Here is a 1,023,141-nt window from a genome sequence, read left to right as displayed (position 1 = left end):
TACCACCCATATACGGAGACTGGAAGCCTATATGTGGTGTCTCCTCCTGTCTCGCATACGCTTTTCTTCCTACACAGATGGACCACCTGCATCAGTGTGTTCCTGCTTGTTGGGGGTGCTACGTGGGTCGACCCCATCAACCACTCTAGTATTGGCCTTATTGAAGGAGCTGGGAACCAGTATCTGAATTCCGGAGGGCATTTGGTAGTTCTGAGCCAGTGGGGCGTACAGTTTGGAGATAGCAACCCTACTCCTGTTTATGGTCCATATCAGGTTGATCGGTTGAGATTCCAGTTCCTTAAACAAGCACCTACCAAGTGGTGCACTGATCACAGCCAAGAAGGATAATAGGCAGGTGAATACTGACATCTTAGAAACTGAAATGTGTTCCATGGGGGACAGAGGTAGCCCAGACCAGAAGAGGGTCAAAGTCCTCATGTCAGTCAGCACCCATCCCAAATTACCAGCTATTAAATCACTCCGACTGGTAAGTGGATGCGCCCAAGTATTTAATGGTTTCAAATTGCCAGGGGAGGGGAGTATTCAGGAGTGCTATGTGTTGGGCATTGGTTAATGGAACTAAGGGGAAAAGTCATGACTTGTTCAAGTTGATCTTGAGGCCCAAAATTCTGCCAAGATTCTCTATAGGGGTGATCATGTGCGTCTCTGTTCTTTGGGAGGTAAATCACTGCATCGTCTGCGTAAAGGTATACTATTTCCCATGTCCCATTTATCTGTATTTCCTCAGTCGGGCTCTTTAGCTCGCCACACACACGCTCCATAGTGGGTGTGAATATGAATGGAGAGCGGGAGCCTTGGCTGGTGCTCTTTCTTATTAGGAAGGGGTCCAAGACTGTTCTCCCTGTTTTCATTCTGGCAGTTGGTTCAGAGTACAGTAGCCTAACCCAGGAGAGGAACCAATTGCCCATTTGGAACTTGCAAAGCACCGCTATAAGATATGGCCACCACAAGGTATTGAACGCTTTCTCAGTATTAAGAAATGCTGCACCTGAGGAGGTCTTAGAGGAGCACACCTAGTTCATAGTCCTGAATTAGCGACGAAGGTTTAGAAAAGTGATTATACCGGGGATGAAGCTGTTCTGGATTGAGTCCACCAATGTCTAAGCTACTCTAACCAGCCAGTTCGAAAGGATCTTGCTCAATAGCTGGTAGTCTAAATTTAGGAGGGATAACGGACGGTAAGATCCTAACATCAGCGGTTTCTGTCAGGTTTTGGAAGAAACTTGAGTATCATCTTCCATATAAAGTCTGGGAGCTGCTCCTTCTCTCATGCTGTCTCAAATACCTGTAGTAATTTAGGGGCAGTTGTGCATATGTTGCATAGAACTCCATGGGAAACTCACCCGTGCTCAAGGTCTTGCCTCTTGCCATTTGTTTAATGGTTAAGTGTATCCTCCACTGCTAGCAACACATCTAATTCTGCTCACTGCAGGGGGTTGGGGGCACTGCCTGCAGGTGTAGGGCGTGTAAGTATCTCTCATTGGAATGGCTTTCCACCTCTGTCGGGTGAAATATTTCCCAGTGTACTAGGAAGCAAATGCCTTATTAATCTCCACCTGAGTAGTCACTATATCCCCCTACTGGGTCCTTATTGCTGCTATTGGGGTGCTGGGGGTCTTAGACTTAAGCCACGTGAGTAGCCATCCCGATTTGTCACTCTCTGAACCTGGATGGGCTAAGTAGTCCTAGTAGTCGAGTTTGCATAGTTGTACAGGGCAGCATTATAGTCCTACCTCGCTTGCGCCAATTATGACAGGGCATTGGGGCCACACCCAGCGTTAATTTCAGAGGTGTTTATCTCCGCTTCTAGCGCTGCTAAATCCAGGTGGATTACCAGTCTATTACCATAACTTGATCTAATAGCCTCCTCAGAGCATCTTTGGAAACCTTCCATTCCATAAGGGCATCCAAGGCAGTGCTGGCGTTATCATGGAAATATTTGTCCACTGCCTCAGCTATGAAGGCTCGGCATGGCATGAGGTCTAAGTGGAGAGTTGCCACATTCAAAGTGCTGGTCGGGTGCTTCCCCCATGCTCCCCCACAGATCAAGGCGCAATTTGAAAGGTTTGTGATCAGATAGTGTATGTGGCAGATATTCTGCGGTCCCCACCCTGTTGGCCACTGTTAGTCCTGGCATCCTTAGGGTGGTCTTAACCAAGACTTTTTGCCTTTTACCTCCTGTTTTGTTGTATGTTTTGGTTGTCCTTAGTACTCTGAGCACTATACCACTGCTAACCAGTGCTAAAGTGCGTGTGCTTCTCCCATAAAAATGGTAACATTGGTATATCCACGGTTGGCCTATTTAATTTACCTGTAAGTCCCTTGTAAAATTGTATACCATATACCCAGGGCATGTAAATTGAATGATACTAGTGGGCCTGCAGCACTGGTTGTGCACCCACTTAAGTAGCCCTGGAAACAGGACTGCCACTGCAGAGCTTGCATGTGCAGTTTCACTGCCACCTTGACTTGGCATTTAAAACCTTTTGCCAAGCCTTAAACTCCCCTTTTCCTAGATATGTCACCCCTAAGTTAGATCCTAGGTAGCCCATAGGGCAGGGTGCCATGTAAGTAAAAGGCAGGACATGTACTTTTACATTTTCATGTCCTTGTAATTAAATTTCATTACTGTGAGGCCTGCCCCCCTCAAAGGCTAGCATTGCGAATTCCATAAAATACTTTTAAGCGGTACTTCCTGATCAGAGAGGAGTAGCTGCATCATGTTTAGATTCATTGGAATGGTAATGATAAATCTTCTTTACTGGTAAAGGTGGATTTATTATTACTATTCTAGAAATGCCACTTTTAAAAAGTGGGCATTTCTCTGCCTCATTGCCTTGTGTGCCTACAGCCTGTCTTAACACATGCCTGGCCTGGTCTAGGCAACAGCTGCACTTGTGCATTCCCTTCAGACATCCACAACACATGATACTCACCTGCATCTGCATTCATCTGCATACTGATGGGCCTTCCTGGGGAGGAGGTTGGAAGGGGCTCACACACTTCAAACAGTAGTCCCCTAAGCCCACACAAAGGGACTGATTACCCCCAACTGATAGTTTGGAGCCAGGGCTGGGCTGAAAGAAGGACCTGTGCTCTTCAGAGAAACCTTTAAAAGTCCCCCCCCCCCCCCATATCAACAGCACTTTTTGGTATAAGTACTAGGTCTCTGAACCCCTAAAAATAGTGCATTTCTGGAGTCAAAAAAAGACTGCTAGAGTAAAGTCTACGGTGTGCAAGGATCACCACTCTGCCAGGATTGACTGGTCCCAGGAACTGCTGCTTTGTGTTGGTGTGCTGTCCTGTTGCCTGCTGATCTCTGCCCTGCAAATCAAGAACCAACAACCACCCCCAGAGTGACTCCAGGGCATGCTGACTTGACTCAGATTCTAGTAGGTGTCTCTAGGATATCAAAGACCTCGGAGCTGTTTCCCTGCAGCCTGCTTCTGCTTTTGCTGAGGTAGCAATCAGGGTGTCAATCGGTAAGAAGCACCCTAATTGCGGTCACCAGCATCAGTTCTGGCCCTCCTTAGAGGTCTATCATCCAAGGCCAGATCCGCGTCCTTATAGTCCGCGTAGTGTGCCTGTGAGGTCTCTGAGCTCCCTGGACCCAGGGATCCCGGAGTCGAGCCAGTTTGCTGCTCCATCTCGTCTTCTGCCAGTGCACTTTCAGTTACATCTTATTTCCTGGGTGGGCCATTCTGAGGCCTTCTCCAATGCTTCTCCAAACTCGTGCCCTGATCCGTCCTGTGGTATCTCCCCCTGTCGTTCAGCATGTACTTCCCCCTGCTCTCTAGCCAGTCCCACGGTTCATCTGGGAAGGTGCAGAATATGATGATGTTCTGATATATAATTTTAAGCTTGGCTGGCAACAGCAGGGCATAGAGAATGTTCAGCATCTTGAGGGGTTGCATCACCTTGTGAAGGATACCATCTTTCATTGACTTCAGAGGTATAGTCCAGAAAGATAGTGACCTTTCTGTTTTCTGTTGCACAGGTCACTTGTAGGATGGGATCGTGATCCTGGTAGTTGAACAAGCGTGTCATAACTGATCTTGGAGGACTCCAGACAGGCCTGGCAGGGGCCCAATGTGCCCACTGGACAGCCAAGAATGTAGACTGTTTGCCTCCCAGCACAGTTTGGATAGGTCAGTCTTTCAGGAAGAGTTCCATGCTGGGTCCTTCTGTGCTTTCAGATAGTCCAAGGATTCAAATGTTGTTCCGGCTCGAGCGGCCTTCAACATCGTCGACTCTCATTTTCAGGTGGTGAGCCTCCTTCAGGAGGACCGTAATATATGTCTGCATCTGTCACAGAGGGGCGGAGAGCAGCCATGGTGGATCATCCACCCTTTCATTCAAATTGTGATTGGTGCTCACAGACCCATGTCAATTGTGAGGGCATCCAGCTTGGGCTCAAGCAAGGATTTAAAGTCTAGTATGGCTGCTAGGATTTCAGAGAATTACCCTGTTTGCTCTTTAAATGTTTGCTCCACCGCCGTGCTATGGTGGGATCCTGGGGCCATCTGTACTTGTGGTTGCATAGTTCACCGCTTCTTGGGGGAGGGCATCCTGCCACTTTTAGCCTTCACCTTTGTGGCCCATATTGCTGTTGTCATGTCCAGTCCTCCCGCTTGTGGGTGCAAGTGACAGGTGCCGCTTGCTGTTCTCACTTGCCAAATGCTCCTCGTCCAGGTGATCACCCTCACAGTATGTCCTTGATTCTTGAGGACACTAGGTCACCAGCTTTCACTCTGTTCGTTGTGAGGGAGGCGGTGGTATCCAGGAGGGCAGCCTGTTACTGTGCTGGTTAGTTCAGGCTCGGGCCCTGGAGAAGAGTTATGTAGTGGTTGTGGGTATCATCCAATCCCACCTCCATGTCAACTTGTTTAGGGGTAGACACTTCAGATGAAGGGAGTGCTTGATCATCTGCACAGCGCAAATTCAGCAGGCCACTCTACATATGAGTGTTGTGGGCGATAAGTCCTTCCTGTGGAGGCCCAGGGCGAGGAGAGCTGCAGGCCCTCTTTGGGAATCCCGAGTCCAATCCCCGGCGGGAGCAGGGGCTGGCACCAATCATACGGCCCCTGCCCTAGAGCTAGATGGTGCTTCCAGGTAAGCTGTGCTTGTTCTTCCATGCTGCTGGAGAATGAAATGCAGAGCCAGCGTAGAGGATTGGGGCCCACCTGTCAAGCTAAGGCCGCAGTTCTGTCCGCAAAGAAGATTAAGGTCCCATCGGGTTTCTGTTGATCTCAGATAGCCTGTGGGGTGGCCAGGGAGTATCTTGTCACTGCCCAGGGTATGGTGGAGGTGCAGGATACACAGCAGGATGATAATTCCAGGGTGGTGTCCTTAACATGCACCATTTTCTTACCCACAATGCCCTGCAAACCTCCAACTTTGCTGGAAATCATATATTTTTCCCACATTTTTGTGATGGAACCTTCCGGAATATGCAGGAATCCACAAAATTCCTACTACCCAGCATTGTCTCATCTATACCGATAATAAAAATTCTACTGCACTTGTCAGCCTAAAAATGTTATTTTTTTTTCAAACTGCCCTTTTGGACCCGCTTTGGTTCCCCCTCAATTTCGACATGTTTTGGGCTCTTCCCTGTCACAGGCACTTTGCCCACCTGCACAAGTGAGGTACCATTTTTACCGGGAGACTGAAGGGAATGCTGGGTTGTAAGAAATTTGTCCCAGTGCGGTGATCCCACACAGAAATGTGGGAAAGATGTGATTTTTTAGCTAAATTTGAGGTTTGCTGAGGATTTTGGGTAAGAAAACATTGGGGGATTCACGCAAGTAACACCTCCCTGGACTCCCTCGGGTGTCTAGTTTTGAGAAATGTCTGGGTTTGGTAGGTTTCCCTAGATGGCTGCTGAGCACCGGACCAAAAACGCAGGTGGCCTCCGCAAAAACAGGTCGTTTTCTATTTGATAATTTTGATGTGTCCAGATAGTGTTTTGGGGCATTTCCTTTCGTGGGCATTAGGCCTACCCACAGAAGTGAGTTACCATTTTTATTGGGAGACTTTGGGGAACGCTGGGTTGAAGGAAATTTGTGACTTCTCTCAGATTCCACAACTTTCTGTAACCGAACTGTGAGGAAAAAGTGTTTTTTTGGCCAAATTTTGAGGTGTGCAAAGGATTCTGGGTTACAGAACCTGGTGGAAGCCCACAAGTCACCCCATTTTGGATTCCACTAGGTGTCTAGTTTTCAAAAATGTGCAGGTTTGGTAGGTTTCCTTAGGTGCCGGCTGAGCTAGAGGCCAAAATCCACAGCTTGGCACTTTACAAAGAACAGCTCTGTTTTCTTTGGGAAAATGTGATGTGTCCATGTTGTTTTTTGGGGCATTTCCTGTCGCGGGCGCTAGGCCTACCCACACAAGTGAGGTACCATTTTATCGAGAGACTTGGGGGAACCCGGGGTGGAAGGAAATTTGTGGCTCCTCTCAGATTCCAGAACTTTCTGTCACCAAAATGTGAGGAAAAAGTATTTTTGGGGTCAAATTTTGAGGTTTGCAAAGGATTCTGGGTAACTGAACCTGGTGAGAGCCCCACAAGTCACCCCATCTTGGATTCCCCTAGGTGTCCAGTTTTAAAAAATGCACAGGTTTGGCAGGTTTTCCAACAGGCCGGCTGAGCTAGAGGCCAAAATCTACAGCTAGGCACTTTGCAAAAAACACGTCAGATTTCAATGTAAAAATGTGATGTGTCCATGTTGTGTTTCCTGTCGCGGGCATTCGGCCTACCCACTCAAGTGATGTACCATTTTTATCGGGACACTTAAGGGAACACAGAATAGCAAAACAAGTGTTATTGCCCCTTGTCTTTCTCTAATGTTTTTCCTTCCAAATGTAAGACAGTGTGTAAAAAGGACGTCTATTTGAGAAATGCCCTGTAATTCACTGTATGGGCACCCCAGAATTCAGAGATGTGCAAATAACCACTGCTTCTCAACACCTTATCTTGTGCCTATTTTGGAAATACAAAGGTTTTCTTGATACCTATTTTTCACTCTTTATATTTCAGCAATTGAATTGCTATATACCCGGTATAGAATGAAAACCCATTGCAAGGTGCAGCTCATTTATTGGCTCTGGGTACGTAGGGTTCCTGATAAATCTACAAGCCCTATATATCCCTGCAACCAGAAGAGTCCAGCAGACGTAACAGTATATTGCTTTCAAAAATCTGACTTTGCAGGAAAAAGTTACAGAGTAAAACGTTGAGAAAATGTCTGTTTTTTTCACCTCAATTTCAATATTTTTTTATTTCAGCTGTTACTTTCTGTAGGAAAGGCTTGTAGGATCTGCACAAATTACTCCTTGCTGAATTCAGAATTTTGTCTACTTTTCAGTAATGTTTAGCTCCCCGGGTTCCAGCATTGGTTTCACACCCATTTCTGTCACTAACTGGAATGAGGCTGAAAGCACAAAAATTAGTAAAAATGGGGTATGTCCCAATAAAATGCCAAAATTGTGTTGAAAAATTGGGTTTTCTGATTCAAGTCTGCCTGTTGCTGGGAAGCTGGTGATTGTAGCACCCAAACCCTTTGTTGATGCCATTTTCAGGGAAAAACCAGAAGCCTGCTTCTGCAGCCCTTTTTCCCCATTTGTTTGAGAAAAAAACAAAATGTTCACTGTATTTTGGCTAATTCATTTGGCATGGTTAGCTTATGTGGACAAAAAGTTATGAGGGCCTAAGCGCGAACTGCCCCAAATAGCCAAAAAAAGGCCTGGCACCTGAGGGGAAAAGGCCTGGCGGTGAAGGGGTTAAAACACTGCTTAGACACCTTAAACCCCTAAATTAGGACAAGTCACGTTAAATGCAGGTAGTATCGTCTGTGACATCACCTCACAAAGAGATTTCTTTCACCCAATATAGGCCCTCATTATGACATTGGCGGTAAGTCCCGCTTACTGCCATGGGGACTACCTCCAACATACCGCGACAGCGGCGGTATTCCGCCGCCCATATAATGACACACACATAGAAATCCGTCACTATACAGACACACACACAAGTCCGCCAGCCCAAAGGTCAGTGATAAATTGGCAGTACCAAAACCCACACCTTTAGGCCAACAGAACTACGCCCACAGCATTATGACCCACGTATCACTGCGGCGGACATTCAACTGCGGTAAATCATTGGCGGTACGTTCCGCCTCGCTCAAAATACACACACACATACAAAACAACACCACATTGGAAAATTCAAACTACACACACCTGACACACATACACCACACCCACACCACTATAAAACACCCACACACAATACCCACAACCCTTTACGACTAACAAAAATTTACAACTGAGAGAGAGACACACCAAGAGCACCCACACAACCAGAGCCACAGAACACCATCACCCATACACCATCCACGCACCTCACAGCACACACCCCAACACATCACCCCATACACCCTAACACACACCACTCACACTACACCCATGGCACCACAAAGACATCCCAGGTTTTCAGAGGAGGAGCTAAGGGTCATGGTGGAGGATCACAGGTGCAGCAGACATCCATTGCAAGGAAGATGGAGCTATGGCGGAGGATCGTGGACAGGGTCAACGCCATGGGACAGCTCCCAAGAACAAGGGATGACATCAGGAAGAGGTGGAACGACCTATGGGGGAAGGTGCGATCCATGGTTGCAAGACACCAGATAGCTATACAGAGGACTGGCGTTGGACCCACACCTCCTCCCCCACAACTAACAACATGGGAGGAGCAAGTCTTGGCAGTACTGGGAACCGATTCTCCAAGGAGCACTCACCAACATCCTGGGAGCATACCACCATTCCCAGGAGACGATTTGCCAGATACTGGCCAAGTTGCAGGTGACCCAGCGGCTGCAGGAGGGACACTACCTGGGGATCAGGGAGGACCTGAGGGACATCCACACCTCCCTGGTCACCATTGCAGGGGTGCTGGCAGACATAGCCAATAGCATGAGGGAGGCAGTGGCACACCAACGGGCCCCTGACACTAGCCACACCGATGAACAGCCCTCCACCTCTGCTGCCGCTAGTGGACAGGAGGCCCCAGCCACCAGCACCCCACCCCTTGCAGAAGTAGAACCACCCCACAGACGGTCCCTGCGATCCAGGCACAAGCCAGAGAACATTGCCAAGACACCCGCCAGGAAATAAGACTCTCCTGATTGTCACCCTTGTGTCCCACTCTGTCACCCCGTCCATCTTGAACTGCCATTGCTCCACTTCCTTTGTCCCATTGGACAATGCACCTATGATACCAATAGACTGGACTCTATCCTGGACTTTCCTCCACCATCACCTAATTACTTCTCAGCACTGAAATAAACACCCTTGGAAACATACAGGTATGGAGTATGTCAAATGATTTAAGTATGTAGTTGTTTAACAATCTGTAGACATTGCAAATAGACTGTACAGTTATGTAAATATAGGTATGACCTGTAATGTGCTGCAGTCAATACCAGGATCCACAGTAGGGCACACATATCTGCAAATAGACATGTTCAAGGGGACAATAAGTGGCCATAGTAGTGGGAACAGCAGCCAGCCAGAAAAAAATCAGTACACAAAACAGCAATGGAAGGTGAGGTTACAGTGTCTTACCTGTGTGTCACTGGAAGTACTGTCGAATGATAGATGTTCTGTTGTGTACATCCTCTGCCTCCTCTTCGTCACTGTCCATAGGCTCCACCACACGCCTATCTCCAGCCTCATCCTGCTGCAGAAATGGCACCTGGCGTCTTAAGGCTAGGTTGTGCAACATGCAACGATGAGCTGGCACACCTTCGTGGGTGAGTAGCACAGGGATCCACCTGTCCGATGGAGGCACCTTAACCTGGCCTTCAGGAGGCCAATGGTGCGCTCAGTAATCCTCCTTGTTCGCCCATGTGCCTCATTATAACGTTCCTCTGCCCTTGTCCTGGCATTCCTCACTGGGGTCAGTAGCCATGAGAGGTTGGGGTAACCAGAGTCACCTGCAAATATCGAGGGATACCTGTTAACCCCACACCCATAAACCTATATCAACTGGGTGGGGACCAGGGCTCACCTATTAGCCACACCCTGTGCCTCTGGAGTTGAGCCATCACATATGGGATGTTGCTATTCCTCAGGATAAAGGCATCATGCACAGACCCAGGATACTTTGCATTCACATGGGAGATGTACTGGTCCGCCAGGCACACTACCTGCACATTCATAGAATGAAAGCTATTTTGATTTCTGAACACCTGTTCATTTCTCCGGGGGGGGGGGGGGACAAAGGCAATATGTGTACAAACGATTGCTCCAATGACGTTGGGAATATGTCCCATTGCATAGAAGTCAGCCTTCACTGTGGCCAAATCCTCCACCTGGGGGAAAACGATGTAGCTGCGCAAGTGTTTCATCAGGGCAGACAACACTCTGGTCAGCACTATTGAGAACATTGGCTTTGACGTTCCTGCTGCAATGGCCACTGTCGCTTGGAAGGAGCCACTTGCCAAGAAATGTAGTACTGATAGGACTTGCACAAGAGTGGGGATCCCAGTGGGGTGACGGATAGCTGAGATCAGGTCTGGCTCCAATTGGGCACACAGCTCTTGGATTGTGGCCCTATCAAGTCTTTAGGTGAGGATAATGTGCCTGTCTTCCATTGTTGCCAGGTCCACCAGGGGTCTGTACATGGGGGTATGTCTCCATCTCCTATTCATCCTCATCGGTTGTACTCTAGTGGGAAAAACAATGAGCATCTGGTCAGTTTTCAACATTACGTCATTGTACAATGCATTGCGCAATTTGTGTAAGAAACAGTAGGTTTATGTTGAGTCCAGAAATGTGGCAGAGTTAGGTACCATGTCCTGCTCCCCCCTGAAATGGAGGCCGCCTGACCTGTGTGGAGGGACAAGTGGATATGAGGTAATTCCGCTGACATTGTGCGCCATTGCGAGAGGCGGTCGAGGCCCGTCGTGCAACTCCTCATTGGTTACAATTGGGCCCTATGGGTTCCATGAGCCAATGGTGATGTACGCCGGCGGTGACTGTATGCACCGCCGCTGACGTGACTGCCATTTTCTATCTGTTCCCTCACTTGCTACCTGACCTTCAACAGGAGAGGACCTACCCTGCAAGTGCTGCTGTGACCTGTGTCTGGAAGCGACCATGGCTCGAGTCTCTGGGGAAAGGGCCCCAGCCTTCACTTCGGAAGAGTTGGAGAGACTAGTGGATGGGGTCCTAACCCAGTACCGTTTACTTTATGGTCCTCCAGACCAACAGGTAAGTACACTTTGAGCACGATGCGTGGGGCATGAATGCATGGAGTGCTGTGTTTGTAGGCCTCATGTGAGGGGGGGTGGTTGAGGGGTCCTTGGCAGAGTGCTGCATGTATGGTGGTCAATGTATGTGCGTAAGGGGATGGGAGGGATTTGGTGGGCCATGAGTGTAACAGGCCAAACGGTATGGCTGATACCTTGTTCTATGTATCTTTCTCTGCAGGTCAGCACCCATCAGAAAAAGGGTATTTGGCGTGCCATCGCCGAGGACTTGCAGACCCCAGGGTATACGGCAAGCGGACCACCCACTGTCTCAAACGGTGGGAGGACCTGAGACGCTGGGCATGGAAGATGGCAGAGGCCCAGCTGCGGATGGCCTCCCAACGAGGAAGGGGTGCCCGTCGAACACTGACCCCCCTGATAGCCCGCATACTGGCGGTGGCCTATCTGGAATTGGATGGGCGCGTGAAGGCATCACAGCAGCCACAAGGGGGTAGTACAGTTTCAAATTCAGCAAATTGCGCGTGGTGGGGTGTTATCTGGGTGGGGGATGTGGACCTGTGGGTGCCCCTAGGCCAGGACGAATATTGCAGGGTAGGTCCCATGTTGGGCAGGGGCTGATTAACCCCACCTCCTACAAAGCTAGTAGGCATCCACTACTGGGCTGGGGTCTTTGGGTGTGAGGTATGCTGCCATTGGAGTTAGGTATTCCTGTCCTTAGGCTGGAGACTAGCATTGTGACTGGTGGTGCATTGCATGGTACGTAGGCCTGTTCCCTGTGTGAGGATGCTGTGTACGCCAACTGTGGTGTTGGTGTGGAATCACATTTCTCCTTGGTGCCAACTTGGGCCTAGTGGGCCCTGTGATACAAAATGACAATTGGGCCTGCTTCTGTTGAACACAGTATAAGGCTAGATTAGCTAGGCCCTTGAAATGTGCCTTTGAGAAGGAAGCACCCGGAGGAACACGCAGAAGAAGGGCACCCTCTTGGATAGATAGAGCAATAGCAGTGGAAGGAGTATTGGTGCCGCCATTCGGGATCATACATTCGGAATATCAAATACACAGATTAGCAGACTTAGTGGAAAGATTGGCAAGTTCTACAGCATCAGTCCTGGGGAATATCACTGAGGAACTTACATACCTAAGAGCTGTTGTGATACAAAATAGACTTGCGTTAGACATAATTTTGGCAAAGGACGGTGGTGTATGTCACGTGATCCACCAAGAATGCTCTATATACATACCGGATAACAGTGGAAATGTAAGGAAGGCAATAGGGGAAATGGAGAAAATAGAAAAGGGAGCAAAGGAAGTGTCGAACTTGACAGGCGTGGGGGGAATACTGAGTGACATTGCTGCATGGTTCTGTGGTTGGGGATCATGGCTAATAGAAGCATTGGTGGGGGGAATAGTGGCATTAATAACATTGTGTGTGCTGATAAGGGTTTGTCCTTCCTGCCTATGTTGATGAAGAATATCTGTCACAGGGATACTACGCATACCTGCAAAGGACGGTATGAGGATGATGCCAGGGAGGGTACCTCTGTTGAAATGACACCCATCCATCATGATACTTAGGTTGTCATTGAGTATCAGAGGGCGGAATGTGGAATCACATTTCTCCTTGGTGCCAACTTGGGCCTAGTGGGCCCTGTGATACACAATGACAATTGGGCCTGCTTCTGTTGAACACCATATAATGCTAGATTAGCTAGGCCTTTGAGATGTGTTTATCTCTCTTGGAATGCATTATACTGCAAGGCTTGCTAACGTTACAGCCATCACGAGGCATCACTGCATGCTAGCTTGAGCAATCCTCACTTTCCAAAGTACTAACGTATGCACTTATTGTTCCTATTTCTCTTAATATAGATGTATCACGCGCTATTAGATTCATAGGACATATTGTGCAAGTTCCTTGTCTATGATCTTAACCCTTATATGGAGCGTTATGAAGAATAAATGATAAATCACATGTGCTCTATTGCAAATTTGATCATGTGTCGGTATCAAGAACCAATAAAATATATTAATGTGCTTGTGGTTTAATTGTATTAAAGATCATGTATTACTTCCTCTTTTAGACTGTTCGAGCTGGACTTAGGCTGCTCAGTCTCTGTGTACACGTATTTCTTGTATTTCTTATTAAACTTTATCTAAGGAAGAGCGGGCTGGTCTTTGGTTTGTATCCTGAAATGTCTAGATCTTATTTACATCTGAGTTGGCTTCGACATTGGTGCAGCCATTGAACAAGTGTATCCTTTGTCTCCCCCTCCCATTTTTGTTTTGTCACCCTGTGCTTCTGTGCATTAGCATCATCTGGCAGGGGAGCTGAGGCACCGGCGACGGAGGGAGCTGCATCCCACATGGCCTAGGAGGCCGAATCCACCGACGGGGAGGGCACCAGTGGGACGGAGGGCGAGGGGAGCACCACAGCGGGGACAGGAGGGAACAGTTCGGACAGCGATACCTCCTCCGATGGAAGCTCCCTGGTTGTGGCGGACATCTCTGTAGCCACCCCAACTACAGGTACAGCCGCCACCCCGTACTAGCACCGCCCTCCCAGCCACCCCTCAGCAAGGTTCCCATGCCCGCTCACCCAAGAGGGTGAGCATCTCCTTTGCCCCAGGCACCTCAGGCCCTGCCTCAGTGAGCCCTGATGCCCTGAGTGAGGAGGCTATTAACCTCCTGCGATCCATCTCTGTAGGGCAGTCAACCATTGTGAATGCCATCCAGGGGCTGGCAGCCCAGATGCAACAGACTAATGCATTCCTGGAGGGCATTCACACTGGCATGGCAGCCCAACAGAGATCAATCCAGGCTCTGACCTCCTCTCTGATGTCAGCCATTGTTCCTGTCTCTAGCCTCCCCCCTCCAACTTCCTCTACCCAGTCCCATTCCCCTCAACCCCAGCCTATCCCAAGCACACCATTAGACCAGCATGCACCCAAAACAACACACAGAAGTGGCTCAGGCAAACACAAGCACCACACTTCTTCCCACAGGCACTCACACAAGCACTATCGAGATGCAGACACACCAACATCCACTGCCTCCACTGTGTCCCCCTCCTCTCTCCCAGTAGCGTCACCTGCATGCACTACATCCTCATCCACTACCCCCATCACCATCACACCTATCACTACACGGCCCTCACTGGCAGTCACCACCCCCACATACATGCACACGTTTCCTGTGTGGCCCCTCCTCCCAAAGTACAGAAACGCAAGCACTCAGACACCCAACAGCCATCCACCTCACAACAGCATCCAGCCCAGGCACCTGTACCCAAACACAGCAGACAGACACCTCCTACCACCACTCCCTCTTCCTCCACTCCCAGATCTTCACCCTCTTCCAGCACCAGTGTCCCTAAAAAGCTTTTCCTCTCCACCCTTGACCTATTCCCTTCCCCTCCCCCTCCCCATCCTTCACGTCGGGCCAGGGTGGTCAGGACCCAGGCTAGTACCTCAGCCACCCAGTCCACGGCCACTGTAGTTCCTGCAGCTACTGCAGTTGTTAGAGGCTCCAAGGAGACACCCGTCAGCACGGCCATTGTGCCTGCACCAGCTGCCAAGGCCAAAAAGGGACTACCTGCTTGCAAAGCCAAAAAGGGAGCACCAGCTGCCAAAGGCAAGGAGTTACTAACAGCTGGCAAAGACAAGGAGGCGCCACCAGCTGGCAAAGGCAAGGAGGCACCACCAACTGCCAAAGGCAATAATGGGCCAGCAACTGCCAAAGGCAAGAAGGGGCCAGCAGCTGCCAAAGGCAAGAAGGGGCCAGCAGCTGCCAAGGGCAAGAAGGGACCACCAGCTGCCAAGGGCAATCACAAAGGCACAGATGCTGCAGGCAGAATGGATATTGAGCCTGGTGCTGGAGCGGCATCTGAGCAAACAACACCAGCAATGGCACTTCAGCCATCCGAGGCTGCAAGGGACGGGCTGGAGCATCCCCCCACCACTGCCAGCACCGCCACCAGTACCACCACCAGCAGCAGCAGCCCCAGTGGGCAGCCGTCCGAGGCTGCAAGGGGATGGGCTGAAGCCTCCCCCACCACCGGCAGCACCACCACCAGCAGCAGCAGCAGCCCTAGTGGGCAGTCGTCCGAGGCTGCAGGGGATGGGCTGGAGCCTCCCCCCACCACTGGCAGCACCGCCACGAGCAGCAGCAGCCCCAGTGGGCAGCTGTCCAAGGCTGCAGGGGATGGGCTGGAGCCTCCCCCCACCGCCATGTTGGCAAATTCAGTCAATTATGACAAAATGAAACGTTTGAGCAGCCATATAGATAGTAAAGCAGATTCTCCACCTCATATCACTAAAAGATGCATTTTAGTTACCCTCTGGTAGTTATAATCATTAGAAGATTTACGAGTTTAATAGTGTTAAGATGGCCGCCGGGATTTAGTTGTTTGTTAAGAAGGGTTAGAGTTCCCACAATTCTATGGGGTCGCCAAGGCAACCAGACAGCAAACGGAAAGACGCCAGTTAAGGACACGAGCAGCCTGCCGCCGAGTAGCGAGTGCTGCACGGAACACGGCTCCAAAATTGCACGTGTTCCTAAATGCGAGCGTTCCCAATTTAGACGCCGGTCACGGTAAGCCGAAAGTCTTACAAATGAAGTGGCTCTGATTTCGGTGACAGGTTTGAGATACAGCCATAGAAAATATATACTGACGAGACCACTCGTTTTTTCGCTAGAGAAAGGCGACTAGAAGCATCTTCAGTCGGCTCTGAACAGGAATTGATTTTAAACAAGTTCGGTTCCCCAGATGTGGGCTACAAGAACTAAGGTAAATATGTGTTATATTTCATTGTGCAAACTAAGTAGAGATATATTTGAAATATAGAAATTATCCAGCAGAGATAATGTTAATAATTAGGGCTCTAGAATGTTTTTCAAAAAAAAAATTTCTGCAGTTAAGCCATTTAATTGACTCTCTGGGTGTAGTAGGACACACAACAAATACCTGGGCACTATCGATTTTAGATAGATCTTAAATAAGTTTTTAACACAAAATAAAAACATTTTGTAGATGTGATGTATATATGTATGATACACTTTTGGTGATTGGGTTATAAATGACATGTGGTAGGCACATTTGTAAGAATTCTTTTTGGTTTTCTTTTTTTAGAATTCTTTCTGCCCTTTTCCAGTCCTGATGAGGCCTTAAATTGAAAGGCCGAAACGCGTTGACTTTATAGAGTGCAAGAGCACTGGGTTCATTAAATAATTGATGAGAATATAAAGAGTGTAGGTACACTAGAATACACTAGTGTGAAAGCAATATTTAACACTAGATTAGTAAGTGTACGCAGAAGCCCAGTACCTTAGCATGCAGAAGTGGATTACATGTGAAATGTTAACGGTGACCACTATTTAAATGTATAGGGCTTATGTTTGTGTTTCTGTCCTCCTGTAATACCATTAATTGTGATTGTATAAGTCCTGTGTTTGTGTAGGCCGATTGTTATACCTAGTAAAGTACAATTTGTTATGTGTTTTCAGTCACTGTATTGTATACAAGCCTTTTCATTTTTCTAATTTCCCTATCGTTTTTTGACTATTATAATTGGTTTTGAAATAATTCTGAGTAAGAAATAAACTCAATAGTAACAGAATTCAAGACTGTGCTTATAACTTAGGTTAAATCTGTCTCTACCCGCCAATGCTTGTTTTGTTGATGTTTACCGCCCCCAGCACCACTGCCAGCAGCAGCAGCCCCAGTGGGCAGCCATCTGAGGTTGCAGGGGATGGGCTGGAGCCTCCCCACACCGCCACCTGCACCGCCACCAGAACCACTGCCAGCAGCAGCAGCCCCAGTGGGCAGCCACCCGAGGCTGCAGGGGAAGGGCTGGAGCCTCCCCCCATCACCGTAGTCATGCCTCCATGGGCTGTAGTGCGCCCTGGCCCCTACAAATCCTGTAGGTGTGTCACCCAGGTGAAAGACTGTGACCTTGCACTACCCAAGTTCTGCATCACAGGGCACAATGCCCCCTCCAGAACCAGTGGAAGCAGGCATCAACTCACCCCCTCTTTGCCAGGATGAAGCAGACTGGGCACAAGGCCCCCTCCAGAACCAGTGGAAGAAGGCATCCACTCACCCCCTCCTTGCCAGAATGAAGCACACTAGGCACAAGGCCCCCTCCAGAACCTGTTGAGATGCCATCCACTTGAGAGACTGTGGCTTTGCACTCCCCAGGACCAAGCAGTGGGCAAACCACCCACTTGAGAGACTGTGGCTTTGCACTCCCCAGGACTAAGCAGTGGTCAAACCACCCACTAGAGAGACTGGCTTTGCACTCCCCAGGACCAAGCAGTGGGCAAACCACCCACTTGAGAGACTGAGGCTTTGCACTCCTCAGGACCAAGCGGTGGGCAAACCACCCACTTGAGAGACTGTGGCTTTGCACTCCCCAGGCCAAGCAGTGAGCAAACCACCCTATAGAGAGACTGTGGCATTGCACTCCCCAGGACAGAGTGGGGGCATGTGGGCCCCATCCAGGAGCAGTGGCGTTGTACCATCTTCCGGCTGAGGTGCCCCCCATTCCCCTTCCCCATGAGGTGCCTGTGTTATTTCAACGTGATGCCCCAGCAGTGTTCTCTCCGTATTGAGGCAGGAGTCAAGTGGGGCCTATGTGATATTGCCCTGTGGCCCATGGACATTATGGACTGAGCTGTGTAGGAGGCTGGCCTGGCTTATAGTGGGTACCTTGTAGTACTTACACCTTGTACCAGGTCCAGTTATCCCTTATTAGTAGAATAGAGGTGTTCTAGCAGCTTAGTCTGATAGAGGTAGCTATAGCAGAGCAGCTTAGGCTGAACTAGGAGACATGCAAAGCTCCTACTATACCACTTATATAGCACTATATCATAAGAAAACACAATACTCAGAGTTACTAAAAACAAAGGTACTTTATTTTAGTGACAATATGCCAAAAGTATCTCGGAGGATATACTCTCTTAGGAGGTAAGTAATATACACAAATGATATGCACACAAACCAAAATCAGGTAAGTAATAGTTCGAAAAGTAGTGCAAACAATGTAGAACACAATAGAATGCAATAGGGAGAAATAGGCCTAGGGGCAACACAAACCATATACTCGAAAAGTGGAATGCGAGCCACGAATGGACCCCAGGCCTAGTGCAGTGTGTAGAGGGTCGCTGGGGGTGTAAGAAAACACTAAGGGTGTCCAAGATACCCCACCCCAAGACCCTGAAAAGTAGGAGTAAAGTTACCCTACTACCCCAGAAAGACAGTAAAGTCGAGATAGGGGATTCTGCAAGGACAACAACTGACTACAAAACAATGAAGACGGATTCCTGGACCTGAGGACCTGTAAAGGAAAGGGACCAAGTCCAAGAGTCACGCAAGTGTCCAAGGGGTGCAGGAGCCCACTAAACCCCGGATGAAGGTGCAAAAGGGCTGCCTCCGGGTGGAAGAAGCTGGAGATTCTGCAACAACGGAAGGTGCCAGGAACTTCTTCTTTGGTCAGAAGATGTCCCACGGCGTGCTGGAGGATGCAGAGTTTCCACGCAGAAAGACCGCAAACAAGCCTTGCTAGCTGCAAGAGTCGCGGTTGAGGATTTTGGGTGCTGCTAGGGCCCAGGAAGGACCAGGAGGTCACCCCTTGGAGGAGGAGACAGAGGGGGCGCTCAGTAACACAGACAGCCCACGCAGAAGCAGGCAGCACCCGCAGAAGCACCTGAACAGGCACTTAGAAGATCTGAGGACAACGGTCGACTCAGAGTCACAAAGGAGGGTCCCACGACGTCGGAGTCCAACTCAGCGAGTTGGGCAATGCAGGACGGAGTGCTGAGGACCAGGGCTAGGCTGTGCACGAAGGAAGTCTTGCAAAAGTGCACAGAAGCCCGAGCAGCTGCAGTTCACGCAGTACACAGGATTACTGTCTGGCGTGTGGAAGCAAGGACTTACCTCCACCAAATTTGGACAGAAGGGCCACTGGACTGTCGATGACACTTGGACCCAGCTCCTGTGTTCCAGGGACCACCCTTGTCAGGATGAGAGGGGACCCAGAGGACCGGTGATGCAGAAGTTTTGTGCCTGCGTTAGCAGGGGGACGATTCCGTTGACCCACGGGAGAGTTCTTCTTGGCTTCCAGTGCAGGGTTAAGGCAGACAGCCCTCAAAGCATGCACCACCAGGAAACAATTGTGAAAGCCGGCAGGATGAGGCGCTACAATGTTGCTGGTAGCCTTATTGCTACTTAGTTGCGGTTATGCAGGCGTCCTGGAGCAGTCAGCGGTCGATCCTTGGCAGAATTCGAAGAGGGAAGTGCAGAGGAACTCTGGTGAGCTCTTGCATTCGTTATCTGGTGAGATACCCACAGGAGAGACCCTAAATAGCCCACAGAGGAGGATTGGCTACAGAGAAAGGTAAGCACCTATCAGGAGGGGTCTCTGACGTCGCCTGCTGGCCCTGGCCACTCAGAGCTGTCCATTGTGCCCTCACACCTCTTTATCCAACATGGCAGAGGTCTGGGACACGCTGGAGGAGCTCTGGGCACCTCCCCTGGGAGGTGCTGGCAGGGGAGTGGTCACTCCCCTTTCCTTTGTCCAGTTTCGCGCCAGAGCAGGCCTGGGGGATCCCTGAACCGGTGTAGACTGGCTTATGCAGAGAGGGCACCATCTGTGCCCTTCAAAGCATTTCCAGAGGCCAGGAGAGGCTACTCCTCCCAGGCCCTTCACACCTATTTCCAAGGGGAGAGGCTGTAACACCCTCCCTCAGAGGAAATCCTTTGTTCTGCCTTCCTGGGACCAGGCTACCCAGGCCCCAGGGGGGCAGAAACCTCTCTGAGGGGTTGACAGCAGCGGTAGCAGCAGAGGAGACCCCGGAAAGTTAGTTTGGCAGTACCCGGGCTCCTTGCTGGAGACCCGGGGATGCATGGAATTGTCACCCCAATACCAGAATGGTATTGGGGTGACAATTCCATGATCCTAGACATGTTACATGGCCATGTTCGGAGTTACCATTGTGATGCTACATATAGGTAGTGACCTATATGTAGTGCACGCGTGTAATGGTGTCCCCGCACTCACAAAGTCCGGGGAATTTGCCCTGAACAATGTGGGGGCACCTTGGCTAGTGCCAGGGTGCCCACACACTAAGTAACTTTGCACCTAACCTTCACCAACTGAGAGTTAGACATATAGGTGACTTATAAGTTACTTAAGTGCAGTGTAAAATGGCTGTGAAATAACGTGGACGTTATTTCACTCAGGCTGCAGCGGCAGTCCTGTGTAAGAATTGTCTGAGCTCCCTATGGGTGGCAAAAGAAATGCTGCAGCCCATAGGGATCTCCTGGAACCTCAATACCCTGGGTACCATATACTAGGGAATTATAAGGGTGTTCCAGTGTGCCAATCAGAATTGGTAAAATTAGTGACAATTTTAAAAGCAGAGAGAGCATAAACACAGGTTCTGGTTAGCAGAGCCCCAGTGATACTGTTAGGCACCACACAGGGAACACATATAGACCACAAACTTATGAGCACTGGGGTCCTGGCTAACAGGATCCCAGTGACACATATCAAACACACTGACAACATAGGGTTTTCACTATGAGCATTGGGCCCTGGCTAGCAGGATCCCAGTGAGACAGTAAAAACACCCTGACATATACTCACAAACAAGCCAAAAGTGGGGGTAACAAGGCTAGAAAGAGGCTACCTTCCTACAGGCAGTGTCCCTCCATTTGTGTATATATATGTAGATACTGTTTTGTACTTTGAGGACGTATTTCTAGTACTTTATATTATTACACTCACTTTGATCACTTCCTTTTGTCCTTGCATTATTCCTGAGGAGTTCGGGGTGGATATGTAATGTTGTTGCATCTGTTTGTGTGTATGTTGTTGGGGGTGAGGGTGTTGCGTGTGTGTGTCACTCTCTTTTTCCTCCCCCCTCCCTTGTGTGCTAGGTGCGGTACTCACCGTGGTCATCTTCGCCACCGTTGGTATTCCTGGTATAGGAGGAGGTAAACCAGCAGGGGTAACACCTGTAGTTCGGGCTCCATGGCGTCATGGTTCTTCCTTAAGTGTCCAGAGGTGAGTCGTTTCCCTTCTATGTACTATTTCCGCCGTGCTTTTGATGGCGTTGGTACCGCCCCAAAAAGCTGATGGATTGGTGTCTCGTAATAGGGTGGGCAGAACCTTGTCTTCTGCCTGGCTGTTGGCGGTTATCACTGTGGTGCTTGTTGCTACCGCCGTGGCGGTCGGTGTGTTAAAGTGGCTGTCTGTGTTGGCGGTTTCCGCCATGGTCATAATTCCATTTTTTGTTCCACCAGCCTCTTGGCGGTATTACCGCCGCTTTATCACTGACCACCAGGGTTGTAATGAGGGCCGTAGTCTTCGTCCTAAGAAAGTCGAGTTTAAATTTGAAGGTGTACTGTAGGTTTCAAAATGCCTACTGTATTCACAACCAGTGTTCTGCTAGTATCAACATAAACAGAGTTGGTTGCGTCCATAATGTGGGTTAGTGATCCCTTCACACTAGAAACGAAACTACTTGTTGGATGAAGTGCCTTTTGTAGGCATTGGAAATATACCACATAACAAGCCATATTAGAATAGTGAAGGGTCCAATTATTCAGAATTCATCATTGCCATGTCTTTGAGGAAAAAGTCCCATCCGTTGATAAAAGCATGCAGTGTACTAGTCCATTCTGTGCTGGGCCACAGTGGTGCCTGCAAAATGCAGAGGCACATTCGAATTTACTTTAGTGTGGGGATGGGGTTGTAAATTAGTTGGTGCGTAACATTCTGATTATGGTTTACTTATTAAAAATATGGAGTCAAGTGCAGATTACTCATGAGCCCTCCATTATTACCAGGTATGCAAACTGACATTTTGCGCAATGGCGACTTGCAGCAGTTTTTACTGCTGCCAGTTTCGGAACAAATTCCTGGATTGAGTGCAAATTGCACCCGGCTTGGAATCCAGTTTTGAGTGCAATCAGTAGTTTGTATTCAAAATGGGATTTGCTTCCTTTTTACAATTAACACTCAAGTTTGATGAGCTATGAGTTTTATGGTAAATCCAGTTAAACTAAAAATGGAGCCCTCAACAAAAGCACTTCCAAAGGGGGTAATCAGTTCAAAGGCATATTCTCAACCCTGAGCATAACAGAGTATGCTTTTCCATGAAACTGTTTTCATTTTAGTACTTTTAACCTATGTAGCCCCATATAGGTCCTCATTTATAGTTAAGCGGAGCGAAATTAACACTTTTAAGTGCGTAATATAGTTTCACTCGATTATGACTTCCATATGGTGTTTCCATACCGGTTTTACCGCGTGTGCGAGAACATGACATGATTTTTCCAGCCAGTAATTCCAGTCCGAAAAATCGCACGAGGCTTTGACTGCAGGAGCAGCTCATCCTCATTCTGCATTCTACTTGTACTTACATGATACTAGGGCTGTTTTACCAGGCGATAATGGTAAATGTGCATTCACAGTACAATGCAATTTATAATCATAGCAATTCAAAAACGGTTCTGTTTCCATGCAACATCTGATTCACTTTCACAGGCAAAACTGATGTTTTCTTCACTTTAAACTCCAAACTAACTTATAGAAATTAAACGTATTTATATCTGCAGCAAGGTCACAAGTTGAATATGTCATTTGCAATGAACACCATTGAAAGGTACTCTTCATTCTAAGTATGCATATACTGCTTTCACAAGGGTGTAGGTCAGAAAGCTATGATGTGCCCTGCTAGTACGACTGTGTTGCTTATTTCATCTATAAATGGCACGCCGTGGCCGAGGCCCACTTTTAAACAAGGCACTGATTGTTCTACTGTGACCAGAATTCCTGGAATACAAGCCTTACTCCGGGGCACATGCTAAAAATAAAACTTTTTATAATTGAAACTGCACAGAAGTACTTTTGCCCCAGACGGTTCTTGTCAGCACTTTTTAAGGGAAAGCAGCATGTACTGATTTACAAACTTGAGGTATGAATTAATGACATTAAAAATGTAAATTAGTGGAATCAAATGATATGAGCAAACATGCTAAGCCTACATACTTAGTACCATGTACGTTGGGAGCAGGTTCATGTTTAACGAATGGACCTGAGGGTCATATCTTCAAAACAGTTCTCCTAGTCCAACCTGTAGCTTTATATTTTTTTAATTATTAGTTTTTGTTGAAGTAACAAAACATGGAAGGGCCTCTATTTAAGTAAAAGCAGCGCCTGTCTAGGTTATAACAGAGTAAACACATTCCAAATGTACGGTTATTAAACATTTGCGTGCTTTATTTTCTAAATTTTTGGCACAGGGCAGCGCCGCAAGCCTTTTTGCTGCGCTGCCCTGCATCAAAACAAAACAGGCAGGAATGCGTTGTATCTATAAAATACGGTGTATTCCTGTCCTTGTCCATTTGTGCTGGCACACAAATTGCTGCCTAGTGCCAATGCAGACACCCTTGTGCCATAGTTGCAGAGATGGTTATGTACAGGAAGGGACAGTGTGTGCCATGTCGTGCTTTCACTCGGTTTACACGTAATCTGTGATGTCAGGCTGTGTGCAATTTGTGTATGGCTCCCTTAGGGCAGCATAAGTTATGCTGCAGCCTAGGGACCCTCTTTAGAATCCATTCTATAGCTACCAGGTAGTACCCTTTACTAGGGAATTACAGGGGTGCTAAAGCAGGGCTTACAAGGTGTTTCTAGGCAGACACTGGTGGAAATGGTATTGAAGGGGCTGTCTTAAGCTTGGGGTTCTCAACACAATTGTTACCAAGTGAGGGACTGCTGGAAGGGGGTTCTGATGGTTGAGCATGTAGCATCTCCGCCTTCAGGAACGAGGATGGCAGACACGACATCTGCACTTTTTTGCTTGCAGGTGGCCCATTACTGCTGTTCTTAGAATGAATCCCAAAGTCTACTTCTGCAGTCACCACACCTCAAACAGGAGTGGCAGTGTTATTCATCGTGAACTACTGTGTTCATGTGTGATCTACTCTACGTAAATATTTTAGATGAATCAATCGTGTGCACATTCTTATTTGTAATATGTCGGACCTTCGTGGCCTCTTATCTATGGCCTGTGTCCCCTGATTTCTGATATATAACCTCTCCGTAAAGCAATATATGCTATTCTGATATTAGTAGCGTTTGTGATAATTCACTTATTATTTATCTCTCTACCACACACAGACAAACTTTGTCATTCTTAGTCATTCTTGTTTTCTTACAGGTTTTCTCATGCGACCATTCACACCACACATCATGACGTTGAGACCATCCATCCCAATATCAGCATAGCCGAGAGGACTGTTCCGTGCATGGGGAAGCGTCCCCAAGGATGTTTAACGTTCATTGAGGTCATAGCCTGGTATGAACCATGGGGCTGGGTCTGCTTCGGCTGCACTCAACCTATGCCTCAAGCTTGTGAATTCCGTTGCCTGCCTTTCATGTCAGATTCTTTATCTCTTTCTAATTAGGGTTAGGCCGTGTCAGAAAAATATGTGGAATATTTAATGCTGATTTTCGTCTTTTTGTCCACGTTGTCATGTTTGCGATTGGCGATATGTTTGTGATTTTTATCGCTGAGACAAATGTTTTGTAACAGGTTCGCATATAATAAAAGCCTTTAATATACAAACACACGTTTCCTTGTGTGCGCTAATCTGGAAGTAGTCACCAATGAACCCGTCAGGTCTCCGGCAGAACATACTGTATATCCCAACATGGACCTGTCTTCAGATCTTATATGAGGGGGAATTGCTGGATGTTGTCTGTTTTCGGTCCTTCACTGGGCAGATAGATATAACTTCACTGCCGATGGGCCAAGATAAATCTACCGGGTGTAACAGTAATTCTCAAGATGTATCAATAGTCCTGTCTTGAGTGCAATTTCTCTGGTGCCCTCATAATTATACGTCATCAAGGATGCCTGACTCTTTTTCCCTTCATTCTTTTAGCTTAACCAAGTTATCTGGGGCGCAGAAAACGGGTGTGCTATACATTCTACATACTAGAGTTTTCCATGCACAGCATGATCGCTTGCACCTCTAGTAGGGGATATATGCGAAGTTCATCAGAATCCTAATTCAGTGGTTCTAAGTTGCAAGTAGTGGGGCAATTCCCCACTGCGTAGCCCATATTTACTACAGAAGGTCTGATATGATTTCAGTGCTCTCTTCAATTAGATACCCTAGGTTGGGGATCCTGATTGCAATTCTCTCGAGTCATACCTTTCCACAACAGTTCACAAATTTCTCTCTTTCCTTCTTGTATCAACAAAAATGACTTATTTTGCAATAAATATAGGGATTTTGGGGGCAAGGCAGGGCAGCTCTGCAAGTAGGCACAGCAAGGATCCTCTCTAGTTTGCCATGATTACCACAAACTTGAGTAGCCATCCTTTTAAATACACTAATTTTTTTAACATCTGTAAAAAAGTAGCTAAACCAGCCTTTCACACTGCCAGACACACCTGTGGCATTGATTTAACCTCATTTAAATCTTTTATGGTATCAGTTTGGTCAACTTAGTTTTGAGCCCCCATATTCCAAATTTGCTCATCATGCCTAGTACCTTGCCATTGATAGTATAGATTCTGTTTACAAATTAGTATGTCATCTGTACATAGGAACACTCAGGCTTTTCATATGTGGCCAACAGAATCTCTTTAAGAATGTTTCTGTCCTAATCTACTGTACTGCTTGCTTCATGTCTGTCACAAAGGGAAAGACAGAGGTGCCGCTCTTCTGCATCCTCTCTGGCGGGAATTCTCTGTAGACGTGCAATAGAGGTGCAGCTCTGAAAATAAAAAGCACGTAAAAAAGCGGAAGGTCTTATATGATAGAGACTTTAGGCTGCAGATTCCTTTCCTTAGAACATTCCCTAGGTGTCAGACTGCATCCGAAAACATTTGGTGTGCAGTACTTCTCCTACCTGTAGGTGGCGTAGTTTGGCTCCGCGAGGCATAGTCCGCTCGTGAAGTGATATGCACAGTGCCTATATAGGTTTTGGAGAGACCTATCCCCAGTCAGTTTTTGACTGATCTTTTTTCTACCTTTTGTTGAAGATTTTTTCAAGACTTTGGGGGTCATTCCAACCCTGGCGGTCGGTGTTAAAGTGGCGGCCAACCCACCAACAGGCTGGCGGTAAAAAAAAATGGAATTCCGACCCTGGCGGAAACCGCCAACAGAGACCACCACTTCAACACTCCGACCGCCACGGCGGGACAAACAAACAGCGCAGCGGTCACCGGCAACAGACAGGCGGGAGACAAAGTACCGCCCACCCTATCACAACCCACCAATCCGCCACCTTTTCCGATAAAAACACGGCGGAAACAGCCATTTCGAACGGAAAACGCTCACCTCCATACACCCCACGAGGAATCTGGACAGCATGGAACCCGAACTCAACATACTCCCAGCTATTGTCTTCCTGCTCCTCTACCAGGAGCACGAACGCCGGCGCAGAAGACAACGGTGAGTACTGCACCTACGACACAGGGGGGAGGGAAAAAATTACGGGGGCACACATAGGCGACACACCCACCCCCACCCTCACCCACTACAACACACACATCAATGCATAGCAATACATCACAGTTACACCCCCAAACCCCCCGGAAGAATGCAAAGACAAAAGGAAATGATCATCAACTGTCGAATATATTGTATCACTGGCTTATAAATATATCACACATCTAAAACTATTATATACATAAATATTAAAAGTCCGATAATTATTGCAGGCATTGTCCGTGGACCACTGGGCCCAAATCACATGGGCAAAGCCCACACAGGATACCTGACACCAACGGAGAGAACACTGCAGGGGCATCAGATAGCAAAACTACAGGCACCTCAGGGGGAAGGGAAGGGGGGGCACCTCAACCAGATGAGTCCACGACGCCAGATCCACGAGGGGCCTCCATGGCCACTGTTCCATCCTGGGGAGTGCAAAGCCACAGTCTTTCAAGTCTCTGCAGTGGGTGGGTTGCCCACTGTGCCATCCTGGGGAGTGCAAAGCCACAGTCTCACAAGTGGATGACAGTCTCCACTGGTTCTGGAGGGGGACTGGTGCCCAGAGTGCTTCGTGCAGCCCTGCCCGACACAGATGAGGGCCTGCCCCTTCTGCCAATGGGCCAGCGGTGCTTGAGATGGCGGTGCCCAGTTCAGCGGTGCTTGAGACGGCGGTGCCCAGTTCAGCGGTGCTTGAGACGGCAGTGCCCTGTTCAGCGGTGCTTGAGATGAGTGTCCAGGTCAGCGGATCCAGCCATGGCATGGATGTCACTCGCCACCTGACATGTGGCTGACGGGGCCTTCCTGCCCATCTGTCTGTTGGCTTGCGGGGCCCTCCTGGGCTGCAGTACCGGGCCTGTGGGTGTCCTCCTGCACACCTGGGACGTGGCTTGCGGGGCCCTCCTGGGCTGCAGTACCGGGCCTGTGGGTGTCCTCCTGCACACCTGGGATGGGGCTGGTGGGGCCCTCCTGGGCAGCTGGCCTGCTGCCGCACTTGTCGGGCGTGCTGCCCTTCCCACCCTTCCCTGTTTGCCTGTGGCCCTTTCCCACCTTTGGCGGTGTGCCAGGTGGCACCCCACTTCCTGCCGGAGCCATGGTAGGGATTTTGGTCCCTGGTGTCTTTGGCCTCTCGCCCCGGGCACTGGCAATCTTCAGATGCTTTTCCGGGGGTGGGCTGGCCGTGCTCCTAGCTGAACTGCCTGCCCTTGAGGGTGGGGGACTCCACAGTCCATGGCAAACAGTCTTTATAGGTCCCGGTTTTGTGGTGGCTGAGGTGCTGATTGGAGTCTTATGAGATGGACGGGGTGGGGGAGTTGTTGGAAAGAGGTTAAGGTTGGCAAGGAAAAGCTATTTCGAAAGAGAGGGACGGGTAGGTGTAGTGGGTATGGGAGTGGAGGAAGAGGATGTGGTTGTGGGAAGTGTGAAGTCTGGTGTCTTTGGGTGCAGGTGCTTGGGCTGGAGGCTGTCGTGAGGTGGATGGCTGTTGGGTGGGTGGCTGCCTGCGTTTGTGTAGTTTGGAAGAGGGGGTGACAGACACACTGGGAGAGGACACAGGGGACGTGTAAATGGTAGTGGGGGTGGTGACTGCACGTGTGCGGAGTGTTCTGGTGGGTGTGCTGGTGATGGACGTAGTGGCTGAAGATGTTGTGCATGCAAGTGTGAGTGGAGACGTGACAGGGAGGGAGGAGGGAGACGAGGAGGAGGGGGACACAGTGGAGGCAGTGGGTGTTGTTATGTCTGCATGTGGATGTTGCTTGTGTGAATGCTTGTGTGATGTGTGGTGCTTATGTTTGGCTGAGCTCCCCTTGGGTGTTGAGGTGTGTGCAGGCTGGTCTAGTGGTGTGTCTGGGATAGGCAGAGGTACAGGGGATTGGGTCTGGGTGGAGGAAGTTGGAGGGGGGAGGCTAGAGACAGGGACAATGGCTGCCGTCAGTGCTGAGGCCAGAGTGTTGAACGATCGCTGATGGGCAGCCTGAGCAGAATGAATGCCCTCCAGGTATGCATTACTCTGGTGCACCTCCCTTTCTACACCCTGGATGGCATTCAAAAGGGTAGACTGCCCAACAATGATGGTCCTCAGGAGGTCAATGACCTCCTCACTGAGGGCAGCAGGGGTGACAGGGGCAGGACTTGAGGTGCCTGGGGCGAAGGAGATGCCCACCTTCCTGGGTGAGCTGGCACGGGGCAAACGCTGAGGGGCTGGTGGGAGGGCGGTGCTGGTGCGCTGGGTGGCAGCTGTACCTGTTGTTCCGGGGGGCATGGATGTTGCCACCACCACAAGGGAGCTCCCTTCAGAGGACCTGTCACTGACATCAGCACGAGTCCCCGCTGTGGAGCTCCCCTCGCCCTCCGTACCACTGGTGTATTCGGACTCCGTTGCATGGCCCTCCAGGGCCATGTGGGATGCAGCTCCCTCGTGCTCCGATGCCACTTCTCCTCCGCCTAATGATGCTAATGCACACATGAACAGGAAGACCACAAAGAAGGGGGGGGAGAAATAAAGACATGTTGAGTGCATGCATTGGCGACACCGTTGGCGGAGAGGACAGACACAGAAGCCCCCTGCACTATGCCGCACACTTGGGGTCCACTACGCAATCCGTTTGACATGGCCTACAAGCCTATGGACGACAACTGCACACATAGATGACACAGGGCCATGGATACCTGTACTTGGCACCCTACAGAGGTGGGGGGCGGGGGCACAGGGCCATGCCTTACAGAGGGGCCTAGCCTACAGAAATCGCCCTGGCCTAGGGATACCCACAGTCCTCCTCCCCCACCCAGACACCTCCACTGCGTGCAAAGTCACCAGAGTGAGAGTGTACTCACCCCCTTGTGTCTGCTGTGATGTCCTCACGCGCCCATCCAAATCGGGGTAGGCCACCGCCAGGATCCGGGACATCAGGGGGGTCAAAGTCCGACTGGCACCCCTCCAATGTTGGGAGGCCATCCCCAGCTGAGTCTCCGCCGTCTTCCTGCTCCAGTGGCGGATGTCCTCCCATCTCTTCCGGCAGTGGGTGCCTCGTCTGTTATGGACCCCCAGGGTCCGGACGTCCTTGGCGATGGCACGCCAAATGTCTATTTTCTGGTGGGCGCTGACCTATGTGACATGTACAGGGAGAGAAGTATAATCATCACCTTCTGCATGCTCCATGTGAGTGGCCCCCCATCCCCACCCTTACCATGTGGCACATGCTCCCATCTGTCGTTTGATGCATGCCTCTATCGCTCCCCTCACCACCATCTTTCATCTACCCCACTCAACACAGGCATAGCCCACAAAGCATGGTCCCAGTGTACTTACCTGTTGGTCTGGAGGACCGTAGAGTAGCGCATACTGGGGGAGGACCCCATCCACAAGTTTCTCCAACTCCTCCGCAGTGAAGGCAGGGGCCCTTTCCCCAGTCGCATGAGCCATTGTCTCTTCCAGACCGAGGTCACAGCAGCACTTGCAGTGTAGGTCCTCTCCTGTGGAAGATCAGGTATCGAGTGATTAAGCTGATAGAAAATGGCGGTTACGCCTGCGGCGGTGTCTACCGCGGCGGTGCGTACCGCGACCGCCGGCGCACATCGTCATTGGCTCCTGAAACCCATAGGGTTCAATGTTAACCAATGCTGCTTTGCGCCGCGGTCTTCGACCGCCTACCACCACGGTGTCCCACGCCAGCGCATTGACCTCACATCCCATTGTCGCACTTCACAGGTCAGGCAGCCGCCATTTCAAGGGCCCACATGGCTGAATTTGTACTGCGACACACATACCTAGGCCTTGCATCGACACTCATACAAGCCATACAATGCATAGGGATTCGTGTTATGTGCAAGCTGTGGGAACGTACCTGTGGTTTGATTGACTCTGTGCTCGCTGTTGTCCTTCATAGGCACCGTCCACTGGGACATGCAAGGAGATGGAGGAATCTTCCCGTGTACAGACCGCTGGTGGACCTGTCGACAATGGAGGAAAGACATGTCATACTGACATACAGGCTTGACCGAGCCACTATATAGGAACTGTGTGCCCAGCTGGAGGCAGACCTGATGTCACCTATTCGCCAACCCACAGGGATCCCCCCTCTAGTGCAGGTTCTGTCAGTACTTCATTTCTTAGCAAGTGGGTCATTTCAAACAACTGTGGCCATTGCATCAGGGATGTCCCAGCCCATTTTTTGCAAGGTGTTGTCCAGAGTGTTGTCTGCCCTGCTCAAACACATGCGGAGATACATCGTCTTCCCTGAGGTGGGGGATTTGGCTACAGTGAAAGGTGATTTCTATGCCCTTGGACATATTCCCAACATCATTGGTGCCATTGATGGGACCCATGTTGCTTTGGTCCCCCCCAGCAGGAGTGAACAGGTGTACAGGAACCGGAAGAGTTATCATTCCATGAATGTCCAGATGGTCTGTTTGGCTGACCAGTACATCTCCCATGTTAATGCCAAGTTCGCTGGCTCAGTGCATGATGGGTACATCATGCGGAATAGCAGCATCCCTTACGTGATGGATCAACTCCAGAGGCACCGTGTGTGGCTAATTGGTGACTCTGGTTACCCCAACCTGTCATGGCTACTGACTCCAGTGAGGAATCCCCGGACAAGGGTAGAGGAACGGTACAATGAGGCCCATGGACGTACTAGGAGGGTGATAGAGCGGACCTTCGGCCTCCTAAAGGCCAGGTTTAGGTGCCTCCATATGACAGGTGGATCCCTAATGTACTCACCAAAGAAGGTGTGCCAGATCATCGTGGCCTGCTGTATGCTTCACAACCTGGCTTTGCGACGCCAGGTGCCTTTTCTGCAGGAGGATGGTCCAGATGGTGGTGTTGTAGCAGCTGTGGAGCCTGTGGAGAGTGAAGAGGAGGAAGGCGAAGAGGACGACATAGACAACAGGAACACAGTAATACTGCAGTATTTCCAATGAAACACAGGTAAGAATCCCCCCCGGCATATAACATTTACTTAACCCCTACTACCTCTCTACTGTCTGTCCTTTCCCCCCAGTGTATGGTAACTGAGTTGTGACTTTCCCTTCAGATTTCAGAGCTGTGGGCCCCACTGCGTGACATCTGCTTTGTTTCCCCATGGACTACAGCTGTGTGACATTGGTATGTTGGCATCACAATGAAAATAAGCATTTTGGCACGGTCATATCTAATACATTTGTTCCAAATAACAGCCAGACTCCTGATTGTTTTGTGCAATAAGTGTGTTTATTACAGTGCTCTAAATTGGTGGGTGGTTGCAAATCGGTGAGTGTTGATGGTGGAGGATTGTCCATGGCAGAGTCCAGACTATCAGTATCACAGGTGCAATGTCCAAATGCCTGTGGAAAGTGGAGCAGGGGCAGTTTAAGGTTGGACAGGGTGTCAATGTGGGACAGTGGGATGACAATCGGGGAGGTATCCTTTCGTGGTGGGGGTCTTGGCATCTTACTCTGTCTTCTTCCTGGATCTCAGGGCCCGCTTGCGGCGTGGTTCTCCTTCTGCAGGAGGTGGGGTTCTGGTGGCCTGTTGGTCTTGTGTCGGGTCCTCCTGTCCACTAGCACCGGCGGAGGTGGTAGGCAGTTCTTTGTCCATGCTAGTGACAGGGGCCCTTTGTGGTGCCAGAGTGTCCCGCAATGTGGTGACTACCTGATTCAGTGCCACTACGATGGTGCCCATGGCGGAACAGATGTTTCTTAGTTCCTCCCTGAACCCCATATACTGTTGCTCCTGCAGAAGCTGGATCTCCTGAAACCTGGCCAGGACCGTGGACATCGTCTCCTGGGAGTGGTGGTATGCTCCCATGATGGAGGAGAGGGCCTCGTGGAGAGTGGGTTCCCTGGGCCTGTCCCCCCCCTGTCGCACAGCAGCCCTCCCAGTTCCCCTGTTTCCCTGGGCCTCTGTCCCCTGGACCGTGTGCCCACTACCACTGCCCCCAGGTCCCTGTTGTTGTTGGGGTGGTCGGTTAACCTGGGTTCCCTGTAGTGGTGGACACACCGCTGATTGATGTGTCCTGGGGACAGAGGTATGGGCCCGCTGGGTGGGTGCTGTGCTGGTGTTCCCAGTGGGGGGAAGGTCTGCTGTGGGCTGTGGCTGTCTGAGGGGAACCGACTGTCCAGAGGTCCCCGATGGGCCGGGCTGGTCATCTAGATCCAGGGAGACAGAGCTGCTGTCATCACTGTGGGCCTCTTCTGGGGGTGGAGTGGACATTTGTGGACCCTCCTGCGCGGTGACGTGGCATTCAGGTCCTGCAGGGGTATAAAGGTATGGTTATTGCTTCTGTGTGTGCCATATCGTGCAATGGGTGGGTGCCAGTGTACCCCAGTGCTGCCATTCCCTTGTGGGGGCTTTTGTGACGGTGGTTTGGGGGGGGGGGGTGTGCAGTGGGCATGCTTAGGTGATGGGTGTCCCTGCTTTGTGGTCGCATGCAGGGCTTGGTGTTGGGATGGGTGGGTTGTGATGGTGAGACATTTGCAAGGAGTAGGTGTGGTGGGGGTGAGGGTGAGGGTGGGGGTATGAGTTGGCATGCTGGTGGGGTGGGTGGATGAAGTAGTTAAGATTAGACTTACTAGAGTCCATTCCTCCGCCTACTCCTGCGAGGCCGTCAGGATGCAGGATCGCCAAGACCTGCTCCTCCCATGTTGTAAATTCTGGGGGAGGAGGTGGGGGTCCGCCGCCAGTCTTCTGCACCGCGATATTGTGCCTGGATACCATGGAACGCACCTTCCCCCGTAGGTCGTTCCACCGCTTCCTGATGTCGTCCCTATTTCTTGGGTGCTGTCCCACAGCGTTGACCCTGTCGACTATTCTGCTCCATAGCTCCATCTTCCTGGCAATGGTGGTGTGCTGCACCTGTGTCCAGAGGAGCTGTGGCTCTACCCGTACAATTTCCTCCACCATGACCCTGAGTTCATCGTCAGTAAACCTGGGGTGTCTTTGCGGTGCCATGGGGTGGTGTGGGTGATGTGTGGGGTGGATTGTGTGGTGCTAAGTGTGGTGCTGTGTATTGGTGTGTTGTTTGAAGTGCGTGGTAATATTGCAGGGTGACAGTGAATTGCGCGTCTGGGTGCTCGGTTCTCTTTTCTCAGTGCGTGTTCACGAATCTCGAGGAGTGGGGGTTTGTGGGTGATGTGGGTGTGTTTTATGTTGTATTGGGTGTGTGGGAGTGGTGTGTGTATGTGGATCAGGTGTGTGTATTTCGATTTGTCCAATGTGGCTGTGTTTTGTAAGTGTGTGTGTATTTTGAGCGCAGCGGTGTGTACCGCCAATGGAATACCGCGGTTGAAAGACCGCCGCGTGGATTCGTGGGTCGTAATGGCATGGGCGTTTTTCTATTGGCGTGACGGTGGAGGTTTGGTCATCGCCAGTTTCTCGCTGGCCTTTGGTGTGGCGGACTTTTGTGGATGTCTGTATTTTGGCGGTTTGCCTGTTGTGGGTCAGAATGACTGTGGCGGTATACCGCGACCGCGGCGGTGTTATGGCGGTCTTCTGAACGGCGGTAAGCGCCTTTTACCTCTGAGGTTGTAATGACCACCTTTGTCTCCTGGTTTGAAGATGTCCACCAGAAAGGCAGGTTTTAAACCATGTGGCACTTGTCATCATAAGATGTCAATGACAGACCCATACTTGGTTTGCCTTTTGTTTCTGGATCATGATCACGACAACAAGATGTGCAAGGTTTCTGGCGCAGAACATCCAAAGGCGCAAAGGGAGCAGTCTCTCAAGCTCCTGGCTGCCCTAAGCTGACGGACCCCGCGTTATACAAGGTTTTAGTCACAAGGTAGGTCCCAAGATTATTTGCAGAGTCGTACCTGGCTGTTGTCATCCCAGTCCAAGTCATTACGGAAGTTGGGGAAGTCCCACCAAAAGAAAAAGAAATCAAAGATGTCTTTGACTTTGCTGCACAACTCTTAGGATGAGTCGCAGGGCCATTGTTACTCAAGACCCAGTTCTGTGGTGGAGCCTGCACCTGGGCATTCTCTGTGCCTCCCTGAGGGTCACTCTGGCTCCTGCCAAATGAAAGAATCTTATGAGGCCATGCACCTCATCTTTGGGTGACCCCACCTCTCTGGAGCGCCCTCGGGTCTCATGGGGCCCCTACTGTTTTTTCTTCAGCAGGTTCGTCCTCAACGCCAGTTGGGCCCCAAAAATCCAGAGTCAGATTTGGAGAGGCTCTGGTCGAGCAACCTCAACCTTTCCTGGTGCCTGCTCCAGTGCTTATGCCCCCGGTGCCACCAATGCCCAGCCGTGGCACCACCCCTATCATCATTCTTGTCTCCAGTACGGAGCCGATGGGCATATCAGTGCCAGTGCCTTATTCTTTTGACAGTCTTGGATTGGGTGATGATTGGGAGGATTCCAGCCATTAGCAGTTCCAGAGGGCAACTGGTGTGAGGATCTGATGGATGCAAATGGACTGTTCACCTCTCCTGACACTGGTCTGGGGTCTCCCCCTGCCATGGCTCAGGAGGAGCAATGGTGGTGGGGAGGGTGGTGGAGGTCCTGGACATTACACTGCCCTCAATGGCAATCAAGACAAACGTCTTGACAGAGGTGCTTCAGCCGAGGGTTGTCCCCACAGATCCATTACTCCTAGTCAGGGTCTGGTCCAAACCCTGCACAGGGGGACCTGTGTATATGTGTGTGAGAGATGGTGGTTGTCTTATGCTAAATATTGTACATATCCAGTATATCCATATTTCCACAAGTAGATCCTTGTGTCGTTGTCAAGTTCATGTTGAATTACATGCATACATTGTTAGATGAGAGATGTACAACAGCAGGCAGCGAGTTCAATACTGGTGGATTTATTTGAGTGAACAGGGATAAAAGAAACATTGGGTAATATAAACATGAAAAAAATTGAAAGGTAAGAAGTCAATCATGGTGAATGAAACCATAGTTGGAGTTGCTACATATTTGGAGCTGCCAAAACACTGCTGCTGACAGAAAGGTAGATATGTCGGGAAATAGTCCACAGGATGAATGTGTAACACACACTGGAGGAAATTAGGTTTGAGGTTTCTTGGGGGTGGAGGTCTTGCCATCCTCACCTCCTGGTAATTTGCATGCACATCCCCGTTTGGCAGTGTGGGGGATCCACATTTGGAGGGACAGAGGTGTCCAAAAGTATGTGTTTTCCCCTGGCAGTTCCTCCCTTCCTCTGGCTGTAGCAGATGTTGATGTTCGAGATATAGCTGGACCACAGGAAGAGGCAGATGATGCTGCGAAAGCCCTGCACAGGTGGGTATGGATGTCCATCAGCACCTTTATTTGTGAGTCCATGCTGGAATTACAGGCCTCCATCTGATTGTGTATGTCCGTATGCAGCTGCTTGAACTCCCCGAGGTGGGTGAGTATCTGGCCCATCATGCCTTGGGACTCCTGGTAGGATCTCAAAACTTGGGCGATGGTGTCCTGGTTGTGAGTGGCCCCAGTGGCCTCACTCTGCTTGCCCACAGTTACCCTCCCACGAGTTCTCCAACCACAAGCCTGTGCCCTTGACCCAAGGTGACCACTCCTACTGGTTCCTGGCTCCTATGTGACTGGGATGGTGATTGTCACATCAGGATCCAGGACTGGGGGTGCTTACAATCGTGGTTACTGTGCTAGGTACACAGGCTATGGTGGATAATGTTTGCTGATGTGTTGTAGCTGGAGTGATAGGTGTTGTTATGGGCCCAGTGACACTCACAGTTGATGTCTGCCCAGGCTGACCAGAAGGATCAGCAACGTCCTCCTTATCCAGATCACCAGGAATGTTGTCATCCCTGAAGGCTTGGTCCTGGGGTGGTTTGGGTGTCTCCAAGCTCTGGCCAGGCATCCTGCCAGATAGAACTGTTGTGAAACAGAGAACAATGTTGTTAGAAATGGGGTCTCTAATTGGCAGAGGTATACACCTTTGTCCAAGTTGGGACCACAGTCCCAGTCACGGTAAGTCACACACAATGCAAATTATCCTGTGCCCACCCTCTGGTAGCTTGGCACTGAGCAGTCAGGCTTAACTTAGAAGGCAATGTGTAAAGTATTGGTGCAATAAATCATACAGTGACACAGTGAAAACACCACAAAAATACACCACACAGGATTACAAAAATAGATGATATTTATCTGAATAAAATAAGATAAAAACAATAAAGATTCAGTAAGCACAAGTTGAAATATCACTTTTGCACGATTAAAAAGAGTCTTAAATCTTAGAAATGAACAATTGTCTCTTGAGTACACAAAGTACTTGGTTTGTGTCAAAAATAACACGCAAGGAGACCCCAGTGGAGGAGATGCGTGGAAAAAATAGGGTGTGCTTCGGATTTTCTGAAACGGCACAGATGATGCGTTGTTTCTTTCCATGCTACAAGGGGCTTGCATCTTGCATCTTTTTTGGAGCACAGTCTTGGTTCCTCATTGTGATGCGGCGATCTTTTTGACACTCAGGGACAATGCAGGGAAATCCTGGGCCTGCTGGAAGAAGTCACAGGTGTTGCGTCAATCCAGTAGCGTGATGCATAAAATTTTCTCTCGCACGGCAGACGCTGCATTGATTTTCCACTCGGGGAATCAGCTGCGTCGTTCCAGTTCAGCTGTGCATCGATCCAGTAGGGCGTTGTGTCGGATTTTCAGTTGCATCGCAGGCACTGCGTCGAATTTCCACTCTGGAAGGGGGGCTGTGTCGTTCCGGTTCAGCAGTGCAGCGATTTCTGTCGTAAGGCAAGCTGTGTGTCGTTTCCGGCAGGCTGTGCATTGATTTTCAGCACACAAGGAGTTTCCTGAAGATATGAAGTCTTTTTGGCCCTGAGACTTCAGAAAACAGGAGGCAGACTCAATTAAACCTTTGCAGAGTACTTGTCAGCACAGTCAGAGGCCAGCAGAGCAGCAGGACAACAACAGGGCAGCAGCCTTCCTCACCAAAGCAGTCCAGATGAATCCTTTGGGCAGCCAGGCAGTTCCTCTTGATAGGTTGCAGGTTCAGGTCCAGAAATATCTGAGTTGGTGGGGTCAGAGACCCAGTTTATATATACCCTAAAATGCCTTTGAAATGGGGGAGACTTCAAAGAGTGGTTTTGAAGTGCATAAGTTTCCCTTTCAGTACAGGCCTGTCTGCCTGGGTCCCAGTAGGGGGTTTGGCAGTCCATTGTGTGAGGGCAGGCCCCTAGCCTTTAAAATGTAAGTGTCAGGCCCTCCGCCCTTCCAGCCCAGGAAGACCCATTCAGTATGCAGATGAGTGCAGGTGTGACTGAGCGTCCTGTGTTTGTGGCTGTCTGGATGAAATGCACAAGGAAGATGTCAACCAGCCCACCCCAGACTTTGACTGGAGATAGGCTGTAAGGCACAGATGATTTTTAAGTGTAGAGAAATGCTCACTTTCTAATAGAAGCATTTCTAAAATAGTAATATAAAATCCAACCTCACCAATAAGTAGGATTTTCTATTACCATTCTGGCCATACTGAATATGACCTAGTTACCCCTTTCAGAATCTACCACTCAAAAAGTGTGTGAGAGCAGTCCTAATTCTAGCCTATTAAAGGAGCAGGCCTCACAGTAGTGGAAAATGAATTTAGGAGATTTTCACTACCAGAATATATAAAACACATATGTACATGTCTTGCCTTTTACCTACATTGCACCCTGGACTATGGGTTACCTAGGGCCTACCTTAGGGGTGTTTTATATGTAGAAAAAGGGGAGTTGTAAGGCTTGGCAAGTACTTTTAAATGCCAAGTCGAAGTGGCAGTGAAGCTGCACACACGGGCCTTGCAATGGCAGACCTGAGACATGGTTAAGGGGCTACTTATGTGGGTGGTACAATCAGTGCTGCAGGCCCAGTACTAGCATTTAATTTACAGGCCCTGGGCACATATATTGCACTCTACTAGGGACTTATAAGTCAATTAAATAGTCCAATTGGGTATGATCCAATGTTACCATGTTTAAAGGGAGAGAGCATATGCACTTTAGCACTGGTTAGTCTTAAAACCAGTTAAAAACAGTATCTAAAAAGTGGAGGGAGGCAGGCAGAAAGTTAGGGGCAACCACCCTAGGGCTATCAGGTCTAACATGTGTCCCCCCAGCTGAAAGTGGGCAGAGCTACCCAACCTCCTGGGAGCTCTCAATGCTAAGGGACCATCAGCGTTGGCGTGGTCAATCCCCGGGTGATGCTCAACTGTAAAGTCCATCCCCTGTAGGGAAATGGACCACCTCAAGAGTTTAGGATTCTCACCACTCATCTGCATGAGCTATCTGAGGGGCCTGTGGTCTATCTGAACCCGGAAGTGAGTCCCAAACAAGTATGGTCTCAGCTTCTTCAGTGCCCAGACCACAGCAAATGCTTCTCTTTCAATAGCACTTCACCTCTGTTCCCGTGGTAATAGTCTTCTGCTAACAAAGACTACCGGTTGGCCTGAGCCCTCCTCATTTAGCTGAGCTAGAACAGCCTCTATGCCATGTTCTCAAGCGTTTGTCTGCACAATAAATTCCTGGGAGTAGTCAGGGGCCTTGAGCATGGGGGCTGTGCACATGGCTTTCTTCAGGGAGTCAAAGGCTTTCTGGCAAGCCTCTGTCCAATTCACCAACCTTGGTTGCTTTTTGGAAGTAAGTTCTGTCAAGGGTGACACAATGGTACCATAGCCCTTGACAAACCTATGGTAGTATCCAGTGAGGCCTAGGAAGGCTCTCACTTCGGTCTGTGTTCTAGGTGGTTGGTTGCCAGGCCTTGATAGTTTCAATCTTGGCCTGGAGTGGCTGCACCTTGCCACCACCTACTAGGTGTCCCAAGTACACCACGGAACCCTGCCCAATCTGGCACTTACTAGCCTTGATGGTCAGGCCTGTCTGTTGCAGAGCCTGAAGCACCTCCTTGAGGTGGAACAGGTGTTTCTCCCAGCTGGAACTATAGACAGCTATGTCATCTAGGTAGGCTGCGCAGAAGGCATCCTTGCCAGCTAGGGCCCTGTTAACCAACCGTTGGAAGGTAGCGGGGGAATTTTTTAACCCAAGGGGCATCACCCGGAACTGGTAATGGCCATCAGGTGTGTAAAACGCAGATCTCTCTTTAGCCCCCCTCAGTCAGGGTGATCTGCCAGTACCCTGATGTGAGATCAAAAGTACTCAGGAGGTTGGCAGCACCTAGCCTGTCAACGAGCTCATCAGCTCGGGGGATGAGGTGAAGGTCAGTCCGGGTGACAGAGTTGAGACCCCGGTAGTCCACACAGAACCGGAGTTCTGGCTCGGAACCGGGGGCAGCAGCCTTAGGTACCAGCACCACAGGGCTGGCCCAGGAACTGCTGGACTTCTCAATAACCCTTAGGGCCATCATCTTGGAGACCTCCTCCTTGATGCTGGCCTTCACCTTATCTGACAACCTGTAAATGGTGTTCTTTACAGGGGACTGTCTCCCATATCAATGTCATGGACACACAGATGGGTGACTCCAGGAGTAAGAGAAAACAGGGAAGAGAACTGCTCCAATAACTCATAGCAGTCTCCTCTCTGATCTAGAGTCAGGGAGTCAGAGAGATTGACACCCTCTACTAACCCATCACTTTCTTTGGCAGAGAGTAGGTCGGGGGGAGGTTCACTCTCCGCTCTCTTCCATGCCCTCATCTGTCACAAGGAGCATACTGACCTCAGACCTCTCAAAATGAGGTTTGAGTCTGTTATGATGGAGAACCTTTAGGGGGTGCCTAGAGGTCTTGAGGTCCACTAGGTAAGTGGCCTCCCCTTCCGCTCCTTGATCTCAAATGGGCCAGACCAGCAGTCCTGGAGAGCCATAGGCTCTACTGGCTCCATTACCCAAACCTTGTCTCCAGGTGAGAACTCAACCAGAGTGGCCTTCCAGCCATACCACTACTTCATCACCTCTTGAATGGCCTCAGGGTTACTCTTGGCCTGCTTCCAAAAGCTTTGGGTTTGGTTGCGGAGGGCCAGCATGTAGCTAACTACATCCTGGGGAGGTGTCTTGGGAGCTTTCTCCCAGCCCTCCTTGACTATGCTTAGCGGTCCCCTGAGAGGGTGACCATAGAGAAGCTCAAAGGGGCTGAACACGACCCCTTTCTGGGGCACCTCTCTATAAGCAAACAGCAGGCATGGCAAGAGGACGTCCCACTTACGCCTCATGGCCTCAGGTAGGCCAATAATCATGCCCTTAAGGGTCTTATTGAATCTCTCAACAAGCCCATTGGATTGAGGATGATAAGGGGTGGTAAACGGGTAGGTCACCCCACACTCATCCCACATGGACTTCATGTGTGCAGACTTGACGTTTGTGCCTCTGTCAGACACAACTTCCTCAGGGAATCCCACACGGGTAAATATTGCCATCAGGGCTCTGGTCACCACGGGTGCAGTCACTGTTCTCAGAGGGATTGCCTCTGGATAGAGGGTGGCATGGTCTACTAAAACCAGGATAAATCTGTTGCCCAAGGCAGTTTTGGGGTCCAAGGGACCATTGACGTTGATGCCCACCATTTCAAAGGGGTTGCCAACGACGGGGAGTGGGATCAGGGGGGCTTTAAGGCTTTTCCCTGTCTTCCCACTAGCCTGGTAGGTGGGGCAGGCCCTGCAGAAACTATCTGAGGCTACCTGCATTCTAGGCCAATGGAAGTGGGTGACAAGCCTGACAAAGGTCTTGTCTTGGCCCAAATGCCTGCCAGGGGGATGTCATGAGCCAGACCCAGTAGGAAGGCCCGGTAACACTGGTGGACCACCAGCACACTTGCTGCCCTAATGGCCGGAACCTTAGGCTCACTGTAAAGGAGATCCTTCTCCCAGTAGATATGGTGATCGCCAGAGGCTTCACCAGCTGCTTGGGCTGTGGCCTGTCACCTCAGACCCTTAAGGGTGGGGCATTCCTTCTGTGCCTTGCAGAATTCTGCCCTGGTTGGCCCACCCTCTACTTGCCAGCCAGCAAGTTCAGGCAGGTTGCCCAGGTCAGCTATGTTCTTTCCAGTTGGCTCAGGGGCCTCCTCCTCCTCAGGGGCCCCGTCCACCACTGTGGGAACATCTGAGGTGGGTTTCCCACGCCTCTTGCCCTTCCTCTTTGCAGCTGTCTGGGCCATTGTTCCAGGCTCCAGACGCCCTTGACTCCCTTCCTGGACAGCCATTGACCTTGTGGTCATACAGACCCACTCAGGCAAACCTAACATCTCCAGGTGGGATCTGAGCTCTACCTCCTTCCAGGAAGTATGCTCAAGATCATTGCCTAACAGACAATCTACATGCATGGCAGGACTCACAGCTACCTTCAGAGTACCAGAGACCCCCCCCCCACTCAAAGGGAACTAGAGCCACCGGTAGGTGACTCTCACGATTGTCAGTGACTATGACCTGGTGAAATGTATTAGGGACTATCTGTTCTGCTGACACCAGCTGACTCTTGACAGTAGTCATACTGGCTTCTGTGTCACGCAGAGCCTCCACCCTTTGCCCATCAATGGTGACCCACTGCCTATACTTGGAAGTATTGGCAGGCATGTGGGGTTTGGGCACCATCTCCTTATTTACCAGGGATACTAGGGAGACCTCTGTCTGCCCCCCAAAGCTAACTGGGACTGTCCAGTGGTGGACTGTGCTCTCTTGGAACACTGGGAGTCGCCCTTAGAGTGTCCATGCTAGTTGCACTCTAAGCATTTGAGAATTAATTTCCCTAACTTCTTGTCAAAGAACCCTGGTTTCTTCCCAAACATAGAAGAGGAATGGTTACCACCCCCCTCCCTCCCCCCTTGGGAATTGTTTTGAGGGCCTTTTGAGAGTTCCTTATGTTTAAGTGTTTCTGCCCCCTCTTTCTTCGGTTGGAAACTCTGACCACCTTTGTGGGTGTCCCCCCCCAGATGCCTTTTTGGACACTCTGGTGCTAAACCAGAGGTATGCCTCCTCAGCAAGCTTCCTGGGATCAGTCAGCTTACTATTTACCAAGTGCTGGTGCAACTCTGTAAAAGAAATAATGAGCATATGCTCTCTCAGAATCAAATCATATAACCCTTGGTAATCATTTACTTTGCTGCCCGCACCCATCCATTCAGGTGCCTTATTGGAGAAATCAAAACAATCTACCCAAGTTCATGTGGAAAGTTTGGTGCTGTCCCTAAACCTCTGACGGTATTTCTCAGGGGTCAGCCCAAACTTGGCCAGTAAAGCGGCTTTCATGGGTGCATAGACATTGTGATCATGTTGAGCTAGTGTAAGAAGTGTGTCCCTCCCCACTGCTGGTACATAAAACCACAAGGCCTCCCCCCATTGCTCCTCAGTGGTCCCATGGGCCCTTAGTGCAACTTCATAGGCAGCCAACCACTTGTCAATGTCATCTCCTACCACAAAACTTGGCACCACATTCTTGGATATACGAACTCTTTTCTCCCCAACAGGTCCTGCATCTATGCTGCCATCATCACTGCTGGACTCAGACTGTCTCACCTTGATCTCCAGCTCCTTGAGACTCAGTTCATGAGCCAACAAAAGTTTCTTCTCAGCTAAGGCTCTCAGCTGCAGCTTCAGCTCGCTCAGCTTCAATCTGCTTGGCTGCTCTCTCAGCTTCAGCCTGTTTGGCTTCTCTCTCTGCCCTCCTTTCCTCCTGTTGAGCTTCAATTTTCAACCTTGCCATTTGCAATTGAAATTCCATTTCCTCTCTCCTTTCCTATGCGGTCAGGCCCTGATCAGAGACACTGGTCCCTGGTTTGGCAGGGGGCACAATTGCAGTGGTATCTTCATCCACTGATGGAAAAAAATCCTCTGAGGGGCCATTCTCTGGACCCTCCTCTTCAACATTCTCATCAGAATGGGCTTCTGCCCAGGCCCTCCGCGCCATTTGGAATTTCTCCATTCTGGAGGCTTTCTGGGTAGGTACACCCATATCCCTGTAGAACACCCTCAGCTGTTTAACAGTATAGGTCTCCAGCATGGCCAGATCAAAATCTTCATCTCCTGCTTGAGACCCAGCCAGAAACATGTTGATTGAGGATTTTAGTCAAAAATTGTCAGGAAAAACGAAATTGCAGAAAAAGATAAAAATCAAGTTGACTTTAACTGTGGGTAGGTAGTGAAATACTTAGCTACTGTATGTCACTGCACAAATACAAGTCCTATCCCCCTCACTGATCACCAATGTTAGAAATGGGGTCTTTGGTTGGCAGTCAGGTTACCCCCTGTCCAAGCAAGGACCCTCACTCTAGTCAGGGAAAGTCACACACAATCCAAATTATCCTGTGCCCACCCTCTGGTAGCTTGGCACTGAGCAGTCAGGCTTAACTTAGAAGGCTATGTGTAAAGTATTTGTGCAATAAATCATACACTAACACCATATAGCACCACAAAAATACACCACACAGTGTTTAGAAAAATATATAATGTTTATCTAGATGAATGCAGGTCAAAACGATTAAAATGCAATAAGTATATTTTGAGATATAACTGAAAAATGATATAAAGGGGGTCATTACAACATTGGCGGTAAAAGCCGCTTACTGCCGTGCAGAAGACCGCCAGCACACCGCGGCGGCCGCGGAATTCCGCCACGGTCATTATGACCCACAGCTCGGAATCCGCCAAAATCCATACACCCATACAAGTCCTCCACATCAAAGGTCAGTGATAAACCGGCGATAACAAAACCTCCACTGTCACGCCAGCAGGAATACGTCTACACTATCACGACCCACGAACCCACGCGGCGGTCTTTCATCCGCGGTATTCCATTGGCGGTACACACCGCCGCACTCAAAATACACACACATTTACAAAACACATCCACATTGGACAATTCGAAATGCACACACCTGATACACATACACACACCACTCCCACACCACTCCCACACATCCAATACAATATAACACACACACCCACCCACATCACCCACAAACCCTTACATCAACAATTGCAACAGAAGGCCAGAGAGAGACACCACCAGAAAGAACAATAGCATCCACAGGCACCCTACACCATCACTCACACAACATCCAAGCACCTCACACAACACACCTCTAAATATCACCCCACACATCACAACACACACCACCCCACACATCACCCACACCACCCCATGGCCCCGCAAAGACACCCCAGGTTCTCTGAGGAGGAGCTCAGGGTCATGGTGTAGGAAATCATCCGGGTAGAGCCACAGCTATTCGGATCACAGGTGCAGCACACCACCATAGCTAGGAAGATGGAGCTATGGCGAAGAATCGTGGACAGGGTCAGCGCAGTGGGACAGCACCCAAGAACACGGGATGACATCAGGAAGAGGTGGAACGACCTACGGGGGAAGGTGCGTTCCGTGGTCTCAAGACACCACCTTGTGGTTCAGAGGACTGGTGGCGGACCCCCACCTCCTCCCCTAGAACTAACAACATGGGAGGAGCAGGTCTTGGCTATACTGCATCCTGAGGGCCTTGCAGGAGTAGCTGGAGGAATGGACTCTGGTAAGGCAAATCTTTCACTACTTTATCCCCACCCACCTGCATGCTATCACATACCCCACCCTCGCCCTCACCCCATCACTCCAACTCCTCACGTATGTCCCAATATCACAAACCACACATCCCAAACCGAAGCACTGCATGTAACACCAAAGCATGGACACCCATCACCAAAGCATGTCCACTGCACATACCCATACACCCCCCCTAAACCATTATCACACAAGGTCCTACACAGGAATGCAAGCACTGGGGTACAGGGTCACCCACCCATTGCACACCATGGCACACACAGATGCAATAATCATGCCTTTACACCCCTGCAGGACCCCTACCCAACGTCACCGGACAGGAGGGTCCAGACATGTCCACTCCACCCACAGAAGAGGCCCACAGTGATGACAGCAGCTCTGTTCAACTGGATCAAGATGACCAGCCCGGCCCATCTGGGACCTCGGGACAGTTGGTTCCCCTCACACTGGCACAGGCCACTACAGAGCTACCCCCCTCTGGAAACACCAGCACAGCACCCACCCAGCGGGCCCATCCCTCTGTCCCCAGGACACGTCAATCAGCAGTGTGTCCACCACTACAGGGAACCCAGGCTAACCCACCACCCCAACAACACCAGGGACCTGGGGGCAGTGGCAGTGGGCACACGGTTCAGGGGACAGAGGCCCAGGAACACAGGGGAACTGGGAGGGCTACTGTGCGACAGGGGGAGGACAGGCCCAGGGAACCCACTCTGAACGAGGCCCTCTCCAACATCATGGGAGCCTACCACCATTCCCAGGAGACGATGGCAACGGTACTGGACAAGTTTCAGGAGACCCAGCGGCTGCAGGAGGAACAGTATCTGGGCTTCAGGGAGGAACTAAAATCCATCAATTCCACCCTGGGCACCATTGTAGGGGTGCTGAAGGAACTCGTCAACACCAGGAGGGACACTGTGGCACAACAATGGGCCCCTGACACTAGCCTGGACGATGAACTGCCCACCACCTCCGCCCACGCTAGTGGACAGGAGGCACCGCCACACGACCACGACACCAGCACCCCACCCCCTGCAGATGGAGAACCACCCCGCAAGCGGTCCCTGAGATCCAGGACAAAGACAGAGAACAATGCCAAGACCCCCGCCAAGAAATGAGACCACCCTGAATGTCATCCTTCTGTCCCACTTTGTCACCCTGTCCATCCATCAACTTCCCCAGCTCCACTTCCTATGCCCCTTTGGACAATGCACCTGTGAGACTAATAGACTGGACTCTGCCAGGGACATTCCTCCACCATCACCCCTGACAATTTTACAACCCCCTCCACTATTTAGCACTTAAATAAACACCCTTAAATCAAAAAACAATCTGGAGTCAGTCTGTGCTTTCACAATTGTGTATTTGCAATAACTGAGGGAAATAGCAATGTCCATTGTATTGTCAACATACCTATGTCACACAGCTCTAGTCCATGCGGAAACAGAGCAGATGTCACACAGTGGGACCCACATCTATGAAATCGTAAGGGAAAGTGACAACTCAGTGACCATACACTGGGTGAAAATGACAGACAGATGAGAGGTAGTAGAATTAAATCAGATGTAGCAGGCAGTGTTGTCTTCTTACCTGTGTCTCACTGGAAGTATTGGTGGATCACCGTGATCCTGTTGTCTATGTCCTATTCTTCTGCTTCCTCATCTTCACTGTCCACAGGCTCCACAGCTGCCACAACACCTCCATGTGGACCATCCTCCTGCAGAAAATGCACCTGTCATTGCAAAGCCAAGTTGTGAAGCATACAGCAGGCCACGATGATCTGGCATACCTTCTTTGGTGAGTAGAATAGGGAACCACCTGTCATATGGAGGCACCGGAACCTGGCCTTCAGGAGGCCGAAGGCCCTCTCTATAATCCTCCTAGTTCACCCATGGGCCTCATTGTAGCGCTCCTCTGCCCTTGTCCTGGGATTCCTCACAGGGGTCAGTAGCCATGACAGGTTGGGGTAACCAGAGTCACCTGCAAATGTCGAGGGACAACTGTTAGACACACACTTACTCATAGGGACATCCCCAGACACCTATTCACACTGTATAGGGTCCATGTCCTCACCTTATAGCAACACATGGTGCCTCTGGAGTTGCCCCATCACATAAGGGATGCTGCTATTCCTCAGAATGTAAGCGTCATGCACTGAGCCAGGAAATTTGGCATTCACATGGGAGATGTACTGGTCGGCCAAACACACCATCTGCACAGTCATAGAATGGTAACTCTTCCAGTTTCTGTATACCTGTTCACTCCTGCGTGGGGGGACCAAGGCCACATGTGTCCCATCAATGGCACCTATGATGTTGGGGATATGTCCCAGGGCATAGAAGTCACCTTTCACTGTAGGCAAATCCTCCATCTGAGGGAAAACGATGTAGCTCCGCATGTGTTTCAGCAGGACAGACAACACTCTGGACAACACTTTGGAAAACATAGGATGGGACATCCCTGATGCTATGGCCACTGTTGTTTGAAAAGACCCACTTGCTAGGAAATGGAGTACTGACAGCACCTGCACTAGAGGGGGGATTCCTGTGGGATGGTGGATAGCTGACATCAGGTCTGGCTCCAACTGGGCACACAGTTCCAGGATTGTGGTACGATCAAGTCTGTAGGTGATGACACATGTAGCTCCTCCATTGTCGACAGGTCCACCAGCATTCTGTACACCGGAGGATGCCGCTATCTCCTCACCTGCGCCAGCGGACGTTGCCTATGGAGGAGAACAGCGAGCAGAGAGTCAACCAACTTTGAGGTACGTAAACACAACTTAATTGGAAAATTTTGCAAATCGACATATGGCTGTATTAGTGTTTAAGCAAGGCCTAGATATGTGTGACGCAGTCCAAAATAATGCCATGTGGGCCCCTGAAATGGCGGCTGCCTGATCTGTAAAGTGGGACAAGGGGATATGAGGTAGCTGCGCTGGCGTTGTACACCGTCGCGGTAGGCGGTCAAAGACCGCGGTGCAATCCTGCATTGGTTAACATTGGACCCTATGGGTCCCAGGAGCCAATGACGAATTACGCCGGCGGTGAAGGTACGCCCCACCGTGGACGTGACCGCCATTTTCTCTCTGTTCATTCACTTGATACCTGATCTTCGACAGGAGAGGACCTACACTGCAAGTGCTGCCGTGACCTCAGTCTGGAAAAGACAATGGCTCGTGTGTCTGGGGAAAGGGCCCCTGCCTTCAGCACGGTGGAGTTGGAGAAACTAGTGGATGGGGTCCTCCCCCAGTACACGGTACTCTACGGTCCTCCAGACAAACAGGTGAGTACACTGTGAGCATGCTGTATGGGCAATGGCTGTTTGGAGTGGTGTGGATGAAAGTTAGGGGGTGAGAATGAGGCTTGCATGAAACGACGATGAGTGCATGTGTGTCATGGCAAGGGTAGGGATGCGGGCCAATGACTGTGACGGTGCGGATGGTTATATCTTCTCCTTTTCCCCTGTACTATTCCTGTAGGTTAGCGCCCACCAGAAGAAGGATATTTGGCGTGCCATCGCCAAGGAAGTCCGGACCCTGGGGGTCTACCACAGACGGAGCACCCACTGCTGGAAAAGATGGGAGGACATTCGCCGCTGGAGCAAGAAGACGGTGGAGGCCCAGCTGGGGATGGCCTCCCAACGTGGGAGGGGTGCCCGTCGCACCTTGACCCCCCTGATGTTCCGGATCCTGGCGGTGGCGTACCCTGAGTTGGATGGGCGCTTGAGGGCATCACAGCAGCCACAAGGGGGTGAGTACACTCTCATTCAGCTGATTCAGCGCGCATTGTAGGTGTCTGGGTGGGGGAGGTGGGCTGTGGGTTCCCCTAGGCCAGGGCGAGTTTAGTAGGCAAGGTCCCTTCTGAAGGCAGGCCCTGTGGCACCCCACCCCATCTGTATACAGAGCCAACTACACCTAGTCAGGCTCTTGTGACATCCATGTGTGCAGCAATCGGGCATAGCCTTGTAACCCATGTCCCTGTGATTGATTAGGGAACTCCAAGTGCACAGCATAGTGCAGGGGGCTTCTGTGTCTGTAGTGTCCTCCAACGGTAGCGGTATTGCGTGCACTCAACATGTCTTTCTTCTTTCTCCCCCCCCTCTTTTGGGGTCTCCCTGTTCTTGTGTGCATTAGCATCATCAGGCGGAGGAGCAGTGGCACTTGAGCAGGAGGGAGCTGCATCCCACATGGCCCTGGAGGGTGACACAACGGATTCTGAATTCACCAGTGGGACGGAGGGCGAGGGGAGCTCCACAGCGGGGACAGGAGCTGAGACCAGCGATACGGACTCCTCCTCTGATGGGAGCTCCCTTGCGGTGGCGGGCCCATCTGTGCCCCCCGCATCTACAGGTACAGCTGCCACCGCCCCTACAAGCACCACCCTCCCAGCAGCCCCTCAGCGTTTGCCCCGTGGCCGCTCACCCAGGAGGGTGGACATCTCCTTCGCCCCAGGCACCTCAGCCCCTGCCACTGTCACCCCTGCTGCCCTCAGTGAGGAGGCCATTGACCTCCTCAGGTCCCTCACTGTTGGGCAGTCTACCATTTTGAATGCCATCCAAGGTGTATAGAGGCAGTTGCAACAAACCAATGCATACCTGGAGGGCATTCATTCTGGCCAGACAGCCCAACAGCGAGCTTTTCAGACTCTGGCCTCAGCACTGATTGCAACCATTGTCCCTGTCTCTAGCCTCCCCCCTCCAACTTCCTCCACCCAGACCCAAACCTCTGTACCTCAGTGTAGGAAGTTGGCTCTGTATGCACCATTTCAAAGTAAGGAATAGTATGCACAGAGTCCAAGGGTTCCCCTTAGAGGTAAGATAGTGGCAAAAAGAGATAATACTAATGCTCTATTTTGTGGTAGTGTGGTCGAGCAGTAGGCTTATCAAAGCAGTAGTGTTAATCATTTGTTGTACACACACAGGCAATAAATGAGGAACACACACTCAGAGACAATTCCAGGCCAATAGGTTTTTGTATAGAAAAATATATTTTCTTAGTTTATTTTAAGAACCACAGGTTCAAATTTTACATGTAATACTTTGAAAGAAAGGTATTGCAGGTAGGTACCTTAGGAACTTTGAATAATCACAATAGCATTTATACTTTTCAAATAAATCACATATAGCTATTTTAAAACTAGACAGTGCAATTTTCACAGTTCCTAGGGGGAGTAAGAGTTTGTTAGTTCTTGCAGGTAAGTAAACCACCTACGGGGTTCAAGTTTGGGTCCAAGGAAGCCCACCGTTGGGGGTTCAGAGCAACCCCAAAGTTACCACACCAGCAGCTCAGGGCCGGTCAGGTGCAGAGTTCAAAGTGGTGCCCAAAACGCATAGGCTTCAATGGAGAAGGGGGTGCCCCGGTTCCAGTCTGCCAGCAGGTAAGTACCCGCCTCTTCGGAGGGCAGACCAGGGGGGTTTTGTAGGGCACCGGGGGGGACACAAGTTAGCACAGAAACTACACCCTCAGCAGCACGGGGGCGGCCGGGTGCAGTGTGCAAACACACGTCAGGTTTGTCGTTGAAATCAATGGGAGACCAAGGGGTCCCTTCAGCGATGCAGGCAGGCAAGGGGGGGCTCCTCGGGGTAGCCACCACCTGGGCAAGGGAGAGGGCCTCCTGGGGGTCACTCCTGCACTGGAGTTCTGATCTTTCAGGTCCTGGGGGCTGCAGGTGCAGAGTCTTTTCCAGGTGTCGGGATCTGGGAGTCAGGCAGTCACGGTCAGGGGGAGCCTCGGGATTCCCTCTGCAGGCGTCGCTGTGGGGGCTCGGGGGGGCAACTCAGGCTACTCACAGTCTCATAGTCGCTAGGGAGTCCTCCCTGAAGTGTTGTTTCTCCACAAGTCGAGCCGGGGGCGTCGGGTGCAGAGTTGCAAGTCTCACGCTTCTGACGGGAAACGCAGTCGTTTTAAAGTTGCTCCTTTGGAAACAAAGTTGCAGTCTTGGGTGAACAGGGCCGCTGTTCTCGGGAGTTTCTTGGTCCTTCTAGAGCAGGGCAGTCCTCTGAGGATTCAGAGGTCGCTGGTCCTGGGGAAAGCGTCGCTGGAGCAGTGTCTTTTCGAAGTGGGGAGACAGGCCGGTAGAGCTGGGGCCAAAGCAGTTGGTGTCTCCGTCTTCTCTGCAGGGTTTTTCAGCTCAGCAGTCCTCTTCTTCTTAGGTTGCAGGAATCTAGTTTCCTAGGTTCTGGGGAGCCCCTAAATACTGAATTTAGGGGGGTGTTTAGGTCTGGGAGGGCAGTAGCCAATGCCTACTGTACTTGAGGGGGGGGTACACCCTCTTTGTGCCTCCTCCCTGAGGGGAGGGGGGCACATCCCTATTCCTATTGGGGGAATCCTCCTTCTACAAGATGGAGGATTTCTAAAAGTCAGAGTCACCTCAGCTCAGGACACCTTTGGGGCTGTCCTGACTGGCCAGTGACTCCTCCTTGTTTTTCTCATTATCTCTCCTGGACTTGCCACCAAAAGTGGGGGCTGTGTCCAGGGGCGGGCATCTCCACTAGCTGGAGTGCCCTGGGGCATTGTAACACAAAGCTTGAGCCTTTGAAGCTCACTGCTAGGTGTTGCAGTTCCTGCAGGGGGGGGAGGTGTGAAGCACCTCCACCCAGAGCAGGCTTTGTTTCTGTCCTTAGAGAGCACAAAGGCTCTCACCGCATGGGGTCAGAAACTCGTCTCTCAGCAGCAGGCTGGCACAGACCAGTCAGTCCTGCACTGAACAATTAGGTAAAATACAGGGGGCATCTCTATGATGCCCTCTGTGTGCATTTTTTAATAAATCCAACACTGGCATCAGTGTGGGTTTATTATTCTGAGAAGTTTGGTACCAAACTTCCCAGTATTCAGTGTAGCCATTATGGAGCTGTGGAGTTCGTTTTTGACAGACTCCCAGACCATATACTCTTATGGCTACCCTGCACTTACAATGTCTAAGGTTTTGCTTAGACACTGTAGGGGCATAGTGCTCATGCACATATGCCCTCACCTGCGGTATAGTGCACCCTGCCTTAGGGCTGTAAGGCCTGCTAGAGGGGTGACTTACCTATGCCACAAGCAGTGTGAGGTTGGCATGGCACCCTGAGGTGAGTGCCATGTCGACTTAGTCATTTTCTCCCCACCAGCACACACAAGCTGGCAAGCAGTGTGTCTGTGCTGAGTGAGGGGATAAGACATGCTGCAGCCCTTAGAGACCTTCCCTGGCATCAGGACCCTTGGTACCAGGGGTACCAGTTACAAGGGACTTACCTAGGTGCCAGGGTTGTGCCAATTGTTGAAACAATGGTTCATTTTAGGTGAAAGAACACTGGTGCTGGGGCCTGGTTAGCAGGGTCCCAGCACACTTCTCAGTCGAGTCAGCATCAGTATCAGGCAAAAAGTGGGGGGTAACTGCAACAGGGAGCCATTTCTTTACACTCAGCCTTTCCCAAGCACACCATCAGACCAGCATGCACACACGTCAACACACAAGGGAAGCTCAGGCAAACATAAACACCACACATCCCACAGGCACTCACGCAAGCATAATACACATGCAGACATACCAACATCCACTGCCTCCACTGTGTCCCCCTCCTCCTCGTCTCCCTCCTCCTTCCCTGTCTCGTTTCCACTCACACCTGCATGCACTACATCGTCAGCCACTACCATCACCAGCACGCCCACCACCACACCCCGCTCACGTGCAGTCACCACCCCCACTACCATTCACACATCCCCTGTGTCCTCTCCCAGTGTGTCTGTGAGCCCACCTCCCAAGGTACACAAACGCAGCCACACACCCACCCAACAGCCATCCACCTCACGACAGCCTCCAGCCCATGCACCTTCACCCAAAGTCACCAAACATACACCTCCTACAACCACTACCTCTTCCTCCACTCCCAAACCCCCTCCATCTACCCCTCCCAGTGTGCCCAAAAAACGTTTCCTGTCCAACCTTGACCTCTTTCCCTCACCTCCCCAACCCCTTCAGTCTCCTAGGGCCTGCCTCTCCAGGTCCCAACCCAGCGCCTCAGACACAACATCTGCGGGAACAGTGGTGCCAGTAGTAACTGGAGTGCGCCAGGCAGCAGGCCAGCCAGTGTAGCAAGGAGCCAGAGCACGGACAGTCCCCCACCTCAAAAGCATAAAAAGTTGTCCAGTGCCCAGCGGGAGAGAGGAAAAAAATCTTCCACCAAAGCCGCTCCCAGGGGTACAGTTGGGAGTGTGGAGACAGCTGCACCACCATCCAAGGTGGGGAAGGTGCACAGCAAAACCGGCAAGTCTGGGAAAACCTGCATGGCGGACAAGACCGCAACAAGCACCACTGGCAAGGACACCGCCACCACCAGCACCGCTGCCAAGGACACCGCCGCCAACAGCACCGCTGAACAGGACACCGCCGCCACTAGCACCGCTGCCAAGGACACTGCCGCCACCAGCACCGCTGAACAGGACACCGCCGCCACCAGCACCGCTGAACAGGACACCGCCGCCACCAGCACCGCTGCCAAGGACACCGCCGCCACCAGCACCCCTGCCAAGGACACCGCCGCCACCAGTACCGCTGAACAGGACACCGCCGTCTCCAGCACCGCTGAACAGGACACCGCCACCACCAGCACCGCTGAACAGGACACCGCCGCAACAAGCACCGCAGGCCAGTGAGCACCAAAGATTCCGACGCTACTGAGGCCGCCATGAGCAGGATGAAGCACTCTGGGCACAAAGCCCCCTCCAGAACCAGTGGAGAGATCCATCCACTACCTAAGTCCTTGGCAGGATGAAGCACTCTGGGCACAAAGCCCCCTCCAGAACCAGTTGAGAGATACATCCACTACCTCTGTCCTTGGCAGGATGAAGCACTCTGGGCACCAAGCCCCCTCCAGAACCAGTGGAGTATCACATCCACTACCTCCGTCCTTGGCAGGATGAAGCACTCTGGGCACAAAGCCCCCTCCAGAACCAGTGGAGAGATACATCCACTACCTCTGTCCTTGGCAGGATGAAGCACTCTGGGCATCAAGCCCCCTCCAGAACCAGTGGAGTATCACATCCACTACGTCAGTCCTTGGCAGGATGAAGCACTCTGGGCACAAAGCCCCCTCCAGAACCAGTGGAGAAAGGCATCCACTACCTCAGTCCTTGGCAGGATGAAGCACTCTGGGCACAAAGCCCCCTCCAGAACCAGTGGAAAGATCCATCCACTACCTCAGTCCTTGGCAGGATGAAACACTCTGGCCACAAAGCCCCCTCCAGAACTAGTGGAGAGATCCATCCACTACCTCAGTCCTTGGCAAGATGAAGCACTCTGGGCACAAAGCCCCCTCCAGAACCAGTGGAGACTGTTATCCACTTGAGAGACTGTGGCTTTGCACTCCCCAGGATGCAGCAGTGGGCAACCCAACCACTGTAGAGACTTGAGAGACTGTGGCTTTGCACTCCCCAGGATAAAGCAGTGGGCAACCCACCCACTGTAGATACTTGAGAGACTGTGGCTTTGCACTCCCCAGGATGCAGCAGTGGGCAACCCACCCACTGTAGAGACTTGACAGACTGTGGCTTTGTACTCCCCAGGATAAAGCAGTGGGCAACCCACCCACTGTAGAGACTTGGGAGACTGTGGCTTTGCACTCCCCAGGTTGCAGCAGTGGGCAACCCACCCACTGTAGAGACTTGAGAGACTGTGGCTTTGCACTCCCCAGGATAAAGCAGTGGGCAAACCACCCACTGGAGAGACTTGAGAGACTGTGGCTTTGCACTCCCCAGAATAAAGCAGTGGGCAAACCACCCACTGGAGAGACTTGAGAGACTGTGGCTTTGCACTCCCCAGGATGCATCAATGGGCATGGAGCCCCCTCGTGGATCTGGCGTCGTGCACTCATCCGGCTGAGGTGCCCCCCCTTCCCTTCCCCCTGAGGTGCCTGTTTTATTTCTATCTGATGCCCCAGCAGTGTTCTCTCCGTCTTGTTCAGGTATTGAGTGTGGGCCTCGCACATGCATTTTGGGCCCAGTGGTCCACGGACTATGATGGTGGAATCCCTTGGACTTGTATTCTTGGTGTATATATTTGTTTATAGTGTGAATATCTTTATATATGTATATATTTTTGATTCATGTATTTGAATATATTACAATCATTCGACTCATTTCCTTTTGTCCTTGCATTCTTCCAGGGGGGGATTGGGGGTGTAACTGTAATGTATCATGATGTATTAGTGTGTGTGTTGTCGTGGGTGAGGGTTGGTGTGTGTCACTCTCTTTTCCCTCCCCCCTCCCCTGTGTCGTAGGTGCAGTACTCACCGTGGTCTTCGCCACCGTCTTTGTTGTTCCTGGTAGAGAAGCAGGAAGATAAAGGCTGGCAGTATCTGGAGCTCGGGTTCCATGGCGTCCTGATTCCTCGGGTGTGTAGAGGTGAGCGTTTTCCCTTCCAAGTCCTGTTTCCGCCGTGTTTTTGTTCGCGGTGAATCCGCCCCGGAAAAGGTGGCGGATTGGACTGTTGTAATTCTGTGGGCTGTACATTGTCCTCCGCCTGTCTATTGGCGGTTACCGCCGCGGTGTTTGTTTGTACCGCCTTGGCCGTCGGAGTGTTAAAGTGGCTGTCTCTGTTGGCGGTTTCCGCCATGGTCGTGAGTCCAATTTTTTTTCCGCCGGCCTGTTGGTGGTTTTACCGCCGCTTTAACACCGACCGCCAGGGTTGTAATGACAACCAAAGTGTCTTAAGTCTTTTAAAAGCAATTAAAGTCTCTTTCAAGCACAAAGTACCTGGTTGGCGGGCAAAATCTCCACCAAGAACCGCAGAGGAGGAGATGCGTGGAAACAAATGGGTGTGCGTTGATTTCTTAGGCCGCACACGGCAATGGGTTGTTTAGTTTTTACACAGGGATGGCTGTGCGTCGATATCCGCGCTCGGTCATGGATCCTCTTCGGGTTGCGGGGTTTTCGGACGCCCGGGGATGATGCGTGGATTTCCTGCGCTGGCAGGACAAAGTCACAAGAGCTGGGTCGATTTGGTGGGCGTTGTGTCAAATTTTCTACCACACGGCAGACGCTGTGTCGATTCCTTTCTGGAAATCGGGCTGCGTTGTTCCGACTCTGCAGTGCGTTGATCCGGTGGGCAGTGTGTCGAATTTCCAGTCGCTACACTGGCGCTGCGTCGATCTTCTCAATGCGAAGTCGGGCTGCGTTGTTCCAGTTCGGCATGTGAATGTTTCACTGCAGTGCAGGCTGTGCGTCGTTTCTGCCAGGCTGTGCGTCGAATTTCGCTGCACAAGGTGTCCTTCTTGTAGAGATGAAGTCTTTTTGGTCCTTAGACTTCAGGGAACAGGAGACAAGCTATATCCAAGCCCTCGGAGAACACTTCTTCATCACAGTCAGTGAGCAGAAAGGTAGCATGGCAACAGCAAGGCAGCAGTCCTTCACAGAAAGCAGGCAGGTGAGTCCTTTGGGCAGCCAGGCAGTTCTTCTTGGCAGGATGCAGGTTCTGGTTTAAGATTCTTCTCCAGGAAGTGTGTGAGTTGGTAGGGGCAGAGGCCCTGTTTAAATACCCAAATGTGCCTTTGAAGTGGGGGAGACTTCAAGTAGTGGCTTAGAAGTGCACAGGGTCCCCTTTCAGTTCAATCGTGTCTGCCAGGATCCCAGTAGGGGGTGTGGCAGTCCTTTGTGTGAAGGTAGGCTACTGTCCTTTGACATGTAAGTGTCAGGCCCTCCACTCTCCCAGCCCAGGAAGACCCATTCAAAATGCAGATGTATGCAAGTGAGGCTGAGTATCCTGTGTTTGGGGTGTGTCTGAGTGAATGCACAAGGGAGCTGTCAAGTAAACCCAGCCAGACGTGGATTGTAAGGCACAGAAGGATTTAAATTCAGAGAAATGCTCACTTTCTAAAGGTGCATTTCTAAAATAGTAATATTAAATCCAACTTCACCAGTCAGCAGGATTTTGTATCACAATTCTGGCCATACTAAATATGACCTTCCTACTCCTTTCAGATCAGCAGCTACCACTCAAACAGTGTATGAGGGCAGCCCCAATGTTAGCCTATGAAGGGAGCAGGCCTCACAGCAGTATAAAAACGAATTCAGGAGTTTTACACTACCAGGACATGTAAACTACATAGGTACATGATGTCCTGCCTTTTGCCTACACAGCATCCTGCCCTATGGGTTACCTAGGGCATACCTTAGGGGTGTCTTATATGTAGAAAAAGGGGAGTTTTAGGCTTGGCAGGTACTTTTAAATGCCAAGTCGAATTGGCAGTGACACTGCACACACAGGCCTTGCAATGGCAGGCCTGATACAAGGTTAAGGGGCTACTTAAGTGGGTGGCACAATCAGTGCTGCAGGCCCACTAGTAGCATTTAATCTACAGACCCCAGGCACATATAGTGCACTCTACTAGGGAGTTATAAGTAAATTAAATAGTCCATTTGGGTATGATCCAATGTTACCATGTTTAAAGGGAGAGAGCAAATGCACTTTAGCACTGGTTGGCAGTGGTAAAGTACGCAGAGTCTTAAAACCAGCACAAACAGTATCTAAATAGTGGAGGGATGCAGGCAAAAGGTTAGGGGTGACCACCCTAAGGCTGTTAAGACTAACAATGGGCATCTGGGGACTAACTATGACCCTTCTCTGGGTCACCTTCCCACGCCACTCCTGGGAAACCAGGGCCATAGGGCAGAAAAAATCCTCCCCATGGGCTGGAGTCACCCTACTCACCTGGCCAGTGTACCTCTCTGTCGAAACTATTCTCTCCACCATCATGGTATGATTATCCCCAGTGTCCCTCAAAGCAGTGACTGGGACCCCATTCACTCCCACCTGTTGGAAGGGACGACTCAGGGATCACCAGCTCACCCTCTAAGTCTATCTCCCAAATGAGGGAGATTAGGGCATGGTCAGTGACCTGCCCCTGGGGAATACTTTCCCCTAAGGCCACATTGGCCACCCCTGTAGAGGTCCCTCCATTGGGTGTTTTCTTTGGACAGACAGAGTCCCCCTGCTTGTGTCATAGCTGGGAGCACTCAAAGCAGCGGGATTGGAAATGGGGTGCCCTGGGCCACCACCACCCCATTTCTCCGAAGGGGCACGGGAATCCTTTCCTCCCCCCATACTCTGGGACTTGTCTGGGTCATCTCTAACCTCTCCCTAACTCTGCTGGGGGGAACCAGAACCACCCTTCTTGGGGTCACTCCTAGGTACCTTCTTGGACATTCTAGTGCTAGCCCAGAGGTCCACCTCCTCAGCAAGCTTCCTGGGATCAGTCAGCTTACTGTAAACTGACGCAACTCGGTAAAGCAAATACTGATTATATGCTCTCTCAGGATCAAATTGTACAAACCAATGTAATCATTTACTTTACTGCCCCACATCCAACCATTTGTTTGCTTACGAGAAAAGTAAAATAAAATCTACCCAGGTTTGGTTGGGGCACTTGGAACTGTCCCTGAATCTTTGGCAATACTTTTCAGGGGTCAGTCCAAATTTGGCAGTCAAAGTGGCTTTCATAGGGGCATACCTGTTCAGATCCCCAACCTCTAATGTAAGAAGTGTGTCCCTCCCAAGTATTGGCACATGTTTCCACAAGCCAGCCCCCATTGCTCTTCAGGAACCCCATGAGCCCTTAGTGCAACTTCATACGCAGTAAGCCACTTATCAATGTCAAATCCCACCACATAACTTGGCACCACATCCTTGGGGATATGAACCTTTTTGTCTTCAGCAGGTCCTGTATGTATGCTGCCACCTTCACTGCTGGACTCAGACTGTCTAGACTTGAGGTCCAGCTCCTTTAGACTCAGTTCATGACCCAGAGGTAGTTTCTTTTCAGCCAAGGCCCTCTCAGCTGCAGCCTCAGCTTGTGTGGCTTCTCCTCTCCTCTGCCTCCATGTTTAATCCTGCCAACTACAGCCTGAATTCTCTCTCCTCCCTCCTTTCCTCTGCGGTCAGGCTGTGACTTGAGACACTGCTCCCTGCTTTCTCAGGGGGCACAAATCCAGGGGTATCGTCCCCCACTGCTGTTGGCAATCCTCTGGAGAGCCATCCACTTGGTGTCCCAACTCAACATGCTCTTGTGAACGGGCTTATGCCCAGGCCCTCAGGCCTTTTGGTACTCATCCTTCTTGGAGGCTCCTGGGAAGCACGGAACTCCCATCCCCTTGCAGAACCCTTTCAGTTGGCTGACAGTGCATGCCTCCAGCTTGGCTAGGTCAAAATCTCCAGCTCATGTTGTATAGGATACTGATTAAAGAATGTCAACCAAGGAAATTGCAGCAAAAACAGAGAGCAAATCAAATAGACCTTCACTGTTTGTAGGTAATGTACACTTAGCTATTGTATGTCACTGCACAAACACAAGTCCTATCCTCATTGCTGATCACCAATGTTAGAAATGGAGTCTCTAGTTGGCAGAGGTATACACCTTTGTCCAAGTAGGGACCACAATCCCAATCAGGGTAAATCACACACAATCCAAATTATCCTGTGCCCACCCTCTGGTAGATTAGCACTGAGCAGTCAGGCTTAACTTAAGCTTAATTTAGAAGGCAATGTGTAAAGTAGTTGTGCAATAAATCATAAAGTAACACAGTGAAAACACCACAAAAATGCACCACACAGGATTAGAAAAATAGATTATATTTTTCTGATTAAAACAAGATCAAAACGCTAAAGATTCAGTAAGCACACTCCCGCGGACCCCATTACAACATCCCCGCTGGGCCGGCGGGCGCAAACCTAGTTTATGCCCGCCGGCCCAGCGGGGATGCGGCCGCAACATAGGAGCCGGCGGTATTGCGGCCGTGCGACGGGTGCAGTAGCACCCGTCGCGCTTTTTACTGTCTGCTGTGCAGACAGTGAAAAGCTGCACGGGGCCCTATTAGGGGACCCCTGCACTGCCCATGCCAGTGGCATGGGCAGTGCAGGGGCCCCCAGGGGCCCCAGGACTCCCCTTACCGCCAGCCTCTTCCTGGCGGTGCAAACTGCCATAAACAGGCTGGCGGTAGGGGAGTCATAATCCCCAGGGCAGCGCTGCTTGCAGCGCTGCCCTGGTGGATTATCACCGCCGGGGCTAAAACGGCGGGAAACCGCCGGCCCCGGTGGTGCGACCGCGGCGCTACCGCTGCGGTCGTAATACGGGTCTCCGTACTGCCAGCCTGTTGGCGGTACGGACGCCACATTACCCCTGGCGGTCTCCGACCGCCAGGGTCGTAATGACCCCCAAAGTCTTTTTGGCCCTGAGACTTCAGAAAACAGGAGACAAGCTCAATCCAAGCCCCTGGAGAGCACTTCTCAGCAAAGTCAGAGGCCAGCAGGGCAACAGGACAACAGCAGGGTAGCAGTCCTTCTCAGCAAAGCAGTCCAGATGAGTCATTTGGGCAGCCAGGCAGGTACTTTTGATAGATTGCAGGTTCAGGTCCAGAAGCGTCTGAGTTGTTGGGGTCAGAGACCTAGTTTATATACCCAAAAATGCCTTTGAAGAGGGGGAGACTTCAAAGAGTGGTTTTGAAGTGCACAAGTTCCCCTTTCAGTACAGTCCTGTTTGCCAGTATCCTAGTAAGGGGTTTGACAGTCCATTGTGTGAGGGCAGGCCACTAGCCTTTGAAGTGTAAGTGTCAGGCCCTCCACCCTTCCAGCCTAGGAAGACCCATTCAGTATGTAGATGAGTGCAGCTGTGACTCAGTGTCCTGTGTTTGTGGTTGTCTGGGTGAAACTTACAAGGAAGCTGTCAACCAGCCCATCCCAGATGTTTTTTGGAGCTAGGCTGTAAGGCATAGATGGTTTTTAAGTGGAGAGAAATGCTCACTTTCTAAAGGTGGCATTTCTAAAATAGTAATATAAAATCCAACCTCACCAATAAGCAGGATTTTCTATTACCATTCAGGCCATACTAAATATGACCTGGTTACCCCTTTCAGATCAGAATCTACCACTTAAAAAGTATATGAGGGTAGTCCTAATGCTATCCTATGAAAGGAGCAGGACTCACAGTAGTTGTTGGAAAATGGGTTATTGGTAGGGCAGGTAGGTACCTACACCTAGCAACAAGCCACAAACCTCCACATAAGTACAGTTAGGTCTCAGTAAATTAATCCCAGCTCTACCCTTGGTAGCTTGGCATCGAGCGTCAAGGCTTAACTTAGGAGACAAAGTGTAAAGCATTCAAATATCACAAAACAGTAATTAAATAAAACACAGGAAACAGTTTAAAAATCCAAAACCAATTTATAAAAATAGTTTATATTTTTATCTTTAAAATGACACAAAAACGATTAAAATCGGTTCAGGGGAACCGGAGATATGAATTTATAAAGTATTATTATTTTCTAGCGCTTAGAAACAAAAAGCGCCAATCGGGTCATCTGGTTGCACCAGGACCGGGGCAAAGTCAAACTTTCAGACCGACCGCGATGGAGCCCTGCTCGGCTACAAGTCGCGGGAGGCCTCGGTTAAAAAGTTACCTTCTGACTTAGTCTCTTTTTTGATGTTTTTCTTCCCCGGGACGAACCTGCCAGTTGGATCCGACCTCCTGGAGCCCTTGTCCGGATACGCGAAGTCGGTTTCCTCGGTGGTGATTTTTACCTTCGGACTTAGTCGTTTTTTCGAGATGAAAATCCTTCGACCGGGGTAAACCTGGATCTTGATCCGACGTCCGTGGAGCCCTTCTCGGATACGATGGCTGGAAGGTCCCGGTCAACTTTTTACGTTCGGACTTAGTCTCTTTTTTGGATGTTTTTCTTTACCGGGACGAACCACGAAGTCAGGCCGGGTCGCGGTTGAGGCAAGCCGGCTAGAATTTCCGCGTCGGGTCGGTCACTTTATGGAGCTTTTTTTCAAAAATTCTCCAATCTTTTCCAAACTTCTGGGGCTTCACCCAGATGTTCTTTTAAGGTTCTTTTGGGGTCCACAGCTCACCCCAAGGGTCCAGAAGTTCTGTGATGGTCCTTGGGAAGTGCGGACTTCAACTCCCAGAATGCACCTGGCGCAAACTCCTTTTTGGCCACTGGACAGTGGTCAGCTGGTCACTTTTTCAGGAGTTGGTGCAGGGGACTCTGGATAGCAATTTTTCACCTGTAGCAAACAGGGAGTCCCTCCTTGAACCAGTGGAAGCCAGGCAAAGTCCTTCTTGTGGTGAAGCCCAAGTGTGCAGCTGGTGCAGTCTTTCTGAGTGCAGGGTCCAGGTGCAGGCCAGGGGTCCAGCAGGGCAGTCCTTCTTCTTCTTTAGTTCCTTTCTTGTTGAATTCTGGAGGGGATCTGAGGCGTGGGTGCAGGTCTGCCAGTTTTATCCTTGCTCCTGGGTGAAAAGCAGGGGGGCCCTGGTTCTCCAATCAGGGACAGGGTCGTCCCCCTGTGATGACCACTTCCTGGGAAGTGTGGCAAAAATCCATCCCAGAAGGCAACAGTCTCTAAAAATCCAAAATGGATGAATCTGATTTTTGGAGGAGAGATCTGGCTGAGCCCACCCACTGGTGTGGCTAAAAATCATAAACACACCCCTCTCCTGCCCTCTCCTAATCTAATCAAGGGGGCACCTAGCTGTCTGGGGTTGCAGGATGTGGGGGTGTTGTTGGGTGCTCCAGATGTCCTTCTCTGCCTTTGAAGACCAGTTTGGCAGCCCTCCCCCTTCCTGCCTCACCATCTGCTGAGGGGAGATTCTCTCCCCCAAGCACATTCCTTAGTGTGAAGCCAGGCCACTTCACACCTCATTAAAGTAGCCTGGCAGAAGCTGCTGCAGGCTGGCCAATCAGAGCACAGCAGCAAAAACAATGCAGAGCTGAAATTGGCAACTTTTTAGGTAAAGTCTAAACTTTTTACCTGAACTAGTTATATTAAATCCAACAACTGGAAGTTGTGGGATTTATTATAACAATCAATTTGATACCAAATTCTTGGTATGTAACATTTAAGGAGACTTTAAAATTTAAAATAAAGTCTGCCCATTCTAGCCTATGAAGGCCATTTACTTCAATGAGGGAAAAACTAATTTGGCTGTTTTTACCTCACCAGGGCTTATAAATCTATTTTTATAAAGTCCCTGCTTATAGTTACATGGCACCCAGCCCTAGGGGCACATAGGGCACACCTTAGGGGTGACTTATATGTAAAAATAAGGTAGTTTAAGACTTTGGAAGTACCTTTAATTGCAAAGTCGAATTTGCATATAACTTTAATTTAAAAGCAGCCAGCAAGGCAGGCTTGCTTTTAAAATGACACTGGGCACCTCAGCAATGCACCTAGGTGTGCACCACCTATGCTGTGGTCCCTAAACCTACATGCCCTACCATATACTAGGGACTTATAGGTAGGTTAACTTAGCCAATTATAATTAGCCTAATTTGCATATCCATTTTACACAGAGCACTGGCCCTGGGACTGGTAAGCAGTACCCAGGGCACAGCCAAGAGTCAGTAACCACCAGTACCTATCCAGAAAGAGTGGGGGTGATCAGGCAAAAAAAAAGGACTTTCCTACACTGCCCCCACCCAGATGAAAGGTGATGGGTACTAACCTACACCCTGGTAGTCCTCATCAGCTAAGTGGAAAAACCTGGAAAGGCCATCTGCATTGGCATGGGCAGTCCCAGGTCTGTGCTCCACTGTGAAGTCCATCCCCTGTAGGGAAATGGACCACCTTAACAGTTTTGGGTTCTCCCCCCTCATCTGCATCAACCATCTGAGAGGTCTGTGGTCAGTTTGTACACGGAAGTGAGTGCCAAACAAGTAAGGCCTCAACTTCTTCAGGGACCAAACCACAGCAAAGGCCTCCCTCTCAATGGCACTCCATTTTTTCTCTCTGGGGAGTAGTCGCCTGCTGATGAAGGCAACTGGGTGATTATGGCCCTCTTCATTAACTTGTGCTAACACTGCCCCAATCCCTTCCTCTGAAGCATCTGTTTGCACTACAAATTCCTTGCTATAGTCAGGGGCCAGTAACACTGGTGCTGAACACATAGCCTGTTTTAGGGTGTCAAAAGCTTTTTGACACTCTGGGGTCCAAATGACCTTCTTGGGTTGTTTCTTGGAGGTAAGCTCAGTCAGAGGGGCCACTATGGTCCCAAAATTCTGAACAAACCTCCTGTAATACCCAGTCAGGCCAAGAAAGGCCCTGACCTGAGTCTGGGTTTTTGGAGCCTCCCAATCCAGGATAGTCTGGATCTTGGGCTGGAGAGGTTGTACATGGCCTCCACCAACAAGGTGGCCCAGGTACACAACAGAACTTTGCCCTATCTGGCACTTGCTTGCCTTGATAGTCAGGCCTGCTTGAAGCAGGGCCTGAAGCACTTCCTTCAGGTGGACCAGGTGGTCCCTCCAGGTGGAACTAAATACAGCTATATCATCCAGATAAGCTGCACTAAAAGATTCCAACCCAGATAGGACTCTATTCACCAACCGTTGGAAGGTGGCAGGAGCATTTTTCATCCCGAAGGGCATCACCTTGAACTGAAAGTGGCCCTCTGGTGTGGAAAATGCTGACCTCTCCTTAGCTCTTGGACTTAAGGCAATCTGCCAATATCCTGAGGTCAGATCAAATGTGCTCAGGAATTTGGCAGCCCCCAACCTGTCAATGAGCTCATCAGCTCTAGGTATGGGGTGAGCATCAGTCCTAGTGACTGCATTTAGACCTCTGTAGTCCACACAGAATCTTAATTCTTTCTTCCCACCTTGGGGATTAGCTTTGGGCACCAGTACCACTGGACTGGACCAAGGACTATCAGAGGGCTCAATTACCTTCAGGTCCAACATCTTAGCCACTTCAGCTTTGATGTTGGCCTTGACCTGGTCAGACAGCCTGTACAGCTTGTTCTTGACAGGCAAGCTGTCACCAGTGTCGACATCATGGACACACCAATTGGTGAGTCCAGGGGTCAGGGAGAACAGACTAGCAAACTGTCCCAAGACTTGCTTACAGTCTTGTTGTTGCTGATCTGTCAATTTGGGAGAGAGTACCACTCCCTCCACTGACCCATCTTTTGCCTTTGAGGACAGGAGGTCTGGCAGAGGTTCACCCTCCTCCTCCTTCCCTTCATCAGTGACCATCAGCATGGTCATGTCTGCCCTGTCCTGGTGGGGTTTCATCCTGTTTACATGTAGAATCCTGTGAGGATTCCTGGGGGTGCCAAGGTCCACCAAGTAGGTGACCTCACCTTTTTTCTCTAGGATTGGATAGGGCCCAGTCCATTTGGCCTGTAGTGCCCTAGGAGCCATGGGCTCCAAAACCCACACCAGCTGTCCTGGGTGATACTCAGGCATGGTAGCCTTTTGATCATGCCAGAGCTTCATGAGCTCCTGACTGGCCTCCAGGTTTCTGCTTGCCTTCTTCATATACTCAGCCATGCGAGACCGCAGGCCTAGTACATAATCCAGCACATTCTCCTTGGATTCCTTGAGAGGCTTTTCCCAAGACTCTCTCACCAAGCACAATGGGCCTCTTACAGGGTGCCCAAACAGTAACTCAAAGGGGCTGAATCCAACCCCCTTCTGTGGCACCTCCCTGTAGGCAAACAGCAGGCATGGGAGGAGGACATCCCATCTCCTCCTGAGTTTGTTAGACAAACCCATGATCATGCCCTTCAGGGTCTTATTGAATCTTTCCACCAGACCATTGGTCTGTGGATGGTAGGGTGTGCTGAACTTATAAGTAACACCACACTCCTCCCACATGGCTTTCAGATAGGCTGACATAAAGTTTGTGCCCCTATCTGAGACCACCTCCTTTGGGAATCCCACTCTGGTGAACACACCAAGTAGGGCCCTAGCCACTGTGGGAGCAGTGACTGTCCGGAGGGGTATTGCCTCAGGGGACCTGGTGGCATGGTCCACTACCACCACAATGTACCTGTTACCTGAAGCAGTTGGTGGGTCTAGGGGACCAACAATGTCAATCCCCACCCTCTCAAAGGGAGTCCCAACCACTGGCAGTGGAATCAAGGGAGCCTTTGGCTTGCCCCCTGTCTTGCCACTGGCTTGACAGGTGACACAGGAGCTGCAAAACTCCCTGACTTTTTCTGACATTTCGGGCCAATAAAAATGGTTGACCAGCCTGCTCCAGGTCTTGGTCTGTCCCAAATGACCAGCTAAGGGGATATCATGGCTTAAGGTAAGGAGGAATTCTCTATACTTTTGGGGGACCACTACTCTCCTAGTAGCCCCTTCTTTAAGGGCCCTTGCCTCAGTGTAGAGAACTCCATCCTCCCAGTAAACCTTGTGGGTACCACTGGTATCCCCTTGTTCTTGCCTGGCAGCAGTCTGCCTCAGGCCCTCAAGAGTGGGACACTCTCTTTGTCCCTGGCACAAATCTTCTCTGGTGGGCCCACCTGCCCCTTGCAGTTCTGCCAAGTCAGGCAGAGTTTGCAGGGAAGGTGTCCCTCCCTCAGAGTTCAGATCCTCCCCCTCAGGGTTGGATTCTTCCTGACCCTCTGTACTTGTTGGGGCTGGCAAGCCAGACCCAGTGCCTTTTCTCTTTCTCTTGGAGGCTTGGCCCATTGTTCCAGGGTCCAAGTGTCCAGCATTCCCCTGTTGTGCTGCCTGTGACCTGGTCACAGCACACACCCATTCAGGGAGGTCCAGCATCTGTGCATGGACCCTTCTTTCCACTTCTGACCACTCAGATGCTTCAAGATCATTCCCCAGTAGACACTCTACTGGGAGGGCAGGAGCTACAGCTACTTTTTTAGGGCCAGTCACACCTCCCCATTCCAGACTCACCATAGCCATGGGATGGAGTTTGGTTCTGGTATCTGCATAAGTCACCTGGTGGAAGACACCAGGTAAGACCTGCTCTGGAGAAACCAGCTTTTCTGCAACCATTGTCACACTGGCTCCTGTATCTCTCAGAGCTTCCACTTCAGTCCCATTGACTTTAGGCCTCTGCCTATACCTCTCCATGATGGGAGGTAAGGTGGCCATAGTTGCAATGTCCACCCCACCCACGGATACTAAGGTGACCTCAGTGTACCCTGATTCCACCCCTGGGCCAACTTCCACCCCCAACCCTACACTAGCAATCCCCTGGGATTGCCCACCAGTGGGGGGCTTCTTGGTGCAGATAGCATCTCCTCTTTTATGTCCTGGCTGATGACAGTCAAAACACTTGCCGGCCTTAGCAAGCTCCTGAAACTTTCCTGCTTTAGCAGGATCATAATTCTTTCCCTGATACCCTTTCCCTTTAAAAGTGAATTGGCTCGGGGCTCCCCCTCCCTGAGAAGTTTTTGGGGACTCTTGTGAGGACTCTTTGGGTTTTTTGTCATCTTTCCCCTGGTTCTTCCCCTGAGAAGAACCATGTCCTCCCTTTTTCTGATCACCCCCTGGGGGTTTCTGGTTAACCCTAGTTCTTAACCAGTCATCTGCTGCCTCCCCCAGCTCTCTGGGGTTGGTCAACCTAGAGTCTACTAGATACTGGCGGAGCCTCTCTTGGACACAATTAGTTAGAAGGTGCTCCCTCATAATCAAATTGTACAGCCCCTCAAAGGTACTTACCCTGTTGCCCTGTATCCAGCCCTCCAGTGCTTTTACTGAAATGTCCACAAAGTCCACCCAGGACTGGGTGCTTGTCTTTTGGGTGTCCCTAAACTTAAGCCTATACTGCTCTGGGGTTAGACCAAACTTTTTAGTCAAGCAACTCTTCATACTGGGGTATGAGTCTGCATCCTCCCCACTCATGGTTAGGAGCCTATCCCTCCCAGAGTTGGGAACTAACTCCCAAAGGAGTGAACCCCAGTACTGAGGCTTGACTTTCCTCATCTGGAGGGCCCTCTCAAAGGCCCCCAGCCACTTATCTATGTCATCCCCCTCTACATAGGCAGGAACCACCCCTTTGGGTAATCTGGGGGCAAAACCCCCACCCAGGGACACCTCAGTTTCTTTCTCGCTGCCTCCATCTTTTTTTTCTTTGCTTGCCCACTTTTTCTTTTCTAGGGCAAGCTTATCTGCTTCCAAAGCTATGTAGGCTAGCTGGGCTTCCAGCTCTCTTTCTCTGATGGATGGGTTCTCTCCTCCTGAAAGGACCCCCTTCCTACCACTAGCTTTGGGTCTGCCCCTAGTGACTGTATCCACTGAGGACCGTTCCTCCTCTTCCTCACTTAGGCTCGGACGCCTTCCCTCCCCTGAGTGGTTAGAGTTAGCATCTTCCCCTTTTTCTTCCTCCTCTGGAGCTTCCTCTGTCTCTACCTCTTGGGCCTCAGCCCATGCTGTCAGGGATTTAATCAGGATTTGCTTCCTGAGATCAGGGGTTGCAGGCAACCCTCTCTCAATACACAACCCCCTAAGCTGGACTACTGTCAGTGTGGGTAGGCTAGCCAGATCAAGCTCCATGGTTCCCTAGTTTTGTGTCAACAAAAACTTTTTGCAAAAATTGGAAACAAGAATTTAGAAAAATTACAAAAATTCAATAATTGAAATTAATCCAAATTAATAAAAAAAAAAAAAAAAAAAAAATTAAAAAAAAATTTTGCACTAGGACAATTTAAAGGATTTTTAATTTGTTTTATCTAAAACTGTAACGTGATATTGAACACAAGGACAGGATCCCGTCGCTGCTTCCAATTATGTTGGAAAATGGGTTATTGGTAGGGCAGGTAGGTACCTACACCTAGCAACAAGCCACAAACCTCCACATAAGTACAGTTAGGTCTCAGTAAATTAATCCCAGCTCTACCCTTGGTAGCTTGGCATCGAGCGTCAAGGCTTAACTTAGGAGACAAAGTGTAAAGCATTCAAATATCACAAAACAGTAATTAAATAAAACACAGGAAACAGTTTAAAAATCCAAAACCAATTTATAAAAATAGTTTATATTTTTATCTTTAAAATGACACAAAAACGATTAAAATCGGTTCAGGGGAACCGGAGATATGAATTTTTAAAGTATTATTATTTTCTAGCGCTTAGAAACAAAAAGCGCCAATCGGGTCATCTGGTTGCACCAGTACCGGGGCAAAGTCAAACTTTCAGGCCGACCGCGATGGAGCCCTGCTCGGCTACAAGTCGCGGGAGGCCTCGGTTAAAAAGTTACCTTCTGACTTAGTCTCTTTTTTGATGTTTTTCTTCCCCGGGACGAACCTGCCAGTTGGATCCGACCTCCTGGAGCCCTTGTCCGGATACGCGAAGTCGGTTTCCTCGGTGGTGATTTTTACCTTCGGACTTAGTCGTTTTTTCGAGATGAAAATCCTTCGACCGGGGTAAACCTCTGGATCTTGATCCGACGTCCGTGGAGCCCTTCTCGGATACGATGGCTGGAAGGTCCCGGTCAACTTTTTACGTTCGGACTTAGTCTCTTTTTTGGATGTTTTTCTTTACCGGGACGAACCACGAAGTCAGGCAAGCCGGCTAGAATTTCCGCGTCGGGTCGGTCACTTTATGGAGCTTTTTTTCAAAAATTCTCCAATCTTTTCCAAACTTCTGGGGCTTCACCCAGATGTTCTTTTAAGGTTCTTTTGGGGTCCACAGCTCACCCCAAGGGTCCAGAAGTTCTGTGATGGTCCTTGGGAAGTGCGGACTTCAACTCCCAGAATGCACCTGGCGCAAACTTTTTTTTGGCCACTGGACAGTGGTCAGCTGGTCACTTTTTCAGGAGTTGGTGCAGGGGACTCTGGATAGCAATTTTTCACCTGTAGCAAACAGGGAGTCCCTCCTTGAACCAGTGGAAGCCAGGCAAAGTCCTTCTTGTGGTGAAGCCCAAGTGTGCAGCTGGTGCAGTCTTTCTGAGTGCAGGGTCCAGGTGCAGGCCAGGGGTCCAGCAGGGCAGTCCTTCTTCTTTAGTTCCTTTCTTGTTGAATTCTGGAGGGGATCTGAGGCGTGGGTGCAGGTCTGCCAGTTTTATCCTTGCTCCTGGGTGAAATGCAGGGGGGCCCTGGTTCTCCAATCAGGGACAGGGTCGTCCCCCTGTGATGACCACTTCCTGGGAAGTGTTGCAAAAATCCATCCCAGAAGGCAACAGTCTCTAAAAATCCAAAATGGATGAATCTGATTTTTGGAGGAGAGATCTAGCTGAGCCCACCCACTGGTGTGGCTAAAAATCATAAACACACCCCTCTCCTGCCCTCTCCTAATCTAATCAAGGGGGCACCTAGCTGTCTGGGGTTGCAGGATGTGGGGGTGTTGTTGGGTGCTCCAGATGTCCTTCTCTGCCTTTGAAGACCAGTTTGGCAGCCCTCCCCCTTCCTGCCTCACCATCTGCTGAGGGGAGATTCTCTCCCCCAAGCACATTCCTTTGTGTGAAGCCAGGCCACTTCACACCTCATTAAAGTAGCCTGGCAGAAGCTGCTGCAGGCTGGCCAATCAGAGCACAGCAGCAAAAACAATGCAGAGCTGAAATTGGCAACTTTTTAGGTAAAGTCTAAACTTTTTACCTGAACTAGTTATATTAAATCCAACAACTGGAAGTTGTGGGATTTATTATAACAATCAATTTGATACCAAATTCTTGGTATGTAACATTAAAGGAGACTTTAAAATTTAAAATAAAGTCTGCCCATTCTAGCCTATGAAGGCCATTTACTTCAATGAGGGAAAAACGAATTTGGCTGTTTTTACCTCACCAGGGCTTATAAATCTATTTTTATAAAGTCCCTGCTTATAGTTACATGGCACCCAGCCCTAGGGGCACATAGGGCACACCTTAGGGGTGACTTATATGTAAAAATAAGGTAGTTTAAGACTTTGGAAGTACCTTTAATTGCAAAGTCGAATTTGCATATAACTTTAATTTAAAAGCAGCCAGCAAGGCAGGCTTGCTTTTAAAATGACACTGGGCACCTCAGCAATGCACCTAGGTGTGCACCACCTATGCTGTGGTCCCTAAACCTACATGCCCTACCATATACTAGGGACTTATAGGTAGGTTAACTTAGCCAATTATAATTAGCCTAATTTGCATATCCATTTTACACAGAGCACTGGCCCTGGGACTGGTAAGCAGTACCCAGGGCACAGCCAAGAGTCAGTAACCACCAGTACCTATCCAGAAAGAGTGGGGGTGATCAGGCAAAAAAAAAAGGACTTTCCTACAGTAGTGGAAAACTAATTTAGGAGATTTTCACTACCAGGACATATATTAAACACATATGTGCATGTCCTGCCTTTTACCTACATTGCAGCCTGCCCTATGGCTTACCTAGGGCCTACCTGAGGGGTGGCTTATATGTAGAAAAGGGGGAGGTTTAAACTTGGCAAGTACTTTTAAATGCAAAGTCAAAGTGGGAATGAAACCGCTTGCAATGGCAGTCCTGTGGCATGGTTAAGGGGATACTTATGTGGGTGGCACAATAGGTGCTGCAGGCCCACTACTAACATTTAATTTACAGGTCCTAGGCACATGTGGTGTACTTTACTAGGGAAGTTAAAGTAAATTATATATGCCAATTGGGTATGAGCCAATGTTACCATGTTTTTAGGGAGAGATCACATGCACTTTAGCACTGGTTAGCAGTGGTAAAGTGTCCAGAGTCCTAAAGCTAGCAAAAATGAGGTCAGAAAAAGAAGAGGAGGAACCCAAAATGTTTTGGGGGACACTTCAGAGAGGCCATATCCAACAAATGTTAATGGTGGAAGTATGCTATCTAAACATTTCTAAACATATCTATCCTAAACATTTGTGACACAGTAAGTAGACACGTAGGAGAAGAAAAAATAGTTACTATGGTGATATATTTCAATAGTCATAAAGTTGTCAACAAGAAATTTGATGGACATAAAACACATAGGCCCTCATTACAACCTCGGCGGTCTTTCAAAAGGACTGCTGAGGCTGCGGGAGACAGAATACCGCCTGTGCCGGCGGTATTTCTGGCTCCCTATTGTGACTTTTCCGCTGGGCCAGCGGTGGGTAACAGTGTTACTGTCAGCTGGCCTAGCGCAAAAGTCACATCAACATTGCTGCCGGCTCGTAATAGAGCCGGCGGCAATGCTGATATGCAGCGGGTGCAGTAGCACCCGTCGCACATTTCACTGCCCAAAATTCGGGCAGTGAAATACGCGACGGGGCTATGCCAAGTGCATGGGCAGTGCAGGGCCCCCCAGGGGCACCCCAAGTCCCCCTTACCGCCAGCCTTTCCATGGCGATGTTTACCGCCGTGGCCAGGCTGGCGGTTGGGGACCCATAATTCCCAGGGCAGCGGTGCACGTACTGCTGCCCTGGGGATTATAGTGGAGGGCCCGGCTGAATGGCTGTGGCTATTGCGCCTCGGTCATAATAGCTGGAGTAACACCGCCAACCTGTTGGCGGTGTTACCGCTAGCTTACCACCGGCCGCCAGCATCATAATGAGGCCCATATTCTTAAATTATACAGCTCATTAGATGTCCTGAGGTGTTTACCTTTTGGATTGAGGGATGAACATGGCATCTCCCCAACATTCTATCCAACACAGTGATAGTTAACAAGTATATATGACCATTCTAAAGGCCTAGCCATGTACAATACAGGCAATAACACAACTTAGTTGAATATTTCACCTTAGTCATCATGTGACCGGTGCAAAGACAATGGTTCACCTGCAATTTCTAGACTGCTGAATTGACTTCATGCCTTGTAAAACTTTGACATACATACTTGGTATGAGGTCACTCATTCCATCAATTCTTTCAGTTGGGGATGCCAGGTCATCATAAAGCAAAATATGCAGAAATAGCTCTGAGTAGAGCATTATATCTTGATCGCTCACTCCATGTGAAAAGGACATCAGTTGTGATATGTCAGACAAGTGCACAATACCAAATTTTTGTTATGTTTTGGTTTGCTAAAAAAAAGGCCTCATAGTAGTTGTAGCCATTTCAGTATCTGCGTGCCAACACTTACAAAATGGTTTGTGTAACATACCTGTTCACAAACTGGATTTGAGATGGACCAACTAGTTACTAATTGACACAAGTATTAGGTCCTGAAATGACTGTTGGTGGGACTAGACTTACAGACTCCATTTCAACAAGTGACATGTGATGGTAATTGGTATATTTGATCTTATCTGCAGCAACACACACTGACAATGATAAGACAATCCCTCTGCTACTTTGGGGATTTCCTGTTAGTTACCTAGGCAGTCAACACAATGGCAAAAGCTGGATTGGTGCATACAGGACATTGAGCTTTGGTAACAGTTAGTGAGATGTAACTTACCAGAGTCTACTCCCCCAGGTATTCCTGCCAAGTGTTCAGGATGCAGGATGGCCAAGGCCTTCTCACAGGAAACATCAAAATTGAGTTGCTGGGAGGACCACCACCAGGCCTATTGGACTTTGTGTTTCTTTGAGGCCAGGAAATGCACCTTCCCCCTCAAGCTATTCTATCTCTTCCTAATTTCGTCCTTTGTTCACAAGTTGGTGCCTGATACATTCACTCTGTCTACTACTCTGGTCCTCATTTCACTTTTCTGACTAAAAGTGGTATTTTGGACTTGGGCTCCAAACAAATGTGGCTCTAATCTTATGATTTCATCCATCATGACTGTCAACTCTGACTCTGAAAAGTGTGGGTTTTTGGGCCAGGACATATCCCGAAATTAAAGACAGTGACAGTGCAACAAAAAAACGACACAAAGGGATTGGAAAAAAGAGTGCTGGCAAGGTGTGTGGGGAGTAGTAATAGGGATGGGTAATAAGAATAGGCCTGCCTTCTCTCACCAAAATGCTGTGTCCAAATGGCTTTCTGCAGTTGGGTGGCAAAGGATAATGGTCTGGAATGGGGTGTGTTTTGCAGTGTGATTTGCAGTTGTATCTACTTTGCAGATGTACATCAAGTGTGCTGTGTTTGTCTCCATTCAATGGCCACTGTTATGGTGCTATGCTACGCATGTGCCACGGCGGTCGACCGCCGTCAGCGACAGCGGCCAGAGGACCGTCAGTGCCACTGTGTTTTCATAATTGGCGGGAACACACTGGCCTGACAGCGATGGATCACAAATTGCCAACATTGCAGGTCACCGCTTTGCTGGTGGCACCGACTCCATCCTCACGAGCGGCAGTTCAGGCTGCATGCATCATAATAGGGAGTGCAAAAGACCACCAACTCGATGGTTGACTTGGGACCACTGCCGCAGTAGACTGGCAATCTGACCCCCAAACTTGTAATCGGGCCCTAAGTGTAGAATATTCCACTAACAGCCAATTCGCCTTAAAAAAAAAGATGATAGCACTAGCCTACGTCCCTGTCACAGGAGTAGCTAACCACTATAACCTACTAATATAAAGCCCTATCTACCAACAAAAAGAAGACAAACTTAGTTTGCTAGTGTACTATTACACTTAGGTTGGCAGACTGCATCAGTCAGGACACAGACGCCAAGCCAAATTCCATATACCATGGTGGAATGTCTATGACAGCACCCTAGCGCAGGAAGCCAAAACAAAAAACGCAGTGGAAGGATGGTACAATGCCTTCCAGTCCTCAATAGGCAGAACACAACCTACATTTTGCAAATTTATTGAAGCATTACAAAAAGAGCAAAGCTACCAAGAACTAAGAATAGAACAACCTGTTACCCAAATTGGCCCTAAATGTATCAAACAAGAGAAAAGAATGTACAGGATACTACAATTTAAATTCAAACTCTTCATAAATACCCAAGGAGTACACTACTTAGAAATGATAGCCAAATCCATCCTCTAAAATACATATCGACTTACCAAAAACCTCAAAAACTACAAAATTCTCCAAACCAACAAACCAAACCTTTCATTTAAAAAAATAAATAATATGAATATGTTATTACATCAGTGAAACAGTTATATAAAATCAGAAAGTTGATAGACACTGATATAATAAAAAATATACATATTAAGGGCCTGATTACGAGTTTGGCGGTCCGACCGCCATCGACTTGGTGGTCAGACCACCGTATTAAGATGCATGCTTATCCACCATCACGGTGGTGAGACAGGCCAATGAGGCCACCAGAGCCAGTGTTTCTGCCACACACATTATGATGTTGCCTTCCTCCAACATGACCGGCAGTCCAACCACCACATTCCATCAGGCAGAATTGGAGAGTATAAAGAAAGGAATTCACCTGCAAGCAGCATCACATGTCCTGTGCAGCCATGGAGCTGATCACACATCCTCCTGCTGCTCATGGATGGAGCTCAAAATCCACGCCACCATGGGAGCAACTGACGGTAAGAACACACACCTAGCTCAACAACAGATCATCATGCCGTATTCCACATAATATGGGGGTCACTCTATGTGGACCAAGTACACCTGTCATTGTGTTCACAAAGAATGACATTCACTGCCATATAATGCCCCCTTTGCGCAGGTCATGGACACTACACTGCCACACTCCACAAAAACATAAGTCTGCTCATCTAAGTCACAGGAACAGTGAAGTGTACAGAACATTGTGCACACAACAACAACACCACATCAACATCATACACAAATCAACTGACACCCTCACATTGCTCCCATGCCATGGACTGTCGTCAGATTGAAAACACAAATACCCCTCCCATGAAACATCACTGTAATGGACCCACACATATGACCCACATTGCAAAACAATAAAAGGTCAGTGGGATGCACAATATTTTGTGAGAAAAATATCCAAAGCTCACAATGCAAACAATACCTGCACAATAGGGATGGGGGCATCAGGAGCATTCATGAAAGGAGGATGCCATGGGACACATTTCACTCTGCACATGCCCCAAAACACCATTTACACAGGAACTGGCCATTCATGTATCTCAGGGACAAAAGTAGTAGTCTCAAGTGACATGCCTATCTGCCAAATGTGCAATTGCAAGTCAAGGAAGGAAATACAGCAGCAACAGCATGGACCATACATGTAGATGAAGTAGCTGGAAGGTACACACATCAAAATGGACACATGGTCAGTCAAATGAAAAGGAAGGTAGCACAACTGAACACCCTCCATGTGCGGACAAACAAAACTCTACCTTCCACACATGACACGAATGTCCAATCCATATCAGGGGGACACTTCCAACACTATACATGCTGACAATGGCCAACCCAAGATAAAATGCCATATCAAACATAACACAACACAATGACACGCCAATTGGATTAACAAACACATATCCATACTTTTAGAAATGGGGTTTCTAGTTGGCAGTCAGATTACACCCTGTCAAAGTACAGACCCTCACTCTAGTCAGGGTAAAGAAGTCACACACCTAAGATAACTCCTGCTCAGCCCATTGGTAGCTTGGCATAAGCAGTCAGGCTTATTTCAGAGGTAATGTGTAAACTATTTGTACAAACACACACAGTAACACAGTGAAAACACCACAAAAGAACTCCACACCAGTTTAGAAAAATAGTCAATATTTACCTAAATCAAACAAGACCAAAACAACAAAAATCCAACATACAGAAAAAGAGATATCAATTTTTAAATTAAAAAGAGTCTTAATCCATAGAAATCAATGAATGCTTTGTTTTAGCACAAACTCCCTGATATACATTAAAAAATTACAGCCACAGGGGCGAGCGTGTGTCAGAAAAGCAAGTGGTGTGTTGATTCCTTACTCCCAAATAAAGCTGTGTGTCGATTCTTTTTCCACTGGGTAAGCGATACGTCGATTTTTTTCCTCGCAGGGAAAGGATGCATATATTTCCGGACAACCAGCCTCAGGTCCGTGTGGTGATTTTGACCCCCAGGGATGATGCATGGAAAATCCGGACACATGGCAGTGATAAGTCCGCAACTAAGCTGGCGATGCGTTGATTTCAGTGGCGCTTCGTCAATTTTTCAGCCATGGTGCAGGCGCTGAATTGATTCTTTTGCCGCTCGGCTCCATGGCGTGTATTTTCACCTTGGATCCACCAGCTTCTCCTTTCATGGGCCCAGGGACTGGATGTGGCACCACTTGGCACAGTAGGGTCCTCAGCAAGAGAGCCCAGGTGCTGGCAGATGAAGTCTTTGATGACCCTGAGACTTCAGAACAGAGGGCAAGCTCAGTCCATGCCCTTGGAGAAACTTCACAAGCAGGATTCCAGAAAGCAAAGTCCAGTCCTTTCACTCCCCAGGCAGAAGCAGCAGCAGACCAGCACAAAGCAACAAAGCAACAGGCAGAGTGGCAGGTCCTCCTCAAGCATCAAGCTCTTCTCTTTGGCAGAGGTTCCTTTTGATCTAGAAGTAATCTAAAAGTCTGTGGTTTTGGATCCAATAATTATACCCCTGTCTGCCATTGAAGTAGGCAAACTTCAAAGGAATGTCACACACTAGGGGGGTTGGAGACTGTATTATGAAAGGACAGGCACAGTACTTTCAAATGCAGGTGTCAGCTCCTCCCTCCCACTCTAGCCCAGGAAGACTCATCAGGAAATGTAGGATACACCTCAGCTCCATTTGTGTCACTGTCTAGAGGGAATTCATAAACAGCCCAACTGTCAGTCTGAGCCAGGTGTGTATTCAGCCGCCAGCCATGGGGCTGGCTTGGGCCTACCTTAGGGGTGACTTACATATAGAAAAGAAGGTTTTGGCCTGGCAAGTGGGTACACTTTGCAGGCCGAACTGGCAGTGCAAGACTGCACACACAGGCACTGCAATGTCAGGTCTGAGACGGGTTTACAGGCCTACTCATGTGGGTGGCACAATCAGTGTTGCAGGCCCACAAGTAGCATTTGGTTTACAGGCCCTGTGCACCTCTAGTGCACTTTACTAGGGACTTACTGGTAAATCAAATATGCCAATCATGGATAAACCAATCGCCAATACAATTTATGCAGAGAGAATATGCACTTTAGCACTGGTTAGAAGTGGTAAAGTGCCCAGAGTCCTAACACCAACGAAAACAGGTCGGAAAAAATAGGAGGAAGGAAACAAAGAGTTTGGGGAGGACCCTGCAAAAAGCGCCAGGTCCAACACATACAGTTGTCCTGGCACTGCCCATAAAGTAAAATTTTGCCAACAACAGAAAAAGGATCAACAATCAGGGTGAAACACAACTGTAAACATACAAAACAAATTACTCAGGAACAACAAAAAGGTAGAAAAGTAATAGCAGGACAAATGTGTACCCAACAAAACAACATCTTGGGTATATTAACAGCAACTGGTGAAGAGCAAAGGCCATTATCCAGTCCAAATACAAGTCCGTGCACATGATTGTGCCCAAGCTTGACTCCAATCGCTGCCAGGGAACCTACACAGGAAGGGTCATCAAGTGGGCATGCAGGGCACCTCAGGGATCATGTTTGGGTAGGGTGGGGTCAGATTTGGGATTGGTGGGTTTGGATTTGGGAGGGGTGGACTGTTTCTTTGGAGGGGTGGGCTTCTTCTTTGGGGGAAGGGGTATGGGTGGTTAGGGGGCAGGTATGACAGGGGATGACTTTGATGTGGAAGGAATGTGTTGATACTTTGGGTGTGTGCATCAATGAGGTATGCTTAGGTTTTGGTGATGTCTGTTGCATGTGTGAGTGTGGGCATTTGTGTGTCTTGGGGATTGTGAGGTGGAGGTGCTGGGTGATGTGGGAGCAGTAGATGTGTGTGGCAGTTGGGGTGGTGTCTATGGGTATGGTGGATGTGTGTATGTGTTGGGGTGCTGTCTGTCTGTATGGTGGATGTGTCTGTTGGGGTGGTGTCTGGGAGTATGGTGGATGTGGTGGATATGTCACTGGCTGTTGTGATGGTGTCTGTAGTTATGATGATTGTGGTGTGTGGGTCGGTGGGGGTGTCTTTGGGAATAGTGGCTGTTGTCGTGTCTGTGGGTGACTGGAGTGCTTGTGTGCAGGTGTGTCTTGTGGTTCTTGTGTCTATGTGTGCTGTTTGTTTGTGTTGAGGTGGTTGTGTGCGGATGTGTCTTTGTGTTTGGGACAGGTAGGGAAATAGGGAATTTGGATTGGGAAGAGGGAGGTGGTAGGGGGAGGATTGTGGGGGATGGATGGCTGCCATCAATGAGGAGGCCAAAAGTCTGAAAAGATCTGTGTAGGCCAGACTTGTCACTATCAATGCCTTCCAGGTACCCATTTGTTTGCTGATGTCGGTTGGCCAAACCCTGGATGGTATTCACAATGGCAGTCTGCCCCACAGACATACTCTTCAGGAGGTCAATAGCCTCCTAACTCAGGGCAGCAGGAGTAACAGGGGTTGGGGGTGAGGTGCCTGGGGCAAAGGATACGCCCACCATCTTGGGCGAGCGGGCATGGCCAACTGGATGGGGTGCCACAGGGAGGTTGGCAGTAGAGCTAGGGGTTGCGGACAAGGATGGTACAGGAGCAGGTCCTGATGGGTCCACCACTACAGAATCAGATGATGATGAGGTTGATCCTGTGCCCTCCGAGGCACTTACCATCTGGGCCACTGGGTCCCTCCGTGTTGGTGGTGTCACGACAGGAGGTGCCATGGCCAGATGCTTCCCCACTTGATTCTTCCCTGTCTCCTTCACCTGCCTGGGATGATGTTGCAAATACAAAGAGAAATAGGGTCACTGCATGTTCCTAATCATACTTGAACAACATCTGTGATTAGAAACCATTACCATGATGTAAAGTAGGCCCCAGCAACAAACTCCATCAAAGTTGATCCTACATTTGCCACAACATATGCATGGTTGCCACATGAACTGTCATCAGTTGCCTACAGGAAAATCCAATTCACAGACAACTCCAACTGCATGGGTGAAGCTGTGCAACACAGAAACCATTAAAGTAGGAGACCTCATCACCTTCAATGGTTTACCTAATGCAGCATACTTCAGTTACCAGTTGTCATATAATAGTAGGGCAAAGCCAAGTTCATTCCCACAGATCCCAAACAATGTCATGCATACAACTATTTGTCACATACACAATCCTACAGTATTAAGAATTGATGGTTTAAAACCCTGGCATGTTTCTGACAGAAGTACAGTAGCCTGAAGAGGGTGACATGGAAATACCCATGTCACACTGGAAATAAATCATCAATACCTGCTTCACTCTCTGTATATTGTCCTAATGGAATCATGGAGGTTGTACTAAAGTTGCTCAGATATACTACACATCTCGCATGGAAATGTACACTGTAGACAAATTGTGGAAAAAATGTCAGGGAGGTATGTCTCCAACATCCACAACACAATGAATCAGCTAGCCCCACAGAAATCACCTCTCTTGAATGGCACTCCTGACAATGACATACTCTGATTTCATCAGTAGAAGCCAATAGTCTTTTGAATGTTGGAGAGGCCCAGGGATTAGCACGTACTTGTAGAAGGCCCTTGACATGTTGCCCTATGGCAGGGGTCTTCAAACTGGGCGGTGAGCCCCCACAGGGGGACCTCAAGTGATCCCAGGAAGGGCGCCAGGCTCTGGCCAAAAGAGGCATTATGCAGATAACACTGCTTGTTTAAGCAGAAATACATTTATTGCATTTTTAAAAAGGTAAAGGAACTTAACTTCAATGTTTAGATAAGTTTAGAAATATTTATACATTGCCAACTTAATAGAATAATTGTGGGTCCAATGATTTAATTTTCTCCACTGGGGGGCCGTGGCATTAAAAAGTTTGAGAACCACTGCCCTCTGGGAAGCTACATCACTGTCTCCATTTTGGTCCTGAAAACCCAGATATATGTGGATGAATGGTTGTACACAATCAAATATGATTCCCAACTAACTGCAAGTCACTCCATTATGCATGGCAACAGTCAGGTAATGAACCTTCCCCATTTCACATGTGTAGAGCACTTTGCTACATGATGCCACACCAATGGCATGGAAATTCACATTGTGGCTAAAAACTGTAGCCCTGCCTGTCATATCCTCCATTGCTACTGAGGTTGTACATGCTAAATGACATGCAATGACAGGTAAAGGTATGTGTGAGCCAACAACCAATGGCAACACACTCTTGCCTGTGCACCATATTAAATGTAGCCCCATGACATATGTACAATTCCAAACACATTTTGGCATGCACACATACATGAGGGACTACAGAAATCATCCCATGAAGACATGTAGATCATGCATGAAACGCAGTGACAATAATTTGTCAAGAGTGAAAGGAACACGTGCTCACAAGTAGGGATAAGGAATGTTGGCAACAGTCATGTTACACAAAACATGTTAATGATCATTTCCCACTTACAAAGGGAAAGTATTGATCTATTGCTGCATCCAACGAACAATGTATGCTCTGCCACATGTATGATGACCACCTTCACGTAACAAGCAGTAGTGAGGTACCAGCACTCATGACACACTGAAGACAAGCAGCCTCTTGGGGGGCAGATGCCAATTTACTCACTTGAGCAGACAAATGGCTGAGGACAGTGATCCATCACTTCATTTTGTTTTGGCTGTCACACTGAAATGTAGTGGACTGTTGTGTACAAGTTACACCCACAACAACCAACACTACTTGACTGATCACTGTACACAGCCATGTGTTGGCCTTGGATAGCAAATTGTTTGTAGACTGATGCCTGGTCTGATAGGCAAGGCACATCAGCATGCACCAACTTCCATACCTACACAAACAGTCACTCTTTTTGTGTTTCACACATAGATCATCCCCAATCTACATGGGGAGATGGCCGAACCTAACATATCAACTTGGTAATGTGACAGACAGGATAATGCCCTGGGCTCACCCCCTTGTGGCTGCTGTGCTCCCCTCAAACGCCCACCAAGCTCCGGGTAGGCCACCACCAGAATGCAGGCCATTAGGGGGGTCAGGCTCCGACGTGCTCCCTATCCACCTTAGGAGGACAGCCCAGCTGAACATCAGCGATTTTTCAGGCCCATCGACTCCGGTCCTCCCACCTCTTTCGACAGTGGGTGCTCCGCCAGCTATGGACCCCCAGGGTCTGCACCTTCTCAGTGATGACTCTCCAAATCCCATTCTTCTGATGGGCGTTAACCTGTATGGATGCAAGAGAGAAATTAAAGGTTGCAAACACAAGTTTTTGCATAATGGTTGAGCCACACACATGTCAGAAACACCAAGCACAAAATGTTCAACTTGTCAACACACCACAATTGTAAAGCACACATGCTGGTAAGTACAGGGACATGAGTACTGTCAAGGTACCTTGGTTCAATTCCCTCAGGAGCAGAAGATAAATCCTCAGTCCCAACCCAGACTACTCACAACGAATGGAGTTCTCCGTTTTGAGCACCCTGGAGGGGGAAAGGGGAATGGAATAAGAGAGACTGCCTCAGAGGTCTGCTTCTTTAGTAACTCTGTCTGTCATACTCTTCTCTTTTTATCTTGGAAGTGGCACCTGAAAGATTATAATTACAATTACTAGAGGCACACAGGGGCATATTTATACTCCGTTTGCGCCAAATTTGCGTTTTTTTCGACGCAAATTCAGCGCAAAACTAACGCCATATTTATACTTTGGCGTTAGACGCGTCTAGCGCCAAAGTATGAGGAATGAGCGTCATTTTTTTGCGTGAACGCCTTCCTTGCGTTAATGAGATGCAAGGTAGGCGTTCCCGTCTAAAAAAATGACTGTGACGCAAATGCGTCGTATTTATACTCCCGGGCAAAAATCACGCCCGGGAGTGGGCGGGGCAAAAAACCCCGCATTTGCGCCTCTTTTTAACGCCTGGGTCAGGGCAGGCGTTAAGGGTCCTGTGGGCTCAAAATGAGCCCACAGCTGCCCTTCCATGCCCCCAGGGACCCCCCATGCCACCCTTACCCACCCCAGGAGGACACCCAAGGATGGAGGGACCCATCCCAGGGACATTCAGGTAAGTTCAGGTAAGTATAATTATTATTTTTTTTTCTATTTTTTTTTTTGCATAGGGGGGCCTGATTTGTGCCCCCCTACATGCCACAATGCCCAATGACCATGCCCAGGGGACATAAGTCCCCTGGGCATGGCCATTGGGCAAGGGGGCATGACTCCTGTCTTTACTAAGACAGGAGTCATGTAAATGGCGTCTGGGCGTCGTTAAAAATGGCGCAAATCGGGTGGAGGCGATTTATTTGCCTCAACCTGACTTGCCCCATTTTAAGACGCCCTAACGCCATTTTTCCCTACGCCGGCGCTGCCTGGTGTACGTGGTTTTTTTCCACGCACACCAGGCAGCGCCGGTCTGCTAGCGCCGGCTAACGCCATTCAATAAATACGGCGCCCGCATGGCGCTTCAGAATGGCGTTAGCCGGCGCTAATCTTTTTGGCGCAAAACTGCGATAGCGCAGTTTTGCGTCAAAAAGTATAAATATGGCCCACAGTTTTTTCATACAATCTTTCAACATTCACTAATAGTCAAATAACTCTACTTGTGCTCATTTCACAACTCTCTTAACCTGAGTTTCCAGAGGAATTTGCCTCTCTCTTCCTCTCAATGATATATATTGAAATTATAGTAAACAAGTTACATTGAGGCTGATCTCTTTGTTTGAAGTAATGGTCTAAATGAATTGCGGTTTCTTTGCAGGCATATATTATGAGTTCAATTTGTCTACACTTCCTCTAAATTTAATTGTTGATTTATATATATATATATATATATATATATATATATCTATCTTCACACCAGTTTGACAATTAAGTCAAAAATGCGGCACTCACAGGATTACAGCAGATTGCTTTTATTACATAACATGACCCCAAACAAACTAACACCAACGCGTTTCGACCTTCCCGGTCTTGGTCACGGTTATTACCCAATCCATTACAAGCACTATTTATACTAATCCTCTAAGCCATGCCCTTAAGTGGCCTTCTGGGATATGTAGTCAAAACAATATGTACTATTCCTAAAGCCAAACACAAAGCCTTTTACACCCTAATGTGTGTTCCACATACAGATAAAACTAAAAAATAAATGAAATAACCAACTTAGTGCATATATACAATATTGTTAAACCAATGTACAGCGACCATAACAACAGCTACTTTCTCCATCATTTCAATTGTTAATGTGTGCCATTTTTCTCTTTGCTTGCATTCCCACGTCAACAATGTCCAATAGTTATTGACAGTTTTCTCATTCCAAACAATTTTTTTTCCTTCCCCATTACTGTATGGGGATCCAATTCCCAATTACCTTTTCACTTATTTCAATTGATGTACTCCATTACATTTTTTACATTGACAGTGGGAATTAATCCATATTATACAATCAAGCTTATAGATGACAATACAGTTCCTCATCGTAGTTAATCCCAAATGGCATCTTAGTCTTTAACCTAATAATGTATCTGGATTCCAACCGTCTTAATCTTTGAACCCTATCACCACCCCGTTCATGCTTTTGTATTGTTGCAACACCATAGTACTTCATGGACAGCCAATCGAGTTCCAAGTGAGTTTTTAAATGTTTAGTCATTGCATACGTAGTATCCTTATTACGCACCGCCCTTATATGTTCTAAAATATGCTTTTTTAAAGGGCATACAGTGCTCCCTACATACCTCAGACCACATCGACATTCCAACACATATACCACAAAAGATGTTTCACATGTAATTCTTTCTCTAATTTCAATTTCTCTGCCTCTATAATCTAGTACAGCTTTTTTATTACATCCAATTCTACATGCTTTACATTTTCTGCAGCAAAAGAAACCCTTACTGCCCTCTGATAGCCAGTTGGGAGATTTTGGTATCTCTAGATGACTTCTAACTAACATATCTTTCAAAGATGGCGCTTTCCGATATGTAATTGAGGGGCAAATGCCCACTCTTTGTCCAATGTCACTGTCTTTTTGAATCAAATGCCAGTATTTCTTCAATATTTTCACAATTTGTGGGTTTTCTTTACTATAATCAAGAATTAATCTAATCTCATTATTTTCCAACCTAGACTCATCTGATGCATTTCTATTCTTCATCAATACCTGTTCTCGGGTCTTATTTCTTGCCTTTATCTCTCCCTGTTTAATCCATTTCAATATGTATCCCCTATCCAGGAATCTTTGTCTGATCTCATCAAATTTCTCATTCATATCTTGTTCATTTGAACAATTTCTTTTAATACGAATAAACTCCCCATAAGGAATACTTTTGATCAGTGAACTGGGGTGAAAACTCGTTCCATGCAAGATACTGTTGGTTGCTGTGGATTTCCTATGTAATGTGGTCTGTAATTCTCCATCTACAATATGCACTAATACATCTAGGAATTCAATTGAGCTTTCACTTATCTTATATGTAAATTGTAATCCAACATCATTTTTACTCAAAATATCAAAGAATTCCTCAAATTCTTCCACAGTTCCCTGCCAAATCAGGAATAAGTCATCTATATATCATAACCACATGACCACTCTATCCATATATTTATCATTCTCCTGACTACAAGCTATGCATTTCTCCCACCACCCCATCGTGAGATTAGCATAGCTAGGAGAAATGGACACTCCCATCGCTGTCCCACAGACTTGTTTATAGATCTGATGGTTAAACAAAAAACTATTGTTATTGAGGCATAATTCTATCATTTCTAATAGCATCTCAGAGTGTTTTAGGAAATGAATACTTTTTTGCCACAGAAAAAATTTCACTGCATTAATCCCCACTTCATGTGAGATTGAAGTATATAATGAAACCACATCTATCGTTACTAGTAGATAGTCGGACTGCCATACTATACCATTCAATGATCTTAGAAAATCTCCTGCATCTTGTACATATGAGTTCAAATCTCTTACCATTGGGGCCAGATAATAATCTACATAATTTGAAACGCCTTCATATAGTGAGCCACAGCTTGATATTATCGGCCTGCCTGGGGGTTTATCAAGAGTTTTATGAATTTTGGGCAGAAAGTATATCGTTGGCATAATTGGATTGTCATTCATCATAAATAATTTCTCATCACAACTGATCAAACCTTCTAGGTACCACTTCTCTAATCTTTCATTCAGGTCCCAAATCAAATCATTAACAGGATTCTCCGTCAATTTGCAGTAATTCACATTCATATTTAATTGTCTGTATGCTTCTTCTAAATAATCATCCTTATTCCAAATTACAATATTCCCTCATTTATCCGCTGGTTTGATCAATATTGATTTATTGTCCATCAGGCCCTTCAATGCTATTTGTTGATCTTTCGTCAAATTCTCTTTATGTTGTTTCCAAGAGGAACCGACATGAGAAGAGCGCGCCTCTTTGGATCTGTTGGAGCTGAGATATATATATACTATGAGTTAAATATAGTTGTGTGACTCATGAAGATGTCTTCTTGACTGTCTTTTATAAACCTTTTACAGGTAACAGTAACCTGGAGGCTCCTTCACGAGTGCAGAATAAAATATTTCTGTATACTTCTGAACTCTTATCGTTTTTTAAACATTTAACAATTTTATCTGAGTCTTATTGAAAATGTTTTAGAAATTTTCTAGTTTGTAGAGCCCAGCCGGAAACTCTCAGAAACACTGCTGAATTTCGTGGCACCTTTTTCGTCTTTGAACATCAAAAGTATAATCTGTGACTTACTTGAATGGTCCTTTGAAATATGTGCATAGCGGTATCCTTGCTGAAAACATTTACCCTACAACAAGTGCTCTCTCAAAATGCCTCTGGATTCCAGTCAGAACACAGTTGAAGTGCACGGTGGCTGAGTGGCCCGCACGTATCACAGTTCTATCTCAAGAGTGCAACACTAGAACTGCAACCTCGTATCTGAACAACCTGATGGCCATCTTGGATTTCCTTCTCTGTTTTTTCCTTGCAACGTTTGCAACACAACTCGACAAACTATCTGCCAATCAGGACATCGCCTTTTCCACTGTGGATACTTCTTGACCTGCTTACATTTTGCTTTTCTTTTACACTTCACAGGAGTCAGAACATTGCAAATCTGAGGGTTCTTGACAGCTTCACACTTTTGGTGTTATCTGCAAACTAACCCACTACCCTACTCATGGCATACAATGATTAAGCAAGCCTACTGACATCAGTTAGCCCAGGCGCAAGCAACATGTATTGTGATGCAAACCACAAAGAAACACTACACACCATTGTGGCTTCTGAAGGGTAAACTCTTTGGGCCTGACTGGACCAACACATTTACAAAACATGCAACATTGACTTAATGCATACAGTCCCTACAGGCAACTACCATAGTACAGCCTTCACCCTAAGACTTGAGTAACAATGAAAGGGCTGGCCTGGTGGGCACAGAAAGTCTCTACCCTGTGCATGTGTGGACATGTGGCCTACCAAATGCCAACTCATGCCACTTCAGGGTTGGTTTCTGTGGTATATACAGGTACCACAGAATACATCTCTGAACATGTGGCAAACCTATAGAGATGGCATACAACGTAATATGTAACCAAGCTACTGAGTCACATGTCATGGCCTCCCTGGAATCTACACACTATCTGCACTGTGGGTTTGTCAATTGTGCAATACGACTGTACTGGGCCAATATGACAAATGTGAAGGTGACAACAGAGCTGTGGGAGTAAGCGACCTGTCATGAGTCAAAGAAACACATTGATAATGATGCAAAAGGCATATGTGGACTGGTTCAGGAATTTACCTCAGTACCCATTCCTTATCTAGTCAATGGACTGAGGCATTCAGGGCAAGTTTTGCCACTAGAGCCTTATATTGGCCACATGACAGGATCTGAGCATACAGAACCTACATGACACTCACATTCCATCACTTCCATGCATGACAGTACATCATGTGGCCATCATCAATGTGGTTTGTGTGGCAACCTGAAGGGCATAGTGAGTCATGATAAGCCTCCTAAACAATAGTTTAGTAAGGCGAGATGTGGGGTGAAAGATCTATGGCACAATACACATTGCTTAAAAGATCCTAAAATGACTCAAACAAGATGCATACACAACTCATGCTTCCATGCACATACGTGTTGTCTGACATTTTCTACCATCATATCAATCAATCAATCAATCAAATAATTTCTTAAGCGCACTACTCACCCGGTAGGGTCACAAGGCGCTGGGGGGGTAAGTTGGGGGGGAAGGGGGGCGGTTACTGCTCAAAAAGCCATGTTTTAAGGTGCTTTCTGAAGGTTAGGAGGTCCTGGGTCTTGTGTAGGTTGGTTGGGAGGGAGTTCCAGGTCTTGGCGGCGAGGTGGGAGAAGGATCTGCCGCCAGAGGTGGTGCATTAGATGTGGGGGACTGTAGCGAGGGCGAGGTCGGTGGAGCGGAGCTGTCAAATTGGTATGTGGAAGTTTACTCGTTCGTTGAGGTAGGCCGGTCCAGTGTCGTGGAGGGCTTTGTGAGTGTGGACGAGGACTTTGAAAATGATCCTTTTGCTGATGGGCAACCAGTGTAGGGATCTGAGGTGGTTGGATATGTGTTTGTGGCGAGGAAGGCTGAGGATGAGACGTGCGGCTTCGTTCTGGATTCGCTGGAGTTTTCTTTGAAGCTTGGCTGTGGTCCCTGCGTAGAGGGCGTTACCGTAGTCCAGTCTGCTGCTAATGAGGGCATGGATGACTCTTCTTCTTGTTTCTAAAGGAATCCATTTGAAAGTCTTGTGTAGCATGCAAAGGGTGTTGAAGCAGAAGGATGATATGGCGTTGATTTGCTGGGTCATGGATAGAGATGAGTCCAGTAAGATGCCAAGGTTGCGTGCGTGGGTGGTGGGTGTTGGGGGTGGTCCGAGGGTGGTGGGCCACCAGGACTAGTTCCATGCTGTCTTGTTGCGGCCGAAGATGATGATCTCTGTTTGTTTGAGTTCAATTTGAGGTGGCTTGCTGTCATCCATTTGGCGATGTCGAGGAGTCCGGCGTGTAGGTTAATCTTGGCAGTGGCTGGGCTCCTGGTGAGGGAGATGATGAGCTGGGTGTCGTTAGTGTATGAAATGATGGTGATGCCATGGGGGCGGAGGATGTTGGTGAGAGGAGCCATGTAGATGTTGAAGAGGGTGGGGCTGAGGGAGGATCCTTGGGGGACCCCACAGATGATCTTGGTGACTGTACATCGGAAAGGAGGGAGGCAAACTCTTTGGGTTCTTTCGGAGAGGAAGGAGGTGAGCCAGTCCAGGGCCTTGTGGTGAATTCCGGCATCGAAAAGGCATGCGCGGAGGGTTTGGTGGCCTACAGTGTCAAAAGCTGCAGAGAGGTCTAGGAGGATGAGGGCGACAGTCTCGCCTTTGTCCACTCTGGTCCTGATGTCGTCTGTTCAGGCGATGAGGGCGTCTCAGTGCTGTGGTTCTTGCGGAATCCAGACTGGGAGGCGTTGAGTATGTTGTTTTCTTCTAGGAAGTGAGACAGTTGTGCGTTTACTATCTTCTCAGTGACCTTTGCGGGGAAGGGGAGAAGAGAAATGGGTCGGTAGTTTAGAGGTCTTCCGGGTCTGCTTTGGGTTTTTTGAGAAGAGCGTTGACTTCAGCGTGCTTCCAAATATCTGGGAAGGTTGCGGTGTCGAAGGAACTGTTGATGACGGCACAGAGCTGGGGAGCGATGATTTGGCTTGCCTTGTTGAAAATGTGGTGGGGCAAGGGTCTGTTGGGGAGCCTGAGTGGATGGAGTTAATGGTTTTGCCAATTTCTTCGTCGTTGGTGGGGGTCCAGGTGTTTAGTCGGTTGGTGCAGCAGGGTGTTGTGGTGTTACTTGTGTCGGTGGTGGTGATGGTGGGTGCTGATGATGTGAAGCTGTCGTGTATGTCTGCGATTTTGTGGTGGAAGTAGTTGGAGAGGGAGTTGCAGAGGTCTTGGGAGTGTGGAGGGTCGATGGTGCTGGATTTGGGTTTGGTGAGTTCTTTGACGATGTCAAAGAGTTCCTTGTTGTTGTGTGTGTTGTTGTCTATGCGTTCTTTGTAGAAGGACCGTTTAGTGGCCCGGATGAGTAGGTGGTCTTTGCACATGGCTGTTTTGAGGGCGGAGAAGTTGCTCATTGAGGGTTCTTGGCGCCAGGCTTTCTCAATGTTTCGGCATTCTTGGCATCCAGAGAAAGTCTTTTATGGCAGTAAAGTCTATTTACCTAGCTATATGCATCCAACACAAGGCAGATCTAGGCCTCAAAAAACATCACACAACACAATGTGTATGTCCAAAACATTCACATCCCATTGATGCCCCTCAAACTGCGACAACAGGCAGACAAGAAGTCTAACTGGCACACAGGGGCATATTGTAGCCTGTGAGGAGGGAAAGGATGGTCTATAACAGAATCAATTGTGCCTACAAGACTCTTACCTGCCCCTCTGGTGAGCCATAGAGCTGACCATACAGGGGAAGGACCTCATCCTCTGGAGAGAAGGCAGGGGCCATTTCTCCTGCTGTCCATGTCATGATTGCTCCCTGCGTGGGCACACCGCATCTGAAGTGTTTGAGGTGTTCCTAGCAGCAGTGTCAGGAGTCAAGTGACTGATTTAGCAAAACGTGGAGTACATGTACGCCACGTACACGGTCAATACTACTGAGGGCCACACCCATTGGCCCTTGACAGCCACAGGCAACAACATTAGCCTATGGCTGTGTCCACCGCGGTTGGTATGCTAACCCCTTTGACAACTTCCACTGTCTGACGCGGGTGGTTCATGATGTCCAGTGGAGTAGGTCAGGCATCCGCCAATTTGTCTTTTGGAAATACAGTATATGGCCCTGTTAAATGCATTACTACAACAATATATGTGTTGGATAATCAGAAATGTCCTAAATCAGTATTGTTGTGTAGGTCCTACTACACAATCACCAGAGTAATGTGTTGCAGGGCACGGATGGAATATGACGGCGGTGCACTGTCCACCACCGCTGACGGTATTTTTGGCAGTCGGAAAAGAGTGTCACAATTTGAGGGGCAATCGAGTAGCAGATAGTTGGTGTCACCTGAATCCATATTATGGACAAGTGTTAACAACCACGCGGTCACATTTGACCCTTGTGTAGTTGACAGCTATGATGTGTACTGGTTGTATTTCCAGTCAGGAATGATTTGTCACTTGATTTTGATTGTATGCATCATGTATATTGATGTGGACACAGTGATTAATGCTCCAACTCATATATTTTCACACATAGGAACCCTGGGAGAGGGAGGATTGAACAGCCTCCTGTTAACCGTCCATTGCCAGACCTCCAAACCATGGAGGAATGCCACATAATTTAGTTCCACCATCTGAATAGGCAAACAATAGTGGATTTATGCCATCAGTGGGAGCCAGATCTGATACCAGCCAACAGTAATCCATACTGCATACCACCCATTGTTCAAGTCATGGCAGTATTGTACTTCCTGGCCACAGGGTCCTTCCGACATACAGTGACCTTATCTGGTGGTATGTCCCAACCAATGTTCAGTCTGGTGTTAAGAGATTTCACTCAGCAATGTTGAAACACATTGACAGCTATCTCAGGTTTCCCTTATGTGAGGATTTAGCCAATGTGAAGGCTGACATCTATGGTTTTGCCCGCCTCCTACATGTGGTGGGGGCCATTGATGGTGCACATGTTGCCCTGGTGCTACTGCAGGCCACTGAACAAGTCTATCAGAACAGAAAAAACTTCCATTTCATCAACGTGCAAGTTGTCTGTGTATCTGATTTCTACATCTCAAACATTTGTGCCCATTTCCCTGGATCAGCCCATGATTCCTTTATAATGTGGAACAGCACCATACCCCAGCTGATGTCACAACTGCAACTAGAGAGGGCCTGGCTGGTTGGTAAGTCATGTCTGTCCCAATTGTGTATGAGCAATGTCAGGTGCTATAATCATGAAGTCAGTGACTCATTGTTGCACTTATGTCCCATTCCTTAACAGGAGACTCAGCATATCCAAACCGTCCTTGGTGATTGACGCCGCTGAGGAATCCTACTATGCCAGGGGAAGTCCGCTTCAATGACGCCCATGGAAGAACATAGCGGGCAGTGGAGTGGGCTTTTGGGCGCCTGAAGGTCAGATTTCACTGTCTAGACAGAACTGGTGGAGTCCTCCTCTACTCTCCAGTGAAAGTGTGTCAGATCACTGTGGCATGCTGCATGCTCCACAGCCTCATCCTGCATTGGAAAATCCCGTACATCCCAGAGAAGGGGGAGCCTGCAGTGCCACCAATCAATCAATCATAATTGTAGAGTGCAGCTACTACTCACCCATAAGGGTCTCAAGGCACTGAGAGGGTCGGTTCTCTGTCCTTCAGTCGAAGAGCCAGGTCTTAAGGTCCTTCCTGAATTGAGGCAACAATGGTGACTGCCTGAGGTGAAGAGGCAAGGTGTTCCAGCTCTTTGCCTTGAGGTAGGCATAGGATCTTCCTCCACCGGGTGAGAATTCTGAAATGTCAAATGAAGATGACAGTGATCCAGAGGAAGGAGCTGACTTGCGACAAGATCTCATTGACAGCTTCTTCTCATTAGTGTAAGTATGTCATGTGATGTCATGACTGTGACTATACAATGTACTCTCGTTGTGAGAACGTGTGGAGCTGTTTTTTAAAAATAGTTAGGGAGCTGTTACTTAGTCAAAATCAGCCAAAGGCTGTTTGGAGAAATAGCTTTTGACACATCCCTACCTTGATAATGTTGCTTTGTATGTGTCAGATGTATTGCAACGTACTTTGTTTTCCAGATGCTTGCAATGTGACTTGAGTCATGTGTATGGTTTCATGCATATACCTGTTGTTCTGTTCTTTGTACAGGTACCTTCACCATGACATCTTCATGTGGGCATTTCAGAATTTTGACATTGGCCGGTATGTGATGCTGTTCTGACACACAAAGTGGACATGGATTGTTCCAGGGAATGTAGGTCACAGAGTTTGGGTATAGGAGACCTGGGCCAAGACAGCTTGGACAGTGTTGGGATGGAAGTTTAGAAGACTCCTTTGGTCTTGTTTCATGTCCTTTGGTGGCCCAGATGCATCATGTGTCATAATGTGGTCTGGAAATATGTAGTCCTAGGCCAAGACCATGTCAGTTACCCTTAACATTGGCAAAACACTCTTTTTGTATGGCCTGTATGTATCTGTTGATGTGTTTCATCATTGTAGGCCACAGTACCTGTGCAAAATCACTGACATATGTTTGTGTCATACCACCAGATGCATGAGCACTGGATCATAATGACCCTGTGATCAGAAATTGCTGTACAGCCATTTGAGTCTTGGAGTATATGATGTTGGATTAGTTTGGTGTGGTAGGTAATATGGCTCCTGCTGATGACATCAACCACTTCAATGTTCACCTATTTTACAAGGCAATGTCTGGCAAATCCCATCCTTCCATGATCTGAAGTTCTGTACCTGTAAATATATTCATTTACGCAGTATGATTCAATCATTTTTGATTGTAGTATTTCAGACATATTGACAGACTATCTACTGAACACTGTAATAAAATGCCTTCTTTGACCAGACACTTGTATGTAAGTGTTTGTGTGGGATGGTTGTAACCCTGAGCTGGACACTGTGTACATGCCCCATCTTGAACAAGTACCTTCTATCATATGGTTCACATGGTCTCACATATCTACATGGGTAAATATGCAATTAAAAACAGCAGACAATGAGTCAGTGACGGGTGATTTTATTGGGAAGCTACACTAACAGAAAATATATGTGACATGACTCAACCAAAAGCAAATGTGAAGGGATCAGTCATGGTGGATAAAATCATTGGAGTAGATGCCACAACATTGGAAGTCCCAAGTCCAGTGTACTCCTATTGGAAATGGAAGGTGGTTCAGGATCGGTCCACAGAGTGAATGTGTGACACACAAAGGAGGACCTTAAGGAAGAGGATTGTTGCTGGCAGTGGAGGGTGTCTTGCCATACATACCTCCTGGATATGTTGCTGGAAATCCCCGCTTGCAGAGGGAGGGATGAACAGCTACAGGGGCAAGGATGTCTCTGGCTGGTTGTTTGACTGGCAGAGCCTCCTTTCCTGTGGCTGCCACCGATGTGGATGGGCCTGCTGTTGATGAGCCAAAGGAAGGGGTAGACTGATTTTGAAAAGCCCTGCTCAGGGTGGTGTGTATATCCCTCAACAACCCTGTTAGGGAGGCCATGTTGGAATTCTGGGCCTCCATCTGTTCACGCATGCTCCTATGGATGTTCCTTTGTAGCTGCTTGATTTCCCAGCGTTCAGTCAACATCTAGCCCATCACACCTTGTGACTCCTGATCGACCCTCAAGACGTGGCTGATGGTGTCCTGGCCAAAAGCAGCCCCAGTGACCTCACCCCACTGTACCACTGCATTCTTTCCACCCACCCTACCCCCACGGGCCTGTGCTGTTGCCACAGGGTGCCCTCTCCAAATCGTTCCTGGGCCCTCATTGTCTGAAGTGTTGTGTCGCAACTCAGGATCCAGGACTGGGGGGCTCAAGATGGTGGACACTGGGCTAGGGACACAGGATGGTGGGCAAATGGTTTCCTGGGATGTTGATGTAACAGGGCTGGGAGGTAACATTGTGGGCACAGTGAGACTCACTGTTGCCATCTGACTAGGTTGCCCAGATGTGCCAGGACCACCCTCCACATCCAGACGTCTAGGAGTGTTGTCTTCACTGTGGGCTTCATGCAGAGGGGTAGTTGTAATCTGTTCTGTGTCCTCCATGTGTCCAGTGGCAGCTCGACCTGCTGATGAAGACCATATATTGTTACTTGTTGAATCTAACTCCAAAAGTTTAGGGTTAGAAGGGACCTTGGACAAAGTTATGTTGTAGGTAATCAAATTGTGCCAAGTAACCATGGTATTGGGTGATTTCACATGACATGTGTGAAGCATGCCAACCCAATTTGACTCAAGCAGCTGATGGGATGTCCAGATCAATTGCACTTTGGAGGATGGCCTCGAGATGACATTTCTGATGGACACATCTACCTGTGGATTCCTTACTTTTTGAATACTCCCAATACTTCAGCATTTAACATAAATCTTTTCTTTCTAGCTCTCCATGTCGACGAGGACGGCTCCTCAAGCGACTTGTCTGACGTCATCGGAGCCATAAGAAGTCCTCGCCGGCATGCTGACGTAAGTTCCCTTTTTTCTGCTCCTCCGACGTTAACGGTTTTTCTACCTCTCCAGGTGTTACACTGTGTCGGGGGAGCTCTTTGTTGATTTTTTTTTGTTCGACAATGCCTCTGCCAAATAAATTGGGCTTTAAGCCTTGTAGGGAGTATGGGGGTCATATATCTGTTACCGACCCTCACGAGAACTCTCTTTGGTGCCGACCAGATGTCGGGGGAAGCTTTTCATGCCAGATTATGGACCTGAAGACACTTAAAGAGAGAGAAGCAAAGCTGTTCCTGGAAAAGGCTAAGGAGGAACAGTGAGGCCGTCAAAGATCCAGACCTCGAGAGGAGTCTTTTCTCTTCTGCCTGAAGTGGTGGATATTATTTTACCAGCCAGGCGACACTCCACCAAAAATGTCTATGCTGGTAGATGGGCTAAGTTTGTTAACTGGTGGGAGGAGAGGCACGTTGATCCTTTAAAGGCTCATTTGTCCAAAGTTTTCACAATTTTCTCTCTCCTTGGCACAACCAGGTTGCACAGTTGTGATAGTGAAGGGCTATCTGTGGGCATTTATTTGTTTACCTGACCAACTCTCTTTATTTAAGCCACCTATACTTCTAAGGTTTCTGAAGGGTTTGACTAATAGGTTTCCTCCCACATGCCTCATTGGGATTTAAATTTGGTTTGAAAGTACCTGATGGGTACACCACTTGAACCATTGCATAGTTGCCTGCTGAGACACTTTACGTCTAAAACTGTTTTTATCATAGCGATCACTTCGGCTAGGTGTGTTAGCAAGCTGCAGGCTCTAAGTGTAAAACCCTTGTTTACCACTTTCCATGCTAGCAAAGTGGTTTTGATAACTAAGGTGGCTTTCCTGCCAAAGGTGGTGACAACTTTTTATTTAGGGCAGTCTATCACCCTTCTGTCCTTTTACCCTCCTCCCCATCCCTCTAAGGAGGAGGAAAGGCTGCACCGTCTGGATCCAAAGAGAGCTCTGAGCTTCTACGTGGACAGGACGAGAGAGTTCAGGATGGATGATCAGCTTTTTGTTGGCTACGTGGGCAAGATGAAGGGCAAAGCCATCCACAAAAGAACGCTATCAAGGTGGGTCATTCTATGCATTAAAATATGTTATTCACTAGCAAAGAAGGATCCTCCTGAGGGTATTAGAGCTCATTCTACCGGAGGTAAGTCGACTACTTCTGCCTTGGCTAGAGGTGTACCTTTTATGGATATTTGCAAAGCAGCAACTTGAGCTTCCCTCCACACTTTCACGAAGCATTACTGCTTGGATTCAGAAGTGAGGAGGGAAGGTAATTTTGCCTCGTCAGTGCTGCAAGACTTCTTGGTATAGCACAGACAGGCACCCACCTCAGAGTGCGGGACTGCTTTGGGATTCTATTCAAAAGGTGAGGAATCCACAGGTAGATGTATCCATAAGAAGAACAAGTTACTTACCTTCGGAAATGCTTTTTCTATTGGATACAGTATCTACCTGTGGATTCCTCACAGTCCCACCCACCTCCTCGTTGCCTGTCTGGTCATGCCAAAAAATATATGATTTGTATATATTGTATATATGTATTTCTAGCAAGTTGCATGTACAGAAAGTGTATTAATATATAGATGTATATATATAAATTCTTGTGTTGAGTTTGCACATGTTGTAGTTGTGATGTTGGTGTTCACCTGTTCGCCTCAAAGGCACAGTAAAAAAAAGTGGAAAAAACTGACGTCAGCATGCCGGCGAGGACTTCTTATGGCTCGGATGATGTCAGGCAGAGTCTCGTGTGGAGCCGTTCCATTATGACATCTTTGTCAACGTGGAGAGCTAGAAGGAAAAGATTTTCATTGAATGCTGGCACATTGGGAGTATTCAGAAGGTGAGGAATCCACAGGTAGATACTGTATCGTCCAGAAAAAGCGTTACCGAAGGTAAGTAACTCGTCTTTACCACCAGTGCAACTAACACTGTGGAGAGGCAAGATATAGCTTTGAGCAATTGGAGGCCAAGTTGAGAGAGATGCAGGCAGATTGTAGACTTTGTTGTATATGTGACTGGAGTCAGCACATACACAGAGCTGTGTCAATGTGTCTGCTGCTGCTACCAATCTAGTGATGCAGCTTGAGGCCTTAGGAATACTTGTTGTACACACTGTGTAAGGTGTCTTTCCTATTCTCAATAATTTCATCTTGACTTAGCAAGTCAAGATGGAGCTAAGTAGACAGACACATCTCTGATTCGAGCATGATTTGTAGCTTGGTCACTCCCAGGTGACTAAACATCACTTGGGAGTTAACAAGCAGGGGTATTTGGACAGTGAGCACAAGGCTGGTGGTTGGAGTAGCTGAAACAGGGCCTTCTGGGAGTTGCAGTAAGGCCACTCTCTCTACTCCCCAACACTTTACAAATGGTATCCCCCCCAGGAGAATACACTTCAATTGGGGGTTCACAAACAGGGTTATTTGGACAAGTGAGCACTGGATTGGAGGTTGGAGTTGCTGGAAAAGGGCCTGCTGGAAGTTGCAGTCAGGTCACTCTCTCCACTTCCCAACACTTTGCAAATGGCATCCCCCCAGGTAAGTAAACTTCATTTGGGAGTTCACATACGGGTATTTTGACAAGGGAGCACTGGGCTGGTGGTTGGAGTGGTGGAAAGAGTGCCTGCTGGAGGTTGCAGTCAGATCACTCTCTCTACTCTCCAACACTTTACAAATGGTATCCTCCCCAGTTGAGTAAACTTAATTTGGGAGTTCACAGATAGGGGTATTTGGACAAGTGAGCCCTGGGCTGGTGGTTAGAGTGGCGGAAACAGGGCCTGCTGGGAGTTGCAGTCAGGTCACTCTCTCTACTCTCCAACACTTTACAAATGGTATCTCCCCAGATGAATACACTTCGTTTGGGGGGGGGGGTCACAAACAGGAGTATTTGGACAAGTGAGCACTGGCATGGTGGTTGGAGGTGTTGAAACAGAGCCTGCTGGGAGTTGCAATGAGGTCACTCTCTACTCCCAAACACTTGACAAATGTTTGGCTTTACATATCTGTAATGTGTTTTTGTTATTGTGAGATTTCCAAGCACCATAGGACATATGACACGTGATGGGCCTTGGCAGCTGTGTTGTTGGATCCAATTATACAGATTGACAAAGTTAAATCTCAGGTACTCTGGGTACTGAATGTTGGTGAGGTACATAAACAAGATAGTGTTCAAAGCTGCACTGTGGGCATGCATGACATTACATTTTTGCAACAGTTTGCTTATTGTATATTACCAGACTGTACTCCCCCAGGTATTCCTGTCAAAGCTTCAGGATGCATGATAGCTAAAACCTTCCCCTCCCAGGGAAAGAGTTGTAACAGGGCACTGGGAGGGTCACCACCAGTCTTCCTGACCTGGAGCTGGTGCCAGGAGACCATGAAAGAGACGTTGCCCTTTGAGGTCATTCCACCTCTTCCTAATGTCCTCCTTTGTGCGCAGTCAGCCATCCTGTCCCACATTTCAATTTTCCCACTGTGCTGGACTTGGGCTCCAAACAACTATGACTCTACTCTAATGATTTCATCCACCATCAACTCATTCTCTGAAAATTGTGGGGTTTTGGCCCATGACATGACTGGAAATTAACGTTGTGACAGTGAGTAACTAAACAAGACAAGTAAATATTGGGTAGAAAAAAAATAGTATGTGTGTGTGAAAGGTTTAAAATGGGATGGGGGAAAAAGGGCTGCCTCCTGTCCAAAAAATGGACAGCAAGGTGTGTGATCTGTCTTGGTGTTCTGCAGTGGAAATTCAAAGGATTATGGTCTGTGAAGGGGTGTGATTTATAGCGTCCTTTGCAGGAGTGTCCACTGGAGCAACTTGTTTTTTTTAACTCATCCAATGTGCAGTTGTCTGTTGCTTTGCTGACTGCGGATCGAGGTGGTTGACCATCATTGGCTAACCACTGCCAGGAGACCCATTAATGGGCTCGGTGGTTGGCTGCGGTGCTGATGGTGCTGGAAGTCAGACTGCCTGCATACTAGCCGGCGCGCCTCTGGCGGTCTGCCTTTTTTGCTTGGTGGGTGGTGGTCCTGCCTGTATGACTCTAGGGACGGTCACCAAAATCATAATCAGGTCCCTACAGTTTTGTAGCTGCAGATCTTTCTCCATCTCCATCTAACAAACAATTGTAGTCCACAAAAAACTGAAGAAAACAATTACAAAAAGCCCCCAAAAAATAAAAAAATATAAACAATCCAACCGGAATCCCTCAAAGCAATCCAAAGTCTGTAGGTTCCATAAAAAAAACCCGAACAAGGCCCTCATTATGTCTTTGGCGGTAAAAAAACGCCTACAGCCGTGGCGACGGCCGCCAAAAGAACAACGTCCCGGCTACCATCCATTCACCAAATTATGGCCACAGCTGGATTACCGCCACAAGACCGGCGGAAATCCGGCTTTGGCCATACTGGCGGACGATGGTAAGATGGCGCTGCAACTACCAGCAGCGCCACAACAGTAGACTGCCACCAGCTGTATTATGAAAAATAATACGGCCTGGCGGTGTTCTGCTGGCGGGCCCTGCTGGTAGCAGCGCCCCATCTCATCCCCTGTACGGATGTGTGCATGAATGAATGGATGCATGCGTGTATGTCTGTGTGAATGAGTGTGTGTGGAGGGGGTGGTAAGGGGCGTCAGGGGAGTTTTGGGGGGAGGGGGCCACCTATCAGTGACAGGGAAGGAATTCCCTGTCACTGAAAGGGCCTACCACCATATTTTTTGTGGTGTTATGACTACCACGAAAACCATGGCAATAGGCAGGGTCATGATGCCGCCGGCGGTAAAATAGCGGCCGCCGGGCTGGAGATTGTTATCTCCAACTGCCATGGCTGTTGGAGTGGTACATTGGTGGGTTGGCTTCAGCCAACCTGCCAATGTCATAATGTGGCGGTAAGTACCGCCAGCCTGTTGGCGGTACTACCATCACATTATCTCCAACCGCCGGGGTCATAATGACCCCCCCAAGTGTTTTAAAAAACACTAGAAAGTACTCTAGAAAAGCCAAAAAAGAAAATTAAGTAATAACAATTAGTTAATAATAAACCAAAACTGATATCCTTTAAAAAATTAATATGTTGTTGCGATGCAGTGTGAGTGACCTGCCCAAAGTGGACTGTGCATTCAGGGGCCTAGCTTTTGGGGGGGGGGGTGCATGGGTCGCTACTCCCCCCCTATTAAGTATATGTTTCTGATGAAGTATTTGGGATACAGGTGCTCTCAGTCGGCTATGTTGAGGTGTCAGATTTCACCATGAATTTTTACATGAACACAGACAAAAATGCGCACACACTCTCTCCCTGTCTGTTTAGGTTGTCTTCAAAAACATAAGTTGTTTTACAAAATGTTGAGTTAGTAATCCTATTATTCTACATTCCTCCCTTTCCACTGCCCCTTAGGTCCCTCTAATGCACCCTGCTTGTCATATGATGTATTTCAACATTACCTGCGAGCCTGATTGTCACTAAATTTATGGGTCTCATCCTCCCATCGCACTGACCAAGCTACCCTCCTGTGAGCACCTGTCCTTCTATGGGTATGATTCAGATGTGGGACACAATGACAAGTGTACTTCGTGCCCATAGCGAGATCCTAGATGATGTGGCTAATGGCACGACGACCTGTCGTTGAGTGGGCTGACACAGGTAGATGTGTGTACTTATGGTTGGTTGCATCCACTGTGGGGTGGATTTTGGTGTCCTTCAACGATCATGAGAAGCAGGCAGCAGGACATCTATGATGGGCTCCATGGCGGCACCAATCTTGTAAGGCTTCCTGCAGGTGAGTGTTTCCTTTTATACTCCCCTTTTCTGCCTGCTGAGGTGTGATGGTTGGACTGCCACGGTCAGATTGCGGTGTGCAACCTTGTAATGTGTCCGACAGGAACACAGGCTTGTGCTGCTTCGCGGCGGCAAGTGCTACCTGGCCGTGCCGGCGGAACTATGGTGCTGTTTGCTCCATAGGCCTTCATGATTTGTAATACAGCGGTCGGACCGCCAAGCCAATGGCGGTCGGACCGCCACCACAGCCATGGCGGTCCATGGACCACCAAACTCGTGATGAGGCCCTTAATCTCCAAATTTTCATAGAAATCTTTTGTAGAGAAAACCCTGAAAAGAAATGTCAAGGACCCACCCACACAATACATTACAGTCCCAAATATACAGATACATAAAATGTAATCATCAAAACATAAGTAACATCACATAATTTAACATAACAGATCCATACAAATAGTGCAAAACACATCTAAATATACCAAAAAACTCTAATACAACATACCCATGTTTTAAACATACATCCTCAATCCCCCCTACTCGCAAAAACCCTTAAAAAAGCCTTTAAAAAGGACTTACCTGTTCCCACGAACAGCACCTAACCGTGACTTGGTTCCTGGAAAATAGAGCCAAAATAACACTAATAAACTACAATAGAATGTAGTGGTAAATAAAAATGGCTGCCAGATGAAGATAAGGGCCTGATGACGAGTCTGGCGGTCTCGGACCACCAGACTCGGGGTGGCGGTTGAACCACTACGGCTGTGGCGGTCCGACAGCCACATTATGACCCTGGCGGTCCAACCACCAGGGGGCCGCCGCCTCCACCAGGATCAAGGATCTCGACAGGATGACGGCGGTTGTGGTTGTAATCAGCCATGGCGGTGGCATTGAAGTCAGCGCCGTCGTGCTGATTACAAGCTTGATCTCCACCAGCCTTTTCATGGTGGTTAACTCGCCATAAAAAGGCTGGCGGAGAACAAGTGCAGGGGGCCTCAGGGGGCCCCTGCACTGCCCATGCCAATGGCTTTGCAGACAGTGTTCATTTGGAGGGTGCTATGCTATTGGCCTTGGCTCCTTAAAGGAGCTGAGACTAATACCATAGCACTGCTCCCGCAGGTCAGCCAGGTGGGAACGCCATAATACTATATTCCTGTCGAAAGGGGGGGCATTGGCGGTCCGTGGCGGGACCACCAATTTCATTACGAGCTCCAGAGTCTTTAAAATTTGTACGGGACTGGGTATAAGGAAACTGTGACATAGCCAGGTTTGGTATGAGTGGAAAGGGGTGGCATATTGGAGATTAAACATCGAGCCAAATAGGTTTTTTCAGCGGATTAGTTTCAAACCACTGAGCCATGGGAGGCCAGGTAGGTCATTTGGAAGGAAATCCAATCAGGGAACCTGCAACTGCCAACTTTTGTGGGCATTCTCATTTAAAAAAAAAACTATTTTAGGTTTTTATTCTCCCAAAGGAAGTGTGAAACAACCTTATCAATTTTGAAGAAATCTAGGAAAAGATGAGTGGGTAACATACTCAATAAGAAGTTAACCAAAGGTGAGACCATCATTTTGATTATTGCAAATCTACCCCACCAAGAGATATGTTTTGATGACCACGCCAGCAGTAGGTCTTTTACTTTGTGAAGGGTTTTATCTTCATTGAGGGAAAAAGGTTCAGTGAGGTCTTTCCAAAACCATATCCATAGGTATTTGGAAGTTGGATGAGCCACCAAATGAGGGATGACAGTCGATATTCAGCAGAAGAATTTCAGTCTTGTCCCTATTTAGGGAATATCCTGAGAATTTGAAAGAACAATCAATGCAGGATAGAATCACAGTACTAGCAAGCTCTGGAGATTCAGTAAATTTCAGGATGTTGTCTGCATACGCAGCCATTTTGCATGGGATGTTATTAAAGGCGATGGCTCGTACAACAAGTGATTAATTTAACATCATTGGCAAGGGATCAATGGCAAGGAAGAACAGTACCCTGTTGGGTACCTTGTTGTAGCATAAAAGGTTGAGAGAGTGTTCCATTGATTCTAATACTTGCTGAGGGGTTGGAGTACAGTGCCATGGTCATCGTAATGAACTCTTTTCCCAGGGTGTGTCTCGAGAGAACAGCCTCAAGGTATGGCCAGGAGACCTTGTTGAAAGTCTTCTCCACATCCAGGGCTCTCTCGATGATATGGAAGAAGAGACAGATGTTGTCACTAGCAAGGTGCCCTTTGACGAAACCCGATTGAGTAGGGTGGACTAGTTTGGGAATCAGGGGAGTGAGACGGTGTGCCGGAATTTTTGCATAGATTTTAGCATCAATGTTGATGAGGGAAATTGGCCTAAAATTTTTGGGGTTGGAGTGGTCCTTGCATTCTTTGGGGATAATCACCATGGTGGATCCTGTTACTGAACCAGAGGTAGTGAAGTAGGAGAGAGTCAATTCTAACTTGGAAATTATTGAATGGGCAAAGGTTTTGGCGTATCAAATCAGGAAAACGTCCGGACCTGGTGCCTTGTCAGATGGAATACTTTTGATCGAGTGAATGATCTCTCTTGTGATTGGGTTGGCAAGGGAGATTTGGTTGGTGCCAGAGATTTGTTTAATTGGGAGAGAGTTCAGGAAGTTTAAACAAGTGTCAAAATGTGTGTTGACTGAGGGGATGTACAGTTTGGTGTAAAAGCTTTGGAAGGTTTTTAAAATCATATCAGTTGAGGTTTGTAGCGTGGTGTGTTAATCTTTGATCGTTTGGCTGAGGGTAGAGTTACGCTTAAACTTCAGGGACTTCCCAGCCTTATTAAGGTAGATCAATTTTTTACAATTTTGGGCGTGGACCCAGAGATGCACCCGTTTACTGACAATGAAATTTAAATCATATTTAAGTTGTTTTAAGAGTACCAGGGTAACTGGGTCATTATTTTGACGGTAGCAGAGTTCTTTAGCTTTAATTTCTGAGGTCAGTTGGTCTAAGGATGACTTAATGAGTTTATCCTTTCATGACATATGATTTATGATATGGCCTCTAAAATAGTATTTCACTGAGTCTCAAAGGGTAACTGGACAGGATACAGAGTTTTGATTTATCTGAGTGAATTGGGATAACTCATCATGGAGGTCTTTGACCACGTTTGGATCCTCCAGGATTTCTAAATTCATGCGCCAAGCTTTTGATTTTAGGGAGGTGGGAAGGAGGTTGAATTGCAACGAGATGGCTGCATGGTCCGAGATAATAATCAGTTTTATAGAGGTAACAGTGGCATGGGAAAGGGGGGTGGAGTAAACCAGGAAGTAGTCACTTCTGGAGGAAGGTAAAGTCACCACCAGTGGGATTGTGAAGCCTCCAGATGTCGGCCAGTTTGTGAGCCGAGCATAAAGCGCTTCATACTTTTTGGGATCTAGGATTCTGTACCTGAATGCAGACTGTCTTTCTAGGAGAGAGCCCACTGGGAGGTTGAAATTGCTGCCAAGTATAATTAATGCATCCGAGAGGAGGAAAGCAAGTTTGGCTGCCAAAGCTTCCCAGAATTTAGGATCATCTATGTTCAGGGTTATGTATTCACTGCATAAATTCAGTAGAGGGGTGTTGCAGTCATGTAATTAGCCATCTACCTTTGTTGTCTGGTCCTGATAAAATGATTGAAAGCCCAGAGTTAGTGGAGATCAATGTAAGGACTGTGTTCTTTTTGGATACAGATGGGGAGCAGGCAATAACAACCTAACCCGTACAGAAAAAAATATCTTGCAAAAAAACCAAATTGCCCTTAAGAGAGTGGCAACAGTCTGAACATTTCTGACGTTTAAGCAGGCGGTTCAGACCCTTGGCATTAAGGGAAATCTCTTTAAGAATGGAGTGATTAGAGTCAGCCATTGATGGTTGGTGGAAGCGTATAAGATCAGGTATTGCAAGTGGCCACAGGTTGTGGTATGGCCATTGAGGGATCATGAGTATCACAGGACTCTGGGTAGGTGGGGAACTGGAAGGGAGAGTGAGTGGTGGGAATAGTGCAAGAGGTCATGGGGAAAGCAGTTGTTCTACTGTTAGGAGAAAAAAGAAGCCTGAGAAGACAAGGTATAGGGTCTGGGGCTGTGGATGTCACCTGCAAATAGAAGCAGTATGCTATAACCAGGAGAAACAAAAAGGAGGGCATGAGCCCGCCACTACAATTGTAAAACAACAAGATATAACAGATATTAACATAGGGCCCTGGTAGGCCATAAATGCGAGTGAGAAATAATGTGAGCATTAAATGCGAGCAAGCAACATACAAATCTTAGAGCAGCTTTTCATAAGTGTGTTTTAAATCGACAGTAAGTGTGGTAATACGTGGCAAGGAAATATGGAGGAGTAGGTGTAGACAGCTTGAGTCATCCGGAGGTGCCAAGGAGCGTTAGATTGTGGGTTGTGTTATAGTAAGCAGGTGCCTTAGAACCTGAGACCCAGTGGCGCGTCATAAAGGAGCATGCTAGCTGTAGTGATGTACTGCATAATCAATGGTGCTTAAGTATGTGAAGCGGCAAGTCTCACTTTATTAACTGGGGATGTTGGGGAAGGTGGGAAGCGAGTTGTGAGGATGGGAGACACGCTGTGGTATAGTGTATCATGTATCATATAGTTACCAGCTATAGTGGGGCACTGTTTAGTTGATGGAACAAAATTAGGTGGAGTGATGTGCTTCACTTATTTTGACTGAGGATGCAGGGAAGTTTTATATGGGGATGTGGGATGTGGGACACGCTATGAGGTGATGGTCATATGTTGATAATAGCAGAACCTGCCACAAGAGGTGATCATTGGAGCATGCGTCAGGTCAAGGCTCTATAACCTGCATAGATAAAGTTTGTGTGGAACTAACTATATCCTTCATGGGTACTTTGTCATGTCAGTGGAGAGTGGTGATCGCTAGAGTGTATGTATTGCATAAAGAGCTATATGAGCATAGTTTCAGGTTGCGGGGTATGCAGTGGTTGTAGTATGTGAGTCGAAATGTGAATTCAGTGTGAGTCACTTGTGAGTTCAATGGGGGGTAAGTGTGAATTATGTGTGGATCCTGCGGATTATGTGGATCATGTGGATTATGTGGATCATGTGGATGTGACCATGTAGATCATGTGGATTATGTGGGAATATGAGGGAAATGTAGAAATGTAGCACCTGAAACGTAAAACAGTCAAAACCTTGTTGGCGATAGAAACTTTTATTATTATAGACACATAGAGCAGTTTCAGGAGACATAGCTTTTCGTGGAGAACTGCCAAGGGTATTATTTGAATGGACTGAGCAGATGTGAGAAACATCAAAACACCTCAACCATGGCCATTCAGAGGGTTTTCTATGTGAGTTTCTACAGTGTTGTCCAGGAACACTCATAGATCGCTTGGTTCAGAAAACACATGGGTCTTGCCTAGATAAACAATCTTGAACTTGGCTGGGCCAATGAAGGAGTGTTGGATCACTCTGTCCAGAAATGGTCGTTTGAGGGCTAGAAACCCCTTACTCGTGACAAGAGTCTCTGGTATAATCCTGGGAAATGCTGATCTTCACACCTTGCCAAACAATTAATTTGGTCTTCTTAATATAGTACAAGATGATTTCTGTAGGCTTATAATGTAAAGGTTGAAAAATCAAAGCTCGTGGGGTGGCCATGTTTTTAGGTTTGTAGGAGGGTACCCTATGGGTTTTTCATTTTCAAAGTCTTTGTTGAAAGTAATACCCAGGGTCGACGGGAGCCATGTTTCGAGAAAGATAATCACTTAGGGGACTTTGTATTCTAATCCTTTCTGGAGACCAAAACTTCTGAGGTTACCCCTCCTGTTGTGATCCTCCAGTTCAGTTAGATTGTGTTTGAGTGCAGAGATGGAATTGTTGTTCTTGAGGAAGTGGTTGGATTGGGCTGTCAGGCAGTGCTTGGCCATGGCCATACGATTCTCAGCGTTTGTTGCTCTCAAGTTAAGGTCCATAAGGTCTCTCCTGATCGCAGCGACATCCATTTGCAACATATCAGTGTTGGTCTTGTGCACTGAGCAACGTTGTGCACTTTGTTCAGTTTCTTGAGTATCATTTCAATGGTGGACTGGTTCTCTTGTTTCTCTTTGACTGGAGAGTCAGGGTTCAGTGCTTCATGTTTTGAGCATTTAAGGCCAGGTTTAGGTTCCTTGTCTCTAAGTGATCTGTAATCCCTCTGGTCCGCCATGTTTACAGAGTGGTCAGCAACTCTTGTTAGAGCAAGTTGAAGTGGTTAAGACTCTTTGGCAGGGGGATTTGTACCGGCTGGCCTATGTGACTGGACGAAAGACGTCAGGATGCAAAGATTCAGTCACAGTTGTGTTTGGGAGCCTCAGACTTACTGTGTCTATCTTTCGCTGTCCCAACGTATGCCTAGTCGTAGACCTCAGTGAAAAAATTCTATGGCATGATATGCCGGGCGTAGATCACTTAGCGTTCGAGGTTGGTCAGTCAACTGGAAGACTCGGACCACAATTATTCGTAAATGAATGTAGGCAACTGTAGGAGGCTGGCCCTCTATGTAGTGTGCACAGCTAAGCACACTGTGCAGAGGATCCAGGCAACCACACATTGGTTTACAGGAGTAAAAACTAGACCACCTAATGCTCTAATTGGTATGGTAGCTTGGTCAAGCAGTTAAGCCAATCTTGGAGAAGGGCAAAGCATTTGTTGTACTCAGTTTCAATCTTGCAACTCACACACTCAAAGGAATGACTCAAGAGCAAATTATAAAAATACTTCCGATTTTTATGAACATTTTTGGACCAAGTTCATCAGAATTGGTTAAGTACTTTTTGAGATATGTATTTTTGAAATTTAATAAAAATAGTCTTTTTGTTCGTAATTACGCACCATAGGAATCAATGGTTGCCCACCTTTAAAAATTCATATAAAATCAGGAAGAGCAGTTACCAAGTTCTCCTTTTGGAGGTTGATCGAGGTCATTGATGGGCACTTAGGATCAGCAGCAGACGTTCAGGTGGCACCTGGTTCCGGCGGCAGCAAGTCTCTAATGCTGGTCTTTGGCTGCTGCAGGGGACCACTTTGAAAAGGTTTGCACAGTAAATTTTAAAGATGGATCCTAGGGGTACCCTTGGAGTGTTGAGGTCACAAGGGGTGGGGGATCCTTAGCACACATCTGGTTCTTTGATGGAAGCCACAGGGTGGCTGGGTGCAGAGAGAGTTGGTGATCCAAGAGCTGTGCATACAAGGACCCTCAGAAGCTGGAGATAGGTCAGTTCAAGGCACTCTGGCAAGAGGCTCAGGCTGTTTCTGAAGCCCCTTGACTGGGTCTTCCTTCTGGTCCTTTTACAGTCCTGGGTGGTCTGTTTTTCTTGATATCTGAAGTAAGATGACCAATACCCAGGGTATTGGTGCAGTTCAGTAGCTGGAGGGTGCAGTGCCACCAAACTTGGCACACTGGCAGAGTTTGTCCTCACGGTCCTTGGTGTGAAGTTTGGTCTGGCTGCATCCAGTTCCGGAGTTATCGTCCAGTCAGCGAAGTGGACCTCACTGGCTTGTTGGTTCCTTGTGGATTTAGAGTGGTTACTCCACTTTGGAGGGAGTTCTCTGGCAATTTGCAAAGCCTGGAGGTCCTCTGGGGTTCTTGAGATTGTTCCAGTTGTCTAGCAGCTCCCCAGCGGCGATTGTCGGATCCTGGGTGCAGCAGGCAAGGCTTGGCGCTTTTTCTTGGTGCAGCAGGACTACAGTTCTCATGCCTTAGATTTTCTTGGTGCTGGTCTTCTTCTGTTCATTGAATCTCAGTTCTTGGTTTAGGGATTCCCACTAAATACTGTATTTAGTGGCCATTCCAGGGGGAACCTGGTAGTCCCAAAGGGGCCATCTACCTTACGGTGGCTACACCCACTAAGTGACCGCTTCCGGTGGGCAGATGTCACTTCCCTACATCTAAGTGGCTATTTTCCCTCCATCCATGATGGAGGAAAATGAAATGGAGAGGTCACCTTGCATTCAACACCTTGGGGGTGGTGCATGCTAGGTGGGGCCACTCCTCCTTTTCTTTGTTTACTTTTCCCACAGTTGCTCCCGCCAAAAGTTGGGGTTTGCAATGGGGGTGGTCATCTGCTGCTAGCAGCATACCTGGAGGTTGAGTTTCAAAGGTGGTAAGCCCTTTGAAGCTCGCCAACAGGGCAGTGCACATCCTCAGGGAGGGGGTGTTAGCACCTCCACCCAGAAAGGGCTTTGTTCTGCATCCCAGAGAAAAGAATCTGTCACTCCAGGGTGCAGATTTGTGTCTGGCAGTGGCAGGCTGGCCAGGACCAGTCATTAACCATGCCAGGGTAGTTAGCTTTTGCAGGGGGCACCTCTAAGGTGGGACCTGGGTACATTTGGTAATACATTCAATACTGGTACCAGTTTGGATTTATCATTCTGAGTTGTTTGATACCAAACAACCCATGGTTCAGAGTGGCCATCATGTAGCTGTGAAACTCTTATTGATCAGTGTCCAGCACATATATTAAAATGGCTGTTGTGTGAACTCACTATGTCCCAGGTTTGGCAAGGACACAGTTGAGGCATATTGCTCATGTAGTTATGCCCTCAGTTACAGTATAGTGTACCCTGCCTTAGGACTGGAAGGCCTGCCAAAAGGGTGTCTTACCGAAAGCGCATGCAGTGCATAGTGGACATGGCACACAGGTAGAGTGCCATGTCAAGTTTGTGTTTTAGGTTTGCACCAGAGAACTCAGTCTACAATAGTAGGACTGGGTGCATCTGGATGAATGGCCCTAGAGGGTGGCACAATCAGTGCTGCTGGCCGCAGGCTCCTTAGTACCCCATGCCCTGGGTATCTAGGTCCCATTTACTAGGGACCTATAGTGGAATCTAAAGGTGTTGCAATTGTGCCAATGCATCACAACAGTTTAGGGAAAGAACTCTGACCCAGGGAACCCAGTTAGCAGGGGCCCTGGGCACTTTAAACTTCTAGGCTACATCACGTACCAGGCAAGAAGTGGGGGCTAACCATGTCAAAAAAAGAGGCCTTTTCTCACACTTTTCTCTCACAAGCCTTGGGAGCCTACCAAAATTACCAAGGCATGATGGGCCAAGTAATCACCATGTTGGGGGAAATCCAAAAGTTGCAGAGACAACCACCAGGAAGTCATGCAGCAGTGGCAGGCACAAAATGCATCCTGGCTTCCATTGCTGGGGTGATGAGGAACATCAACACTACCCTGAGTAGGTCTGCAACGCAACATCAAACCTCTACCACTAGTAATGACTCTTCAGGCCCTTCACATCTGCGGCTGCTAGTGGAATTGAGGCCCTGCCAGGGGAAGGTCATGCCTCAGACACCCCACCCTTTCTAGCTGAAGAACAACCCTGCACCCCCCCAAACGTTGATGTCCACCCAGACATCTAGCAGGAGCAGATGCCAAGACCAAACCCACTGCTAGGAAGTGAGCCTCTCCTGATTGGTTCCTCTTGAGTGCCACAGATACACCCTGTTGACTGTTCTGTAACCAATCTCCATTTTCCCTTTTTTGCAAGGACACTGGACTTGTGTATCCTAATGGTGCAGAAGCTACCCTCATGATTCCAGCCACCATGACTGAACCCTTTACTGTTTATTTTTGTGTGTTTTTAAGTTACTAATCACACATTGTTTTACTCTCCACAATAAATCACACTTAAACACAGGTCCTGTGTATGTGTCATTTATCATCCATGTACAATAGAATGTTTGCAACTGTAGTATGAATATGTCCCTCTGTACTGTACACCCTTTGATATGGACATCACAAGTGGACTCTGTCAGCAGGAGACTCATAACATTAGGACTGCAACATGGACAGATTCCAAAAAAGTTGTAAACTACATCTACACACATTTATTGGTAGATATGCAAACAGCACATGGAGTATGACTGAGAGTAACCTTGGGCTGTTTGCTAAGGTGTCACACAATGCTAAACCAACCACAGGATACAGTAGTTAGGGTCATGTTAGATTTCCTACGAGGTAGGAGGCACCCAGATTGGTCCTTTGAAACAACTGGTAAAGCCTTATCACATACCCATACCATAGCTTCCAAATATCCATATCCCATTGTATAGACAGAGATCAGTATTGATGTCCCCTGTCCAGGGATCTCTCACTTACATTGGTCACATACCTGTTGGCTTGTCACTCGCCTATGTCAGTCCACAGTGACATGCACATTGGCATGCAAAGTAGGAACACACTGACAGCTAGGTTCAAGGAAGAGTACATACAACAGAAACCATTGTGATGGGATAGGCTATTGTCCTACATTTACACATGAGCCAGACACATATGGAGACACAAATGACACCATGTTACCACCTCCTGTACCCTACAGGTGAACTTAACTGGAAAACACATTTCCAAACCAGTGTCCTGACAGTCTAACAATGCTAGTTACACTCCACATACTCGTGACTTAAAGTACCTGATTTCAGCCATGTCCACTTCTCATGTCATGTCCCATCTGCTTCTGACACTGTCTGTCATTTGCCAAGGTTGATGAGCCAAACAGGATCTCAGCAAATCTGTGATTGACAGAGAAAAGGTACGAAGAAAAGGGATAGAACATAGCAGAATACATTCCTCAAGTCATAGAAGTCATGTCTACAAATTTGACTTTGCATCTGCTATAACAAAATATGATACTGTAGACTACTCTGTCCTGTACATAATACAAGCTTTCAGTCTGCATGCACAACTCACTCATAGGCATACCTACAACCCCAAAGATGATTGCAATAAAGGAGGTGGCATGCTACCCATCAACTTCAGGTTACAAAATTAAATCACAACATTAAGTAAACATCACATTCCTTTTAGTCAGTAGAAGTACTGATTGATGAGATCTGCCCTCGAGTCTCCTGCACCATCTTCCTCTGGCTCTTCATCACTTGGCAAATCTTAATTTTCACTCACAGGTTCTGCTGCCTCCCCCCTTATCTGGTATAAATGACGTCTGACGTATCAGGGCAAGATAGTGGAGCATGCAGCAGGCAACTATTATTTGACATACCTTGTTGAGTGAGTAGGGGAGGGCTCCTCCTGAAATGTCCAAGCACCTAAATCTTGCCCTCAGAAGCCCAAACGTCCGCTCCACGACACGCCTCTTCCATTGTAGTGGACTTCTCCTGGTGTAGTTGGGTGCCTCACTGGTGTCAACAACTAAGGATGGTTAGGATAGCCAGAGCCACCTGTGAGCAATTTGGTAGAACAACACAAACATATATGTGGGACGTGCAACATTATGATGGCAGGAAACATACATTGTAAACACACATTTCAAATCTAACTTATCAACCAGCCAGGCCCTCTCTGTGCGGAGTCGTGTCATCAGCAGTGTTGTATATTCATGGTTTCATTAGCAATTGGTTATGTAAGTGTTAGTTCTGTACTAAGGTAATAGGATTCACATGTCTGGACAGTTGTTAGTGATGTAGGTGTTGTCATGTAGAGGTTTTTTAATCAGCTGATATAGTGGAATAATATGAGCCCTTCATGAACATTGTTTGGTGTCCGTTGTATTGGTGGTGTTGGTACGCTCCCTGTGGTTGTCTGTGGTTGTATCCTGTGTGCTAAGCAGGCCCGTAATGCAGGACATAGAATTGTTGTTTATGTGTTAATGAGTTAGATAAGTGGGTCCAGATAATCTTTATGAATCTTTTTATAGTACTTAGATGTTTCAATGACATGCTATGTCATTTTGTGAGGCACACTGTTTGGGTTTCCCATATGTAGTGTCTTCATCTGAGGTGTTTGACATTGTGAAAGATGTGGACAGATTTACAAGTTAGGTATGGGTTTGCAAAACAACTTGTGTTGTATTTGAAGAGAGATTAGTTTACTTTCATGGAATATGACTACTGGTGATGGACTGGGCAGGTGTGGAGTAGGGGGAGGCATGATATTGTGTTGTCAGTAAACTGCATTTCCTAAGAATGATTTGTTGATAGACAGTGATGATCTATGTGTATGGGGGGAGACTTTAGATGTAGCCAATTCATCTTGTGCATGACGTTTTTGAGTTACTGCTGAATTGATGGGATAGTGATGTAGTGGGCAAATGGTTGGCTTATGTTGTGGGTGAGACTGTAGTCTTATGGGAATGTTGGAAGTATGTAGTTGTGACATGATGTAGGCTCTAAATGGTTTCTATCCGGGGTCTTATTTGACATAGAGCTTTTGTTACTGTTGTGTATGGGGTAATGTTTGTGTAAGTTAAGAATGTGATGACTCTCTCTCTTTCTCTCTCTGCTTCTGTGCATCCGTATAGGTAGGCGAAGAATAGGGGGCACAGCTGAGTGGGGAAGCTGCTGACCACGGGACCTGGAGTGCTGATACCACTGACACCGAGGGACCCAGTGGCCCAGAGGGCAAGGGGAGTGCCACAGGGGAGACTGGATCCAGTTAATCATCTGCAGTCGCCTCATCCAGTGGACACTCCCTGGCGGTGGTGGACCCATCTGAGACCACCCCAGCACCATCTCAGTCCACCATCCCCCTTACTACCACTGCCCTCCCTGTAGCTCCCCACCAAGTTGGCCGTGCCTGCTCACTCAAGAGGGTAGGTGTCTCCTTTGCCACAGGCACCTCTGCCCCTGTCAGCCCTGCTGCCCTCAGTAAGGAGGCTATTGACTTCCTGAGATCCATCTCTGTAGGTCAGTCGACCATCGTGAATGCCATCCAGGAACTTGCAACTTAGATCCAACAAAGTGATGAGTTCCTGAAGGGCATTCACAGTGCGTTGGCTGGCCTACAAAGATCCTTTCAGGCTCTGGCCTCCACACTGATGGCAGCCAGTCATCTGTCCTCCCTCCACCTTCTTCTTCCTCTTCCCAAACCCAAACCCCTCTATCCCGACCCAGCAAAAGCACACAGACAAACAAACATGCATCCACCTCAAGATCCTCCACTGGCATGCACAGAAGCAACATACACCTGCACACACATCAACAATCACAACCTTCCCTGACACCCCCACCACGCCCAGCATCACAGGCACAACACCTGACACACCTGCAGACACCACACCAACATTCACAGATCCAGCCACTACACCTGTCTTACCCACAGACAGCACCACAGCAGACCCACAGACATCCACCTCAGTCACCACATCCACAGACACCACAACCACAGACATGTCTACATGCAGCACATTCACCATACCTGCAGTCACCATCCTAACAAACACTCAACCACCCACAACGGCATCTCCCAGCATCTCCAGCCCCCCTCCTCCCAAGACATAAATACTCCCATACTTACCCACCCAACAGACACCCACGACCCACAAGCATACCTCGCACAAACATGCACCCAAGACATCCACACCAACAACTTAAACAACCACTCCCTCTCCCTCCACACCCAAACCCTTTTCCTATGACGGTCCCTGGGTGTGTAAAAAAGCTTTCCTTTCGGAGTTTGCCCTTTTCCCTACTCCTCTCCCCGTGTTACCCCTAAACGTGCTGCGTCCCTCCCCAAGTCCAGCCCTTCCACCTCTAAGACCTCCACTGCTGCCCCTGCAAGTTCCCATGCCCCTCCCCTGCCAAGAAGTCTACCCCTCCACCTAAAAACCAACCCTCCCCTAAATATAAGTTGAAGACCAAACCTTCCCCTCCCAGGTCAGATCCCAGAGGCCCCCCTCCAAAACCCAAACCAAAACCCCCACCCCTCCAGATAATCCCTGAGGTGCCTGCCTGCCCTATAGATGCCCCTACCTGTGAAGGTTACATGGCAGTCAGGAGTTAAGTCCGGGGCACACATATGTGCACTGTGTGCATTAAGACTTTTAATTAAGGACTGGCCTATGGCCTTTGTTTTTCCAATATTTTGTATCTAATTATAATTTAAACCAACCTGTTGTTGGTTTGCTTGTTACATCTTTGTCATGCACTTCTTTCCCTAGTATGTAGTTATTCCTGGCTGACACTACTTGTGTGTCTGAATGTGTGTGTGTGTGTGTATGTGTGTTCTTCTTGGGCTACGTGTGTTGTTTTGGCAGTATGTGAGGTTGTGTCCAGTGATTGTGTCTGAAAGTGGTAGGGTATGTGTTGTGTGATAGACATTTGTGTGTTGAAGGGATTAGTTGTGTTGGTATTGTGTGTTGTTGGTGTTGTGATGTGTGTGCTGGTGTGTGTGTGTGTGGCTTTGTGTGCATTGTGTGAGTGTTCTGTGAATGAAAAGTTGGTCACAGAGTTGTTTATAGGTCAATCGATAAGTAGTATGATTGTGTATTTGTATGTGTGTTTTGCCTGTTGCTGTTAGCTGGTGAAGTCTGTGTGATGTGTCCTTGGGTGGTGTCCCCTGTGTGACCCTTCCAAGTGATTTGAGATGGTGAGGTTGTATTGTTTTTGTGATGTGTTGTGGTGTTGTGTGGTACTGTGTGAGTGTGGGCCTATGCAGTGTTTCTGTGAGTACCTGTGTGTGTGACATTTGTGTGTGTGTGGTGATCGTGGTGTGTTTGTTGTGTATATGCAAGTGTTTGTCTGGCTGTATTAGAGTGTATGTGTGTTAGTGTGCAATTACGTGTATTGCCAACGCACCCTCTTCCCGAATGTATGTTGTGTGTGTGTAAAATTTTTTACAATATAGAACAGTAACAGGTAGTGTGTACTTACGGTTGCTGTCGTCGTCACAGATTCAGAAGTCTTTGTGTGAGCAGGAGCAGCAGGAAGGCATGCAGTTCTGATTCCATGGCTGCTCCGGGCAAGTATGGCTTCCTGAAGGTGGGTGTCTCCTTTCATGCAGTTCTTTTCCGCCTGGATTTCCGTGGTGGTGCGACCGAGGTGGAAACCTTGGTGGTGTGCAACCTCGTAATCTGTCCAGCAGAAACATGGTCTTCGCCAGCCTGCAGGTGGCTACTGTCATCCCTGGCGGCCAGACCGCACTGACGGTGCTGGCGATGGTTTGGCTGTATTCTGTTGGGAATACCACCATGGTCATAATATGGTGGTCTAACCTGCCAGCCTGTTGGCGGTATGACCGCCACCACCAACATGGCGGACCTGACACCGCCAAACTTGTAATGACCTCCAGAGTGCTGAAGAAATGGTCAGATTAGTAGTCAAGGCCTGCATCACAGAAGCAAAGCTGTTTTAGTAAGCTCCATGGGGCATGCATTCCACTGAAGACGTTCACAGCAGAATCAGTAGAATTAGTTGTAACAAGCGATCACGAGGCAGCCTCCCAGGTTTTAAAGATATGATTTGGTGAATGTCCTGGTAAGGTGCAAAGGTGGGTAGCTGCAGGCCAAGCCCTTCAGCCAACTCACACTGCACACTGCACACGGCCAATAAAGATATGCAACGCAGAATGGGTACATGTCTAGTGCATGCAGTAGACCATTAAAACAGATATTCATTGAAAAATGCAGTTTAAGGTTAGTTGTAGTTTGGCAAACACAAACTCGGCATGTATTGAGGTGCGCATTGTTTGTTGCATACCATAACTGACAAATTTCAGCAGTTTTTTGGGTTTGTGTATGCCGAACCTTAGCTAAATTGTAACTATTTATTCAGTGACTCTAGAAATATAGTATGCGAGTTGCTAATGCTAAGGTTGTTTCACTCATACATATTTCTTGCAAGATCAATATCAGAAGGTATTGTATTATTCATCAGATAGGTTTCTTTTCTAGCCCATATAACACTATAGTAGTGTAGAGGCATGGCAGACTGAAAAACTACCACAGTTATTACTACCTACACTTTTGTTTCAGGGTCCAGAGGAGGCACATGATATGGCACTATAGTGTCTAGGTGCCATGTGTGGTCTAGCCTTCTGCCCATTGAAGAGGGTATGGAACAAATATGCAGAAGGGTGGTGCCAGTCTGTTACCACTAAAAAACACTAGGAAGGTGTTAGAAATTGGGTCGCTAGTTGGCAGAGGTATTCACCTTTGTCCAAATAGGGACCACAATCCTAGTCAGGGTAGTCACACACAATCCAATTGATCTTTTACCCACCCTTTGGTAGCTTGGCACTGACCAGTCAGGCTTAACTTAGAAGGCAAAGTGTCACGCATTTGTGCAATAAATCATGCAGTAATACAGTGAAAACACCACAAAAATATACCACACAGTTTTAGGATATTTATCTGGTTAAATTAAGGTCAAAACGATAAAGATTCAATAAGCACAAGCTGAGATTTCACTTTTGCAAGATTAAAAAGAGTCTTAAATCTTAGACATCTACAGTTGTCTCTTGTGTGCGTCAAAATGACCACGCACGGAGACCGCAGACGAGGAGATGTGTGGAAAAATAAGGTGTGCGTCGGATTTTCTGAAGGTGCACAGACAATGCATTGTTTCTTTCCACACTGCAAGGAGCTTTGCTTCGATTTCGGGTGCACAGTTCCTCACTGCGATGCAGGGATCTTTTGACTCCCAGGGATGATGCAGGGAAAATTCTGGGCGTGCAGGAAGAAGTCACAGGCGTTACGTCAATCCGCTAGGCGATGCGTCGAATTTTCTGTTGCACTGCATCGATTCTTCTCTCAGGAAGTCGGGCTGTGTCATTCCGGCTCAGCTGTGCATTGATCTGGTAGGGCTGTGCGTAGATGCTGTGTTGATCTTCTCTCAGGAAGTCAGGCTGCGTCGTTCCGGTTCAGCTGTGCAGTGATTTTCTCGTCACAGGGCAGCCTGTGCATCGTTTCTGGCAGGCTGAGCATCAATTTTCGGTGCACAAGGGGTTTCCTTGAAGAGATGAGATCTTTTTGGCCCTGAGACTTCAGAAAACACAAGGCAAGCTCAATCCAAGCCCTTGGAGAGCACTTCTCAGTAAAGTCAGAGGCCAGCAAGGCAACAGGGCAACAGCAGGGCAGCAGTCCTTCACAACAAATAGGTCCAGATGAGTCATTTGGGCAGCCAGGCAGTTCCTCTTGACAGGTTGCAGGTTCAGGTCCAGAAGTGTCTGAGTTGGTGGGATCAGAGACCCAGATTCATACCCAAAAATTCCTTTAAAGTGTGGGGGGGGGGGGGGAGACGTCAAACAGTGGTTTTGAAGTACACAATTTCCCCTTTAGTACAGATTTGTCTGGCAAGGTCCCAGTAGGGGGTTTGGCAGTCCATTGTGTGAGGGCAGGTCACTATCCTTTTAAATGTGTCAGGCCCTCCAACCTTCCAGCCCAGGAAGACCCATTTAATATGCACATGAGTGCAGGTGTGACTGAGTGTCCTGAGTTTGTGGTTGTCTGGGTGAAATGCACAAGGGAGCTGTCAACCAGGCCAGCCCAGACGTTGATTGGAGACAGGCTGTAAGGCACAGAAGGTTTTGTGTGCAGAGAAATGCTCACTTTCTAATAGTGACATTTCTAAAATAGTAATATAAAATCCAACCTCACTAATAAACAGGATTTTCTATTACCATTCTGGCCATACTAAATATGACCTGGCTACCCCTTTCAGATCAGAATCTACCACTCAAAAAGTATATAAGAGCAGACCTAATGCTAGCCTATGAAAGGAGCAGGCCTCACAGTAGTGGAAAACAAATTTAGGAGTTTTCCACCACCAGGACATATAAAACACGTGTACATGTCCTGCCCTTTACCTACATAGCACCCTGCCCTATGGGTCACCTAGGGCCTACCTTGGGGATGACGTATATGTAGAAAAAGAGGCGTCTAATACTTGGCAAGTATTTTTAAATGCCAAGTCGAAGTGGCAGTGAAACTGCACACACAGGCCTTGCAATGGCAGACCTGAGACATGGTTATGGGGCTGCTTATGTGGGTGGCACAATCAGTGCTGCAGGCTCACTAGTAGCATTAATTTACAGGCCCTGGGAACATGTAGGGACTTACAAGTAAATTAAATATGCCAGTTGGGTATGAGCCAATGTTACCATGTTTTGGGGAGAGAGCACAGGCACTTTAGCACTGGTTAGCAGTGGTAAAGTGACCAGAGTCCTAAAGCCAGCGAAAAATGAGGCGGAAGGCAAAAGGTTTGGGGGGTGACCCTCCAGAGAGGACATTTCCAACAGGTGGGAATTAAAATAAAACCCTTTTGGAAATAATGTTAAACACATTTGTAATTGAATTAAGGTATTATTTACAATAATTAAAATACAAGTAAATATAATGTAATGTTAAAAATATGTAAAATAGTACATATTTATTATTTAATATTAAAATATTTGAACACCTTATGTTGAACTTAAAAATAATGTAACAATAATTATGATAATATATAAATATACCTACATTAAAATAGAACTAAATTAATTTTAATTAATTCTGCACATCACTTTTAATAGTTATTAATGCATGTTTAAAATGTATAATGTTGTCTGGAGATGGGAATTTATTTTTGAATGTACACTTCAGAAAAATAATTTTGATTTACTATATTTCCATTTATTAAAGTTTTAATTAAAAATGTAGGGCCTGATTACGTGTTTTGCGGTGGGGGGACCACAATGGCAGTGGTGTGGGTCCAACCGCTGTATTACAATACACGCAGTTGCATAGATGAAAGACCGCTGTGGTCCCACCCACACCGCCAGCAACACTAGACCACTGTGAAGTAGGCCTATGCACCACATCGGAGCTGGCGGAAACGGAGGGATATATGGCGGAAACTCACCTGCAGGCAGCGTCACACATCCTGTGCCGCCATGGAGCCGAGCCTACAGGCCCTGCTGCTGCTTGTGCTACGCATTGGTGCACAAAATAGACACTGTTGTGGACGCAACCAATGGTAAGCCAAACACGTACCCATTTCCTCCAACTCCATAGCAAATCGACGGTCCGTCATTGACCTTGTATGTTGGCTGTGATCCTTGGCCCAAATATATTCGGACCTTTGGCCAGGACACTGCACCACCACACTCTACAAAACTTGATATGTGTGCACATCCCAGTTTCAGGGATAGTGATGTGTTCATAACATTGTGTAACACAACAGCAAATCTTCATCAATAACATACCTGAACATTGAAGTGACCTTCACATTGTTCACATGCCATGGTCTGTTGTGCCATAACATATACATCTGTATGGGTCTCATTGAATCCAAACAAACCTTCCCTGCAAAATCCTTGTAATGGACTCACACATTTCACCCACATTGCAAGAGAATGTAAGGCAAATGGGATGCAGAATAATTTGTGTGACAAACATCCAAAGCTCACAATGTAAACAATCCCTGAAGAATAGGTATGGCGGCATCAGGGGAACCCCAGGAAGGCTACAGCCCTGAGACACTTTTTACTTTGCACATGCTTCAAAACCACTACGTGCACTAGAACTGTGTCTTGTGAAGATCAGGGGCAACCAACAGTATAACCAAGTTACATGTCTATGTTGCAAATGTGTAAGTGCAAGTCCAGAGAGCAAGTACACCAGTAACAGCATGGGTCACACATTTATATAAAGTAGGTGTATGGTATGCACATTAAAACAGGCACATGTCCATTCAAATGTATAAGAAGGTAGCACAACTGAACACCCTCCATGTGTGGACAAACAAACCTCAAGCTTGCACACATGATACAACTGTCCAATCTATATCAGTGGGAGAAATGTAACCCAATAGATGTTGACATTGGCCAAGCCAAGATGAAATACTTACCATATGAAACACCACCCAATGCAATGAAACCCCAATTGGATTACATCCCACACATCTATCCATTGAACTCTTCCCCTTGTCCTGGGTGACTCCAGCACTGGTTCCAAAGTCAGATCTTACCAGCCACATGAAATGGAACATCAGTCAGGGTGAAACAAACACAACTGTAGTCATACATTACACATTATTCATGAACATCAAAAAGGTAGAAAAGTAATGGCAGGACCAATGTGTAGCAAAACAACCAACTGATGTTTATTTTCATACTCTAAAAATTGAGAAAAGGCCAATGGCCAACACTTGTACCAAATGTGTTGAGCACACTGCTGTGCCCCACAACCTGCCTCACAGATCACTGCCACATGATCCTCCACAGGAAGGGGCATCTAGTGGTACCTTAATGACCACCCACGGATGGGTGGGTTTGGTCTTGGGGGGGGTGGGCTTTACTTTGGGAGGGGTGCGCTTCTTTTTGGATTTGGTTGGAATGTGGCTGGTTTTGGGGGGGCAGGTGCCACAGGGGAGGACTTAGGCATGAAATGGATGGGTTGGGATGTGGGCAGGGTCCTTTTTGATTTGGCAGGGGGGTTTCACAGGGGTTAGGGCAAATGCAATCAATAAACTTTCTTTGGGAAAATGGATAGGTTGTTTTGGAGGGATTAGGGGTTGGGAGGTTGAGGAAGTGCTTGTGTCAGGTGTGGGAGTGACTGTTGATGCTGGTGTGTGTGTCTGAAGTATGTTTGTGTTTTGTTGGCGTCTGTTGTGTGTGTGAGTGTGGGCATTTGCATTTCTTGGTGGATTGTGACGTGGATGTGATGGGTAAGGTTGGAGTGGTAGATGTGTCTGTGTGGGTGGAGTGGTGTCTGGGGGTATGGTATAAGTGGTGGCTGTGGGTGTTGGGGTGGTGTTGGGGGTTTTGGGGTGAGTGGTGGCTGTGTCTGTGGGTGTTGGATTGGTGTATGGTGTGAGTGGTGGCTCTGTCTGTGGGCATTGGGGTGGTTTCTGGGGGTAAGGTGTGAGTGGTGTCTGTGGGCGTTGGGGTGATGTCGGGGGGTATGGAGTGAGTGGTGGCTGTGTCTATGAGTGTTGGGTGGTGTTTGGGGATATGGGTGAGTGGTGGCTGTGTCTGTGGGTGTTGGGGTGATGTCTGGGGATATGGTGTGCCTGGTGTGTGGGTCTGTAGGTATGGTGTCTGGGGGTATGGTGTCTGTGAATGGCATGAGTATCTGTTGAATGCTTGCATGCTTATATGTCTTGTGGTGTTTATGTTTATGTGTGCTGCTTGTGGCTGTTGAGGTGTGTATGTGTGTATGTGTGAGTCTGCTTGAGACAGGTATGGAAATAGGGAAATTGGATGGGGAAGAGGAAGGTGGTGGGGGAAGGATTGTGGGGAGAGGAAGGCTGCTGTGAGGGAGGAAGCCAGAGTCTGAACAGATCTCTGTAGGCCAGACATGGCACTGGGAATGCCTTCCAGGTACGCAACTATCTGTTGAAGCTGGCTGTCCCGCACCTGGATGGCATTCAGAATGGCAGTCTAACCAACAGGGCTGTTCCTCAGGAGGTCAACAGCTTCCACAGGGGTGACAGGGGTAGGGGGTGAGGTGCCTGGTGCAAAAGAGATGGCTAACCACTTGGGGGAGTGAGCCCAGCCAACTTAGTGGGGAGCAACAGGGAGGGTGGAGATGGAACTAGGGATGGCAGACAAGGATGGAACAGGTGTAGGTCCTGAGTGTTCCGCCACCACTAGGGAGTGTCCACTGGGGGTCAACTCAGAAAAAGATGACGTTGAGCCTGTGTCCTCCGTGACACTCCCCTCTCTCTCTAGGCCACTGGGTTCCTCCGTGTCTGATGTTTCGTGACCAGAGGCTTCCCACTGATGTTGGCCCTGTCTCCTCTGCTTGCCTGTGATGACGCTGAAATGACAAATACAAATAGGGTCATTCCATGTGCCTGAACACACTTGAACAACAGCTTTGATTACAAAACATTACCATAATGTACAGTAGCCCCCAGCCACAAAGTCCTCCAAGGTGGCTTCAAAATTTGCAACACCACATGCATGCATGCTACATGAACTGTAAACATTTGCCCACAGACAAATCAGACTCATCGACAACTTTAATTGCATGAGTGAAGTCCAATCACAGTACCAATGGATCAAGTAGGAGACTTTGTCACCTTGAATGGTTTAGCTCTTGTAGCACACCCCAGTAAACTGTTAACATCACATCTTATGGCAATCCCAAGTTCAGTCTTGCGGATTCCACACAAGGTCCTGCTATCAGCAAATGTTAATATACACAATACCACATCATGATGAAATAATGGGCAAATAATCCAGCCATGTTGCAGTAAGAAGTACAGTAGCCGGAAAAAGGTGACATGGAAACACCCATGTCAAACTGTAAAAACTCACCAATGGTAACTTCACCATATGTCCATTGCCTAAATAGTCTCATGGGAAGTTGTACTAATGTTGCTTTGCTAGGTAACTTATCTTGCACATAAAAGTACACTGGAGACAATCTGGTCAAAATGTCTGGGAAATATGTCTACAAATATCCACAGCACAATGAATCAGCTAGGCCTAGGGAAATCACCTGTCTCGATTGGTACTGCTGAGAACGCCCTTCTAACGCTGCATAACTAAAAGGGAGTAATCCATTGAATGTTGTTGTGGCTCAGGGGATCTCCAGTATCTGAAGAGGGCCTTGAACATGTTTCTCAATGGGTAGGTACATCCAGTGCTTAATTTGTAAATAAAAAGGTGCCGGTGCCCAGAGCCCTCCTTTTTAACACACTGCTGCTGCAATTAAATGTGTGAACACGGAATACTGGGGCAGCGTAATCCCGAAGCCATCTCGGACCTCTTCAATCCATTTTAAGACACTCCCTGCCCCTTCAGCTCACACCTGCAGCTTTCTGCTTTCTCTTATTATGACGCTTTTTTGTTTTTCTCTTCCTCTGCCTTTCACAAACGTGTCTTTTGCTCGCAGCAAATGCTTGAGGCAGAAGACTAAGCGCCGGTCCTCATAAAAAAGGTGCTGGTGCTCAGCACCGGAAACAACAAGCACAAATTAAGCACTGGGTACATCACTGTACTTTTTTGTCATGCAAACACAGATTCCATTGGATTACTGAGTGTACACACTTACATATGATTCCAGCATGTCTGCATGACACTCCCTGATGCATGTCAACAGTCAGGAAATGAACCTTCACCAATTAAAATGTGCAAAGCATTTAGCCAAATGATTCAACATCAATAACATGAGAATGCACATTGTGATTAATTACTGTAGGTCTATCTGTCATGTCCTTCATTACTTCTGCAATTGTTCATGATAAATGACATGGAGTAACGGATTAGGGTATGTGTGACCCAACAAACAATGTCGACACACTCCTGTTTGTGGTACCACATGAACTGTATACCCATCATATAAAACTATTTCCAAGAGATTTTGTCATGCACACATATGTGATGGAATCAGACATCATCCCAATGAAGACAGGTAGATCATGTATGAAACAGTAGTGGAAATGATACACCAAAAGTGCAAAGTACACATGCGCAAATACTGATGCCAACAGTGATGTTACAGAAATCATGTAATTGTACATTCCCACTTACCAAGGGAACGTATTGTTCAATGACTGCACACAAAGGACAATGTATGCTATGTTGTATGTATAATGGCCACCATCGCATGAGGGACCGTAGTGACGCACCAGCACTCCTGACACATTGAAGACAAGTGGCCTGTTGGGTACAGATGCCAATATACTCTCTTGAGCAGACACATGGCTGAGTACAGTGATCTATTACCTCATGTTGTTTGACGTTGGGGCTGACACACTGAAGATAAGTGGACTGTTAGGTACAAATGACACCCACAACAAGAAACAACATGAGATGATTGACCACTGTACTCAGCAATGTGTCTGCTCAAGACAGTATATTGGTAGTGGACTGTACTCTGTTGTGTCCCTGGTCACTAGGACAATAGACCAGGTGCATCAGTATGCACCAACTACCATACCCACACAAACAATAACACATCTTGTGTGTCGCACATGGGCCATCTTCAATATTCATGGGGAGATGGCTGCCTGTAATACATCAACCTGGCAATGTAACAAGTAGGAATCTCCCCAGGACTCACCCCCTTGTAGCTACAATGCTTCCCTCAAATGCCCATCAAGCTCAGGATAGGCCACCACCAGTATGCGGGTCATAAGTGGGGATAGGGTCCGGCGTGCGCACCGCCCACATTGGGTGGTCCTCCAACCTTTTGCAATAGTGCACACTCTGCCGGCGATAGACCCGCAGGGTATGCACCTTCCGGGTGATGGCTCTCTAAATCCCTTGTTTCTGAGCGGTGTTGACCTGTATGGATGCAATAGACAAATGAAGAGGTCACAATTGCACCTTTTTATGGTAACTGGTTGTTTAACACACATTCTGGAAACAACCTAGCACAAGCATTTTGTAATTGTCAACACACTACATGTATAAAGCACACATGGTGATAAGTACAGGAACATAAATACACACTTTTGGAGTATCTGCTGATTATCCAAAGCCCTGGTCATGGCCTACACTGACTAAGCAAGCCCACTGAGATCATGTAGCCCAGGGCCAAGCAACATGTACTGTGATGTGAGCTACTATGAAACACAACACAACATTGTGACTTTCTGAATGGTAAAGAGCTGGCATGGGTGCCACTGAAAGCTTCTTCTCTGTGGATGTGTGGACATGTGGTCTACCTAATGGGTTCTCATATCACATCTGAGTGGCTTTATGTGGTATGTATTGGTATCACAAGGAGGCACCTTTTACCATATGTGGCATTCCTACAGAGACAACATTCAACAACCCAAGGTATGTTTGGTCTGATTGGTTGCATGAGGCAAAGTTAGTGAATCACATGTCATGATCTCCTCTGAATTAACCAACTATCTGCACTGTGGGTTTGCACTTGTGCAATAGGCCTGTACTGTACAAACATGACTTATGGAAAGGTGACAACAGCCCTGTGGGAGTAAGGGACCTGTCATAAGTCAATGACACACATTGACAATGGGGGGTCAATGGAAATAAGAACCAAGTCAGGTGGTTATCTCAGTCCCCATTTCTAATGTAGTCAATGTAAAAGCATTCAGGCAAAATTGTGTTTCTGAAGACACATTTGGTCACATCCAAGGATCTGCACTGGACCTGGTACCTCAGTTGCATTGCCACAGTTAGTGTCCACCAGCCTGGGCTATGTCCCATACTGGGAAAAGTCTTTGACAGGCCTTGTTTTCTGCAGGTTGAGCATACAGAACCTACATGAACATCACATTTCCATCACCTCCAAGCTTGACAGTACATCCCGTGGCCATCCTATATATGGGTTCAGGGTTGTGTGGCACTCTGAAGAGCTCAGTGAGTTTTACATTGTTCTCATACCACAGTTTACCAAGGTCTGATCTGGGCTGAGTGTGAATTGACACATTGCTAACAGCATCCTCGGCAGACACAAACACTATACATACACATTTCATGCAGTACTGCAGATACATTTACTGTGACATTTACCATCATCAGATATATCATTGTTTGGCTGTAAGGTTTACTTGCATAGATATATGAATTCAACAGAAGGAGGATCTACGGCTTATCACAAATCACACAACACTGGTTATTTGAAATACAGAGTATAGGGCTCCACATTCGATGACCTGCACATCCTATGAATGGACCACAGATTGTGAAAACAGGTACCCAAATAACTCACTGGGACTCATAGGCACATTGTAGCCTGTGAGGAAAGAAAGGATGGTTTTGAACAGAGTCAAATATGCCAATGGGGTAGTTACCTGTTCTTCTGGTAAGCCATGGAGCTAGTCATACAGGGGAAGGACCTCTTCCATGAACCTCTCCAGATCTTTAGGAGAAAAGGCAGGGACCCTTTCACCTGTTTGCCATGGCATTATTGCTCCCAGAGGTAGCATACAACAGCTGAAGTGGTGGAGGTGTTGATGGCAGCAGTGTCAGGAGGCAAGTGAGTTATTTTCCAAATTGCGGCGTACATGTAACGTGGTCATCATCGTCGACGAGCACAGCCATTGGGCTGCGACTGTCACAGTCAACAACGTTAGCCTATGGCTGTGTCCACTGCAGTAGAAACCACCTACTGACTTCCGCTGGCGGCAGGAGGTTCCTGAAGTCCAATAAATTAGGTCAGACATCTGCCATTTTGGCAGTTCAAACTACAGTTTTGGTGACTGTAAAATGTGTCACAACATCTATAAATGTGTAGTAACATCTCAACATATGTAAAGCTCCCTTGATATGTAGATTCTCCTTCACAATCATCAGTGTAGTGCGTTGCTGGTCACAGATGCCATATGACAGCGATGTACTGTACCCCGCCGGTGATGGTATTTTTGGTGATTGGAACATTCTTTATAATATCAAGGGGCACAGGAGGAGCAAATAGGTGTTTTATGTGTGCATATGTGTCGTATACACATGTCTAGACGGCCATGGGGATCATAGTTGGACCTTGAGTAGTTGGCACTTTTGATGTTTTAATGGTTGTTATATATTTCCAGTCAGTAGTGTTTTGTCATATGACTTTAGTCTCACTCATCAGGTATGTTGGTCTGGACATAGTGACTAGTTTTTCCAACTCATTTGATTCCACAAATAGGTACCCTGGGAGGAGGTGGTAACTTCCAGTCTACTATCCATTTCCAGATCTTTAGACCTAGGATGAACATGATGTAATAAAGCAGTTCCGTCTGAATAGGCAAACAATCCAAGATTGGTGTCATCAGTTGGAGCCGTATACCACCCATTGTGATACTCATGGCAGTATTACACTTCATGGTTATATTGTCCTTTCAATATACAGTGGGTAGTATATCTGGTGGTAAGTCACAACCTATGTTCAGTGGTGTTTTAAAAGACGTGCATAGAGCAATGATGAAACACATTGACAGTTGGAAGAACACGGGCCAGTGGAGAGGGCTTCTGGGCTCCTGAAGGCCAGATTTCACTGTCTGGACAAGACTGGAGGAGCCCCCTCTACTCACCCGGGAAGGTGTGTCAAATCACCGTGGCCTGCTGCATGCTCCATAAACTCACCATGCGAAGGAACATTCCTTACATCTCAGAGCAGGAGGAGCCTGAGATGCCACATAAAGATGATAGTGGTGTAGAGGAAGGATCTGACTTGAGACAAGACCTCATCAACAGCTTCTTCTCATGAGTGTAAGTATGTCATGAGATGCCATGACTTTGACTGTACAATGAACTCTTCTTGTGATGATATGAGAAGTATATTTGTTGGAAATTTTAAGAAGCTGAAGCTCTAGCAAATACTGTCAAAGTGTGTATGATGAGGGAACCTTTTGACACAGTCATATTTTGGAGATGTTGCCTTGTTTGTGTAGGATTTATAACATGGACTGCATTCTCCAGACTTTTGCTATGAGAATTCTGTCATATGTATGGTTCCATAACTATACTCCTTGTTTTTGCGTTTGTTCAGGTACCTTCACCATGACTTCTCCATTGGGACATTTTTTTGAGTTGTGACATTGGCAGGTATATGATGCTGTTGGGACATACTAAGTGGACATTGATTATTCTTGGGAATGTATGTCACAGACTTTGGGTGTACAAGACCTGTGCCAATACAGCTTCCACTTTGATACGATGGAAGTTTAGAAGACCCTATTAAACTTGTCCCTTGTGTGGTGGCCCTGATGCTTCATGTGTGTCATCATGTGGTCAGAAAATATGTAGTTGTAGGCAGAATTCATGTTAGTTTCCCTTCACATTGGCTAAACACTCTTTTTGTATGAACTGTATGTAGCTGTTGATGAGTTGCATCACTGTAGGCTAAAGTGCCTGTGGCACATCACTGACGTTTGTGTCATAACACCAGATGCAGAAGAACTGGATTGTAATGACCCTATGATCAGGAACTGTTGCACTGCCATCTGTCTGGCTCTTACATTATATGATGTGGAATTCCTTCCAAGAAGTAGGTGATATGGCTCCAGCTGATGGCATCAACCATAATCATTTTTGTCTATTCTCCAGGACAATGTCTGATGCGTCCATTCTTTCAATGTTCAGGGGCTCTGTACCTGTAAATTTGATCTCTTACACAGATTATTCAAACATGTATGATTTGCTATGATTCAGACATATTGACAGCCTATGAGCTGAACAATGTAATACAATTTCTTCTTTGACAAGACAATTGCATGTATGTGTTTGTGTGGAATAGTTGTAATCCTGAGCTGGACACTGTGTACATGCAACATCTCCTTGCTTCCACAAGTATCTTTTTTTGTCATTGTATAGTTCACATGTTCCTACATATCTACATTGCCAAATGTGCAATTTAAGACAGCAGACAATGAGTTTGTGACTGGTGAATTTATCACTGTGCAAAGGGTGAAAGAAACTTGTGGCAATAAGTAACATAAATGAAAAGTGAAGGAATCAGTCATGGTGAATGAAATGTAGAATGACCTATTGGTTTGAGTTACAGAAACAGGGCCTCCTGGTAGTTGTAGGCGTATCACTTGATGGCTCCCAACACTACACAAATGCTAAACTCCTAGGCGCATGAACATCAGTTGTCAGATGGCAAACAGGTGTATTTGGGCAAGAGCACATAGGCTCTACTTCCCAACACTTGATAAATGTTTAGTCTTACATATCTGTTGCTACACTGCAGTTAGGTTGGAACATACATTTATATCTTGACAGATACCATGAGTCCTGGGATGATATTTTGATATTGAAATACTTACATACCCCATTCCAAAATATGACATGTAATGGGGATTGATGCCACACCATGGGAATTCCAAAGTCCAGAGTACTCCTCCCATCAGAAATAGAATGGGGTTCAGGATCAGTCCAAAGAGTGAATGTGTGACACACAAAAGAGGACATCAAGGATGAGGTTTCTTGCTGGCAGTGGTGGGTGTGTTGCCATCCACACTTTTTTACATGGACGTCCCCACTTGTAAAGGTGGGGGAGTTCAGCTGCTGCAGAGGCAGGGATGTCTGAGGGTGGTAGGTCCTCTGGCAGGGACTCCCTTCCTGTGGCTGCCACAGATGTACTTGGGCTTGATGTAGTTTGCCCACAGGAAAGGGGTAAATGTTGGGGGAAAAGCCCTGCTCAGGGTTGTAGGGATGCCCTTCAGAACCCCTGTTAGGGTGCCCATGTGACAATTATGGTCCACTATTTGTTGGTTCATGTCCCTCTCCAGCTGCTTGATTTCCTGGAGTTCGGTTAGCACCTGGCCCATCATGCCTTGGGACTCCTGATAGACCCCCCAAGGCTTGGATGATGGTATCCTCGTTGTGAGTGGCCCCAGTGGCCTCACTCTGCTGGCTCATATCATCCCTCCTACGGATCCTACCCCCCACGAGCCTGTGCCCTTGGCACAGGGTGCCCTCTCCAACTGGTTCCTGGATCTTGAGTGTCAGGATTGTTGATTTGCACCTCAGAATCCACGACTGGGGCACAAGATCATAGCAACTGTGCTGTGAACACAGGTTGGGAGGCACGTTGTTGGATGCGATGTAGAAACAACTGGGGTGGGAGGTATTGTTATGGGCACAGTGAGACTCGCTGTTGCTGTCTGACCAGGCTGTCCAGATGTGCCAGGACCGTCATCCACGTCCACATGTCCTAGAGTGTCATCATCACTGAGGGCTTCATCCAGAAGTGGGTTGAGAGTCTGGTCAGTGGACAATGTCTGGCCAGGTGCTGTGCCAGCTCAACTTATTGAGAAATAGAATACATTGCTATTGGTTGAAGTGTGGAATCTACTCCCAAAGATTTTGTGTTACTGTAAGTTGAGACTTTGGACAATCTTTTTTTTTATTTATTTTTTTATTAGCCACAGTGTGGCATGCAATGAGCAATTCGGAGACATATACCATCATCATACAGACGTGTGCATTGAGGCACACAACCCACTGAGGATTAGCACAAAGGGGACAAATCTTTGCAACTTCTCTTTTCAATCAATCTCGTCTAAACTGCCAAACCCAGTCTCGCCACCCTCCTACTAGCACCCTATTAGCCTCCCATTATCCCCCCTCCCATCACATTCCATGGATGGTGTTCCACTCGTCTGGCACCTTCTCCCATTTCTTAGGGCAACGCTGACTTTGATAGGCCACTCTCTTCACCTTTTGGCACCAGTCCATGTGTGAGACCCACTACTCCACTCCCAGGCACTGGGAAGCCCCCAGGCCGTTCACATTCCTCTTGGCCACCCCGGCTGCCAGCAAGAGCCATGTGCGTTGGTATTTTGTCCATAAAGAGTCCCCAAATATTGACAAAAGGAGCCACCTATAGTCCTTTGGGACTAATTCCCCCAGGACCTGAACCATTTCACTCACCACCTCACCCCAGAACAGCTGAAATTGATGGCAGTCCCAAAGAATGTGGTAGAATGTCCCCACTATCCCACCGAAACCCCTCACACATAGAACCGAGATGGAGCATTCCATCCATTGGAGCCATACCCGGGAAAGGTGTGATCTGTGTAGTAGCCTAAGTTGCACAAGATGGAAGCAGGCCTGTATTGCTATCTCCTGGGCATTTTTAAGCACATCCACCCAGTCGTTGACATCCAATGTACCTACATCCTCGTCCCATGCCACTCTCAACCTCCCATTGGGATCAGGTGAGTTATTGATCAGTTTCCTGTAAATTCTTGAGATTGCCCGTTCCAACAGTGGCTCTAAAGGAACCTTATCCTCGAGCAGTGACATCTCTCTTATCTGCTCCCACTCTGGGATGTGCCTCCGGAGCACATGGCCCAACTGCAGGTACCAATAGTGTTCTGTTTTTTGCATGTCATATGCCCTCTGTAAACCCTCAAAGGGTATGAAGGTGTTGTCTCTCCAAATGTGTCCCAGGTGTTCTATGTCTATGAGCATCCACTTGGAGAATCCCTTCAGGCCACTCACTTTCCTCAAGAGGTCACTGCTCCAGAGCAGGGTACATATGGACAGGATCTCTCTCTCACCCAGATGATGATTAGCATCCCTCCAAACCTGCACGATTGTTTGCATGTGTGTTGGTAGGTGTTGGGCACACCGTTGACTGTATAGCACCCAGTTTGGGACCCCTAGTGCCCATAACTGCCCTTTCCACTCACTGGCTCTGTTGGACTCATGAAGCCCTCAGTCATTAACCACCACCAATTATGCTGCCTAGTAGTACAGCTGTACGTCTGGGATTGCCAGCCCCTCTTCATAGATACCCCTTTGGAGCTTACTCAGCGCAATATGCGGGAGTCCTCGTGCCCATAACAGTGATCTGAGGGCCTGGTCGATCTTCTGGAAGACTTCAGCCGGAATTACAACTGGTGTGTTTTGAGAAATGTACAGTAAACAGGGTAGGGTCATCATCTTGTACAAAGCTGCTCTGCCCATGAGTGCAGTTGCCGCCAATGCTCTAAGTCCCTACTAAACCTGTCTAGTTGTGGAGGCAAGTTCCAGTGAAGGAATTCTTGCAGGTTTTGCGTGATGTATATCCTGAGTTACTGAAACCCGGCAATTGCAACCGGAATTGTAGTACGGGGAAGGAGTCTGGGGATCTCCCCCATTAGCAGGTAGAGCAGGGACTTGTCCCAGTTTATGCTATATCCTGAATGATCTCCCAATATGCAGAAAATTTGCAGGAGTCTCTCTGTGGAGAAAGTCAGGTTAGTGAGATAGAGTAGCACGTTGTCAGCATACAAGCTCTTCCCAACCCTCCACTGCCGGAATGCACTGGACTAAGGGGTCTTGGTGAATCCAGGCTGCCAGCGACTCCAGGGCCAGCATGAAAAGCATTGGGGACAGCGGACACCCCTGCTGCGTACCCCTCTGCAGCGTTAAGGTTGAGATACCACACCATTGACTCCCACCCTTGCTAAAGGTTCCTGATATAACAATTTGATCCAGTCCCAGAATCACAGGCCGAATCCCATCCTCTGCAGTGTTGCTAACATATATCCCCACTCTACAATGTCAAATGCCATCCTGGCGTCTAGGGCCAAGAGGACTGCCAGGGCATCTCTAGGGGGTTGTGTCATGTGGAGCACTCCGTATAACCAACGATGTTAGGTCGGGTGCTTCTACGGGGCATGAAGCCCGATTGATCAGGGTGGACTATAGAGGAAAAAACTTTCTGCAATCAGTTTGCCAGTGCCTTGACTAGCACCTTCGCCTCCACATTTAACAAGGAGAATGGTCTGTATGACCTGCACGCCATGGCCGGTTTCCCTGGGTTGTGTATGACTGCAATTGTAGCTATGCGCTGGTCTAGGGGGAGTTGATGGTCTGTCAGTGCCTCCTGAAACATGGCAGTGACTTGTGTGGTCACTTTGTCTGCTATCCCTTTGTATAGCTCCACTGGGACCCCGTTTTGCCCTGCACCTTTGCCAGATTACAAAGCCCCGAGCACCCGCCCTACTTTCTCCGCTGTCAGGTCCTCATCCAGTGCCTCCCTTTTGTTTGTCTGTAAAAGACACAAGGGCAACATCCATCAGGAAGTCTTCACAGTCTCCTTCCATCATAGGAGACTTAGAAACATACAAGCGGCAAAAGCTTCGGCTGTGTCTGCCCTGGTCTGCTTTATCAACCCTGTTTCGTCCACTATCTCCTGTATCCCCCTGTGCTCCTACCTTTCTAACCACGCTAACAACTTGCTTGCTTTATCACCTATAGCGTACAGTCGCCTCTGTGTGGCCAGGGCATACTTACAGGTGCTATCTTCAGCCAGTTCTTCTTGTTTGGCTAGCAACTTTTCACATAGCTCCACTATGTTTTCCCACGGTAAGTAGGCTTTTAGGACCCCCTCATCCCTCTCTAGTGCCTCCGTTTGTAATTTTTTTCCCCTTTTCTTTCCCCCAATCAACGCTTGAGCCTGCCCGCGGAGCACTGTCTTAAAGGCCTCCCATAATACACAGTTAGAGGCAACTGATTCCGTGATCTCCCAGAAGTAAAAGTCTACCCTTCCCCCAGCTTCCTCCCAATATCTGGTGCCTTCAGATACCATGTATCTAGTCTAGGTGGAAGTACCTGGCTTTGCGTCGGTTCCCTCAGAATTACCCTTACTTGCGATTGGTCTGAGATACCCCTTGCCCCGTGGCTCGCCTTGCCGAACTGGCTAGCATGGAAATGGTGCGTGTATATTTGATCAATACGGGAAAAGCTTCCAGGGGGATGGAGTAGTTTGTATTATCCGTTGAATGCGGGTGCCATGTCTGCCATATATCTACCAGCCCCATGGGATCTATAAAGGATCCCAACCGACCCCCCTCCCCTTGGGATGGACGCCCACTCAGTCTGTCTACCTCGGGTCACACACTGCGTTCATGTCACCCCCCACCCCCCATGACCAGGATCCCAGGTGGCAAATCCAGCAAAAGGGCACCAACATCTGGCAGTATCATTTTGTGTAGGGGTATATATAGGGAACATATGTTAAGGTTGAGGCCTTCCTATTGTCCAGTGATTGCTACGTAGCGGCCCAGATTGTCTGCCCTCATGTGGGTGACCATGCATGGCAAGGCTTTTTTTAGAAGGATTTCTGTTCCCCTGTTACACTAGGGTGTACCCGAATCTATCTAGGGCTTTGTAATAATTCCCACAGATGTGGGTTTCCTGCAAGAGGACAACATCCAGGGCCAGCCGGCTGAGGTATTGTGGGACAACTGTCCTTTTAATCTTGCTCCCCAGCTCATTCACATTCCAAGACCTAATGCTCACTGCCTTCTGTGGCCGAGTGTCCATTGTGGGAGCCGGAAGTGGAATGTCTGCCCTACCCCCCTCGGGATCCCAACCCCGACGGGTAGTTTTGCTTTAGACCTTGGACAGTCTTAAGTGGTAGTTTTGGTGACTGTTCTATGTTACCATGGTATTGAAGTTGTTGATATGACTTGTGTGAAGTTTGCAGAAGCTATTAGACTCAAGCAGCTCATTAGATGTGCTGATCAGTTGCACTTTAGATGAAGGAGTGAACATTACATCTTACAAATAGTTAACCCAACACAGTGGAGAGGAAACGTATATTTGACCATTCAAAGGCCTAGTTGTGTGAGATACAGGCGAACACACAATTGTGTTGTATATGTAGCTGTAGCCATCATATGAGCAGTGCTGAGTCAATGTGTTAGCAGCCACTACTAATCTGATGAAGCAGCTTAATGCCTTAGGAATACTTGGGGGCATATTTATACTCCGTTTGCGCCGAATTTGCGTCGTTTTTTTCGACGCAAATTCGGCGCAAAACTAACGCCATATTTATACTTTGGCGTTAGACGCGCCTAGCGCCAAAGTATGAGGAATGAGCGTCATTTTTTTGCGTGAATGCCTTCCTTGCGTTAATGAGATGCAAGGTAGACGTTCCCGTCTAAAAAAATGACTGCGACGCAAATGCGTCGTATTTATACTCCCGGGCAAAAATCACGCCCGGGAGTGGGCGGGGCAAAAAAACCCGCATTTGCGCCTCTTTTTAACGCCTGGGTCAGGGCAGGCGTTAAGGGACCTGTGGGCTCAGAATGAGCCCAGAGGTGCCCTCCCCTGCCCCCAGGGACACCCCTGCCACCCTTGCTCACCCCAGGAGGACACCCAAGGATGGAGGGACCCATCCCAGGGACATTCAGGTAAGTTCAGGTAAGTATAAATTTTTATTTTTTTTATATTTTTTTTTGGCATAGGGGGGCCTGATTTGTGCCCCCCTACATGCCTCAATGCCCAATGGCCATGCCCAGGGGACATTAGTCACCTGGGCATGGCCATTGGGCAAGGGGCCATGACTCCTGTCTTTACTAAGACAGGAGTCATGTAAATGGTGTCTGGGCGTCGTTAAAAATGGCGCAAATCGGGTGGAGGCGATTTTTTTGCGTCAACCTGACTTGCACCATTTTTAAGACGCCCTAACGCCATTTTCCCCAACGCCGGCGCTGCCTGGTGTACGTGCTTTTTTTCCACGCACACCAGGCAGCGCCGGTCTGCTAGCGCCGGCTAACGCCATTCAATAAATACGGCGCCCGCATGGCGCTTCAGAATGGCGTTCGCCAGCGCTAAACTTTTTGACGCTAAACTGCGTTAGCGCAGTTTAGCGTCAAAAAGTATAAATACGGGCATTGATGTGCACACTTGGTAAGGTATTATTCCTGTCTTCAATAATTTAATTTTGGGATACCAGGACAAGGGCAATCTAGGTAGACAGACACGTCTTTGAGTTGAGCCCGATATGTAGATTGCTCACTCCCATATGAGTGAACATCATTTGAGAGATGTAAATTAAAGTGGATGACAAGAACTTACTTATCAAGAAAAGTGATATGAAGGCATAAATGGACAAAAGTGTGTGAAAGGTGTTAAATGGAATGGTGAATGAATTTACACTAAGATTCAACATATTTTTTTAATATTTATTTTCGAATTGAACAAAAATATTTGTGTTTCCCTATACTGAACCATGAGGATATTTTGAGTTCCTAGGTTTTACACCCTCCCTTACTATATGAAAGTTCCACATATAGACTGGCACCCAACAGTGGATAAAATGTACTGAAATCCCAGAGTGAGATTGATGTTTCATGATCCAGGCACTAGTGAATGCTGGCTCACACAAGACATGGATGGTCACATTTTGTTAGCTTGATGGTTCTGAGTAGGACAGGGGCCACTATATATGGGTGAAGCCCTCCATTCTTTAATTCCAGAAGTCTCTGAAGATTCCATCTTCCCGCTCAGGACTGAGTCTTCCGTCCTCAGCTGGGAGACAGTGTTGAGTGATGAGGCAAGAAAAGGGCTATTTAATGACCAATCACATTGAAGACAAGCTGGGAGTTATAGCTATTGCTATTGGGCATTCTGGGAACTGAGTCCTGCACAGGTGTTGCATAGGCACTTCTGAGCACTGCACTAGAGAACAGAACAGTCATGATCCAGTTACACAAGATCCAGGATCCTGGGGATGTTGAAAAAGAAGACGCTTTTTTCATATGATATAACACAACATAGCCAATGACAATCTACCTTTACATACTTCCACCACTTATGACTCCTTGATATATTGGTGCCTTAATCAATTCCTCCACTCCTCTCAGACATTCCCCCAACCGTTGGCCAGCTCTATTGTGGCTAGAAGAAAACACAGATAGATCAACATATTGGCACCTCTAGAGAGGCCCAAAATGCTTAATTGATCCCTGAAGGTTTGCTGTGGATATGAAACAGTGCGTACAAAATCTCCCATCGGCATGTTCATACTGTATGAAATGAGTCCCCCAGGGTAGGAATTTCTTAGGCATTCCAGGAGGCTTCACTATGGCTGCATCACAGACATTCAGGTGCATGACACACTCTATGTAAATTGTCCAACTAGGGGGCTCATTTACAACCCCGTGCGTCACCTTAAGGGTGCAAAACAGTCCCCCACCCCACGCATTATTTACAGACTGGCGTAATGTCACCATTATGCCAGTTTGTAAAGCCTGGTACCACATTATACCTGTGCCAGGTATAATGTATGCAAGGTGGGCGTTCCCTCATTAGAAACCCGACAGAAATGGCGTAGTGAAGTCTAACAGATTTAATTGCGCCATACTGTACCAGCATAGCGTCATATTTTAATGCCTGCTCAGGGCAGGAGTTAGAAGTGAGGCTGTGCTGCTTCCTTTAGGGCTCCTTTAGCATTGCAGGACTAGCATCAACATTTTGATGCTAGTCCATCAATGTTAAGGGTTAGCGCCACAACAGCGTCAGAATTTCTGATGCTGTTGTGGACACTTTTGGGCCATGGAGCACTGTCTTGTAAATAAAGTGCTCCCATGACGTCATTAGAGTGGCTCAAAGCAACACAAGAAAAGTGGCTGATGCACCACTTTCTAGTAAATGAGCCCCTAGATCTTGCTGAGCAGCGAGTTTTGCTGAAATAGCCATTTGTCAAGGTGCAACTTTCGCTTCTGTTCACTCCTCCTCTGTTATGGACCTTGCATCTCGCTTCCATTTTGAGATCGAGAGTAGTTTTTCCGACGTGTTGGTATCTATGTGGACTTTTAACCACGCCCACCTCATGCCCATCACTTTCGTTCGTAGGCTTGCCTTTCAAAAATCCTTTGATGACATTGGTAAATGCTTTACGTTTGTTCCTCCTTTGGGCAGTTTTGTTACAGCCTTGGCCATAGGCCCCGTTACATTGATAATTGCATGTTTGCCGATATGTTTGACTGCAAGCAAAGTCTCTCCTTGGCGCTCATGCTCATAGTGGCCACGGCGCTTTGAATTGACTTGCTTATGTCAACTGTTTACTTTTCATTTTTAATTTATGTAGCATGAAAAGTCCAGTTAGGAATTTACAACGCTGATAGTTCTAACTCGAGCAAACGCAAGACCCATTGCATTGCAAATGCTTGTTCTTTAAGTGGTACTTCGGAGGTCTGGGTATTAATAATGAGCGTTCTGTGTACCTGTGATATTCCCTTTCTTTTAAAGCTATCAATAATCAGTTTTGCTTCAAGTGGAATAACATCCAGTACTTAATATGCGTCTGGGAGGTGTAACCGTAGGGCACGTCAAAGTTATAGAATTGTGACGTGCAGATTGAATTCAGACAAAAGGTTTATAAATGATTTGATGTGACCCCTCGCTCATACATTCCTCAGGCTAGATTTACTGACATGCTCAAACTGGAAGGCTGGATTGTTCCTGTCTCCACAGAGCCACTAGCTCACTATATTCAGATGGGCGGCCCAATAGTATGATCGGATGTCAGCTATTGCCAGCCCCAATCATAAGGGGATTGAAAGCATTTATCTAATGCATTCTTGAGACTTCATACTGCCACAAAAAGGAGTGCACCGTGTCTGGGATCTTCATAAAGAACCTCTCTGAGACTTGTAAAGGGTAGTTCTGCATTACATACAGGATTCAAGCCATGGTAATCATTTACAAAATGGCTACGTGTTCCAGAATCGAGATAGGGCACTTACTCCATATCTTCAAGTATAGTGGGAGACTCTCGATCAACAGATGTGTATTTGAGTCCCAGATCACTACCAGGTTCAGCGTAATTGTGAACCAGACATAAAGTATAGGCCTGCAGCACATGTTGGTCTGCCACTCTGTGCCCATGTGGCCAACTTGCTCTGGAAAAAGGTTGCGTTTATCCCATTTGACTTATAAAGCAGAGATTCTACCAAATGTGTACTTGCATCACTCCTCTACCAGACAGCTGTGGCTGTGGCTACTGCACAAAAAAGGAGGTAATTTGGATATAGGGACACTTTGGGCCAGATTGACCAACACTTTGATCTGTGTTTGGGTCACAAAAGTGATGCAAACCAGTACACTTTTGTTTGTTATTTACTTTCTAGCACAAAACTTGTTTTGCCCTGGAAATTGCTTAAAATTAACGCAAGCTGCACTGTAAAGCACACATACAAAGTAGGAAAAGTTTTGAAAGTTGTCTCAGCGTAGTATTTTGTAATGGAAGGGAAGCACTCCATTACAAATCCTATGCTAGACTGTAACACACCCTTGCACTATAGCCCAAAGATGTGTGCGTCGCATGCGTAAGCAGCAACATTCTGCACCGGCACTAGTGAGATGGGAGGAGAAATCCATATCTCTCTAGATATGGTGCTCTCCTGCTCTCTCCCTGTCACACAACATAGCTTCCTGTCACACAACATAACATAGCATTTCTGGCTGCTGCACTGCACTGGGTGATACACTGATAAATCTGGTCCTATACGGTATTGAAGCCCCTCCCAGCCAAACCCCTAGACCAGAGCATCTTGCTGGAACCACTCTGTCAGACGTCCATTAGTGATTGTAAACAAGATAAATGAGGGAAATCATCCGTAAAATGAGAATGAGAATGAGGCCCTCAGCTCCATGCATAGGGTTTTGACTGCCAAAGGAAATTGGTACCCTTGTTAATTTTGAAGAGGATTAAGTAGAGGTATTTCCAATCTACTGCATCTCAGTCTTTTTCAAAATGGTTTAAAAAGAGAGTACAGAAGACGAACGGTCATCCTGCAAAGGCTAGGGAATTTTGTAGTCTCCTACATTAACGCCTGGTTGCTCTTTTAGTCATAAAGCCATTCGATAGACAAGTGACCTAATGACCCTAACTAATCTATTTGCCATATCCTTCATAAAACCTTTGGTTTAATTATTAATGAGAGAGAAGAGCCTGTGGGAAGCACACCAGTCCAGCGGGCGCCCCAGTTTGGTTATATAAGTGGTTTTTGCGCTACAGACGTCCTTCGGAGAGGCACTGTTTGCCACAGCTTCCTGTTGCATGTTTCAAAGGAGTATGGCAGCTATCATTGCTAGTCAGCGAGGCCGTTTGGGCCTGGGGATGGTCCCCAAGGCCACCACAAGCACTTCTACCGAGAAATCTCTATTGCTTTCTTACCTGAGGTGGTGACCCTGTGCATGGGGAGATCGCATATGAACTCCAGGATGCCCTCTTTTTGCTCTCCATGGGCCGTGATGTGTTGAATTGTACTCTGCAAACGTGTGAGCTGTAACAGGGGCATCTCCGACCAGCACGTCCTGGTCATCTGTAATCCCATCTTGTCCTTCATGGAGAACCAGTATAGCATCTGGTCTGCCTTGTCCAGGAGTTCATAACTTCAGTGATGTGCATGTGATTTCCACCTAACGCAGCACATCTTCCTTACCTGTGCTGCCACCAAATCTGCTGTGGCCTTTTCTGTTTCCACGTGTTAGTGTTTATGGTAGGCCATGGCCCTGCTGCAGAGTATCATTTTGAAGTCTTCCCAAAGGAAGAATGGGATTGAACAGAGCCTTCATTAGTAGGAAGTGTTAGTTAGCTTTCCTTTGGAGGAATATAGTGAATTGTCTGTTTTCAGTCACCATGCATTTCACATCCATGTACCCTTATGCATCCCTGTCAAAAGGCCTATGATGATCTCCACTGGTGTGTAACCTGTTATTCCACACGTCAGATTTCGAGCATCTGACCCACTTTGCATGTCAGATACTGCAACAAAAAAGTAATCAATTCCGGAAAAGGAATGGCAGGCCACTGAGTAGAATGATAATGGCATTTCCCCTGGATACCATTATTGGCAGACATCCTACTCGCACAGCATTTAAGCCCAATCCCTGAGCAAGGGGACTCTGTGTCCCTATGGTCCCTAGTGTTTTTCAATCCATTGCAGGATCCATGATGCAATTAAGATCCTCACCTAGGAATGTAGCACTAGGTTATGTTTGTAAAATCACCTCCAACGTCATCTGTATAGTTGTCTTCACCAGCGGAGTGGAGCACAAGCATTAATATGTGTACATTTCAGACCTTGAATTGACTTCTTTGCTTCTTTCTTGTTGCAAAATTGTTCTGGACTACAAAGGGGGACGATTTGTTTAGGAGAATGGCCAAACCCCTTGAGCCTCTAGTGTAGCCCACATGTTGATCTTCTGTGTGCCCATATCAATCCATGGAGCTACAGTTTTTTTTTCTCCATATTTCTTTATTTTTCTGAATATTAGAAGTCATTTGCAATACCAAAGCTATACAGTATTTGGGTGTGTAAAAAAGCTTTCCTTTCGGAGTTTGCCCTTTTCCCTACTCCTCTCCCCGTGTTACCCCTAAACGTGCTGCGTCCCTCCCCAAGTCCAGCCCTTCCACCTCTAAGACCTCCACTGCTGCCCCTGCAAGTTCCCATGCCCCTCCCCTGCCAAGAAGTCTACCCCTCCACCTAAAAACCAACCCTCTCCTAAATATAAGTTGAAGACCAAACCTTCCCCTCCCAGGTCAGATCCCAGAGGCCCCCTCCAAAACCCAAACCAAAACCCCCACCCCTCCAGATAATCCCTGAGGTGCCTGCCTGCCCTATAGATGCCCCTACCTGTGAAGGTTACATGGCAGTCAGGAGTTAAGTCCGGGGCACACATATGTGCACTGTGTGCATTAAGACTTTTAATTAAGGACTGGCCTATGGCCTTTGTTTTTCCAATATTTTGGATCTAATTATAATTTAAACCAACCTGTTGTTGGTTTCCTTGTTACATCTTTGTCATGCACTTCTTTCCCTAGTATGTAGTTATTCCTGGCTGACACTACTTGTGTGTCTGAATGTGTGTGTGTGTGTGTGTATGTGTGTTCTTCTTGGGCTACGTGTGTTGTTTTGGCAGTATGTGAGGTTGTGTCCAGTGATTGTGTCTGAAAGTGGTAGGGTATGTGTTGTGTGATAGACATTTGTGTGTTGAAGGGATTAGTTGTGTTGGTATTGTGTGTTGTTGGTGTTGTGATGTGTGTGCTGGTGTGTGTGTGTGTGGCTTTGTGTGCATTGTGTGAGTGTTCTGTGAATGAAAAGTTGGTCACAGAGTTGTTTATAGGTCAATCGATAAGTAGTATGATTGTGTATTTGTATGTGTGTTTTGCCTGTTGCTGTTAGCTGGTGAAGTCTGTGTGATGTGTCCTTGGGTGGTGTCCCCTGTGTGACCCTTCCAAGTGATTTGAGATGGTGAGGTTGTATTGTTTTTGTGATGTGTTGTGGTGTTGTGTGGTACTGTGTGAGTGTGGGCCTATGCGGTGTTTCTGTGAGTACCTGTGTGTGTGACATTTGTGTGTGTGTGGTGATCGTGGTGTGTTTGTTGTGTATATGCAAGTGTTTGTCTGGCTGTATTAGAGTGTGTGTGTGTTAGTGTGCAATTACGTGTATTGCCAACGCACCCTCTTCCCGAATGTATGTTGTGTGTGTGTAAAAAAATTGACAATATAGAACAGTAACAGGTAGTGTGTACTTACGGTTGCTGTCGTCGTCACAGATTCAGAAGTCTTTGTGTGAGCAGGAGCAGCAGGAAGGCATGCAGTTCTGATTCCATGGCTGCTCCGGGCAAGTATGGCTTCCTGAAGGTGGATGTCTCCTTTCATGCAGTTCTTTTCCGCCTGGATTTCCGTGGTGGTGCGACCGAGGTGGAAACCTTGGTGGTGTGCAACCTCGTAATCTGTCCAGCAGAAACATGGTCTTTGCCAGCCTGCAGGTGGCTACTGTCATCCCTGGCGGCCAGACCGCACTGACGGTGCTGGCGATGGTTTGGCTGTATTCTGTTGGGAATACCACCATGGTCATAATATGGTGGTCTTCTCTGCCAGCCTGTTGGCGGTATGACCGCCACCACCAACATGGCGGACCTGACACCGCCAAACTTGTAATGACCTCCAGAGTGCTGAAGAAATGGTCAGATTAGTAGTCAAGGCCTGCATCACAGAAGCAAAGCTGTTTTAGTAAGCTCCATGGGGCATGCATTCCACTGAAGACGTTCACAGCAGAATCAGTAGAATTAGTTGTAACAAGCGATCACGAGGCAGCCTCCCAGGTTTTAAAGATATGATTTGGTGAATGTCCTGGTAAGGTGCAAAGGTGGGTAGCTGCAGGCCAAGCCCTTCAGCCAACTCACACTGCACACTGCACACGGCCAATAAAGATATGCAACGCAGAATGGGTACATGTCTAGTGCATGCAGTAGACCATTAAAACAGATATTCATTGAAAAATGCAGTTTAAGGTTAGTTGTAGTTTGGCAAACACAAACTCGGCATGTATTCAGGTGCGCATTGTGTGTTGCATACCATAACTGACAAATTTCAGCAGTTTTTTGGGTTTGTGTATGCCGAACCTTAGCTAAATTGTAACTATTTATTCAGTGACTCTAGAAATATAGTATGCGAGTTGCTAATGCTAAGGTTGTTTCACTCATACATATTTCTTGCAAGATCAATATCAGAAGGTATTGTATTATTCATCAGATAGGTTTCTTTTCTAGCCCATATAACATTATAGTAGTGTAGAGGCATGGCAGACTGAAAAACTACCACAGTTATTACTACCTACACTTTTGTTTCAGGGTCCAGAGGAGGCACATGATATGGCACTTTAGTGTCTAGGTGCCATGTGTGGTCTAGCCTTCTGCCCATTGAAGAGGGTATGGAACAAATATGCAGAAGGGTGGTGCCAGTCTGTTACCACTAAAAAACACTAGGAAGGTGTTAGAAATGGAGTCGCTAGTTGGCAGAGGTATTCACCTTTGTCCAAATAGGGACCACAATCCTAGTCAGGGTAGTCACAGACAATCCAATTGATCTTTTACCCACCCTTTGGTAGCTTGGCACTGACCAGTCAGGCTTAACTTAGAAGGCAAAGTGTCACGCATTTGTGCAATAAATCATGCAGTAATACAGTGAAATCACCACAAAAATATACCACACAGTTTTAGGATATTTATCTGGTTAAATTAAGGTCAAAACAATAAAGATTCAATAAGCACAAGCTGAGATTTCACTTTTGCAAGATTAAAAAGAGTCTTAAATCTTAGACATCTACAGTTGTCTCTTGTGTGCGTCAAAATGACCACGCACGGAGACCGCAGACGAGGAGATGTGTGGAAAAATAAGGTGTGCGTCGGATTTTTTGAAGGTGCACAGACAATGCATTGTTTCTTTCCACACTGCAAGGAGCTTTGCTTCGATTTCGGGTGCACAGTTCCTCACTGTGATGCAGGGATCTTTTGACTCCCAGGGATGATGCAGGGAAAATTCTGGGCGTGCAGGAAGAAGTCACAGGCGTTACGTCAATCCGCTAGGCGATGCGTCGAATTTTCTGTTGCACTGCATCGATTCTTCACTCAGGAAGTCGGGCTGTGTCATTCCGGCTCAGCTGTGCATTGATCTGGTAGGGCTGTGCGTAGATGCTGCGTTGATCTTCGCTCAGGAAGTCAGGCTGCGTCGTTCCGGTTCAGCTGTGCAGTGATTTTCTCGTCACAGGGCAGCCTGTGCATCGTTTCTGGCAGGCTGAGCATCAATTTTCGGTGCACAAGGGGTTTCCTTGAAGAGATGAGATCTTTTTGGCCCTGAGACTTCAGAAAACACAAGGCAAGCTCAATCCAAGCCCTTGGAGAGCACTTCTCAGCAAAGTCAGAGGCCAGCAAGGCAACAGGGCAACAGCAGGGCAGCAGTCCTTCACAACAAATAGGTCCAGATGAGTCATTTGGGCAGCCAGGCAGTTCCTCTTGACAGGTTGCAGGTTCAGGTCCAGAAGTGTCTGAGTTGGTGGGATCAGAGACCCAGATTCATACCCAAAAATTCCTTTAAAGTGTGGGGGGGGGGGGAGACGTCAAACAGTGGTTTTGAAGTACACAATTTCCCCTTTAGTACAGATTTGTCTGGCAAGGTCCCAGTAGGGGGTTTGGCAGTCCATTGTGTGAGGGCAGGTCACTATCCTTTGAAATGTGTCAGGCCCTCCAACCTTCCAGCCCAGGAAGACCCATTTAATATGCACATGAGTGCAGGTGTGACTGAGTGTCCTGAGTTTGTGGTTGTCTGGGTGAAATGCACAAGGGAGCTGTCAACCAGGCCAGCCCAGACGTTGATTGGAGACAGGCTGTAAGGCACAGAAGGTTTTGTGTGCAGAGAAATGCTCACTTTCTAATAGTGACATTTCTAAAATAGTAATATAAAATCCAACCTCACTAATAAACAGGATTTTCTATTACCATTCTGGCCATACTAAATATGACCTGGCTACCCCTTTCAGATCAGAATCTACCACTCAAAAAGTATATGAGAGCAGACCTAATGCTAGCCTATGAAAGGAGCAGGCCTCACAGTAGTGGAAAACAAATTTAGGAGTTTTCCACCACCAGGACATATAAAACATGTGTACATGTCCTGCCCTTTACCTACATAGCACCCTGCCCTATGGGTCACCTAGGGCCTACCTTGGGGATGACGTATATGAAGAAAAAGAGGCATCTAATACTTGGCAAGTATTTTTAAATGCCAAGTCGAAGTGGCAGTGAAACTGCACACACAGGCCTTGCAATGGCAGACCTGAGACATGGTTATGGGGCTGCTTATGTGGGTGGCAAAATCAGTGCTGCAGGCTCACTAGTAGCAGTTAATTTACAGGCCCTGGGAACATGTAGGGACTTACAAGTAAATTAAATATGCCAGTTGGGTATGAGCCAATGTTACCATGTTTTGGGGAGAGAGCACAGGCACTTTAGCACTGGTTAGCAGTGGTAAAGTGACCAGAGTCCTAAAGCCAGCGAAAAATGAGGCGGAAGGCAAAAGGTTTGGGGGGTGACCCTCCAGAGAGGACATTTCCAACAGGTGGGAATTAAAATAAAACCCCTTTGGAAATAATGTTAAACACATTTGTAATTGAATTAAGGTATTATTTACAATAATTAAAATACAAGTAAATATAATGTAATGTTAAAAATATGTAAAATAGTACATATTTATTATTTAATATTAAAATATTTGAACACCTTATGTTGAACTTAAAAATAATGTAACAATAATTATGATAATATATAAATATACCTACATTAAAATAGAACTAAATTAATTTTAATTAATTCTGCACATCACTTTTAATAGTTATTAATGCATGTTTAAAATGTATAATGTTGTCTGGAGATGGGAATTTATTTTTGAATGTACACTTCAGAAAAATAATTTTGATTTACTATATTTCCATTTATTAAAGTTTTAATTAAAAATGTAGGGCCTGATTACGTGTTTTGCGGTGGGGGGACCACAATGGCAGTGGTGTGGGTCCAACCGCTGTATTACAATACACGCAGTTGCATAGATGAAAGACCGCTGTGGTCCCACCCACACCGCCAGCAACACTAGACCACTGTGAAGTAGGCCTATGCACCACATCGGAGCTGGCGGAAACGGAGGGATATATGGCGAAACTCACCTGCAGGCAGCGTCACACATCCTGTGCCGCCATGGAGCCGAGCCTACAGGCCCTGCTGCTGCTTGTGCTACACATTGGTGCACAAAATAGACACTGTTGTGGACGCAACCAATGGTAAGCCAAACACGTACCCATTTCCTCCAACTCCATAGCAAATCGACGGTCCGTCATTGACCTTGTATGTTGGCTGTGATCCTTGGCCCAAATATATTCGGATCTTTGGCCAGGACACTGCACCACCACACTCTACAAAACTTGATATGTGTGCACATCCCAGTTTCAGGGATAGTGATGTGTTCATAACATTGTGTCACACAACAGCAAATCTTCATCAATAACATACCTGAACATTGAAGTGACCTTCACATTGTTCACATGCCATGGTCTGTTGTGCCATAACATATACATCTGTATGGGTCTCATTGAATCCAAACAAACCTTCCCTGCAAAATCCTTGTAATGGACTCACACATTTCACCCATATTGCAAGAGAATGTAAGGCAAATGGGATGCAGAATAATTTGTGTGACAAACATCCAAAGCTCACAATGTAAACAATCCCTGAAGAATAGGTATGGCGGCATCAGGGGAACCCCAGGAAGGCTACAGCCCTGAGACACTTTTTACTTTGCACATGCTTCAAAACCACTACGTGCACTAGAACTGTGTCTTGTGAAGATCAGGGGCAACCAACAGTATAACCAAGTTACATGTCTATGTTGCAAATGTGTAAGTGCAAGTCCAGAGAGCAAGTACACCAGTAACAGCATGGGTCACACATTTATATAAAGTAGGTGTATGGTATGCACATTAAAACAGGCACATGTCCATTCAAATGTATAAGAAGGTAGCACAACTGAACACCCTCCATGTGTGGACAAACAAACCTCAAGCTTGCACACATGATACAACTGTCCAATCTATATCAGTGGGAGAAATGTAACCCAATAGATGTTGACATTGGCCAAGCCAAGATGAAATACTTACCATATGAAACACCAACCAATGCAATGAAACCCCAATTGGATTACATCCCACACATCTATCCATTGAACTCTTCCCCTTGTCCTGGGTGACTCCAGCACTGGTTCCAAAGTCAGATCTTACCAGCCACATGAAATGGATCATCAGTCAGGGTGAAACAAACACAACTGTAGTCATACATTACACATTATTCATGAACATCAAAAAGGTAGAAAAGTAATGGCAGGACCAATGTGTAGCAAAACAACCAACTGATGTTTATTTTCATACTCTAAAAATTGAGAAAAGGCCAATGGCCAACACTTGTACCAAATGTGTTGAGCACACTGCTGTGCCCCACAACCTGCCTCACAGATCACTGCCACATGATCCTCCACAGGAAGGGGCATCTAGTGGTACCTTAATGACCACCCACGGATGGGTGGGTTTGGTCTTGGGAGGGGTGGGCTTTACTTTGGGAGGGGTGCGCTTCTTTTTGGATTTGGTTGGAATGTGGCTGGTTTTGGGGGGGCAGGTGCCACAGGGGAGGACTTAGGCATGAAATGGATGGGTTGGGATGTGGGCAGGGTCTTTTTTGATTTGGCAGGGGGGTTTCACAGGGGTTAGGGCAAATGCAATCAATAAACTTTCTTTGGGAAAATGGATAGGTTGTTTTGGAGGGATTAGGGGTTGGGAGGTTGAGGAAGTGCTTGTGTCAGGTGTGGGAGTGACTGTTGATGCTGGTGTGTGTGTCTGAAGTATGTTTGTGTTTTGTTGGCGTCTGTTGTGTGTGTGAGTGTGGGCATTTGCATTTCTTGGTGGATTGTGACGTGGATGTGATGGGTAAGGTTGGAGTGGTGGATGTGTCTGTGTGGGTGGAGTGGTGTCTGGGGGTATGGTATAAGTGGTGGCTGTAGGTGTTGGGGTGGTGTCGGGGGTTTTGGGGTGAGTGGTGGCTGTGTCTGTGGGTGTTGGATTGGTGTATGGTGTGAGTGGTGGCTCTGTGGGCATTGCGGTGGTTTCTGGGGGTAAGGTGTGAGTGGTGTCTGTGGGCGTTGGGGTGATGTCTGGGGGTATGGAGTGAGTGGTGGCTGTGTCTATGAGTGTTGGGTGGTGTTTGGGGATATGGGTGAGTGGTGGCTGTGTCTGTGGGTGTTGGGGTGATGTCTGGGGATATGGTGTGCCTGGTGTGTGGGTCTGTAGGTATGGTGTCTGGGGGTATGGTGTCTGTGAATGGGATGAGTATCTGTTGAATGCTTGCATGCTTATATGTCTTGTGGTGTTTATGTTTATGTGTGCTGCTTGTGGCTGTTGAGGTGTGTATGTGTGTATGTCTGAGTCTGCTTGAGACAGGTATGGAAATAGGGAAATTGGATGGGGAAGAGGAAGGTGGTGGGGGAAGGATTGTGGGGAGTGGAAGGCTGCTGTGAGGGAGGAGGCCAGAGTCTGAACAGATCTCTGTAGGCCAGACATGGCACTGGGAATGCCTTCCAGGTACGCAACTATCTGTTGAAGCTGGCTGTCCCGCACCTGGATGGCATTCAGAATGGCAGTCTAACCAACAGGGATGTTCCTCAGGAGGTCAACAGCTTCCACAGGGGTGACAGGGGTAGGGGGTGAGGTGCCTGGTGCAAAAGAGATGGCTAACCACTTGGGGGAGTGAGCCCAGCCAACTGAGTGGGGAGCAACAGGGAGGGTAGAGATGGAACTAGGGATGGCAGACAAGGATGGAACAGGTGTAGGTCCTGAGTGTTCCGCCACCACTAGGGAGTGTCCACTGGGGGTCAACTCAGAAAAAGATGACGTTGAGCCTGTGTCCTCCGTGACACTCCCCTCTCTCTCTAGGCCACTGGGTTCCTCCATGTCTGATGTTTCGTGACCAGAGGCTTCCCACTGATGTTGGCCCTGTCTCCTCTGCTTGCCTGTGATGACGCTGAAATGACAAATACAAATAGGGTCATTCCATGTGCCTGAACACACTTGAACAACAGCTTTGATTACAAAACATTACCATAATGTACAGTAGCCCCCAGCCACAAAGTCCTCCAAGGTGGCTTCAAAATTTGCAACACCACATCCATGCATGCTACATGAACTGTAAACATTTGCCCACAGACAAATCAGACTCATCGACAACTTTAATTGCATGAGTGAAGTCCAATCACAGTACCAATGGATCAAGTAGGAGACTTTGTCACCTTGAATGGTTTAGCTCTTGTAGCACACCCCAGTAAACTGTTAACATCACATCTTATGGCAATCCCAAGTTCAGTCTTGCGGATTCCACACAAGGTCCTGCTATCAGCAAATGTTAATATACACAATACCACATCATGATGAAATAATGGGCCAATAATCCAGCCATGTTGCAGTAAGAAGTACAGTAGCCGGAAAAAGGTGACATGGAAACACCCATGTCAAACTGTAAAAACTCACCAATGGTAACTTCACCATATGTCCATTGCCTAAATAGTCTCATGGGAAGTTGTACTAATGTTGCTTTGCTAGGTAACTTATCTTGCACATAAAAGTACACTGGAGACAATCTGGTCAAAATGTCTGGGAAATATGTCTACAAATATCCACAGCACAATGAATCAGCTAGGCCTAGGGAAATCACCTGTCTCGATTGGTACTGCTGAGAACGCCCTTCTAACGCTGCATAACTAAAAGGGAGTAATCCATTGAATGTTGTTGTGGCTCAGGGGATCTCCAGTATCTGAAGAGGGCCTTGAACATGTTTCTCAATGGGAAGGTACATCCAGTGCTTAATTTGTAAATAAAAAGGTGCCGGTGCCCAGAGCCCTCCTTTTTAACACACTGCTGCTGCAATTAAATGTGTGAACACGGAATACTGGGGCAGCGTAATCCCGAAGGCATCTCGGACCTCTTCAATCCATTTTAAGACACTCCCTGCCCCTTCAGCTCACACCTGCAGCTTTCTGCTTTCTCTTATTATGACGCTTTTTTGTTTTTCTCTTCCTCTGCCTTTCACAAACGTGTCTTTTGCTCGCAGCAAATGCTTGAGGCAGAAGACTAAGCGCCGGTCCTCAAAAAAAGGTGCTGGTGCTCAGCACCGGAAACAACAAGCACAAATTAAGCACTGGGTACATCACTGTACTTTTTTGTCATGCAAACACAGATTCCATTGGATTACTGAGTGTACACACTTACATATGATTCCAGCATGTCTGCATGACACTCCCTGATGCATGTCAACAGTCAGGAAATGAACCTTCACCAATTAAAATGTGCAAAGCATTTAGCCAAATGATTCAACATCAATAACATGAGAATGCACATTGTGATTAATTACTGTAGGTCTATCTGTCATGTCCTTCATTACTTCTGCAATTGTTCATGATAAATGACATGGAGTAACGGATTAGGGTATGTGTGACCCAACAAACAATGTCGACACACTCCTGTTTGTGGTACCACATGAACTGTATACCCATCATATAAAACTATTTTCCAAGAGATTTTGTCATGCACACATATGTGATGGAATCAGACATCATCCCAATGAAGACAGGTAGATCATGTATGAAACAGTAGTGGAAATGATACACCAAAAGTGCAAAGTACACATGCTAACACGTGCGCAAATACTGATGCCAACAGTGATGTTACAGAAATCATGTAATTGTACATTCCCACTTACCAAGGGAACGTATTGTTCAATGACTGCACACAAAGGACAATGTATGCTATGTTGTATGTATAATGGCCACCCTCGCATGAGGGACCGTAGTGACGCACCAGCACTCCTGACACATTGAAGACAAGTGGCCTGTTGGGTACAGATGCCAATATACTCTCTTGAGCAGACACATGGCTGAGTACAGTGATCTATTACCTCATGTTGTTTGACGTTGGGGCTGACACACTGAAGATAAGTGGACTGTTAGGTACAAATGACACCCACAACAAGAAACAACATGAGAATATTTGACCACTGTACTCAGCAATGTGTCTGCTCAAGACAGTATATTGGTAGTGGACTGTACTCTGTTGTGTCCCTGGTCACTAGGACAATAGACCAGGTGCATCAGTATGCACCAACTACCATACCTACACAAACAATAACACATCTTGTGTGTCGCACATGGGCCATCTTCAATATTCATGGGGAGATGGCTGCCTGTAATACATCAACCTGGCAATGTAACAAGTAGGAATCTCCCCAGGACTCACCCCCTTGTAGCTACAGTGCTTCCCTCAAATGCCCATCAAGCTCAGGATAGGCCACCACCAGTATGCGGGTCATAAGTGGGGATAGGGTCCGGCGTGCACCCCGCCCACATTGGGAGGGCAGCCCCAGCTGGACCTCTGCGATGTTCTAGGCCCAGCGTCTCAGGTCCTCCAACCTTTTGCAATAGTGCACACTCTGCCGGCGATAGACCCGCAGGGTATGCACCTTCCGGGTGATGGCTCTCTAAATCCCTTGTTTCTGAGCGGTGTTGACCTGTATGGATGCAATAGACAAATGAAGAGGTCACAATTGCACCTTTTTATGGTAACTGGTTGTTTAACACACATTCTGGAAACAACCTAGCACAAGCATTTTGTAATTGTCAACACACTACATGTATAAAGCACACATGGTGATAAGTACAGGAACATAAATACACACTTTTGGAGTATCTGCTGATTATCCACAGCCCTGGTCATGGCCTACACTGACTAAGCAAGCCCACTGACATCATGTAGCCCAGGGCCAAGCAACATGTACTGTGATGTGAGCCACTATGAAACACAACACAACATTGTGACTTTCTGAATGGTAAAGAGCTGGCATGGGTGCCACTGAAAGCTTCTTCTCTGTGGATGTGTGGACATGTGGTCTACCTAATGGGTTCTCATACCACATCTGAGTGGGTTTATGTGGTATGTATTGGTATCACAAGGAGGCACCTTTTACCATATGTGGCATTCCTACAGAGACGACATTCAACAACCCAAGGTATGTTTGGTCTGATTGGTTGCATGAGGCAAAGTTAGTGAATCACATGTCATGATCTCCTCTGAATTAACCAACTATCTGCACTGTGGGTTTGCACTTGTGCAATAGGCCTGTACTGTACAAACATGACTTATGGAAAGGTGACAACAGCCCTGTGGGAGTAAGGGAATAGTCATAAGTCAATGACACACATTGACAATGGGGGGTCAATGGAAATAAGAACCAAGTCAGGTGGTTATCTCAGTCCCCATTTCTAATGTAGTCAATGTAAAAGCATTCAGGCAAAATTGTGTTTCTGAAGACACATTTGGTCACATCCAAGGATCTGCACTGGACCTGGTACCTCAGTTGCATTGCCACAGTTAGTGTCCACCAGCCTGGGCTATGTCCCATACTGGGAAAAGTCTTTGACAGGCCTTGTTTTCTGCAGGTTGAGCATACAGAACCTACATGAACATCACATTTCCATCACCTCCAAGCTTGACAGTACATCCCGTGGCCATCCTATATATGGGTTCAGGGTTGTGTGGCACTCTGAAGAGCTCAGTGAGTTTTACATTGTTCTCATACCACAGTTTACCAAGGTCTGATCTGGGCTGAGTGTGAATTGACACATTGCTAACAGCATCCTCAGCAGACACAAACACTATACATACACATTTCATGCAGTACTGCAGATACATTTACTGTGTCATTTACCATCATCAGATATATCATTGTTTGGCTGTAAGGTTTACTTGCATAGATATATGAATTCAACAGAAGGAGGATCTACGGCTTATCACAAATCACACAACACTGGTTATTTGAAATACAGAGTATAGGGCTCCACATTCGATGACCTGCACATCCTATGAATGGACCACAGATTGTGAAAACAGGCACCCAAATAACTCACTGGGACTCAGAGGCACATTGTAGCCTGTGAGGAAAGAAAGGATGGTTTTGAACAGAGTCAAATGTGCCAATGGGGTAGTTACCGGTTCTTCTGGTGAGCCATGGAGCTAGTCATACAGGGGAAGGACCTCTTCCATGAACCTCTCCAGATCTTTAGGAGAAAAGGCAGGGACCCTTTCACCTGTTTGGCATGGCATTATTGCTCCCAGAGGTAGCATACAACAGCTGAAGTGGTGGAGGTGTTGATGGCAGCAGTGTCAGGAGGCAAGTGAGTTATTTTCAAAATCGCGGCGTACATGTAACGTGGTCATCATCGTCGACGAGCACAGCCATTGGGCTGCGACTGTCACAGTCAACAACGTTAGCCTATGGCTGTGTCCACTGCAGTAGAAACCACCTACTGACTTCCGCTGGAGGCAGGGGGTTCCTGAAGTCCAATAAATTAGGTCAGGCATCTGCCATTTTGGCAGTTCAAACTACAGTTTTGGTGACTGTAAAATGTGTCACAACATCTATAAATGTGTAGTAACATCTCAACATATGTAAAGCTCCCTTGATATGTAGATTCTCCTTCACAATCATCAGTGTAGTGCGTTGCTGGTCACAGATGCCATATGACAGCGATGTACTGTACCCCGCCGGTGATGGTATTTTTGGTGATTGGAACATTCTTTATAATATCAAGGGACACAGGAGGAGCAAATAGGTGTTTTATGTGTGCATATGTGTCGTAGACACATGTCTAGACGGCCATGGGGATCATAGTTGGACCTTGAGTAGTTGGCACTTTTGATGTTTTAATGGTTGTTATATATTTCCAGTCAGTAGTGTTTTGTCATATGACTTTAGTCTCACTCATCAGGTATGTTGGTCTGGACATAGTGACTAGTTTTTCCAACTCATTTGATTCCACAAATAGGTACCCTGGGAGGAGGTGGTAACTTCCAGTCTACTATCCATTTCCAGATCTTTAGACCTAGGATGAACATGATGTAATAAAGCAGTTCCGTCTGAATAGGCAAACAATCCAAGATTGGTGTCATCAGTTGGAGCCGTATACCACCCATTGTGATACTCATGGCAGTATTACACTTCATGGTTATATTGTCCTTTCAATATACAGTGGGTAGTATATCTGGTGGTAAGTCACAACCTATGTTCAGTGGTGTTTTAAAAGACGTGCATAGAGCAATGATGAAACACATTGACAGTTGGAAGAACACGGGCCAGTGGAGAGGGCTTCTGGGCTCCTGAGGCCAGATTTCACTGTCTGGACAAGACTGGAGGAGCCCCCTCTACTCACCCGGGAAGGTGTGTCAAATCACCGTGGCCTGCTGCATGCTCCATAAACTCACCATGCGAAGGAACATTCCTTACATCTCAGAGCAGGAGGAGCCTGAGATGCCACATAAAGATGATAGTGGTGTAGAGGAAGGATCTGACTTGAGACAAGACCTCATCAACAGCTTCTTCTCATGAGTGTAAGTATGTCATGAGATGCCATGACTTTGACTGTACAATGAACTCTTCTTGTGATGATATGAGGAGTATATTTGTTGGAAATGTTAAGAAGCTGAAGCTCTAGCAAATACTGTCAAAGTGTGTATGATGAGGGAACCTTTTGACACAATCATATTTTGGAGATGTTGCCTTGTTTGTGTAGGATTTATAACATGGACTGCATTCTCCAGACTTTTGCTATGAGAATTCTGTCATATGTATGGTTCCATAACTATACTCCTTGTTTTTGCGTTTGTTCAGGTACCTTCACCATGACTTCTCCATTGGGACATTTTTTCGAGTTGTGACATTGGCAGGCATATGATGCTGTTGGGACATACTAAGTGGACATTGATTATTCTTGGGAATGTATGTCACAGACTTTGGGTGTACAAGACCTGTGCCAATACAGCTTCCACTTTGATACGATGGAAGTTTAGAAGACCCTATTAAACTTGTCCCTTGTGTGGTGGCCCTGATGCTTCATGTGTGTCATCATGTGGTCAGAAAATATGTAGTTGTAGGCAGAATTCATGTTAGTTTCCCTTCACATTGGCTAAACACTCTTTTTGTATGAACTGTATGTAGCTGTTGATGAGTTGCATCACTGTAGGCTAAAGTGCCTGTGGCACATCACTGACGTTTGTGTCATAACACCAGATGCAGAAGAACTGGATTGTAATGACCCTATGATCAGGAACTGTTGCACTGCCATCTGTCTGGATCTTGCATTATATGATGTGGAATTCCTTCCGAGAAGTAGGTGATATGGCTCCAGCTGATGGCATCAACCATAATCATTTTTGTCTATTCTCCAGGACAATGTCTGATGCGTCCATTCTTTCAATGTTCAGGGGCTCTGTACCTGTAAATTTGATCTCTTACACAGATTATTCAAACATGTATGATTTGCTATGATTCAGACATATTGACAGCCTATGAGCTGAACAATGTAATACAATTTCTTCTTTGACAAGACAATTGCATGTATGTGTTTGTGTGGAATAGTTGTAATCCTGAGCTGGACACTGTGTACATGCAACATCTCCTTGCTTCCACAAGTATCTTTTTTTGTCATTGTATAGTTCACATGTTCCTACATATCTACATTGCCAAATGTGCAATTTAAGACAGCAGACAATGAGTTTGTGACTGGTGAATTTATCACTGTGCAAAGGGTGAAAGAAACTTGTGGCAATAAGTAACATAAATGAAAAGTGAAGGAATTAGTCATGGTGAATGAAATGTAGAATGACCTATTGGTTTGAGTTACAGAAACAGGGCCTCCTGGTAGTTGTAGGCGTATCACTTGATGGCTCCCAACACTACACAAATGCTAAACTCCTAGGCGCATGAACATCAGTTGTCAGATGGCAAACAGGTGTATTTGGGCAAGAGCACATAGGCTCTACTTCCCAACACTTGATAAATGTTTAGTCTTACATATCTGTTGCTACACTGCAGTTAGGTTGGAACATACATTTATATCTTGACAGATACCATGAGTCCTGGGATGATATTTTGATATTGAAATACTTACATACCCCATTCCAAAATATGACATGTAATGGGGATTGATGCCACACCATGGGAATTCCAAAGTCCAGAGTACTCCTCCCATCAGAAATAGAATGGGGTTCAGGATCAGTCCAAAGAGTGAATGTGTGACACACAAAATAGGACATCAAGGATGAGGTTTCTTGCTGGCAGTGGTGGGTGTGTTGCCATCCACACTTTTTTACATGGACGTCCCCACTTGCAAAGGTGGGGGAGTTCAGCTGCTGCAGAGGCAGGGATGTCTGAGGGTGGTAGGTCCTCTGGCAGGGACTCCCTTCCTGTGGCTGCCACAGATGTACTTGGGCTTGATGTAGTTTGCCCACAGGAAAGGGGTAAATGTTGGGGGAAAAGCCCTGCTCAGGGTTGTAGGGATGCCCTTCAGAACCCCTGTTAGGGTGCCCATGTGACAATTATGGTCCACTATTTGTTGGTTCATGTGCCTCTCCAGCTGCTTGATTTCCTAGAGTTCGGTTAGCACCTGGCCCATCATGCCTTGGGACTCCTGATAGACCCCCCAAGGCTTGGATGATGGTATCCTCGTTGTGAGTGGCCCCAGTGGCCTCACTCTGCTGGCTCATATCATCCCTCCTACGGATCCTACCCCCCACAAGCCTGTGCCCTTGGCACAGGGTGCCCTCTCCAACTGGTTCCTGGATCTTGAGTGTCAGGATTGTTGATTTGCACAAGATCATAGCAACTGTGCTGTGAACACAGGTTGGGGGGCACGTTGTTGGATGCGATGTAGAAACAACTGGGTGGGAGGTATTGTTATGGGCACAGTGAGACTCGCTGTTGCTGTCTGACCAGGCTGTCCAGATGTGCCAGGACCGTCATCCACGTCCACATGTCCTAGAGTGTCATCATCACTGAGGGCTTCATCCAGAAGTGGGTTGAGAGTCTGGTCAGTGGACAATGTCTGGCCAGGTGCTGTGCCAGCTCAACTTAATGAGAAATAGAATACATTGCTATTGGTTGAAGTGTGGAATCTACTCCCAAAGATTTTGTGTTACTGTAAGTTGAGACTTTGGACAATCTTTTTTTTTATTTATTTTTTTATTAGCCACAGTGTGGCATGCAATGAGCAATTCAGAGACATATACCATCATCATACAGACGTGTGCATTGAGGCACACAACCCACTGAGGATTAGCACAAAGGGGACAAATCTTTGCAACTTCTCTTTTCAATCAATCTCGTCTAAACTGCCAAAACCAGTCTCGCCACCCTCCTACTAGCACCCTATTAGCCTCCCATTATCCCCCCTCCCATCACATTCCATGGATGGTGTTCCACTCGTCTGGCACCTTCTACCATTTCTTAGGGCAACGCTGACTTTGATAGGCCACTCTCTTCACCTTTTGGCACCAGTCCATGTGTGAGACCCACTACTCCACTCCCAGGCACTGGGGAGCCCCCAGGCTGTTCACATTCCTCTTGGCCACCCCGGCTGCCAGCAAGAGCCATGTGCGTTGGTATTTTGTCCATAAAGAGTCCCCAAATATTGACAAAAGGAGCCACCTGTGGTCCTTTGGGACTGATTCCCCCAGGACCTGAACCATTTCACTCACCACCTCACCCCAGAACAGCTGAAATTGATGGCAGTCCCAAAGAATGTGGTAGAATGTCCCCACTATCCCACCGAAACCCCTCACACATAGAACCGAGATGGAGCATTCCATCCATTGGAGCCATACCCGGGAAAGGTGTGATCTGTGTAGTAGCCTAAGTTGCACAAGATGGAAGCAGGCCTGTATTGCTATCTCCTGGGCATTTTTAAGCGCATCCACCCAGTCGTTGACATCCAATGTACCTACATCCTCGTCCCATGCCACTCTCAACCTCCCATTGGGATCAGGTGAGTTATTGATCAGTTTCCTGTAAATTCTTGAGATTGCCTGTTCCAACAGTGGCTCTGAAGGAACCTTATCCTCGAGCAGTGACATCTCCCTTATCTGCTCCCACTCTGGGATGTGCCTCCGGAGCACATGGCCCAACTGCAGGTACCAATAGTGTTCTGTTTTTTGCATGGCATATGCCCTCTGTAAACCCTCAAAGGGTATGAAGGTGTTGTCTCTCCAAATGTGTCCCAGGTGTTCTATGCCTATGAGCATCCACTTGGAGAATCCCTTCAGGCCACTCACTTTCCTCAAGAGGTCACTGCTCCAGAGCAGGGTACATATGGACAGGATCTCTCTCTCTCCCAGATGATGATTAGCATCCCTCCAAACCTGCACGATTGTTTGCATGTGTGTTGGTAGGTGTTGGGCACCCCGTTGACTGTATAGCACCCAGTTTGGGACCCCTAGTGCCCATAACTGCCCTTTCCACTCACTGGCTCTGTTGGACTCATGAAGCCCTCAGTCATTAACCACCACCAATTATGCTGCCCAGTAGTACAGCTGTACATCTGGGATTGCCAGCCTCTCTTCATAGATACCCCTTTGGAGCTTACTCAGCGCAATATGCGGGAGTCCTCGTGCCCATAACAGTGATCTGAGGGCCTGGTCGATCTTCTGGAAGACTTCAGCCGGAATTACAACTGGTGTGTTTTGAGAAATGTACAGTAAACAGGGTAGGGTCATCATCTTGTACAAAGCTGCTCTGCCCATGAGTGCAGTTGCCGCCAATGCTCTAAGTCCCTACTAAACCTGTCTAGTTGTGGAGGCAAGTTCCAGTGAAGGAATTCTTGCAGGTTTTGCGTGATGTATATCCCGAGTTACTGAAACCCGGCAATTGCAACCGGAATTGTAGTACGGGGAAGGAGTCTGGGGATCTCCCCCATTAGCAGGTAGAGCAGGGACTTGTCCCAGTTTATGCTATATCCCGAATGATCTCCAAATATGCAGAAAATTTGCAGGAGTCTCTCTATGGAGAAAGTCAGGTTAGTGAGATAGAGTAGCACGTTGTCAGCATACAAGCTCTTCCCAACCCTCCACTGCCGGAATGCACTGGACTAAGGGGTCTTGGTAAATCCAGGCTGCCAGCGACTCCAGGGCCAGCATGAAAAGCATTGGGGACAGCGGACACCCCTGCTGCGTACCCCTCTGCAGCGTGAAGGTTGAGATACCACACCATTGACTCTCACCCTTGCTAAAGGTTCCTGATATAACAATTTGATCCAGTCCCAGAATCACAGGCCGAATCCCATCCTCTGCAGTGTTGCTAACATATATCCCCACTCTACAATGTCAAATGCCATCCTGGCGTCTAGGGCCAAGAGGACTGCCAGGGCATCTCTAGGGGGTTGTGTCATGTGGAGCACTCCGTATAACCAACGATGTTAGGTCGGGTGCTTCTACGGGGCATGAAGCCCGATTGATCAGGGTGGACTATAGAGGAAAAAGCTCTTTCTGCAATCAGTTTGCCAGTGCCTTGACTAGCACCTTCGCCTCCACATTTAACAAGGAGAATGGTCTGTATGACCTGCACGCCATGGCCGGTTTCCCTGGGTTGTGTATGACTGCAATTGTAGCTATGCGCTGGTCTAGGGGGAGTTGGTGGTCTGTCAGTGCCTCCTGAAACATGGCAGTGACTTGTGTGGTCACTTTGTCTGCTATCCCTTTGTATAGCTCCACTGGGACCCCGTTTTGCCCTGCACCTTTGCCAGATTACAAAGCCCCGAGCACCCGCCCTACTTTCTCCGCTGTCAGGTCCTCATCCAGTGCCTCCCTTTTGTTTGTCTGTAAAAGACACAAGGGCAACATCCATCAGGAAGTCTTCACAGTCTCCTTCCATCATAGGAGACTTAGAAACATAAAGGCGGCAAAAGCTTCGGCTGTGTCTGCCCTGGTCTGCTTTATCAACCCTGTTTCGTCCACTATCTCCTGTATCCCCTCTGCTCCTACCTTTCTAACCACGCTAACAACTTGCTTGCTTTATTACCTATAGCGTACAGTCGCCTCTGTGTGGCCAGGGCATACTTACAGGTGCTATCTTCAGCCAGTTCTTCTTGTTTGGCTAGCAACTTTTCACATAGCTCCACTATGTTTTCCCACGGTAAGTAGGCTTTTAGGACCCCCTCATCCCTCTCTAGTGCCTCCGTTTGTAATTTCTTTCCCCTTTTCTTTCCCCCAATCAACGCTTGAGCCTGCCCGCGGAGTACTGTCTTAAAGGCCTCCCATAATACACAGTTAGAGGCAACTGATCCCGTGATCTCCCAGAAGTAAAAGTCTACTCTTCCCCCAGCTTCCTCCCAATATCTGGTGCCTTCAGATACCATGTATCTAGTCTAGGTGGAAGTACTTGGCTTTGCGTCGGTTCCCTCAGAATTACCCTTACTTGCGATTGGTCTGAGATACCCCTTGCCCCGTGGCTCGCCTTGCCGAACTGGCTAGCATGGAAATGGTGCGTGTATATTTGATCAATACGGGAAAAGCTTCCAGGGGGATGGAGTAGTTTGTATTATCCGGAGAATGCGGGTGCCCTGCCTGCCATATATCTACCAGCCCCATGGGATCTATAAAGGATCCCAACCGACCCCCCTCCCCTTGGGATGGACGCCCACTCAGTCTGTCTACCTCGGGTCACACACTGCGTTCATGTCACCCCCCACCCCCCATGACCAGGATCCCATGTGGCAAATCCAGCAAAAGGGCACCAACATCTGGCAGTATCATTTCGTGTATGGGTATATATAGGGAACATATGTTAAGGTTGAGGCCTTCCTATTGTCCGGTGATTGCTACGTAGCGGCCCAGATTGTCTGCCCTCATGTGGGTGACCATGCATGGCAAGGCTTTTTTTAGAAGGATTTCTGTTCCCCTGTTACACTAGGGTGTACCCGAATCTATCTAGGGCTTTGTAATAATTCCCACAGATGTGGGTTTCCTGCAAGAGGACAACATCCAGGGCCAGCCGGCTGAGGTATTGTGGGACAACTGTCCTTTTAATCTTGCTCCCCAGCTCATTCACATTCCAAGACATAATGCTCACTGCCTTCTGTGTCCGAGTCTCCATTGTGGAAGACGGAAGTGGAATGTCTGCCCTACCCCCCTCGGGATCCCAACCCCCACGGGTAGTTTTGCTTTAGACCTTGGACAGTCTTAAGTGGTAGTTTTGGTGACTGTTCTATGTTACCATGGTATTGAAGTTGTTGATATGACATGTGTGAAGTTTGCAGAAACTATTAGACTCAAGCAGCTCATTAGATGTGCTGATCAGTTGCACTTTAGATGAAGGAGTGAACATTACATCTTACAAATAGTTAACCCAACACAGTGGAGAGGAAACGTATATTTGACCATTCAAAGGCCTAGTTGTGTGAGATACAGGCGAACACACAATTGTGTTGTATATGTAGCTGTAGCCATCATATGAGCAGTGCTGAGTCAATGTGTTAGCCGCCACTACTAATCTGATGAAGCAGCTTAATGCCTTAGGAATACTTGATGTGCACACTTGGTAAAGTATTATTCCTGTCTTCAATAATTTAATTTTGGGATACCAGGACAAGGGCAATCTAAGTAGACAGACACGTCTTTGAGTTGAGCCCGATATGTAGATTGCTCACTCCCATATGAGTGAACATCATTTGAGAGATGTAAATTACAGTGGATGACAAGAACTTACTTATCAAGAAAAGTGATATGAAGGCATAAATGGACAAAAGTGTGTGAAAGGTGTTAAATGGAATGGTGAATGAATTTACACTAAGATTCAACATATTTTTTTAATATTTATTTTCGAATTGAACAAAAACATTTGTGTTTCCCTATACTGAACCATGAGGATATTTTGAGTTCCTAGGTTTTACACCCTCCCTTACTATATGAAAGTTCCACATATAGACTGGCACCCAACAGTGGATAAAATGTACTGAAATCCCAGAGTGAGATTGATGTTTCATGATCCAGGCACTAGTGAATGCTGGCTCACACAAGACATGGATGGTCACATTTTGTTAGCTTGATGGTTCTGAGTAGGACAGGGGCCACTATATATGGGTGAATCCCTCCATTCTTTAATTCCAGAAGTCTCTGAAGATTCCATCTTCCCGCTCAGGAGTGAGTCTTCCGTCCTCAGCTGGGAGACAGTGTTGAGTGATGAGGCAAGAAAAGGGCTATTTAATGACCAATCACATTGAAGACAAGCTGGGAGTTATAGCTATTGCTATTGGGCATTCTGGGAACTGAGTCCTGCACAGGTGTTGCATAGGCACTTCTGAGCACTGCACTAGAGAACAGAACAGTCATGATCCAGTTACACAAGATCCAGGATCCTGGGGATGTTGAAAAAGAAGACGCTTTTTTCATATGATATAACACAACATAGCCAATGACAATCTACCTTTACATACTTCCACCACTTATGACTCCTTGATATATTGGTGCCTTAATCAATTCCTCCACTCCTCTCAGACATTCCCCCAACCGGTGGCCAGCTCTATTGTGGCTAGAAGAAAACACAGATAGATCAACATATTGGCACCTCTAGAGAGGCCCAAAATGCTTAATTGATCCCTGAAGGTTTGCTGTGGATATGAAACAGTGCGTACAAAATCTCCCATCGGCATGTTCATACTGTATGAAATGAGTCCCCCAGGGTAGGAATTTCTTAGGCATTCCAGGAGGCTTCACTATGCCTGCATCACAGACATTCAGGTGCATGACACACTCTATGTAAATTGTCCAACTAGGGGGCTCATTTACAACCCCGTGCGTCACCTTAAGGGTGCAAAACAGTCCCCCACCCCACGCATTATTTACAGACTGGCGTAATGTCACCATCATGCCAGTTTGTAAAGCCTGGTGCCACATTATACCTGTGCCAGGTATAATGTATGCAAGGTGGGCGTTCCCCCATTAGAAACCCGACAGAAATGGCGTAGTGAAGTCTAACAGATTTCATTGCGCCATACTGTACCAGCATAGCGTCATATTTTAACGCCTGCTCAGGGCAGGAGTTAGAAGTGAGGCTATGCTGCTTCCTTTAGGGCTCCTTTACCATTGCAGGACTAACATCAACATTTTGATGCTAGTCCATCAATGTTAAGGGTTAGCGCCACAACAGCGTCAGTATTTCTGATGCTGTTGTGGACACTTTTGGGCCATGGAGCACTGTCTTGTAAATAAAGTGCTCCCATGACGTCATTAGAGTGGCTCAAAGCAACACAAGAAAAGTGGCTGATGCACCACTTTCTAGTAAATGAGCCCCAGATCTTGCTGAGCAGCGAGTTTAGCTGAAATAGCCATTTGTCAAGGTGCAACTTTCGCTTCTGTTCACTCCTCCTCTGTTATGGACCTTGCATCTTGCTTCCATTTTGAGATCGAGAGTAGTTTTTCCCACGTGTTGGTATCTATGTGGACTTTTAACCACGCCCACCTCATGCCCATCACTTTCATTCGTTCGTAGGCTTGCCTTTCAAAAATCCTTTGATGACATTGGTAAATGCTTTACGTTTGTTCCTCCTTTGGGCAGTTTTGTTACAGCCTTGGCCATAGGCCCCGTTACATTGATAATTGCATGTTTGCCGATATGTTTGACTGCAAGCAAAGTCTCTCCTTGGCGCTCATGCTCATAGTGGCCACGGCGCTTTGAATTGACTTGCTTATGTCAACTGTTTACTTTTCATTTTTAATTTATGTAGCATGAAAAGTCCAGTTAGGAATTTACAACGCTGATAGTTCTAACTCGAGCAAACGCAAGACCCATTGCATTGCAAATGCTTGTTCTTTAAGTGGTACTTCGGAGGTCTGGGTATTAATAATGAGCGTTCTGTGTACCTGTGATATTCCCTTGCTTTTAAAGCTATCAATAATCAGTTTTGCTTCAAGTGGAATAACATCCAGTACTTAATATGCGTCTGGGAGGTGTAACCGTAGGGCACGTCAAAGTTATAGAATTGTGACGTGCAGATTGAATTCAGACAAAAGGTTTATAAATGATTTGATGTGACCCCTCGCTCATACATTCCTCAGGCTAGATTTACTGACATGCTCAAACTGGAAGGCTGGATTGTTCCTGTCTCCACAGAGCCACTAGCTCACTATATTCAGATGGGTGGCCCAATAGTATGATCGGATGTCAGCTATTGCCAGCCCCAATCATAAGGGGATTGAAAGCATTTATCTAATGCATTCTTGAGACTTCATACTGCCACAAAAAGGAGTGCACCATGTCTGGGATCTTCATAAAGAACCTCTCTGAGACTTGTAAAGGGTAGTTCTGCATTACATACAGGATTCAAGCCATGGTAATCATTTACAAAATGGCTACGTGTTCCAGAATCGAGATAGAGCACTTACTCCATATCTTCAAGTATAGTGGGAGACTCTCGATCAACAGATGTGTATTTGAGTCCCAGATCACTACCAGGTTCAGCGTAATTGTGAACCAGACATAAAGTATAGGCCTGCAGCGCATGTTGGTCTGCCACTCTGTGCCCATGTGGCCAACTTGCTCTGGAAAAAGGTGTCGTTTATCCCATTTGACTTATAAAGCAGAGATTCTACCAAATGTGTACTTGTATCACTCCTCTACCAGACAGCTGTGGCTGTGGCTACTGCACAAAAAAGGAGGTAATTTGGATATAGGGACACTTTGGGCCAGATTGACCAACACTTTGATCTGTGTTTGGGTCACAAAAGTGATGCAAACCAGTACACTTTTGTTTGTTATTTACTTTCTAGCACAAAACTTGTTTTGCCCTGGAAATTGCTTAAAATTAACGCAAGCTGCACTGTAAAGCACACATACAAAGTAGGAAAAGTTTTGAAAGTTGTCTCAGCGTAGTATTTTGTAATGGAAGGGAAGCCCTCCATTACAAATCCTATGCTAGACTCTAACACACCCTTGCACTATAGCCCAAAGATGTGTGCGTTGCATGCGTAAGCAGCAACATTCTGCACCGGCACTAGTGAGATGGGAGGAGAAATCCATATCTCTCTAGATATGGTGCTCTCCTGCTCTCTCCCTGTCACACAACATAGCTTCCTGTCACACAACATAGCATAGCATTTTTGGCTGCTGCACTGCACTGGGTGATACACTGATAAATCTGGTCCTATACGGTATTGAAGCCCCTCCCAGCCAAACCCCTAGACCAGAGCATCTTGCTGGAACCACTCTGTCAGACGTCCATTAGTGATTGTAAACAAGATAAATGAGGGAAATCATCCGTAAAATGAGAATGAGAATGAGGCCCTCAGCTCCATGCATAGGGTTTTGACTGCCAAAGGAAATTGGTACCCTTGTTAATTTTGAAGAGGATTAAGTAGAGGTATTTCCAATCTACTGCATCTCAGTCTTTTTCAAAATGGTTTAAAAAGAGAGTACAGAAGACGAACGGTCATCCTGCAAAGGCTAGGGAATTTTGTAGTCTCCTACATTAACGCCTGGTTGCTCTTTTAGTCATAAAGCCGTTCGATAGACAAGTGACCTAATGACCCTAACTAATCTATTTGCCATATCCTTCATCAAACCTTTGGTTTAATTATTAATGAGAGAGAAGATCCTGTGGGAAGCACACCAGTCCAGCGGGCGCCCCAGTTTGGTTATATAAGTGGTTTTTGCGCTACAGACGTTCTTCGGAGAGGCACTGTTTGCCACAGCTTCCTGTTGCATGTTTCAAAGGAGTATGGCAGCTATCATTGCTAGTCAGCGAGGCCGTTTGGGCCTGGGGATGGTCCCCAAGGCCACCACAAGCACTTCTACCGAGACATCTCTATTGCTTTCTTACCTGAGGTGGTGACCCTGTGCATGGGGAGATCGCATATGAACTCCAGGATGCCCTCTTTTTGCTCTCCAGGGGCCGTGATGTGTTGAATTGTACTCTGCAAACGTGTGAGCTGTAACAGGGGCATCTCCGACCAGCACGTCCTGGTCATCTGTAATCCCAGCTTGTCCTTCATGGAGAACCAGTATAGCATCTGGTCTGCCTTGTCCAGGAGTTCATAACTTCAGTGATGTGCATGTGATTTCCACCTAACGCAGCACATCTTCCTTACCTGTGCTGCCACCAAATCTGCTGTGGCCTTTTCTGTTTCCACGTGTTAGTGTTTATGGTAGGCCATGGCCCTGCTGCAGAGTATCATTTTGAAGTCTTCCCAAAGGAAGAATGGGATTGAACAGAGCCTTCATTAGTAGGAAGTGTTAGTTAGCTTTCCTTTGGAGGAATATAGTGAATTGTCTGTTTTCAGTCACCATGCATTTCACATCCATGTACCCTTATGCATCCCTGTCAAAAGGCCTATGATGATCTCCACTGGTGTGTAACCTGTTATTCCACACGTCAGATTTCGAGCATCTGACCCACTTTGCATGTAAGATACTGCAACAAAAAAGTAATCAATTCCGGAAAAGGAATGGCAGGCCACTGAGTAGAATGATAATGGCATTTCCCTTGGATACCATTATTGGCAGACATCCTACTCGCACAGCATTTCAGCCCAATCCCTGAGCAAGGGGACTCTGTGTCCCTATGGTCCCTAGTGTTTTTCAATCCATTGCAGGATCCATGATGCAATTAAGATCCTCACCTAGGAATGTAGCACTAGGTTATGTTTGTAAAATCACCTCCACCGTCATCTGTATAGTTGTCTTCACCAGCGGAGTGGAGCACAAGCATTAATATGTGTACATTTCAGACCTTGAATGGACTTCTTTGCTTCTTTCTTGTTGCAAAATTGTTCTGGACTACAAAGGGGGACGATTTGTTTAGGAGAATGGCCAAACCCCTTGAGCCTCTAGTGTAGCCCACATGTTGAACTTCTGTGTGCCCATATCAATCCATGGAGCTACAGTTTTTTTTCTCCATATTTCTTTATTTTTCTGAATATTAGAAGTCATTTCCAATACCAAAGCTATACAGTATAACAATTATTTAGCTGCAACAGATCAATGCTTATACATGGATATTGAGACATAATGCGTTACGTATGACAACCATTATAATAAAGCTAGGGATAAGAAATTTACATATGTGTACTAATGAGAGTCGTCCACAGGTTGATAGTTTCAATACCACTGAATGATGTACATATTCCATACTATGTTCAGAAAAAGAAAAAATCCCAAACCATAACAAAACTACAATTAACTAGGTGTGCTGCCAGGTCATGCTAAGGGGCACCTGAGTCAGATTTACATACTACAGTGTTCAATTGGGGCCAGAGCCGGCACCGCGGGCGGGACAACACCAATACCCCAGTACAGACGGGCCGGGGGGTGGCTGGTTGGGGGAATCAAACCCACCCCACACCACAATAACCCGCCCGTTGACTTAGTATGCTCTCGATTCCCACATGAACTGTTGCCCAATCTGGGAGGTCAGAAGGGGGGCCAGCTGGGGCATGTGACTATATTAGTATTTGTTGTTCTGCCAGAAATCCAGCGCGTAGGTCTGCGAGCCATCTCGACACAGGTGGTGTCATGGGGGATTGTCAGCACATTGCTAAACATCTTTTTGCCAGTATGAGCGCTAAAACTAAGATTTTATTTGCCGGTTTATTCTTAGAGGTTCTGCACGTTATGGAGAGCATGTAGTGTGCCATGTCGCAATGCGTGATCCATCCCGTAATTTTATTTAGCGTCACAGTTATAGTTTCCCAATATTCAACCGCATGGGGGCAGGACCATACCATGTGTAGAAAATCAGCATTCTCCCTGTGGCATCTCGGGCACCTATCCTGTGCAGATGGGTAAATCCTCGCCAACCTCGCAGGAGCAAGGTAGGTGTGATGTAGATAATTAAACTGAATGAGTTTGTAGCGGGCATTCATTGAAATAATTTTTGGGACTGCGAGGGCCTGGTCACATTGTGCATCTGTGAGTTGCCTGTGGAGCGCTTCCTCCCAGTATGCCCGGAGCAATGTAAGGGGAGCTTTGTCATCTATGTGTAGCGCATTGTAGATATTTGTGATCGCCTTCTTCGCATTCCCGTGAGTCAGAAGTGTTTGGAGCAGTACCGATGTGTCAGGCTCCCTGGGCATAGTGCCCCAGTAGATTGTCGCACGTAGAGTCAAAGCCGCATAAGTGAGGAAGGTGCCGGGAGGGAGACTGAAATCGCTCACTAAGCTAGTCAACGGGATCATCATATGGTCTTCAAAAAGGTCGCCCCACTCCACTATACCCTCTACCTCCTAGGTAGTTGCCGTTGGTTTGTGCAGAGTAGTAGCCCTGCCCGACAGAGCCCACAGCAGTAGTTGTGGCACATATGGGGCTGCCTTCCCTGACCTATGCGTGTACCTGAGCCAACATTTCTTGGCATTTCTCATTAATAAATTACTGTCTGCAATTGGGGTGACAGGGTTAGGAGTCATCAACCAGCTTAACAATCTATCTGTACCTCCTTGTTTGTATGTGGTGCATAATTCGTGCAAGTTATGCCTTGCTAACCAACACATAGGCCATTGCAGCTGGGCCGCTGAAAAATAATGCTCAAAGTTTGGGGCACCCAGACCTCCCTCAGACATAGGTGCGTAAAGTTTGTTTAATGCCACCCGAGTTCTACCTTTAACCCATATCAATGCTGTAAGAAGGGAGCGCAACTCAGCAAACCATTTATTCGGAAGGGAGATCGGAAGAGCCGAAAAGTGGTATAACAATCTTGGAAGCAGCAACATCTTAGAGATATCAATCAATCAAAAAATGTATAGAGCGCGCTACTCACCCGTAACGGTCTCAAGGCGCTGGGGGAGGGAGAAAATAGGGTGGGGAGTGGGCTCAGGCTGCTGTTTTACTGTTCGAAAAGCCATGTCTTGAGGTGTTTTCTGAATGACAGGAGGTCCTGGGTCTTGCGAAGGTTGGTGGGGAGGGAGTTCCAGGTTTTGGGGGCGAGGTAGGAGAAGGATCTGCGTCCGGAGGTGGTGCTTTGGATGCGGGGGACTGTGGCGAGTGCGAGGTCGGCGGAGCGGAGGTGGCAAGTGGGAAGGTGGAAGTTCACTCTTTCGTTGAGGTAGACTGGTCCAGTGTTGTGGAGGGATTTGTGTGTGTGGATGAGGACTTTGAAGATGACCCTTTTGTTGATTGGAAGCCAGTGAAGGGATCTGAGGTGGGCGGAGATGTGTTCATGGCGTGGGAGGTTCAAGATGAGGTGTGCAGCTGCGCTCTGGATCCTCTGGAGTTTCTGCTGAAGCTTGACTGTGGTGCCAGCGTAGAGGGCGTTTCCGTAGTCTAGCCTGCTGCTGATGAGTGCATGGGTGACTGTCTTTCTGGTTTCTATGGGTATCCATTTGAAGGTTTTTCGCAGCATGCGGAGGGTGTTGAAACAGGAGGAGGTGATAGAGTTGATTTGCTGGGTCATGGAGAGAGAAGAATCTAAGATGACGCCGAGGTTGCATGCGTGGGTGGCGGGTGTTGGGGGTGATCCTAGGGCGGTGGGGCACCAGGAGTCGTCCCATATTGTTTTGTTGGGGCCGAAGATGATGATTTCGGTTTTGTTGGAGTTTAGTTTGAGGTGGCTTGCTGACATCCATTTGGCGGTGTCTAGGAGTCCGGTGTGGAGGTTGGTCTTGGCGGTGGTGGGGTTCCTGGTGAGGGTGACATCTGCGTAGGATATGATGGTGATTCCGTGTGGGCGAAGGATGTTGGCGAGCGGGGCCATGTAAATGTTGAAAAGGGTGGGGCTGAGGGAAGACCCTTGGGGAACTCCGAAGATGATCTTGTTGGCTGGGGTTTGGAAGGGAGGGAGGTGGACTTTCTGGGTCCTTTCGGCGAGGAAGGAGGCGAGCCAGTCCAGGGCCTTGTGTCAGATTCCTGCATCGTAGAGGCGTGTACGGAGTATTTGGTGGCAGACAGTGTCGAAGGCTGCGGAGAGGTCCAGGAGGATGAGTGCGACAGTCTCGCCCTTGTTGACTCTGGTTCTGAGGTCATCAGTACAGGCGATGAGGGCAGTCTCAGTGCTGTGGTTCTTGCGGAATCCAGACTGGGAGGCGTCAAGCGCGTTGTTTTCCTCTAGGAAGAGAGACAGGCGGGCGTTCACTAACTTCTCAGCGATCTTGGCGGGGAAGGGGAGAAGAGAAATTGGGTGGTAGTTCGTGAGATCATCAGGGTCTGCTTTGGGATTTTTCAGGAGTGCGGTTACTTCTGAGTGCTTCCAGGAGTCTGGGAAGGTGGTGTCGTCGAAGGAGCTGTTGATTACGGTGCGAAGCTTGGGAGCAATGGTTGGGCTGGCCTTGTTGAAGACGCAGTGGGGGCAGGGGACCGAGGGGGAGCATGAGTGGATGGAATTCATGTTTTTTCGGTTTCTTTGTCATTGGTAGGGGCCCAGGTGTGTAGCAGGTTGGGGTGGGGTGGGTGTGTTGTTGTTGGTCGTGTCGGTGGTGGAGGTGGTGGGTGCTGGTGGTGTGAAGCTGTTGTGTATGTCTAAAATTTTGAAGTGGAAGTGGTTGGAGAGGGAGTTGCAGAGGTTTTGTGTGTGAGTGGGGTCGCTGTTGCAGGATTTGGGTTTGGTGAGCTCTTTGATGATGGTAAAGAGTTCCTTGCTGTTATGTGAGTTACTGTCTATGCGTTCCTTGTAGTAAGCCCTTTTGGTGGTCCGTATGAGTTGGTGATGTTTGTGTATGGTGGTTTTGAGGGTGGAGAAGTTGGTCATTGAGGGTTCCTGGCGCCAAGCTTTCTCGGTTTTGCGGCATTCACGATTGGAGGCTTGGAGTTCAGTGGTGAACCAGAGGGCGTTCTTGATGTTGCGGATGGTGATGTTTCTTCTAAGAGGGGCGAGTGAGTCAGTGTAAGTTGTAATCCATTGTGTGAGGTTATGGGCAGCAATGTTGGGGTCGTTGGTGTTGGGGGGGGTTATGTGCGAGCTGGGCATTCAGGATTTCTGTGGGGATCTTGTCCCACATGCAGTAGGGTGTGGTGTGTTGTTGGTGAAGTGTGGGGGGTTTCGAGAAGGAGAAGTGGACGCAGTGGTGGTCGGTCCAGTGGAGTTCGGTGGTGTGTGTGAAGGTTATGTGGTTGCTGGAGGTGAAAATCGCATCCTGCATGTGTCCTGCTGAGTGGGTGGGTGAGGTGACTAGTTGTTTCGGTTCGTGAGGTTGTCTAGTAGGGATGTGGAGTTGTGGTCGTGGGGGTTCTCCAGGTGAAAGTTAATGTCACCAAGGAGGATGCAGTCTGTGGAAGTGAGGGTGTGGGGGCTGATGGTGTCAGCAATGGCGTCACAGAGGGGGGAGCGAGGTCTTGGTGGTCTGTAAATGAGGGTTCCTCTGAGGGTGGTGTTGGCGTTTATGTGAATTAGGAAGTGTAGTTGTTCTGCGCTGTCTAGGGTGTCGTGTGTGTTGGTGGTGATCTTTATGGTGTTTTTATGTACAATGGCGATGCCACCTCCTGGTTTGTTTAGACGATCTCTACGATAGATTTTGTAGCCTTCTGGGATGGCTATGGCTGTGTCAGGCTCAGATGAGGGATTCATCCAAGTTTCCGTGAGGAAGGCAATGTCTGGGGAGTGTGACGTGATCAGGTCCCAGAGTTCGATGGCATGCTTGTGTACGGAGCGGGTGTTTAGGAGCATACAGTTAAGGTGGTTGCGGGAACTGTTGTTGTTGTGGTGTGTGATGGTGTTGTTGTGGGGGTTGTTAGTGTTGTTGTGGGGGGTGTTAGTGTTGTTGTAGAGCGTGCTAGCGTAGTTGTGGGGCGTGTTGGTGTTGGAGTAGGGCGTGTTGGGGTTGGCGTGGATCGTGTGGGTGTTTTTGGTGTTGTTGTGGTGCATGGTGGTGTTGTTGTGGGGGGTGTTAGTGTTGTTGTGGGTTGTGTTAGTGTTGTTGTAATACGTGCTAGTGTTGTTATGGGGAATGCTGGGGTTGACGTGGGGCGTGTGGGTGTTTTTGGTGTTTGTAGAGGTGCTGGAGAACCAGCATGCATAGCATGTAAACGGTCCATGTGTGTGCTTGGGGTTGGCTTGGGAGCAGGCGGGGTGCAGACCTGGGTTAAGGGCGTGGAGCGTGGTGGCTGAGTAGTGTTGTCTAGGGGGGTCAGGGTTGAAAAGACCAGGGGGACCAGCACTGGGCGCGGTCCTGGTGTGGACGGGCGCAGACGGGCTTGCCTCTGGCACGCCTCCGGACAGAAACAGGTCAGGGGGTCACACAGGGCTCCACAGCGGCCCCCATTAAGAGGGGGAGGTGGGAGGGAGGAGCAGCTGGGAGGCGGGAGGCGAGGGACCAATGGGTGCCTGAGGGGGGTGGGGCCGCAGGGGACGCAGCGGCAGGGGCTGGGAGACCGGTGAGAGCCGGCTGAGCCGGTCGGGCTCTAAAAACAGGCACAGTAAAACGAAACGGGCAAAAACAAAGGCACAATGGCAATTCCAAACAGTACAGTGAACGAAATAACAGTTCTAAACAACGAAAAAAGCTAAATGCAATGACACAGTAAGCCTACCACTAGGCTCCAGGGATGAGGTGCAGGTGGGTGGCTGCGGGTGGTGGAGGGCCTCAATCTCGATTCCAGGCGCCAGATGGGGATCAGGGGCACGGAGGCGGCTGGTGGAGCCAAGTGGTCTCCTGGCCAGAAACAGATAGCTAGTCTGCCCAATGGGGAGAATGGGAGGGAAGTCCAGTCCAGAATGGTAACGAAGACCTCGCTCCCATCAGAACACTACCTATATTTGCGTCTATTAAATCTTTTTCCTTGTGGTATATCCTGACCTGAGGTATCTGATGTTATTGCATTCCCATGACAGGGAGGTATTAGGTAATTGCTCGTGTTGAGCCATAGACCGCGGTGTTAGAGGGAACAAACAGGACTTCGCCCAACTTTCCTTGAGGCCGGACACCTTGCCAAACTCCTGCAGCAGGTCCAACAGTTGGGGTAAGACTGCCACAGGATCGCAGCGGTATACAAGCGCATCATCCGCATATAGCGAAACAACATGCCATACCCCTCCCATATAAAGTCCTCAATCAGACGCTCTCATTCTCAAGGCTTGCGCCAAGGGCTCCATTGCTAACGCAAAAAGAAGTGGTGACAGGGGGTATCCCTGTCATGTCCCACATCCGATATCGAAGGGTTTGGAGATCATAGCTCCCGTCTTCACCTGAGCTATAGGTGCATGATATAATAGAGTAATCCATTTCAGGAAGTTAGGCCCGAAGCCCATCTTTTGCAGAACCCTCAGTAGATAAGCCCACCCCAGTGTATCAAATGCTTTTTCCATATCCGATGAGGCCACCACAGTTTCTCTTTCCCCTTCTCCCACTCAGTCCATAATAGAAAACAATCGACGGAGGTTGAGGAAGGTACTTCTGCCTGGAATGAACCCGTTCTGGTCAGAATTAATCAAACCGGCGATTATGGGCATAAGTCTGTCTGCTAAAATACGATTTAAGATCTTGTAATTGGAGTTAAGCAACGATAGCAGACGGTATGATCACAACCATATGGGGCTCTGTCTGGTTTAGGGAGGACGACCAATGTCACCTCCCTCAGGGTGGCCGGGAGAATTCCCTTAGCGTACGCTGCATTGTACATTGCCAGCAGTTTAGGAGCTAACATTGCCTGATATGCAGCATAAAATTAAATTGGCTATCCATCCGTGCCAGGTGACTACCCCCATGCCATACTTTTTATACCCCCTCAATTTCTGTGAGCTGTAAAGAAGCCTCCAATGCCTCCCTATCTGCGGGGGACACTCTAGGTAAGTGGAGGGGGCCCAGAAACCTCTCCGCCGCAGCGCGCTCCCCCCCCCCCTGATTCCGAGGCTGCATGTGGAATAATATTAATGGAATGCCATATTAATTTCCTCCTGTGTATTCAGCAGTTGGTCATTCCCACCCCGCAACGCAGTGATTTGTGTTTGGGCGCGCTGTGACCGAAGAACCCAAGCCATCAGTCTGCCTGCCTTGTCCCCCTATCCATGTTTACGGGCTAGGTAGTCACTGTTATGTAGCCGAACCAACTTGTCTAGGGTCTGTTGGTAAGCGATCCGTGTATTCGCCAATGGTGCGGCTGCCCCCACATCTGTTGGTAGAAGTTGCTCATAGTGTTGCAGCTCGGATTCAAGATCCCAGAGCTCCTGACGCAGGAGCAGCGCCGCCCCGTAATTCGTTTTTATTGCGTGACCTCTCAATACCACCTTAAAGTTGTCCCATTCAATCCCCATATCTGATGCCATGCTTGCATTGAGTTCAAAATAAGATTCAATATGCCCTCTCAGGTTCTCTCTATATGCCGCATCATGCAGTGCCATTACAGGCATTCTCCAAGTTGGAATACTTGGAGGAGCGTGGCTCCATCGTATCCCCACCTGTAAAGGTGAATGGTCGGACAATACACGCCCGAGATACTCCGTGCTGGTGACCTTCAGTAATGCTTCGGTGTTACAGTAAACCAGATCAATCCGAGTGTGCAGAACATGCAAACCAGAGTAGTATGAGTACACACGCCCAGTTGGGTGCAGACTACACCACGCATCATGCAATTGGTTATTTGTGGCCCATAGGCGTAACTGGTGTGCAAGCACAATTGACTGGGCTCCCTGCACCGGATGGTGGGATCTATCTAATTCAATGCAAGGAGTGCCATTAAAATCGCATCCCCAGTAGCATGGTGCCTCCGGGTTAATGGAGAAGGGATATGGACAGCGTCTGTAAAAATGCATTCTGATTAGCATTAGGGGCATTTAATGAAATTAGGGAAAGCGGTACTCCGTCTAAGGTCCCTTCCAATATGACGAAGAACCCGTCCGGGTCTATCTTGGTATGTAGTATCGTCAACGGCACCCCAGGGGCCACCCATATCAAGGCTCCTCTGGCATATCTGGAATATGTTGTCCCTATCATGGACCCACGCCAATGCCTGCGCATTTGTCCCAGATCGGGAGCCGTGAGGTGTGTCTCCTGAAGGAAAACCACATGTACCTTGTGGCGACGGAGAAACTGGTAAAATTTGTGTCATTTATTAAAACCTGCTAGTCCCCTAACATTCCATGTTATGAAAGAGTATTGTGCCATGTAACTGAATGTGTATAAAATGAGTCGTGTTTAGGGGGGGATACGCTTGCAGACAGCCTGGAGAGCAAACAGCAACCCCACTGCGCACTGCCCCCACCCCAGCTCCCACCCCCCATCATGCAACCAACCCCGCACACTCCAGCAAACCCACCCATAAACCCTTGAATGAACCTACTAAGAAAACGTAAATATAACAATAAGCAACTCTTCCCAGGCTGAGTCGAGAATTGGTGGTCAGCCAATAGCACTGAAATGCTGATACCCAACGGAAACATTATTGTTCTTGTATGATTACACCAAGGCGTAAGGAGGGGGGGGGAACATATGCAGTACAAGCAAATAAGAGTAACTTGGAGTACTAGAGAAAAGGAGAAAGGCACATTAAACCTGCACAGCCCCTACGAAAGCCAACATTGACAAGCCTGCCATATATGCATTGATATTCCTGGACTGCGAGGACTCCCCCGACTAGGTGTGGCCCTTCCTACAACACGCCCTCTGCGGTCTGCAGTGTCACCGTCGGGCCCCCGCCCAGAATTGCCTGGAACTACTCCACATCCAGTTCCGGGGAGTCCTTATCATGCCGCTCCTCGCTTCTCACTGACGAGGCGGGGGAGTCCACACGTAGTTCCACCTCTGTATGTTCCTGCTCTCTCTCCATGGAAGCTTGTTTAGCGGTAGGGGCTGCACGCGTACGCCGGATCCCACCTGGGGTGCCCCCCCTCGGACCGCGCTTCGCTTAGCTTTAAGGTAATTTCGGTGGCATTGAAGCTATGCCACCAAAGCCTGTAGCCATGCCCAGGCCTCATCCGGTGTGGTACAGAAGATGGTGTTGGTGTCCGTAATAATACGGAGGGTCGCCGGAAACTGGAGAGCGTATCTAACATTGTGTTTCCTCAGCGTGCGCTTCACCATAAGGAAGGAGGTGCGCTTGCGCTGTACCTCTAGCGTGTAATCGGGGTAAATGTGCACATGCGCATTGGCGATTCTCCAGGGTCCGCTAGCGCGAGCCCTCTGAAGGATGTGATCTCTGTCTCTGTAATTAAAGAGACACACCACAACTGGGTGAAGGGGGCCTCCGGTGGAGGGGGCCTTCCAGGGACCGTGAGTGCTCTTTCCACTGAGAAGAAGGACGATTGTTTACCTTGGAGGACCGTTTGGGACAACCATTGCTCCATGTATAGGTCCAAACTGGGGCCTCCCTCCTGCTCCAGCAGACCCACCACCCGGATATTATTGCGACGGGATCTCCCGTCTTGGTCCTCAAGGCATTGATGTAAGCGCAAAACCTCTTTTTGCAACTCCTTGATGTGCTGGGTAGCGTTAGTCGGTGGAGGTCGCAGCCCTGAAACTGCCACCTCAGTGGTTACAACACGGTCCTTCAGTTTCTTATGCTCCTCCCGCAATTGGCCCACATCAATAAACAGGGCATCAATCTTAGGTTCCAGAGTGGATTTAATGCTCTGCACTGCATTAAGAATATTGTCAAACTTCTGTGTGTGGTCTGCTATGATGGCCGACACCGATAAGTCCTGAGGGGCCCCAGACTCATTCTGTGCAGCCGACATGCGCGGTGCCGGGCCCGCCATGCCGTGTTTATCCGGTTTGTTGTGCCCCATCTCGAGGAGCTGCAGAGACATAAACCACCTTCCACTCTGTCCGTGGCGCAAGACTCACTCTCCACAAGCCCCTCAACAAGGTAGGGTTTTGCGAGGGTGTGCGATGCCCGCACGCGGCAGTCCAAGGGATACACCCCCACCGACCACAGGATCGTCCGGTCAGGAGGATCTCTTTCACCCACGCAGGAGGTGGCGCACCAGCACTACTGGCTCCAGTGCCTGGTACAACACAAACGGGGCGAGCCAGGCCACAGCAAAGGCCCCCACCTGGCCCCCGCTGGTACCAGGCCTCTCCACAGCCACAGTCTCCAGTCACGGGTCACCTCCACGGCGCGCATGCACCCCTCCGCTGGTCCTCAGTGCGGCGCGGCCCGCACCCGGGCAGGCCATCACAACTGCCCGGCAGGCCGCGCAACCGTCATCCACACGCCGTCTGCCAAGTCACCGGTCCAGCGAATCACGTGATTGCAGGGACCCCCGCAACCCCGCACACAGTGGTCGGCTCCACCACTCGGGTCCCGCCGCTGTCTGGCACCGGACCCGGCAGCCCGTGATGTCCAGCCTGGCACTGCCACGTGGGCCCCAGGCCAGTCACTGGTCCGGATCCACCCGGCGGCAGCCCCACACCGCAGATGGCGAGGCGCGGCAGTCACAGGCCACGGGAGCCATGCTCCATGCAAAAAATCGATCACGACACGATTATGATCGGGCCTGGCGTAGAGACGGATTTAGACGTCTGCTCTGTCCACCATCATGGCCACGCCCCCCTTCCAGTCCATCCATGGAGCTACAATTAGAGCCCAGTATGTGCGTTTCTTGTGAGAAAGTATAATCTGGAGCCTTTTTAATGTATTCAAACACTTTCTTTTGTTTGCTTTTACCGTTTATATCTCTGATGTCTCACATCAGTCCACAAAATCTATCTAAGTCACCCATGACACCCACGCCAAATGTAGGACATGTTTAATTTTCCATTTTCCAAAGTGATGTGAAGGGAGCATTCCAACTAACATGTGACAACAAACCACCCTCATAACATTCCCTCAAGCCAACTTTCAATATGAAAGCATCTGCTGCCCATGAACACTTGGATACCCACTGTGAGCCAACTCACGATTCCTAACACTAACAACCATAACCGAATAAAAGTACATTGTGGCTTCATGTGCTCAGTCTTATAATGTAACTTCCACAGTCTCAGTCTCAGCCTCAGCCTCAAGACTGACACAATTGACAAGCTGTCAGTTGACTACAATTTTAATCATAACCGATGCACATCGTGAGGGCGTGGCCTGACCCCAATGGAGTAGGCTGAAGAAATTGGCGCTCCTTTGGCCCAGTTCCCATCCAGCAACATCCTGTTCCCCACTGTAGTCCAGGGAGCACCAGGGCATGGATCTTGGTGACACCTTGAGGCGGGTATTCCACAATGCCATAGGGGAGACGGCTGCAGAGCTCTAAAACTTTGTTTGCAAGCAGCGCGGCAGTGCAGAGAATCGGTGGCCCAAAATGGCAGCAGCGAGGATGGGTTGAGCTGAGTCATGGTGCAGCCGTCTCTGGGAAAGCCTGTTGTGGTCTGTAGCAGGGGCGAGTGCATCGCCTGCCAGCAAGAAGAGGAATGATTAAAGAGTAGGGCCTGCAATAAGAGGGAAGGAGGCCGCGGATGAGACCCGAGGCGGTTGGCTTGCAGGCCAGGCGCCATGCATGCTGTCCAGAAAGCAAGTTGGTGGCTTCATGGGGCTGGAGAAGATGGAGAGGATAAACCTGGCTTCATTGAGGCATGATGGCGTAACAACAGCTGGATGAGGCGAGGCCCAGCAGGGAGAAGTGCTTCTGGCCCTGCTGCGGCTGAATATGGAGGAATGGGTCTCAGGACTGGCAACTGGAGCATGCTAGCGGGGGGAAACTCTCTTGCATTAGAAACTGCACTGTGAGTGCTCCCACTGTGTGACTGGGTTGAGGGGGCCAGATTGGTGAGACAAGAGGGAGCTAATTTGGGATCTCTCCCTGCACCTGGGACCTCATGCGGCTCAGTTCTGCAGGGCCTACAGTGACATTGGTCCACACAAGATACTGTTCCCGGGGGATGGCGGAGCAGTCGAAGGGCACCAGCGGCAAGTTTGCCCCTGTACTTTGTGAGACACTTACTGTGGTCCTACCTTGGCGGTTGGAGAGAGCCTGTGGGAAAAGCGGCGACTGAAGTTAGCTCATATCAGACCCAGCATAAGAGATACTGGATGTCTGTTTCAGGTGGGGGACCATACGAGCGAGGTGACATTGGAGGGAGCTCGCTTGATTACCTGTCACCGAGAGGTAAATCCCCCAAAACCCTACTGTGGCGTTGGGCATGTCATCGCAAACCGCCAGGCTATCCTTGCCCCTTGGTGTAATGAAAGGAGGTGGGGTAGGATCGGAACCCTCTTCTTGGGGCCACATCTGGTAGTGGCATTTCCCTCATTTGAGTGCTTGCCCATGGTTAACCCATTGCAAAAGCACCCATTGTGGGAAAAGTGGGGAAGGAATAAGACTAGGAGATGACGGACCTACCAGGAGGAAATTCAGCTGCCGACTTGACAGGTGAGGGAGCTCTGAACCCTAGACCAGGGTCCCCGAGAGGTCCGACACTCCAAGATATAGTGCAAACCATTACTACCTCCTGTGAGGTCCTAGAAATGAAAATAGACACCCTGCAGGCGGATCTGTGCTTACTAAGGGACAACCATCGACGACTCGTGAAGTGGATTACTGTGACAGAATGAGAGCTTGCTGATCTACCCCCAGCAGTGTCTGTGATGAATGAAAGGCTAACTGCGATGGAGACCAAAATCCGTACACTGAAGCTCGGACCAGAAGACGTGTTCAACAGGTCACTCCACAACAACATCCGAGTGGTGGGGTGGCGGGAATGAATTGAAGGGGACACCATGTTAGATTATCTTAAGAAATTGACCTGGGCATAACTGGCACAGGAGAGCCATCCCAGGGGCACCGCCACAGCCTGTTGTGGCAAAACTACTGTTTTACAAGGACCAAGACTACATTCTTGCCCAGGCCCACCATAAGGGAGATAAAATGGTGGGCAACAGCAGAGTGAAGATTTTCCAGGCTTTCTCCTGGGAAGTCAAGAAACGTTGCTACACATTCTTGGAGGCCAAGAGTTGTGGCAACCCCTGATGGTGGCAAATTCTTTCAAATACCTGCAGGAAATATGGGACAGACTGGATCATCACCCGCAGCCGGACCCAAGTGGTGGGCCTCGAGATCGGTGCCCTTGTAGGAACAGGAGGGACCAAAGGGGGGATGACTTCGGCTGTACCAACCGGAGATGTGGTCCCACAGGAGAGAAGATGGGCAATGGAGGTGGTGACCTCACTGAGCGGCTCTGGCACGGGGTCACCAATACAGGCATCTGGCGAGGCAGGGAGGACTCTGAATCCAGCACCTCCAGCATCTCTAGTGGTTCCAGGGTATTCCTGCCACACATCACCCTGGGTACATCAGATATCATATGACATTGTATGACATATTGTTTGGGGCCTCCTGATGGACAGATTGCAATGCCCCAGCCCCCCGGTGGGAGGGGGACAGTGGGCACATTCTTGCCCTCCTGGAACACAGTGCTTCATAAGTGTTGGCGTTGCTGGGAGGGGATCTGGGAGAGGTGGGCTATGGGCTGACCCCCACCTCCTCTACATTACATGCTTTGTGGGTACAACTACAAATACCATTGGTTAAGATGTTTGTTTGGATGGGGGCTATGCTCTGCTTGTCCTGGAGTGCGGAGATTGGTTGGGTTTTTTTTAGTTGATTTGTTGAGGTTGTAAGAGTTGCAGCAGTCTGAGTGTCAATTTGTACAGGCTTCTGGAGAATACAAGTGGATGTTGGGGAGCTGAGTGGGGCCTACACCAATGGCTGACTATACCTAATGGCTGCTCCAACGACTTATAAGTTCCTCACTTGGAATATTAGGGGAATGCATACGATGTCCAAGAGGTACAAAGTACAGCCTTCTTCCTTACCTGCATTCAGTGGCAATCTTACAGGAAACCCATATAACAGCTACCGAGGGGCTGGCACTTCAGCAAAGGTGGAGGGGCCAGGCCTACTATACAACCTATTCAGCTTGTGCTAGGGGTGTCCTAAAATGGATCAGGGCCGGGGTTCCGTTCTAGCTCAGTGGACACCTAATTGACCCAGAGGGATGATATGTGGTGGTGACTGACATACGGGGTCGAAACATTGTATAGGTTAATATCTACTCACCCAACACAGAAAAAGGGCCCTTTTTATCCAGCTTGTTGCCCCCCCAGCACAGTACCTCAGACTCCCAACATTAATTGGGGGGGAAGAGTTCACCTGTATAGCAGATCCGGCCGCTGATAGATCACTCCCACTGCCAGACTCCCAGACGTTTAGAACAGCTCGCACCTTCTTGGAGTGAAAACAGAAATGGGGATTAGTGGACACTTGGAGACTGGCTTACTCACACTCCGGTGATTACTCATTTTTCTGCACAACTTGCATGTACTTCTCAACACATTCCTCTGCCATACACAACTTGGTTTCCAATGTAGAGTACCTGGCTCGAACGATAACTGGCCAGAACCCTGTCCTCCTGCATTTGAGTTGGATGCGTCCTAGAGCTGCATACCCACGTGGCATCTGAAACCTGAAGTGCTAGAAGATCAGCTTTACAGGGATGAAATCAGGTCCAAAGTAATACTGATACTGGGATGGCTTCTACCCCTCACTTAGAGTGGGATGCCTTTAAGGCAGTACTTAGAGGTCAATACATGGCAATGTCAATGGGCATCAGGAGAACCTTGTTGAGGAAGGTGCTGGAGGCGGAAGGTGAGCTCCACCGAAGGGAAATGCAGAGACCGGGCTGCCCAGATCTCCTGCAGACTCTCTTGGACAAAAGGGAAGCTGTGGCAGCCCAAGTTGAGAGGCTCCACTCTGTTGACTACAATGGTAACATGGAGCAAACACACGTGGAATGAGATCATGCTGGCACATTCCTGGCCTGCTAACCCTGCAAAGCCTGGGTCACCTATTTTGGAAATTGAGAAGGACGGGTGAGATCAGGTGTGTAGCCAAGAAGGGATTAATGACTGCTTTCTCCAATACTACTCAAAGCTCTATGAAAGCACTATACAGCATGATGAGGAAGGTACAACAAGAGAAGCACTCCCATTCGAAGACTTCGCACAGAATTTGATCTCCCACAGGGTCATTTCCCACTCCACAGGGCGGTCAACACAACGCTTCGGAACCACAGGCAGAGCAGCACTGCCGAACCTAGTACACATAAGAGCTCTCTCCTCTGGCACTTTTAAGGCTGCTAAATGCCTATACCAGACCATTGGAGAGAACCTACACTGCCCACAAGAGAGACTGAGGGGTGCTTGGGTGGAGGATTCGGGGATCCTGATCTCTAAGGCTGACTATGCCACCATATTAGACAGGGTCCCCAGGGAGTCAAGGAATACTTGCTTCAAATTAATCAATTTTAATGTTTTGCACAAGGCATATCTGACCCTGGGGCGCATACACTGGTATGTTCGGATAATGGATGAGGCCTGCTCAAGATGCACGGAAGTGGGGGCAGATTTGCTCTATATGCATTGGTCTTGTCCCACCCTGCACCCATATTGGGAAGAGATGACAGGGACACTGACAACAGTCCTGGAGAAAGCCCCCTGCACACTGGGCCATTGTCTCTTGAGCTGGTTCCCACACACCTCCAAAACCAAAGCCACTAGCAGATTCCAAGATCTAGCTTTTATCCTGGCTAAGCGGGAGATCATGAGAAACTGGATATCTCCCAGGGAACTGTGGGGTCCTGATATGGCGTAAAGAGCTAGAGAAGTGGGAAGAATATGAAGGAAGAGTGTTGACATGACACACCAGGAGAGTGATTGGTACCATGGGTATGACTCAGGCTTGGGCCTCATTGGAGACGGATCTCTAAGTTCACAATACAGACGAGAGGACAGTGTTGCAAGAGGACCTTCGGAACAGACTGCAGCTAGATCCCTATATCTGACCACACTACCACCTTGTGCCCCCACCTCCCTGACAGCACAGAACTCATAGAGCATTTGAGTTAGCTTGTTTCAGTCCTAGAGGCTCTAGTGAGCACCACATTACCTCAATCTGAGGTTATTATAGTTGCAACTGTTGGTGGGACGGATAGGGGACTGTTCTTGTAACTTCAGCAGTAGGTATTGTTCCCAATATTCTTAAACATCCTGTCTTTCTCTTAGCTTAGATGGCAATGCCTGATAATGCTTATCATTGTTTGCATGCTTGGGAACAACTTGAAAGTACTGTTTGTTTGGAACATGTTTTATGAAACCCAATAAAATATGTTTACAAAAAAACAAAAAAACAATGTACCTAATCGGGTGACAATAGTTACCCTCAAAGTAAGCATGTTGGGTTTTTGACACTGGGTGTTGATGGTCTAATCATAAGACATTGAGGTACGTACTGCTACATCAACAGTAGTGGCTACAAAACTTCTAAGGTTCATTGCTGCCCCCTTTTGCATCTGCCTTAAAGTCACTGCCAATTTCTGGTTTGCAGACTCAGTGTTGTTTCTGACCTCTTCATCCACACCAGTACTTGCTGGGCTCAGCGAGTTTGTTTTGGGGGATAGTCCTGATCTGCCTCTCCCATGTAAATTGTTAGGAGGGACTGCTTCCGAGAGTGGTGCAGCCACCTACCCCTCCTACCTTGATCTGTCGGACAAGTCATCACTGCTCTGGAATATCGACAGGCATCCTATCAAGCACCTGCCCCTGTCCCAAATTATGGTCTCTCCTTCACCCATTCCAACACCTCTTTTTGTGTGTCTCATAGAAAAATGCCTCTGATTGAAGTAGGGTCGTAAGCTTCCATATTGGGAAGGAGGAGTGTAAGGCTTATGTTAATGGCACACAGTTTCTACTTGACCCCTTCAAATGATTTCCATGATTACTGTTCATGGTTTGTATAGTCTGAGAACATCATAATGTGTTTGGAGCCATCAATGGTTCGTTTCTATGCAGTTGTTCAGAATGGTCCCACCAAACATCTTCATAACATTTGATTCCCTTGATGTGTGCAACTGTTGTTGTTTCGTCTGTATCATGAATGGCCCCGCGATATTTGGGTTCCATGTAAATAGGATAATAACCAATTTCTTGCTGGGAATGAGAGTTGAAGAGATATATTTGCTTACAATTTTGGCCTAATAAACCTATTCTGATGGGTAGCTGGAGAACCCTTGAGCCACCATATGTGGAATTCTTCAACCGTATGCAGTATTTCACAAGATATGATTATCAAACACTTTGCACAGAGGCTGCAGCCACTGATGCAGGGGCTTGTACTTTCTTATCAAGCAGGATTCAGCCCCCCACCCCCAAAAGATCAGCAGCATGAAACATGCGCACCATCATGGCAATCTTGCATATAGTAGACCCAAAACTGCCAGTGGAGACAAAAGTGCTCGACTCTGGAGTAAGCATTTGACGCTCTGGAAAGGGAGCACATGTGGGAGGCGTTGCTGAGGCTGGGGATGGGAGCACATTTTCTTAAAATGATAATCTCTTGTACACAGGCCACTCTGTTCGGGTAAGAGTACGTGGTCCCAATCTGATAGCTTCATAATCAGCTGAGGTACAACAGAGTTGACCCCATCACCTTTGATTTTTCTACTACTATTCGAACCACTGGCCCGTTGGTAAGGGAATTCCACTTAAATAGGGCATTTTAGGTCAGTGTTGGGACCATACGGATATCCTTGTATGCGGACAGTGTTGTTCTATTCATTCAAAAAACAGAAGAGAATTATACACCCATAATCTGAGACATAATTAAATTTAGAGGCTATTTAGGAATACAAACATATTGGGAGGAGTCAGAAATATGTCCGTTCTCTGACCGTGTAACCTCATGACCCAGTGAATACCCATTGGTGGAGAGCAGAGGGAGTCAAATATCTGGGTGTACAAGTGTCCAGGAATATGGGAGAGCTCATAAAACCTCAGAGCAACCTTAGAAATCTTCAAAACAGAGTAGACAGATGGCTAAAACTTCGCATATCAATGCTAGGAAGGCTCTTCTTAATCAAAATAGTTATTATCCCGAAGTTCTTATACTAATTTTTCAAAATTCCGGTGTTCTTACTAAAACAGTTCTTTAAGCAACTACAATAGCCCTTAAACAAATTAGTATTGAGTGGGCAGTGACCTCATATAAAATGGGTAGTTCTCATGCAGCCAATTGGAAAGTGTGGGGGAGGGGGTGCTTGCACTACTGGGCCCGCAAAGGTATTATCCCATACCACAGAATCATCACACTAAATATTGTTTCCATGATGTTTAGACATTAACGCTTATCAAGGTTGAAAAAAACAAGACCAGATTCCTTAATGACTGTGGTGCTGAGGGGGGCCTGAGAGGAGGAGAGAGTAGGAAGATGAGATAGAAACCACAAGCGGAGTGTGGTTGGAAGTTATGGTTGTTTGAGCTTGAGCAAAGCCTCCTTCCCCCAGTTGTTGACTTAGAATAATCCTCTTCTCTCTCCGTTTCTTGAGCAAACTACAGTGAAACTGTTGAAGACTTTTGGTATTGATGTGTTGGGCTACTTGTTCTTGGATGGGTCATTTTTGGTCTTCAGATGTTGAAGGATAGAGGGGAAGGTACTGTTCTGGCAATACTATTGTATCACAGATTGAGACATGAAGCCAGATCAGTGTTATTAAATTTCCCTACCCCCACAAAAAGAGATTTTGCCCAAAAAGATTCAAAGAGAGGAAACAGGCAAGATGATCTCATATATTCACAGTGAGATGCTAAATAATGGGAATATGTCGGAATATGCAAAGAAAAGGGAATGGGAGGAGATGTTAAGGAAAGAGCACCTTGATAAATGCTGGAGGTATTGTTGCACACAGGTGAAAGACATGCCCTGTTATTATGGGCACAAGTTATTACACTTTAAGGGACATATTTATACTTTTTGACGCACAACTGCGCCAACGCAGTTGTGCGTCAAAAAAGTTAACGCCGGCTAACGCCATTCCAAAGCGCCATGCGGGCGCCTTATTTATGGAATGACGTTAGCCGGCGTAGCTGACTGGTGTGCGTAAAAAACAATGACCCGCACCAGGCATCGCGGGCGTAGGGGAAAATGGAGCTTGGGCGTCAAAAAATGGGGCAAGTCAGGGCTGAGGCAAAATATTGGCCTCAACCCGATTTGCGCCATTTTTTTTTACTCCCAACCCCCATTGAAATGACTCCTGTCTTAGCACAGACAGGAGTCATGCCCCCTTGGCATGGTCATTGGGCATAGTGGCATGTAGGGGGGCACAAATCAGGCCCCCCTATGCCACTTAAAAAAAAAAAAAAAAAAACTTACCTGAACTTACCTTAAGTTCCCTGGGATGGGTTCCTCCATCCTTGGGCGTCCTCCTGGGGTGGGCAAGGGTGGCAGGGGGTGTCCCTGGGGGCATGGGAGGGCACCTCTGGGCTCCCTCCGAGCCCACAGGTCCCTTAACGCCTGCCCTGACCAGGCGTTAAAAAATTACGCTAAAGCGGCTGGACGTCATTTTTTTTTACCCGCCCACTCCCGTGCTCCATTTTTGCACGGGAGTTTAAATAAGGCGCACATGCCTTGGAGTCATTTTTTAGACGGGAACGCCTACCTTGCATTTCATTAACGCAAGGTAGGTGTTCACGCTAAAAAATTACGCAAACTCCAAGATCTTTGGCGCTAGATGGGTCTAACGCCAAAGTATAAATATGGAGTTAGCTTTGCGTCGGATTTGCGTAAAAAAAAACGACGCAATTCCGGCGCAAACAGAGTATAAATATGCCCCTAAGTTTCTACATTGATTATATTTCACTTCAGATCATATAGCTAAATTTACACCTGGGGATATAAAGAAATGTAAGACCATCAATGCGGCTTTCTTATTGCATGGCTTTACCCTGCAGCGTGTACATACTAGGAGAAAATGCGCAAAGCACACAAAGAGATGGTAGACATGGCTAAAAACCCCATGCCGGAAAGGGCCAGGTTAGGATTTACCAGGTAAGAAGGGAAAATTTTTATCCATGGCTCTTTTACTTGCCAAGACACAAGCAGTGATGTGCTCGGTGAGATCTATTGCACCCTAAAGCACAGCCGGGGGAGTTTTGGGAATTGTATAGGGCCTACACGAGATCGGAAAAAAAGACTCTGTCCAAGTCAAAAAGGAAGATCTTCCTGTAGTAATTTTGAAGTCATCCGATTACTTCAGCTGGGCTATTCCAATAATTACCTGGTGATGTCATCCCAGGCCATCCTGAATTATGTTTATAGGGCGAAATATCCAAATGAGATGACTCTAGAGTCATCAGAAAAACTACTCTAGGATGGTGTTGTGATGACTTCAAGGTGATGATCATTTAGTACTGTAGGATGATCTTCTGATTACTTCAATAAAAACGTGATGATTTTTTACTACTCCAGGGTGATTTCCTGATGACTTTAGGGAATGCTTGTATTACTCCAGACTTTTAACAGATTTTCTAAGGATTACTTCAGGATCGGCTGGTATTACACCAGGATTACTCCCCGATGACTTCAAGATGATATTTTATTACTCCAGGATAAAAACCTGATGATTTCTGGATGAGGCTGTTATTACTTTAGGATAGGGCCACGGTAACTCTGAAGTAGTTGTTTTTCTTCATAATGATCCTATGAGTATCACTGGGTGAACAGTTTTGTGAAAATTTTAAAAACTGTCTTTTTTTGTGTAATGATTAGCCCCACAAGATGTGTTCAGGGACACAGTAGTACTCCAAAGGCTCTTCTGTGAACAAATAACACTCAAAATATCACCAAAAAATTGGACATGTATTTTCAAATGTTTATTTTAACATCCTAACCTAATGTACAAAATATGCATGGTAACCACACAGGATGCACAGTGAGAAATGGGCTGGGCAGCTGGGTCCCGAACAGGGCTCCGGGCAATAGTAGTCCTGCACACACTTTCTAAGGTATCCCAATGGGTCACTCTGTTCAACCTCTAATGTACTGCATAAACCATCATTGTACCAAGGTACCAGGACTGCCCTGGATTATAGTGTGCGTATCCCTTCCCTAATGAATAGTGATGACAATGAGCAGAAAGATCAACGCAGAGACAGAGGGGAAAATAACCAAGGGTGAGGGGGACAACAAAGAGACAGAAGAAGGACCACAGGTGGGATGTGGAATTGATAGAAAGAATGATGAGAAAGGACAAGGACAAGAAAACTGGAAAAATCAGATGGAGTGAAAGTAACAAATGGGGTGGAGAAGGGAAGCTATAAACAGACACGGATTGGGAGGAGGGAAACGGAGAGATGAAAAGGGGGAGTGAGAAAAGTGCACATAGGAGAAACATAGTATAAAAGGAGAGCAAGAGAACAGCAGGGAAGAGTGGATATCTCTACTGTCTAAAGCAAACGCTGATAAACAAGCATTGTCAAAGCCAATAGGTCTTCCCATCTGGACCTCTTTGGATTGGTCAATTACTTTTACCTTTACGATGTACAGCAATCCTGATGCTGTGTAGCATGGCTAAATTTAAAAAAAAATAGCCTATTGTGCCATTTTGTAGGCACACGCACCACACATGTGCACGCCTACGAAATGACATGGCTGCTTTTTTACTTTACTGATCTATCTCAGATCAGCAAATAAAAAGAAACAAGCCAATAGGTCTCGCCTATGAAACAGCTATTGACTTTTCCTATGTGTTTAGCCATATTATATTCCAGCATGGTTAAAAGTAAGTGCAGTGGAGGAGAGTGGTGTGGGGTGTCAGAGTGGAATAGTGAAGGGTAGAGTGGAGTGGCAGTGTCAGGAATCCCCAAGGTGCCTCCTGTGTAATCTCTCAGCATCCCAAGGTATTAGGGTTAAATCATATCTCTATTCTTGGTTAAACCTTCATGTTTCTAAGTAAACATAATGGGGGTCATTCTGACCTCGGCGGTAAAAGGCCCTTACCGCCGGTCAGAAGACCGCCATAACACCGCCGCGGCCGCGGTTAACCGCCACGGTCATTTTGACCCACAACGGCTAAACCTCTAAAATTCCGTCCTCCACTGCAGGCCGCCACATCAGCGGGCAGCGATAAACTGGAGATGACCAAACCTCCACCGTCACGCCAACAGAAATACGCCCATGCCATTACGACCCACGAATCCACGCGGCGGTCATTCAACCGCGGTATTCCATTGGCGGTACACACCGCCGCGGTCAGAATACACACACATCACCAAAACCCAGCCACATTGGACAATTTGAAATACACACACCTGATACACATACACACACCACTCCCACACAATCAACCAACTATAAAACACACACCCACATCACCCACAAACCCCTGCGACCAGAATTACTGAGAGAAGGAGAGAGAGACACAGCAGACAATTCAAAGCAAGACACACTGAGGCACACTACACCATCACACACACCACATAGTAGCACAAAGCACCACTCACCAACATACTTATCATCACATACACCACCCCACACCACACCCACACCACCCCATGGCACCCCAAAGGCACCCACGCTTTTCTGACCAAGAACTCCGGGTCATGGTGGAGGAAATCCTAAGAGTGGAACCCCAGCTCTTCGGCTCGCAGGTGCAGCACACCAGTATAGCTAGGAAGGCGGAGCTATGGCAGCGGATCGTGGACAGGGTCAACGCGGTGGGACAGCATCCCAGGAATAGGGAGGACATACGCAAAAGATGGAACGACCTACGGGGGAAGGTCCGATCGATGGTCTCCCGGCACAACATCGCGGTCCAGAAGACTGGCGGCGGACCCCCACCCACCCCTCCCGAATTCACATCGTGGGAGCAAGACGTCTTGAACATCCTGCATCCTCAGGGCCTCGCAGGAGTAGCCGGAGGAATGGACTCTGGTAAGTCCAATCTCAACTACTATATCCCCCCCCACCCCACCAGCATGCCAACCCACACCCCCACCCTCACCCCCAACCCCCCAGCACACATCCTCCCTGACAATGTCTCACCAGCACAACCCACCCATCCCAACACCAACTCCTGCATGCCAACACAAATCATGGGCACCCATCACCTAAGCATGACCACTGCACTAACCCCCTCCCCCCTAACTACCCTCACAACACCTCCCTCAAGGGAATGCCTGCACTGGGGGACAAGGACACCCATAACATGCACGCTATTGCACACACAGAAACAATAACCAAACTCTCTTACCCCATGCAGGACCCGAACGACAACACACCAGCCAGGAGGGTCCAGAAGTGTCCATCCCACCCCCGGAACAGGCCCACACTGAGGATAGCAGCTCTGTCGACAGTGAACCTGATGACCAGCCCGGACCATCGGGGACCTCTGGGCAGTCGGTTCCCCTCAGGCAGCCACAGGCCACACCAGACCCGACCCCCTCTGCCAACACCAGCACAGCTCCCACCCAGCGGGCCCATGCCTCTGTCTCTAGGACAGCTCAATCAGCGGTGTGTCCGCCACTACAGGGCACCCAGGCTAACCCAACACCCCAACAACAACAGGGACCTGGGGGCAGTGGTAGCGGGCACACCGGCCAGGGGACAGAGGCCGGGGGAAACCGGGCAGCTCGGAGGGCTGCTGTGCGACAGGGGGGGGAGGAGAGGCCCAGGGAACCCACTCTCCAAGAGGCCCTCACCACCATCATGGGGGCATACCACCACTCCCAAGAAACGATGGCGACGGTACTGGCCAGGTTCACTGAGATCCAGGCACAGCAGGAAGAACGCTACATGGGGTTCAGGGAGGAGCTGAGAATCATCGGGACTGCAATGGGGACCATCGTCCTGGCCCTCCACAGGATAGAGGACGCGTTGTGGGACCATGGTGCACCACACAGGGCCCCTGTCACTAGGCCGGACCAGGAACAGCCTACCACCTCCGCCGGCGCTAGTGGACAGGAGGTCCCAACACCTCGACAGCCCCCCAGAACCCCACCTCCTGCTGAAGAACAACCACCCCGTAAGAGGAGCCTGAGACCAAAAAAAAAGACAGAGTAGGATGTCAAGACCCCCGCCAGCAGGACATACCCCCTCAAGTCTTCCCACTGTCCCACATTGCCACCCTGTCCAACCATGAACTGCCTATGCTCCATCCTTCCACAGGCAAAAGAACAATGCACCTGTGAGACTGAGAACTGGACTCTGCCATGGATATTCCTCCACCCCCACCCATCACCCTTAGAATCACATGTACCGATATCTAGCACTGTAAATAAATCACATTTTGCACACAAATCTGTTTTGAGTCATGCTGTATTATTAACAAATGTATTACATATTACTGTTCAATTTCTGTTCTGTCAATTAGTCATGACAACATACCAATGTCAATACGCTGTATTTCATGGGCGAACCAAGCAGAAGTCAGGTACTGAGTCAGACAGCACTGAGAAGGGAAGGGAAAGGCAAAAATTAATGAAAAACATCTGTGGGGAACTACAGAAAGTACAGATGCAGGAGGCTATAAGCAATTGTGAAATGGCGTGGGTGATTCTTACCTGGGTGTTACTGGAAATACTGTTGTATCACTCTGTCCCTATTGTCTGTGTCGTCCTCAGAGTCTTCCTCCTCTTCACTCTCCACAGGCTCCACGGCTTCTACAACACCACCATCTGGACCATCCTCCTGCAGGAAAGGCACCTGGCGTCGCAAAGCCAGGTTGTGGAGCATACAGCACGCCACGATGATATGGCACACCTTCTTTGGTGAGTACATTAGGGATCCACCTGTCATATGCAGGCACCTAAATCTGGCCTTCAGGAGCCCAAAGGTTCGCTCAATCACCCTCCTAGTACGCCCATGGGCCTCATTGTACAGTTCCTCTGCCCTGGTCCTGGGATTCCTCACTGGGGTCAATAGCCACGGCAGGTTGGGGTAACCAGAGTCACCTATTAGCCACACACGCTGTCTCTGTAGCTGTTCCATCACATAGGGAATGCTGCTATTTCGCATCACATACGCGTCATGCACTGACCCAGGGAACTTGGCATTCACATGGGAGATGTACTGGTCAGCCAAACAGACCACCTGGATATTCATTGAATGGTAATTCTTCCTGTTCCTGTACACCTGTTTATCGTCATTTGGGGGGACTAAAGCCACATGGGTTCCATCAATTGCACCAATGATGTTGGGGATGTGTCCAAGGGCATAGAAATCAGCTTTCACTGTAGGCAAATCACCCTCCTCTGGGAAAATGATGTAGCTCCGCATGAGTTTCATCAGGGCAGACAACACTCTGGATAAGATCTTGGAAAACATAGGCTGAGACATCCCAGATGACATGGCCACTGTTGTCTGGAATGAGCCAGTTGCAAAGAAATGGAGGACTGACAGAACCTGCACCAGAGGGGGAATTCCTGTGGGTTGGCGGATGGGGGACATCAGGGCTGGCTCCAGCTGGGCACACAGTTCATGGATGGAGGCACGGTCAAGTCGGTATTGTAGTATTATATGGCGTTCTTCCATTGTCGACAGGTCCACCAGCGGCCGGTACACGCGAGGATTCCTCCTTCTCATCGCTAGTCCCAGCGGACGGTGCCTAGGAAGGAGAATATGGAGTACAGAGTCAATCCACTCACAGGTACGTACAACACAGCTTGCACAGTACAGGTAAATGTATGGTTTGATATGTTTGTATGTGTGCCATTGCAAGGCCTAGGCCTGTGTGACGCATTAGAAATTAAGCCATGTGGGCCCTTGAAATGGCCGATGCCTGACCTGTGAAGTGGGACAATGGGATGTGAGGTCACTGCGCTGGCGGGGCGCACCGTGGCGGTAGGCGGTCGAAGACCGCTGTGCGAAGACGCATTGGTTAACATTGAAGCCTATGGGTTTCAGGAGCCAATGACGATGTGCGCCGGCGTTTGCGGGACGCACCGCCGCGGTACGCACCGCCGCGGTACGCACCGCCGCGGTCGTGACCGCCATTTTCTATCAGCTCAATCATTCGAGACCTGATCATCCACAGGAGAGGACCTATACTGCAAGTGCTGCTGTGAACTCGGTCTGGAAGTGACAATGGCTGCTGCGACTGGGGAAAGGGCCCCCGCCTTCAGTTCAGAAGAGTTGGAGAAGCTCGTGGACGGGGTCCTCCCCCAGTATGCGCAACTGTACGGTCCTCCAGACCAACAGGTGAGTACACTCAGTGCACATTGAATGGGTTATGCCTGTGTGGAGGGGGGGGGATGTAAGATGGTGGGGTGTGGAGGGAATGGGGAGTGCAACGCACGACAGATGAGAGAATGGGAACCATGACAAGGTTGGGGAGGGGGGGCATGTACTCCAAACATGCAGATATGTGACGGTTTCTCTTTCCCACCCTGTACATGTCAAACAGGTGAGCGCCCACCAGAAGATCGATATTTGGCGTGCTATCGCCGAGGAAGTCCGGAACTTGGGGGTCCACAACAGACGGGGCACCCACTGCCGCAAGAGGTGGGAGGACATCCGCCGCGGAACGAGGAAGACCGCAGAAACACTGCTGGGGATGGCCTCCCGACCTAGGAGGGGTGCCAGTCGCACCATGACCCCCCTGATGTCCCGGATCCTGGCGGTGGCCTACCCTAATTTGGATGGGCGCTTGAGGACAGCACAGCAGACACAAGGGGGTGAGTATCCGCACATTCTCCCATCTGTATGCGTATTGGAGGCGTCTGGGGGGGGAGGAGGGCTGTGGGTGACATTAGGCCCGGGCGCTCTCTGTAGTGTAGTCCGCTCCCTTAGGCATGGCCCTGTGCCCCCGCCCCCCACCTCTGTAGGGTGCCAAGTGCAGCTAACCATGCTCCAGCATCACCCATGTGCGCGTGTGTTGTCCCTAGAACTGTTTGCCTAGTCAGAGGTACTGAGTAGTGTACCCCAAGTTCGCGACTTAGTGCACGAGGCACCTGTGTCTGTCCTCTCCGCAAAGGGTATTGCTAAGGCATGCACTCAACTTTGTTTAATTTCTCCCCCCACCCTAAATCTTTGTCTTCTTGTGTTTTAGCATCATCCGGCGGAGGAGATTTGGCGTCGGAGCAGGAGGGAGCTGCAGGTCACCAGGCCCCGGTGGGCACTGACACAGACACCGAGGGCACCAGTGATCCGGAGGGCGAGGGGAGCACCACAACGGGGGCCGGTGGAGACACCAGCGACACAGACATGTCCTCGTTTGGGAGCTCCCTGGCGGGGGCGGCACCATCTGTGCCCCCCGCAACAACAGGTACAGCCGCCACCCAGCGCACCAGCACCGCCCTCCCAGCAGCCCCTCAGTCTTCGCTCCGTGGCCGCTCGGCCAGGAAGGCGCGCGTCTCCTTCGCCCCAGGCACCTCAGCCCCTGCCTCTGTTACCCCTGCTGCCCTCAGTGCGGAGCTCATTGACCTGGTGAGGACGCTCATTGTTGGGCAGACTACCCTTCTGAATGCCATCCAGGGGGTGGAAAGGGAGGTGCATCGGAGCAATGCCTACCTGGAGGGCATTCATTCGGGTCAGGCTGCCCATCAACGAGCGTTCACTGCTCTGGCCTCAGCACTGACGGCAGCCATTGTCCCTGTCTCCAGTCTCCCTCTTCTATCTGCCTCCACCCTTTCTCTGTCTCCTGTACCTCAACCTATCCCATCCACACCATCAGACCAGCCTGCACACACCTCAACACCCAAGGCCAGCTCATCCAAACATAAGCACCACAGAAAACACAAGCATTCACCCAAGCAACACACAGATGCAGACATATCAACAGTCACTACCACCTCTGTGTCCCCGTCCTCCTCGTCTCCCTCCTCCCTCCCTGTGACGTCTACACTCACACCTGCATGCACCCCAACATCAGCCAGTTCTTCCACCACCAGCAAACCCTCCACTACAGTCCGCACACCTGCAGTCACCACCCCCACTGGCATTTACACGTCCCCTGTGTCCTCTCCCACTGTGTCTGTCACCCCCTCTTCCAAGACACATAAACGCAGGCAGACACCCAAACAACAGCCAACCACCTCACCACAGCCTACGTCCCAGTCACCTGCACCCAAGGACAGCACACCTGGCTCTCATACAACCACATCCTCTTCCTCCACTTCTCTCACCACTACTCCTACCCCTTACCTTGGTCCCAAGAAAAATTACCTCTCCAGTTTTGACCTCTTTCCCTCCCCCGACCCACCCCCTCCAACTGGGAAAAGTCCCAAGGGCACCTCAGCCACCACCAGCCCAACTACTACAGTGCAAGTGGTGCATGGCATGTGGAGTCCACCCTTTGGCGGCAGTAACACTTCGGTGAGCAGCAAGGGGACAGCCAGCCCCCCCCCAGGCAAGAGGACCCGGAAATTGAAGGGCCGCCGTGAGCGGACAGAGACGGCTGCCCCCAAGGAGGTGACTCCGGCCACTCCACCGGCCACAGCAGCCAGGGGAGGCAAGGGCCCGAGAGCCCCATCTAAGGAGCGGAAGGACAGCAGGGCGGAGAGGACAACCACCAGGTGCGCGGAGCAGGAGGGCCCCACAAGCCCCATCCCGGCTGCAAGGGACGACACCAAAGGGCCCAGGACTCACTCCCCGAAGGGGCCTGACACAGCACGGTCGGAGGGCGACTGAGCAGGGTGTCCAGGCCAGGTATGACTCCCTTGACATACTGCAAGAGCACCGCTGAAGAGGGCCCCGCCGTGAAGACAGGTACCGCTGAAGAGGGCCCCGCCGTGAAGACAGGTACCGCTGAAGAGGGCCCCGCCGTGAAGACAGTACCGCTGAAGAGGGCCCCGCCGTGAAGACAGGTACCGCTGAAGAGGGCCCCGCCTTGCAGAAGAGCACCGCTGAAGAGGGCCCCGCCGTGCAGAAGAGCACCGCTGAAGAGGGCCCCGCCGTGAAGACAGGTACCGCTGAAGAGGGCCCCGCCGTCTCAAGCACCGCTCCGCTGGGCCCTTCCTGTCAAGCACCGCTCCGCTGGGCCCTTCCTGTCAAGCACCGCTCCGCTGGGCCCTTCCTGTCAAGCACCGCTCCGCTGGGCCCCGCCGTCTCAAGCACCGCTCCGCTGGGCCCTTCCTGTCAAGCACCGCTCCGCTGGGCCCCGCCGTCTCAAGCACCGCTCCGCTGGGCCCTTCCTGTCAAGCACCGCTCCGCTGGGCCCTTCCTGTCAAGCACCGCTCCGCTGGGCCCTTCCTGTCAAGCACCGCTCCGCTGGGCCCCGCCGTCTGAAGCACCGCTTCGCTGGGCCCTTCCTGTCAAGCACCGCTCCGCTGGGCCCCGCCGTCTCAAGTACCGCTCCGCTGGGCCCTTCCTGTCAGGCACCGCTCCGCTGGGCCCCGCCGTCTCAAGCACCGCTCCGCTGGGCCCCGCCGTCTCAAGCACCGCTCCGCTGGGCCCTTCCTGTCAAGCACCGCTCCGCTGGGCCCCGCCGTCTCAAGCACCGCTCCGCTGGGCCCTTCCTGTCAAGCACCGCTCCGCTGGGCCCCGCCGTCTCAAGCACCGCTCCGCTGGGCCCTTCCTGTCAAGCACCGCTCCTCTGGACCCTTCCTGTCAAGCACCGCTCCGCTGGGCGCCGCCGTCTCAAGCACCGCTCCGCTGGGCCCCGCCGTCTCAAGCACCGCTCCGCTGGGCCCTTCCTGTCAAGCACCGCTCCGCTGGGCCCCGCCGTCTCAAGCACCGCTCCGCTGGGCCCCGCCGTCTCAAGCACCGCTCCGCTGGGCCCCGCCGTCTCAAGCACCGCTCCTCTGGGCCCTTCCTGTCAAGCACCGCTCCGCTGGACCCTTCCTGTCAAGCACCGCTCCGCTGGACATCGCCATGTCATGCACCGCTGCGCTGGGTCCCGCCGTCTCAGGCACTGTTTATGGTTCACTGTGCCCACCATGCCTCCTCCTTGACCAGTGGACTCTGTAATCCACCTGAGAGACTGTGGCTTTGCACTCCCCAGGATGGTACAGTGGGCAACCCACCCACTGTAGAGACATTGAGAGACTGTGGCTTTGCACTCCCCAGGATGGTCCAGTGGGCAACCCACCCACTGCAGAGACTTGAGAGACTGTGGCTTTGCACTCCCCAGGATGGTACAGTGGGCAACCCACCCACTGCAGAGACTTGAGAGACTGTGGCTTTGCACTCCCCAGGATGGTACAGTGGGCATGGTGGCTCCTCGTGGATCTGGCGTCGTGGACTCATGTGGCTGTGGTGGCCCCCCCTTCCCTTCCCCCTGAGGTGCCTGTAGTTTTGACATCGGATGCCCCTGCAGTGTTCTCTCCAAAGGACTCAGGTCTCGTGTGTGGGCTTTGCCCTTGTTTCGCAGAACCTTGGCCCACGGACATGTTAGATTCGTAGGATGTGCAGGACTTGTTACTTCAGTGATACACTGATGTGTATATATTTTTGGTTTTTGTAAATATTTTTCACGGTTGCTCAATTATTTCCAGGTGCTTTTTTTTAACATGAAAATTTATTCCAAATTTGGTTGTGTCATTGTATTTTTTAAGGGTGTTTGTGTGGTGTCACTGTGACTTCCTGCTCTGCATTGGTGTGTACATATTGGGGGGGTGGGGGGGTCGCATATGTATATGCCCGTAACCTTTCTTCCTCCCCCCTCCCGTGTGTCGTAGGTGCAGTACTCACCGTTGACGTCTGCGCCGGAGTTCGTACTCGTGGTAGATGAGCAGGTAGATGAGAGCAGGTATGATGTTCAATTCGGGTTCCATGCTGTCCGGATTCCGCGTGGAGTGTCTCGAGGTGAGCGTTTTCCATTGGAAATGTCTGTTTCCGCCGTGTTTTTATCGGCGGTGCTCCCGCCCCGGAAATGGTGGCGGATTGGTGGGTCGTGATAGGGTGGGCGGTACATTGTCTGCCGCCTGGCTGTTGGCGGTGACCGCCGCGCTGTTTGTTTGTTCCGCCGTGGCGGTCGGAGTGTTAATGCGGCGGGCTGTGTTGGCGGTTCCCGCCAGGGTCAGAATTGCCTTTTTTTGACCGCCGGCCTGTTGGCGGGTTGGCCGCCGCTTTATCACCGACCGCCAGGGTTAGAATGACCCCCAATGTGCTGTGTTACATAATTGGTTTTATCAATGCTTGTTTGCTAATGTGAGCAGGTGTAGATATGTGCTTCTAATTGGGTGTGATGTAGACACGTGCTTCTAATTGGGTGTGGTGACTCATCCACATGTGGAAACTCGACTGCTTTCCTGATTGGCTATAAATAGCAGAGTGAAGCATGCCTCCCTGCTTGGCTTTGGCATCTGATTTGGCAGTACAGCCCCTGCTGTCATCCTCGTATTCAAGACTTTTGAGGCAATTCTTTTCTTCGTTCCTGTACCAGCTGACACCAGGCATTCCTCCAGCACTCCGGAAAAGACTGCAGCTAAGTGACTAGTATTCTCCAGGGAGTTTGTTCCTTGAGCGACGCGCTTTCCTAGAACAGATGGTGTATTTCAGACCCCGTATTTTGGCAGAGTGTTTATCTTGAAGAGACAAATGCATTTCTGAACATTCTACATTATTGTTGTAGTTACTTGCCTAGGTGTGCTTAAGGAAATCTGCGTGAGCTCAAGTACTACAAAAAGTGACAGTGCAATTTTAAAAGAGCATTTACGTGACTTTTCTTTCTCTAATAGCATAACTCTTGGATTTAAATTGTGTCATTCATACCTGTGTTTCAGGTTTGAGGAATTTGCTTTTGAAGGGTTTTTCACACACACAGTGAAACCAAACCAAACTGTGCCACCCTAACTGTTTAAACCCAGAGTGGACATTTGTATTTTTTTGATTGTTTTTGTTCCTTTTAGTTTAACCCTATGCATGCAGGAAATTTATAAGTGATGTAATTAATGCCCTTGTTTGTCTTTCTTTTTTTTCTTTTTTTTATTAATTTTTTTATTTGCTTTTAAACCCGGACATAACAAGTCCGGAGAAATAATATAACTCAGGCAGTAACTTTCAATCAGATACATGATTAATATGTATGTTAGAAAAACAGAAATAATCTTCCTCATTTCCCAACACTCCCCAACATTTTTAAGACACATTCCTTCAATAAGTACGCCTTCCTATAATGTCTTCCCACGTCCCTCTGATCAGCTTCTGTACGGGAGCCCCTTAGGTGTGTTGATCTTTCATTGTCTATCCCGTCTGTCCTCTGGTCCATGGATCTTTCTGACTATATCTCCAGTGAGTAGTATGTTATCCAATCCCCCCATATCTTTTGAAATTTCTGCGGGCATCCCCTGTTTATGTATGTAGTTTTTTCCCCCATCATGAATCCGTCCATCCCTTTTCTCCAGGTATTCAGAGTCGGCCGGGTCTGGGATCCCCACTGTCGAGCTATGTCTCGTTTCGTAACCATCAGTCCAAGTCCGCATAGCAGAAGCTTCCTTCTGGGTAAATCTATTTCAATGGGGATGCCCAAGAGTATGTACTTGGGATCTAGGGGGATCCTCTCGTTCAGCACCCCCGAGAGTTCCCCCAATACCCCATCCCAGAACTCCCTTATCACGGGCAGTCCCATATGACGTGTAGAAAGGAACCGGTCTCGCAACAGCATCTAGCACATTTTGGGTGTCTGGTCTTCCCCATTTTGTATAATCTGTATGGGCCATAATATACTCTGTGCAGTATTTTGAATTGGATCAAGCGAAGTCTTGATCTTATTGCCACCTCCCTTGGGAACATCAATCTGGCCTACCAGTCTATTTCTTCCATGTGTCCTATATCTTTCTCCCATTTGCTACGAAGGTTTATTAGTGTATTTGGCATGTTGTCATTGATAGTTTTGTATACCAGCGATGCTGCTCTCTCGGTTATTTCATTTGTTAACAGGCGGTTTTCTAAGGGGGAGTACTCCACAATTTCTTGTCCTGCAAGCCCTTCCTTCCCCCATGCATGTCTCAATCTTATGTATTGTAAGTATTGTGTCTCGTTTAGTGCATATTCTTGTTGTAGAGACTCAAAGGGAATGAGACCGCCGTATAACATCAGGTCTCCAATTTTGGAAATCCCAATCATGTCCCAACTCCTGAAGCCCCTGAGCTTTTTGATTTCCTTTAACCACCTGCAAAAATGTAGTCCAAGCGAGAGAAGACCCTATGGGCTCCCGAGAAGTATGAGTATTTCCTTTCCCCTGGGTGTCTCCTTCTCCATATATCTGTTAGTCCTAGGGAGGCTGCAAAGTCATACAATGGGGTGCCCTGACCTACTGTCCGTTTTCCCCCTGATCTGTCTAGTGTTAAGTCCATTACATCATTAAAATCTCCTCCCAAGATATGTACGGTGGCGGAGGCTAGTAATAGTATCTTTGCAATCTTTTCAAGGAGAGGGGCCTGTAATCTCGGAGGAGCATACGTGCTTATGAGCAGGATTTCTCGTCGTACCCATACCCCTTCTACTCCTACAAAGCGCCCGTCCGTATCCTCCCATCTACGTGTGACCTTAAAGGGGGGAGTCTTGCGAATCAGTATTGCCACCCCCCTAGAACCTGACGTGTACCCTGCATGCGCAAGTACTACATAGGGGCCTCTTGTTAGAAAACCACATTTTGTACCTTTCAGGTGAGATTCTTGTAGGAATACTATGTCTGGATTCTGTTGCTTGATATATTGGGAGACTAGACCTCTTTTTACTTTATCTCCTAATCCATTGGCGTTCCATGTGAGGACGCTAAGGGCCATATTTATACTCTGTTTGCGCCGGATTTGCGTCGTTTTTTTTAACGCAAATTCGACGCAAAACGAACTCCTTATTTATACTTTGGCGTTAGACGCGTCTAGCGCCAAAGTTCATGGAGTTTGCGTCATTTTTTTGCGTGGACACCTACCTTGCGTTAATGATATGCAAGGTAGGCGTTCCCGTCTAAAAAATGACTCCGAGGCATGTGCGCCGTATTTACACTCCCGTGCTTCATTTTTGCACGGGAGTGTAAAAAAAAATGACATCTAGCCGCGTTAGCGTCATTTTTTAACACCTGCTCAGGGCAGGCGTTAAGGGACCTGTGGGCTCGGAAGGAGCCCAGAGGTGCCCTCCCATGCCCCCAGGGACACCCCCTGCCACCCTTGCCCACCCCAGGAGGACGCCCAAGGATGGAGGGACCCACCCCTGGGACATTAAGGTAAGTGCTGGTAAGTATATATATTTTTTTTTGTGGCATAGGGGGGCCTGATTTGTGCCCCCCTACATGCCACTATGCCCAATGACCATGCCCAGGGGACATGTGTCCCCTGGGCATGGCCATTGGGCTAGGGGGCATGACTCCTGTCTTTGCTAAGACAGGAGTCATGTTAATGGCGTCTGGGCGTCAAACAAAAATGGCGCAAATATGGTTGATGCGATAATTTTGCCTCAGCCTGACTTGCCCCATTTTTTGAAGCCCAAGCTCCATTTTCCCCTACGCCGGCGCTGCTTGGTGTGTGTCATTTTTTTTGACGCACACCACTCCGCAGCGCCGGCTAACGTCATTGAATAAATACGGCGCCCGCATGGCGCTTCAGAATGGCGTTAGCCGTCGTTACATTTTTTGACGCACAACTGCGTTGGCGCAGTTGTGTGTCGAAAAGTATAAGTATGGCCCTAAATCCTTCTTCACTCTCCAGGAGTGTCGCCCTATTCCTTTGTCTGGGGGTAATCTCGTATAATGGATTTTTTCATTATGGGTACTCAACCTATTAGGGTCTCCGGTGTCACCACCCTGTGTTCTGTAGGGTTTCTCTCTTTTCCTTTGAGATTGAGCTATAACTGCCTGTGTGTTTGAGCTAGTTAGAAAACTTAACATAAACAATATGTTGAACAACCATTGAAAACTAAATACCCCTCCCTCCCCCCGCCCTACCTCCCCATGGGTCCCTGTGAGCTTGTTCTTCCATGTCCCAACCCCACTAGAGTCCTGAGGTCTGTAGCCCTCCCTTCCGCCCCTTATTGTCCCTTACTATGTATAGCTATGAAAAATGTTCAAACCACCCCTGGTTACGGGGGAGCATTTTTTATAGATTCGGAGGAGGGCAAAGACGGCTCTCCATCCTTTAACTTCGTAGATCCTGCAAGTGCACCTCCGATTCTCTAAGTGTCTGTGAGTCTTTTTCAACTTCCATCCTGTCTATGGCTTTCAGCAATGGGTGAGGGGAACTCTCCCTCTGACCAGGCCCTCCATTTGGGGTCTGTTGATCGGCGTCATGTTGCTCATTTTGTGACCGGTTCCTTTCACCATAGTTTCCCTCCGAGTCTGTAGTGTCTGCTATTCCTTCAGCTCTTCTAGGATTTCTCCAGGGCGTATTTCTTCCCGTTCTCTGTCTTCTTCTGCCTTTACGCACCAGGATGGACCACTCCTTTGGTCTCGCCTCCCCACTTTCTTTAGGTGTCCTGCTGGATTCCGCAGTCTCATCCTTCCTGAGCCTGGGCCGTTCCTCAATCCAGTCCCAGGCATCTTAGGGGGACTGAAAGAAGAAGGTTTTCCCTTGAAACATAACTTTTAGTTTCGCCGGGAAGAGGAGCATATATCTGAGCTGAAGGCCACGGAGCCTGGCCTTGACTGTGTCAAAGGCTCGCCTTTGTCTTTGTACTTCTCTAGGATAGTCCGGGAAAACTAGTATCTTCGAGTTTTCATGCCTAGTTTCTCCCATCTTTCGGACTTCCGTTAGGATTGTGTCTCTATCCTGGTATTTAAGAAAACAGGCTATCACTGGCCTCGGGGGGTTACCTGGGGGGGTGGGGGAACCACCCAGTGCCCTATGGGCTCTCTCTATTATGAAGCATGTCGACAGCTTTTCCAGCGGTAGGATCTTCTTCAGCCATTTCATGAGGAAGCCGTTCATGTCCGTTCCTTCTATCCCCTCAGCAAATCCCACAAAACTGAGGTTATTATGGCGTGCTCTATTTTCTGTGTCCTCGAGGCGCCATATTACATCCTTGTTAATTACTTTGAGCTCCGATACTTCCTTCCTTAGGCTTTTTACAGTGTCTTCTACTTCTGATATGCGCGCCTCAGCTACTTTCCGTAAGTCCTGTCTGAGCAGTGTTACCTCTGAGTGCACCTCACCCATTCGTTCCTCAAGGGCACCCCTAGAGGCCTGTATTGCCAGTAGGAGCGCGTTGTTGTCCGGTGCAGGCGCGGCCTCCGCAACCGAGACTGGCGGGGTTACCACTTTTGTGTATCTGTCCATTTTGCCCTGGCGGGGTGTTTTTGGGTTTTTGTCTTGTGCCATCCAGTGTCCGCTACCGCCTTTGGCGAGGCCGTTCTGGGCCGCAGATTCTAGGTCTTGCGCTATCGCTATCCTCCGACACTGTCTATTCAAGACACCACTAAGTGTGTTGCATCTGAGGCCGCCAGGCCTCTTCAAATTTTGCAGTACATAGTTCGCACCTCTCCCTCCTATTCCTGGGGTCTTTCTCAGGCCTTACTTCTCAGTGAAGAGAGGGTCCCACCCGAAGCTGCATCCTCCAAGTCCACCTTTCTCTGACGTCCTAGTCAAGCATTTATGATCGGCTCTCGTAGTCACTTCATACCGAATCTCATGGTGGGGGGGTCCTCTGCCGATCTCACATCAGTCGATCATACATTTCCCATTGGGAGCATTCTTCTCTCACCCCCTTGAGCGGGCATTTTCAAGTTCTGATCAGGGAGGTGGTACTTCTTCGGTCTTTTCTGGGGCACCTCAGCTAACACCATATACTTTTTTGGCCCTCTCCCCCTCCAGGGCCTCCTAGTTGAATCTCTCTTCTGTGCCCCAGGATGCCGTAGGGTCCGGTCCGCTGTCCATCCGAAGCGTGGCCACCCTATTCGACCACCGGGGCCGCTGCTCTGCGCCAGCCAGTGGTCGACCCAGGTAGGGTAGGGGGCCCTCTCCGTCGCCCCAGGGGCCGTTCGCTTATTCCCCCGTCCCGGGGTCCTCCTCAGTTCCGGGGCCCAGGTCAATTTTGCCTCTCTTACTCCCTGCTGCCGGAGCCGGTATCTGCACCTTGCCCAGCCCGGCTTTTGTGATCTCACCTGCAGGCCGCTGCGAAACACTCAAGGGCCTTCGAGTCTCCCTCCAGTCCCTTTCCCGCTGGGGGCGTCTCGGAGGGTGTCCCAGGCCCCAGGCGTCGGGATCCGCTATCAATTTTGCTTCTCTTCCTCCCCGCTGCCGGAGCCGATATCTGCGCCTAGCCCGGCACTGCTTTTGCGATCTCACCTTCAGGCCGCCACACTCAGGGGCCTTCGAGCCTCCCTCCAGTCCCGTTCCCGGTGTGGGCGTCTCGGCGGGTGTCTCAGGCCCCAGTCGTTGGGATCTCCAACACCCCCACTCTCGGGCTTCTCCACTCCGCTCTCTCCTCCCTCTACGGGCTGCTTTAGACAGGCCCAGTCTGTCTTTTCCCCCGTTCCTTTTCGAGGGGCCATTCTCCGTTTCTTGGCCGACCTCGCAGGATCTAAGGGGATCGGGAGTTATAGGGACCCTTCTCTTCTTCGCAGGCGGTCCCGGAGGGGCAATTACTGCATGCAGGATCTCTTTTTCTGGAGGCCGTCTCGGAGCCCCGCAAGATGCGTCCGACTACGGCGCCATCTTGGCTCCTCCCCAATCTCGTCTTATTTGTCTTTCTTGTGCATGATAAGTGCAACCACAGTTCTAATTGTAGTGTGCAACAGTGAATCTCTGTGAAGCCAGCCCTAGTGTCGCAGTACTTATTGTTATGGTACTCAGTTTTGGTTTTTGGTAATGCAGTGTTAGTAATTGTGCCAACAGTTATTATTATCCGCTCTCGTGCCCATATCAGAAAGAGAGATTCAGTTTCAAGGAAGTTGAGTGCACTAACTCTACTATCACTCTGTCAACAACGACCTGCCCCCCTGAAGATACAGGGTGCCTGGCTGGACTGGCAAGACGTGGCAGTATTTTGTCTCTTTCTCTTTCACTCCCCCTTTCCTTTTGGGACACCTGCTGGGGTTTATGTGTCCACCTGGAAAAGAGAGGTGTTCCAGGAGGTGGGGCATACCATCGCCCCTGCAGACATCCTGCATTTCAGGTGAGTGGCCCCGTCTCGACAGGCAGAGAGTGTTGTGTATATAGAATAGAGTGGACTGGTGCAGAGTACATTGCCGTAGAGTGTTGCAGAGTTTAGTGGCATAGTGTGCAGTGGCACCAAGTGCCATGGCACTGAGCGCAGCGTTATATATTAGAGTGGTGCATAGCAAAACGGAGTGGTGCATAGCAAAGTGGTGTAGAGCAGAGTGGCACAGAGCAGAGTGGCACAGAGTTGCAGAGTGTTGCAGAGGGCAGTAGCACAGAGTAGAGTCCCATAGAGTGCAGTGGCGTATAGTGGTAAAGAGTACAGTATCACAGAGTGGTGCAGAGTAGAGTATAGTGGAATGCAGTGGCATAGAGTGGAGTAGTGTAGAGTGGAGCTGAGCAGAGTACAGTGGTCGAGATTTCAGTGGCCTAAAGTGCAGTGGTGCGGTGTAAAGTTTAGGCAAGAGGAGGAACAAATTTAATCTAGACAGCCGAAGGCAAATAAAGTCAGCAAATGGAAAGCAAGACAACATGAGCTACTAACCACAAAGCTAATTACAAGCAATAGGCAGTGTGTGTTCCTAGGTCAACTTTCTGAAAGTTCCCAAGATGTCTTTAGCAAACGCAGACACTGCACTGTATGGTAGGCTGTGACCTAAAAAAGTGTGAAAGCATTATTGTTTTGGGAAAAGAGGGCAGGGGAGAAGAAACAGGGGGGGGCCTATGTGGGCCAAAGCAACATGGGATGCCGGTGGGGCTGAAGCAATACAGTGGCTGAAAGCAATACAGAGGGCACAGGTGGGGGACATTATAGGGTGCAGGGGGGAGCAAATTAGCAAGAGGGAGAGCAACGGGAGGACAGGGGATATCAGCAAACAGATGAGAGAGAATTTGGAGCTAAGAGGGGACAGAAGTACATTAGCGAGAGAGTAATGAGGTAGAGGGAGAAGTACATGGGTGTGAGAGAGCTTTTCAGAAAATAGCAAGGGAAGAACAATAATTAGAGAGATGAAACAAACATGGGAATCTTGCAGAGTGCCTAAACACAAAAGAAAAAGATAGAGCCTGAAAAGACAAGCACAGTAATGCATCCATGCTTCAAGGTAGGGTCAAACACAACAAGAGGAAAGAAAGCCCGCCCGTGCTAACAAAAGATGCAAGCAAATAAAAATGACAATGAAGCCAACCACTGTGTTGGCTCTAAGCTAGCAATACGTCTCTCATGCACTAACTAGCAGGCAAGACCTAAAATGGGAAGAGGCTGCTTATGCAGTAGACAATATGACAATGAAGATTACCCCAGACCACCGCTTTATAGAGATGTTTGTGCCAAGTCAAGAACAAGGAAAGCAGATTGTAAAAGAACCTAAAGATTGTGTATTGGAAAGTTTCATATGCCAAGAATGTCCCACATCTCGGTGACGTGTGTAGAAAATGCAGCTCACAGTGTTATATTCTTGTAAACATGTTTAGTTGTGATAAGTCTTTGAATAGTTCCTTCCTGGAATCATGCTGTCTCCTAGCAACTGGACGCTGCTGGCAAATGAAGAAAGATTCACGAGCAGCGGCAGTTTTTTGTGGAGAACGGCTGAACCAGGGGTTGTTATCTGTTATCTTGATGTTAATAAAGATCCTTAAAGAACCAAGGCTCTGGATTTTCAACACCGCATTTTTTTAAAAAGAAAATGTTACACCTAAGGTTGGCTCTCAGGAACAGTCTTAAAGAAGAGTTACAGAGGCTGTGTACAGAAGATGTTATTGAACCTAAAGAGGCGTCTAAGTGGTTAAGTCCAATCGTGATTGCAAAGAAACCTGATGGGAAGATTCGGATGTGTATTGATTTAAGAGATCTGAATGACAATATATTAGTGGACCGACATCCTTTACCGCAGATAAATGAGATGCTTGCTAGTGTAAGGGGTGGTACATGTTTCACTACTTTAGACCTATCCAATGCGTATCATTAAATACGTTTGTTAAAAAGTTCTCATAGTTTAACGTCCTTCGTAACAACTGAGGGTGCTTTCCGGTTTAAAATAATGCCGTTTGGGCTGGCTTCAGCGGCTGCTGTATTCCAGAGGGTGATGCAAAGAGTGTTGGGTGATATCTCTAATACGTTAGTATTTCAGGATGATGTATTAATATTGGGAGAAAGCAAACAGATGCATGATGATGTGTTGTGTGAAGTGTTAAAGAGATTGTAAAAAGCAGGACTTACTATTAGTAGAAGAAAGTGTAAGTTTTGTGTGAAGGAAGTGGAGTATTTGGGACATACATTGAACCAGGATGGGATTAAACCGAAGTTTAAACTATTGGATGCAATTGAAAAGGCTCCTTCTCCACAAAATAAGGAGCAACTAAAATCGTTCCTGGGGTTGGCAGAGTATTATACTAAATTCATAGATCATTTAGCAGACAAAGTGCATGTTCTGAGGGAAGTGTTGAAAAAGAGTAGTACATTTGTGTGACAGTTGTCAAGAAGCATTTGATTTGGTTTAACAGGCCATAGTAAAAGCAATAACCCTGAAACCGTACAATCCAGAAGACAAGACCATAATAGTAACAGATGCAAGTGATTATGGACAAGGTGCAGCATTGTTGCAGCAATTGATGGCAAGGAAAGAGTTGTGGCTTTTGCGTCAAGAATATGAAAGGGAGCTGAAAAAACATATTCCATACAGTAGTTGAGAAGGAAGCATTGGCATATTGGTGGGGTGAGCAACATTTTTGCACATATGTTTGGGGGACAGAGTTTGAACTCCACACCGATCACAAACATCTGGTAGATATATTCACTACCAAAGGGGCCAGCAAAGCCACGCCACGTATTGCTAAATGGCTATAGCGACTTCAAGAATACACTTTTAGAATGAGATATGTGCCCGGAGTTAAGAATATAAATGCAGATTGCATGTCAAGGCTTCCGTTAGATGGTGTTGATGAAGATGAATGGATGGTAGCAGAGATATTGGAGTTATGTGAGGCAGTAAGTATAGAGGAATGGAGAGGTGCGGTAAAATCGGATTTAGTTTGGGAAAGTTGATAGTCATTACCGGATGTAAGGAGGTGGACTTCAGATGTTGACTTAGAAGCATTCAAGAATGTGTAGGTAGAGTTTTCAGTCGAAGATGGTATAGTGAGACGGGCTGAAAAATTTGTTGTACTAGAAAGTTTGAGGGAAAGGTTGTTGGGTTTACTTCATGAAGGTCACGGAGGTATGTCTGCTATGAAGAGGAAGACATGTGAAAGTTTTTGGTGGCCTGGGATGGCTAGAGACATAGAAAAATGTGTAGGGGGATGCATTACGTGTACATACAGTGACAAATCGCATATTTCCAGTGAATCACCTATTAAACCAATGATGTTTCCAAAGAAAGCGTGGGAGAGAATTGCCATTGATGTTTGTGGTCCTTTTGATTGTTTGGGTTCAGACAAGTTTGCCATTGTCATGATGGATTACTACTCAAAATGGCCGGAAGTAGCATTTGTGGAGGAGGGGAAAACTGGGAATATGATAACATTCTGTGAGGAAATTTGAAAAAGTTCCTCAAGAAATGGGGAATAGAGCATTGTAGAACACCTGTGTACCATCCAAGGGGTAATGGCATGATTCAATGCTTTAATCGTGTTTTGGGAGATAGCATACAATTAGCATTATTCAACAACTTCTCATGGAGAAATCAAATCAGAGATATGTTGTGGAGTTATAGAACTACTCCGCATAGTGCAACAGGGGAAATACCTTTCTTGCTTTTGAGAGGTAGAGCACCACGACGGTGGCGGTGCCAGCTTGGATGTCCAGTGGGAAAAATCACAATATTAGTGATGAGGAAGTGAGAGAAAGGGTATTAGAGTATCAGGAATGGTATGTATCTAGACAATAGCAAAATCAAAAGAGAACATATGGAATATGAAAAGGGCATGTGGATAAAAATAATTTTGGGAACCAGTGTAAGGAAGAGTGAGTCTAAACTATCAGAACCAAGAATGGTGACAGAGGTGCAGGGCAATAATGTGAAATTATCGGATGGAAATTGGTGGAATGTGAGGAGGGTGACTAAGTGCACTGATGTGGAAATGGAAGAGTTGAAGAAGAGAAGGGAAGAAGGCAGTGGGTTGGTTGATGGGAATAAATTAATAAGTAGGCGTAGAGGTGATGAATCAAGACAAAGACGAAGAGGACCTAGCATGCGTATAAAGGAAAGAACAAGGTCTTTACGAGATTATGTGAGTTATTGATATAACAGTGAAAAAGTATGGGTATAGGAAGTTTCTGTTAAGTAGGTTTGGTATTGCTATATTCTTGTAATTTCATATTGTTCCAATTATATAATGTGTGTTAAGTTTTGCATAGGAAGGGAGATGTGTTATATTCTTGTAAACATGTTTAGTTGTGATAAGTCTTTGAATAGTTCCTTCCTGGAATCATGCTGTCTCCTAGCAACTGGACGCTGCTGGCAGACGGAGAAAGATTCGAGAGCAACGGCAGTTGTTGTGGAAGACGGCTGAACCAGGGATTGTTATCTGTTATCTTGATGTTAATAAAGATCCTTAAAGAACTATGGCTTATCGTAAAACACAGCATTACCTCAATCACGACAATAGTTTCTGCTTGCCACATTGTGTGCCCTATTCTTTTATTCAGATGTTGCATGGTTTGTTATCTCCAAGAAAAAGGTGTATATTTATATAATGTTTACATCGCACACATAATATTTTGAGGCTGCGTTTTCTCTCAGCATCTATTGGGTGTTTAAAGCATATTCAGCTGTTTTCCTTTGTGTTATTGGTCTCCACACACAAGCATTTAATTTTCTTGAAACATACTTTTGTGGTCACTGAGATTTAACTGGTGTCTCTAAGAGGAGGTCTGCAATGAACCCTCTCCAGCATCAATGTTGTTCTGACCGGAGAAATTGTGCTGAGCTCAGGTGTTTAATTCTTCAGGACAATGACAATGCTTCATGGGAGGATTTAGTCCTTAGCTCTTATCTAGCCTCTTGGGGGCCCTCTTGACATGGCAGCCACCAACTTTGTTACTGGTCTAGCAGAAAAGATGGAATTGGGTATATAAACAAAGAGTCTTCACCTCGAACAACCAGGCACACACACACAAATGCATTTCCCACATTCCTACCATTCTCTCCATCCACACACTGGCATTAAACATTGGTATTGATATTCATCCACCTTACTCACTGACTTGCCCGTCCATACCACCCAGACAATCCCACATGTAAATATGCCCATGAATAAACAAGTGCTTTCAATAATACAAAGCCATACCTATTGGCTTTGAGAAGAACTGTTACGTTCTAATTTACTTTAAAGCATTAATTCATACGTGGAGGGTCGCCACCACACAAGTCCAGGGACTTGCATGCGACCTTGTCCATAAGAGCAGGGCCTAAGGAGATATGAACATCCTGTCTTAGTGGTTTCACTCACGAAGGACTGAATCTCTCTACTGGTAAAGTTGTTACACTAGGACACCAGGACTGGGCTTGCACTAACACCAAGCCCCAGTTTGCACCATAACTACGCCCCGTACGTTTTCAACGACAAAATAGGTTTGTCTCCCATGAACCCTCCACTCACATCCTGACAACAACATAACATATGTATTTGTAAAGCACACATAACCTGCAGGTAGCTGAATAACAGATGTTTATTGTTACCCATCCCAATGGTACTCATTTTATTGACCTCAGAATTTTGGATGAAAGGCGGAGTGGATTTGCTGGGATTTGAACCTGTGACCATGAGGTCAAACACGGGTTTCTAAAGTGGATGCCTTAGTCCACTAAGCCACCGGACCCAACCCAATTGAATACTTACCTGCCCCCCAGAGCTTCATGTTGTAAAGCACAAGTGGAGTTTGAAGAATCATATACTTTGGAAGTTGAATGTGTGGAATGTGTGTGCGGGGTAGACAGCTGATTAGCAGGGTGGAGAGAGTGTGTGCAAGTTGACAGTGCATTAGGGCCATGCAACATTTTGCTTACTCCAACTTAATCATGTGTAATTTCAAGCATTTCAAGTAGTTATGCAAAATGCCCAAGATTAAGTCATTGCTCGTCATTCCATAGTTGAGATTTTGTTTGGGTAAAAATCCTATTGTGAGAGCACTGGAACAACACAAACAGAAAGCGAGAGACTGTTGTTCACTTTGAATGCAATGACCCACTCATTTATTAGCACCAAATGTGTCCCCACATCAAACAAGTATTGGCAAAGCCAATAGGTCCTGCCTATGCAAGAGCTATTGGCTCTGCTTATGTGTTGTGTTTTATCCATGTTAAAAAAAGTGGAGGGGCGTGTTGTAGAGAAGAGTGTCGTGGAATGGCGAACAGTGTCGTGGAATGGCATAGGGTGTTGTGAAGTGGCATAGAGGGAGAAGAGCGGAAGGGCGAAGATTGGAGCACTATAGAGTATCATACAGCAGTGTTTCCCAAACTGTGGGTTGCGAGCCGATTTTTGGTGGTTTGCCACAGTCTATGCAATAAAAAGGCTATGTCTTCTGCTGCTTATTTTGTAATACAATGGCTGCTACTTAAAAACTGCTCTCAGAGTCAGAGAAAGAAAAATAAAGTAATTATATGACAATCTTCCTGGGCAGTGGCTTAACGAACTGGAGGGGCCGCCCTTGCAAAGAAAATGAAGGGCCCAGTCAGAGCTCACTCAGGAGCTCTTAGGCCAGGGTGCTGTACTGAGGTGACCCCCTGGAGATCAGGGACAACCCGCCCCACAGGGGCTGGAGGGGCCTTTGTTACACCACTGCTCTTGGGGTACATAAAGTGTGAAAGGGAAGCTGGAGGATGTCCTTTTTACCTAACGCACAACAACAGGTAAATATCTGTCAATGAAATGTACACCTTCACCAATTAGGGAAGCAAACTGTAGCACTTTTTTGGTAATTCTGTAGTGTGATAGAAACAAAGATTTTTAGTTGGATCAGAACAAATGAAGACACTACTTGGTGATGCACAAATAAATAATCCCTGAACTTGATTTCCACACATCATTTGTGTGCAATATAGTGTCATCTGTAAAACTGTATGCTTGTGTACATTTAGTGACCATTTCAACGGAAGATGTGCTGCCTGCAAATAATGTGCTGCCACATGATGCATTAGTTTCATTAATTTAAAAAAAAAAAAAATCGCCCTCCTCATGTTCATTAAAGCTAGGTGGGTCACGGACGTTTGCTGTATTAACAAGCATTTACAATGCAACGGGTCTCGCGTGTGCTCATGTTAGAGCTGATCGCGTTGTAAACTCCTAACCCGACTTTTCACCTATCGGGCAAAAGTGCATTTATGTACATAACCCGAAAAAGTGAAATTAACTATGTAAAGCGCTCGACTTCTGCCAAGCGAGATCGCGCTCGTAAATTAGAGAAAAAGAAGTCCACGAGCCCGATGGAAAACAGCGAGCCTCGCATGTTTTCTGTACTTGGTCGCTGCGCTCGAGGAGGGCTAGCCACCGGAAAAGGCATGACGTATGCATGCCTTCGACTAATGAAAGCAAGCAGATTTTATTAGGCAAGCCCACGAACCAATAAAAAACACTGATGTGAAGTTGACAGGGCTCTGAGCCCTTTTCTAAATACTAAAGCGTCTCGCTGCGATACGCATGCGCGAGCGCATGTAACGCAGGCTCGACCCTAAAAAGTGGGTTGTGGTTCTGAAAAGACTGGGAACAGTGCTGTAGAGTGGTGTGGCATACAGTGGAGTGCCATGGAGTGGCATAGAGGGAGTTGTGTAGAGTGAAGTAGATTGTCAGAGTGGAGTGAGAGTGTCGTAGAGGGGAGTAGAGTGCCGTGGAATGGCATAGCGTGTCTAAGAGTGGAGTGGCTTTGAGGGAGTTGAGTAGAGTGGCATACAGTAGAGTAGATTGTTGTAGAGCGCAGTGGCATAGAGTGGTGTGGCATATAGTGGAGTAGTGTATCAGTAGAGTGGAGTAAAGAGTGGCACAGAGGTAGTTATGTAGTGTCAGAGTGGAGCAGAATGTCGTAGAGTGGAGTGTCGTAGAATAGGGTGGAATGACTGAGTGGAGGGCGTAGTGTATAGTGGAGTGAAGTGTCAGATTGGAGTGTCAGAGTAGAGGGCTGTAGCGAAGTGTAGAGGAGTGAAGATAAGGGGCATGTCATATAGTGTCAGAATGAAGCAGCATAGAGTGGTGTTGTCTTGGAGCAGAAGGGATTGGAGTGGAGTGGCATGTAGTAGAGTGGGGCTTTAGAGTGAAGTGGTGTAGAGTAGAGTATGTATGGTGTGGTGCACTGGGTTTACAGACACCACATTTTGAATTGAAATGACCATTACATTTGCTCTGGCCCACAATTTTAGTGATTAAAAGTATACAGTGCAGAAACAATGTGTGGAAATGTCATCTCCTGGTGTACTGATTTGTTCAGATCATATTAAAATATGTTTCCACCCCAATTCAGAATTACAAAAAATTTGCTTTATTTGTGCTTTCGTAATTCTGATATGTTCTGAAATCTTTGCACAGTTCATTTACAGACAGTAAGGGTATTCCAGGATGTAGTGATATGAAAGAATGTGGTGTGCAGACATAGGATAGAACAAGGAGATGCAAAAAGCAGATTTACATGGTAGAAAGTGAATGTGGGACTTGTAGAGTGGATGCAAAGGGCTTAGAAAAGGTGTGTAAGGTGGAGAACAGATGTAGATTGAGGATACATAGGCTGCTTGGCCTCTCTTTAGTTATTGGAATTCAGCCATATTCAGAGGGCATAGGTACCCTCAAACCCTGGTGCCATTGCACCTGCTGCACTAGTAAAAGTGATGCCCTTTCACAAAGTGCACTAGAAAGGTGTATGAGCACCTGTGTATGGAGTGCTCAGTATGGATCACAAGTGGGAGGTCATTTATTAATGGTGGAAAGGAATGGTGGACTGCTGCAGAAGGTGGAAAAGGTCTGTGGAGGGAAAGATGTGAAGCTCCGGCAATGGACAAATAAGGTTGAAAGAGAAAGAACAAGATAGAGAGCCAAAGTACAGAATGGGGAAATTGACTGATCAGCTCTAGAGAACAGATGTAGACAATGGAGTGCCAAGGTAAAAAGGGAAGGGCAGATGTTGAGTTTACACACATATATGTGAATTGGTTGGGAATGGATGTAGAGTGGGTATGGACCATGGATAGTTGTAGTTTACAGTTCATTCTCAAAGTGGAGAGAGATTGTGACGAGTGGGTCTACTGGGTTAAGAGCCTTTGGAGGGGTGGAAAGCATCTGGGAAGTAAAGCACATCTGGATGGAGTGAACACGTGGAGGATGACAAGCAGATTTAAAGGGTGTAGTTGAGGGTGGAGAGTGGCTACATGCGGTGGATAGCACTTAAGTTATGTGCAATGGGAAGAGAGCAGACGAAGGGCTGAGAAGAAAATAAAGGTTAAAGAGTGGGAGAAGAGGGTGGCAAGGATTTATAGAGGGTGAAGGGCACATGTACAATATAGAGAGGATGCCTGATGTGGAAAGCAATGTACACGGTAGAGATCAGATTTGGAGAGTGGAGGCGGCGGATAAAAGGTTAGAAAGTGGATTTACAAGAAGTACAAGGCACATAATGCAGGTGGTGAGTAGACAAGAGCATGCAGACAGTAGACAGGTGCCCAGAGGATGTTCAGTTTGTGGAGCAGACGCAGGGTCAAACTGGAAAGAAAATAGGCCTCAGCACTAAAATGAAATTGGGCCCGTCAGTGAATCAGCTAGCTAAAAAACGCCAAAAGTTTCAAATCTGGACAGTTCTGAAAGTGTATAAACATTTGTATAGGTGCTTCGCAAAGGTATGGGGCGTGCATATGTTTGTGCTTGCTGCAGGAAATATTTGTGGTACTAGAGGAAAATCAACAGTAAAAAGTGGCCCACGAAAACAACAAACTTTGTCCACAAACAACCAAAAAAACTGCAGCGCATACTGACCTATCAGACCAGCTGTTGTGGAATGCTGAGGCCAGTCCAACCCTGACCAAACTTGAAAGAAGAGAAAGCATGTTAAGGAGGAAGACTAGCTGGAAAATAGAGCAGGGGGATAGGATGAGGAAAGCAAGCTGTACCAGGTCGAGAGTGAATGCTGAAGTGCTGAACTTGAGTGCAAAGGTGTAAAACGATGCATAAAAAGGGTAAAAAGAGTATTTACTGCTGGAGTCTGAGAGCAAAAAGAAAAGAGAATGATTATTTCTCGGACATAATGGAAACACCCAAAAAAGCTCAAGACTGAGAGAGGTATCCTCGCCGTCACCTACTTAAAGTGTGAACCTGATCAATCTCTCACCTTGGGGAGGGGGTGCCGTGCCTCACTTGCCTTTCTTTTTCCTGCAATCTTGACTATCCTCATTCCCTTCCTGCCAGAGAGCTGCACTCATTTTAAAACCATGCACCTTCCTTTGGTTGTATCTACTTTTTTTTTTTTTTTAAGTTTCAAAAACCTTTATTAAGTGCTTTAACTAGGCGATACATAGGTTTTTAAAGGGTGGTGCCTCTTCCCTTAGGAAGGGCAGTCCACTTCAACTTTGTTTCAAATCATACTTTAACAATACATAATAGTCAGTTTACATATGAGAGAAGTGGTAAAGGGGGTTTGGTTTCTTGAGGCAGTGTGGGGAGTTCAGTGGGAAGGAGGGGTTAGGGTTTACAGTTCTTCCTCCTTCTCACACTCCTTGTTGTCTTTGTCTGTGTAATCTCTCAGCAGGTTGTGTACCATTCTGCGGCATGCTTCCCTGCTCACCACCTCCCCGTTGGTCACCAGTCGGGTCCTAGCATACAAGAGGATGTCCTTTACGCAGCAGAGGATTCTCCAGCGTCCTTGGATAGCCTCCACTGAGAGTGTCTTTGGAAAGAGCCCATACAGCACAGAGTGGTGAGTGATGTTTGGATATGGGATGTGGGCTTCCATTTCTTGTTTTAAGGCTCCCCGCAGTCTCTGGGCAAAAGGGCAGGCCCAGAACAGATGGTATGTAGTTTCTTCTGCGGGCATCCCCTTGGGCACTCTCTGTGTGGCACAGGCCCCTGCTGTGCATGAATGACCGGACTGGCAGTCCCCCTTTCACTGCCATCCATGCAATGTCTTTGTGTCTGTTGGTCAGGGATGGGGAGGATACATTTTCCCACACCCTTGTTGCTGTAGCGGGTGGCAGGTCGCTCACTGGTTCTGTGGTGTCCCTGGACCTGATTAGTCTGTGGATTGTCCTTGGTGTGACACAGTTTAGCCCAAATTCCACCACAAACTTCTCAATCTCCTTGTAGTACCAGGGGAGATCCCAGTTGAACATTGTTGCATTCTCCCACTTATCCCATCCCAGTCTTCTCCTTACTGGGAGCAGGAAGAAGCGGAAAACCCTGCAAGCTGAGTGGTCCTTGTTCTCGTTTGTCAGGGTTATTCGGACGCAGCCACACACAAAGAAGGCTCTGAGGATTGTCGGGATGTCAGGTACTGCCTTCCCTCCCTTGCGATGCTCCTTGTGCATGACTGTCCTTTTCACCCTGTCCATCTTTGAGTGCCAAACAAAGTGGAAAACCATGCTGTTCAGAGCCCGTGCTACGTTGGACAGGAGTGGCCAGGCCTGTGTCACATACTGCAGCACGGGCAGTGTGTCGTTCCTGAGCCCCAGAGCCTTTCCTTCAATGCTCAGGTGTCTCAAATTCCAAAATCCCAGTTTCTGCTTGACTTTGGCCAGGCGTTCTTTCCAGCTTTTCGCCGCTGCTCCTGGTCCCCCAAACCAGATACCGAGGATCTTTACCAGTCCTGCCTCAATGGGGAAAGGGAGAGGCTCGTTACATAGGTCCCAGTGGCCGAAGAGCTTTGCCTGTGATTTGTCCACGTTGATCTTTACTCCTGATGCTTTGCCAAAGTCCTTGCATGCCTCCAGCAGGGACTGGACCGATTTACCATCCGTGCAGAAGAGGGTGACGTCGTCCATGTACAGCGTGCACTTGACTTCTTTCTTTGCGTCTCCTGGTGTCAGGATCCCTCTGATGTTCGGGTTCTTCCTGATGTACTCCGCGAGTAGCTCTATAACCAAAACAAACAGAGAGAGCGAGAGCGGGCAGCCTTGTCTTACCCCAGACCTGATAGGAAGAGGGTCTGTTTTCCAACCATTTACTATGACTGAACTGAAGATGTCTGTATACATTATTCTAACATAATTGCAGAACTGCTCCCCCAGCCCAAAGCCCTATAGTACCCTTTGGTTGTATCTACAAGTATTAAATAAGCAGTTTCTTTGACCAAGTGCTGCTCGGAAGAATCGGCATTTCCCTTTGTTTGAGCAACACAAAAAATGCACACGCATAAGCCATGGGCGAAAAACTGGATTGCAGAGCTGGACCCAGCAATCCCCTTGCTGATTGGCCGAAATGGCCTGGAGGCGGGCAAAGGTCAGAAAGGTTTGTTGCAGGAAAGGCCTTTTGAAATTGTCAATAAACTTTATTGAAAACTCAAGACAAGCTAGAAGACAGCACTGTAGTTCTAAACGGAGCAAGAATAATGCACATATTTAAACGAATATTCAATTATACTGTTAAAGTCTGTAAATTAGATATTACCTTAATGACAGAGAAAGGGTTTTTGGTATAATAATTAATGGTTAGAAGAAAGTTATAACAGCAACATTGAGCTGAAAATCTATCATGAACTCTCATTTGCAAGGTCTGTTAATTCACTGCTGTGAGTTAAAGGTTAATTAAAAGGTGACACATTTTGCTTTTCAAAAGCTTTGCGACTTTCGGCGCATTGTTATGTTATCGTATTAGAGGTGCCACAGGTTTGTGAAAATAAATATACATATAGGCAGGACCTCTGGAATTACGAGAGGATGTGGCATAACTCCCTCAGCTGCGGAGCTGGGGAATGAGATTCAAGTCTCATATTGGCTCATCATAATGTGATTCTTAGCAAATCACTTAATCAATTCAATTCAAAGAAGCTTTATTGCGGCTACAAGAGCCAAAAAAGCGCGAGCAGTAATAAATACAAATAAATGCACATGATAAAATAAAATTGCAGGTAAATATGGTGATAAAAGGGAATGAAATATAAATAAAAATTAAAATGGAATAAAAATGAGATAGAATAAAATGGAATGAAATTAAAAAAAATGAAATGAAGTGAAATGCACTCTGCAGGATGTTGGGACAGTCTTATTTAGAGTCTTTGTCCAGGAGAGTTTTCCCTCTAATAAGCCAACTAGCTCCGAGGAATTTGGCGATAGCGATCACTAGCGTTGGTCTGGTGTCTGATCTGAGGATTCGCAGAGCTAGCGCAGAGCAGCGTGCTCCCAGTAGTCTGCATGCCGGGGCCAGCCATTTCCTACGGGGGGCAGTATACGCGGGGCATGCAAAAAGGAGGTGAGGGAGATTCTCCACGGGGGCTTTGCAAGCAGGGCATGCGGTGGATTCGTTGTGTGACCAGCTGCTGGTGAAAAGTCTTAATGGGAGTGTTCCAATGCGGAGCTGGAAGTACAGTTTCCTTTCCCTTGGGGCCGTGATTAGGTCCCAAAAAGTTTCGTACTTGCATGACTCTTTTAGGTTGGCAAAGTCACAAGATAATGTAGTGTGGAGTGCAGCCCGAGTGTCTTCGTTGTTGGCCCTTTGCCAGTAAAGTTTCTTTAGTTCGCTTTTCGAGGGAAAGACTGACGTGGCTGGTGAGTTCCAGAGATCATCGAGCCCGATAGAGTGGAGTAAATCCTTGATGGATCGTAGCCAGGGGATTCTGTGCAGGTGGTCGGCTTTTAGGATGACCTGTAGAGCTTCGGTGAAGATGACAAGTTCCGGAGTGGTCCAGAGACGCCGCCAGTACAGCAGAGGTCGCAGGCGGGCTTTGTGACCAATGCGTTTGATGCCGAGGTCCTTGAAAAGAGGGAACAGTGGGGTGCTTAGCGGAAGGGACACAAGGTTTCTTAAGAAGTTGTTTTCAGCGGTGGTTAGGTCTTGGGTTTTGGTATAACCCCAAAGTTCAGCCCCGTAGAGCGCTGAGGAAACTGCCTGGGCTTCGTATAATTGTAATGCTGGGCGAATTGGTTTTGTGTGTGAGAGGTGGAAGTTTTTTAGTAGAGCCCCAGTTGTTTGTCTTAATTTAAGGGCTTGTTTTCCTATGTGTGGCTTCCAGGACATGTTGTCAGTGAGTGTTATGCCCAGGTAGCTGAAAATGCCCACCTTCTCGAGTGAGGAGCCCTCTAGAGTAAATTTCCCATTGAAAGATCTGTGGGGATTAAGGGTCATTAGTTTGGTTTTCGTTGCGTTGATTTCGAGTCCCTGGGATGAACAGAAATGCTCGAAGCACGCAAGGAGTTTCCTTAGACCACTAGGGGTCTTAGATATCAAGAGAGTGTCATCGGCAAAGAGTAAGACTGGGATTTTTTGTGTGCCAAGTGAAGGTGCGTCAGCCTGCAGTCTGAGGAGGGAGGGGACAATTTCGTTGATGTACAGGGAAAAGAGGGTCGGGGCAAGTACGCAACCTTGCCGCACACCCCTAGAGACGTGGATTCTATCGGTAAGTTGGCCCTTGTTGCCCCACCTGACTTGTGCGTAGTTGTCCTCGTGGAGTCGTATCAAAATGGCAAGGATGTGTTCCGGGATTCCCATCCGAGAGAGAGTGACCCACAGTTTGTTGCGAGGTACTAGGTCAAAAGCAGATTTGAGATCCACGAAAGCTACATAAAGGCTGCCTTTACCGATGAACACTGTTTTCCAATATAATAATAGGAATCTGAGGGCTTGATCAGTGGTGGAAATCTTCTTTCGGAAACCGGCTTGGAGGGGGCTAAGGATATCGTGGTCAATTATCCATTCTTCTATCTTCCCTAGGAGGCAGTGGCAGAAGACTTTTTGGACACAGTCAATTAGACTAATGGGTCTATAGTTACAGGGAAGAGATCTGTCGCCCTTTTTAAAGATTGGAATAACAATGGCCGCTTTCCAAGAGTCGGGAATTGGCGCCCCAGATGCTATTGCGTTAGCTAGAATGGTGAGATATCTTGACCAGGATGCTAGGTCTGTTGAGAATAGGTCTGCTGGGACGCAGTCTGAACCAGGGGCCCTGCCGCGTTTTAGAGTGCTTAGAGAGTAAGTTATATCACTTTGGGAGAACAACAGGGGTCCTGCGGTGGTTGGTGCTAACGAGTGAAATAGGAGGGGGCCCGTACAAACAGAGGTGGGGCTATCATGATCAGGGGAGTACAGACTACTAAAGTGGGCTATCCAGTCTCTTGGGGCAATATTGGTTGTGATGTCCAAACCACTGGTTTCGGGGCCTCGCGCTGCCAGGGACCAGAACAGACTATAATTTCTCTCGCGCACAGCGTCGCTGAGTGATGTCCACCATTTGCTATCTTGATCACGCTTGGCTATGCATATTGCAGATTTATAGGACTTCCTAGCTACGCGGATGGCGATGGGGTCCTTGGATTTAATGGCTTGAACTAGGCGCTTGTTTAGGGACCGGCACGTTTTGTTGAACCAGCGGTGCCTGGCTTTGGGTCGTTTGTCGTCGTGGGCTGGGGGTGCTGAGAAGTGGGTTGCGATATCCCTAAAGCAGGAGGTGTGGATTGAGCTAATTTCCTGGTGGGGTGTTGCAGAACCTGCCTCTAGGTCCCTTAGTGTGGATTTTAGGGTGTTGTTGGCAGCATTGATGAGTGCGGGCCGGGCCACAATATTGACCCATTTTAGGTGTCTTTTGTTGTTGGCCAGGTTAATACCCTCGGGTGCTACTGCTGCGGGGTTAGACGTGGCTGGGAGGTTACCTAGGGCTAATGTGTGGACAGAAAGAGGGTTGTGATCACTTTCGGTCCTTTCGATGATTGTCATATCGATGACTAGAGGCCATAATCTTATATCGAATAGGCAATAATCGATTCTGCTGGTGTGGTTCGTTTTGTTGTATGTGTGACTACCGTTGGTGTCTGAATTAGTTCTGCCATTTAGCGCCCTGAGTCCAAACTCCATGGTCAATGATTTTACCTGAATCGCAACCGACGTCCACCTTTTGATGGGTGCAATGGACAGGGCGGGGATAGACCAGACTTGATCTTCCTCGCGGGTGGACCTGAGATCGTCCCAGTCAAGGGGTTCGAATGTGACGTTGAAGTCCCCAGCCACAATGGTTTTATGATGGCGGGGATAATTTTGTAAGAGGGCTACGAGGGCGCAGAGGGTTTTGGAGACTTGACCCCCCCTGACCCCTCGAGCGTAGATATTAAAGATGTTCACCACAGAGTCAGGCCCAAAGGATAGACGAAGGCCTAACAGGTCGGGAGAGGCGGTAGGTAGCTGTGATATATGGCAGCTAAGTGATGTTTTGATCCAGATGGTCAGACCCCCTGAGGGCCTGCCTCTCGTGCTGGCCACAGCGGGGATGTGGAAATTTGAGTAGCCTGTTCGGAAGAGTGGGTCGAGTGACCATGTTTCCTGTAGGAGACATATGTCATGTTCGTCAATAAATGAGGAGAAGGATGGAAGGGGAAGAATAGGTTTCAGACCTGCCACGTTCCATGAGACAAGTCGTACCCCAGATTGTGACTGAGTTGTCCTACCTAAATGCCCGGGGTTTTTGAGGTTGGCTGTCAGGGGTTGGTTTGGCAGATGTGGCTGGGGGAGCAGGGATGGGTTGATGCCAATGTTTGCCCGTGAGGTTTGTGGTGGTTGGTGATGTTCCTCTGTTGGAACAGGCCTGGTCCTGATCAAGGAGATGCTTGCGGGCCTAGACAGCAGCTCTAGGTTTGGTGGGCAATGTGCCTGCAAGATGGGTGGAGCATCGTTGTCATGATTGCTCGGTGAGCCGGAAATGGTCGCGGTATCATGGGTAGGGGGGTGAATACATGGACAGACAGTGGTGGGGTAAAAGGAGGATCTGGGGGTGATGGATGTTGGAAGGTTGCAAGGTTTGCCTGCATAGATTTTAGGTGGGGCTGTGAGTCAATCATGTTTACCAAGAGGGGATAGGTTTTCTGCCGGGTGGTAACTCGGGCGTTCCTCGTGGAGCGTGGGTGACCTGGGCTGTTTAAACTGGATGCGTGAGTGTGCAGGTGGGCTTGTTCTTGCGTCTAGGGCCACCAGATTGTTCGCCATGGTCCTGTTCTTGAGTGTCAGTTTTAGGATATCAAAGTGAGTTCCCGGATCTGGCCGTCGTACTACGGTAATTAGGTCCTCACGTATTATGGATCGGCAGCCTCTAACATGGCGAATCCAGTGGATTGCCTTGTTTTTGATAGAGTCTACCCCTTCCTTGTGCGCCAATGTGGTTAACTTGGGAACGTTAACCATTAGAACTATATTACTTAAATGGGACTGGTCAGTGGCAGGTTGCGTAGAGTATTTTGAGGCAGTGTTGCTCATGGGTTTGAGGGTATTATGATAGATGTCTAGTGAATTTCCTATGCCTAAATTGTGGAAGAGGGGAGACTGGTGGGAGTTCATGGTCTTTTCTTTGGTAGGGTGAGGGCCAGCGTGGCTAGAAGCAGAGGAGTTGGGCGAGTTTGTTGTGATGCCTGATAGGATTGGATTTTGGGCAAGGTTACTGGTGGTCGTGTTATTTGCGTGGGTTAGCTGTTTTACTATTGCAAGTAATGAGTTAACCATATGCTTGAGTTCTGTGACTTCCTTCCTTAGAGCTTGTATGTATTCGATATGCTGTGGGGTAACATGAGGAGAGTGCGTGTTGGTTGCTGCTGGCCCATCTGCCAGGGTGTCTGGGTTGATGTCGTCGCGTGATTCAGGGAGGTTGGTTAGGGGATTGAAGCGGTTACTGAGCTGGATGGAATCGTTGATGGCAAGTGGTAGGTCTTCTGCTAGGGAGGGGGCCGCATGGGTGATAACGTTCCTACTTTCACCCGCCCCTGTAGTGTCAGTAACTTGTTGCCCACGTTTCATGAAAATCTCAGCGATTTTCATGGAACCTTCCTTCCTGCTAGTTGAAGTGGGCCCCTCCCCAGTTGCAATAGAAATGTTTCCCTGGGGGCTAGTTAGTATTCCGTTGCATTCGCCCAGGAGAGAGTCGATTCTATCCATAACGCAATTGCTAGCAGCATGCTTATGCCTTTTTCGCTTGGCTTTTAGTACTGCCCCGGCCCCTGCCTCTATTGCTTTCCTTTTGCCCATCTGGTGTTAGTGTAGGTGCAGGGTTAAATGATAAGGTGTCAGATTAAATGGAGCAGCTGACTGGGGAGACAGAGTAGGAACTAGCAAAAGGGACTGAGTACAATATGGCCTTCTTGGGAGATAGATGTTAGGGGGGTGGCCCAGCCCAGCCTCTGTCAGCCGCTGACGGGCGCAGGACGGGCCCGCCCTTGGCCCGGGCTTCGCCCGGGCGCCGCCCGCGCGCGTCCCGCGCGGCGGGAGCGCGAACAAGTTTTAAAGGGCTCCTGCCCCGCCTCCAGAGATCACACAGCGCTTCCCGCGACGGCGGGAGCGCGAACAAGTTTTAAAGGGCTCCTGCCCCGCCTCCAGAGATCACACAGCGCTTCCCGCGACGGCGGGAGCGCGAACAAGTTTTAAAGGGCTCCTGCCCCGCCTCCAGAGATCACACAGCGCTTCCCGCGACGGCGGGAGCGCGAACAAGTTTTAAAGGGCTCCTGCCCCGCCTCCAGAGATCACTTAATCTTCCTGTACGTACACAAAAAACGCATGTGTAGTGTAACTGGTGCTCATGTAAAGCACTCCAATACCTTTGAGTCCTGATATGTCAAACTCCCCAAAAAATATGCAATTCTGAAGCTACTGCATTTTTGCGCCTAATTATGGATTTTCCGCATTTGCCAAGTAATCCATCATCTGCTGCATAATCTACAGATTTAAACAAAAAAATGTTGTTTTTAGCTAAAACAGATAAAAAATTAGTTAAAGATGTGGCAACGTGTTTGTGCATTGTGGAAAGCTCTTTGCTAGGGTTAACTGGTCATGTTTGAGGTGCTTAGGTTTGTATTTGGTTTAAATTGGTACTAATGTAGTGAGATATTTGCCCCAACAGTATAGCCTTCTGTACAAATTACATACTAATAAAGTAATACTATACAAAAATGAACCTCATTGAGTTGCATAATTTACCTTTTATTGATGCATAATTTAGTCAACCCCACCAAATGTTTTGGTGCTACCCTGTCACATAATTTCAGTAGCCATGCATATAGGTAGGATAGTCAATTGGGTTAATGTGCCTAATGCAGAAAAATGCATTTAACATGCTGACTGTGGGTTTGAATTCTGGAATAAACTGGCTCTATACTTCATCCTTCTTGGGTCAGTAAATAACATTCTTTGATTTGTGTACTAATCATAACTGTGACTTATAGTGCCATAACATTGTCATACTATGATAAAAGGTACCTCATTATATGCTTATTTGAAATGCACCAAAAGACTTGTGTTTCTACATTGGATAGGAAAAGGAATATGTGGGCTGCAAGATACCAGGTGGTTTCTGCTCCAGACACTCAATCCACATAGGTATTGTAACAGCGTTAGATTGTGCCTATAACATGCAAATATATCTCTGCAGTGACTTTACTGACCCATAGATGGTGATTGGTAACTCACATTTGCAGATAACACATTTCTAAAGGCAACCCTCAAACCATTTATATATCTTGCTTAGGTTGGAAGGCGGCATGTAGGTTAGAACATATATCTACAGCATATGTAATCAACCTTTGTGCAACTGAAGCATGTGAATGCAGGGTATGCACAGATGAATACAGTAGCCACTCAACACACTGAGCTATTTGTTGAGATGAATTTATTCCAATTGTGCTAAATCACATGATCAGAACTTGTAATTGTAAACTGTGAGATCGCATAGATTTCAACAGAACATTTCATTTTGCACAATTTCAAAACAGCTCTGATATTGTGGCATAGCCAGTGTGTCATTGGCTCGGGTGCAAGGATGGAAATGCCTCCAGACCCTGTCTAAACTGCAAAGTACAGCCATAATGAGTGTTCTGTGGGCCCCTCTGGGTTCGGTGCTGCTGCACCCATTGCACCAATGGAAGCTATGCTCCTGCTGCGGTATCAAAATTATCTTATTTGAAAAGTATCTCCAGGCATTTCTAAAATAAGTAAGCAGAACTTTTATTTTTCTAACCAACATAATCAAAACGCAGTATCGATGGGAGTGGAGTTTAACTGTGTAGCCAATCCTGAGACAGGATCGCATCCCCCACTTGGGAGTTCACAGGTCTGTAGAATTGATGATGCGTTTTGAGCATGGCAAGCCGAGTGGGGCTTGGTGGACTTGTGGCGTTGCCTCTACCCACACACCAGAGACTATTCCTTCTTTTCCAACATGCATGACTTCCATATCCGATCAGACACATTTCTCTGTACCCCAGAGACACATGGCCAGGTTCAGGAAGAGGAATACCTATGAAGGATGATATCTGACCACAATCCTGTCCTTCTCCAGCTGACCTGGGTGAGAACCAAGCCACGTATACAGTCTTGGCGGCTCAAGCCAGAATCACTAGAAGACCCAGTCTTCCGGGAACAGATAGGTGTGTCTCATTAGACAATACTTTGCAGAGAATGAGGCCACTGCTTCTTCTCCCCAGATCCCATGGGATGCATTTAAAGTAGTGATACAAGGAAGTTGTATAGCAGAATCGGTAGGGATCCTGAGGACCCTACTAGGGGAACTCATAGCTGCAGAGAGTGAGTTACGAACACTTAAAAAACGGCTGACGGGTCACCCTGAGCTGCAAAGGGAGGTGAGGGGGGCTAGGGAGAGAGTAGCAGAAAACTATATGATAAGAGTGCATGCCGAAGGGGTCAAAACGGGCACACTTCTGGCTTAGCTGGCTAATCCTTTGAAGAGGGGGGGCGCCCATTATGGAAATTAATACCTTAATAGCGCAGAGGGTATTCCGGCAATTTGGCTTGCTATCAGGACTGCTGGTGAATTGGCAAAAATCACAACTATACCCACTGTCAGCAAACCATGACCCACCGGAGGACATAGGACGTTTTCCCTGGGAACCTAGGTGCATGACCTACCTGGGAGTCAAAATCTATCACAACAGGGCTGATCTTCTAGAGGGTAACATAGGCAACGCCACTAGAGCGCTGAAAACTAGTCTGGACTTTTGGAAGACACTTCCTTTGACAGCGGCGGGGAGAATAGAACTCCTCAAGATGGTGGCCCTGCCAAGGCTCCTATACTACTTTGCGATCCTGCCTCTTTGGATATCTACTGCGGTTTCAGGGAGCTAGACTTCCTGATCACTGCGTTCATTTGGGGACGTGGGAGGTGCCAAGTGGCCCTCGCCACCTTGAAAAGTCCAAGGACGGAGGGGGGGACTGGCAGTCCCAGACTATGAGGCGTACTAATGTGCGTCTCAGATACAATGGCTGACCCAATAGATAGCAGGGTGCAGACTGGTGAATAGTAATTTGGCTTCAACGGTCCCACATCTTCATCAATTGGTGGAAACGCTATTAAAGTTCATCGGACCCACCCACATAGACACCCCCCGAGGTCCGAGTCATACACAAATGCTGGAAGAGATGTCTCCAAAAAACTGATACGGGTACACCTTACTCTCCTGACATGCCAATGGCTTGGCTGCTACGGGTGTCCTACCGTTTATATTGGGGGAGGGGGGGGTCACATCCTGGGTAGACGCTGGGGCTACACGGCTGGGGGACTTGTACAGAGATGGGGAGCTTCTCCCCTTTGAGGTGTTCCAGCAGGATTATGACCTCCCACAAGGCCACATCCTGCTACATCATTCTATTACCCTCACCAGCATTGGCACATGGGGCGAATGGAACCGCGGCCTCATAGCATCAGCAACTACATAGTAACGTCAGAAGGTACCTTCAGGGCAGTAACCTGTCTATTCAGGGCTATCCGATTGGGAGCATTGAGCTCCCTGGAGGCTCTGCGAAAAAAGTGGGAGACCGAGTTGGGAATCCTAATACCAGAGAAGTCCTGGGGACAGATATTAGAGAGAGCCAAAGTTATCTAGAAACACCTGATTTAAACAAATACACTTCTACATACTACATAGGGCCTACCTCACCCCTTGGCGGCTCCGTGAACACTTTCAAGTAGTACACGCTAAGTGCCGACCAAGCTTTGGAGCGCTTGGTGGATGACTTGAGGGATAAGGATCGGTTGACTCTAAGTGATCCCACAGGGACCTTGCCAGTTGCTGCCAGGCAGGGGTAGACCCCCCCTGAAGCAAGAAATAAATAGCTTGGTAGAAAAGCTAAATCAGTAAGTCTGCCGACCTAGTACTCACCTAGAACACCTGAAGATAAATACACATACACACTTACTGATCGCACTAGATAAAGATACAGGTCAGATAAGGGGCGGCAGAACAGGGTTGGAGGGGAAGGTGACGGGGATTTTCTACAAGTTGCTTAGAAGCACTCTATATATGTATGTATATTGATATACTGAAAGTACCAATAAAATCTGTTTACAAACAAAAAAGAGGACATGCAAGTGGTAGGCTCTCTAACTGGGGGAAGCTGGCCCAGGAGCTGAGTTCACTAGTGAAGCTCATAATAGAAATCTTTTTTTTTGATCCCTCAAAATGACATTGCAGTTACCAGTTTTAAACTTTAAAACAAGAGCTGACATTGACAGCTAATAGGTGAAGGTTACTACATAGCACAAAACAAAAAGCATTATATGCCTTTTCATACTATATGCCACCTAAATCTAATGACCCTTCATATAATGCTCAATATACATCTGTATTGTTAATACAGCTTGGTAATTTAACACAGGGTACTTACTTTTATCCAGTATAGAATCAATTTAAAAGTAGAAAAGAAGTCAATACAAATGTTAACTTGTGACTGTCCTTTCTTAGGTTCTCCAAGAACATTGTATGCTTATTTTCATGTAAAGGAAAGTTTATGACATTTCTAAATGGTGTTCATTGTTCACTAATCAACAAATAGTTGTGAAATTAAGAGTAAAGCTTAATGCGTCTAACAAATATAAAACCAAAACAGAGAAAGGCCTTTGAAATAATGAGTAAGTACTCCTCAAATCACTAGGGCCAGTTTAATCCTGTTAGTGCCTATGAAGTAATCAGATAGTTATCTTTAAATCATATTCAAATCATCAGAAACAACTCATCTTGAGAAGTAATCAAGTCCTCATCCTCTTATCATCAGGAACAATCACATCTTGTGGAGTCATCAGATATGCATTCTTAAATCATCCTGAAGTCATCAAGCCAAGTTACACCTTGTGAAGTCATCAGATACTAATTTTCAAGTCTCCACAAGTCATCAGGCTCATGTTTTCAAACTCTGCTGATGACTTCAAGAGCTTGATAATGTCTGATGATGTGAAAATGACTTCCACAGTAGTTGGATGATCATCCAATGACTCTGGAATGGCTTCTAAAGTAATCCTGTTTGACCTGGGTGGCCAGTGAAATGACATGAGAGCGTGCAAAGTAAAGTCAGGTCAGCAGTATATCTCTCCACTACTAACCTTACCTTTGAATCTTAAATTGGATGTATACAAGCCCCCTCTCCGCTTCAGTGTTCAGCCTGTTACACCCACCTCTCTTAAATTTGTCGCCTCAGTCACCGGCTGCCGGGATTGGAGAGGCTCCAGCCTCTCAAACAAAACGCAGGTGAGGCGCCCTAGAAATGTGAAGGGGGGAAATCATCTCCCCTCTTCTAAAACAACAACAAAAATTAATACCGACGAGGCCCAACAACGTCTTTCCCCTTACATGCTCCTGCGACAAGAACAAAACAATTAAAAAGCAGCTGGTCCCATTCCATAGCAGCTCTTCTTTCTCGCTCCCCTCGGTCTCGCTACGGCCGGCCCTTTTCCAGTACACGAGGGCAATTTCCGGTTTGTAAAGGCAATATAGAAAAGGGACAAAAACACAAGGTAAGGTAATGTTTAGTTTCAACTTAATCTTACCATGGTAACCTCCAAATTGTGCCAATACCAGCTAAAGGGTTAACTTACCTGTTGAAATGTGCAGTGCCTCCATTGACCTCAGAGGTGTATTTAAAAGCCTAAATTCTATGTCAGGACCAGAGGCGAGAATTATGCAGTCCTTTCTTCACTTTATTAAATACAGCAAGTTCAAAGTTCAAATAATAAAAACGTTATCAAAACTCCAACTCCCATGATGCCCATGATCGTAACCATAACAATCAGTAAACCAATCATGTCTCCATCCAAATATCCATATAAATGTTAGACGGGAGCAGTCCTTCCTCTTTTTTCACTGCTAGCCGTCAGTTAAGTCCTCGCTTCCTTAACGTTTCATTTACGAGGGGTTGTCGGGTATTGCCTTGTGTTTTTTTGTTGCAGTCACATTGTGCTAAAAGCGTTTATCTTGACAGGTGAAGTGTCATTGCCTTGCTTTCCCTGTGTGAGCGATGCACGGTAGACTGCGGCCCGAACATGCAGTGCGGTGACGCAAGGAGCGCACGAGCGCACCGCTTTAGCTTCAGCAAACGTTTGACAGCTCATGCTGCCACTCTTCGTGAGCGAGCTGCCGACGTGTGTGGGGACGGAGCAAACCCTGCCCTTGGGGTTTTGATTGGATTAGTTTCCCCCCAACCCTCTCTGACACCACACTTGTGGTAGGTGCAGGCTAAGCCTGCTGGAAATTACCTTGTGAGGAAACACAATAGCGTAATATACAGCCACCAATCAACTTGTGGAGCACAGCGAGGCGGCTGCCCTTAGTTAATTTAGTACTTGGGCGAAATCTGGTGCTGTCACCCCAAAAATTTACATTCCCTAGGGGAGTACTATGTATATTTCTGTGCCTACGTCCCTGAGACAGATTCTGATGGAGTCCTTTTTAGGAACATTCCTACACATCTTCTTTGATGGCTGAGGAATTATGGCCCCCTCAACGTCAATTATCCGCTGTGGTGGACAAACTCCTTTCACAGGCGGTAGCTAAGGCTTTAGCACTACTGAAGGATAGAGTTGACAAATTAATGGACCAAGTTTCCAATGCCCCAGGCATATTTGGGGACGCAGAGTTGAGGGCCAGTGCCTCTAGTAGCTTCTCCTTCTCTAGGCCAACTAAGCGTGATGCTGGGCATCTGGAAGATTTCGACGAGTTGAGAGAGACCTTCTGTAAGAGGGCGCAAACTCTCCTGCTGGGAGGACGCAACAACCGGAGAGCATGGCGCGCGACTGCCCTAAAGATGGATCCCTTCATGGGATCGCCCAGTTCCGGGGGGGGGGAACCAATGATGAGGGCTCATCGGATGAGGGGTGCGTTTTGGGCAAACCTTGGCGCCCATTAGCAGCCACTTCTAGCCTAGAGGAGGAGGGGCCGGACGGTTTCCGATATGTTTGACCCTGAGGACAGCTGTCATCCAAGGTCCTCAGAATGAGTCCCAGATCCCAAAGTAGCGTTTTATGTGGCCAAGACGATTTGGCACCCCTTAGAGAAGGAGGTTAGAGCCCGCCTACGTGCGGAATGCCCCAGACCTGAGCTGGAGGACAAAGTGGCGGCCACTCCGTCTATCGATCCCAAATTATGAACCTTCTTTTCTAAATACGTGCGCGACCCCAAGAAAGGGATTGATCGTTCCTGGCGGGCTTGCCAGGATAAACTTCTGGACGTCCTGTGCCCATTGACAAAAATAATTGAATTGGCAGTCAGCCAGACAATCAGGATTGCCCATGCAAACCGACATATTCGCGGGATGGGCACAACGGGCAGTCTGCCTGCTCGGGAATGCAAATTGCGCCATCTCTGTGGAGAGATGCCAGTCCCTCCTAATAAAAATTGACCCGAAATTGGGGGAGTTATCTAGCTCTGAGACAGGAACAATTGCACAAGGCAATCTGTTTGGTGACCCCTCTGTAAAAGAGCTGGGGAAGTTTGTGCCGACTTTCTCAGCACTAGACAAAGCGCAATCTTTCATGCGAAAGATTTTTCCGGGGAAGGTTTTCCATGAGGGCTGGAAGAGGCAGGGGTTGCTCCTCCAAGCCCTCCCTTCAACCAAGCCCTTCCATTGCTCAGACCCGTCACAACAATGGCTGGAACGATGGGAGACAAGGTGCCTTCTTCCCAAATTGAGGTTCCAGTAGAAGCAGACCCTCCCGTTTTACCAGAGGAGGCTCCAATGCTCCAGGAGGAGGCAGCGGTAAGCACGCCCCTTTTTCCTCTCCAAATCTTGGAGGGCGAATACGCCTATACTTAGAGAACTGGGAACGGACTACATCCGACCCTTGGGTGCTGGAGACGGTGAAAGGTTTCTACATAGAGTTCTATGGGACCCCAATGCAACACGCGAGGCCTCGCCCCATCTGATTCAATTTGCAGGGATCTCAAATGATAGATGCAAAAATAAAACATATTCTTGGCATTACCCAAACGAGCCTTCACCCGAGGGGTTTCTTGAGCAATATCTTCCTGGTAGAGATGAAGGACAAAGGCTTCCGCCCAGTGATAAGTCTTAAGGGATTCAACGAGTGGGTGTTTTACAGACACTTCAAAATGGAGGGTATTTATCTTCTCAGGGACCTTCTATGCAAAGGAGACTGGCTGGTCCGCGTGGACCTCAAGAATGCTTACCTCACGGTCCTGATCTTCCAGCCTCACCGATGCTTTCTGCATTTTCAGTGGGGGGACCTAGTTTACAAATTCCAGTGTCGACCCTTCGGCCTATCGTCAGCACTGTGGTGCTTCACGAAGTTGCTGAAACTGGTGGTGAAGTACCTGAGGACTTAGGGTGTCAGACGATATACTTCTGATGGGCGAATCACGTACTCAGTTGCTGAACTACGTGAACATGACTAGTGTCTTGCTTCAGGATCTCGGATTCGTTATCAACAGGGAGAAGACTATGCTCCTTCTGTCACAATCCGTGACCATCCTGGGATTTATAGTGGACATGACGTCAGCGACGCTGAAACTTCCAGAGAGCAAGATCTCCAAGATCAAGAAGGAATATCTAAAGTGATCAGGAGGGACAGGCTCTCCCTCTGACAGATAGCCAGGATAGTGGGCCTTCCGTCTTTGTCAATACAGGCTATCTTCCTGGGTCCACTGCATTACAGGGCCCCCAACAATTTAAAGCATCACACCTCAGAAAGGACATACATACTCGGAACTGGTGGAATTGTCACCAGAAGCCAGATCGGAGATGCATTGGTGGCTGGATCACATTGAGGCGTGGAACAGGAGAGCAATCTTTGGGTCCCTTCCCGACTTGGTGATAGAGTCAGATGCCAGCAGACTGGGCTGGGGGGCCAGGTGTGGACAAATATCCATGGGGGGTCTCTGGACTCCGGAGGAGCTGAACCTACACATCAAGTGCCTGGAGTGCCTAGCGGGTTCGTTCACGATCCGATCGCTGACACAAGACAAGGTATCCTGCTGTATCCTTTTGAGACTAGACAATATATCGGTGGTCCAATACATCATCAGGCTAGGGGGTTAGGGGGCACTCGCTAGGCTAGGGGGCACTCGCTCCAGAGCCCTTGCAGATCTGGCAAAGGACTTCTGGCATTATTGCCTTCAGTAACAGATCTCGGTGACGGCAGAGTACATCCCGGGAGCACAGAACAGTGTGGTGGATTGGAACTCCCGATATCTTAAGGACTCCAGCGAGCAACTGGATCCTGCGATTTTTTTATCTCTGATGGATCGATGGGGACCCTGCGGAGTGGATCTGTTTGTCACGACTAAATACTCAGCTCCCCAAGTACTTCAGTTGGAGACTGGACCCCGGAGCAGGGGCTGTGGATGCTTTTCTGCAGGATTGGTCTGGAGTCCAGGAATATGCATTCCCTCCATTCCTGTTGATTCCCAGGGTGGTAGCCCAAGTCAGTTGACAGAGATCATCCTTGATCTTGATCACACCGATTATGAAAGCTCAGGCGTGGTTCCCTACACTTCGTGAGCTTTTTTGAATGGCACCCCTCAAACTTCCAGCTTCCATGGGGATCCTTCGGGACCCATCTGGGCGCCCACACCCGTTGGTGACTCGGGGTCATCTCAACCATGGAGGATTGACTCGGGGTCATCTCAACCATGGAGGATTTCAGGGGATGTTGGCAAGACATCCGATTTTCACAAAACGCTAACGCAATTATCAGACAGTCGTGGGCACCGGGCACGATCAAGCAATACAAATCAGACTGGAAGCGATGGACTCAGTGTGTGGAGAGGAAGGTGGATCCCGTGGGGGCACCCATCACTCTCCTAGTGTCCTCAGTAGAACTGAAACTTTCCTTCATGTTAGTTAGGAAACTTTTCATTTTCCACCACGTGCCCAAGTAGGTGATGTCACAAACACAACATTTTCATTTGCTTTCAGAATTAAACACACACCTTTTTTTTGCTTGTAAACCCTTTTTTAACTCTCAACTAGAATTTTGTTCTCACAAATAAATTCTCTTTTGTATCAGAGCCACTACAATTATGCAGCAAATGCAAATGACAACCTAATTTGTTACAAGATTGAATTCAAGCTACTAGGAAAGGCAAATTATGACATTCTGCGGCACTATTGTATCACTATATTGACATCTGAGTGCCAAATGATAGAGACGGGACCTTAATGGTTTAAAAAATGCAAAGCTTTTTTAATAAAGTAAACCATTTAGCAGATCTAAACAGTGTTATTCACCAATAAATTATGCTTTGCCATAAATAAAAGAACAGGGGCCTAATCTTCTTAAATGTATTTTCGAATTTCCACAGTAAAATTGCTTGTCTAAAACTGACAATATTGCACCCAGCATTAAACACTACTACCTACCTGTACACATCTTGTAATAAAAGGGGTGGCCCTTTTATTCTGTGCATTACAAATAAGTTTTACAAATGGTGTTCCATTTCAGTTTTAATCTGGGACTTTTCAAGTAACTCGTTCCAGTAATAAAACACCCATAGAAGAATCTTATACATTATATATTTATCATGTAAGCACTTCACTAGGGTATTAGATCCAAGGCATCAGGCCTTAAAAATATTTAAAATTTTTCAATGTTATGAGCGCTGTCTTAAAAAAAAAAAACTGCACTCCGAAGGCCCGTGCCTGTGGTCTAATATCAATCTGGACCAATAATGATAAACAACATTTTTGTGACAAAGGTCTCTTTATTTCCATCCTGGCTGATTACTTTAAAATATGAAAACATTTCGTATTACTGCAGACAAAAGTCCTTCCTCATTCTATCAGTTTGGGTCGTTAATGAGAATTAGAAACATTTTCACCTCTTTCTTGCCTATTTAATGTCTGCTTGCAGCAATGAATCACCGAAAGTTCGCTGGCTAGCTTTTGAAGTGTGTTTCTCGTGGTGTTGCATGCAAGAAGTTTGCTTTGTTGTTTTAACCCCTTCGCTGCCAGGCGTTTTCCCCCTCAGATGCCAGGCCTTTTTTTGGCTTTTTAGGGCAGTTTGTGCTTAGGCCCTCATAACTTTTTGTCCACATAAGCTACCTACGCCAAATTTGCGTCCTTTTTTTCCAACATCCTAGGGATTATAGAGATACCCAGACTTTGTGGGTTCCCCTGAAGGAGACTAATAAATTAGCCAAAATACAGAGAAAATTTAGTTTAAAGGGTTTGTGGTGCTAAAATCACCATCTTCCCAGCTTTCAGTAACAGGCAGACTTGAATCAGAAAACCCAATTTTGCAACACAATTTTGGCATTTTACTGGGACATACCCCATTTTTACTATTTTTTGTGCTTTCAGCCTCCTTCCACTTAGTGACAGAAATGGGTGTGAAACCAATGCTGGATCACAGGAAGCTAAACATTTCTGAAAAGTAGACAAAATTCTGAATTTAGCAAGGGGTAATTTGTGTAGATCCTACAAGTGTTTCCTACAGAAAATAACAGCTGAAATAAAAAACAGCCATTTTTCTCCACATTTTACTCTGTAACTTTTTCCTGCGATGTCAGATTTTTGAAAGTAATATACTGTTACGTCTGCTGGACTCGTCTGGTTGCATGGATATATAGGGCTTGTAGGTTCATCAAGATCCCTAGGTACCCAGAGCCAATAAATGAGCTGCACCTTGTAATGGGTTTTCATTCTGTACTGGGTATACAGCAATTAAATTGCTGAAATATAAAAAGTGAAAAATAGGTATAAAGAAAACCTTTGTATTTCCAAAATGGGGACAAGATAAGGTGATGAGAAGCAGTGGTTATTTGCACATCTCTAAATTCCGGGGTGCCCATACTAGCATGTGATTTACAGTGCATTTCTCAAATAGACGTCTTTTTTACACACTGTCTTACATTTGGAGAAAACATTTAGAGAAAGACAAGGGGCAATAACACTTGTTTTGCTATTCTGTGTTCCCCCAAGTCTCCCGATATAAATGGTACCTCACTTGTGTGCATAGGCCTAATGCTTGCAACAGGAAACACAACATGGACACATCACATTTTTACATTGAAATCTGACATGTTTTTTGCACAGTGCCTAGATGTAGATTCTGGCCTCTAGCTCAGCCGGCACCTATGGAAACCTAGCAAACCTGTGCATTTTTGAAAACTAGACACCTAGGGGAATCCAAGATGGGGTGACTTGTGGGGCTCTGACCAGGTTCTGGTACCCAGAATCCTTTGCAAACCTCAAAATTTGGCCAAAAAAACACTTTTTCCTCTCATTTTGGTGACAGAAAGTTCAGGAATCTGAGAGGAGCCACCAATTTCCTTCCACCCAGCGTTCCCCCCAAGTCTCCTGATAGAAATGGTACCTCACTTGTGTGGGTAGACCTAGCGCCTGCGACAGGAATTGCCCCAAAATACAACATGGACACATCACATTTTCCCAAAGAAAACAGAGCTGTTTTTTGCAAAGTGCCTAGCTGTGGATTTTGGCCTCTAGCTCAGACGGCACCTAGGGAAACCTAGCAAACCTGTGCATTTTTGAAAACTAGACCCCTAGGGGAATCGAAGATGCTGTGACTTGTGAGGCTCTGACCAGGTTCTGTTACCCAGAATCCTTTGCAAACCTCCAAATTTGGCCCAAAAAAGACTTTTTACTCTCATTTCGGTGACGGAAAGTTCTGGAATCTGAGAGGAGCCACAAATTTCCTTCCATCCAGCATTCCCCCAAGTCTCCCGATAAAAATGGTACTTCACTTGTGTGGGTAGGCCTAGCGCCCACGACAGGAAATGCCCCAAAACACAACGTGGACACATCACATTTTCCCAAAGAAAACAGGGCTGTTTTTTGCAAAGTGCCTGGCTGTGGATTTTGGCCTCTAGCTCAGCCGGCACCTAGGGAAACCTAGCAAACCTGCGCATTTTTTAAAACTAGACACCTGAGGGAATCCAAGATAGGGTGACTTGTGGGGCTCTGACCAGGTTCTGTTACCCAGAATCAGTTGCAAACCTCACAATTTGGAGAAAAAACACTTTTTCCTCTCATTTCAGTGACAAAAACTTCTGGAATCTGAGAGGAGCCACAAATTTCCTTCCACCCAGTGTGCCCCCAAGTCTCCCGATGAAAAAGGTACCTCACTTGTGTGGTGAGGCCTAGTGCTCGCGAAAGAGCCCCAAAACACTATCTGGACACATCAAAATAATCAATTACAAAACGACCTGTTTTTGGGGGGGGGCACCTGCGTTTTTGGTCCTGGCTCAGCAGCCATCTAGGGAAACCTATCAAATCAAGACATTTCTGAAAACTAGACACCCGAAGGAGTCCAGGGAGGTGTGACTTGTGTGGATCCCCCAATGTTTTCTTACCCAGAATCCTCAGCAAACCACAAATTTTGCTACAAAATCACTTTTTTCCCACATTTCTGTGTGGGATCACTGCACCGGGACAAATTTCCCACTACCCAACGTTCCCCTCAGTCTTCCGGTAAAACTGATACCTCACTTGTGTAGATGGGCCAAGTGCCTGTGACAGGAAAGAGCCAAAAACATGTTGAAATTGAGGGGGGACCAAAGCGTGTCCAAAAGGGCAGTTTGAAATTAAAACATTTTTAGGCTGACAAGTGCATCAGAATTATTATCGGTATAGATGAGACAATGTATGGTGGTAGGAATTTTGTGGATTCCTGCAGATTCCGGAAGGTTCCATCACAAAAATGTGGGAAAAATGTGTGATTTCCAGCAAAGTTGGAGGTTTGCAGGGCATTGTGGGTAAGAAAATGGATGCATGTGAAAAACACCACCCTGGAATCAACCAGATGTTTAGTTTTCAGATGTGTCGGGTCTTGTGGATTTTTCTACATGGCAGCGTCCCAAAGTAAAAAAGTGCACCCCTCACTATTCCAAGTGGGACGATTTTGAGAGTTCCCAAGCTCTCATGGCCCAAATGTAAAACGAAAACCTCAAATTTCCTCTAGCTTGCCATGGGATAAGATGTTTTAGTGTGCGGGGGGAGAGCTGAAAGACTGTTACCCCCTTCAGTTGGGGTGGGGGCATAACCAGGCCCATACTGGTTGGTAGCCACCACCCCACAATTTTTTATTTTATTTTAAATTCCTTGCCATCTAGTCAACTTTCTGCCCCCCCACGGTGTGGATCGAGGGTAATTGCCCCATCTGCCCACTGATGGGCAGAACAACTTTGGCCCCATTTATTTGGGGTGGGGGTATGGCCTTAACCCCACAGTCTTATTTTGAAAAAAAATCTTCCCTGGTCTCTGGTGGGCTTTCTGCCCCATTTGGGGGCAGATGGGCCTTCCAAAAATAGGCCGATCTGCCCCCAGGGGGAGCAGATATGGCCAAAAGGAATGTTCCCCCATGGGGAGCGACCCTTGCTTAAGGGGCAGCCCCCCCAAACAAAACACACACAAACACACACACCAATCCCTGGTGTCTAGTGGTTTCTGCCCCACTTGGGGGCAGATTGGCCTAACAAAAATAGGCTGATCTGCCTCCAAGGGGGGCAGAAATGGCGTCAAAACAATTTGGCTCCCCAGGGAGCGACCCTTGCCTAATTGCCTCATTGGCATCAAGCCCAGGCATTCATGCGAAGGGTGGATGGTTAAGAATATTGTCTCTATATGTTACCTTCTGATAGTGCACCTCAGCCATGGTACGACCTGTAGAGAGCCTAGAGCCAGAAATCGTGACCTTCTCTGTCACTTGTTTCCATAGTGCTTGAAGCCCAGCTGTTGTAGCCTACATATATTTCTGCTCATTCTCTTCCTTCCTCTCCCCTTTCATCTCTGAGTACCTGGACCTTTTCTCTGTCAGGTGAGCAGTATATCTTCTACACTCTAAGCTGTAACAATAGACCATATACTTATTATTGTGGTTTATGTGGTTACCTATGGTTGCTCCTACTGTGCTCCTTGGCAGATCCTATACACCAAATGCAGAGCTGGCTAGGCCTTTCATGGGCCTACTTAATTGTAACTGCCCTATTTCACCTACTAGTAAATAAAGGCCTATTTGGTCTTTTATGCATTACTGCTTGTGAGCCATGTGGCATGACAGTGCCCACAAATAGTATACCATGATCACTGATTACCTCAGCACCGAAACCAAAATGCCTCAAAGAATTCTGTACATGAAGTTTTCACTCAACTGCGACCTAATTCAAGTGGCCTTGCTTATAATGCCAATTTGCATCATTATTAATCTTATGTGGCATAAGTGGCTAACACATGGGGATCGTCTCTGTGAAATTTGTGTGCAAGGCGTACCCTTGTGTACAAAAGTCACATGAGGTAACTTCTCAATGTATTGTCCTTATGGTTTACAAAGACACTAAGGGATCGTAGCTGAACAATGCTTGGGTCGTCGGTACACACAGTTGCCCCAGGACATTTTTTGCTTGAACTAGTCCCCAGCAAGTGAATATTTCTTGAAAAATTAAAATGTCAAGAAATACACTAACCCAAGTAATCACATGTTACTAACTCTTATACTAAGAATATTACCCTGTAAATTACCTTTGACCTTTTGCTTGAACTAGTCACCAAGTGAAAATTTCTTGAACAAATGAAATTTCAAGAAATACACAAACCCCAGTAATCACAAGTTACTAACCTTTATAACTGTTAAATAGGCCAGCACTGCACATTTTATTTATTGCCCTGGCCTACATAAAAGTAATAAAAATACTAAAAATATGATCCTGTACATTACCTTTGACACATGTTTCTGAAACACATTGTTCGCTTATTTTCAAGATACAGGCAACTCAAGTCACTGAATACTTTTTGCCACTCAGTAATCGGGAAATACTTTTGAAATCAGTCAAAAGGCTCAAATTATGCAATTAAAATGAAACTAAAACAGTAAGACTCTTTAAGTAATTAGTTAATAGTCCTCAAATTACCAGCAACAATGTAATCTTGTTAGTGCCTCTGAAGTTATCTATTATTTTTAAATAGTTCTCAAGTAACCAGAAACAACTTCCCTTGAGAAGTAATCAGAAATTAGTTTTCAAATCATCCTCAATCATCAAGAACATTCTTATCTTGTGAAATAATCGGGGAGTCATTTTCAGATCATCCTCCAGTCATCAGGAACAGCCTCATCTTGTGCAGTAATGAACTGGTCCTTTTCAAATCATCCTCAACTCATCAGACCATTTTTTCTAGACTTTGCTGATGGCTTTAAGAGCTTGATGACGTCTGATGATGGGAAAATGACTTCTGAGGTAGTTGGATGATCATCCAATGACTCTGGGATGGCTTCTAAAGTAATCCTGTTTGACCCGGGTGAGCATGAAGACGTTTGGAAATGAAGGTGTGAAGAAAAGGGACAAACAGATAAGTAGCATATTGTTACTCATGAGGATACTGAATGGGGAAATAGTGTTATTGGAATATACCTAAAAAGATATTAAACTGTGAATGAAATGCGTAGTTTAATATGCAGAAAATATCATAGTTGAAGAGTCACTGTACTGTATATTACGCAATCTTTAAATAAATAATACATTTTAAAAAGATATGAGTACAAGACATTCAGGTACCCTTGAGGGACTTTCAAAAAGTTCTACTAGGAGGGGGAGGTGGCTAGCCGAGTCGAGCAGGCGTGCCTGTGTCTACAGTTCTTGACTACAGTGAGGAGGGTATTTTATTCACTTTTGGCTGTACCCGCGTTGTTTTAGGGGCAGCCTATATTTTGAACAAACTTTTTTAGAGTCTTCCTTTTGTTTTGTAGTGAGTGGAGCAGCCATTTTTCCACTCACGATCGACCCATCGGGGTCCGCCATCTTGGGTTGGTGCCGGTCTATTTGACCGCAACCCAGTCGGCTTACATCCGGACCCGGCGTCAGTGCAGCGGGCGCGCTGTCAGCGTGCCAAAGGCAAGCCCGTCTGCACCCGTCCGCGCCTTGACGGGGCTAGGGGCCACCCCCTTTACATCTCAAGGAAAATGGTGAGTTCTTATATCTCATACACCTCAACGGAACTTAGGGACCTTGGGAATAGTCCGGGGGATGGCTGCCGGCTCTGTTCCAATTTAGCAAATAGGGCTTGAGCCTGTCCCTCCTGTAAATGGGTTCTGCAAGAACCAAGATGTTTTGATATATGTCACCCTAGCCATAGCTTAGTCCTTGAATTGATAACCTGCCACTCCCCGCACACAAGTTAGATATAAATCTTCTTTTGAGTGAGCGGTCACCGGCCGTCCTCTTTCTTACGGAGACTTCGCTCCATGAGGGCTCAGGTCTGGAGATAGCCCTCGCTCTACCCAAAGGGTAGGTTATTTCAAGATTAGATAGAGCAAAGGGTAAAGGAAGGGGTATAGCAGTCATTTTTAAACAGGATTTTCTTTTTAGTTGTTCCCCATTGGAACTATCAGAGTATGAAGGTATGAGCTTTTCATTAGCTTTTAATTCGACTTTCACATTTACGGGAGTTCTACTGTATCGGCCACTAGGGCCCTATGAAGAATTCCTTAACACTCTACCTGATCAAATAGCCGAATTAATTTGCATGAAACCTAATTTAACAGTGTTAGGTGATTTTAACATCCAAGTGGACAATTTTGAAAATACTGCATCCAAGCGTCTGCTGAGTGATTTGAGAGCGCTAGGACTACAACAATTAATTTGTGGTCCAACACAGGAGAGAGGACACACAATAGATTTGGTATTCAGCAATCTTCCTTCATTGAGCGCTCTGCCCTCCTCCCCAGTAGCATGGTCTGATAATTTTTTAATTACATTAAAAATCAAGTTGCCCAATGAAACAGGTTTTCAACAGCCCATATGTAGGAAGGCAAGGAAATGGCATAGCCTTAACTTGGAAGAATGGGTTAAACTGTTAATGAAGAGTAAAAAAGATTTTGTGAGGGACAACCAGATGGATATCACCCTCTTTAACGATTGGATTACCAGCTGCCTCGATACGCTGCTTCCCTATAAGGATCTTTCTGGGCAGAGGAGAGGTGACAAATCCCCGTGGTTTTCCCCTCATTTGATAACTCTGAAGAGGAATTGTAGGTGGCTAGAAAGGAAGTGGAGGAAATCCTTAAATCAGGAAGATAGGGAAGAGTATAGACAATCAATTAGGCTTTATCATAGAGAGATAAGGTTAGCTAAAGCAACCCATTATGGGGACAAGATTAAACAGGCTTTGGGATCCCCGAAATAAATCTTTCGGGTATTGAAGGAGTTGCTTTATTCTCCTAGTTGTCCTGAAGCAACGGTAGCATCAGTGGAACACAGTAATAATTTTGCCTCATTCTTCTTACAGAAGATTGCGGAAATCTATAAGAATTTCCCAGAGGAAGAAGTGACAATGGCTGATCAGCCCAGTGAGAGTAAGGAGTGTAACACCAGTTTACAGTGTTTTTCCCCTATTTCGGAAAAAAGTACCTCCCAGATTCTTAGCAAACTGAAATCTGGTTCCCCTTTAGATCCTGCGCCTCTTCATATACTTATGCAGGGAGGGTCTGCCACAATATCTGTTATAACAGGGCTGTTGAATAGCTCTTTACAAAGTGGCAGTGTACCTAAATCATGGAAGTATGCAGTGGTTAAACCCCTGCTAAAGAAACCTAACCTAGATGGAGCCTAATTTAAGAACTATAGGCCGATTTCTCTTCTTCCAACCATGGCAAAATTAATTGACAAATATGTCAATACACAAATGTCCGGCTTTCTGGAAGAATATTAATTTTTGCATCCTACGCAAATGGGCTTTAGACCAGCTCACAACACCGAATCAGCTATGATAGCTGTTACGGAAGAAGCCAGAACACAGATGGATCAGGGTCTGGTGACAGCTGTCATAATGCTGGACTTAAGTGCTGCATTTGATACAGTTAATCATGGACTATTGATCTAAAGAATGGAAAAAGCTGGTATAAAGGCCAGGCTCTCAAATGGATGAGATCTTTTCTCCAAAATAGATCTTTTCAGGTTTTAGATCGTTCTTTTTTTCAGAACAGTTCAGATTTCAATGTGGAGTACCCCAGGGCTCGTCATTGAGTCCAACTCTTTTTAATATTTATATGGCCCCCTTAGCAGACGTAGTGGAACCTTTTGGTTGGTCCCTGATATCTTATGCCGACGACATGCAGTTGGGCGTCTGTTTTTCCTCGGTCAAGGCCGTAGATAATTCAGCGCTACCAGCCTGCTTGCAAGCTGTTTCGAGTTGGATGACTGATAGTAGGCTCCAACTCAATGAAGAAAAGACAGACATAATGTTCCTGGGAAAGCTTTCCAGTCCGGCGAAGAATATTCTGCCGGCAATACAGCTGGAACATTTACCTCCTCCGAAGGATCACATCGAAGCACTAGGAATTTGCTTAGATTCCAAATTAATTTTAGATTATCAGGCTAGGATGCTTTCCGCTACCTGTTTTGGATTAATGAAGTTACTTCGAAAGGTTATTGGTTTGCTTCCTCCCCTGGCCAAAAGACTTACGGTACAGGCCCTTATTCTATCTAGGCTGGACTATGGTAATAGTCTTTTCTTGGGTTCACCAGAGTATGTGATTAAGAAATTACAAACAGTACAAAATGCGGCTGCTCGGTTACTGTATAATATGCCTAAGTTTACATTGGCTAAGCAAGCTCTGACCGCTTTGCACTGGCTTCCAGTGAGGAAGAGAATCAAGTTCAAGTCTTTATGTATTTTTCATAGAGCTTTATATAATAGAGGTCCTCATCAACTGAAAACCTTAGCTTCATATTATGCTCCAATGAGAGCTTTAAGATCTTCTTCCAAAGCATTAGTTGTGCTCCCCAAAGTTAAAAGGGCAAGTTGGGGTGGTAGATCTTCGAAATATCAGGGAGCCAAACTGTGGAATTCACTTCCCCTCAATATTCGTGGGATGAGACAGGAGTTGGAATTTCAGAAGGCCATTAAAACATGGCTATTTCAATTTTAATCAGTATTTATTTTTTGATGTTGTATTATTTATCCAGCTTGTTTTAATGGTAGGTCCTTCTTAGCGCTACAAAGCCTCTGGGCAGTATGGTGCTATACAAAACATTTTAACATAACATAACATGACGATCATGAACTGCGCAATAGTGCTTTTTGTTATGTTTTAATAAGTTTAATACAACCTTGGCATTGCATTTTTATGTTTTTAAGGGAAATAAGAAGTAGGTCACCCAAAGACACCAATGTAAAATTAATCAGTGCATTCTATCAAACTTAGATGAAGGGAAATCAGAGTATTCATTAGGGAATGGGAAGGTATTATCACACCCTGATTTTGGAAATTTTGAATGTTCTTTACATCTGGCTTAGCTACAGCTACTAGTTTAAGTAGATATTGATCTTTATCTGGGGCTCATCTCTTAAAGTATTTGATTTTTCTAAAGAGTGGGAGACAATTTCTATGCACACTGGTCATGTAGTGGTGTAGATTCTACCAAAAAATGCTTTAACAGCCACTGCTTCTTGGGATGCATCCATGCCAAATAGGCACGCCGTTAGTCAGCAGTCCATACTTTTTTCTGGGTAATGGACAAATGTGACCAAGGTGTACTTTTTTTAGAGGATTTTCGTCTCTTTCTATGTGAATCTGTGTATTATATATCAGTTCAGGAGCTTCATAGCACCAGAATATTATGGAAAAAATATTGTTGTACCAAGATATTGTGACCAAAATATAGACTATAAAATGTTGTAACGTGGCACATAGATGTGGAGTTTTATAATAGTAAATCTAGTGGAGTTTTATAATAGTAAATCTATGTTTACCTTATTTAAACTTACCTTCACAATATTTTGGATCACAATATCTGGGCTACACTATGTTTATAGTAGATTTGTGCCTTGATATTCTAACCTAAATATGCAACATCAGGAGCATTTAATTGTCCATCAGGAGCCTGTGCCAACTTGCCTTTTGTCATAAGTCACTGAAGTAAGCCTTTGGTGTTTGGCCTAGAGAGCTGCCTTATGTTGCTTATATTAATTGCTAACACTGTGTCAGAGTTTCTTATTAATATCATACATGATCTACCACAGGAGATGCTCCGCATTCTTTCTGTATTTGCCCGTTGCCATCATCCATCTGCACAGGGCCTGATATTACTGGATTTCCCATCAACTATCTGCACAAGAAGTGACATCACTGGATTTCCCATCATATATCTGCACAGGAATTGACCACTAGATTTCCCGCCATCCATCTGCATAGGAAGTAACATCACCTTTCCCTTCTCCCAGGACCTATTTAAGCAGCAGGCACATTGCTTGCATGCTGAAGGCAAGCCCATCTGTGCCTGTCGGTGCCTGGATGTCAGAAACCCTGGTCCTCCTCCCTACTGCCGCTATCCCGCTGCAATCCCTGTGCACCCCGAACCCGAACCACCACTCTACTCCACATGTTGCTGCCTTGCCAAACCACACAACGCTGAGGGAGCATTCACCTGCACTTCCTGCAACTTTTCATGCACTTACCCACACCCAACACTCATTGCACCCAGTACCAACAGCACCCAACACCCCACTGTCTCACATTCACAGTCCTGCAACTACCCACACTCACATGCATACTCCTTAAAAACCACTCACTCACCAAATACACCACAGATATCTGGGACCTGCTGCATAACAACGCACCAGACCTACTTTTCCCCATGGAATCCCTGAACCCTGCTTTGGGAGAACTATGCCCACTGGCTACAAATTGCCAGGTAAGACAGACTTCACAATCACCAAGGTGGCATTGCATCATCCACAAGAATGCCATCAGCTGCACCACCTTCACGGACATATCATCCTCCAATACGGAGCATCTGTTGATCAAGCTCCACGTCACAGCCAACTTCACCCTAAGCAGCACTCTCACCTACAGATTATAGGGACAGTACACCAGCTTCACTGACACCACTGCAAACTTCTTCGCACCACTCGCCCATCATGCCAGCAATTATATGTTTTGCAGAGACCTGAAATTCCACCTGGACGACCATACTGACCCCAACTTAAAAGCACTTATCAAAGACTTTGGAAGCCTGGGCCTCACCCAACAAGTAAAGTGACTTACCCACGTCGCTGACCCCTCTTGTACCATATTTTCACCAACATTGACAACATCCGAGTCGGCAAGCCCACACCAGTCTCCTAGACAGACCATGCCCTCCATAAGCTCAGGATCCCCGTCCCAGTCCAATTCACATGCACCACCACTAGAGCAGCCTGTCGAAACTGGAACAGCATCACTGACAAGGACTGGAACACCTCTCACAATACACACCAACCCAAACACCGCAACAACCTCCCCAAAGCCATCAAGAATTCAACAACTGGATCACATACAGCATGTACTGACTCCCTGGACCCCTCAACACAGTAATAGAACAAGATCCAGACCTCAGGCAGTCAGTTAATGGAGGAACTCAGACTGATGAAACGTCAAACTGCTGGAGCACAAATGGAGAATAACTAAGGACAATGCAGATAGGAGCATGCTCAAATCCGCCCTAAGATGCCACTAAAATAAACCACACCACTAAGTGCACCCCTCTGGTGGACAGCTTTGATGCCAACCCTAACAGAAGCACAGAAATATTTGCCATTGTGATGGTGTGCCTCTCTGCCAATGAGTGTTTGATCGTGCTTGAAACAAGGCTTTATGTCTTGTCACGTGATGGTGAATAATATATTTACTTTTTTTCGCTAGGTGAATAAGTTGATACAAACCCTTGTATGTTAAACCCATTAGGGCGGGCGTCGGAACACTACCTCCCTGGTGCGGGTCACGACCATTGGCCAACACCAGGGAGGGGGTTAAAAAATCCTCCAGTGCAATGCACCAGAGGATTTTTTTTTTTATTACCCCGGGAGACTGGAAGTTCTTCCACGTCTCCCCCCACCCCGGTGTGATGCCAGCGTGCCACGAGGTGCGTTGACGTGACATTTTTTCCTCACCAGAGCAGCGGAGGAGCAGGTGAGCGTCCTCTCCCCACTCCGGTGGGGGAAAAAAGGCCAAAACTGCCTCCCCAGATGCCAGGGAGGCATCGATGGAAAGGGGAAAGTCCCCCTTTCCATCGATGCCTTCCTGGCACAGTGTCCTGCCCATGGATCGCAGTGCTGCTGTGATCCAGGACCAGGAAACGCTCCTAGACACCACGGATCTTGTTTGAGGGAGTCAGCCCCGTGTAAGTGGCTGCCCCCCATGGGGGCAATAATATTTTATAAAAGTATGTTCGGGTTCTTCTGGGGGGCGATCGTGCCTCCCAGAATATGAAATAAACAATTAAAAAAAAAATGAAAAAAAAGATGGCAGGGTTGAACATTTGTACACGGCCGACCCCAGGGGTTGTGGATGGGGGTGGGGAGGGTAATATGTTAAATTGTTTTCCCTGGGGGGAGCGATTGCGCCCCCCCAGGGAATATAAAAAAAAAAATGTTGGGGTCAGCCCTAGGGCTGACCACCTATGGGGGCATTTTTTTTAATGCATATGTGCATTGCCGTGGGGTCATGATCGGCCCCAGGGAAAGCCCCCATGTATAAAAAAACAGAGAGAAGTTATGCAGAGAGTCAGTCTTTCGCGATCTCTCTCTCTCTCTCTATATATATATATATATATATATATATATATATAGAGAGAGAGAGAGATATATATATATAATTTCTTTTACATGTGTTGATTTCCGGGAGCTATGCTCGGCCCTCAGGGACAGCACACAGCTAAAGGCTGTGATGATGGGTATGTGGTAAGGTGAAATAAAAGTGTGTCTTTTTGTTTTTTTCAGTGTCTTCAGAAAATCTGCTGAATCAGAGAAGAAGCAAAGGTAAGGTGACGACATTTACTACTGGACACATCACACACACCCACAAGCAATTTTGTGACTCTATCTGCCTTCTACGTAGGCTAGTACTTTAGAGGGACAGTTTAGCCAGTAGTAGAGATGTCATCTCGTTGGATGACTGCTGCTCAAGCCCTAACTCAGGTTATAGAGGATAGCTCTGAGGCAGGATCAGAGACTGAGACAGCATCTTAGGGAGAGGACAATGAGGCAGAATCTGGAAGTGATTTTTCAGTCGGCAGAGTCCTATCTGATGACACCGCTTCCAGTGATTCTGAGGGAGACGATGACAACAGTTGTGCTGTCCCTTTGCAAGCACAGACTGTGCAACGGTGCAACAGCGGGTTAGCTGTACCCAGAGAGCAGGAGCATGCGGCTGCGATCACAGAGAGTGCTCTCTTGGCAACCCCCCAATTTAGTTCAGCCCCAAATTCCACCTTTTACTGGTGAAGCTGGATGTAAAGTCGATACGGCCAACTTTTTGCCAGTCGACTACGTCTATCTGTTTTTGGATGTTAACTTCCTTCAGGAAATTGTGCAGCAAACAAATTTGCGTGCAGGCCAATTTCTGAGGGAGCATGGAGGCACTCTAGGGCCCCGTTATACGGCACGCCAGAAGACTCTCTCTTCGCTAGCAAAGATATTTTTGGGCCTTACGCTCAAAATGGGGTTAGTGCAGAAACCCACCTTGCAGTCTTACTGGATGACTCGCACAGTTTGGGTAACCCCCATCTTCGTACCATACATGAGCAGAGATCGGTTTTTGCTACTGCAGCGCATGCTGCATTTCAATGACAATCCTGCTGCATTGCCCTAGGACCATCCAGACAATGACAGGTTGTTCAAAATTCGGCCTGTTGTGGAACATTTGTCTGCCCTGTTTCCAGAGATCTATACTCCTGGAAAGAATATAGTAGTCGATGAGTCCTTGATCCTGTCAAAAGGACGGCTGCCGGTCAGCGATTACATTGCGAGCAAAAGAGCTCGCTATAGCATAAAGCTGTACATGCTATGTGAGAGCTCTTCTGGATATGTGTACAGCTTGAGAGTGTATACAGGGAAGGACTCTACCCTAAACCCTTAGGATGCCCTCCCGCGTTAGGAGTCACAGTTAGGATTGTATGGGAACTTGTCCAGCCACTCCTTCACAAAGGTTATAACCTTTATGTGGACAATTTCTATACAGGAGTAGAGCTGTTCAGTGAGCTTTACAAAGCTGGCACTGTGGGCTGCGGTACAGTTCATTGTAACTGCAAAGGATTCCCGCAGGAGCTTGATTGCAAGAAGCTCCAGAAATTCCAGAGTACTGCGTTGCATTCCAACGAACTGCTCGCAGTCAAGTTCTTGGATAGGCGTGATGTATAAGTGCTCACTGCAATTAATCGTGAGAGCACTTCCCCATCACAGTTTGGGGTCAGATGGCCGAAGTCCACAAGCCCATCTGTATACTTGATTACACAATAAGTACATGGGCGGCGTGGACAAGAACGACCAGGTTCTTCAACCATACAATGCGTGTTGTAAAACTCGCACTTGGTACAAGAAACTGTTTACCCACCTGATCCAGATGGCAACAAACAATGCGTGTGTTGTTTACCGTGAGACAACCACAGGAAGACTCATGACTTTCCTTTACTTTCAGTTGTCTGTAATTGAAAGCGTCACTGCTGTTACAGAAGCAGCAGCAGCCTCCACCTCATATGTTCTGGAGTATGTGGCAAGGCTGCAGGAGTGACACTTTGTTGATCGCATTCCTAAAACACCCAAAATGAATCGCCCATGTCATCGCTGTAAAGTGTGCTCGAAGTATGGAAAGCGGCAGGAGAGTCGGTATTACTGTCCCCAGTGCCCATCTTAACCAGGCCTCTATGTCCCTACTTGCTTTACGTTGTATCCTACTAAAGCAAAGTTCTAGGAAATCGACTGAGGTGGAGCTGCCGTTTGGTAATCCTTTCAGTGTCTGTGCATGGATACCGAACGTCCATGACCCACTGCTTCGTTACGCAAGGAGCCACAGAATTTTACTTCATCTACTTCAGGAAATCAAATCATGGACTTCCTAATGGCCTGCTTGACACCTATATCCACCGTCAGATAAGGTAGTTGTTCTGTTCAATTAAAGTGCATTATAGTCCCCATACTGCACATACTAGTGGACAGAACATATGACACATTGTCATGGAGTACGATGTGTGGCAAAATGTTAAAGGCATGACTGAATTTTGAAGTACTTGTTAGGGAACTTATGTATGCTACACAAGGACCATCAGGATTGCCAACGAGAACCAGAGTAAGTGTAATAAGTCAAACAAATGTCCTGTTGGGCAAATTCACCAACATTTCTACTTGTTTGAAAGTGTGCAAACTCAATTTGTACCTTCACTTTCAAAACAAAAGTAGAAGTGTTGGTGAATGAGTCCCACAGGATATTTGTTTGACTTTTTACTTTAGAGACCTTAGGATTTCTTCACGAGCGTGTCTGCCTTAGTTTCAACAGTAGATATGCTTGCTCAGTTTGAGGCATAGGCCTCCCAAGGCATACTCAACACCCCCAAATTGCATCCACAAACTAGTATAGGTTCACTTGCCAACTATACAGGATTAGTCAGGACTCTGATGAGGACAAACATGAATGGGTAAGGAAAGCTTATGGTAGGTGTGCCTCATCATCTACACCTATGGGTTCAAAACCATTGGTGCCATCCCAGCACTGATAGACAATGACACGTATGAGTCAATGTTTGACCTGCTTTTCATGTTCATCCTCCATCAGAACTTAGTAGATATACATTTGCTGTATGATAAGTGCATTACAGTGACAGCACTGCACATCATGTTGGCTGGGACATATGCTACGTTCTCATGGACTCCCTGTGTGCCAAACACTACCCTTTTTCATAGCCTTTGACCTTCACTTTGGGGAACATCGCGAGATATGCTTGCTGGATATGCTTGCTCAGTTCGAGGAATCGCTTTGCACGGCATACTGGGACACTCCCAACTTGCATCCAAAAACTGGAAGGAGTTGGATTTAGCACAGTGAGTGCACTAAAGGTGCATAAAAAACATGTCTTCCTGGCTGTCATGGGAGTCAATAGTAAGGGTTTATTACGCATGCCTTCGGTAATGTTGAGGAAGAAGGAGACAGTTACTTGACAGGTGGTAAAATGTAGTCAAACGTATTCCGTCCTGTGGCGTATGAATGTGAAGAGCTCTTGTCTGGCAGCAGTAAGTTAATGTGAGTGCAGTGATTGGTTGGATTGGGGCCGTGGCCAGTGGTGTGAAAGGGTTGTTTGTTGTGCGTGAATGGCGTGTGAATGGACCATAAAGAGGTTGGTGCCTGGAAGCGGCTTTATGGCCCACCATCAAAAGGCTTGGTTTCAACATTCAGATACTTTGATAAGTATTCATGCTTTAAAACTATAATTTCTGGAGGTGCTAAAACCAACCAGTGTGAGTGGTGGTTTAACTTTAACATACTATTACCAGGGAAGTCCAAGGGTGCAGGACTTGCGTGGCTCTCACCAGTTTTCCTTCACCCAGAATCACCTTGAAATCACAAACTTTGTGTAAAAAAACACATTTGCCTTCAGTGACTTCAGTGAGGGGAAGTCCTGGAATCTGCAGGCAGCCACAAATTTTCTACCACCCAGCGTTCCACTAAGCCTCCAGAGAAAAACGTTGCCTCACTTGTGTGGGTGGGCAAGTGACCGAGACAGGGAAGAGCCCAAAACGGATTGTGGAGACATCAAAATTACCTGCCACAAAACAGCCTCGTTTTGTAAGACAGTCACCTGAGTATTTGGTCCTGGGCTCGGCGGCCATATCCTGAAACCTACCAAACCCAGACATTTCTGAAAACTAGACATCTGAGGCAGTCCAGGGAAGTGTGGCGTGTTTGGATTTCACAAAGTTTTCTTACCCAAAATACCCTGGAAAAGTGAAACGTTGATTAAAAACACAATTTTTCCTTGCTTTTTCATCACAGAAACTTCAGGAATGTGCAGGTATCCACACACGTCCTACCACCCAGTGTTTCTCCACTTGTCCTGATAAAAACACAACCCTCCCTGTGTGCCTGTGCCTAGTGCCTGTGTCAGGAATGGATCACTCCAGTGTTAACAGTGGCCCTCATGCAAGGACTACCATTGGCCCTTGTGTGATCCATTCCAGTTGCGGGCACTAGCCTACCCACACAAGTGAAGTACCATTTTTATCGGGAGACCTGGGGGAACGCTGAGTAGGAGAACATTTGTGGCTCCCCTCAGATTCCAGAACTTTCCATCACTGAAATATGAGGAAAAAGTGTTTTTTTGCCACATTTTGTGGTTTGCAAAGGATTCTGGGTAACAGAACCTGATGAGAGCTCCACATGTCACCCCATTCTAAATTCCCCTAAGTGTCTAGTTTTACGAAATGTATAGGTTTGCTAGGTTTCCCTAGGTGCCGGCTGAGCTAGAGGCCAAAATCCACAGCTAGGCACTTTGCAAAAAACAGCTCAGTTTTCTTCTGGAAAATGTGATGTGTCCATGTTGTGTTTTGGGGCATTTCCTTTTGCGGGCACTAGGCCTACCCACACAAGTGAGGCACCATGTTGTTTTGGGAAACCTGGGGGAACGTTGGGTAAAAGGAAGTTTGTGGCTCCCCTCAGATTCCAGAACTTTCCATCACCGAAATATGAGGAAAAAGTGTTTTGTTTGCCAAATGTTAAGGTTAGCAAAGGATTCTGGGTAACAGAACCTGGTGAGAGCCCCACAGGTCACCCCATCCTGGATTCCCCTAGGTGTCTAGTTTTAAAAACTGCACAGGTTTGGTAGGTTTCCCTAGGGGCCGGCCAAAATCCACAGCAAGGCACATTCCAAAAAACATGTCAGATTTCAATGTAAACATTTGTATGTGTCCATGTTACGTTTTGGGGCGTTTCCTGTTGCGGGCACTAGGCCTACCCACACAAGTGAGGTACCATTTTTATCGGGAGACATGGGGGAACACAGAATAGAAGAACAGGTGTTAATGCCCATTGTCTTTCTCTACATTTTCTCCTTCCAAATGTAAGACAGTGTGGAATAAAGAAGTGTATTTGAGAAATGCCCTGTAAGTCACATGCTAATATGGGGACCCCCGAATTCAGAGATGTGAAAATAACCACTACTTTTCAACACCTTATCTTGTGCCCATTTTAGAAATTCAAAAGTTTCTTTGATACCTATTTTTCACTCTTTATATTTCACCAAATGAATTGCTGTATACACAGTGTACTATGAAAACCTATTGCAAGGTGCAGCTCATTTTTTGGCTCTGGGTACCTAAGGTTCTTGAACCTAAGAGCCCTATATATATATCCCTGCAACCAGAAGATTCCTGCAGATGTAGCGGGTATTGCTTTTGAAAATCTGACATCTGACATCACAGGAAAAAGTTACAGAGTAAAACGTGGAAGGAAATGGCTGTTTTTTCACCTGAATTTCAATATTTTTTAATTTCAGGTGGTATTTTCTGTAGGAAAACCTTGTAGGATCTTCACAAATGACCCCTTGCTGAATTCAAAATGTTGTCTACTTTTCAGAAATGTTTAGCTGTTCGGGATCCAGCATTGGTTTCAGACCCATTGCTGTCAGTAACTGGAAGGAGGCTAAAACCACAAAAAAATAGTAAAAATGTGGCATGTCCCAGTAAAATGCCAAAATTGTGTTGAAAAAAGTGGTTTTCTGATTCAAGTCTGCCTGTTCCTGAAAGCTGGTAGGTTGGTGATTTTAGCACCGCAAAGCCTTTGTTGATGCAATTTTCAGTGGGAAAAACACATGCTTTCTTCTGCAGCCCTTTTTCCCATGTTTCCGAAAAAAATGAAATTTCAGCTGTATTTTGGCTGTATTTTGGCTAATTTCTTGGTCTCCTCCAGGGGAACCCAGAAACTCTGGGTACCTTTAGAATCCCTAGGATGTTGGAAAAAAGGACGCAAATTTGGCGTGGATAGCTTATGTGGACAAAACGTTATGAAGACCTAACCGCAAACTACCCCAAATATCCAAAAAAGTGCTCATCACAGTGGGGGGGGGGGAGGGGCGGGGAAGGCCTAGCAGCTAAGGGGTTAAGCAGATGTTTGAGAAGACTTAATTAGGCTGAGAAGATGGTGCTCAAGACACGAGACAAAATTTCTGCAGAAATTATTTAAGAATGGATCTTGAAGTTTTGTGCTCTTCTGACAGACTGTAGGAGCTGGCATTTTCCAGTTTGCACAAGTACTGTTTAATGATTGTCAAATGATTTTGAGCTGGGTCACAATACATTCCCTCATCTGGTAGGACCATGCCCCCTTTTGTAATGTGTGATGTGGTGGAGCAGGACAGCAGGTATGCAGGGCAGGATATACCAGAGCATAAATGACCCCGACACCTGGTTCTAGGGTGTGGAAGGTGCCACGAGCAGTCCGACCTCTGTTTATTTATCCCTTTGACTGTGTCCAGCCTCCAGGTACATGTGGCATGGGGACGTCCTGCCTGACATGGTTGGACGACTCACTATCCCTCTTCATTTTGAATTCCACCCTGATACTCTTCCAGGGGGATGTCCTGTTTACAGATCCCCAACCAGTCAGCACTCATAGCTCAGTCTCTGACTCAGGGATAGGGTCTCCAGTTATAGTGCTGACTGGCATGCAAAGTTCTCCTAGACCCCCAGATGGTGTAGCTGTCCCTTTTTGTTGATCTTGGGGTTCTTCTCACACAATAACGTTTGCCTGGGTTGGAGGAGAAACTGGTGGTGCGGGTGAGTTGGGGGTGGACCACTCCCACTCTTCTCCATCCTCCTTCTATTCTCTCTATTGGAGTGGGCTACTAGTTGCCAGATGCTTCAGTGGATTACCTCTTTTTATTGACGATTCTCTTTCTTTATCTCACTGGACTTTCTTGAACAATGAGATATTCCAAGTTAGCATCGATTTGCCCATTGTGACCATGCCCATTGTTCCTTTTACCTCTACAGTAGCCAAGTCCCGCTTTTTGAAAGAGGTGCAAAACCTCCACCCTGATGCCCATCTCTTACGAGTATCCAGTTTTGCTCATGCAGTTTCTGGTGGATGAATCTCTGCCACTTGGAAGTGCAGTTGAACCTGCAGTAATGTCTAGACATGGAAGGTGCCACAGAGCGTGGGGGGCAGATATAATAGTATTTCTGAATGACCTCCTGAATTGAAGGGTGACTGGGACACACTGAGTAACGCAGTAGGGGAATGTTGCAATATGCTGGTAAGAAATTGTGCCCACTGTGGATCTTCCTCTTGCTCAACTCCTATCTGCAGAGACTTATTAAGAGTGCACATTAAACAATCCACATCACTATTGGCTTGTGGCCACCCAAGCACGATCTTAAGGTGGGGAGTCATCAAGTGACTTCGATAGTTATGGAATTTGCTCCCATGAAAGACCTGTGCATTGTCTAATTCCTATCTCGAGTGATAATCCCCAGGGGGCAAAGATTTTCTCTAACTTTCGTTTCACATATTCAAATGTGGTGGTATTAACAAACTTAACTACAGGAAACTTGGGCCCATATTTATACTTTTTGACGCAAATCAGCACTAGCGCAGATTTGCGTCAAAAAGTTTACTGCCGGCTAACGACATTCCAACGCGCCGGGCGCCCTATTTATGGAATGACGTTAGCCGGGTCTGCGGCCTGGTTAGCGTCAAAATAAATTACCGTAACCTGGCAGCGGAGGCGAAGGGAAGACTGGGGGTTGTGCTCCAAAGAATGGTGCAAGTCAGGTTAGAGTAAAAAATATTGGCTCTAACCTGACTAGCGGCATTTTTTGACGCACTACCCCCATGGGAATGACTCCTGTCTTAGCAAAGACAGGAGTCATGCCCTCCTGCCCAATTGCCATGCCCAGGGGACTTCTGTCCCCTGGGCATGGGCACTGGGCACAGTGGCATGTAGAGGGGGGGGCAAGTAAGGCGCCCCTTACCTGCACTTACCTGCACTCACAATGGATGGGTCCCCCCAATCCATGGGTGTCCTCCAGGGGTGGGAAAGGGAGGCAGGGGGTGTCCCTGTGTGCAGGAAAGGGCACCTGTGGACTGCTTCCATGGTCTCCCACCATGGAAATGAGCCCACAGGTCCCTTAACGCCTGCCCTGACCCAGGCGTTAAAAAACGGCGCAAATCCGGCTGGGCGCCATGTTTTAAGCCCCGCCCCCTCCTGTGTGTCATTTTGACGCCGGAGGATAAATAAGGCGCACATGCCTTAGAGTCATTTTTTGCATGGGAACGCCTACCTTGCACGTCATTAGCGCAAGGCAGGTTTTCATGTACAAAAAATGGCGCACACTCCATAACTTTGTTTTTTATAAATATGGAGTTAAGTTTGCGCCGAATTTGCACCAAAATAAATGACGCAAATCCAGCTCAAACAGAGTATAAATATGGGCCTTGGTGTGGTGTCAATGACAACTGTATAGCTTCCATCAGGAAACTTGCAGACGTTTGTGCTGAGATTGGTCCACGGAAATGTGCAAAGGCTTCCTATTACAACAGTAGCTGTTTATTCTGCTTTGCTGTTCAATTGGTAAGTGTGGTAATCACTGACCATTACTTCCACAGCCCTGTCCATCAAAGGAAACCACAATTTGTTCCACAGTCTTGCTTTTTTCTTAGTAACCCACTGAAATCCCCAGTGAGAAAGGGTGACAACAACTACTTACAATGTTTGGGGAATCACAATGCAGTGCCCCCTTAGCTTGAGCCTTTCATGAGGATATACAGTTCTCTGCAGACTTTCTACAACTGCTTGAGTGCATCTTGGGTCATGTACTCGATGATGGGCCAGGAATGTCTTCCATGAGTGCTACTGGACTGTCACCTTCGCCTTCACCTTCTGTAGTCATTCATCTTGTTGGGTTTCTTGGACTCAAGTTCCATGGAATTTGGGAAGACTTCCTCTGTGATTGCTGCTACATACTCGGTGTCTCCTAGGTTTGGGGTACCTTGAGAGGTTGTCAACAGATTGTTAACTCATGGTGGGGAGCTGACAGAGCTAATATACTATTGGACATATACAACCCACTTCTCAATTTTCAATGGGGGATGGTGGGAAGAGCCTTAAAAAAGACTGACCAATGGTTTATAGTCAGTGATAACTTATAAGTTTCTGCCCCGCAAGTAAAAGTGGAAATGGACAAACTGCCACTTAATTGCCAAAATCTTTTCAATTTGAGTATTTTTGGCTTCAACTTCAGTTAATGCCCAGCTCACACACATTATGATGGTCCACGTTTTTCACTTGCTATTGGACAAGGATTGGGTCAACTGCCAGCTCTGTCTATTTTTGAGGGTTGATGTCCTCCATTGTTGGGCTGTAAAGTCCTGCTTCTTTTACTCTTAGGAATGCTTCCTCTTCCTTGTGGGGAGGACCCCACTTCCAGCAGGCCTGAGCTTTTGTGAGGGCTTTAAGTGGTTCTGTTAGGGTCGCCAAGTTTGGGCTGATGTGAATTCACCATCCCTAATATGGTCATGACTTTGGTCATTAGTTCAGGAGCTTTGCGCATGTAATCTGACTTCTTCAGGAAAATCTTGATTCCTTTTTTTAGGGTTGAGTCTGCAAGGGTATGCGCTTGCGCACGGGTCTCATATGCAAGACGCTGTTGTTTTCAGTAAAGGGCTTGGAGCCCCCCTGTTGCTCACCATTTGTTGGGTTGCATCACACTTTTCTTTACAGCCTCGTAATTCATCAAGGCATGTCTGGCATCATTTCCGTTTCTTTGTGTGGAGCAGGGATCAAGCACTAATTGATTTCAACTTAATTAGTGCCCGTCCGCTGCTCTCAACATGATTGAGGTACTATTTTGTTCTAACTTCCAGAGCCCTGTAAACAGAAGGCTTTTGACTGGCAAAAACATGCCCACGAGGACAAACAAAATTGCAAAGTTTTATTTTTAAAGCTAACTTTCTTTTATTTCGTTATTTTGCCTAGTCGTCTACTGTCATTTCCCACTCATGTTTCCTTTTGTTGTTGCTTGTGGGCACTGTTGTCAAAAGATGACAATTAACTTGTTTTTAATGCAACTCTTCGAACTCTGTCTGATACAGCTGGGCTGGGAATATATTGGGTACGATAAATAGCACAGAATTACGATTATTGCAGGCGTTTATGCGGGGTTGCAAAGCTTATTGCACAGCTTGTAATTATGATTTGTGCAGTAACGCCTATGCAGCCTGCGGAGGGGGTTTCGTCAAGCAGCTTTTAGTCAGGCAGTCGAGTTAGTGCCAGCAGAGGCTGCACATGCTCAGAACACGCACACATGTAGGTTGAACAAGGACACATCAGAATTCCTCTGAGCTCTTAGCGGCCCATTGGTATTATGACTAAACAATAGGTACAAACAGTGCTTAATTTGTCAATTAAAACGTGCCGGTGTCCAAAGCCCTCCTCTTAAAGACGCGACTGCTGCAATTAAATGTGCGAGCCCAGAATACTGAGGCAGCATAATCCTGAAGCCATCTCGAGCCTCTTCAATCCATTTACAGCCACTGCTTGCCCCTTCAGCTCACTCTTGCAGCTTTCTGCTTTCTGCTTTCTCCCATTGTGACGCTTTTTTGTTTCTCTCTTCCTCCGTCTTTCACAGATGTGTCTTTTGCTCGCAGTACATGCTTCAGGCAGAAAAATAAGTTCCGTTCCTCAAAAATAAGTGCCGGTGCTTCGCACCGGAAACAACAAACACAAATTAAGCACTGGGTACGAAGCAGCAGCAGCAGTCTCTACTGTGCTCTCATTAAAGCAGTCACTGCTTGGGAAAATAGCCCCGTAAAGAGGCTGTTACAACGTAACTAAAGAAATAACCAGCCGCAGCCCATCCTTTAGGGCGGAGGGGCCACACCCCCCACCACTATCTTTTGCACCTCATGAAGAGTAACTGTCAGGCTGAGCAAAGGTCAGCCTGACAGACACTCTTCATGTTCAGCTCAGGCAGCCAGGAGCGAGACATGCACGATTTGTGAAGATTCCTGGCAGCCTGAGCCGAACTTTGCTGGGCTGAAGAAGTCACAGCTCCTATGGGCATGCCTGCCTCAGCTCAGCAAAGATGCCTCGAGGCTCTTCCCCTCGGTGACGAGGGGAAGCGTCACCCATTGACTCCGACCTGGGCGCTTCAGGTTTCAGCCCCAGGGCGAATGTCAATCAGTGACACCTCGTCACAGAGTGGAGTGGGGTCAGAAGTCTCACTGACCCCATCCCACTCTGTAACGAAGTTGGGACTAAGGTCAGCCAGTGAAGGAAGGCAGCAGTCCTAACCCTCCTGGGACCTCAGATTTTTTTTAATGAATGTTTGGTGCGTGCGTGTATGTTTGAATGTTGATGAGTGTTGTGAATGGATGTGCGTGCGTGTGTGAATGAATGAGCATTAGTGTGCTTCTCGCCCGCCCCCCTCCCTCCTAAAATTACCAGCTGCCACTGGAAATAACTGGTTCATAATAACTGAAACACAGGTGACAGGTACTGGACAGCCCGTGTGCCAACTGGAAATACATTTCTGTAAAACAAACAAACAACTTTGCGAGGGAGTATCTAAAGAGAAACAGGAGTAATTAGTCTGTGAACCTCAAATATTTGAATTTATGTCAAGGGCCAGGCCAAGCATTGTTAGTGTACCTCTGTGCTCTTCACGGACAAAAGTTTTAAGTCCCCAAGGACTCTCAAGCGGTTCAGTACTAACAAAGCTGTAAAAGTTGCCCTACTTCGTGAGGAAGCTTTTTGCTAAGTCAACCTCAACTTCTCCCCGCTGACATCCCAGGTAATCTACAAGCAACAAATTCAAATTCCTGGCAGAGCCAGCGCAGTCATCCATCCTTTCTAGGTTGATAATTTGGTTACCATTACGTTAATTGCCTCAACCGTGATTTTGAGTGTCAGAGTGTGCCTACTTTCTGGAGCAAAGTTTTCACAGCAAGCTTAGGAAGATGAGAGCGATCACTGCTGAAATCGACAGTCAAGCCAAGAAGTGTAGTATCCAACCCATCCCTCTCTGTTTACGTCCAAAACTCCACAGTGACTGCTGAGAGTTAACCAAGATTTTAACTGGATTGTCATGAGATTTGTTGTAGTCTTTTTAGTTTGGGGCAATTTTCAATAAATTAGAGAACAAAATGTGTCATTTTTAGGTCAACCGCACAATTGTTTGACCTTTTGTAAGTCTTGTGGGCCTTTAACCACACCTACCACACGCCCATCACTTTCACTTGTTCGTGGGCTTGCAAAAATCTTTAAGCATCATTGGTAAATACTTTACGTTTGTCCTTCCTTGGGGCGGTTTTGTCACTACCTTGCAGACTGACCCTGTTACATGGATAATTGCACAATTTCCCATATGTTTGAGTGCGAGCAAAATTCTTTTTATTTTTGTGCCTCTCCTTCACGCTCATGCTCATGGTGGCCATGGTGCTTTGAATCAGCTCTCTTATGTCAACCGTTTTCCTTTTCATTTTCAATTTAAGTGGCAAGAAAAGTCTAGTTAGGAATTTACAATGCCAATAGCTCTAAATCGAGGAAACGCGAGTTCCATCACTTTGCAAATTCTTGTTGAGAATATATGGCCAAAGAATTTGATGTGGTCCTCAAAGAATTTGGACTTCTCTTGATGCAATGTAAGGACATGGTTTGAGAGTCCAGTTTTTAGGTGGTGCTGCTGTTGCCAGACCATCTTGGAGTGTATGAGGATATTGCCAGTTATGTTGAGGACACCATCCAGTTCTTTCATCAGCTCCTTTACTACATGTTGGAACACCTGGTGGTGGATGATGTTTTGAAAACTTGGCTTGCTGGATCTAGGAGTAGCTGGTGATAACCAGCATCGCAGTCCACCTTCGAGAACATCTGCCCCCTGTTGAGGTCTCTGATAATTTTATTCATGGTGGGTGTGATGCGGTGCTTGCATCTGATGGCATGTTTTGGGAGCCACATATTGATACAAAGGCACACTGCCCCGGGTTCTTTGGGCTTTGGGGCTAGCATCATCAGGGCACCCATGAGGCTAATAGGCACACGATGATCTATATCCTCATCGCTATTCTGGGGGTGTAGTACAGTGGGTAGGTAGTGTGCGATAGGGGCATAAACGGCCCTGACACCTGGTTATGTTGTGTGGAAGGAGCTACAAATGGTGTCACCTGAGTTTATCTTTTCTGATCTCCAGGCTCCAGGTGCATGCAACGTGGGGACATCCTGCCTGCCATGGCAGGGTGGCGCACCACTAATTCTATTCCGTCTAATTTTATGATTCAGGGGAAAGTACTGCAGATCTTCCATCTTTGCAAACTGAAACAGGGCGTCTGCTGAAATTTAAGCATCAAGCTATGTAAAGGCAGGCTATTAAGACCCTGTCCACAAAATCTGAAGAATGATGTAGAACTCTGCTGTAAGTTGTAATACTGTGAGTTTTTTAAGAAATAAAATATTGATTGTCTGTAGACTATTAATAGAGTGTAATAAAGGCCTCATTTACATGGCCTTTGCGCAACTGTTGCATCATTTTTTTTTTACGTAACGGTGGGCAAACAGTGATTTACTCTGTTCCACGCATGCATCAGTTTAAAAAGCCTTGCATCACATATACCTGTGTCAAGTATAATGGATGCAAGGTAGGCGTTCCCTCAGGAAAGCCACACAGAACTGACACAGTGAAATGTACAATCACTGCATCAGAATTTTAACACCTGCTCAGAGCAGGTGTTAAACTGACGCTAGTCCAGCAGGCGTTAAACTGACACTAGTCCAGCATTGCGTCAGTTTAGCACACAGATGCGTCAGAAATTCTGAGACATCTGTGAAAACATGCGACATGGAGCTCTTTATTCTCGATAAAGTGCATTCATGTCATCGTCAGGAGGACGTAGGGCAGTGCAAGAAATCTGACCATCGGAGCCGATGGATCAGATTCTTGAAAATGAGGACCTAATTGTTTCGTATGATCGTTTAATTCTGTTTTTTTTCCCCTCAGCACAGAACACAAGCGACTTGTTCGACAAAGATAGAACAATGATGCTGTATTCCAGAAGCATTTCATGCGAGAGTTTATAATCAGACCTTCGTTGGTTAAACTTTAAGCTAGACTCCCCCCTACTGGGTAAATTGTGAACTTTTGTAGATTCCTTCCTTTTGTGACAGTTAAGCAAAACATGTCAAACCATTCTCTGTTTCATATTTGCATTAAATACTTAAAATATATAAATCCTTTTTGCTTTTATTTTTATGAATAAGAGTTCTCTAAATGTTGTTTTTTTCCATTAAGATATAAATATTTTTGATGACAAAAAAGTATCTAATTCCTGATAAATCCGAGTTTTAAAGTGAAATTGTCTTTAGAGTATGATGTGAGCGTCAGCAACGAATTAACGAAGAAAATAGTGGGTAGTCTGCATTTAGGTCAAATGTTTATTTGAAAAAATATTCCATAAAACATTCCAATACAAACAATAAAATATTCAGGCAGTTTTACAATTTATTACATCCAGTAACAATATTTTCTTTCGTCTGTACAGATCTCAAAAACAGTTAAAGCAAAAACACACAGAAGGAATCTAGGCTATAAAGTGCCTTAAATTTAAACTCTAGAATTTCATTCAGCCGATTTACTAACCGATATATTATGACTTTCTTACAGGATTGCCATACATTATATCACAATATACAGGGCCGGCTTTAGGGGGATGCGACCGGTGCGGCCGCACTTGGCTCTGACCTGCAATGGGGACTCTGACCTCAAGGGGGCAGCTGTGTTTAGCTGTAACTTACATTTTAAAAGCACCTTATTCAGAGTTCCATGTACTTCTAGCTGTCAGGCAACAATAAAAATGTCAAGATAACTTTCGTGATTAATGTTTCCCATAGAGAGATCGGAGTTTTGCCCAGTGGCAGTTTTGACTCACCATAAAGTAGCACAGAGGGTTAAAGTACCTGCTGCGAAGAACAGATCCGTATTTTATATGGGTAGCTAGGTCGATTAGTAAAGCCAAGCTTTACAAGGCCTTTAAAACGAATTAAATGTGTGTGAAAGAGGGGCTATGGAGAGGTGAGAGGCACTTTTCCCGAGGGGTAGTGCAGGAATCCGAGGATGAGGTCATTAGGGGTGGGGGTACCAGAAAATACTGTCGCAAGGGTGCCACCAGTGCAAAAGCCGGCCCTGACAATATAAAACACGTTTTAAAAGTTTAAACTTAACATTTCTTATAACAAATTTTGTTGGGTTTAAGCACAACTGCATAACCATATAAGCAGAGAAGTATACAGAGGTTGTCAGCTTGTTTACATCCAGAAATGTCAACAACTACACAACTTGCACAGAAAAATAACACCCATCCCACCCATGTACTATAATCTACAGCACACACCCCACCACAAGTATACAGTAGTCATATGTAACAGTTGCTCACTGTTCCATTTCATAGTTTTGTATTTCCGCCTCAAGAAGGGCACCAGGGGAGTCCATCTGTGCCTGATTTTGGGGTGCTTCTAGGAGCAATCCATTGCACGATAAACAGCAATTTCCAGCCCCATACAATTGAACTTAACATTTTAAAATAACACTGAAATTCACCTATTATAATTAACTGAACTAACTATGATTCGTGCCCTCGCCAGGCATAGTGATATAATCAATGATATAATTTCAGATGTCATCAGCGATGTTATCAATGATGTCATAGGATATGTCATGAGTGAAAAAACAACAACCAGGGTCAGGGTACCTCTAGCCTGCCCCCTAATTCCTCATTTGTATTTGCTTTTTACAACCAAGTCCCTGAGATTTAAGCTGGAAGGAACATGAAGAGAAAGTTGCAGCCAGCCAGTCATATCACGTGTTTGAACCTTGCAGTACTGTGGTTGTACTGAAGTAGTACTGCACCAGCCAATCACATTGCATATTTGGAGCTTGCAGTATGGCAGTACTCTGCAGAAGTACCATGAAGGTACTGCGTCATTATGTCTACATACAGCTTAATTTGTCAAAAACTACTGAACAGATTTACACTACATCACACTCTCTGGATCAAGATCTAGCTTTCTGAGAAATTTGGTGTAATTTTGTTCAGCTTTTTTAGCTTTATTGCTGTTTCATTTTTACATGTTAAACTGCTTAAGGAAAATGTGTTTTAGGACTCCTACCCCCTGCTTTTTTTCTCTCAACAAGCTTGACACATCACTCTTAAACTTTCTGGGAATGAGCTAAGGTGGATGAACCTTTTGTTTGGAAAATGTTGTCAAATGGGGCCAAAGTTATTAGGAAACCAACAAAATTAATTTCCTATGGAAACCTGGTCTTCACTATATTTACACAGTGTCAGCAGTGGTGACTTGTACAGATGTCAGGCTTCATAATCCATTGAGAAAACAAACATTAAACAAACAACTAAATTGAACAGACTGTAAAGTACGTACTGCGCTATGCCTTTCCTATCAACTGAAAGTCCAGTGGAACCAAAATAGGTATAATTTTATTTTGAATTTTCAGTACACTACAAATAAACCAGGAGTACCAAATTGAATGGTAGTGATATCTGCATTGTTGATTTCCTGTAGGTTTTTATCCCAAATGTCACAGAAATTTGTTGCTGTCAACGACTTAATTGCATTCAGTAAAAAAGACAACATTTAAGCACATTTGATAGGATTACATGTTGTCCTTTTTGATGCAAAGTTATCTTAACAGTTAACAGTGGCATAATTCCATTTTTTCTCAGTCATCTTCTTATTGTCACCCCTAATGGTGGTTATATTGATTTACGCATTGCTCTAGATAAGGGCGAATAACAATTCCTTTGCCTTTTTGCATTCTGTTTCATACCACCTCCATATTTTGAGCCCTATATGCTTCTTAGTAGGTTCAATAGCCAAAAAAGGCTAGGTAATGAACTCGACTATGCCTAGGTACAGTGTAAATGACCCAGTTATGCCTAGTTGGGGTCCCTGGGTTCTCACTCAACTGAAGGTTGTACTGACAAATGAGGGGGCAAGCTGAGAAGTCTTTTAGCCTCAAGTAATCTCATTTATTTAGTTACCCTCTCTCAGGATGCCTGAGCCTACCTACTTTTAGGGGAGCGGAACGGTCCTCCATCATCGTCTTCGCCCCAAGGTATCTTTTTAAATGGATTTCCAAATGCACTATTTTGTAGACATGGTGGGGGATCATAATCCACTGTGTGTAGAGGGGGTCATTCTGATGGGTAAGGATAAATTGGAGACAGCTAGCATCGAAATTAAACAGCTTTCAAAGGATGGGCTCAGATTTGTATGGTTACTTAAAGACCCTAAGTCCATGCTCAACCTTCTCAGATAACACTTCCCAGTATGCTTGGATTGTCTGACTGAAAACACCAGTGACATGGAGTCTTTCTGCTTTTATGCACATGTATCAAAAATAATTTATTCAAACCCCTCCGTCCAGTTCGAGACCGTCCATGATGGTTTGACATAGCTTGCTCAACAGCCAACCGTCGATTGAGGAAAGCTCTCTCTGAACATCCTAGAGACACAGTGAAGGTGCAGGATGGCAGAAGGGATTACTATCATACTGTCAATGGCAGAAAAAAGTGTTTGATTCATAGAGACTGGGAGCAGCTGGCATTTTCCAACTCACAAAATAACAGCACATTTTTCCGGAAGATTATCAATGGGTTTAGCCAGAGAGATGCCCCGTCAGGCCACCTTTTAGTCTGTAATGTATCTGGTGCCGAGTGGGTTGAGCATTTTTCTTCAATCTATCATTTAGCTGAAGATAAGACCTGCAACAATTTATTGAGGGCTTGTTTAGGGAATTCACCCCCAAATCTGATCTCCCTAGAAGAAGTAGAATCAGCCATCAAGCAGAGTTCATCAGGCAAAGCGCCTGGATACGCTGAGATACCCATGGACCTCATTAAGTGTAATGTTGAAATTTGGGGCCCTTTGCTTGCTAAGCTGTTTAATAACTCTCTCTTAGAAATGGGGTCTTTGGTTGGCAGTCACGGTACCCCCTGCCCAAGCAAGGAACCTCCCTCCAGTCAGGGTACAGGAGAATCACACTCAGTTAACCCCCGCTCGCCCCCTTGGTAATTTGGAACGAGCAGGCAGGCTTAACTTCAGAAGCAATATGTAAGGTATTTGTACCAACACACACAGTAATACAGTGAAAACTCTACCAAAATGGACACCAAAACAGTTTAGAAAAATAGGTAATATTTATCTAAACAAAACAAGACCAAAACAACAAAAATCCAACATACACAAGTCAAGATATGAATTTTCAAAAGAGTACATTTCCTAATCCTTAGAAAACAGTGAGAATACAGTTGTTAAACAAAGTACCTAGTTAGCATAAAAAATAAAGCTGCGTGGGCGAGCATGCATTGGAAAAGTCAGAGATGCGTTGATTCCTTACGCGCAAGTGAGGCCTGCGTCGTTTTCTTCTCCGGTCGGGTTGGCGATGCGTCGTTTTTCTCCCTCGCAAGAGAGCGATGCGTTGTTTTCCGGATGGGGCATCTCGGATTGGTGCAGAGTCGGGTTGACTTTTACGCCCAGGGACGATGCGTGGAAAATCCGGTTGCACGGTATCAGAAAACTGCGGTGTGCGGGGTTTGCGTCATGATAAGCCTCCGTAAGTGGGTGTTGCGCATCGTTACTCCAGCCGCATTGCATCGCTCTACCATCCATGATGCAAGTGTAGTGTACATTTCATCCGCGAGGCCGGCGGCACGTCGTTTATCAGCTGCGTTGTGGAAGGTGCATCGAAAATTTCCCCGCACAGCGGTCTGTGCATGGATTTTCAATTCTTGTCTGCCAACTTCACCTTTCAAGGGCCCAGGGACTGGATAGGGCAGGAGTCTCAGCAGAGAGTCCAGGTGCTGGCAGGGGAAGTCTTTGATGGCCCTGAGACTTAAACAACAGGAGGCAAGCTCAGTTCAAGCCCTTAGAGATTCTTCACTGGCAGGAATATTCCACAAAGTCCAGTCTTTGTCCCCTTTCACAGACAGAAGCAGCAACTGCAGGATAGCCCAACAAAGCACAGTCACAGGCAGAGGCAGCACTTCTCCATGGGAGAGGTTCCTCTTGATTCCAGAAGTGATCTAATCTTCAGGAGTTTTGGGTCCACTACTTATACTCCTTTCTGCCTTTGAAGTAGGCAAACTCTCTCTTGTTTGTAAGATCCTGCCTTGCCCAAGCCAGGCCCCAGACACACACCAGGGGGTTGTAGACTGCATTGTGTGAAGGCAGGCACAGCCCTTTCAGGTGTGAGTGACCACTCCTATCCTCCCTCCCAGGAAAGATAGCTCATCAGGATATGCAGGCTACACCCCAGCTCCCCTTGTGTCACTGTCTAGAGAGAGGTGCAAACAGCCCAACTGTCAAACTGACCAACAAAGGGAATCCACAAACAGGCAGAGTTAAGCAAGAAAATGCCTAATTTCTAAAAGTGGCATTTCCAAACACACAATCTAAAAATCAACTTCACTAAAAGATGTATTTTAAAAATATGAGCTCAGAGACCCTAAACTCCATATTTCTATCTGCTCCCAAAGGGAATCTGCACTTCAATGATATTTAAAGGCAGCCCCCATGTTAACATATGAGACAGACAGGCCTTGCACTGTGAAAACCAAATTTGACAGTATTTCACTGTCCTACCTTAAACATACACTGCACCCTGCCCATGGGGCTACCTAGGGCCTACCTTAGGGGTGCCTTACATGTAAGAAAAGGGAAGGTTTAGGCCTGGCAAGTGGGTACACTGTCGAATTGGCAGTTTAAAACTGCACACACAGACACTGCAGAGGCAGGTCTGAGCCATGTTTACAGGGCTACTCATGTGGGTGGCACAACCAGTGCTGCAGGCCCACTAGCAGCATTTGATTTACAGGTCCTGGGCACCTCTAGTGCACTGTACTGGGGACTTACTAGGAAATCAAAATTTGCCAATCATGGAAAGCCAATTACACATACATTTTACATAGGAGCACTTGCATTTTAGCACTGGATAACAGTGGTAAAGTGCCCAGAGTTTCAAAAACAGTAAAAACAGAATCCAGTACACATGAACAACCTGGGAAACAGAGTCAAAACCTTAGGGGAGACCACACCAAGGATCTAACACTCTCTATGTACCAGTTCACCTAGCTCATGGGTGAACTCAACTATAGTTCTTATTTTAAAAAAAGGAGACCACAGGTCGCTAAAGTGCTACCAGCCTATTTCCCTCATTGACAGCTTGATAAACATTTTTGGGAGGGCAATCTTTAATTGTTGACAGACCTGGATCAGTCTCAATAATATCCTGTCCCCTTGTCAGTACAGTTTCCGTCCAGGGCTCAGTACGATGGATCAGTGTCTGAACCTGCAACTACTCTAGGAAAATATACCATTGCCAGGTGCTGGCCACTGTACCTGGCCTTTATGGACTTATCCACTGCATTCAACAGGGTGAACAGGGCAAAGCTATAGTTGGCCTTACTTACTTGGGAGTTGAGTTTCCCCTGGTGAATTTTTGTACACCCTGCATGAAAGCCTGGGTGTCAGGGTGTGAGTTGGTTGTGCAGGAGAAACTTCTTGGGTTTTCTCTTTATCTAGCAGGGTGCATCAGTGGTGCATTTTAGCTCCATTGCCTTTTATTATCTATATAAATGAGTTAAGCACCCATTTGTCTGCAGCTACTAGAGACGTTCTGTAAATATACAATGCTTCTGTCCCAGTGTTATACGTGGGCAACTCTGATGTAAGGGCATGTACTCCTAGCACCCTGCGGCCTCTGGTTGATTCCTTTGTCAGACACATGGGGAATCTAGCCACGTTGACTATATGTGAGAATTCCCATATAATGGTGTGTGACCCTGGGAAAAGAACTTATGATTCTTTCAGCTTTTAGACCAGTCTTTGAGATCTGTACAACATTTTAAATACCTTGGGGTCACTTTTAATTCATTAGATTCCTGGTAACCCCAGGTAAATGCTTCCCTTGTGAAACCGAGTAGGGCAGGTTCTTTATTAAACCTCATACGTGATGTTGGCCGAGGTCATATCCTCCCCTACATTAAGATTTAGAATCTGCAGTGTGTCCCTACAGCTACATATGGAGCAGGGGTATGGGGGTTTCATCACGCTTCCTCCATCTAGGTGGAGGAAAATCAGATATGCAGGCAGCAGTTGAATGTCTCCCAAAATAGCTCTTATTTTATTCTTCACTCGGAAATTAACCTGCAATATGTTTCAGACTCTGTTAAGCTGGCTCCACTCTTGTTGTGGGTTAACATATGGTCCAGCATAAGTCAAAGTTTCAACAGGGAGGTCATTTTGGACTGCTTCACTCTTGATATAGGACTTTCAAATCCTTGACTGATGTATGTCAAAAAGTCTTTGAGCAATATTGGTCTCCCTGAAATGTTTACTGCACCGGGGAATATAAATAGATCACCCACATAAGTAGCCACTTAACCTTGTCTCAGAACTGCCATTGCAAGGCGTGTGTGTGCAGTTTCACTGCCAATTCGACTTAGCATTTAAAAGTACTTGCCAAGCCCTAAACTCCTCTTTTTCTACACATCAGTCACCCCTAAGGTAGGCCCTAGGTAACCCATAGGGCAGGGTGCTATGTAGTTAAAAGGCAGGACATGTACATGTGTGGTTTATATGTCCTAGTAGTGGAAAACTCTTAAATACATTTTCCACTACTGTGAGGCCTGCACCTTTCATAGGATAACATTAGGGCTACCCTCATATACTGTTTGAGTGGTAGATTCTGATCAAAAAGGGGCAACCAGGTCGTATTTAGTATGGCCAGAATGGTAATACAAAATCCTGCTTATTGGTGAGGTTGGATTTTATATTACTGTTTTGGAAATGCCTCTTTTAAAAAGTGAGCATTTCTCTGCACTTAAACTTCATCTGTGCCTTACAGCCTCTTTCCAATGCAAGTCTGGGCTGGGCTGGTTGACGGCTCCCTTGTGCATTTCACCCAGACAGTCACAAACACAGGATATTCAGTCACACCTGCACTCATCTGCATACTGAATGGGTCTTCCTGGACTGGAAGGGTGGAGGGCCTGACACTTACATTTCAAAGGCTAGTGGCCTGCCCTCGCACAATGGACTGTGTTAGAAATGGGGTCTTTGTTTGACAGTCAGGTTACCCCCTGTTCAAGCAAGGACCCTCACTCTAGTCAGGGTAAAAGAGAATCACCCTCAGCTAACCCCTGCTTTCCCCCTTGGTAGCTTGGCAGAGCAGTAGGCTTAACTTCAGAGTGCTAGGTGTAAAGTATTTGTCCCAACACACACAGTAACTTAATGAAAACACTACAAAATGACATAACACCAGTTTAGAAAAATAGGAAATATTTATCTAAACAAAACAAGACCAAAACGACAAAAATCCACCATACACAAGTCAAGTTATTAATTAAAAATCAAAAAGAGTCTTTAAGTAGTTTTAAAAACACACTAGCGCTGCTAGAGTGAAGATGTACCTGGTGTGCGTTAAAAATAACCCCGCACGGGCGGGTGTGCGTCAAAAATAACTCCGCACAGCAGTACTTGAGTCAAAAATCCAGCCGCACGATGATTTGAAAATCCTGCAGCGCAGGTTGTGATCTCCCAGCCTCCGTCAGCGATGCTGCGCGTCGTTTCTCCTGCTCCGTGCGTCGATTTTTCGGTCGCGTTTCCTGCGAGTGTCGTTTCTCAGCTGCGGAGCCGGCGGTGCGTCGTTTTTTCAGCCGCAGATCGGATTTGCGTCAATCTTTTCCCTGCACGGCGCTCTGTGCGTGGATTTTCTTGTCTTTAGGCTGCCAGCTTCTCCTTTCAGGGTCCCAGGAACTGGATGGGCACCACAGGGAAGAGTAGGAGTCTCTCCAGAGACTCCAGGTGCTGGCAGAGAGAAGTCTTTGCTGTCCGTGAGACTTCAAAAAACAGGAGGCAAGCTCTAGATCAAGCCCTTGGAGATTTCTTCTCAAGATGGAAGGCACACAAAGTCCAGTCTTTGCCCTCTTATTCTGGCAGAAGCAGCAACTGCAGGATAGCTCCACAAAGCACAGTCACAGGCAGGGCAGCTCTTCTTCCTCAGCTATTCAGCTCTTCTCCAGGCAGAGGTTCCTCTTGGTTCCAGAAGTGTTTCTAAAGTCTGTAGATTTGGGTGCCCTTCTTATACCCATTTTAGTCTTTGAAGTCACCTTTCTTCAAAGGGGACTCACACCTACTTGTGAAATCCTGCCTTGCCCAGGCAAGGCCTCAGACACACACCAGGGGGTTGGAGCCGGCATTGTTAGAGGCAGGCACAGTCCTTTCAGATGAGAGTGACCACTCCACCCCTCCCTCCTAGCAGAGATGGCTAATCAGGAAATGCAGGTTACACCCCAGCTCCCTTTGTGTCACTGTCTGGTGTGAGGTGAAAAACAACCAACTGTCAAACTGACCCAGACAGGGAATCCACAAACAAGGCAGAGTCACAGAATGGTTTAAGCAAGAAAATGCTCACTTTCTAAAAGTGGCATTTTCAAACGCACAATCTTAAAATCAACTTTACTAAAAGATGTATTTTTAAATTGTGAGTTCAGGGACCCCAAACTCCACATGTCCATCTACTCTCTAGGGGAATCTACACTTTAATCATATTTAAATGTAGCCCCCATATTATCCTATGAGAGAGACAGGCCTTGCAACAGTGAAAAACGAAGTTGGCAGTATTTCACTGTTAGGACATATAAACCACATTACAATATGTCCTACCTTATCCATACACTGCACCCTGCCCTTGGGGCTATCTAGGGCCTACCTTAGGGGTGCCTTACATGTAAGAAAAGGGAAGGTTTAGGCCTGGCAAGTGGGTACACTTGCCAAGTCGAATTTACAGTGTAAAAATACACCCACAGACACTGCAGTGGCAGGTCTGAGACATGATTACAGGGTTACTTGTGTGGGTGGCACAACCCGTGCTGCAGGCCACCTAGTAACATTTGATTTACAGGCCCTGGGCACCTCTAGTGCACTTTACTAGGGACTTAACAGTAAAACAAATATGCCAGTCATGGAGAACCAATTACGTACACATTTTAAACAGGAGCACTTGCACTTTAGCACTGGTTAGCAGTGGTAAAGTGCCCAGAGTAACAAAAACAGTAAAATCAGAGTCCAGCACACATCAACAACCTGGGGAGAAGAGGCAAAAAGTTAAGGGAGACCACGCCAAGGATGAAAAGTCTAACACGTGTCCCCCCCAGCTAAAAGTGGGGAGCAACTACCCAGCCTCATGGGAGTTCTCATCACTAAGGCGGAAGAACCTGGACAGACCATCAGCATTGGCGTGCTCTGTACCAGGACGATGTTCCACCGTAAAGTCCATCCCCTGTAGGGAAATGGACCACCTCAACAGTTTTGGATTCTCACCCCTCATCTGCATTAACCATCTGAGGGGCCTGTGGTCGGTCTGAACTCGGAAGTGAGCCCCAAACAAGTAGGGTCTTAGCTTCTTCAGTGCCCAGACCACAGCAAACGCTTCGCGTTCTATGGCACTCCACCTACGTTCCCTGGGTAGTAACCTCCTGCTAATGAAGGCTACGGGTTGATCTAGGCCCTCTTCATTAAGCTGTGAGAGTACTGCTCCAATACCATGCTCTGAGGCGTCTGTTTGCACAACAAACTCCTTGGAGTAGTCAGGTGCCTGCAGCACAGGTGCTGTGCACATGGCAGCCTTCAGGGCATCAAAAGCGTTCTGGCAAGCCTCTGTCCAGATCACTTTCTTGGGTTGCTTCTTAGAAGTCAACTCCGTTAAGGGGGTAACAATGGTACCATATCCCTTAACAAACCTCCTGTAATATCCTGTGAGACCTAAAAAGGCTCTCACTTCAGTCTGGGTCTTGGGAGGCTCCCAAGCCAGAATCGTGTCAATCTTAGGCTGTAGGGGTGCCACCTGGCCACTCCCCACCTGGTGTCCTAAGTACACCACAGAACCCTGCCCTATTTGGCACTTGCTCGCCTTAATAGTGAGGCCTGCCTTCTGCAGGGCCTCTAACACTCTCCAGAGGTGTTGCAGGTGTTCCTCCCATGTGGAACTAAACACAGCAATGTCATCCAGGTAGGCGGCACTGAACTCATCCAGTCCTGCCAACACCTGGTTGACCAACCTCTGAAAGGTGGCAGGGGCATTCTTCATCCCAAAGGGCATCACATTGAAGTGGAAGTGCCCATCTGGGGTAGAGAATGCTGACCTCTCCTTTGCCCCCTCAGTTAAGGCAATCTGCCAGTACCCAGATGTTAAATCAAACGTACTGAGGTACTTGGCAGCTCCTAACCGATCAATGAGCTCATCAGCTCGGGGGATGGGGTGTGCGTCAGTCTTGCTGACCGCTTTGAGACCCCGGTAGTCCACACAGAACCTAAGTTCTGGAGTGGCACCAGGAGCAGCAGCCTTTGGGACCAAGACCACTGGGCTGGCCCAAGGACTGCTGGAGTGCTCAATAACCCCTAGGGTTAACATTTTGGAGACTTCCTCCTTAATGCAAGCCCTGACCCTGTCGGTCACCCTGTAAACCTTATGTTTAACAGGTGTACTGTCCCCAGTGTCCACGTCATGTGTGCACAGGTGTGTGACTCCTAGGATCAGGGAAAACAGCGAGGCGAACTGTCCCAGCACGTGGCGACAGTCCCTCTGCTGTTCCTCAGTCAGGGAGGGGGAGAGGATCACTCCCTCCACAGACCCATCTTTCTCTCCTGCAGACAGGAGGTCAGGAAGAGGCTCACTCTCTTCCTCCACCCCGTCATCTGTCGCTAGGAGCATGGATAGCTCAGTTCGCTCAAAGTGTGGTTTGAGGCGGTTGACATGTAGGACCCTCAAAGGGTTTCTGGGGGATTGCAAGTCTACCAGATAGGTGACCTCGCTCTTTCTTTCCACCACCTCAAAAGGCCCAGTCCACTTATCTTGGAGAGCCCTAGGCTCCACTGGTGCCATGACCCACACTTTTTGTCCAGGCTGAAACTCAACCAGAGTGGCATTCTGGTCGTACCACCGTTTCATATCCTCCTGGCTTGCTTCCAGGTTCTCCTGAGCGAGACTCCTGAAGCGGGCAGTCTGGTTTCTTAGGGCCAGCATGTAGCTAAATACATCCTGGGGTGGTTTACTAGGAGCTTTCTCCAAAGCCTCCTTCACCAGACTGAGCGGTCCCCTCACAGGATGGCCATAGATGAGCTCAAAGGGGCTAAAGCCAAGTCCCTTTTGAGGCACCTCCCTGTAAGCGAACAGAAGGCATGGCAAGAGAACGTCCCACTTACGCCTCAAGGGCTCTGACAGGCCCTGAATCATGCCTTTCAAGGTGCGGTTGAATCTCTCAACCAGACCATTACTTTGGGGGGTGGTAAGGGGTGGTGAACTTGTAGGTTACCCCACACACCTTCCACAGAGACTTCATATAAGTGGATATGAAGTTTGTACCTCTATCAGATACCACCTCCTTGGGGAACCCCATGCGGGTAAAAACCCCCATCAAGGCACGTCCCACCATGGGGGCAGTGACCGTCCTTAGAGGAATGGCTTCTGGGTACCGTGTGGCATGGTCCACCAAGACCAGGATGAACCTGTTGCCCATGGCTGTCTTGGGATCCAGAGGCCCCACAATGTCAATTCCTACCCTTTCAAAGGGAGTGCTGACTACAGGTAAAGGTTGGAGGGGAGCTTTGCATTTCCCCCCACTCTTGCCACTTGCCTGACAAGTCTGACAAGACCTACAATAAGCAGCTGACTGCTTGTGCATCAAGGGGCAGTAAAAGTGGGAGACAAGCCTCTTATAGGTCTTGTCCTGCCCTAGATGTCCTGCCAAAGGCACATCATGAGCCAAACCCAGTAGGAAGGCCCTGAAGCACTGGGGTACCACCAGCATACGAGCTGACCCAGGCTCAGGAACCTTAGGCTCACTGTACAGGAGGCCATCCTCCCAATAAATCAGGTGAGTACCTGGTGCCTCGCCAGCCGCCTGGGCTGCAGCCTGCTGCTGCAGCCCCTCAAGAGTAGGGCACTCCTTCTGCGCTGTGCAGAATGCTTCCCTGGTGGGTCCCCCTTCCTGCTGCCACTGCGACAGCTCAGGGATCTCCCCCAGTTCAGCCACCTGTTCCCCTGTAGGCTCCGGGGCATCACCCTCAGGCTCTGCCTCCTCCCGGACCGTGGGAACTTCTGGGGCTGGTTTCCCGTGCCCCCTGCCCTTTCTCTTCTTGGCGGTCCCCTGGGCCACTGTTTCAGGCTTCAGGGGCTCTTGACTACCCTGATTGGCTGCCATAGACCGGGTGGATACGCATACCCACCCAGGCAGACCTAACATCTCCAAATGAGACCTGTGTTCCACCTCCTTCCAAGGGGAATCCTCCAGGTCGTTACCTAGCAAACAATCAACAGGCATGGTTGGACTCACAGCTACTTTCCAGGAACCTGAGACCCCCCCCCCATTCAAAGGGAACCTGCGCCACTCTGCAGAGGCGCTCAGAGTTGTCTACCGCAACTACTTGGTGAAGTACCCGGGGATCAATCTGCTCTTCAGACACCAGGTGACTCCTCACTGTAGTCACACTGGCTCCTGTGTCTCTCAGAGCCTCCACCCTCTGTCCATTGATGGGCACCCATTGCCTGTACTTCTTAGTGTTATCAGGCACTAGGTTTCTCTGGACCATCTCACTGTCCCCTAGTGAGACAAGGGTCATTTCTGCTGGTTGCCACCCACCTGAAACCAACTCCTCCCCAAGCGCTACACTGGCCAAACCCTGGGACGGTGCACCAGTGGGTGCCGGTGTACCTTTGGGGCATTTGGGGTCCCCCCTCACATGACCCACCTGGTCACATGCATAGCACTTACGTGGGGGACCACCTGCCACTGGCTTCCCTTTGGACAACCATGGCTTCTTTTCACTGGGGGGTTGGGAATCCTTACCCTGGGAATCAGTTTGGGGCCCTTTAGAGAACTCCCCCTGTTTGCCCTTACCCCCCCCCCTTTCTTCTGAGAGGGACCCTGCCCACCCTTGGCGTGGTCTCCCCCATACTTCTTTTGGACCCTGGTGCTCTCCCAGTGGTCCGCTTCCTGTGCAAGCTTCCTGGGGTCAGTCAGCTTGCTGTCAATGAGGTGCTGGCGCAGCTCTGGAAAACATAAACTGTACAAGTGCTCCCAAGCAATTAAATTGTAAAGCCCCTCATACGTGTTTACCTTACTTCCCTTCACCCAACCATCCAGTGACCTGCAAAAAGAATCAACACATTCCAACCATGTTTGGGATTCCTTTCTCTTGTAGGATCTAAACTTCTCCTTGTACTGCTCAGGGGTGAGACCATACCTGGTGAGTAAGGCCTCCTTCATGACAGGGTAGGTGAGATCCTGAGCATCCCCTAAGGCTGTCAGTGTGTCCCTCCCCTCTGCCTCAAAATGCTTCCACAGGGCTGCCCCCAATGAGCTTCAGGGACCAGGTTCATGTGGAGAGCTGACTCATAACCCTTGAACCACAAGTAGATATCATCCTCCCTCTTATAATCCCTCACAAGGTCTTTTGGGATGTGTACCCTTCTCTCAGGCTGCACTGTAGGATTGCTGCCACCATCCCTACTGGGCTGACTCCTCTGATCTATCTCTTTTAAACTGAGCTCATGAGCCATTGCTAACTTCCTTTCCTCAATGGCCAGCCTTCTCTGTTCCATCTCTAGACTGAGCTTTTTCAGCTCCAATTGGTACTCCCTCTCTTCCTGTCTGTCCTGTAACTCTCCAGGTGTCAGACCCTTGGAGGATACACTGCTACTTGCCCTAGAGACTCTTTCCCTGGGAATAACAGGTCCCCCCACTATACCATTATGTACTGATTGCTCCCCGTCCTCATCCTCATCCTCCTCCTCATCCTCAGTGTGCCCTCCAGTGCTTCTGGTTGTCACCCAGGCCCTCAGCGCCTTTTTCAGCTCATCCTTCTTAGAAGAGATCTTAATGGGACAACCAAAATTTTTACAAAACTGCTTTAGCTGAGCCTTGTTATAACTATCCAATTGCTTCAGGTCAAAAACAGCTTCAACTGATGCATCTCCAAGTAGAGACATGATAAAAGGTTAAAAGAGTGCAAAGTTCCAAATGCAGAAAAGCAAGTTCTCAAATGAAGTTCCAGAAAAGTCAATCACCGGATCAGTGAAAAAAGAAACTGAATGCAGAGCAAAAACAGTCCAAATAGAAAAAAACAAAAATCACAAGACTAGTAGTATGTGGTCACGTAGTGGTCTGAACTCAAACAGTAGTGTACACTTAATCACTGTATGTCGAGTACAAACACAAGTCCAAATCCCACCGCTGCCACCAATGTTAGAAATGGGGTCTTTGTTTGACAGTCAGGTTACCCCCTGTTCAAGCCAGAACCCTCACTCTAGTCAGGGTAAAAGAGAATCACCCTCAGCTAACCCCTGCTTACCCCCTTGGTAGCTTGGCAGAGCAGTAGGCTTAACTTCAGAGTGCTAGGTGTAAAGTATTTGTACCAACACACACAGTAACTTAATGAAAACACTACAAAATGACACAACACCAGTTTAGAAAAATAGGAAATATTTATCTAAACAAAACAAGACCAAAACGACAAAAATCCACCATACACAAGTCAAGTTATTAATTAAAAATCAAAAAGAGTCTTTAAGTAGTTTTAAAAACACACTAGCGCTGCTAGAGTGAAAATGTACCTGGTGTGCGTCAAAAATAACCCCGCACAGGCGGGTGTGCGTCAAAAATAACTCCGCACGGCGGTACTTGAGTCAAAAATCCAGCCGCACGATGATTTGAAAATCCCGCAGCGCAGGTTGTGATCTCCCAGCCTCCGTCAGCGATGCTGCGCGTTGTTTCTCCTGCTCCGTGCGTCGATTTTTCGGTCGCGTTTCCTGCGAGCGTCGTTTCTCAGCTGCGGAGCCGGCGGCGCGTCGTTTTTTCAGCCGCAGATCGGATTTGCATCAATCTTTTCCCCGCACGGCGCTCTGTGCGTGGATTTTCTTGTCTTTAGGCTGCCAGCTTCTCCTTTCAGGGTCCCAGGAACTGGATGGGCACCACAGGGCAGAGTAGGAGTCTTTCCAGAGACTCCAGGTGCTGGCAGAGAGAAGTCTTTGCTGTCCCTGAGACTTCAAACAACAGGAGGCAAGCTCTAGATCAATCCCTTGGAGATTTCTTCTCAAGATGGAAGGCACACAAAGTCCAGTCTTTGCCCTCTTATTCTGGCAGAAGCAGCAACTGCAGGATAGCTCCACAAAGCACAGTCACAGGCAGGGCAGCTCTTCTTCCTCAGCTATTCAGCTCTTCTCCAGGCAGAGGTTCCTCTTGGTTCCAGAAGTGTTTCTAAAGTCTGTAGATTTGGGTGCCCTTCTTATACCCATTTTAGTCTTTGAAGTCACCTTTCTTCAAAGGGGACTCACACCTACTTGTGAAATCCTGCCTTGCCCAGGCAATGCCTCAGACACACACCAGAGGGTTGGAGCCGGCATTGTTAGAGGCAGGCACAGTCCTTTCAGATGAGAGTGACCACTCCACCCCTCCCTCCTAGCAGAGATTGCTAATCAGGAAATGCAGGTTACACCCCAGCTCCCTTTGTGTCACTGTCTGGTGTGAGGTGAAAAACAACCAACTGTCAAACTGACCAAGACAGGGAATCCACAAACAAGGCAGAGTCACAGTTTAAGCAAGAAAATGCTCACTTTCTAAAAGTGGCATTTTCAAACGCACAATCTTAAAATCAACTTTACTAAAAGATGTATTTTTAAATTGTGAGTTCAGGGACCCCAAACTCCACATGTCCATCTACTCTCTAGGGGAATCTACACTTTAATCATATTTAAATGTAGCCCCCATATTATCCTATGAGAGAGACAGTCCTTGCAACAGTGAAAAACTAAGTTGGCAGTATTTCACTGTTAGGACATATAAACCACATTACTATATGTCCTACCTTATCCATACACTGCACCCTGCCCTTGGGGCTATCTAGGGCCTACCTTAGGGGTGCCTTACATGTAAGAAAAGGGAAGGTTTAGGCCTGGCAAGTGGGTACACTTGCCAAGTCGAATTTACAGTGTAAAAATACACCCACAGACACTGCAGTGGCATGTCTGAGACATGATTACAGGGTTACTTGTGTGGGTGGCACAACCCGTGCTGCAGGCCCACTAGTAACATTTGATTTACAGGCCCTGGGCACCTCTAGTGCACTTTACTAGGGACTTAACAGTAAAACAAATATGCCAGTCATGGAGAACCAATTACGTACACATTTTAAACAGGAGCACTTGCACTTTAGCACTGGTTAGCAGTGGTAAAGTGCCCAGAGTAACAAAAACAGTAAAATCAGAGTCCAGCACACATCAACAAACTGGGGAACAGAGGCAAAAAGTTAAGGGAGACCACGCCAAGGATTAAAAGTCTAACAGACTGCCAAACCCAGCTGAGGCTGCAGCTGAGAGAGCATTGGCTGAAAAGACACTACTTCTGGCTCATGAACTGATTCTAAAGGAGCTGGACCTCACGTCTAGGCAGTATGAGTCCAGCAGTGATGGTGGCAGCATACATACAGGATCTGCTGGAGACAAAAAGGTTTGTATGCCCAAAGATGTGGTGCCAAGTTATGCGGTGGGACATGACATTGACAAATAGTTTGATGCCTATGAAGTTGCAGTAAGTGCCCATGGGGTTTCTGAAGATCAATGGGGGGCAGGTTTGTGGAAACATGTACTAATAATTGGGAGGGACACACTTCTCACATTAGAACCAGAGGACTGTAACACATACCCGCTCATTAAAGCCATTTTAATTGCCAAATTTGGACTGACCCCTGAAAAGTATTGTCAGAAATTCAGGGACTATACCAAACTCTCCAAACAACTTGGGTAGACTTTTTTGACTTTTCTAGTAAGGCACTGAATGGATGGGTGCAGGCAGTAAAGTAAATGATTATGTGGGGTAATTCAATTTGATCTTGAGATGCTCAGTATTTGCTTTACAGGGTTGCACCAGCACCTGATTGACAGTAAGCTGACTCATCCCAGGAAGCTTGCTGAATATGCGGACCACTGGGCTAGCACCAGAGTGACCAAAAAGGTATCTTGGGCGGACACCCACAAAGGCGGTCAGGGTTCCCACCAGAAGAAAGAGGGGGGAGAAAAACTTAAAAATAAAGAGTTCTCAGAAGGCCCCAAAAATAATTCCCAAGGGGATAGTGGTACCCAGTACCAACCTGATTTTGCAAAGAAACCAGGATTATTTGACCGTACAAAAGGGAGGTTTGTAGCCCAATGTATAGAGTGCAGTAGGTATGGTCACTCTAAGGGTGACTGCAAGTGTCCCAAGAGGGCACAGCTCCCCACTCGAGGGCCAACACCTGGGTTGGCTAGCGTAGCGCTCGGGGAGGAGGTAGTCCCAGTTAACTTTGGGGAACAAATAGAGGTGACCCTAGTGTCCCTTGGAGATGAGAAAATGGTGCCATAAGCCCACATGCCTGCTAATACTTCCAAGTATAGACAGTGGGCCACCATTAATGGGCAAAGGGTAGAGGCTCTGCATGACACAGGAGCCAGCATGACTACTGTCAGGGGTCAGCTGGTGTCAGCGGAGCAGGTCATCCCCAATACATTCCACCAGGACCTAGTTGCTGACTATCATTAGAGCCACCTACCGGTAGCTCTGGTTCCCTTTGAGTGGGGGGGGGGTCTCTGGTATTCTGAAAGTAGCTGTGAGTCCTGCCATGCCTGTAGATTGTCTGTTAGGCAACGGCCTTGAGCATACTACCTGGAGGAGGTAGAACTAAGGTCTCACCTGGAGATGTTAGGTTTGCCTGAGTGGATCTGCATGACCACAACGTCTGTGGCTGCCCTGGAAGGGAGTCAAGGGCGTCTGGAGCCTGTAACAATAGCTCAGACAGCTGCCAAGGAGAGGGGCAAGGGGCGCGGGAAACCGGTCCCAGAAGTTCCCACAGTGGTTGACGGGGTCCCTGAGGAGGAAGCCCCCGAGCCATTGCTGCCATGGGTAACCTACCTGAGCTTGCTGGCTGGCAAGTTGAGGGTGGGCCAACCAGGGAGGAATTCTGACAGGCATAGAAGTAATGCCCCACTCTTGAGGGTCTGAGGCAACAGGCCTCAGCCCAAACAGCAGGTGATGCCTCTGGCGATCACCATATATATTGGGAGAAAGATCTCCTCTACAGTGAGCCTAAAGCGCCGGAAGCTGGAGCAGCATGTGTGCTGGTGGTGCCCCGGTGCTACTGGGCCTACTTACTGGGTCTGGCTGACAACATCCCCTGGAGGTACATTTGGGGCAAGACAAGACCTTTGCCAGGCTTGTCACCCACTTTTATTGGCCCTGAATGCGGGTGGCCTCAGATGCATTCTGAAGGTCCTGCCAGCCTGGCAGGCTGGTGGGGAGACAGGGAAAAGCCTCAAAGCCCCCCTGATCCCACTCCCCGTCGTTGGCACCACCTTTGAAAGGGTGGGCATCAACGTCATTGGTCTTTTGGACCCCAAGGCTGCCCTAGGCAACAGGTTTATCCTGGCTTTGGTGGACCATGCCACCCGCTACCCAGAGGCCATCCCTCTGAGGACATTGACTGCACCAGCAGTGACCAGAGCTCTGATGGGGATATTTACCCGTGTGGGATTCCCAAAGGAGATTGTGTCTGACAAAGGCACAAACTTCCTGTCCGCATACATGAAGTCTATGTGGGATGCGTGTGGGGTGACCTACAAGTTCACCATCCCTTACCATCCTCAAACCAATGGTCTTGTGGAGAGATTCAACAAGACCTTGAAAGGCATGATCACAGGCCTCCCTGAGGTCATGAGGCATAAGTGGGACTTCCTCTTGCCACGCCTTCTCTTTGCTTATAGAGAGGTGCCCCAGAAATGGGTGGGGTTCAGCAGCTTTGAACCTCTCTATGGGTACCCTGTTGGGAACCCTAAGCATAGTAAAAGAGGGGTGGGAGAAAGCTCTCAGGAAACCCCCCAGGATGTAGTCAGTTACATGCTGCCCTCCGCAACCAGTTGCAGTGCTTCTGGAAGAAGGCGAAGAGCAACCTCAAGGCCAGTCAAGACGTTATGAAACAATGGTATGGCCAGAAGGCGTTTCAACCTGGCGACAAAGTTTGGGAGATGGAGCGAGTAGAGCCTAGGGCCCTTCAGGACCGCTGGACTGGCCCATTCGAAATCAAGGAGCATTAGAGGGAGGCCATTTACTTTGTGGACCCCAAGTCCCTTAGAAACCCCCTAAGGGTGCTCCATCAGAACTGACTGAAGCCTCATTTTGAGAGGTCTGAGGTCAGCATACTTCTGGTGACAGATGAGGGCATGGAAGAGGAGAGTAAACCTCTCTCCGACCTCCTCTTTGCTAAGGAAGGTGATGGGTCAGTGGAGGGCGTCAATCTCTCTGACTCCCTGTCCCTGGATCAGAGAGGGGACCAGTAACAGTTACTGGAACAGTACTCCTCCCTGTTTTCCCTCACCCCGGACTCACACACTTGTGTGTCCATGGCATTGACATGGGAGACAGCCCCCCTGTAAAAAACAACATTTACAAGTTGTCAGACAGGGTGAAGGCCAGCATCAAGGAGGAAGTTGCCAAGATGCTGGCTCTTGGGGTGATTGAGAAGTCCAGCAGTCCCTGGGCCAGTCCTGTGGTGCTATTTCCCAAGGCTGCTGCTCCCGGTGCCAAGCCAGAACTTAGGTTCTGCGTGGACTATCGGGGTCTCAACTCTGTCATGAAGACATACGCTCACCCCATCCCCTGAGCTGATGAGCTCAAAGACAGGCTAGGCGCTGCCAAATTCCTCAGTACCTTTGATCTCACATCAGGGTACTGGCAGATTGCCTTGACAGGGGGCTAAAGAGAGATCTGCGTTTTCCACCCCGGAGGGACATTACCAGTTCACATTGATGCCCTTTGGGTTGAAGAATGCCCCCGCTACCTTCTGTCAACACCAGGACAGTGCGCGCTCTCCGGGCATCTAGAATGCAAAAACCCAACACTCGCAAGATAAAGTAATTTATGCATTGTGATGATATGTTATTGTTTAACCTTTCGCATTGCAGAATTCCATCCAAAAGATTCATTTTTAAGGTGCTTATAAATACTGTACATTTACAATGTGTTGCTGCAGACATTCAGAGTGTGTTAGTGTGTGGTCCCTTTCCAGGGCCTTCTGGAGACTTTCCCTGCAACATGCCTGGGCGTGGTTCTAGGCTGGGCCAAGACTCTATAAAAGAGTCAGCCCAATTTCCACTGCTCACTATTCAGAGGTCCCGGTGCAGAGCAGCAGCTTCTTCCTGAGCTCCTGTCCCGGCGGCCTATTTGGATTTTCCAGTCTGCTGCACTCATCTCTCATTGGTGATCACTGTTTCCAGGCGGTAAGACGGTGTTTGGAAATTTCCCAACACCGTAATTGAGAATCTTCAGATTACTTGTGCGCTGGCATTTTTTGACATTTGTATGGTGGTTTGCAAATAGGGAGGACACACAATTTATTCCATACAGATTTGACTTCGTTGTTACATTATTGTTCATTGCGCGCTGATATTTCTTGACATTTACTTCTCGTGTGTAATTCATGCTGTTCATTGTGCGCTACCATTTTCTGGCATTTACATGGTGGCATTCGAATCGGCAACATGCGCGATTCTTTCCTTGAGTGTTTTTTCATGTTATTCATTGTGCGCTACCATTTCTTGGCTTTTGTATGGTGGCATTTGAATCGGCAAGACGTGCAATTCTTTCCTCGTGTATAAATAATGTAAATTACTGTGCGCTACCATTCTAAGACATTTTCTTGGTAGCATTTCAAGTTGACACGTCGCGTGATTTATTCCTTGAATCTACGTTGTGTGATTTCATGGTGCACAAACCTTTATGGTGTTTAATACTCATATAAAAATCTGCAGTGTGCGCAATTTACTTCCCAATGTTTTTTCTGAGATGAACACAACACAATACCAGAGTTCTAGATGTAATTCTGTGTGTTCCTGATATGTATTCCTAAAAGGAGATTCATATGGTTGTTTAGAAATTGCTCAGAGTGTTTCCTGATTCTCATGCTAAAGAAAGTACTTGAATCTGAAAGTCCTATTTAACTTTTCCTGTTTCCTCCTCAGGTATTCGGTCATCTAAAGCCTAGTCAGTTTTAGGATTATTCTAGGGTTGTTCATGTTTTTCGGAAAAGACGAAGCTTAGAGTTGTAGCATGGTACTGATTTCATGAGATGTAATTTTGATGTTGTGTTTTAACCTTTTGCTTCCTACAGGTCTCCTTCCCAGCTGTTCCTGTCCTAATCCCCTTTTCCCCACTTGGACTCTCTTAGACTCTGTGATAAATCTAATCAGAGTATTGGAGCTGTCTTGTGGTGGAAGTGTTGGGAACGTGCACAGACCCCGAGGATCTGGTGACTCTGACACCTTCCAACCATTGGTTAAAGGGGTCCTAGCTGGGAAGGATGCGTTCTGCGCAGTCTACCTAGATGACATCGCCATCTACAGTTCCAGCTGGGAGGAAGACCTGCTCCACCTCAAAGAGGTGCTTCAGACCCTGCAACAGGCAGGCCTGACCATCAAGGCCAGTAAGTGCCACATTGGGGGGTTCCATGGTGTACTTGGGACACCTAGTAGGTGGTGGCAAGTTGCAGCCACTCCAGGCCAGCCAAGATTGAAACAATCAGGGCCTGGCAACCACCTGGAACCCAAACGGAGGTGAGGGCCTTCCTGCGTCTCACCGGGTACTACCGCAGATTTGTTAGGGGCTATGGCACCATAGTGGCCCCCTTAACAGAACTCACATCTAAGAAACAACCTAGGTTGGTGAATTGGACAGAGGCTTGTCAGGAAGCCTTTGACTCTCTAAATGAAACCATGTGCACAGCACCCGTGCTCAGGGCCCCTGACTACTCCAAGGAGTTCATCGTGCAGACAGAAGCTTCAGAGCATGGCAGAGGGCCGGTTCTAGCACAGCTGAATGAGGAGGGCCTAGGCCAACCAGTAGTCTTTATTAGCAGAAGACTATTACCACAGGAACAGAGGTGGAGTGCCATAGAAAGAGAAGCATTTGCTGTGGTCTGCGCACTGAAGAAGCTGAGACCCCTACCTGTTTCGGACTCACTTCCGGGTTCAGACAGACCACAGGCCCCTCAGATCGATCATGCAGATGAGAGGTGAAAATCCTAAACTCTTCAGGTGGTCCATTTCCCTACAGGGGATGGGCTTTATGGTGGAGCATCGGCTGGGGACTGACCATGCCAGTGCTGATGGCATCTCCAGATACTTCCGCCTCAGTGATGAGAGCTCCCAAGAGGTTGGGTAGCTCTCTCCACTTTCAGCTGGGGGCACACATGTTAGACCTGACAGCCTTAGAGTGGTCATCCCCCAACTTTTTGCCTGCCTCTTTCACTTTTATGACACTGTTTTTGCTGGTTTTAGGACTCTGCACCCTTTGCCACTGCTAACCAGTGCTAAAGTGCATATGCTCTCCCACTTAAACATGGTGTCATTTGCTCATACCCAATTGGCATATTTGATTTGCTTGTAAGTCCCTAGTAAAGTGCACTACATGTGCCCAGGTCCTGTAAATTGAATGCTACTAGTGGGCCTGCAGCACTGGTTGTGCCACCCACATAAGTAGCCCATTAACCATGTCTCAGGCCTGCCATTGCAAGGCCTCTGTGTGCAGTTTCACTGCCACTTTGGCTTGGCATTTGAAAGTACTTGCCAAGCCCTAAACCCCCCTTTTTCTACCCATAACTCACTTCTAAGGTAGGCCCTAGGTAACCCATAGGGCGGTGCGCTATGTAGTTAAAAAGCAGGACATGTACATGTGTGGTTTATATGTGCTGGTAGTGGAAAACTCCTAAATTGGTTTTCCACTACTGTGGGGCCTGCTTCTTTCATAGGATAACATTAGGGCTACCCTCATATACTGTAAGAGTGGTAGATTCTGATCAGAAAGGGGTAACCAGGTCATATTTAGTATGGCCAGAATGGTAATACAAAACAATTTTTTTTTTTTGATAAAGAGAATTTATTAATTTTCCATAAAACAATTGTGCTTACAGTACAACATGATGCCAACGGGCATCAAACAATAATGGTCAAATCCTCGGTCCCTGCCACATTTTATTACTAAATATTGCTCACCATCAACGCTTAAAGGCCTGCTACGTCCTCCCACTTCCCCCATATCTTCTTGTGTTTGTGTAAACAGCCTCTGGCCTCGTACACTAGTTTCTCTCGCTGCGCACACCAATCCACACCCCGTCTCCACTTAGCCAATGTCGGAGCCACCCTGGCCTTCCAATCTGCCATTATATCCCTTTTGGCCACTAGACATGCCACCCCTAAGAAGGACCGATCTGCTCTTCGTAGCTCTGTATCTCCCATGACCCCCAGAAGGAGGGGCAGTGGTGACCTCTTTACCTCCTCCTGTAGGACCCGGGATGTCTCCTGCACCACCTTTTCCCAATAGGCCGTTATAGTCGGACATGCCCATACCATGTGGTAGAAATCGGCTGTATGATACCTGCAGCGGGGGCATTCCGCTGTGGGGCGGAGGCCTGCTTTATGTAACATGGCGGGTGTGAGGTATGCAGCATGTAGGAAATAGGATTGTATTAACCGGAAGCGTGTAGCCATTGTTAGGGAGCATGGGGCCATTAGTGCTTCTGTCCAGTCCGCTTCCTCCATGGGTCCCACCCAACTCTCCCACCTCTGGCGAAGCTCTCTTAGGGGTCCCCCAGCGGCGGTGATTTAGGTGCGATAAATCTGAGAAACCCCTCCCCTTCCCAGGTCTCCCATCAGTGCCTTGGCTTCCATGGGGCTATGTTCAGGTATGGTGTCTCCTGTCTGTAGGTGAACTAGTAGAGCGTGGCGTAACTGGAGATATCGATGGAATTGTGTCTTGTTTAAGGAATATTGTTTCTGGAGGTCTTGAAAAGATCGTATGTGTGACCCTCTCCAAATATCTCCCAGTGTGGAGATCCCTATGGCCTCCCATTTTTGAAAGCCCTCCAGACCTGCCACATGTATCAGCTGCTTTCCATGCCAAAGCGGGGTTTGTTGGGTTAGACGTCCCCACCACCCCGTCACTTTCTGGGCAGTACGCCATCCCAGAAGTACCACTTTGGTCACATCTGGGGTCCCTCGGGGTATCGGGCTCCCGTAGAGTGTGTCAAGGATCCGTGGGTAGCCCATTGTCTGTAATTCTAGTTGGTATGCGGGGTCTGTCCATCCACCTCCCATCCAGTCATTGATTACAAGTGTGTGCATCGCTAGATAATAGTATTGAATTTTCGACATGCCCAGTCCACCCTCATATACATCCCTCTGACAGGTTCTTAGCGACAATCTTGCACGTGAGCTACTCCATATGAATTGGCGTGCTAAAGAGTCCATCTCCTTGAACCATCTCACGGGGATGGGGAGTGGGAAATTTTGTAGGAGGTATAAGAGCCTGGGGAGGATCATCATCTTGTACAGCGCTATTCTACCAAGTAGATTCAGGGGGAGGGCCTTCCAGCGCAGAAGGTCGGTTTTGATTTTCTTTGTAAGCGGCGTGACATTGAGTTCCCACGCTAGCTCGGGGAGAAGTGAGATGTGTATCCCGAGGTATTTGAAGCTGTTTTTCCGTACAGGGATATTTTGTTGCCAATCTATACAGTCGCGTGCGCGATGAAGGGGAATCAGCAAAGATTTGGCTGGGTTCAGGGTCAGTCCTGAAGCTTCCGCGAAAAGTCTAAGGATCTCTAGAACGCGTGGGCCGCTTTTGGATGGGTTGGAGATGTACAGGAGCACATCGTCCGCGTACAAGGCCACTCTGTCCTCCGAACCAGAGGGCCAGCGCCAGCCCTCGATCAGTGGAAAGCTTCTCAGTAATATCGCCAGTGGCTCTACTACTAGTGCGAAGAGCAGGGGAGATAACGGGCATCCCTGCCGAGTCCCACGGCCAATAGGGATTGGATCGGAGACCACTCCATTCACCCTGATACGGGCAGTCGGGTTAGAGTATAGGAGTTTCACCAATCCCCGGAATTTAGGTCCAAGCCCATTTTTATATAGGACCTGTTCGAGGTAGGACCAATCTACAGTATCAAATGCCTTTTCAAAGTCGAGTAAAAGCAGTGCCAATTGTGTATGCAATAGCGCCTCGCGGTGTGCCAAAGCAAGGTGTAGTCGTCTGATGCAGTGCCTTGTGCTACGAGTGGGCATAAAACCACACTGATCAGGATGCACCAGCGTGGGCATTACCTCCTTCAGTCTGGAAGCAAGGATCGAAGAAAGCACCTTGACTTCCACATTTAGGAGTGAGATAGGCCGGTACGCCGAACAGTGTCGTGATGGGGGTTGGGTTTTGGGGATCACCACAATAGTGGCTTGATCAATCTCTGTTAGGAAGCGGCCTTGATTCTCCGCTTCTTCGTACATGTTGAGCAGGTGGGGGCCCAGAATATCACTACATTTACTGTAAAATTCCGCTGGAAAGCAGTCGGGGCCTGGTGTTTTGCCTGATGCCAGGCCCGATATTGCGCTGCAGATCTCTACAAGACCAATGGCCTCGTCCAGTCTGTCTCTCGCCTCTGGGGATACCCCGGGAAGGGTAATCTCATTTAGTAGGGGGGACTCTCTCTCAACAGCAGGGCGTGGGTGTCCGGCGTATAGACGGGCGTAGTAGGAGGCGAAGCTATGTGCGATTTCCACTGCTGTTTTGACAAGGGTGCCCGAGTCATCTAAGATCTCCGGTATAATTCTGTTAGCCATGGGGCGGGTGGCCAGCCAATGCAGTAGCTTCCCGTTCTTATCCCCCCATCCATAGATTCGGGCTGCTGAGGCTCTCCACATGTGCTTGGCCGATTCTAGCATTATATGTTTGATATCCTCTCTTACCCTGGTCAGTTTCCTCATAGTCGAGGCAGATGCCAAGTTTACATGTTGGCATTCGAGTCTCCGGGCCTTGTTCTCTAGCTCGGTGATCTGTGAGTTTTGATCCCGTTCACGGGACCGAAGAATGCTTCTGGCGTGACCTCTAATAGTGGCCTTGCAGGCAGCCCATAGCATTCCCGGGGACCGAACCGAGCCCTCATTTAATTCGAAATACTGGCCGAGGTGCGACCTGATATCTTGGGTATACTCTTTATCTTGTAAGTGCCACGCATTTAAGCGCCACATAGGCCGTCTGGTAAGGTCTGCTCTGCCCAGTCGGATTCGTATTGGTGCATGGTCGGAGACCCCCCATGGAAGAATCTCTGCCCCTGCGACTTTTAAGAAATCTAGGGCGGGCATGAACACCAGGTCTATTCTGGACTGCGTCTGGTGGACTGCCGGAGTATGTGTGTAGTGGCGTTCTCTGGGATGCCAGGTGCGCCACACTTCACACAGGCCGAGGCTCTCCGCCCAATTACTTAGGGCTGAGGCCCGCTTGGATCTATTTATGGTAGTTTCCCCAGAGATGTCCAGCTTTGGGTCAAGGACCGCGTTGAAGTCGCCGCCCAGTAGGGTGGTTCCTTGGGGTAATCCTGAGGTTACTCGGTGGAGCGAAAGTAGGAAGGAGTCAAGATTTGCCGGGGGTGCATATACGCATACCAAGTTTAGCGGTTGTCCGTGAAGAGTCCCTGTGACTACCATGAATCTACCTTGTGAGTCAGATTGCGTGGAAGTGATCACCATGGGCAGAGATCGATGGAGCAGAATAGCCACTCCTCTAGAGCCTCTGGAAAATCCTGCATGGTATACCCTATCGTATCCTCCCCTCGCAAGCATAGGGCATCTGGACCCAAGAAGATGGGTCTCCTGCAGGAGAACCATTGAGGGGGAATACCTGCGGAGGGTATTAAATACTGCCGATCTTTTGATCTTGTCTAATAGGCCATTTACATTCCAGGAGAGGACCTGGGTTACTGAGGACCAAGCGTGAGGTGTGCCGATGTTGGGCATGTTTGGATGTGTGGGTGCAGGCCCTGGGATGACCATTTCGAACGTGACAGCGAAATTCTAAATTTACAAACCAGGCTAACTAACTTGTCGCCTCTTAAACCTAACTTAAACTTCCCCTCCCCCTGAACTCGCCCCCTCCCCATACTCCCCCCCCCGGAAGCATCTGTCGCCCATGTACCCAACCAAAACCAGACAGCCAGTGGAGCTGTCGTTGGAGTGGAGTGATGGACCCCTCCTTTCCTTCGGATCAATTGCAATTAGCAGTCACAAATCAAGCGTTCAACACCATACTCTAGGAAGTCTTCGGTGCTATCAATGTTAGTCTCGCCAGGGGTCGCCTGAGTGGATCAAACGTAGCCCGAATCCCCCCACGTCTCGCGCAAGGGCCTCACATATCCCGTCAACCGAGTACCGGAGACTGACTCACTCGCCCGTCCTCGGCGGGCTGGGACGGTGTCCGAGGCATCGGAAGAGCCTCAGTGCTAGTCTCGGTATGAGGATTGGGGTCCCGGGCTGTTCCATCCTCTGCCGGAGCGATCGAGTCTTTCTGTCTGCCTCTCCGGGATCTGGTGCGTCGCCGGCTCCTCCGGGGCCCCCCCGATGGCGAGGGCTCGACATGTGGGGTTCTTCCAGTGGTTATGGGGGGACCCTTTCGGGCTCCGATGCCCTCCTCTGTCAGCCAGTCCCAAGCCTCCTCAGGAGATTAAAAAAAATAAGCTTTCCCAGCCATGAGGACTTTGAGGCGTGCGGGGAAAAGGAGCATGTACGAGAGTTGCATTGCCCTAAGTTTTTGCTTAACATGTTCGTACGACCTACGGCGGGTTTGGACTTCTCTGGTGTAGTCCGGGAAAATTAGGATTTTGTGGTTTTCCCACTGCGTACCATCTTGCCGCCTCGCCTCCCTGAGGATATTGTCTCTGTCCTTAAAGTTAAGGAATCGTGCGATCATCGGGCGCTTCGGGCCGCCCGGGGGTGGGCGAGGCGCGAGCGCCCTGTGGGCTCTTTCAATTGCAAACAGGGGCGAGAGGGATTGGTCCGGCATCCAAGATTTAATCCACCTCTCCAGGAATTCGACGGCCTTGTCATCCTCTATGCCCTCCGGGAAACCTATGAAGCGTAGGTTGTTGCGTCTGGCCCGGTTTTCCGCATCTTCTGCGCGGCGGTGAAGCTCGCCTGTTCGGGATTGTAGTTGGGCTACTTTGGTTTTGAGGTCAGACAAATCACTTTCGGTTTGGGAAACTCGGGTTTCCACCTCCGTAATTCGAGTTACTGCATTACTAAGGTCCTGCCTAATGAGGCCCATGTCCACTCGCACCTCTCCAATTTTCGTTTCCACAGCCATCTGCGATGATTGAATAGCTTGGAGAATGGCACTCACCCCGTCTGGGGCCGGGCCCCCACCAGCCACTTCTCCCCCTCCCCGTTGGCCCATCGTAGTCGTGAACTGGTCGATTTTTTGTTGGGAGGGCGGAGGTTGTTTGTTCGTTTTGTCTTTTCCCATCGTGGCACTTGAAGCGGGTGTCAGGTGGGCCACACCTTCTTTAATGCGGTTTCAAGCCTGAGAATTCGGTGTGTTGTCCGGTGCCTTGGACTGTATGGGGGTTCGCAGTGTCCGATCACGCAAGGGCGGCCAGCGTTGGCGCCGTTGGCACCTTCTTTTCAGGTCCCTTTCTCGCTCTCTCCATCGGGGTGGGGGGGACCCGTCCAAGACCCAGACCCAGGCTTCTCCACCTTAAGGCCTCTCTGCCCCCGCCGTAGGCCCCATGCCGTCTCGACCGGGCTCTCAATCTCTCGAGTCGATTCTGACCAGAGTATCCGAATGCCCCAAGGTGTTGTTCTCTACTGCTCAGCCCGCAGTCTAGGTTCTGCCGCAGTCCAGCTCGTGCTCCGTCTGGATCCGGGCCCGAGGGAGGTCGGAACCAGGCCTCCAGGCCCTCAGGCCCTCTCCCGCCGCTGCAGGGATGGGGGGGTGGGGATGTCACTGCTTGTCTTCTCCCCTCCACCCCCTCCTGATCTCCGATTTACGTCTTTGCCCCCCCGGGCACCACCTGGATCTCCGGTCGTGTCCCGATCCCCAGCGCGCCTCCAGCTCCTAATTCCAGCTAGGAGAAGGACCCCGGGGGGAAGGGCCTCTGCCACGGCCTCAGTGCGGTCCCGCAAGCTGCTCAGGCCGCACCCGCGCCTCCGCGCGTCGGCGTGGCGCCGCTCACCCGGCGTCTTCCGCCTCGACGAGAGGCGGGGGGGCTCGTCGGCACTCCAGCGGCCGGGATCCACCGCCGGAGCACACCACAGCCCTCTCCGGGCCTCCTGCCGCTCTCCAACCTGCAGCACTCGTCTCCGGCGGGGCTCTCAAGCCCGTATCAGCTCCACCGGGCGCATCTCGCCGCGGCCGCCATCTTGAACACTTCGTCACGGGATCGGCCGGACCGCTATGTGAAGGCGGGACGCCGGCTTCCCACCAGATCGCCCCAGCAGACCTCTCTACGGGCCCCCGGGACGCCGGGGAGCCATGTATAGCGTTTTTTGCTCCCTTGGACCGCAGTAGTTAAGGGCGGATGACGGAGGGGTCCAGAGCACTCTCAGAGTGCGACCGCCATCTTGACGCCCGAAGCCACCGCCTCAATACAAAACAATTTATATTACTATTTTAGAAATGCCACTTTTAGAAAGTGAGCATTTCTATGCACTTAAAATCCATCTGTGCCTTACAGCCTCTCTCCAATCCACGTCTGGGCTGGGCTGGTTGACAGCTCCCTTGTGCATTTCACCCAGACAACCTCAAACACAGGATACTGCACTCATCTGGTTACTGAATGGGTCTTTCTAGGCTGGGAGGGTGGAGGGCCTAACATTTACATTTCAAAGGCTAGTGGCCTGCCCTCACACAATGGACTGCCAACCCCCCTATTTGGACCCTGGCAGACTGACTTGTACTGAAAGGGGACATTGTGCACTTCAAAACCACTCTTTGAAGTCTTCCCCCACTTCAAAGGCAATTTTGGGTATATAAACCCAAATCAGACACTTCTGCACCTGAACCTGCAACCTGTCAAGCGGAACTGCCTGGCTGTCCAAAGGACTCATATGGACTGCTTTGTTGTGAAGGACTGCTTCCCTGCTGCCCTCCGACTTTGCTGAGAAGTGCTCTCCAAGGACTTGAATTGAGCTTGCCTCCTGTTTTTTGAAGTCTCAGGGCCAAAAAGACTTCGGGCCATATTTATACTTTTTGACGCAAAACTGCGCTAACGCAGTTTTGCGCCCAAAAAATTAGCGCGGCTAACGCCATTCTGAAGCGCCATGCGGGCGCCGTATTTATTCAATGACGTTAGCCGGCGTTAGCCGCCGGCGCTGTCTGGTGTGCGTTGAAAAAAACGACGTACACCAGGCAGCGCCGGCGTAGGGGGAAAATGGCGTATGGGCGTCCACAAATGGTGCAAGTCAGGCTGAGGCAAAAAAATCGCCACAACCCGATTTGCACCATTTTTTTACGACGCCCATCCCCCATTGAAATGACTCCTATCTTAGCAAAGACAGGAGTCATGCCCCCTTGCCCAATGGCCATGCCCAGGGGACTTCTGTCCCCTGGGCATGGTCATTGGGCATAGTGGCATGTAGGGGGGCACAAATCAGGCCCCCCTATGCCACAAAAAAAAATAAAAAAAAATACTTACCTGGACTTACCTTAATGTTCCTGGGGTGGGTCCCTCCATCCTTGGGTGTCCTCCTGGGGTGGGCAAGGGTGGCAGGGGGTGTCCCTGGGGGCAGGGGAGGGCACCTCTGGGCTCATTCTGAGCCCACAGGTCCCTTAACGCCTGCCCTGACCCAGGCGCTAAAATCCGGCGCTAATGCGGGTTTTTTAGACCCGCCCACTCTCGGGCGTCATTTTTGCCCGGGAGCATAAATACGACGCATATGCATCGGAGTCATTTTTTAAGACGGGAACGTCTACCTTGCATATCATTAACGCAAGGAAGGTGTTCACGCAAAAAAATTACGCTAACTCCATGAACTTTGGCGCTAGACGTGTCTAACGCCAAAGTATAAATATGGAGTTAGATTTGCGTCGAAAAAAACGACGCAAATTCGGCGCAAACGGAGTATAAATATGCCCCTTCATCTCTTCAAGGAACTCGTGAGCCAAAAATCGATGCACCGCTTGCCGGAAACGACGCCCAGCCTGTCTTGGGACGAGAAAATCGGTGCACAGCCGAACCAAAATGACGCAGCCCGACTACCAAGTGAAGAATTGACAAAGCGCCTGCCTTGTGGCCGAAAATTCGACACACAGCCCTACTGGATTGGCGCAAAGCCGAACCAGAACGACGCAGGCCGACTTCCCGAATGAAGAATCGATGCAGCGCCTCCTGTGCGGCAGAAAATTCTATGCATCGCCAACCGGATCGCCGCAAAGCCTGTGACTTCGTCCTGCATGCCCAGGATTTCCAAGCATCATCCTGGGGCGTCAAAAAGATCCCCGCATCGCAGTGAGGAACGAAGACTGCGCACCGGAAATTAACAGAAAGCCCCTTGCATTGTGGAAAGAAATGACGCATCGTCTGTATCGCACCGGAAATTCCGACGCACGCCCTATTTTTCCATGCATCTCCTCCTCTGTGGTCTCCGTGCATGTAATTTCTGACGCAAACCAGGTACTTTGTGAAACCAAGAGACAACTGTTGATTTCTAAGATTTAAGACACTTTTTAATCTTGCAAAAGTGATATTTCAACTTGTGCTTATTGAATCTTTATCGTTTGGCCCTAATTTAACCAGATAAATATCTTATATTTTTCTAAATCTATGTGGTGTATTTTTGTGCACAAATACCTTACACCTTGCCTTCTAAGTTAAGCCTGCCTGCTCAGTGCCAAGCTACCAGAGGGTGGGCACAGGATAATTTGGATTGTGTATGACTTACCCTGTCTAGGATTATCGTCCCTATTTAGACAAAGGTGAATACCTCTGCCAACTAGAAACCTCATTTCTAACAATGTTTTTTTGTAAATGTTACAAACCTTTTTAATTTGTTTTAAATACATTCTGAAAGCTCTTGCGTTATTATACTTACAGTTGTTAGGCAGCCCTGTTATAATGTATGCTGATTCCTTAAAATAGCAGTCAGGAATAGGAGATCCATGGATGGTTGTGAAGTGTTTTAATATGTTGCCCAATCTCGATATTTGTTGTACAATACTGGTGTTGTTCTATACATGTGTAATTGCATTTTATTCTAATTTTATACTCTGCACTTTAAGAGGCCAGATTCCCTTGGACTTAATTTGCATCAGTGTTTTTTAATTTATTTCAACTATCAGCTTCAATGGATTCCATTTTTTATGGGAAGCTATTATGTTGTTGTCTTTTATGACGCAACACGATATTTGTTTCTTTTATGATTTTATTTCTAAAATCAAATAAAGATATTTGAACTGAAAGATCTTTGAACTGACTCTGTCATCAATCAATCAATCAATCATTCGGTTCTTGTAAAGTGTGGCTTGTTTGTTCCAGCACTTGGCTGTGAGGAAGGAGCACCCTCTGAGCTGTTCGGCCAGGATGTGGGGGATGTGTGCCTGTGCGAGGGTGGCTGTTCGGAGTTCCCTGGTCGGTCGGTGGAAGGTGAGGCGGTTGTTGAGGTAGACGGGTCTGGTGTTGTGAAGGGCCTTGTAGGCATGAGTGAGGATTTTGAAGAGGCACCTGTGCTGTACAGGGAGCCAGTAGAGAGCCCTGAGCTGGGAAGTGATGCTGGCTCTTCTGGGGAGATTGAGGACGAGTCTTGCAGCAGTGTTTTGGATGGTCTGGAGGTGGTTGGTGAGCTGCTTTGTGGTTCCGGTGTAGAGGGCATTGCCGTAGTTGAGGCGGCTGGAGTTGAGGGCCTCAGTTACTGTTTTCTTGGTGGAGAGGGGTATCCAATTGAAAATCTTGCAGAGTATGCAGAGGGTGTGGAAATAGGCAAAAGAGACAGTGTTGATTTGTTGCTTCATAGGATGTTTTATCATAAGGTTAAAGCTACCCCCTTTTTGTCATCTCCTTGCACTGTCCAATTCTAAATAATATTGATCCGTCTCATTTTGCATGCTAGGTGAGGATTAACAATCATATAAATAAGGGATACTTGTCAAATCACTGTGCAAAAATCTACAATAATCAGCTCATGATCACTTGCGACCCTTGTTATCTGCCTTTTTCCACATTTATCGATGCCTACCACAACATAATCTAAGAGGCTTTCATTTTCCCTCTTTTTAAGGTAAAGATGTGTAGCATATCTGGAAAAAAAACTCATTTTTTTTAGCCCCTACACTATTTCAAAGAATAATATTTAACCTCATGATACAAAGTTTTGTGTTCTCAGTGCTGTTGTCAACAAAGGGTTCTGATCCCCTAATTTCAGGAGGTTGTTGTATAGCATCTTCAAGGGATTAACTAAAGTTACCCACTGCCCATTCTACAGCATCCATACCCACTTTGGACATTGCCACACTTCAAATAATTTCTGGTTAAATTGCCATAGAGTTTCAAACTTCCTTTTTTGAGCAGATTATCTATTATAGATGCTGTATGCTAAATATTTTTGGTCAAGGGTATCCGTAAGAATTATAATATATATCCTTTTTATAACATTTGATTACTTTGATTTTCTTAAAGCTACTCATCTTTATTCCGAACAAAAAGCATCCATCAGAGCTTTTCTATTTAACTCAACTGAAGAGAATACTGTGCTATAGCCTTGATTGTGGAAAGTATCTAGTGCCAATGATCTCTGGAAATAGTTTTCATCATGTCTCCTGGTTTCCGTTGTAGATGTACTTATCACAGCCCATGTCCCGATTCTAGAGTGAAACGTTATTGTAAAGGTCTGCGGGTGGCAGACTGTAGATGGTGGCAAAAGTTATTTCCATTTTGGCAGCTTACGAATTCGTCTGCTGTTGCCATTGTTCTGGGTAGAATTATGTGTAAATCCATCAAACAGATAGGTGGAAACGTTTACATATGTGATGACATCCTTTTCCTTACACTCCTTGCAAAATTTCGGTGCCTGGGGCACCTACAGACAGTAACCCCATATTGTATGCCTTCTTTTTGTAAGTGGAAGCTGAAAGTGTACTTAGGCCCATATTTATACTTTTATAGCGCTGCATTTGCGTCATTTTTTTTACACAAAAGAGGCGCAAACTTGCAAAACACAATTGTATTTTGTAAGTTTGCGCCGTTTTTGCGTCAAAAAGCGGCGCAAATGTGGCGTTAAAAAAGTATAAATATGGGCCTTAGGGCCATATTTATACTTTTTGACGCAAAACTGCACCAGCGCAGTTTTGCGTCAAAAATAATACCGCCAGTTAATGCCATTTTGGTGCGCCGTGCGGGCGTCAAATTTATACTGTGATGCACGGCGGCGCAAACCACAGGTGTGAGTCATTCTTTTTGACGCACACCGCAGCGTCAAGTCGTAAAGCAAAACAACGTTAATGCAGCGGAAATGACTGTGGGTTGATTTACGACCCCGCAAACCGGATATGCAGCGTTTTTTGACGCAATAGCGTCCAAAAAAGCTGCGAACACTGCCATTTCAGCAGAGGAGAACCAAAATGGATCCCAGATGCCTCTACAGACCCCAGGAAGATGACAACAGACCAGGAACCAGCCAGGAGGACCCACACAAGAACCAGGACACTTATAAGAAGAAAAGAAAGTGTTGCTTCAGTGCAGAGGAACAGGAAATTCTGGTTAAAGAGGTGACGGAACACCAGCACCAACTGTTTGTCACCTCAAAATTGCCAATTAGTAGGAGAGAGGCTATATGACAACAAATTGTCGACAAGATCAACAGTGTGGCAGAAGTACGCAGAACAGTCATCAAGTGCAAGAAACGCTGGCATGACTGCAAAAGCAGGACCAAGGAAAAGATGGCCAGGAACAGGAAGGCAGCACTGCAGACTGGAGGTGGGAGTCCAGCACACCAGGAGGCCCTGGACCACATGGAGGAGATGGTCACAGCCGTCATCCCTGAGGAGATCGTCACAGGGATTCAAGGATAGGACAGCACAGACTACCAGGAGACAAGGCACATGCAGGGTAAGTTGCATGGGGAATTAAAATGCACTAATGTCAACTACAACGGGGGGGATACTGACCACAAAATGCATGGAAGTCATCATATACATGGAGTGGCATGGGTAAAGGGGGATGGCATGGGGGCATGGCCTGCACAGACAGAAGGTGGGGCACACCATTACACTACACCAACAACATTCCCATGGGGGCATGCTGCCATGCCAACGATGGAGCAAAGGGAAAGCCACGCCATGAGGGAAGGGCACAACGTCAAACTGACATCCCGGCACACCTCAGCCACCATACCCCCTACATTAACTAGGGCCCTATTAACAACCTCTAGCCATACCGACAACTGGAATGTAACTGCGACAACAGTTGCCACTACCACCTCCGCTCTGTGTGCAGCTCAAGTAGCCAATGGCAGTAACCTCCCCATGGATCATACATACCTAAATTAGAGGGTTGAGGATGACAGCTCCAGTAATCCCCTGAAAAAAGACAAAGGCCCCAGTACTGTCAAATGTCAATGCCCATAGTTGTTGCAAACATCAGCCAATGTCAACAACAATAGGAGCTACACAGCACTAAGGACATACCCATGCTGCATATGTCAGGGTCCATCCTGTGCCTGGATCACAATGAAACATCCCAAATGTCATACTGCTCAGACAACAGCATTGAGGGGGAGGACACATGTAACTGGTCACTGAAATACAACGGACACAGTCAGAGGAGGAAATAGGACACTGATACGACTATCAGGGCAAAGCCAATGTACCACACATTCCCAACATCAGCTGTACACATTACCAATGCCAACATCCATATCGTGCCATAACATTGCTATGCATAGGATATGCTACATGTCAACTACATTTAAGAATGTGAAAGATCAGAGACTGGGGCAGGTCCAGATTGTTAAGTGTGCTGCCAGTGCCATCAGAACACCCACAGCAAGTGAAAGGCCTCACCATGAGAATGGATGTAGACGGAGGGTTGAGTAGGACAAGAAGGTGGCAAATCACTATTTGGCCTAAAACTATACTAGAGGAGATGATGCAGAGAAGTCCAATAACTTAATACTATACATGTGACATGCAGGTGGGCCATAGGCCTGGGAGAATGCCCATCTAAAAGACTGGATCAATGAACACGAAACAAGATCACAATGTGAATTCATCACAAGGCAGGCATGTCACATCACTAATGCCACAACACAGACACACTAATTGTACTCCGTTTCATTGCAGAGGAAGATGGATCTCCTACGGATATGCCTGTCCCAGAATACCCTGATGACATGGATGACGAGCTGACAAACATTCCCCAGGAGACCATCCAAGAGGTCCTTGGAACCCTCCAGACCCCACCTTCAGTCACAAGGAGGAGCACAGAACAAGCAGCCATCACAGAGGACCCACCCACCACCCCAATTGTAAGACCTGCCAGCTCCAATACAACTGAGGACTCAGACGACACAGGCACCAGCTTTGAGCGAACTGTAGTCAGAGTACAGTGGGAGCTGGCCAAGGAGGTGCGGGTAGGGATGCAAACTATGGCAGCCAGCCTTGAGGGGGTGCGCTCACGCATGATGTCATCTGCAGAGCAGGCAGCAACTATGCAAGCGCTAACATCTATCTTGCAGGAACAGCAAAAAAGCCTGAAAGAAATCAGCACAGCTGTAATACAGTTGACCCAACACCTACAACAGCAATCCTGTCAACGCATGCACGAATGCAACATTGAACCCCTCAGGATCGACCTGGCTGACTACCATTGTGATGTGGCTGCTATTCTGAAGAATCAGCAGATCCTCCTTGCAGCAGTACTGCCCTTAAGACCTTCACAGGTAGCAGCGACCGGATTGTCCGACTCCACGTCTTCTAACACTGAGGTGTGTGTTGCCCCTTCAAAACCACCACCAACAAGGACAGAGGAGGCAACACACATATCAGAAGAAGAAGACATGGAACAGATCACATTCACACGGAAAAGTACCCGGAAGCACTAGTCCCTGCCACATGGCCAACTATTACCAAGGTCCTGCGCTTTGTAACATGCCAGTCTTACAACAACTCTACTTAACAACTGTTCTGCTTACCAGTGTGTATCTTGTCAGCCTGCCCAGTGATTGTCTCTCTCTTACTCATTGGCAAATCCTGTCCCTCTGCACTGTATGAAACATCACCCCAGCATGTCAAAAGCATTTCCTTAAGCCCTTGTGTAGGATCACAATGTAAGATGTCACTATAATGGACTCACAATCATGGACAATCTACATATAGCACTACAGCACTTTTCAATAAATAGCACTTACACAACAAATCTGTCTCAGGGTAATGTGACATATCAACTGTGCAGTAGATAACTGAAATGTGCCTACTGTCAAATTACGTAGCTTGTCAATACAACTGTCCTGATATTATGTAGTCAGATAAATCTGCACAGTGGCCATGATTGCATCCTACTCTGCCCTTCCTGAGGGAAATATCTGATGAACTGAGAAACCATACACCATCATGCTGTGTTGGACAGAATAACGCTTCCTCAAGGGATATCTAAGTCATCAAATAGTGGCAGCAAAATGTTGTCACCATGCAATACTGACACATATAACAGTGCACACAAATCTAAGCAAACACTACAAAAACTGCATGAATGAAGCTGAGTTCACATCCAAATAGGTAATCATGCTGAACTGTGTCACAAATGATCAATGTGAATCATGAAGACAAGAATACAAGAGTGCTTACGAGAACTCACCTTATAAGGGTGTCCTTGAACATCACACTGCAGTCAGACCTAAAACTGTTCCCCCAATACCAAGTCTGGAAGCACTGTTTGTGACGTAGAAAACATACTTATTGACAGAAACACGGTGGTATCCATATTAACTGTGATTGGTGGTTGCAACGAATGGTGGAAACTTTGCAAGGTAGCTCTGAGGTAGCTGCCAATCTTACAGCTCAGTTGGGATTTATTTGTAGCATGGGACACAAATGTAATAGAACAACATTCATGTACACTAATTCCAAGGCCATGATCAAGTAGCATTTAACACATACTGTAAAGGGTTAACTATATATTTATTTAATGGTAATCACAGAAGAGGAAACTGAGGGAAAAGTCTTACCTACCCTAATCTACCCTGACTACTCATTACCCACAACTGTCCCTAACTCACCTAAGCTAAACGTACTTATCACATGTAACGAAACGTTCTAAACATCAACCCCCCACCCCCCTTATGAGAAGGGACACATGGAGGACAACACATACTAACCTAAACACATACTCTACTATCCTAAACAAATATATATATTTTTTTTATTTTTTTTATTTATTTTTATTAAACACACAAGAACCCCAACATAGCCCCCCACCCACACACTTAATAAGTAAAAATAGAAAGAATCCGGACCCCCCACCCACTAACACTAACTAAACTAACAGACTATACTAACCTAACAATAAGCCCCCTAAGCCCACTAAGTATGAGAACAAGGAAAGAGGAGGGAGGGAATCATGTCCATTGTCACAACAGTCTAGAGGTTGGCCCTCCGGAGGTTCGTCTTTATGGACTTCACACGCCTGTCAATGTGGCGAACATCCCGGCTCAGATTGCTTATCTTCCGCAAGACACGGTCCATCTTCCGTTCCATTTCGTGGAATGCTGCAGGGTCAACTGATGGAGCTGGGGCAGTCTGGGTACCGGCGGAGGAGGTCTGTGCGCGTGTGGAGCCAAGGCCAGTGGGCTGTCCTGCACCTGTTGTAATGCTGGGGCCTGGAAGTACGGCAGACGTAGGGACAACAGTCCCAGCTGTGGGTGGGGCCTCCTGGGTTGAAGTGGTGGTTGGGCTGGTGGTGGCTGTGGTTGGCAAAGTAGGGCGACCCTGTGGGAAGGCCCTCCATGCCCCGGAGGCCCGTTCATGGCGCTATCGACGGGCCATCCTGCTGATCTCCGACTCTACCAGCAGGATGTGCTGGTATCTCATGGCCCACCGCTGGAACTCACGGACCTGGTCGGGAGTCATGTTTGCAGCTGTGAAGACAAATGCAAATAATTTACATTAGGAACTGCATTGTGTGAAATGGCACAAGAAGTCACTCAGACAATACATCTACTGTACTTGTAACAGCTCATAGTACCATACAGATCATTGAATGTCCCTGAGTAAGTACATGGCAGGCCAGCCTACAAAGGTCACATCACACATAGCACATCCACAACCTACAAGATGGGTAACAACTGGCCTTGACTTGCCATCTGAGTTCTGCCAGTTATCAGCTAACAATCATGCTGCATATCCTCCGCCAATACCTGGGCTACAAATGTCAGTGTACGGAATGCAAAACTAAAGCCACATGGTCTGCAAGTTGTAACAGGACTTGCCAGTATAGTACCCATGTCCCATACCTGAGTGTGTATACTAGGTTCCGACCAAACAGTCACTTATTCACATGTATGTGTAACATACTGGTAGCATCAGTCCTAGGTACCCTATTCACAAACCCATGCCTGTGTTTGAGGGTGGGGGGGTGGAGAAACAACTAACAATTCCAAACAACATGGACACCAAGGAGTGTATAGAAAACTCCACACATGTTTGGCTCTACACACACACCACAGGTAAGGTCTATCAACAATTAGAAGTCTGAAAATCCTTGACCAATCATAGTGCCACACATGTCAGGAAATGCAGAGCTTGGTACACAACATATACTTCCAGTAAGGCATGACTTACACCAGACACAGAGTTGCAAGAACACCCATGATCATGATTAGTATGCACACCTAGGCCATTGCACTGAAGTTCCACATACATGTAGCACAACATGTGGAAGTACATGCTGCTAGGAAGTTCTACCTACAGTTTAATAAGTACCTTGGTAAATAGGGAAGCAGAAGTCTGTTGGAAAGCAATGTTCTGTACCAATCTGGGATAATATGGGTCTGACGGCTGACTAAATCTGAGCTGACTTCCAGTGCGACTCTTGTTGATACAAGTGTCATCCACATGACTCACCACAGTACTCATTGTGGGGCCTACAGTAATGACCTACAATCCCTAGATAATACAATAAGATACGCATTGGCCAACTCAAAACATTTGAGAAACTGAAATCCCACTCATGGAACAAGACAAATGATTGGCCAACGCATCACACCTTGCTATGGTTCAACACACATGAGTCCATCACACATAACCAGCAAACACAACACATAACAGACATATCAACACTTACTGGAGTGGTCGGGGTCCTCAAATGTAGCCACCTCTCCCACAGTGTAGGGTGCTGGTCCACCTGTAAGGTATGGAAGGAAGAAATGTGCTCAAAATCTGTGCACTGACCAACAATTTCAAAGACATATACAATGTGTAGGCTGAATAAGGAAATGACAGCCATTCTGACATGATGATACTGCATCTGATATATCACGGCCAACATGTACATAGCGTGGGTCTCCTGTGACAGTTACACACATATCTGCACACATGCAGTGGCCCTAACTATCATGTGGTGGCAAAAATGGTCCGTCATTAGTGATCAGAAAAAATAATGGAGTGTAATCGTCTCATCATGTGCATCCAAGAGAGACATCCAAAGCCTGATTACTTGAGGACTGCATTACCGGTCAAAAAGCCTATGTGGCCATGACACATTTCATACACATAGGTACAATGTACAGAGGGGCAGGGACTTTTGTAAGCCCTCCTGTTGTTACAGTTTCTTAATTTGATGTGGCCCTGCAATGGTGATTTGCACCAACCATGGAGATGTGAAGCCATGTGCATACCTTTGGACTGCCATCCCTAATTGGAATGTGGCACAACTCTCTCCAAATACCAGTCTAAGATGTTAGCTGAGGGCACCTTACACCTTTTACCGATATTTTCTAATCCAGATCTGACATGTATCCAAAAAGATGAAGGACCACAATAATCCCTAACATTCATAGAACTTTTGTGAACGCTTTCCTTCCACATTCACCAGACTCACATGAGTCATATGTCTGGGCCACTTTGCTATCATCAATTGACGTGAAGCCAGCACTCATTTTCTGCATCATGTAGTGTTTCCAAAGTCAGTCTAGCTATTGCGTCAACAAAGTTAGCCAATATTTTAGTACATCTTTACTTCTCTGGCAAATGTGGACTATATAGACATGAATGGCTCCTATTTTGTTTGGTTGTCTGACACAAAGGCAGCACCAGTTTACTTAACAGAAAAGTATCCTGTAAGTTTGCAGAGCACGTGCTACCTGACAGCTAGCAATTCTGATCCTTCCCATAGTGTATCAAGTACCCTGTATGTTTCCACAGCATTACACACAGTCAGCAAGTTAGCTGGCAGATATTGTACAAATCATCTGATGTCACTACAGAGCATTTAATCGTGCACATTTATATGATTAGTACTCACCAACAGTGCCACCAATCACGATTCCCAGGTGGTCCAAAAGATCCTGCTCCCTGGTGATGAGGTCAGCCCACTGGTGCTTCAGCTGGTGGTCACTCCTCTGGCTGGCATACACACGCTGCAGGTGATGCAGCACCTTTCCCCACCGGATTCTGCGTACCTCAGTGTGATACCCCGTATCACCCTGCCCCCGCCTCGATCATCAGTGGTAAGAAATGGCACACAAGCCATATGAAGCCCCCCAACTCCTCCTCACCCATCCTGCCAAGACGTGGCCTACCAGACATCGTGCAAATGAGAAGGGAAATAGGGGTTAAAGAAATAGAAAGGGGAAAAGGGGGAAAGTAAGGGTACAAAAACAGATGAAAAGTAAACTTAACCACTAAAAGAGCCCAACTATCCCCAAACTAGCACTACCCACAACAGACTCCCACAAACAACAAAAACACTAGTAAACTGGACACATTTTCGCGTTATGCGTCATTTTTTTCACGTATACAGTTTGTGCGTCATATTTTTTCAAAGCACAGGAGTGAAAATTAGCCTGCATCCAAATAATAATAAATAGTCTGTAAAATTATTTGGATGCGGCCTAATTTTCACTCTTGTGCGTCAAAAATTAAGTAAAAACAGTATCTGTGGAAAAAAAATGACACATATCGCTAGCAACGTCAAATTTTCAGTATATGAACTGGTTTGGGGCATTTTTTCTGTTTTTATGTTATGTTACATTTGGGACACATCAGAGATAGGCTGATGGCACCCACTATGGTGTTGATGGTGTATGTTCACATGTGAGACATCATACTGCAGCGGACCATGACCCGCTACTTCCTTAACAGTATTTTGACGGTTGGCTGACGCACTAGATGGCCATATGTGTGGCCTACATATATGTATTGCACAATTTGGGCATGTTTGGCATCAGGAGAGGATAGCAATGTGACACACATATGTACAATACCTCAATACCTATGGCTCAATGTGTGTGGAGTGGCAACTAATGTATTTGTTGACCAAGTGTGAGTGCATCACATGATGCATTATTGGACATATGCCTGTATGAATGGGGTAACAGCTTCCTATGTTGGTGAATCCCACAGTGAGTCAGACACATGCATAGCGGAAGTGGGTACCATGTAGTTGGCCCAGACAGCCAAAGGTGAACCACAAATGTAATATGACGCCACAGTTGAGGTCATATAACTGTGCCACAACTCTCCAGTGGCTGTGGTGGACCAGCAGACGAGGCAGCACTTGTCCACATATTTCCAGTGATCAATTGCACAGAGGTGTCTTGTTCATGTGTGTGGTCCAATGTTGAGCCTGTATATTTTTTGTGGTGTAATTTGTCACAGTTAGGTCCAGGTCTCATCATGAGTCAGTGGCAGCTATTCCAGTATCTACTGGGTATCCTTTGTTGATCAATGTGAGTAAAGTGGATGTGGACATAAGAACCTACATGGGGATGGTCCCACCCTGTCACTGAAGACGTGTAATGAGACAGTCAACATGGCAACCTTGGTGTGCTGAATGAGATAATGTTTCAGGTGTCATGTTCCGGCAGGTGTCATTTCAACATTTGTACACAGGTTAGCCTCTGCAATTCCCACTGCATCTGGGACCATCATAGCCTCTGTGCTGATTATTCTCGCAGCTATTCACCACACACGGCCCATCAAAATGTTGTGAGCAATGTCATTCTGTGTGTGAACTGTCAGGGTCCTGACATGTGTGGATTTTTCATGGACATTATCAGAGGTTGTTGGTTCTGCTGAAGGCCCCATACCCAATCCCTGCATACGGCCCTGGGACACTGTCACACTTTGTCATTCATGCATAAATGAGACCCAGACAAGGGATGGGCCATGAATTTTGGTATTCACAGGGGATTTAACAAATATGGTACAATTAAAAGGCAGATGATGCTATACAATGTATTTGGGTATGCATTGATGAAGCACATGCCCACATACCCTCTGAGGAATGAGAGGTTTGCTAACGCAAGTGTGGTATATATGTAGCCACAGGGAAACTTTAGGGTGACGCACAGACAGATGCCAGTCAGGCTGACAGGATGCAGGGTGAATCAGGATCCAGCAATTAAAAAAATTACATAATCAGTGGTCTGACTAAGACTGTTTGGAGGATGAACTAGACAGTTGACATGTAAAACTGTGTATGTCCTGTGTTTTTGAAGGTGACAAATGAACCCAAGGGCTGTGTTACACGGCTTAATTAGTAGCAATGCTTAACGGTGTATTTGACAAATGGCAACTCCTATGCTGTTCCAGGCATCAGCAGGGCCAGTACTTGTTGAAATGGGTGGTGTGCATGGAGGTTATCACAGGTGTGGGCTGCATCAAATTCTTACAAGTCCTGTAGGTGAGATTTGCATTCTAATGGGCAACAGACATTTTCATACAGGAAGCAATCTACAGGTGCTAACAGGGCTTGAAAACGAGAAGCCAGTGTATTAATTGACCTGACGTCCATGTATACCATAGGAAAGGGTGTAGCACACAGGATTACTATTGTTTGTCTGTGTGTGTAGAGGAGGGAATATCAGGGTACACATCTTACTATTCCAGGGACCTCTTCAGACAAGTGGGTTGTGACCAGGTGCAAGGGTGTGTCAGGAGTTAGGAAATGGGCGGACATGTACATGGAATGTCATGTGCGCAATGCTGCTCATATGTGTGGCACTTGTGCTGTCTATGTTCTGCTTCTAAGGAACTCTGGTCACAGATAGTCCTTGCAAAGATTGGATGCAGTTGGATTTACTGCTGTCAAGGGTCTGGTCATACATTCCTGTTACTGATGCAAAAGCACATCAACTGCCTCATGTATGAGGCTTGTTTTCCCCTTATTGAGTGATGGTGTCTTAGTTGTGAGCCATATGCTGCGATGAACCATGTTTCCAACATGTATGTGTGAAATAGGTGTGGTCCTCTGCTATTGCCTTTCAAAGGTGAAATGTACAGGATATATGTCATTTACTGTGTGTGTGTATGTGACCGTTGTATGGTACACATCAGATTTGCTCTGGGATTATCAGTGTACTATTCGGTATATCAGCAATGCTCCATGAGGCAACACTCTTACTCTGATAGTTAGAGATAAAGGTGTGCAAAAATGAATAGCCAAACAATGATATGGTGATTATTATAGGTGTTTATTTCAATTAGTTAATAAAGTGGTGATTATATTTAAAAGAAATTGTTCACGATATGTTGCCGCCTACGTAAAGCAGCGACCCTGTTTTGTTGTTCCCCCTCATGTTGCAGGCCACCATCATCCTCTTCCTCCTCTTCAGGCATGTGTGGCTCGGGTTCCAGGAGGGGAATGTTCCTTTTTATGCAAATGTTGTGCAGAATAGCACATGTTAGGATGATCTTACAGACCATTTCCGGGGAATATAGGAGGCTACCACCAGTGATGTCGAGGTACCGGAACCTCGACTTGAGGATGCCGAAGGTCCTCTCGACTATGGTGCGTGCCCTCCTATGTGCGTCATTGTAGGCACGCTCTGCTGCAGTACTCTGGTTGCCAATAGGTGTCATTATCCATGGCTGGATGCCATACCCCTGATCAGCTGCAAGAGAAAATGAATGGGATCATGTTGATGTAGCTAGCCCCATTGAAATCACCTTTCATGGCAGTAGTTGTCTTGTGTTGTCTGTGACTCTTTTGTGTTATTATGTCGCATCCTAGGCTAGTAGGATGTACCATCTGCATCGGGTTGTTTCCTTGGCTGAACGAGTGTTTGGCTGTTGACCGGTTGTCAGCAGTATGTTTTGGGATTTGCAGTACAGTGTCCCCTCCCTAGCATTGTGACTTGTGATACTGGTGTCCCTGTGTCTTCACTGGGGGTGAGATGATAGTTCCATACACAGGTTAAAATTGACAGTGGTGGTAATATGTTAGCATCTATGTACCCTGGACATCCCATACCTTTAGACTTATGCAATGGATTAATGTAAACATTATTGAGACGCTTACAATTTGCAAGGTGACATTTAGGCAAACCACTCCAAACGTTGTGATCATTGACGTCTTAACATTAGGCTGTACAGTAATTTCAGATGTGTGACAGGTTCAATGGTGACCTAAGAAACATGGCTAACGGTGTGACAACCTCAGTGTGTTCCTGTCGACATGTTGCTGTTGTGGTGTATGTGTCCTAGAGGGTTGCTGTGCAGTGTGTATATAAGTAGGTTTTTGTACTTACCAACAAGTAGTCCATTGCCATACCGTCCATCCTGGAAGTGTTCATTGATGGTGCAGTGACGAAGATGAATGAGTCATGGACACTCCCAGGATATTTAGCCACGATGTTGGTGAACAATCCTTGGTGATCGACAATGGCCCGCACATTGATGGAATGTGTGTGCTTCCTGTTGCGGTAGAGGTGTTCAGTTGCAGCAGGTGGCACAAGGCGTACATGTGTGCAGTCGATTGCACCAAGGACGTGTGGGAAGCCACTAATGAGGTAGAACCCCTGTTTTGTTTCCTGCTGCTTCTGCAGTGTGTTAGGGAAGCAGATGTGGCGGGGTGTGAGTCCAATGATGGCATCCAGTACTTTGGGCAAAAAGGCAGAGAATGATGGCTGTGATATTCCGGCAACCAGGGCACCAATGGTTTGAAAAGAGCCTCTTGCCAGCATGTGAAGTACGGCAAGCAGCTTGGTTTCTGTTGGGATGGTGCGGGGTGTCAGCAAGGTGGGTGCCAACTGTGGCTCTATGTTTCGCAGCAGCTGCTGAATGGCCTGCCAGTTCAACCTGTACCTCTGGATGATGTCATGTTCCCTGAGGCCATGAAGGGTTGCTCTGGGGCGGAATATCCTCTCCTGCCTTCTGCGCTGCCTTTTGGGTCCCTACTGGTGTTGTGGTAGCTGCTGTTGTTGCTGCTGGTCTCTGCGTCTGCGTGCACGCTGGATAAGAATCACCTCCATGTCTCCCTTTTGCTGCTCTGCTGCTCTGCTGTTGCTTCTGTGTATTCTGATTAAATACAGGTGTGTTTACCCCATTTTAACGCCTGCCCTGACCCAGTTTTTGACGCATGTTCGGCGCAGACGGAGTATAAATATGCTCCTTAAACAAAACACTAGCAACCAGGAAGAGGGGACATAGTACTTGGGCACTCACAGTGAATCCACATAGTAAAAGAAAAACATAGCAGGTAAGGAACGGTGCTCCTGGCAAGAGGATCTTCCCTTGTCCTCTAGAGTTTCCAAGGAAACTGAACATAGATAAGTCGAAAGTCAGGGCACTCATGAGTCAGAAACAATTTTGTTAAAGGTGTTTAGAGTCCATATTGTACTAGTAAAGAATTACGTTGTAAGACCGGGAATCATGAAAACAGGAACCTTCCATTTATTCTTGAAAGATAAGTTACATCACAGTGATAGGAAACAATCCTTAAGGTCAGCACATATGTGACCATAACTGCCGATAGGTGGTCATGTAGCAACAAACGCCAACACGTGTTTCGTCTTATGAGAGATAAGTCTCAAAGACTTCATCAGGGCTGGAATAAACAAAAATAATGTCTAAAATACGTGGTATAGTAACTTCTGATTCATTAGATACAATGAGTGACAACAACAAGTCACTCCCACCGTGATGTTTGTGTCATTGAAAGCCATGCAATAAGTGACATGTGTGATATACGCAAAGAGAAAGAAAAAGAAAAGTTTATTTTGGTACAGGTGTTGTCAAGAGAGAATCATACTACGTGTAAAAGAGAAAGGAAAAAGGAGGTCATATGCTGTATTAGCCTTTGTTTTTATTCTTGATGTTACTAGCAGTGCTCTCGATGTATTGCACTTCCATAAAAAGTGACCTCCTTTTTCCTTTCTCTTTTACACGTAGTATGATTCTCTCTTGACAACACCTGTACCAAAATAAACTTTTCTTTTTCTTTGCGTATATCACACATGTCACTTATTGCATGGCTTTCAATGACACAAACATCACAGTGGGAGTGACTTGTTGTTGTCACTCATTGTATCTAATGAATCAGAAGTTACTATACCACGTATTTTAGACATTATTTTTGTTTATTCCAGCCCTGATGAAGTCTTTGAGACTTATCTCTCATAAGACGAAACACGTGTTGGCGTTTGTTGCTACATGACCACCTATCGGCTGTTATGGTCACATATGTGCTGACCTTAAGGATTGTTTCCTATCACTGTGATGTAACTTATCTTTCAAGAATAAATGGAAGGTTCCTGTTTTCATGATTCCCGGTCTTACAACGTAATTCTTTACTAGTACAATATGGACTCTAAACACCTTTAACAAAATTGTTTCTGACTCATGAGTGCCCTGACTTTCGACTTATCTATAAATATGCCCCTTAGTGTGGTAAAGTTACAGCAAATATTTGTGAATATCAACTTTGTGGTTGTTTACTAGATCTGTATTAGACACTGCCACGGCACTCCCATAAGACCTTCCATTTCCCCAATCCTGCCTATCCTTCTGAATACAAACACATCTTCACCTGTATTGGATTTATGCTGTTGAATTGCGATATCGGCAACGTGTTTTTCTATATGAAGGAGACACTTGAATTGGAACATTTTTGTGAATAAACCCCAGTGTCGTGGGTTCTTTCAATAATATGATAAGAAAAGGAAAACGAGGAAAGCAATCCGACATAATATGCAAATCAAAGGATACATTAGTTGGGATGATTTGTGCAACCCTTTATTTGGGAATTTAACCCTGGAATTATGGCATGAGCAGAAATAACGGTTTTCACTTTTTTCAGCTATACCGTGTGGGATTATTCTGTTCCTCCCAGGGCAATTTCCTGATGTTTGTTCATCACGCTTTTTTTTCAAACTTTTTTTTAATAATGTATTTTCAAGGCAGGAAGCAGGACTTTGCCTTTACTTGCTCCATTTATTTGACCAATTTTCCTTTGTAGATTTTTTTTCTTTGTACGTTTGGGTGCTTTAGCTTAATTGTATTTCATCCTACTCCCTACATATGTGTGTGCTTGGGGGGGTTCTATTTTCTTTACATATTTCTTCTGAAAAACATGTTTCCACTTTCTCTATTTTATTTTTCACTGGTCCTTTCTTGTCTGTTTTATCGCTTCACTTAAAAGATCTTGTAAACTACCTATGTAGATCTAGATATAAACACAGCTGTCACACACTTTTGTTTATTATTATCCCATAAAATCTGTTTTCTTTCTTATCTTCCTTTTCCAAATTCATTCGAAAGGCTTTTTATTACTTATTTGCTGCCGGTCTCAAGGATCATATAGATCCTGGTGATCAAGTTAAAATGGAAGGTGTTGCAATGTCACCTTTTCTGCTTTTTGTTATGGGCGAGCACAAAGTGCTCCGTCCATTCTGTAATCTCTCTTGAGCTTGAAACCACGCCCATGCTACGTCAGTCACTTACATTGGTTCGTGGGCTTGCCTTTTAAAATCCGCTTGCTTTCATTTGTGAAAGGCATGCATACGTCATGCCTTTCCGGTGTTTAGCCCACCTACACAGCACCAGTAAAGTACCAAAAACAAACGAGGCTCGATGTTTTCAGTCTGGAGTCTGGACTACTTTATCTGTTTATTTTCCACGCAGCGCGATCGCGCTGCATTTTACATAGCGCAATCGGGCAGCCTTTTTTTTTTGCTTTACAACGCTAATAGCTTTAACTCGAACAAATGCGAGACCCGTTGCATTGAAAATGCTTGTTAGTATTAGGACCCAATTGGTGTATTTATCTTTCCAGTAAGTCTATTGTGCATTTGTGAAGAAATTAAAGCAGTGGCATAGAAGGTAATTGTTATATGTAGTTGCAGTGCGTATTTTCACCACTCACATATATGTGCTTCCAGGTAGCGAGGCTCCTCTGCTATAGTGGAGGAGCGTTGCACCCCACGCCACCAGCAGCTGCAAAACTTTAAAAATAAAACAATAATAAACAATGAGCCAGATTTACAAAAAAGTTGTGCGTGCATCGCCAAAATTGGCAGCGCTGTGGTGCGTCACTTTAGAAATGCAGGACTCCACCGTATTTATTAGAATGCGGCACAGCCCTGCGTTTTCCCCGGTGCTGGTGCTAAATCTAGCTGCCAGCGCCAACACAGGCATCTTTGCACCATCATGCAAGGAAGTCTGCATTGAGAGGTTTGATTGTTTTGTGCAGGAAACTGTCTCTTCTTGCACATAATCACTAATGGCGATTTGGCACTCCTGTGTGTGCTGCATGATGCAGAACAGACAGGAGTACCAAAGTGTAATTTTGAAAGATTGTTTATGTGCAGGAAGGGACACCTTCACACAAATAAAGTCATTTCTGCAATGTTGCTCTTTCTATGTGTGCTGCAGAATGCAGCACACATACAAAACGCAAAAAACGAGGAGGAATAAAATAATTCCTCCTCGTTGCACCTTGCTAACACCACCAATGGGTGGTGCTGGCTCAGGTTTATGAAAATACGTACATCTGGGGCAGCGTCAAAATGCAATGGGTGTTGCTGTGGCATGCCCACAGCAACACCCATTGCACGCCCCTTCCACGCAAAGTGCTGCGTGTGAAGGCGCCATATTTACAAGGTGGTGTTAAGCCACAAAAAGTGGCTTAACGTCACTTTGTAAATATGGCGCAGGGCAAAGTGCCAGGTCCGGTGGCGCTAAGGGCTCATAAATATGCCCTAATGTTTATTATTGTTTTATTTTTAAAGGGGTGGGCCATGAGAGATGACAGGCACTGGAGGGAGTGGTGTGCACTCCCCTCAGTGCACGTGTGTTTGGCCTGCCATCTCGGAACAGCCGAACACACATGCCCACTGTGCTCTCTCCAACCTGGCATGGTGTTACCAGGTTGGAGGCAGCCGGCCCAGCCTCCCTGTCTGCCTGAGAGCACGCAGCCAGGGCGCTCAGGCCAATCCTAATGCTGCTCTCATGCATGAGATCAGCATTAGGATTGGCCACAGGGCAGTCTGGGAGTCTGTGCCTGGGAGCCTGCAATCCAGTGGAGACCCGAGGAGCGGCGGTGCGGCAGGTTCAAGGTAAGATTGTTTTTTTAAAATGTATTTTATTTTGCTCACTCCCCCCCACCCAACCACTTTGCTCCGCTGCTAGCCGCAACTGCTTCCATGTATCATCATTGTTTCATTTTTTTGTGGCTGGGCTGCATTTTAAAAGCACACCAGTGATGCATGGCTGGGAAAAGTGAATGTACTATGTAAAAAAACATTTTATCTATTAGACCTGTTTGCCGTAAATTGTGCTTTGTAAGCCGACAGGACCATGTGCAAAGTATAAAAAATGTGGTATAGCTAAACACTGGGAACAGTATACCCTTACAGTGAGCAATTGTCCAAAAGCTATTTTTTACTGAGAAGCTTACGCTGCACATAATTTGATGGTGACGTTTTTTTTGTTAACTTCAGTGGGAAAACAACTTTAAGAAACTATGGGGCATATTTAAGAAAAGTGGCGCTGCACACTGTGCAGCGCCACTTTTCTTGCGCCCACTTAGCACCCCCTAATGCCACCATGTCAGTGCCATAATTAAAATATGGCGCACCATAGAGGTAGTAAGGGGACTAGCTTTAGACTTTTTTACGCTAATCCGGAGATTTGCAGAATAAGGGCCAGATGTAGCAAAGGGTTTTTCCCATTCTGTGTTAATGGGAAAATGTGTGCGTACATATGGCCCTTAGTGTCAAAAATGTTGATGCTAATCCTGTATAGCTCATTGAGGCCCATTGTAATCAATGGCGTGCCTCCTTTTAGCGTTAAAAGTGCCAAAAAAAATGACACACAGGAATCTGTTAGATTTCTTTGCACACTTTTTTGGCCCCTCTAACTGGGGAACGCCCCCTTTGCATACATCAAGCCTGTTGCAGGCATAATGTAGCGCAAAGGTTTACAAAGTGGCGCAATGCATGCATTGCGCCACTTTGTAAATATGGCATGAGGATTTTGGCCTCGTTGGGCCACACTAGCGTCATAAAAAATTAAGCTAATGTGGTGCAAAGTTTGCTTCGGGCTTATAAATATGCCCCTAAATGCCTCTACTGGGCTACAGCTCTCACTGTTTCATCCACTAACGTAGTACTACAAAACATGTCTCAGGCCAGTCATTGCAGCCTGTTGAGCAGTTTAAAGCTGCCATTTCAGTATGTCAAAATAAACCTTTTGCCATGCCTAAACCTTATTTTTTAATACTTACGTGTCACCCCTAAGGTAGGCTGTAAATGCCCAAAGGGCGGAGTGCATGGTATTTTAAAAAGTAGGACATGTATACTTAAGTTTTAATAGTCCTGTCAGTGAAAAACCTCCAAAGTTGTTTTTTGCAGTTACAAGGCCAGCTGTCTAATAAAAAAGCACTGGGTTACATTATAACTCTCTATAATGTATACTTTCAGTTTGGAACTAGCTAGAAAATGACTCAAGGATTTATTGTAATAGGAATTAAAAATCTAACCTAATGGTCATGACAGGGCATCACATGCCTCGGAAGCAGTACCAACTCCTCAGTTTTGAGTTTGGGATTTCCAGGGATTCTGAGTGGCTATATGAGGGGAAGGGTTTTAGGGAGGATAGATAATGTGAGGAAGGGAGACCTGGACAGAAAGAATTGAAGCCAGAAGTTCCTTAGGTTTTGTAGATAATTCCAAAAACATAATCACATCTTATATTGAAATAGAATGATAGCTTCTCAAAATCTATATAATGAGTCACTGGTCAGAGAAGCCTTTAGCTAGTAGAGCCATTAATTAGCCTATATCATGAGAAGCACTGTTTGTGTACCCTGGAGCGCAGCTGATTGGGATTCACACTAATGCAGAAAATAAATACATGCACACTGATTTACAAGAATCTGACGCATTGGCCTGATTTCTTGCCCTGCCCTGCGATCCCCTAACAATGCCATGGATGCGCTGTATTTACAATACAGAGCTCCATGGAGTACATTTTCACAGATATGTCAGAAATCCTGATGCACCTGTTGATGCTCAACGCACGCACTGCTGAACTAGCGTAAAAAAAAATGACGCTACTCCGGCAATGCAAGGAGGCCTCCATAAAGAAAAGCCCTGTGTTAATTTTACTCCTTCAACCAATAACCCCATTCTTACATTGGCGTTCAGTGTAGGATTCAGTACTTTATTTGCAGTGCCACTAAGTGATTGTGTAATATCAAAAATCCCTTGTTATAATCTGACATCAAGGTATTTTTTATTCTTAAATTCTCTTCATTATTAATTTGGATTTTTTCAATTTTTCAAATCTATGCTTTGTACCTATGATTTTTTGTAAGGATAAAGTTTAGAGCTGCCATTTTGACCTAACAAAATAAAGCTATCGCCAGGCCTACAGGAGGAAAAGGCAGAAGCTGAGTGGGCGCTGGAGGAAAAGAAAATGTTGCTGCCCCATCAGATGAGCCACAAAGTGAGATCAGTGAAGAGGGTGGCAGAGGCACAGAAGCACCTAGAGGAGGTAAAAGGACCCCCATTGCCAAAGCCTGGTGCATAGCTTTGTGATAGGGGATAACATTGAAAAGTGGTTTGGCCCTGGGAATACATAGAGATCCCGAGAAAGACAGGGGGCAAATCTCTGGAAGCATATGTATAGGACATTGGGTTTTCAAGCAACAACCACAATCCTTGTCAGGGTGAACCCCAAAAGTTACTAAATTAACCTGTGCTTAACCACCTGGTAGCTTGGCACACAAACAGCATGTCGTAACTTAGAGGCAAAGTATAAAGTACTTATTTAGCATACATAAAGTAATAATGTGAAAACACAACAGACATTTTCTCACCAAATTAGAAAAATAGATTATGTTTTAATACATAATTTGAGACCAAAAAAACAAAAATTCAATCAGTAGAACTACCGATATTGAATTTTAAGGCTCATATTTATACTTTTTTTAGTATTGTATTTTGTAAGTTTGCGCCGCTTTAGCGTCAAAAAGTGATGCAAATGCGGCACAAAAAAAGTATAAATATGGGCCTAAATGTTTAGATGAAAGTAGCACCAAGAGGTGCAAAGCTCCAGATGAGGGTATCTGGTCACACTGGACCAGGAGAAAGTCACAAGCTCAGGCCAACCGGGAAGGAGTGCAGGTCGGGCACAGGACCAAGCTTGGCAAGCTTGCAACTAGCAAGGTACTTGGTCTCATCATACGTTGAATGCATGTTTGGTAATGGAGTCACTTGTAATAGACTTTTCATACTTTTGGTTTAATTTCTTATTGCATATTACCATACATAATCATGCATGTTGCACGGGCATGTCTGAGTTAGACTCTGTTGATGTTGGAGGTTCTTTTGATTCAACCAGCACATTATGGCCATACAAACTATTGTTGCCCTTCTAATATACACTAGGTTTTTTAGCACTGTATGCATTTCACCAGATATGTGTTGTAATCCTCTGGTAATTGACAAAGAATACCTTTAGGATGAGGTACTATCATATTATCACTTATGGTTGGATCTTTAATTTTGTTATTTTTGGAAAACCAAAAGGAGCCGTGTCATTCTTGTATCTTTGTCATGTCTGGAATTGCCGCCCTCTTGTTCATGGAATGCTTACTCTCTACAGATTAATGCTTAAGTATTGTTTTAACTATTTACTCTAGCTACCACTGACAAAGGGTGTAAGCACCCGAAATGCATTGGGTCTCAACAACAGAACTACTATGTTAATACTAGTCTCCGTTAAGCTGTATATTAATAGCACATCAAATGTGAAACAACAGTTGCATAATACTTCAATAAAAAACGAATTATGAGAATTTATCATGTCATGAATAAATGATGCATGATAGTATGTGGAATTTTCGTTTAATTTACTGAATCTCTAAATATTGTACATGGTTTTCTAGTTTGACTCAAAAATAAACCTATTGCCAGGCCTAAACCTAACTTTCCAACACTTACAAATCATCTCTGTGGTGGGCACTAAACACCCATTGAGCAGGGTGTATTGAATTATAAACAGTAGGGCATGTATACTTAAGCTTTACATGTCCTGGCAGGGCAAAAACCTCCAATGTCGTTTTTCGCTGCAGCAAGACTGGTTCTCCCGTAGAAAAGCACTGACTTACATCATAACTACTTTTAATGCATGACTTCAGTTTGGGACTAGCTAGAAAAATTAATTCACAAACTCATTGTAATATGCAACCTAATGGCCAACTCGGATTTTAGATCATTATTTTGAATAGGTCACTTTTAGAAAGCTGGCATTTTCCTGCATAAGCCAAATGTACCTTTCTGCCAGTGCCCACGTCCATCTAACTGTTAATGGCTCTTCTCTGGTGTGAAGTGTACTCCTCCAAAACAATGGACAAAGGGCCTTGATGTGGGGATGTGAGAGTCTTTTTGACACAATGACTGAAGAGGAGATGTGCCCCTGCCCTGATTATACTTCAAAGGGGCCAGCCCTGGCCCACACAGAAGAACCAGGCTTGCCTTTACCTTTGTTTCACTGGCCAGATGGGAGCCAAACCCAAAGGAAAGGGAGGAACTGACCACAGCCAGTGCTAGAGTTAAGCAAAGAGGGGTCTACCAATCACAGGCTGGCACTGGACATAAACTGACATCCCCAGCATCTGAAACAAGAACACTCCTGGAACTGTGAAGACTCAGATGGAGGACTTCCCTCCTTCCTGAAGCCTAAAGTAAGACTGGACCTGCTTGCCTTGAACCCAGGACAGCAGAAGTGACTCTGAGGGTCAGTTACCTAAACTCCTGTGTGAACTACAGGGCTACAAGTTCCAGGAGCCTTTCCCGCTTGCCAGCTGGCCAAACCCAACTGGGCTTGACCTGGTACCCTCTGCTAACCTCAGTTGGAGAGAGTCCTGAACCCCAAGTATAGTTCTCAAGTTCCTGGACCCTTGGCTGGAATCAGATTGCACTACTCCCTGCCTAACTGAAGGTTTCATTGGATCTGATGCCAAGCCCCAGAGACCTCCACAGAGCTGTGCAGCCCCTCACCAAAGGTGTCACCGGATTGAATGCCAAGTGGCACGGAGCCCCAAAGAGCTGTGCCATGCAGCTCCTCACTGGAAGCCTAACCCAATTCAACACAGAGTGACACCTGGCCCTGTAGAGCTGTACCCAAAAGCTTCAATGGAACCAGGAGCATGCACCACAGAGCCCCGCAGAGCTGTGCCTGGTCCACTTGATCTGACATGGAGCAACGCAGAGCCTCTCAGCACTGTCCTTGCATCAAAGTCAGTAGGTAACACTTCCAGCAGGGCGTACATGGCCCTGTATCCATAACTTGTGACTTGTTTCAGACTAGTGCAACCAGATATCCCAAGTTGGAGCTTCAAGCCTTTTTGGCACTATTTTGAACATTGTCATTTAGAAAATTCATAACTCCCTTTCTGCTGATTGTACTTTTTTTATCAAGCAAATATAGCTGTGATGGTTAAACAAGAAAAAGCATTGAATATAGATTTTACAGTGTTGGGTAGATGAAACAGACATACAGAAAAAAAAGACAACCGTACAATATTGGAAACCGTTTTCTGATGTATTATCCAGACAGCTTATCTTATTGTGAAGCAGAAAATACCTTAGAGTGTTCATTTTAGCATCCTGTAGCACCATATCCGAATGTTGCACTTCAGGAATCGATACCCATTTACCCTTAAACTTATGAACTGCAGCTCTTCGTTGAGCATATAGTTTTTCCTTAAAGCGTACAGCTTTCATTTTCACCTCCCAAGCCACATATGATAGACGAAAAGGCGATCTCCGGGCTTGTAGGATTTAAGATTTGGCAATCAGCGATGCTATAAATAAGATCTGTTTCGTCCGAATAGTTAGCTCATGGTGACAGGAGGTGCCGAACAGGGCTCCCATAGAGTCAGGGATGAGTACGACCCGCACCTCCGAGCTAATCCACTGGAAAATTCTATCCCAGTACTCTACAAGCTTGGGACAGGTGAAACATAAATGGAGCCAGTCACCTTGAGTATTATTGCATCGGGGACAAAAACTGGAAGTGGCCGGGTATGCTTTTTTGATTTGTGCTGGAGTGAAATATAACATCCATTTTGAAAAAAAGCCACTCTAAAATTTGCCCCCCTTATTGCCTTATAAGATATACTATTAAGGTTCCTCCATGTTTGTGGGCCTATTTTGCACCCGGTGGTGTTTTCGATCTTTGTCAGAAAACGAGAGACTATTCGAGATGCCTCCTGGGAGCTCAGAATCCAGTACCAATTACCTGAGATTAAAGGAGGAGATAGGTCAACAATTGGGAAGCGTGAGAGCAGAAAATGCCAATCTGAAGATGAGGAAATCTAAGAGTATCTGGAATAGGTACTCTGCCATGACATTATGCCCGGGTCTTGATTTGGTTAACTATTATAAAATCAGAGAATCTAGTAAACCCCAGCCTTGCCCATTGATTAACATGAGATGTAATCAACTTTAGCCCCATCATCCCTGAATCAACAAGTAAAACTGCTGGGTGGAAAGTGGGGACTTGATATTTCTCTAGAAATTGTGAGAGCCTAGCACAAATTAAAGTAGGAACTTTGTATCTAGTAAGTTTGGGCTGTCCTGGAAACTTAAGAAATGGTGTAAGCTGAAAACTGTACTCTGCTAGCATAGATTTAAAATAAAAATTAAGGTTTGGAGATAAAGCAGCTCTGGTGCCCCAATCCATAAGAACAGCCTCATAAAACATCCTAAAATGCGGCAGAGATAGCCCTCCATCTTTGACAGAAAGAGATAAAATTTCAAGCTGCGCCTGTGGTTTTCTGTTGGCCCATATAAACTGACGAATCATCATATCAAGATCTTTAAAGAATTTTTTAGGGATTTTCATAATCACACTGGAAAAAAAAGAAAAAAAAGTAAGAATCATCATTTTGACCAATACCACATGTCCAATTGACAGTGAAGAAGCTTGCCAATTTTTCAATAATCCTCGTGCTTTTTTAAAGGATCCGAAAAGTTATGAGATACATATATACCTAAATATCTAATGGGACGAGAGAGATGCATATCAAAAGGAAGAATATTATCGGTGGTATTAATAGCGGAACTACCAATTTAGAGAGATTAATCCTATATCCCCCTAGATCTGGAAAAACCTTCATTATTGCGAAAGCCCTATCGATATTTGCAGGCTCCGCTGAGAGATAAAGAAACATATCGTCAGCAAACAGTTTCAATTTGGGGCCCTGCAGAATGGGAGGGAGAATAGAATTATCTTGGCACAGTGTTGCAGCTAGAGGCTCAATAAACAGTGCGAAGAGCACCGGAGGAAGGGGACATCCCTGACACGTGCCTCGATTAACTTGTAAAGCTCCTGCTATACGCGTATTAACCAAGATTTTAGCATTGGCCTTAGAATACAAAATTCACAGTACCTGGATGAACTGTCTGGGAAAATTCAACTTTGCCAGGATCCTAAAAAGCACCTCCCATTGAACTAAATCAAATGTTTTCTCAGCATCCAGCATTATAATGGCAGCCGGTTTGTTACTGCTGGAATAATAATCAATAGCCTGAATTAGGAAGTTAGAATGGTCGCCAGCAGCCTTCCCGGCAGAAAGCCACACTGATCTTCATGAATTAAGCCTTGTGCTACTAAGGCTGTTCTTTGTGCCATGGTCTTTGCTAAAAGCTTATAATCGAAATTAAGTAAGCTAATCGGACGATAAGAGTCGGGTTTTTGATATGGTCTATCTTTTTTTAGAAAACTATTACGGTGGCCCTTGTAAAAGATGCTGGAATCTCTGCCCCCTGGAGAATATTGTTGAAAAGAGAAACTAAACACCCAGCTAGCTGACCTACAAAAGCTTTGTAGACTTCAGCCGGGTGGCCATCTTCCCCACAAGCCTTCCCTTTCGATGAAGCCGTAATTGCCTCCTTAACTTTAAGAAATGAGATAGGTGATCCGAGTTTTGCCCGAGATGTCTCACCTAGTACTGGTAAGTTCAACGCATCAAGGTATTGATTGATCTGCTAGACACTGGTTGGAAGAGAGGAAGTATAGATTTTTGAGTAATGGGATAAAAAGACCCTTTCAATATCTTCAGGATGATTGACATGTATACTTTGTCCCTCATCAAAAATAGTTTTAAAAACATCTTTGTTAGATTTCATTTTTTTCACAGACCCGGACAAAAATTTACCCACGTTTGCTCTCTTCATAGAATCTCTGAGAGCTTGTATGTTGATTAACTATCTCACAAGATTTAAAGTAGTCCCTTAATTTAGCCTGTGCCTCACTCAATCTTATGGTTGCCTCTGAATCATGAGAAGTCTGGAGGGCTCTTTGTGCTTGATTAAGCGCTTGTTGAAGCTCTTTTACCTTTTCCTTAGCTAGTTTGGCCATATAAGAGTTGAAAGATATTGTTTGCTCTCTTATGTGGGCCTTAAGTGCTCCCAGAATGGAGAATAAGGAAGCAGAGTCTTTGTTGATCTTTAAAAAATCGGTAACCAGAGCTTTAAGAATCTGTATCCATCTTTCATCTGCCAAGAGAGATTTATCGCGCATCTCACCAGGCAAGTTAACAATAGCCTGGGGAGCTGAGTGATCCGAGAAAGGATTGGCAAGAATAGAAGTTCCGCTTCTCACCAAAAAAAAAACTAAATTAGTATAAAATCAATTCTAGAAGCTGTATTATATTTTTTCGAAAAACAGGTGAATTCATAATTCTGAGGGTGGTCGGCCCTCTATGCATCTACTATTGCTAAATCAGAGATGATCTTACCCAGCCACCAGGAGACTCTAGGTTTATTCTGCATTTTGTGGTTCACCCTGACAGAGATTGTGATTATTATTTTGGGTGGTTTCCCAACCCCTTCCACCAGCAATACAGTTTTTTACAGTAAGTCATTCAAAAGTCCCATTATTTATGTTGACCCCTTCCTCTATTATAAGAATTAGTAATTCCCTCCTCTGTTATCAGAATTAGTAATGGGTCCACTGCCAATGTGTCACTTATGGTATGGCAGGGCCAGAATGCTGCCATAAGAGAACCCACAGCCCTAGGTGCCCACCCACATGTGAAGAATTACCTCCAATATTGCAGGGCCAACATGTTGGTATGGGTGTCCCACTTATGCCAAGAACTATGTTAAGGAGGCCAGTGCCACATTTTTGCCATGGATTCACTCCATACACCATGGGTGCCCCGGTGTGTCACAAATTGCCTTGAGTATTCCAGGGCCAGCATTTTGCCATTGGTATCATCCAAAATATATACAAAACTACTGCTAGAATACCATGACCAGCATATCGCAATTGTATAAGCCACATGTGATGGAAAGAATTTGCGTCAATATGGCACCACCAACATTTTGCCATGGGTTCTTCCGTATGGTAAGAATTAACACCAGAATGCCAGGGCCTGCATTTTCCAATGAATACCCCCATACACAATGGCTGTTCTACCTTATGCCAATAATTACATGGGATATAACAGCACCAACATTTTGGCGTGGGTTTCCCAATATACCAACAACTACCTGCAGTACACCACCAGCACCTGCATTTTGCCATGGCTGATCCTCCCAGATGCTGCCCCCTATATGCTACAGATGATCTTCAGTATGCCAGTACACTTGTGAGCATAACACACTCATCACAAGCAGACTCAAACAATCTCACATATTAACTCACACAGAGCACCACTGGAAGCTTTTTTTTTTACTTACCTTGCTTCTTCTGCTGGTGACTACTTCAGAGTAGGGGGGCTCCACTCCTCCATGGTACAAGCAGAGATGGAAACCAATGCTGGAAATAGTAAAAGGCAGGCCAGGATTCCTTTGCTGCAAATGAGGAGTTGAACAGTGCAGCATGGGCAGGATGAAGGCCTGTGTAAAGCCCTTTCCTAGTTTCTGACAGGGATGGGATCTCCACTCTCATCAAAAGCTGGGAAAGGGCTTGGGACTACACCCCTGCTGCAATGTCTGAATGCTGATTAGACAGAGAATCCTATTGATGAGCTCCTTGACAACCTCATTTTAGCAGGTATGCTGTGCTGCCTTAGCATTCTCCTAAAGTCTATGAAAAGTGCTTGTGTGACAGGACTTAGATTAATTATGCCATCAAAAATGTGCGAGCTACACATCCATTTGTGTGGTGTTCTTAAATGACACTCTTGCTTGGGAGATAGATCATGGTTTAACTCGTACACCCTTCCTCCTTCAGTCATAATGAGCTGCATATTGATGAGCTGTGCAATGGCAGTGTTCTTGAGTACACTACAAAACAAGAAGGCATAGCCAAAACACACCATTAGTAAACAAACAGTAGATTGGAAAGATCGATATTAACATAGCATAACATAACAGTCCCAAATAGTTAACATACAACAGTCAATAGGACAATATTGTTTCACATGCTAAGAAATAGTAACAGCACCTTCTTGGGCCAGATGTATCAAACATTTTTGCGATTGCAAACGAATCGCAAAAAAGCACTTTGGTATGTATCAAGTCCAATTTGCGTTTTGGTAACTTGTTACTGAATTGCAATGTGGATTTGCGACTACATACCGATTCGGTATTAGGAAGGGGCATGTCAAGGGCGTCCCTTCCTAATACCGTATCGCAGAGGTATGTATGATAGTTTTGTTACCGTGAATGCGGTCGCAAAAACATTGCAGTTACCATCAATTTCAAAGTGGGGTAACCCATTCGCAAAGGGGAAGGGGTCCAAGGGGAACCCTTCCCCTTTGCGAATGCATGCAAAAACATTTTTAGGCACAGGTAGTGGTCCCACAAACCACTGCCTACTCTTAAAAAAGGAAAAGAAAACTTTTCATTTTTCTTTTTTAAATGCATCTCGTTTTCCTTTAAGGAAAAAGGGCTGAAAAAAAAAAAAAGATTGCTTTATTTAAAAACAATCACAGACCTGGTGGTCTGCTGAGCCCAGCAAGCCACCATCCCTGTGATTGTAGCAATTAGCAATGGGTCGCAAATTGCGACCTACCTCATGAATATTAATGAGGGAGGTCCATTTGTGAGCCCTTGCGAATAGCTATATGAAACTCCTGGAGTTTCATACATTCCAGTAGCGATTACTTAATTGCGATTCGCAAAAAAATCACAATTTTCTAATCGCTATTGGTAATAATTATAGATCTGGCCCCTTATCTCAACACTTTTTTCCTTAATTCCATCACTCAGTTGCGCTAATGCAAACACCCGTAAATGCATGCCCTTAGGCATGCACTGATTCTTTCTATGTCTACCAACCCTGCTTTAAAATAAACACAACGCAAGATTATCTTTGTAAAATATGGCTTTGTTTTATTAAACCAGACTATAAAGAATAAATAGGTATTAATTATAAAGGTAAAAGAGCAGGTTTTTGGAAAGGCTAAGGCGCTATGAATTCATTTACATGCTTGGCTCGGACATCCACCAAAACTGCAGAAAATACCGACTATATAATAAGTGCTACTGCAAAAACATACACATATGTACAGGTCAATGGAGTATACACAAAACACATACACAGATTTATAAACAGTAAGGCCCCGAGTAGAGCTCAGTGGAGAGTTTATTCCATCACAACTTGACAGATATCCCGTCCACCGCATTACAAGTGCCATTAGATATAATGCACTCGTTATAACGCAAAGGTAATATCTGTCTAGATTATGACGGAGTAACCCATCTGCCAAAGTCTAAATCAAGCTCTAAACTTCCCATTATTGTGTTGAGAAGTACTAAGTAAAAAAAGGAAAAAGGCACATCATCTTGGTGCACAGAAAAAACAGCATTGCTGACAACATCGAGAAAATCACAGCTGGCAAAAAAGCAGCAGTTCTATGCATACAAGCAGAAATCTTCAACTTGGAATGTTCTTGTTTGTTGTCAGTAGCCTTACAAAAATACCACTTTGTTAGAAGGCAAAAATAAACACGTCGTATAGACATTGCTCTTTCAAGCACAGAAGGCACGCACTCTTTCTTTTCAGAAAATATAGTTTTTTCTTAATAGCATACATATTTCACAGAAGTATAAATATAACCTAATGCATATGCTTTGTATTTGTTTTTAGAAAATATTTTACAAAGGTTTACAAAACAATTTATTTACATTAACAACCAAAATCTGAAAACAGTTCATGGTAAATACAATACTTATATACAAAAGAGCTGTCGCGACAGGGGCATTTTCTTCTTGTGCTTAAATCAATGTTCAGTTGGTGGAGTGGTTTACTTACTATTTATACTATTCATGGTCTCGTTACGAGTGTCTCATTAATTCTAATGGGATCACTATTGGGAGTTATTAGCCACAACAGGATTAAAAGATCTGTGGGAATACCATGGTGCAAGATTTTTTCACCCAAACTCTTAGTAAGCAAAAACATTTGGAAGAAGCCCCAACCTATGAAAGAAAAAAACAGGAATTTGTGTGGAAACTCAAATCCCTGCATGTTATTCCCCAAAATCTTATAAGCAAACATAATTGGGCCCCCTTTGGAACTACCAATGATCATGGTGTCAATAGTTCTTGTGGCTTAATTCTGAATGTTATGTAAAGGGCTCCCAACACTTTTGCATTCATTTGTCACTGATTACCCTCTACCCACCAACCCTTATACAGTGCTTACATTTGGAAGTTACGAATCCTAGGACTGTATTATATATTTGACAAAGAAAGATAAATCTTTAGTTTCAAACTTTTGGTTACAAAATATAAAAGGAAAGTATTGTTGAGACCACATGCGTATCTGCCACATGCTTCTCTGCCTGCATTATACCATTAATCTTTGGCAGTATTATGGCTGTGTTACTTCGGCTCAACAATAAGGGCTTTCTTACTTGCCAGATTTAAATAGAAGGGAAGTATTATTAGAGCATGTGGAATGTTTGTATGTTGCTACATGTGACCCTTACTTTCAAATTCAGCCTGTGCTGGTGCATATCATTTCACCCTTACATGCTGTGGTGAGGAAAGATAGATTATAAACTTATAATTGATAAAGGGCAAAAAACCCTAACTCTTCCAAAAGAGAGCAGTTGACCCGAACTGCACCCCAACGCATGTTTTAGCCATGGTTGTTTTCATCAAGCGGTGCAGCATATGTTCCTTGAGAGACCCATGTCTGGGCATGCCCGCCCAACTTAGTGAGGCTTATTGAGACAGCCTAAAAGGGATTTGTTGAAATGTTTGACTCTGATTTAACAATTAGGACATTCTTTGGATAACTGGAGAGCATTTTTTTCCATCATGGTCTGGAAGTTTGAGCTGAATTCTCATGTTTGGGTTTAGACCACTATCAATTAGTTTGCTGTCATGTTACCTTGTCTCTAGTGTGCTCCTGATTGTGATGTAACCAGAAACCAATGCTGTCTTGTCAGGCCAATTGCAAACCAAAGGACGCATTTGTGGTCAGTGGGTGCATCAGTGAAAGGTGTCCTATGTGGGAAGAGTTGAGTGTGGGGTATGATGTCCAGTAATGTGCTCTGATTGTATTGCATCATACTTGACACAAAGACTAGACTTTCATGTGCTGCCGAAATGTGTATTAAAATTTGCAGGTAGGACTGCTGTGAATAAAAAATAATTACACTTAAACATTGACTTAATGTTGATGACTATGAGATTCAATTTGAGAGGGTGGACAGTTGTTTGGTCCCTTTCTCGGTGGAGAGGGGCTAAAACTATTGCGTGTAATGCTACCAGGAGAAATCTCACATGTTTATAATCAATTCAAGCATCTAAATCCTTCAGTAATTTACTTGTGTTACCAATCAAAGTTGCATAATGATTAGACATAGCAATGATTCTGTGTTCATTTGATGATGTTGGTGTAAATAAGCCAGAGTGTATTGTACTGATTTAAGGCCACGACTGCAAGAGTGAGGCAGAGAGCCAGGAAGTGTGTGGTGGTGGATGAAAGACGCATCTGATGGAATCGAGACTATGCATCCTTGGTATTCAGCAACCCCTGCATTCTCCAGCACCAGCAGCGAGCCCTCAAAAATGTTGCACTTATTTTGTTTTACAAATAACATATAGAGTAACAGTTGTAGTCATGCAACAGAATGATCAGTCGCCGTGTCCTTGTCTTTTGTTGTACTGCGGATAAAGACCGGGTGTCTTTAGGACCTTTATAAAAAGGGCAAATTATTAAACGAGGATGCAGGAGGATGTACGAAAACATTTCCACCGCACACCCATACAAACAAATAATAGGACATCTAACAAGAAGCAGAATGTGTAAAACAGGTTATACCAGAACACAAAATGGAAAGGCTGGTACAGATTATTAGATTGATACAATTTCAAATGTAAAAACTTATAGCAAAAATAATAGCACAAACAAAAACTGAATAGGTGTTCAGGTTAAGTAATATTGCGTAAGAAGTTGGAAGGACAGTCACAGATTTTGGAGACCAACAGACAGAGCCCATATGGGGAAGAACATTTTGTCCCAGTGTCATATGTTACATTCAGGCGAAGTTCAGTACACTAGATGTTCCATAGTTCTGGATAATAGAACTATATAAACCAATCGCAAATTTCATCCAGTCATTCCAACCATAAGCCCATGCCCTCTCTTAGCTCTGTAGCCCCAACCTGCGCTACAGTTGTATAGGCATGCCACACCTTGGCTGCCAACGAGCTATTCAGCCAGTTAGGCACTTCAAAGTGGATCCATATGATGGCTCAGGGTGATTTGCACCCTTTCTATGAATAGCCATGAGCAATCTAAGTTCTGAGTGTCTTGACCCAGTGACCTACTGCTTTTAGCACAGGATTCTGCTGCATCATAATATCCACTCTGTCGATACGTGGATTAAACCATGGCACAGTCATTTAAGAGCCTGTGTTTTCTTGTTGATCTAAATATGTTTGTTACAACTGTAGCACAATGATTAAGTAATGGATGCACCGTCTGCCATATTACAAGTGCATGATAGACTATAACAATTGTAGTACTGTGGACTGGATAACAGTCTCTTTTGAAGGATACATTTATTTTTATATTTTTTATTGTATTTATTTTATTAGGGATATTTATAAAGCTTTGCTCTAAACCTAAAAGGCAGCAGAGCAATCAACCTTCGTAGCATGAAATGTGTGCCATACATGCGAGGACAGAAGAAGTAACCACAGGGGAACTTTACCTGCAGTTACAGAAGCAAGAAATAAGAAAGATAAAAGTGAAAGGTAGATGTAGTTTCTTCCTTTCACCCAAAGACAAGGTGATGCCATAAGAATGCTGCCATATATTGCGGTATAGAAAGTCATGCCTTATCCCACCACTGATGTATTTACTATATTTAGCAGGAATAGTAGGATTGTACATTGTGCAAATCTATATATCAAGTCCTAAAGTCTCTATTTTGAGATCCTGTTTGCTCTGACTTGCCTCTGTGGAAGCTGGTCGGCAGGCTGAGCATCTCCTCAGTTTGACTTTGGGCTAGTAAGGACACCTGGAGATGGCGATCTGCCTAGCTAATCTGATGTTAAAATGAAGATCAGGACTACTAACATGATTTTGTTTGGAAATGTAACTTCAGCAGCATCTCTTGGAGTTCAGTCAACCTTGGAGGTTTCTTCCTGACTAATTCATCATGAATGCACAGATAGGTGAGGGTGGTGGGAATTCCTTGATTTTTGCGTGCCGAGGGGACTTTGGGGGTTCTGTCACCCCTAATGTGCCAGTGAAGATTGCTCACCTACTGTCGCTTTAAATTTTCCTCAAACTATCTAAAAAATGGCACCAAATACTCATCCATGCATGGTTGGCGAGTTGGAGGTGTAAAACGTACTAACAAGGTGGGCCATGACTCATTCCCACCATGCCTGTCAGTTGGGTTGGTGCCACTGCCATGGTGGGATGAGGCTAGTGTCTCATCCCCCAATGTCTATGTACTACTGGAAAGCTGCCACTGTTGCTGGTTCTCAGCAGCTTCTATGTGAATTCCAAGACATTTGTGAATTTACTAAAAACTTAGATGCAAACCTACATAGGTAAACTTTGCACTGTCCTTTAAAAAAAATTGGGCTGTAAATGAATGGGCCTTTCCCCACCATAAATGCCTAATCTTTGTCATGCTATTTGACTTTGATTGGATACCTTAGTATACCCATCATACTGGCCTGCAACAGTGTTACTGACATGCACTGATTGAAATGCACATCTCTTCTATAATAGTAATTGTTGGTTTCATATGGCCAGAAGTGGCAAGTTACACTTTAGAGGAGATGCTGATGTGCCAAATATAACAACAAAAAAAACTTTTTGCAAGTTGTCCACCCCTACTCTATTTCATAATCATCAGTATTACTCACAGTTCCCATTTTGGCATAACTCTCAAAAACAGATGATAAATACTTGAGGGAGCTTGGCTGATTAATTTTAACTGATGCTTAGCATGTCATTAAAATGGAGCAGCAATGTCCTGCAATACTCAGCATGTGCAATATGATTTTAATTTGACCAAATTCAGCTGTAGCCGAATTGCTGCTTGTGTGATACACTTCATAAGATTATCAAACATACTACATGCCGAGTAGGCACTTGTAACTGCAGTTTGTTTAGGTTTAAAACCCTCTCTCAACCCACCATATACTCCGAGGCCTCTAAGCCTTCTAGTGTTTAACTTCTATAGAACGTGGTACTACATTAATTTTTTAATGCCATAAACAGGCTTGCAAAGTGTTACCATTCCACATTCGTGCATTATCTATTTTTCATAAGGACGAAGTTGTAGCAAGCCGTGCCAAAAGATTTTTTGACATTGTACAGGAGTTTCAATACACTCACTGTCTACAGCATGATATGTTGTATGTGCTTGATTATATAACCACACACCCTCACGGGTCCTCCACCTGCTTACAGCCAGGCCGCACATGCTTTTAAATCGCTAGGTGTTCTATAATATCAGCCTGTGATTAGTGCAGTGTTGTCCTAATTTCAGTCAGGACACAGTCTATATGAATCCTTCAACTAACTACTCCAAGGAAGAAGCTCTCAACTGAATGTCTTGGATGTTCTACATGAATGTACAGACCTTCTTGTCTATCCGCATACAGTGCACTCAAGATGGAAGGCACATATAACAGGTGAGCTCCCTCTTGGTGTACAATGCAGGAAGACTTAATTACATCAGCTGTTAGGAGGGATTTCCCAGGATTTCATCAAGATTGATATCTTTCATCCAGTCATCATTGCCAGGGCCAGTCTTAAGGAGGGAGTCAATGAAGTCAGCGTGATTGTTGAGTGCAGACCCAAGACTGTCATTTTGTTGATTCAGAAAGTCAAACCCCATGTCATTTCCATTATCATTTCCAGAGAAGCCCCTTTGGGTTTGATTGGTGGTTGTTAAACTGCTTGATGGTTCAGTAGAGGGTGTGTTTACCCCAGGTCCTGGTTGATTCATATTAGAAAGGGCGTGTGTTCGTAACTGAGTAGGTCTTAATAGCTCTGCTCTTAAAGACCCCAATGCTTGACCATTTAATGCTGAGCTCATTTGGTTTACAGGTTTCATTTGGACTCCGGGTGCCATTTGGTTGGGAGGTGCCATTTGGTTGGGAGGTGCCATGGCACGCTGAGGAAAATGCTGATTGCCAATCGTAGGCTGAAGAGGCTGGTTAGCGTATGGTGTGCTGGCACAAAATGGAATGCCAGATGCTTTCAATGTATTATGTTTTGCAGCTGCTTCTTGGGAGGCCCAGGTCTGTTGTGTAGCACTTGAATTAATCATAACATTTACACCCCTTTGTCCAGGCATATTGGTTGCTCCATGATCCATGCCTTGTTTCACTTGCTGGGAGACCCCATATCCACTCCCATATGATGGTAGTCCATTCCCTTGACTGAGTGCTGCTTGGCGGGATGTCATGGAGTTTGTTTGACTTGGGCCAATTTGGGTTTGAGTGGTGTGCTGCTGGATTTGGGTAACGCCTGAATTTACTGTATATAAACTTGGCTGGTTACAGGAAATGTTACTGTACACTCCCATATTGCGTGCTCCGGGAAGAGAAGACATTCTCGATGCATGACTAGTTGATAGTAGGTCAGAAGTCTGTGACATCATGTTGGACGATGAAACAGGACTCGATAAAGGTTGACTGGCGTTCTGGTTCAAACTGAATGACCCATCTAAAATCAGAAGTAAATATTTTTAAATGATCCTTAGTAGAAATATTACATTTTATTCTATTTATAAGCACAAAATACACAGACTGCTTTGTCACACTAACGACCTTGCATGAATAACAATGCATACAACTTGAAGTGGATTAGTGTAATTTTATAATATTCATAACGGTTGATGTTTATTCTTATAGTTCACTCATGTAACATTTCTTTTTTAGGACAATTCTAATAATTCATAATTTTCTGGTAGCTGTAGTTTGTAAGTATGCCCCAGAATGTCTGCTTTACTTGCAGGTTTGACATTGAGTCACCCACCCAGATGTCCAGGGAGGGGACACAACGGGTGCTCTCATCTTTTGAAAAGTGGCTACTGTCCAAGGAGAATGAGCGACACATTATTACTGATTTATATGCCCTCTTGCTGCAACCTCACACAGAGAAAAAAACACTGGATCAGAAACAATGGGAGCTTGAGTTGGAGCAGACCATGACACACAAGGAATGGGAGGAAATCCACTTTTGGGCATGTCATACCACAACACCGCAAGTATAGAAACCACCACTAAAATTGCAACTTACTAGTTTCTAATGCCCATTAGACTACATAGGGGAAAACCCAACTGCAGTGCCGACTGCTGAAGGGGCTGTGAAGCTCCAGGGACCTTACTCCACCTTCTTTGGTCCTGTCGAAACTCACACGGTACTGGGATGCAATACTGATGGACACAGACATGTACTTCGACACGCAGCCTACATTATGCTGGGATTCTCCAATCCTTTCCCCTTAAATCTAGAGAGGGACAGCGCATTGGTTTGGCATTGAGAGCAGCGCTTCAAGCTCCTGACACATGCCACTTGGCTCCACAGAATATGGCGCATTCTGTGTATGGAATTTCTGACTCATGTGAGGCTCATAAGCTAGCAGCCTATCAAAAGTGGTGGCAAGCGTAAATAACACTGCTCTCTGCAGAATTTTACGAATTGACACGGCCTAAGTACCTACTCTTGCTGCAACTGATGCTGCCAAGTGTTGAGGGGCGACTGATGCAGGAAGACGATAGGGCAAAGGTCACACAACACTTAAATGCATTATTCCGGAGTGAGTACAGGGGGCAAGGGGTGGAAAAGGAAGGGAGTTAGTTGGGGCAATATTTTGGTTGTTTATGTTTCTCTTAGTCCTGTGCAGCACCCCCTGAGTTGGGGTCTTGTTACGCTGCACATAATGCTAAAGAAAACAATTTGAGTCAAGAATGCAAAACTAAATTTAAAAATTCTAACATAACAGGAAATTTCAAATCTAGAGTGTTCGCCAAATTCCCAGGCCTACCATATCCGAAAATCGAGATTTAGGGTCAGATGTATCAAAAGGTTTTGCCCATTCTGTGTCTAAGGAAAAATGTGTTTGTACATATGGTCCTTAGTTACTCCAACTGGATATTTCTGAGCTGATCCCAACTCCCAGTTTTAAACTTATGTCTCCATGACAAGTTGGGCAGTTGGGGTGGGGGGCGGGGGTAGGGAGGGTTTGATAACTGCAGAGGGAAGAGCGGAATGTTCTAGATTAAGGAATTTTTCAGAATAGCGTGGGAATGGATGTTTCTACGCTGATTCCTGCATGTTTTTTGCCAATGTTTCACCAGTAGATCTTGGCCGTATTCTGCACCCAGAGTCTCTGCGTGAAATACTCTTATTTTGTAATTAGATAAATTACCGAGTCCCCGAGGATTACCAGGCCACTTTCAACGCGGCCCTAAGTATTTTATTTTCTAAACCGTAACCCAAGTTTATCATAGAGCGGTTTCCAAAATATATTTGTACACCTATTCACACGCAGCTGATGAATAATGATCATGGTGTTGCACTTTGGGTGAGACATGCAGCCATCACACGTCTCAAGTAGCAGACGTAATACCTTGTTGTGCAAGCTATACATTAAGTTAAAAGGATTCCCGGTGGAAAACCGCATTTTGATAAGAGCAATCGCGGAACACCAGGTGCCTTCATTCTAGAGGTGGGGCGATGCGGGGGGCTTCCTTTCACTCGGCCTTTCATTTAATACAAGTGTGTATTACTCAGAATCAACAGTTCCATTTGGGCCCCCATCATCATGAACAGACAATCATGGTTTTCTCATGGTTTGTTTCCGGTCATTATTTTTGCAACTTACCATATTGTTGTGGTGCACACTCTACGTATACCAAAAGCAGCCTCTGGCACTCCGAATCTGCGATAGATGTGACCATATTAAAACGTAGATAATGTCTGCATTCGCCTATACTACTCAATTTGCCACAAACTACCTCGTCTAACTCATTTACCTTATGGAGCAAAACGTAATCGCTTTGTTTTAAAGAACCCAAGAGGGGATCTCTGGGAAGTATGCAGATCCAAAACCTCCCCCCCCCCCGGCCCTCATTTTAAAAGAAATGCAGCTGGTGAATTATAGAGATGACAGGTGGCTGAGGTCCCCCGGACCGGGATTCCCCCCCCCCTCCCCCCCCGCTCACTCACCTCCTGGACTGTGGGGCATTCGGGACTCTGTGTTACACCCCAAGCTTAATCCACAATACGTACTGTCAATCCCTGCATTTCCTTCAGCATTGTTCCAAATCGTGAATGCTCATTGTTATTGAAACACACATGCCTTGCAATATTTTGCACTGTATTCTTCAAATTCAAAGAGAAACGTGTTCACCTGTACACCCCCATGTACACTCGTTACCATGCAGCTTTCTTTAAATTCTCTAATCATTATTTTTATGTGCCGCCTGTTTTCACCATTCATATTGGGTAGCCCCGGCTCTTTAACCATTTACACTTTGTTATGCCATGTAACAGCCATTCAGCATTGTGATTTCTTTAGCCTATCTAAAGAACCCCTGAATATCCCTGTGTCTCAGCCAAAGAGCTTCACCCAAATTATTGGATTCATAGCTGTAAGGATGCATCCTCTTCGGGCTGTCCCGAGGTCATCAGTGCTATACCTTATCTAGGAACCATGTGCTCTGCTGCCTACCCAGTGAGCACCATTCACCTTTACCTTTGTCCATGGGCAGGGAATCAGGCGCAGGTGATGCTGTCCCGCTCATCTAGGGTAGCTTGTGGTCCCCAGGCAGTTCAGTTTGGACTATCCCCAAAAGGTGGGGCCAAGGCCATACAGCTGGCACCTCTCTCTGCAAAGTAGACTAGAAGGCAGCCAGTAGTAATTATTATTGGCTGAGATTAAATAAAACATTACACTCATCGTTGTATGTGCTGCCAGCATAACTCCAGCGTTATGTGAAACGTAAGATTCCACCCAATCTGCGTATAGGCACCATCACAAAGGGCATCGAGGTCATACCACACTAAATAAAACCTGCTCCAGACATCTTTCAGGAAGGAAGGACTCAGTACATGGCAGTGTAGCTCAATGAATGGACTGGATTTCTACAAAAAAAAACTGGCCTGAGGACAACTGAATTTGAAAAGACATGCACAAGAAAGAAGATACGGAACTTTTTGACTCAATGTTAGGTGGCCACTGGCATCAACTGGAACATTGAGAACACATCATCTAGAAAGTGTGCATTCTCTGAGGTGAGCTTGGGGTACAATGGTTTGAGCAGAATTTCTACCAGAGGGATTGGCATTGGCAGTCATGTATGGCATGGCAGAGGCCGTATAGCCTTGATTCCAGGACTCAAATGCACGTTGAGTGATCCCTCCAGGGGAAAGACTGTGTTCTTGTTATCCTCCTGTGGCCTATCTATTTCTACCACACACAGGATTCTGAGGAGGGAAACACTCTATTGCAAGTCTTTTCGTGAGGAAGACTACATCTAGCTGCTGCCCCCTGGTTGTTGGCTGCTGTACCTGCTGCCCTCAAAATCTAGTCTGTTTCTCACGGCAAGTAATTCAGAAACTGCAAGACGCTGTTTCTTTCCCTGAAAGGACCTACAGGGTAGCCCCTTTCATCCTTTCCCACAAAAGAAGCCTGTTTTCTCTGTAACCGGGCTTTCATATTAGCACAAACTGGCCCCATACTTCACCTTTTCCGGGAACATATGGTCAGCATTATTACGTCTAATATCTCGACACCTCTTCCATCACCAAAAACACCGAGGACGTTCCTTGGCCGTGTTGGGTCCAGAATGGTGGTTGCTCTGCGCCCGAAATTCAGAGCTAAACCTAATTAACTCAGGCTATGAAAAAGTCTGAAAACGATACTTCCATTCCTGTCATGTGATCCCATCTCACATGACTGGACTTTGAAGGCCTGATTGTTCTCACTACTGAGTTGTATAGTTGTGTTGTTTAGTTATATTTGTTAGGGCAGTCTGAAGCTATGGGAAAATATCAATTAATGCTTTATAAAACATAACAAAATAAATAAATACATTAGCATTTGGCAAAATCGTTCATTTTCTGAGTGCGCAAATGTCTACATCACCTATAAATAAATCCACCTTGATCTACTCCACTAATCAAAGAATAGATTTTTTAACAAAGATGTTAGTTTCTCCCCCTATTTGAACTCCTGTTAATAAAGTCAGAACATTCTCTTATCAGACCACAACAATGTGTAACCTTCTCCCTAAGGAGCCAATACTCTGCTCAAACCTATTAACTGTATGTATGTTTTAGGTTGAAAATAAAACATCCGCCTGACAAAGTGTATGTAACTCTTTCATCTGATAACTATACCTACCAGAATATTGACTTGTTTGCTGAATGGTAGCTATATTTCTTCTTTGGTCCTTGTAATCAGGTGGTGGTCTTGTCAAATGTCTATTTAGCTGATCTTGTGGAGTGATTTTGTCCTAGAAAAATAGAACAGAAACATTTAGTGGGTTAATTTTAGCCAGATGTTGGAAGAGAAAAACAGTCTCAATGCTTTCAGTTCGACGCTTTTGATCATGCAGTTCCACAGAATTTCATAGAAGTGGGGAACTCATAAACCAGCAGGCAGGCTGCCATGAGGCTGCTGGATTCAGGACCCCTGCTACTTCATCCATTTAACAGCTTCTTTGGTAAACTCACAATGACTCTCTTAGTCTTTATTTTTCCAATGGTATCCACATATTTAATTTAATTTTCCTTAAAACACAGTATATTAGAGCACTAGATAACAAATTACAGAGTTAGCAGACCCATTGTTAATTACAAGGTCCGCAGTAAATCTGCGGGCCTCATAAGTTTCACCTGGGGACTCTAGCTGCTAAGAGCAACCAAAATCTTCACTTGAAATTATAGGGAAGATGCAGCGTTATTCCAGGAGCTAATGATTCACCCGATAGCCATTCATTTCTCAGGCAACTCAGTGTACCCTCTCTAATTGCTGTTAACTCCACCCCCTGATTTATCATACCCCAAGTATTAGTAACTCCAGTTGGCTGTCTTGATGGGGCTGCCACTGTGGACCTCATAATGGGGCCCAAGGTGTGTTCAGGCAATTAACTTAACTGATCGTGTCAATGTTAAATGGCATCTGAAGTATTTGATAATTAGTGATACCTGCTGTAGGAAAATGGCCCTTGTTGGAGTTACCCCCCACACGTTTTGCCTGATATTGATGCTGACTTGACTGAGAGTGTGCTGGGACCCTGCTAACCAGGCCCCAGAACAAGTGTTCTTTCACTAAAAATGTCCATTGTTTCCACAATTGGCACACCCCTGGCACACAGATAAGTTATTTGTAAAAGGTACCAGTGGTACCAAGGGCCCTGTAACCAGGGAAGGTCCTTAACCCCTTAGCTGCTGGGCCTTTTCCCCCCCAGTGCTGAGCCCTTTTTTGGCTATTTGGGGTAGTTCGCGCTTAGGGCTTCATAACTTTTTGTCCACATAAGCTAACCACGCCAAATTTGCGTCCTTTTTTTCCAACATCCTAGGGATTCTAATGGTACCCAGAGTTTGTGGTTTCCCCTGGAGGAGACCAAGAAAATAGCCGAAATACAGTGAAAATTTCGTTTTTTCTCCAAAAATGGGGAAAAAGGGCTGCCGAAGAAGGCTTGTGGTTTTTTCCCTGAAAATGCCATCAACAAAGGGTTTCTGGTGCTGAAATCACTATCTTCCCACCTTTCAGGAACGGGCAGACTTGAATCAGAAAACCACATTTCCAACACAAATCCCATTTTTACTATTTTTGGTGCTTTCAACCTCCTTCCAGTTAGTGACAGGAATGGGTGTGAAACCAATGCTGGATCCCGGAAAGCTAAACATTTCTGAAAACTAGACAAAATTCTGAATTCAGCAAGGGGTCATTTGTGTAGTTCCTACAAGGTTTTCCTACAGGAAATTACCGGTGAAATAAAAAAATATTGAAATTGAGCTGAACAAAACAGCCATTTTTCTTTATGTTTTACTCTGTAACTTTTTCCTGCGATGTCAGATTTCTGAAAGCAATATACCGTTTTGTCTGCTGGACTCTTCTGGTTGCGGGGATATAAAGGGCTTGTAGGTTCATCAAGAACCCTAGGTACCCAGAGCCAATAAATGAGCTGCACCCTGCAGTTGTTTTTCATTCTATACTGGGTATACAGCAATTAATTTGCTGAAATATGAAGAGTGAAAAAGAGGTATCAAGAAAACCTTTGCATTTCCAAAATGGGATCAAGATAAGGTTTTGAGAAGCAGTGGTTATTTGCACATCTCTGAATTCCGAGGTGCCCATACTAGCATGTGAATTGCAGGGCCATTCTCAAATAGACGTCTTTTTTACACACTCTCTTATATTTGGAAGGAAAAAATGTAGAGAAAGATAAGGGGCAATAACACTTGTTTTGCTATTCTATGTTCCCCCAAGTCTCCCGATAAAAATGATACCTTACTTGTGTGGGTAGGCCTAGCGCCCGCGACAGGAAATGCCCCAAAACACAACGTGGACACATCCCATTTTTTGACAAAATACAGAGCTGTTTTTTGCAAAGTGCCTACCTGTAGATTTTGGCCTCTAGCTCAGCTGGCACATAGGTAAACCTACCAGACCTGTGCATTTATGAAAACTAGAGACCTAGGGGAATCCAAGAAGGGGTGACTCGTGGGGCTCTGACCAGGTTCTGTTACCCAGAATCCTTTGCAAACCTCAAAAAGTGGCTAAAAAAACAAGTTTTCCTCACATTTCGGTGACAGAAAGTTCTGGAATCTGAGAGGAGCCACAAATTTCCTTCCACCCAGCGTTCCCCCAAGTCTCCCGATAAAAATGATACCTCACTTGGGTGGGTAGGCCTAGCGCCCGCGACAGGAAATGCCCCAAAACACAACGTGGACACATCCCATTTTTTGACAAAATACAGAGCTGTTTTTTGCAAAGTGCCTACCTGTAGATTTTGGCCTCTAGCTCAGCCGGCACATAGGGAAACCTACCAAACCTGTGCATTTTTGAAAACTAGAGACCTAGGGGAATCCAAGATGGGGTGACTCGTGGGGCTCTGACCAGGTTCTGTTACCCAGAATCCTTTGCAAACCTCAAAAAGTGGCAAAAAAATCAAGTTTTCCTCACATTTCGGTGACAGAAAGTTCTGGAATCTGAGAGGAGCCACAAATCTCCTTCCACCCAGCGTTCCCCCAAGTCTCCCGATAAAAATGATACCTCACTTGGGTGGGTAGGCCTAGCGCCCGCGACAGGAAATGCCCCAAAACACAACGTGGACACATCCCATTTTTTGACAAAATACAGAGCTGTTTTTTGCAAAGTGCCTACCTGTAGATTTTGGCCTCTAGCTCAGCCGGCACATAGGGAAACCTACCAAACCTGTGCATTTATGAAAACTAGAGACCTAGGGGAATCCAAGATGGGGTGACTCGTGGGGCTCTGACCAGGTTCTGTTACCCAGAATCCTTTGCAAACCTCAAAAAGTGGCAAAAAAATCAAGTTTTCCTCACATTTCGGTGACAGAAAGTTCTGGAATCTGAGAGGAGCCACAAATTTCCTTCCACCCAGTGTTCCCCCAAGTCTCCCGATAAAAATGATACCTCACTTGGGTGGGTAGGCCTAGCGCCCGCGACAGGAAATGCCCCAAAACACAACGTGGACATATCCCATTTTTTTACAAAATACAGAGCTGTTTTTTGCAAAGTGCCTACCTGTAGATTTTGGACTCTAGCTCAGCCGGCACATAGGGAAACCTACCAAACCTGTGCATTTTTGAAAACTAGAGACCTAGGGGAATCCAAGATGGGGTGACTCGTGGGGCTCTGACCAGGTTCTGTTACCCAGAATCCTTTGCAAACCTCAAAAAGTGGCAAATAAAACAAGTTTTCCTCACATTTCGGTGACAGAAAGTTCTGGAATCTGAGAGGAGCCACAAATTTCCTTCCACCCAGCGTTCCCCCAAATCTCCCGATAAAAATGATACCTCACTTGGGTGGGTAGGCCTAGCGCCCGCGACAGGAAATGCCCCAAAACACAACGTGGACACATCCCATTTTTTGACAAAATACAAAGCTGTTTTATTGCAAAGTGCCTACCTGTAGATTTTGGCCTCTAGCTCAGCTGGCACATAGGGAAACCTACCAAACCTGTGCATTTTTGAAAACTAGAGACCTAGGGGAATCCATGATGGGGTGACTCGTGGGGCTCTGTCCAGGTTCTGTTACCCAGAATCCTTTGCAAACCTCAAAAAGTGGCAAAAAAAACACGTTTTCCTCACATTTCGGTGACAGAAAGTTCTGGAATCTGAGAGGAGCCACAAATTTCCTTCCACCCAGCGTTCCCCCAAGTCTCCCGATAAAAATGATACCTCACTTGGGTGGGTAGGCCTAGTGCCCGCGACAGGAAATGCCCCAAAACACAACGTGGACACATCCCATTTTTTGACAAAATACAGAGCTGTTTTTTGCAAAGTGCCTACCTGTAGATTTTGGCCTCTAGCTCAGCCGGCACATAGGGAAACCTACCAAACCTGTGCATTTATGAAAACTAGAGACCTAGGGGAATCCAAGATGGGGTGACTCGTGGGGCTCTGACCAGGTTCTGTTACCCAGAATCCTTTGCAAACCTCAAAAAGTGGCAAATAAAACAAGTTTTCCTCACATTTCGGTGACAGAAAGTTCTGGAATCTGAGAGGAGCCACAAATTTCCTTCCACCCAGCGTTCCCCCAAATCTCCTGATAAAAATGATACCTCACTTGGGTGGGTAGGCATAGCGCCCGCGACAGGAAATGCCCCAAAACACAACGTGGACACATCCCATTTTTTGACAAAATACAGAGCTGTTTTTTGCAAAGTGCCTACCTGTAGATTTTGGCCTCTAGCTCAGCCGGCACATAGGGAAACCTACCAAACCTGTGCATTTGTTAAAACTAGAGACCTAGGGGAATCCATGATGGGGTGACTCGTGGGGCTCTGACCAGGTTCTGTTACCCAGAATCCTTTGCAAACCTCAAAAAGTGGCAAAAAAAACAAGTTTTCCTCACATTTCGGTGACAGAAAGTTCTGGAATCTGAGAGGAGCCACAAATTTCCTTCCACCCAGCGTTCCCCCAAGTCTCCCGATAAAAATGATACCTCACTTGGGTGGGTAGGCCTAGCGCCCGCGACAGGAAATGCCCCAAAACACAACGTGGACACATCCCATTTTTTGACAAAATACAGAGCTGTTTTTTGCAAAGTGCCTACCTGTAGATTTTGGCCTCTAGCTCAGCCGGCACATAGGGAAACCTACCAAACCTGTGCATTTTTGAAAACTAGAGACCTAGGGGAATCCAAGATGGGGTGACTCGTGGGGCTCTGACCAGGTTCTGTTACCCAGAATCCTTTGCAAACCTCAAAAAGTGGCAAAAAAAACAAGTTTTCCTCACATTTCGGTGACAGAAAGTTCTGGAATCTGAGAGGAGCCACAAATTTCCTTCCACCCAGCGTTCCCCCAAGTCTCCCGATAAAAATGATACCTCACTTGTGTGGGTAGGCCTAGCGCCCGCCACAGGAAATGCCCCAAAACACAACGTGGACACATCCCATTTTTTGACAAAATACAGAGCTGTTTTTTGCAAAGTGCCTACCTGTAGATTTTGGCCTCTAGCTCAGCCGGCACATAGGGAAACCTACCAAACCTGTGCATTTTTGAAAACTAGAGACCTAGGGGAATCCAAGATGGGGGTGACTCGTGGGGCTCTGACCAGGTTCTGTTACCCAGAATCCTTTGCAAACCTCAAAAAGTGGCTAAAAAAACAAGTTTTCCTCACATTTCGGTGACAGAAAGTTCTGGAATCTGAGAGGAGCCACAAATTTCCTTCCACCCAGCGTTCCCCCAAGTCTCCTGATAAAAATGATACCTCACTTGTGTGGTTAGGCCTGGTGCCCGCGACAGGAATAGATCACACAACGGTCAATGTTGGTCCTTACGTGAGGCAGCTGTTGACCCTGGGGTGATCCATTCCTGACACAGGCACTAGGTGTAGGCACTCAAGTGGGGTAGTGTTTTTATCAGGACAGGTGAGGAGTCACTGGGTGGTAGGAATGTTGTGGATCCCAGCATATTCCTGTAGTTTGTGTGACAGAAATGCAAGAAAAATTGAGTTTTTTTTCCAACATTTCAGCTTTGCAGGGTATTCTGGGTAAGAAAACTTTGGGGAATCCACACAAGTCACACCTCTGTGGACTCCCCCGAATGTCTAGTTTCCAGAAATGTTTGGGTTTAGTGTGTTTCTCTATATGGCCGCCGAATCCAGGACCAAAAACACAGGTGCCTGCCTTACAAAACCAGTTTGTTTTGCCATAGATAATTTTGATGTCTCCACAATATGATTTGGGTGGTGGAATTTGGGGCTGAACTAAATTGGGGAGCTCCCAAGAGAGCACTCTCTCTCTCTCTCTCTCTCTGCTTGCCGCCGCATTCACCTTCTCTCTGGGTTGGCGTAACCCACTATTACCCAGTTGCACGAACAGCTTGCGAAGGGACAGCAGGACTGTCCTCATCACCTCCCTCATAATGTACTGGAAGAGGAGTTATCGAATGGGACTCCTCTGACTGAAAAATCACTCCCAGAGTCTGCGCCATTGTCCTATCCCTCAGATGCTGTCTCAGTATCTGATGTCTCAGTCTCTGATCCTATGTCAGAGCGGTCCTCTATAACCCGAGTGCAGGCAGCAGTCATCCATCAAGATGCCATCTCTGCTATTGGCTAAACTGTTGCTCTAAAACACTAGCCTACGTAGACAGTCACAAAATCGATGGTGTGTGTGAGATACGTGCAACAGTAGAGGCCACCTTACCTGCGCTTCTTCCCTCAATCAGCACGTACTTTCAAGACACTCAAAAAACACCTTGTCACATACCATTCGTCACAGTCTTTAGCACCTCCTGCGCCCAGTCCAACAATCATTATTGGTGCTCCCACTCCCTCCTCCTCGGATTCCCTCATTACCACTCAGCAAAAGTGTCCTTCATCTCTCCATAGCCGCCCTACACCCCGCACATACATTTCATTGGTATTATAGCGCAGGTAATGGCTGACTTTACTAATGTACTCAGCTATTTACATAAAATACAGATTTGCTCTTTGCAGTAGGCATATAAACCTTCTGCGCTTCTTTATGGCACTAAAACTGCCACTAGACAAGTCGGACCCTTTTCCCCCCAGGGAAACCACACACATATTGCCAAAAGTGATATATATATGACAGCCAACCACCTGAAACTCAACTCAAGCAAAACCGAAATAATCCTCTTTGGCCCACACAAAAACACCTGGGACCCCTCATGGTGGCCCACCACGCTAGGCCCTGCACCCACCCCCGCCAACCACGCACGCAACCTCAGCATCATCCTAGACTCCTCCCTCTCGATGACCCAACAAATCAACGCTCTCACCTCCTCATGCTTCAACACACTCCGTATACTGAAAAACATTCAAATGGATCCCCACAGAGACCAGAAAAACTGTCACTCACGCACTCATCAGCAGCAGGCTTGATTACGGAAACGGCCTCTACGCCGGCACCACTCTAAAACTCAAGTGCAAACTACGCGCATCCAGAACTCAGCAGCACGACTCATCCTCGACCTCCCCCGACACGAACACATCTCTCCACACCTCAAATCCCTCCACTGGCTCCCCACTGACAAAAGGATCACCTTCAAGATCCTCATCCTCGCACACAAATCACTCCACAACACAGGCCCTGCCTCCTCAACGAGAGTCACCTTCCACACCCCCACACGAAACGTCCGCTCAGCTGACCTCTCTCTCGCCTCTGTCCCCCGCATCAAACACACCACCACCGGGGGCAGATCCTTCTCCTACCTTGCACCCAAAACCTGGAACGCCCTCACAACCCACCTTCACAAGACCCAAAACCTACTTCTTTTCAGGAAGGGCCTCAAAACCTGGCTTTTCGAACAGTGAACCTCCCAGCCCCTTTCCCTCCCCCCGTCCCTTGAGACCCTCACAGGTGAGTAGCGCGCTTTATAAATCTTTGATATATATATAGATCTACCTCTATATATATATATATCTACCTACATAGATATATCTATAGATATATATCAATGTACATAGATATATCTATCTACATAGATATATATATATATAGATCTATATATATATATTTTTTTTTAGTTGGTGTATGGTTTCCTTGGGGGCCAAAAAATATTGCCCCCACAGGGGGTCACCCTGCCCACAGGCGACCCCCTGTCATTTTTTTTTTTTTGGGGGGGGGGGGAAATAAAAAATTCCCAGGGGGCACCTACCTTTTTTTTTTAATAAAAAAATATGCCCGGGGGGGGGGGGGGCGGGGGGGGCCCGTTTTCCGAGGGGGCCGCCCCCCCAAAGTGAAATCCCTGGCGTCTAGTGGTGTTTCCTGGCCCCCGATCGCAGCTGTGCTGCGATCGGGGGCCAGGAAACACTTTCAGAAGGCCTCGTAAGAAAGGGGAGACTCTCCCCTTTCTTACGAGGCCTTCGGAAACTGTTTCCTGGCCCCCGATCGCAGCTGTGCGAAACAGTTTCAGAAGGCCTCGTAAGGGGAGAGTCTCCCCTTTCTTACGAGGCCTTCTGAAAGTGTTTCCTGGCCCCCCGATCGCAGCACAGCTGCGATCGGGGGGCCAGGAAACCTGAAAGTGTTTCCTGGCCCCCGATCGCAGCACAGCTGCGACCGGGGGCCAGGAAACACTTTCAGGAAGGCCTCGTAAGAAAGGGGAGACTTTCCCCTTTCTTACGAGGCCTTCCCGAACGTGGGAAAGGCCGATTTCCCCATCAAAGCAGGAAGCGGCCGCAAGGCTGCTTCCTGCTTTGATGGGGAAAAAACCTTTGAAACGAAAGGGGCAGGTGGGGTGCGGGGGGAGACACGGAAGCTTCCGTGTCTCCCGGGGGAAGGTTTAAAAAAATAAATAAATCCTCGGGTACGACGCACCCGAGGATTTATTAATACCCTTCCTGGTGTCGCCCACTGGTCGTGACCCGCACCAGGGAGGGTGTGCGGGCGTCGGCCAGTGGCCGACGCCCGCATCCAACAGGTTAAGGGCTGCAGCATGTGTTGTGCCACCCTAAGGGACCCCTCACCTAACACATGCACACTGCCATTGCAGATTGTGTGCGTTGGTGGGGAGAAAAAGGCACAGTCAACATGGCATCCCCCTCAGGGTGCCATGCACACAAAACACTGCCTGTGGCATAGGTAAGTCACCCCTCTAGCAGGCCTTAAAGCCCTAAGGCAGGATGCACTATACCACAGGTGAGGGCATAGCTGCATGAGCAATATGCCCCTACAGTCTCTAAGTCCATTCCTAGACATTTTAAGTATATGGTCTGGGAGTTTGTCAAAACGAACTCCACAGTTCCATAATGGCTACACTGAATACTGGGAAGTTTGGTATCAAACTTATCAGAATAATAAACCCACACTGATGCCAGTGTTGGAGTTATTAAAAAATGAACACAGATGGCAACTTAAAGATGCACCCTGTATTCTAGCCAATCCTTCAGTGCAAGACTGACTGGTCTGTGCCAGCTTGCCACTGAGAGACGAGTTTCTGACCCCCTGGGATGAGAGCCTTTGTGCTCTCTGGGGCCAGAAACAAAGCCTGCATTGGGTGGAGGTGCTTCACACCTCCCCTCTGCAGGAACTGTAACACCTAGCGGTGAGCCTCAAAGGCTCAGGCTAAGTGTTACAATGCCCCAGGGCACCCTAGCTAGTGGAGATGCTCATCCCCTGGACAAAGCCCCACTTTTGGTGGCAAATTCAGAGGGATAATTAGGAAAAACAAGGAGGAGTCACCACCTCAGCCAGGATCACCACTAAGGTGTCCAGAGCTGAAGTGACCTCCTCCTTGCAGAATCCTCCATCTTGGTTTGGAGGACAGGGACCAATAGGGATAGGAATGTGCCCCCCTCCCCAAAGGGGAGGGGACACAAGGAGGGTGTAGCCATCCTCAGGGACAGTAGCCATTGGCTACTGCCCTGAGACCCCTAAAAGGCCCCTAAATCTTGTATTTAATGGCTCCCTGAACCAAGCTAGTCAGATTCCTGATGACCTCAAGAAAGAAGAAGGACTGCTGAGCTGAAAACCCCGCAGAGAAGAGAAGGAGACAGCAACTGACTCGGCCCCAGCGTTACCGGCCTGTCTCCTGCTTCGAAAAGCTGCAAGAAAAGAAGCAATGCGTTCTGCAGGACCAGCGACCCCTGAAAAGCCTCCAGGGGACTGTAAACAAACTCCCGTGGACAGCAGACCTGACAAAAAAAAGACCAAGAAACTAACTTTAAAGGGACTCTCACCTCACTCCAGAAGAGTGAGTCCAACTAATCTGCACCCGACACCCCCAGCCCGTGTCCAAAGAAACCAACTATCCAGAGAGGACCCCCAGATGACTCAGACGACGTGTCCACCCTGGACTGACCTCTAGGCACCCCCACGACGACGTCTGCAGAGGGAATCCCGAGGACCCCCCTAACCGCGACTGCCCGGGATGAAGATATCTGTCGCCCGGAGAAGCACTGCACCCACAACCCCCAGGCCCGAGAGAAACCGACCACCGGTGCAGCAACGACCAGCAGGCGGCCTTCACCCTTCCCCAGTTGGTGGCTTGCCCGAGAGGCCCCCCTGTGCCCTGCCTGCAGCTCCTAAATGACCCCTGGGTCCCTCCACAGAGTTCTATTGAGAACCCGATGCCCTGTTTGCACACTGCACCCGGCCGCCCCTGTGTGGTTTTTGTGCCTACTTGGGGCCTCTGCAGTACTCCTCCAAACCCCCCTGGTCTGCCCTCCGACAACACGGGTACTTACCTGCAAGCAGACTGGGACCGGAGTACCCCCTGTCTCAACAGGGGCCCACGTTATTTTGGCTCCTGTTTGACCTGTGCACCTGACTGGCCCTGTGTTGCTGGTGCTGGGTGTTTGGGGTTACCTTGAACCCCCGACGGTGGGCTACCTATGCCCTGGAGACTGAACCCGTAAGTGTTGTACTTACCTCAGAAACTGTACTGAACTTACCTCCCCCAGGAACTGTTGAAAATTGCAGTGTCCACTTTTAAAATCTCTTTTTGCCATTTTAAAGAAAACTGTGTACAATATTGATTCTGTTCAAAGTCCTAAGTATTACTATACAAAGTACATTTCATTTGATGTACCTACCTGCTAAATGAATCTTGTGGTTCTAGAAATAAATTACCAAAACAATATTTTTCTATATAAAACCTATTGGCCTGGAGTTAAGTCATTGAGTGTGTGTTTTCACTTATTGCTTGTGTGTTTACAACAAAAGCTGAACACTACCCTCTGATAAGCCTAACTGCTCGACCACACTACCACAAATAGAGCATTAGTATTATCTATTATTGCCTCTGTCAAGCCTCTTGGGGAGCCCCTGGACTCTGTGCACACTATATCTCATTTTGATATAGTATTTACAGAGCCAGCTTCCTACACCTGCATTATGATGTCTTTTTCTGGATTGAAAGTTGTTAACAAGGCCGTACAGTCGTGATTTCGCTGAATAATAAGTGCTATGTGCAGCTACACTCTGTATTCCTAATTCTGCTTTACATCTCCCACCTGAACCACAACTGCACTGTCTTCTCTGACCTCCAAGGCACAATTACTTAATCTTTCAATTTGGCCCACAAAACTTTGCCATAGGCATAAATCTCTTCCTACCACCACGGTGGAGCTCTGCTTTTCAACCGTGAGATTTATGTTTCTCAGTGTCTCACTTCTTCCCTGAAAAAATCGAATGTTACTTGCTTTTTTAGGGACACTAAATCTCTCTACGTTGACTGTAATTACACTCCTTTACCTTCACCTGTACAGACCTTGTCTTATTCTTCTCTCTTTACTATTACTGAGATAGAATTACTGCTGTTTGTTATTGAATTCGGATCTCTGTTAAATCCTTCTCCACCTACCGTGATTATTGGGGCTGTCTGTGCTATCAGCCCCACATAAACCTATCTTTGTGATCTCTCCATCACAAAAGCCACTGACTCCACCAAAACAGGAAAAAAGCCATGTTCGTGCCTCTGTTAAATAAACTGTCAGGAGATCCATCTATCGTCATTATTATTATTTTGCCATATACATTTCTTGCCCTTCCCTCTAACTTATTAAAAACACATCAACAAACAACTGTCCAACCACGTTAATTCTCAGTCACCTCTTGATCCTTCTCTGTCCGGCTTCCTGTCTCTCCATTGCATGGAGTTTGCTCTAATTGCCATAGTGGATGATCTCAGGATGATGGTGGATCAAGGTGGATGTGCCACCAGGGTCCTTCTTGATCTATCTGCCACGTTATGTTTGATGCAGTGTTTCAAGGGCATGACCATGCTTAGCTATTTTTTTCCTTGCTCAATGCTAACAAGCTATTCATCTTCCCCGTTCTGTCTTGTAGAGTTCCCCCGGGCTCTCCTCCGAGCCCCGGCCTCCTTTGCATATTTTTTCCCTCCTGCCTCAATTTATGTATTCCTGTGACCGTTTGGTGACGTTATATGCGGACTATACTCAGCTATTCCTTCCACGTGATCGAAATACCACCCTGTTTCATTCGAAATAGTGTATTTGACATTCAAATGTAGCTTCCTGGATGGGTAAAATCTGGTCAAAACTCAATTACAAAAATAAAGACAGATTGTGAGCAGCCCTTCATTTATCTTGGCCTCACACTGGCTCCTTGTGAAATGTTGAAAATCAGGGTTTAATCTTTGAATGTGCCTTATTATTCTCTGCCCAGATCCAAAACGTTGCTTCAAACTGCAATTAGTGCATCCATAAAATCTAAAACTTTCCCCCATTTGATTGCCAGAATACCCTGGTTACGGCTTTTATTCTGTTGCGCTTAGATTATGGGAACTTTATCTTGGCTCCCTCTGTTTCTGATTAGACAATCCAGATCGTACAAAATGCAGCAGCCTATTTACTTTTTCAGCTTCATTGATTATCTCCAGTCGTGCATCCCAAAAAGAATATTTGCTTTAGCCATTGGGCATTTCCTGGTACGTGTCCTTCTTATACCCACTAAGCTTAAGATCTACAAATCATCTCAACCCTTTCATACTTCTACTGGAAACATTTTGTGGTACCTAAGACACAGAAGCCCACTGAAGCAGGATCCTCTATCTCCTGTCTGGATTTCCAATATTCTAAGTCTAATATTAAAGCTTCATATGGAAAGCAGTTTTCTGGCATTCTGTACAGAGTTAAAAACAATTTGTTCATTAATGCCATGGTTCTCATCCTGAGGTCCTATATTCACCACTTAGCACCAGGACACTCCACTGGGTACCAGGATGCTTTACAAAATCACAAATCAGCTAAAGTTCTAGAACACACTTAGGGCCGCATTACGAGTTGGGTCATTTCATATGGAGCAATAACTCTGGGTGAAATAGCTAAACTCCCCACAACAAGTGTGCCTGGGCCTGGAATTACTGGCTACCAAAACTACGGACCGGATAACTCCACGCCACAAGACACCGGCCTGTGAAACGTGTTGCAGGACAGAAGCATTGCCAGATTCCTGCCTGCTACCAGTAACAGTCCTGGGGGAGCAGCCAGTGCTCACCATGGACAGACATAAGTTTGTCTTTCACCCTTGCACCACCCACCAGCATACCTACAGACATTTTTCACCTGCTTAGAGCAGGCAGAAATTGTCGGTTTTTTGGGGGTAAAACGGTGAAAAACTGCCTGATGCCCGACAAAGCATGTGGTACATCTGGGTCCACATAGTTATTCCCATTTTGGGGAAAAACTCATAAAGACAGGACTTTGCTGAGGAGAAACAAGATGGTAATTTAAAATCCAGCTATCTAGTATCACCACAGCAAAGGCCAGTTCACTCGACTTGAGGCCTGTAAGACATTGGGTTATTAGTTGAGAGGGGAGAGAGCCGCCCTTCTCAAGTACTAATCAGAAACCATGCGAGGGTGAATAACACAAGTCACTAATTAAACCTGTACTTAACCTTCTGTAGCTTGGCACAAAAGTAGATGGGCATAATTTAGAGGCAATGTGCAAAATATTTATGCAGCCCTTAAACAGTAATAAAGTGAAAACAGAACACAAGTAAAATCCTACATCAATTTAGAAAAATAGAGAACATTTTCTGAAATAAAATGACACCATAACAACAAAACTCCAATACATGGAAGTGCATATATGATTTTTTTAAATTTGAAGCAAACATAGTGCAGAAAAATAGGAAGCCCCAACCACAGTTATCTGGTAGCACTAGACTGGGTCAAAGTCAAAAGTTAAGGACATTCATGAGGGAGTGCTAGTCAGACACAGTGACCAGGTTCATGCCAGTAGAAAGTTTACCTTCGCACTTAGAAACTTTTTTGGAGAAAGTCCTTGTGGATGGGGCCTTTGGCAGGTTGGGCTGCAGGCTGGATCTAGAGAGGGTGTTTTAGACAGCAGGTTGCTGAAGTTGGAACTTTGCATTTGTGGGTACAGCAAGGAGGTTGTTGACGCCACGAAGAGCTGGCCAACGATGAGAACTTTGCGTTGGTGGGAAACGTGCAGCGGTTGTTGTTGACATGTAGAGCATTGTGTGGGCCAGGTCGGGAGTCTTCATTCAGGAAAGTCTCATCTGCAGCTAGATGCAATTTTTGTGTTGGCCTTAGTGAACTCTGTTTGCATTCGTGAAGAGACTGGGAATGGTTGTTGTGGAAGTGAGGAACTCTGCACAGGTCATCCAGCCAGATTAATCCGATTGGCGATTTGTCGATGAGGGCTGTTGTTTCAGCAGTGTTCTGGTATGACCCTCTGTTTTTGCGGAGGAAAAGTTCAGAAAAAGTTTCTACATTTCCAGTTTTGTAGTTTTTAAACTGGAGGCACACTATAGCACCATCCAAGACTCCAGGACCTGGGGCGCACCTTTTGGGGTTAGGATTACTCCAGCAGAGGCCAATAGCAGTGCCCAGGGCAGTTTCAGTTGGAAATGGTCAGCAGAAAAGTTGCAGAAGATGGCCTGTGGTAGCTTGTTGTATCCACATAGCTCACACAGAAGGTCAGTCAACTGAACCTTGGAGTGACTTCTGTGGTATAGATGTAAAGCAAGCATGTCCAGTCTTCCTTCAGGCTTCAGACATCGGGGCAGTCCTTCTGAGTCTCCATCGGTCCAGAAATGGTCTGAATTCAGGGTCTGAGGGTGCCACTTTTATACCCAGTGCCAGCTTGTAGAGGGGGCACCACTTTGTCTAACTCTAAAACTGGTTGTAGTCAGTTCTCCCCTTTCCCCTGAGTTTGGCTCAAGTCTGTCTGCAGTTGCCATTAACAGGGTAGGAGTCTTCTGAACTTAGAAAGGGGCTAGGTACAGCCCTCAGTATGCCTTCTGAAGCTCATGAAGGGGCTGGATACAACACCCCTGGGAACAAAGGTGTGTTTATAGATTAAAAAGTCCATGACTATGACAACATTGTGAGATGAGGTAACCATAAGGTGAAGAATGCAAACATGCCAAGGCACATAGCAAACATGGATTGGAGTCACATTCTTTTAGAAAACGGAATGCATCTTCTTCCCAACAGCATTAACATCCCCACTAGTAACTCTCATGTTTTCTGGTATATTTTCAAATACAAAGTGTGCCTACAGTAGCATGTCAGTCCCACCATCCTACCAGAGAGACAAATAACCAGTAACACTTAGGACGAGAACTTACTTTCCCTTGTGATGGCAGTGTGCTCACCTTCACAAGTCTGGAGTGAATATATCACGTATGGCTATTGCACCTCTTCTAAAAGTTGTTTTGTCTACAGTATGTGTCTACCTTCCTCAATGGGACATCCAGCATGCATTCAATTTATTTATTATGTTTTACGTAAGGGTTATAATAGCTTTCACTCATGTTTTTGTCTGCTTGTCATGGTTTCAATTGCAGGGTTATAATCCCATACATATTTGTCAAGATATGGTGTAAAAATGTATGCTTTCTAACATTACCAGGAATCACTTATTGCTTTATATTTTATTCCTTCTACGCACTAATAGGTGCTTGACTAATGACGCAACATAAGACCGCATGAATATATGTATTTGTTTGCCCTGACACTCACACAGACATTAGGGACAGGACTAGGCTTTAAAATTTAATTTCCAAATGTCCTTATGAAACCCTAGGACCCTAAGAGGCCATTATGAAAGGCTGAAACATGTAGACGAGATAGATGTAAGGATTCTAATCCCCCTAGAAACACCTATAATTCACAGCTTTACCCTTGTCTGTGATACCCAATATTAATGGGATACTGGGGTATCTCTAGGCATTTTTATTCATCTCATTCATTATTCCACAATATCTAAAAGTGTTCTCTGGAATATGGTTGCGCCCATCCCGGTTTCTAGGGACCAGGATGAGACCTGATGATGAAGCATTACACTAACAGGGTGTGAGTGTCCAACAAACAACTAAGCAATTGTTTGTGGAACTTGACTGAACTTCTTGAATAAGTAACTGAGTAATATAAGGGTGCAGGATAATTTAGTATGAGAAGAAGAGGAAGAGTTTTTCTTGCTCACAATAAAAGTATTATACTTAGTTCTCTCTGCCCTCCTTTCTGGCGTGTGTATTCATATAACCCAGGAGGATTCCATTAGGCAAAAGCTTTATTTTGTCAGGTTGAAATGGCAGTTTTTAAACTGCACACACAGGGTAAAATGGCAGGTCCGAGATATGCTACTTTAGAGCGTGGTATAATAGGTGCTGCAGCCCACTAATAGCATTTAATTTACAGGTCATGGGAACATGCATTCCCACCTGCTAGGGAATTATAGGTAAATTAAATGTATCAATCAGGTTATACCAATATTACCATGTTTGGAAGGGAGAGCACAAGCACTTTACCACTGATTAGCAGATGTAAAGTCTGCAGAGTCCTAAGTCCAATAAAAACGAGTTCAGCAAATTAGGGTAGTGAAGGCAAAAAGTCTGGGAGATTATCATACAAAAGATGGTAATTTCCAATTAGGAGTAGATTTACTACTCTTTGTGCAGGGGCACACACTGCATCATATTTGTTATATGTTATTCCATAGGCAGTATGCTCTAAATACCTTGATATGGCTTAATCAAAATTGGTGCAGTTTTCTGTAGTTGTCTTTGGTGTCTTTGCTGGCCCAGGTCTTGGCTTTTGGAGTTACCCAAAGATCTCTTTGTACCAGTTTCTTTGGTGGCACCATCCAAATAAAAGTTGTCTTGTGCTATAGGATTCTCAATAAATAGCTCCAGCCTGGTCACAGTGTTTCCTACTTCATTCACCAGCCTCAATCAGTAGACCCAATTGTCACTTTTGGCTCCAGGCCTAGGATGGACTCTTATCAGGAACTTCAGAGCTGGGCACTCGCCAAATGTCAGGAAGAATCAACTGGTGTGGGAGGTCAAAGGGTAAGAAGCAGGAATCTCCTCAGGCATAGGAAGGTTACCATAGGGTGTCACAGGATGTTTATCCCTGATCAGGTTCTGAATCCAATTTATGAAAAATGCAGATAGTGTGCCACTGGGAATACTGCAATGGAGTGTGGTCTCTAGTAGGGATTTAAAAACCATTGCTAAGCCAGTTCTTGATCTGTACATGAGAATGTGGGAATTGTGAATTCCTCCAGCACTTCATGTCACGACTTGCAAGAGATGCTTGCCGCCACTCCCATTCACCTCTGGTCCTGGTCATTATTGCTTTTCCCATCCAAAGGGCATTGCTACACAGTATGTGGTCCACAAAGGCATAAGAGGAATTATGCTGCACAGACCTGGGACTGTCATATGTGCGCTGGCCAAATGTAAACCACTGCCTACTATCAGCAGAACAGCCAATCCTGTCCTTATGCAGGCACCCCGAAAGCTGTGACTATGCCCCATGAGAATGGCAGGCTACCGCAGAATATGTGGATCCACTGATGGATGCAAGGAACCCACAGTCTATAAAAGACAAAACAAGGGAGTTGCCAGGTGCTTGGCTATCGTCTCAGTTGATGAGAGGAAGCATTTGCTTGTTACTTGAGAAAACCTCAAAGTTGTGCCGTAACAACTGTCTTTTGGGCCTCCACAGTAGAGTATGCCGTTCTTGTGAGAACTAATCTAATTGCTGTTTCAAATTATGGAGCATTAACAACTACTGAGAGGCTGGCATGATTTGCATTTATTAAAGCAATTATGGAACAAAAGGCCTGATGTACAAAAGTATTTTGTATTCGCATAGCCTGAGATTTGCAAAACCACAGGGTTTCTGACAGCAAAATATCTTTTTACTATTTACAAAAGCCCTTTAATGAGTTGGAAAAGTCTTTCTTTCAAACTTGTAAAATGAGTTTTGTGACCCTATCTGAATTGCAATAGGAGTGTGTGTGAAAGAGGCGTCCTATTCCTATCTGCGAATAGCAGAGTAATGATCCAATGGTTTATGACGGCATTAATGGTCACCAATCACTGATCAGCCAAGGATACCACACGGGGTGATATCTAATTTGCAAAGGGGACACCTTCCCTGTGGGACATCTTCCTCTTTGGGAATTTAGTGTGGGGTGAGGGGTGTTCTCAAAGGAAGGAGGCTGAGGTCTAGAGAATCACTCCCTGCTCTCCCCAATGATCTCCAAAATGGTAAACTTTTTTTTTATGAAGAAGCACGGTCCCTTTAAGAGACATGGGCTGCTTTGAAAAAAAAAAATCTGATTGGGGAATGCAAATGCAGACACAAAGGTTTGCTGTCCCTTGCCAGTACTCCATCCTTGCATTCACAGCCAATTGCACCTGGTCGCTAACTGCAACTTGCCTAATTAATAGTCATAAGCAATGCCGTTTTATGACCCCCCCTATAAATATACATTTTCCTTTGAGACCTATTAGTACATAGGTTGCATCACAAACTTTACTCCAGTGTGCAGACCTGCCAGTGAGCAAACTGCACATCTTATCTATACCTTAACTAGTCAATTAATGAAAAGTGATATCATATGCAGCACCTTTCACTCTTTAATAGGAAATAACTGAAAAACAAGATATCATACAATTTAGAGTAATTTCAAGCGTATAGCTTTCTAAGTGCATAATGCAGGATTTCCAACATTTATAACTATGGGTCTCACTCAAATATGGGGAGTATTAGAAAATCCTCTGATTTTTCGAGAAAGTAGCAAATGCTCTTTGGGACAATTCTCCACTGGTGAAGTATCCTCTGGCTGATTTATGCCAACATATTATCATTATGGTTTCTCACAGCCATGGTTCTTGGTCGTTGATTTCCTGCACATGTAACTTTTCTTGCATTTAAAAAAAATACAGAATTGTTTGTTCATATCTTTCACTACATTGTTTCTAAGATCACCAACAAAATTCATTACTGATTTATGCAGTCATTCTTTGCATACGTCCTTACGTACATCCTTTACATACGTCATTACTGGTAGAATTCGTTAGTGATAAAAATAAGACAAGCAAGCTTTGCACAGAGCAGATGTGTAACACGTCACACGTCCATGACGTGCATCTAGCCTGTTACCTCATTGCAGTAAAATCTGCGTATACTATGTGTATGAAGCTGCTTAATTCAGTGTGTGCCTGTATTGCCATCTCTGAGGCATCTGTATGTAAATCTTTGTTTCCTGTTGTGTCCTCATGCTTCAGAACAACAAATAGCCTTGAACTCAACCCACGAGTAATGGGCTTTCAGGTGCCCGATTTCTTCAGCACTCAATTGGTGTTTACTGTTTCTTGGCTTCATTCTTTGCCTTCCCAGCCACCAGTGGTTGGCTGTGATTCCAAAAGGACATGCAAATGTTTCTCATTTCTACCTTCTTCTTCAAACTTCCTCTAACTGCACAATTCTTTCGATGAGTCCTCCATTACTCCTTTCACTTTCAAGGCGTCCCATCCAGCCAACCTGCAAATAATGTTCATTTATATATACTCCAATCATCATACATTAAACTTTCTCCTAGCAATTGTCCTTTGGCTTTCTCTAATGACAACATTGACAGTTCTCACCAACTATTTCAAATGTTCTCCGTTCCAGAGCTGCTTCTACCTCACATATAATGGAGCCACATTTAAGTGGCCATTTATATACACATCAAGTGTTGCAGTATTTTCTAACAGCTGTTCTCCATAACCTCAGCCTCGGTGTCTGGTGATCCTTTGCTTCCTTAGATCCACTTGCAAGCCTTCCTTGGGCCACATAACCCTCACAGGAAATCTGATCATCCAAACATTTACATTACTGTTACATTTCAGTCGATCATCTAAGTCCTTTTTAGCATCCTTATGGTGTGCTGGCAAACTCTTCAAGCTAGGTTTGGTCCCATAGGCCTCTCAAACTCAAATATCTTTAAAATTCCCATATCTTCCTCAGGTGATCTCTGGTAATTCACTAGACTGTGGGCCTGATTAAGAGTTTGGCGGACGAGTTACTCCGTCACCAACGTGATGAATATCCCGTCCGCCATTTTACAATTCCCATAGGTATAAAGGGGTCCTAAGACGGCGAACGGGGTATCCGTCACGTTTGTGATGCAGTAACCCCATCCGCCACACTCTAAATCAGGCCCAATGTTTCTTGATTCTGATCTGATCCTTAGTAGCTGCTGTTGAATTTCTATTTCTCTCAAACGCACTTTGACTGTGTGCTACTTTGCTACTATAAGCAGTTTCCTAGCACTTCCCCCGACTTGTGTTTGTGTCTCTCAGGCATCTGGTCTCATTCCACTCACATGCACATTGTTGTCTTCCTTACACATAAGTGTTCCTTGTCTTCTAAACAACAAGGAGCTTCTTGCACAGCTGGGTAATCCTGATCCTCCAAAGACCATCCTTTGTGTGCTTCTTCCCATTTAGGTATCCTTCCTTTAAACAACCAGCCACCCCCAGAAAACAATTATATCAAATAAAAAAGTACGAAACATCAAGAACATACTGCAAAACCATAGATGATGGTAATACGATTTATGCTATTTCCTTTCCTTTCCTAATTATAATAATAACGTTTTTAAAATCAGAAGTATCTACAATCATCCATAAGAAAACATGCATGTGTCAGGGTAAACACAGTTTCACAGCCTGGATGGCAAATGTTAGACCATGAATCACCAAAATGTACGTTGCACCCACAGTTTCCACCACTCCAGGAGTGTAGATTTACCATTTCCAGTAATTCACAAACCGTCCTAAGTGTAATCCTAGAAAGGGTTCGTGAATTCCTGATTACATCTGTGCTAGGCAACTTCTCATCTGCATCCGCATAAAGCGTACAACTGTACTTCCAAAATACCTCGGTATTAGTACAGTTGTCGGTTTTTTAAATTTAAGGCAAAATATTTTGCCTCTGTAAAAACAATCCCCTACAGCCACACCAATGTTGGTGGTGTTTACTTCTCATTCCCATGGGGTTTACTCCTACACTTGTCAGGAGTAAATATCTAAATAATTCCAGGATGGAACTTGATCGTGGACAAGGCCTCGAGCTTCTAGTGCTTTCTAGAGCAGTTAGAGATTTGCTCGTGTAATATACTAATTTACCGAGGCAATATCACATTACAAGTGTAAATACACCATTCAGGTATTACAAAAGTGCATCTGCAGATGAAGCCCTTCGCACCTATACATTGAATTTACACGTCTGTGTGAATCGGACCCTTAGTGTTTTTTCTTTAAAAGCCACACTTCCTCCCATGAGGTGTAAATTGCAGAAATACCCGCTGATATCAAACAGGAAGGAGCAGTTGTATAATGGAAAAATCTTTATTCATTGAATGAAGGCGCATTCCTTACATTTCTGCTCCTAAACACACAGCCATTACTGGACTCATGTACCCTGTTGGGAAGCGCTTCCTGTAGCACCAGCAGAGATTACTCTCGCATGGAAACGCTCTGCATTGTTTCTGCAACACATTCCTCACGGGGCGCTGAGGCAGTAAACTTATATCCACTGAATGGGCACCAATCTGCCTGCATACTTTGTGTTTACAGTAAGAACATTTTACAGCATTCCATACCATTCGCAACACTTCAGCGTTAGTCCTGTTAGGTTTCCATAATACTACAAAATTTACAGTCAATAAATAAAAAATCCCACGGGCGCATTACCACATCTGCCAGGAGCTGCTGCTGCAGAAGAAGTTGCTGTTTCTGCTCCATCATTTGCCGCTGCAGGGCCTGCTTCTTTTCCATTATTACGTGAGACTGCTGGGAGCTGCTCAGGAAGCCGCTGCCGGGGTTTGGGGCGGGGCAGGCGTTGGGCCCGGGGCTCGAGCCTGCGCCCTGGCCTACTGCGGAGTGCTGGTCCTGAGGAAGAAGCAAAGGGTCTGTCAGCGCGGGCCCCACGTGACCAGTTGCATCGAAGCTAAACACAGTAGAATGTCCCATTGAGTCAAGCGCTCGCCGCTCAAACATGCGGTCATCTGCAGGTCACAAGTTCGAATCATGGCAAAGGTTTCATCCCCTGAGGCGAGTAAACCGAGCACCATTAAATTAGTTCTGGACACCTGCCAAGTATATCACTCCGAAATGACAGAGATAAGTATGAGGTGTAATCAGTGCTTTAAATGGGCCGGTACTCTCCGGTACTGAGTACCGGCACTTTTTTATTTTGAGAGGGAGAGTACCGGCACATCTCAAGAAAACCGCAATACTTTTAATTGGAGAGTACCGGCACTTCTCAGAAACAAGAAGGTACTCTGGTACAGAGTACCTGCACTTCTATTTTTCCATTTAAAGCACTGGGTGTAATGTAACAAATATTATAAGTCTGTCTCACGCTACCGTACCAAACGACCCAAAGAAAGTGGCATTGTACACAATGCCAAGCTGGCAGACCAGGGTTGTGCTTACCAAACCTGATACAGGGAACAGGCCTCCTAGGGTGGTCTGGGCGGCAGAGGCTCCTTCCATGGTTGGGTGCGCTTGGGCGGAGGAATCCCAGTCCCACCCAACCCCGGAAGCAGGCCCCAGGGAGACACACATGTATTTGAATATTTCATTCGTTCTTCTACTGAACGGCCTGTAAAAACCTACGCATTTGTGTGCTAATATGTGGGTGGAAAAGCAGTGCTTAATTTGTGCTAGTTGTAGCCGGTGCTTGGCACCGGCCCTTATTTTTGAGGGTCGGAGCTTATTCTTCTGCCTCAAGCATTTGTTGCGAGCAAAAGAGACATATGGGAAAGGCGGGTGAAGGGAAAAACGAAAAAGCGTCACAACGGGAGAAAGCAGAAAGCTGCAGGGGTGAGCTGAAGGGGCAGGGAGTGGCTTTATAGAGATTGAAGAGGCCCGAGATGGCTTCAGGATTACGCTGCTTCAGTATTCCCTGTGCGCACATTTAATTGTAGCACCTGCGTATTTAAAAGGAGGGCTTTGGGCACCGGCACATTTTTATTTACAAATTAAGCACTGTGGAAATGTACCATAAAATTAATATTTTAGGCTAATATTAACAGCCAAAAAGTCACAGGGTAGATCACTGGCCGTAACCATCAATCCTTGGGGCTGGTAGGACTTGCTTCTTAGCTCACTTGTTGGGATCACTATATGAGGCCGGTATTAAAACTTTGTCTAGGGCTGATTTTACTTCACGCTCTCCTCACACCTGTGACCAATACGATTTTTGAACAATTCTTGAAAAAAACTAAACTTAGACTTAATTGCAGCAAAATGTGCAGCCTGCTGGCTGCACTGTAGAGGACAGACAGGTCAAAATCAACGCTGCAGCAAACCCAAGACGTTTGTCCGGCCTGCCCTCAATTATTGTTAGCAACTGGAACAAAAGTTACTGATTATTCCTCTTCTACTCAAATCCACATTTTAAAAATATAAATGTGCAAAACACATAGCTATGCAAAAACAAAAATACACAGTATATCTGTGAATAGCAACGTTGAAAAGCAGTGTACTACCATTTCAAATGTACATAACGGGTTTGCTGCGCAGTAGTCGAAGAACAGAGCGATTCTGGAATTAGAAGTTTGGAAATTCAGTGTGCTAACATATCCTGTGTTACAAATGCGAGACAATAACATTAGACATTTAGGGCCATATGTACAAACACATTTTCCCATAGACACAGAATAGGCAAAACTGCTTGCTACATCTGGCCCTTAGTGAATTATGAAACTCCCAAACGACATAAAATTTCAATTTAGCAGAAAAAGGCAACAGAAGACAGTCAGCAATAGGTTTCTTCTGCCATCATCCTTGAAATGATAACCCCGAAAGAGAAACAAACGGAGTATGTGTTTATATCTGTGTTAAAACTGGAACAGTTGTGTTAGAAATGGGGTTTTTGGTTGGCAGTTAGGTTGCCCTCTGTCCAAGCAAGAACCCTCACTCTAGTCAGGGTAAGTCACACACAATCCAAAATCAGCCTGTGCTCACCCTCCGGTAGCTTGGCACGAGCAGTCAGGCTTAACTTAGAAGGCAATGTGTAAAGTATTTGTGCAATAAATCATACAATACCACCATATAGCACCACAAAAATACACCACACAGTGTTTAGAAAAATATATAATATTTATCAGGATAATTGTAGGTCAAAAAGAATAAAGTTGCAATGGAAAATTGTAGAAATATCACAGGGAAGTGATATAGAGTGTCTTAAGTCTTTAGAATGCAATACAGTGTCTTTCAAGCACAAAGTACCTGGTTTCTGGTGGAAAATCTCCTCAGAGGGCCACAGGAGAAGAGATGCGTGGAAAAAGGGGTGTGTGCGTCGATTTCTCCTCAGCACACACAGACTTGCGTCGGTCTTTTCCACGCGGGGAAGTCGGGCGTCGTTTTCCGGCGCGCAGACAGTCTCTTTTTGTGGATCGCGGGGATTACCAGATGTCCCGGGTCTGTGCGTGGATTCTCCTGCTTGTTTTCCGGCTGCGCGTCGTTCTGCGGGGCTGCGCGTCGAAGTTTCGATCTCACGGTAAGCGTCGCGTCGATTTCACCTTGGAAGTCGGGCGGCGTTGTCCTTGCGAGGCCGTGCGTCGAAAGTTTGGTCTCACGGCAGGCGTCGCGTCGATTTCTCCTTGGAAGTCGGGCGGCGTTGTCCTTGCGAGGCCGTGCGTCAAAGTTTCGCACTCACGGTGGGTGTCGCGTCGATTTCTCCTGGAAAGTCGAGCGGCTTTGTCCTTGCGAGGTTGTGCGTCGAAGTCTCGATCGCCCCGAGGGCGTCGCGTCGATCAGCGTCGGTGTGCGGCGTTTTTCTCGCCGCGAAACAAGCTGTGCGTCGAAAGTTTCGGCGCACGGAGCGTCCAAGTGAAAGGAAGAAGTCTTTTTGGTCCTGAGACTTCAAGGAACAGGAGGCAAGCTCTATCCAAGCCCTTGGAGAGCACTTTCACAGCCAGACAAGAGTTCAGCAAGGCAGCAGGGCAACAGCAAGACAGCAGTCCTTTGTAGAAAGCAGACAGGTGAGTCCTTTGAGCAGCCAGGCAGTTCTTCTTGGCAGGATGTAGTTTCTGGTTCCGGTTTCTTCTCCAGCAAGTGTCTGATGAGGTAGGGCAGAGGCCCTGTTTTATACTAAGTTGTGCCTTTGAAGTGGGGGTGATTTCAAAGAGTCTCTAAGAAATGCACCAAGTTCCCTTTCAGCTCTATCCTGTCTGCCAGAGTCCCAGTAGGGGGTGTGGCAGTCCTTTGTGTGAGGGCAGGCCCTCCACCCTCCCAGCCCAGGAAGACCCATTCAAAATGCCGATGTATGCAAGTGAGGCTGAGTACCCTGTGTTTGGGGTGTGTCTGAGTGAATGCACAAGGAGCTGTCAACTAAACCTAGCCAGACGTGGATTGAAGGGCACAACAAGTTTTTAGTGCAAAGAAATGCTCACTTTCTAAAAGTGGCATTTCTAGAATAGTAATATTAAATCCGACTTCACCAGTCAGCAGGACTTTATATTACCATTCTGGCCATACTAAATATGACCTTCCTGCTCCTTTCAGATCAGCAGCTGCCACTTCAACAGTGTATGAGGGCAGCCCCAATGTTAGCCTATGAAGGGAGCAGGCCTCACAGTAGTGTAAAAACGAATTTAGGAGTTTTACACTACTAGGACATATAACTACACAGGTACATGTCCTGCCTTTTACCTACACAGCATCCTGCTCTAGGGGTTACCTAGGGCACACATTAGGGATGACTTATATGTAGAAAAAGGGGAGTTCTAGGCTTGGCAAGTACTTTTAAATGCCAAGTCGAAGTGGCAGTGAAACTGCACACACAGGCCTTGCAATGGCAGGCCTGAGACAAGGTTAAGGGGCTACTGAGGTGGGTGGCACAACCAGTGCTGCAGGCCCACTAGTAGCATTTAATCTACAGGCCCTAGGCACATGGAGTGCACTCTAATAGGGACTTACAGGTAGATTAAATAGTCAATCATGGATAAACCAATCAATAGTACAATTTACACAGAGAGCATATGCACTTTAGCACTGGTTAGCAGTGGTAAAGTGCTCAGAGGTCAAAAGCCAACAACAACAGGTCAGAAAAAATAGGAGGAAGGAGGCAAAAAGTTTGGGGATGTCCCTGTCAAAAAGCCAGGTCCAACATGACCCCCCACCAGCCTAAAGCCAGGGGAGAACAATCACTATCCTGATGTACTTCCCTGTTTGAGGCGACAGAACAAGGACCCAGGCCCACAACAGCAGGGGCATGCTCCAGTTCTTCGCCTTCCTGACTCCAATTGGATCCCTCTGTCCATACTCTCAGGGCCCACTAAGCCCATCCATGGGGGACCTTTCTCCTTTCCTGCGGATCCCATCTGTGCAGCACCTAACCTTACTTTGCTCACAGATGTATCCCAGGGGCAGGATAGTACCCCCATGACCAACACAGTGGTGTTGCCCATTCTATCCCCGGGGTGGGACACTTGTCCTCTCCCCAGGGATAACTCTGTCCACCCGGACAGCAAGCCACAGTGATTACTGACAGCTGCCAGGGATGAGAGCCAGGCCCCAGGCCTCTCAAAGCTCTCCAACCACTGTGGCTGTGGAGAGTGGGGGGCGGTAGCCCCAGGTGCTGGGCACCCTTTAACCACTCTCCCTTCCACCAGGTCAGGGATGACAGCCTGAACCTGGTCCTCCCCTCTGGGGCTTTGTACCCTCCCTCCTGGAGCGGTACCCCCAGAGTCCAACATGGCCAGGGGGCTTACAGAAGTCGCCCTGTACCATTCCTCCACCAGTGCAGGGCTGTTAACCTGCCACTGGCCCTCCAACCTGGGGTCTGTACCTTCAGGTTGGACTAGGGCCCGGGGTGAGGCTTCCCTCCCCCTGCCCTCCCTTCTGGGGTCCAGCACCCTCCAACTAGGAGTGGCCTCCTCAGAAGACAACATGGTAGGGGCACTGTTATCAGTAGCCCCTCCCTCCAGGTCCGGGGGGACACCCTGAACCTGGTCTTCCAGCCCAGGGTCTGTACCCTCAGACTGGATCACCGCCTGGCAAACCAGGACTTCCTGGGAGGCACACCTACCCCCCACCAGGTCAGAGTTTAACCTCTGCACCTGCTCATTCAACTCAGAGTCACCACCCTGAAGTTGAACAATTGCCTGGCACGCCAGGACTTCCTGGAGGGCACACTGACCCTCCACCAGGTCAGAGTTTAACCTCTGCACCTGACCATTCAACTCAGAGTCACCACCCTGAAGTTGAACAATTGCCTGGCACACCAGGACTTCCTGGAGGGCACACTGACCCTCCACCAGGTCAGAGTTTAACCCCTGCACCTGACCATTCAACTCAGAGTCACCACCCTGAAGTTGAACCGTTGCCTGGCGCACCAGGACTTTCTGGGAGGCACACCTACCTCCCACCAGGTCAGAGTTTAACCTCTGAGCCTGGTTCCCCAACCCAGGGTCACCACCCTGAGGTTGGGCAATTGCCTGGCACGCCAGGACTTTCTGGGGGGCACACCTACCCCCCACCAGGTCAGAGTTTAACCTCTGAACCTGGTCATCCAACCCAGAGTCAACACCCTGAGGTTGGACAATTGCCTGGCACAGCAGGGCTTCTTGGGAGGCACACCTACCTCCCACCAGGTCAGAGTTTAACCTCTGAACCTGGGTATCCAACCCAGAGTCAGCACTCTGAGGTTGAACAATTGCCTGGCACGCCAGGACTTTCTGGAGGGCACACTGACCCTCCACCAGGTCAGAGTTTAACCTCTGAACTGGGCCATTCAACTCAGAGTTACCACCCTGAAGTAGAACAATCGCCTGGCACGCCAGGACTTCCTGGAGGGCACACTGACCCTCCACCAGGTCAGAGTTTAACCTCTGAACCTGGTTTTCCAACCTAGGGTCACCATCCTGAGGTTGGACAACTGCCTGGTACACCAGGGCTTTCTGGGGGGCACACCTACCCCCCACCAGGTCAGAGGTTAACCTCTGAACCTGGATATCCAACCCAGAGTCACCACCCTGAGGTTGAACCATTGCCTGGCAGGCCAGGACTTTCAGGGAGGCACACCTACCTCCCGCCAGGTCAGAGTTTAACCTCTGAGCCTGGTTCTCCAACCCAGGGTCACCACCCTGAGGTTGAACCATTGCCTGGTATACCAGGACTTTCTGGGGGGCACACCTACCCCCCACCAGGTCAGAGTTTGACCTCTGAACCGGGTTAGCCAACCCAGAGTCACCACCCTGAGGTTGGGCAATTGCCTGGCACCCCAGGACTTTCTGGGAGGCACACCTACCTCCCACCAGGTCAGAGTTTGACCTCTGAACCTGGCCATCCAACCCAGAGTCGACACCCTGAGGTTGGACAACTGCCTGGCACGCCAGGACTTTCTGGGGGGCACACCTACCCCCCACCAGGTCAGAGTTTGACCTCTTCACCTGGTAAGCCAACCCAGAGTCACCACCCTGAGGTTGAGCCGTTGCCTGGCATTCCAGGACTTTCTGGGGGGCACACCTACCCCCCACCAGGTCAGAGTTTAACCTCTGAGCCCGGTTATCCAACCCAGAGTCACCACCCTGAGGTTGAATCTTTGCCTGGCATGCCAGGACTTCCTGGGGGGCACTCTCACCCCCCACAAGGGACACGCCGTCCCCAAGGGCCACACAAGAGTCTGGTTGGCGCAGGTCTCCCGACCTCTGCCCATCCGACAGAGTCTGGGTTTCCCCCAAACCAGAAACGGTCTCACCTGGGTCATTCCTGGGGGGCTCTGCTCTCAGAGCTGACCCCTGACTTTCAAGATCCTCCACTGGGGTCTGCCACCCCCTCTCAACCCTATGTCTGGACTTCTGCACCCCCTCGCTAGGAGTGGTACTGCCAGACACCAGAACTGTTGGGATGCTGTCTACAGTCATCCCCCCAAGTTCTTCTGACACTGCGGGGCTTCCCTCAAAAGGTGGCCCTACGGTACAGGTTAGGCTCTGAGACCTACCTGGGACACTACAATCCTCTCCCACCTCACTTGGTCGGGAACCACCTAGACCACTCCCTTCAGGAGCACCCCCAAATGCCTCTTCAGACTCTCTGGTACTCACCCAAAAGTCTGCCTCCACTGTAAGTTCCCTGGGGTCAGAGAACTCACACTCCACCTGGTGTTGGCGTAGCTCTGGAAAATAAGGACCAGACATATGCTCTCCAGCAATTACATCACTCTGCCCTTCACATGTATTAACCACAGTACCCTTCACCCAACCACCTAGTAACTCAGCCTTGGAAAAGCACTCTACATCACCCTCTTGAGACTGGTGAGACAGTTTCTGTCTGTCCCTGATACTCAACCCAAACTCTTCTGGGATGTCTCTACACTCTATATCCAGGACGTCCACCAGGGGGGAACCCTTTTCTCTGTCACTCTCTGCTAGAGTCAGTAAAGTGTCCCTCCCCCCAGTAGGAATATGACTCCCTGTGCCAGTTCCCCAATCCTTCTCAGGGACCCTGTGCATAACGGGAACTACCTCATACCCTTGAACCGCCTGGGGTGTGTCAACTCTCTTCTTCAAGTTGGGTACCACATCTCTGGGCTTGTGCCCTTCTTCAGCAGTACTAGATGCAAGATTTTTGCTGCCACCATCTGAACTGGACTCAGCCCTTCCGGCCTCCAGTTTCAGCTTTTTACAGCTCAGCTCTTGAGCTGCAATCTTTTCTTTTTCCAGGGCTAAAAGTCTTTTTGCCTCAACCCCTGCAAGATACTCCTCTAATTGTTGCTCCTGTCGCCTTTGACTTCGGAGCCATTCATCTATTTCTGGGTCACTGTCCAACTCTGAGTAGCCCTCCTCCTCATCTGAGTAGTCTTCCTCCTCATCTGAGGGGTACTTAGTCATTTGGTTTCTTGCTGCCTCTCTCTCTGCCCATCTTTCCTCCCCCCAGACTATGTAGTGATGGAGCATCTCCGCTTTAGTAGATCTCCTTGCTACAGGAAGGCCCCATTGTCTGCAAAGCTTCCTTAGGTCAGCCTTAGTGAGGTGGTCAGTACGAACAAAGCATGAGTTGGTAAGCAATCCCATTCTGATAAGATCTTATCCGCAAAAACCAAAATCCAAAGTCCAAAATATCACTAGTATATCCAGGAGGACATCAGAGAACACAAAGCCAAAAAAGATGAAACATCAAGTTGACCTTCAACTGTGGGTAGGTAGTGAAATACTTAGCTACTGTATGTCACTGCACAAACACAAGTCCTATCCTCACCGCTGATCACCAATGTTAGAAATGGGGTTTTTGGTTGGCAGTTAGGTTGCCCTCTGTCCAAGCAAGAACCCTCACTCTAGTCAGGGTAAGTCACACACAATCCAAAATCAGCCTGTGCTCACCCTCCGGTAGCTTGGCACGAGCAGTCAGGCTTAACTTAGAAGGCAATGTGTAAAGTATTTGTGCAATAAATCATACAATACCACCATATAGCACCACAAAAATACACCACACAGTGTTTAGAAAAATATATAATATTTATCAGGATAATTGTAGGTCAAAAAGAATAAAGTTGCAATGGAAAATTGTAGAAATATCACAGGGAAGTGATATAGAGTGTCTTAAGTCTTTAGAATGCAATACAGTGTCTTTCAAGCACAAAGTACCTGGTTTCTGGTGGAAAATCTCCTCAGAGGGCCACAGGAGAAGAGATGCGTGGAAAAAGGGGTGTGTGCGTCGATTTCTCCTCAGCACACACAGACTTGCGTCGGTCTTTTCCACGCGGGGAAGTCGGGCGTCGTTTTCCGGCGCGCAGACAGTCTCTTTTTGTGGATCGCGGGGATTACCAGATGTCCCGGGTCTGTGCGTGGATTCTCCTGCTTGTTTTCCGGCTGCGCGTCGTTCTGCGGGGCTGTGCGTCGAAGTTTCGATCTCACGGTAAGCGTCGCGTCGATTTCACCTTGGAAGTCGGGCGGCGTTGTCCTTGCGAGGCCGTGCGTCGAAAGTTTGGTCTCACGGCAGGCGTCGCGTCGATTTCTCCTTGGAAGTCGGGCGGCGTTGTCCTTGCGAGGCCGTGCGTCAAAGTTTCGCACTCACGGTGGGTGTCGCGTCGATTTCTCCTGGAAAGTCGAGCGGCTTTGTCCTTGCGAGGTTGTGCGTCGAAGTCTCGATCGCCCCGAGGGCGTCGCGTCGATCAGCGTCGGTGTGCGGCGTTTTTCTCGCCGCGAAACAAGCTGTGCGTCGAAAGTTTCGGCGCACGGAGCGTCCAAGTGAAAGGAAGAAGTCTTTTTGGTCCTGAGACTTCAAGGAACAGGAGGCAAGCTCTATCCAAGCCCTTGGAGAGCACTTTCACAGCCAGACAAGAGTTCAGCAAGGCAGCAGGGCAACAGCAAGACAGCAGTCCTTTGTAGAAAGCAGACAGGTGAGTCCTTTGAGCAGCCAGGCAGTTCTTCTTGGCAGGATGTAGTTTCTGGTTCCGGTTTCTTCTCCAGCAAGTGTCTGATGAGGTAGGGCAGAGGCCCTGTTTTATACTAAGTTGTGCCTTTGAAGTGGGGGTGATTTCAAAGAGTCTCTAAGAAATGCACCAAGTTCCCTTTCAGCTCTATCCTGTCTGCCAGAGTCCCAGTAGGGGGTGTGGCAGTCCTTTGTGTGAGGGCAGGCCCTCCACCCTCCCAGCCCAGGAAGACCCATTCAAAATGCCGATGTATGCAAGTGAGGCTGAGTACCCTGTGTTTGGGGTGTGTCTGAGTGAATGCACAAGGAGCTGTCAACTAAACCTAGCCAGACGTGGATTGAAGGGCACAACAAGTTTTTAGTGCAAAGAAATGCTCACTTTCTAAAAGTGGCATTTCTAGAATAGTAATATTAAATCCGACTTCACCAGTCAGCAGGACTTTATATTACCATTCTGGCCATACTAAATATGACCTTCCTGCTCCTTTCAGATCAGCAGCTGCCACTTCAACAGTGTATGAGGGCAGCCCCAATGTTAGCCTATGAAGGGAGCAGGCCTCACAGTAGTGTAAAAACGAATTTAGGAGTTTTACACTACTAGGACATATAACTACACAGGTACATGTCCTGCCTTTTACCTACACAGCATCCTGCTCTAGGGGTTACCTAGGGCACACATTAGGGATGACTTATATGTTGAAAAAGGGGAGTTCTAGGCTTGGCAAGTACTTTTAAATGCCAAGTCGAAGTGGCAGTGAAACTGCACACACAGGCCTTGCAATGGCAGGCCTGAGACAAGGTTAAGGGGCTACTGAGGTGGGTGGCACAACCAGTGCTGCAGGCCCACTAGTAGCATTTAATCTACAGGCCCTAGGCACATGGAGTGCACTCTAATAGGGACTTACAGGTAGATTAAATAGTCAATCATGGATAAACCAATCAATAGTACAATTTACACAGAGAGCATATGCACTTTAGCACTGGTTAGCAGTGGTAAAGTGCTCAGAGGTCAAAAGCCAACAACAACAGGTCAGAAAAAATAGGAGGAAGGAGGCAAAAAGTTTGGGGATGTCCCTGTCAAAAAGCCAGGTCCAACAAGTTGCAATTATTTAATGAAGATAAATTTGCTTCCCCAAGAGAATCAGTTCTTAACCTTTTGGCGTCTGTGGACCTCCATGGAATCACTACTGCAAGCCCAGACATTTCTACAACTGGAACCTCAACCAATATACAAAACATGGAAAGTGTTTTTTTTTTGGAATGGGGGTGTGAAAAGCCTTCTCAAGCAACAACCACAGTCCTTGTCAGGGTGAACCACAAGTCATTAAATTAACCTGTGCTTAACTGTCTGGTAGCTTGGCAAAAAAAGGAGTCATGCTTAACTTAAAGGCAACATTTTTATTATTTATGCAGCATACAATCAGTAGCAAAGTGAAAACACACCAAGAAAAATCCCACACCAATTTAGAAGATTAGAGTAAAATGTAATAAATGATTTGACACCAATACGACACAAATCTAATCAGTAGAACTGGAGACATGCAGTTTTAAAGATTTAGATTAAACTAGCACAATAAGGTGCAAAGCGCCAACTGAGATTGCGCTGGACTAGAACAAAGGTCCTGATTTAGATCCTGGCGGGGGGGCAGAGGGGGGTTACTCTGTCACAAATGTGAAGGATGTCCCGTCCGCCGGATTACAATCCCATTATAGCCTATGATCTGTCAAGATCTAAATCAGGCCCAAAGTCACAAGTTCAGGCCAACCACACTGGAGCACAGGCCGAGCCTAGAGCCAAGGGGCAGATTAAGGAAAAGTGGTGCTGCACCCAGTGCAGCACAACTTTCCTTGCGGCCCCTTATGGCCCCCCCTTACCGCCACCATGTGTGTGCTGTATTTAAAATATGTCGCACCATGGCGCAGGGTAGGGGGCAATAGCATCAGAATTTACTGTTCAGGGTTAGTGCCAAAATTGTGTCGCAAACCCTGAACAGTACATAGAGGCCCAGTGTAACCAATGGTGTGCCCTTTTTTTGCGCTTGCTCTGAGCAGACGTTAAAAATTCAGAAGAAATGGCGTAAAGAAATCTTTTAGATTTCTTTGTGACATTTTTTTCAGCACCCCTACCTGGGGAACACCCCCTTGCATACATTATGCCTGTCGCAAGCATAATGTGGCGCAAGGGGTTACAAAGTGGCGCAATGCATGCATTGTGCCACTTTGTAAATCTGGCGTGGCGATTTTTGCCTTGTTGGGCCACATTAATGTTTAAAAAAATGACACTAATGTGGTGCAAGGAGGTGCTAGGCCCTCTTAAATCTGGGCCCAACTTTGGTCCAGTGAGGATTCTACATTATGCCCTTGGGGTGTGGTCTGCACAGCGTTGCTTTTTTAGGCTTTCCGTGGCTTTGCGTGGTATGGCATCGGTTCCGATGAAGCTATGCGGCGAGGCTTTACAGGGCTTTACATCACTCTGTGCCGGTTCTGATGAGCTGTACTGTATAGCTTTATGGAGCTTTGCATCACTCATTATCATTTCTGATGAAGCTGGCAGTAGTGAAGCAAGTCTTTGTGGGGCTCTGTGTTGCTTGGCCTCAATTCCGATGAGGCTGGCAGCTGAGCGACAAGGTTTTTGTGGGGCTTTGCATCTCTCGGCATCCGTCAGATGAAGCTTGCAGCTGTGTGGGGAGGTTCTGTAGGGCTTCACGTTGCTCTGCATCAGTTCTGATGAAGCTTGCTGCTGGTGGCAGGGCTTTGCAGGGCTTTTTGTCACTTCACGTCGGATTTGGTGGAACCTTCAGTTAGGCCAGGAGGAGCTCTCTCTGATGCTAGCCAAGAGCCCAGGACCCGGGGAGGCACCACTTGGGGATCAGGAACTCACTACAACAGAGGCCAGCAGGATTCAGGCAGGTCCATTCGCAAGTCCAGGCTGGTCCAGTGCAGCAGGCCAGTTGCAGGGAGGCCTCTGGAATTTCTTGTGTTCCTGTAGTTCAGGAAAGGAGGTCAGTTAACTTACATTTGGAGTCACTAAGCCTGGGATAAAGGGAGAAGGTTCAGAATTCCTTCTCAGACAGCTGGACAGGCCTCAGGCAGCAGGTTAGTCCTCTAGCAGAAGGGCAGTCCTTCTTCTGCAGTATTCACAGGTCCAGTAGTGTACTGAAGTGTGTCTGAGGGTCCTATTTTTATATCTGGTGCTCCCTTTGAAGCAGGAGAAGCTTCTAGACTCTCCCTTCCCCAACATCTGGTCCTGGAATTTTCTTCATTCCCTGGCCCGGATTCCAAGGGGCCTTGGGTGCCAATAGACCAGTGTGAATTTCTTTGTAAGTGTGCTGGGGCAGTGGATTTGAAGTGCAAGTGTGGTAGGTGACAGTTCTACCCCTCCCATTTACTGATGATGGCCCATCCTGCCAACATTCAGTCCCCACTTTGTGATACTGTCTGGGAGGAATACACAAAGGCCAAGTGGAAACAACACCTAGGATACAGGCTGTAGGCACCAAAGGGTTAGGACAAGAAAATGCCAACTTTTAAAAAGTAGCATGTTTAGAACTGTGACTTAAAATTCAACGTATCCATTAAAGAGGTCTTAAAATGCAATTCATTACAGCAGTGTTTCCCAAACTGTGGGTTGTGACCCACTGGATGTCGCCAGTCGAATTTTGGTGGGTCACAAAATTCGAGCAATAAATAAAGATGCCTTTAAATTCAGTGTTTTTTTAGCAGTGTTTCCCAAACGGTGGGTCATGACTCACTGGATGTTACCAGTCGATTTTTGGTGGGTCGCAGAAAACTGAGCAATGAATAAAGATGACTTTCATTTCTATGTTTATCTTTCACATTTGGTGCTTCAAATGATAGGTTATTTGTCTTCTGACAAAGTGCTGCTTATGGGGTTGGTGTCTACTTGTATTTCTCAGATTGCAAAGTAGGAGGCATTTTAAAGTGAATTATGTGACAGTCTTGCCGGAGTACAGGAAAGTGAAATGTTGTTTATTTGCAGCACACAACAAAATGTAGATACTTGTAAATGAACTGTATTCATTCAGCAGTTAGGAAAAGCAAAAATAAAGCATTTTTTGTAATTCTGAAGTGTGCTGGAAACATAGATTTTAATAGGAACAAAATTAATCAAGACACTTCACTTAGTTATACACAAATGATAAATATTCCCAGAAATCCAGTTTTCACACATTATCATTTGTGCTCTGTACGTTTTATAATTAAAACAGCACTTACGTGCAAAGTTAGTGGGCACCTCAATAGAAAATGTGTTGTCTGTAAATGACAGAGCGCTACCACATGATGCGTAAGTTAAAATAAAAAATTGATCCTCCTCCAACAAAAAACGGGTTTGGAAAACAGAAGAGTTAAGACAAAAAGTTTGTAGATGACCCTATAGAGAGGGCAAAGCTCAACATGTATACATTAAACAAATACATAAATTATGAAATATTCTATTTATTTAATAAACAGACACTTATACAAAAGTCAAAACTTTAATTTTAATGGGAAGTTTGGAGCTTTACAAAATGTGGTTTGATTTCTGAAAGATGAATTGATATGCTAGAATCTTGCATATTGTGTTACCTTTTCTGCTTCTGATTCATGCTTTCTTTTGGTAGAGGAAAGTAATGGTTCAATTGAGGCCACCAATCATCCTTACTACATTCTGTTTGCTGTGCTTGCATTGGCCTCACAAATCAAGCAAAGGCTTTCAACTTCATTTTTAGCCTCCAATTTGAAATGCAAATACATTTGCAGAGCGTTTTTAACATTTATATTTTTACATGTTGCACACACACACACACACAAAAAAAAGTTAGGACCGTGTTTCCATACAAAAAAGCTATTTTTGTTTTGCTTATAACTTTAGGATTGTTGGACATGACCCTTTCTGCAGGGTCATCCCTAAACTTTTTGCCTCCTTCCTCCTATTTTTTCTGACATGATTTTACTGGCTTTAGGACTCTGGACACTTAACCACTGCTAACCAGTGCTAAAGTGCATATGCTCTCTGTGTAAATTGTATTGTTGATTGGTTTATCCATGATTGACATATTTGATTTACTAGTAAGTCCCTAGTAGAGTGCACCAGAGGTGTCCAAGGCCTGTAAATCAAATACCATTAGTGGTCCTGCAGCACTGGTTCTGCCACCCACATTAATAGCCCTGAAAACATGGCTCAGACTTGTCACTGCAGTGTCTGTGTGTGAAGTTTTAAACTACCAATTCGACTTGGCACGTATACCCACTTGCCAGGCCTAAACCTTCCCTTTTTATACATGTAAGACACCCCTAAGGTAGGCCCTAGGTAGCCCCATGGACAGGGTGCAGTGTGTGTTAAAGGTGGGACATGTACTGATATGTGTTACATGTCCTAACAGTGAAATACTGCTAAAGTCAGTCCTCACTGTTGCAAGGCCTATCTCTCTCATAGTTTAACATGGGGGCTGCCTTTAAATAACTTAAAGTGCAGGTTCCCTTTGAGAGTAGATAGTAATCTGGAGTTTGGGGTCTCTGAACTCACAATTTAAAAATACATCTTTTAGAGAAGTTGGTTTTTAGATTGTTAGTTTGAAAATGCCACTTTTAGAAAGTAGGCATTTTCTTGCTTAAACGATTCTGTGACTCTGCCTGTTTGTGGCTTGCCTGTCCCGGTCAGTTTGACAGTTGAGCTGTTTGTGAATCTCCTCTAGACAGTGAGACAAAGGAAGCTGGGGTGTAGCCTGCATATCCTGATGAGCCATCTGTGCTAGAGTGGAGGGAGGGGTGGTCACGTACACCTGAATGGACTGTGCATGCCCTCTCACAATGCAGTCTCCAACTCTCTGGTGTGTGTCTGGGACCTAGCCTGGGCAAGGTAGGATCTTGTGAACAACAGAAACTTTCCTTTGAAGTAGGCCTTCGTCAAAGGCAGAAAGGGGTATAAGTATTGGACCCAAACCCCCTGAAAATTAGATTACTTTAAGGATTCAAGAGGAACCTCTGCCACGGAGCGGAGGAGCTGAAGAGAAGTGCTGCACTGGCCTGTGACTGTGCTGTGTTGGGCTATCCCGCAGTTGCTACATCTGCCTGTACAAGGGGAAAGAGACTGGACTTTGTTTTGCATTCCTGCTTGAGAGGTATCTCCAAGGGCTTGGATTAGACCTTGCTCCCTGTTTTGAAGCCTCAGAGACAGCAAAGGCTTCACCACCCAGTTCTGAGTCTGCCTGCTGTGGACTCTAGCTTGCCAGAGGGTGCCATTCCAGTTCCTGGGCCCCTAGAAGTGAACTTCTGGAGAAAAACTTGTCTAGTGATGCCGGGTGATGCTGTGTAACTTTGTAAAGGGCGCCGCTGCCCGGAACTGCGACGCCGCCTGCCCCAAAGCCAGAAGTGCGACCACCCCGACGACCCTGTGGGCTTCGCGTCGCTGCAGCCGCTGATCCCCCCAACTTCGCTGACTTGGGGTGTCGCAAGTCCGACGTCCGTGACATCTGACCTCATCGCAGCGCCTGCAGCCGTCACCCCGCAACATCGTGACTTCACCAGACTTCGTACCTGCCAGAACCAAGGGACTGACTGCGCAACCGACGCCGCTTCACCTCCAACGCTCTTCAGTAAGGTCCCAGCGCCGCTGCGCGATGCCTCTGCCCTTCTGCCCCATAGCACCGGAACTGATGCCGCATTGGATCCAGCTACGCCTCGCTCCCCGACTCCGTGCACCGGCCTGTTTTCTACTTGTTTGCTAAGGTACTGTATTGGGGGTGGAATGATTCCATAAACGGTGCCATTGCCGTCGCATTGTAGGAAACAACTCAGTCACGACGCCGCTTAATACCAACTTGCAGCATTTGTGAAGCTAGGCACAATTTTTGTGCTTTAGGTGCTACATTATTTTTAACTGTGTATTGTGGATTTTTATCGTATTTGGTCATGTTTATTTAGATAAAATAATAACTATTTTTCTAAACCTTTGTTGTATCATTTTGTAGTGATTCACTGTATTACTGTGTGTGTTTGTACAAATACTTAACACAATATCTATGAAGTTAAGCATGCCTGCTTGTGCGAAGCTACCAAGGGGATGAGTGGGGGTTAACTGAGTGTGATTCTCCTTTACCCTGACTAGGGTGATGATCCTTGCTTGGATAGGGGGTAATCTGACTACCAACCAAAGACCCCATTTCTAACAAGGACTATTTGACCAATCTTCATAAAACTTTCCAGAACAAAGTCTAGTCCACCTCAGCTCCTTCCTAAAAAGTCTTATGTTGATTGTCAAGAGGAAGACGAGAAAAAGGGGAGGGGGCCCAAAATGCATTTTTCCCAAGTCATTTTCCATAGGAAAATTAAACAGGGATACCGCAAAAATAGCTGAATGGAATTACACCAAATTTTGCAGAAAGATAGATCGTGATTAAAAAAAATTGCTTTTTGTGGTTTGGTGTAAATCTGTTCAGTAGTTTTTGAGAGATTAGGGTTCAAAATATTTGTATATTTCACACCACAGATCCAACGCGGTTCCACCACGGAGGATACACAGATCCTGCAGTGCTCTGATTGGTTCACAACGACTAAACACAGTTGATCCACAGATCTGAGGGGCCATGCGCAGGATACCATTTGCTAGCTGAAACCTGAAGAAAATGTTGTGGCTTCCATTTTAGAACTCAGTCCCTGAATCCTACAAAAATTCTTTAAAAACATATAATGGGGCAGGGTTGGCGTACCCTCACTCCCTGTGTCTTGTGAAGGGGGTGGGGGTCCCAGAGGGACACCTCCTGGGGTTAAAGTCAAAATTTGAATTTATTTTTCTTTGCTCTTTAGGGGATCTGTGGATCCACTGCAACACCTGGCTTGGCCCCCCTGCAAGATCACAGTAGATGCGCTCGGCTACAAAAAAGACTAAAGGAGGGGGTTGTGCACCCAACCCTATGCCTAGCCATGCTTGGCGGGGAGCTCGGTGCCTGGGAAAGGTTAGGTGTGGGGCATCTTATTTTATGGTTAAAAAAAACATAGAAATTCACTGATAAAACGAAAGGTTAAAGTGGCATTATGGTTAGGAGGGGAGCTGGCCTGCCAACTCGACACCCCACACAGCGATACACATCTTACTTCATGTTAAAAAACCCATAGAATTTCACTAAGAAAAACAAAGGTTAAAGGGCCAGTTGTATCAGGCGACTGGAAACTACTTTTTGCCATGTACCAAAGGCAAAATGCAACTTGGTAACTTGTTACAGATTCGCATTTTGCTTTTGCGATTTGCTATTAGGAAGGGGCGTGTTTCGGTCGCCCCTTCCTAATACTGAATTGCACTGCTATGAATGTTTGTAACCGGAGTGCAGTCACAAATATTCATATTTTACCGACCCTGTAGAGGAGGTGGTAGCCCCTTCCCCTTTGTGAATGCTTGCAAAAGCATTTTTTAAGGGCAGTCAGTGGTTCCGCGGACCACTGCCAACTCATAAAAATTGAAACTGAAATGTTTCATTTTTATTTATGAAACGCATCCCATTTTTCTTTAAGGAAAATAGGCAGCATTTTAAAAAAATGCTGCTTTATATAAAAGCAAACACAGACATGGTGGTCTGCTGTCCCTAGCAGGCCACCATCTCTGTGTTTTTAGCGGTTTCCAATGGGTTGCAAATTACGACCTACCTCATGAATATTAAATAGGTAGGTCAATTGTGACCCCATTGGGAATCACTAAATGTGTCAAGGACACATCAGTACATAGGTGTTTGCGAGTTCCTAATAGTGAATCGCAAAAATTTGCTATTAGAACCTCTTAAAATGAAACCTGTGAAAAAGTGATGTTATAGTTGGGAATTGTAATAATATCTTAGTTTGCAATAAAAAACCTTAGAAATTCACTGGAAAACAAAGGTAAAGGAACGTTATAGTTAAGGGAAAATATCACTTAGATCATACTCTTTTAAACAAAAAAACACTGACATTCGTGAGTTAGTTTTTTCAAGTAACTATAACTTGTGCCCTAAAGTAACGATAACTCACGCACTCACCATGCACTGCTACTTACCTCACATATTACATGACTCATGACAAGTTCCATGATATCATTGATAACATCACTGCAACATCTGAAATGACATCATTGATGCCTTCACTGTGCATCGTGGGGGCAGGAGTTATAACTACTTTAGGGCAAGAGTTGTAGTTACTTGAAATAATTATAACTGGTGAATTTCGGTGGTCTTGTTAATTTAAAACAAAATGTTTTAACTCACATTTTCACCTAACTATAACGTCCCTTTATTCTTTGGGGCTCAGTAGAGTGAGGCGTAAAACAAAGCATGAAGTTTCAGCAGGACATCCGTCAGACTCTGATGATGTTGTGGGAAGTAACTGCATGGGCTGATGCAATTTGTCAGCCAGTGCTGAAAGAGAAAGTCAAGCTGAAAGAGAAAGTCACATTAAAAGCTCAATAATTGGCCTAATGGCTGTTGGGGAGTGTATTGGGGGTGTAAAAATAATAAAAAACCCTTACCTACCACTCCTGGTCCCGCTGCTGACTGCCTCAGTGCTCCTCTTCTCCTGGCAGTCACTGGGCCACAAAAGCACAGGTTCCCAATCCAGACGCTGCTCTCATGCTGTACGAAGCATGAAAGCAGCACCGGGATTGGCCTGAGTTGGCTGGCCTGATGCTCACTCAGGCACAGGGAGCCAGTGCCATTTCTCCACCCAGCTGTGTAACGCAGTTGGGTTGGAGAAATGTAAGTGTGCATGTCAGTTTGGCCATCCTAAGACAGCCGGCCAAACCGACATGCACACTGTACAGTGCCCACCACTCCTCCTCCCTGACATGGCCCAGCCCCGCTGCCCCATCCCTCCCCCCCAGATTCCATGGCTGTCAGAGAGACATTGATAAATAAAATGATAATACAATTGTTTTATTGTCATTTTATTTTTCACTGCCTGACTCTGAGCAGGGGGTGACACTCCTATGTTACTACAGAGGGGCAGCCCCTGCTGCCACCAATGGTCAAGCTTAGGCCTGGACCCCCGAATTAAACTTCATCAGAAGTTTTGCCGAACGTGTTCCCACCAACATGTCAGGTGATTTTCAGAAAAAGCGTAATGCACGATAGCCCGTCACTTTCATGAAAGTTACACTGCGTTGTTTTAGCTTTTCAGACACAAAACCACGAATCAGTCGTTTGTTTCAGAAAAACATGACACACACTGATGTTCAAATAATCAGTTCTATACCAGGGCCCTTGTGTATCAACACTTTTTCCAATAGATACTCTTCCTATTTTCTCTTTTTAATATAACCACTGGCACAAGTGCATTGTTATTTTAATTAATGCTGTAGTGGAGAACCCGGGAGTAATCTGATTATTTATTCTCTAGAAAAGGAAGCAAACTTGGGGCTGTTTCTCAGAGGGAGGACTGGAAATCAACTTGATTCAAAAGTTGTTATGGGTTATGTTTTGAGCTTGATTTCCTGAATAACATAATTTAGCATCACAAATGAGCACTTTCTGTTGCAGGCAGCAGGCCAAGGACAGCAGACGCTGTGCTTTGTAAAGTGTAAGGCTGAGAATGAGAATAACAACTTGTTCAGAACACCATTCACTGCCCTGAGGCCTCGTTGCAAGACCCCACCAGCCGCAGCCACTCAGAATTAAAGCCAGCATGGCATTTCCAAAGGAGGACTCTATTTTTTAAATTCTATATAACATGAAATCGACCTGAAGGGATTGGAGCTATTTATATGAGAACCAACTACATTACTCACCCAAGGAACGGTTTTATGAATCTTGACCAGTAAATCCAGGCCCGCATGACAAACACCAGCGTACTGATCTGTTTCAGGCATCATCAATGACGCTTGTTACATGCACCGGGATTTGCCCTCCTGACATCCCTCCTAACCTTTTTCCCTCTTAGATCACACCTCAGCCAGTGACGAAAAGGTGCACCCTTGCTGAGTGACATACAGCCTTTGGCAGCACAGGGCTTAAATCTAAAGCGCCCAGGCTGCATTCAGTCAGTGAAGGTGCTCACGTCACGGAGGGGAGTGGCCCTGCAGTCCCTAGAGGTGACGTAGGCGAGGGATGGAGAAGGCAAGCCCAGAATAATATGCAACTTGTCACAATCTCTTTACTGCATGTGCCTGTCAAACAGTTCTCTGACGCTGGCTGACCCTTGCAGAGTGCGAGGGTCAGAGTGACAGGTCATTTTTACTGAAACAAAACAGAAAGCAGAACATATGGAAGGGGCACAGCTCCCACACCCATATAAAGTAACCACCCATGTAACCCAGTGTCATATAGAATAATGTTGTAGACTTTTGTTAAGACGATGCACAATTCTGGGAAGTGCAAATACAAGGATATGTTTCATAAGGCGAGATAATTTACTGCCTTAGTATCCTGCCCCTTGTAACTTCCCATGGGACAACGAGTCAACTTAATTTGACTGAATCTGCAGAATACAATGTTTTAATCCAGGGTTATCATTGATTGCTGAGTTTATGACCTTGTATTTGAAAAAATAGGTGTAATGCCTTTCAATGTCATGTTTTTATGCCAGATTTATAGGCATTGTCCATTTTTTACTCCTAATTAATTAAGGAGTGTCTATGGTCAGGGAAGAGAAAATCCTGAACTTTAATGTTACGTCAAGCACAACAAGACCTTTCCAGTCCTCAGTATTTGTAGATTTATTCAAATAACAGTATCATTACAGAAGACAAAAGTCATTAAATTCAAGGGAATTAGCATAAAACCAAATCATAATAATACAAAATGCTATGACCCTCTTAGAAGTTGAGGAGCCACAGCACATGCAGTAATTAATCCAATAATAGTAAATAATTAGTAATAATAGTAAACAGGCCTAAATACAAAAAGGACCTTGCGCATCCAGTCCTCTCAAAGCAACAAGCAGAAAAGTCTGAAAGCCTAGGATGCACATAAGGATTGACTCTTCCCCAAAGAACACATCTATCATAATGTTCTGGACAAAGAAAGCACACTAATTCAGAGCATGATTTTACGTGAATGAGCAGCTCTGAAAATGTTACTTGCACAGCACCATTCCACTTATAAATTTAAAAACAACAAGTGCTTGCACATTATTTTCATTGACTGTTAAACGCATAATTTGTTGCACAAAAAACGACATTTTAATAATGTAAAAATATGAGAAAACAAAGAACTGCTTCTTCACATTTATAATATCGATACAGTAACAGACGTTTAGCTCATAACCTTGTAATGTTGCAACATAAGTATATCTCTTGCAGAGGGAGTTAGAGATAAGTTACATTTGCACACATGGAGAGAGACCATGGTTTGCAGCGGAATCTTTAGTTATTTCATGAAAACAAATAAAGCATGAACGGGTGCAGTTCGTGCACAACAAATGAACATACACTCTTCTGCAATGTGACAGGCACTCTTCTTAATGCGCCCTAGTTATGCTATCTAAACCACACCTATATAAATTAATATTTTCTAATAATATATTTAATTTTTAAGCTTTCCTGACAAACATTATAGCAGGGGAAATGGGACACTCCATTGTTTAAACAAAAATTGAACATATATCTGGGTCATGTACTAAAGTTTCTGTGCTGTGCAAACACTAAAGGAATATGTGAAGGGGTCAATTCATTAAATCTAAACACATTTTCAGATGTAAAAAGTGTGCACAGGCTCAGAAAGAAGTTCAATGCAAATGCACTTAAGCAACAGGATTGCATGTGTGCAATTAACTCATATTATTATATATTTGTAATCCTTCTATTTTCTGACACCTGCATGAATTTCCAAGCACCAGCACAGTGTCATATTTTATTTCTACCACTTTTGAAGGGAAAAATCATACAGTGGACAAGGCCTTAAAGGCCCGTGCAGTGTGGTACACTTCCTACACCTGTGTGTGTGGGTGGCTACCACTACAGCTTCCATAACCAGGCCTCCTACATTCCACCCACATTTCAGATGGGACCCAATAGATAATTACGTATTGGACATGTGCTTGATAATCAGTCATGTGAGATGTGGCAGGGCCGCACCTGGACTGGCCCTCCCACAGCACCCTGATCCCATTCGTGAACACAGGGCCTGCGTGTTGATACTCGTGGTATATCGAAGGCGTGCATTTTTTGAGGGCCTGATATGTAACCAGGACTTTGTGAATTAGGCTCTTATACCATCATTTTGAGCGGGACAGCAATACTGTGACGTTTGCACAAAATCCTGATAATCAAGGTTTATGTTATATGCGCACATTCATAATTTATCTCCATGCAAATTCCATCAGGAAATACCTGGCATAAACGTTTCACTGGGGAAATTGGTCAAAAAGGGAAAAACATTTCAAATCAGTTGCAAGAACTCATCCCTCATTAATGAGCAGAATCGCATAAAATTATCCAGTAGTTTTGCAGCTGGCAAAAAAACTCCAGGTGTTTTTTTTTTCACTGGGGTGAAATTATTACACGATGAACCCTGCCCACTCAAAATGATGGCCTCAGTATCTTATCCGGAGATGTTTAGAGCCCACAGTCAGTTCTCTCCCTGGCAATGCAGCACCTGAGGAATCTAGGTGGCACAGAACTAAGGAAACCACATAAGATAACAACAAAACAGAGCAATGAGACAAACACCAAGACCCTTATCAGTAGTGGCCCGGTCACTGCAACATATACTGTAACTGCTGCTACTGCACAAATAGCAATTATAAGCTTTGTGCTAAAATATTGCTAGGTCAAACCTGTTGATATTTATCGAGGGAAAAGCAACTGGTATTTTACTACAGAGTTAGGTGCAGTAAGCAACAAACTGTGCATGTTATTCCCCAAATCCTATAATTGGATGGTATTTAATGCACTCAATAAATTCCAACTCAGTTGAGTCAGATTTTATCATGTGTGATAAATATCACAGTTACCGGGTCACTTGTAATGATGACAGTTAGAACTGGCTCTTTCTGCAGGGTTAAACAACATTTTCACCTTCCTTTGCAGAACCTGTTTTCGTTGGCTTTTAAAACTCTGTGCCCTTTACTTCTGCTAGCCAGTGGTCAAGTCTGTGTTCTCTCCCTTCCAAACAATATAAAATTGGCATACACCTGACTGGCCCATTTAATTTACTTATCAGTACCTAGTATATGGCACTACGCATACCGAGGGCTTGTAAAGTAAATGATACTAGTGGGCTGCGGTTCTCACTGTGCCAATGCAGCCTGTATTGTAGTTTTAAATTACCATGTCGACATAGCAAAATATACCTTTTGTCAGGACCCAGGTAGGCCCTAAAGGCTCATAGGGCAGTGTGCATGGTATTTAAAATGTAGCACACATGTACTTATGTTTACATGCCCTGGAAGTGAAAAAACTCCAGAAGTCGTTTTTCACTGTAGCAAGGCTAACTCTCCCATACATTGGGTTACATTATTACACTTAATAAGTGATAACTTCAGTTTGGGATCAGATAGAGAAATAAATCTTCCACTCATTTGAATTGTAATTTAAATCCACTTTACGGATAAAGACAGATTTTAAGTCAGTATTCTGAAAAATGGCAGTTGCCATTTTTCTGCCTAAACCAAATGTGGTTTTCTGCCATTGTCCAGGGTCACATTACTGTAATGCCTCTCCTGTGATTAGATGAGTACTCCTTCCAGACAGGGGACTAAAGGGCCTTTCATGCGAGGAAGGATGTTCCTCTACTGAGCAGGATGAAGACCTAGCATTTGTACTCAGCCTTTCCTGAAATTCAAAGGGTAGCCTGAGGGCTCAGCTAACACCCTTCCTGTCTTCTGAAGCTACCTACCCTATCTCTGACAAATGCAGCTCACACTTAGGCCTGTTTCCCCCCAGATGTTTTGGTGACAGACCCAGAGAAGGGGAAGGTTAAACCAAGGGGGCATGCCCTACACACAGGCTAGCACTGAGTACTAAGTGCCACCTGCAGAACTGTTCATCAGGACACTCCTGGACCCGGGAAGAAGATTCAGAAGAAGGACTGCCCTGCTGTCTGAAGAAGGAAGACTGGAACTGCTTGCCTTTAACCCAGGATCCCGGAATTGACTCCAAGTGTCAGTTGGCTGACCTCCTGTTTAAGCTACAGGGACACAACAAGCTTACAAAAGCTTTCTCTGCAACTGCCTAGCTGACCGGCACCAACTGCACCTGAATGGACCCAGCTGCTAGCCTATGTTAGGGTGAGTCTTGACCACCTGGAGGTGCCTCCCCAGGTCTTGGATGCTTGGCTAATGTCAGTGTGTACTCCTCCAATCTGAAAACGTTTGGTACTAAATTCACTAAACTCCAGGTGAAAATTCTGGGATTCTGGGCTCTTTGCATCAACCACAACCGTCTGCGTCGCCCGCCAATGTGAAGCTCCAATGGCAACCTGCTGTTTGTGTCAGCAACGACTGCCCACGTCTCCCGCCAATGCTAACCTCCTGTGGTGACCTGCTCTTCACATCAGCTATGACCTCCTGCGTCTCCCATCAACTCCAGGTTCCAGCGGCAACTTCCTCTTCACGCCAACAGCAACCTGCTTACATCTCCTGTCAACTCAAAGGTCTGGCTCCTCGCGTGGAATTGAACTACGTGAGAAGGTAAACTTTTCATCGGGACAAAACTAGTGCCTGCATTCGGTGTATTCGCCATATTCGGTCTATTTGACCTACGCTCCATCGCGATCAGCCTAAACTTGTGGCTTTGACTTGATAAAGCATGAGTAGATAACCATGAGTGGTACTTTGTGCTTCTTGGTGCTACTTTCCCCTGAAACGTTGAAAATTCATAATTCTACATATTGGATATTTGTCATTTTGGGGTAATATTATTTATTAAAAGTTGCTCTATGTTTCTAAAATTGTTTGGAATTTTGCTTTTGTTGTGTTTTCACTTTATTACTGTTTGGATGCTGCATAAATACTGTTCACATGCCTCTAAGTTAAGCCCGAGTGCTTTTGTACCAAGCAACCAGAGGATTAAGCACAAGTTTATTTAAAGACTTTTGTGCTTCAACCTGACAAGGATTGTGTTCATTACTTGAGTGAGGCTCTTGCTCCCCGGAACTAATAACCTAGTTTCTTACAATGACCCAAATCTCACAGTTACAGGATCACTCGTAATGATGACCCAGATCTCTTGCCTGGATTTAAGGGGGTCTATTGACCAAATCTGAAGGTCTTCTTGAAAAAGAAAGTTTTAAAATGGTTTTTAATTAAAGTAGTAAACTGGGTTGGTCAGGGATCAACAGGCCAATGCTTACATGACCTTATTGCTAATAATCATAAATGGATTGTAGGGCCTTGTTTTTTTAACTGGTATCAGGAATTCAGTAGCGTTTAGAAGAATAACCAATGAAAGATGTGCTTAACCTAAACATATGCACTAATTAGAACAGGTATGCTCATATTAACGCATTGCAAAATTACTTGTCTTGGCAACGTAGATAAATCCAGACGATATGTGTGAGCTGTGCCACTGAGGAAGTGCAGATGATGTTTATTTTTAGTGAGTACTATAGGTGGGGTGAAAAGGGGTGAGGGGCCAGCTCTCAATGGGGTGTGGCCTAAAAAGTGTAACGAAGAACCTCTAGAAGAGGCACAAAGCTGTGTAACTAAGGGAAGGGTTTAATACTTGTGCCATAAAATCCTGATAGTGACAAATTCATAAATAAAGTCTACTGAAGAAAGAATAAGTGAAATCAGCCGGAAGCAAGATATTGTGATAGACAATATAGAATGATATACCTCTTAAAGTGTAAATACGTTTTACTACATATAGAGCACACGCATCAATGGCCAGCACCCAGTAGGAGGGACCTGCAACTACTAGGGTTGGAACACATAATGTAGAACATAAATACTGCCTCAACTCACATAGCTTTGTAATCAGATTCTGTACCAATGAATCTGCCAAAATAATAATGCAGCGAGATCACAGCTAACATCCTACTACAGGTATTTTCTAGTAACTTGTTTATCACCATCAGCATGGGCCATCCGCAGTTTATCATTTGAAAATGAAATGCAAGATTTTAAAAAAAAGGCAATGCCTTGGCTACTTGCTGTCACTCATAACCTTGGAGACCCACATTTTCAAAAGGTATAACGTCGTTATGGAATGAAATAATATTTTAGACCTCGGGGCCCCAATTGTAAACATTTTCCCAATGGATCCTGTCCAGTAATCACTACTGCTACAAGACTCTGACAAGGCCTGACTGTCTCCATCTGCCTTTAGTCATTCATCTACAAACTCTGGAAATTGGTTTTGAGGCAGGATGTGTGCTGGGCAGTTTAATGTCCTCTTGCCCTTATTAATGTATTAAAGCTAGCTCTTCTTCAACTCATCTTTGAAGGGATTGCAATCAATAAAAGAGGGCTGTTGTTATTAACATTCCTTAAATCAGGCCTAAGAATTTATTACATTTTGAGAAAGGGCCTATTGAGTTAAAGTACTAAAGGGTAATAAGTAAGCGTGAGCTGCACTGAAGCGCACTCGAAAAAAGCAATACAAATTACACCAGACTTTAAAATGCAGGCATTTCATGTAGAATCTTGGAAAAATACTAGCTCTACCTGCATACACGGTTTTTAGCTCTACGTGGTGAACATTGGGTGATCTGGAAAACCCTTCACAGGGTGGAGGTTTCCAGCTAGTGTGTGAAGGCTCTGCACTGATACGGTCCATTACGGATTGTGATGTAGTCTCCCAAGCCACTTTGGTCATGGGAGGCGTTTCAGGAGTCTCTAGGCCTTAGTCACAAAGGTACTCTTACACTTTTGGTGTAAGTTCACAATTTTTTGCTCTTCACAAACTACTAGTGAAGTTTTATGTGTCGTATTTTTATGACTGCAGAAACTGTCTTACCTTTTTATGTGCAGGGATCTCTGTAGTCGTAAAGATACGACATGTAAAACTACACTCGTAGTTTGTGAATAGCAAAAAATAGTAAACTTACACCAAAAATGTAAGCTCACCTTTGTGAATAAGGCCTTTGTGGTTTGTGGGGTGGTTAGGAGTGGGTTCTAAGACAGTCTGTGGAATAAACCTCACCACCCCACCTTTGGCCCCGCCCTTCTAACTCTTCTTAGACAGTGATAGTCCCACTTTCTTGAGCACGCCCTGACCCTCCATCATCGCTTATCCTCTTACATGGTAAATTATTTATAAAGGTTGGTAGCTCTGAAGTACTCACTGCTGATGACACATCAAACCATCGGGATGGAAAACACCTCTGACATAACTCCTTTGCAGTTGCCATGTGCTGCTTTTTGCAAACCTCTAACAGTAATGCAGATAGGTTCGCTGCTATTTAACAGCTTCAAATGTACCCATGTCATTCAGAATTATACTTCCCTTCAATCAGTTGTCTCAAGTGCTTAAAGCATTAGATTGTGGAGGTTTAACAACAGAAACATCCTTATGAGGTGTCTACAGCAGAGGTCTTCAAATATGTCCACTACACTAAGGCTAGGACCTGAATACACTACAGGAACAAGGAGTGGTCTCCCCTTCCAATAGCAACTGAGACAGCAGTGGTGCCTCGCTGCAAGACTTGCCAGACAATGGAGTCTTGATCTTGAACAAAGGTTGACAGAGATGAATCACAATGCTGTTTCACCACGTGCTGCAGATGGCCTCCTGTGCGCCCAGTCTGCCACACTTCCTGCCCCCAAACCCCACCCCTCCCTGAGCCAAGCACTTTGTCTCAAAAGTCAGAACTGCTTTGTTGCTCTTCCGTTTCATTTGCTGTAGACATTCTGTCTATAGCTGGCTATTGTACAACAGATGATGTACAGGCTGAGCGCATACAGTGGGACACTATGTTGAATAAAAAAGTATTTAACACTGGAATAATAGCTCTTCTCATAGAGTGGATAGCCTCAAGGCCCAGCTGTGAAAATGCTGTGTCCATTTTAATGTTGTATGTCTTTCTTCATCGCTATGCAGACATAGCTGCCTCCCCAGCCATGAGCTACATTACCCCCTTGTTTTCTTCAGAGTCCCATACCAGCTACTGCGTCTTTGATGAGCTTCACATTTACTTTTCCCTGCCACCTCATCTCTACTCCAGTCGACTAATTAAAGCCTCTCCATATTGCATTTACAGTCTCAGATTTTATTTCAAGGAGCCTGCATCATCAACTTCCTTTGCTGTCAACAGTACATCTTCCAAAAGCAGCATTATTTTTATCCCAGTTGGCCATATCCATTTCAGTTGCATCCAAGCAAGAACTTGCCCAGTCAATCAACCAGGCATGAGTACGAATATGCAATCTAGATATGTGGCAAAGGGGAAGGGGAGAGTGCCAAAGCTGTTCTTGTCTCCAACAGCGATCTAATACCATCAGGCACACTGCAGGTTCATGGCAGGAGATCTAACTAATCACCCCATAGCAGTTTTTCATAGGGGATATGTGATTTTGTATGTTTACAAGATCATTCTGCTGAAAAATGAAGCCCCTTCACCCAATGAATAGACTTGAACAAAGACTGGAGTAAATAGCCAATATTAGTTAGAAAATATCTATCTATCTATCTATCTATCTATCTATCTATCTATCTATCTATCTATCTATCTATCTATCTATCTATCTATCTATCTATCTATCTTCACTTAAAAAAACAAAGGTTACAGGGACATTATATTGAGGCTCAACTTTCAAAGGTACAAAACGACATAAATTCAGCAGTTGTAGTTAAGAGTTATTTCAAGTAACTAAGTGACTAAGGTAACTATAACGCGTGCCCCTGCCATGCACAGTTTCCTCATCAATAATTTTCTTGCAAATGTTGTAGTGATAATTTAAATGATAGACAGAATATGTCATGACCGATGTAATATATGGGGTAATTAGCAGTGCGTGGCGAGGGTGCAAGTTATAGTTACCCTAGGGCACACAATAAAGTTACTTGAAATAACTTGAAACAACTATAACTGCTGAATTTGTATGGTTTTGTATATTTGAAATGGGAACCTAACTATAACGTCCCTGTGACCTTAGTTTTTTTAAGTGAATTTCTACTGTGTTTTTAATTCTATTTCCTAACAACAAAGTGTTTCTTTGTTTGGTGGAGATGTGCATCAAGAACGCGTCTCCAAAATCTGTGCTCGGGGGGGCCTTTTAGTAAGCTGTCCATCATCCCGGGAAAATGGTAGGAAGAAGTTGCATACAACTAATGTATATGGGGATGGGGCTAAAAGGACGAGGCTTCGAGGCCATTTTACATTCTTGTAGTTTTTTAAAGGGAGAACACGATCTCTGGTCTCAGCAGCACATGGCAAGAAAGAACTCAATTGTCCCAGTCACTACATGAGTTATTGCACACAAAAAAGCAAGGATGCAAACAAAAGTACCTGGAGGGGCCCCTCTGGACCCACTCAGGAGCTCTCATGCAGGGCCCACTGCCCGTGCACAGTGTACTGTGCTGAGAGGGCCCCCTGGAGCTCGTAGGCCTCCCTGCACCGCAGCGGCTGCAGGGGCCTTTGTTACACCACTGCCTCCATCAAGGATTATAGATAACCTTTCAAGATGAAAATTCAGAGAAAAACACTTGTTTTGCCTTGACTATGTGCGAGAAATTAGGATGATTAGCACTTTACAGAAGTGGACATGTACTTTGTTTATATCTGTAAGTGCTTCCCGTTGAGCCTTGATTTCTGTGAAGTAAGCATCATTCTAGAATGACTGGCCTGCATATTTATCCAAGAAGAATCCACCGTTTTGTGCAAAATGTCTACCCAACTGGAGTACTTTCTACTGGCTAATTAGTAAGCGCTATATCTTGTTGAGTATATGTATAGTGCATCTCCTACACTACAGCTGTGTAAAGGATGCCAAGGTAATGTCTCCAGTGAACTTGTATGTCTGTGTCCTTGCCAATATTATTGTTCCTCGAGTGTCATCATCAGATAACTTTTCAAGGTGGAACTGTAGAGGAGACAAACTTGGATGATTCATACTTTTTTTATCATGTCAGGGACAGCGGGGGAGCCTCAAGGCCCCTGTGGTCCCAGCCAGGTCCCCGCCTCCTTCAGGAGTCGGCATTGATCCCCCATGTAGAGAGCTGCTGGAAATGCAGTGCCCTGCACCTGGCAGCAATACTTCCATCTCTTTCGCTGCCCACATGTCTATGAGCAGGGAAAGAGATGAAAACTCAGCTTCCAGCAAGCGGGAGCATTTTGACAGCTCCTGCCTGCTTGAAGCCGAGTTGGGGCCCGATTCATCATACGTCTAAGTTTACGACTTTGGGAATTCACAAAGGGCATTTACGAGTAGTATCTTTATGTCCGAACTCGGGCAGATCTCCGCCCCAAGTGTGGACGTAAAGATACTACTCGTAAATGCCCTTTGTGAATTCCCAAAGTCGTAAACTTCTGGTCTAAGTTTAGACCAAACGTCTAAGTTTACTTTTGTGAATCAAGCCCAGCATGTTTGCTTTTGCTTGGCAGGAGTGTTCACAGCTCCTGCCAAGCAAGAGCAAACAGCTGTCTCCGGAGGGTGGGTGCCTCAGGAGATATCCAGAGCGGGCACTGGGAGGGGGGTTGCGAACCCCAGGGTCATTAATGGCTCCTTTCTTTTGCATTGGCCAGCACCAGAGAGGTGGAGGTCCCCGTGGCCACATAAGGCCCAGGAGAGGGGCTGTGCAGCCCCCCCTTTTAAAATAGTAATTGGCACTGGGGAGGTGGTGATTCCTGGGGCTGGGGGGCAATGCGGACCCCTTCTTTACTGTTCATTTTAGCCCCAAGGAAGTGGTGGGTCCCAGGGCCCGGGTGCTCCGTGCACCCCTCCACCCCCATATAATATTTTGCATGTAGCCCCAGGGAGGTGGTGGTCTCCGGGACATTAGTAAGTCTTTGGAGGAGGGCCTCAGCCACCATGTTCTTTATTTATGTAATGTCCCCGGGCCCTGGCCCACCTGGGGGCTAAGTTAAGAACCAGCGCAGGAGCCTGTGCTTGCTTTTTAAAAATGTTTTGGGCGAGGTGCAGATTTTACTGAAAATGTTTTAAAAATGCTTTTTTTTTTTACCCTGGCGGGGTCCCTTAGGGACCCCAGCACCAAGGCTAGGGGCTTAGGGTATTCCTGCCCTGTCCCCCTTGCTTTTTTCTTTTTTCTTTTGGTACTCGGCTGAAGCTGAATCTCAAAATGGCTGGTAACACTTCCTGGTTGAAGTGTTGGCAGCCAATCAAATCTCAGCACGTGATCTCCAGGAACGACGAAGCCTCAGCGTCCATTGGACCTGTGGCCAACCGCCACTTCACGCAGCCGAAGGCCGTGTGCTGCGGTGGTTGGATTAACGTATAGTAATGAAAATGATTGTACGCTTAAACAAAAATAAAGAAAATCACAAAAAAACAAAGGTTACAGGGACATTATAGTTAGGCAATAGAATTTTTAAAAAAACATAGAAATTCACTTAAAAAACAAAGGTTACAGGGACGTTATGGCTAGGCTCACATTTTAAATGTATGACACCATATAAATTTACCAGTTAGAGTTACCTAAAGTAACTATAACTCGCGCCCTCGCTATGCATTGCTAACTACCCCACAAATTACAGCACTCATGACATCTTTGATAACATCATTGATAAAGTCACTGTAAGATCTGCAGTAAAATTATTGATGACATACCTGTGCATAGCGAGGGCGCAAGTTATAGTTACCTTAGGGCACCAGTTATAGTTACTTAAGGCAATCATTCCCTGGAGTGCGATTTCGTAATTTATGGGTTTTTGTATTTTATATATATATATATGCAAATATATATATATATATATATATATATATATATCAAAACAAATCCCTTTCAGGGTTAGAGTGGCGCATAAATTATGCAAAAAAAAAGAATAGAGAACTCTGGGTAGTTCCCAAGTTTAGGTGGAGAGAGCTAGATAGTGACAAAGTCTTTTGCCATTTGTACAGCAAAGTCTTTAAGCATAGGTTTGACACAGTGTCAACCTTGCCGAGCTGCAAAATGACAAAAGCCATTTACCACTTCAGGCACAGTATTACAGCTTTGGACTGGTAAAATACCATCCAAGCCAACCTGGAATGAGTAAAAGCAACCCCTGACACGTGTTTCGCTCTCATTAGAGCTCATCAGAGAGGTTTAGCTTTGTCTAGACACAATGGTGCCTGAAGTGGTAAATGGCTTTTGTCATTTTGCAGCTCGGCAAGGTTGACACTGTGTCAAACCTATGCTTAAAGACTTTGCTGTACAAATGGCAAAAGACTTTGTCACTATCTAGCTCGGCGTGGATAGCACTGTGCTGATCCAATGCTTAAAAACTTTGCTAGATAAACAGACATTTGAGGTGAGCAAATCTAGAGTGTCGTTGGTGTTGCAGGGTGCTCCTTACTAGAGCTGCTCTCCACCTAAACTTGGGAACTACCCAGAGTTCTCTATTCTTTTTTTTTTGCATATATATATATATATATATATATATACGTACATCGCAGGTAAACCATTTTTTAATGCATTTCAGTTCCAGGAAATTTAGTTTCACTAAGCAAATAAAAAAATCAAATGGATATTTAAAACAGCATTTCTTCTTTCATTCAGTGCTGGTTAAAAAAAGAATATGTTACGTACCCTGTAAACATCTGTATGTAGCATGTAGTGCTGTAGATTCACATGCTCTGCATACTTTTGCCATCAGGTGTTGTGCTCAGACATTTGCAACTTGTTTTTCCTTGAAGAACTCTTTAAAGTCTTTCAAGTCATGAGGCATGGCACCACTTCTGCCTTAATTAGTAATGCGCATGGATACATGTTTCTCTGTTAGATTGTTCGTTGCACAGGGGGTGAGTGTACAGATATAGCAAAGAGGAGAAACAGTATGGTGACCATGCATGAAATTGTCTACAAGGAATTAGGAGTTAAGGGTGAGAAAAAATATCTGAAGCAACTACTGCCTCCCAGAGAGGCGGATGGGCATATGTAAATCTACAGCACTATATGCTACAAACAGATGCTTACAGAGTAAGTAACATATTCCATTCGTAGCATGTGTGGCTGTAGGTACACATGCTTTACATAGAATGTAAAGCAGTGGTTAGCCAGTGTATGGTGCAGAAGTTTAAAACAAAGTCCTTATGATGGTTTGTAAGTGATTTGCTCCCAGCGGGAAAGAAACCCTTCAAGCCTGCCCCAATAGGTGTTGTGTGACTGGGGAAATGAGGAAAGTAATTTTCTGGAGATAGAGGAATCTGGAGGGGCTGAAGGAGGTGGGGTGGTGTAGATGAGGTGGTGGAGAAGGAGGTAGAGTGGGTGTAGGAGAAGTTAAAGGGTACAGGATGTGAAGGGGCATCTGGCTGTAGATTGTTATAGAAGGTAAGCCTCCTCTTCTTGGGCAAAGTCTTTCTTAGCGGAGGCCTTGTAGGTTTGTCGAGAGGAGGGAGGAGGCACTGACATGGCCTTCGGCTTTGACATATGATAGGGCATCTTGGAGCTGTGATGTCTCTTCAAACTTGAAGACAGATGGGGGTTGATGCTCTTGGCTGGATCCCGTCTTGGCTCCAACACCTTTCCTCAGTGCAGGTCGGAGCCTGAGGGCAGACCTAAAGGTGCTAGTGGTTTCACATGGGGCTTGATGTTCAACGCACTTTGGAGTGATGCTGAGCCTTGGCGTGCGGCCTCTTTTGTGTTTAGTGAGCTTGGTTTTGACTGTACTCACGACTCTCAGCATGGACTTTTTATGAGGACCTTGATGATTGAGGTGGATGGAGCGCCTTTATCCACCTCTTCTTCCTCTTCCTCCTCCTCCAGCTTGGACTAGCCAGGGCTGATGGGTGGCTGGTATGTTCAAAGTCTCTGCATCCTCCTCCTCTGCACTGAGTGTGTTCACGTTGCTGATGATGTCCGCATTTTCCCCATCATGTGCATTAAGTTGTGCATCCAGTGCATGTCTCTAGATTTACGAAGAGTCTTTTTGCACCTGAAGGCCAAGAAAAGATGCAATGAGTGTTGTTGTGATCTGGGTAGAGTAAGAGGGTACAGACGCTGTGAAGGTCACCCAGGGGTATTTTGTGTGGGACTAAGAGCATTTCCTGATTGGCCTCTGTTCCCTCACTCTCTACGCCATTTAAGTGTCTTCAGTCAGTAGGAAGGTAGCGGGGCCCCAGAGGGAGGGATGTTTCAAGGGTCTTGAACCTAGTATTCAGTGATAGTCTCTCAAGCGTGTCGAAGGAGAAGAGGAAATGGATGACCGTCAATGTATAAATATTATCAAAACTGACGTTCAACACTAAAGGCATTGAGTCCAGGAGCACCGTCGATTCATGTCCAAACCTGATGGTGGAGAAAAACAATCTAACAACAGAGCTGGTACCCCTGCTCAACTAAGGGAGAAGTCACACTGTACTTTGAAACTCAAAATACTCATTCGAAGAAAAACAAGTTGCAAATGTCCAAACCCAACACTAGATGGCAGGAGTCTGCAGAACATGTGCATTCACAGGCGCACATGTTACAAACAAAATCGTTCACATTGGCAGTGTTGCTTACAGAGCATTAATGAGCACATCTGACAAGCTCACCCTTACAGGTCAGTCCTTCAAGCAAGCATCTACCAATAAATCCACCCTAGTGTGTGAAAATAAACATTGTAAATGCAGAACGCTGTCAACACAAAGGTAAATATATTGTCCCACACTCCACTTTATTTTCCCATAATCTCAAATGTACTCTATAGTGGCAACGAATGTTGTTGCATTAAACACGTTTTAAATACTAGCACATGATCTAGTTCCCTAAAAATATACACACATTTCTCAATATACTAACATATCTACAATCTCAAGCAAACAAAGAATACTAAAGATGAAACTAAGGATGACGCTCAAACTCTCCAAATCCTTCTAAAGAACACTAAATCAATACATAAATCATGAAGTATAAAAGTACATAAAGGGTAACATCTAAATTGGTCCTGCATTGCCATCTCAGGGGTCAGGTGACAATCATAAACAAGTTGGCCTGCCATCACATACTTTATGATGGCACATGTACATCTTGATGGCAATACAGACACATATTAGATTGTTACCTATTAGGTATTCTCTCTCTCTACACACACACATATATATATATATATATACACAAATACACATATGTATACATGTGTGTGTCTCTGTGTGTGTGGTTGTTGGTAGTGTATATGCCGAAGTGCAGACGTGCACACACACAGTGTACCATGCTATTTTCCACTGTTGTTGAGTGTGTTAAGTGGGGCCATGACTCACGAGGGACAAAAGATTGATTATATTATGATGCCATCTCCTCTCTTAACAGTGGCAATGAATAGCATATTAATTGATTCGGAACTGCAAATGTGGTTTATGTCATGTGTATGAGATGAACAATCTGTTTACCAAAAAAACCCCAGCATATTTGGGATTAAATTGATAAATTTCAGCAGTTAGATAAACTCCTATTGAAGTGGGCTCATGAGTATTAGCGTAGTTGTTTTCCAGTCACTGTAATATCCAAAACCCATGAGGCAGTAAACAGTATTTTGTCACCTCAATATCTTTGTACTGGAATTTAATTCGACCATTGTACTGCAGTAATAAATGTATGAAGTTAGGTGATGGTTGTTTGAAACTTCATTGCTGCTGCATAGACTCCTCCTGTGTGATCTTTAAGTGGGAGTATCTACTGTATCAAGGTTCTGGGATATTTGATTGCAGGACACTCATCACTTCACCCAATGTGCTGGTGACTGCCGTGAGGAAATCCCATTACCCCCTTATTCCTTTTGTTCTTATATCATCCTAACTGGAACTGTTTTGTTTTCCCGGAAAGCGCATCAACGTTGGATGGCTACCCAGATATGAATCAGTAATTGATTTTCAATGCCTACTTTCACATTGTGGCACCCCCTTCTTTGTTTCATTTTTTGGCGGAGGGCTCCAAATGTCCTCATTTTTTTTTTTTCTTCATTTGAATAAATATTCAAAATTCCTACCCAGACTCCCCACTCCCAAAATCCTTCAGACAATCAAGCTCTCTAGTATGGCTTCCATAGTCCTCTAGAATCTCCTTAGCCTGGTTCACCTCTCTCTGCAGTCCTCTTAGATTCCAAAGTGCTTAGTCATTTCTGAATTCCAAATCACTTTGGCCCGTATTTATACTTTTTGACGCTAAACTGCGCTAACGCAGTTTAGCGTCAAAAAGTATTGCGCCGGCTAACGCCATTCTGAAGCGCCATGCGGGCGCCGTATTTATTGAATGGCGTTAGCCGGCGCAAGCAGACCGGCGCTGCCTGGTGTGCGTGGAAAAAAAACACGTACACCAGGCAGCGCCGGCGTTGGGAAAAATGGCGCTAGGGCGTCTTAAAAATGGTGCAAGTCAGGTTGACGCAAAAAATCGCCTCCACCCGATTTGCGCCATTTTTAACGACGCCCAGACGCCATTTACATGACTCCTGTCTTAGTAAAGACAGGAGTCATGCCCCCTTGCCCAATGGCCATGCCCAGGGGACTTATGTCCCCTGGGCATGGTCATTGGGCATTGAGGCATGTAGGGGGGCACAAATCAGGCCCCCCTATGCCCAAAAAAAATATATTTAAAAAAAAAATTATACTTACCTGAACTTACCTGAATGTCCCTGGAGTGGGTCCCTCCATCCTTGGGTGTCCTCCTGGGGTGGGCAAGGGTGGCAGGGGGGTCCCTGGGGGCATGGGAGGGCAGCTGTGGGCTCATTTTGAGCCCACAGGTCCCTTAACGCCTGCCCTGACCCAGGCGCTAAAATCCGGCGCAAATGCGGGGTTTTTTGCCCCGCCCACTCCCGGGCGTCATTTTTGCCCGGGAGTATAAATACGACGCATTTGCGGCGCAGTCATTTTTTTCGACGGGAACGCCTACCTTGCATCTCATTAACGCAAGGAAGGCGTTCACGCAAAAAAATGACGCTCTTTCCTCATACTTTGGCGCTAGACGCGTCTAACGCCAAAGTATAAATATGGCGTTAGTTTAGCGCTGAATTTGCGTCGAAAAAAACGACGCTAATTCGGCGCAAACGGAGTATAAATATGCCCCTTTGTGCTTTATACAATTTTCAAACAAGGATTTTTATTTCATATCATGTTTCTGCATAGAGCTCTTGTTGGCTACATTGAATCTAGCAAAATGTGGGGAAGATAGCAGGGAACAAAAGTTCAACATTCAAGATGACTAAAGCACTTACCTAAGCCCTTGACCGTATTCTTCGTGGATGAGGTGAGTCGTCACTCCTTTCCAGCAATCTTGTAGAGAAACCTATAGTTACAAGTTGCACTATCATTTCTTCCTTGTGAGGCAGAATACAATAGAGGGTGCCCCCTTAACCCTACAATAGCCAATTTCACAGCAAATTATCATTACCAGTTGTCCAACCCCTACACTGGCCATTCTTCTCCTTTTCACATACCCGTTTGTGGCACTGGCTTGAGAACTCTTAAGTTATCCATTTGAGTCAGGATGCCATACCTTTAACATTCCCTGCCTGGTGTAGCTTTATTGACCAATATCTGTGTGAGTAGGGGCTCGGTACAATTAGCTGCGTGAAAGTGGAAATAATTCTCTCTGCTGGATAAAGTAACATTTGGTTCCTGTTGTAACAGTTTTCAATTGTAATTGTTAGGGTAGATTTCCAGTGTGTTTGGATTTTTTAACACTATATATGATGTACAACAGCAGAATATGACATTATGGGAGGTCATTCATACACTGGGCAGCAGTAGAATTCAATTTATGGGACACTGCTGCTAGAAAGGTTTGCCATGAACAGTGCCCACGGTGGTGCCATGGTGGCTCCTAAACACTGAGAGCATTTCACTGCTGCTTCTACTCTCTAGAGATACTTTGAAAGAAGATGATGAATCTGATGCAGGTATCACTGAAATACCCACCATTTTAACAGCTGCTACACCTTCCACCATTTACTCCAGAATCCAGTGTGAGCCCAAACACGCCGATTGCACGTTATTTAACAACATTTGGGGAAAACTTGCAATATGACCTGATCATTTCCATTGACCAGAGTATGGAATTTAGTTGGTGAAATAAATAGCATGTGACCCTCCAGACAATTCTAATCAGGTCCTATGTATTATTCTGGATCTTTTTAGTGACAGTGATCAATATGCATTCCAGGCAATGAATGAACCTGGTTATCTGTAAATAAAGGTTCAGCAATGTGAAGAGTTACCTTTGGACGTAAAAGCCGTTTTATATCTCAGTTTGTTGAAGCAGAAACTTGTTACAGGTGATGTTCCGAGGTGGATTCAGCACCTTAGACCAGATTGACAGGAGCTTGAGAAGAAGAACAAGGATACGGTGCCGAAGAAAGATACAAAGTTGGCGGATTCATATAATGAATGGGGCTGAAAACAGCTATTACCAGCACTATTAGAATTTCTAGATCTTCTGTAACTGTGGATCTGGCTAGTTTCACTCAGACACTTCAGCTCCTAAAAGTCGCCATGATGTCAACACAAAACTCTGGGAATAAATGAGGAATCGCCAGAGGAATTGTGTTCAGGATTACCAATTACCTCTGGTAATTCCTTTTTTTAGGGTAGTTTCAGGGTACATTTTGTAATCAGTAGTAATTTCTCTCTTTTCTGATTCATCAGTGCTCTTAGTATCAGTTAATTTGGGTTGATTAAATGGGGAATACCAGGTCCCATACTGGGACACATAATGAGGGCCTAGATGTTTCAGGTTGCTGAATAGGCCAACCTGTTAGATAATCTTCTTTCTTGTTATTTGCAGCTTCACCTAGCTCTTTTCAAGTATTTATCATTCTCCACGGATATAGGTTGGGTGCTAGATGGTGTTCTATGAAAAATGACTTAGACTGCTCTTCTACCTCAAAATGCTGGAAAGGCAAGGGACATTTAAGGAGAATTAGTTCACACAAACATGTTCTCCTTCACGTAGGAATTCCAGTGTTGAATTTATTCTGGTGATTGTAGTGAGGCCCACCTGCATTATTTATTGAAACTGGGACATATTTTTCATCTTCAGAGTTTAACCCAGAATAAGAGAGAGATAGGTAGCAGAGTGGAAGGAGGAGGAAAAGAAAAAAGGGAAAACAGTGACACGGGTTGACAGCAGGGAAGAAAAAGAGCTTGCAAGATAGAGATATAGATGTAGGGAGAGTATGCAGGTGGAATGAAAAGTAATTAGCAATTCCAATATTCAGCAGCCGCCCCTGCAGGCTTCTGAGAAAAATGTGGGTCCTGGCACTTCTTTTTTTTTTTTTTTAAATTAAGCACTGAGCATCTCACTGGTGAAAATTGGTGGCATCTGTATGATGACAGAGAAGGACATTATTGGAAACACAGTAAATCTGATCACCTTAATAGACAGGATCCCTAGGAATGAATACCTAAAGGAGAAAAAAAGGGGGACATCACAGCAGAAGGATATCACAAAGGCTAACTCAAAGAGCCAAACTAAAACTCAACAATTACTTAACAAGCCCTGTGGAAAATTCCACTACCCAAATATGGCTTTCCCCCTGCACTGCCAGTGAACTCAACAAGCCCTCAGGAAAATTCCACTACCCAAACAAGGCTTACTGCCATTGACCGAGATTTGCATGGACTTGAGTTGGCCTGAAATGGATAGCCATAGTTTAAATTGCTTTGTTTTGGATTTCTTTATTGTTTTATTGCTTTTAAATATAGCTGTGTCACATTTCCACATCAAAACTTCCTTAAGTCACATATATGTGTATAATATGAGGTAAGACATGATGTATGATTATTTGGTTAATACAAACTGAGGGCTTCATGTACAAAGGGTTTTAGCATTGACAAACCCTCTGATTTAACAATTCAGAGGGCGGGCAAATGCTTAAACTCTTTTTCTTATGTATATAAGCCCATTTAACCATTCAGAAAAGGTTTTTGTTAAATGGGTTTAGGAAACCATATTGAATCAGCATTTGGAAGTGGTGTGTTTAGCTTGTCCCTTCCAAATACTGATTCCTTATGGCATGTATTAATGTTTTGCAAAATCTGGTTGAAAATGTTTAATATTTGTCCAAAACCTCAAAGGAGATGGTAACCTTTTCGTATATGGGAATAGGTCCCCAAGGGACCCCTTCACTTTTTGTGAATGTTGAGAAAAACTGTTTTTAGAATTAGGCAGTGGCTCATTGGCACACCTGCTTACATTTAAAAAACGTTTGTGAAACCTTTCATTTTTTTAAATGCCTCCTGTTTTGAGCTGCGTTAAAAAATTATTTCTTCATTTAAAAGTGAGAACAGACATATTGGTCGCCTGAGCCAAGTGGCCACCATCCTTCTGATGGCAGAGTATCACATAACCAAACATAACCAAAGAATAATAGATGAGGAAGCTGGGCTATCAAAGGTTCATACATTGGGATGTAGTGTTTTTTGGAGGTGAGTGTTTAACTCTATCCTAAATTCGAACAGCGTTGGGGCTGTCCTGATGGATCCAGGAATGTAGTTCCAGATCCCGGGTGCATGAATGGAAAGGGTCTGCTGTTTTGTTTTTCGTATTTTAAACTTATTAATCTGCAGTCACATGGTGTCCTGGCTGCAGGTCTGATGAGAACCACCTGAGATGTTGAGCTTGTCTGCAGTATGAGCGGGGGGTGCCTGAGACGTTGAGCTTGTCTGCAGTATGAGCGGGGGGTGCCTGAGATGTTGAGCTTGACTGCAGTATGAGCGGGGGTGCCTGAGATGTTGAGCTTGTCTGCAGTATGAGCGGGGGTGCCTGAGATGTTGGGCTTGTCTGCAGTATGAGAGGGGGTGCTGGTCTTGAAGGCTTTGTAAATGATGCAGTTGGTTTTGGTGATGGTGCTTGAAGCACTGGATATCTGAAGCAGAGGGGACTTAGTGCCAGGGTTGGTGTGCTTGGGTGCTGAGCTACTGCTTTATTTGTGTTGTATTTTTTCAAATTTTCTTCATAAATTGCATCTGTCAGCACAAACAAACAGATAGATAAATAAAACACGACTATCATGCCAAGTCTGCATCCAATGGATTTGCAATGCTTTTTAGCATTAGAATGGAGCTTCACACTATCCACATTTCATCCCCAGTCACGCTCACTAAATTGCTTTTATTAAATGAGTTTTCCATTCAAAAGAGAAAATGACGTTTCTTTCTTTCTTTCCAGAGTTCAATCGGTCGAGTTAATTTAAAGGGGCATTTCCTTCTCAGTTTGCTCTGTTTTGTATTCAGCAGCCACCTTCTCTCAAGAGCAACTCTAAGTTTTAATGAGCCCTTAAGGATCATTTATAGTAAGCTGAAAGTGGCAAGGTTCAATTTAATGGATGTTTGATTGCTGTAAGCCACCACAGAAGCCTGCGTCGGCGAGTTCAGGCTCAGTTATAAAAGTGACCAGGCCTAGCACTCCCACACCTGTCCCAGTGCAGCTGCCGGAGACCAAGGGGACATTCCATGCCATGGTGGGACTGCGCTGGGGGAACCGGAATATTACACTTGAATTTTAAAGTGTACAATGAAGTGAGCCTATCCATTTAGTCCCTGTGACAGGGGGGGTCATTTCTTGACCGCCGGGGCCGGGGATGCGGGAGCACCGCCAACAGGCTGGCGGTGCCCCGCAGGGCATTCTGACCGCAGCGGTTTGGCCGCGGTCAGACAAGGAAAACCGGCGGTCTCCCGCCGGTTTTCCGCTGCCCTGGGAATCCCAAGCTGCGCCGCCATGGGGGATTCCGACCCCCTCACCTCCGACCGCCAGGAACAGGATGGCGGTGAGGGGTGTCGTGGGGCCCCTGGTGGCCCCTGCAGTGCCCATGCCAATGGCATGGGCACTGCAGGGCCCCCCGTAAGAGGGCCCCACTTTGTATTTCAGTGTCTGCTTTGCAGACACTGAAATACGCGACGGGTGCCACTGCACCCGTCGCACATACCCACTCCGCCGGCTCCATTCGGAGCCGGCTTCCTCGTGGGGAGGGGTTTCCCGCTGGGCTGGCGGGCGGCCCTCTGGCGGTCGCCCGCCAGCCCAGCAGGAAAGCCAGAATGGCCTCCCCAGTCTTTCGACCGCGGAGCGGCCATTTGGCGGCTCCCGCCACCCGCCGGGCTCAGATTGAGCCTCAGGGTGTGCCACTAATTGTAGGGCATAAATAGTAACATTATAATACATGGGATTCTGTAAGTCCTATATAAACAGTAGTCTCTAATTTCTTTATAATCGGCGACTTGTGATGCACCCAGACCCACCATCCCAGGTGAAAGGCAGGGTAACGAAAACAGAACATTGCTTTTCTTTCTTCTGCTCTATTTTAACAGCTTACAATGACGAGCAGAGAGAATATGTTTATTTTTTGCTCTCTTTAGAGAAAAGTTAGAATCTTTCTGCATGTTTCTACACATTTCGAGCTACTGCAGCTGTTTTTTATCAAAAAATCTGACTTGTATTGAACAGTTTCTAATATCTGTTTGCAACAAATATTTAACAGGTTTTCAATACATTCAACTTTGAACTAGAGGTTTTATTTGTATTCTTTATGTTTGCAAACATACTTGCGCTTTCATATGAAAGAGCGATGTACCAAGCTTTTAAGTATTTAGTCAGACAGGTGACAGTGTGACCAAGAATTATTTGGGATTAAGTGCCCTTCGGTATACATGATAAGGATATTGCAAGTCAAGGTGTGTTCTATAACCTTAAAAAGGACCTTGGGCTTCATCGTCGTCTCTCTACATGATTATGGAACTCCTCAGTGACTTGTGATATCTTTATTAAGTAAGTACTTCATCAATTACATATAAAAGTTAGTGTTACGCCCAAACTTCCGCATCGCTTCTCCTGATTCAATGTAATTTACAGAAGCCTAGGTACTTTGTAGAAACTCTCCTTCCTTTTTTTACAGACCTACCCACAAACAGGTTGAATTGCTCTCACTCACCTATTTTAAAGTTGCTCTGCACTCTTGTGGGGCAAAAAAAAAAAAAAAAAAAAGCAAAAGCTCAGTGCAGTGCAAAGTCTTACTAAATCTGTACCTCAGTGTCTTGTGCTCCAATTTACATATAACACCCATATTTGCATCCTTTCAATGGCTTTGATCAGAAATATGGGAGCGCAAAGATGAAATGCCTCATTGTTTATAACTCTGTCCAGCCGAGACACTGTGAGGAAGTGACCACTGAGATGAGCCAACATCCTCGTAGAAAACAATTAGGTGGTGGTGAGTTGCAGATTCAGAAAGCATGTGGGCTCGCAGCCTGGCAGCACCTATTCACACGCCCATGCATGGAAGCAAGTCTGTGCAAGGACTTGGGCGTATGAGAGTGACATCGGAGACCTTCAAGAGGGTGAGAAGGACTGAACCAAGCCCCTCCAGCCAGCAGGCAAGAGTATGAGACCAGACCATAAGGTATTATCCTTGAGCCACCGGAGCAAGGGGTATTTCCAGAACACGGTACGCTGTTTTGCAACACCAAGTGAAGATAGGATAGGGAAGGATCATACAAAGGCCTGTTACAAGAACCACCCATAGAATGAGTTCTGAGTGGAACGTGAGGAGCAGAAGAAACTGATGACAAAAGGACCCTCTCATGTCAGATGAACTGAGAGTTAAAAACACAGAATCCAGGATGGTGGCAGTGACCAGGTTTGCAGGAAGCCTGTGGGGTGAGGGGCTGCTTACTTGGAGAGGAGATCATGGCATGGCAGTTTCAGCACCGCCTGACGGAGAGGAAGTCCCATTTATTCAGCACAACCTATTGGGGACCACACCACCCCATAAATGCCAATTCCCAGAAGCACTGGAAAGAATGTCCTATTAAAAGTTCGACACAATGCAAGTGAAGATGAAGCACAACTGTACAATATCATCTTAGCACAATAACCACTTGATCAATATGTATTTGTGCATAATGATGAAACCATCCAGAAAGAGACCCCACACGTGGAAGACCATGTAGAAGGAGACGATCCGGAGCCAATGATGAGTGAGGTGCTGGCAGCAGTGAGAGAATCCAGGACAGTGTCAGAGAAGAAGATGAACACAAGGGCCGCTGGCATCTCCAGAGTGCTAGGTGAGGTGCCCAATTTGACCTGCTTGATAGGCTGACACTGTGGGGCATCTATGGAGATGACACAATCTACATGTAATTGTAACTGTATTTATATAGTGCTTACTATCCCTGATGAGGCATCGAAAAATAAGCCTTTGTGTAAGACACAGTTCTGGTGGTTACTAAGCAAGCTATTTTCTAAATGTTGGATAGCAGAATGCTGCTGACATGATAATTGGTGTAAAAACATGGATTGATACACGTTTTGTACTTCATTTTCATCTTATAATCATTTATATTTATCTTATAATCATAATTTTCCACAACATTTATCACCTTGTGTACTAAAAAGAAATAACACCTTCATGTTACTATCATGGGGACATCTCAAAGATCGCACATCATTTTCCACATACATGCCTTATTTAAGCTACTAAAGGAGTAAAAAAGGAAAATTATAGTAATAAAAAAACTGTACACAAAAACAAGTGCTGTGAAACAATGTAAGGTGACTCAGGAGTGAATGACATGGATTGGTGTATGATGGTGGAAAAAAGTGATGCATGATAGCCCTGTCTGTCCCAGAAAATTTGATGAAGTGTGGTGCCCATCAAAGGAATGGTATGGTTTGTTTGATACCTAAACCTGTAATGTTAGAGGTAAATATGATGGAACAAATGATTATTGTTAGATCTGATAGCCTTAGGGAGGTCTTACCCCAACTTTTTCCCACCTCCTCCATTTTTCTTACCTCGTCTGTGCTGGCTATAGGCCTCTGTGCACTTTATCACTGCTAACCACTACTAAAGAGCCTGTGCTCTCTCCCATAAACATGGTAATATTGTCTCTTTCCCAATTGGCAAAATAATTTACTTGTAAATTCCTGGTAAAGTGGTAATACATGTGCCCAGGGCCTGTAAATTAAATGCTACTTGTGGGCCTGCAGCACTGATTGTGCCACCCACTTAAGTAGGCCTTTAGCCAGGTCTCAGGCCTGCCACTGCAGAGTCTGTAAGTGCAGTTTATCCTGCCATGTCAGCCTGGCAAAATACCCCTTTTGCAAGGCCCAAACCCTCCCTTTTTATACATGCAAGTCACCCCTAAGGTAGGACCTAGACAGCCCAGAGGGCAGGGTGCAATGAATTTGGAAGAAATTACTTGTACTTTTACATTTTCCATGTCCTGGTAGTGAAAAACTCCACATCTTAGTTCACTACTGCTAGGCCTATTTTTTCCATAGGATAATATTTGTATTACCTTATTACATCTTATAAGTATAATGCACAAACTGAAAGAGATTTGTTTATCGAGTTTGGTGTCTCTGGATCACAATTTAAAATCACAGCTTATGTTGAAATCACATTTTAAATTGTAATTCTGAAAATGCCACTTTTATAAAGATGCAATTTTCTTACTTTAGCAATTTGGTGCCTACTGTCTGTCTGTGATCGCTTGTCTGGGGTGGGTGATAGCTGGACTTTGTGTATTCCCCCTAGACCGCCACACCCAATGGGAGCTTAGGTGTGACTTAATGGGTATTGATGCGCGATCCTGACAGGATTGGAGGGAGGAGCTGGTCGCAGCCTCAGGCTTACACCTGAATACGCTGTGTCTTGTCCCCACACAAAGGGCTGCATAACTCCCTTCAGTGAATCTGGAGGGAGGGCAGGACCTCTGTGCACTTCAAATGACTGTCTTTGAAGTCTCTCCCACTTCAAAGGCCAAACCGGTTATAAGTACTGGACCGCTGACACCACCAACTCAGTATACTTCTAGAACCCGTGACTACTCTGACAGGACTGCTGTGCTCCTGAAGGACTGCCACTCTGCTGAACTGCTACTTTGCTGGACTGGTGCCTTGCTGTGCTGCCTACAGCCTGTTGTGCCTCTAACTGGGTGAGAAGGACTGGACCTGCATTACTAGAACCCAGAATGACTCCAAGGACCAGCTACCTGGTCTCCTAATCTGACATTTCAGGGACATAAAAGACTTCCAACCAACCTGCTTCTACTCCTGGACTCTGCAATCTGTGGGTCTGCCAAGCCAATTGGTGCCACCCAATAATGGACCCTTGAAAGTGGGCCTAAAGTGATTTGCCCCAGCAGAAACAATGCATCCCCTGCTGCGTAAGAAAAATGGACGCGTTGCTGCTGTTGCATGGACTGAACCAGCGCATCATCTTCAGAACCAGCACTGGGGCGTTTTCTTCAGTGCCAGGGCCCTGCATCCTCGACTACGATGTCAATCTCCACATTGCGGCCACTGGGCTCGTGGGAATCAGCGTATTGCCTTGGTGTTGATGCATCCAGCACCTGCATGCGAACATCATTGCATCTCAGAACTGAAGCATTGCTATTGCTGCATGGGGAACTTCGATGCATCTCCTCGAATGCATGGGGAAAACCAACACAGCTCCTTGATGGTGTGGTTCGGAACCAACGCAATGCTCCTGTACCAGAATTTTAAAGTACTTTTGTTAAGTGGGCCCAACAGGGTCCCTGTAGCCGTCCCACTCTCCATCACCGTTTGCCGAAACTTTTGACCTGGTCCCAGTCTGGCACGACTAGATATCCCTCGTTGGCGCGTCTTGCTTCTAAGCACTATTTTACAGTTTAGCCTTTAAAAATTAATATCTTCAGTTGTACTTGGATTTTTGTCGTTTTGGTCTTGTTTTATTCTTTACATTTTGCTCTGTTTCTCTAACCTGAAGTGGCATCTATTTGTGTGGTGTTTTCATCGTTTTAATGTTTGGAGTGTTGCACAAATACTTCACACACTGCCTATAATTTAAGCCTGACTGCTCTATGCCAAGCTGCCAGAGGGTGAGCAAAGGTTAATTTAGGGTTTGCCTGACACATACCCTGACTAGGAATTTGGTTGCTGCTTGACTAAGGTTAAACCTTAGGTTGACTAAGGTTAAAGTATAACAGTTATACTTGCAGAGATGTCTGTAGACATTGCATATTAAGCAGGATAGCACAAAGGAGTGGAATATGCAATGGTTATGAAAAACTGGTCTAACTATACAACCAACTGGGGGTTTGTCACTGAATACCATGGGGAAATGTATATTTGGATCCAATAAATTAACCTGTTTTTTTGTTTGACTTCTGCTTTCTTTTTTTTTCTGAAAAATCCAATATAAAATATTTAATTTTTTTTAATTTAAGTTATGGTTGGCTTTGGCTACCCCAATGTATGTAGACAAAAGCTTAGATATTTACTTAAAACACAGGAAAAGAGCAGTTATGCTTCTGAATAAAAAAAAAAACTGTGAAATTCAAAAGGACCACAATCTATAACTCACATCACAGCAATTAAAACCATACCTTGTACACCAATTGCAGTGCCCGTAAAGTCGGCTGCAACATTTTTTGTGCAGTGAATCAATCGGAAAGATTTGGGTCCATGAACTCGACTATGTGTTCACAGACTCGAAATGAAGGAAGTAAGAACAAACTCCTTTTGGACAGGGCACTAAGGGCCAGATGTAGGCAATGTCCGATTTTGCGAATCAGAAATTGCGAGTCGATGCGACTCACAATTTCCGAGTCGCAAAATCGGATGCAGAACGATGTCTCAGACGAGAACGATCTCGCAAATACCCACCTCGTTAATATTAATGAGGTGGGTCGCATTTTGCGACCCCATAGCGTTTCCCTGCACTCACAGGGATGGTGGCCTGCTGGAGATAGCAGACCTCCATGTCTGTGACTGCTTTTTAAATAAAGCAGTTTTTTTTTGTATTGCAGCCCATTTTCCTTAAAGGAAAACGAGATGCAATACAAAAAAAATAACGAAACAATTTGTTTTGGTTTTTTCAGAGTAGGCAGTGGTCCATTGGACCACTGCCTTCTCTGAAAAAACATTTCTGGCAACATTCACAAAAGGGGAAGGGGTCCCATAGGGACCCCTTCCCTTTTGCGAATGGGTTACCACCAGTGTGACACTGTTGGTAACTGCAAATTGCTTTGCGACCGCGTTCGCAGTCACAAAGCAATTTAGCATCGCGGTGGGAGTCGCAAATAGGAAGGGGGCACCCCTTCCTATTTGCGAGTCGCATTCCCATTTTGTGACTCGGTACCGACTCGCAAAATGGGAATGAGCATCGTGATGCGCATTTTGCATGGCGCAAACTGCAATTTTCGCAGTTGGCGCCATGCAAAATGCTACCTACATCTGGCCCTAAGTCCCAGAGTCCTGTAATGGCTGACAGCAACATTTTTCTCATGTTGCCGGCAGCCAATCAGAACACTCGCTCCCACAGCAGTTTGACTCCCATGGGAGCATGACTAGCGAGATGGTCCAAGGGAAATCAAGCTCCCTGGTCCAATCAAAGAGCACTATTTTAAAACTGGCACTCCCAAGAGACTCTCAAGGGTCTATCACAGACCCAACCATCCAGATATACAAATATTTTTAAACATTAACTTCTCAAAAGCTTAAAAAGTTAAGGGTTACAGGGATGTTATAGTTAGACTCCCATGTTAAACTTACAAAACCATAGAAATTCACCAGTTATAGTTAAAGTTATCGCAAGTAAGTATAACTTGTGCCCTAAAGTAGCTGTAACTTTCGTCAAAAATGTTACTGCAAATATTACATTGATATTATCAATTATATTGTCAAAGATGTCATAAGTACCGTAACTGATGGGGGAATTATCAGTGCATGGCGAGGACACAAGTTTTAGTTATCCTAGGGCACGGGTTATAGTTGCTTCAGATAACTCTAATTATAACTGGTGAATTTATATCGTTTTGTATGTTTCAAATGGGAGCCTAACTATAACGCCCCTGTATTCTTTCTTTTTTTAAGTGAATTTCTATGTTTTAAAAAAAATCTATTTCCTAATTATAATGTCCCTTTAACCTTTGAGTTTTTCAGTGAATTTATATGTTTTTTTCACATATATTTTAATTACTATATGTTAATTCAACCACCACCATGCATGGCCTTTGGCTGTGCGCCACTGTGGTTTGCGGCGGGGCATGGCCTGCAGCCAGTCCGTGTGACCAACCCCTATAACCACTCAACCCTGCGCTTTGCACGGCCTTCAGCCGTGCGCAGTGGGGATTGTCCGCAGGGCGTGGCATGCAGCCAGTCCCTGCAACCAACCCCTATAACCACCCAACCCAGTGCTGTGCATGGCCTTCAGGGGTTGTCTGAAGGGTCTGCGGGGCCTGGACTGCAGCCAACCTCTATAACCACCCAACCCTGCGCTGCACATGGCCTTTGATCATGTGCAACGGGGATTGCCTGCAGGGCCTGGCCTGTGGCCAGTCCCTTTGACCAACCCCTATAACAACCCAACCCTGCCTGGCCCCCCTCCTCAGGCCGATATCAACCCCAGGGACCCCATCTCCTTGGGCCCAGCATAGATATTATTATTATTTTTTTTAGGGGGAGAGGGCTGCATGCCCCCCAGGCTGAAATCGGCCCGGGGATCCCATCCCACAGGGCCTTGCCTAAACATTAAGGGGGTTATTCCAACTTTGGAGGAGTGTTAATCCGTCCCAAAAGTGACGGTAAAGTGACGGATATACCACCAGCCGTATTACGAGTTCCATAGGATATAATGGACTCGTAATACGGCTGGTGGTAAATCCGTCACTTTTCCGTCACTTTTGGGACGGATTAACACCTCCTCCAAAGTTGGAATAACCCCCTAAATTTTTGGGGGGGTAGGGGGCTGTGCCCCCTCCATCCCCAGGCGATCTCACTCCGGGGACCCCATTCCCCGGCCTAAAAGTTTTTTTTTGAGAGGGGCATGAAGCCCTCCTCCCCAGGCCAATCTCGGCCCCAGAGACCCCATCTCCGGAGGCCTGGCTTAATTGTTTTGGGGGGGGTTCGGGAGGTCCAGTGGCCTCCCTTCCTAGGCCTATATAGGCCCTGGGGCCCCATCTCCTGACGCGGGGCCTAATTGTTTTTTTGGGGGGGAGGGGGCTGCATGCCCCCCCCTCCTCAGGGCCGATCTCGGCACCAGGGACACCATCCCCCAGGGCCCGGCCATGTGACCTGGGTGCCCCCCATGGCACCCAGTCTCAATGTTGGGGGCCATAGGGGGGAGCCTGAAGGCCCACACATTCCCAGTTGGCTCCCCACTTCCTGTGGAAGCCAGCATTAATGTCACAAGAGGGAGCTGCTAAAGCACCTCCACAGGCAGAAAGACAGAGGAAACTCCACTTCTGTGAAGGAAGAACTGTTTGACAGTGGATCCACTGCGACGTCCACCAAAAATAAAAATAAAAAAAAAGTTTTTTCCCTGAGGGGGTTCCTCTGGGACCCCACCACAAAAGCTTAATGGTCAGGGTGTCCGTATTCCGGTCCCTACTCTTATTTTCTACTTTTGTTTGAGACTTGGCTGAAGCCGAGGACCAATATGGCTGCCAAAACTTCCTTGTTGAAGTGTTGGCAGCCAGTCAGATCTCTGCACAAGATCGGGAGGGGTCCCGAATCCTTTGAGTCCCTATAGATACGAATTTGGATTTTCTTTAATATCTTTAAAAAGATATAAAGCTATAAAGAGATAATATCTTTAATATCTCATAAACTACTGAATGGAATTACACCAAACAACAAAAAGGGGTCTTTCTGGACCAAGAGCTACCTTTCTGCTAAATGTGATGTAATTCTGTCCAGTGGTTTAGGCGCTATCACTGTTCAAAATTTCCTATGGAAATTAACATTGGAAACGCTCTCATTTTGACCGACCCCTTTATCTCGATCCCTGCTTGACGGATCACCCCGAAACTTTACAGACAGCAGCTCACTATGCAGTCAAATCTTTTTTTGAAATTTTCATGAAGATTCGTCAAGTGGCACCCAAGATATAGGCAAGTAAAAAACAACTTTTTCTAAGGACACTAGGTACTAACTATAACTACCTAGTGGTGATCGCCACTAGGTAATAGATATATTTTTTTTCACATTAGACTTGCTTTTTTTTGGAGTAAGGCATTTCTTAAATTACTGACCCGAAGCAAAAGAAAGGGGGTAGAGAGTTCAACCCTCAGTGTGTAACACTCAATTTTCTTCAATTATCTTACTACTATTATTCTTTGAGGCTGTAACTTTTATCCTGCAGATCTGACATACATATACATGGGCCTTGATTTAAGACACATAGTGAAAAACGTAATTTCTATATTAATTACCATATAACTAGCATATCCCTTTAACCATGACCTAAAAATACCAGATTGGGTACCTGTGGAAAGATATCCACAGAATTACGCCACAGGACCCTAGGTTTTATGTAGACCACAAAAAGACACTAGGGATTCAAATAACAATATCATGCAGGGGTCAATACGGATTCAGTTGTTCGCACACAAATCTTTAAAAATGACTTATTACAGCTAAATGCTTCGATGTGGAACAATGCTGAATTGCTTATTGAGGGACACATATTTCATTGGTACAAATGACCCTGCAAATATATTACATCCATTACATCCATCAACCACTGTGATGCATTTTGGGTGTAAGTCAAATCTCTTCAGTACATGAAATAAGTAGCTCCATTCCACTCTGCTGAAGGTCTGAATCGGAATGCTAAACCCATAATATTTAAATGCACTAAATCTTTCTAAGAAGTACTGAAATCAATTAATAAATCATGTTATATAAAAAAAATACCTCACGAGTACCCTGTGTAATATGGTCCTATGTTGCTATCTCGGGTTTTAGGTGCCATTTATGAAGAACTCTACTTTCAGCCGTGTGGTTTATAAATGTCCCCAGAATTCCTTAATTTTAATATTGGCCCATATTGTATAGTTGCCTAGTATGTATTCTCTTTTTTGCTCGCTACATACATATGTATAAAGTAGAGACAGCAATACCACTGCTCAGTTACAATTACATGTAACTTTCTATTGAAAAGGCATTTTTTTGCGTATTGCAGACTTTCAATGACTCGTCATGAAACTTTCCCAAAAAATGTTCATCTGATTTGTGTTTCACATGGCAGGGTTTGCAGTGATCTCTCAAGCAGGGGGTTAAAAACTTGGGATCGGATCAAGGTTGCATTTCACATTTTAACACCAACAGGAGTCTGCATATGGTCTGTGAAGCTGTGTTTGCTAACCATCCACCAAACTAAAGCTAAAGCTCTGTTATGTGAGGTCATAAGCAGTGCATGGAGGGGATGCAAGATAAAATTAGCTAGTTATGTAAATGTATCCCCTGATGCGCATGGCTAAAGGCCTCATGCCCCTTGTGAAATGTGCCAGGACCCGGGGGATGGGGTTCCCGGAGCTGAAATCGACCTGGTAAGTGGGGCTGCTTAACTCCCCTACCTCCAAAAAGGGTGCAGGTCCCTTGGGTATGGGGTTCCTGGGGCTGAGGTCGGCCTGCAGTTGGGGATTGTGTGCCCTCTTCCCATAAGAAGCACACTGGGCCCTAGGGGATGGGGTCCCTGGGGCCAAAAACGGCCTAAGGGAGGGGCCTTGAGCCCTTTTATTTAAAAGAATGGCCCCGGGGGATGGGGTTCCCAGAGCCTAACAAGGCTTGAGGAAGGGGCCACAAGGCCCCCTTCCTTTTATTTGAATAATTGGCGCTGGGAGATAGGGTTGCATCACATCCACCCTAGATGGCTCACTGCTGCTGCTTGTTTTCAGAACTTTTCCAACGTTCTTGCCAGTGTCAGAAACGGTGTATGGTCACTCACAACCACATCAAAAGGTTTACCTCTTTTCAACTAGATAAATTCTTATTACACACAAATGTGGATCTTGGTACATTAAAATAAGCCTGGCCAACTAAACGCGCTATTAACATCAACCCACATTTATCCTTCAGCTTCACAGAAGTAACAGCATCCTACCACTGGGAAACTGATGATTTCTTGGAGAAGGAGTCATATCCTGACACCACCCATGTCCTGCTGCAGACATTTTTTTATCTGTAGGTTGCTTTATTATTCTGTAACTACTCCATCAATATTAGTGCTTCCTGGCATTGCTGCTTATTCACGAGGCCGATGTGTTTGACATCATCCAATCGGTGTGCTAGTTTGTTTTACAGTTTACATAGTGGTGGGTAACTACTATATTACTTTTCTATGTAATTGTGTACAGCTTGGGTCCAGATAATGGGTGTAAGTGTTTACAAAATGGAAGTACTCGTAATGCACCATAGCAGTGTAGAGGTATTGAACACATTATAAATGTTTGTATTCAAGAGTAACCCCATGTGCAAGTGACAGTTGATTTGTATTCATTATGCTCCACACAATGTTTAGGTTTGCAGAAAAAGTTTCCAACAGTAGAAAAACAGGAGAACGATTCTACAAAGTACATACTAACTTTTGTAAGCAGCCTTGAGTTTTTTGAGAAAATTGTGTCAGCATGTTAATTTATACTTAACATAGAAGAGCGTGTGCACCAGGCACCAACCTAAGCATACATGCTTGTTTTGCTTCAGAAATGGGCTATTTGTAGTTTTCTCCAAAGTATGAAATGTGAAATCAACATGATCTTTAGCACCTTCAGATTTTTAGCATTAAATTTCTTTTTTGACAACTGTTGTACAGAATTTACACTGTTCTTAGTAGATACACTTGAATACTCTGTGGTGTATTTCCCATTAGCATGAACTCTCTCCATAGATTAAACACTGTTTACGGTACTCAGTTCTCTACTGATATCAACTTCATTTCTAAATGTAAGTTTGTGTGTGTCGGGGTTTCATATAGATAAAGGCTGTCCAAAGTAGGGCATTTGTTTTGTAATTGCCATTCACTGTTTTGGCTTTCTCTGAACAGTTGTATACAGAATAAACACCATACTCAATGAGAGTTTCCCATATACCGGTGGTTGATTGTTAATGTTAACTATGCTACCTGTAAAGTGTATGCTAAAGGATCAATGTTGCACATAAAGCTTGTTTTTATCACCCAAGGAGTTGTTTCTGTCCTGGTAGTACTGATGTCTGATCTTCTCCTGAGCTATTTTGTACTTAATGTCAGACCTCTTATACCAAAGTAATTTATACAGCAATATGCATGAAAACAAAGCTTGGATGATGTTATCAGTGATGTCATACATTATGACATAGAACACATCATGAGTGATGTCATATGTAAGGTCATAAGCAGTGCCTGGGTGGGGTGCAAGTTATAGTTAGCGCTGCTCTTTTTTAAAGCTCAAAACATTTTTTTAAACCTTTAGTTTCTGTTTTTTTCATATACAACAAGACAGCAGTTCAGGGGAGAAAGGGTCAGACAGCCCAAGAGAGTGTTCCAATAAAGTACAGATATGACCATACAACTCACATAATTCCTTTGCAACCCTCATTTGGCGACCCCCTTCACTCCGCATATGCCGTGATTGTGAGCCACCATCCCATTCAAGTGAACCGCACCACTTCTCCTGTCTCTGTTCCTTCACTCCCCGTGTGTTCAAAATGTTAAAGTTATCACTGACAAATTCACCAAGCTATAACATTACTTGAATCTTTGTTTTTTTTTCAGTGAATTTCTATGTTTTAAAAATAAACATAGATCCTTTTATCACACCTCTCTAAAACGTTACTTTACCCTTTGTTTTTTTTTCAGTGAATTTTAACTGTTTTTAATGTAAAGTAATACTTAATTACATAGGTAAAAGCAAACCCCGCAGTGGGGAGTTAGCTGCTGGACCTGGGCTGTGGCCAGGCCCGCAGCCAACACCCTCGTACAACCACCCCCACACTGCGCATGGTCTTCGGCTGTGCGCAGTGCGTGATTGGCCATAGGGCCTGGCACTCGGTACCCCATTCCTCAGGGTGGGCCATTTTTTCTTTAATTAAAGGTGTGGTTGAAATGGAAATTTATAAGAACCGATAGTCACTATTCCAGAGTACCTATTTGCCATTGACAAGCACTGGAACAGTCCCATTAAATGTATTGTGCTCTTGATGAGAAGCGCGGGAACACTCCTGTTAAGAGTACTGTACTCCTGATGAGAAGTGCTACTTCCCTTTCAAAATAAATAAGTGAAGGTACTGAGTACCTGCCCATTTGAAGAACTGTTGTAAAGCAAGGCTTAGTTAATGCACTCTCTGCCCATGCCTCTGTTTCTGTAGTACTTTTAGTATGTGGAATCCAGCTATACTGGCTTTTGTGGGGCTTGAAAGTTCCCTACCAGCCTCAGCCACTTTTCTGTAACATGACTGCAGCTAATTGACAAACTAACTTCAGACTTACAGGAGGTGTGCGGGCAACACATCACTTGTCGTGTCTGTCACCATTATGTAGAAGCCTTCACTGAGTTTCAGAATGCCAACCACAGTTCTGCGTTTAATGGTATTATTTAACAAGCTGAAGGTGCCAGTCAGTGTGTATCTGCCTTTCTGTGAACAGCCCATCTGGTCTGTCTCCTGAACTAGCCGTGTGAGTGCGAGTGCGCCTCTCTGTGCATGGGTAATGCTCCCGTGCCTTGCACTGACACAGCAGCTGGGAACATTCCCTTGCAACAGCTCCCATCATGCCGACTTTTGAAGGGAGGCCAATTTGCTCTCGGGGATGTTTTTTTTTCTTTTTTACAAACAGATGGGTCTTCTCTGTCAGTATCCACGTCCGGAAAGGCATGAATCCCACCAGGAAAACACAACATTACTCAGAAGGGGCTTTTCAGTTCTGTAAATCCATGCTCTTCTGAAACGTAAGCTTCAAATCTGATTTGACATAAAGATACCGATCTACGCCTTCAAGAGGGAATAGGAATGTGTAGAAAACAAGGAAACTAATAAAATGCAAAAAATATGCTTCATATTGGAATTTCAGTTCAAAGGTCTGTGCTTATGATGCTAAAGCCTAAACTACAAGCCCCAGAATGCAAAGTGATGATGGCTAAAAAGGCACCCTGGCTGAAGGTGTCACACAATGTACACAAGTGGGAGACCTATGAAGGGCGGTGATCCACATACAATGCAAGGGCTTCAGGGGCCTACTGTTCGTCTTCTGTGCAGAAATCGAAGTTGTGACTTTTATTAAATGCAAATTAAAAAAATATAGCAAGTTAGTATTTAAAAGGTCACTTTAAAGACGCGTTGTGTAAATGGTAGCTGTTAAAAGATTTCCCTGGGTAGCAATTAAAGGGCCGGTTTAGATCTCCTTTGTTCATGCATTTGACGTCCGCCATTTTCTCAGGTAACTCCACTCCTAAACACAACAATAAATCTGCGGATGTCCAGCAGAAAGTTTTGAATCAAATCCATTCTGTGAATCTGACCCTCAGTTCCGAACACTGGCTAGTTTTGTTTCTCCCAAGAAGTTGGGAGCCAGTGTGCCCGGGAGCCGTGCCAAATCACTAGGGTTGCCCAATTACCTGATGCATTCTGGGAGCCATCGTGCCCACGAGCCAAACTTTGATTTGTTACGCAAAGTGATGCATCAGCAGTAACTACTGGAGCCATTTCCTGGCTGCTTTTCCAACCCAGCTTAGGTTAGTAAATCCCCTTCATTGCTTAACAGAATTTCAGAATACATTAGACGTTTCTGGAAGAATTGGCACTGTTAAGAATTATGGAGGTTCCTCATGTCTCTTGTGGTATAAGTGCATTATCTATTTTTAGAATGTTATGCAATGTTTTAGCAGGCTACAGCAAGGCAATCAGCTCTTACGTTTTAGTTTCAAAGACTAGTGTAAACTGTATATTAGTTTATTTAAAGGATTACTAATTTGATTGTTTTATTATTAATAATCAGTTATTAAACACACAGATGCTGGAATGGTGCACACGTCACACTAATATAAGATAAAGCACAGCAGATCATACAACAAAACCACATAAAATGACACTAGACCAGAGTTGGTTTCTCTTTTAGGGCTGAGGGGCTGCACCCCTCTGAAATTCTTACACATTCGTATTAAAAAAAAAAATTAAATAGACCAGTTTGTTTAGGGATATGATTGTGTCTCTAAACAAACCGATGCATTTAAGTCTGGGCTGTCTGTCTCAGACTGCCTGCCCCGCCTCACCTTGAAGTAGGAGACAGAAGCCAGGCAGTAAATCATTTTTCTACACTGTGACGCACAGGGCTGACCGCTCTAAAGCCCTTCATTTCCATTGTGGTCTATGGCAGTATCAAGTATGGGCCAATGACTCTTTTAGCATCATGATTTTGGGTGTTGGAGTCTTAATCCCTGCCTGAGGGCAGCCGTCTGTCATTCAAAGGCATAGATCCCACCCTTTCCCCATTTGTTTTGCAGTAGGAGTGGATGCAAGCATGTGTGACTTAGTGCTTTGGCTTCGGTAAGTGTTATAATGCTAATCTTGTGTTATTTCATTGTACTAAGACCCCTTGTCACACTAGCCTCCCCTACTGTGACAACCCAGGCCCTGGCTGTAGATCACTGGCTCCTTTAGAAGTGGAGCTGCTGTATTTGTTCCTCGTGTAATTGTTCCAAAAGACGAGAAGGGATCTTGCTCCCTTGCGAAATCGATCCAAATATCCGAGTCGAGTCAAGCGCAAGGGGAGACATACATGCTTAAAGTAAAGGCAGTTATCTGCTGTATGACAATAAAACTGTCCCTATCTTCATGCCCTAAACATTAATGCCTCAAACATGGATTGATATGCGAACAATAAATGGTAAAATGTGTGTCAGCCATTTAGTTCCTATTATTTCACATGTTTTACTTAACGTTGCATTCCCAGGAGAGTTAGCTGTTTCATCATGCTGTGTTTCTGTGCATTTTATTACTCTTGCATAGTGCATACTTTGACTCGTGCCAGGTATTTATGAGGGGCTCTGATTGAGAGCGCTGGTGCTGAGGCTGAAGGCACAGCAAAGTGCCTGACAGGGGGTTGGTCTCTGTGCAGAATACACAGAACAATGGTCATGTATTCCAGTTGCACATTCAATTCTGTGTAAATGTGTGAGAAGGGGTGCATCGAGGCCAAAATATTTCGAAGGCAAAAGCAAAAGGAATAAAGTGCTTAAATGTGAATGGGTGCAGTGTATGTTTGGGGTGGTAAAATGAGGGAGTGCATTCAGGGGAGACGGAAAAGAGGGTGCTGGAGAGGAAAGAGAGGAGGTTGAAAATGTGCAGATGGATGAGAAGTGAACAAAAAAAGGGCAAACATATCTAATGTAAAGCACACATAACTGAAGGCCCTATTCCTTCCCTAGGCTTCAATAATATTTAATTCACAGTCTCACAATTTCAGAATTGAAACATTTCCAGTGTTAAATATTTATAACTAACCATTGTTACTCATTTATCTTAAACAGCTAGCAGCCATTGACAGAACCAATAGTACTGACAGGTTTTAGGTGTATGTCAGTTGTTCTGTTTATTCCTGAATGCATTAACATCTCAGAGAGAAAGCAAAATACATGTCGTGTGTCACACTAAGGGAAACTTAGAAATGTATTTTACATGTTCCGTTCTGGAGATTCCCCACTTTTTTCTTCCCACTTAAAGATCTGTCTGTACATACTTCTGTATGGTTGATTGCAGCTAGCAGCTGTGGGTGCTTCCTGATGCCTGGTTAGAGCATTTTCTTCCAAAGTTGATGCTGCATGCAGTGCAAGACACTGGCCAAGCACACACTTTAAAGAGCCTGAAGTTGTTGCTCTGTACAATTTGCACATTAAAGTAACTGTTGAACATATTATTGCAGTAGGATATAGGGCAGGTTTTATTGTGTTTAGTATTTCAAGGCTATAGGTTCCCACTGCTCTATAAATCTTGCTTTCTATCTAAATTCATTTGCTTTGAAATACATCAGTTATCAATCTTTTTTCAATTTTTTTTGGGGAGGAGGGCTCACTTCGGACCATTAAGCTTGCTCGCTGCACTCACTACATATAAGTCATACCCAACTTTTATGGCCCACCACTTTCAAATGTCACCAGCCGCTACTGCACTAGACAACAAATATATGCCATGGAACTCCTTTAATTATTGCAAACCTAGCTAGACGGCAAGGGGGTAAGAGCACTGTACTTAGGAAGGAGGTAAGAACAATTCCAGAGGGAGCACGGTTGTGAGTGGCGGGAGAAGGAAGGGATCAGAGAATTTTCTTCATGGTCTTGTCCCTGAGCAGAAAGAGTTTTCTCATTGGTGGTTTAAAGTCAGAGATCAATCCCAAAGCTGTGCCCATCCTCAGGTTACACACTCAGGAAGAATCTTTGATCCAAGTTTCTGCTGGGCTATGCAAGCCTGGGAAAAGGTTGCCATCTCTGAAATGGATGGAAAGATTTGTCCAAAATCTGTGGAGCCAATCAATTCAGGAATCCTAGACCACATACAGCTATGAAAGGTAAATTGGCTTACTGGAGGTAGGTGGATAACCAGAACAGTGCAAAGAACAGAGGTTCAGAAGTGTATATAGTGGAAGTGGCAAACATGCTTCTGCACTTAAATGACCACGGTTGACACCAGTGCATGCTTCTATAACTTGTCTGTATGAAAGATTGCAAAGAAACATTTTTTGGCTTGTAAGTAGCCATTGAAGTAACACAAATGGTTCTTTGCGCTGCTTTGTGAACTTTTAATCAAAGGGGCATCCCATGGGTGATACATACACATTCCCATGCTAATGACCCATGATTTTTGACTCACAGCCCCATGTTTTAAAATTGTTAGACAGAGCTCTGTACCAAAAACTAACAGATTTTTAAGGGAGGTGCTAAGAGGAAAAATCTTTAAAATTCCTCCCAACTTTTCAAACATTGCTTATGCTGCTCTGTAGATTACACATCCAATGTAGGAAAAGTTTAAAAGTTTGTCTAGGAATAATATTTTGCACTGTGGGGGTAACTTTCCAGTGCAAAACCTATGCTAGACATCATGTGCACACTTTTTCAGTATGGTGCAGAGGTGTGTGCGTGGCGTTAGGGCAGCCAGTTTGTGGGAAATGCTGGGGAAGAAATATCTCAGTAGATATTGCTCTGCACTGCTCTCTCATAGTAGTGCAATGCAGTGCAGAAATTTTGATTGAGGCACGGTGTTGCACTATTTTTCAGTAAATCTATCCACTGTATGCTTTCTTAAAAAAAAAAATGGTGAAAAGAGATGATGATGATGATACTCATCTGGTATGGTGCAAATAGGAACCCAAGGTCCTTGGCCAAAGACGTAGGAATGGGATCAGAAAAGTGGCTTGAAGGTTCAAGTTTAGCAATAGTGTTTGTAATTTCTCTCTGGAAGCTCTCCCTGAAATGGGGTCAGTTGTTACATTTTCTACGGAGAGGAGATGGGGGAGGTTGGTCAGAAGTTAAGAGGGAGTGCAGGGGTTTTCGAACAGAGGGAGATTCTCACATTTAGTAAAGCGGCCAGTGACAACATAAGCTGCTGGAAGGTGGAGAGCTGTTTAACTAGATCAAGGAGCATTTTGGTTCGATTTTTGGAAGAATATCATTTTGTTTTGAAGGATAAGAGGATTTAGCATTAAGGACAAGCATTTTGTTAGTATTTCTGGCAGAATGAAAGTTAGTCAAGTTGGATAGAGATTGGTTTTGAAGCCAGATGAGTTCCGCCCTGAGTGATTTTTTCAGTGTGTTTTTTTTCAGAAAACCAGGGGAATGACTTCTCAGTCTTGATTCTTTTCATTCAAATGAGTCATTTCATTGAGGATGTCTGACTAAGTGTCATCGTAGTGACACATTGAGGAGTTGACTTCATGGAGGATGGAGGTGTGGGCTACATGAGTAGTAAATGCTGTGAATTTATTGAGTTTTTTAATCATATTTATTTTACCTTTTGTAAGAAACCTATAATACAGGTATAAATCAACTTCCCCATGCACGTTAGGGGCAACCACCCCCAGCAGTGATACTGAATGAGACCAGGACAATACAGACAGTGATATTCATCCCCACCTCCCCAGGCAGCACTTGCCCTGCCTATGCATGGATCTCAATATGCATTCTAACATCCTGCTTACGTCCCCCACCCCACCTCCTCTGCTGCCACCTGATCCGGGCCACCCTCTGCCACTGAAATTATTGAGCTTGATGTGTTTGGTATCATGGACGAACTTCTTAGGTCTTTTTGGTGGTTTGGAGATTAAGGTTTTAGTAAAAACAAGGAAAAAGACATTTAAAATTTGTCTGGCCAATCCACTGGAATAGAGGCACGCAGTGATGGAAAGCCATCTTTGGGATTGATGATGGAAACGCTATCAGGATTTTGTTGGGTTCGGTTTTGAGTGGGATTGGTTTCTGGAAGAAATCATACAACTGGAATGCAGCTTAGTTGATTACACCACATAAATGAAGTTTTAATGTACAGATTAAAATACTGTGGAAGGATTTTAAAAGCTGGAAAGAAATGTGCTTCATCCAAAAGGGTAAGAAAGTCATCAGTGGGTGAAAGATGAGGTTAAACTATGTGAGACTGATGTTGATAGACTCAAGTAAAGGACCAGGTGTTGAAACAAAGCAATCTGTAGATACTTACAGATGATTGAGTTTTTTGTCATCAACTGTAACAAGGCCTCGGATTTTGCCTTCAAAAATAAACACGTATAATGCAGTAATCAGGGTGGCGAAGCAAGCCCATAATGCCTGCCAGGAGTTATTGATCCAGGTTTAAGTTGGCCATAAACCGTCAAGATCTAGAGACAAGATTATATTAGCAATCTCAGTTTACTACTTGGCAATGAATCTGCAATCTGTGCGGTAAACAACTGAGATTGGATTTGATCTTGTTGCTCATGAGGCAGGAGGACAGATGGGGATTTTGATGAAGGTGAGGTTTCTGCATGAACTCTTTCCCATTTCCTCTGAGGAGGGAGGTGTGGGGAGTCTGTAGACAGAGAGAATGGGAATGGCAGATGAAGTAGAGGGCTGTGACTACATCAGGGTTTGTCTCCTATAATCCTGGTGACTGCGTGGGGGTGGATTTAGCTTGGATGGGGTTTGTCTGGAATAGTCATACTGACTATATTGTGCACCCAGTGGTTTAGCAAGAAAACAACTGGAGGAAGAAAGGAGAGCATTGTAGTCACCAACGTGCTCTCAAAGATGTTTTGGGGAGAAAGAGGAGGAAGGTGTGAGTGTTGTGATCTCTGTTGTTTCAAAAAATTGAAAGGGAAGAAAGAGACTTAAACACAAAAGAGGAAGTTGTTTCCCATTTTTTAGGTGGGGAGCGATAAAGTCCACTCTGTTGAGCTCTGGTGAGAGAAAGGGCTGTGGATGGATATTGACATTTGTGGCTGGGTGCCCAAAGCCATGATTATTCGAGACAGTAGAAAGGTGGTTCAGTTTACAGAGGGGTGAGGAGACTTAAGGGGAGAATGCTGGCCAAAAAGTGAAGAAACAGAGACCAAGTGGGGAAAGAGGGTGCTTTGGAGTGCAGATTATGAAGACATGTGAGAGAGAAGAAAAAAGAATAACAGTGGTTATGAGAAGGAGAGAGAGTAGAGCGTGCCAGAAGGGTTCCGCTGTAACGTGAGTACTGTGGAGGATGCAGGGAATCAGCTGTTGCCTCAAATGGAGAAATCACCCCACAGAGTGAATGCTTTAATAGTGCAAAGGGAGAAAATGTTGCAAAGAAAAAGTGTGCAAAGACACTATGGGGGTTATTCTAACTTTGGAGGAGGTGTTAATCCGTCCCAAAAGTGACGGAAAAGTGACGGATTTACCACCAGCCGTATTACGAGTCCATTATATCCTATGGAACTCGTAATACGGCTGGTGGTATATCCGTCACTTTACCGTCACTTTTGGGACGGATTAACACTCCTCCAAAGTTAGAATAACCCCCTATATGTCATGACTCAAGGGTGATTCCAGATAATCCATCCATCTTCAGGGCGTTTTGTGTGGCAATGCAAAAGCAGCTATGACACAGCCTTATAGCAGGAAAATTAAAGAAACAAAGGATATGGGAGTAGAACTGAAAATCCATATCTACAAATTGAACCCCTATATTCTTCAATGATGCAAGGTCCCTGACTAAATAAAGTTCCTGACTAAATATGGTTCGCATAAGCCTTTCTTAACCCCAATGTGTACTGGGGCTAGGGATCATACTACCGCCCGGCTGCACTGAAGAAGCAGTGAGTCCACGTGCAATAATTTATTGGATTTCAGTACCCATGAGGTATACAATTAAGGAACCACATCTACTTATGCAAAACAACTCCCATTCAGAGACACTAAAGATCAAATAATCACTGGCACCCTGTCAAAGAATATTATTCAGAAAGCATGACCAAGAGTAATGTCAAAGCAGGGTGGCAAGCATTAAAGAGAAAAATACATACAACATGAACACAAACAGATGAGGAAAGAGAATGGAAGAGAGAAACATCATATCAGCATTGTCCTGCTCCGCGTAGGACTATGCATGAATATAGTGGTAGATCCTGTCAGGAGATGACAATTAAGTATGATAAATATGGTTTAAAAAATCATTAAGTTTATGGTGCTCGAGGTGAGATAATCCCATCCCAATTGAGTATCACATACTAATGAATATATGAACTACAATGTACAATATGAATTACCACAATGTTCAGGTCCTCATTGAGAATCTGTTGAATGATTTGCAGTAATTTAACGATTACAGTAACTGTGCAACCCCAAGAGGTAATCGTAACATTCCTGTAAACTGAGATGCATGTTAACTCATTTGTGTGGACATGATGTATCCGCATATTTTAGCATTTGTTGGTGCAAGGCAAGAACCTCCTTTTTGTTGGCGAATATAAGCCAAAGTTTTCTTGGCAGAGAAAGTTATTACCATATTTCGTATTGTGATAATATTACCTTCCAGTATATACAAAAATCTTGTTGAATGTATGTAAAACCACTTTTTCCAAATATGGAGTCATGTATTACCCATTCCGACAAACTATAATGTCGAAAGCACAAAATCAAATGTGAGGACTAAAAAAGTAATGTATTTAGCAATTAGTAAACCTGTTTTACATTTCTAAAAAGGAATTGCACAAAAAGAAAAAAAGCGATTATGCAAGTGGGTAGGTCTTTTTTTATATACCATAAATCCACAAATCTGATATAAACATTATGTTGCTGGAAAATGATTAAACCCTGAATTAAGAACATGCACTGAGTACATTCCATATTCACTTGAATTCCAATTTCAGTAGTGATCCATCCTTAGCACATTCAGGAACCATGAATTAATCTCATGATCTCTGCATGGACCCAGAACAGTTTTTTTCCAAGTGATGTTCTTTTCTACCTAAAAACATTCTGCCTCTAACAGAGACAGAAACAGAGATGTTGTAACTCAATATGTGCTCTTTTGGTACTACTAATGAAAAGAAAAAAACCTTGCTAATACTCTGTGAGCTTTAGCAAAATAATAGATGTAGGAAATATCACCAGCCAACGGGCCCTTGTAGGATATCTCTATAAGTAAAATAATGAATTGTTGGCTTGGTCCACCGACTTGATCAACGTTGAGATGATCATAAATGGGAATTAACCTGGCAGTATGTGGTGAAGCTGGGCTCCAAGTCGTGTCTTTGGTGCCAGCGGTGCAAGCTCCTTGCATGACGTAACGCACATGTTGGTGTTCCAGGCGAGGCTGCGAGGAGCCCGGGGGGAAGTAATATGAAATCTAAACCTCTCGAGTTTCTCTCATAAATGGCATTACAGAACAGGATTAATGAATATGCCTGGAGAGAGTTGTGCTCTGAGCACGATCTAGTATGTGCTTTTGGAACACCTCACCTCGCTTACTCACGCAGGTATTAAGAGGGCTTCAGACTGAAAAAAACACAACTTTGCTCACTTTCCTATTGCACCTGCAACCACCTCAGACCAGACTAGCCTCCTTCAATTGCACAGCGTTAAAGTCCTCTGGATAGTACTGACAATCTTGCCTTCAAACAGAAGTGCTGCTGGTTGGCGCATGGCTGTATTGACCAATATACAAATCTCTGAGATGTCCACTTGGGAGACTAAGGTGAGAGAGTTCATGGCTTTTATCTGTATTGCGATTGCATCCACGCAACCTGGTTAGGGTCGTGGTATTATAGTTATATTATCCTTTAATACATAATTTCCTAACTATTGTTGCACCCCATTGTAGTTACTAATAGTAAGTCTACAAGGTATATATCAGGCAGAATAGAGAGGGCGCGTAGCTGTACCAGAAAGCTTTATTAAGTGCTCATCAGGACCGAGCCCCAGGCCTGTATTTCAGATATCCCTGTCTTGCAACAATTATGCGACTCCTTGGCAGACCTCTTTGAGGACAAGATTGAAGCTATGTACAACATGTATCATTCTAGTTGGACCCAGACTAACATAACCTTCTTAAGTCTGGCTCCCATCAACCCCATCCATAGCCTACATAGGTTCCAACCTTGCACCTTAGACCAAATTTAGGAGTTACTGATTAATGCCAAATCAGGCTCACCTTCAGACCTTCGTCCCCCTAGACGTCTCTGTAAATCTTTAGACCTTGATAGCCCTTCGGTTCTTTCACTTTTCAGTCTCTCCCTGGAATTGGCTAAAATCCCACTACTGGGGAAGGCTGCTCTAGTTTGCCCTATATTGAAAAAATCGAATGCCAATCCTAACAGTGTGGCCTACTACAGCCCCATATCACTTCTACCTTTGGTGACAAAAATTTTGGAAAGCTGTGTTAATAAACAGATTATGGGATTCTTGGTGGACCATAAGATTCTGGATCCCTCCCAATCGGGACTCACAGCTACTCACAGCACAGAGACCGTGCTGGTGAAAGTTATGGACTTTATTTGCAGAACTCTGGATGCTGGTTTTCCTGCCATGCTTGTGCGGTTAGATCTTTCAGCGACTTTCAACACTGTTTCCCATACAGTACTGATTATCAGGCTGCAGATGATTGGTGTCAAGGGCAAGGCTGTTTGTAACTCACAGACTTTTTAGACAGCCGTACAGACGATCATGTTGGGCTCATTGAAATCACATACTATTTCCATGAACAAGAGGGTGCCTCAGGGCTCATCTCTCAGCCCAACTTTATTTAACATCTATGTGGCCCCCCTGGCCCAGCTTGTTGAATCTTGCAGCTTTGATGTAATTTTTTATGCTGATGGCACCCAACTGATCTTTTATCTGGGACAAGTTCTTGACAATGCAACATATCAGTTTCAAGACTGTCTGAAGAAAATTGCGGTTTGGATGACTACAGTGAAACAACTGATATTTTTCTGTTTGGAAAAGCTCAGTTTCTCTAGACTCCTGGCTGGTGGCTGACAGAGCTGGGGGTAGCTCCTTCGCCATGTCATGTAGTAAAAATCTGGGTGTTAAACTGAATCAGGAGCTATCCATGAAGAACCACATTGTTGCTACTTGCAGGTCTTGTTTCTCAACTGAGACTTCTGAGGTAGGTCTTTCCTTGGCTGCCATCCTCTGCCAGGAAAACGCTGGTCCAGACCTTGGTTATCAGTCACCTAGTTAATGACACCCTACTACCTAAACTCCGGGTGGCACAAAATTCAGCAGCCCGCCTGCTCTGTAATCTTGCGTCAAGCTCCCACTCTGCTCCTATTCTGAGAGAGCTTCACAGCCTTCCTGTCCAAAAAGCGTATCTTGTTTAAGATTTGAGGTCGCACCCACAAGTCCTTATCGGGCAGTGGCCCTTTCTACCTAAAGGAGAAATTGCATCACTACTGGCCTTCTTGCACTCTAAGATCTAGTGACAAGGAGCTCCTGATTGTCCCCTGTGTTTGCACTGCGAGATATGGTGGTAGAGCTCTCTTCTTTACGGCGCCTACTGCCTGGAATCAACTTCCTTTCGATCTTCGTTGCTGCACAGATTTCACTAAATTCAAGAAAATGCTGAAAACTAGGCTGTTCTAGTTCTCTGGTTTTTGTTTTGTGCTGTCTCCGCGCCGAGATTATCTTTTGGGTATGATCTGTTGTGCTTTATCAATTTATATTGACATAACATACACCCGACGGGACAATATTTTTATAAACGATATTTAGAACTTGAGATTTGTGTCAGTCAATGTTTCTGTCTGTAATATGCTGGTATACAACCGGTCAGAGAGGAGGTCTATTTATTTTAATGCCATCCTTTTGCTTAGCATTCGGTTCTGGACAAGCACAAAGGCTACTCTTAAAGATATGTGAGACAGGTGTGTGCGGTGTTCACAGTGTGGTGGTTAAGCTGCTGTGATTAAAGACTGTTGGAAGGGCGTGAGGATTGGGGAAAGACGTGGAGTGGAAGAGTGTGTGGATTGAAAGTGGAGAGTGAATGAGGTTTCGTACGGATGGGCAGCTGTAGGGATCCAGATGATCGAGGTGCACCTTAACTCTGTACCTACTTTTGGGATGGGACCTATTTGTAAATAAAGTTCAGTTATGGACCTTGACCTGCCTGTGGATACTTCTCACACTGTATCAGTATTTAAGTTAACAACACTTCAAACAACATCAAAGTTAGGAGACTCAAAAATTAAGTATCTGTTCAGAACTGGGAGAAAATACCTAGCTGGAGAAGGTGATGTAGGATGCAAGGCTGCATGCTCATGGTACCATCCCTTGGTTTGCTCTTTGTACGTTTTAGGAGGTTCACACTGAACAATTGATAACAATGGATCTCACCACATCACACTCAAGGATAGACCCTACTCCACAGCACACAGCATGTTCAAGGCACTCTACATGCTGCACAAGTCCATCCACACCAGTGCACCTGATGTCTTAACTTACGCTGGTTTTATTCACAGCACGAACCTGATGGCACTGGTATCGTGCCCGCTCCCCCTCCAGCGTCTCACCTGAACCCCACCTCACCCCTATCCTTATGTACCGGACACCTGCGCTGTGGCTACTCTCTACTGCTTAACGACTGTTAATATTCTAACTTTGTTAACGTGTATTAGTATTCCAGGGCTAGGCGTCAGGGGCAGCTCGAGGCGCTGCGAGGGGCGGGGGGGGGGAATAGGGAAATAAAAATTAATAATAAAAAAAAAACACTTACCTTCTCGCAGCCGTGCCGTGCCCCACTCCTCTATTGTGCTGGCTGCTGGCAGGCACAAGCTCCCAGCCTGCCCTGCGCCCAATCCTGATGCTGCTCAGAGCAGCATCAGGATTGGTTGGGAGTGCCCAGCCAGGACACTCCCAGGCAGACTGGGAGCCTGTGCAGGCTTGCTGGGCAGGAGAGAGCCCTGTGCGCATGTGTGTTTGACCGTCCCAAGATGGGCGGCCAAACACACATGTGCGCTGAGGGGGAGTGGGGACTCCCCCTCACTGCTCGTCACCCCCGTGGCCCCACCCATTGCAGCCTTCTCTGGCATACTCCCTGCACAAAAGCTGAGAGAGCCTGAACGAATAATAAAATGTGTTCAGCACAAATGCTGTGCTCGACAATAATACAAAATATACAGGTGTGCATTTGCGTTTTTATAAATTGTTTTCAACAAGCACAGACGTTCTATTACTGTCTACCTCCATCTATGCTCCTTTTACTTCTATCTTTCAGGTACCGTTGTTTCCACAAACATTCCCACACACACCTGTAACTGGCCAGTGCGGATTGCAGTTTATGACATGGCCCTCTAGGCATACAATGCAGTTGTCCCACACTTTGTTCAACTCCATAATGCCACACTATGGAGACATTGCACTAAATTGTTCCATAAAGTTGGGTACAGCACAACCTCGTGCAGTTTCCATTAAACCCTAGTTTGCACATCTGTCTCAATTTCCATTATGTTTAAGTATGCCTTGGTTAGAAAGTTCCATAATGCCTCTATCAGTACAGACTTTACTGCCCCAGAAATCTACCCTGTGCACACATTTCACAATTCCCCAATACACCAATGTGCAATCACTGTGGAGTTTCAGTGGCCTTCTAGTTAGCATGCACGGTACACTTTCCAGAGAGCCTCATGTATGCACATAATGCACGCTTCCACGCCACCACTGCATCATTACACAGTTAAGCTTTGTAACGCCCCAGTACGTACAGAATACAGTTCCCACAACCACATTATTCACACATTACACTGTTTCCCTGATATTCTGCAGCGTCATTAACATGCAAGTTACCAAACTCTGCACAATTCACATGATGACTTTGTAGGTTAACACCAGACCTCGCCTGTGATGCCGCTTCTGCATTTATTGTATTCTATATTAACAGTATATACGCATTACCATGTTCCATAATGCATCAGTGGCCACTCTGACATTCCCGTCGTCCTTCAGATGACAACTGTCTTACACTTTCCATAATGTACAACATAAACCCATTACACAATGTCCGTAATACCCCACTGGGCAGACATTTCTGTCCTCCCACATCCCATTTACACCAATGGGACCAGAAGCTCTCACCTGCACTGACTGAGTAGAGGATGCTCAGTGTTGCGCCAGTGGATGAGTGGTGAGCCGTGCCTGAACACCCAAGTCTCACCTGGACTGAGCACCTATGTGTACAGTTGCTTGGGACCTTCAGCACAGAGCGTACACTCCAAAGGTTACTAGGCCTGGCTGTCAAGCAACCAGATACAAGATGAGGTGTTTTAGAGATTGAAATATGAATACTGCCTGAGTAACTACCTGAAAAATACATAATTTGGCTCCGGCCAGTTAAATGCTGGTAGGGTTGTCACAAGTGCGAACTGCGTCATGTTAAACACACCCCAAGAGGCATATTAATGAGAGACTTGAGCCGCCATTGGGTCACTTTTAGTGACGCAACACCGGTGCAAACCTTTCAACCATATTTGTGAGGCCAAGCAAAACCACTTTGCGTGGCTTTGTAAGGCCTCACAGATATGGAGTAAGGCAGGGCAGCGCAAATCGCTGCGTTGCCAGTATTCAAACCTGGGTCCCAATGTTGTATGGTCGCCATCTGTAGCCACTAGGCCACATCACCTCTGGTGAAAGCGTGGCTCGTTTTGAGCTCGAGGTTCCAAGAAGACCTCGAGCTGGTCCTGACTTTAGGTTCTGCCTCAAGCATAGCTCGAGCTTTCAGTAGTTTACCACCGCAAATGAGCGTACACCACGCCTCGTCAGGGGTAGTAAGCGCTATATAAATACGATTACAATACAATACAATACACCAAACATATGCAAGTTATATGGGGTACGATGCAAATGTTTATATGAATGTGGGATTATTTGTATTGCGCATCCTTTGCAAAAAAGGCAACGGAGAGCTGGGGAGGTTCAAAAGAACCCATACAGTCAGCGAGTGATTAGCTGATTATTTCCAAAACATTTACCGCCCATCAAAAAATAGCCCTCATTTGCCAAGTTTATTTCATGCCATTGCCATTGTTATGAAAAGAAGCATTGATTCGCCTTTGTCCCACCAGAGGGCACCAGCGTTTCAAGGAGGAAGAAAACACAACCTCATAATGTTGTCACATGAGACTGTAGTTGTATTTAAAGATTCAAAAAAGGAGAACTAAAAGCAAACCGAAGATAGGTGGGCGACATGTGTTGATGTTTATTGTGTTCCGATGTGTTTATGAAAGTGCCTGGGAGCGAAAGGGCATCTATTTTAAACTAATTCAAAAGTTTGCCATACAGCACTAACATACCCAATTCAGGTGGGAGACCACCGATTTTTACATCCAAAAGGGCTTTATTTCAGCCGCCCCAAATTGCCTCAGCTTCCATATAGGTCAATGGGGAAAATAAATTCCCCTATTTTTCATCAACATCTCCCTCGTTGCAGCTTGAAAATGTTGGAATGTATCCACAAACCTTTATGAGTTTTACGCACCAAAACGTCACGCATAGAGGAAGTGATATCACACGGCCTTTGACCTCATGACTTCACATGCGGGAGTGTTGAAGTGCATTGTTATTGTCTAATTGTATGTTTCTCTTTTAAGGTTCGGTGCCAGGACCGCAGAGTGCTGGTATGATCCTCTGTATTGTGGGACACTATTTTGTGAGAGGGGCAGAACGGCAGGCAAAGGGAAGGATGTTTGGGTCACAGTTTGGTTTGTCCCAACAGGGAATTGAAGTTGCATGGTTTGGGAAGCGGGGAATGGTATTGATGGAACTGCTTCCTAGTTTGAATTGCTTTAAGGGTTTGGACGACTTCCGGGATGCGTTAATGATGAACTTAGGGGGAATGATTTGGTTCAGAGGAAGGAATTGGCACTGTTGAAGGCCATGAAGGTAGAGTTGGAGGAAATAAGTAAGTATTGGGCAGGTACTCATATTTTGTGGATGGAACTGGTGCCACGCTGTAGGTGGCGGGGAGCAGGGAGGCTGGCGACCATTGACAAGGCATGGAGGAAAATCAATAGAGAAACGAGGAAGCTTTGTAGAGAAAGAAGGTTGGGGAGAGTGGCACATGCAGATAGGTTTGAGGTGGCACCGTTTTAGGGTGTGATGGCTTGCACTTGTCGGATATGGGTATGGATCTCTATCTTTCGCAGTTGAGTGAGGTGGTGGGAGAGTCGCTGGGTGTGCTGTGGTGGTCAACAGGTTGAGAACAGGTTTGGTAAAGTGCAGAGATTGGGGCAGAAAACCTCGAGTGGAGCTTTTCTGTGTGATGTTTGAAGAGAAGTGGAAGAGAGTTATTTTATCTTGCGGATGCAGGAAGTTGAAAGTTTTCAAGTTGGAAGAATCAGACCTGGTTTTGGTAAAATTCATAATGCAAAGTGCTGTGCAGGAAAGATGGTCAAGTTCAAGGGGAAGTGTTGGGGGTAGGGTTAGGAGCGGGGATAGGAAAAGCCAGTAGGTTTATTTTTTAGTTCTGTAAGGTATTTCTGCCTAGGGTTTTTGGGTAATGTTTTGTGATGTGCACCTGCCTCAATAAAGCAGCCTTTTCCACAATAAGGAGTTGTCAGTAGTATATTTTGCACCCTCTCGCCTAAAGCCTTTTATACAGTATTTGCAGTGGCGGCCAGCTCGTATTTACAATGGGTGGGAGGGGAGGAGGAATACAATAAAAATATAATAAAAAAATAAGCACCTACCTGGACATGATCTTCTCTCCTCGCATTGTCTCTCCCAGCTCCAATGGTCATGGGACCCAGGAAACTGCACAAGCCAATCCTGACGCTGGTTTCATGCTGGTAGCCAGCATGAAACCAGCGTCAGGATTGGTGGGAGCTGGTAGCCAGCATGAAACCAGCGTCAGGATTGGTGGGAGTGTGCTCTCTCAGCGCTCACCAGAGCACTGTAGGCCTATGCCTTCTCTAAGGCCGTCCCTGAATATTTGTTCTTCTTGTGTCTTATGTTAGTAGAACATTACACTGAAATCCTCCATACAGGTTTTAATGAAGTTCGGTGGGTCAAGCACTCATTGGTGAGATTTGGATCTGCCCCGTAGGTCAAAAGTTCAAATCATGGAATGGTTAACTAAGTCATTCTCTCTTCCAAAGTTTACTGAAGTAAGGATCAGTTTAGATTAGGTATCAATATTACATGAAAATCATGTAACACAAAATGACTAGCTAAAGAATATTTTTTATTATCACAGAAGACTGAGTTATTCCATGGTCTATGAAGCCTCTTTCCTGCTTACATATACCTGAGTTAATGAGCGATAAAGCACCCTTCTCCTTCCGTTGCCTTTCACACCTTAGAAATAGCCAAGTATGGAGACCTTTGAGGCAAATTAACAGCAAGCCCTTTTTATTAATTCTAGCAACGCTATCTGCATCATAGCACCAAGAAGTATATCTTCCCTATTTATAGGTGCCATTTGTTTTCTAGTAGTGAAACAGGTAAACGTTGTTAATTTGTGCGAATCTTTGAGTCTCCAAATCATCCTTTCCGTCTCCTTTAGGCCATTGTCTTGCAGACTGCAATGTACTTGAAAGAAAGTCACGGTGACAATTGTTAATTGTTCATCACATGCAAAAAAGTAATTTGTTTCTACCCTTGCGTGTCTGTCTCTCTCTCATTCTTGGGTGTGGGGCTGAGGTTCACTCGCTGTGTGTGTGCCTCGAACCTGGGATACCTGCGTTGTTTGCTGATCCGAGTGCCAGTTTCTCTGGTCTTGCACCTGAATGAGTCTGCCCCTGGCAGTATTTGCGACACAGGACGAGGAAAATGACACAGGTTAAGGTAAACATTACTAAACTGGGTAGACACAGAGGATCTCATTTACGAGGAAGTGACACAGCGTGGCACTGCAAGCCAGCTTGCTGCGCATCCATGTGTCATTTTGAAAGTGTAGGGATGCGTCTTATTTTTTTCAGTGCTGATGGGCAAACTGCTGTCTAGCACCAACACAGGTACTCATGCAAGGGTGCCTGTGTTGCAGGGATGACTGTTTATGTGCAGGAAGGGACACCTTCCTGCACATAAAAAATCATTAATGGCGTTTTCCTCTTTCTTTGTGTGCTGCACAATGCAGCGCACATCGAAAGAAGAAAAAACGGGGAGAAATAATGTTATTTCTGCCCCCCTCGCCACTTTAATGCTCCCCTGAGGTGGCATGGGAATATGACGTATTCCCAGCCTTGTAAATCTGGGAATTCATCTGATTCTTACAGGTTCCATGGGTGTTGCATGGAACACCCACCTCAACACCCAGGTAACTCCCCTTTTACGCAGAGTAATGCATGAATGGGGGCCATATTTACAAGGCCAGGAAAAGCTACGCAAGGTGGCTTTCCATGGCCTTGTACGTAGGGGCTGGCACACTGCGCCACCAGACAGTAAAAAAAAAAAATGATGCTCTGGTGGCGAAGTGTGCCACTAGGGCCTTGTAAATGAGAACCAGAGTGTCCTTTGCCTAGAAGAAGAAGTCACAGACTGCCTGGTGCTTGAAACTTGTTCTTAACAATCTTGAAGTCGTATGAGGGGGAAAAATTTACCTGGTAGTTTATTGCCTGAAATTAGACTTTACTGGCATCAACTTCCGACTTGATTTTATCGCTGGTGTATTACAGGTCAGGTGCAACTCTAGTAAGCACCTGTCCCAACCTTAGCCATTCAACAGCCTCTGATTTACTGCTGAGGAACTACAAGGGATGACTAGGGGTGAACCCTACAGAAGCTAAAAAAAAGGTCTTTTAGAATATTTTAACTCTCTGTTTCTGGTACCACCTTTACGACCCCTGAGACAGGGGGTAGTTTGTAAAGTAGCAGGGGTAGTAGATGCCACTGTTAATGTTGGTAACTCCATAAAGTGAACAATGAGGAAATACTCGAGTTCTGGAATGGCCACGTAGGTAGTGAAAATAGCCATCCTCATTTCGACAGAATGAGCTGCACCCAATGTGCCAAAATCGAACCATGCTGTCAAATGCACGCAAACCAAGCCTTAGGAGACAGACTTAGCATAGAGATGCTGTAAAGAGGAAGGTAAGTGGCTTGGTTCTCCATGACATGCAAAATATGGATTTCAAGTGATATGATCTCAAATAATTGGCCTCATTTTGAGTCTTTGAAAAATACAATAAATGTGAGATAATTAAATTACCACATATTAATTGTATTCGGCTGATTTAGAGTGATATGGTATTACCAATTAATTCATGTGCTGTAGTACCACATCACAGTATAGAAATAAATGTGACCATCTGCAACCAGCACAATTTGGTGTTAACTCTGCACAAATAAGTGTTGAACTCCGTGACCCAGAATGGACACAAAAGTTCTAAAATGTATTCCTCAATTAAGAGAGAACAAAGCTAAATTATAATGATACCGCCAATTTCAACTGTGGGTACATAATTATTACTGTGGAGTATACTGCCTATTCAGCACTAAAATCTTTCATTTTCAGACATTTTGTGCAGTGCTTTATCACTGAAGTCTCATAAGCCTTTGGTGATTGTTGGTAGGTCAAGGAGTGTTGTCCCATGTTGTTGTTTGGTTAAGGACAAAGGGATTGCAATGAGGATTAGTGGGTGGAGTAAGTTACATGCAAGGAACATAGCACTTATTTAGAGTTTGGGGGTGGCCTGGGGTTCCCCAGGGGGTGGAGGTAATAACCTTCTCTGTACTGGTAGACTACTGCCCGCCATATTTAAAGCTCTCTGTCTGCCTGCCAGGGATTAGTATGCCTTCAGAGGAGAAACCACCAGTGCAGTGAAATGAACTGAAGACACTGAAAATGTGTTGATCAGCTGCCATGTTTCATGTGGCCACTCAACAAACATTTTTGCTTTACAAAAACAAACTCTCCACTTAGGATGTTGTTTTTGCAAAACAAAAAACGAATGACCGTGACACTATGGGAGTTTTCTCCCTGGGTTTCAGTGTCATTTTGTTATTTTTCATTTTAGGGAAGCCTGGGGGTCCCGACCAGGAAAAAAAGGACCACAGAACATCCTCCCTAAATAGAGAGGATGACTGAGGTACTTACACCTACAGCCATGTCAGCCGGGCCATTAGTGTGGCATCGTAAACGGAAACATGAGGGCCTGTCCCACTCTATATAGAGCAGGTGGACCATCACTGAACAATGTAGTCTGACATATTTGCATGGGAGTAGCCTGCCCGACAAACCCAAAATGAGGACAAATGTCTTCAAAGAAATGCTGGTGGATTGAGGAATTAGCACTAAATTGAGGAGGTAATGACGAAACAATGATGGCATTTCAAAGAAGAGGACAGCAATAGAAGATCTTTATTAAAAGGTAAGCAAAAGCCCTGAAGAAGAAGCACAGTTTGAGGTACTATATGAAGCAGTTACAGTATTTTGTCTGTTCTTGTTGTTGCTTTGCAGTACTTAATTTGTGCCTGTGGTTTCCAGTGATAATTACCAGCACTCCCTTTGGGGTCAGAGGAGTCATTGAAAATGATTGGACCTCTCTGCAGAATGTGATAAAGGGCCCCACATTTCCAATATTTCACAAATATTCATAGACGTTGGGCTGAATGGGTCCCCTGAAAGGTTGCCCCCCCCTGCACCGCATGGGCTGCAGGTACCTGTGTTAAACCCCTGTTTTGGCTGCCAGAGCTTAATGTTTGTCATCAGACTTTAACCCAGAGCAGGAGACAAAAATGAAAAAAATGAAAACAGAAGGAGGATATCAAAGATAGGAAAACAATGGCAGAGGCGGAAAAAGAACATGCACGAGTGAGATAAAGAGGAAGTGGAAGAACGAGACACGAGGTAGAATCAAAATTAGACAGCGTTAGGATTCAGCATCTCCAATCATGCAATTGGCAGCATCAATTGTTGGGTCCCAAGAACAAACTTGGGCCTCTGCACTGATCACATTTACCAGTTAATCACTGCAGATGACCTTCTGATCACAAAAACTGTGAGGTTTAATTTGTGAATATTTTTAACTGCAGGTTGGTATGGACATTGCGACTTCCACGATTCTCTTAAGGAACTCAAAAACGTTGTACGTTGTGCAGTGTCTCCATCAATACAGTTTTGTCACAGTGAATGCCAATTTGTGCTGGGCTTTGTATGCATTTCTTCTGAAGTTCAGCTGAACAGGGCCATGTTTGAGAAATTTAATTGCGAACTGTATTTTTTTAGGACTGCACTGGTTAAAATATATACAAACACAAAGTGTCTTGAAGAAAAAGTGATTGGACAAATAACCAACTGCATGTTTAAAATTCTAAATTTAACTAGTCCGGTTTGGATGAAAAGATTGCAAATCTAGCCGCTGAAAATATGTGAAACAGGAATGACAACCAACTCAAATTTTAATCATGTCAGCTGCTTAAACCAAACCTGCCAAGAGTATGTTGAGAAAGGATACACTAAATTAATTACAGGATGGAGATTTTTTTTATTGGCTTCATGCTACTTTTAATGGTGTCACAAACTAGTCACGACACATGCATTGACAAAGACAATAGGTCTAGCTTTGCTACGTACATCTTTTTCTGTTTCACTTTTTTTGTAAATATATACAAAAAAAATGGAAAACTTGAAAATATATAAAACTAAAGGAGTGGCTCAGCTTCCCAGGCACAGGGGTACTGAATTGCCCTCCTTTTCAAGTGGTTGTGTACAGGCGATGAAGCAAATTGCCCTCACTCACAGGACATGACAGCCAATGGATGAAGTGGTCTGACTCAATGCCCCATGCTAGAGGCTGTGGAAGGTGGAAGGAGAATATGAACTGCACTTGAACAGGCCACCGGATAAACAGGGCTGACTGAAAGCCCAATATGTCAATATTTTATTAGGATATTTTAGAAAACATATGACTGGTGAGCCAGTTAAAGCTGTCTCTACACCAGCTCTACAAAGTAACCATATTAGAAGTGATCCATTGGTTGCCAATGTTAAGCAGATCCTGATTTGCTAGCAGGTTGTCTTCTTGTCTTGCCCAATTTCATCTAGAATTTCCAAGCTGAGATCCCCAATATGGTTAAAAGAAGGCAAGACTATACTTTGCAGAAAACAATGCAAACTGGCCTTAAACTGGAGCTACCACTTGTATGGGAATGAGAGTAATAAAGTTGTGGCACAGTTGCCAGTTTTGCACCACTATGGAGATATATGTTGCTAACATTCCAACAGAAAGGAGGCAGGGCAGGATGGCCAAGTTACACAGCTACACAATTTTATTTGCATCTTCACAAGTAAGTGTTAATTATTTACTCTTCACAAAACTCTAGATCTGGCCACAGGAATGTAGCAGAGCTATTCCAGGTGAAGCACTGAAAGCTGGATAAAATATTCCACATGACCTCTTCAGAACCGAATGCAGTGATCCACAAGAGGCCTCCCTAAAACCCCTAAAGATATGTACAGTGTGTAGTTGTAACACAGAGTCCACCTCAGGCTGGTTTTAATTTCTCTTCCTAAGCACCTTACTAGTCTCTTTTGCTTTCCAGCTGCCCTGTCACAGTCCTTACCAACTGTGAGGGTCAACCATACTTTGCTGCTGCCTGTGCAGTGACTGGTATGTGTGTAGAAGTTTGCACTGTTGCTCTACAAGCTGCACCTGCTCTGCGTTTGTGATGTAGTGTGCTTTGCTGCTGCTTCTGCGGCCTTTACTCCCCCCTCCTCGATGTGTTAAGGACGTTTACACAGCTGCTGATCATACCTGCGTGCTTTCAAGGAGAATAGCAAACATCATTTCACAATCCAAATGGCATAACGATTAGCTTTGTCAATTCTTGTTGACATTCGTTGTGCTGCTGTTGCACGCCCCGACCAACAACGCAGCAAAAACAATCTTAATGTAATCTTAAATAAGCAACTCTTTGTGCAAACATTTTTGTCGGTGAAATAATGCTTTCAGCCGCAGTGACCTCTGTACAGGATTCTAGCAGTTTGTTCAGTGATGACTCAATGGCGGTGAGAGCATCCTTCCTTACCAGGCCAATGAGCTGCCGCCTTCAGAAAGCCCACTTTTAGGAAGCATTCTGGGTGCGCGTTGTCTCACGGAAATTAACTGTTGCAAAACGCATCAAGTACGGTTTTTATTTCGAATATCATTGGTTTGAAAATAATTCAGCCCAATATACTGCAATGTAAAGTATTGGGAAATTAAATTTCCCAGTAAAGCAGTCAGAACTTTCACTGTAAATGCATATATTCACCACATGAAAAAGAAGTACGTGCTATGTGAACATTTGGCATCATAGACAGCAATAATCCGGATACCCTTAACATTAAAGTACTGAATATTCATTCTCAGAGCTATCCATGAAACTAACACCAACACCATAGACACTACTAATAAAATAAAACGAACATTAACGTTAAAAAAATTATAGTTAATATACAACCTTTTTATACTTAAATAGGTGGAAACACCAGTGGCCACCCCCAAACTCACCTTAACAACACCTCAACCACTTTCACAAGATTACAGCGTCGGTGGGTTTCTACCTACTATAGTCGAACTTGCCTTATGAAACAAGCATTGGCAAAGCCAATAGGTCTTGCCTATGAAAGAGCTATTGACTTTGCCAGTGTGTTTTAGCCATGTTGTACTTCAGAGTGGCTTCTATCCAGCATGGCATAAAGTTAGTAGCATAGAGGAGAGTAGCGTGGGATGGAGTGGAGTAGAGTGAAGTAGAGGGTCATAGAGTGGAATAGAGTACCATGGAGTGGCGTAGAGTGGAATGTAGGGCTGCGGAGTTGCTTGAGTGGAGAGGAGTGGAGTAGAGTATAGTGGAGTAGAGTGGAGTAGCATGGAGTGGTGTAGAGTGGAGTAGATTGGAGTATAGTAGAGTGGTGTGGTGTAAAGTGATGTGGCGTAGGGGGTGTTGGGAAAGCAATGTTTCCTGCACAGTAAAACAAACATCCTGCACTAATTATCTTCTTGCTGTAAATTATCTGGTATTCTGACATTTTGGATCAGTACAATTGGTAATCCCACATGCCTGCTGAGACGTTAGTCTTGTAACTGACTATGAGATTCAGTCTGTCTTTGAGATCTGAAGGGACACACTGAAGCACTTAATAGTTGACAGGGCACTACCATCCATGTCCTGGAGTTAGACCTGACAGCCTTAGGGTGGTCATACCCCAATTTTTTGCTTGCCTCCCTCCACTTTTCTGACACAGGTTTTGCTGGTTTTTAGGACTCTGCACACTTTACCACTGCTACCCAGAACTAAAGTGCATTTGCTCTCTCCCTTCAAACATGGCAACATTAGCTCATACCCAATTGGCATATTTAATTTACTTGTAAGTCCCTAGTAAAGTGCACTACATGTGCCCAGGGCCTGTAAATTAAATGCTATTAGTTGGGCTGCAGCACTGAATGTGCCACCCACATAAGTACCCCCCTAACTATGTCTCAGGCCTGCCATTGCAAGACCTGTGTGTGCAGTTTCACTGCCACTTCAACTTGGCATTTAAAAGTACTTGCCAAGCTTTAAACTCCCCTTTCTTCTACATATAAGGCACCCCTAAGGTAGGCCCTAGGTAACTAATAGGGCAGGGTGCTATGTAGGTAAAAGGCAGGACGTATACCTGTGTGTTCTGTATGTCCTGGTAGGGGAAAACTCTTAAATTCATTTTCCACTACTGTGAGGCCTGCTCCTTTCACAGGCTAGCATTAGGGCTACCCTCATATACTGTTTGAGTGGTAGATTCCGATCAGAAAGAGGTAGACAGGTCATTTTAGTATGGCCAGAATGGTAATAGAAAATCCTGCTTATTGGTGAGGTTGGATTCTATATTACTATTTTAGAAATGCCACTTTTAGAAAGTGAGCATTTCTCTGCACTTATAATACATCTGTGTCTCCTGTCAACGTCTGGGCTGGGCTGGTTGATAGCTCCCTTGTGCATTTCACTCAGACAACCACAAACACAGGATCCTCAGTCACGCCTGCACTCATCTGCATACTGAATGGGTCTTCCTGGGCCGGAAGGGTGGAGGGCCTGACACTTACATTTCAAAAGCTAGTGGCCTGCCCTCACACAATGGACTGCCAAACCCCCTACTGGGACCCTAGCAGACACAACTGTACTGAAAGGGGACCTTGTGCACTTCAAAACCACTCTTTGAAGTCTCACCCACTTCAAATGCATTTTTGGGTATAAACTGGGTCTCTGACCCCACCAAATCAGACATAAGAACCAGCAACCTGTCAAGAGGAATTGCCTGGCTGCCCAAAGGTATCACCTGGTCTGCTTTGCTGTAAAGGACTGCTGCCTTGCTGTTGCCCTGCTGCCCTCTGACTTTGCTGAGAAGTGCTCTCCAAGGGATTGGATTGAACTAGCCTCCTGTTTTTCTGAAGTCTCAGGGCCAAAAAGACTTAATCTCTTCAAGGAAACTTCTTGTGTGCTGTAAATCAATGCACAGCCTGCTGGAAACGATACACAGCCTGCCCTGCAACGAGAAAATCACCACACAACCGAACTGGAACAACGCAGCCTGCCTTCCAGAGTGAAGATTGACGCAGCACCTGCGTTGTGACTGGAAGTTGAATGCACAGACCTACCGGATAGACACACAGCCGAGCCAGAATGACGCAGCCCGACTTCCTGAGTGAAGAATTGACGCAGTGCCTGCTGTGCCTCAAAAAATTTGATGCAACACCTACCGATCGACGCAACGCCTGTGACTTTGTCCCACATGCCCAGGTTTTCCATGCATCATCCCTGGACATCAAAAGAATTCCGCATCACAGTGAAGACCCAAGACTGCACACTGCAAATCTACACAAAGCCCCTTGCAGCCTGGAGAGAAACAACGCATTGTCAGTGCTGTGTCAGAAAATCCGACACACACCTTATTTTTCCACGCATCTCCTCCTCTGTGGTCGTGTGTGTAATTTTGACGCAAACCAGGTACTTTGTGCACACAAGAGACAACGGTTGATTTTTAAGATTTAAGACTCTTCTTAACATTGCAAAAGTGATATTTCAACTTGTGTACATTAAGCAGAGGTGCCGGCGTACCTTTTTCCCGATTGAAATAAATCCTTTTCTGTTTAAATATGAGTATGGTACTTACAGTCCCAATTCACATAAAGCTGTGCTTGAATAAAATGCCCAGACCCAGCACTGACATCAGCATGTGTGTGCAAAATATGTGCTGTATGTGAAGTGGTTGTTAGGAGAGCTCCATGGCTCTGGTGATTTAATGATTGCAGAGGGCAGTGGGATCAATTTTGGTAACCTTCGCTAAAAGCCTAACATAAAATGAAAGTTGTGGTGCAGCTTTCCCAGAGAGTGACAGTGTATTACTTGCATTCTTGAAAAGGAAGGAGTGGCATTAAACACTGGAACATCAAAGGATGAAGGCATGACTGCTTTACAAATGCTTTAGTGACCTTACATGACAGAAGGTCATGGTGAGCATCTCATTCTGGGCATTTCCATTTAGATTATGGTGGGTTTGAATAGGTGAGAGGAGGCTCTCTTTTGTAATATAGAGGGAATCCTCTAGGGTGAGCTGGCCAACCTTTTCCCTCCCAAGGTGCTACTCCAAAAGACTGAGGATAGCCAGGTGCAATCTTCACACTTCTTTGTGCATATGCTTTAGGTGCTTCAGAAAGAGCAAGCATTGTCCTTACCTGCTGTGAGAGTCATTACCAACAATGAAGATTGTGTCTGCTCTGGAAATAGATAAGGTCTCCTTGTAAAGGAACTGCCTCAAAATGGTTGCAGGACTCTGACAGTGGGATCCACATCTCCTGTCTGGAAAATTGCTATAAAAGGGTGTCTCATAAACCTACTTGGTTTCAGTTTCATTTCCTTCATTATCAAGGGAAGGAGTGCAGAGCACTCAAAGGGCTGCATAGATCCAGGGCTGATCTACGACAGCTTGTGTCTCAGAGGTGAGGGGACATTACCTGAAGTCTGCACTATCAGGCTAACAGGAATCTAGGTCTTCCTGGTGCGTGGGAGTCTTCCTGGCCTGCTGAAAGTGGGGAAGGAGTACCTGACCCTGCAGGATGAAGCCTGCCTGAGGAGAAGAATGTGATGCCCAGCTACTATGCCCAGACCATTGGGTACCCCAGAAAAGCAGACTGAATGAAGAGAATGTGACCACTGCCAACCTGTGTCTTAGAGTGGGTCTTCTGGCCTTCATGTAAGCTTCTGAATTGAAGGAGGGTGATCATCTCTGAACCGAGGTTAGGAATAGGACTCACAGCCTCTAAGGATGTTTTCTGATCAAATATCACAAGATTGCACAGCAATCAGCCTGAGAGGAAAAAAGACAGCCTGCCTTCAGCTGACTCTGCTAGGAGCTGATGCCATGGTCAGAGAACCCTAGACTGTTTGAATGGTAGAGCCATCTGGGCCTGAGCTGCTGCTAACTGGAGTTGTATCCTTGATCAATGCTTGAAAAAAGACACCAGAAGCGTTGCTGGAGAACCCCAAACAGGACGGCTCCTGCTTCTGTTGCCAGCAGGCCTCACACTTTACTTTCTGTAGGGTCACTCCCCATACCCTTTGCCTTTTATCCTCTACTTTTTTCTGAACTGGTTTTTGTTGGCCTTAGGGCTTTGTGCACTTTACCATTGCTAACTAGTGCTAAAGCATGTGTGCTTTCTCCCTAAAGCATGGTCAAATTGGTTTATAACCATTTAGCATATTAAATGTACTTGTAAGTCCCCTGTAGTGTGGTATATCATATATCCAGGGCCTGTAGATTGAATGCTACTAGTGGGCCTGCAGCACTTATTGTGCCACCTTCTTAAATAGCACCATAAAACTTTTCCCAGGCATGCCATTGCATCCTGAAGGTAGTGGCTCACTGTCATGTTGACTTGCCATTGAAAACCACTTGCCTACCCTTAAACTTCCCTTTTATTACACATGTCACTCCTAGGTAGCCCATAGGTGCTGTGTAATTAAAGGGTAGGGCATTTTAGTTTTACATGTCCTAGTAGTGAAAAACGTAACTTTGGAGTTTCCTTATTAACATTAATAACTTGTAATTCCTAAATTAGAGGTGTTAGATATGTCATGTCTGGTATCTATGAACTTGAAATGATAAACACTCTTTAATGGTAAAGTTGGATTTATCATTACGAGTTTGAAAATGCAACTTTTAGAAACTTGGCATTTTCCTGCCCTTAGCCCTCTGTACCTGCTTTAGTTCACATGACTGGGTGTAACTGGCAGTTGGGACTTTTTGACTTCTTCCCAGACAGTCACACAATAGGGGCGTTAGCAGAGTCTGAATGGGCCACTAACTGGTTTGACGGGGCGGAGCTAAGCTTAGCCCCACTTGCAACTGAATAGGGTGGGCTGGGCCACCACACAATAGGCTTTATGACCCTATATTGTCAGTGCAGCCAGCTAGGAGCCAGGGCAGGGGAGGCAGGACATTTCTGGAACTCCAGAGAACCTTTCTGGAAACTTCAACAAACTTCTAGGAGCAGGGTACCAGGGTATAAAAATAGGACTCTCAGACCTTCTCCTCAGTTCACTACTGGACCTGCGGAAGGACTCTAAGAGGACTGCCTCCTGCTGTGACATGCTGTGGAAGGACTGCTCTGCTGCCTGGAGCCTGCTTGGAACTTTCAGAGGTCAGCCTTGCTGTAGAGCCCTGCATCACCACCTGCACCCAGGACTTCAGAAATGACTCTAAGGGCTAGTTTAGCTGGTCTCCTGTTCTGAGCCACAGGGACATAACCATCTTTAACCTGCACCTAGAACTCCCAAAATGTTTCCATCCGCTCCTGGAGCCTTGGTTGTGGTGCTAAAGATGCCCAGGTGGCCGTTTTCCAAAACTGAGTACTATTTTGAACCTTAAACTTTAAAAATGGATAACTCTGGTTTTACTGATTGGATTTTCATGGTTTTGGTGTCAAATACTGTATGACCATTTTTCTCTATTTTTCTAAATTGGTTTGGGATTTTTATTGTTGTGTTGTCACTGTGTTGTCACTGTGTTGCTGCGTGTGTACTGCATAAATACTTAACTCATTGCCTCTACATTTAGCCTGACTGCTTTTTGTGCCGAGCTACCCAGGGTGAAGCTCAGGATAAATTAGTGACTTTTTGTGGTACATCCTGCCAGGGATTGTGGCTGTTGCTTGACCAGGGCTCACACTACAGTCAACCAACAACCCAAATTCTCACAGCCACCCATATAAGTAGCACTCTAAACATTTTCCCATGTCTACCATTGCAGCCTGAATGCAGTGTCAAACTGCCATGTGGACTTCACACTTAGACCCCCTTGCCAAGTCTTAAACTCCCCATTTTATTACATATATGTCACCCTTAATATAGGCCCTGTATCGCAGGGGCTGCGGGGGCTGCATTATGCCCCTGCACAGCCATATTATTCTGAAGCAATTTAAAGAAATATATGTCTAAATTCTTTAAACACTGAAATAAATAATGCATACAATCTAAATCTTACTCAGTCCTCAGATAGTAGGCAACCACAGAATTGATCACAATTGCAAATAGTGACTCCTAAATGATTTATTTGCCACAGATTACCTGGCTATTAGTTTTATACTGGGTCCTGAAGAAGGATGAGGTTCTGTATCTCTGCTCTGATGGATGCTATGTATTTGATATGTAGCACATCTGAAATACAAAACTTTCATAAGTCTAATAGCTGCAATTGTTACCTGCACTATCCATTAAATGGCAAATGGTAGTGCTCCAGTTGACGGAACAAGCTGGGTCAAAGGGAGAGTGTGTATTTTTACTTTCAAGAGTGTTTACAGTGGGTTAAGAGTGAAGCGGGAGAATGGTTTCATAATGGGGACAAAAAGCCTGAGGGGATGGTAGCTCCTTGTCCAAAAGGCACAGAAATAGATACCCTTTGTTCAACTCTGACCTTTGTGTGTTCGGTTTATCTTACAGTCTCATATACAAGGACCCAGATCATGCCCAAAAAAATAATGTTCACTGATAATATATAGTTGCAACGAGGGAAGAAAACAAAACACAGAAAAGGTCAATTATTGTTCAGTGAACACAAAACCGAAAGTTCACTAGGAAATGCTACACAAAACCCACACCATTACTCATGCCCCTGCCATTTTTAGTGCACCCCTATACTTAAGGCACATGAAAATAGGTTGCCTATAGCAAAGGGATCAATCTACCTTCTTTTAGTGAATTTCTGTTTTTTTATGATGTACTGCATTCCCAAGCCATCTACCCATTTTCTCAATCAAGGCCTTCATCCAGTCATACACTGGATCATTTTGTCAATGCCATTAAATTCACACTTTTAATGCCACAAATTAGTTTTTTCCTATTTTGTACTTGCATTCTTAGGTCTCGCCTGTAACAGCACATGTGCTGCGTGCTCTATTGCTCATGAAGGGTATTGTTTACAAAAAAAGGGCTTTGAGCCCACCCATTGCATACCATTCATTGGCATCATTGTCACTCTCTTGTCTGCCTTCTAATTCGCCAACATGTGCCGGGTGTTACTTTTCTTTTCTGTCTGTGGTGCATTAACCAAACACACTTTGCTTCCTCTTGATTAGTGTCCGTCTACTGACAGCGCTGTGATTCAGGTACATGTTTCTTGACACTTTGTTTCCATTTCTCATGCTGCTTTCTCCTTTCATTCTGTTTTCAAACACATTTTTGGACATTGTTTATATACACCTGCATCTTTTGGCTTACTTGTACAACTAATATAAACTCATATTTTACGTGGTTTGGATTAAGCTGCTATTTGTGTATAAATGCCACACTATCATAGCATTTACACCTTCATGATTCTTGCCACTGCACACCTATTTTTGTTCACTTTCAACCATCATTCATTCCCTTTATTCCTCATACCTTTGTGTTTATTTTAAGTTTGGTTCCTTGTTTAACCTACTTACATCCACAACTGTACTAATTTATGCCATCCTACTCCATGCTACTCCACCTCCTTGCCAATCCACTCCACTCTACGCCACTCTACTGTATGCCATTCTATGCCATTCCACTCTATGCCACACCACTCTATGCCATTTCACTTTTTGCCACTCTACTCTATGCCAGGCCACTTTATGCCATGTCACTCCATTGCACACCACTCAACTATACTCTATGCCACTTCTCTTTTCTCTAAACCACTCTAATCTATGCCACTACACTCTATTGTAGGCCTATCTACCCTATGCCACTCCACTCTACTCTGTGCTACTCTACACCAACACCGCTTCACCAGTCTGTGCTACTCCACCCTGTGCCACTCTGTGCAATGCGAATCCACTCTTCGCCACTTCCCTCTATATCACTCCACTCTTCACGCCTACACTCCACTCTACCCACTCAACACAGGACCACGCTATGGCATTACATGTCCTCCACTATGCACAATGCCACTCTAAGCCTTTCTACTCTAACCCACTCCACTCTACGCCACTCCACTCACTGCTACTCTACGCCACTTTACCATGGCCATTCCACACTAATCTTCCTCACTCCACTTCACTCTACACCACACTATGCCACTCTATTTTACACCACCCAACTATATGACACTCCACTCTATGCCACTCCACTCTTTTTTACTCTGCTCGACTCTATGCCACTGCATTCCACTTTACACCATTCTGGGCCACTCCATGCCCCTCTACCCCACACTACTCTATGCCACACTACTTCACGCTACTTTAATTTACGCCACTCCATGCTGCTCTACTCAACACCACTCCTCTCTTCTCCATGCCACTCCACCCTACACCAGTCCACTTTATGCCACTTCACTCGATTCTACTCTGTACCACCCTACTCTACACCACTCCATTCTTCACCAGTCTACTGTATATACTTCAGTCTATGCCACTCCCCTCTATACCATTCCCCTCCATTCCACAGCATTCTACGCTATGCCACTCTACTCAATGCCACTCCACTCCATGCCACTCTATTCTATGCTACTCCACTCTATGCCACTCCACCCTACTCTCACTCCATCACTCTATTTAATGCCACTCTGCCCAGTGCCATGCTACTCTGTGCCACCACTCTGTGCCACTCTACACTACTCCAGTCTGTGCCACTGTACAACACTCCCATCCACTCTACTCTGTGCCACACCACACCACTCCACTCCACTCTACACCACTCCACACTACTCTACAGAACTCTGCTGTATGCTTCTCCACTCCGTTCCACTCCTCTCTATACCACTCCAGTCCGCACCACTCTAGCCCACTCTATGCCATTCTACTCCATGCCACTCCACAGTTTTTTTAGTAAAGTTCTAATCTCAGGCCAAGTTTGACGTAAATCCATTCAGGAGGTTTTGCATTCGCAATGAGCAAAATTTCCTATGTCTGCTAAAATAGAAAACATAGCTTTTATTAGCCCCTTTCCTAAAATATTTTCATCTGCATATGATAAATTGGCATACCAGGCCATAGATGCAGATGCTAACATGCATCAAACTTTGTGCGAAGCCATTCATGGAGACCTGAAATAAGACATATGCCTTATCACTGAAAGGTTATCTTAAACCATAACTACTGCCCCTGTGTAATGAATGGACGTATGTTTATATTGTAATTTGTAGAACTGGAGCATTTAACATAGTATTAAGGGGTGTAGGAATCATTACAGCATAGTGTATGTGGGAAAGGGAGAGGGCAGCTTATCTGTGGGTGGGCTTATATATCCCAGACCAGGAAGGTCTTTATCAAATGGTTTAGAAATTGATGCCACACGAAGGACGCAATTGTACCATGTATTCCAGGTAATCACTGACTGTGTAACAATTCCCATTAGGTTAATATCTCATGCAGATATCCAGAATATCTAAAATGATTCTGGCACCACAGGCCACAAGTTAGATACCCTATCTACATCTTTCCAAGTAAATAATTTTGAAGTACAATGGGGGCTCATCTTACTATGTTAATTTTTGACAGACGTACTATGTGGTTCCTGTTTTGGTCTTTGATAGTTTAGTGCATTTTAGTTGTGTTGCATTTCTTTTTGTAGTAGTGTTGTGATGTCATTTGTTGTGTTGCTTATGTTGTGCACTATATCTTGTTTTATTGTTGTATTGTTCTGTAGTTTATTTTGTTCTTTTTTACTGTTTTGCTGCGTGCTGCTGTGATAAATATGGTTGTTGGCTTACTGAAGTGTGGGCCCTGGCCAAACAACAGCCACAATCCCTTGTAGGGTGAACCACAAAAAGTCACTGACTTAACATATGATTAACCTTGGGTAGCCAGACACAAAAAGCAGTCAGGATTAATTTAGAGGCAATGTGTACAGTATTTGTGCAGCACACAAACAGTAATAAAGTGAAAACACAAAACAAGAAAAATCCAATCAGTAGAACCAGAGTTATGAATTTTTAAAGTTTAAGGTGCAAAATAGTGTTTAAAAGATAAATGCAACGCAAACATCTGATTGTGCGAGACTGACTCAAAGTCAAAAGTTAAGCCTGACTGCGATAGAGTACGGTTTGGATACAAAAAGTGGATTTGGCCCGGTCAGCGCTCACCTTCGTACTTAAAAATTCTGAGAAGATAAAAGTTTAGCAAGGCAAGGCTGCAAGAGTGTCTGAGGAGGGAGCATCATTATCGGATGGCAGTGGAGAGAAGCTGCTGTGAAAAGTTTTACGTCCGCACTTAGTCGCCAAAATGGAAGTTAAAAATCTCCTGCAGGTTGCCGCTGGGACGTGCGGCCACCATTGAGACTCGGGGTTGCCGTGCAGGCTGGAGCTGCGTTCCCCGCGAGAGGGGAGGGGATCCCACCGGCTGCCCTTGATTCTTGGCTCCACACCCAAAACATCTGATGGCATTGAACAGGCGTTTCCTTGCGCATTAAGCCTGGGCTAACAAATAACCAAGTAATAAGGAGGAGAGACAATTGGGGAAGCAAATAAATAACAATTAAAAAAAAAAAAAAAAAAAGAAAGAAGAAGAGTCGGGACCACCAAAGTTCAAGTAAATTGAGCCCTACCAATCCCAGCTTCCAAGCAGCAACACAGCAATAAAACGGATCCCCTCAGAAAATAATACGTATAACAGGGCACTACAGTATATCCTCCTGCGGTACTGCACCGGCGGCGCTAATCGTGCCGCAGCGTTTCCAGCAGGGCTCTCACCAGACATAAAAGCCTTGAGGCTCTCTACTACAAAGAGGATACACCACACAAACAAAGTATTGCTACCTTATCTTCACTACTCCAAACAGAGCTGCTGACCCCAAGTTAGGGGCCCTGCTTCTTTGCAAACAACACGAAATCCTGACGGACACGGTGCCCTAGAACCCGTAAGCGGTATAACTTCTTTGCCTGATACGCAGCAAGATTTCTATTTTTAAGGAACAAGCCTCAGCAGTCCTAATCAATCGAAGCCACTTCAAAAACAATAGTTAACAGCAATACCGTCACGTAAATAATCAATGGGCAAACCAAAGACCCCACGCGTACCTTCTGGGAATATGGATTCTGGTGCCCCACCCCCACCTGCGGAGGCCTCGACCACACAACAAGCACTACAAAAGATGGAAATAACACTCCAAACGCACACAACGCAATTTGAAAAGATTTTACAAGCCATACTGGACACCAAAATTACTCTGGAAGCAAAAATAGGTTCGGTAATCGAAGACGTTAACATATTGCGAGCAGACCAACATACGCTAGCTGAAAAGGTGGCAGGCTTGGAAGCAGACACGTCACACCTCTCACCAGCGATAACCAAACTCCAGTCGCAAATGGGGGTTGTAACAGCTGAACTGGGGATACTGAGGTGCAAAGCTGAAGAAGCAGAAGGAAGGTCAAGACGTAATAATATCCGCTTCGTGGGCTTTCCTGAGCGCGTTGAGGACCCATGCGCAGAACTGTTCATTGAGCAATGGCTAATAGAAACAGTACTGAAGGACAATGTCCCGAAATTCTTTTCAATAGAACGCGCCCACAGGGTTCCCGGAAAACCCCCACCACCTGGCACTCAGCCTCGCCCACTAATAACAAGACTCCTCAACTACCGTGACAGGGACCTCGTACTGCAGCTGTTCCGAAAAGTAGGCCCAATGCGCTTCGAAGGGGCAATCATATCGGCCTATCCAGACTTTACAGCAGAGGTACAGAAAAAGCGTAACTCATTTTTTCGGGTCAAAGAGCGACTAAGAGACCACAATATCAAATACGCTCTGTTGTTCCCGGCCAAACTTCGAATACAGGACGACACCCGCACTTTCTTTTTCACCTCACCAGAAGACGCATGGACTTGGCTACATGCCAAGGGACTCGCTGACCCTCCCAATACAAGAAACTCCAAAGATAAAAATCACCCTCCTAGTGGCAAACGCAAACCCAGCAGGCAACCAGACACTAAACCTACTCCTGAACAGTCTCGCGTGGAACGCTCTCTATTATTGCAAACCACATCCCTTTTTGCCAATGCATCCCCGGGGTCTGTATCGACGCATTCGGGATTAGAATCCGAGCTTGGGATACTCTCTGACTCTACAGACTCCGCCTGCGCCCCCAATCTCACTCCACGAACAGCAGACGACATCTGCTAATATATACCAATCTCGGACACAACGGCACACGACATCCTACAGAAGTAGTCACTAATCGTCTGCTAAAATTCACTGCGGCACGCTGACCTCATCTCCGCTGCACTGCTGCCCCCGACCGCAGCAAAAGACTCATGGCTGGTCCCAGAAAGTAGCAGCTTCAACAAGAACATAACGGGTCGGAACCAGCATCGATTTGAACTTATTTACTTGAAACACCCCCGCACCATATGGAACGTTCTATCTGGTTGGCAAGTATTGTATCGTTAAAGCCCTTGCCACAACCACAGTTACTGTTAGATATAGTTAATGTTATTGTTTTAATTAGCAGAATCATATCTAAGAGGCATAATTTAGATTATAGTATTCGTAGTAAAAGCTGTTTGATTGCTAATGATAAGTACATACTAGGCAGCTGCAGTATAAATTGGCCAAGCATAATGGGCGTGAAATACACTATAGTTGTAAAAGGAGCGGGCCCACCAAACCCACAAAATCTAGACATACAAGTACAAATGTTCCATGGCAACCCAAAGACAACAGTATAACCCGCAATATAAAATACTCACATGGAATATAAGGGGCATGGCATCCCCGCGTAAACGACAACAGATCCACGCATACCTCAGGAGACATCAAATACATTTTGCCATGTTACAGGAGACACACCTGGCTAAGTCCTCTTTGGAGAACACAAAAGTGAAATGGAAAGGGCAATTATATGGTACCATTTTTTCAACATATGCTAGGGGAGCGGTGATCTGGATAGCCCCCGGGGTCCCTTATGTTACGTCCCGCATACAATGTGACCCAAATGGCCGATATGTCCTTTTGGAAGGTGCCCTAGACGGGGAACCCATGGCATTAGCATCAATATATACCCCCAATTCAAATCAATGGGAATTCCTACAGACACTTAACAGTAGTAAACTTAACGATCCGGAGATGGATACTATTTGGGGCGGTGACTTTAACTGCGTATTAGACATTCACAGAGATCGCTCTATCCCTCCGTTAGATAATACCCTAGCTAAACGTGCTTCACTCGAACTTGCAGAGTGGGCCTCCAACAATAGGCTAAGAGACATTTGGAGAACTGCCCACCCCATACACCGTGAATATTCTTTCTACTCCCCTGTGCATAAATTGCACACTAGAATAGACATGATGTTCGCGTCAAAAGATATAATCCCAAAAATAACCACATCAGGCTACCTGGCTCGCAGCATATCTGATCATAATCCGCTTCAAGCTACCCTGAGAACGGGCCGCACACACACGTGCATTCCCACATGGCGTCTACAACCAGATGCCCTCAAAGATCCCCCTTATCATGCTGAACTAGCTAAGTGCTTATCGGATTACTTTGCTTTAAATAAAAACACAACAACAGCGCGCGCCACGGAATGGGACGCTCATAAAGTGGTTATACGCGGCCACTGCCTTGCAGCCTCGCTGGGGGTCAAAAGAATGCTTAATAAGGAATTACTAGAGATAGAATTAAAAATGCGCAGGGCAGAGACCGAGACCATCACTAGCGGGTCCTCGCTTGAAACACTAAATTCGCTGAAATCTGACTACAAAGAAGCGGATGACAGGCTCAGCAGACATGACTATAGACATTTTAAAACCCGTCAACACGCAGAAGGCGATAGATCGGGCAAGCTATTGGCATGGCTGGTCCGTCAACCATTACAGTCCTCACCTATAGGCGCGATAAGAACACACTCAGGGGAAGTGATTAACACACAAGCCGGAATCAATGAGTCCTTTCATATGTATTACCGTTCCCTATATCAGCCCACTCACCCTCCAAATGAACAACTTCTTTCTGAACTCCTCTCATTGATTCCCCAAAATACGAATATCATTGACAGCGCAGCCATACTGGACGGTCCCATCACTATCGAAGAACTACGCTTAGCTCTTTCTCAAATGGCGCGTGGCAAAACTCCTGGCTCAGACGGACTACCAACGGAATATTACAGTTCACTATCTGCTCATCTCCTGCAGCCCCTGAACGAGGTATTTAACGAGGCACGAAATAGAAAGCAGCTGCCAGACTCCATGCGCGAAGCATTGATAGTGGTGCTACCAAAACCAGGACGCGATCCACTTGATGTCAAATCCTATAGACCACTCTCCCTATTAAACACTGACTGTAAACTCCTGGGGAAAATTCTAGCAAATAGGCTACTCCCTTATTTATCAGACTTAATTCATCATGATCAATCTGGATTTGTACCAGGGAGGAACACTTTTTTAAATATAAGACGCCTAATCCGTATATTATACAGCACCACAGAAACTGAGGCAGTGGCTGTGGCATTGGACATAGAGAAGGCATTTGATACGCTCGGATGGGAATATCTCTTCCGCACTCTGAAGGCGTTCGGCTTTCAAAGCGGTTTCATTAACTGGATTGCCACTCTATACACTAAACCAATAGCTCGCGTCAATACGGGCCAAATGATATCAGACGCGTTCCCCATCGGCAGAGGCACCAGACAAGGTTGCCCTTTATCCCCTTTATTATTTGCTATAGCTATGGAGCCATTGGCAATTAAACTTCGTAGCTGGGCAAGCAGATGGGGCATCCTAGAATCCAACACATACCATATTATTTCCCTATACGCAGATGATGCTCTAATATATTTGCGTAACTATACCTCCTCCCTTGCAGGAGTTATACAAATCCTGGATAACTTCGCTTTATCATCTGGTTTATGTGTTAATTGGGCGAAATCATGTATTTTCCCGCTCACTCGTATACCTACGGAACAGCAATCGGTATTACCACTACATCAACTGACATGGGCATATCAGACTTTTAAATATCTGGGGATTCAGGTTTACCACTCTATGACAGACCTACGCGAGGGCAATCTCGATAGGCTGCTACGCTCAACTCGGGGATCCATGGCATTTTGGAGTTCCCTCCCACTATCACCCATGGGCCGCACGGCCATAGCAAAAATGTTAATATTACCTAGATTTTTATACTATTTTACAGCGCTCCCATTATCCTTGCCACGTTCATTCTTTCATAAACTACACTCTCTGCTGACTGATTTGTTGTGGGGCAGGGACAGACGGAGAGTAGCCCTAGCCATTACACAATATCCACAGGAGGAAGGCGGGCTCGGCATGCCGAACTTTGAATTATACTACGCAGCAGCCCAACTCCAATGGGTAGCCACGTGGCTTAGCATACCACCCACCCCAGAGTGTACAGCGATAATGTCTTGTGTGGCACCACAAACGATACTGTCATCACTTATGTCCAAACCTCCTTACCCATCTAACAGAAATCCCCTAGTAGTAACGGCTAGATACTGCTGGCGGAGATATGTCCAGGGCAAAACCCTAACTCCCCCTTATTCACCTGCAATACCTTTGGCTCAGGTGCCAGGTGTCCGAGCTCTTTCCCATCACCATGATATACGGATAACCAAGACACTGAACATGGGAGACTTGAACTCGAACTCTAAAGCAAGCACTTTTGCAGAGCTCGTGACTGCTGGTACCATGCAACCTGGGGCCTTCTTAACATTTAATGCCATTAACAAACTTCTACAAAACTTTTGGGGGTGCAACCCAAACGAGCCTGATGAATCCCCCCTACTCACCTCATTACTCACTATAGGAAACATTAAGGGCTGCATTACTAAATTATATAAAATACTCCTAACAGATACCTGCACTGCTTTGACCCAAGTTAAGAGCCGCTGGGATGGGGTCCTCCCCACAGAAATCCTGGAAAGCTGCCCTCACCACGATTAAATCTGTATCCTGTAATGTTAGACTAAGATATACTCAATTCAATTATATCCATCAAGCATATCTATCTCCGTCCCGCATCAACAAAATATACCCAAACTCTAAGCCAGAATGCCCTAGATGTGCTACCCCTGCTGCTAATTTCTACCATATGGTTTGGGAATGCCACACAATACATACTGGCTGGTGCCGCATCACCGAGACGGTTGCAGACATAATAGAAAACACGCTTATTCCCACACCAGAATCCTGCTTATTGGGCATACGTCGCCGGGACAAGAATGAAAAACACACTCACAAGTTTATAGATCTTGCGTTTATAATATACAAGCGTTTGATCGCTACACACTGGAAGGCCCCTAACGCCCCCTCCTTCCGCGCCTGGCTTTCAGCCTTACACAGCTCCACACTAGCGGAGGCACACACTCTAAGACAGCTGCAACTCAGAGGCTAGATACAGGAGGGAGCCGCACAGTGGGACCACTTTGTAATACAAATAGAGGCTAGAGATGATGATTACCCCCCTTGAAACACGCGACACGTACAGAACGACCTGCGCGTAAACACTTAGCAACCACGATAAGTAATAAATCATATCCGATGTAGCGTCCCAGCCAGCCTCGCCATATCAACCCGGAAATATATAGTTGGATAACAAGCGCAACTTCATCCAGACACGAATATACAAACTGACAAAAGATCCCGAAGCCCTGCTACCCCAGCCTTTGCCCCATTGCAAACTATATAGCACGCAAACAAGCACTAACATATTTCATGCCTATATAGTTGAATATTATCGTAATCACTTAGAATACCATTAGATATACTTAAGTAAAACCATAGATATGCCCATTGTTATTGTTTTAAAATGTATCAAATTAAGTTGCATGCCAGTACATTAAAAATGTAACCGTACTGTATGGGAATTACAGGTACGTGCAGGGACACATGAAAAGGGAAAAATGTTCATTCTCTTACTAACTCAAGCTATATGTACTGCCGCTCGTGTGTTGTGTTTAATAAACAGATTTAAAAAAAAAAAAAAAAATCTCCTGCAGGACGAAGCAGAGAGCTGCACCGAAGACAGTTCCACAAGTTCGGATAGCCCTTTGGCGAAGGACCGCTGAAAAGGATTTGCTGCAAAGAAGAACATAGAAGGAGAAGCTGCAAAGTCAATCTGACCAGCGATGCTCCTCAGGTGGTTAGGAAAGCAGGCTGGTTCCAGTCTCCTCCTGGTTCTCAGAGCACTTTTTGGCCAAATTATCTGTCTTCAGGTTTAGGAAATTGCCATCCGAGCACCTTTAGCTCCACAACCAAGTGTCCAGGATTGGATAGAGACCTCATGGGGGTTCAGGGCTCACTCAGGCTGGGTCCAGGTGCGATTTCAAGATGGAGGGAGCCTGTTATGTTCCTGTGGCTCTGAACGGAATGGCAGCAAACTAGCCCTTGGAGAGTCACTTTGGTAGTCCTGGATGCAGATGTGGATGCGGGGCTGAACAGCAGGATTGGCCGCTAAGGCTTCAACGCAGGCTCCAGCCAGCAAACCAGTTCTTCCAGGTACAGGAGCAGTCCAGCAGAGTGCACAGCGGGTCACAGCAGCAGGCTTTCGTCTTAGAGTCCTTCCGCAGGTTCAGTAGTGAACTAAAGAGTGGGTCTGAAGGTCCTATTTTTATACCCTAGTGCCCGTCTTCTGGAAAGTAGGAGAAGTTTCTGGAAAGGTCCTTTGAAGTTATTGTGATTTCCTGACTCCCCTGCCCTGGCTCCAAGCTGGCTGCAGTGGCAATATAGGGTTGTTAGGCCTGTTGTGAGGAGACCACACACTACCTTTTTAGATGTAAGTGGGGCTGTGCTCAGCTCCACCCCCCCATCCTTCTGGTTGATGGCCCATTGAGGTTCAGCTAATCTTACTATTGTGTGACTGTCTTGAAGGAATTCACAGAGTCTAACTGTCAGCTGCACCCAGTCATATGTCCTACATCCTGCTGGCACAAAGGGCTAACAGCAGGAAAATTATATCTTTCTATAAGTGGCATTTTCAAAATTGTAATATAAAATCCAACTGTACCATTAAAGAGAGTTTATCTTTAAAATTCCATGGGTCCCAAACATGACATATCTACTTCCTTTCAAATAGGAATTATAGCCTATTAAATGTAAGAAGGAATCCCCAGTGTTATCCTATGGTAGGCGTAGGCCTCACTGTAGTGAAAAAGGCATTTGGGAGCCTTTCACTACAAGGATATATAAAATGAAAAAGTACTATCTGAACTTTTAATTAGACAGGGTGCCCGAACACTTCAGGGGGTCTCCATTCAGTCCAAGGCCAATGAATATCTGTGAGATATGGGAATCACTGGCCACTGTTACATTCTACGTGGGAGCCTCGTCTTCATGGTCTACCATCACACCCTCTGCTCCAGACTCCACGCAGCTGGCATCCCCGGAAAGGCCCTACAGTGGTTTTGCTCCTTCCTGGCTGGCAGAACACAAAGAGTCAGACTCACGCCATACCTGTCAGAACCTACAGATATCAGCTGCCGAGTACCCCAGTGCTCTTCCCTGAGCCCGACACTCTTTAACATTTACATTGCCCCACTCGCTTCCATCATCAGGAACCACGGATTGAACATCATCTCCTATGCCGACAATACCCATCTGATTATCTCACTGACCGAAAACCCTACAATTGTCAAAAATTAAATTTCCACAACGGAATCGAGGCATTCGCCGCCTGAATGAAAGATAGCTGCCTCAAGCTCAACACTGACAAGACTGAGATCCTTATCCTGGGACCCTCCACATCAGTCTGGGGTAACTCCTGGTGGCAAGCTACTCTCTGTACCCCCCTCCCACCTCAACAAACCACACATGTAACCTTGGCTTCATCCTGGATTTATCACTCACCAAGTCAACTATGTCACATCCTCCTGTTCCCACACACTCCGACTTCTCTGGAAGATCTTCAAATGGATTTCAAAAGACTGCCGCAAGATGGTAACCCAAGCCCTGGTCACCAGCAGACTTGACTATGGCAATGTCATCTATGCTGGCACCACGCAGAAGAACCTTAAAAAACTACAGCACATCCAAAACACCTCCGCCAGATTCATACTGGATGTCCCCCGCCGCGAACACATCACCAGGCACCTGAGAGAACTCTACCAGCTCCCCGTCAAGAAAAGGATAATCTTCAAACTCCTCGTCCACACATACAAGGCTCTCCATGACCTAGGACCTACGTACCTCAACCACCGCATCACCTTCTACTCCCCCACCAGACCTCTCCTCGCCGCTCAACAGGCACTAGCCACTGTATCCCACATACGGAAGACCTCAGCTGGAGGAAGATCCTTCACCTACCTTGCGCAAAGAGCTGGAATACTTTGCCTCTTCCCCTCAGGCAGTCACCATTGTTACCTCAATTCAGGAAGGACCTTAAGACCTGACTCTTTGACTGAAGCACAGAGGACCATATCCCCCCTCACCCCCAGCACCTTGAAACCCTTACGGGTGAGTAGTGCGCTCTACAAATTCTGATTGATTGATTTTGCTTTACTCACATGAGCAAGTGCCTACATGTATACTTTTTCATAGTGTACCTTCATCCTTGTGTAAAACCTTACCAAAAGTATATTTGTACATGTTAACATTTTTTTCTCATACTGAAAATATTTCTCTACATGGAGAAATCTCTTGCCATAACCCTCCCTTAATTTTGGAAGCGCTGCTACCCATTCCCACATTGGACTGACATTTATTCCTGCCCCAGATAGAAGTACATCATATCCAAGATAGGAATTAGTCATGGAAGGGATTGTAAATGCCAACAAACTCACAAATATGTGGCTATTCTCCAACTTTGTGCAGTATTCCCTTCCTGGGACACAATTTCCACACCCTTGGTAGCAGACATACCACTGTCTAGTATTAAACCACATAGATGTAATAATACATTGAAGTAGGATATTCTGAAACACTGGAGGGTGCCCACTTTGCCCACGATGCGGGAATGAGAGGAGGGTTTGAACTGGTGCATGGGAGCAGAAAACTAGTGCACCAAGCGAGAGGCTGCCCACACAAATTTAGAAAAAATATAGGGTCCCTGAAGAGAGGGGAGAGAAGAGACTGACTAGGGGAGGAGGAATTGTGCCTGTCCAGACACAGGACGGACCAGGTACCTCATGGAGATTAGAGGAGGAGGAGCCCTCGAAAACTGTGCTTATCATGCTGGGAAGAACAATGTCTGAGGTGCCGCTGCCCGCCTCCGACCAAGAACTTAGGCTGCTAACTGTAGTAATGAATGTGTATTTTGTCTACTTACCTACCAGTCCTCGACTGGTGGAGGGCGTGTATTGTGTTGCTTGTACCTTTATGCAAAACAAAGTAAAGAGATATTCAAAAAAATAATACATTTTAGTAAATATGTTTATGTCCGTAAATTCATAAGTTGAAACTAGGTGTGTAAATTTATTTGTAAATCTGGCGTTATGGGTCAATAAATGAGCTTCCTCCAGTGTGCAGTTCTAAGCAGTGAGCCGAATTTACAAAACTATTGGCACATGTATGTCTGACTTACACATGCAAATGTCTGAATTTACAAATGCCAGACATTCACAAAACCGATATTGCAATTGTAAATAATTTTACTCATATGCAATATCAGGCAGTATTGTACACAGCTGTACTACTAAATTCCGACCCCCCCAGTACATTGTGTTACAAGAATACAGAGGGCAGAATATCGAGGGACAAAATATCGAAAGGTAAGTGCACATAGGGAAGAATACATTTTCTATTCCTAAATCCACATCTATGTATTTTGAAGATATCTATATTGCTAAGGTACATATATGTGAAGATTTACTTACCTATTGAAGTCTTATTTTTGATATTTTGTCCTCAATATTGAATCCCATTTATATTCATGGTGCACACCATTGTCCACAAGTAAAACTCTCTCAGTGGGTGCGATAGTGAGCACTGCAGGTCAAGCTTTCCCTGAAAAGTTTGGAACATACCAAAACTAGATAATTTAAGTCTATCCTCCAACTCCTCTCTGACCCCTTTCATTCCTGGAAAATGTAAAAAAATATATTTCTGTCAAAAGGAATGGAACATCCCCAAAATTCATGGGAGCATGGTGGAAAGGGCCTTTCCAGAAATAAAAATATTTTGCAGTAGAGAAAAATAAACAATAGCATAGAAGTGCTGGCATTTCATCATGTGCAATTTACATTCGCAATTTGTAATTGTATTTTTATAGTTCTTCATAATCCTGATGAGGCGCTAAAGAGTTTTTTGTGGACAATTAACACCCTACTTTGTACGTTTTGAACCATGAGTGAGACCACAATGGAACGAAAAGAGACTTTGATTCTCTGCCCAGGTTGTATACAAAATACCACTGCAAGGACCCGGTTTTCCAATTATATGGGGATAATTATACAGTGCATACAAGTAAGTAACCAGGATATCTATCCACCAAAGTGAAGTAAAGTATTCACAAACAATTGCCAGTATTATGCTGGAAAATGTGTGTCTAGCACAGCTTCCCATAGTTATCCTAGAAAAGTTTTTTTTTTATTTAAGAAGTTTGTAAATGTGTACCCAAGTAAGATCTAAGAAAGTGATGTACCACATAATGAAGGTGGGGGGGGGGGGCTGCAGAAAGTGATGAGGGCTCTTAAACCTCCCATATCTAACAGATATTCATTGGTCAGTGACTGAATCCCCATTCAACCCCCTCCCCCCAGAAGCATTAGGGGCCCATACCGCAAAGGGCTGAAGAGGCCTTATGCACAGCCCTGGCTGTAGATCGGAGGGTTCAGGTTTAGGACTCTCTCTGTTAGTTTCAATAGGTGCAGGGCTTAAAGTGGGTCGGGTCCCTCCAGGTCTAAGACCTGGTAGTAATTAAAAGGGGCCATTGAAACAGGTGACTATCGAGCCTTATAGTCACGTCCTTAACTTTGCAGGCAGAAACACTGAACGATCTCCGAACAATTTACGTATAATATGTTAAAGTAAACCATGGCAGTGATTTAATTCTTGTTTATATTCCACATATCTTCCTTAATCTTGCATTTCCCTAGAGGGTTGGCTAATTCCAGGCTAGTGTGTTTCTGTATATTTTTTGTGTAGGATAATGCTCTTGTAAAGTGCATATTTTGAACTAGTCTCTGGAGTTGAGGCTGAATGCATGTTTCTCACTGTTTACCACAGTGCTTGTGGCGAGAAGGGTGAGAATACATGGTAATCTAATCCTTGGCCTCTCTGCAGAGCGCACAGTGCAGTGGCCACATGTAAAGGTTACAATTGTGATTCTCTTCAAAAGGTTATGAAGGTGGTGCACAGTTGTCCTAACACTGACAGGGTGAAAGTAAAAGAAAAGACATTCCATAAATGTGAGTTGGTGTGTTGTGTGTTTGCGGGTGTTGAAGAGAAGGAGATGTAAGGAAGTGCACTGAGGTGAAAGTGAAAAGAGGGCGCAGAAGAGGAAAGAGATAAGGTGTAGCATACCCAGATGGAGGAGATGTGGAGAGGAAAAAGGGGGATAATGTCTAATTTACGAGTGAGCCTAATGAGAATGATTTAGACGCTCTGAAGACCACTTTCACAGGCCTCAACAATGTTAATCCAGAGTCTCAATCTCAGAATTGAAATACTTTCAATATTAATTATTTACAACAAAGTCACTGTTTTCCATTTATCTTAAATAGCTAACAGCCACTGACAAAGCCAAAAGTTCTGGCAGGTGTTGGGTATATATCAGTTGTATAATATATCTCAAGATGCAATAACAAAAACCTCAGAGAAGCACCAAAATACTGGTCGGGTGGAAGACTAGGGAAAGCACAAAAAAACGAGTTTATGTGTTTAAGCCACGCCCTTGATTACATAGACCTCACCCTTTACGACACCACCCACTTTTTTATCCCACTTAAATCCCTGTGTAAATCCAAGCACCCCTGCGCATTACACATGTATCCAAACGACAAGAGCCTGAAGCGATATCCCCCCAAGTCCCAGAAATAACCATAGCCCGCCATCAGCATTCACATCCCTGTGACTTACAAGGTTAACACAGTTTAGCATAATTGCTGTAGTTGCTTAATAGTCTGTATTATGATTACAACAAAATTAAGAAATCTGATAGGATTGCAACACACAAGCCTTCCGTTTTAAATCACATTCTCCGGTTTACTGTTCAGCTTAAATGGCCCCGATAATGTGCCCTCCGCCGCCCGGCCGCAGCCTGCGCCTTCCACATTGTGCTCTGCATTCCTCAGGCTGGCTCACGGCCAGGGATCGCTCTGACTGACAGCTGGAGGCAGAGCTCAGTGGAGGCCCCGGGCCCTGCAGCAGAAAGGAGCTGAATTCATTACAGCCCAAGACGCAGGGCACAATGGGAACGTGCTCTTGCTGTGATGAAATGTAGAAGTTACGATTCTGTCTTTTCCTGCGCCTGAAATATTTGTCTGCCTAGGCCCAAGTGTACGTATTGTGGAACCTGCAGTGCTCCAGTTTAAGCAGGGCATTCTCTCAATTTATACTCCCAGGCTTATTGAACCGTACCCAGCTTTCCCGCTAACTTTTGTATGGAAACATGGCGACCCAGCCTCAAAGAGGTCTTAAGAACAACATTTATTACACGAAGGCAGAAATAATGACGGAATGCCGAGCTCGCCCGGCCGCGGGAACTGGTCACGTCGACCACATCTCCCCTGGTCCGCCATTTCTAGGCTGGCTTCATTGTGAAGTCTGATAAATGTTAACAATGCATACATTGTCCACAACATCTTACACACCAAGCAAACTCATTACTTGGCCAGGAAACTGAAACTTTCAGGCAGCTCTCCTCAACTTTGCATCACTGACACTTTTTCTTCATTCAAGAAAATGCACACGCTCAATCAGTCCTTTTGAAGCTCTGTCTAAAATTTGGAACTCACTCCACACTCACATCAGGACCACATTCTCACACCCAGTTTTCACAACACAACTGAAGAACTTTCTCCCGATTAAACTGTTCCCGAACATTGCTTCCGCTTAGTTCTGAGTGACGTTTCAGATGTTTAAATACTGTAGGACGTTGTTTGACTATGACTGGAATTCTCTGGCACTTGCATATATTCTTTCTCTTACAGACACTAATCTGTCACATACTGAGCTCTGCACATCTTCCGTCTTTCCCCTCTCTGCGCGCTCTTTTTCCTGTACTGACTGATTTTCTTTGTATATTTGTTTAAGTCATATGTAAAGCTCTTTATCACTCTAGGGCCTTGAATGCGCTATATAAAAATATGAATAAACAAATATATCAAATAATGACTTAGTAACGGGACTTAAGGACAATACATGAACATGAATGGTAGAATGATTGCACGCACTAAGACCCCGATTCACTGAGTTTTTGCATCACTTTGTGCCGCGGTGCACAGCTAATATGGCTCATCCATGAGGCAAGAAGGCAGCATAACGCAGCACAACGGTTTTTCACACTACACAATGCAACACAGCGCTACATGAGTCTTAGTAAATCTGGGCCTCAGTGTTTGCCATACATAAGTTCCTTACTCGTCTGCATCTACCTTTACTCCTAAATCTATTGTCCTTCTGATTCAATTAATCTTGGCATCTTGTAAAGTCTTTTTTCACCACCACTACCAATGGAAGGCACCAGGGGCCTTATACACAAAGGTGAACTACACGCTGGTGTAAATATACTCTTTTTCGGTATTCACAAAACTGCAATTTAATAATAACTTTATGACTGCAGAGCACTGGTGGAGACCTCTGCAAATAAAATGACAGGACAGGCTGCAACCGTAAAGTTACTTAAATTGCAGTTTTGTAAATACAGAAAAAGAGTATTACACACATGTGTGACAGGATGATGTCATGATGCCAACTGATGCCAATCAACTGGGACCAAATCAGATTGTGTAATAATGTCAGAGACTTTCTTCTGTATATTCAGTGTTGTGTTGATCTGACTTCAGTGGAGGAAATGGAAGCTAAAACTACTGATCCCTCAATTAGGAAAGAAAGTTGAATAAAATACAGATACGAACTGTGTCATGCAAATAAGAACTCAGAACTTAGGGCCCCATGTACGAAAATCCAGGTTTTGCGACTCGCATTTTGCGACTCGCAAAACCGGGTGTGCAACAGTGTCATTGACACTGCGATTCGCAAGGGAGTCACAAATGACATACCTCATGAATATTCATGAGGTAGGTCGCAATTTGTGACCCCATTGGGAATGGCCGCCCTCACAGGGATGGTGTCCTGCTGGAGACAGCAGACCACCATGCCTGTGACTGCTTTTAAATAAAGCAGTTGTTTTAAAAAAATGCAGCCCATTTTCATTAAAAGAAAACAAGATGCATTTCAAAAACAAAAAATGAAAAGTTTTCATTTCATTTTTTCAGAGCAGGCAGTGGTCCGTTGAAAAAATGTTTTCGCTGCCATTCCCATGGGGACCCCTTCCCGTTTGCGAATGGGTTAGCACCAGTTTGAAACAGGTGCTAACTGCGATTGTTTTGCGACTGCATTCGCGGTCACAAAACAATCATACATGGGACTGCGACTCGCAATTAGAAAGGGAACACCCCTTCCTAATTGCGACTCGCAAACCCTTTTTGCGATTCGGTAAATAGATTACCGAATCACAAAAATGGGTCTGTACATCTCAAATTGCATTTTGCATATCTCAAACGGCCCGATTCACCGTTTGCGACGTGCAAAATGCTTCGTACATGTGGCCCATAGTTATGTATTTTAAAGGCAGAGGATAAGTTCCCACCAAATCCGGGCTGCTTGACAGTTATGAGTCTACTTTCACATTCTCCACAACTCTTCACGCATATATGCTGCAGCACATGCTGCACCAGGTGTAGAACATGTCTTCAAACCTCCCACACATCCCCCAAATCTCCCAAATAGGACATATTATAACAAACACTCTTCCAACTTCACACTTCAAAAAGAGTGACTGTTAGGCCTGGCATCCTTAGGGTGGTCTTACACCAGACTTTCTGCCTTTCCCTCCTGTTTTGCTGCTGTATCATTTTGTTAGCCTTAGGAATCCCAGCACTGCTAACCCGTGCTAAATTGCATGTGCTTCTGCCCTATAACATGGTAACATTGGCATATCCACAACTGGCCTATTTAATTTACATTTAAGTCCCTTGTAAAGTGGCAAACCATATTTCCAGGGCCTGTAGATTAAATGCTACCAGTGGGCGTGCAGCACTCATTGTGCCACCCAATTAAGTAGCCCTGTAAACATGTTTCAGGACTGCCACTGCAGAGCCTGTGTGTGCAGTCTAACTGCCACCTTGGCTTGGCATTTAAAACCTCTTGCCAAACCCAGAACTCCCCCTTTTCTTACATATGTCACCCCAAAAGTAGTCCCTAGGTGGCTGATAGGGCAGCGTGCCATGTAAGCAAACGGCAGGACAGATACTTTTAAGGTTTAATTCCTGCTAGTGAAAAACTCCTCAAAGTTGTTTTTCATTACTGTAAGGCTTGCCCCTCTGTTAAGCCAGCAATGGGAATTCCTTGTAATACCTTTAAGCTGTCATTACTGATCTGAGAGGAGTAGCTGCATCATGTTTCGTACCATTGGAATGGTAATAATTAATCCTCTTTACTGGTAAAGTCAGATTTATTATTACTATTTTAGAAATGCCACTTTTAGAAAGTAGCAACACAACAAAATGATGGACGGAGTGCTGAAACTTTTCAAACACTCACTCTCAGTCACAGATCTGGGTTAAATCCATCATTCTTTTGCTCACCATTCCACCCCACATTGAACCCAGCACTATGCAAATCAGTCTGCATCCTGTTCCCCATGGGACTAGTCCAGCTCGGACTGCCAGGCCAGGTCCTCCCTGGATCTGGATGTAATTTGCACAAATACGGCCCCATTACAAACCCACTCAGTACTGAGTGGGAAATAGGAGCTAATATCACAAAGAGTATTACCAGTTCCAGGGATATTAATACTGAGTGCTGTCACACTGCACCACTTGTGATTCAAGATCAGACCAGTAACTGGAGTTACCTCCTCATCCGTCTTCCTCACCAGAGTCCATAGAAAAATAAGCGATAGCTCCTGTGGGCGGCACGCTCAATGCAAAAATCAGTGTATTCTTTTCCCATCCCTCCATGGTGACGACTTCCTCTTCCCTTTCATTAACATAAAAACATTTACATTCCCATCCCCCAATCACTGGATATGATACACTCTGGATCTAACAGTCATTTTGTTCTCTTCGACTGCCTTAGCATATCGTGTCCATTGCAGAAAAATCTACTATCAGCTGCTAAAGGGCTAATTTAAAAGGATGTCACTTTACACTCAACGTGTGAATGAAACACTTTCTGCAATCAATACTGAAAGAGTTAATATCATTGATTTGTGCAACGCTGACTGATCTAGCTGCCCCCACATATGCTGTCCTGCTTTCTAGAGCTCGCCTCAGCCCATTTTCCACAACTTAAGTACAAACATGAATTATTTTAGACTAAGGAGCAATCATCTTGTCAATTTACTTCACAGCTCTCATAGCGGATCGTTTCAATGTTTTAAAAATAGAAAATTAATCAAGTTTCATGCGGCGCTTCCAAGAGGACATTTCAGCGAGCCCTGCAGGAGCGCACTCTCTGGGAAGGGCCCTCTCCCTGGCTCCAGCACACTGTGCTGCTTGTTCTATGAGCAAATAGTGAACCAGGTAATTGAAAAGCTGGAGAAACGGCCCATTAACCTGCTTCATAAAACTTGGAAACCTAAGACAACATCAGCAAAAATCTTTCCCCTAGGACTGATTTCTGCAGTATTCGTTAACCCTTTGCAAATGTAATTCTCTTTTACAATGGTGGCCTGCAGCAGGTACCATACGGTAAGCATCCTGCTGAAACATGTCAAGTTTTTCTTTTTGACTAAGCACTCCGCGATGAGAGTGCATTTGTTTCCCAGCTGTCCCTCTCATGTACTTCTCCCTTGCCAATCACCTGCCCCCACGCTCCATGTTGATCTCTCCCTCATGTGCTGCTAACTCTCTTTGGTGTGCTTCTCCTCTCAAACTCATCTGCCCGCGCTCTGTGTTGCTCTCTGCCTTGCTCAATTGTCTCCCATCCCTCTGTTGTTCTTTCCCTCGTGTGCTTCACCCATGCCAAACTCCTCTATGTGTTCTCCTCTCCTTCATGTACATCTCCTTCGCCGTTGTGCTGCTTTTCCCCTCCACCCTCTCAGTTGCTCCTCTGATGCCCCCTCATCCCAGTGGCCCTTCTATCATTCTAAAAAAAAACATTGTTTTAAATTTACGAATTCTAGGAGCTAATACAGAAAATTGCGCCTGCATCATTCTATAAGCGCATGCATGCATGGTGACTCGACCGGCGACAACGGTTGTATCATTGCACCTTTTTTGAATTCTTATTTTTTGCCTGTGCTGTGCAGCATCGACTGCACAGCATCGGCAAACTGCAATGGCAAAGCCAAACGGTTAAAAGGGCGAGACCAATTGGCTTTCCCACTGCTTGTTCCTTGCTGGCTCTTCAAGCCGAGGGTTCCGTGACAAACAAAGGTACAACAACACAAGTATCCTCATGTGGGATAAATGAGCCAAGAGGCAGAAGGTAGGAGACAGGATTTCGCTTACCACAGGTGGAAAAGAGTTAAAGTTAGATTTGAGTGGTGACTTGGTTGTAAGAGATATGCAGCCCTGATTTGTTGGATTCAGTATTACATTCTCCCCAGCTTAGCTCTCCATCTCCACTTGCTCTCTCTCTCCCACTCACCGGATGCTAGTTTCATCCCCTTCCTCCTGCAAGATCCCCACTGCAGAGTTGCAGCAGCACGATGCATTTGACAACATTTAACAACAGAACTGGTCTTCTGGGGCCAGATGTACGTGCATTCGGGTCTCAAATACTGGTTGCAATATGCAACCAATGTGTTTGCGACCAGAAATGTTTTTTTTTGCAACCCAACCTATATATTAATTGGTCAGCTCACAAAAAAAACATTTAGAGTGTGTCGCAATCCGACCTACCTCTTGAATATTAATTAGGTAGGTCAAAAACTCGGACTCCCTCCAATCGGAGGGCATAACAGGGATGGTGGCCTGCTGGGGTCCGCAGACCACCATTTATGTGGTTGCCTCTCAATAAGGTAACCTTTTTTCAGATGGAGCCCGTTTTCCTTAAATAAAATGGGTCTGCATTTAAAAACTAAGGGCCGGATGTACCAAGCTCCTGGTTTGCATTTCTTGAATAGTGATTTTTAAGAAATCGCTATTTAAGAAATGCAAAATGGGATGTATGAAAATTGCGAATCGGTAATAGCGATTTCCTAAAAGTCGCAATCGCTATTACCGAATCGCAATTGGGGAATGGAACTCCATTCATCCCTATGGGCCTGTTAGGAATTAGCAAATTAGGTAATGCAAACCCCAGGGTGCTGGGGGCCTAGGGCCCCCTTTGATGCACCACAAAAAAATATTTGTGGACATGTAAAGTGCACACATGCCCATTTGTAATGCATTTTTAAAAACTGCACATGCTTACCACCAAATTTGAATTTGTGGTAATTGCATTTCCTAAATGCCAAATTCGCATTTAGGAAATGCACGATACATGTGAATAGGCAATCGCAAATAGGTATTCCCTATTTGCGATTCCCTAGTTAGGGAATCGCAAATTGTGATTCCCTATTTGGAGTCACAATTTGAAGGAATCACTATTTTTGCGATTCCTTAAAATTGCACTGTGAATTCCTTTCATAAATCATGAGAGGTGATTTTGCATTCGCAAACGGTGGAATTTTGCAATTTGCACCGTTTGCGAATGCAAAATCCTTTGATACATCATGCCTAAGTTTTCAAATTTTTATAGTTTGTTTAAGAATTGGCAGTGATCTCATGGACTAATTTCTACTCCCAAACAAACGTTTTTTAGGATTCCCAAAAAGCTCCCTTAATGGGATTGCATTACCACTCTAAATCGAGAGTCAGTTATTTCTCAATGTCTTGAGACTGGATCATGGTCGCAAAATATTGATACATCACATGCACATTTGCATTTGGAAGGGACGCCTACAACATGCCCCTTCCAAATTGGAAATTGTTGTCCATTCGCAAAGCCATTTCAGGAGTGGGTAGAAGTTTACTGATTTATAAAATGGCTTTAATACGTCCAGAAAAGCATTTTACCGCATCAGAGTGTTGGTGACTGTTAAAATGCTTAGTACATTTGCCCACTGGTCTCAATGGGCAGTCACAAATTGTGCACCAATGGCTTGTGACCGGTAATTTACTTTGTGAATCGTTCTATGTTTTAATAGGTCAGTTCACAAAATGAGGAATCATAGTTGGTCGCAGACTGACCTGCCTAATGAATCAATCAAAAGGACGGTGGTCTGCAAGGACCAGTGATGGGCTGAAACTGCCACCCTGACTCTTAAAAGGGGAAGGCATTCAAAGTGGCCTCTTTACCCCTTGCTAATGTGTTACCAGCCTAGCTAGGGCGATGGTAACTGGTCAATGGTTTGAGACCAGAATTCTGGCTGAAAACATGTGGTGTTAAATCATAATTTAGAAGGGGTGCGCATGGTAATCCCTTTCGAAATTATAAATTGATTTCCATTTCGAAACCCAGTTCATCAATCAGTAAAACAACCGACTACTAAAATGGGTTTAGAACATAGCCAATCATTTTTTCAGCAGTTGCAACTACCCTTGAGTTTGAGAATCAGAGGCTTTGCAACTTCTAAAACCTTTAGTACACTTGGCCCTTAGTTTGCTGACAATCTGGGAAGGGGAGATTTCCTGCAATTGGCCAGCACTGTCTCTACCCTACTTTGCTTCCTTGTGTTGAGCTCAGAGACGGTCTGCCAGTGGGGAGCAAAAGATGTCCTGTTCTGAGGCGTTGACCTCCTTTGAAGGTACAGATGTATAGGGATGCAGGAGAGAAGCAATGAGAATACAACTGTCTTAAGGGGCCTACTCTGTTTATGGGAGAGTGGGCCACCTCTGCCAGGACGCATACACAGCACCTGAGGTCTGTGGAAGTAGATCATTTGTGGCTGTCCTGATTCCGTGGTGTGGGCTGAGAGCCTGCCAGTAGGAGGCAGCAGGCAGGGGATCCTGTTCTCTTGCACTTGAATGCACAAGGATAACTCCTCGGCAAAGGGCTTGTCAGAGGTGGGTAGAGGCTGTACCACTGAGCAGTGACTTTTATTCTCCCTCAGTATCATTTATAATATGTTCAAGAGCCACATCATGCTTTGGTGAGTTTTGGAAAAGAGTTGGAATCCGTTGCTCATAACCTTTTAGTTGCACAGAGGTCTACTCTTCCATTAGAGCACCACTAAATCCAAAGCAGAATCTCACCCCAAGAATCAAATTCCATTACTATCAATATTATTTTATTGTGTCAAAGTTGTCCACTTTCATGAACGTGTTTGTGCAATGGCCTGAAGCATATGGCATAAGGCACTAGCATATGCTGTCTAAGATGAAATATCAACTAATCCTTCTTTTATATACATTTTTCTTCTAAGATGCTTTTGGGAAAAGGAACGTGAGCCTGCTTGCCTGGTTGCTTATAGGTGAATTTGTAAAATTTTACCTATATCCAAAGTTTATTTTGTTTTATGTGGCTGAAAAATACAACTAAACTGTAACAGGTTCTTACAGCAAAATATTCCCCAAAAAGATTTTCTGTGCAGAAAAATTCGCTGTCAAACATTTTTTTCAGGGAAACTTCACCCTAGATTGAAGCTGTGCAAAGTGCACAATCTTTTCAACCTTGTGAAGTGCAAGAGCTTTGTACTTCATCACCATTTAATCATAATATCACACCAAATTATGGCTTTGGCACTGTAATTGTGTGATTTTGGGCAAATTAGCCTATCTCCCTGTACCTCAAATTGTAAAAATTTTGAATAATGTGCGAAATAACAAGAACCCTGAAAAACTGTAATCTAGTAGCATCCCAATTACATTTCCCACCCACCTCTCAATACCCTGGTTTGTAGATAATGTGATTTGAACTGATATCTCCACACAATACTTATATCGCATTGTGTTTTAGATCCTCTGCTGTGTCAAAATGGTCTTTGTAATGTGTTTTTTGGAACTTTCTGCATCAAATATCTAAAAAAGATCTAAAATGAAAAAATGACTTGGAAACAATGTTCTCGACTGAATTTGTTACAGCTACTCCTCTTCAATGACCAGGTACACTACTAACTTTAAGTTGCTTGTTAAATCTGTGCACCAAGCACACCATCCTTATTCATCAAAGACTAAGGGGCATATTTATAAGCCCCTAGCGCCACCTCGCGCCACATTAGCGTAATTTGTTTTATGCTAATGTGGCCCAACGAGGCCAAAATCCTCGTGCCATATTTACAAAGTGACGCAATGCATGCATTGCGCCACTTTGTAGCCCTTTGCTCTACATTATGCCTGCATCAGGCATAATGTATGCGAAGGGGGCGTTCCCCTGTCAGGTGTGCTGAAAAAATGTCGCAAGGAAATATAACTGATTTTTTACGGCACTTTTAACGCATGCTCAGAGCAGACATTAAAAGGGGGCTTCCATTATATATAATGGGCCGGCCCAATGTACTCTGCAAGAGTAGCGCCAATATTTTGGTGCTACTCTTGCAGAGGTCATCAATAGCATCAATAAATATGATGCTATTGGCCCCTACGCTGCGCCATGGTGTGCCGTATCTTAGATACGGCGCAGACATGGTGGCGGTAGGGGGGGGCGCTAAGGGGCACAAAGAAAGTGGCGCTGCTCTAGGTGCAGCACCACTTTCCTTAAATATGCCCTTAAGGGGCATATTTATGAGCCCCTAGTGCCACAGGACTGTCACTTTTTGTGACGCTCCAGTTGCGCTATGCCCTGCCCCGTTTTTACAAGGTGGCATTAAGCCACTTTTTTGTGGCTTAACGCCACCTTGTAAATACGACCCCTTCACACGCAGCCCTATGCGTGTAAGGAGCTTACAATGGGTGTTGTGGGTGTGGCAGAGCAACACCTATTGCATTTTGACGCCGCCTCAGATTTATGAGCTTTCGTAAACTTAAGGCAGCGCCAAACTCGAACACCACCCCAGGGGTGGCGCTAGCAAGGCGCAACGAGGAGGAATACTTTTATGCCTCCTCGTTTTTTTGCTTTTTCTATGTGTGCTGCATTATGCAGCACACATAGAAAGAGCAAAATGCCAGGAATGATTGTTTATGTGCAGGAAGGTTTCCCTTCCTGCACATAAAAAATCATTTGAAAATGACACTATGGCACTTCGGTGTGTGCTGCATTCTGCAGCACACACCGACGTGCCAAATCGCCATTAGTGATTGTTTATGTGCAGGAAGGAACACCTTCCTGCACATAAATAATCACACCCCTCAACTCAAACATCCCTGCACGATGGTGCAAGGATGCCTGCGTTGGCGATAGCAGCTAAATTTAGCGCCAGCGCAGGGGCCAACACAAGGGTGCGCTGTATTCAATGAGATACAGCGCATACCAGTGTTGTGAAAATGATGGAGCGCGGCACTGTCAATTTTGGAGCAGCATCGCGCTCTGTCATTTTCCTATAAACATGGGCCTAAATTCCACATAGGTTACTTTTCCCCTTACGTGTAGTATGAACAAGCGGTCTCTGCTACTAACAAACTAATTTTTTAGGACTCAAGCTACTGTTTTAGTTTGCAGGACTATCCACATTGCCAAACTTTAGCTATTTCAACTGTAATTCCAGGTGCTTTTACAGCCCCATACACACCCTCAACAGCACACTGAGGTCCTTGTTCAGATCTGAACATTTCTCAGCTTTTTCTAATTACAATTCTGCGGGACTCATTAAATCATTCTACAATCTTTACAGCTATTCAAAGCCCTGCTGCCAGTTACAGCTTGGCAATCAGTTTTCCTGATTTACAGTATCTTTTTTTTTGCAGGTTTATATTGCACGAATATGGGCCAAGGTTATAAGAGTGCTATACATGAGCACCAGATTACATTACACAAGGTTAGATTCATTTTTATTTTTATTATTATTTTTTAGGCACCGGGAGGTTGAGTGATTTGGCCAGAATCACGTGAGGTTGAGCCGATGCTGGGACTGGAACCTGGTTCACTATTTCTATAGTCAGCCCTTAGGCCACATCTAACCTATCTGTAGTTCCCAATTTAAATACTCTTTTAACACATAATGCTTGCACTGAAAATGAAAGTGCTGAAAAAGGGCAGTATCTGAAGATGACAGATTTGACCTCTTGGCGCAACTTTCTCTTCACAGCCTCCCCTTTGCCAAGCTAAGAGGTGGGTAAGTGGTGGCATCTGTACCACTTTTATAGTTCTATTCACTTTCTGTTCTGGCCACAGCCTTCTTGACCCCGGAAAACAGGAATAGCAAGGACAGAGCCGGGAAGGGAGACTTCCCAGTCTACCCATAATGAATCCTTATGTTAAAATATGATTTAGTGGCATATAATGTCTACTGATCATAGCATAGTACTGCGTGCTCGGGATCATCGCGTTCAAGCCGCACCCTGGTGCAGGGGCCATTTGCTATGTTAAACTAGTCACGAGTTATTAAAGTTAATTTTGAAGTACTAAAGTAATGAACTTCCAAGCACTTCGAGAAAGAAACTAGTTCGATGGTTAACTTATCTGGTGGTCAGTAAGGTTTCTCTGGTATCTAAATTGTTTTGTGAGTAAACTGTTTTCACTTGTGTTAGTGTTTTTTTACTCTAAATAAGAATTGCTTCAAGTTCTTTACTCCAGAATAAAGATTCAAATAATGCAATCAGTTGTAAAACAGACTTACACAGTTTCTAGCAGAGCTTTTTCTTTGAAACTTGCCCCTTCGACCGGGAGATTATGAGCAAAGGGCACGTCATAGAATTGTCACCAAAGGTATTCAGCAACAACATCAAATACCATATGTAACCTGCGGAAGCAATTTGAAATGCATGGGAAATAGTTAATCAGACACGAACATCCACTGATCCATGGTACACTGGCTTTGTCTGGGACTATGACACGAGGATCATATCAAGTAACTATTATTCCCAGATAAAGAATATCATTTCACCTCTACCCTAATTTTGAAATGCAGAAAAACTCACTCTTGCAAGCTTATTTTACAGAAGGCTTCTTTCAAAGGCGGTGTTATTTCATTATATCTCCTGTTGTCTTGCTGACATTGGAAACATTGGGATCCTACTACTTTACAACAGCATATCTACCATTTCACATGTGTGGTCCAAATTAGTCTTTGTTGGATCTCAGTGATAGTAAGTTATTCTATATTAAGGAGGATTTTTAGAACGTTTTACCATCTATTAGAACATTGGAATGCTGGGGGCTCCATTGAAAACAATGGAGTGCTGCAGGCTTTTACTGGCCGGTAAAAGCCCGCAGCGCCAACATTCCAATGTTCGCTTTGTTCACAGCAATAGCTGTGAACAAAGCCTCACGGAGCCCGAGGGGATTTTAATCCCCTCGTGCTCCGTGAACATTTTTTTTTTTTTAATAGAACATTCTGCCCTGAGTGGCAGAATGTTCTAATAGCCTTAGAACCCGCCGTAGTGGGCTCTACCGGCTATTAAAGTCCCTCTCCCTTGTTAAATGCCCTCGCCTTCGGCTCGGGCATTTAACGCGGTGAGCGGGCCTTTAATAGCCGGTAGAGCCCGCTACGGCGGGTTCTAAGGCTATAGCGGTTCTCTAGGTGTTGCAGCAGCTTCAAAATAGTGATCGTGTGCTTGTCTGCCCCTTTGCTGTTTTCCTCTTTGCCTTCCCTTTTCCTTTCCCTTGCAGTGTCTGCCTTGTTTGGCCTGCTCGCTCCTCCATCAGTGACTCACCGTACCAATTACACTCTACAATTACCTGGCTGGTGTGCCTATTTGATATACTTTCCTAATATTCCTCTGGCTTCCTTGCTATGTCACCTCAAGCCATCTCTTTCCCAGTCCTCAGGCTCTCCAAGTTGCCAGAGGTTTGCCAGTAGACTTTGCCTGTTACTGGCAACTCCTTATTTTGAACTTGGTAAGCCTTGGTCAGGAGTGGAGTGTGGTTGAAGGTGAAGGTGGTTCCGCTGTGTAGTAACTGCCACCTGTGTCCTTTTTTCTAGACGGTAAACGGAGGACGTGTACCAACAAAATCTTGGCCTGATGAACCATTAATCAATATGAAGCTCGTATCAAACCATCAAAAATGCCCATGGTGTTTCTCTAACCCATATCCCTGTTTTTCTCCAATCGAGAGCGTGTGCTCTGAGTTCCTATCACTTAGGACTGTGCCACTTTCTACAGGCTCAGTATTAGGTATTAACATCAAAATCCACCAAATGCAAACTTTTCGAACTTGAACATCACGAGATGTGAGGAAATTCTCAGTCTTAAAGAAACTGTCTTGTGCTTTCGTCTCACAGTGGGAATTACATAAGCTGAACAAACTACAAACCCATGCTTGTTATGCTATGCTATTCCAAGAGTGTTCATACAGTGCTCAGTCTCCCTCGTGTAGCATGGCTGAAGCAGGTGAGCTAATGCTGTATATGGTCTTACAAGAGAGTTCTAAGGAAGCAGATAGGCTGCTTGCTGTATTCTAACATTGGTTTGGTATTAGAACAAGATTTTGAGTTGTAAATATCAGAAGACAAAAATATTGGAAAGAAAAATACTGGGATACAAAACTATTGTGATACAGAAATATTGTTGACAAGAACATCGTTTTTTCAGGGAAATAATGTTGTTAATATCGTTTTTAATAATGTAATTGTGAAGAATATCGTTTTTAATTATTTTAATGTGTTTTAGTTCATATATTTCTTTTGTGTGTTACTGTTGTTTGTATATATGTTATTATTTTGAAAAAAATATAGTTTGCAATTTCAAGTGATTTAGATTTTTTAAGTTAATTGCTAATGGTAATTTGTAGTGTTGCAGCGGGCTGTTGCGTTTGTAGGGGGTAGGGCGGGAAAGTAATGAAATAATAATTAACAATGAGACATTATTATATTATTAGTTACTTGATTATCAGTTATGTACATAGTGCAATAATCATATACTTTAGGTGCAGGTTGCTACATTTTTAGGGGTATGGTGTGGGATGTTGATTAGGTAATAATTAATTAACAACTAATTATAAATTTATTAAACATTATTTAGTTGATTATTACTTATGTAAATTGTGTAATAATCATATATTTTATTTTTATTTTGGGTGTGGGCTACTGAGTTTGTAGGAATATAGAGAGGGAAGTTAAGTAATAATTAATGATTAATTATTGATTTATTATTAAATACTGAAATTATTACTAATTATGTAATACTGATTTAGTTATATTTTAGTTGCTAATTGCTAGGTTTATAGGTGTATAGGGTGGGACGTTAAGTAATAATTGAAAAATACGAATTATTAATCTATCATTAAATATGTAATTGATTAATAAGTATGTAAATTGTGTAACACATATATTTCAATTATATTTTGGGGTGGGCTCCTGGGTTTGTAGGGCTGTAGGGTAGGAAGTTAATTAGGTAACAATTAACAATTAATCATTAAATTTTAATTAATTATGTAATTGATTATCAGTTATGTAAATGTATCATACCTATTTTTTTGCTATATTTTAGGGTGGGTTGCTAGGTTTGTAGGGGTATAAGGTGGCATGTTAATTAAGTAATAATTAAGTGGTCATTATTTTTAATTGAAAATTAATTTTTACATTGTTTATAAATTTTGTAAACTGGTTATTTTTCTTATATATATATATATATATGGAAAATGTCACTTACCCAGTGTACATCTATTCGTGGCATGAGACGCTGCAGATTCACATGCTGTGCATATCCTGCCATCTAGTGTTGGGCTCGGAGTATTACAAGTTGTTTTTCTTCGAAGAAGTCTTTTCAAGTCACGAGATCGAGGGACTCCTCCCATTTTGGCTCCATTGCGCATGGGCGTCGACTCCATCTTAGATTGTTTTCCCCGCAGAGGGTGAGGTAGGAGTTGTGCATATAGTAATAATGCCCATGCAATGGAGTAAGTATGTTCACATAATGTGACTAAAAGTATTATATTTACAAATTTACAAATGTACGAGTTTAATTTTGATCAACTTACACCGGCTACAGGCTCCCGTGGAGGTGGGAGGGCACATGTGAATCTGCAGCGTCTCATGCCACGAACAGATGTACACTGGGTAAGTGACATTTTCTGTTCGATGGCATGTGTAGCTGCAGATACACATGCTGTGCATAGACTAGTAAGCAGTTATCTCCCCAAAAGCGGTGGTTTAGCCTGTAGGAGTTGAAGTTGTTTGAAATAAAGTTCTTAGTACTGCTTGTCCTACTGTGGCTTGTTGTGTTGTTAACACATCCACGCAGTAATGTTTAGTGAATGTATGAGGCGTAGACCATGTGGCTGCCTTACAGATTTCAGTCATTGGTATATTTCCTAGAAAGGCCATTGTGGCGCCTTTCTTTCTAGTGGAGTGTGCCTTTGGTGTAATATTCAGTTCTCTTTTAGCTTTAACATAACAGGTTTGAATACATTTCACTATCCATCTGGCAATGCCTTGTTTGGATATTGGATTCCCTGTATGAGGTTTTTGGTAAGCTACAAACAATTGTTTTGTTTTGCGAAACTGTTTGGTTCTATCAATGTAGTACATTAGAGCTCTTTTTATGTCTAATGTATGTAATGCTCTTTCAGCTACAGAGTCTGGCTGTGGAAAAAACACTGGGAGTTCCACAGTTTGGTTTAAGTGGAACGGTGATATAACTTTTGGCAAAAATGTGGGATTTGTACGTAGAACCACTTTATGTTTGTGTATTTGTATAAAGGGTTCCTGTATGGTAAAGGCTTGTATTTCACTTACTCTTCTGAGAGATGTGATAGCTATTAGGAAGGCTACTTTCCAAGTTAAGTATTGCATTTCACAAGAATGCGTGGGTTCGAATGGTGGACCCATGAGTCTCGTTAATACAATATTGAGGTTCCACGAAGGAACTGGTGGTGTTCTCGGTGGAATGATCCTTTTTAGACCCTCCATAAAAGCTTTTATGACTGGGATTTTAAATAGCGAAGTTGAATGTGTAATTTGCAGATAAGCTGAAATTGCTGTGAGATGTATTTTAATGGATGAAAAAGCTAACTTAGATTTTTGTAAGTGGAGTAAGTAGCTTACAATGTGTGTAGCGGACGCGTGTAATGGTTGAATTTGATTATTATGACAGTAATAAACAAATCGTTTCCATTTATTTGCGTAGCAATGTCTTGTAGTAGGTTTGTTTGATGACCTCCATACATTCCTGTGTGAGGTTTAGATGTCCGAATTCTAAGACTTCAGGAGCCAGATTGCTAGATTGAGCGATGCTGGATTCGGGTGTCTGATCTGCTGTTTGTGTTGAGTTAACAGATCTGGTCTGTTTGGTAGTTTGATATGAGGCACTACTGACAGGTCTAGTAGTGTTGTGTACCAAGGTTGTCGTGCCCAAGTTGGTGCTATTAGTATTAGTTTGAGTTTGTTTTGACTCAGTTTGTTTACTAGATACGGAATGAGTGGGAGAGGGGGAAAAGCGTAAGCAAATATCCCTGACCAACTCATCCATAACACATTGCCCTTGGAGTGAGGCTGTGGGTACCTGGATGCAAAGTTTTGGCATTTTGCGTTTTCTCTTGTTGCGAATAGGTCTATTTGCGGTGTTCCCCAGTTTTTGAAGTAGGTTTGTAGTATCTGGGGATGAATCTCCCATTCGTGGATCTGTTGGTGATCTCGACTGAGATTGTCTGCCAACTGGTTTTGAATTCCTGGGATGTATTGCGCTATTAGGTGAATGTGATTGTGATTCGCCCAATGCCAAATTTTTTGTGCCAAGAGACACAGTTGTGATGAGTGTGTGCCTCCCTGTTTGTTTAAGTAATACATTGTTGTCATGTCTGTTTTGACAAGAATATGTTTGTGGGCTATTAGCGGTTGAAATGCTTTCAACGCTAGAAACACTGCTAGTAGTTCTAGCTGATTTATGTGAAGTTGTTTCTGGTGAGTGTCCCATTGTCCCTGGATGCTGTGTTGGTTGAGGTGTGCTCCCCACCCTACCATAGAAGCATTTGTTGTGATCACGTATTGAGGCACTGGGTCCTGGAAAAGCCGCCCTTGATTTAAATTTATATGATTCCACCATTGTAGCGAGGTGTGTGTTTGGCGGTCTATCAACACTAGATCTTGTAGTTGACCCTGTGCTTGTGTCCATTGTGTTGCTAGGCACTGTTGTAAGGGCCGCATGTGTAATCTTGCGTTTGGGACAATGGCTATGCATGAGGACATCGTAGTAGTAGTTTCATCACTAATTTGACCTGATACTCTTGGTTTGGGTGTATGCTTTGTATTACGTTTTGGAATGCTTGTACCCTTTGTGGACTTGGAGTGGCAATCACTTTTTTGTGTTGATTGTTGCTCCTAAGTATTATTGTATTTGACACGACTGTAGGTGTGATTTGTGGTATTTTAGTGAGAAACCTAGTTTGTGAAGGGTTTCTATGACGTTTTTTGTGTGTTGAAAACACTGTTCTTGTGTGTTGGTTTTGATTAACCAATCGTCTAGGTACGGGAACACGTGTATGTGCTGTCTTCTGATATGTGCCGCTACTACTGCAAGGCATTTTGTAAATACCCTTGGTGCTGTTGTTATTCCGAATGGTAACACTTTGAACTGTTAATGTACTCCCTGGATTACAAACCGTAAGTATTTCCTGTGTGAAGGATGTATGGGTATATGGAAGTACGCATCTTTGAGATCTAATGTGGTCATGTAGTCTTGTTGTTTGAGCAAGGGGATTACGTCTTGAAGTGTCACCATGTGAAAGTGATCTGATTTGATGTAAAGATTTAGGGGGTCATTCTGACCCCAGCGGTCTCAGACCGCCGGGGCCAGGGTCGGCGGGAGCACCGCCGACAGACCGGCAGTGCCCCGCAGGGCATTCTGACCGTGGCGGTTCGGCCACGGTCAGACAAGGAAAACCGGCGGTCTCCCGCCGGTTTTCCGCTGCCCTTGGAATCCCCCATGGCGGCGCAGCTTGCTGCGCCGCCATGGGGGATTCTGACACCCCCTACTGCCATCCTGTTCCTGGCGGTTCGCCCGCCAGGAACAGGATGGCGGTAGGGGGTGCTGCGGGGCTAATGGCATGGGCACTGCAGGGGCCCCCGTAAGAGGGCCCCACTGTGTATTTCAGTGTCTGGAATGCAGACACTGAAATACGCGACGGGTGCAAACTGCACCCGTCGCACATACCCACTCCGCCGGCTCCATTCGGAGCCGGCTTCCTCGTGGGGAGGGGTTTCCCGCTGGGCTGGCGGGCGGCCTTCTGGCGGTCGCCCGCCAGCCCAGCGGGAAAGCCTGAATGGCCTCCGCGGTCTTTCGACCGCGGAGCGGCCATATGGCGGTTCCCGCGAGGCGGGCGGCTACCGCCGCCCGCCCCACTCGGAATCAGGCCCTTAGTGTTCTGAGATCTAATATGGGTCTTAGAGTTTTGTCTTTTTTGGGTATGAGAAAGTACAGGGAGTAAACCCCTGTTCCTTTCTGGTGATTGGGTACTAGTTCTATTGCATCTTTTTGTAACAACGCTTGGACTTCTATCTGTAATAGATCCATGTGTTGTTTGGACATGTTGTGTGTTTTTGGAGGCACATTTGGTGGTAATTGTAGGAATTCTATGCAATAGCCATGTTGGATGATGGCTAGGACCGACAAGGCCGTTGTTATTTCCTCCCAATTTTTGTAAAAATTTGTTAGTCTCCCCCCCACTGGTGTTATGTGTTGGGGATTTGTGACACTGAAGTCACTGTTTGTTTTGAGGGGTCTTTGGACTTTGGAACTTCCCTCTAGTCTTAGGGAACTGTCCACCTCTGTATAGTCCCCGAAAGCCTCCTCTCTGATACTGGCTGTGGTATGTGGGCCTGGTTTGTGAGGTTGAGGGTTCTGTGGTTTGGCCCCGAAACCCCCCTCTAAATTGTGTCTTCCTAAAAGTGCCTCTGCTCTGTGGGGAGTAGAGCGCGCCCATGGCCTTGGCCGTATCTGTATCTTTTTTCAGCTTCTCGATAGCTGTGTCCACTTCCGGCCCAAACAACTGCTGTCCATTAAAAGGCATATTAAGCACAGCCTGTTGTATTTTGGGTTTGAATCCTGAGGTGCGCAGCCATGCGTGTCGCCGAATTGTGACCGCTGTATTTACAGTTCTTGCAGCTGTGTCTGCTGCGTCCATTGCTGAACGTATCTGGTTATTTGAGATACTTTGGCCCTCTTCGACCACTTGTTGTGCACGTTTTTGGAATTCTTTGGGCAGATGTTCAATAAAGTGTTGCATTTCATCCCAGTGGGCTCTGTCATATCTTGACAGCAAAGTCTGTGAATTTGCAATGCGCTATTGATTGGCTGCTTGTGCTGCCACTCTTTTTCCCGCTGCGTCAAACTTGCGACTTTCTTTGTCGGGTGGCGGTGCATCTCCGCCTACTACTACTGAGTCCGGTGTCAGTTGCTGTGTGATGTACATAGGGTCTGTTGGTGGAGACTTGTACTTTTTCTCCACCCTAGGAGTAATGGCCCTGCCTTTTACGGGTTCTTGAAATACTTGCTTTGCGTGTTTCAACATTCCCGGTAGCATCGGAAGATTCTGGTACTGACCATGTGTGGACGACAGAGTATTAAATAAAAAGTCATCTTCGATAGGTTCAGCGTGCAGTGTCATGCTGTGAAAAGCAGCTGCTCTGGACACCACCTATGTGTAAGCAGTACTGTCTTCAGGTGGTGATGGTCTTGCTGGGTAACAGTTGGGACTGTTATCTGACACAGGCGCATCATAAAGATCCCATGCATCTGGGTCATCTTGGCTCATGCCTGTGTGCGTTGGAGACTGCACCATAGGTGGGCTAGCAATTGGTGATGATTGCGGTGAGCGTTGTGGTGATGGTGGCGGAGTTACTTGTCTTGCCACCTTTGTTTGTGGTTGTTTATCCTTCTCTTGGAAAGTCAGTTTCCTTTTCATCCTTATAGGAGGGAGAGTTCTTATCTTCCCTGTCTCCTTTTGGATATGGAGCCTTCTCTGTGTATAATCTGGCTCCCCTGCTTCTAGCTCTTGCCCGAATTTATGGCTTTGCATTTGAGTGGAAAGCCCTTGTTCCTCGGTGTAGGAACTTGTTTTCGTCTCCGAAGCCGGATGTTTCGGTATCGAAACCTTTTCAACTGTCTTTTTCGGCTCCGAAGCCACTTTTTTGAGTTTCGGTGTTCCGATCTCTCGGTGCCGACTCATCTCGGTGCCGGTATCTCGATGTCGAGATTGTTCTGACCTAGTGTCTCGGGCCGAGTCTTTTCTGTGCCGGTATCTCGACCGGAGTCGGATGACTTCGACACATGTGTGCCCTTTTTCGGTGCCGATGGACGGTCACCGATTTTTTGGGTTAAGCCATGGCCTGCCGGCGGTGGCGTCCCCTGGGCTTTGAGGATTTTTACGTGAGTTTTGGCCTGGGCTGTTTTACTCACGGTTTTCGGCGTCTGTTCTGTTTCGGCCTCGTCCGAGTCAGCAATGGAGAAGATTTCTTCTTCCTCCAAGTCGTGGTGTTCTGACGGCGCCGACGCCATTTGAAGCCTTCTCGCTCTCCGGTCCCTCAGCGTTTTCCTCGACCGAAACGTTCGACAGGCCCCACAGGTATCCTCTTTGTGTTCGGGAGACAAACACAAATTGCAGACCAAATGCTGATCTGTGTAAGGATACTTGTTGTGGCATTCGGGGCAGAAGCGGAATGGGGTCTGTTCCATTAGTCTTGTAGACGCACGTGGTCGGGCCGACCAGGCCCCGCCGGGGAATCGAAACTCCGAAGGGCCACTGAAGCTCTTCAAAATTCGGTGTCGATCTGCGTTAACTAACCCGATACCGAACGCAAACAATACCGTCAAATTTTTCCGCTATCTAACTAACTTTCCGAACCGAAACACGGAGCGAAGAGGAACACGTCCGAACCCGATGGCAGAAAGAAAACAATCTAAGATGGAGTCGACGCCCATGCGCAATGGAGCCGAAATGGGAGGAGTCCCTCGATCTCGTGACTCGAAAAGACTTCTTCGAAGAAAAACAACTTGTAACACTCCGAGCCCAACACTAGATGGCGTGATATGCACAGCATGTGAATCTGCAGCTACACATGCCATCGAACATATATATATATATATATATATATATAATGTTAATTAATGATGTTTATATTTAGAGTTTTATATTTTTTTCTAAATTAATAGGTTTGTTCAAATATATAACAGGTTTGATGTGAAGGAGTTTACCTGCTGTTGTTTAGACTGGATTGGGAGTAGTAAATGTAACCCCTCCGAAGTCCAGCATTTCTGTTGCACAGACTAGAGTGGGAATAGTTAATCTCACAACTCTGAAGTCCAACGCTTTCTCTACTGTTGCACTGACTGCAGTGAGAATAATCCAATGCTATCGCTACTGTTGGTTAGACTGGAGAGGGAATAGTAAATTTACCTCCTTCCGAAGTCCAACACTTTCTCTAATGTTGCAAAGACTGGAGTAGGGATATAAATATAACAGCCTCCGAAGTCCAAAGCTTTCCCTACTGTTGCACAGACTGGAGTGGGAAAAGTACATTTCATCCATCTGAATTGCAATGCTTTCCCTACTGTTGCACAGATTGGAGTGGGAGTAGTATATTTAATCCCAACCTAGTCCAGTGCTTTCCCTATTGTTGCTTAGACTGAAGCACGAGTAGTAAATGTAGCCCCTTTGAAGTCCAACGCTTCCCCTACTGATGGACAGACTGGAGTGGGAATAGTAAATCTTACCCTGCCGGAGTCCAAAGCTTTCCCTACTGTTGCACAGGCCGGAGTGGGAATAGTAATATTACCCTTCCAGAGTCCAATGCTTTCACTACTGTTGCACAGACTGGAGTGGGAATAGTAAATTTAACCCCTCTAAAGTCCAATGCCTTCCCTACTGTTGCACAGACTGGGGTGGGAATAATATTTTAACCCCTCCGAAGTCCAACTCGTTCCCTACTATTTTGCTGTCTGGAGTGGGAATAATATATTTAACCCCTTTTAAAGTCCTGCACATTTTTTCACTGTTGCATAAACTGGAGTTGGAATAGTATCTATTGTTCCTAGTCTCCAATACATTCCTAATATTGGTTACATATATATTTTTTTAACTGTGTTTATAATTTAAATTTTATAGTATTTCTTTATATTTTTTTTAAAACATTATAATATTTTTTATAAATGTCTATTTTAGATTTTTTAAATGTTTTTATATATTATTTGTTTGGTAATTTATTTAGTGTTTTATATATATGTGTCCGTCCCGTCCGATGCTGCCGCTCTCAATGTGGCAGGTGCAGGACTCGTGAAGGCGGCTTCACGATATATCCAAGTTTCCGTAGTCATCAAGAATTCCTTATATATATAAATATAAACGCACAAACATATATGTATATTGTTAGAAATGAGGGACTCTAGAGGGGCGTGGTCTGGCCACGATCAGCGATGGCCGCCTAAGGGAAGAGCTCCGCAGGACGGCGGGCTGCGCGGCGAGGATTGCGGCGCCGGGGGCGCACCGAGAGTCCCCCAATCATTGGCAGGCTGGATGCGGAAGATCGGCGGTGCGGATGCGCCGCTAGCCGCGGAGGGGGACGCGCACTCTCCCCAACATAGCCGGGAGGAGCGGAAGCTGAGATCGAGGCCTGCGGTGAGTCGGCGAGCCGCGGCCTCAGTTGCGAAGGGGCCTCACCCAGGAGGCGCGGCTCCCTCTGCCGCGCACCTCGGGGGTGCCGGGCGTCCGGAGGATTCCTCCCCGCCCGCCCTTGCCCCCCCACCACTCCCGCTCACCGCCAAGCCAAGACACGTGCCGAGGGCCGAGGCGCGGAGGAGGAGCCACGGACCTTGCCGGAGAAGAGCGGAGAAGGCACCAGAGGCCTGTGGCGAGCTGGTAAGCTGCGGCCTCGATTGACTGGGAGATCCGGTCCGGAAGGCGGACCTTCTCCCTTTGCGAACCCTTGGGCGAGGGTGCCCAGGAACGCTCTTGCTTGCCCCATAGCCTTCGGAAATGCTGCAAAGCACAAAGCCCCCCCCGCCCTGGGGGCCGAGGATTCAGGACACGCGCGCTCCTGCAACGGGGCGAGAGAGGGTGCCACAGCCCTTGCGACTGCAACAACCCCTCTACTTCCTACCTTATCTCCTCAGGGTGGAACCCTGCAGGGAGGAGAGAAAACAGTAGAAAACTGTCAGCAACAAGACAAAGCTCAACAAAAAACAAAACAACTAGGCAAAAGATGGAGGACAAAATAAAGTAAATAAAAAGAAAGGAAGGAAGGAACGAAGAAGAACAAAAAAGGGCGTTGGGAGGGCGGGGCAGGAGGGGGGTGCAGCATTACCAACATTAACAGCTGAGCCCCAAAACACCCAGGGGACTCGTCCTAGGGGGCGCGTCCCACCAGCACTCCTACTCCTTCTTTCCCCCTACGGACTTCTTTGCGGAGGCGGGGGACGACGAGCGGCAACCGATCCCCTTATCAGTATCGATCTGCCCGGGGGTACTTCCACTCTGTCCCACCTCCTCTTTAAAAAAAGCGAGGGGATAACAGGGACCACCTGAGTCTGCACCTAAAACCAGGTTCCACACCCTGACCGCGTATCTGATTGTCAGTCTTCTGAAGTTGTCCTGGGAGACAAAAAGTATCCACCGACCTTGTTGACGGCCTGGTGCTCCCCCCCTCTCTTTACTCTCCTAACACTAATCACGCTTCTAACAGTTGTCACATCGAGGACAAGAATCCTTCGAGATCCTGCCTGTGTGGGGGAACCTGCAATGCCCAGGGGCAAGGCGACGGGCAAACCATCGGGCAAACCAGCCCGCCAATTACTCTTTTCCGAAGCACTGCGGCAACAGAAACTTCCTTTGGCGGAAGATCCTCCAACCCACATCACTGGCAATATGGCAGAGGGTACACAAGGGGCGTCAATGGACCGTATACTACAGGAGATATCGGCAGTGGGACGCAAACTGGAGGGGATGGATAGCGCCATGGCGGCACTGACGGCAGAGACAAGATCTATGCGCTTGGAGATAGTGGGGTACCAGTCCAAAGTCTCAGGGTTGGATCAAAGAGTCACAACAGTGGAAACCCATGTAGCTTCCTGGCCCAACAGAGGCCAAGAACTTCTGCACCTTTGTAGCAAACTGACCGATTTGGAAGATAGAAGCCGTAGGAACAATATCCGCCTTCTTGGCTTTCTGGAAGGCATAGAGGGCACGGACACACTCTCCTACCTCCGGGACATGCTTCCGAAGCTAACGGACATAACTTTTGATCCTCCCCTGGAATTTGAAAGGGTGCATAGACTAGGCCCAAAGAGGCAAGACGGAAAGGGACGCCCTCGCCCAATCATAGTCTGTTTACTGCGCCACGGACAGGCTCGTCAATTACTGCAGGCACCCCGAGCGCAAGGTCCACTCTGGCTGGGCACCCTGGAAATCCGACTCTCAGCCGATTTTTCCAAAGAGACTGCAGATAGAAGGAGAGCTTTCCTTTCCCTCCGCCCTCGCCTCCGCCACCTGGATGTGAAATTTGGTCTGTTCGAAACGACCAGGATGTGGATCACCAAGAATGGCGAATCACTGACCTTTTACAACCCAGAGGACCTGAGAATATTCCTAGAGAGACTCCAGGAACAGACACAACCTATGGAAGCAACAGCCCAGACCCCCCAAGACACACAGGGCCTATCCCTGGGAGTTGGTCACCCAGAAACCGCATCTAACCCGGAGGGAGGAGCAATCATGGATACCCAAAACAGGGGAACAGACCTAGAGAGACTGACAAAAAGCCACGACGACAGGGGTCAGGTACTTCAAGCGGTGGCGATGTACACTCAGTTGTCGGACAGGGACAAATCCCGATCCCCTTTGAAGCCCACAGCGGCCCCCTCCTGAGGCCGGCAGGACTCTGGCGCCCCTTAGAGTTTTCATCACCAGGAACCTTGGGTCTTTATGGATGGACGAGTCAAAGAGACCCCGTGGCGGAGAAGACCAACCGGAGAGATGAGTACTTGATCTTGTGAACTCATACGACATCCTAGTGTTGTGGGCCTTTGTCCCTGACCGGCCCCGTTCAGCATTGTTGTTGTTTAAAGTCAGTTTTTTTTTTTCTGACTGCACTTGCCAATAGTCACCTGTTTTTATGCACCCCTTCACACGCTCTCTACCCCGGGAGAGACCTGGAATCCATCCCCCCCCCCTTTTCCACCTCCCTCCTTACAGTAACACATCCCCCGACCAGACTCGTCTGGTGACTGGAAGGTGAGGAAATGTACATAAAGTTAATCATACACCATAGCTGCTAGGCATCTGTTTATCTTTATTATGTTGCCATGTGCTCGACAAACCTCCTGAACTTTGATGATTGACCTTGTGCTCGCAGCCTTGGGCTGCAATCTGCTTATCGCTGCATATTACTTTTTCCAATTACAGTTCAGAGAATTGTCGTGCTTAATCAGTAACTGCCAGAACAAGTTTGTACAGGTCGTTGCCACCTCCTGCCAGCTGCATCTGTACCTTCGCCCACCACACATGTATCCCTGAAATATTCTGAAGACCGCAGAGGACCTTGAATACGATAGGGGTGGAGTTGTCCTCTGACTAAGCAGTTTTGTGTGTATATAAGGTTGGGTGCCCCAGAGTGAAGGGGCAGCCTCCGTAGGATAGTCACTTGACTGTCCTGGGACTCTGTATTAGCTCGAGCTATAATCCATGTAATAAACTTCTCTTTATTCCTCCAGTTGGTGACTCCGTCTGATTTGTGAACTCTCTGCTAAATTGACCCTGAGGACATAAAGGGTGTCCCTCCACCGCTGGGAAGGAGACCCCGGGTGGGGGTCAAATCTTTCCTGGTTCCTCAGTGGTATGCGCCCCCTCCCCCCTGCCCTTGGTACGCTTGGTACGGTTGGAACTGTTCCACTGCCCCCCCTCCCCTGTCAATATGTCCTGATTGGGTTTGTTTTCAGGGAAGTATAGCAGAAGGCCCACTGAGGGCAACATAGCATAGCAGTGTAGAATAGATACCCACACCACCCCCTCCCCCTCCCGCGTGCCCGTGTCTGTCTCTCACATCCCCCGCGTAGCCTGGACCCACGTGCATATGGAAGAATCGGCGCAGGGGGGGCTCGGGTGCCGCACGTGCGCTGCCACCCTCGACGCAGGGCCCGCTGGCTGGGCATTGGAGCTCGATTGACCTGGGTTCTAGACCCTCAGGTTACAGGTCGAGATCGTTGGGACCCTAGTCCCGAATTTTTCTTTTTCTTCTAGTTTTACTTTCTTTTAGTTATCCTTCTCTTTTTTCCTTTCTCTTTTCAGCCTCGCTTACTTGTTCCTTTTTGCGCAGATGCCTCTCCCCCCCTTTTTTTCTCCCCCTTCCCTACTTTTATCACCCCAAATACCCACTACCCCTTCCTTCCCCTACCTCACATTTCTCCCTTCCTGCGTCTAGAGCCCTAGCCAAGTCACTATTTTTCTTTTCTTACCCCCTTTTCACCCCTTTACCCCTTCTCGTCCCCCCCGCCCTGCCCTTTGTGCCCACACCTTCAGGTATGTTCCCTTAGGGTACTAAGATGTCTGATTCGAACAAGGCATCGGCAGTGCCTTTACGGATTATATCATGGAATGTAAACAGCCTCACCCACTTACTAAAGCGGAAAAAAGTCCTGTCTTACCTTAACAACAAACGGGCCGACATTGCCCTCTTGCAAGAGACACACCTGGACAGACTAGAATCTGATAAACTACGACGGGATTGGGTCGGCACCGTCCTATCTAGCTGCAGCCCACCCTCACCCAGTACGGAGAACACCCCGAGAAAATGTGGGGTGGCACTATTGCTACGTAAAACCCTCCCCCACGTGGTCACCAAATCATGGATTGACCCGGAGGGTCGCTATGTATTTGCCAAGCTAAAGATAGGTGACTCCTCACTATGCGTGGGCTCAGTTTACGCACTGACGGGTCCCAAACGCCTCTTCTTCCTACAAATTAACCGGCTCCTGACCGAGATAGGAGCATCTCGCTATGCAATAGGGGGTGACTGGAACATAACTAGAGACGCGATATTGGACAGAACGGGACCCCTGGACGCAAGTAACAATGCAGACAGAGCCTTACAAACCGATGTCCTTTCGGATAACGGCCTAGTAGATCATTGGAGGTTGACCCATCCGATAGAAAGAGAATTCACCTACATCTTACCGGTACATGGCACCCAATCCCGACTCGACTACTTTCTCCTATCCCACAGTCTCGTGGCCCACGCACACGATTACAGCATATTAGAAGGCGGCCTCTCGGACCACTCCCCAATCAGTGTAGCCATCCATTTAGGCCTAGTATCCCTGGGCCGCAAACCATGGAGATTTGCAGTCCACCGATACCGATCCCCCAAGGTAAGTTACAGTTGCAAGACCATGCATCTACCTTTGCCCAAAACAACCTAGGTACTGTTGAGTCTAGCCGCATCATGTGGGCCACAGCCAAGGCCTCGATTAGGGGGCAACTCATGCAGGACGCCGCACTGGCGAACAGGGACAGAAAAGAACAGCAGGCGGCACTAGAACTCGATATCCGTCACCTCACTAGACTATATACTGCACATCCCTCCCTACTGGGACGCCATTTAGAGCGTGCCCAAATGGCCCTTAACGAGCTATATACTACGCAGGCCGAATATGCCCTACGGAGGTTACAAGGGAGACACTACGAACAAGGCGAAAAAGCGGGGCGCCTGCTGGCAGCCCAGCTTCGCCAAAGAACAGCTGCTCTTGCTATACCGGCCTCCGCGCTTCTTCAGGGGAAATACTAACACACCCGCAAGCCATCGCAAACAAATTTGCGTCGTTCTACAGGCACGTCTACACGCCAGAAATAACATTCAGTCCGGCGCAAGCCACAGCCTTTTTAGAAGGCCTTGACTTACCCTCCCTATCAGATGAGGGCCGCAGCCTCCTTGAAGGGGAAATAAGCAGACAGGAATTAGACAGAGCCATCTCCGACCTCCCCTACCGTAAATCGCCCGGGGAGGATGGATTCCCAGTGGAATTTTATAAATGGGTAGGGAAAGAGGCGTGAGATATTCTACACGAGGCCCTAAATGAAGCCTGCTCAACACAGACGCTAGGTCCCATATCCAACAACGCAACGATAGCTGTTATACCAAAACCCAGGAGGGACCCCCTGCTGTGTGGCAGTTATAGGCCCATATCTCTTCTAAATGGCAATATCAAAATCTTAGCAAGTATCCTGGCAAACAGACTGCGCAAAGTCATACCGTCCTTAATCCACCACACACAAGTGGGGTTTGTACCGGGTTGCGCCTCTAGGAACCACTTGCGCACCTTATGCCACACCCTATGGACCTCGAAGGACCAACCGGAGACGGCGTTGGCTCTGTCCTTATACGCCGAAAAGGCGTTCGACCGCATAGAGTGGCCCTACCTGCTCACGGCCCTAGAGAGATTTGGCCTGGGAGACAAATTTATCTCACTAGTGCGGCTACTTTACGACCAGCCAGCGGCAAGAGTCAACTGGGGGGGTTTTCTTTCAGACCCCTTCCCTATCCGTAGAGGTACACGACAGGGCTGCCCCCTTTCACCCCTTTTGTTCCTATTGGCTATGGAGCCTCTGGCCGCAGCCATTCGATCCTCCCCCCTTATAACCAGCATCACACTCCCTGAAGGTATATCCAAAATGTACCTATATGCCGATGACATCTTATTAACTCTCACGGATCTAGAACGTTCCATACCAGTTTTATTGGAGGTCATCGATGGATTTGCTACCCTATCCGGATACCGTATCAACTGGGACAAAAGCGAGGCGCTCCCCCTCTAGCAGCACTCCTAGGTTTTCCATTTCGGTGGACACCGAAACACCTTAAATACTTGGGGGTGCTAATCAACCCGGGCCTGGCGCACATGGTTGCGGACAACATTGACCCCCTCATCGCACGGATGAAACTCGACTTCGCAAAATGGACACAACTGGGCCTGTCCATGTGGGTTCGAGTACAGGCGGTAAGGATGGTCATGGTGCCTCGCTTTACCTACATTCTGGGACTTCTCCCCCTACAAGTGCCCCTCCATAAGTTGCGAAGTCGTTCATATGGGGCTCAGTGTGACCACAATTATCGCCCGCCAAGCTCGTAGCCCGTCGCTCCCACGGAGGTATGGGACTTCCATCGGTGGAGCATTATTCACTAGCGTTACAGCTATCACAGTTGTACCACACATTGTCCAAGGCGCCTGACCCACCACAGTGGATCGCAGTGGAACGGCAGCTGTTATCCGCGAATGAGAGACTTGTGGGACCTTACCGCGACGACCTCCCATCTGCTGATTCGGTGAACCCTATCTTGAAACGACCAGAGCAGCCTGGCGAAGGGCCCATCGATTGCTTGGGACCCATCCTCTTATTCACGCTCAGGCGCCCCTGTGGCGTAACAATGGTCTCCGGATAGGTGGGGAAGAGCTCAATTGGTCACAGTGGAGGGAGGCTGGCATTCACACTCTCTCTCAGATCCTGGAAAATGACGTGATCAAACCCTTCCCAAGGTTAAGGGAGGAATTTGGTCTACAACCTAGCCAAGAATGGAGATACTTACAACTTAAGCATTGTATCTCCCAAGGGACTGATGCGACCCGACGGGGGTCCCAACCCTCACTCATAGTGGCAGACCTTCAGCAGTGTGGACAATATAAAGGAGTTATGTCAGGTTTTTATGACCTAATCACCCGACAGCTCTACTCTCAACCTCTCCTGGATAAACTGCGCTTGCAATGGCAAACCCGGTTACAACAGCCCTTTGACCCAGAGGACTGGGAAGATGTTCTAGAAGCTCTGGACAGAGGTACCCGCGAGGCAAGATTAAAATTCTGTCTTTTTAAGGTCTTGCACAACAGGTATTGGTCCCTGGCGAAACTGCATAGGGTGGGGCTCCTACCACATGCGCGGTGTTGGAGATGTCCAGAGACTCGCTGTGACCTAAACCACATCCTGATTGACTGTCCAACGGTCCGACCACTGTGGGAGGCTGTGAGCTCTACCCTGGTTGAATCTATGTTACTCCCATCACTGCTCCCCTTCTCTTATACTTCTACAAGACACGACCCCACCTCCCAGACCTCTCTAGACCACACAAAAGATTGCTGCACACAGCACTTGCCACTGCAAAAATATGCATACTCCGCCACTGGCGGTCAGAGATCTCTCTAACCCCGGAAGAATGGATCACAGCCACGACCCGTACGGCCATGCATGAAAGAATCATATACAATCTGCAAGATCAAGCTCAAATATTCACCCAGGTGTGGGCCCCCTTCCTGGCTGGGGGACGACCGTAGACTGTAGACCATCCACCATCCGACATCAGAAGCCCCTTCCCCTCCCCCCCTTCCCTATTTCCGTTTCCCTTCCTCCCCCCCACCACCCCCCCTTCTTTTTTTTCTTCTTTTCCATTTTTCCTGTGTTTTTTTTCCCCTTTCCCCCCCACCCTCTTTTTCCTTATTGGTTCCCCCCCTTTCCTTTTCTTCTTTTCTCCTTTTTCTCAATCTTATCCTATCTGAGCAATAGTGGGCCCTCCTACTTTTTATCCTCTTCAGCAGACTCCTTTTACAGACTCTCACTTTCGAGCCGCGGGTAGGATACTAGAGCCGTATGGAAGCTGGCCGAGTGTAGATGACAGATGTAAGCCCCACTTTTCTTCTTCTGCTGGCGCGACCCCCCCCCCCCCCCGGCAAATACAATATCCTAGGGTACACTAGCACATGACGCAACGATTCTTATGGCACAGACATCTGGCCTGGCACAGACATCCCACGGTCCAGGTGCCCTGTGACTTGTTCCCAACTCAGGCGCCGACCCCGCACAAGCCTGTTCTACATATCTAGAGGGCCAGATGCTTTGATCCTTATGTCCACACCACCTGGCTAGCTCGCTTATTGGCTTATTTATTCATTTGTTGAATTGTTTATCCCCCTATTATCCCTTCCCCCCCACCCGAGGGTCTTGTAATCTGACACTTTGTTAATATCCCTTCTCATACCTTTTATTTCTATTTATATTTTCTTTCTCATCCCCCCTTTTCCTCCTCCCATTTGACTTGATTAGCACAATATGTTTTTCTTAAATCACGATTGACACTGTCCTAATGTTCCATCCGTTCTCCCACTTCTTTGTTTCCTTGATTTATTGTACACAATTGTTTACAAAAGTTGGGACTCTGGCCCCTCTGGGGCTTTGTACGATATTGTAAGTGTATACAATAAACTTTAAAATAAATTTAAAAAAAGAAAAAAAAGAAATGGAGACTCTAGTTGGCAGTGGTTTGCACCCTGTCCAAGTAGGGCCCCTCACTCTAGTCAGGGTAAGGGAGTCACACAGCTAAGATAACCCCTGCTTGCCCCCTTGGTAGCTTGGCTCAAGCAGTTAGGCTTGTCTGAGAGGCAATGTGTAAAGTATTTGTACAAACACACAGTACCAAGGTGAAAACACCACAAAAGAACTCCATACCAGTTTAGAAAAATAGCCAATATTTAGCTGAGTAGAGCAAGACCAAAACAACAAAAATCCAACATACACAATTAAAGATATGAATTTTCAAAGATTAAATCTTAATAAACAAATGGGGCTATCACTGCATCTTGACGGAGCTGTTCCCAACAGTCTGACCCCACTCGTGAGGGAGTGCGGGCCGATCATGGACTTGCACAGACACCAGGTACAGTACCTTTTAAAACGATGAGGAAACAAAGACGTTGCCTGGAATAGGGGAGGTGAGTTGCCGGTGTGGTGTCGGTTCCTTATTGCTACTGGGGAGGTAAGGCATCGATTCCTTACTGCTAAGCAGGGGAGGGGAGGTGTTGGTTGTAGGGGAGGGGATACGGTGTCAGTGGCGAGCCATCGGTTCCTTACAACCCGGCGGGGTCGATGAATCCAGCAGGTCAAGAAGCAAGGCATTGACTCTGCGGTGTTACAATCACACCATGGGGCTACAGGTACTGCAATGGAGTTTGGTGTCACGGATGTCGGTGACATGGCACTCTGGACTCATGCTGTAGCTGGTTTTCGGAGGTGCTGTTTCGGAGGAAGCTATATTTTTGACACAATATTTGTGTTACACGATATTGTTGATTCTGATATTGTGTCATTCATCCCAGTGGTTTTCTTTACAGTATGGGGCAGCCATTCAAATATAAAGGCAAGGGCATAAAGAGCTCTTTTTATTGCTATCTTGGTGTTTCTTTATGCATAATGTTTTGAAAAGATCATAAGCGGATTTCGGAATTTTAAAGGGATATACAAGTCCATTTATTCTTTAAGAAGTCAGGCATTTGAGTGTAAGGCGCCAGATTGGTCAAAGTTAAAACTGTATATGCTGTGCCACCAGCAGCTATCAGAAAATACAGGTAGCAGGTGTCTTGTGATTCATGTCTGAATCTTGTCAACATGCTGTGCACATACTGTAAGAGCTCCAACCACTGTAGATGATTGATTCAATATTTTTTAAAGAGCATTTGAATCATTATCAAAATAAAATGGACAATGTCACCTTCATCCCGAGGCTTTTAGCCATACATCCAACAGCCAAGATTTCAAAATTCATTTTTCCCTACAGTCTTCTCTATGAGCCTCAACTCTTTGATACATTTGTATAAGTAAATAAGGGATGCAATATGAAATTTGTGAGTTCAGCACTTTTCCATCAAATCTTTGGTCTTGATTTTTATGCTTCTTACCTCCAGTTAACCTACTTCACCTTCTTAAATGTGTGTTTTACATCTCAATTATTGCAGTACGTTTATTATTATCCCTTTATTTCCACATATCTCATAAATACATACCAGTAGAGAACTGATCAAAATAGACATTCTGTGCAATTCAAAAAATGTCATAGGTAGTACAAAATCCATTTTCAGTCAATTCTACTGATCTCCATTTTTAGTAACTGTATACCTCTAGTTGCACAGGGATCTTCCCTCCTACTTTTTCACTACCTTTATCCCAGCATTTTTCCCACGAATGCTTCAACCTGTAGCTTCTTGCAATACACATTAATGTAAGAAATCACAGCATTTCTGATTGTTAGAGGTTTGATCCAATGATTTCATTGACTCCTCCAGTTTGCATCACATAAAATAATTTTTAATGGATGCTGTTTCTAAAAATATGTATTTAGTTTTATTTATAAACATATACACATTTAAAGCGTTATTCATACTTAAAGATACAGTAGCATGTCTTTAAATCTCTGTGAAGAAAACGGTGTAATGTGTCAGGAAATATAAATCTCAGTCACAACATAAAATGGCAGATACATTTATATTTGTATATGCAACACCAGTTGTCTGTTCACTGATCTGTCAAAAATAAGGATTAATGTCAAATGCAATATAGCTCCTAAAACTAACTTAGAATGTAAAATATAGAAACTATGGTTTTGTTTCAACTTAGAGCCAAGTTTTTTATTAGGTTAGAATCAGGGTAAACAGCAGTGTCAAGATTATGGTCACGTTTATGCCTGGTTAGGTGACGGGATAAGGCTACAAGTCATTGTTCATTGTCAGGGTGATGTTTGGGCAATAGTTAGAGTTATGGATAAGGTTACGGTTAGGTAGTTTAAGGATTAGTGTCACATTCAGGACGGAGTCAGGGTAAGGCTTAGTGTAAATGTTATGGTTAGGGTGAGGGTAAAGTTAAGGTAAGTGAACTGGGTAGTTTCCATCATGGTGAAACCATAGCTGACCACGTAGAAACCTGACTAGTCCATGAACATTAAAACTGTGAATTGAAAGTTAGACTTGGTTTAGGGTTGTGACAAACATTAGTGTTAGGTTTGCGATTAGGTGTTGGTGTTCCAGGGTAGTTTTAATAAAAAAATATAACTGCAAATCAGGGGACTAGTGTCTTTGAAAGCGAATACCACTTTTCAATTAAATAATTATATAACAATTATATTTTACTGAAATAGCACTTTCAGTGCTATCTGTAGGATAAACTGGCTTTAACATGAAATTGTCTACAATGGATGAATTAAAATATAACTGAGTTCAGTACATATATATGTATATATGTATGCATATGGAATTTTTAATGTGTGAACCTAGCCAAAAGGCAGAGGAGTACTTTACGGAGTCAAAGACAAACATAAACTCAATAAGTGATAGGAGAGGTAGCAGGTTAGTGGATGTTTAACACATTATGATGTATTTTTATTTTAAGAGGCGAGCTTTCAACTCATTCATAAACTGCTGTAGCATTGCCACAGTCCTGATGGATAGGAGAATATTATTACAGATCATGGGTATAGATAGAAAATATCTGGGGCCAGATGTATGAAAGCTTTTTGCATTCGCAAACGGTGCGAATGCCCGTTTGCGAATGCAAAAAGCCATTTCAGAATGTATTAAAGGCATTCTGAAAACAATTTTAAGGAATCGCTAAAATAGCGATTCCTTAAAATTGCGACCCTCTTTAGAGAGTCGCAAATTGCGACTCTCTAAATAAGAAATCGCAAATAAGGATTCCTTATTTGCGATTTCTAAGCACATGTAAGAAGCAATTCCTTAATGCAAATTGGGCATTAAGGATTCGCTATTTACCACCAAGTTGAACCTGGTGGTACCCATGTGCAAATTTTAAAATGCATTTAAAATGCATTTTTAAAATGTACATGTAAAGCACACATGCCCTTTTTGCATGTGTGTACTTTACATGTCCTAAAAAACTTTTTGGGTGCAGCAGAGGGGGCCTTAGGCCCCCAGCACCCTGGGGTTTTGCATTTCCAAAATTGTGATTTCCAGTTAAGAAATCGCAATTTTGGAAATGCAAAAAATTCAGGCCCATAGATGCGAATGGGGGCCGGTATCGCAATATGCGATTCGGTAATAGCATTTGCGATTTTTAAGAAATCGCTATTACCGAATCGCAAATGTGATACATTGCATTTTGGGAATCAGAAATAGCGATTTCTTAAAAATCGCTATTTCCGACTCGCAAAAGGCCTTCTTGGTACATCTGGCCCCTGGTCCCTTACTTTTTGCACTTCTTAATATGCAGACTGATGGTGTCCTGAGAAACACCAGAGATGGTGAGCTTGTCTGCAAGGTAAGCAGAGGTGCTAGTCAAGATAGCTTTGTATATGATGCGGCTGGTTTTAAAGATGGCGTATGTCCGCAAGAAAAGCCTGTGGTGTTCCATCAGGTTGGGAATGATGCAACTGTATTTCTTCAGCCCCTGAATATTATGTGCTGCGGCATGTGGGATACCCTTAAGGGGTGCCAGTATGGAATCTATGATGTCATGGAGCAAAACGTTACCATTATCCAGATGCAAGAACTAGGGGTGGAAAGCAGTTCTGAAGGCGGTTTATTTATGAAAAAATTGCACTTTCTTCAAAAGAGAGGGCTGGTACCAGACTATCGTTTTTGGCAAAGGGTTCCTTGAAGCTGAAGTTGGATTCCAGGGTAAATCCAAGTGACTAGGCACTGTGTAAAAATTGGGGTTTGAAGCTGTCAAGGTTCATATAATTGAACCAGGTTTGCAGCACATTATCTCATCAAATAAATGTTTATTAATTAATTGATTAAATAATCCAATAACTAAATAGTACAAATATAATCTAATTTAGAAATAGTATTTTTAGTCAAAAATAAAAAAACATCTTCACTAGCATTTTAATATTTAACAAATATTTATTACAGTTAAGTTATAATTATGAATGTTCATATTTATTTAAATAGTTTAACATTTTTGTCAAAAGTGTAATTTAATTTTTTATTATTAATTTCTAAATCAACATTTTTTTTGTAAATTGTTTTTATTTCATGGTTTCTAAATAATGACATGTACAACATTAACATGCCAACAATGTAAAATTACTCCAAAGATGCAATACACAGTTCCTGTGGACCTTTCGACCAGGCGGCACAGGGGGATCATTCTAACATACCACATCACTATAATCATTAGCATATACCAACTCAGCTTGGGCCTGGAGGCCCTGCATATGTCTCCTTCTACAGCCACCCTCTGGAGCTCACATACTCTTGCTGCTTCCCAACATCTGCACATAGAACTTTACGTACACACTGCCACTCCAGGGATCTCCATTCTAGATCTAGGATCTACAAAATATTGAATTTTTAATTTAATCTTACTTTTGAACACTAAAACTGTTTGAGATGGAATATGTAACTTACCCTGTAAGAATTTGTTTGTGGCATGTACTGTTGTTAATTCGCATGTTATGCATATTACTGACATCTGGTGTTGGATCCAGAGTTGTGCAAGTTGTTTTTCTTCTAACAAGTCTTTCGAGTCACAAGGTGGAGTGACTCCTCCTCTCAGTGATATGGCGCATGGGCATTGACTCCATTGTTAGGTTGTTTTTCCGCAGGCAAGAGAGAAAGGAGTGTAAAGTATGTAGGTAAGGCAATGACCATGCTAAATGTATATATGGTGTAAATAGTAAATATAAGGAACTTCAACGGTCACAGGTGATTGGGGAGGAGGGTGGGCGCATGATAATCTACAGCACTACATGCCACAAACAGATGCTTATAGGGTAAGTAACATATTCCATTCAATGTCATGTGTGGCTGTAGATACACCTGCTTTGCATAGACTGTAAAGCAGTCCTCCTCAGAAGAGGTGGCTAACTTGTAGGTGTTGCAGTGGTTTGAAAAAGGGTATGTAGCACTGCTGGACCTACACTGGCTTGCTGGTGTGCTAAAACATCCACACAGTAATGTTTGGTGAAAGTGTGTGATGTGGACCATGTAGCTGCCTTACAAATGTCAGCTATGGGAATATTTCCCCAAAAAAGCCATGGCTGCTCCCTTTTTGCAAGTAGAGTGTGCTTTGAGAGGAACAGGTAACAGTCTTTTGGCCTTAGCATAGCAAGTTTGAATACATTTTACTATCCATCTGGCTAGGCCTGATTTAGATATAGGATTGCCATTGTGTGATGGTGATAAGGTGACAAAATGTTGTTTAGACTATCTGAAAGTTTAATTTCTATCAATATAGAATATAAGTGTTCTTTTTACATTTATTTAATGTATGAACAGCTCTTTCCGCAACAGGGTCTGGTTGAGAAACAAAACCTGGCAATTCAATGGATTGGTTGAGGTGAAATTGAGACACTTCATTAGGTAGGAATTTAGAGTTTATGTGGAGAACCATCTTGTCTTCTTAGCACTTCTAAGGTTAAAGCCTGGAGCTCACTAACACGCCTAAGTGAAGTAATAGTGACTAGGAATGCCACCTTTCAAGAAACAAATTGGAGACGGCATGAGTGTAAAAGTTCAAATGGGGGAACCCATGAGTCTGGTAAGAATAATATTAAGGTTCCAAGAAGGGACTGGAGAACCCTTGGTGGAATAACTTGATTGAGTCCTTCCATGAAGGCTTTGATAACAAATTTTTAACAGAGAAAGGTGCTGTCTACTTTGGAGGTAGGCAGCCATTGAAAGAAGTGTATGCTGAATTTGCCTTTTATAATTAAAGTAGGTAGCAGACAATGTCTTGCACCATAGCTTTGAAAGGGTCAATTTGTTTAGAATGACAGTAGCAAACAAAACATTTCCATTTTGCTGCATAACAAGTTCTAGTGGTAGGTCTGCGTGCTTCCTTAAGAATGTCCATACATTCTGGTGGTAAATTAAGGTAACCAAACTCTATGATCTCAGGAGCCAAATGGCTAGGTTGAGAGTTTTGGGGTCTGCCAGCCTGATTTGTCCTTGATTTTCAGTGAGAAAGTCCAGCCTGTTGAGGAGCTTCTTGTGTGGAATTACAGAGAGGTCTAGAAGGGTTGTGGACCAAGGCTGGTGTACCCAAGTGGGAGCTAATAAGACCATTGTAAGAGAAGTTTGCCCGAGCTTCCAAACCAGAAACGGAAGAAGAGGGAGATGGGAAAAAGCAAAGGCAAATATCCCTGACAAGCTCATCCATAGTGCGTTGCCTTTGGATGCTGGGAGTGGAAACCTGAAGGCAACGTTTGGGCATTTTCTGTTTTCTGCTGTGGCGAAAAGGTCTATTTGAGGGAACCACCACTTTTGGAAATATGGTAGGGTAACTTGTGGGTGGAGTTCCTATTTAGGTACTTGTTGCTGCATCCTGTTGTCTGTTCCCGGAAGGTGTTCTACCAACAGGTGAATGTTGTGATGTAGTTTCCAAATCCAGGTGGTCTGTAACAGGTGTGATAGTTGTGAAGACAGTGTTCCCCCTGTTTATGTGGTAATACATGGCTGTGATATTTCCCGTCCAGGCTAGGACAGCTTTGTGAGTCAGGTGAGGTAGGAATGCTTTCAATACTAGGTGAACAGCTTGAAGCTCTAGGTAGCAGATGTGGAGAGACTGATGTTTGGCATCCCAGAGACCTTGTAATGTGAGATCTTGTAGGTCAGCACCCCATACCATCTGTGATGTGTCTGCAGCAAGAGTGATGTGGGGAAAAGGTTCGAGAAAGGGCTACCCCTTCAACAGGTTGTTGGTGTTCCGCCATTGCAGAGAACGGTGAGTGTGGTAGTCTATCAACACCAGATCCTTCAACTGACCCTGTGACTGAGACCACTGACAAGCTAGACATTCCTTTAATGGACGCATATGTAACCTTGCTTGGGGAACTATGGCAATGCAATAAGCCATCATTCCTAGTAGACCCATAACCATGCTCACTGTGAGTTGCTGGTTTGTTTGACACTGGGGCAATGTTGTCTGAAAGTTTTGAATTCTTATGGCTAATCCCAATTCTGTGTTCAGGATTGCTCCTAATTATGGTTGAACTTGTAGTGGTTGCAGGTGAGACTTGGGGATGTTGATAGTGAACCCTAAGCTGTGGAGAAGATCCATTGTCATGTGAGTGTGTTGTTGGCAGTGATGATGAGTACTTGCTTTGATAAATCAATTGATCAGGTAAGGGAATACATGGACATTTTGTCTGCGCTAATGAGCTGTGACCACTGCTAGGCATTTGGTGAACACTCAAGGTGCAGTGGATACCCTGATAGGAAGAACCTTGAATTGGTAATGTTTGCCTGCTATGACAACTCATAAGTCTTTGCGATGAGCTGGATGTATTAGTATGTGGAAGTAGGCATCCTTTAGGTTTACTGTTTCCATAAAGTCACCTTGTTGAAGTAGTGTAATGACATCCTGTAAAGTGACCATGTGGAAGTGCTCTGATGGGTTTATTTGTTAACAGGCCTGAGATCTATTATTGCCATTAAAGACCCATCTTTATTGGGGATTAGGAAATGCAGAGAGTATACTCCTGAGCCCTGATGTTGAAGAGGAATGGCTTCTATGGCTCCTTTAAGGAGAAGGGCTTGTACTTCCTGCTTGAGTAATGTTTGATGTTTCTGCATTAACCTGTGAGTGCGAGATGGAATGTTGGGCAGTATGGTAATGAGCTTCAGACAATAGCCATGTTGGATAAGTACTAATACCCACTTGTCTGTGATAATGGAATGCCATATTCGATGGAAATGTTGCAGTCTGCACCCGACAGGTCTTGAGTGGTCAGAGGGTAGTATAGTGTAGTCACTGTTTGGCAGAGGGTTTTGCTCCACAAGGGGAGGCACCCTTACCTCTACCCTTGTTGCTGATGCCTCTAAATTAGCCACTGTAGTAGTTTTTGGCATAGGACCTCTAGGACTGCTTTTGTTGTGAGGTGGATGCCTCTGCTGAGGTACACTTATAGGCCCCACAACAGGTTGGGCGGCAAAAAGTCCCCCTGGGAGTAGGGGTCTGTAGTGGTCCATAGTCTTAGCGGTCTTTGTGGCCTTTTTAATCTTCTCCAAAATAGTCTACTTGGGGGACCAAATAAGTGCTCTTTGTCAAAGGGCATGTTAAGATCAGCCTGTTGAACTTCCAGTTCGAAACCAGAAATACTAAGCCAAGCATGACTCCTGAGGCGACTACTGGTGTTAATTGGCCATGCTGCAGTGTCTCGCACATCTAGGGCACACTTTATGGAGGTGTTAGTGATGGTTTGCCCCTCCATGACCAACTGTTGACCCCTTGTTCTGTGCGCCTCTGGGAGGTACTGAAGCAGCTCCTGCATCTCTTCCCACTGAGGTCTATCATACCGCGCTAGGAGAGCCTGGGAATTGACAATATGCCAATAGTTGGCAGCCTGGGCTGCAACCCATTTCCCTGCAGTGTCTATCCGCTTGCTCTTCCTACTGGGAGGTGGTTTGTCTCAAGTGGCTTGGGAGATGGCCCTTTTGCGTGCTTGGTGGCAACTAGAGAGTCTGGTGGCAGCTGACCTCTGATAAATATAGGGTCAGATGGTGCAGGCTTGTATTTCTTAACCACTCTAGGTGTCATGACCATAGCTCTATTGGGGCCCTTAAAAATGTCCTCAGCATGCCCATCATACCCTTCAGCATGGGCAAATACTGTGGGGCATATTTATAAGAAACTGGCGCATGAGTGCTGATGCACCAGTTTTTTGTGTCGCCCCTGCCCAACCTAACGACACCATGTGTGCGCTGTATTTACAATGCGGCGCACCATGGTGCACGTTAGGCCAACAGTGTCAAAGTTATTGACATTATTATGGCGCTTTGCTGCACTAGCGTCAAAAATGTTGACGCTAGTGCAGCAAAGTGCAATGAGGTCCACTGATTACAATGGGTGTGTCACTTTAATACCTGCTTTGAGCAGGCATTAAATATTATGCCAAAAATTGCACAGTGAAATCGTGTAGATTTCACTGCACTATTTTTGGGGGCCTCCTAACGCCGGAACTCCCCGTTGCATACATTATGCCAAATGCAGGCATAATGTGATGCAAGGGGTCACAAAGTGGTGCAGTGCATGCATTGCGCTACTTTGTAAATATGGTATGGCAAAAAATGCCTCCTTAAGCCACATTAGCAAAAACTGATGCTAGTGTGGTGCAAGGAGGTGCTAGGGCTTTGTAAATCTGGCCCTGTGTGTCCTTGTGAGTGGTGGACAGAGTGTTAAAAAGGAAGTCATCTTCCAATGGCTCCCTCTGTAAATCCACATTGTGGAAGGTTGCTGCCCTTGATATGACCTCCTGATAAGAGGCTGTGTCCTTTTTTGGGGGGGGACGAGTTGGGTAAAGATTGGGGTCATTATCTGCATTGGGATCTGTGTCGTACATGTTCCATGGATCATCTCCTTGTGGCCCCCTTGCCCACCATTGTCCAAATGTGGTGACCCCCGAGGTGATATGTCCAAGGGGTCTTGAGGTGGAGATAATGGTGGAGGAGAATGAGGCAGTGGTGGAGGAGGAGGTGTGGCGGGACGTGGAATAAAGGCAGGGCTGGTGGCATTGTCCATCGTTTTCTTTCTAGGAGAAAGGGACACATCCAATGCTTCCTCAAAAGTCAGCTTCCTCTTGAATGGTGGAGTAGAGGAAGGTTTGGCCAAAATGCGACCAGTCCCCTCTTGAATGTGGATTTTCTGTTGTTGAAAGTCCAATTTCCCTAAAATGGGTTTGATAGGTGAGGGACAGGTCGAGGAACTCTTAGCAGGTTTCAGCACTGAGGTTCTCGGGCCAAAAGCTTTGGACTTTGAGGTATGAGGCACTGTTGGTGTCGAGGTGGAGAAGGTGACTGCCAGGACAGCACCAAAGGTCGAGTTGGCTCCGAAGACTGATCTTGGTCTGCAGAGGTCGATGCCAAAGGTTTGGCCTTGGCATGTACTTTCGGCACCAGCCCCGAGTTTTCCGGATCAGACGATGGCCAGGAAGCAGTGGTGGACTGGTGACCTCAGGGTATGGGACTGTCAAAGCTGAAGGTCTTTTGGGCGGCTTGTGTTGAAGGTCTGAGCTGGAACTGTCGTCAAGAGAGAAGGCCTTCTCTTCTTCAATGGTGGGTTGCTCTTTGGCGTGCTTCTCACCTAAAATGTCGGGAGTGTCGTCTGCGACATCTCGAGGTGACGAGCCCTGTGGTCTTAGAGTGTCTTCTTCGACCTGAAGGATCTGCACGCATCACAACCAAATTTTTTGTGGTCTAGGGAATGACACAAGTTTCACACTGAATGTTGGTCCATGTGCAGGTACTTCATGTGACAACGCGGACAGAATATAAAGGCTGTGCGTTCCTTTAACAGTGTCGCATTTTTGGAGAAACTGGTAACAACATCGAGGGTAGGCCCGGAAGGGTGTTGCCCCCAAGGGGGTTCAGTCGAATTGAGTAAAACTGGCAGAGTTTTCCTAGAAGGCACAGATAGAGAAAGTGTGAACAATAAAAATCCTGTTAAAGATAGAGAAGAGAACTGAACAATGGAAACAAAACAGAGTCGAACCACGGAGCAGAGGCACACATGTCCGAACCCGATGGCGGAGAGAAAGCAATCTACAATGGAGTGGATGCCAATGTACATCATCATCATGAGGAGGAGTCACTCAACCATATATTTACAATTCAAAATAGGTTAATGTATTTAATATTTTCTATGCGGTGCTACTGTAGGTCCCTGCCTCCATTATTGTGATTCGGAGTGAGTTTCAGTACCTGTGAGTGGCCATGAGTGATTCTAGATTTACTCCAGACCTAACTGGGGTACATTTACTACTATTTTGGGACCTTCTTGGATGTAATAACTTTACGAGAATAGTTTGTGTATAGCAATGGGCTTCCTCTCTTGTGGAAGGATGATTTACTTTGCATCTCCCCCCTAAACCTCTTCATAACCCTCCCTTAACCCCATCCATGAAGGAGTAAGGAGTCCCCATTTTTCAGCTACTCACTCTGGTCCCCCAACATTTACCGACAAAATGTGTACTTACATATGTAGAGATCTTCACACGTATGGCAGCTATCTCCACACAGTAAAGATAGAAGTAACAGGGGCAGAGGTCTCTGCACATAGGATTGTAAAGAGCATTTTGTAGTACTACTTTAAGTACTATAAAATGCTGCTTGTAAATTAGACTCTGTATTTCTGGAAAACAACTACTTGGCACGAGTACCATGTGCCACATTCCTCATAGTGAATATAGTGTTAGTGTGAGTAAATCCCTCTCCAGTGTAGCAAAGAGGTAGAGAGGAGTTTGAAAATACCCACAAACTTTACAATTTGTAGGTGTACTAGAGACATAGCTATCATTAGTGCAACAGATGCCCAGGTATACAAGATGTTCACTGGACCCTCAATATAGCTGTCTTTTGCTGCCCAATTGTGTGGGCCCAATTCCCTTGTTTGCACTGGAGAAAATGGCACACATTCTATGCCAATGGATGTTACCAATTTTATCAGGGAAACTCTGCCCTGAAGCACCTGCTCCCCACCCCATAAGTGGCATCTACTCACACTGATATTACACCATCGTGGGGTTAATAGTACACATGAATAAAACGATTTAAAAGTGTAAGATCATCTTTTAAGAATGCACTCAGTGCCTAATTTGAGCTGGTGGTTGCCAGTGGGGGACACCAGCTGTTATTTTTGAGGACCGGCACTTATTTTTCCTGCATTAGATATTTACTGAGTGCCAGACAGGGAAAAGCACTGATCACAGGAAGAAAAAGACGGCGAAACCGTCACAAACGGAAAGCAGGAACCTGAAAGTGCTAAAAAAGGGGCATTGGGTGCCTGGTAGAGGATTAAAGACTACTAACCTTGACATTCGCCACACCGATGTTTAAATGCACCTGCTGCAAGCTTCTGAGCCAAACTTCGGGCACCGGCACTCCACTAACACAAATTAAGCAATGAATGCACTGCATTTGTAAATCCAGTAATGTGTGTAAATAAGTTTTACAAGCGCAAGTAGCCAGTGAGTGATGCTTTTGGGTGGAAATAAGTAGAAGAAGGAACATTGACAGGAAAAACATAGACAAGGAAAGAAATAAAGGTAAAAAGACAGGGACTAAGGTAGAACAGGCTTTGTCAGTGACAATAGGTCTGGCTTAGATGTGTGAAAGTATGCAAACAGCATTTGTGCATATGTGTGCTGGCATATTAAGGCCCGACCGATTTGCCTTGCCAATGCTCATCCGTTTATGTAGAGTTCTCATCTAAAACACTTCAAAAAAGCCTGTTGCATTAGAAAAGTACAAAACAAAATAGGGTTGATTTCTGTGTACTTTCCATAAGTGAAAAATAATTTAAATTGTATGGTGATTCTGTGTACCTTTGAGATGTAGATTCGTTCTGCAAACATTGCAAGGCAATCACTGCATAAAAGGCGGAATAATACACCAAACAAACAACAGCATGAGGGGAGAGTGGAATACTGCAGTGAACGGAGCCAACACCTACTATATGTACATATTAAATAATTTGTAGTAATATGTCATGCCGACAGCTGCACTGTTAAGACAGACTTAAAGAGAGTGAGATGGAGAAACAGGAATGGAAACAGAGGGGAAGGGAAAGAAAGAAATCTGCATGGACAAACACTGTTATCTAATGCTCAAACATGTTTACGTTGCAGATTATAACCAAGCACAGAAATAAGCGGTGGAAAATAAAGGATATCGGGTGACTGCAAATATTAACAAGCACATCAAAGACACTAATGGCTATTACTCACCTGCCTGTAAGACACATTAAGCTATTAACAAAGGAACGTGGGCAGGTGAAAGGGATTTTACTTTGAATACAAAAATGTGAAGTATTTTATTTCAAATAACGTGACTCGTTTGTTGTCTTTGAATAGAGCATAGCAATCTTGCATATTTAGAAAAGTAGTTCTACATAGGTTTCTTCTGAAAAGTATTTGACTTAAAATGAGTTTTTAGAGTACAATTAAAATACATGCCTTAGTGGGGTTGCCTTGTTATCACTCTACACATCAGTGTTGTCTATAAGGATAAGGCTGGGGGGAGCAACAAAACATCCTAGAGGGAAGTCGTGCACCTCCCCTTCCTAGTCTGCAAGCCCCTTTCCCAGACTCCTAAGGCCCTGGCTTCTGACACCGCCATGAAGCGGATAAGCCGGGGTGTGGCAGTATTCTCATGAGAGTGCTCTGAATATTATTGCAAGGGATCGCTACTCCTCCCATCACACACTGCCCACCTCTTTCCCAGGCTCTCTGGGGTTGAGGGTCTAGACCCCACACTGAGAAAGGCTGGCAATGCTGTGTGGTTGTTAAAGCACAGAGCTTTACAGCACTGACACACATTCTCAAGGGTGCAGGTGCCAGATCACTGTGTGAAACTGAACAGGTAGCATTTAGGGTCATATTTAAGAGCCCCTAGCACCACCGTAGTGCCACTTTTCGTGACGCCCCGGTGGCACTACTAAGCAGTGCTTCATATTTACAAGGAGGTGTATTGCCACTTTTTTTGTGCCCCTCCAACACAGTTTTCTGCATCAGAGGGGCGTGCAGTGGGTGTTGCGGTGGGCGTTCCATCGCAACACCCATTGCTTTTGACACTGCCTCAGATTTACAAGTTGCCATAAACCTGAGGCAGCGCCAAAAACTAACGCCACCCCAGGGGTGGTGTTAGCATGGCAAATCGAGGAGGAATCCTTTTATTCCTACTCATTTTTTGCTTTTTCTATGTGTGCTGGAGAATGCAAGTGCCATGGACGATTGTTTACATGCAGGAAGGGACACCTTCCTGCACATAAACAATCATTCAAAATGATGCTTTTAGAAGTGCCAAATTGTCATTATAGATTGTTTATGCGCAGGAAGAAACACCTTCCTGCACATAAACAATCCATCCCCTCAACAGAGACACCCTTGCACTATTGTGCAAGGAAGCCTGCGTTGGCGCTAGCCAGCTTAATTTAGCGCCAGCACAGGGGGAAATGCAGGGGTGCGCCGTATTCCTTTAAATACCCCCTGCGTTTCTAAAGTGGTGCAGCGAAGCAATGCTATTTTTGGCGCAGCACCGCGCTGCGCCACTTTAACATAAATCTGGGCCTTATTTTAGTATGGCCAACGGCTTCCATCACTCTTCTGTATTTAGCCCCACTCCCTCCCTCTCTCTTCCCAGTCCTACCCTGCTTCCAACCTCACCCCGTCTCTCCCATTATGCTACTGCGTCCACTCTCTCCTCTTTTCCCTGCGCCGCCTCTCTTTTACCTTAACTACCCTAGGACCTGCCTCTGTCCTTGTCTTGCATCAAGCTCCTGTGTCCAATCTCCCTCCCTCTTTTCCTGTTACCCCCATGCACCCAACCACCTCTCCCCGCTCTCAAACCCTCCCCAATCCACTCCAGTCTACTGTCTTCCTTTACTCACCCGTTCCCAGCCTTTCACCCTCCCAGTAACCCCCATGCTCACCTTATATCCTGTTCTCTTCCAATTGCCCCTCTGCCCCAACTTTTCTTCCTCTTTCTCTCTCCATTATACTCCAGTGTCCACTCCCCCTCCTTCTTGCTTTCCACTAGTTCTCTGCAGTCTACATGAAACTATGTGCCCTACCATCACTCTATTGAGTCAACATCTCTGCCTCCTTCTTCCATTCCTTCCATTCACCCAGCCTCCTCCCATTTCTTCTCATTATCCTCAAAGTCTGCCTTCTGTCCTCCCATTGCTCCTGTGTTGTCTCCCTCTTGCTTTCTATTACTGCCATGTTGACCTCTCATCCTCTCTCTCCCTGTTACTTTGCTTCGACCAACCTCTCTTTTTAGGGTTGAGTCTGCGATAACATATGCTGGTGCATGTATATCGCTAGTGAGATGCTGTTGTAGTTAGAAAAATGCACGTGACTTACCATTTGTTGGCTTGCATGGCACTCTTCTTTACAGCCTTGTAATTCACCACTGGAGGCCATATCATCATTTCCGTTCCTGTCCGTGGAGCAGGGACCAAGCACTGATTGATTCATCTTAATCAGTGCCCATCTGCTGCTACCAACATGATTGAGGTACTACTCTCTTCTTTTAAATTCTAGTGTCCTGCAAACAGAATGCGCGTGACTAGCAGAAACGTGCCCAGCAGGACAAACACAATTGCGAAGTTGTATTTTCTATAGTTAACTTTTTTTTATTTTGCCAAGTCTTCTTTTCTCACTTTGAACTCATGTTTTGTTTTTTAACTTCTAGTGCCCTGCCAACTGAAGGTGCATGACTGGCAAAAACGTGCCCATCAGAACAAAAAAACTGAAAAGTAGTATTTTCTATAGTTAACTTTTTTTTCTTTTGACAAGACTTCTTTTCTCTCTTTGCACTCACGTTTTGTTTTTGCTCCTAGGCGCTGTTCTCAAAACATGACTATTACCTTGTTCTAAATATTGCAAAGCAATATTGTTTCTTTCTTATGTGTAATTTTAGAAATTATACTTTAACACATTACCGTGCACTACGCCCCAATCCATCCCACTCCAATCCAATCCATACAACTCCAATCCAAACCACTCACTCCAATCCACTACGGTCCACCACACCCCAATCCTCCCAACTCATCCTACTCCAATCTGCCCCACTCCAGTCCAAAACAACTGCCCCCTCCAATACAGCAATCCAAAACAATCTGCCCCACTCCAATCCACAAACATTTGCCCCACCCCAGTCCAAAACAATCCGCCCCATTTCATTCCAAAACAATCTGCCCCACTCCAACCTGCCCCTCTCCAATCCAAAGCAATCTGCCCCAATCCAATCCACCCCGGTCCCACTTCAATATGCCCTACTCCAATTCAAAACAATCTGCCACACTCCAATGCAAACCAATCTGACCCACTCCAAAATAATCTTCCCCCTCCAATACAGCAATCCAAAACAATCTGCCCCACTCCAATCCACAAAAAATTGCCCCACCCCAATCCAAAACAATCTGCCCCACTCCAACCTGCCTCACTCCAATTCAAAGCAATCTGCCCCAATGCATTCAAAAACAATGCGCCCCAGTCCAACCCAAAAAAATGTGCCCCACTTCAATCTGCCCTACTCCAATCCAAAACAATCTGCCCACTCCAATCCAAAACAATATACCCCACACCAAAACAATCTGCCATACTCCAATCAGCCACACTCCAGTCTAATCCACCACACTCCAGCCAAATCCGCCACACTCCAGCCCAAATCACACTCTATACTCCCAACTCACCCACTCCAATCTGCTCTTCCTTCAATCCAAAACAATCTACCCCACTCCAAAACAGCAATCCGAAACAACCTGCCCCACTCTAATCCACAAACTTCTCACCCACCCCCAAAACTCAAAGTGCCCCACTTCAATCTACCTCACTCCAATCCAAAACAATCTGCCCCACTCCAATCCAAAACAATCTGCCACACTCCAGTCCAATCCGCCTCACTCTAATCCAATCCACCCCACTTCATCCCAAACCACACTTCAATACTCTCAACCAACCTACTCCAATCTGCCTTCCTTCAGTCCAAAACAATGTGCCTCACTTCAAATACAAAACAATCTGCCCCACTCCAGTCAACAACAATCTGTCCCACCCAATCCAAAACAATCTGCCCTACCCCATTCCAAAACAGTCTTCCCTACTCCAATCCAAAATAATCTGCCCCACTCCACCCTGCCCCACTCCAGTCCAAAACTATATTACCGAATCCAATCCAAAGTAATCTGCTCTATTCCAATCTGCCCCACTCCAGTCCAAAACAATCTGCTTCACGCCAATCTAACCCACTCCAATCCAAACAAATCTGCCCCATTCTGATCTAAAACAATATGCCCACTCCAATTCCCCCACTTCAATCTAATCCACCCCACTCCAATCCACTCCACTCTAATCCAGTCCACCTCATCATGATCCACCCCACTCCAATCTGTCTCAATCCAATCTGCCACACTCCAATCCAAAACAATCTGTTCCACTCCAATCCAAAACGATCTGCCTACTCCATTCCAAAACAGTCTACCTCAATTCAATCAAAAACAATCTGCCACACTCCAGTCCAAAACAATCTGCCCCACTCCAGTCTGCCCCACTACAGTCCAAATCTTCTCCCCCACAACAAGCCAAAACAATCTGATCCACTACAATTCAAAACAATCCATCCACTCCAATCTGCCCCACTCCAATCCAAAATAATCTGCCCCACTCCAATCCAAAAGAATATGCCCACTCAAATCCAAAACTATCTGCCACACTCCAATTCAAAACAATCTGGTCCACTCCAATCTGAGCTACTCCAATCCAAAACAATCTGCCCAACTTCAATCTGCCCCACTCCAATCCAAAACAACCTGCCCAATGCAAAGCAATCTGCTCCACTCCAGTCCAATGCGCCACACCCCAGTCCATTTGCCTACACTGTAGTCAAATCTGCCATACTCCAGTCCAATCCACCCCACTACATCGTGGTCCACCACACACCATCCCAATCCGCCACACTCCAATAGGCTCAACCCACACACTCCAATCTACCCCCTTCACTCAAAAAAATCTGCCTCACTCCAATACAACACTCCAAAACAATCTGCACCCTTCCAGTCCACAACAATCTGTCCACCCCAATCCAAAACACTGCCTCAATCCAATCCAAAACGTTCCGCCCAACTCCAATCCAAAGCAATATGCCCCACTCCAATCCAAAACAATCTGCTCCACTCCAATCCAAAATATTCTGCCCCACTCCAATCTGTCACACTCCAAACCAAAACAATCTGCCCTATTCCATTCCAAAACAGTCTGCCACACTTCAGTCCAAAACTGTCTGCCCCACTCCAGTACAAAACAATATGCCTTACTCCAGTCTGCCCCACTACAATCCAAACAATCTGCCCGCTACAATCCAAAACAATATGCCACACTCCAATCCATCCCAATTAAAAATAAAACAAACTGCCCCACTCTCATCTGCCCCACTCCATTCTGCCATGCTCTAATCTAAAACAATCTGCTTCACTCTAAACTAAAACAAGCTACCCCACTCCAGTTTGCCTCACTCTAATCCAAAACAATCTGCCCACTCCAGTCTGAAACAATCTAACCTACTCTAATCCCTCCACTCTGATATAATCTGCCTCACTCCAATTCCTCCAGTCCAATCTGCCCAACTCCAATCTGCTCCACTCCAATCTGCCCCATTCCAATCAAAAACAATCTACCCCACTCCAATCCAAAATAATCTGCCCCACTCCAATCTGTCACACTCCAATCCAAAACAATTTGCCCTACTCCATTCCAAAACAGTCTGCCACACTTCAATTCAAAACTGTCTGCCCCACTCCAGTCCAAAACAATATGCCTCCCTCCAGTCTGCCCCACTACAATCCAAACAAGCTGCCCCACTACAATCCAAAACAATATGCTTCACTCCAGTCTGTCCCAATACAAACTAACACAATCTGTCCCACTCCAACCTGCCCCACTCCAATCCAAAACAATCTGCCACTGCAATCCAAAGCAATCTGCCCCACTCAAATCTACAACAATCAGCCCCACTACAATCCAAAACAATCTGCCCCACTCCAATCCAAAAAAGGTCTGCCCACTCCAATCCAAAGCAAAGTGCCCCACTCCGATCTGCCCCACTCCGATCTGCCCCACTCCAATTCAAAACAATAAGCCACACTTCAGTCCAAAACAATATGCCCACTTCAGTCTGCCCCACTCCAATCCAAAACAATCTGCCCACTCCAATCCAAAACAATATGCTCCACTCCAATCCCCCATTCCAATCCAATCCGCCCCACTCCAATCCAATCCACCCCACCCCACTCTAGTCCAGACCACCTCATCATGATTCACACCACTCCAATATGCCTCATTCCAATACACTCCAGCCCAAACTGCTCAATCTCCAATCTGCCCCACCCCAATCCAAAACAATCTGCCCACTCCAATCCAGAACAATCTGTCCCACTTCAATCTGTCACACTCCAGATCTATCTGCCTGCTCCATTCTAAAACAGTCTGCCCCTCTTTAATCCAAAACAATCTGTCTCATTGCAATCCAGAACAATATACCCCACTCCAATCTGCCCCACTACAATTCAAAACAATTTATCCCACTCCAATCCAAAACAATTTCCGCCACTCCAACCTGTCCCACTCCAATCCAAAACAATCTGCCCCAGTCCAATCCAAAACAATCTGTCCCACTCCAATCCAATACAATCTGCCCACTCAAATTCCACCACTCCAATCCATTCTGTTCTACTCCAATCCAATCCACCACACTCCAGTCCAGTCCACCTGTCCCACTCCAATCTGCCCCTCTCCAATGCAAAACAATCTAATTTGCCCGTTTCTAATCCAAAACAATCTGCACCACTCCAATCTGTCCCACTCCAATCCAACAAATTTGCCCTACTCCATTCCAAAACAGTCTGCCCAACTTCAATCCACAACCATCCGCCCCACTACGATCCAAAACAATGTGCCCCAATGCAGCCTACCCCACTACAATTCAAAACAATCTATCCCACTCCAATCCCTCCCTAAGTCCTGCCACTCTAAGGGGCCCAGCACCAACCTCGTGCAGACTGCTATTGCAGGCTATGTGAAAAGGTGCTCCCAAAAGTGAAAACACAACATGGCACAAAGCCTGTGTGCCATGTCCTCTAAATACTGCATGTAATATTTGTAAGTCACCCCTACATCAGGCCTTACAGCCCTAAGGCAGGGTGCATAATATTACATGTATGGACATAGCCGCAACAGCAGATATGCCCCTGCTATGTCTTTGTTGATTCTTAGACACAATAAGTGAACAGGAACGCCATTTTAAATACATGTGCTAGACACTGGTCAATACGAGTTACCCAGCTACATGGTGGCTTCTCTGAAAATAAGGATGTTTGTATTCAAACATGTCATATTAATAAACTCTCACTGATTCCAGTGATGCATTTCTTAATATATGAACCCAGAGGGAACCTTAGAGGTGCCCCTGAAAACCTACCAATTGCTGGTCGGCTCACTGACTAGCTCTAGCCAGCCTACCACCAACAGATGAGATTCTGACCCCCAAGGGTGACAGCCTTTGCTCTCTGGAGATCAGTAACAAAGTCTGCTTTGGCAGGGGTGTTGCACACCCCTCCCAACAGGATGACCTGCAAATCTACTTTGCAAGACAGGAGGCTTCAAATAAGCCTGTGGTATGCAGATCTGGCCTTCCTCAGAGGAAAATGCCACCCCCCCCTGCCCCAGGACCCACCTGGCACCTGGACAGGTGGGAAAATTAGCTTTGCAGGAGGCGTCTTGTATTTCCAGGCTGGGAACACCCCTCTGGTGACCAGCCTGAAATGAACACAGCCTTAGGAATACCGCCATCTCGTGTGTGGTGGAATTAGGAATTCTGGGACAGGATGATGCCCACTCCCTACAGGAAGTGGTCATCTAGGGGGTGTAGCGACCCCAAGGGTAAGTAGCCCATTGGCTACTAACCTTCAATCCCCTTAACGCCCCCTAAATTGAATATTTGCTCCCTGATACCAGGATCTCAGATCTTCACTGGACACAAAAGAAGAAGTAGACAAGAAGTCGGATAACTCGAGAACCGAGGAGCATGATGGACTTGAAGCCAACCCTGCCAGCCTGTCTGCTGCAACCGACTCTTGAGGAACAACTAACCTGTCCTGCTCTTGCAGCTTTCAAGAAAATGGGAGAGCTGCCAGTGCTCTGCAAATTGCAAAGAACTCCCTCGGAGTAGAGGAGCTCTTCCCCGCAGGCAATCGAAGAAGGAACTATGAGGATCGGGACCGACAACACCTGAGCCAAACATCACCACTAAACCCCAGCTGCCTAGCTCGAGCTGAAGTGGACCAATGGTGTCAACGTAGTTCGTAGGCCCTCCAGAGACGAAGCCCACCTTGAATTCGCCCATTGTGGACTTCCCAGTCACATCTGCAGCCTGTTTCTGCAGACCCCCCTTCTCCGGTGATGGCGATTCGGTGTCCACTGTACCTCTGCACACGGACACCCTGGACCGAGGTGAAGAGGTCCACTGGTGTCCCTGCATCCCCCAGGCTTGTGAGACCAGAGACCACTTGTTGGTTTTGCTGGACTAGACTGGCAGTCCACGCCTATAGCCTGTTTCTGTGGACCCCCTCCATCGCGACCGCTGCCGGTGATGGTAAACCTGATAGTCCAAACCACGTCTGCAACTGGGCACCCCGGACAGAGGAGAAGAGGACCACTGGTGTCCCTACGTCCCTGAGCATCACAAGACTTGAACCCCCTTGGTGATCCACCTGGTCTGGACACTCAGACCACCCCTTCATCAACTTTGTGACCAGAACGATCCCCGTAGACTTATAGGGGCACCCGACGCTGAACTGCATCACTGCACCCAGCCGTGCCAGTGCCGCCCAAGGTTACCTGTTGGTGTGGCCTTGGACCTTGTCCCATACTTACCATAGGTCGAAGAGATTGGACGCATAAGTCCAGAGGATAACATTGCTGCACCTGAAAAATGCACTGTGCCAACTTTTGCAAACTCTAAAAATTCATAACTTGAAAAATATTCACCTGATTCCGGGGATGTTGGTATGTAAATTTATATAAAAATATGTGTTATTTTTTATAAATTAGTGTTGGCTTTCTTTATTGAGTGTGTGCCTCACTTACTGCCTATGTGTGTACCTTACATGCTTAGCACTACCCTCTGATATGCCTAACTGCTAGCACACACTACCACAAAAGAGAGCACTTGGGATGTCACTTGTGCCTCTGTGATACCTTTGGGTTTTGCTTGGACTCTTTGCACAGTATACCTCTTTTTGGTCCACTATAGAAAGAGCCAGCTTTCCTACACTTAGAGAGAGCTTTTGTTCAGCCCCATCAGTCATTGGCTTTTTACTTTAGCTTACGGTTGACTGTTTTCACCCTACTGAAGCAAATGTAACAGCTCTCTTTACATATTAAGACAAGTCCAATACATTTAGAATCAGTCACATGCTCCAACCAGCAACTATCTAAGCATTTTCAATGAAAAAATTGGTTAAACTTTCCTTGAAGTAACTTAAGACTTTGAGTTCCGTAATAGCTAAGGGGAGTCTATTCCACATTGAGATTACATTGTTTCAGCAGTCTTTTTCTGAGCCTCCACCAATATTCCTTCTCCAACCAAGACACAGAGGTTAAGTTTGATGTCAGGTTCTTATTCAAGTGAAAACATTGACTATCAACGGTCTTCCTATAAAACTGGGGAACGATTATTTTTTCAATTGACATAAATCTCAGAGTTCTGTTTGGGGTATACCATTGAAGTCTTGTTCATACTTGTGCACACACTCTTGTTGCACTGTATTATAAACCACAGAGTGTATAACATTCTCATGTTGTCATTATGAACTACTCCGTCCCCCACCACACCACCCAAGCCCATGGTTTCTTGTTCACAGTGGGGGTCCTATTAGCTTTCTTAGCTGCCCTAATTAACATGGGACCACAATAATCTAATTCAGACCCAAATATTGCCCTATATGAAGTGGCCCCTTCTGTTGCACCCATTTTCACATATCTTAAGGAGGAGGATTTTTATAAAGAAACCTTTGGTTTTGGCCAGCTGCCTAGCTCAGCATTTCAATGTTAGCTGAAAATCAAGAACAACCAAGGGTTTTCACTTCAGGGGATAGATAAATCCTAGCTTGCTCAAGGTGAAGGTGATAATAAGTTGGATCTCAAAGTTCCTAGTCAGTGATGGCACGTTGGACCCGCCCAAAATCAACTCTATTGTTTTGACACTTAGGACCAGCCAATTTCCTTATATCCAGTTTAACATATTCAACTTCTGAGCATCCCTTTAAATAGTACCACTGAGAAGAAGCAAAAACTTTCCAACTTTGCTGTACGCATGAAACTCTCTGCTTCATTTTGCAGCAAGTTTGGTGGGTTTTCATACTTACATAAAGGAAGTGAGGAAGATCCCTCAGGCATAATACATGGCCATATAGTAATCAATTTGCACCTTGGAAAACATCTTGTTTAAGAAGGATTTGATTTGAACCATTAGTTCCATATCTTTCTATCTCAGTGCAGTGAAGACACCAAGTGATCTCCACCAAGCATTCTTCCTGTTAGAGTCCTTCAAGGATCAGTATTTACACCACTTCACTTGGGGACATCCTCTCTTCATTTGGTTTTTCCTACCATACCAACAAGAAAGCCACACATATTTACTTCCTTTTCCCCCTTTTCAATCTTTCCCTCCAATAACACATCTCTCACTCTCCCACTGCAACTTGAGACTGAATAGCCTTCAGGTTCACCATGCTGAACTCTTCCAAAATGGAAGACCCTTAATTCCCCTAATTCCACTGACCCACCTATGTGATCATCTTCCAAACCTCCTTTCCTGCCTCCCCCCTTCTTCACCAGCTTCACTTTTTCACCTCCTTGGCTAGAAATCTAAGCGTACTTTTCAACCTTTGATTGCATAAAAGCATATTAATTACTACCCCTTCCATAACAGCATGATTATGATACCCAGTATAAACATATGAAAAATAAATCAATGTTTCCCATTCCACATCACTGAGGCACTAATTAACCCTCTAGTACTAAGCAAATTAGATTATTCCAGCAGCCTTCTTGTGAGCATCCACCAAAATTACTTCACCACCCATGACAAGGTGCTTATTCTTGCTACCAGGCTCTTATTCAAACTAGAAAGATGAACGCTCACCATTCCCTTTTGATATGAAGGTGGGTGGCCATGTACGAGCTTCTCACAGCCTACTGTCAAACTGGAATGGAATTTCCCTGCACCACCTCGATGACATTATAATCTGCTACTAACCCACAAGGAATTTTAGATCTTCCAGTTAGAATCTCCTGGCCACACCAAAACAACCATGTAGGTTTCCATCACTAGAACACAGTAACTCCTAATTTCCGAGCCTGCGCTATACTTAATGAATTCAAATCCAGCCTGTAGTGCCATCTGATGAGATCAGAGGGAAAAAACAGAAACATGCTTATTATATTTTAATTGTTAATATGGCTATCATGAAGCTGGACTTTGCAACCTAAGTATATGTTGTATACATGTATGTGTTGCATTTGTTTCGCTGATAACTCATCACATATCAGCATCTTTGTACAATGACTAGCTCATATTCTCTTGTTTGTGTTCTCCATCCTACCTGTGCATAATCCCTTTTACCGACTGACCTTGCTCGAAATGTCAGGTCATTCAAATCAAACTAAATATGATAAAAATAGAAGAAATAGACTGACCAGAGACATCTACCATCTCTCTCAGAGTGCCCAAAAGATTAACATGGACTATGATTTCAAAGATGAACACTAGGTCAAGCAACACCAACAGTATGACTGAGACCTTGTCAAGCACTTCCCGAAGAGCTGCTTCCTTACACTCAAAAGGGTAGTTTCTACACCACATTCCAGTCTAAAAGTGACTGGATCTCCTTTAGCAAATACCTTATTTACAGATGCTGTGTATGATCTAAATAGTGACCACATTCCTTCTAATGTTGGCTCGGAAGAGACCTCTTCAATCGTCCGAAAGCTTACAGTTTGACAATGTCCATGGATGGTTTCTTTAACAATTTGTTAACATTTGCGCGACAGGTCCACATTCTCCAGATGAGATGTTAATATACTTTGCAATGTTACTCGCAGCCGTGGGCGCAATTCTTCAACATGCTCGTGATACAATGGTCACTGGTGGACTGTGCTGTAGTCATGCTCATGATAAAGGATTCATCCTGAAGACTTGCCTTAGAGTGACTTCTCAGAGTTCGGGGACCTCCCGACTCCCAGTGTGCATCTGGGTGACGTAGACCACCCGTTAATCAATGTTAAGTGGTCAACAAAGGGTTGCTACTGCTAACTGGATCATCATACCGACAGCAGCCTCCACATGCAACTACTAGAGAATGGTTGGAAGCTGGCATATTACCTCGAAGGGCATTGCTGGAGTGCATGTGACCAGTGTTTGCAGTAGGCAACAGCATATCCCTTCAAGACATGCCGTGGTGTTGCAGATTCTTCAGGTCCTGATCCAGCATTAGAAAAGTGGGCAGAGGGCCCAGAGTGCCCCGTCATCAGACAAAGGTATTTCGGCCTAATGCTCATAAGGAGTGGGTAGGAAGATGTTCAATTCGTCCGCTTTTTTGTCTGCCCTGATGTTACTGCCTGGTGTGAAGAGCCTACAATAATCCTTCTGCAATGAAAGTGGTTCTCTCATTTAATAGGCTGCAGCACTGCTCTTCCTTCACTCGCTATTAAAATCAGGGCAGGTGCAAGGATTTTGATCACTGTAAGTGAAGTGACATTTTGCACCAACTAACCCTTACTCGGAGCATCTGATTTTCATAAGGGTGTTCTGCCACCCCGGGTGGTGATTTCCTGGGAGACTGACTTGTCTTGCCTCAGAGACACCTTGTTTGAAATAAAACATCTGAAGTGATGGGAATTTTTTTTGGGGAGTTGGGAGAGGTGGGTGCTGGGCAAAGGGCTCTGAGCTAAACACAAGATTTCCATGCATTTTATCGGAAACCTGACAAACAAGCATTTGCAAAGCAATGGGTCTCGCATTTGCTCGAGTTAGAGCTATTAGCATTGTAAATTCCTAACAGGACTTTTCTTGCCACATCAATTGAAAATGAAATGTAAAACAGCTGACATAAGTGAGACGATTCAAAGCGCCACGTCCGCCATCAGAGTGAAGGCGAAGGAAAGACGCAAAAAGGAAAAAGAAGTTCGCTCGCAGTCAAACGTATCAGCAACCGTGCAATTATCCATGTAAGAGAGTCGATGGCCAATATGGAAACAAAACTACCCCAAGGATAGACAAACGTAATGCCTATACCAATGATAACGAAGGATTTCTGAATGGCAAACCCACGAACGAGTGATGAACGGTAGGCGTGATTAAAAGCCCACAGATAGATTACAACACGTCAGAGCACTTGCACTCGACCTACAAAATAAAATCAAGGCCCAAGCAGAGCACTGTGAGGTTCCACGTTGCTGACAAGTGCTCAAAGGCCGATAGACTGGCTAAAACATTACAGCATGTAGAACCCACAATTAGTCTGAAGTGGGTATTTAGGGGACTGTTAGTGCACAGAAACACCATTGTTTTTTTACTCTGTAAGAATCAACAGATTACATTTGTTAAACATCAATAAATGAAGTTAGTATTCTTTTGAAGCATTACACCGCAGATGAGTGCTTGATTTGAAAAAAAAAAAAAAAATATATATATATATATATATATATATGTATATATATATATATATATATATACACACACACACACACATGTACGTTTATATATATATATATATATATATGCATGCAGAAAACCAAGGCATACTACTATTAAATTCACCTTGTGCCTCTTTAATCCACCGCCAGACACTCCCTGCACCTTTATCTCACTCTTGCAGGTTCCTGCTTTCTCTCTTTGTAACTGTTTTCTATCTCTTAACCCTTATTTCCTTTTTGCATTTTTCACTCCATTGCTCTTGGTAAATATCTAACAAAGAAAAATGAGTGCTGGTGGCCCCACGAGCGACCACTGGATCAAATTAAGCACTGCTGTAGACAATGCTGATAAACACCTGTCGAAAAAGATACTGTCCAATAAACAAATTAGTGCTTTCCTTAGTTAGTAGCATTAACTTAACATAGCGTAGGATCCAAGTGTAAAAACAATCTGCACTGTTTGAAATTACACATCTCCGTGTTGTAATGCTTTATTCCCAGTACATTCCCAACAAGGAGGCATGTGCTAACCAATTGCAAAATAGAATACATCCTTAACAAAACAGAAAAAACTCATGTTAGTTTAACATTTGTGGCTGAAATATGCAAACATCTTAGGAGTCATTATGAAAAAGTTCCTATGTTGAAATTGCTACATTTTGCATACACATCCTGGCCAAAGTAAACGAAAGGCACCAGTCTTGACATTCAGTGCCACATCATCGTGGTCAGAGATATTCAGCCATACAGACACCCACACCTGCTATTTAGCTTCAACGTTGCCCTGATTTCAAGTACTGAAGGAGCAGGACATCCTAGGTTGAGGGTAATGTTCAAGGCCTTTGGTCATTGCCCACAGCTATAAACTTGTTCGACTAATGGTGTCTCATTGCTTTGGAGTTCCAGAGACTGTCAGCTAGACAACTGGTGTGACCACATCACTCCAAGTCATTACGGACACTGTCTCCAGGTCTGAAATTTTCATTTACTAATCATTGTTTTCAGGTGTACTAGTCTAATTAGGTCAATCAAAGCAAAATTAGACTACAGCACTCAGAATGCATTAGGCTGTCACACAAAAGCGCTGAACTGGAAACAGGACCTGTAATGATGTGGAGAGTTGTATCACCCTGTAGCTAATACAGCATTTTCAAAGTCCTATGGGATCTCAGTAGTATGACCAACCTGCAGTGTTTCCTTCTTACGTCCCAAACTAGGGCAATTTAGTGCAGGGTTAACTGTGACTGGGATCAACTATTACGGCCAGTGTTCTTGCACCTAAATCTGGCTAGTACGCATTAATCCCCACGGAATGGGAAGTTACCATGCAGACCCAGGTTTTCTGGGTCAATTTACTTGCATTAGTCCCTATGAATTATTGCTCCAATTCACCTCCTGCTCTAGGATGTATAAAATGGGGGCAGGGGAGTTGGTGTAGGGCAGAAAGTGGGGATTGCTGATGATGAATGTGGCCAGGGGAGACTGTAAGCTGTAAAGAGAGAGCATTCCGTATGTCCCCTCATGCCAAATGAGAGGGTAAACAAGGGTTTGGGGAATGAACTCAGGCTGCATTTGCAGCACAGTCTTCTGCAATATTACCAGTCAGATTTCCTGGCTGGTAAAATTGGGTCAGGTGTTCTACTGTCCAACTCAGGGACAATGAAATTATGCAGCATGGGACGACTAAGTGTCAGGATTGACTAAATTATGTTGCAACAACAAGAAATATTTTGAGGTGTAATTAGTAACTTTTGAACCATTTGAACAAAAAACACGTTTTTAAAACCTGCACATTATCCAGCAGATCATGGACTATGTGGCAAATGTGGCAAATCGATAATCATGCGAAAAATGCCACAGTTTCAAAATCACCTAATTCCTGTAGCCATGTTTATAGGGATTTTAACCCTTCTGGTAATAAGGCCACATGAATTGTTGGTCGCCTCAGAACTAACATCTAGAGTCTGTCCCTGACGACTCTCCCTGAGCTGATGACTGTTGAGCAGATACTGAAAGTGTGTGCCTTTTTTCTCTGCCTTTGTTTATTTCATCACTTGGTAACTGGTAGACCTGGCATCCTTGATGTGGGTTCCCCTAACTTTTTGCTCTCTGACCTCCTGTTTTTCTAACTCATCTTTGCTGGCTTTTAGGATTCTGTGCTCTTTGCCACTGCTGATCACTGCTAAAGTGCAGGTGGCTCTGTATTCTAAAATATGGTAACATTGGCCTTTCCACAATTGCCATATTTAATTTATTTGTAAGTCCCTAGTAAACTGCACTAGGTGTGCCCAGGGTCTGTAAATTAAATGCTACAAGTGGACCAGCAGCACTTATTGTGCCACCCACCACAGCAGCCTTCAAATATGTCTCAGGCCTGCCACTGCAAAGCCTGTGTGTGCAGTTTCAGACTGCCATTTCGACCTGGCAAGTGTACCCACTTGCCAGCCCCAAACTTTCCTTTTTATTACAAATAAATCACCCCTAAGTTAGGCCCTGGTTAGCCTTGAGGGTAGGGTGCAGTGTATTTAAAACGTTGGACGTGTACTTTTTAGTTTAACATGTCCAGGCAGAGAAAAACTCTTTAAATCATTTTCCACTGCTTCAAGGCCTATCTCTCCCGTACGTTAACTTTGGGATTGCTTTAAAACATCTTAAGTATAATTTCCAATTGGGAGAAGATAGAAATTGGGAGTTTGGTGTCTCTGGGCTCGCAATGTAAAATCACAATTCATGGTAAAGTTGGATTTTAAATTGTAAATCTGAAAATGCCACTTTTAGAAAGTTGGCATTTTCTTACTTTAACTAGTCTGTGCCTTAGCCTGTCTCTGAATACGCATCTGGGCTGGGCTGAGTGACAGCTACACTTTGTGAATTCCTTGTAAACAGCCACAAACCCAGGCCACTCAGCTGCATCTGCATTCATCTACATACTGATGGGTCTTCCTGGGCAGATAGAAGGGGAGGGATTGACACTTAAACTTCAATAGGTGGTGTCTTGTCTCCAGGCAAAGGACTGATTAACCCCAACAGATAGCCTGGTAGACAAGGCTAGGATAAAAGGGCCCCTTTGAAGTCTCACCCACATCAAAGGCCTTTTGGGTATAAGTACTGGACTCTAAGCCCCACCAGATCAGTTCACTTTGGGGTCCTGAGGAGACTCTGTGAAGAAGAGGAGCTGCGCTGCCAGGAGGGGCTGCCATTTTGCCACTTGCTTCGCTGTGCTGGCCTGCTGCCTGCTGAATGCTGTGCTGCCAGGACAGACTGCCATTTTGCAACTTGCTCTGTGTGTTGGCCTGCTGTCTGCTACCTCTGCAGTGAGGAAGAAGTAAAAGTACTGTCTCCAACCTCACCGAACCCACGTAACTCCAAGGGCTTGTTGGCTTGCCCCCTGTTTCAGAAGTCTCCAGGATATCAAAGACTTCATCTATCCAACGACTGTTGTTAAACACAACCCATTCGGAGTTTCGCCCTGCTTGAACTGCCGATACTACCCCTGGTCCTCTAAGCAATGTGCTTGCAGTGGTTTTTCCTACATTTGGACATGACTGTGCCGTGTGGTCACGAATATCACCATGTTTGCCTTGCCATGGGGAGATCGCCTTACCGGCACTTCTTGAGGACTGACGATGTGCCCAAAAATCCACCCAGTGCAGCCGGTCAATGCAACCTCGGCCGCCTCAAGCCAAGCAACTGAAAAACTCTGCAGCTCTTCATGGGCACATGAAAGACTCACGTCCTTGTCATTCTGCAGGCAGGGACTGGTCTAGCCCTGCTTCCAACAACCCTGGCAAGAGACTGCTGTGCCTGCTAGCCTAGGATAAGCACCACACGGACCCGACTTGCTGCTGCTCCTTAGAGATCACGACCCCAGCAGCCCATCTACTCCGCACTGTCTGTGATCCCATAAATTACTGCACCCACCAGGACCCGCGTGGTCCCTCTCCCTAACTGCACTACGCTTGCAGGTGGCTAGACTCACCAGAAACTGGCCTGGGTGAGGAATCCCATACTGGCAACGCCTGGGACACAGAGACCTTGCCCTTAGCCCCAAAACTTTTGAAGCATTACTCTTTTGCCATGACTCAAGAACCATCCTCTTTTGCGATCCTTGGCAAGGACGGTATTCAGTGCGACAACATTACCGTAAAGCCCAGAGAATAAGCACAGGGAGTTTTCCTGCCCATTTGAGGAAGGGCTTATAGCGCAATCAATTTCAATTGGATTTTTGTCATTTTGGTCATGTTTTAATTAGATTAAGATAATCTATCTTTCCAAACTGTTTTGGAGTCGTTTTGTGGTGTCTTCACTGCGTAATACTTGTGTTGCACAAATGCTTTGCGCATTGTGGCTCTTGATAAGCCTGCCTGCTCTCCACCAGGATACCAGAGGGTGAGAACAGGTTATCTTAAAAGTGTTCTGCCTGGGTAAGTTTTAAATCCTAGCCAACCAGAAATCCAATCTCTAACAGTAACAAGTCACAAACCTTGTAAGTAAGTAACAGGAGTAGCTTCTGGGGGAGTGTTTGGGGTGTTACACCCCCTTAATAAATGTATTTCCTGATAAATAGTTGGGCATGGGTGCTTTCAGTTGGGTATTGTGAGATATCAGTGGGATTTCACCAGGAATTTTTACATACAGACAAAAATGCACACATACTCTCTCTCTGTTTTGAAATTCCTCAGAAATATTGGTTGTTTTAAAAATAGTATGTTTTCTCACTTAGGGCCTAATTTACAAGAGTCTGACGCATCGTCCCCAATGCCACAGATTTCTTGTGCTGCGCTACGATCCCCTAATGACGCCATGGATGCATTGTATTTACAATAGAGAGCTCCATGACATACGCTTTCACGCTTTTTGGCGCTAAACTCACGCATTACTGGACTAGTGTCCAAAAAGTGATGCCACCCCAGCAATGCGAGGAGGCTCTCATAGAGAAAAGCCCTGCATCAATTTTACGCCTATTTGGATGCAGTGAAGTAGCAGAATGATGCAGTGAAATGTTTTAAATTTCACTGTCAGTTCTGCGTGTGTTGTTCACGGGCATACATTATATCTGGCACAGGTACATGCCCCTTAGGCCCTTTCCATGCACCCTGCTTATCGTATAATGTATTTAAACATTATATGCTAGCTTGATTGTCGGAAAATCTAAATTACACTCCCCCCCCAGTCTTACTGACCAACCTACCCCCCTGCTTGTAGACCAAGTTACGCGCCTTCTTGTAAGTGAAGGGAAGGGCCTTCAGCAAACAGCGCTCACACAGAGCTCGTGCAGGCTTACTGCATACCTCTTGCAGGCCTGGGTAAAAACACAGATGAGAAGCTTGAGAAAAGCTCGTGGTTTATTGCGTCAGGCCTGGCAGACGAACCCACGGCAGTAAATCCTGTGTGCAGTTTTATAGCCACTGAGCAGCGGGTCATGACTAAGCTGCCTAGATGTGCATTTGCTATAAAGCACGTGACCTCACGAGCCAAGGTTGGTTTCCCGATTCCCAGTCACCGTGCAATCAGCACGTGCTCCCTGGGGACGGGGGTTTCTAACATGTTAATCAAGCCTTGGACATGCCCTGCGCCGCTTCTCATGAGGTAGACACATCGGAGGGTCTCTCACATGCACTGGGCTCAGAGCAGGCCTTTATCTGCGGGAACGGATACAAAAGGCTTGTGAAAGTTGCCATGTTCGATGGCAGAGCGAAGGCCACGCTCGCTTTCATGGGAACAGGGTTGCTTGCCAAAGGCAGATGCCTGAGCCTTCCCCATGGACCGCAGCGTGACCTACAACAGGAGGAAGCTGCTGTGAGAAGCTGAGGCAGTCAGTATAAAAGCTCTGACGCAATGCAAACTTCAGTATAGAAAGATTTTCTTAAGTCACTTACTCGTCCGGTGCACTGGGCCTTTAAGATGTGGTACCAGAATATCATCATCGGTCTATCAGGTCCGAAAAATCAGCAACAAAAAATATATCACGCAGAATTAGTCATGGAAAATATACCATTGCCATTGGGACACTTGTTTGTAAATGATATTTAGGCCACGGGTCCATGTCGGGTAACATTTCTGTGAATGATATTCTGACACACATCCAGTAATGAGCAGTCTAGGGGAAGCAACTAGATGCAGATATCACCTTCACCAAAGCGGACAGCAGGACCATTCGGTGAGCGGATTTACTAGCAACATTTTTGAAAGGGTAGGTTCAAATTGTGAATTTTATGCTGAAAACCCCAAGAAACCAGGTGATAGGTTTTACAGGCACGGTTTTGTGCTGCCCCAGTAGATTGCAGAACACACTCCCTTGTGTGTGTTTTTTTTTCTTGATTTTCGCACCCTACAATGCTCTAGAACTTTATTTTGATGTAAACAGATGCATAGTTGAATGTTAAAAATATATGGCAAAGCACAGATATCTCCATTTGCTTGACTGCCTCTCTGACCACCCACCTTTCCCCGGAAATACCTCTATCTAATCTAAGTTTAAAGTACATGTGTATAGTGCATGTTTGTAATGCATACACTCGGCATGTAGATTGCAAAGGGACATTTGTTAATCAGTTGTACATTTTGCATGTGGAAATTATGCAAGTCATACCTGCACCTGACAAAAAACTTTCAGAATGTACTTCATAATCTTTATCTTCTAAAATAACTGTTCTACATGGCTTTCAGTGGAAGCCTCTATTGCGGACAGCTGGATCAAAATCTGGTTATTCGCAGCTGTGACTCAGCTATAGTGGGAGACAACAGTTGTTCACATTGTTGTTGCGTCAAAGATCAAGTATTCGCTTTTGCCAAATCAACACTGATGATTGCTATTGTAGACATCAAAATCATTGTACAAAGAAAGTACAGAGTGATCAGTATCCTCAACCATGACTTGTGCACCAAAAGGGAGTCACATCGTCCTGGGCTCGGAGTTAATGGGTATAATTTGCAAACCTGAGTTAAACTTAGACTGAAAAACAAGCTGTCTGCATGGCAGATCCTCTCACATCACGGAATCAGGATCTGCTGAAATGATGGCTTCGGAAAGGGCTTTACTCAAATGAAAATACATCAGTTTCAGGTGTGGGGTTGGCCACCGAAAAACTACTGAACATCCAGAAAGTGCTAATCTTGTGGATTTACACAAAATGTCTCCATTGTTTTTTCACACTTGATTTGTGCCCCTACACATAGGGTCCACCTTCATTGCAACCTCTGGGAAATTAATGTACGGCTATTTCACCACAGGGTAAACACAATACCAGACCTCGCGTTTTTGCCTCTAGTCCACTGAACCCAGTAAACATCAGCACAGGAGGCTGTTTTTTTAAGGGCGTGGTATTTATGTTTCATTCTGCTTTCCATTCCTTGGAATAGGGGAAAACACAATAATGCAACATGTTTTCACTTTTACTGATGTGCACAATCTCACAACTTGTGTTTCTATGGCTGCACAATCAGTTTTTAACTTTAAAAAAATAGTGTGGACAAAAACCAGTAGGTGCGATCATTATGGTGAAACCCAGAATCCTGATTTGTGTTCAATCTCCAGTTTGCTCCCGAACTGGGATTATCGCAGCAAGCGGAATGGGAGACAAAGTGTGCACATTGTGGCCCTCATTACAAGTGTGGCGGTCGTGACCACCACAGACAGGGCAGTCCGACTGCCCTATTATGACCGTGGCACATGGGCCATGGTCAGACCGCCAGCACCGCCAGGTTGCCGTCTGTCAACAGCCTGGCGATCTTGGCGGTCTCAATCCGCAAGGGGGATTCCATGTCCCCTTTCTGACAGCCTTTGCATGGCGCTCTCACTGCCATGCGAAGGCTGGCGGAAAGGAGGTGTCGGTGGGCCCCAAAGGGGCCCCAGCACTTGGCATGGGCAGTGCAGGGGCCCCCATGGACAGCCCCATGGTGCATTTCACCACCTGAATTATGTTGTGGTGAGTTTTCTGCTGGGCCAGTGGGCGGAAACGCTGTTTTCACCCACTGGCTCAGTGGAAAACTTCTAATAGGGTGGCCAGCATAGCGGCTTCAGCGGTCTACAAAAAAGACCGCCAAAGCCGTAATGAGGGCCTGTGTCTTAACCATCGCCACACATACCTATATTCCATGGGTGGAAAGGGGGAGGGGTTACGCCATCAGCAAAAATATTTCTGGCAGGTAAATAGGGAGTAGAGCAGGTCTTTCCATAAATCTCCAACTTAACTGCGCCAGGCAAATGTATCTGAAACACTACAACATCAGAAATCTAGGAAGTTGTTGGAGTAAACCTATGATAATCAGATTTTCTACCCTTACAATAAAATTGCTGGGCTCCACCCCACTGTGGAAATTATTCTGAAGAGTTAGTGCCATGGAGTGGATTACTTGCTAGGGAGGCCTGGCATGCACAGTTGTCTCCTACGAGCAACTGAGTGCAGTTTTTAACATAGAGGGTGACTGCAATGTCTGCACATCATTATACATATGTATTCCTACAAGCACATAAGTGAAAACGGGGAAACAGCTTTTACTGGTGCAAATGGTATGGAGTGCAGATGCGCTTTGACGTGCTGTTATGATTTGCACATTCCATTTGCCCTTTCACGATAATTACTTCCTGAGGCCACTCAAGCAAGGAGAGTGTCCAACACACTAAAAGGAAACATATGATTGGGAAGAAAGAGCAGCGTGTCTACAGCTCTGGGGCGCGCAGGGAGACTGTCAACTTATGTGTTTCTAACCGGAGCTGCAGGATAAGGAGCTGTGCCCTACCGGCGTTGGTCAGGGTTTCTGGCCTTATGTGATTCCAAGGTCATCTGCGGGCCACTTTTGGATCAGAAACGTAATCACTTGGAGACAGCTGATGGATAAAATGAAACCTTTTAGTCGAAGCCAGATATGAGATGACTGACTGCAGTTTAATACTAAGGCTATTGCTTCACAACAATCACACGGAGACGAGGATGCAACACGTTGTAGCAGTGGAGAAGGCTGTCAACATAGGGTCAAGTTTAGAGTTTGGTAGTGCAGGAAAGAACTTTCAGATTCTTGGTCAGATTCTGGAGGAAGTGCTTAACCTGGAGGAATATCCACTAGTAGATTTTCTTCTGCGATATACGACTAATGCCGGAGGAGGAGATGTCACTGGTGGATTCTCCTGTAGATTTGGCATTTCCTCAAGAAACCAACAATTGAGTGTGCTTAGGGACGGAATGGGAGCTGGCAGCCATAGCGTGCTCCCCGAGCATAATTCCAATCTGAGGCTAATCAGTGTTAAAGAATTGTTTCAGTGTGACTGCTCGAAATCAGAAACTATACTTAGTAACAAGTGACAAGGCCATTAATAAACGCAACATTTGTGAAACTTTTCCTAACCGCAGGCAAGCAACTGATGGAAACCCCAGAACCAAAAAAAGGGGGCCAGATTAGGACAGAGCTATTCTGCCACTCTAATTGTAGAATGCCGCGTACAAAAGCTAATAACATCATATGAAACCTGTTGATTGCTTATTTTTTTGGTACTTCCATCACACAAAAGCCAGATAAGTGGGAACTGCAACCTTCCTCCGTACTCTTAACCCTATTTATAGTTCATCCACCCTTCCCCTCTTACCGGACCACTTGTGCTCACTTCCATTTCCAGAAAACTGTTCACATCCCCCACAATAAATTGCTCATATGTTTTACCAGCTTGGAAACGATTCTATTGATTCCACTCTACACTTGAAAGCAACTGTAGAAGACCTTAAGAGTTTCAAATACATTGATGAGACACTTATCCTAACAATTTGATGATTGTAAATCTGTACTCTGCTACCTACTGGTCTTGGAAAATCCGAAATGTCATTGTTGCTTTTTATCATTCCCCCTTTTCTTTTCGTTCTGTGCCCCAGCACTGTGCCCTGTACATCAACCCTTAACAGAAATGCATTCTACACAAAAAATGCTATAGTGCCGGACCCATTTTTGGTCAAAAGTCGCACAGTCTGCATACACTGTTCCACTGGTCTTTCTTAAATCATCATGCAATATGTTTTTGAGAATGGGTGCCGATACCCCTGGTGTTAAGACGGGTGGGTGCAAAGTGTGTTTCCACCACTTAGACAATGATGCTACGGTGTAAATGACCCCAGGTATGATAAAGAATTAACTATAAAGAATGGTGTCTTCTGCCATTGTATACACTTTCCTATTTTACAGTCTAATTGAGACTCCCAGACATGACTAGGAAGGCTAGATCTTAAGTCCGGGCAAGGGCGGACAGGTCTTTTATTCCACCGAGAATTTCCACAGTGGGACGGAGCCCCTGGAGGCCAGTTTTAGGGCAGGGTGTCAATCTTGGTGTCTCTGTCACTTTTCCAGCTTCCCGAGGTTAACTGCAGCGAGGGGAACAGCTCCCATTGGTGCACCGGGTGCAGTGGCACCGGGGCCCAGAAGTCTGAGAGGCCCACTGAAGCCTGATCATTGCTGTATTTCATAATTCAAACAGCAGCCAGGGGGGCAAATTTCCTTCCTTGCACCAGGGCCCATGATACACTGGCTACGCTACAGATTGCACCAGACAGAGGGAGGTTTCAAGAGGGAGAAAAGGGGTTGTGAAGAGGCAGAGACGAAGCAATAAGAAAGTGGGAGAAAGAGAGAGAGAGAGAACGACAGTAGAGCGAGAGGATGGATAAATGAAAGGGGAGAGATTGCGCATGGAGATGAAGGGAGCGGGCTGGTTTGAGCATGTTTGCTAGAGAGTCTTCGGGTCGCCAGTCCGTCCTGCCGGCGTCCATGTTCGTAGACTGGCTTCTCTGAAGGATGTAGAGCCATAGAGCTGACAGTTCGCACATGGTTCTCATACTGGTCCGCAAAGGTGATGAAATGACTTCTTCCAACTCGTTTCTTGCTGAAACATGATATATTCACAAGCACCTCAATGTATACAAGCAGTCTCCCTCCTTGGTCTGCATTCTGTATGGAGTATTACGGCCAGTCATGAAGTTGCTGCTGCACTAAACGTAAATGCATCAATATGCCTCATCACACCTACTCCTTCCTGAACGCCCACACGCGCGCGCACGCGCACGTGCGCAGACACACGCACACGCAAATCAATATGTTATTTGTTTACCTTATACATTGCTAACTCCATTGCTAATACATTTCATTTTATAGGGCACATGCATACTTATCAGCTGTTTACAAGTTATATATCTCTGCAACCCCCCCCCCCCCCCCCCCCAAAATCCTCTTGGGAAAACCTTTCAGATAACGATGATCGACATATTCATGAATAAAGAGAACGCTTTAGGGAGAATGCACGCATTGTTATCATGTATATTTCAAATTCATAAACGTTATCTCGGGTATATGTACATAATACACCTGTGACATATTTTGTGTGATGTGACTATTTTATACTTTTAGTAGTGCTCTGGGGCAGCCTTCTGACTGCTTGAGCGATACAGGTGAAAGCAGGAAGTATATTAAATGGTGTCACACTACTAAAGGTGAATTGTAAGTCAATCACCACTTACACACTTAAAGGAATAATTAAGCCTAAAACTACCTAAAAGTAAAAAAAACAAGCATTTACAATGCAACGGGTCTCGCGTTTGCTCATGTTAGAGCTGATCGCGTTGTAAACTCCTAACCCGACATTTCACCTATCGGGCAAAAGTGCATTTATGTACATAACCCGAAAAAGTGAAATTAACTATGTAAAGCGCTCGACTTCTGCCAAGCGAGATCGCGCTCGTAAATTAGAGAAAAAGAAGTCCACGAGCCCGATGGAAAACAGCGAGCCTCGCATGTTTTCTGTACTTGGTCGCTGCGCTCGAGGAGGGCTAGCCACCTGAAAAGGCATGACGTATGCGTGCCTTCGACTAATGAAAGCAAGAAGATTTTATTAGGCAAGCCCACGAACTAATAAAAAACACTGACGTGAAGTTGACAGGGCTCCGAGCCCTTTTCTGAATACTAAAGCGTCTCGCTGCGATACGCATGCGCGAGCGCATGCAACGTAGGCTCGACCCTAAAAAATATAAAGAGAACAGCAGATGCCCTTGGAAGGCAGTTTTAAAACTCTACATTTTACTGTCACGAATTAAATAAAATGTGCTGCTTGCATTTATATAAATACAAGGTATTCTTTTGTGTCTTAATAGTGAGGGATGGCTATCGATAAAGCCATAGATGCGTCTCAAATTGCAGCTGGTCCTAATTCTCTTACCATGTACTTTGAGAATGTGATATTGTGTCAATAAGGCAATCAACTAGGGTGACACGGTTTCCTTAAATGGAAACATTTTGCTGCCCCTTACTGCCTGTCCCAGCCAAATGTGTGGGTGTGCCATGTCAAAGGGCTGGCACGGGCAGGATACTCTAGAACAAATCAATAAGTTAAAAGTGGTATCCTGCTTAGTAATGTTAAAAATGAAGGCTGCAAGAGTCATATTTAGGGGTGTGTGAAATTTGCATAACTTGCTTTCGCGTACATATGCAAAATGTAGGGAAAATTACACAAAATTCAGCAAAATTATGTCAGATTCAATCTGTCATTTAATGTAATAGTTTAAAGTAAAATGAGTCTTCCCGTCGATTTTTGACTTGAGGACACATTTCGCACTAAAAAATGGTACGTAATACAAAAGTGCTATGAACACCAGCTGCTTGCATTTTGGTTGTTCGCACTGCTCCTACGCTACTATTCTGCCATGAATGGTGGCGCAATTATGTGACTTGGAGTAATGGTGTAATTTTGGGAATTTCACATAACAAGCACAATGCAAAATTCCTAATATTTTGCAAATTATGCTTGCAGAATTTACATTTTGCATGTGCCTACTCATATTGAATCTGGATTACCAAACAAAAATGACAACTCAGCATTGGAAAATTTGAGAAACCCTGCTCTAGGTCTTAGATGTGCACACATGGTAACTGAACTGATTCAAGTGAGTTTAAGGTCTAAACGTTGACAGTGGACCTGAGAACAGTTGAATTGCCACAAAAGGTTTGAGGCCTGAGGCATGTTGCAAGCCACAACTTTGAACAATTGTTTAGTAATACCAATTGGATAAAGGTAGATCCACCAACGCCACTGATTTGGACAGATCATTTCCTAATTAATTTCCAAATCATATTGCCTGAACATTCAATTCTTTCTTCGTTGAGAAGCTACTCGCTGTTCGCCCATGGACGGAAATTAATCAGGTCAGTCTGGGGTCTTGGAAGACATTACAGACATTGACTGGCCAGTGGCAATATTTCATATGTTTCTCTTGACATTATGGTCTCTTTTAAATCTTTGAAAGGAGTCAATGTAAACACCAGGCTAAGTGGAAAATGCGAGCTTAGAAGAGAGAAGTAACAGTGTAAGAAACTCGAGAGCCTGGTGCCCGCCCAAACCTCCTCATGACAAATTCTCTTACAAACACTACCTAGGTGTTCATCAGAAACACCTAAGGGAGGCACATAGGAGCTTCCTGGCTGGTAGGATTCAGAAATCTGGCTCTTCTGCTAATGACATTTGTAAAACCCTTACAGAACACACAGTCTGATTCTTGCAGGTTGTGTCTCTCCTTAACCACGTGAATAATTGTCACTTCATTTTTCTAATAAGATTAATAAAATATGTGAGGACTCTATCAGATAGATCCTCTATACAGCAAAGCCTGGTACTTTCTCCCACCTCCTGATAAACTGAGTCAGCTGCGAAGATTTGACCACATTTCTCGTGAGGTGGTCCGGGATCTGTTTTACTCAGTCCAATCATTGTCTCCTGATGATCCATGTCCACCTAATCGGTTCTTTTTTCCCTGTCTTTGTTTGCTGTGGTATCTTGGATGAAGCAGAACCGTCTTCATCGTGATAGGGGGGGAACTGAAATCATCCCGTTTGGCAGAGCTACTCAGATCTGGTGTGATGCCTGGTGACCCATGGAATTGGGCACTCCACCTTGCCCAAAAAAACTTGTAAAGAATCTTGGCATTCTGCTTGATTGCAAGCTTAACATGGCAAATCAAATTACTGCTATTTGGGGTACTTGTACTGGAATCTTTCGCTTCCTTAGAAATGTCTTCTCCTGGCTCCATCTGAACTGTAGCAAGACCATTATTCAGAATGTCATAACCAGCCACCTTTACTATGACGGTGCTCTTCTGGTTGTGGCAAATGAGTCCCTTATGTTGCACCTGCAAGTGGTCCAGAACACAGCTGCCTGTTTTGTCTGTGTGGCAGTACGAACGGTATAAAGGCAACTGAGAGGCGCTGTTATTACTCAGGTAAGTGTTTTATTTTATATTAAAGGGTTAACTGTTCGTTTTCAGGGAGCATGGGGTTTTTCTTTTAGATTTAGGCAGGGATCTCCGTCTTTGACTGATGGTTTCTTCTGCCTTTCTTTCCCTCTTCTTTTCCAGGTTATAGTTCCGGTGGTCTTCCGGCTGCTTTCAGGCTCGGGGTACCGGAAACATAAAGGACAGAAAACGCAACGGTAAGTGGGGTGGATGTCCACCTCTATTTCTCTCTAAATTATGACAGACTGGGGAAAAATAGGGAAAAAACAAAAGGTGGGGTTTTGCAGGTGAGGAGTGGAGGGGGACCAAGTGCTCACTGTCGGGGTTTTTTTTAGTGCCCGTAAAGTGGTTCACACGTGGAGTCCCGGTGTCATAAACAGTCCTCCCACTCAGCCCTTTTTACCACCCCTCCCCAGTCCTTTTCCCAGTAGTGTCCCGTTTGTGAGCCCACAGGGACCGTACCTTGTTAAGCCACGACCCTCCAGGGTCGTGGCTGGCGTTCTCGTGGTCCCTTAGTTGATCTCCTTCGCCAGGGTGACTCGGTTCCGACACCTTGGTGGACACGGGATCCCTTCTGTCGGATGTTTCCGGCCAGCCGTCTCGGTAAATCTCCTTCTCGTCCTCGGGTTTCCTTCTTTCTTGTTCCGCTGCTCTCTCCTCTCCAACCTCCTCCAGCTTCTCTCCCCGTTCTGCCGTACTCCCGGGGCTCTTCAGCGTCCCGGGCCGGAAACCCTCCGAGGTTGCCCCGGCAACCTCGGGACACCTGCCTCTCTCTGGACGCGTTCCCGTGGAAACGCCGGGACGCGGAAATGACGTATCGGAGGATCCCGATACGTCATTTTCAGGACGTTCTGCCTTCGTGAACGGGAACGCCTGGTCACACACCTCTTCCCATGAACGGTCCTGTTCGAGGACCGTGGTCGAGTCCGGAAATCGAGACAGATAATCAGCAGGGGCCTGCTGTGATCCTGGTATGTGGCGTACCTGAAAGGAAAATGGCTGCAGTTCAAGGAACCATCTCAGAATCCGGGAATTAGTGTCTTTATGTGCGGCCAACCACGTGAGGGGGGCATGATCCGTAAAAAGAATAAACGGTCGACCCAACAGATAATACTGTAAAGCGTCCACGGCCCACTTGATGGCCAAACACTCCCTTTCAATGATGGGAAAATGACGTTCCCGTGGAAACAGTTTTCTACTGATATATATTACCGGGTGATCACGACCCTCCCCGTCGGGTTGAGCTAGAACCCCCCCCAGTCCTACGTCGGAGGCATCCGTGTATAGATGAAAGGGTTTCGAGAAGTCGGGACACCGCAATATGGGCTCTTTGGTCAGATAGGATTTTAGTAGTTCAAAACTAGCCTTCTGGGAATCTGAAAAAGGTACTAACTGGTTGGGGTGTGCTTTAGATAGTAAATCCGTGAGGGGAGCTGCAAGGGTGGAATACTCAGGTATGAACCTTCGATAGTAGCCGACTAATCCCAAAAACAAGCGTAAGTCTTTTTTAGTTTTTGGGCTAGGGGCGTGGAGAATGGCTTCTACTTTCTTGGTTTGAGGTTGCAGAGTTCCCTGGCAGATTTTGTATCCTAGATATGAAATGTCTGGTTTTCCGATAACGCATTTTTTCGGGTTAGCAGTTAGCCCTGCTCTTGCGAGAGTGTGGAATATCTGATGTAAATGGTTTAGATGATCTTCCCAGGTTTCACTAAATATAACTACATCGTCTAGTTAGGCTGCTGTAAAGGTATGAAATGGTTTTAATAGCCTATCCATTAACCTTTGAAACGTGGCAGGTGCTCCGTGCAATCCAAATGGTAGTACCGTGAAATGATACAGACCGGACTGGGTCGCAAAAGCCGTTTTTTCTTTATCTTCCGGGTCTAAAGGGATCTGCCAATACCCTTTAGTTAAGTCTATCGTGGACATATATTTGGCCTTTCCGAGTTTTTCGAGGACGTCGTCTACTCTAGGGATTGGATAGGTGTCAAACATGGAACTTTCGTTAAGCTTCCGGAAGTCGATACAGAATCTGATCGTACCGTCCGGTTTTGGTACCAGAACGACTGGGGAACACCAGGGACTATTCGATGGTTCCACTACTCCTAGTTCTAACATTTTCTGTATCTCGTGCTCCATAATCTGTTTCCGTGCCTCGGGGATACGATACGGACGTAACCTAACAATTTTACCTGGTGTTGTTCTTATCTTATGGTGTATCAAGGTGGTTTTACCCGGCGTTTCTGAAAAGAAATGTTGGAAGTGTTTCAGTAAGCTATACACCTGCCCCTTCTCTAGATTCGTCAAGGTTTCATTTACCAAGGGTAACCCTTTTTCCTCATGGGATCCGGTGGGACAAAACTCAATATTTAACTCTTTACTGGGACATAGGAACCTATTCACTCGTATGGGACTGTCAAGGTTGTTGGGTTCTTCCCATTTTTTAAAGAGATTTATATGATAAATCTGGGTTTTCTTAGGATTGGACGAGATTTCAATCAAATAAGTAACAGGAGAAACTGATCGGATTACCCTATGAGGGCCCTGCCATCTTGCTAGGAGTTTGTGTTCTGAAGTGGGACGCATTATTAATACCTGGTCTTCAGGTTGTAAAACCCTCAGCTTACTCCCTCTGTCGTAATACTGTTTTTGGGTTCTTTGGGCCTGTTCCATATTCACTCGGACCTCTTCCCATATAGTTTGTAGGTGGGACCGTAGGTTGTGGGCATATTCTAACAGGCCCTTCCCCCTCCTTCTGCCTCCTCTTCCCATGTTTCCACTGCCATGTCTATAAGGGAACGGGGTTGTCGGCCGAACACTAACTCAAAGGGGCTATGGCCGGTTGAGGCCTGCTCATGGGTTCGGATAGCGTACAAGACCAGTGGTAATTTATGATCCCAGTCTCTCCCTGAGTCCTGTACTGCTTTTCTCAGTAAGGTTTTTATTGTTCGGTTGTATCGTTCTACCAATCCATCCGTCTGTGGATGGTAAACCGAGGTTCGGATTTGTGCAACACCTAACGTTTTACACACCTGTCTCATTAGATTAGACATAAAGGGGGTCCCCTGGTCGGTAAGTATTTCATGGGGAAACCCAATTCGAGAGAAGACGGTTATCATTGCTTGGGCTACTGTCTTGGTAGTTATACTTGTCAGCGGAATAGCCTCGGGGTATCGGGTGGCGTAATCCACCATAACTAGGATATATGTGTGGCCTTTGGTTGAGGGTACTATGGGCCCAATCAGATCCATTCCTATCCTGCTAAAAGGAATGTCTATGATGGGTAGGGGCATCAGCTGTGCTTTTTTAGGTTTACCTGGTTCCGTAAGCTGACACCTGGGACACTGAGAACAATATTTTCTTATGTGTGCAAACACCCCCCGGCCAGTAAAATCGCCTGAGGAGGTATTCTTCGGTTTTCTCTCTTCCATAATGACCCCCACCTGGTTGATTATGGGCCAGGGTCAGGATATAATCCCTAAACTGTGCTGGTACCAATAGTTGTTGTTTACGTTCCCCCGTACGATTAGTGGTTATCCTGTATAAGAGGTTTTTCTTAATTAGGAAGTAAGGACCCACCTCATCGGTTTCTTCTGACTTTGCGGATCCCCAAGCCTGAGTGAGGGATGGATCTTCCCTCTGGGTTTGTTGGAAACTGATAGGTGCTTCGTGTATTTCTGCTACAAGTCTTTGGGTTTGTTCTGGGTCCTTCTGATCCCTGAACTGTCCTTTTCCTTCCCTTTTCTCTCGACGTGAAAGTTTCCTACGTGTGACAGGGCACTCAATATCGTCGTCCGCAAAAGGTGCTTCCCTCCACCAGTCCTGGGTCCCCTTGGGGTTTCTAACCTGATCCAGGAGTTCTTGGAAATGTTCATAGTCAGTCCCGATGATACATTCCTCAATCAATTGTGTCATGATTCCCATAGGCAGGAAATCCCTGTGGTTTCCCCACTCTATTGTCAGTATTTGTAACGGATACTGCTCTTTGTCCCTGTGAATACAGCAAATATTCACCCACTGTCTTGGTTCCCTGTCAATGGGTCTTATAAGATCTTTCCTCACCACAGATTGGCTGCAGCCCGAGTCAACTAGAGCACATACCGACCGTCCGTTAATGCTCATTACTTGCTTAAACTTCATGTCACCTCTTCCGGTACACAGTACCCGTCGTCGTGTTACTCCGATCTCCATTGGCTCACTACTGTCATGTTTCCTCGGACACATGCGGGCTATGTGTCCCCATTCCCCACAATTATAACATTGGGGCCCCTGTACCGGCGGGTTTTCTATTAGTCTACGGGAAACGGTCTCGTCAGGAAGGGCTCTCGGAGTACTTTTTGGACTGGACACACCCATTTTTATGCTGGGTCTGGGTGGGACGCCCCTTACATCTACAGAGCGATGATATGCGCAGGCTAAATCGATCGCCATTTCAGTATTTACTTTTGGATGTTGGCGAATCCAATGCTTTGTAGAAGTAGGTAAGGCATCTAGGTACTGTTCGAGAACAATGGTTTGTATCACCTCCTCACGGCTATTCCCGATAGGACCTAACCATTTAAAAGCCAAATCCTTTACTCGATAATAGAAGGTACGGGGATCCTCACTTGGTCCCCATTTGATTTTCCGGAATTTGACTCTGTAGTATTCTGTGTCATGTCCCACCCGTTCCAGGACGCTAGTCTTTATTTCTTGGTATGGTGTGGTGCCCCCTGGGTTGGCTGCTTGATAGGCAGCTTGTAATAAACCGGTAAGTAAGGGTGCGACATACTGTCCCCATCTATCCTCAGGCCACTGAGCTGAGGAGGCCACTCTCTCGAAGTTAGTGAAAAATGCCTCTGGGTCTTCCCATTCTTGGTATTTCTGTAACACGGAACTGGGTACATTGGGGTGGACCTTACTGATAGCAATAGTCTTGGTTAATTTCTTCATAGCGGTCTCGTGTACCAGCTGATTATTTGCAAGGATGGTCGCCTGGCTTTTCAAAGCCAACTGTAAGGCTTCCCTGTCCTCTTTTGCTTCTCGTTGGTGTGCCTCCCATACCAACTGCAAATGTCGCTGGCCTTCGGCCAGTTGTTTGATCATATCCTCCAAAGATGGGCTCTCACTCATGGTTTATACGGTTCGTACTCGGAGTGGGTAATTTCTAATCCCACTTCTGACACCACTGTGGCAGTACGAACGGTATAAAGGCAACTGAGAGGCGCTGTTATTACTCAGGTAAGTGTTTTATTTTATATTAAAGGGTTAACTGTTCGTTTTCAGGGAGCATGGGGTTTTTCTTTTAGATTTAGGCAGGGATCTCCGTCTTTGACTGATGGTTTCTTCTGCCTTTCTTTCCCTCTTCTTTTCCAGGTTATAGTTCCGGTGGTCTTCCGGCTGCTTTCAGGCTCGGGGTACCAGAAACATAAAGGACAGAAAACGCAATGGTAAGTGGGGTGGATGTCCACCTCTATTTCTCTCTAAATTATGACAGACTGGGGAAAAATAGGGAAAAAACAAAAGGTGGGGTTGTGCAGGTGAGGAGTGGAGGGGGACCAAGTGCTCACTGTCGGGGTTTTTTTTAGTGCCCGTAAAGTGGTTCACACGTGGAGTCCCGGTGTCATAAACAGTCCTCCCACTCAGCCCTTTTTACCACCCCTCCCCAGTCCTTTTCCCAGTAGTGTCCCGTTTGTGAGCCCACAGGGACCGTACCTTGTTAAGCCACGACCCTCCAGGGTCGTGGCTGGCGTTCTCGTGGTCCCTTAGTTGATCTCCTTCGCCAGGGTGACTCGGTTCCGACACCTTGGTGGACACGGGATCCCTTCTGTCGGATGTTTCCGGCCAGCCGTCTCGGTAAATCTCCTTCTCGTCCTCGGGTTTCCTTCTTTCTTGTTCCGCTGCTCTCTCCTCTCCAACCTCCTCCAGCTTCTCTCCCCGTTCTGCCGTACTCCCGGGGCTCTTCAGCGTCCCGGGCCGGAAACCCTCCGAGGTTGCCCCGGCAACCTCGGGACGCCTGCCTCTCTCTGGACGCGTTCCTGTGGAAACGCCGGGACGCGTAAATGACGTATCGGAGGATCCCGATACGTCATTTTCAGGACGTTCTGCCTTCGTGAACGGAAAACGCCCGGTCACAGTCTGCTATTTTCCATTTGGCATCTCGACAGGCCCGGTTCTGAGATCTCTTCTTTGGCTACGTGACAGGAGGTGCTGTATATTTTTAACTCCTTTGCCATGCCTTCGACCCTTGTACGGTGAGGGTCCAGTCCACCTTTTCCCAGAAAGCCAGGAAACTTATATCATCTGACACTGTACTAGCCACCCTCAAAAAGGAGGACGCTCTCTTTCTTATTTTGCAGCTTACCATTGGAATAAGTTGCATTTTCATATTTGTTCCTGTTACAGTTTTATTGTTTTAAGAAGTTAAGAAGTTGCTTAAACCTGTATTTATTTAGCCATCTTTCCCCTTTTCTGAGTTGTCTGCTTCTCGCCTCTCTCTGTGTTAGGTTTATAGTGCCTGGCGGGATACTCCTGTTGGAGTGAGCTGTCTGCACTATATTACATTTTGATAGCACAGCATAATACAGCATAACCCAGCACAGCACACCACAAGACAGCAATTGTTCTGAGAAGTTCTTTGTAAATAGTCTAGACTGTATGGAGCACTAAAGGGGTTTTCAAGTCAATAAGCTGACTGTCACGTTTACCTGCTGGTCATTTTAATTACACTGAGTCCTACTCTTTTTAGCAGTCTTTATATGACCAAGGGTGAGTCTAACCCCACTGCAGACACCTTACCTCACGCTATAGAAGTATCAGCATTTTAGAGAACTTCAGTATGTCATGCCTCCACCTGAGTATATGAGAATTGAGAGATCACCTGCAAATACAGCACCAAATTCCCAAATTTATCTAAGAGGTGGAACCTCTCCGCACAGGGAGGGACAAGGTGGCAAGGACTGTGTGAAGGAAGAATATGGCTTTACAACCTCATCCCGCTTTCTTGCCATAGCTGTAACCTATATAACAAAGTAGTACCTCACATGTTGTATTGTTGCATTAAGAAGGAGCAGGTGACAGAACCCTGTTGGTAAACATTTGCTTCTCTGGTACCACCTCAGCATCAGACTTAGGTGCCATATACATGTGTAACAGGAAGCCCATGTAGTCACATTACAGAGGACCGCAAACAAAGAACGTGCTAGTCAACCTAAGAGTCGACCCGCCGCATACATTGTGGTCCCACCCCCTTCCTGGAATCTCCGTGGCTGCTAATTTAGGTTACTCAGGTACGCCCCATAACCCCATCAGCTCAGCAGGGGAACACTAGGGGGAACATTAGAGAAGATTCAAAGTCCACAAACAATTCCCCAACCCCCATGAAAGATCACACATTGTCTGTCCACATAGACCACTGGAGCACTATGTGCATCTGCAGAATGGGTCAAATGTTCCTCCAGGGAGTAGGCAGTAGGGCACAACTCTGGAAGGATAATACCCACCATGCAATGGAGCTGGGACACAATGCGAGGGCAGATAGTTGAACTACTACTCAAGGTGAGCTTATCCTACATATATTTTAGATAGAGTCACATATGAAACATGTAGTTAAGTATCAACTAAGATAAAGCATTCCATAGTGGAAACATTTAGTGTTATTTGCACAAAACTCTCATATTGAATGCTTGAGAGAATAATGCACGAACAGGAAAAGGTCGAGGGTGTTGGGGATCAAAACTGTGTTTTAACACTCTCCTTCCCTGCCAGAGATAGAAGATGCAACAATTTCCCTCAAACCCAGAACTTGTTCCAAGATTCATAAGGAGCAGCATTTGCTAGTTTTCAGTTGATTTACAAAGGCTTTCACCATAATGTTGTGCATTGAATATTTACTGTTTTTCTTTGCCAGTCTGGTGAAATCAAACAGATATAATGGACACAGCACAGAATGTTTAGGTTTCCATGTGGGAATGGAGGTTTTGCAGCAATGTATTTTTACATGATGCTTGAGTTCCATGGGAATCCTACAGTGGGTGGTTGTTGTTAGAGTAAGCTGAGGCACATGTAGACTTTCTGAGGGGATAGCAGCCAAGGGGCGCGTCAGCAATTTGTGTACTTTGCTTGCTTGAAAGTAGTTGTTTATAAAAGCTTTCAAAGGAACAGCTAACGTCTTTGCATGTCTGCCACCCAGGATTCCTTGCAGGGCTCTAAGATTGTCAACAGAAGACCTAGTTAGTAAAGACGAATCTGTTGATGGGGGACCCTGGAATAAACGACTAGGTTAGACTGTGGGGTTGACAACAGATTAAACTGAGTATACTGGTCTCTATAATGAAGAAGCTGCCTGTGGTGCTACAAAGTTCCTGAGTTTACAGGACAGCAGTGACAGCCATTGGAGACTATGGATTTTTGCACAACAAAGAAGAGTTCATTGCAACTGTTGATTACTCTCACAGCCCTTCCTTCGTGGAAAGAAAGATTGGTGTGGTGTGATGCTCCAAAAAGGACAGTGATGACTCCATGGAAATGATGACATAATATTTCAATATTGCAGATTTTGTAAGTCTTCCTGAGAAGTATTACTTTTTTAATCAGGGTTTTTATTGTGGTATGCTTTTGAGGATTATTGCTGTTTGAGGGATAGGACTTTTGTGCTAGCCGGACTCCAATATGCAGCATTACATGCCCCTGCCTAAAGCGGGAAACCTTAGTACATACCACGACCCAACCATGACTCTAAAATCCTGCAGCACTTCCACAGTCACTGCTGACAGATATGAAGAACTTATTGTGCAGAAAACTGTACTCACATCCCGTTCAAACAGCCACACAGTTACACTGCACGTGTTGTGATCAGATGAATTACTGCAACAGCCTACTAATTGGACTTCCTATATACCCATCCTTTCCACTGGACAAAACACTGAACTTTACTATCAGAGCACTTTATAACCCATGCAAGCACACTTAAGGGTCCCCCTTTTCTCATCAAATCGCCTGGTTATCATCTGAAACAGTGCAACATACAAACAACTAAATCAGTTTTCTAATACTATAAATGATCCCCCCATCTACCTATCTCGATTGCTAACAAGCTATGTGCCTTCTCACACCTTTTGCTCAACTAACATGAGCCTGTTTATCTCCCCCAAACCTCTGTGTGCTGCTTCACGATTCTGCTCACTTTAGCTACTCTGATCTCACCTCTGGACCCAACTCCTAGTTGAACTGCATTCCATCTCCTCCCTTCCTGCCTTAAAATCTAACCTACTCTTGTTTGAAAGTACACAACAAAGTCTTACCAAATTACTCTTGAACTCCCATGCCATCACACCACCCTAATTTAAATATGTTAAATATGTTGAGTACATAAATTACCTAGCCTGTCCAGTGTAGACTGTTGCCTGTTGCATTTTTGGTCCTTTGTCACGATGCCATAAGTAGTTTCCGAGAAAACTGACTTTTATTGAGCATGTGACCAGGTACAGTCACCAGCATAAGGGCTTTTCTGTAAAATGGGTGTTTTGTATGCTTGCAATAGAGTTTCACACAGAAAGCTTCTATAACTCACTTTGTAGGTTTTCACATAAGTGAATCCTGCTTGGAAGGGGTTATTTCTGTGCTGCTGCTTTCAGTTTGTTTTTAAAGCGTTGGCTGCCACATCACTGAGCTTTTATGTTAACAATTAGACTTGAAGGGAATGGTTGGCAATTTTGCAGCCAGTAACTAAGGGCAAACATGATCCGACAGGAAGCAGAGAATCGTTTAAGTAAGGCACCTCAGGCTTTGATGTCCCATACCGTATTGCTGGATGACCACTAACTAGACAAATGACTTTCAGTGACCAATGGACTGAACAAAAGTGTCCTGAATAGCATCTACAGCAATATTGCTTCTTTGAAGCTAGTGATATAAAATATACACCCAATGGAACAATATATTTGTAAACGATATTCTGACCTACAGCCCTGGGGTGTGGTTGTGCTGGGATGGAATGGGCATGTGTGGTTTCAAGGTCATGCCATATATGCTCCTCTGTATGTTTGTTAAGCACCCGAAGAGTATCTTCCTGAAATGGCGCATTCTGTAGGTAAGTGTGTTGTTCTGGTCTAGCAAGTATGTGAGAAGAGGTTGCCCTGGAGCCCCAGTACTGAATTTGATGAATGTGAGAGGCCTAACACTCTTAAGATGAGACAGCAGGTGAGATACATGGCTGGGTGAGGGTAGTGATTGGGCTCCTTCTACTGGTGACTCTGATTATTGCGTGTGTCCCCATCATATTTTAATAGAAGTCCAGTCTTCCCCTTGTTCATTAGTAGCTTATAGCAGGATCACCTAGTGCCTCTGGTCCAGCTATCTCTGTGAGGCACTGAGTGACATAGTCCATAGTAGTGATCTGAGCATGCATCTCTTAGGAAATGAATGATACCATTCTCCTGAAAATTGGGCAAGTTAGAGAAAAGAGTAAACCCCTGCTCTGTGCTTGCTGGCAACCGGGCTATACAAACAGTTTGGATCACAGCTGATGGTGGACCACGTACTCCCCTTCACAATGCAGATGCATCTGTGGTGACCTTGGACTGCTGGGCCCCGAACAGTGTACTTCCTAACCTTAAACAGTACAGGAATATACAGTAAGAGAATCTGACCTAATAAAATCTAGTGATGGAATCAGGTTTTTACAAATTAGTTACTACTGGGAGTGCTCCAGTAAGATGTGGTGCAGTTTATTATTTAGAACTCGGTGTTATTTGTTGAAATGAAAATCTGGATCTCATTATTATTTGTAGGTTACAATACCGCAACGAAAGCACATTATAAATTCTTCCATAGTAAACCTCATAAAGATGCATGGATGTGTTACAATGTAAACCATTTTATGGCATTCCGTACACCTGATTCTGTTTCTCTTCAAAGACTTAAATATCAGATTTCCGACTCCGTACTGTGACACACCTGAATGTCTCATAAAGACACAATGACAGGCAAGGATATACATATTGCATATGTTTTATGAGACGAGCACCATTGCCGACAATATCTTGTTAAAGTTAGCTTTGGAATGTGCAAACGTGTGAAACAAATTCGACATGAAAACGCAGAAAATGCAATAATATCATGACCCACAAATCTGGACGCTTTTCTGAATTAGTTTTCGCCCTCCCCTTCTACGGATAGATTGTTAAGAAACCCACTTTACTTTGTGAAAGAAAAAGGTTTTTCAATTTTATGACTGGTTCTCCCCTACTTCAGTGTTGTATCTTGAAGTCTAGACGAAGGATTACACGGTCATGTAGGAAATGGTGCCTCTTTCTACCTCATTTACACCAATATGTACACACACCATTATGTTTTTGCCCCTGTCACATGACTTATGATAAACGAGTATTGCCTCATAAAAGCCAGTGAGGGCTAGACAGGGACAACAGCGGGCTCTCTTGGTACCCAGACTGTGTCCTTGGTAACCTTGGCAATGTCCAGTGTCAGGAGTCATGAAGGCAAAAGCAAGAAAAGGAAATAAAGTTGGCCAGTTTACTTTCGGTAGCCTCCACTTTTACTTCCTGGTCAGCAAGTACGAGACTACTGATGGGATAATGGATGGACAAGGGATCCATTTTGTGATGCCAGTTGTTTTTAAAGATTACATCGCTTCCCTTCCGCTTACACTTGAATTCTGATGAATTTAAGTCCATGCATTGCCTCGTAACAAGGCAGCTCAGAAATGAATCTGGAGAACCTGTGCATACAGAGACCTCTTGCTTGGGGCTGAAATGCCAGGTACGAGGCAGTCTAGAAAAACTTTAGTAGTAGTTTGTCATGGGTGAAGGTACACACTACATTACATCTTTAAGTTTTATTCTGACTTTTCTCATAATTACATTTATAAACACATACTCTTTTCACAATACACATCTGTTATAGAGGGCTATGCATCTTACCTGACGGTGCTGCAAAACAGAGTACTGCAATCCCTGGTCATGATGGTTTTGCAGCATTTTATGAAGTATCAGCTTCTGTTGCAATGACATTGCCACATTTGGAGGTCGAAGAAGTGACTGAGCCTTGGTAGGGTGCTGCTGCTCCTGGGTTGTTGCAGAAGCCTGCTGTTGCTGGGTGTAATGCGCAATCGAAGGTTTGCTCTGGGAACTCAAAACTGAAGGCACCTGCTGGTTTGTTTGTTCTGGGCTGAAGTGGAATAAGGACTTTGTGCTGCTATGATGCGGCTCACCTGCTGCGTGAGGATTATTTATAAAGTTCAGGTCTTGGTTTTTCTGTTGCATCATCATGTCCATGTGATTATTTTGGGTGGTGGAGTTAGGTTTATAAAAGTAGTTGTTCATCCCCTTTGAATGGATGCCATTGTTAGGCATTCCAGGTATTTGTGAAGTGTGTGGGCTGAACTGCTGCTGACGAATGGAAGGACTTGGAACTTTTTCTTGATTGAATGAGCCTGGTGACGGACCAGATGATGACAATGTTGACCAGTTAGATGCCTGATTCTGCTGGTGCTGCTGTTGCAGTTGAATTAATGCATGTTGCTGTCTGTTGGCTGCTATTTGTTTCAGTTGTTGTGCATGGGATATCTCCTGCCAAGTAGGCAGCACTCTGTTGGAACAGGAAGACTGCGCTTGGCTCAGAGGCACGGAAGTGGCAGTCAGTGAAGAAGTGCACATTGCAGCACTGGCAACTGAAAAAGCTGGTCCTGCAGAAGAAGGCCTCATCTGTGGAGAACCTGCAGATGCCTGGTTTGAACCAGGTGAATATTCAGTTTTTATCACTATTTTTTGCACTGGCAAAGATGGTTTAGGTGAGCTCCTTTGGTTTTGTTGTCCCAGATCAATATTAAATGGCTCATCTTGCTTTATTGTGATATTTATCATGTTCTGGAGCTCCAGATCACTCATTTGTGGTACTGGCATATCACTTAGTTCATTGAACAGTTCCTGAAGGTCTGCATCCATCATCTGATCAACAAATTCATCTTCATATCTGCCTGGGTACATGTTTTCAGAAGACATTTGACAATCTAAGTGCTTGCTGCAGGGCATGGACTCACCTGGCTCTTTCTTTATGTCTTTGAGAGCTAGGTTAAAATTATCGTTATTGGGCTTTGCATGTAGACCCTGCCCATTAGCCAACATTGCTGAGGAAGGAAGACTTAGCCCATTGTTAATTTGATGTCCACTAACTCCTGCTAAAAGCTTGTCATTCACCTGCATCCTCTTGCTGTCAAGGAATGCACATCCAGAAAGGCCATTTTGTCGCTTGATGTTTCCAAGAGATGGGTTCACCACCAGCTTTCTCTTCAAGGAACCTTGAAGCTAGAATTTGTAAGAGAAGATCCACATGTTAGAAGTTGATCTCAAAAACACAGTCACAGCTTATGTCCATAGCATGTAAGTTGTTAGGTTTATTCGGAACAAAACATTTATGCTTAGTACCACCCAGAGTCCAAACTGTGTCAGCAAGTGCTCCAGGAGAGCAAACCATTAATATTCGATCAAAAACCAATATATTTCATGAAACAAATAACCCAGAAAATCCTATGCCCATTAATGATACATATACTTTTCTAAAGTAGTCCAAGTAAGCAGTAATAGTGTGGAGGGCGATCCAGGGTGGTAATTGAAATGAGCTGAGTCAGAAGATCCAAAGAAAAACCAAGGGCACATACTGCACCCTTTAACCATCCAGTCAAGAACATTTCTATTTTAACCAGAACTGAATTGAAAATCTTAATTTAATTCACAATATTTTGCATGATCTTATGGTTTTTCTTTTAGGGGGTTCTTAGGGCACCCCAACTGTGATCCTGGTGTAACATGAACGTTTTATGTAAATAAACTGCAATGGGTGACTAGTTTAGGGAAAGGACTAAGAAAGGCAATCCGTACAGTAAATGTTGGCTTCACAAATGAAGTTGTTGATTGCTTGTACTACAGTGATTCTAAGAACTATACTGTGTTTTGACGAAACCTCACAGTGTAGAAAATGTCCATTCTGTCTCAGAATTTGTTGGTGGTCTCGTTAGAGAAAAAAAGGGTTCTCTGATCATGAGGGTTGCAATGAAAACCTTACACAGGTATCCAAGCATCTCTGTGCTGTAGATGTAGACATAAATTGTGCCGTATCCTTCCATAAATTATAAACGTTTGCATTTTTCAGTCTTTAAACACAACTGAACCTGTGAAATACATCTGTGATCCCATTACAATAAATGCCATATTTTTTTAATTTGCACCTTTTCAGCTATGTTAAAATAATCAGTCTAAGTACTATGGAACCAGAATCACTGGAAGAAACAAGATTATGGAGATATAATGTTTTCACATAAATATCAATTTGCTGTATTCGAAACATAATCCTTTTTCTACAAAATTATTTGCAGATTTTAGCAAGAAACCATTCCATTTAATTTAAAGGTATGAAATGTATTAACATTGCTTATTACAATTGTTGCATGTAGGGTGCAATAATGATCTGGGTGCCTCAGAAAGTTATCTGGCGTTTTTAGCTGTTAATCGTTGGAAATAGCATTTAAATAAAGAGGTGATCTTGCCCATAAAGTCTACACTCCCCCATTTAATGAACAGGAGGATGACCATTTACATGCAGTAGGATAAAAACACCTTAAACACAATTGTAAATGGATAGAATAATTCAATATCAAGATATGTTTTATTTAACTTTTAGCACAAATGCATGAGGCTCTGTTCTCAAAGCTGCAACAGTTCCAATAGGGCACTCACCCACACACTGTGAGCACAGAATTCTGTCTGTGCTTGCTTGGAAGAAGACAGACTTTCTTGTACTTGTTTCTAGCAGTGTGCAGAATACACAGAGGTTTTCTCCCCCGGTGACTCAGTTAGTACAAGATTAACACCGACGAGGAAAGACAAAGCCCTGCTACCATTAGGTCGATAACATATAGGACAAAATCCTAAATAATCTAAAACTGAGCAGTGGCCACATTAAATGCCATTAGGATAAAAATGAAAAAAAGCTTGTGCCATGCTAATGAATCCATCTATGAACGACATCAAAGGGCAATGGGCACTCTACTAAAACCTCAGTGTGCAACATCAAAGTTTCTAAAAAGAACAATTTTGCTTACTCCTTTTCTCTGTAAAATCACAAACTCATCACTGCGGGATTAGGAAGTTTGAGCGAGGAGTTTCCGTCCATTAGCGGCTGTTGGTTACTGAGTCATATCTTTAAATCTTGCAGGAAAAGCAAATTGTGGAGGAGGCCCGGTGGTTGCAGCAGACATCCATGGGCAGTGCCGTGCTCCATGCAGATGCGTCACATATAATGAGGTCTCTGTACAAGTCTAGGTCGAATTTTGCGAAATATAAAACACTCAATATTGTAATCTTTCACTAACATAAATTATATCTATTTTAGTGAGGTATATTGACACAGAAGCCGATCCTCCTGTTCAGAATGCTGCCCCTTTAACATCACTGTCTATGTTTTTAAATAATTTTGTTTTAACAGTTACTTGCATTTTCTGTACTTAATTTGTTAACCAGTAACAAAAGAAGAGGTTCTCATGGCCTCTATGTACCTGCAATGTCATATTTCACCTAATTTGAAACTAAAATACCACATCATCAAGGGGACTGATTGCATGTTTAATCTTTCCTTTACTTTTATTACCAGCCATTTCTTAAGGGCTTATAAAACTGAAGTCATATATAAGTAAAAAACAGTAAATTGTAAAAGTATTTATATAGCGTGTATGACCCCTGACAGGGCATTGAAGCGCTTTTTTAGGGTCGAGCCTGAGTCGCATGCGCTCACGCATGCGTATCGCAGCGAGATGCTTTAGGTATTAGAAAAGGGCTCGGAGCCCTGTCGACGTCACGTCAGTGTTTTTCATTGGTTCGTGGGCTTGCCTATTAAAATCTGCTTGCTTTCATAAGTCGAAGGCATGCATACGTCATGCCTTTTCCAGTGGCTAGCCCTCCTCGAGCGCATCGACCAAGTACAGAAAACATGCGAGGCTCGCTGTTTTCTGTCCGGCTCGTGGACTACTTTTTCTCTATTTTCCTAGCGCTATTTCGCTTGGCAGAAGTCGAGCGCTTTACACAGTTAATTGCACTTTTTCGGGTTACGTACATAAATGCACTTTTGCCGAAAGGTGAAAAGTCGGGTTAGGAATTTAAAACGCTATCAGCTCTAACATGTGCAAACGCGAGATCCGTTGCATTGCAAATGCTTGTTTCTTCAGCGACCATCACGCTACTCCGGGATCCAAGATAAGTAGTTAGTAAAAACAAAATTGGGTGTTGGGCGGTTTCTTGTGCATCGGGTGTGTTAGGTTTGAACTCTTGATTTCAAGCAGGTTTAGGTTTAGGAGTTTGGAGTATGGGTAGAGTGATAGAAATGGAGTTTTAAAGGAAAGCAAAGGGTCGTGTGTGCTTGTTAGTTGGGTGGGATGACTAAAAGAAGTGTGAAAGTTTGAGAAGTATGTTTGGGAGTTCATAGTAGTCAGCAAGGTGTGGGCTGAAAAAGAGGAGGGTGGTATCTATCTATTTATCTATCTATCTATCTATCTATCTATCTATCTATCTATCTATCTATCTATCTATCTATCTATCTATCTATCTATCTGTCTATCTATCTATCCCCATTATACTTGGCAAAGTTAGGCTTGACTAAAAACCCTCTATACAAACACCTATATGTGCATTGAAGTGGCAACATCCACATAGTCTGCTGTCCACATTTATCTTGTGGTACATTTTTATGGTTTCAAATAAGTGTAATTAACTTACATGTACATAAATAAACGCCCTCTAGAGCACTTCGCTCTGCTGATTTAAACTCGGCCTATGTCCCTCACTGTGGTAGAGCAGAATGGGAGACCATGTCTTAGCCCCAACCCTATGATACTCTCTGCCACTTAACATTAGGAAAATTCAGGACCAAGAAACAGCTGAACTACTGACTATTTTCCAGCTAGTCTACTGTTCTGTGTCTTACTGCTGTCATATCTCACCTGTAATTAGCCTTTTTGGGGGTATCCATGCACTTTAGAAATTTTTATAACATAACATATACACATGCTTCTTACTGTAGTTATTAGTAGCAGGCATATACCTCCACATATGTATCCATATATGCACAGAAGCAGCAGTCTTGACATGTTCTGATACACATATGCTTCACAGGGTGTACATACACAGCCTTACCCCTACATAACTGCATCTACCTACAACAGGAGGTGTAGTTCAGAATACACAAATGTGATCATAAGGTGAAACAATGAGATTGCATGTATTAATGCCATTGTATTTTATGTGCAGAATCCCTTATTGGGACGAGAATGCCCAAACATGGGTCCTGTGCACACTGTGTAACTGGAAACAAGCTATACTCAGCTGATGATCCTGTAACAAGGGTGAAACTGGTCCTGGGTTGCTTGTGTTGTGGTTCAGGGAGAACCAGGCTTAGCGGTTCGGGATGGACTGCTCCAATTGGAGCAGGGGCAAGACTAATTTGCCTATAGCTGGGCCGAAATCGAGGAGGCATGGGTGCAACATAATGATGGACTGGGATACAGCCTGAGTAATTACCAACAGCTGAGATTAATTCAAGCAATTATATAGTTCAGAATTACTTGCTGTCAGTACTCTTCTGTAATGTCACACATAAATAGACCTAACGAGTAAGGGAACTCGTCCTTGAGCCCCGGTAGTGTTAGTGGTGAAAGGAGACTTGAATACGGCGCTGAGCCTACAGAATGCCTCTTTGGTTAAAGGCTGTCCAGTAATGCACAGACGGAGAAAAAAAACAGACACCCATACAAGAGGATGAACATCTGAGAATGCAATCCCATAGTAGCCTATGGAGATCATAGTGATGCAAAGGGGATATCCGTCACAATTGTGATAGAGTAACCCGTCTGCCAAACTCTAAATTAGGCCCTTGATTACAATATGGAAAATAACACACACATCCCAAAATAAGACCATGAAACAACTGATGCTACAGGATGTGCAATATACCTGATATTCTTTCCTGGCTTAGTGCTTCAAAAATGGAAGTGACACCCCACTTCTGGAGAAACTCTGCCTTTGTGACCCACCAATTGCCTAAACTAGGTGTTAGGCCTTGCCTTAATAGCTTTCCTAATCCATCCAACAAAATCCCATTTCTCCGTGTCGTTCAAAAACATCACCACAAAAGCAATGTGCAGGGCTTCCACACTCACCTAGATTTGATTTTAGATTTATAAAGGGCTCGATTGCCTGGAGACATCTTGGTGCTGCTACTGTCTGAAGGCACTACTGGTAGGTTAATGAATAAAGAACAAAGCTTTTAAGGATCTCCCTCTGATCCCGAGGAAGGGAGTTACACAGTTTAGCAGTGCCCCTTATGAAGCTTCTCCTCCCCCCCAAGAGGCTAGCTTAAACTTCGGGACAGCCATCAATTTGGCTGTGGAGGAGTGAGGCATTCTGAAAGGAGTATACCAGACAATTTTGTGTCTCAGTAATTTGTGACCAAAGACCGTATCAAGAGATTTGGATTCAATCTGCTTCTTTATAGGCAGCTAGTGAAGCTTGACTAATCCCTGAAATGAAGATTGGTGTTTAGGAATTCCCAGTAGAAGACGAGCTGATGCATTCAGCGGTGTCTGTAGTTTGTGGAGGAATCTGTGCTGTGCAGTCAGAATAAGAGCACTGCAGTAATCCAGTTTGGATAAGGCAAGTGCGGGCCCTACAGTTGTCTGAAGATCCCTGGAAATAAAAGAACATACTTTCCCGATGATCTTCAGAGTGAAGAACTGAGGAAGTTAGGACATTAACCTGATCTCAAAAAGTCAAATTGTTGTCAAATAATATTCCCAGGTTTCTGACTTTCTTCACTGGAGGTGGCAGTGGGCCTAGTTCTTGTGGCCACCAGTTGGGTGTCCAAAAGGAGATATAATTGCCCAGGAGAAGAATCTCTGTTTTCCCGGCGTTTAATTTGGGACAATTGATTTTCATCCAATTGTCTATTTGCTTCATGCAACTGTTAAATCAGAGCACTGTGTTATCTGGATTGGTGAATACTGAGACCACAATTTGTGTATCTTCAGCATAGAAGACTACTGAGAAACCGGAGGATTTGATGAGCCTGCCTAGAGGGGTGACGTATAAATTAATAAGGGTAGGGCTCAATGAGGAATCCTGGGGCACTCCACATGGCAGATGGAATACATCTGAAACATATTCCTCCATGGTGATGAATTGTTCCGTCTCAGAAAGAAAAGATTTCAATAGAGTAAAGGCAGTTCCCCTGATGCCTGGTTTAAAAAGATGGTCAATAAATAGATCATAATTGACTGTATCAAAGCCTGCAGAGAGATCCAACAGGATTAGGGTGGTCTTTTCTCCCTTGTGTCCCTTAATTCTTCTGAGGCCACAATTAGTGCTGATTCAGTACTATAAGCATTTTTGAAGCCAAATAGTGTGGGGTCCAAAAGATTATTAGCATCTATGAATAATGTTAATTCAAGATTTATTGTGTTTTCCATCATTTTAGCTAGAAAGGGCAAACAATTGGTGTATAACTGCTAGGATCTTGTGGATTAAGGCTAGGTTTCTTTAAGAATGGAAGGATGGAAGCTCTTTTCCATCCTGCAGGAAGTAGCTTGTATTGACTATCTCATTTAATATTTCAACAAGGTACGAACCTATAAAGTCAGGGGCATGATGCACAATTTTTGCTGGACACGAGTCCAGAGGAAAACCTGACTTAGTAAACTTTGTTAAGCTTAGTACTTGCTCAATACTGAGTGAGGAAAATGTATTTTGGATTTCTGGGCTGGAGGGGAAACTCTTCTTATCATGATAAACCGGGGTTAGATGTTTGTTAGGCACAAAAGTATTGAAAACGTGCCTCACTTTGGCCTGGAAGAACTCAGCCAGAGTGTTAGAGTGTTACAAAAGGCTTGGCTACAGTTGTTATTACTTTTCTCAGGCAAGTTGGCAAGTTTTTTTACTTTGCTGAAAGGCTCTTTAGACAAGTCTTTTGAATTTTATATTTTATTAATAAAGTGTAGGGTTTTTCCACTAAGATCATTGCTTTAGATTCGGGAATCAACTGTTTATATGTTTCTCTTTATAATGGAGCATAATTTTTTCTCGACTTGCGTTTCTGTCTCCTACAGAGTTGTTTCTGTGCTCTGAGTTTCTCTGAAAACCAAGGTTCTGATGGTGTGATTCTCCAATTCTTGTTAACTTTTTCTGGTGCAAGTGAATCTATCGCTGAGCCTACCCATGGAAAGTAGATCAAAATGCCTGATTCAAGATCTTTGACAGAGGTGGGCTTGGAGTTGGACAACAACATGCTACATTCTGAAGAATCGATTTTGTACCATGGTCGACCCTTACTGGCTGTGGGGGTGGTCCCGCCTCTCAGATATGAGCAGGTTATCTTGATGTCAAATATGACTGCTCTATGGTCCGACCATGTTAGTGGTAGTAAAGCACCAAACTACAGGAAAGGATTGTCAGAGAAAATACCATTGAATGTATGGCCGGCAACATGGGTTGGTCCATTCACCTGCTGGAGAAGACCTAGGCTGGTCATGGTATTGACTAGGAGTTTTGTATCTTTATCAACAATATTTTCTAAATAAAAATTAAAGTCTCCTAGAACTCTGAAGTTTGAAGAAATTGTACTTGATTCAAATAGTGGACTAAGGACCTGCACAAAGGAGGACCTAGGGTGGGGAGGGCAAAATAACAATAGTCCTTTAAATGTATAATTTTTTTTAGTTCTAATTGGAAAAAAGTACTTCACACTCAGAGTGGGTAGTTACTGTTGAGAAAAATGCAGGAAATTGCAGGGAGTTGCAGGGAATATATAATCACCGGGCCAAATCCCCACTTGCCTACTCTGTCTTCTCTATTGATGGAGAATCCTGCTCAAATAGCTAGAACCATGTTGGGACCAGAAGTAGAATCAGCCCAGATTTCTGTCACAAACATAATGTCAGGCTTATGGGTGTTTATGAATTCGGCCAGTTCAATTTTGTGCTTTATTAGTGATCTGTGTTGAGCAGAGTGTCAACAAATGCATCATAAGAAATCACTGTATTGCTTGGGCCTGGCCTAGTTGGACAATTGAAGTGAGTGGTGTGATTCATAAATGCAGAATTACATGCCATGCATTTTAATGTGTCAGTGATAACGTGTGGCACAAGAGTAGCACATAAAGGATTCTTACATAATGAATTAAGTTCCATGAGTTTGTCCCTAGTGTATTTGAATGATAGGGGAACATCTTGTGAAAAACGGGCAGGGGTTCCGGCGATCCAGGCAGGGGAGGGTGCAGATGGGCTTGCCTTCGGTGTGCCTTTGGCATGCCTGCGCCGCTGCAAGCATCTGCTGCACGGCAGCACTTCCTTGAATTGATATAGTCCCCTCGTAGCCGAAAAGCTAGACCGGCAACAAAGATGGCGAATGCAAAATGTCTGGCTCTAACAGGCAAGAACTGTAGGTTAGAAGTACACAGATCAATGTCTAAAATCACCAACAAACTAATCTAAAAACGAGCAGGAGATGCTTTAAAAAAAACTTTTACACAGCCCCTAAAGTGTGTGTGTGCGTTCTGTCCATTCCCCTTCAGCAACATATGGTTGCGCGGCTGCACCAGCCTTGAATTGATATAGTCCCCTCTTAGCCGAAAAGCTAGACCGGCAACAAAAAAGGCGAATGAAAAATGTCCGGCTGTAACAGGCAAGAACTGCAGGTTAGAAGTACACAGATCAGTGTCTAAAATCAGCAACGAAGCAATGTTAAAAACGAGCATGAGATTAGACAGCCCCAAGAGTGCGTGTGCATTCTGCTAGTTTCCCTTCAAAAAAAGATGGCTGCGTGGTCACACCTTGAATTGATATAGTCCACTCCTAGCCAGAAAGCTAGACCGGCAACAAAGATGGCAAATTCAAAATGTCCCCCTGTAACAGGCCAGAGCTGAATGTTAAAAGTACACAAAAGTGTAAAAAGTAAAAAATCGGCAACAAAGTAGTTAAAAATGAGCATGAGATGCTTTAAAAAACATTTAAGCCAGCCCTCAAAGTAAGTGTGCCCTTTGTCAGTTGCCCTTCAGCGACAAATGGCTTCTAGAATCAAGTCTCAAATGTATTGCTAAACATGCTCGAGATAGACATGGTAGCCCTCTACAAAAAAAGAAGAAAAAACTAAATCTAAATATATAATTTAACATCGCAAATAAAAGGAAAAGTTACAAAAGTAAAGGTGGACATCAGACATGCACCAACATAACTGAATATTTATAATAACGACCTCAGCTGTGCACACCACAAATCGAACTAGCTTCAGGCGCAGGATTCATAAACATAATATTGCTTTGCAAGATCAGTACAAAAGGCTAAAAAATCAGATGCATAGCAAACAACACAAACAATTCAAGCTGTCATACCAGAACATTTAAAAATCTGCAAGGACTTCAATGGGACGGGCCAAATGAAAAAGCTACCCCCACCCCTACAACGGATGTATGATTTACTATAATCTTTTGAAAGAAAAATAAAGACATTCAGGGGCATATTTAAGAGCCCCTAGCACCACTGGAGTGTCACTTTTCATGGCGTTAACCTCTACTTCATATTTACAAGGAGGTGTAACGTAACTTTTTGTGGCGTTACGCCTCCTTGTAAACATGGGCCTCTCCAACGCAGTTTTCTGCACCAGAGGGGTGTGCAATGGATGAGGCTGTGGGCGTTCCACCGCAACACCCATTGCGTTTTTCACGCTGCCCCAGATTTGCCAGAAATCGTAAATCTGTGGCAGCACCAAAAACTAATGCCACCCCAGGGATTGGGTTGTCATGACAAAACGAGGAGGAACTCTTTTATTCCTCCACGTTTTTTACTTTTTCTATGTGTGCTGCATTCTGTAGCACACATATAAGAAGCAACATGCCATGGATGATTGTTTATGTACAGGAAGGTGTCTGTTCCTGTACATTAACAATCATTCCAAAATGACGCTTTGACAATGTGTGTGCGCCCAGAGAAGTGCTAAGTCTCCACTATAGATTGTGGATTGTGGTTGATTGGACTGGAGTGGGGTGATTGGATTGGACTAGAGTGGGATGAATTGGATGTTAGTGGGGTGGATTAGATTAGTGTGAACTACAGTGGAATGGATTGGTGTGGAGTGGGGTGGGGTGGATTGGATTGGAGTGGGTGGATTGAGGTGGTGTGGGGTGGGATAAATTGGAGTGGGGTGGGGTGGATTAAGGTGAACTGGATTGGACTTGGGTGGACTGGATTGGAGTGGGATGGACTGGAGTGAGGAGGGTTGATTTGAGTGGGGTTAGATTGGAATGAGGTGGGTTGTATTGGATTGGGATGGGTTTGATTGAAGTGGGTGGGATGGACTGGGGTGGGGTGGGCTGGAATGTGGTGGATTGGAGTTTGTAGATAGGATTGGACTGGAGTGGGGTAGATCTGATTGGGCTGGATTGGGACGGATTGGATTTGTCTGGGTTGGGGTGGATTGGATTGGTGTGGGGTGAATTGGGTTAGAGTAGAGTGAATTGGGATGGAATGAGGTGGATTAGTTTGGGGTGAGGTGGAAAGGATTGGAGCAGCGCAGTCTGGAATGGGGAGGACTGCAGTAGGGCAGGTTGTTTTGGATTGGAGTGGGGCAGATTAGAGTGGAGTAGATTGTTTTGGATTGATGTGGGGCAGATTGGAGTGGTGCAGGTTCTTTTGGATTGGGGTGGGGTAGGTTGATTTGGATTGGAGTGAGACAGACTGGAGTGGGGCAGGCAGTTCTGATTAGGACTGGAACAGATATTTTTCGATTGGAGTGGGGAGATTGTTTTGGATTGGAGTGGGGCTGCTTGAGTGGGGCAGGCTGTTTTGATTAGGACTGGAACAGATTGTTTTGGATTGGAGTGGGGAGAGTGTTTTGGGCTGGAGTGGGGCAGATTGGAGTGGGGCATATTGTTTTGGATTGCAGTGGGCCAGATTGTTTTGGATTGGAGTGGGGCAGATTGTTTGGATTGGAGAGAGGCAGATTATTTTGGATTAGAGTGGGGCATATTTGAGTGGTTTGGAGTGGGGCAAATTGTTTTGGATTGGAATGGGGTAATTGGAGTGGGGTCGTTTGTTTTGGTTAGCAGTGTGGCAGACTGGAGTGGGGTAGATTGTTTTGGATTGGAGTCAGGCAGACTGGTTTGGATTAGAGTGAGGCAGATTGGTTTGAGGCAGATTGTTTTGGATGGGAGTGAGGCAGACTGGAGTGGATCAGATTAATATGGATTGATGTGGGGCATTTTGTTTTGGATTGGAATGGGGCAGATTGTTTTGGATTGGAGTGGGACAGATTGTTCTCTATTGGAGTGGGGCATATGGTTTTGGATTGGAGTGGGGCAGATGGTTTTGCAATGGATTGTGGCAGATTGGAGTGGGGAACATTGTTTAATATTGGAGTGGGCCAGATTGTTTTGGATTGGAGTGGGACTGATTGTTTTGCATTGAAGTGGGGCATATTGTTTTGGATTGGACTGGGGCAGATTGTTTGGAATTGTACTGGGACATAATGGAGTGGGGAAGTTTGTTCTGGATTGTAGTGGGGTGTATTGTTTTGGATTGTAATGGGGCAGATGGGAGTCTGGATTGAAGTGGGGCAGATTGTTTTGGACTGAGTTGGGGCAGACTGTTTTGGATTTGAGTAGGGAAGATTGTTTTGGATTGAAGTGGAACAGATTGGAGTGGGGCAGACTGTTTTGAATTGGAGTGGGGCAGAATATAGTGGAGCAGATTGTCTTGGATTGGAGTGGGGCAGATCAGAGTGGGATAGATCAGAGTGGGGGAGATTGGAGTGGGGTAGATTGGAGTGGGACAGACTGGATTGTGGGGGGGGCGAAATGGAATGGATCAGGGTGAGGTGGTCTGGATTGGAGTGGGGTGGACTGGATTGGGGTGTATTGGATTGGAGTGGGGCAGGCTGGAGTGGGGCAGATTGTTTTGGAATGGAGTAGGGGAACATTGTTTTGGATTTGAGTGGGGAGATTGTTTTGGAATCAAGTGGGGCAGATTGGAGTGGGGAGGGTTGGGAGGATTAGAGTGAGGTAGACCAGGATGAGTGAGGTGGATTGAATTGGAATGTGGTGGATTGTTTTGAAATAGGGTGATTGGAGTGGGTAGACTGTTTTGAAGTGGGGCAGACTGTTTTGGATTGGAGTGGGACAGACTGTTTTGGATTGGAGTGGGGCAGATTGTAGTGGGACAGATGTTTGGATTGCAGTGGGGCAGGTTGTTTTGGATTAGAGTGGGGCAGATTGTTTTAGATTGGAGTATGGCAGGTTGGAGTGGGGCAGTTCGTTTGGGTTTGGAGTGGGGCATATTGTTTTGGAATGGAGTGGGGCAGATTGTTTTGGGTTGGGGTGGGGCAGACTGTTGTGGATTGGAGTGGGGCAGAATTGTTTGGATTGGTGTGGGGTAGATTGTTTTTGATTGGAGTGGGGCAGAATGGAGTGGGGTGAGTTGTGAGGGTTGAAGTGTGGTGGCTTGGGGTGAGTAGTATGGATTGGAGTGGGGCGGATTGGATTGGAGTGGGGTGGATTGTGGCGTACTGCATGTGTTAAAGCATAATTTCGAAAATGACACTTGAGAAAGAAACGATGTTGCTTTGCAATATTTAGAACACAATAAGATTCATTGTTTGATAACAGCGCCCATGAGCAAAAACAAAACATGAGTGCAAAGTGAGAAAATGGAAGACCTGGCAAAATAAAAAAAAATAACTGTAGAAAAGACAACTTGTTGGGCACGTTTGTGCGAGTCACGCACCTTCTGTTTGCAGGGCGCTTGAAGTTGAAAAGAACAAAATAGTCCCTCAATCATGTCCGAAGAAGCGGATGGTCCTGATTAAGTGGAATCAATCAGTGCTTAGTCCCTGCTCCACAGACAGGAATGGAAATGAGGATGTGCTAGCTGCGACCGATTACGAGGATGTAAATAAGAGTGCCACACAATCCAACAAATGATAAACAACGGGCAGGCTCCAAGCCCTTTTCTATATACATCAGCGCCTTGCAAGCAATACGCATGTGCTGGCGCATGCTCTAATAGGCTTGACCCCAAAAAGTAAAGAGTGCTCTAAGAATGTTGTTTACTTTCCACAGCTTCCACTTCTTGCCCTATCCCTTGTCTTTAACCATCAAATAGGAGGCCCCTCAGGGGATAAGGATGGAGCAAGGCATCAAATGTACTTCGTCATAGGAAGTCAAAGGGTAACTGAACTCACTGCCACCACACCTGGAATTTGGTGAATGGACATCCATGAAAGCACACTAGACACATCACTAGCCACCAGTACTGTAGCCACAGTGGGCACCTGAGGGCTGGCCAGCCCATAATTATCTTTGCCTCCCCCAAAAGACCAACTCACCTGGCACATATAGGAGTGGAAGTTCAGACAGTGAATGTGCAATAAAAAGGTCTTTAAGTGTTGTTTTTATCGTGTTGCATTTGCTGTGCGTCCCAAGACAAGTTAGATGTGAGGCTATGTTTTCTAAATAATTGCTGCTCATTCTTCTAATGTGGAGATGCTGTTTACTTTTCTTCCTTTGACTGCAAAGTGGGAGTATTTTGTAAAGCAAGCTATATGACAATCTCTGTGGTACACGAAGAGCCACTAAAATTAGGCGGCAGGGGAGAGCTAAATCATGCAGCAATGTTGACTAAATTATGTGGCAAGAAAACACAAATTATTTGGATTAATACGGCAATTTTTTTAATAGTATCACTTCATTATTGTGTACTTTTTGTACATCAAGGCACTGTATGGGCAAATTTTTCACTTTAATAGCACCAGTTCCTCATTGAAATACAGCTGTAAATGACTGAACGGTGACCAGTCACCTTTGCAAAGTACCTTCTGCTGAATGGCAAAACACGTTACAGAATTTTTAGTAATTGTGACCTGTTTGAGTTAGTAACAATTTTTTTTTACTACCTGCAGATTATACAGATGATGGATTATGTGGCAAATGTGGTAAATTCATAATTATGCTGAAAACGTCATGACCACAGATTAGCACAATTTCACCGCCGCAGGATAGCATAGATACAGTGGCCTTCTGTACAGGGAGTACAAAAATATATGCTGTCAATTTGTTACCAACTCTAAAAACATTAAATACCTGTAAATTAACGGTGCAAACATTTCAACATGATATACCAGCAGTTACAAAAGCACATTTTGATTTTAAATTCCGAAGTGTGATGAAAACAGAGATTTTTATAGGATCAACATTTTTTTAGTGATGCACAAATGATAAAAATTGTATTGTATTGTATTGACTTTTGTATGACACTTACTACCCCTATGTGTGGCACTGAAGCGCTTACCTACCTGGGCACCAAGCTACGCCAGATAGGGTAGTGTGTGGTTACAAGATCGATGTCTTTGATTTCTGAGCCGATGTGGGAAGTGTTTCTATGTTGTGTGTGATGACCACAGAGGTGCAGTTATGGTGATAGGAGACGCAGCACGTAGCCATGTCGAGGATGATGAGGTGTGAGAGACACAAATGTGCAGTGTATGGTTTTTCAGTAAACTGGCAGCTTTGAACAGCTCTCCGGATCCCAATATAGTATTTCTTGTGATTGTAGTCTGCTGAGCTGGCCACCTCACTCGGTTGTCCAAAACAGTAATTGTGGGGGAGATTTACTTACATTTCAGACAGCACATCAAGGCAATTTGCTGCACTGCTTTGCATGAAAGGAAGACAGCAGAAATGTGCCATATTTACAAAGATATGGCACATTTCTACTGTCTCCTAGCACTGCGCACTGCTGCTGCCTAACCCTAACGCTGGCACCCATGCACCGTCATGCAAAGGTGCCTGCGGTACAGGCAGGATTGTTTTCTTGCATGAACTTCCTACACAAAAACAATCCTTAGAGGCAAATTCCTCTTTCTATGTCTGCTGCGTTGCAGCAGACATAGAAAGAGGAAGTAAGAAGGAGATGAAATATATTTCTCCTTGTTATGCCTCACTGGGAAGGTGCAGCGTTTTTCCAAGTTTACTAACTTTATAAAATCTAAAAAAACGACAAAATCCATGGGTGGATGAATGAGAATGTCCATACTCCACCTAGGGAACGCCTTCCCAAGGCAATGATATCTGCTACCTCACGTTACTTTGCATTTACTAAACTACGCAAAGCCATGCAAGATATCTAAAGCCATTGTGAGATAAAAATAAGAGGTCATGGTGTAGAGCTATTTGGGATCCGCAGTCATGGACTAAATTAAAGTCCTTTGAATGACCCAGAGCGTGTGGCAGAGCTCTTCACTTATTCCATGCCTGTTCATTTAGTGATGGCTGGTTCATTGGCTGCACAGTACTGGCGAAGGACGCCCCTCGTAGCATATATGCCCTAATTGAATGTAAGAGGCGTAAGTTACAGTTGGCTGATGACCGCTGAGCATTTTGGTATTAGTGTTAGTATGGGCCAGAAATGTTATGTATAAATCCACATAACAATGTAATACCCCACTGAAGCATAGGTCAGCTCTCCTTAACTTACCAGTTTATCAAAAGTTGTTCACTTATTGGGTTGTTTCCAATCTCTGTATTGTATGCTAAAGACTGAGCTTGAGGGTACAACTGTCTTTACAAGTTCTGTTGCCAGGGTGTTTGGAGGTATAGTTGTCTTTGAAATAGCCATGTTTTCAACTGTCTTCCAAAGTGTATCGGCTGGTGGATGCTCTGAATGCCAACTATCAGTGTGTTCCAAAGCTTGGCTTGTACTGAGAAACCAGTGCCTTCTACTTATTTCTTGTGGTAAGGTAGTATATAGTAAGTGATGGAAGCTTGGCGTGCAGTGTCCTGATTTGTTTTTATTGCTTGAATTTAGCTTATCTTTTTCCTTGGAGGCTCTGTTAACAATGCAAAGTGCCTTGAACATTGCCATTCTTGATATAGGTAGCCAGTGGAGTGATTACAAGACTGGAGTTATCTTGTGTCAAGGAAGAGAAGAAATCTTGCAGCTGTATTTTGGGTGAGTTGTGTTTTGCATAATAAGAATGCTGGTGTACCAAGGTATAGACTATTAGCATAGTCAAGCTTGGAGATTATGAGTGTGAGGATGGCTTGTAGCTTCTGTTGGTATACAAAGTATGGGAGGATGGAATGTACCTTTTTTCATTGTGCAGAAGCCACTCTATTTTACGTTGCTAACATGTAGTATCAAAGATAGGTCTAATTCCATGGTTACCCCAAGGTTTCTGACTTCTCTTGATACTGCTGGATGGCCCTCGTGTTCCTTAGGCTATATGGATGTAGGCAGGTATTTTTGTCATTGTTTGCAGGCTATAAGCTCTGTCTTTGTGGTATTTAGCTTTAGATGGTTATTCATCATCCATGTGTTTATGGCCCAAAGGCAGTCATCTAGTTTAAAATTTAAAATCTGAGACTGAAAGCATGGGTACTATAATTGACCTTTCTAGACATCTCTGCAGCACATCAACTAACGTTTTCTGATTTTTGTATATTTATAATTTATGATGTGTAGTATGAATCTGCTTTTTGAAAATTATTGACTTCTTTGAAATTCTGCTTTATTTTAAGTATGGTCAAAGCAGATAAATTGCTCTTATGAGGTCCTATATAATTAATGCACTAAATGCATAAAAGTTAGTGAACATTTGGTGCAGTTTTTTTTTATTGGTAGAAGTGTGCGAACGCTGGGTGTTAGGAATTCCATGGATCCTCTCAGATCCTGGAATTTTCCTTCACAGAAATGTAAGGAAAATCTATGATTTAGCAAAAGTTTGGTATTTGCAGGACATTCTGGTGAAGAAAAAAGAATAGGGATCCACGCAAACTACACCACCACAGACTTCCCTCTGTACCTTATTTTCAGAAATGTCTGGGCCTGGAAGCGTTCCCTGGGTGCTGACCAAGCCCTGGCCTAAATACTTCAGCTACCCACATTTCAAGGATTATTCAGTTTGCACGGCAAAATATTGATCTTTCTTTCTGTAATAGGGATCTTAGGGAGCCTTTCCTTTCACAGATGATATCCCTGTCACACAAATAGTATACTACTGTGATTTGGGAGAAGTGTAAATACATGTGGTTTCCCGCAGATTCTTTTGTGTGATCGGCTTTCACTTTGGTTTGCTGTGTAAGATCAGTATGCACAGTGTGTTCTGCAATACAGCAAAACAAAAAGTCAAATTTCAAACTATTGGGAAGCATTTCCCCGCATACCTACTTCGATTATGGAAAAGAAAATGCTTCTGGTGTTTTTACCAGAAATATTTTCTTTTACAGTACTGTGCATGACCCGTTGAAGTCCATCAAACTGAGAAAGTAGTGTGATGGACATCAGTGGGTCGTCCTCTTCCCTAAAGCAGTTAAAACCCACCAAATCTATGCAGTCTTATATCCTGCCCAACAAGAATTGACAACATGCTGCAGGGATATGATGGTCACATTGCATTAACTTGTTTGGTCCTTGATTGTAGGGGATCTATCCAGTTCCAGGATGGTAGGCTTCTGGGACTGAAAAACAGCGAAACGCACAGTGGTCAAAGAAAGGTAGCAAGTGCTGTTAATGAACATGCATAACCAAGAGAAACTTTCAATTATCATGAAAGGTGTATGGAGAAAATGGCTAGAGAGAGAATAATAATATTAAAAAGTACAAAGAAGATAGAAGAGAAGATAGAGAGAAAAAGGTCTAGAAAAGGGAGACAAGACCAAGAGAAAGAAAGGAGAGTACAAAGGAAAAGCAAACACGGCCAGAAGAGACAGGAAAGGGAAGATAAATGCAGCAGCAAACAGAAAGGTATAGTAGAGAAAAGGTTGAGAGAGGCAGATATTGGAGGTTGGGAGTGAACAGAGAAAGTGCAAGAGTGCCTAAAGGAGCAAAATGAGAGCTAGGTACATGTAGACAAATGATGACTGGAGATTTTAAGTATAATGTATAGCTTATCATGTTTTGGCCAATACATTTGGCCCAATATGATTTATGATTTCAAAGAATAATTTTGCACTTTATTTTCTAAAAGGGATCTTAGTATAAGATCAAATAATAACCTTGGATAGGGGTCTTTAAAATACTAATTGGGTGTAAGCATTGTTACTTGATGCACATTGCTTTTTGCAAATTGCTTCACAGTGGCATCCCTTGTTATTTGTGGCTACATGCTCTTGGTGAGAAGCGCTGATGCCTTCTATTTTATTGCAGTGATGGACGCTGCAAATCTCAATGGAAGGCGGGCACATAATTTAAAAAAAAGTATCTGTCCTGCCGCCGATGCTGCTGGCCACCCCCTCTTCTTCTCCCTGGCTCCTAACTGTGTCCCAGCAGGACCTGGGACACAAGCACAGGCTTCCCATGCAATCCTGGTGCTGCTCTCATGCTACACCTAGCATGACAACAGCGTCAGGATTATTCTGAGCGACTTGGTCTTCCGCTCAGCCAGTATATGGAAGTCTGCGCTGTCTCTCCAACCAAGTTGTGCAACACATCTGGGTCAAAGAAACCTAAGTGCGCATGTCAGTTTGGCTGGCCTAAGACAGCCAGCAAAACTGACATGCACACTTTTAAGTACACTCCACTCCCCTGTCCCATGGCCCGGCCCCTTCCTGCACATGCTGGCTCAGCCAGCAGCTGAAAAATAAAACAATAATAAAATATTGCTTTATTTTTTTAGCTGCTGGCTCTTAGCCAGTGGGGTGATGATCCTCCATCATTGCAGGAGAGCCACAGCTGTTTTACTGCATATCAGCCATGCCTACATTTGCTGGAAAGTACAGATTACTTGCTGACTAATTAAAGTTCCATTAAAGAAAATATTTGGCTTTCTAGTGTACATATATAGATAGACAGTTTCTTAACTGTTTCATAAAATGAAGCTTGACTTTTATCTGCACCTGTAGTAATATCTAATAATCCATCTGTAAGTAAATATTTTCAATTTCTAGTACACATGGCAGGCAGTCATGCTTTTTACATTCATCTCTCAGAAATGTGCATGCTTGTCCAAGCAACGTTAGGCATATATAGAGTGCCACCTTGAGGGTCCTACACTAGAAGCCTCCTGCATGTGAAAGTGTAGAGAATGCCTATAATTCTGGAAGTGGAGGACCCTGTAGTACCCAAATAGGAGGTACCATACATGCACCATCAAAGAGAGGGGTTATTACAGAGCATGATCCTAGATGCAAACTGTGAAACCATCACTCAGAGCACTAGAGGCAGTGAAGCTGCTAGTGACCTCAGCCAGGCCACAGGCCTCAAATGGACCCATCCTGGTATCAAATAATCACCTACACTTTACCATGCCTACCTGTCTTGCTGGTCGATGTCTAACGAAGGCCTCCTTTTGTACAACACCTTTTGGACAGCCTGCCTGTAATTATAAGGGTTGTACGCCAATGTCACAGCCTGTCTATGCAGTTTTGGTTGGTGCTTTTTATGAAACTTAATTGAACTATCAATCTTTTGTCACGACCTTACAGTGAAATTTATTGTGGGACCTTCCCAACTTCCCATGTAAAATTCCATTTAAATTCTAATTAGTTTCTCTCATTGTTGCATTCCTAAAATATTTAAAACACACTGCATTGTTCACCACTAATTTCCCAAACTGTTTTTGATGGATATGCTGCAAGCTCTCTATAAAGTTGTTTTAAGTTAGTGCCAAGTTAAATTAAAACTTCACTTGCGAAGTTGGTCAAAATTGGGAAACTCCCCACTTTATGAAGCAGATGAAGTTTCCTCACTTTACTTAAGGTGAAGTTTATCCTTTCAGGCCTTCCAGGTGTGATGATTTCCTGATTCAGAATATCCCAGTTAGGTCATCCTCCAGCAAACATATTTTGAATATGGAGGCTGTACATTCACCACCTCAGGTAAGAGGTCTGGCAGGGAGGGGTCTGAAGTGGGAGTTACATAAGGCTGTGAGTCAGCTTACTTTATTGCATTACATTCTTCTACTTTAACTCCCATCTAATTGATAGGTTTTAAAGTTGGACTGTGAAAAGTTGATTGAGTGTGCTTTGATATGTACCTTAAAAAATCTACACATTCCTTTGCATAGTCATATATTTATATGTATATATATATATAAATATATATATACACATAGAGAGAGAGAGAGAGAGAGAGAGAATCAGAGAGTGAAGAATGGAAAACTATTCTTACTTACCTGTCGATATTTTGGATTTAATGCTATGTCCTTGATATTCAGCGCAATTGATATTATGCAATTGACCACATTCCCAAAATGGAATAAGGAGGAGATCGGGAGAAACCGCTCCGATAAAGGGAGTCTTGGCATATAATGGCGATCCAAACCCTGACCCCTTTTCGCCTCAATTCCAATGAGGAATTATAAGTACATTTATGAGTGGGGCCCCTAAAACTACCAAGGGTGGAACTGAGATTGAAATCTATAGATATGTTGTGTGAATATTTCAAGAACTGGCCATGATAATATACCACTTTTGCTTTGCTTACTGTCACTTTTTTAGTTCTAGGTACATGTTTTAATGGGGATTCACAGTAAGAAGTGAATACTTTATGCTGAAAGCAAGAGTAATTTGAGAAGGTGCTGGAGGGTGCTTCTAACATAGATATATCAACCCTTGTTAATGATGAACTATGGGATTTACATACACAGGCATGAACCAGGCACACATGAACAGAAAGATCTGCCTCAGGCATGTAAGATTTTTGTTATGGAAGTGAAATGCAGTGGCATTACAATTATGTACACAAAAAATAATGGCAGGCATTGGTGCTGAGATATGTAGCAGTTTTTCATCACAGAATGACTGGTTGCCATGAGACATGAGACCAGTAAAGGTTGAAATAGCAAGTGAGGTCACAGTTATGTACACATGATACCAAGGCACAGTGTCATGTAAATATTATATAGAAAGTGTTTAGGACTTAGATCGGGAATATCGAGTGTTGCTAATATGTCTGTGCATGGCATAGATATTGCGCATGACCAGTCTATCCTCCGGAATTAAGGAGAACAACAAGATGCCCGCTTGATAATATATCTGGACACTTGATATCAAAAGGGAGGACAAAATCGACACATGACTCAGTACCTTTAATTGTATAATCTCAGGTTTAAATAATTCAAAGGAACAGAACAGTTTTTAAACAACAGGCTGTTTTCTCTCTAAGCACTACAAGAACCACAATGCATTGGGAACAGATGCTTGTCATATGGTATAGAACGAATATGGGATAAAATGTGATATTGACAAAATGAATGAAATATATCAGTGCGTTGTCAATTAATGTTATGTGAGACCCCTTCTACTGCAAATGGGTTTTATAGTTTTTCACTAAATGGTGAATTTTAAAGTTAAATATTGATGTGTTCAACTCAGGAAATGGTATAGATAAACACTGTGGATGGACAGATTAATTATGCTTGTTAACAAGGTCCCGGTGACTGAAAGGCGCCAGGCTTTTCTTTTCTGCCAGGTACATGGATTTCAATAAAAATGACATGCGACCCTGGAGAGCGGTTTTTCTTCCTCTGGAGAGGGACAAGGAAGGAATGCAATCTTTCTTGTGTCCTGCCGAATAACCAGCACCGCCACTTACCTTTCAATATTCTGTCAATGTACTTGTACTTGTACAATGTACTTGTACTACAATATTCGGGGGTCCTTATTTAGTAATGCAACCAGCATTTGGGAACATGTGCTCCTATAGAACACAGCTTTAATGTTTGGTCATAGCTGAGGGCCATGTCTCCCTAAAACAGTGGTCTCCAAACTTTTTAATACCACGCCCCCCCAGTTGAAAAATAAAAATCATTGGGGACCCCCCTCAAAATTTCTCAAAATTATTTTATAAAGATGGCAATGTTTAAATATGTCTAGACCTATTTAAACATTGCAGTGAAGTACTGTTACCTTTTTTTAAATGCAATAACATGCTTCTGCTTAAAACAAAGGCCTGTTATCTGTATAATGCTTCTTTTGGCTGGAGTCTGGCGCCCCCCCCCCCCCAGAATCACTTGAGCCCCCCCCCCCCCCCCCCCCCAAGTTGAAGATCTCTGCCCTGAAAATATACTGCTGGCTACAGGCCTGCTAGCCACCTTCATTAAGGAACAGATAAACAGTAACCGCGGCACTTCAACCTATCTCAGTTACGGATTACTCTTGACTGTAGAAAGTAGCGTGTAACTATAAACCACGAAAAGTAAACACCGTTTTCAGTCATAGTGAAAGCAACTAAAACTTTGCACAAGAAGCTCCACAGCCGTAGACATGTTGCCCTTAGTTCACGTGCCCTTTTGACACTCCTCAGAGCAGACGTATATGAAGATTGATCGCACAGTGCAGCGTGGGAATTTCTCACAGATGGAGTTTATTGGGATCTGCAAGAACATTTGGTGGGGATCTTAATCCCTTCAACACTCCGCGCCTCCCAATTCAAAACACCGGTCACCCCGTGGTGCCAGGGCGGCGAGTGTTGAAAACTGCTGACACCATTCGAGTTCCATAAAATCAACAAACCCTCTGAATCCGGTCGGTTCAAGGTGCAAAAGGATACTCCAGTATCAAAAAAGTTCCAAAAAAGGTATTTTCAAATTTTATTGCAAACATATAAAATGTTAAGGTAGCGTCCTGCAATAAGTTCATCAAGCCAAATGTCTCATACTTTGCATTCACCATCTGACACGTGGTTCGGGTTCAGCACTCCATAGAGTCTCACAGCACTGCAAAAAGCCAAAAATACCTCTAGAACCAATGTTTGTACATTCGTCTCATGAATATTCACGTTTGATATTTTGAAAACCGACACACTTTGCTACCTGGGGGATTGGAGAGTGACATTGCTAATGACAGAGAGTACTACCCAGCACCAGTGATGCTTGAGAAAGGATTTATTTACTGCTATGATCGGGAAAAGGGGGTGCTTATGTTAACCCTGCCCACTTCCTGGCCCACAATTAAGATATACGAAGATGAAGTAAATTCTAATTGAACACGTTTGCGTAATCTGTGGCTAGTCAGAAAATCTGTTTTGCACCTGGCCCTTCTGGATCTATGTTGGGCACCCCTACTTATGACGTAAGACATAGTCCACACCTCCAAGAGCCACAAATGCCCACCTAGTGCTGGGCACTAACTACAAACTTGGCTGCTTAGCTGTAAGGAGTAACTTCCTGCCTCTTCAGCATTTGCTGCTGTCGCGATAGCGTCTCGAAGCAGTTAACTGGGCAGCCTGGCACTACATAAACCAGGTCACCGAGTCGCCCACTGGTTCACTCGCATTAACACTGAGGTAATCCAATTAGACACATCACAGTCAGTATACCATTATTTCTGATGCTCTTTAATAGTCTGTCGTCTTGTGCTGCACCCTTTTAGACTCTGTCATAAGAAACTTATAGGCACATTCTTTATATTTTATTTCTCTCGTCTCGTAAATTCAGAAACACTTCTCCAAATCCAGAGTTGGCACACAGCGGCGGGTTGCGCGGCAAGGTACTGGAACCCGGCCCAACATATTTTATTGCGACAACAATCTTTCCATTGTCTCTGCAAGAGGCTGCTCGCAGGGGGCTCTCGAGGGTTCCGTCTCAGCTGGTGGCAACTCTAGCGAGAGTGAAGAAGTCACCAAGGGCAGGACAATCAATTATAAGTGCATTGGTCCGAAGTTTTCGAGCAAGCTAGTCGACTGATGTATCCAATGCTGTGGTTGCCGAATGCCAAGGCTAGATAGTCTCATTTCCACCAGAGGAAAATCTTAGTCTGTGAGATTCAGAGCGGTGTGAATCTCAAATTTCTCCTGGGTTGCAAGGTGGAGAGGTGTCATTACCTCCTCAACCCTATTTCTCGTCCCAATACTTACACATATGAGGTGTCCTAGCCATAACCAATCAAAAGATTTTTGCGCAAAACCCCTTCGACCACCCCCCCCCCCCCCCCTCATCTTCAATCACCCTTTACCAGATCTGGTTATAAAAGGGCATGGAGCCCAGAAGACATCCTGAATTTTTCTTCTGCTCTGCTTGCTATGCTGTTCAAGGAACAGACAACAAAGTAGTCAAGTCCTATATCCACAGCAGTGGCGGCTGGTGAAATGTGAAAGTGGTGGGGCGTAAAAGTTGGGTATGACTGTTGTGCCACGAATGATCGAACTGTGTCATCCTGGGCAGAGACTGCAACTATGTGTAATGATTCAGTTGCATGAGACGACAGCTGTTATTAACAACTCATCTGCTTTACTGTGCAGGCTCGTGCCAATTACTTTTGTCATTCCAATATGGTTTATTTGTACACCATAATAAAATGTAAATAAGGACACACAGAAAAAATTGCTTTCACACTTATGATCACAAGTGTTACAGCTCTAGCCTTGACCACTATCATAATTTCGGACAGAAGACCGGTGTTAATGAGGCAGTATGTGATAATGTGGTCTCTCTGATGATGTTCTGTACTTTCAGTTATTGTAGGCTCCTCTCACAAGCCATATGACAGAGACTCATTTCACGGCGTGGGCAGGTGGAGCTTCCATCTATGTCTGAGGCCACTGCAAAGGATAAACAGTGAAATATTTCACCATCCAATCACAAGATTAGTTATCTCTATCAATCCACGGTCACAACAATTTCCCACTGCCTATATGTTTCCACTTATCTATTTGGGAGTGGGTGTGAATGCCATAAGTTCTGTCCCTTCTCGCAGAAAATGGAGTAGAAATGGCATTAAGTAAATGAGTTATTTTCAAATTACTCATTTTATGAAGGCTCATATTTATTAGGAAAATTCTCAGTTCCAAGATAGTTACTTAATTAGTTTTGATCTGCACTCAAATATATCAATGCGTCATTTTTGCACCCACAGTTGAAGAAACACGCACTGTTTGAATACGGGTGTGAAATACAATGCGTCCCGTACCAGAATTCTATCAGTTTCGATCCATACCATTTTATCAAAAGTGCACCACTACTGCAAACTTAAAAAGCCTAACATGCGAGATATAGTCCGGTATATTCGACGATGGAGTGCTTCCCTTTTGATTTCTGCACAACGCCAGAGACTGTTCAATACAGCTGCCATCTGTCTGCTTCCTATTGCCCAGCTGTAATTCTCAATTGCAGGCAATAGTCACCAACAGTGGCAGCCGGCAGCTTTGGGAGGGGGGCGGGCGGGGCACACACACAAACACACACACAAACACACACACACACACAGGCTCATTCTTTCACACACAGACACGCACGCACGCACGCTCATCCATTAACAACACTCATTCCATTCAAACATACACGCACGCACCAAACATTCATTTTACAAGATCACACACATTCATTCTTTCACACGCACGCACGCACGCACTCACATCCATTAACAACCCTCATAACACTCAAACATGCACGCGCGCACCAAACTTTCAATGTAAAACATAACACATACACACATACATACATACACACACACACACACACTTACCTTTAGCCTCCAGGTCCCAGGAGGGTTGGGACTGCTGCCTTCCCTCACTGGCTGACCTGAGGTCAGCCAATGAGGGAAGGCAGCAGTCCCAGCCTTGTCACAGAGTGGGATGGGGTCAGTGAGACTGCTGACCCCACCCCACTCTGTGACGAAGTGTCACTGATTGACACTCGCCCTGGGCACCTCAGGGCTTAAACCTGAAGCGCCCAGGGAGAGTGTCAATGGGTGACGCTTTCCTCGTCACCCAGGGGAGGGCCTCGAGGCACCTTTGCTGGACCGAGGAGGTCACGCCCATAAGGGTCGTGATCTCCTCAGCCCAGCAAAGTTCAGCTCAGGCAGCCAGGAGTCTGCGCAAATCGCGCATGTCTGCTCCTGGCTGCCTGACCTGAACATGAAGAGTGTCTGTCAGGCTGACCTTTGTTTAGCCTGACAGACACTCTTCATGGGGTGGGGGGGCGTGGCCCCTCCGCCCTAAAGGACGGGCCGCCACTGATCCACAGTAAGTCCAGGACAGGTTCTCAGGCATTAGCCTCTCTTGCATTTCAGGTGGGGAGTTGGGAGGAATCTCACCTTCTCTCCCTCCCAGCCACTCATATGCGGGGGAGGGACAATGTTCGAACAGATAGACTCACCTGAGTTTTTCCTTCATCCCTAGAATTCTGTCTGGCCCTAGATATTTTCATCCAGGTTTGCCACCAGTCCGGCACTCCTCAGGTCGACCTGTTTGCATCCACGGCCAACTCCCTCCTTCCCCGATTTTTTTCTAGGTCCCTGGATCAGGGTTGTTGGGGGATCGATGCTCTGTCCCACCCTGGGCCACCGTTGCTTCTGTATGCCTTTCCTTCGTTCCCTCTTCTATCCCTGCTATTGGCAAGGCTTCGGAGGAAGTCGGTTTCTCTTATTCTGGTGGCGCCTTTTGGCCTCGGAAGGGCTGGTTTCCTCTGTTGCCTCTGATGTCGGCTGCGCCAGAGTGGATTCTCCCATTCCACCCTTGTCCTCTTCGGACGCCCATTCTTCTCCCATCCACTTGCCGCCGGATGAGTCTGGAGGTTTGGCTCTTGAGAGGAGGGGTTTGATGTTGCATAGTCTTTCGGCTCCTGTGGCTGTTTCCATTCAGACATCTTGGAAATGTTCCACCAGAAAGGCTTACACTCATAATTGGTCTTCCCTTGTTCAGTGGTGTAAGGGTAGGTCCTTAGACCTGGCCTCTTATTCTACCTCTTCGGTACTTTAATTCCTTCCGGATGATTTCCAGAAGGATTTGGCTGTTTCTACGTTGAGGGTCCAAAGGGCAGCCATTCGGGCTATTTGCTCACCTTTTGGTTTGCCTGAGCTGCTTCCTTTGGGTTCCTAACTCCTTAAGAGTTTTTCTTTACTGAAGCCTCAGTTTCTTCCTGTCATTCCTCCTTGGGCCTTGCCTCTGGTTCTTAAGGCTCTTCAGTCGCCTCCATTTGAGCCCTTGGACACTGTGGGTTAGAAGTTTCTTTCCTTGAAAACTTTTTTCTGGTGGTCATCACTTCAGCCCGGAGATTTGGTGAGCTGAGTTCTTTGTTGATCCGGCCTCCCTATTTGCAGGTGTTTTCTGACCCACTGGTTCTTCGCTTGGGTCCAGGCTTCCTTCCCAAAGTTGTCTCCTCCTTTCACCGTCACCAGGAGATAACGCTGCCTTCTTTTTTTTCCAGATCCTGTTACTCCTGAGGAGGTTGCCTTACACAGTTGGGATGTGTTGTGGGCTGTGTTCATCAATCTCCCTCGCACCAGGGGTTTTCGTCAATGTGAGGCCCTCTTTGTGAACTTTGGTGTGTTTCATCATGGCCTAAAAGGTTCTACATCCACTTCGAGCTGCTGGATTCGCTCTTTGATTTCCTAGGCTTATGATACTCAGAATGTCTGTTTCCTGGGTGGTGTGCAGGGTCGTTCTACATGGGGCACTGCGGCTTCCTGGGCGGAGGCTCAGTGGGTTTCTCTGTTGGACATTTGCCAGGCTGGAACTTGGGCTACACCCTCTACCTTTGTCTCCCATTGCAGGTTGGATGTTAGAGAATCCTTGTCCTTTGGGTCTCAAGTTTTGGCTAATGTTACTCATTGAGCACCTATGTCCCCTTTGTGATTCTTTCTGGTTTGCAATAGATATTGTTTCTGCAGTATCCAGAGTTTGTTTGATTTGTTTTGTGGGGATCAGGTTGTTCTGAGTTTGCTTTGGTATATCCTCATACGTGTAAGTATAGGGACGAGAAATAGGGTTGAGGAGATAATGAATTCATTACTTACTGGTAATTTTCACTACTCCGAATACCCTATTTCTCATACCAATACTTACGGCCCACCCTCCCCCTTCCTTCCTGGATCACAACCTGTTCCCTTTGTTTCTTGGGCTTGGGGATGTACAGGATGTCTTCTGGGCTCCATGCCCTTTTATAACCAGATCTGGTAAAGGGTGATTGAAGATTAGGGGGGAAGGAGGGTAGGAGGGGCCTTGCACAAAAATCTTTTGATTGGTCATGGCAAAGGCAAGTGAGTCTGAACAGAGGTGGACCACCTCATATGTATATGTATTGGTACAAGAAATAGGGTATTCAGAGTAATGAGAATTACCGGTAAGTAATTAATTCATTACCAAGGTTCGAGACGGACTGTTTCCATGAGGAACAGGATCAGTACTGATTTGTTTATGTTGAGGTCTGTCTGGAGAGGCAAGGCGGATTAAAAACAATGGACTGGAATGATACCCAAAGCGAGTGCCCCTGGTTAGGCTAATTGCAAGCATTCTACCAATCACCTTTTGGGTGTTTGATTGCTAGTAGTAGGCCTCAATACTTGTGGCTTGTGCAGCTTTCAAAGGCTACTACTGCCAATGTTTGTGATTTCTCACTCGTTCATTTCAAAGGCTACTACTGCCATTTTTTAGGATTTCTCACCTGTTCAAGGAGTACTTATATGATGCAGATTTACTACTTTTTAAAATAATTGCTTACTATCTATATATTAGAGACCCTGAACCAAAAATGAGTTAAAACAGCTACATGAAATGAGAATGACAAGAACAACTGTCACAGACATAGCAGACCTGACTCAAAGCCCATAGACCCAACTATCAAACAAGGAATGCATTGGAAGGCTGTCACACCCTAAACACCCTCACTGACACTATGTCCCTGCCTGTACCACCAGGGCCTGGTAGGTTTGCCTGAGATCCATCACGTACACCAAAATTGGCCTGAAGTCCCTGCCCTGGAATCACTTATTTTAAATGTATTTTCACTGCATGCACTCTTCTTCATCTCTTCTGCAGGAAACCTTTATGGTAGTTTTGTGAAATCGGCTCATGTGGGAGGGACTATGATTTTTGTCCACACATTTTGCAAATTATTTTATCACGTGACTGACAGCCCCATGTACTAAGCCCGAGTCGCTAATAGAAGAGGGCCTGTAGGCAGATTGATAGGACGAGCTGAGCCAGAGCCAAACCATGGATCAGACTTGGTTTTAAGAATCCGTGCATGAGATGAGCCTTGAAAACATTTACCATGTATATTGTGCGACATAGCGTAAATATATGATACAATGTATTACAATTTTTAAAAAGTATATTTTAATAACAAGTCGAAGCGTTTCACCTTAATACAGCAGATTCTATCACTCCATGCAAATACATTTATTAAAAGTGTTTTTTAGAAACAATCATAGCTCATCCCAATGACAATCCCATTAGTGAACTAAGAGGTAAGTCAGTAGTCATGTAAACCCCAAATGTGGCCTAGATTCTCATTATAAATGGAGCAACATCATAGTTTGTTAGATCAATCATAAGAGGTGCTTTTCAGTGCACATCCTGAAATCAAGTATTTAAAAGCGTGCTCATATGTGGTAATAAAGAATAAAGAAAAATTAGGTTCTGTGAAATTAAATATTTGCATAGGATCATAGATATCTCTGTTTCTCTCTCTTACTTGTCTACATCAAAGGCCACTGTTTTATCTTTCATTCCTGGATCTCGACGAATCATTACTTCCACACCCAAATATTAAGCCAATAATGCATTTATTTGGGGGGAGGGGTGTCATTCCCCAAACACCCTATGAACTTACACCTCTGCCTTCCACCACCCTACTCTTACTGTGTCTTTGCCTCGCCTATGCAAGTTTCAGTGCTACTTTCTCCCACTGTCACTGTTTTGTAGTCTATATCTTTCTCACTCTTTCTCTTTACTTACATTCTCTCTCTTGCTCTGAGTCAAAGTCTTATTATGAAAAATAAGTCCCCGAAGGAAGGAGAAGCATGCTGAACACTGTTGCATTACCAGTGTCTTTATGGGGAATCTGCTTGCCTTCCTTTGTAGATGGACTAGTTGGGGTCCTGGGATCCTACCTGACCCTCTCCAATCACTCCTGAGAGTTTGCTCAATGATTGCTCCACCTACTGGGCAACACTAATTATGAACTACCTAATTATAGCCACCATGTGCGTCCTCCCCAGCCATGTCCTACGAAGTGTTTCTGCTCTTTTCCGTAACTATTTAATATGGTTCAGCTGTTAGGGCAAACGGCATTCCCGTGTTTCATGAAGCCACGACATCTTAAAATCTTTTTGGATGTTCACTGTACCTGTGCAATGTATAATACATAGGGTACCGTTAAGATGTTTGTTGTCCCTTTTGGCATGCCAAATTGCCACTTATGCTGAAAATGGGTGCAAACACCAACTGAGCACTCAAACAATTTATTCCATTCACTTTCAAACTGCCACACTCTCATTGCCCCCCTTTATTATGTGATTGTAGTCTGGCATTATACAAGCGTGGGGCATAAAATATAGTACAATGTCAATTGCGTCATTTTAACAAAAGTATTGGGGTAATGACATCCCAGAACCTCTTCCCACAGCCCTGTCTTACATCCCAGAACCCCCGGATCCAATACTACCTCAACCCCCCCACCTGAATTCAGCATCCCCGACGTGAGACAATAAATGGTCTTCTACTCCAAAGATGGGCCAGTATACACATTTTACCAATGATCTTGACTTAATAACCAGTGGCTGCCACACGCACAGACAACATTCTACTAAAATCAACAAACATCAAGCGCATGCCTACTTTTAACAGATCAGTAGACAGAATAGTAAAATCTAAGGGATTGCAAAGCAGTCCACATGAGTTGCAGGTACTATCTTCAATTTTTATTTTAGCATGCGTTGGTGCATCACACAAAACCTATATCAAATACATAAACTATCAAAATATTAAAAAATACAAAACTTTGAGAAACGTCAACAGGAACACATTTAGAGCACATTCATTTTTAAAAGTAACACAGAAAAGGGTTAGGTTAATCGTGAGTAATGGGGACTGCGCTATGCATGGCAACAGGGTTGGCAAAGTGGAAGGAAATCAGTAAGTATAGATAAAATACAAAGGTACATTTTGCAATAAAGTTTGGGGTGGCAAGAGAATAAAAGGGGGCAAGCATAATAAAACTGCATATCCGATGGGGGAATATAAGGAGGAAGTGGATTATAGCTAACAATTGGGCTATGGAGTATCCAGGATGATTCTGAGGTATGAGCAAGCCCTTCACAATTCTCCATGGAGCCTTAGAAGCTCTTGCAAATTGTTCTTTGTAATTTGTAATTAGTGACTTTGATGCATTTATTTTTGTCTGCATCAGTTTCTTCTGTAGAGATTAAGTAGTTGAGGGTGCAAGACTGGGCAAGGTTGTGTGCGCATTAGAACTCTCTTGGTTCTCCCATTGAGTGTTTTGGCTGTGAATCCTAGTCGATAACCATCTACACCAAAAACGTGCAGGACCTGCCTCGTTATTCATCTAATCCAGCATTTCTCCAGTGGGCAGGAGGCTTTGGAGGCAGATTTTCCAAGCCTAAGGACCGCTGCTCGCACCATTATTTCATGGGCACAGTGGGGGATAGAAGCAAAAAGAGAGGGAGATATATGTGAAGGAAAGAGAGCGAGGATGGAGATAAACCAGAGAAGGAGGAAGAAAACAGAGCAGGAGACAGAAAGGGTAAGATGGGAGAGGGGCTGATTTCAACATTTTTGCCAGCGTGGCTTCTTTTGGATCCCAGTCCAGCCCTGAACATGTGAGATAGATTTGGCAATGCCAGCCTTAGCATAGTCAGTGGTTGGTGTGGCATGAGTGCTATGGAACACCATCATCGAACCATCATATTGTGACTCTCCTTTCGTCCATCTCCCTTCAACCTTAGTCCAGCACCTACAGTTTTCTCAGTTGCATTAGCCCAAAGATTGGCAAAAAGACTCCTGACACCCATAGATGAGTCTTTCCTATTATTGCATTCACTCTCCAGCTCCTCCACTCTAGCTAGCACCATCATATGGGTAGCAAAGGAAGTCTGTTCATCATGCCCGGAATAAGGAAAGACCATGCTGAACAAAAGTCATAAAACATCACATCATCCATGTACCTAGGGCACTAGAAGGGGTCAGATATCATATCTATTTCTACCTAAATGTTATTCACAATATAGGCTGTTATTGTGATAGTGAAAATATATAATTAATAATCCATCTAAATTCACAGGGAAACAGGAACACACAGAACACTGCGAACCAAACAGAAAAGTGATACCTATGTGACATTGGATACTGCTGTGCTCTGCTGCTTGCATTCAGAGAATTGGCAATTGTTCCTTTGCAGTTTCTGCTTCATTGTTTGGAGAAAGGAATTTGCACCTAGAGGCATGCTAGCTAGCTTGTCGGTACACAAAATTCCAGGAAGTGCCAATGGTATTGATTTCAGAGAGGGACTCATCTTCTGCCACTTTCTGATGAATTTGAAGCATTGCTTTTAATGATTCTGTACTATTGCAGGATCAGTGTGAGTAGGCAATCATTTAATTATTATTTTACGTATTTAATTCAATTTGCATGGTCTGGCTGAAGAGGGATTAACCATGTCTCTTACTGTGTTCTTAAGCAAAGAGACCTGATACAAACTTAGATAAGGAATGCAGCATTGTCTTAGCATTCACCACTTTTTTTGAGATACAAAACATTTTGTGTGTTTACCGGTGCAACCACATGACTACTAAGACACAGATACCAATCTATCTTCTGATTACAGTGGTTGCATGTGTGTTGCCAGTTACAGACTGTTCTCAGAGATGTTCGTCAGGTCGCTGGAAGTGCATGCGAGCAGTCAGTCATCAGTTCCATGCAAGTGCTTAGGTTCTGCATGCATTCCAGGAGTCCATTGTTTTGCTCCAATTGTACCTTTGGCCCAGGCAATTCACTAGGACACTAGAGAAATGGAACAATGGGTGGTCAGTGTCCAGCGTTTACCTCCAGTAGCAACTTGCACCTGTATGTACTTGTCTTTCAATCTATTGCGGGACCAAAGCAGACTTGGTAGTCATCAAATAGGCTAAACGTTTCAAAACATCTTTAGCTGAGAAGGGAATACCCACTCAATTAGTTTTACTGAGGAAGGTACCAGAACAACATGTTTTTGAGTTATTTTAGTTAGCACAGGATTCTTTGAGTGGGGAGGTAATAAAAAGCTGGTTGACAAGAAGTGGAACATGGCCAAGAGAGAGGGAACCATTGATGAATGGAAGTACGAGAATGGTCAACACTAGGCCGACTTAACAAAGGTGGGAGAATGGAAGTTGGGAAGGATTCTCAGAGATGAATATTATGAGGAAATAATTAAAACAGTAATCAGCGACCTCAAAATAGAATATAATTGGAAAGTGAACAAATAAAGAAGGAGGGAATGAGGAGCAGGATTAGGAAGAATCCAAGGCTTTCAGAATGGAACCGATGTTTTCAGACAAATGGTTGCCTGGTTCCTTTCCAGGAAAAAAGTTGGAGGGGAAAGGGAAGAAACTGTAGTGCCGACTCTAAATAGTTCGTTGGAAGAGCTGTGGACTTTAAGGATTCTCAGTGAAAATGAAAGCAATAAATGAGGAAGAGAATATGAGCTGGAGGCACTATGCAGACCACCTAGTCTATCCCAGTGCGTGGAGCTGAAACTTGACGGACATTTAGGGCCTAATTCAGAAAGTGCTGCTGCAGTCGCATCAGAGGCTCTGCGGTCGCAGCGGGGGGCTCGCATTCATGGTGGGAGCTCCGTACAGCAGTTTCCCATTGCGAAGGTGCCACCACAAGGGGGGGGGGGACCTGCCGCGACTGCGAGGCCTCCACCGTCACTATGGGGCCCTTATAGTCTACTTTCCCTAGAACACTTTTAGAGAGTTTGAGGGGGTAGCTATATCTTTGCTTCCAGAGACAGCAAAGGGAAGTATAATCGAAGAGGCAAGAGTAATATGGAGTAAAGAGAAAAGATTGAAAGCTGCACCTTTTTCGCACCATTACAACTCCACAAGGCTGCCTGAACTCTTGTAGGTGCCCACATCTGTCATATAACACCAATTATCGATTCTCGCAAATGAGCACTGTTACAATTCAGACCTATATTTCAGATTGGCTTTCTTGACTATATTCACTGGGAATAACTTTTTTACCTAACAGAGAACTGGCCATCATCGTAGTGACGTCATGGAACTCTTTGATTTTTTACTTTGAGCCGGTTAATTCAAGGAAACAGCAGACTGTAGCCCCGCACAATTTAAACCCCCTTTCCTCTTTCTTCAAACCCAGAGGCAAGCCTAGAGATTGTCTGCAACAATGTGTCCAAGATTATTCTTCGAGAAATTATTCCCAGCGTTCAAGGCCGAAAATATGATTGCATCCTTTAATAGCACAAACCCTGTTGCTTTGCACCTTGCGACCACTGCCTTTCTTGTGAACATATCAGAATGTATTTACCAAAAGTAAGCGTGCACTATTGTCTTATTTTTTCTTTTGGGTGGTAGGGAAAGTTGTTGTTCAAAAGTCCGTTACGGTAACAATAAAGCAACACACTTCTGATTCACTTTGTAATTGTACTTTGTATTCCTGGGCTATTACAAAATTTCTCTGTTTCCTTGAGTTTCTTGATTTCATCAAGGTCCACAATGTACAGATGACATGGTTTTTAATTCTAATAAAAGTTTGCTCACGGCCTATTCCTGATAAACTGGTGATTGTGTTTGTCAATATGACTCATACAAGTTTTCTAAAATGTATTTATACTAGAAATGGTTATAGTTTCAGTTACTTGTGGGGTGCACTTGTCCCATCCTAAATGTTTACCTTTTGGGGAAATAATCTCGTTTTGTTCTCATCACTACCCTCGAAGCAAACTGTGTGTGGTTCTTATCTCTATGTGTAATTTGTCTACCTGGATCCTTCTAATTAAATGCCTTACAATATGACCAAGAGATCTCCCTTTTCACTCTTTATGTGGAAAATGTATATCCACTCTTTTGTAATACAACATCATACGAAACTCAAACACCCAAATATTTGCATACTTGCATACTGTAAAATGCCACCACCGAAAACGTAACGAAAGCCTTTAAAAATAATGTGGAAAGGCTACAAAATAATATGGTGGATTTTGGCCTCAGTATAACAAAGTGAAGGCAACATGAACCATGCGGAAAAAGCATTACATTTGCTTCCTGCGGGTTTCAGGATCAAATTCAGTCTTTTTCATTATGTGCAGTACTTCTGGACAAGCGATCTAGCATATGAGCAGAATTTGTTCCTTCATTACACACCGATGAGGCTTCATGATGGAAGTTAAATCTGCATTCGGACAGAATCCAAATCAAAATCAATTTAATGCAAAAGCCAGTGGAAGCCAGATGTGCAATCGAGGTGTTATTTAACAGCATAAAAATACGAGAATTGGAGTTTTGAATGATTTCATTTGTTTTAGTTTCAGAAGTTTGATGTTTTAAGGTGTGACTCTGAATAACACAGTGATCCGAAAATACCGAATGCAAAATAGGAACTTTTTGGAACACAATGTGAATCCTTTGTATAACTCTTTGTAGAATATGGCACATGCCCCCCATCCCCAATTTCTTGCAACTTTTAGAATAACTCACAATGTGCATTAGATAATATAGGTATTCATAGAAGCTCCCAAAGGGTGCAACATGAACATCAAAGGGTACAAAGATTTACACCACCTACCTTTTCACTAACACTAAAGGCACTTTCATCTTGAGCAGAACCTTTCTGTGCAGGTCTAAATGTCTGCCTGGCCTTTCCGAAGCAAAGAAGATATGCATTTTTATTCTTTGCCTTCAGAAGTTCCTGAGCTGAATTCCTCACACCCATTTTTCATCCTCACTCTAACCTCCTGCCCTCCTCCCAAAAACAACAGTTTTTGAGATTCCCTTTGCCGCAAAAATCTATTATGTGGCATTCTGTGGAGGTCTCCACAGATCCAAAACAAGAATATAGATCAACATTGTTCCGCAAAGGTTTTACGCTTTCCTTTTTTAATACTCCATTGGTGAGATGTTTGATCTGTCTGCAAGCGGTACATGTACCTAATTTCTGATCATGCACATTTTATATGAATGGTTTGTGGCAAGGAGAGAGAACTGATCTTTTTCAATAAAGGTGTCCTCACAGCAGGCAATTGGTACATGTGATTATTATGCCTCTATGTCAATGTTCACTTGATGTCAGTGGTAACATCAAACCTGGCAACCTAAAACAATAGTTCACTGAGTGAGGAGGGGAATGAAGCCTTGGAGGGGTGGTGCTTGGTGCTGAGAACTACCTAAGAGGCAACCCTGTCACCTCAACCAAACTCTGCTCCTCCAGCTCATTCCAGTGCTAACGTCCTGGAGTGTTTCTGTGCCCCTTAATGGACATTGGGTGTTCAAAGCCTCGAAAGAGGAGCTGGAAATGCATTCTTTGAAATGGTTCCCAGCACATTTTCCCTGCCACCATGTGATATTTGACTCCTCAGGAAGTGACTATAAATGGAGGCAATATCATGTGACACACAGTGACACTGCGTAAGTAGGCCGGTCTGTTTTATGTGGTGGACACCATCACTCATTTTTGTGGACCACGACCTATTTTTCATCTTCAGACTTTGAAGCAGGGCAGTACAGAGAGGAAGAGAATAGCAGGGAAAAAAAGTGACAAAGGAGAGAAAACTGCGATGAAAAGTACCTGCAGGAGTGAAATAAAGAGAAGGAGGAATCAGTGGTGGATAAAGAGGCATCCGTGGTATTTGGCATTCAGCAGTACCAGCCAGGAGCTCATAAGAAAACATGGGCCCATACACAGCTCTTGCAAAACAACCTTTATATGTCGATTTGAGATCAGCCTTTGACCTGGTTCCAAGAGAAAAGCTATGGGAGGTGCTACATAGAATAGGGACTCCAGCTAACATAATTCAACTCCTGAAGCGTCTGCATGAAGATACATACGTGCAAGTGAGATGGGGCAACCAGGGTGAACTAACAGACAAAATCCCCATAAATAGGGGTGTTCGCCAGGGATGTGTGCTAGCACCGTTTTTATTTTCTATCTTTATCAATGAGGTGGTACAGGTTCTGACGGCATGCCAGAATGATGCTCCCACCCTGTGCACTCAGAAAATCCCAATCCTTCTTTTTGCAGACGATTCCCTTCTTATCTCCAAATCCGCTATGGGCATACAAATTCTCATAGACAGATTCAATCTATTTTGCCAGGATTATGGCCTGGAGTTGAATCACAAGAAAACTAAGCTAATGGCACTTCGCTTTGGAGTGCGGAAGAAATTCACCATCCGCTTAGATGGCGATCCCTTGGATAAGGTCAGCTCCATCGACTATTTGGGTGTAAGGCTCACTGATAATTTGCACTGGGCAGAGCAGGTTAACAAAAGTGCTTGTCTTTTGCAGCATAGTGCAGCATCTATCCTGCGCTTTTATAGGGGTACGACAGCAAAAACTGTCTCCCCAGCAATTAAGATCTATGTTGCTAGGGCGCAGGGAGCTGCTGTCTATGGTGCGGAGGTCTGGGGCTTTTCCGACAGCACCAGGCTAACTATTGGTGAGAATAGCTTTGCGAGGGCTCTATGTGCTTGCCCTCCCAGCACTCCGCTGATTCCATTGTTTTTAGATCTGGGCCTGAGACGGATAGCCGACCAAATTATTCTAAGACCACTTCTACATTGGGTAAGGCTATGGACTGTCCCAGAACTGGATGTTTACAAGACCTCACTTTTAGATCTGTTAAAGTGTCCCAATTCAGCCTCTATCCACTGGGTCAAACACGTATCTAGTTGGTTTAGCAACTTGGACCTAGGAGACTTTTGGGAGAAACCCCACAATCTTGAGAAAGCCCACACCAAAGTGTTGAAGCGTGTATACGGGTCCTATGTATGGAACAACTACATTAGTCGCAGATCTCATGGTTGCCTAACAAATCTTTTCATCGACTTCAAATGGTATCCGCAGTTTGAATTATATCTAGACATTATACCTGATATTTTAGGCAAAAGCTTATATGCTAGACTCCACTTTGGGACCCTGCCACTGAAGACTTTGATGTGTAGATGGGGTGCAAAAACAATAACTGATATATGTCCCGTGTGTGGTATAACTTCTGAAACAGTTGAACATTTCATGTTTTTCTGTCCCGCATATTCTTCTCCCAGGTCCAAGTGGATCCATAACATTTGCCGGGAAATGGGAATAAGGGAATATGCCTTTGCCCTGAGGATTTTAAATAGCCATTGTTCTAAAGTTCTAATATATGCTGTTAGCAAGTATTTACTGGCAGCATGGCGTATACGTAACTCTTTTATCAGCAATATGTTTTAACCATGATTGGATGAGATTCTTTAAATGGTGCAGTGGGGGTGCTGTTCTTTTCCTTTTATTGGTAATATGGTTTTAAATTGGAACTGTATTTTATATCTTTGATTTTATTATTTATTGTGTATTTGCTTTGATGATCCATTGATCGAATAAAGCTTGTGTTAATGGTAATGGGCCCATACACTTATTTATTTTATAAATGCAGGACTGGTGGCCGCGTTCTGGTGATCTAGCTGAATGGAAGTTTCTGAATTACACCCATTAGTAATGCTGGACTGCCTAGGTATGTGTCTGAGCTGCCTTACAGAGCCACTTAACATTTGACATAACAAAGACGGCACACAGACATTGGCCAGAAGTTACTGTGACCTCCTGCCATGACAACATGTGTGTTCAAGGGAGCGATTTGCATTATCAGTACTATGCTACCAAATGTACACTATACACACAAATTGATGTCAAATTTGTGCAAGAGAAAAAAACTCCTTCGACCTCATTTCTGTATGTTTTCTCTTAAGGAGTTGTATACTGAGAAATGTTTACATCTATGCTGAGAAATGTTTACATCTATCTGACACCCAACATCGATGTCTTGGACCTTGAGGCAGCAGTCTATAAACAGTAGGCAAACAGCAACTGATAAAAAATAAAGCAGTCACAAACTCAAAGAAATGCGTATAATCCTAAACACTTGCCGAATGAACACTTTACACCTTTTAATTAAAAGTCAACCATTTTATAAGTCACCAGGAAACCACTGATTGAAGATCTGGCGGGACACATTCAAGGGTAGAAAAGAGGTCCTTTATTTTGCTCTGAATAGGAGTCTGCAAATGGGGTTTAATGGATTTTTTGCTGTTTACCCAATGAGTTTTTAATTTGAACTTTTGAGAAAAGACTCCTTAACTAGAAACATGTTGCACCCCAGATTTAGATTTAAAATAAAAGAGGGATATGGATTCTATAACGATGCTTCTGTTTCTTTCTATGGTCTTTTTTTGTGAAATCTGAAACAACTGGACCTGGACTTTAGTATTTTTTTAAAACACAAAGTACACAATGGTGCCTACCTCGTGAAGACTTTTTCAAACTTGAACTTTGTGAACCTCACCAAGTTTAAGTGCTGCCTCAACTAGGGGTTTGAAGGAAAATTACTCTGAAAACCCATTTTAGCTGAAGATTTTCTCTCCAAAAACAAAAAAGTGTTTCAACAACACAAAAAGTTACTGGCGCCATTACCCAGTTGCGAATTTATGTGAAGTCTCCGAACATAGGAACTTCACAAAGTAAGTAGTTGTGAACGTCACACATCTCATTCTGCAGAAGGTTAAGCATAGCCCTAATTAGCACAGGAGCATTTTCAGATGCTAATGGCTTGAGGTATCCTTCTGCTCCTGCAAAACAAAGGCTTTTATTTGTTGTTACAAAGGTGAATATGTAAGCCCAGTATCGAAAGTAAATGAAAGAAATACTTTAAACATGCATTAATGTAAGATTTTTTTTAAACGTAAACCTGATGAATAGTACAACAGCTCCTGTATTTGGCCTATAAATCCTATAAAATTCTGGGGGAAATGGCTGAATGAATTGAATTCACGCACAGCTTGGTGAAATGATCCAACACTCAACTAAACCGTTTGCCATCCTACCATCTTGTCATGCAACATGAGGTTTTGGTACTAGATGGCCCCCTCCCGTTTAGGCATCGGTGTATAGCCATAAGTCATTGAATGTGGCAAAAGCGCTCTGAAAACATGTGCCAAGATGAGCAATGAAAACTGCTGACCTTGATGGTGAACTGCTGTCTTGGTCTGTTGGAGGTGAGAGGTTGACTCTGGATGTTTTGTTTCCATAACATACTGACCTTGCTGGGTGGTAAAACCTGGCAGTATGGAGATAGAAGGCGAGTCACATCCACACTGAGGATTAGATTACTCATTGTGTACCTTCCATCAAGAGAGTAGCTTGGTACAGTTGGGTGGACCTATGGAGGGGCATCTGGCCAAATCCAATGCCAGAGTGCACAGAAATGGTACAGATTATGGCTTGAATGAAGAGTCTTGCTACTGTGTCATAGGTCCAGGCCTCTGTTTTACGAGCTAGTGGCAAATAATCACAGCCCTGTGACTTTTTATATAATCATAGAAAAAAGATGCAAGTTGGCCACCATAATGAAAAACACATCTGAAATGAAAGCTGCATTACTTCAGAGTTACAGAGCCCAATATATCTAATTGCTTGCATAACGTAGCAAGATGTAGCAAGGTCAAACACTGCATTCTAATCTGAAGTGGTAAACTTCAATGAATGGCATGTTTTATGGCAGTGGTAACTAAAGTGAAATAAGACATGATAATGCACAAACTGGGCAAGGGCGATCTGGGGTAAAACTGGCAAATTCACTCTCTCTGCCTTGAAAGCCAAAACAGAGGACGCTACCACAGAACCTGGGTAATGTGATGGGACTCAACCATCGGGGAGCAGAGAATGAATAGCTAATAATGTTCAGAAAACAAATCAATGTATAAGATATCAACTGAAAGGTAGAAATGGAGCTGTAGGAGAAAATGTTAATGTTGTATGACTAGCCACAAGATGACTGCAACGGTCACTGAAGTTATGAACACCAACACCAGCACTCAAAACAGCAAAGAGCTCTTCGCCATCATGAAAGAGTTCACGAACCCCAGGACAGACACCTCATCCATCCCTCCCTCCCAAGAGCTCTGCAACGACCTTGCCACCTTCTTTCACCAAAACATCCAGGACATCTACAAAGGCTTCAGGAACCAAAGCCCACTAGCATCGCTCACCACCACGGACCTAGCACCTCACTAGATTCTGAACTCCTGGACCCCCATATCCAAAGAGGACACCCAAAGACTGATGAACTAAATCCACTCAGGAGCACCCTTGGATCCGTGCCCTCATCATATCTTCAACTTGGCCAGCACCACCATAGCATAGAACCAAAGCTCTGCCAAACTATCAACCGATCCTTCAAGATCGCCTTACCTTCCCCTCAGACTGGAATCACAATGAAATCAACCTGCTACTCAAGAAACCCACTGCCAACACTACGGAGCGAAAGAACTACAGACCCATTTCTCGGCGCCCTTTCCCAGCCAAGGTAACAGAGAATGAAGTCAACCAGCATCTCATTGAATTCCTCAAGACACATTGTATCCTGGACACATCCCAATCTGGATTCAGAAGCAACCACAGCACTGAAACTGCACTCTTAGCACCCACCAAAGACATACGCATCATACTGGACTGCGAAGGCATGGCCGCACTCATCCTCCTCAATCTCTCCGCTGCATTTGACACCACTTTCACTCCACCCTCTGCGACAGACTACACGACGCCGGCATCCGAGATAAAGCACTGGATTGGATCAGGTCCTTCCTCACCAGAAGAACACAGAGTGGCAGACTACCGCTATTCATGTCAGTACCCAAGGACACATGCTGTGGAGTGCCCCAAGGATCTTCACTCAGCCTGACGCTTTTCAACATGACTCCTCTTGCCAAGATCATTAAACAACAGGGGCTAAACACAGTCTCCTACGCCGATGACAAGCAACTGATCCTCTCCCTGTCTGAGGACTCTGCAAAGGCCAAGAGAAAATTCCACAATGGATGAGAGCAGTCGCCGCTTGGATGGAGGCCAGCTGCCTCAAACTCAACACGGACAAGACAGAGATCCTCGTAATCGGCTCCACCCCTTCTGCATGGGACAATTCCTGGTGGAGCACCGCTCTGGGAAACACCCCCGCCCCCACAGACCACGCACGTAACCTGGGCATCATCCTGGACTCCTCTCTCTCCATGACCCGCCAAGTCAACACCATCTCTTCGTCCTGCTTTCACACCCTCCAACTCCTGCGGAAGATTTTCAAGTGGATTCCCTCTGACACGAGAAATACAGTAACCCACGCACTTGTCACCAGCAAACTGGACTATGGCAATGCATTCTATGAGGGCATCACCAATAAACTTCAATCAAGACTACAAAGAGTCCAGAATGCTGCAGCCAGGCTCATCCTGGACATCCCCCGACACAGCCACATCTCCTCTCACCTCAGAGACCTACACTGGCTCCCAGTAAACGAACACATCACTTACAAGCACCTGATCCATAACTACAAGGCACTGCACAACATACGACTGGCATACCTTAACCACCCCTGCTCTTTCTATGTACCCAACAGACATCTCCGCTTCTCCCAGCTCGCCCTTACAGCCGTCCCCAAGATCCGGAAAAACACAGCAGGAGGAAGATCCTTACCTAGCAGTCTGGACATGGAACATGCTACCTCTCAAGCTCAGGCAGATCGCATCACTGAAGCAGTTCAGGAAGGACCTCAAGACCTGGCTCTTCGACTGAGCAGCACGCCCACAAACATCGCTTTAAGACCCTATGGCTGATTGGACGTGCTCTAGAAATCTATGATTGACTGATTGATGAAGAGGAGCTCAGACTTACTGTCAGAGTTGAAGAAGGCAATACTCAGTAATCCAGTGGCATAATGAAAACTTAGCCTCCCCGCATGTACTGTGAGGGGTGCCTCCTTTATGCAGCCACCCTACCACCTGCAGTTTTCCAGAACCTCACCCTTTGGACCTACCCTCAAGCTATCAGCAATATTTTCAGAGGATATAAAGGCCTTCTATGGGATCACCAAGTTCTGCAGCCAAGGAGACATTAGAGCATATCAAAAAAAAATTGGGGCATTATTGATTTACAAAACGGGGCTATAGGGGCTCCAAAAGGGGAAATGCTTTGTGATATGAAGGGATCCCAGGGAGAAATCACAGGGCTACGAGTATATAAAAGATAACAGTCAGCAAACACGCTGCGATTGTGTTAGTGTCCCGGTGCAACAGTTAAAGCAAACAGATATGTGAAAGGAAGCTAACGTGCTGAAAAAAAAGAGATTTTAGGGCATTTTGAAAGGACGGTTCATGAGAGATAGACCGGAGAGAAAGTATTAACTGGTTTTATTTGCAACTTGCCAAGACGATGAAAGACCGGCCACCCAGTCTTGCCTGCTGAAAATTTGTGATGGTGACCAGCAAAGCTGCAGCTGAGCAAAGGAATCCAGAAGGCTGATAGTGTCTAGTTCTCTTGGTCAAGTACTGATGACCCAACATACAGAATGCCCGATGTATGATAGCAAGTGCTTTGAAAAGAATTCTCTTCTTGACTGGTAGGCAGTGTAGTTCTTGAAAATGGTTGGTGATGTGCATCCTCTGAGGAACATACATCATAAGGCAAGCAGCTGCATTTTGAACTAATAGGAATATTCTGGTCAGTATGTCAGGAGGACCAAAATACATACTGCTGGTGTAGTGAAGTCTCAAAGTTATGAGGGCATGAACCACTGTCTTATGCATCTTGATGGTCAGGAGATCCAAAGATGTCCTGAGGGATCTCAGTAAAGAAAAACAAGTGTGAGCCCCAGAGATGATTTGAGGTTAAAAAGACAGACAGCTTGTCATCTATTTTTACATCTAGATTTCTGGCTGTTGAAGATGGGCCAGGAAGGGTGGGGCGAATTCTTAGGCTAGTATATTTGCAACCACTGTTCTCTCACATGGCCACACTCGAAGATCTCAGTTTTATTAGAAACCAACGCAGAGTAGCACAGAGGTAAGCTTTAAGGGCCTCAGCTGTTTTGGAGAAAGAGGGATCGACGGTCAGGAGCAGCTGAGAGTTATCTGCATAAGCAATAGTCTTAAAGCCATGGGATTATATTAATTTGGCCAGAAGTGCCAAGTAGATGTTAAATAACATGGGGCTCAGAGAAGAGCCTTGGTAACCCCAAAGACTAGCTTATTTGCAGATGACTATCAGGGGCCAAGCCACATTTCTTGTTCCCTCCCTTCTAAAAAAGATTTTAACCATCTCCAAGCTGTCCCACATATACGTACCTCAGAGAGACGCTGTAGTAAAATAGGGTTCAAGACCATATCAAATGCCTCAGATAAATCTAGTAAAATAAGGGTGGCACTTTCCCCTTTGTCCAGTGTTATTTTGAGAGTCCAAACGAGCTATTTCTATGCTATTACATTGACAGAAGATGACTGAGTATAATGCAGGAGAGAAAAGTCTTCTGGATATGAGAACAACTGGGCATGAGTGATTTTTGCAGCATTTTGGAGGCTACAAGGAGCAGGGATATGGGACAGAAGTTGGACAATACAGCAGGGCTGATGGATGGGTTTTTATAAGAGGGACTACTTTTAAACTTTTTTAGCAGGGATGTAATCTGGCCGAGTCCAGTGAACACTTATAAAGTTGTTGGAACACCACAGTGATAGCATTGCTAGCCATGCTAAGAATAACTAGTGGACACGCGTCTCCAGGTGACCCTGACTTGCTTGCAAGAGTGCACAATGAAAATTTAATTTGCAATGGCCCTTGTCGCTGGCCATTTTTATCTCTCACATTTCTCATTCCCATCTTTCCGAGTCTGTCTCTCATTTATAGCTCTCATTCTCAACTTTTCTCCTTTGAACATATGACCCAATCTCTCATTTTTCCAGCAGTGCTACCTATCACCAACACATTGAAGCTCCTTCTAATTAGCACTGCTGTTCTTTGACTCTGTTCTTCTTATTTCTTGCATTCCCAGCTTTCCTAGCTTCTCGAGCCTGTTCTCCTCTCTTTCCCAGTTCTCCTCTTAACTCCACCTCTGTCCTCCAGTTTCATCCATTTTGTTGAGTTCCCTCTTCACACACAATTTTATGCCTCACGTTCTCATGCCTCTGGCATATTCCGACATCTCCTGTACTTGTTCAGGCAAATTTACCCTCTCCTCAATTTATCCTGGGTTTCTTTGCACCTTAATCTGTTATTGTTTCATCTATTTCTTCCAATTTGCTTCTTACCTCCACCTCTCAATACCTACATCTCACAAACTCTCATTTGCTAAACTGCATTTTTACCCATCTCATGCTCACCTCTGTGTTTTACAGTTAAATGCCACTCTACTTCTTATTCTCCCCTCCCTCCTCAGATTTACCTCTAACCTAAACATTTCACATTCTTAATATCACCCACAATTTAATCTGACCTTTAACTAGTAAATACCTCTTTTCTGTTCATATATTACTTTCAACTTCATTTCTCTTCTCCGCCCACTGTCATCACTCATTTTCCACCATCACTGCCTCTGTAATTTATAATCTTCTCTCTTCTGCATCCCAAGCTTCCCAACTCCCCCACCTTTACCTTTTTCTCTCATTTTCTAAGTGCTACTACTCATGTTTTGTCCGTTGCTTCCACCCCATTCCCATGTATCCTCTTACTTGTTGTTTCCCTTTTACTTGTATCATTCCCACTTTTCCTTTCAGCTCACTCAACTTCCTGCTGGTTTCCTTACTCTTTACATTGTAATTACATATTTTACACCTGTCATCTCTCTTTCACGTTCTACTTCTTCACTCATCCTGTAATGTCCATACCCATGACCATCGGAACTCCTTATCCATTTTGCAATGGATATCTCTCTCCTTTTTGTGTTTGCTTCTTGTTCTTGCACAGTCTCTCACTCATGGGCTCCTAAGCATGCTTTCTGCTGTTTTTCAACCTCTGTTCTTACTTTCCTTATTCTTTCTACCTTCACTTCCTTTTTTCCAACTCCTTTGTTCTTTTCCTGCAAGGTACTTTCTATATGTCTATTTTCCTGTTCCTTTAAAATTGCCTTTCTTATTTCTTCATCATTTTGCATTTCTTGGCTACTATACCCTTTCTTCTATATCTTTTGTTTTTGATTTTTCTATCACCATACCCATCCCTTTCATTCTCTCCCTTTAAGGCATTTTCAGTGTTTTTCTTTTCTTCTAGCTCATACACTTTTTTCCCCTTCTTTTTAACTTTTATTTTCTTCATTCTCTATTGCCATACCAACTCCTAACTCCCCTATATTCCTGCACCCTCAGTTCTGTTGGATCTTTCTCCTCCCTGGGTTATTTATGACACTCTGCCCAGGTGCACAGGATTCTTTGCAACCCTTGTTATAAAACGCAAAGGGCAAAGCAGCAATAGAGGAAGAGTTTCGCTTAAAGAACAGGTACAGCACAGACCAGAGCAGTTCAAGTGTCTCACACTCGTAGGAAGCTATTCATACGTAGCAACAGTGCAACCTTCACTCACACATTCACAGCAGGTACTACACAGCTAGCAGCATTGTAAAGGAGAACAAGATATCCTCATGCAAATGATGCACAGGAGCACAAGTATAAGTTTCCTTCATGCAGAAGAGGAATAGCGCACAGAGGAGCTGCACTGCAAGCTTCTCTGATAAAAAAACAGGCATAGCAGAGGCCTGGGAGCTGCTGTGCAAGCCTCCTTCACACAAAGAACGGGCACATCACAGCAGTGCAAACTTTTCTCAGAAAAGGGGAAGGATGGACATTAGCGTTGGAATCACTCTCAAATCAGTGCATTAGAGTGAGCGAGCAGCAGTGCAAGCCTGTCGAGTAAAAACGGGGCCTACATGGGCAGGAGCTGTGCAAGCTTCTCTCACACTAAACATGAATATTATGAACACCAGCTGTAGAGGGCGCCCTCATGAAAGAGATACAGCAACGGAAACATGAGTACTACAAACCTTTCTTATTGGAAACCATGAGCAATGGCAGCAACCTTTAAATGAGAGGTTTAGTATGTGCAGCAGCTATGCAAGCACCCCCACACAAGCAAGTAAAATACTGCATCAGCAGAGCAGGCCTCTGTGACAAACCTGGTGATGCAATGTGAAAGGATAAGTGCCACTAGCTGCCAAGTCAATATGTCACCTGACACCTTCAGTTGTTCCTGGCGTTTTATCCAAAACCACTGTGCAAACAATGGCTTCTAGTCTTATGTTAAGAATTCTAAACATAAATCTACAAGTATCAGAATGCACAGTGATGGATAAAAAGCTAGAACATGCTGGAGTTTTCTCATATGATGGCACAGGTGTGTGTGTGTGTGTGTAAACGTCAAATGTGCAGAAAATAATTCTAAACAATCTCAGTGCGGCGCCAACTACGTTTGGGTCATGAATTATGAAGCATATTTTTAATCTGATACCCGTGTTTTGTGATTATAATGTATAGACACCTGCAAGACAAAATATGCTTTTTAAAGTTCATGTATTTTACTATTTTACTAACGGGTGTGATTCACAATATGGTGCATGCCTGGGTTCTGTGTCACCAAGATTTACTTGGTAACTATATACTATTTTTCACCCGTTCAGGCCAATTAAATGAAAGCTAAAAATGTAGTTTGAAGAATTCATAGTGACCTGGATAAAGAGGTCAGCCAGGGCAACTCTGCGCCATGGAAATAGTGCTGTAGATGGGTTATTGGCACTTTTTCTCACTTTCTGAGTCCGGGATAGACCACACAAACACCCAGTGCCGGCTTTTGCGTTAGTGGTACCCGGTGCAACAACCTTTTACGGAGTCCTTAGACGCTTAAGGGTAGAGTGCATTACACGTTTTCAGGGAATAGTGATTGTGCTTCAGCAAATTATTTTAATACACCATACTTCACCAACACTTATTTTCTTTAGGTTACACCTGAAAAATAATACAAAAGATGTAAATTACAACATCTTCTAACTCTGTGAAATAAACAGCCGCCTGTATCTCAGAAATGGTCCATTACTGTTCTCTCACCAATTATAACTTGAAAATCAAGGCAAAAAATTGTGTTTTAATTAAAAAATATAATTCAAAATGCCAGGTTGCAATATAACTGGATACGCTTCCTTTTTGAATGAGCTATGTGCCAGCCTAACATCTTCCAAATATAACAACCAACCTCGCCAGCAAAAAGAAGTAACCAAAAATGAGGCTCACACAAGGCAGGACTCCCAAGACATTTTTTTGCAATCCTTGGGTATGCATAAAATATTCACAAGTAAGTCTCCTAAAGTCTTTCTAACACCTCATATCTTATATATACTCAAAGCCAGTAACAGCTCAGTAGGTAATGCGTTTTCTACAGAGACCAGTGAGAAACATGGAGGTTGCAAGCGCATTACCTAGCTATTCACCCACTCAGTTTTGCAGTCTTTCTAGGCCGAAAAAATACAAAGATCTGTCTAAGAATCATTCTTGCACGTTACTTACTGCCTACTGCCTTCCTAAGGAAAACAATGACATTGCTTTTCCACTTTTAAGGAAATTTAATTTGTCTGTTAATGGAAGTAATGGATTTGTCCTCAAAATGTGGATTAAGTACCATTTAAAACTGGAAGACATTTTGGATCACGGGGCCCCAAAAGTAAAATATATTTACAAAGTACGATTACACATCTGTTATTGTTAGTGTTGCTATTATTGCAAGTAATATAGCGTAAAATATTTTCTCAAAATTTCAACATGGCCATAGGAAACGCACTAAGGAACAAAAAGTGTAACAGATAAGTGAAAACAGTAAAAACGCGAAATCTGTTAAAGGTATACAGGGTGAGTTGCAGTCCAAACAGACCATAACGGACAGAGCCGCAGACTTTAGAGCTGAGGATCCAGGTTTGAGTCTCGGCATCGTCTCAACCTTCTGCGCATGTGGGCAAGTCACTTAATCTCCCTGTGCCAACACAAATTGCAAATAATAATAATGGCCCGTTTAAATCAAAATGAGTACTAAAACTAAAACCTAACTTTGAGTTGGTAACAATGTGAGGTAACCAGTGCTTATGTAAAGTGTTCCAATACCTCCGATCAAGTTCTCACTTCAGACTTCCATGGCTGCCATGGAGCGCGAAGGGGAAAGGCAAAAGCAAAATTGTAAAAAAGACTCAGATTTGGTAACAGTGTGAACAATGTGACTTAACTTGTAGTGCTACAAAGCACTTCAATACCGCCGATCGAGTTCACGTTATACAAAACTTCAAAGCGCCATGGCCGCGATGGAGCAGGAAGGGGAGAGACAGAAGAAAAAAGGAGTGTGCCCACACTAAAGTTTATGGCCGATCATGCAATAATACATGTAACAGGTTCAGTCTGCAAGGTGTAATGAAACAGCCTCAAGGCGGGACAAATGTAAAGCATTCACCAGCAACATCAATGGATTTTTGAAAGGCAGGCCCAGGAATGAATGAAAATGATGGGGGTGAGATGGGCGTGGCTACAGCCCACAGAATAGATTACAACCTGTTGAAATGCAGCGCTTTGGCACTGCTATGCTCGACCTAAAAACTGAAATAGTACATAGGATAACATTGGTAGATGAATAATCACTACAGACAAATGCAGCAACTATTGAATCGACCCACGTAAGGTTTCATTACTACACTACAGCCGTTGCAGAGTCTCACAAGGAACGATTTCTTTCTGCTCTCTCTTCGTTTTTCAATATGTTTCTGTAGGTAGCAGGACATTTGGAATGCCCAACTTACATTATGACCACTACCAGAGTACCAGTTGTGTGCCATGGTGCCACATAGGACAAGAATTTAGATATTTCTGCTGTACAGCTTGACATTTCCATCAGATGGTCATCTCTAGGGGAGCACTTGGGACTGAAGCCTTTCAAATACTTATGGATGCTACAGGAGGAGAGTGTTGCACGGTTGAGTGCTTCAGATTAAATCTGACACAATTAGCAACAATCCTCTTCTAGAAAGCGTTTACTGTCCTGCCACTCTGAGTGGCTAGCTGATGGGCTCACTGTTCTTATACCCCTTCATAGCTAGTGTGACACAGGGAGACAAGTTGTCCACATACTTCTCAGCTGCAGAGCCTTGTTGTTAATATGGATATGGGTGGTGAGGAAAACAGGTGACTATATTATTACACTAACAAGTGGTGGAGAAGCTTGAAATAAGGTCATGAAATGAACATGGCATGACTAGCTCTGTAAAGAGATAAAGAACATTTCCCAAGAGACAAAACTCACATGTCCTTGTGTTACTTGGAGATCACCCAATTAAGTAATATCAAATCAAGCTAGACAAGGTGAGTAAATCTTCTAGTGTTTACTCTCCTTTTACACTAGGGGAGTTGTCATTGTCACAGTGGGTAAAATTACGTTGGAACTGTCGCTAATGGCATCCAATCCAGAGGGTGACCACCACATTGCTAGCAGAAATTTGAATGCAAACCTCCAGATGAATTTTAGTTAATGTAAAAAGACTAGCCTAGACCCCAGGTGCTTAGGCTACAGATGCTTGCTAAAGGGTATTTTTAGCTGAGAAAAAAAGCACCTGGCCCTATCCACAAAGCTACTTAAGTGTAGTAAAGTTATGAGTGCAAAGTCTCCGCATTCGTGGTGTAATCTCCCAATTGGGCGGGAATGTCCGCACTCCCTGCAGTGCACCATGTGGAGATTCCAGCACAACAGTGTAGATTCCGCCACCAGTGTGGAGACTCCCCACTTGTAACATTAATACACATAAGTATCTTTGTGAATTAGGCACACAGTATATAATAATGATGATAAGTGCCAACTGTGATGTGCTTTGGTACATTTGTCATTTGAAGGGTGCTTTGTCAAATTGCAGTTCAGGTGGTGGTAGCTCTTTGTTCATTCTACCGGCTTCTGCATCTTTCACAATGAATTGCGGCACGTTTCTGGGCGGAATGTAGTTAATTTAACCTGGTGCTTTATGTCTTCGTGTAGAATATCCTGTAGAAGGTGTTCGTACAGGGCCTGAGCTCACAGCATGTGGTTAAGATGCAAATCCAGTATAAATTGTTCTGCCACACCGTGCTATTGGTCAGAGAGGCCCAACTTCTTTCATAATAATTTTAAGAAGTATCAACTATCAACTTCCCCAGCAGTTTAGATGAGCCAACCAAGCTATGCTTCACATTCTGAAATGCAGATAAGACAGATGGGGATGCCATGGTTTTTCTGCAATTTGGGCGGCTAAGTTGTGGGATTCCCTCCTGCTCTCTCTGCAGGAACTAGAAAACGTTATCCTGTCTAAAGTTAGTCTTAAATCTCATCTATTTCAGCTAACCTACCACAGCCTCGACTACATAACTTGCTCACATACGCTTACAGTTGATCTTAGAGCGCCACGAGTCTGTCTCGATGATATAACAACAGCTTCTTCTGTCCAAGTAGCCTGCACTAGATGTATACGAAACTAAGAATGTATCCTGCTTTGGGCTCTAGGTGCATGTACATCGCTTTTGAAAAGTGCTGTTTTACGTTATTTTATGTATGATCTTTTATATGTGATCCTGAAAGAAACAGACATATCAGGGATTGCACTGATTCATGAGAGTGATCTTAATTACACACCAGTCCGTGTGCATGTCCCAATTTGTTAAGTTGTGCAAGATCATCTGGAGTGTTCCTCGTGGAGGAGACTTACAGTAGTGATCAGTGCAAGCTGCTGGGTGACTCTCTTCCAACAAAGACCTAATTCAGCCATTCTACTGCTATTTTTAGTACACACATCTGAATACCTTTGCTATTTACTTCTATTAAAAGAACGTCTAATATGTTGTGTTATTGATGTTAAAAACAAGTCAAGGTAATTAATACCTTCTTTCTTTTCCACCTTTTTATTTAATTCCTTTCACCGCATTTACAGATTTCTTCAAGGTCTATTTTTGTTATTTTGCTTCTTAACTATTCTAAATTTTTAATCTCCGTACTAGCTTATGCATTGTTCCTAAACACAAAACAAGAACATTTTGTGGAAATACAAAAATGAAGGATCATATGTCATAAACTACCCTCTTAAATTGTTTACCCGGCGCTGTAAGTATCCCAACAGATGTTGATTCTACAGTGTAAAACATCTGGACAGGAGTTTATAGTAAAAACATATTGAAATCTTGGCAGAAATGTCAAGGTTCAATTCCACTTCATCATAAGTTAGAGCTTCTGTTCGGTATTGTTCTTTCTCCCTGGGCTTTAAAAATGAACAGAGCATTTGTTCACTACAAGCATCCTACAATATGTTCGCCTGATCTCTCTGCAGTCTGAGTGGTGCACGTGTTTGGCATTGACATACCAGGCTCCAAGGTGTGCATATTAATCCTGTCGTTGGCCGGCATTAAGATCCCTTTGCAGGTGACAAGAGAGGTTTCTGAATATGTAAATCTTTAATTAAGTTCCAGAGGTTGCATTCATTCTTCTTGCAAATCTCAGTAGCATAGTTACTCTTTGCATTGGATAACCGAGTCCACCAACTCAGCCAAGTCCATTTGACTGTCAGCAGTTGTTGTGGTCTTAATATGTATGGGCAGATGATGAGCGCCAAGGCACCGCAGCCAATCTCATGCTGTTCATTGTAGCGTTCATATCCAGGGGAAACATGGCAAGACACCGCTGCCACAGTAATATGTGCCGCTTATCTCAAGAGTACAAAAATGTGCTGCAAAAATATTGGAGCCAGAGAACCGACTACCAAAATATTGTGCAGATAAGGATATATAGGCAAATATAGATTTACTATTTTTTTGTTCCACATCTATGTACCTGGGTTGTATACTGTCAAGGTATGTAGGTGTGGAGTTAAATACAGTAAACCTATATTTACCCAGACCTTTATAATATTGTAGCATATATTCCGGAGGTACACCGCTGCTTAGGCATCAGGCACAAAATCAATAGTGGAAGAACAAAAATCAGTTGGAGGAAACCTCAGCATCTCTCGCTTGTTGCCCAAACTTGACAGAAGAGCAACCAGTGTGATTCCGAGAGCGCAGACTGGATAATAATGTGACTGCAATCCATAAAAGACAACCCTCTAGACTACAACCTCCACTCAAATGCTACATGTGAAGAGAAAGTAAATGAAGCTATTTCTGATCTTACTAACTGAAGCCACTTCAGCAAAGCATTTGTGACTCACCCGCATGAAATCCTGAAGCTTTTTCAGCCTCTGCCACCACTGATCATTCCAGTTATCATTGATGGATCCATAGTTCATTAATTGCTTGGGAAGAAACTGAAACCTGCAAGAGAGGCCGGTGGCATATTACCTCCAGCTTTCACAGCAAAATGTACATACTATTTTTTATGTAGAGCCAGGTCTGACAATACTCGTTGAACTGGCTTTTCATCAAAATCTATGGGTGGCTGTGATAATCTCCCAAGTACTACCCATGGAGCAACCCCTTGATGCAAAGCAGCGCAAAACACCATATGCACTACTTTAAGGGCAACTTTTTAGTGCAAAAACGTTTTGCATTGGAAAATAGATACTTTATCAAGACGTTGTGCCACTTTGTGTGACTGTGCGGTGGTATAAAGTCTAGATAAATCTGCCCCACTAGGGTTCAAATACCTGCATTATTTAGTGCCTGCACACTGGGTTGAAAGCATTCATCGATATCATCATCTGAGACTTCTCCTCAGGAGACAAGAATGTACTTATCAACCCCAAGTCCCCAGCAACAGGACAGACATAACAGATTTATGTCAGTCTTGACTTCTTGCCTATGGAACAACCCAATACCTTATGTTTACAGCAAGAGTTCCCTAAAGAATCACCAGTTTATAGCTTTAATTTTATGTTATTTGAAAGGATTAAATCTACTGTTGGATTTGTCTGAATCACTTGGGTCTGCAAACGGCCTTTACAAGTAACTAAAACATACACATTAACTGAGTAGTTTTATATACAAACACGGCTAAGTAAGTGTAGTCAGATGATGTTTAATAGGGGTTTGTTATTCTAATGCACTTGGTGAAAACGATTGGTGCAAGATTTTTGATCATTGGGGATGGGTACTCAAAAAACGTATAAATTGTGAAAAAATCAACATTTCCTGTTTCTTGATTCTATGAGATTAACAACCTTCTTCCAAAGACCACACTGTGAGTAAAAATTCACTTTTCAGTGATCTGGAATGGGAAACAAAAAGGTCTTAGATAGTACCTGCCTATATCGACTCACAAAAAGTCATACGTTAAGATTTGTAACAGAGAGGTCCTGAAAGAGTATTTCATATTCCAGCATTTCTACTAAAGGTTTCCAGCTATCAATGCAGCCTAATCTAGGTGCAACCGAGTGATCGTTGCTGGCTAGAGGAACGGTCCTAGAATCAAAATGTGCTGGTGATTTCCAAAATAACCAGTTGTAACACTGTACACACACATGAGAACAAGCCACAAGTTTTTAAAGTCAATTCAGGCATCAACATGTTTTAAAGGCACAATAGAGAATAGTGCTGCCACACATGAAGGCTGGAAGAACAAAGTCAACCATTCTTTTAAGAAAATAATTTTGCTATTACGATATGGGACAACTCTGCAAAATAATCTGCGAGCCAGGATCTTAAGGACACAGTAAGTTTGAACAACCAAGTAAAGACCAAAAGTGAAATTATATAGTGTTGCCATCACTTAAGGCTGAAGGGACAGAGATCCTTGTGTCTAGGTAAGTTCTGTGTAGAGTGCAAACAGTTATCAAATGGATTGAGCTACTTGTATGAAGTGTTTGAAGTAACATATATAGTTTGAAATGCAGATTGGTATGCTGTTGGGGACATACGGCAATGGGAGAAATTGTCCTTTCTTGAGAGAAATAATCTATATCTGATACTAGGACTGTTCCAACTCTGATAGTTGGGGAACGGGATAGATGTTTCACATTTCATTTTTGGAACATAATTGCCAATGTTTCCGTTGGATTGTCACTAGAATATGTTCACATGTTGTGGCAAACAGTACAAGTTGACTTAAATGCATGTTCTGCACCTGTCATCTAAATTCACTAGTTACTAAAGTCACGTATGCAGACAGCATAGGCAACGATAAAGGAATGCTAACGAACTGAGAAGAAAAGGCTCCTGTTTGTCTACCATGCTGCTAGAGACACTCAAAGTCATTCTGATATTCGACTGATGGGATGAGAACTTGATGGGAGTTGCCAATGTCAACTGTACAAGGAAGTGGAGAACTACTGATGCTGATGATGTGCACTTCTCAAAGGTTCTGTAGGTTTAATTGGTAATCGCTTAGTTGGACAAGGGTAGATTCTCTTTAGCATCTGAGGAGAGCAGATTCCCCTTGAGATTTGGACGGGTATTAACCTCTCTAATCTTCATCCTTTTGTGTGGCTTTATGATACGCAACACCTCTCAATATCAGAACTTCTACTGAGGTTTCTGTTATGCTGCCATTTTCCTATTTTTCCTGAGAATTAATAAGGATTTCCTTTAGTTTAGTTTAGGTTACTCAAATTAATTTAGGTCCCCCTATGATTAGCCAAGAAGACCACAATTTATATACTGATCACCAACTCTTGTTTCTTATCTTCTCCACTGCTGCAACTGAAATTCTAGTATGTATCATGCTTGCACTATTTAACCACATTCAACGCTTTACTTCACCTTTGGTGACTCTGTACTTATTTAGCATGTTTTTGAGGTTCACTTACATGTTTGGCCCTTAATTTGTAATAAACTCTTAAACTTTATTTACTGCTATGTTGTGTTTATGCAACTTACTATAGCACAAGAATCACATCCGGAGGGGTATCTCGGCGCTGAAGATGAATACAGGCAGGAGAAGGCACCAGAATTAAACAAGCATTTGCAATGCAATGCAATGGGTCTCACATTTGCTCGACTTAGAGCTATTAGCGTTGTAAAGTCCTAACCGGACTTTTATTGCCACATAAAATGAAAATGAAAAGTAATACAGTTTTACATAAGCAACCTGACTTAAAGCACCACGCCATAAGTGTGAAGGAGCACACAAAATTAAAACAGAAGTTTGCTCGCAGTCAAACGTATCGGCAAATGTGCAGCAAGATCGTGCTCTGTAGGAAATAAAAAGAAACATTAGTCCAGAAACCATGCTGAAAACATGGAGCCTCATATGTTTTCAGTAGTTTACCGGTGCACTTGAGAAGGGCTAAACACTGGGAAAGGAATGACGTATGCATGCCTTTCACAAATAAAATCAAGCAATTTTTAAAAGGCAAGCCCACGAACCAATAAAACTGATGGGCGTGCGGTGGGCGTGGTTAAAAAGTCCACAGAGAGATTACATCAGACTAGAGCGCTTGCGTGCTCTACCCTAAAAACTACTGTCTTAAGCAATTTTCTGAAGATGAAATAATCACAAATTTCGTGGATGTAGAAAGTCAAGTTATTCCAATAAAATGGAGCCAGGTAGGTAAAGGACTTTCTTCCCTATCTTGTCAGTCGAACATGGGGAACTGCCAGTAAGGCTTTATCCTTGGAATGTAAGTTCCTGACTGTGCAGTTATGTTTAGGTTTCTGGGTTAAGTAAGTAGGACAGCTGTCCATTAAATATTTATAGGTAATACAACAATTGTTTAAAAAAATTTCCTTTTCTTGATAGGCAACCAGTGTAAGGCTCTCAGCAAAGGTTCACACACAGAGCCCACAGTTTTGCTAATACTATCCCATTTGCAGCAGGTAGAAAAGCATTGCCATAGTCTCATTTGCTTTTAATCAGAGCCTGAACAAGAGTTTTCTTGGCAGAGGATGGAAGATAAGGAAAAGCCTTCATCAGCAAACACATTTTGTTCAAGCAGCTTCCACTAATGGCAGCGACATGGTCTTTCATAGATAGAGACTGGTTTATTTTCAAGTCAAGGTTCTTAACTACCTGCTTAGGCATCGGAGCCGGGCAAAGATTTGACGGCCACCAGTCAGGAGTCCAAAGTTGCTGGGCTTTACAAATAGCATAATCTCCATTTTATCGGCATCCAATTGTAAGCAGTTAGTTGCTATCCATTCTGCAATTGTCTTCATACCATTGGAAAACTGTTCCTTGATTACTTCCAGATCTTTATTGAAGGAAATTATCAGCTGTGTATCATCAGCATACGATATAATTTCAAAATCAAAGGATCTAGCAATGGAGACTTTATAGACATTGAATAATGTAGAGCTTAGACAGGAGCCATGTGGTACCCCCTTGTCAATTGTTGCAGTGCGAGACTTGAAGGTGTCCAGCAAAATAGTCAGATCTATTTTTGAGGCACTCTTGAAACCACTGCAAGGCAGTACTGGAGATGCTAATCTCAAGCAGACTTTAAATCAACCTTGAATGAGACATGGTATCAAAGGCTGCATATAAATCTAATAGCACTAGCATAGAAGGGCTGCCTTTTTGAGGGAAAGTCTTATAAAGTCAGTAACCCCGACCAATACAGTCTCCGTGCAATGTGTGGATCTGAGTCCAGATTGTGATGAGTTCAGGATCCTAATATGCTCAAGATAAGCTGAGAGTTGTCAGTTTATTACACCTGATAGTACACAAAGGGAGAGTATAAGGGAGTAAGAAAAGGCACCCATCGTACTCGACTCCCCAAACACAATACTAAGTCACAAAAGAGAGTACGGGGTTTTTTAAAAATATAAATGGACTGGAAGTGTGCTAATTGCGTCACCATGCCAGTCCTAAATCTCAACTAGAGATACAACGCGGGGTGGTTCACGGTCTGTAGAGGGGGATTTCCTTTACGGACTAAGTGGTCTCACACACTATATAGTGTCATGCTTCATCATATGACCACCTAGCCCCACCCAGGTAGGGCAATACCACCTGGGCGGACTCAACCTCGCTGTTAAAGGAACAGGAGGGAGTGCGTAAATTTAGTTAGATTTCTGGAAAAATAGGGATCCAGCTATGCTATGGGAATAAAAACACCTACTCAGATACCAGGGTAAGTTTTAATAGAAGGTTCTGTGTGGTGTGGTTAAAAGGAATGGGAGACCGGTGTGAGAACAATGACTCACAAGGTCACCTATCTAGCCGACATGTTTCTGCCCTTGTGATTGAGCTATGGAGGGTCTCTGGGCATTCATCAGGGCGTTGGATCCCTGTTGCGGATGCTAATAGCGCGCTGCAGTTAAATTCGTAATAGGAAAAAACGTGGGAAGGGAAGGAAGGGCCTACCTTAGCCAAGGGAATACCTGGGGAGAACCCTAACAAAAAGGCTACTAGCCTCTGGTATCCTGGAGAGGGAGCGTCCCCTTATAGTCAGACTTGCATCAAAGGTGGGCGCTCGCTGTGCGCCTATACCGACCTCTCTGTCAGGACCGCAACAGGGATCCAACGCCCTGATGAATGCCCAGAGACCCTCCATAGCTCAATCACAAGGGCAGAAACATGTCGGCTAGATAGGTGACCTTGTGAGTCATTGTTCTCACACCGGTCTCCCATTCCTTTTAACCACACCACACAGAACCTTCTATTAAAACTTACCCTGGTATCTGAGTAGGTGTTTTTATTCCCATAGCATAGCTGGATCCCTATTTTTCCAGAAATCTAACTAAATTTACGCACTCCCTCCTGTTCCTTTAACAGCGAGGTTGAGTCCGCCCAGGTGGTATTGCCCTACCTGGGTGGGGCTAGGTGGTCATATGATGAAGCATGACACTATATAGTGTGTGAGACCACTTAGTCCGTAAAGGAAATCCCCCTCTACAGACCGTGAACCACCCCGCGTTGTATCTCTAGTTGAGATTTAGGACTGGCATGGTGACGCAATTAGCACACTTCCAGTCCATTTATATTTTCAAAAAACCCCGTACTCTCTTTTGTGACTTAGTTTATTACACCTTCCAATGACTTGCCTAGGAGCGGAAGCAGTGATATGGGACGATAGTTTTCTAGATTGTTGAGATCAACGTGGGCCTTTTTTGCATAGGAACAACCTGTGCAGACTTCCAAGCACAAGGAACTCTTCCTGTGTCTATGGATGGGTTGAACAATGCCATAACCACGGGGACCATCTGGGACGAAAGAAAGGCTGTAATTCATGGAGGATATAGGTCCAAAGGAGAGACAGATTTGGCTTTTCCTAAAACTTGTTCAATCTGCTTGAGAGGAAAAGGAGCAAACCTTTCTAATGAGCAGGGACCATTTTGAAAAGGAGTGTTCTAGTGTTGAATAATAGGCATCTTGGGAACAAATGTAAAGGAAATCTGTTTTGGGTCAGGGGAAGGGGTCACACTCATGTTTACCTCTGTGAGAAAAGCAGTTTGCACTTTAAGCCCCCAAGCATTGACTACAGCTGACGGTTACAGCACCATGGTCTGATCTAAAAAATCCTTAGTGCTATTCGAAGAGCATTATTATCTTGGAACTTGTATTCTGACCCTAGGCCATTGTACAGAAGGGTAATCCTTGATCCCTTGTTCCCAAGACTCCAAGCCTACTCGGTTTACAGTTGTATTTATGGTGATGAATGACAGGTGCTTTTTAGCACTTGTTGAATGCATTGGGGGTTAATGCACACCTATTTAATCCCTGTGTACCCCTAATGCCTGGTCATGCTTCTGACCCACTCCTCTGTTCCAGATGTGTACAGTGGCCTGCTGCTTTGTGGTCCTCTCCAGTACTGTAACATTTGCATAAAGGATCCAAGGAAGCAGTGGTGAATATCTTCAGAGAATGGATTCATTACAGTCTGATCTCTCCTTTTGCGCATGCCAGCATTGGTGTTGCCCACGGTCTCAAACCTGCATATATCTCCCCAGTGTAGGTGTCAATGACTTTGTGCCAGATTAGGAATCCACTTGCCTGCGATCTCCTGCAGAGTTCCTGATCTTGTAATCTCGGGGTTCTGTCCCTTGCAGCCTCTGAGCTACTTGCACTCTCAGCATCTTGCAGCCTTAGAGCTGCATGCACTCCCTGCAGTGTAGGGTTTATGTGTGAGATGTTTAGTCCATGTGTGCCCTGGTAATCACTCCTGACAAATGTTATACTTAATGCTGTAGGATTTTTCCACTATTAGAGCTCAATGTTGTACTCCATTAAAGAGTTTGAACACTCAAAAAAAGGAGTGTTGTACTTTAGTAGTTTAGCAACTCACCAGACCAAGCTGTAGGTGAAGTAAATTTCGAGTAGATTTGATTGATTTTGCTTAAAACAATCCGCTAAGGCATTGTACAGGTTTTGCTAGGCTGAAATAGTTTGCGAGCAGGCGTAAGGGTCTACAAAGTTATTAAGGATGTTTAATCATTTTTTTTTAGGAATTACCAGCTTGCTCAATTTGGGTAATAATATGAGATTTGCAGGCTGATTTAATGTATCTGTGCTAAGAGGACAGTGCAAATCTAAAAGCACCATTATTGCTTTGAGATCTTGTTTTCCACCATCTCCTCTATAGCTTTTTGCAGGAGGATTTCTCCTGTCTTAGCTCCATGGAGTACCACTGGGTGTGGGGTGTGGACAGAAAGGTCACTCCTTTTCTTAGGGGTGCAATACTGTTGAGAGCCTGATTTAGGGACTTATTAAATTGTGCTAAGACAGCATTGATATTTAAGTCTGTAAAACACACTGGATGCACAAAAGCATTAGAAAAGGAGTCCGGGGTCACCAGTCTCCGGGATTTAATGTGTGACCAAATAGATTACACTGTTAATTGATCTGAAGTGTTGATTTTAACTCAGCTTTACCCCTTCAGACTCCTGAAAAGGTCGGACGGAAGAAGAGAAGCAAGGATACGGGCCGAGCGTTGCGCCGCCTACAGCTTTCATGTTCAAGAATCTTCTTTTCATGTAAAGCAAAGATCATCACCTTTTCTTCCTCTTAAAAACTCAAAAGCAGCAGTTTTACTGTAATATGATTAAGTGTGGTCCTATGCATGTAGATAACTTTATGCACTTCATCCTTTACACTCATTCACTTAAAAGAGCTTTGTGAACTGCAGCTTTACTTATCGCATTCATTCATTCTATCTGCCCATTAGACTGAGGATTATATTATGATGTTCTTTAAAATATGATGCTATTCTATGCTGAAAATACCTGCATGCCTCTAAATTGGAAGCATAATAACCAGTGCTTAACATGAGCTTGTGGTTGCCGTGGCACCACCTGCACTCATTTGTGGGAAACAGCACTTTTATTCTGAATAAGGCATCTACCAAGAGGAAGAGTGAGAGTAAACATAAAAGGAAAGGAGGAGGAAGAGAAAGACGGAGAAATCATCACAACGGGAGAAAGCAAGAGACAAAGGGAAAGGGGATGTCTGGTACTGGATTAGAAAAGGATGAGGTGGATGGAAAATTACGCAGCCTGTATTGGGCATGCTGACATTTAATAGCGCCAGCCACTGGATTCTGATCAGAGCTTTAGGCACCAGCACTTATTCTGTTACAAACTAAGCACTGATAACACTAACTAAAGCCACTATTTAGAACTTGTTGGGACCACCACCTCTGCAAAGGGCTTGTCCTCCCACTACACTATCCTCAAAAATAGGAGTGGACAGGCCTTAGCAGAAGAATAGAAAGGAGCTGGAAGACGGTTTTATTGGATTCAAGCAATGTCACACATCTGCTTGTCCTGGCTGGCAGAACCTGTCCTCTGCATTGTTCTGAAATGGTTGTATTGGAAAACTAAAATGTCCTTCCCCATGTCATCCCCCTATGGCATTATGCCCCTTATGAAAATGAAATCCTGTTTTTGCTCACCTCTCCATTATTCTGAATTTACCACTGTAAATCATAACTCCAGCTATTATCATTAGAATGTTCTCAGGCCACAGACAATCTTCCCAGACGTCCTTAATATTTGTTCTTCCATCCTAGAACCTCCACAACTGTACAATGTTATTACCAACTTTGGTCAAATTTGCTTTTGTGCTTTCCCTTTAAAGTACACTAGATTTCACCCTAAATATTCATATTCAGTTTCTTCATAAGAAAATTATACTTTTTGAGAGCAGGGTAAACCCCACTTGTAGAAGCATTTTCGAGGTGGTGTGAAAATTATATTACACATCCTACATCTGTGGCTTTAAACACTGAAATATCATTCTAAAAATGGGGCTTTTTTCTCTTAAAATATTTTACTTACCTTTTGTCGAACTAGGAAGCAATAGAAGCTAAATTAATAGGAACACTTTGTTTTGTATTTTGGTACCATTTATATACCACAGCTTGCTCTTGACTGTTCTCACAAAAAGCTTTGGTGGACAAGTACCACACTACTCAATGGACTGTGCTTTGCTGGAAAAGTCTGGGTTTCCAGAGGGAGCCCCATATCATGTCAGATGCCTTTACACTTAACCGAGTAATGGATCAAAGACAAGTGAGAGATTAAACATTTAAGCTTCGATAAAACTTGTGTCCAGTTTGGAGATGGTAGAGTGAAAGAGCAGCCTATATGGAAAGTGTCTTGGTGTCATGGATGATGCGCAGGGGAATGCTTTTGCTGTGTCACTCTAATCATGAGCTCCTCTTATGTTTGGCAAAGAAGTGTGAGGGATAACTGCTCATGTGACTGCGCATACTATCCTTCTGTTGGAGATTTGGAATTGTGTTTCTTGAGTATTTCCTGAGCCTTTGCTATTCAGACCCTCTTTGTATGGGTGATTGTTCTGGTTTTAGTTAGTGCAGTTCAGATTCATCTGTTGGGGAAAACCCAGGTCTTTACTGCTTAGCTGGATTCCAGGTGATGTTAAAAGCTCCATGTCTTTGGAGGGAATGAATTGTTACTGTGGTGATGAAGGTTCCACCAATTCATGACTTCTTGAAGGGTGGTGGAATGGTCAGCAGGGGGCATTCTAGGGCAGGGGTAGCATTCTCAGAGTATCTTTGAAGTTTCACTTGAAGGAGGGATTGACCCATGTATTAAATGACTGTGGGCAATTAAGTCTTGAAGAGGTGGCTTGTAGCTAAGGGTGGTCAGTGAAGAGGTATGAAGTGCTGGTGAATTCCAGCAAGCTTTTAGGCATCCTCCCGTAAATGCACCTCTTAACAGCATTGCTCTTGGAGGAAAAAGGATTTGACAGCAGATGTACCTGGAGCTGTCACATAATCTAGAAAATTAATGTGCCCTAAGATGCTATTTTGTAATAAATGTGTGTGTGTCTCAACCTTGAGAAAATAGCTTAGGCAAGGTTTTGTTGCATTCTGCTAAAGAATTTGAGGCATCAATTACAAAAGGAAACATAATTTTGGGAATAAGTGCAGTAGCATTTGGACCAGCGCTTAGCATATTTGTGAAGGTCACTGAGGAATTCCATAGCAGAAAAATGAATACATTATTGAATATATTTAATTTCAAAACAGCACATATGACATAAGGAAAGTGAAAGCAGGGAATACATAGGAAATGAGAAAATCACAGGATAAGAATAGATGGAAAATGTAATTCACTCTGGAAGTGAAGACTGTAGTGGGGAGAAAGGCAAACTCAAGGACAGAAAGTATGGAAAGTATAGCATTTATGGATGATTAGCCAATAACCAAACTTGTGAGACCACTGGAGAGGTAGAAGCTGATACAGCAGATAGAGCTGATCATAAGTGTAAAGTTCTCTGGGCCTGGAAACAAAGAAGGACGTTTTCAAATGGAATGGTGGAAACATGAAAGTGATTTAAGGAACTGGAGAAAGGCTGTGGGAATGGAGAGGTCCAGAGAAGGAAAATGGTCCAATGAGGAGCAGAGAATAGCTATGACCAGAGAGGGGTGGGCTTTTGTGTAAAATGTGGAGACACAAGAAAAGTAACGTATCAGATCCTTGTAAAGAGTTACTTTAGATTTAAGACTATGGGCATGAGAAAGTGAATTTGTGAGTGCTGACCTGCTCCTAAATATGGCCTTTGTTTAATGCAAAGCATGTATCCTCAGTGTTTTGGTTGACTGCCACAATGATCTGGGGGGGGGAAGACTATACGCTTTAGAAGAATGCAGTTAGCTTCTCAATAATGTCACAAACCATACAAATAGCGCAAATGTCCTGCAGAAATTCTAGCATGTTAAGAAAAAATAAGAACTATACGGTACACATCTACAACCTGTGCAGCTAGCTTGTCATGTCAGAAGCAAAGAAAGCCGAAAGTAACGAGTAATACTACCATTTAGGAGTGTGGTACCTTTAACCTCAAGCAAGGAAATGCATGCAGAAACTCAATCTGTTGTGGACATTTTTTATCAGTGGGAGAAAGGGCCATTAGATTGCTTTGCAGACATAATGTCATTAACCAATGCTGTGCAAATTATGGCGTTAAATACACACTCAACAATACTTATGTAAATGGTATTCCGCACACTTTTGGCAGAATGTGAATGACACCTTTACGTGTGCAGATGCTGATCTTCGTGAGACCTCTGACTTTCCTAATAAACAATGTTTACAGAACAATATGTAATATTCAAGAAAATGCTATGAAATATCATTTTCCAAATGATATAAAACTAATCCAGATTTCAAGAAGAATGTATGTCTGTCCCTTATCCAACCCAGTGCAAGATATGCAAAGGTGTAACTGATATTATTCCAGATGGAAGCTAACATCATCATAACACTAGGAAGGGACAAGGGCATATTGTCATTAACCAATGCTGTTCAAATTATGGCATTAAAATACACACTCAACAATAAATACATATGTAAATGGTATTCAGCATACTTTTGGCAGAAAGCAGAGGCTGATCTTCCTTAGACCTCTGACTTTCCTAATAAACACTGTTTATTCTCTTTGAGGGTGAAGCGAGTAATAAGTACATATAAGGCTATTGCCATATTGGTTACAATATAAAACAAATATAGAAGACTGTGATATTTAAGTAAATGTGAACATTTTTCAGGCCTTATGTTCAATTAAAAATTGCACTGCCAGTGGGAGCAGTTGTCGGAAAGCTTACTTTTCTCAGTTGGTTGTCAACAGTGACCAACAGTGCATTTCTTGGTTGAAATCTCTATATTATGTGACATTTACATTTTTCCTTTTGTAGTACATGCTTTGATTTGTCCATGTCCGTTAATCCACATTGAAAGTACAGACCGTAAAGTATGAGTCAGAATAGCAGAACATGACAGAACAATATGTAATATTCAAAGAAAACGCTATGATAGATCATTTTGCAAATGATATAACACCAATCCAGATTTGAAGAAGAATGTGTGCCTGTCCCACAGCCAACCCAGCGCGAGATATGCAAAGGTGTGACTGATATTATGCCAGATGAAGGCTAACATTATCATAACACTAGGAAGACCGAACCGTGTGTGACTGAATTCAAATGGGGGCCTCCATTTGTTTTTGCATTAAACCATACTGTATGGTAATTTTTGCGGATGTGATAGGTTTTTCATTGTACATAGGAAAAACAGTCTTTCCAAATTCATAACATTTTTGTAGATCAATCTTTTAACTTTCTTCCTTTGGAAGTAATGTGATGTATGCATTGCTGTACAGAAATGCCCACAAAAAGCTGAGAGCAGGAGTAAGGGTTCAATTATTCGAAGATCACTATATGTGACAGGAGACAATGTTCGTTTATTTATTAATTCTGTAGCTGAAATTTGTTTATTCATTAATTCATTTTTTCATATATTCATAAGGACATTCTGGGTGTCTGGCATTTGTTACAATAGTTAATTCCTAGTTCTTAGGGCCCTAGCTACAAAGGTATGTCTACATGCAGAGATCTACGCACAAGAGATCTCCTCCAACAACAAGGTGTAGATCTCCTAATGGATGTAATTCCCCATTTCTATGAAGAGCTCTCAGCCTAGATTTTGACGTACAAATCTCCATCATCTAACATTAGGGGACGGAGACTCCTAAAATCGAATTGACAACAGTTAAGTTCCTAATAGTAACTTTCTTTCTTTTTATAGAGATCTCCAACACCAGGACGGATGATTCCCCATAAAAACTAACAGCAACACTTAATAGAGTAAAATTCAAATACATTCAATTTTAATTAAAAAATATAAGAACCGCCTTCCCTAACTTCTCTTCACAAAGGATTATTACACTACTAATAACACACCAGCTCAAAAATGCAACATCCGGTTTAATTATATTTGAAATAAATGTTTTATATCTAAAATATTTAAATCAATTTTTTTTTCAAAGTGAATTATGTTAAATATAATATTGATTTCCCCTTCACTACATAAAGTTTCAGGTTTACTGAATGAATGAAAAGCTTGGTTGCAAGTTATGTTTTAAGTTAATATTGTTTAAAATGAAGTTAAATTCTAGCTGCCCTTTTAACAGTTACCCTTTTCACTTGTTAAATTGTTTTACATATTTTATATGATAGTGAACAATTATTGTATTTGTAAATACTCTTACATTGAAAATATTTGCAATTAAAATTGTATATTTGTTTTTAATTATGTTGGTGTTAGTTTTATTCTCTGTATCCATTGATTCTATGGGAGTGAGTTGCAGTACGAGTGGTAGGCCATCTGTGTAGCTTGATTTCCTTCAAGGCTTGCATGGAGTAGATTTAAACCTGTTTTGTCTGAACTACTACTGCAGTATATGCATGTATGTATATTCTGAATGAAATTGTCTTACAAATTTGTTGGTGTCTTTTGCATTGGCACATCCCTTCCTACATCACTCCTTAAATTTCCCCAAACCTCATCCATTTACTTATTAATCCGCAGTTTCTCACAACTTTCAATTGCCAACCCCCTTTGAGTTCTCCGCACCTGCTGTAACGATACCCATACAGAAAAAAGATAGGATTTTGGGAGTATGTAAAATATTATTACTTTACATGTTTGAAAACGACTTTTGTGAATAGACCCCAGAGTGTGTACAAAGTGGGATAATAATCCTACATCTGCCAGTTGCAATTGTCAATTTGTTGTGTGCAAGAGGTGAGTCACACTGAGAAAATCACAATTACGAGTCAAAAATCATGCTATGCCAGGAAAATGAACACGTACACAGAACAGTGCCAGGAATCCAACCATTTCTTATACACTCTAGATTTTTTTTGTTTTTGCAGACCTGAAATATGACTCATGCTGAGGTTTGGGCCAGACAGTTCCTTCCCAATAGTTGTTTAGCTTTGCAATGGACATTGCAGAACTTTCTCTGTGATAAAAGTCAGAGGTTCACTTTTAAGTAACATTTAAAAATGTCAAAGCTACAACAGGAGATACTCCTATATCTGAGTGTATACTTATGAACTTTGTCCCGATTCAGTTATGAGTTGTAGATAATTGTAAGAGCAATATGTCTATTTTGTTTAAATCTTTAGTGGTTATTTACAAAGGCATTTACTCTGCTGCTAAAGCATGAGCAATCTCCGAATCACTTACCTCCTGTAGTAACACCAGAAAGAAGCATTCATTCAGAAATCAATGGCCTAAACAACAAAGTTTGAGTCCTCAGTATGAAAGAGAAAGCAATCACCCTCTGCCCTCCAGTGGGGTTTGGAAACAGCAGATCAGAATTCTACAAATACTGATCATCCTTGCGGTAGGACAATATAACAATGTACTGATGATCACCCAACTTTTTGCCTTTCACCCAAACAGCAGTGTTGCAGTGTATTACATAGGTTTTGCAATTGCTTGGTGCTATTCCTTAAATGATCCAACTATTAACATGTTTCCTAAAGCGTTGTGTTGAGCTTTAGGAAATTCCTCAGCATATGTTTCTCAGTAAACCTAGGTGTGCTATACCTGTTGGAGAGAGGCATCTGTGGAAACCTTGGGTTGATCTCTGATAAATATAAAAAATGTATGAGAGCAAAAAACAACTTACTTTATCAATTTGCAGATCACATGTGTAGTCTAAGTTAACTTTGAGTTTCATCATAAAATCTGTCCAGCAAAAAGGTAAAAATTGTTTCCAATAAGAAGAGATGTAACATAGCTGAAGTTATCTCTTCAATCACTGGTGAGTTTAAGCTCTCAGTGAGATATCCAACATTCACTGTGTCACTCATGCTTGTACTAAGGTATCCATTCATACACTCACAGACTCATTCTTTCCTTCACTAACTTATCTCTTCACAATGAAACATACACACAAACTCAACCAGCATATGTAAGATGAATGAAAGGATTAACAGCACAAAAAAGAAAACATGCTGCCTAAATGTGGAGGTTACACGCTTGCAATGAAAAATAAAATTAATCATATAAGCTAGCAGCTGGCTTGGAATGGTATTGTAAATATTGCACCGTTGCTCTAAGGTTCCAACATGACCACCAAGTTTAGTAGCAAGGTGCTTGTGATCTTACAATTGAGAATCAATAATACAATGTATGCAATACCATTCCAAGATGGCTACCCAGTTTAGAAGAAGTGGCTGTGTGAGATGTGGCACACTGCAGATGAAATGAGTGGCAAGGGAGTAACCCAGTAAAAAAGAGTGGGGATCTTCAGTACCATCTTAAAAAATAAAGCAAAAAAGAGATGTAAAAAATAAAAAGGGACCTATAAAAGAAAAAATGGAAATCAAAAAGACTTCCCCATTATGCATGGCACTGCTGCAAGCTTATTTTCATGTAAGCGTGCACATGGGATTGAGCAAAACACCATCACTCATGGGTAACAGCTATGGCTAACAAGGTTTGGCATATTGTCCTATTCTGTCACGGGAGCAGACCAGTGGCACAAAAAAGGGCTCATCTAAAGCCCCTTTGTATGTAAATGTATGTAAATATATGTTTGTGTGTCTGCACATGCGTATTTTTATTGCAAGAGTCCTGCAGACAACAAATCTTGTGAGGCCTCTAGCAAGTATTATCATAGTGCATATCTTCTATCCCCAGGATTTGTCAAAGAGAGTAACTAATATCAAAGCCAAAACCCGTGCCTACTACAGTAATGCGTGAGATTACAGAGATTATGTGTAACAAAATACTTGTCTACAGGCTTTAACACAGAATAACAATCTAGCTTTCGAATCCTCCTCACTTTATCTTATGATTTCATAATAAATAAATTATGTCTGTTGTCTTTGTCTTAATCTTTCATAATCAACAGATTAGGCCAATGGCATGTGACCTCCCAGTTAATCAATCAGACTCAAAACCTTAATCACTGGATTGTCTTGACAACAAATTCAAACATACTATATGGTTCACAATGTAACCATCAGCTATACAATAACACAATTACAAATATGTACACAATTAGAGTTGGCTATACCTTGTGCAACTTCTGCTAAGAATGACTTACATGGATTCTTATAGTGTAAACCTTCTACCCCTAAGGTTTGTTAGAAAGGCTGACCAACACTAAAGCTCTTTCACAGCACTAATCTGCGAGACTCCCTGTACTAAAATATGTGTCCACAGTCTTTAATACAGGGTAATACCAATCTATCCATAAAGGTCTACTGACTTTCCTATACGCTTTACACAATAATTAAATTAGACCTTTGTCATAACATGTCATTTTGAACAGATCACACAATTGCATCTGATATAACTATTCCCAATAAATTATTATGGCTTATAGCGTTTATCATTGGCTTGTCACAATAACTATCTCAAACCTACTGTAGTGGGCATAAGCATTCCCACGAGGTAACTGTCAGGCATATAGTCAGGAAATTACAAATATGTATAAGATGACAGCTGGCAAAACAATATACAACTGCTCCTAAGAGGGACTAACATGGATTCTCACAGTACAAGTCTTCTATCTCCTGGGTTTGTCAGTGGGGGTAACCAACATCAAATAAGGGTAATAATCAGATCAAACCAATGGTGTCTGACATCACTTTTCTCAATAAGCCAATCAGTCCTATATCCTTCATCAGTTGCTTGTCACCAAACATTCTGCCTACTGTATTGCGTGTTGTACCTAAAGATTCCCACAAGGCAACCATCATGCATACAGTTGTAAATTTACAAATATGTACAAAATCACAGTTGGTAAAACAACATAACATTTCTAAGAGGGCCTAACAACGGTTATCACAATGTAAATGTTCCAATCTACACATCCGGTGTGTTGGAAGTGGAGAGACTTTGAGGGATGGGGTCTGGGGTTAACGAACACCAGACTCCACGCCTACTACGGTAATCTGTGTAACAAAATACTTGTCTACAGGCTTTAGCACAGTTTATTCACAAAGCTCCCATAAATGTGTACAGTCTTTAAATAAGCTTTTCACAGTCAATACACCAGGCCTCTGTCATACCTTTAACTTATAGCCCTCATCATTGGTTTGTCATCATAACCAACTCCGCCTTGCTGTATTAAACATAAGCACCCCTACAAGACAAAAAGCGCACTACAAGCAGTCTCCTTCAGCAGAAATACACTACTTCTGGTCAATGTAGCGCTTCATTCAAGGAAATCAACATGTGGGTGGAGCCAAATTCCCTCGCTCACTAATGCTCCTGAAAACGCTTGTTCTGCTGATCATATAAGGTCAAGCAACAGCTGCGCTGTCAAGCCATACCTAAAAATACCTGCTTCTTCCATTGTGTGGACGGTTCAAGCCCGTTCACGTACAACGTGTGCTCTTGGAAATGCTCTATAGGCCCGTTTTCGCAAATGGCACAATAAGTACCATATCCTTTCGAATAATGTTACAAGATATAATCTAAATAGGCTGTAGAAAAATGTTTTTGCACCACACTCAAAAATGATTCACATTTTCTTAATAATGCATTGAGAGATAGTGTTTTTTTCTGGACTGGTGTTTTATAAAATTATTGCGTGACGTTAGCATTGTGAATAGTATAACGGTTTCAAGCAACCACAATGAAAGTTTAAAACACATAAAAGTCATATTGGTCCACTCACAATGTCAGCACAACAGAAAATGGAAACTTTATCTTTGATGAAACCCTAAAATCGTAGCTTTAAAGTGAGTGGATATTTACGAGTTTCGTGCTACAGGCAGTGAGTGAGTGAACCTCTTATAATGGGAATATTCACAATATGAGGGTCACTAAAGAAACAAATGACTTTAAAGGAAACGCTAGGACACAAGACTAATTCCTGTAACAAATGAGTCATGGTATATCTACAGAGTTAATATTTATGAAAATATTTAGCTCACAGTTTGGCATACAAAAACCGAATTTCTTGCTGGAGCTAACTCTGTATTTTCAACTACATGGTAAGAAGTCGTACTTTTCCAAAATAGAAACTTGGAAAGCACTGGTTGCACAGCAAAATCAAATGATGCATCAAACCTAAAACTGGGCAAAAGCGGCCAAACCCGCAGATTAACACACAGAAACAACCTATATAGCTACCAATACCATCAAGCTACTGCAAAGCTGCGTCTCCCTATTGACTATAAATGATGGCTGTGGCTGGCTACATGGAACTAAAGATGCCCATTCCATTCAAAATATTTAGCACACTCACACATCTGACCTCAACTGTCTTTTGAATGTAACATTTTTGTCAAGGTTTGGAACACTTTCCACTGGGTTTGCGTTACTTTTGTGATACAAAGTGATATGCTGCAATTTACTATACAAAGCAAATCAAGATGTGCACTGGATAGTTTCCCAAAGTGATACAATGTTGCACTATGTGCCGCTCTGTGTTTCTTTGTGTTACTGAGGGGCGTTTAATGGGTGGTACATGGCGTTCCCATGCAACCATCCATAGGTTTTGACACAAATCCCGATCTGCAAACATTCATACACCCGGATTTGCTATAAAACCCTATGCCTCCTCTAGGCAGGCCCAACAAGATCAGATATCTCCATTTCTCCTACTTTGCATACTAGCAGCATTATAAAACACTCACAAAGCAAGAAAAGTGTTAAGGAATGTTTTGTGTACTGAAAGAGTCCCCCTTCAGTACAAAAACTATTCCATACACTATGGGGCACAGGTGTGTGAATTGGCGTATGACAGACTAAAGTAAGCCAGTGCCACAAGAGAGGAAAACAGCAACACATCTTAGTAGATATGATGCTGTTCTTCTCACTCCCTTTCGCTGGTAAGCATTGGCCTCAAGTGTCTACCCTAGGCTTGCAGCCAGAATTAGAAAGACAACTTTGGCATGGAACATATGTACCATGCTGGCTCTCCCACTGCTGTCAATGATAACGTGCATGGACTCCTTGAACAGCACGGCAGGGTAGGGCTTTATGGCTGGTAAAAGAACAAATGGCTAACCTCGCTGCCACAAAAAGAGGTTGTGAGGATTAGCAAATACAATGGTCTCAGCCCCGGTAAAAAACACAACACATGGGGCCTCACTCCTTGTTCCAAGTAGAAAAAAATTGTTTAGAGAAAGAATAAAAATCATCAGAAAGGGAGACATAGGAGGGGTAGGTTTCTTATATGAGACAATGAGGCAGGGACCAAACTCCCATCAATTGTATATAAAGACAAAAAGGTCTCAACCCCCCATTTCCGAACAACGGTGATATGACTAAATAATTGTTCATTCTATTTTCCTATTTCAAAGGAATAAGTTGCCTATAACCTGTCATTGTTGATAGGCGCAGTACCTTCACCCAGACAAGGTGCATGCTTCATGGAAGGGGGGCTTCTCTTCTAGGATGCAAGTCCAAAAGGGTCTTATTTAGGCTCTTGAGTCATCCTTTGTAAAATCTACAGTCACAAAATTCAGTGAAATAATATTCCGTCTTTGTAGTGAGGCCTATACTTCAATCTCTCCAGTAGTGGGTTACATTTTATTGTTTTTGAGCCCCCACTTTACATAATCAAAAACAATGGATTTGGTTGGACATATACTTGTGCTGTGCTTTTGTTGCTGCAAAATTCGTCCCGTGTTCAAAATGAGCATGAGGACACATTTTACATGTAAAATACTGGGCTAAAAGTCACATTCCCGTTTCACATAATCTTATGTAATGCTTCTGAAGTTTTGTGTAATTATGCAAAAGGAAATTGCAAGAAGTTTGCACTCCTCTAGAAAATGTATCAGTTTTAAATGAGAGTCCCTTTCTTGTTTGGCAGTCCGTGATGGAGCCTCCCCAGAGTCGCCTGCTATACTTGTCATCACCATAAAATCAAATAATGCATAAACAATTCCGAAGTAGCACAACAATTGGATAACAGTTGCAGGTGCAAACGAAGATGTTGGCAACCCACTGATGTAGCAAGGCAGATATGTGCGCTGATGCAAGCAAAGAAAACGCCCCTCGATTGGCTTGTAAAATAAAGCAATATGCGCTGTTCAGTAGGTCCCTCAAGCCTCCGGGCCCCGGTTTCACTGCACCTTACCCGGCAGGACCCCAGTGGTAGTTTTTCTAGAATGGAGGGAAGCTAAAGGATGTGGCTTTCATATTTTAATTGCCTCAGGTACTTTTAAACCATGCCACAGAAACATTTTCCAAGCCAATGGAAATAACGTCAGAATATTTTGACTCTCAAATCTATGATAGCATATCCCTGTACGCTCAGATTTTTCCTGTTCAACTTTACTTAAACTTGGACATTCAACGCCATCATTGTAAGATAGGTATATAATTGTTCACTTGTACCCACAAAGAATCCGCTCATTTTGAGAGATTCTGCAAAAGAATGTCCTAGACCCTGGAATGATTTAGCAAAAACCTTTGTATATTTCACATAAACGTAGAATAATCAGAGAATTTGCAGGTGATATATATTAAGATTCTAATTTGGGAGTAAATTGTACTACCTTCATGGAATAAACCAATGCCCATTTTCCTAACACTTTGTGCTGGGTTTTTGCTACTTTTGTAATGCAAACCCTGTGCAGTTATTCCAATTTTATTTGAAGATGGGTCCTGTGACTGCAGGGCTCACACTTCTGCAAGTCTCTGCCAGTCAAATGCCCAGTACAAATCTGAAGGCCAAAGGCTAGTGCTGCAGGCCTGTCTTCAAGACACCTTATTTGTCAAATATGTCATTGTTCCTACCACTCCAGCTGAGAAAACAAAACACCTAGGGGGTTGGCTAAGTCAGGAAACTTTACCTCTCGCCAAAGAGAATGCTCGAGGCAAATTTTACATAGGCGGCTGTATCTGGCGACTTGCCTCCTTTTCCAGCTGGTTCCTGAATCTCCAGTGTGTAACTCTGGTTTCTTGTTAGGTCCATAAATGCTAAGGCACTAAGCAGGTATCATCCTTTTCTGGATTCACCGAGAATCCTGTATATTTGAAAATCTCAAATGAAATAGAGAATAAAGATGAAACATACTTCACTCAAAACATTAATGGGTAGGAGAGGAGAAAAAGAAAGTTGGAAAACCTTTAGATATATGTTTTAGTAGTATGGGATTGTATTTCAGGATTCTGTTCGATTTTAGGTGTGTAATCTGGGTTTATGTTTGTTCGAAATTGGCAGTTACTTGACTTCTGGTGCTTATGTTCAAGATATATTGAATATGGAAAGATTATTCCATGGAACTAAAGAAATGGCAGTAGGCATTGGTCCACATTGCCGTCAAAAACATGGGTATGGAAACAGCAAAACTGGAGATCCCTAAATGCAATTTTAGGACTTCTAGACAACAACCTATACTTAGATTTACCTCAGAAGTGTCTCTCATTCGATGGATATAGTGGTAATGGTGACAACAGGTTATAATGGGAATGTGTGTGCCTTAAATTTTGAGCAGGTGAAAGGGGTTTTGTATACTTGAAACAATGAGACTATCTTGACCAGTGAGGCTGCGTCTGAATTCTGGAAGAAGCACTGGGCTGTTGATACTGGACAGAAAGATTAGCAGGATGGATAGTATATTATTTAAAATGGGAAGATGGACAGATGATACAGTAACTAGGCTAGTCCACACTTAATAAGCTTGAAGCAATAAATGAATATAGCGACTGCTGAAGAACGTATTGTGGTTTAGGTTTAGAAAGTACACATTCATTCAAAAAATGGCTATTAATCTAATTCCCATACACAATGACAGTAGTGGCCAAATAGTTCATGAAGAAAAGAGAAGTAATCATTTTGGAATAAAAGGTATACAACCTGAGCAGATGTGGAATCTCAGATTTCATGATTTACATTTACCAGCCTAGACACCAGAAAAGCTGTCTAATCTCAATGATTAAATGCAATGAATTTCGGTGGTTAAAATGCAGGATCAGCTAAAAACAAGGCAGCCCACACTTCTGATTTCACCACTAAGGAGTAACCAGATTGTGTGACAGTATATGAGTAGCATAGGTAGAATAGTCACATGATCATTTGACTGAATTGATTGTCTAACTAAGACACCTGATTATAGCTAGTAATAGCCTCAATGAATAGTTGGGGGATTAGAAGATGCCTGCAAGAAGTCCTTGTATGAGTGAAAATGTGGTAGTGCATGTTGCACCATTTTAAATTATCTAAGCCTACATTTATTAGGGGTGAGGGGGCACTTGCGTGACATTGCACACTTTTGAGCTGCATTTGAAAGATTTCATGATGGTTTGTAAGTTAGAACAATGCTTTGTGTCAGTTTGTGCCACGTGAGCTCCTGCATAAAGCTTTAGAAATTACCTCTTTAGTCTTTAAAACTCAAACTCTGAATTACCATGCTGTTACTATGGCTACAATGTATAATGCTCACCTGCATTATGCAGTGCTGCAAAACATTTTGTAGAACTGCATACCATGTGAGACCATGTTCTCACAATCCAGTCCATGCCATTGGTCATGAGTAAGCGTCAAGCTTATAGATGTACTGGTAGTTGGCAAAAATGACAGTAAAGAAACAGCAATTATTAACTCGGTATTTTTTATATTTACCCAAGCATGAGAGATTTTTTTATGGTGCATGGCTGCAGAGATCGAGTTGTTTTGATGGCAATTTTTTTTAATGCTATCAGTATTGTTTATATCAATTGCTTGTCACAGTGTGGGTCCCAGAGTGCATGTATCTGCTTAAACAAGCATTAGTAAAACCAAAAGTTCTCGGCGGGAAAAGGTCAAGCAACTAGCTTTGCCAATGCTTGTTAGTAGTGGCAATAACTATTGCCAAATTGATTGCCTGTGAGTCATGAAGCATGTTCAAGCATGTCTCACAATGCATGCACACGCACAGGTGGCCATCTTGGAATGGGTTTCTGTTAAAGAAACATCACTCCAAGATGGCCAAGATGAATTCTCATGTGTTGTCACACTCGCAAACATGTGTCCTGATGAATCTGCACACATGAAGTGATTCCAAGATCAGCGCTGCTGTGGATGCATGTGTGTGCATGGGCTGTGACAAAAGCAGATGTATGTGTTGTTATACGTCGGAAACCATCTTGCCATTTTTCATTTACTGATCCAATATGGCTGATGATCATTTTATAGTTGTAAATTAATGTATTCAAATAGGAATGGGGAGCAGGGATGTGAGAAGAAAACACAGCACTTCCTTGTAGTCTGGAATGAGAAGGTCCCCTGAACTGAACCGTTGAAGAATACAGCTCATCGAATTGGAACAATGTGAGAGTGAAATGCTCTTGGGTGACACAGAGAGAAGAATATGGAAGAACCTGAGTTAGACAGCAAAGCTATCCAATAATGAGCAAGAGGCTGACTCAAAGCCTACCGTAAGGGTATGCAATGTATTTGAAATGATGAGTCTGCTGCAGACAACTATGCTGTGAGTAGCTGAGACCTAAAATCGAACAAAGAAGCAGCCACGTACTTTGTAAGAATAGTTAATTAGTACTCATTCAGTACCAATCCATTAACTAAAAGACAAAACGTGCAAAAAAGTGGGAAATCCAAACTAGCACCTCGGGGTCAGTGTCAATGCTTTCTGGTTCATTTGTTAGCATGTGTTTCCCCTCTCTGCATGCAGCCTCAGGTTAACATTTGCAGTAAGAAATGACTGAGATCCAGGCGCATGCATGCTCACTCACTCAGATCACGGTTCTAGAAGATGCATCACAGACCATTTTAGGCCTGGAATTAGCCGTGATCGTCTGATATTACTAAAATTCTATGTATAGTACACTTCTAGAGGCTTTCAGCCAGCCATCTTCATCAATTGGCCTGTTGTTGTATCATTCACATTTGTAGTTCTTCTACAACATGATAGAGCACGTGGCAGTGAGTCAGCACACTTCTGCCACTGGATAATTTCACTGTGAGTGACTTTGTCCTGCTCCCTCACAAGGAGCAAATCTTCGTTGCCACGGACACTATGGCAATGTGTGCTTTTTGAAACAAAAAATGTCTGCTTTTACACTAAGTGTGTTTTTAATGTTGACAAGGGCCCAACAGCTCCCTCAACAGTAAAGATTTGCAAACACCATGAGCTAACAAAACAAGCACCGACGAAACCAAAAGACGGGGACAATGCAGACCTATTAGCTTTGGTAGTGCTTATTAGAAATGTAGCCTCACACATGTGCTGACATTTTGCATCTCCCCCATGCTGTGTGGGCTAAACCTGAATATCAGGTTGAATGTTTTGTTTGTAAATTATTTTAATGCCATGTGGTAAAAGGGTTTAAGAGTTCCAAAACAGTGTAATTCGACATGTTCGAGAGATATGCATTAAAGACATGTGCCTAGAGGAGTGTGTGCTTGCAGTACACCAAAGTGTGGCATTGTAGACGAGATGGGTTAGACGTCCATGTGCACACGCCAAGCAGGATCACAGCTACAAATAACTGTAATTAGCACGTGGTAGTGCAGAAACTGAGCCGGTTGGACTAAAGGAGTGTCAAGTGATGCAAATGTCATTACTGATTTGAAACCATGACCCATATTTATACTTTTTTAGCGCAGCATTTTCGCCGCTTTTTGACGCTAAAACAGCACAAACTTACAAAATACAATTGTATTTTGCACGTTTGTTGCCGTTTTTGCGTCAAAAAATGACCCAAATGCGGCACTAAAAAAGTATAAATATGGGCCCATGTCTATAAACAAACAGTAGGTGAATGAAAAACACTGAGCTTGCCCTGCACTTCCATGATGGAATCTCCTCCCCCAGCCAGAGAAACAAGTGCCACCATTCACACAACTCAAATGTTCAAAGTGGCAGCATGCAGACATGTGCCTGGAGTCAAGAACATGATCCATGCAGAGTTAGTGCAACAGTAGCACTTTCACCACACTGTACTCTCAACCTAAAGTAAAACCTATTGTCAATTTTTTTTATACCATTGTTTATTTAGGTAGAGCTCAGACCCTGGGCGGCAATTTACCAAAATGCCATGGGTAGCGGAAGTGACATAACACGCCCTTTGAACTCTACTTTCATTTATACACATACACACGAATTCAGACTTACATACACTCACATAAACACACTCTCACCCGCAAGCAAGCACACAACATACATTTAAAAGCATTTGTTACTTACTTCAGCGGCCACGGAAGGGCATGTTCCAGCTAACTGTGCTCTATTTTTACTACACTAATAGTGAATAACATATTATTATTCTTTGCTAGTGTAATAAAACATTGACAGAAGACAAAGGGAGTGGAGCCTTAACTGACATCCATAAGGACGAGCTAACACAGTGTTCTAGCCAGTGCTTTAAATGGGCCGGTACAGTCCGGTACTGAGTACTGGCACTTCTTTATTTTGAGAGGGAGAGTACCTGTACTTCTTAAGAAAAACTTAATACTTTTAATTGGAGAGTACCAGCACTTCTCAGAAACAAGCAGGTACTCTGGTACAGAGTACCTGCACTTTTATTTTTTCATTTCAAGCACCGGTTTTAGCACTGCAATTTCCACCTATGGGCCCCGGGGTCGCAAAGGCAGTGCCAGAGGAAACAAAAAAATAAGCCAGGGGTCGCAGCTGTGACCCCTGGCGACCCCTAAATGACATCCATGGCTCAGACCTAGTTCCAAGGAGCAGTAAAATGGTTTGCACTAAACATGATAGTCACAGAAGGAGAATGTGCTGCAAAGTGAATAGGGTGATACACAGGCCTGTATGAGAATCCTACATTAACGTAACATGCATATGTAAAGTGCACGTCCATTCAATGGGGCATCATAGTGCTGAATAGCAGATGTTCACTGTTTTTCAACTATTCGACGAAAGGCTGAGTGGAAATCTGGATCTGACCCAGAAACAGATTCCTGCAGAGGAGGCATTTAGCCTCCTGAGCCATCAAGCCCACTGCAGAAACCAGGATATGAAAATGATAAGTGGACCATGTCATAGAGATGGCACATTGGACAACTCACCCAGGGACAAGAAGAACATAACACAAATTTACATTGCAAATTTATATCTACATTCAATATTTGTTGCACAGGCATAGTGATTTGCACTAAATCTCTCAAGATTATCAAAGATTAAAATCCTCGACTCAAGATGCTGGAGTCAGCAATTTAGCCACTAAACAATATTTTGCTAAAGAAGAATCCTTTGAAAAGGTAATAGTAAACTGCAACTGAGTTTAATATTTTAGATGTGTTTATATTTCATAGTAATTTAACAGTACAAGTCCAGTTTCCACAAATCATAGTTTGTCAGCCAACTCTAACCATGGGGTAATTGAGGCAGTCAACAAACATTGAAGGACAGACATCTTCAGGCTTCTAGAGGAAGCAATGTAATTATTCCACTATGAAAACTGCCTCTCAGCTTTTGATGCAGAAAGGGAATCTCTATGCCTCCAGTTTAGCAAAGATGCTCTGAATCCAGAGGATTTAAATTTAAAGTATACTTGAATGTGACACAAGGTACCTTCTATGCTGTGGTGTGTGCAAACACTAATGGGTCCCTCTTTTTAGTTCGAGCCTGCAACAGTGCGTGCACTGCATGTGCTCTTGCTTGCGAGACACTATTGTTTATAACACAGGACTTGTAGCCTGCCCACTGCTTACCATTTGTTGGCATCAGTGCCACTCTTCTTTGCTGCCTCCTACTTGCCCATCACAGGCCAAGTGTCACTTCGTTTCCTTTCTATGGTGCATGGACCACGTACAGATTGAATAAACTTAATTAGTGCCCTTTCGCTTCTCCTGACTTGATTCAGGTACCAGTTTTTCTGCCCCCCCCCCCCATACTCCACAATCTGGTGCTCTCTTCTGCCTTCTCCTCCCCTACATCGTGCTGCCCCACCCCCACCTTCAGCAATAATAAAAAAGCGCTATGGGTCAACTGTAGCAATATCATGACACTTTTTTCTTGTTAGGAATATGTAGCCAATTCCATGTGCTGTGCTGTGGCTTTCCAGCTCATTTACTATAGCAGCAGTGGGCAAAGGTAAGCAGCCCGTTTGTTAAACATTTCCGTGTGGACTAGTATTCACCTTCCCTAAACCACTGTCCCCTCAACCAGCCACCATAGTCACTCATCCGTCAGCAAACTGACCTCCGTGACTGATTAAGACACTAAAGTGTCATAGGCCAACCAGTTTAAGCTCTCATCCCATATGTGCATTTTTACACTTTCACTCTGACAATGAAGACAGCAGGGTGGAATATTTGAAACAAATGAGCAACCGTGCATGGTGAAACTAGAATTACACGATAAAGAATGTATTGTTGCTTCTATCATGTGAATAGCAATCTCCTTTGAATAACAACACGCTAATGGCATGTGCAGTCTGCTTATTATATACATAACCAGGCAAGGTGTTTAGATGATCCGATCGCTTGATCTGATTTTTCTGAAGTGACAGGGTTTATGGTTTAGATTTGGGACAGAGACATGATGCACTTGAAACCACCAAGTGGTTAAAAGTGAACAACATTCAGTTTGCTGATGTTACCTATGCAACGCCTTTCCTTGAGTACAGCAGTTTTCCTTTACATAGTTTATCACACAGGCTATTTTTCCGCTGCATGATAACATCTACGAACACTTGCCAGATCTTTTTCTTTTGTTGCACTGCTTTCCTGGTCGAATACTCCACTCGCTTTCAATTTGTGAAGTATTTATTTTCTTTCCAGGTTTTTTGCTTGTGTAATCTTGTTTTGAGAAGTACTAATTATTTCCTAACATCTTCCGTAGGTCTATCGAGCATCCTCACATATTTTCTCTTGCCTTTCACTTTTTTCTGGTGGTTTGCTTTGTGTTGATGCTGCAGTGTCCAGCTTTGCATGAGTGATAAATGACATTATCATATTTTACAAAAAAATGGAGAGATGATAACAGACAGAAGAAAAAACGCACTATGACGTGACAAACGCTGGCCCCTTCATTGCACATTTTTTAACATCCTGCTCTCCACTAACTGCCCTCCCTTTCACCACACTCACCAGATTGACAAAGCCAAAAGCTTGCCCATAGGCAAGACCCATTGGCTTTGCAAATGCTTGTTTTAAACGTGGCATCAATACTTTTCAACCCATGCATGGAAACTCTTGCAACAATATAAGGGACTTGTACATCTCTAACAATTCTTCGCTGACTACATGCAGTATTACATAAAGGTATCCTCACCGAATGACATCTGTATCATCACTTTGACTCGAGTGTTATCTGACACAACACCATCTAAAACTAAATCTCTGAGGGCTCATCTACAAGAATCTGACGCATCGGCTCTGAAGCATTAGATTTCTTGCGCCGTCTTACGACCCCATAACGATGCTAGGGATGCGCTATAATCACCATACAGAGCTCCATGGCTCATGTTTTCACAGAATTTCTGACGCATCTGTGATGCTAAACTCACTCATTGCTGGACTAGAGTAAAAAGAATTATGCTACTCCAGCAGTGCCAGGCGGCCCGCACTGACAAAAGCCCTACATCAATCTTACAGCTGCTCTGAGCAGGCGGTAAAATTCTGGCACTGTGAAGTCCCAGAATGACGCAGTGAAATGTTATAAATTTCACTGTGTCAGTTCTGTGTGACTTTCCCCATGGGAACGCCTACTTTGCATACATTGCATACCTAATTCAGGTATAATGTGATGCAAAGCATCAGTTTCTAAATGTGGAGCAGTGTAGAGCACTGCCTGCTCCACCGTTGCATAAAAAAAACAAGCATTTGCAATGCAACGGGTGTCCTGTTTGCTCAAGTTAGAGCTATTCGCGTTTTATACTCCTAACCGCACTTTTCTTGCCACATAAACTGAAAAGTAAAACAGTTTCACATAAGCGAGCCCACGGCCACCATGAAGCGTGCTGGAGACACACAAAAGGAAACAGAAGTTCACTCGCAGTAAAACGTATCGGCAAAGGTGCAATTATCCATGTAACCAGCAAAAGTGCAATTAGTTGTGTAACCGGCAAAAGTGCAATTAGCTATGTAACAAGGTCGATGTCATGCAAAGCGCTCGACTACTGCCCAGTGAGATCGCGCTGCCTGCGAAATAAAGAGAAAAAGTAGTCTAGAAACTATACAGAATACATGGAGCCTCGTATGTTTTCAGTAGCTGGCTGGTGCGCTCGAGGAGGGCTAAACACCAGAAAAGGCATGACATATGCATGCCTTCCACAAATGAAATGAAGCGAATTGTAAAAGGGAAGCCCACGAACCAACCAAACTCATGGGTGTGGTTAAATGCCCATGGAGAGATTACACCAGGGACAGAGCGCTTTGTGCTTGACCCTAAAAAATGACGCAACGGTGGTGCAAAGGCCTTGTAAATGAGGCCCTGAATTTTTCCTTATAGCTCCTTCACCCTGTTCTGTGCTCATGCATCAATTACTCAACAAACCTACAGTGCTAAGGTACAAGCTGGTGAATTATACTGCGCAAAATCCCTAGGTTTCATCGTAGACAGGAAACTAAATCTTCAATCTTTTAATAACACCCCTGTCAAGTGGCTTTACTGAGGTGTGAAGCCTTTAATACAAGAGTAAGATTTCAAGCAACTGACTCAAATCTTTGGTGCTTTTGAAACTGGCCTATGGCAACGCCCTTCTTACAGGAATTCGGAGGATACACCCAGCCCCTGTGAAGGCAGCTCCTCCTGCTTCAGCTAGGCTGCTGCTGGAAAATACAATCACATTACTTATATTCTGATAAATCTCAAGTAGCTCCTAATAGAAGCGAGAAGAATCTATAAGGATGTCTGCATCACACGCAAAGCTGTGAACATGGGAACATTGGAAAATGGGAATTCTGAACTATCTTGCCTACAAATTGAACATCTTGGGGGATATGAGTTCCACAGACCTTGGAAATCCTGTGCTGGAAGCCCCAGTTTTCTACAAGGAAAGATCATTAAAATAATATTTTGCAGAAAGTGCACCTAAGGCTTGGAATTCCATCTTACTTGCAACTAGAATGCTATCCTCATAGCATTCATTAAAAAAATAACCAAATAACCCGCTGTTTCAATATCAACTCCTCTGATAAATGGTTGGGATTATTAAAGATCCTTCTTTGAAATAATATGACCCGAAGCTATGCAGTTACTCACTAATATGATGATTCTGTTAATTAACTTTTCGATTGAAACTTACAATATTTTCCTTATGAGGTATACATGTGACTACTTGTATATAATTCAAACAATTTCAACATTTCTCTTCAGATAATAAGTCTTTTCTTTCTGGTTACACACAAACAAGCTTCATTTGTAAATGCTTGGTGAAACTTGATCCTGTGTAAAGCGATATGACAACTCTTTAGATCTGGTTCGCACAATATTATACTGCTAATGATTAAATGAATAAATAAGAGTTTCCATCAGAAAGAGGTAATGTTCTTTAGAACATCACACACAACTGACAGAGTATCTGGAATGACAAAGTGGAATGGAAGTGCTAAGAAAGAATTGTCTTCAAACTATGTATGAGCATACTTTGCCACCAAAAACCTGGGTAGCATCTGGTCTTCAATATTCCAAAGGATGTGGGTTATGGCTCTTGTAAGCAGGGTTCCATAGAATGTTAGCTACAAAAGTGAAACTTACACAGGTGTCCCTTATTACTGAACTTACCATAGCTATCCGTGTTAATTCTATATGTTTTGCACTCTTTGTGGCCTATTACCAAATCAAACCTGTCATCTTCCTGATAACCTTGTCTGAGTTTCGCCCTATTGGACATCATTCTATTTGTTCTCACCATAACATTATAATCAGTCTTGCTCAGGGTTATAGTGCTTTGCTACCACTGGCAAGCTAATGTGCAAGGATTATTCAGTTCCTGGCCTTTTATCCTTTTGCACTAACTAAGTTCTGTTGTTGCCCCATCTTATTTTCTTTTCTGACACTTGTGATAGATATAAACTCCACACCGTTTTCCAAAGAAGCCCTTTCCTTTGTTACACTAACACCTTCTAGAGCAGTGGTTCCCAACCTTTTGACTTGTGTAGACCCCCACTTTGTCATTACTGGGGCCCAGGGACCCCCACTGAATCTTTATTGGAATCCAGGGACCCCTCTGAGTCATTACTGAATTCTGAGGACCTAATCTGTTAATATTATTTAATTTTCTAAAGAGTCGCGAACCCCCAATGAGACTTTGCGGACCCCCAGCGCTCCCCGGACCACAGGTTGGGAACCACTGTTCTAGAGCTTAAGATTATAATGTTTATATCTATTTATTATTTCACATCATCTAATTTTAAATGCACCCCAAATTAAAAAGATATTTTATTTTATTTTGGGCAGCATTGCATGAGAGTATTTTAGAAATTGGCTGAAACAATTCTAGGTCCATTATCCTGTACTTAACTAACCACATACAGTGGTTTACATAAAATTGCTTGGGAGCTTTTAGCCCAGTTCAATTTTCGTCATCACTTTTTCAGAAAGTTTCAGATATTTGGTAGAATGATCTTCGATATATGCCTGCCTGGCTCTAATCTTGTCTGAACATTATGGATATACATTGGTTCGCTGTAGGATTTTACTCTGTGGTCCTCTCATCTACACGGATCACCAGACGCCAAATGTTTAACTTCAAATCCAGATGAATCCATAGGTCTCTATGGTGAAGAAAATGTATTATGGGAAGCCAATACCTTTGATGTTATTTTCCTACAGGACCCTATTATAAATGACAACTTGCTAAGAGTGCACCTAGTGGTTGCTATGATATCTATCTGCCAAATTACTTCCTTATCTGGTTATACTACTTTCGCTTAGAAATATTTACAAGAGTTTTATATAGCAGTCTAAAAAGAATTATAAAATAAGCTTGTCCCACAATCCACCTATAAATATATTCTAGTATTCCAGTAAGATAACTTCATAAACACACAAGTAATCATATAAAAATCACTAGTAATCCAGTGGTTATGTTCATAAATGCATCTATTAGCCACTTAATTTCCGTGAAATATCATAACAAAAATATCCTTGATCAAGTATCATAACTCTGATTCTAAAAGCTTTAAAATTACACAATGTGCACGTTTTAAGGCTTGGAAAGGAGAATGCAAACACCGCAGAAGCAGATGAAGTCCAGAAGTCTTCAAAGCCCTTCTCACATAGCCTCTGTTGTAAGGCAAGGATGTGGATATACTTGGACAGGGTGTCAGTTTCATTTAAAACTCTTTCCAAAATGTTGCATCTGTTTTTAGTTAGAAAGCCTGAAGCAACCCAAGAAGAGACCCAGGAAAACCTATCTTTTTCAGAGTGCGATGCACTTTTTATAACAGATTTATGTTTCAAATTGTGAAATCGGTGACTCTTTTCCCTAAAAAGGTTTCAGAACTAGCGCAGCAACACTCTGTGCCAACCCTGTGTGATAAGCGTGATGCCATTTTATACCTGTGCTTCATTTTACTACTTGACAGAATATATAAATAAGAAATTAATTTAACAATAGTCATCTCTGCAAGACTTAACTGAAAAGGATTCCCTTTTCTACAATGTGAAGAAGTGGCCTCTTCGAATCGGTGATTGAGGGAGTTGCCTAGTTCAAAACTTTCAACCAAATTTGAAGAAATACATTACATATTTTACAATGGTGGTTAGCTATCTGTATGGTTCACGTAGGGCACCAGTTTTCCTGACTGCTAGTCTAGGCCCCCTGATGCAGACTATGCCCTCATTCCTACTCCGGCGCGCGGCGGTCGCCGCCCGCCAGGCGGGAACCGCCATATGGCCGCTCCGCGGTCGAAAGACCGCTGGGGCCATTCCGACCTTCCCGCTGGGCCGGCGGGCGCTAACATTGTTAGCACCCGCCGGCCCAGCGGGAAGGCGGCCTGCAACACTGAAGCCGGCTCCGAATGGAGCTGGCGGTGTTGCAGGTGTGCGACGGGTGCAGTTGCACCCGTCGCGCTTTTCACTGTCTGCTAAGCAGACAGTGAAAAGCATGCTGGGGCCCTGTTAGGTTAGAATGACCCCCTATATGTTGTCAAACGACAAGTGTGTCCTACTACAGCACTTAGTAGAAAAATAACTTGAATGACTTCATCTCTTCTCCTATGTGTTAGATAATTGGTAAACTGTTCTTTTGCAGGTGGAAGGTTGGTGATCGGGAGCTCAAAAACAACGACAACTAAACATTTGGACTTTACATATTTTGGTGTATGGGTCCTAAGGCATACGAATCATGGTGTCAAAGTTCAGAAACCTGGGTAAATGCTTTTTCTCACGTCTAGATGAACTTCAAACGTTAGCAATTATCTGAAGAGAGCATTATCAGGTTAATCCCGTAATAAACCGGTGCAATTGCAAAAACCTTTATCAATAATCATTATGTTATCATGAAAAAACAACTATATCTGTTTAACAAAGAAAAAGCAGACATTTAGCTTTTCCAAATGTTCAATAACATTAGACCAATCAGTGCAATTAGTCCAATGCTTGCTTTTGAGTGTGAGATTTGTAAGTGTAAGAGGAATAAAGCAATGCTTCTATTATTTGACCTATTTAGGCTTCCCATGAACATACATTTGTATTATAGACATTTCTAAACATAGTACAATGTGAGAACAATTGCTGACAAACACATACAGGTCAGCAAAGAGGAATTTTGTCAGTCACATCAAAAAAATAAATGACTTATAAAAGTGTCATATTTTGGATGTAGTATGTATTTACACCAAACATAAATGTATGGCAATAAAACTTTATTTATATATAACTGCCCCTAAAGTGTGCTTTGCAGGCCCATAGATCTATTTACATAATACATAAAAGTGAGGCATGCTACATATTAAGGAAAATTAAGACCATATTAGAATTACAAAAATCTATTTGTTACTCTGTTTGTAAAGCTATATTTTGCAGGAACGAACCTACCTGAATAAAATTCATTTTATAATCTCTTGGTCTGGTAATATGACAAAGTGATCCATGAAAGTTATTTTACACTTAGTTTTACATATCTATTTCAATGGTGGAAGATTTTTGATAGTTTAAGTAGAAAAATAACTTTATAAAAGAGTACTGTATTTGTACTGTCTGAGAATAAACTAGTTGAGACCTGGTTTGCTTCCCAGCCATGGTCCAAACAATATTAGAGCATTGGAATGTTGAGAGCTCAATTGAAAACAATAGAGTAGCTCCAGGCTTCTAATAGCCGTAGAATCATAGAGCTCCAACATTCCAATGTTTTTTTCATTCACAGCTGTTGTTGTGAACGAAGGCCTCATAGAGATTGAGGGGTTTTAAACCCCTCAGGCTATGTGAGACCTTTGCTTTATTTATTAGAACATTCTGCCCTCTAGTGGCAGAATGTTCTAATAGCCTTATAGCCCTCCATAGCTGGGCAATACCGGCATTAAAGTCCCTTTACCTTGTTAAAAGCCCTCACCTTCGGCTCAGTCCTTTAATGCTGGAGCGGGACCTTAATGGCCAGTATAGCTTGCTATGGTGGGCTATCAGGCTATAATACACATCCCTGGATGGCTTTTAGCTACCCTCGCCTGGGAGATAATGGCTTGACCACTGATAGCAGAAAAGTGACAATAGTGTTTACAATGGTCTCTTACCAGCTATTAGGTTTGTGGGAGATTGAGAGTTCACAATACAAAGAACAACTTTCACTTCTCTTACTTTGAAGTGGAGGTGCCAAGTGAGGCTGTCAGGAACTGAAACCATTCATTCCAATAACCACACTAGACTTTCTGCCTGTGCCCCAAGCATTAGGGAAAATTAGTTCTACCACATGCAGATGGAAGAAAACCTCATCTCCACAGAGAGTGGATAAAAGAAGGTAGAAGAGTCTTACAGATGGAAGAAGACCAGAGCCATCTTGTTAAGGGATTCTCAGATGGCCTGTAGTAAACTGAGAAAGAAATATTGAAAAAGCAGATGAGTATTCTGCTGTAATGTTGACAGGATAAGTGTAGGAAATATTCAAATCACTGACTAGCAGACATGATAAGATTTGCAACTCACCAATACCTCGTCAGAACATCCATGGACCTGGAAAGACACATCTGGATGAAAATAAGATTCTGTCTGAGCAAAGACTGAAAGATTATGGAACCTATGCGCTGGAACTGCTCTCCAAGATTCAAGTGATTGGCCTCCTGTTGCTGCTACAGGGACTATAAAGGAAGAAGTGTAGCTTTCTCTGAAGATGTGCAGCTAACCATTTGGAACTGGTACCTGGAGAGCCCTGACTTGAGAAAGAGGGCTGGTGCCTGGATCCCTGCCATGGTGACCTGACGGCTGAAAGAAAGACAAGAGGTGCCTTTCTGAGTATTAAGAAACTTTTGGGCCTTTAAGCTGTAGGGCGGAGAGGCATCTCTCCCAACTGGAGTTCTGACTTCAGTACCCAGAAGAGCACTAGGAAGTTTAAAAGCATTGATGTGGATCAGCCTGCTGCTGACCTCCTGGTCTCTGTGAGGCAGCACAGTTTGCTGGTAACTTTCCCTTGTTTTCATTCCTGGTGTAAGAGCTTACAGACTGAAAGTGTCCTATAGATCTCCATTGTTCATATGTGTAAACAACTCATATCTCTGGTTCTCCTTCAATTTTTAAAAATCTTGTGTCTTTGGGCTTATTACATTTTTCTTAATGTGTCTAAATTAGTTTGGGAATTTTATTGTGTTCTGTTCGTAACTTTGATGTTTCCTTGTCCTGATTGAACTTGACAAGAATTCCTCTAGGGAAATGCAGACTGCTTGATCCATTGCTACTTGTTGATCAGCTATTCTCTTAGAGATGTGTTTGAAGCTAACCTGCCTAATGTTCCAATGTCTGAGAGAGGTTAAATGAGTTGGGAAAGTGGTACAAAAGCCAGAATGACACATTTACATAATCCATTGGACAGGGAAATTCTTGAAGACACACATAAAGGAGCTATGGCATCACATCGGACGTGTTCTGGAATGTTACACAGGTCTCATATATGTACAATTGCTGAATTATGGCTCTACGTGGGTGGGTGGTGGTAATGGCCCTTTCTGCAGGGTTACCCCCAGGTTTTTTGCCTTTCTTCTCCTATTTTTCTGACTGTCTTTTTGTTGGCTTTAGGACTCTGGCAACTTTACCACTGCTAATCAGTGCTAATGTGCATGGGCACTTTACCCTAAATCTTGGTATGATTGGCTTACCTGTTTGGCATATTTAATTTACCTCTAAGTCCATTGTAAAGAGGTATAGCATATAACCAGGGCCTGTAAATTAAATGCTACTAGTGGGCCTGCAGCGCTGACTGAGCCACCCAACAAAGTAGCCTTCCAAACCTGAGACAGGTTTCATGTCTGCCACTGCAGTGCCTGCGTGCACAGTTTACACCCACATTGAACTGGCAGTTCAAGCTACTAAACATCCCTTTTCCTACATCTAAGTCACTCCTAAAGTAGGTCCTAGGTAGCCCAATTGGCAGGGTGCTGTGTATGTGAAAGGTTGGACATGTACGTTTATGCTTTACATGTCCTAGTAGTGACAAAGAGACTATTTTGTTTTTCACTACTGTGAGGGCTGCTCCTCTCATAGGTTAAAATTGGGAATTCCCTTATATTTTTATATATATTTTTAAGTGGTAATTTCTGATCTGAGAGGAGTAGTGTGGACATGTCTGCTATGTTTGGAATGGCAGTGAGAAATCCTGCTTACTGGTGTAGTTGGATTTTACATTACTATTTTTGGAATGACACTTTTAGTAAGTGGACATTTCTCTGTGCTTATAAATTTGTGTGCTTTGCAGCCTGACTCCAATCCACATCTAGGACAGAATAACAGCTCAACTTTGTGCATACTTTCCAGACAGCCACAACAGAGGAGGGGCTAGATGTGACAGGAGAAGTATCTGCATCCATCTGCATACTGATAGTCTTCCTTGGCTAAGAGAGAGGGTGAGAGGCGCACCTACATTTGTATAGGCTGGGCCTATGCCTCACACAGTGGCCTGATTTACCCTCTACTGATGTCTGGAACCTCGGCTGGGTTGAGAGGGGTTGTGTTACACTTGAAAGGGTCCCTTTGAAGTCACCCCTTGACAAAGGCATTTTTGATCATAAGTACAGCGGCTCTGAGCCTGTTATTTTAGAGCACTTTTGGAACTAGGACTGAACCTGTGTCAGAAGGACTACTGAGGAGCACAAGGGACTCATTTGGACTGCTCTTCTGTTGTTGCGCCTCTGTATGCTGGGTGGCATAAAGGACTCACTGAAATGTATTTTTTGCTTCTTGTCTAGCTGCCAGCTGCTCCCTGACTGTAGTCCCACTGGCACTGGGGTACGGCCAGGAGGAACCACCACTGGAACCATTGGTTTTGTTGTGTGCTGGCCTCCTGCATAACTGCCCTCCTCTGTGCCCAAGTGTTCTCTAAGCGGCCCCAGGACGGGGTGTGTGCTGTTTTCTGCCCTTCGCCTGCCTCAAACCAGCACCTGGGAAGTGCTTTATACTCACACTTACTTTTCATCCCTAAGTGCGCTGTGAGCTCTTTACTTTCCTCAGTGAGTGGAAATTGCTGGCTAACACCCCCCACATCTTACAAAAACTAGGGCATGGTGAGCGTTTCCTTTTTTCACCACCTTATTTGCATGGTGAGTGCTTCATTGTTCCACAGCGTGGGCCGGGTGCCTTGTAAGGAGACACCTGTGACCAGTGTGACTTCTCTCCCTTTGGACTCATGTCACATGAGTAGTGCACGCCAAGCCGACATCCTTCAGGATTCCAAGGCCCGTTGTCTAAGCAACTGGGGGAATTTGAAGTTGGAGTGCCTCAGACCCGCCCATATGAACCGCTGACACTCCTTGGATCACACCGGACAGCCTCCTAGTCCCAGCTGGCGCCCAGGTCATGAGGGACCTCCGAGGCTCCTGGCCAAGGTGAGCCGCATGGGGGATTGGCCACTGTGCCCCATGCTTGTGGCCTACTAGATTCTGTACATCGCATGTGTAGAGACCCAAGCAAGGTTTTTCCCATGGGACCCTGCAGTGGATAGGTACCCCTCCTCTTGTGAGTCATACATAGGGCACTCGACTCAGCAGGCATTTCGGAGGGCCTGACCCCTTCTAGGAGCTTGCTCTACATGGGATTACCTAATTAATTTTAGTAGATGCACAGGTGCTCCTGCAGCCTACTGTTTATACTTGCGCTGTTCTGTCTCTGCCATCGTGGCCTGAGAGGCCCCGGAGGGCTCCAGACTTGCTGAACTTGGAGGCATTGTTCTGGTGTGATATTGCAGGGTGAAACCTCAACAGAGGCCTCCGGTCACCGCTATGAATCTGTCTGATTGGGGACCTTTGCTAAATTACAGTAGTATGCATAATAGGCCCTAGCACTGTGCCCTAGCTGTTTATGATGACATTTGTGATTAATGTCCTGATGGTAAGGTCCTATGATTCATGTACCTTTTTCCAGGATCTGTTGCAGTTCCTGCCCTAAGTAATTCGTTTTACCTTGTATTGCCCATGATAATGAGTACTATTTCAGCAGTGGCATAGTGTGCACAATATTTATGATTCATGTCATTTTGGTCTATGTTTGATGTACAATCTACTCTATATATATATATTTCTGTAACCCTGTGTGGAGTCTCTTTTGTGGTGTATTCATTGTGTTGCTGTATGAGTGTGTTGTGCAAATGCTTTACACGTGACCTCTGGAGTTAAGCCTGACTGCTCTGAGTCAAGCTACCAGGGAGTGAGCACAAGTTATCTTTGGTGTGTAACTTACTTGCCCTGACTAGAGTGGTGGGTTCTGCCTGGCTTTGGTGCATACCCCAGCCAACAAGAAACTCAATTTCTAACAGTGTGAAATTTGTTACATTTTGCAGGTTGACCTGTTTAATTACTTCAGCGGTAAGGGGTGTGCGATTGACAAGACAGCACATTTATCATTAAAGATGATAAATGGTAATTAACAAGACTTTTTTATATAATTTTATATGCGCATCCTTTTGCTAAAACTCTTTATAAATAATTGTGCAAGCAGTTTCTAATTTTGCAAAAATGAATACATGATTTCACTGTATAAGAACAACTGCCAGTGAAAGCAAGAGAATCTTTCTTTTTTTAGGAACGGTAACAGAAACAGAAAAAAGCAAAAGGAAGCATATGGAGTCTGGGTAAACAAAATGGTGTTTGTGGGTATTCCAACCATTTTGCATGGACATGCCTTTGACCCTTTGATCCCCTGCCCCTATCCATTAACTTGACTGGCAGATTTTCCCAATATGGATGATCTACCTTTATGAGGGAACAGGGAGTTTGGCACAAAACCAGAGAAATTCAGCAGTTATAGTTATCTCAAATTACTATAACTCACGGCCTAATGTAACTGTAACTCATGCCCTTGCCATGCACAGTTTTCTTATCAATACTTTTATTGCAAATCTTTCAGTGATAATATCAAAGATGCCACTCAAGATCTCATCAAATATATAATATGTGGTGTAATTAGCTGTGCATGGCGAAGGAGCAAGTTATAGTTACCTTAGGGACTGAGTTATAGTTATTTGAAATAACTCCAACTATAACTGCTGAATTTCTGTGGTTTCGTATGAGTAAATTCAGAACCTAATTATAACGTCCCTGTAACCTTTGTTTTTCAATGAAACTCTATGGTTGTTTAATGTAAAGTAATTTTAATTACTATACTTTATTCCAACCACCAGCATTCACGGTCTTCGGCTCTGCATGGCATGGGTTGGCTGCAGGGCCTAGCCTGCAACCAGCCCCTGCAACCAAGCCCTAATAACCACCCAACTCTGCGCCGTTCACGGCCTTTGGCTATACACAGTGAGGGATGGCCACAATGCTTGTCTCTGTCAGTGTATCTGTGAGTGGGTGCATAAGTGTCTGAGTGAGTATGAATGTGGGTGTGTGAGTCTATGAGTGGGTGAGTGGGTGCATGAGTGTCTGAGTGGGTGTGGGGGGGCAAATGAGTCGTGAAGGTTCGTCAAACAGCACCAAAGTTATAGGCAAGTCAAAAAACGTTTTTCTTATGGAAACATGGTCCTAATATAACTACCTACTGGCAACCGCAAATATGTAGGTATATATATATATATACACACACACACACACAAACACACACATGTTGTGAACTAAATACACACAACTAAATCCCATGAACAGTCTGTTTTGATAATTTTTCTACAAAGTAGGATTTTGCAGCCTGGTTGTGTTCTTGACATTTCTTTGGGTGGATGACTGTCCTGAAATAGGCTCTGAGATTTCTAGGGCATGGGCCATATTTTCATAAACATCCAGTCTGGAGCTACCGAATGAAAGTAAATAATGAGCTACAACAGACACAACAATTCAATGTTTTGAACTAAGGACTAAATTTATCTTGTCCAATGGTGTTCTCTTTGTATGTGATTACATAACATTTTAAGCTATCACTTTCCCAAATGTACTTAGTTCCATATGAGGCAGTTGCTATTTCCTAGAATAAAACAAGCATTGGCATAGCCAATAGGTTTCGCATTTTGGATGTGAATGCACTATTTTTCTGTTTCTGTTGTGTTATTGTTTAGCATCTCGCATTGCCACTAAAACCAAAAAAACAGACCTAGATACGTGTGTGACACCATAATAACACGCAACTAAAATAATAAAGGATGGTTGGGGACTGTGTTCAGAGCATTAGCCTACCGATATGCTTTGTGAATGCAATACAACCGCCTGCTGTGTCAGAATCAATAAACGCGGGGTGGTGGGAGAGGAGAGAGAGAGATAGAGAGAGAGAGGTGTAAAGAGGTAAAGATGTAGAGAGGTGTAGAGGTACTGAGGTAGAGGGGTAGAGGTAGAGAGGGGTAGAGGTAGAAAAAAAAAGCGTAGAGAGAGAGGTAGAGGTGGAGAAGTAGATGTTTAGAGATGTAGAGAGGTAGAGAGAGGGTGTTGAGGTAGAGAGAGGTAGATGTAGAGGTAGAGAGAGAGGTAGAGAGGGAGGAGTAGCGGTAGAGAGTGAGAGGTAGAGAGAGAGGTAAAAGTAGTGAGCGAATAGAAGTAGATTTGTCGAGCAGTAGAGGTGTAGAGAGCTAGAGGTGTAGACAGAGGTTGAGGTAGAGAGGGATAGGTAGAGAAAGGTAGAGAGGTAGAGGTAGAGAGAGGAAGAGGTAGACAAAGAGAGGGGTAGAGGTAGAGAGTTAGTGGGGGTAGAGGTACAGAAAGAAAGGGGTAGAAGTAGAGAGGTTGAGGTATAGGCAAAGGTGTGGAGAGGTATAGGTGAAAAGAGGTAGAGGTGTAGAAAGGTAGCAATAGAGAGGTAGAAGTATAGGGGTATGGTCGATAGAGGTAGAGGGAGGTAGATGTAGAGTTAGAGAGGTGGAGAGGTAGAGGTAGAAGTAGAGAGGTGGAGAGGTATAAGTACAGAGAGAGGCAAAGGTAGAGAGAGTGATAGAGGTATAGGTAGAGGCGTAGAGAGGGAGAGGTGTAGAAATAGAGAGATAGTGAGGTAGGGAGAGATAGAGGGAGGTAGAGGTAGAGGGGGTAGAGAGGTAGAAGTAGAGAGAGAGGTAGAGGGTGAGGCAGAGGTAGAGGTATAGAGAAAGGTAGAGATATAGAGAGGTAGAGGTGTAAAGATAGAGAGGCAGAGGTAGAGGGAGGTAGAGGTAGGCAGAGGTAGAGAGAGGTATAGTGAGAGACAGAGGTAGAGAGAGAGAGGTAGAAGTAGAGAGAGAGGGGTAGCGAGAGACGGAGATATCCAAGAACAAAGCGCCATCACAAACAAAACCTGAAACCTTTGGTGCCTTTCTAAGCACGGTGTTTTCACTGGTGTGTGAACACATTGTTAAGGACAACCATAGAAGAACACTAAGGCTGCAATGCCCAGACGGGAGGAGGAGCCATCACACACTGTAAGAGGAGGAAGCATGAACACGCGTCAACGTAGTGTGATGGCCAACAAAAATGTTCACTTGGTGAAATCGCCTGGGAGGAACTAAGCACACAAAGGAGGGACATTTAGAAAAATTCACCAATAAAAAGGAAGCATTTAAGACTAGCACAACAAAGAACAAATGCCAATAGTGGAGGGGGTTAAAACCCACAGACTGAATACAGCATGTCTTGCAGACAGTGCATGCACACTGCCTAGGCTCGACCTAAAAAAGAAAGAGGGTCCTTTCTTAAAGTACATGCTCTGCAGTGAGTACCCCACACTGTACCATCATTAATACTACTTCTCTCCCTTTCATCCTGCCATTTCTCAGTCCCATTCCCTATCGGAAGGTAGATGAACCATTTGAAGGTGTTGTCAAGCAAAGTATTATGAATCCTCCCAAGGAGGATGTGTACAGATCAGGATTCAAGATTCAAATACCTCTCGGATGTACAAAACTAATTTTGTTTTTAGAGGGACACAAATATAAAATAATCATACCTGTACAAACAAATACCATACATATGAGTTAGCTGTAAAACCCATTCCCACTGATACATTATGCCAATAGGTATTTACAGCCTATGCACACAAGAATACATCAATTAAATATAAAAGTTTCTTAATATAATTTATTGCTTCCAATTGATAATTAAAAGTTGTCTATACGTCAGCACAAGTGGTGCTCTGCACTATAGAACAAACCATTGTCATCTGCTACTGATAGCCCAACAGTTTGTAATAACCCTGAACAGCTATCAGGATCGTTCCAACTGGAACAAGCATTGGCACATACAACAGCTATGATTAGTTGAGCTTCATATGTAGTTTACATTAGGGGCTTCCCATAAATGAGGGCATTGGGAGAATGATACTTTGGGGCGGGGCAAAATATATTACTTGGTAGTGAGGGTACACTTGCAAACCCCATCTCTACTCCACAGAGTGGGGTGTCTGACATCTCTCAAAACAGGCAACGTTTCTCTGGTGCAGAGCCAGGCAGTGGGGCGAGGATGCACAGCCAGACTAGTGCATCTCACACTCGTCATTCCAAAATGACCTAGTGGTGCTCTCAGGTCTGCTCAAGGGGATGGGGCCTTGCAGATCTCACAGTGTGTGCAGCTCTCTCGTACTGCAAAGGATGCTCAGCATCACAGATGTAAATAAAGTCACCGCAAAGCATCTGCAACCCTGCAAAATGTGGTGGGTGGAGTTTAATGCATTATGAAGGTCTTCAAGTCCTGGTCCTGCTATAAACACAGACATAAGACACACACTTAAGGGAAATCCTTTACATTAGACACAAACATATTTATGTTTTCTGTGGTGCTGTAACCCCAAATGTTTACCAATCTACAATTAGTTTTAAAGCCAGGGTCTGGTTATGCTTTTGAAACAACTGGCTGTGAAGCAGCTGAGCAAAGTAATATGCCACACTGGCTGCCTTAGGTGCCTTCACTGTCAGAGTGGCTGTCACCTGAGCAGGTGGCTGGGGTCTAAGCAGCAAATGCTGCTAGCTCAGTTGTTCACTGCCTTAGTAAAACAATGAGCTACACGGCTGGGCTGGTGCTAATTCATAACTGGACTTTTCTTGCCACATAAATTGGTCAACCTTGCCTCGTAATTTGGTCTTTTCCTGCCACATAATTCCAGTGGCCCTTCATATAACTAAAGCACTTACATTTACCTCCTTCCTCTATTTGCAGCCAAAACACAAATGTTGCCGTTTAGCATCCTAATTTAAATCTGCGATGCTAATTCCATTAGAATACAATTTTCACCACCCCACCATCAGAGTTGCTGGCTGGCTAACACAATTCCCAAGAAAACAAACACAAGACAGCCACGGAGAAGTAACAAGAGAAATAAGCTAGAAGGATCACCCAAATATGTCAACAGTCATACTGTAATAAGGATGTTAGGTTGGCCTGAATCATGGTCATAATTGCAATAAGGCGAGATTAATAAAACATTTACAAATATCATATAAACCCAATAAAAACCTTTATCAGAAATAAACTTTTGGCATTAGACTGTAATGCTCAGAACAGCCCCTAGAGGACACCACAATGAAAATAGCATTTGTAAGAAACATGGTCATGTAACTATATAGTTAGCACCTAGAGGACATAACCACATGACCAAAAGTAATACAGCGTAACCATATATTTAGTGCCTAAGAGGTTATTAGTTTGGGATCCCCACTAACTAGTGTGGGGACCCAGGGATGATCTAGACAAAAGGACAGGTTGTGGTGAACATTTTGAAGGGGGTCCCATAGTCCTAGGACCACTACAGGCTGAGTTATGAGAAAAAAGGTTTTGTAAAAGAATGTCCTGCAAACATTATGGAATGCAAATATTGTAGTATGTTGACTGTATGCTCAGAACAGCCCCTAGTGAACACCATAATAAAAATATTATTTGTAAGAAACATGGTCATGTAACCATATAGTTAGCCCCAAGAGGGCATAACCACATAAAAACAAAATGGCAGAAAGTAATGCCGTACAACCATACATTCAGCGCCAGTGGGCGTAGTGCAATACATATTTGCAGGAATAGTAGGCCTATTGCAATACTAAGCTCCATAAAATGCAAACTACTACCAGCTGCAAAACAAACGTTCCAGCCATACGAAAACTTAAAAAGGGACTGAATGGTGGGAAGGGTTATTATTTTGGGGGCCCCACTACACAAGGGTGGGACCTATAGATGACCTAAACAGAAAGCGTGCGTTGTGCTGAACGTTTTGGTGGTGGTCGTATTGTCCTAGGATCACCACAGGCTGAGTTATGCGCTACAATGTTGTGAAAAAGAATACTTGCTAAGCATTATGGGTCAAGTTTTCCAGAGTGCAGTGAATATTGTAGTATTGGCTCTCCCAGCAGCCCTCTTGCTGTGCAGGGAGAGCCATGTTGTGGATTTCTGTTATTTAGTAAAGCAGTTATTAATGATAAGTGCTTTTGGGAAGGCTATGGAGTGCAAAGGGGACAGCAAAAAGAAATGACTCTGATTAGGTAACAGTGTGAACAATGTGACCAGCGCTTCAATACCACCGATGGAGTTCACGCTGTTGGCACTATGAGCGATGTGATGGCCATGGCTGCCATGGAGCACGAAGGGGAGAAACAAAAGAAAAAAGTAGTTTGCCCATGCTGAAGTATATCAGCAATCATTCAATTATCCATGTAACAGGGTCAGTCTGCAAGGCGGTAACAAAACGCCCCAAGGCAGCACAACTGTAAAGCATTTACCAATAACATCACGGGGTTTTGGAAAAGCAAGCCCACGAGCGAGTGAAAGTGATGGGTATGAGATGGGCGTGGTTAAAAGCCCAAAGATAGACAACAGGTTGGAAAGCGTTTGCGCGCTCGACCTAAAAAGAGCACATGAGGCTGGACCTGTTCACTAGGCTGCAGCCACAACAGATGTTAGAAGGAGGGGATGCTTAGCAAAAAGATTGATTCCCTTACAAGAGCCACATACGAAACAAAAAGGAAGTTAGAACAGTAGTAGTGTCTTGTCTTTTAGGAAAGGAAGCTGGAACAGTGGTAGCGACTTGCCTTTAGGAAAGAAAGCTGGAACAGTGGTAGTGACTTGCCTTTTAGGCAAGGGTGGCTCCTTCGCTATGGCGAAGGGGCGTCACCCCACTGGCCAAGAGCCAGGAGTTCAGAAATGAAACAATAGTTCCACTATCGTGTCATTTTTCATCTGCTGGCTCAGCCAGCAGTACAGGGAGGGGTGGGGCTGGGAGGTGGGAGGAGGAGAAAGTGAATTAAGTGCGCATCTGTGTTTGGCTGGCAGTCTGAGGCTCTGTGTGTAGAGCCAGGCTGGAGAAACTGCACAGACCCCAGTCTTGTGTTTGAGCATCGGAGACTGCTGCTCAGACCAATCCTGACGCTGCTTATATGCTATGTCTAGCATGTAAGCAGCACCAGAATTGCTGGGGAAACTGTGCTGGTGTCCCAGTGATTGCTGGGACATCACATGGAGGGAAGAGGAGCGTGAGGTGGCAGGAGAGGGCAGCAAAGCAAGTTTTTTTTTTTTTAATTTGCCCACCTCCATCCCCTCTTCTTGAGATTTGCAGCAGCTGCTTTTAGGCCACTTTAACCTGTAGATAGTGCACTTCCCAACTTCCTAAAAACTCGGATAATTTCTCGGGTTAAACATTTGCAGTATTCTAGCCTCTGAGCTAATTAAAGAACCTTTCAACACTGCCAGTGGGACATTTATGACTCATCTGTGTAGACATACTAGGATTTGTGGCACATAATGTCTTGTATGGACATGTATTACCCCATGTGCAGCCTTTTGGTGGTGTTTTACAGCACCCTCCTCTCAAATATAAAAAACTATTTGGACTTGTATTTTTCATCCCCACTGACTTCCCCGCCTCTGTACTGTCCCAGGCATGTATCAGTCCTCAACGATATGCTAGATTTTTAACCTTGATCCTTCTTAATGAACTGTTTTTGAAAGCTGCAGTACAAAAAAAGTAAAAAACGGTTGTGCGTGGAATTACTTCCCACTATTTATTAGGAGAAGAACTGAACTACCTTTTTACTCAAAATGGCACTGCACGACTGACATGTCACCAAGTAAATAACAAAATTGTTAAACAAATATTTCTCTTTGAGGTGACCTAAGTTAAAACCACGGATCTACGCCCCGGCCCAGCTGCTGCCCAGCCCCGTTATTTACCGAAGACGTGAATGGACTCTTAATCACTGCTGCCGGCTGCTTTCGCTGTTCGGGGAGTGACTCAAACTTTCTTCTGCTGTAGGTGAAGGTCAAAACAAGGGCATGTTAATAGTGGATTTTATGCACAGCTCGATAATGGGCGAACCCAGGGACCAGGAGAAGGAGTTTGCAGTTGTGTTTACATTAACTGAAGCCACATCAGTAGGCAGACTAATACCGAAAACCATTAAGGAGGGAAATACTATTAGAAAATTATGAATATTCCTGCCTAACATTACTTCTTCACAAAAGACCACTTCTGATCGAGCCTTAAAAAGGATACACCTTATAACTAGCTGCTAAGATGTAAACGTTTGGTTAAAAGCAGTCACTAAATCATTAAATAATAACTTATTTAATTGTGTTCACAGTGCTACTAAATATGTTTCTTCTTGATAGCGAATAGCATAAAAAATGCAGCACCAAGAGTTAAATTATCTTAGGTGATAGCAAACACATGCAGGGGACACATCGTGTAGAAAGTCCACACTGCAGAGATTCGTAGGTCCCAATACATGCCACAAATACATTTGTTTATAGATTTTGGAAAATTGCCACAGCATGGCAAGAAGTCTTAGCTCAGGCAACCACGGACACAAAACCACAAATCTGTGGTTTCATTTCCCATGTACCTTGACCACATGAGCACCAAAATATGAGCATCATCTGATCATACTAGACTGCCAGGCTAATAACATTTAATCGTTTGTTTCAAGTACAGAGGCAATGACGATTTCTTTATAGAGGTGTGGGGGTGTTGCCCTGTTTGTATTGCCACCAGGCCCCATATTAAGTACTTTACTGCCTGAATTAGTTTTGAGTTAAAAAACAAATGTAGCCGCCGCATGTGCGCAGAATGGCTCGGGTCAAAATTTCCTTTTAGTAGTGCGGCAGGCGAATGTGAGTGGGAGGGGGTGGTGGACTGGGAGCTTGATGATTGATTGACAGGCCCCTTGGGGTGAAGTGCGCATGTCAGGCTGGATGGGTGCCTTATTCTGATCATCCTGACATGCGCACTTAACCCCTTACCTACCTGCGCAATGTAGGAGCCGGGAGGATTCCTGCCACAGCCCCCAAGTCTCCTAAGGAGCGTTGGCAGTGCCTGACCGAGCCAATCACTGTGCTGCTCTCATGCTGTTTCATAACATAAACAGCAAGGGAGCAGCGTTTAGATTGGCTCAGGAGTCACAGGGTGGTAATAAGGGCCGTGCGGGTGGTCAGAAGTTCCACGCAGCCTGGAAGCAAAGTCACGAGACGACTGTTCTCTCTGAGAAGGACAAGGTTCGGAAGGTAAGTCACTCTTGTTTTATGTCATGGAAGGTGTGCTTTGTTAAATAACAATTGCACTAATCTGTTGGTACATTGTTCAGAAGCTGTCCTGAAGGATTCCTTTTCCGCAAAGATGTATGTTGAAGTTTCAGAGCACGTATGCAGATCGAGATCTGCAGAGTAACTGCAAGGCAGTATTTCCCCAATTAGTGTTTGGAGAAGAACATGGGCCACTATGGGGTGATTAAAAGACTGAACAAATGGGATATGAAATGCTGCCCTGGCAGCTTGGTGCCTTTTGTGGTGCCAGCAGGGCTGGGATCAAACCAGCCTGAGAACACTTTCAGCTAAAGCATGCTTTTCAAGGCTCTCCACTGGTTTCAAGGTGCTAGAATTATTCAATGCAGCAACCTTATACGAAGGAGTCCCACTGTCCCGTGAACACCACAGACAGTGTGCACTGAACAACAAGTATTCCAACTCTTCCACACACAGTTTTCTAAAACAGGACACAGAGGGTTGGATTGGTATCATAATTAGGCCTGGGCTGATGGGCCAGCCCAGCCAGAGACACGTCACATCCGCCCCGTTGGTAAAAGGGAGATAAGAACAGAGGCCCATATGCCTCGGAAAGGCTGCTCAGGCTCCTCTGCTGGTGCCTTCTGAACAGCACAAACACAGCACAAGGCCAAATCGTCCACTACCACACTGGATTGACTGTTCGCATGATAAGCAGGGTCAGTACACATTTGCATAAAGCGGGCCTTAGTCTGGAGTGGGCACTGGGTGAAAAAGGATGGGCAGGAATGCTGCTCCCAGCGATTGCCAATGGTTAGACTAAATAGTCAAACAAATGTAAGCATTCCTCCCATCAATTTTTGTATGATAGAGGTTTAATTAGCTCAAATCAAATGAAGAAGTTACTTTACAACTGTATAAAACATTGGTCGAGTTTAAATGTAATGTCAAATGCTAAAGCAAGTTCTAGTTCAAGTAAAGAAAGCTAAATATATTTGGGGCTTTTTGAGCTTTGTAGTTTGATAGGACGCTTGTGTATGCTGCACTGATTATTAATGCTTAAATGAATATGCTTATTAAAAGTAAAATATATTTATCTCTTGTAGAACAGATATGGCTCTGGTAAAGGTGCTTAGAAATATACTAAAATAAGGGAAGAAAACATTATTCTGGCTTGTTACAAAGGCTGCATCTTCAAAACAATAAATATAGACTAGGATCCTAAGATCTGAATTATAAATTCCATGAAGGGAAATACAATGTCATATTCAATGAAGGGATATTCAATGTTATATCTGTATTGAAAGAGGGGAGGGCGAGCTTTTTGTAGTGCCTTAATACAGTAGTGGAGATGGACATTTAAGTGTTGCTTAAAAACGTAATTATTAGCAGGGCATTCACAGGGTAGTTATTATTTTGGTATCCATCCCCAGAATATGATCGTTAGCATGGAAGGGAATTTCACAATGCTTCTGTTTCCATGAAGGTGACTTCTAGTTACTATAAGAATACTAGTAGTAGTTAACAGGCAATCTTATTGTGCCTGTAACCGTCTTAGATATCATTGCCCATTGTGTCACTGCACAAACTACTACTCTGAAATGTTATATTGATTATGTAATACTAGTTTAAGATAGATTTTCAGTATTAGCGGTGGTAAATCCTTGTTTCTAACAATGTGTCTTATTACAGAAGTGAGCATACCAAGAAAGTCAAAAAGTATATTTTCTAAGAATGTTTACTTACAATCATCCATCCTTTATGGTGAAAGGTCAAGGGGAGAGGTAAGGTAGGGTGGTGGCACTAGACTGCTCCACAATCTGTACGAGGTCCTTAAGTTAGATATGGGCCCTACCCTATCAAAGATGAATGATGATAAGGTTTCACTCAAGTGTCACACATAAAATATATCTGTTACCAAAACAGCATACAATTTTTATCTGGTCACATTTTAGTATCAGTGAAATTTTTGGCACCCCAGGCATTAGTCATTATCGGTGATACACGATTAAAAAGCAGTTCCTCTCTTTGTGCACCATTATCAGTTTTTTTTGTTAGTATATGTCAACATATACATACATTACCCAGGTCTTCTGTTTACATGAGTGGCTGCAGGCCCTTGCCCCGTGAGAACAAAGTTTGTATGCTTTAGGACTCGGCATGCTTGCCATCCTACTGTAACTTAATGATACACACATTCATGAAGGTGGCTTTTCCTGTTCTCGTTTTAGGAAATTGTACTAACCTTTTTTGCTTACATTTTGCCTTCTCCGTGGTTTCATTTTCCACTCCTAATTGGTTTCTGGTTCTCAAGGATAAGCAATTAGAACACCACTTACTGACCGAACCCCGAGAACCTGATTAAAACAATTTCCCATGCATAGTACTTTGTGTATCACTGAAGTACTAAACTCAGTACTTTTACAAAGTGGTGATTTCGGGTCATTAAAGTAGAATAAAAAGTGCCAGATACAGCAGGCATAGTTATGAAAACATATTTCTGTAATTTCTGAACACAGAATGTAATCGAACACTGTACATATATCAGTGCGAGCCACAGCCATTTACACGACTATTTTTTCTTAACACATTTAATTTATTAATATCATGGAGGCAGAAGTGCATTCCGTTTTAGAGGCGGCTCTGTCCTATTCAAGTTATAACTGGAAGTTTTTATGAGAAGGGCTCATTCAGCACACATTAACGATTCAGTGCTCACATTACAGTGCATTTTAAAGTCGTCTGGTTTACATTGATTCAACTGGTGCTCCTTTCTATCGCCGCCTGATTACATATAGTCCATGTTATTAGCGTTCTCCATCTTGCTTTAAGATTAAGGTTTTGGACCTCTGCTGTGGTCTTTGATAGGCGGAATAGACCGATCCATCGTACATTTTACTCTAAATTACATGTTTTTCAAGTTTACCCAAGCCCCTGATGTAGCAACCACCCCTGAAATTAGTTTACAACCAGTAGTGCTTGAATACATTTCAGACTGGGGGACTTGCCATCGGTGTTGTATCACCCCAAAGTCTTAGGGATTCTGAAAAATCTTAGGCCCAGATTTAAGAAGGCCTAGCGCCACATTAGCATTATTGTTTTCTGCTAATGTGGCGTTAGGCTTCCAAAATCGTTGCACCATATTTACATAGTGGCGCAATGCATGCATTGTACCACTTTGTAACCCTTTGCAATGGGGAAACGCGGGGGGCGTTTCCCCAATGGGGGGCTGAAAAATGGAGCAAAGAAATCTAAAAGATTTCTTTGCACCTTTTTTAGCCATTTTTAACACCTACACAGAGCGGGCGTTAAATGGAGGCCAATTATTTATAATGGGCCTCAATGTGCTTTGCAGGATTAGCATCAAAAATTTTTAGGCTAATCCTGCAAAGCACCAAACTAGTTCCCTAACTACCATCATGGCTCGCCGTAACTTTATTATGGCACACACATGGTGGCGTTAGGAGGCGCTAAGGGGCGCAGGAAAAGTGGTGCTGCATTAGATGCTGCGCCACTTTTCTGAAATCTGCCCCTAAGTATCGCACAAAACATAAGCGTAGAAAATGAGCCATGCACATTTGGGAGAGTGGTAAGGGTGTGGTATGTTGTCAGTGGTGCATTTAAAAGCACACTGTCGCAAATATATTACTAAAGCATGGTGTGTTAATGCACTGCCATTTACAGACAGCACATTTCCTACTGACAGGCACTAAATTATCACAGGTCTGCAATTTCACACAAACGACGATGAGTGGAAATCAGGTTTTAGCGAATAATTATCATTTGCACATCACTAAATAAATTGTCTTGATTTGTTTTGATCCTATTAAAAATGCTTGATTCCGTCACACTTCAGAATTACTAAAAATAAAGTGCTTCTTTTCTGCTTTCCTCACTGCTGATATAGTTTAAAATATTTGTAAAGTCAACTTACTGATATTTAAATTTTGTTTAGGAAAAAAACTGACATCCTACAGCGTTTCCTTTGACACATCCTGTACTCCAACCCCACTGTCACAAAGTTCACTTTACAAAGTCCTCTTTGCAGTCAGAGAATGAAAAGTAAACCTCAGTATCTTAGTTAAAAGAATAAACTGCAGTTTGTCAGAATGCATAGCCTGGCATTTGACCCCTGTTTTTGTAGGCACAGCAAGTGTGACAGGATGAAGACAAAATGTAAAGGCATCCTTATTACTCATCACCTTCTGAACTCCAGTATGGTTATTTCTGGGATCGCTGCAGCACCCCCTGCGCCCCTACTTCCAGCATCTGTGGTTAGAATGCTGAGGCCCATATTTATACTTTTTTTGCGCCGCATGTGCGTCATTTTTTGGCGCAAGAGCAACGCAAAATTAAAAAATATAATTGTATTTTGTAAATTTGCGCCGCTTTGGCATAAAAAATTACACAAATGCGGTGCAACAAAAGTAAAATTATGGGCCTACGTTATCACTGAAAAGTATAAAACATTCATAAGTGGCATATAGAAGGACGCTGTCAAAAGTTGATGCTGTTTGCCAAGTTACAAATATTTACAGATGTGGGACTAAGAAGCAGAATATTATACCCCCATAGAACCGAATTAAACCTCTATAATTTAAAATGTCATAAAGTAATCTGTCAGTTTACTGCAGTGTGGCTCCTATCTCAAAGTAGCCCCAACTGATCTTTCTCCTGAAACATTTTCAAACAGTTTCACGTTACCTTTTTTAAATTTTGAGTTCTGACCAACTTTATATTTTTCAGCCAGCTTGTATTTCAACTGAGAATGACCTTTTCCTCCACTAGCAGAAAGGCCAGTTAGCATATGTAGGACGGGCTCTGTCCAGAGTAGCACAACAAAGGCTTTCCTTTCCAAAAGGCAGGTACCATGGAATTAAATTTATATCTGAGAGTAGCTAATCACCATCCTGTGACAGGATCTTGTGCAATGCCTATATTCTCCTTGCAGGGAACTCCAAAAAGAATAATGAAGCCCTGAATCTGTATTCACTCAGAATGCCCCTCAGAATCCTCATTTAACACGAGCAAATGCAATTTCAGCCCCTGACCCTCCAACTACCAATTCCCACCAGTGAAATAGTGTGTGGCAAGTCAGTGTAAAGCTAGCCACACTCATTGTGTGGTACACCTCAGTGTGCGTAACTCACAACATTACCTCCTGATGAGTGCACAAGGCGTTGCTAATACTTTATGTGAATGAAGTACGCATTACTGTCCATAATGTTTTATTTCTGTAGGTTAATTGGTGTGTATCTGTAACTGTGAATAGAAAAGTGTAGTGTGCTCTGTGACTTCTCCATGCTCAAAATATTCATTTCCTTCTGCTTTGGATAGCTAGTAACAGATTGTGCTAATTAACTGGAGGCCAAGAGAAACTATTATATTTTTAAACTGTGCTGAATATTTCCAATGAAGAAACATTTACATTCTTCGATGGACGTCACTGCAACGTATTTTTAACAGCATAATTTTTAAACATGCGAAATGCTTTATATTCGATATCATATTTGCTTAAATGTTTTTGGAAACTAAAAATAGGCATTGATAAAGAAAAAAATAATACAAGTATTTAGTTGCAACCTTTTTCCCCTCACTTTACAGTGGACATTTTTCTGTCCACTGTAAAAGTGCTTGTTTAAATACTTTGTTGCTTAATTGACTGTGCAAATCTGATTGTTGTAAAGAATCGGTGGATAATTAAATATTGTACAAAAAGTACAAACTCCTGAAGCATTAAAATTAACAGAATGAAGCATAATTCTATTCAGATTGTATTGCATGTATGGGAGTGTAACATATGTTTTAAAACTTTAACAGCGTGTCTTGATTATAAGTGTGTTTAACTTCTGATTCCTACAAACTCCTGTGCAGGCAGAGATTTGAATTACCGTAGTAATTACTACACCTCCCACAAATTTCGCTTATAAATTTAGGGCAAAATTCACCTTTGTACAGCATGAGGGAAAGGCTGGCACTCCAATACACGCGAAAACAGGTGCAGATGGCAATTATTCTCGCCTACAACGTCAATTTTTGGATGTCATTCTTGGAACATAAACTAGGTAGGTATTTACCACACTTAAAAATTACCGCACCCAGGAATATCAGTATTTACTGGACATTCTGCCCCACTGGTAATCAGGGCCAGTATGTTTTTATGATTCTATATTTCTCCTTCGAAGAAGCATTTTCATCTTTTAAGCATGTTTACGATTTGGACAAGGGTAGTATCACCCAATCTGGCCGGAAATTCCTCTCCTGCATCATCTAATTTTGAGTTAAATAGGCCGATTTTTCCAGGTCAGTTTCAACGTAGTTTTCCCTTATAGCGCGTAGTTTTCCCATATAGCGCTTTTTTTGCCTTAAGCAGGCGGTAAATGGGAGCAGGTGACTGAGGAGGGTTGCAGGGCAATTGGTTGGGTTGGTGATGCCGTGAGGGATGGACGAGGGCCAAGCTACACTTCACAGTGCACCAGTATCATTTCATTAACCCTTGCCCTGGTGCAGCCTGCTCCTGGGTTTACCAAGTTCTTTCAGTGGATAACCCAACTCATATGGGAGGGCGCTCTCATGAAGGTTAGTTGGCACAATACACAGTTTGGTCCTTGCAGCAAGGCCGTCACCATTTAGGCCCTCGCCACATTCTGCTGCAGGGGTTGGGTTTTTTGTACTAGGGCAACACAATGGTTGATGCTCACTGAGGACAGCCAAGCATGCTGCTGGAGTAGCTGCAGGTGGGGGAGGTGAGTAAGGGAGTGAAACACAAACACAGGAGCAACCACAGAGTCATGGGTTGTGTAGTGTCCTGCTGGACATGTTCTAATGTTTCCACCAGCCACTCTGCTGAGGGCTGGCTTCTACACTCACCCCACATCACAGTCGTCACCAGTCAGGTGACCCTGCTAATAAAAAGGGCCGGGCGCACGTGCCCTGGGCCAGTTATATGCACCCTCACTATGTGTCTGTGTCACCTTGTTTAGTAGCTTGAGGGCCCAGGGCCCCAAACATTGCAGGCTGTATTATTAATGTGGCTGGAATGGTTTGGTTGCACCACTTCTGTAAGGAAGAGACAAACATTGTAAAATATGTTGGCTCTATCTCATCTGTAAAGGCAGCATGCAGAAGTCTGGTTTCCCCACTGTTGATAAAGCACAATGTTGCATTTTGTTGACAAGCAGGAAGACCTGCCAGCTCATTTCAATAGCAGACTGTGCTTTCAATGTGATGCATAAATATTCACGTAAAGAAACCCAGGTGCACCAGATTGCATATGTAATGGCTGCCGTATGGCCTTCACTGCGTAATGTAACACAAGCCCTACACATGCCACAAAGCTCCCTCCTTGGAAAGTAAATTTAGTGCACTCTCCCTGCCTGGTTGATGAACATGACTCATTTAGGCGGATACTCTGCAGAGTACCTCTAGGTCAGCGGAATTAAAGGGTGCAATGGCGGTGCAACAGGGTTCCCACCTACACTAATATGTGTACACAGTGGGCTCTAGCTGTTTCTAGGACACTGTCATGTCCATCATAGTCAGCAGAAGGCTGGTTGCAGGTAGAGCTCTATGGTAGTCAACGGGTTCTTTCTTCAGTGCCGGCAAGCCCATAATGCTCTAATGTGTAAAGAAGCGGTGAGAAACAGTAACTTCCTTCTGTTGCCAAGGAACACGTACTTCCATATTACTTCATACGATACGCAAATGATAGGAAGATATGTTGGAGCGATCATGGAGGTGCACACAAGATACGAATCGTGGGACAAACCTCTGTCCCTTCGACTTGGGCTGCTTAGATTTCCTGCTCCGATACCACTCAGGAAGTGCGATATCTGAGCAACATCTGAGCTGACAGAATAAAGCGGTACTGAAGGTAAACTAGGCGGCAGAGACAGGCCGAAGGAAGATCAACTGTGGGGAATAAATATTTGAAAAAGTGAAATGGAAAAACAAGACATGAAAGAAGGCGCTGAAAAAAACTATAAAATAACAAAAGTTAATATAAGAAAACAGGAACAACAAAAGTGAGAGAAAAAGTAGCAGCAAAAGAAAAGTAGAGAAAAGAAAACAAATTAAGAAAGAGACAAAGAGAAAAATATAAAGAAAGAAACAAAGAAAGTTAAAAGAGGTCAATAAAGAAGAGTGCAATCGGAAAAGGAACCCACGAAAGAAGCAAAATAACAAGTAAAGAAAAAAAATGAAATTTGTCAATGGCATGCAATGGGAAAAGAAAGGACATATAAAGACATAGCCCTTGTGACAGCCAGTTACTAGATAAAACAAGCATTTGCAATGCAGCGGGTCTTGCGTTTGCTCGTGTTAGAGCTAATAGCGTTGTAAACTCCTAACCGGACTTTTCATTCGTAATGAAACCTATCAGCAAAAGTGCAATTATGTACGTAACCCGAAAAAGTGCAATTAACTGTGTAACAGGGTCGATATTATGCAAAGCGCTCGACTTCTGCCAAGTGAGATCGCGCTACGAAAATAGAGAAAAAGTAGTCCATGAACCGGACAGAAAACAGCGAGCCTCGTATTTTTTCTGTACTTGTTCGATGCGCTCGAGGAGGGCTAACCACCGGAAAAGGCATGATGTATGCGTGCCTTCCACTAATGAAATCAAGCAGATTCTAACAGGCAAGCCCACGAACCAATGAAAGACACTGACGTGACGTGGACGGGGCTCCGAGCCCTTTTTAATTCCTAAAGCGTCTCGCTAGCGCAACGCATGTGCAAGCGCATGCGACGCAGGCCCGACCTTAAAAACATACACTAAACGGAGAAGCTCATACTGATGGATCTGGGAATGGCAGCCTAAGTACAACACAGCTCTAGTAATCAGATGCACCAGTATAACTTCATCAACATCAAAAAAGAAGTGTACATAACAACACACATCTTTTCATTAACAGTGATGTAAAACGAGATTAGTGCTGGATGTGTCAGAGATGTATTTCACATACAAGGGTGCTATGCTAGTGCCTGTTCAATATGCCATGGTGGTGCTCCTGGAACTGCTTAATTTGTAACCGAAGAAGTGTGGGGCCCAAGGTTTTGCTCCAAAGTCTGGAGTCAGGACTATTGGATGTTTGTGTGCCAAATATCAAAGCTGGGTAGTTTCCATTTCACCTCATGCCTCTTTAATCCACCACCAGTCACTCCCTGTCCTTTTATCTCACTTTTGTCGGACCCTGCTTCTGTACTTTGCCACATTTTGTTAATCTTTCTCTTCCTCCTTATTTCCCCTTTATGTGTTTCTCTCTCTCTTGCTAAGACTCTGGAGGAGGAAAAATAAGTGCCGGTCCCCAAAATAAGAGCCTCTGAGGTCCGCCTGCAACCACCAGTTCAAATTAAGCAGTGGCTCCAGGTATCTGCTAAAAATGCTACAGCAATATTATAGAACTTGCTCATTGTTTCAAGAATAGGTCAAGAATGTGTCAAGGCCACGGGCAATGTGCCAGGGCCCCGCTAAAGCGCAAAGTACCACATCTGAGTGACTTGGCATTGGGTGAAAATTAGGGTTTGAATCCATTGAGGTTCATGCTGCTGAGCCAGGTTTTGACTACTTTTTGCTTATTGATCTTTGTAAACAGCAGGAATTCTGCTTCAGGTAGGATCTGGCCATCTAAGTCCGGATGAGGTGTAAGCAGCCTTTGAGACACTGGATGTCTGGAGAAGAGGAACATTAAAAAAATAGTAGTCTGAGAGCTGAGTCCAAGTAGACATGGAGGGACAAAATGGAATCTTGGGGACCCTGCAGATGAATGGAATCTTCTAGGCTTTGGAGGTGCCCAAGTGGATGAACTGGTCTCAGGTGAATATTTAGAAGGAGAGCCAGAGAAAGTTAAATTGAATCCCATTTGAGGGTTAAAACCGTGTATGAGGTTGAGATGGTTGATGGTGTTGAGGGCAGCTGAGAGATTTAGTTATCAGGGGCCAGACGTCATCTTCAGCTGTGGTAAGGAGACCATTGACTATGATGTGTAAGATCTGTAAGATAGATGTCACCATGTTTTTTGCCAAGTAGGTTATGAATTTGTTGAGGAAGACCATTACCAATTTAACAAACACATCCAGATTCAGTCTCAACACAAGTCTCATTGAAGTCTGTACTACCGCTAGTAACTAAGTCACAAGTAGTAGGCAATGCCCTGAAGAAATGTGTTTTAAGCTTAGAAAGTACCAATAGTTTTAAAGTGAAGAACACAATTCTATAAAATTCCTCAAATCATTGGATGACTTATGAATATATATGTGAGAAAAAGAAAATGCCCTTTTGTGTGGTGACCCCTTTTTTTTGCTGAATTTTATTGCTGTTTGTTTACTCTGCACACTGGGCACTTAGTAAGTTACTCCTGTGTAGGCCTTATAACCCACAAAGAAGGATGGATGGCATTTAAAAGTAGGACAAGTAGAAAATTAATGATGACATATTCCTACAGCAACAAGGCCTTAAAAGCTATTTTCACTGTGGTAGGCGTAACTGTTCACTGTGAAGTGGACGCATCTGTGGGCGGTCCAGTGTAGTTCAGAGGAGTGGCTGAAGGATATGTGGTTGCTGGCGGAGAAGATGGGGTCGAGCCTGTGGCCAGCGGTGTGGGTGTTCACCAGTTGCTTGAGTCCGAGGTTGGCGAGGTTGTCGAGCAGGGTGTTGTTGTCGTTGTTTTTTTCCAGGTGGAAGTTCAGGTCCCAGAGGAGGATGTAGTCTGGTGAGGCCAGGGCGTGAGGGCTGATGAAATCTGTGATGGTTTTGCTGAATTGGGTGCGTGGGCCCGGGGGCCTGTAGACGAGAGTTCCTCTGAGGGTGGTTCTGGGGTCGGTGTGGATCTGGAAGTGTACGTGTTCGGCGGCGAGGGGGGTGTCTTCGGTGGTGGTCGTGATGTTGATGGAGTTCCTGTAGATGATGGCGATTCCTCCACCGGTTTGGTTGATGCAGTTCTTCCGGGCGATCTTGTAGCCGTCAGGGATGGCTATGGCGATGTCAGGAGCCGAGGAGGCGTTCATCCAGGTTTCTGTGATGAAGGCGACGTCTGGTGCTGTTGTGTCCAGGAGGTCCCATAGTTCGATGGCGTGCTTGTGGACGGAGCGTGTGTTGAGGAGGATGCACTTGAGGTGGTTGTTGGTGCGAGGGCCGGTGGGAGGTCTGCAGGTTCGGTGGAATGTGTACTTGCAAGCTTGACAGGTGAAGGGTTCATGAGTACGTTTAGGGCTGGCTTGGTAGAAGGTGGCTGTTCGTCCGGGGTTGAGGGCGTTGAGGGAGGCGGCGGCGTGTCTTAGTCGGGTGTTTTGAGCGCGGTGGGGGCAAAGGGTTCTGGCACTGGGCGCGGTCCAGGCGCGGACGGGCACAGACGGGCTTGCTGCCATAAGAGGGAAGGGGGGAGGAGGGGTCAGCTGGGAGGCACGAGGGAGGACAGCGAATGGGAGCAGGGGGGGCGGGGCCGCACGGGTGGCAGCGGCGGGAAAAAGCGGGGAAAGCGGGAAAAAGTGGAAAAGAGCGGGAAAGCGCACAGCAAAAGAAAAAGAAAAATGGAAAGCCAAGAGCAAAAGAGAAATGGCAAGAAACAGTGGAAAGCAAAGAGCACAAGAGAAATGGCAAGAAACAGTGGAAAGCAAAGAGCACAAGAGAAAAATGGCAAGAAGCAGTCAAAGGTCAAGAGAAGAACCTGAAATACCTGAACACCCTAGCAAGGTGTGGCAGGGGCCTGGGCAGGCGGAGCTGCAGCTGCGGAGAAGCGACCTACCAGAGCTACTCTGTCTTCATACATCTCTCTATTTCAACACTTTCTACCTCTCTCTCGATATCACCTGTTTTTCTACCTCACTTGCCTCTCACCACTTCGCCCCTTTCTTCTTTAGAGTTCCTTGCTATTTCTACCCCGTGCCTCTGACATGCCATCTTTCCCTACCTCACTGCCCTCTTTACCTGACCAATCTTTCTGTACATCACTTTTAATTTTGCCCTTACCTGTAACTCACCACCCTATCCTATGGATCACTCTATAAGCATCACCTTTCTACCTCTTGACTTCTTCTTCTCTCTGCCACCTAAAACGTCACTTTCTACTGTACGTCTCTCTATCACTCACCCCTCTGTGTACCCCTCCCACCCCTTCCTCTAACTCTCACTATCTTTTTACCTCTGTCATGGTTGCGCTAGCCTCGCAATCCAGATCCAGTGAGAGAGAGTGTAATATCTACATTTCCCTAAACCCACTGATGACATGTATAGAATGTCTCTGTTGGTCTGCAGCAGGTCCGAGGATGGGGGAATGCCACAAAAGAAAGAGAGAGAGAGACACTGGATACTGCCGGACTAAACCTGTACAGCAGAGATTGAAATCTATAGCAAGAATATTATTTAGGCAATGATATTACAGTTCACTTATTCTACTAGATCATTTGATATAGCTTATGGCAATCTCTGTATAACCCTCTCTCTTTGGTGGCCAAAAGTTCTAAATTAGTTGACCTGTAATACACAATCTTGTATCTATAACTTTTTTCAGCGAGTTCGAAACCAACTGTGTGATCTGAATTATTCTCAATGTACACAGTTCATAAGATGCACCATATTAAGTATACTTTGGTATTGAGGTTTCATGCCTAACAATATATGTTCACTTTCCCACTACTAACAATACCTTAATATGTTATAGCATTCAAGAAACACTAACAAAGTCTGTACAATATAAAGGATTCACTAGATCCTCTTGTAAATAGGAGAACTAGTGTTCATAATGCTGGGAAGGATGACTCATGTACATAGCTCGGGTGTTTTTTAAAAGGACGACTCTAATGCTACAGTGTAAATCAGATTTCAAATCCTTGGTCTCTAGTGTGTATCCAGAATAATTTTCTGACAAGAACATCCTTAACAATTCTTGATTAAAATGCACTGAATTTCAATCTGCTGGCAGCAAGATTCCGGCTGCAGAAACGAAGTATCAATATTGCCTACCAAGGAAAGCTCTGAACCAGGAGGACTTTATTCTCAATGGACCTGTGATGGCTGTGAAATGTAGTTTGTCTTATTTCCACTTACATGAATCACGTAGCATCACACTAAGCAGAGCCTACACCCTGATTATTTGCTGACCTCTTCTGCAGCAGAAAACTCAAGCACTATTGAAGTTCAAAGGAGCATGTCACTGTGCCTGTGAGGCATATACAGGTGATCATAACAACCTCACACTAAAAACTTACCTGTCACTAACCCTGCCTTTTGCTCACAACCTCGTCCTCTTTTACATCTCAGCATTTTCCAATACACCTTTCTCTTTACACCTTATCTCTTTTTCTACGTCATCTATCTCTTCCTCAAGAGGCACTGTTCTCATTACCTCTCTGTCCTTCTCCTGTCCTCCGCCCCTCTTATTTCCCTACTTGGCAGTGCAAGACGTCAATGTATATCCAATTCAGTGTACATGCAAAATCAAGAGAGGAGAGACAATTCAGGGAAAGAGAAATAACAAGAAAATTATCAGATTTCATTTGGTGAGAAGGAGAAACTCCTCAAAGCAGTACTTTCATTTTCACTTTTGCAGCATATTTGTCAGATGTGACAGGGCTATGGATGCCTCATGCTGGTGCCAGCTGCTTAGTTAAGAGAAGCTACGCTGTAGCATTATCATCACAAAAAGCATCTCTGGGTACTTTGTTAACATGATTTTGATAGGAGAAATTGGAGATCGAAGCCCATGATTTCACCAAGATATTTCACTTCCTTTAATGTGGTTGCAAGGAGTTCTATCTCCGAGAGCCTGGGGATATAGGGTCATAAATATTTTGCCCATGTTATCTACTGTTTTTGTGAATTTAGTTTAAGATGGGTCTTCGAAACCTACTGGTCTATCACCTCTAGTCACTGGCAGATGTCAGACGTCTCATGGCCTGAGAGTTTTTTGAGTGTTAAGCCTTAAAATAAGTTGGGATTTAAGACAAATTGGGATATTTTATCCAATTGAAGATAGTTCCCTGAATACGTGTTGTTAAGCTTTATAACAGCAGTTGGAGGTCCACAGAGACACAAAAGGACAGGCCCTGCCGAGAGATTTCCTCACATTGAACAATAGAAAGTGCAGTCCCTCCCCTCATGCTTACCATCTGCCAAACCTGACGTGCTAAGGGAAAGCAACTAACCAGCAGCCCCTTACTAACTAAGGCCTCCTTGAATTTCTAAGGCCAGCCCTATCTCCGCTTCAATATCTGGTCCTCACCCTCAAATTATAGGAATGTAGGCAATACACTACCACTATCGGCAGAGGCTATCTTCACCCCCATCCTGTGCCATGCTAAACATATGGCATCTATAGTGGATTCACCTTTTATTCTCTAATTAACAGTGACCACACTTAGAGGGAGAACATCAGAAAACATTTGCAGTTTCAATGTTGCATTATTTACCCTGTATATAATCACATGTTGATATGATCATGAGATTACTGCTTCCTTTGAACACAGCCTAATACTCTTGATATTTTCCTATATATGTGACCAGCCATTACTTTACACTTTCAACCCCTAAGCAAATTCAGCTGTCCTTGCTGAAGTGGCGGGCTAGCACTATCCTAGCAGTGGATACCCAATTCTAGGGCCTATCAAACGCACCTAATATAGTGCTGAATCACATGCAGAGATTGTGGTTTCTTTCTACAGTTTTGCTTCCTCAGATCACATGCTATCTATAGTAAGGAAGAGCCACACTGATGGAGGTAAGTACTTGTTTATTTATATAAGAATGCAGAGTCCTCTATACAGCTGTGACTTCATCTCTATCTACCCAGACAAGGCTACCTCCATCTTGCCAGTTAGGAGTAAGTTTAGAACCAGGATTCCTTCTCTTAAGAGATACGAAAGGAAATACCTCCCAAGTTGGTCTCAATTGTGCTGTGCATCGATGGTCCTACCTAATCCGGAACACGCCGCAACTTCAAAGTATTTTGCTGCCTACACATTACAGTAGCTGAGGGAAAACGACAGGGACATGCCCACAGCCGGAGCTGTCCTTTGAAGTGTTATCGAATTAGCTGGATCTTATCGAGGGAGATTTTTGGAGGCTCCTGACAGGTCGCCAGTGACTTGTGCTGACATCACAGAAACCACTGAAGATAAGCGAGGCAGCGCAATGAGGAGGAGGTTGAACGCTGCTCACTGCCCCCAGCACCCACTCACTTCCTACACCACAGGGTGACAACAAGCTGAATAGATCCTCCTGACTGTACCTGGCAAGGTGCATGGACTTCCTGGAGGAACAGGAGCACCAGCAGTAACTGCTCTGTCAACGTGCAAGGAGTCGACCGGAGGATATAAGCAGAATAGATACTGCCAGTTACAAATCTCTCCCATTAGCAGTGAGAAAGAGCTGCAATGTGGTGCTGTGAGCTTCACCAAGGTTGAGGCAGCTGCTGGAGCGGACTAAGAGCTTCCCCTTGGCAAGCCATTCCGTCCTCATCGTCTATTATAGTAAGGAAGATCCACACTGATTGAGGTAAGTACTTGTTTATTTATATAAGAATGCAGGGTCATCTATACAGCTGTCAATTGCCTTCTTCACGGCTCCTCACACAACATCCTAACTTGAGCTCCACATAAAGATTCAAATATAGAATGCAGGACAAGAGTGGACCATACTAACAAGGGTACAGGGGATGGAAGGACCAAATAAGGTCATTACAACACTATCTCAAAAAGCCTCCATAATACTCCTACAAAAACCTGCATGGAAAACTAATCTTAGCTTGAAAAACCTGAGTGTCAATCTCTTTTGTTTTCAAATGACTACTCTCGTTCTTTTCCATCCTTTGTAATCTCCCTCTGAGCACAGCTTAGTCTATGTCACATGCATGTTTGCCTTAATCTCTATTATTGCATTTCTACATTTACCTATACCTCATTTCAAGCCTGCAACCTTTCCTTCTTTGAAATTCATACTCCTACAGCCTAACAGTATTTAATAGGATCCAGCTCATCTATTATTCCTCCAACCATATGCATGTACTCACATACCTCCCCACTGACGATTACAAATAATTACAACAAACTGCTGTGGACTACACAAAGAAACTGGATTAAATGCATGGAATGGTTTCAGAAGGAGCACAGGAATAATCCCAGTAACCAATAATAACTGGATTTTCAGAACAGAGTGCTGTCTGGTGTAAAGAACTTCAATTCCTTGTCAGAGGCAATAAGTGCTATGTGAATGCAATTACAATACACTGCAACACAAAACTGCTACACTCCTGCATATTCCCTTTAAGCAAACACAAATTGGAGGGGGCTTTTACTTTGTTCGGGCGTGCAAACTGTGGATCACACTCCCAAAGAGAGCACAGACCAACAACAGCCATCTAGAATTGAAAAAGGAATTAAAGCCCTGGCTATTCTTAAAATCAGGATTCACACGTCACTCTGCTTGGCATAAACAGCCCTTAAAATGTTTTCACTTCAAGCATAAGATATTGTTCTAAACCACTGCATCAAGCCTGAAGCACAGTTCTTGGCCTCGTGCGTTGCATTACAATACACCCCTAATATTTGACAAGTCAGAGCCAACATCTTCTTTCCTATTTCAGACAACAAACTGAGGAGCTACTTAGCAGACCAACCGGAAACAGTCCTGGGACCTTGTCAAAGGGTTGGAAAGTGATACAGAAATGTTGCAATACAATACAAGGGAAAGCATTACAATACAATTAACTAAGTGTAAAAGTAATACACTTTTTGTCTACAGTGATTTTATATCAAGAGCATACATGGGAAACTTATATTGCCCAGCGGCCCCTGGTGCATGCAGATATTTAAGCATTAAGAAGCGAAGAAAGAGTCAAGGCCCTTGCAAAACAGAAGGTTACTGACCACCAGGAAGCTACAAATTATTGCAGTCAATTGGGATCATTTGTCCAGCTTTATTTATTTATCAGCTTTACCTTTTCATTCCTGTACAAAACCAGCGAATGTTTTAAGAGAGACTGTGACCGCGATTGTTGTGTCTGCAAATCCCTCTGAAGTCTCGAAACAACTCCCTTCCAAGGTCCTGCTCCTGAATGCCAACTCTGTATATGAAATCCGGCGATTGTGTTTTGTTCAAAGTTGAGACTGTCTAACCTTGAAGGCAGATGAGAATCCAAGCACTGAAGATCACTACAGTGACTTTCTCTACTTTAGGAACCTGTTCCAATCACCTTCCACAAAAACAGACTTGTAGGCACGCTTAGTTCATATGGTATTCATGGTAAAGCCAGTTATAAATATATGTTAACGATCCCAGGTGGTACTCTATGGGCACACTTTGTGACATTGATGTTTCATGTATGTATATTCAATGTGACCCACTCTAAAACTGCTTATAAAGAGATAAAGGCCTGAACATACCCAAGGGACAAACAAGTCGGCCATAAGAAGACCACAGAGTAACTAACTAAGAAAAGATTCCTTCAGAAGACTGCATGATCCACAGTATTCCTTATAGTAACAGGTAACTGCAAGATCTAAAAATGCAGATTATGGCATGAATTTTAATTTTAAAAGGTCATGGTCTGTATCATGTACATTTCTGGTGAGTAATAGACTACAACTTTAAAGGAAATAATTGCTGAAAGTAGCAGTTAAAGTATTAGCCTTAAGACTGGTGTAGGTACGCTCTTGCTAGAAGTTGAGTGAGTTCTAGGCATAGACAAAATGTAGGTGCTCACCCCATTGCTCTCTAGGATCACAGAACCCCTTGTGAATGCAACTCCAAATAATGGTCACAGCTGTCACTCTAAGAAGAAATATCTAAAATGTTTAAATATTGGGTGTTCATCTGTACTAGTGTGACTTGGGAATTACCTCAAGTGTGTCTTTCACATTAGTTCCAAAATCAAAAGAAATATATCCACATTGTCCAATGCTTCTCAGCCAAACCAGCGTGAAGGCAGTCCTAGCCTCAAGTTATTCCATGAACTTTTGCTTCGCACTTGCAGTCAATCACAGATGTACCAATTCTATTTTTTGAGGATTAGTGGTACACCTTCTTAGAAGAATTGATTGTACTTTAGGAGTTAAGTGTCAAACACTGCTTGCTCTTAAATGGAAAAAAATACTTTCATGGCACCTTACGACGTTACATCCTATGGGCTCACACCATGGAAGGGCTTCTCATAAATATGAAAATACATCTATAAAATGGTTTGGAGTTATACTATAAAGTGTGAAAGGTGCATTTGATGAATTTGAGGGTTAACATAAACTTTGATATTAAACCATCTTCAGATGTGAACCTACAATATGTTACATCTTCCAGAGGTGTGACAGTAAAGTGAGTTGTAAATGAAATATATTCTCTCACCTAAACTTCGACTAGAGTGATTTCAATAGCATTTTGGAACATTGAATATTAGCCGCACTTCCTATAGAAAATTTATCCTGTTAAATATTTAATATGAACTACACAAGAGAAAGCCTGTTTTCTTGTTGTCTTCTGCTAATCCATGACTTTAGAAGTGTAAAAACCATCTTACTGATCGGGATCCTGATAATACTATGCCAAGCATTAAAGATACCACTGGAAGACCAATCCTTTGCCTCATCAGTCTATTCATCATTATGGTGTACACTTCAATGTACCGACTGACTTCCACCTGTGTCTCTCAACAGGCAATAAGGGATTGAAAACTCAAATCAAAGCCCCAATGTGAAACATTAAGACAACTTTGCATTGTAATTTGAATAGAAAGAAGGTCTCCAAGTGAGTCTAGCACTTTCTTTAAATGTCACTATTCTGCCCAACCAGTGACCAGCGTTCATCTTTTCTGTGGATGGTTACCCTCTGTACCCTGTAGGAGGGAAATACTCTAGCATAAACTGCTTTTCCCCAATAACGAGCCATTCCAGGGGTGTAACAAAGGCCTGCGGAGCCCCTGTGGTTCAGGGGCCCCCGACTCCAGGTAGCCCCCTCAGCACAGTACAATGTGCACTGGTGACGGGCACCAGACTGGGTCCAGGGAGAAGGGGGCCCCCTATAGGTACTTTGCCAGGGGCCCCTTTAAGTTTTGTTACCCCACTGAGCCATTCCCATGGATACTCATGACTCTTACTACTATAAGAATTTTCAGAATGCAGCAGTATTTCTATCTAAGGTGGGTGCTTCACGGCTTGTGATTCTACAACACTTATTTGCAGCAGCGGGTTGTCCTACAGAAGTGCCTGAAGGTAATACAGTGGCCAAAGATTGCATTGTAGCTCACAGAGGCCTGCTTACCCAGGTGTAAATTCCATTCGAGCTGTTACACATGATACTGGATCCAGTTATTGGCACATGGCTGACCAGAAAGGTATGTGATTTATGTTATATCTTTAGTGTATAAATGCATCTGATAGTTTAGGGAGCGTTTAATATAACATGCAGAGTCTATTGTCCAAATGCTAAAAAACACACACATGCAGCACATGAATCCCAAAGAGTGGATTTCCAGCTGATCAATTGGATATGTCTTCAGGATATGCAAATCCAGCCTCGGAACGAAGAGACTGCATTTTTTCAGGCTTCTTGAGAAATGTGCTTCTTAAGCTGTGCAACTGGGGCTTGCAAGCAAACATGATCAACTGGTCTTTCTTGGAACGTCTTCAATTTGTAACATCATGGGTGTGGGCACATTTGTTGAAATTAACTGTGTTGTTAATTTACAGCCAGAATCAGTTCGTGCATTATAATGTTCTCTTTTCTGATGGTTCTTGTTTACTTTTTTGTCTTTTATAGTATTTTAACATTATGTATTATGGAAGAGGCTATGTTTGAGATTATCTTACCTTTTTCTGGAATAATGAAGAAGTGCCCTTAACATGCGGAAGAGATGGTACCCAAGAAAAACATCTGTGCACTACTATAGAATTACTGATTCTTCAAGGGTCAGAGCCAGGAGCATCAAATAGAGGCACCTAGAAGCAGCAATTGCTTCACCTATGCAGATGCTTATAGCCACTGTGGACTGTTTTACAACTTTTGTAATCTAACCAAATCTGACTAGCCCTATATATTTCCTTGGATTTTAATATTGTGTCATAGGTGGTTATTTGAAATCTTTAGAGTCATGATATGTTAACATGCAGCCTTGAGTTTTTCATAAAGCCAACGATTGCGGTGGGCGGTCATGTGTGGTGTAGTTTGTGGCCTAATAGTAATCGTCCTTAAATAGCAAATAATACTTCCTCGGGACTTGTGTAATTATAACTACTTTAGTTGACGCAACCACCAACTAGTTACTTTACAGTGAGCATTAAAAATACTCAATGGTACATTTCCATGTATGCTTAATTATCCTCTCCCTGTAGCTCAAAACCATTCTCTGTCATGAGAGCAGCAGTTAAAAGTCTGTTTACGTGTTTCTTGCATGTTGTTATATTTGTAAAGACGTAAACATCTAATAAAACAGTGACGTGTCTTTGTGCCAAGAAGACGGTGTTGGTTAGAATTAACAAAATCAAAATAAGTTTACTACACTACAGTCAAAATTATAAAAGTATTGCTCTGTGGTACTCTTTCATATTTTAGATGCTCTAAAATTGTGTTTTCTATCCCTGATTAGGGATTTCAGAGGCTACAGAGACATAATTCGAGGAAATAGCAAGGAACTGTTGTGATCACCCCACAAAATACTTTAGCAATCTTGTAAATGTAAAGTTATAAAAGGACACCATTTGTAAATCATGCAGGAATTTGAGAATAAAAACAGTAATAACACAAAGTTAGGTTATTTTAAACATGCATACCTCGCCCTTACCCCCTTTCTGTGGAGTATGGACAACACACAGCAACATTACCTGCAGCCTGCAAATAAGGATAAAATTGAAAGCGAAAAACAAGATGCCAGGCCTTTTCCTGTTCTGCCTCTAGAATCTGGAATCACATTCCAGTCCAGGTCCACCAGTCTCCACCCCGTCTTCACTTCACGTGGAAGTGACAACTGAAAACTAGTGTCTTCAAGCAATACTTTGTCACAGTGTAGTCACCTAGATACCGGACCACTCCTTAAGAGCTTCCAATCCCAACCTCCCCAGCCCCAACCTGGAGATCTTCCACTCCCCTCTGCCGACTATTCTGGTAAGCCCCACCCTCTCTCCCCATCCCCATTCTTCTGTAGTATTCACTGTGAAACCGCCATCATGAGAAGCACTCCCTTGATTCATAACTAGAGTTATGTATATATGTCAATACATCCATTTACTTAAATAAGGGAGCTCAAGCTAATATGAATGTTTTCTGCTGAGCTGTGCAGTTCAAACTTTAAAGTGAATGGCATATTCAAGTACACTATGATGTCATACGTATAACACATCATGTATAACATCGACAATGGCAATGCATATGATATCACTGAATACATTCCAAATTATTTCAACAATGACCTCAGAAATGAAAATATCAGCTTAGTGACAATGCAGTACAACTGACCAAACATCAGTAAATTGACTTTTGCATGTAAAGTATGAACACACTTGTTTTAAAGTATTGAATTGTATGTTTATTTTTGTCTGTGTTTTAATTGAATCTCTGTTATCCGACATAAACTTTGATTAAGGTGTGTTAGCAAACTGATGATAAACTTGTTTGACATAAGCCTAGAATCGAAGCCGCATATTTATTTTCAACTGTAGCCCAACCTTTGATGAATAATAATGAACCAAAATTATGTTCAAGTTCCATTTTGTAAAATGGTGAATAAGTAGTTGTTTACCAGTGCCTTTCAATACACACAATTCTTCGATTCCAAATAGATTTTAAGTTGTCCTTAGTGAACATGAACTATATTTGAAAATATTACCCTCTTTTGAAGTATTTGTCAACTGTTCACAGAAACTCCAAAATAGCAGGATAAAGTTGACTTAAATTGGACAGAAAAAGTCACCTCGTTAATGTGACTGTGCACCAAGTTTCAATCAAGAGTATATTTTTTGCCAAAGTTATGATGAAGTAATCAGATCAAGCTGCCACTGGAATGTGCACTGACCCTGAACAGTTCTAAATTTGTTTGGCCCATGATTAAATAGAAACTAAATTATATTAAATTCAAGTCCATTAGTACTCAGTGTTATTTTAACTTTTTTCTAAAGGAACTGCTTTACATATGAATATATGTATAATAACTTTATATTTATTTTTTTAGTTTTCCCTGCCATACCACATGCATCATTATCTGGACTCCGGCTGGGGTGGGCCTGCATTCCCCGGCTTTCTCAGGTGCAAGGAGGGGCCACAACTAATTGCGGTGTGCTTGAAAGCGCAGGACACTTCCTGCAGCGCAGGATACACTTTCTGACAGTTTTCCTGCCCGCACCACAAGCATCATTATCGGACGCCCCGGGTGGGGTGGGACTACGTCCACCAGCTTTCTCAGGGGCAAAGAGAGGTCACAACTCACGCAGCATGCTTGAAAACGCAGGTCACATCCCACAGGGCAGGATACACTTTCTGGAAGTGTTCCCTGCCTGCACTGCCTGCATCATTATCAGAGGCCCCGGCTGGGGTGGGACTGCGTTCACCAGCTTTCTCAGGGACAAGGAGGGGGTGCTTGAAAGCTCATGACACTCCCTGCAGCGTGGGAGACACTTGGCTGTGCCCGGGTGAAGGCCAGGCCAAGAGTGGGCCCATCTGAGGCCTGGAAGAGCTTGGAAGAGGCTGGACTGTGCCCCGTCTCTTGGCTCCAATACCTGGGGACAGCACTGACACAAAACATCAGGCACATCATTGGTGTTAATGATAAGAACGTTTGCTCTCCCCATCTCTAATTTGTTAGATTTATACATGGAACCCAGTGGCATAAGATGGTCAAAAAAGAGGGAAGGTGGTCACCAAGTCTATTACAAGTTAACTCTCATACGTAATGGGTGCTATTGACACAGAAATTGGCCGGATTGAAGCTAGCCTGGATGTCACTCTAAGGAACTCTGGAGCTCATGTGGCTAGACCCCTAGAGGCTGTGGGATCTTCTCTGTCTAGCCCAGGCAGCTCTCCCCCCGAGCACTGTCAGATGGTCTAACAGTGATGGAACATGATTCATCCCACATTGGGGTTTCTACCAAGATTGCACAGATGAATCCATGTATCATTCATGGCCCATCATCGCTGATAGTGCTTTAGTCTATAGTCCTTTCGGAGACCCCACCACCCAGGAAAATTAGGAAAGAACTGACTGACGTAGATGGAACCAGTAACGCTACCTCACTGATCAAATCCATTATACCATCTAAGCAAAGCACCTCAGTCAAGAAGCTATTGGGGAGGAAACTGGTCAAGGATGTCGCTGCCGGAGAAATTGATCTAAAAGACTTTAATGACAAATGTCTGGAGAGACTAGATTATTAGCCAAATAAAAGAGATAAGTAACTTCTGCTCTTTTGTATTGACGAAATTGAGAAATCTTGATGGAAATTTAGCCAACCTCCACCTAGCTCAAGGAAGAGCATATGAAAGAATGGGCCACGATCAGAACCTGAGAGACATTGCCCAGCAAAGTGCCCAGGTGTGGACTGTACAATATTTGAAGCCAACCCACCCTGAAAGTATGAATTTGGAAGCTGTAAGGATGCAAGAGTTATCATGTGATAACATGACGGGCACCAAAACCATAACCCGAGAAAGACTATGGACCTTGAGAAGGGTGGGAGACGAAAAGTGGATGCACATTGTAATCAAGTTGCCTCAAATAAACAGTTCAAATGAGGATTATGATGCTCGCCCCCACATTCCTCCAGAATACACCCCCTATATAATCATCCTTAAGAATGTGACAAAGATAGATCCTTTATGTACAGAAACACACATGTCCATATTGAACAAAGTGACACATTGTCTGAGAAAACATTCAGTAAAATCTCACCTGGGGACTATATGATAATAAATGTCAGCAGGCCAGACTTAATGGCAGCCATGTTACACTGCCTATACCAGTCAGTCTCTCAACAGGAGGGTATAAGAGCTCAAACCTTGGGCTTTTTTTATCACCAAAGAGAAATCATCTTCAATCCACTAAGGGCATGGCACCACATATTGGCCCTACAAGAGTCAGAGTTGTATTTGTAAATCGATTTCTTCAAGGCAGTGTACCAGTTTCTAATAGATTTGAGGCTGTGTCATCTTTAGAACAATTGGACTGAAAATTACAAATTTCCAGGCTTCCCAGTGATGACAATGAATTTAATCACCCCCCCCATGACTTGAGCTATATGTGACTAACAATAATATTGTGTCGTTAGACTTGGAACTTAGGGGCATATTTATACTTTTTGCTGCTAAACTGCGCAAATGCAGTTTTGCGGCAAAAGTATAGTGCCGGCTTGCGCCATTCCACAGCACCAGCCTGGAGCCATATTGAAGGAATGGCGCAAGCCGGCGCTAAACTCGGGCTAGCGTCTTAAAAGAAGACGCTAGCTAGGTGGGGTTGGCGGTAGGGAAGAAGGGGGTTGTGAGTAAAAAAAATGACGCTAGCCTGGTGACAGGCAAAAAAATGCCTCCAACCAGACTAGCGCCTTTTCCTGGCACACAACCACCAAAAACATGACTCCTGTCTTAGGAAAGACAGAAGTAATGCCCACCACCCCAATGGCCAGCACAGGGGACAAGTGTCCCCTGGGCATGGCCTTTGCACCCTGTGCAATGCAGGGGCCCCCAAGTTAGGGCACCCAGTGGCAAAAAGAAAAGAAAATACTTACCTGGACTTACTTGTTTTGGGGTCCCCCATCCTCCGGTGTCCCTCTGGTTGGGGTGGGGGTGTTCCTGGGGCTTGGGGAGGGCACCTGTGGACCCATTCCATGGTGTTTACCCATGGAAATGGTTCCACAGGTACCCTTACGCCTGGTCTGACCAAGGCGTTAAATAATGGTACAAAGCAAGCATTGCACCATTATTTAGCTCCTCCTCCCACCCGTGCGTCATTTTAGCATGGGAGGATAAATATGGGGCTATTGGTATAGCACCATTTTTTAGATGGGAACGTCTACCTTGCACCTCATTAGGCAAGGTAGGTGCACTCATCCAAAAAATGGTGCAAACTCTTATATTTTTACGTTAGACACGTCTAACGTCAAAATATAAATATGAAGTTAGGTTTGCACCGAATTTGCGTAAAACAAAATGACGCTAACTCGGCGCAACTGATGTATAAATATGGGCCCAAATCACCTAAAATGCGGAGGGCCTCCGGGCCAGGCTAAATAATCCGGATTGGGTAAAGTTAGAGGAGCAACATGAAATTATCTGCTGCCAAGAGACATGGTCACATATATAAATGGCTATTCAACATTTAGGGCCTGATTATGACCTTTGCAGATGGGATACTCCATCACAAACGTGACGGATATCCCGCCCACTGTTTTACAAGTTCCATAAGATGTAATGGGACCTGTAATATGGCGGGCGGGATATCTGTCACATTTGTGACAGAGTATCCCATCTGCCAAGGTCGTAATCAGGCCCTTAGTGTCCCAGCTAATCCATCAAACTCAGGAAGGGCAAAGTGGGGTTGTGATTACTTTAATTTCTGTAACTCATGTTGGCATGGCTGTTCGAGAAGTTTACATCACACAATGTTACTAAATGCTTATTGAAATTGCAGAAATCATTTATGGTCAATTTTTATCACAATGTTTTTGACATAACTTTAACTAGAGCTGTGGATGGCCTGCAGAATCATTTGTGTAAGGTTGAGAGCACTCACAAAAGGGAACTTCTAATAATTTGGATTGGAGAATTTAATATACATACATCTGATCCTAAAATCATGATGACCTATGGCTCCAAGGATGCCTGCATCGCACTTTAGGCACACCCCATATGGAGACACGTTGAAAAGAGTAGTTGCTTGTAGACATTTGATATCTGTGCAAGATCTTAACTGCTCTAATTCTAGCGCAGTACCAATGGTTATTGGTTTAGACTCATGTTTCATAATCGACCATGTACTAATCTCAAAGGATTTGGCACCAGTTCTTTACAAGCATGAGGTACCCATAAGCTGCCTTAGTGAAGTCAATCCTCTCATTTTGGAATTAAAACTCGACTTCAGGTCTAAAGGCTCTAATACCCCCCAAAGTAGGCTCGAATATACAAAGAACAAGGGCCTAAATATTAAATGGAATACACTTGATAAAGATCACTTTATGAAGGATCTGGTGTTGAATAATCAGGCCCATATCTCCACTGTTTTACAACATGAAGGTCCCCCAGTAGATATCATCAAGGCTTATTCCGTCTTGAGTAAATATATTGCTGCAAAATTTACTAAAGACACTCTTATGACCAGCAGTAGTCCAAGTTGGTTTAATCATTCTTGCACTAACGCTCAAAATACCCTTAAACTGGCTCTTAAAAAGCAACCCCGGGACCTGTTGGGAGTGGCACAAGCCAGGAAAGCTTATAAAGAAGCTATTGCAGCTAGGAAAGCTGAAATACCGGATACGGCGTGGGAAGACTTTAAGGCAGCAGGTGGTTTGAAGGACTCTTGCCCCTTTTAAAAGATTATGAACTCCCGTCTCTTTTCTGGCTATAAAAGTCTGATGGTTGATGTAGTCATCCCTGTGGAAGTATGGGTAGAGCACTTCTCTCCAATTTTTGAGCCTGGTGAATCAACACACTTTGGGGAAATAAGGGAAGAAACTCTGAATTATCAGGAGGCTGCTATTGCTTTGAGTACATCTATCAAGTTGTCAGATGTCATTATAGCCATCGAAAGCAGCCCAATAGGTAAAGGCCCAGATAAAATCCCTTACGACATGAAAATCATTATCCCAATTTTGGGGCCCATTAATTACTAATGTCATAAGGTCAGCAATTGTAAGCCCCATGGTCCAGACTCGTCAGAAAGCTATCATTGTGCCAATATTTAAAATGCATTGACAAAGCCAATAGGTTTTGCCTATGCACGATCTATTGGCTTTGTCAACGTTTGTTTATATGTTGCACGCAAGTCAAGCTGTTGTGCAACATGGCTTAAAGTTAAAAATAATAACACACTGGACATGACTTACATTGACCGGGAAGAGGGTGGGGAAAAAGAAAGGACATTCAGAGGAGGGCTGGGTTGATGGGGAAAAAGAACAGACAGCAAGAAGAGGGTGGAGGGGGTGAATGCACACATGCGGTAGGGGTGAGTGCGCACACGCGGTACGGGTGCATGCATTCATACTGTAAGGGTGAATGTGCACAAACGGCAGGGATGAGTGCCCAAATGTGGTAGGGTCGAGTGTGCACATGTGATAGCAGTGAGTGCACACATGGGGTAGGGGTGATATGAACGAGTGAGATAGGTAAGAGCATGCACCCTACATGGCGATTTCTGTTGCTATTTGGAGACAAGGGGTGGTGTAGACGTGTGAGGGAGCTAAAGGCACACATCCAAGTTCTGAAACTATAGGTGCACTCCTTTCTACCTGCATGGTATACACTCCTGGCCCACGGTGTGCAAATCCACAGTAACCACCAGGTACACTAGATATCATGCTTCAAAACAAACTGCCCCTACTGTGTAAACCTCTGCAGAGCCATCAGAAACACCGTGCACAATCCTGGCCCAGGCTGCATCTACGGTGTGCATGCCTGGCAAACAGCATGTACATGCCTGATCCACACTGTAGGCACTGTTGGTAAACACTGTTCACCACCGGCTAACCCTGAAAGCGCTGTTGGTATTCACTGTATGCATACTAGGCCACATTGCATTCACTGTTGTTAAACATTATGCACGCTCCCAGCTCTCACTGCTGTCAAACACTTTGGGGGTCATTACGACCCCGGCGGTTGGTGCAATAGTGGAGGTATTACGGCCAACAGGCTGCCGGTACCTACCTCGACTATTATGACACTGGCGGTTTGGCCAAAGCCAAACCGCCAAGTCAACACACCGACTGCCACGGCGGTAACGACCGCTGGGCTGGAGACTTCAGTCTCCAGCCTTGAGGCTATCACTAGGCTGTCCATGGTATTTTGACCCCAACCACCGCCATGGTTTCCGTGGTTTCTGTACCATGGCGGTAGGCACTATCCGTGCCAGGGAATTTCTTCCTTGGCACTGATATGGGTCTCCCCATCTCCCCCTCCCCATAGTCCTCCCACACCCTCATCCTCCCCCTTCCGCCCCCCCACATATACACACACATAACGCATATACATACACACACACATACACACATTCACCCACGCATGCATACATTCATAGATGCTCGCTGCAAAACTCACAAACATACATCCAGGCACACATGCAAGCACACAACACAACATGCACTTACACACACACACACACACACACACACTCATGCACACACGCATTACACATGCATGCACGCATTCAAACACAGTCACACACACCCCCACACACGCACACAACCCCACCACCCCCCTCTCCTGTCAGAGAACCCGACTTACCTGCTTGCAAGGGGTCCTCCGGCAGGAGACGGGAAGCGGTGCTGCTGCCAGCAGCAGTGTCCGCCAGCAAAACACGGCCAGACCATATCATGAAACATGATACGGTAGGCAGTGTTTTGCTGGAATGGATTACCGCTGTCCGCCGCCATGACCATCGCCGGAATTCCGGCAGCCTTCTGGAGGAATTCCAGCTACGTTCATAATGGCATGGACGGTCAGTAGCCAAGGTACTGGTATGTTGGCGGCCGTCGCCGTGGCAGTAGGCGGCATTTGCCGCCAATCTCATAATGAGGGCCTTTGTTTACAAACTCCTGGTTCACGCTGCTGAGAATCAATGTGCACATGCCCGGTAAACACAGTATAAGCTCCTAGCATGTACTGCTGGTAAAAACAGTACACTCGTTGCTGGCACTGTATCCCACTGGTAAACACTGCTGCGTATACTAATGCCCAACAATGTGTGTGCAGTTACTAATCGTTGCGTTCACTCCTGGCACTGTGACAAAAGCTGTACACATGGCCTATTCCCTTCTAGTTGCTGCCTGTGACAGGTTAGGCCCAGAAATGACCCCAGGTGCAAACATAATCCCAAAAGAAAATGATGAAAGACATCATTTGAAGGAAACAGAGGGAGGAAGGAAGGCTGACTTGGGTCAATACAGAAGCTGGCCAGGCAGAGAGGGGGCGGAGAAATATTTACTTAACAGCATTACTATTTGAATACCCTGGGTTGAGAGAAGCCATGGGAAATGCAAATCCTTCAGATGACGGGCCCAAGTTAAACAAACACTGACCCTCACCTGTCGACCAGCCCCTTAGGGCCTTCAGGACATCTGGAGGGGCTAGGGTCTGGGCGCTCCGCAGGAGAACAAAGCAGGAGCAAGTGGACAGGGGTCCGAAGGCACTGCAAGAACAGCCCGGCAGCAGCAGCGTGGGCAGGGCTTTGCTGCCCTGCAGTACACTTTTTTAGGATTCCCTAGCACAGCCAGTCTGTGGTGGTAAGGTGAGGGGTTCGGGGGCACTGCAGGGAGGCCTGGCAGTGTTGTGCAGCACCAGCCGGATCGGGCGAGGTGCAGCTCAGCATGATACTTCAGCTACATGGGGTACGGTTTGGGCAAGCAGATGAGTCAACCAGCCGTGTGCCAAGTCACCAGCCAGTGAAGCCACCAGCAGCTAAAGTCTACCTGAGCCACAGGGACTCTCACTGGAGCTTTCTTCCTGATTCAGACTCACAACAAATCTAAAGGGTTATAGCACTTTGAGCATGAATTAAAGGAGTTACACAGCATCTGTACAACTGTGCAAATGTGTAGGGAAACCTCCAGAATTAAATCAAATCGCCTCAATATGTTTTGTTTTACACTAAATGTCATAAAATATACAAACTTTGCAGATATGTGCAAAGATACACCGACGCAGTGTTTCCATGTCCTAATGACATAATGTTAAAGTGCTGCATGTTTTCAGGGGAATGCAGCAACAAGAGTGAGGTGGTAGGAGGGACGAACAAAGCCATAAACTGAAACACAATGCTGGAACGAATAAAAAAATAAAAAATGGACAAGTTAACAGGAAAGGGGCATGCAGTGATGGGAGTGAGGTGGCAGGAGGGATGGGCAAGCCATGAACTGGAATGCTGAATGCAACGCTGGAATGAAATAAAAAACAAAAGTAACTTTATAAGTGTGCGCCCAGTGGAGAAGAGGGGGATAGCGAACAAGCGTGAAGGGGGAAGCATTGAGGAGTGAGCTGGGAACAGGTTGCAAAACCACAGGGAGGAGAGAGGTGGCCTGCAGATGCACTCATATGGAGCAGTTGTACCTGCGAAGTGGGTAGCCAGTGGAAGGACTCTGGCCAGTAGCCAATGGGCAGTGACCGGAAGCTGTTCTTGGTCCAGGCTTCCCATGATGACATGGACGGCAAGGCAGGACAGGAAGTGAAGGTAGACAACGTGCTGGCCACTGAGAAGCACATAAATTAGAGTGACGTTCGAATCAACCAATGGTTAGTTCAGGCAAGTAAGGGGTGGGGTGTAAGCCCCTTTTAAGCTTTTTTTTCAGATTCAAGAGTCTTTGCAAACACTATGCAAGCAAAACCTAAAAAGGGGGATATGAATCTTCCCCACTGCTATCGCCCAATCTTGCTTTTACACAGCACAGTCAAAATACTGGGTAGGGTTATTTTGGCCAAGTTGGAAACATGGGCAGTTGAGAACAGGGGACTCTCTGACGTACAGTCTCGATTCTGCCGAGGGCTAGGAACTGTGGAGCAGAGTTTGAACTTGTATTTTATCACACAAAAATACATAAGGGCCAAAAAAGGCAGTATACATCTGGCATTTATGGATTTAATGTGAGCATTTAACACTGTTCAGCTGCCAGAACTCTGTCCGATTATGGAAAATATGGGGATAGATAGTGCAATTATAAACTTACGCCGCAGGCTCCTTGTGCATTCTACAACTAAAATCCATTATTGCAGGGAAGGAGACCTTTCAAATGAAACTAGCTCAGTTGTCGGGGTTAGACAAGGATGTGTCCTGGCCCCATTACTCTTTTTATTATATATAAATGCCCTTGACGGTTACCTGTGTAATAGAGGAAAAGATATCCAGAAGATCAGCTCTTGTTTAGTACTCAGACTATTGTAGGCAGATGATGTGGTACTAATAGCAAGAACAATCATTGGCATACAGTCACTTTAACATGCTTTTAACATACTTATGGCCGATTTTGGGTTAAGAACAAATTTGATAAAGTCCTGTATAATAAAATTTGGGCCCAGGCTACCCAAAACAAGAAAATGTGTACTTGGTGGAGCAGAAATTGTCAAAGTCCCTCATTTTACCTATTTAGGTACACCATTTGATCTTGCTTTTAACTGGAAATTTTTACTGAATATTACAGTATCACAGTTTCAAAAGTCCATTGCAGCTGTTCTCCAACTTTCTAAAAGACTTGGCCACAAACTGGCGAATTAGTACACATGTTTAAGAGTAAATGTCTATCTATAGCCACTTTTGGCGCTGGTGTGTGGGTCTACACTAATAGTGACTGTTTACAGAAAATAGAATATACATTTACAAGAAGGATGTTGGCCATCCTTCAATCAACACCCACTAATTTCTGCCATGCAGAAGTAGGACTAGACTACATAGAAGATCATGATAAACTTCAGCCCCTTCTACTATGGCTTAGAATTTGGAGAACACTGGTGGCACATTTCAGTAGAGCCATTATGGCTGACTGTCTAGCTCTAGACAATTCATTAGACATCCCAGGGCTCCAATATGTAAAGCCAAGTTTAATGAGCTTGGTCTCCCAGAACTTTTCTCCAATTCTGCTGACCCCTCCGATTGGTCATCTTATAAAGTCAAGGACCTATTTAATTGATGCAGTCAATTTCTGCTCCTGGAAATTTCGGTTACTAGGGTGGAAGGACATTTCCTTTAGAATTCTAATGGGAGCCTATCACCTGCATTGTATCTTCAAGTAATTTTTTAAAATGCCAGTTTTTATTAACTAGATTTCAATTTAATTCTCTTAATTACTTGTTGGCTTTTCCCACTCAAGGCATGTGGTTTCCTTATCTTTCACCCTGCCCCTGCAATGTTAATACAGCACAAAGCACACTGCACTTTGCCCACTTTATATTACTAAAAGGAGACAGCTTTTGTTCCCAGCCCTACAAAAATCCAAGGTTAGATACCATGAACTGGCATTTGATATCTAGAATGCCTGGGAAGTCTAGAGAATGTTATAATAAGCACTTTGCAAATTTGTAGAAAATATTGAGAAACTGTACCTATTTTGTTTTTTAATTTATGTTTTTAACTTCTGTAACAAATAATTTATTTTTAAAATAACTGTTGGTGCATTTTATATTTGGACAAGCCTGTAACTGTGATATATATCCTATATTTATATAATTATATTTTTTTCATTATACTTTCGTGGCTCTGTGGAGCCGAATAAAGTATTTTGATGATGAAGTCCTCTTTGTCTGCACCCTAGGCAAGCAAGTGACTCTTATCTCCATGTAGCTACTAACATGCCACTTCTCACTCTCTGCAACTCAGCTTGCAGCGTCCATCTCATCTAAAGGGTTCCTGGGCAGAACAGAGACTTCACTGATTATTTCCCAAATCTTTACACCACCTCAACTATTCCAATATGCTTATACTACCCTCTTGAGTGACTGACCTCCTAGATAGCTCAAGCTAAAAAAAACAAGGGGCACCATCTTCACCCTTATCAAAACATTTAACGGATATACCATGTCACCCAGCCAACACGCTCGAAACGACACATCTTTTCAACATTACCAACAATCCAGTGCAATCCACATGTTCTCCTGAACTGGGCTGCCACCTTGCCATTCAGGTCTCCCTGCTCTGCATCCTAAGAAACAAACCGAGGTGAATTCAAAAGAAAAGACAAAACCTTCAGATCCTAGAAATACTTCTCCATTGGCAATCTAATGCATGAATTCATCTTTCGCTCTGCCAGCTTAACATTCGAGGCCACCACCTTTCTGAATAACCTAAGTACTTTTTAGGAAAACTATGTGAACATCCACTGTCCAATAAAAACATGAACTGAAAGCCAAAATCATCAGCACTCTGGTACTCAAAAGACCTTACTAACAATAAATGCTCCATTCACAGACAGGAAAGAAAATGGAAGGAAAACAGAACTCCTTATGACCTCATGATACTGAAGTTTCTCCGAGCAACAGGCGGATAGCTCATCACATCTGCCAAGCAAAGTACTATAAAAACAGCATCAATGCAGCCACTAACAGATGCAGAATACTTTTCTAGGGAAGGAATCTTAATACTAGGCTTGACATGGCTAAGAAAAATATACAGCATCAATCTGCTCTGTTCCCCATTGCTGCTCAGGTGATACATAGGATTATATGGGGGACCTCTGTGGCAGACATTTGGCTTTTCAAATATCCAGAAAAGAGATTCATTGTTCTATTCTTTGGTACATGACACACAGTTACAAATTGATTTCTCTTTGACAACCAAGGATGCCTGCACTTAATGTCCTGAGACTAACATACGTCCACGCACAATATCTGACTATTCGCCGGTCACACTTAGACTTGCTTTTGGCTCTCTCTTGACAACTATCGCTCATGGGTATTCCCATCCAGTGCTCTCTTGAAATTGGTATTCAAATAGTCCTTTTTAAAATGTAACATTTTAATTGACATTTTCAACTAACTATAATGCCACTCTAATCTTTGTTTTTTCAGTGAATTTCTCATGTCTTTTTTATGTACAGTAAGATGTTATTACTAGATCTAAACATAACATCCCTTTACCTAACTAGGCCTACCCCCTGCTGCAGTGTGGGGTTGGTCTGGTCTGCTGCCAGGCCCTGCACCCAACCACCCACGGGCTGGCAAATCCCCTTTGCTAGCCAATCCTCAAGGTATTGCAGCTCCCCGAAGCCCTGTTCTTTTTTTCAGAGCTCAACTGTACCATGGGAGCTGTGCTGAGTCCCTCTGGAGTACCATGGTACCATGGCACCACAGAATAAAATATTTTTAATTTTAATTGGGCCAGCGAGCCATTGTACCCTTAACCTGCCCCCGTATTCCTTTTTTTTTCTACAACCTGTGGACTAAGTCTCCGAGTCATAAAATATTGTCTGCAACTTTCTCTTCATGTTGTTTGTCAAAAACAACAGGTATAGATGTAGTTTCCTGCCAAATTAGGTCTAATTCGGTTAAACTCTTTGGCTGCAGCACTGCTCAACTTTCCTATGGGAAACTGCATGGGCAATGTGTGTTTAGGGACCCCCTTTCTTTTTGTCGGACTTCGCTTGACGGCCCACCCCGAAACATTTCGCAGAGGAGCTGAGTTGGCTTAGCCTTTGTTGTAGAAAGATTCGTCAAACGGCAAAGTTATTAGCAAACCAAAAAACCCAACGCATGTTTTCACATCGCTTCCAATGCACTTGAAACTCGCGCTGTTTCGCTCAATTGCAGCGCAGTGCTGTGCTTTTTTTGGAACTGGGTATCAACTCTGTCCTTGCAATACCCATTTCTTTTCTCCACACTGCATGATATAGAAAACTGCACACTCAGCAGAGAAGGCGCGGGAGACACCCTGCTATCACGTTCCAACGCACAGGAAATTATTGTTAAGTGTTATTCGCCAGCCTGTTTTTAGACACCGCGGTTCTCGTTAAACTGAGAGGCTAGCAGGGCTGATCCAATAAATCAAAGATTAAATACTTAGCTGGAACAGAACGTTGTCGTGTAAAGCAAAATGGCGTTTCCCATGATTAAAGGTATTTGTACTCCCGGGAACGACAGAGGTATGCATTTCACTTGCCTTGGTACAACTTCCTGTACATTGACTCAGCTGGCTTTAATATAGAGTCGGGATCTGTGGGAATATTTCTGCGTGTGTATATATTCTGAACTCACTATTCGGCCCTTCTGTTGATAAAGCGATCCCGTGCCTGTCAGGCCCATGTGCGCAGATGGAGAAACGTGAGTAATGAACACGTTTGCTTTCCAGGGCTCTGCTAGGCTGAGAACAGAAAATGCTCTGCCTTGCCCCGTGTTAGGCTCAGAATGATGTCCTGCAGCCTGGAGATACAGATGTGACGCTAATTATGCCCCTTTGTCTCCGGCAAAGTCAAAGCTTGGCTAGGGGTGGCTTGCATTATATGCACACGTGCAAGAGTTGAGAACTTTTTGCAGGATTTTTGATGATCCTGACAAAATAGAAATTAGCCATACAGTTTTTTAAAATGTCATTTTTAAAATATTTTTATTAGCATTTTCTGAATAAACAAAATATAATAAACAATATGGAGCACCCAGTACCATGACAGCGCAGTAAATAATATAGAAAACAGTAAGCGCACAATGTCCAACAGAGTGGTGTCAAGCAGATAATATCAATGTGGGAGAAGTACCCCAGACACGTTCCTCTCTTCAACAACCACAACACAGAGGACCCCCAGCCAGCAAACAGGCATCTCCAGGACAGCTCACCATATGCATCGGGCTAACTCGGTAAATCAGGTGCAACCTTTACATCTCTCATTTCAGGACTGCCAATCTTGCCGACTCAGGCCCCAGGGCATAATAGCGCATCCAAGGCCCCATATGCGTGGGGCACCCCGGCTCTTATATGTGACTCATTCAGCCGCCATGCACATGTCCATGAACTTCCGCCATTCACTCAGAGTGGGGATCTCCTGTGCCCCCCACTGTTTGGCCACATCCCTTTTCGCCACAAATCAAACCCAAATTCCAAAACAGGAGTATGGCTCTCAGGATGTCTATATCTGTTGGTATCCCCGGAGGACATATCTTGGGTCATGTGGGACCACTATCTCCAGGATGGCCTGAATTCCTTGAAGTATCTAGTCCAGTATGCTTGGACTCCGGAGCATTCCACAAGTGTGTGGAAGAAGTAACTTCTATCTCTCATACAGCTCAAGCACTCCGAGGACATTGCCCTTCCCAACTTAAGCTGCCTGGCCTGTCCATAATAAACCTGGGATTTATAGCAACCTCGCAGGCGTACTTTAGAGCTGCTGCCCAATCTGCATCATCAAGCTCTCCAATATCAGTCATCCCTCTCTCTCTCAGAGCCCCCAGGGCATCTGGGATATTGCTGTCTTGGGTCTTATGGGTCCACGAGATGGCTTTAGTCCCCAGCTCTTCCATAATCAACCTGCCCTCTAGCAGGGCAAATGAAGCTATCTCATTGCCGGGCAACCACTCGGTCAGCCAGGCATGCCAAAACTGTGCATATTTCAGATATTAGTTTTGATGAAGGTGATAATCATACCTCAGGGAGGAGAAGGACATCAGATTTCCCTCTTCCAAAACATCCCTTATCTTTGAGATGCCAAACAAGTCCCAAGGCACAAACCCATGCAACTTACCAATTTCCCCAAGCATGTGCCCTTCTCACAACGAAATTTGCCTGGCAACCCTGGATGCCCAGTCCATAATCTTAGAGGCACGTCTCCATACCCCCAACGTCATCCGTGTCGCAGGGAGCAGTCCATCTGCGCCTGTCCCGCCGTATATATAATATAGAGGGTAGCTTGACTGTAGGCAGGCCCTGTGGAGCAGTTAGGTAGGATGAACCTGTGGTGCAAACAGCCAGTCATTGATGGGAACACAGTGAGCTACCCAAAAGTAGACCTGCATGTTCAGCAAGGCGATAGCCCCGTTATAGGAGTATCTTTGAAAAGTCTGCAATGCCACCCTGAGATGCTCCCCGCCTCCACATTTGCATCCTTACCTCTTTATCAATTTTATCAAACCACTCCTCCAGGGTTGTGTATTATGTATCCTGAAGGCAATACAGCAGCTTGGGGAGGGTAATCATCTTGAAGATGGCAGCTCTCCCAAGTAGAGTCAGAGGCCGTATAAGCCACCTCTCTACATCTTCCCAAAATGTACACCCTCTCAAAGGTCGCCATCAGACAGCGGTCTCTATGAGTTACATGAATACCCAGATATTTGAAACGCTCAATTTCTTCCCCTAGCCTGCTGGGGAGGGCGACAATCTCTGCAGGACCATAAGGTTGAAATAACACAGACTTTACCCAAGTAATTTTATATCCTGAGTAACACCCAAATGCCTCTGTAGTCTCGATGATCACCGAGATCGTGGTGTGCAGCTCAGTCACATAGAGCACGATATTGTATGCATGCATGGAAATTTCCTCCTCTATGTACGCTGTTGCAGAGACCCGAAACCCCAAAATATCGGAGTGATCCCGGATCATACATGCCAGTGGTTCCAACATAAGAGGAGAGGGGATGGGGCATCCCTGCCTCGTCCTCTGCTCAATCAGGAATTTGTGCGAGAGGATCCCATTCACTTTCACCATCGCCTGTTTTGTGGACCAAACCTGAATTTCATCAATGTTTGTTGCAAGTAGGGCCACTGCAAAGGCTTTCTCCAAGTCTAGTGAGAGAAAGACATGGGTTATCTCCCTGCCACAAACCTTCGCCAGCGAACTGTGTAATCTCTGCAAGTTGAATCGGGTGGATCTTCCATGCATAAACCACGATTGGTCGCCATTTACCAGTGGGTTAATGACCTTCAACAGCCTGTTACCCAGAACAGTGGCAAACACCTTAGTTTCCACATTTAGTAGTGAGCCTGGATGGTACAAGTCACAGCTACTCTTGGGTTTGCCCTCCATATGTACTGCTGTGATAGTCACACATTGTATGTCGGGCAGCAGCGCACCCTGATCTCTTGCTTCATGGTACATATTCAGGAGATGGGGACTTATTACTGTAGCATATCTCTTGAACAACTCTCCCAGAAGGCCATTGGCACCAGGAGTTTTACCTGGTTTTAGCTGCACGATGGCAGCCTGAATCTCGGAAGGATCAATATCCCCCTCCAACTCCAGTCTGCAGAGAGGACCCGGGTCATTAAAGTGGCTAGAAAGTCCCTGATTTGATCGTTGTCCAGGAGCATATACCCTCGATAACACGCCATGAAACAGCAAGTGAATTCTCCCACTATTTTGGAGTCCTTATTATACGTGTCTCTTGTGGGTGCTGAGATGGTGCCCACCCAACACGCTTTGGCCCCCTTTCTGCTAAGCCATGCCAGCAATTTATCTGCTTTGTCACCTGTGTCTTAAAGGCGATGGCGGGCGGCTAACTGAGACCATCATTCCTCCCCCTGGACCAGGTCTCAATATTCTGTCCACAACACTGCAAGTTTTGGAGTATCTGGGGAGCAGGTTGGCCCCGGTGTGTAGCCTCCAAGGTTGTCAGCTGGCACTCCAGTTCCTCCACCTGCTGTAAACTTCTGTCATTTTTTATGTGCAGGAATGTCCTGCGCTTGGTCCCGGAGAACCACTTTATATGCCTCCCAGAGTGTCTGGGTGGAATCAAATGAACCCTAATTTTCAGAGAAGTATAACCCTACTTGTAGTTCATGAGCTACATCCACGTCTTGCCAATGCCAGGCATTTAACTTCCATTCTGCTGACCCCATTCGCTGCCTCCTTCCTACTGGGACCCGGAGTGGGGAATAATCCGATAGAACCTTTGCCAGACAGTCTGCCCTGGTCACCGTCCCCATTTTGCCTGCTGGAGCAAATATACAGTCATGGCTGGATAAGACTCCATGAGCCCACGAATAGTACGAATAGTACCTCACTCCAAAGAAGCAACACCTACACAGATCAGTGAGCCCCAGCGAGGTCACAAAGTATGTCAAGAATATATCTTGGGTCTGGAGCACCTTCTGCTGGGAATGGTCTTAGTGTGGTGACATCACATCATTAAAATCTCTCCCTATGTGGAGGAGGAAGTCTCCAGAAGCGAGGAGCCCACCTTGTCCTGTGTGTGAGCCTGCATGCGGGGCGCGCATACACACTGACCAGATTAATGCTTGTCCTACCCCACAGCCCATGGACCCCTGCGTATGTGCCACTATTGGCAATCCACATCCGGGTGACCTAAAATGGAGGTGTTTTTCTTACCAGGATAGCTGCTCCTCCCCTTGATCCAGATGTGAAACCTGCGTGAGCCAGAGTGGTATAGGCACCCCTGCCAAGAAACGAGCACTAGGTCCCCCTCAGGTGGGTTTCCTGGACCAGGACCACATTAGTTTTATGTCTGCTTGGGAATGTGTCACTAATCCCTGTTTCACCTTACTGCCTAGGCCATTCATTTACCAGGACGGGACTGAAAGGTGTGTGGCCTCTGAGGGGCTATCCTGCATTGCAGGCATCAATGCAGTTGTTAACTGGGGAACATCTCAATCCAGGACTCCGCAGCACTATACAATAATACTGTCACTCACAACCAACATCACAACAAAATCTAAACTCACCCCAACACAAACCCTACCCCTTTCCCCACCAACAATCGAGAGCATCCATTTTCAACAAACCAGACATTACTACTCACAATCATCAAGAGGTCTGTCACCCACCTTACCACCCACCATCCCACACCATTCGAGAAAATGCAGACTGGTCTCTCATGTACCTAGCACACCCAACACCCTCAACACACACTACACAATACATACAAACTAAACAAAACACCAAACAGAAATCAGAAGGGGGCGAGCCTTAGCACAAACTCAGAAACTCAGAACCATATATCCAACCAGTGCAATTCTGTTTGCCCGCATCAAAACACCCCCAGGTCCCTACCAGATCCACTCAGAATCAAGAGTCCACAGGATCATTAGGCACTCTACTGGTTAGTTCAGGGTTGGAAGCAACACTGTACAAGCCATGGCTCAGGGGTGCAGTCCGTGCCTAGGAGTTGGGAACTACCTGGTGAGAACCCCTAGATTTGGGTCTGAGGGACAACCGGTGGCAATCCTTGTGGACTTAACGGGAGGGCGTGGCTGTGGGGGCATTCCATTTGCACCATGTCATTATGCAGCTCTACACAGATGTCACTGCTCCACGAACACCACTTCAGGGTTAAACCCTAAAGCTTAACATTTTGGGGTGGCTGGTGACAAGGTGTAATGCAGGCCCCTGCAGCACCTGCGGGGGTGAGGGGTGGGGTGCAAAACTCCAGTGGGGCCCCAACCTGTCAGGAATTCAAATTTAGCCCAAAGGCACCCCATTGTTTTGCATTACGCCAAGGCTGATGTCTACTACAAAGACAAACATTAGACTGTGAGATACCACCAGGCTCAAAAATGTCAAAACCAAAATTTACAAACTTAAAACCCATCATCAATTTTGCAATGGATTTTACAGGGTTATACCACTGAATATCCACCCTAGAGTATTGTGGTACGTGAATATCAATGACAGAATATTGAGGGACAGAATATCAAAAAGTAAGTGCATATAGTGAAGTACAGATTTACTATTCCTAATTCCACGTCTCTGTGCTTTGAAGATATTTGTACCATGCAGGTAATATATGCAAAGTTAGGCATAGAAAATGTAGACATTCTCACCTGTCATTTTTAAAAACTATTTTGCCCTCAATATAGTGCCCCATCAATTTTCTGGGGTCGATATTCAGGATGCAAACTTTTTAACAGCATCAACAAGTAAGTCATCAGGAGGTTGCTTCAAAGCATTAGGACAAGAGTGATGCCAGGAGGCAGTCACTATGAAGAAGCAAAGAACGGATGTTTCAAGAGCATCCAGACACCAAGGCTATCCGAGATAAATTCCATGTTGTCAGGAGTGAGTCCACAGGCACACTCCATGGGCTGAGGAGAAATGTTGCTCCAGATGTTTTAGAAGTCATTCATGGCTCTGGAAACAATGAGATGTGAAGTACAGCTTTCAGGGGATTCCAGAATATATGCTATGTGCCGTTAACAGAATGCATGACCTGTTTGTGATGGATCACATTTAAGAGTTTGTCCAGGAGGCCAGGGTTGATTAGGCAGAGTGTTTGAGAAGGAGTGTTCAAGGACATTTGGTGAACACTGCGACTAAATACTGTACAAACATATTGTTGCATTATGTCTGTCTGATTTACTTGCAGGTATGTTCTAACCACCCCTAATCTATATATCCGCATTCCAATGATCATGTGAATTGTTCCAAACTCCATTACATTAACAAAGAACTCAGTGGAGTGTGAATAGGGACTGTCAGAGGTATGTGCGGATATTTGTGACCTTTATACTAAGAACATAAATCTATTTTTTCAGGAGACATATAATCTCCCAGTGCAGAGCACATCTAAATGTTTTTGGTTGGAAGGATGAAGTCTACCACTTAGTACGACAGGAACAAACACTTGTGATCATATTTGCTCCTGTTCAGAAGTTAAGAACCAAACAAACTCGTATTAATGAGAGTTGAGAGGATGGCTGGAAGGAAACAGAAGGAGGAAGTGAAAGGGGAGGGGTACGAGGAATAAGAAGTGGGAGAAGGAAGAGAGAGAGACTTGAGTGATAAGGAAAGAAATGTTAGCAAAACAGAAAAAGCATAGGCTTGGAAGACAGATAAAGATGACCAGACATGGCAAGTCTGATTCCTTCATGACTATGTTTAGCACAACCAAGATACTTACTTAAGGTTTCATTTAAAATGCAGAGGTTGCCATTGGGTTGGGAATTTTTGTTTTGCTGCAGAGGCTCCTACCTCCATGACGGAGGCCACTTAGGGAAAACACAAGATTGAAGACTACTCTGCCTTGTCGTGGTGGCCCAGTGGACCTGACAGGATGTTTGTTTCAGGATACAGATCTCCTGACTTGCTGGGAGTTTTCTTCAGCTTGTGTGTGTGTGGGGGGGGTGGAGGGGAGGCGGTTGATAATGTTTCCTGCTCAAAACCAACTAATGTAGGTGTTGGGGCCAGACACAAAAAAAGCAGATTGGCATGGTTTCAGAGGGGTGGCTCTATATAGGATGCCCTTCTGATACAATTATTCCTGAAGGCTGCACGCACTTCGGTTACCTTGTTGGGAAGATCACCATACTCCATATTCTAAATAAGATGGGGATGTAAGAAGTAGTAGGATGGGTCAGTTTTTGACAGCCGTTCCATTATTGTCCACCGCTGAAATAAGATTTTTCTTCTTTTGAGTTACTGTTGCTGTTCATTAACTTTCCACCCCAGTGTTTGTCTTATGTTTACTTGACTTCTTTTAACATATATGTCTTCACTGCCCCAGTTCACCCACTCTTCCTATCTTAAATCTTAGGAACAGCAGCAGCAGCACTTTAAATTGACCTTTGGACCACAAAGAGATAGTTGAAATGCAAATTAATATACAATTGCGAACTATGTTAAAACAGAAATGTATGGTATTTGATTATTTGATATAGCACATATTCCGCCACAGGATGTTTCTTTCACTCAGTGTCTGGCTCACCGCACCTGTTGTCCACTGATCTAAGACTTTTAGCACCAGGATAGCCCTCCTCTTAACTGCATCAAACTATAAAAATAATATTCCATTTTATTCTGACCGCACCATTCCAATAAGCTGTCAATTTCCAGCAAGGTGGCCATCGCATAAGAATAGCTTTTCCATCATTTGCCTTAGGTATAGTAATTTCAAAACATCTTACATTGGTATTATTGTACCTGTATCAGAGTTTGTGGAATGAGGCACGATGCATATTGAGTGCAATGCATCACCAGCCATGGGTTTATGAGAAATACTTTATATTAGTTAGTTAATAATATTATTTTGACATCATGTCGGCCGCTGGATTCCTGCCTACTGCTCTTACCCTCCCAGGCATGAAACATAACCATTCTATCTTAGCCATTGGCTAATCACCCCCAAAATTTCTCAGATCACAATAATTATTTTTATGACAAATAAATCTATATTATTTACTATATTGTTTTCACCATTATATATTATCAGCAAGTCAAGAGGACACCTTTTGCCCCTGTGTATAGTATTTCATTAGCATTAACATAGCCAAAAGGCAGCAGCACACTGTACAGGGTCAGACAGCATCAAACCAACAAGTGATGGGGGAGGTAGCTGGTTTATTGATGGTCATTTTATTGTGATGTGTTATTTAAAGAGATGGCCTATCTCTCCCCTACCACCGTGCAACCATATTCCGTAAACCTGAATAGCGCCTATATCCCACCTTAGTGTAGGGTAAGATAGCCTAGCTCAACCTCCATTACATATCTTTCTTCTAACTCTTCACCTCCCTTGAAGTCAATTCAACTTTCTGCTCCATCACCCCCTGCGTACCCCTGCAGTTGGTACAGGCCTCACTGTTCTCTGTCAGCTTTTTAGTTTGTCCCAAAGCAACAGTGTTCCACCCTGCCCACATATTCGAGGGAACCACCCCAAAATCTGCATGCTTTGGGCCTACCTGGAAATCTCAATTATGCCTGGGTGCGGTGCTGTATGCCAATTGGTGTGCATCCCTTGTGTGTGTTGCATTATATTTTCACAGTAACAGTGCAGCCAAAGACAAGATATTCCCAGCTGATGCCTTCCAACAGGCATCCTTCACTGTGTCTCACTCAGATATTTTCTTCTTCACTTTTTGATGATTGCCTAGTACGTCTTCCCTGTCTCCTCGCTCGTCTCCTATGGCTGCTTTGCCAACTTCTCCTACACTTTTCTTCCCTCTTTCTCCATGGCCTCCTTGCTCTTCCCACCAGGTGTCCTTCCATTAAATATCACCTCAACACTTCTCATCAAACATAGGGACCAGCATGCCAAAGGAGTCGTTGACACACCCAAAGACCATCCATTAAACTGGGTGCTCTCTCTCTCTCTCTCTTTTGCCTCCCGGTGGTGGCTCGGCTCAGCTCAGCTATAGCGACCAGATGTCTATTGTCTTTTCTGCTAATATGGACTAGTAGAATATAAGAAAGAGCTCCTTAAAAAGCGATTTTGCAATGAAGGTATCTATTGATTGTGAACTGGTCTGACCAAAATCCAGTCATAGTTGATCAATTCACAGTATGTTTAATAATCTTTAACTTGTATGAAGGTGCAGTCTGTGTCAGGTGAGAATAATACAAGGAACATTTTATTTACATTATTTGTTTTTTCAACACTAAATCAAGAAATCATGATAACAGTCATTAGAGTAGAGAGTCAAATCAATAGCACACACTAACCCAGGCTGCATGACCTAATAAATCCATCAAATGCATGGGCTTTTGTAAGTGTATCAACCACTTAACCTTAGGGGCAAAGTCTTTGTTATTCCTTCTGCAATACACTGACTGTTGTTTATAAAGTTGATGTGGGATAGTTGTTGACGTTTTGGTGTCTTGTGTTGATAATCCATTACCTCAGGACTCAGTATCCAAATACAACAGTGGTTGGCCCTTAACATTATTAGAAAATAAACACAAATAAACAAAATCTATACAAGAATACATACAAATGATATAGTTGATTGCTCAGTCTTGTGCACAGGAGAACACCCACATTTTTTGAAAAGCACATCAATTCAGGTGAACACATCTCTCACAAAGGTGGATCAGTCAAAAGGAAAGGTGGCCCTTGCGAAAATTACTAATACTCGACTTATCACTCAAGAAGAGCCAGCCAGATATACCTAGTGGAGAACTTCTTCCTACAATCAATTGTGACATAAACGATGTCTAAAATATGAGTATCAAATGGTGAAAAAAAGTGAAAAATAGACGTAACTGTGGTTATCCCAGAAATGTGAGCTCACACAAATGCTCCAATAGTCACCGAAACTAACAATGGTGGACAAGTCACCAGTAACAACAACATCATCAATAAATATATAGCTCAACAGCAGTTAAAGTAGTAAGAGTGAAGGAAGTCCTCATCTACTGACAAAAGAATCAGACAACACGAGGAACAATCACCCAACATTGTAGACAAAAAATTGGCCTGCCTAATAAGGACTGACATAAACACAAGCCACAGATGTACTCAAGGCATCATTGCTGCTTGTGAGCTCTGAAAGCACAACTATGTAAGACTGAGCTGAATTAAGTGGTATGGTCAATGGTTGGCTGACCTGAGGTTGAGATGGGAGGTGGAGAGGTTTCGGCATCTTTCTATGGTGGTGGTGCATACGTGTAAGAAGCAGCTGTAGTATAATATTAAGAAGGTCCTTGGCTCCTGCGGACTTCTGTCCAGTTTTGGAATACACTGCCATTATCATTGATGGATATAGTTGTGGTCTACAAGATGGTGTTTTTACCTCGATGCCTGTATGTGATTCAGAATTAATTGTGTCCCCTGCGAGGGTGTTCTGACAATTAAATTCACTTCACACGTCGCATATCTGGGCAGGAAAGCAGACTATGGTAGCGTACCTGACATGGATGAGGTGATATGAGGATGGTAGACTTGGTGTACCGAATTTCAAATACTACTATTATGCATTTCACGTGGGCAGCAGCAAAATGGATGGAGGAGGGAGATAATTGGGAGAAGTATCTTCTGATGAGGATGGTAGAGGGGAACAAGCTCCCTGTGTGCCTTATTGGGGTGCTGAGGTGACTAGTGATATGCCTTATGTGTTGCAGCGAACAGTGGCTGTATGGCATACGGTGGTTTCTGTGAAATCAGGAGAGCTCCTTTTCACAGGGAACTGTCAGTTTGGATCTTGGCTCAGTTTCACCAGAAGGAAGACTTTGGCGGTCATTCCTACTTTGGCGGGCGGCAGTCGCCGCCCGCCTGGCGGGAACCGCCAGAAGACCGTACCGCGGTCAAAAGACCGTACCGCGGTCAAAAGACCGCGGCGGTCATTCTGTCTTTCCCGCTGGGCTGGCGGGCGACCGTCAAAAGGCCGCCCGCCCGCCCGCCCGCCCGCCCGCCCAGTGGGAAAGCACCAGCAACGAGGAAGCCGGCTCCGAATGGAGCCGGCGGAGTTGCTGGTGTGCGACGGGTGCAGTTGCACCCGTCGCGATTTTCAGTGTCTTCCAAGCAGACACTGAAAATCAATGTGGGGCCCTGTTAGGGGGCCCCACGACACCCGTTCCCGCCAGCCAGGTTCTGGTGGTGAAAACCGCCAGAACCAGGCTGGCGGGAAGGGGGTCGGAATCCCCATGGCGGCGCTGCTTGCAGCGCCGCCGTGGAGGATTCACAGGGGCAGCGGGAAGCCGGCGGGAAACCGCCGGCTTCCCTTTTCTGACCGCGGCTTTACCGCCGCGGTCAGAATACCCCCAGAAGCACCGCCAGCCTGTTGGCGGTGCTTCCTCCGTCCCCTACCCTGGCGGTCTCGGACCGCCAGGGTAGGAATGACCCCCTTTATGTCTTACTGTTCTTGGAGTGGGGGATTGTGAGGTAGTTGGGTATCTGTATCCTAGTGAGGTGTTTCTGTCTTTTGAGGAGGCACAGGATCGGTTTGCTTTGGACCAGGGGCACTTTCTTCATCTGGCACAGTGAGGGGGATTTGGCCATCTTATCCAGCAGCCCTGTCTGCCTCAGCTACTTTGGGTGCGGTATTGATGCTGGGGTCAGAACAACACCTTATTTCTCTGATTTATAAGGCTTGGCAGGCTGATACTGTTAGGGGGCCACTAAGGGTGCAAAGTACTTGGGAGGGGGATCTGGGGAACCCTATTTAAGATGTGGACTGGGCTCGTACATGTGAGTTACTGAGGACAGTGTCTAGCAATGACCGGATCAAATGAGTTCATTTTAACTTCCTGCATTGCACCCGTGGGTCTGAATAATATAAGGCCAGACCCCCCCTCCACGTGTGCAGAAGGGGGGGAGGGGATATTTCATGCACCTAGCGTGGGGTTGAAGGCATGTGGGGGCCTTCTGTAAGAGGGTGACTGTAAGTTTGAACAGTGCCACCGCCCTTATGTGTGAGCTTGCACCTAAACTGTGTCTGCTGTGGCTTCTGGTCCTCCCCAAGAAACGTAAAATGACATACCGATTTATACAGCTAGCACTTGTGCTGGCAAGGAGGCAAGTAACCATCACGTGGATGGGGGTTAGGGCTCTGTCGTCAGAACTTTGTATTAGAGATGTCTTGTAATGGGCAGTAACAGAGGAAACCCACATGCTTGACATTAGAACTGACGCCAAACTGCCAGTTCACTTGGAAGCCTCGGGGTTGCTGTCCTGATAATCGATCAGGAGGAGGGTGAGGTGGATAACGATGCAGAGGGCAATGATAAATCAATGTAGTGCTGGGGGGATGAGCTATATCGGGGTGTTTAATACAGACGGTATTCAATTTGTGGTGCGCACTATCTGCTTCCCCTACAGTATCTCAATGATATAATTTGGCAATTGATGTGAGCCTTTAGTGGCTCAAAAATGTGTGTACTCCATCTTGTTGAGTTGCTGCTTCATTGTTTGTTGTCATATGTTAAAAACAAAAGACAAATAAAGGTTTAAAAAAAAAGCACATCAGCTGTTGGGGAGTGGGGCATGCAATTATAGTCTGGTGGTCTGGTATCTCTGCTCCACAGATCCATAATGTGAATATGTATGGTGGCACCAGTAGACCCAGGGCAAAAACGTGTCCAGGATAAGTCAAACCTACTACTAGTTTTACTATGGTGTACATTTAAGAGAATACTACTGGGTGTTGCAGAGAATCATATATGCACACTTTGATATCCATAGTTGTTGCTTTGCGCTTTTTTGCTCTATTTTCACTTTTCACTTAAAACATTAAACCAGCATATCTCCAGTATTTATGAAAAATCTTTTTTTAAACTGCTGTGGGATCCTTTTTGTGTTGTATTTTCACTTCATTGCTGTTTGAAGTCCTGCAATACTTTACACATTGCCTCTATGTTAAGCCTGACTGCTCTGTGCCAAGCTACTAGTCGGCTGAGTACAGACTAATTTGGGATTTCTTTGTGACTTCACCCTAACGAGGTTTGTGGTTTCTGCTTCAGTAGGGTTTCACTCCCCCTCAACCAGTAACCCAATTTCTTACAGACGTTAAAACAGGATGAGAAAATAACTGCCCTACAGGAAGTTCTGCGGAAGATTAGAACGAGGCCACGGAACATGTTGCTCAGTTGTCGAGGAACGGTCAGCTTGGTTTGGACATGCTCAGGCGTACCCTCGTTCTGGAGGGAAGTGGTTAAAATAACTGCATTCACAGGTTGGACTGGCCTGCTGACCCTAGACATCTGTTTGCTTGGCAAAACATCACACTTGTAGGTGGCGCCAGATCCAGAAGTTTCATTGACCTAGCCTGGCCACTTGTGTAACACAAATTGATAATGTAATGGAAATTCAGTGGGGCACCCAGGTATGGAGTTGGAGCATCTATGTGGTCACCTGGACAGAGCCAGCAAGCTGAGTCCTATGAACCACTCACACCAGGATGGGCAGAAGACAGTAATGAACTAGGGCACATTAGTGGTGAAAAGGCCTGCAATTTATGGTAAACCTCCAGAGCTGCTCATGCCTCTGTCCTATTACTCTTCCTTTCCTAACATAGAAAGTAGAGCCTGCTGTAGTGTTGTGTGAGTAGTAATGATGAGTCACTTTTGGTTCATAAAGTACTCTGCAGAACTGTGACGAGTGTTTGGGTGAAGTGACTGGATTTCAGTTTTAGAATGCTGAGTTTGCGCTTGCATGCAGAAGAATAAAGACGTGTGAGACCAAGCTTTTGGTTTTGGGGTGCCACACAAATTTGTCGACTACTTTCTAATGCAGATTTAACTTGAATGCAGAAAAGTGTGAGTTACACAAAACAAAACTCAAATTCTTTGGCCATATTTTGTCTGATGGGGGTAGGATGCCAGATCCAGCTAAAGTACAAGCTTTGTCGGCTACTAATCCCCCACATGATGTTACCATGTTGCATTAATTTCCTGGCATGTCCAGTTACTGTTCTAGATACATAAGTGACTTTGCCACCATAAGGGCTCCCTTAAGAGAATTAATAAAAATGAATGTTCCATTTTACTGGTGCCATGAATGTGTACAAAGCTTTAAGAAAATCAAGCATGCAATTGAGAATGACACTGAAATGGCCTACTTTTATCCAAAGATGCAAACGGAGGTTGTGGTTGACGCAAGCTCAGTCAGGTTGGGTGCGATCCTTGCCCAACACAATGGACACTTAAATGACCAAAGACATATTGTGTTCTATGCAAGCAGACATTTGTCACAAACTGAACATGCCTACTCACAACCTAAAAAAGAGAATTTAGCAGTAGTCTGGGTCTGTGTACATTTCCACATGTTTCATATCTGGCAAACCTTTCACTCTTGTAACAGATCATCAAGCACTGCTTACTATCTTTGGCAATCCCAAAGCCAAAATGCCTCCCAGAAATGAACATTGGAGTTTGCAAGTACAAATATGGAGTTTGCAAGTACAAATATGACTACACTATTGTGCATCAACATGAGAAGAATCCAACCCTGCTGACTCGTTTTCACAAGTGCACTACAGTCATGGTAGCCCTTCCAAAGTGGCTCAAGCCTATATTAACTTCATCAACTTATTTCTGCAACCAGCAAAGATAGTGACATGCTGATACTAAAAGATATTATTACACATAAATCCAGGAGACACCACAGTCAACCTCTTACATGTGACAGGGAGTATCAGACGTTCAAGTATGTAAACTATGAACTATCAATTACTCAAGAAGCCATTGTTTTACAAGGTTCTAGAATTGTCATACCAGAGAGGCTGCAACAAGAAATAATTGAAGTGGCCCATGAAGGACTCCGTGGAATTGTTGCTACCAGACAAGCTCTTTGAGACCGAGATTGGTGTCCTCACCTTGATGAGAGTTGAGAAAGAATTGAAAGCCTGTCATTCGTGCAAGTTCTTATCTCCCAAAGTCACCCCCCATCCCTTGAATATGTCAGAGTTGCTAAAACATGTTTGGGGGAAAGTTGCTGTATACTTCTATTTTACTCTTGACTATGGACATCACCTTGTGGTGCTTATCAATGGGTTCTTTCATTTTCCATTCATCAAAGATCTTTCACCGATTACTCTAGAGAAAAGCATTGTGAGGTTAGATGGAATCTTTGCATTATGAAGTGTTCCCTCGATTTTGAAATCTGACAATGGTTCACTTTTCAACAATCGAGAATTAAGAGACTTTCTTATACAACTCAGAGTGAAGCATCAGAAAACCACACCTCTTTGGTCATGAGCAAATGGCGTTGTTCAATGTTTTATAAGCACCTCGAAAAAGTTTTACAGCATGCAAAATTAGAGAGCCTTAGTTTGAAGTCAGCTCTCCATGCTACTCTTAGAGCACACAGATCGACAGGTGAAAGTCCCACCACACTGATGTTTGGGAGAGACATGATGACCAAGTTACCACATTGGACAAAAGTAGAGGTGCCAATAGCATTACTTTTCGTGAAGGAGATCGAGTGTTGGTGCGAGAAAAGAGGGAGTGTAAATCTGATACTCCCTCTGATACTGAACAGTTTGAAGTCGTAACTAGTAAGGGAAATATGGTGACTGCTCACTATCCTGGGAAGTCCATTATGTGAGACTCTTCAAACTTCAGACCTCTGCCTCGACCTTCACCAGTTCCTAATGTCCTGATTGAAAGTCGTTCAAGTGAGACTGCAGAGCAACCCCTGACTGCATCTGTCCCCACATCACCTGTGTCACTCGTGGATGCTACTCATCGCTCTTCCCAGCTTTAAAGGACACGATCTGGGCGTTTGGTAAAAGCTCACTCATAGAAGAGCTGTAATATATGTATATATGTTTGTAAAAAAGTGAAGTTTTTGTTTAACAAAGGGAGAGATATTATATTGTGTGAGTAGTAATGCCAGGGCCCTTTTTGGTCCCTGAAGAATTCTGTAGAACTGTGATGTGAGTGTTTGAGTGCGGTGACTGAATTTCAGTTTTAGAATGTTGAGTTCACGCTTGCACGTAAGACGAAGAGCCATGTGTGGTATGCTCATTTAAGAGTACCCGGGCTGGGAAGGACGCTACACCTGCTGGTCAGCACATCCTTTCCCCTCCTACCGAGTATGATAGCAGTGAATGGATGTTCTCCCATGTGATACTTTCAAAGTAATTATGACAGGTGTTGATGCCACTCTCTGACTATTCCCTACCTGTCTGATTGTCTGTTCATTGCCCTTGCTTTGCTGACCTGGACCTATATCATATATCATGGTATATTGTAGATATTGTGTAATATAGGTTAAGTTTATATGTTCCATCATAATACACCATGATATCATAATTCTCTGCTGTCGACAGAGCAATGTCATCCAATAATTCCATTCGAGAACATTCCATAAAAATATATTAAAAATAAATATTTTTTTACTGGTAACATTTTTATTTTATGTGAGGGATGTATTAATTTTGAATATGTCATTTATTGTTTATTTTTGCATTATTGTTCTTATTTTTTTATCTTTTTACATAAAGTGGTTCTGGATATTGCAGGTGTGTATTTCTTGCTGTGTGGCTGTATTGCTTGGTTAGGGCTTTCTCTGAAGATTGCCCTGACACTCGGGCTGCGCTACCTAAGTAAGTCAAGGGTGTAATCATTGACATGTGCTTTACATCTGTGGACTGGGTCTTTGGCATGGCCAGAATGGATCCATTCCTCGTAATCTCCACGTTAATCTTGTTCTAAAAGCTCAGATTACTACCTTGTAACAGACCATAAAAGGTTGACTGCTACAAACTATACCAAACCCTCTGCACTATTGACATGCAGAAACTGCAGCATCCAGTTTAAAAGGAGTATAAAGCATTGATATGCTAAAAAACATTATTCATATTCAATCAGAACAAACACGTGCCTGCTGACATCTTTATTCAGGCATAATTTTGAACTACTTTTGAGCCTCAGTGATTTTTTCTATAAACTTTAGTTATAACAAATAGCAGTGTTACAAAAATGAATATTTAAACCATATATCAGTAGGTGGATCTAAATTTGGAAACTGGAGGCGGCTGGAGTAATTTGCTGCACATAAGTCTCTCCAGTGCAATAGAAAAAGAGGCACATCCAGAAGTCAAGAGATATTTTTAAAGCTAAACAGTCATGCTGATGTTGTACAAAATACAATGGTCATTTAGAGAGTTATTTAGTGAGATGGGAGGGAGGTTGGGTTAGGTGGGTGGATGAGCACTGGTGATAAAGGTAAATCACACTATTTGTCAGGGGCGCCTTGATCATTTGGGCATCTGAGCTCCACCTTCCCTTTTTTATGCCCCTTTTTATCACTATGCTAATAGTGATTAATTATTATTCACTATATGTATAACAAAAACTATTTCACCCCTGACTACCAGCGAGGGTCAAGCAGTCCGAGACAGTAAAATCTGTGTGATGGCTAGTGCATGTGTCGGCCATCAGATTGTTCACTGCTGATGAAGTCACAGCCTGGCTTCAGCGGACCGCCATGTCTCAGGCCCTGCCCTCCGAGGTGCTGCAACATCACTAGCTAAGATAGCCCTGGGCTCTTTAGACTCCAGCCCTGCGGTGCCTGAGGCTGTTCACTGACCATCCCACTATGCAGGTAGCTGAAAACTACACCTGTGCAGCACTTCAGCATTAAACCGTAATCACAGGGTCACATATTGTATGCACGTGTGTGCTCTGGCTTGAGATGAGAAGCTGCTGGGCACTTGCCAAAACTAAAACAAAGAAAATGGGGAAAAAGCACAAATATTGTTGGTCTCAAAAAGCAGACATTGCCATAGTAGTCTGTAAGTAGTCTGGAACTACTTTGTGTGTGGATATGCTCTTTGTACAAGAGAAGTGCCATTCCTCAGAGTAGAGTTAGCCAATGGCTGAAGTGGGCTGGCCTATTGACCTATGCTGTCTTAGGGGAAAAACCATTGAATGAAGAGTGCTGGGTAAGTAACATATTACTTTTCTATTTAGTTTTGTATGAGGTCAACTCTTTGGAAAAGTGAGGCTATTGGCATACCATAAAAGTACTTGAATATTTTAGAGCGCCATTTCAGAGCCTATTTTTAATGTAAAAATTGTACTTTAAAATAATGCACCAATTGACAAGGGGTGTCCCCTTTGCCAAGAGCCAGGAGATGAAAAATAAAATGATTGTTGTACTATTGTTTTATTTTTCATTTGCTGGCTCAGCCAGCAGTACAGGGAGGGGTGAGCCAAGGCAACCGGAGGTGGGAAGGGGTGGAGGAGGGAGTGTGCACCTAAGTGCGCATGTGTCTTTGGCTGGCTGTCTCAGGCCGGCCAAACACACATGCGCACTTAGGTTTCTCCAGCCCGGCTGTGTTTAACATCCGGTCTGGAGAAACAGCACAGACCCGGGCTGTGTCTGAGTGGCAGTCACTGCTGCTCAGACCAATTCTGATGCTGCTTTCATGCTATGTTTGGCATGAAAGCAGCACCAGGATTGCTGGGGAGCCTATGTTGGTGTCCCAGAAAATGCTGGGACACCATAAGGAGGGAAGAGGAGCGCGAGGCGGCAGGATATGGAGGTAAGGTAAGTTTATTGTATTTTATTTTTTATGCCCCCCCCTCCAGCTCCGTTCCCTCCCCTCACCCCTCCCCTTGATAGATATTTGCAGCAGCTGCTGCTGCATTTGGCCTCATTTTTTCAAAGTTTTTCCAGGGGCATGACCCCGGGAACAGGAAAAAGTATTATGCCCCACCACTTTCAAAGATCACAATCTACTATGGTTATTTTGTTTTAGAAAGAATAACATAAACCGCCTGCAAATTAATTCCTGACAGGAATAATTGCACTGATAAGTTTTTGTTCAGGCATAGTTTCGAAATATTTCGGACAGTTATTATTAGTTTTATAACGTGTAATTAAAAATAATGTGTAATACCATGAAATGAACATTTAGAACACTTTTCAGTGTAGTGAAGGGATCTAAATTTAGGAAGAAGTGCCAGACAGAGGAGTTCACTGAATTGTGCATAAATCTATCCAAGGCAATAGCAGGCAAAATGAGAAGGCAGGATAAACCTCGTTGTTCAAAAGCAAAACAGGCTGATAACAGGCTGTCAAAGCGAGTTTAGTTAGAGGATAAATTCAGCAAGGTGAGCTGGGGCAGGTGGGCACTGGGCAACAGAAAAAGACTGATAATAAAAGCACACTGCTGACGGCCAAGATTACTAATATAACTAGCGGCTGCTGTGGCAAGGGTGGTATTTTTCAGCCCACCAGATACGCTAAATGTTTTATTTTCTCAGACACCTTCTGTAGCCCTGACGTCCCACGTTCAGTTTTTCATTACTTCACAAATGTTCTCTTTACTGACTTTCTCCTCTGTTGCAGGTTTTGATAAGTTGTGGGTATTCCAAGGGCCTCAAACCTTCCCCCTTATATCTCAGGCATGCACCATGCCTCTTTCTGCAGCACTAGGGGTTTCCTCAGGAGCAAATGGGAAGGATGGCTTGCTTTAATGTGCCAACGCATGGGGCTTTAGCACATTAGAGTGAAACACACGGGAGGGGGCCAGCAGAAGAGGTCAGAGAAGGCTCCTGTTGTAAAGTAGCACTTGGTGCAATTCAATGCAATCACCTGAGCAGAGGGGGAAGGATACGCCCAATGCCAACAACATTAGCCATTTCATGCTAATAGCTGAAGGAGGCTAGTTGAAGAAAGCTAATGTTTGGAAGATCACATATGCATGCGTTTCACAAATGAAATCAAGCGATTTTTAAAAGGCAAGCCCACGAACAAACGAAACTGATGGGCGTGCGATGGGCGTGGTTAAAGGCCCACAGAATTATTACAGCAGGCTAGAGCGCTTGCGCGCTCGACCCTAAAAATGGCTGCCCTGGATTGCCTGAAGTAGTTAGCTAATTAAGTTGGCAGATGTACCTGACACACAACGAAAAAAATCACAAAACAACCAAGCACAGTTGATGTAATAATCCTCGCCAATGCAGCGCCCAAGTGAGCCTTTACACACAGGGTCAAAGCGTTGGAGGCATACCCCTGGTGATATGGGCAAGAAAAATCTGGAACATCTTAAAATGATCTGCCAGGAAGGATGGCCATCGTGACAGCTACAGCCTCTGGCGAAGGCTGAGCGTCTGGCAGGAATTAATTAGTTAAATTCCACGGCGCAGCTGGAATAATGTGTGGGCGCTCTCCTTGCCGGGGAATGCTTCCCACAAAATAAGAAGCGGCCAAACATTTAAACCCCTGAGTGAATTTTAAACTTTCATGGGAATCTAAACATGTCTTGTAAGTTTATTGCTGTGTGTATGTTCCGACGACCACCTCTGATAATCAGTTCTTCAAAGCCTCCACTTTTAACACCACGGATGCAGAAAAAGCACAAATTAGGCCATAATAAACACTTTCGCTAAAGTTCCCAAGGGTGTATATTTTTGGTTGGATTTTTTTTCTTTTGTGCAATCGACAACAGTACTGTTTATCAGCACACATCGTAAGAACATCAGTAAATGGATGCCACTTTGAAAACAAAACAGATTTTCCCCAGGAAATAGTACGTGTGCAGAGAGGCAGATGTTTTCCTGTTTGCTCAGAACAGAAATCTCTCACAGATTAACAGATTATTTGAATCGCGTTCACCACATATGGAAGATAGTGCAGTTTCATACAGTGATCAAGCAGATGTTTTTTTATTGTATACATACATAAATTACTTCGTCTCGCATAAAAAAACCTATTGGTAGAGGCCATGAAGATGTTTTTTCCTTGACGTACTATTTTTAGGGCTCTGCGCCGCATCTTTTGTAATGCCCTCTTCACTGGGCACATAACCTGGTAGGCTGCCATCCTTGAAGCTTACAGCATCTGGCATCACATGTACTCACAGGATAGCCAGATCTGACCCATGAAGGAAGAGGCAATGTGACCAAGTGGACACTTGTTTAAGCCATGTCCAGGAAACTGGATCTGATGAGCCACCAGTCTGAGACCCGGCTCATGTATCTATCGTTATGACTTCCTTTCCATTTGCTTAGTTAGGTTCAGTGGAGACTCCGAGCTTCAGCCAGGGCAGGGCACATCCTATGTGCTCAGAAACCAAATCTTATACATCTCACATATAAACTTAACCCCAAAGAACTCAGACTAGTTGTGCCAGCTTTTTTGGAGTCTCCTTTGTCTGGAGCTTCTGATGGTCGGCGTGAGGCTGAACTCTGAGATGTCTCTTGCACCAGGATGGCCAAAATGATCTCTACAAGTCTCAAGAGTTACTGAACCACACTGCCATTCAACTATTCGATATTAGGGCCCATATTTATACTTTTTGACGCTAAACTGCGCTAACGCAGTTTAGCGTCAAAAAATTTAGCGCCGTCTAACGCCATTCTGAAGCGCCATGCAGGCGCCGTATTTATGGAATGGCGGTAGCCGGCGCTAGCAGACCGGCGCTGCCTGGTGTGCGTGGAAAAAAAACACGTAGACCAGGCAGCGCCGGCGTAGGGGGAAAATGGTGTTAGGGCGTCTTAAAATGGGGCAAGTCAGGTTGAGGCAAAAAAATCGCCTCAACCCGATTTGCGCCATTTTTTTCGACGCCCAGACGCCATTTAAATGACTCCTGTCTTAGTAAAGACAGGAGTCATGCCCCCTTGCCCAATGGCCATGCCCAGGGGACCTATGTCCCCTGGGCATGGTCATTGGGCATAGTGGCATGTAGGGGGGCACAAATAAGGCCCCCCTATGCCACCAAAAAATTTTTTAAAAAAAAAAAAATTATACTTACCTGAACTTACCTGAATGTCCCTGGGATGGGTCCCTCCATCCTTGGGTGTCCTCCTGGGGTGGGCAAGGGTGACAGGGGGGGTCCCTGGGGGCATGGGAGGGCACCTGTGGGCTCATTTTGAGTCCACAGGCCCCTTAACGCCTACCCTGACCCAGGCGTTAAAAAGTGGCGCAAATGCGGGGTTTTTTGACCCGACCACTCCCGGGCGTGATTTTTGCCCGGGAGTATGAATACGACGCATTTGCGTCGCCGTCATTTTTTTAGACGGGAAAGCCTTCCTTGCATCTCATTAACGCAAGGAAGGCGTTCACGCCAAAAAATGACGCTATTTGCCCATACTTTGGCGCTAGACGCGTCTAACGCCAAAGTATAAATATGGCGTTAGTTTTGCGCCGAATTTGCGTCGAAAAAAACGACGCTAATTCGGCGCAAACGGAGTATAAATACGGGCCTAGATGTCACAACATCGCACACAGGAGTTTCCCTTGGGGATGCCTATTCCTTCAATCACGCATATGTAGAGGCAGGACGCCTAAGACCAGCACCCTAAATATCCAGTCTTCTATCCATCAGGCCATAAGCGCTTATGGCTGTGCTCCTATTAAAAAGGCACACACAACACATGTAACCATTAACCCCCTCCTCCGAAGCCAATGGGAGGTGGTTAAAGGTAGCAGGTATCCCTGTATAGATACTCAAACTCATCTTCTTGTTATCCTTGATTCTGGAATGACATGCCTCAGTAAAGATGAATGGATGGCTTCCAGGATGGAGATTTTTATGGGAAAACTTTGTTTCTATTTCATTAACGTTAAATTGGGTCACTCGTCTTTTATGTAAAATCTCTGAAAGACACCAGTGTAATTAGTATTAATATCCTTTATTTACGAGAAGGATTTAAACCCAGTGCTTAATTTGTAAAAGAAAAAGTGCTGCAGCCACAGTTGTGCTCAGAAGTCCACAGTCAGCGCTTACAAATGTAGCGGGTGTGAAATAGCAACGCTGCTTAGTTTTTATTCCACCTCATGCCTTTTTCCACTTCTGTATACTCCCTGCCTACTTTTCCACCCATGCTTTCTCCGTTGTCACTATTTTTGTCTTTTTCTCCTTCCTTCTCACTTTTCTGCCTTTCTCTCTCTTGTTCTGGGTCAAAGTCTGATGATGAAAAAGAAGTCCCAATCCCCAAAACATGAGTGCTCATGTGATCTCCATCTACCAGCACAAATTAAGCACCGTTTGTACTGCCTTGGCCCTTCTAGTTATCAGTTTGCCTTACATACAGGGTTATGGCAGTATGCGTATCACCAACGGTTCCTATTTCCAGGCTTCCGCTTCCATTTAATAATTCAGCAAATTCTAAGGGTGCTCTGGGCTTGATCCAGTCAAAGTAGTACCCGTCGGACTAACACACGGACACAAAGATGTAGGCAAGTACAATAAAGGACTTTTTAAAGTTGTGCCATGGTGACACAGAGTCATCTGGTACCCGTACATGAAGACACACGGCCTTCCACCCATGGAGGTTATCAGTGATGTGGGTGGTTCAGTGCCACAAAGTGGGGCGACTTAAAGCCAAGATTGCTTTCCACGCTGGGATTTTTGAGCACATACAATTCTGAAAGTCAAACTACAAGTTCCATAATGCAATGTTCAATTGTATAAAAAGTTAGGAGCAGCTGACGGTGCAACACGTGGCTTGAGGGCATGGCACTTGGTTACTGCGGTGAATGGAACAGAGACGGGCAAGAGAGACCTAAAGCAATCGCTGACCCATGCTGCATGAGCAATCATCTGCTGTCACCTCAAGATGGCTTCTAAGTACTTTTTAAAGAGTTGACTATTTCAAAAGTAACCAGCAATCCACTGGCTGGGTGGATCAAATAGTCTATCCGAAGAGAAAACGGCACGTTATTTATTTTTTTGTTTTTTAGAAAAGAAAGTGAGAAAACACAGCCCGCTCACTGACAGGATGTTTTTCTCGTCTTGTTCGCGACATGCTTGAAACGAGTCAAGAAAAACAGCTTTTCCGCCCCTGCCCCGCCTCATCTTTCAGCAGCTAATCTTCCTGGGAACCGGCCGACACTACCGACATACCCGGGCGGAAAACACACACCTCCAACAAGCAAACACTGAAAGGAGTATAGTGCTACGTGTTCGCAAAGCGCTTCTGCACCTCTTCGGCTACGAAGCACTGTATAAATGCAACTGCAAACCAACAACTCGTTCTTAGCACTTTTATGCACAAAGAACCCTTACTCTCTGCGTTCGTGTGCAATTTAAATTCACGTGCAGTGACCAGACCTCCTTTAATGTAACTATTTTTCTGACAGCCTGTCAGGCATTTTTCTGGATCGTGTTTCATTTAAGTAAAGGGCAATAAAAAAGTGTTCTTTCTGAGAAGAAGCAGGTCTTTGAAATTCTTTGATCTTCATGATTGCTAAAGACACATCTGCCACATCGGGTTAAATCAAAGTTCAACCTCTGTACATTTGTAGTGAATGAGTGCGTTTTTTTATATTTCTCCGATTTAAAAGCATTTTTTGCAGTTGTTCCACATTTGAGGGTCAAATAAAGTGATGGCCCTGCATGTGCTGATTGGTACTCTGAATTTGTTTCCAGGATTGGGGCATTGATGCAGCTAGGCCACTGCACAACTGGAAACACGAATGAGAAATTCCCTTTGTTAGCATTTTAAAAGTGAGTCCCAGCTCAGGCATATTTGCCAAGTGGTCCCATGTCATTTGTGGCTCCTTCAGAAGGTTTTGGGCCTTTTGCTTGCAGCATGTGACGGTCCGTTCTTGGACTTAAAGTGTTGCTTTTAATATTGAAAACATGAGCAGAAAATCCCAGCATTCAAAGTGCTGTTGGCTAAAGAGCAAGGCCTGGCTGGTGGAGAACATGTATGTCCTGCCTGCAGGTTGAGAGGTAAATGCAGGGGTGGCTCCTCCATTAGGGAGGAGGAGTGTTGCCCCCTCCCCCGCCAGCAGCGGCAGCTGCAAAACCTTTAAAAGAAAACAATAATAAACATTGTTTATTATTGTTTTCTTTTAAAGGGGTGGGGCCACAGGGGTGACAAGCAGTGAGAGGGGGTGCTCAGCACACCCCCACGGAGCGCATGTGTGTTTGGTCGGCCGTCTCGGGCCGACCAAACACACATGCACAGTAGGCTCTCTCTAGCCCATCAACACGGTTACTTGGCTGGAGAGAGCCTGCACAGGCTCCCAGTCTGCCTGGGAGCGCCCTGGCTGGACGCTCCCAGCCGATCCTAATGCTGCTCTGAGCAGCGTCAGGATTGGCCGCAGGGCAGGCTGGGAGCCTGTGCCTGCAGTGACGGAGACGGAGGAGCGGAGCGGCGCATGGGGTTAAGGTAAGTGTTCTTTTTTATTTTTTATTTTATTTTAATTTCCCCCCACCACCCCATCCCCCGTCTGCCGCCCCACCCCTTCTGCTTGCCGTTTTTAGGTAAATCTGATCCCTGCGCAAACACAAATTCCATCCACATTTTACAGTAATCACTGCACCCACATAATTTTCCCCTGAAAGTTTTCGGCAGGTCATACCTATTGATATTAACAGGAGAAATCAAGCAGACAACACCCTATGCGGAATTCTACGCAGCAAACACTGATTCTGCATGCAGTGCCCCACTTTTCAAGTGAATATGAGACATAGAATGCTCCCAGTAAAAATGCACACCAGTCATTCTTAAGTCTAGAAATTAAGAACATTTTCAAATGCGTTGGACACTAGTTTCAGAGACAGTGCATAGGCTGCCGCCATCTGAATTATTTACCCATCCAAGGTTGCCTCTACTCATAATGAATTATATCCATTTCACACAGGTTTGTGATTTCTCTAGAAATGTAAGGGTGATTTGGAGATGCACGCATTTTCAATTAGCTCATGGTAACTCTTTCCATTTTAAGAAGTTTCACTCTATACCATCAATAGGCTGGTGCTGCATTGAGCATTCCCAGTGCTTAATTTGAACCAGTGGTTTCTGGTACTCAGCACCGGCACTTAATGGTCAATACCAGCAATTATGACAGTCTGCCGCATGGTGGCACTGTTTGTTTAATTTAGCTATAAGCACAACAGTTGCGTATTCATTCGACCTGCATTAAAAATGATTAGTACTTGCTCTTCACGCCATTCCTAAAGTTTGGGGGAGGGGGCTGGAATAGCCTGTATTGCCACACTTGTGGGAGTCTGATGATTAGTAGTTGTGTTGGTTTTGTCACTGGCAGCTCTGGAAGGGACAATGGGAGGTGCAAGATGCAGTGGCCTCCTGACGATGGCCTTGGCACTATTACTATATATATATATTTTTTAATCCTGCCTTAGGGAGCAGTAGCCTCTGCACCTCCACCTTCAATTTCTACTGAGGGAGGAGCACTGGGATGGGACACATTGTGGCCCTTCCATCTCATGGAGCCTTCAAGACATTTCTCCCTATCTGACTGGCCACCTGTGATCAATTATACTGGCCAAGCCATCGTATGTGAGCGCACGGGGCACAGCAACTATCCATGTAAGTGGAATCCGTGGGATTCCATTCAGAAAGATCAGTGCGGATTCTGTGGTGACTGCTACGTGCTTTGACCATGCTAAGGATTTCCTAAATCCTGATTCAATATAAAGGGATTTGTCAGCTGAATCTGGATTATGAGTGTGAAGATACACTCCATCATCTCATTTCTTCACCACACTCACTTCAGTAGGAAAAATCTGACAAACTCTTTCTGGGGGAAATGGACTGATTGGATAGACAAATGCTCAGAAATCAGTGAGGAAAAGCAGATACACTCGGTTAGTCTCCATTTCTAGGGAGAAAACTTGCAGCAGAGCAGCAATTACTGACCCCCCCACCCCACAATCATTCTAGGTGTGAAAATACTGACAAGAGATGATTAAGGCATGAATCATGATGAAAGCCTTAATGTTCACAACTGCATAAGCCCACAATGGTATAACTCTTGTATACTGAACTCTCAAGTCTGTATTTTACACAATGAATTCTGACTACTGCTCTCCACAGTTTAAGGATTCTGCTTCTTTGCGTGAACCAGAAGCTGAGTGAAACCAACCACAAAGTGCCAGAGGCCTAAGTCTCACAACCACAAACCTCCATTCCTAGAGACCTCTTCTACATATAACACGACTGACCCAGTTGCTGGTCAGTCTCCAACCCTCCCCGGATAACACCAAAAATGATTCGATGCTTCAGCGGAAATGTTTCATAAAGGTTCCGTCACTCCTGTTCAGGCCTGTCATGCGTTTCAGCAATCCCCGGGCCAGAACATGACGGGGAGCCCCCTGGACCCTTCTAACTTTTTGAAAGGTGCCATAATGACCCGTATCCAAGTATTATATAGATGATCAATGACAATTAATCAATTACAATTCTGTAAACACATACTGGTGAAGGAGCTTGGGGTCCTGATAACTACAGGGCCTAGGATTAAATGACCTTCTGCCACACCCCCTTCCCCTTGTCATGTCCCTTCAAATAGTTTGCAAAAACAGAGCAATGTGCTCGGCCCCAGTAGCCTGGTTGCAAGTGGTTCAGAAAGACAGACCCTTAAAGCACGGTGAACCATTCTGTTTTTAGCAAACAGGTTACCGAGAAGACAAACCACATGTCAGCTTGAGAAGGGTGCCAATAAACACTATTTATTAATAAATACACATGATTATGCAGATCAAAGTAATCCTTTTTCTCACACTGTTTTTCTAAGGAACTGACTCCAAGTCCAGGTATTTTCTCTTTTTGTGTAAGTGACACTCATGGTTCACAGATAACCTTTATGGTAGATATTACCTAGTTTTAAAAATATTACTTTCCTCTACTTTTACTCCTGTGTATAAATTATGTGTCTCTCTATAACCTGCCAATCACACAAAGTGTATATTTTAAAGATCCAACTGAGTGCAGATAAACTGGGTATATTATTCTGTTATGCTCCTAAGAATAACATCATGGTCGATGTAACATAACGTCATCAAAGTAATTTTTGGTGTCATCTGTGATGTCATATCTGAGGTTATGAACAGTAGGGCGGTTACCACTGAGTAGCAACCCATTACTGGTAAATGTCAAAATATTCCAGGTTTTGAATTTCTCTTTCAACCTAATCTATTGTTGCAGGATTATCTTGTTTTATTTTGTATTGTAGGTTGTAGGGGAGACTTTGTAAGGCATAACCACAGTATGCCTTTAATAAACGTTTTTAACTGAATTCTTTGATTTTTTTATTGATATATTTGGTCAACTGCTGAACTCTTAAGTCAAGGCTTTGTGAAGTGCCCTCTGGGAACTGGCCACAGGCTATGTCCTGCAGACGTGCCACATCATCAGTAGCCACACACACAACAGTTACAGGGAATTACCTGTTACAATGCCCAGTGGCCACTGGGCACCGCAGATGTTTTTAGCCTGTGTTCTCTGCCGAGTCCCACAGTAAGCTCAACAACTGGGGTAGTAGGAGGTCATACCCTGCATCCATTCCCTGTACCTAATAACCCTGCCCACCAGTGCTTTCAGTGAGTTGTAAAACTGGGGGTGGCGGACAGGTCTTTAAGAAGGGTATGTCCAAAGAAGCGCAAGTAGGAATCTTTTCCAAAAGGCGCAGCCTATGTAATTAAAGGCAAGGCTTAAAACATGTAAACTAAAATCCTGTGTTTCAGCCAGATTGCCACCTGACCAGTATTTGGATACCTCTGTGACTTTTCTGTTATTGCGTCCATATATATATATATAATAAAGACAGATGTATTGGGTTTGACAATGCTTGTTAGCAGCATCAAATAAAAGAGTAACAACAATTATCTTGTTGTATATAATGACAACTTAACATGTTTTAATTCTGAAAATATGAGCATGTGAATTAAACTTTACTAAGACCTCTGGAAGTGGTAATGCTCTTCTGAGTGTCTTAATCACTCCCATTCCTCCCTTTGTGCCACTTTGCATGAATTTCCTTAAGGGATTTTTGGTAAGAAATTGGTCAGTGTGTTTACAGTGAAGGACATCAACATAGGACACGAAAGGAACCTGTTTCAAAGTCAGTTGTTAATTATTGCCGTCTGAGATCCAGCAAGTCCCATCCCTCAGCCTGATGCACACAGTTCCCATAGGTAATGGCCGTAGAATACATTATTCTGCACATCATCCGTATTATGTATTAACCTCAGTATTAGAACATTGTGCACCTATTTAGTGTTCTCTAAACAGAAACATACGTGCAGCTCCCAGCTGCAATGGGATGAAAAACCACCATAGCTTTTGTCCTTTTCAAATATGCAGATTAGTGGGACATGAATATTTAAAGTTAGTAGTTTCTATGAACATAAGGCAAAATTGTGATTTTGAGAATATGATTAATTATAATGATTTTAAAGAGTATTCTCTTTTATTTTTTTACTTGTTATTCAATACATCGTATCAATGAGTTACTCTGCCAATATCTAATAGATATTTTGCTTTAGAATGTCTTATAAACAAATACTTGTTTGCTCAAGAGCATCTTCCAATTAGTTTGTGACACCGCTGACTAAATAATTTAGCATTGGCTTATTTAAGCACGTCTTCTCAGGGTAATATTGAAACAAATCTGAAGGCCAGATTTATGTGCACTAGAAAGTTACTACAACGTCTTTGTACTTCTTTTGTTGGCAACTAATAATGCTCTCAAAATCTATAACCTAAAACGCAAGTTATGAAATTCCCCTTAAAAGAAAATATAAAACGAAAGAAATTTAAGATCCGTAAAACAGGAGCCCTAGTGTTAGTAGCGAGTACAAAAAACACTCCATCACAAAAGCACTACTGAACCAGGTTCTGCGTGTTTTTAGTCTTGTCAAGTTATTGGTGTAAAACGTGGGAAGCAAAGCAGTCAACAGATTTTTATGCCTGTTTTATGGATGCTAATTTCACATTTTTTACATTCTGCCTGCACCTCAACACAACAGGAACAAGAAAACTGTAGCCCTAGCTCACTTTGGCGGTAGTGCACGAATGGGTAGAAAATAAATTCGTGCTCAATTTTAGGTTTCACCTGCACACGTGCATGCACGATGCTTGTGAAATCTTTTGTTAACAAAGAAAAAACTTAAAAGGGGGTCAGAACCCACCTCCTACTTACCTGAACTTACCACTGGCTTACTCCAACGTCGCTCTGATTTAGGTGCTTCTGATTAGCCAGCACGTTGTCTGCATGTCACTTCCTGTTGTCTTCTTCACCGATCTTACCATTGGGTTGCCCCTGAACCAAGTACTCCTTTGGGTCACTTCCCATTGGATACTGGCCAGTGTTATTCCTCTGGCTATGATGCTATGAAGGTGCTTCTTTTTTCTTTCTGCATGCCGTCTTCTTTCTTCGCTGACGCTTTCTTTCTTCACTGCCGCCTTTTCTGTCTTCTTCCTTCACTGGCATCTTCTTTTTTCTTCCTGCATGCCGTATTCGTTCTTCGCTGTCATCTTTCTTCGCTGACGTCTTCTTTCTTATTGGCTGCATGCCATCTTCTGTCTTCTGTCTTCGCTGCCATCTTCTCTGTCTTTTTTCTTTGTTGCTGTATTCTTTTTTCTTTCTGCATGCTGTCTTCTTTCATTACTGACATCTTCTTTCTTTGCTGACATCTTAATTTTCCTTCTGAATGCTATCTATTTACTTCGCTGACATCTTCCTTCACTGCATCTTTTCTGTCTTCTTTCTTTGATGCTTTTTTTTTTTCTTTCTGCACACTGTCTTCTTTCTTTGTTGCCGTCCTCTCTGGCTTCTTTCTTCGCTGGTATCTTCTTTCTTCTTCACTGTATGCAGTCTTCTGTCTTCCTTCTTTGCTAACATCTGCTCTGTCTCCTTTCTTCACTGCCATCTTCTTTCTTCTTTACAGCATGCTGTCTTCTGTCTTCTTTCTTCAATGCGTGCCGTCTTCTGTCTTCTTTCTTCCGATCTTCTTTACCACATGCCGTCTTCTGTCTTCTTTCTTCACTGCTGTCATCTTTACTGCATGTTGTCTTCTGTTTTCTTTTTATTCACTGCTGTTTTCTTTTTACTGTACCATATGCAGTTGTGTCTTGTTTCTTTACTGCCGTCTTCTTTCTTTTTTACCGCATACCGTCTTCTGTCTTCTTTCATTACCACATGCCGTCTTCTGTCTTCTTTCTTCACTGCCATCTTCTTTCTTCTTTACTGCATGCAGTCTCCTGTCTTCCTGCTTCACTGTCACCTTCTTTCTTCTTGTCTTCTTTCTTCACTGCCGTCTTCTTTATTCTTTCTTCTTCGCCGCATGCCCTCGTGCCATTAGGTTTTGCCTTTGTTTCTTCTTTCTACCTAACTGGATTACAAATATTAGAAAAATGTTAGAATAATGTTTGTTTTAAATTTGATAAACCAGTAATGGTTTATCTACTTTAAGACAAACATTATTCTAGCATTTTTGTAATATTTGAGAATCCAGTTAGATAGAAAGAAAAAACAAAGGTGAAACCTATTGGCTATGCCAATGCTTGTTACACTAGCACTCGGTTCTAAGCGTCCTCGTAAATATCCAAACCTTCACAAAATAAATTTGACTTTAAACCACTAGCCTCTTTGACTCAACCCCCCACAATCGCCTCCTTGTTGGAGGGTGTTTGAAAAATTCTACTGCACGCTGATGTTTCCAAAGTGAGATTTAGGACAGAATGATTTGCTGTTTAAGAGGGACATGGCAAGGGATGAAGGCCTGAAGCGCGCTCACAGTCACACATGGTGTCACAGGTGGGTTGAAAATGAGGATCTTGACTGCAAAGGATGCTTTATTTGAGGCAGTAGTTTCCAGTGCTCGGCACCGCCATGTACTGTCAACACCGGCACTTATGACAGTCTGCCACATGGTGGACTGTGTCTAATTTAGAAATTAACAATACATTAGACATTAATTAATTCAATTTATATTAAAAAAGACACATACCTGCTGCCCAAGCCATACTTTTAGTATTGGGCGCCGGACTAGTGTTAATTGTTACACTTATAGGCACAAATTAATCACTTAATGAAACACACAAAGGATAAGGCTTCTGTAAAAACTAAACTAGTTTAGTGTAACAGGTGCTGTAAGTCCAAAATGTTGAAAACTCAGAGATCTTCCTAGATAAATCACTTGACTTTAATGGCGGCAGTATGTGAATGTAATATATTCCTTTAAGGACGCCTCTTTCAAAGCCCAGTTTATGATTCATCATTTGCTTTTTCATCTAGAGGCCTACAAAAGGGAGAGACAGATTCCAGTGCTCTCATGTGTGACAGCAAAGCTGAGTCACCCAGCTGGGCAGGCCCATCAAGACTCACAACTATATGCTGCGCTCAAACGCAACATGGAACAGGTAAATGTGACACAAGTAGCTCATTGGAGCAACGGGAGGCACCTTGAGAATAAGCATCACTGAAATTTAGGAATTTCAACGGACCCTTCTTTCATTAAAGGACTGGGTTCGTGGAGAGACACCCCCTCCCTCCAGAACCCCAAAGTAAACCACCCCTCCTCCAAAAGCCCAAATAAAACCATAACAATGAGTACAAAATATCATGCATTACACTCTTACCTGCATTACACATTTCTATACATTACACACACATGCATTACACATTTACACAGGCTGGGCGACCTCCTCTGTGCTCTTCTCCATCTCCGATGCCGGAAGAGTTGCACTAACCAATCTAGATGCTGCTCTCATGCTGGTAACTAGCATGAGAGAAGCAATTGTTTTGGATGGAGCAGCCTGCCTGCACACTCCTTCGGGCCCTAGAGTCCTGAGCTTGATCTCCACCCAGCTGTCTTGACAGCTGAGTGGACAGCTTCAAAGTGTGCATGTCACTTTGGCCGGCGGTAAACAGCCGGCCATAGTGACATGCTCACTTTGGAGCGTCCAGGCAAGCCACTGCTCCAGTCCTCTGCTGCCAATCGGCAGCATAGGACATTCCCAGCATGTCTCTGGGCTGGTGAGCGGTGGGCCGGAAAAAATAAAATGGCAATTAAATCTTTTCATTGCCATTTTGCTTTTGCCTGTGTGGCTCGCAACAGGCAGGGGTGCAATGCTCCCCCGCCCTTGAGAACAATCCGCCGTTGGGAAAAATAACTTTTTTTGCTATATAACTGTGAAAACGTTTATGTTACACTGGCAAATCTGACGTTCAGGGGCCCCCATTCACAAATAAACGTCCTAAGCCTACACCCACACACATACTCGTCTGGGTGTAGATTTGTGAGTTTTGACACCTACCAAAACTTTCAGGTAGTATGTCTTGGAATCGGCACAAACTGCTGTGCTGAAAAAATACTACTGAGTCACTTTGCGCCTAGTTCTGCTAGAAATGCTTATCACAGTGCATTGAATAGTTCTGCCCGCAGTGCCTATTGCCATAATAAGGATTCATTTTTTCATGTTAACAATTAGTTAAGTAAAAAATGGCTCGGTATTGATTAACAAACTATCTTACCTCACTATCATGAAATGGTAAAATTTCATCTGATGCTTCTGCAACATGGACTCTGGGCTGCGTCCAGAGGGAAGAACACATTCGAGGTGGGAAAAGATCTAGAGAAGGCCCTTGCCCTACAGAACAGTGCCCCGCCCTTTCTGGCTGTCCATCAATGTGCAAGAAGGGGGACTTTAGCAGGCTAGGGGATGGGAGGTGGTCTCCACCTGAAACACACCCGGAGAGGTGGATGTAGGTGAGGCCTGCGGCTTACAAGTCTCAACTGCTGCCTCACGTCCATCTTTGTTCGCAGCACAGCAGGAGGCATCGTAGGGTGCAGGACAGACATTTTTAAGACAACTAGCATCCAGGTCCTCTAATGCAAGGGTAGTGCACAGTGCCGTGGCTTGAGTATGGTCCAAATATTTTGCCATACAGTTCTTTGCAGCTTTGATTCAAGGTTTACTGTTATGCTTGGCAGCAGGATAGGTCTCTGGGCAGGTCACAGAATCACCCATGAATGCATGGAGATAAACAAAGGACTAGCTGCCTGCAACATATGGGACGGGGATGTCAGGATGTAGAGTGGTCTGACAAGATCTTGCCATAGATCGGAGGGGGTTTAATAATCATAATCATAATAATAATAATAATAATAATAGTAATAACATTTCTAAAGAGCGATAGTTACTTTGAAGAAGTGTCCCAGCGCTGCATAGTCAGAAACTCTCAAGGACAGTTTATGGAAGGTTGGACAGAACTCACAGCCTACCTAACAAGCCATGTCTTCAGATGTTCCTGGAACAGAGCCTCTGTCTCTAATTGCCTAAAACATTTGCCTAAGAAGAGAGTTCCATAACTTAGGTACCAAAAAACTGAAGGAACTGCCCCCAGTCCGGACCTTCTTAACTCTGGGTATTTGAGCCAACAGCATCCCAAAGAATCTGACACATCTCACAGGAGAGTAAGGCCTGATAAGTGGGTGCAAGTAACTGGCCCATGTCTCTCGAAAGGCTCGGTAGCAGAAGTAAACAGCCTTAAAGGAAAGACGCTTCTTAACCAGGAGCCAGTGCAATTTGCTCAGAGCTGAGTTCATAGGGGCCCGCTTGGAAAGATTTAACAAAAAACAGGCAGGGGAATTCTGCACGTGCTGGAGTCTCATCAGCGGACACTGAGAAACTCCCAAGTAAAGCATATTTAAATAATCCAACCGAGAGATAACAAGTGCCTGAATCACAGTTTTTTGGGCAGACTCAGGCAAAAGGTGAATTATGTTCTTCAGGGATTTTAAAATCCCAAAGCATTTGCCTGCCAATGCTGTGATTTGACTGTCAGAGGTAAGGTTTTCATCAAACTAAATGCCTAGGTCAGTGGTTTCCAACCTTTCGACTTCTGTGGACCCCCACTTTATCAGAACAGGAACCCGGAGACCCCCACTTAATCATTATTGAAATCTGGGGACCCCCCAACGAGTCATTACTTAAAGCTGGGGACATAATCTGTTAAATTTTTTAAGCAGCTGTGGACCCCCCGAGGAGGCTTCGCTGACCCCCAGGGGTCCCCGGACCATGGGTTAGGAACCACTGGCCTAGGTTTTTAACCCTAGGCTTTGGTAAAGGAAGGGGGCCCTAGGTTGATAGCCACCAATCGGGAGACCAGATTGACTGCTGCTGACAAAAAGAAGGACCTCAGTCTTACCCCGCTTAATTTTAAGCAGTTGAGGTTCATCCATTTGGCTACCTCTGACAAACAGGCTATCAGAGAAGCCGCTGAGATGGCAGAGTTCTGTGTCAGGGTGACAATGAGCCGCATATCATCATCGTACAATATGATGTAAAACCTGTAGCGCTCAATGATATTAGTCAGGGGCTGCAAATAAAGGTTGAAAAGGTAGGGTTCAGCAAGGAGCCTTGTGGCATCCCTTCCTGCAATGACAGAACCCGAGAGCCAAAAGGTTTCAGTTCGACCTCAAAGTAGCAGCCCTGCAAGAAAGACGCAAGCCACTGCAGTGCCTTGTGTCCGGCACTGCAGTTCCACAACCTCTCAAGAAGGAGACTGTGGGATACGGTGTCAAAAGCTGCAATCAGGTCCAGTAGCAGCAGTGCTGTAGTGTCACCCCAATCCAGATTAAGCCACATAGACTCCAAAGCAAGCAGAAGAGCTGACTCAGTGATATAACGGTAAAGAAAATCCAATTGAGTTCCTGGAGTTGGTTGTAAACTTCAATAAGCATTGAGAGCTGTTGATTCACATATTTGTCTGCCACTTTCGAGAGACAAGGGAGCAACAAGATTGGCCTATAATTTTCACCTTTAGTGGGATCAAGAGAAGGCTTTTTCAGCAACTGCACCAAAGAAGCATGCTTCCACTTTGCTGGAACTTGAGCTGTGACAAAAGAGTTATTGATAAGCTCTATAGACACTGGAAAACGCTCATCCATTCTACACTTCAGGCGAGTTACCTAACATTCCCCGTTTTATTGGAATTGGCTGCAATGTCTGACTGATTTTAGGGTGTGAAAGGCATAAGAGGACCTGCATAACAGGAGTCTCCTGTGTTGTGTTGATGCACAAAGGAAGACGGATATAGAGAGACACAGAAGCCTTTGGAATAGATGGTCTGGTGAGCCCAGTACAGCTTCCTTACAATTACTGAATGGTACATATGGGGGTCTTCTCTGGGGGAGAGGACTGCTTTTGCCTTGAGAAGTGCTCTGGATACCCACACCTCTCAGAGAGAGAACATTCAAAGGTAGGATGTTTTTCCTGCATCCATTGTCTCTTCTCCTGCAAAACTAAAGCACCTGCACTCACGCCAACCAGCATCCCGCTAACAACGCCAACCCTAACGCTTCGGAACAACTTCTCACCAATCTCATGAGACCATCTAAACAAGCCAAATTGGTACACCATGGAACTGAGAATCACAAAACGCAACTGCAAGTGACTAGGAAGGAAATGCTGCACCTGCAAGGAGCCTAAAGAATGAGCCACCTTCAAGTCATCCCTCAACTAAAGCCACCAACTACTGAAAAAGACTGAAGGAAACACCCTAGCTGACCACATCGTAAACATCTCCAACCTCAGCAAGGAATTCTTCAACATTGTCAGAGAGTTCTCCAACCCCTCAGCCACGGAAAACACCCATCACCCTTTCTCGGTATGTCTGCAGCTCTCTGGGGGACTTCTTCCACAACACGATCTCCACCATCTACAAAAACTTCGAACCCCAACCCACTGCCTCTGACACCCTCAGCCTCCTGGCTCCCATGGATGCCAACCCCGATGCGGTCTCAGACCACCTGCTTGCCACCTGGGACCAGCTCACCACACAGAACACCACAGCCATCATGAATTTTGTCCACTCAGTAGCACCCATGGACACTTATCCCCACCACATTCCCAACCTTGGGAGAAAGATAATCAGCTGGGAACACACCTCCATCTTCAACTCATTTATAACCACAGCTTCCTTCCTGGAAGTATGAAAACACATTGGAGTCAAAGCCCTCCTCAAGAAAGCTTCCACAGACTCAAAACAAGCTAAAAAACTACTACCCCCATCTTGCTGCTCCTCTTGCCCGCCAGAGTTCTCGAAAAGGTGATCAACTGCCAAATTGAGCAATGCCTGGAGATAAACAACCTTCTGGTCCCCTTCTAATCTGGCTTCCGCACCAACCACAGCACCAAAACCACCCTGATCGCTGCCACTTACGACATCAGAATCCTCCTCGGCTGGGGAGAAACAGCGGCCTTGATCCCCCTTAACCTCTCAGCACCATTCAACACTGTATACCACCACACCCTTATCAAGAGGCTACATCACATCAGAAACCATGAAAACAACCTCAAGCGGATCACCTCCTTCCTTACTGGAAGAACCCAGAGAATCCAACTACCACCAATCACCTCGGGACCCAAGGAAATCATCTGTGACGCCCCTCAAGGGTTGTCAATCAGCCCCACACTTTTAAACATATACATAACCCCACTGGCCAATATTGCCAGATCCTACAGAATGAACATCATATCCTATGCAGATGACATCCAGCTGATCCTCTCACTATCAGAAGGCCTCTCCACTATGAAGGCCAACTTCCGCAGGTGCATGATGGGCATGACTGACTGAATGAGAAAATACTGCCTAAAACTCAATACAGACAAAACGGAAGTGCTGATCTTTGGGAACAACACCTCCAAATGGAATGACCCTTGGTGTCCTTCAAAACCTGCACCAGCACCCACCCCGGAAGACCACACACAAAACCTCAGCATCATTCTGGACAGCAAGCTCACCATGAAAAACCAGATCAACGTAGTTTCATCTACCTGCTTCCTTACTCTTCGCATGCGCCGTAAGATCTTCTAATGGCTCCCGTTCTACACCAGACGAACTGTCACCCAGGTCCTAGTCATTACCCAGCTGTACTACAGCAACGCGCTCTACATATGAATCACCACACACTTCCTGAAGATACTGCAGAACATTCAGAACTCTGCAGCCAGACTCATCTCCCCCCCGCATCCACCAGAGCAACAGTGGAGGATGATCCTTCTCCTACATTGTGGTGAAATCCTCAACTGACCTCCCCTTCACCTTCGGACCTCATCCTCTCTTCTAGAATTCAGGAAAGGACTCAGGATCTAGCTGTTCAACTGAACTTCGCAGCTTGCGCTCAGCACCTGGATGCTCTTGCAGGTGATTAGCCACGCTCTATAAATCAGATTTGATTTGATCCAATCCCATACATAATGAGGCAAACTGTTGTCAAATATCCATAAAGGTTACTGTACAAAAATTGGAGGCCTCCATACAAACGTCTCTGTAAACCATATTATCCTATTCCCTTTAATCAACTATTCCGCATGCTTAACCTTGACCGGGCTATACCCAGCAGGACGGGATAGCAACGTTTCCAGTTTACCACACGCTCCTAACGTCTAAGGAAGAAAACTTGTTGCAGAACATTATTACATCACAAGCTGTAGAGTTGTGGCAGGAAGGCCTTTTTTACCAGTTAGAGCCCTTTTTGTTGTACTGTTAACAGACACTAACTTCTGTAAATATATCTTTATTTTATACCGAAAAGGCAAAAGCAAATTCCGGAAATGAAAAATAGGGTCAACTCTAATCTGGTGTAGGCAGAGCTTTGTGTAGGTGCCCACGCTCTCTGCTGGCCGCATGCATCTACCCCGCCATGCAGCCCGTGGTCAGGGGTCTTTTCTCTGCCAAGACGCTGTCACAGGTGGTGCAACGCTTGCAGGTTGGAGGACGTATACCGAGACACAACGCTACACCTGTGAGAATTCAGGTTTGTAAATCCATGGACTGCATCGGTCACGGTAATTTGTTCACCCACTTTTATAAAAAAAAAAGATGATGAAAACCAAAAATCCATGGTCCAGAAATGACTGCCTTGAAGCACGGGCAGCTAGCTACAGTACACTTTGCATCATAAGGGCAATAACTAACCAGAGTCGATGCCACCTCCCTTGCATGGCAAACATCCTGGCACCGCCTCTGCAAATAATTACGTCTATTCTTCAACTAACACGCGGTATTTTCTTATTTGAGAAGGTTCAAGGTTGATTTTTTTTTATTTTTGCTGACAGGAAGCACAGTTAGTGAACTCAATCAGAAATCATTTCATTTGTCAGAGCCACTTCCTTCCCATCTTCTGAACATCTGCTTCTTTCGTTGACAACAAATCGTCTTGGTTAATCAAGAACTATCGGGACTTCACTCCCAAAAACATATATGTGAATAGTGTTCCAGTTAACATGCTGTGTCTGTTTTGATGTTAATGGTATATCTTTTTAATGGCTTCCTCCTCCTCTGCGCTTTTTTCAAACTCGGTCTCTGGAAAATCTCACACTGACAAAAAAGAGCATAATTTTAAAATACTCATGTTTGTACACTTCAGCGACCTCCAGGCTTGCTGCCAGTTTGAAGGAGGTACATAAGAGGCTTTGAATTGAAACTTGCCAGAAATTATTAAACATTCCTTACATGGCAGGCATTTCCTCTTGGCAAAGGATGGCAGCACTGCGAAGACACGCAAAGACAAGAGATAAAATAAATTAAAAAAACAAGCACTGGCAAAGCCAATAGGTCTCGCCTATGGAAGAGCTATTGGCTTTGCCAATGTGTTTTAGACATGTTGTACACCATAGTGGCTGCTGTTAAGCATGGCTAAATGTTAGTGTCGTGGAGGAGAGTAACATGGAGTGCAGTATCATAGAGTGGAGTGGCAAAGAGTGGAGGAGAGTGGCAAGAAGTGGAGTAGATTGGCCATAAGTGGAGTAGAGTGTCATAGAGTGTTGGACTGGAGTGTCGTGGAGTGTCATAAAGTGGAGGGGCATAGAATGGAATTAAATGTTGTATAGTGTTGTAGAGTGTAGTGTGGAGGGCACAGAGTGGAATAAAGTGTTGTTGAGTGTCATAGAGTGGTGTAGCATAGAGTGTTGTGGAGTGGCATTGAGTGGAGTAGTTGTATAGTGGAGTGGGGTAGAGTAATAGAGTTGAATGGCATAGAGAACAGTAGAGTTGTGGAGTGGCGTAGAGTGGAGTGGCATAAGTGGCCTAGAGTAAAGTGACGTAGAGTGGAGTAGCGTGTAGTGGCACAGAGTGGATTAGAGTGTCATAATATAGCGTGTATTAGAGTTTAGCAGGGTAGAGTACAGTGTTGTAGAGTGCTGAGGCATAGAGTGGCCCAGAGTGGAGTGTCATAGAGTGGAGTAAATCACAGGGTTATAGAGTGGAGGGGTGTAGAGTGGAGTAAAGTGTCATAAAATAGACTGGTGTAGAGTGGGGTGGAGCGGCATAGAGCGGAGTAAAGTGTTATAGAGTGGAGTGGCTAGGCAGGGTTTAGCTTGGTCAGTAAGTTTGGGGGGTGAGCTTCCAATTTTCAGACAATTAGGCTGGCTTAGAATGTATTAAAACATTATGCGACAAGCAGGGTTCATGCGAGGGGTATAAGTGGCAGTGGAAAGGGAGAGGAATGCGGATTTGTAGGAGTAATAAGAAAGAAAATACAATATTTTTTTAAATGAAAAATAAATTTGAGGACTTTCAAAACAGACAGGGAGAGAGTGTGTGTGCATTTTGTCTGTGTGTATGTAAAAATTCCTGGTGAAATCCAACTGATATTTCACAACACCCGACTGAAAGCACCTGTACCCAACTATTTATCGGAAAATTCCCCAAACACCCCCCCGAAGCTAGGCCCCTGGGGGTAGGGTGGCATGGCTTAGAGTGTCGTGGAGTGTCACAGAGTGGAGTAGAGTGCCCTAGAATGAATTGACACAGAGTGGAGTGGAATGTTGTAGTGTAGAATAGAGTGTTGTGAAGTATCGCAACGTGGAGTAGAGTTGTACAGTGGAGTGGCATAGAGTTGTATAGTGGAATGACATAGAGAGGAGTAGAGTCATGGAGTGACATAGAGTGGAGTGGCATAAGTGGCCTAGAGTAAAGTGGCATAGAGTGGAGCGGCGTTTAGTGGGCTCGAGTGGATCGGAGTGTTGTAATACAGAGGGGCATAGAGTGTAGTAGAATTTAGTGGAGTGGAGTAGAGTGGAGTAGAGTTGAGTGACGTAAAGTGTCATAGAGTGGAGTGGCGTAGAGAGGAGTAGAGTGTCACAAAGTGGAGGGCGTAGAGTTGAGGGGCACTGAGTGGAGTAAAGTTTCATAGAGTGGAGTGTTGTACAATGGAGTAGCATAGAGCGGAGTGAAGTGTCATACAGTGGAGTGGCGTACCATGGAGTGCCATAGAGTGGCCTAGAGTGAAGTGGTGTGTAGTGAAAAAGAGTGTTATGGTGTAGAATAGAGCGGAGTAGAGCCATAGAATGGAGTGACAATGAGTGGAATGGTGTTGGGAGGAGTAGAGTTGTGGAGTAGAGTGGCATAGAGTGGAGTGACATAAGTAGCATAGAGCAAAGTGGCATAGAGCGGAGTGGCATATAGAGACTGAGAATGGATTAGAGTGTTGAACTGTAGAATTTAGTAGAATGTAGTAGAGTGGTGTAGAGTGTCACAGAGTGGAGTGTCATACAGTGGAGTAACAGAGTGTCACAGAGTGGAGATGCGTAAAGAGGAGTAAAGTGTTGTAGAGTGGAGTGGTACAGTGGAATGGTAGAGTAGCATAGAGTGGAGTAAAATGTCATAGAGTGGAATGGCACAGGGTGGCGTGGCATATAATGTCATGGAGTGTCACAGAGTGGAGTGTCACAGAGTGGAGTAGAGTGGCCGAGAGTGAATTGGCACAGAGTAGAGTGGAGTGCAGTACGGTGGAGAGGAGTGTTGTGGCATAGAGTAGAGTGTCATAGAGTGGAGTAGAGTGTCACAGGATGGAGTAGAGTGGCGTGGCGTGGCGTGGAGAGTCGTACAGTGAATTGGGGCAGAACGAGTATGCCTGGTGTGTTTGTGCACTGCCGTTAAAGACAATACATTTTTAATTGAAATTACCATTTCATTTGCACATACAGATCTACTGATAAAACTATAAAGTCCAAAAACGATAATGTGTGGAAATGGCATAAACTAGTGTACTGATTTCTTTTTACTGTATTCCTATATCTGTTTTCACCACACTTCCGAATTACATAAACTGTTCTTCATTTGTGCTTTCCTAATTCTGCTATGTTCTGAAATATTTGCACAGTTCATTTACAGACATTTAAATTTTGTTGTGTGCTAAAAATAAACCTTTACTTTGCCAGTACCCAGCACAATTGTCACATAAATCCTCTCACTTTGAAATCAGAGAAATAACAGCATACACCAAGTTCCCTCGAAAGACAGAGTCTGACATTTGACCTCTGTATATGAACACAGAACAAATGTGTGAAGATAAGAACAAAATGTAAAGGCCTGTTTACAGAAAGCGTTGACTCGTGGAAGAATACAAGGAACACTGATGAACAAGCTTTGGTCCACGGGAGGGATAAAGACATGCTGCATAGCCTAAAACAAATAAAGCCAGCAGAAAAAGTGAGTTACAAATCACAAAGCCAAAGGTAATCAGTGAGTGGAATGCAATGCCAGGGAAGCTTTCAGGATGCCCTCATGAAGTCTTTTCTCAACCAGAGAGCTCCGCTGTCTCATATGTTTCAACCAAATATGTAACAATACTTAGTTTTACGTAGAACTAATTACCACAGCTTTTTGTAGCTCAAATAATATTTTTTTTATAATTTATTTATTGGTTTCAACAGGAATTACAAGTCCAAGTGAAGAACAACACATTACATGTCACATTGTCAGTAATACATCGCAAATACCATTAAAAACTAGTATTAGCATGCCTTCCATTATCTTCCACTGCCTGGAGAGACAATTTTTATCTTCAACAGTTCGATGTGTATCGTCAACGGTTGGCAGTCTCAGGTGTTGCATCATCTGTGAAGATTCCCTTAGATTGTGCATCAGTGGCGCCATTTAACAAATACATATGAAAGGGTTCCTATATATCTCTGGGCTGCCACAGGTGAAATGGCTTGCGGAGATGTACAAAACTGGGTCCTATGAAAAGGTCATTTACAATTTAATAGATAAAGCAAATATTTTTCTTCTCACATGGTCCCCCTTTCTGCAGGATGCCTCTAACTCGCATTGAATCTTGATTCTTCCTCATTGCTATCATTGTGTCCCATGACCCTCCCTTTTTTCCCCGCATTACTATACTTGGGCTTCGCCTGATCAGCATTCTCTTCCATGCTTTGTAGTTTTGCCATCCCTCCCTTCTTTTCTTTCTGCCCTTCTTCCCTTTACTTTCCTCTTTCTCTAGCTTATTTTCTTACCCCACTCTTTCTTTTCTCCCTTTCTTATATATTAGGATTGTTTGTTATTGGTGCATGTATTGTAATCAATATTTGTATCTCAATATAGGTTCATGCTGGACTTGCATGTCACTGTATTTGTTGTTATTTTTCAGTACTTAATTTATGCCAATACAAATAATTGATACACAAAAAAGAAGCAGCATGTGTGCCTCCATCTGCTTATTACAGTTGGTGAGATCAGACAGCCATATAGCATGCACGGGTGATTTACCTCTACCTCAGTGTTGTGCCACTTGGCACTTGGCTCGCAGTAATATGAGCACTACTAGCTTTCATAAGGGTTTTGTTATTGGGTGTATCCAACATAATAGCACTATTTTGGGGTCCACAAAAATGTGTTCTCCCAACATACTGGAAACAGTGTGCACCACCATTGTCCAGAATTGGTGTATATTCGAGCATCTCCAAGCAAGATGAAGAAAATCAGACTCAGGGGCTCCGCATTTCAAGTAGTTAAAAATAGGGCATAATCCCTGTTTCCATAAACTGAGTGAGGTTTTATATAATCCATGTAAATAGTGAAAGTGTTTTAGATGCAAGCTATGTAAAGATGAGCACCTGCCTGTGAAAGTTGTATCATTTTGCTTTTAAATGCTTAGGCAATTTTGTAGCTAATAGCTGTTCCAGGGCTTTCAGCACTGGATGTTCTCATGGAAAGGATGAAGTAAGAAATGTAGGGCCTTATTTAGAGTTTGCCGGACTCCTCTGTATTATGATTCCCAATGGACATAATGGGCGGACGGGATGTTCGTCACCTTCGTGAAGGAGTTACCCCCTCCGCCAAACTCTAAATTAGGCCCTTAATCATGGCCTTGAGACAATAGTGAAATCGGTCAAGCAGTGTGCAGGCGGGGTGAACAGTGACTACAGTTATGCCTATGAAGCTACTATCCTGATATGTCTTCCATTTCATAATGTTCCATTTGGATAGCTGTGCTAACACCTTTGTTTCGCCATTTAATGATATATCTTAGTGCCCAGCCAATAGGACTGTGTGAGAAGAGATAAGATCAAGTCCCGCTCTGTGCCTCAACCTAACCCTAACAAGTGTCATGCAGTGTAAAGTGTGTATGTCCAGTTGACGACTGTTTATGCATTGAAAGATTAGCATTTGGATTGTACGTAGGGTACAAAATGCACCTGTGTACAGAGGTAATATAAATTAGGTCAGCTGCGGCAAACCACCCTGAGTATAAGGTACTGTCAATATGTTATATTTAAGTCTAGTCTCATCGGCATAGAAATCAGAATACAGAAAAACAACCTGATCAGTGGGATTGGAATGTTGAGGAAGAAATAGATCATTTGAGGGAGTATGATTATTTTTCCCAGTGATATTTTACTAGCCATGGATAAGGGAAGCTTTAAACATCAATTGATTTTGTGTTCTAGTTGGGATATTTCAGGTCCATAATTTTCTAGCATAATAATGTCAACCATACAACTGATACATATAGCCAGCTACCTTACTGAACCCTCATTCCACTCTAGTAAAAAATCTGGAACAAATCAGATGTGTTAATTATAGGGGTGAAATATACCAACTTGTTCCAGTTGATTGTAATCCCTGAAATATTGCAAAGTTTAATAAACTCTCTGAGAATCTATTGTAGGCTCACTTGTGGTTTGCGAAGGTAGAGTGTCATATAATCTGGTTATAGGGAAACTAATAGTTTAGGTGAGATGTAACAGAGAGCCTGGTCTGCATGTTGTCGGTGCAGTTTGACTGTCAATGGCTGCAACACTAGCACAAACAGGATTGGGTCCGGCGGGCATCACTGCCTAGTGCACTTGAGGTGTAAGGAGGCTGTTTTATTGAAGTCACGCAGTAGGATTTTTGCAGAGCAACTGTATACACGTTATAAATTGGGATGATAGGCCCAAACAATGGAGTATAGAGAAGAGGTATGAACATTCAACTGAATCAAATGCCATCGCAGCACCTGAAAAAGCTCACTGCAGCATCCAATTCTGGGTCAATCTCATGCAGCACTGCAGAACACGCCATTTATGTGTTGTGAAGTGGCCCGGCACAAAGCCTATGAGCTGTAAACTAGGACTCCACCCACTATCCTGAAATAACCCATATAAGTCAGTAGACTTTCATGGTGACTCTCTAGATATGTAGTCATTATGAGTGCCCAGTTAAATGAGTCAGATTTTTCCCACCCCCCTGGAGTTACCAATGCCGGAGGAACCAGTAACTCCATGGGTGGGGAAAATCCAGCCGATCACAAGCTGGATCGTGAGGGCCCACTAAAAAATGAGGAATTACCAGGGAATTGTATAATACTGTAAAAAAGCGCATTATTACTTGGGATGGCTGTGAAGCCTCACCAAGTAATAATTCCACTATTCTGTATCGTATCAGATGCAGTCAGTTTCTTTAAATTAAAAACCTGGCTCAGACCTGGGTATCTGTGGCACAGAGCTGTCATGCTTAGCTCAAAGGAAAATAAGAGTAAAACATTTATTAGTGCCAGATCAGTCAATTAGTAATAAACACAACACAAAAAAATCCCATTCCAATTGATAAAAATCAAGATTTCACCTTTGCACCTAGAATTTTTTCTGGTTTTCTTTTTCATTGATGGTGAGGTTGGTGGGATGCTGTACAGCTTGGGGTCGGGATTGGGCTCAACATCGATGAACATGTGAAGTACAGTGGTCTGGTGAAGTCTTGATTCTTGATGCTGCCCTCAAGCTGGCAAGTTGTAGTAGTCTATAATTCAGACTATGTGCGTGGTAAAAACAGTTATCTTTTGCCTTTGGCTCGCAAGTTGCAGTTCTGTCAGAGAGAAAGAGTATACTCTAACACCAACCAAGGGTCAAGGACCTGGGAAGCATCTTTTTGGGCTAGTACTTGATTTCACAGGCTAAACCAGAGGAATTTATGGCAGGCCCAGTGGCTACTGGTCAGCTGGCACTTTGAAGGGTTCAGGTCTCTTAAGCTTTTGTGTCCCTGAAGCTTAACAGGACACTAGCCAACAAGCCATTGGAGTCCACTTAATTGGCGTGAGTGGGAGCAGGCCCCACCCTCGGGGTTTCTCAACACATAGTAAACACTAGGAGCAGCCTTTCTCCCACCGAAATCTTGGTTCAGAAGGTCTAATATTACTTGGTGCCACCTTTCTGTCTCAGATCCACATGTTCAGCAGGTGCAGTCCTCTTTCTGTCCTTTCTGAGTACAGCAGTGTTCTGAGGCTGGAAGCCAGAGGTGCCACTTTTATGCCAATTTCGAATTTGTGGGTAAGGAGGCAACCAAAGCCCTTCTGACATAATTTTCTGTGTGGTTGGCCCTAAACACTGCCACAGTGAATCTCTCTATCCAAATCCAAGATGCCAGCCCGTCTACCTACAGTAAGGAACAGGCAGCCTAAGGTGTGACTTGCACTTGCTTCTCAGAGGCAGTAGCCCATTTGAAGCTGAGCTATCTGTGGCCACCCTCATGTGGCCACCTTACTGGAGGACATCACACCTCCGCCCACCAATAGTCCCTTTTCTTCCCCTATTCCTGGGAGTGCTTTACACCTCTCAGCAGGAAAGCAACAGGCTGTTTAGAGTGACTAATGTTGCAGCGGAGCACACAAGTCTATCAGAGCTTTAAATCCAACTTCAGCAACAAGTCAGGTTTAATGTAACAATTAATTTGATACCTGGCAATACTTTGTTTGGAGGTCACAATGGAAGTTAACACTTACCACGTAGGCTTGTGTAACTCCATGTTAGCCAAGGGGACCATCAGCCTTGCTACAGTGAAAGTGACAGTGTTCACTGTCAGGGCATGTCAAACATAAAAGAAACATATTTTTTAATATTTAGCATCCTGCCTTGTGAGCTGCTAAAGCTTTCTCTAGGGTGCTTTAAAAAATAACAAAAAGGGAAGGCTCTGTCTTGGTAAAAGGGTTTATTGTGCCAAGTCAGGTTGGGAGTATAAAAGCTGCCCGACTAGGCTGCCGCGGCAGACCTAGAGCCATGTTTTCACTGTGCCATTGTAGTGGTGGCACAATAAGTGATGCAGTCCACAAGTGACAATTAACTTACTAGCCCTAAGTACACATTATACTAGGGATTTATTTGTAGGTTAAATATGCCAATCAGTGATTAGCCAATTGCACATACACATTTGAGGGGTGTAGATGAACTGGGGACTCGTCAGCAGGGCCCAGGGCACATCAGGGTCGAAAAACCACCACCATCAGTCCAAAAACATGGGGGGGGGGGACTTCATACAAAAAGAGGCACTTTCTTACATATGCTATTTGCTCTGTTGGTTTTTTAATGGGGTCAAGGGCTTGTTGGTTTGTGGAAGAGCTTTAACCACTGCCAGAGTGATATGAAGTGTAATAGATGCAACCGTAATTTTTTCTTTTAGAAACAATAATCATGAGAGAGGTTTGCTATTTTTCTGAGATTTATCCAAGTGCCGGGAGTCTCAGTGGTTCCTACCTTCATTGACATCCAACAGCTCTACAAAATGAATAGAAGCTGATGCTCACAGCATCTAAAACAGAGGTGGCCTTTGTCCCTGCATGTTTATGTTCCTCCTTAGATAAAGTGAGATTTACCACCTCTACTTCACCACCTGCTACTTCACTTGCTGTCCATGCACACATTGGCACAGAAAGGGAGCAAACTCTTCTTTTGGACAAGGGGCCAAGCCGCCAGGTCACAGGCACGGAAGACAGATAAGGGCTGGATTGGACCGGTCAGGGGCAGTGGCCAACGGTGGCCACCTTTTGAATTTCCCTCTCTTCCACGGTGAGCAACCATTGGTTGCTCCCATCAGTGGCGGGGTCACCCGGGCGGTTGTCAGGGCATGTTAAGTAGCGGGCAAGGTCGTCCAGTTTTCACATCGCTGCCGCCCCATCCCTCCCCCACCCCTTGACAATTGCTGCCTCAGCCCTTTGGCCTGCTCAAGCACCAGAGTGCTTCCTTTACCTCCCCATGGGTGCTAAGGGAAATCCCTGTATTGGGTATCTCTGGCATGGTTGTTTGGGGGTACAGCTGTTATGCTGGCCCAAGCTCCCATTGTCTTGAGGGGGCAAGTGAGTTTGCCTTGTAGAATACAACTTATGGAGAGACTGGCAGGGTGTTGCCCTGGGTCCAAGTCAATTAAGTCAAGTCAATTGAATCAGTCAGCACCACAAGGGCCTGAGGGGTGGTCAATCATGACTCCTTCATTTGATATGAAAAGTAATGTATTCATGTATTAGCTATGGAATATTTAATAGGAGATTTTATATATTGATATGCCCATGCGAACACTATTCTGTACTATACTTATTGTGGCATTTATGTGGACAACAAAACATTTGTCGTGTTTATGAATTGTAATAAATACGGCGGGAGAATGTTATATTCTCTAACGCAAGAAACCCGCTTGCATTCGGTCCTTCTTGTATAATTTGAAATGAAGGGTGAGTAATTGTATGTCGGGTTGAGATATGACCGGTCTCGCTATGGTCCGGCACCTGTAGAGGCCACACCGTGCAGGCGACACACTTGGAGGCTCCGGGCACTGGGGGTCTGCGGGTCTGCGTCCATTGAAATCAACGACACAGATTTGAATATGTCCCTTCCAGGTATTGGTTAGAATATCCAAGTGACCTCTGACCCTGCTGAGGAGGTGTCACTAAAACGTACCAACAATGGGCCCTGTAAAGGTGGTTGAAATCAGTGGCGTGGTTGGTTAGTGCTGGAGGCGCAGTGGCTTAGGCAGTCAGGGGCATGTGGGGGGCACTGCACACACATATATAGCTACGTGGCTGCCACTGCAGGAGCAGAGGGGTAATTGCCTTTCTCGCATTAAAGCCCATGTCACCCTGGCTGCTCCACTGCCGTCTTGTGTTTAGGACAGGCCTGCTGCAGCTCTCGACTTCATTGAATAAACGCAGCTATCAGAGCTGGGAGATTAATAGCTTGTCTGCAATAGACAAACACAAAAAATGTAAAGTTTACACGGCAGGGTGGGGCAGAGCTGCATTTTCTTGGCCCCCGCAGGACAGGGTGCAGGATTTTCACTCACACCCGACCTCCCCCAGACAAACAAGAGCAGAGCTTTCAAACACGACAACTCGAACAAGGAGTGAAAGCCCCAGCCTCGGAAGCAGCAGCCGCACAACACATCCTTTGTTGCCGGACGTGAGAAAAACACACCAGCTGCTAAAAACAGCCCCAGGAAGGAAGTGGAAGAACCTCAGCGGCCAGTGGGAGTGCGAAAGGAATGCTGCGCGCTTTTTTTCTCGCTTTGCAAGAACTCTTGCAGCTCACAGCACAAGATGAACAGCCCTGGGTTCAAAAGTTTGAGATCTCAACATGTGTCCCACAAAGATTGCTCGCGGACTCAATGCGATAGTACAGAATCTTTCCACGGGTGCAAACACTTTCCACCAGATTTTGCTTCTTGTGACACTGTGACATATAAGGAGGCAACCAACTTTGCTTTTAGCGCATGCATGAGAAAGAATTTTGCAGCAGGAGGGACATGAAAAAGAACAGGATGTGAAACCATATGCAGCGCAGCTATTGCTTGTGAATCATTTTAAGTGCCTTGTAAAGATGGGTAGCTTTCGCCTACATGCCTCTCCAGCTGTCTGGCGAGAATCTTGACACCACACAACATACTTATTCAGGAAGGGGCCTGTGGACAGCCCCTTTCAGCCATTGGCTACTGTGGTCCAGCTGGCTTCAGGCATTGGTTCAAAAGGTTGCCCGTAAACATTGGGGTCTCCCCTGTTCATAAGCACTGGTATCTGCCTGCGGCCTCTTGTGAATGTGAATAACTGAAAAGTAGTTTCTTCATTTTCACTCAAATGTGCTAAACCTGGCTGCCCCGCCCACTGCCTCCCCCCACTTATCTGGTACTTTCTAGTACTGTCCTCAACCCCTATCTCACTCCAGTGCTTGCCTACACAAACGTTTTAAAAATGGATTAATGACACATTTCAGCAGGAGACATCTTGTTCGTCAAGTTCTGGAGTGGAAAGCGTGGGCAATGAATAAAGCACGTGACTGGGTGCCATCTTGAAGATCTTTTGAGATCCCTTGTCTAGTGTTGTAGCTGGTTACCCATAAAGCAACAATAAAGCCAGCACTTTGCAGTCTACTGAACTACAGGTAGAAGCCTCCCTTTAAGGACATGTAAATACCTCTCTGAGTGGAGACGAATTTTAAATCTTTAAAGCGGAGCTGATGATTTCACTTGATGTCTTTCTGCATCCATAGCGGAGTATGTATCTTTATTGTTAGAAATCGCAGTGAACCCTGTCCAATTTTTTGCTCCGATTCAAACTGAAATACAGGTTAACTGTTGTTTCTGGGGAGTTCATAACACTTGTGACACTGTGGAGAACTCAATTTTGTCGTTGGTACAGAACTGACAGCTTCTTATATGGAGTTTTGATAATTTTCATATTTCCTTTGAAAGCAGTCTATGTATCTATTGCTATTTCAGTTCACTATTATTTTAATACATTTTTGAAGAACGATTTATGATTTGATTCAATCTTGTTCAGAAAAGAGGTAGTAACCGAAAATATTTAAGGGAGGAATGAAAGGAGAATAATGAATTTCTCGATATCTCAACTAAATGTGTTTGACTTTTTTTTTCTGGTTAAAGTGTATTTTCTGATCATTAAGGATTATATTATACAAGAAAAAGTCAGCCAAGAAAATTCTATTTAGTGCTACGGTTTGTTGACTGCAAGAATTTAGTAGTAAAATTATTTTAGAATAATTTTACAACAACAATGTGTGATTGTCCTATTTTTTATGTGATTCTCAATAAGGCCATTACTACAGTTTCACTGGTACCTGTGTCTCTCTCCCCCAGGGAGCCTCTTTAGGCTAGCTTGGGATTTTTAGACTCGGAGGTAATTGGGGTGAAAATGCGATGTGAGGGAGCTAAGGTACTTTTGTAATTTTATGACACCAGGCATAGTTGGTGCTGGAATTGTGGGAACGTCCATTGAGTTTTCACCGTATATTGGCTACAGTAAAAATATGGAAACATGTTTAAGAAAGAATTAGTCAAAATTCAACTTCAAATTTCCTAACCCTACTAATGTGGATCTTACAAAGTTCAAATGATTTGCACGCATAAGGTTAGGGGAAAGAAATATCTCACACATCTCTTCTGTTCATGGGCATAGGTCTATGCATGCAGTAAAATTTTGAAAAGTGATTAAATAGAGCTAAGTACACATTCTATTCAATATATTACTTTTACAAAGTGCACATTAGGATAGATAACTTGGTAACATTGGCCTGACAAACACTGCCAAAGAAAGGAGATCCTTGCAGCATTGCAATTTCAATAATCTTTTTTTCCTCCACATATTAAACATGAAAATAAGAAATGCCACAAAGAAGATTAATACACCTGAGCGTGAGTAAAGGAAGAAGGCTAAACTACTGCACACCTTAAATATTTGCATCTAAAATACAGGATTCATACTTTACAATTTTTGTTGTACATTACAATTTGTAAACATTATTGTTTCTATTTCTATGCCACACACCTTTCCTCAGATCCTATGTTTGCTTTTGCTGGAAGCTAGGGAAATAGATGGGGCCGGCTTTAGGGCGGTGCGAGCAGTGCGGCCGCACCGGGTGCCGACTTGTATTGGGGGGGCGCTGACCTCGGGAGGTGGGGGGGGCACTGTGTTTAGAAATAACTTATGACACTTGCAATTTGAAAGCACCTGCTGAAAAGTCCCTTGTGGTTCAGCCTTCAGGAACCAATTAAAATGTTAAGGTACCTCTTGTGATTAATGTTCCTGCTAGGGAGAGAGATGGGAGTTTTGTCTGGCAGCAACTTTGACTCTCCATAAAGTAGGGCAGAAGGTTAATGTGCCTGCTGTAAAGAATAGATCTGTATTTTATGTGGATAGCTGAGTGGATTAGTAAAGCAAGCCTTTAGCAGCCAAAGAAATGTATGTGAGAGACGGGGGCTATGGAGAGATGAGGGGACCTTTTTTCCAGGTGGTAGTGAGGGAATCCAAGGAGTTGGTAACAGGTGTGGGCGGCCAAAAAGATTGCTGCCAAGGGCGCCACCAGCACTAAAGCCGGCCCCGGAAACAGATGAACAAAAGGCAAAGCCAAAGTAAGTGGGAACTAACAGGAAGTACGTTCTGCTATGTTCCCTTTTACATAGGGTATTACAATCCTTTCAGGGTTCCTAGTTTTTTTTAGCACTTAAAAGTGACTCTTAACATTTGCACTTGATTCTTTCTCTTTCTGAACTTTTCACTTGCTCCCCATCAGCTTGGACAGTTTCCAAACTGAAATCCGTTTGTACAAAACAGAATACATTAAAAATTAAGTGAACACTCCAGAAGGGCCCCTTCACCCGCCTCTCTGTGCTGTGATCGAACCCACGCGCTTACCACCTGCCCCCTCAATTCTAAAACCCCAAGTCACAGTTAATCTACTTCCTGCTGCACCCGTCTAGCGACAGTCCCCTCCCACACAATGCCACATTTCCAGTACTTTTTGTTTTACTTCAGGTTTAGAGAAGAGAGCCCTTTCTGCACTTTGTGAAAACAAACAATGAATCCTGCCGTGCATATGAACTTGACTTTAAAAGTCTTGTTTTGTAAACTTAATTTTACAACAGTTTAGTCTATGGAGCCTTCCAAGACAATCGAGCTTGCTCCAATGAGTATTGTACTGAAAATTCAGCAATCGCTTCCTGCCACTTCACTGATTAACTAGACAGGGTTTGTACAACTTCTTGTGAATTATGATGCAGGATATAGCATGTGTGCTGCTCTTCGTTTTTTACTCACATCGCGTGTGAATGATGGCTCGCAGAAAATTCCCAACGCTTTAAAGTGCTGCAACTAATTCTAACTAAATTCAGGATGCAGAGTCGCAGAATGCAGTGATGTAGCAGATTAAAGTGGTTCATAGTAGAGTGCAGTTGTGAAGACCGCAGTGGCGCAGAGTGGAGTGGTGCAGAGTAGTGTGGAGCAGAGTAAAGTGGCACAGAGTAGGGTGGCATACAGTGCAGTGGCACAGAGTAGGGTGGTATAGTGTAGAGTGGAATGGTGTACAGTTGAGTGATGCAGAGGGAGTGGCTCAGAGTACAGTCAAGTGGCATAGAGTGCAGTGGAATAGAGTGCAGAGTAGAGTCAAATGGCATAGAGTGGCACAGAGTGGGGCAGATTAGAGTAGCATAGAATGGTGCCAAGTAGAGTATAGCTCTCTAAAGTGCAGCAGCATGGAATGCAGAGGTGTAGAGTGTAGGAGCGTAGAGTACAGTAGTGTCGTAGAGTTCAGAAGCGGAGAGTGCAGTGTTGCAGAGTAAAGTGTCAAAGTCCAGTGGTGTAGAGTGGCATAGATCTATGGTACAGAGATGCAGAGTAGAGTGCAGTGGTGTAGAGTGCAGAGACATAGATTGCAGTTGTGTAGAAAGCAATGGCACAGAGTGGAGTGGCCGAGTAGAGTGGCATAAAATGCAGTGGCATACAGTGGAGTGACATGGAGTGGAGTGGCTTAGAGTGCAGTGGTGTGGAGTAAATTGTTTCAGAGTAGAGTGAAGTGCCGTAGAGTGGAATGGTGCAAGTTAGAATGCAGGTGTGTGGAGTGGCACAGAGTGTAATGGCGTAAAGTGGTGTAGAGTGCAGTGGCATAGAGTGCAGTGGTGCAGAGTAGATTAGTGTGGCATACAGTGGATGGGTGCAGAGTGTTGGAGTATGGAGTTTAGTGTTACAGAGTAAAGGGAATTGGCGTAGAGTGTATTGGTATAGAGCACAGTGGCATAGAGTGCAATTTTGCAGAGTGGCATTGAGTAAAGTGGCATAGAGTGGAGTTGTGCAGGAGAGGTTGGTGTGGCCTAGACTGGAGTGGTGTAGAGTGCAGTAGTGAAGACTGCAGTGGTGTAGAGTAGAGGGGCAAATAGTACAGTGGAGTAGAGTGGTACAGGGTAGAGTATAGAGGTGTAGCATGAAGTAGCATAGAGTGCAGTGGCGTACAGTGCAGTGACGTAGAGTGGAGAGGTGCAGAGTGCAGTGGAGTAGTATAAAGTGGCGTGATACAGAGTAGAGTGCAGTGGTGTGAAGTGGTACAGAGTAGGGTGAAGCCTTTCACAAATCACAATCCATTAAGAATAAATCACCCCTTAAGAGATGTTGTTGAACTTCAACTTAAAAACATGGTAGCCATGCTGAAAAGATCTAATATTATTGTATTACATGTGTAGCAGTCCTTATGAAACAGCCAGTACTATTGCCACTAAAAGTATTATAAAACTGCCCCATTAAAAACATGAGAGTTATGAAAAAGCTGGTAATGTCCCACTGAGGTATAGCAGTACTGCCATGAAATGCAGATACTGCCATATTAACAGTATAGCAAACCTGCTGAGAAGTGCTCTTACAATAACTCTTAGAATACAACTCTGCTAAGAAGTACCCATGTTATCCCACTTAAAACATGACAAGCCTGCTAAGATTTGCAGTTAGTGCTCCATCAAGCCTTTTATCAGCAACTCTGTGAAAAATGCTGGATTTGTCAGATTTAACATATGGCAGACATAATGGGGAAAACACGCATTGTGTTCATCACAATCTGTGGTGGTACTGCCCGATTTAAGGTAAAGCAGCAATGCAGAGAAGTCACGGCTCTGCCCCCCTTTAACAGTATTGAAAGTATGGCAGCTTTACTGAGTAGGGTGATAACAGTCTTTTTAGAAGTTTATCACCTCTACTGAGAATAGGAGGTAGATTTGTGCGCTTCCAACTAGTGTTAGTATACCTGGTTAGGGGAGGGCATTCTAGAATAGCATTCTAGCCTCTGGTCGATTGCTATACCATTTATTTAAGGCTCTCACCCATTTCAAAAGCATCAACAGCATCACCCATCTCACAAGGGTCCTAAAGATATTAGAACAGCACACCCACTAAGGCTGAGAGGTTGTCAAACAAGAAGTATAGCAGTATTGGCACTTAAAGCCTAGACAACCATCACCATCAATCAAGATCCCAGATATCCAATTTTCTGATATCTATTAATAGAGTTTACAGGCTGTGAAGGTAATTAGGACCTGATTTAGAGTTTGGAGGACAGAAGGCTCCATCACAAACATAGGCGATGTTCTGTCTGCTGTATTACAAGGTATCAAAGCCTATGACACTTGTGATGCAACAGAGGGGTTATTTGCCATGGTTGTGATGGGGCATCCTGTCTACCAGGTTCTAAATAAGGCCTTAGTTTGTTTTCAAGGGCCTGTGTGCTATTCAGCTAGGACATCAGTAACATGGCTTATTCTGGCTACCAGTAAATGCATAGCAGGCAGGGGCATGGTGTAGGAGGCTGGACTGGCTTGTAGTGGGTACCAAGGGGTACTTACACTTTGCACCAGGCCCAGGTATCCCTTATTAGTGTAGAGGGGTGTCTAGCAGCTTAGGCTGATAGAAAAGGTAGCTTAGCAGAGCAGCTTAGGCTGAACTAGTTGACGAGTGAAGCTCCTACAGTACCACTAGTGTCATACGCACAATATCATAAGAAAACACAATACACAGATATACTAAAAATAAAGGTACTTTATTTTTATGACAATATGCCAAAGTATCTCAGTGAGTACCCTCAGTATGAGGATAGCAAATATACACAAGATATATGTACACAATACCAAAACATGCAGTAATAGCAATAGAAAACAGTGCAAACAATGTATAGTCACAATAGAATGCAATGGGGCACATAGGGATAGGGGCAACACAAACCATATACTCTAGAAGTGGAATGCGAACCACAAATGGACCCCAAACCCATGTGACCTTGTAGAGGGTCGCTGGGACTGTAAGAAAACAGTGAGGGTTAGAAAAATAGCCCACCCCAAGACCCTGAAAAGTGGGTGCAAAGTGCACCTAAGTTCCCCAAAGAGCACAGAAGTCGTGATAGGGCAATTCTGCAAGGAAGACCAACACCAGCAATGCAACAACAATGGATTTCCTGACGAGAGTACCTGTGGAACAAGGGGACCAAGTCCAAGAGTCCCGATCAAGTCGGGAGTGGGCAGATGCCCAGGAAATGCCAGTTGTGGGTGCAAAGAAGCTGCCACAGGATGGTAGAAGCTGTGGATTCTGCAAGAACGACAAGGGCTAGAAACTTCCCCTTTGGAGTATGGATGTCCCACGGGATGCTGCTGTGGCCCAGGAGGGACCAGGATGTCGCCAATTGCGTGAGGAGACAGAGGGGGCATCCAGCAAGACAAAGAGCCCACTCAGAAGCAAGCAGCATCCGCAGAAGTGCCGGAACAGGCACTACGAAGTGGAGTGAACCGGAGCTCACCCGAAGTCACAAAGGAAGGTCCCACAACGCCGGAGGACAACTCAGGAGGTCGTGCACTGCAGGTTAGAGTGCCGGGGACCCAGGCTTGGCTGTGCACAAAGGAAATCCTGGAAGAGTGCACAGGAGCCGGAGTAGCTGCAAAACACGCGGTTCCCAGCAATGCAGTCTAGCATGGGGAGGCAAGGACTTACCTCCACCAAACTTGGACTGAAGAGTCACTGGACTGTGGGAGTCACTTGGACAGAGTTGCTGAGTTCAAGGGACCTGACTCGTCGTGCTGAGAGGAGACCCAGAGGACCAGTGATGCCGTTCTTTGGTGCCTGCAGTTGCAGGGGGAAGATTCCGTCGACCCACGGGAGATTTCTTCGGAGCTTCTAGTGCAGAGAGGAGGCAGACTACCCCCACAGCATGCACCACCAGGAAAACAGTCGAGAAGGCGGCAGGATCAGCATTACAAGGTAGCAGTAGTCGTCTTTGCTACTTTGTTGCAGTTTTGCAGGCTTCCAGTGCGGTCAGCAGTCGATTCCTTGGCAGAAGGTGAAGAGAGAGATGCAGAGGAACTCTGATGAGCTCTTGCATTCGTTATCTAAAGAATTCCCCAAAGCAGGGACCCTAAATAGCCAGAAAAGGAGGTTTGGCTACCTAGGAGAGAGAATAGGCTAGCAACACCTGGAGGAGCCTATCAGAAGGAGTCTCTGACGTCACCTGCTGGCACTGGCCACTCAGAGCAGTCCAGTGTGCCAGCAGCACCTCTGTTTCCAAGATGGCAGAGGTCTGGAGCACACTGGAGGAGCTCTGGGCACCTCCCAGGGGAGGTGCAGGTCAGGGCAGTGGTCACTCCCCTTTTCTTTGTCCAGTTTCGCGCCAGAGCAGGGCTGGGGGATCCCTGAACTGGTGCAGACTGGCTTATGCAGAGATGGGCACCATTTGTGGCCATCAAAGCATTTCCAGAGGCTGGGGGAGGCTACTCCTCCCCAGCCCTAACACCTTTTTCCAAAGGGAGAGGGTGTAACACCCTCTCTCTGAGGAAGTCCTTTGTTCTGCCTTCCTGGGCCAAGCCTGGCTGGACCCCAGGAGGGCAGAAACCTGTCTGAGGGGCTGGCAGCAGCAGCAGCTGCAGTGAAACCCCGGGAAAGGTAGTTTGGCAGTACCCGGGTCTGAGCTAGAGACTCGGGGGATCATCGAATTGTCTCAGATCTTAGACATGTTACATGGCCATGTTCGGAGTTACCATTGTGACGCTATACATGGTGTCCCCGCACTCACAAAGTCCGGGGAATTTGTCCTGAACAATGTGGGAGCACCTTGGCTAGTGCCAGGGTGCCCACACACTAAGTAACTTAGCACCCAACCTTTACCAGGTAAAGGTTAGACATATAGGTGACTTATAAGTTACTTAAGTGCAGTGGTAAATGGCTGTGAAATAACGTGGACGTTATTTCACTCAGGCTGCAGTGGCAGGCCTGTGTAAGAATTGTCAGAGCTCCCTATGGGTGGCAAAAGAAATGCTGCAGCCCATAGGGATCTCCTGGAACCCCAATACCCTGGGTACCTCAGTACCATATACTAGGGAATTATAAGGGTGTTCCAGTATGCCAATGTGAATTGGTGAAATTGGTCACTAGCCTGTTAGTGACAATTTGTAAAGAGAGAGCATAACCACTGAGGTTCTGGTTAGCAGAGCCTCAGTGAGACAGTTAGGCATCACACAGGGAACACATACATATAGGTCACAAACTTATGAGCACTGGGGTCCTGACTAGCAGGGTCCCAGTGACACATAACAAACATACTGAAAACATAGGGTTTTCACTATGAGCACTGGGCCCTGGCTAGCAGGATCCCAGTGAGACAGCGAAAACACCCTGACATACAATCATAAACAGGCCAAAAGTGGGGGTAACAAGGCTAGAAAGAGGCTACTTTCTCACACATGGGTGCTGCATCACTGATACACTGATGAAAAGGCTATAGGCAATATACAACTGATGTAGTTATTCTGTCTTAGACAGCGGCCATGATTCTCTGTGCAGTCAATTTCAGGGAAAAATGCCAACTTTATTTGTGCAATGAAATAAAGACCCTACAGTGCTATACTATTGCTGAAAAGATTACCTGAGTTGCATTGGGAACTGCTGTAAATTAAACACACGACAGCCCTCAAGTAAACGAACCACTTTAAATGCGCACTCTGCCCTACAATTGCTGATACTGTTCTCAGCAACAGAGTAAACCAAGTGCTGCCAGAGTACTCGGTCCTACAACTGCTGCCAATGTTTTCTAGGCCGTTTAATTGCCTCCAAGGCTGTGTTTGCCATTCTTCTGCTGCCAAGGCTGTCTTCCATTTACAAGTACACCGAGGTTCATTGTGCTCCACAGTAGATACATTGCTGTCCCCTTTGTCCGGGCTATGGAGAAATGACATTGTCGGCAATGTTCTCGGTATCACGCAGAGGACACACTGCTGGTACTCTGTGTTATAGATCTGCCTCCAAGGACCTTCTCTTTATTCACATGCAATCGGAATAAGAAGTGCTATACCATGATTGAAGCGTGTCCAAGGTTTAAAGTGCAGCACATTAAGCTCACTACACCCTGCCCTACACTTAACAAAGTTTGCTGTTGATGAATTGTCTCCCATGTTAAACATCACAATTTGCAGCTGCTAAGTTTGTCCTTGCTATGCAATAACAAAACTGTCCGCAAAAGGTTCCAAAAGTTGTCCACAACAGCCGGCCAGTGGGCTGTGGTATTTCTGATGTCTCCTGTGGTCGAGGAGAGGGCATGGTGCCCACCTAAGCTTCATGTGGCACCCTTAGGGGCAAATGAAAAGTCATATCTTGTCAATGTGCATAAAGCACTCGGGGAGATGTAGGGTCTTAATGAGTTTGGAGAATGCTGGGATGGGTTCACAAGGGGATGGAAATTTGAAAGGAGTGAAGAAGCAGTTGGGCATTGGCGTCTAGAGGTTGTGCCAGCTTCTTCTCTCATGTATCTGTATGCAACAGGAAAGAAGAAGCCTGTAGTTCCTTCCCTGGTGGCCGTGTACATAGCACTTCAAAGATGTGGTGGGGTGAAGAGACTCAAGACGTCGGCAGATAGCAAAAACATCACTGCCCCTTGGCCCAAAAGATGATAGGCAAATACTTCTTTCTATCAAAGATCTCAGTACCCACTACGAAACCCTACCATTTGTCCCAAAAGTAGACAAGGTGCTACACTTGAGCAGCCGCACTGCCGGACACACCACCCATTCTGCTCTACTCAATATGGTGGCAATAAGCTATAATATGATAAGTTTTATATCTTCTTTTTCTTATCAGCTGTCTAAAATTCTTCCTAATGACACAAGTGGCATGGCCTCTCTTTTCTCACCTGCATCCAAGCATTGCAGGCCTCGTAATATCAATTACGTCCTAGAGCACATTTCCTTGAGTCCTGAGGTCTCTCAAACAAAGATACTGGGCAGCAAGGACTTGAATATGTCAGTCCTCTTTTCGTATCACACAATAGAATGGTTGTATGATGCATGTTGCACCTGGCCCTTTTTGCAGGGTCATTTCCAGTCTTTTTGCCTCCTTCCTCCTAATTTTTCTGACCAGTTTTTGTTGGCTTTAGGACTCCGGGCACTTTACCATTGCTAAAACAGTGCTAAAGTGCATATGATCTCTGTGTAACTTGTACGGTTGATTGGTTTATCCATGATTGGCATATTTGATTTAGTGGTAAGTCCCTAGTAAAGTGCACTAGAAGTGCCCAGGGCCTGTAAATCAAATGCTACTAGTGGGCCTGCAGCACTGGTTGTTCCACCCACATAAGTAGCCCTGTAAACATGGCTCAGACCTGCCACTGCAGTGTCTGTGTGTGCAGTTTTAAACTGCCAGTTCGACTTGGCAAGTGTAACCATTTGTCAGGCCTAAACCTTCCCTTTTACTACATGTCAGGCACCCCTAAGGTAGGCCCTAGGTAGCCCCAGGGGCAGGGTGCTGTGTATGTTTAAGGTAGGACATATACTATTTGTGTTTTAAATGTCCTAACAGTGAAATACTGCCAAATTCGTTTTTCACTGTGCAAGGCCTATCCCTCTTATTGGTTAACATGGGGGCTGCCTTTAAATATCCTTAAAGCACAGTTTCCCTCTGAGAGCAGAAAAAATGTGGAATTTAGGGTCTCTGAACTAAAAACTTAAAAATACATCTTTTAGTGAAGTTGGTTTTTAAATTGTTTGTTTGAAAATGCCACTTTTAGAAAGTAGGCATTTTCGTGCTTAAACAATTCTGTGACTCTGCCTGTTTGTGGATTGTCTGTCTGGGTCAGTTTGACAGTTGGGCTGTTTTGCACCTCTCTAGACAGTGACACAAAAGGGGGTGGGGTGTAGCCTGCATATCCTGAGCTAGAAGGGAGTGAGGAGTGGTCATTCACACCTGAAAGGACTGTGCCTGCCCTCTCACAATGCAGTCTCCGACCCCCTGGTGTGTGTCTGGGGCCTGGCCTGGACAAGGAAGGGTCTTGCAAACTCTTGAGACTTTGCTTTGAAGTTTGCCAACTTCAAAGGCAGAAAGGGATATAAGAAGAAGACCCAAAACACCACACTTTTAGAATCTTTCTGGTATCAAGAGGAACCTGTGCCAAAGAGAAGAGCTGGAGGAGGAGTACTGTCCCTTTGCTGTGTTGCTTTGCTGGACTGGCCTGCAGTTGCTGCTTCTGCCTGAAAGGAGTGCAAAGGGCGAACTTTGCTTTGTGTCCTGCTTGAGAAAGTTCTCCAAGAGCTTAGGGTAGAGCTTGCCTCCTATTGGAAGTCTCAGGGACACCAAAGACTTCAGTTTCCTCGACCTGCAGCACTGGGAACTGTGTGTGATGTGCTGTACAAGAAGAAAAAACACTGCACTACCGCCAATGAAGCCGCTGGCCTGCACCGTGACCTGCCGATGCCGCATGGAGTCGCATTGCCCTGCATCGCACCGTGACCCTGGTCTCACCGACACTGTCATCAGATGACTTAATCGAGCCGCTGCTCGCACTGCAACCTGTGGGCCCCGCACTCCGGCATCACCTGTTCACACCGCAGCTTGGGCCTCCCCGATGACGACGCTCTGGTTGACACCGGCGCCGTTGCCTGCACTGTGGCCTGTGGACACTGCTTGTGAGGAGCACAAAGCACCGTCTCATCCCGCACCACAGCCCTGGTCCACCGACGCCAGCACCATCAACTCCAGTGTCGTCACCAGGCATCCCTTCCTGCACCGTGGCCTGTGGACACCACTCATGAGGGTAACGAAGCATCGTCCTGTCCCGCACCGGTGGCTTGGGCCTACCAACGACTGCACTTCCGCAACAACAACGCCGCTGCCTGCACTGTGACCTGTGGCCACCGCATGTCGCACCACCCCGCTTCACACCGCAGCCCTGGTTTCACCGCCGCCGCTGGACGCCGTCTCTGAGCTGCTGCCTGCACCGTGACCTGTGGGCACCGCATGTTGCATCGTCCCGCTTTGCACCGCAGCCCTGACGCCATCAATGTCGGCTCACCTGACTTCATCAGCTCCGAGTTCGAGCCGCAAGGTATGTGACTTCAAGGGCCCGACGACTCCCGCACCAACTCTGGAACCGACACCGCAACGTCAGCGACGCCGCTCTCCGGAGCTCACCGCAAGGATCACGACGCCCTACAAATCCAAAGTATTGTTTGTGGGTCTTCCTGACACCGTAGCTGGCCCGCGACACCGTGGTCGGCGTCAACTGTTGGTTTTGTTGCTCACAACGCCGTGATAGCCCCAGGTGGAGCTATTGACTTCAAGGAACTGTATTTTGAGTAAATCTTGCAGAATTCATATTTTTTATTACTGTATGTTGGATTTGTATCGTATTTGGTCTTATTTTAAATAGATAAATATTGGCTATTTTTCTAAAACTTGTGTAGTGTCCTTTTGTAGTGGTTTCACTGTGTTACTGTGTTATGTGCAAATGCTTTATGCATTGCTTCTGAGATAAGCCTGATTGTTTGTGTCAAGCTACCAAGGGGGTGAGCAGGTGTTAGCTGAGCGGGTATCTCCCTTATCCTGACTAGAGTGAGGGTCCCTACTTGGACAGGCTTCAAACCGACTGCCAACTAGACACCCCATTTCTAACAAGGCACTACTGTTGAACCTTCCCAGAAGGAGAAATCCGCTGGATTTTCAGATGTGCAAGGAATAAGGCAAGCCACTGTTGGCACAACGATGAACCAGCAACTGAGCTGCAAACAAAAACATATCTTCCAAGCTCCAAACATTTTCTGGACAGAAAAAAATACACAACACAGCAAGGTTAAGGTAAAAAAACATGAAAGCAAACTAGCAGCATGACTCATATTCTCCTGGAAATGAAAAAGTAACTGCAATGAAATCATCTTTTTAGAGAAAATAAACTAGCCTAATCTCAGTCAGTGATACATTGACATAAACAAGGCAGGAAGTCAGGAAAACACAAACAAATGAACTGGAGGAACAAACATGAGGTGACAAACACACTGAACTACTGGCTTACCATCAAGCACAGTTTAGATGACAATAAAGATAACCTTGAAAACAAAACAAGAAGCAATAACCTGCACATAATAGGAGTTCCAGAACTATAGAAAGGAATATCCAAAGTAACATTTGCACAGTAAGCGATTTTAAGGACTTAAAACTGTATCCAGATTACAGATTTGATTTGGAAGCTCAATTGAACCAGCTCACAATGGGCCTGTGCATGTTGTGAAATGGATAGGTGCAGATAGTTATCAACATCAAGAGCTATTAAGCGAATACACACACACGTACACACACATGTACACACACGTCCGTGAAATAAATCTACAATGACTTAATGAATCAATTTAATTTTGGGGACGGACAAGTATAACCACAGCATCAGGCAAATCCTTTGGAATGGAGTCCAAACGCTATTTCTCCAGAAATATATTTAGCATATAAGTATACTGAAGATAGTCAGCCTGGGAAAAAAGTGCCCCTAAGCACTTGCGTGGTCGGAGATTGTGTCGCCGTAGAAGCACAGGGTTCCCACTCTTAGGTGTTTATCTTTGGCTGCCTGGCCTTATATGATCTGCTGTGTCTTTTCTGTAGTCACAACCTGTTTGTCAAAAGAAAGATGGGTTAAAAGATGCAGTAGCATACCTGTGGTTTTGGTGTGCCTCACAAGAATGCAGGCTCTTTGTTGGTATGTGTAATCTAACACACACAGGGATTTCACGGTGTGCTGGTGGTTACGCCTGCAGGTTCAGTCATCTCTGCAGGTGCCTTGCCCAGACAGATTTGAAGTCTTGACTTTTGGACAATTGATAAGCTAATATGTGTTGTTCTAAGCTGTTATGAGCTTGGAAATAAACCCCTGGCAGTTGCTCGAGGTAACTCATTGCCCTAGATGTAAAATGGAAAGTTACATTATGCTTTATTATCTGTGCGCGTGAGTGTTACTAAGGTCTTAAAACCTGCCTCAATGTCACCAGTCAGAAATTTATAACACCTGCCTTTATAAGCCAAATCAGCCCACCTGAAAACCAGGTAAAAATATTCAGTTTCTTCTCATGGTTATGCCCACGCCATAAAACAAATATGAATGATAACTGTGCCTGGGCCAGTTTTGCACTTGGCTCAGTACTGTTATGGTGGACATGGAACACAACAGTGGATTTGTGGACTTTTCTCTATTCTCAGACAAACGCCTGGTGCAAAAGCCAGGTCTTGTGTTTGCTTTATGAAGTGTTTTTGTTCCATGAAGTTTTTAAGCAGTTGCCAAAGTAGGTGTTCATCCAGTTGTTTTTAAAATAAGATAGCTATGACAAAGATTAACAATAGTAATGATATCACCGCCAAATTATTAATTAATGTTGACCTTGAAATTATGTAAAAAAAGAGAAACTTGTCAACGTCTCCACCTTAAAAATAAATAAGGGACTAATCCAGAAAGTACAAATTCAAAATATTAAAAATTAGCACACCACTCACTCTGCTTCACCATACTATGTAGGCAAATCCATACAAAATGTAATATCTGAGGAAACCGATGCATACAGCAGTGTTGTTGCGAACAGACACAACACTACGGAATTATGAGGGCAGAAAAACAGAGGCCAATCCCTAACCTTTGAATTAAGAAGATAAAATGACCACATCCAATGAACAAACCCTATTAAGATTTTTAGGGGTGAGCGCAAAGTGCTCCGTCCCTCTCCTAATCTCTCTTTAGGGGGATTTTAAACACGCCCATGTTACGTCAGTCACTTTCATTGGTTTGTGGGCTTGCCTTTTAAAATCCGCTTGTTTTCATTTGTGAAAGGCATGCATACGTCATGCCTTTTCCGGTGTTTAGCCCTCCTCGAGAGCACCGGTAAACTACTGAAAACATACGAGCCTCCATGTTTTCCCTATGGTTTCTGGACTAATTTTCTTTATTTTGCAGCACAATCGTTCTGGGTTTTACACAGCACGATCACGATAATTTTTTCTTTTAATTTAATGTGGCAAGAAAAGTCTAGTTAGGAGTTTACAACGCTAATAGCTCTAACTCAATGTAATGCGAGACCCGTTGCATTGCAAATGGTTGTTTAGCATTCTGTCCAATCAGAAATTCATCAAACCAATAAGTAACAGGTAACCCATGCAGTTAGAAGGTGTGAGTAACCTGGTTTGTATGTATATACTTCACTTAATCTCCTAACTTTCATGGCATCTTTAGACAAGTTCATCAATAGTATGACATCTGCAGACCAAATACTGAAATTGCACTTGGAAACAATCTATGTGCCTCACTTACCACTCTGGAAATGAGCGAAAATATATCAATGCAGCCCATTCTCTAATAATGATTAAAATATATTATACACGTTTGGAAAAACAACTACTAAATATGATATACAGCACAAATATGATCCAGACTGTTATTTTCCAAGAGATATTACAAGGTAAGTGAGGGTTTGGGCTGAGAGGGTCATGGAAGGTATTAGAGCTGCAATATAGGAATAAGACCCTGAAAATATGGTGTGCTGTGGACCCTGCTAAACGTGAACAAGTTATTAAATAACTAAGAGACTCATTACAGAAAAGTTGAATTCCCCTAGGCACACTTTTACCAATCAGATGACAATGCGTGGGTTAAGACTGATCAAAGACAGTAATCCTTCTCCGCATGAGTGGCCCGAAAATATAGTCATCAAACAGTTTATCACTAACCTGGCTTCTTCTCCTCAGAACACCCCTTGAGCACCAAGCTCATTTATCTGCAATGTTAGAGATGGGCTGCTTGGTTTCCCTCCCAGAAAAGGAGCCTCTGTCGCCCTTCCTGGAGGACATGTGGTTCCCTCAGGATACCATCACAAACGCGTGGGAGAGGGCATTATTCTCCATACCTCATGCTTTTTCAAGGCCCCATTCTTCTGTTCCAAAGTTTAGTTATAGATTTTTGAAGTAAGCCTGTCCTTTTAAATAACCATGTGGCAGCTACATCTAACACAGCTATACTTCTAGATGGTGCAAAATGCTGAAGGGTTCTATAGTTTCTATTTCACTTGAGGATATTTATTTTTTAACTAGAAGAGGTGAGTGTGTTATGTGGGCCTACATAAATGATTGACACTGGCCACTCAAACAGTTATGACAGACCTGGGTTTCTGGGAGGGACTTCAGTACCTCCAATACACTACCGAAGAAAAGCTAGACAAAGAGTTAATTTAATCTGGGTGGCGTGGCTTTCCTGCTGAAGATGGGGGACACGTGAGTTTGCTGCTCCGCTCCAGTCCACTTTTTATCCTGTGGCATCGGTACCCGGGAACGATCCTGGCCACACAGTAGGATCCTGGTCCATGGCAAGCTACCCTGGGGCTGTAAATTTGGGGGAAGAGAGCCCCTTAGTGACCAGTAGCGGCCACCCATGGAGTTCTGTCCCCCCCCCACCCCGCCGACTGGTCTTGCATCCGCAAGCTCGCTGGTCCGTGAGACACTGTGTACCATGCAGACAACAGGGGGACAGACACAGGTGTCAACCCTTGCTGAGACCTTGGGTAAATGCAGGAGGGCCGGGGAGATTTCAAGAGAGAAATAGCGGGAAGGAGGGGGAGGTAGAGAGAAGGCGATCAAAGAGTGAGAAGAGGGAATGGGAGAGTGAGCCTGGATGGATGGAAATACAGAGGTAGAGCAAGGAGATGAAAGGAGCGATGCTGGTTTGAGCATTTTTGCCAAACGCTGCTTTGGCTCCCCAGTCCGGCCCCTGTAAATAATGATAAACATTCAATTAACAGCACTAGATGGGACTTCAGTGGGGTACATCTTTGTTGCTTGGCTCCAGTTCTCCTAATCCCCCGCCAGACTGCTTACACAACAAACATGCCCGGTGTGCCATGGCAGGATGCGCAGCCAATAAACTTTACAGACTTTTTGGAAAATGAACCAATGTTTGCATATTTGTTATACTTTTACTTTTTTCTTCCAGAGGAAGTAATTCTGCCTGTGATAATACTGATGCCCATTAACCATATTATTATGGTATTTCCTCCCCTTTTCCCACCCAACAAAGGATCTTTCCCATGCATTTCAGCATTACTTTTATGTGTGTTTCCAAGATAGAAAATGACTTGCAAGATATTTGTGGTGTTCACCGCACTGTGTGGCATGAATTTAACATTGTGGATAATCATCTGGACTGACAGACTGTACACAGTGCTGAGTTATGTTTACTTGTGTGAATGTCCACAGATAATTATTGTTGAAATCAGGATCAGGAAAATTCAATTTAAGCACACAAACATTTGTGATTCAGACAATAGGCTCGTACATCATCCGTCTTAAAAATGTTGTCAGGGAGGCTATATTTAGGAAAAGCAGAATAGACCTGACATTCCTAAAAGATGATGAACAAACAATACTATTTAGCATCAGGTGGGGATATGGATGGCACAGGACTCAGCATCATATCCTCCCTACAACTGGTACCAACGTTCCTACAAGAAGGCGCAACCACAAACATTTATCTCTCTCTGTCTCTTTCCATCTCATGCATAAGCCTGTGGTGATCACCCACCAGTGGCGTAGCGTGGGTTGTCAGCACCCGGGGCAAGGCAAGTAATTTGCGCCCCCTAACCCGTGGATTTTAGCACTCGCGAGTGCGCGCGCCCCCCCCCCCCCCAGATGTTGCGCCCGGTGCGGCCGGCCCCCCCTGCACCCTCCACGCTACGCCACTGTCACCCACATCACTTAAAGACATCCCACATAGGCCACACTGGTGTCCTAAAACCCCTACAACAACAGCCGGTGTAATCTTGCATTTCAGTAATTTTACTTTCCACTCATAATGCATAATTCTGTAATGATGCCACATCGTTTAGTTATGCGCCATACATAGTACACATAGTAAACGTTTAGCACAAGAGCACAGGATTAACACAAACGACCATAGCACAAGCTACTCCTATTGTTGCCTCTTTTTTTGGAGCAAAATGATGCGTTGTTGTGTCCGAACTATAGCACCAAATGTCGGTTTTGCATTTTGTGTAGTTAAGCAAACTTTTGCGTAATTTTCCTGACATTTTGCATAATCACTCAATACAAATTACGTAAATTTAACACACTTCTATTTTACTGAGGCACACTAAATCATACATGCTTGTACCCCTTAATTCCAATTTTGTTTTGCCCTATTACACACAGAGGCATGGTAACATATAGTATAATAACAATACAAATATGGCCATCACACACAACACTTAAACGCTTCTTAGATAGGGTACAACATGCCCCCACCCTTCCAGCCAAGCACATGGCAAATGCCACAAAGCAGTGTTGATCCTCATCCGGGTATCAAGCTCAATACAAAAGTAAAAGCCAAATACAGATGTGCAAAGTTTGCTAAAGTTATCATGCACAGTAGAACCATACCGACTTATGATATGTTACGGCATCGCTAAAGACTTATAGAAAGATATGTTACAGGATTGTGTGAACAATTATGACAAATATGTTTGCTACCAGTATACCTAAGTAGGGCAAATGGTGTTATGTTTTATTTTGTAACACAGTATTGTACCGTAGCAGTTCAATGCTGCTTTTCCAGCCTTCCTAATAAGGCCTGAGAGTGCTCATGACGAAGCAAATGTGTCCACAAAATCAGTGTCCACATAACCAAATTAGCAAATGAAATTTTGAAGAAATATAAAGTTCCATAGTCAGTCAGTACAAGAATAATAGGTAATTTCTTGAAGCCCGGGAATGATTCACTGGTCCCAATTCTTATTGGCAAATAACATTGCTCAATAGCGATTATCAACTAGGGACAAAATTATTAGCCAATAGAATTGACAAGGATTTCAATCAATTAAACACCAATCCGATTTATCTAATTGAAGCCAGAGAACTGTTTTCATTTGATAACATACCTGCATGCATCATGATGTTTGACGTAGAAAATTATTTTGACCTCGTGTAATGGGCCTAACGTTTTGGAATCCCCGAGGCTACTGGGTTACCTTGCCTACTCACGAAGTCAATTTATACTATTTACATAATCACACAAGTCAGAATAATTGCAAATGCTGCTATTAGTAAAATTGGGCGGGGGGACAGGCAGGGATGTTCTTAGTCTTCAATATTATTTTCTTTTTTATAGAGCCTTCTATTGAGCAATATGTCAAAGTTAAAACTTTAGGCTGATGACATTTTGTTTTTTAAAGCCAGATTCTGACACAATAAGTAGAACCTGAATACATTGAACTCATTCTATGATCCGTGAGCTTATACAATCAATCATTTAAAGACAGAAGCAATAATCTTGTTTACCTTAGTTTATGTGCTGCCAGAAATGGTTTATAGGACATATATAGATAGGTCAAGCCACTGCCTTGTAATTGTGGCCTCTTCTGATCCGTCACATTTGTATGCTTTTAACTACGTTCCTAAACTGAGAGAGTAAAACGGTTGCTAAGCCATTGGTTAGAATGTATGGCTATCTATAATGGGCCACATTTCAGTTTTTAAAAAAATGGTGCTGCCTTTGTTCAACGTTTTGTTCACAGCAGCTCCATGCATTCTCTATGATTTTTTTTTTTTAATGAATAAAAAGTAACATTCTATAGGGGTACAAAATTCCCCCAGATTATCACTTAAAATGTTATACTTGTCCAAATTTGATGAGGGACTTGCATAACCAAACTTGAAAATGTCATATTTTTCGGTCTTGGCTTCACAGAGTGCACGGTTCATGGGTTACCATCTCGCTAAGAAAGATCCGCATAGCAATCTAATGCACATGTCTGTCTGAAATTAAACCGGAAGGAACATATTAAGTATCTCCAGGGCTTCGAAAAATGTCAGATACAAGATATCCCTCTGGTGCATGAAAAGAAGGAAGCAGTTTTTTTAATATTATGATGTTCCCTGGATACGTTCAGAAATTAAAATGCAAGATCTAGAAGCGTCAGATGAAATGTTACATCCCCAAAACTAAATACAAATCTGGGAGGAATTAATGTTTTACAGTATTTCTGATTTTGCCTTCAATGTAGAACATAAGTCATGGTCAGAGATTGATAAACTAGTAAAAGGCAGAGCTCAGCTTTGCTGGTCCTACAGCAAAATAAACTGTTATGTGTCAGAGATTAGCCCTCCTTCTATTCATAAATTAGACGTGTTAGTGCATCATTTATTAAGCAATACAAACATTTTAGGTCAATGGCTATGGTGCTATTTTCTAATGAAAGAAGCAAATTCTCATCATTTCACTAAATTATCTCATAAATGGAACAAGGAAATACATGTAGGGTTGACACCTGCTTTAAGCTGACTACATTTTCAGATAATTTGTGGGAAAACTCTAGAAGGATGGAATTTTAGACCAAATCGCTAATCTACAGAACACCAGAATTCCAACAATAGTTTGTAAACAATACAAGACCAAATTGACTCCACATTGCACGGCCATGTCCAAAAATAATGCAATTCTCGGAGGGGATTTTTGGCTAGGCATCCGAGGTAACCGTCATATACCTATGATCGCACTTCTGGGTTATTCCCCTCTTAATGCCAATGGATCACTTTGCAAAAAAACGTATAATCTATATACCCATTCAAGTGGCAAGGTCATTGGTAACTCAGCATGTGAGGACACAACATATTGCCTAGTTTGCAGAATGCTTAACTAGAAGGAGTAAGATAAAACGAAAGCTTCTTTGCCAGCGGTTCCCAACCTTTTGACTTCTGTGGACCCCCACCTTATCATTACTGCAACCCAGGGTCCACCACTGAATCATTATTGGAATACTGGGACCCCTACTGAGGCATTACTGGAAGCCGGGGACCCCGGGGCTAAACATTGTCAATGATTTGAACTGCAAAACAATACACACAAAATACAGAAACAAACACTTACACAAATAATAACATATTTATTTAATTTGCAAACAAAATGAATAAATAATGAGAATTTTAATAGGAAGGTTTCTGGTTGATGGTCCTGCACCGCTCCCACGAATCGATCTGAGGATACTGATTTAGTTTTTTGCCTTGAATTTCAAATTCCTTGACATTTACAGTATGTTTTTAAATTTTAATTTTTCCATTTAGCTACTTTATTTACATAGACTTTATAAGTCTGTTAATATTAATTAATTTTCAAAGCTGTCACGGACCCCCTGAGGAGGCTTCAAAGACCCCCAAATGTCCCTGAACCACAGGTTGGGAACCCCTGATCTATGCAATTAGAATAGGTTACTGTAAAGTTAGAGGTATTATGTGGACACCTGGAATAAAGCAATAAAGCAATTTGTTATACTTATTGCCCCTTCCTTCACAGATGAAAGTGCCAACAGATTTTAAGCAGGGAATATATGTTTATTTACTTATGAGGTTTTGAGGACAAGTAAATAATTGGTGGACATAGTTCTGGAAATTTCTGAATATATATTTGTTCAGATACAGTAATGAACTGTATAATAATGAACGTTAGAATGTTAATTAATCATTATAATTGTATGATTTACATTCACAAATTGGCTGTGCATTGCGGATGGTTAAATGATTTTGTTAATACTGAATGTTTTAAGACTTTGCAATTTATAGAGAATTGTTACCAGAGTTGTCAAATTTGGGTTTTCCCCGTGGGTGAAATTGTAGTAGGCTTTTTCTAGTCAGCTGAGAGTAGAGCAACATGTGGGAGTTCATCAATTAATCAGTTAAATATTTGATGATGTAAAATGATGGCAGTGTATTATAGTGGTTTAATTTAAATGTTGTTCTTTAGGTGTACAGAATGATGAGCAGGAATGTACTAAATATATAATATTTTACTATTATGCATTTTACAGAGGATTGTTATTTGAATCAGAATCTCCCTATACATAAACATTACCCCTGACAGTGTTTAGGTGCTAGGAAGATAACAATATATACAATAGTTGGAATTATATGAATGAAGGGTCCCCAACCTTTTCTGAAATGCAAACTATTTCTGATCAATGAAAGCGTGGGCTACTACTGACTTTGACCACTGTTGCTTTAGTACCCACATCAAATACAATCACAATAGTGGCTATGCCTTCCAAGATTTCTAGTAGTGAACACTCAGATGTATACTGAGTGACAGGATACTGCCAAGCCAAAATATCATACCCAGGATACTGGAAAACACAATATCATGAACGTATATCTACATTACTAAGTATAGCTTTACTATTCTTAACACTACATCTGTGTATCTTGTAGGTGTATATATCTGCAAGAAAATTAAATGTAGAGCTACAAATGTAAATACAATTAAACTTACCTGTAAAGTGTTACCTTCATGATGTTGTTGTAGTCGACATTCTGATATACAGTAATTTGGATTGGCAATATTAAAAACTCAGTATTGAAGAAGTACAGTATTGTGGTAGAACACTAACCACCTCAACGCATAAGACAGGCTCACAAACAGCAAGGTCAGAAAAAGCTTTTCCAATATAAAATGCCTCCACATGCTTATGAAATAAGGGCTCACTAGCACAAAGGAAATACGTACAGCTATAAATCTCCTCAACTCTGTTTAAACTATCATTCAAAGACCAACTCTAAATTTGTTTTTGATATTTAATAATTTTGTTTTCCAGCATCAACTTCTCAAAATATCTGTTTTTCTATTAAATATGCACTTTCCATATTGGGTTACCATGCTTAAAAAAACATTGTCTTTTTCTGAAAAAAAAAATAATTGTTGCTTCAAAGATCAGTTTTAAGCATGGTCCACAAATGGCAGTTTGTGATTTTCCTAGTACACATGCATCACATTAACAGATTCCACATAACAGGGATGCCCACTATACTGCCAAAGATGCCTACATTGTGCCAAGGATGCTGCCATTATACTAGGGTCACAATTGTGCCATGGCTACCCACTATGATGCTAAGAATCTCCACATCATTTCTATCATGGACATTATTATTTCAAGGATGGCCACAATTAGACCAAGCAGTCTCTCATATCATTATGGCAAGACTGGCTGCCATTAAGGTTTGATTTGTCAAAAGATGCCAAACATATGTCAAGATTTATCATTATTACACCATGACCAACATTATGTCAGGAAAATGCAGAATTGTGCCAGAGATTAACACCTTATAATGGGGCACAATAAACATTTGGTGTTCCCTGACACTAAGAATTGCTTCCATGGTAAGACAATGTCTTTCAAGGAGGGCCACAACACCAGCCACTTAAACAACACATGCACAATATTGGACATATGCATAAGTATGCACAGAGAAACATTTAAAGAAATATGCATGCATACATGTTCACACGACTCAAACTGTCTAAAACAAACAAGGCTATTAACATGTCTCTACTCTCAATCTAATCCCTGCTCTTCTTGGCAAAAGATTTGTTAAGGAACAGTTATCACATTCCGCCACTTTGCCTCAGAAGTCTCACACTCTAACAACTTCATTCTGGCTATTATTGACACTTCTTTTCTGGCAAAGTTTTCATTAGCAGTGTATGATCAATCGAGTGGGGCTTTCAAACTGTCCAATCCCAATGTGACCTTGCTAAATTAAAAGTGGAGACAGGTAGTCATGTTGCAGGTCACAGAGTGTTTGTGTGTAAGTATTCACTTCTGCCATTGGTTTGGTTGGCAGCCACTCCAAGGATGCAGAGATGAGTAGCGTTGCCATCCTCAATATGGACAGGCCCTCTGGATTATGTATTGTGGTGGGTTGCATTTGAGAGAGCTACTTACAGGGTACTGCTGAGCTACAAGTAGCTCCTGAGCTACCCGTTCGAGATCCCTGGTGTGAACTGCAAGGATGTATTACCAACATTGTTGTGTTATTTGTTTAACTCAATGGGGATTAAAAACTAAAAAGGTGGAGCTAGAAATGCAATGATTTATGGGTGCTTCAAGCACAGGAATGTTAGACAACAGATGTCCATGGACTAATTGTTTCAGTCTAAGTGATAATACTCATGAACCTTCTATAAACAACTGTTCAGTGGGGATCAGGAAACAAATTCATAATTAGAAAAGTGGAGGCCTAAATTTACATGTATTCCAGATTAAGGTGATTTAAAGTATTTTAAAAGCCACACAATAAAGGCTCCTCAGAAACCATGCTTATCTGTAACCATAAAGTACATGACAAATGATCACATATAGACCAGACAAACCCCTCACTTAATCAATTTCCCTCCCATTTGCAAACTTAGTAGAAGTGATTCAGGCTCAATTTGGTCATCAGCAAGGTTAAATCATGATTCACAGAATAAGGGTGTGTGAAAGTTTCCCTTCATAAATGACATTTGTTAATGCGGATATTCGGTCAGTAAGTTGAAATTTCTGCAATTTCAAATTTAGTTTGCAACGCTTCTTGCTTATGCAAGTAAAAACATTTGACCATACAAAATATATGGCATATTGTGTTAGTATTTACAGGAGCAAATGTCTTTCAAGAATGGAAATGTCAAGAGAACATCCCCGTATTTAAAGACAGTGTAAGAGAAACGGTTCCTCAAGAAAGGAATTATTTTTTCATTCATAACTACTACAAAATAAATGCTCAAATGTATATTTGTGTCAAATTTACCTAGACACAATAGTGTCTAGTGGAGATTCCACATGCATATATTTGACTCAAGTTAGTACTTCTAAACAACTATAACTGAGATTCTTTATGATTAACTGAAAGTTAGGAATGTTTATCCAACTATAGAAGCAGATCTATGGAAGCAGATGTCCAACTTTTTAAGGTATCCCTTTGTGAATCAGCCTGGTAGACTTGAAATAGTCTCCTCCATGATCTCTGATTTTTTCTCATGTTTACTCCATGTTTCTATTGCAGGCCATTGTGAATAATGTTACTTAATTTGAGGGTAATAAACAAAGGGAAAATATAAGTCAAGAAACTGCAAAGTTGACTACTGACTTTCAATGTCTCAACAAAGGCTATTTTTAGATCTCTGAAAAGTATCTGGAAGCTTGTTATTACACAACCATGCCTTTTTAAAATTGATGGCAATAATAAAGCTAGTTGTTCATGTTTTCATTAGTAACAGGGATTTCTGAATAGGTAACTAGAAAACTACGTTTACAAAATGGCACAGTAATTCGCAATTACATCTTCCTGAAAATCAACATTTTCAGGAAACATCTCTCTTAAACAGAATGTCCACAACAGATTTGACCTCCTTATTGGGAAAGATATTGTAAATTGCACCAGTGCTGAACAATCTTGCCCTAGTACAGGAAAGTTTGCAGCGACATTCACGATGACAGCCAGTGCAAATGATATATGCTTTGGTTACCTGGTACAAAGAACCATTGACAAAGCCCATAAGCCTTGCTTTAATGTGCTAATGAATGGAAACATCTGCATAAACAAATGTGTTTTGCATGCTCTTGCATAAAAAAGCTGAACTTATTTTCTTTGCTAATGCTAAGTGTCCCAAGAGTAAGCTGCATAAGAGTGCTAAAAAATGCATGCTAAGAAGAGTGACCCCAAATCACAGAAGACGCTGAGACAGAAGCCTAACAAATACAGAGCTCAGATTTACCCAGCAAGCACCGTTTGGGGTTAACCCTAGAAAGTAACGGAGACCACAATGTAAACATATACACCACAGAGCCATTACTGACAGTGTGTGTGTCCATGTGCATGCAAGAGTGGACATTCTGTAATGGGTAGAAAGCCCACTGCAATACACAGTGGTGGCAAACACTGCACATGCGGGGGCTTAACGCACTGTAAGTAGCTGACGGTGCCTAATACCACTCTTTGGGCAGCTCTCAGACCCTCACAAAGTTTAAAAGAAGTAAGAAAAAGATAAAATAAAATGCACAATGGCCCTCACAAGCCCCTGGCTCTGAAGGGTTCTACCTTCTCTGTGGGTGACAGTAGTTTGCTTTAGCAGAAGGCTGTCATTCACCAAGAAAGGAACCCATGGCTCATGTGGGCTGACCCATAGCTCATGCTGAATACCTGGTTGGGGTGAAGCAAAATGTGACTGTCAGTTGAATACATTAATGCATGAAGAGGGCAGCCTGAGACCCCCTTATGTAAAAGTAATTTTGGTATAATTTTTGTCTAAAAGTACAACGTTTTGGCTAAGGTCCTACCAAGAGGGAAATACACAGGCAGGATTTCTTTCGGTGTTAGCAAGCAATCATTTTAGGCCTCACTTCTAGTCCCACCAAGTTTTAAAGAAGCTGCTGTACCATGTAAATGTAAACACAAAGACCTGCACCTTTAATTTGCTGGTGAAATTATGGTTTTATCAAGGTCGAACAGATTTGAAAGTTTGTTCCTTACCTTCTCACTGCAACATGGTTCTGACATCACAATGTTCTTATATTAAGAAAACATGTCACCATTCTCCTGTACTCCCCTAGACCCGACTTGTGACTGTACATCAGCCCTCAGTGTAACCCCATCTCAGAGCTCTACCCAACATTGTGTCTCACTGAGTGAAAGAGATGGCAAACTCTCAGTGGCCGTATACATACGAGGGCTTACCTTCATTTTGCCAGAGATTGACAATGAGTTGGACAAACATTCAAAGTCAAATAAACAGGTAACATTGGGACACTACCTTGAAATTACACTGACCAAATGTGAATGAGGATTTATTGCAAAATCCTGTTTTGTACAACAAAACTAGTGTATTTGCATTTGAAACATACTCGTGCCGTTTCCAGTACTCTAGTACATTCATCACAATTTCACCATAGGACTGAAAGTATATTTGTAGGCATTCCCATTGTACTTAATGTGTAGATAAAAAAAGTGCACACATTCTAACAGCAAAGCACAAGTGCTACTTCCATCTGAGAATCAGTTCAGCAGCAGCTTGAAACTGTAATTGGAACTTTATCCCATTTATCTAATTTTTGGCATAGTCTTATCATTGAGGAAATTGGCTTCGGTTGTGTCTTTAGTTTTCGCAGTTTTTGAAACTGAGCTTTACAAATGTGAGTGTTGATTACTAAGAGGCACATGTCCCAGTAATTGTGGTCATTGCGATTTCCATAAATAGCATATGTCGCCATGACAAATGCAGGCTAGCGGGCTTGGTCACACAGATATAGAACTACACCTCTAAACTAGGCGAGGGACGATGATGAGCAAAATGGCAACCCTCTTTTTGGGCGTAAGCTCCAGGTTCCGGCAAAAACAGGTTTACATAGTTTCGAGGTTTACCACACTTGTAATTACCTGGTGCAGTAAAATCTGGTACAGGTTTACTTGTCAAACAGAGTTGGGGTTAATGCCCAGTCCAGTACATGAACAGAGAATGGTAATTTCAAATCCCGCATGTTATCCTCCTTTATCAGAAATGCACTAGAATGGCGTGCTGACCAGCACAAAACCATTCATTTCTGATACGGGAGCTACCACTCCCACCACTACCATTCCTTGTGATAGGACATTACATGCGTAATTTGTACTTAGGAACACTAATTGTTAATGATAGGGCTTTCACACTTGAATCTCAATCTTACACAGTTTTCCTTCCACATTCCTGCATTACCCCCATTATCCAGGACAGCCGCATTTTTTGTTTATCTTAGCTATCCTTTTGGCATCTAGCACACTAAACATCCATTCACAGTATCCCAAATTATTGTGAAAGATAACCCAGCCATTTTCGTTTGCCTCTCATTACTCCATTCCCTTACAATCATCACGCCTTTGCTTCAAAAGACACCTTTTACTCCAAAATACTCTTGATAAGTTGATGACCTCCTTGCAGAAGTCTGTTCTTGCCCTTTCACCCTGGCTACAAACTGCTTCCTAGTCACTGACCTTTAGGTGACAAATTAAAATGACATTGAGCTGCTAAAACAAGGGCAATTTTTTTCATGATAGCTGCAATGATAGCCTGGGGACATGTTTTGGAAGGCTACTTAAGCAAGTGGCACAATAAGTGCTGCAGGCCCACTGGTAGCATTTACTTTACAGCCCCTGGATATGTGGGATACCACCCTACAAGGGCCTTATAAGTAAATTAAATACGCCAATCAGGTGTAAACCAGTTTTACCATGTTTCTGGGAGAGAGCACAAGCACTTTAGCAGTGGATAGCAGTGGGAAAGTGCCCAGAGTGCTTAGGACAACAAAAACAAACTCAGCAAAAAGTGGCGAGAAAAAGGCAAACATTTTGGGGGTGACCCTGCAGAGAGGGCCAGTTCCAACAGAACAATTCTAGAAAGTTAGCAATGCTCAAAAACAAAAATGGTTGCAAGTCCTCTGAAATTAACCATGCACTATTATCTGTAACCAAAATCTCTAGTACTCCACCTTCAGCAAAGGTAGGTAAAAACATAAATATCAGCTATTGTTGTAGTTTGTATGCTGAAGGCAAACATGGCCCAATTCATGACCACCAATTAAATCGAGCCCATTCATGACCACCTGCCCATAATATGTCAATTGGGGATGCTTGCCGCAAATGCCCCTGTATGTCCACCTAAAGATGAACCCTCAGGTTTGACACCAGCACCAATTGGATCGCTCACAGATGCTTAGGAACTACCACTTTCAATTAACAGCTTAACCTTTCAAACCTTTATGTATTCAGCCTTGACATCCAATGTTTGTGGCCACACCTGTCATACAAACATAACCACAGACAGCAATTTCTCATCGTCATAAGAAAATGCTCCATCATTTCTTCCAATAATATTTTCTCTTCCTGCTGCACCAGTAGCACCAGGTGTGTCTGTATCTCCATCATTCAATCCTCATCTACAACTAATAGAGGCAACCATGGCAATCTGCAGCGACATTTCATAAACCATGCAAGTACTACACACGGAAACTGCCTTCTTTGACATTCCTCGTGGACCTTGCCATCACAAGAGTCTCATCCACATATGCCAAACACCTGTGACAAGTCTGGACCAGAAAGGAGATATCTCACAGGTTGAAACTGTCATTGTTGAATATCCAAACACATGCTGCACTACTTTATCCACCATTGAAGAGCTGTCCGTTTTGTTCTTCAAGATATTTTATTTTACTTATAGTTATTTTAAAAAGCTATGTAATCCATGAATTGATTGTCATTTCAGAGAACTGGGAAATGATGACGGGCAGGGGAGGAGAGATAAAGGAGACGGTTGCTTTTGCAGTCACGTTACAGAGCTGATAGAAAAGGATGATAATGTATTGAAGACATTTCTGTTGAGGAGCAGTGTTAAAATATATCCAACAGTGAGGTCTCGTATGTAGAGGTCTAATCATGTGTATGCAGATCCTATGCGTGTGACTAGCAAGGATGTATAATATGCACATGCATTAGGACCATTCAGAAGGCTTAGAATTCAGCTTGACATATCTTGTTATATCTGGGAAGTGCAGATCATATGTATTTGTAGATTGTCCTTTAATTAACTTTTGAATTCTCAGAAACTGTCATTAGAATCTTGTATGGTAATTCAAGCAGTATATTTATGGAACATAATCTCTGTTGCCTTGATTGTTGGAAGGAATGGCAGACTGTGGTTCAATATCCTGGAGCACACGATGGGCAGACTAGTGCACAATGCAGTGTTTTAAAGTGAGATCCCTCTTCAATCAGGAGGCTGAATGGCAAACGTGGGCTTGGGGTGATATGGTCATGTATGGCAAGTTAAGACATCCACTATTTCCTGTTCCCTTATCACTACAACCTGCACTCTTCCACTATTCGCTTTAAACCTCTACCACTAGTATCCATGATCGATATTGTGTCCTACGCCTACATTAATCTTTAAAGAATTAAGGATGCCTACATTTGCTTAAAGGCACAAAGCCCAACATCCTCCAATGATGTAATAAAGAATGTAGGCCTGGATGTAGATTTATCTGACATGAATTACAATAATAAATGGATGATGCTGAAAATCATAGCATTTTTCTAAGACGCCAATATTTGAACAATGTTAGGGCAGCAGGTGACAATGTCCCATACACATCTGTGAAAGTTCCCCAATACTACATGTCTGAAAAGGCTAAACCAGCCTTTGATGGCAACGCAACTGGCACAAGCCATTACGATTCCTCTAGGTCCCCTTGCACCAACCTATCCACTTTATTAAAGTCTCATACTATAAATGCAGAGCTGGTGCATTTTTCTGAAAAAATCAGCCTGACTCGTTGAGTATAATCTGTGGAAGAAACCATTGTTAACACCCAGTTTGTCTGAAAACACAGTGCAACACTTCCAATAAATATCGACACCCTATAAACAGCTATCATAGGTTTAATACCACTTAATTAATTGGCTTGTTTCTTCTATTGACTTTGGATATTTGGTACCACATTTGAATAGATGAATACATGTGGGTCCTGTGCTCCCAGACCAACACGAAATAGAAAAGTGCTGTTCGGTTATCAAAACTCTTCCATAAAAACGAAATTGACAACTTTTGCTCGTTTCTGCAAATCAGTTTCAAGCTACAAAAAAATAAAATTGAAGCTCTGCAGGGTCCAATAAAACCCTTACATCACCCAGCAATCCAGTCTCTTACTTCCACAAATGCCCTGCAGCTGCAAAACGTTCGTCAGACTTAAATCAGTTTAGAAAAATATGTGCAGTGCCTTGATATAAGTAGGCCAGTGTTTTTCTTTTAGCTTTGAGAATACCTATGTCGCCTTTTTGCCCTCGGGGCTGCAGCAGAGAAACAATAGCAGTCTTTACAAAGCAAACCCCTTAGTTCTGCCAGGCTGTGAGCAGGGGGCATGAATGACATGGGTCCTGACTGAGAGTTTGTGCAGACACCACACAGCCAACATTGAGCCACTCACACTTCCATCTGGAAAATATGAAGGAAGAGCCCAAATCAAAATGATGCTAGTGAGTGGAAATTGGTCATGTGAATGCTTACACACAATGGTATGGTGAGCAAGGGTGTGTGAAATTCGAGCAAGTTCCCTTTGAATAATTACACAAACTTTCAGAAAAAAATACGTTGAATGCAGAACGGCCTTTTAGTGCTATATTTCAGTACGAAATGCATCCTCACGTCCACTTTGGATGCGAGAACCCGTTTTTGTGATTAAAAAATGGCACAAAAAACACAAGTGCCGTGAATAACACCAGCAGCCGTTCTTTTTGTTCACGTTGTTTCCTTGTTCCTGCAGTAGGATTGTTGCCCGACTGGATTTGAAATCACGTAATGTGCCGTAATGGTGTAATCTGAGAAACTATGTGTAAGAAATGTAATGCAAATTGATGGAAATTATGTGAGATTAGGGTGGTATAAAAAATATTTCACCCAGGTCTAATGGTGTTATGATGCATGTTAGCAAAGTATAAACCGGCTTTTAGCTGAATTTAATCTTCTCCTTCTCATTGGGTCATAGTCTGGACACTAAGGGCCATATGTACGAAAGCTTTTTCCCATAGACACAGAATGGGTAAAATCCTTTGGTACATCTGGCCCTAAGGGTCATATTTATGAGTGATTTGTGCCATGCTCGCACCAGGCAATGTGATAAGTGTGAAGTGCTTCATTTGAAAATAAAATGCAGCGGTACCCAGAGCTCTCCTGCTGCAATTCAATGTGCAAGCACAGAATGCTGAGGCAGTGTAATCTGAAGCCATCTCGGGCCTCTTTAATCCATTTACAGCCACTCCCAGCCCCCTCTTGCAGCTTTTTGCTTTCTCCCTGTGTGACGCTTTTTCATATTTCTCTTCCTCCGTCTTTTCCCTATGTGTCTTTTGCTCACAGTAAATGTTTGAGGCAGAAAAATAAGTGCTGGTGCCCCACACTGGAAATCACCGGCTCAAATTAAGCATTGCATGTGTGGTAAAAAGTTATATTTTTGAAGCTCTGCAAAGCCACTTTACGTGGCCTAGAATGGTTTCAAATGGCATGTGTTCCCATGAAGCTAACATGGTTTTTGACGCACTCCCAGATTTAGCAAACTTGGTAAACTTAGCAATCTTTCTCCTTCCTGGCGGCCAAGACCTGGAACTCCCTCCCCACCAGCCTCAGGACCACCCAGGACCACTCCGCTTTCCGGAGACTCCTAAAGACTTGGCTGTTCGAGCAGCGATAACCCCCCCTTTCCCCCCTAGCGCCTTGAGACCCGCACGGGTGAGTAGCGCGCTTTATAAATGTTAATGATTTGATTTGATTTGATTTGGTAAACCTGGGAATGTGCCAAATCCTACGTCATGGTGCAAGCGTGCATGTGTTGGCGCAACGCAGTCAAAAGGGCACCAGAGCAAGGGGAAAGGACAGGAATGCTCCGTATTGGATAAATACTGTGCATTACTGCTCTTTCCCTGTGATTCAAAGCCTATACATCTGGGCCTGAATGTGTAAGTAACCATTAATTAACAGTCCCTGTATCTTCTTTCTGTATTTAGAAAGTTATACCTGTCACCTGGAACACTTACGAGCGCTGACTACATAAAAAACAAAGAAGACCATTGACACACCAGAGGTAGAATCCAGCCAGATGTGTTAAATCGGCGATTCTTGGATTGCTCCCATGTAGAACTAGGACATTATGAAAGCCTGTTTGAAAAATGTGGTATTTAGGGCTTACCTGAACTGAAGGTAGCTGGATTCCATTCGGAGGTTGAGACTGAGACTTTCATCAATGGAATACGTATATTGCACGTCATTCGTAATGCTAAACAGCTCCAGTCAATGAAGCCAAATTACAAGATTTGGTAGTCAAACTCCTGCAAATTTACACGCTGCTGAAAGCTGTCTATTTAGGGTGACATGGCAACAACAAGCGTGGTTTGCAGTATTTGCTACTGGACTTGCATGAATTCTCTGAGAAAATGAACTCATATTTTGTTAGGAAAAAAACAAAGTTAAAACGTAAACCCTGTTGTATTTAATATTCTAACATTACATCAGGAAGTGGGCAATATAATTGTTTAGGTAGAATCTACCTTTCAACAGAATCTCTGTTTTCCATGCTGGACTCAAGGGTAACCCCGAGCATCACAGCCAGGCCCTAGCAGCGAAGGTCGAAGTATTTGAACTAAAACAGATTACAGTATGCAGTTCTATGAATCAGAATTACAGAAATCTTGAGTGATTTAAACAATGACCAGAGTGCTGTCTTGCATTATTAGAGATTTGCATTCGGGAGTGGAGATACTGCATTTGTTGAGAGGGCCCAAGCATATATATTTTCCTGGAGAATGGGAGTACACCTAAAAGGGTTCTGCGGCTGAATTGGCAAGAAAGGTGTTCATTAATGAGGTTCAGAAGGAAGAAAGGGTCTCAGAAAGTACGGGAGCCTAAAGTTAAACCGGCTTGGCAATGGATGCCCAAGAAGTTGATGAAAAAGCACAGATGGAAAGCGAGATTCTTAAGAGGAGGAATGAACGTCTGCAGTATTTTGGTGCTTACCGGAAGGAAAGAGGGCAAGAGGAAATTAAAGGGGCAGAGATGACAATATGGTAGAGAAAGAGGGGCAGATAACACCTTTATTTACGTTTATTACTGTGGGAACAGTACATGAAAAAAAGTGTTTCAGGGTAGTTCCAATCATGAAAGGAATAATGACTTTTTGTTTTGTACCTCTTCTGAATATTACACTAAATTGAATTTATAATTATTTATTTTTCTTGATTTGGCATTTTTGTTATTTGGTCACCAGATTTACATATTGATATTTTCAAATTTGCCATATAAACATAAAATACCTATCCAGGAAAATAATGTCATAAAATAATACATGCCTATTGATGTTAATACGCCAAAAGTGACCTGACAAGTGACAAGCTCTCCCCACTCCCCAGTAACATCAGAGAAATGACAGTATTAAGGTAAAAAACCAACAAGGAGATCATTTATGAGAAATATGGATTAATTATGTCAGACTATGACAGCGAGATAATCAAACAACTAAATAACACTAATCACTATAGACGACTGTTCAATGACCCAACGCCTGCAGTCAAGAAATCTATTGCTACCTTAAGCAAAATAGGCCAGGATGGAGCCTCGCTTGGTCTGAAAGAATATTCTTTTCTCAACAAAACACATACAACGTTTTCTACAATTTACATTTTGCTCAAGATACATAAAGACCCTGTAAATTACCTGGGTGCCCCATAGGGTCTGGTTGCAATTCCATTCTAAAATCTTCACCTCCATACATTTACTTTTTTAATCAAACGTTTTGTGAACCTTAATTTTTCCTATTTATGTGATACTACTGCTGTAATTAATCTCATAGAAGAGATTTCTTTTGATTGCCACTCAGATAACTTAGTGACTATGGATATTAAAAGTTTGTATACTAATATTCCTCAATCTGTAGTCTTACAAATAATTCACAATCTGCTTCGGACTAGAAGTCATCCCCATTAAGTTCCTACTTCATTCATTATTGACTTTGATTAGTGATTAGTGTTATTTAATTGTTTGATTATCTCGCTGTCATAGTCTGACCTGTTCCATAGGACAATAGCACCACTTTTATCAGTAAGTTTAATAACAATATTGCAAAGTGATTGCAAGTTCTGGAGAGCAACATGTTGAGACTTAGCGAACTTATATTGGGATAAATGTTCTTTCTTAAATAGTAAATCAAACTCCTTAGTACAGTATTTTCAAATGTCAAGAATATCCAAGCTTGTAAAGGGTTATTGGGTTGCCCACTTCTTTGGATCAGAGAAATTACTTCACATGACAACTTGATTTTATACAGTCCAAGAAAGTGGTGTAACAGATAAAAAATAATACCAAAAGGGTAAGCTTAGGAAACTAACAAACATTCCTTAAAGATGATAAAAAGCCTCTTGAGACATTAACCATCGTTTGCAACTGTCCCTATATGCCCAGGTACAAACTTATATTCTCAAGTTTAACAGTCTGGGAATGGCACATATGATCAGGCAAGGCCTCACATGCAGAGATATAGTTTCTATGCCAAATCCTACTCCATGTACCTATATACTCCCTACACCAGTTATAGATCACCAAGTACAACTATTGCCGATGTAAGATTCATACATACAGGTGCATCCTCGTGTGTCATAAATGATGTTATGTACAGGTGCAGAGATCCAGTGCTCGGGTACAGCCCTTGTTGCCACGAACTGCCGTACGATGCACAGGAACAAAAATGATGTCTGCAAACATCATCACCTGCTGAGGATGTCAATATACCCAAGTGCAGCCTAAAGTGGCTAGAGTGGCTTTAAGTATTCAGTGACAGCACCAGCAACCAGACACATCCAATTTGCCAAATGTACAGTCATGTTTTCAAATATAGCAGTATATGAGCAGGGGCACACTCATGTGCCCAAGAAAAACTAGAGAATCAAATGCCTAGGAGAAGGCTCCAATGCACTGGAACAGTTTAATATAGCTAGCTACAACCTTGTAACAGAAGGAAAGTCTCACATGCCCTACTTCATCCCCAATAACAGGTGATAACCATATGTCCAAAAACAGCCCATCATACTCAGGTATAGTCAAACATGCTCTGCACTGAAACATCTTCTTATGCCAAAGTCCAGCTTCCTGCAGCCAGATACAGCCTCCTCTGGCAAGTGCATTCTGATTTGTTTAGCCAACGACTTGTGGCCCAGGCTCAGACTCATGTCCAAGTACTTCCATCATATGTTAGGCAAGGCCTCAAACACCCTGGTAGAGCTTAAAATGCCAAGGACAACCTAATAGGTTCAGCTAGAGTCTTTTATGAGATGGTTGCTAATAAACGACCAGAAACAGCTCTATACATCTGGATGTGGCCTCATCTGCCAAGGACAAATTCATCTGACCAACTACAGCCATGTGTGCCATAGACATATTCATGTACAACCTTGTTGTCTCCAAAATATTTTTTTCCGCTTATGACAAGCTTCGTATAGGTAGTTATAGATTTAAATACTCCACTCCTCACTTTCCTGACTACATCCTAATTGTCTTACAAGGCTCATAACTAATGCTGCAAGACAGCAAGAACTACAGGATTAGTGCGACAGACCAGAATGGGTGGGCACGGACAGAGAAGACAGCAGTGGTTGCTCTCTCAAGATCTGTCTTTCCTCAGCCTTTCCCCACTCTTGAATTCCTTGTGTTCCTACCAGTATCTGCATCCCAACCTCTACCTTCCTGTACATAAAAGAGTGAGTGCATTACTGTGTCACATAGCAAGACGCATTCAGCAATAGGACTTCTGTGCCTCTATGATGAGCATTTCTGGGCTCGCTCATGCAGGAGCAATTTTAGAAGACGTCCTTGGAGTTATATTATTCTTCCACCATGTTCAGGGAATTTAACAGACAAAGAAAAAGTCTCCTACCGGTTGTACTATAACAGCAAACAGGATGCTCCTGAGGCCCCAGGCTGAAGAAAGGTATGGTAAACAAACAGATGAGATATGATACTTAAGAAGTCCTGTCTGATACCAGGGCCAAGTTTCACGCTGACAGAGCTATCAATGTAGGTCACTGCGGTAGCAAGTTGTGATATCTGCAAACCCCCTTTGAAAATCCATAGACATGCTCTACTTCTACTCTGCAGTGACAACACTAGTAACAGCCCCCCAAAAAGAGCCTTTGCATTTCTGCTGGGATTCTACAATGAAGCAGTATGGGCAGGTACCTGGACACTTCAAACATTATCACATCATCCATCATGCATTGTTGTAGTATATAAAACCATGCATCCTGGAAACCCCACCTCACCCTGCTCCAAAACAAACACTTGTGAAAAATAGAAGCATCACTTGAGGGCTGGTGCTTCCATGAGGCCTGTCAAATTGCACTTTTCAGCGTATGGAACGCGTGCTAGCAAGCAAAAGACCATTTTGCCTGGGCTGCAAGAAATACCTGTGCAGTTCCTGCATTTCTACATAGAAAACACCAATTTCCCCCAAATCTCACTAAATACTAAAGTACACAACTCTGTCTCTAAAACTGTCTCTAAACCTTGATCGCAGCTCGAGAAATGTTCTCAAAGAATATGCAAAATCCAAGAATCACAGTAAAGCTCAATGCAAAGATCAATACACCCAAACAGGCACGCTATTTAAACCTCGCCAATACTTATAATCTGATAACATTAGGTTTAGTTTTTTTTAACTGATGTATACACTAGTTAGAAATGTACTTATTCATAGATACATTTAATAAACACCTGGTTAAAGGGTTTGTTTTATTTTTATTTTTTACATTTTCAACTAATCATACATTATGCCAGAGTACTTTAATTGGGAGGTCCTGCTTGGTTGTCACTGCAAGTGCCACTTGAACTGTTTAGACAAAAGTAGAACATTTTATGTGAGAAAAATAAACACAGCCCCAGCTTGACACCGGGGTTGTGAAGAGTGTAATCTGATATAATATAATCATGCCAGGAGAACAAATCGCTGCTCTGGGGAGGGACAGGGTTTTTACCTTGAGGAGCCAACTTTTTTGTTATTGTTTTGGCTACTGTTCCAGGGTCAACATCATGCCAAGTAAAATTAAATCTTAGGCGACACGCAAAATGTGTTAACTTCCCTTTCATGAACGAAGACACATCAACCCAAGCACGTGACAGCGCTTCTGCCAGAGTAGATCTGCTATTAAGGGCGACTGTCCCCGCCCCTTCTTCAAGGGTGTCTATTATAAAACATAACTAACATTTTCTCAAAAACATTGCCGTGGATGAGACAAACTAATGCTTATCATTAATTGTCCTGATCACGTGGCTCTCTCCTCTCCACAACATCAGTTGTTGCTTATTCTAAGTGAAAGAAGCAGAAATGTGATTTCCAGTGTCTACACACAGACCTTCAGCACATACAAGTGAATTTTCTCTGCAGCAGTAGACTTTTACTTTGCCATCAGTCAATATCTTTTTTACCTGCTTTGCCTCTGCAGGTAGGGCTGGTTCACCATCAAAACGACAGCATGAGGCCTTCTGGGTGGCCACCATTAGGGGGTGTCAGATTCACCGTCTAACCATCAATTAAGCTCCTATTGCGCGGGAGGTGGGAGGGCAGCACAGTGCCACTGTGAACAGGACAGCAACATTCCTTGTACTAACCCTCTCTGCAAGGAGTGCCTTCTTCAACTCAGGAGTTGGGCTGATGTCCACTTGAGGTACAAATATTAATAGATACAAATGTGCATCGGTCCTAGGCTCTGATTTTATGGGCACTCAGTGGGACTAGCACTTACAACGGCCCTCAACCTACACTGAGGCACCCGCCATTTAGCCTAGAGCATCGTATCCTAGAGCGTAAAGGGGCATATTTACAAGGAAGTGGTGCATCATAGATGATACGTCACTTTTCTCCCGCCCCTACCAGCACCTAACAACACCATGGTTGTGCTGTATTTACTGCATGGTGCACCAAGGCAGTCGTTAGCACAATAGCACCAACATTTTTTACGCTAGTGCAGCAAAGCACAGGGAGGTCCATTGAATATAATGGGCGTGTCATTTTTATGCCTATCCTGAGCACAAAAGCCACCTTAGCGCCGGCTTAGCATAAAAAAAATATGCCACAGAGTGTCTACCATCCACTGTACAAGATGACTTAGTGAGTTGGTTTATGCTCATTGTCAGGGATCCGAAGGTCACAAATTCTAACCTGTTCAAGATGTCTCAGCCTTTCATCATTCGGAGGTTGGCATATTGAGCATGGTTACATGGGTAACATCAGGATCTGCTATTTAAAGTGCTTTGAAAAGGCAAAAATGTGTTATGAGGAGCTACATAAAAATACATTATTATCATTTTATTTGGCTTCCTTTCTGATTTCTTGGACTCTGCTTTAGAAGTTCCAATACATTCCTTAGGGCTAAAGTGATGATAGGAGATCATAATAACATTCATGGACATTGATACTTATAGGTACTAAGAGAACAGCCACAAAGCTACATGAAGGGGCTGCCAGTGATGGTCACTGGTCCTGTTGTGCAACAGTTACAGGTATAATTTTGGTTGGAGGCACCATATTACTTAAGGTCAAGTATACAAATATTCACTGTAACCAAATTATACAGACATCATTAGTAGGTAAGTTTAATCAATTTGTTGTTCTTATTGTAGATATTTTTGTTATCCACGTACAAGTTAAAGTTTGTTATTTTGCATCATAGTTCGTTTGTCTTAACTGTCGATAATAACACTGATGATGTTCAGCCAACACGTGTTTCATCCCTTGTGCCTTGCAAACCCAAGGCTTTTTCAAGGCTATGTATGGCTATTCAGCAATAGCACAACAGTAAAGTCTTGGTATAAAAAATATTAGATATCTAGTAAGGGTCGGTCACCTTAGTTTACAATTGTTAATTACGTATAGTATTTGAGATGCCTGAATTCTACGTGTTCCGCTATTTTAGGTTTAAAAAAGCAAAGAAGACTGTAGCCTGTGAGCTCCTTGTGTGGCCTGTGGATGTTAGTGTCAGCTTATACTCCTCCAAAGAAACTGGAGCTCTTACAGTACAATACTGTGACTGGTAACCTCCTCCACCACCAGCAGAGAAACTAGAAAAGAAAAAGCACTCAAAATATTACAACACTGAGATAATCACTTAATGTACAAATAACATGCTTGAAATGCTGGAGAGTACTATGAACTGACTGACTCATCACTCATCATCCTTTTTCAAAGCATCTCTAAATTTCTGCGAGTAACCCTGAACCTCTATGACTGAAGTCAGGAAGTCTGGCTGAAAACTGAGCTAGAGCAGACCTTGTGGCTTCACTGTCACCCTTTTTGTACCATAGGGATTGTGGAAATCATTCCAGGTCTAATTATCATTTACAAATTGTGTACACCTCAGAGTACACTACAAAAAACATGTTATTTTTTGCATAATTATCACCACATGTAAGGTAATCTTGCCCCAGTTTGCTCATCCTCTAAACGTCTGTGAAAAATATTGCATTTCAGTTTATAGAATTTTGAGGACGGGCTTTCAGAGGGCAAGTTCTTACTTCCTCTTGGATAATATGAGAAGAGAAATGCACCCCCTTAATCCTGAAAAACACGCTTTCCTCATTCTGAGCTCCATGCTACTTGGCTAGGTCATGAAATATTGCCTTAATGTCTACCTCCTTTCAAAATTAGGCATGTAAATAATGAGAAGTTAGGCTTTAAGAATCCACCATTAAAGGACATCAATGTGATCCCCACTGGACCTCACAGAACTATGTCTTTGTCTGCGGCGACCCTGCGCCTTTCACTTTACCATGGTACCAGTAGGTTTTTTGTATTCCATTGTAGTTGCATTTATGAAGAGACTTCAAACTGCATTTGCTGACAGGAAACAAGCTACTCTGTGGGAGTGGTAGGGATGGAGAGGTATGTGTGTCGCATGCCTATCTGGGTAATGTTTAGTTGTCCTTTCAGTGTGAAGCAATACGCAGTGAGCCATAGGATGTTTAGGCATTACACCTTAGTTGGATAGAAAGCTTTGGAGCACACTGCGGCCTACCTATGAAGTGTAAGTGGATATCTGCAGTTTTGGATTGGTCTGTACTATACCAGGTAAACTACACTACATGAGCATAGTAAGCATTGACACGTGGTACCATATAAGATTCTAATCTTGCATCAATTACAGCATGTGCTAAAGGTTAAGGGTGGTACCATTGGAGGTTTTCATCTTGCATCAATTACTGTATGTGTCCGAGGTGAAGGGTGGTACCACTGGAGGTTGTAGTTTTGCATCAATTATTGTATGCGCTGAGGTGAAGAGTGGTACCACTGGAAGTTCGGATCTTGCATCAGTTATAGCATGAGCTCGAGGTGAAAGGTGGTATCTCCGGAGGTTGTAATCTTGCATCAATTAGAGTATGTGCCTAAGGTGATGGGTGGTACCACTGGAAATTTTAATTTTGCATCAATTACCGTATGTGTCCGAGATGAAGCGTGGTACTTCTGGAAGTTGTGATCTTGCATCAGCTACTGCATGTGTTCTTGAGGTTGTAATCTTGCATCCGTTAAAGTATGTGCCTGAGGTGAAGAGTGGTACCACTTTCGATTGTAATCCTGCATCAACTATAGTATGTGCACAGAAATTAATGGTAGTACCATAGGTGATAGTAATCTTGTGTAAATTGTAAAATATGAGAAGAGCTTAAAGATGTTAAGATTGGCATTTGTATATAACGAAACCAAAGCCATTTCATTTGCAGATTTGACGGCGACAGGGGTAATGCAACCACAAGCTTTTTTGACATTCAATGCCATCAATAGTCTCCTACGCAACATATGGGGTTGCGGGCAAAATGAACCAAATGAATCCCTCCTACTTTCTGCAATTCTATCTATGGGGGAGGCAAAACATACTGTTACTAAATTGTACAAAATTCTCCTGACAAGAAATAGTAAAACCCTAACACAGGTCAAACTTCGCTGGGACTCCGCTCTTACTACACCATTAGCACAAAAAACCTGGGACACAGCCCTCACGTCGATTAAATCCGTATCTCGCAATTTTAGACTAAGATATACGCAATTTAATTATGTGCACCAGGCTTATCTTTCTCCAGCCCGCATTCAGAAAATATACATGGGAGCTAACTCCATATGTCCAAGATGTGCCGCTCCTGCGGCAACCTTCTATCACATGGTCTGGGAATGCAGCACGATCAATACAGGCTGGAACCAAATTGTAAATACAACTATAGACCTAACAGGACATCCGCTTATCCAGACTCCAGAATCCTGCTTGCTTAACATACGATACCGCGCAAAAAAAGACAAGCATATACACAAGTTTGCAGATCTAGCATTCGTGACATATAAACGCCTGATAGCTACACATTGGAAGGCCCCTGGCGCTCCTCCCCATTCACTTTGGTTACGTGACCTACATGATTATGCACTGGCGGAATCTCAAACCCTGAAGCAATCACAGCATGGAAGTCAATCAAGAGATGGGATTGAAAATTGGGATCTTTTTGTAGTCAGGATTGAAGCTAGGGATGACAAATATCCACCTTGAGGTACGCCGCTTAATAATTTTTAGATTACCTAAAAACATACACATTAATTGCGGCTGCCAAAAATAGATCCAAACTTTAACATTGCTAGGCCTAGTACATATCACATTTACCCTTTGAATGACCCATGATACAACGACACCTCTACACTAAAGAACACATGCGGAAGCACAACCCTTGAGATAAATATCGCTCTACGCTTCCCTCACCATCATGGACGCCAAAATACATATCTAATAATATCAATCATTATGTCAAATGTTAAATGTTGTGGAATGTTTATGGAAAGCCGGGGCATTGTAATAAAGTTATGCTGTGCAATGTAATGTACAATTGCTAGAAGATAGGTGAGTTATCACCAAAGCATATGTAATGTACTGCCATTTCCAAAACCTTGTTCATGTTAAGTTTAATAAACAGATTTAAAAAATAAATAAAAAAATAAAAAAAAATAAAAGATTGGCATTTGTAATCACGCATCAAGGTTAGTATATGCAAGATATGCAGAGTTGAAGGGTGCCACCACTGGAGTTTGTAATCCTGCATCAACTATACTATTTCCAGGAATTGAGTCATTCTGACCAGTGGTGGCACACCCTCCAGCTGGTACTCTTTTTCTCAGCACAGTGCTGAATTAGAAGTGACATGCCAGGCTTCTAACTCCTTCACTCTGAACTGAGCTTGGGATTCCTGGGGTAAGGGAGAAGTGAAACTCAGCAGACACCAGAACGGCCAAGAAAAAAACTGCCAGGATACAAAAAATAATACCATGAGCAGGGAAAAAACATTCTGTAATAAACTAGTCATTTGTCTTAACTTAGAGAAGGTAGTGACTTGATAAAAATTCTCTCTCCTTCACTTGATAGTATGTATTGCAACTAGAATATGAAGACATATCTTTAGAAAACAAAGTATAACTTCATAATTATTTTTATTTTATTTTACTCCAACACATCTATTTTATGTTGAAGTACCTTTCATCCTGCTTCATTCACTTCACGGACGTTGAGTCACAAAAATGGCATCATGCACCATTTCACCCTGATGACGTCACTGCTTTGACCCATTCACTGCAATTTTTCTACTAAGTGGCTAGATGAAAGGTAAACAAGGTTCTTAGAATCATCCCCTTAGGGTCCCTTTTTGGCTATTCAAACCATGGGTTGCAAGGTGGTGTCAGGTTAGAGGTTGCAGTAACTGATGTCCATTATTCTTGCACCCGTCAGCAGGAATAGTGGTGGCTGTTAGCAGTGTCCTTTAGTCTACTGCAACACAGAACTGAGATAATTGTTTATATCAACATTTATTTCAGCTGGTTTATGCTCCACATAATATAATGCATGCCTGTTGTGGGGTACAAAGTAACAATAAAGGTCTACTAGGGGTTTTGCCAGTTAATATATCTTTATTTAATTTGTCTGGGGTGTGGAACATGTGGCTTCCTAAGGTGGTTTTTCTCTTTTCTGTCTCTTTAGGTCTTGTCCTAAATCTTCACCCTTTCCTCTTTGTTTCCATGGCGTGAGAGAGGTTTCTCTTGGTCAAGAACCCGACTGGTCCCCCTTGGAATAAAGAACAAATGGACTGGTCTCAGGTAAGTGTTTTTAATATTTAGGATGAGTGGTGGGCCACCGGGGAGGTGCTTGTGGAGGTAAGTGGGGTATATATACATTTATAGTGAAATATTGTTCAGGGGTGATTTTCATGCAAAAGGTGCTCAATAATACTTTTCTGCCACCACCAATCAAAACACTTCTATGTTTGTTCTTCAATCTCTTGGTAAAAACAATCTAATTCAAGAAGGCAATACCTTACAGAAGCACCTGCCTTTGGCCTCCCTAGGGGATATGCGCTCACTCTACAAAAGGCCAATTCCCAAATTATAATTTACTCTTTCTACCAGATGTTGTGTGGTTTTGTGTATTCCAACAACAGGGGAAGTTTCAGGTGTTGTTTCAATCCCTTGAGAAGGGTATTTACCAAGGTCTTGGCTCCGCTGGTGTCGACTCCCTTGAGTACGTTATTAATTAATTCACTAACATGCAGGTGAACAATATGGTTTGGCATTCAGGTTCTGTCACCGCTCAAAAAAGGAAATGCCAAGTCACCTCACATTGCTGAAATTGAGTGGTGAAGAACATGGCATACGCCAATTTAGTAATATTTATACCAGAGTACAGGGGTGTGGAATTTATTAAAATATCTACTTGTCCATTAGGCAGGTTACTTCTTAAATCTACTTGTCCTGTAAAAGAATCTACTTGTCCCTTTGGTGCCATGTAATGCTGCAACAAATTATGGCAACAATCTCATTATGTAAGAGCTCTGATAATAGCCTCTCTGATTATGTCAGGGCTACTACTATAGTAGGGCTTGAATACTTGAAATTTCAATCCCTACTATAGCAATTTCCTTATTTTGCCACCTTCTCGAAGAGCTACATACTGGGGCTGGAGGAAGCAGTAAGCAATAGTTTCAGGGCTGGAATGCCTTTGAGTCTGCAAACCTACTAACTTGCATGTTTAAGGATTTCACCAGCTCTTCTGTAATCTTTTCCCATAATGAGAAAGGTTGGAAATTTACTCCTGACAAGGGCAGGAGTAGAAGTCCTTCCAGGTTTGGAGGAAATAAAAAAAGAGGTTGGAGGGAAAGTGAACTTGTAAACACTCAATAGATTTGCACATGAACAAATCTACACTTGCATATTTGCTCGTGCTAAAATACACTTCAGAAATATTTTCTAGGAGTACAATTTCCTGGTCTATTTCTGTAAGTTCTTGTGAATTCATGAAAGCCACTAATTCAAAGACATAGACCATGGGTGTACTTTAGTGACATTCTTTAAGAATTGGGTCCCTAATGAGGTCTGGCGTTAACAAAGACATTTTGTCCCAGATTCAAGATAAGTGGTGCTACACATCGTAAAGAGCCACTTTTCTTGCACCCCCTAATGCTACTATTTAAGATACGGCGCACCATGGCGGAATTAGGTACAATAGTATCAAACTTTTTATGCTATTGTGGCGCTTTGCTCCACTAGCGTCAAAACGTCTGACGCTAGTGGAGCAAATTGCAGGGAGGCCTATTGATTCCAAAGGGTGCGTCCTTTTAATGTTTGCTTTAAGCAGGTGTTAAAATTGACACCAAAAATGGCACAATGAAATCTTGTAGACTGAATTGCGCCATTTTTGCGGGCCTCCTTGTGCCAGAACACACCTTTGCATACATTATGCATGGCGCATGCATAATGTGGCACAAATTATCACATAGTGGCGCAGTGCAGTTATATGGTGCAACGTTTTTGGCAAACTAATGCCACATTACCATCAGAAAAATCACACTAATGTTGCATTAGATGGCGCAAGGCCATCCTTAAATTTGGGCCTTTGTTTTTAAAAACATCTATTTCTCTATTGGCTGGCTTTACTGTGAGTAATTGCATTCTGCTCTTCCACAAGGAGCATATTGGCACACAAAGTAGTTATGTGCAGTGCCAGTAACCACTGCGGCAATCAATGCCATAATGAAACTGGAGGGGGACCCCCTGCAAAGAATATGGAGGCCCCTCCCTGCAGACTAACTCAGGGCAGGTGCTGTGCTGAGGGGGCCCCCTGGAAGGGGGCTGCATGGCCTTTGTTATGCCACTAGTGGCAATGTGTGCTTTTTGAGACCAAAAACATTTTTTCTTTTTGCTAGTGTTTGTTACAATTGTATGGGCCTGGCAGCTCCCACAACAATAGTGTTACAAAAACCATGTCAAAACAAGGCACGCATTGACAAAACCTAAAGACTCACACAAAAAAAAAAATGTAATATCGGTTGGCTTTGCCAGGGCTTTTTTATTTTTATGCTTCTTATAATCTTGTTGAAAATAGTTACACTGACTTTCCATTAGGAATATTTTTTGAAAATACTAACATGCTTCAAAGAAATAGCATCTTTCATAGGAGCAAAACTTGTTTTTCTACTTCCATTTTTTTCAGAACATTGAATTTTGAAAGCAAAAAATCACCCTTGCTTACAAGCTGCTGCAAACCTGTGCATCTAATCAGAGAGCATTCTGGGAGTATTATATTTAGTTTTATACTGTTAACCTTTTCAAACAACTGTGTACACTTTTTTTGGGCGATAGGAATTCCACATCCCTGAGAGTAGAATTAAAATTCAAGAAGTGGCCTATGACTTTCCAAAAATAAATTCTCTCATTTACTGGTCAAACCTTTAGGAAGAGATTTTAATAGGAAGCTCATTAACATTTCAATACACCTGAGATTTCTCTGGAGCTGTGTCTGTATATTAGGAGCCCCACTGAGATGTCTCCAAGGGCCTAAGTCCGGGGCAAAGTCTGCAGTCACCAACAATGGCACAGTTTAGGGGTGGTGATGTGCAGTATCACAGCCTGAGCAATGCTGTCACTTCAGGATAAAAGTCCACCCATCGAAGCATTAGACAGGAAGCTGTCACCCTGTGTAAAGCCAGCATCTGTCTGCTAGGTTACTACTTTAACAACAGCTGTCAGACCTGCTTAACTTGCGACAGCAGCTCCACAGTCACTGCTGGTCCTGCTCAGGGCATAGCCATCTACAGTGTACTAGCCCTAAAAGGGTCCCTTTGCAGTACTAAATATTAGGAGGCGGGGCCTCGACTACAGCCCCAACACCATGCTGACTTCAAACATGATCGATCAGGAGAACTATTGTCAGTCTTTGGCTTATGGGATCAATGCTGGTTTCTAGGGCTCACAGGATGGACCTGGTCCCTTTTTACTGGGGAAGGGAGCATGGATGAGGAATGTGTGGTGAAGCTTGGTGAAGATCAGCAGTTTCAGTGCATTAAAAATGTATGGAACCTGTAGATCGTGAGTGCAATGGGGCTGGATCATAGACCTGGCTAATAACAACAAACTATTCTGTAACTATTTTGTTGGTCTTTCACCTTTAGGTACCAGCACATAAAATGGCGCACACCTTTAATAGAAAAATAAATGGAAGTAAAATAAATGGGAAATATACTATTTTATGTTACAAACCTTACATTGGTTATTTTGATCACTACCAATGTCTGTGTGTGTGTCACTATAAAGCCACAGAACTGAGTCCTGGTTTGTTTAGTGGGGAAAAGTGACATGTATTTTTAGTGTTAAGAGGTTCAAGCCTATTAGAGAAAGCACTGTGAATCTGTACGTTAATTTAAGGTTGCACTACACATAATAGCCTGCTACAAAATGCACACAAAACTTTAGGATAAAAAAGTTATTTCAAAATATCGATTTTAGTAATACACAATCAGGCTGTACCTAGGGGAAACATTTTTTTATGACTGTCCATTAAATGCACACAGTCTACAGCTCAGCTGGTAACACTCTTATAATATCTCTCAAAAAGAATACTTTTTTGTCCTTGCTAAGCTTCAAGTGACTGCATCAAGTAAATCTAATGCCAGTTTCCCAGCAGCCCTTTATGTTTGCAGATTAACCAGTTGCACACATTTACATTTCTTTACCGCAGCAGACACCCTGGCAAGAAGGCATGTTTCTTGTTTTGCTGTCTGTCCCTCCCTGCTTCACAGCATAGGGGACTCCCTCCTTTCCACATCAGTTGAGGCTTGGACACCGGCTGCTCCATAATAGCAGAGGAGTGTCGCCCCACTGCTCAGTCAAGCAGTGACAAATAATTATTTGTCACTGTTTGACTGAGCCATGGGAGTCTACGGTGGGGCCATCGCAGGGAGGAGGAGTGGTGGGCACTTGTAAGTGCACATGTCAGTTTGGCTGGCCGTCTTAGGTCGGCGAAACTGACATGCACACGTACATTATTCCCACACTGCTGTGCTACACAGCTGGGTTGGAGAAATGGCTCAGGTTCCCTGTGCCTGAGCATGTGTCAAACCAGCTCGCTCAGGCCAATCCCTCCAAAGCTCTCATGCTTGCTTTAGCATGACAGCAGCGTCTGGATTGGGAGTGCGTGCATTGTGCCCCAGGACAATCGGAGCGTCACGGAGGCAGCCAGCAGCAGGAGCGTCAGCAGCCGAAGGTAAATTCATTTTTATTATTTTTAATCTCCCCCACCAGCAGTCCTCCCACAGCCCACCACCCCCTGCCACCCTTGATTGGTGGCAGCCCCCACTGCTTTTTACAGGGGAAATCGTTTTGTTAAATTAAAAAAGTACATGCACATTGTAAATCTGGCCTCTTTGTTCTCTGGTAAAAATCAGAACCTCACTTAACAGGGTGGATGTTCTTTTACCTTATTTTGATCCTAGTGACTAAGCCGTAGAGAGCCACATGCATCAGAGTATTTAAAGGGGCTAAGCAGTGTAGAAAAAACACCTCTCTTCACCCAGTCCATTCTGCGTATTTAACAATCACCAACAATAGGCATTCAAGAATGCGCTGTTGGTTGATGATGTTTGCTTGGGTTTTGAGACCTATTGTGGCATCATTCACCTGAGGCCCCTTTTAACTACAGAGGAGCATATTGCTAAGAAAGTGGCACATCATAGATGATGCACCACTTTTCTTGAGCCCCCTACTGGCACCTAACAAAACAATGGTTGGGCCATGTTTACAATACGCCATAGCATGCCGGTCGTTTCCATAACAGTGTCAACATTTTTGATGCTATTGTGGCGCTTTACTACACTAGAGTCAAAAATGTTGATGCTAGTGCAGCAAAGCCCAGGGAGACCCATTGAATATAATGGGTGAGCCATTTTAACACCTGCTCCGAGTAGGCGTTAAAAATGGCGCCCTGAAATGTAAATTTTGCTGTGCCATTTTTTCGGGTCTCCCTGTGCCGGAACGCCCCCCTTGCATACATTATGCCTAAAGCAGGCATAATGTGGCGCAAGGGGTTGCAAAGTGGCGCAATGCAAGCATTGCGCCACTTTGTAAATATAGCGCAGCAGAGAAGACACCTTAGCGCTGCCTTAGCATAAACAAAATTACTCTATGGCGGCGCAAAGGGGGAGCAAGTGCCTTGTAAATATGTCCCAGAGTGTTTCTTAAGTTTCTGGAGTGTCAGGCAGCATGGAAGATACCTCGGCCACTGTAACACAGCTGTGCTGGGCTGCAGATTACCTGCCACGCTGGTGAAAGGCTGCACAAGCAAACATGTAGTCCAGCCTATAAAACCTACGATAAAATGCGAGGAATCCCAGAAAAATGGGAGTGGAGCCACATGTTTCCTTACTCGAAAAACCTGCAGCTGTGGAAAATAAACTCTCACTTGGCCCTCTGACAGGGCTAGTTTAAGTAATAAACAACTAGAATCAGAAATGGCAGATTGTGGGGTTTTGCTATTCGAACTATTTGAAAACGAGATACCGAAGTGCCCATGTCAGACACAAAGGAACAGTTTCGTTGCTGCTCAAGGAAGCTGCCATTGATAAAAGATCCGCGCTCCACGTGGATGTGACATCATTCCTTGACAATCTTAAGAACGTCCTCCCAGACAATGGGGGGTTTATTTTCCAAAGTCAGGCATCGCTCACAGTGACGGGGAGGCGAGGGCTTTGCTGGCCACACGCACATATGCCTTGGCTTGCTTTGCCAGTTTCCACGCCGATAAAGACAAACACCATATAAGGATTATTGCCGGCCTCAGCAAAGTTACACACAGATGCTTCAGCTAACACATTCACACCTATGCCCCCAGATATGGAGTGGGGTGAAGAAATGACTGGTGAAATTTGCTTATAAAAAGGGTCGCAATTTAGCTCAATGTCTTGCCCTAGAAACCACCAGTGCACCTTGTCATGCCCTAGAAACCAGAAGTGCATCTCCCATTTCCCCCTCAAAGTAATTACTCATTGAATACCTACAGCAGGAACAGTTGCTAACTCCTTTCTCAGTAACACCTCCCCAGTAAGTCTCACAGTGGCACGTTCCCTAGTTCCCTAGTACCAGACACAGGTCCCCCACAGAATGCCCTCTCAAAATCACACGGTAATAGCTTGTCATGGTCATCTTAGGGTTTGGCTTGTACTCTAGACACGTTATTACCCTGCCAGGGCTCACGCTGGCAAAGCCAGGCATGATTATCACCTCTACATGTGTATTTTTACCTTCTTCCTCTTCTCCTTCTTCCAGTGGCTGCTCTTCTACTGTGATCTTCTGAGAGCCCACCGGGCTTCTGACATGCTTGGTTATTGTATCTTTAAAGCTATAATCAGCCTGCAAGCACTGTAACTGAATTACTGACATAACCAAAGAGTATAGGTGCAGACAGGCAACAGGGCGCCCCAAATTCCCCTTGTTGTCTGCCGACTCTGTAAAGCCTAGTCACAGGGCTGGAGCGTAGGCATGTCACTGCTTGACACATGATATCAGATGCCAGGGTGTGATGACAAACAACACATTGTTTTCCAGGTAAAATGAAATAGCATATCATACTAATAAAAACAGCATGAAATACAATGCAGCTCATAGCCAACAAACCGGGGAGATAGCCGGGGAGTGGTTAAAGACCATATCTTTCACATTTCCTCTCGGTCTACATGGCCCTGCTCGCATCCATCGTTGGGGACCACAGGCTGGAGATCGTCTCCTACGCTGATGAGACTCAGCTAATCATCTCACTGAATGAAACCCCCACTACTGCCAAGAAGAATTTCCACAATGTGATGGAAGCTGTTGTCGCCTGGATGAAGGGCAGCTGCCTCAAGCTCAAGTCCGACAAGACCGAGATCCTTATCCTGGGAACATCTACATCAGCCTGGGATGACTCCTGGTGGCCGTCGACCCTCGGCACCCCCCACCCCGACAAACCACACATACAACCTCAGCTTCATCCTGGACTCATCGCTCACCATGATCCGCCAAATCAACTTAGTCCCTTCTCCAGAACATCTACAAATGGATCCCAAAGGACTGCCACAAAACCGTAACCAATGCCCTGGTTACCAGCAGACTCGTTCATGACAACGCCCTCTACGCCAGTACCACTCAGAAGAACCTGAATAAATTACAGCACATCCAAAACGCCTCCGCCAGACTCATCCTGGACATTCTCCACCGCGGACATATCTCCAACCACCTAAGAGAACTTCACTGTTTCCCATCGAGAAAATAATTAACTTCAAGCTCCTCGTCAATGCTTACAAGGCCCTCCACAACCTAGGACCTGCCTACCTCAACCACCCCATCACCTCCTACTCCCCCTCCGCTCAACAAACACGAGCCACCGTACCCCGCATATGGAAGGCCTTGGTGGGTGGAAGATCTTCAGGTACCTCGTGGCAATGAGCTGGAACACCCTGCCCCTGCATCTCAGGCAGTCACCATCACTGACTCAATTCAGGAACGACCTTAACACCTGGCTCTTCAACTGAAGCTCAAAGGGCTATCGCCCCTAGCGCCTTGAAACCCTTATGGGTGAGTGGTTGCTCTTTATAAATCCTGATTTGATTTGATTTCATGTCTGTATAGGGCTGTTGTACTTACCCTGTGATTCACCACTGACCCTTGAGAGGGCATTTACACATCTGCCAGTTGTCGGAAACTGACAAACTCAGGACTCTTCCAGCTACTACTGAGATCTCATTCAATTATGGCAGAAATATGGGCTTTAGGAGACTTTCAAAGATTGGTTTATTCTTTACCCTTTTGACTACGGAGCGCTTCTCAATGACACTCTCCCACTATAACTATGGTGCCATTTCTTCTGGTTATTGTCCAAAGAGCACATTTGACAGATATTCTTAACTTTTCACATAAATATCTTTCTTGAAATATCACCAGGTCTACTACCCTAAATGTTGATGAGCGAATACTGCATCAGATTCTGATTGCCTTTCCTCCTCTTTTTTGATCATTGTCTTCTGGCGAAGTGGTGGTTGGTGGCCATCGTTGAGCAGTCCGTACAACATAATTTACTCTATGTGAAGGTAGCACAGGCGTAGGGGCAGAGTATGTGCCACAATGTGTGGTATTCCAATACACTCTAAGAAAGTGATGAATAAACCACTCTAATTCATTCCACTGCTCAGCTCTGATGTGCATGGTCCACTAATAGGATGCATCTATCTTACCACCTCACTGTTGGCCTGTGCCATTGCAGTGAAGTTTCTATGATGAATATTCAAGTGTCAAAGTATTCACAGATTTCAGCTTCTTTAAAAAAAATAAACTGTTTATTTTCAATTCACGTGACAGTAGCTCAAATCTATTGCAACTCCTGGGTCACATTATCAAATGTCATGAATGTGACAATTTCTGGTCCAAGGCTTGTGATCAGAGAGCTGGTTTGTGTGACTATTCTCTCGGTAGCCAAGAAACTTTGGAGCATTTTATTTTATTTTGTGTTAAGCCTTTAGCCCCTCGAAGGCGCTACCTCCGCCCCCTGTTTTTAAAATACTGTACTAGGAGTTGTAAGGATGCCCTTTCAATTTGCTATAGAACTGAATGGCCCGGGATCTATCAAGCTGTAGCTTCATATATATTATTGTCTGGAAGAGAAGATGACTGATTACAACACGGAAAGGAGAGCAGCAACCTTTGCAAGATAGAGATCCAAGGGGGCTTACTATATGTTATCCATGTCCGGAGCACCAGATTGATGTTTGGAACTAACAGTTGTTCTTGATAAACATTGGACTTGCACTTTCTTATGACTGGAGGATTGGGGTGGTGATTTGCGCCTACATAGGTGCTACCTCACAAGTGAGCATCAGAACAGGACTTAATGTGGCCTTATAAGGCAACCCAAGATTGCATAGGTCTTTCTCTGGTATTGATATACATTTTTAAAAGGATTTGCCCTGTATTGCTGCACCTTAGCTGTCCTGAACAAGTGCTTTTAAAGTTTCAAAATTATTAGCCATATTAGACGATAACCATACTTAGGACCTGATTTATAGTGTGGCGGAGAGGGTTAGTCCATCACAAGCATGACCGCTGTAATACAATTCTATTATAGCCTATGGGAATTGTAATATGGCAGACGGGATATCCGTAATGTTTGTGATGGAGCAGCCCCTCTGCCACACTCCAAATCAGACCCTTAGTCTAAAGCCATTAGCTGTCTATGACAGCAATTTCATACAGCACTGTATCTGCTTGTTGCACAGATATACACTATCCCTTCTAACTAACCCTGCCCCCTGCACGGTTGCACTTTTGCGGTCTTTGCACAGACAAAAGCTTACGAGGCCTAACATTTTCAAGCCATTGCCTGGCATAGTTAAGAACTGTTTATAGCTTCCTAATTTGCTCGTTGTATAGTTACAACATTATCCTTCTTGTATACCCAGGAAGCATTGTACAATAGCTTCTGTGTTTATTATAGTCAGATATGACATTTCCTGTCCTAGTCCCCTTGCACAGGAGTCGTACACTTGATTTAACAATTTTTTTATCTACTGTGCCTCCCTATAGAGCTTAACTATACATACTTGTATTGTAGTGAAGGACGAACGAAAATAGCTATGTTTTCGAAGGAAGTCATTCAGACTTAGTCCTTTAAGGTATTTTAACTCACGCAGGCAGCATCGTGCTCCCATGAAATTACAGAAGGGAGGCATGTTAGCAAAAAGGAACATGTGAATAGGAATGTTTTTATCTCACATTAATTGGGGCATGTACAGTTACAATGACTATATAAGTCGGAGTATTTTTGCATTGTGTATTTTATGTTTTTATTACTGTGTGGCTTTATTGTATAGCTGAATCAATAAACTTGATTTGACAATTCCTGCTGTCAATCACTACCATAAAATATAAAACAACAGGTGTGGTACAAATATGTGTTGTTCACTCCAGGAATATATGGCATGCTTCCTCTATTATGATCATAGCTCTGGCATTTTTATAGCCAGCTGCATGACAGAGTTCAATTGTTGGTTCGTTTGTCGAACATCAAAGTCAGGGAAACAAACCTTTTGCCTAAAATGAGCTCTTGTCTTTACCCTTCTTTAGTGAGCCAACTCACTGTATGGTAAGAGTTATTACTAGTGTGGAAATCACAGGGCAGCTACCCCTCACCCTGACACGTTTGGAGGTCATGTTCAGTTCATTCTTCACTCACCATAGCTTTCTCACAGTGGCCTGAGCTTGGCCATTACAAGGTGGATGAACCTCCTGAAACAATCTTTTATTATATCCTTTGCCGGAGAGATAATCCTTTTCAGTGGTTTCCACAATGGTGGAGAGACACTGTGCTTTGGGACAAGCTCCCACCGTTACAAACAGGATATTTCAGGGGTAAGTGGTTGGTGGTTTATGACAAAGAGGATGTCCCAATATTGATCCCAGGCCGGTACTCTACTTCAAAATCAAAGACTTGTAGCTGTCATGGCTGGTGCCCAATCAGGGGTTGTGTGTGATGTGAAGTGCTGTGAAACACAGGAAAGAAGAGTTTGTAGGCATCTGTCAGCTGGAAGTAAATGACAGCTTGCATCCTAAGGGGGCTGGTATCCTCCACTAATTGACGGCCTTTTCTGAGATCAAAATACTGTATTGTGGTGTCCAGCAGTAGAGCTTCCTTGGAGTCTTAAAATATCTTTCTACATAATTCAATACAGTTTCATTTTGGATTAGCTGTGGTCACATCTTTCAGCAGTCTGTGGGCCATCATCATACTCAGAATGAACCGTTCTCAGTAGGCTGTGTGTCTTCTGCATGTTCTTTAAATCAGCTGTTGCCCTTTAACCTGGGGCCAATATCTCTAGGGTCATTCAGAAATGTGCATTTATTTCAGTGCAGTGTGAGCCATCAATGTGCGGTGTACAACCATTTATAGTTGGGAATAATACTCCAGAATATTGGGAGCCTGGATTAGTTTATCATCAGCTAATCTTGAAGCTGAGCGGATGTCTCATGAATAGCACTGTAGAAGTCAAAGACTTTGACTGCTGAGATAATGCCAACACCTTCTGAGGCCTAAATGTGTTTTAAAGTTACTACATTCATCCGGTTCACGTTGGTGATATATTTAGATTCAATTTTTACAATAATATTGCACCACTAAAATGGGCTATTATGTCTTCAATTGTGGGTGTCAAATGTATTTTTCTATTAATGGCCTTATTCGAGAGTCTCATATGAATTAACAAGGACACTGCTCAATGGCTGTCTGGGTTTGGATGTCATCATTATTGGCTTTATAATGGAGTAGGTCCTTCTACTCTTTTAACAGCACCACATGTTCTTTTTTAGGTTCTGCATCGACCTGTTTGAGCATGTGGAACGGAATCCTACGATGATGAGGACCATTGGGATTGGCTGTCAGATCAGTGTATATAGCGTCTGGCTTTCTATGAGTTACCCAGCGCTTCATGTTCAAAGCAGAGAGTTAGCTGCAGGTGTTCAGCCATGGGACATTTTAAAGGTATCACATTTGGTTACAAAACATTTGGACACAGCTTGTTCTTCACCGTATTTTACTAGCGTCTCAAATGCTCCAGACAGACACAACTGTTCCAGGTACCATAAGCATAAACATATTCTCAAACTTGTTTTGGACACAGGGGTGAAGGTCATGGCTTCAACTTTGATAGCCCTTCCTTGTCCATCATTTTGATGTGCCTACATCTAATACAGCCAACATGTTCAGTCCATTCAGTGTACTTTTGCATGTGGGCTGTGATCACGTACTTATTGTGGTGTGTTCAACAAACACAATTAGCAAGTTATTTTCCTTATCTATATTATACAGTCTCTTGTAAATTATTGTGGATTACATTGCGAAGGGCCTGGCTTGAGACAATTAATGTTAGCAGCTCAGCAGCAGTACTGGTGTCCAGACTCATGTGAGGTTCACATAAGATGTTCTGCTTCCACAATACTTTGCACCCTGAAAGATTTGTGTTTCTTTGATGAACAAGGCCATTAAAGCAGCTCACTAAATCCTTTAATCAGACACACAAGTTGCTCAGAGACTTATCATCTTGCTGTTGAGTTAGCATCAGGTTAACCTAGTGTAGTCAGTGTTGATTAGAGGTTTAAAATGCACCTTGGGTGCTGCTGCATTCTTGTCATAGTACTTTTCATGACCCATATGCAGAAGGGTCTGGGAATTTTATGGATATTCTCTCCAGAAATGTGTAGGGACAAGGACCTCCTAACCCCATTACCAGTTTCTGTTTTTGAAAAACAGTCTCCTTAGCCTAATTTTCCACCTTGTTGTAGCAGACATTAGTACAATAAACTCACCAAATGTCAGGAATGTGAAACTGAAGAGGTTCAATATGGGCTGCATCACAGCTGTAGCTCCAGAAATGTTGAGTTCATCCATCCTACACGAAACGCAGCTTTTGAATTAGCAATCCATTGAAATTCTGGTCTCACAGCCTCCTCATAAGTGTTCTATTGTGATCTTTCCTGGCTCATAGTAACAAATATATAGCTTGTATTCCCCTGAATTCATAAGATGAATGATGTTGAGCATAAAGCCAGGAGTGAGGCCAACGGGATGTTATTTGATCCATCTCTTCACAGTAGACTTGGAAAACTAGTCAATTCTCCGCTACGAAGGCACCCACAGAAGGTGTTTGTCATAGCTGATTCTGCAAGCTCTTGGTTCAGTCATTGTACATTTTGTGACTAACCAGTGATGCTGTAGAGATTTTACAGCATACAACTAGCTTCTTACTTGGATTCATGCCTTTGCAATGCAATATATTTTACTGACGTTGAGGGCTGTGGTGTTGTGGCAGCCTGCTTGGACCGTCTTGCTTTTATCTTCATTACAGTTACCATCTGAAAACCTTGTTTTCTGTTCATTAAACTCATATTCATGGACAATTGATGCTAAAAACTATCTCGTGTTGTGGATTCTGGAAGGTTCCAGCCCATTGTCTAGGTACTTTTCACACTTTAGGAGTGGTTCGTAATTTGTAGAGATGCTACAACACACACAAGGTAGTTACCTTCTTTTCAGACTAGATGGCTGGCACGCAGCCCCAACCATGGACCAACAGTGTCTCCTCTCGTATCCATTTCATCAAGATTAAAGAACTGCTCTTGAATTCTAAATGGACTGGGTTCATCTGTGTGTGCTTCTAGTCCATTCTATGTGCTGTTCTAATGCAGCGCGAGCCCTGGTGTCGCTTAGCAGCAGTAATAGAAGATAAGCTAATGGTGCACTTTTGGAGACCAGACATTCCAAGAGTACTTGAATAGTAGCAGCGACGGGGCATTGGGAGTAGGCAAATAAGGCTGTGTGTTTCCAAAGCTCCAACTATTGGACTAGGGGATGCATTGCTGGGATTTACATCTTGTTGTCCTGGGTGCCCCGGACCGGAGTTTTGACAATGCCACATTTTTTCAGTACGCTGATGAACTCTCAAGCGACTTCTGTAGACTTTTTATGTTACACCCCAGTTTCCCTAAGCTATGTCATTGGGTTTCATGTAGAAACATAACATTAAAAAGTAAAAATCAAACGTATCGAAAAAAGTGAGACCCTTGTTGTCCCTTCACTCTTGGTGATCCACATTTCTAATATTTTTCTTCCATATTTGTAATATAGCTGCCACAGCACTATTACTCTTGCCCCCTTTGTCTTTCTCCCATGGCATTCAGCATGTTGTGCTCTGTTTAAAGGTTTTGGTTTTTGGCCAAGAGGTTACTTTGACCTTTGAAAGCATGGAATATCGAAACTAATGTTCTAGGCTTTTAGTGTCTTCGATTTTCTTTTTATTTCTTACTGCAGCTCATTTCACGTTCTTTGCAGCAAGGTAAGAATTGCCATTTAATTCAGTGTGTCATTCTTACACTTGTGCAGCAGTACATTTTATTAAATATTTTGTCAGGAAGATTGTCAATAGAGCCCTACAACGTTCTCAAGCTTGTTAAGCAAACAATGTTCAATACAGTCTCAAGAATTAATATTAGACGTGTCGGAAAGGTGACACCAATAACCCGACATCAATGGTGAAGAAAAACCAAATTATAAACAGAAGTTTTTTACCTGATGTTTCAGTTCCAAAGTTGGTAGCTTCCCTCCCCTCAGGTGAGAGACAATGTCTGAAAACTTAACACAGACAAAACTGAAATTATTTTTGGGTGATGCATAAGAGGTGTGGTCCACAGACTGGTAGGCCACGGAATGTGTCCTCTTCCCACCTGTTGTTGCCTTGTTGCAAATTCTGAGCGAGACACTTGATAACTTACTTTCATTGATGCCGCACATTATTAAGATTACATCCTGCTGCTTTTATTCAAAGATGCTCAAAGAAATCAGTCGTTATCTTTCACTGCAGCACCGAGGAACGGTAGGATTATTGCAAAGTGTATCTGAGCTCCCCTAAATCTCATCAAAACAGTTTCAATTCCTCCAGAATTTAGCTGATCCGACAATGCTGGGTCTTCACGGGCATGCTCAATGCTGCAATATTTATAGTTCTTCACCAGCTTCAGATAGGAGAGTGCATTCTGTTCAAGAGTCTCTGGTCCAGATTTACTAATGCTTTGTACCAGGTTAGCATCAAGGAAGTGACAGAATTCTTCAAAACAAGCCAATGCAAACCAGGATTAGCACTGGAAAGTTCCCCAAAGTAACGCAAAAATGCGTTATGCACTACTTTTCACTATTTTGTGTCAAGAGGGTGTTCAATGGGTATTAAAAGGACGTTCCCATACAACCGATCATGGGTTTGACACAATTTTGATTGTTGAGCTTCTGTTTGGAAAATATTAGTAATTCTGGGCCTCTGTATTGTTCATTATGAGTTCTATCAACAAGGACCAGCCTATATTAAATGGGGAATAAACCATATGTTTACAATTGGTTGGTCAAATATGATACTGGAGGGCTATGGTGGCCCGCTTTAATGGGACAAGGTTTGGAGGTGTCCTTTTTTGTCATTTAAGAGTGCTACAAAATCACTTTATCATTAGGAAAACCTTAGAGACTAGCCTTGTCAGCATATAATAGCAGCACTTTTTGCTATAAAGGTATTTCACATGCCTACATCAGTTGTTTCTTGGAGCAACAGTTTCCGCTTTAGTAACCATTAATATTAATGTTTATGAAGGACAAAAAAAAAGATACCAGACTATGGACTTAGCATAAAACAAAGGTCTAGAAAACTAGAAGCGAAGTAATGTATTTTAAACCATCCATCTTTTGCTTCTATGAACCAAAAACAGAAGCTCTCTGGAGTATCAGGGGACTACGTTGTATTTCGTCCATGGCAAGGCCAGGAACCTGACGGTGAAAGTGCAAAAAACTTAATTACAGTAAAACAGTGGTTCCCAAACTGTGATCCGGGGATCCCTGGGGGTCCGCAAAGCCTCCTCAGGGAGTCTGTAACTGCTTAGAAAATTAAATAATATTAACAGATTAGGACCCCAGTTTTCAGTAATGACTCAGTGGGGGCTGCCCGGATTTCAATAATGATTTAGTTGGGGTCCCAGGGTACCAGTAATGATAACGTGGGGGTCCACAGAACTCAAAAGGTTGGGAACCGCTGCAGTAAAAGATACACAGGCAGGCGTATGTCAGTCAGCAGCCACAACCACAAACCTGCAGGCCAAGTCTACAAACCAAAGAAGGTACTGAGATGTATACTCAAAACTGGGCTCAAACCTTCCTGATGCAAATTACCACTGGAATAGGTAGCTTCTGAGTTTTTGCACCTAATTTACACATCTGTGCGAAAAAAGGGAATTACTCAAAAAAATTGTATTTGCCCCCATTTCGTGGGTATTGGTTCCCATTGTGTGCGAGTTATATTTCCCTTAGTAGCAGCAACACTAGTCAATGTGGCGATGTATGTAAAAAGCGAGCTAGTGCAATTTAACTTGGCTCTAAATGAACACTCGTGCTAAAACGAGGACAAATATTCTTTGCAGCAGTTTTAACAGTATCAGCATGCCAATGAAACACAACTACATCTAACATCAGTCCATTTTTTTTTAGGCAACAATGCATCTATAGGCAATTCCCTATATAGTTTGAAGTAGGTACAGAAATATTTCTAGTACAAAATAAAGCGGTCCATGCATTTTCTATAGAACTACGATGGTCATGCCACCGAATGGACTGCCCAAAATACCTTTCACTCTACAGAAAGTACACTGCCTTATGGGAACACTAAGGGCCATATGTACGAACACATTTTCCCATAGACACAGAATGGGTAAAACCGTTTGATACATCTGGCCCTAATTCTCTAGAGAAATGGTGCAGACGGTCATGGACATGTGCTAACGTAAAATCAAGAGCATCTTGTCGCACGGGGCGACAAGGGACCACTTCTGCTGCTCAAAGTCCAGGCAGGTACCACTGTGGCAGTGCAACTCTGTGACCGTGGCATCACAGAGGATGGCAGCATTAGCAGGTCGGCAAGTTGAGTAACTCACATTTGCGGACATGGGGTGGAGGGGCTTTAAATGTAAAAGTTGTATCTAAGTTCTTCTAAATCTGTCGACCAGGTAGCAGTGACTGAGACACGTGACACGCTTTCCACGATGAGGATTTGGATTAGCCATGACCAGAGGCACGAATGTAGCCACCACAAGAGGGCTCCTCCCTCTGTCCCAGCCATGCGGCTTTCAGCTGATCTTCTGGTCTTGACTATGGAACACGGTGACAGCTCATTTACTCCACTCGTCTATTGTCCTATCACAGGGTCATATCAAAGCCTGCTTATTGCACCACCGAGGATTAGCTAATTACATCTTTTGAGTGATTTCTGCTAAACTGAGTCTAGCACTTTGAAAGGTTTCTCTTTCTGCCTCTGACAGACAAGGCTATAATGGCTCTAATATGCTTGTTTCTGACTGGCACACAAATTGGCAGCGGTCCAAATTCTTTTTTTTTTCAGAGCTCTGTTTGAAGATGTCAGCACTTTAGGGATTTCCTTCTCTATTGCTTCAATACTCAAAGATTTGAAAATGGAAAAATCACCTCACGGGAAAGGAATAACAACCTATCATATTTCAAGATTGCCTCCCCAGGGTAACTCCAGCTGCGGCAGCAAGATATCCTGCCACGGCCGTGGCCATGCCACAATGTTTTCAAAAGGTGTACATTTGCTGCACCCTCTATGATGAGGAGATCCCAGGGCCCCAAAGATAGGTGCAAAGTAACACAAATATTAGCCAAATATGAGTAAGGGGTCTTACATCCAGACTTGTCTATCCCTACACACTTTTAACTTGGTGAACACAAACCATTTATTTGTAGAACGTTGAAAATCATAATGGATTGCTTAAACTAGTTTAGCCCCTAGAACATTGCACGTGTTAAAACCGATATCAACAAAACCTTATTTTCTACACCCAGGCCTGGTGTATCATATTACTACATAGAAAGTTTTGTTGTAAGTGTAGTGAATGTGGAATCCATGGACCTTATCACGTACGAACCTTGTGGGTGCCACGAAGAGGCCTTTTGTAGGTGTAGTGAAATTGGACTGCATGAAGATTTCCATGTATGAGGCGTTTTTTAAGTGTAGCTGAGTATCGACTACATGGGGATTACCATCCATGAGGCTATTCTGTAAGTGTAGTGAATGTGAAATACATGGACTTTACCAAGTATGATGCTTTTGGTAAGTGTAGTTGAACGTTGATTACATAGACATTACCATGTATGAGGCTTTTCTGTGGGTGTAGTGAATGTGAATTACATGGACATTACCATGTATGAGGCTTTTCTGTGGGTGTAGTGAATGTGAATTGCATGGACATTACTAGGTATGAGGCTTTTTGTAAGTGCAATTGAGTGTGGAATAACCTGAATGGATTTTTAAGCTTATTTAATGCTCAACTAGTGATTCTCAATAAGGCCAAACTCTAGTGACCCTCAGTTTGAGTTGAACAGTCATCCTTTCATGTAAAAACCTCCACCAGTGCTAACTGAGGCTCACATTTGCTACTAGTAAAAACAGCCTAGATATATTTTATTATTTTCAGGGGAAATTCACAGAAACCGCAAAGGTTTTAACTCGGAATTTATGACATTCCTAGATTTACAGCCATATACCGCTATCCTCCTAAACTTTGTCACCGTTACCCTAACTAATCTTGGGAAAGGGTGTATTGTGCCTTTTTCAGTTCTCCATAAAACTTGTTTTTCCTTCTCATTTTTTCTGGTGAAGAAACCTTTCCTCTAATACCTCCCCAAGACCCTGATAACACAGGAGAGGTCCTGTCGCTTTAATCACACTGCAAAGACACTTGTGATTGCCTTTCAGTACGCTTCAGTTGTTTTCTGTGTACTTCCATGGTGAGAAACGTCATGAAATCTTTCTTAATACCAACAAAGTTAAGACCGTGTGTGAGTAATCACTCACCTTTCCTTACTTCACACCTCACACCACTTTCCTCTTTTAGGTTGAGCATAGCAGCGCGCAAGTGCCTCTTTTCTGACGCGCTGGTATGTATCTGGGTTTTTAACCACACCCACCGCACACCCATCACTATCACCCGTTCGTGGGCTTGCCTTTCAAAAATCCTTTGTTTTCCTTGGTAAGTGCTTTACGTTTGTCCCTCTTTAGGGCGGTTTTGTTACTGCCTTGGCCATCGACCCTGTTACATGGATAATTGCACTTTTGCCGATAACTTTGACTGCGAGCAAACTTCTTTTTCCTTTAGTCTCTCTCCTTCGCACTCACAGCGGCGCTTTGAATCGGCTTCCTTCTGTCAACTGTTTTACTTTTTATTTTCAGTTTGTGTGGCAAGAAAAGTCCAGTTAGGAATTTACAACGCGGATAGCTCTAACTCGAGCAAATACACGACCTATTGCATTGCAAATGCTTGTTTCCTTACCTACTGCAGACTTATGTGGCTAAGTGACTAGTTAAATGGAATGTTGTACATAGATAATCAGAATTTCTAAAATTATGAGTATGTGAATTAAATCTGTAATTTATGAATGTAAATTCTGTCCTTTGTGCACACACTCAAGTGATTACGTGCCAAATATTATTTTGAAAGGTACTCTTGGATGAGTAGATTCAATCAAAATTCTACTTAATCCCTCTTCGTTTACAAAGTAAATGCAAAGCAACATTGATTTTGGGTGCTGCCAGGAAGGACAAATATAGTCAGATATGTCGCCTGAGATAGCAAAAAATCACTTTCAGTATACTGGGCTTCATTCCAGCACAGCTGGGTGTATTGTTTGACAAAACATTGCACTGTGCTTCAGCAAAGTCAGCTTCTTTAAAGATCTGCTTAAAAACTCCTCTCAAATGCCTGCAGACAAGCAGTCCGAGTTGGTTGCAGATCTTGAGCAGCCAATAGGCTCCCAGGATACGAGGTGGGTTTCTCGTAATGATTTGGTTCAAAACAAACTGCAGGCAAATAGCATCATGACCAAGGCTCTGGTTCATTCTCCAACCAGCCTGACTCATAGCAATGATCAGCAGAACGTCCAATCAATTACAAACAGGATAGACAATCCACGTGTGTCACGGTCCATAACCATTCCCCAAGATCAGATGGAGACATTCAGGGTCCCATTGCCCAATACAGGGTACCAACAGTAGACTCCTACATTGACACAAAAAACAGTCACACAAGGGTTCAAAGAGGGTTTTAAAGTCAACAGTAGACTTCTGAGCATCTAATATTTAAAGACGGCGACCGAGCAAATCCAGCTAACTGCAGATTGATCGCCCTAATAGACTCAAAGGCAAAGTAATTTGCCTCTCTGATCCTAGATGACCTACTTGATTGGTCTATCACTAACAATTTAGTACCTTCATCTGTGCTTTATAGATTTTAAAAGTGCTTTTGACTGTGTGGACAGAGCCATCCTTTGGGGTAAGTTGCAAAGCTGGGGTCTGCATGAAAGAATTCCACAAAGCATAGAAATGCTATATGATAAAACGTGGATTCAGATTAGGTTAGTTGACGGTAGAAAACTGTCAAGAAGGATTCCAACTCATTTTGGTTTGAAACAAGGGTGTGTTTTGGCCCTGCACCTGTTTAATCTCTTCATGGCTGACCTTTTCCCTAAGCTGGATGCGACCAACGTGCACTCCCCGAAGTTGGGAACTTTGTCTATATCACACCTCTCATATGCAGAAGACATAATCTTATTGAGCCACACAAACGTGGTTCTATAGCAGTTAGTTAACACAGTGGCCATTTTTACAGCAACAAATAAATTGAAAATCAACAACAACAAGTAGAAAACCATGTCCATGGGGCGTACCTTCAGCACTGCACTCAATCTTATATTAGGCAACACAGTGTTGGAAGAGATCAGTCATTACAAATAGCTGGGCCTTAAGCTGTATGTGCCTTCGTACAAAGCCTTATTGTCTGTCATGTTTGCAAAACTTTTACCCGCTATAACTTATGGAAGCACAGTATTACATGGAAAAGACACTTTAATTCTTGATTGTCAACAAATATAAGTATATAAACAAGTGCTTTGTCTCCCCCGTACCGCTTCTCCTTCACAAGGTAAGCTAGAATTTGGTCTTAAACAGCAGCAGCTAGACAAAAAATTCCATACCATTAACACCTGGCATAAAATCAGGTGAAATAAAAAGAGCTCGTTAGTTGCAGCTTTATGGCACTCTGTAGCTAAAGATCCAAAGTCAGTATACAATGGGGACCTTCAACACTCCCTGCAAGAGACTCAAACAACACACTTATGGGACTCTAATATGTCGCACCCCTCATTCTGCTGTGCATTAAACAGGGAAGCTAGGCTGGAATCCTTGGATGATGACAAGCATAAGTTTGCGGGCTGATCACATGCCTGGTTCGTTATGCTCAATTATAACAATCTAGTGCCAGTACAGTATTTATTCTCAACATTTCCAGTGCACTTGAAACGTCAGTTGCTTACCATGCGATTGGGCTCCTTGCCGTCTCTAGCGGACCAACCAACATGGAAGAATGGGGATGGGACGTTATGCAGGCTATGCGATGCCGGAACAGAGGATATAGTCCATCAGATTTGCATCTGTCCGGCTTTAAGAGAAGCATGTCGACAACTGTTAAAACCTATTTTTGTTATGAGTGGGATCTGCTCCTTTCGGCCGGCAGTTGTGAAAGTGTTTGACCTGTCTGAGCCACAGTTAATTTGTAGACTGGTGAAATTTTTAAGTCTGCGTGCGAAATATCTAACTGGCTGTACATGATTTTCCTAGCCCCCTCTTTTACATTCCGTAGTGCTTTAGTGCTGTTAATGTCTATCAGAGAAGCTCGGTACAAACTCAACAATATTAAATTTAAAAGTATTTTAGTACATTATGAAGACTTAACGATCTCCTCTGCATAAACTGCACCATTTTAGAGAACCTACAAGAATGTTATTCCTAAACGAATTCCAACTGTACAGTTTTATAGCGTCTATAGATCTGAGTCAGGCATTAAGCATTGGTACTGTGTGCAGAGACAGAGAGTTCCATCATAATTATGAACTTTGAAAGATTTACGTATTTCTGCCCTCTTCTTTATTGGCACTTCATTTTTAGATGGGCCTAAATCTCGTGCACGTTAAAATGCTTATTTACTTATAATAGTGTTAATGGGTTATGTAAAGTACTATGAAGCAAGTTTACTCATTCCTGTTCCCCTACTATTTGCACCTTATAGCCTAACAAACTCATATGTTGTAGCACTTTATAGGGACTTGACGTTTACAATAGTTTTAACAGTTTAATGTAAAGTGTCAAGTATATCTGTTTTAAGTAGGTATCTTGAATGAGACTATGAATTATGTATTCTGATTGCTTACTCCGTCTTTTCTCCCTTTTTTTTGGGTAAGAAAAATGATTGCATCAGCCATGTTTGTTTGTATCGGGAACAACAAGATGGGTAAAGGAACGCTGAATTCAACTCAGCCAACTGTATTTACTAACAGCAGTAATTCCAGTCCATTCTTTTTAGGCTCACTCAGCCATTACAGACTTGGTCCAAAATATGCACATTTGGCGCACAAGTAACCTCAGGTTGGTCTCACCTGTGTTGTGCTGCTTAAGTCATTTGGTTCAGGGAGCCACGGGACCCACGTCTGGGCAAAGGCTTCACATTTACTGATATCTTACTAAAAAAAAATTAAAAAACCTGATGGGAAGAATATGTGAATTCCTTTCAGCCACAGGCAAGTATTTTGAGCCACATTCCAGCTCATACTGCCTGCATTCAACTAATTAGAGCGGGGCTCTATGGGCAGACCCTTCTGATTGGCTGCAGGTAACCCATACAATTTTTCCTTTTCATGCTAACACATCCTGTCATGGGATGTCCATAAAAAGATAAGGGAGCTGATTAATTTCACAGGCCTTTATGGATCACTGCGTGATTCTCGCAGTTTGCAGTTGTTTGTGCTTTTTCAGCCTGCAGTTAAGTGGAAAGGGATTCTGGCAGAGGTGGGTTTGACCTGGTATTCACTTGCGCTTACTACCAACTAAATCATGTCACAAATCACCAGCCCTATCCTTAGAACCACATTACCACTTTCTTCAGGCTGGTATTCCACCCAGATCTCAAAACTTTTGTCATACCTGAATCATGTGCACATGCTTGCAAGGAGGTCAAGTTTACATTTGTATGGTGTCTATGAGTCAGAAGAAAAACTTGATTTGCCTACTTACCCTGACTAGCCTGCTCTGTCTGCTATTTTATTTTCCAAACCATTTCAGATCTAAGCTCTGCAGTCACATATTTTACGGCATGGTTGCTGGCATTCATGGACTTGCCGTTGATGTGTGCCCTTAGCCCATCTACAGTCACTGAAATGGATGGGATGCTCAGACTATATCCGGAGTAAGCCCACACACTGATCCCTGCAAACAACGAGGACATCCAATCTCACTTGTGCTTAAACTGGGCTGGTGGAAAAGAGTTGTGTGGTGCTTGGGTCTGACGTGAAGACGCACAGTTTCCTGGGCTGACTGGGCAAGTGTTGATGGAATTGTGATGTAAGATGCATTTCTCTTGATCTGGGTGCAAGGATATTGAATACTTTAATAGCTTTTAGAATTGTGATTTAATTTTTCTTCAGCATAGATGGACTGGCTTGTGTTGTAATTTCTACTTTGCTCAGTTCGCCTAAGCACGATCGTTATTGGAGGAAACAGTGGTAAGTACTGTCTTAGCACACATTTACTAAACTAAGGTAAGAAGATTTTGTATGGTGTTTGAATACCTTTTTTATCATATGTATCCATGAAGCGTGGAAACTATCACATTTTGTCTTGAGTTTAACAAAACAGAAGCCATTAAGAATCACATTGGCAACAAAATGGCAGCCGTCTCACCTTGGTTAAAACCTAGGATTCAAGGGTAAACAGGTCCTGATTAACTGGAAACGTACTTTTGCTGTAACGCTCAAGGCTGTATATACCTGTTCTGAGTCCAGATCTCTTGTTGTAGTCAATTTTTATAGACTCCCTGCACTACTTAAGTGTCCTACATCATTAAAATTAATAATTGGCGAAACCTTTCTCCCAGCTGCCTTTATTTTAATTACGGGGGACTTTAATGCAAACCTTCAGAGTAATAATGAGCTTTATAACTCATTATCTGATTCCTCAGATTATAATACACTATCAATAGTATCTTGTAATTATTTTCAAGACAGCCACAGGTAAAATGCTATTTTCAGCCCTGCTTGAATTAGGCTGACTGGTCCCTCCCAATGTGATTGTCCTTCTCATTGTACTCACTTCCGTCAAGTAAGTGGCACTGTTCTGGATTATATCTTTTTTACATGTATTTGAGTTTTATCATGTTTATGACTTTGAACCTGTCAAAGGTCTAGATGGCAGTCAAAATCCAGAATCAGTTCAGTGTTTCTTAGGCCAATTTTTATACATGGACTCAAAACAAAATGTATTATTAGTTCACTTATTTTAAAAAATAATAGGAAGATAATTCATTGTAATAGCTGTCTTTTTGTCCGCTAGGCACCCCTTGATTCTTGTGAGTTTATTACATGGATTTTAAGGAGGCTTTCTAGCCTAACATTTACACTCAATATTCTAGCCCCATGTAAGAAAATGCCATGACTGTGACTGTAGATAATTTGCCATTTCTGAAGGGTCTCCCTGGATTTTTCACTTTTTGCTAGACTTTATATTTTTGCAGGCTGTGGAATTCTGCGCCCTTTATTTATTTTTGCATTTATTAAACAAGATCCAGCAAACAAAGAAAAGTACTGTTCACATACAATATACCGTAAACGTAATCTGCAAGGAGGCCTTATATGCATCCTAACATCAGCCCTGTTTCGAGGCAAACAATAGAATAGAGTACTCCTATAAATGGGTGCCCACGATACAAGGCACACATGAATAGAAAACACGGAACTAAGGAGGGAGTGAGAGGAGAGAATAAGAGGAAAGGGGGGAAGGAAAGGAAAGCAGCGCTGCCGTCATAGATCCCACCTAAGAGGGGCCCATACCTTGCTACCTCAACGAGGAAGACTGCGACAGCTGAATACTCAAGGGGATGCATGCAGAACTAGTCGTTTCTTTGTGCTCGGGCCACAAGGAAGGCTGTCAGAGGGGCCCAGATATCCCGCGGGCGAGAACCCTCTGGCATCAGCTCCCAGTAAATTGCCAGCTGTTCCTGGCAATATGCAGCATCTTTTAACTAGTCATCACATCTGGGCATCCGTGTCCCTCCCCAGCACAGTGCCACCCTACGCTTTGCCAGTAACAGCAGCAGCCCCACCAATCGTCTGGACGCAGAGGGGATCTCTTCAACATATCCCAGAAGAGCAATCTCAGGGGTGCACGGCAGCTCAGGCCCAGTCATCTCTTCAAGCGCATGCAGTACCTTCGACCAGTAACCATGTTGCGCCACACCGTCCCACGCCAAATGCAGAAAATCTGCCTCCAGGGCAGAACAACGTGCACAGCTAGCATCCACCCAAAGGCCCATTCTCTTCAATCCACTAGGCGTGTAATACAGACGATGTAGAAAGTTAAAATGTATAAGGCATAACCTATAATTAGGAGAGAGTTCCCGCATCTGCGCGCAGCAATGGCGCCACTTCTTCTCCGGAATGGGCGTGCCCAGATCCGCCTCCCAGTGCACCTTAGCCTTAGACTCAGCAAAAGGCTCCTTATTCTGCATACAAACATACAATCTCGTAATGAGGCGTTGGGAGGAAGGAGCTGTATACACCACCTCCAGCGCAAGGCACAGAAGGGGCCCCGCTGGGAATCAAGAGTACCGCGCCCGCAGCAAGGCCATTATCCTGAAAAAGAATAATCGGTCGATCGCGGTGTCACAAAGGGCTCCCAGAGTGTACTCCAGGGAGATAAACGTCCCCGCCGGAACCAAGACCCCAAAGTGGTCATATTCAACTCCCAGAGGCACCCAGATAGCTGGCCATCCTCTGATGTAGAAATGCCCGCCATGTCCCGCACCGGCATCAAAGGCGCAAACACCTCACATATTTCAGCCCGCCTCAGCAAGCACGTCCGCCAACCACCCCAACCAATCTATCAGGCCATATCGAATCATGCTAAGGAGCCAGATGCAGCAAATAACATATGGGATGAAACCAAAAATGCGCAAAGTGGGCCTGTGCCCAGTAGAAGTACAGCTCGAGATCCAGGGCGGCGAGGCTGCCGTGCTCGAACGGAAGAGTCAGAGTCTCCCATGAAATTCTGGGCTGTTCTCCCGCCCATGCAAGAGTCACGAGCGAAGATCTAAACCATTTCAAGAAACCCGTTGTGAGAACAAGAGCTAAGTTAACAAAGACATACAAGAATTTAGGCAGAACCACCATCTTCGCTATCGCGATGCGTCCCGTCAGTAAGAGCGGCAGTGAGCGCCAGACTGCCACCTTATCCTCCAGCCACGCAACTGCTGCACCATAATTAGCCGACCACAGCTCTTCCACCTTCCGACTCAGCCAGATACCCAGATAACGAACCGGCACGTCTGCCCAGCAGAGGGGATAGCCAGGGGTACACTGCAAGGTAGCATCAGACAAAGGCAGCACCACAGACTTTGACCAATTAATCGTGATCCTGGAGATCGGGCCAAAGTGGACCAGCTCATCCAGCAAAGTGTCGAGCTGTAGCTGCGGATCACAAACGTATAGTGCAAGTTTATCTGTGTAAATAGAATTGTGAATGGGGCGCTGCCGGAACGGCAGCCCCTGGTGATTATGGTGCTGTTGCAGTCACGCCACAAGGGGTTCCATTGCTACCGCAAAAAGCAGCGGCAAAAGGGGGCACTCCTGACAAGTTCTCTTAGCAATCGGAAAAGAATCCAACAACTTCCCGTTGATCCTCAGCCTGGCAGTCGGTTTTGCATACAGCAGACAGATTAATTGAATGAACCTTGGACTAATCCCACTTCTAGCCGGTAAGGTGAACATGTACGGCCAAGCCAGCGAGTCGAACGCCTTCGTGGCATCTAGAAAGACCGCCACCGCATGGTCCTCTGGTCCGATCGTATGAGCGATCGCAAAAAAGGTATGAAGATTATACAGTGTTGAACGTCCCGGCACAAAACCAGACTGGTCCGGCAGTACCAAGGATGGAAGCAGGGGCTGCAGGCTGACCGCAATAAGCTTCGCCAAAATCTTATTCTCTATATTTATTAGCAAAAGCGGGCAATAAGAACCACAGCTCCTGGGGTCCTTCCCAGGCTTTAAAATCATCACTATAAGAGCCTCCCCCAGGGCTTCAGCATAATCCTCAAGGAGGCGAGGCGCTAGGATATCAGCATATTCCTTATAGAAGGCAGGCATCAAGCCGTCCAATCCTGGGGCCTTATCACTAGGCAGACTGCGTATAGCCTGAACCACATCCTCCACCGAGAAAGGGGCATCAAGATATTGTCTGTGGGATTTCTCAAGCCAGAGCAGGCTGATCCCCTCAAAATAATCAGCAGCATCTAAAGCATTCATTCCCCGCCAATCAGCATACAGATCAGAGTAAAAGTCAGACATGACACGCTTAATCTCCTCCGTACCCATCAGTAGCGTCGCAGCCGAGTCAATCAGTTCCACTATATAATTCCCAGCCCATAGCTTACGAAGCATAGCAGCTAGTGTCCGCCCAGCCCTCACACCTTCACCATATCTCCTCGCTTTAGCCTCCTTACCTAGGAAGCACACCTCGCAAAGCGTCGCCTCCTCATATAGGGTCAATGATTCCCTGAATTCAGCCAAAAGGCCAACAGACCAGTCAGACTCCAGATGCCTCTCCAAGTCAGCAAGGCGCGTCTTCAGATCTGTCAACTCCTATCTGAGTGCCCTCAACACCCCGTGCTGTTTAGAAAGACAACTGCCTCGAATTACAACCTTAAAGGCTTCCCACAAAGTGCCCGCTGAGGTTACGGAACCCTGATTAACGTCAAAGTAGTCCACGATAGCAGTGCAGATCTCCTCCCGGAAGACACAATCTCTCAGCGCCCCACAGGGCAACGCCACGAAAACACGCGGCTGGGGCCTCCAGGCACATGCAGCTCCAGCAAAACCGGCGAATGGTCCGATAGAGTGAAAGGCATATGTTCAACTGACTGCGTCCAGAGTTCCACATCCCTGGTGCCCAATCATCTATGTATTCTGGACCAGCTGCCATGTGTGTAATGAACACACGTGCCCTGTCTATCTCCTCCATGTCTTGCCCTCCACAGGTCCACCAGAGCCGCTGCCACATGCTGGGGTCCGGCCCGGCTCTCACGGTCCGCCTCCGGGTCCAGGACCACATTAAAGTCACCACCCCATAGTAGAGAGCCAGGGCCCAGTGAACCAGCCAATCGCCAGACTTCTAAAAAAAACTCAGGGTCGTCAACATTGGGACCATAGATGGACATCAGGCGGAATGGCCTATTATACAAGGTGCCCTTCATCATGACATAATGACCTTGCGGGTCCACAAGCACCCCGCCTGTGCGCCAGGGCAATCCCTTCCTGATCAAAATCACCACCCCCCACGCATAGCCCGAATATGCTGCCATATGACACTAGTCAATCCAGCCAGTCTTCACCCTAGCTTTCGTACCCTCAACCAAATGAGTCTCCTGCAGCATACATATATCAATGGCTTGGCGCTGCATATATGCCGAAAACAATCACATCTTGCGTCCATCATTCAGCCCCCTGACGTTCCAGGTGAGGCACCGAACCGCAGTCATGCTTGTAGGTGCCATCTCAACCATCCCCCAAATCGCACGGCATCCTCAGCCTCTAGACAGAAAGCAACAGCTGCCAAGGAAAGAGGAAAAGAGGGAGGGAGGAAAAAGACAGCACTAATAACCCCCACAACAAACACTGCACGTTCCCCTCCATTTGGGCCCGCCCAGTAACCCCACCCCCACCCAAACTCATTTACCACTGCAGAGCAACAAATGTCTCAATCGGACTCATCCAGTGGGGCATCAGCGAGGCCATCCGGGAACTGCCCCAATTGGGGTGGATGGGCAGGAGCATCAGGATACCGTCCATAGCCCAAGACCAGCCCGTCAGTGCAAGCCCAAGTCTGCTCCAGGCCAATGGTAGGCCACAGCCCAGGGGCAAACGCGGTCCTCAACAACAAAACAGAATTTAATCATTATCGCTGGCAACAGGGGAATCATCACCCGCCCCATTCGCCTGTGCGCAGGTCATAGGTGCTTTTTTAGGAATAGTCTTAGCGTATTTGGTTGCCTGTTTCGGATCCGTAAAGAAGTGCAGCTTGCCCTTATGTAGTACATGCAGCTTGGCAGGGTAAATGAGAGAGAAATTAGCGTCTGTCTGACTCAAGGTCAAATGCACCTTTAATCACCCACTGCCCGACCAAACACACCGGGTAGGCCCCGTGGGAAGTCGGTGGTGGGCCATTCTGAGATTGCACCACATCAGTGCCAGGAGAGCGTTCCAGGAGTGTATGAGGTGGGGAGGCAGCACTGCTCTTGTACTGCTTGCAAAATTGAGCAGCTTCTGCCGGAGTCTAGAATATATGGCGTCGACCATGCGCATTAACACGCAGCCGGGCTGGGTAAAACATGCCATATTTGAGGGCAGGTTTCTGGAGCGTGCATTTTACATCTCTAAATGTTCATCGCTCCTCCTGCACAGCTTGTGTGAAGTCTGGGAAGATGGAAAGCGTCATTCCTTGGTAGATGAGTGGCCCAACTCGTGGCCAGACATAGGGCAGTATCCCTGTCTCAGAAGTTGAGCAGACAGGCTATACCAGGTGCGGTGGTGCACTCCAGCCCAGGCGAAGGGTCTAGTGATCTGTGTGCCCACTCAACCATGAAGGTGTCTGTGAAAGATTGTCAGTCAAACAGTGTAATCAAGAGGTTCTCCACAAAGGCATCCGATCGTCCCACGTTTGTAGTCTCAGAGATTCCTACTATTCTGATATTGTTAGGGCTCAATAACACTTAAATTTTCATTTTTAGCCATGACAGTTTTCAGAAGATACTCCACCTTCTCCAGATGTTTCAGAATGTCAGCCGAGTCATCTTCTACCTCCGATATTCTGCGCTCAGGACCACTGAGTCGGCACTGCATGTCGCTTCAACCACTCGCCCACGCAATCTAAGCGACTAGTAAGAGTCGAAGTGTGCATCAATTGATTTGAAGCCTGCACGCAATTCAGCCATTATAGCGGCAGCACCATCTACTGGGTGGGTTGTCATCACTCGGCAGGGGGTCCTCTGCATCCCGTTGTTGTGGGGTTCTGGCTATGTTAAATGACAGTTTCTTTCTGTTTTAGATCATTGCGCCCCATGACTTCTGCAGTATTGCAGTGGAGAGAGATGATCACACTGGTTTAGAAATGGTGCAAGTGGTATGTGGGGGTATCTCTAGGACACTCTCCCACTAGGACCCCAGATGGGGATGCGAGAGATCAACGTTAAAACAGGGAAGCAGTCTGAGGTATGCAGAAACAGGGGCTAAATCAGTATGTGGCAGAGGAGGTGTGCGGCATTAATATTGCCAGATAGAGGATGTTGCGATGGTGATTGCCATGCAAATCAATAGAGAAGATGTGAAGCTGCAGTCGGTGCCGGAAGCAGGCCATGAAAGCAGTCGGGCCTGGAGCAGACCAGAGCATTGTACGCTCTATCCGTTGCATCGGTACTCCAGTATCCTCGCCCTTAGTCCGCTGTGTGGCCTCCACTAGGGTTCATGCAATATCGCCCATTAATGCTTCCAGTGCAGTGTGGGAAGTTTGGGGTCAGAGGGTGGACCAAGCCGAGGAGAGCAGAGCAGAGCCATGGTGGGGGAGGAGTAACCATGAAATCACGGGGCCTGCTCAAGACCGAGCACAGATGATTACGTCAGAGCCCAGGGAGGCATCATGCATGTTCATCAATCCGCATGTCCCAGCAGTCACAAGTATAAGAGGCTGTGTCAGGCCAGATCCAATCAGCAGGGCAGCAGAAGTGCCGAGTGCCGGGCCCAGAGCCACCACGCTGCCTCCCAGTTCGTCCCAGCCCACACCCAGCAAAGCATGATAACAGGCCCAGAGCCGTCACTTCACAAGGCAGGTGTTGCTGGTCTGGCGACGCATCAGGAGGGCCGGGCCTCCTCTCTCCCTGGGTTAGATGTCTCGCCGCGACCCTGTCACTGTGGGGCCTCGGAGGGCAGCGTCAGGCCACGGCGGCTGGGTAATAGAGCGGCTGGCATGCCAGCTCTCCTCGTCACAATGGCCCGAGCTCCGCAGGTGTCAGGACGCCCTACACATTCAAGGCCGGGCATAGATAGGGTCATTGCGGGCCCGATGGCAGCAGGATTGGGAGAATCCACAGGAGTTTCAGTGCTGTGCAGCCATCAAGGTCGCCGACATGGCCACACCCCTGATAAACAAACCCTTACACTGACGTCTGCGCTAGTAACATGAGCAATTCAAAGTAAAAATAATAGAGCAACAGGCGCAAATGTATCTGCAAACGTAAGCATCTGAAATGCGAAGAAACTGAACCCAAAATAACAACTCTTATTTTGAACTGTCAGCTTTAAATTCAAGGACGGCTTCTGCACTGGGAAACAAAACATGACTTACAATTGCATGGGCAAGAGCAAGTTACACTGCGTTATTTAGTCACTGACAACCAAACCACCAAATAGACCGGTACTGAGGCCTACCTAGTATGCAATACAATGCAGTAACGATCCAATAGCCAGCTACCTCTTCTATTACTCGCTGACTGTATGCTCACTGTCGAGCTTTGAGCGAGCTCTGCTGTTTTTTCAGCTAGGTTTGCGCTATAAAAATACCAAATACATACATAGAGAACATCTGAGTGGATAACTAAGGCTCACTGATTAAACAAGATCTATCAAGACTTCAGAGCCTGTGTACCAGTGTTGAGGACCCTGAGAAAGCACGTGAGGCCCCTCTTTTATAACAAAGTACATAGTCTCATTCTAAAAAATAGGAGGCAACACAAGCTGAGAGATATAGGACATGGGTACAAAACGCAAAGCTACAATGAAAGGCAAACACAATGTCTCTAGGGTTATCACCTTTAACATTATTTTTCTGTCTTTGTTTATTTTAATTATCAGTCAGGGGTCATTAAGACAGTTCTATAATACATTTCAAAGTGTTTTCTTCTTAAATTTACTGTTTTAAGTATGTACTCACAAGGGGGAAAATACCGGATCCAGTCAGTCACGACCCTGGCTACGCGAAAACTGGTCGGGCGCAGCACTGCGGGTAGATGACACTGATCAACATCACCTCAGGCGTTAAGGTAACTAAATGTAGGACTGACTCCCCTTACTACCAGCTAGTGTTGCTGTCTATTAAGGGCAGCCCGTTAATGCTTTTGGTTAATTTTTACCATAATAATTTTGTGAGATCTAACGTTGAGATTTTACACGCCCTAGAGAAGGCCATTGAGGAAATGGTTTGCTGCTTGGATAAGGATTTTATAATTAAATGTGGTGGGGATTTCAATGTCTCCCTTTGTTCCACAGGGGACGATAGGATCTGTGGATTAAATGATGAAGATGATTGCAACTATTTCCACTTTACCCACAACCCCTGTGGGGACAAGTTAAATTATCTTATGAGGACTCATGATTTAGTGTTGGGAAGTGGCATCTCACTGACCTTTACACCCCCTGATATTACTTTTATGGGGAGGGGAGACGGGTCTGTAATTGCTCATGTAATGATGTCACAAACTGGGTGCTTTTAAGGTTGTGACAAGTGACCTTAGCTACCATTATCCGCTGGTCCTATTGTTACAATATGATTTCAAAAAGAGAAGTCTGCAGAAAATGGGAGGCCCTTTGGAATACCAAAGGAATAAAGGTGTACTATGTAAATGGCAAAAAGTAGACAAAGAACCTCTTCTACATAGGGTTGTGGGCAAAAACTTGGACACCTTTGAAACCTGCCTAAACACTGAGTTACCCCCGTATCAGATCCTGGGAACTTTCGCAGACATCTGCATGGCAGTAAGGACACATTTAACTCTACCTACCCAATCTCCCAAAATCAAACTTGTAAAATGGTTGGATAAATCAACCACTTACGCCCATTAAAATCTCATGCGGGCGTTAAAATCCACTCCAAGAAACAAATCAGAGGTCACCAAATGCAGGGCTCAGTACAAGAAGGCAATTTCAGCTAGGAAGAAAGTGATAAGAGAAGAAGCATGGGAGAAATTGACCATTACCTCAGCTATTAATGACGGGCCACAATTTTGGAAAGATGTCAATACCCCCCCCTTTTTTTTTAGCTCAGACACAAACAAAGGTGTTGAGGTACACATCCCAGAGCTGAAATGGGTCAGTCATTTTATAAAGCTGTATGAAGGTCATTCGGATGACTGCAAAATGACCGTCGTAAATGCCCCTGCCATGCCTGACATTGAGGAACTGGACATTACCTGAACGATGTCAGACTAGCCACTAAGGGCTCATTGCCAGATAAGGCCCCAGGGCCAGATGGGGTCCCAGCTGATCTCGAAGTTCAACATTGATCTTTGGGCACCAATTTTGCTAAACGTTTTCAGAGACACATGCAGAATTAGGTCTCCCTTTTCTGGAGGACCTATTATGTTAGCCCCTTTAGCCCTCTGGATGTCTGTTTGGACTAGGCCGGAAGCACCTGTCACTCAGACACTGCTTATGGATTGCATGAGGCTGGATGGAGTACAGAGATGTCCCTGGGTTATGTACATTTAAGAGTTCCAGGGCAGCCTTAACAGATCAGACTTATTCTTTAACCCTGGGGCCACAGGCAAGCAGGACATCCCAGTAGTAAAAAATGAATTCCAAGAGAAATTGTCTACCGATAGAGAGAGGCACGATCTGGGGAAAGGCATGGTGACAGCTTATCTACCCTTATGTACTGCATCTAAAATTGAACCTTATCTTTTAACTGTCCTGCGGCACCATAGATTTTTCTTGACAAGGTTTCGTCTGGGCCTGGCCCACTTTTTAGTGGCTTATACCCCTATGGTGCACTGCAATAGGGAACTAATACCCTGTCCATGTGATATGCGTTCAGAACAATCACAAATGTATATGTTTTTATTTTGTAAGCTGTACAAAGAGCAGAGGAAGGTTTTTTAACGCTACTTCTTAAATCACTAAATATCAGGAGGTGTACGGAAACAATTTTTCATCTGCAGTTACTCCAGTCTGATATGATCTGTATAGCTATTTACCGCTTTATTGCTGCAGCGATGAAAGAAAGGAAATATCTTGATTTTAACTGCTAACTACCTTGCTACAAATTTGCACAGCTCAGCAAACAATATTTTAGGTGACCAAATGACTATCTGATCAGGTATGCACATTTTAAGAGGTTCCAATTATTGTACTGATCTTCTTAAGACAATATAGCACATTTGCTATTTAATGATGTACAGTTCTACAAATAATATTTTATTTGACCAAATGACTATTTGATCAAGTATGCACATTTTTAGAGGCTCCAATTATTGATCTGATCATTTTATGTACACATATTCTACTGCTATTTATTGATGTTTTTTCTTATCTTTTTAACCTATTCAATAACTTTGTACATTTGCACTTTTATGGATTTCTATCAAAGATCTGAATAAAGAATTTCTGACTGACTGACTGACTACTGGCTACAGGTGATTTTCCTAATTTTTGTACGGGCTAGGACATTAAAATTCTAGTCATGCTAGTAAAAAAACAAGCATTGCAAAGACAATAGGTCTCGGCAAACATTGCCAATGTTAATGCATTTGTGTATATCAATAAACAAAGTCCCAGAACAGTACACAAATGCATTTACACTGCCAACGCCTATAGTCCTTGGATTGCCCAGAACTATTGCATTTGCCAATGCTTGTTATTTAATAGATGTTGCCAATAACCTCACTGGCTTAATAGTGCAGCTTTTTAGACTCTGTGTATGAAGCACACGTCATTGCTAAAAGGGTCACATGAGCCTCTTTTCTCACTGCACTGAATGAAAGTATAAACTCTTGCTGTCTGCACAAAATGAGGGAGGGGCCGCGGGGCCTTCAGAAATACTGGAAACTATCCTCCAAACACTAGAGACAAAGGGCAGTATGAGGCATGGAGAAAACAGGAACGGGTGCAAGGAGCTCAAATGAGCTTAATGGTGCATAAAGAAATCTAACAAGGAAAAGGGAAAGAAAGCCTAGAATAAAAAGCAAGCATTGGCAAAGCCAATAGGTCTCGCCTATGGGACCTTATATGTATTTAGCCATGCAGCATATTAAACCAGAGAAATAAACTGTGTTTATGAATTCCTTCATACACTCGGCATTAGTCAGAACATCTCCTAGAGGGCACCACAGTAAAAACAGCATTTGGAAGAAACAAGGTCATGCAACCATATATTCAGCCAAAGAAGGCATAACCACACAAAAAGAAAAGAACAGATAGCATGGCAGTGTAACCTTATATTCAACCCCTAGACGGCATTACACATTTTCAGGCCTAGCAGGCTTGCTACAATATTATTGCAAACAAGGCCCTTAGAACACAAACTACTCCCAGCTGTAAAGAAAAAGCTCCAGCCATGAGTGAGCTTAAAATGACATTGAATTTGTATATTTTTCAAATGCTAAACTTGGGAAGAATTTAGGAATGGGGCTGCAAATGTAACTGGCACTCATGTAAAGCACTCCAATCTTCCAGTCAAGTTTGTGCAATATAATAAATAAAAAAGAATCCCACTCCAGCTTGCAGCCTTTGTAGGGTGCAGAGACACAGAGAAACTGTGAGACGCCAGAGGAAGAAACAACATACCACCGTGAGTGCGAAGCGGAGAGGCAAAAGAAAAAAGTAGTGCGCTGACACTAAGGTATGTAGCTGATCATGCAATAATCCATGTAATAGGGTAGGTTTCCAAGGCAGTAAAAAAACAGCCTCAAGGAAGGAGAAATCTAAAGCATTTACCTAACAAACCAAAAGAATTTTGAAAAGCAGGCCAAGAAACGAATGAAAGTGATGGGCGTGGTGAAAGCCCACAGACTAGATTACAGATGTCGAGATACAGCGCATGCACGATGCCTAGGCTCATCCTAAAATAAACAGGAAGAGAATGTAGATAAAATTCTCTTCCTGGAAGAGCAGGGACAGATGGGCATGGGAAAAATGAGACGGGGCAGGTAAACATGCAACATGGAAGAGACTAAAAAAGGCAGTTTTATTAAGTGTTTGTGTCTGATCCTGCATGCACTTTTGTTCTATTTCAAACTTCACTTCTATAATTAGTAAAGTAAGTTTCAAGTGCACACCTATGAGGGAAAGGAAGAGGTCAAGGATATATATATTTGGCAGCTTTGAATACGCACTAAAGAAGGACCAGAGGTGTAGGAAAGCGATAAAAGAGGACACCATAAAAATATGTGAAGAGACAATAGTGACACCAGAGCATGCCCTCTATTTATAAAACCTGCACTAAGGAAATATTAACCACCAACTTCTGAAATTGTAGCCTATGATAAAGTGTCTTTGCTGTTGGCAGGATTTGAACCTGCGTGCGGAGACCCCAATGACACCTTAATCACTCGGCCACAACAACTTATCAAGTTTAGGTGCAAAAAAACACTTTTTAGGGTGCAGAGGCTTAGCACTTATAAAGCGTCCTGGCACAGTTGGTGACCATAATTACATGCACTTTTAAAGTCTCTATTGCAAATCATGCATACTTTCACTTCTCAAGATGATTGCATTAAAGTACCTGTTGTGTGCGCATGAAGATTCAGATGATTGTTGAGCATGCAGTGTACGAGAAGAATCAAATAATTGTTGATCATGCCTTGTAATGCTGCATTACGTTCGTCGAGCACTCCTAACATGTGGCAGACTGGTCACCCATTTTCAACATATAAAGAAATTAGTCTCAGAACCAAGCATGATAATGGCTGCTGGATATGGTTAAAATACGTTGGACAGTGCTCTTGGGGACGGCTAAACAACAGAAGCAGCATGACACGCAAAATGGAGCAACGATGGTGCGAGCCGCTGGCAAATCTATGGGCAGGGCTGAAGCCCATGATGTAGATACAGCATGTCTTGGTTTGAGACAGCGCATGCACGCTGTCTAGAGCCGAGACTTAAAAACGGCTGGGTGTCAATACTATTCTGACCCCTGAAATATGTCAGCGTTTGTTATTAAAATCATAACAGATGCTGCTTCAGCTTGGCATGGCACTTGAAGAACTAACAACCTATCACATATATAAAAGATACATAGCCATTTTTAAACATGCTTTTTTTGGCTAAACATTGTATGAGCGTCCCAATTCTATTCAAGGACACCTATATAACAGTTTTTGAAGTAAAAGTCATGTTTAAATTTTGGAACAAAAGAAACTAACAACATGCAGTGGTTACCCAAAGAAGTTGGACTGATGTCTCCAATGGAGGTTAATACTCCTGACCCCTTCCCCCCCCCCCCCCTACACCACAGTGACCTAACGGCAGGCAGATGAAAGGGAGTCTATTTGTGCTATTTCCAGCTTGCTCATATTCCACCCTTAAGCTCCTCTCCAGATGATGGGGAAATAAAGTGGGGTGCAGGCATGAAAAAGCAGTGCTATGAAAATGCCCCTAAACAGCATGGGGCTGGGATACAAAATAGGGCCAGGTACCAAAACAAAAGTGCACCCCATTAGTGAATTAGAAAGCTAAACAAAGTGGCCCATGATTGCAAACTGGAGCACTTTTGAACTTGTGAAGACATCCTGTATAAATATTTTGCAATGTGTTGAAGACTGTATGCATTTGGACTTCCTGCAGGCAAAGTTTGTTTCTATATCAAGGAAATCAACAGTAAGAATACGCCCAGCAGACCGTAAAACAGACCCACAAACAGCCAAAAAAGTCGGTGAAGCCCTATTTAACTGCCCTATGGGCCAGTCCGACCCTAACTGTAAATTGTGTTTCCCTGAGGGAGACATGGGCAGCCACACTCTCTCCATCTCGGGGCAGAGGTAGAAAACACAGAGGTAAGCACCGTATTGACTAGAAGTCCAAAAATAACAAAAAACACAAATAAATAAACATGCGTTCTCAACATAACGTACACACCTCGACTTTAAAACAAACGTCTGCTGGGTCCAAGACTGTGCCCAACCTTCTGCAAATGAGTAGCTGCTCACAAAGCTGCCTGTATGGACAATGCTTTCCTCAAGAATGCCCTCTTCTTCCCACACCTATGTGAACTAATCATAAATATGAGACTATCCTTAATGAATCACTGGTCACTGTTATCTTTCAAATTCCAGTTTCTAAGTGAATTATAGAAAGCAGGCCCTGATTTTACTGAATTTGCTCATGAATTGGTAGATGCTACTTCTGAATATTCAAGTGTAGACATTGAATACTTTCGAGAGATGTATGTATGGCCCACACAGGCTTCTGGACATCGGGTTGATATTAGCGTTATTTTAATGCCATCTGACACAATGGACGTGCAGTCGTGGCCCCTCCAGGGCTCCCCTGAAAGAGGCAATCCCACATTTCTGACCCTTGTACAAATGCCAACGAGCAACACAATTTCCCCTATGCCACACATACACGCTGTCCTCGCCAGGACTGTTTCTGCCCCTTTTACTAAGCAGAAAAGCACGACACTCCTCACAGTGAAGTTATTTAAAATGCAAACACGACAATTATATTTAGAAAAAAATATAAAGCCACGTACACAGGATGTCATCACAGATTAAAAGCATGTAAAACTTTACTTTTCAGAAACCTGTTGTATTGGTTCTGGTGTTTGCTCGGGGACTTTATTACATTGTTCTAAGTGCTTTGGTTCAATAAACATAAAGTGCACGAAGGAATGTCACTGTTCTGTTGGTTCTGATGTTTGCTTTGGGACTTTATTACTTTGTCGTAAGTGCCTTGGTTGAATAAACAAAGTGCAGGAAGGAATGTCACGGCAGGCCCTTGCCGCTTTTCAGTGCTGGGACACCTCCCTAGAGGACAACAGTGTTAATCCATTGTTGTCTCAATGTCATATGGAAAGAATACACACACAAGATGTAGCCAAGGATTCTTAGAGGTTATCTAAGGTCACACTGACTCCGATTTGCTGGCTTGTCCCATCATTAGAGAAGGATCTGAAAAGGTTTTCTGTTTGAGCCTTTCAGAGATAAAGCACTGTCAACTGTTACAAAGCTTGTTGTCATTCAAATAGGCTTTTGAGATGAATGTATACTGCACAAGAGGAGCTTCCCTAAGGCCTGATTTTATGGATCACATTTGTACTGCTGCAGGTTGGCACCAACATTTCCTGACTACCTAGACTGCAGTGGTGAAAGTGTAGTTTTGCGGCAAAATATCCATCGCCTGAAAAGTGCAAAAATTACATTTGTACTGAATGTACAGTGCAATCAATGTGATATGGAAATGTGCAGATCTGACCGGTAAAATCTGTGATTTAACCCGTGAAGCTGTAGGCTTTAATTTATGTCTATCTACGTTCTTATATGTATTTTGGTAATAAATCATGGTAACCACAATTATGGGCTTTTGAGTATTTGCTGTGTATTTTTTCACATAGCTGGAAGATCAACTCATATACATATTTATTTATCAGATGTATAGTTAGTGTGTGTTTTTATACAATTTATTTTAGTTTGTTTGCCCTTACAGATGATAACTGTATATTCTGAAGATGATGATAGGGGAGGGTTCAGTTGCAACGCTGGTAACTTTGGACAATAAATAAGCTGCTACTCTGATAGAAATAAGAGAAAATGGTGGTCGAGGTGGGGCTGGAGGCACAGCTCCCCGGGTTTGGCACAGGAATCCGTGTAATTCAATGGCAAACCCTGAACTCACCGTATCATAGTTAGGGAGAATGCTTACTGCACACTTGTCTGCGGTTGGCTCCTAGGCCACACCTTGATTTATAAATCATGTAATTGTTGACACATATGTAACTGTGGCCCGCCCTTAAGGGTGGAGGTGCCCCGGTCCCCACCTTTTTGCAGACATGAACAGTGTCTGTCAGGCTGGACAGATACTCTTTATGCTCAGGTCAGACAGCCATTTAGCTGTACACTAAATGTGCATGCACAGCAACTCTCACTGACCCCATCCCACTCTGTGACTTCTAAAGGACTGTTGACTCCTCTTATTGGCTGAACCAAGGCCAGCCAATGAGAGGAAGTGGCAGTCCCAACCATCTAGGAACCTCAAAGGTTTACCTCCCGTCACCAGAGATCAACGCTGCAGCTGGTACGTTTGTTTTTCTCCCTTCGGTGTGTGCATGCTTGTGTATTGATGAATCTTTGTGTATTTGTGCATGCGTGCTGTGAATGGGTGTATGCGTGTGTATGTATGTGCTAGTGAATGGTGAGTGTATGTCTGTACACTTTTGAACACATGGGTGTGAGTGTGCATGTAGTGGTTTAGTGTACGTGTGTGTGTGTGCGATCTGCATGACCCCCCCTCCTGCTCGAATTACCGGCTGCCACTGCCCTTATGCATACATGTGCTGTAAGCAGAATCATGGATCGCCATGAATCATCCTCAGGGTTTTGCTGGGTTGGAAGCAGCTCCTTGAGAGTTCCAAACCCTAACTACGGTTTTAAGTGGGCCAGCTCTGTGGACGGTTTTGTGAGAACAGCATAGCGTGCATTGATGCATGCACCACATCAGAGAGCTCAAGAAACTGAACACTGCCTGTGTTTGACACGAAACGCAGACACCCAGCCACTGGTGAGTCTTGATGGAGAGGATCCAGCTTTTAAAGTCTGAAAACCGTAAAGCCACTTCAATTAAATGGAAAACAAAGTTTCTCTGTTTTTCCAAAGTTCGCTTCTCATGATAAGTTGGTTTATTTTACAGTCAGTGGCATGTTTTTGGCTTCCTCAGCTGAGCCCTGACATCTGTTGCAAAACATGCGGAAATTGAAAGAAAAAAATGCGTTTACATCTGGGTTGGTAAAAGAGTTGGATGTTTCTAATAGTGTCAAAATACATCAAAGCTATCACACCACAAATGCAAATAAAGTGAATTGTATTGCAGAAGCTATAGCAGCGTGTCAACACTTAAATAACACCCCGAACGACATGAAGAGCCCAAGCTGCAGGTTGAGACTATAAGACCCCACAGTTCCAGAGCCCCTTCTTTCCCTAATCATGATGCACATTGGGAGCACATTGGGCCGCCCTGGGAGCCACCCCCAAGCCAACGGACCACGCTCGCAACCTAGGCTTCATCCTGGACTCCTCCCTCTCGATGACCAGACAAGTCAACGCCGTCTCATCTTCATGCTTCAACACCCTGCGCATGCTTCGAAAGATCTTCCGGTGGATCCCCACCGAGACCAGGAAGACGGTCACCCAGGCCCTCGTCACCAGTCGGCTGGACTACGGGAACGCCCTCTACGCCGGCACCGCCGCCAAACTCCAGAAGAAACTCCAACGGATCCAGAACGCCTCAGCACGACTCATCCTGGACATCCCCCGACACAGCCACATCTCCGAACACCTGAGAGACCTGCACTGGCTCCCCGTCAACAAAAGAATCACGTTCCGACTCCTCACCCACGCACACAAGGCCCTCCACGACCTGGGCCCCAAGTTCCTCAACAGCCGCCTGACCTTCCACAAGCCCACCCGCCAGCTCCGCTCCGCCAGCCTCGCTCTCGCCACCGTCCCCCGCATCCGCAGAGCCACCGCCGGAGGAAGATCCTTCTCCTACCTGGCAGCCAAGACATGGAACTCCCTCCCCATCCACCTCCGGACAACGCAAGACCATCTCGCCTTCAGGAAGCAACTCAAGACCTGGCTGTTCGAGCAGTAGCGTTTCCCCCCCCCCCAGCGCCTTGAGACCCTCCGGGTGAGCAGTGCGCTATACAAATGCCTTTGATTGATTGATTGATAATTTAGATCAGTGGTTCTCAACCTGTGGTCCGGGGACATATGGGGGTTCCCAAAGCCTCATCAGGGGGTCCGCGACTGCTTAGAAAATTAAATAATATTAACAGATTAGGTTCCCAGCTTTCAGTAATGACTCGGGGGGGACTCCCAGGATTCCAAAAATGATTCAGTAGGGGTCCCCGGGTTCCAGTAATGATAAAGTGGGAGTCCACAGAAGTCAAAAGGATGGGAACCACTGAATTAGATACTAGTGGCGGAGGGGGCTAATATGACTGAATTCGGTGTGCGGCTCAGCCGCTGTTGTGTGAGTTTAGCAGTGTGCATGGTGGCAACACAATCACTCATAGCATCTGCAGGTTTTTGGTTAATTCTCAGGTTCCTTTGAAACACTATTTTGATTTGCTAATATACTAAGCGCCGTTTGACGAATTCTCACAAAACTGTGGGTAAGTGTTAGCGCGTAACAGTTCATGCAGATCTATTCGGGGTAGAACGTCAAAGGTGGGAGAGGCAAAAATTTGCATTTTCAATGTTAAGTCTGACAAGGAATTTTCGTTCTCTGCACAACAGGCAATGAACTGAATGAATTTACGTTGAAACTAGTACTCAAGTTTCTTTTTTCAGTATGGTGTAAATTCAATTAGTATCTTTTGAGGTTTGCAGGGGTTGTTTGAGCTTAAAGCTAGCCATGGATGTTTGTATATCTGTACTGTTAGTATTTGGAAGGTCTACAATCTTAGATGCTGAATATAAAAAATAAAATAATTTTATTTTATCTTCTCACCTAATGGGTGTTCAGGGTCCCAAGACTGGACCTGAGGGATCAACTGAAATGTTATGTGAAGCCAGTTTCCTGAAAAACAAAAGTGTATGTGAAGGTATAACAGGCCATGGGAAGTGTATGTTTGCTGTGCAGTGTTGTTTTGAACAAAAAAACAATATTTAAAAAAATAAAACAGGCCATGGGGAGCATCCACTGAAACCACTGAGAATTTGGCAGAGGGCCTCAAGGGGACAGGTACTGTCTCCAAAAATGACAAAATACCCTGTTGTTGTTGTGGACTTTTAAACTGATTTATGTTTGAGGGGCATGTTCAGGGTTTGCAAATCCAAAATTGTTTGTAAAAGTTTGACATGCTTTTTTCACATTCGGGTGCAAAAAAACAGAAAACCCCCCAGAAAATCTACATTTTGATTATACATGGTCAAAGCCTGAGGACACATAGCACTGTGAACACCAAATGGATGTGGGCCCTTCACAAAACAGATGGTTTGGTGGGATAAGGGCTGGTGCAGGGCCGGTCTGTGTGCAAACAGTTCAGAGATGGAGCAGGCACAGACAAGGAAACTCGGCCAACTCAGATAGAGCTTAGTCTCTGGCCTCTGACAATGTGCAGTAGGGTTTGTTCATAGAGCTGACTGGGGAAAGTCCTGGTCACAAGCCAGGCCATTCCGCCACCAATCTAATGTGGAGGACACTAGGCCGTGTGCAGCATGATAGGCTGCACAATGAGTTGGGAGCTGAGCCTGGCCACAGGCCGCGTCACGCAGGCAAGTCTGCTATGTGCCCCGCGGCCAGGCTCTTAGGAACATTTTCGAAAGCTATGTGCAGTTGTTGTTTACTCCAAATAGGTTGAAAAACACACATTCACTGAAGAACCTTAAGGGTGAGTAATGGTTTATTTTGCTCTTTGGTTAAAAACCCTCAGAAATGTAATGATAAAACAGGCAAACTAACATTACACTTAAGTTATTACATTTCATCTCATCACTGACATCTTCAGTTACATCCCTATGAATACACAATTGTTTCTTTAAATATCTGCTATTTACTTATGGTGTGTATATTATTATAGTATTACCTTACCTTCAGCTACTGTGTCCACAGCCTGAGGCCATGTGCTGTGGTGGTTGACAGCAGGGGCTGGTCTTTGGTGCAGCCCTGCCTCCATCCTCTGTTTGTACCTAGCCCACTACACATGATAATCAGATAAATTGCAATGCCTCGTTGAAGACCAGGTTAGTCGTTGAATCCATGTACCTACATCATCCACTGTCCTTTCACTGAGGGCAAGGACTGGCTTTCGGCTTGGCCTGGCAATGCCTTAAAACGTGCAGCGTGGTGGCTGTGCATTGGGCCAGGCCTCCACCAAGGCCCTGTACCCTTCACAATACATGCACACACCCTTCAAACATGCACAGCATGTCTCGTGCCGTTGATTGGGAACAAGTCCTTTTCAGCCCTCTCAGGCACACTGGATATTTGGGAACCCAGTAGTCACTGAGGGGGAGAAATCACCAAAGTACCCCCTATTTCGACAAAGAGAATTCCGCCAAACTCATTCTGCACTGTCTTTCCTTTACTGGAAAAGGTTATTTGAATCATTTTAGTATTGTAATAATATCACTTTTTGTAGTCGTTTACTTATGTAACTGAATAGAATTATTGTTTTCATAATCGTATATTTGTGAGCTACCTGATGTCTGTTTCTAACAAATCAGGAACTGCAGTTGATCGTTGACTGTGTGTCTGATCGTTTTACCTGTATGTGCCCAGGATATCTTTATTTTCTATCCATAAAATTTAGGGGTCAAGCATCATAACATGTTTTGTTGTTGTTATATATCTCATAAAAGCCTGGTACTTCACACTCATACTTTTTAAAATACAGATATGCTAAACTTATTAAATTATACAAATTGAGTAAAAGAGAGACAGAGAGAGATAGAGAGGGTGAGTGTGTGTTGTGTTTTTTTTCCTAGTGTTCCAAATCTTGGATCTATCTTCACAGCAGAGTCCCATGTGGCTCTGGATATGTTACACTGAAACAGCAAATTCTTCGTTCACCAGGCCCAGTAGTTCAGACGGCGGCATGAGCAGACTCTATGCAATCTTTTAAATACTGGAATGTTATCTGCTGTGGTACGTGTACACCATATGAGACATCTAACAATTGGAAATGCAACTGCAGACTGGTGACACAAGCGCAACCAATGCAACCTTTTAAGGACCCGGAAGTGGCTACCGCCGCAATCTTACACCAATGGTTGTGATTACAGCTGGAACAGCTGCCACGGATGGTGATAGGAGCTGGACATAAGAAACCTTTCAAGGGCACAGATTTCACCAAGGACCCCTGGGCTGAGCGATGCCCGTTTTGAGCAGGGGGTGTGTCCCAGGCCGCTCTTGTGCTGAAAAAGGCAGATCGCCTCCTGTCTGATTAGCCCTGGGCAGGTTATGGCCAAAGTGGTTACCATTTCTAATTGTGAAGTGTCCCGATAACTTTCTTGTTTTTTCTCAGGTAACACTGAAATTATACTACGCTAGAAAAAATACAAGCAGTGAGCTCACTTAATAGTTGTTACACCCAGTATGAAAAAACAAAACATTTGCAAGGCCACAACCTCTAACTCCAGCAAACTTTCAATGTTTTTTTCATTTGCTTTATTTTGGAACATCTGCAAAAGGCATTAAAAGTTTAAAAGTAATACAAAGTAAAAATTTTGCCAGCTAATGGTGTATCTGCTCGCAAAACGTTACGTAAAATATGAGCTACCACAAAAATATATTACAAAACATGAAACAAAAGCAGATAGTGGATACCAGTATTGACACTTAAGTGGATACTTTTTACGTTTTGTTTTTTATGCGGAGTACATTGTAACCACCCATATAACGTTGATAAACCAAATAAGCCAATTCGTTCTAGGTAAACACAACATCCATAAGGTCTTGATTTAAAAGGATAAAGTACAGGAGCCGAGAGAGAGGAAAAAGCAAGAAAGAAAAAAAAAAGAGGGAGACGGCGCAGGGTGCGTCGAAGACCATAACCATTGGAAGACCAACTCAAAAGAAAACCTAAAAGAAATCCTCTATGATAAATATTCATGGCCAGCCTGAAACCCAATCAAAGATCCTCTCAAAGGATCCTAAATTTTCCTTAACCTAGCTCTCTGCTCATCATAATCAATCAGCAGTATTTCAAGAAGGCCCGCGTTTAGGGATTCATGCCACCAAAGCATGGGATTAGGGGCCTGGGCAAGTAGCCAATGCCAGGCCAAGATTAGCCACCCCAAAGCAATTGCAAATGATTAGATCTGGACAAGGCGTCGCGGAGAGTGCAGAAAGTGCTCTAATACAATAAATGTAGGGTCCCAGACTATGTTGGTCTGACAGAGCAGATTTGGTTTTGCTGAAACTATCTTCCAATAATGAGCAATGAAAGGACAAGTAGCGAATATGTGCATGGCCTGGGCTTTGTGTGCTAAACATCGAAAGCATTTACCATCCTGTCTGACGTTCATGACAAAAAGACGATAAGGAGTGTAATAGAAATCATTAATACATTTAAACTGATGAGCTTTAACCCTTGAAACTTTTAAAATACTATGTGCAAACCTATAACTTATATCACCAGGAGTTAAGACAACCCCACGACTTATTCACCGCATGTGTAAAGGGATCGACCCACCACCCCACCTCAGCCAACAGAATCACTTTATAAGCCAAACCAATAGCCTTCTTGGATGGCCCTCGCATCCAATAGTCCGAAAAAATGTTCTCAGAGCGGTCAATATTTCCGTCGTTAGACTCCCAAGTTGCTCTTTCCCCAAATATTCCTCAGCTGGAGTTAGAATGGTAAATTTGACCTTTCAGTTTCCACCGTGCCCACTGCAGCCCTGAGGGCACAGTTGAGGGAAAGAAACACGAACGTTGGGGGGCAGGAGGGCAGGATGCCAGGACACAATTATCGGATGGGCCAGGAAAGAGGCACTGAAGCAGGATTAGGAGAAGAAAGAGGGATTCGCTTGGGGAGGAATTGGGGGGGCATCGGATCTGCCAACATGAGAATCGATCCAATTAAAGGACCCCAAACCTGGGCAAACATATTTATGACACTCTAAACTCCATAACCCATGAGTTATCAAGGCACACTGAGTGGACACAAAACAGATACTCTGTCAGCCAATGTTTAATAAAAGCCTCGCTTCTCTAACAACAATAAAACCCGCAACAAAATCTTACGCTTAAATATTAAAATAGCTGTTGCGACATAGAAGAGTCATATTCTTTCTAACAATTTTCGTGAAAAAGTGTGGTTTGGGGGGAGAACCCCATGTTCATGTGAGAGGCGGGGTACCACAAGTACACAGCTGGTGCTGCTTCTCATAAAGTCAACCGGACTCGGGTCCAGCACAGAATGCTCAAAACCAGAGCAAGAAGGCGCCTGGCTCCAATAGCGCCGCGATGCTCTACTATCGCCGGAAAGCACGTAAATAAACACGTCTGAACGAGGACAACAGAACATACATCCGCAAAGAAATGTTTCAAGAAGCAAATAAAGTGAAGCTGATCATGCATTTAATTCTCAACAAAATGAGAATCTTATTAAACGCAGGCACACAAATCGTGCAAAACGTGCTTGCCTGGATTTGCACAAACAACCTACGTTACAGCGAATGATACTAGGGAGAAAGTCCTGGAAACCCGGAACACAAAATCGGGCTTGGTAGACCCTGAAGCCGCTGGTATTCCGTGCGTTGGGGGAAGGAGGGGGCCTCTGATTCACAGGCAGCAGACCGAGAAACCTTCCTTTTAACAGAGGTGTTTCATGTGCCAGTCACAACTTCCCAGAAGAAACTCCGTGTTTTCTTAAGAACTGTTTCGGGAATAAATATTGTTAAAAGAAATTATGCACAGCTGCAATTGACAGACCAAGAACTATCATTAGTGAGATGTTATTAGAGCCTTGCTTTTCAAACTTGCTTTTCGATGCACCCATGTGTGCAGTAATGCATCTCTCCTCAAAAAGTATAACCCAGTAAAAGAAATACCAACAATTGCAAATATCGCTGACCCTAGGCACGCGGGCTGTGGGGTCACAAGAGCCCCTTCTTGGAACACCTACACAGAGGCGTGTAGCAAGCATTACATGTGCCCTAGTGCAGGCAAGAGAAGCTGGCTCTCGTACCCCTTGTTAGGTGGTAAAAGATCACAACAATTGTGGTGTATCCAGTGCTTTAAATGGGCCGGTACTGTCCGGTACTGAGTACCGGCACTTTTTTATTTTGAGAGGGAGAGTACCGGCACATCTCAAGAAAAACGTACTACTTTTAATTGGAGAGTACCGGCACTCCTCGGAAACAAGCAGGTACTCTGGCACGGAGTACCTGCACTTTAATTTTTCCATTTCAAGCACTGGGTGTATCTACCACTCATGGGCCCGGTGTTACAGCACCTGCTGCACCAAACACAGATATGTCCTTAGCACAAAGAAACCTACAATTGGCAGATGATACTGCTCACTCGGACAGGTTAGCACAATGAGGCAAGATCTGCCCCCCAACCAGGACCACCACCACTGCAAGGAAAGCTCCCCGCTACAGGTCGCAGTCTGCACAAAGAGACCCCCACATCACCAAGAGACCGGGGCACTTGTGAGGGCAGTGGACAGTAGTAACAGCATAAAGTAATGTATATTACTAAGATTTCAAATTTGCGCAGTGGACAGAAATAGTCGTCAAGTTTGAATGACACCACTAGGTCTGAGCTTCCAAGAGCTATAGTGCATGTGACCATACTGGGTCTAAAGAGCACTATTGGCATATAGCTTACTAACAAACACCATATAATGCCATAACCTTATGGAATCATAGCAGGATTTTAAGACCACTCTATGGACTATCGCCTTCTAGATCCAGCCATTTCATGGTTCAACAAGCAATAGCCCCAGACTTATGTCCACTTTCTGAACATTGTGCGCTCTACAGTTTTGCAAAGTCCCAATAACTGTCAAACACACAGCGAACATGGCCAACAAGATTTTCCACTTAGAAACTTGTGTGAAACAATGTAATGTGTCTGAGTCTCCCACAGCTTTACCACATTAACATTAACCAAGGAAACATGGGTGTTATCACAGTAAGGTCAGAAGTTACACTTCTGGGTGAAAAATCCATTGGTTGGGCAGTATTTCTTAGCTTTAGTCTTGTGGCGTGGTGGACCTTGGAGTTTGTTCAGAAGAGAGATGAGATGTAAGCCTGACAAACCTATCAACATCACTTCATGAGGTCCAACCACCACCAGCAGCAATACCACTCATAGGTCAGCCTAGCAGCTTCCTCGAACCCATGGTCTACCAAACCCGCTGAGTGGCTCTGGAACAAGAGACGGACACCTTACAGGATACGCTCTGCCCTGTCATTCTGCAAGACTAGACACGGTCTTGTGGCATCAACAAGAGACGAAAATAAGATCGTGCCTTGGTGCACAGTGTGACAATACATGACAATAACAGACGTCCAAAAAAACTGAGCTAACGTTTCAGAAAATGAACACTTGTCTAGATACAAGGACACTGTGCAGTCAAACACTTCCAGTTTGGGCAACTCACTTATGCAGATGTTGCATGAGGCTAGATTTCCTCTATAAATCGTATTTAATGAAGCAGTATGTGTCCACCCTCATACTCTTCAGGCTTCAATTCACGAAGTGTTCAAAAACCAAATATTCCTGTGATGAAGTGCATGAGAAAGTTGAAGGTCATTTCACATTTACAACCTCAGTGTCACAATATCCATTTGGTGCTCTGAAGCAGCCAGACATCTGCACACAACACCCAAGAAACACATTTTAAATAGTAGTAGTGATGAATAAATTGTAACATTATTTGCATAGAGCAGAGGAATATCTTTTTCCCAGCAAGATCTGAAATGAAAAAAGGTGTCATGAACTTACAGCAATGAGGGTGGAGCTCCTGGGATCTCCAGTAGCAGAGGCTGACGCTTGCTGCTCCCCACCAATCGCATTGCCACTGCTGTCGGTGCTCATCAGGTGCTGCTGGTGGTAGTCGGGTGGCGGGGCAGCACTCGCCTTGCTGTGCTTGTTGCTTTTTCTCCCACTCTGTCCATGCTGCACAAGGTTGAGGAGCTGCAAGGTGCTCTCCCGCTCCCTCTCTGAGGTTTCTGCCCTGTTGCGCTCATAGCGCCCCTCACAGGTCAGGTGATGCTGGCGACAGGTGGCAATCCGCGCCCTGAGACGCTCCACAATGTGGACGCGAGGAGTAATGGTGCCACCTCCAAGAAGGCCGGCCCCTTGGACCCCTACCCCAAGGCCTCCGGGAGGAGCCCGTGGGGGTGGGGGTACGGTGTCCCCCATGCTGCCAGACACCCTGCTGCTCCCCGCAAGCACCCTGCCCCAGGCCAATGTTATGCAACGATAAGCAGGACTTACAATGTGCTACCTGGGCACCATGGGTGTCTGAACTGAGTAGGCAAGGGTAAGCTTCCTTCACTTCCAGGTGGGCATCTGCAACGAGTATGTAGGTGATCACAAAACGAATATGGTATCTTCTCCAGAAGGAAAACTGTCTGCAACATCCAAAACTTGGTCCCAACTTAACCAGGTCTTGTTTTTCCAGTGTTGGGCAGGCTGGTTCCAGAGGGCACTCTTAGCGCCCATACAACAGAGCAAACTGACAGTGTTTTATTCCAATCTCATGAGGGTGAACAAATATTAAATCCAGAAAAGTTTTTAAAAAGTTGCAACAACAAATGCAAACCTCTCTCGGTCAAAAAAGTGATTTTCCCATCGGCTGCAAGTGGCAAAAAACGGGGCTGACTGCGGACTGAGGAGGTCTACTCGCTTCACCACAATTTCAGCATCTTTGCAGCAGGCTGTGCATCCGCGGCCAAATCAAGGGAAGCTTGAGTTGTCAGCGCCCGTGCACAAACGCTTCTTCTCACGGCATGCTGCAGCCAGGACGCGGTGGGAACACGCGGCCGCTTTCCCCTCATGCTTTTCCTTTCCGTCCCACAATTCAAAGGATCCTCTGTAAACCAGATTCTGGAATTTAATTAAAAAACTTTTCCCACTGCTTCACACTTCTCCCGTCCTATCAGAGCAGGACTACTTTCGCTGCTTGCTCGGTCAGAGCTCCGGCAAAAAGTTACAAATTCTAGGGAAATTTACCAAACTTTCAGCAGTTTGCAGGAAGAGCTCCGTCCCGTCTGTCCGCGAAGAGGGCTCTGGCTGGCTGCGCTGCTCCGACCCTCTGGATCGGCTGAATATTTTTGTGAAATCAGCCCGGAGTAGGCTTTCCCTTCCCGTTCTGCTGTGTTGTTAGCTGCTGGCTGATGGTGAACGCACCGGGGGTTACAATAGACTTTCGTTGTGTGTGTGCGAGATAGCGAGGACGAAAACACAAAGGAACACTGTGCACTCCAGTGGAAAAGTGGGGTCATTGCAAGCATCGCGTTTTACAACGAGTGAAAACATTACAGCGGTCTAGGAGGACATCTAGTGGTCAGTGGAGAGAAATGTCAATCAGCACACTAAATCGATGATTTTCTATTTTTTACGGGTTATCTTTTCTGATTAATTTTGTTTGTTCCATTCGCAATTTCTTTCTTTCAAAGTGTGTCAAGTACAATATACATATTGCATGATGGCCCCTCCTGCAGACTAATTACAATGGCGATGAACACCGACTTCGATTTATCTTCTGTACGCAAGTATTGATGGCAAACATAGATTGCACGGTTGCCATTACTTTCTACAGAGAAGGAATATATATTTCAAGACGATACTAAAATGCTAAACAAAATGACTGATCTATGACTAACAAACAGCATCTTTCTGTTCAGTGATGAGATCTACAAACAAAAAGGGGAGACAGACAGGACTTTCCTTCGCTCCCAGCTACACAAGTTTGCCATCTTGGCTTCTGGTTAAGCCCTGCACTCAGCCCCTCCATGGCGGCCAACGCCCGCTGTGCACAGCCCAGCGCCCAACCTCGTGTGGATTGCCAACCCTTTGCAAGCAACCAAAACGCCCACTCGCAGGGCCTTCAGCCAATCGCAGCATGAGGTTGACTACTTGCATAACCCCCGCAGGCATCCATCCCACCACTTTGCGCTGCCTTCAGCCCTGTGCAGCAAGGGTTGGTCACAGGACCTGGTCTCTGGCCACACCATGCACCTGAAACTCAACGAGTATCCATCTTTTGCATATGCCCAACCCGCGGCAGCCAACCCCCGCAACACATAAGCTTCCATATAATGCAGCAGGAGGTTGGTTACACAGGGTCGCCTCCTACCATGCTGACTTGTAGAATGCACATTTTCTCACCTTAAACCTTATTGTGGTCTGCGCTATTTGATTATTTCTTTTCTGATGGATATGGTAAGAAACATACTTCAGCTTAAGTGCGGATTTTCATTCTTCATCTACCGCAGTCATCGCGTTTACAACAGGAACTTAAAGTGAAGTGAGTGCTCTATGCAATTTGTAAAGGCAAATGTCACCCCTTTGTTAGGCCTAGATGCAGCCAACCTTTTCATCAGTTTCTGGATTGAGTTTCTAAAGGGTTTCACATGTGATCAGCTCCAATTTCTTTCTGAGCACGCAAAAGGAAAAGAGACATGTTTCTATGTGAAATACTTTTGAGCTGCCTGGCAGCCAACTCTGAACCATGCTGCTGGGGAATGCCATAGGCGTACCATCGTTTCTCCACGCGATCTTTAAATAAAATGTATAGGAAGGTTTGATTTTGTGAGTGAGGTTTTATTCAGCAGATTGACTTGGGAGATCCAGCAATGTTTCTGACAAAACAAACCTAAGCACAGCTCCTAGACCCTCATCCAGCAATGGAAATATTCTCAACAGGTCAGTTTTCAAGCAGGACAAACAGTTGTGCATTCATTGTATTAGGAACTTCTCCTTCCTGACACATTGATAGCATTTATTAAACACTGCATTCTTCCCATCACAGATGAAACTTTGCTACGGACTTGTAAATGTCAGAACGAGAATATCATATTTCACTCACCACTCTTCCCATGCCATCGGGTGCAGAGCTGTGCAAAATACCTTTATTAGTTGCTGAAGCTAAAGCATGTATTAGTGATGCAGCAATGCATGCACATGATACAAGCAAGATGGACCTAGTTTAGTTTTGTGTTTGTGGCCTAGTAAACATAACTTTGTTATTAAGTAGTTGCATAATGGGTGCTACTGTGCACTGTGAACCCTAGGCAAAAGGACTTTGGGTCTCATTACGAGGCTGGCAGACTTAAGACCGCCACCCTCTGCAAAAGAACTTTAGGCCTCATTACGAGGCTGGCAGACTTAAGACCGCTATACTCCCGGGGGTGGTCAGGACCGCCGATGCACAGGCACAATAAGACCCTGGTAGTCAGACTGCCAGGGTTCTACCATCACCGCCGGGATCGGTGATCCTGACAGGTTGATGGTGGGTGGAAGTCGCAATCCGCCAGCCTTTTCATAAGGGTTTCACCGCCATGAAAAGGCTGGCTGAGAACAGGTTCAGGGGGCCACAGGGAGGGAGGCCCTGCACTGCCCATGCATTTGGCATGGGCAGTACAGAGGTCCTTCTGCCCAGCACCTTCAAAATGTTCACTGTCTGCTGTGCAGACAGTGAACATTGCGAGGGTGGTGGTGCAGCCTGCAGGCGACAGCATTGCCACCCACTTAATTTCGAGTCAGAGACAATGCTGCTGCCTGTTTCCCACTAGGCTGAGGGGTGGAAACCGAGTTTTTCGCCTGTCAGACTAGCGGGAAACACCTAATAGGTCTGGCGGGGTGGTTGCCACTACAGCAGCAGCCACCCTGCCAGGAGTTTACTCTTAATTAGGCCCTGAATGTCTTTCAATATCTGAGGAAATAGCAATGGGAGGACCACCTCTACCCTCTTTTAACTCATTTCGATTCCTCAGAAAAAAATGATAAACCTAAGATTTCCACCTCCTGACCATGAAAAAGGCCCATTAGTTTGCTTTGTACAAATATTATTCTCTATCAGTCTTTTTAAAACTAATTTCACATAGGTGACATGTCCTTGAATAGGCTCGGAATAGACCAATATGCCTATGATATACACAAGGACAAAACATCAATACATTATTTCATGACTTCTGTAATACAAATGTAAAAAGCTGCTGAGGCAGTACATACCCTGAATGGCATTACTTGATGCTCAAACAGACTATAAGGAGGTCTGAATGCGATTTTTAACTAATCACCTTCTGACATTCTCACCAGATAGTAAGCCCATTCCAAATCCAATCTAAGGAAATGGCAGTATGTTTTATTTGTTGGAATACATCAGAAGCAAAGGATATTTATTCTTTACTGATCCCTACATAAGGCTCTATAGTCTACACAAGATTTCAGTTACCCCATATGGTTTGGTATAAAAAAAATATAGGTGATGCTATGGGTGCCTTAAAATAAGAAATGAATCCTGTTTCTAGACTCTTTTCAATATACTTTTGTAAGTACCCATTTTCCTATTTTGAAAGAGTTTATAATTTTCCTGTAGGTATTAATAGCCCGATATGGTTTGGTATAAAAAAAATATAGGTGAAGCTATGGGTGCCTTAAAATAAGAAATGAATCCTGTTTCTAGACTCTTTTCAATATACTTTTGTAAGTACCCATTTTCCTATTTTGAAAGAGTTTATAATTTTCCTGTAGGTATTACTAGCCCGAAATAGGGTCAGTTGGGTAATCTAAGGAGCAAAATGGATATAATTTTGCTGCTTTGTTTTTACTGGATACCTATTGTAGATCTAAATATTCCTCTGGTACAGCACATCCTAATTTTCAGTGTAATCATCCTTCTTATATCCTCTGCATGTACAAAAAAAAACCACTGCAAATGGCACACTATTTTCTTTAACAAGTTTTTCCAAAACAATATTCATGATAATAGTTGAAAAAAAGCAATAGTATGATCCAAATCAACTTGAGGATTACCAGTATATAACCAACGCAAGCACAATATTATTGTAAAGTGGTGTGCATCAATTAAATCAAATTGTAGACATTTTCAATGTCTTTGCAAGTGAATTTTAATCTAGTTTTAACTACAAAGAGGTTTGCAATTCTCTACTTACAGTGATCAAAATTTGACACTTTTCATCATATGGTTCAGAGCTATTTCATTTTTTTCGATCAGAGCTACACCTTCTACTGCTGGACCTGCTAGTTTCTCTGAGGAAATCATTGTGGTTGCCCTGGGCACTCTCACACAAAATGTCCACAATAAAGGCACCATCTCATATTTGTTCTTTTATGTTTTCCACTACCCTCATCAGCCCTTTTTCCACCCATCTCGTTAGGCTCTGCAGCCTGTGATGATTTACTACTAGAAAAGACACTCTTGTTCTCTCAAACCTTGGCATAAGTCTATTTTCTATTCACTTTTTCTCTCCACCTTACATAGTCCTGCCCCCTTGGTATACCTCTGTAAAAAAATTGTTGTCCAGAGATTTTCATTTTTGATTTGTGTTTTTGGATCATTAGAGAAGTAATTTAGCTTGGGTAGACATTGCGTGATCCTGTCCAAATTTTTCTGGACGATATTTTTAAAAATGGCAAATGTGTTTCAGTGATAATGTAATATTTTAGGAACCATGAGATCTATGTACTTCATTTTGGTGTCCAGGCATATGTTTTCTGGGTTAAGTAGTCTTATAGAGACAGAAAATCAATACTTAGAGCAATCCTTCCACCATTTTCCAAAATGGCAGCTATAATAGAGGAAGAAGAGACATATACAGAAATTAAACAAATTATAATGATTCCCTTTTATGCATACACAAACAATGTTTATGATCTGAATATGAAAGAAAATAATGGTTATCACTCCTGTTTTAGACACATTTTCATAGTTCACTTTATTTATTTGTTCTGGCAATTTCTCGTGGTGCATTTGCAGAATGTTGAAAACTTGAGAAGAGCATATTGACAGGGACATCTTTTTGTAGCACAGGTTTTGAAAGTGAATGTACGTGTAAGTTCAGTTATTAGAGGCTTTAGACATTTCATAGGTTTTAGCATCCCATCAATATCTTCCCAACCAAATTCATGTGGATCTTTCTCCACATATGCATGATCCAAAACATTTACACATTCTGATCAAGTAGAACTCTCTCTTAATGTGTCCACGAACAGAATATGATGTCGGTGGAAGGTCACCTAGCAGGACTGATCTCTTGAGCTCACTCTACTGAAGATCGTCAAATGTGTGACAGTCAGAACTCGTTTTCCACTCACTCACAAGGTAGCTTTCTACATCTTTAAAGTCACATTCTTCTTCTGTCCCAGCAACTCCTTTTAGAAATTTCAATGGTTCAGCAGTTAAAGCTACAAGCTTTGTTTCTATTTTGCTCACAGTGTCATCACCCATAAGAATATATACCTTGATAAGAACACTGGGTCAAGTTTTTTGTATAGAATATAAAGCAGGATTAAGTGTCTTTTCTCGCCTGTTCCATAATGTATCCATACCTCTGGCAATCCTTGACTTATGAACATTGCAACAAATTTAAGTAGCACAATAATAGCATTAGTGTCATTTGACAGTACAGTGACTCAATTGGAACCATTTCAAACAGCCCACTAAATACATAGCACAGCACAAAGGTCAGTTTCCTCTAATTTGCTGTTAAGTTCTTGAACACTATGGCCCGTACCTTTTGAATATATCTCTGCCTGCAGACACCAACTCCTCATTGACAATCATTTCACTTGCAATAATTAGAAATTCAGTGTTCACTGAAGCATCAGCAATGTTTTAGCAAGTTAATATCTCCAAGTTCATCTTGTTCGATGCTGATGACCAGAATTCATCAAGTTGCACAGATATAGGTGTCAAAGTTTTGATGAATGCAAGGTCAATTGTTCCACCTGTAGACATTCGTCTGATTCTCTCACATTCTTTGACGGATAGTTTAGGATAACTGTCAAAGACAAGGTGCAGTTCTTGCAAGGTGCACACTGACTTTGATATCTGTAGAACAGCCTGAATGACCTCTCCAAAGCTTTGCATGGATGAAATCTTGACCATTCGCAATTGTGACATATGGACCACAACAACAGCAGTTTTTAATGAGGACACCTTTTCAAATTGAAATTCTTCAGGTTAAAGGTCTTTTTCAAGCTGTTGTCCGAGTTTGAGCTTCACTGGTTTGGTTGCAGCATCTCCATCAAATAATGTGTTTGTTGGAAGAAGATCACGCAACGGGGGCCAGGATTAACAGTAATATTAGCTATGGCCACAGTAATTTACTGCTTACTAGTATTGGTTTGCTTTTAACCTTGCACTATTGCATCCTTTAGTTCCTCCTTTAATTCCCTATACAACAAAGTGGCTCATTTTTTTTCTCTGCCCACCGAGACTTAGCAACCACCATATTATTTGGAACAGGGAGGGATCCAAATCTTTAAACCAGGTGTCTCCAACCAGTTAATCGCAAGCTACCAGTAGCTCACAGACACCTTCAGCAGCCTTGAGTTCATTTTTAAATAAGCACAGGGTCACTTTTTTTCTTTTAAAGGTAAGGGAAGGCTGTGTTTATTTTACATTATCATCATCAGGCTGCAGATAGTAGGGGCGGATAATGAGCAGTGCCAGAGTCAGAATTATGACCTAGGCCTGGGCACATAGGTGAAGAATTCAAACACCAAGACATTTAACTCTCAAATAAAAATCCTTGTCAACTCAGTTTTGGAGGTGAGAACAAAATGTTGTTTCTAAATGACTTTAAACTGGAGAAAATTATAAGGAAACTTTACATTAATGATTAAGTTAACTTTTAATTTTAATGTTCTCAATTTTTTCAAAGTGCTGCATTTACAACCAACAGGCCTCTTGATCCCTGTTGCCAGTAAAACACTGTGCTAAATTTACAACTGAAAAAATAGTCATTTTTTAAATGGGAGAAATGTAAAGTGCAGAAAAATGTTCCACATTATGAACATTTTTGCAGTTTAATTTTGTACCATTGAATAAAAAAAAAAAAATGGTTGTATGTTTGAGTTATACATGTAATGGTGCCGCTTATGGCAAAAGCTGTGTCCCGTGCTTCAAGCACGTACAACACAGGCTCTTAGGCACCCATACACATACATCTCATTCATATGCACACATGTTCATGCATCCCCAAAGACCATGCTCTTACTGACAGACATGGCAGCTCTGTCATAGTGCCCGAGTCAAAGCATTTTGTTCAAACCATAGTAACAGGCTTTTAGGCCATTAGGCTTAAAGTCAAGGGAGCTTGGCGTGGTGGTGTCTGGTGACAAAGAGCGAGTTGTTTAGCCTTCAGTAGCTCACAATGATTTTCATTGATCAGAAGTAGCTCTTGCTACAGAAAAGGTTAGGGATCCCTGCTTTAAACCTTTATTTAAAATTGAATAACCCTCCATATACTAAGGTCCTCTGTCAAAACGTTCCCAATTTCTTCTTTAAAATTATTCCAACTATACAATAAAGGGTCATTCTATGAAACCAGAGGTACAGCCGAACTAGCCATTTCACCTGTCTTATAAAATATGCTAAATGTGACCTTCAACCTATCACTAAGAAAAGAGGAAGGCATACATAGAATTTGAAACTGTTTGTGTAAAAAATATCTCCTAATAATGAGGACTGACAGAATATTTTTCTTGTGGAGCAAATGGAATAACTAATGGCGGCTGTACTTCTACTGGTCGAATTCATAGAGACACATCATAGCAGGTGATGAGGTTCTCACTCCACCACCTCCAGAAGTAGTTCCAGTAGTACTATGCACTATCTGTAATGGTAACTGGTATCCTATAAGTGTAATTGCTTGATGCTTCTAGTTGACTTTTTTTCAGGACTGAACTATGGAGCTCAAATCAATCTTATTTGGGTCCATGTTACTCAGGCAGTTACCTAACTGTTTTACTAAGTATAGTTAATCTGTCAAAGCACCACTTTGATTTTATAACATATTTTGAGAACAATACTCCAGAACATTCACCATAGAAGTAGCTTTGAACTCCCTCCCTGTCACATGTGAATTCAAAGTAAGTAACCATGGCTTCTCTGGTTCTAATAATCACACTGCGGGGGGAGGGAACAAGAAAAGACTGCAGGGCATCAAGCCTAAAACAATAATGGATTTTTAAAAACTGTAAAAAATGGAAATTCTAAAGTACTTTTATTGCTCAACATAATTTGTAAAGAAAATCCATTGATAAATTGCAGCCTATAGGCAAGTGACTAATACAGCATCAAAATTCTCAATGCAAAGAAGGATTTGATTTGGATTACCAACCTCCCTTTGAGATAAAAAAAAGATAAAGATGAACCCCAGCAGATACAAGCAATAAAGTTACTATTTAAGTTTCTTAGTGTTTCCATAAGAAAAAGTAGAATTTCTAAAGGACTTTGAGCATCAAATTATATTGAAACCAGTTGCCCAGTCAAACAAAGTCTGAGGAAAATAATACCACTTTCATGCACAGAATTGCACAGAAGCCAAGATCTTCACAGCCATGGAAAGTGGCTTACAAATTAATTTAAATGAAGATTCTAAGAAATACACAGCATGCTACCATTTGTACTTTGCTCAGTATCTGCCATTTTCCAACATGTCATGAACCCACTGTTGGAAGGAATGAGTTGTGTAAGAACAATCCAGGACTATGACCTAATTTACAGTAGAACAGCTAATGAGCATGTATCAATCATGAAGCAAGAATTGCAGCGAGATTAAGAGAGTGGGTTAATTTTGTAAAAGAGCAACTGCATTTGTTTCAAAAACACATTAGAATATCTTGGGCATTTGATTGACCAAAATGGTGTTTATATGAAACCTTCATTGATCGTGGCAATTTCAAAACCACCTACTCCGTGCAATAAGGAAGAACTATTATCATTTTTTGGTATGTGTGAATTTATATGAAATTTATCAGTCAAACTATAACCTATGAGCAAATCACTAAAGAAAGATGTGAAATTTGCATGGTCTGATGAGTGCAAACCCAGCATGAGAATGATAAAAAGAATTGGAGTCAGCACCATCCTTACAATCTTTTAATGAAAAATTGCAATCCATGATAGTCACTGATGCTAGCCAGATAGGATTAGGAGTTGTGCTAAGCCAAAAGACTGTTGGGGGTGAAAAAACTATTTTGATTTGCCTCACAAAATCTAAGGGTGTCAGAAAGCAAGTATTCAGTAATTGAACGGAAATTGCTTACTTTACTTTATAAGTGTAATTTCCAATTCGGAAGAGATGGGACCCCCAAGTTTGGTGTCTCTGAAATCACAATTTAAAATCACAACTGATGGCGAAGTTGGATTTTAAATTGTAATTCTGCCAATGACCCTTGTAGAAAGTTGGCATTGTCTTACCTTAAATCAGTTAGTGCCTTGTGCCTGTCTCTGAATACATGTATGGGTCAGTGACAGCTGGGCTCTTGTGGATTTCCTCTAGGCAGCCACACACAAAAGTAGCTTAGGTGTAATTGATAGACTATTAATATCCCAATGGCCCATCCTGGGCAGGATGGGAGGGGAATGCTGACACACCTGAATGGGCTGTGTCCTGATCCCACACAAAGGCCTGCATAGCCCCCTGTAGTGAGTAAGGAGTCATGGCAGGAAAGGCAGAGACTTGGTGCACTTCAAAGGCCTCTCTTTTAAGTTTTCCCCACTTCAAAAGCACCAATGGGTATGAGGACAGGACTTCTAATGCATCAAAATCAGTACACTTCTGGACCTGGGGACATTATGCCAGGAAGGACTGCTGTGCTGCTGAAAGCCCTGTTACTCCTCTTTACTCCTGTTCTGCTGTGTTGACCTGCTGCCTGCTGCCCTCTTTGCCTCGTAATGAGTAGGACTGGACCTGAATCTCTCCAGCCCGGAACCAAAGAGTTTCCAAGTGGTCATTGAAAGCCTTGGCAGGGGCATTGGGTGGTGCAAGCTGCAGTGGCCTGCTGATGAGGGCCCTGACACTTATTGTTTTTTTGTTTTTTTTACAAATCAAGCACTGTGTGTATCTAACTTACCCTGACTAGGATTGTAGTTCCTGCTTGGACAGGGTGCATACCTCTGCCAACCAGAAACCCTATTTCTAACAGATGTGTGTGTAGGGTGTGCCTTCCAAATACCTAATTAGTACAATATTTATTACTGTTTTGCGCCTGAATTTTGGTCACAAACAATAATACTTTACCATCAGTTTAAAACTGGTGGTAACCCATTCATAAAGAAGAAGGCATCCGTTGGGAATGATTCATCTTTGAGAATGTGAAAAATATATTTTTAGGAGCATGAAGTGGTTCCATGAACCACTGCCCACTCTTAAAACATGAAACTGCACTGCAAAGTTGTATTTTTTTTTTTAAACGCATCCCGTTTTCCTCTAAGGAAAACTGGCTGCACTTAAATAATATGCATGAGGTAGGTCTATTTGCGACCCATTAAGAATCGCTAATGAAAATCAAACGAGTTTCATACATTACGAATACCAATTTCCTAATTGCAATTCTCAGATAATTGCAATTAGGAAATCGGTATTGCTAATGTTAGTACATCTGGCCCTTTATTCTTCCAAGACTAATGTGAATTAATGCAGATTAATTTTCACACTTTCACCACATCTTGGTAGGACCATGACCTTTCCCACATAACATCTTGCGACCCCTTCTGGAACACAAAGCAACTAAAGTAATGTGAGCTCTTTTCTTCCGTCTTGCACACTAGGCGTCCCTACTAGACATCCCAAGCATCTTCCCTGGGGTGGATTGTCCTTCCTCAAAAGAGAGCTGCTTTAGGGGGAATCTATGCACATTTATGTTTTCTAAATAATCACCTGCTATATATTGGACATACAGATATCTGGAAAACGTGACTGATAAATATGCAGTTCACACAAACAAAAATGTTAGCAAAGATTTTCTAGTCAAACAATTTGTTACCGTGTAACTCACTCCCTCTTTGAATGTTATTCAGTCCATATGAGTTTTCTGCCCATGGAGGCAAAACAAAGGATTAATTGGTGTACATATTTATATATTTCACCCTGGAAAAACATTTATACTGCAGATACTAGGGCACAAACATCAATTTAAACGTTTGATTTAAAACTGTTTTTATTCTACTTTCTTTTACACTTATATACTTTTACAATATTACACTTTCATGCTTTTTAATATTTTAAATTGCTGTTCATTCAATAAGAATGCATTCCAAATTTATGTGTAAAATACACGCTAAACTCAATTAAAACATTAAAAAGCTATTTACAGCAATTATGTTTAACTTTTTTAAGAATCAGGAGTACATGCTCATTAAAGGTTTGCCTTGTAGACTCCAAGCAGAACATTCGCAAGAAAGAAACCTAGAGTTCACAACGCAGGCATCAAATATAAATATGGCACTCCTAACATTAAACAGATTGAAAGCATCCTCGACGTTTCGTCCTAGTTTCATACAATCTGTTAGAGTGAAGTTAAATTAATTATGCCTTGTGGAATTTACTTAAAAATATGTATCCCGAAGAAATTAATAAAAAACTCGAATGAAATTGTATTAGATAATTTGTAACTTGATTTAAAAATAATTATGCCCTTTTGCTTATTGGATTGTGTAGTAGGAAATGCTGGTTACATTTAGTATTTTTTCAGCTTTATAAAGAGACAATAGAAAGGGAAGCAAGTCTCTTCTGCTTTTTTTCACCACTTAGGTTCAAGGGACCATTCTGCAGCTACCTTGAAACTGCTACAAAATCAGTTCAACATAAAAGCACCTGGGAGGGGAGGCATAATACCAATCACCATGAATATCAGAGTTTGAGGATATAAACAGACAGGGCCTAATTCATGAAAATAAATATGCATGTGTATATTTACTTCTGCACCTATGTATCACTTCTTTTAGCATTTATAATTTCAGAATTGAGATTTACACCTAGGTGTAGACTTACCTGAAGCCTCCTCCACATGGATTTATGAGTGTAACGTTACTAAAAGTAACTTTACAATCTTATTATGCATTCTGCCTAGTTTGTGGATACGTCTAAGGGCCTAGAGTCATTTAATCCATAGGTGGAGAGCTTAGAATGGGAGGGAGAAGGCAATACTAAACACATGACTGAAAGTACATACATCTGACACCCATTCATTGCAAACTGCAGAAATACAGCCTACAACGTAGACTCTGCCATTTTGCCGACCAAATGCTCTCAGAAACCACATTCAGCCTCAATAACTCATACCTAAAACGTCATGAGGAAGTGGAATTTTAAAGAGGACGAGGCAGCCCCTATAGTTACATTTATGGTCAACCAATACAAACAACTGAATGTATGATGGAACAACTAATGCGCGAACCACGCATGCCTGAACAACGTGGTCGGAACATCGACCGCGTTGTTACCATGAATGCCTTTACCACGCATGCCTTTACAACTATGTTTTGTTGAAAAAGCATGCGTAGTAAAGGCATGTGTGGGAATGGCGTGCGTGGTTCTAGCATGCCACCCCCCACCTGGCCTAAGGCCCAAAAGTACCCCACCCCCTAATACTAAAACTACCCCGAACACTGCCCCTAAAAACAAAACTACCCAACCTCCCCATACCCGCTCATAAAAACAAAACTACTCGATCCCCGACCCCTGCCCAAAAAACAAACAAAAAAAAACCTACCTGGGCCCTCTCCCCTAAAAACAAAAAAGGACCCCACCCCCACCACCCCACCCCTAAAAACAAAAAAACAAAACTACCGCAACATCCGCACCAACCCTGAGCCCTAAAACCTTCCCGACCCCCCACCCGCTGAAAAACCGACTCCCCCACCTGCCCCTAAAAACCAAACTACCCCGATCTCCCACCCCTAAAAACCAAACTACCTGACACCCCACCCTTAAAAACAAAATTACCCCAACCACTACAAACAAAACTACCCTGATACCCCCAACCTACCCTGAGGCCTAAAACCTTCCCCAACCCTCCCACCTGCCCTAAAAACAACTGACTCCCCCACCCCTAAAAACCAAACTACCCAACTCCCCCACCCCGCCCCTAAAAACAAAACTACCACAACCTCCCCACTCCAGCCCCAAGCCTCCAATCCTACCCACCCCTAAAAACTACTCCACAACCCTGCCCCAACCCCTCTTACCTGACCAAACTACCCTGATCCCCCACTGACCCTAAAAACCAAACTACCCCGATCCCCCCACCCCGCCCTTAAAAACCCAAATTACCCCGACCCCCCACCCCGCCCTAAAAACAAAACTACCCTGATAAAACTCACCCACCCTGAGCCCTAAAATCTTCCCTGACCGCCCCACCCACCTTAAAACAATCAACCCCCACCCTGCCCCTAAAAACCAAACTATCCTGATTCCCCCACCCCAAGGCCTTAATCCACCTAACCCCACACCTAAAAACTACCCCCAACCCTGCCCCAACCCCATTTACCTGACCAAACTACCCATTCCCCCCACACCTGCTCTTAAAAACCTAACTACCCCGATCCCCAACCCCTGCCCCAAGCCCTTAATCCACCCCACCCCTAAAAACTACCCCCAACCCTGCACCAACCCCACTTACCTGACCAAACTACCCCTTCTCCCACCCTCCCCCTAAAAACCAAACTACCCCGACCCCCCAACCCCTGCCCAAAGTCCTTAATCCACCCCACTGATAAAAACTACCCCAACCCTGCCCCAACCCCACTTATCTGACAAACTACCCCGATCTCCTCACCCTGCCCCTAACAACCAAACTACTCCAATCCCTCACCCCTCCCCTAAAAACCAAACTACCCTGACCAATCCACCCTGCCCCTAAAACAAAACTACCCACCCCTACCCGCCCTAAAAACAAAACTACCCCGACCCCCCACCCCTAAAAGCTACCCCAACCCTGCCCCAACCCCACTTAGTGGACCAAACTACCCCTTCCTCTAACCCCCGCCCCTAAAAACCAAACTACTGCGATCCCCCAACCCCTGCCCCAAGCCCTTAATCCACCCCACCCTTAAAAACTACCCCCAATCCTGCCCCACCCCCACTTACCTGACCAAACTATCCCTTCCCCTACCCCACCCCACCCCACCCCTAAAAACCAAACTACCCTGACCCCCCCAACCTCCGCCCAAAGCCCTTAATCCACCCCATTGATAAAACGTCCTCAACCCTACCCCAACCCAATTTATCTGGCAAACTACCACGATCTCCCCACCCTGCCCCTAAAAACCAAACTAATCCAATCCACCACCCCTCCCCTAAAAACCAAACTACCCTGACCCCTCCACCCCGCCCCTAAAACAAAACTACCCGACCCCCCACCCCGCCCTAAAATCAAAACTCCCCTGACTCCCCCACCCCAAGTCCTTAATCCACCCCCCACCCTAAAAACAACCCCAACCCTGCCCCACCTCCACTTAGCGGACCAAACTACCCCTTCCCCTAACCCCCACCCCTAAAAACCAAACTACCCAAACGCCCCCACCCAGCCCTAAAAACAAAACTACCTGACCCCCCACCCAAAGTCCTTAATCCACCCCACTCCTAAAAACTACCCCCAACCCTGCCCCAACCCCAGTTAGCTGACCAAACTCCCATGATTCCCCCACCCTGCCCCTAAAAACCAAACTACCCCATCCCCCCACCCAGCCCCTAAAAACAAAACTACCCGACCCCCCACCCCAAGCCTTAATCCACACCAACCCTAAAAAATACATGCCAACCCTGCCCAAAACCTACTTACCTGACCAAACTACCCCTTTCCCCCACCCCACCCCTAAAAAACAAACTATCCCGATCCCCTGCCCCTAAAAACCAAACTACTCAAACCCCAACCCCCGCCCAAGCCTTTATATCACTACCCCCAAGCCTGCCTCAACCCCACTTACCTGACCAAACTACCCCATTCCCTCACCTCCTGCCCCTGAAAACAAAACTACCCCTATCCCCCACTCCCGCCCCTAAAAACCACACTAACCCAATCCCCTCACCCTCGCTCCTAAAAACTAAACTACCCCGACCCCTCAACCCCCGGCCCAAGCCCTTATTCCACCCCACCCCTAAAAACTACCCCCAACCCTACCCCAACCCCACTTATCTGACAAACTACCCCGATCCCCCCACCCGCCCCTAAAAACCAAACTATTCCAGTCCCCCACCGCTCCCCTAAAAACCAAACCACCCTGACCCTCCACCCCGCCCCTAAAAACAAAACTACCACAACCCCCTTCCCTGCCTTAAAACCAAAACTACCCCAACCCCCACCCCAAGCCCTTAATCCACCCCACCCCTAAAAATACCCCCAACCCCACTTACCTGACCAAACTACCCCTTCCCCCAACCCAGCACCTAAAAACCAAACTGCCCCTCCCTGCCCCCTAAAAACAAACTACCCCGACGCCAACCCCGCCTCAAGCCCTTAATGCACCGACCTCCAAAATCTAACCATCAACCCTGCCCCAACCCCACTTACCTGACCAAACTACCCCAATCCCCCCACCCCAAGCCCTTAATCCACCCCACCCCTAAAAACTAACTACCCAACCCCTCCCAAAGCCCTTAATCCACTGCACCCCTAAAAACTACCCCCTAACCCTGCCCCAACCCCACTTATCTGACCAAACTACCCCGATCCCCCACCCCACCCCCAAAACAAAACTACCCCAATCCCCTGCTCCTAAAAACCAAACTACCCCACCCCCCACCCGCCCCTAAAAAGATAACTACCCAACCCCCACCCCAAGACCTTAATCCACCCTACGCCTAAAAACTACCCCCAACCCTGCCCCAACCCCACTTACCTGACCAAACTATCCCTTCCCCCACCCCACCCCGCCCCTAAAAACCAAACTACCTGACCCCCACACCCCATGCCCCTAAAAACCAAACTATTCCGATCCCCCACTCCCACCCCTAAAAACCAAACTACCCTGACACCCACCCCTAAAAACAAAACTACCCTCAACCCCCCACTCTGCCCCTAAAAACAGAACTACCCCCACCCAAAGCCCTTAATCCACCCCACCCCTAAAAACTACCCCAACCCTGCCCCAACCCCACTTACCTGACCAAACTATCCCTTCCCCCACCCTGCCCCTAAAAAGCAAACTACCCGACCCCACACCCCAAGCCCCTAAAAACCAAACTACTCCGATCCCCCCACTCCGACCCGTAAAAAACAAACTACCCCGACCACCCCACCCCACCCCTAAAAACAAAACTACTCTGACCCCCCACTCCGCCCCTAAAAACAAAACTACCCCCACCCCAAGCCCTTAATCCACTCCACCCCATAAAGCTATCCCCAACCTGGCCCCAACCCTACTTACCTGACCAAACTACCCCTTTCCCCCACCCCGCCCCTAAAAACCAAACTAACTGATCCCCTACTCCGCTCCTAAAAACCAAACTACCCTGATCCCCCACCCCTGCCCCTAAAAACCAAACTACCCCTAACCCCCAACCCCGCCCGAAGCCTTTAAGCCACCCAACCCCTAAAAACTACCCCCAACCCTGCACCAACCCCACTTACCTGACCAAACTACCCCATTCCCTCACCTCCTGCCCCTGAAAACAAAACTACCCTGCCCCTAAAAACCAAAGTACCCCTAACCCCCACCCCGCCCCAAGCCCTTAATCCTTCCCCACGCCTAAAAACTACCCCAACCCACTTACCTGACCAAACTATCCCTTCCCCCACCCCACCCAGCCCCTAAAAACCAAACTACCTGACCCCCACACCCCATGCCCCTAAAAACCAAACTATTCCGATCCCCCACTCCCACCCCTAAAAACCAAACTACCCTGACCCCCACCCCTAAAAACAAAACAACCCTCAACCCCCCACTCTGCCCCTAAAAACAGAACTACCCCCACCCAAAGCCCTTAATCCACCCCACCCCTAAAAACTACCCCAACCCTGCCCCAACCCCACTTACCTGACCAAACTATCCCTTCCCCCACCTTGCCCCTAAAAAGCAGACTACCCAACCCCGCACCCCAAGCCCCTAAAAACCAAACTACTCTGATCCCCCCACTCCCACCCGTAAAAAAAAAACTACCCGACCACCCCACCCCACCCCTAAAAACAAAGCTACTCTGACCCCCCACTCCGCCCCTAAAAACAAAACTACCCCCACCCCAAGCCCTTAATCCACCCCACCCCTTAAAGCTACCGCTGAGAAGGCTTTATCCCCCCATCGAGCCCGATGGCAGCGAGGCACCGAGATCAGGTGGAGAGTAGCCTATCTGAGCTGGCGACAAGGCTGGTAGGGCTGTAAGACCGAGCTCAGGTAAGAGCAGCCTGCCTGATGGTAAGCTTTATGCGTAAGGCAAAGTGTCTTGAACTTAATCCATTTCTCCACGGGTAGTCAGTGGAACCGTCTCAGGCTCTCACTGGCCGATGAGGAGCGGGGAAGATCCAAGACAATGCGGGCCGCCGCATTCTGAATAAGCTGTAGTCTGTGAAGGGCAGTCTTGCTAATATTTAGCATGAGAGTGTTACAGTAATCCAATATAGAAATAACTAAAGCTAGGACGGCTGTGGTTTTAAGTTCATCCTGAAGAAATGGAAAGATTTTCTTAAGCATTTTCAAAGACCAGTAGCAACATTTGAATGTGTGATTAACTTGTTGCTCAAACGATAACGTCCTGTCAAATATAATGACAAGGTTCCTAGCTGACGGGCTTTGAACTGGGCACTCATTGCAAGATGTTGGCCACCAGCGTGGACTCCATAAACTAGTGTACATCCCAAAGAATAGAATTTCCGTCTTTTCTCCATTCATTTTGAGGCAGTTATGGCTCATCCAGCTATTAATCCTGCTCATGCAGTCATAGAATCTGTCTGCCACCTCCTCCCAATTATGGTTGACAGGAATGATTAACTGAGTATAGTCCGCATAAGAAACCACTTGGAAGCTGAATAAACAAACCAATCTGGCCAGAGGTGCAACATAAAGGTTGAACAGAGTAGGGCTAAGCAACGACCCTTGTGGGACACCACAAGGGAGTTGAAATGGAGTGGCCTTGAAGTCGCCGCAGCTCACCGTAACAGATCTATCCATAAGGAACGATTTCAGAATGTCAAGGGCCTTGCCTCGTACTCCAGCATGATGGAGCTGCTGGATCAGTAGTTGAGGGGATATGGTGTCAAACGCCGCAGAAAGATCCAAAAGAACAAGAATGTCTCCTCCACCCTGATCCACTCTTCTCTGAATAATAACTGCAGAAGATACCAAGGCGGATTCAATACTATGAGCTTGACGAAACCCATGTTGAGAAGGGTCCAATCCGCCACTGGCCTGAAGGAAACCAGCCAGTTCGGTGTTAAGGTGTTTCTCCAGTATCTTGGCAGTGACGGGTAAAAGAGAGATGGGACGTATATTAGTCAAATCATTAGGTTCACCACTAGGCTTCTTTATAAGGGGGATCACAGTGGATTCCTTACAAGCGGGAAGGAAGCTCCCTTCCCTTAATATGTCCGAGTAGACCGTTCCAGAGCAGCGGAAACCAAGTCAGGCACTAATTTTAATATCCTTGGGGGGCAAGGATCATTAGGTGACTCCGACTTGACTCCTACCAGCAATTCTGAGATTCTGTTGGCTGATAGAGGAGAGAAGACAGTCAGCTTAGCACTGACATCAGAGGGCAGAGTGTCCTCTGGGTCTCCCCCATCCCCTCCTGAGGGGAGCTGGGAAAAATTTGAATGTAGCTGAATAATTCTATTCTCAAAGAAGTCCACAACTCTTTGGCAGAAGGTGGAAGAGTTCTCAAGCCAAGAAGAGACCGATGGGTGGGTCAGAGTGTGAACCACTTTAAAGAGTTCCTTGGCTCAAATTCTGTGCTTCCCTAATGCGACAAGAAAAGTATTCAGTTTTAGCTTTTTTTATTGCTGATTTATAGTCCTCAAGAGAGGATCTGAGCTTGACTCTCTCTGCTACTGTCTTATGGGCCTTCCATCTGCATTCCTGACGGCGATAGAGTCTCTGTAGGTTCTTGAGTTCCTCTGAGTACCATGGAGAGGAGGGGGACCGCCCTGGCCTGGAACTTAACTTCACCAAGGGAGCAAGTATATCAATGGCAGCCCTAAGCCCAGAATCAAAGCTCTCCAATTGAGAGAGGCCCCGCTCTCTAGCTTAGCCCCACCCAGACTTAAGGGCACTGGCCAGGCTGTGCTCCTCCACTTTATGCCATTTCCTGCCTAACCTAGGCGCTGTGGGCATTTTGATACCAACCATGGGACAGGCTGCCTTAAAGGTCAGCAAATGGTGATCTGTCCAGTCCAAGGGCGTTATCTAGGCTGGTCAAGCTATCATGCCGGATGAAAATACCATCCAGCATATGACCTGCGTGATGAGACGCAGCTGTGTCAGTGAGAGACCAGTCCAGGCTTGACATCAAATCAAGAAACTCCCTTGCAGAAGGGTCCCGTTTATCCTCTAAGTGAAAATTAAAATCTCCTAAAACAATGGCCTTAGGGGTCAAGGCAATGGGTTCGATAATGGCAGGCCAAGAAGCAAGAAAATCATTCTTGGGGCCTGGAGGACGATTTATTAATAGGCCCCCAAAGAGTATGGAGTAATGGTGTCGTATCTTAAAATAGGCCCCTTCACAGACAGCTGGTTTGACACTAATATCTTCAAGTGTGCAGTAAAAAATGCTGCTGACTATTGCCACGAGTCCCCCTCCCCTTTTACCCGCCCTGTCAAGTCTGAAAAATGAAAAGCCAGAGGGTGAGGCCACCAGAAAATTGGGATTAGAATTTTATTTAGCCTATGTTTCAGTGATAAAAAGGCAACCTAAGTTGGTAGATTCAATCAGCTCTCTGATGTGTGACGGCCTAGTGATCGGGCATTGATTAAGCCACATAAAATAAACTGCCTGGTCGCACCACCTTGATTTCTACCTGTTGGATCAATCAGTTACTTTAATAATGGGCTGTCTTTATGAGGTGTAACTACCGGGTCCCAGGCACATGACTCACAACGCCATCCCTCCATAAAATTAGGATCTGCATAGGCACAGCGCCTGAGAGTCTGCCTGGTTGCGATCTCGAGAAGCTCCAGTCCAGAGTATTTAAAGAGTGCAGTGAGAGTCCCCTGAGACAGAGTGTCTGGCCCCCAGACCTGTTCGTGCGCAGACTCGTGCAGACAGGCTTGTCTTAGGCATGCCTTTGGCGGACCAGAGGCGTGCCCGCTGCACGCGTCCACTGAATGGCCGAATCCCCCTCTGTCAAAATGTGGCAGGAAAAACCGGCCGCGTCAGTCGGACGGACCACTAGACCGCCCCAGCCCACTACCCCTAAAATGGCCACCACTTCGAGAGAGCAGGGGAGGGCTCTAACAGGCCCAACAGCCGGCACAGAGTGAACTGGCAGCCGCAGGACTCCTGGGCCCCACGGTAAAAACTGGAATGCTTTAAAAATTATGTCAGAAGGTAAAACAGTTAAAAAAGCAGCCTTAAAATATTAGCAAACAATCAAGAAAAGGTATATAAAAAGCATTTAAAAACTCAGAGGGGATAATAAAAGCGGCGGGGCTAGACAATTCACCACAATCCCCGGAGCCTCCCTGCAGCATTAAAGGGCTAAGGATTCCCAGAGCACTGCAAATGAGGATCTTGGGGCTCACCAACTTACTGACCGTGCCCTCTCCCGATCCACTCTCCCTTTTTCTCTTCCTTAACCACGCATGTGCGTTGTTCAGCACATGCGTGGTTAAGGCAGAGAAAAAGGCAGTTGTTGTGCCGGCAAGCATGGTTACGCTTACGTTGTAGATGACTCAGTTGTTCCGAAGTCGTGGTTCAGGACGTTTCCTGAAACAACTACATGGTTTGCCCCCAATCACCTTCAGTAGAGCTTAGGAGGGAGCATTATCAGGGGAGGTCATAAACTCTTTTAATGCATTTGGGGAGGAGGCCTGCATTGTGGGGGTCATTAAGAAGTGGCAAGATGAGAGGTGGCAAGTGAAAGAGAAGTTCTATTGGATTTAGTTGGCAAAAGCTATTCCTGAAGCCACACCTGGGTTCTGTACCTGTCTCATCCTTCTCAGGGAGGCTGTCCTTTCAACAACGCATTTTTACATACTATATGGCTTGCATGTTGCAGAGAACCCTAAGGTATTGCCATGTAAGAACTAACCCCCATCTAGCCCCACACACTGTCCTATACCTACTTATACTACTCCACCCTCCTTCCACACACACTGTTTTGCTGGCATCACATTTCAAGGATCATATATATATATCTCAAACAGCTTTTAACACACACACCCTAATTTATGATGCTACTTATGCCAATTTCCTTTTATTCTTTCTTCTTCCTCCTCAGTCACCTTTACAAGTATATTGGTTGCTAAAGGTGGGACAGGAATGCTTCCTAATCCAACAGGGCAATTTGCAGGGCCTGTCTCTAAATGCAATCCAACAATACACACAGGTATGTTATTACACTACTAATTTCACTAATATACTATTGGGGATTGGTATACCTTGGACGTTTGTCAGTTTTCTTTTATTTTGATGAACAGCTTTAATCAACTATAACATATATTGTCATGTTTTAACACTAATATGAGCATGCACGTTTTGTTTTAATCCATGTTTGTGGGCCTGTGTTGTTGTACAATGTAGCAGCTCTACACCAAAACCAGGACTGGCTACACACAGAATATTGATGATATAGAGACTGGTAAGTACATTGTTTGTTCTTTTGATCTTAGATCAAATATATCTCCTTCTTTGTAAATTACAGGACAGGTGTATGTCCACTCTACCACATCCCTATAATCACCCATGTTTCCTTTTTATTTAATTATTGTCTGTGATATGCTTCATCATACTGCTTTAAACCAAGACTTGGCATTTTAACAGCCAATATTTACCCAAGGTCTGTAAGCTAATTGTCCCTTGTGGACTGCAGCACTCATTGTGCCACCACCAGAGTGACAAAGGAAAACATGACTCCCAGCCTGTCATTGCAGACTGGCAGAGCAATCTAAAACTGCTAAATCGACTCTACCATTTAAACCAATGGCAAAGCCCAAACCTTCCTTTCAAATATTCTTAGGTCACCCCCTAAGGCAGGCCTGCTGATCCCTGAAAGCAGGAAGCATTGTATTAAAAACATGGACATGCATTTTGTTCATTTTACATGCCCTCACAGTATAAAAACAACCACCGCCGTTGTTTTTGCTGTAGAAAAGCTTGTAGTCCCATTGGTGAGTACACAGTAACTTGCTGACAACCCAGCACTGCTAATTTCTAAATGGTACTACTAAACATGGTACTACAAGGTATCAAACAAATCATTGCATTAAGCCTGACTTGTTCCTCAAGTTGACATTAATGTAAGTTTTTATACAAAAGGCAATTTTAAAAAGTTGCCGCTTTGTTGCCTAAAGTCTCCAGTAATCAATGACAGTAGCACACAAGCTTCCACCCTCGAGACGGCCTTCAGTCCTCCTGAGGGAAAGTGAGAACAACTGTCAGAAAGCCAAACAATGAATCTGACGTAGTAAGAAGTGCAACCTCCTCCTGGCACGATGGCCAAACGTGGGTGTGAGCCCAAACGGCATGCTTCAAAGGGGATGCCGCTTTTGAAGGGCAAACGGTGATCACAAATGGAAGAGGCTGCTCCTTCTTTAGGCAACAAGGCTGACATCTCGAGAAGAGGGGGAAAAGCCATGAATGTTTTAAGGAGTTTCACATACCCCCCTCTCCCCCACCACTCAGCTAAGCACATCTCTGTATTTGGCTAGGCAGCTCCACACAATAAGAGTTCTGCCATGTAGGCATAATAGTGCTTTCTGGGCTAGCCAAATGCCACACTTCGCAGGGAGTCATCACTAGGAAACCAAGTAGGCCATTAGCTAGTAGTCACCACATCCCAGAGGGCAAGATATGGGTATAAAATTGGCACCCAGGCCTTAGATCACATCTGAACTGGATAGAGGACCGAAGGATTGCCCTGCTGTTCCCTGCACCAAGCAAAGAGACGCTGCACCAAAGACTGTACTGCACCTGCTTGGGATAGGAAAGAAAGACTGTGCCTGTGGTGCTCCACTAGTGGAATAGTCATCTGTGAGCCCCAGTGAAGGTGACTCAAAGAGACAGTTGGCTGACTCCATGTTACAACACAGGGACAGAAAAGCTGAATTAGCCTGCTCCCTTGAAAGTCAGCACCCAGGAATCTGATTGCCGCTGACTGCTGAGGTGCAGCATGGGTGACCGAGTCCCAACCCTCAAAAGTTGCATGCGTCTGCTGGACTTGAGAGAGTCGTCAGAGTGCAGTTTGGCCACCCGGCATGGAAGTTAAGGGAAGTAAAGACCAGTGGCACCTGGTTTTGTACTGGACCTCCTCGGGCCTTTGAGGGACATTAACACCTGAGGCCAAAGTCATCTCCTCCTTGTTTGAGGACTTCAGGAAGACCCTGGACACCAGCTCAACATCCTCCTGTATCCCTTGCATCAGGACCACTTCATTGATTCCTATAGCAGTTTACCCACTGAGCCTGGAACTAGACTGGAGGCTGCTTTCCTGCCAAGGTAACGATTGAGTTGGACTTCACTAGTCCGTGTGACTAGCTCCCTCGCGAAGGTAGCACGAACAAGAGCACCTACATAGCCTTTTTCAAATCACGTGTGTGGCTAACTCTAAACCATGATTTCTGCTAGATTTCAATGATTTATTGCATTTGAGTAAAGCGTAGTGAGTCACTGTTTGCTTAAAAATTCATATCTCCGGAACCCTCTGGTGGGTTTTGTCACTGAGGTGTCTATTTAAAAAGAAAAATACAACATAGTTTTATACATTGATTTTTATAATGTTACATTTTCTTCTTATTGAGCTGTTATGGTACTTCTTAATGCTTTGCACTGATTCCTTTGATAAAGCCTCACTGCTCTGAGCCACAGCTACTAAGGACTGAGCTAGGGTTTTACTAACAAACTAGAGTGGACTTTATCACAAATTATATCATTGTTACAAAATGAGGTCACACAGCCACACCATGTAATAATTCCCATTCTTACAGGTACACAATCTAGTTTATAACACAATCAAAGCATTAAAAACTGTTGATACCGCTGAAGGAGGAGGTCCTGCTTTGCCTCTTCCTATCACTGACAGGCACAGACAGGTCTGCTCTTGGCCCCGGATTTGCCTGGAGCAAGGCTTTTGATGGGACTTTGTAGTGCTGTAGGGAGCAAGGGTCCACCTCCTCCTCCCTTCTTCTTGTGCTGCCTGGAACTGTGGGACATGTGATCCTCACATGCAAGGTCCATGGACACCCATGCAACAGAGCTCTTAATAGCACCCTGTAGCACTGCAGGGAGGTAGTGCCCTTCTCCTTCTCCCCTTCTTCTGTAACACCTGGAGATGTGTTGACTTGTGGTCTTCAAGGGCAAGGTTTGTGGACTTCCATGCAGCAGGGATGTTAGTCACTCTTTGTAGCTCTGCAGGAAGAAAGGACCTGCCTCCTTCTGTGGACCTGGAAATATGAGACTTCTGGTCCCCAAAAACAAGGTCCATGGACTCCCAAGAATATTTCCTTTAGCTCCTCTGTTAACATCCAGGAGAGGACTCTATGTGTTTATCATACTTTGTAACCAACACATCATCATGATGCCATCATCATTTAACTTGAAACCCCTCAGTATATGCCTCTCTTGTCAGCTACAGTGAGACAACCCTTGTTGTCCATGGTGCAGGATTCCTCACAGATGACATCCAGGCCTAATGCATGCTGCCAGGAAGCTCTACTGATGATATCAGAGGTTATCCTGGCAACAGCAATTAGGCCCTATACCATCTATCCATCTATCAGGTAAGTCTGTGAACACCTGATCTCTACTCATACCATCATGGTTCCTTTCTCTGTTTAATTTCTATGTGATTTTAAACTTTACTTCAATGACATAAATTCTGTAGTTTACGTCAAGGGGTTCATTCACAAAGCGAGCATCCATGACTGAAGTTGCCACAGATGCCAGAGCAAGCTATGCAAATCTTTCCACTGCATAGCCTTCAACCTACAGGTACCTCTGTTGACTCTCGTACACACTCGTTCCATGCAGGTATATCTCAGCTCTTCTCTCAAAAAACCACGCAAATGGCAGTCAACTCCATGAGGGGCAAGTTGTTGGCCATGTCAGATGGCTTTGTATGTAGGGGTGCAGAAGGATATGGTAGAAAAACTCTGTGAGATTGTAAACGGCCTAAAGGGACTTCATCAGCTGGTTGAATACCAGCAGACCCTTACCTTGCCTTGGATGACATTCTGAAATGTTGGCAAAAAATGGAAACGTTGCACTATGAACATCTTTGTAATTTGAGGGAAGAGAGTGCAAGGCAATATTCCTTGACAATGAAGAGGATAAAGGCAGTAACAAAGGAGTCAATATCTAACAACAGGACCAAGGCATGCCTAGGGTTCAGCAGAGACTTCCCTGAAGTGTGAGAGAAGCAGTAGAGTAGTAACAAGCAGTGAATAAGAATCAGGAAATGGGGACCGGAAGAATACTGACACCGCAATGGCAGAAACTTGAGAAAAGTGGCATGAGGGAGCAATGCCGAATGGAACCAACATCCACAGTAACGTTCTCTCTCACGTAAGCAGAACACATTAGGAATGAAGTGATATATATATCTGGGTATTTAAAAAGGAATTCCACAAACTCAAAGATTTCAGTGACTAAAGCCTCAGTAGAGCTCAAAATAAGTAAGCACTGTGGTGAAGAGTTCTTGTGCAATACAGTAATGGGATTCAATCACCATTCCTGAAATAAAGGACACCATTCAACACCGACGCAAGGGAAGAATTTAAAGTTAGTGTCACTCAATGAATTGAAGAAAAGTGCATATGTCTGGATTAATTTATTGAACTAGCTTGATTTGTGGAGGACCGATATTTGAAACTCTGCGTGCAAACTGTTTCAATGGAATGTGTCCTGTCAATAAACATGTTATTGATCAGGAATGTGTTGTCTTTTTGTTATTGATTACCCACTAGTGTGTATAAGGTTGTTGTCTTTTCGTTATTCATGGTTCACACTAATTTGATGATAAATATGTAAAATTTTTACTTTAAGGGGATGATTGTGAGTTTGGCGGTCCGATTGTCGGACCGCCAAACTAACGGGGAGAAGGCCATCATCAAGCGGACGGTCTCACCCCTCATAATATTACTATGTTTCTGCACATCGTATTATGATGTTTCTGTCGGTCAACCCGACGGAAACAGTGCGGCAAGATTGGCCTCGGTGGAGCAAACAGTGCACATTCCGAGGGTGCCGGCAGGAGGACCCCTGCACTGATCACGACTAGTCATGGGCAGGAGCACCCCAGTGGCCCCCAGTACTGGTTTTCCACCAGACTTTTCATGGTGGGGATCCCGACATGAAAAGGCTGGCAGAAAGTGGAGTTGTGATCAGCATTGCAGTGCCAAACTCAGCTCCGCCATGGCTGACCACGACTCCAACCGTCACCAACCTGTCGAGATCTATGATCCTGGACATGGCAGCAGTCTCCTGGGAGTCCAAGTGCCAGGATCGTAATCCAGTGGTTGGACCACTAGGAGTGTGGCCGTCCGACCACCACCGTGAGTTTGGTTGTCCTCGGACCGCCAAACTCGTAATCAGGGCCTAAGCCTAAAGAGATTTATTTACTGTGGTAGGGAATGACAGAGCATGAATTAAAAACATTGTTAACATTGTTTTTAGTAATGTAGTTCTTCAGTACCTTAAGAAAAAGGTCTGCATGTCTGTTTTTTTCAGAATTAAGATTTTCATGTTTGGTTTATGATAAAAGTACCCCACCTACATTCTCGTACATTAGGTTCAGATCCATTCGTTACAGACGTTGTAAGGTTCAGCAGATGCACCACAAGCTATGAGATCCATACCACCCACAAACCTAGCTCCTAAATCAGCAACTCAACTACCAGTGCAAACACTACCCACATAAATACAATCACAAAGTTTTGTGCGGGCAGAGATGTGGATGTAGTGCCACATCAATCCAGTAATTAGATTATTAGTTCATAAACAACTCACTGTCTTTTTCTCAGATACACAAAAACTTGTTTTTTTAAAGATGCATTTAATTTTAAGCAATGCTGGCACCTAGTTTTGGACTTGTTGTGAAGGGGGTTAGGTGTGTGTGCACCCAACTTGAAGAGTACTGCACTGTAGTGATAAGACCCAACACCCTACCTCCTGTCTTCTAATCAAACCCAAACATTCATTTTAGTGTTTTACTTTGCTTATGCGTTCTTTTTTTTACATGACAGAAAACTCATGAGTAAGGCCTGAGTAAACAGGGACAAAATGATGGTCGAATTCAGCATTTAAAATTGTTGCGGGCAAGCTTCTGCATCTGCTCTGATAAGTGAGTTACGTGTAGGAAACAGTGCTTTTTTGTCACAGGAGTGTCTAATATTTTCCATGCATCTACGTACTCCTCATCACCTCCCTGGGATTCATCACCTTTTGAATTGGCATCCTTTAGGTGAACAAAACTTGTGAGTCAATGCTGACTTGCAAGTTTGAAGATGACGGAAAACAAACTCAGCCTTAGTCCAGCAAATCACATTGTGTTAAAAAACAATGCCAATACGTGATTGACAAGATTGCATAGTCTGGACTAACTAGTTTAAATGGGGAGATGTATTCAAAACTGTAACCCTTTAAATACACCCAACACACTTTTTAAAGGTGAAAATCTGAAAAAGTACAAAACTGATCTATCAAAAAAGCAGTCCTTCAGGCTAAAGCTCTGCTTAGATACCAAGTTTAGTGTAGATTCATTTAGTGATTTGTCCTCTATCTTTTGGCAACATTTCCTATGGGAGCTAAAATGTGAAACAAAACAGTTTTCTAACCCCCCCATAACTTTTTTTCCCCATGGACGAATCTTAATGAATCTTGGCATGCTGAAACTTAGCTGACAATGTAGATTGCGTAGTTTTGTGCAAATCCATCCATGGATTCAAAACTTACAGACAAATCAAAAAATGCCTTTTCAATGGAAACTCAGGGCCTCATTACGACTTTGGTGTCTGACTATAAGACAATGGTGGTGGCAGTCGCCAAAAGACAGCCGTGTTGGCGGTAATTTGACAGCTGTATTAATAGGTACACAGCTCAGACTGCCCAAAATTTCTTGAAACTGCCAGGCTCAAGGCAGAAGGAAAAAAGCCAGTTCGACCACCAGCACCGCCAACCCGATAAAAATCATCCAATCAAATTACGATCCACAAATCACAAGAGTGGTTCTTCCATGACAGAAAACCATTGGCGGTCTGAACCGCAGCGGTGTGAGCTCACATCAGTCAGAACACTACACCACATTGGATAGTTTGAAAACCCCACACCTGACACACATTCACACACCCAACACACCTACACACTGTACTATAGAACACACCCCTACAAAACTCAGAATCCTTTGCAACAAGAATGTCACTCACAACCAGAAATTAGCAAAAATAAAAAGAACTAGCTAAACAAACAATAGGTACCCCTACACATTTCACTCAGCACTCACCCCACACTTGCACAACATACACAGCACACAATTTGTCTACCCACACAATGCACAGCAACCATCACCCACTCACATCACAGCACCCACACCTCATCACTAATATTTGTTTATCCTTTTTTCACTACCTCACTGTCTTTACTACCACTGCCATGTCCTCACGAAAACATCCACGTTTCACAGATGATGAGTTGAGGGTCATGGTGGATGAAATACTCAGGGTAAAGCCATATCTACTTGGTTTACAGGTCCAGCAAACACCAATAGCCAGAAAAATTGAGTTGTGGCAAAGGATAGTGGACAGGGTAAACACAGTAGGGAGTTACCCACGCAGAAGGACATCAGGAAGAGGTGGAACGACATCAGGGAAAAGGTACGTTCCATGGCATCCAGGCACCAGCTGATGGTCCTCAAGACTGGTGGTGGGCAACCACCTTCTCCCCCACAGTTCACATCATGGGAGGAGAACGTCTTGGACATCCTGCATTCTGAGGGCCTGAAAGGTATACCTGAGGGAGTGGAGTCGGGTAAGTAACAACAATATTCATGTTACCAAACAGTATTGCCTTGCATTCTCACTGATCACCTTTCCCCATCCCAGTGACCAAACCACCCACCACCCCTCTGTCAAAATCTCCAAATACCCCTCTCAGCCATGCCATGTGTCAAGTAAACTCACCTTGGGCCACAGTGTTTGGGAAGGGCATGTGAAGTATTGGGAACTGACAGCACTACAACTCCCAGAAGGCACTGTTCCACCATTAACAAAACCATTTGAAATGTCTTGCATGTGAAAATAACAATTAAAGTAACCCATCCTGAATGGTCCACCATTTGACAGTTCATGGCAATGACAGCTATGCAAGGCCCCACTATCAGTACCATAACAGGCAAATCAGAGCTACAGCTGTGTCCCATACTAAACTAGCATCTGCGAAAAACTCCTTAATAATGCCATATACTCACCCGGGGGGGGGGGGTTATGAGGGGGATTCGGACAACTAAATGGCAAACTGGATGCACTTGCAGTACATCCAGACAGACGCACAGGTCAAATTGTAACTCCTATATTGTGTGTCAGCTATGACACCATTGTGCTTTGTTCAGCTTTTAATTGACTCAATTATACCATGCACCTTACTAGGATTTAAATGTACATTGTCATGTCTTTACTCAGACAAGATCTGAGGGCATCAGCAGCCATCTAAACACCAACATACTCCAAGAGCTTGGAGCATGCTGTATACAATTGCAAATCTGTGTCCCATGTTGCACTAATCCACATTTAGTAGCATCTGTCATTGGCACTTCAGGGAATAATGTAAAGGCAGTGTGTGCATCTCACATACTATGTTTAGTTGTCTAATTCATACATCACTTGTTGCATCACTTACAACAACTGTGTGGTGTGTGATCCACTTCTCCTACAGGTAACCTTGCCATCCCCAACCTGGAGAGGACTCCAGAGACTGACACTAACCCTCTGGATGAAGGTCCCAGTGAGGAAAACACCCCTGGATGTTTGGACACTGAGCACAAAGCTGGCCCATCAGGGACACCTGATAAGTCAACAACTGTCAGCCTCACCCTGCCAACAATGACTCCTCCCAGCCCTGCTGCAACTACATCACCAGCAACCATTCACCCCCAATCCTGTGTCCCGAGGACAGTCTCTTCCATTGTATGCCCCCCAGTACAGGTACCTGAGTCTCCTAATGTCACCCCTGACAATGATGGTCCTGCCACGAGTGGGAGTGGGCACACTGTGCCAGGGGCACAGGTACATGGGGGTAGGGTGCGTGGGAGGGATGGTGTGGGGCAGGGGATGGTGGCTTCAAGGGACACGGCTGACCATCTCTCAAGTCTTGGGAGCCTAACAAAATTCCCAAGGCGTGAAGGGCCAGGTACTGACCATGATGGGGGAGATCCAACAGCTGCAGAGGGACAACCACCAGGAAGCCATGCAGAAGTGGCAGGCCCAAACCCAGCATCAGGTCTCTTCCACTAGCAATAAGACATCAGGCCCTTCTACATCTGTGGCTGCTAGTGGAATTGAGGCCCTACCAGGGGAAGGGAATGCCTCAGACACCCCACACTCTGTAGCAGAAGAACCCCCTCCTCCCGCAAACGTGGGCCTCCAGACAGACATTTAGGAGGATCAGATGCCAAGACCAAACCCACAGGCAGGAAGTGAACCTCTCCTGATTGGTTCCCTTGTGTTTCACTGATACACCCTGTTGACTATTCTGAAACCTACCTCCATTTTCCTATGGTGCAATGACACAGGGCTTGTGTTCCCAAATGGTGTAGCAGCTACCCTGATGGTTTCATCCACCATGACTGTACCCTTCACTGTTAACTTTGTGCTTTTTCTGTTTCAAATCACTCATTTTGTTGTGCACTCCCCAATAAATACCACGTAACCACAGATCCTGTGATGTATAAGCCATTTACAACTGTCATGTATGACAACTATTGTAGCACAATGTTCCTCTCCAATGTTAAACCTTTGTCATGGCCATCATACATGTACTGGATAACAAGGATACATATTGCTTTGGGATTATAACATAGACATGACACAAATCACCTGTATTGTACATCTCCACATATTTATTTAGAGAATGGCAATCAGAATATAGCAAAGTACTGCTCTGGACTTCAGTGTTTCAGCTTAGGTGTCATTCACTACCAACCCCCGGAATACAGACGTTATGGACATGTTGGTCTTTCACCATCCCAAGAGGCAGACAGATTGGTTCCATGTATAAGGCTGTAGAGCATGCAGCAGGCAACAATTATTTGACATACCTTGCAGGGTGAGTAGAGGAGGGTTCCTCCAGACTTGTCTATGCTGTGAAATCTTGCCCTCAGGAGCCCCAAAGTATGCACCACGACACACCTTGTCCTTCCGTGGGCCTCACTGAAGTGGACTTCCCCTGGCGTGTTTGGGTACCTCACTGGTATCAATAACCAAGGACGGTTTGGGTAGCCAGAATCCCCTTTAAGGTATAGTGACACTAATCCAAACTTTAATCTTGGACATCTACATATATGGCAGTAGGAACGAAGGTACAGACACACATGACACATATTACCTACCAACCAGCCAGGCCCTCTCTGTGTATAGTTGTGTTGTCAGCAGTGGGATATTGCTGTTCTGCATGATGAAGGAATCATGGACTGGTCCTGGATACTTTGAACAATCTTGTGAAATGTATAGGTCAGCCAAACAGACCACTTGGACGTTTATGAAGTGGGAGTTTTTCCTGTTCCTATAAATCTGTTCATTAGCTACATGGGTGCCATCTATGGCTCCAACCACACGTGTAATGTGTCCCAAAGCATGGAATTCTGATTTCACATAGGCCAAATACTCATACTGGGGGTATCTAATGTAGCTGTCCAGGTGTTTTAACAATGCAGACAGTACGGCCTTCAAAACCAGACTGAACATGGGCTGAGACATCCCTGCAGTTAGGGCCACTGTATTCTGAAAGAACTTAATGGCCAGGAAGTGCAGCATTGACATGACTTGAACAATGGGAGGTATGCTACTGGGATTGCGAATGGCAGGCATCAGATCTGGCTCCAACTGATGACATAGATCCATAATTGTATGCCTATCCAGGCAATATATTTGGATTACTTGTCGCTCTTCCATGGTCTGTAGGTCTGCTAGTAGACAGTAGAACTTTAATAGTGGGGTGAAAGATTGGGGTTATGTAGGCGCTCAGTATCATAAATGGCATAAATTCAGGTCAAGTAAGCAAGAAAGCAAGGAAAACAAGGGTGCCTGCACAAGGGAACACCCCCAACCCTTACAGGTTTGAACAACCCAACAAACAATGATACATAATGCGGCACACCTAACAGAAACTTATTATGAATAATCAATAAATGATTAAACAAAGTCAAGCATCAACTTTTAATACATATTAGAAAAGTCCATTCTTATTCAGTGTTTTGAATAGTTGTTCCTCATAAGTATACACATGTCTCCATAATGGTACAACTCAAGCCGTGTTTGACAACACCTCCATAATGATACAACTCAAGCCAACACGTGTTTCGTCTTGGGAAAACTCCAATCCAATCCCAAACGACTTCTTCAGGGCTAAAATTGTAAATATATTCATTGAGTTAGTAACCAAAATACTAGAACTTAGTCCTTGAAGTTATCAAAAGGAAAGAGAGGTTTAGTATACACTCCAAATAGAGCCCAAACAAGATGACCGAAATGTTAACCGCATAATGTCTCGTGTCTGATAAACGTGTCCCAAAAACAAAAACAAAGGGTGGAATGAGAACCAAGGAAATAGAAATGGGTATTAGCTACCCGTAGGTACATAAATCGTATGTATTAAACTTGAAAAAACCAAAATATATGGTCGATAGAACAACAAACACCAACGTGCACTAGCCACAAGCTCCAATATTCATGTGAGAGAACACCACTGTGTTAATTAACAAGCAACAACGTATGTAAGTCATACCTCCTAATCCTCAAAAAGGTTGACCAACTTCAACCGTCATCAAACAAAGTCCATGAGATACCAATTGGTAAGTAGGTAGTGATCTTGGAAAACAAAAAATAATGCTATTTACATCTACTTACTCAAGAAATACTCAAAGTGAAAGTGAGTCTACAAAGCTTACATATAAGATTACCTATTGTCACACGGTTTATATACTCCAATGTACGGTTTCACACATCAAATGCAGGTATCGGATCCATGAATCAGTAAGTATCCGGTACACCAGTCTTTATTACACTTCCAGATCTAGCATGAAATCAAACAAAATAAATGCAACTACATGGCATACCCCTTACAGTAGTCTGCACACCACATTAAAAAAATATAATGTTAAACCAAGAACAACCTCCAAAATGTGACATAAAGCTATTTGCTGGTCTAAATACGTATAAAAGAGAGGACACCTGAGTATTAAAACATCATTTGCAATAAATCGTAAGAAAAGGCTATTAAGCTGCCGAAAAGATTCTTAACTTACACAATACAGGACCAAAGCCGGGTCATCTATCATGCAAAACAAACATCCTCATAAAACAAAATGAAAGCACCGATGCTTACCGTATCGAAATTCGAACACCATGAGCTCCACAAACCCCCAACAACGGAGAGAGAGAGAAAAGCGAGTACGCAACTCCCAAAGCGGTAAGATAGGAGAAACGCGAGTGCGCGACTCCCAAGCCTGGCGTCTAAGACCCGGAAGTCGAGATGTAAAAGATATCATAAAAATAGAAAACGGACTAACGGAAAACACGCAAACACCAACATGAAACTGAAAAACAGACTAACATTGATTGCAAGAATCGGAGTAACCTCGTAATATATCAGGGGAGAACACCGATATTCACCGGCTATGCTAACCTATTCAATCCACAATTCAAGAGTTCAAAATTCCAAGAAAAATTAATTAACAAGAAAAAAATGTGTTTTTATGTAATAACAATGTGCACTTAAATGTAAACTATTTTTTAAAGGAATATAAGGTTTAGACGAGAAAACAATCCAAGGCGCCCCTACAAGTGAGAAAAACACAGTAAATCCACCTTAGGGAAGCCAGGCCAGGCTATGACCTGGGATTCTGAAAGCCATAAGCTCAATTCATCCCAACAACCGTTTTTTCATATATAACCTTCCAGACTCTAATGTCTCTATGCACAGAGCAATTGGGCTATATTCACCTAGTCCCACTTAAACGGGTCAATGCTCTCTGGTTTGAAAACCAAGAAATGTATTCTTCTGATGCTGGAGCCAAATTGAAATAATACCCAACTTCTCCCAGCTGTATGAGATTGAACAAAGTATAATAGAAACCCTACCGACTTTGTTGAAGGATTTTGATTAATAACTCAATATTGTAGACCCATAAACCATGAGGAAATGGGAAACAGATATACACCATACAGCACATCCTATTTCAAAAAAGAAAACAGATGACAATAATAATGAATAATTGAGTTAACCTGAAATAACATTGATGCATAGGTAACCTCCTTATTCTACAAGGAAGAATTCCAGCTCCCTATCAGAGTTGAGACCAGACTCCACGGCCCTCAATCTCATAATCCAGAGTGCCTCTCTTTGACGCAAGGCTAGTTCTCTATTGCCGCCCCTCGGATCTTTGGGGATGTGTTCTAACCCAAAAAATTCAAAGCTCTTGTGATTGGTCTGTGAGTTACAGTTCATTATATGTATCACTAATGGATATTTCATGTCAACATTGTTAAGCGCTCTCACATGTTCACCAATTCTGATCTTAAGTGCACACATCCCCAAAGATCCGAGGGGCGGCAATAGAGAACTAGCCTTGCGTCAAAGAGAGGCACTCTGGATTATGAGATTGAGGGCCGTGGAGTCTGGTCTCAACTCTGATAGGGAGCTGGAGTTCTTCCTTGTAGAATAAGGAGGTTACCTATGCATCAATGTTATTTCAGGTTAACTCAATTATTCATTATTATTGTCATCTGTTTTCTTTTTTTAAATAGGATGTGCTGTGTGGTGTATATCTGTTTCCCATTTCCTCATGGTTTATGGGTCTACAACATTGAGTTATTAATCAAAATCCTTCAACAAAGTCGGTAGGGTTTCTATTATACTTTGTTCAATCTCATACAGCTGGGAGAAGTTGGGTATTATTTCAATTTGGCTCCAGCATCAGAAGAATACATTTCTTGGTTTTCAAACCAGAGAGCATTGACCCGTTTAAGTGGGACTAGGTGAATATAGCCCAATTGCTCTGTGCATAGAGACATTAGAGTCTGGAAGGTTATATATGAAAAAACGGTTGTTGGGATGAATTGAGCTTATGGCTTTCAGAATCCCAGGTCATAGCCTGGCCTGGCTTCCCTAAGGTGGATTTACTGTGTTTTTCTCACTTGTAGGGGCGCCTTGGATTGTTTTCTCGTCTAAACCTTATATTCCTTTAAAAAATAGTTTACATTTAAGTGCACATTGTTATTACATTAAAAAAAAAAAAATTCTTGTTAATTAATTTTTCTTGGAATTTTGAACTCTTGAATTGTGGATTGAATAGGTTAGCATAGCCGGTGAATATCGGTGTTCTCCCCTGATATATTACGAGGTTACTCCGATTCTTGCAATCAATGTTAGTCTGTTTTTCAGTTTCATGTTGGTGTTTGCGTGTTTTCCGTTAGTCCGTTTTCTATTTTTATGATATCTTTTACATCTCGACTTCCGGGTCTTAGACGCCAGGCTTGGGAGTCGCGCACTCGCGTTTCTCCTATCTTACCGCTTTGGGAGTTGCGTACTCGCTTTTCTCTCTCTCTCCGTTGTTGGGGGTTTGTGGAGCTCATGGTGTTCGAATTTCGATACGGTAAGCATCGGTGCTTTCATTTTGTTTTATGAGGATGTTTGTTTTGCATGATAGATGACCCGGCTTTGGTCCTGTATTGTGTAAGTTAAGAATCTTTTCGGCAGCTTAATAGCCTTTTCTTACGATTTATTGCAAATGATGTTTTAATACTCAGGTGTCCTCTCTTTTATACGTATTTAGACCAGCAAATAGCTTTATGTCACATTTTGGAGGTCGTTCTTGGTTTAACATTATATTTTTTTAATGTGGTGTGCAGACTACTGTAAGGGGTATGCCATGTAGTTGCATTTATTTTGTTTGATTTCATGCTAGATCTGGAAGTGTAATAAAGACTGGTGTACCGGATACTTACTGATTCATGGATCCGATACCTGCATTTGATGTGTGAAACCGTACATTGGAGTATATAAACCGTGTGACAATAGGTAATCTTATATGTAAGCTTTGTAGACTCACTTTCACTTTGAGTATTTCTTGAGTAAGTAGATGTAAATAGCATTATTTTTTGTTTTCCAAGATCACTACCTACTTACCAATTGGTATCTCATGGACTTTGTTTGATGACGGTTGAAGTTGGTCAACCTTTTTGAGGATTAGGAGGTATGACTTACATACGTTGTTGCTTGTTAATTAACACAGTGGTGTTCTCTCACATGAATATTGGAGCTTGTGGCTAGTGCACGTTGGTGTTTGTTGTTCTATCGACCATATATTTTGTTTTTTTCAAGTTTAATACATACGATTTATGTACCTACGGGTAGCTAATACCCATTTCTATTTCCTTGGTTCTCATTCCACCCTTTGTTTTTGGGACACGTTTATCAGACACGAGACATTATGCGGTTAACATTTCGGTCATCTTGTTTGGGCTCTATTTGGAGTGTATACTAAACCTCTCTTTCCTTTTGATAACTTCAAGGACTAAGTTCTAGAATTTTGGTTACTAACTCAATGAATATATTTACAATTTTAGCCCTGAAGAAGTCGTTTGGGATTGGATTGGAGTTTTCCCAAGACGAAACACGTGTTGGCTTGAGTTGTATCATTATGGAGGTGTTGTCAAACACAGCTTGAGTTGTACCATTATGGAGACATGTGTATACTTATGAGGAACAACTATTCAAAACACTGAATAAGAATGGACTTTTCTAATATGTATTAAAAGTTGATGCTTGACTTTGTTTAATCATTTATTGATTATTCATAATAAGTTTCTGTTAGGTGTGCCGCACTATGTATCATTGCTAGTAGACAGTACACTGCAGGCTGTCTTTTTCTTCTCAGGCCAGCGTAACTATGTGGGACAACACCAGGATGTATGTGAATGACTCAATCTATATATCTAAATCATGTCACATGAAACAGTGAATATGTGGTATTCAGCACACAGCTAGGCAAAATATGAATGAGTACTGTATTTAAATCCCCTAAACCCTTGCAAGTTCTCTAAATGGAGATACATGTCACTGACAGCAAAAGTTACATCAACCTAGTTGACATGTAACACATATTTGTTGCACCTAAACTATCTTCAGATTGTCATTAGTATGGTGACAACACTGTTTCATGTACATAACCCAAAATTCCTCATTTCACTTCTTCTACTAATGACATGCACATTAAGACTTGTAAACAGTAAGTCAGAACTTAACACATTATCATAGATATGAGTGTTCAGTAAATGGCGCAACTTTCATTACATCATCGTACATATATGAGCCATAAAATGGCAGCTGCTTGACCTACTGTACAGGACAACAGAAAGTGCCCTGACTTTGTTAGTGGATGTTGTCATGGCGGTAGGCAGTTACAACCGGAGTGGATATTGCCAATGGAACACATTGCCGACATTGACAGACTTATGTCAATGGCAACATCTGCCTGCAGTGACGATCCTGTACGTGGCGGACGTGACCGCCATCTTCTGCACAATTCCTCACCTGACTTCTGACACTGTTGCCAGCAAGACCTCTGCAACCTGAGCTGCTCTGTACTACCTCTGGGAGCAGTACTACCTCTGGGAGCAATCATGCCACGTCCTGCAGGTGAAAAGGGCCCCTGCCATGTCTCCAGAAGAGCTGGACAAGCTTGTGGAGGAGGTCCTACCCCTGTTTAGCCAGCTTTATTGTACACCAGAAGAGCCAGTAAGTCCAATGCAATACCAATGGGTGAAAGGTTGAGTGTATGATGATGTAGATGAAATGTGCAGGAATGAAGGATTGAGCTATCATGAGTGGGTAGATGGACATGTGCATAGAAAGACTGTTACCCCTGATACATAGTAGGTAGAGTGTGATGTATGTACCCTGAGCCACAAATGTTCATAACAGCATTAACAGCAATGTTGGTGTGACAAATAGTTGTTGAGCTATACCATGTTAAGGACATTCTGGTGGTTTGGTCATATGTTTCTAGCCAAAACCTGGTCCTGGCACTGGTTATGCATGTTATATGCCTGACTCCACTTTACACATGGCCTAACTGCAGACGGTGACTTGAAAAATATTCTGAAGTGTGAGGATGTCTATGTTTGGCTATTTGCACTAACTTGATTTTCACACTACTTGTTTTGTAATGGAGCATGTGGACATGACTTTCTCCTCTTGTCTGTGTCATCCATGCAGGTCAACACCCATCATAAAAAGGAGATCTAGCGTGCCATTGCCAAGAAAGTGCGGACCCTGGGGGTCCACAGCTGGTGGAGCACCCACTGCAGGAAGAGGTGGGAGGACCTGAGACGCTGAGCCCAGAAGACCACCTGGGGATGTCCTCCCAAGGAGGAAGGGGTGCCCGTCAGACCTTGACCCCCCTAACGGCCGGCATATTGGTGGTGGCCTACCATGAGTTGGATTGGGCGTTTAAGGGCTGCAGGGCAGCCACAAGTGGGTAAGTACTGACTATACTCATTTACATCCCTCTGCCAGGTCAGTGTCTGATGTGAAAGACTCTAAGCTGTGACGATCTGGTAAGTTGAAAAGGTAAAATGTCTCCCAGAAACACCTAGATGTACAGTCCTCAAGATTAATACATAGGTGTGCACATAGTATTGTATATAGGGACATGTTACTCACCAATACCATACCTTCTGTACAGTAGGATATGATGATGCACATGTGACTGTGTCATATGTGTACCACTATACTGCTCTTAATACCCTGCTAGTTGATCCTTGCCACCTACAGATCCATACTCCCAATATCCTGATGGTAAGTTGTTCTGGTCTTTGCCCTGTCTATTCCAATGCCTCTTGATCCATCTCTATGTGCAACAGAGTCTGACAAGTTGAAAACAGTCCTACTATTCCAGAGGTTTCAAATGAGTGTCATCTTTTTGCGAGGCTGTGATCTCCATCTGATATTTCACATGCCACACTTAGACCTGTTAGGAGGTGTCCTCATTGGTAAGTGAGGACTATACATTGGCACCTCTGATGTTTCATCAGAATGGACATCCTACATGTTGAAAATCCTGGTGGTATAACTAGGCTCCCAGTGCAACCCATATCATTGGTACGGAGGCTCAGAATATTAGTACCATGTAAATGTTCTTTGGATGGTAAGTGGCTACAAAGCCATTTCCTATTCCAATGTGTTGTGGGCATACTAAATAGGCCACAACATCTTATTAACAGGTACAATCTACACTGGTTTGTACCAAGATCATGTGTACATTGTTAGGTTCTGCCATATATCAACATTGTGATGCAACTTAAATATACTTATGTTTGTTATTGTGGATATGTTTTTAAGGCTTTTTGTATGGAATCCTATTGGTTGTACTAATTTAATTGTGTTGTAGGTGTGGTAGTTTACCTTCACATGTTGGTGGACTGGTATGTATAGTCAGTCATTTGGCTTGCCTCAAGAAGTATGTCTCTATAATGTTAAGCTCAAAAATGTGTTATGTCATTGTAATATTCAAATACAGATGTAAGATTGCTCATGTCTGAAGTGTGGATAGCGATGTTGCCAGTTACATGATGGGCTATTGATTTTGCCACTCATCATGGTTAGTTGTACTGTATGTGGCCTTCATGCACAAGACAGGTGTCCATTGTATTTCAGGTGTTGGCATGGTACCTGGGGTTGTCTGTGGGTAAATCCTGTGGGTTAAGTAGGCCCCTATATGTGTACATGACTTTGTTTACAGGTAGAGAATTCTAAGATGAGTAGCTCAACAAAGTATGCATCATCCTTTCCTACATAACTATTGGGACATGTGTTGGTGACACGTGTTTAAACTCTATCATACTCCAATTTATGAAAAAGCAAATATAGTTGTTGTATGTTTGCAAATGTCAATTGTGAAGGTTGTGAACTCTGACATCAAATGGCTTTGGCTTGTATGCAACATGCTGTCTTTCGTTTGGCATTTGATAAGGTTCATTTCCTGGTATATTACATCACTTAATAATGTAGGTATGTGTGGATTTTGTGTATGTGATAAGTTGAAATGAATATTACCACTATTTACCATTGCTTGATTGTTGTTTGGCTATGTTGCTGTGGATAGGAACTCAGAATCACAGTTGGCAAGTCAGGTTGTCATGGAATGGCTATTGTGATAGCTTTACTGATATGATGGTATAGTAGGTGTGCGATAGGTAGCTTAGCTGATGTGTGACATTGTTGTAATGTAGGGGTGTAAATGGTATCTATTTGTGACATGATGTTGGCAATAAACTGGTTCTTCCTAGGGGAGTAATACAAATGGTTGCAATGTGATTGATGTGTACATTGTGATGTTAGTGTTTGAAAAGTATATGATGACCCTACCTCTCTTTCTGTTTTTCAGCATCAACATCAGCAGGCGAAGGAGACTGGGCACAGCTGAGTGTGGAAACCGTTGGCCACTGGACCTCAAGTCATGATACTGCCGACACCGCAGGACCCAGTGGCCCAGAGGGGAAGGGGACTGCCATGGGGGGGACAGGATCCAAGTCATCATCTTTGGAACCCTCCTCCAGTGGACACTCCCTGGTGGTGACAGACCCACCTGGGACCACTCCAACACCATCTGTCAACCACCCCCTTTTGTTCCACCGTCCTCCATGTAGCTCCCCACCCAGTTGGCACCTCCGCCCCAGCCCGTTAGCTCTGCTGCCCTCAGTGAGTAGGCTATTGACCGCCTGAGGTCCATCTCTGTGGATCAGTCGATCTTTGTGAATGTCACCTAGGAACTGGCAACTCAAATCCAACAGAGTAATGCGTTCCTGGAGGGCATTCACAGTGCACTGGCTGGCCTACAGAGATCCTTTCAGGCTCTAGCCTCCACACTGATGGCAGCCAGTGACCCTTTGTCTACCAACCCCCCTCCACCTTCCTCTTCCCAATCTCAAACCCCTCTCCGAAACCCAGCCAAAGCACACAAACAGACCGGCATGCATTCACCTCAACATCCAATGGTAGCTGAGACAGATATAAGCACCACAAGACACACCATCGGGATGCACACAAACAACATTCAGATGCACACACAGCAACAGTCCCAACCTGCCCTGGCACCCCCAGCATCACAGACAGCACACCGGACACACCTGTAGACACTACACCAACATACACAGATCCAGCCACTACACCTATCCTACCCACAGCAGACCCTCAGACATCCACCTCAGTCACAACCGCAGACACCACAACCACTGGCACTCCTACATGCAGCACATCAACCATACCTGCAGTCACCACCCCAGCAGACAGTCAACCACCCACCACGGCATCCTCCAGCACCTCCCCAACCCCTCATCCCAAGACACATGAACACCCTTACTCACCCACCCGACACCCAGCACCCACAGGCATACCTTCCACAAACATGCACCCAAGACATCCACTCCCTCTCCCTCCACACCCAAACCCTTTTTTTTATGACCATCCACTGTAAGAAAACTTTCCTTTTGGAGTTCGCCCTTTTCCCTAGTCCTCCCCCAGTGAAACCCCTAAACATTCAGTTTCCCTTCCCAAGTCCATCCCTTCCGCCTCCAAGGCCTCCCCTACCCCCAGCAAGTACCCACGCCCCTCCCCCTGCCAAGAAGTCTACCCCTCCAAGAAAAGCCAACCCTACCCTAAGCCTAAACCTAAACACCCCCAAGCCACATCCTTAAGGTCCCCCTCCAAAACCTAAGCCTAATCTCTTGATAATCCCTGAGGTGCCTGCTTGCCCCCTTGATGCCCCTACCTCTGAAGGTTACATGGCAGTCAGGATTCAAGTTCGGGGCACCCATATGTGCACAGAGACTTTTGACTACGCACTGGCCAGTGGCCTTTCGACTTTAACATTGCTCAATTATTATTATATAATAAGCAACCTGTTATTGGCTTTGAGGTCACATCTTTGTCATGCATTTCTTTTCCTCGTGTAGCGTTGTTCCTGGCTGACATTGGTTGTGTGTCAGTTTTTGTGTGTGTGGTGCTTGAGCTAGCTGTATTGTTTGGGCAGTATGTGAGATTGTGTGCAGTGCTTTTGTCCCAGTGATAGGGTGTGTGTTGTGTGTGTGTTGTGTGATGGGCATGTGTCTGATCGAAACTTTTTGTTGTCATGCTATTGAGTGGTGTTTGTGTTAACGTGTGTTTGTTGCTGTGTTTTGTGACTTTGTGTGCTTTGACTGTGTGTGCGTGTTTAGTGCATGGTATGATAGATACGATGTGCTGTGTGTGTATGTCGATTGGTAAGTCGTATGGTTGCGTTATTGTGTGTGTTCTTTCCCTGTTGGTTGTAGGTTGCGTTGTATGTGTGATGTGTCCCTGGGTAGTGTCTAATGTGAGTGCTTGCCAACGTGGGTAGTGTCTAATGTGAGTGCTTGCCAACGTATCGACGATGATGTGGTTGTGGTGTTGTTGTGACGCATTGTGGTGTTGTGTGGTATTGTGTGTGACTGTTTCCGTGCGTGTTTTTTACGTGTGTGTTGGCTGGAATGTGTGTACTGTATAATGTGCGGGTGTGAGTGTGGCTGTATTTGAGGATCCATGTCAATGTGTAGTAGCGTGTGGTTGTCACCATTGCACCCCCTTCCCAATGGTATATTGTGTGAGTGTACAAACATTGACAATATACTTATGGTTGCTGTTGTCGTAGAAGATTCTGAAGTCTTTGTGCGAGCAGGAGCAGGAAGATCACATCTAGTTCTGGTTCCATGGTAACTCCAGACGAGTATGGCTTCCTGAAGGTGAGTGTGTACTTTTATACCGTTCGTTTCCGCCTGGGTTTCCATGGTGGTGCGACCATGGCAGAAACCTTTGCGGTGTACAGCCTCGTAATCTGTCTGGCGGAAACTTGGTCTCCACCCCACTGCAGGTGCCGTCTGTCGTCTGTTGCGGTCTGACAGCAGTGGCGGTGCTTCGGCTATATTCTGTTGGAAATACTGCCATGGTCATAATTTAAGTCTTCCCTGCCAGCTTGTTGGTGATACAACTGCCAACATGGCAGTCCTGAGATTGCCAAACTTGTAATGAGGCTCTCAGTCTCAAATATAACTACACAGTCTCTACCACCATTATGTGGCATAATTTTAGTAAAATCAAAGGATCTTGGATAGCGCCAAATTTAAAAATGAGTGAAGATACAAAAAATGTTGTATGTGGTTGCACTTTACATATTGGGCTTATGTCATATACATACAGTTACATTTGTAAAATTGAAATGTAACATACATCAAGGGTAAAACTTTGGTACTCCCTCATACAAAGCTCTCAATAAATTAACAGTGTGCCAACTAAATCTGAAGATTTTTATATAAAAAGAGTTACACATTTAAAAGCATACGCAAAATGAACAATTGTTGAGTGAATATGAATAAAAAGACAACATACAGTACAGACAACACAGACACCATAAAAAAAAAACAGTCTGGGTACATGACTGGACAGTACTTTAAAAACACATATGCACTTAATTTAACAACCTATTACACTTACCGCCTCTCTCCTGCTCAAGAATGTCCAGCTGACAATGGAGCTCACATGCCATGGAGTCATACAGGGAGTTCTACAAATGCTAACGGGAGGAAAAGCCAAGCATGTCCTGCGCTTAATAAGGACCAGCGCAAAGATCCTCCTAAAACTTGCAACCACTTTACGTTTGGACACGAACTAAGCTTCTCTGCCTGCTACAGCCTCTCCAAATCTTGGCTTACATTGTAGTGCTCATATGGGTCTATGGATTTTTCCCTCTCCCCAAACAGAGCTGAAGGAAATTCTGGAGGATCCAGTCACAAATAATGGAAAGTTTCTCTTCTCTGAAGCTGTGGGCCCTCTCTTCTTACCTCTCAGCCCTGAAAGGAGTTTAGATTGTCTACAGAGCAGCAGAATAAATGGGGATAGCTCAGAATGACCAGAAAATGGTCAACTTCATGTATGTAATTTCTTGTTTGAAGAGGTAGGTGGAAATCTCTGGACCGGGTATAGAAGTCTCCACCCTACATGCAGAGGTCACCACCTCATATGTGGAGGGTGTTAAAAACATTGTAGGGGCACAGTAATGCCTCAGGGTGGATATGTGGCTGCTGTAATAACTCACCGTTCATTATTAACTAGATACAGTCCAACTGCATAAATAGTCATACTAGCGGCTAAGGTGAAAAACGAGTCCCCTAATCAATTAACCAATCAACCTGCATACCGTTACCTTTGTTTTGTGCCCCATCCTGGGAATCTGAATGTTGCTGCTGATCACGAGTAATGGCTATGTATACTCCCCATTGTATGGTGAAGATGTGCAATATGCAATAGGATACTACAATTTTACACACTACTTCAGGACAGCATGAACGTGCCACCCTGTATGCTCAAGACATTTGAATCAAGACTTAAGGACACCATAGGTGCGTACAATAATGGCTCAACTACATATGCCTGCCATAGTATACCTCTGTTGAGGTAGTATAGTTGAACGTTGCAAGGGTGTGAGGAGATGGGGAGAGTGAACATACCCAACATCACAGACACAATAATTCTCAAAATGTGCTTTTATGCTAAATATACTGAATCATATATACATGAATGACTAATGTGAACCAAGTGTGTTGTAATAAAGATTAAAGAATGAGTGAGAGAATGCAGACCCGATGTACGGTATTATATGAAAGATATTTCTTCCAGGAAAGGCAGCACACACATCGGTAAAGCAGCCCCAGGTATCAAAGACACCTTGCACTTTGATGGAGTGCCAGCAGTCTCTGTTGCAGAAAAGGTGTCTCCTGTATTGATGTGACTGACATGCCAAATGGGTCCAACTGATGGCACATAAGAAATGAAGGAAACAGGTAGAGGCATGCAATTCTGTTGCACTCTTTTCTTTCCTCCAGTGCAGTATGACACTAAGCTAGTGTCATCTTCTTCTGCTGATGGATGCCAGTACAAGGCTGAACTATCAAGACTGGTTTGCCTGTGAGATACCTACATTGTCTGAACTCACCCACTGTGAAGACCCAGTGGCCATCATATGGAGTACTATTAGTACTTTAACAAGGGCATTGATAGCCTGTGAGTGTACTGATGGTGTTTGAAGCCCCTGCTCCCAGCTTGCAACCATATCAGGAAAAAGTGATATATGCAATTACAGCTTCCCTGAATATGCCAAAAATGTTGATACTTTCCCTCTAAATCCCCTCTGTCTTCTGCAAATAACCGATCCTCAAATCAGGGTAAAAGCTGAAAAGACATTTATCACATAGTGAAGGCAAAAAGTTGTTTGGTTGGTGATTTCATTGATTATGTGGTCATCCAGCATGTGATTAATGGTAACTAAATAAGTTTGACCAGTAAACAGGAAGTACAGTCATGAGCCATCACTACGTCTTCCATTGCATTCACAGGTGTAACCCATGTGCTGCAACTCTTGCTGTAATATGTTTTTACATTGGGATGTCTTCCCCAAACCCCTCCTCTATTCCCCCTAAACGTCTCCAAATAACCTTAATTATTCCCCATTTTACAATCACTGCCCTGGTCCCTTTCATAACAAAATGTATAGCAATATGCATGGAGATTTCTGGACACACAGCAGAGATGTCCACACCAAAAAGACAGTTCAGGTAGAGGTTTCTGACCGCAGGTTTGAAAACTGCATTTTGAGTTAAGAGTAGTACTAGTTTACATATTACACAATGTGGTTTGTGCATCGGGTCCAGAGATGCAATTTATCGGATTCTTTCACTTTGGTGCCTATGAGTTCATTATCAGTAGCAGTGCTGGCAGAAAGGATGGGGTTGCAGAGTAAAATGGAAAATTTTGTAGTTTAGAATAATATGCCTGTTATACTAGTCACTGATGGTACAACAGGAGCCTCAAGTTGTAAGGGAATGGCAATTCTCCAATTAACATACGGAGAGAATCTTGATTTAATTAAAGACAATGGAGGCTAACATTATGCAGTAGCTTTTACTGCTGCCCCAAACATGCAGCCCTTTAAAGAACATAAATACATCATAAGCAAAACATTCCAGCTTAGAAAATTCAGACAACACATAACTCCATGTCACTAAGAATCTTCCTCTTTAAGTTGGGAAAAATTCTTAGTCCAAACAGTTATCTGAAACAAGGAAACTCAAGTGATATCACCACAACTTTCATCTAAAATTAATAATCCTTTACCTTAGTAAGGAAAAAAATAATGTTAATGATATAAACACAATAAATCTTAACAATTACTTCAAATATAGAAAAATGTGAAATAAATGAAAGTGGTGGGCGGTATAATGTTAGCCTTGCAGCCCTTAATGGAATCAAGATTCTCTCTGTATGTTAGTTGAAGAATGGCCATTTCATTACAGGACCAGAAACTACCATTATGCATGTTTAAAGCTCCCCAGTGCTAAACCACTCACATGCTCCACTGGTTTAAGATAAGAGTCACAACAATGTTAGCACTTGACCAATCTGCTACTTTCAAAATGTCTGTAAGTGTACCACCTGCCTAAAACACTTTACTGGCCATTGCACCTCTAGAGGAATAAGTCCAGGACTTGGATAAATCAATCCCTGCTTCAGACATCAAGGCCCTTACCCATCGTAAAATAGTAGCTGTTGAAACTGCTTTGTAGAGCTTAACATAAGAAATGAACAGTTGATCCTCACCATCTGGTCTGAATTCCAGCATTCTTTGTTCATAAACTCTCATGCAACTCACTACACACAACTTCTTGCAGTTATTAAAATACAGGTAAAATATGCTTTCAGACATTGTTTTTGTCCTTTTTCAAATCTCAAAGTAGACCCCGTCCCGGGCATAACACCTATTACAAACCTCCACTGCCTAAACATCTGAAACTCTTCTGAAAGATATTAGCCAGAGTAAAGTTGCCAACTTCAGTGAAATCTATCTCTAGAAAAATAGGAATTGTCAGGCCATGAAACAAACAGATAACAAACAAGATTAACATTCCATAGTGAATCATACTTAGCCCTAGGCGGACGCCTATGCTTAATTCCCTTCATTACCATGCTTATTAAAGGGTCACTACCAATAGCAAAATCATTTACCAAGGAATGCCCAGCCGAAACACCAGACATGTAGCAACTGAAAGTTCTATAAGAGAGGCTTGCTGTGAGCAACTGTGCAAGGTAGTTTGCTACTTCTAATATAGGAACCTCCACAGGATCCAAATTCCTTTCCAAGCACCAACTACACCACTATCTCCATACTCCTGAGTATCTTTTTCAGGTACCTGGTGGCCATGACTCATCTGAAAGATTTTTAGGCTCTCCTCCAAGGCCAGAGTATCTACCAGATCTCCTGAAACCCTCCAGACAAGTAGGTTCAAGTTTCCTTCTAGTACTAAAGGATGTTCCTATCCTTCCTGCCCTTTTAAAAGACCTGAACTTCCTGGAATCAAACAGGGAACTTTCACAGCTAGCTCCATTTACTCCATGGAACCAAACCTGTGACCACCAAAACTGAGTCACCAAAACAATGCTGCATCGTTCTCTCCGGACTTTTAAAAACACCCTCTGGATCAGTGCGAAAGGAGGGAATGCGTAACAATTCTCTCCCATCCAAGTCTTTAGCGAGGCATCCACTGCCAGCGCCTTGGGATCAGGCCTCCAACTGTAATACCGATCTACTTGAAACATGAGTCTGCTGGCAAATAGATCTATCTGAAAAGGGCCTCATAGGTTCTGATTTTTTTTAAAATACACCGGGCTCAGTTTCTAATCGCTGGTACCCCTCAAAAATCTTGAATTCCAATCTGCTCTGTTGTTCTGAAGACCCAGGATAAACTCTACTTTCAAAGGGATTTTCTGACTCCAACAAAAATACCCCAAATCCTTGGCTAGATCTGCAAGTTGTTTTGATTTTGATGCCCCTAAACAATTGATATAGGTTACTGCAGTGAAACTGTTGATTCTGATCAATACCCCACTGTTTGTTAGAGTGGACCTGAAGCTCATCAAAGCATTCAGGCCTGCTAACATCTCCAAACAATCTATGTATAGAATTAGTTCCTCCCTGGACCACCTCCCTCCAATTTCTATCTCCCCTAATCTTGCACCCCAACTAAGGGTTCTTGAATTCAACTGTACAGTAAATTCTGCAACATTCCCAAATATTGTTTTGCCATTCCAGCTGTCTAGATTTTTTCAATCACCATTGAAGGTCCCCCCGAGACTCCTGAGATAGGGGAATCATATCTGCGTTATCACAGACCTTTCCTCAAACCCACAGATTTCAGCCTCTGATGAGCTCTGTAATGCAATGGACCTGGGAAGATGGCTTGAATGGAAGATGACAAAAGTCCAGTCACTCTTGCCAGACCTCTCAAAGTTACCTCTTCCTTTGCTAGAATATGATATACCTCCTTCTTGATCTTTGACAGTTTTTTCTGAGGTAGACAAAGCTGTGTCATATTGGTATCTAACTAAAACCCCCAAAATTCCAAGCTCTGCAACGGAGTCATGAATTACATCTCTACATTGATAATGAACGCTAATGTTTGTAAGAGGTCCGTTGAGCATTTCATGTGCATCAGCAACTCTCCCTGATCCTGAGACATCAGTAACAAGTCATCCAGATAAATCAGTAAACATACTCCTCTCTTTGTCATGAAAACAATTACTGGACGCAGAGCTTTAGTAAAGCACCAAGCAGCTTCTTTCAGGCCAAAGGGAAGAAAACAAAACTAGTACACAGCACCTCTCCAACTGAACCGTAAATATTTATAAGAATCTAACTCCACAGGAATTGTGAAGTAGGCATCCTTGAGATCCAACTTTACCAGCCAGTCTGTTTCCTGTAAAATGCCCTGCAAAAGATGGATCCCCTCCATCTTTAAATGCCTGTAAACCAAAAACCTGTTCAGTTTTTTCAATTTTATTACGGGTCGCCAACCCTTGTCCTTCTTTGTGACTAGGAAGACAGTACTTATAAAACTTTCTTCTGAATTCTTGACTTTGGAAATTGCTCCTTTAAGCAACGTTTGTGCAACCCCCATTTCTACTAGTGCCAATTGATCCTGATTTAAGGACAACTCTCTTGGGTGACAATTTTGGTAATGAACCTGACTAAACTCTATTTTGAAACCTTTTACAGTTTGTAACACCCAAGTAGATTAATAACGAAGATAAACCAGATAAATAAGCAGATTAAAATATAATGCTCCTGTTGATGAAAACCCATCAACACAAGATCGTGTTGCTATGGCAATATAGTACACGTGCTGAGCACGTCTTAATGAGAGAATAGGCCCAACAGAAAATGTCTGCTGTGAAAGTAAGCCCTCTTTCTACCTCATTGGATGAGTTTGGGACGTGCCTTGCTGGGTAAGGGCAGAGGTGCTCCTCCCGAACGAACAAGAGCGCACCTCCAATAGCTCACAGAAATGCTCCAGTCTCCGAGCAAGTGAATCTTGTTGGCCGCAGAAAGAATCACAAGCGGGGGCCTCTGGTGCTTCCGGCCTGTCTCCCTTTCAGGCTGCATCTCATTTATGGCTCTTAATCTGCACGTCTTTATAAGATGCGCGTCTTGAAGGCTGAAAGTTGAAGGCCAAAGGCTGCGGGAAGAGACCTGAGTGCACATGCATCTCTGAGCAGCCGTTGTAAACAGAAAGGGAAGGAAACAATAAAAAAGTGAAAAAGAAAAAGAAAACCCAACCATAAATTGGAAGGGTGAAGTAGATTGAAACCTACTTACCTGGGTAATCTTACAATTACACATTCAAATAAGCATTAACAGAAGTCAAGGATAACATGAAAGTCATAATACTTAACTGTGTAGGAGAAGCGAATAAAAGAGGAAGATGCTTAGTGACATGGAGGTATATGTTGTCTGAATGTTCTACAGTAGAATGTTTTGCTTATGATGTACTACTGTTTTTTAAAGGGCTGAATATTTGGGGCAGCAATAAAAGTTATTGCATAATGGTAGCATCCAGTCTTGTAATGAAGTCACTGTTATTTGCTGTGGGAGGCATGCCTCGGAATAATCTGTTTTAGGTGACATTTATGTCACTTTTATGTTAGTTTGATTTCATTTCTAGCAACTGTTCAATAAAATGAAATGTCTCTTTCAATAAAAGCTTGCTATTGCCCAAGCTTGCTATTGGCCAATAATGCTTTATTTACATGTATGCCGATTGGTAATGATTTACCGCAAATGGCTTAATCTACTTCCGCTCTTCTGACTGGAAAATCTTACGTCTGAGCTTATTAAGCTATAAAAAATAAATATTTATACTTTCTTTCTTTAGTTTTCCTGTCACATGAACTGAGTGAATGTCCAAAAGCACATTTTTATCTTTTCTTTATTTCTCCAATGAAAAATACTTACTCCTTGTTGAGAAACCCATTCCCACGCATCCCCACTAAATCTCAGGTTGATGTGTTTTCTTTTCAGTCTTGGGTGGGCGGCACTTCAACCACAGTTAAAATAAATCTCCAACCATTTTCAGGAAGTGAAGGGTGTCAAGTTGCCATACATGCAGGTGTGTGGGTATTACTAAATCATGCCTTGATCAGCTAAATTCCCACTTGTGAGAGATCCTTCCTAAATTCCTGGCATGCATAAAAGAAGACATTTCTGCATAAGTGTATGTTTTACATCCATAAAGAATTTTTTGATAGATGGTCTTAATATGCATGAAAATATGGTACACTCTGCGGAAACTCCTGAAAAGAAATATATGCATTTGTACTAACTCCAACTAAGGATTCCATTGATTTTAATATGTGTTCCCAGAAAGTGCAATATTAGAGAGAAATGCAGTGTTTATTTCATTATGCAAATGAAATTCATGTATTTTCTATAGGTGCATCCATTATTAGCTTTCAAAGTCTCACGAAAATTTATTTTCATGTATACAAAATAAAATACATTTTAAAAAAGCAGAATAGAACAAAAGCAGCAAGTTAAAAATAAACAATACACATTTGTATCATCTGTTTTGCAAAATACATAAATACTGTAATATACGTTTAAATAGCAGCTTTGTAAGTAATCTCTTAAAGTAAAAGGGACAATCGTCAATTACGTAGATGATGCCGTCTTAAAGAAAATGGAGTCAAATCATCTCTTCTTGGAAGTAATCTGCCTCATTTAGATATTTTTCAAGAATGTCATATTCCTGTATGACAGACAAACATGTAAAAATAAATCACATGTTAATATGGAATGTAAACCAACAATTGTCATATTTCACAATATAGCCCCTTATGCATTTACTGAAGTTTTTATTAAAGAACTCCGCTCATAAAATTGTGGATGCAACACAACTATCTCTGCTTCTCCTATCTTTTATGTGCTGAGTTCACCACACGTGTATTTAAATGTTTGAGTAGAAAATGTGGGACAGACTGTGGGAGTTGCTGTAAAATGAAGGGGTTAAGAATCAAGGAGGGGGTTAAATATGAATGCATCTCTCCACAAAAGAGTAACCCCACTGCAATTCACTAGATGCCCTTTTGGAGTTAATGCATCCCAAAAGCACCAAAAACAGTGATACATGTTCTTCAGCTCTGGCCTGGAGCAAGTCCAGCACAACATATGACCGACCACTGATAATGTAAACACCCTTCCATAGAAAGCAATGAAGACAGGGCCTTACAATAACAATGCATAGGAACTAATGTTACATAAAAAAACGTATTTTAACTTTTTAAGCCTTATGGTTGGGAAGCAAGATGGCGACCGTGTGAGGATGGTCGTTTCTGCCCCTCCCTGCAACCAAATCTCTACAGACGATTTGCACCAGGCTTTTCCAACGAGTAGCTACTGAGCTACTGTTAGCTCTCCAGCTACCTGTAAGTACCTCTCCTGTGGGCAGCCCAACTTACTAAATTAAAAACTTCTGCTTGTCTGAATGAATACATCTATATCAAAATAGAACACAGTGTATTCAAGGTGAAAATGTGACTATCTTTGGAACTCCTAAGCTAATGTCTGTAAAACAAATTGGCACATTTTCAAACTATATTTAAAGTGGATAATTAAGTGATAAATAATTTGGTGCTGAGGATATATATTACTAATATTATTACCTTGGTGCCAGGGGTGTTGCACCTAAGACACTTACTACTCATGTAAAGGCATTCCAGACTGACAAATCTTTTTTTTATGTTACTGCTTGCAACCTTGCCTGATTTACTGAGGTGATCACAGGTGCTAATCTTGAAAATAGAGTGGCTGCTAATCTTATCTAGCCTGATGTAGTGACTATTACAGCACTACAATAATAATATTAGTAGCTCAGGATGATTTCAATGAACATAAGTAGCTTGTACTAAAGAAAAGATTGGAGACTCCTGATTTACACGCTCCCCATGTAGTCTTTTTCTGGAATGAGTGTGGGGCTATCTCTGGTTAACATTTCTCTAGCAGTCTGGTAACTCACGTGAAGTCTTGTACTGCTTGACTGCATACTAAGATTGCTGATCTTCTGACTAACCCGTTGGGTGTCTGCATGGCTGGGACGCTACTCTACTTGGCATGCAGTGGTAATGCCTCCGAAGAGTTTGAGAGGCTTGAAGCCTCGTGGCGGTGGAGGTTGAGGAGTAACGTTGGTCAGAGCTGAAGAGGGGACTCTGCATTCTGACCAGCCTTCAACAAAGAAATCCGATGATAGACAAGCCCCCGGATGAGGGGTCGGTGGGCCAGTGAAATCAGCGCAGCCACAAGCTCAGTTGTGTTTTTTAAAGAAGTCTACCCGGCTTCCTCATACCAATGCAGCCTTGATGAGTGGCACCCTGGATCTGGCTCTGTGCTCTTGGTCTTCTTTCCCGAGTTCTGGAGCTCACAAGAACTCTCAAGTGCACCCGACGGACAGCATGATATTTCCCTCTGTTGTAGGGCAGACTCAGACATCCCCTGAAGTGGAATCAATGAAGGGGGAAAAACCCAGCATGAGGCAATCAGGAAGCATGGCTGATCTCCATGGAGAAACATGTATGGTGGCAGATACTTCAGTGGTCAAGAGAAGGTGGTGCCTCTGAAAAGCCGGCTAAACTTAAGGTGGTTTATCAGGATAAGTTCTACTTTTTAACTTCTGAGGGTAAGGCAAAGGAGTTCTTAGAAAGTCTAAGTTCAGGCTAAGGTATTTTTTAACATGGTTGGATTTCAGGATACTCCCTTAAAGCTGTTTGTGCAGTCATGTACATTTTATGTTTTTTTCATATCTGTGCTGGGCAATGCAAGGTTTTTTGGGGTGAGGTTTTGAATGGTGGTTTTGAGGGCTTTCTTTTCTGTTCTTATTTTTTTGGAAAGGGTGTTATTTTTAGCATATTAGTGAGGGTTAATTGAGGTTGTGGGGCAGGTTACCATCAACGGACCTGGCTGGCCCAACTGCTTCCAGAAGGTAGCTCGGATGGGGTGGGTAGAGGAGGGAGGTTGGTTGGATGGGGGGCAGGATCAGGGGGTTAGTGGGGTCGGGAAAGGGAAGTGGTGGAGGACAGGGATGAAGGTGGTAGGATACATGGCTGGGCATCACAGCAGACATAAGCAGGTAAATAATAAAACTGACCATTTCAAACAGCAGCGGGAACAGTCTCATTTGGTTGATTTTTTATCTCGGATATCTCATCCTCTTTATTGCGAGATGGAACCTAGATGTTGTTGATTATGAGGGGCCAAGTGTAGGTTTATTTGATGCTGTGTCTTGTATGGGCTTCTGCATGAGATGAAATGGTAGGGTCTAAGCTGCATATTTGTACCGTTAACATCTGTGGTCTTAATGATAGGACTAAGAGAGGGAGAGGTGATTTGGGATTAAGGGTTATTAAACTGGATCTGGATGTTATGAGACCCATATTCAATGGAACAAACATGGGCTTTTTAAGGATCTGGGTTGCTCACTTTTGGCTTGTACGCAGCAGAGACTAGCATCCAGAGGGGAGGAAGTTCTTGCCAATAAGTCTATCTACCCAGCTGGTCGTACAGCCATGGACAAGATGGAGATTTTTCCCAGGGCACTCTCGGATCATAGCCCACTGGTTCTTGAATTCCCTCTGGTGGGTATTATCAAACATCTGGGATCCTAATCCTTTGATAGGAAGATGTTGTCAGACGCAGTGTATGTTGATCATATGTCTGAATAGATACAGCATTTATTTGGAAAGCAACTATGGGTTTGGTGTGGAATGCCTTAAAGGCAGGAATTAGGAGGGAAACCCTCAGCTTTGGTCTGCATCAACAGAAGGTAAGGCAGAATAAGATCCAGGGGCAATATAGTGATTTGTCAGTAGCACAGGAGAAATTGACCTGGAGGCTGACCAATGGGAATGGACCGCCAAGAGGCCCAGCAAGAAACAGCTATCTTAAAATCGAAGATTATTCAATATTTTAGCAGAGAAGTGGCCACTAAATTCCATCATTATCAATCAGAATGTTATGAATAAGGGGAGACCACTGGGGGATTGTTAGCCAACCAGATTAGGCAGAAAGAAATTGAGAATGCGATTCCTGCTATTACAAATCAGGAGGGGATGACCTTTGAAGCCGCGTCTGAAATTGTTAGGGTGTTCAGGGACTTTTATCAAGCTCCATTTCCAAAGAACTTGAAACCCCTACCGATAGGTATGAGGTATTCCTTATGGGCCTTGACAGGGTTAGATTACATAAGCGAGATCAAGGGATCCTAGATGCCCCAATAACGTTAGATGAGATCTTTATCACGATAAATTTGTTAGCCACTGGGAAGGCTATAGGGCTTGATAATATCCTGTTGAAGTTCCGACAGGTCATGCTTCAGACATTTTTGCAAGCACAAGTTGGACCAATCCCACAATCATGGGAAACAACATAATTGTTTTTAAGAAAAAAGATAAACTGCATCAGCTCCCCAGATCATACAGACGATTTCCTTAATAAATTCTGATGGGAAAATCTATACCAAAGTATTGGCCACTCAGCTTGGGAAGGTCATCTCTCCACTAGTATTGCCACGGCAACATGATTTTATTCCTGAGCGTGGTACAGTTGACCACGTTAGGAGGGTAATTACTTTGTTTGATATGGATATAAGTCTTAAAAACACCATTGGGGTTAGTTCTACTGCATGCCGAAAAGGTTTTTGAATGTGTATCATGGGAATTTATGTATTAGAGTCGAAAGGGTTTGGCATATTTAAGGCCAGTAGAAGCGCTGTACAAAGCCCAGAAGGCTACACTGCGAACAATGGGGCTAGAGTCAATTATATACAGACATCGAGGCACGAGGCAGGGCTGCCCGTGTTCTCTTTTATTATATGCTTTATACATTGATCCATTTACAGCAAAGCTTGAGAATAACTTGCATGTTAGACCAGTTATTTTCAAGAAAATTCAGTATAAAGTGTTTGCTTACACAGATTGCATTGCGGTAGTCACTACTGATCGCTCTGCGGTGCTTCCTGAAATAGCAGCTCTAACTAGACAGTCTGGGGCTTCCTCAGGGTACAGACTTAAATGAGGGTAACACCCAGGTGCTATGCACTGAGATCGCTGGATGTAGAGATCAACGTGTGGTGAATGAGGCAGTATACCTGGTAGTTAAGATTACAGCAGCTTTGGATCTATTGGCTGAATTAAATATGGTACCACTACTATAAAATATTAAGCGAGATCTTGAGAGAATTGATCATCTGCATCTTTCACTAGTGGGGAGATGTAATGAACTGAAAATGACCATCCTTCCAAGGGTCTTATATATTTTTAGGACCATCCCACTGGGAATCAGCAAATACTGGCTGGCTAAATTAGACAGTGTCTGTTATAATTTTTTGTGGGAGTATCGAAGATCAAGGAGGGCAGCCAAATAACCGTTGTTGCTGCATTTATGAGGCGGCCGGGTTGTCCTTAATATTACTTTATTTTACTTTTTTGCTACTAGCCGTGCAAGTTGGGAATTCTTGTTATAGGAGATTCAGGTAGAATAAGCCTAGCACAATCTCCAACCATTTATGAGGTGATTTTGGGAGTTGAAGCTAGGGCTTGTTTTATAAAAAAAATAATAGAACCCAGTTACTAAAAGAAAACTAGTTTCAAGATTTTGAGTGCAGCATATAAGGTTTGGAGCCAGATGAAGCGGCGATTAGGTATCTGTAAATTAAACTTCCATACACCTTTTTCAGCCTTGTGAATCTTTCCATCTGTTTATTAGGATGTGATTATGGAAAGATGGGCACAGAAGGGACTCACAGCTTTAGGGAATTTATACTGCGATTGTCAACTTCACACATTTATAGAATTACAAGAGGTCTTTGGACTGGTTAAGTATGACTTTTTTTAAATATCTCCAGATACAAGATTTTCTTTTTAAAAGGAAATAGGAAAAATCAGTAGTAAAGATCCCCTTGATAAAGCCAATGAGGTGGCGAGAAAGAATTGGACCTATTTAAGGTTTGCTGGTACAAGGCCAGTGAGACAACTTGGAACTGCAAAACTCTAAATGGAAAGCTAGATTTGGTCACAAGGGGCTTTATCTCCAGGAGTCTTTGGATCTGGGCAATAGGGTGTTATTAACGGTGGGATTGAGAAGACAAACACTTTCAGACAGGTTTTAACCTGTATCACACCCCGGCCAAGATGACCAAGTGGGGTGGCAGATTTGGGGGAAAGTGAAATAGATGTGGCTAAGAGCTGACTGAAATTTTTAACATGTTTTTTCATGCCCTAAATTAGAATCATTGAAGCAGGACATTGGGAGGTTATTGGGTTGAATTACTGGAGGGCAAGTCCAGATCTGACTGGTAATGATGATTCTGGGTGTTATTGATAGTTCTGAAGACGATGAGGGGTTAAGGAGAGAAACATATTTATTATTTATTGCCATGGCAGTTGCTTGCCTGTGTATTGCGTCAAAATGGCAAATTCCTAACACCACCCTACATTTTTAATGTGGAGATTGAGATTCCTTGCAGTCTATAATTTGGAAATGAACTTGTATAAATTTAAAGTGCGAAAGAAGCAGCAGTGGGGGGGATCGGAGTTTGGGCTTCAGTTACCAGATGGATGGAAGGATCGATATGAAAGGAATAAATCATGGAAGAAGGGAATTGTGGTGAAACCATCTGGAAGTTTTAGCCTGTGAGGCTATTGGTAGAGAACGCTCTTTTCTCCATGGTATTTTTTTTAAAGGGGTAGAAGTATTTATTCTCAACTACTGCCTCTCATATCTACATTTTTGTGGATAATGTATTTGGTATGCTGCTATTTTCTTTAGGTGATCTTATGCTGTTGGCTGGTATTAACATGTTGCGGTAAAACTACAATGTATATGACTACCTGGGCGCATGGCAAATGTTCATGCACATGCACTTTATGGATTAGTGGCTAGATAGGCATTTAAATAAGCTGCTCTTTCGGAAATATATTGATTGCCGCTATACTTTTTGCACTCTGTGCCCACAAAACTTTATTACTTTGGGTTTTAATATATTCATGTGAGTGTCAAATGTGACATAGGATGTTACAGTCATCAAATATTAATCATATATAGTGTACTTTTTTGCACAGATGCCTTGGCTCAATGTTCTCAAATTTAGTAGGGTTTATGTTCTGCTGTTGTTGGGGGGAGGGAATCAATAAAAAATATTTAACAAATAACTTTATAAAACAGATATACATTACATTTATTGTTAGCGAAATTACATAGATAAAACTAAATATTAGTATATTACAAAATATGTTAATACCCTTTTAAAATGTAAAAATGAATGCATTAAAAAAACAAAAAATAATTTAAATAAATTCTTCTTATAACTTTTAGTAATTTTTACTACGTAATGGATAGATCTAAATGTTATAGCTTAGGTTGTTTTTTTAAATTTAATTCACAAGAAAAATAATTGTAATTTAATTTAGTACATTCAAAATAATTTAAATATCAAATGTAATATTTAAATAAAATGTAATTAATAATGGAGCAATTTTTTTAAATTTTGTTCTGCATTTGTTTTAAATTAATTTACAATGACAGTTTGAATAAAATATTTTACTATTTCTTTTTCCTTTAATAATCATATTTTGTTTTCCATATGTTTACCATAGGGAGATCTCCGGTGGCGAGAATCTCCGCCTGTGCAAAAGACACAACTTTCTCTCAAGGTTACTGCTTTCATGAAAAATATTATTATCTGATATTGGGCTGTGGAACTGTGTGTTTGTGTGTAGCCAGTGCACCCAGTGGGTGAAGTTGCACCTCATTTGTGTTTGCTAAAATGAACTGCCTATTTTTAGAAAGTAATAAAACGTAAGCCCTAATTACAGAAATAAAGATTCAAATGAAAACTATGAAGAAACAGATTTTCCTAGATCACATGACTTGTGGAAGTTTATGTCGAATAGCAGCAAAACCTAAAACAAAACCAAAAGATTTAAGCTCTGGAAACCACTTCTCTTGAAATCATATTTCCGGATATTGCTCACCAACAAAGTTTACTACTCAGTTGGGTGATTGGGTGCCATAAAAGGAAGCAGCAGAGACTAGCATCCACATGAGATGACTATGACACACTGATGTTTGTTGGCAGTTGAACTACAGTCACGAGGTACATGCCTTTTCATTAGGTCTGGTTGTAATATAAATAATGCTCGTGTAATTTGGCTAATTTTGTGTTACATTTCTTATGCAAAATTCATGAAATTAGCCCACTGTGCCATTTTGTGCAATTATGCATCATTTGTGGTAAATCTTTACCACACATTTCACAATTCGCTGTAGCTTTGCATATGAACAACAAAACACAAGTGGGTGTTGCTTGCAGTGCTTTTGTTTAAATGCATCCTTGCATTAAAAATTGCAGTAAGGGAGCATTCCTAAGTAAAACATAGCACAACATCTTGGATTTGCATTTTGTGAAATTGTGTGTAATTCTGCCGTCATTTCATGTAGTTATGTGGAAGCAAATTATGCTAATTTCACATAGCCCTACTTTTCATCTGCACCACAGAGGAGATACTGTCTACTAATTCACCCTCTGTAAATCCATGTAGTCCATTATAACTGTGCCTCCTCAATTCCTCCTCAGGGTAGGAGATGTGTGTGAGTTATGCTTTCATGAACTGTGGAAGCCAGAATTCAGGTCTTCTCTTATGTAAACAGCTCTTGAGGGTGCAGTGTGACTTAAAAGGTTAACAGTATTCATAGGTACTGTCCCTCATTCCATTTGCAGCACTTCATTCTCACTTCCAGTTGAAGCTTATCTGTGTTCAACTTATCTTTGTTTAGCTTCCTTTGAAGAAGTCGGTCCCAGTAGACAAGGATCTGTTCTGAAAAGAGTGACACCTAACACCAGACTGTGGTCAAATGAATGGTCACTGCTAACAGCCAACAAAAAAGAGATGGATTTAACTGTTGTGATTATGGCTTCCTGAGGTAGGAAAGCACTACCCATCTGCATCCAGCGCTGCCACCTCAACCCCTTTGTGAACATATATAGCAATGCATGAATCTCTGAGCTGGCATTTACTATTGAAACATCATGGCTCACAACCAGTGGGAACCCCAAATATGATCTGTGGGCCCTTCAAGAATGAGTAAGATTGAACTACGAACACTTATACTCATGCAAAGCTAGAGGTTGTGCTTGGCTGATTTGATTTTGCCTTTCGAGTTGAGTATCTGCTTCGAAAAGTGTGTAAATGTTTTAAAGCATATGAAAAATACAGTATATTTGAAGACACTTATTCAGTAATATTTTAAATGTAACTTGAATTAACATAGTTACTGCAGACATGTATTTAACACAAGAAAATAAATCAATATTTATAAAAGAAATAGACTGCTGGGAAGTCATAAATATGTTAAGTTATATACTTGCTAGGTAAGTCAAAATGTTCTAAAACAACCAACCTTCTTGATTGTTGAACCTCGCTATCCCTTGAAAGTCAAGGGACTGAAAAGGTGTTGCTTGGTATTCAGGGACTGCAAGCAGTAACCTGTATGGTGCCATCATTGGCCCACAGGAGCAATGTGGCTCCACCATTTCAGCACTCACTTGGGACTATTGCATCTAACCATCAAGAGCTGAATGACACACATGAGAGGAGGAAAGTGGAAAGGGATAGACTTTTGGTCCACACCAATTGTGGATTGTTATGTGTTCATAGTCTGGTCATGTTCCGTGAGATGCTCCCTTAGGGCATAAGGTCGCTACGGTGGAAACAGCAAAGAAATATTCTTCAAACTTTGATTCACTCAGGAGCAGTCTATATAGAATCAAACGTAGAATCCTCTATTTGGTTATAAAGCTTCTGAAGAGGCTTGTCCTGCCCTCTCCATAAAGCAGCAAGTACAGTACTAGTTGACATTCTAGACATTCAATTGTGTTCTGAATTTAATACAAGCATGGTAGGCCCTCGCCTTGATAAAGGTCTGTTAAAATTTCTACTGAAATAATAATAACACAAAGCTTTTTAACCCCTTTGCTGCCAGGCCTTTTCCACTCCTGTGCCAAGCCTTTTTTTGGCTATTTGGGGCAGTTCGCGCTTAGGCCCTCACAACTTTTTGATCACATAAGCTACCCATGCCAAATTTGCGTCCTTTTTTTCCAACATCCTAGGGATTCTAGAGGTACCCAGACTTTGTGGGTTCCCCTGAACGAGACCAGGAAATTAGCCAAAATACAGCAAAAATTTTGTTTTATAAAAAAAAAAAAAGGGAAAAAAGGCTTGTGGTTTTTCCCCTGAAAATGGTATCAACAAAGGGTTTGCGGTGGTAAAATCACCATCTTCCCAGCTTTCAGGAACAGGCAGACTTGAATTAGAAAACCCAATTTTTCAACACAATTTTGACATTTTACTGGGACATACCCCATTTTTACTATTTTTTGCACTTTCAGCCTCCTTCCAGTTAGTGACCAAAATAGGTGAGAAACCAATGCTTGATCCCAGAAAGCTAAGCAAGGGGTCATTTGTGTAGATCCTACAAGTGTTACCTACAGAAAATAACAGCTGAAATAAAAGAATATTGAAATTGAGGTGAAAAAAACAGCAATTTTTCTCCCCGTTTTACTCTGTAACATTTTCCTACCATGTTAGATTTTTTAAAGCAATATACCGTTATGTCAGCTGGACTCTTCTGGTTACGGGGATATATAGGGCTTGTAGGTTCATCAAGAACCCTAGGTACCCAGAGCCAATAAATGAGCTGCACCTTGCAATGGGTTTTCATTCTATACCGGGTATACAGCAATTCATTTGCTGAAATATAAAAAGTTACAAATAGGTATCAAGAAAACCTCTGTATTTCCAAAATGCCTACAAGATAAGGTGAAGAGATGCAGTGGTTATTTGCACATCTCTGAATTCCGGGTGCTCATACTAGCCTGTGAATTACAGGGCATTTCTCAAATAGATGTCTTTTTTACACACTGTCTTACATTTAGAATGAAAACAATGTAGAGAATGACAAGGGGCAATAACACTTGTTTTGCTAATCTGTGTTCCCCCATGTCTCCCGATAAAAATGGTACCTCACTTGCGTGGAGAGGCCTAGTGCCCGCGACAGGAACTGCCCCCAAACACAACATGGACACATCACATTTTCACAAAGAAAACAGAGGTGTTTTTTGCAAAGTGGCTAGCTGTTGATTTTGGCCTCTAGCTCAGCCGGCACCTATGGAAACCTTACAAACCTGCGCAGTTTTGAAAACGAGACACCTAGGGGAATCCAAGATGGGGTGACCTGTGGGGCTCTGACCAGGTTCTGTTACCCAGAATCCTTTGCAAACCTCAAAATTTGGCCCAAAAAACACTTTTACCTCTCATTTCGGTGAAAGAACGTGCTGGAATAAGAGAGAAGCCACACATTTCCTTCCACCCAGCGTTCCCCCAAGTCTCCCAATAAAAATGGTACCTCTCTTGTGGGGGTAGGCCTAGCACCCGCGACAAAAAAAAGCCCCAAAACACAACATGGACACATCACATTTTCACAAAGAAAACAGAGCTGTTTTTTGCAAAGGTCCTAGCTGTGGATTTTGGCCTCTAGCTCAGCCGGCACCTAGGGAAACCTAGCAAACCTGCGCAGTTCTGAAAACCAGACACCTAGGGGAATCCAAGATGGGGTGACTTGTGGGGCTCTGACCAGGTTCTGTTACCCAGAATCCTTTGAAAACCTCAAAATTTTCGCCAAAAAAACACTTTTTTCTCTCATTTTGGTGACAGAAAGTTCTGGAATCAGAGAGGAGCCACAAATGTTCGTCCACGCAACGTTCCCCCAAGTCTCCCGATAAAAATGGTACCTCACTTGTGAGGGTAGGCCTAGCGCCCGCGACAGGAAATGCCACAAAACACAACATGGACACATCACAGTTCCACAAAGAAAACAGAGGTGTTTTTTGCAAAGTGCCTAGCTGTGGATTTTGACCTCTAGCTCAGCCGGCACCTAGGAAAACCTAGCAAACCCACGCAGTTTTGAAAACTAGACACCTAGTGGAATCCAAGATGGGGTGGCTTGTGGGGCTCTGACCAGGTTCTGTTACCCAGAATCCTTTGCAAACCCCAAAATTTGGCAAAAAAACACCTTTTCCTCTCATTTCGGTGACAGAAAGTTCTGGAATCAGAGAGAAGCCACAAATTTCCTTCCACTGAGCGTTCCCTCGAGTCTCCCGATAAAAATGGTACCTCACTTGTGGGGGTAGGCCTAGCGCCCGCGACAGGAAAACCCCCAAAACACAACATGGACACATCACATTTTCACAAAGAAAACAGAGCTGTTTTTTTGCAAAGTGCTTAGCTGTGGATTTTGGCCTCTAGCTCAGCCGGCACCTAGGGAAACCTAGCAAACCTGTTCAGTTGTGAAAACTAGACACCTAGGGGAATCGAAGATGGGGTGACTTGTGGGGCTCTGACCAGGTTCTGTTACCCAGAATCCTTTGCAAACCTCAAAATCTGGCCCCAAAAATACTTTTTCCTCTCATTTCGGTGACAGAAAGTTCTGGAATCAGAGAGGAGCCACAGATTTCCTTCCACCCAGCATTCTCCCAAGTCTCCCGATAGAAATGGTACCTCACTTGTGTGGGTGGGCCTACTGCACGCAAAAGGAAATGCCCCAAAACACTATCTGTACACATAAAAATTATCAAATACAAAACTACCTTTTTTTGCTTGGGGGGGGGGCCTGCATTTTTGGTCCTGGGCTCAGCAGCCTTCTAAGGAAACCTACCAAACCCAGACATTTCTGAAAACTAAACACCCGAGGGAGTCCAGTGAGGTGTAACTTACGTGGATTCCCTTAGTGTTTTCTTACCCAGAATCCTCAGCAAACCTCAAATTTAGCTTTTTCCCACATTTCTGTGTGGGATCACCGCACTGGGACAAATTTCATACCACCCAATGTTCCCCTCAGTCTCCCGGTAAAAATGATACCTCATTTGTGTATGTGGGCCAAGTGCTTGTGAAAGGGAAGAGCCAAAAACATGTCGATATTGAAGGGGAACCAAAGGTGGTCCAAAAGGGCAGTTTGCAAAAAAACATTTTTAGGCTGACAAGTGCAGCAGAATTTTTATCGGTATGGATGAGACAATGCTGGGTGGTAGGAATTTTGTGGATTCCTGCAGATTCCGGAAGGTTCCATCACAAAAACGTGGGAAAAATGTGTGATTTCCAGAAAAGTTGAAGGTTTGCAGGGCATTGTGGGTACAAAAATGGTGCAGGGTGCATGTGAAACACACCACCCTGGAATCACCCAGATGTTTAGTTTTCAGATGTGTCTAGGTCTTGTGCATTTTTCTACATGGCAGCGTCCCAAAGTCCATAAAGTGCAGTCCTCACCATTCCAAGTGGGATGATTTTGTGAATTAGCCAAGCTCTCATGGCCCAAATGTAAAACCAAAATAATAAAATGTCTTATTGCTTGCTGCGAGATAAGATGTTTTAGAGCGCGGGGTGAGCTGAAAGACTGTTACCCCCTTCAGTTGGGGTGGGGGCATAACCAGGCCCATACTGGTTGGTAGCCACCACCCCAATATTTTTTTTAATTCCCTGGCATCTAGTAGATTTTCTGCCTCCCCGGGGTGTGGATCAGGGGTAATTGCCCCATCTGCCCACTGGTGGGCAGAACAACTTTGGCCCCATTTATTTGGGGTGGGGGTATGGCCATACCCCCACCCTCCTATTTTTGAAAAAAAAAACTTCCCTGGTCTCTGGTGGGCCTTCTGTCCCCCCTGGGGGGCAGATGGGCCTTCCAAAAATATGCCCATCTGCCCCAAAAGAGGCAGATATGGGCAACAGTAATGTGCCCCCATGAGGAGCGACCCTTACCCAAGGGGCTGCCCCCCTAAAGAAAACACATGCATACACACACACCAATCCCTGGTGCCTACGTGATTTCTGCCCCCCTTGGGGGCAGATTGGCCAAACAAAAATCGGCCGACCTGCCCCCAAGGGGGGCAGAAATGGTCTAAATACAATTTGACCCCCCAGGGGATCAACCCTTGACTAAGGGGTCGCTCCCCACCTCTAAAAAAAAAATGTAAAAAAAATAAACACATTTTTTATCCATGGCGCCTAGAGGTTTCTGCCACCCCTGGGGGCAGATCGGCCTCGGCTCTCTCGGTCTTACAACAGAGAGAGACAAGTTAGAATAAAACAAACAAGCAAATGCTGTGGAGCTGACAAAGACTGACTGACAGACTCCAAACGCAGCACCTGAATTAGTAAGATATACTGCGCTTTATAAAAGAACTTCCTTATATCAACATATATGAAACAAATTGGTTCCCAACTAAAGCCTATACAGAACAGAACTTCCTTTTGCCCACCTACTACAAAGGATTCAGTTCCCAAGTATATCCTATATAGAAAATACCCTTCTTATGCCCACATAGCTCAAAGGATTAATTTCCCAAAATATACTATATAGAACAGAACTTCAATATGCCAACATATCCCAATGGAATCAGTTCCCAACTTTATACGAGGGACTAAGACCAATGAATAGGTAGATGGCTTTGAAGTAGCATGCACGACACAGAAGGTGAGGATGGGAAAAACATTCCTTCACGTGAAAATGAATGGCTATCACAGACAAAAGTATCAACGCAGAACCGATATTAATATTAGAAGACTTGAGACAATCTAGCTCAGTCCTGCAAAAACTTTGAAGACTGCAGAGATGTCAAATGTGAGCTGGAAGATGTTTCATACAAGTTTGAGTGGGTATGTGAAGAGGAAAAATGTCTTGATTATCACAAAAAGTATGGTGGCATCATACACTGTTGAGGTTATTGTCTGTCTCAGGTCAAAACCATCAAAACCCATGTTGGGGATTGGCAGAAGCGCTGATTGCAGCATGCAGGAAATTATTTCTTCATGGAAGAGGAGGTCTCACACACTTAATCGCTTCATTCTTCGTCACTGAACACCTTTCCCCACCCTGGGAGGACCATGCCACTAAGGCAGACTTAACATCTTGGTGATACTAGACAAGAGGGAGTTCTTAGATAAAAAAAGCTACTGGATAGTAGATGTGATACAGATATGCAAAAAATATCTTAAGGACTACCGGTATATTTCATTTTTATATATTTTTGTATATTGTTAGAACTAGTATATTGTGTTAGTACACCACCTTAATTAGGGATCTGCAGCCCTGAGAACTGCCCCAGACCAGGATAAGCTCATTGTGAGGGCAGAAACATGTTTCCGTAAAAAGACGGTCTGAGCCATTAATGTCAGTAATACTGTCCCAGTGTTTTTAAACATACATACGGACAACGCAAATAAAGGTAAAATATACAGGTAGTCTGTAAGGTATTTTTAAATATCGGGATCACATCTACTGTCCAGTAGCTTTTTATCTGAGAACTCCCTCTTGAATAGTATCACCAAGAGGTTGAGCCCGCCCTGGTTGCATGGTTCTACCAGGGCAAGGAGAAGTGGTTAATGATGAAGCATGACACGATTAGGTGTGTGAGACCTCCTCTACCATAAAGAAACAATTTCCTGCATGCTGCAATCAGCGCTTCCTCCAATCCCAAACCTTGGTTTTGATAGTTTTGACTTGAGATAGCCAAAAACCTCAACGGTGTATAAGGCCACCATACTTTTTTGTTATAATCGATTTATGAATTGTGAGAATGCGTTATGGTCCAGAACCTCTCTCTCTTCTTTTTGGGTTAAGAGACAGGGAAAAATGGTGACACACTACGAGGGGGGGGTCTTAATCCCTTGCAAGTTGAGCAAACTTTGAGTGACTGCCATGTAGAATGACCACAAGGGTCTTCCAGAGCAAGGTTCCATGTGGATAGTGAAACAAATAAGACAAATGGACAGGGTAATGAGATAGTATTACCAGCAATGATATGAGATACAAGACAGGACCAAATGAGTCCCATGCAACATGCACCAAGATCAACAATGGTGTCTCTGCATATCAATATCATCAATCTGGGCCACCAGGTCGCACTGCTGACGCTATGCTCCAGTCGCAGTCCACCAACTGTATCCTAAACATTTTGAAATAAGGTAAAAAGAACAGGGTAGGGTACAAAGCGCACCAGAGCAGAACTCCAAACAAGGCAGTAGCTACCTTTGCTTTTCTGGAGAGGCCTTGGAAAATGTTTCTGTGGTTACAAATCCACTGTGACTTCACCAAGGTTATGAGTTAGGCGGCCACCACTTCAGAACCCCTACCTCAACATTAGCAAGGTTCGCTAACCACTCACAGTGCATACCAACTAAAAGATGAAAGCAGGATGCTAGGGTGAGGCGCAGATACAAGAAGACACCTCTGAAGAGGCTGTTTTTTCGCACTGACAACTGGTACATACTGTGGCCATCCCATATCCCAAGCGTTAATGAGCATAATTACAGTTGGTATTTAAAAAAGTGTGTGAAGTCACCCCTAGGGTCTCTGGCTACTTAGGTGCTGTGTCCCCATCAAAAAGCCAGGTCTTGAGCTTTTCCCTTAATTCTGTCAGGGAGGGCGCGGTTCGGAGGTGAAGGGGTAGAGATATCCAGGTCTTGGTGGAAATGAAGGATAACAAGAGGCCTCTGGTGCGGCTGCGATGGATGGGGGTGGGGGTGAGTGTGAGGATCTTGAACTGACATCTCTCCTGGATGTGGAGCCAGTGGAGGTCTCTAAGGTGGGGGTGATGTGAGTCCATTGGGGAGGTCCAGGATGAGTCTGGCTGCGGTGTTCTGTATGATCTGAAGTCTTTTGAGGAGTTGGGTGGAGAGTCCAATGTAGAGAGTGTTGCAGTAGTCTAGGTGGCTGGAGACAAGGCCCTGCGTGATGGCCTTTCTGGTGTTGTTAGGGATCCATCTGAAGATTCTGTGGAGCATGCAGAAGGTGTGGAAGCATGAGGAGGTGAGGTGAGGTGACTGCGTTGATTTGTTGTTTCACTGTCACTTAGCTGTTGAGGATGATTTTGAGGTTGCGCGCATGCTCGAGTTCTCCTGGCTACCAGCTGTGGTCCCATTTGAAGGAGTTCTTACCAAAGATCAGTACTTATGTTTTGTCAGAGTTAAGTTAGAGGTAGTTGTCTCGCATCTATTGGTTATGTCTGTCATGGCACTGCGGAAGTTAGTTTTGGCATTGGTTGGGTCTTTAATGAGTGAGAGGATGAGTTGAGTGTTGTAGGCGCAGGAGATTATGTTGAGGAAGTGGGATCTGACGATGTTTGCGAGTGGGCCTTGTAAACATTGACAAGGGTAGGTCTAAAGGAGGGTCCTTTGGGTAAGTCACAGGTGATGTCCTTGGGTGCTGTGGAGAAGGAAGGCAGTTGAATGCTCTGTGTGCATCATGAGAGAAAAGAGGTGATCCATTTGAGGGCGTTTTGCTCTATACCAACAGTGTGGATTCTGTGGATAAGAGTCTGGTGGGAGACTATGTCAAATGTAGTGGAAAGGTCGAGGAGAATCAGGGCCATGCTTTCTATGTGGTCAAGGGGAGCTCTGATGTCATCTGTGGTGGTGATTAGCGTGGTCTCAGTGCTGTGGTTGGCACGGAATCCAGATTCTGATGTGTCGAGAAGTTGGTTGAGTTCCAGGTATTCGGTGAGTTGTTTGTTGATGGCTTTCTCGAGTATTTTGGCTGGGAAAGGGAGTAGGGAAGTCGGTCTGTAGTTTTTGAGGAAATGGGGTCTGCTGAGGGTTTTTTTCAGGAGGGTTGACCTCTGCATGTTTCCATTAATCTAGAAAGGCTGCTGTGGAGATGGAAGTGTTGAGGATGTTGGTGAGTTCTGGGCTGATAGGGTTAACGCCGTGGTTGAAGAGGTGGTGTGGGCAGAGGTCATGGGATGCCCCGGAGGGTATAGATGACATGATGGTCATGATGGTCTGTGCAGTGAGTCGGGACCAGGAGGTGAGCATGTGGTCGGTGCTTTCTGGTTGCTTGCAGCTGTCGAGACTGGGGAGCAGAGGGTTGGGGGTTGAAGTTGTTGTAGATAGTGGTTATCTTGTTGTGGAAGTAGTCTGAGGGGAAGTCACAGAGTTCTTGGAACAGTTGGATGGAGTTCTCCACGGCAGGAGGGCTGGCAAAATCCTTGACAATCTTGAGCGGTTCCTTTGTGTGGTTGGCCACTGTCTTGATGCAGTTGGTAATGGATGCTCTCTTGGCCGCCTTGATGGGCCGGCAGTAGTCGCTGGGTGCAACTTTATAGGCGGCTCTATCCGAGAAATCCTTGGAGGCCCCACAAATAATAGTGGTCCACTTTAGGCAATGGTGGGCCTAGCATATTGTGGCCATTGCTGGCTTAGCGGGCCAAATTCCACTTACAATACGGCTCTTTTGACATTTTGTGGACTTATCATGGTGACAGGTGGTGTAACAGTGGATCTGGCTTATTGTGGGCATCACTCATGTATTGTCCCCTCCTTCAGCATTATGGTGGCCACCTGTGACATTTTCATTGTCATGATAAATTATAGGCATTTTGGAATATTGTAGTGCTTATACTGTTTGACATTACCTTTTATTAAAGTTCAAATTTCATACCAATAGATGCAGTACACTGTATTGCATTCAATTAGAACACTAATATAATAACATAGCAAAAGTAGTATATGACTAGACTTGTCAGCCACGTGACAGTGATAAGCAGGAAAGTGAATTCCCATCAAACTGAACTTAACCCTGGGTGACAATCAGCGGGCCTACCATCACACTACTGTGTATAAAACAATAGGCTTAATGCCTAACCACCTTATGAGCCGCAGGTGCCTTTTCAAATGAGATCAATTGTAGTTCCTAAAGAAAGAGAGAAATCTTTCACAATCTTCGGCTTTCCCTGTTGTCTCTGACGATGGTTATTGAAGCACCGCCCCATCATTCTTTCAGACCCATATGTTAGGCAATGAAGGCAAGCAAAATATTCTCGTCCGTGTTATGTAGCCCAAGCATACCCCTTATGTGTCCCGCTTCTTGGCATAATGGTTGCAGTAATATTTTCTGAGCACCTGCCCCATATAGTAGCACAGAGTGGTGAAAGACACTGTCATTTGTTACCTTTGACACTCTCAAGCGCCACTTTTTAGAACTTTGCACCACATTTGCACTCCAAGTGAGCCTGGCAGGTGGGACAAGTACCCAGAAATACCAAACTTGGGCAACTCTAAAATATGTATCTTTACCATCTCACTTGTCAGGTTTGCCTGACAGCTTCTACGTGATCCTCAATTTGGGGGTCTCTGTCCAACCAAATCTTCTCTCCACCTTCAATATACCCTTTCCCGATATAAAATTTCAAATTATTAATGTAGTTCAGCACATTTGAATTCAAATTTACATTCTACATCAGGTAAGTTTGGTGATAGTCTTGCCCTTACCCACCAGCAATATATCTTGGCCTTTCAGGACCACTCAATCTTTCTGTTCAGCAGTGATAGTTTTAAGGTGATTCAGGGGTGGAGCCATGTTTAAGAAACAACTGAACTCCTTCTAATTAAAGCGAAATGGTGGCATCAAAATGTATGTCCAACTGGGTGGTTATTGGTATAGAAATGTGTGCCTAATGTAACAGCATCACATAAATGCACCCCACATTAAACAAACTCAGACCCACACCATAATACCAAAACACAGTGCATGCCATCACTAAAAACACATCACAACACATGACTCACATCAACACACAGCACATTCCATCAGGCAATTACAACACACACTTTCCCACCCTAGCACACTCTAAAAAGACACACACTACATTACAAATAAACACTCAGGCCCTCATTATGACTTTGGCAGTCTTTTTCCAAGACCGCCAAAGTCGCCACTAGACCGCCAGTGCTGGCAGTCTGCAGACCGCCAAAATACAATTGTTGGCAGCTTTCCACCATTCTTTGGATGGAAAGTCGCCAGCAGTCGTGCTGGCGGGTGTTGGTGCAGAGGCGGTTCCACGGCCGGCCTCGCCTCGCTAAAAGGACTCCGCCAGCCGTATTATGACCTGTAATACAGACTGGCGGTGTCCTGATGGTGGGAGGCTGCCGGTGGTGAGAGCGCTGGGTCCCGTCCCCTCAGGGAGGAGCACCTCGCTAGATAAGGTAAGTGGTCTCCACAAGGGAAGAGGGGTGAGGTGTATGAATGGATGTGTGTGAGTGTGAGTATGCGTGTCATGAATTGGAGGGAGGAATGGGCAGTGTTTGTGCGTGCGTGTCTGTGTATAAATGTGGTGATGGCGATGAGTGTGTGGGTGAATGTGAATGCTGGGTCGGGGTGCATATGTGCATGCATGTAGACAGGGGTTGGGGTTATGTGTGTTTGTATGTTGAGGAAAGGAAGGGTGGGGGATGGAGTGCATTTGGGGGTGAATGTAGTGAGTGCGTGCGTGAGTGGCAGTGTTGGGCTTGTGTGCGTGTATGTGTGTATGAATTCGGGGGTGTTGCGTGTGTGTGTGCGCATGACTGTAAAGGTGTTGTGAGTGTGAGTGAGTGTCAGGGTGTGTGTGTCTGGGTGCGTGCCTGTATGCGGGGGTTAGTACGGGGATCAGGGATGGGGTGTAAGTACGTGCATGCAGGGGGTGTGGAGGGGTTACTACAGGGAGCGGGGTGGGTGGTTACTGGGGGCTTCGGGTGGGAATGTTGTAAGAGAAGGGGGTGGGGGGCACTTGTGTAGATGGGGGTGGCGGAGTTGTCTACCACCACAAAATCCCTAGAGGAAAGGGGACTTGCTATACCGCCAGCGGTCTTTGGTGAACCGCCGGGTCAGAGATGCTTATCTCCGGCCCAGCGGTCCGACCGCCCTGGTGGTAGGAACAGGAAAGTGGTGGTTTGGCACAGGCCAAACCGCCACACTTGTAATATGGCGGTCTTCACCGCAGGCCTGTCGGCAGTGGGACCGCCACCGCAGGTCTGGCGGTCAGTAGACCGCCAGACTTGTAATGAGGGCCTCAGTTCACTGGTTCTACGTGTGTAGAAAAGGTTCACTGCTGGAGCAGCACAGTAATGAGTTTGTGTATGTAATCGAAGCCTACACTGCCAGTCCTCTTGTAGAACTTCCTTAATGTGTGCAGGTCATGAACTGATGCAGTTATTTGCCAGGTAAGTGTTCGTTCTGATAGGGAAGCCTGACTGCTTCTTTCCCTAGTAGAGCTGTGTTAGTGAAACGTGATACAAACACTAACTATACAAAATCGATAGCAACGTGTAGGAAGTTGGCTCTGTATGCACTATTTCAAAGTAAGGAATAGTATGCACAGAGTCCAAGGGTTCCCCTTAGAGGTAAGATAGTGGCAAAAAGAGATAATACTAATGCTCTATTTTGTGGTAGTGTGGTCGAGCAGTAGGCTTATCAAAGGAGTAGTGTTAAGCATTTGTTGTACATACACACAGGCAATAAATGAGGAACACACACTCAGAGACAAATCCAGGCCAATAGGTTTTGTTATAGAAAAATATCTTTTCTTAGTTTATTTTAAGAACCACAGGTTCAAATTCTACATGTAATATCTCATTTGAAAGGTATTGCAGGTAAGTACTTTAGGAACTTTGAATAATTACAGTAGCATATATACTTTTCACATAAAACACAAATAGCTGTTTTAAAAGTGGACACAGTGCAATTTTCACAGTTCCTGGGGAGGTAAGTTATTGTTAGTTTTAGCAGGTAAGTAAATCACTTACAAGTCTCAGGTTTGGGTCCAAGGTAGCCCACCGTTGGGGGTTCAGAGCAACCCCAAAGATACCACACCAGCAGCTCAGGGCCGGTCAGGTGCAGAGGTCAAAGAGGTGCCCAAAACACATAAGCTTCAATGGAGAGAAAGGGGTGCCCCGGTTCCGGTCTGCCAGCAGGTAAGTACCCGCGTCTTCGGAGGGCAGACCAGGGGGGTTTTGTAGGGCACCGGGGGGGACACAAGTCCACACCGAAAGTACACCCTCAGCAGCGCGGGGGCGGCCGGGTGCGGTGTGCAAACACGCGTCAGGTTTTCAATGGTTTTCAATGAGAGACCAAGGGATCTCTTCAGCGGTGCAGGCAGGCAAGGGGGGGCTCCTCGGGGTAGCCACCACCTGGGCAAGGGAGAGGGCCTCCTGGGGGTCACTCCTGCCCTGGAGTTCCGATCCTTCAGGTGCTGGGGGCTGCGGGTGCAGGGTCTTTTCCAGCCGTCGGGAAAGTAGAGTTCAGGCAGTCGCGGTCAGGGGAGCCTCGGGATTCCCTCTGCAGGCGTCGCTGTGGGTGCTCAGGGGGGACAACTTTGGTTACTCACGGTCTTGGAGTCGCCGGAGGGTCCTCCCTGAGGTGTTGGTTCTCCACCAGTCGAGTCGGGGTCGCCGGGTGCAGTGTTGCAAGTCTCACGCTTCTTGCGGGGAGTTGCAGGGGTCTTTAAATCTGCTCCTTCGAAACAAAGTTGCAGTCTTTTTGGAGCAGGGCCGCTGTCCTCAGCAGTTTCTTGTCTTTCTAGAAGCAGGGCAGTCCTCTGAGGATTCAGAGGTCGCTGGTCCTTTGGAAAGCGTCGCTGGAGCAGGTTTCTTTGGAAGGCAGGAGACAGGCCGGTAGGACTGGGGCCAAAGCAGTTGGTGTCTTCTGTTCTTCTTCTGCAGGGGTTTTTCAGCTCAGCAGTCCTCTTCTTCTTGTAGTTTCAGGAATCTAAATTCTTAGGTTCAGGGAAGCCCTTAAATACTAAATTTAAGGGCGTGTTTAGGTCTGGGGGGTTAGTAGCCAATGGCTACTAGCCCTGAGGGTGGGTACACCCTCTTTGTGCCTCCTCCCAAGGGGAGGGGGTCACAATCCTATCCCTATTGGGGGAATCCTCCATCTGCAAGATGGAGGATTTCTAAAAGTCAGAGTCACCTCAGCTCAGGACACCTTAGGGGCTGTCCTGACTGGCCAGTGACTCCTCCTTGTTTTTCTCATTATCTCTCCTGGACTTGCCGCCAAAAGTGGGGGCTGTGTCCAGGGGGCGGGCATCTCCACTAGCTGGAGTGCCCTGGGGCATTGTAACACGAAGCTTGAGCCTTTGAGGCTCACCGCTAGGTGTTACAGTTCCTACAGGGGGAGGTGTGAAGCATCTCCACCCAGAGCAGGCTTTAGTTTCTGTCCTCAGAGGGCACAAAGGCTCTCACCGCATGAGGTCAGAAACTCGTCTCTCAGCAGCAGGCTGGCACAGACCAGTCAGTCCTGCACTGAACAATTGGGTAAAATACAGGGGGCATCTCTAAGATGCTCTGTGTGTGCATTTTTTAATAAATCCAACACTGGCATCAGTGTGGGTTTATTATTCTGAGAAGTTTGATACTAAACTTCCCAGTATTCAGTGTAGCCATTATGGAGCTGTGGAGTTCGTTTCTGACAGACTCCCAGACCATATACTCTTATGGCTACCCTGCACTTACAATGTCTAAGGTTTTGCTTAGACACTGTAGGGGCATAGTGCTCATGCACTGGTGCCCTCACCTATGGTATAGTGCACCCTGCCTTAGGGCTGTAAGGCCTACTAGAGGGGTGACTTATCTATACTGCATAGGCAGTGTGAGGTTGGCATGGCACCCTGAGGGGAGTGCCATGTCAACTTACTCGTTTTGTTCTCATCAGCACACACAAGCTGGCAAGCAGTGTGTCTGTGCTGAGTGAGGGGTCCCCAGGGTGGCATAAGATATGCTGCAGCCCTTAGAGACCTTCCCTGGCATCAGGGCCCTTGGTACCAGGGGTACCAGTTACAAGGGACTTACCTGGATGCCAGGGTGTGCCAATTGTGGAATCAAAAGTACATTTTATGTGAAAGAACACTGGTGCTGGGGCCTGGTTAGCAGGGTCCCAGCACACTTCTCAGTCAAGTCAGCATCAGTATCAGGCAAAAAGTGGGGGGTAACTGCAACAGGGAGCCATTTCTTTACACAAGCCCCCCCCAGCCCACAGGCCAGGAGACTCAGCCAAAGCTGGGAGAGTCTTCCTAGTCTGTCAGGCGAGGAAGAGTAGAGGAAATAGGCTAGTTTGTTGCAGGGCCTACTCTGCCTTACATCCTCCTGTCCAGGTCATTCCCTCTGGGGAACTGACCCACTTCCACAGTGATAGGACCTAATCTGAACTGCCTCTTGTCTGTGCTTTTAATGTCTTCACCCATTCTCTCTATTTTGGGGTTAGAGGTATCCACCTCTGCTAATCTTATGTTAGCCAGGGTCACCCCTAGCTTACCCAAAGAGGTTACCCAGAGCTGGAGTAACCCCACCATGACCAACAGGGTCAGGGGGCCTAACTTGCTATTTGGCATGGGGTCTGACCACCATGCCAAGGATAGTGCAGCCATAAAGGCTAACACCCAGCAGAGGCCACTGACAGCTGTTAGTGCCCAGAACCACACCTTTAGCTCTTCGCCTACAAGGGAAGGGGCTAAGTTACAGGCTTCTTTGGGTTCAGGGTGCCTGTCTGCTGTATTAGAGTGGGGGGTTACCACATCTTGTAGTAAACACCCTTCTTCCACTCTTTCTTCTGTTAGCTGAGGAGCCAACCACTCAGGCTTAACAGTTGCCTGACTAGCCAGGACTTCTTGTGGGTCAGGTGGGACTTTACCAGTGCCACTTTTGGAGTTCTCCCCTACTGGAGCAGAATCTCCTTGGCTTGCTGGAACCTTGGCTAAAGGTTGCCCACCCTTCCTACACTGTTTTCTTTTCTTTTTCTTCTGGGGCCTACTTGCATTTACTGCAGAGGCAGGAACTCCAGAATCCTTGGGAGAGGACTGGCACTGGACCAGTTCCTCTCTTGGGCTCTGACTAACCTCTGGGTAGTCATTTCCAAGGAGACAATCAAGGGGGAGGTCTGTACTGACTAACACCCTTCTCCAGCTAAAAGTCCCACCCACTTCTATGGGCACAAAAGCCACAGGCCTATCAGTGACCCTGTCTGGGCTAACTCTTACTCTGGCCATCTCACCTGGGATGTACTGGTTTGAGAACACCAGCCTGTCATGCACAATAGTGTGACTGGCACAAGTATCTCTCAGGGCAGTGGCTGGGATTCCATTCACCAGTAGGTGGTGGAAGTGTCTACTTCCCTCTGGAATCTCCAACTCACCTGTTGGGCCCTTTTTCCAGTTGAAGGCTATGAAGACCTCCTCATCTGAGGAGTCATCCCCAATGGCTACACTGGTTACCCCTGGGATTTTGCTAGGGGGTTTGTTTTTGGGACAAGAAGTGTCCTTGGTGTGGTGCCCTGTCTGTCTACAGTTATGGCACCATGCCTTAGTGGCATCCCAGTTCTTACCCTGGTACCCACCTTTGTTTTGGGTTGTGTCTCGGGGCCCACCCACCTGTTCTGATTTTTGGGGGCCTACAGAGGACTCTTTTTCTTTGTTTCTAGTGTCACCCACTTTCTCCTGGGGAGTCTTTGTAACCCCTTTCTTTTGGTCACCCCCAGTGGAAGTTTTGGTTACCCTAGTCTTGACGCAGTGGTCTGCCTTCTTTCCCAATTCTTGGGGAGAAATTGGACCTAGGTCTACCAGATACTGATGCAACTTTTCATTGAAGCAGTTACTTAAAATGTGTTCTTTCATAAACAAATTATAAAGCCCAACATAGTCATGCACTTCATTTCCAGTTACCCAACCATCCAGTGTTTTCACTGAGTAGTCAACTAAATCAACCCAGGTCTGGCTCGAGGATTTTTGAGCCCCCCTGAATCTAATTCTATACTCCTCAGTGGAGAATCCAAAGCCCTCAATCAGGGTACCCTTCATGAGGTCATAGGATTCTGCATCTTTTCCAGAGAGTGTGAGGAGTCTATCCCTACACTTTCCAGTGAACATTTCCCAAAGGAGAGCACCCCAGTGAGATCTGTTAACTTTTCTGGTTACACAAGCCCTCTCAAAAGCTGTGAACCATTTGGTGATGTCATCACCATCTTCATATTTAGTTACAATCCCTTTAGGGATTTTCAACATGTCAGGAGAATCTCTGACCCTATTTATGTTGCTGCCACCATTGATGGGTCCTAGGCCCATCTCTTGTCTTTCCCTTTCTATGGCAAGGATCTGCCTTTCCAAAGCCAATCTCTTGGCCATCCTGGCTAATTGGATGTCCTCTTCACTGGGGCTCTCCCCAGTGTTTTCAGAGATGTTGGTCTCTCCTGTGAGGGACACAGCATTTCTGACTGTTATGTTTGGAGTCAGGGCTTGAGAGGCCCTGTTCTCCCTAGTTAGGACCGGTAGGGGGGAATTTTCCTCCAAGTCACTATCTTCATCCTCTGTGTTGCCATCCTCAGAGGGGTTGGCCTTTTCAAACTCTGCCAACAGCTCCTGGAGCTGTAGTTTGGAAGGTCTGGGGCCCATTGTTATTTTCTTTATTTTACAGAGTGACCTTAGCTCCCTCATCTTAAGATGGAGGTAAGGTGTGGTGTCGAGTTCCACCACATTCACATCTGTACTAGACATTACTCTTCTAAAAGTTGGAATACTTTTTAAGAATCTAAAAACTAGTTCTAGAATCTAATTCAAACTTTTACCAAACTTTTAAACTCTAAAAGAAATGCTAAACAGGATCTAACACAAGGCCCTAGCAGGTCTTTTAAGAATTTAGAAAAATAGTTCAAATTGCAAAAATCAATTTCTAATGACAATCTTTGGAATTTGTTGTGTGATCAGGTATTGGCTGAGTAGTCCAGCAAATGCAAAGTCTTGTACCCCACCGCTGATCCACCAATGTAGGAAGTTGGCTCTGTATGCACTATTTCAAAGTAAGGAATAGTATGCACAGAGTCCAAGGGTTCCCCGTAGAGGTAAGATAGTGGCAAAAAGAGATAATACTAATGCACTATTTTGTGGTAGTGTGGTCGAGCAGTAGGCTTATCAAAGGAGTAGTGTTAAGCATTTGTTGTACATACACACAGGCAATAAATGAGGAACACACACTCAGAGACAAATCCAGGCCAATAGGTTTTGTTATAGAAAAATATATTTTCTTAGTTTATTTTAAGAACCACAGGTTCAAATTCTACATGTAATATCTCATTTGAAAGGTATTGCAGGTAAGTACTTTAGGAACTTTGAATAATTACAGTAGCATATGTACTTTTCACATAAAACACAAATAGCTGTTTTAAAAGTGGACAGTGCAATTTTCACAGTTCCTGGGGGAGGTAAGTTATTGTTAGTTTTAGCAGGTAAGTAAATCACTTACAAGTCTCAGGTTTGGGTCCAAGGTAGCCCACCGTTGGGGGTTCAGAGCAACCCCAAAGTTACCACACCAGCAGCTCAGGGCCGGTCAGGTGCAGAGGTCAAAGAGGTGCCCAAAACACATAGGCTTCAATGGAGAGAAGGGGGTGCCCCGGTTCCGGTCTGCTAGCAGGTAAGTACCCGCGTCTTCGGAGGGCAGACCAGGGGGGGTTTGTAGGGCACCGGGGGGGACACAAGTCCACACCGAAAGTACACCCTCAGCAGCGCGGGGGCGGCCGGGTGCGGTGTGCAAACATGCGTCGGGTTTTCAATGGTTTTCAATGAGAGACCAAGGGATCTCTTCAGCGGTGCAGGCAGACAAGGGGGGGGGGTGGCTCCTCGGGGTAGCCACCACCTGGGCAAGGGAGAGGGCCTCCTGGGGGTCACTCCTGCCCTGGAGTTCCGATCCTTCAGGTGCTGGGGGCTGCGGGTGCAGGGTCTTTTCCAGCCGTCGGGAAAGTAGAGTTCAGGCAGTTGCGGTCAGGGGGAGCCTCGGGATTCCCTCTGCAGGCGTCGCTGTGGGGGCTCAGGGGGGACAACTTTGGTTACTCACGGTCTTGGACTTTCCGGAGGGTCCTCCCTGAGGTGTTGGTTCTCCACCAGTCGAGTCGGGGTCGCCGGGTGCAGTGTTGCAAGTCTCACGCTTCTTGCGGGGAGTTGCAGGGGTCTTTAAATCTGCTCCTTCGAAACAAAGTTGCAGTCTTTTTGGAGCAGGGCCGCTGTCCTCGGGAGTTTCTTGTCTGTCTTGAAGCAGGGCAGTCCTCTGAGGATTCAGAGGTCGCTGGTCCTGTGGAAAGCGTCGCTGGAGCAGGTTTCTTTGGAAGGCAGGAGACAGGCCGGTAGGACTGGGGCCAAAGCAGTTGGTGTCTTCTGTTCTTCTTCTGCAGGGGTTTTTCAGCTCAGCAGTCCTCTTCTTCTTGTAGTTTCAGGAATCTAAATTCTTAGGTTCAGGGAAGCCCTTAAATACTAAATTTAAGGGCGTGTTTAGGTCTGGGGGGTTAGTAGCCAATGGCTACTAGCCCTGAGGGTGGGTACACCCTCTTTGTGCCTCCTCCCAAGGGGAGGGGGTCACAATCCTATCCCTATTGGGGGAATCCTCCATCTGCAAGATGGAGGATTTCTAAAAGTCAGAGTCACCTCAGCTCAGGACACCTTAGGGGCTGTCATGACTGGCCAGTGACTCCTCCTTGTTTTTCTCATTATCTCTCCTGGACTTGCCGCCAAAAGTGGGGGCTGTGTCCAGGGGGCGGGCATCTCCACTAGCTGGAGTGCCCTGGGGCATTGTAACACGAAGCTTGAGCCTTTGAGGCTCACCGCTAGGTGTTACAGTTCCTGCAGGGGGGAGGTGTGAAGCATCTCCACCCAGAGCAGGCTTTTGTTTCTGTCCTCAGAGGGCACAAAGGCTCTCACCGCATGAGGTCAGAAACTCGTCTCTCAGCAGCAGGCTGGCACAGACCAGTCAGTCCTGCACTGAACAATTGGGTAAAATACAGGGGGCATCTCTAAGATGCTCTCTGTGTGCATTTTTTAATAAATCCAACACTGGCATCAGTGTGGGTTTATTATTCTGAGAAGTTTGATACTAAACTTCTGAGTATTCAGTGTAGCCATTATGGAGCTGTGGAGTTCGTTTTTGACAGACTCCCTGACCATATACTCTTATGGCTACCCTGCACTTGCAATGTCTAAGGTTTTGCTTAGACACTGTAGGAGCATAGTGCTCATGCACTGGTGCCCTCACCTATGGTATATTGCACCCTGCCTTAGGGCTGTAAGGCCTACTAGAGGGGTGACTTATCTATACTGCATAGGCAGTGTGAGGTTGGCATGGCACCCTGAGGGGAGTGCCATGTCGACTTACTCGTTTTGTTCTCATCAGCACACACAAGCTGGCAAGCAGTGTGTCTGTGCTGAGTGAGGGGTCCCCAGGGTAGCATAAGATATGCTGCAGCCCTTAGAGACCTTCCCTGGCATCAAGGCCCTTGGTACCAGGGGTACCAGTTACAAGGGACTTACCTGGATGCCAGGGTGTGCCAATTGTGGAATCAAAAGTACATTTTATGGAAAGAACACTGGTGCTGGGGCCTGGTTAGCAAGGTCCCAGCACACTTCTCAGTCAAGTCAGCATCAGTATCAGGCAAAAAGTGGGGGGTAACTGCAACAGGGAGCCATTTCTTTACACAACGCCAGTGTTTGCTTTAACTATTTTCACATTTCCACTTCCTTCGTTTTTTTTGAAAATGCATGCTTATTCCTTTTCCAATTGTGCTGACAGACTCTTTTGATCTAATTATTTCACTTGGGCTCCTGCTGAGGCAGATGACAATAAAGCAGTGTAGAACATTCTAAGCGCTCTTTACCGACGTATGAGAGGTATGGGGAATATAGAAAGAATGTCCTTTTTATGTTGAATCCTGCCAGACAGTGCAGCTGCCTGGTTGCAAACACATATTGGGACATACACAAAGCTTACCTATGAATGCATTCCACACATTGTTTACAATCGGCTTTGTGTTTTGTCACGCACATTTGCTTGTTTTCTATTTGCTGTCTTCTGTTTTAGCTCATTCAGCTTGTGTTTGTCCCTCCCATGAAGCAAAGCCTGTTCACTATTTCTCTGATTGGCTTCTTCTATGCTTTTGAGGGACCATTTATTATTTTTCAATAAATCACTCCATGAGTGTTTTTTCATCCGTTTCCCCTGTGGGCTTCTCTTCCCACTCCACGTTGTTTCTTCTCTCGTGTTCTCCTGTGCCCCCTGCACTCCAAGTTGTTCTCTCTCGCCTAAGTCCTTTACCCCCAGCCTCCTTCTTCCTTGCTTCATTCTCCACCCATTCCCAACCCATGTGTTTCAATACCATGGGCCATCTCTCTCGCCGATGTGCTGTCTCCCCTCCCCTGAAGCTTCTAAACATCCGCCTACCCTCTCTCTGTTGCCGCTACTGCTTTTTCCCAGCCATCCTCACTCCCTCAAAATGACCATTGATTCTAGGCACTAAGGAGCTTTACTATCTAAAGGACAAATGACTGAGTGCATGGACGGATGAACAGGTGAAGAATGAGATTCCATGGATGGGGGATGGGTGAGTGGATGAGTAGTTGAGTGAGAAAGTGAATGAATGAGAAATGCATGTGTAAGTGCACGGATGGGTATGCACTTGGATGTATGCATAGATAGATGCGGAAGTGCTGTTGTAATTCAGTCACCTGCCCATCCCAGAGGGGCTTCACATCATCACTCAGTAACCTTTACAGCAAGTTCAGATTTGCGAAATCAATAGTCAATCCTTAGTGCATATTCAGATTTGCCTTGTTGCTGGGTAATCCTTTTGACATGTTCAGATTTGCACCATCACCTAATAAACCCGAAAGCATGTTCAAATTTGCACCACGAGTCAAGTGCTACATGTTTTGATGTGCACTGTACAAATAAATCATTAATCAAATATGCATGTTAAATTTTGCAACATCACTCAATAATTCGAAATGCATGTTCTGCATGCAGTTTTGATTTACATCACTCACAATCCAAAATGCATGTCCCGATTTGCACCATCCCTCATTAATGCCTAGAGCATCTTTGGAATCGAACTCTTCACTCAGCAATCATTTGCACATGTCCAGATTCGCACCATCCCTTATTAATCGTAAAACCTTGTTCAGATTTGCACCATCAGTAAGTAAACCTAAGTGTCTGTTTAGAGCTACATCATTAGCGATTTATGCTCAATGCATTTTCAGCTTTGCAACATCACCAATTTCGAACGAATATGTGATCTGATTTGCACGATCACTCATTAAACGTAAATGCATGTTTTATTGCGCGCCATTACTCATTAATGCCAAATGAATGTTCTAATGTGCACCAACAGTCTATAATTGTATGAATATATTTAGATCTGGCTTATCAATCAGAAATAAATACTGGGTATTTTCAGATCTTCCGCAGTCGGTGATCAATAGTGAATATAGAACCTGTGAGCCAATGAGGGTTTCACTAAATGGCAGCGAATCCATCTGAATAATGCTTTTACTCTCCTACTTTCCTCTGCATGTTTGTCTCTATGCAGCATTTACAGTGGTGGCAATGGGTTGCCGAGGGTGAGTCGCTAAATGCTAGGGGCATACTTCTCCCTCGTGCTAGCTGCCTCAAGAGACTACAGAGCAACAATGTCCCTGGCTGGTTTTGTCCGTATGCCTGACCAATTCTTACTGTGCAGCAGCAGCGACTTGATGTTAACATTTCCGCGTTTGCGATCCTGAAGGTCTCAGAAGCAAGTCCAAGTTGGCACCACAGACCAACCTGTATCTCCAGCTGGCTGCTTTGGAATTCTCATTTTACTCCGTGGCATATAAACGTCATGCGAGGATTGACAGCTTTAGTTCCGAAAAGGAAGGTAGCGCTAATGTAAAACAATGGTGGGTCACAACCCGATAATCTTGTCTATGATCTGGGGAAACCCTCTCAATCATATACTGTTATGGCGAAGACAGATAATGGCATTGTAGGATGCTTCATTTAGAAACTATCGGAAAGGAAACTGATCACTACTTTAGGGAAAATGAGGTTAATTTGGCAACTATGGGATGGAACTGGAGGCTCTTAAAGTAGTGATTCTTGGCACCTTTCTTAGGACAGTCAAGGGCGTAACAGATGTCCGGGTGCAGGACCTGATGAAACAAGAAGACTGCATTCAGGAACTCAAGACTGCGTGCTTGGAACCTGGGCATATCCTAGGGGAAAGGGATACATATAAGGCACTACGGAAAAGACTGAAATGTTTACACTTTCAAACATACACCAGTAATCCGGCCATACAAGGTGACAATGCCATTCTGTTTCGGGCTGGTCTCAGCTGAGCTGAGATGGCTAAACAGGAACGGACTTCTCTCAAGAATACGAGTGGTGGGACAGTCCATACTCAAAGGTAAATTAATACAAATTTCGAAGATTATAACAGCCTACTTTACACAAAACCGGCAGGCTCAGATTCAGAGAAAATAGTCGACTATCTGGATAAAGGGTGCCTTTAGCAATCTGGGCGTCCGTTTTGATGATTAGGAAAAGGAATTTTACAAAGTGTACAGTGCACGACTCCTCATTTATTGACAATTGATAATGCAGCAAAAAAAGGTAGTGTGTTCCTGCAGATGAGAAAAGCCATAATTGTGGTAGTGTCCAACCCCATCAAGCACCCTTCAAAGAGAAACTTGTACAAACTCCTTTCCATGGAGAACATGGGCTAAAAAAATCCTTATTAAGTTGTTGGTTAATAGGGTACTGACAGTAATGATCACATAGGTCCACTCAGACCGGAATGGGTTAGTCTCAGGTCGCCACACCTCTAAATGTATGATGTCTCTTGCACCTGACCTTGATGATGTCTTCTGATGGTGTGCTGTGCTTGATGGTGTACCTTGATTTAGAGAAGGCTTCTGCCTCCTTGGTGTGTGGGAATTACTGGACAAGTTATTTACCTTAGGTAACACCTTATCTAGTAGAGACAGTATCCAGTTGCAGATTCCTTACCTTAGAATTTCCCCAGGTGCCAGTCCGGATCTGGAGATTTTTCTCGAGCAGTACCCCTGAGCACCATTAGGTTGTGTTGATTGGCTCCATGTCCGTCGTCGTGCTCTGGACAGAACGTCGCGGGTCCTATATAGGTGCCAGCTCAGCACGCTGACGTCAGTTTCTTTTCACAACTTTCCACGGCAGAAGCACAGAGCCATGGAGAACACTGACCAAAAAATGAGGGGTCCCTGTCCCTAGAAATCAGTTTGCAGAGCAGGGAGGATGGGTTAGTCGGTAACGAATATGCAACTATATACTGTCTCTACCAGATAAGGCATTACTAAAGGTAAGTAACGTTCCATCTGATAGACATCTAGTTGCAGATTCCTTACCTTAGAATATATACCAAAGCAATACCATACCTGGAGGTGAGTCACCAAACCAAGATCACACCAGAAAGTCCTGCAGGACTGAACAGGCAAAGTTCCTCTCTACGGACCTGATTGTCCAAGTAGTAGTGTTTAGTAAACATGTGCAGAGATGCCAACGTTGCTGCCTAATAGATGTCCAGGACTGGAACTCCGCGTGCTAACACAGTGGTTACAGTTTCACCTCTGGTAGAATGAGCATGCAAACCCTCAGGGGATTGCTTCTTAGCCAGTGCATACCACATTTTAATGCAGAGTACGACCTACATGGAGTTGGTTCTCTTCTGCACTGCCCAACCTTTCCTTGTACCCACAAAACCAAAAAAATAGTTTATCATCGACCTGGAACTCTTTGGTACGATCAAGGTAGAACTCCAACACTCTTTTTGGGTCCAGGCGGTGGTGCCTCTCTTCTTTCTTGGAAGGACGCAGGAGTGCCTAAAATGTAGGCAAGGTGATGGATTGGCCTACATTGACGGGCATGACAACGTTCAGCAGAAAGGAGGCCCCAATGTGAAGCACCACTTTGTCAGGATATATGGAAAGGTAGGGCAGCTTAGATGACAATGCCTGCAGCTCACTCACCCTGCGGGCAGATGTAATGGCTACAAGGAAGTCTGTTTTCAAAGTGAGAAACCTGAGAGGACAATTGTGGAGAGGCTCCAAAGGAGCACACATCAGGAATGTCAAAGCCAAATTCAAGTCCCATTTGGGCATAATGAATGGGGATGGTGAAAACATATGAGGAAGGCCTTTAAGGAACCTATTCACAATAGGGTATTTAAACAAAGAAGGTTGATCAGGCAGCCTTAAAACAGCAGAGATTGCAGACAAACAACCTTCGAGAGTGTCCATTGCAGAGCTCTGCTGGGCCAACAAAAGTATAAACAATAGGACTTCAGAGAGAGGGACAGAAAGGGGGTCAACAAACTTGTCTGTGCACCATGCCACAATTTTTTGTCAATGACAGATACAATTTTGGTTGAGGGATGCCTGGCTGCCAAAACTACATTAAAGACTTCGGGCAGAAGGTCGAAAGCTTTCAACAACCGCTGCTCAATCTCCATGCAAGAAGGGGGAGACTGGACAGTTTTGGGTAAAGAACCCTCCCCTTTTGCTGCAACAGAAGATCCTCCCAAAAGGACAGTTTGATCGGAGGATCGATGATCATGCTCAATTGCTCGGTATACCAGACTCTTTGTGCCAAGTCCAGAGCCAATCGGGCCCAGTCGTTCTTGATCTTCTTGAGAACTCTGAGCAGAAGTGGTATGGGTGGAAAGGCTTACAGGAGGCCTAAGCTCCACTAAAAATAAAAAGTGTAGCCAAGCGATTGCCGCCTTGGAAATTCCAACGTGCAATGCTGCCGTCATTGCGTGCTGTGCCGAGGCGAACAGATCTAACCAAGGCTCTCCCCTCTACTGAAAGAGACCTTGCGCCACCTCCGGCTGGAGATGTCACTCATGATCGACCAGGCATTGTCAGTTGAATTCGTCCACTCTGATGTTCAGAGAGCCTGCCAGATGTTGAACCAGCAGGGAAATGCCCTATTGTTCCAGCCACGTCCCAAGGCGCAGAGCCTCCTGACAAAAGGTCCATGACCCCACCTCGCCCTGCTTGTTGCAGTACAACATGGCAGTGGTGTTGTCTGTGAACACCTGCACTACATTCCCTTTAAGAGAGGAAAGAAATGCTTTCAATGCTAGCCTGATTGCCCGGAGCTCCAGGTTGATGTGGAGTCCGGACTCCGCAGGAGACCAGATGCCTCTAGTCTGCGCCTCTCCCAGGTGGCCGCCCCATCCCAAGAGTGACGCATCTGTCAAAACTATCAGATCTGGTTGGGGAAGGAAGAGGGATCTGGCTCTGACCCAATCACAGTTTGTTAGCACCACTGCAGATATCACGTAGTTCCCTCTGAGATCTGGACCATGCTGGAGAGATACCCCTGATACTGTGCCCATTGTAGAGCCCGCATATGCCATCTGGCATGTATCACCAGCAGGATGCAGGAGGCCATGATACCCAGCAGCCTTGGAGTCATTCTCACCAAAATCCAGGACAGAGGCTGAAACATCGGTATCATAGCCTGAATATCCTGGACTCGCGGCTTGGGAGGATAAGCCCAAAACAGCACTGTGTGCAGAACATCTCCAATGCAAGGGGGCGTCTGAGAGGGAGTCAGGTGTGACTTCGGCACATTTATGGAGAACCCCAGAGAATGCAGGAGATCTGCAGTAGTCTGGATGGGGTAGACAACAGCCTGGGGCGAGCCCGCCTTCATCAGCCAGTCGTTGAGATAGGAGAACACTGAAACCCCTGATCTGCGCAGATGAGCTGCGACCACCTCCATCACCTTGGTGTACACCTGAGGGGCGCATGGTGAACTGAAATTGTTTATGGCCTACTGTGACCCGCAAGTAACATCTGTGGGCAGGCAAGACAGGAATGTGAAAGTAAGCACCCTGCAAGTCCAACGCTACCATCCAGTCTCCTGGGCCCTGGGAGTGAGCATTCTGAACTTCTCCTTCTTCAGGAAGAGATTAAGGGACCGAAGGACAAGGATGGGGTAGAGCCACTTTTCCTCGGGAATAGCAACAATGACCTACTTCTGGCACAGGGACCCTCTCTATGGCTTCTTTGGCCAAGAGAGCCGTAACTTCCTTGTGGAGACGTGCCAGGTTATCTTTTGTCATCCGAGCGTAGGACGCCGGCATCAACAGAGGGGTAGTCTGGAAGGGGAGAAAGTAGCCCCTTTGGACTATCTGCAAAACCCACCTGTCTGACATGATGGCTGCCAACGGAGCAGGTGATGCGTATCCTGCCTCCGACTGTCCCTGGTGGGGATGCATTAGACTAGGAAGGTTTTGAGGCAGCTGTAGAGTGGGGGTGGAGCAGCAGACTTGCCAGACCGCAGGCTCCCTGATCCATGAGGACGGTGGATCCCACGTCTCCAGCCATGCAGAGGCTGGGCAGCATGCGTGGCACGGTAGATGGAAAGAGACAAATGTGGCTGGGCACCCCTTCTGTAGCCACGAAAGAGGCGAAAAGCAGACTGAGGGGGCGAGGGGCTGCTGTGAGGCCAAAGGACCTGGCTGTAGCACAAGAATCCTCGAAGAGCTCGACACGGAGTCTACTTTCTTAATGAAGAGACAGGTGCAATCAAAGGGGCATGTCTAGAAGGTTAGCTTGGACATTACCCGAAAAGCCAGACATCCTCAACCAAGCGTGGCACCTAAGGGCCACTATCGAAGCAACCACTCTGCTCAGTGAGTCGGTTGTGTCCAGTCCACATCTGATTGTGAACTTTGCTGCATCTCTCCCATCAGCAACAGCTTGAGAGAGTACAGGCCAGGCCTCCCCGGAGACTTGTGCAACCATATAGCACAGTGTGTGGGAGTAACGGCACAAAAGGCATGTGGTGTTCACATGCCGTAATGCCAGGCTGGTGGAAGAAAACATCTTCTTCCCAAGTTGGTCAAGCCTCTTGGATTCCCTATCTGGGGGTGCGGATGGGACTCGCCCTGGGATGTAGATCCTTGGATGACCCAGGGGTGGGGTGTTGTGTCAGCAATGTTGGGTCAGTTGGAGAAGGTCGATGCCGGCAGGCAATAGTCCTGTTCACAGGAGACCATGTGCTGGGGTTGGACCAGGTACCCAGCAGGACATTGGTAAGGGCTTCAATAAAGGGCAAAAGGGGTTCAGAGGATGAATCCCCAGGCTGAAGCACCTCTGTCAAGAGGTTTGTCCTGACCGCCACCAAAGGCAGCTCAGGGCACATGGCCTCGGCCACTCTTCGCACCACCATGGAAACGTACACTCCCTCCTCCCTAGCCACGGTACGGAGATAAAACATGCCAGTGTCAGGGGAAGTATCTAGACCACTGGCTTCACCCAGGTCCATATACCAGCCCATGTTGTCTTGTATCTGGTATTCAATAGGATCCAGCGACCCCTCCCATTCCTCACCGTACCCCACCCATAAGAACAAGGGTCAGGATCCGACATAGGGGGCAAGACAGCTGTCAAAGTGAGCATTGGTGTCACGTGAAACCAATCCGGCTCTATGTCTGAGTCGGCAATAAGGATGGGATTGGTGCCGCCTGGGAGTATGTGTGATGTTGGGAGTGTAGATGTCGGAACCAGCATCGGGGAAGGTCGAGGTTGTACTACCGATGCAAGTTTAGATCCAGGGACTGATCCATGGGTGCCCCCTGGAGTTGAGGCAAAAGCTGCAGTTGTGGAAAGCAAGAGGGCCCTTTATGACCCCACAGGGCCCAAGGACACTCAGGGGGTTAATCCACCCAAACATGAGGTGCAGGAGTTGGGCAGGGGTCAGTCCAGTTCCTGGAAACTCAGGGAGGTGCTGAGCCGACCCAGATGCAGGCTCTGAGGATGAAGGCCTAAATTGATGATGCTACTTTTCCCTAGTCTTGTTGGCGACGGATGGAGTGAAGTCGAAGAATGTTTGTACTTCTTTGACTTCTTCTTGAACCCTGACTTATCCGAGCGTCCTGAGGTCTTGGAGTGGGACATCAATGGGGGGTGGTCCCCGACCGATCCCAGAACCTTACTCTTGACTGAGACCGAGACCTAAGTGGAGCCAAGCGCTGGGCTGGAAGATGCTCTAGGGACCACTCCTTCAAAGCTTTCACATCCATGGTCTAGTACTCGGAACATGACTTCGGGTTGTGGTTGTGCTCCAGACACCAAAGGCACACGAGGTGCGGATTCGTCATTGACATTGCCTGATGCAAAGACGCACGAGAAATGTAGACCCTCAAAAATCTTCGTCAAAAAGCCAAAAAAGATCAATCAAAAAAATGACTGAGGGGTAGCTCTTCTTCAAATCAGTGCTAGGCTGATGCAGAAAGAAAAGAACTGATGTCAGTACGCCGGGATGGCGCCTATAAAGGTCCCGCAAAGTAATATGCAGTGCGCACAAAGCCGACGATAGATGCAAAACTGATCGACGCCACCTAACGGCACGCAGAGGTACTGCTCGAGAAAAATATCTTGATCCAGACTGACACCTCATGAAATTCTAAGGTAAGGAATTTGCAACTAGATGTCTCTATCAGATATGTGGTGTTGCATAAATTGGGTTTGGGCATTATTTGCTTAGCTTGATCTGTTGTACACAGTGCCATCTGCTAGGGTCCATGTGTGATGGGTTGTATTCTTCTCGATGGAAAAATCAACATACCATAGCAGTAGGCAAAAATGACAATTTTTTTCTTTCCTGTCCTGTTCACATTGGCAAAAGAAACAATGGAATGTTACTTTAGGGGCCAGGACTTTACTATGAGACTTAACAAGGAACAACATATTACACAATGGGTGCATGATGTATGCTTTAGATCTGCAACCCTGCTACGGACCATGCAAATGTAAAGGAGATGGTGTATTATTTCTACTCAGAGTTCACTGGGTAAAGTCCTATATTGTCCCTTTTAGAGTACTCCGCCATTGACATTGAGGTTAATTCCCATGAAAATAGCACCTATTTGGTTTGCTATTTCACTGTAAAGATTTATGACACTGATGGTGACTTGACTCCAAGAAATGTACTTAGGAGCTTGAGCACTGTTTGACAGTCAAAGACATTCTTGAAGGACATGCCTATGTCGATAATGGGAAGAGTAACCCATACTTAAATACTACTTCCAAGCCTTCTTATCACTTCACAAATTTACCTGTAGTTCTGATTCAAAGTTTTTTAGGTAACTGAGCTCTATGAATTTGGCCCTCAGTTGGAAAACTGGCAGTTGAGACTCTCCGACTATCCCCTACAGAGGACGGCTTGTGCACTCCTGATTACAACTGTACACTACGTTGCAACCCAACACTTCCTTTTGGCTAAATGGGCTGCATTTGACAAACCACACACACTCTAATGTCTAGAAAATGAAATATGGCTATCCTAACCGCGTGAGGTTTTGTTTCGCCTGCTGTGCCAGCCAATAGCGGAAATTGTAGTTTGGAAACCTTCCTTTCTGGTCTCAAAAGGATAACCAGGCTGCAAATCAGCTATCCTAATGATTTATTTGAGGGGGCAACTATCCCTGAAACACTGTTTCTATTATCTGCTAGATACCACACAACAATTTAAGTTCCTGATATCTAACACGGAAAACCAGCAACCCCTCCTTAAAGGACTATAATCTTAACATCAAGCTCTTGAAAATCAAACGTTAAAGAGTGACAGACTTCACAATATACACGAAACGCTACTTTCTTTAACATACTCTTTTTAATAACATTATACTCATGTCTACAAGTCATAAAATTAACAAGAGGCTCTCCTGGAGCTAAGGTAGGCAGAACTAAAAAGATGAGACACCACCATCACTTATGGACAGACCTAAAAAAGTATCATGGGAGCATGAGGTCCAACTCTCTAGAGGCCTCCGGGTACACTTGCCAGTCTTCATTTTCAGAGCTCGGTGATCCTATGTTGCCAATTCTGCTGAAAGAAAGACATGAACCACTGCCTATTGAAGCAGCCACACACCTTCTATTCAGACTTTTTAAAACATCACAGCTGCCCTTATGGGCTTTACATTTCCCTAGGGTGGCCCTGTAACTCTGTGGAACACCTGAAACAGTTTTAGGACATGAAACAGTTTTAGGACAGTGCTCCTCAAGCAGTACTGTCCTGGTGGCACTGTCCTGGTGGCACGCTCTTTCAGGTGCAGCTGACCAGAACAGATTAACTTCTTGCTCGCCCGTCCACCACTAACCTGTTTACTGTAAGCAGCAGGAAGAGCAGACAGCACTCAGTGCCCCATAATAGCAGAGCTACAATGGCAAGACTGAGAAATTTATCTTATCATAGGGGATTATTACACCCTGTGGGATCTCTGCAGCACCAATTCACTCTAAGGGTTTTGTCTCAGAGCACCAACTCAAAGGAAAGAAAATGCAGTATAAAAACAACAACTTTCATTTACGCTTTTTGGTCCCCAGCACCAGTTTTAGCAGGTTTTTGCACGGTCTGCTCTAAGGAACTTCCCCAGTCACCAGTACCAACTGTTAGGAGCCTTAAACAGAGGACTTCATAAGCCCCTCACAGCCTCTGCATCATTGCTTCCTCCTTCTGGCAACACACGCTCCACTGTCAGAACTTTGTCCAGCTTTGGGAATCTCACAACCTGGGGCTCTTCAGCAGCACTCCACAGATCTCTCCAGCCACCCAGGCTATCATACTCTTGCAGGTTGACTGTGTACAGCCACAAAAGTCCACAGTGCCCATTTCTTGAGTCCCTACACAGGTCCAGTGTAAACCAGAGTCTACAGAACCTCCTTTCAGCACTATATCAGGGTCACTTCCCAATAGGCTTGGGGGTAAATCAGTGATCTGGCGCCACGGGCCTTGGTGAAAGAGTCCCAGAGGAGGCTAGGAGTACACCCTCAAATCTCCTCAAAGGGTGAAAAAGGTAATGATAGTCCTTCCTTCTTATTTTCCAGGGCCGTTCTCAGTTTTGTCTGTACACTGCTTTTCATTCTCAGTTTTGTCTGTACACTGCTTTCAGAAGTGAAGTTGAGAGTCCGGTGCTTGGAAGACACCCATCCAATCCAGAGATGCCACATCATCGACCTCTATCTGACTATAACAGAAACAGCTCACTGACTTTCCCACTCCTGCACAGCATGTTCAGAATCATCCAAATATGTGTTTTCCTAAAAAGTCAGAGTAGATCTTTTCTCTGGGCCTAAACTTAATCCTACCTTTAAAACTTTAAAGGGGTATACTTCCATTGACTCCAACAAGGGTTTCTGACACCACTTCACCCCTATGCACCATGACTTCCCGTTGTAGGTACTCTAGTCTTCTGGGTATCGACTGGTGGTGGCACTCTCCAACCTTCTTTGTACCAACTGGTTTCCTCGGGATCCACTGGGAAGGGTCCTGAATCCATAAAAATCCAATCACGATGGTTCTGTGCTAGCCTATGGGACACCCAGCTCCATAACAACTCTGCACCCGGGTGCCGGTGGGATTTCTGGTACTTACCTCTGGTAATTTCTCATTCCCCCAGCCCCTGGGATTCTAACACACTTACCTTGGTTGGGCACCTCCATTCTTAGACCACTTTCTTAGTATATGGTTTGCCCCCCTCCCCATATGGCTCCATGTATTTCTATGCTTTTCCCGATTGTTACTCAGTGTATATTTTGTGTGTAGATATCTCCAAGTGGAGATGTACCAATGTTAGTATAGATAAAGAATCCTTTATTTTTGCAACACCTGGTGTGGTTCTTTCTTGTGTAATAGTTACTGACTGACTACTGTTGTATTGTAAGTGCTTTACAGTCCTCCAAGATAAGCCTGAGCTGCTCTCTACAGCTACCCCTAGAGAGTTTTGGTTATTTAGGCACCAAACCACTAACACTAAGGCAGGGCTCAAAAAATCCACTCGACCACTAGCATTGGCGAATCTTATGATCAGGTCAAGCTATTTTTAATACTTACTTGTCCCTTCTGGCCAGTTGACACTGAACAGGTGTTCTGTTCAGTTGAAAAGTGGAGGGGCAATAAAAGATGCCTTTAAATCTTGTTCTTATGTCACATATGCTCTGTGTTCTCAGAAAGAGGTCAAAGGTAATTTTTTTTTTTTTACAATTAATTTTCCTTCTGTCTGCAGAGTTCCAGGACTTTTTAAGGTGAACTGTGTGACCTGCTGCTTAGAATGTATTAGAATATAAAATAGAAGGATATAGGGTGCCAGGTTTTAACTAACACACAACATTTAACTGACTAAATCAACTGTGCAAACATTTCAAAATATATTTCAGTAGTTGTGAAAGCCCTTTTTAATATTTCTGTGCTTGATGAAAAAATATTTTAATAGGATGAAAACAAATCAGATGTGCAAAGGATAAGTTTTCTGAAACCCAATTTTCACTGACTGTTAATACACTATATCGTTTTATCAGTAAAGCTGCAAGTTAGTGGGAAGGTTTTTGGACATTTCTTGGAAAGTTACTGTGTGTAGATGACAATATATTACCACATCATGGTTTAGTAATATATTTATTAAAATTGAGTGTTTAAACAAACTGAGAAACACTCCTGCCCTGATGGCACTGTTGTCAGTAAACTTAAAGAAGTCCTAGGTTATTTGGGCTAGACCTCATGGGTATGTGAGCTAGATTATTGGAATGCATGCAGCAAACTGTAGGCTACTTAATCAAACAAAAGAGTTATTTTGTACTGCAGAAATGCTGAGCTCAAATATTTAAAGGTGCAATCAAATGTGAGAATTAAGAAAAAGGTGACTCTGTAAACTATTTGCCTAGGATCACACAATTTGAGACCCGTTTACGGGTCAGGTACATTACAGTTAGGTCAAGTAGATTATTTAAGTTTCTCGACCTGTAGGTCCAGTAACATTTTTATGATTTTTTGAGCCCTGTTAGGGTTGCCTGGACTCAGTATAGGGTGCCTCACCATAGGTGTACACCATAAACTGGGCCAGTCTCCTACATATGGCACCTAAATTACCTTTGTGATGGCTTTCTGAACGCAAACAATGACACTGGAGTCAAACCTTTGTATAGATTAAACTATTTTTTGAGAATGGAAAATTGTAAATATGTCATGATTGACAAGCAATCAAGGAAAAACGGATTGTAGGTCGGCCAAGATGTGACATTCGCATACTAGAACCAATAGGTAGCAGAGGTTGACAATCATCTCCATGTCAGTGTAAATTAGAAAATGTTTTCATACATGGCTTGAGTGCCATTAAGTCAAAACTAAAGGTGGGAGTGTGAAGATGGGTCCGTCAGCAGTCTGGTGTAAACATTATGTATTTGGAGGAGCACTGCATTTCAGCTGGCTAATGTGCAAATGTTAGACATTGGTGAAAAGGCGTTTCAGAGCAGCAGGAAAGGCTCAGGATGAGCCATCACTGTGACAGCACTTCTGGGCATGGAGGTGGCTGGGGATGTCACAGTTTGCTGTGAATTATGAGTTTAAGACAAACCGTCACTAGGTACTCCAGTACTCCACAAATGATCCCAGTTCCCAGTGGCCAGAAAGACACCAAAGGACTTCTCTCATGTGATTTACCTCTGTCAATGCTGATGTGTTATTCTCCTGCTACTATACATTTATATTCATGGTTTGTGGTGTTTAGCTGTACAAAGTAATACAAATGAAAAGAATGGTATGTGTTTGTGTGAAATACACTAAATAAGTACTGGCACAATTTACAATGGGGTAATTCTATCCCAGTAGCATTCATGAGTAACAATATACTTCCGAGAAAACTGTCTTGCGGAAGGAAGTTGGTGCCTGAATGGTCACCTACCACATGTGTTATTTCTTTCGATGTGAGGGAGCTTTACTGATGGCCATATGAGTGATGCATGCCCAGTCACAAAAAAGCTGAATTAGCAACATCTTTGACCCATGACCAATGAATTAAGACACTGCATGCCAACAATTTCTAACACAGCATGACCTAAAACTCACTCTGATGGCTACTTTCAACGTGGTACGCACCCAAGTGCCAACACACATTAATTCTATGTAGAGTACGCATGCACAGAGTTGCTGTAGCAGTGTCACTGAGCAGTAACTAACTGAATATGCAGACAGTACTAGTTCTATATTAAAAGCCACAAATGCATGCTTTGATTTATTTAGCATAGGTGGGGCTATCTAACTATGGGCTTCATGTGACACACTTCAAGAAGCCCTTAGCTGAAATGAATCAACAATGAAGTAACAGAAAGTTGGCCATTGCATTTTTGTCAATTCATTGTTTTTTTCCATTAAGGTTCGACCCCAAATAATAAAAAGCAAAAAATGACTCATATTCCATTTATCATTGTTGGTGCTATTTTTAAACTGCACTTTTTCACCCTCTATACAATCACATTTATCTGCACACCTACCCGGTCAATAGTGGAAATGTTAACAGAGATGAGCTCCTGAAGAAGACCATAGATCCCAGATTGAGCTCATACGTGTTGACCCGAATAGGAGTCATAAATATCATTGTTTATGCCCCATACAATTCTTTTTAAACTTGCTTTTGGGTTCACTATGCCACTAGATTCAAGCTAGCTTCGCTGATGAAGGTTGATACTCTGAAACCGGTCCCAAGATGTTTGTTTCCGGCCTGGCAGTTCGGGCTGGACTGTTCCCATGGGGAACAGGGTCAAGACAGATTTGCATATGGCTGGGTCCAAATAGGGGTGGCGTGGTGAGCAAAATATTTGATGGATTAAATCCAGATCTGTGACTGGGGGTGAATGTTTGATTAGTTTTACATTCCGTCCATCATTTGTGTTTGTTTGATTTTGTCGGACAACCTGAGGCCTACATAATGTAACAGATTATGGTTTGCCATATATACTGTCCATTCAGAAAGTGCATATAAAAATGTTATCTCTCTTGATCACTCGTGGCACCATAGGTAAGGCATGCTCTCCACGTTTGTTGAGAAATATGCATTATAATAAATGTCCGCAAATGCAGTAAGGCCATTATATTGAACTTGACAGTCAGCATGAATTTTTAGTTTTGAATTCTTTAGACAAGTCATCTGCTGCGTAATGTACATAACTTGTCTTTCCATGGCTCAACCCATACTCCCCTCTTGGAAGGAATACAGCTCTGTGACACAGGTTGCGCTTCCTCTGACCTTTGCCACGTGACACTGCTTTCCCGCCCCTCACTGTATCGCCAGTTTTATATGACACTTAAAAATCTCATTAGATATGACGTTTTTGAATGTTTTCCAAAAATACATCCCTATTATAAAACATAGGGGGTTCTTTTGGGCCGCAGGATTCATACACTGCTCTGCTCATTTCTCATTCACGTGTTACTTTAGCCCACCATAGCATACTGCAAGGAGCAAAGCACCAGCCCACTTCTCCTGTTGGATCTCTCCACTTTGAGGTACTCCACAAAGTTTGTGCACATAAAGAATCCACTAAAATTACAAGCATGACCTTACCGTCGGCAGCCACGATGGCTTTAGTTTGGTAAAAAGCATATCCACAGTCTCTTTGACTGACAAGTCATCATTGTGAGCACACTTGGCGAGAGTGATGCACTGCCTTTGCAGCTTGTATTTGAAGTGCTTCAGTTGATGATAAACTCTTGTTCGTTCGGCGCAAACGGTGCCAACTTTCAACAGCTAATCCAAGAGAAAAAACACATACACAAGAATGATTATTAGGAAAACCAGGGAGATATTGCAACTAGAATATCAGAGTCACTTTTGAAATACCAGTTCTGTGCTGGTCAATAAACCTATCTATTCGTTTTTCATACTTCTACCGAGCCTATAATGCCTGCTTGAAAGCCAGTTAAACTCTACAGGCATATAAATATCTGGAGACAGAGCGAAAATAACTTCAAAGTTTCACCAAAAAAACAGACCGATTATTCGCCGAAAGACATAGTTTACCAGCTGCTTAGACTTTAAAATTAGACGTACACATTCGCTAATGTATGGTGTAAGACCTTTGTTTACAGGGAGCCATTAAATATACAAAATATTTCCGGGTTTCCGGGGAAATATTGATTTCATCATCATAATGACAGTCCCCAAACCATCCTGCAGACCTTTAACATTTTCAAGGCTGCTAGGATTAGCTAGAATTATGCTGCAAGGTTATTTGAATTCAGTAGGAAAAAAGGCAAGTGATGCGGCACGCTCGGCTAATATTTGTGTCCATTCGAGACAGAAACAACATTTTTGGTGAAAGCCTCAAATTTGACAAATTATGTGACAAGTGCAGTAAATCCACAGTTATGCAGTAAACGCTGCAGACATAGAATCGCCTAAATCCACTGACACTCCTGAATGCCCATTGTTTCATTAAAATTGTATCCAAGAAAGATAAACAAAGCCTAGATATTCTAATTCTAAATAGTTCTTATTGTTAGTTGCACTTTGAAGAAAGCAGCCTTTTCAAGCTAAATGGCCCAAAATAAACATGTTATATCAAAAACTAAATAACGAGTACCATGTATAACATGGCCTTATTTTGCCATGTCAGGGTTCTGGAGACACTTATCAACCCCTCGGTTTTAACTACTTGGTTTATGATGTCATCAGAACCTGTTATATATTTTCTCCCTCTACCACATTTTTGATTTGACGATAAATTTGTCTCCCAGGGATTGATCTGTGCCAAATTTAGCAACTAACTGAAAATCAGTCAGCAAGATAATTTCTATATAGACTATGCAGGCGGAAAGAATTAAGAAGGGATTCAAAATATGTGTTTTCCAATTTTAGCTCCCAGAGGAAATTTTGCTCACTTAGTATGAAAGCAGAATTGTTGATTTAGTGTACATTTGTTTAGAGGTTTCTGAGACACAAGTGTTTAATAAAAGTGCTGGACGGGCTTGCAAGGGTTTACACCTTTGTAAATGTTGGACATTAATTCACAGAGGACCAGTGGACTGGATCCCTGCAATATTTTGTGGATTCCGCCCAAAGAGCAGTACACAAAATAGATTATATCTTCATTTAAATTGTGTTTTAGAAGTGGAATAGAGTTAGATTCTATGTCAGGACTGCAGGTTCTTTTATGCTTCTCTTTCTTTACTTCAAACAGCAGCCAATCAAAATATTAGAAAAACATATGTAACCAATAAATCTAATGAAACCCTTATACCACAAGCCCACAACAGAGTCCACCAATCATATCCTGCCAAAGTCCCCAAAAATGACAGACACTGTCTTGACTGCCTCTTTGCTGCTCCACAGTCAACGTAAGTGTCTCAGATTATTTCTTCACTACATATTTGATGGGTTTGTTCATGTTATTTTTTTGGTATGCTGTTTGTTAGACCTTACAGCCTTGGGGTGGTCATCCCCCAACTTTTTGCCCGCCTCCCTATACTTTTCTGACACTGTTTTTGTTGGTTTTAGGACTCTGCACACTTTACCACTGCTAGCCAGTGCTAAAGTGCATATGCTCTCTCCCTTGAACATGGTAACATTGGTTAATTCCCAATTGGCATACCTGATTTACTTGTAAGTCCCTAGTAAAGTGCACTACCTGTGCCCTGGGCCTGTAAATTAAAAGCTACTAGTGGGCCTGCAGCATGGGTTATGCCACCCACAAAAGTAGCCCCTAAACCATGTCTCAGGCCTGCCATTGCAAGGCGAGAGTGTGCAGTTTCACTGCCACTTCGACTTGGCATTTAAAGGTACTTTGCCAAGCCCTAAATTCCCCTTTTTCCACATATAAGTCACCCCCAAGGTAGGCCCTAGTTAATCTATAGGGCAGGGTGCTCTGTAGGTAAAAGGAAGGACATGTACATGTGTATTTTATATGTCCTGGTAGTGGAAAACTCCTAATTTCATTTTCCACTACTGTGAGGCCTGCTCCTTTCGTAGGAATGCATTAGGCATACCCTCATATACTGTTTGAGTGGTAGATTCTAATCAGAAAGGGGTTACCAGGTCATATTTAGTATGGCCAGATTGGTAATAGAAAATCCTGCTTATTGGTGAGGTTGGATATTATATTACTATTTTATAAATGCCACTTTTAAAAAGTGAGCATGTCTCCAATCAATGTCTGGGCTGGGCTGGTTGTCAGCTTCCTTGTGCAGTTCACCCAGACAACAACAAACACAGGACACTCAGTCACACCTACACTCACCTGCATACTGAATGGGTCTTCCTGGGCTGGAAGGGCATAGGGCCTGACACTTATATTTCAAAGGCTAGTGACCTGACCTCACACAATGGACTGCCAAGCCTCCTACTGGGACCCAGGCAGACAGACCTGTACTGAAAAGGGAACTTGCGCACTTCAAACCACTCTTTGAAGTCTCCCCCACTTCAAGGGCATTTTTGGGTATATAAACTGGGTTCCTGACCCCACCAACTCAGACACTTCTGGACCTGAACCTGCAACCTGTCAAGAGGAACTGCCTGGCTGCCCAAAGGACTCATCTGGACTGCTTTACTGAGAAGGACTGCTGCCCTGCTGTTGCCCTGCTGCCCTCTGACTTTGCTGAGAATTGCTCTCCAAGGGCTTGGATTGAGCCTGCTGCCTGTTTTTGAAGGCTCAGGGCCAAAAAGACTTCACCTCTTCAGGAAACTCCTTGTGCGCTGAAAATCGACACATAGCTTGCTGGAAACTACGCAAAGCCATTTTGAGACCGAGAAGTTGCCGCACAGTCGAACCAGAACGACGCAGCTAACTTCCTGAGTGAAGATTCGACACAGCGGCTGCCTAGTGACAGAAAATTAGACGCACAGGCCTACCGGATCAGCGCACAGCCAAACCGGAATGACACACCCTAAGTGGCAAATCGATGCAGCGCCTGCCGTGCAACAGAAAAGTCGACGGATTACCATACTGGATCGACGCATCACCTGTGACTTCTTCCAGCGTGTCCAGGATTTCCCTGCATCGTACCTGGGCATCAAAAAGAGCCCTGCATTGCAGTGAGGAACTACAACTGCGCGCCGAAAATGACACAAAGCCCCTTGCAGCATGGAAATAAACGACGCATCTGTCTATTTTTCCACACATCTCCTCCTCTGCAGTCTCCGTGCGTGTTATTTTTTATGCACACCAGGTACTCTGTGTTATCAAGAGACAACTGTTGATTTCTAAGAGTTAAGACTCTTTTTAATCTTGAAAAAGTGATATCTCAACTTGTGCTTATTGAATCTTTATTGTTTTGGCCTTATTTTAACCATATAAGTATCATATATTTTTCTAAACCTGTGTGGTGTATTTTTGTGGTGTTTTCACTATGTTACTGAATGATTTATTGCACAAATACTTTACACATTGCCTTCTTAGCTAAGCCCGACTGCTCAGTGGCATGCTACCAGAGGATGGGCACAGGATAATTTGGATTGTGTGTGACCTATCCAGACTAGGACTGTGGTCCCTACTTGGACAAGGGTGTATACCTCGGCCAACTAGACACCCCATTTCTAACACAGTTATTGCTTTGTTACTTGCAGCTTAACCTCTGACAGCAGTCTGCTTGCACTGACAGCGGTTAGGGCATTGGCTTGAGCCTTTTGCCCACAGCGTTTTCATACCCACTCTGCTGCAATTGCAGGAACATGGTGCACCACCCTCCCCCACCAGGTATAGGTGGGCTGCTTCCTCCTTTGCCGGCTCTGTTCGGGAGCGAGGTAAGTAGGAATAGCTCAATTGAGCTACCTGTGGATAGTCCTTTTTTACTGTCTAGGCTGCCAGCACTCTTTACTTGCTCAGTGGCTCCACACAGACTCCTTCCGCTGCTACAGTAACTGTGACTCCCCCACCCTCAGGCTGCAACAACAGTTGTCAGTCCGCTGGAGAATGCAACAGTTGGTCTTCTTGGAAAATGGGGTCTTGGTAGCGAAAGCCATTGCCAACAGTTCGATACAATTAATGTGGAGTTCTCCTGGCGACCACTGACCTGTGGAAAACTCTCCACACTTGGCCCCCCAACGCCTGGCGTCAGACTCGATGACCAAGGCCAAAAAAGGCCAAAAATGGCTCTGCTGTTTCAGGCTGCCATGTGTTGCAGCCAACACATGAGCTCCGCTTTCGCTTCCGGAAACAAGGGAGCCAGACAGTTGTATGTCAACCCTTGTTGAAGGTGCTGAATCTTCATTGGCTGGCGAGCCCTGTAGTTCAGCAATCCTGGAAAGATCACTTGTATGGAGTAGGCCAAGAGGCCTGCCAATCATGCCACAGGTCTCAACAAACCTGTCTGCTTCCACAATGCAGACTTCAACTCCCTCTTGATCTACTTCATCTTTAAAGTCAGGAGTAAATGATGGGCCTTGACCAAATCCACCTGGAATCCTGAAAACTCCATCTGTTGAGAGGGAATCACCTCTGAGGTTGATAAAAAAGTTTAGCTCCCGCAAAAGGGATGTTGTCCGTGAGAGATGAAGAAGTAGGGTATCCCGTGACTGGGCCATAAGGATCATGTCGTCGAGATAGATCATCAGCTGTACTTCCCTCAGCATCTTGATCACCGGTTTCATACGTTTTGTGAAGGCCCAGGGAGCTAAGGAGAGCCTGAAGAGAAGGGCCAGGAACTCAAACCATTGCAGTAGCCACTGGAATTGCAGAAAGCACCTGTGAGGGGTGAAAATGGTGACTGTAAGATAGACATCCTTTAGGTCCAAGCTGACCACCCAATCTTCTTCCTGGAGAAGATCTAAGAGAAGATGAATACCTTTTCATCTTTAAGTGGCAATAAACCACCCATTGATTGAAATGTCTCAGATTGAGCACCAGACATTTACCCCTGCCATTCTTCTGTACAAGAAAGATCGTGCTGCAGAAGCCCCAGGTAGGTGTTCAAGAAGGAACAATGACTTGCTTCACTAGAAGATCCTGAATCTTCAAGTCTATAAAGCTCATCTCTTGTAGGAAAAAATGTAGCAGGGAAGGAATAGAGGATTGAATGGGGTTCTGGTTCTGAAGGAGCTCTATGCTGTAACCCTGGATAGTATCAAGGACTCGTGCATCAGAGGAAATATTGCCCCAGTTGTATATGAAATGACTAATTTTGCCCCCCAAGGAAAAAAAAGGAAAAGGAATTACCTGAAAACTGAGCATTGAAGGAGTCTTGAGGGCCACTGGTGACACCCCTGTTGAAGCGAACTCTAAAGCCCCTTGACCTGGAGAAGAAGAAGCCTGCTTGAGAACATGAAAAACACTGGCTCTGGTGCACCAGAACTAGAGCCCTGAAAGGGAAGTCCCTATCCCTAGAAAGTAGTTCACAAAGCAAGGGGGGATGTTTAGGTCGGTAGGGAATCTGCAACTAGAATATGTCTCTACCAGATAATTTTTTACTGAAGGTAAGTAACTTGTTCATCTGATAGAGACTTCCAGTTGCATATTCCTTACCTTAGAAGAGATACCCAAGCAATACAATCCCCGGAGACAGGTCTGCGAACCAAGATCATACTAGGAAATCCTGCAGGACAGCACAGGTAAAGTATCCGTCCCTTTGGAACTGACTGTCCAGGCAGTAGTGTTTAGTAAAAATGTACAAAGACGCCCACGTTGCTGCCTGGCAGATGTCCACGACTGGAACTCTGCGAACTAACACAGTGGTTACAGCTGTTGCTCTGGAAGAACGAGCGCACTAGCCCTCCTGGGGTTGCTTCGTAGCCAATGTATACCACATTTTAATGCAGATAACCACCCATCTAGAGATGGTTTTCTTCTGCACTGCCCGACCTTTCTTTGAGCCCACATAACTCACAAGGAGTTGATTATCCACCCAGAACTATTTTGTAGGATCAAGATAGAACGCCAACGCTCTTTTTAAGTCCAGACAGTGGAGTCTTTCCTCTTCCTTAGAAGGATTTGGGGGGACCGTAAAACGTAGGCAAAGTGATTGATTGGCCTACATAAAAGGGTGTGACCACTTTAGGCGGAAAAGAAGCCCTAGTATGAAGCACTACCTTTAACAGAAAAAATGAACAGACATTTTTGTGATATTTATGTATTTTTGTTTGTTTCATAGCTATTGTTTCATACTTATTGGTATTTTTTGTATTAAAATTGGTAACTGAAACAGCACAGTCTTGGAACCATCACACACCAATGTCATCTCCATCTATCACTTCATGTGCATTTACAGTATTTTGTGACATAATGTTTGATTCCATTTACATAGTTAGGATTTCAAATTAATTACTTAAGGAGTGCTCCGTTCATTTTTTCTGTTATAGTTTGTTGGTACAAGTTAGCTTGTCCCATAATACATGTTTGACGACAGGCATGTTTGGAATGTATTGAGCACCACTATTAGACTCTACACTAAGGGAATGTGAGGCCTTCCAATAGGATTTTTCTGTTGTCAAGCTTTTGTGGTAATGAAGCACTACCTTGTCAGGGTGGATGGAGATGAAAGGTGGCTTCGAAGAAAGAGCCTGCACCTCACTCACTCTGAGGGCAGTGGTGATAGCTACGAGGAAGACTGTTTTCAAAGTAAGCAAGCAAAGTGGGCAGGTGTGAAGCAGCTCAAAGGGAGCGCACATTAGATAGGTAAACTAAGTTTAAATCTCATTGGGGCATTATGAACGGGGAAGGCGGAAGGAGACGGGCAAGGCCCCTAAGAAATTGTCCAACAATGGGAGATTTAACCCCTTCTGTGCCTTGGACGAGATGATCTCGTCCAAGGCTACAGTTCCCCTGTGCCTTGGACAAGATCATCTCGTCCTAGGCACAGGGGAACTTGGGGGCGCGCTAGCGCGCCCCCGTGCACCCCCCTTTCCCCCCCCAAGTCGGGATGGAAGGGGAAGACCTTCCCCTTCCACCCCCGACCCCCCCCACCCCCCCCTGTGACGTCAGCGCGCGAGCGCGCGCTGATTTGTCACAGGGGCCTCCCTAGTCGCGCTGGAAGCTCTGCTTCCAGCGCGATTGAAAAAGAAATGCAAAAGCATTTCTTTTTCAATCACTTGGGAGGTCCGGAGGGGCTTCAAAGGGAAGGAAAAGTATTTCCTTCCCTTTGAAGTCCCTCCGAGGGTTTCAAAAGCCGGATTGCTTGCAATCCGGCTTTTGAAACCCCACTAGACACCAGGGATTTTTTTATTTTTTATTGAAACACACAAAGGGAGCGACCCCTTGGGCAAGGGTCGCTCCCAGGGGGGGCATTTTTTTGAGAAGGCTTTTTCTGCCCCCCCTGGGGGCAGAAACCTCTAGGCACCAGGGACCATTTTTTTTTTTTTTTTTTTTTTAATGTTTAATTTCTTTTTTTTTTGGTGGGGAGCGACCCCTTAGGCAAGGGTCGCTCCCCTTGGGGGAAAATTATATTTTGGCCATTTCTGCCCCCCTTGGGGGCAGATTGGCCTATTTTGATGAGGCCAATCTGCCCCCAAGGGGGGTAGAAACCACTAGACACCAGGGAATTTTTTCTTTGCGTGAATTTCACGCAAAGGGAGCGACCCCATAGGCAAGGGTCGCTCCCTGGGGGGAGGGCAATTTATTTTAGGCCATTTCTGCCCCCCCTGGGGGCAGATCGGCCTATTATTAGGCCGATCTGCCCCCCGGGGGGGCAGAAACCTCTAGGCGCCAGGGCAATTTTTTTTTTTGTGTTTTTTTTTTTTGTTGTTTCTTTTTTTAGAGATGGGGAGCGACCCATCAGGCAAGGGTCGCTCCCCTGGGGGGCAAATTGTATTTAGACCATTTCTGCCCCCCTGGGGGCAGATTGGCCGATTTTAGGTCAATCTGCCCCCAAGGGGGCAGAAACCACTAGGCACCGGGGATTTGTTTTGTGGCGCCAATGTCACGCAGGGGGAGCGACCCCGTAGGCAAGGGTCGCTCCCGGGTGGGGTGGGGGTTGGGGGGGGCAAATTTATTTTAGGCCATTTCTGCCCCCCCGGGGGCAGATCGGCCTAATATTAGGCTGATCTGCCCCCGGGGGGGGGGCAGAAACCTCTAGGCGCCAGGGCAATTTTTTTTTTGTTTGTTTGTTTGTTTTTTTAGAGATGGGGAGCGACCCATCAGGCAAGGGTCGCTCCCCTTGGGGGGCAAATTGTATTTAGGCCATTTCTGCCCCCCTGGGGGCAGATTGGCTGATTTTAGGTCAATCTGCCCCCAAGGGGGCAGAAACCACTAGGCACCGGGGATTTGTTTTTTGGCGCCAATGTCACGCAGGGGGAGCGACCCCGTAGGCAAAGGTCGCTCCCGGGGGGGTGGGGGCTGGGGGGGGGGACAAATTTATTTTAGGCCATTTCTGCCCCCCCTGGGGGCAGATCGGCCTATTATTAGGCCGAACTGCCCCCGGGGGGGGGGCAGAACCCTCAGGGCACCAGGGCAAATTTTTTTGTTGTGTTTTTTTTTTGGTTTGTTTGTTTTTTTCGAGATGGGGAGCGACCCATCAGGCAAGGGTCGCTCCCCTGGGGGGCAAATTGTATTTAGGCCATTTCTGCCCCCCTTAGGGGCAGATTGGCCGATTTTAGGTCAATCTGCCCCCAAGGGGGCAGAAACCACTAGGCACCGGGGATTTGTGTTTTGGCGCCAATGTCATGCAGGGGGAGCGACCCCGTAGGCAAGGGTCGCTCCCGGGGGGGGTGGGGGCTGGGGGGAGGAATTTATTTTAGGCCATTTCTGCCCCCCCTGGGGGCAGATCAGCCTATTATTAGGCCGAACTGCCCCAGGGGGGGGCAGAACCCTCAGGGCACCAGGGTAAATTTTTTTGTTGTGTTTTTTTTTTTTTGTTTGTTTTTTTCGAGATGGGGAGCGACCAATCAGGCAAGGGTCGCTCCCCTGGGGGGCAAATTGTATTTAGGCCATTTCTGCCCCCCTTGGGGGCAGATTGGCAGATTTTAGGTCAATCTGCCCCCAAGGGGGCAGAAACCACTAGGCACCTGGGATTTGATTTTTGGCGCCAATGTCACGCAGGGGGAGCGACCCCGTAGGCAAGGGTCGCTCCCGGGGGGGGGGGGGCCGGGGGGTTGCTGGGGGGGGGGAAATTTATTTTAGGCCATTTCTGCCCCCCCTGGGGGCAGATCGGCCTGTTATTAGGCCGAACTGCCTCCAGGGGGGCAGAACCCTCTAGGCACCAGGGATTTATTTTTTGTTGTGTTGGTTTTTTTTTGTTTGTTTGTTTTTTTCGAGATGGGGAGCGACCCATCAGGCAAGGGTCGCTCCCCTGGGGGGGCAAATTGTATTTAGGCCATTTCTGCCCCCCTTGGGGGCAGATTGGCCGATTTTAGGTCAATCTGCCCCCAAGGGGGCAGAAACCACTAGGCACTGGGGATTTGTTTTTTGGCGCCAATGTCACGCAGGGGGAGCGACCCCGTAGGCAAGGGTCGCTCCCGGGGGGGTGGGGGCTGGGGGGGGGCAGATTTATTTTAGGGCATTTCTGCCCCCCCCCCCTCCCGGGGCCGGCTGAGCTAGAGGCCAAACTCCACAGGTAGGCACTTTTCAAAAAACACCTCTGTTTTCTGTGAAAAAATATGTTCTGTCCACGTTGTGTTTTGGGCCATTTCCTTTCGTGGGCGCTAGGCCTACCCACAGAAGTGAGGTACCATTTTTATTGAGAGACTTAGGGGAACGCTGGGTGGAAGGAAATTTGTGGCTCCTCTCAGATTCCAGAACTTTCTGCCACAGAAATGTGAGGAACATGTGTTTTTTTAGCCACATTTTGAGGTTTGCAAAGGATTCTGGGTAACAGAACCTGGTCCGAGCCCCGCAAGTCACCCCATCTTGGATTCCCCTAGGTCTCTAGTTTTCAGAAATGCACAGGTTTGGTAGGTTTCCCTAGGTGCCGGCTGAGCTAGAGGCCAAAATCTACAGGTAGGCACTTCGCAAAAAACACCTCTGTTTTTTTCCAAAATTTAGGATGTGTCCACGTTGCGCTTTGGGGTGTTTCCTGTCGCCAGCGCTAGGCCTACCCACGCAAGTGAGGTATCATTTTTATCGGGAGACTTGGGGGAACGCTGGGTGGAAGGAAATTTGTAGCTCCTCTCAGATTCCAGAACTTTCTGCCACAGAAATGTGAGGGACATGTGTTTTTTAGCCAAATTTTGAGGTTTGCAAAGGATTCTGGGTAACAGAACCTGGTCCGAGCCCCGCAAGTCAGCCCTCCTTGGATTCCCCTAGGTCTCTAGTTTTCAGAAATGCACAGGTTTGGTAGGTTTCCCTAGGTGCCGGCTGAGCTAGAGGCCAAAATCTACAGGTAGGCACTTCGCAAAAAACCCCTCTGTTTTTTTCCAAAATTTAGGATGTGTCCACGTTGCGCTTTGGGGTGTTTCCTGTCGCCGGCGCTAGGCCTACCCACGCAAGTGAGGTATCATTTTTATCGGGAGACTTGGGGGAACGCTGGGTGGAAGGAAATTTGTAGCTCCTCTCAGATTCCAGAACTTTCTGCCACAGAAATGTGAGGAACATCTGTTTTTTTAGCCAAATTTTGAGGTTTGCAAAGGATTCTGGGTAACAGAACCTGGTCCGAGCCCCGCAAGTCACCCCTCCTTGGATTCCCCTAGGTCTCTAGTTTTCAGAAATGCACAGGTTTGGTAGGTTTCCCTAGGTGCCGGCTGAGCTAGAGGCCAAAATCTACAGGTAGGCACTTCGCAAAAAACACCTCTGTTTTTTTCCAAAATTTAGGATGTGTCCACGTTGCGCTTTGGGGTGTTTCCTGTCGCCGGCGCTAGGCCTACCCACGCAAGTGAGGTATCATTTTTATCGGGAGACTTGGGGGAACGCTGGGTGGAAGGAAATTTGTAGCTCCTCTCAGATTCCAGAACTTTCTGCCACAGAAATGTGAGGAACATGTGTTTTTTTAGCCAAATTTTGAGGTTTGCAAAGGATTCTGGGTAACAGAACCTGGTCCGAGCCCCGCAAGTCACCCCTCCTTGGATTCCCCTAGGTCTCTAGTTTTCAGAAATGCACAGGTTTGGTAGGTTTCCCTAGGTGCCGGCTGAGCTAGAGGCCAAAATCTACAGGTAGGCACTTCGCAAAAAACACCTCTGTTTTTTTCCAAAATTTAGGATGTGTCCACGTTGCGCTTTGGGGTGTTTCCTGTCGCCGGCGCTAGGCCTACCCACGCAAGTGAGGTATCATTTTTATCGGGAGACTTGGGGGAACGCTGGGTGGAAGGAAATTTGTAGCTCCTCTCAGATTCCAGAACTTTCTGCCACAGAAATGTGAGGAACATGTGTTTTTTTAGCCAAATTTTGAGGTTTGCAAAGGATTCTGGGTAACAGAACCTGGTCCGAGCCCCGCAAGTCACCCCTCCTTGGATTCCCCTAGGTCTCTAGTTTTCAGAAATGCACAGGTTTGGTAGGTTTCCCTAGGTGCCGGCTGAGCTAGAGGCCAGAATCTACAGGTAGGCACTTCGCAAAAAACACCTCTGTTTTTTTCCAAAATTTAGGATGTGTCCACGTTGCGCTTTGGGGTGTTTCCTGTCGCCGGCGCTAGGCCTACCCACGCAAGTGAGGTATCATTTTTATCGGGAGACTTGGGGGAACGCTGGGTGGAAGGAAATTTGTAGCTCCTCTCAGATTCCAGAACTTTCTGCCACAGAAATGTGAGGAACATGTGTTTTTTTAGCCAAATTTTGAGGTTTGCAAAGGATTCTGGGTAACAGAACCTGGTCCGAGCCCCGCAAGTCACCCCTCCTTGGATTACCCTAGGTCTCTAGTTTTTAGAAATGCACAGGTTTGGTAGGTTTCCCTAGGTGCCGGCTGAGCTAGAGGCCAAAATCTACAGGTAGGCACTTCGCAAAAAACACCTGTTTTTTTCCAAAATTTAGGGTGTGTCCACGTTGCGCTTTGGGGTGTTTCCTGTCGCGGGCGCTAGGCCTACCCACGCAAGTGAGGTATCATTTTTATCGGGAGACTTGGGGGAACGCTGGGTGGAAGGAAATTTGTAGCTCCTCTCAGATTCCAGAACTTTCTGCCACAGAAATGTGAGGAACATGTGTTTTTTTAGCCAAATTTTGAGGTTTGCAAAGGATTCTGGGTAACAGAACCTGGTCCGAGCCCCGCAAGTCACCCCTCCTTGGATTCCCCTAGGTCTCTAGTTTTCAGAAATGCACAGGTTTGGTAGGTTTCCCTAGGTGCCGGCTGAGCTAGAGGCCAAAATCTACAGTTAGGCACTTCGCAAAAAACACCTCTGTTTTTTTCCAAAATTTAGGATGTGTCCACGTTGCGCTTTGGGGTGTTTCCTGTCGCCGGCGCTAGGCTTACCCACGCAAGTGAGGTATCATTTTTATCGGGAGACTTGGGGGAACGCTGGGTGGAAGGAAATTTGTAGCTCCTCTCAGATTCCAGAACTTTCTGCCACAGAAATGTGAGGAACATGTGTTTTTTTAGCCAAATTTTGAGGTTTGCAAAGGATTCTGGGTAACAGAACCTGGTCCGAGCCCCGCAAGTCACCCCTCCTTGGATTACCCTAGGTCTCTAGTTTTCAGAAATGCACAGGTTTGGTAGGTTTCCCTAGGTGCCGGCTGAGCTAGAGGCCAAAATCTACAGGTAGGCACTTCGCAAAAAACACCTCTGTTTTTTTCCAAAATTTAGGATGTGTCCACGTTGCGCTTTGGGGTGTTTCCTGTCGCCGGCGCTAGGCCTACCCACGCAAGTGAGGTATCATTTTTATCGGGAGACTTGGGGGAACGCTGGGTGGAAGGAAATTTGTAGCTCCTCTCAGATTCCAGAACTTTCTGCCACAGAAATGTGAGGAACATGTGTTTTTTTAGCCAAATTTTGAGGTTTGCAAAGGATTCTGGGTAACAGAACCTGGTCCGAGCCCCGCAAGTCACCCCTCCTTGGATTACCCTAGGTCTCTAGTTTTTAGAAATGCACAGGTTTGGTAGGTTTCCCTAGGTGCCGGCTGAGCTAGAGGCCAAAATCTACAGGTAGGCACTTCGCAAAAAACACCTGTTTTTTTCCAAAATTTAGGGTGTGTCCACGTTGCGCTTTGGGGTGTTTCCTGTCGCCGGCGCTAGGCCTACCCACGCAAGTGAGGTATCATTTTTATCGGGAGACTTGGGGGAACATAGATTAGCAAAACAAGTGCTATTGCCCCTTGTCTTTCTCTACATTTTTTCCTTCCAAATATAGGAGAGTGTGTAAAAAAGACATCTATTTGAGAAATTCCCTATAATTCACATGCTTGTATGGTCACCCCGGAATTCAGAGATGTGCAAATAACCACTGCTCCTCAGCACCTTATCTTGTGCCCTTTTTGGAAATGCAAAGGTTTTCTTGATAGCAATTTTTTACTCTTTATATTTCAGCAAATGAATTGCTGTATACCCGGTATAGAATGAAAACGCACGTCAGGGTGCAGCTCATTTATTGGCTCTGGGTTCCTTGGGTTCTTGATGAACCTACAAGCCCTATATATCCCCGCAACCAGAGGAGTCCAGCAGACGTAACGGTATATTGCTTTCGATAATCTGACATTGCAGGGAAAAGTTACAGAGTAAAACGTAGAGAAACATTTATGTTTTTTTCACCTCAATTTCAATATTTTTCTTTTTCAGTTGTTATTTTCTGTAGGAAACCCTTGTAGGATCTACACAAATGACCCCTTGCTGAATTCAGAATTTTGTCTACTTTTCAGAAATGGTTAGGTTTCTGGGATCCAGCATTGGTTTCATGCCCATTCCTGTCACTGACTGGAAGGAGGCTGAAAGCACAAAAAATTGCAAAAATGGGGTATGCCCCAGTAAAATGCCAAAATTGTGTTGAAAAATTGGGTTTTCTGATTCAAGTCTGCCTGTTCCTGAAAGCTAGGAAGCTGCTGAGTTTAGCACTGCAAACCCTTTGTTGATGCCATTTTCAGGGGGAAATCCACAAGCCTTCTTCTGCAGCCACTTTTTCCAATTTTTTTGAAAAAAACGAAATTTTCACTGTATTTTGGCCAATTTCTTGGCCTCCTTCAAGGGAACCCACAAAGTCTGGGTACCTCTAGAATCCCTAGGATGTTGGAAAAAAAGGACGCAAATGTGGCTTGGTTAGCTTATGTGGGCAAAAAGTTATGAGGGCCTAAGCGCGAACTGCCCCAAATAGGCAAAAAAAGGCCTGGCACAGGAGGGGGAAAAGGCCTGGCAGCGAAGGGGTTAAACAAGGAGGATTGGTCAGGCAATCGGAGGAAATCCGAGATGGCAGATAAATAACTCTATAGGGTGCCCAGAGCAGAGCCTTGCTGGGCCAAAGAAAGAACAAACATAAGAACCTCAGCAAGAGCAGCAGAGAGGGAGCCAACAGACTTGTTAGTACACCATACCACAAATTTGTTCCAACGACAGGCATATACCGTTTTGGTGGAGGGATGCCTGGCTACCAAGATAACATTGCAGACTTCAGGCGGAAGGTCAAAAGCTGACAACTGCCACTGCTTGTTCTCCATGCAAGAAGGTGGAGACTGGACAGGTTTGGGTCAAGAACTGTCCCCTGCTGCTGCGACAGAAGATCCTCCCGAAGGGGCAGTCTGATCGGAGGATCGGTCGCCATGTTCAAGAGCCTGGGATACCATACTCTTCATACCCAGTCCGGAGCCACAAGCATGACTTGGACCAAGTCGTTCTTAATTTTCTTGAGAACTCTGGGAAGAACTGGTATTGGTTTTAAAGGAGTAAAGGAGGTCTGATTTCCATTCAAGATGAAAAGAGTCGACGAACGAGTGCTGCCTTGGAAACTGCAATGCGCAAAACAGCCGACACTGCGCGTTCTCTGCGGAGGCGAACAGATCTAACCAAGGCTCTCCCCACTGCTGAAAGAAACCTTCCACCACCCCTGGATGGGGACGCCAGTCATGATCGATCAGGCATTGATGGCTGAGTTTGTCCACTCTGACGTTCAGAGACCCTGCCAGATGTTGAACCACAAGGGATATGCCTTGATGCACCAGCCATGTCCAGAGGCGGTGAGCCTCCTGACAAAGGGTCCAAGACCCTATCCTACCCTGTTTGTTACAGTACCACATGGCAGGGGTGTTGTCCGTTAACACCTGTACCACTTCTCCTTCGAGAGAGAAGGAATGCTTTCAAAGCTAGTCTGATCCCCCTGAGCTCTAAAAGGATGACATGGAGCTCAGACTGCGCCACAGACTAGAAGCCTCTGATCGGAGAACCCATCCCAGGAGTGGTGCATCTGTCTCCACAGTCGCATCTGGTTGGTGAAGGGAGAGGGATCTGCCTCTGACCCAATCGAGGTTTAAACGCCGCCACTGCAGATATTGCGCAGTTGCCTCCAAGATCTGGACCATGTTGCAGAAATTCCCCTGATACTGCCCCCCACTGAAGCTTCAGGTCCCACTGCAGAGCTCACATATGCCATCTTCATGTGTCACCAGTAGGATGCAGGAGGACCAGCAGCCTGAGTCTCATTCTCACTGAAATACAGGATAGAGGCTGAAACATCAGTATCATAGCCTGAAATCCTTGGCTCGCCGCTCGGGAGGATAAGCCCCAACCTGCACAGTGTCCAGAACAGGTCCAATGAAAGGGAGCATCAGAGAGGGAGTCAGGTGTGACTTAGGAACATTTATAATGAACTCCAGCAAATACAGGAGGTGAGCCATAGTCTGGAGGTGGGAGATGACAGTCTGGGGTGAGCCCGCATTCAACAGTCAGTCGTCGAAGTAGGGGAGGACTGAAACCCCTAACCCGCGCAGATGAGCTGCACCCATCGCCATCACTTTGGTGAACACCCGAGGGGCACTGGTAGGTCCAAGGGGAGCACGGTGAATTGAAAGTGCTCATGACCTACCATGAACTGCATGTAATGTCTGTGGGCAGGCAGAACGGGAATATGGAAATAGGCGTCCTGCAAGTTCAATGCTACCATCCAGTCTCCTGGGTACATGGCAGATAGGACCTGAGCCAGAGTGAGCAATTTGAACTTCTCCTTCCTGAGGAAGAGATTGGGGGACCGGAGGTCAAGGATAGGGCGGAGGCCTTGTCCTTTTTGGGCACAAGAAGGTAGTGGGAATAACAACCACAACCTACTTCTCTATATAGCTCCCTTGGCCAAGAGAGCCATACCCTCCTCACAGAGAAGTGCCAGGTGATCCTCCATCATCTTATTGTAGAATGGTGGCATGGAGGGAGACGTAGTCTCGAAGAGGAGGGAGTAGCCCCTTCAGACTATTTGACAAACCCATCAGTTTGATGGCGAATCCTGCCGTTAACTGGTCCCTGGTCGGGAAGTGCCAGACTAGAAAGGTTTGGGGGCTGCAGCTGATGGGTCAGGGGAGGCAAGGCGCTGGACTGGCTAGACCGCTGGCTCCCTGATCCACGCAGATGCTGGATCCACGTTCCCGGCCATGCAGAGGCTGAGCAGCATTAGCCGCCAGGTGGCTGGCGGGCAACAGACATGGCTGGATGCCCCTGCTGTAGCCACGAAAGGGGCAAAAGGCAGACTCAGGAGGGAGAGTGGCAGCAGCGAGGCCAAGAGACTGGGCCGTAGCCAAGGACTCCTTAAGGCGCTTGAGCTTTGAGTCTGACTTGTCCTGGAAGAGAAGGACCCCATCAAAAGGCATGTCGATCAAAGTAGATTGGACATCCTCTGAAAAGCCAGATGTCCTTAACCAGACATGGTGACTCAGGGCCATCACTGAAGCAACCAATCTGCCCAGAGAGTTGGTTGTATCCAGTCGACATCTGACTGTGAACTTGGCTGAGTTTCTCTCATCAGCAACAGCCTGGGAGAGAAATGCCTGCACCTCCTCTGGGATCTGTGGCAGCACTTGTGCGGCCGTGTTCCATAAAGTATGGGTGTGACGGCCTAAAAGGCATGCGCTGTTCATGGACCGCAATGCTAGGCTGGAAGAAAAAAACAACTTCTTCTTGAGGTGGTGCAGCCTCTTTGATTCCCTATCCGGATAACCGGAAGGGAACGCACGATGGGACGTTGAGGCTTAGATAACCAAGCTCAAGGGGTTGGGATGTTGGGTCAGGAAAGCCGGGTCGTTAGGCGCAGACCTATGGCAGTGTGCTATTGTCCTATTAACAGGATCCCCTTTGCTGGGTTTGAACCAAGTGCCCAGCAGGACATCCGTGAGGGCTTCACTGAAGGGTAAAAGGGGCCCGAATGTGGAAGCCCCAGGCTAAAGCACCTCAGTTGGGAGATTGGTCCCGGCAGCCACTGAAGGCAGCTCGAGGCCCAAGACCGCGGTAGCTCTCCGCACCACCATGGAGTAGGAAGACCCTACTCCGTAGCCACGGTAGGTGGAGAAAGAGTACCAGAGTCAGAGGAGGTATCCAGACTGCTGGCTTTACCCAGTTCCTGAGCCCAGTTCATAGGGTCTTCAAGCTGGAATTCTAAAGGGTCCAACAACCCCTCATACTCTCACCAGATTCGTACCCCTAAGAATAAAGGTCAGGATCCAATCTTGGGACCAAGGTCCTGGTGGAAGACGGAATCGGTGTTGAGCAACGCCACTCCGTCTCCGTGTCGGTGATGAGTGTATGATCGACGCAGCCTGCGGGTCAAGGAGACATCAGGAGTGTTGACACCGGAACCGTCATCTGGGAAGGTTGCATAGGTACGATTGATGCCGGTCCGGATGCGAATCCCTGGGTGCCCCTCGGAGCAGAAGCCGCCAGCGCGGGACCCAATGGGGTTCCGAAGGCTCCCCGACAGACCTGGACTGGCCAAAGATGAGATGCCTGGCCTCGTAAAATTCCTTTAATTGGGCAGGGGTTGCTCAGGCTACCGGAAACTTGTGGAGGTGCCTATCCGACCGAGAAACAGGCTTAGAAGACGGAGACCTAGAGTAAAGACACTCTTTCTCCCAGGTCGTGTCATGCGACTGACAGGGTGAAGTGGAAGAATGCTTGTACGACTTCGACTGCTTCTTGTGCTTATATAAATGACCTGACGATTTCGAATGGGACGAGGAGGAGTGATGATGGCTCCTCTTGACCAAGACCGGAAGCGATGCGGAGCTGGACGTTGGGCCATGAGCAGCTTTACGGACCACTCCCTCCAAGCCTTCGGGTTCATGGCCTGGCAGTTGGAGCACGACTTCAAGTCGTGGTCATGGTCCAAGCACCACAAACTCACCAGGTGCTTATTTGCCACCGATATCATGTGGTCACAGGAATCGCAGGGCTTGAAACCAGTCTTTCTTGACGACATATTGATGCACCAGAAGTAAAAAAAACTACTAAACAAATTTGAAAGGCCAGTCAAAAAGCAAATGTAAGGGTAGCTCTCTCTCTGGATCTGTACGTAGGCTGGCGTGGAAAGAAAAGAAAACTGATGTCAGCGAGACAGGGTGGTGCCTATATACCACCCGCGACATCATACCCGGCGACCACAACAGCAACAACGAACAGAGTCGACTGACGCCACCTAATGGCATGCAAGTGTACTGCTTGAAGACAAATCTCTGGATCTAGACTGACGCCTGAGGGAAATTCTACGGTAAGGAATCTGCAACTAGAAGTCTCTATCAGATACTATACTATGAGTGTTTGACATGCACAGAGGGGGTAACTTGAGACTTGATTTGTTATATACTAAAATTTTCAGTTACATTAAATGGACAGCATATAATGTAGGTTTGGACCAGTGATTTAGAGATGCTTTCAAACTGAATTTTATATCAGTGTATGCTCTAAGCACACAGTATTATGTTTAGTAAGGTGTTTTGCGATTTTTTGTAATATGAGCAAATGACAAGAACGTGTTGTACAGCACTGCACGTTTCCATAAATGAGTACATAATGCTTCTCAATCTGTAAAGAGGGTGCCTTTGACATTGAAGAGCTGATCCAATTCAAATTTACTATTGAAAAGTATTGACTGAGTGCTGACTGTTTGAGGGTCGTAGCAAGAAACATTTGTTCACTAGAATTTATGGAAAAGTTTCAGCATTAATGGTCATTATCCCTCCCAAATAACTTGAGAGCAGTTATGTCATGTGTAGGTCTTTACACTTTACCTCCTTTAACAACTGGCCAGATTTTGCATTCAAATTCACTAGCTCAAAAGAATGTCACCATACACTATTAGAAACTTAAATGTCATGTGGTGTTATTTTTCTAATGTCACCAGTTCAAAGATCATGTGACGTAACTTCCTGTGATGTCATTAATAGGTCAAAGGGCATGTGATGGCACTTCTGCTACCCCTGGAATTTTGGTGAATTGTCGTCCATGAACGGGCAAACATTACATAAAAAGAAGTTAATAGCGACACATATCTGAAAGTCCATGAGTCAGCCTGGTAGCTGCTGGGTGCCAAGCCTAGTTGCACAGCTTCTCCTCGTCACAGGCAGGCAGCTAGACTCTCATGAAGGCTTGTTGTGAGCTGGGCCACAGGACTGCCTGGCCACAACACCTCTTTGCCAGATTCAGAGCATGTTGGTTGGGGGGTCCAGATATGGGGAGTACGGCAGAGGGAACTTCTGAGCATCACACCACTCACAGCTCTCCAAGCTCCCATACGAAGAGGCAACAGATTCAAATGGCCATACAACAGCACTGCCGCACTAATGTTTACTAGATGGCAGGCGAATGTCGAGTAGGGGAGCTATAGGGGCCATGTGGACTGGCACAGGCATGAAGGTGCTTTGTAACTAGCTGCAAAAGTTACAACCACCCCAATGTATAGGCATGGAGCTGGAGAACAACAAATAGGCTATTTGAGTGATCCGACGCATGACGGCTGTGATGACATTACATGATGCTCAACCAATCACCTTCACTGTCTAGCTAGGAGGGGCATATCTTATGTCATGTTTCAGGCCTAGGTCTATCCTACACTAAGTGGGACAGAACAGCTAGAAACTCTGATTGGGCCAGCAGGTGCGGTGTGGCCTAAAGGTCGCAGTGCATGCCCGAAAATGAGCGAGAAGACCACCTGCTCAGATAAAAGCCCGAAATACAGCAAAGTGCAAGCTACCAAAGGGATTCGTTTGCAAAGTCAGACTGGAGCTGGCGTCACTGCAGTCTTCAGTTTCTCCACTTTTTACTGAACCAAGTTTGTTGCATGGCACCCTGTGAGTGAACTAAGCTTGTTGCATGTCACCTTGTGACTGAACCAAGCTTGTTGCATGCCACCTTGTAATAGAACCAAGTTTGTTGCATGCCACCCTGTGAGTGAACCAAGCTTGTTGTATGCCGCCCTGTAAGTGAACCAAGTTTGTTGCATGCCGCCCTGTGAGTGAACCAAGCTTGTGGCATGTCACATTGTGAATGAACCAAGCTCGTGGCATGCCACCTTGTGATTGAACCAAGCCTGTTGTATGTCACCTTGTGACTATAACAAAAGTTTCTGCATGTGACCCTCTGACTGAACCAAGTTTGTTGCATGCCATCTTGCGACTATAACAAAGCTTCTGCATGTGACCCTGTGACTGAACCAAGTTTGTTGCCTGCCACTCTGTGACTGAACCAAGTTTGTTACACGCCACCCTATGATTCAGTGTGCTGGGGCCCCAGAGTGTGAACAGCAGTACTGACACAAATCGCCATGAGCCTGTTTATTAACACTGTGACTGATGCAGTTGGGTTAAAACAGAACAATAAAACAAGACCCTCTGGTCTCTCTCCGGATTCTGAATGTGAGCTTTTGACTGCTGCTGCTCTAAATCACTCTGGCCGTGGTGCTTTATTAAGGAATAAGCTGTGGTTTGAATCCAAGGATTGATAGGCTGACCTAATAAAAAGCAAACCCTCTTTATTTCGAGACATCCAACGGCACTTTGTATGATGTATGAGCAAGAACAGGTTACCAAGAAGCCAATCCCCCTAAGCGATTAAGTAATTCTTATCCTAGCTGTTAGACCTGGCATCCTTTGGAGTGCTTCCCCTATCTTTTTGCCTTCTGACCTCCTGCTTTTATGGTATGTTGGACTCTGTTTTTGTTGGTTTATAGTCTCTGCACACTTTACCACTGCAGATCAGTGCTAAAGTGCAAGTGATCCCTATGTAAATTGTATTGGTGACTGGTTTATCCATGATTGGTATATTTGATTTACTAAAAAGTCCCTAATAAAGTGCACTATGTGTGCCCAGGGCCTGTAAATCAAATGCTACTAGTGGGCCTGCAGCACTGACTGTGCCACCCATTTGAATAGCCCTGTAAACATGTCTCAGACCTGCCACTGCAGTGTCTGTGTGTGCAGTCTTGCACTGCCAAATTGACATGGCAAGTGTACCCACTTCCCAGGCCCAAACCTTCCCTTTTACTACATGTAAGGCACCCCTAAGGTAGGCCCCAGGTAGGCCCTTGGGCTGGGTGCAGTATATTTAGAAGGTAGGACATGTACTGGTGTGTTTTACATGTCCTAACAGTGAAGTACTGCCAATTTTTTTTTTGTAAAGTTGGTTTTTAAATTGTCTGTTTGAAAATGCCACTTTTTAGAAAGTGGGAATTTTCTTGCTTAAGCCACTCTGTGCCTCTGCCTGCTTGTGTATTCCATGTCCTGGTCAGACTGACAGTTGGGCTGTTGCGAATTCCTTCTAGACAGTGACATAAAGGGAGCTGTGGTGTAGCCTGCATATCCTGATGGGCCAACTGGGCTAGAGTGGAGGGAGGAGTGGTCACTTACACCTTAAAGGGCTGTGTCTGCCCTCACATAATGCAGTCTCCGACCCCCTGGTGTGTGTCTAGGGCCAGAACCAGGCAAGGCAGGATCTTGTCAACAACAAAGATTTTCCTTTGAAGTTTGCCTACTTCAAAGGCAGAACTAGGTATAAGTAGTGGACCCAAAACCTCAGACTTTTAGAACACTTCTGGATCAAGAGGAACCTCTGCCAAGGAGAAGAGTTGAAGAGCAGGAGGAGGAGTACTGCCCCTTTTCTGTGTGTGCTTTGCTGTATTGGCCTGCAGTTGCTGCTTCTGCCTTAAAGAGGGCAAAGACTGGACTTTGCTGTGTATCCTGCCTGTGAAGTTTTTCCAAGGGCTTGAAGTAGAGCTTGCCTCCTATTGAAAGTCTCAGGGATATCAAAGACTTCCGCTTCATCTGCCTACAGCCCTGGGAACTGTGTGTTTTGTATTGCAACAGAAGAAAAAACACTGCAACGCCATCAACGACGCCGCTGACTACACCGTGACCTGACGATGCCACAGAGTCTTGCCCCACGTCGCACCGCAACCCTGGTCTCACTGACACCGCCACCTGACGCTGTCACTAAGCCGCTGCTTGCACTGTGACCTGTGGGCCCCGCACGCTGCATCGCCTTGCTCACACCGCAGACTTTGCCTCTCCGCTGATGCTCCTCCACGCTGACACGGACGCCACTGCCTGTTCCGTGGCCTGGGGACACCGCTCGTGAGGTACAGGAAGCACCGTCCCGTCCCGCACGGCAGGCCAGGTCCACCGATTCCAGGGCCATCAACTCCAGTGTCGTCACCAGACACCCCTGTCTGCACCGTGACCCGTGGGCGCCGCACGGAGCCCACGCTGCACCACCGCCTTGGTCCTACCGATGACAGTGCTTCAGCAATGACGGCGACACTGCCTCCATGGTGACCTGGAGACACTGCATGTCGCACTGCCCACTTCACACGCAGTCCTGGTCTCACCAACACCGCAGGACGTCGTCACCCAGCCACAGCCTGCACCGTGACCTGTGGGCCCCATCAACTCGCATCGTCCCGCTTCACATGCAGCCCCGACACCATCCACCCCAACACTCCTCACTTCGCCATCAGCCCAGAGTTCGATCTGCAACGTGTGTGACTTCAAGGGCCTGATGACCCCCTCACCGACCTCTGGAACCTACGCCTGCGACGCCAGTGACTCCGCACTCCAGATCTCATCACGAGGATCACGATGCCCTACATTTCCAAGGTACTGTTTGCGGGTCTTCCCAACACCGTAGCTAGCCCGAGACACCACGGTCGACCTGAACTGTTGGATTTGTTGTTCACGATGCCGTGATAGCACCAGACGGAGCTACTGACTTCAAGGAACTGTATTTTTAAGTTAATTCTTGCAAAATTCTTCGCTTTATTACTGTATGTTGAATTTTTCTTGTTTTAGTCTTGTTTTACACAGATAAATATTGGCTATTTTTCTAAAACTGGTGAGGTGTCCTTTTGTAGTGTTTTCACTGTACTACTGTGTGTTATGTGCAAATGCTTTAAACATTGCTTCTGAGATAAGCCTGGCTGCTCATGCCAAGCTACCAAGTGGGTGAGCAGGGGTTATCTGAGCTGGGTATTTCCCTTATCCTGACTAGAGTGAGGGTCTCTACTTGGACATGGTGCAAACCAACTGCCAACTAGAGAACCCATTTCTAACACTAGCCCAGAAGGGCTGAGTGGTAATATGGGCGATGACCTTAGCTGCTTCATGCCCATACTATCCTTGGCTTTCTGGGCACAGGAGAGACAACTACCTGCCTGCAAATGTCCTGCAGTTTTTTGCATTTTCTTTAAATAGCGCAAACTTTACACAACATTATTGGAGAGCTTCACATAAGCACCAGTTACATCAAACAAGGTCAGAGGAGATTAATTGATTTCCCTTTTGAAAATTAAAAGTGAAACTTAAAAGTTTTCTTTTTCTGTTGAAACACATTCCCTTTTTCTTTAAGGTAAAAGGGCTGTATGTCAAAGAAAATTTTTTGCTTCATTAAAAAGCGTTTACAGATATGGATGTCTGCTGACCCCACCAGGCTACCATCCCTTTGATTGCTGTGATTCATAGTGGGTCATGAGCTGCAAACTACCTCATTAAAATTCATGAATTAGTTCGATTTGCGACCTCGCTTGAAATAGCTAATTTAAAATACACTCTTTAGTACAGTAGGAATTGCAATTTCCAAACTGTGAATCGCAATTTGGAAATCACTTTTCCTAATTTTTGAACATATGGCCTCAAGTGATTTGCCCAGAATCACACGATGTTCAGCGGACGCTGAGACTCGGACCTTGTTCCCCAGTTCCAAAATAGGCAGCTCTGTCGGTAACTCCACATCCTCTACTAGCAGTGTGAGTGCTGCCATGCTGCTGGAGATACCAGACGGAGCACTTGTACTGCGTGTCTGAAAGTGTGTGCACTCAAGCCCATGGGCTTTATTACTCGTACTACAGGTAAAGCACCATTAAATAGTGTTACCCATGCTTGAGTAAGGAAAACGTGCAATCTGGCTGTAGAAAGATCTGGCAGACATGGTAAACAGCACCACTAAGCGGTGGGCTGTAGTAGTGCAGCATGAATTGCAGGGCTAAGACCTGGATGCGGGCTCGTGGAGGCACGAGTCAGGTAATTTTCAGTAAATAAGGAAATCATTAGGAAATCAGTATGAAGGAATATTCGTCAGCATGCAAAGAAGATGAATTATAATCAAAAAGAGTTTGTAAAATTGCAGTATATAAAATGTTACCTGTCTGTCATTCTGCATGAAATCATCAGTTTCCAATGTTTTATTGTTGTACAACTCTCCTGATAACAGCACTTCAAAAGAAACGTATCGCGTTAATCCACAGGCTTGGCAGACAGTCTCAGTACTTCTGCAATTTGTAATCTGGATAAATGGATAACTTTCCACTCGCTCCTGTTACAAAAAACATAACTTGTTACTCTTCCAGAGTTAACTGTAGTACCTTATGTGGTTTTAGAGATATTATGGATGCCAACCTTTTGGGTCAGAAAATAGGCAAATTTAGAAAAACACATCGGAGAAATTTAATTTCCCTACTGACTAGAACTGAATCTCCTAATTAAAATTGAGGTGAAAGATAAAATAAAACCGTTCTTTTAGATCTAAAACAGTTTCCTGCTCTAAATCGGGGGTGCTGCTGTCTACTTAGATCAGTAATTTTAAGAATCCTCAATGAAATACCTTCTTTAAGAAAGCACCTCTAAAAAATATAAAATGTGCATGGCCGTTAAGTCAAACGAATAATTAAACAGGAAAAGTGCACTCAACATCTACAGCTAAGCACCTGAAAACAGGCGAGCTTTAATCTTTTAGAAAAAACAGGAGCATAGAAAGAACCAATTCTTGCAGATCAAGTAATCCTCCTCTGCTTTTCTGCTTCTGTCTCCCTGGCTGTGTCATTCTGTTCCACAATCAGTGAGCCAGTCCTGAAACTGATGATTAAAAAGGCAGTGCTAAAGTTGGGCAATTCGGTACGGGTTAGCAATAACGTAGGTATTCTAATAAAGAGAATCTCAGAAGACACTGCTTCTTAAAGAGCCCATCCGGTGCAGAGAACAACAGCTGTCCTCGCCACCCAGTCCAGCTACACCAATCACTATCAACGGGCATTCTAGAATGTTGATCTGTTTGATGACGTTGCATAGGTTCAAAGATGTATTTATTGTAACATCATGCACCAAGAGAATCGTTTTTAGGCTGCACATCGTCGTTGAAGTATTTTGATACAGCTCACAGATGGCTGTTATGCATGAAAATGGTTAGTAATTTACCAATATTAAATGTAAGCACTGCAGTTGGACTTGCGTTCTCGACAGGACGTCTCAACAATGCTTCAATTATATGTGTTTTAGCAAAAAGCAAGCATAATACCAGCAGCATCTCTTGTTAAATCCCTGAACCATTGGAAACAGACTAACAAAATAACCTATGTAAAGAAGAAACCGTGGCAATCTAGGTGTGGTAATGACATAGGTCCTCATTATGAGTTCGATATACAGTTAAGGACGTCCGCCGAACCTCCGACGGGGAGGTTGCCGACACTGTGCCGACACTGTGGCTACCTCCCAGCCGGGGCCATTATGAGTTTCCCGCTAGGTCGGCGGGCAGAAACTTGAGTTTCCGCCCGCCAGCCTAGCAGGAAACACCATACAGTATTGTCTGCGGCTTGTAATCGAGCCGGCCGCAATGATGTAGGGTGCAGGGTACACGAGCACATTGCTACAGTGCTGGCCAGGGGGGCCTCTCCACCCATTCACCGCTGGCCTTTTCATGGAGGTGTTACTGCCATGAAATTGCTGGCAGAGAACGAAGTCGTAATCCCCAGCGCTGCACTTGCGGATTAGGACGTCACGACTGCCAGACCGCAGAGACACCTAATTCTGGTGGTGCTGACGGTCCGACTGCGGCCGACCGCCGTGGTCATAATGTGGCATTGGCAGTGGTCCGAACACCACCGTGAGTCTGGCGGTCAAGAGACCGCCAGACCTGTAATGACCGCTATAGTGTCCCAAGGCATCAAGCTGCCGTGTGCCTCTGAGGTGCGTGGCAGTCTTATGCAGGTCGTTACTTGTTGCTGCACAGCTGTGGTGAACACATATCTTACACTATTAGGCAACTGTCATTATTTAGCATTAATTTAACTTATTTTATAGTTAAAAATGATATCCCACTTTTTTCATGTAAAAGTTACCTATTGTAAGGAAGTAAACGTGCGTCCCAAAGTCGATCCATTTGACAGCTGATGTGCAGAAAGGTTTTGGCCTTTTAAAATATCTGTCTCTTTCTGTAAAAGAAAGCCCCCAGTAGTGCGATCTCAATTTTATTTTAGTCATGTTTGTGAAAAAAAAAACATTTAAACCTATTACTGCCTTATTAGAATGGTGGTAAAAAAGAAAAATGTGAGTTAGTCTCAATATAACTTTTCCAGTAGACCTTTGAAGAATGGAATCCGACTCCTCTGGTGTAATCTTGGTCAGCGCTACATGATGTAACTATAGGTAGCTGTCAAATCGAATCCCCAAAGTGGTCACATGAAAGTTTCATTTTGCAACAAAAGGCCTACAAAACTGCCTTTTTACTACTATAAAGGGAGTGCACAACAGTGCGAATTGTCAGATCTGAAAATGTAAGCACCGGAGCCTGTGGTGATGGGTTAGGCCTGGTGAAAATCCCCAGTGGTAATCACTGCACACCATCTGCACAGGCAGCATGATCAAAGATTCAGGGAGATGCCTACCGGTGGCTGGGGAAAGCAGCATACACGGGAAGGCAGCATAAAGCGGTAGAAAGGACTGAGTACCTTAACAAGCGACAGAAGAGGACAATGGAGGAGACATTGCAGATCAACATTAAACCACAGTCTTAAGGTCAGTGTGAGATGTTTTCAAATGTGACCCTGCAGTTCTGTGAACAAGTAAGTAAGATGCTGGCTGCTACTCCTACAGAAAAACCCTTTAAAGGAAGTTATGACTATTAATTCACAACATGTACATTTTATGATAGTGAAGCACAACTTGAGTATACCCAGGCACAGATAAGTGTATCTCAAAAGCTGCACAACTGAACAAAAGTTCAAACCTGCCACGAATGGTGTGGCTAAAACATTCATAACAAAGATGACAAAAAGTTTCCAAGCTGTGAGGTTTGTGTTTTCTATTGAGGTGTATACAAGCATAGAAAGAGAAGAAACAAACAAAAAATAATGTCAAAAGTCAGGGCAGCCCTCATCTAACTTCACTGTCCGAAACTGATATTCAAAATACCAAAGTAAGAGGCACCTTATATTGGTCTTTCCATCGACTTCGAGACTTCAGGTTTTCAAGACGAGGAGCTATGATGCGCTCATCCAAGTGATTGAGTGATGCTATCATTTCCTTTGCATACCTCTTCTGCCTTGTTCCACCTAATACAGAAAACAAAACAACAAATTCCATTAGTTGTACACTCTTTCCTACTTCCGTGAATACTGGATCTGGGAACATAGATCTAAGTTGTACTAGGCTGTGGTTTACAGCAGCTGGAACAACCATATCTATAGTAGCTTAATGAAGAGTAGATGTATTCCAAAGGTTGGAGTGAACTTGGCATAATTCTAGAGAACTACTGTAGGGGAGAAAGGCCCTATTTTTAAAACCATAGCACCCGGGTGGGAAATTTCGCTAAAAGTGCGAGCGCAGATGTACTTTTGTCAAACCTGTCAATGCGTTCCAACCCCCATGTCAAGGGGGCTTTGGTCACATTTTATTGTTTTACAAAAACAACCCTCCAAACTGGGGCCTTTTCATGCAAACAAAAAAATACAGTGTCCCCGAAATGCTGGGAGTTTCCCCCCGGCACGTGGGGGAAACAGTTTTTTTCTGTTTTTGACAGTCATGCCTTTCATAGTACTCAAAAGCCTTGAATATCCCTCCTAAAGTCGGTCAAGGTTCCAATGGTGGTTAGCCAACATTCCTATGGCAGATGGTGTGACAGCAAGAGGCGGCCGACTGGAGATGGAGCAGGGGTTGTGCTGTTTAAAACAAAGTGCTTAGACCTGTGACGAACAGGTGGCCCCCGGGCCCGTTTTTGATGAATGCCCGGCTGACACCCATCTGCCTACGATCAAAAACCCATATCAACAATCACAATACCTTCTAAATATTAAAACAATTGCTTCAGATAGGTAGAATACCAAGTGCACAGACTTCATATTCTGAAAGGTATTATTCAGTGTTATGAAAATCGTAATCTCTTGGCATAATTTACAAGTGTCTATCATAAGCAGATTCAACAAACTTAACTTTAACATGTCTATTCTCCTACTTTGACCTTCATCTTTCTGTTAGACCCCCTCAGCCTTAGGTTGGTCTTCACCAAACATTTTGCCATCCCCGCTCCATGTTTTGCTGACATTTGTTTTTGTTAGCCTTAGAACTCTGTGCACTTTACTACTTTACTACCCCAAACTTTTTCAACCAGTAGATATAAAATAATTCCTGCATGACTATGAATCAAAAGTACATTTGACAAACATGTCTACTACAACAAATGGAATGACATCATATTCTTGTTTTGACAGGCCATTCACCTTGCCCTATGTAGAGCCCTAAAACCCCAAAAATACTGGACTCAAATAACCTGATTGAGCTCCTCCTTCCCCGTCAAACAAAGAAACAACATTAGCTCTGAAATACCTCTTGCATAAAATGTAGAGCTACGGAAAACACTGCATTTAAACTGGAGACAATATCTCATCACAAAACCTGGATCTCATAGTTCTCGGTGAATTGTGGCCAAATCAAGCACCCTAGACTATTATTGATCTTCTTTCACCCCCTGATAACTCAATCAGTCAATTGAAGGGGAGGCAAGACAGCAGGAGTAGATCTAATACATCTTTTTCTACTTTTCCATATGTAATGACAGAAGTCACCACTATCCCCTCTGCCCCAACCCATCTTAGCATTACTTATAGCTCTCCAAGAGAAAACAATCTATTCATCAACATGTACAAACAGTACACATTAGGAGCATTTCCAAAGACAATAACCATACCATGCATGTTACACATTTCAGCTCTTCACATTGTATGGAGCACCAACATAAGGGGGCCAAAAGAGAGAATTAAGGTTGGGGAGATATAGAGTCATAACATTTAGAGTTCCTTGAATCAAAGTGTGAATAAGACATTTAGGAGTGACATATCTCCTCATGTTTTTGAGGACAACTATAGCATCATACATGGGTCTCTCCATCATCATCATACATCTGTTCATTCCCTATATCTACTGTGCAATATCTGGTACATCTTTGTTACTCCAGTTGTGCGCACCATCTCAGACCTACATTTAGATTTATGATTGGTTTTAAGTGTCAACTTTCACCTATTTAGTCTGATACAGAACAGAAATAAGTTCCATTGCTCGATGTGTTGTAGGAAGTCAGGCGATCTATTGTGTTCCATGTGCCACAGCTCTTTGATAGGAAAGTATATTTAGAGCAAGTAGTTGAAATGAATTAGGTAACAGCACATCAAAATGATAGTTTCACTAGGTGCCATCAAGATCAAGACATCTCTCCAGTACAGCTACCCACCATACGTTTGTAGGAAAGTACCATCTTGCCTGGCATGTTACCCCCCATTTGTACTTTTGTGTCAGTTTGTTTTTGCCTGTGTCACTGGGATCCTGCTAGCCAGGACCCCAGTGCTCATAGTTTGTGGCCTATATGTGTTCCCTGTGTGGTGCCTAACTGTATCACTGAGGCTCTGCTAACCAGAACCTCAGTGTTTATGCTCTCTCTGGTTTTAAAATTGTCACTGCAGGCTAGTGACCATTTTCACCAATTCTGATTGGCACACTGGAACAACCTTATAATTCCCTAGTATATGGTACCTAGGTACCCAGGGTATTGGGGTTCCAGGAGATCCCTATGGGCTGCAGCATTTCTTTTGCCACCCATAGGGAGCTCAGACAATTCTTACACAGGACTGCCACTGCAGCCTGAGGGAAATAACATCCACGTTATTTCACAGCCATTTTACACTGCACTTAAGTAACTTATAAGTCACCTATATGTCTAACCCTCACTTAGTGAAGGTTAGGTGCAAAGTTACTAAGTGTGAGGGCACCCTGGCACTAGCCAAGGTGCCCCCACATTGTTCAGGGCAATTTCCCCAGACTTTGTGAGAGCGGGGACACCATTACACGTGTGCACTACACATAGGTCAATACATATATGTAGCTTCACAATGGTAACTCCGAACATGGCCATGTGACATGTCTAAGATCATGGAATTGTCCCCCCAAGCCAAATCTGGTAGTGGGGTGCCAATCCCATGCATTCCCGGGGCTCCAGCATGGACCCCGGGTACTGCCAAACTAGCTCTCTGGGGTTTTCACTGCAGCTACCGTTGCTGCCAATCCACAGACAGCCTTCTGCTCTCCTGTGGTCTGGGTAGCCCAGTCCCAGGAAGGCAGAATAAAGGAATTCCTCTGAGACAGGGTGTTACACCCTCTCCCTTTGGAAATAGGTGTTAAGGGCCTGAGAGGAGTAGCCTCTCCTGGCCTCTGGAAATGCTTTGAAGGGCACAGATGGTGCCCTCCTTGCATAAACCAGTCTACACCGGTTCAGGGATCCCCCAACCCCTGCTCTGGTGCGAAACTGGACAAAGGAAAGGGGAGTGACCACTCCCCTGTCCATCACCACCCCAGGGGTGGTGCCAACAGCTCCTCCAGTGTGTCCCAGACCTCTGCCATCTTGAATGCAGAGGTGTGAGGGCACAATGGAGACCTCTGAGTGGCCAGTGCCAGCAGGTGACGTCAGAGACCCCTCCTGATAGGTGCTTACCTGGTTAGGTGGCCAATACTCCTCTGAGGGCTATTTAGGGTCTCTCCTGTGGGTGTCTCTTCAGATAACGAATGCAAGAGCTCACCAGAGTTCCTCTGCATCTCTCTCTTCGACTTCTGCCAAGGATCAACCGCTGACTGCTCCAGGATGCCTGCAAAACCGCAACAAAGTAACAAGAAGACTTCCAGCAACATTGTAGCGCCTAATCCTGCCGGCTTTCTCGACTGTTTCCTGGTGGTGCATGCTCTGAGGGCTGTCTGCCTTCAGCCTGCACTGGAAGCCAAGATAAAATCTCCAGTGGGTCGACAGAACTGCAGCTGCTAGGGCTTCTGTGCATTTAAATTGGTGAGGCGGGTGAGCGGCACCTCTGCCTGTGTCGTTCTGCTTATACCTGGCACTACCACCTCTCTCTTTCCACACTGGGCTCCACAAGCCGGTCGTAAGACACATTAAAGACATATTAAAGAGACTAGGATATTAAGCAGAAGCTTTTTCACAGCTTTAGTATGCACTGCGCTTTATCTAGTAGTTTTAAGATGCAGCAAGCCTGTATCAAGCCTGCAAAAAGCCCACAATTTCCGTTTTGGCTCTTGGTGAGGAGCCAAAATGAGATGATATGGCAGGGGACAGTAGGGAAAAGAACAGTAATGCAGTGGTGAGTGCGTTGGCTGCAGCTAGCCACTGCTGAGTGTGTGCCCCAGTCCTCGCAGAAGCGGTCCAGCTAGGCCTGGATGCTGCTTGCATTGTTCGGGTGTGCCCTACTTGGCCTAGGATTTTAGTACATCTTAATAACTGGACGTTGATAGCTTGTTAAACTATAACCGTGCCAACTTATTTCTGTAAGTGAACTTGCTAAAGCGGCCCATGTCGCCTACAAGCTCAAGAATTGGAAGAATTAAGAGCGTCTGAGTCTGAATATATATGAGCGTGATAGTATTACAGCAATGTGACAATTTAATGTGAGAGTGTCCAATTAAGGTCTGCACACCGGGACTTTGCCAGTGGGGCCTGTGAAGCTAGACCCTAAGTGATTCAAAGGAACTGTCTCTTCAGCGGTCTACCCAAGTGGGTGCAAAAACAAAGGCTAAAAATTGAGGTCAGGCCATACGCTGTTCACTCGATCGTGCCAAAAGACTAAGGCAAAGCCAATGAGGAGTAGAGCCCCCCTGTTTGGGTATTATTAAAAGAGGGGGCAAAATTCCAACCTTTTCCAAAGATTGACTGAGGATAAAGCTACAATGTTAGAAGACATGACAGCAGCTGTCCAGTCAATATAATTGGGGGAGTCTGAGCGGAAGTCGTTAATACTGAAGATCGGGTTGCCAGGTGGGAGGTGAGGCGGCTACTTTAACTGCCATCTCCAACTCACTGACCTTGTGGATGACGCAGACTCAAGCATCTCTTCTGGGCGTATCCGGCCGGCACTTTTCTGGGGAGAAGTTCTCAATATGTTTAGTGCCAGGAGTGGCAAGGAAGGAACAGCAGTCCCTCTTAGTTCTCAACCTCCATTAAGCTTGTATTATACTTTACCTGAGATCTCCCCATTCAGACCTGAGTCTCTGGCCCTGAACAGGAGTGGGGAACCACTGTCAGAATCATCAAAGAAACAGAAACAGGCCATGGCCTTATTTTCAAGCACACCTAGTATGCCCATCTCGGATCAGGGGAATCTTTCAGCCTCTTCGGACCTAATGCTGAACCCGCCGGTTAATATTTCTGAAGACTATATATGTTTTTCTAGATCCCTACAGAGTCTTGCACGTATTTTGGGATCCACCTTGTCCCTACTAGAAAAGTATACTGACAGCGCCAACCATATGTTAGACATGCTATCAGTGATATAGTAGCAGGTAGGTGTTCAAGTCTAATGTAATGAGTTCCGTAACCTACACAGCCGATAAGTGCACACAGGCAGGTGATCTCAGGGTCTTCTTGTGTTGGGAGAATGAATGCGATCAATCCTTGGGTCTAAGTGATCTTGAAGTTCTCTTTTCTGAGGCCGGCTTCCCAGCCACAGAGGCATCAAGCAATAACCCAGGGTCTTCGGGTTCTCTTCAGGCACCATGTGAAGCAGGGGAAGTCTTTTCTATTTTTAACAAAGCTAGCAGAATTAAGCTGGAAGTTATTAACCAAGTACCTGGTCAGCATCCGGGAAAGGAGAAATCTAAAAAAAAGTCTTCTCAGAAAAATCAAGCAAAATCCTCCCATAAGGAAAAAAGAAGTGAGAAGAATAACTAAGAGAAGGCCTAGAAAGGTCAAGTTCTTGGCTGACGCTATTCCACCCAGGAATCCTCTAGTGTCAGACACTGATGAGATCAGTAAGTCTGAATTCCCCTCTGCCCCTGTGAGTGCCTTGGTTTTGGTTCCAGCGGCATGCGCCACATTGGTTTCTTCAGGCAGGGCTGTAATTCCATATAAGTTGGTGGAGGCCACCCTGTAGGAGGCTGGCCTGGCTTATAGTGGGTACCTTATGGTACTTACACCTTGTGCCAGGTCCATTTATCCCTTATTAGTAGATTAGTAGTGTTCTAGCAGCTTAGGCTGATAGAGGTAGCTATAGCAGAGCAGCTTAGGCTGAACTAGGAGACATGCAAAGGTACTACTATACCACCTATATCATATAGCACTATATCACAAGAAACACAATACTCAGTTACTATAAATAAAGGTACTTTATTTTAGTGACCATATGCCAACCCTCAGAGGATATACTCCCTTAGGAGGTAAGTAAAATACACAGAATATATACACAGACCAAAATCAGTAAAACACTTAGAAAAGTAGTGCAAATACTGTAGAACACAATAGAATGCAATGGGAGACAATAGGCCTAGGGGTAACACAAACCATATGCTCCAAAAGTGGAATGCGAACCACGAATGGACCCCAGGCCTAGTGTAGTGTGTAGAGGGTCGCTTGGAGTGTCAGAAAACACTAAGGGTGTCCAAGATACCCCACCCCAAGACCCTGAAAAGTAGGAGTAAAGTTACCCTACTACCCCAGAAAGACAGTAAAGTCGAGATAGGGGATTCTGAAAAGACAACAACTGACTGCAAAGCACTGAAGACGGATTCCTGGACCTGAGGACCTGTAAAGGAAGGGGACCAAGTCCAAGAGTCATGCAAGTGTCCAGGGGGGCAGGAGCCCACTAAACCCCGGATGAAGGTGCAAAAGGGCTACCTCCGGGTGGAAGAAGCCAAAGATTCTGCAACAACGGAAGGTGCCAGGAACTTCTCCTTTGGTCAGAAGGTGTCCCACGGCGTGCTGGAGAATGCAGAGTTGTTTCCATGCAGAAAGACCACAAACAAGCCTTGCTAGCTGCAAGAGTCGCGGTTGAAGGTTTTGGGTGCTGCCAGGGCCCAGGAAGGACCAGGAGGTCGCCTCTTGGAGGAGGAGACAGAGGGGGCGCTCAGCAACAGAGAGAGCCCATGCAGAAGCAGGCAGCACCCGCAGAAGCACCTGAACAGGCGTTCAAGATATCTGAGCACGGCGGTCGTCTCAACACTACAGCAGAGGGTCCCACAAAGCTGGTGGTCGACTTAGTGAGTTGAGCAATGCAGGACGGAGTGCTGGGGACCTGGGCTGTGCTGTGCACGAAGGAATCCTTGCAAGAGTGTACAGAAGCCCTAGCAGCTGCAGATCACGCAGTACACAGGATTACTGTCAGGCGTGGGGAGGCAAGGACTTACCTCCACCACATTTGGACAGAAGGGCCACTGGACTGTCGGGGACACTTGGATCCAGCTCCTGTGTTCCAGGGACCACTCTTGTCAAGATGAGAGGGGACCCAGAGGACCGGTGATGCAGTAGTTTGGTGCCTGTGGTGGCAGGGGGAAGATTCCGTCGACCCACAGGAGATTTCTTCTTGGCGTATATTACAGGGTGAAGGCAGACAGCCCTCAGAGCATGAACCACCAGGAAATAGGAACAGTCGAGAAAGCCGACAGGATTAGGCGCTACAATGTTGATGGTAGTCTTCTTGCTACTTTGTTGCGGTTTTGCAGGCGTCCTGGAGCAGTCAGCAGTCGATCCTTGGCAGAAGTCGAAGAGGGAAGTACAGAGGAACTCTGGTAAGCTCTTGCATTCGTTATCTGAAGAGAAACCCACAGGAGAGACCCTAAATAGCCCACAGAGGAGGATTGGCTACTGAGAGAGGTAAGCACCTATCAGGAGGGGCCTCTGATGTCACCTGCTGGCACTGGCCACTCAGAGGTCTCCATTGTGCCCTCACACCTCTGCATTCAAGATGGCAGAGGTCTGGGACACACTGGAGGAGCTCTGGGCTCCTCCCCTGGGAGGTGCTGGTAAGGGGAGTGGTCACTCCCCTTTCCTTTGTCCAGTTTTGAGCCAGAACAGGGCTGGGGGGGATCCCAGAACTGGTGTAGACAGGCTTATGCAAGGAGGGCACCATCTGTGCCCTTCAAAGCATTTCCAGAGGCCAGCAGAGGCTACTTCTCTCAGGCCCTTAACACCTATTTCCAAAGGGAGAGGGTGTGACACCCTCTCTCAGAGGAAATCCTTTGTTCTGCCTTCCTGGGAGTGGGCTGCCCAGGCCCCAGGGGGGCAGAAACCTGTCTGAGGGTTGGCAGCAGCGGTAGCTGCAGTGAAAACCCCAGAGAGTTAGTTTGGCAGTACCAGGGCCCTATGCTGGAACCCCGGGGATGCATGGAATTGGCACCATTGGCACAATTCCATGATCCTAGACATGTTACATGGCCATGTTCGGAGTTACCATTGTGATGATACATATAGGTATTTGACCTATATGTAGTTCACGCGTGTAATGGTGTCCCCGCACTCACAAAGTCCAGGGAAATTGCCCTGAACAATGTGGGGGCACCTTGGCTAGTGCCAGGGTGCCCTCACACTTAGTAACTTTGCACCTAACCTTCACTAAGTGAGGGTTGGACATATAGGTGACTTATAAGTTACTTAAGTACAGTGTAAAATGGCTGTGAAATAACGTGGAAGTTATTTCACTCAGGCTGCAGGGGCAGTCCTGTGTAAGAATTGTCTGAGCTCTCTATGGGTGGCAAAAGAAATGCTGCAGCCCATAGGCATCTCCTGGAACCCCAATACCCTGGGTACCTAGGTACCATATACTAGGGAATTATAAGGGTGTTCCAGTGTGCCAATCAGAATTGGTAAAATTAGTCACTAGCCTGCAGTGACAATTTTAACAGCAGAGAGAGCATAAACACTGAGGTTCTGGTTAGCAGAGCCTCAGTGATACAGTTAGGCACCACACAGGGAACACAGATAGGACACAAACTTATGAGCACTGGGGTCCTGGTTAGCAGGATCCCAGTGACACATATAAAACACACTGACAACATAGGGTTTCCACTATGAGCACTGGGCCCTGGCTAGCAGGATCCCAGTGAGACAGTAAAAATACCCTGATATATACTCACAAACATGCCAAAGGTGGGGGTAACAAGGCTGGAAAGAGGGTTCCTACACATCCCAAGGGTGGTGCCTGATCCCGGTCAGGCTGGTCAGGTGGGCTGTGTATCTCCTTAGGTAGAGGGGGGCCCACCCATGGAGGGAGGGTGGACGCAGGTGGGTTTTCAGGAGGATGTATGGTGGAAGAAGAACTTAAGGTCATTCCACACGATAATATGGCTTGGGCTCTCCAGTTTGGGAACATCGTTGTACACATGGATGCAGATGGGATACTTAACAGATCATGGTTATTATCTCTCCTTCGCTCCATCGCACGGCTGGGGAAGAATTCTTCAAAAGATATTGCTCTGGTAGTTCAGCCACACAGTGAGGGACTATCTGTGGACTGGCCTCATGTTTGGGCTTATTTCCATTATAGGGCAGTGGCTGAAGAGGTTCTGAAATAATTGGATGAACTTAGGTTTAAGGCTTTGATGTTTATGCTATGCCGATACACCAGTAGGATCTCTCATCAAACTATCCACTGTCAGCTCCGAGTTGCTGGGGCAGGCCGAATTATCCATCCTTTTCTTTACCGACCCCTGCGCCTTTGACTGTGGTCGCTGGAAGCTGTTCTGACTTTAGGAGGGAGGAGCTATTTGTGGTGAAGGCAGCTCAGTGCAGACACATTTTTTCCAACCTTGTGGAGCTGCCTGAGAAAATCAAAAGAAACTAGAATTGGATTGCAATTAACTAAAAAAGGCAGTCGTCAAAGCCCTTATTCCATAATCTCTGATACCTAGGGGTTAATTTCTTTGTCCTGGAACATAGCTGAGATGAAAAGGAACTTCGAGACGCTCCAGTCAGTTATTAAGGACAATTAAGTTGTGGTTGAGGCCCTGCAAGAACCCTGGGAAACGGAAGACAGGGTATTGTCAGAGTTTGCCGTTTTTAGTTTGTGGGCAGTGAAGGGGCACTTTGGGAGACCGGCGGGAGGTCTTGCAGTTCTGGTAGAAGTGGAGTATGATACAGGGGGGTCTGCTATCTCTTGGGATTGTGTGAATTTTTTTCGGTTTTATCATTGTCAGGCTTATCCTCACCTTCGTTATCGAGGGGGGGCAAGCTGGGAGGGGTCTAGACCTGAGACTTATTAATATGTCCCTTCCGCCTGAATTTTGGTAAAGAATCTAAATTTAAGGACCTGGCAAGCTTATTAGAAACAAACTAACTAAGGCGGTTTCCCCCTGGTGCCTATTTTTTTGGTGGGTGATTCAAATGTAAAAATCTCCCTGGGGCAGATGAGGGATGGCATTCAAAGAGCTAAAGAAAGTGCCCTGAATATCCCCAGCCAGGTCTGGGGGAGCCAGAGAGGGGAGGCAGCAGAAAGGCAACTATGGATCCTACTAGATAGTTTTATTCTGACAATTATTATTGGTAGGTGTTCGGGGGATCAGCCGGCTCACTCAACGTTTGACAATGGGAGGGCAACATCCTTGATTGATTATGCAATTATCTCCATAGAGCATTTTGGGGGGTGATGGATCTATCATTAAGGGCTCTTGAAGACAATAAGCCTGTTATCTCGCTGGCCAGGGCGGCTAAGAAACGCATCAGTGGTCTAATAGTTTGTATTTGCACTGTTAGAATAATCGCAGAATAGTGTGGTCTGCCAAATTAAAATACCATATCTTAAATATTTTGAGGGAGCAAGCCAGTTCACCACACAAAATGGAGTCCAGGATTTTGATAAATGTATCATAAGGGTTATGGTGGGCCGTGGGCTGAATAAGGGATGGTTTGGTAAGGCCATGCAGAATCCTGGGATATAATGGGCCAAGACATTGCTTAACAAGAATATTTGAGAGGCATTTATGGAAGGGGGGTCCCCTCAGGGACAGTCAGATTAAACAGCATAGGAAAGATTTTAGGAAACAGATGCTGCATATTAAGTGGAGGGAAAGAGAGAACCTTTGGACACTGGCAATTTATTCGCTGCGTAGCAGCAACCTAAAGAGCTTTTTGAGGGTTTTAATGACACTTTTGGAATAGCTAAACAAACTACAGCTAGCTTAATTTTGGAAGACACCTGAGTCAGCTATATCTCTGACTTGTAGAAAGCCCAAGATAATATGGGAAGGGTTGAGGGTACATAGGTGGTACCTGGGTGACGAGAACCTTTAGACAAGGGCAATTTCTTCGCCGAGTAGCAGCAACCTTAAGAGTTTTTGGAGGGTTTTAATGACACTCTTGGAATACCTAAAAAAATTACAACATGCTTAATTTCGGAAGAAACCTGGGTCAGCTATATCTCAGACTTGTACAAAGCCCATGATGATATGGGAAGGGTTGAGGGTAAATGGGTGATGAGCATGTCTAGCAAGGGTGAGGAGGAGAGTATTTCGCCCCTACAGCCAGTGAGGTTGTAGCAGTGATCAATGGTCTGAAAAGCTCTAGGGCGCAAGGGCCAGATGGTATTCCTTCAGACATCATTAAACTTAATCCTCAGCTGTGGGCACAGTCCTTGATATCTGTGTTTGTGGAAATAATAGAGGGGCATGAAGCTCCTAACTCCTGGAAAGGTAGCATTAAGGTACCTTTGTTTAAAAAGGATGATAGTTCCCTGCCCTCTAAATATCGCATAATTACATTGTTGGATATCCCAAGTAAAATTAATGTAAGGCATTTGCTGGGTTTATTAGAAGATTGGGTGTACTCAGCTAGAATTCTTCCTTTGATCCAAATGGACTTTAGGAATGGGTATTCAACTACGGGTGGTTATGTGGTATTGAAATTGTTGGCTGAAGATTATACCCTTAAAAGGAAGCAGCCACTTTACCTGTTGTATATAGATTTAACAACGGTGTTTTATACTGTGAATAGATCCCTTTTATGGGAAAAAAATGGGTAAATGGAAATGTCCAAGGGGTCTTTTGAAATTGATAGTCCATTTACATTAGGGTTCATGGACTAGAGTTGAGCTCGGGGGCAATGAGGCTTTGTCCAAAAAGATCACTACCCCCAATGGGATGAGGCAAACGTGTATTTTGGTTCCGCTGTTCTTTTCAATCTATATTGCAGATGCTGTGGAAACCTTAACCAAGGTTAGGTGTTTTACCCCTAAGTTATGGACGGAACCGTTTGCAACGTTGTTTTATGCAGATGAGACAGTGCTATTTGACCTAACACCAGTTGGCCTACAGAGGCAATTAGAGGCCTTCTCGCTGTATTGCAAGAGAAACGATCTAAGGATAAATAAAATGAGTTGTGAATACAAAGACCCCCACCATCTTGCAATAAATATAAGATGTAAAATAGGCTCTAATACCCTAGCATTATGAACCTAATCGCTAACCTAAAGAGAGATAGGTGTGATAAACCTAATCTGCCAAGTCAGAAGCGCCCCCAACCCTTGTTACCTTGGAATCAGGTCTCTAGAGCAGACTCCGAGGAGACACAAAGGATGGGTCTGCATCCAACTCTAAAGTTGATAGTACCACAAAACAGGCTAAGGGCGTGATTCAAGTTCACACTTGGATGTCAGCTGCAGTGATACAAACATCAAAAGGTTACCCCAGGGCTCCCATCCCTGCTCTTTATGATTCTCTTATCAGCCCAGTCTCTTTATGATTCTCTTATCAGCCCTGTTACAAGGAAGTGGCCCAGGCTGAATCTAAGAGCATCCTTTGAGTTGTACAGGGGAAGCCTGGTTCTCCCCTCCCCAATGTGTGTCCCACCCAACTTATAGGAATGCACCAATGCAAAAATCTGTCTGGGTGATTCCTCTACCTCCTCAAGCTATCACTATTCAGGCCTGGTCTCCCAAAATGGAACCCAGGGTCCTACCTGAAATGTACCACTTGTAGGCGCACCCAGTGTATGTCGCTCATAGGCATCCATACACCCAGCACATACATCACTTCACAGTGTGTGAATGGTAGGTGTATCTCCGGTGTACTGTACCCATCCTAGGTAAACATGAACCCTGCTTATGCACCCAGCATGCACATATAGCACAGCAATACATCCTTCATGTATTTTACCCTTCTCGCGCATGCATACACCCAGGGTATGCATCCAGTATGCACACACTGCACACCACTACATCATCCATGTATTGTACCATTCATAGGCACACGTACACCCATAACGTGTATTGAACATAAGCACACAACATAGCACTTCATAATCCTTGTACTGAACCCTTCCCAAACAGATATACACCCAGTGCAGACACACCACTCATGTGCTGCACAGCACTACACACCAAACCAATGTAGTCCAAGGGGATGGTTTAAGCACACAACACCTGAACTTTAAAAATGAGTGAGCCGGTAGGCTTCGCTCCAGTGACACAGTTTAAAAAGGACCTTTCCACTCTTACTGATCACTGCACAGTATACTGCCACCTCTGTGCTCATACTGCTTAACTCCTGGTGAAGGCAGTAGCCTTCCACTACTATGAGGGTAGCTCTTTGGGTGCCCCGCCCGGTCCAACAAGGCCACAATCAGTGAGACAGGCCAATGTCATGGCACACACGCCTGATCCATGTGTGCGTATTATAACAAAAATTGGCATCAGGGATCTAGACATCAGTACACTTGGGCACTCAGGGCAGGGGTGCACCTCAATTACCATGCCTTAAGACTTTTCTGTCCCAATACAAGCGTGTTTTGTAGATACCAGAGCAATTCTTTTAGTCAGAGGTAGGCATGGTGCGCTCATTCCTGTAAGGGGGAGGGATGCCATGGGTTGCATTGGATAAATGTTGTCAATTAATACATGATGGAGGAATGAGGATGGCTGACATCTTGTCATATTACTGCCCTGTCCACCTTATTGAGTGAATATTTGATTAATGGAAACCAGAGATAACCCTGCCATGAGGTTAGAGAATACCCTGTTAGAGGAAGTCCTCCTTTCAGAAGATCCTCCACCTGTCACATTCAAGAGAATTGGTTGTACGGGTAAATTGACCAAAGACACTCTGTAGTGGTTGAAAGATAAGAAGAACAAAGCTATGGCCCTGTCTGAATTCCATGTTGGCACCTGGTAGGTACCTCCAGAGAGGGGCACATCTGTGAAGGTGATCATAGAACATTTGTGGACCATCCCAATTCAATAAATACATGCAACTTACGCACACTCTGGTGTCAAACCTTCCAGTCAAGCAGGTAGTCCCTGATGTCAGTCCACTTGAAGCTAAACTCACTATTAAACTAGAGTCTTAAACAGAAAGGGGTGTCAAGCAGTGCTTAATTTGAGCCAGTGGTTGCAAGTGGGGCCTATTGGCACTCATTTTTTGTGGAGTAGCACTTATGTTGTCAATCATGTTTAAGTTGACTGATTATTTTGACTTTGTTACTATAGCTTATGCCAAAGATACACAGATTGTGGTGCCTGTTTCTAGTAATATTGATGATGTTGCAGGCCACTTTAACAGATGTCTGCAAGAAATTGCTAACTGGATGAGTAATAACTGTTTAAAGTTTAATTCTCAAATGACTGAAGTTCGACCTTTTGGGAAAGATCACACATTCTGGAATCGATCCTGGTGGCCTCTCTCTTGGACTTCCTCCTATACAGGTAAAGAAAGTTAGAAATGTAGGGGTCATATTTGATGCAAACTTTCTTTTGTGGAGCAGACTAACAAATTAGTTGTGTCTTGTTTTTATATCATAACAATGCTAAAGAAGGTTTTACCGTTTATTCCTCCTGACTTGCAAAAGTTGGTGGTTATTGCGCTGGTCTCATCTAGACTAGATTATTGTAATGTGGTATATGTTGGTATGAAACAGAGACCCCCTAACCAAGCTTCAAATGTTGCAAAACACTTCCTGTCATTTACTTAAAAAGATTCCAAAATATAAATTTGTAAAGAACGCCTTGATGGAGCATAAGATTCGCTCCCAAAACTCAAAATAACTTTCTCTGCTTTCCTAAGATGTTAAAGACCTGGCTGTTTACGATGCCTGTTTAATATTTGGTGACATATGTTTCGTCAGCTCTCTGGTAAGGTATAAGTGTGAGGTTCTTCCAACTGCTGTTAGCACCAAGATGCCTTTGGGCATTTGTGCGCTCTATAAGTACTTAAATCAAATCAACTCATCAGCCTTTGACCTAGAACAAGAAAGAACAAGAGAGAAAAAGGAATGATGGAAAAACAGTGACAAAGGGAAAAAGCAGGGATGAAACAGAACATGCATGGGAGTGTATGGTGGTTCATGAAAGAAACACGAGGTGTAATAAAAGCTATTTAGCTTTGGCAATTGAAAACCCCAACATTTGGCAGTCTCAGCAGGTGACTTCTGAGAAAAACCTTGGCTCCTGGCACTTTTGCCAAGGGTGTACAGGACCCTGATATTTAACACCCAGACATCTTTATGCCTCTTGGTGTGAAATCAGAAATAGATCTGAGGACCACGATCAAGAAGGAGTGGACTGAGGCTAAGTCCTTCAGAGTACTTTAGTTCTTCCTTTCGGATTCCGGATGAACTTTTACTACTGAGACATGAGAACAAATCTTGCCTCAGAGGGAGTCTTGAAGTCAAGATTTATTAGGGAGAGAGAAATAAATATATCAAACAGCACGACGTTCCAAGTACTGTACTTAAAGGATGTTACAAGTTAACTTGCAGTTTTGTGATCTTATAAAAGAACTTAGTGTATGGCCTCATAAACCTGAAATAGGGGTGTAACGTGAAATGGTCACATAGTATATCCCTCATCCAGTCTGCAATATTTGTCAAGCTGTTCACAGTGTGAGATCAGCCACGAAAAACATTACACATTGCTTTTCAAAAACAAATCAGCTGACAAGCTAAAAATAAATCCGGGAACGTTTTGCAGTGCACTTGTTCACTTCAATCGTCGTTTAAATTTCAACACTGAAATTTTGGACTCTGCAATAGATCCCTTCCACTCCACACGTCTCATCACGCCACTAATGATAAATGCATTAAGAAAATACACGAACCTTCCAAGGGGGCACGATGTACAATGGCTGCATTTTGTAGAAAGATAAAGAAGCACAAAAAAGCTGCACTAACCAAACAAGGAGGCAAGAAACGTGTCATCGACGGCGTTGATGAGAAAAGCCTTGACAATCCTTTGAAAATGGACAAAATGATCACTGACTGAAAGACAAGGAACGAGAAACAACGTCAACATTTTCAAAATGATGTACTTGGATTAAAATTGTGATTAAATAAACACAGGGAGAAACAACAATTAACTGACAGTAAGCAATATTTTAATTTATGTTTTCGAACAATAAAACATAGCTGCAACATGTACGAGTTAAGAAATGCAGACAAGTACTTTTCATTACAATGAACACGGGTCCAGTAAACACAATCATCTGAAAATAAAAGTATTCATTTGACAGATGCATCAGAAAACTGCAGATATGTAGCAAATCAAAACAGGATTTAGACCAAATACAAATATGTGGACATTAGAACAATGTTATCGTGGCTTCTGCTGATCAAACTGCATGATCCTGCCCATGAAAATGTGGCCTGCTAACGAGTGGGGCTTTCCCTCAAAAGATGACGAGGGTAGGAATATCAAATAATTTCACTCAGGATCACACAATGTATCTAAGAAGGCTTACAGTTCTTCTTGGTAGTTGTATGGTAGTGGGCATATCACTTTAAATATATTGTACTGCCCTGCCGCATGATGACGTGCCCTGCGGCATGATGACAATCTCAGGGCCATCAGACAACAATGTAAAGCACAAGAGTGCGATGGAGATTAGCAACTGACATATAGGGGTGCCATTAAGAAATACCATTAATCCATTTGTGGGGGGGCGTGCTTCATATTTCACAACAAAACACTTCAAAAAAAATGTTCTCTATAATTAAATATCTCATGAGTTCACCTGTGCGAGTCAAAACATAGTTGCTTCTACAAAGTTTGGTTCAGATCTTGCTATCTTCTTCTGTGGTATCATTACTGCTATTTAGACTAGTTTCCCTAACCACCCCCTCTGAGACCTTCAACTGTTTGGAGTCTGTGTCTTTTTCTGCCCCTGGTTCTTCTTTAGCCAGGTTTTCACCCATTTCAATTCAAGAACTGCAGTCCCTGCTCACAGCCAATCAGTCTACAAAGGACCCTAGTCCACCTCACACGTTTGTGTCTGTGCTAGCTTCTGAAAGCATATGCCCCCTCACCACCCCAATAACAGAATTTAGCAATCTCCCCCTAAGCTCATCGTTGGTCCCTTCTGCATGGAAACAAACACCAGTGGTTCCCTTCTGAAAAAGGCAGTGTTGGATCCTACACCCCGCCGGCTACTATCAGCCCCATGCCCTTTCCATCTTTTCCTTATAAAAATCCAGGAAAAGTGTGTTAACACCTAGTTGTCTCAGTATCTCGAAATAAACACACTTTTGGATAGATCTCAATCTGAATTCCATTGACAGTATAGCATGGAGACTGTTTTGCTGGCTATCTCTGGAGAACGTCTAGCCTAAGATGGCTAAATCAAGGAGGTTGATATCACTTCATCTGTTGGTGGCATTGGAAATCGTTTTGCATTCCATCTTGCTTAATTGTTCCTCAGTTTTAGCATCCAGCTAGAGTAAACGGGAGCTCAAATGGTTCTGTTCCGGTCTATCAATCAATAGGGAATAAATATCACAAAATCATACTGGTGTGGTTATTCATGACTGAAAGGTCATTGCGGTTTCTAAGTCTTGTTAAATGTCATTGACTAAGGTGAAATGCATTGTTGTAATAAATATTGATGACATTATTGACATATTGATTGACATGCTGATTAGCTATCTCGTCCTAAGGTGTCTTCAATCAGGGTCAAAAGATTAATTGGCCTAAAACGAGTCCCAAAATGAGTAAATTGGTCATAAAGGGACGCGTTAGCACCTAGATGGTGTCCACCCACCCCCACCCTAGGCCACTCCTCTGAGCTATCATTGCCCATAAACACTCTAGGGATGTGTTTGTCTGCAGCCTATCTTTTATGTGTCAGGTTACCTATGACTTCCTTCACACTTCTGAGATCACTTAGAAAGATTCTTCCTCTTCTTTCCTTATTTTCATGATAAAACATAGCCCATACCTTAATCACCTCTCTCTTGGACTACGTAAACTATCTTAATTAGGAGTGCAATAATATCTTCTTCACTATCATCAAGTAACTCAAAATGTGGCTGTTAGACTATTTCTCAATATTCCCTGACACCAGCCAATCACAAGTCATCTTGAGGAGCTTCTAGCTATCTTTGTAAAGCGTTCAATTTTAAAGATCCTGCAATGCCCCATTATTAGCCATGAGAAAAGAGTTGTAATCGTGGCTTCCCTGCTTTAAAGGATTGTGTGATTCTGGATGTGTGATTATCGTAACTATATACAATCATTTCACTATTGAAATATTGAGGAAAAGATTAAAATAATGTTATGGAAAGTGCACAAATAAACTGCAAATACTGCAACGCTTGAAAGTCTGTGTTTATACAAAACAACATTAAATTTCAAGATTACCTGCCTTACACATACACTCCCTTTCTATGTAATCAAGTATCTATAATTTATTACTTCAGTCTTACCATACAAGCGAAAAAAAATCATCACTCTCAACAATGCACTACTCTGTCTCACCCCAAACCTCGATCAATCTCGATCTCCACTCTCTGACTCACCCCAAACTTCACTCTACTACTATGATCTCCAAAATAACCCTATCTAGACTCTTCCCTCCTCTACCCCTCCTGGCTCGCCCCAAACCTCAGCTTACTGCTATGATCTCCCAAACAACCTTACTAATTCTCCCTCATGTATCTCTCCTTTGACCCATCCCAAACCTCATTTTACTACTATGATCTCCCTAATCCATTTCTACAGACTCTTCCCTCCTCCACCTCTCCTTTACTCATCCCAGACCTCATTTTACTACTGTGATCTCCCAATTTACACTTTTTGTATTCTTCCCTCTTCTATCCCTCCATTATTCTATTCAATCCAACTAATAGACTCACATGTCCACAGACAGAAGCAATGAACAATTACATTTTTTGAGCAGGAATGCACAATTTATCCAGAGACGCTACAAATCCACCTCTTGAAATATGATATGGTTATGAACATATCCTTTTATATTCTTGCCATGAAGAATGTTTTCCATGAAAAAGTGAGAGAACTAAAAACCAAAATTTCATTCTGTGACATGGTATGTTAAGTTTTCTGCTTGGAGTGGGGACCATGCGTGACAATAATCTGAGACTAAAATGATGTGACATCTTTTATATTTCAAAACCTCCAATGACATCATCCAACCTCAAGGGTGAAGATGGAAGTTTCTGGAAATCACAAACACACACTGCTAGATCTGCAGCATTCACAAAGTATTAAGATGGCTCAGATATATCTGAAGGCTGTGGCGTTGCTGAAAAACAGTAGGCTAAATCAGGATGTATGGCAGTGGTGGAATAATTTCAGAGCAGACTTTGAATGAAGGCGCGCAAGAAACATCAGCTCCCGTGTGAGCAGTGAATAGAGAAAGGAAGTGAGTGGAAAGACGCAATATAAAGGTAGAGCAATGAAAACATCTCTTTACACACCTCCACTGTTTTCTCAATTGGACCGTGTTCTACTTCTACTCCTGTCTGAAGTCACTACTGAATTCCGCCCTCTGGATATGATAAGGTTTTTTTTTAATATCTCGCTTGGGATTCCAACCTGATTCCAATATACTTTTTCACAATAACCTTTAGACATTTGCAAAAATGGGTTTTCTCATAATGATCTTTGCCCAAAATGAAGTTTCGTCAGCCTTTTTCATCAAGCTGGCTTTTCCATTTTTTGTCTTTGTCATAATGACAAATACCGTCAGAGAGATTTGTTTAGCTAGATGAACCCATGATGATTCCTTACAGAATAAGGTGAATATGGAAGAGGTTTGGAGAGAGAGAACCATAGTGAAGAAATGCTCTATTCTTTCAAGTCAAGACCATATGGTTCATACAGTAAACTGGATTATTGTTTGTTAATCAAGAGATTTGAGACAGATGGCTGGATGTTACCTATCCAGGGAGGATTCTCCCACGACTTTGAAGTCTACTCAGCAAAGGAAGAGACGCTATATACCGACATGGAGACTCTGAGTCAAAATGCTAAAGGAGGCAGATTTCCACACTTATTTGAAGTAGCAATTGCCCCAACATTTCCAAACTAATTGGCATTCAACTACTACGCTTCCCAGAGAATGAGACTCATTGAAAGCTGTGGTGAGGTAGATGTTTGTGAGCAAGAGATGTGGAGTTAAGGCACAGCTGGATAGGGAGATAGGTTTCCTAGAAAATAATACTGCATGTTTTACAACAGGAAATTCTTCTTGTACAATACATAACTAATTTACATGTTTACAGAAAAAGTGTGAACACTTACCTACTGGAATGTTATGTTGTAAAAGCAGAGAATGAAATGCTTGTGATTGGGTTTCATTCTCATCCTCACTATTTTCCTCCTCTTCATCTTCCACTATAAAACTACTAAGACTCCCACGATCATCATCCTCATGCTCACTAGTTTCTTTTGACGTTGAGTCTTCTTCATTCTAAATGAAGAGCAGATTTTCAAATAAATATTCTTTATAAGCAACACAAAATCAAGTCTCTCTCTCTCTCTCTGCCTACCCCCCCCCCCCCCCCCCCCCCCTTGTGCTCTTTTTCATTTCAGGGAAATCCTCGAAAATGAAGCCTTACCTATAGTGTCTGTACTAGCATAAAATGTAAATTTATGTTATCTCAGGATGGTTCTTTATTTTTGCTGCTGATGTCCTGTGTAAGCCATTCACTAGCTCAACAAACAACTGTAATGCTGTGTTACATAAAATGTAATGCATAAATTGTTTCCTTAATTAGTTATGCAAAACCTAACCTATGAAATGCATTAGGAATTAGGTGTCTCTAGAACTACTTTGTTTACCAGAATATTGTTTGGGTTATGTGCTTACAACATTTCTAATCAAGCCTGTTGTGTCTTATCATACCAAGAAATGCATATAGCTTCTGTACCCTGAAACATTATAAAAGCAGTTTTATTTTGGAAAAGAGTCAGTGTTCATGTTGGGCCTTTTTTTAGAGCTGACCCTATGTCACTCTGGTTTTGTGATTTATATTTAGTCTTTCATTGGGCTTCCCTCAGAGGCAGACCTTATCTTGGTCCTCTTGCAGAATTATACTTTAATTACTTTGTTTATGCTAATTTCTGATTGACTTACTGATTTATTTTTTCTTTTTATAATAGTCATTTTGAATAAACCCTTGAGGTTTGAAACTGGAATTGTGTCCCACACAAGTTTATCAACTTTGGACTATGTCTTACACAGATTCGTTAAGCCTAACAAAGACTAAGACAGTTCCAATCTTGCACATTCCCTATCTTAATTAGAGCATCGACAGAAAGGTCACTGGAGCACTGCACACAAGCTTTTACAAGCTAAGTAATCTTCCGCTACAGGCAGTCATGATGTTTATAGTTCTACAATCTTAGAAAATGTGGAAGCAGTAAAAGATGGGGTCACTGTATTGGGGAGAGTTCACTTCCCTCAAGAGTTGATCCTGGATCTCATTGCAGAACGAGAAAGGAGGCTAACTTTACCAATTGCCCACTCCAGTGTCACCCTTGCCCGTGTAAAGGTACAGGCTGTATTCCACTTCTGAAAATCTGGATAATTCCACAGCACCACGGGGACACAGCTGGCATCTAAGGCGCACTACAAATCCTGGCATTTGCACAAGGTACTGAGTTGCCTCACCAGTCAAGTTCAGCACTAAATGTCTATGCCACAATCATCGAAGGACAGGCAACATGTAGCCAGGTAGAATGGCAGTTCTATGCCACTGTCTAGTTCCTTCAGGTGCTCCAAGTTGTTCATTGTACACAAGTGGCACATCTGGCACCCTGGCAGAGTACACACCATTATAGCATTTGACAACGTTAGTATTCCTTCAAATACAATCTGTTGGCAATCACAGAGGCCCCTTTACACTTGTATGCTGCCTTTCTGGGGCTATCCATGTATGCAGTTTATTGAAGGACAAATAGGTCTGCCTACTGAGAACAGAAAACACACACACAGGATATAAATACACACTGGAAACACAAATCATGGTGAGTAGCATCATCTCGCCTACTTAAACCCGGATTCAAATTGTGAAACATTTTTGAAAAAATGTGAATAAAGATTAACGTTAATCTATTTGTTTGTTCATAATGTTTCTGCAGGTGATGATTCACATGGCCTCTTATCCCATCTCCTCACCCCCTTCAGGTATCCAATGGGTACACCCCAAGAGAGTATATTAGCCACTGATTTGAGACATCACAGAGCACACATTATCATGCATTAGATGTCGAGCTCACACTGGGAGGTGCCACTATACTTCCCTTAATTAGTGTACCAAATCACCCTTGCGTGTTGCACATTATCACCATGCAATGGGACATGCACATGGCTCAACACCCAGTACTCTGACCTACTCTAGAACCCTGGAGTGGACCACGGTCTGTATGTATGTAACTAGATTGTGCCATTACACTTCACCTTACCTACATCTCATTGTTTCACATTAGAAAGACTGTGTTGCATTAATGTTTAAAGATGGGTCATATAACTGCCCATTTATACCATCCTGAGACACTATATTCTGCTTTACCCTGTTGCAACTTCCCATCATTGCTAAGATAATCATATACATGGTTGCAATGATGAAACATGCAGTGTGTGAAACCAGTGAGAAAAGTGAGTGATATGCCCTTAACTATTTTTTTTTACTGTTTGTACCATTGCCACCAGTGCATGTGCATGCACAGCTAATCCAAAGTATTTTTCCCTGTGGATGCACAATGGTGAGCGTTTGCAATTGGTTACTTTACCCATAGTGACCTATTAAACCAATGATGACACCTGTCTACAATTCACTTCCTTCCTATAATTGTTTTCAGTGCCTCTGTAACAAATGCAACTTCCAAAGAAATGCTGTAACAGTGGATCAACATCTAATTAACTAACATCTGATTACTGGGCCCTGTTACAGACTTCCTGCGTGAAGAAAACTAGAGCAGGGGTGTAAGAATTCCAGCTTTTCTCAAATGCCATGTCATATTTTCCACTGTTTGCTAGACCCAATATATTTTCTGGCTGTAGAACTGTGTGCACTTTATCCTTGCTAACCAGTAGTAAAGTGTTTGTCCTACCCCTTTAAACATGATTGAATTGCCACATTCTTAAATGGCATATTTAACTTGCTTAGGGGTGTCTAGTATGCAATACAAAGGGTACCCAGGGCCTGGAAGGTAAATGCCACTACTGGACTGTAGCACCTGTTGTGCCATCCACGACGGTGGCTGTGCAAACATAACTCAGGAGTACCCTTGTAGCCTGACAAACAGTGCAAAACATGCCCTGCAACCTATTAAAATAAACCTTTTTTTTTTTTACAAGCAAACAACTTTCTTTTAAATAATATTAACTCACCCCTATGTAGGCCTTGTAGACCAGAAGGCAGGGGCGATGGTATTTAAATTAGGATATGTTGAAATGTCCTGCTAACGTCCTTGCAGTGAATAGCATCCAAAGCCTAATTTAAGTGTGGCAGGACTAGCTGTGCTATGTAGAAAACCAGAGTACAAATTAGAATACTAATACTGTCTCTTGGGAATGGGACAAGCTAGCAAAATAATTAAACAGCTATTTGTAATAGTTATTAAACAATCAATTCAATTGTGAATGGCCAAGGTCTTTTAATACATATTAAGGAAAATGAACTTTTATTAAGGTAATCTTTCCCTGTCTGTCCTCCCTAGAAACAAATTAGTTTTTGCTCTCCTGGTTCTCTCAGTCAGTAATTAGCCTTGAATAGTTTGAATGGTGTGAAATGCCTCCCAGGAGCAAATAATAGGCTGACATGAATGTGCGGAGATGGCTCCTCTGAACCCCACAGAATATGCAGGGTGGGGGCTGTGGGCATCCTTTTTGAGAATACAGTGCCAAATCCTGGTTGAGTGTTAAATCTGCTTGACAGGCCTGCTGAGTTCACATATAACACTTAGGACACACTTGAACTGGAGGAGTACAGGATGCCAAGATGACTGTTGTAGCTTTACTGTGGTTGATAAAGGACTTTGCTTTTGACCTACCAGACATTTTGTCTCTCGGTTTGCTGTGGGTACAGTGGCTAGACTGGTTTTAGTGTTAGATCTGGGAGGAAATAAGGATTACCCTATTACACTCTCCACACACACCCCATGCACTCATAATCCAAGTTTAGTGCAGCTGAAGGGTTTCACCATTTTGAGAATGCCCAAAATGGTAAGGTTGGCCCTGGAAACTTTTACCTCACAGGTTAGGGCACTGCCAGGTGACTTTTCTAGTGCAGGCATAAGTGTTGAACCTCCAGGTACCCACTTCAGGACAATTTCTGAACCTGTGGAGGATCAGAAGAAGACTGGATCTGTTGTCTGTGACCTGCGAGAAGCCCTGAAGGACTGGACTTACTCCCTCTTGCACTCAGGAAAAAGAAGTGGACTCCAAGGATCAGAAGGCTGGATTGATCAAGCTACCGGAATACAATAAGCTACAAAAGGCCTTTTCCTGGAAGTATCCAGCTGACCAGTAGTGACTAGGCCTGGACTGTACCCTTTCTTTTAGTGCCTCCCCTGAGGTCCTGGGGCACTTTAGAAGGGTACTCTGATGGTGGATAGGTATTTAAAGGACTAAGTCAGAAGGTAAAAACTTTAACCACGGCAAACCTGATTCGTGTATCCAACCTGTGTCATCCTCAAACTGCACCTAAATCCTGGCCTACCCAGATCATTGACTATCATTGGCACTTTCTGCATTTTGGTGCTATTTCAACTAAAAACATTAAAGATTTGTATCTTTGATTCCCCATGTTGCATTTTTGTCATTCTGGTGCCATTTTGATTATTACAGTTTACTTCATTTTTCTAATTTGGTCTGGATTTTTATTGTTTTGCATTTTGAACTATTACTGTTTTGGTACTGCATAAATACTTTACACAATGCCTGTCTGCTCTGTGCACTAGCTACCAAGGGTTGAGCTCAGGTAAATTTAGAGACTTTGAGGCTTCACCCTGGCAACGGACAGGATTATTCCTTGAGGTGTGTTATTATTCACCCCAAATAATTATATGATTTCTTACAAGGGGGGAGAGACATTTCTGTTTGAGCTTTATTAGCCCTGTCATTATGAAACACCCCGACAAATGCTCTTCAACAAAAACAGTTTGAAGTCTTTTAGAATTCAACTGAAAATGTAGAGCTTACGTCTGCACTTTATAAATCCATTAACTCATTCGAAGTTCATGTTTGACATAAAGTTGATAGACATCATGCCAGGGGTCAGTCTGAGCTAATTGTCAGGTACTGTTAGCAGTTTACCCATAAACAAATGCACACCAGTATTTAAACTTAATCAGGTAATGATGTGTACATCATTACAACACATGACATAAACCATAAATGAACCTGGTTCTGTAAAAAAAAAAAAAAAAAAAAAAAAAAAAAAAAAATGCAAGTTACTTTTCTTGTTTATTTGATAGGCAAAAGCAGAATGGAGTGCAAGCACAAGACTGATGGGTTTGGGCCAAAAGACAACACTATAGGCATGAAACATATCTATGCTGACATGCCTTGTCCCTTCTCAATCAATCAATTACAACTGCACCATCTGTTTTATGTTTCAAATGCATGGGTTGCGTAAACTTGTCACTACTTGTGACTTTAGAGTCTGGTTCTTACCCAGTCAATGTTGTCACCTGTAGATGTAAGAGGAAAAGACAATTGATCGAAGGTCCAGACCTAATCACAGATGCGTTGCTCAAATAACAGATATTATTAATGGGCAACTCAGTAGTACTTGTTTTTCTTGATCTTTGAAATATGGACAGCTATGCAACACCGGCAGCTAAAACTATGACCTGCAGAATGCCCAAAATTCTCTGCAGCAGACACATGGACCGACTGAGCTATCCACTTGGAATTCAAACCTCTGGAATGCAGGCTGCATAAATGTATTCACTGAACACACTGACAAATTTTACATGCAAACAAAAGTGGTTTACGTCTGCTGCTTATTGGATTAACCTAAAGTAAACTCAAACTTTCAACCAGGTCAATGCCCCTAGAATCACAATCGGGCTGAGCCACTGTCCTTTAGATGCATCGCAGGATGAAATGGTCATCTCGGCTGTGCAAATGTTGACAACTATTATAATGTGTCATCACCGCAATCAAAGTGACAATTTTGATCAGACACTAGCCAATCTAGCAGTAGAGACCTTGCTCTACTGCTGTGGTTTTACTCTATGGGTTCAATTTGTTTTTTCCCTTTTTCTCAAGCAACTAATAATCCAGTATCCAGAAATAACAGATTTTCATGACTCGGAGGCTAACAAAATGCAAAACATCTTTATTGCCCGCTCACAGCAGCAACATTGAAGGAATTAAGAACTTTAATAACATTCCAACAAGGTATATAGTCCACCCACACGCTGCTATCTTCCTTCTTTGTTGCTGCTGCTCACAAGATAAGCACTACTCCTCTGTATTTGCTTTAAGATCCCCTTACCCCGCCTCTTCCTACCTTTTCCTATACATACAGGGAGATTTATTTGTTTATATCATCAGGTTGTAGATTCCTCTCCTTTACTTTTCATTGTAAGTTTTTTAATTATTATTTAGTGTTAATGTTTCCTATATGTGCCTTATTTCCTCTGGTACGAGCCTTTTAATTTATTTTAGCCCCTATTATCATTCTCCATATGATTCTTGTATGTAGGCCCTTTTATTTATGCTTTAGCTCATTCCTTTAACCAGTTTCCTACCTGCGTTTACTTTTAAATGTGGCTTGAGCTCACCGTGCTCAACACAGTGGCCTTGTTCTCTCGCCGTGCCTGTGCTCTGGACTTCCTGCCTTCTTCATGTGAGCCGAAGCGCAGCATTTTTTCTTCACCGGACGGTGCACAGTCTTCTTTTGACCGTGAGCCCTCCGACTTTCTCATTCCTAATGTCAAGGCGGCACTCACCTCTTTGCGCTTTGCCTTAACACTGGGATAACGTGCACCATTGCGCACCATCCAAAAAAAACAACTGGAATGTTTAAAAGCTTGCCTGATATAATGGTTTAAGACCCAGCAAGGGCACCTCTCTCACCTTCAGTGACCCCTCCAGAATTTAACCAAGATGTGCTTTTTCACTTGTTCCTCTCACCTCAGAACGACCTCTTTAATTAGAGGAAAGTGCCTTGGCACCCTTGCCGTTTACATTGAGTGCCATTTTGAATAAATATAACAAGGCTATTGAAATAACTAAAAAGTGAACATCAGAAGAGGCAAAGGTCTCTGGATCCAAGATGGGCACTGTTGACCCCCTAGGAGAGGACATGCTCGACCATCACCTCACCAAACATCTCCAATCTCCCAAATGGACAATGTCTCAGCATGTCGCCGATTACATTACCTTTTGGCTGAGAAGAGAGATTCCCAAGTAGGTCAGGTCTCGTTTACGATCTTAGGGCCAGATGTATGATCACGGCCCATTGCGATTCGGTAATATCGATTTTTAAGAAATCGCTATTACCGACTCGCAAAGGGCCATGTATCACATTTGCGAATTGGTAATAGCGATTTCTTAAAAATCGCAAATGCTATTACCGAATCGCAAATTGCGATACCGGCCCCATTCGCAGCTATGGGCCATTGCCCCCCAATGAACCAGAAATCGCAATTTTGGAAATGCAAAAGGCCAGGGTGCTGGGGGCCTAAGGCCCCCTCTCCTGCACCCCAATTTTTCTTTTTTTTTAACATGTAAGGTACACACATGCCAAAAGGGCATTTGTGCTTTACATGTTAAATTTAAAAATGCAGTTTTACTGCATTTTAAAATTTTGCACCAGGTTACCACCTGGTTGCAGATCATGGTATTTTGCATGTGCAAAATACCATTCTGCGAAAAATCGCAATTTGCGATTTTTTGCAGCATTGCCTTGCGACCTGGATTTTGCGAATCGCAAATTGCGATTCACAAAATCCAGGTCGCAATGCAAAAAATCTCAATTTTTGTGATTTATACTTTGTGGTCTGCGAATGCCTTTCATGCATTGCAGACCACTATTTTGCACTCGCAAACGGCCAATTTTACCGTTTGCGAGTGCAAAATATTTTCATACATCTGGCCCTTAGTGCCCCCCTCCTTCCCTAACTGACAAAATCACAGCTTCTCCCGAGTTAGATAATAAAAATAGTGAAAATTGCAGAAAAGGACTGAAAAAGAGCCTTCAATCTTGCCACGATAGACTCTTGCTAACTGGTCACTTAATTAAGATATTTGAGATGGCCGAACAGGCCTATCTCAATGAAACATCAGTGGGTCCCAAAGAATTGCGCCAGTGGGCCCAAAGAGAAGTTTGCTTATTAGGGAATGCCAACACCGCAATCTATAATGAGAGAAGAAAGAGCATCCTCCTTTGAATCGATCTTAAATTAATAGATTTAGCCACCCAAGAAGGAGGCCCGTCTGCCCAGGGTCTTCTCTTTGGAAATGAGTTCAATAAACATATGACCAAATACGTAGCAGTTTTCAGTTCCATCCAGAAACCCCAGAGAGATTGAAAAAAGTTTTTTCTAGTATACGGTTTTTGGTAGGGCTGGGTGAACGAGGTCAAGCTTCCTCCAGACCCTTCCCGAGATGTGGCAATAGATTTAACCAGTCGGGTTTTGGTCCACGCCAGGGCTTCTACCCTCAGAGACAAAGGACCCGTACCAGGTTTGGCAGAGGAGATCAGAGGCAGAAAGGTTTCTCCGCAGGTAAGAGTTTCCAGAGACCCTTTATTTACCCCTTCAAAAGTCAGAGGAAGATTGGCCCAGATTTGTGGGAATTGTGAACTAGTGACACAGGACCCAGAGGTTTTGGAAACTGTCAAGGGTTAAAGGCTAGTATTTGTAGATCTCCCTGACCAGGTGAGAATGCCTCAAGAAATAAGATTCTCGGACCAGGACCCGGAACTGGTCACCAAGGAGTTCGAAGATTTTTTGGCCAAGGGGGCTATCCAGAAGGTTTCAAGCACAGGCTTCGTCAGCAATATGTTCCTGGTCGGGAAGAAAGACAAAGGGATGAGGCCAGTAACAAATCTGAAAGAACTAAATTAGTGGGTGGTCTATTGCCAACGGAGGGGATATACCTGTTAAGGGAAGTCTTGAGGAAAGGGGACTGGCTAACAAGATTAGACCTCAAAGACACACATTTAACAATCCCAATTTGGCCTACACACCAAAAATTCCTTCAATTTACCTGGAAGGTTGTACTTTGGCAATTTGGCAGTCTACCGTCTGGCCTCTGTTCAGCACCCTGGTGCTTCACAAATGTTCTCCACCCTGTGGTGGCCTGGCTCGGAGCAAGGGGGGTAATTGATTGTCTACTTGGATGATAGCCTAATAATGGCACGGTCCGGGACGAAGTATCTTACCACACAATGAAAGTCCAGTTATTCGAATACCTGGGCTTTATAATAAACTGGGAGAAGTCTTGTCTCATCCTATCTCAGGAGGTGCAGTTCCTAGGTTTTGTGGTAGACAACGTCCAGGGAGAACTCCCTGAAGCTTCCCAGAGAGAAGTTATGGATGTTACACAAGGAGTTGAGGAGATTATTAGTGAAGAAGGAAATTCGGTTAAGGTTGTTAGCAAGGATTTTGGGTCTGTTATCATCCACAATGCAGACAATTTTCCTGGGTCATTTATACTACCGGGCCCTTCAGGGACTTAAAAAGAAATTCTTAGGGAGCAATTGGTCATATTCCTAAATGCTATCCCTAGATCAGGAATCACGACAGGAACGTTTGTGATGGCTCAAAAATACACAGGCATGGAAAGGCAGGGCCATTTCTGGGGAGGAACCAGAAATGATAATAGAATCAGATGGCAGTTTAGACAGATGGGGAGCTAGATATGGGAACTTATCCACTGAGGGATGCTGATAGGATTAAAGGGGGGGAGTTTACACATCAACTTCTTATAATTGCGGGCAGGTTCTTTTGCGATTCGTTCCTTTACGAAAGACATGATGAGATGTTGTGTGATGTTGGTTACTGACAATGTGTCAGCAGTGAGATACATCAACAGGACGAGTGGCCCTCGTTCGAAGGGTCTTGCAGACTCGGCGAAAGATTTTTGGGTGTACTGTTTGAAAAAGCAGAACATATTTCTGGGATAGACAATGGTATAGCAGATTGGTTTTCTCAGAACTTCAAAGACTCCATCAATTGGAAGCTGAACAGAAGGGTACAAATGAATGTTCAGGAAAGGTCGGGTCCCTTCGGGTGGACTATTTTGCGGACAGACTAAACATGCAATTTATGAGGTTCTTCAGCTGGAGGTCGGACCCTCAAGCTTCTGGGGTGGACAACTTTCTACAGTATTGGAGGGGCTTGGCACCCTATGTTTTCCCTCCATTTGCCATGCTTCCACGCACCATACTGCATGTATGCAGATCGAGTGAAACTACCGTAGTACAACACCCATTTGGAGGTCACAGTCCTAGTTTCCACACATGCTGGAGATGACTATGGACTTCCCCATCCTAATTCTTACATCCAGAGATGTGCTTTTGGGACCAGAAGAAGAATTTCATCCTCTCATAGAACAGGGTCTGTTGGTTCTGATGGCTTGTAAGATTTCAGAGACAATGGGAAAACCTTGGGTTTTCGGCAGATGCATTCAGGCTCATATCTCAGTTGTGGGCACCTGGGACAAGGAAAGCTTATTGATTGGCATGGAAAAATGGGTATGTTGGTGTTTTCAATGGAATTGCGATCCCGTTTCAACTATTTTAGTGCAGGTGTTCAACTATCAGAGTTGTTTGCCTCAGGTTTGTTCTATAGGACAGTTAATGATTACAGATCGGCTATAGCTATATTGTTTGGTGGACGGTGTATCTGTTAGTCAAAATCTACTAACTAGAAATAATAAGCGAAGTACACAGGTTTTAAACCCACCTGCTGCAAAATATTCTTTTTTATGGGATGTCAGGGATGTCATACAAGTACTGACAGGATAAGGTGAGAAGTGTAACGTATTGCTAAAGCGTATTTCTTACAAACTAACAGTCTTCCTTTCTTTGGTGTCATTTAGAAGAACTTCAGATGTAAGAGCCTTATATGTCACCAGCAAAGCCTATCAACCTGAGGGAGTGTGTTATTATATTAAAGACTCTTTCAACATCAATTTTCTACCCTTACTTAGTTTCCAATGAAAATCTGTGTGTTGTGAAATGCTTGAAAGAGTACAAGGAAAGAACTGCAAGCTTGAGGCAAAATGTGGCACAGTTGTTGATTTCACATAGGTGGGGCTCATTCCCTTAGGGGTGCTTCAGCCTCTAAGACCTTTGTTTTGGGAGGTGGTTTGCAAGATATCCTGAAAGCTGCAGATTGGTCTAACAAAAGTATGTTTAAAAGTTGCTAGTTCAGGCCTGTTGCTAATGTAACTGATGATATGTTAACAGCACATTAAACCTAAATAATGTTAGCCTCCGTGTCATGACATAAAATGTAGATTTTTCACTCCTTGGTAGGCAGAAAATCTGGATTTTATTAATGCCACTCACCAATGCCCTGCCAGGCATGCAGGAACAATGGAGGGAGACTTCAACAAAACAACTACTGCACACAACACATGCAACACACACTTACCTCGTCCCTCACCCCACAAATTACCAGGTTTCATGGAGGACTCATCAGCTCCTAACTTCTAAACACTACTCAATCCTTGGGACAGCAGGCATAACAATATTTTTATAAATACAATAATCAGGAAGGATCCCTTTGGAAACTCAGCCACCTCGAACAGCTACAGGGCCAGAGCTTTATGGGGTAATTACGAAAATAACTGTTACCCCCCCCAGCACCATAATCTCCTGAAAGAACACAAAAGGGCACATGTGGGTAAAAATGGATACAATTACTGGGAAATCCTGGTGAAATGTCAACAATACAGATACTTGATATGAAGCTGGATGGAAACAGGATCCTGAGAATAAGAATCCTAAATCATTTCATTACCAAGACAGATTTTAAAATATGTTATGTTTTTCATGAGTCCCTTGGTAACACAGGACAACAGGGCAAATGGAATTTTTGGAGGACTTCTCAGAATCCATAATGGAGAAGGATTCTGTGGAGGACTTCAGGAGGTCCAGCCCAATTTTTAGTTGAAAGGAAAACGTGGGAGCTAAGAGGGAATATCAATGACATACTGTGAGTACAAGAAGTGCATCTAATATTTGGAATGTATAAAATATCCCACATAGACAATAACTTAAAGGTATATTAGTTTATCTCCACAGTTTGATGAAACAAGACTAAAGAAAATAATTGGGGCAAATACAGTAATCATTGTTCTTCTCATAAAAATATTATTTTATGCGTGACAGGTAAAGTACACTGTGGCCAATGAAAGAGGACATCAAATGGTTCCCTGCAGCCCAATTTAATTTTTTGTTAACATTAATGTTGATACTAGAAGCTCACCTCTACGTTCCCACTTCTATTTGACTTCAGTGTATTATGTAGTTTTTCAGAAAGTTCTTTGAGCTTTGCTTGACGTTTCTGTCTCCTTGCGTTTGCATTTTCCTTTACTTTTGCCAACCCTTCTTCCCTTTGTTGGATCACAGAAGAGTCACTAAGAATCAGGCTACAATTTTCATCACTATCCCCGTCAGTGCTTTCATCGTCCATGATGCAACGGCGTTTAGAAAATACTTTTCTCACAGGTTCCTCTTCATCAGAACTACTATCTTGATCATACAAAATGGAGGCTACTCGTTTGCGTTTTGCTCTGGGAATGTAATCATCTTCTGCATCTTCTTTTTGAAGAAAGACTTTCCTTGGCTCTTGTTCTTCCTCATAATCTGTACTGCTGCCATCGACATTGACAATCCCATGTCCGTGGTCTTGCCACTGATCTTCTGATGAACTGAAACCCTCCTCCTCACTTGCAAGCACTTGGGAGATGTCCCTCTTAGTACGCTTCCAGTCAACGCGAGATTTCAGTGTTGGCTTTTCAATACTAGTCCTCCTTGTCTTATAGGTTCGGCTCACAGTTTGTGTCGACATTGCATTTCACCTAGTACAAAACAAACAATGTGTTTTTGCAACGTGTAATATATTTTTTCTCCTCTGTAGTACATAAAGCGATGTGATTTCTGTTGGAAGCAAGCTTTAAGGAGTCAGTCTTCTTTTTCGAAAAAATGTCATACAACTAAGCGTACTTATCAAAAGATGTTAAATTACAAACATATTACCATAGATGATGTTAGATTTAATTCATTTGAAGGAAGCTAAAGTTCAACCTGCTTAATTTAGCGAAACATTATAAATGTCTTTTCTTACCGCCTGCAAGTTCAGCATGTTTTACGTGCTGCAATATCACAAAATATGTTCTAGTTTACTGCTTTAACACAGATACTTAAAGTAAACATAATAGTTTCAAAATAAAGTAATGTGTGAATCTTAAATCAGGAAATCTATGTTACAGTAAAACCTGATCACAAACCAAAATGAAGGGAATACAAACAACTCTAGACCATTGTTCTCCATGGCAGGTGAGCATTGGCAGCACATTTACACAATTAAATCAACAGTACAAACGGCTAAGTCATAAATTATCAACTTTAATCAAAATATAATTGTTAGCAACTTGGTAAGGCAAAAGATACACAAACATGTAAATACTGGCAAACAGAACCCATGAGGGGAGAGGTAGAAGTATTAAATAAATCAAAGGCACATTACTTTTTAGTCTGTCTTCCTCGCCACTCTCCTTAACAACTGAGGTTTACTTCATCCCTGACGGGGTTTGCTTAGCCTGGCCATAAAAAATAATGCGAATACCTACTCCTCACCCCTAGGAATTGCTCCTCCCCTTTCCCTCCACTGGCAAAGAAACAGCTCTAGGGCCATTGAAGGAAGTATACTCGCTCTTTATTTTCATAAAGTTAACATTTATTTGTAAGTTGCAGTACACATAACAGAGATACACGAACACCCAACCGGCACGGTCGAATCAATAACGAACTCTCTTTACATTCCATCCCCACGTCACAGCCTACCTCCATATTCCACTACCCCATGTCATAACATTCTCCTGATGTAATTGCATTCTATAAAATACATCACTACACATCCCCTTTTTTTAAACAAAAAAACAAACAAAAAAAATATTCTATTTTAATCACACACAGTTTTCTAATACCTTAGGTTTTCTTAAAACCCCACCGAAAACACTTTTCTTCACTTCACCACATTCCACATTTTTATCCTGTTCACACTCATTCACATCACATTGACATCCACCCATATTTATATGAGTATGACCACATTCCTGAATGCCTATTGCACCAGATCCCCCAACAGGGCTAGATTCTTTGTTACTATTATTTTCACATTGTAACCACCAATATTTGCTATTATTACCTTCAAGCAAATCATCCTGCAAAATATATTGTTTGCAAGGCTTGGCAATAGCAACGAGACTCATGTTAAATACATTACCATCATCCAATAAAACAGTATTTCTCATCACTTTCTTAATTCTTATAGGCTTGCTAAACTTGCTCTCACATTTGACTACTTTCCTTACGGATTTCACTCTCACCCAATCTCCCACATTCAAATGTACTTCCTTAGCACCATATTTATTATCAAAATACCGCTTATTCTTTTCTTGTGAACCCTTTATGCACTTTCTTACATGTTCCTTGCTCCAAAATACTTGTCTACTTCTCTGCATTCACCCTGGATTAATCCTCGAAAATGGAATTCTGCCTCTTATCAAATCAAACGGACTCTGACCTATTGTTTCATGAGGTGTTACTCTGTAAGCTCATAACATTTTCTTTAACTCAGAATCTACATTATTTTTATTCCCATTCTTTGCAATTTGAATGATGCCCTTGAAAACCCTATTTATACGTTCCACTACAGCATTCCCTCTGGGATGATACAAAGCTGTAAACCTTTGTTCTATACCAGTCATTTTGGCAAAAGTTTTCATTTCCTCAGATTTAAATTGAAAACCATTGTCCGTCAACAAAATCTTAGGAAGGCCTTCCCTTAAAAATATTTCCTCTAAAAAATCAATCACTGCCTTTGTATCGATCTTTTGTATCACAGAAAATTAAATCCACCTGGAAAACAAATCCACTAATACCACAATATACTTTGAAGTGACATCATGCCATGCAATAGGACCCATAATATCTAAAGCAACCTCTTCTCATGGTAAATTAGGACAACTTAAAGGATATATTGGTGGATTCAGTGTCTTTTGAGCTTTGTCACTATTATCACACTCCATGCAGTCTCGTACAAATCTTTTGATTTCCACATCGATCTTCGGCCACCAATAGAGTACTTTGATTCCTCTTTTGTACGAGAAATTCCTGAATGACCTTCATGTCCAATAGCAATACGTTTATTTCTAATAGGACAAGGAGGAATAATCTTTCCATCTCTACATACAAAATCACCTTCAATACTCAATTCATCTCTCACTTCCCAAAATGCCCTTAAAATATAATTGCTTTTTACTTTCTTATCATCATTTCAACCAAGAATCACTTTGTTTTTCACTTCTTTCAATACGTCATCCTTCTCATACTCTTTCATCCATTCTTCTTCTTGCAATGAGCTTAAAGTATTACCATCAAACACACCTGCTACACACCAATCATTCCATGGATCTTGATCCAGCTCTTTTAAAGGTAAAGATATTCTACTTAGAAAATCTGCAGTAAAATGTTTTACCCCAGGAACATATTGCACCTCATATAAGAACTCTTGTAGTCTCATAGATAACCTAGCTATTCTAGCAGATGCTTTACATAAACCTTCCGTAGTTAGCAATTTAGTAAGAGGTTTATGGTCAGTCCGTATGATGCATTTTTGTCCCCAAATAAATTTCCGAAAGTGTTTGAATGCCCACACACATGCCAACGTATCTCTTTCTATCACAGAGTGTTTTTCTTCTGTGGTAGATAAAGAACGGGATGCGAATGCACCAACATATTCTTTACATATATTGTCAATCTGTGTTAAGACACTTCCAAGACCCTTACTACTTGCATCCGTTGTGATAATAGAACAAGCCTTTGGATCCTAACCACGCAACACTGAAGCAATTACAATTACATTCTTAATTTCTTGAAAAGCCTTCTGACAGCTTCCAGTGTATTCAAATTTAACTTTGTTTTTAAGCAACATTCTCATTTGGTGAGTTTTACAAGAAACATTTTCTACAAATTTCAAAAAAATTCGGCTAGCCCTAAAAAGGATCTCAATTAATCTTTAGATGTAGGAGATGGAGCATTCTTAATAGCTTCCACCAACTTTGTTTTAGTTTTGATGCCCTTATAATCGATCTCATGTCCTAGGTACGTCACTTTCTTCTGTGCAAATCTACACTTGCTGCTCTCTACGGTCAAACCTGTTTTCTGTAAGATGTTCAAAACATTCCTCAATTCTTTATCATGCTGTTTCTTGCTACTCCCCATAACTAAAATATCATCCTGAAAGAATGTGACATTAGGTAAGTGCCCAAATAACTGCATCATCAACCTTTGTAAGATGGCAGCCGCCGACGCCAAACCAAAAGGCATACGTTTGAAACAAAAACAACCCCATGGTGAACAAAACGTTGTTAGATGTCTACTATGGTAATCCAACTTAACTTGGTGGTACGCAGACGACAAGTCCAGAGTGGAAAACCATTTGGCATCTCTCGTAGCAGACAACATCTCATCAATACGAGGCAGAGGAAACTGGTCTACAATTATATTATGGTTCAAACCTTTTAAACCTACACATAAACTCACTTTGCCATTAGCTTTACGTGAGACGACCAAAGATGAAACCCATTCAGAAGCTTCAACTGGTTCTATAATCTGCAAATTTTGTAATCTGTCGAACTCTTTCTTTACCTCATCTCTGACAATAAATGGAATGTTCCGTACTTAATGAATTTTGGGTTTTGGCAACTTCTTTGAGTCTGATACGATGCGTGAATCCTTTCAGTTGACGTACTTGCCCATTGAAAACTCCTGGAAACTTCTTGTACAACCCATTTTTTTGTATGTTCCTCATCACACATTACTAAAACCTGCTCTACACTGTTAGGATCTACAACAATATGTAGCTTCTTTTGGTCTTTCCAGCCTAAGACAACGGACCTTCTTTAGCCACATATAACTTACATACTGCTTGTCTTTGCGGAAATTTAAATACCAGCAAACTAAAACCAATTATATCTATACTGTCACCAGTGTAAGTTTCAGGAGAAATGTCAGGGGTTTCTAGATGCTCCCCTATACTATTTACAAAATACTTTTGCCATGTGCTTTCTGAAACAATAGTATATGGGGAACCAGAATCTGCTGCTACCTGCAACATGACTCCCCCAAATGATACCCAATACAAAGGTTTGTTTGAGGTTTGTCCTGAAATGTTCAAAACAACAGTTTTATGTCCCCTCATCTTATAATTCACTTCTTCATCACTATCATCAGAAAATTCTTCCTCCACCTCTTTAATACAGGCTACCTTACTATTCGCTTTCTTCAATTGTTTCTTTCTGCAAACCCTAGCAAAATGGCCTAGAATACCATATTCCAAACATTTAGCATTTTTAGCTGGTCAACCATCAAATTTTGCAGAGTGATAAGCACTATCACAACGGAAACACTAATTTTTAGCATCTGGCATGTTAGATTTTTGACTCTTTGCAAACGTGTGATATTTTTCCTTTTTAAAGTCATTATCCCGTTTATCCAGGGATCCTTTGTTGTGCTTCCGATCATTAACCTTGGCAACTACCTCTTCGGTCTTTTTATCCTGTGCCAAAGTAATTTTCGCACATCTTTCAGATAACTCTGCTTCTTAACTAAAGCAACGATATCCTTAAGACTGGATTCACCTTCAATCCACAACCTCTCTTGGATAGATTTGTTTTTAGTATACATTACAATTTGGTCACGCACCAGTTCATCATGTAAACCAACAAATCTACATGAGCTAGCTAACTGTCTCAAAGCAGAAACATAGCTCTCTATGTCCTCATTCTTATCTTGTTTCCTCTGGAACAATGCGTGATGAGTAACCGCAATGCAAACTGCAGGAGAAAAGTGATCGTTTAAATCCAAAATAGCACTATGAAATATGTCTTCATCGCTTCTGCCATGTTTTTGTAGTTGGTTGTAAATACGAAGACCTTCAGGACCTAAACAGTGCATTAAGATCGTTTTTTTCCTATCAGCAGTGAGTAAACCGTTGCACTCTTCTAAATTTGCAGTGTCATTCAAAAAATATTCCTTCCATTGTATAACTTACTCTCCCTAAGAAACGAAAAATTCCTTGGGAGTGCTCAACTGAAGGGGAAGTGCCCGAAGAATCTCCACTTGAGGACAATGGGCCTGATTACAACTTTGGCAGAGGGGGTTAATCCGTCCCAAATGTGACTTATATCCCGCCCGCTGTATTACGAGTTCCATAGGATATAATGGACTCGTAATACGGCGGGCGGGATATCTGTCACATCTGGGACAGATTAACCCCCTCCGCCAAAGTTGTAATCAGGCCCATAGTGTACTGGCAGTCACAGCTGTAAACTATAAATATTTAGCTAACTTTTCACCAAGCTATTTCATGTATCTCTGTTAAGCAAGCTATATCTTAGTGTGTCGCAAACTATATCTTAGTGTGTCGGTTAAGTAAGTAGAAAGAGAAAAATGACAAAACTAGTTTAAAAGTACACAGAAATCATGTTGCCAGAACCTTCAAATTGTACAAATATTGCCGTGTACTTCGCTCAAAATGCATTTCTCGACGAATGGTTAAATCTTATGCTAATATGGACGCTCCGTGATTAGCGTCAAAGGACATTGTTTCTAACAACAAAGGATGTTGTCCAAGCAACCTGTAGACGCGCAAGAGTTAGCGCGTGTACGCACCATCCAATACTCCAGCATGAGAGCCAGCGTGTGCATGTAAGATCCAACGTTCGAGAAGCAGTGCTAACAACGGTCCTCCTCCAGCACGCCCAAAACAAGGTAAACAAGAAAAGTCACGAAAAACAAAACAATGGCTAATGTTGAAATGTAAAGCTTCTCTCACTTGCTCCCAAAAAGTTGCTTTTGACACAGCAGGTTACTAAGAGGTTGCTTTTGGCAGGTTACCACACTTCGGAACTCCGGAGATCCTCAATCCCATGATTGCCGCTTTTCGACACGCGCGATCCTGCTCGTCGCCATGTGAAGGAGGTATACTCGCTCTTCGTTTTCATCAAGTTAGCATTTATTTGTAAGTTGCAGTACACATAACAGAGATACACGAACACCCAACTGGTACAACTGAATCAATAACAAACTCTCTTTACATTCCATCCCCACGTCAAAGCCTACCTCCACATTCCACTACCCCATGTCATAACATTCTCCTGATGTAATTACATTCTATAAAATACATCACTACAGCCATCTTCAACATATGAGGAATGGGACAAGAAAGACACAGAATAAGTTAATGCCCTGATTACCTATGGATAAATCTTCATTTCCTAGAGTTATTTTCTGTCTCGTCAAAGTCTTGTTTCCCTTGCTTCCTCCCTTTTTTAGGTTAGCCCACAGGATTGAGATGTTATGGCGTGCTTGATAGTTTGTGATGTGTGCAGGCTATAGTCCATTCTTAGGTCAGACGGGGAGAGAAGTAATTCCTAGGTACCACTGGTGTGTTTTTACTTTCTTTTTCTTTAGTGTTAAGCTGTGTAAATCCGATCTCAGGGATCAGGCAAACCTCAGTACCTAAGGACCAGGACAAAGAATACTAAGACTTGGGGCAATTAAGATTAACAGTAAGTAGCAGGGACATTAAAAGGCCATATTTATACAGTAATTTAGGGAGGCATATACAATGTTGAAAGCTCAGCTACACATAACTAGGGGAGAATTTGGCCCACAAAACGGCAATTAGGTCCTTCTGCAGTAGCACTACAGCTGCTTTCGGACTACGTAGAATCCGGGGCGGATCCAAGGAGATCCAAAGATTATCCACGTCCCTATATATACATATTTGTTTTTTATTTAATAGGATTTACACCAAATCACAAAAAGGTCACTTTCTGGACCAAGAGCTAGCTGTCTGCCACATTTGGTGTAAATCCATCCAGTGGGTTGGCCGCTATTCCTGTAGAAAATCCCTATGGAAATTAACATGGAGAAAACACGTTAATTTTCATACGGATTTTACCCTTTTCCTCAGCCCCCTCTTGTTGGATCAACCCAAAACTTTCCAGACAGCAGCTGACGTGAGCGTCGTATTTTTTGGAAAATTTCATGAAGGTTTGTCAACCGGCTCCAAAGATATAGGCAAGTAAAAAAACGCTTTTTCTGGACATACTAGGTCCTAACTATAACCACCTAATGGCGAACCCCACTAGGTTATATATATATATATTTTTTTGTTGTTGTTTTTTTTTGTTAGAAATTGGATTTCTGGTTGGCAGAGGCATGCACCCTGTACAAGCAGAAACCACAATCCTAATCAGGGTAAGTCAGGTACACACTAAAAGCTAACCCATGCTAACCCTATGGTAGTTTGGCACAGAGCAGTCAGGCTTAATTTAAGAGGCAATGTGTAAAGTATGTACGCAACACTTCAAACAGTAACACAGTAAAAACACCACAAAAAGACTCCTCATCAGGTTAGTAAACTAGGTTTTATTGTTTATTAGCAAAACAAGACCGAAATGATAACAATCCAATAAGCAGAAGTTGAGAAATGATTTTTTAAAGAATAAATGTGCAAGTAGCGCTTCGAAGTAAGACGTGCCTATTGGGATATCTGGTAACACTGAGTTCAGACCACCTGTGGTGGAGCACAGGCTAGCTACAGGACCTACCCAGGGCCCGCTAAGCAATAGCACTTTAAACTTGTTGCAGCATAAGATGCATTCATGATCCCCATGCATTGGGGTGTTGAACCAGATATTTCCACACAACTGCGATGATGTGTCGGTTCTGAGTGTGATGCACCGGTTCCGAGTGCAGTGGTTCAGAATGCAATGCAGCGGGTTAATTCACGCTGGAGGGGAGATGCATCGATCTTCTCCACGCAGTGGCGGAGATGCGTTGGTTTCAAAGGGGTGGTTCCCAGGGCGATGTGGTAGTTGCGAGGGCAATGGTCTGGTCCTTGCAGCAGCAGTGATGCGTCGATCCTGATCTTGCAATAGGCGATGCGTCTATTCCAATTGGCGCTACTGCGTCGATGAGCAGGTTCTGGCAGATGCAGCACTTTATACTCACTAGCAAGGGCCCTGGACGGGACTGACACCACTTGACAGAGCAAGACTTGTAGCCAACAAAGTCCTGGTGCTGGTTGGAGATGGAAGGTAAGTCTTTGATGTCCCTGAGACTTCAAAACAGGAAGCAAGCCAGCATGCCGTCAGAGTCAATTTGGTTCTGGGATGGAGAGATGCAGGTCGAGTCCTTTTCACTCCCAGGCACGAGGGCAGCAGGTCTGTTCAGCAAAGCAGGAGTTCAGTAGGGTAACAGCTCAGCAGAGTGGCAGTCCTTGTAGCAGCACAGCAGTCACTCTTCCTGGCAGGGTATCCACAGGTCCAAAGGTGTACTGAGTTGGTGGTGTCAGAGGTCCAGTACTTATACCCAGTTGTGCCTTTAAAGTGGGGGAGACTTCAAAGAAAGGTCTTTGAAGGGCACAGAGGTCCTCCCTTCCTGCCCTGGCTCAAGATTCACTATATGAGAGTATGCAGCTCTTTCTGTCTGGCACGACACTGCCCTTTTACAGTGTAACTGTCAGTCCCTTGCACCAATCCTGCTCAGGATGGCCCATCAGGATGCTGATGGTCTATCAGTCACACCTAAGCTCCCTTTGTGTGTGGTTGTCTGGAGGGAATGCACAAGCCCAGCTGTCACCCTACTACAGTTGTGTAAAATGCCAACTTTCTAAAAGTGGTATTTTCAGATTTGCAATATAAAATCTGACTCCACCATAAGTTGTGATTTTATATTGTGAGTTTAGACACACCAAATTTGGCAAACGTATATCTTCCAGATTGGGAATTATACTTATAAAATGTAATAAGGTAATCCCAATTTTATCCTATGGGGGAGAAAGGCCGTGCAGTAGTGAAAAACAAATTTTTTTTTTTTCACTGTAAAACTTAAAAGTACATGTCCTGTCTAAATACATTGCACCTTGCCCAGCGGGTCCCATAGGGCCTACCTTGAGGTAACACATATGTATATAAAAAAGGAAGGTTTAGGCCTGGCAAGAGGTTTATCTTGCCAGGTCTGAGACATGGTTAAGGGGCTACTAAAGTGGGTGGCACAATCACTGTTGCAGGCCATCTAGTAGCATTTAATTTACAGGTCCTGGGCACATATAGTGCACTTTACTAGGGACTTATAAGTAAATAAAAAATGTCGATTGGGTATAAGCCAATGTTACCATGTTTTAGCGGAGAGAGCACAATCACTGTAGCACTGGTTAGCAGTAGTAAATAACGTCCTAAAGCCAGCAAAAACAATGTCAGAAAATGGAGGGAGGCAGGCAAAAAGTTGGGGGGAAGACCACCCTAAGGCTGTCAGGTCTAACACACTACATATACGTATATTTATACATTATAAATATTAATTACATACTGGCGGTTGGACCTAGTTTCTATTAAAAAAAAAAGCATTTTTCCACATGCCTATGTCTTTGGCACCATTTGAGACTCTTGGGAAATTGTAAAAAAAACATGTCCGGGGAAAACATTACATTATATTAGTTATCCCTTACAATCCCCACTACCAGACTATGGGGAGAGAGTGGCCTCTCCACTGAGCTTCTGCATGAAGATAACTAGTGTGTAGAGTAGGGTGTGAAGAGACATTGCCTCTCAGTAGTATGCATAGTAGGGTGGACATGGTACTCACCTCAGAGTGTAAAACCACACTATTCCATACTAAGTATAAAATGTATTAGCCTTCTAACTGACACCTCTCCACAGAGAAATAACCATATTCATTAGGGTGTGGGAATGGATTTTCCTGTCCACTAGCTCTCCCCACCATTACATTTATATACAGTAGTATGAGGGAAACTTTGTCTTTTGCACTAACAACTATATCCAGGACAACTTGGAGATAAACTACAGTATAGTGAACCAGTGGCATCTGACCTCATATCGCTCCTTAGAACAACAGCAATATTTAGTGCTCTCTGGTAAGGAAGTTATCTCTCTGCTAACACATCTTAGTTGGGTAAGAGATGTCTTTAATAGGGGTTGAGAGAAATAAATCTCTCTACTCATACCGTTACTCATGCTGACAGGTATGCATAGTAGGCTATGTAGAGAAACTGCCCTGTTTCCTGAGACACATCGCTTGCATGATAACTCTGCATAGTATAGTGTGCAGAGACTGGCTTCTCTCCTTTGATGTGTCTCTTGGATAATGTCTGTGCAAATTAGTGTGTAAAAAGTAGCTTACCTTCGTGGTCACATCTCCTCCACTATGAAAGAAGCACAGGTAAAGTATGAAGTTGAAATTACCTTTATACTCATACGTATATCTTGAATAACAACTATAAAGACTATGATATAAAAACATGGGACAGGTTGCTTTACAAATCTGATTGTCCTGCAAAAAATGCCACTTGTTCCTTTGGTGCCATGTAGTGCAGCAACAAATAACAGCAGCAATCTTATTATATAAGAGCTCTGATAACAGCCTCTCCAATTATGCCAGGGCTCATAATATAGTAGGGTTTGAAATTACCTTAGGGGCATATTTATTAAGAAAACATGCAGCGCAGCACGGCAAGTCACTCTGCTGAGCTGCACGAGAGAAAAGGCAGGAATGCGCTGGATTTAAAATTATCTGAGTAGGCGTAAGATTTGGACGCATTCCCAGGTCTAACAGTAATGGCAAATCTGAGAATGCACCAAAATTCATGGAACACCCACGCTCCACTCATAAAACACCTTCTCAGGACAGACTAACACAATGCAGCGATCTGCATTGCATAATTATAGATTTAGTAAGCCATGCAAGGCCACACAAGGTGACCTTGCATGGCGTGATAAAAGTAACTTGAGAGTTGTGCCACTCTTGCGCCCCGTTGCGTGGCGCAAAGGTGACGCAACACTTTCATAAATATGCCCCTTATTTTGCAATCCTTCTGCAGATCTACATACAGGGGCTGAAGTGGTAGTGGGAAGTAATAATTCCAGGGTTAGAATGCCCATTTGAGTCAGTGCAAACCTACTAGCATGTTTTAGGGGTTTTCACCAGTTCTTCTCTAGTCTTTTCCCATACCGAGAAAGATGGAAAACTTACTCCTGAAATGGGCAGAAGTAAACTTCTTCCAGGGTTGGGGGAAAACGTGGTTGAAGGGAAAGTGAAGCAAATCTACACATGAATGTTTGCTAGTGCTAAAATGCAGTTCACAAATATTTTCTTGGAGTACCATTCCCTGGCCTACTTCTGTTAATTCTTGTGACTTCATGAAAGCCATTAATATGCAATAATGCAAGGACATATACCATACGAGCAATGCTGTGATTTTCTTTAAGAATTGGGGCCCTAATTAGTTCTGGCGTTAACCAAGACCTTTTGTTTTTATTAAACTCTGTTTCTCTCTGTCTCTCTATTGGTTAGCTTCACTGTGAGTGGCAGCATTCTGCTATTTCACAAGGAGCTTATCAGCACACAAAGTAGTTTTGTTCAGTGCCAAGGACTACTGTGGCATTGTGTGCTTTTTAAGACCAAAAAATATTTGCCTAATATTTTTTATAATGGTGAGGGCTCAACAGTTCCCACAACAATAAAGTTTTACATAAACCATGTCAAAACAAGACACGCGTTGACAAAACCAAATGTATGACCACCAAAAACATACCTATTGGCTTTACCAATGCTTATTCATTTTCATGTTTCCCATAATCTTGTTGAAACTGGTTACACTGATTCTCCATTATAAATATGTTTTCCATTAACACATTTCTCTAGAAGTGGTATTTAAAATTTCAAAGGAGTTTGTTTTGGAAAATGTTTTTTTCTAGTTGCATTTTTTGTGAACATTTTATTTTGAAAGCAAAGAATCATCAATCTCGCTTTCAAGCCTCTACAAATATTTGCATCTTTTAAAGAGCATTCTGGGAGCATTATATGAGGCCTCATAGTGGTAAACTTTGCATATGCGTGTACACATTTTTATTCTGGAAGTATTGTCAATAGTGCAGTCCGAGCTTACCTTTCCTTAGTGCGCGCAGCCTAATAATAAAAGCTTTGTGTTAATAAACCATAAATACAAGTTCAAACAGCATTAACATAAATACATAAATATTACCTAAACTGCAGACAATGCTCATCCCTAATCCATAATGTGGTACTGTAAACTGGCGGCCAAAGGGTTTGTGCTGCAGTGGGTTGGGCCTACTTGAATAAACATTAAAGCTTGTTGTCCTTGACCCCAAACAATAATTCCTGGGCGTAGGAATTCCACACCCCTGGGTAGAGACTGCTGTCTCTGCTCATATCTCTCTTCATGATAATGAATATCATTAGTAGAGTGTAAAATGAAGTATCATCTCTGTTGACAACTGCGTCATGCACACCTAGTGTGCACATTTGAATGTAAGAACACACTCACCTTTCTCTCAGAAATCTCCTTATGGGGACAGATATGTGTAGCATGGTGTACACAAAGTCAGAGCTCTGTGCTGAAACTTTTCTCCAGAGTGACAAGCATATATAGTAAGACTAGCTGAATAACAGCCCTCTTCACCAGGAGACAGCAGAGTGTAGTATACTATGAGAATGCATTTGCTTCTGTACCAAAATCTGCCTCTTGTACACAAATCTTAATTCTACAGTAGGAAGAAGCACTAATCTCTCTATGTGAGAAAATGACTATTTTTTCATGGTTAGCCCTCACTTTTTGCCTGGTATTTGATATGGTCTCAAAGTTGTTAGTGCCCAGGGCCCCTGCTAAACAGGTTCTCTGGGTTAGATCTCTTTCCCAAAACTGTTATGATGCATTGCCACAATTGGCAACACCTTTAGCTGCCACGATAAGTCCCTAGTAAATGGTACTTAGGTACCCAGGGCATGTGGTACTAAGGGTAGGCCCCTGAGGGCAGCAGCACAGACTGTGCCACCCTATAGGGCCATGTGTCCAGATGCACCCAGCACTGCCATTGCAGGCTGAGTGTCCTGGTCCAATCCTAAAATGCTAACTCAACATGGCACACAGCCTGTGTGCCCAGTCCACTATACACTGCATGCAATATAGTTAAGTCACCACTCTGCCAGGTCTTCCGCCCCAAGGCAGGGCACACTATACTGTATGTGTGGGCCTAGATGCAAGAGCAATATGCCCCTACTGTGTCCTTGCCAAACCTGGGACATAGTAAGTGAACAGAGCAGCCAATTTACACGCAAGTGGTGCACACTCGCCAGTGTGAGTTTAACAGCTGCTTGCTGTCTACTCTGAAGCCTGAGTTGTTTGTGAACAAACAACTCAGAATGATTTATTACAAAATGTACCCATGGGTCACCTTAGAGGTGCCTCCTGCAAAAGCTAACTACCCTGGCATGTTTGCTGGCTGGTCACAACTAGCCTGCCACCACCAGACAAGATTCTGGAACCAAGGGGTGAGAGCTCCTGCTCTCTGGGTCCCAGAACCAAGCCCTTCCTGGGTCGAAGTGTCCTCAGGAATGTGCACTGCTCTTCTAGCGAGCTTCAAAGGAATTACTGCCTTTGAAACTCGACCCCCAAGCCTGCTGCTAGCAGTAGATGTCAGCTACACAAAGGACAGCCCCAGCTTGCACCACCCCTAAGGTATTGCATGCAAGGTGACCCCTCCTTTTCAATTTCGTCCATCTTGCATGGAAGGAAAATGGTGAATCAAGAGTAGGGAAGTGACCTCTGCCCACAGGAAGTGGTCACGTAGTGGGTGTAGCCACCCTAAGGTAGATGACACATTGGTCCTTACTAGGTACTCCCCTAATAAGCCCCATAAATACAGTATTTAGTAGGCCCCTATAGATCAGAGATTCAGATTCCAAGGACATAAGAAGAACAGCAAGAAAAAGGGCTCGAAAACTGAAGTCCTGCTGCACCAAGAAGAAGGCGCCAAACCCTGCCTGCTGCACCCAGGGCTCGACAATCGCCACTGAGGGGGTTGCACGGACATCAGACGGACTCTACAAACCCTCAAGGACCTCCACTCTTCTAAAAATCGCCAAATATCAGTGAAGTCCAGTTCACTGACCGGCTGCTGACTAAGGAACTGGACGCCACAACCAGACCAAATTTCACATGAAGGACCATGAGGGTGAAACCTAACAGTGTGCCACAATTGGTGGCATTGCGACCTCCAGTGGCCCAACCATGCAATAGCCCCAGGTACTTGTCACTCCACGTTGAACACCCAGAAGGACAGTCCAGTCTGGACTGAAAAAGGACCAGGAGGATGCCCCAGTTGAGAGACTTCAGTAAAAAATAGAACCTCCCACCAAAGTACCCCTGCTGACCTGTAAGCAACCTGCAAAGCAACCTACCTCCTACTTCCAAGGGCACCTTTGCACACAGCTCCTAGCTCACCGATTCGCTCTGCACCTGGCCACCCTGCAACAAAGATCCAGCTGTGCCCGAACGGTTCCTCACCCCTTATGATCCTGACACTCCAAGGGTACCCACTGGACTCACCTTGAAGTCCACATGTGCAGTTCTTTTCCAAGGGTGCAGTTCTCCCTCAGTGGTCTTCCATCAGCTCCAATGACTTTCTGCAACTGCTCTCGCCTAAACAAGGAGCCGCCCGAACTTTTCCAGCTGGTGCAAAGGGCCCACCGACTACCTCGACCTATCTGGAAAAGGAGACATTGGTAAAAGCATTGCCTGATTTTATATGCAATTTTAAAGTATTTCTCCATTGATTCCTATGGTGCGTAATTAAACTCAGAACTGAGACATTTTCTAAATTTTAAAAATTCCTAACTTAAAAAGTACTTATCCAATTTTGATGATCTTTATCTTAAATATTTTTAAGAAATCTGAAGTATTTTTGTTAATTGGTCTTGAGTTATTCTTTTGAGTGTGTGTCTTGCTTTATTGATACTGTGAGCACAATAAATGCTTTGCACTTCTCCAAGATTAGCCTAACTGCTTGACCAAGGTACCATAAAAATTAGAGCATTTAATTTTCAAATCTTTAAAAGCTATTAAAGAAAGAAATCAGTAGTAACTTCAAAAATTGTATTTAAAAAAACAATTCTCTAGCAGAAAACAACCCTTTTCATATGAATAAAGCACTTTTTTGCTGCTTAAGTAAATAGATCATTTTGTCATAAAAACAAGTAGAGTAGAACTACTGAGATCAAGCTTCTCCAAGGGTATAAATGTCGCAGTAGGTAGTACGAACTATGTCAGTGGTGCAATTAATTGTATTCCATTTTTCTTCCAAAGTAAACATTTTTTGTTTTACTCCTCCATATATTGTGTAACATGGTAATTCTGTTTTTCAGAGCTTGTGTTTTCTATTTTCTTCTTACAGAAGATTAAATAAACAAAAACTATATAACTATATGCTGATCAGATATTGATAACAATGATACATCTCAACATTCTCTGAAGATTTCTACATTTTTCTCCCACAATCACATATTTATATGTACTGCACTGCTAACTTCATGTTCCTTTCTGTTAAAAAATGTCATAGTCTTAAACACAGCATTTTTATCCACCATTAAGTTATAACGTGCCTTCAAACATGGTTCCATAACAATTAGTAAAGTAACACATTCCTCTTTATACACCGTTCCTAACAGTGAGCATACTGGTTTACTCTAGAAATGGCAATATCGCCACTCAAACATCTCATGGGGTGAATTATGTGCACAGTAAATTTCATAAAAATCCTAGGCCTTGTATTAACAGATTGCAGATACTTTGTTTTATAATTTTAGAAACACTGTCTGAGTGTATCACTTCACAAAGAGAACGAGCACGTTTTTATGCACCCACATTCACTGCATAGCTACATGTTTTAAAAAAACAAAACATTTTTGTTCATTTATTTTTTGATCTGTTTAATTGTCACTGGATACTTTGACATGTACAGATTAATACTAGGGACCAGTGTGTGCTATAATTTAGGTTTTATCTTCATGGGATGAACATGGATTGCCTTGTCACCTAGCTCTGTGATTTACATTTTTTTTGTGTAATAAAAACCGGGAAGTGCAGGTGCTACACAAATGGCCAGAGTTGCAGACAAGATGCTGGACCAGGCTCAACATGAGGACCCTAAATAACAAGGCATGCCAGTGAAGTCTCAGAGGGGGGATTCAGTGGAGAGCAGCCCAGCATTCTACTCATCAACACTTGCACACTTTAAAATGTATGATCTGCAGAGTCTTATTTGTGTTAACAGACTAGGATAGCTTGAAAGAGAACATGGAAGGTGGCTTGTTGACAGGTGTTGACAGGATAAGCCAGTTTTAGGTGTGTTTGGAGGGGAGGGGGTACTGGGATTAGGAAGTTAGACGTGAGAGTAAAATCCACAGTGCAGAAAAGAAGGCTCAATGAGAAGTGCAAGAAGGGGAAGAAGGACAAAGGTGTTTCTAGACCACCACAGAGCATAGACAATGAATGTGTGAGCAATACAGGAACATTGACCCAACCACACTGGAACCTCTGTGAGCCTTGAAAGGCTGTGACAGGAGAATTTTGAAAGCAAAGGGTCAATAGTCAAGTGTGCAAGATCTACTTTCCTACCTCCCTGCACGTGAAGGGATGGAAAAGCTAGCTAGTCCTGCCCTCACCCTTTGACACCACCCACTCTAAGGTATGAACTGTGGCACAGGGCAGTCAACCACCTTAATGGCTTTCCTGTGGTGAATAAGGAAGTAGTCAGAGTAACGGGGTCAAAGCAGGAAGGAGCCCTGGCTAAAGGGACTCTTGTCAATGTTATGTACCCATCAGTGTACCCTTGTCAATGTTATGTACCCATCAGTGTGGCAGGTACTTTCAGAGGAAGGTATTTCTAACGTACAAAGGTTAAATAACCTGCAAAAAATTAGAACAACACAAAAGTAAAGTAGACCCTCACCAATGGCCAGTCCTCCTAAATGTTCAAACCGGTCCTAGGATGGTTGTTTCCGGTCCAGGGAGGTCCTGGCTTGGCAGTTCGGGCTGGACTGTTCCCATGAGGAACAGGGTCAAGACTGATTTGCATATGGCTGGGTCCAAACTGGGGTGGTGTGGTGAGCAAAAAAACAATGGATTAAACCCAGATCTTTGTGACTGGGGGTGAATGTTTGCATTGTTCAACATTCCGTCCATCATCTGTTCTTTTTGCATTTGTCGCCAAAGTGAGACGGGTATGCCCGGACATGGGCCCCATGGATGCTTGTTTCCGGTCCAGGGAGGACCTGGCTTGGCAGTTTGGGCTGGACTGTTCCCATAACGAACAGGGTCAAGACTGATTTGCATATGGCTGGGTCCAAACTGGGGTGGTGTGGTTAGCAAAAAAACAATGGATTAAACCCAGATCTTTGTGACTGGGGGTGAATGTTTGCATTGTTCTTCATTCCGCCCATCATCTGTTTTTTTGCATTTGTTGCACCAAGTGGGAAAGGTATGCCCAGACGTGGGTCCCGTGCTCACTGCGCCACTGGATTCAAGCTAGCCTAGCTGGTGAAGGGTGATAACCTGAAACTGGCCCTAGGATGTTTGTTTCCTGTCTAGGGAGGACCTGGCTTGGCAGTTCAGGCTGGACTATTCCCATGAGGAACAGGGTCAAAACTGTTTTGCATATGGCTGGGTCCAAACTGGGGTGGAGTGATGAGCAAAAAAACGATGGATTAAATCCAGATCTTTGTGACCATGGGCGAATGTTTGCATCGTTCAGCATTCCATCCATCATCTGTTATTTTTGCATCTGTCGCCTCAAGTGAGAAGGGTATGCCCAGACGTGGGTCCAGTGTATTTGAAAGAATTATGGCCCATTCCTGCATTAGTGCTACCTGATTATAATAAGCCTTTCACTCTGTTCTGCCATGACAATGATAGGTTTGTGTCATCGGTGTTGGTCAGAGATCACAGAGAACACAGGAAACATGTTGCATATTAATCCTTCACTCTCCATGCAGCTGTGGCAGGATTTCTGCTTTGTTTACGAGCTGTGGCGGCTGCTACACCTCATCTAGAAGCCTCTGAAAACAATGTCCTTGGAACTACATTCATAATGGCTGTTCTGTACTCCATGCTCTAGCTACCCTCTTGCTTACCGGTAAACCCAAACATAGGTGCATTGCAAGACTATAACAATACCAAATTGTATTGTTATCTACTTCTCACAGTACACTAGTCACATGTCTGGTCCTACACCCTGTCGCTTTACTGCTCTCTGCTCAGGATGGTGAGTTGCAGGACGGTATTGCCATAATTGCAGATCTGACCAAAACTCAATATCTGTCCCTCTCATGCTTGTCATTGGGATTTTGTGTATTATATTGATGGATTATGCCTCAGAAACAAATGGCTGTTTGCTATTAGAAGCCAGTTAACTACTGTATGTAGTTGTTGAAAGGCTGCGCTCCACTCAATTTGCTGAATTGGTTGCTCTAACCTGTGCTTATGTTACTGCTGCCTGAAATATTGTTACTTTATTATTCAACTCAAAATATGACTTTGTAGTAGCCCATGATTTTGGGCTTCTCTGGAGTGAACAGGAACTTGCCATATCAGTGGGAACCCCAACTAAAAATGGTACCTATGTAAAAGGATTACTTATGGTACCATCTAAATTTGCAATCATAGATTGCAATTCACATCAGTCATCTGAATATGAAGTGCATAGAAGAAATACATTCATCTACCAAAAAGATTACTTTGTCTCCAAGTTCTGAAGTAATTTTGTGTGTCTCAAACTCTTGAGTCTCTTATGCCAGCTCTAAAACATTTCTCTGAATTGCAATAATGTGTCTCTTAGGCAGCGAAACAGGCTTGGACAAAAACAGAACTGTACAAGAGATCCTGAGGGAGTGTGGATGAACAGCAACAGGAGAGTGGTTGGTGCAAAGTCCTCCTCCCCAGATATAGCGCGCTTCCATTCTTCGGTACATGCCGCCCCACCTATCTCTCTCACTGTAGTCTGTCACAATCTGCAACCAGGGGATTGGGTACACATGCCCTGCTGCTGTGGTACTTTCCAAGCTCTGCTTACCACAAACACTGCAGAAAAGCGCTGCAGAATACCAGTCTGTGTGCGTGCCAGGAATTGCAAGAGAACAAATGAGCCCACTGAACTCTGCTGTTACTTCTGCGCCAGTGAATCAAGCCTCTCCTAAGCATCTTGCTCCTGCAAACAACCATACCTCATCAGATCATAAAGGAGTTTCTGTTGCCAACTTATCTCCATCTTGCTCTTGCAAGGATGCAGCCTTTCTCCTTTCCACAGATACTGCCTAAGCAGTTGGACGTCTCCCAGCTACTAATTGTGTCTGGCCAGCCTTCTTTGTTGCAAGCCTGTGATTTATCTCACTGTATGAATCTTATTAGAGTCTTCTTAGAGAGGATGGGTTGCAGGTGCCCAAAGGGCAGCAGCACCTGCCTGCCACCCCCAATCCAGACTGACAATCCTCTTACAGTGATAACACCTATTTGCACTACTTTAGGTAATAATGACAGCCTTAATCTTCCCATCTCTCCTTCTGCTGGATATGTGTCTACATGCCTACTAACGCTCAAGGGGGTGTGCTCTAGGTGTCTGTTACGTTTTGACAAAGAACGACAATGTCTGGAAATTGTATGCGCTTGAGGACATTCCTGTGAAATGTGAAAATACTACTATCCCACCTCCTTAAAGCAGTTGTCTTCAAATGTTTTAATGCTACACCCCTAGTGGAAAAAAAGCATTGGGCCCGCTCCCTAATTTCTTTACAATTTTTCTACTAAATTAGCAATGTTTAAATATGGCTACACTTTTTTCAAGATTGCCGTTAAGTTCTGTCCCTGTCTATAAAAGCTACTATTCTGGTCAGGCAGGCCTCACTAACATGTAAAAGTATCCACAGTGTGATTATTTGGGGTGGATTGTGGGGGTTTTGAAGAGTACTTGGAATCTCTTCCTTTTTGACACATACTCCTCGTGTGGATATAAATGACAAAACATGTTAGTGATGGCACATTACAGAGCTGTTTACTGCTACCAATTTTTTCAGCTTAACACAAAGCCCTGTTTTCAGCATAGTGCTTCTTTTGGGCAGAGCCTGGGTCCCCTCTTGTGATAATTGAAGCTCCCCTGTTAGAAATGGGGTCTTTGGTTGGCAGTCAGGTTGCTCCCTGTCCAAGCAAGGACCCTCACTCTATTTATGGCAAAGGAGAAACACACCCGGTTAACCCCCGCTCACCTCCTTGGTAACTTGGCACAAGAAGAAAAGCTTAAACCAGAGATAATGTGTAAAGTATTTGTACCAACACACACAGTAATGCAGTGAAAACAGCACAAAATGAGTCAACACAAAGTTAGAACAATAGCGATATTTATCTAAACAAAACAACAAAAATCCAACATACACAAGCAAAGTTATGATTTTTTAAAGCTTAGAAACACAAATGCTTTGAATTGGTGATATTATGGCATCGTGACAGAGTAGTTCCCAACAATCCGATGTTAATGGCGCCTGTCACGGAGTCACACGGACTCCCAGGTACACAACCTTGTGAAAATGAGGAAACAAGCCGGTGCATGGAGTCAAGGATCGTGGTGTCGCTGGATCAGGTGCGGCATTGGTTCCAGTGCTTTTAAAAAGTAGGCATTTTCTTGCTTAAACCATTCTGCGACTCTGTCCATTTGTGGATTCCCTGTCTGGGTCAGTTTGACAGTTGGGCTGTTTACACCTCTCCTCTAGACAGTGACACAAAGGGAGCTGGGGTGTAGCCTATATATGCTGATGACCCATCTGTGCTGAGAGGTAGGGGAGGAGTGGCCACTCACACCTGAAAGGGCTGTGTCTGCCCTCACACAATGCAGTCTCCAACCCCCTGGTGTGTGTCTGGGGCCTGGCCTGGACAACGAAAGATCTTGCAAACACTTGAGACTTTGCTTTGAAGTTTACCAACTGCAAAGGCAGAAAGGGGTATAAGTAGTAGACCCAAAACCCTAAACTTTTAGAATCTTTCTGGAATCAAGAGGAACCTCTGCCCAGGAGAAAAGCTGAAAAGCTGAAGGAGGCGTACTGTCCCTTTGCTGTGTTGCTTTGTTAGGATGGCCTGCAGTTGTTGCTTCTGCCTGACAAGCATGCAAAGGGTGAACTTTGCTGTGTGTCCTGCTTGAGAAAGTTCTCCAAGGGCTTGGAATAGAGATTGCCTCCTTTTGGAAGTCCCAGGAACACCAAAGACTTCAGTTACCTCGACCTGCTGCACTGGGAACTGTGTGTTTTGTACTGTTCAAGAGAAGAAACTACTGCAATGCCAGCAACAACGCCACTGGCCTGCACTGTGACCTGCTGATGCCGCACTGCCCCGATTCGCGCCACGACCCTGGTCTTACTGACACCTTCATCGGAAGCCTTCACTGAGCTGCTGCTCGCACCGCGAACTGTGGGCCCTGCACTCCAGCATCGCCTGCTCACAGGGCAGCCTGGGCATCCCTGATGACGACGCTCCTGCTGACACTGGCGCTGCTGCCTGCACTGTGGCCTGTGGACATCGCTCGTGAGGTACACAAACCAGCGTCCCTTCCTGTACTGCAGCCCCGGTCCAGTGGCGCCAGCACCATTGACTCCAGTGTCGTCACCACCCATCCCTGCCTGCCCCTTGGCCTGTGGGTCACTGTGAGAAAGTAGCCTCTTTCTAGCATGGTTACCCCCAATTGTGGCCTATTTGTGAGGGTTTGTCAGTGTGTTTTTACTGTCTCACTGGGACCCTGCTAGCCAGGACCCCAGTTCTCATAGTTAAAACCCTATTTGTCAGTGTGTTTTGTCTCTCTCACTGGGATCCTGCTAGCCAGGACCACAGTGCGCATAGTTTGTGGCCTACGTGTGTGTTGTCAGTATGCTTAACTGTGTCACAGACGTTCTGCTAATCAGAACTCCGGTGCTTATGCTCTCTCTACTTACCAAATTTGTCACTATAGTTTGGTGACTCCATATTCCAATTCTAATTGGCACACTGGACCTCCCTTATAAGTTCCTAGTACATGGCAACTAGGTACCAATGGCATTGGGGTACCAGGAGATCCTTATGGGCTGCAGCATTTCTTTTACCACCCATAAGGAGCTCAGACAAACCTTTCTTCAGGACTGCCACTGCAGCCTGAGTGAAATAGTCCACACACTATTTCACAGCCATTTTCACTTCACTTAAGTAACTTATAAGTCACCTACATGTCTAACCTTCATTTACTGATGGCTAGGTGCAAAGTTACTATGTGTGAGGGCAACCTTGCACTAGCAAAGGTGCTCCCATGTTGTCCGGGGCCAATTCCCTGGACTTTGTGAATGCGTGGACACCATTACACACTTGCACCACATATATGTCATTGCATATATGTAGCTCCACAACGGTAACTCCGAATATGGCCATGTGAGGTGTCTAAGATCATGGAATTCCCCCCCCCCCATTCCAAATCTGGTATTAGGGGGCCAACCCCAATCCTGGGGACTGAGCAGCTCAATCCCAGGAAGGCAAAACAATGCATTTCCTCTGGGAGGAGGAAGTTACACCCTCTCCCCTTGAAAATAGGTGTTAGAGGCTTGGGAGGGGTAGGCTCCTAGAGCCTCTGGAAATGCTTTGAAGGGCACCCTCCTTGCATAAGCCAGTCTACATCCGTTCAAAGACCCCCAGTCCTTGCTCTGACGCGAAACTGGACAAAGGAAAGGGGAGTGACCACACTTCTGTCTATCAACACCCTAGGGGTGGTACCCAGAGATCCTCCAGTGTCCCTGGCGTTAGCCATTTTGGAGTCCACGGTGTGGGGACACTATGGAGACCTTCGAGTGGCCACTGCCAGCAGGTGATCACAGATACCCCTCCTGATAGGTGCATACCTGGGTAGGTGGCCAATCCCCCACTTAGGGCTATTTAGGGACTCTCCTCTGGGTGTTTCCTCAGATTCAGTTTGCAAGACTCCTCCAGGAATCCTCTGCTTCAGCTTCCGAACGTCGGATCAACCGCAGACTGCTCCAGGAACTGCTGTAACTGCAACAAAGTATCAAGGACAACTCCTGTGACCTGTAACTTCAGCTCCAGCCAGCATTTGCAACAGTTTCCAAGGTGTGCATGCTCTGAGGATTGCCTGTCTCCATCCTGCACCAGAAGAAACTAAGGCATCTCCCATGGAGTGAAGGAGTCACTTCCCTGCTTCTGCAGGCACCCTTCTGAGATGACAACCAGTACTCTGGGGCTCCTCTCCTGACGACGAGCGTGCTCCCTGGAACGCAGGTGGTAAACCGACATGACCTAGACTGTCCTAAGGTCTGGCTGTCCAAATTTAGTGGAGGTAAGAGCTTGCCTCCCTGTGCTGCGATAGTATCCCTGTGCACCATGTCTACTCCAGCTCCTTGGGCTTCTGTGCACTTCTTCCAAGAATCATTTGTGCACAGTGTAGCCCAGGTCCCCAGCACACCATCCTGTGACGCACAATTACGCTGAGTTGTTCTCCGGCGGCATGGGACCTTCCTTTGTAGCGCGGTGGCGACAGCACTTTGCATCTTCTTTGTCCCAGTGTTCTGGAACTCCTGTGAGTGCTGCCTGGTCTTCTGTGGGCTCTCTGAAGTGCTGAGAGCCCCCTCTGTCTCCTCAGTCCGAGTTGGGACCCCTAGGCCACTCTTTTTTTGACGCAAACCGCGTACTTGCTTGAACTAAGGCTTGTTGGCGGAATCCAGCAAAGCAAACAGCCTGCATCCAACAAATCAACGTGGGACACCACTTGCACCAAGCAGGAACCCACAGCCATCTTCTTTGGTGCTCTTCTGTACTCTTCTTCTTACCAGAGAATTCACTTTTGCACGATCTTCTAGGTTGGCAGGGGCTCCTGTCCTTCCTGGACTCTTCGTTGACTTCTGGACTTGGTCTGCTATCTCCACAGGTCTTCAGGTTCAGGAATCCATTGTTTGTTGATTGCAGTCTTGCTTGGTTCTTGCAAAATCTCTTATCATGACAGGTGGTGTGCCCTGAGGAAACTTTCTGTACTTTACTCCTGCTTTCCTGGCCTCTGGGGTGGGGTACTTTACTTATCTTTGGTGTTTTCCTGCACTCCCAGCACCCCTCTACACACTACACTTGGCTAGGAGGGAATTCAGGAATCGCATTCCACTATTTTAGTATACGGTTTGTGTTGCACCTAGGCCCACTGCAATCTATTATATTTTCTACTATTTGCACTATTATATGACTGTATACTTACCCGATTTTGGTTACTAGTGTATATATTGTGTATAATACTTACCTCCAGAAGGAGTATTGCCTCTAAGATATTTTTGGCCTTGTGTCACTAAAATAAAGTACCTTTATTTTTGGTAACACTGAGTATTGTCTTTTATTGTGTATAAGTACTGTGTAACTATAGTGGTACTGCAGGAGCTTTGCATGTTTCCTAGTTCAGCCTAAGCTGCTCTGCTACAGCTACCCCTAAACAGCCTAAGCTGCTAGAACACTTCCTACATTTCACTAATAAGGGATAACTGGACCTGGTATAAGGTGTAAGTACCCTAGGTATCCACTACAAACCAGGCCAGCCTCCTACATTGGTGGTGCAATAACTACTTCCAATTGCTTTCCCACTTTGTTACTAGTGCTTTTCACAAGAAAAGTGTACTCTAATACCTGGAGCTATATACAATTGGACCTGGCAGTAATTTTTCACTTTCTAAAGAGTTCTTTCAAACTTTCTAAACGTTTTCAAAAGTTCTGACATGTTTTTTTTCTCTTCTCTAAAAAGTAGACCAAATAGTTTGCTAACTTTCACTCCTCTCCCTAGCCTCTTTCTTTCACTATGTCTGTTGTAGAGGCTACCCCCAGGGCTGTGAAGTCCACTTATGAAAGCTTGAATTTCAAAAGTCTGAGGGGCCTCTGCTTAGAATGAAGCTTAGGGATTGGGCAGAACCCTAAAAAGGAATTTCTCTTGAATCTCCTCTTGCAAGATGACCAGGAACATCCTACTGGTCAGATACAGCCAGAAGGGGAGGTAGAGGGAGATTCCACCCAGGTAGGTTCAGGATAGCATTCTGAAGATCCAGGGGAGGGTCATTCCACAGATATTTCCCTTAATAAACCTCCTAGTGCAGCTGGTAGTGGGAAGGGGTCACACACAGGTAGGGTACCCTTCACACCTAGAGGCCAGGTTACTAGAGTAACTCAAGTTAGGGAAAGGTCAACCTCTGCTCATTCCCATGTCACTTCTGTATCAGAAGTTTCCCACACATCCAACCCTGAGGATAAGTCCCTAGATAGGGAATTCAGAAAGCTGAGATTGGAGGAGGCCAGACTGAGGCTACAGCAGCAAAAGTTGGCCTTAGCCAGGAATCCCTGCAGCAGCAGCACTGAAAGTTTCAAGGACTCATGAGGACAGGGAGGAAAACGTTAGCTCCAGGAACCTACACAAAATTGTCACTTGGCTGACTGAAAATTTGGTGTCACCTGCACAACACCTCCTTGGACAGAAGTGCCAGGTTACTGATGTCAACAACTCCACTCAGTCTCTCCCCTTAGCTGTAGTACAACATAGTTGGGGTGGAGGTACTGGCTCAAAGCAGGTGGTAGTATCACCTTGCTTACCTGTAGACTGTCCAGGAATCCATTGTTTGTTGATTGCAGTCTTGCTTGGTTTTTGCAAAATCTCTTATCACGAATTGTAGTGTGCCCTGAGGAAACTTTCTGTACTTTACTCCTGCTTTCCTTGGATCTGGGGTGGGGTACTTTACTTACCTTTGGTGTTTTCCTACATTCCCAACGCCCCTCTACATACTACACTTGCCTGGGGGGAATTGGTGATTCGTGTTCCACTATTTTAGAACATGGTTTGTGTTGCCCCTAGACCCATTGCAAACTATTGTATTTTCTACTTTTGCACTATTCTAGGACTGTATACTTACCTGATTTTGGTTACTAGTGTATATATTGTGTATAATACTTACCTCCAGAGGGAGTATTGCCTCTAGGATATTTTTGGCCTTTTGTCACTAAAATAAAGTACCTTTATTATTGGTAACACTGAGTATTGTCTTTTATTGTGTACTGTGTAACTATAGTGGTATTGCATGAGCTTTGCATGTCTCCTGGTTCAACCTAAGCTGCTCTGCTACAGCTACCTCTAGACAGCCTAAGCTGCTAGAACACTGCCTACATTTCACTAATAAGGGATAACTGGACCTGGTATAAGGTGTAAGTACCTTCGGCACCCACTTCAAACCAGGCCAGCCTCCTACAGTCACGAAGCACCGCCCACACCGCCGGCCTGGGTCGACCGAGGACATCGCTTCAGCAACGACAACAACACCGCATGTCGCACTGCCCCAATTCACATCGTAGCCCTGGTCTCACCGATGCCGCTGGACGCTGCCTCCGAGCCGCTGCCTGCATCGAGACCTGTGGGCACCGTAGGTCACATCATCCCGCTGCGCACCACAGCTCTGACGCCATCCACGCCAGCGCTCCTGACTTCATCAGCCCAGAGTTCATTCTGCAAAGCGTGTGACTTCAAGGGCCCGATAACCCCCGCAGAGACTCGGGAACCGACACCGCGATGCCAGGGACGCAGCTCTACAGAGCTCACCGCGAGGATCACGATGCCCTGCAACTCCAAAGGTACTGTTTGCGGGTCTACTCGACACCGTAGCTGGCCTGCGACGCCGAGGCTGGCCTATACTGTAGGTTTTGTTGATCACGACGCTGTGATAGCCTCAGGTGAAGCTATCAACTTCAAGGAACTGTATATTTGTGTAAATCTTGCAAAAATCATGTCTTTAGCACTGTATGTAGGATTTTTATCATTTTGGTCTTGTTTTACACAGATAAATATTGGCTGTTTTTCTAAAACTGGTGTGGTGTCCTTTTGCAGTGTTTTCACTTATTACTGTGTGTTACGTGCCCTCTGCCCTGATCAGCCTCTTGATCCCTGCTGTTACAGTGTCATTCGTTCTCGGTGAGGCACCATTTGATCCCCCAAAAGCCTTTGCAAACAAGAGACCAAACTGATGTGAGAAAATGCTCCTTTTTGAGTGGTCACTCCCATTTTTGCTGAAATTTACTGCTTGGTTTTTAGAGTGATTTGGGTATGTTACATTGATCAGACGTGTATAGTACTCACCGTGCATATTAAAGAGGTGTGCATGAGGCACTGAAAGGCCACTCAAAGGTTGTCACTGGGCTAGGCGATAGTAGTTAGAACCTGTCCTGATGAATGTCCCGCACAATTGTTTGGTCACAGAGTAGGGCAGTAACATGCTGACACAGTGAAGGTCATAGGATCACTAGTATCCTTCATTAGCCCTCGATTTTCGATTGTGTCCATCCACCTTACTAATAAAGGGATACCTGGGTGTGGATGAGACCTTTTTATTAAACTTAGCTCTCATGGTCACCACAAAAGTGTTCCCTGGAATATGGTCAAGGCCACTCTGCCTTTCAGGGGACAGGGTGAACCCGATAATAAAGCATGCCACTACTGTAGTGCGTGAGGGTTATATATGAAAAACAGAAAGATTATTGTTTTTAGTGGTAAGCACTGGCAAGGTGCACGGAGAAAAGGGGTACCTTGTATTGTTATGTTGTCTTTCTACAACAAACCATCAACAAAACATTTATCGTCAAAATAACAAAGTGATGGAAGGAACGCCTGACTCAATCTCAGCTACTGGAGCTAGCTTGAAACCATTCATCTCATAGCTGCCAAGTTTCCCAGGTCCATATGGGATGTGCTGCTCCAGTCCAGGTTTTTTCCTTTCGATTCTAGGACTTGAAGTCATGTTTTATAATGGGATGACCAAGCCTACAAGTCTCAGAATTCCAATAAAAATTCTGGACTAGATCAGCACATTATGCATCCACCTGGAAATCTTGGCAGGGCTGCAGTCTGTAATTTTTCAGCCCTGTGCCATTCTAGTCTGAGACCAGAAATAAGCAAATCAGTCCTGATCAAATTAGTTAAGTCTATCATGTTGGAGAAGATATGCTAATATGAGTATATTCTAATGATTTGCGTATACATACTAATGAGAAATAATGACAAATGAAACTAATAATTGAAAATAACGTGTAATGAGTAAAATGTGCCCACGGGGAGTGGTCACCATGTATGTTAACAGTACTAAAATAATGTGAAAATATAAGAATTATGTATTAATATGACATAACTAATGATATAACCTATGTTTTATGATGCTTGGTATTCTTAACTTAGCCGAACTAGAGGCCTGGTCGGCGCTGGGCCTTGCTTGCTTACACGTGGAGACACGATGAGCTGTTGAGGACTGGAACTGGAGAAAAAAACCTTGAACTGTACAGAGTTCAGATAAGCTCTGCTAGAATTTTTTGCAATGTACCAGTGGACAGGAGATGATCAGAATAAATTGATACAATTATGTGTAGAGTAGGTTAAATGTACTTTCCCAGGACTAGAACAATGGAAGCACTGACTAAGAGACTGTGGGCAACAATTTAGTTACCTGAAGAGACGGATAATGTTCTCATCGACAGAAGGACCAATCATATTAATGGAACTTGATGCTTGAACCGATGCAAACAAGTGGTAAACAAAAACTATAGGGTAGAATCATAACCCCAGATAAGGTTGACCAATTAGAAATTTGTGGGACGGACTGAGAGACCCTAATAAAAAGTCATGACACGAGAAGGGAAATCAGAGTGGAGAGGTGAAAGTTGATGACGTCAGGAGATGCTGTCCGAAGTGCTGAAAATTGGGATTGCTCCCTGTGGGCCCGAGACTTGCCGTTGACTGATGACCTGGAGACGAAGACTGACCCGTTGCTGATCTATCTTGGATAGGTAGCTATAAAATGTTGACTGACTAATGTGTGCTTCTTCTTCTAGGTACCGACTGCGCTGCTTAACATGTTTTTCTCTCTTAGTTAGATTTTTTCCAAATTAATGATTTTTGGCTAAATTGTTTTCGCATGAAGACCCTCATGCTGATGCTAATTTGAGATAGGTAGGCTGACAAGGGCGACTTTATGGTAATGGTAGACTGACTGACTTGCATTGCTGAATTATTCAATGATTAACAAATGTTTGACTTAGGTTGAAATTTTATTACAAGACCGGAGGCTCCTATTATGCAGTCTTTTCTTGCTTTAATTACGAACAGCAGCCAAGCAAGAACTACAGTATCCAGAAACAAAAGAACTACAAAATGACCTCATAGTGTAGTAACCAATGGGATATCACAATGCACTACTAATATCTTAACTGCGAGCAACAAGTCCTCTTTTCTTGCTGCTCGCAGTCAAGATAAGTACCTACATTACTTGCTCGGTTGTTTATTGTGCTTACTGTTATTACTATTGCATTGTGAAACTTGTGTGTTTAGCGCGCGGTTATTATAAGGGAACGCGCGTCCTTTTTTCTGTCCTTCCGACACAGCGTCTCTCAACGGCCGTCTTCGGCCGTTGAGGACGCGCGCTCGAGCGCGGCGCATTCCTTTCAGCGCACGCGTAGCATTCCTCACATTCTTTGGGCCGGCAAACCTTGTCAGCTGATACTCGCGTCGCGTCTTTATTTCCGACCGGGTTTGCTTGCTATTTGAGCATAATTGGCTCACTTTGCCTCGTTTGGCATTCTCAACTCCTGCCCTCGTCTGTCAGTCGACTTCGACTGCATTGAACCGCCTCCCTTGGCTCGGTCCCGCCCCTTCAGACACTCCTTTTTCTTTTTCCTCAAAAAATTAACCCTTCGGTGACCAGTGTGTTTTTACATTATGGCTGGGGAAGAGGATTCCCAGGTGTTTCAGGAGAGTTTGAAGTCCTTCATAAGGGACTCTGTACAGCAGGCAGTCTCAGTTTCCATGTCTGAGGTTACCAAAAATTTTGAAGCCTCGGTTTCAAAGATGATGTCTTCTTCCAAATTGCCTTTTAATAAGAGCAGGAAACGTGCGACCACTCTCCCAATGACGTCCAAAGGCGTTTCCTCTGGTCCTTCCACCCGAGAGGTCTATAAATCGGGTCCCCCTCCTTCTCCTTTATATATTTCGCAGTTAAGAGACACGGATGACGATGATAATGTTTCCAGCCATGAGGGCGATGTGGACGGATCAGAAGATCCAGTTTCTTATGGGCCTCTGGAGAAAAGGCGTAGAATTTCTCCTCCTGACGGTGGTGACGTACACCTAGTGTCTCACGATTTAGTCGACCATGCTGGTGAACCCTTATTTGATCCCTCCTTCATGGTCCATCCAAATTCAAAGGAGTGGTACCCATCAGAGCATGTGGCAGATTATGTTTCTTTCTTTTTACGTCACCCTCTGGATAAAGCCGCTCGTAATAAACTCAAGTCAGAGTGTCCTCGTCCCTCTCTTCCGGATAATATAACAGCAACTCCGGTAATTGATCCTAACATGCTGATGTTCTTCTCAAAATTCGGCAAGGATCCCAAAAAGGGCGTGGATAGAGCCTGGTCGGGTTGCCAGGACAAGCTTCTTGATTTGGTGGGCCCTCTCACCAGAATTTTTGATTTGGCGGAAGAAGCAAAAATGGATAGTAACCCTATTGATCCGGAGGTCCTTTCAAACTGGGCGCAACGTGCTATTTGTATGCTGGGGAACGCCAACACTCAACTTTCGATTGAAAGGAGGAAGAGTCTGCTTTTAAAGATCGATCCCAAATTAACTTCTCTGGCCTCAAAAGATGAGGGTCCTTTGGCCAAAGGCCTGTTATTTGGAGATTCTTTTATTAAAGATTTGGGCAAATATGTGTCCACCTTTGCCTCTCTGGATAAGGCCCAGCTTTCGATGAAGAAAATTTTTTCGTCTCGGGTTTTTGCCAGGGCCGGCAAAGGCAGGAGTCGCTTTGCCGGCCGCTCCATCAGGAATCAATATTCCAACAGAGACTCCTTCAACCAGCAATCTCAACCTGAATCCTATTCAGGATACAAACCGAAGTTCTATCCCCATCGTTCAAGAGGCTACCGGTCCAGAGGTTACTCCAGCAGGGGAGACCAAACCTCCGGTAAGTATTTCCGCTTCTGGCCTTCCTCCTGTAGGGGGCAGATTAGCTCTGTGTCTCGATTCATGGCGTTCTCTCACCTCAGATCCCTGGGTGATTCAATCTGTTCAAGGGTACCAGTTAGAATTCTATCAGATGCCAGTTCAGAGTCGCGTCCCTATACCCCTAGTTTTTTCCCAAGAGCAAAACGAGCTTTTGCGCGTCGAAATCCAATCTCTCCTGGCCAAGTGCGCAATAGAGCCTGTTCAATTCGACTCTTCGGGCTTCCTCAGCACCATCTTTCTAGTTCAGAAGAAGAATCACAAATTTCGTCTGGTGTTGAATCTCAAGGCTTTCAACAATTTTATAATCTATCGTCACTTCAAGATGGAGACTATTCTCCATCTCAGGGACATTCTGCTTCACCGAGATTGGCTAATCAGACTGGATCTGCAAGACGCCTATCTCACAGTCCCAATTCATCATTCACACAGGAAGTTTCTTCAATTCCAATGGCAGGACTCTTTTTACCGCTTTCGAGTTCTTCCCTTCGGCCTTTCTTCCGCTCCTTGGTGTTTCACCAAGATTCTCAAACCCGTCGCAGCCTTTCTCCGGTCTCACGGGGTGCGTTTAATTCTCTATTTGGACGACTTCCTTTTGATGGCACAGGACAAAAATCTACTTCTAGATCATCTTCAACTGTGTCTAAACCTCCTTCGCGATTTAGGTTTTCTCATCAATGTGCAAAAGTCGGTTTTAGTTCCGACTCAATCTTTGGAGTTTCTCGGTTTTCGAATAAATACCACTCTATCGGTGTTGCAGCTCCCGCAACACAAGGTTTCATTGATCAAGAAGGAGATTCGCCACTCCCTTTCCCTTCCGCAGATCTCTCTCAGAAATCTGGCACGCCTAGTAGGTCTGTTAGCTTCTTCCATTCAGGCAATCTTCCCAGGTCCTTTACATTATCGAGCCCTGCAACGGCTCAAAATACGTCATCTTCACAAGGGTCTCGCTTATTCGGATCCCTTGGTCTTAGATGCCGAATCCAAAGAAGAGCTTCAGTGGTGGCTAACCCATCTAGATGCCTGGAACGGCAGAACTATCTTCTCTGCCGCCCCAGATCTTGTATTAGAATCCGATGCAAGTCGGACGGGTTGGGGCGCGAGATGTGGTCAGTTCTCGACTGGGGGCGCATGGTCTCTGAAGGAGTCCTTCTTGCACATCAACAGTTTAGAGATGCTTGCAGGTTCCTTTGCCATCCGCACTTTTGCAAAGAACAGGGTAAGTTGCACCATCCTTCTCAGGATGGACAATTTGTCCGCGGTCAGATACATCAATCACCTAGGAGGTACCAGGTCAAAGATACTCTCCTCTCTGGCAAAACATCTTTGGGAATATTGTCTGCCTCGTCGGATTTCAGTCAAGGCGGTTTTCCTGCCAGGCAGATTCAATACAGTAGCGGATTGGTATTCCAGACACCTTCACGATTCCAGCGATTGGCAACTGCACCCTTCAGTGTTCAGTCACCTTTCTTTTGTCTTTGGAGAAATGTCTATAGATCTGTTTGCTTCTCGCCTCAATTCTCACCTTCCTTCATATTTCAGTTGGAGGCCAGATCCACAAGCCCTGGCCACAGATGCCTTTCTTCAGATTTGGCCGACTTCCCTTCTATATGCTTTTCCCCCTTTCCTTCTCGTCCCCAGAGTCCTCGCTCAGGTGCGCAGGCAACGGTCTATTCTGGTGATTGTAACTCCTTTCTGGCAGACCCAACCGTGGTATCCGACTCTATTAGAGCTGGCGATCGCTCCGCCTCTTTGGCTGCCCCAATTTCCCGATCTCCTCTTGAATCCTCAGGGCCATCAACATCAGTTGATTCTCGACGGATCCCTGTTCCTCATAGCTTGGAAAGTTTCGGGTCGTCCTGGGGAGTCCCAGGAATTTCGGAGGACGCTGTTAAATTTATCCAGCAGGCCAGAGCCCCGGGAACTTCCAGGGCCTATAAGTCAGCTTGGTCCCTTTGGTGCAGCTGGTGCCTGGACAGGAATTCAGATCCCTTTTCAGCGAATGTAGTATTAATTATAAATTTTTTGGCTTCTTTGGCTTCTCAAGGTAAGGCTTATCGCACTATTAATTTGTATAGATCTGCCATTTCTGCTGAACATCAAAGAGTTGATGGTAGGCCAGTTGGAGAGCATCCCCTGGTCTGTCAATTGTTAAAGGGAGTAAGATACGTTAATACACCGTCTCCTAAATATAATGTTATGTGGGATGTTACTCTGGTGTTGCGTTTTCTTACCTCGTGGCCTGATAATGAATTATTATCTCTCAAACAGCTTTCGGCTAAGTTAACCATCCTTTTATGTTTAGTTTCTATCAAGCGGATCTCAGATGTTAGAGCACTGGATGTTACTTCCTTTTTCTTTTCTCCCCTTGGTGTTTCGTTTCAGATCAAAAAACGTACGAAAACTAACTTGTCTAGTATTAATTATCCATATTTTCCCTCTCAACCCAATATATGTGTTGCAAATTGCTTAAAAACTTATGTAACCCGTACTGCAGATTTGAGATCATCCTCTTCATCCCAACTACTTATTTCCTTTCAGAAACCTCACCTTCCTGTGTCTTCCCCTACCCTGGCTCGTTGGGTTAAATGGGTTATGTCCCTTGCTGGCATTGATATTAGTGCCTTTGGTGCCCATTCGGCCAGGGGGGCTATGGCCTCTCGTGCTTTTTGGGCAGGTTCCTCTTTACAGGATATTCTCAGATCTGCAGACTGGTCGAATGAAAATACGTTTAGAACTTTTTATTGTAAACCGATTTCTCATGTCTCAGATTCTGTGATTGCAATGCTTTGAACATGCATAATAGGAGCCTCCGGTCTTGTAATAAAATTGAGATTTTCCTAGCCTTGGTGTCTGAAAGGCTAGATTTTATTAAAGACACGGAGGCGAGTATTATCCCACCACGATTTAACCCGCCCTGTTTCTCTCTTTCAGTACCAACTCCCTCTTCCGGTGTTGGCTCAGGGTGATACACACCAACGTCTCTTACCAAGCTTGGATTTGTGCGACATCGACTATACCTTCCAGTCGTCCTTCGGTCTCCGTCATCTTCGAGATGGTTGCATGGACTTTATGACTTTGGTTTTTATGTTCTATGTGATTGTTTTGGTTACTTCTCCTCTTTAGTTCGCATCAAGAAAAGAGGACTTGTTGCTCGCAGTTAAGATATTAGTAGTGCATTGTGATATCCCATTGGTTACTACACTATGAGGTCATTTTGTAGTTCTTTTGTTTCTGGATACTGTAGTTCTTGCTTGGCTGCTGTTCGTAATTAAAGCAAGAAAAGACTGCATAATACTCGCCTCCGTGTCTTTAATAAAATCTAGCCTTTCAGACACCAAGGCTAGGAAAATCTCAATTATTGCTTATTAATAAATCTTGGTGCTAATAAAGGTTGATTAACCAAATGATTCTCGAAATAAAGGTTTTTGATTAAAATTGTAATTAATAGGGAATAAAACGAATTAACCCTTTTGAGAGTGATGGTATTTTTTTTTATTAGACTAGGTTTTATGGCATTACATGTTGGTTATGATGTTTATTGATGTTTCACTCGTTACCACTTAACTAGGATACTCTATGCGCTCCAAAAGATTCATCGACCTATATGCGTCCACTTGTAAGTTTACCAAGGACAAGGCGTGTTAGCAATCACGAACAACCAATGAACTGCCCCTCCGGGCGGGATCTGTGTTTGTTGTTTTTGTCACATCTCAGGTGTTCGTGTAGCTCACGGCACACAATATAGGGAGTTATGGACTTTTCTTCAACAAATCACTTTTTTCATGCACATCAGTCAAATAGGGTGAGGTGAAGCAAACAATGATCGCAACCCATAGAATGTCCTTATTTGTTAAATGAAAACGCAGCACTAGTTTAGAAGCTTTTCAAAGAACTAAGGATATCTACTACGTTTTGCAACAGGGAAACTAATCTTGTATATTCTTTCAATGCGCTGGGCTAGCAAAAGTATTCATTAGCCAGTTATCTGTGGTTAACTGATCATATCCATGAAATCTTCGTAATAGGTTTTAAGGAAAGAAAGAGCTTTGCGGTCGCTTCTGACAATGTCACTTAGCTTCATGGTGTTATGCATTCACGCAGTACTTAGGGCCAGATGTAGCAAAGGTTTTTACCCATTCTGTGTCTATGGGAAAAAGTGTTCGTACATATGGCCCTTAGTTTCTACCACTGCCAAAATACTAGGAAAGCAAACGCCATTTAAGGGACTAGGAACAGAGTTAAAAGTCTGCTTCTAAATGACATTTGCAGCTCGATTAAGGAAAACAGCAATTCCACCGTCAACGTCAGTTACCCCTTTAATATTAGGTTTCTAAAAGAATAGGGCACATTTGCACGCTACCATCGGTTTTCGAGATGCAAAACCAAAAAAAAAAGTCACTGCTACAATCAGACACTGCGACACAGAAATGTCAACCATATTCCGAAGAAACCCTTGCAATACACCACGGAGCTGCAGTAAAAGCCCAAAGCACAGGCAGAACGTTTTTTCCACAGGACGTGGTCAATTAGCAGCGATCCCGACATTTGAAGTGGAAACCAGTTCTACCTACCTGCCTCTGCTTGTTGCACGCAAAGCATATGCTTCCTTGTTTTCGGGTGCCGCCCCACAGGACTTTGCACCTAACGCGCGCGATGTAGAACCTATAAGGTAGCCATGTTGGAAGGGAGTACAATTCACGCCGAAACGTACGAACTTGTCTATAGATAGATAGTACAGAACGAACGTATCATCTTACATATAATTTCAAAATGGAGTAAAGGAGTCGCTCTTATTGAACACTTTAGCCGAAGCAATAAGTACTAAAGTAATCCAGTACTACCTGTTCCCAGAAAAAAATATAATTTTTATAAAATTTCAAACAATAAGGAACTTAATTATTTTTTAAAGAATCGTGGTAAATGGACTGTGATACACTTCCGCAAACTCAACACACTGTTCCGACTAATAACCATTGGGTGGGAGGGATGGTCCTTCTTTTGTGTCACTAGCTGTGGCTAGGGACTCGGAGGAAGGTATGGTTCTGGCTTCCCCTGGACCGTTAAGTACATTGTTGAAGTCTAGACTCATGCCAATAGTGCAAGTGGATACTTATATTGTTGCAGAGATTACAAGAAGTTAACGCCCCTTCCCAAGCCAGGCAGTTGTCCAAACTGACAGGAGACGCACTTGCTTGAGATATTTGTTTGCAAGCTAGTCAAACTTCTTTGAACTTAGTCAACCTTATTGAATTTAATATATTTAAACACATTTAAGATTGAATTAACAATTAATTTAATAATGCTGTTGCATTTACTTTTTTAGTTTTACGTTTAAAAAAGATAGGTACAAATGTTTTACATTAATATCTAACTTTTTTTAATCTTTGTTTGATCTTTGTCTTATACTTTACCAAAGGGAGCGGGCAGTCTGGGTGGAGAACTTCATATGATAAGGTATAGGATGACATAAAAAACGCTATTAAAAAGTTAGTAAAAATATTTTAATGTTAAAGATTGTAAATTAATTGTATATATATATATATGAACAACCTGAGCCTGTTTAGGCTATAATACTGCTGGAGCAGATACGGGGGCCCTTTGGTGAATAGCAACCAACCTACCTTTTTGTAGGTGTATTTCTGTGTTTGCATATCCCTCCCTGTGTGCCTCCTTAAATTTTCCTTTGGTTTTCAAATTTTCTAGTAGATATTCTCTACTTTCCAGACATTCTCTGTTGTCCATCCCACATTTACACAAAAAAGTAAATACCTTCACATGTGGAATTCTCCCCACTTATTGCAGAAAACACTAAACATTAGAGGCAAGAGAGACTTAGGTGTAGATTTCCACTCATACTTTAATGAATTGCATTTATGAGCATGTAAAGGAGTGCTGCAGTAGTGTTACTTTATGTAATTGTAATTGCTTTTATATAGCGCTTACTTCCCCTGATGAGGCATTGAAGCGCTTTCCACCAGGCAGCACTCTCCCTGGAACCCAAGGTTAGTGGTTAATCCAGTGCCATTGGTTATTGTTGTTTATAGGGTTTACTCTTGTGCACTCGAGCAAACCATTCTATGCATTTGCTGCAGTTTTTTGCAGTAGATTAAATTAATTGGATTTAGGCATAATCATTAGTGGGGCAGAGAGATAATGTTAGTTTATACAGATCGTTTACGGGTTTAATAGATGTGCTACAGGATATTATGTATTGTATGTTTGCAAAGGCATGACTTTCAAGGAAGAAGAGTTGTGATGTTTGAAATGTGTTGTGGGCAGTTTCCAAAAACATTAAGAAAGGCTAAGGAAGACCTGCAGGTGACTCAGAGAAGACAGTGCTCAGAGTGATGGAGCATTTTGTATGCTCTAATTTGAGGTTGATGAACCTTTGGATCCGTGCAAAGGGTTTCGCTAGGGAACAAGGCAGCAATAAATCAACATTAATTTAGCAGTGTAATCAGTTCGGCTACACAGTGGAAACTCAAATCAGAAATAAAGTTAAAGAGTTTTATTATAAATGAATACTAAGGTTAAAATAAACAAGTCTCAAAAACATATAGTTAAGATACAGAATAGCAATAAGATAACCAAATCATTTGAAATAATTCAAATGGATTAGCATAAGGTAAACAAGGAACTCAGTCACCGCAGTACAAAACATTAAACACATTATTTGATGTTCAGAAAACAAACACATTAGTGCAAATTACAGACATCTAACTAAATTAGCTATGAGCAAGAAGAAATTATTCTAAAGAGCCAGAATAATGAATATTGTTCTAACTAAAAGACATAAGGGCAACAGATCAAAAGCAAAAACAGAACAAATAGAATTTGGAAAAATTTCATCTGGGGCAAAAAAAAGTTAACCAATGAGGTTCAAAAGAAGGTTAAACAAGCTTTTGCAATGCAAAAGGACTTGCGTTTGCTTGAGCTCAAGCAATTAGAATTGTAAACTCCTAACTGGACTTTTCTTGCCACAAAATTGAAAATGAAAATAAAACAATTTCACATAACTAACTGGACTTTTCTTGCCATATAAACTGAAAAGTAAACGTTTCACTTAAGCAAGCTGACACCCGCCATCAGTGCAAAGCAGACACTCAAACGGAAATACCAGTTCACTCATAATGAAACCTATCGGCAAAAGTGCAATTATCTACGTAACGGGCAAAATTGCAATTAACTATGTAACAGGGTTGATGTCATGCTAAGCGCTTGACTTTTGCCAAGCGAGATCGCGCTGCGAAAAAAGAGAAAAAGTAGTCCACAAATAGGACAGAAAACAGCGAGCCTCGTATGTTTTCAGTACTTGGTTGCTGCGCTTGAGGAGGGCTAACCACCGGAAAAGGCATGACATATGCATGCCTTCCACTAATGAAAGCAAGCAGAACCAATGAAAGACACTGACGTGACATGGGCGTGGTTTAAAGCTCAAAGAGAGATAACAACACGGAACTGAGTGCTTTGCGCTCGTCCGTAAAAAGTGAATCTTCCAAAGGAAAGATTGGGATATGTTGCAACATTTTGTATACACTTTCAAAAAGGATGCTCCTCATACACCCCAACACTGAACACCCAACACTGAAATGACGTCCTAAACTCTATCCTTTAGAAATTAAGTAAAATCCAAGAATGCACAATCAACAATCACAACCCCTTCAAAAATGCCCACTGACCTTCACAGTAACAAATACTTCCTCAGTGACCACTGACATAGAGATCACTGTGCCATTGACACTAGCAAGCCTTGACTATGGCAATTTCTTGTATATGGGATAAATCTAGTGAAAAGAAATAAAAAACAAGCATATGGGACGTGCCTCATCCCTGGCATACAGGAGTACATAATATATACCATACGATCACTCTACTTACTCTCTGTGGAAAAAAAAATTAAATTCAAAGCTGTTTGCACCATACACATGAATCATCAGCAGGGACTTTAACTATCCTCAACATCCTCAACATCCACTGCATAAACCTGCAGTCCTGACACACCTTTACACATTGCCTTTCTAAGGTCAAGCCATTTTAACACATTGGAAGAACCCTCATAGGTAATGAGGCAGTTTCTCTGGAGTGACCTCGAGATATCACCGCTCCCAAATGAAAAATATGTTGCATTTATAGCTGTTGGTGCTGTTGCTATTGATTTTCTGAAAATGTAGCAATCCCAATGTAACTTGATCAGCCCCTAGTTGAAAGATAGAATGTCTCTTTCTCTCTCTCTCTCTCTCTTCATATGGGTGTGTATATATATATATATATATACACATATATATATATATATATATAAATATAAAATAATATGTATATATATATATATATATATATATATATATATATACATATATATATATCAAACACTTTTCTCCCATGTATAAAGGAAATGGCAGCACTACCCGGGCGTAACGAGTTCAAACAATGTTTATTCGCCTACAGGGACGCGTTTTGGCGTTACTGCCTTCATCGACCTGCAGATCGCCATTTTGGCTCAATTTATATACACCAATCAAAATGTGCTCCATTACCATATAATACAAACAAACTGTTTATGTTACAAATTAATCTTCCATAGACTATACAATTTTATAACCACAGTAAATGTTGACTCACATCATAATAATTTACATTTATTTATATAAGTTTTATCCTAACTTTTGGTAATTCAAAATCTTCGACCTAAAACGACACCAATAGGTTATACAATACTTATCCAGTTAATCGTCATGATGTCACCTCGTATATAACTCATTTTACACTATGCGTTTTTTCAATGTTATAGTTCATTACGGGTTCTCTTATTGTTACTTAATTTCATCGTAGCTCATTCTCATTTAACAAACAATATTTGTTACATATATATATATATATACGTTTCGGTTAAGAATATTACTACAACTTCCTCCTACTTCAATATAAATGTATATACATCTCTTCGCTACTGTTTAACCCGTTTGGTTCTTTTGTGTCAAATGTCAATATATATTTGGATTCCAATTTTCTTAGATGTTTTTCTCTATCACCTCCCCGAATATATCTTTTTTGATTCCATCTATAACACTATATGTTATGTCCTCTATTTTGCCTCCATGCACTTCATGCACATGTCTGGCAACTGGATACGAATCATCTTTGTTCGAAATCGCCCTCAGATGTTGCTAAATCCTTTTATGTACTTGCAATTTTGTACTGCCTACATACATTTTGGGACAGCTACACTTTAAAATGTACACTACAAAATAACTTTTACAGCTATATCTTCCTTTGATCGAGTGTACAATTATTTCTCCTTTCTTGATATAACTAACATTTTCTCCGTTCTTGCAGGCTTTACATTTAAAGCATCTGAAAAAACCATCTTGTGATTTAAGCCAACTTTTGTTAGATACTGTGTGTCTCACATCACTCTTTACCAAAATATATTTCATTGATGTTCCTTTCCTATATGTGATTAAAGGTTTGGTCAGTACCTGTTTCCCTATCCCAGAGTCACTTCTGAGCATATGGCAATGTTTGAGCAGCAGTTTTCTCAGCTTTAAATGTGCTGTGTTAAAAGTTGTTATGAACCTCACTGTACCTGTGGCTTTACTTAATTTTTGTCCTGTTCTTGGACATAACTTAGTTGTTTGGCTCCTCTGTGAGGCAAATAAAAGTGTGTCTCTTGTACGTGATTTTACTTTTCTCTTGGCTCTGTCTAATGTGGTTTTGGAATATCCTCTGCTATACAATCTATCTATCATTTCTTCCTGTACCTCTTTAAAACTTTTTTCTGTGCTGCAGATTCTTTTGGCCCTTAGTAACTCCCCAAACGGAATATTATCAATTAGTGGTTGAGGATGATAACTAGTAGCATGTAAGATGCTATTGCCTGCTGTTGGTTTTCTAAACAATGTGGTTTCCACTTTATTGTTGACAATCATTACTTTCACATCTAGGAATTCTATCTCCTTTTGATGAACTTTCCCTGTAAATCGTAGATTACAATCATTTACATTGATCTCTTCAATAAACTGTGTAGCATTATCTAAGTCACCTTTCCAAATTACGAAGACATCATCTATATATCTTAACGACATCATTATGTTGTCATTCCATTTGTCTAGTGGAATTATTATTTTGTACAAATTCTTCCCACCAGCCCATATATAGGTTGGCGTAACTTGGGGCAAAGCACGTTCCCATCGCGGTACCCCGTTGTTGCTCAAAAATCTCATGATTAAAAAAGAACATATTATACTTGAGACAACATTGTATCATTTCTATTAACATTTTGCTGTGCTGATAAAATTTGATAGGTCTTGCACGTAAAAAATGTTCTACAGCCTTTACCCCTAAATCATGTGGTATGCTTGTATACAATGACGTGACATCTAAAGTTAACAACAAAAATTCGTTTTCCCATGTAACATTGAAGATCTTTCTCAAAAAGTCAGTGCTGTCCTTCAGGTATGAGGCTAAGTTCAATACTAAAGGATGTAAGAAGGAATCAATATACTGGGACACAAATTCGAAAAGACTCCCTCTAATTGATACTATTGGTCTGCCAGGTGGCTTCAAAGCATTCTCATGAATCTTGGGTATCAGATAGAATACCGGGAGTTTCGGAAAATCAACCTTCAGAAATCTGTATTCTTGGTCATTGATTAATCCTCCATTTTTCCATTGTTCCAGTTTCTGATCAAACCTTACTTTTACATCCTCAACATACTTCATGTCAATCCTTCTGTAACATGTTGCATCGTTTAGCTGATTGTATGCTTCTTCCATATAATCTTTAATGGACCACATCACAATATTTCCCCCTTTATCAGAGCTTCTGATTACAATTTGTGGATTGTTTGATAATTTTTTTAGGGTCTTAAAATATCCACTTCTATTCATTTTCGTCTTACTCATTGTTTGATGTCTGAGAGCTTTTAGTTCTTTAATTATATTATCTGAGAACTGATCAATCAAATCTCCACTTGGGGCTGGGACAGTTCTGGATTTTAACCTGAGGCCTGATGCCCCTTCTTCATCTAAGCATATTCTTTCAGATTCAAGTATTGCAACCAATTGCTCCTCACCCAGCTCATGATTTAAGTCATCTTCTAATGACCATAACTCTCTCATTAAGTATACATCTTCAATAAGTAAATTGTCCTTCCCTTTCAACATTACTTCTTCTTCATCTTGTTCTGCTGTCTCACTGGATGTGTTAACCTTTCTCTTACTGATCAAATGTATCTTTAACAGTTTTAATTTGCGTATAGAGGAATAGGTCTATACGACTTTGCTCATAGTTAAATCTGTCTGGTTGACAAAAGGACAGGCCTAGGGATAAGTTCTTAATGTCGTCTTCTTCTAAGGTCACATCTGATAAATTAATTATCGTTTGCTCATCTGTCAATAGCGTCTGTTGCTGCGAGTCACTTTCTCACCCTCTTCTGTACTTGTTTCTCTTCCCCCTCGTCTTTTCTGCCTTGGCCTCTTCCTCTTGTTCTGCTTGTCCCTCTCCATGGTCTGTGGTTGGTTCTGCGATCTTTCCTTAAAAAATCAAATTCATCCTGTAGAGAGGTATGGGTTTTGAATCGACCAATGTCCTCAAGATCTGTATCAGAACTCTCACTGATATCTGTCGATTTCCTGCTATCAATGT

General features: G+C 44.8%; 2 protein-coding genes across 4 annotated transcripts; both read right to left on the bottom strand.

Annotated features, from left to right (window-relative positions):
• Positions 1 to 327,098: 327,098 nt before the first annotated feature.
• MAML2 (mastermind like transcriptional coactivator 2) lies at positions 327,099 to 823,913 on the bottom strand. Its single transcript, XM_069202396.1, has 5 exons — positions 822,518 to 823,913; positions 543,206 to 544,588; positions 356,679 to 356,876; positions 334,888 to 334,999; positions 327,099 to 330,200 (listed from the first exon to the last, which is right to left on the bottom strand). The coding sequence occupies exons 1-5, from the start codon at positions 822,935 to 822,937 to the stop codon at positions 329,212 to 329,214; spliced, it is 3,102 nt and encodes a 1,033-aa protein (XP_069058497.1). The 5' UTR covers positions 822,938 to 823,913; the 3' UTR covers positions 327,099 to 329,211.
• Positions 823,914 to 874,217: 50,304 nt separating this feature from the next.
• On the bottom strand, positions 874,218 to 1,016,143 carry CCDC82 (coiled-coil domain containing 82). 3 transcript variants are annotated; one of them, XM_069202394.1, is made up of 9 exons: positions 1,016,069 to 1,016,143; positions 994,982 to 995,139; positions 979,745 to 980,339; positions 967,586 to 967,754; positions 963,223 to 963,309; positions 947,241 to 947,365; positions 944,185 to 944,355; positions 919,391 to 919,573; positions 874,218 to 875,054 (listed from the first exon to the last, which is right to left on the bottom strand). In XM_069202394.1, exons 3-9 carry the CDS (start codon positions 980,327 to 980,329, stop codon positions 874,992 to 874,994), a joined length of 1,383 nt encoding a protein of 460 aa, XP_069058495.1. In that variant the 5' UTR covers positions 980,330 to 980,339; positions 994,982 to 995,139; positions 1,016,069 to 1,016,143; the 3' UTR covers positions 874,218 to 874,991. The 3 variants fall into 3 exon arrangements, with proteins under 3 accessions (XP_069058495.1, XP_069058494.1, XP_069058496.1); XM_069202393.1 differs by lacking the exon at positions 994,982 to 995,139 and having other exon boundaries at positions 1,016,069 to 1,016,136; XM_069202395.1 differs by lacking the exons at positions 944,185 to 944,355; positions 994,982 to 995,139 and having other exon boundaries at positions 1,016,069 to 1,016,136.
• Between the last annotated feature and the right edge of the window lie 6,998 nt (positions 1,016,144 to 1,023,141).

This window comes from Pleurodeles waltl, chromosome 8 (genome assembly GCF_031143425.1).
Source record: "Pleurodeles waltl isolate 20211129_DDA chromosome 8, aPleWal1.hap1.20221129, whole genome shotgun sequence".
Taxonomy (NCBI): Eukaryota; Metazoa; Chordata; class Amphibia; order Caudata; family Salamandridae; genus Pleurodeles; species Pleurodeles waltl.
The sequence above is the reverse complement of the archived record's forward strand: the minus strand, read 5'-3'. Positions and strand labels throughout refer to the sequence as shown.

Coding starts and splice junctions, on each gene's coding strand:
- MAML2 (XM_069202396.1), bottom strand. CDS start 822,937: ATGGGGGACACCGTACCCCCACCCCCACGGGCTCCTCCCGGAGGCCTT. Junction 356,877..543,205: donor CTGTTTTGCAGCACCGTCAG/GTAAGATGCATA, acceptor CTTCTTCCTCAG/GACCAGCACTCCGCAGTAGG. Junction 330,201..334,887: donor GCAAACAAGTCAATATTCTG/GTAGGTATAGTT, acceptor TTCTGATTTTAG/ATGGGTCATTCAGTTTGAAC.
- CCDC82 (XM_069202394.1), bottom strand. CDS start 980,329: ATGTCGACACAAACTGTGAGCCGAACCTATAAGACAAGGAGGACTAGT. Junction 947,366..963,222: donor GTTTCTTGCCTCCTTGTTTG/GTTAGTGCAGCT, acceptor TTTCTGTATTAG/GTGGAACAAGGCAGAAGAGG. Junction 919,574..944,184: donor TCATGCAGAATGACAGACAG/GTAACATTTTAT, acceptor CTCTTGGATTAG/CTGTTGAAAGTTGGCACCGT.